Raw genomic sequence first — 914,954 nt, forward strand, 5'->3', positions numbered from 1 at the left:
TTATCCTCTTAACCGGATTCTAAAACTGAAAATATATTTTCATCTTTATTAAAATTTTAACGGACATTAGGAGGGAGATATTAAAAGGGATTGTTTCTAAGGTAGGGAATTTGAACGCTTAAAATGCTACTCTTGCGTGAGTTTCAGTTTATCGAAATATTTCGTTAGAATATCGTTAAATTTTTTTTAGTAAAATTCATAAAAGAATCTTCACCCGTAAAATTGTACTATTTAAACAAATTTTGTTTAAGCGTTGAATATTTTAAACTATTCTTTAAACGAGCTGTTACAAGAACGGAAGAAGTTTTTATATCTTATCAAAGAGTTGTTATCAAAGGTTGTAATAATCCGGCTCTTAAAAACAAAAGTTTTCTAAATCTTTTACTCGATCGACCTGTTGACTTGATACTTTGATTTTTAAATAACAAATTACGGAATGGAAATAATTTTTAAACTTTATCTCGCGGGTTAAAGTTTAATTTAAAACTAAACCGATAAAAAAGAACTGTTTTAATAGACCAAAGTAGTATTGGATATTTTAAAATTGTGAAATAGACTTTTTAAAACAGATTTCTTTTCTGTAGGATCGAAATTTTACTATCTTTTACAATCTTTTTTTACGGTTTCAATCCGTTCTAGAAAATATTTTTCTTAATTAATAAAAAGTAAGTTATTAATTCTGATAATAATGCTTTCAAATCATCGGAATATTATTAAATTTTAAGATCTTTACAAACGGTGAGTAGATCACTGCTAGTGATTTTTTGTTTAACTGACAATATTTTGCGTCGATTTCTACTTTTTGGTTAACATTATTTTTTCCCTTCGCGATGAAAGAAGCGATGTAATTTGTGAGAAAGTTTAAACTCTCTGCTTGACTCGATCATTTTATAGATTCTGATTATGCCTGCTTTGTAAAATTGCAGTTAACAGCAGACACCTAGTTAAGAACGGTTGAATGTTATCGACAAGTGCATTCCTATAAAACCGATTTATTGCGATGCAAGTCATTTGTGCAGGACAGTCGTGCCTTTGAAGTCGTCCTTTATTGTTTGCGTTTGGGCCATACCGGGTGGTTCCTTATGTCATTTGGTATGCGGTTGGATGTCTGTTAGTCACGTTCTCCTTGATCGCGTTTAAAACTAGCGCGTAAATTTGACGACGTTTTGGCCGATGCAGTTCCCGAAACCGACAAACTTTTCTAATTTCTAAAAATCTTCCGTATTTTGTCAGTAGAATTACTTAGAACTGTATTTACACAAAGTTTCGTACATAAAGGGTGATTATAAAAGAACTCCTCGGTTTCCAGTATTATTTAAACAACATTACGTTTAAAGAAAAACTTACATATGTATTCTGAAAGGGTAAATTCTGAAGGTTTTTTTGGTATTTAATGTAGGTACTTCGATATGTGTACCGTTCGTTGCCCGGCATGTCTAGACGGTAACTCAGCTCTTCTCACGTACTCGCCAGCGTGTCGGATGTGATGGATGCTACTGCCGCAACAATCCTCTTTGTAGGTGATTGATGTCACGGATTTTCTGTGAATAAATGTTTTTCTCGTGCCCCGCAAAAAGCAATCTATTGAGGTCGTGTCTGGTGGGCTCCTTGGTGTCCTTGATCCACCTGTTTTGAAACCGTAAGTTTAATGCGGCACGGACACGGTCGCTGTAATGCGGCGGAGCGCCGTCCGGCTGAAAGAAAATTAATCCTTTTTCTACTTCAATATCGTCAGTCTCTGGAAAAACGTAAAGTTCGAACATATCACAGAAAATATCCCCGTTAATTGTGCTTTCTACAAAAATGAACGGGCCCACAATACGGTCGTACATCAGTCTGCAACCAAAATTGACTTTGTCGATCGATAATTTCATGCGATCGCTCATATCCCAAAATCTTGCAATCTATCGATTTTGACCCGCTAATACGGAATGTCGCCTCGTCTGAAAACATGACATTTTTCAGACGGTCCTCGTTTTCATCAATGTTGTTAAGCGTTAAAGCTGCAAACTGCAATCGGTTCGATCTGTGTTATCTTATACGCCCTTAGTCTAAGCCTCTTACGCACTACTTTGTACTCTGTCGATTTAGGTATTCCTAACTCTAAACCGAGCCTTGGTAATTATTTTTTCGGGCCACGCGTACAGGATGCTCGGATCCGTTCCGCATTCTGTTCAGATACAAACGCCCTGCCTGGTGACTTCCCCTTTAATACACACCCTGTTTTTTTATACAGATTAAACGTACGGAGTACTGTTTTTATTTGTAGGCGCGGCTTTGCCATCATTACATCGATAATTACGCTGAATCGTAAAAACCGATCTTGTTTCGATAAACCAAATTACGCACTGACTGTGAGTGAGACTGCCAGTGATGAAAAACCTGATAAAATATCGAACATAGATATGAAAACCGATTCTATTATTTCATTATGATATTTTGGTATCAAGGAGTTCTTTTCATATTTTAAACATTTTCTTCTTTATTACGATTGTTTTCTTGTTATATTTTCCCCTAATGATATATTTTTTCATCCATCCTTGTCTAATTCATTAATTTTTTATCGGGTCCCTTTGCAATCCGTATTACTTTTTCTGTTTGCTGTACAATGTGTAATTCTGTTTTTTTTTTTGTAATCGTATCGTGGCACCTTTCTTAATTTTTGTCCATATGCGTACGTGTTGTATGTTTTCTGAATTGTGTTCGATATATGTACCGTTCGTTGCCCTGCACGTCTAGACGGTAATCCAGCTCTTTCCACGTATTCGCCAACGTGTCACGTGTAATGGATGCTATTGTCGCAACAATAGTCTTCGAGATAAGCGTAATCACGAAACTGTAATCTGTAGATAATCTGCAGTATATGGTATTCCGTAATATTGTGCTTTACCGTCCGATAAATAAATCCGTTAGGTTTTTTGATCCTTCAAAAAAAAAAAGATTTTGTTAGTTTTCAGTAATGTACTCGATTAGGTATTTGTATATTTTAAATAGCTTGTTCACCTCCAGTCTCCCGACTAATCGGTTGGCATCCGCTAACGAAAATTTAAAGCGCTAGACGTTTAGGTCTGTGCCCTATACTGCTGTTTGTTTTAGGCATTCCTGTTTGTCTACTAGCATTCCCCCATATGCACACGCGCGCGCACGATACCGTAGTTGGTAGACTGAAAATATTGATCCCCGACATGCGTTAGCATTAGCGATAGGAAAATATTTTCAGCTTACATTTTCCTGCATCTAAGTATGAAGAAAGCATTCTCTTTCAGATTTGCTGTTGTAGACTACGCGAGATAAATTTTTTTTTTTTTGACTGTTTAAACTGAATATGATTATTTGTGTACCGCAAATATAAAAAATTTAAATGGGAAAAAATAAGGGAATAAGTAATTCTAACTACCCTTTCAAATTCTATTGTAATACGATCAAAGACAGACTTTTTTCTCTTTTTTTTTCAAACCAAACAAGCTATATATATTTCCAGTATATTTTAAATAGGTTTAATTAAAGTTAAGTTTGACAAAAGCTTTATAATGAATTTTTTTAATTACTATAGAAATCGATTTAATATTTTTTGTAGCTTATTGTTCGTTATTAAGTTTGAATAAAATTAATTAAACTTTGACAATTATAAACTTAGTTAATTTGCATCTTAAACTGTATGAAGGTTTTTTAGGTCGATTATTTTGGTCGTTGTAACGGCTTATTAAAAGTAGTATATTAACGTGCTTTTTTATATATCACAAAGCATTTAATACATTTTTTCTTTTATTTTTAAAATTATGATAAAAAAGATGTGAGTTTTTGGAATGAAGAAACAAAAAAGAGTAATGGAAACTGTCGGCTTAATCCGAACGAAAGTAATCACAGAAAGTAATTGATTATCATTATTTCATATAACATTAGTTAGCGTTGCCAACTTTGAGTTCCAAAAAATCGTTTATATAAATGCTTCGTTATTTTATTAAAAAAAAAAAAAATTACGATGTAAAATATAATTACGTTGTAACAACATAATTGTTATATAATACAATATAAATTGATATTAATGAATGTATGCTACTACGTGTATGATAAGCTGTGATTTTAGGTAATAATTTCACATTGAATGTTACTGAAATAAAATAGCGTAATTCATGACATTACATAAATCATATTTTGGTGTAGTACATCAATTATCGTCTTTTGCTAAGATTTCATGAAATACATTTTAACTTAGTCGTAAAATATACCTCATTTTAATTGTGAACGGATGAAAATCTTCATGAAGCTGTAAACTTTTAAACTTTATAATTGAAAAAGGTTACAAGAATTCGGAGTAAAGTAATAGATATATCGCACAGATGTACCACGTTTAGGCGAATCTGTGTTTTTATTATTTATTCATTAAGGAGGGATTTTGAAAAAAAAATCAAGAAATAGTAATCGAATCGTGTAAAACTTTAAATTACTTCTGAGAGATTTGTTTCAAACAAAGTTATTTCAAACAGAGGGAACGTTTTTTATTTGTTATCCTGTGGCAGAATAAGTTTATTGTATACTTTTGTAAGATTTTGTACAGAATATCTCAGGATACAAGTAAGTAAATAGGAACTAAAAAAAAAACTTACGTAGAAATAGTTTTCCAATATATTGATCAAAGTAAAAAGTATATATATTAAAGTTTACCTATTTTTTTAAACTGGTTTTTGGTAATGAAGAAAATAGTCTTTATAAGAGAGATAATTAAGCGTCTCAACATTATTGAAAATAGTCTTCCTATATATATATTTTAATTTTAATTTTAAAATAATTCTATTAATTTTAATAATTCTATTAAGACTGTTCTGATGTAGATAGAATAAATTGTGAAATTTCCAGAATAAATTTCACGAATTGTTATCTTTTCGGCTAAAAATGATCAACCTTCAATTAACCGTAATTGCTGTGTGAGAATTCGGGTTAATTCATAAGAGGCGCGGAAGTTGCTTAATAAAATTTACTAATATTTCTTTTCGATGAAATGATTGTAGATATTGTAAAAATGCTGAGAATGTAAAATGTAAAACTAAAAATAAGTTTTTTTTTTAAAGTGTGAACTACCGTAATCCGATTACTACGTGGCATCTTTTATATCGGTTAGGTTTTGTAATTACATCTTTCCAAAGAGCGACCGACTTCCGAAATCCTTCTAGAATAAATTATTTTCCCTTTCTCTGAAAATTATATTAGGGTGGAACCGTACATTTTTTTATAGACCTAAATACTTTAAAGTTAAATTTTGTCCATCAGAGATAAGTAAGTTGATTTTTTTATCGTTTTCGATGAGTTTTTAACAACATATTTAAAATTTATTTTATTTTTTATTTTCATTATTTTGACTGGGAACATCCTTTTGCGTGAATTTTTTTGAAGAAGATTAGATGAACGTAACGGTTAATGAAGGTTACTAGATGCGTAATGGGATTAGAACCCTACGTGGATTCGAACACAATAATTTTAATGTAATAGAGAAGTGAGGGGTCACAGAGAAGAGAACGGTTGAACGGGTGGATGAGAGAAAAGTAGTGCGGCTAGAATATGCTTTAGATAGAGAAATCGATATATTTAGGAGAGACTTTTGCTTTGCTGCGGGACTTTAACGATTGATTAATGTTGAATGTTAAAAGGGAAATTCTTAAATCAGCAGAAGCAAACTTAGACGGAATAAAGAGAACCGGTAGAAAACTTTGGATTTCAGACGATATATTGCAGCTGATGGATGAACGTAGAAAATATAAGAATGCTAGTGATGAAGAAACTGTCGACAATTAAGAAATACTATAAACAGAAAGTGTAAACTAGCGAAAGAAGAGTGGATTACAGAAAAGTGTTCAGAAGTGGAAAGAGAAATGAACATTGGTAAAATAGACACAGCAAACAGGAAAGTTAAGAAACATTTTGGAATTCATAAAATAAAATCTAATAACGTGTTATTCGATTTATAATACGAAAGGCAAAGTCGATAGGTAGGTGGAATACATTGAAGAGTTTTACGGAGGAAATGAATTAGAAACCGGTGTTATAGAGGAAGAAGAGGAAGTTGAAAAGGATGAAAGGAAAGAAAAATATTGAGATCTGAATTTAAGAGAGGATTAAAAGATTTTAATTGCAGAAAGGCTCCTGGAATAGACGGAATACCTGTAGAATTACTGCGCAGTGCAGGTGAGGAAGCGATTCATAGATTATACAAACTGGTGTGTAATATTTATGAAAAAGGGGAAGTTCCGTCAGACTTCTAAAAGGGTGTTATAGTCATGATACCAAAGAAAGCAGGAGCAAATAAATGTGAAGAATACAGAACAGTTAGCTTACCTAGCCATACATCAAAAATCTTAACTAGAATTCTGTACAGAAGAATTGAGAGGAGAGTGGAAGAAGTGTTAGGAGAAGACCGATTTGGTTTCAGAAAAAGTATAGGGACAAGGGAAGAAATTTTAGGCGTCAGATTAATAGTAGAAGGAAGATTAAAGAAAAACAAAGGGATTAAAGAAAGGCAAAGTCGATAGGTAGGTGGAATACATTGAAGAGTTTTACGGAGGAAATGAATTAGAAACCGGTGTTATAGAGGAAGAAGAGGAAGTTGAAAAGGATGAAAGGAAAGAAAAATATTGAGATCTGAATTTAAGAGAGGATTAAAAGATTTTAATTGCAGAAAGGCTCCTGGAATAGACGGAATACCTGTAGAATTACTGCGCAGTGCAGGTGAGGAAGCGATTCATAGATTATACAAACTGGTGTGTAATATTTATGAAAAAGGGGAAGTTCCGTCAGACTTCTAAAAGGGTGTTATAGTCATGATACCAAAGAAAGCAGGAGCAAATAAATGTGAAGAATACAGAACAGTTAGCTTACCTAGCCATACATCAAAAATCTTAACTAGAATTCTGTACAGAAGAATTGAGAGGAGAGTGGAAGAAGTGTTAGGAGAAGACCGATTTGGTTTCAGAAAAAGTATAGGGACAAGGGAAGAAATTTTAGGCGTCAGATTAATAGTAGAAGGAAGATTAAAGAAAAACAAACCAACGTACTTGTCATTTATAGACCTAGAAAAGGCGTTCGATAACGTAGACTGGAATAAAATGTTCAGCATTTAAAAAAAAATAAGAGTTCAAATACAGAGATAGAAGAACGATTGCTAACATTTATAGGAACCAAACAGCAACAGTAATAATTGAAGGACATAAATAAAGAAGCCGTAATAAGAAAGGGAGTCCGACAAGGATGTTCCCTATCCCCGTTACTTTTTAATCTTTACATAGAGCTAGCAGTTAATGATATTAAAGAACAATTAAGATCCGGAGTTAACAGTACAAGGGGAAAAGATAAAAATGCTACGATTTGCTGATGATAATAGTAATTCTACCCGATAGTAAAAAGGATTTACAAGGAACAGTGAATGGCATGGATGAAGTCCTACGCAAGAACTATCGCTTGAAAGTAAACTAGAACAAAACGAAAGTAATGAAATGTAGTAGAAATAACGAAGATGGACCACTGAATGTAAAATAGGAGGAGAAAAGATCATGGAGATAGAAGAATTTTGTTATTTTGGAAGTAGAATTACTAAAGATGGACGAAGCAGGAGCGATATAAAATGCAGAATAGCACAGGTGAAACGAGCCTTCTATCAGAAATGTAATTTATTTACTTCAAAAATTACTTTAAATGTCAGGAAATATAATAATATAGTAGGAAAATATAATATAGGAAATAATATAGTATCACTTGTTAATTCGGCAAATTCTTCTTGTGCTTTTAAGTTTAAAAAATTAATTTCTTCCATTTCAATTGAAAATGGATTGCAAATCCATTGTTGTGTATCGATATCATTGGGAAAATACCTATGCATGTAAACTTCCATATCCTTCAAATAATTAACTATAATTTTTGTTATAGGAGTATCTTTTTTTGAAATATTGTTACTAATTATATACTCGTCAGTAAATGGAAACATTTCGAGCGATCCACTTTCCACTCTGTTCTTCCATATAAGAATTTTTTTAACAAAGGCCTCAAGTTTATTTTTTAACATAAACATATTAACGCAGACTCCCTGCATTGATAAATTCATATCATTGATTTTATCAAAAATATCTGCCAAATAGCATAGCTTGAGAAGCCATAAATTATCTTGAAAATAATCGGCCAAATTAGAATTTTGCTCTGTTAGAAATATAAGAACTTCATCTTTTAAAGTTAATAATCGTTTCAAACTTCGACCTTTTGATAGCCACCTAACTTCAGCATGTAACAATAAACTTGTATAATCCGAATCCATATCAATGCACAAATTTTTAAACAATCGACTATTAAGTGCTCGACTTTTAATAAAGTTAATGATTTTGACTGCATCAAAAAACACAGTGTTTAATTCTGGTGCATTTTTTTTAACAACAAGTGCCTCTCGGTGAATCATACAATGTGTAAATGTAATATGATCATTTCCAGCTTTAACAAATGCTGTAAAACCAAGATCTTGTCCGGTCATTGCTGCAGCACCGTCCGTGCACACACCAACACAATTTTTCCAATTTAATCCTTCTTTTTCAAAAAACTCATTTACTTTTTTATATATATCTTTTCCACGAGTATGACCTTCCAGAGGACGACAAAACAGTATATCTTCATGAATGCTTCCCTCATAAATATATCTTACAAAAAGTAACAACTGTGCCATTTTTGAAATGTCTGTCGACTCGTCCAGTTGTATTGCAAACTTTGAGCTGTCTTTAAGCCTCATAAGAAGCTATTGAAATTGATCTGAAATTCTTTTGGACACAGTGTCATTTGATAATGGAATTTTACTAATTTCAGCAGCATACTGTTTTCCATGAACAATTTCAGACATTCTTATAGCTGCAGGTAGTAAAAGGCTTTTTCGTTTTTGCTATCAAATACGAAACTTCATACGATGCCAATAGATATTTATCATTCAAAGTAACATACTTCTCCAAAGTGTTCTTTTCTTTATTTGATGTTTGCAAAAGACGCTCAAAATATTCTATTGGCTTTTTTGATAACGTTGCATGTTTAGTATTCAAATGTCGTTGCAGTTTTGACGGTTTCATGCTTTCTGCAGCCAAAACTTCTTTGCAAATTAAGCACACTGGTTGTTCTTCATTGTTGTGAGAAGAGCATGTGAAGCCATACTGCAAATATGATTCGTCATATTTTCTTTTTTTTGTTTTGTTAGAAGTCGGATTTGAAGCACTGCAACTTGGTTGTGACGGCGTGGCAGACTTATTAGTTGGAATTTTAATTAGCCATTTATCCATGATGGTTAAATAATAATAAATAATTAAACAAAATGTAGTTGAACTTTAACGTAATAATTAAAAACACCAACTGAAAATTACACAGTAAATACACACATGTCACTACGAAGACAAAGCTGAGTCCAAACTGAAGTACAAACAGAAAAATAACTACACTCGAATCTTTACCAGTGCAATGACAACAAATTACGATCAGATCAACCCCGATGCATGGCGTGTTCAAAGTGTGCAGCGCACAAAGGCACCGTATCACAAAGACGCCGAAAAAGAAGCTTTCATTTAATTTTTTTTATTATTCTTTTATAAAAATAATATGCCGATTCGCCTAGCCTAGCTTGATTATGCTTCCATATTGTATGTGTAAGCTGTAAGGCGACGCGGCGTCTGGGTACTTATAATCACTAAGTTATCTTGCAAACACTGACGCCGGCGGCCAGACATCAATGTCGAACGTTCAGTTGAAAATCGAGGAGTGCGTTGTATTTATTATTTTAAATGCTACTTCCATATTTTCATTTATAGGCCCTACATAACAGTTTTGCATTGCCACTTTTTTCAAAAAATAGTTATAATAAAACTACAATAGTATTTTGTATGATTTTTATTTGTATTTATATTTGTACGTAGTGTGTATACTAATTTTAAAATTTTATTTATAATGATTGAAAAGTATCAGATCTTTGCGACCCTCTTTCAGTAGTCTCGCGACCCCCTGGGGGTCGCGACCCACAGTTTAAGAAGCCCTGATATAGACAATGACCCTTCTATCTGTCCTGCCACAGAAAGAAACATCAGTCCTTGCTACACGGAATCAGATATTCCGCCACCTTAGCCTCACCTCTCAGATGGATGTGGATCACATTTTATTTGTCCTTCTCCTAAGGGAGAGAATCTCGCTCATTTCCAGAGGGAGGTGATATCAGCTCCCTCCCTAACTCAGTGAGTGTGGCTGGCCCTTTGCTCTCTGCTGAATTTACAACTACGTAAGTAGAACAATGATCTAAACTGAGGTCATCATCCATCAGGACCCATTGTTGTTCTTCCTAATGAGGTGTCCCCCTGACTTAACCTTCCCTATTTTGAGGAGCTGGGATATAATTAACCTATTTTGAGGGGTGTCAAGGTATTGGGACTTCTCCTTGACCCTCTTGGCGTACCTGGTGTCACCAATTGCTAAATGATGGATCAGAACAATGTTTCCGTCATTGACAGAGAACATAGATGCTTTTAATTTCAGTGGTCACGACAAATAGCTCCAAGGGCCATCTCCTTGACACTAGCTGAGCAACCTCATCATCAGGAACTCCCTTGAGCAGAGTACTAACATCTGAAACATCAACCTTTTTTCATTCTTGTAACGTACATGGACGTGATCTATTCACACGGCCGGTATCTCCCAGATTCCTCTTAAGTGGAGCTAGCTGATTCATGAGCCTTCCCAGTTCCACATCAGCCTGCTTCAGTTCTCACTTAGCATTCTTACCGATGTGACCATGGATCATTATATTAATGTCCATGATCCTGATGAAAAGCTTGTCAAATAAAAGGGATGCAGTACCCTGTCTCCCAGCCTCTCCTATCCCAGTGACAGTAATACAATGGTCTTGGACGGTGTGGACAAACATAAATTGAAAGGATCATCCTTTTCATATTAAAAAAAAACTGTTCAAAGTCGTCCCCCGTAACTCCAGGGTGTTGGGTCTTAGCACCAAGAAAGTCCAAAGTAGCTCTCTCTCGTTCAGTAACGCGAGAGAACTATGGTTGCATAGCAGCTGAAAACAAGTTTGTTGCGAACTTGTTTAATTATATCTGTTTATAATATTTCCCTATATCAATCATATATATTGCTGTTTATATTTTGGTACCATTTGAAAGGAAGGATCTATGTCCTCTTTTTTTTTACACAAAATTTTTTAAAAATTATGTTTTGTATATATTGTAATTTAATTTTTTTTATTATATTAGAACAATTATTATTTGACATAATGGGATGAAGGAAAAAATAATAGTCCATATTTCAATCTTTTTCATTACATTTGAAGACTTTTGTATCTAAAGTTTTTTTTGCAATGATATAACTTACCTAATCTAATGATGTGTTAGTGTAATTTGCTTTTGTGCTGATTTAAAAAATAGTAATGTGTATCATGAATGGTATGATGAAGGCAAAAAAATTTATATGTAGATAGGTAACAACAAGCTTCTATCAAGTTGTTCACCATTTATATTTACTTGGTTGTTTATACTGTATATTTTTTTATATGTATTGTTTTTCTGTAGGTAATTGTTAGACAAATTTTACACGAAAGATTATAGCAAATGTTTATGTCTTTTTATTTTTAAATTTATTGTTTTCAGTTTTAAGTATTCATATTGGAGCATGTATTATTTATTCAGCTTTCTTGGGTGTATCCAGAGGGGGGAAAAAAAAATTTATAAATAAATTTTTGAAAAATTTATAAATAAATTTTTGAAAAATTTAAAATTAAACTAAGTTGAAAAAACTAATTACACAATAGGGACACTCTCACCACCTATGAGAAGATTTAAGAACTACTGTTACACATCAGCACCATCTAACTTGTGGCAACAAAAGTTTTCTAAAATAGTCTCATCACTCTAGTTTCATTTCACAACACGACAGGAATATTACTGAAGCAATTACCAATTATATAAGAGCTCATGCATTTTTGGTTAGTCGGTGCAGTTGTTACTGCCACACAGGTGTATAAGTAGTAAAAAAGCTGCAATTTTTTACGGCTGTAAAGTCTTTTTTATTTGTGTCGGCCTCCTGCCAGCCACTTAATTATAATGAATGAATATTAGCATTTTTTAGTAAGTAGCATACTGTGACATTTATTATGTGCTTTTATTTAACTTACAATGTATGTACCATAAATTTACATAAGCGCGACTTGCTTTAAAAGCATATAACGTAGAATCTGTTATTCTTAATTTTTTGATTATCTTTCTATGCTTGCAAGTATTATGCCACTAGGGATTCTTTAGATCTTTCAACATAAAATAGAGTTTTGTATTTCAGTTTATAATATTTGTCAAGTTCTTCTAAATAATCAATACTATTGATGAACAATTAAAAGTAATTCAAAATGTGGCTTAATTACCAATATTGCTTTTTGGCAATTGCTCGATTATTATATCTGTAAAATCAGCTCGTTTCTAGTTTATCTTGAAGTTGTTAGTAAAGAAAGGAAAATATTTAATTAACTTGTGACAAATTTATAATTATGATATGAGTATATGGAAATATCTGTTTTGGGGTCCCTGAGTCCAAAAAAGTGGTTTTTAAAAAAATGTCTATGTCTGATAAATCTTCTATTGATGATTCTTCCATAAGTTATTAATTTTATAATAAGAGTAATATTTTTGAATTAAGTTCAACTAGTATAGTCATATACTTTATAAATATCAATTTTGACAAAAATGTCAGTTGGAACCTTCCTTGTCAAACCAATGCAGTGAGATGTCACATCTGCATCCTCATCAATGTCTGGTCAAAAAATTAAATTAATTTTTTTGTAGTAAATTTAAAATAAAAAAAAAAAAAGCAGCAGCAGCAATGAGAATGAGGATTAAGGAAGTACCAACCACCTTCTGAGTCAAACACTGCAACTGTGGGGCCTTCTTCTACAGTTCAAACCAATGTGCAACACAGTGAAAGTGAAATTAAAGACAATGGTTGTCACGTAGATGATATTGGAGAATTTGTCGACTGGGTGAGCACTAACCGGTTGATAAGAAAAAACATCTCTTGGAAAATGTTGGGTACCTTTAAAGAACTACATTTTTGTGGCAGATGCCAAACAGAGGAAATAAGTACTATCAAGCATTCATTTAGCACTCTTCGTCAAATTAAAACATGGCTAAGAAGCACCATTGGTGATTACTGGTTAAATGAGTTAGTTATGTTAAGCATTCATCAACAGTGGGTTTTTGCTAACAAGGAGCAATTAGTTGAAGCTGTGGTTAGGCAATCTTTATATAATTCTCACAAACTACTGTTATAAAATTAAATTTTTTTAAAATAAATATTTCGTTCTTCCTTTTTTGATTGTGTTTTTGTGTAACTCTTCCCCCATAAAAGAAATTAAATTCAGAAAGCTGAATTTTTCTGTTTTGAGCTGGATACGCCCCTGTGAGCTTTCATAGGTTCCCTGAGAGGGGTTAAGAGATGGTGTATTCCATTTCGTATACTTTATGTCACAAAAAAATAAAGAGCAGATGGGTCTTTTATATTAATACCTTTCATGGAAGATTATTTACTTTGTTCGCATGAAAATCCTCACATCATTTCTGAAGTTTCACATTAATTACTCATACATTGTAGTGTTTTTCATACTTTTTTAATAAACACAAAGTTATGTACCTTGTTATAGTTAATATATTTTGTGCAATCTAAAATGATTGTGTTTTTTAAAGCAACATATGTTCAATATTTTCATTGTAAAGAATGTAAGTATTAAATTTAACTGTAGTTTATGATTGAATCATTGTTTGTGACCATTATAATTTTTACATATGTTAAATATATCACAAGCTTGTTTTTATGAAAAATCCTTTTCTCTTTACTTGAACCAGAAAAATTAGGTGCCAACTGCTAGCAGGTTATTCTCATTAAGCCTCGAACCAAGCAATTCTGAATTTTCTTTGGTTAGATGTAAGTCTTGAACCAAATCGTTTAGTTCAGACTGTGAATAAAGATCTGATGCACAGATATCTCTGGGTTCATGCTCCTTGATGTTAAATTCATTTAAATCACTTATGGAACTGTCTATTTCAGGTAAATTTTCTGGTGGAATTGGTACTGGTACACACTTATTCCATTCACGTTTTTAGGTTAGCTCTAGGAGCTAGTTAGGACACTGGTCGCTAAACTGTTTCGAGGCTCAGTAGCCATTTGTGGCCCAGACATTCATTCGGTCTTATGCTTTAGGGCGACCAAATAGGGTGGTGGCAGGAGAAATGCCAAGCAAACCAATTGCCTTTCCACTATGTTCACCACAAATGTAACAAAAAGAATTTGCAGAATTTTTATAGCCTGTTGAAGCCATTTTGAAAATGGAAAGTTTGCTTTATGGTCTGAAAATATATTCTCCACCAACAAAAATGCATTTGATCACCAGAGGACAGAAAAAAAATTAGTTTACACATCACTGATGGTTGAAGCAGCACTGATAGTAGTTGCATGGTGCATGAGCGGTGCGGATGGCTGCCAATAAACATGTTACATCTTGTTAAGTCTTGTCACAACCTGTCGGACAAGCTCTTACACTGTCTAGTCATCTTCAACCCAAACCCTCCCGTCCTCCTCTTCAAACCACTCGGCTGTTTAGCTATAAGAATGTATAGTATAAGCTAAAAAAGTGAAGATATATTAATTTATTACAAAAAAAATAAAAATCTTTATGTCTGTTTTATTGTATCACATTTTCACAATCTTTCAACTTTTTACAAATTTTGATATTTGCAGTTTGTGAAAAGTCTTGACGTGATGGAAAAATGAAGGTTATTTCCAGATTCAGCACTAAAAAATACATAGGAATTAATTATCAAACATTAAAAAACATTCCAGAACCCAAATTTTGATATATATTATTATTGTCATTATTTGATATATATTATTATATTTTATTTGTGATATTGATGTATTGAACTCTTCTATTTCAGATTTGAACGTGATCTTGGTCCTTGCGCAGATATATTAAAACGCAATATCACTCAATATAACAGTTTTGTATCACTCTCAGTTTGGTTAACATAACAGTTGGTAAGTTATTATATAATGATATTAAACGAGATAGAATTATAAAAATTTATCTGAAACTAGAATTGAATGATAGCGAGTGAAAGTTAAACAAGAACAAACTAAAGTTAAATAACAAAGTTTACCAAGAGGTGGAAAGATTGAGAAGGATTTTTCCCATCACAAGTACATAGTACGTCCAAAAATTATCATGAAATAAATGTTGAATGATTCATTAATTCATATGATGAATTAATGAATGAATCATTCAACATTTATTTCATGATATTTAAAAATCTGCACATATGAATTCATCAGAATTCATCTGTGCAGATTACAGATGTTGAAATTTGTTGAAACTCAAAGAAGAGAACTAAATTGTAAAATATTGGTCCACAACATTTTTGTTCATTCTATGTATAAAGTCATTGTTCACCAAATATGATTGTTGATTTCAAATTTTATCGCTTTGGGCTGTTTGCTCTTCTTTCATTCATTCAAATCCATTTCCTAACTGTATTTCACAGTATATTTTCACAAATCTGTCAAATTTTATTACACTGCTTATTCCTAGCGTTTTGAAGAAGGCTTGTTTTGTTTGCAGGCTTGTTTTCATAACTGACAGACTGTTTGATTGATACTTGATAACAATTGTGTATCTTGTTGCTGAGTGGCTTCTATGGCACATGGCACTTTAAAACCCAGCCCTGAAAAGGGTTATTGTCACTGAATGGCTTCGACGGCTCATGGCAATTTAAAACCTTATGGCTGTTCTGAGAAGTGCATCGTTGTCGCCAAATGGCTTCGAAGGCATGTTGTAATATAAAACCTAGTGGTAGCCCTGAAAAGGGCTGTTTGAAATTTATGGAGTGGTGGCCCTGAAAAGGGGTGTTTTTGCGTTAGCTCTGAGAAGACCTGTTGGATCTGGAAGCTGGTCTCCAGTGAAGTTGACTCGGTGTAGTCGGGGATTTGCGGCTTGTCCATTGAAATCAGACTGAGCTTCCCCTCTTTGGTAGTTGGATCCCCCACTACAGCATGGCAGTGGTAGCCGCCAGCAATTTTGGGTCAGCATCTTCCGCCGGCACGGCCAAGGTGGTTGTCCCCAAGCAGTCCCATGCTGGCCCAAATCCTGCTGCTGAGTCCACCAGCCAGAGTGATTGAAGCTCGGCGAGCTGAAGTGGGAAGATAGCGTCTGCGTCCAGCGGCCGACCAGGCCTGCTGCTCTGGTGGGGATGTTGGCATCTGCTGGAAGGTCCCATATTGAGCCGGCCAGGGAACTTTTTCCTTCGTCTTCTTCTTGGACTTCTCCAGGCAGTGGTCGATAAAAAATTGAAAATTCACTCTCGTGTATGCTCTTTTATTGAAGCCTGTGAGTGGTGGGGCTGCAGCACTGCTGTAGTGGGATATCTGCACAGTCAGCTATATGGTGGGACGCTTGTGCAAGTGTATATGTATACTGTGCTCCTGCTGACATCTGAGTTGCTAGTGATGCATCCATCAATATTAAGCTAGCTGTATGTGGTGGTAACAATCTAAACAAATTTCTGTATAATGGCATCTGTGACTCCAATGTACATAGGAACACCTTCCAAATGCTGATTAGCAACGTTTGAAATAAATTAGATGTAAGTTTGACTAGAATTTACTTTACAAAATAACCCTCCTTTAATATTTTCTGGATAATCCTACATCGCATAAGAAGTACATTGTAGTATTGTTACATTACATGAAATATGATTTCTTCTGTTTCCTGTAATACAACCCACATTATCATAAACAACTCGCAGCACAAAATTAAATTACTAATTTTTTCTTATGTAGTATTTATTTACTTGGAATTCTAACTGTTGTAAGCCACTTTAATTATATTTGGTCATTTTTCTTGCCAAGAAAGCATCATATAAAAAAAAATTTTAAACATTTAGATTTAAATAAAAATATTCACATTTCACTAGGACTTTAATTTTAAACATTTTTTCTGGTTGTACGTATTATTAAAATGGCTGTTTAAAAATTGCATTAGCTTTAATGTTTCTCATTTATTCCTTCTTAATAATATATAACAAGAAACAAGTAAATGTTAAAAAGCAATTTTTTTCCACTTTGTGAGGACTCGTGTAAATTCCATCTGAGCCATGGACTTGTTTATTTTTTTTTTTTTTGCAAAAGTTGTAGTAAATTGTATGAGTTGTAATTTTTGCTGTTAAGAAATTTTGATAGAAATAAATAAGCAAGATAATTGTAGGAAAGAGCTTTAACCATTCTAATGGTAAGACTTCCAGTTGAAATTACAAAAAAATGTTCTAGAAAGAAGTTGTTGAAAATTACTTGTGCTTTTATTTTTGTCTACAACATTTTTTTATATTCAAAAAAAAAATGATAGAAAAACATTTGTTACCAAGAGCCAGAGTCCCTATCCTAGACTCTAAACAAAAGAAGTTACAAATTGTAGACAGTTAAATTTTTATTCCTAAAAGTTTTTTGTATAATATAAATCAATTAAAGCCTTTAATAATTGAGAAGAGATAATGAGCAAGAATGCTAATTACCCTGATCAGAAGGAGTTGCTCAACAGGTTGGTTGATCCTTCTTCTTTCATTTCATTTCCTTATTCTTTGTTCCTTCTTCCTTGATCAAGTGCAATGTGAATCGGGTAAGTTGCTGCCAGTTCCATCTTTAGAATTATCCTGACATTTTTACGTAGCTGGCATGGCAGCTGATTTTTATTGAAGTTCACACTGGTAGGTTATTCTTTGTGTGTCTCAGCATCCTCTGCATCCAAAGACTTTCATAGAAAGTCTTTGCAATGAAAGGGAAGCTAGCAGTTGAGGATCCTACTAAATAAAGCTGAGCCTCTTATTCTTCATAAAATTTACTGTAATGTTTTCATAAATTTTTCTTAAATTGTTAAAAAAAACATGTAACAAAGCTAATTATAAATTAGCAATCTTGTTTATAAATATTTTTTTTTTACATTCTAGTTCTCACTGAATGAAATACAGATTCTAGAGTGAAAAAAAAAACTGATGTAGATAAAAATTGGGAGGTTAGTTTTAATAAAAAAAAAAAAAAAATTAAATAAAAAGAAATGGTAACTTTCTTAATGGAAGTTTGATATTTTGGAATGAAATGAAAGACTAGACACTTTATCTATGTCTGAGCTCTGATTCTTGATTTCAGCTGTTTTCTAAAAAAAAAATTTGGACGTACTTTGAACAAATTGAAAATATGCAGAATTAAGAGATATGGAGGATATATAATGTGTACTTTGATTATCTTTTATTGGATAATAATAATAATAGTAATAATAAAGCATCAGATTGGCAAAATTATTAATTTTGTTTTTCATTTATTTTTGTAGATGTGCTCTTCAATGAGTTATGTCACTGTGTGAATGGACAGCTAATGTGCAGTATGCATATAAATGTAATTTACATATTTAAATATGGGTGCAACGTGTATGCAGCTGTGCCAATTGTATAGTATCTTCCATTCGGCACAATCGCAGACCTTAGCACCATCGTTCATTTATCTAATAATAAATAAAAGAAAGAATTAACAGCAGCTTTTTCGACTGATTGTAGTGCTGTTTTGGTAGTGATGCATTATAAACAAATAACATAAATAAAAAGCAAATGTAATTATTTAATTTTTATTATTGCTATTTCTAATTATATATATATATATATATATATATATATATATATATATATATATATATATAATCTTTTTGCTTTAAACAAATTAGAAAGTACTTTATATGAACTGTTATTACATTATTATCTTTAACACAGTAGTAATTTATGTTTAACTTGTAGTAGTGCAACATTTTTTAAAAGTTATTGTTTTGGTTTATGATTGAAACCAGTAAATACTTATCCTTGGTTGTTAATTTTTTTAATGTGTTTTTTTTATATAATATATATATATATATATATATATATATATATATATATATATATATACACATAAAATATATGAATTTCTATAAAATATATTTTATATATATATAGTATATAAATTGCCATTCTTTATGTATATAAATTACAAAGTAAATTATAAAGTAATTAATGGCTTAAGGTCATTAAAATAATAACAGAAATGCTGGTATTGTTACTATAGTAAATGAATGATCTATAAGAAGATTCCTGTAAAATAAAATTTATAACAATAAATGTGTTTGGTTTATTATTATTTGATTTTATTATATTACTGTAAAAAAGCCATTACCTCGTATAAACAATTTATTGATTTTTAACCTCTGAACTACTCTATAAACAGCTTTTGGCAGCTAGGACCCTTATATTATTATATAATATATTAATTCTATATATTAATATATAATTAATTTATTATATAATATATTAATTATATAATAATATAATTCAAAATGTAAATTCTGTAATCTATTTTTTAAAATATGTCTATTAACACTCATTCTCTGATAATAATCTCTAATAATAATTTTTGATTTCATAAACATAAATTAAAACATTTCTACCATACTTGGTTTTGATATATATATCCTACTACGGAGTTGGATATATTAACTTAAAAAGGGATAGTCAAGAGTTTATTGTACATGTTTGGTAAGAAATGTTTTCTGATTCTATTTGAAACATGTGAAATTATAAAAAAAGTTTGGAATGAATCGCATAATTTTCCCGAATATACGAAATTTTATGTTTTTATAAAATATAATTTTATAAAAACATAATTTTTAGTTTTTGAAATTTTTGAAAAAACTTAATGGCTTCAATCATTTTAAGCTCAATTTGTATTTTTTTGATAAAATAATCCCATTTTATTGAAAAACAATAATATCAAAATTACAGTGTACGAGCGTGTTACAAAATATCAACCAAAATCTTGAATTAGCCAACTTCAGTTATTTTCTCATGGACAGATTAAAAAAATTATGCATCATATAAATTTTGACATTATTGATTAAAAAATTTTGTTTTTTAAAATATAAATTACTTGTTAGATTATATTAAAAATTTTTTTTGAAACCTAGACCCTCAACAAAATAAAGCAGTAAACAAAATTTTTAATATTGTATCAAAAATTCTGAAAAATATATTTTTTACTTTTTGGAAATTTGTCGGCTTGTGCATCAGCGGGCTTTTTTTAATGAAATCAAAATTTTACAAAAAGAATTTCGAATTTTTAAAACATTTGACAGCTTCTCATCAGTGGAGGAGTATTACATTATTTTAATAACCTTGTTATTTATATTTAACAAAATACATTTTGTAAATATAAATTTTGTAATATGTCTATTGAAATATAATCTATTAGATATAATAATCTATTAGATATAATTTACATTGCATCATCAAAATAAAAAAAAATATATATATATAGTGATTCAGGATTAAAGGAAGATATTTTATGGGAACTGATTGTAGAGCTTGAAATAATGAAATAAAGTATGTACTAACTTATGTCTGAAAATGCTTTGTTATTGAGTTACAGCTAGCAGAAAATTTCTCCCAGATTTCATTTCCTTGGTGAAATGAGGTCATAAGAAATTTTTAAGGAGTTGCATAAGAGGATAAAATGTTTATGAGGTTTCTTATGTTTTTTTTTGACCTGAAAAATTGGATAAAATAAGGTCCAGAATTGTATCTCCTGTAGTTTTAGTGATATTCAATGTAAAACAGAAAAATTCAGTGATGAAAAACAACTTTTTTTAGATTTGAAGTACAGTAATTTTGTTAATGATTAATAAATGCATAAATTTTATTGTCAAAATATGTAGAGAATTTAATTATGAGAAAATTGATTTAATAAAGTCTATGGCAAACAAACAAAAAATCACTTTATTTATTAAAAACAGAACTTAACAGAAAAATATTATGAATTTGTAAAAATTAAAAATTGATTTTAGTTCAATAAATTTAGACCGTTGAAAAATTAAAATGTTTTTAATTTACTTTTAAAAAAATGTTACCTCTGGTTTATAATGTATTCATTTACAATAAATTTTCAAAAATTCCACTGTTGATATCGATGATGACTTTTCAACTCATTTCCTTGTTTTTTGTCACAAACCTAATGACATCTTAACGTTGCTTTATAAGGTCAGCAGCATTGTGAAAGCAAGCGATCAGATCATATGTGTCTACCTTTTGCTAGTATACCTCATATTTCTTCCAGCATTTCATAAACAGTAATCTAAGGGAGTAAGGTCTGGTGATTTAGGTGGCCAATTTACTGGCCCACCATTATTTATAAATTTTTGGAAAAAATTTGATTATTAAAAACTATATTGGTGAAGAATTTTTTCTAATTGAATTGCTATACTAGAATATAATTTACTCTTTATCTATTATTGTGATATTTTAGTCTTCAGTTACTTTTCTTTTACTGATAAAAGACTTTTAATTTAAATTCATTTTTTTAATATTTCAGCTTACGGAAGGTTAAGATGGACCAAAGAAAACTTATGGACAATGCTAATACTATTACAGGTATGGCAAAAGTAAGTAATTTTCTATTTTTCTCCAGAAACTACAGACTAAAACCAAATTACAATTACTCTCTTCCTATTTTATTTAGTTACTTTTTATTTATAAAAATAAATGAATTTTGTAGCATTTGGAGATATTAAGCTACGTGGATTTAAATCCCAAACCTTTTAGAGGAAAGGCAGAGATGTTATCACTCCACCATGAAGATCGACATGTTGTCATAAGAATAATTACCATAAGTGGCCACCATATTTCACTTAATAGAATCATTTTCATCAGTTATTATTTTAACGGTTAGCTTTAAAATCCAAACATAATCGATTAACTCAAAAGAATAGCTGGTAACTGATGTCAGTTAAGTAAAATCAAACAACGTGAATAGTACAGGTTAAACTCCTTTTGTTTTAATATATTCTTGTAAAAAGAATAATTAGAATTTAACATGAGAAAGAAGTATATTCTAAGTTTAATTTTACACTAATATCTCCTAAGTGTAAATATAATGGTTTTCTGCTTAAAAGATGGTGTTGTTTTCATTAGACAAAACCAGCTACCATTATCTACTATCAGCTATTTTAAGAAGCCTCCATAGGATTAGTGAAGCACATTCACAAAGAATAATGAGACTATCTCGTTCCCCTCAAAAGTTTACACATGATGTTGACATTTTTTATGTTAATTGAATTTTAGCAGAAGTTTTATAGAGAACAATTAGCAGGGAGCAGGGTCAATACTTTTCTAGTAAAGGCAGATACTTTTATACAGATTTGAATACTAGATCATGGATACTGGTGTTCTTTGTTGGTTGGGTTTCAATTAACCACACATCTCAGGAATGGTTGACCTGAGACTGTACAAGACTATACTTTACTTACATTCATACCATCCATCCTCATTCTTCCTCTGAAGTAATACCTTATGGTAGTTCTGGAGGCTAAGCAGAGAAAGAAAGGTAAAATATTAAAAATAAAAAAAATATGCATACACAGAAGTGCTTTTGATATAATCATAATTATTCACAGCCAAAAACGTATTATTGTGTAATTAGTGAATAGATTTTAAACCATTAAACAACAATTATTATATTACTAAATACTATATCAAATTACATATAAATAAATTAATCATAAATATTTATAATTTATTTCAAAGTGTTATATTATATAGTGTTACTTTATTATATAGTGTTACTTTAGTAGCTATGCTTATACTATTGTATAAAGAGAAAGAGGGTTTTTGTTTGTTCAGGATAAACAAAAACACTACCCCATCTTTTACGACTAAATTTTTGTCAATGTTTCTTGACATAACTGAGAAGTTTTTTGGATATATTTCATCTTGAAAAATCTCATCTCTAAAATATATATATATATATATATGTAGTAGTGGAGAATTGCTGGTTGAAGCAGAAACTTTAATGATTTGTGAACTGTGAGTGGCTGTCACTGTGTGATCTGGGTTTGAACTGATTGATTATGAATATCTAAAATTCAATTTCTAAATTTTTTGAATTTCATTCCTAGTTTCAAGGGTTAAAATTTATTTTTGATTTTTTTTTGAAATCCTGTTATATTTTTAATTTCTTGGTTACAAATGAAGAAATAAATTTGATTTTTGGTGAGTGTAATATTCATGTCAATAAACCAATTTCTAGATTTTTGAAATTCAACCTTGAAAGGGGATGAAGAAAGGTAAAAAAATGTTTGAACAATGATTGTAAATTTTCCCAATCATGACTATAGTAAACAAGATTTTCAGTAGATCTGGGTTTGCAAATACTCATCAGATATATATTTAAAAATCATTTTCGGGTTTTTTTAATTCTGATATTTTTAAGGGGTGCGAAGGGGTTGAAGGTGTGGCTCAACCACCAAAGCCACTACCACCATTACTGTATGTAGAACTGGCTGCACCTGCCTCCTGTTACTTGACTATTAAACATAAAATAAAAAGATAGACTGTTACGGGAAATGTAAGTAATAAATAGCGCATGTATATGTATATACATGCTAGTATATGTATATATCCACAATATTTACTATGTATATTCTGGCTGCCAAAATTAATTAACATGCCTTTTTCTATTAACATGTAATTTTTGTTATTTCATTTTTGTACTCTATTCTAAATGTTTGTTAAAAATGAATTGTTACTATTGTAAGAAATTAACTGAACTTGACCTTATAATAACCAATATTTATCTATATATGTTAACCCATATTTTTAAAATAGAACTTATTTTCTCACAAAAAAAAAAATTAATAATAAATAAATAAGTTATATATATATATATATATATGTATAAATAATATGTGCATACTATCACATAAGAATGTATTCTCAGACTACAACATATGGGCACTAAGTAAAAAGAAAATTTCAAGGGAAGCAATTGTTTGGTTGGTAATTAGTAGGTCTGATTAGTAGGTATGACTGGCAACTAGCTCCTTCATCTTCTGGAATCTGCTCAGGCTGAAGCATCCAGAGCCTGAGCAGATTTCATAATTATTTTCATAGAACTTTACAAAATATTAGCCAGCAGAAACTGTTCACATAATAAATAAAACTTGTGCTTAAACTGTTCATATAATAATTCTTTGATCATCACCTTGTCATAAAATAGGACACAATTTTTGCATATAGTTGTCATTATTAGTGTCTATCTTATTACACTAAACATCTTTCTATTATTTAAAAATGTTTTTGTTCATATTTTCGGTTTAAATACATAAATTTAATTGTTTAATTGTTCCTTAAAATTCCTTGGCATTTATATTTGTCTGAAGTAATATTATCATTTACATTTTCATATATAAAAAAGTATCGCTGAAAGAAAAGCTCTAAATATACTGTTCTCAAATATTTGTATGTCAAACAGCCCTATGTTCTCAATTACATGTTCAAATTATTTGTAAATAACTTTTACTTGTTATTACAAGTAGGTTTTTCCAGTGAAATTGTTTACAGATTTATTAACAGGAAACAAAAATAAAAAAATTAATTAAAAATATAAAATAAATAATTATTTTATATAATAGAATACATAATGTGCTAATGATTAGTTATTTTTATTCAAAAATCTCCCACCACAGATTAAAATCCAGTTGTAATAAACAATTACCTTTCCTTCTGGTATTTAAAGTTTATAAAGGCCTAAAAATTGACAAAATAAGATATACATTCTACATTGAACAGTAGTTTGTACTAAGTTACATCTACTACAGCTTACAATATTGCAACTTTAAGAATTTTTATCATGTTCATTTTTAAAAGATATGCTACGAGTCCTTAGCAACATCAAGCGGGGAGCTGACTGATTATGTACTTCCGTTTTTATTATTCTTTAGTTCAGTCCCATTTGGATTATGGTTGCATCCCCTACTCTTCAGCGTGTCATACTGCGCTTAAGATGTTGAATGCTGTACATCACGCTTTTCTTCACCTTGCTACAGGCACCTTTAGATCAAGCCATGTTGCAAGCATACTTGTTGATTGTGGTGAGTCATCACTTTGGGATGAGATGAGATAGATGTTACTAGCATCTTACTCTGCCCATCTTAAAGGACAATCAAATCACCTGTCTTTTAAAGTAATCCTCACAAACCCTCATTTACAACGATATGAAAACCATCCATGTTATACAGCATCAACGGGTGTTAGTTAGTACCCAGCATTTACTGTAACTTTTAAATTTTAACACCTATTTTCCCAGCCTATCCCTGTTCATATCTTTCATGGAGACTCGATCCCATAAATTTTAATTATGACCTCACCATATATAATAAAAAATCCCTTACTCCTATTGTCATTCATCAAATTATTTAACAATTTCTGGGATAAACCCAGACCCAGTAGTATACATAGATGGGTTGAAACAGAATGATACCATTGGATGTACTTTTGTTATAAATGGCAGAACCTATATGTTCGGTCTATCTGGTAGTACAAGTTTCTACAATGCTGAATTGTTGCCATCAGTAAGCCTTTGAATATCATTAACCCAAAATACTGTCACATCCTTATTTGTAGCGATTCATGTAGAGCATTCCAAGCTTTAGAAGATTTGTATTTTAGACATTTTGTCATCACAAAAATTCATAAAGCAATCACAAGTTGAACTGTCATAACACTCAAGTGAGTTTCTGCTGGATCCCTAGCCATGTAGGAATCCCGGATAATGAACGTGTGGATTCCATTGCTAAAGAGGTTACACACCTCTTGGTGTGTAACCTCACCTGAAAGATGGTTGGCTACACGCCAACCATCTTTCATTACTCATGTTACTACTACCAATTTTATTAATTCTGTTAAATACACTCTTTGAGAAAGTGGCAGGGTGACGGACTGCTGCAGTAGATAATAAACTCCAACACATCAAGGATACTATGCTTCCATGAAACTCTTCATGCAAGAATAGCCATCAAGAGGAGGTTATTATTTGCTGTTTGCAAGGAGGAGACATAAACCTTACTCATGGGCACCTAATGAATCAGACCAATGCACCCATTTATGATTGCTGCAACTGCCAATTAACGATATACCACTTCCTTGTGGACCGTGTGTGTAATGCACATACACACACACACACACACACATTGAACATTTAAATTAGGAACTAACATCCAAGTTATTCTAGGGAATAATATGATGATGTGATCTAATATTTTGTTGTTTCTTAACACTGTGCGACTGAACTTGGCTATTTAATAAATTGTAATTTTTTATTTTTGAATATTATATTACATTTGTTCCATGGCACTGATAGTGTGAAAGCATTTCTTGCCCTCCCAAAAAAAAAAAAACAATGAAAAACACTACCGCTACATATCTGCATATACTTTTTAGCAGTCACGTGAATTTTAATTTAAAAATGTTTAAATTTGAACTCGGTTAGTTCTAATTATTCATAGACATTTATTTATTTAATTTAGATTATGCAGAAATCTTTTAACGGTTTAATTTTTGTTGTAGATGGAATTATTATTACCAGAGTTATTAGCACATTGTATATCACAATCACAAAATAACCAAGGTGACTCAACATCATCCGATCGAGCAAATGAACACCGCAACTTCCTTCACCCAGAATCTGCTGCAATATTACCAGCAATACAAAACAGCAGCAGTAGTAATACTAATAACAATAGTGTGCAGTGTATGTCACCAATGTTAACACATTCACGAAGTGTACCACCAACATCAGCAAGTACACCTTATAATTGGCCTGCAAGTCCTATCCTCCATCCAATAAGCAGTCGTACCCCTCATCTTGTACCAGAACCACTTCAGCCTCAGCCGAATAGCTGAGTACCGGCCTAGTCAATGGAGGAACAGGCAGAGGTGCTTATTTAGGTAAGGTTAGGACAGAACAGAAAATGGACAAAGTTCAGGTATTTTTTTTCTTTTGTTACATGTTGCTCCCTCTTTCTGAAACTCTATCCCCTAGATCAAATGAATTATTATTATATTTTTAAACAAAGTGTCTTGTTCTTTGTTTGTTGATAATTGTTATTATTAATAGTAAGTTTAGTTAATAAAATAGTTTCTTAATAGTTAATAAATGTTTCTTAATACAATTTACAGAAGGCTATAAGAAACTATTTTAAGTTCTGATAAGTGTGATAGTTTACTATGAACTTATAGTAATTATTTTTCATACGTAATTCAGTCAGAGAACTGGGTTACTTCATCAGAGTGATTTAAGTTATTTGTAATATGATGTTACTTAGAGTAAATAGTTTTTCTTATCGTGCTTTAATAGTTTGTTGTATTATCCTTGAAAATCATTCAGCAATCAAAGTTAATATTTCTTGAAACATTATTAAATAATTTTAAGTTCGATCAATTTCTTATTACTCTTATCAGATTATTTCTTTTAGCTTTTTTTATGTTAACTAAAAATAAATATAAATTAAAATTATGTAAGAAAAAGGTACACGTACTCAAAAAACTATGAGTTTAAACATGATTTATTGTAAATTTTATGCTGCTAGTATGATGAATACTTTATCCTGAAGTATTATATGAAGTATTATCCTCAGTGACCACTTTTACATCTGCACTTAATTATTACGTACTCTTTATACATAAAAGGTGTTGTTTTTTTTTTAAATGGTAACCTACATTAGGTCAGTTGCATTCATCTAATTACATAGCTGCAAAAATTAAATTTGTTTATTTTATAAATTCATTAACTATGATGTGATTCTAATTCATATTTATCTTTATTTAATTTATTCTTATTCATACTTATCAAACTTCTGCATTATATTAATATAATAAATCCTCTATTTTGAATTATTTAATTACAAAAATATTCAGCCTATCAATTCTTTAAATTAATTTTTATAAAACTTTAAACTGTAAATTTTACCTAGTTGTCAATTAATTTTACCAAGCAATCTTTGTTTGTAAGTAATAAAAAACAATTTAATAATATAAGAAAATATTATTTAATAGAAATGGAATGATATGCCATGATTTTTTCTGTAATTAAATAAATAATTGAAATTTTATTTCTAATGATGAGATTGATATTGTATTTATATTTAGTTATATAAATTTCCTTTTATACACAGTACCAAGTTTTTATAGATTTAGGATTATTGTTCTTGTATGTATTTTAATATATATATATATATATACCAATTTTAATTTTATTAAATTTCTGCATATATCGTCTAAGAACACCAAAAATCTATGTAATCCTGACTAATTATATCTTTTATATATACATCCCTTTTATATCAATTCATATAATTTTAATAATTATACCAGCAGTATATACAATGTTAATTTATATTTTATATGTGTAATTTGAATTTATTATTATTTATAAATAATACCCAATTATTTCCAGATCTGTGTGTTTTGTGTATAAAATAGTTTATTTTCCAAAAGTAGCATAATTTTTTTTTTGTAATGATTAAGGTCTGTCCCACTCATGGCAACCCTAATGAGAGATTGATGGTACTTTTCGTACTACTTGGCAGCTTTCTAATTACAAACCTCCTGTTTATGACAACTTATGTTTTGATAGTTACAAATTGCAATTCGCAATTTTATTTCAGCACATATGATTGATTATAATTACTCTATCTATATTAACCATTATAATTAACTCTATATTATCCATTCTATTATTTCAAAAGTTTTATTGCAAGCACATTTATTCTTGAAGGAGGAATATTCTAGAAAGATATTGTGCTGAAGAAGATTTATAGGTATATCAACTTTATTAATAGAATTTAATAACTTTTTTATTAATGTCATATTCTAACATTAAAAGACAAGTAAATATCAAAATTTCACTTTTACCAAATAGAAAACAAAGCTCCTTGGTTAATGCAAAGTTTCATGATACATATGTTTATGTATATTGTGGCAAAATCTTGCAGTTAAAATCCAAAATCCTAGACTACAATTTTTATTGTCAAATTTTTAACCGGCTAATAAAATATTCTACTATTATCATTGTAAAGATCTCTGAGAAAATATGTTTTTAATGTTTAGAATTTTTTATTTGATTCCAAAGTATTGCATTATTTTTAACATTGTAATAATAACTTAAAAAATAATTTTTATATGCAATATCTATATTATTATTATGCTTTTACGGTCAACATGGGACCACTTAAGTCAATTTTAGTTGGATCTTTTCTGAAAAAAGCGTGTTATTTTACTCTTTCGAGCTGCCCAGTATTTCTTCATCCGTTCAGATCTTGCTTTCTTTTCTTCATCCGTAAACACCCTCTTCGTTGTATTTTGTCGTTTGTCTGTCTTTTGTTTAAATCTAATGCTTTTATCTTTTAGCTTTGTAATTTTTCCAGTTTTATTCTGTAGGTCGGTCAGGGAAATTCCCAATTCTTTCATATCTTCTCTAATTTCTTTGATCCATCCTACTTCTAGCTTTTGGAACCAGAGCTTTTCAATGATATTTCTAGACGGTCTTGTTTCCGGTGTCCTTATGAGATGACCGAAGAAAGAGATTCTTTTTTTCCGCATAGTATCAGTAACAGGCTCTATTTCTCGATACACCACCTCATTTGGCACAATCCACCATTGGCCTTCTTTTTGGTGTTTTTTATTGATACACGTTCTGACAATTCTCCTCTCTATTTTCAGAATTTTTTCAATTCGGTTTTTCTGAGTGATTTTGAAAAGGGTCTCGCTTCCGTAGGTGACTTCTGGCTGTACTACAGTTTTATAATGTTTAAGTTTTGTTTTAGCAGAAAGGCATTTTTTGTTATATGTTGACCAAGTTAATTTTTGGGATTTAATCATTTTATTTGTCCTGTTTTGGCATGTCACTTTTTCATTTAAATTATAAGTTATTATTTCCCCTAGATATTTAAATCGTTTTACTATTTTAATTTTCTGATTGTTTACCGTAATGTGCTCTATTACCAGAGGATCTATGGCCATTAGTTCAGTTTTTTCGAAAGAGATATGAAGCCCTATCTTTTGTGCTAGGTTTTGAAGGCTCATGATTTGTGTTTTGGCTTCTTGAATATTATTTGCTAAAAGAGCGAGGTCATCTGCAAATCCTAGGCAATTTAGTGTGATGGAGTTTTTCTTAGTACCCATTTTTATATTTTTGGGATTTATTTCATACCATTTTTTCATGACAAATTCGAGGGCGCAGTTGAAAAGGAGTGGTGAGAGGCCGTCTCCTTGCCTCAATCCAGTTTTTATGTAGAAGGGTTGAGAGAGTTCACCTCTGAATTTCACTCTGGACTGGGTATCGGTTAAAGTTAATTTTATCATGTTTACGAGTTTAGGGTGAAGGCCCAGGTTTCTCAGAATATTCAGCATGGATGGTCGGTGTATACAATCATAGGCCCTTTTAAAGTCGACGAAGGTGATTATTAGTTGTTTTTTCCGTCTTTTATATAAGTCCATCATAACTTTTAGGGATATTATTTGTTCCGGGCAACCTCTCCATGGCCTAAATCCCCCTTGGTATTCCCCAAGTTCCAGTTCAAGTTGGTCTATGCATCGGTTGTATATGATTCTCGACAGGATTTTGTATGTGCAATCCAGGAGAGATATGCCTCTGTAGTTTTCCGGATTAGTTTTATCCCCTTTTTTATGTAATGGATGGATGAGGGCTGTGGTCCAGTGTTCTGGAAGTTTTTCTTCGTTCCATATTTTCACGAGGCATAGATGTAGGGAAGTTTTGACTGAATAAACTGATGAGTGTTTCCAGAGTTCTGCGAAAAGCTGGTCTTCTCCGCTTGCTTTGTAGTTTTTTATTTCATTTAAGGCTGCGAGAACTTCTTGAATTGTTGGTGGGTTTGATATTTACTGGTGAAGTTTTAACTGGAGTTTCAGTGTCAATCTCAAAAAGCTCTGGGGGGTCGTCACAGTTGAGGAGTCTATTGAAGGTTTCTGCCAAAATTTCAGCATTTTCTTTATTGGTGTGGGCCATATTTCCTTTTTTTCCTCTCAGCATAAGGGTGGGTGGTTCATATCTTTGAAGAGCCTGACCAAAAATTTTATAATAGTCTCGGAAATTAGTTTTCTTGGAACTTTCTTCTATTTGCTGAATCAAGTTTTTTTGGGCTTGTCGTTTGGTTCCTCTTATAATTTTCTGAGTTATTTTCCTTTGTTTGGTGAATTCATGGTTAGATTCTTCAGTTTTCTGGGTTTGGTGGTTGATCCAAGCCCGGTGTCGGTCTTTGACTGCTTTGTCACATTCTTCATTCCACCATTGGTGTTTTTTTCTTGGGTTTATAGGGGCTAGTTCTTCAGCTATTTCTTTCAGTTGGGATGTCAGTTCTTTTAAATTATTAGTTAATTTGATTTTTTTTGTTGTTTCTTCAAAGATGGCATTGTTTATTAATTTATGTGGATCATAAGCTCTTTTGTTTTTAGGTTGGGATTTTTCTTTTTATGCGGGGTGAATTTTATTTTAACTTTAATTAAGTAATGGTCCGATCCAGTATCTGTTCCTCTCAAGACTTTTACATTATAAATCTCCTTGTGATAATTCCGGTCCATGCAAACATGATCCAGTTGCCATTCTCCTTTTTTCCAATCTGGGTGTTTCCAAGTCTTCAATTTGTTTGGTTTTCTCATAAAATAGGTGGATTTTGAGATCATATTATGGTTTCTGCAAAATTCGACAAGTCTTTGGCCATTCTTGTTAGTTTTCTTTTGGGCAGGCCATTTTCCGATAATATCACGATATCTTCGTTCTTTACCAAGTTGGGCATTAAAGTCCCCTATTAAAATCTTTGTGTGGGTCTTATTTATGTTGTTTGCAGTTTGGTCAAGAAGTTCCCAGAATTTGTCCATCTCTTCTCTATCTTTTTTAAGATTGTTTTTGTCATTGGTGGGAGCATGGACATTTATTATGGTGTAGAATTTATTGGCTGATTTTAGGGTTAAGGTTGAAATCCTGGGGGAGTAAGACTTAAATTCTACGACTGAGTCAATTATTTTAAGATTGATTGCAAATCCTGTTCCGAACTGTGGGCAATTCTTCATCACACGTTTCCCGGGGATTCTTTTGTAAATTCTGTAACCCTGAGATTCAAACGCCTCTCGATCGGTGTTTCTCATTTCTTGAAGTCCTGCGATTAGGATATTTTGTTTGTCCATTATGTCTGTTAGAGTTTTTAGTTTGCCGGGTTGAGTTAGAGAATTAATGTTGTGACTGGCAATGTAGTTTATTTGCTTGTTTCTTATCCTCAATTTTGAAGTTGTGTTGTTTTTGGGTGTTTCCAAACGCTCCGATTCATTGTTATCTTTTAAGCAGCTGCCCACCGGATCCGAGTGCAGCCTTCTCTGGTATTTACCAGACGGTGGATTTTTTCTTAAAAGACCTTCCATATTTGACTTTCAAAGGCAAGTCAGCCTTGGGTGAGAATAAATTCCCGAGTTACAACTCTGGATGTGATCCAGAGAGGTGATTCCGATTTAGTTCACTAGTAGAAATCTCCACGTTTCTAACTGGTTATCCAGACGAACCAACGTGGAGGCGCAAACCGATTTTTTTAATTGAGATTTTAAGTATGGAGAAAGTTTAAATCGGTTCCGGAATCATTTCGTCCGCAATATCTATACAACAGTAATTTTTGGTATAATATCTTATTTCAAATTTACGTGAGACTTAAATTGGCAAAGCACTTGCAAGACTACATATGGCTAATTCATCAACCTGCTTCTTAATAGATGATACCCCAGAAAATATATCATTTAGAAATAAACAGTTTTAACAATTAGTACCTAGAAGCATAATTTAAATTTAATTAAAAAATTGTTTCACTTTATTTTCTTTTTTATGAGATCTCTGTTGACTAGTTTTACAGAGATCTCTGTTTCTCCAAAATGAATTTGATTTATGATTTAAAAACTTAAAAGATTAAAATTGTGACTATAGATGTTTGCTAACATCTTTTTTTGAAACTGTTAACAGCTCCTTTTATTTTGAATGTGGATATTAACACTTTAAATTACTTCATATACCAGACCCTAGTGTTCTGAAAGTATGGTATCACCTCAAGTTTTCCCATTAAAGAGACTTAGGAACATCATATTTTAGGTCTCATTCATCTATTGAAAAAAAATTGTTGAAAAATGTAGAACATAAACAGAGGTTCTATTTACCAGTTCGTTTGTAGAAATTCATTTTAATAAAGCTATTATGCAAAAACAAAGCCTGGAGTTTTATAAACACTGACATTAGAAAATTATAATGTAAATTTTAGTTCAGAAAATATCTCCAAGTGACGCCAGCAATTAATTTCATGTATAAGCTTCAAGCTTTGTGGCGAAATCATCAAACAAAAAAATTAACTTGATATATGTTTCATTGATAACTTTAACCGCAAAAAGTGTGGATAAGTACATTTGCATTAGTAATAATATATTGTTCATATATCATCACTTAAGATAAAAGTTATAACTACCCAGTCAGATCGAAAATTGTTGCAAAATGATACAGCACTGGATTTATAATAGAACTGTGTACATTTAAACTGAAAGTACCAAGGACCAATCTTCCAATTGTTGTAATCCTTTATTTATTTATTCTTAGTTATTATTATTATTCTAATAGAGCATTGCAGCAGAATGGCAAGCATAGGCAGTTGCATGCATATTATTGAATGTCACTGCTGTTATTCTTGTTAATTAAAGTTAGTGCCACGCTTTAATGATTATGATGATATATGTGATATGTTGTATGAATCTGACAGAGATCATGAGTATAATTTGAATGGATTTAGTGATATATGTGACACAATTAAAAAACCCTGAGGAACAGAATGATGAGTGAGACTCGCCTAAGTTTTATTAAGATGTGGTTATATCCTCTTTATAGAGAATATACTCAATATTTAATTGGTTCATGCTTATTATGAAAGCATTCAATATTCCAAAACATGTTTTTACATTCTGTTAAGAACTTTACAAGCTGGTTTTGACAAAAAATAAAACTACATGACTAACTAAATCTAGGCATAAGAAATTGGAAAAGGGAACAGATAATGTGGTTTTCACATCTAAACAGAATGTCAAAGGAGAGACTGCCACAAAAAAATTTCTTCAAATTACAATTTACAGGAAAACATAATGTAGGAAGACCATGAAGGAAATATGTACCCAAACAGCCTTTGCAGTCTAGTCCAAAATGTTAAAAAAGAAGATATTGACCTAATTTAAAAAAAAACATAGACAAACATTCATAAATGCAACACTTTAAACAAATTATGAAAATTATAGTAGAATTGTATATACTGATTTGAGACTTCATTGGCACTGATTATTGAATGATGTGGTGAGAAGCAGTTGACTTCATTGCAATATGGAATACAACCTGATATTCTATAAAGCTTGAGTGTTACCATATGTTATTTTTTGGCACGGTACAAATTCTTGTGAAATGAACCGTATGACTTATGAATCAATCATTGTAAGTAATGTAAACAGGAATACACTATCTATTACAGGCTCAATCACCTAAAATATCACAATTAGTGGTAACTAATCATCATTGCTCAAATAAGAATTCAATGAAATTTTATTGCTAATGTATTTTTCAATAATTTATAATTTTCTCCAGTTCATCAACCTTTGAGAAGGAGATTTGATGAATCAACATGGCACCATTATGTTATGCTTATTTTGCATGTTTTTTTTTGATCTTATTAATTTTTATGCCAATTATGCCTTCTGTAACATTTGCTGAGGTTGTTACTCCTCATGGACAAATTTGCAGCCCTATATTTAGATTATTCTTATTTAACTGCAGCTGTCTAACTAATTAAGTGTAATATTGTACTGTAATTTTAAGTAATGTTTCAATTTATTTAATAATAATTTTTTCAGATTAAGACAGTAGAATAAATACCTATATTAAATAAATTCCTGTATTAAACGAGATAGATAATAATTTAACAAGTTAAAGTTACACATACATCTACTTTCATGGTAGTGTTAGAGTAATATTTTAAACCCTTATTTATTAAGAACAAATTTTATTCTGTTTTAACCTCAAATTACTGACTACTCTTTAATAGTACTAATTCTAATTTGATTATATCTCCTCTGTCTACTTTCTTGATAACTTTATCCTGCAATTAATTGTATTTAGTAAACATATTGCTAAATTTTGGGTTTGGGTAAGTAGTTTATATGGTTCTAAATGTTATAAAATTCAAGTGAAGGTAATCAATTATTCATGAACCCCAAACCAGTCTTCAGCTGATTCCTTAATATCTAAAAGAAAAGCATATATTTGAGGTGGTCAAAACATTAAATAAATAATGCATAATTAATTTAATTAATTAAACTGGTGTTTTTTTTGGAATTTGATCAGTACATCTTTGACTATGGATCTACCCATTGATTCTTTAACATACTTTGTTGTTGTACTATCTCAAACTACGACTGTAGGGTCCATATTTAAACACACATTACATATATATTGTGTGTATTCTATAAACACAACTTTGTTATATCAGTCATAACGTATTACATCAAATGCAGCTATTGTTTAAAGAATAGATTTATTTATTTTATTAATTCTCATGACCATTAATTTTTTTTTTTACGTGCCTTATTTAATATCTTAATTTATGTTTATGTAAATATCCTTTAATTATTTATTTCTAATATATAAAACTATTCAGTTACAGGTCTTTTTAAACAACAATATTTTACAATACAAAATATTAAACTTCACCGTCAGTGGTTATCAGTTAACAAAATCTACACTTTCAACTGAATGTATTGGTATTACATACTGTTTGCAGCATCAAAATATTAACAATTATGTAAGTTTTGAGATATCTGATTAGCCTTCTCTTCATGGTTAATACAATTACAACAAAATTTGTACTTTTAATGATTTACATTGTATATTTTGTGTAAAAAAATTTTAAAAAGATTTCCCATTTAGTAAATTATTTTATTTAGATAACCCTTTTATATTCCCCATAACTTTTATATTTCTCTACCCTAGTGTATATTTATTCAGTCCAAAAATTTATTTGTTTAATAAAATTAAAAAACTGCTGTAACATTTTAGCTAAAACCTGCAGCTGTTGTAATTCTTTATTTTATTTTATAAAAAGTATTTACTTTGGAAAACAAAAAATTATTAAATTTCAAGATTATTTAATTTCAAGCTATAGTCATATTTCAAACTGACCAGACTGTTTTACCGGTTGGCCACGACCAATCAACCTACCAGGAAATTTGTCCTTCAGAAATTTATGATCGGGTTATACTCGATGTGGCAGTGGTGGGCTCAAAATTGCTGGAATATAAGTTGCAAATGTTGTATATGGGGAAAGGCAACATTTTCCAATATATCAAGGTAAATGTTCATAAGGGAAAAATGAAGTGATCTCACCACTGTCACTTGTTAGACATTAATTTTCAAAGTGTCCTGATGTGCTCAGCATTGAAATGGGGAGTTTTCTGAACCCTATAATCTGATGTTTTATTTACCTTTAAAAATAAATGTAAAGTAGCCTCATAAGAATGAGCTATTTTATTAAGATAATTGTCATCATCAAACAAATCGAGCAGAATTTTTATGATTAATCCTATCTTCTAGTGTGATAGGTGGCACTACTTTACAAGAACAAATTTTGAAAGGTTTCCTTAAAACATTATGAATAATTGAATGAGGAATGTTTAATTCAGGTGCTGCTTATCGTGTTGACTTGTGTGAACTGTAGAAGTTCTTAAATAATAAAACAATAAGTACTTGTTATACTATTTCAGCATTTTCCCCTTGCAACATTTCATGTGTCCAACAGTTTCCAGTCCTATTCACAAGCTTTAATTGTGGTGATCTTTAAATCACGTTTTACAGTTACATTGAACCAGTATCCTATTCTTTCAAAAAAAAACCAATCAATATATTTTCAAATTTTGTTTAATCCAGTGTCACTTGATGGACATCGATGAAGATTTGGTAGCGTATTCATTAGAATTTGGTCGATTCAGTTTAGTACTTTTTTATTCCTCCGTTTATGTGGTATTAAAATAAAATTATTGATTTTATTTGTAACTATTATGTACTGTAATAAAATGTTTGCATTTTACTCACAATATGGTACCAATTTATCTATGCAGTATAAATTATTAATAAATGCTGGGAAAAGGGACAACTCCCACAGTTCTTCAGAACTGTTATGAGAAACAAAAATAACCAAACCAGTTGTATTAGTCAACATGTTGGGACAGGATAAAAACAGAATATCATAGTGAATTGATTCTTTGTAACTACAGAACTGCTGTACCGATTTTCATAAAGATTTTAGTTAATTTCTCTTCTGCGAAAATTGTATCTACGGGCTAAAAATATCCACACTTTTTCCAAGCCGACATTGAAAGTATTTATGAAACTCAAACGAGATGTAAAATAAAACTGCTTGAATATTTTCAAATGTATATTATATGAATAAATTAAAATAAAAAACTTAAAAATTACTGGAACAATTTTTAAAATATGTAATTTATTTTAACGTAATTATCTTGTAATGTGTTATTAAGGATAGTTGATGCTTCAACTTTATTGAATTACCGGAACTGAAATGTTTGTAACTATTGTTATACATACCAAGAATTAAGGTGATATCTATTAGTAAGAAATAAAAAAAACATATATATATATAGCTGTTGGCCTAGTTTAACTCTAAACTCTGAATTTCAACAAATCCTTTCTTAATCCACACTTGCATCATAAGAAAAATGTGTATACAAATTTTTAACAATTTATCTTTATTAGTTTTTATTGTTATTTAACAATAGTATATTGTTCCATTCTCCAGCTTCCTTCTTTTGCTAGACAAATAGCTATTTGTATATAGTAGAGACAGATCATATCCAGCTTTGTTCCATGCTTACCTGTAATATCCCACTGCAACAGCAATTGAGTATGGCTGTCTTGCAACACTCAATGTCTTTTTGGAATATTTGTCTCCTATTGTGAATTACAGTTTTATGTGATGTATTCTTAGTGCAAAAACCGTTGTCTTATGAATATAAGTTTGTAATTAAAAATACAAATGGTATTTTTAAAATTCTTGCATTTCACAACAAACATCTATCTCTACTTTTCTCATAAACATGGTCTACATTTTTCCTTCACTATGTTTAGGAGTAAGGTAAATTATGTTTACCATAAAAAATGTATATTTCCTCATACTTTTAATTGTTACAACTGGTGATTTTTTTTGACATAGTCTTTTTTTAAGAGTTTTAATTGTCAAAGGTAGCACAAGGCTATTGCTGAAATTGTAGTTATAGAGCAACCCTATTCTGTCATATCACTAATATCATTTATTAATAGCACTGCACATATAAATGATCTAATTTTAATATAACCCGTTAATGCCCAATGTATGACGTATCATGTCACATTTCACAGCTGTAAAAATAAAATTAAAAATATAAGCGTAAAACTAAAAATAAAAAAATTTAATAAAGTCCAAGAAGGGTGTAAAGGGCCTTAACTCAGATAACGAGAAGACTAAAAATTTAACAAAAATAACTAAACCTATGTTAAAAATTAAAAAGCTAAATCTTACAACTAATAGCACAGATAAAATATCACTAAAAACTTAAAACTAATAACAATAAAAAATGTATAACTAATTCAAAGTGGGAAACTTAATTTATTTAAAAGGAAGTAAGTAAAAAAAATATATAAAATTTAAATAAATATCAATAAATTTAACAAACTCCGAGAGGGGTGTAAAAGGTCCCTTCTTGGAAACAGATTCCATGCAGTAAATTTTAGAAGTATAAAGAAATAAAAAAAAAAATTCAAAATTTTTCACGTGATGCAATTAATAAGTTCAAGAAAACTGAATTACATCACTTTATATTTCTACATTAATATATTCAATATAACTTCAGTATCACTAAACAGACTTTACTACATAAGTTTTACTATTTTCAAATAGATTTTTTGGTTTAATGTAACTTTTAACTGATATCATACGAGGTGCAACAATAAAGTTACGAGACTGATGCGATAAAAAATTGTTACTTATGTTTTTAGTCAGCAGTGGTGTAATTTCCTTCTAAGTACTTGTAGTTCCCTTCTGCCTGCACACAATTACTTCAACGCTTTTCCCACTGTTGGTTAACATTTCTGGAATGTTGATTAAGACCCTTGCCACAGCATTTTGGACATCTTCTGTTGTTTTGGAATCTTATTTAAAAACTAATAATGTACTTGAAACAAAATAATTAAAAGACTCAATAAGATAAATAAATAAAGTTACAGGTGTTATTAATTTAAATTTTATTTATGTATTTTGATCGTGATGTATCAGTTCAGTTGTGTATTTATATTTTTCGAGGAATATTTGTAATTATACATAACTTTTTATTAAAATTTTATTGAATTCAAGATTAAAAAATTAACTAAGTAAAATTAAAAATTATCGGTGGACTGATTGAGTCGAGAATAAACACACAGTGCTGCCAACTTATTTTTTGGCAGCTAGAAAATTAACTGTTTTGTATAATTCATCACTTTACATAGATTATTACAAAACTTGATTTCAATCATTCTGACTGAATAAAAACGCATTAATTAGACGAAAATCATTCAAATTATTTTTAAAACATTCATACCTGTCCGACATAGCAAGCATTATTTCAAATATCTTTCTACTTCAGGGTAGAAAAATTACGCATTTAGTACTGTAGCAATCCCTATATTTTTATTTTCTATTTAAATAGCGCTTTCATAACTGATAATTTTACGATACTGTACTAATCAAGTTCATAAATACGAATCTATTACAAGAACTATTCACGTCTAGAGGTTAATACTTCAGTTAATTTAATATTTTAGGCGAACAGACCATCAGCTTCAATTAGGTATTACATGTATTGTCTATTTAACAAACTAAATTTTCAGGAATAACATCGTCCTACAATTGAATAACTTTTGTACCTTATTTCTTCAATCTTTAAAAAAAAATTATAATAAAGAACTTTCTGATATCAGTCTAATAAAAACCCTGCAGAATATTTAATTTTTATTTTTTAACAATATAATAAATGTAATAATGAAGACTCTTCGTTATTATTTTACTCTAATTTTAAACTAACACTCAACTAATTGAATTTTAAAATTATTCTGGATTGTTGAAACTTTACTTTAGCTTTGATTAACATTTCTTTAAGTCACTTCTCTAATTATCTAGAATGACAGGAACTTGAATTTAGAATAATAAATAAATATTGATTAAATTGAAAATTGTTGAATGAATAGGCTGGTTAAATTAATTACCAATTACTATCACTCTGGCGCCTTCATCTAATAAAATGTATAACATTTTTAATTAAATTATTACTCGGTTAAAACAATTTCTATGTTGGTTTCATAGTAAATGTAGAACAGATCACGATTAGATTTTAATTAGAATAAAAAATGTTATCCATTTAAGAAATCAAATAAATTATGTAGTCTTCTACCTCCTGAAAAATTTTACAGTTGTTTAGTATTTGTATTAGAATGTTGACATTATTACATCAAATAGATAATTTTGTAAGGCCGTACAGTAAATCACCATGTCATTCCAAAGTATTTCAAGCAAAGGAACCGTTTTTAGCGAGATATAAATGAAAATGGGTTGCTAGTCATTGAAGGATTCATTGTACTCCCCCTCTTCAGTGGGAGTCGCATGTCCTAAAGGTAAGCCAAAATTCTATGGCGGAGGAAAGTTGATTGGTTGTGAATTAACTAACATCATTAAGGTGTTCATTACTCTCACCATTTTCTTCGTCTTGCATCTGTCACGGCTGGACCTGGTTAGATTTCATGGAATGTGGTTACTTCTTCTTCCGTATTTCCGGTTGTAAATAATTACAGACCGTAACCTTAGAAACACCTGCGATCCTTGAAAAGGCAGCACAGGGGAAAGTACAGGCCTCTTCAGTCGGACAACTGTAACTGACATGAAACAAAAGAAAAGGAACAATTGCCTAACGCTGAGGGCGAGATGGATGAATTAATCAACTATGGATGAAAAAACACAGATTACGCAGACAGCTTACAGACCGAAAACTGATTTTTTTTTAAGATTCTTGGTAAAGTATTTGTATCTTACCTACTAAATTCACCGTCAAACTTGAAGTCCTCTGGTGTCATACTTAATGGTATCTCTGTACACCATCTACAATGTAAAGGATTTACAAATTTTACATTCTGATTGTTGGAGTCTTTTCGGTGTTTTCATTCGGTATCACATCCGTCCATTACCTAACCGCGATAGCGTGACTCCCGGCCTGATAATTTCGTTCACCAAATCAAATAGAACGTATGTAAGAATCTCACCTTCTGATTATTGGAGTCTTCCGGTGTCATGCTCGGGCCTACCCCCAAAAAGGGGCAGAACAGCCGATGGTAGGCCCTGGGCATAGTTTGGGATTATCCGATTTCTTGTCTTATCAATCACGGTGGTTCGTCAAGGACATCGTGAGGCCTTACACCCTGTAGGCAGATATCTCTGAAATCGGACACAGTGGACTCTCGCAGAGTCTACTATGCGTGAGCAACAAATGTAACATTAGGCTTGTTTTGGAATAGAATGGTCCATTTCTTCACAGATATTTTTGAATATAAAGAGATCAGCTTTGTTTGTTACTAATGTTCGTATGATTTGTTTTTTGTAATTTTTGTTTAAATTGCCATGTAGACTTTAAGACTACACGAGTACATTTTTGTTTATAGTATACTGGAAACTTGGGTATTTTGAAGCCATTCTTTTAGATTGCAGAGGTTTCTTTTTTCTTTTGCTTATAACGTCATGATTTCTTATTCTCTGGTTCTGTGTCCTCCTTGACATGGAGTCTTTTCTGCGTAACATGAGAATTTCTGCTACGTTACTATTTGCTTTCAAGTTTTGTGTCCTTTACTCTGATACTGAAAGTGTTCACGAACACTTCTTAACTTGTTTATGTTTTCCTTCTCGGTTAAGTTAGTATGTAAATGTTTTCTAACGTCTTGAAGGATATTTTTTTGATTTTCTTTTTTGAATTAGTAAGGGTTGCAATATTGAAACTTTGTTTTATACCCATTAGAGTTTCCAAAAATTATTCCGATAAATTTTACCAAAAATTTGTTGCAGTGGCTTGTATTTTTCCCTTGTCGACATAAAAAAGATTGATACGGTGGAAAAATGTTACTACTCTAACAGTCTGTGTTCGTACTTGTCTCACTTTGTCTCCGTTTTTTTCTTTTTTCATATGAATCCCCACTCTTGCCAATCATTTTGGAAAAGTCTGTACAATTTATTTTTCAGGTGATGGATTTCATTTTTTGTTTTCTTTTTACAAAAACCAATATCCGGGTCACCAATAGTTAATCAATGCGATGAGATGTAATCAGTTGAGAAAGTGTAGTGATGGTGCAAACACGACTGTCATTCGAGACAAGAAAAAACCATTGTGAACTGATATTGAACATATGAAAATATCTCTAACGTACGACGTACGATGACAATGGAGGCGGAAATACGGAAATGAACCGTCTACTCGCCTTGAATCTTCAGGACTCAATGTCTGATGTTGGCTATCATTAAGAGGACTGAACGGACCGTTTCTTTCAAGGTACAGTTATTGGTCAAGCTTAATTGGAGATGCTGGACAAATAAATTTTACAATCCTTTAGGGCTTTGTTAAATGACAATTCATCTATAATTCAATAAGATGGTGCCCCACCCGCTTTCATTCAAATGTGTGCGCCAACTTTAAGAACACTGTTCTGTGACGTTGGATTGGACAAAGAGGCCCTGTCAAGAGAATATTCCTAAATCGGAACATATTCGTAAACGGTATCTGAAAAGGGAAGACTCTTTTATAACCTCTATACAAAAAACAACAATTTGATTTTACAAAGGACCTATGGATGCCACTGAAAACCGTCAATTCTCATAAAAAATAATACTTGTACCGAAAACTAATCTTAATATTAACATAAATTTAAATGCGTTACCTTATTTACAAGGACAACAGAATCCTGATTATCTAAGTAATTGTAATTTTATTTTATTTATATTTTTATATGTACGTCAACATACTGGAATGGAATGGAATGCAAAGTTGACGGGAGTTTATTTCTCCCTACTTATCGCAGAACCTGGACAGAGTTCCTTGCTGCTGGATGATTCTAATCGGGTTTGTTTTTTAAAAGGGTCATTTTAAATAGCGGGTCTAATTTTTCAAGTTTTGTTTATTATTATTTAGTTAATTTAAGACGGATTTAGTTGCATTCCAATCCGTTGTTGAACCGGCGTTATCGAACCCATTTTATGGGCCGACCGCGGAAGGCTAGGCTTATGAAGCCTGTCCTCCCGACGTAATTCCCCTTCAGACCGTCTGCTGAAGTCCTTTCGGTGCTAACGCTTCATAGGCTAGCAGGAATACGCCACAACGGGGCACTAACTATAAGGAGGGAGCAATGCGACCCCTACTCCGGAGGAGTCGCAATTGCTGGTTTGTTTTACTCTACTTGTAAGTTTTAAAAGGAGAGGTTGTGTAGAAACTCTTCATCCGCTTCTGCTATGGCTGCCCTTCAGGTCGCATCTCTGCTGGGCTCTGGTAGGCTGGTGGCTCAAGGTAGTGTATTAAGTGCCATCTTATTTTCTGTGGCCATAAACGATATTACCAAATGTGTGCAGGCTCCTGTCTCATGCTCTCTATTTGCTGATGACTTTGCTATCTACATTGCAAGCCGTTCAGCACCTACAGCAGAGAGACTACTGCAGAACACTATATTTCACCTTGAAGCTTGGTCCAGGATTACTGGTTTCACATTTTCATCTGAAAAAAACAAAATGTGTAGTTTTTTCTCGGCTACGAAACCCTTCTATTCCGCAAATATTTCTGAACGGAGAGAATATTACTATCTCTACTTACGTCAAGTTTTTAGGTTTATTTTTTGATAATCGTCTTACTTGGGTCAAACATTTAGAAGAATTGAAAACAAAATGTTCCAAACTTCTAGTTATGATGCGAGTCCTTACTAACACCAACTGGGGAGCCGATAGATCATGTATGATACGTTTTTACTATTCCTTAGTTCGGTCCCATTTAGATTATGGTTGTGTCGCCTACTCTTCAGCTCGTCAAACCGTGATTAAAATGCTGGATAGTGTACATCATGCTTTCCTTCGGCTTGCCACAGGCGCGTTTAGATCAAGTCCTGTCGCAAGCTTACTTGTAGACTGTGGTGAACCATCACTTTGGGATAGACGAGACCAGCTCTTATTATCTTATTTTGCTCGTCTCGGAGGACAGCCAAATCACCCGGTTCTTGACTCGGTCTTTAGAAATCCTAATCTAAGAAAGTATGAGGATCATCCACGTCGTACTGCACCTGTAGGTGTCCGTACCTGGCGTCTGCTGCAGCATATAAATGTTGCCACACCGTCATTCTTTCCTATGTATCCTTGCTCATATCCTCCATGGAGAATAAACCTCATAAATTTTAATTTTGACCTGACTACATACAATAAACAATCAACACCATCTACTGTCTTTCAGCAAATGTTTCAGTGTGTTCTCTCCAAGATGAAACCAGACGCGGTTGTATACACTGATGGATCGAAACAAAACGATACAGTTGGGTGTGCATTTGTTGTCAATGAGAGAACTTATATGTTTGGTCTACCCGGTATTACGAGTGTGTTTACCGCTGAACTATACGCTATAAGTAAGGCTCTAAACATCATTAACCCTAAATATAGAGAAATTCTTATTTGCAGTGACTCGTGTAGCGCTCTCCAAACCTTAAAAAACTTTTATTCTAAACATCCTATCGTCATTGAAATTTACAACGCAATCGCCGAGTTGAATAATCGTAACACAGAATTAAGTTTTTGCTGGGTCCCTAGCCACGTAGGGATTCCAGGTAATGAATATGCAGATTCCGCTGCCAAAGAAGCATGTAACCAGCCTCCTTTCACCACCCGAGTTGCTACTTCTGATTTCATTAATTGTGTAAAACAATTATTGAGAGCAAGGTGGCAAGGTGATTGGACGGCTACCATTGATAATAAACTCCGTCAGATTAAAGATTCTGTGTTACCATGGGACTCCTCATACAGAAAACCCCGGCCTGAGGAAGTAGTTCTCTGTCGATTGTGGATTGGACACACGAGTACCTGTTTACAAGCGGACAACCACCTCTATGCGCACGATGCAACTGCCGCGTGACCGTGCGCCACATACTCGTGGACTGCATATGTTATGCGGCATTGCGTCGTAAATTTAAACTACCCAGAAATATCCGTGGTATCTTGTGTAATGATAAAGAGGTTTTAAACCGGATGTTTCTGTTTTTGCGTAGTATAGGGTTAATACAAAAAAATTAATATTGTTGCTTATATTTTTTAATACTTTAGTTTTTAAATAAGTTTATTTTTTTTATTTTATTTTTCTCTGAATGTTTGATTTTTTTATCCGATTAGGAGCCTTTTACACTCCTTATCGGAATTTGTTAAATTTTATAAGTTATTTTTTTTAATATTTTAAAGACTGACTGTGATATTAGTTGTAAGATTTTTGTGATATTAGTTTTAAGTTTTATCTCTTTTTTTAGTTTTAAGTTTTATTTAGTTTTAATATGATAGTTTTTAACGTAGTTTTAAGTTACATGTTAGTGTTTTTGTTATCCGAGAATGGGCCTTTTACACCCATTCCGGATTTTGCTTACTGTGATAGTAGTTTTAAGTTTTAATTACTTTTACTTTTACTTTCACTTTTATTTTTATTTATTTATTTATTTTCCGGGCGATGATAACGACCGCTCGTTTTTCGCCCTAAAAAAAAAAAAAAAAAAAAAAAAAAAAGAAATAGAATGTTTTCTTGGAGTTACATTTTTATATGTTCAAGACACAGAACAAAAAATATGTTTTTGTAATAAAAAATGAATTAAACTTTAACAAAATGCAATTTATAACATTAAAATTGCTAAATTAACAAAGAGAAGACAATAACCTCATGTTATACTGACAACTTTAAGAATGGATGTGGTCAAGCAGTGTACCCACAACATAGAAATAAACAAAAAAGTTCCCTGTGTTTGGATTAATTTGTACGCTATTGCATGTATATATATTTACTTTTTGAATGTTATGTATATACCACTGTATCAAATAATTATTTATGAATAAGAAAATCCATCAGATACAGTTCAATAAAAAATAATAATAACACTCACCTCTCTGTCTAGCATTTTTAGAGCTATAATTCCATCATCAGCAGACAATTCTTATAAAATACACATAATTATAAATAAAATATGTAGTTAAAAATATAATTCTTTTTTTAAAAACCCAAACAGTTAAAATTTTTAACGGATTCTTTATCTTAACCATGATGGATTAGGAAGTATGACAATAGTATGTACATTCTAACGATTTTAAAATTTTAATTATAAGTTTTTTTAAAAAAACTATATTTTTAAATGTACATTATTTATAATAATTATATGTTTTTTTTTGTAATCTGGTCTGCTATTGACAGGAGTTAAACTCTGAAAGCACTACATACAGTTGTTACCTTTGAGTGTTTTTAACCTTTTATTGAACTGTATCTGTTGTCATTAAATATCTATTTGTTAATAATATATATATATATATATACGAGGTGTGTTCAAAAAGTAACAAGAATTTTGAAATTTCAAAATTGTGGGTTGTATTAGTTCAATTCTCGGGATTCTTTTGTTGTTGTATTGGTAAACATGTCTGAAAAGTATCTGTACATTTTTAACCATATTGGATGTTTAGTCTGTTGTCAGCTATCGAAAGTACAACGTATGTTTTGGTATGATTGGCAGTTTTTTATTTGTATAAATGGGTCAGAGAATCTGTATTAAATTTTGCTGTAAGAATGGAATAAAGTGTAGCGATGCTTTAAAAATGTTAAATATTGCTTTTGGTGAGTCTGCTATGAGTAAAGCAAGGGTTTACAAGTGATATAAATGTTTCTAAGAAGGTCATGAAGACGTTGAAGATGAGCTCCCTGGACGCCCCAGCACATCAACAACTGATGAAAAGTGGAAAAAATAAAAGAAATGATTATGAATGATCACAATCAGAGAAGTCACTGATGATATTGGGATATCAATTGGCTCATGCCATGAAATTTTTTCAGATGTTTTGGGTATGAAATGTGTGGCAGCAAAATTTGTTCCAAAATATTGAATTTCAAACAAAAACAGCAGCAAATGGAAGTTGCTCAGGACTCGCTAAATGAAGTCAACAACGATGCAGAACTACTGAAAGTAGTAGGCAAGTCATAACAGGTGATGAAACATGGGTTTATGGATATGATGTTGAAACTAAGGCTCAATCGTCCCATTGGAGGCATTCTGGATCACCAAGACTGAAAGAAATCTCTGACAAGTATGGTCGAATGTGAAGGTTATGATCATCATGTTCTTCGATTTTAACGGCATAGTGCATCATGAGTTCTTGTCACAAGGTCAAACAGTCAATAAGGAATATTACCTACAAGTTCAATGCTGATTGTGTAAAGCAATTCGAAAAAACACCCACATTTGTGACAAAACAATTCATGTCTTTTGCACCACAATAATGCGCCTGCTTACACTTCATTAATTATTCATTAATTTTTAGCAAATAGCAACACTGAAATGACACCACAGTCGCCATATTTGCCAGACATGGCCCCGCATGACTTTTTTCTATTCCGAAAAATAAAGAGAACCTTAAAGAGCCGTCGTTTTACATCATAGATGAGATTAAAGGCAAATAGCTGAAAGAACTAAACACTATTCCAAAGATTGAGTTCCAGATGTGTTTCGGGGATTGGAAAAAGCACAGGCATAAGTGTATATCTAATGGGTACTATTTTGAAGAGGATAACAACATTAATGTAGACAAATAAATAAAATTCTTTCCAAAAAACAAAAGTTCTCATTACTTTTTGAACACACCTTGTGTGTGTATATATATACTAGTAGTCAGCAATTTTATTTTCTTAAATATGTTATTTCAGATAGTTACATTTATAATAATTTTATTTTAAATTTCTGCGTGAGCTCCATGTATTGTATGTAAAATATCCAGGTGGTATTAAATTTTATGCCATATATCTTAGAGCACTTTGGCAGTTATTCCTCAATTGATGTCACACTGATTTGACTTTTTAGTTCATCACAAATCGTAGTTTCATATACAATGTCTTTGACAACTCCTGAAAAGGGAAATCCAAGGAAACTAGGAAATTGGTCCTCCCTGGTGAATCCATTGTCCAGGATTTTTTCCTACAAGTAGTCTCAAACAATTAAATCCAAGTGTGGAGATGTGCTACCTTCTGGAAGAAAGCTTTTGGTTTTGCTGACTGTAGGTTGGTAATGCATAATTCTTAACATGTTGAGAATTGTAGCTCTAGTCATTGTACATACAGTAAAGAAGAATGGTCTAATTACTTCATACAGACATGAATACCACTTTCTAACTTTTGGGCTATCTTATTTTTCTCAAACTCTGGAGAGTTTTCTATACTCCATTTTGGCAATATTATGAGAAGTGTGGGAATGGTGCTTCATCAAAGAAGATTATGTTTTTATGAAAGTGTAGTCTTAGTTGATTTCATTAATGATGCGCTAGGCAAAATAATAACAGTGTACAATCATCAGTGTCTATTGCATCTAACAACAGAATTTAGTGCACATGAAGTTTTAAGACCTTATGCAAAGACTTTGTAACTATCAATCATGGTATTCCCAACTCCAAAGTCACACAATGAGTTGATTTACCCAAGCTTCTCTAACTTGAACAAAAATACCTTGATATTTTTGGACTGGCTCCTCTTTCATCACGTTTCCTATGTTTGAAACTTCCTGTATCTGTAATTTGAAACTAACTTGTTTGGAATCCTTATCCTGATTGTATTCTAATAGAAAACAAATTTGTTTTCATGAAACCTGTACAATAGCCACTTTGGTAGTCAGATTACATTATTCGGCACCGTGGTGATTATGTTTAGTCAAGGCTATCACAAACTTGTGCAACTGCTCTTATAATCTTAAGCAAAATAGAGGTGGTTGTGTTTGTTTGGTCTTTATTTTATTCATCTGTAAAATGCCCTTGATAATTTGTAACTATTCAGTATCATTATTATTATATGATCTATTTGCGAGTGCTATGTAAATAATCCTGCCAACTGTGAAGCTTAAATTGTAGTTTGGTTCTTTAGAACATGAAATAGTTCTACTACAAAAATTCAAGTGTGTAGAAAGTTTAACCGGACTTATGAGTGAATGAAGAAGTTGTTTGAGTGTTGTATCAATTATTATGAGAAGGGAAAAACAAATACCCGTGACACGTCTGAAAACTTACTTCTATTTTCTGAATGTTAAAACAGAACTTACTCATTAAATTTCTTTAATTGTGGAATTACTTTCAATGCAATATATACATAGAATTGTAAAAAAAGCCTTAAGATATGAACAGTTTTACTGGAAAATCTTCAATTAACTATTATATCCCTGAGCTCACTATAGATGAGTTTTCTTCTGCATTTTAAACAATGGCTTGCATTGCAGAATTTTAAAAATGTTCAAAAAACATAAATCACTGACAGCTGAATTTGTTGAGAGCAGAACAAAGTTGAGGATGAAGGCATATAAATAATTAGTTGAATGTCAAAATGGAAAAATAATGTACAATTTTTTCTGTAAAACATCCACATACAAATAGGCCAAACTCAATGACAAAGCTTTCAAGGTTGTGTAAACGTTTTTTATGTATGCTTAGATTAATGAATGAAAACGCTTAACACAAAGCTTTAAAAAAATAAATCATTCCTATAAAATTCACCTGCTAAAAGCATTATCACAGGACAAATTTAGTGCAGTGTATATATTTTGATTTAATGCAGACTATTTATGCGGTACATTTAACATTACTTATTTTTTATAGTATTTATTTTAATAAAAATTATAATTTTCATAAAATACTTCTTTTTTTTTGCCAAATGTGTAGTTGTGTTTGTTAGAGACAATTTGAGATCAAGTTTAATTTATTTTTTGTAAATAAACGATTTAATCTTACTTCATTTCCTACAATAACTGAGGTTTCTTTAAGCAATAAATATTAAAACTTAAAAAATAAATATTAATTAAATAATTAATCAGTATGAAAGTGCCAACTCCCACAATCAAACTCAAGATCAGGTGATCAAGAAGACAACATTCCAACCATTACACCTACTTTTGGCATTATTTTGCAGTGTGTGTTTATAGTTAATTGTTAAGTTAAAGTATAAAACTGTATTTACTTTTATTGTTTTCACAACTTAACAAAGAAATGTTAAGTAATAATTTATCATTGTTAAAATGTTAAAAAAGAGATTGTAGTATGTTTTATCAGATTATTACTTTTCTAACTTCATTTAAAATTGAAGTAGATTATATTGGTCTCAAACACTTGACTATTCACAATTCTGTGCAATGGCAAGATAATAAACTAGTTTTGACAGTTGTTAATTAATGTAATCTGTTCTTCAGAACTCAAGATAGACTATTAAACTTTATTTTAATTGATTTTCTTGGTTGAAGTATGAAATGAATGCCTTTTTTAGAGCTATTTGAAAATAAACTGTAAGTTATTGTATGATTTATTTGTTAAAATTATCAACACATTTAAGTTCAAATTATTTAATTCTTAAATAACTCTACGTTAATACAGCCACCCCTTTAAATCTTCTAGAATGATCTGTTTAGAAATAATGTTAAATTTTGAGATTTTAAATGAAAATCACTATAATTAACCCACATTAGGGCCAGTATCATTATTTAATGCACAGAAGATAACAAAACATGGTGGGTGTTAAGAGATAAATAATATCATTATAAATTTATACAGTTTCTAGATATTGAAAACTTTGTCATTCATTTATTTAACATTTTTGCATATGTTACACTATGTATAATGTACAAAGGCATTGACAGATGTATGATATTATAATCACATTCTTTGTACATCATATTCATAGAAGATTAAAAAGAGAAATATAATTGAATAAATTCAATTTTGAAGTTCACATAAAATACAGGTTTTTCAAAAAAATGCATACTTATAAATATTTAAATGTTCCATACGTCTTCAAAATTGCTTTGTGGAAGACTATTTTTATAAAAAGATTAATAGAAATTACTGCTTGCTTTGTAAGTGGTATTTTTCCTTGAAGTAACTGATTTTTTGTTTAAGGCAATGATGCAGTCTTATTCTTAGTGCTAATGCATTGGTATTGGTGTTACGTATCTTAAAGTCTGGAAATCTATGTAGCATTTGAATAAATTGTACATTTCATCCTTGTTTTAATAGATTTAATATTGTTTTTATATTTAATGTGCTAATAAATTTTTGTATTGGTATATGTTGAGTTCATAACTAGCATGCTGTGTGTAAAATTTGCAACACTAAACTTAACGAAAATAATCTGTGCCATAATCAAAACAAGTAATAAGAGTAGAAGACAAAGTAAAGCAGAAAATATAAAAAGCAGTGAGATTAGCATCTAATTTGTCCACGCAATCCATTTATATACATCGATGGTTTAGATTTATGAAAATGTCCCATTGCTTATCACTTGAATATAAAGAAGTATTAAATGTAATATATGTTTTGCTGGTGAAAGAAATTTAATTTGAAAATAAATAAGACTAAAAACAAAGAAAATGAGAAGAATTAAATTTTAAGGTAGTAGAATATGTGTCAAAAATGAGGGAATTTTGTAGTTTAGGTGGTAAAACTACAAAGGATGAATGAGGTGTTAAAACCAGCAGGGCAAAAATAAGAAGTTTCATGCAAAAAAATGCACTAGTATCTAATTGGTTTAAAAATTTTAAAGTTATTTCTGTGAAGAAATATTATAAGTCTTTGAAATGTAATATTACAGAACTATGTTTTAAACTAAATAACTTAATAAAGTATGAAATAAAAAGGTCTTAAGACGAAAAGTTGAGAGAGATTGCTTAATAATCTTGAAAAGGCAAAAATTTGTAGGCTGCATCAAGGTCCAAGTTTATTTAATTTGGTCATTAAGGATGTGTAAGAAGAAAAAACTAGAGAAAAACAAGGCTTATATAAAATAAATAAATGTAGGATGTAGTATAATAATGCTGATTACAATTAAACATTTTTTTCCTTTTATGAAAATTTAAGTCGATTTGATTCAAAACAATAAAAAAAAAAAAATATATTAAAATAAATAAAATTATATAATTTTAATACGTAACGGTAAATTTATTGAAAAAATTTAAAATTTCCAGATTGGGAATTTTGTTTGGAAGTTGTCTATTTGTGATACGAAGGATTGCATGTTACAAAGGGTAAAGACTAACGACGTAGAGTTTTGTGGCAAGGATATCTGTATTAGCACGTTGCTATGTTTACGAAAGAGTGCTGTGTTTCTGGTGTTGTAGGTATTTTCAATACTACTGAGGTCTCATTATTCTAAGGTAACAGTTCGTGTGATACAAGTTTGCATTTTTTTATTTTGGTCATTGTTTTAACTATACGTTGTAAACATTGCATTATACCTCTTCTAACCTTAAAAGTTACTATGTTTAAATTTAAGTAATGGAATTTTTGACTTTTACTTTCGCATACACACTGCAAATTTATTTCCTCTTTATGTTAATTTTAAACTAAAAGTAATGAGATACTGCATGTGTCCTAGTGTTAAAATTATAGTTTCATGTGTTTTGTACAGAGCAAACGTAGAACCTTTTTTTTTCGCCATTTAATGTAAAGTAGAATGGATTTAGTTTGGTCAGGTATGGAAGTCGAGAGTTACAGCGTTCAAGTCCTAGTAAAGCCAGTTATTTTTACATGGATTTGAATACTAGATCGTGGATACCGGTGTCCTTTGGTGGTTGGGTTTCAATTAACCACACATCTCAGGAACGGTCGAACTGAGAATGTACAAGACTACACTTCATTCACACTCATACATATCATCCTCATTCATCCTCTGAAGAATTATCTAAACGGTAGTTACCGGAGGCTAAACAGGAAAAAGAAAAAGAAAGTTTGGTCAGGTAAATTTAGCTATTCATTCATAATTGTTGAAAGGCTACAAATGCAATTCCATGCCAGAAACTAGAATGCAGTTGTACAAAAGTCTAGGCTAGAAGAAAGAATATGTGTATTAATATAGATTTCTTTAGAGTGGTTTTAAAGCTACAAAAGTGCATGCTTTCATCTGAACCCTATTTACTGTAGTATACAAAGTTAATTATTTAATATAATATATCAAATTTTATCATAGGTTGAAACTATAATTTTTTTACTGCTGGTGTTTTTCAGGAAATGATAACCTGATAAAAATTAGTTAAGTTTCTAAATATATAAAATGTGTCTCCAGAAGATGGTTTTGAAGCTGTTGTGCAGATTTTAAACAGTTGTGTAGTATCATTGTTGTTGATTTTTTCCATTGTGAAATAGGAAACTTACAATGTGTTATTATTTTTGTTTCTGTTGATTGATTTTAATATGTTGTTTGTCAAATTAGAGAAATTTTGGTATTGTTTGACCATGTTAAGTTTGTTTATAAGATATGCATATTTTGATTAATATTATTGTTTTTATATCCCTTTTCTTTAGGACAAATAGTTAATTCTGTTTTTATGTGTTTTACTTGCTTATTTTCTTTGAATCTGTGGTTGAATTTGAGTTTAGTTTGCTCATATAATGTTTGATAGTCACTGCAGTTTAATTTTTCATGCTAAAGCATTGTGTTTAAATGTGTGTAGTTTTTGATTTTGAAAGTTTCAGAAATTTTCAACAGTTCTGTATGGGTTAGATAATATACAAATATAATTTGGTATGCTTTTAATTTTGTATTAGCGTAGGTATGTAGTATTCATTAACATGTATTAGATTTTAATTTTGTTTAGATTTTTGTTGAATTATTGGTTGATTTTCAATATGATTAAGACAATGCAACAGCATGTGTTTGATATTAATAGATGTGTTTGGTGATATGTCATAAAGTCTATAAGAGTTTCAGTTGTACTGGAAGGTGTAACACTTAGGTCTTATTATTTCTACTGAGTTATTATTTTTTCATTGGCTTTCTGCAGTAAACTGTCAATTGAGGGAGTTGTGTGAGATGTCTGTGAGGATTGTTTGGTTTGCCATTGACTGTGTTGCCATGAGTATATATGATAGTATATATTGTCTGAATTTTCCCATCTTTACACGTTTGTTTTTTAGTGCGTTGAAATAAATTTGTATTGCAAGACACTAGAAATGAGTGATTCTATCAGTAGGCCGGGTTTAGTGTATTATTATGAGTATATATTATTTTTCTGTTTAGCATCTGTTAATTGGTTTCTGTTTAACACCTCAAAATACTTTTTCTGAATATTCTATTCTATGTAATGAATTTAACAATCAACGTTTTCTTTGGTATTAAGTTCTATTTTTAATGGATTTATTTGATAGTACAAATTTTTTGTGTGTGTTCATGGAAGCATATGTATATGGTTGATTTTATATGTATAGTCTGAAAAAATATTACCGATGTTGTGCCACATGAGCTTGAGTATTTTAACAATATATTTCTTAAAATATTAATGTTATTTAATTTGTTGCAGGAAAATAACCTTATGCAGAATGAAAATAAGAAATAATATTAATGATGGGAAAGGTAAAAAATGTTTAAAACATACTAAAACTGTGAAACATTTTATTACAAAATCCAAAAATTCAAAAATTAAATTACAGACTAAAAAATTGTTTAGTTTACAACATCAAATTTTAAATGTTTTAAGGAAAGCTGATAAATTTAAATTGAAAGAAAAGAAATCTTTAAAAAAAGAAAATTATTTAATGATGATACACAAGCACTCAAAAAGTTGAAACAATCCAATTTAGAAAATGTTAAGAGTAATGTATTAGAAAGTGATAATTCTAAAAATGTTAATATTATTGTAGAAACAAGTGAACATTTTCATAATAGTTATGATATGGCAAATGTGACTAATTGTCAGAATGAAGTAAACCGTAAGAAGAAGCATAAACATAAAGTATGTGGCAAAACTAAAAATGAATCGCAACAAAAATTTTCTTCAAACAAAAATATGGAAAATGGAATAAATCTTCCATGTTCATCTTCCGATTTATTGCAGCCTTCTGTGTCAAAATTAAGTATTAATAAAAATGAATTAACAGGTTTTTCATATAATTGTGATGAAGCCAGTAATGAAGATAACTGTATTAATGAACACAATGATACTTATAATAAGGAACGTGAACAATTACTTAATAATAAAAATAGTGGTATTGATTTTTATCAGTTCAATAAAAACCATGTTTTACTGTCATTAATGCATCCATTTTCATTATATCTAATCGGTGTGCTTGAAATAGAAGTGTTGGTTGGAAGTATCAATGTACTTGGTTATACTATTGATAGATTATCTGGAAAACAGATATTGTACTCGCCTAGAGGTGTTGGTCATTTGTGCATTACAACAAAAGAAAAAGAGGAATTAGATGATATTTCTTTACAACATATATTAGGATTTGGAATATCTGAAGAAAAAGTTAATAGTATAACTACAAAATTTAATAATAATTTTGTTATGCTGATTTTAAATAAGAAAAGAGGTGATATTTCCTCAATAATTTGGCCAAAGTTTGTCGAAAGATATTCAGAACAGATTTTATTACCACCATTATATTCAGGAAATGAAATTGAGAATGTGTTACAGAGTACATTCCAGGTACACTCACAAAATACTAAATTGTATCGTGAAATGCTAGAATGGAACAATATTCTAACTCATGTGAAAGGAGGTATGTAATTATTAAGTTAATTTTCTGTTTATTTTTATGAAGATTGTAATCTTGAAATTTATCATTACTGGTGACTGTAGTAAATTTTTTTAACTTGAAAAACTTCTTTTCAGTTTTTTAAAATTACCGTTTTTTTTATATAATGTAAAACCTTAAAAAAGAGGAAACCATTGAAATGCAAGAAACATTTTCTGCATTAAAAAAATTTGATGGTTATTACTTTTAATGGGGACTCTTTTGTATAGATGGGACTGTAAATATATGTCACCGAAGTTTTATCAATTTGTTTGTTGAAAGCACTTATTAAATTATCTGATTTATACTTTCAGCCAAGAATTTTGACTACAATTACCTGAAAAATGACCCAGCTTTTTCATAAGTATACTTTTCTTTATATTGTATCTTTGACCAGTGAGAATATTTTGCTTTTCTATTCTACTAATGTCATTGGCTTTGCTGCAAAATTGATGTTATATTTTGCTTTACTTTTTAAGTATTCAATTCTTAAAAATTTGAATAATTTTTTTACCATTTTTCCAGCTTTGATTTATTTTCACATTTATATTTACTACATTTTTATTTTAATTGTTACATGTTTGTGTTTTAAAACAGTGATATTTTAAAGTGATATAAAATTTGGTGTGCTGTATGTAATTCTATATTATATTTTACTCGTAATTAGTGTTTTATACTTGATATAAAATTTTACTTAAAATAAATAAAATTCAAATGAAAATACTATTTAAAAAACATTTAAACCTTTGAAACAACTAATACAGTGTGTGAGCAACTTAAAACCGATCTGAGCCAGCTTGAACTGCAGTTATTTGAGGATCACCTTTAATGCTCTTAATACCACCATTACTGATTGTATATGTTACTACTTTCGTCTATTATTGTGAGTTGGTAAATTTTTCATGTTGTAGTGGAGTATCGTTTTATTCTTTGCAATTGTGTTTTTCTAAATAGCCTTATTCGATTGAGGAAAGGGTTGCTGTTGTGGAAGCTTATGTGTGTTCTGGATCCTTTCAAGAAACATGTCAAATATTCACTGAAAAATTTTCAATTGCTAATAACGAAAGCAAGAAGTAGTACACATGATTTGGTTAAAAAATAGTACAACAATGTCGTTTTCAAAACAAAACAAAATAGGCAGCCTTTTGTTAGTAGTCCAGAAGTCGGAGCCAATATTCAAAGAAGAATTTCTGCCAGTCTGAAAAAAAATTTGTATGATTTATTAAAACAAGTGTGTAAAATACATATCTTACCATAAGTTCTTCATGATTTAAATTTTAAACCATATGTGTAACAGTTCTCCAAACAAATTAAGAGAATGGACAAACTGAAACTTGTTACAACTGGCTTTTCAAAAACATTGTTAATAGACAGATAGACCCGATGCTGTATTTCACATCAGGCAATGCTGGTTTCACGAGGCATGTTAATTTACACAACATTAGGTACTGGGTGACTGAAAATCCTCATAAGATGTTTGAGCATTCACTTAACATTGAGAAAATTGGTGTGTAATGTGCTGTTTCTGGTAATTGTATATTGGAGCCAATATCATTTGACCAGCCTTATCAGTACAGAAGTGCATTGTACAGTTGTGAAGAATTGTATGCTCAGCTAACAGATAGGAAAAAGAGTAGAGCTTCTTCCAGCAAGACAGAGCAATGTGTCACACATCAAAGAGTTCAGTAGCATGTGTTCATTTTTTCATTTACAGAAGAATGAACTATCAGCAGAACTCTCTGCTAGATAAATTTGTTGGTGGAGGTCACCAGCTGGTGACTTCTGTGTTCCCCAAATTTGTCTAGTTGCAATTTTTTTCCTTGGGGCTATTTGAAAGATAGAGTTTATGAATCAAATTGCCACAGTATTGATGAACTGAATGTGAACATTCAACAAGAAATTGTTGTCATTGACAGCAACGTATTGTATCAGATGACTTGCAATATCACTTGAGCACAAAAGTGTACATCTGTGCTTATTTTGAACATCTTTTCAAAAATATGGCAAGTATGTTAACTTTTGCCAATGTAAATTTAATTTAAAATTAAATTCAGAATCATATTTAAGAGTGGAAATAGCCTATTTTGTACAATTCATTTTAGAATTCTGTGTACTAGAAAACATATAATGTATTAAAACATCACGCCTGCAAGGCTGGGAAAGAATTATCTATTATTGATGTTACATATTTTTCCTTCATTTAACTCCTGTAATTGTAAAGTAAAATATTTTCTTTTATTTCCACTTTATAAAAGAAAATATCTAATAAAAAGTAAAATAAGCTTTCCAATTCTGCTTTATTAAGGGCCTTATGCATTATGATGTGATTGCATCTGAAATTTTTAGCATTATATTGAGAGGTTGCATAGAAAGGTTTTACTGTACGTGGTTTTATACCTTTAAACTGTATATGTAGCATTACAGGTCCTTGATTAGGTGCATTAAACTTGTGGAATGTGCACTCCACAGTGAACAGATTGATTTATATAGACCCACGGTTTGGTGTAGTGGTGAATGTGTCTTCGCAAATCAGCTGACTTTGAAGTCGAGAGTTCCAATGTTCAAATCCTAGTAAAGGCTAGTTTTAAACAAATTTGAACACTAGATCATGGATTCCGGTGTTCTTTGGTGGTTGGGTTTCAATTAACCACACATTCACACTCACACGTATCATCCTCATTCATCATCTGAAGTAATACCTGACAGTGATTCCTGGAGGCTAAACAGGAACAAAAGAAAAAAAAAGATTTATTTACATCAACATTCTATACTATTTTACATTAGGTAGTAGAGGATCTATTTCACGTTTATGTTAGAAGTAGAACTTTCACTTCTTTGAGTGAAGGTACTCTGCTGGTTGTTAAATTTCTAAATTTGTTGGTAAATTTTTGATGTGATTTATGATTCTTTCAATTGTGATTCATTATCATAATGTAAAATAGTAGAAAACTTCTTAGCTCTCTCAGCTTAATACATTTCATTTTAGTAATATGCATGCTAGGTTTTATTATTTATTGCTAAAATAAAGATTGAAATTGTTTATACTAAATTTACTTAATTCATGAAGGGTTTTGTTTTTTTATAAATCATTCTGCATTTTTATTTTTAATTGTGTGGAACATATATAATGCATTTATTTATGAAAATATTTTTATTTATGAAATTTATTGGAAATTTATTTTATTTATGAAATATAAATGGAAATAAACTGATTAACCGAATGAATAATAACTGTAATATAAATTTACATTTTTACTCTGTAACTTATCATTCTAAAGAGATATGACTGAGATTGATCTGATATTTATATGGAACATCAGTAATTGAAAAATGTTTCTTTACCCTACTGTAATTCACATTATGCTTAAGTTTAGATCTAATATATTGTTGTGTTGTTGAGTGCTGCTCTACGGGCGGTTGCTGAAATAACACGGAGAGCTGGCAGTTCAATTCAGATGCAGAGCTCATACAGTTAACATGATACATAATCAGTAGATTCAACCAGAACAATTACAGATTTTAATTTATACAATTCAGTTATATTTAATTATGTTCGTTGTTAAAAATTCAGTTTAGTTAATAAGCAGTGATTAATAGTGGTTAATATTCAGTGATAAGATATTGTTAAATAAAATTCTATACAATTGAATTTAGTGGGATTCATTTGTTCCCCAACATATATTATGTACTAGTAATTTGATCATATCACGATAATTTATTTTTGATAAATATTTTATAAGTATTTAAAAAATTAATTAAGTATTTTAATAATTTATTTTCAGAATATAGTGTGATGATGTAATGGAGATAAAAGTTTGTTATTATCAAGTAATATGTTTTTTCAATCCTCTAGATTAGCATTTCTCAATCTCTGGGAGTCACGGTGATATGAAAGGGAGATCGCAATAGCCTTCTACTTTACATGTAAACAATACCATTCTACCACTGATCAAATGATCAGCTTAGAGGACGTTATATATAACAGCTTCATTAAAAGGAAACATTGTGTCGGAGTCTTCTTTGATCTTCAGAAGGCTTTTGATATGACCTGGCGTCATGGTATAATGCTCCAGATACATGAATGGGGCATTTGTGGCAATCTGCCTATACTGCTCAGCAACTATATGAATGACTGTACCTTCCAAGTACGCGTCAACAATGAATATTCATGTGAAAGAATCTTGGAAAATGGCATACCGCAGGGTTCGCCGTTGAGCAGTACCTTGTTTACCATTGCCATTAATAAATTGATATTAGCCATTTAGCCATTCCAGTAGAAATCAGCAAAAGCGTCTATGTTGATGATCTGGCAATTATGTATGCCAGCAACAAGACTGCTATGGTGAGGTACAAATTGCAACGAGCGATCAGTGCTCTAAATGAAGTTGGAAGGAATAACGGATTCCAATTCTCACCAGAAAAAAGTGCTGTGTACACTTTTGTAGGAAGAGAATTCCTCATCAAAGTCCTGCGTTGACAATTGATGATAATCCAATACAATATAAAGAAAATGTAACATATTTAGGACTAGTATTGGATAAATCCCTTACATGGGGATTACATATACAGGACTTGAGTGATAGATGCAAAAGAGCCCTACCAAAACATTATAAAATGTCTATCGAACTTAAATTGGGGATCAGACAAAGAGACATTATTGAGATTGTATAAAGCATTGGTTCAATCTAAACTAGACTATGGATGTATCGTATATTCATCCGCTAGAAAGTCGCATTTAAAAAAGTTAGACGTAGTTCATAATAACGGAATAAGATATGCAACTGGCGTTTTCTGTACAAGTCCGGCGGCTAGTCTGATGTCTGAAGTCGGAATAATGCCACTACATTATAGAAGAGAGATCCTTTTACTAAGATACGCAGAAAATATATGGGCTTATCCTGCCCATATAAATAATAAACTTTTCAATAACCATCCTATGGCTGCATTATACGAACGTCGTGCTACCTATTCCAGACCAGCCGGAATTAGGTACCACGAATTAAGAAGTAAATACGAAATTGCCATTCCAGATACATTGGCAATTTCTACTAGAGAAATACCGCCATGGCTCTTGGCAGCGGTAAATACAAGTTTGGATCTCTCTCAAGGAGAAATAAAAAAGAAACCAGCAGTGATCATCCAACAGGAATTTTTGGCAACCGTCAGTAGTTACGAAGATCATATTAGAATTTATACTGACGGTTCTAAAACCGAACATGGTGTTGGATGCTCAATACATGTAAATAGAGAAGCCCACTTTTGGAAACTGCCAGATGTGGCCAGTGTCTACACGGCAGAACTCACTGCAATTATGCAAGCTCTTCGCTACACTGAACACTATTGCGAAGAGAGAGTGTTAATATGTTCCGATTGTTTAAGTGCATTTGTCGCAATTCGGAACAAGAACATTAAGGATGTCCTAATTGCAAACATCCTGTCCATTTTATACGTTCTAAAACAACGAGGACAGCGATGCGTATTTGTATGGACTCCGGGGCATGCTGGTATTACAGGTAATGAAATCGCAGACGAAGCTGCCAGAAAGGCAACAGTCTGCGATGATTTGGATGCATTTCCTGTAAGAGTGGCAGATGTTAAAAACCGTCTAACAAACATAGTAAAAAACAAGTGGAATGCTGAATGGAGGAGTTTAAATACAAAATTAAACTCAGTAAAAACTTCTTGTAAATGGAAAAGCGACTTTAAGTTGACTCGCCGTGAACAAGTAGCGGTGACCAGACTTAGAATCGGTCACACGCGATTAACAAATTTATATATGTTAACCGGCGAAGTGAGACCAATGTGCGGTGTTTGTAATAAAACACTGACAATCAAGCATCTAATAGAAGAGTGTACCATATATGAGGACCTCAGAAAGAGGTTCCGTCTTAGAAATAATATTAGTGCTGATCTGGATAATGGAAATGAAGAAAATATAGTTGCATTTTTACACGCCAGTGGACTTCTTAAAAGTCTATAAAATGAAAGTTTAAAGTTGTGATAAAAGAATCTCTAAGGGGTAGTTTTTTATATATATAAAGAAAGAAATGGTATTGATAAGTTGAAATTTTAATTTCATGGTCTTTTGAGAACCTTATCTCAAATTTTAATATCGGGGCCCTTTACACCCCATAAGTGTTTGTGATTGTCCTTGTCTTTTATGTCTTAATGTTTATTGTGAAGTTTGTGTTTTTAAATAAAATGTAAGGGCCCTTTACACCCTTACATATGACGATCCTGATGGAGATAATAATTTCTTTTAAAGAATGTGACGAGGGCTAATGACCTTAGCACTCGATGCCCGTAAAAATTCAGAAAAAAAAAACAATAATGAAATCATTTTATGGGAAAAAAAATCATTTATTATAAAGTTTCCCCATACATTGATCAATGTTAGAAACACACAAAAGCAAATTGTTTTCAAGTTATAAAAGTCATTCCTATAGTTAGTTTTTAGTGCAACCATAGATGAAAAATCCTTTTTGCAGAGGTAAGATGTGGTGGAAGAGATTAATATTTTCAGTGCTTCTTTGACTAAATTTCCATATTCACTTCGACAAGTAAGCTAAAATGTATCTAAATCTTCACAACATCTGAATTGTAGTTGCAATGTTTTATCAGTAGATATTTTAATGGGCTGGTTATGAATCTCAACTGGTAACTTAGCAGTAAATGAATTCAATACCCATCTCTTTGAGAAGTGATTTTTATCTTTTGGTAAATACTCTGCAGACTGAATTTTTTGCTCGCACAAGTACATATTCATGCTAACCAAACTGTGGTGAATGTGTGTCTTATTCATCCAAACTTTTGTCAGTATAATTGGAAGTGAGTGAAAAAATATCAAAATGTTTGCTTTGAAGGCAAATAAACCAGATATCAAGCTTCTTGATGAAAGCATGAACTTTGTCTGTGATTAATAAAATATTTTGATCATGCACTTGTAAATTCACATCCAAGTCGTTTTAAATTCAAAAATACATATGTTGGGTTAAGTTTGCTGTTAGTTATGTAAGTTAACAGGAGCATATACTTGTTATTCTGTAACAGAATTGAGAATGGCATTCGTTTATCCTGGAAAAATATTAACTCATCTTGCTATTTCAATAACCGGTTAACACTTTCCCCTGTGATAACCATCTGACCTATATGGAAAAAAAGAAATATTTTCTTTTCGCCCATTTCATCGCATAGTTCAGCAAGCAGCCTATTCTGTAACAGTCAGCTATTAATAAAATTAACCATTTTTACAGCTTTACTAAGTTGATTTTGAGATTTTTCAGAATTTTTTTGTGGTAAGAGCATGTCTGTGAAAGAAGCACTGTGTCCATTCCACCCTTGGTATAAGACAGAGCTTTTCATTTTTTCAGAAATTCAGTTCTTTCCTGTTATCATCTTGGCACCACCACTACATTCTGCAATACATTTTGTCCAATCTATGTTATAGTTTTTAGTACTTTCATAAAAAAAAAAAAACATCAAAAAACATTGTCCTGACCAGTTATTATTGATTTGTAAAACAACATATTTTCTTTGATTGATCTGTCCTTATCGCATTCATATCTCACAAAACATAAGAACTGAGAAATGTCTGCTATATCTGTTGATTCATCAAACTGAATACTAAAAAATTCACTTGAACTTACTTGCTGAATTATCTGATCATGAACATTGGCAGCCATGTCAACGACTCTCCTTGATACTGTTTCATTAGAAATGACACATTTTTTCAATTCTTTTGCTTCTTTGATGCCTATTAAAATACTGACCATATCAGTTGCAGCAGGCAGTATGAGGTTTTCTGCGATTTTATGGGGTTTAGACATATTAGCCATAGTTAATGCTATGAGGTAAGATAAGATGCTTCAAGTGTACTTATATCAGTATAGCTTGATTTACAAATAGAAGCTTGCTAATTTCTCAAAGTATGTAATCTTTAAAAAAATGTCAACAGGTTGCTTTTATGATCCAGTTGTTTAGTTTCCAAGTGTTGAATTAATTTTGATAGCTTCATTCTTACATTGGAAAGGACTTGAAAGCCACAGTGTGGCTTTCAAGTACAATCTTTCATTGTACAACTTTCATTGTACAATCTTGCCTTTTTACCAGGCAATTCAATGGATGTAGATGGCTTACTTCATTTTTTCAAAAATTATCTATCCATTTTGCATAAGAATTTAATTGAAAAAAAGTTACACTGTTTGACAACACTGAAACTAAAATTATTTTAAATGAAACTACACTTTTAAAAACTTTAAGGCACCAGATACTTGCTTTGCATTCGAAACTAAACGGACATTCTGCAATCCCTTATGCCTTTTCTATACTGCTGTGAGCATGATGTGTTCAAACGTGTATCACATGCATGTTTGAACATAATGTCTTAATAGTGAATATTATGCAAGCAGACTAAATTACAAGGAGCACGTACATATCAAGTTGGAACCTGTAAATTGCTTAGTTTTTGTACTTCATACATGCGTGTTCATACCTGTTGCTATTAGTGCAGCTAAAATAGTTTTAATTAAGTTTTATTGGGTTGAGGTTGGGGGTTGTGAAATATTCATTATATATTCTTTTTATTTTTTGGGGGTCATAAAATTAAAACAAACTTGAAATATTTGATCTAAATATCTCCTAACAATGATATTTTTCTCTGGCTCCTGTACTGTATGCTTTTCAGAAGTTTCCAGTAGACATTGTGGGTTTATTGTTCACTATAATAAAAATGTGCAAGTTAGTAATATCATGATAATATAATTTGTGATGTACATGTATTTTTTGTTATTCATATATTCTTTTGTTATTGTTCAATTCTTTGTTATTCTAGGATCCAGGACTATTTTTTGTGGTGGTAGTGGTGTAGGAAAATCTACATTGCTTCGATATCTTGTTAATCGTAGTTTGTCATCTTGGGATAAAGTTTTGGTGATAGATTTTGATCCAGGACAGTCAGAATTCACAGTTCCTGGATGTGTATCTGCATTTCTTATTAATACACCTCTTTTGGGACCTAATTTTACTCATATTTCAAATCCATTAAGGTTAGTTAAAATAATTTTTCTTTTGCTATTAATAAAACCCATGAAACAAAAAAAATTTTTTTCAGAACTATTGTTGAAAATTGGTTTTTAAAAATATTTCTGTTAATATTTTCACCATTGTTCCTTTCTCATATGACATCCTTCAAGAATATAAAACTGTACTTTCTGCCACAAATCAATAATTAAATTATGTATAATTTTGTATAGATTTGGGGATTGTTTTTTTAACCTAAAACAAAAGAAAGTTACATGAATTCAAATTCAATAAAGTAAGAATGAGTGAGAATATGTACAAAACATTTAAAAATGAATATGTGCAGACACAGACCCGTGTAGAAGGGGAAAATTTTCAAATGAAGTAAACTCTGTTAACTGTTTCTTACTACTGAAAGTTTTATTATATTAAAAATTAATCTTTAATATTTTTATATAATAATGTTTTTACTCGAGGAAACTTAATTTGTGACAGTTTAAAAATTCAAATATTTTACTGTTTGTATTGGTTATATTTATAAGTAGTTCAAATTATTCACTATTTACTAAACAACTTAGGCAAATGTTGGAGCACATCTGAAAAAGTGAAAGGGTGAGTTTTTTTTTTGTTTTGCATTAGGAATAATTGTTGTGGAAGTAGGGTTAGAAGGTTTTGTACTTCTAAGGACTCTCTTTTTCTGTTTAGTCTCTGGAACCACCCTAAGGTATTAATTTTTAGAGGATAAATGAAGATGATGTTTATGAATGTAAATGAAGGGCGAGTTATATATAACATAGCAACTTCATAGTAAAATCTAGAGTGTAGTGATAACTTTAAGTCAAATTGAAGTGAATAATCAACACTACATCTAGATATTTTTCAGATTTCAATGGAAATATCCATTCGGCGTGACATCTGTATGTATGTATCTTGTATAACTAAAACACGATTAGCCGTAGGATATTGAAGTTTTGGATTTAGGACTGTTATAACATCTAGTTGTACACGCCTTTTGAATCTAGTTGACTGAACCAAAAATATCCAAAAAAGCCCAAAATTCAAAAAACCTTTTTCTTAACTGCAGTAATATTAGCCCTTATTGAAAGCTTTTCAATGATGTATCATAAGTGGTACTTATTTTCATTAGTTCCAGAGTTATAGCCAAATGAAATTTTAATTAATGAAATATTTGCATCTTATAAGGGGAAGACACATCAGTTCGAATCAGACTTCATCTACTTTTTTTAACTTATTTTTTTTTTAATTTAAGTATATTGATTGTAAAACATTTTTACAATAAATTATAATTCAACAATAACAATTAAAATATATATATATATATATATATATATGAAAAAATATCAGGAGTTATTAATGGAATAAAATTTCATGTACTTTTCATTTAAAAAAAATGTGTTTATGTAATTTAATAAGTGTATAAGTAAGTCATGTGGTGTCCACATCATATTTGGTGAAACATCTGATTAATAGTTTTTTTTTTTTCATTTTGTTGATGGTTACATTGTAATAATTTAAGAAAAACATAGTGTTAGATAAAGACATACATTTATTTAAAGAGTAATAAAGGGACTTACTCTATCCTAATATTTCAAGTAAGGTTGTAGAATTAATAATTAAATAAATGTTTGATGTTAACTAATATTTTAGCAGTTGTGTAAATGTTCACTTTATTAAAGAGTTGGAGGATCATACCTCACTTTCAAATGAAATAAGTTTAAATGAAGTGAAACAAAAAATGTGTACATAAAATTTGATAGGCGTACAAGGAAGTCATGTGATGTCTACATTAGATTTTTTTAATATGTCATCAAGTGAAGGGTACGATAAGAACACTGTGGACAGTTAGTTATTTTTTCATCAAATTACTCGCAGAACACCCAATGTTGTAAAAAAATGTCAAGAGTGCCAAAAGTTATTAATGAAAAAAAGAAGGAAGATGTATGTAGTATGTATCCCCAAGGTACTGGGATTGAAATCTCTGTAGTTCAAATGAAGAAAAGAATGTAACTGCGATGTGATATTGACAGGCCAACCAGTAAAGTAGCTAGCTGGTTATTGACTATCAAAAAATAATTTTAATTTTTTATATTATTCTCATTATTTTGTATTGTAGAAATCTGTAATCATGATTTTAAAAACAGATTGTACTGTAATTGAGGCTATACAATATGTATTCCAAACAATAAATTTAGGTTCAACATTCAGCATAAAACATTACAAATTAAATAAAATGTAACATATACTACTGTTTCTGTTCCCAACATAATTTTCTTGTATTTTCTTATCTCTTCGCCAACTTTTTCTTTGGTGAACTCATATTCCTCTCTACCTTCTTCCATGTCCTCGAAATGAAATAAGTCTAAGATGTTTGGCAATATTGTGAAGCACAGTGAAGCTCATTGTTAGTTTTGGTACCTTTTCTAGTGATATTTGCATGCAGTTACCAAGGATTGGGAAACTGTTTGAGCTGACCAAACACTCTTTCTATTATGACTGTTTCTTTAGCTTGTTTGCTGTTAAATCAATATTTAATGTTGCCTTCAGGTGCCTTGAATGGCGTGATCATCCATGGAGATATATTGTTGCCAGAGTTGCCTAGCAAATAAGCAGTGGCATCACATTGAGAGATAATGTCCTGAATATCACTCGTCTGTATTCTCAAACAGAGCCCTGCCACTCGGTGCTAATGCTTGTAAACTTTTCCTCATCACACGTCACCTGAAAGTTTATGCTGGTGGAATTAATATATTTGTCCCCAAACATTGATGGTTTTTTTTTATTTTTATGTGGGTGCAATCTAATGCATCAAAAGTTTGTAAATGATAGTACATTTGCCATAGTAACTTTGCATTATTTATTTGTTGTGCTCTACTGGGAAAATAAATTGAGTTATAAGCTTTTTCAAGAATATGACCCATAACATTGTTACTACTTTTACATGTTGTTACTCCAAAATCTTCCGCCATCCATTCTGAAATCCAGCTCAGCAGTGTAACATAAAAATATTTCCAGGTGATTTCCAAGGGTTACTGTATTTCCTGAGTTTCATCATATATTCACTTTATTCACAGGCTTCACTTTATTAACAGTGAAGTTTTAACTACCTTTCTGGAAAAACAAATTTGCAACTTCACACCAAAGTTAGTTACCACTTAGAAATATTGTAGTGATAGCATCGACTCCTTTTTATTTACTTTACCCTTGTACAGTCTCAGATCAACCATTCCTGAGGTGTGCGGTTAATTGAAACCCATCCACCAAAGTACACATCGACGCTCTAGTATTCAAATCCGTTGAAAAGAAACTGCCTTTACTAGGATATGAACCTTAGAACTCTCGACTTCAAAATCAGCTGATTTGCGATGACAAATTCACCATTAGAACCACCCCAATGGGTTGTACTTAGATAGCAGTGGTACAACATACTGCTATCTATAAAAGTCCTTGATCATCCTCCTCAGGTGTGACTAGTAAAAGCATTTTTGATATAGATTTTGTATAAGAGTGTTTCACACTAACAATACTGAACTACAATTTTTATTACAGAGATGGGTAAAAATAAGCGAGCTAAATATATATGTGTGTGTGTGTGTGTGTGTGTGTGTGTGTGTGTGTGTGTGTGTATATACGTTATGTAATTGTCAGTTAAATGAAATTAGATTATTGTTTGAATGGTATGAAAATGTAAAATTTTATTAATTTATAAGTATTTACATCATGCCGTGATTAAATACTTGCATTTGAAGGCAGTACGCCTTTGCAAGTTAAAACCAAGTTGAACGCTGTTTATGGGGACTCTGTCCTATTATTTGTCACTGTGAAAAGATGAGCAGCTGAATTTAAACATGGTCGTATCAGCTTGGTTGATGAGCATTTGGGACAGCCAAAAACTGCAACCACTAACGATATCGAAAAAGTTCACCAAATCGTACTGGATGACCGACAAATTAAGGTTAGAGAGATAGCAGAGGCTTTGGGCAAATCAAATGAAGATGTTTGTCATATATTAACTGAAGAATTGGATATGTGTAAGCTATCCGCGTGTTGCATGCCACATTTGCTCATTTTGAACCAACAACGCATTTGAATGAACATTTCCAAGGCCCTGCTGGAACAGTTTAAGCAGAATGAGTCAGATTTTTTGCATCAATTCATAACCGTAGATGAAAAGTGGATCCATCACTACACTCCTGTGATGAAACAACAGTTAAAACAGACTGCAAAGGGTGAATCTGCTTTGAAAAAAGCAAAGACTGTTCCATCGGCCGGGAAGGTGATGCCGAATGTTTTTTGGGATAGTAACGGAATTTTGGTTATCGATTATCTTCAAAAAGTTAAAACACTAATGATACAGTATTACACATCATTACTTGAAAGCTGAAGGCAGAAATTACAAAAAAGTGACCACATTTGTAGAAGAAGAAAGTGCTTTTCCATCAGGACAATGTGCCTGCCCACACTTTGATGGTTGTCACGGTTAAAATTCATGAATTGCACTTTGAATTAGTTGATCAATCACTGTATTCACCAGATCTGGCCCCGAGCGACTTTTATTTGCTTCCTAACCTTAAAGTTTTGCTTGGAGGAAAAAAGATTTTCATCGGACAAGGAGGTTATCGCATATATAAATGTCTGTTTTGCAGATAGACACCAGCTACTATTTGGAGGGGTTAAAGAGGTTAGAGCATCGCTGGAAAAAGTGTATCGACTTAAAAGGAGACTTTGTTGAAAAATAAAACCATATTTGACAGAAAAAATGTCTTTCTATGTTAGGCTCAAAATGTTTCAGACAACTTTGACACAGAACTTGACGTAGAATTTTGAACAGTGTTTTAGGAGGATGTTGAAAATTAGGAGGGTGGTTAATAAAGTATAAAATGAAATGAAGAAGTCTTAAATAAATAGAAGAGAAGAGAAATTTCTGGCGAAATCCTTTAAGACGATGAAATAGCAATGTATTAAGAAGATTTTAAGGTTTAGTTAATTTTTATAATAGAGGGATGAGTAAAGAGTGAAAGCAGTAGAGGAAGACAAAGATTGGACTGAATATGTAATATATTATTTTTATTATGATTTGTATTATTACAGTATTTTTTTGTGTGATATTACATTTTTTATTGTATTGGTGACAATAAGCTGATTTACACTTTCAGTCAACTTAACGTTTTTATGTGATCAGAGATGTGTTTTGTAGTGTGTGAAAACTGCCCAACATGACTAGGATTCAAATCTAGAATCTATTATTATTATTATTAATTTATCAAAAAATGTAAATGTTGTGGACATTTATATAATAATAGTATTCTATAAAAATAAACTGAATCATCTCTACATTGGTAGAAAACATAAAATAAAATTATAAAATGAAAAAATTACATAGTTTATGTAACTGCTTTACAGTTTAATACATCCAATATACACTTCTAGATTATTTTTTGATGGTTATTTTTTTAATATTAAAAAAATAAAAATGTTTAAAATTGAGACTCACTTTCGTAGTAGCTGTAAATATTCTTTCATAATTTATTTTTGGCAATGATCTAGTCTTATCCTAATTGATGCTGCAAGTGGCATTGAAGATGGCTAGGTAACCAGTGTAACATGTGTTCAGATTAGTATATTAATTTTACAACTTATGCTTATGTAAAATTTGCATGTTGTAGTTAATTTCTTTGTATACACATCCTGTTTCTATTAGGTATGTGAAATGAAGTTGTGTTTTTTCTTTATTTCATTGTCTAATTTAGAAGTTTTTTTATAATGTTTATATTTTTGTTTCAGATCTTTCTTTTACGGCAGCGTTGATGTTATCCATAATCTGAAGTTTTATTTTATTTGTATTCAAAATGTGATTGATTATTGTAACTCCCAGGAGGAATTGAAAAATATCCCTTGGTTTATTAATACTATTGGATATAATAAAGGTAATATCAATTAACAACAGTATCTATAACCTTAATTTTATTACTGTATACAGTTTATATTATTATTATTATTTATGATTTGTACAATCACTAGGATACATGAACAAATTACTTTACCTTCAGCTTTGCTTAACTTGCAGTGATTTATGAGAAGGACTGAATCTCAAATAGTCAAGATTTGATTATGAGAAGGACTGAATCTCAAATAATCAAGATTTGATATGTACAAACTACTCATTCTGATATTTGGTTTTTGCTCTTGTGAAGTTATGATCAGTTTCCAGCCTAATTGCTTTGTACAGCATGATATCATTCTAAGATATGTACTTCTAACCGTTTAAGCCACAAGTTGCTATTATTGATAACTTGATTAAGGGATTCATGCCTCAAACCCTTTATAACGTTCACATTTATTCCTGTTTCTAAAAAAATGCTTCTTAAATCAAGAAAAATATAGGAACATTGCTGTATTAGCAATTCTTTCAAACTTTTTCAAGATAGTTGTCTGTACTGGACAACTGAGGTTAATTTTCTGGACACAGATATGAAATTGATGAGTTTGGCTTCAGACCTGTGAAGTTTTTTAAATTGGTCCACTCATTTAATAAATATTGTTATTGATGCTTTGGATTTGAGGACAAAGTGATGCTGCTATTTCCAGAAGTAAATAAATATTTTATTCCAGTTGAATGTAATGCTCTACTCCATGGATAAAAAGGATCTGGTCTGAATTTGCCTATGTGGGTCATAAGTGATTGTGGTAAAATCTTCATCAGAGCAGGGGCAAATGTACAACTAATTATAAAAAATTATAATAAATGTAATTAAAGTTCATTTCGACTTTAAAAGAACAATTTTTATAATAAAAAAATTATTTGAAAATATAAAATAACAGTATAGAAAGAACTAATGGAAATTATTTAACTACGTATTTGTACTCATTAAACAAAGATGCAGAAAAGTTTTTATATTTAATTTTATTGACTGAGTAAAGATTTCTGTGAAAGAAAATTTCTTTACCTTTGTTGTAAAAATTTGTAAGAAAATCTTTTAGATTGGTCATTAATTCAACGTTTCTTAACCTTTCAGTATTTACAACCCAATTCTTAATCATAATTTTCATTGTGCCCCCCTCTCGTACAATAATAATGTATTTTGAAGCTAAAAATACACTACAACCTTAATTACAAACTTTCAAGAATAAGTAAATTTATTGATATTTGGTAACACCGATCCACCGCATTGACAAAACCAAAATTGATGCCTCTATATTGCTCTCTGTCTTATTTCCACCATATCAAACATTCTTGCAGTTTTGCGAGAAGGAACTTCTCGCAGAAGGAACTTCGTCTGCAGGAACGTCTGCACAAATGTGTATAAATGCTGCATCTTGTTCAATTCCAGCCAGTCTCAGTTGAGTCCTTCTATTGCTATCAAATCTTATCATCAATGTGTATGTTGTAATTTGCATGTTAATTGCTATTCATGATATGAAATATTCACAACAATACATTTATACATTTTTAAGTGGGCAGAAGCGAACATTAGATGATAGTGAAGCATCAAAACGTACACAGATGAGTATGGTTCTGAAAATAAAATTAAGAAACACTCCCAAGAACACTTAAATTTTGGGTTTACCATTAATGAAGTAAATGAAGAAGAAGGCTCCTGTGTGTAATTTGCTCAAAAATTTTGGCAGCAGACAGCATGAAACTTAAAATAACTTAAACAACATTTGGAAACACTTCATAGTGAGTAAGTTAACAAACCCTGAGAATTCTTTGAATTAAAATTAAATTTGTATGAAAAGCAAACAACATTTAAAAAAAAAAAACTTTGTGAATGAAAGCTTTATTTGCCACAGTTTCATATAAAATAGCCAGATGTAAAAAGCCTCATGCTATTGATGAAGAGCTTATTTTTCCAGCTGCAGTTGAGATTGTAGAAATTATGTTTATAATTTTGCCAAACAATTGCAGTTCATACCTCTATCAAATGATACTGCTGCCTGTTGAATTGGTGATATACCTGAAGATGTACAACATCAGCTTTTTGAAAAGTTGTGTGACAAATTGTTTTCAATTCAGCTTGATAAGGCAAAGCAATAAATATGCTTGTCTCATTGCCCATGTTCAATTTTGTGATGGCATGTCAGCAGTAGAACTACTCTTCTGCAAACCAATAGAACTCAAAGCAACAGCACTCGCTTTAAATGATTTTATACACAAGGCAAACATTGAGTGAAAAAATTGCGTCAGAATATGCACCAATGGTACTTATTCAATGTCTGGAAGATTCCAAAGTATACAAGCACTTGTGAAATAAAAATCTCCACAGTGTATCTGGATACATTGCATGATCCACAGAGAAGCTTTGGCTTCCAAAGAAATGAGTCCTGGTCTGAATATTGTGTTAACATTGGTTGTAACCATAGTAAATTATATAAAAATGAAACTCCTAAAATCAAGAATCTTTTCTTCACTTTGTAAAGATATGGGTGCAGTACATTTAGCGATATTATTTTATTGTGAGGCAAGATGATTGTCACATGGAAAATTTTTGCAATGTGTTTATGAATTAAAGAGATGAAATCATCATTTTTCTAGAAGAGGAAAACTGACCAGAAGCCGAGAGATTTCAAGGTGGTTTATTTGTGATGGAATTCAGCTACTTGGGTGACATATTCAAGAAATTAAATACTTTGAATCTTCAACTCCAAGCAGCAAGTACACATATGTTGGATACGAGTGATAAAATTAATGCTTTTAGTAAAAAATTTGAATTTAAGTAAACACCTTAGAAATGTTTACAGATGTGGATGAATGTGTTAAAACTTACAAGGATGAAGAACAGCATGTGAAAGTTGTTTTTGTAACTGTTGAAAATCATGTAGCCATGCTGGCAAAGAATTTTAAAAAGGATTTTCTTGCTGACGATACCTTGATAGCAAGTTACAAGTGGGTTAGGGATCCATTTCTAAATACTCCTGAAAGGCGCTCAACTGCCGAAAAAGAAATCTTCATAGACTTCATGGTAAGTGGAAAAACAAAAGATAATTTAATAATAAATTGCTCTTTGAATATTTAGCAGGGGTGGATGATGAGTTTTCTGCACTGAAAACAAGAGCGTTTCATATACTATTACCATTTTCAAAACCTACCTTTGCAAAACTGGATTTTCTGCTATTGCTGCTTTGAAGACAAAATATAGATCTCAGCTAAATGTAGAAAAAGAACTTAGAATGTTTATTTCTAATATTAAACTATCATTTGAAAAACTTTGTTCTGCTAGGCAGGCCCAAGGGAGTCATTAATAATTATTAAACTTGTTTTTAATTTAGTATTGATAAATTAATTATTAAGTACATTTTGCAGTACTGATACAATCCTATTTATAAGTGCATTATGTCAGTGTAAATGTGTATTTTATTATGTCAGCTGTATTTTGTTTTGCTTTCCTTTCAGTAAATTAATACATTTTTTTAATAATATTTTCTTTTCAATATGCTCACGCCCCCCATTTAGTGTTAACATGTTCCTCCTAGGAGGCACACTCACAGGGTCCTACACTGCATTAATTTGTTAAAAATAGCAATGGAAGTGAAAATGAAATATCAATAATAATGATAATAAATAGAAAAAGTAAAGGATAAATGTAAAAAGTTGATAATGAGATTGGTTGAGCCATGATAAAAGTACTGTAAAATGAGAAAAGCAGCCTTATATATCAGATGATTATATATAGATACTAAATTGTCATTCCATGCACATTATATTGCATTTCATTTTGTTTTATTTTCAAAGATGTTACTGTCTGAGACATTTCAGGTGTTAATGAACCATTAACATCTGGCTGCATAATTATACATTTTTGTCTTGGGCCATTGTGAAACAGTTTATTATTTTACATTTTTATCAGTTTAGTTTAAATTTATATTTTCTTGGTTAAAAAACTTCTAGTTTATGTAAAATTAGACTTATAGTTACTTGGAAGTACATCAATTAGTAATGATATATAAAATTGTATTGCTATGATTTTGTTTTCAAATAAATTTGAATTATTTATTTTTACAGGGATGGGTGTTCTTATTGTGTCAAGTATGATTAAAAAAGTATCACCGACTGTTCTTGTACAGATTGAGTCACAACATAAAGCTCGTAACTTTCCTGCTTTATTAGATCCTGAGTTTGTTGAAGATAACATTTTAAATCTCTGCAGGAGTGAACATGACCCAAAAGTTCTCAATTATGAATTATTACCTATACCATCAGCTGTAGAAAATATAGGGTTTTATAAAAAGAATAAAAAGAAACAGCAAGCACAGACTTGGTACGTTTAAGAAATGAAGGATTTAAAAAATGTAATTATATCCTTTAATTGTTGAAGCCTTGATTAATATATTTTTAAACTCACATTTATAAGTAAGAATGGTTCTCTGACTACAATGTTATAAGAAAACTATTTTTTTACAAAATATTTTTTCAGCAACAATTGTGGAAATCACCAGTACATGCAGACAAATATTAGTGAAATGAGAAATCATTTTTTGAAGTAATTTATAATTTTTTAACTGTATTATGACTACAAACGTGTTTCTACATCTATTTTAATAGCAAGATATGTTGGATGAAATAACTGATGTAAAAATGTCTGATCTTGGCTGAGAATCAAACCCAAGACCAGCTTGCTAATCAGTACACTGGCTACAAAATATGATAAATGAAATAAAGGGGAAATACAATATTAAATATAATATTAGTCGATACAGCTGAGAGATTAAGATTGTCTTTTGCTAGTGATTTTAATTAGCTTAAAAAATGTTAAAAGAAAATTTAAGTAAATTGTTGATATGTTTTATTATATTATATTTATTTCAGTTAGCTTTAATTTCATGCAAGTTTTACTAATTTATTAATATTAAAAATATACTACATCTTAATTGGCTTTGGCACCTATTTAATTTTGTCTAGTTTGAACTTGAGACAGTGTCACTAAGTTATCCTGTGACCAAAGTACTGGACGATTCAAAAAGGATTTCTCAAATTTAAAAGCATATGAAAATTTATTTAGATAACTTACAAATTCAGTTGAGGTCTCATTTTGTAGCAAAACACAAAGTTTTGATTTATATAGTTTATTAGTTTTGAAGTATGCCACCAGTATTGTTAAAAATGGATACATTTACTGGTGTGGAATGTTCTCACTGTGTGTTTTGGTTTCATGATTTGCAGTCAGCAACTGCAGTTCAAAGTAATTTTCATAGAGAGTAGGGTAGCAAGCTTTCTAGTAAGCTTACAATATTTACTCTTGGCATCAAACCTTCATTGAGACAGGTTGTTCTGTTAAACATACAAAATCACCGGGATGCCCGTGCGTTCCTGAAGCTGCTGTGGGACAACTCGAACACTTTGCATGTAATCTGAAGAAATCAACTTGACACTTATCACGTGAGTGGCATTCTACAAACTACTGTTTGGCGCATTTTATGTAAATGATTGCACTTGAAGCCATACAAACTAACCACGGTTCAACACATTACAGATGATGATAAAGTTGGTTGGCTGCAGTTTTGGTTGAAAATGATGGATGGAATTGCAGACAACAATACATTTTTAGACAATGTAATTTTTAGTGATGAGTCAATCTTTCACATCAGTGGCTAGGTGAACATCCATAATTACGGAATATGGGGTAGCAGAAACCCTCATGAAACTTTGCAGTCCATTTGTGATGGGGCTAAGATCAGTGTTTTTTGAGGCAACTGTAAGTTGTATCGTTTATCTGGACATGCTTCAAAATTTTCTAATTCCTCAGTTAGATAATGATGACCAAGATGGACGGATGGTAATTCCATCAGCAAGATGGAATTACCACCTCACTACTGTATAGAAGTCTGAAATTTTCTTGGTACTCGATTCCTAGTTTGGTGGATTGGTCCTGAAAGTCCAATTGCATGGCCACCTCGCTCCCCAGATTTGACCTCACTAGAGTTTTTTTGTGGGGTTTCATTAAAGATTAGGTTTATGTACCACCTTTGGTTGCTGATCTTGTTGAACTAAGACTGAATTAATGCTGCAACTGCAGAGGTAACGCCCGACTTGCTGGCTACAGTCTGGAATAAAATTGACTTCAGTTGGGATGTATGTCGCATTACAAATGGAAACCATGTAGAACCAAAGTGAATGTTGGGTGACAAACTTTGTGTTTTTTTATGAATGAGACTTCAACCAAATCTGTAAGTTATCTCAATAAATTTTTATATGCCATTAAAATTTGAAGTCGTTTTTGAATCAACCGGTATGCCATTAATTTAGGTATTTATTAAAATAATAATACAAATATTTTTTTATTGTTCCTTTTTGTATTATTAAACTTTAAAAAAATTGACTACGAAATAAAGGACTTTTCTTATAAGACTGACATTTAAAAGTAAATGTGTATGGTAATGCATTTTCAAAATTTAATTAATTTATTTTCTGCATTTCTACACATTATATTAATTGCTTTTGTAAAATAGTTCCACACCATATATAGCACAACAAAAACATAATAAAAAGTATGTATAAATGAGATCCATGCAGTAAATATATAACTATTTATACGAGGGCTGTCCAGAAAGTAACTTGTGTTGGTGCCTAGCATATAGATGGGGATAGAGCCGCCATCTTGGCGTCAAAATGTTTTTACATCCAGTGTGCATCAAGCTGTCATATTGTGTGGTTTATGATTTTTCTACTTTGTTCGTTGTGAATTATTGAAATGTGCGCTATAATAGAAAATCCCGCGAGTTCTGAGTTGCAGACGCAGTTCAGTGATTAGGAGGATTTTACTGGCAAAAAACCTCAAACCAATTGAAATACATCAACTTTGCAAGGTGTATGGAGATGGAATAATGAGTGAAGGGGGAGTGAGGCAGTGATGCATTCAGTTAAAAATGGCCGCACCAATGTTCATGATGACGACCGCAGTGGTCGGCCTAACCTTGTGACTGATGAACTGATGATGAAAATCAACAATAAAATTCGTGAAAATTGCCGCATTACGATTGCAGAACTCTCTCTTCACTTCCTACAAATTTCACAAAGTTTACTGCATGAATTGTATCGGGGAAGCTTGGTTATCACAATTTTTGTGCAAGATGGGTGTCAAAAATCTAAGGTGGCAGATTTCTATTGAGAACGAATTGAAAAGCTTGTGCATTGTTCTGATAAGTGCCTCAATTTAAATGGCAACTATGTAGAAAAGTAGTTTACGATTGTCCCTTTCAAATGTATATAATAAAATTTCTTTTTTTTTATTTGGTTTTGTATATATATATATATATATATATATATAATATATATAAATATAATAAATATATATAAATATAATATAATATATATAAATATAAAATATAAATTATATAATATAATATATATAATAAATATATAATAATATATATATATATATAAGAGGGCTGTTCAGAAAGTAACTTATGTTTTGAAATAAAAAAACAACTATATATAATATATATAGCCAAATATATAATATAACCAACCAATATATATATATGTACACATCAGATATATCAAAAATATTAACATTTAGAAACAATGCTTTGCATTATTTAAAATTCATTTACACTTTAATATGCTTCGCGTAATAGTATATCTCATATATACCACATATCTTTTAAAAGTTTAAAACTCATTGACCTCAAATTTTCTGGAAGTTTCATATATAATTTAATTTTGCATGTTATATTTTTAATTTTAATACATTATAAATTTTGATTCAGGAGAAGAGGGAAATCATTTGAGAACTGATTCTAGAGTTTGAAATAAGGAAAAATATTTGTGTGCATGAACTTTTTTTTAAAAAAGAAATGTTTTTCAGTACTAAAGTTTTATGATTTACGTTGGATATCATGAAAACCATGAAAAATACAGTCCTGGAACCTGTTTTATTAAATTTTTCAGGTCAAGAAATTTAAGACCCCATCAAATTTAGTCCTTTTATAACGCCTTAAAAATTCAGTATTTCACTGGGAACTAAAATCTGGGTGAAATTTTTCACTAGCCATAAGTCAGTAACAAAGCATTTTCTGTCGTATGTTTGTATGAACTTTTTATCCTTATTTCAAGCCCTAGAAGCAGTTTCACTCTGCATTGACTTAAGTGAAGCTGATCTTACAGTTTAGTGGTTTTGTAGGTATGCATAAGAAAAAATTCATATTTCACATATTTTTTTTATATGAATTACTTCAAAACTTTCAAAGTGAATGTGCTACGTAGATAATTTTAATATTTTAGTGAAGAAAAACAATTTATGATTCTGTGTGAAACTTTTTAGCATTAAGTTAATTTATTTATTTTTAATCCTGTAAGTATATCTTGCAAAGCAATAACATTTAGAAATTTGGAAAGGATATATCTTTGCAGTAAACTGAATGACTATTTGGTATTTTGAAGATAACAAGGCTTTTTTATTCTAATAATAATTTATACAAACCCTAATAGCAAAGGTTGCTTTTATGACTAGATAAATAGTATAGGGTAATAGGTTAAAAACAAATTCAGTGTTTGCTCATGATTAGCGTATTCACAAGCTTTTGACGACTTGTGAATAATAAATCATCTATAGACATAACCGAACACTACAGCTATATTTTTTTAAACATTCATCGAGTCATCATCTGATTGATAATATCATTCATAGACATCTCAGTACAATGCTGACTTCTTAAAACATTCTGAGAGGAACTGAACCAATTAATCCTTTCTGAAAATGTACTAGACCGGCCTATAAGAATTAGAATGCTGTTCTGTGTGACGGAGTGGTAGCATCTCGGCCTTTAATCTGGAGATCCTGGGTTTGAAATCCGATTAGCCATGGAATTTTTCATACGCTACAAATTTCCAGTTGGGCTAATGACCATAGCAGTTGAGCCCATAGTCTTATAAAAAACAAAATTGACTGGTGATCTTTATTTCTATAAAGTATGATGTCTGCAAATTTCAGGAAATATCGTTCTAAGGTGTTACAGTCATAAGATGGTAAGGTGTTTAATTGAAGATTTATTGAACCATCTGATTTGCCTAAGTCCCACGAAAGAAAAAAGTATTATACGGTTAGAGTGTGAATCAATTTAAGAAGTAGCTGGAAAGATAACTAAATTGTTTTCATTTCTGAAAATGTTTTGTAGTTAAAAACTTAGGGCTAGTATGAGGCCTGGTTTTATCTGCTGGACAAACCAGGTGGAGTTTAGGCAGCATAGAATATATTTTGTGTTAAATAAATTCTTTAAATAAAAAATCCTTTTTAAATATATAAAAAAGCATGAAGATATGATTCAAGCACCTGCTCAACACAGTCATTAGTTGATGATGCCTATTTTCTTTGGAAATAGTGCTTATGATGTTGAAAAGATAGCAGTAAGATTAATTTTTATCACTGCAGAACCCTTTTTATTCCACTTAATTTTTTTCTTATCTTTATTATTCAAATCAATTTCAGTTTACAAAATGAGCAAGATTTATATGCAGAACTGCTTATTATTTTATCTGGCCTAACAGCACAATTTATTTTAAAATCCATTATGCAGTAATTTTAGGAACTTAACATTTCTGTTAATCTGAGCAAAGTGCATTTGCCTTAACTATCAAAGACAAATGTTATAATTATTTTTTTAATGAGATATATTTGTAAAATTGTTGACGGTGATTAAATAATTCTGATTTAAAAAAAAAAAAAACATTAACTGAAAACATAAAGGTAAATTTATCTTAGATTTAAGTAACCAAAGATTTCTTTGTTACTAACATGATAACAAGTAAAATATATCTAAATTACAGGAGATAGGAGATTCATAGTCTAGGTCAATTGTTTCATGCATTGAATGTTAATTTGCTTAGTTTATCTTATTTTCTATTTGTTTATTATTTTCTTAATATAGGGGTCTCTCTGCACCCAGCTTAAGGAATATAATGATACTTTCATATTTTGTACAGATGTTAAATTCTAAAGTGAAGGATATTTTTTATGTTGAACCTTACAGGTAAGTAAACTTTTTGTCATCTAATGTTTAAATTATTTAAGACATTTTTGAAGACCAATAACTAAATTGTGGAGATCCTGCATGAGATGTAAACTGCATATCCTTACAACATCATGGTTGTAAAATACCTGAATTCTCAGGTAGTACATCATGGTTTATGATGTGTGTGAAATAAGTAAAGATATTAAAAGCTATATTTAATGAACTGGCTTCTGTATAATGACCTAAAATGATTTTAGGTGCAGTTCATTGCATGCTGTTACTATTTTATGGCGGCTAATGACCTTAGCGATTTGACAATAACTTCATAAAGTAAATATCTAGAAGAATAGCAAAAAGTATTATTATTTATTTTTATTTTTTAAAGAATTATCTTAGGTATCTTTTATAAATATTAGAAAAGGAAGCAATCAATCTAAAGTATGCAGTGTGTGTATATTTTACCTACTTAAAGAGTGCTGTCAAGCATGAGCCAACACTCAGGAATGCCTGGAATGTCTATTATTTTTTATATTGAGTTTTGATATAGTAAGAAAAAGAATAGATAATGTAAAGATGAATATTACTTAGATGATGCTTTCTGAAATATGAGAATGTGTATTATTTTTTTGTTTGAAGTTTTCCAATTAATGACTTGAATTTTCGTGTGAAGTACATTGAATATCAGGCTACCTATCACTATGCTGTCATGATCCAATACTAAGCAACAACAAAAAATGAAAATATCTAAATAGCCCATGTATATAGTGAGATTCACTTAAAAATCTTCCAAGTAAGTTAAAATACCTAAATCCAGTGGAGTATTTCCTCTAAAAAATTAATTCTATTGAATCTGAAGCAGATTTACAACCATGGTATAGTCATATTGTGGTTAGCATGACAATCCAAAACCATAACCGGTATGATAGCAGCCTGAATACAAGGAGTAACACATCTTAGTATAATTTTTGAAAATGTTGGTCGGCTGTTCCATCATTTTATATCCTTTGATTATATTCAGAAATATAATATTTCTCGAGTATATTCCCTTTTCTTTTTATTAAAAAAAAAAATGAATATACAAACTTCCAAACCTCTCTAAATTATTTTTGCAATCAGTAATACTGTGTTAGCATTCTAACAAACTGTCAGCTCCATGTGTATGTAGATGAATTAAAGATATTTTCCATTTATTTGTCATCATTGCTTAATATTAGATTATTGTAGTACAATGATATAAAGCCTATCACCATTCTGATATTTGTAGTATTTTCTGATAAAAATTCAATAAAATGTTTCTATTAGAAACTAATAGAAAAAATTACTCTTCCTTTGAAATAAGCTTAGTTCACAGATTGTAGCACCCATCTGAAGTTTTTCTCTATGTTCCTTTTTTATTTTTATCAAGTTGCACATTTGTCGTGTTTAAATTTCTTGTGAGCATTTTATTTGTTTATTTTTAATGTACATTTGAGTACTACTCTGCACCACATGAGCAGAAATTTCAAAATTTCTGTTCCTTCCTTTTCTTACACTATACTCAAGGTATTTTTTTAATTTTTATCAAGATATAGGTTTTTATTTATTTTCTTTTTAATTTAGAGCGAAATTTTTTCAAATGAGCAGCTTTTCTGCAGGCCTATCCAAGATTTCACATAAAATAATTTTGGCTTTAAGAAAATTGAAACAAAACCTAATATCTTTAAAGAATTTTTCATTTCTTTTAAAAATTTTACTTTTTGAATTTAGTGCCAAGTTAAAGGTAAATTGTTGGTATTGTTTTTAGTTTGTCATTGACTTCTAAAAGTTGAGATTTAAATAAGAATTGTGTTGATTTATAATACAGTTTATATATTTAGATCTATATGGAGAAATGTTGTTGAGGGTTAGCCAAAATCAGAACAAACATAAAAATTAGGTATTTGTTTATCGCTGTTTCTCCTTGCACGTTTTAAATGGAAAATATTAAAATGCTAAAAGAAGTGATGACTCCCACTTAAAATTTATAAAAATAAGATTTAAAATTATGTAAATTTTATATACAACATAATTTTTTCCTTTAAATAAAATAAAATTTTTAATGTCTTAATTTTAAAGTAGTTGTTATTTCAGTTTAGACATTTTCTGTACTTGATCTTCTGTATTTGATCTTTTGATTATGATCATTGTGGTTAACTGTAATAAGACTTCATTTATTTATATGTAAAATTAGATTTTTTTCTGTAAACTTAAATCTGGTTATCTCATCTGAAAAGATGAGATAAGAAAAAAATTTTTACCAGTTTTAATATTTTCCAGGAAAATGTTCATTTTCTTTCTACTAACAATTTAAAACATTTTCCAACTTATGTTTGTAGACAAAACTTGATATTTTGTAAATTTGTTCAACAATATCTATTTTGTGAATGATATTTAATTTTCTTTCCAGCGGTATCTTAGTGTAAAATTTAAGAACAATTGGAATTTTTGAATAAAACAAATGAAAATCTGTTTGGATTTTATGTTGACGTGAGAAATTGTTAAGTCAAACTTCAGTTGGTGCTGTTCAGTGGGTTCTTATAAAAAAAAAACAATTTTTTAAAATGAATTTTTGTATGAACAATATGATTGTTAGCATTCGACTAAAAAATTAATTCCTGGTAATAACATTCATTTAATTTACATACAAAGATTAAATTCACTTGAATTTGAAGAAATTCTTTTTTTCTTTTAACACATTGGTTCTCTGAACACAGGTAATGTTTGTGATAAATTTATTGGCGGTTTACAAAGATTATGTACATATCCCAGGTAATTTAAAGAAGTTAAGGCAGTGTTTTTCAAAATCCAGCTTGTCTTGTAAGCATCATTCTCACCTTCTTTAAACATATCACTCAGAAGGGTTTGGTATATTTTACACTGTGACCTCCAATTTCAATCTTGAAATTAACATTTAATTTTATCATAAACCTTTTGATACTGATAAAGAAGCGCAATTACAATTCTGTGCTTGGTTTAATGAAATTCTGATATGAATGCTGACGTTTTTTAAAGACAATCATGTTCAAAGTGGTATTAATAATAAAATTTTCATTATTAAAATGATGCAAATCTAAGACAACTGCTACATAATACCAAAGTTACTATTGGTGTGATATATCTTCATTTGGGATTTTTAGTCCGTACTTTTTCAAAAAAGGTGACCACACCCCATAACTATTACTTTAAGAGTGAGCCAATAAATGCTTATCATGATAGAGATGCCAAATGAGATTCACAGTGAAATTTGGTTCCACAGCAATACTTCTTGAGAAACATAAATATTCTGATATGCTTCCTGGAAACTTCATTTCTCGTTTCGTGACAAAATGGTTACCTAGGTCTTAAAATTTAACTGCTACAGACTACTTTCTTTTTAGTAGAAACAACATTATTCAAGAAACTAGACTAACTGATATGCATTGTTAAGAAGTGCTATTTTTCTAATAACTACCTTTCTGTGGAATTATGGAATACTATAATATGAATGAGTCACCAGAAGCAGACGGTGCCATTGGTTTATCTCCCGGCCCTATGACAAGTTTAGAACTGTGAAATTAATGTACAGTTCGGTTAGTTGATTGATGTCTTTCATCACGCTGGTGCACAGCTTTGAGTTATTTCGTTTGGCTATTGTTTGTTGTGTTTTAATGTACAGTATTGTTTTGGGTATCTGCATTGTGGTTTTCGAAACTGTATAACTGCTTTTATCGAAAATTAAGTAAATTGAAAATTTACTTTAATTGTAATTTGAATTCAGTTTAAATTAAGATGGAGAAAAAATCAGATAAAAGACATCAGTTTATTGTCAAAGAAAAATTAGAAATGCTTAAGAATGTTGATTCAAGTAGGAAAAAAATTGAAGTAGCAAAAGATTTCAGAATAGCTCCATCAACTTTATCAGCAATATTAAAGGCTGCAAAAAAATACAAGATGAATCATCTAACATAGCCTTAGCTTGTGAAAGAAAAAAATGCGTACAGCTTTATATGATGATTTGGACAAAGCTGTTGATTTGGACATGTGGTTTGTTGAGCTTAGGTCCCAAAACGTGACCGTAAATGGAAATATAGTTGTGAAAAAGCTTTAGGTTTTGCAAAACTGTTAGGTTATGATGAATTTCAGGCCATTGTGAGATGGCTGAATTAATTTCGAGATAGATATGGGGGGTGGGGGGGATTGCTTGAAAAATGGTTGTGGTGAGGAAGTGGCTGTTCCTATGTCCAATGTAAACGAATGAGAAGTGGAGAAATAAAAGAAATCATAAAGTTATACAATCTGAAGAATATTTGTAATGTGAATGAAGCAGGTATATTTTTTCAATTGCTTTCATGTTGTGCACTAATGGTCGAAGGAGAAAAATGTAAGGGAGGGACGTATCACAGCATTTTTCTGCTGCAGTGCTACCGGCAATGAGAACTTGATACTGTTAGTAATCTGTAAATCTTTGAAACCCTGCTGTTTTAAAAACATCCAGTCACTACCGTGCAATTATTGCGCCAATAAATGTGCATGGATAACCCAGTCCAATTTTAACGATCGGCTAGTAGAGCTGGACATTAAGATGAAACAGGAAAAAAGAAAAATCCTCCTTTTTGTAAATATTTGCTCTGCTTATAATGTTACAACCAGATTAGAAAATGTTCATGTTGAATTTTCTCCTGCAAACTGCACCGTTGTTTTACAACCACTTGATCTGGGTATTTAAAAGTACAGTACAGATCGAAAGAAAATACTACTCTGTATAGATTCAAATTCAAATGAAAAAATAAATGTCAAACACGCTTGCAAAATGATTTCAGATTCGTGGTCGCTGGTAAAAGAATTGACCGTAAAAAATGTTGGGGAAAATCAAAAATATTTGACTGCACAAATAGCAACCTTGATGAACCTTACGTTGAAGATGATAGTCCTGAAAGGGAGGGTCTTGCAGGATTCAGCAGTGAATTCTTTAGCTCTTATTCAAAAATCAGTGACATTCCAGGACTATTTTGGCATGGATGAAATGAAATTATGTTGCAAATGAAATAAGTGACAAAGAAGTTGTAGAGAACATAAAGCCTATTTCTGCTACATCTGTTTCAGTTTTAGTAGCTTGTGATTCAGAAAGCAGTGAAAATGAAGACGATAAATAAAATTGTCTCCGATTGATGTAAACACACGTTTAATAAATAAATATTCTCACTTTGTTACCAGATGTTCTGAAAATATTTTTCAAAATGTTAATTTCATTCAAATTTTCATTTTAAATGATGAAACTTAAAAGGCATTGCAATAAAAGATTACAGATTTTTTTAACAGCGGACAATGATTCACTAATTTCTGTTTTGTCTGTAATGAGTTTTCCTTAATGTTGTACTGGTATCATTTAAATAAATCAAAAATTTCATTTTGCTTGGTTATTTTTTAAGATTTGCTACTACATAATTAAATGTATAACGAAAGGATCATAGCGGTCCTGGTGATTTTGTTATAAAGAATTCAACCTGTGTACTCATATCTTGATACCTTTCATAAAAAAATTTTTGTTACCTTGACTATAATCTGTTTAAAATATGTAAATTTTTAAATTATAAGATCTTTATACTTATAACATCTATAAGTAATACTGCTGATTTAGAATTTTAGATTGTATTTGGATAATTCATTTACAAATTTAATATTTACCTGTCTATAGTATAATTGTAGAGTATGTCTTGCAGTATATTTTATTTATTAATATTGTTTATTTTTGTGCAGGGTTAGTATTGCTAATCTTCATATTGGAGTTTTGAATGAGAATTTGACAAAAGAAGATATTTTGGATGTAATGAATGGAAATCTGGTTGCTCTTTGCCATAAAGCTAGTGAAGATGATCGAAGAAATTTGTGTCTTGGTTTTGGTATGATTCCTTTTTATTAACTTGTTAAAAATTCTGTTACATTTTTAAAAATATTTACAAATTATACATCTCCCCTGGACCTGACAACATTTGTCTCAGTATGCTGCTGTCACACCTTCCTTACTCGGCACTACAATACCTATTGGATATTTATAATGGTTTATTCTCCACGCAAGTCTTCCCTTCAGTCTGTTTAAAAGCCATTGTTATATCAGTACTTAAACCTGGTAAATACAAAGCATACCCCTCAAGCTATCTCCTTATTTCCTCGACAAGTGTTTTATGCCAAGTGATGGAGAGAATGGTGAATTGCAGGCTTACATGGTATTTAGAGAGCCATGGCTTTTTATCTTCAGAACAGTGTGGTTTCTGCCAAGGAAGATTTTCTATTGACCATTTAGAGTCACTGGAAGCAGCTATTCAAATTGGTTTTCTACTCCGCCAGCGCCTCGTCGCTATCATCTTTGATATCAGGAAGGCATACGACACGACCTGGTGATGTGGTATTCTAACACCCTTAAAGAATTTGGAGTTAAGGGCAATATGCTTGCTTTTAGGGGTTTCTTAAATGACTGAACTCTCGGTGTTTATGAATCTTGGTTGGATAGCGTCGCCTTGGAGAATGAAGTGCCTCAAGGAAGTATATTAAGTGCCGCCTTGTTTACTACAGCCATCAACAATATTACTAAATGCGTGCAGCTACCTGTTTCATGTTCTTTATTTATTGATAACAAACTTTGACATATAAAAGATATATGCTGCCATGTGACTCCTCATGCAGAAAAGTTTGCCGTGAGGAACTGCTCCTCTGCCGATTGCAGTTAGGACATATGTAAGTTACTCATGAGTTTTTGATTTCAGGAGAAAATGCCCATTATGCATATAATGTGACAGCTGCTTGACTGTGCACCACATTCTTGTGGATTGCATATGTAATGCGTCCTTGCATTGTAAATATAAACTACCCAGAAACATTTGACAAATCCTGGGCAATGATAAGGAAATTTTAGACTGGGATGTTATTTTCCAACAGATCAGTATATTACGTAGAATTTAATATTGTTTTTGCCGTGTTTTTTTTTTGTTATTTATTTTAATATTGCTGTTATCCGAGACGGATAATTGGGTGTATTTAAATTTTATATTTTTTTATGGGTAATGATTTTTTAAAATTGTTTTTCATCTCTTCAAAAAAAAAAGCTGATTTACCCAACTAAATTTGTAATACATTTTTTTAAGCGAGTATTTGCAACTGGTTTGTTTATTTACGATAAGTAACAAATATCATCTGATATTAACACTGGATGTTAATTTTTAATTAGAAAATAATGTCAGTTTATATAGCCATTTAATTTATGTTGCGTTGTTAATAATTAGTTATTGCATATTATTATCAATGTTATAGCACTGTTTAAAGTTCATTATTGATTGCATTATGAATGTAAAATGCAATAAAATTGTTCATGCTGCACGTTTTATCTTGTTTTATTATTAACAATTTTTTCATCATTGCAGCTTTGAATGCTTATTACTTTAACAAAGGTATCAGCAGAAAAACTGGCTTCACCATTGGCTTCTCTTTTCTTTTTTTTTTGTAAAATTTTAAATCAAAATCGTGTCATAGTCCACTTTCCTATTTAAAAAAAAATTAAGTTTGATTCAATGCAGTGGATCCAAGATGGTGGACAAAAATTAAAAACCCACTATAATGCAAATTTTTTTAACCTATTTAGAACTCCCCCATTTCTTTCTGTTAACAAATACCTCTCAGAAATGCAGTATATAGCTTGTACCATTCTTAAATATCACCCTACATCCATATTGGTGAAATGAGGTCTTATTGAAATTCTTAGAACATTAAGGGACAGAACTAGTGATTTCTAATGGTTTTTGACCTGAGAAATTGAATAAAATAGGTCCCAGAACTGTATCTGCAGTAGTTTTTTATGACTAACAAACACAAAATTATATTGGAAATATAATTTCCAATTATATTTGGCAAATCCAGATCCCAAAACAATTGTGTGACTTTTGCATCTTCCCAAAACAGATTCACTACTGAGTACTCCTATCAGCTACAAACGATCTGTCTTAACACAATGCTGTATTGGTGAAATTATTATTGATGCAATTCAGCGCAGTCCAGGTGTCAGTACACATTGTCTCTAAGCAAATTGGAGTTCTGCATTCAATGGTTTGGAGGACACTTGAACAAGTTTTTTCCTTAACATAAGTTCAACATCTACACCCAGAAGATGATCCGCTTCGCTTGGAGTACTTTAACTGGTGAAATACAGATCGACAACTCTACAAATATATTTTGTTTACCGAGACAAATTTCACTTAAGATGGTGTCAACAACTTATGCAATGAGCGTACATGGGCAGGAGTTAATCCTCATGAAATGGTAGAAGGTAATTTACAACACCAATTTAGTGTCAATGTGTGGTGCGGCCTTCTTCACAATCAGCTGTTTGGACCGTTTATATTACCTGGCCACATAAATGCTTAGGTTCTACTTGCCTTTCCTTCAAGAATAATTGCCACAGCTGGTTGAAAGATGTTCCTCTAGTGTTGAGATGCAAAGTATACTTCTAACATGATGACACACCTCCCCACTTTTGTGTTGTTACTCACTTAAATCATAATTTCCCTGTGCACACGATGCAACTGCCGCATGACTGTGCACCACATTCTCCGTGGATTGCCTATGTTATGCGGCGTTGCGTCGTCAGTTTAGGTGATATCTTCCGTGATATCTTGTGCAATGATAGCAGCAGGGTTTTGGAACAGGTGTTTCTCTTTTTGCATAGTACCAGGTTACTGCAAAGGATTTAATATGCTCATATATTTTTCTGTAAGGAGAGTTTTTTTTTAATTTTAACCTTTATTTTCAATTTGGTTTGTGGTTCTATGAATTTAATTTTACTATCCGGGGAGGGGATTTTTGCACAACCCGTCGGAGTTAGGTAAGTTTTATATACTTTCTTTAATCTATTATTTTAACTTTTATATTTTATCAACTTTGTGTATGGTATTGGTTTTGAGTTTTATTTTGCCTTCTTGGCTTGTTTTAGTAAATTTTTATTATATGATTAATATTATGTTTACACCTTGTATAGTTTATTATTTCGGAGTTATTTTACCCTTTTACTAATATCTACCGGGCGATGATAACGCCCAGGTGTTTTTCGCCCACTAACAAAAAGAAAAAAAAAAAAATTTCCTGAGAAATGGATCGGTTGTGGAGGTTCACATTCCTGCCCACGAAGATCATCTGATCTAACACCTTTAGATTTTTGTGTCTGGGAATGGATGAAAAATATTACATATAAGACAAAAATACATTCTTGTGAGGAATTAATTGTCTGCATTATGGATGCGGCTGAGCAACGTAAGGGCAGACCTGAAGTACAAAAAAAATCAACAAAAGCGGTACAGATGACTGCTAAGAAATGTGTTGATAGTGGCGGACTCCTTTTTGAACATTTATTATAAACTACTAGTATGTATAATGCACTTTGGTCTAGCGTACTGTTTCTATTAAAATTTTTCTAAATTCTCTTTTTTATTCAATTTATCTTAACCATTTTATTCAGAATTGAATATTTTACAATTTTTTTTTTAAAGTTATAGTACATCAAACATAAATAGTTTTTTTCTTAATCTATTGGTTTTCAGCCCAGATTTCTCATAAACTACTGTGGGTACAATTTTGGGACCTATTTTATTCGATGTTTTAGGTCAAAAACCATAAGAATCACTAATTATGTGTTTTAATGTCCTAAAAATCTTAGTACGACCTTGACCTCCATTTCACTGGGGTAGCTGAAATCTGAGTGAAATCTTTCACTAGCTGTAACTTGCAAACAAAACATTTTAGGACATATGTTTATATGAACTTTTTTCATTATTTTCATGAGAAGAAATGGTTATGAAAGTCCCAGGAGAACTTTGTGATACAGCCTGTATAATCCAACTTATAAATAATGAACATTTGATCATTTTAAATAGTCTATATAATTATAATGAAAATTTATAATTTACATGCAAAACAGAAAAATACATTTTTTAGATATCAAAATTGAAATAAATGTAAACAATTTTAAGGAAATATTAATTTATAGAAAACTCGCAATGAATGATCAGAAAAAATTAATAAATATAAAAAAAACGATGTTTTTAAGCTGTACATTATACAAAAAAAAGATGAAAATTAACTCAAAAAAGAAATAGATGAAGTAAAACAAATAGTTTAATGGTTTTGATGATAAAATTATAGAAAAGTGTATAAAATACAGTTTAAAGTACCATGATATTTTTACAAAATTACAACAAGAAAATAACGAGATAAGTAATAGTTTTTCCTAGAATACATTTATACAAATAAAAAAAAATTACTAATGTAAAAATAATGATTATAAATGTAAAAATGCATATAAACCAAATAACCATATAAAATATTTAAGGAATAACAATAATAAAAATGATGTAGAGGACTTAAAGGGAATATATATAATTAGATGTAATGAATGTAATAAAATTGTGTGATGTGGCTAGCCATTTGTTGTAATGTAAGCATAGTATTACTGATTGTATAGTAATTTTTGAAATTTGTGTCAACAAAAAAGTGGATATACTTGCAAAATATTAAATTTATAAATTTAAACAAAAGTATGAGATGATGAAAAAACAGATTGTATTAAGGCTTATTCACTGTATTATGTATAACTTGTGCTAGTTGTTTATACTTGAACAGTTGAGATACAAATTCAGTTTAGACTTGCATTTTTTATTTTATTGTATACTAATTCCTAGGATATTATTTCTACAATTATATATTATGATGTTTTATATTAAATTGAAAAAGTAACAGCTGTAAATTAAACATTTAAATTTAATTTACATTTTCTTGCCAAGTTAAAAATTTTAATTTTGATATTCATACCAAATCATGTTTTAGAATTGAAAAAGCTTTTAATAATGACTGTATTACCATTTCCTTTAAAATTTTAACTTATGTATATTAATTTTTTAAGATCAGCTGAACTGAATTTATTAAATTCAGCATCTTAAATATGCATGTCTTTATACTTATTTATGGTATTGCAACTACTTTTTATGTGAACACATAAAAATGATATTTTAATTCAAGATGATTTCTAGCATTAACATCAACTGATGTCAGGTGAGAGTAATGATAAAGGTCTTGGCCTTTATTGACTGCCATCATTATTCTCACCTGGCTGTAAAAGCATTAAAAGTATTTTTTTTTTTTTTTAGAAACTATTTAATAACTTCACTTTGATTTGTCATTAAAAAAAGAAATTTTCTAAAAATATCTTTTTAATGATGACTTGTTAGAATTGTTTAAAATTATAAGATGATTGTAGTTTTCTTGCCATCTTCTTGATGGTAAGATATAGAACTCATTACAAAGTAATTTGTGTAACAGTTCTACTGTAGATCATAAGATTGTATTTCGAGACAATTATTATTATTATATATTCTTTCAATTATCAGTGCTATTGTATTCTTTATTGTCTTCTTTTTTTTTTAATAGGTATTGTAAGAGGTGTGAAGAAAGAGACTGAAGAACTGTTTTTATTAACACCTCTTAATGAAGATATGTTAAGTCAAGTCAATAGTATAATTAAAGGATGTGTCTATTTACCAAATACAATTTTTTGTAATCCTCCAGAAAGTGTAACAGGACATGTACCTTATACATCCGTTAGTAATAATGTGCTGAGTGGTGTAGTCAAGAAAACTTATAAAAACCTAGATACCGTATAAAGACTATTTTAATAAATTTTTCTGTAATCCTCCAGACATAGGATATGTACCTTATACATCCATTAGTAATAATGTACTGAGTGGTGTAGTTAAAAAACTTATAATTAAGCCTTGATATTGAGTAAATAAAATTTTTTTAATACATTTTTTAATGTTTTTTTTTTTTTTAATTTTTATAATTATTATATAATGCTTATTTTATTAAGTTTTAAGTGTGGCTAAATTGTTATGCAATTTACTGATAGTGAGAGCTGTGTGATTATTAGTTTGTTTGTTATTATAAATGCCTTTATATAGTTACAATATCAAACAACTCTGAAATTGTATAGTAATGTCAATAACTTAGAACTACTTAGAACAGAAAAACCTAAAAAAAAACTAATACCAACAGTTGACTTTTGTGGAATCCCACATCAGTCGGTATATAATTATATCAAATAACAAAAACAAAAAAGAAATAAAATTTAGAAAACAAACCCCAGGATTAATAGCATCTATTAAAATGAAGTAGAAAATTGTTTTTACAATCTGTGTTTAAGTGTAAAGTAGGGATACGTATTTACTTAAATTAACATAACACATTATTATCTTTTTTGTTTTAGTATTCTTTTAGTTAATTTTCAGTACAATAAAAAATTGGTAGTTAAATACCTGAAAAATACCATGAAATAAATAACATAATAAATTTAAATAAATAGTTGATTTATTAGCAGTTAACATTTTTAAAACACAGTTATTCAGCACAATGTATCAGCTATTTATAAATAATTTACATTAGACAAAAACTTAACAATTACAAAATTATTAAATTGCTAAAATTTAAGTTATGCCACTTACTACATAAATACTACTTTTTAAGCATAAAAACAGGTACGAGTAACATTAAAAGTTTAAATTTATCTGATAATTGATACTGTTGGGTATTTCTGTTGAGCTCTTGCGATTAGACTTGTCAAACTTTCCAGTAGTTAATAATATTAAAAAGCGTTTCTGATAGGATTCTTTCAGTGGTATATTGAGATCCAAAGCTGATTTTACTACAGCAGAACATCTTTTTAAATTGTTTTGTGAATCTGTAAAATAAGTATAAGTATTTTAAAATTAAAAAAAATATGTGTCAGTCTTAACAGGCTGTTGTATTAAAGTATAGAGGCAGTAAAAATCGGGTCACTAATTTTTAAGTCAAATGAGTCTTTTCTAACTCAGAGCTACTTTACAATAGTGTATTCATAACTAGTGTCAACTTAAAACATTTTTTAAATATTATATGTGTTTAAATGTGTAATAAAACAGTAATAATTAATAATGTTATCGAGGAGAAATTTTATTTTATTTTTCACGCACCTGTACACTTTTTACTAGTTTTAAAAAAAAACATTGTTAGGAAGAAGGTTAATTACTAGTTAAAAAGATTGTAGGTGACCTAATGAGATTTAATTCCCTCTTGAAACTGACATAACCATGACCAAATTAACAAGAACCCCATGCCAAGCTTAATAAGGAAAGTGAAAATCGAAGTGGTTTTCTCACCATCTTCTTTACTGAGCCAGTTTGACTATAAAGTGAACATTATTATTCAGAGAAATAACTCAGAACTGTAGGTTCTTAAATGTGCTCTACATATGTAAAAACAATGTACTCCTGGTGAGAGATAATGCATTACATTATCTTGATAGAAAAAAAATTTAATAAAACTCACAAAATTTACAGTGAGAAACTGCTCTTTATTTTTATTCTATCAACATTTTTCTACAGATAAAAAATAAATGCTTAATGAAATCAAATAATTATTACTACAGCAGAAATATCTAAACTAAAAACAAAATTTCAAGGGTAATCAACAAACATCAATAAAAAAAAATACATGTTATAGACTGTATATCCCACACTATTTTTTTTATCTAGTATTATATATATATATATAATATAAATAATTTTTTTAAAAATTCAAATAATTCATCACATACTGACCAATGTGTTATTTAAAAAAATAGATGAGTAAATAAATGAGTTAAACTTAATTTTTAAAACTAAGAATATATATTTTCTTTTTGAATACTCAAATAATTAAAAATATTGAAACTTTGTTAATCAAATTTAATATTATAACATATATAATGGGACATCAAAATTTACATATATACTTATTATATTATTCAAAATATAAAACATAATTTCAAATAAAATTTCAGAAAATTAAAAGAATATTTTTATTGTAATAGATGTGTATATTATTTAATAAACTGAAGATAAGGGATACTGCGAAAATTGTTATTGGAAATTAATAATAATGCTAAGTTACTTATTTAATTACTGTTTTGGTGGTTTATATGTTGTATTTTGTAATTTGTTTTGTATTCTGTTTTGTAATTTTTATATATATATATATAATATAGAAAAGTAACCTAGGAAATCTGTAGAACATTTTTGAATATAAATTTTCTTATATTAGGCAGAAATTCATGTTGAGATTACCTATGATATTAAATGTGTTATAATATTTCAAACGCATATTAAAATTGTTTAAATTAAAAAAAAAATATATTATATACACCTTTAATATGTCAAAGTAATCCTTCCCCAGCTTAATAATAGTTTAAGTGGCTATATAATTAGGATAACTAGTGTGATATATATTTATATTATTATTATGCTTTTACGTGCAACATGGGACCACTTAAGTCAATTTTAGTTAATCTTTTCTGAGAAAAGCGTGTTATTTTACTCTTCCGAGCTGCCCAGTATTTCTTCATCCGTTCAGATCATTCTACTTTTAATACTACTACTGTAATTGTGTAATAAGTACAAGGTGAATCACTAGTTATCCCAATTCTATAGCCGCTTAAACTATTATTAAGCTGGAGAAGGATTACTTTGACACAGTAAAGATGTATATATTATATATTTTTTTAAATTAAATACAATTTTAATATGCGTTTGAAATATTATAACACATTCAATGTCATAGATAACCTCAACATGAATTTCTGCCTAATATAAGAAAATTTGTATTCAAAAATGTTCTATATATGTGAGCATATATACAGCAAATATATGAGTGACTGGGAAGTTCCTGAACAGTGAAAATTTTTTAAAAGACTAACCAGGTCACATACCAATAATAATGACACCAAAGACCATTAAAGTAATTGAACCATAGCAGAGTAAAATCTGTGCATAACAGTGAATGAAATCTGGTTATAAGTCATACATAAATATAATAATTATACCATACTGTTCATGATCAGCAGTTCAATAAAGAGCCTGTAACAAGAATGCCGTACCAAATGTGTGTAGATGGTGTATTCCTAGATACAACTTTCTGTTAGTGAGACCTGGATCCACTAACAAAAATTGGAAACCAAGAAAGTAAGTTATTTTATTTGCCTTATGTCCTCATCAAAATTGAAAATAACCAAAACCCTAACAATCAGCAGAAAATTTATCATCAATCAATCCACTAATGAAGCACTGATACACTTGCACTGCTTATCAAGGACTAGACTCTTCCTCATATTTTATACATAATTTTACATAGAAAAAACATATTTTAAAATGAAATGTTACAAGAAAGTCAGATTTCATGACAAATGAAGTAGGCTAATCAAATGAAAATATACTTTTCCTTGATTACCAGTTTGGGTAACCTACATTATTATTTAGAAATTAGAATTAAATGAAAGATTACTAAATTTCTTGGTTGAAGTGAGAGATGCCTGAGCAAAATTATCATTACAATTTATTTTAATAAAAGCTGCAGTGGCAGACAATATAAATATACTAGTGAAGTTATTCTGTATGCCTACAATAATAGTCAAAAAGACTATGAAGAACAGATGAATATTGATCGATGGCATTAAGTTAAAGCAACACTTCACACAGTCTACGGACAACATCAATTTTATGGCACTGCATGTAAGAAACACACCAAACAGGTACCAATGGCTTTATTACAATAATAAGTTCCTCATTATCATTCAATATTTTTTTTGCTAATTCCTGATCTGCAAACCATTCACTTTCTTGTAATGATCTCCATAAAATAGCCATGGGATAATAATTATCATATTTATCAGCTAATTGTTTAATAAAATTTGTCATTACAACCAATAAAGCTTCCCCATGCTTCATTATTACATCAGAGATGATATCATATATTATGTAATTTAGTTCATACTTTAAACTAACTGAGCAGTTCTGATATAACTGTTCTAAAATATCAAGAGATTCAGAAAAATTTCCTGAATACCATAACATTTGAGCTGTGTAGTGTTTAAAACCACAGTACTTCTTAAACTCATTTGCATACAAACACTTATGGTATGACTGCATTAATTCCAAACCTTCTTTTTCTCCTAATTTTGCAAATAATTTTGTTAAGTATAACATAAATCCATACGGTAAACAGTATGATCTTTCTTTACATAGTTTAATACAAGTAACAGTATTATTTACATTGTGAACCCTTAAAGAATCTATTATTTTGGAAACAAGTTCTTCTTTTGTACAATGATCAGGCAATTCCAATATTTGGTAAAAATATTGATTAAATTTGTTTTGTTTAATGATACTTTGAAAATAAATTCATTAAATTTATTGCAATTTTCTTGAACTAAATTTTCCGTATAAATATCCAAAACATCGTAGTTTAGAACGTTTCTTGAACTACTTTTACTAGTATGTCTATGAACTAAATTAAAAAGTAATCGTAAATGGTTAAATTTACATAATCTACTACATAAAGTATTATGAGTCAATGCCATAACAATAAGTCAGTCAATAACGGTACAAAATAGTTTCGGGTACCGCATTTAAGTACAGATTTATTTGACTTTTATACATTTTTAAAATACATGATCTATCAGAATAACTTAAGGTCGCTAGTTTCGTGTTTTAAACTTAAATTAATCTGCTGACTGACCCTCTGCAAGAAGAAAGTATTTTTGAAAAAATAAGCAAATCTAATTACAATAAGAATGAGCAAACACCGCACAACCTGCTAACGTTTTGAAAATTTCAACGTTACTCTGGAAAATTATTTGAGGTTAGTTCCAATTCTGTGATGTGCAATAGATATCGAATTATGAACTGCTTTTTTCATGCCAAATATTGACTAATGTTAATTTACTAGAATGTCTTAGTTTTTCTTCTATTTTTAAACTTTATTCATCTTTTCGGATGTGGAGGAATGTAGAATTTTATTTTAAAGTTTTAATTTTTTTTTAGTAAGTAATTTTTTTCATTTACAAAATAATAATTGGAAGTTCGATAGTAATGATTTAGTTCGAAGAGCTATCGATAGTGTTGAAGTTTAAAGTTGTATCGTAGTCGTGATTTGCAGTCTTACAAAACGAAAGCTAATTCTTGTAAACTGCAGATGTGATAGTAATTGTAAAAGCTGTATTATATATGTATAGGCAGCCAACGTAAATAATATCTTAATATGTTAAAATGTGTTCATAGTTGGGTTACGGTTGCGAAGTAAGATTGTGCAATTTAGCTTTCTTTTATTTAAATCGCGATGGGAGGCCCAAAGCGTACTAAAAAAGATTTCGGTTAGTATTTGTGTTTTTTGATAACCTAGAACTTTGTTAGATATATAATTTTGAATTTGCAGAAATTGAAGGTGGAGAATTTACTTTGTGAAATTTCAAGCTTTGCACATAATTTTCCTTTCAGTAGAAAATATCTTGTATGTTTAAAAACTTTTCCTATTACGAAAAATTATTTAGTTAGTGTAACAAAATTCTTGAATCAATAATTACTTGTGGAATTCTGTTGATCATATGATTGATGATAATACTTTTATAATTCTACTTTACTGTTTTTATTTTTTATCTGATTTTATTTTACAGATAAAAGATCCAAGAAAAAGAAGAAAGATGATGAAGATTAATATGCTGATGATCCAATTGAAGGAAACGATGAAGGTAATTTGTTATCTTTATATATTAATATGGAATTTAAGAAAATGAGAAAACTACAAAATTGAATACAGTTTTCCAAAAAAACTTATTGTATGTGTAAACTTTTTTAACTAAAATATTTTTTTCCTTTAAATGAAAATGTAATTTAAGTACATTATATTTATACTTAATAAATTAATAATAAACATCAAAACTAGTGGCATTAAAATGGAAATTAACAGTTCGTTACAGGAAAATGAACTGAGTCTTCTAACTAAATAATTATGAGTTATTTAACTAAATAATTCTTCACCAAAAGCTCACATCATATTTACAAGAATAATGCTCATCTAGGTGGAAACCTCATTTTGCCCTTATATGAAGGGGTCATTCTTCAAAGAAATAAGACTATTGCCTGTGTGAAATTATTTTGAACTCTTGCAGTTTTTGAAATACATAAAGTGATAATGAAAATTTATACATTATCACTCTGTTTTTCAGAATCATTTTGGCCTGGGAATAATTAATTTTGTTTTCAAAGAAAATTGTTGATATATATTTTCCATTAAAAATAATGAGGTCATCGCTGACATTTTAAGTGAAAATTCTTTTATTTCACTGTAATCGTCTTTATCCAAAACTATACACACATACCTATACTTTATTGTTTTTATGTATCATCAGAATTAAATTTAACCAAGATAAATTTACCTGGTTCAATCTTGTAATATTAATATAATTAATCCCGTCCCGGTGGTAAACATGATGTAGGAAGAATTGATGTATGTCATGATGTATGTCAGGTTGCAATTGTAATTAAATCAGACAGGTGACTCAATTAAATTTTTAATTTTACAAAAAAATGGACCAATTTCTGCTGAATACCAGATAATAGATCACTTTAAGGGTAGCCCTGGTTCCGGCTGAATATTACAGTATATATTAATTATTGCATAAGTGAAACACTTATTAGATTCAGGAAAGAAAATTTATGAAATAAATTAAAAAAGAAACAAGGATACCAAAATAACAAATTTATCATTTCCATGTTCACTTTTCCATTCCTCTACCTAATACTAACAGGGAATGAGAAATTTTAGATATCAGTTCCCTCTCAAACAAAGAAGACTAAACTGACTGGTATGATTATTCACCGATAATTAGAGCAGGAAACTAACAAGCAGGATGTAATGTTTTGTAATATTTTTGGGAATCAAACATAAGGTATTTTTGTATCTTGAAAATGCATGCTGACATTTGAGAGCACCTGGACAAATTTCCAGGTAAGTTTGATAAACTTTTGAATTTTTTACAATTGTGATCAATGGGAACTAGTTTATTATATTGGTTCTTAAATGATTTTGATTTTATCCTTACTTTATACCCTTCAATTTTCAGAGTATTACTCTGCGATTTGTATTAGTCAAGGTGTGGTACCACAATTTTGTAAGGGATGCATTTACCAAGTGAATAATGTTGCTTGTTAGTGCAGTATGGAATTTTTGTTATTTTAGAAGTGTAAATAATTGTAAACTAAATATTAATGAAAAAATGAATTAAATGATGTTCCTCCACCATTTGTTTGGATTACTTAGAATTTTGTATTAAAGCAGTGTATTTAGTAGCTGGCCGCAAACATGTATATAAAAAAAATTTTATTGTTTTTAAAATTAAAGATTTAATTAATTATTGACTACATATATTATATCATGTTTAAAATAATAAGTTAAATATTTTATTAATATTTTTTCAACTGATGATGAGGAAATTCCTCGAAAGCGCTTTTATTTATAAAAAAGAAAAACAAGATAAGGTAAGAGCTGTTATTGATTCCGTACTTTGGCGGATTGTGCTGAATTTTGTCAATGCTTTTGGTATTAATCGGTAGAGAGGAAGATATAGAAAAAAAAGAATTTGTTTTACTAAATTAATAAATATATATATGATTAAAAGGACGAAATTATTCCGGAACCGATTTAAACTTTCTCCATACTTAAAATCTCAATTAAAAAAAATCGGTTTGCGCCTCCACGTTGGTTCGTCTGGATAACCAGTTAGAAACGTGGAGATTTCTACTGGTGAACTAAATCGGAATCACCTCTCTGGATCACATCCAGAGTTGTAACTCGGGAATTTATTCCCACCCAAGGCTGACTTGCCTTTGAAAGTCAAATATGGAAGGTCTTTTAAGAAAAAATCCACCGTCTGGTAAATACCAGAGAAGGCTGCGCTCGGATCCGGTGGGCAGCTGCTTAAAAGATAACAATGAATCGGAGCGTTTGGAAACACCCAAAAACAACACAACTTCAAAATTGAGGATAAGACACAAGCAAATAAACTACATTGCCACTCACAACATTAATTCTCTAACTCAACCCGGCAAACTAAAAACTCTAACAGACATAATGGACAAACAAAATATCCTAATCGCAGGACTTCAAGAAATGAGAAACACCGATCGAGAGCCATTTGAATCTCAGGGTTACAGAATTTACAAAGGAATCCCCGGGAAACGTGTGATGAAGAATTGCCCACAGTTCGGAACAGGATTTGCAATCAATCTTAAAATAATTGACTCAGTCGTAGAATTTAAGTCTTACTCCCCCAGGATTTCAACCTTAACCCTAAAATCAGCCAATAAATTCTACACCATAATAAATGTCCATGCTCCCACCAATGACAAAAACAATCTTAAAAAAGATAGAGAAGAGATGGACAAATTCTGGGAACTTCTTGACCAAACTGCAAACAACATAAATAAGACCCACACGAAGATTTTAATAGGGGACTTTAATGCCCAACTTGGTAAAGAACGAAGATATCGTGATATTATCGGAAAATGGCCTGCCCAAAAGAAAACTAACAAGAACGGCCAAAGACTTGTCGAATTTTGCAGAAACCATAATATGATCTCAAAATTCACCTATTTTATGAGAAAACCAAACAAATTGAAGACTTGGAAACACCCAGATTGGAAAAAAGGAGAATGGCAACTGGATCATGTTTGCATGGACCGGAATTATCACAAGGAGATTTATAATGTAAAAGTCTTGAGAGGAACAGATACTGGATCGGACCATTACTTAATTAAAGTTAAAATAAAATTCACCCCGCATAAAAAGAAAAAATCCCAACCTAAAAACAAAAGAGCTTATGATCCACATAAATTAATAAACAATGCCATCTTTGAAGAAACAACAAAAAAACCAAATTAACTAATAATTTAAAAGAACTGACATCCCAACTGAAAGAAATAGCTGAAGAACTAGCCCCTATAAACCCAAGAAAAAAACACCAATGGTGGAATGAAGAATGTGACAAAGCAGTCAAAGACCGACACCGGGCTTGGATCAACCACCAAACCCAGAAAACTGAAGAATCTAACCATGAATTCACCAAACAAAGGAAAATAACTCAGATAATTATAAGAGGACCAAACGACAAGCCCAAAAAAACTTGATTCAGCAAATAGAAGAAAGTTCCAAGAAAACTAATTTCCGAGACTATTATAAAATTTTTGGTCAGGCTCTTCAAAGATATGAACCACCCACCCTTATGCTGAGAGGAAAAAAAGGAAATATGGCCCACACCAATAAAGAAAATGCTGAAATTTTGGCAGAAACCTTCAATAGACTCCTCAACTGTGACGACCCCCCAGAGCTTTTTGAGATTGACACTGAAACTCCAGTTAAAACTTCACCAGTAAATATCAAACCCGCCAACAATTCAAGAAGTTCTCGCAGCCTTAAATGAAATAAAAAACTACAAAGCAAGCGGAGAAGACCAGCTTTTCGCAGAACTCTGGAAACACTCATCAGTTTATTCAGTCAAAACTTCCCTACATTGCCTTATATTACAATGTTAAAAATAATGCAATACTTTGGAATCAAATAAAAAATTCTAAACATTAAAAACATATTTTCTCAGAGATCTTTACAATGATAATAGTAGAATATTTTATTAGCCGGTTAAAAATTTGACAATAAAAATTGTAGTCTAGGATTTTGGATTTTAACTGCAAGATTTTGCCACAATATACATAAACATATGTATCATGAAACTTTGCATTAACCAAGGAGCTTTGTTTTCTATTTGGTAAAAGTGAAATTTTGATATTTACTTGTCTTTTAATGTTAGAATATGACATTAATAAAAAAGTTATTAAATTCTATTAATAAAGTTGATATACCTATAAATCTTCTTCAGCACAATATCTTTCTAGAATATTCCTCCTTCAAGAATAAATGTGCTTGCAATAAAACTTTTGAAATAATAGAATGGATAATATAGAGTTAATTATAATGGTTAATATAGATAGAGTAATTATAATCAATCATATGTGCTGAAATAAAATTGCGAATTGCAATTTGTAACTATCAAAACATAAGTTGTCATAAACAGGAGGTTTGTAATTAGAAAGCTGCCAAGTAGTACGAAAAGTACCATCAATCTCTCATTAGGGTTGCCATGAGTGGGACAGACCTTAATCATTACAAAAAAAAAAATTATGCTACTTTTGGAAAATAAACTATTTTATACACAAAACACACAGATCTGGAAATAATTGGGTATTATTTATAAAGAATAATAAATTCAAATTACACATATAAAATATAAATTAACATTGTATATACTGCTGGTATAATTATTAAAATTATATGAATTGATATAAAAGGGATGTATATATAAAAGATATAATTAGTCAGGATTACATAGATTTTTGGTGTTCTTAGACGATATGTGCAGAAATTTAATAAAATTAAAATTGGTATATATATATATATATATATATTAAAATACATACAAGAACAATAATCCTAAATTTATAAAAACTTGGTACTGTGTATAAAAGGAAATTTATATAACTAAATATAAATACAATATCAATCTCATCATTAGAAATAAAATTTCAATTATTTATTTAATTACAGAAAAAATCATGGCATATCATTCCATTTCTATTAAATAATATTTTCTTATATTATTAAATTGTTTTTTATTACTTACAAACAAAGATTGCTTGGTAAAATTAATTGACAACTAGGTAAAATTTACAGTTTAAAGTTTTATAAAAATTAATTTAAAGAATTGATAGGCTGAATATTTTTGTAATTAAATAATTCAAAATAGAGGATTTATTATATTAATATAATGCAGAAGTTTGATAAGTATGAATAAGAATAAATTAAATAAAGATAAATATGAATTAGAATCACATCATAGTTAATGAATTTATAAAATAAACAAATTTAATTTTTGCAGCTATGTAATTAGATGAATGCAACTGACCTAATGTAGGTTACCATTTAAAAAAAAAAAAAAACACCTTTTATGTATAAAGAGTACATAATAATTAAGTGCAGATGTAAAAGTGGTCACTGAGGATAATACTTCATATAATACTTCAGGATAAAGTATTCATCATACTAGCAGCATAAAATTTACAATAAATCATGTTTAAACTCATAGTTTTTTGAGTATGTGTACCTTTTTCTTACATAATTTTAATTTATATTTATTTTTAGTTAACATAAAAAAAGCTAAAAGAAATAATCTGATAAGAGTAATAAGAAATTGATCGAACTTAAAATTATTTAATAATGTTTCAAGAAATATTAACTTTGATTGCTGAATGATTTTCAAGGATAATACAACAAACTATTAAAGCACAATAAGAAAAACTATTTACTCTAAGTAACATCATATTACAAATAACTTAAATCACTGTGATGAAGTAACCCAGTTCTCTGACTGAATTACGTATGAAAAATAATTACTATAAGTTCATAGTAAACTATCACACTTATCAGAACTTAAAATAGTTTCTTATAGCCTTCTGTAAATTGTATTAAGAAACATTTATTAACTATTAAGAAACTATTTTATTAACTAAACTTACAATTAATAATAACAATTATCAACAAACAAAGAACAAGACACTTTGTTTAAAAATATAATAATAATTCATTTGATCTAGGGGATAGAGTTTCAGAAAGAGGGAGCAACATGTAACAAAAGAAAAAAAATACCTGAACTTTGTCCATTTTCTGTTCTGTCCTAACCTTACCTAAATAAGCACCTACGGAAGCGAGACCCTTTTCAAAATCACTCAGAAAAACCGAATTGAAAAAATTCTGAAAATAGAGAGGAGAATTGTCAGAACGTGTATCAATAAAAAACACCAAAAAGAAGGCCAATGGTGGATTGTGCCAAATGAGGTGGTGTATCGAGAAATAGAGCCTGTTACTGATACTATGCGGAAAAAAAGAATCTCTTTCTTCGGTCATCTCATAAGGACACCGCAAACAAGACCGTCAAGAAATATCATTGAAAAGCTCTGGTTCCAAAAGCTAGAAGTAGGATGGATCAAAGAAATTAGAGAAGATATGAAAGAATTGGGAATTTCCCTGACCGACCTACAGAATAAAACTGGAAAAATTACAAAGCTAAAAGATAAAAGCATTAGATTTAAACAAAAGACAGACAAACGACAAAATACAACGAAGAGGGTGTTTACGGATGAAGAAAAGAAAGCAAGATCTGAACGGATGAAGAAATACTGGGCAGCTCGAAAGAGTAAAATAACACGCTTTTCTCAGAAAAGATCCAACTAAAATTGACTTAAGTGGTCCCATGTTGGCCGTAAAAGCATAATAATAATAATAATATGATTAAAAATAATAAAAAGATAATCATCAGAATTGATTTGCTGCCAAAAAATTTTAAAGAATACTCATGTTTATTAACTTGTTTTTATTTAATAAAGCTTTCAAAAATTGTAGCCAAGTGGCCCTCAGTACTATTCCACTTAGTAATGGGCTGGAAGCAGCAAGGATTTTCCATTACTTTTGTGTTTGCTCTTGCAGAATTGAAATTGTAATTTTAAGAAAACATGAGGGCTGGATTTCTGATTAAACTATCCTCATACTAGAGCTATAATATGCCATTCCAAGAACTGGTGATTTGTTTCCTACCTGCTCTACTCATTGCCATTTTTAAAAGATAGGCCTATCTTTCCTGAGCTGCACCTACTTATATAGTAGGTATAGCTTACATCCTAATGTTTTTAGAATTTATATAAACTTTATATGTACTCTATAGCTGTCTCTGATGTTTATTTTATTTTTCTTGAAAAGTAGTTCCTCATTTTTACAGCTTCATGGTTGATATATCTCTAAATGCCCTAGAGTATAAGTAATTTTAAATTACAGAGGTAATTTTCTCAAGATATTAATTTTTTAAGATGATTATTATTTTTTTTTTTATATGTTAAAATTTATTTATACATTTTTCAGATGGAATTCCAGATGCTGCCAAAAAGAATGCCGAAGCTAATGATAGCGGAGCACTTGAGGATGAATTTGGTGCAAAAGATTATCGATCACAGATGGTTCTTAAACCAGATCATGCATCTAGACCTTTATGGGTTGTTAGTATCAATTTTGTTTACATGTTGTATAAATTAAATATATTTATTGTATAATTATTTTTTCTTTATGTAACTTATGGCATGACTTGAAATTCCATTTAAAACAGTTCATGATGCACCTAAATAAAAATTAATTTTCATCCTTTTAGTATTTATGATTAAATCTGTTTGCTATGAAATTATGAATCATTATTTTATAAATGTTACTTATGGTAATAAATTCATGATTTTTTGGGATGTTGGTATTCCCCAGCACAAATATGAAGAAAAAAAATTTTCTGCATACTCGTTAAATGTGTGCTTAAATACAGTCAATTATTTATTAACACCTTCAGAATTAAACCAGCACTATAAGTTTCATCAATTTCCCAAATTTTTATCTGTCTTCTTGCAAATAAAATCATTAATGGAATTTTTCAATGCATCAGTCAGAATTTTCACTCATTATCTGCTATGATAAAAATCTATAACACTTTTTCAGCCCGATTTTAACTGTTGTCCCACATCACTAAATGTTTTCACCGTTAATATACTTTCTTCCATAGTGTTTAACATCTGTGAGTGAATTTTGGCTGGTTTTACACCTTCAGAAAATAAAAATCTTATCGCAGCACAGTGTTGGTTCTGTTTCAAGCGGAGGTAACATTGAAATAAATAAAAAAGTTATAATAATGGAACTTCTTTTCAAACAGTCAATATTTTCTATGTAAGGGATGTCAACTTGTACATCAGACTGTTTTTTTTAAGTAGTCTTTTTGCTGTTGTCATTTGTCTTTAATTATTGAATCCTTTTATTATTGATTAAATTACATTTTACATGTTATCTGATCTTAATACAGTTTTTACTTAGACATTTTAATTGTTTTTAAAGTTTCTTTCATTGCTCTTTTAATCTAACATAGAAATTAAAAAAACTTCAAGCTTAAATTTTGGTTAAATTTAGTAACTCATAAAGTAGATTTCATTGGATTATATTGGTTTTAATAATTGCTTATCCTATGCATACATAATTTTGGTCAGTTGTTTGTTTCAGTGAGATGGTATGGATAGGGATTTGAATAAATGAAATAGTTTTTGTTTTGAATGTTTACATATATTATTAGCCTTTAGGTTGATAATGCAATGCATGTGTTTGCTGCATTTTACACAAAACCACTATTTTGAATCGTTTTGTTAATGAATCTTCTTTTTTTTTCATTGATATTCAGGAAGTTAGGACTTATTTTAAATATAAAGAGTAATTATTTAGTGGGTATTGATAAACTTCTGCTAGTATTTTAAAAGTTGTGTGTGCCATTATTCTTTATCTTACCAATTTAATTGAACAGATCTTACAATAGTGGACAATTTTCCTGCTGCCTTTACATCTGCAGTTATTCTCCCGAATTAAAAAAGATTTTGAAATGTACAAAATTACAGGCCAATTTCATTGTCTGTATTTTCAAAAATATTTATAAAAATTATAAAAAATAGAATGTAAAATTTTTTGATTAGAATAATATATTGACTAACCTTTATCATTATCAACTTCTTGCATTGTCATCTACAAGGAGGGTAACTGTATCTAAATTCAGAGGTAATTAATTAAAAGCTCTTGAAAATTCTACATTAGCACTTGAAAAAGTTAACCACTGCTTGTGTTGTAAACATCTAATTTAAATATGGATAAAACTGTTGCATGTGCTCAGGTAATTGTAATATTACTAATTGTGTGAATAGAATTCCCATTAATGATAATATTTTTGTTGTATATAGTGAAACATTTCTGGGTATTTTATTAGAAGACAAATTTTCTTAGGTTGATCGAATTGATTAATTTGAAACAAAATCAAACTGGTTTCCTTTGAAGTGTTTTTAATAAAATGCTAAGTTTCTCATCGTTACTAAATATTTATTATTCTTAGGAAGTAAAATCATCTCTTGGGGATCCCTTGAAAAGTCAGAGTGTGTTTTCAAGATACAGTGAAATGTCAGATTATTGTTTGGTGCCAATAAGTATGAATTGTTTAAAGATATTTATTAAATTGAAAATGTTTACTTATCTATGCATTTCTATTTATAAGTGTGCAGTTTTTACTAAAAAGACTAGTCACGAGTCACTTTTTCTTAAAAAATAACAATATCCACATATATCAAACAAAGCAACAGGACTATTTTTGTATAACTGAACATAATTCTTCAGCTTACAAGAAAAAGCCTTATTAGAAAGAGCTAATGTTGTCATTTTTAATAAATTATTGAAAAATTTAAAAGATCTCACATTATTTAAAATAAAACTGAAAAATTCTCTTTTACAGAAACAATATTAGCTTGTCAATTACTTTTTACACAAAGCCGCGTGCGAATTTGTGTAAAGCTGCTTGTATCTTTTAACCAGCAGCAGATCTCATAGGTATTTTTGGCATCTATTTATCAAGTTGTTATAACTTTGTGTTGCTGCTTTTATTGTTATAAAACAAAACATATTTTTAGGTGCACATATTTGACACGGCTACAAAGAAGAAGCAAAGGAAAATACAAGACTAAAACCTTAAATTTATGGATCGAATCATTTGCATTTATACAAAACTCAAATGGCTTCCGACTTGCCTTATTTGTCAAGAATAATTGGCACATAACAAGAAATCAAATTTGGAGAGACACTTTACAACTGAACACTCATCATTTGGCAGTAAATATCCTGCCGGTGGTGCGAGGAAGAAAGCAGTTGAGGAACTGAATTAAATACAGAACTTGATTTTTCTTGACTCTTCTGAAAAATATAAAGTTCTGGATTTAATTATTGTGTGCAATCTTCCCACAGTGTTAATATTGCAAGCTTTATTGTTAGTCAAGAGATTGCTAAGAGAGGCGAACCATACACAGACGGTGAACACATTAAAAGTTGTTTTATAAATGTATCCAAGAGCTGTTCTGGATTTTAAGAATAAGGCAGATTTTCTTAAAGAAATTAAAGACTTACTGCTGCCTGCTAAAACAGTAAAAGACAGAACAGTCAAAATGTCTTCAGCAAATCAAAGATGTTGAATTGTTTCAGCTTTATCAATAGCTGTTGATGACAAATCTTGTGACATAAATGACAGTGCAAGTTTCAATTTTTGGACGATTTATTTCATGTGTGGGTCCTAAAGAAGAACTTTTAGAATTATTGCTGCTGAAAGGTCAAACATATGGCGACGACGAACATGATATTGCAAATGGTATCATTGAATATGTGCAGAAACATCATATTCCACTCGATAAAATTGTTTCAGTTTCAACTGATGGGGCAAAAAGTATGACCAGAGTGAGAAAAGGTTTTGTTTCTATTTTGAAGGAAAAAATTAATCATAAGATACTTGTTTACCATTGCATCATTCAGTAAGAAGCACTTTGTGCACAGAGTTTTCCAGAAGGAATTTGCAATGTTATGAAATTAGTGATCAAGGTTGTCAAACCAATTGTAGTTAAAGCTCTTTATTATCGCTAATTTAAAGAATTTTTAGTTGAAGTGGAGAGTGAATACGCAGATCTTTTGCTGCATATTAAGGTACGTTGGCTTTCAAGAGGAAACATTTTAAAACGTTTCGCTTCCTTATTAGAAATTAAAGCATTTCTCCTTGAAAAGGATGTTGACTATCCTGAACTAATGGATGTTCAGGAGATCCAAAAATTTTACGGTAGATGTTATGTCTCATCTAAATAATCTTAATTGTAAACCACTCTCTCTTTTCCCTGTTTAGCCTCCGGTAACCACCATTCAGATAATACTTCGGAGGATGAATGAGGATGATATGCATGAGTGTAAATGAAGTGTAGTCTTGTACATTCTCAGTTCGACTATTCCTGAGATGTGTGGTTAATTGAAACCCAACCACCAAAGAACACTGGTATCCACGATCCATTATTCAAATCCGTGTTAAAATAACTGGCTTTACTAGGACTTGAACGCTGGAACTCTCGGCTTCCAAATCAGCTGATTTGGGAAGATGCGTTCACCACTAGGCCAACCCGGTGGGTTTAATTGTAAACCACTGGGGAAAGGAAACACAACTTTTTCAATATAGAAAGAAGTTATTTCATTAGAAAAAAATTATCACTTTTGCTTAAGATTTTGAAAGAGAAACATTATTCATTTTCCAAGCCTGCCGAAACGTCGTCAAGAAAATAACTCTCTAACTGACATGTGCAATTTCAAAACAATTTTAAGTATGAGGAAGCTTTTCTATGGAGGTTTCAGGAATTCAGAAATAGCGTAGCGTGCGTAGACATTAGCCTTTGTTAAAAACTTCTTGATCTGACGTAACAGAATTGAATTTTTCTCCATTTAATGTTGACATTGGTGCTTTTGAAATGCAATTACTGGAATTAATAAACAAAGAATTATAGAGCACTAAATTTAATGTCTTAATGCTGATGTTGAAAAATTTGAGAAAAATAAATGTGATCTTAGTTTATAGCAAAAGTGATCTGCTTTGAAAGACCTGGAGAAGGAAGACATGATAATTTTCAACCCCTGGAATAGTATTCCTGATTCATATGATCAGTTAAAAAAAAACTAGCATTTGCTGGTCTTTACTCTTTGGCTCTACATATTCATGCGAACAATCTTTTTCAAGAGTGAATGAACCTTATCAAAAATAAATTGAGAAATCGTTTTATTGATGAGAACCTGGAATCCTGCTTGAAATTAAAAATGACATACAAACCTGGCATATCCAAATGTTCTAAAGAATGCAAGGTCATTGTTCACATTAAATGTGTGTTGTAATAGTTTTATTTTAATGTAAAGAATTTTTTTTTTGTCAATAAATAAGATTATTATTATATCTGGTTTTATTTAATGTTAGTAGCTAGTTTAAACTGACTCCTAAAAACATGCTTCAAAAGAAATTTGGCTCTCAAAAGAAATCTAAATCATTGTACACTGATCTTTGGCTCTTTTGACTAATGAGTTTGCTGACTACTGATTCAGGCATATACTTGGATAGTCCTTTTTTTGTCCACTTAATAGCAAACCTATCCTTTCCTGATGTCATATAAAATATTACATGTATCTATTTAATGTATTTAGTTAATGATCAGATAAAAGATATATTTATTTTAGAGTTAACTGGAAATCATTTATGAATTTAGAGATAGTAACACTATATGGTTTTAATAATGTATTTGTAAATTTCTTTTTCTATTAAATGTGGTTGATTTCAAAATGTTACAGGCTCCAAATGGTCATATATTTTTAGAGTCATTTTCACCAGTTTATAAACACGCTCATGACTTCCTTATTGCTATTTCAGAGCCTGTCTGCCGACCAGAATTTATACATGAGGTATTTGTATACTAATACATATTAATAATAGTTATTTATTGGAATGCTGTTGGAGAGACCTGACAATAATTATAATTATTATAGTTATTAAAATTATCAGATATTATAATTCATATTGTTTATGATTTATCCTGTTTGGGAGAAAAATTGATGTTTTAAATAATCTTTATTTATGAAAACAAAAGCTTCTTTTACCTTTTTCTTTTTATCTATATTAATACTACATTTTAATTATTTATTTGTTTTGTTTTTTTTATAATTTGTTACATTGGTTTTTATTGATTTTATAATTTTTTTCATTGGTTTTTTTATTGACATCAATTCTACTGTGTGTGGAGACAGATTCTCCTCCAGAAAGAGGCAATTTATTGTTTTACATTACCTGCCCAGTCTTTATTTTGGTTGAAATACATTTAATGTTTCTGAGAACGTATATGACAGAGTTGCTTTTTTTATAATTATATTATTCATTGTTCAACAGGAACTGGCTGAACAAAAAGTAGTTAAATCTGTAAAATAAAATATGAAAATTAAAAAAAATACCTGTTTACAGATGTAAAACTTTTTTTTTACTTCCCTTGTATGAAATAAAGGAAGTATTGTGATCGTGAAAAATTCCACATTTCAACGGAAATATCCGTTTTGACTATACTTGAATCCATTTTGATTAGTTTCATCGTGATGTCTGTATATACATACATATGTATCTTGCATAACTCGAAAACAATTAGCCGTAGGATCTAGAACTTTTGAATTTAGAACTGTTGTAACATCTACTTGTTCGCCTCCCCTTTTGATTGCAATTGAATGAACCAAGAGTGTCCAGAAAAGCTCAAAATCCAAAAAAAGTGTTGGATTATGGACTTTTTCTTAACTGCAGTAATAAGCCCTCATTGAGAGCTTTTCAATGATGTATCATAAGTGATACTTATTTTAATTGGTTCCAGAGTTATAGCCAAATTAAATTTTAATTAATGAAATTGAATCTTATAAGGGGAAGGCACATCAGTTTGAATCAGAGACCTCATATCCTTTTTTTAACTCTTTATTTTTTAATTTAAATATATTGATTTATTAATAATTATTAACCTCTGATTGTAAAAAAAATTTACGTTAAATAATAATTGAAAAATAACAATAAAAAAAAATATGAAAAAATATCAGAAGTTATTAATGAAATAAAATTAAGTTATAAGCCTATGATCACTCATACTGGCCTTGAGCCAGACAATCCAACTACTATTACTTCTCAGCAGGTCACCTGTCACCAAAGTTGTGTGGATGTAACTTTCCTCCTGCTTGCAAGAGAAAGTTCTGTATTGTTAATCAAGTACAGGTTCCTGGTGTCCACAAACTGTTTGAGACCAGCACCTCTGGAGTTAGTGAGTGGTGATCCCCAGTTGGAAGACTTGGTGTTAGTGTCCAGAGCAATCAGCACTCTGGTGCATTGGAGACCGACCAGAATCCTGCCCAACTTCACCAGCAAGTCATCGATACTCCATCCAAGCTGGAAGTATCCTGACACTAGCATGATATCAAGCGTACTCCTCGTGATTCACACGACGGTGAATTGCTCATCAAACCAATGGGGCATCCAAAAGACACCCAACGAATCTGAGCTGACTATGATTGCAGAGAGTGGCCGTCTCCCATGAGAATGAATAAAATCCACCCCGTGGAAGCTGACCACTCTATCTTCGACTGTGTATGGCTCCTGGACCCAGAGGACCTCAAGGTTTTACTCCTTAAGGATCCTCATAGCTTCACTTGTGGCTGCCAGGGAATGATGCAGATTCAACGGCCCCAGGTGCAAGTGTTCAACATGGTGAGGTCTGCCTTCAAAGGCTTCCCCTAATTCAGGCGTTGCTAAAAGCTGTATTCTTTACAGCTCTCATATGAGCAATCTTATGTGCCCTGCACTGCATACCCCAGATCCGGTGTCCAGCATCAAAGCCTTTCACTGCAATACAGGCGGGGCAGTGGCAGGTGCTGTCTTGGCAGGGCGATTGGCTGCTGTGTGCCTCGAAAGAGCACAGTGACTACACATCTTGGACTGCAGTAGAGAGAGGTGTGACCAAAGTCTTTATCTGTAGCTACTTTGAATTAATAAATATTGTTAATAATTATCCATGTTCTTTTAATTCTCCTGGACGTGAGTTTTTTGGCCCTTTAAATAATTATTGTTGTTGTTTTTTATGTAGATATGCTCTACATTTATTACATTTATCTACATTTATTCTATTTATTCATTTATCTACATTATCATTTATTCATTTATCTACATTTATTCTTTACAGCTCTCATATGAGCAATCTTATGTGCCCTGCACTGCATACCCCAGATCCGGTGTCCAGCATCAAAGCCTTTCACTGCAGTATTAACTTTGAATTATACTTTTTTTATTAAGTATATTTTTTATTAAGTATTTTTAGTAAGATACTTTTTTTATTAAGTATTAACTTTGAATTAATAAATATTGTTAATAATTATCCATGTTCTTTTAATTCTCCTGGACGTGAGTTTTTTGGCCCTTTAAATAATTATTGTTGTTGTTTTTTATGTAGATATGCTCTACATTTATTACATTTATCTACATTTATTCTATTTATTCATTTATCTACATTATCATTTATTCATTTATCTACATTTATTCTTTACAGCTCTCATATGAGCAATCTTATGTGCCCTGCACTGCATACCCCAGATCCGGTGTCCAGCATCAAAGCCTTTCACTGCAGTATTAACTTTGAATTATACTTTTTTTATTAAGTATATTTTTTATTAAGTATTTTTAGTAAGATACTTTTTTTATTAAGTATTAACTTTGAATTAATAAATATTGGTAATAATTATCTATGTTCTTTTAATTCTCCTGGACGTGAGTTTTTTGGCCCTTTAAATAATTATTGTTGTTGTTTTTTATGTAGATATGCTCTACATTTATTACATTTATTCTATTTATTCATTTATCTACATTATCATTTATTCATTTATCTACGTTTATTCTTTACAGCTCTCATATGAGCAATCTTATGTGCCTTGCACTGCATACCCCAGATCCGGTGTCCAGCATCAAAGCCTTTCACTGCAGTATTAACTTTGAATTATACTTTTTTTATTAAGTATATTTTTTATTAAGTATTTTTAGTAAGACACTTTTTTTATTAAGTATTAACTTTGAATTAATAAATATTGTTAATAATTAGCCATGTTCTTTTAATTCTCCTGGACGTGAGTTTTTTGGCCCCTTAAATAATTATTGTTGTTGTTTTTTATGTAGATATGCTCTACATTTATTCTATTTATTCATTTATCTACATTATCATTTATTAATTTATCTACATTTATTCTTTACAGCTCTCATATGAGCAATCTTATGTGCCCTGCACTGCATACCCCAGATCCGGTGTCCAGCATCAAAGCCTTTCACTGCAGTACAGGCGGGGCAGTGGCAGGTGCTGTCTTGGCAGGGCGATTGGCTGCTGTGTGCCTCGAAAGAGCACAGTGACTACACATCTTGGACTGCAGTAGAGAGAGGTGTGACCAAAGTCTTTATCTGTAGCTACTTTGAATTAATAAATATTGTTAATAATTATCCATGTTCTTTTAATTCTCCTGGACGTGGGTTTTTTGGCCCTTTAAATAATTATTGTTGTTGTTTTTTATGTAGATATGCTCTACATTTATTCTATTTATTCATTTATCTACATTATCATTTATTCATTTATCTACATTTATTCTTTACAGCACTCATATGAGCAATCTTATGTGCCCTGCACTGCATACCCCAGATCCGGTGTCCAGCATCAAAGCCTTTCACTGCAGTATTAACTTTGAATTATACTTTTTTTATTAAGTATATTTTTTATTAAGTATTTTTAGTAAGATACTTTTTTTATTAAGTATTAACTTTGAATTAATAAATATTGTTAATAATTATCCATGTTCTTTTAATTCTCCTGGACATGAGTTTTTTGGCCCTTTAAATAATTATTGTTGTTGTTTTTTATGTAGATATGCTCTACATTTATTACATTTATCTACATTTATTCTATTTATTCATTTATCTACATTATCATTTATTCATTTATCTACATTTATTCTTTACAGCTCTCATATGAGCAATCTTATGTGCCCTGCACTGCATACCCCAGATCCGGTGTCCAGCATCAAAGCCTTTCACTGCAGTATTAACTTTGAATTATACTTTTTTTATTAAGTATATTTTTTATTAAGTATTTTTAGTAAGACACTTTTTTTATTAAGTATTAACTTTGAATTAATAAATATTGTTAATAATTAGCCATGTTCTTTTAATTCTCCTGGACGTGAGTTTTTTGGCCCCTTAAATAATTATTGTTGTTGTTTTTTATGTAGATATGCTCTACATTTATTCTATTTATTCATTTATCTACATTATCATTTATTAATTTATCTACATTTATTCTTTACAGCTCTCATATGAGCAATCTTATGTGCCCTGCACTGCATACCCCAGATCCGGTGTCCAGCATCAAAGCCTTTCACTGCAGTACAGGCGGGGCAGTGGCAGGTGCTGTCTTGGCAGGGCGATTGGCTGCTGTGTGCCTCGAAAGAGCACAGTGACTACACATCTTGGACTGCAGTAGAGAGAGGTGTGACCAAAGTCTTTATCTGTAGCTACTTTGAATTAATAAATATTGTTAATAATTATCCATGTTCTTTTAATTCTCCTGGACGTGGGTTTTTTGGCCCTTTAAATAATTATTGTTGTTGTTTTTTATGTAGATATGCTCTACATTTATTCTATTTATTCATTTATCTACATTATCATTTATTCATTTATCTACATTTATTCTTTACAGCACTCATATGAGCAATCTTATGTGCCCTGCACTGCATACCCCAGATCCGGTGTCCAGCATCAAAGCCTTTCACTGCAGTATTAACTTTGAATTATACTTTTTTTATTAAGTATATTTTTTATTAAGTATTTTTAGTAAGATACTTTTTTTATTAAGTATTAACTTTGAATTAATAAATATTGTTAATAATTATCCATGTTCTTTTAATTCTCCTGGACGTGAGTTTTTTGGATCTTTAAATAATTATTGTTGTTGTTTTTTATGTAGATATGCTCTACATTTATCTACATTTATTCTATTTATTCATTTATCTACATTATCATTTATTCATTTATCTACATTTATTCTTTACAGCTCTCATATGAGCAATCTTATGTGCCCTGCACTGCATATCCCAGATCCGGTGTCCAGCATCAAAGCCTTTCACTGCAGTATTAACTTTGAATTATACTTTTTTTATTAAGTATATTTTTTTTAAGTATTTTTAGTAAGATACTTTTTTTATTAAGTATTAACTTTGAATTAATAAATATTGTTAATAATTATCCATGTTCTTTTAATTCTCCTGGACGTGAGTTTTTTGGCCCTTTAAATAATTATTGTTGTTGTTTTTTATGTAGATATGCTCTACATTTATTACATTTATCTACATTTATTCTATTTATTCATTTATCTACATTATCATTTATTCATTTATCTACATTTATTCTTTACAGCTCTCATATGAGCAATCTTATGTGCCCTGCACTGCATACCCCAGATCCGGTGTCCAGCATCAAAGCCTTTCACTGCAGTATTAACTTTGAATTATACTTTTTTTATTAAGTATATTTTTTATTAAGTATTTTTAGTAAGATACTTTTTTTATTAAGTATTAACTTTGAATTAATAAATATTGTTAATAATTATCCATGTTCTTTTAATTCTCCTGGACGTGAGTTTTTTGGCCCTTTAAATAATTATTGTTGTTGTTTTTTATGTAGATATGCTCTACATTTATTACATTTATTCTATTTATTCACATATCTACATTATCATTTATTCATTTATCTACATTTATTCTTTACAGCTCTCATATGAGCAATCTTATGTGCCCTGCACTGCATACCCCAGATCCGGTGTCCAGCATCAAAGCCTTTCACTGCAGTATTAACTTTGAATTATACTTTTTTTATTAAGTATATTTTTTATTAAGTATTTTTAGTAAGATACTTTTTTTATTAAGTATTAACTTTGAATTAATAAATATTGGTAATAATTATCTATGTTCTTTTAATTCTCCTGGACGTGAGTTTTTTGGCCCTTTAAATAATTATTGTTGTTGTTTTTTATGTAGATATGCTCTACATTTATTACATTTATTCTATTTATTCATTTATCTACATTATCATTTATTCATTTATCTACATTTATTCTTTACAGCTCTCATATGCGCAATATTATGTGCCCTGCACTGCATACCCCAGATCCGGTGTCCAGCATCAAAGCCTTTCACTGCAGTACAGGCGGGGCAGTGGCAGGTGCTGTCTTGGCAGGGCGATTGGCTGCTGTGTGCCTCGAAAGAGCACAGTGACTATACATCTTGGACTGCAGTAGAGAGAGGTGTGACCAAAGTCTTTATCTGTAGCTACTTTGAATTAATAAATATTGTTAATAATTATCCATGTTCTTTTAATTCTCCTGGACGTGAGTTTTTTGGCCCTTTAAATAATTATTGTTGTTGTTTTTTTATGTAGATAGATAAGCCGTATGTCTATATTTCAGTACAAGGTGTACTCGACAAGCTATTGATAGATTAGCAAAAAGTAAGTCATATTATTTTTTCATTATAAATTTTCCTGGCCCAAAAAACGTGAAACTGAAATATCAAATTATCAGCCATACTGTGCATTTTTATAACAACTTTTTCATATTTACAAACAAATAGTACAACTTATACATTGCAGTTGATAAAAAAATTAAATTGCATTTTAAGTTAGTAAAAATCTGTTTTGAGAAAGAGTCGGAAAATCAAATGTTTTAGGTACCGCATGTACGGAATGCTGCTATCAAAAATTGGGTCTGGAAATTTATTTTCTTCATGAGCCTATATCTCGAAAACTTAATAAGTGATTTAAAAAATAATATATTCTACTTATTTACCCATACTTCGCTGGAATGCACCTTATACTGAAACACAATGTATAAACATAGTATGCATTTCACACCCCTTCTTCCCCCTTAGACTACGCCTATGACAACAAAAGTCGATCGTGACACACTTTTAAGATAAAAAGTCGGTCTTATATACAGAAAAGTTGGCCACTGTCATACACCAGTATGTGCGGCCTATGCTCAGCCAGGAACTGAGCCTTCAGCCCGTTCTGTAGAATGTCGGCCTCCAGCAGCTGCTTCACCTGCTGCTCAAACGACTTCCAAGATTACGCTGTGTTCCCTTGTTTTCGTGACCCAGGAGACTTGGGTCCAGAACCTTTTTAAGGGTTAGCTTTGTCACTGTCAATGAAGCCCCTGGACAAGTTTAATCGGGACTACCTTGACAGTGGCTCGCTTAATTTTTGTCATTGGTGCCTGAACTGGCGGCGGTGGACCAACTCATTTAGGTGCAGGTGCTCCAGCAACTGAGGTGAAGGAGACAGGCTTTTTTACTTTCTCCTCCATCTGTTTAATAGACTTCTGCAGTTCACCCATTGCTTCACCCGTTACTAGTTTGAAACCCCGAACTCCCTTCCCAACCCGCTCAACGTTCCCTGATAACTGTGAAACGACTGAATCCAGGGCAAGGTTGGTGAGAATTTTTTCTCTTACGCTGAACAAAAATGAATATGTTTTGTTTAGTGAATTTAGTGATTAATTGCTACTTTTGAAATAATGTCATTTAATGACATTATTATTATTATTTTATTTTTGTCGGTAGTACAAATTGACTGCTTATTCCTTATATGCTGCAGTCAGTGTCGGTTTGGAGACTCATGATATAATTGAATACTTGAAGAGATTGAGTAAAACAAGCGTACCAGATGGCATTATTGAATTCATTAGGCTTTGTACTCTGTCATATGGAAAGGTACAGTTCTTTCATATTTTTATTTTATCACTTTTTGATTAATAAGTTTTTATTTTCAGACTTATTATTTTCATTAGTATTTACAGATCGATAACAAATTTTCCATAATGTCTAATTTTTAATAGTTAAACATATGAAACAATTGTATTCTGAGATTTCACAATGTTTGTTGTGTTTGTGTAATATTGAAATATTACACTAATAAAGGGGGGGGGGGTCTTGGTACATCTGTGTGGGTGCAAGTATGTAATATGAATTAGATTCTGCAGTATGTACTTATAAATTGCCCATTTAATGAATATCTATATATGTATGTACCCATTTACTGAAGAGTCTTCACCAGTTATTACAGTCTTGGAAGTTGGAATCACCATTGGTGCGACATCAAAATGAATTTTTTTCTCTTCAAGTGAAAGCAATTTTGACAAGAGATATATGGTCACTTTGTGTATGCCTGAATCATATGTTATAATTATTACATGAGACCAATGTCATTTGTAATTTCTTGGACAGTCAGCCAATGATTTTCCGCATCAAACTGCATAAATTGTCAGTGATATTTAAGTTTTGGTTTTTGGGCTGCTAGTACACTGGTCATTCTCAAATGAAGTCTGGCCACTATAAAAATGATTTTACCACTTTTTATTTAATTTGTGTAATTCCTGCAGCTTCATTCACCAAACCTAATTAATCTCTTTCAAATTTTTTTTCTTTGGGCACCCACCGATCTTCTGGCAGAATTTGATACGGTAATCTTGTTCAAGCATTTCATCATTATACACAGAATAAAAAAACCAGTTGCAGTAACATGTACACATTGGCTGCTGAACAGACTGACATGTTTCATGAAGTTACGTAAAAAACATTCATGCACAGTAGTTTATTAATGTTGCTATTTACCAAGTTTTATTGCTTACACTCAAATATTTTCAAAACAAAAAAAAAATGATGGTGGATACTTTTTGAACGAACCTTGTACTAAGCCATCAAGGTTTGGTTAATTTTTTAATAGAGAGATGTTTAAAGAGGTTTAGGAAGACAAATATTGAATTATAACGTAGCGTGTACAATGTAGTAATTATATTTATGTTAAAAGATAAAATATGTTATAATATGTCATACTACAAAAAGTAATGAAGAGTTGAATAATACTAAATAAAGAAAAGAGTTAATAATTTAATAATATTAAAAATAAGTTTCAGCTTTATGCAAATATTGGAAAAGTTAAACTATAATATTGCCAGGTGTTCAGTTATTATTATTATTTTCTTAAGAAATTTCATATTAATAAAAAAATTTACTAGATATTTATATTTGTTTGTATTAAATAATATGTTTATTATTATTATTATTATTATTATTATTATTATTATTATTATTATTATTAAATGAAATGAACTTTATTAGGTTAAAGAAGTAAAAAATAAATGATGTTAAAATATATATTATTCCAGTAGAAATGATTTTACGTAGCAAGTGATTGATGTTTTGTTTATTAATAATAAGTATTATACTACAATTTGTTGTGTCATTATCAGTATTTACCCAAAAAATTATTTTTACGGTATACTTATAAAATTTCTCCCAAATTTTTACAGGTTAAACTTGTTTTAAAACATAATAAGTATTTTGTGGAATCGCCATTCCCAGATGTTCTTCAGAAATTACTTAAAGATCCAGTTATTCAAGAATGTCGTTTACGAAGAAATGTTGATAAAGAAGTGGCTCCAATTACTACTAATATAATTGATAAAAAAGGCATCCCACAGGTTTGGTTTATTTTTTATAACGGTTTAAAGTTTACTAAAATTTTAACATTTTTTACCTCCTTTTTGTCATTTTTATCGTTATTTCAGTAAAAACTGGTTAATTATTGTATTATATAAAATATTATTTTTGGTCAGATTCAGTAATTTTTATAGGGAAAAATATTTCTGTTATTTATTGTTTAATTTACGGTTAAATTATAATGTACATGGTTAGTTGATGCTTTATAGTGCTTAATTAGCAGCTGTATTATGTTTTTGTACGATACAAAAAGTTGTTACGGTAGTGAAATAAGTTATCAATTTTTTGTCGCTTTGTTCCTTCTGCATCTCTGATTCATATCCGATGGTTTAAAAAAGTTTTACGTGTTTGTATTTTATTTATTATTAAATTTCTGTCTCTCGCAATTGAGGGACTATGGAAAAAACTGATACTTTGGTTAAGAAAATAGCTTCTGCTAAAGATGAAACGATTTATTTTAAGTCGATGGAAACATTTTTACTTGAGATAAAATATTTATAGAGTTGACAAAAGACATGGTGTTATTTGTGCACAATACATTCAAAATTTTGGATGTAGGTCTGAGTTGCTAAAAGTCAGTCTTTTCAAAAATTTTATGAAATGTTTTAATCGGCAGGTGACTCAAAAATGATCGTGAATTAGAAAGAACGCATTAATTGATAAGTAAGTGGTAGTAGCAAATGAATATGACAAGGTTATTTTGAAGCTTTTAAGTTTCTTCAACAGATATGTCAGTGTTAGTGATGGTTATATAAATAAATAGACTAAGATATTATTGTACTATACAAATATAGGTTATTTACTATACAAATTTTTTATTGTAAAGTTTTCATAAATTGCATTTAATTTTACGATTAATTTTTTGTAATATGAAGATAGTCTGTAAAAATAATTTCTGTTCTTTTAATAAAATATTTTCATAATATAATGACTAATTTTGTTACTGTTATTTTATTTTTCATTTACAATTTTAAAATTATTTTAATGTTGCAGATAATCAATTATTTTAATGCTTTTAGTTCAACAGTATGCAGCAACAACAACAGCAGCAGCAGCAACAGACTGATATTCAGTCAGGTGGCGCAACTGGTGAAGAGGAAGAACCAGTTGTTGTGCCGGAAGATATATCTGACTTTTATGATAAAATGGATAAAGCTGATGAAGATGATGAGGAGGAGGGTGTACTGAAGACAGTATCATTTGAACTAAACCAGGTAATGTGAATATTGTACAGTGAAAATTTGGGGAATCAATTTTGAAGTAATGTAATTTGATTAGTGTGCAAAATAAAAAAAATTATTTAATAAATTGCTTATGTATTTGACTGCAAACTCTGTTTTATTGTTAATGTATGTATATAATATACATACATTAGAAAACATTATACATTATACATACATCTGCATTAGATGCAGATTGCTCAGTAAAATGATAAACTTCATTCTTACAACCTGATTGTCCCTAAATTCCTATAATATTTCAGAAAATAATATTTAAAATTGAAGGCAGGAAGTAAGTATAAAAATGTCTGTGGTTGAAGACATGTGAAATAAACTGGTTTCGATTGATACGCGTAAGTTGAATAATGCTGATTGCAGTCTCCATGTGTAGATCACCATAATTTGTTGGCATATTTTTGGTCAATGACCTTACTAGTAAAACAAATGCCAAAATTCTTGTCCTGATTTCTAGAAGCTATCCTCCATAGGAAGCATTTTTCCATTTACTTTTACACAACCACATGAGGTGTATATAGTTATAAATTCTAGTAACCTTCTGTGCATTCATAAATGTCAATTATTCTACCTGAAATCTATTCTGTTGCTTGTAAAGCATACACATCTTTTTTACTCATAATAATTGCCTTTCCATTCCTAGACAACACATCAGTTCTACTTCAAAATATCTTACACCCATTCACAATTTTTTCACCCTGTTTCTGTTTCGTTCCACACAATCCAAAAACATCCAATTTGCTTCTGATAAAACATCAAATTTAATTTGTACACAAAAATAACAATTTTATAATTTATAAAGAATAAACTTGTAATAAATAAAAAATGAACTTACTATTTTTGGGATTTGCGAAACAGTGTACTAGGACTATGTTGCTTATGCTTCTCTCTCCAGTTGTACAAAAAAAATTAAAATAACTCGACAGATCAAAAAAAATATTACTAACAGCGATAAATAATACACATTAATTATAAAAATAAAGAAAAATGACAATAAACACATTTGACTCAATACTCCCATAACTAGTCTACTTGAGTTCATAGAACCACTATTATGTAATAGAAGAAACACATCAGAACTTAACAAAATATCTTATTAATACTTATAATACTAAAGCATTGGCCAATCCAAAATTAATTTTAATTATAATATTAAACATAATTTGTCATTATAACATGTTACATTTTCAAAGCAGTCTTCTGATAAATCCATGAAATGTTTTTATGGAAAGGCCTTTGACATTAAATTCTCATATCTGTATTTTGTACAAATCATAGTTTATGAATTTCGTGATCAGTTTGCTTAACGTACTCACTGCACTAAACTAACCATGTTAAAATCCAACACAAAACTGACGCTTTCTGATGTTCTCACTGGTCTAACCCCACCGTTACTTCTCAGAATTAACAAGTCTGTGTGAGTATGTGTACTCATACAAATGTAACACTCTTTTTATAGAAAAGTTTGTTCATTTTTCAAACATAATGTCATATTTCTTAAAATTATGAATCATGCTGCTACTAATTTAACTTTTATGTTTTTAAAAAATATGGTCCGTCGACGTATTAAGAAATCCAAATAACAAAATAATTTATAATAAAATAAAATACAAATAAATTCACCAATTTAAATAAGCCAATTCAATTTAATTTAAATTTAGGTCAGAATTTACAATGGTTACAAATTCATTTTTTTCTGATAATTTCCCTACCCATCTGATATTTCATTTAAAGATATTTTATTTTTATATGAATGTCCACTGTATCTTTATATTATTTCACATCCAGTGTCCCAAATTTAAATTTATGGATCTGTTTTCATTCACATTTTTTTTTTGCTCAATTCAGATTTGATTTCTGAACTCAAGTAAATTTTCAATCACCAGCTTACTGAGCTTGATGTGACCTACACCTAGTTGATTGAGCTGTAATTTGCATCTGGTTGCACTGTTTAAATGTGCTGTTATTTCCCTGATATAGTTCAGATGTTTTAAAACCATTAGGATACATCTTTGAAAAGTGGTAAAAACTTTTTTATTATTAAAATAAGCGCTGAAAGGGAAATTACCTGAAATTAGTATAACAATTTTTGTATATTTTTAGAATTTATTGTGTAGTTAACTATAGGTGTACAATAATCCATTTTTCTGCTGAGATGGAACATTGTTTACAATAGAATTTTTCCTACAGAAAAGGGCAGATTATTAATTTATTTTTGTGGTGTCTGTATATCATGTGTTACAGTCTCTACTTATTAGTTATTCTCACCAAATTATATAGATATTTATTACACTGTATATGATATCCATTATCCTATTGGTAAAGAAAATGATATTGTTGGGCTTGAAATTGCTTGTACTTAGGTTGACTTAGGATGCTGGTCTACAATAGTATATTTCACTAAGTGAAGAAGGCAAATAGTTAGACATTTTACTCTTCACTTTCTATAGTAACCTTGATAATTTTGATATAGAATGATTTTTATTCTTGAGATTAGTTGTGTCATTTTTGATAATGATTGCACTTATGTGGAAGAGCTGTGCAGCTACCTATAGTATGATTATGGAGCCTAACATTCAGTAATCATGATGGACGCTGTGCATTAATTTGTGGTGTTACACTCTTTACTCAGTCTTATTAATATGATACATTAAACAACTTGTATAAAAAATAATCAAGAATTAGTTTCTTCAAGAGCAGTAATGTTTATTATTTGGTTGTTCATGTGATCAGCAGAGGGAATATACCACTAGTGAGATATACATTTAGTAATGAATATCATCTACAGTTTGACTAAGCAAGCTTATGTGTAACACTATGTTATTCTCATTAAAGAAGGCACTTATTCCTTACATAATTTCTTGTGACTTATAGCATACTTTTGTTATTGAAAATGGTTATCCTATTTTCAGGAGTGATGTTTTTTTTTTGTTAGGATGCCTATAAACTGTCAGGGTTGACTGCTTTTCTGTGTCGATTAACATGCTTAAATAAACATAAAATAAGTTTTAATTCTATGCAAGCTTAAATTAATTTTGTTTTTGATGTGAGAAAGGCCTTTTCTTAATAATTTAATCAAACCTTTTTCAGTTTTTGTGTCAATTTTAAAAATAAATAGTTCAAATGTTAAAACATTATTAAAATCAGATTTTTTTTCAAAATCTTTATAAAGATCTAATATTGTATTATGGATATCCTAATCTTCCTTCCAGGTTCTCATTATTTTTTTAATAGTATCATTGAAGAAACAAATGACAGTTAAATATTAATTTTTTTGAAACCTGAATCCTTTGTAGCATGAGATGGACTAAAGAGAAAACTGTTACAGGTATATGAATTGTTTTGTAAATTATAAGATGAAGTAGTTCTGTAGTTCATCCTTTAAAATAATTTTTTTTTATTATGGGAAAAAATTGAATTGGTTCAAAAGAGATGTATTGAATTAGAGCATCCGTTACTTGCAGAATATGACTTTAGGAATGACACCGTTAATCCAGACATTAAGTGAGTATGAATATTTTATGATTGATCCTGTAGTTGTATCAGATCTATATTTTATTGCTGTAGTCTTTGAACAGGTGGTTTTGAAACAGTAATTTTTGTTTTTAAGTGGTTTAGTTACAAAATTTGAGAATGGTATTTGCACTACTTAAATATATGTTACTTCTTTAATTTACCTTTTATACCTTGGAATTCTCCATTAAACTCTTAATGTTATAGATATTCAGGTATGTTATGACTAGTTTTTTTGTCAGAAAGAATGTTAAATTGAATAATGTTTAAATTGTTTTTTTAACAATTTAACAGAGATTAGAAAGAATGTCATTATTGGTTAGAATAAGATTAAGGAAGTCATTTTTCCAACTTGAAATAACTAATCACTTGAAGTTAAAACTCTGAATAATTGTGTTAATGATTATGGGAAAGGACATTTGGTTTCAAAGGTTGAGAATTATGACATTCAAGAATTTATTTTGATAATTTGACTTTAAAATTAAGAGTGTATTATAAAAGTGAGAAGATTTTTACTTCTCCTTAGAATGTTTTGACAGTTAACCGGTCAATTAACCAGCTAGGTAAAATCAAACCTAGTCACTAAAATAAGCACAATCCAATAACTCAATCAAATTTTTATTAAAACAAAATTAAAATCAAACGCAAACTCTATAAAAAAAGTTTTTGGTATGATTCTTCAGTATGATGAGCGCTGTTGTTTTATTAACTTTTTGTAGTTCTGAAAGTAAAGTTATTGACAAATTAATCTGCAAGGATAATTTTTTCTGGGTGAGTTGAATTATATTGTTCTTTCACGTCCTCAATAACTTCTATGGTTAAAAGTGATGTTGACTTGAGCCCTATTGATTCTACGTACATAACTATAACTTAAAACTTATATTATTGACTTATTAGGAATTAAAAAATTAAGGAAATATCAACTTAACTTAACACACATATTTGGAAGATTTATCTATAAAATAATTTCTACAATAAATACAGGTTCATTCTTGGATAATGACATAGCTGATACAACACCATAAAATAATGGATAATGAAATGTTGAGAATAGAACATGACAAGGTTACTTCAGTTGCTGCTATATGTTAAATTTGGGTACAGTATTGCCATCTGGTAAATATTGTACTGTTAGACTTTACTCATGCATGCGTAAGTTATACGTATTCATTTTAAGGTTTGTTTCCTGTTTTAAATGCTTGACATGCATTTTTGTCAAGTAGAAAGTATTCCAATTTTTTTTTTAGTATTACACTCGGAATCATATATGTTCTGTTCTCTTATTTCTTTTATAAGATTTATGTTTTAATTGGGTTTTTATTGTGATATAAATTCATTATTTTAATGTGACTATTTTTATTACAGGGGCTGGTAAAAGTCTTGTTGGAGTCACTGCTTGTTGTACAGTTAGAAAAAGAGCATTAGTATTACGTAACAGTGGTGTTTCAGTTTAACAGTGGAAGCAGCAATTTAAAATGTGATCTACTGGTAAAGCACTTTTTTGTTTAATTAAATTGCTGTAAAAAATAAGAAAAAAGTTGTAGATCTAATATAACTGTAAACATAGTAAAATTTTATCAGACTCATATGATCTGTTTTTGAGAAATTCAGTTTTGAGTTTTCTACAGTTATAATTATATAAAATTGAACCTGATATGCATATTTATATATATATATATATATATATATAAAACCTTTGATCCAACAATGTCAGCTTTATATATATAAAACTGTTTTAAAGAAGTATAGCTTTACAATTTTACAAAATAGTAGTAATGCTTATCTTGTAAAACCTTTTGAATTTGACTTGGGATGATTTATTTATAATTTTATTATCAAATAAAATTTGATAAGTTAACATACAAGCCAAATTATGTTAATTTTTTTCTGTTGTACTCAAGTTTTGTGGTTGGACAGTACAACTTGTTTTGTTGGGAACAATGTGTTAAGTTTTTGTAGTTACCTGGTATAAATGAGAGGATTTTCAGTCCTTAGAAGATTGTTTTAAAGTTAAAATAACCAACCAGATAAAACCAGACCTACTCACAAAAATAAGCACAGTCCAATATCTCAATCAAATTTTCATTAAAACAAGATACTCTATAAAAACTTTTTATAGTGTGGTTCTTTCAGTTTATTTTGATAGCCTCTAATCTTTAAGGATAATTTTTAAGAGTTTTTCTGGGTGAGTTGAATTCATGTGGGTTCTTTCTTGTCCTCTGAATAATTCTATGATTAAAAGTGATGGTTGGCTTGAGCCCTATTGATTTTATATATATATATTTAAAAACCATGGTTTTTTATATATATATAAAAAACCGTGTCTTACAAACTTATGTATTAGACATGATAACTAAGTATTTACCAATAACTTCAATAACCCCTATTTATTTACCAATAATTTTCATTGGGCTTACCTTACCAGTCAAAACTCAAGCACATCTCATGTAACCGTATTTATTTATAATAAAATATATCCTGGTTATTTTCTATCAAAGATTCGTCCATTGATGATTGGTCTGTACACTGTAAAAGTGCCAATTTGAATGATTAATTTATCTGACGCATATATTGAAAAATTGATAAATAATGTTTTTAGTATACATTTTCTCAGTTCTGTTTTCTTGGTCAACACATATTGTTCTATTTTTGTTTATTATTTTGTTTTATTTATAATGAGTTGATAAACATTGTAACTGAAAATAGAGAAACAATGATAGCAAATGTTACATCTATGTTTGATGAGTTTCATATATATTACATTCAAGCTGGCAGTTAATAATAATTGTTTTTAATAATTTTACATTCAGTTGCTTGCATCTTTGTTGATCGTAATATGAATTTCTGAAGTATTATTTGAATACTAAGTATTAAAGTACTTAAAAAAAAAGTATTAAAAAGTAAAAGTAAATGCTTATAATATTTACTAAGTATGTATAAGTTAATGTTAAGTATTTTTATAATAAGTAAAATTTTCTCGTTTTTTGTTTGGAATTATTATAACAATACTGCTGACACTCTTCTGATAATATATCAAAACATCCTTTTTTGAAATTGCACTATTTATTTTTTTTTTTTTGTTAACAGAAAATGAATTTTTATTTGTTTTTAGATTGAAGAAAGCTTTTTTATCCATACATGAGTATAACACTATTTTTAAGTTTTATTGTATTAAACATTATAATCGTGACTAAATTAAAATATTTTTTATACTTGACAGAGAATCTTCGTAATTATTTTTTTGTTTTGTTTTTTTTCATTAAAATTTTCAAAAATGAACTTTGTTGTAAGGTAAACCAATTTTTATAAAAAATAATATAATACTACTATTGCATTTTTAGTTTTCAAGGGCACCCTGTAAGCTATAATTTAAAAGATTTCTGATTTTTATTAAAAAGTAAAATATGTCTAGGTTTCCAGGCCGTACATTTTTTCTGAATTTTCAGCTTTAAGTGTTAAAAAAAGTATGTCACTGTTTTATAATAGAATAAATGTCAGAATTTGAAATCTAAATCATTATTGAAACATAATTGCTTATTATTACAGTTAATTTTCCAAGAACTAGTATTAATTTTATTTTAATAAATTTTTACGCATCAATATGTAGTTATTTTCAATTCAGATAATAACCATTTGTCACTAACAAAAATGATTTGTATGGTCCGCTTGTGGCTGGATTATCTAAGGAATTATATTATTATTATGTTACTAAATAAGAATTATATATATAAAATAAAAATACTTACTGCTGTGAAAATTCTACTTAAATGAAGATTAAATTTTTCTTATCTGAATGCAGAAGTCAGATAAATAAATAGTCTTATGTATAATATATTTTTTAGTTTTCTTTCCTGTTTTTGGTTTTAAATAACATAATTTTTAATTTGATATAAATGTAGGAGGAAGTTTGAATACATACATCAGATATAAAACTTGCGACAATTAAAAGTGGCACTTATATGTAGTTATAGTATATGTAGGAACATTTCCTGAGGGTGTACAAATTATAGCATACGCAGATGATCTGGCAATCCTTGTGCAGGCCAGAACGATCGATGAAGTTAAAAACAAGGCAAACGCTGCATTAGAGACAGTTGGTAGATGGCTCATTGATAGGGGATTGCAGCTTTCGATTGAAAAATGTAAATACATTAAATTCACTGGAAAACGTGTATTGCAGCCAGTAGATATACGAATTGGAGACTATAATATTGAGGAAGTAACAGTATTAAAATATCTTGGAGTCATCTTACAGAAAAACTGCAGATTTACTGAGCAGGTACTAAGTGTCTGTCAGAGTGCAGAGAAACTGACTAAATGCCTAAATATAATTTTGTCAAAGCAGAGCGCTCCTCGGGCATCAAAAAGAAGAGTTTTAGCGACAACCGTAGTGTCAACAATGATGTATGCCGTGCCGGCATGGAGTTGTGCTCTCACTACTAGCAGAAATAGAGACAGGTTGAAGAGAGCACACAGGGGGATACTACTGGGAGTAGTATCTGCCTATAGAACTGTTTCTTACGAGGCCCTCTGTGTGCTCTTGGGAATGTTACCGATTGACCTTATCGCCAGATATAGAACTGACAGGTTTTTAGGGAGAGCAGAAAATGAAGTCAGGGAAAACATACATAGAATCTGGCAGGAGAGATGGGCGGAGGCTGGAGTGGCTGGATGGACAAGAACCTTAATTCCAGAATTAACAGGCGGCATGGAGAAAATGACTATTGGATCACCCAGTTCCTGACGTGACATGGGTGTTTCAATGGTTATCTCCATAAGGTGGGAAGAAGGAATGAACCCACGTGCTGCGAACTGTACTGCGAACAGGACGATGATTCTGAGCATACGTTTTTAGTATGTAATAAATGGATAAGACTAAGACACGACGCGGGTATTCATGGAAAAACACCGAAGGAGACCATGGATTTCATGCTCAGCAGTAAGGAGAACTGGAGGAAGGTCACTGATTATATAAAGACAGTACTAAAACAGAAGAATGAAGATGAAAGAAGTATGGGTTTCTAGTATATTAGGTTGGGTGGACAGCCTCAGCGGTGAGAGCCAGCATGCTTAGTTGTGCTGGTTTCAATGATCTGCTGAGGACTCCTTGGGGTGTGCTGTAGGAACAAGAGAGTATTATAAAAAATCCGGAGGTCACATCACGACTTGTAGGTATGATGTGGTTCCATAGAGGACATAATAGAGAATAAAAAATCTCAAAAGAGCCACCGGTAGGCCTGACCTGCCATGCCGGTATATAGCCGGTAGGCGGGGAGGGCCTATTAGAGTAACGGACACTCCCCTGGGTGGCGTAATACCATCAAGTCGGTCCGGCCCAGGGGAGTAGAGAAAAAAAAAGTATCCAACCTTATTTTTTATTGTGGTAACCAGTTTAGCGCAGGAGGTGGACCATTGTGGAATTTGACCTTGACTTATTTGCATATGATTGGTTGTTTTACTGCCCATTACAGTCATTCATTGCATAACAACTGTGGAAGTAAAATGTATGATAGTGCTTGTGTTTCCTTTGCAGTTCAAAATTACTGAACGGATTGAGCAGAGAATCTGCATTGAATTTTGTCAGAAACTTGATGATATGCAAGTAGAGACAATAAGGAAGATTCAAACAGCTTTGGGTGATCAGGTATGGGTTTTAAACAAATTAAAGAGTAGTATCAGCATTTCCAAGATGGGCGAACATCTGTTGAAAGTCAAATGTTCTGGCTGATCTTTCATCAGAAAACCGATAAAATCGAGAAAGTTCATTAGATGGTGATGAATGAATGTTGAAATACAATTAGATAGCTTGAAGATGAAGTAGGAATTTCATGTGGCTCAGTGCAATTGATGTTAATGGAAGATCTTAGATGTGACATGTAGCAGCAAAATTTGTCCCTAAACTTCTCGCTTATGAACAAAAGGAAAACTGCAAGTTGCACAAGACAGGATAAATGTATTACAAGCATAGGTCTATGATAATGACCCTGAAACAAAGTTTCAGGGTCGCAGTCATCTCATTGGAAAGTTTCATGTTCTCTGTGACAAAAGAAAGCCAGGCAATCACGAAGCAATATAAAGGTCATGCTTAGATTTTCTTTTGATTATCAAGGCATGCTTCATCACAAGTATGCTCTTCAAGGACAAAGTGTCAATGAAGAGTACTACATATTTGTTCTTTGTCAGTTAAGATTTGCTGTTTGATGCAAGAGATCACACAGTTTTGGGAAAATGGTGATTGGACAATTCTTCATGAAAATTCTCCAGCCCATGCATCACATTTTATTTAGAGATTCTTGGCAAAACAAGGGATTGAACAACTTCAGGCTCCTTCCTCACCAGACACAGCTCCCCTCAATTTTTGGCTGTTTCCTAAGTTTAGAATTCCACTTAAAGAAAAATATTTGAAAACAGAGAAGAGATCAAAAGAAATATGACAAATCATCTTATGGAGTTCACTAAAAATTACTTGGAAAAATGTTGACAACAATGTAAACATTACTGGGCTAAGTGTGCTATATCAGAAGGGGCCCAATTTGAAGGGTACAAGTCATCGAACTAAATATATTTAAGTATTTTTGTTTTTATGAGACAAGGTCAGATACCTTTGGTCACTTCTTGTATGACCATTTTTTGGGTCTAATGAAAATTGGTTACATTAGACATCTGGTTGCTATACAGCAGTGCTTACTACCTTCTGGGGAGATCAAAGAATTGAAGTGGGGTTATTAGGATTTACAAATTAAAATCAAAACACCTTAAAGTTGTACATTTAATTTGTATGTAAGAATGTATAAAAAAACCTGATTTATTTTTATTGTATTTATAAATTACAGATTTTTTTATTATTAATACATATTAAAGTACTATTATTATATGTTTAAGAAAATAGACAATTTCAATTAGAAAAATAAAAAATGCTTCAGTATTTCAGTTTTTGAGTTAAAAAAAAATAGTTTGATAAATGTGATCTTGACAGTTGAAAATTGTTTTGGGTTTAAAACTATGTATATTCCAAAAACTGTTCACACTTGATTGCATGCTTGTAAAAAAAATGAAGTCAGAATTTTCTGTATCATATTTTGATAAATTTTATTTAGTTCTGAAATACGCTAGAATGAATCAAACTCCCTTTTCTCAAGTGATATCATTCAGAAATAAAATTTTTTATAAATCTGTTCGTTTTATCATGGCCAGTATTAACTTAACATCTCAGTTTTACAGACCATACTGTTCAGTGTTTAAAGTGTTCAAAAATATAAAGGAAGGCCAGACCAAAAAAGAGAGAATTTGACAGTAGTGCAGAGTAACTAGATTGTTCATTTTTCAGGTACTTGAAAAGTCTTGGTCTTAACTGAAAAACTCTTTTCAAGACTTTACCCTTTGAAAGCTGCTTTACTTCTTTTGGGTAACTGGATTTTCGTAGAATCAATCCACATTTTCACAAATTTCATTGAAAATATGAGTTCGCATCATTCCTTTTTTTTTTTTTTGGTGAAATTAAAATAATCCGTTTCAGATAGCCATGATTTTGATGCAAAACCTACCTACTTTTCATGAAATTTACCTACTTTAATGGTAAATTTTAAAACAGTCTATTTTAGTTAGTAATGATTTTGATGCAAGAAACATCTTGTAATAAAATAGTACAGCCATATAGCAATTTGAACATTATCTCATATAATCTGACAGTGAACTCATCCTTATAATCCTATCATTACCTTGGTGTCTTCAGTATAGTAAAAATTTTTCTCTACTGCGTTGCATAAAACTGTTGAATTGCTTTTTATAGAGGCAATTTTAACTTTTAAAAAATTAGCCAATTTGATTTTTTGTCTGGGTGTTTTTTGTATGTTTCATATTTTCATGTGATAACACTTCTGGACAGACTACATGTGAGATTTATTGAAAATAATAGTAAAAGAAGTTACTGTTTGAAATATTCATCATTATACAATTTGTTATTTTTTTTTTAATCTTGTTACTGAGTAGAAGGTTGTAATATTTAAAAAATTTATTAATCTTTAACAAAATTCATAAAACTAGTTGTTGAATGATATATTTTACTCTTCTATCTGTATTTTTATGCTTTTATGTAGTTCAGTTAATTCCAAAACATTCCAGTATCATCTAGCAGTTAGTAGAAATAGATTTTTGAATGTCAAAAGAAGTCAAAAAAAACGTTTGTATCAGAGAATTATAGTAAATATAATAAGGGAGTTACATAAGCATACTACCTGGTTTGGAATAATGAAGTTGTAAAAAAACAGAGAGACATCATTTTAGATAGGCTAATAGGCTAATTGTCTTGCAATTAGTAATAGGCATGCATTGCAATTATTAGTGTGAATGGTACTACTTATTAAGAAGGATGAATTAGCTGAGTATTTTTTTTAAAAATTATCTTTTATGAAAATGTATGTGTAAACTGTACTAGTAGTAAAAGGTACCCCTGACTTGTAGTCTGATGGCTCTAGATTTAACTTATTGTTTAATAATTGTTCAAATGTTGATTGTTTTTTCAACACCAAATGAGTAGTACTATTCCTTTCAAAATCATTGATCTTAATCTTTGCACCTAACCTTTCCAACATCATAACTACTTTGATTTTTCAAGCTTTAATTTTTAAAATTACTTTTACTGTGTTTTCTTAACACACATCAGTATACAGAATTAATTTTTTTTTTACTAAAGAAACTTAATTCAAATTCTAATTTGAATTTGGCTTTAGTAACTTTTTTATTACTTCCTTGTATGAAGTAAAGGAATGTTGTGATTGCAAAAAAATTTGGTTTTCAGATTTCAACAGAAATATCCATATTGACCATCCCTAAATCCATTTTGACTAGTTTCAACATGACATTTGTACGTATGTATCTCGCATAACTCAAAAATGATTAATCATAGGATGTTGAAATTTTGGATTTAGGATGTTACTTATTTAGTTGTTCACTTCCCCTTTTGATTGCAATCGACTGGACCAGAAGTGTCCAAAAAAGCCCAAAATACAAAAAACTGAATTTTGGATTTTTTCTTAAGTACAGTAATACGCTTTCATTGAGAACTTTTCAATGATATGTCATAAATGGTACTTATTTTCATTGGTTCTAGAGTTGTAGCCAAATGAAATTTTAAATAATGAAATATTTGGATTTTACAAGGGACGGCACATCGGTTCAATCTGATGCCATCTTCTTTTTTTACTTTCTTTTTAATTTAAATATATTGATCTATTAACCTCTGATTGTAGAAATGTTTTTACAATAAATAATAATTCAACAGTAGCAATAAAAAAAAAAAAAAAATATTAGAAGTTATTAATGAAATAAAATTTTATGTATTTTCATTTAAAAAAAAATGTGTATATGCAATTAAACAGGTGTACAAGGAAGTCATGTGGTATTATCGTATTTTTTTATTATTAATAAATAAATCAATTCCTAATGTAGTAGAAAATATGATTTTGAATTACTAATTGTGCGATTACAAATTCTTAATACTAAATATTACAGTAAAATGAATTATAAAAAATTAAGCCAAATTAAAAAAAAATTAAAAGCCAATTAAAAGTAAAATCTGAAATCAGTAATTACAAACCTTTCTGTATTCTCTCATTACATTCTATAATTTTTGAAAATAATATATTTGTTGTCTTAATGTATCTTAAATAAGTGTAATGAGTTGAAAAATCCTGTCAAAGGAGTAGAATGGTTTCAAATTTTTGAAGAATGGAAAATCTGTAGACTGTATCGGTCTTGTTTACAGAAAAAATTTTTAATGTGTGTACACTGGAAGAAGAATATTTTCTGTATATTTTGATATTAATAAACTGTTTACTTTTGCATTCTAATGTTAAGAGAGAAATTAAGAGCGATTAAATTGCAGATAATACATGTAAGTTATTTAATTGTTATTTAAGTAACAGGAAACATTGTGTTGAAAATAAGATTAAAAATAAAATCTGGTTACCGATTTTAGCTTTGTTAAAGTGGAATTATACAATCCACTTAGTGCAATTTTCTACTTAATTTGATTTATATAGATAAAGGGGGGATTTATTTAATACCAGGCAGTACTATTATGTATACATCTGTTATATAAAAGGTTTTACCCATTCATTGTAGTGCAAGATAATTTTACTTAGCCGACATCTGTCTGATTAGAGGTGAATTAATATTTAATAAGGAAAAGACATGTTTAATTGAATTTTCAGAATAAATTCACATAACACAGATCAACAGTACTCTAAATGAAAATGTTATACATAATTTTTTTAAGAGTTGTCACTAGCAAATTAATATTTATCGTGGAAATGACTTGTAAAATATCATCTGCATATATGCTTTAAGAAAATTAAGAGATTGAACGACAAAAAAAATTAAGTATGTCTGTTTATCATGGTTTTATTGTGTTACGAAGTAAATATTAATTTATCTTAAAAGGTCTATTACTTCCTTATGCTATAATAGGAAAACATTCTTTAAATTGTAAAAGTTATTAGATCTGTGTTCTTCTTGGACTTATATAAGCAAGATTTATATCATTAGGTCTAGCAATAGTTCCAAAGTTTATATATAGCAAGGAGATTAAAAAGTAAGAATTTTGTATGTAAATTTTATACCCACTTATATCTTAATGTAATTTTCCATCATTATAATTCATTTGTTCCAGTACTCTTTAAGCTTCTTGATGTCAGAAGAAAAGTCATTTAGTAGACATATTGACCTGTTCATATATATTGTCAATATTTTTTTATTCAAATCTTATGTACCCCAAAATGTTCTTTAATGGTTAAATTGATGATAGCCCGACAACAGTAAATCTAAGTTGGAAGGGAGGTCTGAACATTCTACTTGAGCTGTTGTAGTTTCCATAGTTATCAAGTGGTAATCTGAGGATGAAGATTGTTCTGGAGGAGACAGACAGAAAACAGATGATTTTCAGGCTTCTTTTTGTTTTTCAAATTGCAGAATAGTACTGTGCAGTTGTAGTTCCTTTTTTAAGAAAGTCAAGATAAATTATTTCCTGCAATACCTAAAAGAAAATGTTATTATTTTTTCATTTGAAAATTTGTTATTTCCATGGTAGAGGTGAGCTTGCATATTAGGACTGCATACTTACTCATTTTCACTAGCTTGAGATAGTGCACCTATGTTTCATTTGACTTATTCTTTTGAAAACTTAAATCTTTCACCTTTTCATGTTGCTGCAGAGTTGTGTGATTACAACCAATCTTGTTTTCTTTGGATTCAGGCTGCAAATAGGCAGGTGCAAATTCACCTTCAATCACTTTGCTAAATTTGAGGTCTGTTACTATTCACTATCACTATCACTACCACCATGTAAGTTTTTCAGAGATTTCCCTTGCTGATTTTCTCAAATAAGGTTTTCTGTTCAGTCTGTTTTTTATTGTCTTTGATTCTTGGGCGGTGAGCTTGTAATTCATTTTCACTTCTTTCCTGATGATCACAAAATGACTAACATCATTCCTATATTCCGGACTTTCTTCTCAAACTTATGTTTTAGTGTTATATGAATCATATGTAATGATTCCTACATTACAAAATGATTCCTACAAAATTTAGTACATTTCTGTACATTACTATTATTCGTTCAGATATAATGATTAAAACTTATGAAGAGAAGAAAAAGAGTAGTCAACACTATTGATGTCAAGTTCTTATATACAAGTGTTTGTTCTATGACTCGTGTTTACCTTGCATTCATTATAAGAGCAAAGCATGAAAATCCCTGTTTTTATTTGAATCCCTCTTGTACATAAAATTGTTATCTATTTAAATTCATTCACCTTAAGAAAGAATGAAGGTATATTTATAAAATGAAGTTATATTTGATGAAAAATACAAGCAACCAAGATCAATATCCATATTAAAAGTTTAAAATTATTTCCAAACACAATATCACATGCTAAGGTGTAATTAATACAAAACTCTCTAGAATTTTGTATAGTAAAACACTATAGAAATCAAAGATCATTAAATATATTTTTGATTGATAAAAAATTCTATATAATTGATAAATTCCTACATCATAAAATCAGGTTGCTCATATTTAATTATTAAAATATTATACTTAGTATGTGGTGATGGTAGCATTAGTAAAAGTTATACTTTGATAATAGTATTGCATATTAATTCTAAGTTTTTAAGAATTTGTATTCTTGTCCTTATGATTTCTTTTATCAAAAAAAGAATCTTTTAAAAATTCCCGTCAAAAAATACTAATTATTGACTCATTTAATTAGTTTTAATGACTTAGAAATATTTATTCACTGAACTGATTGTTCTCTTAAACCGTAAATTTTTTTTTCTAGATTCTAGAAGTAGGTTATACTTACTTAAAAATATTAATTTAAGTTCAGAAGATTCTTGTACTTAATTTACTAACTACTATGATAATTTCCTTAAGGAAAGAGGTAGTTGTCCCTTCCATTTGAGAATGCTGTGTTGGGAAATTTAGATTAAAAAAAAAATTATAAATTGGACAGTTTGACAAAAATATAAAAGCAAGATTAACTAAACTGTGGATGAGATAGGAGAAATGTGAATGAAAGACACAGAGTGAAATGGTAGTGTATAATTCCTACTGATTTAGGTTACTGCATTAGGAAGGAAAATATATAATTGTATTTGAAATTAAAAGTTTTTTATTACATATTAATAAAAATTAAGTAATTTGTTAGAGGAGAAGAAATAAAAACTTGCCTGGATACAACTTGATAAGAGCTAGATTCTGGTATTTACAAGCAAGGAGGTTTTGGGCCACAACTTTGATTTTTAGACTATGATAAGAAATAATTTTGGATATGGTAGAGATTCTTAGTTTGATTTTCAGTAGGATTAATTAGTTTGTCTTTATTTAAACATTTTTGCGGTTAATAAATGAGGAAAAAGATACTGGATAAAAAAGTTTATTGTATGAGCAGGACTGCTATTGTTTTTCACCATGTTCTAACAATCTCACCCAGTTTCCTTTTTTATCAGACTTATGTATAAGATAGTACTGTATATTCAGGAGGAACTTTGATATAAAATTAGTTAGAATTTGCCTAACTATAAAAATGTTAAACTAAAAATGCTTAAACAAATATAAGTGCTGAAAATAAATGATACATAATTCTTATTACACTTTATAAATAATAAATTATCAAAAGGTAATGTCAGGGATTTTGAGTTTCTTAACCTTAAAGAATGTATTATTAGTAATCAGGTTTATCATGTATTCTTTACAGAATCCATCTAGATGTTAAGTAGTTTCAATCTGTTTAACTTATTTTAGACATTAACTGATTTTTGTTTTAATATTGAAAGAAAATGCAAATAGCAAAAATATTTTCTTTTTACAGAGGTACATACTATTCCTGCTAAAATGTTTCGACGTGTATTAACCATAGTTCAGTCGCATTGTAAATTGGGTTTAACTGCAACTTAGTTACGAGAAGATGACAAAATTGCAGATCTTAATTTCCTGATCGGTCCAAAATTATATGAAGCTAATTGGTTAGAATTACAAAAGAGAGGTTATATTGCACGTGTTCAGTGTGCTGAAGTTTGGTGTCCAATGACACCAGAATTCTATCGTGAATATCTTGTTTGCAGAACAAGTAAAAAATTGGTGAGTATTTTTCTTTCTTAATTTTAAAATACTTTATGATAATTCTTTCTGTACAGAAACTTCACTTTTATTTGATTATTTATCCATTCTGCAACTAAATATTACTTGTAAATAACTAAACAATATACAAAGTATATTTAAAAAAAGTGTTGATTGAATTGTTCCATTGCAGCACTGTGGCTAATGTTTGTACTGATTTTCCACTATTAGAAAGCTAAAGATGCCATACGTGAGAAAGTATTTGTTGGTATGTATATGTGTGTGCTTATGCATGCATTCTGTATTTAAAAGTGTTGGAACAGTGTGCCAACTGTGAAAAACAGCTTTATTTATACCGTGTTTTGAATCCAAAGATTACGATACGTATAGATCTAGATGTTCAGTGAAAATACCGTTCGTGAGGAGGATAGGAGGTGAATTGTAGTTTGATAAAGTGCATGATAACTTGCTGGTGGCTGTTTGTGGTCATTAATGATTTGATGCATGTAGTGGACTTTGCAAGTAATAATAATTGTGATTCTTACAGCTCTTTACTTCTTTTCATAAAAGTTTACATAATTTCTCTGTGAAATTGCCCCAATACATCTAGGTTATTCGAACTGTCAACCAGTGTTAATCACTGAATGCTGAAGGCATCTTTTGAGGGAAAATAAAGTGAGCTGGCAATGTTTTGATCTTTCTCATGTGGCTAGAGGACACAAGATGGTGGTTTCTTGAAGAAGTTGTCTTTGGAGACAGGATGTGATCTGACATTGTAGCACCATTATATTTTGAAATGAAGGGGTTCAAATTAAAAGAGGCACTGTCAGTTACTTTAATTTTTAAGTAATAGTTTATTTGTAAACACTTAACATAATAATTTACAGGTGTTGAAAATGATATCCATCCACTTTTAAACAGTTATCAACATGTTTGACTATGTTGGCTACTCTTGTTAGCAGTACCCTGTCTATTTACTGTTTGTCTTCAATTTTTTGCAGGGTGTGTGGATTGCTGCTGTAAACAATTTCTCTTAAGTAACCCCATAGAAAGAAGTCTGAACTAGTCAGACCAGGAAATCTCGGTGGCCACAATTATTTAGAAATGATTCTTCCACCAAAAAAAAGCTGTGCGTCTCCATAGTAGAGCGAGTTATATGGCAAATGGCACTGTCCTGTTGCAACAAGCAGTAGTCATGCTCATCCTCTTGCAGTGAGGTTATGAGCTTGGATAATTTCTTGCTAACGGCAGCATCCATAGTTTTGCAAAAAACAAGGGTACTATTATTCCTTGCCTTGAAACTGCACACCATAATGCCTATTTTTTGTGGGTGTAGGTGAGATTCAAAGAAAATGTGTGGGTTTTCAGTACTCCAATTCTGGTAGTTCTGACCCATCAAGCTGAAACCAAACTTTGTCTTTGAAAAACACTTGATCGAAAATGCCAATGCTGCCTCTAATGAAGTTCTTGAAGCATTGACATTTGTGAACCTTTTAGGATAATCAGCATTAGTTAGCCGATAGAAAACCTGCATTCAATACAGATAATACTTCAGCATTCTCCTTATGCAGTGTGGGCTGATCTTAGTAAAATGTTCTTTTTCCAGCTTAGTCTTTGCAAAGATCTATGAATACTTATAGCTGCTGCTTTAATGTCCTGTATGACCTGCATTCTCATAATAGGAAAACAAAATGTTCAGGCTATTTCAGCCTATAACTTCATTTGCACAGTTTTTGGGACAGAAAAGATTTCTAGTTGAATTTGTGCTTCAAGGTACAAATGTAAACGTAGCTTCCTATTGTGAGATTAACACTGTGACACGTGATCCATATTGAAAGGTGTTAGTGCTTTCTTGTAAAGTTGTATTGCTTCTTTAAAATCCTAAGCTTAATACTGCTTTTCAAATTCTATTCTTCAAATCTTATCTGAATGGGATGCCTTCAAATGTTCTTTTTCTTAAAAGAAATGGAACGTAATTCAACCTACATTTAGCTGTTAGAATAATTTTCATGTGTTCCTGCATCTGAAAATGTTTATTTCTGATGAACATTTCAATAATGATACTTATGTGAAAAAAGGAGTATTAACAGCCTGCTTCATTTTACAACTTAGGAATGGAATAAGAATGTGTCCTTAGATGTCCCCAAATCGTGATGGCGAATTGTATTTCTCTCTATCCAATCTCCTTTTTCAGTTGTGGAGGTTGAAGTTGTACCTCCTGACATCAATGGTACTGGCTCAGTTGGTGACGAATTTTGCATTTTGGAATGCAGTCTCTTTAACACTTCTCGGGTATGGAGCATCCTAAAACAAATAAAACTAATAATCAATGAAGTATTATTTTTCATGTTATACAGTGACATAAGTTTTTGTACTCTCGGCCAAAATAATTTTGGGTACAGTAAGTGATGAACAGACAGATTTCACCAGGCCGATGTAAACACAATGCCAGAGATGCTGGTACGACACATCTACGATGGGCGACTGCTGCTGTTTTTTAAAAAGAGAAGATTTTACTGAACATCAGGTAAAAACGTGAAATATTTTGTTACTCTATGGTACCCTTTTGTAACATTTTATATATTTAATTACATTTGGTCCTTAATAAAACATCTTTAATTAGATTTAACGTGTTTTAGGTGTAAATATATTTTTTATTCAATATTCATTACATCCCAAAAACATGTCTTTTGTTTTTAGTCAAACCCCCAATCTCTGTAACAAAAAAAGTGTATGTGTTGCAATATTTTCAAATATAGGGCCTCAAAATACAGCTATTTTCATCAGCGTTCTTAAAAAAAGTTTAAATTTGTTGACCGTTGTCGGTTCATTGAATTTTTTCATTCGGCGAATATTACTGAACCGATTTCAATGAACCATTTTTCTTTCTTTTTGTTTTTTATAGGAAAACTTATAGGCAACAAAAAACCCACAAGCTGAACTTTAAGCAGGATCTAGAGCTGCAGACACTGAAGATCAAACAAATGAGCGTTGAAGGGATCTAGTTACTTGTCAAGTACACCTGTGTAGTTGTTAGTAAGTAATAAAAATTATAATAATCTGAATTTTTTTTTTTTACTTCCAGTTGCTGTACGTTATGAACCCAAATAAATTTAGAGCTACTCAGTTCCTTATTCGTTATCATGAACGCAGAGGTGATAAAACTATTGTATTTTCTGATAATGTATTTGCATTAAAACATTATGCTCTAAAGATGGGTAAACCGTTCATTTATGGACCTACATCACAGGTAATATTTGCAGAAAAAATTTATTTTTCATTTATTCTTAATGAAAATATTTAGTTTCCAGACCTACAGATGTGTCTTAGTATTAATGAAATTTTCTGTGTTTTTTTTTTTTTATTATTTTTTAATTTAATAGAGTCCTTGTTAATTTGCCGTCAAACACAGAAGGTGTGTATTAGTGCCTTTAAATTTCACTAAAAATATGATGAATTAATAATTGAATAAATCGTAAAAAAATATTAACAGAAATAATTAAAATTAATTTAAGGTAATTTAATAAAGAAACAAATAAAAAAATTAATATTAGTGGATAATTTTCAAGCAAGATGAAATTTAATCGCTGAATGTTCTATTAGGAAGTAATTCAAAAGCGATACTGCAATAAAGAAGAAAAAACATCAATAATAGTTATAAATTTATATGAATGAATAGGACACTTGTGTCCTATTTAAAGTACTGCTTACATTGTAATTTGAAGAAAGAATTGTTGATTTAACTTTAAAAAATAATTTCTCTGATGATATATGATCTTAGAGCATTCCGCTGTTTAAAAGCATGGATTTCTTTATTTGTGCATAGTAAAAATTTATTTACTCTTAATTTAGTAAAAATTGACAGATGAAAGCAAAACAGTTTACAAGTATATTTTTTGTTAATTTTTATTTACTTAGTCGAATTCTCTTTTATCCAGTGGGTATCAAGGAAGAAAGAGCTCTTCACTTCATTTGTCAGCTATTTTATGTTATTAAAATTTCTACCTCTTGCCTGAACCCATTGTATGCATGCAGCCTATCTCTCAATGAATTTCTGTTCTTCCTATGGATCTCCATCGAGTCCTGGCCTCCCACACCTGCTTAAGCAATCTATTTTCATCCATTCTTATTAAATGTCCCAGACACCTAAGTTATGATTCCATATTCTTGACCTTCAGCACATTCCTTTTAAATATTTCTGTAGTCTGTCCCTTCTTGTGTTTTCTAGGATCCTTTGTAAGCCTCATTTCCTACACTTGCATCCGCTTTTGTGCTTCTCAGCCAAAATCTGTGACTCACAACCATATGTAAGAGTTGTTAGAAAATTTGATTTATAGATTGTCACCTTTGTATCATGTTTGATTTCCTTCTGAAAAATAAAACTTTAGTTCAAAGCATAATAAAGCCTGCCAGCAAACACAATTTTAGATTCATTAATAGGCTTTAATCTCCAATTTCTACAAAATATTGCTTTGTTCTTTGCCTAAAACTTTTCATTACATCATCTAAAAATTTGACAAACAGGAAAGGCGATAAATATCCCCCTGTCAAACTTGCGCTATAGTAATAAATTCCTCTGATAATGCATTTGCCCTTGCATAATTCCTGCAGTTTGTATAAAGACTCCGCACAGCTTGCATAACATTTTCATCAATACCTCATACTCTTAGTACTCAATAGAGTTTGCCTTGTTTCGTAGATATCTTCTGCCACCTTTGAAACTAATTATTTGTACCACAGTAATTTCTTATTTTTTATCTGTGCTTTAAGTTCACTAAACTGCTCTCTTCTCTGGTGTTTCCATTTTAGCTCTTTCATAGGCTTTTCCGTAGCTATTGATATACAAATTTAAAATTCTGCCCATGTGTCCAGTGATTTTAAGTTTTAAAACCTGACTGCATCTATTTCCTTCCCTGAAAAGGTGCTGAACCTCCAGGTTCCTCAGTTTATAGTTTTTTATTTTGTATGTAGCTTTTCTCTCAGTTTTCTTATCTTTATGAAAAGGTTTACATTATTCATACATCTTTATGAATTGCTGATCATTACCAAGAGATGGTGATCATTATCAATGTTTGGGCCTCTCTTCACTCTCATAACCTGGACCTCTGCATAAGCTCCCTTTCTGCAATTATGTAATCAATAATAAATTTTTCATTCCTAGATGACGCCACTTGAGTAAAATGATGGATGCAGAAATGTAGTGTTTGTGGTGGCAAAGTCATTAGCAATCAAAATCTCAGTAGTTTTTAACCACTTTCATTTAACTCGCTCTCAATTTGGTCAAATTACATTTTCCCATTCCATTACCCACAAGAGCTTTTAAATTACCCAATATCATTACTTCTCCCTTCACCTCATCAACAGTTTTCTGGAAAGTCATAGAAGGTATCCTTGTTATTAACCCTTTTATCTTCATATGGATCATATACAGCTATTATAGATACAAGTCTTTCTGCAGCCATTACATCCACAACCATGATATGCTCATTTAGAAACTTCCATCCTTTATATTCTCTTTTTCCTTATGAATATAATATATCCCACTCCAGCTCCAGCTCTCTGCGACAACTCCACTCCACAATAGATCAGTGTATATCTATCTCACAACCTTGACCCTTCTTTGTTGTTTTTGTCAGAGCTAAGTATTTAAACTTTGTAAGTTTCGGTTCATCTACCAGTTCCCGTTTCTTACCAAAAAATCTTTTATTTTGATTCATTTCCATATTTACACTTGAATTTCAGTCAAGTTTGCTCTTTATTTTTGCTTTTGATAATTATAGTTTCAGCTGTGTAGGCTATCAGTCTACAGCATCTGATCATGATGGAGGGACTGCCTCCTTTAGGCAGTCATGCTAACCATAATAGTAAAACATTGCTTCAGCAGTCAGATCTGTGACTTCACTTACTTCCTGAGGTGAGAATTGACCTCCGTCAGGTTGCAGTGCTACAGTGAGGAAGGACTCCTCAGTTCCCAACATATATTCACCGCTTGCTGATTCACCTTCCTGTTGGGGTTGTATACCCAAACCTTCTAGTGAGTTCTCAGCTTAACAAGGGCATCATGTATAGGTAATTTTTGGAGTTGGAGTGACGAGTATATGAGAATGCTCTCGTCTGAATTTTTATATTGCACATCACTCACGTTTGACAGAACTGAAGCTTTCTCCAGGTAACCTCCTGGAGCCCTATTAATTTTTACTTGTCTGTATTATTTAGGCAGTCATGCTAACCATAATAGTAAAACATTGCTTCAGCAGTCAGATCTGTGACTTCACTTACTTCCTGAGGTGAGAATTGACCTCCGTCAGGTTGCAGTGCTACAGTGAGGAAGGACTCCTCAGTTCCCAACATATATTCACCGCTTGCTGATTCACCTTCCTGTTGGGGTTGTATACCCAAACCTTCTAGTGAGTTCTCAGCTTAACAAGGGCATCATGTATAGGTAATTTTTGGAGTTGGAGTGACGAGTATATGAGAATGCTCTCGTCTGAATTTTTATATTGCACATCACTCACGTTTGACAGAACTGAAGCTTTCTCCAGGTAACCTCCTGGAGCCCTATTAATTTTTACTTGTCTGTATTATTTATAATGAGACATGAAATTATTTTAATTGTGTTTACCTTTTATTTTATGTAGACTGAAAGAATACAAATTTTGCAAAACTTTAAATTCAATCCAAAAGTTAACACAATATTTGTAAGTAAAGTTGCTGATACTTCATTTGATTTACCTGAAGCAAATGTTCTAATTCAAATTTCTTCTCATGGTGGATCTAGAAGACAAGAAGCACAGCGATTGGGTCGTATTCTTCGAGCTAAGAAAGGTTTGTTTTTTATATATATGTAGAGTTAAACCCGTAACTTACTGCATAGAATCCTATGTAGTAAATGTTATATTTATTACAAATAAATTTTATTTTTATTACTATCATTATTTTTGAGATTTTCAGACTTCATTATCATTCAGGTCCACAATATAGATTTTCAGATAGGTTTTTAATTTTATTAATATATGTTATAATTTATATGTTATAGGTATATTATGCATTTATTTAACAGGCTGGAAGTAAATAAAAATATTTTTTTATTTGTAATTCTTTCCATGCATCTATAAATATATTATACCTTTATTTTTGTTAAGCTTTTTTTTCATGATTTAATTCACCATGTAAGTTTGAAGTTTATGCTTGGGAATATGAATAATAAAGTTTGTAGTGTGTGAAAAATTCCAAGCCTGACCAAGATTTGAACCCAGAAACTTCTAAATAAATGCATAATGCTACCACATCACCTTAGAGGTTAGTACTTTGTATGAGGCAGTATCACTGTAATATTTTACACTTGAATTAAAATATTACTTTAATATTAAAATATTATTTTGTCTAAATTAAAAAAAATTATGTAAACCTTAAGTATAAAAAAATTCAGATAGAATAAGGTTTAACTAGCCGTCATAAAGTGCTAAGTTTTTTGTTTTAATAAAAATTATTTATAATTTATAACAGTTTTATGTTTATACAAGCATTTTAAATTACTAATTAATTTAAAAATATTTGTATTTGAATCATTGAATCCACTTAGTTGTAAAATAAAGGAAATGTCCTCTTACTTACAATACTGGAATTTTTCAATGAAATTAATTTTTGGAAGTAGATAATTTGTTTCTAAAACTGAATTAAATAATTTTTCAGCGTTTAAAGAACATTGAAAGTTTATTAGTTCATTAAAAGTCTTATATATAATTGAATTTATATGTATTAATATTTATAATACGTGTTTTTTTTCAACATCTGATGGGCTATAAAAAAAAGATGTGTTGACATAACAAAATGATTTTATTACTAAAAGTTCTGTAGTATCCAACTTATTTTTCTACGTAATCACCAAAATGAATGAGGCATTTGTCGTATCATGACACTAGCTTTCCGATGCCCTCTTCAAAAAAGTTTGCCACCAGTGAGGTAAGGTATGTTTTGACAGCCTCCTGAAGATCGTTTGAGAAGATCTTGTTGGCACAGTGCAATTGTGGATCAAAACCATGCCAAATTAGAGCATACCTCTTCATTTGTTCTGGATCGCTCTGCGGAGGTGACGTAAAGATTCACAATAAACTTCCTTGGTTATTGTTGTTTTCTGCTCCATAAAGTCCACTAACAAGACATCTTTATGATCCCAAAAAACTAAAGCCATTGTTTTCCTGCTGCTCAGTGTCTTTTCAAACTTTTTCGGCTTGTTTGGAGAAGAAGTGTGCATCCATTGCTTAGGCTGTTCTTTGGTTTCTGGATTGTCCTACTGGATCCAAGTCTTATCGCACTAATGATAGACTCTAAAAACTCTTCCCCTGATTATCATAATGCATGAGAAACATTAAGGCTGATGCTATTTGCTGCTCTTTGTGATCATCAGTCAACATTTTTGGGACCTAATATACACGTAGTTTCTGGTATCCCAGGTCTTTGGGCACAATTGTGTACAGAGAAGACCTTGAAATTTCTGCAGAAAGTTGACAATTCCGTTTGTCACAGACAAAATCATCAACATGCTCAACCAGGCATAAACTAGCGACAGACTTGAGTCCTTGTCCACCATCATGGACGTCCGTTTGCCCATCTTTAAATTTCCTATACCATTCCCGTACGCTATCATCACTTATAAAGTTTTTACCATACACTAGGCTCATACAGAATACGTATCATACTTGGTGGGAGCATTGATTTTTGCAGCCATACATATTCAATTGCACATAGCTTGGCTCGGTCTGATGCAATGGAACCAGGAATGGCAGAAGTTGTGTTGGGGAGGGGGTGGCGCAATCACATGACATGCAGACTTGCCACCCACTTACCTTTTGTTTACTTAGGTGCATGATTGGAGGTTGGAAAAAAAAAGCCCTTACATTAATAATGCAGTCAACACGATAAAGCTTGTTATCTTCACTGCTCATTGAAATAAAATCTCCTCACAATAGTTGTCCATTGTTTATTTTAAAATTTATATGTAATATATTTTTGTAACCTCTTATGTCATCAATATTTATAATACGTGTCTAAAATATTATCTATTTTTAGAATTTTTGTTCTTTTATGATTTTTGTATTTGTTTAATTTTAGGCTTAGCTATATTAAGTTTTATTTTTATTTTTTATCTTGCATATCCTCATACAGAACATTAAATTTATGGAGAGAAATAATAGAACTGTTATAAAATGTAATCTAGAGAAATGTGAAGTGATAACACAAATTAGGAAGAGGATCTATCCACAAGTGGAGTGATGGTTGCAATATATTAACCAAAACTGTTTACCTTTCATTACAAGCTAATATTTACAAAATGTTATGTAGTTGAAGATTCAGTGTATAAATAAGTATGTTTGATAAATTATTAGTTCTCTAATCTTTAAAAATATTTTTATGTAGGTGCATTAGCCGAAGAGTACAATGCATTCTTTTATACCTTAGTTTCTCAAGATACAATGGAAATGAGTTATTCTCGAAAAAGGCAACGGTTTCTTGTTAATCAAGGTTATTCATACAAAGTTATTACAAAATTGGTTGGAATGGATGAGGTATGTATTAATTCTTTGATAAAATTTCTAATTATTTTTCATGTACTTAAGTATAATTTTGTATTAGTTTTCATTATTGTTAAAAAATGACTGTTCTTGGTAAAATTATGACTATCTTATTTATAAGTAAAGAATGTTTGGTTATAAAACTATATAAGTATATACCAACTACTACAAATGTATGGTTACAATGTTTTAATATTTTAATTCATTTAACATTCTTTTTTCTATTGCATAATATCTTAATCTTCATTTCTATAATGGTGTTGACATAATATAGTAAAGATTGATAGTAATTTGGTATTTTTTTCTCTTGTTTGGTTTTTGCTATACTACTTGTGGTCACCTTTTTATGTTTATGATGTAATTTTGCTGTTAAAATTTGGAAATATTTTTCTGTGTACTTTAATAGTTTTAAATATAGATAACCAAATAAAATAAATTAAAAATATTCCAATTTATTTAAAAATAGTTTTAATATTTTGATTTTTACGTCTGTATTCAGGAACCAGATATGCTTTATAAAACAAGAGAAGAGCAGGGACAGTTATTACAGCAAGTGCTAGCTGCTAGTGAAATGGATGCAGATGAGGAAAGGGTTCCTGGTGAAGGCTTACGTGCTACCAGCAGTACATCTCGACGTAGTGGTAACATGAGTTCGTTATCTGGAGCTGATGATGCTGTGTACCTTGAATATAAACGACCGACTGTTAAACATCCCTTGTTTAAGAAATTTCGTGGATAAATTGTTTTTCATAACTATTTATTTTTATGAAGGGCCAAAAGTTATTTAATAAGAGAATTCTTTTGTTACATTAACAACTTGTGCTTAAAATCTTTTGTAAAAAAATTTGTATGCGCGTTGTAAAAATACTGTATAAAAATATTGCTATTTTTGCAGAGGAAATATTAGGCATAATTTTGTTAGTTTTATTGATGATATTTGTATTGTTTTGTAAAAGATTTTGTTGCTTTGGCATTATAATTTATAAAACAAAAACCATTAATTAGATTTCTTATTTTAGTTTTTTTTTACAAATTTTTTTGTGAAATTCCTATTTTATAATGGTTGAGATCTGATATAATAATAATGGTATTCTTTATTTAATAATAAATATTTCATTGGAATAAAAAGAACCAAAATTATGTACGATATATCAACATACCAGCATCATACATGAATGCATCTACCAATATGATGGTAGTAACATGCCCTGTTACAGCTGTAAAAAAAGCAATAAAAGAAAATCACAATACAAACATTAGGTATAAGTTGCAGAAATACATAGTAAGGTTAAAAGATCACAATATATTATAAATTTGTAAGTCTATATTACATAAAAAAAATTATTAAGATCATAGAATTAGTTGTTTTTTAGTCCATGTATTTTATCTGAAACTGCCATTAACTTTTGATCAGGTGTTTACGATATTCACTTGCTATATATAAATATGTATTTATTATATATATGTTATATTAGTATAACATTGAAATTGGGTGATGTGGATGATTCCTACTCCCTAAGCTAGAAAATTTGTTTTTAGTTTTTAATGTGATTTATTGCTGTGGAATTAATTTTCTGTTTTATTTTTTACAAAGTCAAAATTTTACAATAATGAAATAAATATAGTGACAATTTGAAGTTTTAAAATTTGAATTTCCTGTTTATTATTTCTTTACGCTGTGTAAACTTTTAATTAAATCTGTTATGAATGAAAATGAGCTGGTACTTAGTTATTTTTCCAAGCATAAACTTATATGGGTTTGTTTAAAACCAGGTTGTCCTTTTCAGCCAAGCACATTCTTGTTTTATTTTAGTTTTTAGGATTGATGATTTTTCAGTTGAAATCATTAATGATTCTTATACCCAGTAAGTATTGTTTATTATTGATGTTATTGCACTTCAGCTATTTGAATAAGAAGTATTTTTAATATTAGGATTAGGGATATGATTCTACCCAAAGAGCACTTCACTCCCAATTGTGCTTTTTTCACCCAAAATATCCTCAATAAATCAGTTGGTAAAGACAACCCCCTGTCTTACCACATAAATGATATTTATTTTGTTTTAACCGTTACAACATAATATTGTAGCATTTGAAGATTTATTCAGAATGTATGCATACAATCTTTATTTAGAATGAAGTATTTACATACAATTTTGAAAAGTTAGTAAACATTAAGCTGTGTAAGGTATTACACATTTACAAAGGTTACTCAAACAAAAACATCCTTTCAAATTTGCCTATATAAACATTGAAAAAGCCTTTGTAGTTGAATAGTGAGAAAAAATAAGATCCCTTATGCATCAAACAGTGGTGCACCGGTCTCATTATAGAGTGATAACATGTTAAAATTATGCTTTATATAATTGGTTATGTTCAAGAAGAGGTGCATTACATAATTTGTTTCTTATGGACAAAAAAATAAAATCTCATATAATATGAAAATAAGATCAAATGTCGTGAACATACAGAAACATGCATCACCGTTGTTAAATAGTAATGGCCCATCAATCGCATGATGAGTTACATGTCAGGAAGACCAGTCTTGTTGACAAGAAATAATGTTTCATACACTTTTTATGAAATTGAACTTGTTATTGTCGTATGTTAATGTTGAAATTGTACAGAAGGGAAGCCATGAATTATCTATCCCCCTTTGGTTTCAGTTAATTCAGAAAACTAATGGAACATCCAAAGGAATGTTTTGCTAATGATATATAATGAAGTAAAAAAAAGAAAACCCAAATTTCATTTAATCTATTGGTATTTGGAATCACATAAATATAAATAAAACGTACATATTATTTTTTGATCGCTTCTTTTTAGTGAAGGAAAGAAGCATAAGTTCAGTTTTAATTTGAATTTCCTACTAACCACGAACTGTATAGTTCTCATTTTTTGTAATTTCTGTGATTATAATGCTCCTAAAGGTTCTGAGTATCATAAAACTAACTATACAAAGAAGTTTATTTTCACAGCTGATACAACTTTTTTCTGATGTTTCAAGTTAGTAAATATTGAGACTTAATGCTGCTGATGATGATTGAATAATCATTTTTATCTTTGTGATTAAGACTAGGATAGTACAGTTCCATTCAAGATCACATGTTTACATATTTCTGCTTATAAGAAATTATGTAGAAACTTTAACTTAAGTTTAAACTTCACTCCCAATTGTGATTTTTAACCCAAAATATGCTGGATAAAGCAATTGGTAAGATAACCCTGTCTAACCACATAAATGAAATTCCAATCATTTTTTAACATCACTGGGGTGGGAAGGGATCAAGAATACAGGAAATTGGTGGTAATGAGAAAACAACCCCATCCAAAGGAGTTAACATCTTGTAACAAGCATCCATTCCATTCACAAATTCTCAGGAAACTGGGTTATCTTTATGCAGTGTGAAAAAAATGCACTTCTGCTATTTTCTAATGAGCAATTTTGTTTATCAATATAAGTTGCTCTTCCTTTAGTAATAAAAGACTATCCAAATACAGGCTTATCCTTTCTTAAAAGGTATCTAACTGAACTATTAATCTATTTAGTCAGACTTCCACTGAAGAGAAGGATTTTGTTAATTTTATTTTTTGTTTTTTATTAGAAAACACATGTTTATTTCTAAAGAGAACAGATATTACCATAAAATTTTGTTTTATTGTATGTTTTCTGCCACTTTATAACAAGAGATGTGCATACAGTAATATTTCATGATTTCTGAGGAATTGTTTTTATAGGTTTTGATATTGCATTATTTAATATATAAAAAAACATTATATACACTTATGTGGAATTATATGTTGAAAGTTTTCATCTGGAGGTCCTGGTTTGAAACCTGGTCAGGCATGGCATTTTCAAATGCTACAAATTTCTATTCTCATAGGGCAAATTGACCAAAAGCAGTCATCTCAACAAAAAAAATTCAAGTACTGAGTCTGCTAGAGAAATATTTTACGTCATTTTTTGTAAATATTGCTCATCATAATAAGGGTGGAGTAGAGGAAACATGTTTTTCACTACTAAATAACTTCACTTGTATTAATTGTAGAAAAAAAGTTTTCATTAAATAATATTTTTATTGCATTTTTGAAATTAACATACCTTAATTACATTTTGAAAATGTCAATAAGATGACATCCTTGTTGGTCACAAATTTGGAGCCTCTCCTTAAAGCTCTGCACAGCTTTCAATTTCTTATGAATGGAAATTTTCAGTCTTCGATTGTGTGTGGCTTGTTCACATACACTCTTGATTTCAGATAGCCTCACAAATCGATCGATTGGGTGAGTGTGGGGGCCAAGAAACATCGCCAAATCATGAACTGACATGTCCAGGAAACATTTGTCAAACCACTTCAATCGATGCTCTTGCCATGTGAGCTGTGGCACAATCATGTTGGAACTACATTCGCACTCTTGGAAAAAACAATCTTAATTTTTTCAGAAATCCACTGTTTTTTCCTGTTATTGTCTTTGCACCATCACTACGTACTGCAAAACATTTATGTTACAGTTTATAGTAGCCTATGTTATAGTTTATAGTATCTTCATAAAAATGTCAAAAATACATTGTCCTGTTGCATGACCAGGTATTGAATTACAAAACAACATATTTTCTTCTATTGTTCTGTTCCTATCGTATTCCTATCTCAGAAAACATAAGAACTGAGAAATATTTGCCACATCTATTGATTCATCAAATTGAATACTGAAAAAAATAAATAAAAATAAAAAAACACAGTTACACCATTTGACCGCACACTAAAAAACCGAAACTTGAATTATTATTAATTTCAATGAAACTACGCTTTTAAAAACTTAAAGGTTTAGTTACATGCTTCTCATCCAAAACTCAACTGATGTTCTGCAATCCCTTACGCCTCTTATACTGCTAAGAGCATGACGTGTTCAAACATATCACATGCATGTTCAAACATGATGCTCTCACAGTGAATGTTATGCTAGCAAACCAAATTAAATGGAGCACATACACATCAGTTTGGAACCTGTAAATTGATCACAATTTACAGGTTCCAAACCTGTAAACTTCATGATCATGTTTGTACACTTCATACATGCATGTTCATATCTGTCGCTGTCAACACAACTGAATAGTTTTAACAAGGTTACATTGGGTTGCAGTTGGGGGAACGTGAAGTATTCATTATATTTTTGTCTTAACTTTTTGAAGGTCATGGAGCTAAAAAGATTGAGAATCACTAGCTTAGACATATGGCTCAAATAAGCTACAGCAAGAGCACTCCAGAATATATATATTGTTTATATATTTAAATAATATTACTATAAATCCCAAAAATAAATAAACATTTTAGGAAAAATAAAAATTATGTAAATAAAATTTTAAAAAAATAATAGAAATAAAAGAAAGTTAGAAAGCAAAAATAAACACAAATTTAAGACAAAAGACAAAAAATAATTTAATATTTCAAAGTCAGTGCCAGCTATAATTCAATCAAGAGAGTGAATATTCCAATTAGTAATAAAAAAGATAGAGTTTATTGTTCTTATCTGTTATTTACTTGTTGAACACCTTCTTATTAAATATTTTAATTAACTGAAAGAGTGCTTGCAATTTATTAACTGTTCAAGGCTACCACATCCATTGGTTTATTATCCTGTTAAATTAATTTTATTTTACTATATCAATTTTGTTGCACATAAATGTGGGTACTTAACAGGTTTTTTTTATTACATAATAAAAAAATTTAAAAATACAATACTAGAATGTACACTAACACATCCTCTTTTAAATGAGCTTGAGCTTTAAACACCACTTTCTGCCATGCAGATTTCACATAAATTACAGAGAGAAATTCACAACTTCATTTAAATGAAATTGGTACTGCCAACCTTGTGTAAATTTTTTTTAACCTCTAAAGTGCGCAAGAGTAATTTCTGATGATATTGAACAATCCTTTTCTAAGAATTAATTTTTATTCTTGGATAATTGGCAAAAATTTACTATGATTGTCCAGAAAGTAAGAATCAGTGTATCACATGCACACAGCTTCATTGACAACATTGGGTCAAGGCCAGCTGATCTCAGTTGTTCTGTTAGCATTGTATGAAATTCTATAGCTGTACTGTGACTCGGAAGAGATTTTGCAAGTGTTTATAATGAATAAAAAATTGAAAATCCTGCCGACTGTGAGGTATGATCATCGCTCATATATTTATTAAATGCCTTGTTATCCATGAATGATCCACATGAACATCATCACAGAAATGTAAATAATTTTTCTGAAATACTGTCATCCATTTCATGTTTTTCAATCTTTTTTTTATCTACATGAATTTTTTGACAAATATGTGATTTATCTTTTTGATTTTTGTTGTTGAATACTTTTCCATCATTCACATATGAGGTTTGCTGAGAAAATAACAGAACATTTTTCATTAAACACCAATGACTAACAGCCTTTGTCACAATTAGACTTGCAGTGTGGCCACAAAATGGAAATCAGCTATCAAGTCAGTACAGCAGGCAGCCCCTGTAACAGATATTAAGAATTCACTGGCTGTCCATGCCCTGGCATCCTTAGAATGAAGAATCTAGTAAGATCAGATCTGCACCACAAAACTAATAAAATTTGACTGGCAAGAAAGAATGATCCTCTCTGGGACATATCCTTTGTAGCATGAGATGGATTAAAGAGAAAACTGTTACAGGTATATGAATTGTTTTGTAAATTATAAGATGAAGTAGTTCTGTAGTTCATCCTTTAAAATAATTTTTTTTTATTATAGGAAAAAATTGAATTGGTTCAAAAGAGATGTATTGAATTAGAGCATCCATTACTTGCAGAATATGACTTTAGGAATGACACCGTTAATCCAGACATTAAGTGAGTATGAATATTTTATGATTGATCCTGGAGTTGTATCAGATCTATATTTTATTGCTGTAGTCTTTGAACAGGTGGTTTTGAAACAGTAATTTTTGTTTTTAAGTGGTTTAGTTACAAAATTTGAGAATGGTATTTGCACTACTTAAATATATGTTACTTCTTTAATTTACCTTTTATACCTTGGAATTCTCCATTAAACTCTTAATGTTATAGATATTCAGGTATGTTATGACTAGTTTTTTTGTCAGGAAGAATGTTAAATTGAATAATGTTTAAATTGTTTTTTTAACAATTTAACAGAGATTAGAAAAAATGTCATTATTGGTTAGAATAAGATTAAGGAAGTCATTTTTCCAACTTGAAATAACTAATCACTTGAAGTTAAAACTCTGAATAATTGTGTTAATGATTAGTTCAAAGTAATAAAATATGGCAGTCCTGAAAAATGGTCCTTTCGTACATGAAATGTTTAAGAAAATAGCTATTGAAGTAAGATAAATGTCAATTCTAAACTTGCTTATTAAAGCAGTTCCAAACAAACAAACTTAAACTGTTGAAGTTGCAGTTCATTTTTAATTGTTTACTGGTCTTAACAGAGGTCATTGTCCATAGCAGCCAGTTGGGCTAAAAATTAGAAAAAAAAAACAAATATTAGCAGTTTTATTGATAATGTACGATTCAGTTATTAAATATTTAATTATATTGCTTTATTTGTTTCACTTATTAGTATCGATTTGAAACCATCTGCAGTTTTGCGACCATACCAAGAAAAGAGTCTTCGTAAAATGTTTGGCAATGGTAGAGCGAGGTCTGGAGTCATAGTCCTTCCATGTGGTATGTATATTATTTATGTATTTAACAATTTAATCACTGTTATTAATGAAAAATATAAATTGAGTATAAGTTTTTTTTCTTAATGTATTTGTGTATGTATTCTTTTATTTAATCAATTACATTTGATGTGTTTCCAGTATATCATTTGAATTAGAAGGATTTAAATTTAATGAACACAGTAACATATAAACAGTTTTTTTCATATTACTGTGTGATAAAAATGTATAATTGAAAAGGGAAAAATATTGTAATTGGTTATTGAAATAATAAATACTTGAAGGATTATGAGTTATAACCGAACATAACTTTATATAATTAATTCTTCTATGGATAAAAACTATATTTCAAAGCATATTTTATGGATAAAACGTTTTCATTTGTAATTTCATTTAAGGGTTCTAAAACAAATCCACTTACCCTAAATGATTCTTAGAAAAGTTGTATTAGTACTAAATATGTTGTTATTACATAAAATTCTTAGATTAAGATTGGAAACATCATGCCTAATAATCTTTACATTGAATTTTAATGATGTTAGCATAGTGTAAAACGTTTTTGGTTAAATTAAATTACTAAAGATGTAGTTGAAATGGGAAAGGACATTTGGTTTCAAAGGTTGAGAATTATGACATTCAAGAATTTATTTTGATAATTTGACTTTAAAATTAAGAGTGTATTATAAAAGTGAGAGGATTTTTACTTCTCCTTAGAATGTTTTGACAGTTAACCGGTCAATTAACCAGCTAGGTAAAATCAAACCTAGTCACTAAAATAAGCACAATCCAATAACTCAATCAAATTTTTATTAAAACAAAATTAAAATCAAACGCAAACTCTATAAAAAAAGTTTTTGGTATGATTCTTCAGTATGATGAGCGCTGTTGTTTTATTAACTTTTTGCAGTTCTGAAAGTAAAGTTATTGACAAATTAATCTGCAAGGATAATTTTTTCTGGGTGAGTTGAATTATATTGTTCTTTCACGTCCTCAATAACTTCTATGGTTAAAAGTGATGTTGACTTGAGCCCTATTGATTCTACGTACATAACTATAACTTAAAACTTATATTATTGACTTATTAGGAATTAAAAAATTAAGGAAATATCAACTTAACTTAACACACATATTTGGAAGATTTATCTATAAAATAATTTCTACAATAAATACAGGTTCATTCTTGGATAATGACATAGCTGATACAACACCATAAAATAATGGATAATGAAATGTTGAGAATAGAACATGACAAGGTTACTTCAGTTGCTGCTATATGTTAAATTTGGGTACAGTATTGCCATCTGGTAAATATTGTACTGTTAGACTTTACTCATGCATGCGTAAGTTATACGTATTCATTTTAAGGTTTGTTTCCTGTTTTAAATGCTTGACATGCATTTTTGTCAAGTAGAAAGTATTCCAATTTTTTTTTTAGTATTACACTCGGAATCATATATGTTCTGTTCTCTTATTTCTTTTATAAGATTTATGTTTTAATTGGGTTTTTATTGTGATATAAATTCATTATTTTAATGTGACTATTTTTATTACAGGGGCTGGTAAAAGTCTTGTTGGAGTCACTGCTTGTTGTACAGTTAGAAAAAGAGCATTAGTATTATGTAACAGTGGTGTTTCAGTTTAACAGTGGAAGCAGCAATTTAAAATGTGGTCTACTGGTAAAGCACTTTTTTGTTTAATTAAATTGCTGTAAAAAATAAGAAAAAAGTTGTAGATCTAATATAACTGTAAACATAGTAAAATTTTATCAGACTCATATGATCTGTTTTTGAGAAATTCAGTTTTGAGTTTTCTACAGTTATAATTATATAAAATTGAACCTGATATGCATATTTATATATATATATATAAAACCTTTGATCCAACAATGTCAGCTTTATATATATAAAACTGTTTTAAAGAAGTATAGCTTTACAATTTTACAAAATAGTAGTAATGCTTATCTTGTAAAACCTTTTGAATTTGACTTGGGATGATTTATTTATAATTTTATTATCAAATAAAATTTGATAAGTTAACATACAAGCCAAATTATGTTAATTTTTTTCTGTTGTACTCAAGTTTTGTGGTTGGACAGTACAACTTGTTTTGTTGGGAACAATGTGTTAAGTTTTTGTAGTTACCTGGTATAAATGAGAGGATTTTCAGTCCTTAGAAGATTGTTTTAAAGTTAAAATAGCCAACCAGATAAAACCAGACCTACTCACAAAAATAAGCACAGTCCAATATCTCAATCAAATTTTCATTAAAACAAGATACTCTATAAAAACTTTTTATAGTGTGGTTCTTTCAGTTTATTTTGATAGCCTCTAATCTTTGAGGATAATTTTTAAGAGTTTTTCTGGGTGAGTTGAATTCATGTGGGTTCTTTCTTGTCCTCTGAATAATTCTATGATTAAAAGTGATGGTTGGCTTGAGCCCTATTGATTTTATATATATATATATTTAAAAACCATGGTTTTTTATATATATAAAAAACCGTGTCTTACAAACTTATGTATTAGACATGATAACTAAGTATTTACCAATAACTTCAATAACCCCTATTTATTTACCAATAATTTTCATTGGGCTTACCTTACCAGTCAAAACTCAAGCACATCTCATGTAACCGTATTTATTTATAATAAAATATATCCTGGTTATTTTCTATCAAAGATTCGTCCATTGATGATTGGTCTGTACACTGTAAAAGTGCCAATTTGAATGATTAATTTATCTGACGCAGATATTGAAAAATTGATAAATAATGTTTTTAGTATACATTTTCTCAGTTCTGTTTTCTTGGTCAACACATATTGTTCTATTTTTGTTTATTATTTTGTTTTATTTATAATGAGTTGATAAACATTGTAACTGTGAATGATAGCAAATGTTACATCTATGTTTGATGAGTTTCATATATATTACATTCAAGCTGGCAGTTAATAATAATTTTACATTCAGTTGCTTGCATCTTTGTTGATCGTAATATGAATTTCTGAAGTATTATTTGAATACTAAGTATTAAAGTACTTAAAAAAAAAGTATTAAAAAGTAAAAGTAAATGCTTATAATATTTACTAAGTATGTATAAGTTAATGTTAAGTATTTTTATAATAAGTAAAATTTTCTCGTTTTTTGTTTGGAATTATTATAACAATACTGCTGACACTCTTCTGATAATATATCAAAACATCCTTTTTTGAAATTGCACTATTTATTTATTTTTTTTTTTGTTAACAGAAAATGAATTTTTATTTGTTTTTAGATTGAAGAAAGCTTTTTTATCCATACATGAGTATAACACTATTTTTAAGTTTTATTGTATTAAACATTATAATTGTGACTAAATTAAAATATTTTTTATACTTGACAGTGAATCTTCGTAATTATTTTTTTGTTTTGTTTTTTTTCATTAAAATTTTCAAAAATGAACTTTGTTGTAAGGTAAACCAATTTTTATAAAAAATAATATAATACTACTATTGCATTTTTAGTTTTCAAGGGCACCCTGTAAGCTATAATTTAAAAGATTTCTGATTTTTATTAAAAAGTAAAATATGTCTAGGTTTCCAGGCCGCACATTTTTTCTGAATTTTCAGCTTTAAGTGTTAAAAAAAGTATGTCACTGTTTTATAATAGAATAAATGTCAGAATTTGAAATCTAAATGTATATTTTCTTGAAAAAGATGAAAAAGCAAATTATTATTTATTTTAAGTTATATGATAATATTATTCAGTGAAAATGAAAATGTAAATGTGGTTGCTTATTTTTTTATATTACAACAGATGCGAGACATTGTAAGATGTGTTTAATACATCACTAAATTTTGAAACCGGTGTTTTAACTTGTACTATATAAATTAATGTATGAAATATGAATAAATATATAGAAATGAATATTTATATAAAAGCAATATTTTTTTAATTTTAATCACTTATTTCATTTTTATTTGTGTAGCGGATGACAGTATGATTTGCCGATTTACATCAGAAGCCAAAGATAAACCAATGGGTTGTGGTATATTAATAACAACATATTCAATGATAACACATACACAAAAAAGATCATGGGAAGCAGATCAGACAATGAAGTGGCTTCAAGATCAAGAGTGGGGTATAATGGTACTTGATGGTGAGTATTTATTTAGATTTTGTAATTTTATTTTCTCTTATAAAACTTATGTCTGAACTTTGTCAATTTTTGGACAGTTTAGTTAAAGAATATAAAATTATGAATATTTTCAGCATAAATGTTTACATTATTGAAACATAATTGCTTATTATTACAGTTAATTTTCCAAGAACTAGTATTAATTTTATTTTAATAAATTTTTACGTATCAATATGTAGTTATTTTCAATTCAGATAATAACCATTTGTCACTAACAAAAATGATTTGTATGGTCCGCTTGTGGCTGGATTATCTAAGGAATTATATTATTATTATGTTACTAAATAAGAATTATATATATAAAATAAAAATACTTACTGCTGTGAAAATTCTACTTAAATGAAGATTAAATTTTTCTTATCTGAATGCAGAAGTCAGATAAATAAATAGTCTTATGTATAATATATTTTTTAGTTTTCTTTCCTGTTTTTGGTTTTAAATAACATAATTTTTAATTTGATATAAATGTAGGAGGAAGTTTGAATACATATATCAGATATAAAACTTGCGACAATTAAAAGTGGCACTTATATGTAGTTATAGTATATGTAGGAACATTTCCTGAGGGTGTACAAATTATAGCATACGCAGATGATCTGGCAATCCTTGTGCAGGCCAGAACGATCGATGAAGTTAAAAACAAGGCAAACGCTGCATTAGAGACAGTTGGTAGATGGCTCATTGATAGGGGATTGCAGCTTTCGATTGAAAAATGTAAATACATTAAATTCACTGGAAAACGTGTATTGCAGCCAGTAGATATACGAATTGGAGACTATAATATTGAGGAAGTAACAGTATTAAAATATCTTGGAGTCATCTTACAGAAAAACTGCAGATTTACTGAGCAGGTACTAAGTGTCTGTCAGAGTGCAGAGAAACTGACTAAATGCCTAAATATAATTTTGTCAAAGCAGAGCGCTCCTCGGCCATCAAAAAGAAGAGTTTTAGCGACAACCGTAGTGTCAACAATGATGTATGCCGTGCCGGCATGGAGTTGTGCTCTCACTACTAGCAGAAATAGAGACAGGTTGAAGAGAGCACACAGGGGGATACTACTGGGAGTAGTATCTGCCTATAGAACTGTTTCTTACGAGGCCCTTGGGAATGCTCTTGGGAATGTTACCGATTGACCTTATCGCCAGATATAGAACTGACAGGTTTTTAGGGAGAGCAGAAAATGAAGTCAGGGAAAACATACATAGAATCTGGCAGGAGAGACTGGAAGGCCAGTCCAAAAAAGAGAGAATTTGACAGTAGTGCAGAGTAACTAGATTGTTCATTTTTCAGGTACTTGAAAAGTCTTGGTCTTAACTGAAAAACTCTTTTCAAGACTTTACCCTTTGAAAGCTGCTTTACTTCTTTTGGGTAACTGGATTTTCGTAGAATCAATCCACATTTTCACAAATTTCATTGAAAATATGAGTTCGCATCATTCCTTTTTTTTTTTTTGGTGAAATTAAAATAATCCGTTTCAGATAGCCATGATTTTGATGCAAAACCTACCTACTTTTCATGAAATTTACCTACTTTAATGGTAAATTTTAAAACAGTCTATTTTAGTTAGTAATGATTTTGATGCAAGAAACATCTTGTAATAAAATAGTACACCCATATAGCAATTTGAACATTATCTCATATAATCTGATAGTGAACTCATCCTTATAATCCTATCATTACCTTGGTGTCTTCAGTATAGTAAAAATTTTTCTCTACTGCGTTGCATAAAACTGTTGAATTGCTTTTTATAGAGGCAATTTTAACTTTTAAAAAATTACCCAATTTGATTTTTTGTCTGGGTGTTTTTTGTATGTTTCATATTTTCTTGTGATAACACTTCTGGACAGACTACATGTGAGATTTATTGAAAATAATAGTAAAAGAAGTTACTGTTTGAAATATTCATCATTATACAATTTGTTATTTTTTTTTTAATCTTGTTACTGAGTAGAAGGTTGTAATATTTAAAAAATTTATTAATCTTTAACAAAATTCATAAAACTAGTTGTTGAATGATATATTTTACTCTTCTATCTGTATTTTTATGCTTTTATGTAGTTCAGTTAATTCCAAAACATTCCAGTATCATCTAGCAGTTAGTAGAAATAGATTTTTGAATGTCAAAAGAAGTCAAAAAAACGTTTGTATCAGAGAATTATAGTAAATATAATAAGGGAGTTACATAAGCATACTACCTGGTTTGGAATAATGAAGTTGTAAAAAAACAGAGAGACATCATTTTAGATAGGCTAATAGGCTAATTGTCTTGCAATTAGTAATAGGCATGCATGCAATTATTAGTGTGAATGGTACTACTTATTAAGAAGGATGAATTAGCTGAGTATTTTTTTTTTAAATTATCTTTTATGAAAATGTATGTGTAAACTGTACTAGTAGTAAAAGGTACCCCTGACTTGTAGTCTGATGGCTCTAGATTTAACTTATTGTTTAATAATTGTTCAAATGTTGATTGTTTTTTCAACACCAAATGAGTAGTACTATTCCTTTCAAAATCATTGAGCTTAATCTTTGCACCTAACCTTTCCAACATCATAACTACTTTGATTTTTCAAACTTTAATTTTTAAAATTACTTTAACTGTGTTTTCTTAACACACATCAGTATACAGAATTAATTTTTTTTTTTACTAAAGAAACTTAATTCAAATTCTAATTTGAATTTGGCTTTAGTAACTTTTTTATTACTTCCTTGTATGAAGTAAAGGAATGTTGTGATTGCAAAAAAATTTGGTTTTCAGATTTCAACAGAAATATCCATATTGACCATCCCTAAATCCATTTTGACTAGTTTCAACATGACATTTGTACGTATGTATCTCGCATAACTCAAAAATGATTAATCATAGGATGTTGAAATTTTGGATTTAGGATGTTACTTATTTAGTTGTTCACTTCCCCTTTTGATTGCAATCGACTGGACCAGAAGTGTCCAAAAAAGCCCAAAATCCAAAAAACTGAATTTTGGATTTTTTCTTAAGTACAGTAATACGCTTTCATTGAGAACTTTTCAATGATATGTCATAAATGGTACTTATTTTCATTGGTTCTAGAGTTGTAGCCAAATGAAATTTTAAATAATGAAATATTTGGATTTTACAAGGGACGGCACATCGGTTCAATCTGATGTCATCTTCTTTTTTTACTTTCTTTTTAATTTAAATATATTGATCTATTAACCTCTGATTGTAGAAATGTTTTTACAATAAATAATAATTCAACAGTAGCAATAAAAAAAATAAAAAAATATTAGAAGTTATTAATGAAATAAAATTTTATGTATTTTCATTTAAAAAAAAATGTGTATATGCAATTAAACAGGTGTACAAGGAAGTCATGTGGTATTATCGTATTTTTTTATTATTAATAAATAAATCAATTCCTAATGTAGTAGAAAATATGATTTTGAATTACTAATTGTGCGATTACAAATTCTTAATACTAAATATTACAGTAAAATGAATTATAAAAAATTAAGCCAAATTAAAAAAAAATTAAAAGCCAATTAAAAGTAAAATCTGAAATCAGTAATTACAAACCTTTCTGTATTCTCTCATTACATTCTATAATTTTTGAAAATAATATATTTGTTGTCTTAATGTATCTTAAATAAGTGTAATGAGTTGAAAAATCCTGTCAAAGGAGTAGAATGGTTTCAAATTTTTGAAGAATGGAAAATCTGTAGACTGTATCGGTCTTGTTTACAGAAAAAATTTTTAATGTGTGTACACTGGAAAAAGAATATTTTCTGTATATTTTGATATTAATAAACTGTTTTCTTTTGCATTCTAATGTTAAGAGAGAAATTAAGAGCGATTAAATTGCAGATAATACATGTAAGTTATTTAATTGTTATTTAAGTAACAGGAAACATTGTGTTGAAAATAAGATTAAAAATAAAATCTGGTTACCGATTTTAGCTTTGTTAAAGTGGAATTATACAATCCACTTAGTGCAATTTTCTACTTAATTTGATTTATATAGATAAAGGGGGGATTTATTTAATACCAGGCAGTACTATTATGTATACATCTGTTATATAAAAGGTTTTACCCATTCATTGTAGTGCAAGATAATTTTACTTAGCCGACATCTGTCTGATTAGAGGTGAATTAATATTTAATAAGGAAAAGACATGTTTAATTGAATTTTCAGAATAAATTCACATAACACAGATCAACAGTACTCTAAATGAAAATGTTATACATAATTTTTTTAAGAGTTGTCACTAGCAAATTAATATTTATCGTGGAAATGACTTGTAAAATATCATCTGCATATATGCTTTAAGAAAATTAAGAGATTGAACGACAAAAAAAATTAAGTATGTCTGTTTATCATGGTTTTATTGTGTTACGAAGTAAATATTAATTTATCTTAAAAGGTCTATTACTTCCTTATGCTATAATAGGAAAACATTCTTTAAATTGTAAAAGTTATTAGATCTGTGTTCTTCTTGGACTTATATAAGCAAGATTTATATCATTAGGTCTAGCAATAGTTCCAAAGTTTATATATAGCAAGGAGATTAAAAAGTAAGAATTTTGTATGTAAATTTTATACCCACTTATATCTTAATGTAATTTTCCATCATTATAATTCATTTGTTCCAGTACTCTTTAAGCTTCTTGATGTCAGAAGAAAAGTCATTTAGTAGACATATTGACCTGTTCATATATATTGTCAATATTTTTTTATTCAAATCTTATGTACCCCAAAATGTTCTTTAATGGTTAAATTGATGATAGCCCGACAACAGTAAATCTAAGTTGGAAGGGAGGTCTGAACATTCTACTTGAGCTGTTGTAGTTTCCATAGTTATCAAGTGGTAATCTGAGGATGAAGATTGTTCTGGAGGAGACAGACAGAAAACAGATGATTTTCAGGCTTCTTTTTGTTTTTCAAATTGCAGAATAGTACTGTGCAGTTGTAGTTCCTTTTTTAAGAAAGTCAAGATAAATTATTTCCTGCAATACCTAAAAGAAAATGTTATTATTTTTTCATTTGAAAATTTGTTATTTCCATGGTAGAGGTGAGCTTGCATATTAGGACTGCATACTTACTCATTTTCACTAGCTTGAGATAGTGCACCTATGTTTCATTTGACTTATTCTTTTGAAAACTTAAATCTTTCACCTTTTCATGTTGCTGCAGAGTTGTGTGATTACAACCAATCTTGTTTTCTTTGGATTCAGGCTGCAAATAGGCAGGTGCAAATTCACCTTCAATCACTTTGCTAAATTTGAGGTCTGTTACTATTCACTATCACTATCACTACCACCATGTAAGTTTTTCAGAGATTTCCCTTGCTGATTTTCTCAAATAAGGTTTTCTGTTCAGTCTGTTTTTTATTGTCTTTGATTCTTGGGCGGTGAGCTTGTAATTCATTTTCACTTCTTTCCTGATGATCACAAAATGACTAACATCATTCCTATATTCCGGACTTTCTTCTCAAACTTATGTTTTAGTGTTATATGAATCATATGTAATGATTCCTACATTACAAAATGATTCCTACAAAATTTAGTACATTTCTGTACATTACTATTATTCGTTCAGATATAATGATTAAAACTTATGAAGAGAAGAAAAAGAGTAGTCAACACTATTGATGTCAAGTTCTTATATACAAGTGTTTGTTCTATGACTCGTGTTTACCTTGCATTCATTATAAGAGCAAAGCATGAAAATCCCTGTTTTTATTTGAATCCCTCTTGTACATAAAATTGTTATCTATTTAAATTCATTCACCTTAAGAAAGAATGAAGGTATATTTATAAAATGAAGTTATATTTGATGAAAAATACAAGCAACCAAGATCAATATCCATATTAAAAGTTTAAAATTATTTCCAAACACAATATCACATGCTAAGGTGTAATTAATACAAAACTCTCTAGAATTTTGTATAGTAAAACACTATAGAAATCAAAGATCATTAAATATATTTTTGATTGATAAAAAATTCTATATAATTGATAAATTCCTACATCATAAAATCAGGTTGCTCATATTTAATTATTAAAATATTATACTTAGTATGTGGTGATGGTAGCATTAGTAAAAGTTATACTTTGATAATAGTATTGCATATTAATTCTAAGTTTTTAAGAATTTGTATTCTTGTCCTTATGATTTCTTTTATCAAAAAAAGAATCTTTTAAAAATTCCCGTCAAAAAATACTAATTATTGACTCATTTAATTAGTTTTAATGACTTAGAAATATTTATTCACTGAACTGATTGTTCTCTTAAACCGTAAATTTTTTTTTCTAGATTCTAGAAGTAGGTTATACTTACTTAAAAATATTAATTTAAGTTCAGAAGATTCTTGTACTTAATTTACTAACTACTATGATAATTTCCTTAAGGAAAGAGGTAGTTGTCCCTTCCATTTGAGAATGCTGTGTTGGGAAATTTAGATTAAAAAAAAAATTATAAATTGGACAGTTTGACAAAAATATAAAAGCAAGATTAACTAAACTGTGGATGAGATAGGAGAAATGTGAATGAAAGACACAGAGTGAAATGGTAGTGTATAATTCCTACTGATTTAGGTTACTGCATTAGGAAGGAAAATATATAATTGTATTTGAAATTAAAAGTTTTTTATTACATATTAATAAAAATTAAGTAATTTGTTAGAGGAGAAGAAATAAAAACTTGCCTGGATACAACTTGATAAGAGCTAGATTCTGGTATTTACAAGCAAGGAGGTTTTGGGCCACAACTTTGATTTTTAGACTATGATAAGAAATAATTTTGGATATGGTAGAGATTCTTAGTTTGATTTTCAGTAGGATTAATTAGTTTGTCTTTATTTAAACATTTTTGCGGTTAATAAATGAGGAAAAAGATACTGGATAAAAAAGTTTATTGTATGAGCAGGACTGCTATTGTTTTTCACCATGTTCTAACAATCTCACCCAGTTTCCTTTTTTATCAGACTTATGTATAAGATAGTACTGTATATTCAGGAGGAACTTTGATATAAAATTAGTTAGAATTTGCCTAACTATAAAAATGTTAAACTAAAAATGCTTAAACAAATATAAGTGCTGAAAATAAATGATACATAATTCTTATTACACTTTATAAATAATAAATTATCAAAAGGTAATGTCAGGGATTTTGAGTTTCTTAACCTTAAAGAATGTATTATTAGTAATCAGGTTTATCATGTATTCTTTACAGAATCCATCTAGATGTTAAGTAGTTTCAATCTGTTTAACTTATTTTAGACATTAACTGATTTTTGTTTTAATATTGAAAGAAAATGCTAATAGCAAAAATATTTTCTTTTTACAGAGGTACATACTATTCCTGCTAAAATGTTTCGACGTGTATTAACCATAGTTCAGTCGCATTGTAAATTGGGTTTAACTGCAACTTTGTTACGAGAAGATGACAAAATTGCAGATCTTAATTTCCTGATCTGATATTTATTTAGTTATTAATTACTATTATCTTAAAAAATAATATTAAAATAATTAAAATTTACAATAAATTATATTCAATTAATTATACACGATTGTAGGTGATGTTTATTTTCAATGTTTGTTAAAAAGCCATTTCAGTTTCTGTATGTTGTTAAAAGCAAAAACATTGGTTACAGACAATCGTGTGACTTCCAAAAATGATAAAAGTCATCTTTAGGAATAATCCCATGTCTAGTTTACTACAATCAGCACATCAAGCTCCTTAAAATACAGGCGATACTTGAATCTTGTGAGTTATACTGTTGTTTTGTTGACCACAAGAAAATAGTGAAGTTCATTAGTTTTAGAGAAAAAAATTCTGCCTAATGCCTCTTGTACTGCAATAAGTTTACATGTATCAAAATCATAAGAAATATTAGAATAGATAATAAAAAGCAACAAATTTCTGTAATGAAATATTATACAATGGGCACTAGGAAAGTTTTGCAATATGACAGAACATATCCACCATAGGTGGTTACAAGTTTGCGTAGGGTTGATAGACAGGAGTCTACCAACCCCTACTTTAGCCACACTAGTCACTGTCTCAGTGTCACTTGCTTTTTAGCTGCATTAGTGAAAAAAATTACTGATGTGATTGAAAACTGAATACCAGGAAATTTTTCATGCGGGTTAAATATTGATCAGTGTGCTTACAGGAAATAACTCCTGTGGTTTGAGAGAATTGTCGTAATCGTACAACAATATTTAAGTGATACCAAGAGTTTGAAGAGGAAATTTTGGCCTCGAGTCTTCAAGGTCAGGTCGACCGTCTTCATCTATGACTAAGGGAAACTTTGTTACAATGTGAAAAATGCTAGAGACAAATAGACATGTTACCTATCACCAAATAGAGGTGTCCTCTGGAATTAATGCACCAGCAGTTCTTGCTACTCTGCGAGATCATCTTCAAATTAGAAAATTTTATACCCTTTTGATTCCATATAACTTGATTGATGATCAGATGGCATGTCGTGTTTCATGCTGCCTTGAAAAATGGGAAATCTCCCTACATGAACAGAATTGTGATAGATGATGAAACTTAGCTGATACTATTATGACGTCCTGACCGAGGCTCAGAACAAAGTGTGGGTGTTCGAAGAGTTATATCAATGAAAAATATCTGTTAGCTGCATTCAGGGGAATGTCAGTATGGAAGGAGTACTATATGATGTTCAGTTGTTGATTATTTTCAAGTATATAATAGAAATATCATTCTTATAATGATGCTAATATTTATATTATGGATGGTGATTGTACAGGGACATCTGCTGCTTCCCTCAACTTGTGGGAAGGAAGCTATGTGCACAACTGAATTTATTGAAATCGGTGCCATTGCCATCATTGTATGTAGCGTTCTACTACAATAACTGGGATATTCTGCTAATATTTGAGAGGGTTGTCAATTCTCTGCTTTGCTGAAATCTCACAGTGACTATGTATTTAACAGACACAGGGTCTGTTTGACTTATATGTTTGTACTTTATTTAGGATTAGAATCGTATTTTTATTGTTGTATGCAAGTTCTATTATAATAATGCAATAAAATCAAACAAAAAAATTATTAAGAAAAATTATTTTTCAGTAAGGAGAAACATATTGTGAAATTCAGTCCATTAACTGAAAAATTACAATAACAGATTACCTCTAACTAAATTGTTTACACAAAACATCAAAAAATGTTAATTTTTTCAAATTATTTACTTCATAAAGTTAACTTACTATAGAAAAGATGTCACTAAATTCTTCGCTTTTCTCACCACGATGAACCAGAGCATAAGTATATGCTGTTAATATAATTACAAAACAAACGTGTGCCATATACAAGACTGAAAATATTTGTTTTATTTTTCTCCATTTTAAAAATATGAATGCTTCTATTAAAGGATGTTGTATTATCTTAAGTTTTTCTGATAATAATGACAGACACCATTGATTTTTGCTTCATGTTATTTTTTTGTATTAAGATGTCAAAATCAAGGGTTATCTGTTGGAAAAAATAAAAAAAGTAGAAAAATTATTTGAATCTTTTCCTAAGAAAACAATTTGTTAAACATAATAAACTGCTCATGAATTTAATATGTATAATTATATCAGAATAAAACATTAATGTATCTATTAAAAAGAAAAATATCAGACCAGAGTTTTTCAAGAAAGCTGCAACAGTATCATGATTTTCAAATCATCTTTAGGGAAACAAAACCAGTAATTTTAACTCGATTCATACACAGAACGCATAAATACATTCCAAATACTGCAAAAAATTAAAAAATACTAAATTATATGTGAGAAATAGTTACAGAAAATATTTACGAAAAAATCATGATTCAAAAAATTGTATACAAAATATATCTGTAAGTAGCATTTAAAAACAATTAAAATGTAAAGAAAATGCAAAAAAATAAATGGCATCTACTCAAAATTTAATACTACTGAAAAGATTCATCTCTTTAAAACCATTACTATGCGTCTTACAGACTGAATATTGGAGTTGGGAAAAACCCTTCTTCATATTTTCCTGGTAGATGGCTTTAGGATCATATAGCTGGTAATATTAATCAAATATAATAACATGTGTGGTTTTGAAAGGTGACATAACACTAAGTATTTTTAGAAAGGTTATAATTATATTAGTTTATTTATTTCAGTTATCGCAACTTGAAAATAAAGAAAAAATTCAATAAATTTTGAAATTTTATAAACAAGCGAAGAATATGACTCAGGCTACAAGAATAACTTGTGACATTTATGTATGTGATCAGTATGTATGGCACAAAACTAGTTCAAACATTTTCAGTTTGGAAATTTTGATGATGCACCTTGTTCTGAAAAATTCAATGAAATCATTTAGAGTTGACACATTAACAGACATGATATCAATGATGAATAAACATAGACTACAAAACAGTTTTAAACCAGAAGATTGAATGGAACTAAAAAACAATGTGATGTTTGAGTGCTACATTATTTAACAATGAAAAATTTAATGGATTAAATTTCCATTACAAATCGTTGCTAAACTGGAATAAAGTCAAACCATTTTTTAAGGCGATGAAATTACAGGCGATGAAAAATGCATCACACACAACAAAAATGTTTGGAAAACATCTGGCGAAGCGATGTGAAACTCCACAAACAGTAATAAAGCCCAGAAAAGTGATTCTATGTATGTGTAGTGGGATCTGAAAGGAACTGTTCAGTATGAACTGCTCCTGCTCGGTTAAATGATTGATTTTAACCTCTGTTAATAACTGGAAAAATTACTCCAAGCAGTCAAAACTGATCTGTAGGAAATTTGGAATCTTCCATCTTTGGTGACGTATTGAAAATTGAGAGAGCTTGGCCAGGAAGTTTTAACGCACCTATTTCATAGTCATGACCTTGCCCTGTCAGACTACTATTTGTTACGTTCTGAGAACTCTCTAAACATAAAAAATTGGCTTCAAAAAAGGGCTGTGAAAATCCCTTTTCAGAGTTTTTCGTTCAGAAACAAAAAAATTCTACAACTAAGGGGTTATGATTTTACTTAAAAATTGGCAAAAGGTGGTCAATCATAACAGTACATATTTGATCAAATAAACTTCATTTGAAATACAAAACGATTATTTTATTTTGCATTAAAATATGAAAAAAGTTTTCTTTAAAACCAGTATATACTTTAGGTAATATAACCAAACAGGTTGTAAACAACACGACAAGAAATCCAAGTTGCTCTTGAAACCACATAACTATTTTCAGTGTAACAAGCATACAATGCCAAGTCTGCAAAAGAAAATCAGGTGTGAAGTGATTTCCTGTTCGCTCTTTTTTTGCACATGTACATCAGCAAGTGTGCCAAGCCCACTAAAATGCAGATGTTCTGCTCTCCAAAATTGATCTTCAATGTGTTCACTGTAGGGATTGATAATTAAAATCATTATCCACACAGATAAAGATAAGAACACATTTTTTTTTTACAGAATCAACAAGAATGTGGTCTTATTGAAACGCAACACATTTTAAAAAATAGTCATACATTAATGTTCAGTCACAGTCACAGAGTGCCTAGTCTTAAAAATTTAATGTCAGTGCCAATTATTAATCATTATGAAAAATTGTAAAGAATGTTAATTTTTTAGATAAAATAGGTGAGAACATTTGACATAAAAACTGCTTCTTTTTAATTTGTGGGAGATGTTGCAAACATATAATCTCAGAAAATTTTCTTTGGGATCACTTTAATCGGTTGACTGTCGGTCTTGAATTTTTTCCTTGCTGCCAAATTGAGATACTTGTGGTCATGCTATCTTGATTGTATTCTGGCTCATAATGATGGATCAAGGCCTCATATAAGTTATACTTTAAAAATTTCATTCTTTTCATCAGAAATTGAGTTGAAATTCCTCACTGCCAAATTCAGGAATTTGTTCATGCTACGTCGTTTGGATTCCAGCTCATAATGATGGATCAAGGCCTCATTATAAGTAATTACACTCTAAAAAGATTCATTTCTTTTATCAGAAATTAAGGTAGCCAAAAGCATGAAGTTTGATTTCTATATGATAAACTGTTTGGAATTTATCTTGCTTATTATTGTTTACAGTTTTTTTTTTTTTTATATGCGGAGCGTTATGAATAATTGAGTGAACTGTACTGATGTTTAATAATTTTTAGGATTTACTACTACTGTAATTTGGCTGCCGTCTTGTTCATTACACATTGAATAATCCATTAGTTTTTTAATTCTGTAAATCAGTTATTTATAGGTCACAATGACTCGCTCATTGATCAGAAATAATCAATTTATACTGGTTACTTGATGGTAGTTACATGCTGGTCATTGATGTAACCATTATCTTAATCAAATCTCACCCTCAGATTATCAAAAAGATAAAGTTATCAAGATTGGAAGATCATCCTTTTTCACCGTTTCTTTTCCTAACCCTTGATCCCTTCTTTATTATCAATTCTTTGAGTGCAAGTCTAATACCAGCACTTCTTGATATAAGGATTTGATCAAGATTCTATCAGGTAAAGTCGGGTTATCTAATGCTCCCCCCCAAAAAAACAACCCTTTCCCATTACTCTTGATCCATTCATCCCCATTCTGTGAATTTTAGGTTCATACACAGAACCTTTTGGCATGACGTGTCTGTTTTGTTTAAAACAAGGTTTTTTAAAAAATTCATGAACTAATTAAGAATTTTTATGTAAAATAAATAAATCATTGATAAGCTTAAAATAACTTTTTTTTAAAATAAGAATAATTTTTTTACCTTAAATCTATGATCATTGATTGGTACATCATTTGGAGTAATTTTAGAATCTAGTATTTTGATCAAGAAATCTTCAGGACGTGGCAAATATGTAAATATTTCATTAACAACAGTGAGACCAGTATGTGTTTCAGCAGTTAAATCACCACCATTATTTAATAAGATATTTAGACACTCCTTGTTGCCACTGAATGCTGCTCTATGCATTGGTGTATAACCTTCCTACAAAACATTGAAAGACATATAAGATGTATAATGAAATATATTTTACAGTCTGCCAAATGTAACTGTGGACTTAAACTGAAGTGTACCTGGATCTTAATCACTAAGATACAATTTATTTGTTATTTGATATTGTCACTAATGAAACAGTTTACTTTATACTTGGTTATTTTGCATTTTCATTGTTGACTATATTTTTTATTTCTATAATTGCTGAAGCTTTTGTTTCCATTGTGACAGTGTTTTAGCTTGCTTGAAGATTGCATCTTTTTATTGAAAATATATTTTGTTGTGGTAATGAGTATACAGAATGTATGAACGAGATGTTTTATCAGAAGTTACCAGACATTGTTGTTTCATATCATAATGCTGTGTGAAAATTAAAAATAAGTTCCAAGAAAGTGGATACGTCAATGATGCACTCGAGTACAGAAGACCATCTATCCTACAAAGAAAACGTTAGATGGTATTTGTAATCGCATAGCTGAAAGTCCCAACAACTCTACCAGAAAATTGGCTCGACAAACAGAAATCTCAAGGAGTAGTACGCACAGAGCACTAAATAAACATTTAATAAAAAAGAAGACAATCTTCATGTGACGGTTTTTTCAGATGAAACATGGTTTCATTTATCGAGCCATGTCAACAATCAGATGTGGACTGTAAATAATTCTTGCCAGATCTTTGAATGACCATTACACAATGAAAAACTGAGGTTTGGCATGTTATATCATATAAGCAGGTAATCAAACAATTTTTTTCAGAATACAGTACTCAAAATGTTATTACAATGAAATCATTAATTCTTTATCGGTCAATTAAATGAAGAAGAAATTGCTTTATTTTACTTCCAACAAGAGAATCATGGAATTTCTAAATTAGGTCAACAAATGTTTAGGAAATGAAAACATTTTAAAAATAGTATACAGTTCACTTTATTTTAAGGTAAAAGTTACAGAAACCTTAATTGTATCTGAGCTAGATTTTGACCTAAGTTAAATTCTCTTATAATATACAGGTAACATTTTTATAATTTTTCATTTTAAAATAAAATGTATGGTTGTTTTTTAAAATACAATAAAATCATGAATATCAATATCCTAACATTTAAAATGTGATCAAAAATAGTAATGGAATTGAACTGGATCTATTACACTTATATTATTGTTATGTATGTTTATTTATTTCATAATGAGTATTAAAATATAAATGCAGTTTTGCATGTTTAAAACAAGGTTGTTCTTAATGTTAGTGGATTTGTGATCAGCGGTCTACAAGACAGTCAGCAAATGTTGATTATATGTTACCATGGAGACCTTAAACGCTTATTTTATTTTTTATTAAAGCTGAATTCCATTTGAACGATGTCTTACTTAAGCAGTGTGAGCAGATCAGTTTATATTCTAGGAGCATTATGTTTGTTTGGTATTGTATTTTTTTTCTTTTGAATGGTCTGCTTTATTTTGCTTTTCCTAGGGCCATATTGAATCCAGATTTTTTTTAATTCATGAACTATTTTCTGACTACTTAATTATGCATGCTTTTGATGTATTTTTTTTTTTATAAGTAGATCAATAATGAGTACATTTATGAATGATGAATGCTTTTTCATCACATATTTATTCATAAGTAATGAATACATTAATAGTATATACATTTAATAGTATATGTTTAGTACCATTTATATGTTAAATATTTTATTCTAAATCAAGAAATTGTTTGACCACATTCTAAATCCATATCTGCCAAAGTTACATGTGATCATATCTAAAAAAAAAAAATACCAGTAAAATTATTGGAATATATGAATTAAAAACAAAAAAAAGGATTTAAATAGAGAATGTAAGATGCTGACCTTGTCAGGATAATTAATAATATTTTTACAGTCATTCATTAAGATAACACGAAGAACATCAATGTTGCCGAATTTAGCTGAAACATGCAAACATGTCTCACCGTTTTCTTCTGTAGAGCTAATACTAGCACCTTTTTAGATAAGGATGGTGGTTGCTGTAACTGAACCGATTTCTACCGAATAATGCAATGGAGTACATTTTGTAATTTCATTAGTCATGTTAACATAAGCGCCTTTTGAAACTAATTGATTCACGATATTCTCATATCTGAAACAAAATAAATAACTGTGAGGTCATGATACTGCATGGTACTGAATGTATATACAGAGTATTTCTAAATTAGTTATATAAAAGTAACCTTTAATAATAAAAAAAGTAAATAACTTACAGAAATGTTTGACAGAACACTAAATACATTATATCTTCAAGTTACATTTATAAATGTTCAATATGGCTACCTTTTGTAACACGGCAGATGTCCCATCTGTAATCAGTTTCCTGCCAAATCCTATGAAGCATGTCTTGGATCTATGGTGGCGACTGTTTGTTATTTGGTACCACAGCTCGTCAACATTTCCTGGAAGCAGGGGAACAAACATTCTGCCTTTAATGTAATTCCATACAGAAAACTCTACTGGAGTTAAATCAGGCGATCATAGTGGTCAGGAAATTGTTCCACCACATTCAATCAAAGTCGCCACTTTGCCATTGAGAAATGGGACAACTGCATAATGATAATGTGGTAGCGTAGCATCTTGCTGAAAAATGAATTCTGTGCCCATACCCTGTTGTAATTGTGGCATAAGATAATGTTCAAGCATGTCCAGGCACTGTATGCCAATTATAGTTGACGTGGCTGATGGTTCCACCAGGTGGGGAAGAACTCGATCAATGGTCTGATGAAGCACAGTTACACCTCGATAGATACATCAATACACAGAATTCACCTGTTTGGTGTACAGAAAATCCACATCAGCTGCACGAGTCTCCTTTGCACAGACAAAAAGTGGGTGTTTGGCATGCAATTGCAATGTCACATAGCGAATCTTCATGACATTCTTTCATGGCTCAATGAACACTGAGTGCTACATACAGAAAGTGCAGCAATTCGTAAAATCTATTCCTGCAGACCAGCTAGAGTACATGTAGTTTCAGCAGAACAATGCTACGCCAATAACACTATGAATTTCATCAGTGTTTTTTTGGACAAGTGATTTCAAAGGGATTTTGGCCCCCATGGTCTCCTGATTTATTCCTTCCTGACTTTTTCTTGTGGGGATACCTTAAGGATGTTACATACAAAAGTCATTCTCTCACCATCCCTGAATTGCAGAGCAAAACTGAATGACATGTCACTGCAATTCCTCAACAAACATTACAATATATGTTTAAAAGCATGCAACATTGTATTCATTTATGTGAATTACATAATGGAGGCTAATCTTAACGACTATTTTAACTTGCTCATTTTCCCAAAATTTAAATCACTTTTTGAACACTAGTATATGTATAAAGGATTGTCAATGTTGAATTTAATAATTAATTGTTTATGTTGAATTATCAGTGTTCTGTTTGTATGATGTTTTCTGTCATACTGACATCTCTGGTCAATGGTTACGGATGACTATGTAAACCACGTATAGTATCAGTTGCTCCATCAGAGTTACCTCCTGGCAATATAATGATTATCATTCCCACTACAATTATGAACAGAGTGAAGATATCATTTGTAGAGCTGAATATCATGTGAATTTTTTCCCTAGTCTTACTGATGTGTCATAGTACATTTGTTTTATGAAGAAGGCATTGGATCACTCAATCCAATTTTTCCCTAGTGGACCAAGAATGTAATGCTTATTATCATTGAGAACAATTGTATTATTTTCAGAATCAATCTATATCTCATACTAGATTACGTACATGTTTCTTTTTGTTATCTAATAGGCAATTTTGAAAGATTGATTAACCCAATTTGTTGATGATTCACCTGGATCTGTTTAAAATTTAAATAATTGTATAATTATTTTTAACAATGCTGAACTTTTTTTTACCGTTGTTATACTTTATTCTGCAACTGGGAATACAAACTGCTGAATAATAAAAAATAAATAAAATGTTTAATTTAAATTGTATAAATAATATTCCATAAAAATAATACCTTTCAATGCTTAAAATTTTGTTATTGCCAGATGTTACCTCTGCACTTGCCAATAATAAAGGGCTTAGACTATTTTCATCTGATGCATTTACATTTGCATCTTTTTCCAATAGTATTTTAACACATGTAATATGTCCACCTTTTACTGCTTCATGTAATGGTGTACAACCCCCCACTGGCACTGGCAGCTATAAAATAAAAGATACAAATATCATAGAATTACTGATAGGTAGTAACTAAATTTCACTATCATAGTTTTTCCTTTTTTAATTTTAAAATTTATAAAAGATAAATAACCTAAATATTGGCATGCAGCCACACAAATATTACATTTCATTACAAAATGTTTTAATTAATTTATCGTTATTCTTTTAATGTGTAGCACAATCTTTGAATGTGATAAAAAAACATATGAATTTTTTTTTTAATAGAAACCAATATCTTAATAGCAAAGTAAAGAAAGAGTAAATATATTGTAAATAAAAAATGTCTCTTCATAAAGAGCATGCACTGATTTCTAGTAATTGTCTGTAGTAGGTGTTTAGATATGATTTAGTTTGTAGGTAGGGTTGATTAACTTAAATATGAAATCAAACCATCCGTTGTATCAATAAGCGCATAGAACAGAATTAAAACTTGTTAGAAAATTTCAGTTGACCGTAGTTTGAAACTCTTGAATCATTGGCCTCATTGGTTGAAACCTTCCTTGAAGAGTACAAATTCACATTACTCAATTCTGTGTTTAGTTGGTGAAACAGGAGGGAAGGTAATGATATATTAATGAAATTTATTCAGTAGGTCTCCCTCCAAAACTTTTAAGAGAGAATTTTATCGATTCGGTTTTTCTGAGTGATTCTGAAAAGGGTCTCGCTTCCGTAGGTGACTTCTGGCTGAACTACAGTTTTATAATGTTTAAGTTTTGTTTTAGTCTTTAAGTTTTTTATATATATATTAGCTATGGTGTGGGAGGGGGGGGGTTTAATGCCACTATGTATCGCATAGAATTTACAATCGATCACATGTTTGGTGTAATATACTACCATACTTTTACCCCGGCAAGGTTAGAAGTCATTAAGCTGAGGGCCTATCTCCCCACATCATTATCATAACCCCCATTTTAATTATGCTTCAACCATGATCATTATTCCTTTTTTTTTTCTGAAGTTATCTACCAATTTATATAAATAAGTTTTATTATTCTATGTGCTACTTTTCTTTTTGTTTCTTTTATAATTACTGTTTTCATGAATTTTGAATTAAATTCAGATACGACTTTTTGCTGTTGAACTTCTGTTTTGCTTATCCTTTTTTCTGTGAATTTCTCTTTTATAGTTGTTATTAAAAATGAAATAAAGATTTTTATTTATTTGATGAACCAGCAAATAATAAAATATCTAGAATTAAACCTAAGGAGGTATTGAACCAAGATGGCATATTATTCAACAATTATAACAAAAAAGGTATATATAACAATGCTAACTGTTAACATTAATAATGTAAATTAAGAAATATGATTATGATATTTATAAATATAAATATAATATTTATAAACTATTTATAAACATTTATTATCAAATCTAACACTAAATTGCCATTTCGATTGTTAAACAATCATTATTTTCGTTAGACACTAAAGGAAGTGTATATATTAGAAAATAAGCCATATAAAACAAACAAAAAGGTAAAAACAAACAGTTCAGTTGTTTAACAGCTGAAAATCAGCTGTTAAATAATAAAATAACTGTTAAATAAAACAAACAACTGATCACTGTTTGTTTTTACCTTTTTGGTAAATCAGCTTTAACAGCTGATTTTCGGCTGTTAAACAACTGATTTGTGACGTGTTAACTACTAGACCAGCCTGGTGGGCCAAATAAAATTTGACTAAAGTGATTTTGATGAAATTTGGCACAGACTCGTGTTAATGAGCAATTTATTGGTAAAATTTTTGGGGTCAATATCTCCAGGAAGTGGGGTTTCTTTGGGGTCAATTTTCTTAAAATTTTGCAAACATAACACCACCTTGCTCAGTACATGCATACATGCTTAACTACCGTCTTTAAAAAAAAAATGTTGCCCCGCCAAATTCTTCCCTTCTTCAGAAATCAAAAAAGCTATTTTTATTTATTGCATATTTTTTAACCCAATTTTTTTTGTCTTCCTAGGTGTAGTAGTATTACCCGCCGGGTTGGTCTAATGGTGAACACTTCTTCCCAAATCAGCTGATTTGGAAGTCGAGAGTTCCAGCGTTCAAGTCCTAGTAAAGCCAATTATTTTTACACGGATTTGAATACTAGATCGTGGATACCGGTGTTCTTTGGTGGTTATGTTGAGACTGTACAAGACTACACTTCATTTGCACTCATACATATCATCCTCTGAAGTATTATCTGAACGGTAGTTACCGGGGGCTAAACAGGAAAAAAGAAAAGAAAAAGGTGTAGTAGTATTAGTTCAAATGACCCAAAAAAAAATATGTAGAGGACAATATTGGAGGTAGGGGAGCTGATCAAAGTTTAAGAATATTGATTTTTTAAAACCTTTTTTTGTTTATTTAAACTTTTAATTTACGATAAAATTTTATCATAATTTACCCCCACCCACCAAAAAAACAAATCTTAGATAATTTTTTATCGGTTGTACATTTTCAGTGGAATTTTTTTAATCTCCTCATTTATTGTAGTAAACGTAGACAAATTAACAAATTTTCTTTAGGAGGTGATTTTGTGGGTGAGGGAGCAGAAAAAAGTAAAAAAATATTGATTTTTCAAAACTTTTTTCATGTGTTATTTTTCACTAAGTAAAAATAAATAATCAATACCAGGAAAACAACTACTTTATTGTCAGTTTTTTCAACTTTTAAAATGTTTATTTGTGTTTTTTTTTGGTTTATTTTAAATAAATTAAAAATATTTATTTATATTCAGATATCAATCACAGTATCTCAATAAATATTCAGTACTACCTCCTATTGTTCAATATATAATCTTTTACTACCATACCAATCAAGATATGATCAAAACTACCTACGTGATAAAAAAGTAATTTATGAGTTAATTATTTTAAGAAGTTTGTAACGGTCAAAATCATATTTAAAGATTATTAGTGTTTACACTTCCATAAAACCACACCTTAAAATATTGTACTATATTCAAATTAGTAACATTATTTGATGTTTTTTGCTTATTTTGGGAAGTTTTGGCTGGCAAGTGACAATATGTTAACTTATTGGGCTAAACAATTATTTTCAATTGTAAAGTTTTACCGGCTAATACATAATCTATTGTAGAAAAAATTTCCCATTTTCACCCTCAGTTTAAGAAAGATTACAGTTGCTAATACAACATAATTTAGTAATATATATGACATTATAAAAATTTATTTCACTTACCTTAGCACCATGATCTAAAAGTAATTTAACAATATTAGCTGCATCCTGCTGATTTTTTAAAGATGATGCTAGTTGCAATGGTCGTACCTTCATTGCCCCACAATGACAATTTACAATTAATTCACTATTACCACATGTTCTAGAAAAATCGAGAACATTTTTTACTTCATTATAACTGGAGCAATGTATTGCAGTCATTAATCTTGCAACAATTTCACATTTATCAGTCTTTACCCTTCACCCATAGTTGTTTTGTAAAAATTCATTTTGCTATTTTTGATTTTTTATAACATAATAGACTTAAAATTAAATAATAAAATTAATATAAACTAAATAAAACTTTTTATTAGCACCAAATACAGATATTTGGTGCTAATAAAAAGATAAATATTTTCATCAGAATGAAAATATTATACCGCAAGAAATAAATGCTTATCATAAAAGTTTAGATAGGTTTAAAAGAAATACACCTTAACACTGAATAACTGTGATATTTTATGGCTAAATAGGTTTATTTAGATAAGAAGTGGTTGGTATTTGGTTGCACTGAGGTTTTTTATTTACATTATCAGGAAATGTTTGGTGGTTTAATACAGATTAAACTACAAGATAATATTATACATTAAGCCACAAAACTGTATGTTTGCAGTTGTTGAAATTATAAAATCAGAAATTCTAACACATTTTCCCCTTAATAAATTATGTTTTTGTCTTTAAAAAATTACTATTTAAATCAGTAAATCAAATAGTGTAATTGCCATGCTATTTGAAGTTTATTTTTTAATTAAATAATTTACAAACTAATAGAATTTATTTTTATAAAGAACAATGTAATAAATAAATATAAAAAAATAAATAAATAATTATTTATTTATTTATTTTATAAATAAATATAAAATTTAATTTACCCTCAAATATTTAAAAGCAGTAAGATTCTTCATTGACACTATGGTGGCTGCGTAATGTTGCAGCATAGAAGCATGGAATAATGGCAGAACAAGGTCGTAAAAGGACTTCTTTCAACGTTTAAAATGATTTTTAAAGTTATTTAATGTAAAATAATAAATTTTTGTTACTTTTATTTAGAGTAATTTTTACTTTTACTTTCAAATATTCACTTTAAATGTCATACTCTATTAACTATATATATATGGTTTTCTTAAAAATGCTATTTTATTGGCCTAATAGAATATTTTAAAATATAAGTATAAGTTGTGGAAATGTTAAGCATAGATTTATTTTTAAACCAAAATTAATGGGGCCAAGCTGTTACCTGAGCATTTAGTTATCCAAGGTATGGTCAGTTTATATAAACTTGACTGAGCAATATTCTACTGAAGTTTAAACAATAATGCTATAAATTAATTAAAATGGTTTTAAAAAATAATATGAAGATGCTACAAAAAAAACATCAAATAATTTTCACTTGAGCCCTCTACTCTACCTAATCCTCCCAAACAGTATTTGAATGTGAGGTAATAGAGAGAGAACTAGTACAAACATTTCTGCGAGACGTACCTTAAAAAACTCTCAAAATTGTTGGCCAGATCAATTGTAATCTAGTTAGTTTGCAGCCACCCAACTGTTTGCACAAATGGAGAACCAACTGGAAAAATTATACAGCGAGTTAAACTTTAGCAGAAACATTGCAGAATTTAATAGATTCAAGGTTATGACTGAGGGGTGGAACTCTGTTTCTTTAGAGATTGATGCTGGGATTTCTGAATGTTGTGTTGCTACCACTGGTTGCAATGTAGGTGTTCAAATCGGGTTTTGAAAGGTAATATTTATTTACAACAAGTATGAACAGCATGCATGATTTTAATTGTTTGTGTTCATTTAATTAAGCAAACCTAATTAGAACACTAGTGCCTTGTCTAGAAGCAGAGCTGGAACAATCCAGTGGCAGTCTCTGAATTAGCTTAACATAGAGCAAAAGGTGCAGTAGGAATGTTTTTTTTTCTTGTCTATAAAGATTCAGTAAGCCACTGACTGATAGGAACTTTCACATTGTGGTAGGAAATCTGATGAGAAAATAATAATACCTGATAATGACCCTTTCCAGATGAATCGCACAAATGAAATTAATGCGCATCAGTTTTTAAGCCCTGAAAATCAGGACCGCTAAAAAATCAAAAGTATACAAAAGTATTGGTATATAGTCCCGACTTAATTTTCTGTTGTAACACAATATATTTAATTGAGAAATATCTTGAAAATCTTTGTACAGCTTTCTAAGTAAAGTAAAAGTGCAGGCGACGGTCCTAGTTCTTGCATGGAACAAATGTAACTTTAAAAATATTTTTATAGGTTAGTTTCAATAATTATAATAAAGATTAAGCGAACGTAATTTACTATACAACATAAATGCAATATACATTACAAGCATTATGTAAATTTCCAGAGAAGAAAATAAATCATACATAGATAACATTTACCGCTTAATAACTTTATCATTATCATAACCTCTACAATATGTCACTGAAATAGTTTAAGATAAATATGAATTATTAACACAAGTAATCTGTCTTTATCATGATATGAAAAATAAATTTTAACTTAAGATTGTATACATATTCTTTTCTGACAGAATCACTTCTACTTAAAAATATTAAATGTTTAAAATATACAAGAAAAGTAAGTGTGTGTGTTTATATTTAAAATATATAGGCAAAATCATTTAAAAAATTATATAATTGACACCATCATGTATAATTACATTCAAAATTGTTTTACACTTCATGTCGCTAAATGCATTATTTGAATTTACAATAAAACCTTTGAACAACTAAGTTTCATTAAAAATATCTATAATTATTGGTGGTGCTAATACAGGTACTGTAGTAAAGTTGAATTCTCCAGCAGATTAGCAGTTAACAATAATGGCATGCTTGATATTCCTGTAAATAAAACCATTAAGTTAAAGCCAATTCATGAACACAACATAAGTTATAATAAAAGTAGGTACAGAACAATAGATATATAAGTAAATAAAATAAATAATTATACTGAATCGTACTAAATACTAAATTATACTAAAAAATAAATAAGTGTGTAAGAAACAACACACACACACACATAAAATTTATAACAAACCAATTATGTTTATCAAACTGATATTTGAATAACGGTACTTCTAGAACTAAAGTAAATAACTGTTTTCCAATTAGTTTCCTTCAAATTTGTTAAGATATTTTAACAGCAACATATTTTTTCCGTCAATATATTTCAGAAAACTTTTAACGACTGAAGATTTAAGTTCTCCATTTATTTATTTACAACAACCACCTAAAATTAAGAATAGATTATGACGGTCTACTTAGGTTAAGAGTTGGCTCTAAGAAGATACACACACATGTATATAGAGCTATTTTTCTGTTTTATGTTAAATATTATGAAAACTGCAGGAAATGCAGTTCTGTGATCAATTTTATTTGATTTTTGAGGTTAAAAGTCATACAAAACCATCCGGTTTAACGCCAGAAAGTTTCAGTATGAACTCATTTCACCAGGAAAACTGAAATACAGGAAAAATCTTTCACTAGCTGTAACTCGATAACAAAATGTTTTTTAGATATATGTTTGTATCAACGTTCTCAAGTAGAGCTTATTTCAGACTACAGTATATATATTTTTTTGAAAGATTTATTGCATCCTTGCACCAGTAAGACAAATACATAAAATCTGTATCCAAGAAAATATGTCATAAAGGAATATCTAATGTTACTGCTCTGGTTAAATCCATCAATGTAAATCGCTTCACCTTATAAAGAAGTATCTTTATTGCAGAAATTCTGTAATACTACACGCTTATTGTCTGTTTTTCTTATAACTAATCACCTAAGTAAATATACTAATGAACAGTAAATGTAGCATTATTTAGTTTCATACTAAGGAAAGATAAAACAAACATTCCCCGAGCTTGAATAATCATAAAACTAAATTAAATGGGAATCTGTGGATTAAGACTGGAAAATAAAAACAAAATCACACAGAAGATGCTAAGATTGTCCCTTTATGATGCATGTAAATCATTATTGGTCAGACTCGACCAGAGAGGGAAAGGCTCACCATTCTTCATTAAAGAGCTTACTATTTGACTAGACAGGAATGATCCGGTAGCAAATCAAATAAAATTTTACGAATGGTGATCCAACATCCCAAGAATTGTACACTCTGAGGAGTAAACTACTAATTGAACTTAAACATTACCAAGATTCAGTAAAATTTAAGTACACATTTCATCTGCACCCCAAAAGCTGTTACTGTAAATATTATGCTGTTACTTGTTAACCTATCAAAACGTCTTAAACACTGAATTTTGAGTTCTCTTACACGCTTAATTCAGGCAATGCATTCATACTGAGATACTGAGATTTTTTTGTTAATTTAGATAATTTCACCTTATGACTAGCTCATAAATGAAGTTTTGAAGCAAACGTTTTGCAGCTGTCGATGGATGTAGGCTGTTAAATCATTTACGTATAATGAACACATGAAGCGGTTTTTAATAAATTTTATAGTGTTGTTTACAGCCAAAGAAAATAAAATTATACAACATCAGTACTTTAAGGTACATTTTCCAGTGTAAATGGTTCTGAAGTTAAAAACATTGTTCTCAAGGAATCTTACTATGAAACCCAGAAAATTGTACTATGAAACCCAGAAAATTGCCATCTACATCCCATTCTATTCAGCAAGTCAATTTGTAAGCCTTTTCAGAATTGAACAAGACAGCAAACGTGGCACTGGGATTCAAAGTATCCGATAAAACATTCTGCTTCAAGATTAATTCAGAGATCCAAGGGAGATCTAGCACTTCAAAATCTGCGCTCCTCTGATTCACCATTAGCCGGAAAGAATTTCTGGTTTCTTGTTTAAGCAATATCAATATTGAATCTCAACATCTTTATTTTCTTTCTTGTTGGTATCTAATTTTTTCTATTTCTTTCCTGATTGTTATCAAATTTCTCCTTCAATTGTTTCTTTTAAACATAAATAGAATAGGAAAGGTGATAACACTTTCTTATCTTTCTAGATCTCTATCTTATCACAGCTACCGAATTTTACATCCCCATATTTGGGCTACCAACCCAGTATGCCAGTGGAACCAGCATGTCAAAGCAGAGACCAGAGAGCCCTATGAACCGACACAAATGGACACCTTATTACAAGCTTGCCATCGCAGGGAGCAGTGAGATCAATTCAAGCTGTAGTAGGTGTCTACTACAGCTTCAACCCTGGTCGCTATATCACCAGCACAAAAGATGGTGTAAACCAGTTTCCAAAATCCGATCTGTGTATCGATCTGAAGTTGAAAGTAAGATCAGCATTATTAAAAAGGAACGATCACATTTTCGAGGAAAAGATTTGGAGTCCCGCTAGCCAGCTATATGTTTTGTACGTATAACTTATTGCCCCAGATGGTATATTCCAGATATGGAGATGTTCTACCTCAGGGCATTCTTTTTATTATTTTATTTTAAGTGTAGAATTAACTACTGGTAATTTAAAGAGAATGAAAAGATGATTGTCATTCATCTGTCATTTTCTTTAAATTGCCCTTTAAAGAGCAATTTAAATGATTTGATTAATTGATTATCACAGATTTTACGTAATTTAATAATTCCAACAAAAAAAAAAAATAATAAAGATCGTTGCTGCTCAATTTTTATAATCTTAAGTATAAATAAAATCTTAAGCGTAATACCATGAAGTTTTATTACATAAAAAAATAATAAAATAAAACAATGCAATATAACCTACTTTTGTTTCTGGTATTAGCTAAATGAATGAATTTTTCACTACTTTTCAAAATTCTTTAATTCTCTGAAACAGTTAATTTCATTATGATATAATATCAGAGGGCAGGAGAGAGAGAGAGAGAGAAAAGTAAAATATCTTGATTTTTGTATCAATTGAATAAAACTGTCCATATATCAATATTTCAAGTACAATTGGTTAATTTTTTTTTTTTAATTTTATTTCTGACAATTATATAAACATAACAAATTTAGTTTGCCATGTGATAATTTTTATCTGAAATTTAAAGACAAGAAAAAACTATTTGGTAAAATTGACAAAAGTAGGGATAAAGAGATACAACTCCACTAGGACCAGTATTATTAATGTATCATATAAAGCGCAAAATAAACCTATAAAAACCATTTGTCCAAGTGTGCCTCCATTAACTCACAAATTCAATAGTATGTAGTTATCTAACTAAATAGAAATAGCTTACATCATTATTTTTATAGATCACCACAGGTGATCGATAAAAATATAATATCAAACTTGGTTTTAATCTTTTATGTCTGAGATGCTAATTTATAAGACATGCCACTTGCACTGGAACAATCAGGTTGTGAAGTATGAATGTATGTACTAATTCTTTAACTTTCATATTTAATTGAAAGTTATTTTTGTATTTTTATAGAGATATCGAAGCTTTATTACATGTAGTCAAATCAAGCCTTGGTTCAGGAGTACTAGCGATGCCGGTTGCATTTAAAAATGTTGGCCTTCTGCAAGGGTTTTGGTAACTATATTTGTCTGTTTACTTTGCACACGTATAAATTATCATTTTATCGTTCCCGATTCATTAAAACTCGGTTTAAACTTCATCCTTCATTTTCTATAAAAGTGTCTCTTCCATTCAAAATATGTGGAAGGGTTAATATCAAAATAATTCAGCAGTATGTTGAATATTTACAGTTTATATACAAATACAATATACAGTAATATATAGAACTGTGTAGAAAAGTAAGTAATTTACGAGCAATCTGATAATAGCTGTAATTATTAAAGAGAATGAATTAATAATTATTTAATTAATTACTTCCTGGTACCATTGTTTTTATTATATGGAACACAGTTAATACAGTGAAACTCCATACAAGAATAGCAATCACAGAGACAAAAAATATTCCATCAAGTGAATCATTTCAATCTCTGGTGTAGGGCGATGCCAAACTCAATATAAATGTGTTCACATAATTATAATAATTAATTTATTTTTAACGTTTCTTATTTGCGATTAAAAAAATATTTTAGCTCAGCAAAGATAGAAAAACAGTAAAAATAAATAAAAAATGTTAATTTATTAACCGCTTCAGAATTATCAGTTTTAATTATTTTGAGAAAAGGTGAAACCACAGACAGATTAATTTAATTAATAACTTGAAACTTGAAACAAGCAGACCCCTCTTTTTTGCTGGCCACAGGTCATAATTAGACACGAGTGTTAATAAGTTGTTTTAAGTGGAGTTAAATAAAATTTAGTTCTAATCATAAAATGTGTGTTCTGTGTTAATATATTTACTACGTTTTTCACCTGTTAAAACTTATCCGCAACTTAATTTACTGTTGTAGGAATAATAAATACTTTAGTATCTATAATTCAGCCTACTTCATTTTAATTGTATACATGATTCATTATATCCCTTACAGAATTGAGGTAATTTGTATAACATTGTTTCAATACAGAAAGACATGTTAATTTGTTGTTATACACTAACCCAGTCTTTATCATGGTTATAGCGCTTGTAACATAAGTTGCAAGAATGACCGATTACGGTTTTCTCTGAGATAATGATTTCTACATTCCTGTGGTGCAGTGTTGTCTGTAGGGCTGAATATCATCTGCATTTTGGTAATTTTAGCAGAACGATATGATACAACATATTTGACCGATGAAGAAGACAACATGAAGTCTCACTCAATTTTAAAGGTAAGCCTTAATTCAATTTATAATTTTGTTAAAACAAAGTTACATAGAACTAAATAAATAGAACTGTCACCAAAAATAAAATTTAATAACATGTTGCTTACTATATTCCAGAATATTCAAAAACTAAATTATCTATATTTAAATTTCCTCATTGCCGAATCAATAGTATATATTTATATATAAGAAAAAAAATGGCCAGTTTTTTATTTCCCAGATAAATAGAACATAAATTATACTTTCAGGTGAAATCATATCAGAAAATGTGTTACACACTTTAAAAAAAATATTTAGGATATGCAGAAACAGTTGAAGCAGTATTTATGTCATCGCCACATGAAAGTGTCAAATCTTGTGCATCATTAAGTAGGTGAGTTGAAACCTACATTTAATAAAATGTATTATATTAAATATAAAAATATATTATATTTATTAAATTATATTACGTTAAAATATGAACAAAATTAATTTAAAACTCACTAATTTTATTTGTTAAATGAGGAAGATACTTTCAAATAAATCATGTAATTCTTTCTGTCACAACGATTGTTTACTATAAATGATTAATACTAAATGATAAATTATTCCACTGATTAGATCTCAATGAAGGTAGTGCTTATCTGTAAAAACTTACCCACTTTATCAAGCAACATGAAAAGTTACATGGAGTTTAATTTGTTGGGAAAAGTTACAAAATAAAATTACACATAGCTCGTTTTTGCCAAAAGAATTGGACTTTATTTTTTGACAGAATGAAATCAGAATTGTATAACCAACCATATTTATAAAACTGCATAAATACATTATCACATTTTAATACTTTGTTAAGACTGCACAAAATCTACATGTGCGAAATTTATATACAACAATCCTTAATTTAAAGGATTATATAATAATACCTTATTATTTAACAGACAATCACTGTTAATATCACTAAGATATTAATGAAAAACATTATAATCTTTCTTAAAATAAAATATCTTACACTTGCACAAAATGTAATCTCACAATCGTGAATTTTATATATGTCTACATAAATTCCTTTGATCAATGGAACATTCCAAATTATAAAGAAGAAAAATCACAAACATAATTTTTGACATGCAACAAAGATTCATACGTATGACTTCAAAAGATATTACAAAGATTCATACGGATTATAACATGACAAAGAATATTCGTAGAGCTCACACAACAAAGATTCATAAGTATTAAACGTAACAAAAAATATTCACAGAGTTAAACATAAATCCATTCAGGTGTTCAATTCTTTAACACAAAATGAAATGTTCACATACACAATAGCTGCTTAACACAAACTCGAGAAAAATTGTATCAAAAATGTTTTTTACATAATCGTGTCATATACATAGAAAATTAAATGAAATGAGAAAAGATGAACATGTGTAATTATGAATGTGAAAAAACAATACAACAATCTCAAAATATTTTTCTTTTTTTTAATAATTAAAAGTTCTTATTATTACTATTTAAGATGTAAACACATGAAATAATACAGAGTTAAATCTTAAAAAATAATCAATACAGAAGCATAAATGAAAATCAGCTGAGCATATATTTATATGTATGTTGAATGGAATGCATAAATTTCAGTATTTGAAAAACTTCTTAATTATAATTAAAATTTTCATCTACAACGGTTCACCAATTTATTTAAAAAAAGTATAATGAGACACTCTCTTATAAGTTGAATTAAAGCTGCTTTAATATTTTCATATTTAATGGTGGGAATTAAAACAAAAACTGTAATCTGGTTTAAAATAATCCCAAACTGGTGATTTTGGAATCAGCTTATAATACGATTCAAGATATGTGCAAGTAAGAAATCTGCTGTGACTATGTCAGTACCTATCTCATAAGACAGTAATAAGACAGTGTAGAACCATAAAGACACATTATTTTTACACTCGTATTTAATAGTTTTACTGTGTTGACGAAAGTTATAAATACAAAATAAAAGATGAAAAAAAAATTACTCTTGATACAAAAGTACAAAACTCAATTATTTTTCACAAAAAAAAAATTTTTTATAAATGCGTGGTTATTTTTAAAACTAATTTAATATACGTGCATTTTTAGTTACTTTTTTTTTTGTATGGAGAACTAGAAATTGTAAAATTGTAGTGAAAACTGTTTGGTAAAGCAGTTGTGATTTACAACTGTTTATGAGAGAATCATACAACTGATTATCAGAGAATTTGTTTCCATTTCTTCATGAATCTTCTAGGTACTTTCCATTTTTCTTTAGCTCAGGAAAACCAGCGATTAAATAATTTGATAATATATCTGTTTTTTTTTTTGTTTCTTTACCATTTCCAGCTTTCAGTCGTGCTTAAAATTAACAGCTTTATTTGTCATCTAAAGTAGGATTAGGGAATATACATGCTATCCTTTTGTGCATCAAATCGATGAACTTCATTAGTCATGTTGTAAAATTTACATTATTTTTTTCTACATAAGTTTTTTACTTTGTACTATGTTTATTTAGTTTTATTTTAATGATTACAAAACTTGACTAGTGCATTCAATCTTTAATGAAATACCATTAATCTATCAATCGAACAATAATTTAAGATATAATGCTAAAATTCTATGAACGGTACTGTTGGGAAAAATTACAAAATAAAATGACACAGCTCGTTTTTGCCAAAAGAATTAAACTTTATTTTTTGACAGAATAAAATCAAAATTATATAATCATATTTATAAAAACTGCATAAATACATTATCACATTTTAATACTTTGTTAAGACTGCACAAAATCTCCATGTACGATATTTATATACAACACTTAATTTAAAATATAGGTAAATTTGTTTGTTACCTTTAATATTTCTTTTACATACACAAAGTATATCATTAAATTACCTTATTATTTAACAGACTATTACTGTACAATGAAAAACATTAATATCTTGCTATTCAGTTACGCAAAATGTAGTCTCACAATTGTGAATTTTATATATGGCTACATAAATCCCTTTTATATTAATGGAACATTCTAAATTATGAAGAAGAAAAATCACAAACATAATATTTAAAAGATTTTTTGCCATAAAACAAAGATTCATACGTATTAAACATAACAAAAAATATTCGCAGAGTTAATTCAAAACATACACATAAATCCATTCAGATGTTCAGTTTTCTAACAAGAAAATTATAAATCTATTATCTTAGATATTTTTACAGCTATGACAGAGCTGAAAATAATGCTGTAAGGTACAGAATTATAGACAATTTTTTCCAATTATGTTCAATGGTAACAACTGTAATGTACATTTCATAAAAGAAAAGGTTCATCTTTAAATAATTACATCACTTAAGTTCTTTACTTACTGTTCTCGCAGAATAATTATTTTATGTTAACACAAAGAGAAGCATATTATATTAACACTTGAAACAAAACGAAATGTTCACATCACTAACCGATGTTCACACAATGGCTGCTTAACAACAACTTGTAAAATTATGAATCAAATGTTTTTTTTAACAAAAAAAAGTTTTTATTAATTATTTAAGATGTAAACGCATGAAATAATATAAAGTTACTAAATCTTAAAAAATAATCAAAAAATAAATCACAATAAAGAAGGCATAAATGAAAATCAGCTGAGCTTATATTTATATATTATGTTGAAGGGAATGCATAAATTTCAGTGTTTGAAAAACTTCTTAATTAAAATTTTCATCTACGATTTAATACTGTTACTATAAAAGAAAATTTTATTTGAAATAAATTGGTGAGAAAACGGTTCACCAATTTATTTAAAATAGACAAAAAAAGTATAATGAGACACTCTCTTATAAGTTGAATTAAAGCTACTTTACACATTGGCGTAAACAGGTATGGTTGACACATTTATTCAATTTACAATTGAATATTGTGCAGGTGAAAAATAAGTTGCCCATTGAGTTCTTTACATGGTATAGATCGTTATTATGTTACACATTTAAACAGCAGTCAGAAAAAAATAAACCTCTATAAAAAATTATAGAAACTCGGCTTCAGTACCATATAAGAATTTCTTAGCTTATAATGTCTCCTTTGTCATAGCCACAACAGTATCCATCAAGATATCTAAACCAGAGGTATATATGCTCACGTGGAATTTGGTAAGAGGAGAATGACAATAGCCTTTGCTTCAAAGCAATTATATAATTACAAAGCCCAAAGGATCGCTGTAGTCAGATCACTAGAGGAAAATTATTTAAGTAAAAATTGATTTTAGTAATTTATTGATAACATAAGCGTTTATTGTAAAACGATCTCAAAGAAAATCCAAATACTTAGTCTTAATGTTATTTAAATGATACGCTAACTTTCTACAGGGAACATCAAATTTTCTTAAGCCGCCTGTAGAAACGTAAACTAGATCTCTATAACAAATTGAGATTTACCATCGACAGCATATCCCATTGAATAAAATGCGTCTATATATAAAAGGCGTATTTTCAAAGTAAGGTCAGTTTTGAATTTGCCTCCTGTACAGGTGATTTAAATAGATTCCGCTTGGGTACTTAGTTAATTCAATCGATATTCAGCTGATAGCAGCAATAGCTAGTCATTTTGATGTTAGTTGTTTATATTAATCCGTTTATAATGATCGTTACAATTCCTGATTCTTAATGGCAAAAGATAATTCTGCGCCAAAAGTGTACAAGGAAATCTGTAACGTTTAAGGGCCAGATATTATAAGTGATGGAAAAGTAAAACAGTGGTTCCGTTTATTTCGAGAAGGATGAACGAACATTCACGATGAAGAACTGAGCTGTCTGTGATAACAGATGATTTGATTGAAGAATTTGTCGAAAATCAAGCCCCATGAAAACCAGCGTTTTTCCGCCATCAACGTTATCTTTGATGTTTCAAGATTTTTGATTTAGATCTTTTTATCTTAAATTTTTTTCGGATGTTTGAAGTTTTGATTAAAAAAATTGTGTGCCGGATGGATGCCGAAGATGTAACATTAAAAAATGAAGGTGATTGATTATTTGATTCCTTTGTTACCGGAGAAGAAAGCTAAATTTGTTATTTGAATGTCCAGAAAAACAGCATTCGATGCGATGGTGACATTCACTATCTCCTAGACCAAAGAAGGTCAAAGAAGAACGTTCAGTAAAGAAGGTTGTACTGTTTTTGGGACAAAAAGGGTGGTCTAGCGTATTAACTTAGCGATTACGGAACCGTTGTGAACTCGCAAATACATATTAAAAATGTTAAAAAAATCTTAGAACTGTAAAGGACGAACGACTGCGGGATTTTATTTCAGGAGTAAGTTATAAAAGAATTACCGCACAGCTAGCTTTTACTGTATATTAAATTTCTTTTGAAAAATCAGTCTTTGTTGTTGATTTTTAAAATAGGATTTATACAGAGTGATTCCAAATTGCAGGACAAACTCTCAGGAGATAATTCTATAGCCAAAAATAAGAAAAACACTGTTCATATAAAACATAGTTCATATAAAACATAGTTCAGAAAACAATTCCTTAGAGAGTTTCGGCTCGTGAAACATTTAGCCCTGCTTTCTACTCCCTCTGTGAAATTAAACTGTAATAAAATTCTTGGCGTACAAATTGAGGGGTAAATTTGGTACTTCCTAAATCGAATAAAATTCCTAAAATCGAGGTCGATTTAGGAATAAAAATTCCTAAATCGACCTCTATCTCACTTAGGTTTTATGAAAAACCTAATTAAACGTTTTTTATAAATTAAAAACTTCTAATTAAATTTTAACTTCTAAAATTTGTGTTTAATTTCAATAAACATTATTTACATCAATTTTCCCACAATTAAATTCTCTACATTAAATTCTGTAAGTTAACTAGAATTTATTTGTTTATTGGTAAATTAACAAAGTTTTTTATTTCAAACCTAAAAAAAGTTTATTTTCCAATAAAACCTTTTCATGTTTATCCTATTTTTCTTTATATATATATATATATAGAAAAATAACAGTTATTGCATTTACTCCAAAAATAATTATTTCAAACATTATAGACAAAAAAATTACATCACTGATTAAGTTCTTTGCTATGATTTTGCTAAAATTCATGATTATTAAAATTGATGGATAAATTATGAAGTGTATGAAACTTATATTACTATAATTAATTTTAGATAACTGATGAGATGTAAATATTAGATGGAAAATATTAGGGTTTTTATTTTTGTTAAAATACAATAATAATAAAAAATATATGTAATTTAATAGGTGTAGAAGGAAGTCATATGGTGTCCACATCAGCTATTTCTTTTACATCCTCTGTCCACTTACTAATCTCAACATATGTATTAAACAAAAATCTTCATTTACCAGTTTGTAAATATTCCAGTTACCTTCCTTGTAAATTTTGTCCTCTAAAAGTGCTGTCTAGAGGGAAAAAATATTTCAGAAATACTCTGTAATTTGCTCATTATTCTGGCTTATCTCTTACAAAGTATTTTCCTGTACTGTTAATGCATTACTCTGAGCATTTTTCACAGTCTGTAAGCTTCCTGAAACAGATATAAAACACATTATTTGGATTAGTAAAAGTTTTTTTTTTGTTTTAAAACAGCAGTATTAAAAAAGTTAAGTATGGTTTTGCAAAATGAAAGTATATTTTTTTACAAGAGATAGGAGAATTGAGGTACAAAATTTACATCATATCTCACCAAAAATTCATATATAAGTTAATACATGAGCATGTGAAGCACTCTTGAATTACTGACCAATGCCTCCTACAGTTTCTTTTCACCCATTCTCAAATTACTTACAAAAATTCATTTTTTTCTAGATCCTACAGGACAAACTTCAGACTAAGATGATTTTTTCCACCTCCTTGATGTTTTGGTTTCCAAACCGTAGTTGTACTTTTGGACAATTACACCTTTTGAAGTTGTAATTTTGCACCAATCACTTTCAAATTGTTCCCTAAAAAAAAAGTCAAGTTCACTAACTGCCAAAATCGGACCATGAGGATAAAAATGGTGAGGGTTTTTCAAAAAAAAAAAAATATCGCTCTTAATTTAAAAATATCAAATTGGTTGAAGGTTCCTACTATTCTTTGGGTAAGGCTAAAACTTATGTAAGCCTTACTTATGTAAAAAGTCTTTGGATATCACCAACCATTGGCTCAAGGGGTGGAAAGAATGGGTTTCGAATACCCCCCTTAATAGGCACAATATTGAATGTTTAAAGTGGTCGTTCTTTAAACATTACCTAAAACCTTTGTCTGAAACAATTTTTGATATGACCAACTCCTACGGTTTGGGATGACCAAAACGTTGTAGGAATTGCAAATGGGGCTTGTCTTATGCTAAACATGTGAAACTTTTTCACTACAACCATTGTCGTGTTGATTAAATTTGAAATTTTTCTTAATTTTAAGGTGGAAATCTTTATTACAATCTACATCCAAATAAGCCAACCAAATAAGTTAGGTGACATAATAAGCTAGATGAACTATACCCAATAAATTAGGTGACTTTGTTAGGTCACCTAACAAGGGAATGTAACCTCCTTTTTGTCCGCACAGTAGCCGACATAGCAAGAAGTAGCTGCTGAAACAAAAGGACTGGAGCATGTTGTAACTGTGGTGGTGAGGGCCACAGGGCAGCAGACTCTATGGAGACTTCCAAATGTCTGTCCTGTGGCATCAAAGGACAATGTACAGGATCTACTGCATGCCCTAGAGGAACTGGAAGGGAGACTGCTAATGAGGACTGGCCAGATTAAAGTACGGAAATGAGGATAATTCAAGTTAACTTGAATCATGCTGTATTGGCTCATGATCTACTGGCCAGATATGCCTTAGAGATGGGAGCAAATATCATACTCATCTCAGGGCCATATGTCACTCACCCACCACCAAAGTGGTATTGTCAGGAGACAGGCGTGCCGCCATCTGGACATGTGGGACTTCACCCATCCAGCATGTGCGCCTGCAGGAGAGCTTCATCAGGGCAAGTCGGGGGAATTTACCTCTACTTTTGTTATATATCACCGAATATCCCAACTGAGAGGTATGAGAGAAATTTGCCGCTATTGCAAGGGATCTTCCTGTAAATTGCCCTGCACTCCTTGCAGGTGATTTCAATGTGTGGTCCACAGATTGGGGCTCCACTAGGACTCACAGTCAAGGCAAGGTTATTAATGCAGACAGCTGTGGCGCTGGATCTTGTTTGTCTGAACAGACTCCATGATGGGACCAGGTGGAAATGCAAGGTTTGTCCCCGGCTACTGTGCGGACAAAAACGAGGTTACATTCCCTTGTTAGGTGACCTAACAAAGTCACCTAATTTATTGGGTATAGTTCATCTAGCTTATTATGTCACCTAACTTATTTGGTTGGCTTATTTGGATGTAGGTCTAAATTTCTACCTTGCGTAAAACATAAATTTGATTGGTGTGAGTGTAGCAATGATTTAACTTATAACTCCTTCATTTTCTGAGGCATTCACAGTCACAAACGGTGTTGTCAAATTTGGACTAAGCGTGGGGTCTGTCTTCCGGCAAAATTTGACTTGTATTTTACTGATGCAAACGTCTGCCGAGGCATTTACATTAGTGGCATCCTGAACGAGACCTGGCTGATGACTGTGAGATGTAATCAGTTAGAGGGTCTAAAGACAACCTCCAGTAAGGCCCCTCAAGGCTCGGAACAGAGGAGGTGGTGTGGCAACTGGTAATGTTACAAGGTGGATGTCTTCCCCTATGGGGTTGGGATGCCCTTAAAGAGATATCGCGATTGCAGACAAGAGATTGGGATGGCAGACAGATATCGCGAATGTGAGGATCTAGTTACATGCATTCGCAAAGCTAAAAAGAGATCCTGGAAGAAGCTAATTACAGATGTAGAAATTGATCCTTATGACAGGCCTTACAACATACTGGAAAGGATAGCCATAAAGCCCAGAGCCCATGTCATTCAGGATAGGATGTGCAGAAGGTTCGCAATATAAACAAGCTGTTTCCTCTCAGACAGGAGCTAGGGATTGATGATAGAAGTGATGTGGATATCATATGGATAGACACTAGGCTAAGATTTGGAATACAAGCCATAGAGGGGCTAAAAAATCTGACAGGACTGCGAGACTGACTACTCGCCTCCTCCCAAACAGTGGCAGACCGACCCTGCATCATAGAAGGTTACTTATGGGAGTGACGTACACCATACTGCTTTATGGGACTGAGCTATGGGCTGGAGTAATTCTGGGCTGGAGGGCTAAATCTGGAAAATTGGTGTTCCCTGTATGAAAAATCTAACATCCTTACCTCTTCATTTTCAACTTTTACATTTTCTGATTTAACTAAGTTTGTATCTTCAATTGCTAAAGGATCTTTTGGAATATCACTATTAATATCAAGCGGTTCCTCCTTCAGTCTCATTAAATCTTTCTGCTGTAACACAAAACAAAAAATGAATGCTACAAAGTAAGTATATCTATGATATTTTGTTATGAATAATTATTATAATTAAAATAAAAAATAATTATATATTTTAATTAAAATTAAAAAAAAATTAATTATTATAATTATGATTAATAATTCATCATTTTTATTATGAAGAGAAAACTATCTCTAATTCACTTACCAGATACATTAACAGTGCAGCCATAGTTCAATTATTATTATTATTATTATTATTAAGTGACTTTAATGTGCCAGGTTTCATCCAAATTTAGCTCTTCACCTTACAGATTCTTCAACAAAATCTAATCATTTACAATCAAATAAACTCATAAACTGCTGCGGTAATTCACTTCATTTAGTTTTTCCAATTTTACAGACAGCATTCATATTTCATATAATATTTTAGAGATAATCTAACCTAAAATTTTGAATTCTACTTATAAGTGATAACAAATTGTACGTAATACTCTTAGTCGTAAAGATTTATTATTAAGTTATATTGTTAAACTTGAGGAATCTTTATATACTGATCCCAAAGATTTTTTAAAATTTGCTAATAAAAATGACAACAGTAGATCTTATCCATCTCTTATTAGTTTTGAAAATAAGTATGCTGATAAAGGTGCTGATATTGTAGAAGTTTTTGCTAAAAAATTTGGAAGTATCTACACTGATTTTTCCTAGACTGAAATTAGATTTAACAATAATGATCGATTCACTTTTAACTAAGCTCTTCAATCGTTATTTAAATACTGGTGTTTTTCCTAGTTGTGACATTCAGATATCAATAATGATTGTCCTATCAGCAAATGCAATTTTTTCGCTAAACTCTTGGATAAGTTAGTTTGTTAGAAAAAATTAGACCTTGAATACAGTAACTTATAGTTCTGAACAACATGGTTTTTTTGGAAAGTAAATTAGACAAATGAACTTAAGTGCATATTTGGAAGATATTGTTGATGTGCTAAATGACAGTTATTATCTTGATGCAATTTATAAAGATTTTCGTTGTGCGTTTAATGTAGTTAACATAAAATTACTTATTAGAAAACGTGCTGCGTGTGGATTTAATAAATTCTCTTGGATACATTAATTTCACTCAAACAGAATTCTCTGTGTTAAAAACGATAATTTTATCTCTAAGCCTATTTATGTTGAATCTGGAGTAAGACACGGCATGCATTTTGGTTCACCAATTTTCCTACTACTTATAAATGACAGTTTAATAAGTTATTTGCATTTTTTTTTATTGTCTAATGATATGAAATAGTTTATGTCCATTACAATTGTAGCTGATATTCAGCTACTTCAAAGAGTTGAGCTCTGTGCTTAGAGATAAAAGCAGGAGCTACTATTGGGAATAATAATGATGATATTAGACGTGCCTGACTAGCATGGATTTGCCGAGCTGAACTATGCATTGAACAGAATGACAGCCACACTGAGGTACTGCTTTGAAGAAATATTTGCAAATTTATCAAGTAAGAAGAGTTTTGATGTTTAATAATTTTTAGAAAAAACCAAAAGGTATGTGGTTGGTATTTTTTGAAATATATTTTTTATTCTTTTTTCTGTTTTGTTCAGTTTAAAATCACATCACTTTTCCAATTCAGATTGTGCGTTCTGTTTCTAATTAAAGTTGAACTTTTCAGATTTGTGTTTAAATTTAAGACATATTTACAAAAATTTTCTCACAAGTAAATTCTCTGCTAAGTTAACAAGAAATTTTTCTTTGTTTCTTGGTAAAGTTATTTTATTCCAAATTTAAAAAAAAAGTATATTTTCTAATAAAAATGTTTCTTTTTTAACACACTCTTATTAAAAAACTAAGTGAAAGAGAGGTCTGGGAATACTTTAATTCAATTTCTTAGATCAAACACCATAAGGAAGCACCAAAAACGATTATACACTGAAGTTTTTGTATAGTTTAATTTCACAAAGGGAGTAGAAGCAGAGCTAAATGTTTTGCGAGGCAAATCTCACAAGTAAACAGTTTTCTGACCTATGTTTTTATGAACATTTTTTCATACGTTTGGCAATAAAATCATCTCCCGAGAGACTGCCATGCAATTTGTATATTGAATGATAATTTATTTTTAAATGATTCTAGTGATATTGGCAACTATTTTGATGAAAATCCTGAATACAGATCAAAATTTGACAAACCAGCTGTAAATGACACAACAAAAAATCAAAAAGTTTATAGAGAGTGGGCCAAGCAAAGGTTATGATGGAACTATGAATTTGTCTGATTCTGTTAGTAATTTCGCTGATATAAGTAATAGCAACAATACTCCGATTTCTTGAATTCCTGATGAAACAGAGTATTTTGAAGTATGGCACTATTGGTGCCTCCAACGGTCCAATGTTTTCAACAATGCACAACACAATGGTAACAGGGAAAGAAACAATAAATCTAATCTTCACTGCAGTTAATAATTTAGATATAACGTAATATTTTATGGGGACCCTCTGGTGAAAACCAGTTATTTTTCCCAATCCCTTTCCACAGTTGATTCCAATGATTAAATAACAGCAAAGATACAGACACCAACCTCCAAGAAGCGTACAATGTTCGACAACTCATCGACTTGCTTCTCCCAAACATTCAATATGCAATGAATCCCCAGCAAAAAATATGAATCAATTAAAAATAATTGCTTTCACAGTAGGGCTTGTTTTTTGTTACTGCAAACAAATGACATCAGTACGGGGTGAAACTTTTCAAATTATGCCTTATCTATTATGGCCACACATGGAATCTCATGATAAATGCTGGAAAAGAAGCAGTTTCAGGCAAAGGGGTTGCAGAAAATTATGTGTCTGAGCTTGCTGGACCATTACTTGATGCTGGATGAACATTTTATTGTGACAATTTGTACACAATTGTTCCCAGCTACTTGATTGTTATACACATGTTAATGAAAATGGAAAACCAAAACAAATAACAGACACCAAACTGAAAAAAGTGATGTAGTTAGCCGAATGTTCAAGAATAAAAAAAATATATTCTTGAAATGGAAAGATAACAGGGATACAACATCCCTGTTTCAACAATACAGAGATGAAACAGTAACAAAACAGAAGAGAGGATTCATTTTCTACACACGTCTGACCATGATCTGAAAATTAAAGTCAGTCAAGTTGGATCTACAAGACTGGATCAGTACCAAGGCTGATCAGTGAAGAGGCAAAGATAAAGAAAGCTCAGCAAATCTGTCAAGAGGTGATTCAGTGTGTGATGCCTTCTTTTGTGTTGATTGCTTCAGCAGAGCACACTCAAGTTTTGTGAAATGAGATGACTAATTTTGTTATCTCATAAACCTTTGATAGAAACTTCATTATCATGATTTTGTGTAAAAATGTTCTTTATTGAAAGGTTTAACAAAATTAAGTGATAGAAATGAAATTAGAATTAATTTCATGTATTGTTTTCTGTAAACAGGATTTTGGAACATAGTACGATGTTAACTAATAATATAACTAATAAAAAATTTCCTTAAGAGCTATAAATAACTATTTTTTAAATAACACCCTTACCACTTCACTTTCATTTTTTAAACCTTCTGATTTAACTAAGTTGGTCTCTTCAATTGCTAGAGGGTCTTTTGGAATATCACCATTAAAAATATCAAACGATTCCTCTTTCAGTCGTAATAATTCTACTTGCTGTAACACAAAACAAAAAATGAATGCTACAAAGTAAATATGTTTATAATTTTTATTATAAAGATAAATTGTATCTTTAATTCACTTACCACATGCATTAACAGTGCGGCCATGGTTAAATTATTATTATTATTATTACTAGGTGACTGTGCCAGGTTTTGTATAGAAAAACCTAGAAAATTGTTTTTTCCTAAACGTTATCCTAATTTAATGTTAAAAATGCTGCTACTCCCCTTACAGATTTTTCCATAGATTGAAATCTTTTACAATCAAATAATTTGTTAAAGTCTAGCAATAATTCTCTTGATTTGGTTTTTTTAAATCTTACTGACATTTGTGTTAATATTGCTTATGAAGAAATTTTTTATCACGATAAATATCATTTACCTTCGGAAATAAGTTAAGCTAAGATTTTGAATTCTACCCTTTTATCTGATAAATACATACCAGATTCTAAAAATACAAATTTTGTAAGCTTCAACATTTACCAAATGAAAGTTTGATTCTAAATAATAGTTATTATTAATTTTTATTTATTTTTATAACACCACATAACAAATCTTTTTGTTTATCAGACTAACAAATCTTTGTTAGTCTATACTAACAGAGATTATTTCTAGACGAACAATAACAAATAACACACATACGGTGAGCAACTTACAAACCAAACTCTGAGCAAGTTTGAATTTGTTATTTGAGTGTTACCTTAAAAACTGCTTCGATTAGCACCATTACTGGTTGTGTATATTACTACATGAATCTACTATTGTCAGTTTTAAACTGTTCATCCTTCAATTCAGCAAGTTTTGTTCCGTGAGTTGTGTTTTTCTAAAATGCCTTAGTGGATCAAGAAATGAGTTACTATAGTGAAAAATAATCTGTGTTCTGAATCCTTTCAGTTTTCTTTTTTCATGGGTGCACAAGGAAGTGTCGTTTTCATCAGCCAGAAAGGATAATCATATAGTATGTAAATAAATATCAAAAATTAAAAACTAAGAACCCAAAAAATGAAATAAAACCAGCAGTAGATCTCGACTGTTCCTCATATTGATTCATATCCGTTAGAGAACACTACATCAAAAATTGGATGATTTTGTTGCACTTTAATATGAGCTAAGTACAGATCATTTGGTTTTGTCTATTCTAATGGCATTTTGCCACTTTCAGCAGGGCTTGAATGAAATGCACCTGTAGTAAGATGGATGAATGAATGATAAACTACATCTAGCTAGCATTCTAAGAATGGTGGACTAACTGAATGAATAAGCTACACAGTTGTACTCCATGTAAGAATGGACTAGAACTCAGTAAAAGTGCAACATGCATACTCAATCAGCTCCTCATCGATTATTAGATAAAACTCTCTCTGCATGTCTATAGTTTTTAAAATTTTACTTTCAGTTCCTTTAAAAATGTTAGACATTAGTCATTGATCAAACAACATTATTAAAAATCTAACCACTGTGTATAGTTCAACTGGTTCACCATGCAAAAACAATTGAGGGTCAGTGTCTTCCCTCAAAATTAAAAGTAGATGTTATTTCATATTCCCTGGAGAAAATGCAAATTCAGTCATTTTACACCACAATTCTAAATAGGTTATTTTATTTTGGAGCAGTCTCTCACTAGTAGTTACAAAGTTCTAGATGCTACGTAAATTGAAAAATCATCAACAAATAAAGAGTTAGTTAGTTTTAATATTTATAGCTACGGCAAATAAAGTAACACTTAGGACAATTCCCTGAAGCATTCAGTTTTCTAGTATGAAATTTTGAGATCGTCTTTCCAACTCAAACTCAAAAGGGCCGATTACTCAAAACGGCTGACAGGATGAAACCTCTGATAAATGCAAGATTTTCTAGAATACTGCATTCACACAGTGTATTTAGAATTCCTCTCCTCCAAGCCGTGACATACTTCTTTTGGACATCAAAAAATACAGCAACCAGGCATTGGCAAAGTAGAAAGGTGTTTTGAATAGCAGATTCCAAGGCAACTATATGATCAATATCATATAGCATTTCCAGTGGAAATATCATGGGAAATATTCAAGGCACACCTCCCGTAATGAGAGAAGAAAAAGCAACTTTTAATTCATTATGCAATTCTTCGCTAATAAAAGGCACACTTTTTACCTGCAACTTATAATTCATAAACTCAGGACAGTATGATGATAAGTGAAACTGACCTAAAAGAGTAACTAAGCACGTTCACCACACCAATTGGTAAGGTAACGAGGATGCCGTTGCTTTTCAGTCCAATTGACGGTGGTGACTGTCCTGACCTGCACATGGCCTGTACTTTTCTCCAAACAACATGACGCAATTGTCTGAGAAATGGTACTGACATAATTTAGCCATGATTTCTGTTTAGCACACTGAAACACTCGATTGCACACAGCTTTCACATTGCAGTAGGCGCAAAGCATTTTATCATAGGCCGATTGAAAGGACACAAAGCACTGCAACGATCCCTTAATGCACTTCTGCATTCTTCATTCTATCAATTTCTGTTTTTCAGAACAGCAGGTGCCTTGACTTTCCAGATGTTAAGAGGGATATATTCACTTGCACTATCAAGTATCAGGGGTGAAAAATTGGAAATTTGGTAGATCACATCACCACTTTTGTTGTATTGGATAATTGAAGCTTTGTAGCTGATCCAGTCTGCTTTCCCAACCATCCTTCTGCGTAGCTAACTGAGACAAACCCTTACTATCGATTGAGATAACAAGTCTATGATCGCTTACAAAATGTTTTTGGAAACACGCCAGTTAAGACAAGGAAGTAGGGATGCTGAACACGACAGATCGATGCAAGAAAATGTTCCTGATGAAGATGATACAAACATGTAAGATTCATCGTTCAATAAGCAGAAATCTAAGTTCTGCCTCAGTTGATCAACCACACTGCCTTGGGAAGAACATGATGAGCCCCATGAATGGTTAAAGATAAATTGTATCTTTAATTCACTTACCACACACATAACAGTGCAGTCATAGTTCAATTATTATTATTAAGTGACTTTAATGTGCGAGGTTTTGTATGGGAAAACCTAGAAAAAGTTTCTTTTACTAAATGTTATCCAAATTTAGCTTCTCACCTTAAAGATTCTTCTACAAATTGTAATCTTTTACAATCAAATAAATTGTTAAATTGTTGTGGTAATTCACGTGATTGGTTTTTTCTAATCTTACTGACGTAGCATTCATATTTCTTATGATGGAATTTTTTATCGTGATAAATAAAATATAATTTACCGTTAGAGATAATCTTACCTAAGATTTTGGATTCTAATCTTATATCTGATAAATACATACCAGATTACAAAAATATTAATTTTGTAAGATTAAACATTTACTAAAGTTTGATCCCTAAATAATATTTATTTATTATTATTATTTTTTTATACAACACCCCATAAGCTTGAAGCTTGTGCATAGAACATGGGAATCAAATTTTGTAGTGTATGAAAAAATGCCATGCTGACCAGGATTTAATATTGATCATGATATAGAAATTTTTGCAGAGGAAATGCAACTGAGTCAATCCTTTTGAAATGTCCTAGAAAAACATAAACTGGTTGCTTGAAAAATTCAAAAAAGAATGAAACTTTCCCACTTGTTTCACTATTTTTTTTATTTATGTTTTATTTAAGCACAGTACCTGTGGCAACCATTTTTGTTTCGGTGTGCACACACATTTCTGTAATTGTAAAGGTTTACGGAAAAAATTGTATCTAAAAAACTACTGGTCCTAGAAAGGTGAAACAAAAAGCGATTTATTCATATTTTCTCAAAGTAAAGGACTGGTTTAGTGACTTATTTACCTATCTCTTTTCTTTCTATGAGAAAATTACAAATAACATTGAACATGAAAAACTGTGTGAAATTTCACTTTAGGTAATTTTTTCAAGTGGCAGGGATGGCATATACAGTTTGAATAATTTTTTTTATGTAGGTATATGTTAGTAGTTCTGCAATAAATAATATTATGGTGATATACTTACCCCTAAAATTTTATCTATTTCTGAAAACTAATTATTTTTTTTAATTAAAATTTTGGCTTCAAATAACTCTGATGGGGCTGGTGATAAAAATCTCAATTTTGCACAATTGTTGGACTGTTTTTGTAGATGTTTATGGCAAATAGAAAGTTTCTTGTGTTGAAGTTGATGTTTTCAATATTTTAAAAATAGTTTTTTTTTAAATTATTAATGATACATCTAATTTAATAACTTAACCAATACCAGTATCCAAATACAATTTTGATACAAAAATTTTAGCAAAACTTACCAAAACTGAAATTTCAATAAGTAGCCTAAATGATTTTTCAAGAATTCATTTTTATTTTTGTATTGGTTCATTTTTGTAAACACTATGGAATAAAAAATAAATTGTAGCAAAAATTAAATTGTACTTCAATGAAATAGCGTTTTTGTAGCAATGAAAGTTTTATTTATTGTGGTACCGTATTTATTTTAAATTTGAATGCTGATGGCCTTTGATCCATACTGAATGTTTTCAGTTTTGATGGAGTTGATACACCCAAAATGCTACAAGCAGCATCAAATTGTTCAAAATTGTGATGTGGAGCAATGTATTGCTCTTGGTTTTTGAATTCATATAGTTTTTTGTTCTGCCGAGAAAAAATAATTTTGAAATAGTTTACAGAAAGATAATTTCCAGGAACTAAAATTACATTTGGAAAAATGTGTTCTTTAAGAGCTTGCTCTAATGTTATTTGTCTTAAGTTATTCTTAACTGTTTTTTTTATGAGTTCTCAAAGGGTCACAACAGAGCTGTCCATACAGGTGACTGAATTTTGAAATTTTAACTCTTTTTGAAGACATTTACAAACATTAGTGACAACATCTGAATTAACAAATAAAAAATAAGTTGTTTTCACATTAAATTTATAAATTTTAGTGAGTTCTTTTGGTTCAATACACTGTTTTACGACACTCTTCATTCACATAAATTCCTACAGAACATTGTTTTATGCGAAATTACTAGAAAGTAATGTAAAAATTTAACTGATTTAAAATTTGCAAATATAATATTATTAAGTAAAACTTATTTTAAAAAAACTCCTGAACACAAGATGAAATTTTTGACACTCTATAAAGATGTGAGCAGGTCCTTGACTAATATCAGACTGACCAGTCTGTAACTGCAAAGCTAAATGATGCAACAAGCATAAATGAGCATGTTGCAACAATATTAATTTTCCTGACAACTGGAAATAACTTCAAGCGCCTGTTATAACATGAACACTGCAGTTGAATGGCTCGAACAAGTCTAGTTCAACTATAGTAATTAGTATAAAAATATTGAAGTGCCAAGAAGACAAGAAACTCCCTTGGAGCACCTCTTTTTTGACTCAAAACAGTATTGCTTTTAACAGGTTTTTCATGATTTTTGAGAAGTTATAACTTCTTTATTAGTACAATACACAAGAAACTTTTCTAATTTGCCATAAACATCTACAAGAACACTAAGTTGTACAAATTTGAGATTTTTATCATCAGCCTCATCAGAGTTATTTGAAGCCAAAATCTGAATTTTTAAATAAAAATTAGTTTTCAAAAATTCATAAAAATTTAGGGGTAAGTATATCATCATTAATATGATTTACGGTAAAACTACTAACATATACTTATACATAAAAAAATAATTCAAAAAACTGTGTAAGCCATCCCTGCCTCTCGAAAACAATTACCAAAAGTGAAATTTCACAGTTTTTCATGTTCAGCTTTATTTGAGGGTAATTTTCTCATAGAAAGAAGAGAGATAGGTAAAAAAATCACTAGAGCAACCTTTTACCTTGAGAAAATATGAATAAATTGCTTTTTGTTTTAACCTTCCAGGATCAATAGGTTTTTAGTTACAATGTTTGCCATACACCCTTGCAATCACAAGAATAGGTGATTGCAAGGATAGGTGACATTATCCGGTTCATTCTCTAATTTAATACTTTTACTAAGAGGCAGAGCTTCATTATTAAAAGAATTATTTACAGGCTCGTTCATTATCTGTAAAAAAAAAACAAACTAAAATAAAAATAAATTATCTTCATAAAATTAAAAAACTATATAAAAAGACTTCATGACACGTCTCTTGCAATTCCTTAATGATTATTCTTGGTTTAATATTTTATGGTGGCCTGAATGAGGTTATATTTGATATAACCTTTATATATATATATATATATATATATATACCTGAAAATTAATATAAATAACATCTATTAAAATTACACACAAATTCTGGAACTTTAAAAAACATAATGCACAATCTGGATCAGAAATGTGATAAGATTTTAAATAGAACAATTCTCATCAATGCATGAACAATTTAATGTAAATGAAAACAAATAAAAACCATAACAAAACAAAGAAATGAATAAAAAAGCTGATAATGTAGTTGTAGGACTTTCACATCATATGCCTTTTTTATGATATGCAACTTACACACACTAACACACAACTGAATTTAAAATATTTATAATTTTATTTAAATATAATATTCTTTTGTTTATTTAATTTATTAACACTAATTACAATGCACACACTTACTGCTTTACATCAGTGCTACACAACCACTCCTTGTGGTGACAGGGGGGTACTACAGATCCAGTATAATCACTTAGCCACTAATTTAGGGCATTTTTTTGGGTAGGGAGCAATTTCAAAAAAAAATTTTTAGCGAATATTTTTTTTAATAGTTAACAAATGTGCCTAAGAAAAATAAGACCTTAATTAGGTGAAATCTCAAGATAATGAGGATGACCTTGCTCTACAGCCTCACCCCCTTCACCTTTTTAAGTTGAAAATTTAATGGCATCAATGCCCTCTGTACAGAAGTAATCTGACAGTTTGGTTAAATTTGGTCCAGTAGTTCTGGAGATATGAAGTGTGAGACACCGAACACACACAAGTACATATGAATGATGTAAAATTTCCATCCGGTGAAAACCGCATATGCCCAAATTGGACCATTACAATACTTTCCCTCCTACAGCTGTAGCACTAAATGGGAAAGTAATACATTTTAAAAAACAAAAATTACATACTTTTTGTTTTTTTCTAAAAATTATCAAATATCAAAACTGTTCTTGATAAATCTACAAACATTTCTTCAAAGCAGTTGCTCAATGTGGTCGCCATTCTGTTCAATGTATATTTCAGCTCAGCAAATCCATGCTGGCTGGGATGTCTAATAGCATCATTATTATTCCTAATAGTAGTAGTTGCAGCTACTACCATACGATGTTTCAATTCTTGTATGCCAACATAAGCGAATAGACTAACGACTTCATCCAACCCCAAAGAAAAAGTCCGATGACATGGGATCAGAAGATCAAGATAACCAATTTTACTGGTCCGTTTTGACCAATCCATTGCTTACTAAATGTGTTATTTAAATGATTCATCACATCACGACAGTAGTGAGCAGGTGCGCCTTTTTTTTTCCTTTTTGTGTTTAGCCACTGGAACCACAGTTACGATTACTTGAGAGGATGAATGAGGTTGATATGTGTGAATATAAATGAAGTGTAGTCTTGTACAGTCTCAGGTCGACCATTTCTGAGATGTCTGGTTAATTGAAACCCAACCACCAAATAACACCCTCACTCAATAACACCACTCAAATTTGTAGAAAAGTGCCTTTACTATGATTTGAATCTTAGAACTCTCGACTTAGAACACTAGACCAACTCGGTGCGTTAAAAGATGTGCCATCATTGAAAAACCATATCTGCACTCTTATCTGCAAGTGGAATATCTTCCAAAAGTTACATTAGTATTGTCTTAAAAAAATGCAAGTATCAAACTCCTTTGAAGCTTAGTGATAAAAAAAGGGGCCTATGAAATTATCATCAAGACCACAGCACACATTAACCAAATAAACGTGCATAGGAAATGACTTGCAGCAGACTGATAAGAATTTTTTTTTGTCAAAGTGACAGTATTATGATAATTTACAATGACATTTCTTGTAAAACAGGATTCATCAGTAATTAGAATATTATTTAGGAAATTGGGATGATGTTCACAATTTCTAATCAACCGTTGACAAAATTTCATCCATTTTATCAAAATCAAGTGGTAATAACTCTTGTATACATGTTGCATTTTAAGGGTATAATTGGTGCTATTGCTATTGCTTGACTGCTCATGTCACACGCTTGGATGTGAAACATGAAAGCGATGTTACAACCTTCTGGTGCTTGAGGTGGGAGATACTTCCACAACATTCAATACTGCTTCTTCAGCGTTAGCATCTTTTACAAAATAAAATCATTGTGGTTTAAGCAAAACTTGTTTCTCGAACCCATCTCTGCGAAAGGTTTTCTTAAAAACTAAGTGAGGTCCATTTTTATTCAATTTCTTAGATGAAACACCACAAGGAAGCACCAAATTTACCCCTCAATTTACACACAAGAATATTGAAACTGTTTAATTTCACAAAGGGAGCAGAATCCAGGGCTAAATGTTTTGCTTTTGCTAACTAACCATTTTCTGACTTATGTTTATATGAACTTTTTTTCTTATATTAGGCAATAGAATCATCTCCCCAGAGATTGCCTATGCAATCTCTTGTATATTGAATGATGTATTTTTAAATAGTTCTACTGATAATGCTGATTTTAGCACAGATTCTGATGAAAACCCTGAATACAAATCAGAATTTAACAAAGCAGTTGAGGAAAGTTAAGATGGAACTATGAATTTGTATGATTCTGCTAGTAATTCAGCTGATATAAGTAACGGCAACAATACTCCGATTTCTTGTATTTCTGATCTCAGTGTTATGAAGTGTGCATCACTGGAGCCTCCAACACTCCAGGTATTCAACAAGGCACTAGGACATGAAAACAATGGAGATACTGAATCTAACCTAACTGCATTAATAACTTAGATACAAGACGATATCTTATGGGGACCTTCCAGTGAAGGTACAGGCACCAACTCCCAAGAAAGCTATTTATGTACTGTTCATCAATGATGCCATTTTTAATTTATTAGTCGACGAGACAAATCATTATGCAGAATAAAAGATTCATCCAACCAGTACAAATAAAATGAAAATTTCTTTGGGATATTTTGTGGATTGGTCTTTATACAATGGTGAGTATAAAGCAAGTCTGTTGTATTCTAACCATGTTAGGAAACAGATTTCAGATACTTTTGAGAATGTTCCATGGTTCAAATAATGGAAATGCATCAGAAGGTGACACACTGTACAAAGTTCAACAACTCATCGACTTGCTTCCCATTAAGAAAGGTGTATCAATAAAAAATAATGCCTTTTTAGAGGTATGGCTTGTCTTTCATCATGTATGTCTGTATTTCTGTCATGTATGGTATGTCTGTTCAAACAAAAAAAAAAAAAAAAAAACAGCATGGGATGAAACATTCCAAATTAATTCCTTGTCTTTGGCTTCACAAGGAATCTCATTATATATGCTGGAAAAGAATAGAGCAGTTCCAGAAACATATTTGTTGGAGCTTTCTGGACCATTACTTGATGCTGGACGATCATTTTATTGTGACAGTTGATACAAAAGTGTATCGTTGGTTTCTCAGTTACTCGATTGTTATACACATCTTGTTAGTACCTTAAGGGTTAATGAAAATAGAAATCCAAAACAATTAACAGAAATCAAATTGAAAAAAGGTGATATAGTCTATACCCCAATGTTCAGGTACAAAAAAAGAAATATTAAAATGGAAATATAACAGGGATGTGTTAATGATTTCAACAAAACACAGAGATGAAACGGTAACAAAATAGAAGAGAGGGAAGGACAACATGAAACCCAAGGTAGTAGTAACAGACAACAACGATGCCAAAGCACCGATCTTCTATAAAAAATATGAGAAGATATAATGTTAAGAAGAATTAATTAACTTGTAGTACTTATTAAACATATTGAGATCAAAGGATAAGTAGAATTTTGGAGAATGTTCAAGTGACATAACTTGAGCTTATAATAACAAATAAAAATAAATTTTGAATTGTTTAGTAAAAGGGAAAAGTTAAAATTTGTTTTAAAATGATTTAACGAAATTACTTCCCTTGGAGAAAAATTTATTCATTAACTTCTTCCATTTTGTCTTCCTTTAAAAATCTGAATGTAGTTTTAATTCTCTAAATTCATTTGTTTTACTTTTAATTGAATCCATATTAGGTTTAAAGTTTGACTACCAGTCTCAGATTAATGAAACTGTTTCTTCCAAAATGCCATATACAACTAATTTTATTTCATTCCTATTTACTACAGGAAGGAGCCAATAATTAGCTGTACATGACGTGGAAGAAAAATTACGTTAATCTGAAACTCAATTATTACTTTAGTAGTTTTGTCATTTTTTTGTAATAATGTTCAATAAATAAATCCATTATGCATTTCACAATAACATTATTATAAATTTGGGTTTATAAACATACATTTTTGAGGTTTACATTTAAATCATTTGTGTGAGGAAGAAAATGTTCTTACATTTCTTTAAGTACTAGTATTAAACACTTTAAGCAAACCATTAAAATATATATATATATATATATATATATATATATATACATAGCTAGATTGGATAAATCTGATGCTTCTTATTCAGCAATAAGCAGTATGCCTTACTAATATTAAAAATAATTATTAACATGGAAGTTAGAACTAACAAAAAGCATGAATAATAAAACGTAATTGAGTTCATGAGCACAAATAAATAATTTTAGTTGTTAGACTTGCGGGCTTAAATATTTGGTGTTGAGGTAATGTACATCTGATTCATTAGTTGATAAATTATCAGAATTAAGTAATGACATATGACCTAATCCTAAGTATTCTTGCATAAAGGCAGAATATTCCCTTTTAAGATTTGTTTCATAATCTTCATTCCAGATTAAGAGCCTACTTTTAGCGTTAATGAACGATTCACCTAGCTGGGGTTTATCAGATTTACGTGGTAATGAGAAGATAAATCTGCCTTGATTGTTCCTAGAGGTATTAAGTTGGAAGTGTGTTTGACATGTAGAAGTTTCATTAACAAACATTAGAATCAGTTTCAAGAATTTTCCAAAAATTTTCAAACATAGTTAAATGTTCTGAGTTATTGTTGGTTGTAAAATGGGATGTAATAGTTTAAATTCTTATGTTTAAATTTAGTAGGAAGACAACCACTAAGAATACATCCTAGCTTAGTCTCTTGAATAACAGGATATCTTAAATCTCGAATAAATTAGGACAAGATAATATAATATCTAAATAAAACTGGGCTCAATTAAAATATCGATATTAGTTAATATAAGGTAGATTAATATAAGAAGTTTCAACTCTATGTAATGGAAGGTTAGTTTATGTCTGGCAAAACAGCACAATACACCTTGAATGAAACGTTTTTTTATCGTGAATGCAACGAAGTACCACACCATAATCAGATTTGACTAATGCATTATTTATGCCTGAAATAGGCAAATGTTTATTGAATTGAAATCCCAATTTGCAAACAAACGTATATGCCTAAGTCTAACAAGACTACACAAATAAGAATGACCAAAAACATTGTCTACATTACATACAGCAGTATACAAAATTACATTTTTGTTTAATTGTAAACAAGTCATTATTATTAAATTTATCATTACTTATCTTATCAGTATGAACGAGTGTGTAGTGTCGTTCACATAAATCACATAAGTTATTTGAGCAACACTGATTGTTACTATGACCTCTGTGAAAACATATGAGACAGTTATTTTTTAAAAAGTATCTTCATTCATCATTGGAAAAACTTATAGCATTTTTGTAACTGATGACTGAACTTACAAAATAAACAATGCTTTTAGTTAGATCTAGAATAATAACATTATGTTGTTTATGAATCTTGTTAATGTTTGAAGTAGGATGTTTGCGATGAGACTTAAATGCATTGTTGTAATCTTGTCCTTTAACATTTCCAATACTGAACTGAGTTGTAATACTTTTTGAAAACCCCTTATTTGATAATCTTTCGTTCCATAATCTGGCAGTATTATATTCTAACCTTGTTAACTGGGAGTTTCAATGCCTCAAATGAGTTGACAAATGAAATGTCAATAGGATCTAATGATTATCTTTTAAAAAATATTTTTAAAATGCGATCTGTATTAAAATAATATGCAATCATAAATTTGTTATCAAATTGTTTTATCAATAAATCTAATGCGATTTAATTTTCATTGTTTATTGGAAGTTTTTTAATAATGGCTAAGGCTTCGTCTCTTAGTGCCATATGTAAATACTGTAATTTTTGAATGTGTTAAATCTTTTTGAGTGTTCTAATTCTTGCAATGAAAGCCTTAATTTATTTTATTTGTCTTAATTGTACTTTATCCACAATGATTACAATTACCTAATGTGGCCAAAAACCAAAGTAAAACTAAATTGCACTAATATTATGTAAATAAAGGTGTTAACATAAGTTACGAACCCAGTTTCAATGTAGTGAAAAAAACTACAATGTAATATTTTTGTTCATTCATAATTGAATGACATTGTAAAGAAAAGTGAAATTATAGTTAATAATTGCTTAACAATACCTAAGCTCAGCTGGTTCATTAATAAAAAATAAAAAATGAAAGGCCATGTTTACATCAAGCAAAAGTATGAAGAAAACATGTGAATCCAAACAAGGTGGTCACAGAGTAAACAATATCAGCGTTAATCGAGGCAACGTTTTAGAATTGCTGCACTTAATCACAAAGTACGATGCTGTACTTCGTGAACATCTTGTAAGATCTAAAATGGGTAGCAAAATTTCTATTGCTTATATGTCACCAGAAATTCAGCAATTTTGGAAGATAAAGTTCCCCAACATATCAGACAAGACCAAATATTATTTGATTACATTCGACAGCACTCAGACTTTTCTCACAAAGAAATACATAGCGATTGAAAATCAGGAAGTACACATAGCTGTGGTTAATACATAATTTTATTTGAAATAATTAGTAATCCTTTGATTAGAAAACCAGTGTTCTACCATTCTGTTATACCAAATTTTAAATATTAAACAACCTATATGTTAAGACAAACAAATTCTCTTCCAGTAGGATTTAACTTCCTACTTCCTCCGTCATGATTTTTTCAGACTAATCTAAATTTAGAATGTAAAATTTTTTTTGTTAATTTATAAAAAATTTTAAATTATTGAAAAATAATACTGGTTAGGATACAAAGCAGTACATGAAAAAGTACTTTAGTGAGAAATGTATAACTTTATCGAGGTGATTTGTATAGATTAAATGTTACATTGTGTAACAATAAACTTTACAGACCGATTGATTTATAAATCAATCAATTTATAAATTTGTTTTATGTTTATTTTTGTCTTCCTATTAAAACAAAAAATCTTAAGTGAACATCACATGACTTCCTTGCACGCATATTAAATTACATACACATTTTTTTTTTTAATCAATATATTGAAAAAAAATTAAAAAAAAAAAAACAAAAGATGAAGTCAGATTTAAACCGATGTGCCTTCCCCTTGTAAGATTCAAATATTTCATTAATTAAAATTTTATTTGGCTATAACTCTGGAACCGATGAAAGTAAATACCACTTATGGCATATCATTGAAAAGCTCTAAATGAGAGCTTATTATTGCAGTTAAGAAAATACCCAAACTCCAGATTTTTTGTATTTTGGGCTTTTTTAGATACTTTTGGTCCAGTCAATTGCAATCAAAAGGGGTAGTGCACAACTAGATCTTATAACAATCGTAAATCCAAAATTTCAACATCCTATGGCTAATTGTTTTGAGTTATGTATTTTACATACATATGTATGTAAAAACATACAATGTCACGCCAAAACTAATCAAAATGGATCCAGGGATGGTCAAAATGGATATTTCCGTTAGTCTTAAAACTGAAATTTTTTATGATCACAATATTTCCTTTACTTTGTACAAGGAAGTAAAAATGAGATTTCCTTGCATTCCCATTTTAATAAAAGATATTGTATTTTAAATTACAATGATGAAGTTAAAAAATATACAAACATCCTACACGAATTAATTAACCAAAACTGGCTTGTATTGAAAACTGAAAAACAATAAGCTAAACAAAAAAAAGTATATTATAATACAAAAGAAGATTACGGTAAAAATTATAAAATTAAAATTCAACTAGGGTAACCTCTATATATATATATATATATATATATATATATATATATATATATATATATATATATATATATATATATATTTCTACCACTAGATTGCAGTTTACATAGATTTGCATTTTGTAATAATAAAGCAAACTTCAAAACTATATCAATAAAAATGACATTAAAGTTACATATTAATGAAATGTGGGGGGCACCCCCCATTTCTACTTCATATTATTGAAAGCATTTAATATAATGAGTCCTTCTTTCTTTACACTTGTACAATATATAATCCTTAGCTTAATGTCAATAGCTATCTCCCACCCACAGTTTATGAAAATGATCTTTTTTTCATACAAAAATCTTTGTATGGAACTGTGGCGCTTCACAGATCAAACACCATCTTCCTATGTGCGTACACACAAAGGAAGCTGCACACAAGACTGCGAGGGAGAGAGAGAGCACTGTTGCTCTCGCAGTGCTGACCCTGGCATCTGGTAGAAGGTAGTTTTTTTTTTTTTACTTCGCAAGTGTATTCCTTGTTCGTTCCCTTTTCTAGTTTAGTCGATAGAAGGAATATGAAAGCGGTTTAGTTGTTTTTTCAGTAGTTATCAGAAGATGGCGGAAAGCAAGGGCTCTTTGATTGCCAAATCTGTCCAAAAACAAGCTGGAAAGAGAAGTTATTAGTAAAAACTATACGTATTTGTTTCTGTATACATAGAAATTTAAATTAAGCACCGTTGCACTGTAGTTTTTAAGCGAATATTTTAATAAGTTATTATCAAATGATACTAAAAAATATTAGCGGTATTGACATTTTATTATTTATTCGATTAAAGTGAATATGGTTTTTAAGCACAATGTGCTCAAAAACTGTGTACCATATTCTTGAATATGATACAAGTGTAGAAATAAATTATTACCCTGCTTCCAGCTATTCCATTTGATTAATTTTTTTTCAGTTCTGTTATTTTACAGAAAAGTTTAATCCTACCTTGAAAAGACCCAGAAAAACGTTTTCTGGAGCAGTACCCCCACTAATTTTAGCTACAAGCCGCCACTGATAATCGTGTGTGAATATATATATATATATATATATATATATATATATATATATATATATAATTATTAAATTAATAATATTTATTAATGTAAATGAGTAATTAAATAATTTTTATTTTTTAACAAAAATTTTTAACATTTATTAATTTGTTGTTACATTTTTTTATTATAAAAATATTTTAGTGTTTATCATTATTATTAAAAGTATTCATAAAAAAATACTCAAAATATAAAGAACCAAATTTATCTTTTAGTTATGACATTTTTTTAAATTTATTAATATTGAACAAAAAGTGTATGAAAAGTTATCAATAAGCATAATTAAATATTAAAATATGAAAATTCTATTCTGTTCGATTCAAAACAATAAACATAAAATGACGTGATAAAGAATACTATTTTATTTATTTTTATTAAAAAATGTCCATTTTAATATTCAGTCTTCTTTCCTTTGCTCATCAGATAGTGGATTATTTATTATTTTAATTTTTGTGGCATTATTTTTTTTAAAAAATGCATGGCCAATCGGCAAATCTTCCTAATAAATCTATCAATAATTTTATTTTCTTTTTAAATTTGGAATCCAACCTGTAGATTACAACAAAGGATATACGCTAAAACATTTCTTTCTTTAAATAGTTTATTACACTCGATTCATGTATTATTTTTCTAATTTCTTTGGTCGATCCTGCTTTCTTAGTTTAATATCAATCTGAGTGAATGAAAAGTCTTCATCGGTTGTGATTTAACCAGTTTATATAATCATATTTTGTATTTTTATAGTATTTTTATTGGCATTTTCAAAAAAAAAGAAAAATCATCCTTGCGTGTCTCATAAAAATTTGTTTTCTTGTCTAGTACTTCTTACCTCTTTGTATCAGTTCTCTAAATGAACTTAGGTGATCTTCTTTCATGGCTGTATGGCAGAAATTAGAGCCATTAAGATACTGTGAACCTGACCTGAACATTAGTTGTCACTTCCATACTTGTTTCCGGTTGTGATAATGAAGCTTCTTTTTGTTTTTATTCTGTTCCGTACATGTATTGCTGTAGATAATCAAGCTCTTTATTTATGGCAAGTTTTATACAACCGGATTCCTTCTTGCTTATTTTCTTTGCTTATTATTTTCTTGCTTCCTAACTACAATCTGTTCTATCTGTTATGTCCAAATTTCTTGAACTTGATTTCTGGCATGATCTCTCTTCTTGTACTTTGGACAAATTTATATAATTTCAAGCAAAACTTAAGACCAAATGGAAAAATATAAATATGTTGGTATTATTCAAATTAGAATGCAGAATTGACAGCTAAATAAAAAAGGAATATCATTGTTGCTGCATTACCCTTTTAAACTTTACAGCAATAATTGTGGTAATCTCTAGACATCAGTGACTTAATGAAAAACTAAAAGATCTACAGCAGGAAGCAGCTCCATTATATATTGCTTCATCGATATTTTTCTTAAGAGAAAAAATGTTTAACTTACGAAATAAAAAAATTGGAATATCAGATTTAACTGAATAATAAAAATAATTTAATAATAATAGAAAAAAATAAAATAAATAAATTGTTTATCATACAGGCAATTAATTAACTTTACATATAATATGCATAATCATCTTGATAACAATGTGAGTTGCTTGCAACTTTGTTTATAGTTTTTAAGAAATACAAATAAATTCTCAACAACTGAACAACTAAAATCTCTCTGTAGGAATATATTCAATACTCTCCAAGCATCTCGTAGATATGAGTTATAAATCCACCAAAATAGAAAATAGTGTTGATATTGTATACACACTGTAAGGAATTGTGTTCAGTAGAACACAAAATGACATATTAAATGAATAAGCACAATTAAATACAATACAGTATTTGATCAAATTCTAAGTATATCTGTTCCTAACATGAAAAGGCATAAATGTTTCATGCTTTGGTTATTAATTCCTTATTTATAATGATTTGTTTTGCCCCTGCTGCCCCATTTGCACAGAAAGTAACAAAATTTAATGCAGCTGAATTGCAAACCATTAAAAATGCAATAAACTAAACATATAGTTCAATGATACTTGTAATCTGCTACCTCTGTGTAAACGGCAGTTCACTAGTACTTGTACTGAATTTTTTCTAATCGGATTTTCATATTTTTCTTTTATGTTAGTTGCATTTGCTAATGGCACAGAAGAAAATTTTTTTCCGTTGTGCAAAAGGACAATTTTTAAACTAATTTTCAAAGAATCGATGAGCAATATTCTTTCTGTAAAGTTATGTTCATTATGCAGTGAATCCATCACAGCACAAATATTGTTACAAAACACTAAATTATTTTTTTCAGAATATCAATCTTGAAACTCTTCCTGATAATAATGAAAGAAATATATTTCATATCAGTTTGGAGTAGTTTCCAGCCTTTCACAAATTCAAATCCTGAACAAGGTCATAATTCACTTTGAATACAATTGATTCTGCTTCAAAAGTAGGACCTTCTTTTCAAAAATGTTAAACTGTCCAGTTTAAATAAATGCCGTAACAATGATTCCTTTATGAAGATAAAGAGATTATTAGGTAGTTTCTAAAATGGAATTAAGTAGTTACCTCTGTACACACGTTCAAGGTACCTAAAGGAAAACCTGGACCATTCATGGAAATTTGTGGCGTTTAATTGAATTTATAGTTCAGCCTGAAGAAAAATTGCTGAACGTGCATTGTTGTTGATGAATGTTTGGTGTGACCATTAGCCAGCATTAAACCAAAAAAAGTCATTGCAGTTAGGATTTTGATTTTGGAAAATCTTAAGACATACCGTCAACAGCATACGTAACATTATGAAATTATTGTACAGCACATGTCAGTAGCTTTTGTTAAGGATTGGAATCTAAGGTTTTGCCGTGACTACTATCTGATGAACAAAAATAATATCGTAAATCACAAACTTAAATGTTTGCAGTGAACTGAAAGAATTGCAAACGAGGAGAATTATATAATCTTAACAGTCTTTTTGGTACTGTTTATAAAAGTTTTTGATGTCCTTTTTCTGTTTATTTTTGGTGTTTACAGCAAATTTAATTTAGATTGATCCGTCTTATTCTGTGTTATTCATTGTTTATTTTTATTTTTTTCTTGAATATAATATACATCTTTGATTTTAGGATCTTACTGATGAAACAATTGACGATTCAGTTTTAGAAAATATTGAGGATAATATTCAGAATACGAAACATATGATTCTCAAGAAACGTAAAGATAATGTTTTACGTAATTGCCTACGTAAAATATTCAATGAAATCGACAGTGTTAGTAATGATGGATTTAATAACAATAAAACATTAGAATTTGAACACGATATAAAAATTAATAACAATGATGTAAGCGATAGATTAGTGGATAGATTAGTGGATAGATTAGTAGATTAGTGTAATAACAAACAAAATATTAATGACGCTAAGAAATATACGTGTAATCATTGTGAAAAAACATTAAAGTCAAAATATAATCTGATGCATCACAATAATATTCATGTCGGGAAAAAAATTACCATCGTACATTATGTCAAAATTCATTTTATCGAAGCGGTGATTTAAACAGCATTTTTCTGTTCATATCAGTGAAAAAAGATTTAAATGTAACACTTGTGAAAAACTTTTAACAATAACGGTAATTTGAAGAAACACCTTATAATTCATACAGGCGAGAAGAAATTTACGTGTAATATTTGTTTAAAAACTCTTAATAACAGTAGCAATTTGACAAAACATCTTATAATTCATTCTGGGGAGAAAAATACTTTCCATTCACAGTGGTGAGAAAAAATCCTCGTGTAATTTTTGTCAATTGTCTTTTAACCAGAGTTGTCATCCGAAGTAAGTCACATCTTTCTATTCATAATGGACAGTAGAAATTTACGTACGTGTGATTTTTGTCAAAAGTATTTTAATAGAAAAGATAGATTAGAAAAACACGTTACTGTTCATAAAGAAGAAATTTCTATAAAATTATCTTCATAATAGTTTATATTTATATAACTTCTGAGATTTACTAATGGTACACAATATAAAATTTAGATGATGTGTTTGTATAATTTTTTTAAATGTTTGTATAAAGTTAGTGTATATTTGATGTACAGTATTATTAAATTTTGTCTTTAAGAATTACTTGTTTAGTTTTGTTCAACTCGTTAGTAAGTAACTTGTTCTCGTTACTTATGTACTTTTAAGTAGATAAGTAAATCATATTTTTCATCAAAATGATTAAAAAATGTTTTACTGAAATAATTCATATTCAACAACAAATGGTAGTTTGGTAGTTAATTCTGTTCAAAGGGTATCTGATTATATATAAGGTAAAAAGTAACTTACCTGTTAGCTTCTTATACTAATTTATTTCAAAGATGTAATCCACCAGTTTTATTGCATTAAGTTTATTTTTGTTGTGGTTGTAAAAAGAAAATCAAGAACTGTCTGTACAAGGTGCAGTAAAGGATTACATGGGGAGTGTTTTCCTACACATAAATTTAAAGAAAAACATTTACCCAAAATGAAATATTTTATCCAAAAACAAACATGGATTGAAAACATTCATTAGTGAATTTTTTGTATTTTATTTGTTTGGTTTCCGTAGCGGCGAGGAATGCTCTGCCAGCCGCCGTCAGGCCCTCACTGACGGCAGTGCGCGGCTGTTAGTTTAGGGGGATTAGGTTACATGCTAACCTCACTCCCTTAGGTTAGGATTTAAAGCCGCTAGTGTTTAGGTCAAGTTCGTTAAAATATAATTTTAGTTATAGGTCAAGTTCGATAAATTATAATTTAAGTTAAGTAAGGGGGAGGGGTTTTAGTCGGTGCGAGCCTGAAACTGCCGTCTTGTACGGGCAAGCGGCGGGGCTGGTAGAGCTTTCCCCTCCTCTTACGCAAAATAAACAAACAAAAAATCTAGGTGTAGGAATGGGAGAAAGGTTTAAATCAGTGAGAGCACTACCCTGCATATAAATAAATATATACCTCTTTGAAATGTATAAGATGAAATATATATATATATATATAGATGAATATATATATATATATATATATATATATATATATATATTTACTTATATATATATATATTTACTTATATATATATCCTTTGCCTGGGCTGTTCAGAAAGTTCTGAACCAAACACAGATGTGGTGCAAGTATGACCAAATTACTATTTGTCAAGTATGATTCTTTAAATGGTATGCTATGAAATATCAGATGCATACGTTTTTTTCACAGTTGTATAGCACTAGAATAAAACAAACAAGATTGATATTTTTTTGGAATATGGATAAAATTTATTAAATTTGAACGGTTAAAAAGGGTAACTCAGACAGACATAAAAAAGTATTAAATTCACTTAAAGAATTCTTACTTTTCAATTTTTTCAATTAAAAAAGTGAGCTGCTGAATTTAAATGTGGTTGTAGATCAATTTAAGATGATAAAAGCTCAGCGCATCCAAAACTTGCTAAGACTGACGAAATCTTCAAATAATCCACAATGTTGTATTAAATGATCACCGACTCACGACGGTGTCCGCTACAATTATGCACATGAGCTAGTTGACATCGCAAACATTTCAATAGATGTGTCCACTACACCTATAAACATTTTAGGTGTGAAAAACTTTCTGCTCTATGGGTGCTGCACAGCTGACCGTAAACTTCTCAAGGCTATTATAAATTTATTTAAATATAGTTCCCCTGAGTTTCTTGTTCTATTACAGTACATGAAACACAGATTCACCGTTACATGTCAGAGGCCAAAGAATGGTGGTTGTGTGAAATTGTGCCAAAGAAAGAGAAAATGTTTCGAAATACAAAAAAAAAAAAAATCAAGGCTAAGCATTTTTTCTGTTATTTAAAAAACATTAAGCAGGGAAATAGTTATTTCAGTAGTTTTCAACAGTTGAAACTCAATAGAATTTCAACCGCGCTGATTATTATCGATACATGTATTTCAAGAATTTGTGAATCTATTACCGGTCCTTTTTTCCAGAAAAATTAATCTTTAATTTTGTAAATTAAATACTGTTAGTTTCTTTTACAAAATAATAAGAGATTTTGAGGTTACTGATAAATCTTCTACTAATGAAAAATGTATCGATTAAATTTGTTGTTTATGACTAAGTATTGAGAAAGGAATTCCATCAGTAGCAACTGAATCTTTAATTTTTATGTGCAAAGTCTGTGTTTTAATTTCTTGTATATCGACCTTAAAATAATAGTAATACAATAATTTGGGTCCCAGAAAAATGTAATCGATTTTTTTTTGCCATTTTATAAAAGAATAATTTACACGTGTAGGATTCCTCTAGTCGAGTAGAGACCAAAAGACAAGCCAAGTCTTAATAGTTCTACATTCACAAAGCTAATTAGCAGATCTCACATTTTAATATTTGTACTTAGAATCCCAACTCGATACTAGAATATTGATTTTTCCAGTATTAGAATACAGATTCAGTATTCTACAAACAATGTCCTAAATATTGTTTAAGTTTTTCCTTTATTTTTAACTACGGGTCAGCCAGAATTCCTCCTCTCCCTTTTCTTGTTGTTTCCTGAAATATAAGTCTACATTTATTTTCCCTCAGTTCCTGCGGGCCTGGGAAAAAAATTTATGCAAAAAAGTGTAATAAAAGAATCGGTAAGTTACAGATTAGCGTATTAAGGATTTACTGATCCTTAAAATTCTGAAAATTTTACTTTATTTAAATTAAAATACCTGCCGTACAAAAATATTGTTAAATTAAAAGAAAATACATGTATAAATATGGATGCAAATTCATGTTTCTGGATTAGACCACCACCTAACATCATGCATTATTTTACGTTAATCATAGAATATTATTACTTCACATCAGTCAATATTATTTCCTTAAAATGTAGCATCAGTGTTATTTGAAGACAAAAGCTGGTTAAGCTTCTGTCACTTTCACTTTAGAAAAAACTGTTGAATTTTTATTTTTAACATCGTATTCCTAGCATTTAAAAAAAATACTACCTAGAAATATGAACCAAGAATTTCGCTCTTTTAAACTCACCAATTTGTGAGGTTATGTTTGTATTCATATTAAATGTGATCACCGCAAAAGTACCTCTATTTTTATGTATATATATTCTTACATAAAATTAAACTTTTTTATATACCGAGATAAACACGTTGATGCATGCAATCGGTCAATTACAACTTCATATGTAACACTACATAATTTCAAATTAAACTAACATTACAGAAAACCCACCAGGTTGGTCTAGTGGTGAACACATCTTCCCAAATAAGTTGATTTAGAAGTCCAGAAGTTGATTTAGATTTAGTTGAAGTTGATTTAGAGAGTTCCAGCGTTCAAATCCTAGTAAAGGCAGTTACTTTTGTATATATTTGAATACTAGATCATGGATACTGGTGTTCTTTGGTGGTTGGATTTCAAGCCGCACATCTAAGGAATGGTTGAACTGAGACTGTACAAGATTACACTTCGCTTAAACACACATATCACCCTCTGAAGTAATGCCTAAACAGGAATAAGAAAGAACATTACAGAAAAAAATGAATTTTTTTCCTTCATTAAATTTTATTGCTTTCCATAAATAAAATCATTTATTTTCATGGTTAGGTACATTTAATTATGAATATGAAGATGTGACTATCCACTACAAAAATAAAACAAAAAGGCATTTCTTCAATGAATTTTATTAGTTAAGTATGAAATTACTGAATTCAAAAAAAAATTTTATGTTTTTTAAAAATAAAATACAGAAATGATAATTTAGATTCACCTACTTCAATGCAACACCTTATTGATTGGAATGTCATTTCATATTCAGTCATCAACATCAAATGTTATGTTAAAATCTTATTGGTCGCCTGAGGTTTATTAATCTGTCATTTTTAATATAGATTAGTAAGAATGAAATTTTTTCAAATGGCTGAGAAAAAAATGTTAGACTAACTTAGTCTGTATTTCAAGTTAACATTAATTTTAATATAATTTTTAGAAATAAAACTGATAGCATTACTAATCAATCATGTTATCGGTTGAAGTATATTTGCTTAATCATTTATAAAAGATGTTTGAGTAATTTTAGTCGTTATGATTATTTCAATTTTTGAATACGGTAATTATTGTTAACACTCTGTATTAAGATTCTGTATGCCGTCCTCCCTAGTCTTAACTAATCATTATTCTGCTGTCACATCTCTTGAGCTTGCAATCTGTTGAACTCAATGTCAAGGTTTCACTTTAGAAAAACACCACTGAAATACATGTGGATCTCAAATTAATCGATTCTTCTTTCAACATAGAATTCTCTTATTCAGAGGACTTGTTTCATTATAACTTGTTTCTGGCATTATTCTTTTATTTATCTCTCTTTTCATTCTGTCTAATATCAGGCCCGATTAGATCTGTTTCATTCTCAATATGTAAGGTTCTACTGAAGCAAGGATAAAGTTTTTTATTTAGGTTTATTTTCACCTTTATTTTTGCAGCTAAGGTTAAATTTCAGATTTTTGACAAGTAGGCTAAGCTTTGAGTTCTTTTATTTATCTCTCTTTCCATTCCATCTAATATATCAGGACTAATTACATCTTAAATGCCTTAGGTTTAATGGAAGTAAGGATATAGTTTTTATTTAGATTTTTCACCTTTTTTTTCCCATAAGGTTGCAGTTAAGATTTTTTACAAGTAGGTTAGCTTTGGGATTTGTAAACTATACTTTCCACCGGTAAATAACTTTTTTCGATACAATTTTATCACACTGTCTATAAAACTTAAGAAAAGATATACGAATTATGTAGAGCAATATTTTTTCACTAAATAACCTATTTGGAATGGCTCTGAGATTACATTCGAAATTCTGAAATAGTTTCAACAAAAAAAATTTAATCAAAGAATTAAAGTTTTTAGCCAAACTACTAATAACTGTAAATTTAAAGGAAATGAATGAAGGTTTTGTAAATTAAATCTTCATCCCTTCTATCACCGACATTGGTATTAAGGGAATAATCGTCTTTATCATCTTTCCTGGATGCCATTACCTTTTATCAGCCGCTCAATTTTACATTTCTTTATTGAAGTTATAATTATTGTAATATACAAGTATGTATAATTTCTCCCTCTCCATATTTAATCTGGAATCAGGTATGTTTCTTAGTAAAAGTTACATTTGTCTGCTTGACCGGTTAATCAGACTTTCATACTTATTCGGTGTACAATGGATTACAAATATTATAACCGCTACAATTCATGTTTTTAATGTTCAATGGACTCTTACAGCATTTTTCTAGTCAATTGTGTTAGTTTTTTTTTTTATTAAAAATTGTATCAGCTGTGGGATAGATGAGGTGAAATAAAGTGTAAGAACATCATTACTGACTTCTTATTAAAAATTAATCTGTATTAACCGATAGAAAATAAGGCTGGAACTAGCAGTTTATAGAGGCATTGGCAAGACCCCAATTCATATTTCACAGCAAATGGAAACCGATGAATTTCGAGTGCGCATGCAACAAAAAAGAATCCCAATATTATTGTCCATTGTGTCCTTCGCAACCGGCTCTTAATTTAACTCCTTGTATTGATGAAATCTACCGTAAGTACATTTAGGCTGGTTTACATTTAGTTTCAATTTTTTATTGTAATTATTTCCATTTTAATATTTTATTATATTTACTACTGTTTATGTTATTCCTTTGAACTTTTTCAGTACTGTAATGTATTACGATTGTATTTGATAAAATATTAACATTTTGTTTGATTATTATAATAAAATTAATAATTATCAATTCTGATATTTGTGTTTTTATTTTATGTCTCGTCCAGTATAACAATTTACTTTAAGTCTACAAAGTTCATAATATAATGCTACTATTACTGTAGATTGTACAGTATGAATGAAACTAATGAAAATATAACACGATAATTATTTTGTTGTTTGGTGGAGAACGCGTCTTCCCAAATCAGTTGATTTAGAATTCGAGAGTTCCAGCGGTCAAGTCCTAGTAAAGCCAGTTATTTTTATATGTATTTGTACTAGATCGTGGATATTGATGTTCTTTAGCGGTTGGGTTTCAATTAACCAAAAATAAAATATGAGTTTTCAAAAGGAAAACAAAAATATAGATTTTTTATAAGTTTCACTTAAATTTGTCTAAATAATTCTCAATTGAATTCTATTTATTGTAATTGAAATACTACTAGTTGGAATATACTTACATGGGATTTTATTGATTTAAAAAAAAGAAAGTATTTTTGAGAATTGTTACTGTTTTCAGAAGCGATTGACACTTTATGTCTGGTTGTAAAAAATGAGAAAATCTAAAAATCTGATTTTTTCTTTTAGATTAAAGTAGTACCCGAGTTAATTTTAAAAGCCAATAAAAAACAGTTATTTGCTGAAGATAAAAATTGAAAATGTTAAATAAATTTAAAAGAGTTTTAAAAGATATATATTTCCACCATAGATAGTTTGAGAATAAATAACGTAAAAATCTAAAAAACTAGTTTCTGCAAAAAAAATAATTATAAGATGATAATAATCATACCAAAAAATTAGAGATCCGGAATTAACATTTATATTTCTAAGATTACTAAAGGAATATTCAATAGAAGCTCTGGTTAAAATATTGAAAGAATTTGTCAATAACACTAAAGCATTATAAAATAAACATACTCAAAAGTTAAAATTTAAGGTTGAATTTCGAAACCCATTCAAATAAAAATGACAGTAAGACAAGATGATGGTCTCTCACATCGTTCAATTTCGCTCTGGAAAAATCGATTGAAGAATAGAATATGAAAATACAAATACTTGTAAAAAAAAAATACAAAAGTCAACATCTAAATGTTTACATTTTACCATTAGCTGATGACATGGTAACTTTGGAAAAAACTTTAGATGGGAGAATGAAATTTCAATAATCAGAAAAAAGTGCAAACAAAATCAAGCTATAAATTTAATATAATGGATTCGAATAATAAAAGTGGATGCAAATCATGAAAATTTCAGAAGAATCAATCAAAAAGTTGAAACGCTTACGTAAAATCATTACTTTAAATGTATTAGAAAAAAAAAGAAATAATCTCCAGAACACAAAAAATGAAAAGTGGCTTTCATCTTAAAGAAACATAAAATAAAAAATTCCTATTAAAAAACAAAAACACTATAAAACCATGGTTTTCCAGACATTTTGTATAGTACAGAAGGCATACAGAACTTCTAGGAAAATCTAGTAATTGTCGAAAAAATTATTTTAAGAAAACTCTACTGCGAAAACTCAATATTTGAAACTAAATTAATAAAACAAATATGTAACTTTTTTTTGAAAAATGAAAATCAAATAAGCAAGTTCTCGATGAGGATCGATTGAAATTCTCAATTGAAGAACTCGAATTATTAAATATTTCCAAAGAAATAATTTTTGATGAATTCTTTCAGAAAACTAGCGGATTGAATCTACATTTCCAAAGAAACAGAAAATGAAACACGATGACTGGACCAAAGAAAGGAGAGAAAAGTTTAGGGAAAACTGAAACAATGTAATTTAACCAAACTTAACCTACACTCGCTAACCTAGCGAGCGTAGATTAAGTTTGTTAATTATATTTATAATTTAATTTATTTTCTTATTTCAATATACTGAAATAAATTATATCCCATAAAAAAGTATCTTTTACGTATTTATCTTGTAAGTACGCGTATTTATTCGTTAATTATTATTTTTGTTAAAATGTACTTTACACAAACGGGTGTTCCGCACAGCGCTAGTAGTTTAACCTTGATCAAGGACTGGTCTGGCGGCAAATTGTAGACAGCGCGTCGGCAAGCAGTTCCGTCGATGTACGATGATTTATAAAGTTATCCGACATGAATTAAACGAACATTTATAATAGGTTTTTTAAAATTTATTTTACTCGCAATGACAACATCCAGAATATCCGCATTATTTTTTTCTTTTCCTCCGGGACAACCGTTATGTATCGCTTCACAGAATGAGAAGAAATAGCAATTTTATAGCGTGTGAAAATATCACGCCTGACCGGGATTCGAACTCGCGACCTCTGGATGAAAGGCCGAGACGCTATCACTCGCACCACGCGAGTTAACCGCTCACTATCACGCGCATTTTTTTTAAATTGCTTTTTTCACGTTATGAATTATGATAATAATGTCAATCGTAACCCGAAATCGAACCCATAACGTTTTATCCGACAGTACTATCTTCTCGCAATTATTATTTTCATACTGTTTACTATAATAAAATTAATATTAACCCGTAATTTAACAATCTGTTTTATTTTATACGTATATTACAATAATGTATTATAAAAATGACATCAGAGGTTACATACTAATGAAACGTGTAAATAGATTAATTTTTTTTTACCTTCGGGTCCACAGTTAAGTTATCGCTTCAAAGGATGAGATGAACAATTTGTAGCGCGTGTGAAAATGCCATGCCTGACCGGGTTCGAACCTGGGACCTCCGGATGAAAGGCCGAGACGCTACCACTCGCGCCACGGAGGCCGGTTGCATAATATTAACCTAAAATACAGAAACATCTTGTATTACAGATCAAAATTACAAAATAACTTTACAAATAAATTCAAAAAATAGTAATTTAAATTTTTACTGAGGGCGGTAACATATATAATGAAGGTTAAGAGGACACGATGTAACGATATTTTTTTAATATAAAAATCTACGATAATCGATTAAAAAAAAATCGTCGATTTCGGAACAGTTTCAATGAAAGACGTTTCTAAAATTCTGGTCATATTGGAAACCACATACTGTATTCATTCCATGAAAGTGGATTAATTTTTACCCCCCTATAAATCTCTGATTCCGTAATTTTTTGGTTGTGTGTATCAACCGCACGATAAAATTAATTTTTCAGCAGTTTTTTTAACATTGTCACGAGTAGTTACACACAAGTGAAGAAAAAAGTAATATAACCTCACTACATTAAAACTAAAAAGATTATTTGTAATCTAATTAATTTTTGATATACTTAAGCTTAACTATAACTAATTAATTTAAAATAACACAATAAGAATTTAATACCTTTATGAACACAGTTTTTCATATAAGTAAATTTACCTATCTTGTGTAGGTTAGGTAGACAAAACGGTTTAAGTAAATTAGAAATCGCGAAACATATGATTTGATTATCACGAAGCATATGAGGTTATCAGACTAAACCGATTACGGGATTTCTTCTAAAGATGTATATTTTGAAAATATTTTTATTTAATGTTGTTTGTTATTTATATTTGTAACTTTATTTATTAAATTTTCTATTGTAAAAAAAAATCATGTTACAAATAATTATACACGTTAAGTAAAACCGATAAAAAAAACAACGGTCTCTCATTTTACCAACTTAAATTTAAATAAAGAGATCTGTATTTAAAATAGTACCTAATTGTATAAAGAAGTAAATAATTAAAACTATTAACTGATTGTAATTAAGACATTAATTAATATATATTATTTAGTTTTATTTACAAATATTATTTATTTAAAAGTTATAAACGTATTTTTTTTAAATAATCTAATAAACAAAAACAGATGACGGCGGATGATTATTACCAGACTCAAATCTTTTGTAGAACCCACAAACCTGTTAAAACATGTGCATTTAACGTCGTAGAAATGAACGGAAAGCACGTCGTTTGATATTAGCTTAAAATGTTATTTTCCTGGATTTAAGGTAAAATTAGGGTAAACTTATTGAAAAGCAGCATATTTATGCGAGGAATAATAGTTGTTAAGTATTTAAATTCATTATATAAATTAATATTCAATTTTGACTGGTTACTGATTTATTATAAAGCCACGTGCTTTAGACTTTGTAATGTTAAAAAATTGATTTTTATAAAATAGATAAATCATTTAAATTATATTTAATATAATATTTATTGCTATGACATTTATATGTTAATATGATTTTTTCTGTTTTTAAATTAGATATATTTTTTTTAATAAAAAATTGTTGCAAGGCTGTAGTCTTTTGTCCATGCTTTCATGGCAACATTTTGGTTTTTTATAAATTGCAAATTCTAATAATTTTTTATTTGTTCAATTACTGCTGTTTGCTCTACATACCGTGATTTATATTCTTAAAAATAAAATGAATTCCTACAATTTAAAAAAAAGATGATGCAATCAGTTGAAATTTGCTACAGCCTAAATTAGGTGAAGATTATGCAATGCAGTTTATTGAAAAATAGTTCTACAATCTATTAATTTATTGGTAAAATGTTTATCAATTTATTAATTAAATTATTTAAAATAAAAAATGTGTACGCCAAAGATTGTTACATATACTACAAAAAAGGTATATGCAGAAAGATTAATTATTGTTTAAATAATTAATAGAAAAGTGCATGCATTAGGGTTTGTGGCGTATACTGAAAGCAAAGGTATATGCAGAAAGATTAATTATTGTTTAAATAATTAATAGAAAAGTGCATGCATTAGGGATTATGACATATACCGAAAAAAAGGTGTATGCAGAAAGATTAATTATTGTTTAAATAATTAATAGAAAGTGCATGCATTAGGGATTATGACATATACTGAAAAAAAGGTGTATGCAGAAAAATTAATTATTGTTTAAATAATTAATAGAAAAGTGCATGCATTAGGGATTATGACATATACTGAAAAAAAGGTGTATGCAGAAAAATTAATTATTGTTTAAATAATTAATAGAAAAGTGCATGCATTAGGCATTATGACATATACTGAAAAAAAGGTGTATGCAGAAAAATTAATTATTGTTTAAATAATTAATAGAAAAGTGCATGCATTAGGCATTATGACATATACTGAAAAAAAGGTGTATGCAGAAAAATTAATTATTGTTTAAATAATTAATAGAAAAGTGCATGCATTAGGCATTATGACATATACTGAAAAAAAGGTGTATGCAGAAAAATTAATTATTGTTTAAATAATTAATAGAAAAGTGCATGCATTAGGCATTATGACATATACTGAAAAAAAGGTGTATGCAGAAAAATTAATTATTGTTTAAATAATTAATAGAAAAGTGCATGCATTAGGGATTATGACATATACTGAAAAAAAGGTGTATGCAGAAAAATTAATTATTGTTTAAATAATTAATAGAAAAGTGCATGCATTAGGGTTTGTGGCGTATACTGAAAACAAAGGTATATGCAGAAAGATTAATTATTGTTTAAATAATTAATAGAAAAGTGCATGCATTAGGGATTATGACATATACTGAAAAAAAGGTGTATGCAGAAAAATTAATTATTGTTTAAATAATTAATAGAAAAGTGCATGCATTAGGCATTATGACATATACTGAAAAAAAGGTGTATGCAAAAAAATTAATTATTGTTGAAATAATTAATAAAAAAAAATGCACCAAGGATTATTGCATATACTGACTTATTTCAGTTGAGGTAATGCACCAGTTTACATAGACAGCTTTCATATCAAGGCTGTTGTGAATAAACTGCTGCTTTAAATTTTAATTTGCGTCTATAGCTTAAGAAATTTTTGGGGTAATGACTAGTTCATTTCCTCAAAAAAAAAATGTAATTATTCAATGAATTTAATCAAAAATGCGGTTTAAAATTAAAACCAGTTATTACTGGAATTTTTTAAGTAACTGTTTAATTAAAATTTTTAAATTAGATAATGTTTATTAGAATGATGGAACGAGACCAGTAGAATATTATGCTATAAGTTGGCAGTAATATTATGCTTTCATTAGTTCTGAGATCACTTGTAGATCCTAGATAAAAAAATGAATTCAGTTGTTATTAGCAGTAATATTACATTTATTTACCATCGGTAGTGTTTTACACGTATTCTTTTGTACATGTTTACAGATTATTTTTCATCTAATATTATTTTAGTAATATGGAATTCAAATAGGACATAAATAAGTTGTAAGGCTTTTTACATACACAAAAGTGACCTTACTATTTAATCTATACTTCTATAATTTTTTCATGATTTTTAAAAGTAATTTTCAGTTAATTAAAATCTGATTGTGATATCTAGCAATCTTAACAAAAAAAAAAATCATACTTACACATACACATCTCCAAACATTTCAAACAATAAACTTCTGTAATTAGAATGAATTCTCGCACAGTTATGACAAACTTTTCATTTACGAGACCTTCGCTATTTTGCAGTCTGAAATGCACTGATTTTCACAGTACAATGCACTACATAAGTTCAATAACTCAACCGGTCTTCATCAAATTTTCACACGCACAACTTCAGTTACACTACTACAGCATATCTAAGTTTCAATGAAAATGATGTACGCTAATGTATATAAGGAACTTAAATTTTAAGTGAATGATATTTTAGTACTTCTCGTACCTCAAAACGTAAAGAAAATTCAATTTCAACCCCTCAAACCCTCCGTTTGACTGAAAATAATATACTTTTTTTTCAAAAAACTGTTAAAAAATTTTACACAGCTTTATTGTTACATTTGTTAATTATCAACAGATATATTCATTCATTTATCACAAGAGATCTTAATCATTATGAAATGAATTATTTCTCATTTTAAATAATTAATTAATTATTTATGTTTAATTTTCATGCGGTTCCATATTTCTAGAAACTTGAAACAGAAACCGATTGCAAGTCACATGATACAAATCAACTTTAACCATCACCTCTCATAAAATCTTTAAACAATTTTTTTCAACACCGGTCACTGTAGAATCACAAAAATTAGTTAACCGGCTAGTTTTTTAGCCCTCCAATACTCCTTCATTCTGTCACTGTCCAACTTCCTTCTTTCTTTTGACCGCTTTCGATTACCGTATTCTTTCTTCTCCTTCTGGATCCCATTCAATTCTAAGATTTTTTTTGTAAGCAACCTTCTGTATTTTAAATCCGTCACATTTATGTTTGCTATCCTTAGGTCCCCTTTAATTTGCTTGAACCACTTAATACTCATTTTTTCACCATTACACTTGTCAAAAATTCTCTTCGTAAGCCTGTTTAAATTCATTCTTGACAGATGTCTGTAAAATACCAGTCTTAACTTAATGTGGTGCTTATGCATTTATTTCCCAGTAAAGTTTCTCGTTTTTCCTTAATTTCCAACCGTCGTTAGTTTTTGTGGGCCCTAGGATTTTCCTTGTATCAGTCTTTCAGCAGGTTCCAATTTACCTATTCCCCTTTGTTCAGAGCTATGCGTTTGGCTCCATATAAAATTCCTGTTTGGATTACTGTTGTATAGTAACTGATCTTGCCCGTCCTTGTGATATGTTTCATATTGTATATGTTCTTCGGTAGGCCATAGGATGTTAGAATTTACTGGTACTGACAATGTTTGTTCCCTTGTCCATTTCTTTTGGTCTGTTAACTTCACCCGAGTACCTAAATTTCTTCGTATTTTTAATTTGTTTATTTGTATATAGTCGATTATATACTCTGAGAATGTTGATTCAAACCAAAATTACAAATAGAAGGCAATTAATATTTAATTGTGGAAAAATAAAATAAAAATATTAACCAATATGTAAAAATTACTTAAAATTTGTAAAATTTTAACTTGCAGGAAGGGTTTATAAGTACATATAAATTGTACAATAAAACGTGAAACGATTACTAAAAGAATCAGGACATTCGTGAAAAACAAAAAGAACTTTTACTTTATTTGGCCATGCAATAATAATAATAATAAACAAAGGGATAAGTTAAAATTATAGTTTATATAAAAACATACACATAACAGTAATAATAATTATAATTTTAACCCCTCAATCAGATTAAATTTTTAATTTCTTTGGAGAAAAGTTGCCGATTGATATTTTCTCGGTTGATGTTTAAAAAAGTTTTACTTTGTTTAATTTTGGTGACATTAATATATACATAAAAAAATCTGTGTCTTAACTATCTCCTGTCTTAACTAGTAATCATATACACTAACTTCTAACTATTAACCATTAACAATTAATTTGGGTAGTTTATAAAAATCTGTGTCTTAACTACTAATCATATACTAACTTACTGACTGTTAACCATTAGCAATTAATTTGGGTAGTTTATAAGCAAACTAACTGGTGGTGGATTTTTATGTATATTATATATGTTGCTATAATATATACTATACATATAGTATAAACTTATGTTGCCATAATATATTTAAATTTAGGTCGTTAAGTTTAAGTTTAACTGTTGGTTAATTTATTTGTCGATCGACAAAGTATTCAAAGAATTAACTAAAATCTGATTGTTTGAGGTTAAGATAATTAGTTATTAATTATATGAGAAACAGTTTGAGGGGCGTTTTCTTTTTTCCCTTATTTGGATCATATTTTTTCTTTTTTTAAGTTGCTCACAGTAGAATCCTTTAATAAAGATAAAATGCAAGAACATCATCTTGTTCTTAACAGACTGACATCTTTATATAAACCGTTAACTTGGATTATTTCTCAGAGATATTTAAATTTATTAACTTTGTTTATTTTTCCACATTTTGAATTGAATTTTTGTTATTGGTTATCAGTAATGCTTTATTGAAGGAAATTTTGAACCCTACTTTATCTGCGATTTCTTTTATACCGTTTACTTGTTCTCCTACTGTGTGAGATTTTTTGAGAAAATTGCAGTGTCATTAGGAAAGTTTTGGCAATTAATTCAAATAACTGTCAACTTCCAACCCGGTTTTATTTCACGGTGTGTACCAATTTTTTTCATCTTTTTCTCCCGTTCTCTTAATTTTTCTAAGACACGGTTAAAAAGAATTAGCGATAAACTACCCCTTTGCTTTATTCCTATTTTTAATTTTACATTCTTCTGAGAATTTTCCCATGAATTTCTCTTATTATGATTCTATTAGTTATAATTGTACAAATTAAACGGTTGTATTTGTTTCAGAATAATTAATGATATTTGAATCTATTTTGACCCAGATCCTATTATTGAAGTTGTTACATCGTATAGGCCAGTAATTCTTTCAAATATAACGTTCACTAGTTTAATCTACCAGTATATTTCAGTATTTATGGTATTATCAACCCCCAATGCAAGAATATTCTTTTGTTCAATTCTATTCTGATGAGGTGAATAAATTATTTCTATTGATATTATTATAAAAACGTTTTTGTTACTGTTAATAAACTTTGTTTTTCGTCTTCATAATTAAATTGTGCTTTAATTTATGTTACTTTTCACTGTGAATCACCTTCAGCCTATTGTTGTAGCTCAAAATTTTTACCTTTTATTCTTTTTTAACGGTCAATTTAATGTATTTATGTTCTGGAATCGATCGATTCCAAATCTTTAGGAACGTATTTTTCAAAAATGTTTATCCTGTTTACATCACGTCGATTTGTTTCTTATTCTGAGTGTAAATTCAGTAAAATTTTATAATTTTTTTAAATCTTTTTTTTTTCATGTCACTTTATTACTACAATATCATTTTACTGTTCCCTCTTATCACAGATTGTATGGGTTTTATGTTTTTTCTAGATATTTAAATAATAACATAGAGTTACAACCGTTCTAACCCGGTAAACTAACCGTTTGTGAAACATTACATTGCCCTGTATCTTTACTCGCCTAGTAATTTTCAGAAGAGAATATTCTTCCATTTTTAAAGTATTTGTGTTCTTATTCTAGATTATATAGATAAATTATATTCCGATAAAAATTCAGTTGTTCTTACAACATATTGTAGAGATTGTTATTTGAGGACAAGGTTGAAACGGTTTGGGTGGCAAAGCATGAAGCAGTATGTCAAAGCTTCTAGAATGACTGGAAATGTTGAAACCATAAAATCATAAATTTATTTTTGATTAGGAACTCTCTGTGTAATATACTATGAAAATATGGCACTCGTAAGAATATAACTTGTGACAATTATAATATCTACTACTCTTTATTGTAATGAATTTTATAAATACATCTGCATTAAATTTAATTAACTTCATTATAACTCGGCATTTTTCAGTGTAAAAGCCACTTAAATGATAATATTGTTCTGGTCTTATGTTCCAGTTAGGGTGAATAGTAATAAGATTACAATTCAATGTTGAATTAACAGTAACCAGCATAAATGTTTGGTACTTGAGACTTGAGTATGTAACATCTATCAGTTACCATTATCTGTGCTCTGCTTTGCGGTGTACAGAGTACAATGTCAATGGATAACTGAATGTTTCCTGCCTTTGCAGGGAATAGTACATATCAGCAAACACAAATTCGCTCTGATTACAGAATATAAATGTATATATCTGTAGGAAATATTACACAATTATGGTCTTACAGATATTGCTATACATGATCTGCATATAATTAATTTCTTCAGCTGATATGTAAGAAGCATAAATATGTTGTAATATTTCAATAAGTGAGTGCGCGACGCGTACGCGTTCAACCGCGTCGGACACCGGCCGTTTTCTTCGATACGGGGTTACGCATATACCATAAATGTGGATACACGAATGGTATAAGATGGGTGTTACTAACGTTAATACCCATATATATTTTTGTGCTGTTTCTTTACAGGTCCGACTACAGCAGTTCCATCAGCAGCAGTCCTCCCTAATATCCACCCAAAAGAAACACCCCATTTTTTTCAAAACTGTACTTTTTATATTAAAATAATTTTTCTTTAAATTTTATTTATTTTCTAGTTTTAATAGTATTTTTAATTTAGATTTTTAATGAAAATACATAACTGCTTTAATAGTTTTTTTTTTTAAGTTAAAAATATTTTTAAATGCACAATTTTAAATTTTTTTTTTTTTTTTTTTTTTTTTTTTTTTAAAGAAATAACCTAATTTTATTATGTAAGGAATTTATTTCCATTAAGGGGATGTAATTTATTATTTGTTTTAATAATGATTTTTAAACATAGATTAATAATTACATTTATTTAAATAATTAAACTTATTATTATTCAATAAAGGGGGGATACTCCACCTTGGCCCTTTACCCCATCCAGCGAGCTACAGTCTACATTTTCTTCAGTTCATCGCTTCAGCATCAGTCCTCCCGATTATCCGCCCGAGGGGAATAAATTTTTTTTCAAATCTATAATTTTTTTAATATTTAGACTGTTCATTTAATCTTTCTTTTCACTAGAAGTTAATTTACATATAACATTTTTTATTTTAATTTTAATAAAAGCTCATTTTTAGTTATATTACTCTGATTTTATTAAGCGAATTAAAATTTAACAGTAAAATTAATTATAAAGTTTGCTTTTTTAAAGCTTTTTTTTAATTTAGATTTTTCAGATTAGTTTATTTAATTGGTAGCTAGAAAATAATTTTAGAATTAGTGTAATTAATGAAAATCATTTAATTTCTTTTTAACTTTTACTATATACTTTTTCATTAAGGGGGGTATAGTCCACCCTGGCCCTTATCCTCTCAGCGATCTTCAGTCATCATCTACATACTTCTGCAATATTATTTTGTTTTTATTCTGTGTTTAGTTTGAATCAGGGCAAGCTCGAAATCGGTGAATTAAATCTGTAAATCAGATATTTATTTAAAGCGTATAATAAAATCTTTTATCATTTTTCTTATTTTTAAATACGATTATTACGAGTATGAAATAATTTCAACTTGAACTATTTTAATATTTTCGGAATAAATCTATGTTTTTATACCTCTAATTATTTTCATGTTGTTTCATGAAAATGGATTATCGCCTACGATCGTAAAAAAACAGCTAACCCTGATTTGAACTTTTAGTATTAAGAAGGCATCATTATCCAGTTCGGCGGTACAGTGGCCTTCTTTGCAGTTCTTCAGCTTCGTATCCACCGGTGCCAAGTCTATACCGGCGGATACCTACAAGTCTGTACCTTGATATCCGGATGATTCATAAAAGCGCTGGTCGATCGTGTTTGAGGAATCAGAAGAAAGAAGACGAATCAACCTGGTTGTTATCGTGGGCTGCAATTGAAGGCCTCTACCACCACAGGGCAATAAAATTAAGGTAAGTTACACTGCTATTATAATTTGGGGGGAGGGGACAGACTGAGAAATATTATAGTATGTCAGTTAAACGTAATTTTTTTTTTTGTAAGAGAAGTTTTATCATTTTTAAAATAATTATATTTTATATCTTTGTATCTTATTCATCAAATTATTATAACAAATGTATAAATAAATTAAGTAAAAGAATAAAAATATTTCAATTTCTACAGAGATTTAATTCAATAAAACTGACTTACCCTTTATGTATCTACCCTTTAAATATTTTATACGTAATATGAACTTGATTAGTACTGAAAGTCATGATTATCATCATATCGATCAATATTTGCCACATCAGATAAATTTTTATGATTTTTCTTTTTCTTATAAAATTGAACTATAATATTTAAATAAGTTTTATAAATTTTTGTTACATTATGTAAATATTTTTAATATGGAATTAAAAAAAAAACCATATGTTATCTATTTAACAATCGTTCTAAATATTTAAGCATTATAATGTACAGTTTAGATAACAGGTGTGGTGTTGTTACTGTTAGTATAATCGATAGATTTTTTTCATTCTTATGTAATCCAACGAATACTAATGAATGTGATGTTGTGTGCAAGTTTTTAAAACGTTTAATTTACGTATTGAAAATACTTTTTTAAGCAAAACAAAAAGGTTAATATTAATGTATTATAATATACATCAGTGGCGGCTTGCGTATAGGCACTGTGGAACTGCAGCATCCCCTATTTCCACTTGATATTATTAATAACATTTAATTATGAGTCCCTTTTTCTTTAATTCCTTCTTTATACTTGTACAATATATAATCCTAAGCTTAATGTTCAACCGATTATGGTTTTTAAGCGCACAAATCATATTCTTGAATGCGATAAAATGTAGAATTAAGTTATTATCCTGCTTCCAGCTATTCTATGATTCATTGTTTTTTTCTGTTTTTTTATTTTACAGAAAACTTTAACCCTACCTTGAAAAGGCCCAGAAAAAAATTTTCTGGAGCAGCACCCCCACCTAATATTAGTTACAAGCTGCCACTGATAATTGTAAATGTATTATTAAATTAATAATTTTCATCAATATAAATAAATAATTAAATATTTTTACTTTTTAATAAATTCTTTAACATTTATTAATTTGCTACATTTTTTTAATTATAAAAATACTCTAAGTTTATCGCTATTATTAAAAGTATTTATAAAAAAAAGTTCTCTGAATATAAAGAACCAAATTAATTAATTAATCTTTTAGTAATGAAAAATTTTCTTTTAATTTATTATTAATCAAAAAATGAATAAAAAGTTATTAATAAACATAATTAAATATTAAAACACAAAAATTCTATTCTGTTCGATTCAAAATAATAAAGATAAAATGACGTGATAAAGAATACTAGTTTATTTCTTTTTATTAAAATTACTTTCTTGAACCGTTAAGTTACAGTTTAACTATTAATTCTATTATAACGATTAACAATGTTTCTTTTAATTAAGTATTTTGGATAAACGGTCTTGTTTTCTTAGATCAATAAATAAATAGATACACAAGCTCTTTTCCACTCTTTTAAATAATAAAATTGAATTATAACATCGCTATAGAATAGCTATCGATTAGATAGTATGTATTTTCTTAATGCTACTGAATAAATAAATTTTTGTTACTAACGGTACATATATAATACTAACATCGTTTATTTAATCTTTTGTTGCAGGTACGACAACGATTACTTACATAGGTTAAGAGTGAACAGCGTTAATGCGGCTTAACTATATAGTTTTATAATAACGATTAAAGGGAGGACTACTTACTTCGTAACTGGTGCTCCTTTTCCAGTAGAATTAAGTTTCTTTTTCAGGTAATTATATATTCTTGTTTTGTTTTACAAACATGTGCATGTTAGACTAAATTTGCATGTTAGAATTAAGGAAAAATCGCGTTTCCCCAGTAGGCCCCTCAGTAGGTTGTAATTGTTTTTTAATTATGTTATATGTGTTGTGTTTTTTTACAGGTTCATTATATATTTTAAGTTAGAATTAATTATGTTAAGTCGCGTTCGCGTTCCATACCCCGTCAACAGTAGGCCCGATTATAAACCGGGGTATTATTTTAATATTGTTTTTTTATTTATTTAAGATTAGATTAAGTACATGTTGTTAAGCCGTGTTAACCTGATCGGAATTTTCTGAAGAACTGTTTATTTATTATGTATGTATATTTTAAGTACACCAAACTGTATTTTTATCAACCGCCTTGATATTTTTACTAATTTTGTTTCAGAATATTTGTTTCAGGTAGAGATTATGTCATATTTTAACTAATCGATGTTGAAAAAAATTGTGTGATGAAGAATAAAAAAGGAAAAATGGATTCCAAAAGAATTAAAATATAAATAACTTGTTAATCTATTTTATTATTTTTGTACTAATATTTCTCGAGATTGTTTCAAGTTTGTTTCAGCTACAGAAAATTGCGATATTTCAACTACTTAATGCTGGATCAACATACTAAAGTAACGCTTAGAAAATTGTACATGTGATGAATGTATAACAAAAAATACGATGAAAAGGCTAATTTCAAAAGTCAAAATGATGATCAGATTAAGATTAACACAATCAACATCTAGATGACATGAGTGAGTATAATTTTAAATTTAATTAGATTATAGAAAAACAATGTAAAACCTCATGATCAGATTTCTTTTACAAAACAACTGAAGGGGTTTCTTTTTGTAAGACAATTTTAATTTTTGACATCGTAAATGGTAAAAAATTTCACAGACTGCTGCATTTGATTTTAAACAGTTTTAGTAAAAATAAAACAAGTATAATTAATTAGTCTTATTTATTATAAATAACATAAACTTGTGAAGATTTTTACTATATGGAACATTTTATGTGTCTGAAGATGAATCGATGGCGCTAGTTTTAAATTGAATTTTTTCAATAATTATTTGTAAAGATTTTGCACAATACTATATTTTAGATGTTGTTGTTGTTGTTGTTACCTTACTTTTAATAGTACAAGAGTTGCTGTATTCACTATAGAACATTAATTATGTAAGCATCTTAAATCTGCATTTGCCATAGTCTAGTACAAGTTTTATTTTATGTCACACTAAAGATGAGCTCTCTCTTTTTTGTTTAGCTTTCGGAATCACCGTAAGGTATTACTTCAGGGGATGAATGAGGATGATATGTATGAGTGTGAATGAAGTGTAGTCTTGTCTTATCTCCGTTCCTGAGAGGTGTGGTTAATCGAGACCCGACCGCTAAAGAACACCGGTATCCACAATCTAGTATTCAAATCTGTATAAAAGAAACTCCCTTTACTAAGATTTGAACCTTACAACTCTTAACTTCAAATTCAGCTGATTTGTGATGATGAGTTAACCGCTAGACCACCTCGGTGGGCTATTAAAGATGGGCTGCTTTCCACCAACAGCACTGCTAACCTGTTAAGTTAACTGTTATTTAGCAAACTCGCTGGATCCCCTGTTATAAGTAATCTGTCTTGGTTTGCATTCTGTTACACGAGTTTTGTTTGCATGACATTAAAAATTGCTGATCTGAACAAAAGGCTGAGCAAATACTTTGGACGGTGTAACAAACTTATACCAGACAGTATAAGTGGTTGTTAATGAGGTGTAGCAAAATTTGATTGGCATATTTTAAAATGAACTTACGAAATAATAAAAAAAAAACCACGGGCTTTGAATGTCTTCTGTATATCTTGTGCAGAAAATTTAATACAAAGAGATTCATTCATCTATGCTGATTGTAATTCGAACGGTATAGTGTGAAAAACAAAATAATTTCAATTTTTTGTAATATCTGTAGTTAAAAAAAAGATGGTATTCAGTTCATTAATCTACCATTGACATTATTAAGACCTGTGCTTCATGGGCAGGATACTCCTATTTTAAGACTTCAATCTGTGTTACTAGACGATAACATTTCATCCACCTAGCATATAGAAAAAGTTACAATTACTTACAATACAATTTCTTCACCGGTCTTTGAAGATTAGAATCTATAGCCGCCCAAAGATGAAGGATTTTGTTCACAATTTGGATCTTACTAAATAAATTAACATATACAGTTAAATAAACAATTTGTTTGGAGTTTTAATGGTAGTACTTTCACACTGAGGCACTACACAGTACTTGTAAAACTTTGAATTCATTTTAGAGTTGGTAATTTTAGAAACATCTTAAAGACTTCACTAAACATCTGATTGTTTTATAAAGTGTGGTGTCTTAGGAGAGACAATGACAGTTTGGAGAGTTTTGGTGGAAAATTTTAGTTACTTTATAAAAATGCAAAATACGTAGTTTAAATGATCATTTATGTATTATAACATTTATATTTTAATAAAATAGACTGTGAGGCATAATATAAACCGGTTTCTCAAAAACAGTCAACTAGCCTATTAACATACCCTTATTTGTTAATAATAGACTTGTGAAGATTTTTATTATGTGGAACATTTTATGTGTCACAAGGTGAATCAAGTGTACTAGTTTTAAATTTAATTTTTTTAATAGTTTTAATGATTTTGCACAAGGGATTTTTATGCAGAGAAAAAAGCATCACAACAGTTTTTCTCTCTGGCCATTTTAGGCGCAACAGATTGTGAGAAGAAGAAAATTTTAGTTCTCCTTTTTTCAAATCTGTTTTTAATATCTCTTTTCACTAAGTTACTCGGTTTATTTTAATAAGTGCACCGATTCAATATTACTACAAATAAGTTTGGGGAAGAATACTAGTTGTACAAGTAGAAAGTTCTTCTCTTTTTTAGGAGATCTCTAGTTAAAAAAATAACCACCCGTTTACTAAGTTTGAAATTTCTCATAGGGTTTACTTGATTCTTTTTACAGACATAAATTGCGCTAAGAGACAAAACATTAAAATCAGAAACTCCAGCTATAGAACATCAGAACAGCATACAGGAAAAAGTAACAAGGTAAAGAATAAAAAATTATAAATTATGAGGAAATGTTTTGGTACACATAGAATGATGGATAGAATTTGTAATGAAAAACTAAAGCGGTTGTGACATCTTAAAAAAATGTAATGTGGGAAGTTAGCTAAATAATTCACGCAAAACAGAAAGAAGACAAGCAACAGACGTAGAGGGGTAATTGGAGAAAGGCAGCAATGCAAAAAATTATTTCAAATATGAACAGATTAAGTAAGTACTGTGTTCCAAATTTGTTACTTGAAAGAGAATTAAAGTTGAATAATCCAGTTTTGTTTGTGTTTTTTCCATCTAGTTTATTGGAAAAATAATACTGTTAAATTAAATTTTATTATACTATATCTCATGATGATCTAAATCCAGTTATATTTTAGCCATTTAATATTTGTTTTTTATTAGACTCAGGCTGTGTTTCCCTATAAATACCCACCATTAATTGAATCCTAACAAAAACAGTAAATTATAAACATTGAAAAAATTTTAATTTATTTAAAAAAAACCCTATCTATTTAAGCCTAACCGTTCACTAGATTTGTAGCTTGATATCATCCGGTGGATGAATTCTGTCTTTATAGCTGCTGAAAAATACGGTTGAAAATAGATTAGAATAAGTGTGAGATATCTGTAATAGTAAATGTTAAAATATTTAATATCGATATTTTAATATTTATTAAAACTAATCGTGCTGATCTTCAAACTTAGTTAAATAAACTGGTTTTATTTGAAACAATTTTGCAATTAAAATAACAAAACACCAGCTTTTACTATTTGCAATAATTTTTTAACTTTTTACATTTTCATTTTAATTTAAACTTCAGTTTTCATTGTAAACTTTTTTTATTTTCATTTAGATTAAAACAGAATCTGTATAAAGTGATAATTCTAGAAGAACTTTATGTATTACTGATTCTCTAAGCGATTATTTACTCTATTTTTGTTTTTTAACCTCCAGGACCACCATTAATTATTGTTTCAGAGGATGAGATGAATGACAAGTAGCGTGTGAAAATGTCATGCCTGACCGGGATTTGAACCAGAGACCTCCAAATGAAAGACCAAGACACTACCATTCGCGCCATGGAGGCCGACAAAGTGATTATTTACTTAAATGTAACTAACTTCACTAATAATAGCACGAGTATGATGGTTTGGTTAGTACAATCTTTATAAAATGTTATGATTATTAAATGATATTTCTCTACAGACAAAAAACAATTAAATTAACTAAGTACAAGATAATCAAATGATTTAAACAGATATAAATTCTTTCTCCAGGATATTAAAATTCGGTCAATTTTAAAAAAAAATCATAAGATGCAATGCAGATATTTGTTGAAAACCTTATTCAACAGTTTTTTTTCCGTAGGGGGAGAAAAAGCTCTTCCGATTGCTCCCAGTGGTGGCAGTTAAAGACAGTATGTTCAACAGAGTCAACTTATCCACAGTAGACACAAAGGCCTGATAGTTATTCAACAGCTTGTAAAGCTGCTGATAAAACAATAATTTTTCAATCTGTAAAACTGTTAAAAACAGTACGACACAGTAACAAGATACATTTTGCACGAAAACCCTCAGAGAATGATGAATTTTTATCACCAGACCGAGTAGTAAAAATACTAGAGTAAAACTCAAAATGATTAGATAATTTATATTCATAGTAAACAATCTTTTAATTAATTTTTTTTAATCATTTTATAATTTAATAGATAATCATATTAACTCTCACATCAACATATCATGAGATAACTGAATTTTAATGAGCGGAATTTACTCATTAAATTTTAATGAGTAACAAATGTTTGAAGTTTGCCAATCCGGTGGAGTTGAGTGCAGATTCTTCTTCCCTTTTCATCCAGCTATCTGTTGGAAACAACCTTCTCTTGTTTGTAAGGTTCCTTTGCTCCTAAATACTCTTGAAATATCCTTTTAAATATCCTAAACTTCCTTTTCTTTATCAGTTTACTGTGCCATCACCTCTGTGATCTTCATTCAGGCTTGTATTTCCTCTTGCACAGATTCTTTCAGTTATGCTCCTTCTCAATCTTCATTACATGCATAAACCGACTGTCAGCCTTGTTCATTTTTTCATTCAGATTTTCCATTCCGGTGCTAGTCTTCATATCCTTGTGGTTGATTGAATCCTTAATCTACTATTATTTATCTTATTTTACTTCTTATTACATTTTCAATAACTGGAGTTTTCCTTCTTATTTACCCGCAATCACCCATGTACTTTTACTGTAAGTCAGTATAAGCAGATAATATGACAAACACTACCTCCTTTCAGACATGACCACTATGTAGTAAACTCCTCCATCTTGGAAAATCTACCAGGTTGTTGGATTCCCCTGGCAACGACAAAAATTATTTTTGTATTTTGCTCTTTCCCAAAATACATGAAGTAATAATAATGAAATGCATGATTAATAATAATAATAATAATAATAATTAATAATGAACTTTGAGTTCTACATAGATTGTTTATTACTGTAATTTATTTATAAAAAATTCAGAATACACTAAGAAATTTTTCTTTTTTTTTTTCAGAATTTTAATTAACTGGATTATAATATTTTATACAATCAATTCAGTATTTCTCTATGAAGTTTATTTATACTAATCAAAGAATTCTTTTGTAATTTGATAAAATATGCTACTGTTGGTGAAGTGCACGTAGTAGAAGTGCACGTGGTGAAGTACGTAGAGACAAACATCTTTAGTTAAAAGTATATCTAAATAGATGTGTTCTTAGTTGAGGTAGGTGGAATATATTGGCCGGTTCATCAACATGACCATGATTGTTCGCATGTGATCAATGGATATTTTGCTGTAAAATGTTACAGGATAACGGCTTTAGGCCACGTATGAGCCTGTCTAGGTCTTCCATTTGTAGGCAGGCTGCAGAGGCACCTGCTAAGGAGGATGGTCCAATTGGAATTCAGGAGTCAGCGCCTGGGGAAGAAGATGGTAGATTTTATGGGGTATGGATCTGACACTGAGGTGTTGAAGGCAGTTAGGGTGGTTAAAAAAGAAGTCAGGAAAGTGACCCTGCTTGTAAAAGAGAACACCAAAACTAAGAAGAAGATTCAAGACATTGTCCTGAAGCTCCAGAAGAGTGTCAGTATCGAGAGAGTCAACGAGGAGGAAGTAGGTGTCCTGTGCAAGAGATTCTGGTAGGAGGAGTGGTTTACTCGCATGAGTGAACCCGATACCACCAGTGCTCCGGGGAGTGATGCGGTCCATGTGTTGGATGTTAATGGAAATAGTAGCGAGTACTCTAAGGTGGTGTTTGGTACCTGAAGGTACTTAGACAGTTAGAATATGAAGGTAAGCTGAGAGAAAATCTGGTTCTAGCAGAGAATACCAGTCCTGAGTTATTGCTTGGTGATGGGATGGAAATGAATGAGCGACGTAGTTTCATCATGGTAGTAGATTCCACTAAGAGTGAAGACTCCGAAAAGCTTCAGTGTTATTGAGCATTGCTTAAGATTAACGAGGTGACAAAGCTTGACTTGGCAATAGTAATGCGACGGGTAAGTGACTTCGGAAGGTTATGGAGTGTGTCGCAAGGAGGGCCAATCGGAGGTACTCTTTCCGGCTGATGGCGGATAGTGCTGCTAAGCAAACAGCCATGGGTGGAGACAAGGGTAGTGTTCAATGAGTGGATATGGTGCCAACCCAAAGTAGGACTCTAGTGGTCAGAGCAAAGCCCCGCAACGGCCACTGCATACAGTGGCCGTTGCGGGGCTTTGCTGGACAAACACAGAGTTAAAATCTGATAGATCTGCTGTAGGGTCTCCCGTAGATCATCGGAGGAGCGCTGCTTTCGTGTTGGTCGACAACCGTAAGCAGTGTTATAACTGTGCATGGGGGGGGGGGGGGCACCTGAGTAGGGATTGCAGTGAAGTTCAAGTAGCTTCACTGCAATCCCAAGTATCTCAAGTAGCTCTGGAAGGTACAGTGCCACTGTTTAACTGGGATGAAGTGGGAAGAGGGCTTTCCCCTATGCCAGTATTGTGGGGTCATTCACTACTCAGAACATGTTATGCTAGGGTGTCGCACACCCAGTAGTGGATGAGTTTGGGGAGTTAAGGGTCGGGAATGTAGTTCCTAAGATGCTTGCCTTGGAGGTATCGAGGCGGGGTAAAACTGCCATTGTTGAGGTTATTGTGTGTGGAAGAGAGGCACAGGACGGCGAGTAGGAGTACCTTGCATGGGTCGTAGTTGATGTAGTGCTCTTTTTTGGTTGGGGTTTGTGTTTTATTGTTGTGTATTTCATTATTATTCATAGTATTGTATATATGTAGTCGGCCGAGATTAGTTTCTGTATGTATTAAGTGTATTGATTTTTATGTATGTACATGATATTGCATCTTTGGTATTTATGCATGTATTTTGTGTATTTTATTAATCATGTTTGCATGTATTATGTAGGTGAGTACTCAGGTTGGGGCTTATGTGTTGTATTGTTAAGAATTTTATTGTTTTATTTTTGTATATTATGTGTTTGTCATAGTAGTTTTCAGTATATTATGTACAATTCTCTAAAAAGGTATTTTCGGTCTTTATATGTAAGAAATTACTTTCAGGAGTATGTTAAGTAGTCTACACACACACACACACATATACATAAATATATTGTGGTGCGTAAGATTGTTTCCGTGTATGAAATTGCACTGAGCAACTAATTGCAATTATGTGGCCGATAATGTCAGTATGACCGTTTTGCGTAGGTGGCGACCTCTCTCTGGGTGGGGACTGAGTAATGCTTCAAAAGTGGGTCTGGTCCTCGATCAGTACAATTTCAAAGAGAAAACAGAAAATAGATCTGTATTACTTTCAAAATCATAAAATCATTAGTTTGGAGCATCTGTGTAAACGGTTAAAACTGTGAATAATAAATACTCTTGTTTATATAAGTCTTCTTGAAAAAAGCATTTTTGAATAAAAAATTTGGTGATAAGATTAATGTTTTAAAGGGTTGAAAAAAACCTGAAATTTATTACCACCTTATTAAGTAATACAGTAATTAATCGTGCAAATTTTTACAAGGGAATTTAACAGTTCAAAAGTGGCCAAAATTTTAATAAAAATATTTACAGTTAAAATTGGCTGAAAGTTTCAAAATAAATTGATTTGATAATTAACATGAGGGAGATGGATGATCAATCAAAGTTTCAGTTATAATTGAGGAATCGTAGATCGATGAAATTATTCAAGGAGACAGAAAAATTATAGAAAAATGTTTTAATGGAATTAATAAAGATAAACCGCATAAGAATGTTCCTCTGCTCTAACCACTAGAGTCCTATTTTGGGTTGGGAACATATCCATTTGTTGAACACTACCCTTGTCTCCACCTGTAGCTGTTTGCTTAGCAGCTCTATCTGCCACCAGCCAGAAAGAGTACCTCTGATCAGCTCTCCTTGCGACATACTTGGCAACCTTCTGAGAAGGCATTTATTTACCCACTGCATTATCAACCGCATTGATTGCCAAGTCACGGTTTGTCACTATGTTAATCTGAAGCGATGCTCGATAACACTTAAGCTTTGCAGTCTTTTCCCTTAGTGGAATCTACTACCACGACAACGCTACACCACTCATTCATCTCCATCCCTTCACCAAGCAATACCTAAGACCTGGTATTCTCTGCTAGAACCAGACTTGTTCTCAGCTTAGCTTCAGACTCTATCTAACCGTCTCATTACCGTGCAGGCATCAAACACCCCCTTGGAGTTGATGTTTAGAAAAAAATGGATCGAAAGAATAATTTTCATTTGATCGTACAATAAAATGCAAAAATTCATTCAAATTTACATTGAACTACCACTGTGATTTGAGTTGATTTGATTTGAACATGAGTGAATTTGAATACAGCTTACCAATAGAATTAAATAAACCAGATTTCACCTATGGAGGGAAATAAAACATTATCCGATCGACAGAGGTTTATTTATGTATTAATTCTATAATAAAGAGAAGGAAAAATAGTCAAGATAGTATGAGCTAGATTAAAAACTAAAAAACTACACCTTCAGAATTTTTAACTAAGTATAAATTGGTGATAGCAAGACATCCTGGTGCTTCGTTGCTGTTGGTAGGCTTAACGAAGATAATCTGCTGAAGACGACATTGACCGGCGAACTATCATGGTGAGAAATGGCTGCCTTGGTAAATGGCTTGGGGCCGACAATGACCTGATCTATAGTGTTGCTGACATTGGATGTAGACAGCGACCTCTTCCTCTTATTGTGGTGTAGGAAGAACCCCGGACCCCTACTAGACCGGTTGCCCCACAAGTGAATAGATGTAGAGAGGAAGAAGTTCCACTGTGAACAGAGGCTAAATTATCGCGGATAATGTGTTCTGCCAAAGCATGCATGCTGGGCATGATAGGGATAGCCTACGCATGGAGGTAGTATGGGGCCATTGGGTCGCTGCCACTGGTGATATGTGTAAGACTCCCAACACCGCCCTGTGTGTATAAACTGGCAGTCAAGAGGTTTTCTTTTTGAAATTTATAAAAGAAGTTTTATATATATTTGTGAAATCCATCTCCTAGACTATTATAATTATTAGTAGAGATTTCCAAATTAAATTATGGAATGTAAATTACATCCAGGAATAGACACTGATTCTTACCACAATATAGTTGTGTCTAAATGTAAGGCGAGGTACAGAAACAAAGAAAAATGGGATAATAAAGACCAAAAAAACAATGATATGAAAAAATATTGGGACAAACATAAGGAAATAACCGTTACAAAAAAGGAGATTTTACAAAAAATTAAAAAATAAAATTAAGATGAAATAATTTTAATCAAGAAAGCGACGACTTCAAATAGAAGAAATATGTCTAAACAAAAATTACATATCTTACATTCATGTTTGAAATTTTTTCCGCTTAACTTTAGTAACATAACTGAGAAGCACAATGAACACTTTTCTTAGGATGTGTCAGAGATGGAAACATACTTTCAGGGAAAATGGTGTCTAAAGATGCTTGCCGATTACTGCTGGGGAATGAAAAGATTTGTTCCTGAGGATGATTCAGAAGAAAACTAAAGAAAAACAGATATTAGGTAAGGTAATATGATACTTTAGGCTGTATAATTCATTAATCAGGTTTTCTTTAAATTTGCGTTACTAAATACCCTAGCCTTCGATTTAATTTTGGTTTGCAGATATGAAATCCCACAAACAGTACTACTGACCTTATTAAATGCATATAATTGGAATAATTTTTTTTTAGAATGGTGGAAATCAGCAGGTTGTTGATTATTTGTTTTAGTTGTGCGGACTTCAAATAAATAAAATTTTTGTTAAAATTGAACATAATTTTTTTTTTTTTAAATTTTATTTGAATTTTTTGATTGTTTATTTCATATAACCACTAGAAGAGAGGGGTGTATGTATTAAAATGATTTATAGAAGTAAATTTGATGTAAAATCAAGTTTGTAACACTTTCATTGAATGCTAGGAGAGAAATTATTTGAATTGCACAAAAAACAACAGTATTAAAACCATTTTTCTATAGTGTAATTCATGGTAATATTTTTTAACAATACATAATGGTGAAGAGAGCAATTTTTTTTTTTTTTATGAGGAAGAGTAAATATAATTCTCTGTTTATTTAAACCAAATGTACAACTTTTTTTTGTAATGTTTAAATAACCATCACAAAATAAATAATGAGTTAAGGTGAACGATATCTATTATTAAATTTCACAATATTAAGATATAATTTATTCTGATAAAAAATGATTAACTTTTGTCGCTCTTATGCTAAGGGGTTTAATATACCTTTCTTTTTTTTTATTTACAGCTGTGTTTGCCATGATTTCAGCTTTTGTTGTTCATTAACTTTACAGAGGAATTTGAAACGATGAGAATGAAACTTTCACCAGATTACAGTTAAATTATTTAATATTTTATATGTTCTCGTACAAGACAAGTGCACCGTCCTACGATCATAAGTAAGTACAATATTACTTACATTTAGTAGGGGGAAAAAATGTTTTATTTTTCAGTAAAATCTGTTAATAGTATTGCAAAAGAGAAAGCTTTCTTTGAAACCCTTCTCGATCTTCGTGATCTGTTAAAAATAAGTAAGTAGTCTCTTCATGTTTTATGTAAAATAGTTGTACACTAAAAACATTATTCTTATTAGTGCAAATCTTTTTTTCTGCCCGGCATTACGAAGAGATGTCCAAGATTGCCATCAGTTTTAGTGGAAATTCTTGTTAGATTTAAAGTTCTTTTTCATCTTTATCTTAATTGAAATCGTGCAGCTATGTACGACTAAATGTTTATATAATAATTATGAATATGTAGTTTTCAAGATTCCTAAAGAATCTCTTCAAACTTCAAATAAATTGAAACGATAAATATGCACAAAAGAACAAGGATAATGTATTGTATCTCAAATTAACTAGTATTTATTTCTGGTTTGTAAAATATAACTTTTCAAATAGAAGATTTTTTGTTATGGCGTACGATAATTTATTTTCACCTGCCTGATGGCGTGGCTTAGACCCGGTCTAAATTAACCCTCCCATTGCCAAGCTTTTCGACACCTTTATTTTACCAAGCAGAGTATTTTGACTACCCCAGTACTACTTTGTGATTTAGTATAATATTTGTTTTTAGATTCTGTTATTTTCAACGAATAGCTTTATTTAGTTTTGAAATACAGTTTTTCAAATAATTAAAAGTATTAAAAACTGAACGTAGAAGCAAAGTACAATAAATTTTATATCATTCACAAGTGAAATTCAATAATGGACACCTGTAAAATTAAAAATGTATACGTTTTGGCTGTCATTGCAGTAAACTAGTGCTTTGCCTCAAAATAAGAAATATCATTTTTGAACTGTTCATTCAGGAACATTTTTGCATAACATGCCGCTTCACAATAACAGTTTCTTCTTTGTACATATTACAAACAAGTTTCTTGCACATTACACAACAGAATCGTGTTTTACTACCTTCATTTCTCTTGCAATCTTGACAGCACTGTGATGGTAACTTGGAACATGGTTGGATTACTGCCGTCGGAATTTCAGTACCGCATCCGTGTCTTTTACTTCCTTATTAAGACTGTTGATATTTCTAGCTCTTTCCTCCATGTTGCCTTTCCCAAGAACAAATGCCAGCTCAGTCATGAAAAGTTTCCATCGGCTCCGATTATTCTCCTGCCACTCAGGAAATGTTTGTGTGTAAAGAATTTATGCATTCAGTGCTGCAATCGTATAAAAGGCACAATTCTGTTCATACATTTTGTAAATTAAGCACAGTAAACGATATTTGCTCATTAAAGCACAATAATTTTTTGATTTATTAATAACTGGAAAATAACCGATGTGTTTTTTTGTTGCAAAACCTAGAAATACATATATATGACAAATATCAGTACACAGGATCAAAATACTGTTTAGATTTTTAACTGAAACCGATCAGAATAGATTACGTAATTGTAAATTTCTATCTTTGAATTCATCGTTCAAAGTACTTTTATTCTGTTAATCCATATATCGATTACATTCTTTGTAATTTTCCTTATATTATATAAGCCTTTTTTAATATTTTATCAAAAATGTATTCATAATCGATCGTTAGAATCGAAGTACGCGTAATATACTCGTGCTTGTAATGAACCACCGTGACACGTAATGTGTTTTTTCACTCCATTCTTTCTATATTCTCCTGAAGACGGGTGTAACAGGTGAAAACCTTTCGATATATTTTATTGTTACGAGATTGTAGATTGTTGTTATTATATAATTTATATTTCTTTTTGCAGGGAAAAAGGATGGATATCAGATGTGGAAGAAATTTATAAATCATAAAGATTTGTTATAATTAAAATTGTAATATTATCGTAATGTATAAAACGTTTTTACTATGTTATAAGCCTGTAATCTGATAATATATCGTAGACATAAATATTGTTAGGCTGTTCTTATCAAGGTTTTGCCACGGTTTCCCTTGATACAAGAGGGCAAATGCCGGAACAGTTCATTTAGTTTTCCGTGGTATTTAATCTTTGATACTCTTATTCAAAGCTAAAACAATAAAAATAAATATTTATTTATAATTTTATATATTGTAATTTTTTTTCATTACCTGCTTAATGCCGAATTTATGTGACCCCCCTCCCATTATCCACTAAAAGTTGAAATTTAGCTCAAATACTTTTTACTTCCTTTACTTCGAACAAGGAAGTAAAATGGATTAATTTTCTATCGGCTAGATGGCGCTCTGCGGTATTACAGCAATCGTGTCCGTGCTGCATTTTTCGAAACAAGCGGAGTGGAAGAGGAGGGCTGATGGCACGGCACCAAGGAGTCTAAACCCTATTAGATCTCTTTTCAGGAGGGCATGTAAAAATCATTCGGAGAAAATCCGCGACATCACCTATCTACAGGAGAGGGTTGTTGCAGTGCAACGGTAGCATACATTACACTCGACATCCTGACGAGTACGTGGGAAGAACCGGATTACCGTCTGGACATTTGCAGGACAACAAACGGTGCACATATCGAAGTACACCAAGAAAAACGTCAGAATCTACCCTTTCAGGATAGACACTAATGTACAGTAAGTAAGTAATATGGAAAAATTACTTATGTAAGCAAGTAATTTTTCCATATGCAACAGACATCCACACGTGGATGTAACTTACGAGGGATATCTCTAAAGTAAAGACCGCTGGGAAACTTCTCTCCTTAAGGTAGGCGAACCTGTGTCTTTTGTGGACACGCTAATAATGTACATTATCGTTAATAATGTGCATTGTCGTTAGAATACGACGAGGTATATTGAAGCCGGTGTTGTATAGCTACGATAATTGTCTTAATTCATGTTGCGATTATATAGAAAAGTAGTATAAGGTATGCGGTTCAAGGGAAATAAAAAAATATTTATAAACTTTTCAGATTAAATTTTTTTACAACGAAACTGTCTTTCAATTTAGAGATAACCTCTTGTAGTAACGATTCGTGATGATTATGAAAGTTTTAAAAATTAATTACCCTAAAAATCATTCATTCTGTTTCTGAAGCTCAACCGTTATTTTTAAAAGATCGAAAAGCGCAATTACTTGTATAATAAATAAAGGCTGTAATAATTAATGATTATTCAGAAAATTATTCTATCGTCCTGTTGGATGAAGTTGTCATTTTTATCGGATGAATCATCAGCTAATTCTCCATAGGTTTGTGGTACATTTAAAAAATCTGTAGTAAAGAAGTAATTTCCAAGAGCTTTACGTTTTAAGCGATTCAACAGAACATTTACCACATAACCGATAGGTTATACTGTACTAAATCGCCTGCGGTTGTGTTTTTTTAGTATTAATATCATTTTTAACAGATTTTAATTTTTTGTTTTTTATTTAATTAAATATTTTGTGACGCTCATTTTCATGAATTTATCACGGTTATGCATATATCATGATTTCCTATGATCTATCCAGGAAAATCTTGAGCGGTTATTTTACTTTCCCGTCTAGATAGCGCTATAGTAGAGCTGTAGCTCTAGAAGGAAAAGTATCGTAATCTGTCAAATTTGGGCATATGCGGGTTTTCGCCGGATCTTGACGTTTTCGCATCTACAGAACCCAAAAAACCGGATGGAAATTTTCCGAATGTTAATGTTCGTAGGTACGAGTGTACGAGTTCGGTGTTGGCTTCTCTTAAATCTCTAACCGGACCGATTTTGACCAAACATGGTCAGATTACTTCTACATATGGGGGCATTGATGCGTTAAATTTTCAACTTAAAAGCTCAAGTAGGCGAGGCTGTAGAGCAAGAGCACCCTCTCAGTATCTCGAGATTTCGCCTAATTAAAGTCGTATTTTTCTTAAAAATTAAAATATTTGCAAAATCGCAACTCCACCCCAAAAATTCTCTATATATCGTGACGTCACAGGTGAGCGGTAAAATTAAATAAATGAGTAATATTTTTAGTGTAAAAAAATAATTCGGACTGGCCGGGTGTCGAACTCGATCGCCCAGTTAATTTATTACCTGGTGCGTTAAGCCTCACACCTGCAACAATCTGCCGACGGTATAAGCGAAATTTGTTCTGTGTAAGTTGTGAAATTACATTAGTTAGTGCCGATTGTTGCCACTAGTACCCCCACACCTGCGCGAATTAAATACGGTATGCGCGCGCGCTTTAGTTAGAATCGGTGAATTAAGTAAACGAATAAATATTATATCTAAATAAAATAATAAATATTTTAAATTAAATTGGGTCTGTAAGCCGTGCATCAGAATTACAAATATCGGCTAATTGAAGACTACAGAATAAGAAACTCGCAATGCATTTATTCTATTCATATAAAAAATTATATTTTATTTATATATTTTTGTAATTTTTTTTCTGAGTAAAAACAAAACTAGTAAACGGTCGCATAACTTCCCCAAATTTCCTCTTGACTGATTTTTATGTCAAATACGCCATTGATATTTAGAGTACAATCGCAAAATTCTTTTAAATATAGAGTAATAAAATTAGAGTCGGATTTGAACCCCTTTGTCAAATGACGTTTTTCTATAAAAATTATGCAGTATTTATATAGAGGAAAAAATCAAATTTCTTAGTAAATCATTTTGTTTCCTAGTCGATCTTCCCATCATCAAATTATACTGTATTAGATTATATATATTACAAAAAAGCTGTAATAAGGTTACTTGAAAAAAAAAAAAAAAACACAATCATTAAGTTGAGTATCATTTGGACATTTGTCGAGCGACTAAGGGCGCACATATTGAATTTATTAATTATGTAAAAAAATGTCCGAGACGACAAATGTGAAAAATAAAAAACATAAATTGTAAGTAATTCTGTTTTAATTTAAACCATGTTCAAAACCGCACCATTCTTTTATGATAATCCTGTATATAAATAGAAAAAGAATAGTTCTTGCATTTACTCCAAAAATAGCTATTTCAAACATCGCTAAAATTCATGATTATTAAAATTGATGTATAAATTATGAAGTGTATGAAACTTATAATATTATAATTAATTTTTGGTAAATGATGAGAGTAAATATTAGATGGAAAATATTAGGGTTTTTATTTAAATGTAAATATATAAAAAATATTTGTAATTTAATAGGTGTAAAAGGTTGTCATGTGGTGTCCACATCAGCTATTTCTTTTACATCCTCTGTCCACTTACTAATCTCAACATATGTATTAAACAAAAATCTTCATTTACCAGTTTGTAAATATTCCAGTTACCTTCCTTGTAAATTTTGTCCTCTAAAAGTGCTGTCTAGAGGGAAAAAATATTTCAGAAATACTCTGTAATTTGCTCATTATTCTGGCTTATCTCTTACAAAGTATTTTCCTGTACTGTTAATGCATTACTCTGAGCATTTTTCACTGTCGGTAAGCTTCCTGAAACAGATATAAAACACATTATTTGGATTAGTAAAAGTTTTTTTTTTGTTTTAAAACAGCAGTACTAAAAGTTAAGTTTTTATTATCGTTTTGTAAATCTGACATTATTCAATCTTTTTTAATAAACACTTTTTCTTTTGTAAACCTTAACGGTTCAAAGTTTCATAACATTAAATTCTTGGAACGATCCCAAACGTTGTATTCTAATAGCATAAAGTGATCTCAAAATGAATACAGTTTTTGTAACAGATTTGATAAAAAGTATCTTATTTCACTGTTCACTCGATCGGAACATGTTTCATAAAATAATATTAATTTTTAACTCATTATTAAAAGTTTAAAGCCGTTTTTATTTCTGACTAAGCTTCCACATATATTTTGAAAGAATTTAAAAAAAATGGTGTTCACAAATGTGATTTTCTTAAGAAAATGTGTTCATGTTAAGATGGTTACATGGTAAGAGGTTTTCAGCCGGTATGTAAACTATTCTTGTTCTTGTATTATTGGATTCTGATAACTGCTCTCTGAGATTAAGAAAGGACTGAACAAAAATTAAAATACCAGTTTCGGCTGGAATGTTGAAACTTGGATCGATTAGAAATAAATTCTTGGTCAGGATAAAGCGGCTTATGTCAAACTCAGAAGATAAGTTATCGGTTATATATCATATCTCCAAAATAATTTTAAGTTTCTTAACCGTCCTAGTGAATATATGTCAGTTTCCAGACCAAAACTGTCGGCAATAGTTAGTATTGTAGTTATAGATGATTTTATACAATACGTTTCCATTTAATGTCAAACGTAAATATATATTTCCTGAATACATAATCACGTTTAAAATAGTATTAGACGATAGATAAATTACCTTATAAAATATTATTATATAAGAGATCAATTTTATAATTACGGGTACGTGTAATAAAATTATGAAGCTGTGAAATTCATTAAAAAACATACAGTTAATTCCAATTTACGGTCCATTATGTTCAGTCTGTTATTATCCGACCTGGAATACCAAAATTCAATGTGTGAATCTTGTCTCTCAATGTGCAATTACAAATGTACGAATCTTCATGGAAGAGTATGTAAGAGGATATCAAGACTAATACCACACTTAACTGTTTATAAAACATTTAATTAATAAAACTATCAATTATAAACACATAATCTTTATAATTACTTAAAATGCTAAATTTATAATCGTACAATATTTTTATGTTAATGTATATGTTATTTAAAATAAAATTATGGGAGCGAATTTGGGAACTCAAATAAAACATCAGACTGTTTAGGACACAGAAACTGACCTTTAGATTGTTGTTTAGCATTTGTAAATATGAATAATGTAGACTGACATTTAAAAAAATTATAACTTTTTTCTTTTCTATTGGTTTGAATATATGCTACTTTTGCTAAAAAAAAAAAAAACCAAGTAATCATTTACCATTAAAAATGAACAAATGTACGACTGCTAAACCATCACAGAAATATTTTCTTGTACAAAATGTAAATCTTCAGTCCGGAATGTGGTTTATTTAAAATTAAATTTTAAAATCCTCTGTTAAAAAAACTATATCGCTCACTTGAAAAGTTTTTAAATTAAAACTTCTTTAATAAACTTGAATTTTATGTATTCTTTATTTTATATATTATAAATAATTTTTAGTTAACCCTTTAAAATTAATTTATTATGTACTGGCTTTATTTATTTTATTACTTTTAAGAACGGGTATAAACTTATAGCAGCACTTCCTCCTTTGTTTAGATACTATAAAATTGCTTTGTTTTGAGGGCTTTGCATGACTTTTCCTTCTGCGAAAATGCTGGAGGAATCTTTTTTACCTGTGCAGTAATATACCAAATTTGGATGCGAGTGATATTGTATTATTTATCGGTCTGAATAAAACATTTATAAAAATTTTAACTAAACTTATCGCTGCATTTTTAAAATAACATTACAGTAAGTAGGAGATAAAATGTGAAATTTTTACCTTCATTAAAGAAACAAGCCTACAATTAATAAAAAAAAAGCCTGATGGATGCACTGCCACTAACTAAGCTATAGAGCACCATTAAAACTAGTGTATTCAAGATAACTAAAATTAACCGTTGCTCGAAACTCAAATATTAAGGTTTGCTTGTGATATTGTGTTTTGGTGCAAAAAAAAATGAGTTTAAATAAATTCTGAACGATATGGGTTTATTGTTAAGAGAAATTTGCTTTGAAAATAATTAAAATAAAACAAAGATAATGGAATTTTTCAGATAGGAGATGGTGAAAAATTGAATATTAAAACGAGCGGCTAATAATATACCAATATTTTGTTAAATGGCTCATAAAATTGCTTAGGATGGTTAAAGTAACCCCGCGTTAGAATTTTGAAAATCGGAAGATCGGTTGCTAAGATATAATATTTCCGAATAACCGTTATTTGTTAGATCGAGAGTATACCTGATAAAAGCAAAAGTTAAGCCTTTAACTACTAACAAGTACAAATTCTGAAAATCGGTCGATTGTTTGTAGAAACATTATAAATACAATCCATTTCACCTCCTATAACAGCACCGCAGGGGCACCCCGTGTATTACAAATTGATGGTGATCGGTCTAGCCTCGGCCTTACCCCGTGGAAAGACCATTATTATTTTATAAAAATTTTTATCGAACAGAATTTTTAATCTATTTAATATTAGTCGATTTTATTTAACGTAAATGTAATTTAGTTCATAAGTCGCGGCGTCATTTATCAATTAAAATTTTTCAAGGCGCCCCACCCTAAAGTACGGTTACTCGTATGTAAGAGATAAAAATAAAAAAAATCTCGTGCGCCTTAATTATTTTACTTTATTAACATTAAATTAATAATTATACATGTCTCGGTTCAATTAAATGCGAAGGTTTTAAAATATCTCGCAGCGCACATATGAAGAGGCCGCGGTTCCCGGGTCGCTGCCTTATGACACTCCCGGAACGAAAAATTCCAGGTGACGACACCTGGAGGAACCAACGACGAGTTATATATATATTTTTTTTTAAATCCATTTAATATTTCAGTAATACGGGTCGGGTAAAGAATCAGGCTATTAATAGAGGGTTGGGTTAACGAAAGAGGGCGGATATAAGTTATTTGTGTTTTTTAGTATCGCATTCCCACAATTTTATCCTACATTTGTTAAGTATTTATCTAATTTATTAGGTTCAATTTTCGGTCGTATAATTTATTTTGTGATATCTAATATTTCATTATAAACATTTCCAAGTTTTCTTAGCCTTTTCAGATCATGTAGCCTTGGAACTGGTTATATGCAGGGTCAGTTTTTAAAACTCCGTTACAAAATCATTTTATATGGCATCTAAGTCGGTTTTTTTTTTAATTCACAAAGGAATCAGTTTTATTTAACAATTTGAACCACGTTTTTACGATGTAAAAGGTTTTATTAAGACTAGAAAGAATCTGACCGTTTTTTTCTCAGAAATGTGCTTGTGTGTGACTTGTGTATTATAATTGCTACGAGGGTTACGGATTTATTTATTTACAAAAATAGCTTATCTTACTAGCAACATACAGATGTACTGAAACGCAATAAATTATGTTATACGGCACAAACAAAAAAAGAAAGAATTTGCGGTCATAAATATGTCTAATCTTTCTGACAAAAGATGTCGGTAAATATGAAAAGCATACCGATTCCAAATGAATAACAGTAAACGGTAAAAATTGTTTTTGTCAATCTAAGTAGCCCTTTAAGCGGTGGGAATTTTTATAAAAGTAATTTTTTCACAAGAGGGTAGCATAAGACTATCATTGTTTTAGCGGTTTATTTTTATGTAATATTTTAATCGTTTGTTTATGTTTATTTAAGTGTAAGTTTATTAATAAAATTCGTTACTAATGTATCTATAGTATCGGCGTTATTTTCGAATATCTCAATCAGAAGAAGGAGGTAGTAACGGTCCGGATAACTATCAGGTGACCGAGAAAGATTTAAACAGAGCAATTTGTCAGTCCGAAACGGGTCACTTAGATAATAAAATTGTGGTATGCGTTAGGGAATTAAGTGAAAAACAAAATGATATCAAAGACCGGTTAATTGTGACACAGGAAAAGGTAGCGTTAATGAAACAAAATTAAAGCGATTACAGAACAAACAAATAAAAGTAAATGGAAAAATTTTCTAATGAAATCACCGGTGTAAAAAATAAACTAGCGGGGAAAAAATCGTAGAAACTAATATTAGACGAAATAGTATATCTGAAACGTAATAATAACTATTTTGTAAAACCTATTAAGACACGGTTAGACTTGAGGAACCCGATTGAATTTTTAAATGAATTAAAGGCTAGAAATATTAAAGATTGGAGTCAGATATGTTCAATATTATGTAGCATTTTTTCAACCGATTCAGAAACAAGATTGCGGTTTTCGTTCGTAGAGTCTCAGATAGGAAGTTACAGGATTTTTGTGATAGTTTTAAAGAGAAATTTTGGTCGGTAGATAAACAGAATGAGGTCAGAAGTAAGTTACACTTTGGGAAATTTAAATCAGGAAATCATACGAGTTTAAGTCGGTACTTTCATTTAAATTATAACACGGGAAAATTTCTGCAACCGTCTGTAGGAGAGGAGGAGTTAGTTGTTCTTATTTCCAATCGTTTTGATCCGATTGTAAACAGAGTTAGAACAGCACAAGTAAAACCGCTTTAGAGTTTACCAAATTACTAGTCGGTTTACAACCGGAATTAAAGTATTTAAGCTATAATGAAAACACTAATCGACATAAATATTATAATTCACGAAAATCGGATGACGATCCAAATTTGTATCCTTATTACGACGAACGTTAGAGAATAAATGATAAAAATGAAAATAAACCTAAGCATAGCGGGGGACATACAAGAGATAGGAAGTACAAAGGTGGCTATAATTTTGAGAGGTCTAACGGTTATAAATGAAACGACGATGTAATTTTTAGAAATAGAAATAAAGGTTACGATAATAATAGAGGGGACAAGTACTAAGGTAGAAAAAATGACACTTCAAATTATAAACTAAACCGTGATAATAAAGAAGGTACTTAATAGTCGAAATAAAAATTTAAACACGCGCACGGCTAAGAAGAAACTTGTCAACAGCATAACGAAAACAAAATAATAAAAACGGGAAACGGGCCAGATTTGAACACCTTGATCAAATTGTGTTTTTAATTTACAAATGATGCGGTATTAAAAGCGTTGATGAGAATAAAAAAAAACAATAATTTGTAATAAAACATTTTGCGTCTAAGTTTATCCTCTTGACCAAATAATGTTTTTACCGTCAAATTTATATCGTATTTAGAATTTAATTACCAAAAGAAAAAACTGAAAACACATTTGTACGACTTTCCTTTCAGGCGGCTTTTTTTCTGATGCACAGCTTACACACGCATACACAAACAACTTAATTTAAAATATTTTAAATCGATTTAGTGAAATATAATATTTTTTGTTCTGGAGTTAAGCTTCCCTCGTCGCCCCTAACGCATGGACAAAAGATCAATCGGTAGGTAAGGATTTTCAAATAACAGCCTATTATGATGACAAATTGTTTGTACTAATAAAATTTATTGCTACTTCAGTAACCGTTTCGTAGCCCTAACAAAATAATAAAGCGATTGGTTATCGCGTACAAACTACTGACACATCGTTATTTCTATTGTAATCCGTTTAACCTTGACATGCCGGCACCATCATCAATAACGGGTAACAAACAAATTATTTTTAATTTGTGTTTGTTATCAAGATTTATTAAAAATTACGTAATCGTTAATAAAAATTACGAAATTCTAATAATGTGAGAACTATTGAAAGATCTGTAAATAAATCAAACTGTTAAACCGATACAGACTATACATAAGAATTTAATTTACGCGTACAACGTTTCGTGGAAAATTAAGTAGTCCTTTACAATTCATCTAACATTGACAGGCACATTTAAGACGCATATAAATATAAACTACAGATTTTAAATAAAAATAAAATTATCAAAAACCCCATTATAGAAGTGGAAAATGAAATACTTAAAACTGGTAGATTAGAAAAAATCAAAATAAACTAAAGACATCAGTTTGTTAATATAATTGATAATATTAAAAATAATAATTTCAATCATTATAAAAATATAGATAAAAATTATATATATATATATATATATATATATATATATATATATATAATAATACTGTACTGTATAATAATATGTTGAATGACGTTGAACTCGCAGCTGAATGTAGCGCATTTTATTGTAATTTTAGAAAATAAGCTTAGATTAAAATCCATGCAAAATTATAAACAAAAAATAATTAAATAAATTTATAAGCGTAAAATTATGTAAGGTCCGATTTCAGCTCAACAAACCGATTGCTGAAGTGTAATTGGATCCACATCCTTTTATAAGTCGATATCTTAAATAATGAAGTACATAATAAAATTAATTTACATATTATCAAAAAGAAATTAATTCTTTCAGTTGTTTCTACTGTAATAGTTCAACGGTTAATTTAAGTTAAGTATTAGTACAGAAAAATACTGTTACGAGAAGTTAAAAAATGAGTGAATTAGAGTGTTTAAAGGTGGAAAGAGTTTTAAGATGGAAAGTATAAGACTTTTGCGATGTAGCAGAACTACACAGATTTAAAAATAAAACAATTCATATAAATATAGTAAATATCCTTTTAATATGAAAACAATACACTTTGATTTATAATTAAAGGTGCTGTGTTAATAGCAATTTAGTGATTTAAGTGATAATTGTGATTTAATTATTAGCAGTGATGATGAGCAGTACCGGTCAATATTAATACAAAGTACTTCTCCTCCTTTGTTCTTTCTTCCTTCTCTACGTCAATCACTTCCCCTTCAAACTTATTGTAACAAGCCCTACACACACTTGAGCATACCTGCATACATGTAGTTAAATGTATTTGGACATTTTTTATACACTGAAAAAAAATTTATCATAAAGATAAAGATGCTACGATTTCCCGATGATATAGTAATTCTAGCCGAGAGTAAAAAGGATTTAGAAGAAACAATGAACGGCATAGATGAAGTCCTACGCAAGAACTATCGCGTGAAAATAAACAAGAACAAAACAAAAGTAATGAAATGTAGTAGAAATAACAAAGATGGATCGCTGAATCTGAAAATAGGAGGAGAAAAGATTATGGAGGTAGAAGAATTTTGTTATTTGGGAAGTAAAATTACTAAAGATGGACGAAGCAGGAGCGATATAAAATGCCGAATAGCACAAGCTAAACGAGCCTTCAGTAAGAAATATAATTTGTTTACATCAAAAATTAATTTAAATGTCAGGAAAAGATTTTTGAAAGTGTATGTTTGGAGTGTCGCTTTATATGGAAGTGAAACTTGGACGATCGGAGTATCTGAGAAGAAAAGATTAGAAGCTTTTGAAATGCGGTGCTATAGGAGAATGTTAAAAATCAGATGGGTGGATAAAGTGACAAATGATGAGGTATTGCGGCAAATAGATGAAGAAAGAAGCGTTTGGAAAAATATAGTTAAAAGAAGAGACAGACTTATAGGCCACATACTAAGGCATCCTGGAATAGTCGCTTTAATATTGGAAGGACAGGTAGAAGGGAAAAATTGTGTAGGCAGGCCACGTTTGGAGTATGTAAAACAAATTTTTGGGGATGTAGGATGTAGAGGGTATACTGAAATGAAACGACTAGCACTAGATAGGGAATCTTGGAGAGCTGCATCAAACCAGTCAAATGACTGAAGACAAAAAAAAAAAATTAAACATGAAAAATTATTACAAAATAATTCACATTACAGAAGGGACTATTGAAAATAATTTTAAGGACATATTTACAATATATGCTCGTTAACAGGATGCAGAGTTGTTTTTTTTTTTTTTAATTAGTATTACAGTAGCACCCCCCATATCCGACCAACTTACACCTGAGACACTACAGTACTGCATGTATGTGCATGCAGTACACACATACTTGTCTGTGTGTTGAATCACCAAAACATATCATTGCATCATATTGGAAGATGTGCATACTGTACTACTGTACAGTCTTATGTACCTAAGGGAATAAAAATTCATTTTAATTTAAGCAGCATAGTATAACAGTGCATGTTTATCCATTACTGCACAAGCATATTGATAGTGACGCTGTTATCGTGAATTTTGTGAGCAGGCTATTGAATCTATGTTAGATTTTATTGTGTGTTATGGCTGCTCAAAAACAAAAATGTGTAGTGTGTTCATTATAACAGAAGCTGCAAGTAATTGAACAACTTGATAAGAATGAGTCTGTGCAAAACTTTTCTTTAGAATTGGGAGTCGGCATAACCACAATTAATGATTGGAGGAAAAACTGAAAGGCCCTCGAAGCACATACATTGACCGTTGAAGAAGACATTGCCGAAAAGGAGCTACTTTATCTGGACCCATTATTAAAAAAAAGCAAAAATTCTATACAAGAAACTGGAGGGAAAAGATGAAAAATTCACAGCAAGTGAGGGATGGCTTCACAGGTGGAAGAAGCACCATTGAATTTGACAAGTTTTTATTGTTGGAGAAAAATTGTCAGTTGATAATACCACTGCAAATGAATCTGTGGTAAAATTGAAAAAGCTAGTTGAAGATAACTATCTAAAACCCGACCAACTGTACAATATTGATGAGACAGGGTTAAATTATAAAATGCTCCCGAAAATAACTCTTGCACAAAATTTTAAATCTTACCGATTCCAAGTAGGCAAAGGATAAATTAAAACTGCTCTATGCAGCAACACCAGTGGAAGTCATAAGTTGCTGTTATTTGTTATTGGGAAGTCCAAAAGCCTAGAACATTTAAGAATCTAAACTTATCTTCATTGTCTGTTTATTATCATAACCAGGATTCCACCTGAATTGACTGCAATCTTTTTAAGAACTAGTTTTACAGTGAATTTGTACTGTTAGTTGAAAGAAGTTTAAAATCAAAAAATTCTCCACTAAAAGCTCTTCTTTTAGATGGCGCACCAAGTCACCCAAATGAAAATGATTACAAAAAGGAGTAATTAAAGCAATAGTTCTACCAGCTCATGTCACATGGCTAAATAAAAAAGATACAATCGAAAATATATTGGATCCATTCTTGAAAAAACAGAGGAGAGTCATAACCTTTTTTTCAAGCAATGAAATAAATAAATACTAATGATGCGACTTAAATGGTTACAGAAGCCTGGAAGGAAATGTCTGAAACAACATTAAAAAGTCATGGGTGAAACTGCGGCCAAGTATGGAACCAGAAAACACTATTTTCACAAAAAATGAAGCCAATGATGATGAAATGGTAGTCCAAGATCTACAAGATGATATAAAGCCTGATATTGAATGCTGCGACATAATAGAATGGCTTGCTGAATGTGCCGTTGATGAGGCTAGCACTAATGAAGTACTGAATGACAATCAGATAATTATTACAACTGTGTAACAAGATCCAAACGATGACAATGACAAAGCAAGACAATGACGATAAAGATGCCTCTTTTACCAAGGTTTCTTACACAGACATCAAGCATGGATTCAAAATTGCTTTATGGTATTTAGAATAGCACCGAATTCAGCGCCTACAGATATTTTATGAGTGAAGAAGTGGAAATACGTAACAAATACGTCGGCTTTAAAATAAAAAATTAAACACTTTTTCTGTTTATACTAAATCTCGTTATTACAGCATCTACCAGTTCTTTACTAGCAAACATGTTTTAGTCTGGTGTTGAGCATTTTCATTGTTCATTGAAAAAGCTCAAAATTTTATATAAAAATAAGTTTTATAAAAAAAAAACTTTTCTTTATTATATGAAACTTAATAAAAATCTCACAATACTTCATATTTTATGTATTTTATCACTGCTGATAACACATTGAACGCTTCCTTTGCTATTTGCTAATGATTTCTAACCGTAATCTCGTAGGAAAATATATTAAATAAAACCTACTTCATCTTATACAAGAAAACCTCATTTTCATAAAATTCACTTCTTTTTTACGTTATTACTGAAGTCCATATGTCAAGAGTGGTGGTTACTTGTTTAAACTCTGGTTATTCACCACCTAATTCTCTTGGTACACTCAGTTCTATTGCACAGAAAATTAATGGATAGAAGTTATTACTTTTGCAAACTTTTCAAATGCTGCAATGGTTTTTTATTAACCCTTCTGCTGCTATAATGGAACTGATACATTTAAGTTTATAGTAATGTTCTCTGGAAGAGTATTATTGATGTAAACATATCTTTTGAGATTTATTCAATGTATATGCCTGTAAATTTTCAAACGGCCAATAATATTTATCATACTCTATTTACTATATGAGCTACTCAACATGTTAATTTTTAATTGTTAAAAATAACTTAGGATAATAATTCTGCAATAATCAGAGAAGTGTCGGAAAGTATCAAACAGTTAGATTGAACTGTTGTTTCACTTTGGTACAAAGTGTTTTTTTTTCTGCTCAACAGTCATACTATATAGCAAACACATTGAATCACTAAACAGAGCTGTCAGTTCACTCTAATGAATGTTAAGTTAACAACAACAGATAAAGTGAATAAACTGTTTGCTGATAACAGGTCATTTGCCCAATAAACTGTTGTTTTATCAATATTAAATACACTGTAAGCTAACTTCAAAGATCGAATAGTTTCAAAAACCACATAAATCTTATTCATGAAAATAGTGTAATATTAAAATGCAGAATAAAGGGCCATAAAACTGTCAAATCTTGCGATAAAATTGATACAAATGTTATTTGCTGGCATCAACTGAACATCCTGCTGCCTATGCCAATATGTTGAGAAAAATATTAAAATGAATCCTGTTGTTTTTAAACAAAAAAAAACAAGCAATGTAATGAAAAAATGAGTCATGAACATTAACAGATTAATAATTCAACCTGTTTTTTCTTCCCGACACTTTGTACAAAAGGTTTTTTCTTCAGTTTGTTTTCATGCGGCAGAAACAACAGAAACACCCACCTCTAGTAATAATGCATAAAAGTAAATGATGAGTCAATATGTTTGTAATGCTTTAATTTCATTTGTTTGTAAGCAATTTATTACAGTCATCATTAGTATACATTATCACCAGATAATTAAAAATAATTTTTGATACAGCCTATGTTTTACTGCAGCAGTTTATAAGCAGGATGAGTCTAACATTGAAAATTGTAAAGAATTACTTTTTGTTTCACATAATATTTTGTAAAACAATTGAAAAATAAATTTGAAAAATACAAAAAATTAATTACATATAATTTTGTTCGATAAATTTTTCAAGGATTATAGCAGGGGTAAAATATCACTACTGGTTTATTAATATATATTTGTCTACATCGGTTGCCTGGTGTTTTTTTATCTTATTTTGATGGTTATTTATCTATCGATTAGCTATTTTAACAAATTCATTGTGAATGCATTTGCTTTATTAGCTTTTGGTGTAGCCTATCGATAAACTAATTTGTTTAGGCCAGATATATAGAGATGTTTCTTTTAAAAGTATTAGAATATTTCAGAAATAATCGGCATAAATCAAACCCTTTTTTTTTATATGCAATAGCTTTAAAATTCTGAAATTTTTTTTAAATTTTTTACTAATACAGTACATCCCTGATTTATGATTGCTTGGATCTATGATCCTTGCTAAAAAAAACCCCTTTACTTTACTAAGTATCACACAAAACTAAGCAATATTGACTATTCATGTGTCCTGAAAAGTACTAGTGCAATACCTTGTTTTTATTTCCTCTAATAAAAAATTCACACCCTTCTGACTGAATGCTCTTGCATTCCAATACTTTTTAAATACTACTCTTTCAATATGTTTACATCCTTATCCACAACATAACATAATTGTATTTTTACAGTGGAGATTAAGATATTAAAATATCTATTTTCTTATGTTCCTCACCCCACTTAGTAAAAATTTCTCACACTATTTACCTCAGCATTTTATTCAAAGATTTCTGTTACCTTGTTTTTTTATATGTTATTAAAGTGCAGTTATTATTTTATACATTTAGATTATGAATTTTCATCAAATAAATGATATAATTAAAATAAGGGACATATCTTTATAGGCGAGAAAATTTTTATTAATATAAAAAAATAAATAAATCAAAAATCTGTTCAAAAAAAATCCAAGGAAGGTACTTAAAAAAAAAAACACAAATTTTATAACTTAGATAATCACATATGGAACTGAATGAAATAACCAAATGATATAAATGATCACATTTAACTGTAAGAATTCAAAAGAATTAAGTAGTGTTTCACACATGCTGTCATAGAAAATAAAAACTAAAAAAATCTCTTACTGGAAATAGAAAGAAATTTTAACCGAATAAATTAAATATTAAACACAATTATCAGTATACTTTTTGATAAGGCAAATTTTTTTCAAAGGCACTGTCAATATTTCCATCATTACGTAGAAAACAAAGTGCAACTGAAAAAGCGTTCTGCGTTATCAACGGGTGATTTGATAGATTTAGATGAGTTGAATTAAACAATATTAAAACGCTAGATGAAGCTGCAAATGCTGATGTTTGATCTAATGAAGATTATCCTAATACAATGCTTAAAGGAAGAGAGAAAAGGAAATACTCAACTCATTTGTTGTTCTGTGCCAAAGAAACAGGCTTCAAATGGAAATTTATGTCATTCAGAATGTACTAATACTTTCCCAGAAAAATATATGCCTGTTATCAATTTTATAAAAAAAACTGCATGCGACCAAGTTTTTACATAACACAAAACTTTATTAAATAATTATTTTTAAAAAGATAAATTATTATTTTATTTTTATTTTTATAGAACATGGATCTATTAAAATTCTGTAATTTGATTTCATCTAAAAAAAATTCAAGGTAGGAGGATCTTCTTTTGGTAGTTGAATCTCTGTGCGATTGCATAAGAGTTCAACCTACAACAATCCAAATTACAACCTCTTTTCAAGAATCAGCTCGGTCCTAAATCAGGGTCTACAGTGGTACTGCTTAAACTGAACAAGGAAAGATGGTCATGAACTAAGGTAATTCTATTCTTAAGGTTTTTTTCATAGCGTAAATACAGTGGTAAAATTTTTCTTGATATCAGTGGTTCCATATAAAATACCTAATGTTTCATTATGTGGAGACAATTTCCAGTTTGAGTCGTCGTTAAAACAATCTTTTTTAATTTTACAGTCAACGGTAGAAATTCAAGCTCAATGTTTGTGAAAACTGAATATTTTACATTCTTATAGTAAGAAATTAATTAAACCGATCGATGTAGTTTTGGAATTACATGTGTTGCTTAAACTGGAGTAACTTTTTCCAAAAGATAAGTCTGCACAGAAAATGTTAATAAGACCAAATATAACAAACAAGCGAAATAGAACTGAAAAGAGAATGTGACAAGAAAACAGCAGCGTGAGCCATTTAAAAATCACTGCTTGCATAAAAGCCAAAGGAAAAGTTGTTTGAACACAAACCAAAAAGAAAATTAGTTGATATATATATATATATATATATATATATATATATATATAAATATATATTATTGAAAATTGTAATTTAATTTAAAAAGATTCTTAACTCTAAAATATTAATGAATAAAAAAAAACAGTCAAAAAATAAAATTAAAAAAGTTTTTAATATTTTTACAAAAAAAATCTATTTTTTAAAGATTTAATTGTGCCTAAAAACATTATTGCTGATGAGTTAATTCATTCAGAGGTAAATGGCAAAACAATCTTTCTGAAAGAGAGGATGGAGACAAAATTTGAAATGTTTTAAATGAAAGTAGTTTAAATTTTTTGTTTTAGATTTTAGTTATTGAAATTTTTTATTGAAGTTCATTCTTAGCAAGTAAATAATATAAAAAAATTACCAGAAATCCATGACTCCCATTCTCCAGTTCAAAATTGCAAAATCTTTGCAGTGATCTGAACCTCGTCTACATCAAATGCAGCAAATTGCAAACTCGGTTTTCTTCCTACAACTCTTTTCACATTGAGGTGTATAGCCGTGACTTTAATAAAATAAACGATGCTAGTATTTGGCCAGAAGGTATTTTAATTTCCACCTTTTTTGGGCTCTTGAAAAATAAGACAAATACAAATTCACCAGGGAAGGATGGTAATACTAATACTAATGGCTAAGATGTCTATACTGTATCAAAATGTTCGCGGTCTACGTACTAAGTCTTCCGAGGTTTACGCAGCTTTTATAGATTCTGATTACGAATCCATTGCACTGACGGAAACTTGGCTATCGGACATTCATAATAATGTAAACTTCTTCCCGGAATCATATAAAGTGTTTCGTTCAGACAGAAACTATGAATCTTCCGTCGCTGACCGTGGCAGAGGCACTTTAATCGCTGTTAAAAACTATATTAAATGTGTTCGACGCAAGGATCTGGAGATGACTGCCAAATCGGTCTGGATCGAGGTACCAAGAACTGCGTCTAAAAACCTAATAGTCGGTGTTCATTATTTTCCACAATCTGTGCACCCATCTGTTTTAGAACACTATTTTAATGATTTAATTTTACAAATAGATTCCGTAAAATACGACATAATAATAACTGGTGACTTCATTACCCCCGGGGTGTGGTCTGGAATGATCGCACTTTTCTTTCCGGTTGCAATTACTATTCTAAATGTCGATCTAACCGCATCTTCAATCTAGTAGATTTTTTGAACCTAGGTTTTTATAACCATAACTTTGCACAAGGAACTAGCCTAGATCTTGTATTGACGAATGTAACTGTGTCAACTCTTTCTTCGGACGGTGTTGTGCACCCGGATAAACATCATCCTCGGTTCTCAATAATCTTACATGACTCTTCGTTCATTCACGATCATGGTACAAATCGTCCCACGTATAATTTCAGAAAGGGAGACTTTAAATCTTTCTTTAAAATGTGACGAATGCAGATCGGGGCAATGTTCTTCTGTGTCCTAACCTAGACGAAGCTGTGACGAATTTTCGTCAGGTGTTCAGTAAAGCTGTAGCCAAGAATGTTCCTATCACTCGTCGTCGATCTCCTAAGTTTCCGTTCTGGTTTTCAGCCGAACTTATAGCGCTGATTAAGAAGAAAAAAATAGCACATCGACGATTTAAATTAACGAGACTTACTTCTGACTATCGCTCGTTTTCAGAGCTACGAAAGAAAGTTAAACTTATGGTTTCTAGGGATAATTATAACCACGCAAGCTTCATCGAAAGCGATCTAACGTTTAAGCCTTCAAGGTTTTGGAAATACGTCTCACAACACAGATCTAACCAAGAAAGAGTAGTTGCACCTCTGATCAATAATGAACTAGAACCTCTCGTGTGGTATGTACTCGTTTTGGGGAGTACTTTCAATCTGTGTTTCAGACTTTTCCAGAGGATGTAAGAGCGGATACCTCTTCAACGTCCAAAGATCGGATGAACTGTGCTGAGCTTGATATACCCTATGTCAGCGTCGAATTAGTATTAACCACCATTAACGGAATTAATCAAGGCAGCCAGTGGACCTGATGGCATACCACCATTTATTATTAAAGGCGTCAGCAGCGTGATCGCTCCTATTCTGGCCTCATTGTGCAACTAGAGCTTGAAATCAGGTACCTTCCCCAGCCTATGGAAAAAGGCGATCGTTACTCCAATTCCCAAACCTGGTGTCCCCCTTATTCCTAATTTCCGCCCTATTTCCGTCCTATCCTTCTTTTCTAAAATGTTTGAATCGATCCTAACATCTCATATATCTCAAAACATCAAACATAAAATCTCCGCTTCCAAACACGGCTTCATGCAATCCCGTTCCACAACCACAAACCTCAATTGTTTCCTTGATAAAATCGGTCCTGTTGTTGAATCTCAAGGTCAGGTGGATGCTATCTATTTTGATTTTCAAAAAGCATTTGACAAAATGCCCCATTACCTGCTCCAAAAGAAGTTGGCTGAATTTGGGTTCAGTGAGCGTCTTGTCAAGTGGATCTCTTCATACTTGAATAACAGAACTTTTGCTGTTAGGTATGCTGGATGCACTTCCCAAAGAGAATTCTCTGCAATCTCTGGAGTTCCACAGAGTTCCAACCTTGGCCCGTTGCTGTTTCTACTTTTTATAAATGATATTACTGAATCCGTCTCTGTTGGTCTGAGTATGTATGCCGATGACCTTAAATTATTTCTTCAGATTAAAAGCTTACACGATCACCTAATGTTACAACACAATATTAACCGTATTTACCGGTGGGCAATGAGAAATCACATGCAGCTAAATTTCTCAAAAATTAAACATATTCCGTTCTCCCGAAAAACTAACATCACTTGGTATAATTATACAATAAACTCTCTTCTCATTAATACTGTGAACTCCGTCACCGATCTAGGCATACTCCTTGACTCCAAGCTATACCTTTCTTAACACGCAGACATGATTGTGAGCCGAGCGAAGAGAAATCTTGGTCTGTTGAAATGGATTGCGAGACCTTTTGTTGATCCTCGAACTTGTGTCTTACTCTTCAAGTCACTTGTTCAAAGCCGGCTTGAATATTCCACCTCAACCTGGAATTCTCGAAGAGACTATACATCGATTAACATTGAATCCATTCAGAACAACTTTCTATCTTGGCCGACTCACAAATTTAAACTTCACCAACTTGGAAAACAACAGCTTCAATTACTACATAATTTACCATCTCTTGTATGTCGAAGAGAATACTTTGATTTACTGTTTTTTTCATAAAGCATTACACGGGTGTAATCCTACGGAAAACAAAATACAGTTACGTACACCCGGACGCAATATTCGAAACTTTTGTCCTCTTGCATACTCTACACAACTTATCTCACCCACAGAGAGATGCGCTTTAACTGCTGTAAAAAAATATGATAAAATAGACTTTTTTCAATCGAGGAAGAATTTTGTTTTTGAACTGAGTTTTACTCCGATATATTATAGATATTAAAAGTATAAAAACCCATAATACTGGATTACTACAGAACTTCACTAACCCTCTTCTGCTTGACCTTAGTTAAGTTATATAAATTAAAACAATTTTCTATTAATAAATAAATAAATATTTTAATAATTAAAATCAATTATATTGTAAAACAATGACGTAAATTTCTTTTGTGTCTATTTTACCTGCACATATATATATATATGTGTGTGTGTGTGTGTGTGTGTGTGTGTGTGTGTGTGTGTGTGTGTGCTCATATACTTTTCCATACCATAGATAAAATTTAAAAACAGACTGGTAAATTCTTGAATATTTATAATACATATTTTAAACTTATTTCTTAAAATGTCAGTAGTTTTACATACATACAAAAAGGTTATATATATATATATATATATATATATATATATATATATGTATCAGAAGTTTTTTATCTATTGAAAAAACCTTGAATTGAGACTTTGATCTGGCTTGAAATCAAAAATTCTGAAATAAAAAAAATCCTTTTCTTGTAATAACTCAAACTAAACTAAACATAAATAATTATCTATTCCTGTTAATAAAAAAAAAACTGTAATATATGCAGTTATTAATAAGACCAAAAACTACAACATTAGTTTTATTTTGGAACATAATTTGTTTTTAGAAGTTAACTGATTAATTAAATTGTATAAAAGCAACTATTAACATTAGATTATAAATTAAAAATGTGTAAAATTTGGTATAACATGCTATGTATTAATATCATTCAATTTTATCACTCTTCAGTATAACTGAATTATATTAATCAGTATACATCATAATCTGTGTCCCCTCCTCCAAATACAAATGTATAATAAACTTTCTTATCTCTTCTCTTTTTGTTTTCAGTAAAAAAAGGAAACATTAAATTGTAATTTTCTGGTATCTGAATCTGTATTTTTTGTAACTGTGATATGTGAAACCGACTGAGGAATTATAAGCATTAATTAAAGATGCTTTCTTTGTTTTTAATGATGTTCATAATATAGTCGGTCCTTCTGATGAAAGAATGTTTCAGTTCTAGAACTTCTAGGAATATCATCTACATTTTAGCGGGTTTGGCAAATGGTGTTTTGGTGATACACACAAAATATTCAGCTCAGTAAGGAAGACAATAGAAACAGCTTTATTTCACATTCTTCTTAACAACCCTTATATATACATATATAAGGGTTAATTTTGGAGATAACTTTTATCTCACGTTATGTACCCTATAACCATTACAGTTATGGCAATATTCCGTTATAAATTACCATTAATCCTTGTTTGGAAATTATAATTTGTAATTAATTTCATTTGTGTTAGAAACAAACCATAATGTTTTGCTTTTAAATGCCTTAATAAAAAACTAAGCTTGTCATCTTTATTAAATATTTATTATGCTTATATCTGTAGTGAAAATTCCTGTCTGTAGTGTAATATTATCTCTTGGGCTACATCAAAAAGTCAGAATAAGTTTTCAAGTTAAATAAAGAGCTGCAGATTATTTTTTGGTATCTAAAGGTCTGAATCATTTAGATTAATATTTAGAAAAATAAAAATATTCATTTATTCTTCGGTTTATATTTTTGAATATGAAATCTTTGCTAAAAAAAAATACATGCGTATTTAAAAAAAAAAATATATATATATCATTCACCTCTATCAAACTAGACAACAGAACTATTTGGTATGTAAGACAGGGCCTTCTTATGCTTCTGTTGCCATTTTTAATACACTACTAAACCATTTAGAAAGGCACTATCGAAATTTATTTAAAATGCAATTAAAAAATTTTCTTTAACAGAAATCATACATTTCTACGAATTTTTAAATAAAATTAATTAACAACAAAAACAACAATTAACTAACAATTAATAATTATTATTAATTAAAACAACAATTAATTAATTTAAAAAGAACAAAAATTTAAATAAATTTAAGAACATTTCTATTTTATTTAATGTTTTAATGAGTAGCGATTAAATATTTAAATAACAAAATAATGAAATTAATATGTGCTCCGTGGTAGATCTTTTTCCTGAATATGTATAGGTACTAGGAGAAGAATTTAATTCTCTCCAGATGCCACTTCAGTCTATTATTTATCATCTTCTCAATCACCTTGCAAAAGGTGCATGTTCAAGCAATCAGATGGTAGTTCTGCTGAAGCGATGTCACAATTGGGCTTAACCACAGGAATGACTACAGCCTCAATCCAGACGTCCGGAAACACTCCTTCCTCCAAGATAATGTTGAACAGGTGTAATAGGTGAAGAGACCCTAATCAGATAGTTCCCATATGAAGATATATAGAATTCAATCAGATCCAGGGCTAGAATATTTTAGATGTGCAAGTACATCTTGTAATTCGCTGAAGGTGCGAGGGGCGTTCGGATCCTGGTTGATGCTATTATTCCATTAAAGTATATACTCTAATCTGAATTCAGGGGCATTTTTAATCCTCAGAAAATTGTCATCAAGGTTTGAGTCGCTCAATCCTGATATTACTCTGCCAGTTAAGATGTTTCTTCACCGATGATATCACTACCACCAGCAGAGGTAAGGAGAATGGAACTACTAGTCGATAGTGATCTCACCGGCGAAGATACATTTCTTAACTGATAACTGATAACTCTGAATAAAAGCATTTAAAAAATAATACACAGAAAAAAAAGGGTTATGCTAAAACGTTATTGAAATGTTTTTGTTAAATAGATTAGTAATATATCTTAGTATAAATGAAAGAAGATTCAGAAAACTACGTTTTATAAATATTCCCGCCACTCAAAAGGCTATTCATATTGGCAAAAAAAAACATGCGTTACATGTTTACCGATATCGTTTGTCGGAAAATATATTTATAGACATCAAGTAAATGACGTATTTATGATCACAAATTCCTTCTTTTTTTTGTGTGTGTGCAGGATATGTTTGTCGGTATGTTGCTAGTAAGAGCTATTTAATAAATCCCTAACCCTCATAGTAATTATAATTCAAAAGTCACACACACACATTCACACACACACAAGCAGATTTCTGAGAGGAAAATGGTCATATTCTTTCTAGTCTAAATAAAACATTTTACATCGTTCAAATTGTGTGTAATAAAACCGATTCCTTTGTGAATATAAAACAGAATAACCGACAAAGATATATAAAATGATTTTGTAACAGCGTTTTAAAACTGACACCGTACATATCCAGTTTAATGGCTGCATGATCAGAAAAGGTTAAAAACAATAATTAACTAAATAAAAATACAAGATTTTTGTATCGTGATATATAATCTAAAAAACATAAAAATTAAAATTCGGAAATTAAGTTGAGAAATATACATTAAACTAAAATGTAAAATTACTTAAGTTTACATTGAAATCGTATAAAATAAAATACATTTTGCAGAAATTAAAAGAAATACATTGTAAGATAACGTACGATAAGACAACTGAATTCACTAGATATTCAGTTTTATATATGTAGGTTTTTTAAATGTATTTTGTTGTATATTATTCGTTATAACAATATGTTAAATTAATTGTTATTAGTGTGGGTTATTTTTGCGTTTCGGTTTTGTATTTTAAAATTTAGATTGTGTTTCACCCGTTCGTCTATTTGTTTGATTATATTGCTATTAGGATTATTTATTATTAGGACGTTAAAACGGTCGGGGACTTTGTTAGAAAATACACTGGCGTAATACAAAAATTGACGTTTGAAACGGTTAATTTTGAAAAGAATGCGGTATAAGTATTTTTCCCTGCCGAACGAGTATTGTACGGTGTATTTTTAAATTCAAATTAATTTTTATATTTGTTAAGTGTAGTATTACTTTCTTGACATAAAGGAATCGGATTTTGGACTTTTTCTTACCGCAGTGATAAGCCCTCGTCGAGAACTTTTCAACGATACGTCATAAACGGTACTTATTTTCATCGTTTCCAGAGTTAAAGCCAAATAAAGTTTTAATTAATGAAATATTTGGATGTTAGGAGAAACCACATCGGTTCAAATCAGAATTAATATCTTTTTTTAATTTAAATATACTGATTTATTAACGAAAATAATAATTCAATAACAACAAAAAAATAAAAAATAAGAAAACATATCAGAAGTTATTAATGAAAAAAAATTTTATCAACTTTTCAATTTAAAATGTGTATGTAATTTAATAGGCGTACAAGGAAGTCATATGGTGCCGACATCAATTTTTTTATTTACGCGATTGTTTTTCTTCAAAAAATAATAAACTACAATTAGAAAAAAGAACCAGAATGTACCGTTCACTACCGCGAAAATCCCTATTCGTCAGTACATTATTCTACAGTTAAAATTTCTATCTAACTTTCGTTAAATCAATATTCATCATTCAAAAAAAAAAAATGACAAGAGGTATTCAATAATTTCACTTTATTTTAGCCACCTAATAACCCATTCCGAGACACCGCCCTCACGGAGGGACTGACTAGTAATGTAATAAAAATGTAAACCGTTATTACAATATTATAGTTTACTTTTTAAGATAAAGAAAACATATTAAGTAAATATTACTAATAAAATACTTGGAAACATAATGGTAAAAGTCAGTTTTATGGAGATAATCTCAGTAGAGACTGAAATATTTTTATTCTTTCATTTAATTTATGTATGTATGTATATATATATATATATATTAACTTAGCAAAATCAATTCTTTTGTTATTGCATTTGCTATATTCCTCTCTATACTAATCATGTCAAAGATAAAATTATAAAAATATTTTACTAACAAGAGTACAGAATTCAATATTGCTTCTACTTTTGCTTATTGTTATTTCATAATAGCGCTTTCAAGGTTTCCTTCATCATCAGTTAATAAAACATTTTCTTTTTAAGAAATCACACGTTAAAATTGTAAACGTAAAAATATGTAGTCGTAAAAATTAAAAATATTAAACATTTTTTGTTATGTGGCGGGCCACACATACAGTACTGTACTTAAACTTGATTTTGAGACTAAGATACCCAGAAGTAACGTATTTTATCGATTATAAAACTTCTTATACAAAAATTATAGTTTACTGACATACCATTATGTTTCTGTCCACTGCCGCCTCTCACAAAATACAATAGTAGTATAAATTACCTTAATTTTATTGCCATGCGATGGTGCAGCCCATGATAATAGCAAGGTTGATTCGTATTCTTTCTTCTAATTCGTTATTAGAATGTAATCGATCAGCGCTTTTATGAACTAACAGTACACCAAGATATAGACTTGGCACCGGTGGATAGTGATGCTGAAGAACCGCAAAGAAAACCACTGTAACAGCGAACAAACTGGATAATGATGGCTTCTTAAAACTAAAGTTCAAATCAGGTTTAGCTGTTTCTGGTATTTTCCTAAGCTTTATACTTTCATGAAATATATATGCCTATTATGTTAAGTTATGAACACTCTCGCGGTTATAAATTGATATAATATTATTTGTAAATAATGACGTTGAACTCGCAGCTGAATGTAGCGCATTTTATTGTAATTTTAGAAATAAGCTTAGATTAAAATCCATGCAAAATTATAAACAAAAAATAATTAAATAAATTTATAACCGTAAAATTATGTAAGGTCCGATTTCAGCTCAACAAACCGATTGCTGAAGTGTAATTGGATCCACATCCTTTTATAAGTCAATATCTTAAATAAAAATGAAGTACCTATTAAAATTAATTTACATATTATCAAAAAGAAATTACTTGACTTAATGGTGGTCGGTGCCTCTGTGCTGCTTGTTCCGCCATTTTACAGAGCCTAACAGTCTTCAATGGTTTGTGTGCGGGCGCGTGTAATTGAATCGACGAAGTTAAAACGGCGGTTCAATTGTAAGCGCTTCAATTTCGCTTCTTCGATTTCGTTCCTTATATACGCAATCCGCCGATTCGTATACGATACGTCCATCACATATTTTTTTTGAAAATGAACGATCGGGAATGCACTGCGATGGAATCGTTGCAATAAGGATTAAATCAAAACAAAAGCCGACGATTGTTAACGTCTACATGCCTACAAGTGCCCATGATGATGATGATGAGGTAGAATGTGTATACAAAGAAATATACAAAGCGATTAAATACATAATACAGGATGAAAATATAATAATAGTAGGGAGATTGGAATGCAAGCATTGAAAAAGGCAAGGACGGAAATATTGTTGGTGAATATAGGCAGAGCAAAAGAGACTCATTGAAACGCTCTTTTGATGAATAAAAATTCCGACATTTATGACACTACAGGTACAAGTTTTTATTCCTTTTTGACCCGCGTTATTAAACGTACAATCACATATAAATATATGTAGCATTACCAAAAGTTTTGATAAATTTCTTTACCGCTTAAGTAATAGTAAAATTAAGTTTCAAATTACTTATTATCTGAAATGCGGATTAACAGAAGATTCACAATATACTCGTAATTTTAATATCGATGGATAACAACAATTTATAGAATAAGCGAATTTATTTAATGCAAACGATATTTGTTTGTCTGTTGTAAAGAATATAAACTTTAATAAAATTAAAGATGATACTAGGCGATATAGATTTATTAGGTATTAATTTTGAAATCGTAAACAAGGAATGTACCCTTGATTATATTTATTTATTTATCGATCGTCATAATTCAGTTCAGCACTTATCGGATATCTCCCCGCCACGTACGATCGTTTAAATCGACGATTTAATCGAATCGCCCGCTAGTCTATTACTATAATCGATTGCGATTTACCTCGCATGTTTTTTGCAGGCTACCGAGTGTCCTTAATCGCCTCAATTATAGCGTCAAACGCGTCTTCTTCGCGAACTTCTTCCCGCCACATGAGTAATACTTACCGGAGTAAGTATGACTCCAGATAATGGTGGTCGGTGCCTCTGTGCTGCTTGTTCCGCCATTTTACAGAGCCTAACAGTCTTCAATGGTTAGTGTGCGGGCGCGTGTAATTGAATCGACGAAATTAAAACGGCGGTTCAATTGTAAGCGCTTCAATTTCGCTTCTTCGATTTCGTTCCTTATATACGCAATCTGCCGATTCGTGTACGATACGTCCATCACGTATTTTTTTGAAAATGAACGATCGGGAAGGCCAACGAGAAAGCGTTCCTCGGTTTCTCGAATGTACCGGCAAAAAAACACTGTTGCGGCAAAATCCGCCCGGCATTGTTTTTGCGCCTTGTAAACAAGCTTTAGTCCGATTTAACGATTATCAAAACACCACTGATCTCTCGGCGGTCCGTTTTTGATAGAACGTCCGCGCGTATTTCGAGTAAATAGTTATTCCGATCGACGGTGGTTTCATCCGACATATCCGGTTCCCGTTTACACCGTGTAATCGACGATGTTTTTGGCGCCCGCAAATAAATAAAAAGTATCGCAGTTAAGAAAGGTAATCTGAAATTGTGGAACCGGTATCCAGCACGATACCTAACCGATAAGGACGTGGACTGCAGATAACCGATAAAAACATTAAATTCATCGATTCGGATGAACGTCACTGAACTTACAAGAGCTCAGACGTCTATTTCAAAATTTTATAACGATAATATTTTCATATCGGGTAACGTGAATATAAATATTTTAGACAACAGTTAACCGACAAATGAATATGTAATCGACTTACATATAACGGTTTTAAATCTTACATAAATAAACACACTACGGTTCAAATCGAACGTATTTTCCTTAAGCGCAAAAATAAATACTATTTTGAAAACGGGAATAACAGATAGCTTTTCCACTTTAATACATTTTAATGTCGACAAACCGAACAGGCTTAAAAGTAATTAACCCGTCACTAACGTAACTAAACTTAAGTGTGAAAATTTAAAATCCAATTTAGAACAAGAAAGATAAAACATTTACTCTAATAACACTTATTCTCGGTGAAATTCTGAGCCGACTCGGTGAAAAATTTCACTAAAACGTTGACAGAATATATACGAAATAACGCTTATACGTTTATCGTATCCGATAAAAAAAAAAACCTCTTAAAAATGGACAACCCAAGGGCACAGTCAATTTCATCAGGAAAAAAGACAGAAAGATTACCAAACAAATTAAACAACCGTTTAATATAAAAATGAAAAAGAACGATAAAAAATAAAGATATTTTGAATATATAATTAAAAAATCAAAACCGTCTATTTTATAATAAATCTGAACGTAAAGGTAACAACAAAAAGAAACCTTGCAAATATATTACCCGAATGATAATAAAGGATGAACATCGATTGAAAATATACTCTGAAATCTTAATCGCTATGAGAGCGTAGTAAGAAATATACCAAAAAATTATTCAACTACCATCATGTCCTTCAGGTAGCTTCGTTACTGAATCGACCGATACTAATGAAATCTATAACATCAGTCGTAATCTAAAAAAGTAATTTATTTATCGCCAGGAATAGAGAATCGAACTGGAATCAATCTAATTATTGTAAATCTATAAGAATCCAGACAAATGCTAGACAGTTTTTTTTAATCACACAGTAGTACATCTGACTTTTCAATTTAACACATCCGTCAGAATAAATACCCTATTAGGAAATACTGTTTTATTTACAGGTCCTTATTTTTTTTTAAAGGTGTTCTTCAGACAGATCTCTTCATATCGTCGATAGAGAAGCGGTGTTTATAATTTCTTTGGTATGTTAAAATATCAATTTTCACTGTTGTTTATTAATTCGTTTTTATCCTAATTAATTTTTAATCGTTATTCTTTCTTTTTACGTGAGAATAAATAATTACATTAAATTATCGCAAATAAAAATATTAATTTTTACCTTTTTATTAAAAACAGAATAAATTTTCTTAATATTTTTTTACAAAAACGCTTAGAAAAGCATTTTTCAGGAATTTTATACGATCGCTAACTTAGTAATATCGTTGTTAAAAATAAGTATTATCGCTTGTAAACCTATTTAGATATCGATTTGAGAGTAATTGCAGTATCTGCTTTACGTTCTACTGTATAAAGCAAATTGGACACGCATTAATAAAAAAATAAAAAGGACACAAAACAAAATAAACTTTTAAAACCTCCTCGAAACAGAATTCTTACGTATAGTTACGAACCGCACCAAACAAATCCTAAATTTAAATACGGATAAAAGTTTTGCAATCCGCTTCTCAGGAAAACAAATATTGCGAGTAACATTTCCGTTGTCTACATTACGTAAAAGTTTTAGACTTATAAGTCCAATCGATTCGATTACTTTTAAGACCGTTTTGGTTCATAAATATTAGTTCGTAAGAAGTAGAAAAGCAGTCTGTCATACACAGATCGTTGAACACTTGTTGCGATTTGAATTAATAGCCTAATAAAAGTAAATAACAATAAATACTGTAGAAACGAATCGTTTTTTTATTTGATGTTTTCATTCGGCGCCGACCGAATCGACTTATTTATAAACTGATTACTTGGCAGCTATATTTTAGGTTGCATAAACTCTGACAAACCGCGACAGACGATAAAGTATTATACAAATACCGGTAAGGAGTAACAAATCGAGTAACCCGGTCGGTACACATTACTGCAATTTAGCTTCATTTTTTTTATTTTATGTCTGTACAATTTTTCTGAAAAAAATTATTCCGCTTTAATGAGAAAAGGCCACTTTTGTCTTAAATGCCGCACGCCCCCCGATCTAAGCAACGTATCGATACGAATAAATAAGGACATTAACGGGTTTTCATCTAACTTAATGACAAATCGTGAGGTCTTTTGACTTTTATGCCGAGGTTTTAACGACCGAGAATGCTGTTCAATTGCCGCTTTTAATAGCGCATCTTAAAAACCGCAATTACAATTGTTATTTTTACATTTGGGGGCCGGTAGAAAACGTTTGATCCTCGATGCGGTCGCTGGACGAAAAGCTTTGAAAATCAACGATACTATTTTTTATGAAAATTGTTCGAAAATTTGAAGAGGTCCAAACCAAACGGAGGCAGAACGACTCGGTCGGTGAACTTATACGTATTTTGTTTTAACCGATTTGGTTTAATATTACAGGGTTAGGTAGAAGGTAAAAAAGTAATACGAAGATAAATATATATATATATATAAAACAGTTCATTAAGAATGTAGAATTTAGAAAATACATACATGAAGGTCCAAAAAAAGGCGAAGAATAACATCACACCAGTCAATCGAAGTGATGACGACAAAAAATAAAATAAAAGAAGTTATCGGAGTATATAGCAATATTAAACGAGACAAGAGAGCGATAACACAGTCAATCAGTTTTTTCTTTCAAGAAAGGTTTTTTTTTTAAAAAAAAGGCCAAAATAAAAATTAATACTATTCATAAATTCTTTAAATTTCGACTTTGTGAAATTCGGTTGATTCAGAAACTTTTTCAAATTGTTTATTTGGCGGAGATTATTTATTAGTTTTTTATAACCGTTCATCAATTTAAAAAAAAATATATATTTTTATCTGTAATATAATCAGTATTAAAAATAAAAATGTCCGTATAGACCGTTCTCAAGAAATGTAAAAGTGAAGCGAGCGTTCCGATTAAAATAAAAAGAATATCGCTCAAGGTAGTCGGTTAACTTCTACTAAACTTTAAGGAAGTCAGAAAATATTTCTTATTGCTTTTAAACAATTTGCCTTTTAACTTTCCACAAAAAAATACTTCAATACCGGAGAAAACAGTCAAAATGAGACTTATAAATATTTTAAACGAATGATGTACAAAAAAGCATATATAAAAGAGAAAAACCCCACTTACGAAACCTAGAATCGTTAATCGCCCCGGTATATCACAAAGCCCGCGCTATTTAAAACACAATAGATTTATTTCGGAGCAAAAATAATTCAAACTTCAAAAAACTCCTAACTTAGACGTAAATAAAATTACTTTTAACGTAAGTAGAAAATACGTGTAGTTTGTTTATGTTGAAATAAAAATCACGGTTCAAGGAGTTTAATTTAATTAACTAGCTGTAATAACCGAAGGATATTTACGTTTTTAAAAAGTAAATATTTAAAATATAAATAAAATTAATGTAACTAATTAATTCCCCCAATAATTCCGATTAAGAAAATTATAACAAAACCATACGGACAAAAACGTTTTAAAAAGAGTAAGAATGATTTTTACGATCGGTGGGATTTTATTATGTTAATAATAGTTTTTCGTGGAGTGCATGTTCAGGTAAAAAAGATACACGAAAGTCGCAAATTTTCTCATCTATTAGACGCACAGGAATGAAAAATTGTAACCGCAAAAAGGAGGCTTCTAGAAAACTATTATTCTTTATCGACAAAATATTTTAGGTTAAAACCACAAAATCAAGCTATACGGACGATTCCCTCGATATATTATGTAATTAAGACGAATCTGAGGTCATACTCGGCTTTAATTTCTTTGTCGTATAGTATCCGCATTTGAAATTACTTTTTACGGGTGAAGACAATCCTTTATATGCCCGCTTGCAAATAAATTAAATATTAATAGAATTTTTTTGTTACTATTATTAAATAATTCGATTTAAAGTAATTTAATTTTAGACTGAATTAATTTAAAAATGTTTTAATTATTTTCACGGCCTTCGAAACAACTAAATAATTAACCCCGATTAATTTGTACTCATATTAATACAGTAAAATAAGCTTCAACACGATCGCCCCCCCCCTACCCCTTTAGCAAATCTATAAAAATGATTATTCTACTGAATAATCGTGAAAATTTTTCCGTCAAATCTGATACAGAAAGAAGTATAACAAATAATTTGATTTTATCAAATATTATTAGTTTTACGCTCTTCTACACGCTTTTGTTTCTGCGCTAATCTTTTCATTTCAGAGTCCTTACAGTTTCTAGATCTACCTTAGCATATTAACTACATCTAATGCGTTTACGGAAATACGCAATAGAAACTAATCGACAGCCTGCCTACGACGACTGTTCGAAGACTAATACGCTAAATTTTCAAACGGCATGAAATAAGCGTGTCAAGTGTAGGGTAAATTGTTCTACAACCGAAGAAAAAATTGAGATTTTTTGTTGGTTTTTTTCTCAGTCGATAATAGATACAAAACTCGAAAGCTTGTGAATGGTGGATGGTAGTGAAGAATGGAAAACATTTTAGCATATTCCGGCGGCTAATATATATATATATGTTTGTATATTATTGAAAAATGGAACAAACTAAAGCTAGAAAGAAATGGCCTATTTGAATTCGATTTAAATTGCGATAAAAAAAATTCCAAAGGTTTATGCACGTATGGACTGAAAAAATATTTTTAAGTTAAATACTTTAACAACGAACTATTATTTAATTTCTTTACATAAAACTAATTCTTTACCAATATCGCGCGCGCGCAACACACAAGTAATCTCACTCGATAGATTTAATAATTTTTTCTTAATGTTTCCTTTCCCCTTATATTTATGACCGTTATTACGAAAAATACATTGACGTTGCGTAATTTCTTTGTAATAAGAATTTAGAAAAAAATCACACGGATATGTTATAAATTAATAAATGAAATAAAAGGTTTTCTTTTATTTAATAATAAAAAAAATACATTTTGACACATTAGGTCATCGTAAATAATTTATGGCTAACAACTACGCGTTTTTGTTAGAAAACAAACTATCATTCTTTTGATTATATTTTAAACTAACTTTACCCATCGTACGTATATGTTATAAGGAGATCTATAGATTATCAACTATTAGTGAAGCGAATAAAAACCAGTATTTACTTTTACTTGCAATTATACAAGTGTTTACTTGCAGTTCTGTGAATAAACAAAGGTAAACCAAATACTTGACAAGTATTCTCTTTACTTGTAAAATAGGGAAGTGAATACCTTTAAGTGAACCTTTACTTATCAAGCGTTTACTTGTAACTATACGCAATTACTGATTCCGGTCAGACTTTACTTAAAACGAGTGAATAAAATCCTAAGTTCGGAAGAGTATTCAAGTATTTACCGGTAGAATTTCAAGGTAGCTATTTAGTAACCTTATCAAACTTTCTAGATTAACTTTTTAGATAGGGAATCTTGGAGAACTGCATCAAACCAGTCAAACGACTGAAGACAAAAAAAAATCAAACTTTCATTTAATTTTTTATACTTGGAATGGCTGCCTTTGTCAACATTCGTCAACCAAAAACTTACAAAGAAAGGCGAGTATTGAGTCCAAGAAGATATGAAGAACTAATTCGTTTTACAAAAGAATCGGTTGAATTTTTGACGAACGCTTTTTTGGAAGAAAGTAATGAAAAGCGAGGAGGTGCTCTGTCATCGCAACAGAAGATGGAAGTATTTTTGCGGTACTTATCAGACCCTGGATTTCAAAACTGTGTCGGTGAAGACTTCGGGATTCACCGTTCTACAGTATGCAAAACTTTCGATTACGTTCTGAATAAAATAAACGAAAAGGCATCTGAGCGGATTCGCTTTCCACAGAATGCTCACGAGTTAAATGAAGCCAAGAGAAAATGGAGTTCTCGCTTTAAAATGCCGAGCGTAATAGGTGCTGTGGATTGCACGCACTTAGAAAAACATCACTTTATTTGAGGTCTATAAATATCTTTTCTGACAAATGATATCGGTAAACATGTAACACAACGATTCGTAATGAATAAGAGTTTACAGTAAAAATGGGGTTTTGTCAATACGAATAGCCTTTTGAAACGGTAATACTAACAGTAGTAATATCGGTAATACCTAACCTATCCGGCCGGTAAGAGAGACAAGAGTAGGCTATAAGAGATGAGAGGGAGCGTGAAAGCAGGGTCGAGTAACGCTAAAAGAGAGGGATGAGAATATAATATCCGGCTTCACCAAGCGTTCAATTACTGCAGTAATTACAATTACTTCTGGTTAACGCATCGTTTCTTCGGACCGGATCCTGTTCTAGTTCAAGTTTCCCGTTTCACGCTACTGTTAAGACCTTCATCCATTTCTATCGCGATACGATTTGCTTTCACGAATTCGCTTCGTGACCGTGATAAAATTATTCCATCCGTAACAAGCGATCTTTTATAAAATGCGTATTTGATTATCCCTGTATTCATAAAAAAGCGTTGCAAAAAATTTAATTTAAAAAACTGATGTAGACACCACATGATTTCCTCTTAAATTACACATATACATTTTTTGCTGCGCTTCATTTAATCGTATTTCATTTGAAAGTGACATAAAATTATTCAATAAAGCGGACAGTTACACAATAGCATTATTGTGGACCCCATATTCATCACATTTTTTTATAGTGTCCGTATCAGCATTTTTTATCTAATTAAATATTAATTTTGTTTGAAGTAGTTATGCGGTGTAAGTGAGAACGTGTCTGTTCCGTAACTATCTACACATCGGTTCGAATCCGACTTCATATATATATATATATATATATATATATATATATATATAAAATACATATATACATATATATATATATATACATAAATATATATACATAAATACATATATATATATATATAAAAATACATACATATATATATATATATATATATATATATATATATATATATATATATATGTATGTATTTTTTTTTAAATTTAAATATATTGATTTATTAATAATTATTAACCACTGTAAAAAATTTTAAATTAAGAAGAAAAAGTATATAAAATTTTATTTCACTAATAAGTTCTGATTTTTTTATATATTTTTTCAATCGGATCTTAATAATTATTAATAAATCAATAAATTAAAAAAATAATAATATATACATATATGTATGGGAAATCGGATTCAAACCGATGTGCCTTCCCATAGTAAAAACAAAATATTTCATCGATTAAAATTTTATTTGGCTGTAACTCTGGAACCGATAAAAAAAAGGACCACTTACTATATATCGTTGATTACTGCGATTAAGAAAAAGTCAAAAATCCAAACCTTTTGCATTTTGGGCTTTTTTGGACGCTTTTAGTTTAGTCGATTGCGATAAAAAAGAGAGTGCACAACTAGATGTTACAGCAGTCCTAAAACCAAAAAATCTATATTTTACTGCCAACCGTTTTTTAGTTATGCGAGATGTTCTCGCATAATTACTATTATTTTTTTAACTTTTTTTGGTTTACTTTCATGTACCTTTATTTTTCCATTATATAATAATAAATAACCAACGCCGAGAAAATATTACGACTTTGTCGTCAGCTTTTAACTTCCTTGTACGAAGTAAAGGAAATATTGTGATCGCGAAATATTTCGCGATCGCAATACTTCCGTTTAGATTTCAACGGAAATATTCATTTTGACCATCTTTAACCCATCTTGACTAGTTTCGGCGTGACGTCTGTACGTACGTATGTGTCTCGCACAACTCAAAAACGATTAGCCGAAGTACGTTGAAATTTTGAATTTAGAACTGTTGTAACATCTAGTTGTGCACTGTGAAGTAACTGTTTGTTGGCCGAGCGGTGGTCGGCGGCAATTGTGCCACGGACCTGGCCGACAGGGCGGTGAACGCGGGTGGAATGAACTTTGTGGTGACAGTGGACTCCTCCGAGGCCGAGGAACGGTCGATTTCCCGTGCGGTGGAGTCGGCTCGGCCGGTTCTGGCCGAGAACACCGACGTTTATTTTTTGCGGAAGAGTGGGACTCCACCTTCATAAGGCGGCCGAGAATATTGCTCGGAGGAATTCTACTACGCTCCGGGTAGACGTAGACGTGACTTGTTTGCCGTTACGGGGAGTCGGGTCCCGACGAGTAAGCCTGTGAAGCCCCCGACCGCGACAGTCGTGGTGAAGGCGGCGGGACGACGTACACGGATCTTCTCCGGACAGGGAGAGATACCGTGTCGCCGGGAGAGGCCCGCATTCTGTCGGCACGTAGGGGTCAAGCAGACGATTTCCACATAACAGTTCATCATGCCCGTAGCCGTCAAGTCGAGACGAATACTGGATGTTGGAAGGTACCACTAACACGGCCGGTAGGGGTGTTCGGCGGGTTCATCTGCTGATAAAGGACGTCGACGCCCTAACCTCGAAGGAGGAATTGTTACGCGAAATGAGGAAGACTGCTGGGAATTCGGTCGCTACTGATGTTATCTCCCTGCGGCTGTCGTACGGGGAAACTAACGCGGCGACGTTGGGGGTTCCGCCACTGCTGGCCGAGGAACTTCTAAAGGTTGTCCGACTTCGTGTAAGACGGGTATCTTGTAGGGTTTCGAGGAAGTTCGCTTAGGAACGACGCTATCGGTGCTGGGGCGTAGGACACCGGGCAGGGTCCTGCATCGACCCCGACGAAAGGGGGCGTTGTTTTAATTGTGGAGCTGCGAGGCGCCTCCAGAAAGACTACCGAACGGAGGCTAAATGTTTGCTACGCAATACTCGCGGGCATCCGCTTGGGGTTCAGGGCCAGCAGCAAAATACGAGTCCCGTCGCCTTTGCTTGTAAAGAGCTTAAGGTTGGGATAGCGCCGTCTAGGAGGGGTGGGCCCTTTAGGTGTCCCACTGTCGTTGATCGGACGAGAACTCCCTTGTACCTTCAACGTGGGCGAGGGAAAATTAGGCTGTAGTCCCGGCTGGGGACCCTTTGGAGTTCCCCATTTGAGGCGTGGGGGGATCCCTTGGGGTCCCCTCATTAGTTATATATAATTAGTTATACATCTAATATTGATATAATTACATATTTTTATCCAATTTTCTTACGGTGATACTGAACGCTATTGACCTATAACCTCTCTGACGTATTACTACACTGCACCTGCGATTTTTTTTTTTTTTAATGAAGGCAATTTTCCAGAAAAATAACCATTTGGGTATACACAGATTTTTAATGATAGATTTGCATATCATTTTTTTCTTTTAACTCTAAATAAAATAATAAAGAGCCTGCAAAGAGTCGTATAACTTTCCCGGCGACCCGTATTATTAATTTATCGTAAAATATATCACAAAATTCGATCGATCCAGTCTGAAGATATCAAGCAAAATAATAACCAAAGACAAAAATAATAAAATTAGACTTATTATTCTTACCCCTAAATGAAATTATCCAGACGTAAACAGATATAATTAACAATGCAACAAAAGAAAACAGTGTTTTCCCCATTTCTCCCTTCCCCCTTGACCGATGATGACTAAAACTGAACGATCGTTTTCTCATACAGAGAAGTCATCGTTTCAAATTTGATTGAAAATCGGTCCGTTCCGTCTGGAGTTATTAAGTAAACAACAGGGCGACATACGAGGGGCACTCAAAAAGTAAATCTATTGAACAACAGCGATGACATCGACTAAAACATTTCCGTGTGTTGGACCTGGGATATGTAATCAGAGGAGCGACCGGGAGAAGGAACCTAAGAGTGAGAACACAGGATGAGTCTGTCGCTCTGTAGTGTACGTCAGTTTGGTAGTATATACAAGTTACAGCTATTTCTATTACCGACGAATATTTGTCGACGTGACGTCTTATAAATCGATGAATCGAAGAAACGCACGCTCAGCTGTTAGTACCGATTATAATATGCTAAATTTTAGAAATAAAACGCCTTCTGATGCAAAACCGCCATATTCTTTAAGGTTCAGATTATCGTACGTTTAAAAATTAGTATTGCGACCTGGCAACCGGTATTTGAAATTGTAGGACGAGCGCTTTCAAAATGTTGCAAATTTCATTTACTGACCGTTCGTTTTGAAACGGGGGTCATTCTTTTTGTTACGCGCTGGGTATTCGGAAACTTTTGTTAGGTATAAAATACAACTTAAAATATTCACGTTAAAAAAAAAATAGAAAATAAATTTTATTCTAGTATAGCGTATAGTATATTCTTATAGTATACTTTTACGCTACGCTATAAGTATATACCGAAGAAAAACTAATACGACCGTTAATTTTTTATTCCTGTTGTATTATTCTAGAAAACCGAGTTCTATATAGGAGGTGGATGTGTTCTGACCGTCGAATATAAAATTATTTTTTTAAAATCAAATAAACGTAAGAGTTGTTCATGTGCAGACTTTATGTTGGCGATAAGTAGACTTACTTGGTCTCTAATTTTTTTCTGATTGACGACCGTATTTATTATTTCGGTTTATAATATTCTACTTCCTTTTATGCATTAATTCCCAAATCGAAAATATACACTGCAAAAATAAACACGGACGTAATCTATTTGTAGGATTTTGATCGTACACTCGATAGAAGATTAAAAGGAAAATATAGGTTTTCATTAAAATTTATTATTTGTAATACGTTTTTTTTTTACGCAAATATTATTATAACCGAAAGGTTATACATCTATTTGGTTTTTATCGTTATTTTTTTTGTAATAAATTTATATAAAATATTTACATTTTATCCACAAATCGTCTTAGGTTATACGTGCAAAATATAAATTCAGTTTTTCTTAGAAAAAAACCATCCGTAGGAAAATTCAATATTCTGAATATTTTAATAAACGCATAAAAGAATTATAAAGATATTTTCCACGATGTAGTCCAATATTTTTATATGCAGGCATAAATATATATATATCACGCACTTAGCGAGCGGGGGGCTAAGGCGGGGGGCTATAGACCCCGCCGAAATTATCATCGCTCGACAATTATTAGACTTTATCGATCGGGAGTTAAAATCTAGTAAGTCGTGTTCAAAAAATTTATTTTTAGCGTTTTACATTTTCGTAATGTATATCATCTCAAAATTTTTTTCGTAAAATTTGAGGTAAATCGGTACGTAATTATCTGCCTACTCGTTAATCCCCTCCTATGTACTTTCTGTTTTTTATTTATTTATTTTTTTTAACCGCCGGGACCAACGTTAGGTATTGCTTCAGAGAACGAGATGAAATCTTTGTAGCGTGTGAAAATCCCATGCCTGACCGGGATTCAAACCCGGGACCTCCGGATGAAAGGCCGAGACGTTACCACTCGCGCCACGGAGGCCGGCCCCCTACGTACTTCAACCCGCTGATAGTCAACTCTAGAAGAATAACGCCGTTACTCGACTGTGAGCGCCGCGATGGCTCTGACGTAATACTAATAACAGTAATTCACCGGGGATTTCGGGCAAGATAAAAATGCAACAACACTGTGTAGGCGGCTGGACGGGGTTCCAAGAATCTCGAAAAAGTTTACGACTTATTTTGTCGGGTTCAGCTAGTCCTGGAAAAGCGGATGAATTAAAACTTTTAGCGACGTTTGTAATAATAAACGTTCTGAATTTATCCTCCAAGCGGAGTATCTTATTTGGTGCGATGAGATAGTCGTTAGATTTAAAATGCGATCTAGAAGCGATTGAAGTATAGGATCGGTGCAATAAAGAATATTTGCTGAATATCCGTTATCTCTTACAAGTTTTAGCGACTCTTCCGGTCAAAACGTGTACTAATGAACGTTCGTTCTCCACATTGAAGAAAGTCAAAACGCCTGCGAGTAACAAGTAGGGGGATGGAAGATTAATTTCGTTAGTTTTTTGTCGGTGCGTCGAGATATTACTGTTAATCCTGATGAAGTTTTAGATATTACGACGAGAAAGAAAAATCGAAGACTAGCTTTCTAATAATTCATAACTTTTGTTGGAGTGTAAATGCGGGAGTGCGAAGGATAAATGCGGATTATGAAAAAAATTAAATACAACGTTACGATTCTTATACGCGTAGAAAATGATGTATTAAATCTAAGCGTATGTTTTGTATTTTTCAAAAGGAATAAAGTATAAAAAACGGTTTTGATATAAAATGATTTTCATTATAATTAGTATTTTAAAATTATCATCAACCCCCTTTGCCCCCCCGGAAAAAGTCAATTCCTAGCTTTATATATATATATATAAACAGAGAGAGAGTGAGAGAGAAAGATTAAATTAAAATCATTAATTTAGTTCGGTGAATTATTAACTATAAAAACAAAAATAATAAATATTTTATCATTATCGTTATTATTTTAATACTAGAAGAAACCTACTTATCCAATAATTACTTTAAAAATTAATATTAATTTTTTACGTAATAAGTACTTCGGTTGCGTAAAGCATTTTAGCTCCAAATTTTTGAAAGTTTACTTAGCTTAGACAATTAAAAAGCCTTTTAGAGTACTCACCCCTTACGGTTATATTAGAAGGTCGATATTAATCGACCTAAAAATGGCAACAGCCATGATCTTCAAAGTTTAAGCGTTTAATTAATCGTATCCGGTTTTACTTGACGACTTTAATCGATCCTCTAACGGAAACCGGTAAATTACCATCGGTATTTTTGTATATTAATACAACAGATCTATTATTTATCTATAATAATATTCTGCACCAGAGAAACCCTAAGTTTAAATTATTTAGAATAACAAATCTTCTTACCTTAAATATTTACGATTTAGATTTTTAAAAAATACAGCAGGTAATCTTGAAGTCAAATCGATGAAAAAAACTTACTTAAACGAAACTTACAACATAAATATCTGTTCCTTTCTAAACTTAATTTACGCCTAAGGAAAAAAAAAATTAAAAGAGGCTTCCCTCTGAAAAGATTGCATCTAATATTCTTTTTAATTCGGTTTAAAAAATAAATGTTATACGATAAAAAAAATATCTGGAGAAAAATTAAACCGCGCAAAAAATTATTGCAAAAAGTATTTACGTTAAACCGTTATTAAATAAACTTTAAAACAAGAAAATTAATAAGAACAGTTTACAAAAAGAAAAAAGCTGACGACACAGTTGTAGGATTTTTCCGTTACGCGATTTTTTCTGACGCACAGTTTACGCACACATATACACACGCAACTTAATTGAAACTATTTATAGTTTTATTTAAATACAGTATTATTTCTTTATTTAATTCAATTACTCCAATTAAAGCGCGCGCGCATACCGTATTTCATTCGCGCAGGTGTGACCGTACTAGCGGCCACTTTAAATAAATTTTTACTCCTTAAACGTTACTCGTTTATTTAATTCCACCGCTCGCCTGTGACGTCACAACACGTTAACGACTACAGCAGTAGTCCGGCCGTAAGCGGGATGTAGAGTGTCTAAGGCTGGAAGTCGGCAGGGCAAGAACCGCACTTTGATGGGGAACAAATTTGTGGATCCGACGAGATTCAAACGGAAATAACTACGACGAAAAAGACCCGCTGCTTTGCCTTCTACAACGTTTCAAAATTATTAATATTTTTTGGAGTGAAGTGTGCAATTTAGAAAACGGTTTTACACGAAAGATGTTTCTTTTATAATCGTTCACAAATTAACTTAAAAGAATGCAACGAAAATCACCCCTTATACTACCGTCTATAACTCTTCAAAATTAAAATAATTTTTACGGGTGGGGGTAAAATTTTGAAATTTTTTTTACAAGAATCGTTTGTTTATTTATATTCACAAAATGATCGACAAAAACCTGCAACGAAAATCACCCCTTGTACTGCTTTCAATAACTCTTCAAAATTAAAAAAAAAAATCCGTTCTGGAGTTACGAGTATAAGGTGATTTATAGGCCGCACCGAAAACTATTTTTAGAGGTGGTGGTAATTTAGCAAAAACTTTTTTACAAAATTGTTTATTGATATTCACAAAATTATAAAAAAAATATATATAACTTTAATTATGCAAAATCGGGAGACGATTTCGTTTTTCCCCCTGTATCCCCCATCCGCTGACCTTCTTAATTGAAAATTTAATAGCGCCGATGTCCCTTCTATAATAATATTATAGTCAAGTTTGGTGAAAATCGGTCAAGTATTTCTGGAGATATAAGGCGATTTACACACCAACATGCATACATATATGCGCACATTTTATCGCGGAAATTTCGGTTTTGTGGAAGTTTCGATGCCATCTTTCGGTTTTCTGGTATCCTTAGGGGTCAGTTCGTCAAGACTCGGTGAGAACCGGATATGCCCGGTGTTGACCGATTATTATACTTTCGCTTCTATATAGCTATAGCTGCTATACAGACGGGAAAGAAAAAATTAATTAAAATCTAAAATTACATTTTTTGGTTGCTAAACAAAATAAAAAAATTAAAAAAGTAAAAAAAATTAAATAAGTACTATGCGGTACTTATTTACCGACTTGACCCGGGTATTTTTTACCATCTACTGCCTGTCATAAGAGAACCGCTTGGCAGACTGTTCACGGGATGCCTAAGCTGCTTGAAAGGTGGCCTTGGTAAGGGTACTCCTGAAACCTGGAAAGGATCCTGGTGAGGTCGGCAGTTATCGACCCATCAGCCTCTTGCCGGTTCTCGGCGAGTTGCTTGAAAGGCCGGTTGTGGAACGGCTCGAGGAAAGCATCGATATAAGCTGTTTTCTAAATCGAGGCCGATACGGTTTTATTAAAGGGGTTGGCACCGAGGACTGCATCTTAAATGCTCTTGCCGAGGTGGAAAGCGCCAACTGCAAATATGTTTTGGCTATTTCTATTGATATAGAGGCGGCATTTCCTTCCTTGTGTTGGCGTTCTGTCCTCTATGCTTTGGAACGCCGCAATGTATCCGAATCCCTGCAAGCCGTGGTAACAGACTATTTGTCTAACCGTACGGCTCTGTTTAAAGATGCGCACCTAGTTGTGGAAAAGTCCGTCACCGGGAAGCCATCAGGGCTCCGTTTTCGGTCCCTTGCTGTAGAACCTGGTATTCGACCGATTTTTGGGACTGACATTCCCGGAAGGAGTCACGGCCCAGGCTCTCGCCGATGACTGCCTCCTATTAGTTCGTGGTAATTCACGACCGCAGCTAGAAAACCGAGCGCAGGCGGCTTTGTCACTCGCAGAGGGCTGAATGTACATTCAAAATTTCAGGATTTCTGTGCCCGAGACGAAGTTTATGCTTACAAGGGTGCAGACAAATTATCATACAATCGTAACCCCCGTATAAGTATAAAGGCTTGTACTCAGTCGAGTTCCAGTCGATAAGTACCTACGTGTTTTGTTCGATGAGAAGTTGCTGTTTTAGCGATCACATTAGGCAAGTAGCAGCGGACGCCGTCTCTGTGATGCACAAGCTTAGGAGGATTGCTCGGAAGGATTACGGACTATCGGGCCGTTATTTGTACATAGCGTACCGATCTGTCTTCAAAGGTTTGACCTCTTACGCCGCGTCCGTTTGGGCGCGTAGGTGGAAAGAAGTCGAGCACTTATTCAAAATTTAAGGAGCGCCCAGCGCAGACCCTTAATTGTACGCACTGGTGTTTTTAAAACAACCTCCTACGAGGCTACCATTGCAACGGGAAAGGCTCTCCCAACCGATTTAGTGGTGAAAGTTCGGGCGGCCACGTGGAAATTGCGAAGAGGCAGTGAGGCTAAGGTATCTGAGATACGGTTTCGAGCCGGGCCTGTATCTGAGCGGATCGATCTCAATACACCGGTTCTAAATTTCGATTAGTTGCCCGTCTCCCGCCTGCGGAGGAGGCTTTACAGCCTCACGATAGAAACAAGAATGGCACGCCACGACTAAAGGAAGGTCCTTGTATAGATTTATACAGGATCTGGGGGGATGGTTTGCCTCTCCTTCGTTTTTAAGGGCGACGGGAGCCCGTGTGCTTTCCAACAATGTAAATTTAAACCGATATTTGTTTCGGCTCCACCTGGCAGCTGATGAACTGTGCAACTGCGGGGAGGTCCGATCGAACGAACACGTGATATTCGATCGCCCAGCTCTTGGGGAGGGCCAGAACTCAGGCCACCACGGAACTTAGAGGTCAAGGGGAAAATCGGCCACTCACAAGCGGCAAGTCAATGTGGCGAGAGCCGCATTGTCGGACCGTGTGGGAGTTCCTTGATGCGGTTGTTTTATTCAACCGACATCAGTAGTTTACCTAAGCGAAAAGACTCCTATCGCGCTGCTGTAGGAAGCTAACCGAGAGATACGGCTGGCTACCAGCCAGAATAAGGCTCCATGCGCTTTAATGGTGGACAGGTACTTGCTGACATTCAACGACCTAGGCGTGGCAGCGAATCGCTGCCTTTAACAAGATAAATCAATTACTGATAGTCATATATGTTTTAGTAGTTGACGGGGTGCGCCCTCCCACTACAGTGATGTATGACAAGTGGGCGGTGGGAAACGCAAGCGAGTGGTGTATAGTACCACGCTTATTCCGCTCACGCTTTTAGGTTAGCTCTGCGAGCTAGTTATGACACCGGTCGCTAAACTGTTTCGCGGCTCAGTAGCAGTTTGCGGCACAGACAATCGGTCTTATGCTTTAGGGTGACCGAATGAGGAGGTGGCGGGAGAAATGCTAAGCAAACCGACAAGCCGATTCGCAACGAACGAGTGTATACAACACCTGTGACACCGGGTTTATCGATGGTGGTCTGCGGATTTTTCACCGTTCTTTCTTTCTTTCTTTTCCTGTTTAGCCTCCGGTAACTACCGTTTAGATAATACTTCAGAGGATGATATGTATGAGTGTAAATGAAGTGTGTATTGTACAGTCTCAGTTCGACCACTCTGAGATGTGTGTTTAATTGAAAATCCAACCGCCAAAGAACCCCGGTATCCACGTTCTAGTATTCAAATCCGTGTAAAAATAACTGGCTTTACTAGGACTTGAACGCTGTAACTCTCGACTTCCAAATCAGCTGATTTGGGAAGACGCGTTAACCACTAGACCGACCCGGTGGGTTGCACATTAACCGTGTTCAAAATATATATCCCGTTGTATGCTACCCACCGATCACAAATTATTATTCGATCTGGTACACTACACTCTGCAATAACCTATCTCCAGAACGATTATCTAGTGCGAAATGTAATATACCCCAGCTACACGGGACAGCCCTTCAAAACCCGTTGCTTCTGAAGGACTCTGCCGAAGTTATTCTTCCTCCTTACGAATAGAGACTCGTCGATTTCTACTGTCAGACCCGGGCCACCGATTACACGAATTGATTTTTTCATTTTTCGGCGCACACTTCTTGTAATTTCTCCATTTGACAGCTGGGTTGTTATGAATACTTAATTCGTGTTCCCAGAATGCCTCGTAGAATTCAGTAGATCCACGAACAAATAGTAAAATTTTATGAAAGCTTAGTTAGAGTCCTACAACCGTGTATCGGGCCGCATTTGTATATAGGTTCGGCACCGCCTGCTCTTACACTGCTACCGTTTCTGTCATTAGAAATATTTAACGCACGTCTTGCCGCCGATTATAAAGTTTACGTTACGGTAAAATACTAAAACGGTTGAAACATACAAGCACGATTCATTTTATCTTTTCATTTTATCGAGGAAGAGATTCCGATCAATTAATTGTATTAAATTACTTTCTACATCCTCGCTTAGAGATATGCTTCAATAGTTTGTACCTGTAATTTAAAATAAGATAATTTAAGAAAGTAATAAACAATTTTTTTTAAGTTATTCTTTTTTTTAACTCACCTTTCCACGATTAACGTTTACACTACCGAATGCAAATCTTTTATAAAGTATGACACGGGATATCGCTACGTAGATGTATTTGCAAAATTTTCTAGCTCTCAAATTAAATAACAGTTATTAGAAAAGATTAATTTTGTTTTGCCTACCTTTAACCTTTATCCTCATCTTGTTCTCTAACATAGCAAACATCAGGGCAATTTGTGAAACGGTCGCACAAGTGGTACGCACGACAAAGGAGCGGACGACCGTTCACCGCCACAAATGAGGAAAACATTGTGCGTGCACGCGACACGGTTTTCTTAGACGGACGAGTAACTATCGATGAAGTGACACGTCGTCTGCAAATCAGTCACGGTTCTGCCTATGAAATCGTCCACAGCAGACTTGGGTTTCATGAAGTCTGTGCAAGACGGGCCCCAAAATAACTCGCACAGTCGCATAAACAAACGCGCTTGTACATCTGCCAAAAACATTTCGTTCGATAACGAACGATCTTCTTAGACAGAATCGTCACCGGTGACGAAACGCGGAAACATCGTTACGAGGCGGAGAGTAAACGGCAGAGTATGGAATGGAAACATCCAAATTCGCCCCGCAAAAAAAAAGTTCAAGACCCAACCCCCCGCAGTAAAACTGATGCTTACGGTTTTTTGAGTCTCACAAGACCCCAGTACTGGAACATTATGAGGAAAGGGGCACGACAATAAACAGTGCGCGTTACAGTGAGATGCTTACTGTCAAGCCGAAGCCTGCGATTCGAAGCAAACGCCGAGGACTGCTGTCGAAAGTTTTTGTGTTGTTGCACGACAATGCCCGTCCACATACTGCTGCCCGCACTGATGAAACGCTCCAGAAACTCAACTTTGAAGTACCGGCTCATCCTACGTACAGTCCTGATCTTGCCCCTTCTGATTACCACTTGTTTCGTCCTCTCAAAGAGGCATTAATTTTTTTTTGTTTTTTGAGGGCAAAAAACGTCTATGTGGTATCATTTTTTTATGAAAAAAATAAAATAAATTAAAAACTAATCTAACGGAGGTAGTAAAACTTAAAACTAATATCACGGGTAAACACAAAAGTAAATATAATTTAACAAGGTCCGAGATGGGTGCAAAACGCCCATTCTCGGATAACAAAAAGACAAAAATAAAAAAATATAAAACCGCTAACATAAAACTTAGAACTAGGTTAAAAACTAAAATAGTAAAATTAAATAAAATTTAAAATTAATATAAAATTATATAATAAAAAATTAAAACCGAGTTAAAAGCAAAAATTAAAACGGTGAAATAAAACTTAAAACTATTATATTTACAGAATTACTTACAACTAATATCACTAAAATCTTACAACATAAAAAAAAAACAAATAAAATTTGATAAATTCCGATAGGGAGTGTAAAAGACTCCCTACTCGGATAACAAAATCAGAACACAGAACCAACACATATAAGTTCTTTCATTGACAACAAATGCACAATCAACTGTATCGTTTTGTTTCCATCCATCAATGTATACCACCGCGTCTGGGTTCATCTTGGAGAGAACACACTGAAATATTTGCTGGAAGACAATAGGTAGTGTTGATTGTTTATTGTATGTCGTAAGGTCAAAAGTAAAATTTATAAGGTTTATTCCCCGCGGTGGATATGAGCAACGATACGTTGGAAAGAATGACGGTGTGTCAACATTTATATGCTGCAGTAGACGTCGGGTACGAACACCTACTGATGCAGTACAATGTGGATGGTCCTCGTACTTTCTTAAATTAGGATTTCTAAAGAACGAGTCAAAAGCCGGGTGATTTGGCTGTCCTTTGAGACGAGCAAAATAAGATAACAATAGCTGGTTTCGTCTATCCCGAAGTGATGGTTCACTACAGTCTACAAGATTTTGGGATTTCTGTGCCAAAAACTTCGTTTTGGGCACAGAAATCCCAAAATTCTACACACCCATCCAGCCCTAACCGGTCGTCAAAGCAGCCCGCTCCCGTTCCGCAAGCCGCGGCCGCAAACCACCACGAACCAACAGGAGACAGTCATCGGCGAAAGCACGAGCCGCGAACCTTTTCGAGAATGTCAGCCAAAGAAATCCGTCAAATACCAAACTACAGAGCAGAGAACCGAGAACGAAACCTTGCGGGATTCCCACGATGAGGACCTTCCACAGAGAGCAGCGCATCTCCAAACAGAGTGTGACAAATAGTTAGACAAATAGTCTCAAACTACGGCCTGCAGGACACAGTACCATTGCGGTCCTCCTACCGATAGACGATACAACTCCAATACAAAGAAGGAAATGACGCCTCAATGTCAAAAAAAATTGCAAAACACATCCACAGTCGGCGCCTTCCACTTCGGCATGTGCATTCAAGATGCAATCCTCGGTGAATCCACCTTCATGAAGCCATACTGGCTTCGACTAAAAAGACATCTCACATCGATGCATCCCCAGAGCCGCCCCACAACCAGCCCCCCGAAGCAACCCGCCGAAAACCATCAAGAAGCCGACAACCGCCGACCGAACCAGAACCCCTTCCCGGCTCCAAAAGCACCCTCACCAAAGCCACTTCCCGACAAGCGGAAAGAAGCCCAAACCAAGGTACCCAGAGAACCGCCCGCCAAGAGCTCCCCATGACAAGCAAAAGGCGACAGAAGACATCCGGGTCAAGCCAGCCAACACCCGGCCACCCCCAGCGCCATTCGCGAAAACAGACGGTCCACAATCACGGGACCCACAACCCGCACGCCAGGAACGGCGTCCCACCCTCCCCGACGCCGACCACCACACCATCTTTCCGAGCATCCGGAAACAGAGCATCCAGGAACGCCCGGTAAGTCGCCTCAGATGTCAACGTATCGTCCCGACCACCAAACTCGAGCGAAAACCGGATTGCACGTGCAATGGCTTGGGCCCATAACACGATTTCGCGAGCTGCCAGGGGTTGCGCTGCAACTCGCGCATGGGATCTCTCCGAAACACGAGTGTGATTTCCTTGATGGCTCGTAGGTCTTCACTGCGGACGCGCCGGTAGATACGTAGGACCTCAGCGCGCACGTCATCAACGATAATCCCCGTTAGGAGGCTACGCTTGGGCCTACCTACGATCTACCCTTGCACCCAGCACGCTACGTCTTCACTGCGGACGCGCCGATAGATACGTAGGACCTCAGCGCGCACGTCATCAACGATAATCCCCGTTAGGGGGCTACGCTTGGGCCTACCTACGATCTACCCTTGCGCCCAGCACGCTTAGGTCAGAGGACCACCATCTTTTTCCGGGCCGCCGTCTGCGATCAACAGACGGCCTCCCAAAAGCGAAGGTCATGACGGCTACAGGCACTCTCTAATCAGCGGACTGACTACGATGATGGGACCGTCCATTAGCCTTGGCCGCCGTAGGACCCTATCGCAGCCAGTCTTGATGGCCCAGCTGAATTTTTCAGCCATCAATTCCACCTGCTAACTGTGTTCCATGCGACATTACAACCCCTGTAAGGCAGCCGCCAAGCCCATGCAATTGCGCGCACCGTCCAGCCCTCGGCGCGGGCCAGGCGGTCGTGACCACACGCCAACATTCGTGGCGACTCACCAGGAGAACCCGGACAATCTGCCTCCAGGCGCTCCGGAAGATGAAGCAGTAGTCGGGGCCAGGGCGGGCGAGACCCCATCACGAGCGGGCAAGCCGCAGATCTTGTGACCACAGACCGAGTGCCCTCCCGAATGGCACCGAGAAAGGACCGGGCACTGACCAACGAGCCCCGGACACCCTCCACCACCCGCCGCCCGTCACAAGAGAGCCGCCCGGCAGGCAGCTCTCAAGGCGCCCCAGTCGGAGCGGCTATCCGACTTGCAGGAAGATGGCTTTGGTGACGGTGCTCCCAAAACCAGGAAACGACTCTAGTTAGGTCGACAGTCATCAGTCTCGAGATGGCCATCGGCAAGCCCCCCGAGAGGCTATCCGTGGAACGGCTCCGGGAATGCATCGATGTTAGATGTCTTTTTAGTTGAGGCCAGTATGGCTTCATGAAGGGGGATTCACTGAGGATTCCATCTTGAATGCACTTGCCGAAGTGGAAGGCGCCGACTGTGGATGTGTTTGGCAATTTTTTTTTGGCATGTTGGGGTCATTTCTTTCTTTGTATTGGAGTTCTATCCTCTGTTGGATGGAGGACCGCAACGGTCCTGTGCCCTGCAGGCCGTAGTGCGAGACTATTTGTCTAACCGTGCGGCTCTGTTTGGAGATGCGCTGCTGTCTGTGAAAGGGTCCGGGTCGTACTGGCCTATCCGTACTATACGTAAAGTAATTTAGAATAGTCAGTTGTTTGTTCGCGTACAGTAACGACCCGGACAACAGTATCACGTCTATTAGTAGACACTCGGCCTGGCGGCAACGTTCTGCCGTCTTGCCTACTACTGAATTGGCGTTCGACTGTAGCAGTCTGAGAGTTTGCCTAACCGTACCTAGATAGCATGTCACACTCTATGATGGACTGAATACCACGTCCTTCAGAGAATTTGCTTGGCACAGGCGGGGAATATTGCTAGAATTTCCAGTAGGACATCCTTAATTGTCACTTGTGACAAGAAATCCGTACCGGAACTCTCCTTCGGGAGTGCGGTTATATTTATTTTGCCGCTGGAGGGGCCGGGAGTCATTAACGCATTTTGGTGGGGCGTGGGGCTTCTCGGACCTCTTATTTGCTATAGTTTTTGTGTAACTTTACTAAATAGCTGAATAAGTGGGAAGCCACAATATACGCCTTTTGTTGTGGGTATGAAAAGATCGTTTAGGACCACTCGCACACTGTTTACTCTTGCATAATGCAAAGGCATTACAAGTAAATTTAAGAAATCTGTTTCATATTATACTCTTCCTTCAGTTATGAGAGCCTATTCCAAATGAAGAGGCGTTAACTTTTCCAATTCTACCAGAAACGTGCAGTTTAGAAGAAAATGTTGGTGATGAAGACATAGTGACTTAGAAATTAACGAAAAAGAACAGGATCCAAATTCCCAAGATGAGAGCACTGAATCTCACAAATTACTGAACCAGAACCTTAATGATCTGTTTCGTCATGTTAATTTGTTTTAAATGTAATCTCACAGTTCCTGACTTCAAAATTAGAAAGCTTTAACCTTTAATACAGTGGCACTCAAATATGTTTTCCTTTACTAAGCAGCAAGAATTTCGGCACCTGTTCTCCTTACACGATAAAAGTGTTCTCCAATGATTTAAATTCCTCACTGGATTTACTATAGCAGCGTCACAATCCTTCAGAATTCAGACTGCATATAGATCCCTCTGAAAATGTTTGAAAACCATCCTCCTTCACATTGGAAATAAGAAAACATCAATTCTCCTTTCCTCTTTAGCACAAATGAAGAAGACATATGACAGTATGAAATTTTTACTTGTGTTGATACAGATGAAAGTTATTCATGGGCGTATATGTAGAGACCTAAGGGTGATAGCAATTTTTTCTTAAGGCTGCATCTATCAGTTATACAAAGTACATTGGTTTTTTACACAAGCAGGACAATAGAAACAGAAAAACTATTACATTAAAACTAAAAAACCGGCCCAAGGGCTGAGCAGAAAAATATTATTTGTGAATTTTGTAAATCTAAAGAACGTCTACCTTCCACCATTACATATAAAACTTGCTTTGATGAAACATTTTATAAAATAATAAAAAAATAAAGGTTTTACCACAATATATGGAAGGACACTTCCATTGTAGTTCTTCTTTTTTTTAATAATTAAATGAACGTTGTGTTACCTGCAACAAAAGAAAAAAACAGTACTATATGTGACGATGATAATAAATCCTTTTTTCAACTTACTATGTTTTGGTTATGCTAGGAATTAATACATTCGTAACGTAAATATTGTACTCATATTTTTATTATGAAATACGAGGTCTGATAGTACTCATTACCATTCTTCAGCTGTAGGTTAGCTTTTTATGCAGACACTTGGGAGAAAATCACTCAAATTCAAGGACATAATATTTCTAAAGATTACCATAATCTTAAGCCGGACCTAGCAGGCATTCAGCCAAAACCTAGAGATCACTAGCAGGAAGAAAGGAATGAAGAATAAAGGAAAAGAGTAGAAGTTAGAAAAGGATGATCTAAAGAGGACTGCAAACGATTCCACTCGAAAGAATGTATCTACATCTTTTCTACACAGTGCGTATCAATTTTACTAGTAATCCATTAGATTAGGGCTTCTTCATGTAGGATATAAGTAGACAATTACTGATACGGAATACCTGTAGAATTACTGCGCAGTGCAGGTGAAGAAGCGATTGATAGATTGTACAAACTGGTGTGTAATATTTATAAAAAAGGATAGTTCCGTAAGACTTCAAAAAGACTTTGGTATCAAAGTTATGATACCAAAGAAAGCAGAGGCAGATAAATGTGAAGAATACAGAACAAATAGTTTAACTAGTCACGCATCAAAAATCTTAACTAGAATTCTATACAGAAGAATTGAGAGGAGAGTGGAGGAAGTGTTAGGAGAAGACCAATTTGGTTTCAGAAAAAGTATATGGACAAGAGAAGCAATTTTAGGCCTCAGATTAATAGTGGAAGGAAGATTAAAGTAAAACAAACCGACATACTTTGTGTTTATAGATCTAGAAAAGGCATTCGATAACGTAGACTGGAATAAAATGTTCGGCATTTTAAAAAAATTAGGGTTCAAATATAGAAATAGAAGAACAATTGCTAACATTTACAGGAACCAAACAACAACAGTAATAATTGAAGAACATAAGAAGCTGTAATAAGAAAGGGAGTCCGACAAGGATGTTTCTAATCCCCGTTACTTTTTAATCTTTACATGGAACTAGCAGTTAATGATGTAAAAGAACAATTTAGATTTGGAGTAACAGTACAAGGTGAAAAAATAAAGATGCTACGATTTGCTGATGATATAGTAATTCTAGCCGAGAGTAAAAAGGATTTCGAAGAAACAATGAACGGCATAGATGAAGTCCTACGCAAGAACTATCGCATGAAAATAAACAAGAACAAAACGAAAGTAATTAAATGTAGTATAAATAACAAAGATGGACCCCTGAATGTGAAAATAGGAGGAGAAAGGATTATGGAGGTAGAAGAATTTTGTTATTTGAGAAGTAGAATTACTAAAGATGGACGAAGCAGGAGCGATATAAAATGCCGAATAGCACAAGCTAAACGAGCCTTCAGTAAGAAATATAATTTGTTTACATCAAGAATTAATTTAAATGTGAGGAAAAGATTTTTGAAAGTCTATGTTTGGAGTGTTGCTTTATATGGAAGTGAAACTTGGACAATCGGAATATCCGAGAAGAAAAGATTAGAAGCTTTTGAAATGCGGTGCTATAGGAGAATGTTAAAAATCAGATGGTTGGATAAAGTGACAAATGAAGACCTATTGCGGCAAATAGATGAAGAAACAAGCATTTGGAAAAATATAGCTAAAAGAAGAGACAGACTTATGGGCCACATACTAAGGCATCCTGGAATAGTAGCTTTAATATTGGATGATTTGTTAGGGATGCAAGATGTAGGAGGTATACTGATATGAAAAGACTAGCACTAGATAGGGAAACTTGGAGAGCTGCATCAAACCAGTCAAATGACTGAAAACAAAGCGATTCGGGCACGATATTATACTTCCAAACAAATTACAAAAAGATAAGACTCGGAGCAAGCAAAGCAAGCAGAGGTATATGTAAGATTGTAATTTACATTAAAATAAAAAACATATTAGCATCAACATTAAATTACTAAAATTAAACATTTTGTGTTAAAAGGAAAGATCCCGACTTATTATCTATTCCATTCATATTTTGTTGAGTTCAAGTGGCAAAATTTTGCAAAGGACCTGGATATAGCTATTCTTTGTACTTCATCAATAAATTAATTACAACCAAATTTTTACCCCTGTTTCTTGGAGAACCCAAAGATCACTCTTCGGACTGTTATTTCTGCTTAATAAATATTAAAGGGATTACGTCAAAATCAAAACATACAGTGGTGTACCCTAACTTGCAATCTGCAATAAGACCAGTTCCACACTGGAAAGAATTGCCCGTACTAAAGCCTCCAAAGCATGTGACATTAGATGAAGTGAGCTCAAAGTCTGATGGAAGTAAGGAAGAAAAAAAACCGATTCTGGTGATACAATTTTTGAACAAAGCAGTTCATCCGAGCCTCATTTGATGACTCAAGAGAATCTTAACGATCTCATACGAGATTTAAAATTATCCAAAAAACAGTCTGAAATGCTTGCTTCCCAGCTAAAAGGACGGAATCTTCTTCAAAAGAATACAAAGATATGTACTTATCGTAATCGTTATTCTGAATTTAAAGACTATTTTTCTGAAGAAAATGGCTTAGTGTTTTATAATGACATTTCTTTTCTTATGGAGACACTTTGTAATGAACATAAACAAACAGAATGGCACTTGTTCACCGAATACTCTAGAGTTAGTTTAAAAGTTGTTTCTGCATAATGGCAACAAATTCCCATAGTATCTGCGGCTAACTCTGCTAGTATGAAAGAAACATATGAAAACTTTAAATTTATATTGGAAAAGCTTCAATATTCAGAGTATGAATGGAATATTTGTGGTGATTTGAAGGTAATTGCACTTATTCTTGGTTTGCAGCTCGGTTACACAAAGTACTGCTGTTTTTTTGTGTAAATGGGATAGTAGGGACAGACAAAACCATTTCCTTAGAAAAAAGTGGCCTAAACGCGAATCACTCATTCCTGAACAGAAAGATGTGAAACATGACCCATTGTGTAATCTTAAAAATTTGCATCTACCTACGTTACACATCAAACTAAGATTAATGAAGAATTTTGTCAAGGACATGGACAATACTCGTGGTTTCATGTACTTAAAACAAAGTTTCCTAAAATTAGTGATGTAAAAATTAAAGGAGGAATATTTGTGGGTCCACAAATATGACCACTAATGCATGATGAAAAGTTTGAGGAAATATTGAATCCACCAGAGAAAACAGATTGGCAAACATTCAAAAATGTTACTCAAGAGTTTTTTGGGAAATCGAAAGGAGGAAAATTACCGTGATACTGTCAATGATCTTTTAAAAATTTGGGTTATACTATGTACGTAAAGGCACACTTCCTGCACTTACACCTAGATTTCTTCCCAGAAAATCTTGGCACAGTGAGCAATGAGAATGAGGCACACTTTCATCAGATTTCAGCTATGGAAAAGATGTATCAAGGAAAATGGAATCCTAATATGCTGGCCGATTATTGTTGGACCATCAAGAGGAATGCTGCACAATCAAAATATAGCAGAAAATCATCATTTCTTACTTTCTAGATGAGTCAAATATTTGAATATTGTGTAATTAAGAATGCAAAAAGTATTAAAATGTTTGAAATTATAGATGCCTGTCTCTCAGAAACCTTGTGTAATGGGAAAAAACCGATATCAGATTTAAATTCAATAGAAAAAATAATATTAGAAATACATATTTTTCTTCCTAGGGACAAAAAAAAATTACTTTTTATTCCCCAATGTTATTACTTAAATATGAAGAGTTAGGAAATCTAAAATTTTTGACATGAGTTGAGTAAAAAGAGTAACAAAGGAGGGTAAGTGAGAGTAACTAAAAAAAAAAGAGATTCTAACATAATTTTTCATACGAATTTAGATTATAAAAGAGCTCAGTCACCACAGATTTATTTTTATTAGATAATCCGTGGAAAGAACAAATTTTTCATTGTTTTTCTTGAAGGAGATAAATTTTAAACAGTTGATAACTTTAAATATAGTAGTTCCAAACAAAACAATTTTAATGGCAAGCCAAGACAAATTTACACTGAATGGACACTTTCATCATAACACTTTCAGAAACTCTTCTGACCTTCCAAGGACATCAAGAAGTTGACAAATATAATAAATTGATTTAGCACACATAACAAAATGAATTTATGCATGTGTAAATTGTATGGCCACAGCAAATAAAAATCACCTTGCACGCCTTATCTAACATAAGTAAAATATTCAAAAATAACAAACTTAAAACAACAGAAAATTTGACTTTTCTCTCCATGTAAAGAAAAGTGTTACTAAAACACAAAATTAATGGATGTTTTTTTTTCTCTTTAAAAACACAATTATGTTCCTCTACAATGAATGACAGAATAAATATGATTTTATAAAAATTAGCAATAAAAACACTTCAGAAAGGAACTTATTCAACAATCACACAAATAAATCTTTGCAAATAAAAATTGTCATGTATACAAAGTTACATATTTTTATGGTTTCTCTTGAACCCTTAAGATGACAGTAGAAATTTCAGAAACAATTTTTTACTCATTTTATGGTGGTTTTGAAAAGTTGTAATGACAACTTTGAATCTTTTCTATTAACAGGCAGCATTTTTAAAATTATATAAATAATGTAAGCATACCTTTTTACACACCTATGCTTCAATCAGAAATGTTTTATTATGTACATCAGAATATGCAGTTAATTAAATAAATAATATTGTGAATATTACTCTAATTAAATGCATTATGTAAACAATAAAACAATAAAAATTAAAACCAAAAAGAGAAAGGCGATTGAAATAAATTTGAAATTTTGATTTAAAAAAAAAGAAGAGATAATGAAATCAAAAGTAAAGTAAAAACAGTAAACAATAATTCATGCTAACAAATGCATTCCTGAACTTGTACTAATATATTCTAAGAAATCCAACGAAAAGTTAATCTAACACTTACATTTACAGAAAATACTGCCAATTAATGGAAACGGTTCTCAAGTTTTTTTTAAATACCTAATTTCATTAATTTACTCTTTTTTATCTATTTCATTCTATTATTTAAATGTAGACAAACCTAACAATAGACTGGTTATATTATTCGGTTAACTTCACCCTTTTAGAAAACCTTGAACATTAACTAATTTTTATAACTGTTAAAAAATTCACTTAATATAGTAGAACCAATACCTTCTTCAAATGGTGTATAACAACCGATTCGGTATGTTCCATCAGCAAGTGAAGTAATATGGTTTTCTGTGAGAGACCGAGATGGATTGGTTATAGTACATGTCACTTTACGATCTTCTACTTTTCCAATTGCACCAGAATCCACCAGACACCTGTAACAGAAGAACTTAATAATGTATTATACATAAAAAATTAACTATTTTATTTCATTTGATTATATTATTTTAGACTAGAACCTAAATGTACCTCCTACAGTAAAATAGTATTTTTTCTGTAACTGCAAATTCTGATAATAAAAATTATCAGAGATCATACTACCTTCAGGTGTTTTTCACTTCTTGAAAAAAAATTTAGATTAAATTGGAATAATTATGACTTTCTCATAGTTTAACTAACTGATTATAATAATTAAATTTTATTACATTTATATATCCTCTGTTTAATTATTTCAGCAGTTTTTTGTCAATTATAGATTCCAATAACACGCAGTGAAACTGTACTCAACATTGTTTAAGTCTGTTTAACTATGGGAACTAGATTATTAAATGAGGCTTCAGCTATTGAAATTTTATTCTTATTTCACATCCTTCAATTTTCAGGATGCTACTCCTTGAGACAGTCCAGGATTTATAAAACCATTAGTTGTAAAGGGATGTAATTTATTACCTTATCTAAAATCTTTTAATGTAATTTTCTGTAAGTTATTTCTGGGTTAAGAGTTACAACTGAGTTATTGATTGCTTCCCTTTTCATGTGATATTTGAAAGATCAAGGCTAAACTGTACAAGCTATTTTAACACCATCAATTGCTTATTTCTATTACCTGCCTTGGTTAGTACTTCAATTCTAATTTACAAGACATCCTGGATCCTGGTATGAGCCATAAAATAGCTACTATACTATTACTATTCTTAATAAGTAAGGGATGCAGCTATCTACTTTCCCTGGTTAATAAAGCTGTAATATCCTCTTCAATTTTGTGTGTGTGTGTGTGTGTGTGTGTGTATATGTATATATGTATGTATATATGTATATATGTATCTATGTATATGTGTATGTATATATTGACAGTGCTGTATAAGTAACTGAAATTCTAATTAAATGTAATTGGATGAAGAAGTTAAGATGTAAATTTTTGAATTTATAACTAATGTTATTATTGTTATTAAACTATATTATTTAATTTTGTTTCCTGAATTATGTGTATTTTTAATTATGTGTACATGTTTATCTGTAATCTTGTATTTATGCAAAGACACTAATAAGACAAAGATAATAATATAATTGTGTAACATAATTAAAACACCAGTATTACTCTTATTTTTATGAACTAATAATTATATGAGCTATGATTATGAACCAATGACTAATAATTATTATGAACTAATGATTAAATTTTGTATTTTTAATTTATATTGAAATTTTTAATTTATATTTAATGTATATTGATTTTTTTTTTTTTTTATGTACTATTGTGTAACACACAAACACTATAGTTAGCTGTCCTATTACACAAAAAATAACAAATAAATAAATTATTATTATTATTATTGCAAGAACTTTGGTGGGCACCACTTACTCAAATAATGGCAATACATTTTTTAAATAATAAAAGTTAACATTTATCGGTTAAAAACTATACACACCAAATATGATTTCTGTCACGATCAATTAAAATATTTTAATTTCATTGAATTGCACTAATTCACTTTAATTTATAATATGAAAACAATTTCATATTCACCAATAAAACATAAAAAAATACTAGTATAGCAGTAGGGTAAGTGCTCAGAAATTATTTATTAAAATATACTATGAATTCTTTAATGCAAACCTGAAACCAAATCGTGGAATTGAATCCTGTTATAATCATTTTGCAACACCTATAACATCTGAAGGAGCAACATTTTCAAAATAAAAGTATGTGAACTAATTTAAACGAAAATGACTGAAGCCGTGCTTAATAAACCAGTTCCTGTTCAATCTGCTGTAACGACACACCGAATCAAATTCTATAACAATTTTTTTTTAAAAACTTATCATCACTGACTGTCCTAGGCAAGAATATAGCAAAGTTCCACTTCAATAATCTTAAAAAATGTAGTAATGTAAATTGCAGTTCTTTTTGATCGGGTAACTGTATACTATGATACTATTTTTTTTGGAATGTCTTAGTCGATATCTAAACAAAAAAAAAATCATAACTGTATTACCTGTACAGCATGTCTTCCTCCAGATTTTGGTGTGTAACTGCATGTATATGTACCATCTCTGTTGTCCCTCAATTTCATATCAACATTAGTGCTCTTAGCGTCCAAAACCTGTAATTTTAAATAAAACTAATGAATACATTAGAAGCGATACAATAAATATTTTTGTATTCAATTATTAACTTATGACCGGTTACAAAATCTAAGTAAAATTTTACATGTTGGTGAAAATGAGAATTTTAATTATACATCAGGTTTCTTTCAGTTTAAGTTACCATGAAATAGCTAAATGTGCACCATAACTAGTACCTGATATGAGGTAACTGACACAACCAGTCTCAAAGAAGTAATGAGTTTTCTGTACAAGACACAGTATAGAAATTTAGGAAGGATTTACCTTTGCTTTGTTTAACATCGAAATACTGGAATCCACTGAAATATGTGTGACATTCAATCATACAAGTGATACCTTTAATCTGTTTATCTCATTACATTACACTTTGAGAAAACTACACCGATGGTGATCTTATACAAAACATAAAATAGGAGCAATATTTTTTGCACAACAATAAAATAGGACAGATATGAATATATTTAATACATTAAAAACTGTATAACTTAATTTTAACAGCTTCACTTAAATTATTTAAAGGGAGTTATATGAAATTAATGCATCCGCTATATTCTCATGGATCTAAAATGCATTGCAGTTCCTATATAAAATCTAATTTTATAAAAATAACGCCGCCATATTGGTTAATCAAGCTAATGTAAAATGCATTATTTTTTTAATAAATAAAGAGTAATAAAGTTATTACTTACTTTAAATAACGTCCTAAATTGTGTTCAACAGTTATTTTTCTAGAATATTCCATAAAAAAAGTTCATCATTATAAACCCACGTACATACACCAAAACGTTAACGACGAAAGTGAAATTGAGACCGGTAGATGGCATCATAAATACTTTAAAAGAAATTATTAATAATTTTACATATAAGAAATTTAATAATAATAAAAAAAAATTATATAGCTTGAAACACAAACGTTTTGCCACTGTTTGTTCAAAAAATATTTATGATAGTTAATAAATAAACAGAATAAAATTGTTTCTAAATCTTATTAAGAGATTGAAAAATTTATATACATTTTTAATTATGATGTGTTTACAACAAATTATTCCTCGAATTAAGATTATTTTAAGTCAGCTAAAAATGTTTAATATCAAACAAAAACAAGATCGATAAGTAATAATGTATTAGTTGTCAGCTAATTAAAAATATCGTTGAATTTAGCTTGGGCATAATTATAACAATTATTTACTAGCACAGTAAAAGTAAGAATCTGTAAATTTTTTGATTTATTAATCATGAGGTTTAATAAATTTTTGAATTTCACTCATTAAATTGCCGTTCAATAAATCTTAATAAAAACAAACTTGGTTTTGTTTTTCTAGGTTAAAAAATTTAATCACTATCTTCCGTACAACTTAATCTTGAATTCTTAATATTTAAAAATGCATTCACAAAATATACAAATTATTATAGTTAATTTTTCCTAAAGAGAGAGTGTGTGTGTGTGTGTGTGTGTGTGTGTGTGTGTGTGTGTGTGTGTGTGTGTGTGTGTGTGTGTGTGTGTGTGTGTTATACTTTTAAAACTGAGTAATAAAAAGTCCTATTCTATATCGTAGCAGAATTGAAACTGTAAAACGGTTAAAAGTTAAACCTTCAACACGCAGCAATTCTTCCCTCTTCCCTCTTCCCTCTCCATGTCTAACCGATGTATCCTTTTTCTCCTCTGCGTTCATTGCACGTATATCTTATATATAACACTTTTTGCCCTTGAAAATTAACTAAGCATTTTTTTCAGTACCTCCACAATGTGGAAATCGGTAAAGAAAATACCTCCTGTTTAAATAATATACCTCAATGTTATATTAATGTTTTTTTCTAAGAGTAAAACGTTCTGATATTTTATCCGAGGCTACTCTTCCATTTAAAACAAAAAAAAGCTACTTTAACACATTTAAATTAATCTATAAAATTTAAAATAAACTGTAACCGATCTTATATCATGCGGTCTAATTTTACGATTCAGCGATACGGTCTTCTTATAATGAAAAAAAGGAATTCTAATAAAATTGATTCGATCGTCTAATTTATTTGTTTCAGACAAAATAAAAATAAGATAAAAATAGAAGCAGAAATGATATCGCTACAGATAGAAATAATTACGTGAGGCTAAGATATGAAATTTTTGTCCGATTTATTAAAAAATATTTTTTTTAAAACTATTTTTAAAATAATACAGAATTGACCGAACTGTTTTGAATCAAGTTCGGACAAAATACAGACGGAAATTTAAACACGGTTGAAAAAATAAAGCACGATAATATTTTGAACAAACTGTTATTTTAGTAGAAGAAGTTTCTTTTATACGCATCGAATGTAAGGGCAACTAATGCTAAAACTGCTAGAAAATCTTTCTAAATGGAAATAATTGTTTCTCGATAAGGAAAACTAATCGAAGATAATTTCCCAATTTCGTATTACTGATAATAACCGAAACCTTATCGACCAGTGATTCCCAAACGGTATGCTGCGGCCTCTTCATAGGGGCGCTTCGAAATATTGTAAAACCTCCATTACAAAGATGCTTAACAAATGTTAATGCGATTCGCCTATCCGAACCTGAGATAAATGTTTGATATAAGAATAACAAAACGGTGGACAGGAGCGAGAACGAAGGAGAAAGTGTCTCCTTCGTTCGAAGGAGCAAATTGAAATTAATTTTTATCGCAGAATTCTTCAATTCTACGATGAATCGTATTCATTTAAAAAGGATAGTTTAATTTATCATAAAGAAATGAATTTGTTATTTTGATTATATTTTTTGAGTTGACAAATGGAAATCCTACTCATACTTCAGCAATATTTCCACTGTTCTGTCTTAAACGAACGAGTTGAGTTACTTATAATCTAATTAGATTTGATAAGATAGGAAGTAGTGGGGCTACTGCTGTCCATAGATATTACCTCCTATCCATAGATAGATAGATTCATCTATTTTGTAGAGGAAATTCCTCTGGTAATCCTGAGAAAAGTTTTTTTTATAACTTATGTGAACGGAAAATTATTTAGTCTAAATAAACGATTTGAAGGGTTGTAGAGTGATTTAATGTGATTCTTTTATTTAAAGGATTTTGCGCAAAACTCGTTTATTAATTTGTTTTACATATCATTTCTATTTCTTCTAATGACTGTACGCAAAATATCTTATAAACTAATATTACTTATTAAGAGTAATATTTACGAATGTAATGATGTTTAATAATTAGACAATCCATTTGGCGATCGTAATAAACATTTTGAATCGGTATATCGATATATAAAATATATATTCGTCTTTTGTGAAGACAGGAAAATATTTCATTTCTCATTCTATAATTCCTAGTAAGCCTGAAAAAAGGATTTCTTATTGAATTTTTTTTTGTATTTGTTCGTACAAGAATTATGTATATAAGATAATACGTACTGTAAAGTAAAACTCTTTATAATTACACTGTCGCTTGCTAAACAAAAAAGAAATTTCAGTTAAAACTGGCAGTGTAGTCAAAACAAAAATACAGACGCTATTATATGTAATGTTTTCAAGGTCAATAGCATATAAAAAAAACTATATAACAAATTACTTGTACGTGACCACTGTTCATACTTATTTGATACTAGCAGAAGCGGCAATGCTTTTATAGAGAGAGAGAGAGAGAGATATTGATAGAGAGAGAGTTTAAATGAACGCAATTGAAAATTTGATAAAACAAATTAAAAAACTGAACTTGACAAATTTTACCTTTCACTTATTCTCCTTCCCCTTTTCCCTTTCCAACTTTTTCCTTTCACCGTTTTCCCTCACCCCTCTCCCAGTTTCCTTGTATAACGTTAAGTCAATGCCCCTCCCATTATTTGATGTCATACCTTATCGGACCTTCCTCTTCCTGTTTATTTGTTATTATTCACAGTATTTATCTTTTAATTTTATTATAATATAAAAATATATACCGTATTTATTCGAGTACCCCGCGCCACGATTTTCCGGACCGAAAAGCTAAAAAAAAAATCGAGTACATACCGGTATTTTAAAGTGCAATAGATGATAAAAAAATACGAAAATATTCAGAAAGTAAAGCGTTTAATTCGTTCATTTAAATTACAATATTAATATTACATTCATAATTAATTACCGTAAGTACTAGTTTAGTTCAGAATCAGTAGGCCAGTAAAACGAAAAGAAAGTACCACGATGAAAAAGATAATTCAATTCGCTTTTTAATATGGGGTTTTATTTTTAATTAATCACCGTCTGCAAAGATATAACATTGCTATTGTAATTATGTAATGTTAATGGCGTAAAATAATTAAATATAAAATGAAATCTATTAATTTTCATTACGCGTTTTCATTTGACGATGAAAAAATATAATTGACAACATTTTGTCGTCGATGTCTATCTTTTTACTAGTTGGAGGGTTTTAAATAACATGTAAATCAATACCGGATAAAAAAAGACAAATAAAAATGATTTGTTATTAAAATTTTAAACAATTTTTTTTTTCAATAGACTTTTCTGTTCCACACCTATATTAAAATTGTACAATTTGAACATTCCTCAAATAGCACATTTTAATAGGTTAATATTAAACCGGTGGGTAATATTTAGGAAAAAGGGTAAGTTACGTCAGACTTCAAAAAGAGTGTTGTAGTCACGATACCGAAGAAAGGAGGAGCAGATAAATGTGAAGAACACAGAACAATTAGCTTAACTAGCCGCGCATCAAAAATCTTAACTAGAATTCTGTACAGAAGAATTCAGAAGAGAATGGAAGAAGTGTTAGGAGAAGACCAATTTGGTTTCAGAAAAATTATAGGGACAAGGGAAGCGATTTTAGGCCTCAGATTAATAGTAGAAGGAAGATTAAAGAAAAACAAACCGACATACTTGGAAAACATAGTTAAAAGAAGAGATAGACTTATAGGCCACATTAAGGCTTGCTGGAATAGTCGTTTTAAAATTGGAGGGAAAGGTAGATGGGAAAAATTGTGCAGGCAGGCGACGTTTGGAATATGTAAAAGAAATTGAAACGACTGGCAATAAATAGAGAATCTTGGAGAGCTGCATCGAACCAGTCAAATGACTAAAGACAAAAAAAAAGATATTAAAAGTAAAAATATAAAATAATAAATAAATAAATAAATAAAGTATAAAATATTAAAAGTAAAATCGGTTTCATATATTAAATTGAGGGATATTAGAAGGAATACAGAAGTGCGGATCTATATAAAATTTAAATTATACCACTCCTTCGGTCACATGTCGGAGTAATAGTGCGTCTCAGCCATTTATTCGGAGGTCCCGGGTTTGAATCCCGGCCAGATAGTCTACAAAATTTCCGTTTTATATTCCCACGCAGAAGTTTCTATCTTATATGGTGAATTAATCATAAAAAATCTGATGCGGACACTACATGACTTCCTTGTTCGCCTATTGAATTACATATACACAGTTATTTAAATGAAAAGTACGTAAAATTTTATTTCATTAATAACTTTTGAAAGGTTTTCTTTTTTTTTTATTTTATTGTTATTACTGAATTATTATTTATCGTAATTTTATTTACAATCAGACGTTAATAATTATTAACAAATCAATTTAAAAAAAATGATAAAAAAAAGGAGACGAAGTCGGATTCGTACCGAATTTAATTATTTCATTAATTAAAATTTAATTTTTCTATAACTCTGGAACCGATGAAAATAAGTACCACTTATCATATATCATCGAAAAGCTATCGATGAGGACTTTTTACTGCAGTTAAGAAAAAGTCCAAAATCCAAATTTTATTGATCTTGCGTTTTTTGAACGCTTTTGGTCCAGTCGATTGCAATCAAAAGAGGAGGTAGACAACTAGACGTTACGACAGTCCTAAATCCAAAACTTCAACATCCTACAGCTAATCGTTTTTGAGTTATTCGAGATACATACGTACGTACAGACGTCACGCCGAAACTAGTCAAAATGAATATTTCCGTTGAAATATGAAAACCGAAATTTGTTCTGATCGTTATACTTCCTTTACTTCGTACAAGGAGTAAAAATTAGAAGGACACCTATGTATCACGATAAAAAATGATTCTGATCAAACTACTTTAATTTTGCAACCGACAGGTCTAAAAAGGCGAATAAATAAAAAATTAAAGCTTGAATAATCTTCTTGACCGTATACTTCAGATTTAAAAAAATAATCAAATTAAAAAAAAGATCGGCGAGAAAAAACATTTAAAAAAATTTTAAAGTATTTCTCCGCGTTTGATCGAGCCCATAGGGGAAATAAAGTTTATCAGCGACTGCAATAACCCACCGGGTTGGTCTAGCGGTGAACGCGTCTTCCCAAATCAGCTGATTTGGAAATCGAGAGTTCTAGCGTTCAAATCCTACTAAAGTAAGTTATTTTTACACGGATTTGGATACCGGATCGTAGATACCGGTGTTCTTTGGTGGTCGGGTTTCAATTAACACATCTCAGGAACGGTCGAACTGAGACTGTAAAAGGACTACATACACTTCATGTACACTCATACATATCATCCTCATTCATCCTCTGAAGTATTATCTGAAAAGTAGTTACCGGAGGCTAAACAGGAAAAAGAAAGAAGTGGAACTGCAATAAAATAGTTTAAATCTTAAAATTTTATATTTAATTTCTTTTTTTCGATTTTGCTAAACGGAAATGTTCCATTTTAAAGGTAAAAGGCCACTTTTGTCTTTAACGCTGTATATCTCCCTATCTAAGCAACGTAGCGATAAAATAAATAAAAAAAGGGTTTTCATCTAGACGATTTAGCTTTAATGATAAATTGTGAAGTCTTTAATGTAGCGTCACAGTTTTTGGCTATTCTTCATTTTGTGCCGAGGCATTGAAATCTATTGAAAGACTGTGACCGGACCGAGTATCATCCGCTCTCAGCTTAACCTAAGATATGCAATGTTTAAAAATAATAATTGCAATTGCCGTTTAGAAAAAAAGCATCTTAAAAACAGTAATTGTAATTATTGTTTTTAACAGATGGTAAATTTAAAAATTTTAGGAGGCTCTCTAGTAACACCGGAACGGCCAGCAAAGCGGTTCCTGACCGTCTTGTTATATTTTTTTTATGTGCGATAACACTTGCATCATAATTTTTCATCCTAGTAATATATTTATATAGCTTCGTTTCCTTCCCGTAAAGATTTTATTACAATCTATTTTTTTTTTATTTTAATGGATTTATTTTTAATAAGTTAAATAAGAATCTTTTTTTTTTTTTTAAATTACTTTACAAAACAGATAAACTTTATCGTAATATTTAAAAAAAAAAAATTATAAATATTAAGGGAGATTAATTATTATTTTAAATAAAATGTAATAAATATAAAATAATCGACAAATCTTGATTTAATTTAATTATATCGAACGTCTATATAAGAAATGTCTTTATAAGAAAACGTCTATATTAACGTGTTACTCGCACAGCAATACTCATACGTACGCACACACACATGTTTACGGTTGTATTTGAATTGTACAACGCTTGACCAGTACTGTCTGACGGTAGCCAATCAGATAGAAGGAAGCCACCTGCGTGTGTTAAAAACCCCGTCCCTCTCTCCCCCTCGTCGCATTAGTTAGACTGACAGAAGTTTTTACTTATGCCTCATCCCAAAAAAATTAAATAAAAAAAGATTTACCTCTAAAATTCCTCTTAGCAAAAGTCCTCTGTCAACGTATAAACTATACAATTTTATAAATTATGTTATGGTATTATTTTATCATTAACTCTTGAAATATTTATTTTTCATTTATTTATTTTTTTTTTAAATCTAACACAAATGAAGTATTACAATAAATAAATATACCTTCAAAACTAGATACGGTGATACAGATGGGGTTGATGAAGCTTTCTATTATTTAATCAAATCTAATGTTCAATCTTGTGTAATGTCTTTATCAGTAATGCAAGATTTCGCACGCACACACACACCGCGAGCAAATGAAATCTGTTACTCCATAATTACAATTTTTGCTTTTTAATTTTTATTAAAATACCAGTAGACACGGCAATGCTTCGCTATTGCTATATATATATATATATATATATATATATATATATATATATATATATATATATATAGAGAGAGAGAGAGAGAGAGAGAGAGAGAGAGAAAGAGAGAGAGAGAGAGAGAGAGAGAGAGAGAGAGAGAGAGAGAGAATTTGATAGATTTGATACACAATTGAAAATTTGATAAAAAAATTAAAAATCTGAACTTCACAAATTTTACCTTTCACTTATTCTCCTTCCCCTTTTCCCTTTCCAACTTCTCCCTTTCGCTCTTCTCCATCATCGCTCACCCAGTTTCCTTTTTAGCCTTTCCCCTTTTCTCTTTCCACCTTTTCCCCGTTTTCCCGCGCGTAAATCAGTCCATTAGTTTTTTTATCTTTAGCGGACACACATACGAACATGCGTTTTATATATATATATATATATATATATATATATATATATATATATATAGAATAAAAAAGTCTATTTGAATATTTGTTTGTTTCGTAAATATGTCGACACCGGCCCCACCTAGCGGGTACAGTTTTTGCAAAAATATTTATTTTCACGTAACTAATATTCATATTCTGAATACGAACCAAATCGGTCCATAAATATAATTTTTCTAAATATCTCAACCCCGGCGCCAACTAGCGGGACCATTTTTTGCGGAGATAATTCTTTCCATTTAAGTAACACGTATTCTGAATACGAGGCAAATCGGACCATAAATACAATTTTTCAAAATATCTCGACCAAAGCGCTACCTAGCGGGTCCAAACTAATTCAGAAACCTTCCCTGGCATGCGTCCAACCGTTCCCTAAATTTTCATGCTATCGGATGAACGGTTTAGAAAGGCTTAAGAGACACACAGACAGACAAACATTCAATTATATATATATATATATATATATATATATATATATATATATACATATATAATTACTTACTTAATAAACTTCTTATCAAATGTTACAACCCTCAGTATCGATGAACTGAAGGCGAACGTTCGACAGAAATCAATGCCCTTGACAACAATGTGCAAAACGTTGCTGTCAAAGTTCTTGCGACACCTGACGCAAATTCAGGTGAGACAGTCAGTATCATCGCTTGGAACATTTTTTACAAATATAAAACATATATTACAAAAATATAGTATATATCCCCAACGACAAATGTTTTCCAGCGATTCATCTCAAAGCTACCTCCAAAAATTTTAATAAATAATAATTACCTCTAAAAGTTTTTTTCTCTATTTTCTTTTTATATGAGAGATTTTAATCATTATGTAATTATTTCAACGAATATTACGCTACTGGCTTTTTTCATCTACAATACTAACCGGTCACTACACCGAATACTTAGTACAGGATTCGAAACTTTTAATAATTTGAAGTATACGGGTTTCAAAAAAGTCGGTTTCCATGTTAAAAATGGTAGTTATAGTCGGTTACCTGTCCTCCGTACGGGTAAAAAAATATTTCCTACTATTTGAGATATTTCCATGCAAGAAACTTGCAAACTTATGGACGGAAGGGCAAGAAACGAAAAGGACCTAATCCGGTTGTTACCGTAAGTTAGTTAATCCCCCACAATTTTGAAACGGTGAAACATTCGTGATGACAGTAATCATATGGTCCTTCCAGGTTACGTAACATTTCAGAAAAGTCGGTTTAGTAGTTTTTTGCGTGAAAAACAGACTCTCAGAAACTACCAGATTTTTAAATACGGTATAATAGAATTTAAGTTAAACTCTAGAAGTTTGTTTAACAGAGTTATTCTACTTCAAACCTAAAAAAACGTGTTTTTCGTCACTGAACTTTTCTGTTCTACGCTGGATATATCGTGAAAATAAGGGATGATAATACTGTTTTTTTTTAAATTCTATTTTACAGGTCAACAAACATAAGAAACCATCAATTTTACCCCTTATATAACGCCTTAAAAATTTCAGTATGACTTATTTCACAGGGGAACTGAAATCCGAGCGAAATTTACGCTAGCCGTAACTTTACAAAGAAGCGTTTTCGGACATATGTTTGTACGTGAACTTTTTCCTTTATTTCAAGATCTAGAATCGGTTCCCAAATTATTTCCCTTTCTTCCTAAATCACCCTGTATTTACGATAAATAAAATAGAACTGATAGTTACCGTTTATTTAACGTTCCATTTCGGACAAACCTCAAATCAGGTGACTTTTTATTAATACAAAAGTGCACGTTAAAACAATCGCACGCGCGCGAATAGAAATTTGATATCGCATATCACTAAATATTTAAAATTAAATAAGTAAAACGAATGAAAATTGCAACAACGGGAAAAGAACTTCTCCCCCTGTTACGCTGAAAGACGTGGGTTGAATTCCCGCCTAGTTATGGTAAACGTATAACAAAACAATCAAAACGTAATTAATAGCTGAACCGACTTAAAAGTGAAAATAAAATTAATTACTCGATTTCCGTAGCTGAGCGGTAGCGTCTCGGCCTTTCATTCAGAGTACCGGGTTCTAATCCCGGCCAGATACGGTATTTTTCACACGCTACAAATTTCCATTTTCACGTTCCCGCAATAGAAGTTTCTTTGTAAGATTTTGCGGTGAATTATTTCATCGATCGAAAAAAATAAATAAATAAATGAAATATAAACATTTTATAGATAGATGGTAACAGTGGCGGATTGAGTCATCATGCTCGGCTATCAGGAAGTTGTTTGGCATAGTCTAATGTTTGACATAGCAGAACTGCGGTTCAAATTCAGTAAGTTAAATTAGTAAACAATAGCGAACCGTCTCTTTGTAATAGCGAAACCAAACGATCTGCTACTATGTACCTCATATTAAAGCGCAAACAAATCATCCAAATTTTGAACCGGCATCCGGGTTCAAAACTTTTTTCTTTTTTGAAAAGCAACTATCAATGGAATAGTATGATTTTTTCATACGTTCATAAGTACGAAATTTACTTCCCCTTCACCCTCAAAACACTTTATCTTTTCTTTTTTGGGATTCCTCAGACGTAAAACTTCGAGAAATTAAAAAAAAGACCATACCCCTTTTTGACTGATTATCATACTTATCCTTCTTGCAGTATACCTTTAGATCTATGCCAGGAAAATAGAATGAAAAATATATTCGATCGGTTTATACATATATTCTGTGTATTTTTAAATTAAAAAAATTATAATAAAAAGTCATTTAATAAAAATTTCCGAAAAAAACTTATAAGATGATCATTAGAGAGAATTTATCTTAAAAAATAAAAAAAAACGTAAAAAGTGATCCATTTTGTTAATAAATAAATAATTCAAAATGCATAAAAAAATAGTTTCTTAATTCACGTTTTAATTTTAGTTCATTTTTACTTCCTTGTATGAAGTAAGAAAGTATTGTGATCGCGAAAAATTACGATATTCAGATTTCAACTGAAATATCCATTTTGACCATCCCTGAATCCAATTTGACTACTTTGGGCGTGACGTCTGTACGTACGTATGTACTTAAGTATTTGGCATAAGTCAAAAAGATTAGCCGTAGGACGTTAAAATTTTGTGTTTAGGACTGTTATAACATCTCGTTGTGCACCTCCCCTTTTGATTGCAATCCACTGTACCAAAAGTGTCCAAAAAAGACCAAAATCTAGTTTCTAACTGCAGTAATAAGCCCGCATTGAAAGGATTTCAACGATATATCATAAATGGTATTTATTTTCATTTGTTCCAGTTATAGCCAAAAAAAATTTTAATTAATGAAATATTTGAGAGAGGAAAGGACATCGGTTAAAATTTCCTTTTTCATCTACATTTTTTTAATTTTTTTAAAATTTATTAATAATTATTAACCTTTCATTATAAAAAAAAAATTACGATGAATAATAAATCAATAGCAAAAAAAAAAGATAAAATATCTACAATTATTAATGAGATAAAATTTTACGTATTTACATTTAAAAAAAGTGTAAGTGTAATTTAATAGGCGTACAAAAAATCATGTGTTGTCAACATCAGATTCTATGTAGTTAAAAATTAATAATATTTTTACATTAATCATAAATTTTTAATTTTTTTTTTTTTTTTAATCATTTAATGGTATTAATTTGTAAATTTATTACAATTTTTATACTCATTCATTAAAACAAGATTAATTTTATCTTGTGGTTTATGTTCAGCCCAAATAAAAAAATTGGTTATTAATGTTTAAAGAGCATTATTATTTAAAATTTCCTTTTAATTTCATGGAACAAGGATTATTTTTTTTGCACTGTGAGTATGAGTGTGTATTTGTGTGTATGTAATATATATATGAAATAAGAGAAATACATTTATCTGACAAATATTCGCTCCAGTGAATTTTATACGTGTTTATTCTCTCAAAGAATCGGACTTATAAAACATATAACAGTATGAACGCATCAGGAACAAATGGTAGCATAACACGCGCGCGCGCACACACACACACACACACACACACACACACACACACACACACACACACACACACACACACACACACACACACACATATATATATATATATATAACCAAACAACACGAACGAAGATCGCATCTTCGTTCGTGTTGTTTGGTTTACTTGTGTTTCCCATCACGATCTTCAGTAGTTTTTAATGGGCGTTCATTATGGATGACTTACATCATGTTTTTATATGTGTGTGTGTGTATATATATATATATATATATATACACACACACACATATAAATACTATATATATATATATATATATATATATAGTATTATTGAAATCTGATACCGACTGACTGAAATGTGCTATGTAGATAGTAAATACCAGAATACTTGACGGTTGAAATTCAATTAACCACAGGTCTCGGGAATTGTCAGCCTAAGTCACCTCATTTACATTTCATACATATCACTGGGTCATGGAGGGTTGCTTATTATTTACTCGTTGAACATATTGTAATGTACACTGTAAGAGAAAAGAGTAAATTATACATTAGAATATATTTAAGAATTGCATTATAATAGAAAATGTACGTTACATAGACTATATTTATACTTAAAGTGTAAGTTAAGAAAATATTAAAAGCTTAGTACAAGATTTTTTTAAAATGAACAGTTACACTAAAATATTTTACAAGATTTACAAATATAACTAAAATGAAATGTGGATGACAGTATAGAAAAAGTTATTTTATGTACTAATATTTATTTGTAAGAAACATTTCATCTAGTATTACTAATTGTAATCAACATGTGGATAAATAAAGGTTATTTATATATAAAACACACACACACACACACACACACACACACACACACACACACACACACACACACACACACACACACACACACACACACACACACACACACAATATATATATATATATATATATATAAACTAGGTAATTTGCTGCATTGAACTTTTATCAAAACCCAATTGATTTTGTACTTACCTTACATACAAGTTTGGTTTTAATTATTAGTTTTAATCACAAATTAATAGTAATACTACTCTTAAACATATTCCTGAATACCTGAATAATATTTCACATTATAATAAATATAATAATACCAATTTATAATGTTTCAAACGAAAGCAAGATTTAATAAAACGTACAGTAATGTTTTGACAGACCAACAAGCGTTTAGGAAGGTTAAATTCTTCAAACCGGCGTTCGTTAATTTCCGCGTACATTCGTTCAAGCCCGTAGCTGTCTACATACATCTGTTTTTACATCATGTGTTTAACTCTGGGTCGGTTACTCGAGATATATTTACCGACTGACTACCTTTTTATAAAATAACATTATAAAACGGATTTTTTTAAGATATATGCATTACTATTACAGATAAAATTTCTTTCTTTTTTTATTTTTATTTATTTAAATTACTTATTTTTTTATTTCATGAATTAATTTACTACGACGATTTATAGAGAAGCTTATGTATAGGAATATGGAAATGGAATTTAGTAGCGTATAAAAAATGCCATGCCTGACGGGAATTCGAACCCGGGATCTCCGGATAAAAAACCGAGATGCTACCACTCCACCACGGAAATCGACGGGTAAATATATATTTTTAAATTATATAAATAATTAAAATATTATTATTATTATTATTATTATTATTATTATTATAAGTATTATTATTACTTCGTTTAATTTTATGTATTTGTTTGAAACATTATGACGCGTAAATTTTATTTACTTTTTTAGGGTTCTATTGAACAATTTTTTTATTTATTAAAACATTTCTTACTATAAAAAAATATTTTATTACGTTTATCCATCATTAAACATATCGTTTTAAACGTAATTCTAAATGGAGTGCATTTATACACATTATTTCTTTTAAATTACTTTTTTCTTATGATAATTAAAAATCATACAATGGCTGTCATCGATACCGCCTCTAGAATAAAACCTCTCAACAAGACGAAAATTTTCTCGAATTTTTAAGTCATAAAAATTCTTCATCAAGAACATATTTATCAAAGATTTTGTCGTGTAATATGAGATGTAAAATTTTGCAATTATCATATCATAATCGTTTGCCGACCTACATTTAAAATTGTTCAATATTTAAGCGTTTTGACCGTCCATGTCTCTGTGACATAACAGCACTGAAAACCAAGAAGACGAACCGTTCGCATTCGACGGTAACGGTTCGAGATAATGACCGCATAAGTGTTTTCATCCTTAGGAAAATCGCTCGAGATTGTTCGGTTCAAATTTTAATTTCTGCCAAAGATTGCCGGTTTATTAACACATATGTTGTTGCAGTTAAGATATACAAATTTAGCAAATTTTTCCACGAGTATACATCTTTATCATTCTATCGCCCCGAATATCACTTCGCTTACTGACCGTTTAATTAAGTTTGAATAAAAGTTTTCTTTTTCCTGTTTAGCCTCCGGTAACTATCGTTTAGATAATTCTTCAGAGGATGATATGTATGAGTGTAAATGAAGTGTGTATTGTACAGTCTCAGTTCGACCACTCTGAGATGTGTTGTTTAATTGAAAATCCAACCGCCAAAGAACACCGGTATCCACGATCTAGTATTCAAATCCGTGTAAAAATAGCTGGCTTTACTAGGACTTGAACGCTGGAACTCTGGACTTCCAAATCAGCTGATTTGGGAAGACGCGTTCACCGCTAGACCAACCCGGTGGGTCAATTAAGTTTGAAATTTGTTACACGTAACGATATTATAATTAGTACCAAGGAATCTTTACCGGAGTTACCGTTAATTATATCATCAGCAAAGATTATAAAAGATTGTAAAGAAGAAAAAGAAAAGATTATATTATACGTAGTCGATTATAATCGTTAAATATTTTTCCTTCAGCGACCTCAATCAGCCCCTTAATAAATATCTCATTAGAATAGTTTTAATGTTAACTTCATTCTATTATGACAGATTTTTCGTTTGCTGCTACTTTACGTCGTATCAATTAAATAACAACCCTTGTGAAAATGAAAACGAGCTTGCTATTTATTCGATTTAAAAAGGCTATAAGTTAAATAAATAAAAGATAACGGTTAAAAGAGATATTTAAACTGAATTTTTGGATTGTTCTACGTACAGCTATGGAAAATAAAAATTATTAGTTTCGATTTACATTACAATATATTTAGTAAAAGATTAAGATTTTTTTTTTGTTTGTGTATTAAAAAGCTTTCATCCTGAGAGAAAAAATTTCAACAAATTTATTTTTCTTATTTAAGGACAGATGGAAATACGTTTAATATTACAACTTGTTTTTATGTGTTTATATATCTATTTATCGGATATATTCTCGTAACTTGATCCGAAAAATGAAGTATTATTTTTAATGAAGTACAAATATTAAGAAAAAAAGGCTTTATAGTTTAACATGGAAACAAAATGTTTCATCGACGTACTGAAACTTAACTATTTTTTTTTTTTTTCAGTTTATATATTCAGAAACCGATTTTTTCTAAATGATTTATCGGTATTCTATTTTTTAAATCGTACATAAGTAGATATTTTATAAGTATTTTTATAAAAGAATAATTTGTTTTTAAAGGTATAAACGTTATAGCTGCAGAAAAAGAAGTCGCATCTGGACTTGAATTTCTGAAGCAAGCCCTGGAAAAGCTTTGTGTAATCTTTGCCGTATATCAATACCTTATGCCGGTGCGACGACTAGTAATCTATCTCGTCATATTAAAGTTAAACGCCCGGGAATTGATATTTCAAGACAAAAAAATTCTTGTCCTTGTGATTATCGTATTTCAGAAACGCATTACGATTTAAATCTTACGTCTATTGCGATTTATTTTTTAAGAAAATATTCATAAATAATGAATATAATTTCCTTATGGCTTTTTTTTTAAATATAAAAACTTAATAATACGGCTCAAATTTTGCGTGTCTGGATTTTTGAAAATCTTTGTGTTTTATGACCAGCGGCGGCTCGCGTATAGGCACTGTGGACTGCAGCATTACCTGTTTTCGCTTAATATTATCGATAACATTTAATATAACGAGTCCTTTTTTCTTAAATTCTTTCTTTATACTTGTACAATATATAATAATCCTTAAGCTTAATGTCAGTAGCCATCCCCCAGTTTATGAAAAAGATACGAAAATCTTTGTACGGAATTGTGCGCTTCACAGTTCCAGCGGCGTTGTGTTTAGCTGTTGTGCGCATGCGCACATAGGAAACTGCCAGGAAGAGAAAACACAGTCGCTCCCGCAGAGCCCACCCTGGCGTGCCGGCGGAAAATAGTTTTCTTTTACGCCACGTGTTTACGGAAACTTCCTTTTTCGTTCGCTTCTCTAATTCGATCATCTGCGGAAGGAATGCGAAAGTGTTTATTTGTCTTTTCAGTAGCGATCAGAAGACTGCTGAAAGCAAGGGCACTTTGATCGCCAAATCAGAAGGGCTAAAGAGAAGATAATTAGTAAAAACTAATAACGAATTTGTTTCTGCGTACATAGAAATTGAAATTAACCGCCGTTGGAGTAAAGTGTTTTTAAGCGGAGATTTTATCGCCTAATATTACTAAAAAAATATTATCTGTTGACATTTTATTATTTATTCGATTAAACCGAATAGGCCTTTTAAGCGTAATATGCTTAGAAACGGTGGGTCGTATTCTTGAATGTAATAAAGTGTAGAATTAGATTATTATCCTGCTTGCTGCTATCGATTCATTCTTGTTTTCGGTTCTTTTATTTTACAGAAAACTTTAACCGCGGCCTTGAAAAGGCTAAGAAAATCAACTTCGTTAAATTTAGCTACGAACCGCTACCGTTCATGTCTGTTTCTAACCAAACGACACGATTTCAGCGATGAAGAATTCCAGAAACCGGGTATCTCTCGATCGGATGGACCGATTTGGATGAAATCGGCACGATGATGTTTTGTACGTGACGGCGATTAATTTGTCACGATAGGTGTAGGAGGCAAGGAGATGTGGACCTTAAGGTCCTATATCTCAAAATTTTATTCAAAGGGCAGAAATGTTTCCTAGCGAACATATTTTCCGGTATTATTCAATCCCCTATAAAGGGATAAAAATATCCTTTTTTCAGTTTGTCGCGCGGTTGGCGAAAGGACCTGTTGGTCTGCCTAAATTATATTTGAACTATATTTCGACGAAATAGACTTTTCCGTTATCGGTCTAGAAATGTTAATCGCTGAAATTACTTAATTTTTCATATTTACTTATAATTCTAACGTTACATATTTGTTAAACTGTTTACGCCGTATCAAAACAGTACATACTGAGAATATTATTAAGCGACGTCAGGAACTGGGCGGAGCGAAAGCACGGTAACACAGGCTACGAATTTACCCGGCTCCTGTCTGGACATAGATGTTTTCGGGAGTCGTCGCTCCTCGATCGCCCCCTGGGGACGCCTTCCGGTCATACGGATTCGGATAGTAGAGTGCCTGTGTGATCATGTACATATGTGTACATATTTGTACATGTGTGACTGTACATATCATATGGCTTAGATCCGGGCCCTGCAGGATAGGGGGGCAGGATTTTTAGCGGGGGAGAACCCCGCACTGCCATTAGTGCTGGCCTGACGGCGGCTGGCAGAGCTTTTTCCTCCCCCTGCGGAAAGAGAAAAAAAAATGAATATTATTAAAAATACTGGTATCAACATTTTATTTTTATTAAATTTCAACTCTACCCGTATTCTATTTTCCCATTTTTGACAGCTGTTTTTAAACGCTGTACAGAGAAGTGAATACAGTATAAAAAATTAATGAAACTTATAGTAAAATCCAATATAAGTTACGTAAATTAGCGAGCGATTTAATAAATAAACCTCGAAAATGAGAAAACTATTTCACAAGAACAAAATATTTTTTATACATTTGGTAAATATAAAAAGCATATAAATGCTGCATAATAAATATGTACAACTTTATCCCGGTTTCAAAATTGCCACAATAAACACTTAAATTACTTATATACGCTATTACTATCTCGTATCAGACATATATATATATATATATATATATATATATATATATATATATATAGGTTATCCACGTTAAAAATGTACATTTATTCCTACTGTGGAATTTTTAATCCCCATAATAATACTAGAAAGGCAACAATATTTTTAAGAAATTATATGCATAATAACTTTTAAAATACGAGTAATACATAATTTCTTATTTTTTACCGTATTTTACGATAATTTATTCAGTTAACGTAGTTTCTTAAAATTTTTGGAACTCTGCTTCAGATCGTGCTTAAAACATAATTAACGTTTCGTTACTTATTCCGTTATATTCAATAAACGGATGTAGAAATTTTAAACATTTTAAAAGATTTATTACGTTTTTTAACGGGATTTAAAAAACATTCGGTAGAATAAATCCATAATACATCCATAGATCGATTAACTCATTCCAATCAGGAAAAGGAAAGGTGGATATCGTTTTGATAATAACCGTAAATTAAAAGAAGATTTCCATCTTTGAGTTAGTGGCGTTTTTATTTCTGTAAACTACAGGTACGTAAAACTGATAGGCGACGGTCGTAAACGTATCAATCAAATATCACACCTTTATAAAACAATGCAAGCAAAACCGACATCAAAATCCGTTCAGCACGCAACACCCGGTCGGTTTACCGAAAACGATTTGGATGGATTTCAATTAAACAACAGATTTTTCTTTGAAATTACGAACGGTAACGTATTCCTTATAAAATTATGATCATTTCCGTCTTCATTTTCTCAATTTATCAACCATCGTGTCATATTAGTAAAGTTTTCATCGGTTTATTATCGTCTGCGAGTAAACAGTAATTTTATTTGCAATTATTTCTAAATTCGGAAAAAAAAATTAGGTTTGAATTACGGACAAAAGTAATAGGATAGCTGCCGTAATTACAATGAAGTTAAAGTTAAAATACAAAGTAATTGTAATGTTTACAAGCCGTAATTTTAACGATAAATATTGTTCGAGCTGGTTGTAAGTAATAGTTTTGATGAAAAATGAGATATTATTTGTAAATTACCCGTCAAGATTGCGATTATTATTTTAAGATAGGTAAATCGGATTCATATTTTAAGTTTTTTTGTTATTTTTGCGTAATAAAATAAATGTTATATCCGTTGAAATGTTATTTTTTGAAAAATGCTTAGTAAATTTTTGGAAGGCGTAATTTCTTTTTATCTATTTCAAGAAAAATTGCCCGTAATAACGAATAAATTTGAGCGGTGCAAAAAAGTAGATTTCTTTGCTTGCGAATTCCGAGTTTTTATAAAATGTTTATAGCGCCTTAGAAATTAAAGAAATCTGCATATCAAACGGAAATATTTATAAAACAATCGAACTTTATGTTTCAACTTGGCTCGGTTCTTTTAATCTTGGAGATGGCAGTACATCGTATCTCGTTAAATTTATTATTTTTATTTATGTTTTTTTAGTAAATTAACCGGAGGCAGGGGCAATTTTTTTTTTTTTTTTTTACCTTTCTTCACCCCTTTTGAAAAATCGAAGTCTGTTGTTATTTATTCGCGTGAAAATTACACACATCAGAGAACCAATAGATTTACCGCTGAAAGAAAAATCTGAAAAATTATAAATACGGATTCTATTATTTATTATAAAAAAATGTTACGCGCTTTTTAAGTGTGTTAACATTTTCCGTTGAAAATACATTTTTTTAAAAATAATAATAAACGTTCTTCTGGTAGCGAGTGATCTTTATTTAAATATTCTACATTACATTACACAATTAACGATTACTAAAATTACAAGCGATAACAAAATTCTAATAGATATTTTACTAGTAATAATTTTTTTTTTCTTTTTAACAGGTGACAAATTAATTTTATCTAAATCTAATGTTTTTAAACTTATATAAAATTCTGTGCGTCGAGACTAATCAAAACTTAGTTCATTATATAATTTTGGATGCCCGCGACTTTTATCGCATACTGTGGGTTATTTATTTATATAATTTTACTGTTATTAGGATCGATAAGATATATTCCTTAAAGTGTTTTAGTTATTTTTTACTTATAATTTACAACTTTTATTTTTACGTAAAAGGAAGTATTGTAATCGCGAATAATTTCGGTTTTCAGATTTCAACGGAAATATCCATTTTCACTTGTTTTTGCGTGACGTCTGTACATATGTATGTGCGTACGTAATTACCTCGCGTAGCTCAAAAACGATTAGCCGTAGAATGTTGGAATTTTGGATTTAAAACAGTTGTAACACATCTAGTTGTGCACCTCCCCTTTTGATTACAATCGGATGAACCAAAAGCGTCCAAAAAAGCCAAAATTTAAAAAAATTAGATTTTGAACTTTTTCTTAACTGAAGTAATAAGCTCTGATCGAGAGGTTTTCTGCGATATATCGTAAGCGGTACTTGTTTTCATCGGTTCCAGAGTTATAGCCCCCAATAAAATTTTAATTAATGAAAGAAAGCGACCCCACGCACTCGTGGGTAAGATTACCCTTTGCGGGCCCAGTTAAGGGTTAAATTAAAAAGTTGATTATATATTTAATAATGTGTACATCACGCGAATTTATTTTATTTGTTTTTCCGATTTACATTTAAATTACGGGTTCGTTTATTAACTTCATGTAGTTTTTAACTCTTAAGTAATTAACCGTTTAAAACAATATCTTTTTCACGTGTAAAGAAGGATATATTTTAGGTAAGAGGGCCGTATTAAAACCACGTGTTTTCGCGTCCCTCAGTTTTCTGTTTTTATTAAATATTTATTAATTAAATATTTACTCGATTAGTATTAGGACATAGAGTATATTTCTGTGAACATTTTCAAGTGATTTGATCAATTTTAGGACGATTCTGTGATTTATTGTAGAATTTTACGGTTTTTAATTTTAATATTAATTTTTAATAGCCATTTAAATGTTTATAATAAATGACGTATAGCTACTTCGATGACGCCATCTTTCTCGTTAAGTGTGTGTGTGTGTGTGTGCTGCCAGGCCAGCTCCGCTTCCCTACTCTGTTGCTATTGGTGCAGAGGGGACACGTGATGCGCCATGCTGCTCTGCGCATCTCAGTCACTGCTATGTAGTTAGTGCAAGAATTATATAAAAATAAAAAACCTAGACTTTAACGTAATATCTGTTAGAATTACTACTATTCCAGGAATACGCTTGCATATGCTAAATACTAACTCCTCCTTCACCCAAAAATACCCGGGAGCTGCTGATTACAATACAATACATAAATACGAGCCTTATAAAAATTTAATTCGCTAACGTCTAAAAATCTGGATTCCTGCAACTCTTTCTTGCGTAAAGTAGTGGGTTATTTCTATATAAAATTTTACTATTATTGGGGTCGATGAGATAGGTTCCTATTCCTTAAAGTCTTTTCGTTATCGTTTCCTGATGGTCTGATCGGGTAGCGGTTACGTAAGATAAAAGAAAAACATAATAAATCGCTTAAACGCTATTTAAAGTTTGTTAAATTTATAATTATATACCAGAATCGCAAGAAGAGTTTACGCGTCAACTATAATAAAGGAAAACAATACGGTAAATAACATTTACGCTACAAGAACAGAAGACTAAACAGAAAATATTACACTCTGCATCGAATTCAATTACATTCGCAAATACAAAAATAATAAAATCTAATTTTACCTTTTTTTATTATATTCCGGCAATCCAGAAACAGCCGCGAACCGTAAGTAAGAATTAAATAAAATATTTATATAACGTAAATCTTGTAAAGAGCTTAGCGCAATGATTTATCGATAACAAAACATTTACACTGCACAACCGACGCTTACGTACTCATGAACACAAATGCTCGATAGATTGGTAACATCGTCTTCCCCACCATTATTAACAATAACATCGTCTTCCCCACCAGTGTTAACAATAACATCGTCTTCCCCATTATTATTAACAATAATCTTGCGTGTGTAATTCGTTGGTAAGTTCACATTTGTTGACAAATTCTAGCCGGTATTGCGAAATCGACAAAACTGCTGTCTGCGAGTGTGTCCTTGACCACAAAATCTAATAATTTTTATTTTTTCCTTTTGCGGCACACTTGACAAAAAATACTGCATCTCTGTTATATCCGTTTAATTAAATTTTCATTAACATCTAAAGAAACATATTTACAATTCTTATTTGTACCGCTAGATTAAATAATAAAATCTTCACAATTTATTTCTCGATCGATATTATTTCAAATGAGCATAAATATTTCCATTACTTTTTGTTAGCACTAGACTAGATAGGGAATCTTGGAGAACTGCATCAAACCAGTCAAATGACTGAAGACAAAAAAAACTTGTTTTTCCTTATTCTAATTTTTGTTGATACTATTCCAGTCGCATAAAATATCAGTTACATATTATTCATACAGTCGATAATCCTACTCTCTTAGCCCTACTTTTTCTAAATAAGATACATCCCATATATCGTTTATTTTTTGAATTTTTAGAACTCAAAATCGTATTTTGAAATTTTAAAAATTAACTGAGATTACTAATTTTCCCTACTCCATACCCTGATGTTAGAATATTCCTGATCTGTGCTTTTCCCCTTATCGACCTAGTATCTATTAACTCTCTCTCCTGATCGAGCGATTTTTCATCCGCGTGTTTGTTACCGATGTACTGAAGCTTCATTTCTTCAAAATTTTCTGTTAGTTTTCGTTGCGGTACATCATTATGGCCGATGATATTTTCCTGTCGATTATCGTTTCACCTTGGACGATCTTAACTTTGCCGTTCTTCATTTTTCTATTAATTTTATTTCAAAATATCTATATACAATACATCGCCCGTAAATTTTTAAGTATAATATAACGAATTATATGAAATCAAAGAGCGATTAAACGATCGCCAACAAAAAAACAAATAAACGAAATGACGATCAGCTCCGACTTGGCAAGAATATTGTGCGACAATATCAGAAGAGTAATGAACTAAAAGATACAAATTTTTGCACCTTATTAAAGATCGGGCATGCATGTCTCAGTGTATATGTTGTTGTTCTTATGAGGGTCTATTTTTCAGTCAGTCTGTGATTAACTTTAATTAATGTAAATAAAATTAAACAGAAATTAAAGTAGAAAATCCAAAAATAATACGATTATAAATTATAATTTTCAATTAATATTAAATAATCAGACACTTCACCAAATCTATTAGATATACACGTTTTTAAAATTCCATAAAATTTTATTTCACTAATAACTTCTGATTTTTTTTTCCATATATATATATATATATATATATATTATTATTGAATTGTAATTTATTGTATTTATTATTGTAATTTTTTTTTTTAAATAATGGGTTAATATATTAAAGCAATATATTTAAACTAAAAAAAATGAAAGTTAAAAAAATAAATAAAAAATTAAAATAAAAAAAACGTATGAAGTTTGATTGGAATCGATGAGCCTTTCCTTTAAGATCCAAACATTTCATAAATTAAAATATTATTTTAATTTCGATCGCAATCGAAAAGTGTGGTCCACAATTAATGTTACAACAGCCCTAATCTAAAATTTCAACATCCTCCAGCTAATCGTAGGATTCGTTATAAATACCGAACATTTTCGGGTAACCCATCTTTTTCTTTCTTTTTCCTGTTTAGCCTCCGGGAATTACCGTCCAGGTATTACTTCAGAGAGATATGTATCTGTAAATGAGGTATTTGTACAGTCTCAATTCGACCGTTCCTGAGATGCGTGGTTAATTGAAATTCAACCGCAAAAGAACACCGGTATCCACGATCTAGTATTCAAATCCGTATAAAAGTAACTGATTTTACTAGGACTTGAACGCTGGAACTCTCGACTTCCAAATCGGCTGATTTAGGAAGACGCGTTCACCACTAGACCGATTCGGTGGGTTAGTAAACATCACTGCGTTGTGATGTTAGTGTCCATGTCTGGTTCTTCGAACGTAAAAATTATAATTAATCTTAACGTCAAGCCTATCTAGGAAATATATTTAATGTAAATATAGTCTTATGAAAGCAAACAATACGAGGTGTATTTTCTCCTCCTTTTAGGTAATTAGTTATAAAGGAGGTAAACTCCTAACTCAAAATTTGTGTTAAGATTAACCTTCTCGGCCGTCCCTCTACCGCAGATTTATGACTTATTGTTAAGTCGTCATAGCTATTACGATAATAAAGGAATTACTTAAAACCGATTACGGTCACACATTACTGACATCAGATATTCTTTATTTCTCTGTTATAACATCCATAGAAATGTAGTCCCTACTCCAAATTATAGAACGTAGGAAACCCCCTTAGTTCTTTTGCTTTTCTTAACCGCCTATTAATAATCTGCCTCAAAATGTTATCGTTAATTTTAACCCTCTTCGCAGAATTTTCTGTAAAAAAAATAATCTGACGAGTAAGAAAAATCACCTAAATGTATCGATTAAAATTTATTTCATTCCTTTTTCATCAAAATGAAAGGCTTTCAAGAAACAAATGTATCCCGTGTGCTCTTTATTTTGCGCTCGTAAGTAACAAACATCTTTACCGTTGTACGATCAATTCTAATTTATCCTTGTATTTTTATTTAACATCACACTATTCGGTAGTCACTTATTCTAAAGAGAAAAAAAAACAAAATTACCTGTATTTTATCGAATCGGGCTATAGAACAGTTTACTTGTTCTTTGGAGTACAAGAAAAGAGTTAATTATTTTTCTGCTGTTGTTCTTAATAAGATCTAGTTAAATCTTTTTCCCCGTTAATTTAATTAAAATATTCTCTTTTACAGAAAAAAATAATATTCCGTTTTCAATGATTTTTTAATTCGTTTTTTTCATCGCTGTGTAATATGCGCTCAATGCCTTTTAGCTGTTTATTTTTTTGAATTTTATTTAATCTACCGATCATCGATGCAGATATTTAATATTTCTAAGACCTAATATAGACTCACCGCATCCGATTTTATTTTATTTGTCGCTCTAATTAAAGTTTTACCTCTATTTTCTTTGATTTATCCGGTATAATAAGAGTTATTTTTTTATCGATGTATTTCCATCCTTAACCTTTCTTGATATTAATTGTATAATGCATTATCAGAGTAAAATATTTGTAGATTTAATACAGGTCTGTTGTCCTGTCACCGTCTGAAATAATTTTACCGTCTAGACGAAAACAACTTTATACTTAATTACATCGGGATAGAAACAGAACTTCTTAGGCGCACTCATTGATTTTACATAATCGGTGTTATGCTAAATATATGCTGTAATTTTTTTCTCAAAAACAACCGCTTTAATGTAATTTAGTTAATTAGCGAATTCTTCGTTAAATACTAGCTAAAATAAAAAATGATAACTAATTGAAAACTTCAAGTTAATTTCTAGCGATTTCAATTTATAAATTTCTTCTGTATGAAATGAAGCGCGTCAAAACAGAGGTACTGGAATTTCTGATGAAAGATGCTATATTTCATCGGAAATTAAATACTATAGATTAAATAATATAGATTATCTATGTAGATTATTTGTAAATTCATTTCTACATTAAATAAATCGTGACCGATTATTTTTTCGATTATATTTCATTAAACTAAAAGACCCGTCTCCTATATCTCCCAAATTTTGAAAAATTTGTTACCTATGTCGATAAGAAGATTATTGCGCTATTTGTTTTGTACTTATTATTCTGGTGAATTTACCACGTCGATACTACTCTCGATTCTACTTTCAAGATTTTATTATTTTTTTAGTCGATAAATTAATTAGCTATATAAGCGTGAAAATAAACGATTGAAATTTTATACGAAAAAAAAAATCGATCCTGACCGGAATTTGAATTCAGTACTTTCCAAACGAAAAGCTGAGATATTCATTATCTTTCTGTTACGGAAGTCAAGTTTGAGACGCATTTTGTTATCTTATTTCATCAGACAGCAGATCTAAAGATTTCAGATTCGTTGTTAATTTGTCTTTTTCTTCAATTTCACATTTGAAATCTCCTAAGCCTCTTTTTTTTTCTTAGTCTCGGTGTTTCATCCGTACTTACGCATACTCCAAACATAACTTTACATAAGATGCTTCTATAACTCTAATATCTTCTTACGCAAGTACTTCCCGCGCCGATACAATTTTTTCAGGTCTCCGTCTATACAAAGTTTCGTCTCCTTTGGGTGATACTCCTTTGGTCTCTTGTAATCCACCTTGCGCTTTTTTTTTACAATACGGAAGCTTATCGATGACATTGTTATGAACTTTACCGACACTTAGTCGTACTATTTCGGCTATAATCTGAACTGTAACTCTCGGAAATCTTAGATGAAAGAATTTTTACCGTTTTGAAGGCTGAAGTTGACACTTCAATAGGTCCCCCGCAACGGTGGCCGTCAATCATTCAGTTCGACTGTATTTAAATTTTTCTATCCGCTTGTAAAAATTTCAGCGGTTCGTACAACTTCGACTGTATTGTTTGATCGTACGAGATTAAATTTTAACTTATTTTTCACCTAAGGAAAGTAAAAAAAAAAACAGATCGCTGCACTCGGTTCAACTAATTCGCAAACTTCAAGAGAATTCGCCATCGTAAAATGAGATTTTTAGGTTATAAAGAAAACAATTTTATTCAAACGGTTGGCAAAAGCCATCTCAGGGTTACCGACTTTTATTCTTTTTGTGTTTAGCCTCCGGAATCACCGTCAGGATTACTTCTGAGGATGAAATGTACGAGTGTAAATGAAGTGTAGTGTTGTACAGTCTCGGGTCGACCGTTTCTGAGATGTGTGGTTAATTGAAACCCGACCGTCAAAGAACACCGATATTCACGATCTAGTATTCAAACCCGTATAAAAGGAACCGCCTTTACTAGAATTTGAACACTGGAACTCTCGATCCTTCGAAATCAGCTGATTTTCTAAGACGCGTTCACCACTAAACCGACCCGGTGAGTAGGGTTACCGATTTAACTGTTCTTAAGGTATCGTAACCCTCTGACACTGTTTTGTGTCCGCAGCTGTTTACGTTTTTGATAATTAAATGACCCTCGATTCTATCCGTTTTTTATATTTAAAATTTCATTGAAAAAGACAAAATGGTGGACAGAGAAGAAAATATAACGAGGTAAGCGATTTTTCCGCATTTTTTTTTTTTTTTTAATTTGTTTTGATATTCTAAATTAGTCTCTTAAGTTTGTCCAACACCTTTCTGGGACATTTTGTATTTATATTCCTAACTTAAAAACGATAAAAAAATTCATATAAACGTAAAACGGGGGAAAGGCTTTGCTTTTTTAAGGCTAGCAAAAAATTTCGACCGATTTCTCACTTTAAAGATCAAATAATACTCCATAGTAAAACTTAATAAATATAAATTACCGAATAAAATAATGTAATCTAATAATGTAATGTAATCGGACTTTGAATGAACGATCAAAGCAGTCCGACGGACGGACGATATTACATAAGGAGTAATTCAACTAATGTTGAAAATAAACGTCGTAACCCTTATGAGCGTGAAGTAAATTTTAAGTGTTTTATTTATAAGTAAGTTAAAAAAAACAGGCGTGATACAAACGATACTAAGAATAATTAATCGGCATAAAATATCATAAAAAGTAAAAAATTTATCTAAAACTTTTCCACTATAATACATCATTATTAAAGAAATTATTTTAAAATTAGTTTTCGAAAATTAAATAAAACGTTCTACCATTATTTTTTTAAATATTTTTTAACATCACCGCCATATTTCTTTTTTCTCTTTATTTTTAAATCCTTGTTACCTGCATATTTTAACAATAATTTTAATATTTAAATCTCACCGTTATCCTAGTTTCGATTAAAACAATTTTTATGAACGATATAATAGTTATTTAACTTTCTTTCTTTCTTTTATAAATCTTTCGAAATTTTTTAATCTTTGATTAATTTATTAATTTTAATTAGTTTTCTAATGATGACCTAATACAACAAAAAATGTTTTAAGTAAATTATTTGCAGTTTAATTTTTTTTTAGTAATTCATTGTTTATTTTGTGTATGCGTGCGCGCGTAAGCGAAAATTCATTCTAGTTTATTACTAAAAAATAATTTAAGATAAAAAAAAAACAAAACAGACCAAAGATTGTAGGTATTTCAACAACATCGACTTAAGAAATCGATAATAAAAAATAACGTATACGTTTTAAAATGTATGGATTTTTTTCACAATAATTAATCTTAACACGATAAAACAAGTGTTAATTGACGTATTTATATATATTAGCGTATTATGATTAATTTCAAACTATAATTTATATCGACAAAGTTTATTCTTTGTTCGACAAACTTTTTAATCGTTGAAAAATTAAGTTTTTACATCGCGTTCAGCATGATAGATGTCGTTTGTAGTAGCGAGATTTTACTGCAGCGTGTGCGATTGCGTTAGCGATATAATCCACCGGGTTACTCAATTTATTAGTCCCCCCACCGTTATTTATTTAATGTCCACCGGGCCGGTCTAGTGTTTTACTCGTCGTCGCAGATCAGCCGATTTTGACGTCGAGAGTTATAAGGTTCAAATTCCAGTAAAGACTAGTTACTTTAATACGGATTTGAACGCTAGGTGTAGACCAGAGGTTCCCAAACTTATTTTTCTCATAGACCGCTTTCAAAACTTTGCCGGTTCCGGCGGACCCCCTGCGGTTAATTTCTACCGTATTTCCAGCCGACGGAAAATGTGAAGATTAGATCTAAGTATGAAAATTTGCGTTACGGCTGAGTTCCACGAACTAACAGCTTCCGAAAAAAAAGTGAGAATCGATCGGTTAATTTTTGATCGACTGTGCTGTGAGTGGATGTCAAAAAAGTAAAGTTGGGCGATCAAAAAAAAATGCTTCCATCCGACTTTACATTTTTGACATCTACTCACAGCACAAGAAAGCAATAAATTCTCACTTATTTTATTTAGAAAACTTCCCGTTCAGATTGGTAAAAAGCAAAAGAAAAATAGTATATCTCTTTTTGTGTTGCATTTATTCAAATATGTAACCATTACGCTATTAATTATTATTGTTATCGTATTGCAATGTAATATTTTAAAATTGTCGTAATATAATTAAAATTAAACATTAATAACGTAATGTAACTTCTACAATGAAGATCACAAAATAGTTACAATTTTAATGGGAGGGATGTACTTGATGGATTGACAGCAAATTATCAATATTTGGCTTCAGTTTTGTTAGGAATAAGCGCAAATCTCCCCGTTCTGTGATATTGAATCTGCTTTTTTTTTGATAAAAGGTTTGTAACGACGCTAAAACTTTTTTCGACAAGATATGACGAGGAAAACGCTATCGAAAGCTTTCTCGCAATTCCCCACAGTCCAGGATATTTGTCTGGTATTTCTGCCTGCAGCCAAAATATTTGATACCCTCTTTTAAATTTCACCTTCAAGCTCGAGTAGCTCCTCTTGAAATATCTCATTCTCCACTTCCGTTTCATCAAATGGATTTTTGATCCGTGATGGTATTTCCATATTCAAATCTGATTTTGAAGTCATACTGCAGGGCGATTAAATGTTGAACGTATGTCTGAATATCCTCATCAAGGCGTTCTACCTGTGACAAGTTTGAAAACTGGGAAAATACGCGCCGACTAATATTTTGCTGCATAAATTTCAATTTTCCAAGAAAATTTTCGTGGACCCTTACGAATTGTGAACCCCCTTTTTTTTGTCACGCCAACGTAGACCCCCGTAGAGTCTACCGTGGACCCCTGGGGGGTCCACCTGGACCACTTTGGGAATCGATGGACGGTGTTCTTTGGTGGCTGGGATTCAACAGAACTCACATCTCAGGAATAGTTGATGTGAGACTGTACAAGACTACACTTCATTTAATTTCATACATATCATCCTCTGAAGTAATACCTTACGGTGGTTCCGGAGGCTAAACCGAAAAAAGTATTTATATAATACTTATAGTGTTTTTGTCAACAGCGATATGTAATTTTAAATATAGCTGCTTTGTGATAAATTTATCACGTAAATACCTCGATTCAGTCGGCGCTAAATGAAAACATCAAACATTTATCGGATAGTAAGTCGTACGTAAAACATCAAAATATATAATTTATACGCGTAACTTTTGAGACGTTCTATTACAACGCAACGCGGTTTGCTTATAACCGGATATCTCTAAAGCGAATATAGTATAAATATCCGTAATTAATTTTTAATACTAATCGTCAATATTTATATTGTTCAGCTTTTACGGATTAGAAAAAACAAACAGCGTTTAATCCCGTGAAGTTTATAATTTTTATTAAGTAAAATTAAATAAACGAAAATATTAATCGTGAATTTTATCGTTAATATAAATAGATATAATTTTTATACAAAATCGTAAAAGCTTTATATTAATCGAACGAAGATGTTTATAATTATTAATTTAATGTTAATAAAGTAATAAAATAACGTAATGAAGATCCCGAGTTTATTTCCTTTTATCTTACGTACGAGTAAATATACTTTTACGTAGGATAAGGCGCCGTGGAAACATTTTTATTGAAAAAGGCGCCGCGACTCGGAAAAGTTTGGGAACCGCTGATCTAGACCATCGATTCTCAAAATCTTTCGCCCGCTGCCAATATTAAGAATCAAACATTTTCTAGCGTCCCCCAAAACTTTTAAACGTACCGTCTTTTAAAATTAATAATAGCAGTTACTGATTATAAGATGCGCTCTTAAAAACACAGATTGTAATTATTGTTTTTAAACGTGGCATATCCTATTTCTGAGTTGAAACTTACATTTTACTTTGAAATATCAGGTAAACGTCATTTTTACCTTTTTTTTTTTTAATCGTTCATCGCCTTCTTAGACTGATATTTTTCTTTTTTCTGTTTAGCCTCCGGGAATTACCGTTCAGGTATTACTGCAGAGGATGAATGAGGATGATATGTACGAGTGTAGTCTTGTACAGTCTTAGTTCGACCGTTCCTGAGGTTGCGGTTAATCGAAACCCGACCGCCAAAGAACACCGGTATCCACGATCCTAGACCGCTTGAACGCCCCCAATTTTCTGTAGGCTTTCTACCGTCCCCTCTGAAGGCCTACAGCGCTTCCAAGGGGGCGTTATCGCCCCTTTTGAAAACGAAATAACGAACGGTCTAGATGAACTAGTTTGGCTGTAAAACGTTAAGATTACCAAAAAAACTCTTTACTCCAGTTACGACATAAAAATTATACTTCTTTAACATAGCTGTTCTAGCTATATTCGCCGAGAAAATTATTTATATATAATACACACACGCGCGCGCGCGCGCGCGCACACACACACACACACAATAAAAGATTATATTTCAATAAAGATTCTAACTTTACAAAAGATGTTTATTTTTTTTGGTTTTATTCGATGATGATTATGTGTTTGCGATTAGATTAAACGTTTTAAAAATAACTAATTTTGTGTTCAATTCAATATCTTTTGACATAAATTCTATAAACAAATACGGTTTTTATACTTTGTACTAAATAGGATACTGTATATTTTTAATTTGCGCTAGTGGACAAGAAAAAGTCATCGGTCGAATTTTATACGTTTTAATTCGTTTACGAATAGATAAATTGTATTTATAAAAAGAGCTGTCTCTCTGTATCTTGTGAAACGTTAATTTAAATAAAATTATTTTTATAAAAGTCGACTTAAACTCTCTAAGTCGAATGTAAACAGAAATCTAAACGAAATAAACACAGCTGATTTCCAGTCGATAAGCCTTGACAACCGCAGGCTAAGAAATTTTCTTATAAATATAGAAACGAAAAACCGTTTAAAACGAATAACTTAATTAACGCTACGGAATTAAGTAAAACACAAAAGTGCAAAAAATACGCAAAACGATTAACAGCAAACACAACAACGTAAACAAAACACAACAAAACGACGGAAAAAATGCAACAAAATAACACTTAACAAAAACTAATATCATAAATAGAAAAACAACGAAAACGAGGACTAATTCGCAGAGCGAAAATTCAGTCGTCTGTTCGCATGGAGAGCTTAACAACGACCACACATTTGTATAGCTTGCTCTGAGCATATATATATCAAAGTGATTAAATACGATTCTTCACGTATCGGAATGCTTAAACATGAACGGTAAAAAAAAAAATTATTTAAATATTTTATTTTATACTTTAAGATTATATTAAAATAAATAAGCTAGTTTATTTACTTCTGTGATATGATGATTAACGGGTCGGTTTTCCGTTTAATTCTTATATTTTATTTCCGGATGATTTCGCTAAATAAACTGTAAGCTTATCCGTGGCGTATGTAAATGAAATTTTGTAGCGAATGAAAAAGGTGCCGTGCGTGACCGGGATTCCACCGTGGAACCTCCGGATGAAAAGCCGAGATACTACCCACTCCGCCACACCACGGAAGTCGGTGTTGTGTATCCAAGGTAGCGGAAAAGAATTTGAAACACCATGAAGTTGTAATTTTGTAACTAAGAAGATCCGCACTTACTTTTACGTCCCAGTAACCACCAGTTTTGAATATGAAGTCGTTTAAACAGTATATATATACACACAAAATGATATTAAAAGTATTTATTTATATACCATACTATAAGTGAACGCATCTTATATCACATAATCGTAAATATATTTTATTTTTATTAGCGTTGTCAATTATTACCTGCCGCATACCCAAGTAGCCATTCGTTCAGTTCAGTCACATCTTTTAATAATAAATTCATTAATACCGGTGGCCACTTTCTGTAGCTAAAACAACAAAAATAACTGTATTTCTCTAAACACAACTCATATATGTAAAATAAACATTTTCCGTCGACTAATGTTACAGGCCAAGTCAGATTAACAAGTCATTAAGAATTACAAACGTGTAAAAGCGCATCAGATCTTTAAACTGTTAGAGAAAAAAAAAATCAACTCTGAGTACTATACATTATTACTTTTTTCAACATTTATATGGATTTAAATATCCAGTTAAAAAAATGAATATTATAATATTCATAATATATAATATATATATATATATAAATGGTTTTAAAAGAGAGGCGACGATGATATTGCCTTACGTGAAGGTTTATGTGTACATGCAAAGTCCTGTTTTCGAAGTAATTATTTTTTGTAATCGCTAATTTTTGTTAACGACTGTACTATTCATATTACAGAAAACCCTAGAGATAATGATGTGCATTATATAAGCGATTTGCGTAAAATGAAAATGTTTTATGCTTCCTGCGAAAATGAATATAAAAATCGTCATTTTTCCAGAAGCACGCATTAACTGAAGGAATTTATCTTATGATAAGTGAAAGGTTAACGCCTTTCGTTAGCGAGTGTCGGCTGGCAAAGGTTTTCGCTCTGATCTCTGCCTCTTCGGTAAAATTATACCAGACTAATTCCTCAGGCATAAATTAAGGGGTAAATTTTGCGGGTTTATATCAAATTTGACCTGAAAAAGTTTTTAAAAATAATTCTCAGAACTCTTTTTTTGTAATTTTCGATAAAAATGAGGTAAAATAGAAAAACTGTGGTCGAAAAAAACATATTTTATATTTGGCGAAAAATAACTTTGTTAAATGCCTAATAAACACGTAAAAGTTTTATATAAAACTCCTACAGAATTTTGCCTCCTCTATGAATCATGAGACCTTGCCGTTGGTGAGGGGGCTTGAGTGCTGTGATACAGAGTAGCTGGACCGAAGGTGCAACCATATCGGAGAGGTATCTGTTGAGAGCCAGACTAACGAATGATTCCTGAAAGAGAGCAGCAGGTCTTTCAGTAGTTGTTAGGGGCGTGAGTCACAATGACTTAAACGGCCGTATCAATATCACTCAGTCTTCTGAGTACTGCGCAGCTGAAAGCAATGGAAAACTACAGCTGTTTTTTTTTCCAATAAAATGTGGCTCTCTGCATTTTCAAATAGCAATGATGGAGGCGCCTTCCTTGGTAAAATATTCCGGAGGTAAAATAGTCCCCCGTTAGGATCTCCGGGTGGGGACTACTAAGGAAGGGGTCACCAGAAAATTAAAAAATAGCATTCTACGAGTCGGAGCGTGGAATTTTAGAAGTTTAAAAAAGGTTGGTAGGCTAGAAAATTTAAAAAGGGAAATGGATAGGATAAATGTGGATGTAGTAGGAATTAGTGAGGTTCGGTGGAAAGAGGAAGGCGACTTTTGGTCAGATGATTATAGAATAATTAACTCAGCTTCAAATAATGGGCAGGCAGGAGTAGGTTTCATAATGAACAAGAAGATAGGGAAGAGAGTAGAGTATTTCAAAACGCATAGCGATAGAATCATTGTAATAAGGATAAAATCAAAACCTAAACCGACAACGATTGTTAACGTCTATATGCCTACAAGCGCCCATGATGATGATGAGGTAGAGTGTGTATACGAAGAGATTGATGAAGCAATTAAACACGCAAAAGGAGATGAAAATTTAATAATAGTTGTTGATTGGAATGCAAGCGTTGGAAAAGGCAAGGAAGGAAATATAGTGGGTGAATACGGGCTGGGCAAAAGGAATGAAAGAGGGAACCGACTTATAGAGTTTTGCACGAAGTATAATTTAGTAATTGCCAACACCCAATTTAAAAATCATAATAGAAGAATATACACTTGGAAAAAGCCAGGCGATACTGCAAGGTATCAGATAGATTAAATCATGGTTAAGCAAAGATTTAGAAATCAACTCGTTGACTGCAAAACTTACCCTGGAGCAGACATTGATAGCGATCATAATTTGGTGATAATGAAATGTAGATTGGGGTTTAAAAACCTGAAGAAAAGGTGTCAGATGAATCGGTGGAATTTAGAGAAGCTTGAGGAAGAGGAGGTAAAGAAGATTTTTGAGGAGGACATCGCAAGAGGTCTGAGTAAAAAAGATAAGGTAGAAAATGTAGAAGAAGAATGGGAGAATGTTAAAAAGGAAATTCTTTAATCAGCAGAAGCAAAATTAGGCGGAATAAAGAGGACTGGTAGAAAACCTTGGGTTTCAGACGATATATTGCAGCTGATGGATGAACGTAGAAAATATAAGAATGCTAGTGATGAAGAAAGTAAAAGGAACTATCGGCAATTAAGAAATGCTATAAGCAGGAAGTGCAAATTGGCGAAAGAAGAGTGGATTAAAGAAAAGTGTTCAGAAGTGGAAAGAGAAATGAACATTGGTAAAATAGACGGAGCATACAGGAAAGTTGCAGAAAATTTTAGGGTACATAAATTAAAATCTAATAATGTGTTAAACAAAGATGGTACACCAATATATAATACGAAAGGTAAAGTCGATAGATGGGTGGAATATATTGAAGAGTTATACGGAGGAAATGAATTAGAAAATGGTGTTATAGAGGAAGAAGAGAAAGTTGAGGAGGATGAAATGAGAGAAACAATACTGAGATCTGAATTTAAGAGAGCATTAAAAGATTTAAATGGCAGAAAGGCTCCTGGAATAGACGGAATACCTGTAGAATTACTGCGCAGTGCAGGTGAGGAAGTGATTGATAGATTATTTTTTTTTTTTTTTTTTTTTTTTTTAGGGCGAAAAACGGTTGAACGTTATCATCGCCCGGAAAATAAATAAATAGATAAGTAAATAAAAATAAAAATAAAAATAAAAATAATTTAAGTTTTTTAGATAAAATTAAAACTTAAAACTACTATCACAGAAACAGAATCCGGAATGGGTGTAAAAGGCCCATTCTCGGATAACAAAAACACTAATATGTAACTTAAAACTATGTTAAAAACTATCACATTAAAAATAAATAAAACTTAAAACTATGTTAAAATCTATCACATTAAAAATAAATAAAACTTAAAACTAAAAAAGGAGATAAAACTTAAAACTAATATCACAAAAATCTTACAACTAATATCACAGACGAATTTAAAAAACGAACAAAAAAAAACAAAAAAAATCCGATAGGGAGTGTAAAAGGCTCCCTACTCGGATAACAAAAACAATACATAGGACAATACATACAATTATGAAAGAATACATACTTATTAAATTTTTTGCATTAACCCTATACTACGTAAAAATATAAACATCCGGTTTAAAACCTCCTTATCGTCACGCAAGATACCACGGATGTTACTAGGAATTTTAAATTTATGACGCAATGCCGCATAACATATGCAGTCCACGAGTATGTGGCGCACAGTCACGCGGCAGTTGCATCTTGCGCATAGAGGTGGTTGTCCTCTTGTAAAGAGGTACTCGTGTGTAACTCTAGTGTGTCCTATCCGCAATCGACAGAGAACTACTTCCTCACGCCGGGGTTTTCTGTATGAGGAGTTCCATGGTAACACAGAATCTTTAATGTGACGGAGTTTATTATCAACGGTAGCTGTCCAATCACCTTGCCACCTTGTTCTTAATAATTGTTTTACATAGTTAATGAAATCAGAAGTAGCAACTCGGGTGGTGAAAGGAGGCTGGTTACATGCTTCTTTGGCAGCGGAATCTGCATGTTCATTACCTGGAATCCCTACGTGGCTAGGGACCCAGCAAAAACTTAATTCTGTGTTGTGATTATTCAACTCAGCGATTGCGTTGTAAATTTCAATGACGATAGGATGTTTGGAATAAAAGTTTTTTAAGGCTTGGAGAGCACTACACGAGTCACTGCAAATAAGAATTCTTCTATATTTAGGGTTAATGATGTTTAGAGCCTTATTTATAGCGTATAGTTCAGCGGTAAACACACTCGTAATACCGGGTAGACCAAACATATAAGTTCTCTCATTAACAACAAATGCACACCCAACTGAATCATTTTGTTTCGATCCATCAGTGTATACAACCGCGTCTGGTTTCATCTTGGAGAGAACACACTGAAACATTTGCTGAAAGACAATAGATGGTGTTGATTGCTTATTGTATGTGGCCAGGTCAAAATTAAAATTTATAAGGCTTATTCTCCACGGAGGATATGAGCAAGGATATATAGGAAAGAATGACGGTTTGTCAACATTTATATGCTGCAGCAGACGCCAGGTACGGATACCTACCGGTGCAGTACGACGTGGATGGTCCTCATACTTTCTTAGATTAGGATTTCTAAAGACTGACTCAAGAGCCGGGTGATTTGGTTGTCCTTTGAGACGAGCAAAATACGATAATAAAAGCTGGTCTCGTCTATCCCAAAGTGATGGTTCACCACAGTCTACCAGTAAGCTTGCCACAGGACTAGATCTAAACGCGCCTGTGGCAAGCCGAAGGAAAGCATGATGTACACTATCCAGCATTTTAAGCACGGTTTGACGAGCTGATGAGTAGGCCACACAACCGTAATCTAAACGGGAGCGAACAAAGGAATAGTAAAAACGTATCATACTTGATCTATCGGCTCCCCAGTTGGTGTTAGTAAGGACTCGCATCATATCTAGAATTTTGGAACATTTTGTTTTCAATTCTTTTAAATGTTTGACCCAAGTAAGACGGCTATCAAAAATTAAACCTAAAAACTTAATGTAAGTAGAGATAGTAATAGTCTCACCGTTCAGAAAAATTTGCGGAATAGAAGGGTTTCGTAGCCGAGAAAAAACTACACATTTTGTTTTTTCGGATGAAAATGTGAAACCAGTAATCCTGGACCAAGCTTCAAGGTGATATATAGTGTTCTGCAGTAGTCTCTCTGCTGTAGGTGCCGAACGGCTTGCAATGTAGATAGCAAAGTCGTCAGCAAATAGAGAGCATGAGACAGGAGCCTGAACACATTTGGTAATATCATTTATGGCTACAGAAAATAAGGTGGCACTTAATACACTACCTTGGGGCACTCCATTCTGCAAGATGACACTATCTGAGAGCGAATCATCCACACGAACACGAGCCGTTCGGTGATTTAAGAATCCCCGGATAAAAGCAAGCATATTGCCCTTGATTCCCCATTTTTTGAGAGTGTTAAGGATACCACGTCGCCAGGCTGTGTCATACGCCTTTTTTATATCAAAGAAGATAGCGACGAGGTGTTGCCGATTGAGGAAAGCGTTTTGTATGGCTGTTTCTAGTGACACTAAATGGTCAATGGAAGATCGTCCTTGTCGAAAACCACACTGTTCTGGAGATAGAAAGCCATGTTTCTCCAAGTACCATGTAAGTCTGCGGTTTACCATTCTCTCCATTATTTTACACAAAACGCTTGTTAATGAAATAGGGCGATAGCTTGAGGGGTTCTTCTGGTCTTTACCAGGTTTTAGTACTGGTATAATAAATGCTTCTGACCAGCCGGGTGGGAAGACTTGTTCGGAGAATAAACCGTTGAAAATATTCAAAAGTTGTTGTAGTGCCGAATTAGGAAGGTGTGAAAGCATGGAAAGGCGAATGTTGTCCGGTCCAGGGGGAGTGTCCCGTGAATTTTTAAGTGCATGTAACAATTCTTTTAATACGAATGGAGTGTTTAATTCACCAACCGAATCACCAATGTTTAACGACAACACCTCCATTTGTATCTTGTACCGTTGAAAATCGTTATTATATGATGAGGTGAGAGACACCGAGCGGAAAGATTTTGCCAGACTATTTGCCACTTCCGAGGATGATGAAAGGAGTTCTCCTTCATCAATAAGACCAAGAATAGATTGTTTCGGTGATCCGAAGATTGCACGAATTTTCTTCCATACAGTAGACGTGGAGGTAGTGCGTGAGATAGTGCTCACGTATTTCGTCCATGAATTCCTCTTAGCGTCCAAGAATACTCGACGGCACACCGCTCTAGCCTTGCGGTATAAATTTAGATGTTCCGTTGTAGGCCTACGATTAAATTTACGTAATGCCTGCCGTCGATTCTTAATAGCATTTTTGCATTCATCGTTCCACCATGGGACGAAAGGACGTCTAGGATTACCCGATGTTTGTGGGATATATCTGTTGGCATTCTTAAGTATCATGGACGTAAAAGAAGAATATTGGTCGAGGATGTTCGCTTCATCGTCATACTGAGATTGGAATGCTTTACAGTATCCGTTCCAATCTGCCTTTTCAACAATCCATCTCCGTGGCCTTCTTTTAATCTCGCAGTCTACACCGAAACTAATAATAATTGGTCTATGATCACTGCCGTGAAAGTCATCACAAATCGACCAATTAAAATGAGGGAGTACATTCGGTGAGCATATGGAAAGATCCAAGTTAGATACAGTACCAGTTGATAAGGACATGAATGTATGTGATCCATTATTCAGTAGGCAAAGGTCAAAATCTTGTCTCAATCTGTTTATCGTATTTCCTCGAGTGGAGCAGAAGGTTGAGCCCCAGGAAATATGATGGGCATTAAAGTCTCATACTATTAACGATGGAGATGGTATTTGTGTGAGGAGATTTGAGACATCTAAAGCACTGAACTCAGTGTTCGGTGAGAGATACAGATTGCAGATATGCAATTTGAAGGGAATAGAGACCTTTACTGCAATAGCAGGAATGACAGTGGTTAGTTGAATTCTTGTAGCTGACACCCCATTCTTCATGAAAATCGCTACTCCACCACTCTCCCTACTGTCTACTAGGCAGTCGTATCTCTCGCAGAAGTATCCTCTAAGTGTAATTCGGTCATGTTGTAGAAGGTGAGTTTCTTGGAAACACATGATTAGTGGATCATGTGTGTGCGCTAGTACTCTGATATCTTCAATGCGGGACCGAATACCTCTAACATTCCACTGAATAATGTTCATAAGTGTAAAAAAACAAATAAAAAAAAAATAAATTTCAGAAACTATATAGATATTAGTTGTACGTGATTCGGTTTTTCTTTTTTGTATTTTTTATTTTAAAGAACTCCGATGCCCTAGGGTCGGGTGGTTCTTCAATCATATCCTCCAGTATATGAGGTGATGGTGGAGGAGATTTATTTGACTGGGATGCTGTAGTTGACATCCCAGAAGAGATAGTTATGTGGGTTCCCTTTATGGGGAGCTTATTAGGTGGCTTACTGCCAGCTGTGATAGTCGCTATTCGTGGCAGTACGGCTTTGGGAATAGGAACTTTCGTATGTATCCTACTGTTTGATTCACTAGCTGCGACGGAGGACTTTTTATTCATTTTTGTCAGCTCTGAGATAGTGGCTGTAAGTGAAGCTACTTGATCAGATAGCATCTGAACAAGTTTTTTAAGCTCATTGCAGGATCCACACTGCTGATTATTAGCATTTATAGGAATTTGTTTAGTTGTAGCGGTGGCAAAAGATACGTCTGGTTTAACCAGGTTCCGTGAGTTGTTTATCTTTTTATATTCTCTACGTGCAGCCGGAAAAGATAGTTTTTGCTCCGTACAGATTTTGAGAATTGCCTTTTCTTCTTTAAAAGTTGGGCAATCTCGGGAGCGGGCTGTGTGTGGACCACTGCAGTTTGCGCATCTTTCACTTTCTTCGCAGTTAGTGTCATTGTGACCTTCTTTAGAACATCGAGCACAGATCTCTGTTTTTGTACAAGATGTTGTGGTATGACCAAAACCTTGGCATCTAAAACATCGCCGTGGGTTGGGTATGAATGGTCGTACCCGAACCGAGAGGTAACCCACTTTAATCTTCTCTGGTGGAACAGGGAGATTGAATGTTAATATAAGAGACGGTGTCGGTTCTTCTGTTCCGTTCTGCCGTTTCATTATACGTTTTACTTCAACAACATCTTGGTGGCAAAGCTCGTCAACTATTTCAGAGATATCTATATCTATAAGGTCTCTACAAAAGATTACACCCCGGCTCGTATTTAACGTTTTGTGGCATTCTGCACTTATATTTATGCCACCCATATTACGGAGCCGTAAGATAGATCGACTCTGTTCATCGTTGAATGTTTCAACCAGAATCGATCCGTCACGTAATTTCCTGATATTCTTAGGGGAGCCACTTACACCTGTTATGGTTTTGTTAATTAAGAAAGGTGAAACCTTTTGAAGGGAGCCACCTTCCTGACTATTTCTGAGTACAATGAATCTGATATTTCTATATTTTGATTTTAAGAAATTCTGTTCAGTAGGACTTTTATCCTCGTCAGACGAAGCTGATCGAGGTCTCTTCGCAAGACTTAAAATGGTGGTTTTTTCAGATGGACCACCAACCATCATAGTGTTTATTATTGGAACTGAAATTTTGGTCCCACGAGTACCGGCGAAAAATGGACCACTCCAGCAGAGCGCACGCGTACTGGAGCTAGAGCTAAATACAACTGGGTTCGCCCTGGTGCCCAGAGGACATCGTTCGAGACTCACTACGTAGAGCCATTCACCCATCGGCACGATTTGTTCCCACCTTGGGTTACGGTTGCGTTTCGTAAGATGTCGCAACACCACCGAGTGTAAATGTAAGAAATATCAGTGTAGGTTGTTGTTGTGTAATTGTGTATGTGTGTATGTTGTAATTTATGTAGTGTTCTTGGTGTAGTATATGTGTAAAATGTAAAGTGTTCCGCAGCTCATTGTATAGTGGGAAGAAAAGCTGCGAAGGCTAGGCCCGTGGGGACGCCAACCCCCAAAGTCTTAAAGAATAAGACTCCCCGTCGGGGATTGATAGATTATACAAACTGGTGTGTAATATTTATGAAAAATGGGAATTTCCATCAGACTTCAAAAAAAGTATTATATTAATGATACCAAAGAAAGCAGGGGCAGATAAATGTGAAGAATACAGAACAATTAGTTTAACTAGTCATGCATCAAAAATCTTAACTAGAAGTCTATACAAAAGAATTGAGAGGAGAGTGGAAGAAGTGTTAGGAGAAGACCAATTTGGTTTCAGGAAAAGTATAGGGACAAGGGAAGCAATTTTAGGCGTCAGATTAATAGTAGAAGGAAGATTAAAGAAAAAAAACCAACATACTTGGCGTTTATAGACCTAGAAAAGGCATTCGATAACGTAAGACTGGAATAAAATGTCTAGCATTTTAAAAAAGTTAGGGTTCAAATACAGAGATAAAAGAACAATTGCTAACATGTACAGGAACCAAACAGCAACAGTAATAATCGAAGAACATAAGAAAGAAGCCGTAATAAGAAAGGGAGTCCGACAAGGATGTTCCCTATCTCCGTTACTTTTTAATCTTTACATGGATCTAGCAGTTAATGATGTTAAAGAACAATTTAGATTCGGAGTAACAGTACAAGGTGAAAAGATAAAGATGCTACGATTTGCTGATGATATAGTAATTCTAGCTGACAGTAAAAAGGATTTAGAAGAAACAATGAACGGCATAGATGAAGACCTACGCAAGAACTATCGCGTAAAAATAAACAAGAACAAAACAAAAGTAATGAAATGTAGTAGAAATAACAAAGATGGACCGCTGAATGTGAAAATAGGAGGAGAAAAAATTATGGAGGTAGAAGAATTTTGTTATTTGGGAAGTAAACTTACTAAAGATGGACGAAGCAGGAGCTATATAAAATGCCGAATAGCACAAGCTAAACGAGCCTTCAGTAAGAAATATAATTTGTTTACATCAAAAATTAATTTAAACGTCAGGAAAAGATTTTTGAAAGTATATGTTTGGAGTGTAGCTTTATATGGAAGTGAAACTTGGACGATCGGAGTATCTGAGAAGAAAAGGTTAGAAGCTTTTGAAATGTGGTGCTATAGGAGAATGTAAAAAATCAGACGGGTGGATAAACTGACAAATCAAGAGGTATTGCGGCAAATAGATGAAGAAAGAAGCATTTGGAAAAATATAGTTAAAAGAAGAGACAGACTTATAGGCCACATACTAAGGCATCCTGGAATAGTCGCTTTAATATTGGAAGGACAGGTAGAAGGGAAAAATTGTATAGGCAGGCCACGTTTGGAGTATGTAAAACAAATTAAGTCACATTAATAAGTCGGTCCCCTCTTTCATTCCTTTTGCCCAGCCCGTATTCACCCACTATATTTCCTTCCTTGCCTTTTCCAATGCTTGCATTCCAATCTCCAACTATTATTAAATTTTCATCTCCTTTTACGTGTTTAATTGCTTCATCAATCTCTTCGTATACGCACTCTACCTCATCATCATCATGGGCGCTTGTAGGCATATAGACGTTAACAATCGTTGTCGGTTTAGGTTTTATTTAAATCTTTTCAAGATTTACGCATTCTTGACACAATTAAATTGAATCGCGTTAAAAATGAAGGAAATCTTCCTAGTTAAGTTACATCGATGTCACAAATCATCAATTTTTCATGTATATCTTATTCGGTTAGCTTATAGAATTCAAGTAAACAAACTGCGCGTGTGAGTGTTCAGGTGGCCGATTCGCAAGCATCTCCTGTAAATCCTGATGCATATAAAAGAAATTACGCGACGATAATATTCGGTAGCAACACGCGACTATCGTACAGGCACTGGTGAACTGCAGCACCACATATTTCCACTTGATATTATCGATAACATTTAATATAACGATTCCTTTTATACGTGTACAATATATAATCCTTACGCTTAATTTCAGTAGCCGTGCCGCGGTTTATGAAAACATACAAAAATCTTTATATGTAACTGTGAGCTTCACAGTTACAGCGGCGTGCTGTTTGGCTATTCTACGCATGCGCGTAAAGAACGCTGAACGATGATTTGAGGAAGAGAAAGCACTGTCGCTCACGCAGTTCTGACCCTTGCGTGCTGCAAGAAGGTAGTTTAGTTTTGTTTTTACTCCGCGTGTGTGTGTGTGTGTTTTTACTTCCTCGTCGTTCCCTTTTCTAGTTTAGTCGGTGGAAGGAATACGAAAGCGGATTAGTTGTTTTTCAGTAGCGATCAGAAAATGGTGTAAAGCAAGAACTCTTTGATCGCCAAAACCGTCCAAAAATACGCTGGAAGGGCAAAAGAGAAGGTAATTAGTAAAAAAATAACTACGTATTTGTTTCTGTGTAATAGAAATTTAAATTAAGCACCGTTAGAGTACAGTGTTTTTAAGTAGACATTTTATTAAGTTATTATCTAATAATACTAAAAAATATTATTCGTATTGACATTTTATTATTTATTCGGTTAAACCGAATTCGATTCGTTTTTGTCGGTTCTTTTAATTTCCATAAAAATTTGACCGCGGCCTTGAAAAGGTCCAGAAAAGGTTTTTCTGGAGCAGCACCCCCCAGTAATTTTAAGTACGAGCCGCTACCGGAATCGATGCTCGACTAAACCCTATTTAATCTCTACATAAACAGATCTCAAAATAATAAACATTATAATGATCTGTGTAAAGACAGAGATAAATTAAGAAAATTGATTTGAAATCTACGTTTCCAGTGAAAAAGAAAAAAGAAAGTATAAAGCTGAATAGATGGACCGAAGAAATGTGACATTTTGGAAACGTGATCTTTAGTGAACAGAAGGTAAAGAAAAAATCCCGTATTATTTACTTCGATCGTATTATTTCGTACAAGGAAGTAAAAATTAGACAGTTTTGTAGCAGAGACATTTTGACAATCTAAATTCTCTATGCCTAATATTTAAAAAAAATTTATTTGAGGAATTTTTATAACTTTTACGTAAGACCTATATGTAAACACAACTTTCTATTAAATTGTATTATATAATTATTTATTTAAGGTGTTTCTAAGAAGATATTTGTTTTCCTAGATAATTAATTTTATATTATAATCTAATGAAAAGAAATTAAACTGTTAATCCTTCTGTTTTTAATAACTGTTAATGGTAAATTCGGTATTTTATTCATCCCTTACTTAAGAGGTAATTGGTAGGGGTAGTTACCAAATTGGCTATTTTGTAAAATTTTATTTTATATTATTCGATTAATATAGAAATTTAGTTTTACTTATTGTTGCGTAACCGTGAAAACAAGAATCACTAAATAAATATAATACAAACACAAGTTTATGCTGGATTTCTACTGCCCGATCCGGATTGACTGGACCTATCTGGTTTGGACTGTACTAGTAAATACTGGACAAGAACGGACTGGGCTCTTTTGGACAGAAATTACCCGATATGCAAGGATCAAGGATCAACGACACTGTAGTCGATAAGAAAGTTATCGTGATCTTTTGTTTTTTTCGAAAAAAAGACCCCAATGTCCACTCCCACGGTCCGATTTTTCCCATTTACGAACTCGACCGAGAGTCGGGGTCGTTCTAATTTATTTATCAATTTGAAAGTGATCGGCTCAAAATTACGGCAGTTATGTCCACAAGAAAGTGAAATATATATCAACTTTTAACCTGACGGTGGTTTTGGGGTCTGGAGGTTATGAAACGCGAAGATATATCGAAATTTTCCGGAAGTCGAATCATGATACCCATTACAATAGGTAACTTGCTTATAAAATCCATCTAATAGCAAAAATGTTATTTTTACTATAAATATTGGCTTTGCAAAAAACGACCTTGTTTACTCGTTTTTGGATTTTTAGGTGTAACTAATCGAAGAAACTCGGTATTTAACAGCTTAAATTTTAGATATTTTAGAACTTTTTTAGCCTAGGAAATTTACTTTCTTCTTTTTCCAGTTTTGCCTCTGGGAATTACCGTTCAGGTATTACTTCAGAGGATGATATGTACGAGTGTAAATGAAGTTTAGTCTTGTACAGTCTCAGTCCGACCGTTCCTGAGATGTGCGGTTAATTGATACCCGACCGTCAAAGAACACCGGTATCCACGATCTAGTATTCAAATCCGTATAAAAGTAACTGACATTAGTAGGATTTAAATGCTGCAACACTCGACTTCGAGATCAGCTGATTTGGGAAGACGCGTTCACCGCTAGACCAACCCGGTGGGTTCTAGGAAAGTTTACCTGGTCCTACAAAATTGGAAAACTGATTTTCACCACCTACGAATGGCCGCCAGTTTATCCAGTGGGAGGTGCGATGGGATGCTTTTATGATATTTCTCTAAATAATCGTCAGATTTTCTAGATGCGAACGGAGTATTTGTTAGGAGACTGAAAGATAACTTTTGCATGCATCACATAAACTCTCGATCTAACAGATAACGGTTAATCGGAAATGTTATCGATTAATTTAACTGTATAAATAATAAATAATTCGTTCGGCGCTGCATTTCTCATTATTGAAATTGAAGACAACATATCATGATTTATACAAAATCTACGCCAAATCAAAACTACTGAAAATTTCTGCTAAAAATTCTTCTTATACTGTAACTGCAAACTAAGAAAGATTTTTTTTTTAATTCCGAATTTAAGTGGTAAAATGGGTAAAGATGACATTTACTTTTTTGAAGTGAAAACTTTTTTAGGCGCGTTGTACGGAGATTTTGGGATAGACTTTTCCACGGGGAAAAAAAAGAGCCGACTCGTAATCAAAATTATCACGAGACGATAGAGCTACATATATTATAAATGTGTTAGTTCTCACAAAATGCAATAGATGGCGCTGATGTGTGATCGCGTACTTTTAAAATAGTAAGTTTTTTAAAATTGTTGGTTTTGGCTAATTTGGAGATGAAATAATTTTTAACCGTTAGAAATTAGTTTGAATTGATAAAATATTTATTTTTAGCACTGATAATATATTTTAATTAAATAAATACCTACTTAATAATTTTTAATTCTATTCAAATAATCTCACATCAATTTACGCAATCTTTTGCATTTTACAGAAACCAAACGGCAACAGTAATAATTGAAGAACATAAGAAAGAAGCCGTAATAAGAAAGGGAGTCCGACAAGGGTGTTCCATATCCCCGTTACTTTTTAATCTTCACATGGAACTAGCAGTTAATGATGTTAAAGAACAATTTAGATTCGGAGTAACAGTACAAGGTGAAAAGATAAAGATGCTACGATTTTCCGATGATATAGTAATTATTACAGATCTCTGTGAAAGATTCGGTAGCCGATGATACACAACCGATTTTTGAAAATAATTATAATACATATCGTGACGGTATCGCCCGGTTTTTGACCCGAATTAAATATTAGGAGAGCATTTCCGATAAAACCGTATTCTCCTCCCGTATTAACTACTATTTTCTCGACTTTCTTTAGAAACAGGAGTTTTCAGCCCTTCTGAATGACCGTAAGACCACGGATATTCGTGTGGGAAGAATGTATATAGATTTCATCTATCCAACCAGCCGTCGCTTGGTCAAGTGTAAACGCGTCTTCGCAAATCAACTGATTTCAAAGTCGACGGTTCCAACGTTGAAATCCTAGTAAAGGCAGTTACTTTTACACGGATTTGAATAATAGATCGTGAATACCGGTGTTCTTTGGTGGTCGAGTTTCAATTAACCACTCGTTTCAAAAACGGTCGAAGCGAGACCGTACAAGATTACTTCTCTTACACTCGTACATATCATCCTCCGAAGTAATACCTGACGGTGATTCCTGGGGGCTAAACAAGAAAAAGGATGTAGATGAAAAGGTTTCATCTACGCGTATAAATGGACGATTTTCTTCTCTGCACCGCATTATGGAGCGTAAATAATGCAACCTTTTCTCTACTATATCGTCATTCTCGATCAAAATATTTCTGTTGTTTTTAGGTTTTTCCACCGGAAGCCTAAATTCTTTATGACTACACGAAGACCCCGGATGACCCCGTCAAACATTACTCTTTAATTAACGACAAACGTTTCCTCAGAGACGGGAAGATCTCCATGCAGTAAATGAAACATATTCACCGTCCTCCGAATAACACGTTTGTTGAAATTATCCGTGTCAAGTTTTCGACTTCTTCCTTGGCCTTTATTTATCCGATGAATACCGACTTCGTTTCCACTCCGAGCTGTTCTTGTCGGTTTAAAATGCGCTGAAGGGATCTAAGGGACACATCGGTCGCTTTACAAACACGAATCTGAATTTCTTTAAGATTTTTTGCAAGTCCGTCCGCAGGCTCGAATCCCCAAATTTTGAAGAGACTCTTTCCCTCAATTTTACCTGTTTTTGTCGACATTATCGGTTTACGTTTACACTACAATAAATTACATTTATTAACGATTTAAATAAAGTTGAACGGTTTAAATAAAGCGTCGTTGAAAAAAAAAACACCCTTAGCGTAAAGGTATGATTCTCTTTATAGGACGCTCGGACTCAGATAACTCGAGTAACTCTAGAGACCGATAAGGAATCGGATCGGGGAATACCACCTCATCTGCGTACAACCCTGACGACCCGTAAGATTTAGACATATTTGGTCCGCTCTAGGAAGCGCAACACGATAAAGAGGTTAATGGCAACGACGACGTCAAAGAAAACGTCGAGCTGAATTGACGCAGACATAAAAACAAATTTTTTTACAGCGGGCACAAAGAAGGTGATTCAGACATCAGAAAAACGTGTAATAATGTTGAAGATTATGTTTAAAAGTAAACAAAATGTCGCTCTGATTAAATAAACCGTTTTAGCACCAAAGACATTTGGTTTTTTAATTATTAAATGACCCACGTATTTTAATGAAATTTCATATACATGTACCAGATAAAATCTACAAAAATTAAAATGAAAAAAAAATAGGTTTCAAATTCCAAAATGACGCAGCCATTTAAATTATTTAACGATTAATCTCAAAAAAAAAACTTTTATCGAATTACGAATTACTAATATAAAATATTTTTAATTCGGTTAGCGAACGAAGTAAAAAGAAAACCACAAAACCGTCTGAATACATGATTTTTGCAATTAACTTGCAACTTCAGCCGCATATCAGACGTCACGCCGAACCTAGTCGAAATGGATTCAGGGACGGTCAAAATAAATATTTCTGTTGAAATTTGGAAACCGACATTTTTGCGATCGCATTTTTATTTTAGCTGCCGTTAGCGCAGAGCGGACCACGTGGTGCGTACCGCACGAACGATTTTTCTAAAGATCAGGGAGCGAAACGAGCGTACGTTAAGTTCGGTTAAATTATAATTTATAAGCGTATAATTATAACACGAGTAATTACTAATACGTAACGCTATAATTAAACATGTTACACGTACACGCTAAGATATACTACACGTACACGCACATACCATATAAATCTATAAATAGCAATCGTATTAAATCAAACAATAACAGTCACATATATTTCGCAAATATGTGATATGTAATAATCCGAGTTAAATAGAAGTCGGAGATAATAACTTTGTTAGAAACGAATTAACGATTGAGAACATAATAATGTACGTTCGGGAAAGTCTTACTAGATTTTTGATCGATAAATGTATTTTTTCTTTTTTTTAGTCGGCTCGGGGATTCATTTACATAACAAATTAACAAAAAAATTAGTCCTCGAATATAAGCTAAATAACTGTAATGAATTAATTTACACAAGAGTTTTTTCAAGGTCGTTTACGGAAATGGAATTTTGTAGCGTATAAAAAATACCGTGCACGATCGGGATTCGAACCCGGGATCCCCGAAAGAAAGTCCTAGAAGTTCTCTGCCACGTAAATCGCCAAATTAATTACAATTTAAACCGTACACTTTTTTAATGTTAACATACGGTTACGAATCTAGACGCTTAAAGTGGGCGGTAACAAAACTCGATCGACTTAATCGTTCCAGTAAGGTTAAAGAACAAAGGTTTTTATTTATTTCCCCCCTCCTCCACTCTCTCTTTCTCTGTACGGTGCGTGTAACAACAGCAATTACAAACTCCTCGTGTACAGCAAAGGTTCTCATCCTTTTTGTATGTCCCGTTAAACTATTCAACCGTTTATATATAACGTGTCATTAGGACAGCCGTAAAGTTACATCTCAGAAAGAAAACGAAAAAAAAATTAAAATTTTTTTTCAAGTATAAATTTATATATTATTAAAAAAAAATCCTATTACGATTTTTTTAATCGTTTATTAAAAAAAATATTTATTTACTTCACGCAAAAAAAAATGTTACATTACCGATTAAAAATTCAATGAAAAAGATGATTCAGCAAGCTTGAAAAAAGCAGAGATATTTGGTTCAATTGAACTTAATTTTAAGCGGAAATCTGTGTCGAGGTTAATTTTATTACGAAATTTATTTTTTAGCGTCATTATAACACAAAGATATGCGGTAGAAAACAGAAGTAAAAATAACAACGCTTTTCTGGACGTCATCGGATATTCATTTGTATTAATTAATTAATCTTCCCCCAACATTTCCAAAACTATAATTTAATATATTCCGTTTTCAAAATTCCATCGTAAGGCACTTCTATTAGAGATTCCGTTTCTTTGTCGATTAGGGTTCCAGGAATTATATCAGGTACGAAAGGAATTCAAAATAATATTCTTCAAAAGTTTAAGAGAGCATTAGCCGGAGGCGCATTACCGATGAAATTATCGTTCGTTTCGATTTTGCTTACGGTCACAAAATTGTTTAAAGTCTGAAGATCTTCATTCATAGGATAGACAAGTACGCTGTCGCATGTAAGAACGTTACATGTTTGTTCTTACTAGCCGAATAAACGGTATGTTGATAGCTGTACGCACCTAATTTCCTCCAGTTACGGGAAAACGGTTGATCTACCGTAACAACTATCCGGTCCGTCTGGCCAGAACCTGGGAAAGGGCTCGCTTCGTTCGCCTTTCCCGTTTTACCAGGAAGACCGGCTTCGTGGACACCCACAGAGCTTACTTTGGTCGCCATTCTCATCTACCCGGAGGGCTCCACCCCCTTGAACCCTGCGCTGTACGTTATCCTCATGATCGCGAGAATAATATCGATAAATAATAATTATACTATTCGAGCATTATAGAAAACCAAAACAAGAAACTAAATTATAAAAGACAAAATAAAAGTAACTTTCGGTTAATTAAGACGGCCTAATGAATTTTTTAAACGTGAAATTTTAGCAAACAAATTTTTTTTTTCTTTTTAAATCGATGTCTTGTAAGCTTTTCGTACTGGCCAACACGAATTAATGCTAAATATTGTTCTATTAATTTATCGCTAAAAGTAACACACAATGGCGTTCAACTTTGATCGGTTACATTTCAGGAAATAATTAACGTAAATATTAATATTCGCCAATGTTGAATTATAACATTTTTAGTGAGGGTACTATGTAACTTACGAGGGACGTAACTCGGGTGAAAAATTTCAATCGTAACGAATAACTTGGAATATACGTTGTGTGAGGACCTAACTGTAAACAATTACCGAAATTTTGAAATAAATATAAGGTATAGTTATTTATTAGTTTTTTGTTATAGCCTATAACAATTACAACTATCATATTTTTATCACAAGATATTATTACAAAAAAAAATTTGTTTTTATTTTTTTTATTAAAAAAAACATTATGTACGCATTGATTTTAATGAATAAAAACAAATTGAAATCCCTTAAATTGTACTTCTGAATCTTGATTATACAAGTATATTCAAATTGATAATTTCTTTACCGGTTACGAAATAGTAAAAATATAGATGATATCAGACAAATGGAATGGCGATTATCTCAACTGATTTGCCCAAAACCAAATTCGAATAATCAAAATTCTGGATAATTGTAAAATTAAAAAAAAGTTTTATCGTAACTGGATAATCGTTGTAATGTTTGATAAGAATTATACTTAATAAAAAGATGGAAAGAAAAGTAAATTAAATTAGCTAATCGAAAAATAGGTACGATATAATAAAAAACACATGCAGTAATAAGTTACAAAAAAAATTCAATCGGTAATAATTTCCTAATAAAAGGATCAAGATTTACAAAAATTATCTAAAAAGGATTGAAGTTTACTGCTTTAATACTTTATTAAAAAATTATGGTTTGAAAATCTTACCTTTTCCCATCACAATGACCCGCGGTTGATTAGCGCTCCGCGAAAATATGTTGGTATCTGATTACCTCCCTTATAGTCTTATGCTACCCTCTTGTGAAAAAAATTTCAAAAAATTACAGTATATTAAAGAGATTTAACAGATTTTGACCAAAAAAAACCCGTTACGATTGGATATTTTTTATGCCTGTAACAACAAAAAATTGAAACAGTACAAAAATTACGATAATTTAATTGCAGATTTTTTGCGCATTTCTACCGCGTCTTCTATTAGCGAATTTTTTTTTTTGCTTTGTGTTTATGAAACATAGTTTGCTGGTTTTAAAAATAATACTTTCGAGCAAATCGGTTGAAAATTGGGCAAAATATGATGAAAAACCCGTGTCATAAATCACAGATTAGTAACAAATTGAAAGAGATTCAGAAAACGTTTTATAAAAATTCCTACTACTTAAAAGGCTATTCAGATCGACAAAAAACAGTTTTTACTATATAGTGTTATTCATTACGTACATGTTTACCAATGCCATCAGAAGAGATATTTATAGACATCAATTAAAAGTGACGTATTTATGATCACAAATAACTTCTTTTTTTTGTATGCCGTATATCATAATTTATTACGTCTTTCATTACATCGATATGTTGCTAGTAAGATAAGCTATTTTTGTAAATAATAAATAAATTCGTAACCCTCATACCAATTATAATACACAAGTCTCACACACACACATACACACACAAGCACATTTCTGAGAAAAAAATGGTCATAAGGCCTGCCGGTGCTAGTGCCTTTCAGTCTAGCAGGAATGCCCCTGAAGAGACCGTAGTTATTGGAGGATGAAATGTACTTCTTTCGCCGGAGGGAGTCACATATGCTAACGTATACGGGGCTCTTAAGATCGATAAATTTATAGAAATTTAACGGTTAAGGCTTAAAATATCCAGGCGAGTACAACTGTGCGATTTCACTACGACATGAAAATTACGCAGCCTACCCTGCATTAAGTTATAAAAATTGAAATAGGCAAAGAAACTAGTAAGGATTTTTAAGAGTAAAAACAAACATCATTACGTCATAATTCAAGCTTGAAATTTAATGTTTCAGCCGTTAATTATGCAATTCGTTTAAGATAGGCATAAGTTTACGAATGTTTTATGCGCTGTAAGAATTGCCAAAGTTTCTAAAAAAGCCCGATAAAAAGAAAGATCAATAAAAACACATTTCCTGATGAAACAAAGCTCTATTTAAAATGTTTTAAATCGCCTATTTAAATTAACTGGTGTGGATGTCAGCGTCTGAATACTTGAACATCCGTAAACATTCGACATCCCAATGTAGTTAACATTTAATAGATTTTTAGTACTTCTAATAACGAAAAAATACAACACACATATCCATTTGTTACAAACATGATCTAACAAACAATCACTCTGTTCAGTTGATTAAATATTTAAAATATTACCTTAATATTAGTGTAGATAAGTATAGAAAATCGGTTTCGGCGCACATTAACTACTTCGTAATTTCAATTAAAACAGAAAGCCGGTATAGCAGTCATTGTTTATAACCGATATCGTATTTTACGAACGTTATAGTTAATTATTAAAATAATAAAAACAAAATGGCACGTACAACGTAATTTTAACGCGTATTTACGTAACATTCCCTACATATCGACACAAGTAACAATTTAATATCTATAACTACCGTTTAAAATACAAAACCGCACACAAAATTTATAAATATATATCTTCCAGCAATGGAAGCAGCACGTTTTTTAACATTTCTAACCACAACAACGCACGCTGCTGTTACTAACATGTATAATGGAGGGAACGGTTTAGCATACAGGCTGCGCGTACAATGTACAAATACACTTGCGCACGCGCATAAAGTTGTCTCGTCATTGTCACTTCTTGATCGGTTGTTATATTAACCTGTAAACAAATCTATTAATGTCGATCGAGAAAAATCTTTTAGACAAAACATCGATTTACATTATTACTTTAAAACGAACGGTTTTTTATAAACATGATATCTTTTCTACAACCGATTAGCTCAGGGAATAAATAAATAATTTTACGAATTATTCTACGTATTTCTGTTTAAGTAAATACGATTAAAAGAGATATAAGGAATTAATTTCATTCTTATAAATATTATACACCGTTTCTTTTTTCTTCAGAATTATTACTTTTTTACGATGAACTAGAGCTCTAGAATAAATCTTTTTTTTAGGCAAAAGTAAAATTTTTTAAAGCGTAAAATTTATCTTAATACAACTTCATCGACTTTGATTAAAATAAATACGCACTTGATTTATTAGAGATACTCATCCTTTACTCCGTTTACGCAGTGACACTACGTATGTAAATTAATTCGTATGAAATTTAATAATATAAACAATAAAAAATTCTACTTTAATGTTTAGCTTTACCGGATAAGTAAACGTATTCTAAGCCGTTTTAGAATATAGATGTGGTCTTCCAAGTATTTTGTTTAACTAATTTTTCTGAACGATTTAGTTATTTTTTGTATAGTACTAACACTACTGGTAATGTTAAATCAGACTTATTTTTGTACCGAATCAGAAAAAAAAACATACACCAGCCTCTGCAACAAAATTAATTTAACAAACTTGAAAATTGAAGTGAAAAGGAACGTGTACATTGTAACTGATTGTGGAAGGTTTATTTATTTATAATTTTTGTTTATTTAAGGAAAAACAGTCTGCGTGGGCTATTATCGTCAGTAATTCACGACTAATCCGATAATCACACACTTGCGAATAACCACAAACATCGTAATTTTTTTGCAAAAGATTTCCAAAAAGGAAAAATTGTAATGATATTTTATAGAGAATATAAATTATTTTGGCAGTAAAACTACGTTCAGTAACGAAAACAAAAACATTAAATTTTAAAAAAGCCCTCTCTCCAAAAAAAGACTTTCATTAAACCAAGATGAGTCCGCATAATTAAACTGAAAAATACGTAACCTAAAAATAAGCCCAAAAGTCAAAAAAATGTATTGAAAAAGAATCTCGACGAACTCAAACAAGTTTTTTGCTTTATATTTGTTTTTACAAGGGAATCTTTTTATAAAGTATACCAAAGAATTGTACAAAATAACAATTTATGAATGTTTATTCGTCTTTTACTTTTCCGACTATAGCGATATATCCTGCTGTAGGAGTTTAAAATATAAAGGTAAAGTACGTAAACCGCTTACTGATTTATATCCTAGACAGATAAGCTTAAAAAAAGTTCCCGAAAAACTGGAAAAGAAGCCTATACGAAGTTTCATACAAGTTTAAAATATTACTTTTACTTTCCGGGCTAAGGCTTTTATCAGTTTTAGTGCAACATCTGTTTTTTGTGTAAGACAGACGAGTCTAGTGAAAATTTATCTTATACCGAATATCACTAGGAATTATATCGTAGACTATATTATCTATACACTATATTGTTTATTATTATCTTAGTACTGTCTCAAGAAGGAATATTTTTATTCGGTGTCGTTTTTAAATAAGCGACATAACCATCTATTGAGCGTTGCTACGGACCGTCTACAAGCTGTTATGCCTAGCAACAGCGAATCATCGCATGTAAACAATAACCTACTATCTCGAGTAAACCCTAACCTACAAGGTAATAGAATACGCGGCTTCTAAAGTGTTCCGATAGGGACCCCTCAATAGCCGCGGCGTAATTTAATTAGTAACGACATTATCGATAACACGAGTGACTCTTCAGGAACAGAGAGTAAAAGTGATATTACGGATTTTAGTGCAAACCCTTCCCGACAAGCAATACTAATATTGCGCATACAAAACGAAAATGTTAGTCGGCAGAAGGATGAAATTCCAGCGGCAAAAAAAACGCCAACGTACAAATTATACTGAACCTAATATTCGCGTACAATCGGCTAATATCGCGTATCTACTTTTGCTATTCTACATCAAATAAATTTATTCTTCTTGAAAACACTGCTGACAACATAGGTAGACGTGCAAAATTATTAAAACCTGAACCTATTTTTGTAACAGGCGTTAATGCGATAACCGAATTGAAAAATTGTCTTTCACAATTATTTCCTAATTGTAATGTTATTAAATATAAACTGACAACAATGAAATCTGGCCACACGGTAAAAGTTCTGCCGGTTGATATTGAAATATGTAATATTATAACGTGAAAACATTATGTAATTTTACATATAAACTTGAAACATGAAATAGTATATAGAGTGGTCATGCGAGGCGTGCATCACTCGGAAGATAAATCGGTAATCATTGATGAATTGACGAAGTTAGGCCACGAGGTTAGAGACGTTAAAGAACCCGACCGCCAAAGAACACCGGTATCCGCGATCTAGTATTCAAATCTGTATAAAAATAAATACCTTTAGTAGGACTTAAACGCTGGTACTCCCGACTTCTAAATTAGCTGATTTGGGAAGACGCGTTCACCACTAGACTAACCCGGTCGATTACCTGGTCAGATTACAAAATCAAAATCTGTTTTTAAAATGTAATCTGATGGTAAAAAAGCATGCATACTTTAACTCGATTGAATTTTTATTTTATTTTTTACTCTAATCTGTTGTTGTATTATAATTTACATTATTACTTCTTTTTTCGTAATTTATTGTAACTGAAATTTTTCATTAGCACGATACGGGTACAATAGTTAAAATCAGTGTTTGTTAATTAATTCTTATAGGATGTTAGTATATTTTTTCCTAATCTATAATTGAATATTTTTTATTAAAATAGGAATGCAAGATGCATTTTTATTGCTAAATCTAACCTTTATTTAAAATAAAGTTAATTAACTTTTTTATTTTATATTATTTTCTACCATAATAAAACACTTAGTTTTGAAAATAGTGCATTATACACGGGTTCGTTCTTACTGAACTGTGAATTTAAGAGAAAAAATAAATAAAAATTGCAGTTAAACGTTAAATTTACTCCATATATAAACATAAACGATTTTTTAAAATCGTTATATTCATTTTAACTGTGTAAAATCCATTTTGACCAAAATATTTAAAAAATTTAATTGTAAAAAAAAAAATATAAAAATATTCAAAGTCGATAAATTAAAAACTTTAGTTAAAAAAATTTAGTGACGTAATTCAGATTCTTTTGTTACTTTATTTTAAATATATAAACTGATTTCAACGATTAAAACAAAAACAAATATTAATTTTAAAATAAATGATTTAAACGATGACCAGTTCTTTTTATTCTCTCTCTTGGAGACACGAACAGTGGTCAGTACAAGCGTTATATAGTTTTTTATATACTTGTCCTTGAATTGGTTACATACAATAGCGTTTGTGTCTTTGTTTTAACTACTGTCAGTTTTAACTGATTTTTTTTTAGCACAAGCGGCAGTGTAATTATAAAAAGAATTTTAGACTACATATATCTTACAGTTCTATACTTGTTCATCAATAATTTTATGTATATACAAAACTCTTGACCGAACAAATACAAACAAAATTTCAATAAAAATCCTTTTTTCAGCTTAACTAGGGAATATAGAATAAGAAATGAATTAGTTTCCTGTCTTCACAAAAGACGAATATATATTTTAAATATCGATATACCGATTCAAAATGTTCATTACGATCGCTAAATGGATTGTCTAATTAATAAACATCATTACTTTTATAGAAAATATTATCTTTTTTATAATCTTTATAAAAGAAATATTTTAGAAAAATTTCATTTGTACTGTAAGTCGTTACACCTATTAAAAATTCCCGAAACTGCTTTTTTCGATATGTATCTGAAGGAGTATTTGGAAGCCTCAATCTCGTTTAACATTGTCGCAAATGGGGAAAATTTGCAAGGAATGTTCAAATAGTATACATTTCATTTACAAAATTGTGTCTGTAACATAACATATTATGTTTAAAGAAAATTATAATACTATTTAGTAAGCTAATATCCACTACATGTAAAGAAAATTTCTTAGTCCTTATAAGTTGGCCGAGTGATATGACCTTATAGCATCTCAGAGCCCAACGGTTATTTGTAAGTACCAGGCTTAAATTTCAGCTAATTTGTTAAAATTCTTAATATAAGTCATATCCCTGCTTAAATTAGGTCCATCTAAAGAGATATTCATCAGTAAAATTAAAAAAAAAAGTTATTTCATATCACGGTCAGCTAATGGTTAATTTACAATTTATATTGCTTAACAAACCAATTTGGTATTTTGTAAAAAAAATAAATAAATAAAAATAGTATTTTTATATAGTATATTATAAAATGAAACACAGTTAAATGTTTTGTACTATGTTAAAATAGCTCATTACTATGTAAGAACGAAGTATAACTTAAAATCTGAACAAACAGAATAAATTTCATACATTACTTTTTGATAGTATCAATAAAAAAAAATTTCATACTGAACAAAGGCAATTTATCTTTCTAAAATAGATAGCTAATTTATTAATCACCAAATGTAGACACAGGCAAAAGGTTTTGTTATTAACGTAAATCTAAACAAAAAAACAGAACTTCAGTAGACTATTGATACCCGAAATAATTAAGTAAAGCACATTTAAATAGAAATAATACGTAAATAAAACGTTTAGTCTACAAAAGATTCAGCAAAACCCCTCTTATAGTGTATCGGTACTTACTTGAAATCAAATTATTTTAGTTACATATTTTTATAAAGTAATTTGTACTTAATTTTAATTAAAATAACAAGAATAAAAATATATCTGGCTTGCCTAAAACTAATGATTTTTGAAAACAAATGATGAAACGTTAGTTCATTAAATTCCCATAATACCTGCCGATGTTAACTAATAATCACATTATTTAATTGTGTACTATTTTAGAAATTACAAAATATTATTATTTGAAAGAACTTACTTAGTTTACTCGTAGAATTATTTTCTAAACGGTTTTCTAGATTCACGTAAAATACATCTAATATAATGAATACGATAAATACAAATAATCAAATAAACAAAATTTGATACGATTTTTAAAACAATGCTTACAGATATAAAGAAAAAAACATTATTTACTGTATGACAACGTTATTCGTTAATAACACTTTTAATAGATTAATAAATTATCAGAAAGAAAATGTAAGCTAATACTATTGTTGTGTAAGATTTGTTTATTTTTTCTACATCGTTGAATATAATGGAAACAGCTAATAATATTATAAACAAATAAATTTTTCATCAACCTAACACACATTTTGACATACGCAGTTGTTTGATGAATTTCGACACGAACCAGATTCTCTCTGTACTCTCACCCCTCTCTCAGTCGCCAATACGTACAAACTTATACAGTTGTAATATTTTTACTACTGTTTTTAAAAAGAAGCCATCTTTTTAAAGATGGCTTCTTAGTATAAAAAAATACTGTTAGGTTTTTTTACTATTAAGTTCTTATTAATCTGCATTAATTAATTTTAATTTTCGAATTAATAGTTTTTAAAAAATATATTTTTATTATCTAGTAAAATTTGATACAGCAAAGGTTTTGATATAACAGATTTTGACTGAGAAAAAAATTATATTTATATAGAAAAGTATATTTCAGTATTTGTATATAATTAAAATTGAAAATTGTGCGCGCGTGTGTGAGTATACAAATAAATAATTTAATATATTATTTATTAAGAGATAATAATATTTACTGAAACTGAAAATTACTTAAAAATTATTTAAGACACCCGTTTGCGTCGGTTAATATACGGAGAATCTTAATATTAATCTTTGGAGCTTGTATAACAAATAGATCTAACATTAGTTATTGACACAGGTGCTATATTGTCATTTAACCTGACTTTTACTTCCCCCTTGGACCCTGCAATTAAATATAATTTGAGATTATTGTTTATTAAAACGTCGATTTTTGGGACCTCCATATCTCAAACATTATGTGATTTAAAAGCGGTGACAAATCTGAGAGAAAAATAATTATTAAAATGCTGAAAAAAATCGCGTTTAACGAAGACTCAGATTTGAACTTATTAAAAAAAATTTACATTAGAAAAATTGAACTTTGTAGCGACCAAATCGAGTCGCTACATTAGTAGTAGCGACTAATGTAGTATTATCTCTAACTACTAAATTTATTATCTCTATTGTTATTGCCCTTACATCTCTAATGTTATAAAACATCTCTATTGTATTATAGATGTGCTGGTCTAAGTGCAATTATAAAGTATGCTTGAGTAAATTATATTAGGTAAAAAAAAAAATAATTGAAAACCTTCCTACCGTTTGGATTCCTTGGTTATGTTCCTTTGTTAACGTGTATATATATACACTAAAACGTATATATACGTTTTAAAATTTGGTTTCAATTATTTGTTATAATTATAAGTTATCAAATGTTTAAAAAAATTAATATTAAATTAATATAACTGTAGGTGTCGGTCGGTCGCTTGTTATGCGAGATGAAACAGTGCTGTGTATTTTTAGTGCACAGTTTAGACGGTGTGCTATTTTCATAATTTTGCTATGACGGTGGAAGAATTTTTTTTTTATCGTGAAGTTACAGTTGTTGCAGGGATGGGGGTGACAGAGAAATTACGTATGTGACGGTATGGAATCCAGCGGTCATCTCGGGTTGATTGCCAGTTCAGTTTGGATCCTCATGTCTGTGTTCACTCATGTTTAACTACTGTTATTATTATATTTATACATTGCTTATTTTAAACAAATGACCCTCGTTGTTGATCGAGGTAAGGATTTCTTATATATATTATTTTAATGTAGTTTAAAATAAATGTCATTATTTTTGTTTGCTTGTTGTATCCAAACTTATCACGTAATGAATTTTAAAATACAATTTGCACTCTCTTATGAAACAACTTTTATCAAATTCTTTGGTTTCAACTTATGTCTTCTACTCATTAACAATAAACAGAAATTAAATTTACAAATACCTTTTTATGATGAAATATTATTTTTGAGTTCTAGTATATTTACAATATAACAAATATGTAAGGTTTTTATTTAATTTACAATTTTGTTTCATTCACCATCATTTTCAACCGGTTATGAAGAACGGTAGAAACATAAAAGAAAATAATTTTTCATCAATATTGATCTGCTTATTTAATTTAGATAACAATAAAGAAAAAAACATTCTTTGGAAATTCAATACGGGCAAAAGAACAGTTATAATGAATTAAGTTTATAAGGTCAACAATTAATGTTTTTATATTTAATTTTGTTACTATGCTAATGAAATACAATGAATTTTTTCCCCTTAAACTCCCATTATTCGTCCTAAGAAATATTTCTATATTCATCTGTGTTCATCAAATAATTCTGAGAAAAACTTAGTCGTTTTTTGTTATTTTAATTATTTTTAAACGCATTAAAATACAATCTTTTTAATTAGTCTTACATTCCTGAAACGTGTTAGATGTTTCTGTTGTATCTCACAAAAATTAGTTTGTGAATATTTTGCGAGGTTTAAGATTTTTTAAAATCTGTTAGATTTTGAAGCATCATTGTTTTTTGCCTTGAACACTCAGATGAAGATAGAATTAACAGGTATTTAAAGATTACTGTGGGTATCATAAAGGAATATAACTATACAATAATAACTATTATTAAAGTAAACGTTACTTCGAACAAATAATTTAATAGAATTTTCCAAACTGTTTTAATTACAAAACTCCACCTGTGTTTTTTTATTTATCTATACAGGTGTTGTAATTAAATATAATATTTTTCTAAAATATCAACTTATTTAATAATTTTTATATTATCCTCAATGCTAGTAATTTGTTATCCTCATGGAATGTTAATCTGTTTATCATTTTTGAAAAAAAAATTATGAACGATGTGTAACATTAGAAAATTTGATAACATTTTAATAATTATTAAATTATTCTGAAAACTGCCTTTTATCTGAAAAGAACCAGATTTCTAGTGTAATTATGTCACTGTTTCAATCATTATTCGTAATTTTTAAATTTCACATAAATTAATTTCATTATTTGTTGTCTATCGCTTTGTAAAATGGTACTATTACATTTACAAGGTACAGTATTCCCTTCAAAGTGGAATCGCTGTATTCAATATAAAACATTGTTCTCACAAAAGAGGTGTGTTAATTCATGATCTATCTGTACAACTGAAGTACAAGTAGTAGTAATCAAAGTTGCTCTCTCTGAAAGTAATAATTATAAAGCCGGTCCTTGTGGTGAACAAAATGAATGCATCATCGGTAGGGCTGAATATCAATTGCATTCCAACGGCTTTGGCGTGCTGATAAGCAGTGTTATATTTGGCTTACTAAAAAAGACATTAAGAAACTAGTTCACTCCTCATTTTCCTTAGTAAGCCTGCAAAGGGCAACTGTTATTCTGAAAATGACTGTATCATTTTAGGGTGTTTTGTTTTACATCACCTACAATCACGTGGTTATGGCACCTAAGACACAAGCACACACACACACACACACACACACACACACACACACACACACACCTCACACTTACTGACTCACTCACAAGCTATAGTTGATTTATTTTTAACCAAAACATTCTAGTATGTTTTCTACAGTGTTATTTTTATTTTGATATTTATATGCAAATATTTGTATTATAGTTTGCTCATAATTTTTCTTTTGTTTATAATTCATCTTAAAAATTGTTATTAGAATTGTCTAAATGTAAACTTTTCTAAATTAATTAGTTTAATTTTTAAGTCCAATTTTATTAACATTTGTGCAAATTAATCCTCCATGTATTCTTTCTACCCGTTGCGTCTTCTCTCTCCTTAATTATTTCCATTATTAAGGTTATATATTAATATTTTTATAGTAATTCCTTCTGTAGTAATTTCTATCGTTTCTGTGATTTATTCAGATTTTGTCTGTACATAGTTCTCATTTTATTTATCTATGTCCCATCTGTTTGGTCATAGTTTCTACTTGAATTTCTTTAATATTAATCTATTTATAATCATAATTAAATTATAATTAGGATCCATGTCTGTCACTAGATACAATTATCACTCCATTTCCTGATTCTGAGATCTATCTAAATGTTCTTTACATCCTTTTCTCGCTTATATATTATTATCATTTTTCATAATTTTTTAAAATGGTATTTTGCAGTTTTGCAGTTACCAGTTTATGTTTTATACAGAACTGAAAAAAACCTTTATAGTTTCCTTTGCAGTTTCTCGGTCGATCAACTTTCCTTACCTTCTTTCATTAATATAGTAGTTTAGTTTTTTATTATTATTATGTCAGTATTATTATTAACCTGTTATTATTAAAACAGTATAATAAGGTGACACAGTCTCAACGCTTGCCTTTCAGTAAAAAAAAGAAGTAAACAGATAAAGGTCCAGTGAGGTTTATAAATTTTAATATATCTCAGATAGTGTCTTCTGGCCACAATTCTGTCATCGGTTTTTAATCTCACTTCTTGGTCTCACAATCCAGAGATATAAATCCAAATGATTAAAAATTGACACGGCTGAAATGATGCTACCAAACTCATGAGAGACCAAATAAGGTGTATTGTGTATATATTGTAAGGTGTATATATTCAAGTACACCAAAATAAGGAAACCAATTTTCTGTATTCAGCCGCCTTTCACCACCCGAGCTACTACCTTTGATTTTATTAATCATATTAAACAATCACTGCGAGCAAAGGTGGCAAAGTGGCTGGACGGCTGTCGTCGATAGTAAACTTCGACGGATTAAAGACTCAGTGTTGTCGTGGGGCACCTCTTGCAGGAACTCTCGTCGTGAGGAAGTGGTCCTCTGCCGGTTACGGTTGGGGCATACGAGAATCACACACGAATATCTAATGTCGGGACGAGACCCACCCCTGTGCACACGATGCAACTGCCGCACGACTGTGCACCACATTCTCGTGGACTGCGTATGTTATGCGGCATTGCGTCGTCAGTTTAATATACCCAGCAGCATTCGTGATGTCTTGGGCAATGATGGCAGGGTTTTGGAGCGAATGTTTCTCTTTTTGCATAGTACTGGGTTACCGCAAAGGATTTAATATACTTATATATGTTTTTCTGTAAGGGGAGTTTTTTAATAATTTTAACCTTTATTTCGATTTGATTTTTTAGTTTAATTTTATTATCCGGAGTGGGGATTTTTGCACAACCCATCAGAGTCAGGTAAGTTTTTATACTTTCTTTATTCTATTATTTTATTTTTAATGTTTTGTCAACTTTGCCTGTGATGTTAGTTTTGGGTTTTATTTTGCCTTCTTGGCTTGTTTTAGTAAATTTTTATTATACGATTAATATTACATTTGCACCTTGTATAGCTTATTATTTCGGAGTTATATTACCCTTTTAATAATAAATACCGGGCGATGATAACGCCCCAGCGTTTTTCGCCCACAAACAAAAAAAAAAAAAAAAAAAACATTTTTCACCGAACCGGTTGTTTCAATAGTACTGTACAGTGCATAAGCAGGGTCGAGATTTTTAGTTAATAACCGAATAGAAGGGAGGTTTGAAGGAAACAAAAATCACCACAACTGCCAGTCCTACAAGAAAGAATACAGTCGCATCAGTGACAACAACGTAACAGGTGTAGAGCCATGGACGAGTTCCTTAATTCTACTCTTACGTGCAGCAGATTTATCCTTTTCTAATAGACGGATAAATCCCTCCAGTTTGAATAGAAATTTTTGTTTCCTACGCAAACCTCCCTATTATTCACTGAAATTATGAAACTAACTACGTACCGTTACTGTTTTATATATTTTTTAATGGACGCTGTTTATTTTATTATGTTATTTTATTTTATGTTATTTTTAAAGCGGCTGTAGGAATTTAAATAAAATTTAATTAACTTCTATTCTTAAACGGTATCATTTTAATATAATTTTTTAATAATTTTATGTAAAATTGAAATTGCGCTGTCGAGCTAAGTGAAATAAGAAATAAATATTAAAAAATTTTCAAGACTATAAAAAAAACGGTACCTCATCGGTCGTGTGGAAAACAGTTACAATTATTTTGTAAAATTTTACTGAATTTTGTAACTATAGTTAAAGTTATGTATTTTTACACGATTACGATAAAAAACCGATTCTTCTTTTACGCTCCAAAGAGCAGAGCGAAGCGATGCCGGCTGTGAAGCTCGGCGAAGCCAGGCTTAGCAGCTAGTAAACTATTAAAAATGTATTTCATTCTTGATTAATATAAGCGATCCGTTCAAAACAATATAATACACCACCGCGTCTCGAAATAGGATCGTTAAATAGTATTCTCGTTCGAGTAGTAATATGTGTATCAGATTCCTCTTTTTCTAAACTAGTAAGAATCGCGAAAAAAGAAAAAAACTTAATCCGAGTAGGATTACTAATTATGATGAGTAAAAAGTAATCGACGGCTAACGATTAACTAAAGCTTTGAGAAAATAAAAATTTTTAAAATCGATTAGTGTAATTAACAATAAAAATGTAATGTCGCCGTGTCCGAGTCACAGAAAGCGTGCTTGCTTGCTACATCTTAGACCAAAAGGTGCTGTGTTCGATTCCAGTTTAGCACCTGAACGGTTTTCCACAACCAGACTGTTACGTTTTCAGTAACTAATCACCTTAAAAGAAAAATAACTGAATCACAAATTATTATAGAATATAAAAAATATTAGCGACGGTAAGGGGGTAATGATATGATTACACTATTTCTAAATTTATCAAACTTAGCTGATTACTACATATACAGTAAGCACATCTCCAATGCAAATGCGCGCGCACCCCCCTCACACACTCACACACGCGCGCGGAGAGAGAGAGAGAGACGTCTATTTTTTATTAATAACAACATAAAGTAATGTGTGAAGTTTAATCTATATTTGTTTAGACATTTTATACTTCGTTTTTGTATATATTCACTAGCTGCAGGGCATGCCTCAGGCACGTCTCCGTAGCTAGGCCCTTTGGGCGGTTTGCCCTAGCGGGCGGCGTCTTAGAATGGGATTATTAGGTGTCCAAAATTGGTTAGCTCTTGTGTAAAATATTTTTTTTTTGAATGATGAAAATTGATATAACGAAAGTTAAATTAGAAATTTAACTGTAGGAATTGATACTAACGAGTCGGGATTTTCAGCTAGGGATCGGTACATTCCGGTGTCTACTTTTAGGTAGATTTCATAAGAAAGCTTCCTATTGTAATGGGTGCAATGATTCGACTTCTGGAAAATTTCGACATATCTTCGCGATTCACAACCCCCAGACCCCAAAACCATCGTCAGTTCAAAATTTTATGCATACATATATATATATATATATATATATATATATATTTCACTTCCTTGTGGACACGATAACTGCTGTAATTTTGCGCCAATCACTTTCAAATTGATACATAAAGTATAACGACCCAAAATCTTGGTCAAGTTTTTTAATGGGTAAAATCGGACCATGGGGGTGGAAATGGGGGGATTTTTCGAAAAAACAAAATATCGTTGTAACTTTCTTATTAAGTAAAATATCGAATTCTTCTGAAGTTCCTACTATTCCTTGGATAAGGGCCTAAAACTTATCTTAGTAAAGTTTCTTGATATAACCAACCGTTGGCCCAGGGGGTGAAAAAATGAGGTTTCGAAGACAAAATATCATATATCTCCCGTAATAGGCGCAGTGTGGAATCGGTTAAAGTAATCGTTAGTCCTCTAAACATTACCTAAAACTTTTGTACGAAACAATTTTTGATATGACCAACCCTTACGGCAAGAGATGAACAAAATGTTGCTAGAATTGTAAGAAGATGGGGCTTGTAGTATGCTAAACATATAAAACTTTTTTTCACATGTAACCGTCGAGTAAATTTGAAGTTTTTCTTAAATTTAAGGTGGAAATCTTTTTTTATCCCCTACCCTACTTAACACCGTCGAAATCTACTCCGCTTTCCGGCGTGCCGAAAAGGATTTTTTGGTTATAGTTCATTATTTTATGAAGAAAAACAATGACAAAAATATATAAAAAATATGAAAAAAAATTTTAAAACACCACTCTTTTTTAAAAAGTAAAAAATAATTTGATTGTAAGATTATGTGAAAGTCGTAGCTTCAAATTAAAACTTTGATGTTTTTGCCAATTTTTTCTTATGCGTGTTGCCCCACACTCTTTAGGCCATTCATCACATATAAGAAAAAAATTGGATGTGATTTTCACATAATTTGCTAAAAAAGTGACAGGTCTTGAATTCAATATTTGAATTAAATATAAATATTTAAAAAATGCTTGTAAGTCATTTATATTATTTCGATTGAAATAATATAAATAAATATAAAAAAATAAATAGAAAATAAATAAATAAAAAAATAAATACATCGGTGATGAAAACGTTTGTAGTGTTAAAGGGTTTAATTTTATATTTTTGCTAAGTTATAATTTTATAAAATACAGTAATGTATAATAAGGGATGTTAAAAACTGTGTAACCTTGAACGGTTGTATGTTGTCAAAGTGTGGAAGGGGGTTCCCCTCCTCACTTCACCATCATACTAGTTGGGTGCAGAGTTGCCAGACCTACAAACACACGTTGCTAAATAGACAGCGGTCAGAAAACATTGTTATTATGTCTTCGCGTTACTAAAACAAATATTCAATTGACGCCTCAAAATGCATCTATTAACAAATTTGAATCGACAGCATATCAACGTTAAATTATTTTTAATTTTTTCTTTAAGTATTTTACATTTTATCTGTTAAATAACTAAATACAAATATGTTTTATATCGATTGTAAGTTTATTTATAAAAAAAATCTCATTTGAAAAATTTATTTAGAAATCATAACATTTACGTACACTTTGATTGTTCTCTGAAGCTGAAAATTCTCTTTACTGTAAACCCTAAAGCGACATTTGTGTGATATGCAAATAGATGTAGTCGACATCAAGAATTAATCGGCCGTTGTACCGCCTGTTAACAAACCTATCATCATTCACTTATGATGTACATTACAGTCGTATATTACATACAAAATGTACCGTGGACCTTTATAATGTACTTTGAAGTACTACTTTAAATCCTACCTGCATAACGTATGCGGTAATTTACCTACGAGAACACCAGGTAGCGTATATTTATAATTTTTTCTTTACTGTTATTTATGAATTTTTTTTTAATAATCTGTATTCCTGAGCTGTACAATGGCTCTACATAGTAATTACTTTCAGTAAAAGTATCGATGTTCATTATAAAGCAACCGGTTCGTCTTCTAAATAGATAAGAAACTGAACATCTGTTTTCTGGTATACCACCTACTGGGATCGTTCGTTTATTTCCCTGAATATCAAACAAAACCAAAAATTTCTACGTCGAGTATTGCGTAACTTTTTTTTACTTCATTTTTTACGTTGACACATTTCCGGATAATTCTATCGTCAAAACTTATTTTACTGGTTCTTTTAATTTTCTGTTAGTCTTTATATAATTAGTCGACGCCCTCCCCTTTACTTGATAAAGATATCATAATTGATAAGACGTAATGTCAAATAAAGGAAACGGCGTTGACTAAATGTTATATACAGCCTAGCAGCAATTTATAAAAGTACCGGTACAATAAATTTTAACGATGAAGTAATTCCGAAACGCGTCAAAATATGATAAAAGAAAATATATTAATTATTATTATCTTAATAATTAATAAACACAAAATTTAGAATTTTTTTTTCAAAATACTCATCCCGAAATTTGATACGCTTAGTATAACCCCTTTTTAACTTTTAAAAAATCTGATGTGGACACCACATAACTTCCTTGTACGCCTGTTAAATTCCATACACGCATTTTTAAAAGTACATAAAAGTTTCCTAGTATTTCATTAATAACTTCTGATTTTTTTTATCGTTATTGAATTACTATTTATAGCAAAAGTTTTTTTACAATCAGAGGTTTATAATTAGTATTAAATCAATATATTTAAATTAAAAAAGTTAAAAAAAAAATGAAGTCGGATTCGAATAGATGTGCCTTCCCGTTGTAAGACCAAATATTTCATTAATTAAAATATTATTTGACTGTAACTCTACAGCCGATGAAAATAAATACCGTTTATGATATATCGTTGAAAAGCTCTCGATGAGATCTTATTACTGCATTTAAGAAAAATCCAAAATCCAATTTGTTTTTTTTTTTATTTTGGGCTTTTTTAGACGCTTCTGTTCCAGTCGATTGCAATCAAAAGAGGAGGTACAAAACTAGATGTTAAAAACAGTCCTAAATCCTCAACGTTCTAATCGTTTTTCAATTATGCGACATATAAAAGTGTGACGTACAGATGTCACGCCGAAATTATTCAAAATAGATCAGGGATTGTCAAAATGGATATTTCCATATTTTCATTGAAATCTGAAAACCGAAATTTGTTTCGATCGCAATACTTTTTAAGGAAGTAAAAATCTTTAGTACAATGAAATATTTCTAATTTGTAAAACAATTTGTTATCTTTGTTTTTCATTATTAAATTTAAAAGTTCGTCCGATAAGGCCGTTCTCAGGTTTTCTTAAAATTTGGCTAAAAAACTTCTATATACGTGGCACCGATCATAATTTTTTCAAAATTTGTTAAGAGGTGGGGTATCATGAAAAAACGATTTATTTTTTTTGAAGGCATTTTACAGAAAACAATATTATAGAAAATTTGCTACCCGTAATGCATATATAAATAATCAAGAAAAAAATTCAAAAAAACAAATCCCGCCCTAAAAATATTTATTTTATTTTATTTTACTCTATCTCCCTTCGGTTAAAATATTTTTCAAAAATTTTGTTTAAATTTTGTACTTCATGGAGCGAGACAAAGTATAGAAACCCATAAAAATCTTTAAAACCGTTCCAGAAAGAATACTGTAACTTTCAGGATAAGGTAGGTACAGCAACCGGATCCTTTCAGGACCCCACAATAGCAACCGGGAGGAATGTCGTGATATCTCAATGATCCAAGAAGGACCCCGTCGGGAGATCAGCTTCAAGCTGCACAAAGGTGGGGGGCTACTCTTCAGCCACGTTTGGGACCGACCGAAGTAACATCTTCTAGGCGGTTACGATAGCTCTCAAGTGGTTAAAGTACATTTCCAACTTCTAAATTTTTATTTTATTAATATTTAGGACATAAATAATAAAATATTTTAATAGAAAAAATATTTCTCGTGATGTAATTTCATCTTTTCAATTCAGCTTGAAATTTTATTTTACATGATGTAATACCAAAAAGTAGGCTGATTTTTCCTTTCTTGTTTTCATAATTTATAATTCCAAAATAATTTACAAGATGGCGGATTGTCAATTATGTAGATATGCAACTATAATAAAATAATTTTGTAAATAACATTTGAAAAAAAAAAACAGGATAAAAAATGATTGGGTTATATAAATTTCGAAGAAACAAAAGAAAAACCATTACATCGTAAAAATAAACGGCATATTTAGTGTTAAATTGTGCGTACCTTAAAATCGGCGGTTATATGCTCAAGTTTAGCTATCTAAATTAGTATATATATATTTTTATTTTTTTATTTTACCAATTTAGGAAAAATTTTGAAGAAATTTGTTTTTATTTATAAAGAAAAAATTTGGAATACTATAAAAATGAGTTTATGATCTCAAACTTATAAGATAGCGAACAGTTGACTATAAAAAGTACGTTATTCTGGTTCAGATACATTGTAAAAACCCAAGAAATAAAATTCCCAAGAGTAAAGAAAGAGTATGATTGGCTGTAATAAAATTCAATAGACCAACAACAATTTTAGGAACATAATCTTATATTTTGTGAACTTAAGATTAGATATGATGTACAACCAGGGGGCAGTCGTGGGCTTCAGCTTTAATATTTAGATATTTTTTTAAAATTGAGAATAAAGTACATGAAAAAATTATTATTAAAAATATATATTTACCGTAAATAAAAAATACGTAAAAAACAATTTTAAAATACCGCTCTACAATTACACCTAGTAAAAGATAAAAAATAATTTTAGGACGTTAACTCAGAATGGATTTGACAACAAGCTTTCATGCTGATATGTAATATTATATGAAAGTTATAGCTTCAAATTAAAAATTTGATGTTTTTGTCAATTTTTTCACACGCGTGGTGATAGGCCTAAAGAATGATCCGCGAGGAATGGTCTATAGCAGGGGTCGGCAACCTTTTGAGTCAGAAGAGTCAAAAATAACAATTTACAAAATTTCAAAGTTTTTAAAGAGCCACAAAAGTTTTTCGAAAATAGGTTTAATAAAAAACAATTTATAGGTACTTACACTAATAATTATTATTGTAACTCTAATTTTTAAATAATAAAAGCTATAAAATAGATAAATAATAAAATAGGTAATTTATTAAATATATATTTTAATAAAAACACTTTCGCGGTAATATCCAACAGTAGTACTTTGTTTCTTTTTTGACAATTCTTATCGACTTCAAAAAAGTAGTTAGGTATCTTATTTGGAAAAAAAATATGTATAATATGTATTTTACAAATATAATATTTATTATGTTACCTATTTGTACTTCGGTTTATTATTATTATTATATATATGTACATACATAACTTTGAGAATTCGCTTCTAACTCTTTTACTAGAAACAACAAACTATACGTCACAGCCAAAGCGCTGGTGAAGATGCCAAATTGTCTTGCGTCGAAAGCGAATTAAAACCTACATAGAAACATCCGACGACGGCGTCATTCGAGAGCTTCTGACGGACTGACGACAGTGACGACGCGTGTCACGGGGGAGGGATGCCGTGAAAAGCGAGTACAAGTGGCAAAGAGATAGAATCGGTGCCTAATCCTCGTTAATCGATTCACAACGATTTTTACATGTTTTTTTTTTTTTTTTTTATAAAACAAATAATATTTGCGTATGGAACTAAAGAGCCGCAGTTTCACATCCATAGAGCACCATGTGGCTCGCGAGCCCCAGGTTGCCGACCCCTGGTCTATATTGGCTGGTTTTCTTCGCGCCCTTGCGGTGTGTAGGTCTACAGAGGGAGTTTAATCGAGGTACCCGATCGTGGTAGGATCCCCGATGGCTAGGGTTCCGGTCAAGGCATTGGATTGGTTGAAGGTAGGCGCATTGGCATCGTGCCACGGTTATATCGGTATTGTTTGTGATTCGCTTTGGTGGTTCCACTGGTGGGGACAGCCGCGCCGCCGGGATATGTGAACCCGTGCGACAGGGGGCGTCGAGATTTGGTAATGCCACGCAAGACATCATGATGGGGTGGTGCGGGGTTTGTTCCCGGCACCTGTGCGGACCGGAATGCGGTTGCGTTGCCCTTGTTAGGTGACCTAAATTGGTCGATTTAATTGGGTGTAGGGTCTGAATTTCTATGTTGCGTAAAACATAATTTTGATCGGTATGAGTGTAGCACTGATTTAACTTTAAACTTGTTCGTTCACCGATGCATTCACAGTCACGAACGGTGTTGTCAAATCTTTACTAAGCGCGGGGTTCGCGCTTCAGCGGTTTCGGTCGATTAGTTTGAGGGAATCACGTTAGGTTGGATGTGAAAATGTCCGTTTGAGGCCTACGTGAAGGCAAAATTTGATTTGTATTTTACTGATGCAAATGTATGCCGAGGTATTTACATCGGTGGCATCCCGACCGAGGCCTGGTTGATGACTGTGAGATGTAATCAGTTAGAGAGTCTAAAGACGACCTCCGGTAAACCCCCTCACTGCTAGGAACGGTAACGTCACACAGCGGGTGTCTTACCCGTTTGGGGTTGGGATGATGGGTCTAAAGAACGGGAAGCAAAGATTTGTACTTTGACATGAGTTCCCCACTCGGGAGCAATTTATTATCGTGACTCACTTGATACCTAAATAAAATTTTCTGATTAGCAATTTTAATGAGAAACCACGATATTAAAAAAAACAAGATGGCCGCTATATCGGTTTAGGCATACTTTTTGCCATAATTCTGTTGTTTGTCGTCGGATTTTTACAAGTAAGTAAAGACGTAATTTTTTTCACAAAAAAATGCTTCATAATTTTTATAATGTAACACGATTTGATATATCTAATAATTCCCATGATATTTAAGATTGAAAAATTGAAACGAACGCCATTTTGAAATTTATCAACGAAGAGTAGCGTTATTCTTTTTCCGATGAAAAAATTGTTATTTAAAATAAAGTACAAAGTTTAAAATAATTACTTTAAAATAAAGTAATTATACTTTATTTAAAATAAAGTACCAGTTTTGGGCTTCACCCAAAACTAGTCAAAATCATCGGACTAACACTAACGGATACCAAATCCAAGGTTAAATTCAGGGGAGAAATATCTGATCCATTCGACATCAAAACAGGACTGAGGCAAGGAGATGGACGGGATTGGAACAGATTAAATAACGATAACGTTAAAATAGGAAAAAGGTATCTCAGTAAATCGCCTAGGCTTTGCGGACGATTTAGCCCTACTAGCCCAAAATATAGAAGAGGCCAGATACCAACTGTCAACACTGGAAGAGATTGCAGGAAAAATCGGTCTAAAAAATGGTCTAATAATGACATAGAACTAGTAGAAAACTTTAAATATTAGGGGAAAACATCACGCACAACCTCCAAGAAAATCCAAACTGGAATAAAAGAATAAATATACTAATCAAAGCCGCAATAAATACGCAAAACATCTATAACAAAAAATGCACGTCCATAAACACAAAAATAAGACATTATAACTCATTTATCCGACCAGATAGCCGGACAGCGGCCGGGACATGGAGATCAAGGAAGATCCCCTTAGTGATTTTCCTGGATGTCCGCAACGCGTTTGAAAATGTAGAAAAAGTGGGACTGCAGATCTTATTCGAGAAAACTAAATTCGTATGTACAAAGACAGATATCACAAGTCTGAAAACAAAATACGGTAAATTCGATAGGGTCCCGTACTTTAAATACCTCAGGGAATTCATCGAACCTACAGGCCTTGAAAAAATCTCACAACAAAATCGTCTCGAAAAAATCAAAAAAGCACTAGGGTTAGTCAAGCACAACATCTACGACAAAAAATGTATATCAAGACAGACTAAACTCCGCCATTACAACACAGTTATAAAACCAGCAGTCCTTTACGCCGGTGAAACTTTGACGCTTAACAGAAAACATGAACTTGAAGAAATTAAAAAAACTAGAAAGGAAGATCATTCGGAAAATCCTAGGAGCAAAATATACCCGAGACGGTTGCAGACTACAATCGGTCAAAACAACAGAAAAGTATTCAAACATCGAAATTGACATTAAGAAAAGACTAATGGAATTCTACGGTCATCTCAGTAGACTACCAGAAAATCGATCGATGAAAAGGGTAATAGAATATGTAACCTCGCTTAAGAACTCAACACCTTGGATGGACAAACTTCGAAAGGACCTAAAAAACGCCAACATAAGTCCAATAGACATTTTAGAAAGAGACACCTTCAGATATAAAGTAAACAAACGGGAAGTTATATCAGAGCAACCGAAACAAAAACAGTATAGACCACAGCGGTCAGAAGAGCGTAAACAAGCCTTCTCAGAAAGAATGAAGAAGAACCGATAAGAAAGTCGAGTTATTTGCTTATCGGCTTCCATTTAGCGGGAGAATTCGAAAATAATCAGACGTTATTAGTGAAATAAAATTTTCTGTACTTTTAAAAACGTGTATATGTAATTTAATAGGCGTACAAGGAAGACATGTGGTGTCGACATCAATTTTTTTTAATTTGGTTTAATATTCAGTAACAATAATAGATACCGAAGATAAAGAAACGTCAACGTTCTATAGCGAATCACGTTTCTAACTTTGCTCAAATTTTTACGATCTTTATATAAGGATTCAACCAATCTTCATTAAATTTTTACACGCGCAACTTCAGATATATTTCTAAAGCATAACTAAATTTTAATAAAAACTAATCTTGTATTTTTGAACATTTTCGAGCCACATATTTTTTTTTTCATAAGCTTATAAATATATAAGGAAACCCAAATTAAATGAACGTACAAAATGTAAAAAAATTCATTTTCACCCCTCAATCCCACCATGCGAACGAAGTAATACCGTACTTTTTTCAAAAAGTCTATTAAAACAATTATTTATCTTTTTTTATTTCCTTTTTAAAAAAAAATGTCCAATTTCTTTAGACATCTTACAGGTATAAAAAAAAAATAAATAAATTTTAATAACATAAACGACCATAGTTTTCTTATTTGATAAAGAATAATGCATATTGTATTATAACACTGGAGTCACGTAGTCGTAAAAAGCTTAGTAGAATCCAAAGGGATTTAAAAAGATTTTACTGAAAGATAACTTCCCTGTGTTTTATGACTTATACTGTCTTTTGTAAATTCCTTGCGACAGTTACGGTAGAATTAAAATTTAAAAAAATAAAACACAAATCTTATTTTTTCTTTAAACGATAATTTATATATATATATATATATATATATATAATTATGTAGAAAAAAATTAAACAAGTTATCAGCGAAAAGTCTAATAGACTTTCCCGAAGAAACATTATTATTATTGTTGTTATTATTACGGTTTAATTACATTTTATAAGCGATTAAAAATATTTTAACGTTTATGATTAACCGATATGTTTTAACATTCCTTTAAATCACGTGCAGTGACAGCTCGAGTATAGGCACTGTGGAACTGCAGCACCCGCTATTTCCACTCGATATTATCGATAACATTTAATATATATAACGAGTCCTTTTTTCTTTAGTTCTTTCTTTATACTTGGACAATATATAATCCTTAAGCTTAATGTCAGTAGCCATTCCCCGGTTTATAAAAAAGATACGAAAATCGTTGTATAGAACTGTGTGCTTCACAGTTCTAGCGGCGTGGTGTTTGGCTGGTTTTGCGCATGTTCATATAAGAAGCTGAACCCAAGGCTGTAAGGAAAAGAGAGCGCTATCACTCCTGCAGTGCCGACCCTGGGGTACTGGTGAAGGTAGTTTTTTTTTTACTCCGTGTGTGAACGGAAGGTTCCTTGTTCGTTCCCTTTTCTAGTTTAGTCGGTGGAAGAAATAAGAAAACGGTTTAGTTGTTTTTTCAGCAGTGATCAGAAAATGGCGGAAAGCTCTTTGATTTCCAAATGTGTGCAAAAACACGCTGGAAGGCCGAAAAAGAAGGTATCTAGTAAAAACGAATTGCGTATTAGTTTCTGGATACATAGTAATTAAAATTAAACACCCTTGGACTATAGACGTTTTAGCGGAAATTTTATTAAGTTATTATCTAATAATAGACTAATAACCGTAATTATAACCGTATAAATAATAAAATGTCAATACAGATAAAATATTTTAGTAATATTAGATTTTTTTTTTGTCTTCAGTCATTTGTCTGGTTTGATGCAGCTACCCAAGATTTCCTATCCAGTGCTAGTCGTTTCATTTCAGTATACCCTCTACATCCTACATCCCTAATAATATTCCAAACGCGGCCTGCCTACACAATTTTTTCCTTTTACCTGTCCTTCCAATATCAAAGTGACTATTCCAGGATGCCTTAGTATGTGGCCTATAAGTCTGTCTCTTCTTTTAACTATATTTTTCCAAATGCTTCTTTCTTCATCTATTTGTCGCAATACCTCTTCATTTGTCGCTTTATCCGCCCGTCTGATTTTTAACATTCTCCTATAGCACCGCATTTCAAAAGCTTCTAATCTTTTCTTCTCAGATACTCCGATCGTCCAAGTTTCACTTCCATATAAAGCGACACTCCAAACATACACTTTCAAAAATCTTTTCCTGACATTTAAATTAATTTTTGATGTAAACAAATTATATTTCTTACTGAAGGCTCGTTTCGCTTGTGCTATTCGGCATTTTATATCGCTCCTGCTTCGTCCATCTTTAGTAATTCTACTTCCCAAATAACAAAATTCTTCTACCTCCGTAGTCTTTTCTCCTCCTATTTTCACATTCAGTGGTCCATCTTTGTTATTTCTACTACATTTCATTACTTTTGTTTTGTTCTTGTTTATTTTGATGCGGTAGTTCTTGCGTAGGACTTCATCTATGCTGTTCATAGATGAAGATAAGGTTGAAAATTAAGGTTGAAAATGTAAGTAGGTGTGTAAGATTCTCCTGATAGGCTGATTAGAGATTTGTAACGCAGCAGCATGTTTAAGAGTTGAGCGACGTGGAAATTGTGTAACTGCTTGTCTCACTGCTTCAATATTTCCGGGTATTCGAACGCTTTAGTGGCCTACTTAGTGGTTTCTTCTTCAAAGCTGAACCAGTAGCTCATTTCATATTAGGTTAAGATTTATAATAAAATTAATTATAACCACCCAATTACTACTACTGTAGTATAACCACCATATATACTAATTACATTCATAGTATATTGTAAATTTACACCCATCTTCACTGTAAATTCACCCTACTCTACTCCATATCCCGTCGCTAAACAGTGATATAACATCTGGCGTGATAGAAAAACAGCTTTAGTGGTCCTTTTTGTTAAACGATCCATATTTAGAATTTGAGTAGAATAGAATATAGAGACTGTGGAAGTCGGGCAATCCATCCAACGCATCGCTGTTTCATTAAGATTTATTTTATTAAATAAATGTACTAAGAGAAGATAATTAAATCTGAACTTCAATTCATAAATAATTTCCATAAACCCTTAGGTAGGTGATACATGTATATAGATATAAAATACATAATTATATATGTGAATTTTTTAATTTACTTAGTACATCAGTGAATTGAATATTTAAAAGAAAAATTTTAATGAAATTTCAATCTTGGCCCTAAATTTATGTTTAATGTGTAAATTATCTCCCAAAGAATATTTGCTTGAGTACATTATGTAATGTTCTTTACCCAAAAAAGAAATGTTTCGTAGCAGAATTAAGTGCCTTTACCCAAGGTGAAGGCCAGATTTCGCAAGCTGAGCAAAAATAATTAGAATGTAACTTTTTCTGTGAAATGGAAATTACAGATTTAATTAGAATGTAGTATTTTTTTGAGAAATTGAAATCACAGTCCAGGTCCAATGTCAATATTTATTCTGTTTTGATTACATAAACATTCAAAACAAATTAATTCTGCTAAAGTTCAATTTTAAAAGATTTTAATAAACTTCTTTATTCTTCAAGTACATCAACATTGTACCGTGTACAAAATTTTGTTTGTAGCATTGCATAATGTACTCGAGCAAGTATTCATTGGAAGATAATTTACAAATTAAAAATAAATTTAGAGCCCAAGAGTGAAATTTGGAATGCCAAAATACTTCTTCAAATTAAAAAGTGAAATAAATAAATGATTAATTTTGACATTAAATATTCAGTACATATGTGTGTATTATATACATATGAATAACAACTACCTGAGGGTTTATGAAAATTCTTCATGAATTGAAGTTCAGGTTTAAATATCTTCTGTACTAAACAGATTAAACATTTTTAACTAAACATTTTATTCGAAACTTGCTAGTATACTATTTATACATATGTCAAATATGTTGGCAAACTTCTGGCAACATTGGTGCTACAAAAATGGTTTATTCTATCGCATAAAAATAGCAATTAATTGTTCTGTATCAAAATTATAGTTAGAAGTAGCTGATTTTATCACAATCAAATAACTAAGATTATTCACTGAAATAGCTGTTTGTTAAATAAATATAAGAGGTCTTGTTTGTTATCGCACTGCCAAGTTTAATTATCGTGGAAAACTAAAAACTTTAATATGTTGTTTTTTGATAATCAAGTTACATAAAAAAAAATGTTGGAACAATGACAAGTACCATTCAACATTATTAAACTTATTCTCTCATGTTACAGAAGAGGGCTGTTAGATTTCTATTTGGCTACTATGGAGGCTCTTATAATCTACACTTTCATCCACTGTAATAGTAATAGCTAAGTTTTATATGAAAGTTCAGTAAACAACTCTGCTGTTTTTTTTTTATGTACACAGGGTTGGTACACCTTTTTAAGTACTTAAGAATACTACAATTTGAAAATCTAAAATTAACACAGTGCATAGGCTGGTTATTAGAGAAAAAATGCTGATTATTGCCTCTTAGTTCCTGCTTACCAAGTAAAATTGATTGAGTGAATATGTACGAATATAACAAAAGCTAAAAAAAAAACAAAAAAAACAGCAGTTTTTTTCAAGTCTTCAGAAAGTCCAACTATAGGAGGTTTGTTTGCAAAGTGGTGTTATTCTATAAAATTTGTTGAGGCTTTAGAAGTAATTGTCTGTGATATGAATGAAGACATTTAAATAATAGTTGTTTTTATTATTAAATACTAATTTCACCTCAGTTAAACACAATATTAAATTTGATTTTTTACCCGTGAATATTCATAGCATTAATAAGAACTTTAATGAATTTATTTATTTGTTGTATAATATTTTTGGCATTATAATTTTGACAGAAAAATTTTGGTTTAACCTGCTACAAAATCATTAACAAATGCAACAAAGTTTATTAAAAGATAATCTAAATTTGATATTGTTTTGTGTAAGTTGTTTGAATGTAATGCATTAATCACTGAAATAGTTTGATAATAGTGAGTCATTACAAACCATTAGATTAACAATAGTTACCGAATAAAGTTAGTTGATTACACCACCTAGTTACCCAGAAATTAAATACTGGATGACGATATTAGCAATGACATTAGGCAAATAATTTGAAAAAGTCATTTGCACTATTTGAATTTATGAAATGTTTAAATGCTAAGAGAAACATTTGCTACATCATATAAATTGTTGTATATCACTATTTTTTACTTCCTTGTATGAAGTAAAGGAAGTATTGTGATTGCAAAAAAATTTTGTTTCCAGATTTCAACGGAAATATCCATTTTGACTAGTTTCAATGTGATATCTGTACGTACATATGTACATATGCACAACTCTATATATGTATACATAACTCAAAAACTATTAGCCATAGGATATTGAAATTTTGGATTTAGGATTGGTGTAACATCTAGTTGTGCATCTCTGCTTTTGATTGTAATCAACTGAACCAGAAGTGTCCAAAAAAGCCCAAAATCCAAAACAATTTAAATTTTGGACTTAACTGCAGTAATAAGCCTTCATTGAGAGCTTTACAATGATCTATCGTAAGAGGTACTTATTTTCATTAGTTCCAGGTAGTGGCACATCAATTGGAATCAGACTTCATCTCATTTTTTTTTTAACTTTCTTTTTTAATTTAAATATATTGATTTATTAATAAAAAACATAAATTCAAACACAATTATTATTAGTAAACTAAAAAACAAGCCTTTCAATACTAAGCTGAAAAATGATATAATTGTTTAGAAATTTAATAAAAGTATTAATTGATAACAAACAAAAAGTAAGAGTAAATTTCTTGAACACAAGAAATAATGCTAAGGTAAATACATTAAATATAAAAAGATTACTACAAAATAATTCACAATTCAGGAACCACAATTATTTTGAACACATATTTACATACATGTTGAGGATGCAGATAAAGCAAATTTTTTGTTTTGGTTTTTAATATTTAAAACTCATCTTTTTTTTTTTTTTTTTTGTCTTCAGTCACTTGACTGGTTTGATGCAGCTCTCCAAGATTCCCTATCTAGTGCTAGTCGTTTCATTTCAGTATACCCTCTACATCCTACATCCCTAACAATTTGTTTTACATATTCCAAACGTGGCCTGCCTACACAATTTTTCCCTTCTACCTGTCCTTCCAAAATTAAAGCGACTATTCCAGGATGCCTTAGTATGTGGCCTATAAGTCTGTCTCTTCTTTTAACTATATTTTTCCAGATGGTTCTTTCTTCATCTATTTGCCGCAATACCTCCTCATTTGTCACTTTATCCACCCATCTGATTTTTAACATTCTCCTATAGCACCACATTTCAAAAGCTTCTAACCTTTTCTTCTCAGATACTCCGATTGTCCAAGTTTCACTTCCATATAAAGCGACACTCCAAACATACACTTTCAAAAATCTTTTCCTGACATTTAAATTAATTTTTGATGTAAACAGCTTATATTTCTTACTGAAGGCTCGTTTAGCTGGTGCTATTCGGCATTTTATATCGCTCCTGCTTCGTCCATCTTTAGTAATTCTACTTCCCAAATAACAAAATTCTTCTACCTCCATAATCTTTTCTCCTCCTATTTTCACATTCAGTGGTCCATCTTTGTTATTTCTACTACATTTCATTACTTTTGTTTTGTTCTTGTTTATTTTCATGCAATAGTTCTTGCGTAGGACTTCATCTATGCCGTTCATTGTTTCTTCTAAATCCTTTTTATTCTCGGCTAGAATTACTATATCATCAGCAAATCGTAGCATCTTTATCTTTTCACCTTGTACTGTTACTCCGAATCTAAATTGTTCTTTAACATCATTAACTGCTAGTTCCATGTAAAGATTAAAAAGTAACGGAGATAGAGAACATCCTTGTCGGACTCCCTTTCTTATTATGGCTTCTTTCTTATGTTCTTCAATTGCTACTGTTGCTGTTTGGTTCCTGTACATGTTAGCAATTGTTCTTCTATCTCTGTATTTGAACCCTAATTTTTTTAAAATGCTGAACATTTTATTCCAGTCTACGTTATCGAATGCCTTTTCTAGGTCTATAAACGCCAAGTATGTTGGTTTGTTTTTCTTTAATCTTCCTTCTACTATTAATCTGAGGCCTAAAATTGCTTCCCGTGTCCCTATACTTTTCCTGAAACCAAATTGGTCTTCTCCTAACACTTCCTCCACTCTCCTCTCAATTCTTCTGTATAGAATTCTAGTTAAGATTTTTGATGCATGACTAGTTAAACTAATTGTTCTGTATTCTTCACATTTATCTGCCCCTGATTTCTTTGGTATCATTACTATAACACTTTTTTTGAAGTCTGACGGAAATTCCCCTTTTTCATAAATATTACACACCAGTTTGTATAATCTATCAATCGCCTCCTCCCCTGCACTGCGCAGTAATTCTACAGGTATTCCGTCTATTCCAGGAGCCTTTCTGCCATTTAAATCTTTTAATGCTCTCTTAAATTCAGATCTCAGTATTGTTTCTCCCATTTCATCCTCCTCAACTTCCTCTTCTTCCTCTATAAAACCATTTTCTAATTCATTTCCTCCGTATAACTCTTCAATATATTCCACCCATCTATCGACTTTACCTTTCGTATTATATATAGGTGTACCATCTTTGTTTAACACATTATTAGATTTTAATTTATGTACCCCAAAATTTTCCTTAACTTTCCTGTATGCTCCGTCTATTTTACCAATGTTCATTTCTCTTTCCACTTCTGAACACTTTTCTTTAATCCACTCTTCTTTCGCCAGTTTGCACTTCCTGTTTATAGCATTTCTTAATTGCCGATAGTTCCTTTTACTTTCTTCATCACTAGCATTCTTATATTTTCTACGTTCATCCATCAGCTGCAATATATCGTCTGAAACCCAAGGTTTTCTACCAGTTCTCTTTATTCCGCCTAAGTTCGCTTCTGCTGATTTAAGAATTTCCTTTTTAACATTCTCCCATTCTTCTTCTACATTTTCTATCTTATCTTTTTTACTCAGACCTCTAGCGATGTCCTCCTCAAAAATCTTCTTTACCTCCTCTTCCGCAAGCTTCTCTAAATTCCACCGATTCATCTGACACCTTTTCTTCAAGTTTTTAAGCCCCAATCTACATTTCATTATCACCAAATTATGGTCGCTATCAATGTCTGCTCCAGGGTAAGTTTTGCAGTCAACGAGTTGATTTCTAAATCTTTGCTTAACCATGATATAATCTATCTGATACCTTCCAGTATCGCCTGGCTTTTTCCAAGTGTATATTCTTCTATTATGATTTTTAAATTGGGTGTTGGCAATTACTAAATTATACTTCGTGCAAAACTCTATAAGTCGGTCCCCTCTTTCATTCCTTTTGCCCAGCCCGTATTCACCCACTATATTTCCTTCCTTGCCTTTTCCAATGCTTGCATTCCAATCTCCAACTATTATTAAATTTTCATCTCCTTTTACGTGTTTAATTGCTTCATCAATCTCTTCGTATACACATTCTACCTCATCATCATCATGGGCGCTTGTAGGCATATAGACGTTAACAATCGTTGTCGGTTTAGGTTTTGAATTTATCCTTATTACAATGACTCTATCGCTATGCGTCTTGAAATACTCCACTCTCCTCCCTATTTTCTTGTTCATCACGAAACCTACTCCTGCCTGCCCATTATTTGACGCTGAGTTAATTACTCTAATGTCACCCGACCAAAAGTCGCCTTCCTCTTCCCACCGAACCTCACTAATTCCTACTATATCCACGTTTACCCTATCCATTTCCCTTTTTAAATTCTCTAGCCTACCAACCTTTTTTAAGCTTCTAACATTCCACGCTCCGACTCGTAGAATGTTATTTTTTAATTTTCTGGTGACCCCTTCCTTAGTAGTCCCCACCCGGAGATCCGAACGGGGGACTATTTTACCTCCGGAATATTTTACCAAGGAAGGCGCCTCCATTATTGTATATGTGAAAATGCAGAGCCACATTTTCTTGGAAAAAAAGCAGCTGTAGTTTTCCATTGCTTTCAGCTGCGCAGTACTCAGAGGACTGAGTGATGTTGATACGGCCGTTTAAGTCGTCCTGACTCACGCCCCTAACAACTACTGAAAGAGCTGCTGCCCTCTTTCAGGAATCATTCCTTAGTCTGGCTCTCAACAGATACCTCTCCGATATGGTTGCACCTTCGGTCCAGCTACTCTGTATCCCTGAGCACTCAAGCCCCCTCACCAACGGCAAGGTCTCATGATTCATAGAGGAGGTAAAACTCATCAGCAGAATAATATTCTTCTCAAAAAAGAAATATTTTTATACGTATTTTAAACAAATTGGTGAGAATATTTTTCAAATTGTTTGAATATTAAAAAGCCAATGGGCAGCATAACAAAACCCTTTTTCGTGTGCCTGTAGAATTGTGTTTTGTTTTCACACAGTTGAAAACAATTCCATTATCTGATTTGGTAACGGTGGATATTGTTACTTTTTAAGAATGAGATAATTCTTTTCTAAAGCAAAGATTACACATTCATAAAATATTAACCCAAGGATAAGTTAAGATATTTAATTTTCTAAATAAAGGTCTACACGATTTCTGCTTAGGGGGTTCCTCCAGATAATGCAGCCCATTTTTGTCTTCAAAATTTGTCCTGATACTATTGACATGACTTTGCACTTTATATTCATGTAAACATACTAAATATTTAATAGTGTTGATAAGCTTAGCATTTAGAACAAAACAATACAGTTTTATTTATGTTACAAATGAAATCAATTTGATCACCTCATGAGAATTGTCACTTAATAAACTAAACACCCAGAAATTTTTCTTTGTGAGCAGCAGAAATACTACAATGGGAAATCCACGCTAACAGCAATGTTATTTCTACCTGTGAAGCCTAGTGCAACGGTTTATCTGTATTTAAAGTTAGATGTTTGCAGTCCAGTGAATAATTTTTTGTTGTTCGAATTTCAATTTCTTTTAAATAACAATTTTCAGATGTAGAAAAAGTTGTATTGTGCAAGAAGGGTTACAATGAATGCTCATAATTTTTTTTAGGTAGGTCATTTAATAAACAATAAAAAAAGCAAGGGACTGAGAACACTTCCCCTGAGGCTCTCCGCATTCTACATCTTATTTATTATGGACTTAATTTTATATGTGCATTTTTATCAGAAGATGAAATTTTAACTATTTGATTACAGTTGGTAAGGTATGAGTTAAACCAGTTCTGAACAGCTCCTCTAATAATATAGCTACTAAGTCTTTTCATCAATAGAAAGTGTGTTACTAAATAGATTGCTTTACTGAGGTTGCAAAAATTTTAAATGCAATCTTTTTGTTATCTACAGAATTTTCCAAATACTGGAAAATGATTGTTAGTAGTTGATTGTTTTATAAACTATGATTTATCAAAAATGGTTGTTTTATAAACTATGCTTTTTGAAAAAGTTGTATGTTGTTTTTCATAATTTTTTCAAATACTAAAGAAAGTATGGACAGTAATGAAATTGGCATATGATTTTGTAAATTAAGTGCCTTTCTTAAGAAGGGAATAACAAACATCTTTTTAAAATGAAAAGTACATAAAATTTTATTTCATTAATAACTTCTGATTTTTTTAAAATTGTTATTAAATTATTATTTATTGTAAAACTTTTTTTACAATTGGAGGTTAATAACTATTAATAAATCAATATATTTAAATTAAAAAAATGAAATGGGAGATGAAGTCCTTCGAACTGATGTGCCTTCCCCTTGTAAGATCCAAATACTTCATTAATTAAAATTTTATTTGGCTATAACTCTGGAACCAATGAAAATAAGACCACTTTTGCTATAATGTTAAATGAGGGCTTATTACTACAGTTAAGAAAAATTCAAATTGTTTTTTGATTTTAGGCTTTTTTGGACATTTTTGGTTCAGTCGATTGCAATCAAAATGGGAGGTGCACAACTAATGTTACAACAGTTCTAATTCCAAAATTTCAACATTCTACAGTTAATCGTTTTTGAGTTATGCGAAATACATACGTACGTACAGATGTTATGCCGAAACTAGTCAAAATTAATTCAGGGATGGTCAAAATGGATATTTCCGTTGAAATCTGAATTTTTTCACGATCACAATACTTCCTTTACTTTGTACAAGGAAGTAAAAACGACTTATTTTTTGTTCTCGATCTGAGTTTTTCAACACATTCATGAAAACTCCTCTTCTCAGAACATCCTCTATAAAGTATGCGTGAAACCTAAAATGAAATTGTAGAACATTTCGTGGCCAGTTATAATTGACCATGCTGTGGACCTACAGTTGAAGAACACTGCTACATTTTTTTCTACTGTAGTATTGTTTCACGACCAACAAACACTACTCCACATAATCATTTAAAGAATACCTTCCAGCTCTTAAATTGATATTTGATGTTAGCAACTTTGTTTTTGCATGAAGCTCTGCTTTCTTGAGTCAGGCTGCTTATTTATCACTATCTTGCTTGGACCGTCCTTTTTTGTTTTATTATCTAGGTAACAGAATTTTGAAATTTATGGTTCCCTTATCATAATATACAAAGCTTACAAAACAAATTGGGGTTTTAAAGCTATTAAATATCTCTTAACATTGACTCTTCGGTGATGAATCACAAATAAAATGAAAAAGTAACTCCTAGTTTTTGCCGCCTATTAAGTCTTCAGCATGAATACTTTCCATGTGGCACACACCTAACCGATCGGAGAATTTTGCCCACACTTTAATCAGCTCGTCTGGAGTAATGGAAACAACAGCTGCTTCAATAATGGTCTAAAATTGGGTAAATAGGTTAATAGTGGAGGCACAAACACAAGATCCTTTATAATACCCCAAAAGAAAAAAGTTACATGGGGGTCAGATTGGACAGTCTGACCCCATAAAAAAACTGGGGGTCAGCTGTTACAAATAAGTTCTGTTATCGGGTCCATGTCGACCGATCTAGCAGTTGGAGAAAATGTCATTCATCTAAACCCGCAAAGAGTTATGACATGAGAAGGTGCACCATCTTCTTGCCAAATAAAATTCTCTGGCCCCACCTTGCAGTTGAAGAAAGACCCATATATGCAGCATATCCAAATAAGCAGCAACTCCAGTTATGCTTCCTTCAGTGAAAAAGTATGGTCCATAAGCTTGCCCTCAGGATATTGCCCAGATAATTCTGGGGAGTCTTTTTTGTGTTGTAGAAGTTTGAGAGGATTTTCTGATAATAGATATAAACATATGTGTGTTAACACGCCCTCTAAGATGAATTGTTCACTTATGACTGAACACAATACGATCAAGAAAGTCCTCATCTTCATGTTGCAACATTTGATCGCGAAGACTGTATGCTCAGCTAGTCAGTAGGCTGTAAAGCCTGAAACAGATGTTAACAGTATGGATGCATATGTAAGTGATTCCTTAAAACATTCCACACTGGCGTTGGTAGTTCACAGGCGGCCTTCCTTACAGATTTTTTAGGACTAAGGAAGAAAGACTTCCTGACCTGTTCAACATTTTTTCAGACATTCATAATTACCCCTTTCTCCTCCCTTTGCACAGTCATCCAGTTACTTCAAACTTATTATGCCATCGACCGATGTTACTGTCTTTTGGAGAATCACAATTAGACTTTTTACAGAATCTCTTGAATTGTAACTAAAGATTCACATTTAGCAAACTATAAAACGCAGAAGACTTTCTGTTCAGGAAAAGCCATCGTCAAGTGGAACTAGAATTGACCACAACTAAAATTGGTGGACACAATCCTTTGGAAATGATTCTTCCATCAAAAATGTCTTGTAGCATCTCCATAGCAGAGTGAGCCATATGGGAAGTGGCGCTATTGCAACCCTGTTGCAACCAGAAGTCATGCTCATCCTCTTGCAATAAGGTTATGAACTGTTTTATAATTGTTAGATGGCAGTATTTGTAGTTTTTTTTAATAAACCAAGAGTCCTAATATTCATCGCCTTGAAACTGCACATCATATGCCTTACTTTTTTTGGGTGCAGGGGAAATTCAGAGGAAATGTTGGGATTTTCAGTACTCCAGGTTCAGTAGTTCTGATTATTAACTTCCCACGAGGTAAAACCACGCTTCATCTGTGAAAAACACTTGATCTAAAATTCCAATGTTGCCTGTAATGAAGTTCTTGAACCATTGACAGTAGTGAACTCTTTTAGCATAATCAGCATTAGCTAGCTCATGGAAAACCTGTATTCAATACTGATAATATTTCAGCAATCTCCTCATTGCAGTCTGAGCTGAACTTTGCAAATATTTATGAGGAGATCTTGTAACTACTTCTTTAATGTCCTGTATCACCTGTGTACTGCATGTTTCTGGCCTAACACCAAACCTGTTTCACGACATTTTTAAACCTACTTTTGAAAAACACTTTTCACTGATATTTTCTTTTCAAATTTCTCCTTGAACTTTCACAGACACACAACGCACAACATGAGTTTGTCCCTAAATAAGTTTCCATCACAAATACATGTTCTTCAACAGTTAACCACATTTTAACAAACAACACACGGTTATGCAACCTTGTTCAAAAGCCAATACTTGACTAGCAATAAACAGTCCTCCCCACACTGGTTCCATTCATACCATGTCTTCCACATTATTTACCCATCTCATGCCAGTATATGCATTTAGTATAAATTGATGAGTGATGGGGCCTATTTTAAGTTGAACACTGTGTAACAAATTAAAACCCTGATAAATTTTTGGAAAAATATAGTTAAAAGAAGAGACAGACTTATAGGCCACATACTAAGGCATCCTGGAATAGTCGCTTTAATATTGGAAGGACAGGTAGAAGGAAAAAATTGTGTAGGCAGGCCACGTTTGGAATATGTAAAACAAATTGTTAGGGATGTAGGATGTAGAGGGTATACTGAAATGAAACGACTAGCACTAGATAGGGAATCTTGGAGAGCTGCATCAAACCAGTCAAATGACTGAAGACAAAAAAAAAATTTTTTTTGTACACCCAGTATATTCAATTTCTTGTTATCCTCCTTTTCATTAGCTCTTTTGTTATTATTTCATTACTGTTGTTTTACTTTTAAGTTGAATTTCTTTACAAATTGAGTTGCTCTTTAAAAATTGAATTTTTCTCTTAACTATGTACACATGCCATTGAGATTTTTTCTAATTTATCTTTAGTTTCTTAAGAAAAAAAATATTTCAGGAAATTTCAACATATTTATTCTTTCTCCTCTCTCGGTTAGTTCTCTTTCAAAATTTTCTTTTAATTCCTGTATTGTTTCTAATGTATGCAAGTTGAAAAGTAATAATATCAGGTTATATCCTTATCTAATACTTTTCTCAGAGAGCTACAGGTTTTTGTAATGTACTGCTATTATTATTGTGTCCGATTCTTGCACAGATTATGTACTATTTTTAAGTGCAAACTATTATAAAATTTTATATATATATCATTCCATTCTACATTATCAAATATCTCCTCTCAAATGTAGGGGCCCTGTTTTAAAATTTGTCTTATAAGACTAGTCTTAGAGTAGGAACCTCCTTGCTTCTTTCTGAAACAAAACCACTCAACTTCCAATTCACCTTCTAATTGGCTGTAAACTATCCTACTTAGTATTTCTTTTGCATTAGATATTAGACTGATAGTACTTCTCACAGTTAACTGTTCCTGCTTTCTTTGGAATACTTACAGTTAGAAGTACTTACAGGTACTTCTCCCATCTCACAAACTTTACATAGTCATGTGTATAATCTATTTAGATTCCTGAATAATCTGATTTCTGTGATTATATCAATTAATATGTACCTTCTTCTTGTTCTCACCCAGGCACGTGTTCATTTATGCTTTTTAAAAAATGATGCTTGAAATTTCTAATTTATGTATGGTGATCTAATGCAAACTTCTGAAAATCTCGTTCCTCTTTTATTCGTTGATTGCTCATATTTCTTTCATAGCATTCTATCCTCTGCAAAATAACCTGACTAAAAATCTGTTTGTCTTTTCATTTCATCATGTTTATTAATACTCTAATAATAACCTTTGTATTTATTTTTCTAAATTAGCCACCCTACCACTCTTGTTTAAGCCATGAACATTGCATGCTTTGGCTTGAGGAGTGACATACTGCTTCATCCCACTGGTTCTATAATAACTGTAGCCTCTTGAGCAGTTACTATGCAGAGACCTGTCAGGGGGGGCGGTGGGGGGGGGGGTTATTTTACCTCCAGACTATCTTATCCAGAAGATGCCATCATACTGTTTAAAAAAGAAGAAGAAAAGAATTGAGGAAAACTTTTTCTCAGAAAATATAGCTGTAGTTTTCCATTGCCTTTAGCTGGACAGTACATGGAGCCTAAAGTACCTCACAACTATTAGGGCAGCCACCCCCTTTTAGGAAGAACCTTTTTATCTGGCATTACAGATACTTATCCACTATGGTAGCACCTGTAATACAGTATGTACTTCTCAAAGGTGTGTAAGCTTCTGTAGAGGGTTAGTAGCTTATTTGCAGGCAGCCAGTGCTAACCTTTGGCACAGAAACCTTGTCAGTTTTTTTTGGATTTTTTAATTGCATTGTCCCTACTCATAGACTGTACTTCATTATACCTCAGATACTACTGCTGCCTTCCACACTTCTTATTCAGTTCACTCCTTATTTTCATCATATAAGTGATCTTTCTCTTACCAGGAGACACCCTGTTGTCCGCAGGAAATAATTTATGATTCAGTGAGTCAGTAAAAATTTGGCCGAACAACAAATAGGATGCTGATTAGCATGCTGCCTTCTAGATCAGGTAGTCTCAGGATTGATTCCTGGCAAAGATTTGACTTTTCTTCACCTATCATTTCATTCATCTCATCCTAATCATAAAACATGTGTAAAAGTACATTGAAGGTCAAAATAGTAAAGCAAGACAAAAAAACATATAGTGTTATAGTCTTTTAATTTAAACTGGCTTGTTAATGAATGTCTTTGTTAGCTTTTGTACTTTAACTGGATAAATTAATGATCTGAACTTTTTATGTGTTCTTATATAGTAAGGAAATTTTTCAAACATTTGCATCCTGTGAAGAACTTTTAGATTAGTTTGTTGTTTAGTTTCATAAGAATGACAAAACTGATCACGTTCTATTTGACTAGATATGATGAATCTGTTGAAATACTAATAAGGAATAGTTTGACATGAGTTTAAATCCTCAGTTGGTTCTTATAATTCTTATAATTTTGTACTTTGTATCTAAAAACCCATCCTTTGGGTATTAATAGTCACAAATTGTTTAATACCCAGTTTGTGACTGATAAGTGTAGTAGACCAGTAGTCTTGTGTTTACAGAAAGTAATTTATTCCAAATAGTTTATATTGAAATACCTTTTTCAAGTTTAGTATTTGTAAATTTTATCTCTACTTCTTCATTATTATCAAATGATGGTTTAGTATTAATTAAGAGTTTTCTTAAAAGGTTAGCAAAATAATGGAAAAAAGAAGTGTTTTATTGTTAACTGTTCCATGAAGATACAACGTGAAGAAAAGAAACCTCAGTTATAAATTCTTACAAAAATTTTGAATCCAAAGAGGCTATTTTTATTAATTCATCTTTTGTTTGTAGTATAATAAATTTGCATTATTAAGTTTTCTTTATCTCTGATTTAATATCACTTAGTTTTCCATTATTACTTTTAATTATTCAGTTTACTTGAAGAAGTAAAAATTACTGCTATACTCTAATAATAATTAATACTCTAATAATAACCTTTATATTTATTTTTTTAAATTAGCCACCCTACCATTCTTGTTTAAGCCATGAACATTGCATGCTGTGGCTTGAGGAGTGACATACTGCTTTATCCCACTGGTTCTATAATAACTGTAGCCTCTTGAGCAGTCACTATGCAGAGACCTGACAATGGTGTTATTTTACCTCCAGAATATCTTATCCAGAAGATGCCATCATACTTTTTAAAAAAAGATGAAGAAGAAAAGGATTGAGGAAAACCTTTCCTCAAAAAACAGTTTCACAGTTTGTTAACTGTGAAAATGTTTTGCTAGGTAAATAATTACAAAAGCAGTAAAAGTGAGTGTAATTAACGTAAGACCGTTAAGTTTAATAAACAGTGTACATTCTGTTGTTAGGATGTGGATCAGTAAATTATTTATTAAAATTGTTGAGTAAAGATTACTACTGGCTTCTTATTCAAAATATAAATTTATTTACTACTGGCTTCTTATTCAAAATATAAATTTATTAAGTATTGTTATTGAATGCTGTTGGTGTTGTTTGATGGATGATGTTTTTTAAGTTAATGTAATTTATATATTTGCATCAAATGTATGTTATTTATATTATATATTCTGTTATAGAATAATGTAATTTTTCAGACATAATGAGAATAACTTCCCTGCAGATAACACTAAAATGACTGTAGTTTTAGCATTCCTGAGAATATTCCTACTGTGAATCAAGGTCTGTATTTTATTTTAAAATTATTTTACTTTTATAATGTGGATGATTTCAGTACTAAATTTCTTTAAATTATTTCTTCTTAAAATACTTTAATTTTTTGGTTGAACTTACAAAGTCATTTAATAACTTTTAATAAATTTTGTAAAGTTTTGCAGATTTAATTGTAGTTAGTTAATTCCTGTAAAAAATCCCGAGACATAATCACTGATCACAGGGATTTCTTTTTTTTTTAGAAACAGACAGCTATACTGTTTGGTGCTATGTTAAAGTGCTCTCCTAACAATTGGAACCAAACTCATAAGTAAGAAAAGATCAGAAATATTTCTGAAAATAGAGCAGGATAGGATAAAATGGTTGTATTATAGAAGAGTATCAAAGAAGTTAAAAAGAAATTTTAAACTGAAATGGAATAGGAAGAAGTCAAACTCTACTACTATGAAGATAGGTAGTGTGGAAGACTTGAAAAAATTGAGTTTAAGTAGAAAAAGTTTTGAAGAGAAATAGAAGGGTAGAATTAAGCAGTTTCTTGATCTGCATCCTGATCCAATGACATATGGGTACTGAGAATATTGATGGTTATGATAAGAAGATAATTTAGAACTTTTGAAAGTTTGTGATTTTTTAATTTTAAAATTAAGTAATATGGAGAATTATTTGATCTACAGATTTACAAAAAAAATGATTTAGTAAATGAAAGGACAGTATGATATGATATATAGGAAGGTGAAGGCCATACATGAGATAAGTGGAAAGGAATGGTAAAATGCTACATGAGGAGAAAAAAGTAAGAAAAAGATGAAGGAGTTCGTGAAGGACCTGTATGTGACAAGAGAGGAACATAAGGACTAAATATACAAAAGGAATGGGAGATAGCTAAAAGAATGAAGGACCAGCAATATTAAAGTATGAGACACAGAAAGCAATTAAGGAAATGAAAAATAAAATATTGACTGGAGTAAACGAATTTCCCATAACATTTTGTAAGTGCTTAAATGAGAAAGTTGTGGAAGAAGTAGTTAAACTATGTAATATGGTACACTGTATAGTAGAATTCCATGAAGACTGAGAAAGTGGTAATTATATCAATTCTGATACACAGAGCTATAAATTTAATAGCCCATGCTGCTAAAATATTGTTAGAGTCTTAAACTTTAGGTTAGTAAGAATAATGGAAGAGAATGCAGGAGAGGAACAGTTTGGCTTCAGAAAGGGAAAGCAGTTAGAAATGCCGCAGAAGAAGAGAAATGAGTTTTTGTGTCATAGATTTAGTGAAGGCAGCTAGACAGATTCAAGAAAATAATGGAGATTCTTAAAAAGACAGAATAATTAAATTAAGTCATGAGACAAGCAGCAGCAATGAAAGTAAGTAAGAATAGAATTGGTCAGGTGAATTTCAGTCAAATTGTTAGACAAGGATGTTGCCTCTCTTAGACACTGTTCAACCTTTACATTTAAGATATGATGATAAATGTATAGAAGAAAGAGAAAAAGGAATAAGTATAGGAGGGCGAAAAACAAAAATACGGTGCTTAAGATTTGTGGATAATATTGTAATTTTAGCTGATGGCACACACATGCTTCAGAGATTGTTAACAGTCCTATAGGAAAAAATGAAAGAGAATGGAATGACAATAAATATAGGAAAACTACAGATAAGTAAACATCAGAGGATTTAGTGATCAGAACAAGTGAAAGAATAAAAAATATTTGGGTACTATGGTGACAGAGGACTGGAAGAGCGCTATGGAAATAAAAGGAAGGATAGTGATGGCAAAGGTGGGCCTGAATTACCACGGTGTCATTGGATAGAAAGTGTAAATAATGATGACTTATTGCATATTTAGTGACTTACTGCACCTAATATTTAATATTTGTATGTTGTATGTGTTGTCTGCATATGTACCTGCGTGTAGTATATGTGTACATACATGTAAATGTAGTATAATAATTTGTCTATAGAGTAGAATGATAGAAGTTTAAGAGCATAAGTAAGATAGAAATATATTGATATAAATACAGAATATTACATTTCTTTTTATTTATTTTTTTTCTCCTCCTCTGGGTCGATCCGACTGGTGGGTATAACTCCACCCAGAGGAGTGTCCATTACTTTAATGAGCCTTTCCACCTACCGGCAGTACGTCCGTCATGGCAGGTCGGCTCGCTGTTTGGATCTTTATTTTGCCCTAATGGGTGTGCTGAAGTACTCCCATTGGTATCGGGTCTTTTCTCATTTTCCATCCTGATCTCCCGTGGCATCCCCAGCTGTTCATTGGTACTGAGACACCTGAGCATACCAGACCTCACGATTGGGGCTGTCCTCCTGACCCTAATTCTACATACCCTTGTTTCTTCCTTCCTGGTCTTTTATTTGCAACACCACGGATGTGAATTCCTCGACCAAACTCCATTGTTCACTTGATGATAACATATGTATCATCAAGTTATCGGGTGTCAACCCCTGTTATTCCACCTCGTAACCTCTCATTCTCCCATTTCGAACATCAAAAAATAGTGTGTTCCACCATATTTTCCTCCATGCAAAACATACAGTTGGGGGTACCCTGCCACTATATTCTGTGCAAATAAGTCTCAAAGTTGTCGTGACCTGTGAGCATCTATGATATATATAAAATTTACCTCTCCATGTCTTCTGCTGGTGCATGCCATCAGATTAGGAATTACTCTTTTGGTCCATAGCAAGATTTCTCCTGTACTCTATCTGTCACTCCTCTATACATCTAGAAGGGAAACTATTGTAATCAGCCCAACTTGGGCATATGTGGTTTTCACCAGATGTTAATGTTTTGATGTCTAAGGAACCCAAAAAACAAAAAAAAAACAATGGAAATTTGACAGATGTTAATGTTTGCATGTACGTGTGTGAGTGTTCAGTGTTGACTTCAAAATTACCTTATATTTCCAGAGCTACTGGACCAAACTCGGTCAGATTACTTCTACATATGAAGCATTGATGCTGTTAAATTTTTAATTTAAAAGATTAAAGGAGTGAGACTGTAGTGCAAGGCAACCCTCACTAGCTTGAGATTTCGCACAATTTAGGTTATATTTTTCCTGAGTACATTAGTTAATTAAAAAGATAACAATATTTGCAAATTCCATCCCCATCCAAAAAAATTCTGTTGTAGTCGGCTGCTATGTTCTAACATCACAGGTGAGCAGTAGCATTAAACAAATGAATATTTAAAGTGTAAAAAAGTAACTTGGTCTGGCCGGGTCTCAAAATCGATCATTCGGTCGCCACTAGTATCGCCACACTTGTGTGAATTAAATGCGGTATGCATGTGCACTTTAGTTAAAATAATTTAATTAAATAAACGAAAAAGTATAATTAAATAAAATGATAAATATTTTTAATTAAGTTGATTGTGTAAGCCGTACATCAAAAACAACCCACAGTTGTAGGACATTCCTGAAATGCGGTTTTAGCCATGTGACGAGAAAGTCCTACAACTGTGTTGTCAGCTTTTTTTTTAAAAAAACAGACAGAAAATTATCTTTTCTCAAACATTTTTATTATTAAAAACAAAATAAGAGTCAATTAGAATATAACAATTTGAATGAGCAATTTTAATTGTTTAGTATGTTTCTAGTCCTTTTTAAATAAATTTCTCATGGTTTCCATTTATTTAATGCCCGGTTAGGCATGGCATTTTCACACACGCTACAAATCATTCATCTCATCCTCTGAAGTAATGCATAACTGTGGACCCTGAGGTTAAAAAAAAAAAAAAAAAAAGTTATGTAAGTGACGATTTTGTAATGTTACTGGTCAACATCAAACAAATTGTAGATTTTTTTTTGGTTTAGTTCTAATGCCGTGGTAAGCTAGGATTGGCTATAGTTGTACACAAAGATACTGAAAACCTTTATGCTGTTACATTTTGTCGTGAATTCGCCGGAATATCTTGATCTGCGTGTTACTTGTATAATTATAGATGTGTATTGCACCTTTTATTATTGAATTGTAACATAAAAAATGAAATATAGGTTTTTATTTGTAGTTGGAGTAATTCTAATTACTGGTATGTTTTTGAATTTTCTTAACCTTAATAAGTGCACATTTTTTTATGTCATCTGTGAATTAAAACTCTGTGAAAATCTGTGAATTAAACTATTAGTAATACTTTACTGTTAGAATAATTCTAGTATATTCTGTTATAGTTTCATGTTAAATTTCTTGAGAATGTAGCAGAGGTATCTTAATGTAGTTATTTTTTAACGTGTATTTATTTATCTCTTAAGATATAACCTAAAATATTTATAAATTGTAAGTAACTTTGTTTTACTTAGTTTATTTGATGATATTAAACACTTTGGAAGATATTGGTATTCTTGTAACATATTTGTTTTTTACAAAGATCATATATATGGAATTTCAGACAGCACATATCAATATATTATCGATTGATTAATTATTTAAAGAAAGCTGGACCCTGTTAAAAATCAATTTTCCTAACTAATGGCAACATTAGTATTACAATATCGCTGTTAAAGGGACAGAATTTTTATGGAAAGTATTAAAATGGGAAATATTTATTTTGTGTTGCAGTAGACATACTCGTCATAATGTGCTTTTTTATTCATTGCCGTTTCATATCTCTGCTTACAAACAAATGTTCTTGAATTTTGAGTGCGCATGATGAAACCATAAATAGTGTCTTGAGTTAGTAGATTTTTTATATATCTTTCAGAGATGTTAAAGACATAAAAGTACAATTTTTTGCTAATTTATAAAGATGAGATTCTTTTAAAATTAACTCTGATTCTCAGAGCTGAAGCTTGATAAATATATGAGTTTTTGTATTTTTCACTTGTTAAAAACATGTGTCTTCTAGAAAAAAAATTAAAAAAATAACACCTTGAAAACAATTACACAAGGGACTTCTGAAAAGTGATGTATACTCACTGGTAATTCATCAGAAAGATCAGAAAAAGATATTTAAATGAATTAAAAAAGGTATAATTTATGTGAGGCTTGTTTTTAAATAAAAGTTCTATTTTGAAATAAAAACAAAACTGAAAGTTGTAAAATTTACGCACTACTACTTAGACACAAAAAACTACACTTGTAATTTTCTACATATTTGCCCCTTCAGTTTCAAAACATTTTTTGTAGCATTTCTCCAGCTTCTTCAAGAAATTCTGTTGCTAGTGATTTAATGTAGTAACACCATTCTTCAGTTTGTCATCATTGTCAAATCTTTGTGATGCAAGGTGAAGAAAAAGAAAATAATTACTAGGAGATAAGTCAGGGCTGTAGAGTTTGAAAATTTTCCAATTCCTCACTGTCTGATTTACCATGTTGGTTGGGCTTCGCTATGTAAAAACAAAATCCTGCAGATAATATCTCATGTCGTTTGTTTTCATAACTTTTTTAGAATTCTTTAATGTTTTGCAGTTGTAGAACATGGTTTACAATGTTGCAGGTTTACGATTATTAAAATCGACAAGCAAGACACCCTTTTAGTCCCAAAGACAGTAGCCATAACTTTCATTAGTGAATATTCTTGTTTGAACTTCTTTAGTCTAGGGGATGATGAATGTTCCCATCACATCGACTTCTGCTTTGCCTCCACATTTGAATAAGAAATCCAGGTTTCATCTCCAGTAATAACACAATTAAATATTTATCATCTTCATTTTCATTGCACATCTCAACCCCGTAAGGGAAGACATAACCTTGTGACGCTTCCAGTTGCCACACCACCCTCCATGTTCCTAGTAATTTTCATTTCACAGCAAAAATGTTCACGCACTGTAGTAAGATGTACTTGTGTATTGGTTAACATTTTCAGCACCCATCTGGCACACAATGTTTTTATAGCCTGATTTTTTTCTAAAGACCAGGAAATATCAATCATGATTGTGACATGGTGACGTGCCAGTTTTTTGTTTATAGGGGCAAATTTAAAACAGACCGTACTTTAAAAGCACATGTAGTGTGTTATTGGCTGCTAACCAAGTATATTATTAGAACTGACCATTACTTTTTAAAATAGTCACCATTTACAACTATATTTATTCTCCCATCAGTGAACCAGTTTTTTCATCCTGTAATAAAAATTCCGGCAGTCTTTCAATTGTCTATAACCCCATTTCATCCTTCACTTCATCATCTGGGATGTTATGAATGCCCTTTATCTCTCTCTGTAAATTAGGTAAGAAGTAAAACCCTAGGGAATTAAATCCAATATATTGGAAGTTATGATGAAGTTGAATTTTAATTTTACAGTGCTTGGGCAGTATCATGTGATTTGTTTGGTCGAGAATTTTTGGCTTGTAATTTTCGAACATGATACCTATCTTCTCAAGTCTCTCTATCTCTCAATGTCTTGCTTGCACAGGACATAGAGACGTTAAACATGTAGGCGTAGACAAAGAGAGACCTTGGAATTCATACTCATGCCTCATTCATATTAGTGGGTGAATACTACGCAAGGTAGCAGTACTCACTCCCTGCTCTGTGCAGTGTTTTGTTCTTCTATTATGTGAACTGTGGATTTCTTATTAACCACCCTTTGTATTTTGAAGGATAACGTAATATTTTTGTTCAATATTACATTTTTATGAGTTATTTTAGATAAAAATTGGCATAACTTGCAGCTCTTTATTTTCTGAAGAAGTTGCCTTCAAGCTTAAATTAGTAGGAATTGTAAAAATCACTTTTACAACAATAATTATCATGAAGATTAAAGTCAAAAAGTATTCATTTTTAACTTCCAGAATGTAATGATAAAAAAAAAAATTGATTCTTAATTAAATATCTCCACCAATATTGATCATTGAAATATAATTATGGACTACTTAAAATTGTCAATGCTTCTTTTTTATCAGGCAGCGAAATCTTTTTTTTAAATTTTTTCTTTGTACTGGTTTCTATTCTTCTCCTTTGTCTTAGTTTTTTTTTTTTTTTTCAACAAGATCTTATGTGGTTGTATCACTAGTAGAAATAACATTATTTTGCTAACAAAAAATTTTAATTTATTTAGTCATGTTTACTCCAGTTTTCAAGTTCATTTATACATGTTAAATTTAACTTATTGTGCTAAAAGTAAAATAAAAAAAAGCCTTTTCAAATATGAACAAAATCATTTATATCGTAAATGATTTATTTCACTAAACCAAATCAGAGAATAACCTTAATATCAAAACAGAATCTTTTTAATTAATAATATAATTGCTAAAATTGTAGAAAACTTAAAATAGATTCTTCGCCTACATTTCTAATAAGAAAAATTTTATAAAAGAGTACTAGTCAACAGGTATGCTATTACGTTCCCCAATATTCTGAAACTATGGCCAGAGACAGATATTTGAATATCCTTAGTATGCTTCATTTTGCCAGTAATAAAGATCATCCGCCGGCTTTCATTTTTAAAAAATTTAAGTATTGAATAAATTGAAAAAAATTCCTCAAATGTGTTTTATCCTTTTCAAAATATATTAACTGTCAAGTCCTTAGTTTTGTTCAAAGGAAGGCCTAATTTTGTTTATGTTTATTATAAGAAAATTGTTTTAAAATTTTTTTAAACAAAAAAAAGTAGTATGATACATCATACTACATAAGAATGACTACATAAAGATGAGTTATTTTAATAAAATAACCTAGTTTAAGTAAAAACTAGGATTTACAGTATGTTAGTCCCGTAAAGGTTAAGCGGTACTGTTTTATATGGCTATGTTTGGTTATTTATATAATACAGACTAGTATATAATGGTGGTGTTTAATGCGCATTCCTAAGCATATAGAATACATAGTTAACTAGGTGGTATAATTACAGTGAAGTTGATTTGGCATTGCTGGCTGGCTACTGTTCACCAGATAAGTTGGTTGTTTGAACATTACTGTAACTAGGGTACAAGTGTGATTATGATCATTATAAGTTGTTTCCTTTATTTTATTTATTTATTTATTTTTTTTTTTTTAGATGATGAGGTAGTTATTAGAGAAGAAGCGGCAATAAAATTAGATGGCTTAAATGTTGCTCAAATCAAAGAATTAAGGGCAAAATCGCAGAAATATGCATTTGAAGCAGAAGTTAGTCGAATGATGAAGCTTATTATTAATTCACGGTATAGAAACAAAGAGATATGTCTTTAAAATATATGTATTATTTTCTATCATTGTTTTAATGTTATCTTGTGTGTGTTAGGTTTTGAAATACAAGATTTTAATATATTCAGTAAGTAATAAAAATTTTTGGATTAACAGGATATATGTATGACCAGAATAACCAACACAATAATAATTTCTTCTTTATCAGATATTTTTAAGAGAGCTGATATCTAATGCATCTGATGCACTTGATAAAATTCGTTTATTATCGCCTACTGATTCATCTGTTCTAGAACATACACCTGAACTTGCAATAAGAATTAAGGTATTCAGTTAAATTTTTTTTTATCTATGTTTTGTTATGTTACATTTATCATTAAGATATTTTTTATTTACTTAATACAACTTTAAATTTTCTTACTGTAATGTAAATTTGAAACTTGAAGTTGTGTATCGGTTAACTTCTAGACTGTTTAATTGTTATTATTAACTTTTGAAGATTAGTTTGTGTAGCTGGAACATAACTTTTTGATTTTTGTCAGCTGGAATATTAATTTAATGAACAAATAATATTCCTGAAGAATGAAAGTACTTAATTCTTGTTTTCCAGTTTTACCTAACGCAATTCTAAATTAAGTTTTAGTGGCCCCTCTTACAGTATTTGTCAGTATAGTTTAATGTGAATAAAATAAAGGGTTGATTTCTGTGCGTTCTTAGATCTACATATGAAGTAAGTATACCATCAGTATTTATTATCAATTTGTATTATGGATTATTTAGTTCTTCAGAAGATGTCTTTACTTCATTTTACTAAAGTATTAGTAAAATTGTATTTGTAAAGTATTAGTTTAAAATTGTGTGTGAACAATGTGAGATGTAAAATATTGATTCTTAAAGATTTTTATTATTTTATTTTTTTAATTGTAATACTATCAAAGAGAAAGCTTGTTTTTTTTTCTTTTTAATGAACAATTCTTATTTAAAAGTTAGTAATTTTAAACCAATTAATAAAAAGCAGGCTGAATTTGAACCGTAGTTAAACTTATCTAAGTATCTATTTTGAATCGCAATGTATTTAAAGAAAATCTTAAAAAATTTCAGATAGAAATACCAAGAATACAATTCAGACTCTTACTTATTCCTTTAACAAACTTTTATTGAAGGACTGTAAAGTAACAACTCTTTTCTAACAGAAAGGTTGGAGAGCTTAGACTGCCACCTATTTTAATAGAAATTATTTTTTTCGAAACCAGTTTCCTACGCTTTGTTAAGTGGAACTACACAACCAGATAACGTTCAATAATTAATGAGACAAATTGGTGTAGTGAAAAAATGATTTATTTAATGGCAATGAAACTTTGACAGGAGGCTACCACAGGTTATTAAATGTGCCAGAGATGTCCAGGAAAATTCCCAGGACATATTCCTTCTCACTAGTTCATACCTCACTCATGACGCGGAGTATGGCGTCCTCAGTACCCTTTCCGAGATGAAACCCGTACTGATTTTACATCAATAAGCTTTGTGAGATGAGCCTCTCAACACTTGTTTAAGCATACAGCTTGATTATAATACATGACTTCACATTTTTTACTATTCTGCCAAATTTGAAACTGTTAAACCACTAATATGATATAATGTGCTCATATTATGCTTTCCTATGTGTAACTTTTAAAAGTATCATTGAAAGTTGTTCCACATTTTGGGAACATTTTCAAATTTCATTTCTTTTTGGACATGCTTCATATATTACTTGTCAGATCTTGTATATTAATGATTTTTGCAAATTATAAATTAATTTATTTTTCTATTTGTGTAGACCATAACCGAAGAACAACCTATTGATGATGAAGAAGCTGAACCTAAAACTGAGGAAGATGAAGAAGAAAAGAAAGATGAAGATATTGAAGCAGAAGATGCTAAAGAAAAAGAAGATAAACCAAAAACAAAAAAAGTTGAAACAACTGTCTGGGATTGGGAATTGGCAAACGATAGCAAACCTATTTGGACTTGCAAGTATGTTTGCTAAATGATTAAATCTTAATTTTTTTTTTAAATTTTTATAGCTATCTCAAACACATATTTCCTGTTTGTTAATTATTACAAGCTAGCTAAAGAGCTGTTAATTCCAAGCATGGGGCATATTCTTAAATGTTCTTTTAATTATAGGAGCGATATCTGTTGATGAAATAAACTAGTGATTTGCTTCTAAATTATAGGTATTGATTTCTGTTTACAAATACACATTATGCTGTAACAAGGAAAATATACAAAGATGCTGATGACATAGCTTGCAATGCAGGCAGCTGAGGAAGGTTTCTCAAAAAGGGTTCCAGTAATTTTATTGACTCAAAAAGTGTGAAACTACTTTGAAAGAAATATATGCTAAAAAGTTTTCATGTTTTTGAAAACTCATTCCACAAACTTTTTTTTGATTATGATAGTTTTTATTCATTTATTTCTTTCATCTCAAGAAATATCCGAAATTTTTAGTTTTTGAAACTATCGTATACTATTTGTGCTCAATGAAAAAATGAAACTATTACACTGTCATTTGATTGTTTGTGTGTATATATCTTTAATATTAAATGGAATTTAAACAGCCAAAACACAGTAAATAGATATGTTAAACTTACCACATTAATTCTAAGGATCAGTTTTTGCAGGACCTACATCTTCAGTTGGTATTTAATTCTATAATTACATAAAAATAAATTGTGAACTTTAAATTGTTAAAATTGTTAGTTTTATAAATTTTTAATATTACATTTTATTAGCACAGTGGTTAATATATTACTGAATTATTTGAATATTTAAAAAAAAAAATTATTATTATTTATTATTAATAATTTTTATTACATTTGGAGGAGAAAATAAAACTGGCAAAGATTGATCACCTGGCATTACGGTGCACGAGTGTGCTGCTGAGTTAATTATTGCAATAACTCGACTGTTTGTCAACAGATTTTTACAAATGAGGTCATGTTGTTGAAAATAAAATGCTTAATAAATTCTGTTATAAGTAAAAATTTTATCAAACAAATAATTACAATCATAAGAGGCTGCCATTTTGAAATTTTTGAAGTTGATGTTTTCAGAATTTTTTATTTTGTAGAATAAAACGCTAGACTTAGATTTGCCATATTAAATTAAAGTAGGTTTACCCGTTCGTGAAAAAATTTTTTTTTGTTGAAAATCATGAAATGACATCCAGAAATAAAACAAAGCAAAATAGGACTTACGTCGATATGAATTTTTCTGCTCATTTTGAATCTGTACTTGAATTTCAAAGAATACATCCCGGAACACTGTATATATACTAGAAGTATGTAATAACAAATATGTCATGTTGCAATAAATACAAACTTAAGTTTGTGTTTTTGTTCTTTAATTTACGATGTATTTTTTTTATATGTATTTTCATTAGGCCAGTAGACGTCAAAGATAAAGAATACAGTGAGTTTTATAACTCATTAACAAAAGATACTCAAGATCCATTGTCCAAAGTTCATTTTGTTGCTTTTGTTGAAGGTGAAGTGACATTTAAATCTCTTCTGTTTTTTTCCTAAAATGCAGCCAAGTGACAGTTTTAATAAATACGGCACACAAACTGATAATAATTAAAGTAAGTATTTTATATATCTATAATTAATTATAGACATAATTTTACAATAAACAAAGAGGGGTTGATTAATGCCTGAAAAATGTCAACAGATTAAGTTATTAACTGAATAGAGATTTTTGGGGCCAACGTTGTTTAACTTTTTAAATCTAATGGAGTGATTTATTATTACATGACTGATCATCTTATCTTTACGTCATACTTTATCTATTCCAAATGTTTTCATAAATCACTTGTAAGGTTTGTGTGAATTTTAACTCATCATGTGTGGTGTAGAATATGCCATTTTCTCTGTTTCTCCACATTTTTTTCTAAAGTGCATTTGTGTATAGGGCAAAAAAATTATTCATCTTTAATCATTTTTATACATCATTAACAATTGAATACAGTCTTAATCTTTTTACTTTGTGATTTTGCTTAACTACAGTATTTGATCTTAGAGATAACTGTTTAGTTTGTTGAGTTATGGGAAAAAACTGTCTATGAAATCTGGAATGTGTGTTAGTATTTGTTGGTAAAGTACATTCAAAACATCAATGGAAATATAAAAATTGTTTATTTGTTTGAACTTTTGATGAAATATGTGTGTAATTATTTTATCACACTAATACATTTTATAAATTGTAATTGTTATTTGTTTTTTATGTATATTTTTTAAATTTATTTGTTTGGTGAATATTAGAGTACAGTAATTTTAAATTTTGTGAACAGTAGTTGGAGGAAATGGTATTTTAGATGCGAGAGAACTAAGCTGTTGCTGGGTCAGAATGAGATGAAACCATGTCTCGTGTGTATGTCTTTCTGAAGACTCCAGGTGCTTGTCTCATTCCCCTTCCCTTTTAATATAGACCTGTTACACACACACCCGCTCACCAACACTTACCCAGAGCCAAACAAAAGAACTATTGTGCATCAACCAACTACACTTATAAAACTTAGTGTGAACTATGAATACTTTACAAATAAAATGTGTACTATTTATTCTAACATGTACTAGTGAAGTATTTTGAGATACATTTATAATTGGATTAAGCAAATGATTATTTATGTACAAAAGTCAGTGTAAGGAATTTTACTAAATTCATAAATAAATCGTAAAAATAAAATTAGATAAACTTGCTTTTTCTATGGCTGTATGTGCAATGTTTGAATTACGCAGCTGGAACCTGTATCATAATGAGGGTCAACTTATCAAAAGCCTATTTTTTCAAACACTTATCAATCAGAAGCGATTATGTTTAATTTTCAGCTGTTTTTTTACTTTGATTTTAATTTGATTTAGTAGTTAGCAAGCAGAGGTTAATTTGAAAGTACGTCTGTTGGTAACTAAGTTTCTATAGTATACTGTTCATACTTTTCTTAATTATATTGAATTCTGAGGAAGAAATGTCTTTAACGCAGACCAATATTTAACAAAATGTAGAACTTATTGTTTAATGTATTTTTTGGAAAAATTAAAAAAAGTTCCATAAACAATTATTTCTGTCTGATTTAATTCACTGATCCAATTATTTCTCAGCCGTACAAAAAATATGGTATGCAACTTTCTATAATAGCACTAAATGCACTCTTGCAAAGTAGCAAAGTATAGGTACTTGCTAACACTCGTGTCATAACTTACTTCAAATTAATGGCATCAATGCATACCTTAATGGCTACATTATAGGCTCATTGCATAATCTACTACTATTGTTTATGAACAGTTTAATAATAAACAGTAGTATTAAGATCTCTTTTTAAAAGAAAGATTATATCTTTTTTATTATTGATGTTTTGTTAACTATAAGATGGGAAAAATGTATTAACGCAATGAAATATGCTTATTGTTCACATTAGCTCATTAAAAAAAAAAAAGAAGTAAATAAAAGAATTTTGTGTTAAGGTGAACTATAATGCACATGATATGTGTAAGCCAATTAAATGTGCTTATTATGATCTATCTGTGCTGTAACATATGTGTGGCAAAGGTTTTTTAATTCAGAACATGATGTATTATATTAATCTATTATAAACAAAATAAAAATTGAAACAATTTCCTTATGAAATATCTTTTTTAAATTTTAACATGATTCTTTCATAGGTAATGAATAAGAACTTGTACTGAAACAGTTGTTTGGTCGGTGATAAAAAATAATTCATTGGTTAAATGTACCTGTTAATATGTGCTTGCTTTGGATTAAAAAGTGTGATGAAATTCTATATATTCTTAAATTTTTTATTTTTAATTATTATTATTTCTTTTTCAGTTTTTATTATGGATGAATTTGCTGACATGCTTCCTAAATATTTAGCCTTTATACGCGGTGTTGTTGACTCCGATGATCTCCCGTTAAATGTTTCTCGTGAAACATTACAACCCAAATTAAGTTATTAAAAAGAAAACGGTTAGAAAGGTGCTTGATATGATTAAAAAGTTAGAAGGGGAAGATGCGGATACTTTCTGGAAGGAATATTGAACTAAGTAAGTTTTTATATTTAATAGTTTTTTTTTTAGAATATACCTGGCTTATCCAAAAAAAATATGTAACTTTTTTTTATCATTTGCAGCTCTGCGGCATGTTCACCGCATTTTTACATCGGTTGGCTTTTGATAGACACCATTACAAATACAGCTTTGTTTGTTTTCAGTTGAAAGTTATTTTAAACGATGTTTAAAATGTTAAAATCGATGAAGAATCCTGCTGATAGTGAAATTAGGGTAGTTACCTGTTTTTAAATACGAGAAATGTCAAACTGCTGATCATCATCAGATTAGTGAAGTGTATGGAGAAAAAGCTATGAGTGATGGAACGGTTAGAAAGTCGGTGCAGCAGTTCAATGACAGATAATGTAGTGCGCAAAGAAGTTGTATATAGTAGCAAAGAAGTTGGTGCCCTTCCATAGTGATTAATGATTTGGTTAAAATAGATGAAAAAATTAAAGAAAATCGAAGGTTTATAATTTCTTCTATATATATTGAGTTCCTTGAATTTTAACAGACAATTTTGAAAGTTGGGTTTCATTAATAGTCTTACTCTGGAAAAAAATAAAACAGAAGTTTAAAACTACTGTCAACATAAAATATCAAGTACTTTGTCTTCTGGAGAAGAAAGAAGTTTTGTCGGTTGACTTCTTGCCAAAAGGTGAGACTATAAATGCTTCACTTTATTACGGTAGTCTTAAAAAAACATGTCGTGCAATCCAAAACAGGAGAGTTATGCTCATGCTCAATCATGGGATTGTTGCTTCATGATAATGTTTGTTTGCATGTTGGCAGTGAAACTTAAGAGTCTGATTGAATAGTTTGGCTGGGAGCAAACCACATACCCCCGACTTGACGCCAAGCGACTACCGTTTGCTTTTCAAGCTAAAGTGATGGCTTGCTGGTTAGCACTATAATGACAGTACTGATGCGAAAATGCTGTACAAAAGTGAGCAGTGGTGTTTCACTGGTGGCACTGTTCTTTGAGGAAGGATTGAAAAAACCGATAGGAAAATATGAAAAGCACTTTAGTAATGCTTGAAATTAGGTAGACGAATAGTTCAAGATATGCTTTTTCATGTAATTATAAAGTTATTCTGTTGAAACTTATGTTTGCTTTTTAATAAAAAAAACTGTACTTACTTTCTGGATACGTCTCGTAAAAATGAGAAAATAATTTCTCTTTCACTTTTTTCAATTACGCATAATGAATACAAGTATTTTTTTTAAATGGAAGATGCAGCCAAGCATACATAAAAAGAAAAATCAGTTAGTTATTTATTTTATTATAAATAATCCTTTTCGTTTATACTATTACTCGCCGAAAATCCTTAAAAATTGTAATATGACTGTGATATCTGTTTTTAAATGCATTATAATAGATTGACATTACAAGAACATTTTGATAATCTGAAAATTAAATGTTCTGAATCTTTATATATCTGTTTTTAAATTTTCTTACTAAAGAGCAGTGTTCGCTAGAGAACACATTTTTTTGCTCCTCTTGAAAACAAAACCATTCAGGTTTCATTAATATCTTTTTTCAAATAGACAAAAGCAGTCCCTCTTTACATTGTAAATTTTTAGATTAACCAGTAATGCTGTCAACATTTATGGCAGTAGAAAATTATTTATAAAAACTACATAAAAAATTGTGTTTATTATTTTTTTTTTCAGTCAAACACAAATGCTCTTTTGTTGTGTAGGATATATATTAGGAATGAAATGGAATATATGTCTTGTGAAGAAAAACAGGCTTAACAGTTTTCTTAATATGTTTATATCTTAGTGGATATAAAGTTTAATATTATACATTGCATAATATATATATATATTTATAATATTGTATACGTCTCATATTTCTGGATATCTTTTATCTTAGTGGATGTAAAAGTTAATATTATAATAGCTCATTTACTACTTTTCCTGTTCTTGTTTCAGTTTTAAATTGGGCATTGTAGAAGATCCAAGTAACAGATCAAGATTGTCTAAACTGTTAAGATTCCATTTATCAAATAAAGAGGGAATGACAACATTATCTGATTACGTATCGAGAATGAAACCAAAACAAACTCATATCTACTATATTGCTGGTGCTTCAAGACAGGAGGTGTGAATTTCTTTAATCGTAAGATTTTTTAAAATTTATCTTTGGTATCGATAATTAAAAGTAAGATTTCTCTTGTTACTGTTTTAAAGTTACTATGAAAGTCTAAAAAAGATTTTTTTAAAATTATTTCGAATTTTAGATATGTATTCCTTTCTTTTACTTTTAAGATGTGTTCAAATTGCTGCTGTTTCATGAACATGAAAGAGAAAAGAAAATGATGTTGGTCTAGAAAGATATAAATCAATTTCCTTAATTTGAACAAGATTCGATTTCAAACCTTTTGTATCTATAATAGTTATATTTTACAGAAAATTCTAATGAAATGAGAGGTACTATTATTATAAATTTTTAACATGTTAGATATATTTCTCTTCTGTTGTTACAGAAAAGCAATAAGAATAATTTTGTTTAGAGTTGAACAATTTATTAAAGAATGTGTGTGTTCAAAAACATGTAGTTCAACAATTCCATTGTTTTTAAGAAATCATGTCTTCCATAAGATATACTTTGAACTTTTCCAAATTCTTGAAATTTAGTATACTCTTATTCTCAATAAAATATTTGCATGAAGTCTTTTCTTCATAATAATCCCTAAGACAACATTTTTATTTGTTTGCCCTTACGTTAGATTAACATCATTATTTTAAACATACATATTTTTTTTTTTAGGTTGAAACCTCCCCGTTTGTTGAAGAAAAAATATGAAGTATTATATTTGGTTGAAGCTATTGATGAATATTCATTATCTGCATTACCTGAATTTGAAGGCAAGAAATTCCAAAATGTTGCCAAAGAAGGATTTACTTTACCTGAAGAAGGAAAGAAGGTTGAAGCACTTAAGAGCAAATTTGAAACTCTTACAAACTGGCTTATGGATAAAGGACTTAAGGATAAGGTAATTGTTGGTTTTGTAGTATGTTTGTTTTTTTTTTGTAACTAATTTCAGTCCTATAAATGTTACTAAAAGATATCGGCTGGGAATGAAGTCATCTTCTGTTATAGCTCATTCGCTTATTATGGAGTGTGTGAAATTCACGTATGATTTGCATTGTTAGAAGTGGGCATGAATGGGTGGGTTTGTTTTAGGTTACATGATACTTTTTCTTCAGTATTTTGTGTTACCGCAGATAAAGTGTATTTCTGATCGTAATCATGTTCTTGGCAAAGTGTAATTCATTAGGATCGTTAAGAAGAGGTATTACTGTTACTGTGAATGCCAAGTCGTTGTAAGTTATCCTCAAATTATGTGTCTCATGGTTATTGTAAGGAATAAATCGGTTTTTGTTAGGAATTCCTAGTTAGAGTTAGGCAGTACATGATATTTTGGAACCTACAATAATTTTTTTACAGTCTCGTTTTGCAGTATTAACATAATCTTGGCTTAGTGTTCGCTAATTTGTGAGAATTCAAGTAATTATTTCATAATTTTACCCCCGGTTTCTTTGTTAATTGATTTGTTGAAACTTTTGAAAAGATAATTAAAAAAATAATTTTAAAACATTGTGAACCGCTGTGAGATTTTTGTTTTATAATCTTAATGTTAAAAATAGAAAATATCTGTTTTAATTTTTAACATAGTTTTATGTTAATAAGTCCTAAGCATATACATCTTACTGTGCTTTCTTGTGTCTTATTCATGCGTATTTTGGGTATGTAAATGTATGCAAGTAGTTAGAAAACAAGAAAAGTGTAAATAATCATTTACATATGATCATAATAAATAGGCAAATATAGTTTTTATAATTTTATTGTTAAATATTTAAGCTACTTTTAAAGTACTGAAGGTTTACTTAGAGAACTTTTGGAACCGATTAGCTGCAACTTTTTCTGAGGAATTACTAATAGTATTATTGTTAATAGCATCTGTCTTAAAAAGATTAGGAAACACCCAAACAAATTAGGTATATGATTGAATAATGTGTTTTGCAAAATCTTTCTGTTGTGCGATGTATTCCCTGTATAACAAATTGCACCTTATATTTGTGGGCAAATTCAGTAAGCCCAGTTAAGTATTTAGGACACAGTCTCTACTGTTTAGAAAACAATTTTAAAATCTACTTATAATTGTCAAGTTAGCAGTTTTATTTTAATAGAATACCCACTTTCTAATCGCATGTAATTATCTTTAATTAAGATTTTCTAGTGTTAATGTTAATTTCATTATAAAACCGTCTACCCACAGACTGATTTGGGTAAATTTGATGTAAAAACTGCTTTAGTTTCTTTTCATATTAGGTTAAGATTTATAATCAAATTAATTATAACCACCCAATTACTACTACTGTAGTATAACCACCATATATACTAATTACATTCATAGTATATTGTAAATTTACACCCATCTTCACTGTAAATTCACCCTACTCTACTCCATATCCCGTCGCTAAACAGTGATATAACATCTGGCGTGATAGAAAAACAGCTTTAGTGGTCCTTTTTGTTAAACGATCCATATTTAGAATTTGAGTAGAATAGAATATAGAGACTGTGGAAGTCGGGCAATCCATCCAACGCATCGCTGTTTCATTAAGATTTATTTTATTAAATAAATGTACTAAGAGAAGATAATTAAATCTGAACTTCAATTCATAAATAATTTCCATAAACCCTTAGGTAGGTGATACATGTATATAGATATAAAATACATAATTATATATGTGAATTTTTTAATTTACTTAGTACATCAGTGAATTGAATATTTAAAAGAAAAATTTTAATGAAATTTCAATCTTGGCCCTAAATTTATGTTTAATGTGTAAATTATCTCCCAAAGAATATTTGCTTGAGTACATTATGTAATGTTCTTTACCCAAAAAAGAAATGTTTCGTAGCAGAATTAAGTGCCTTTACCCAAGGTGAAGGCCAGATTTCGCAAGCTGAGCAAAAATAATTAGAATGTAACTTTTTCTGTGAAATGGAAATTACAGATTTAATTAGAATGTAGTATTTTTTTGAGAAATTGAAATCACAGTCCAGGTCCAATGTCAATATTTATTCTGTTTTGATTACATAAACATTCAAAACAAATTAATTCTGCTAAAGTTCAATTTTAAAAGATTTTAATAAACTTCTTTATTCTTCAAGTACATCAACATTGTACCGTGTACAAAATTTTGTTTGTAGCATTGCATAATGTACTCGAGCAAGTATTCATTGGAAGATAATTTACAAATTAAAAATAAATTTAGAGCCCAAGAGTGAAATTTGGAATGCCAAAATACTTCTTCAAATTAAAAAGTGAAATAAATAAATGATTAATTTTGACATTAAATATTCAGTACATATGTGTGTATTATATACATATGAATAACAACTACCTGAGGGTTTATGAAAATTCTTCATGAATTGAAGTTCAGGTTTAAATATCTTCTGTACTAAACAGATTAAACATTTTTAACTAAACATTTTATTCGAAACTTGCTAGTATACTATTTATACATATGTCAAATATGTTGGCAAACTTCTGGCAACATTGGTGCTACAAAAATGGTTTATTCTATCGCATAAAAATAGCAATTAATTGTTCTGTATCAAAATTATAGTTAGAAGTAGCTGATTTTATCACAATCAAATAACTAAGATTATTCACTGAAATAGCTGTTTGTTAAATAAATATAAGAGGTCTTGTTTGTTATCGCACTGCCAAGTTTAATTATCGTGGAAAACTAAAAACTTTAATATGTTGTTTTTTGATAATCAAGTTACATAAAAAAAAATGTTGGAACAATGACAAGTACCATTCAACATTATTAAACTTATTCTCTCATGTTACAGAAGAGGGCTGTTAGATTTCTATTTGGCTACTATGGAGGCTCTTATAATCTACACTTTCATCCACTGTAATAGTAATAGCTAAGTTTTATATGAAAGTTCAGTAAACAACTCTGCTGTTTTTTTTTTATGTACACAGGGTTGGTACACCTTTTTAAGTACTTAAGAATACTACAATTTGAAAATCTAAAATTAACACAGTGCATAGGCTGGTTATTAGAGAAAAAATGCTGATTATTGCCTCTTAGTTCCTGCTTACCAAGTAAAATTGATTGAGTGAATATGTACGAATATAACAAAAGCTAAAAAAAAAACAAAAAAAACAGCAGTTTTTTTCAAGTCTTCAGAAAGTCCAACTATAGGAGGTTTGTTTGCAAAGTGGTGTTATTCTATAAAATTTGTTGAGGCTTTAGAAGTAATTGTCTGTGATATGAATGAAGACATTTAAATAATAGTTGTTTTTATTATTAAATACTAATTTCACCTCAGTTAAACACAATATTCAATTTGATTTTTTACCCGTGAATATTCATAGCATTAATAAGAACTTTAATGAATTTATTTATTTGTTGTATAATATTTTTGGCATTATAATTTTGACAGAAAAATTTTGGTTTAACCTGCTACAAAATCATTAACAAATGCAACAAAGTTTATTAAAAGATAATCTAAATTTGATATTGTTTTGTGTAAGTTGTTTGAATGTAATGCATTAATCACTGAAATAGTTTGATAATAGTGAGTCATTACAAACCATTAGATTAACAATAGTTACCGAATAAAGTTAGTTGATTACACCACCTAGTTACCCAGAAATTAAATACTGGATGACGATATTAGCAATGACATTAGGCAAATAATTTGAAAAAGTCATTTGCACTATTTGAATTTATGAAATGTTTAAATGCTAAGAGAAACATTTGCTACATCATATAAATTGTTGTATATCACTATTTTTTACTTCCTTGTATGAAGTAAAGGAAGTATTGTGATTGCAAAAAAATTTTGTTTCCAGATTTCAACGGAAATATCCATTTTGACTAGTTTCAATGTGATATCTGTACGTATGTGATATCTGTACGCATATGTACATATGCACAACTCTATATATGTATACATAACTCAAAAACTATTAGCCATAGGATGTTGAAATTTTGGATTTAGGATTGGTGTAACATCTAGTTGTGCATCTCTGCTTTTGATTGTAATCAACTGAACCAAAAGTGTCCAAAAAAGCCCAAAATCCAAAACAATTTAAATTTTGGACTTAACTGCAGTAATAAGCCTTCATTGAGAGCTTTTCAATGATATATCGTAAGAGGTACTTATTTTCATTGGTTCCAGGTAGTGGCACATCAATTGGAATCAGACTTCATCTCATTTTTTTTTAACTTTCTTTTTTAATTTAAATATATTGATTTATTAATAAAAAACATAAATTCAAACACAATTATTATTAGTAAACTAAAAAACAAGCCTTTCAATACTAAGCTGAAAAATGATATAATTGTTTAGAAATTTAATAAAAGTATTAATTGATAACAAACAAAAAGTAAGAGTAAATTTCTTGAACACAAGAAATAATGCTAAGGTAAATACATTAAATATAAAAAGATTACTACAAAATAATTCACAATTCAGGAACCACAATTATTTTGAACACATATTTACATACATGTTGAGGATGCAGATAAAGCAAATTTTTTGTTTTGGTTTTTAATATTTAAAACTCATCAGCAGAATAATATTCTTCTCATAAAAGAAATATTTTTATACGTATTTTAAACAAATTGGTGAGAATATTTTTCAAATTGTTTGAATATTAAAAAGCCAATGGGCAGCATAACAAAACCCTTTTTCGTGTGCCTGTAGAATGGTGTTTTGTTTTCACACAGTTGAAAACAATTCCATTATCTGATTTGGTAACGGTGGATATTGTTACTTTTTAAGAATGAGATAATTCTTTTCTAAAGCAAAGATTACACATTCATAAAATATTAACCCAAGGATAAGTTAAGATATTTAATTTTCTAAATAAAGGTCTACACGATTTCTGCTTAGGGGGTTCCTCCAGATAATGCAGCCCATTTTTGTCTTCAAAATTTGTCCTGATACTATTGACATGACTTTGCACTTTATATTCATGTAAACATACTAAATATTTAATAGTGTTGATAAGCTTAGCATTTAGAACAAAACAATACAGTTTTATTTATGTTACAAATGAAATCAATTTGATCACCTCATGAGAATTGTCACTTAATAAACTAAACACCCAGAAATTTTTCTTTGTGAGCAGCAGAAATACTACAATGGGAAATCCACGCTAACAGCAATGTTATTTCTACCTGTGAAGCCTAGTGCAACGGTTTATCTGTATTTAAAGTTAGATGTTTGCAGTCCAGTGAATAATTTTTTGTTGTTCGAATTTCAATTTCTTTTAAATAACAATTTTCAGATGTAGAAAAAGTTGTATTGTGCAAGAAGGGTTACAATGAATGCTCATAATTTTTTTTAGGTAGGTCATTTAATAAACAATAAAAAAAGCAAGGGACTGAGAACACTTCCCCTGAGGCTCTCCGCATTCTACATCTTATTTATTATGGACTTAATTTTATATGTGCATTTTTATCAGAAGATGAAATTTTAACTATTTGATTACAGTTGGTAAGGTATGAGTTAAACCAGTTCTGAAAAGCTCCTCTAATAATATAGCTACTAAGTCTTTTCATCAATAGAAAGTGTGTTACTAAATAGATTGCTTTACTGAGGTTGCAAAAATTTTAAATGCAATCTTTTTGTTATCTACAGAATTTTCCAAATACTGGAAAATGATTGTTAGTAGTTGATTGTTTTATAAACTATGAATTATCAAAAATGGTTGTTTTATAAACTATGCTTTTTGAAAAAGTTGTATGTTGTTTTTCATAATTTTTTCAAATACTAAAGAAAGTATGGACAGTAATGAAATTGGCATATGATTTTGTAAATTAAGTGCCTTTCTTAAGAAGGGAGTAACAAACATCTTTTTAAAATGAAAAGTACATAAAATTTTATTTCATTAATAACTTCTGATTTTTTTAAAAATTGTTATTAAATTATTATTTATTGTAAAACTTTTTTTACAATTGGAGGTTAATAACTATTAATAAATCAATATATTTAAATTAAAAAAATGAAATGGGAGATGAAGTCCTTCGAACTGATGTGCCTTCCCCTTGTAAGATCCAAATATTTCATTAATTAAAATTTTATTTGGCTATAACTCTGGCACCAATGAAAATAAGACCACTTTTGCTATAATGTTAAATGAGGGCTTATTACTACAGTTAAGAAAAATTCAAATTGTTTTTTGATTTTAGGCTTTTTTGGACATTTTTGGTTCAGTCGATTGCAATCAAAATGGGAGGTGCACAACTAATGTTACAACAGTTCTAATTCCAAAATTTCAACATTCTACAGTTAATCGTTTTTGAGTTATGCGAAATACATACGTACGTACAGATGTGATGCCGAAACTAGTCAAAATTAATTCAGGGATGGTCAAAATGGATATTTCCGTTGAAATCTGAATTTTTTCACGATCACAATACTTCCTTTACTTTGTACAAGGAAGTAAAAACGACTTATTTTTTGTTCTCGATCTGAGTTTTTCAACACATTCATGAAAACTCCTCTTCTCAGAACATCCTCTATAAAGTATGCGTGAAACCTAAAATGAAATTGTAGAACATTTCGTGGCCAGTTATAATTGACCATGCTGTGGACCTACAGTTGAAGAACACTGCTACATTTTTTTCTACTGTAGTATTGTTTCACGACCAACAAACACTACTCCACATAATCATTTAAAGAATACCTTCCAGCTCTTAAATTGATATTTGATGTTAGCAACTTTGTTTTTGCATGAAGTTCTGCTTTCTTGAGTCAGGCTGCTTATTTATCACTATCTTGCTTGGACCATCCTTTTTAGTTTTGTTATCTAGGTAACAGAATTTTGAAATTTATGGTTCCCTTATCATAATATACAAAGCTTACAAAACAAATTGGGGTTTTAAAGCTATTAAATATCTCTTAACATTGACTCTTCGGTGATGAATCACAAATAAAATGAAAAAGTAACTCCAAGTTTTTGCCGCCTATTAAGTCTTCAGCATGAATACTTTCCATGTGGCACACACCTAACCGATCGGAGAATTTTGCCCACACTTTAATCAGCTCGTCTGGAGTAATGGAAACAACAGCTGCTTCAATAATGGTCTAAAATTGGGTAAATAGGTTAATAGTGGAGGCACAAACACAAGATCCTTTATAATACCCCAAAAGAAAAAAGTTACATGGGGGTCAGATTGGACAGTCTGACCCCATAAAAAAACTGGGGGTCAGCTGTTACAAATAAGTTCTGTTATCGGGTCCATGTCGACCGATCTAGCAGTTGGAGAAAATGTCATTCATCTAAACCCGCAAAGAGTTATGACATGAGAAGGTGCACCATCTTCTTGCCAAATAAAATTCTCTGGCCCCACCTTGCAGTTGAAGAAAGACCCATATATGCAGCATATCCAAATAAGCAGCAACTCCAGTTATGCTTCCTTCAGTGAAAAAGTATGGTCCATAAGCTTGCCCTCAGGATATTGCCCAGATAATTCTGGGGAGTCTTTTTTGTGTTGTAGAAGTTTGAGAGGATTTTCTGATAATAGATATAAACATATGTGTGTTAACACGCCCTCTAAGATGAATTGTTCACTTATGACTGAACACAATACGATCAAGAAAGTCCTCATCTTCATGTTGCAACATTTGATCGCGAAGACTGTATGCTCAGCTAGTCAGTAGGCTGTAAAGCCTGAAACAGATGTTAACAGTATGGATGCATATGTAAGTGATTCCTTAAAACATTCCACACTGGCGTTGGTAGTTCACAGGCGGCCTTCCTTACAGATTTTTTAGGACTAAGGAAGAAAGACTTCCTGACCTGTTCAACATTTTTTCAGACATTCATAATTACCCCTTTCTCCTCCCTTTGCACAGTCATCCAGTTACTTCAAACTTATTATGCCATCGACCGATGTTACTGTCTTTTGGAGAATCACAATTAGACTTTTTACAGAATCTCTTGAATTGTAACTAAAGATTCACATTTAGCAAACTATAAAACGCAGAAGACTTTCTGTTCAGGAAAAGCCATCGTCAAGTGGAACTAGAATTGACCACAACTAAAATTGGTGGACACAATCTTTTGGAAATGATTCTTCCATCAAAAATGTCTTGTAGCATCTCCATAGCAGAGTGAGCCATATGGGAAGTGGCGCTATTGCAACCCTGTTGCAACCAGAAGTCATGCTCATCCTCTTGCAATAAGGTTATGAACTGTTTTATAATTGTTAGATGGCAGTATTCGTAGTTTTTTTAATAAACCAAGAGTCCTAATATTCATCGCCTTGAAACTGCACATCATATGCCTTACTTTTTTTGGGTGCAGGGGAAATTCAGAGGAAATGTTGGGATTTTCAGTACTCCAGGTTCAGTAGTTCTGATTATTAACTTCCCACGAGGTAAAACCACGCTTCATCTGTGAAAAACACTTGATCTAAAATTCCAATGTTGCCTGTAATGAAGTTCTTGAACCATTGACAGTAGTGAACTCTTTTAGCATAATCAGCATTAGCTAGCTCATGGAAAACCTGTATTCAATACTGATAATATTTCAGCAATCTCCTCATTGCAGTCTGAGCTGATCTTTGCAAATATTTATGAGGAGATCTTGTAACTACTTCTTTAATGTCCTGTATCACCTGTGTACTGCATGTTTCTGGCCTAACACCAAACCTGTTTCACGACATTTTTAAACCTACTTTTGAAAAACACTTTTCACTGATATTTTCTTTTCAAATTTCTCCTTGAACTTTCACAGACACACAACGCACAACATGAGTTTGTCCCTAAATAAGTTTCCATCACAAATACATGTTCTTCAACAGTTAACCACATTTTAACAAACAACACACGGTTATGCAACCTTGTTCAAAAGCCAATACTTGACTAGCAATAAACAGTCCTCCCCACACTGGTTCCATTCATACCATGTCTTCCACATTATTTACCCATCTCATGCCAGTATATGCATTTAGTATAAATTGATGAGTGATGGGGCCTATTTTAAGTTGAACACTGTGTAACAAATTAAAACCCTGATAAATTTTTGGAAAAATATAGTTAAAAGAAGAGACAGACTTATAGGCCACATACTAAGGCATCCTGGAATAGTCGCTTTAATATTGGAAGGACAGGTAGAAGGAAAAAATTGTGTAGGCAGGCCACGTTTGGAATATGTAAAACAAATTGTTAGGGATGTAGGATGTAGAGGGTATACTGAAATGAAACGACTAGCACTAGATAGGGAATCTTGGAGAGCTGCATCAAACCAGTCAAATGACTGAAGACAAAAAAAAAATTTTTTTTGTACACCCAGTATATTCAATTTCTTGTTATCCTCCTTTTCATTAGCTCTTTTGTTATTATTTCATTACTGTTGTTTTACTTTTAAGTTGAATTTCTTTACAGATTGAGTTGCTCTTTAAAAATTGAATTTTTCTCTTAACTATGTACACATGCCATTGAGATTTTTTCTAATTTATCTTTAGTTTCTTAAGAAAAAAAATATTTCAGGAAATTTCAACATATTTATTCTTTCTCCTCTCTCGGTTAGTTCTCTTTCAAAATTTTCTTTTAATTCCTGTATTGTTTCTAATGTATGCAAGTTGAAAAGTAATAATATCAGGTTATATCCTTATCTAATACCTTTCTCAGAGAGCTACAGGTTTTTGTAATGTACTGCTATTATTATTGTGTCCGATTCTTGCACAGATTATGTACTATTTTTAAGTGCAAACTATTATAAAATTTTATATATATCATTCCATTCTACATTATCAAATATCTCCTCTCAAATGCAGGGGCCCTGTTCTAAAATTTGTCTTATAAGAGTCTAATAAGTCTTAGAGTAGGAACCTCCTTGCTTCTTTCTGAAACAAAACCAGTCAACTTCCAATTCACCTTCTAATTGGCTGTAAACTATCCTACTTAGTATTTCTTTTGCATTAGATATTAGACTGATAGTACTTCTCACAGTTAACTGTTCCTGCTTTCTTTGGAATACTTACAGTTAGAAGTACTTACAGGTACTTCTCCCATCTCACAAACTTTACATAGTCATGTGTATAATCTATTTAGTTTCCTGAATAATCTGATTTCTGTGTAGTTCTGTTTGTTATAGATTAAATAGTAATTCTGATCGTATATCATCTACCCCTACTCCAGTTCTGTTTTAAGTCTTTAAGAGCTTTATCAAACTCTTATCTCAGAACAGTCTCCTCTAATGCCGCCATAGATTTCTTTCTTTTTCTTTCTCCATTTGATAACTTTTCCTCTATAGTTCAATAAATTCTTATCACCTACTAGTTGCTCTTCCTACCCTTGATTTTCCACATATACCTCTCATACTAATAGATTTTGACTTCATTCACTGTACTTGGAAGTTTTCTCTATTAGATAGATTTCAAAAGAAAGCTACCTATTGTAATGGGTACCATGGTTCTACTTCTGGAAAATTTTGACATATCTTTGCGTTTCACATCCCTCAGACCCCAAAACCACCGTCAGTTGCAAAGTCTATATATACATATAAATTTCACTTTCTTGTGGACATGATAACTGCTGTAATTTTGCACCAATCACTTTCAAATTGATACATACAATATGACAATCCAAAATCTTGTTGGAGTTTGTTAATGGGCAAAATTGGACCATCGGGATGGAAATGGGGGCTTTTTCGAAAAAAAAAATAACTAACTTTCTTATTAAGTGAAATATCAAATTCGTTTAAAGTTCCTACTATTATTTGGATAAGGACCTAAAACTTATCTTAGTAAAGATTTTTGATATCACCAACCATTGGCCCAGTGGGTGGATAAAATGGGGTTTCAATGACAAAAAAAAACATACCTCCCTTAATAGGCATAGTATCGAATCTATTTAAATTGGTCGTAAGTCCTCTAAACATTACCTAAAACTTTTCGGAAGCAATTTTTGATATGACCAACACTTAAGGCAAGGGATGACCAAAATTTTGCTGGAATTGTAAGGGCTTGTCGTATGCTAAACATATGAAACTTTTTTCACATGCCATTGTCATATGCCAGTCATTGTCGTATTGAGTAAATTTGAAGTTTTTCTTAACTTTAAGGTGGAAATCCTTTTTATCTCCTACTTAGCACTGGTGAAATCTACCACCGCCTTCCAGCCTACTGAAAGGGATTTTTTTTTTTTATGCTACTTCCACCCTTCCAGTAGTCATATATCTTATTCCAAATCATTTCTATATCTCTGCTGCAACCAGTTCTATTGTACTATTTTACTACTTCTATTAAGTTGATATCTAAAGAACCTACATAATTTCCTTAATCATTTCTATAATTTTTTAGTTTCTATGCCCATCCATCATTCCATGATTCTCTACCAAATGTTGTACCTAATGTTTCTTCTACTTTAGTCATGCTATTTTTAAAATTTACCCATTTTTTAACTGATTCTGATTTTCCTATAATTTTTAGCCACTATTACTGTTATTTGTTCAAATTTAACTTTGCATTGTTCTCTTTTAGTTTATGTTCCATTTCTTCTCATTTTTTCTGAGTTTCTTAACTTCACCTTATGTTTTGTCAAAATTAGATCAGAATCAGTATTTTCTGCTAGATACATTTTATTGCCCATAATTTGCTTTCAAAATCTCTGACCTACTAATCTCTGTGAGATTATATCAATTAATATGTACCTTCTTCTTGTTCTCACCCAGGCACGTGTTCATTTATGCTTTTTAAAAATGATGCTTGAAATTTCTAATTTATGTATGGTGATCTAATGCAAACTTCTGAAAATCTCGTTCCTCTTTTATTCGTTGATTGCTCATATTTCTTTCATAGCATTCTATCCTCTGCAAAATAACCTGACTAAAAATCTGTTTGTCTTTTCATTTCATAATGTTTATTAATACTCTAATAATAACCGTTGTATTTATTTTTCTAAATTAGCCACCCTACCACTCTTGTTTAACCCATGAACATTGCATGCTTTGGCTTGAGGAGTGACATACTGCTTCATCCCACTGGTTCTATAATAACTGTAGCCTCTTGAGCAGTTACTATGCAGAGACCTGTCAGGGGGGGCGGTGGGGGGGGGGTTATTTTACCTCCAGACTATCTTATCCAGAAGATGCCATCATACTGTTTAAAAAAGAAGAAGAAAAGAATTGAGGAAAACTTTTTCTCAGAAAATATAGCTGTAGTTTTCCATTGCCTTTAGCTGGACAGTACATGGAGCCTAAAGTACCTCACAACTATTAGGGCAGCCACCCCCTTTTAGGAAGAACCTTTTTATCTGGCATTACAGATACTTATCCACTATGGTAGCACCTGTAATACAGTATGTACTTCTCAAAGGTGTGTAAGCTTCTGTAGAGGGTTAGTAGCTTATTTGCAGGCAGCCAGTGCTAACCTTTGGCACAGAAACCTTGTCAGTTTTTTTTGGATTTTTTAATTGCATTGTCCCTACTCATAGACTGTACTTCATTATACCTCAGATACTACTGCTGCCTTCCACACTTCTTATTCAGTTCACTCCTTATTTTCATCATATAAGTGATCTTTCTCTTACCAGGAGACACCCTGTTGTCCGCAGGAAATAATTTATGATTCAGTGAGTCAGTAAAAATTTGGCCGAACAACAAATAGGATGCTGATTAGCATGCTGCCTTCTAGATCAGGTAGTCTCAGGATTGATTCCTGGCAAAGATTTGACTTTTCTTCACCTATCATTTCATTCATCTCATCCTAATCATAAAACATGTGTAAAAGTACATTGAAGGTCAAAATAGTAAAGCAAGACAAAAAAACATATAGTGTTATAGTCTTTTAATTTAAACTGGTTATAAGGCTTGTTAATGAATGTCTTTGTTAGCTTTTGTACTTTAACTGGATAAATTAATGATCTGAACTTTTTATGTGTTCTTATATAGTAAGGAAATTTTTCAAACATTTGCATCCTGTGAAGAACTTTTAGATTAGTTTGTTGTTTAGTTTCATAAATAAAAATTGGCCTCGAAATTCCCCCTTCCTCAAATATCTAAACAGCTATTTTTTTTTACTTATTGAATATTTTTTAACCAAATTTTTCTAAATGTCTTCCTAGACATAGTAATAGTGCAAGCAACCTAAAAAAAATTACTTTGGGGGTCAATATTGGTGGGCAGAAGCCAATCAAAATTTAAAAATATAGATTTTTTTGAATTTTTAAAAACATTTTTTGATTTATTTAAAATTTTCAATCATAAACTTCTAGTAATAATATAATATATGAAGTCGAAAGTTTGTTTGCCTGTGGATTTATTTGTAACAGCAGCATACAAGAACCAACTGGCCGGTTATTTTCACATTTGCAGGGCACATTTGTGTTTTCCTAGGGAAAATTTTAAACCGTAAACCAAGGCACTAGCCCCCTTCGGAATACTAGATCGTGAGCACCGGTATTGTTTGGTGGTTGGGTTTCAATTAACTACTACACATCTCAGGAAAGGTTGATCTGAGATGGAAGAAGAAGACTACACTTTATTTACATTCATACATATCATTTACATTCATACATATCATCCTCTGAAGTAATACCTTATGACAGATTCGGAGACTAAATAGAAAAAGAAAAAAGTTTGAAGTCATGAATTAACGATATTCATTAAAAAAATTTATTAATCCTTATATTACATTATTATATTTATGTCACAGTGGCAAATTTTCTGTTGTCAAAGGTTGTGTAATTCAGTTGTCATAGTTACTATCGGTCTGCAATTTAGTTTCTTTTTTAAGTTTCTATAAAGCCTGAATACTTTACTTGTTATTTATCAGTATTACTCTCACAACCATGAGGGTAACAAACACTGCAGGGGTCTAGAAGGTGAATGGGAATTGCGAGCGAAATGAGCTCTGATGCCCTGAGGAGCCCATGGAGATCATCTGGGTCGACCTGGGACCTGATGATCTAGGTCAGATGGTCAGATGAGCGAAGCAAGCTCCGACTGGCTAGTTTTACAATAAAACTTTATCATAAATTACCCCCACAAAAAAATCTCAGGTAACTTTTTTCAAGTATAAAATTATTTTTCCACAATATAAGAATAACCAATGCCAGGAAAATATTACAACTTTGTTGTCAGCTTTTTTTTTACATCAATTATTATAAGAGTTTTTAATAAAATTATTAAAGTTTTAAAAATTCTTCCTGATTAATTTTAATGAAAACAGTATGAAGAAGCAAAATGGATTGTTTACATGTGGTCTCATTGCCTTTATAGTATCAGAACTGTTACTTTGTAGTCACAGTTATTACAAGGTAACAGTGCTGGTATAAATTTTTGGCCAAAAATCAATTAAACATTTTGTGTGCGTATATAGATCTACACAGCTGACTGAAAGCTGATTTTCTGAATGCCTAACTATCCAGATCGCTTACATTTGCACCAGGCAATTTAAAAAAAAAGTTAATACTAGATTCAAAACATCTAAAATACTATTTAAATAAAGCTTTGCTACAACAGGAAATGTATTTTAACGATCTCTGTTTTTACTGGGTTTATAATTGACCTTTTTGCCATTCATACAGCAAAAACAAATGTAAATTTACATCTGCGTTAAACTAATTATATTAACTTCTAAAAAGATTGATGAAACCACATTAATTGCTTGTGCAAGAACTACAATGTAATGACTTGCATCTAAGGCTATCACACAAAAAAGCTTATGAATGTTTGCCTATCATTTTGCAATAAACAAAAAGAATGCAATTCTACATACATTCTTTAAAATGATTTCTCGATCTTGCAGTTCATAAACAATGATCGAGATTAAAGCAAGTACAGATTATAAATATTTTAACACTACAATGGTGTGTGCTCATGATTTCTACTATTCCAAATTGTATATTTGTAAAATAGATTATGTTTTTTTTTAGTTGATGTATTGTGTGTTACAGCCAACTCATCCACTACCCTAAGGTCAATGTAGTAAGAACCAGTTGTCAAACATAGTACTTGCTAATAGCAACCCCGTTTTGTACTGTTTATGATGAATACCGATAACATAACTTTTACATAACAAATAATATTTGTTCTATGTACAGGTTTTTTAGCAGTTTATTGTCTAAACCATAGCGCTGTTGAATAATTAAAAATATTATTATTTTCATTCTACAAAACTTAAAAAAACAGGTTTTTATAAAGCTTCTCCCTATCGTAATGACATTATGCTCACCTGAAATAGAGAAAATAATTTTAAATGATGAAAGCGATAGTGAAGAAGAGGATTGGACTGGACATAGAGGGCCAGTAAATTGGTCATCTAGATTACCAGATCTTATTCCCTTAGATTATTGTTAATGTGAATATGTGAAATGAGAGATATACAAGCAAAAAGTACAACTATACAGGTGATGAAGTAATTGATCGTATTCTCAATGTTGCTGCTCTAAAACGAAAAATGAAGAAATTAGGTTGGCGTCAGAAAATGTAGTGAAACAAGTTGAATACATTGATGTCAATGGGGGAATTTTCAAACATTTATTTCAAATCAATATAGTATAAACCAGTGAATATTTTTTTAATATTATTTTTCAAAGATCTATATTTATTGTACTAAAAACAACAGTTTTTAATTTTTACAAATTCATAATATTTTTCTGTTAAGTTTTGTTCTATTTTGTTTTTAATAATAAAAGTTGATTTTTTTTGTTTTTCATATACTTTATTTCATCAATTTCCTTAAAATTAAATTCTCTACAAGTTTTGATAATAAAATTTACAGATTTATTAGTCATTTAACAAAGATATTGTACTTCAAACATAAAAAACATGTTTTTTGTCAACAAATTTTTCTGTTTTCATTGGATAATCATGAAATTTACAGGAGCAACACTTATGGTACCTGCTTTATTACATTTTTCAGATAAAAAAGACATACAAAGCCATCAAGTTTACCCCTTATATAACGCCTTACAAATTTCTCCACGGTAAGTGAAATCCAGGTTAAATTTTTCACTAGCCGTAAATCATAACAAAGCATTTTCAGACATTTCTTTATTTGAACCTTTTTCCTATGACAAGCTCTAGGATCAGTCTCCAAATTATTCCCCTTTCCTCCTGAATCAGCTAGTATATATATCTTTTTTTTTTCAAAAATTCAAATTCATTAACATATTGACCATTGCGTTTAATAAATTTTAATATTATATGAAATATAAACCACCAAAACACAGTAATAAAAATTAAGTTAAACTTACCATATTAATTTCCAAGAATCAATTTTCATGGCATCCAGCATCTTCAGTTAGTATTGGATTCTATAATTACATTATAAAACAATTCTTAAAAAAAAATTGTTATTGTAATACAAATTACATAGTAATTATAGAATTCAATACCAACTGAAGATGCAGGATGCCGATAAAATTGATTCTTAGAAACTAATATGGTAAGTTTAACTTATCAAATTACTGTTTTTTGGTGGTTAAAAAAAAAAAAAATAAAAAAAAAATATTTTGTGTCATACAACACAAAATATATATATATTTTCCCAGCATAAGGATAGAACACTCAACAGTAGTACATTTAAAAAAAAAAATAATTAAAATAATGACGTATGGTGAGAAGTAATTTAATACAATAACTTGCATTCTGTATTATCAAATCTCTCCTTTAACTAAATCCAACCAAATACCCAAAATATCTTTCCTTGTATCAAATATATATTTAGTTCTATTACTAGGTGAAATAAATAAAAAAATATACGCTTTTAATCACTTATTATCTTAAGTCATTCATTATTTTTAGTTATTCATTATTATTATACTTTTAACTATTACTTCTTGTATAATAAATATAAAATTCATTGACTATTTTTATTGCAGTTATTTATAACAAATTTTTTTACAGGTAATTCGATTTAAATACAAAAACAAGTTATATTTTGTTATGATGTGCAACTTATGTACTGTTCTAATATCATTTATTTTTTACAGATTCTAATTAATCTCTTAATGTAACGTCATCTAAAGGCAGTGATATTATGTATGAGTTATTAATAACTTTTTTGGCTTCAAATTCCAGTTAGTATTGGCATTTTGTATATACTATAAAATTCATCCTTCCTCATCTTTCATAACTATAACAGTTAACAGTTGTTAAGTTTACAAGAAGGTAAAGCTAGTTAAAATTACTGGATTATCCTCAATATTACATACAAGTGAAACATTTTTTGGGTAGAGGCATAAAATGATAATTCCTGACAGGTGGAAAGCTAATAAAAATGACAAGGATTCCTCTAATCACATGAAAAAATTTAATATGCTAAATGACAAAAACGAAACTGCTGTTTGTTAAAAGCTGAGACCATAAAGATTAAAATATGAATTTACTTTATTACACAAAGTATTATACATTATACCATCTTATATTTGTAATTTAAGGTTTTCTTTAAATAATAATACAAAAAAAAAAAAGGTTAATTAATATCTTACACAACTGCTTACTCTTTTTTTATGATTAATTCATCACATACAGTCAATGCTTTTGTGTGGGAATGTGATATATTGCACTCAAAAAATAGAGAAAAATGCCAAGCCAACTAGGATTCAAATCCAGAACCTTCTGGATGAAAGTTGAAAATCCTAACACTCCTTCATGGAGGTCAGTGTGAAGAGTACCTATGTTTATGTTACCTAAATTTAAATAAACATAGATAATAAATATTTAATTTAAATAATAAATATATACAATATATAACAAGTAAGAAAGTAAAATAAGTACCTCACAAAATAAAAATGTGAGTTGTGAATAGTTCAAAAACATATTTAAAAATACTTAACATGTATTTAGCTACAGTTTTAAATGTTTAGGTAATAGGAGCACATTATATTTTTAACCACTGGCAACTGAACACACAAGCAATGTACATACACTGTACTATATTTAATACACACACACACACACACATATATATATATATATATATATATATATATATATATATATATACACACACAGAAGATAGGTTCAAAAATTGCCTCATACAATTTAAAATAATAATCACTATAATTAATTAAATTTTAGTTTTTATGTCGGTAGCATTTATAGCTTAGTTAATATGATAGAAAAGTATGATAGCTTGTTAGTATGATATAGCCGCAACATATGTTTCCTACTTCACATATAATAATAACTATAAACATTATAAACAAAACATATTTCACAATATGTCAGCAACTGAACGGCGCACAAATATCAAATTTTGCTTAAAAAAATCACCATCAGATATTAACACTGCTTGAAGAAGCGTATGGAGAATCAGGAATGAAGAAAACTGCACTTTATGGCTGGTATAAATGCTTTATTGATGATCATATTAAAGCTGAAAATTTGGAGTGGGCGCCAGTCTACCTTGATAAGTGAAACAAATAAATATAGAGTGTGTTGAAAATGTTGATCAAATAATAGAAGAAAAACTGTGAAGAAAATAGGTTCAATATTAGGCCATCAGTCAGAAGTTGCCATACAGTATCATCACAATGATCTGAACATGCATCGTTTTTGTCAACACACTGTTCTAAAAATGTTGTCTGCAGATCAAAAAGAAACTCTCATGACAATGGCAGGACACCTCATCGCTATGGCTAATCAAAATCAAAACCCTCAAGCAAAATCATAACAAGAGATGAGATACAATGTTTTTTTTTGTACAACCCACAAACAAAATGTCAGTTATCAGAGTTAAAATCAACATCATCCCCGTGATTAAAGAAATTTCATTTGGAGATGAGCAAAGGAAAAGTTATGTTAGAAGTTTTTTTTTTGATTCGTAGTTAATGACAGTCAATTAAAAATTTATTCCTGATAGGGGAACAATGAACAAGAAAATGTATGTCAACAACTTTTATCATTAAGTAAATGCAATAAGAAGAAAGCATACTGAAAATGGACAACAAAGAATTCAAATTTTTTGCAACACAAAGCAATCGCTAATCGATCCATACAAGTCAAAAAGCATCTGGCACTTCACAACGTAACAACTTTGGAGCATCCATCATATTCTTCTTATTCAATACCAGTTGCTGATCTTTACTTGTTCTATGCTTGAAAAATGCTCTGAAGGAGAAAAGATACAAGAACACTGATGATGTGATAACTGATGCAATGAAGCAACTTAGGACGATAAATCAAAATGGTTTCCACAGACTTTATAGATATTGGTAAAAAAACATGTATAACTGCTCAAAGAAAAAAATTTTAAAGACATGCACTCTAAACCTTTTTTAAGTAGGTAGTTTTTGAAAAATAAGCTATTCCTTAATTGAACCTACCTTGTGCATATACATATCACACACACACACACACACACACACACACACACACATGTAAGTGGAATAATTAAAATAATTAGAAATATTTTCTTTCACCGATCTATGCTATTGTCTAAGTAATACAACATGATCTATAATGAATAATTCCTTCAGAAGAAAACAAATCAAATTTAGAGAATTCAGTTATTTTAAACCATTCATCAGTAAGAGATTACATGTTTTAAAAATTACATTGTTATAAATATGATAGCTCTAAATATAAATATTGTCATGATTAATAAAAAAATTAAAACAACTGTCACATAAAACAAACAATTTAAAAAAAAAAAAAAAACATAATCAGAGTAATTAATTAAATAAATACAAGTATTTATAATAAAATAATATTTTTAAGTTTATACCATAGATTAAAATTATGCATATAAGTCATATATTTTAATAACAGACTCACGAAAAAAGCATTAGCATTTAATCAGCAAGAGGTTGAATTGATTTTTAATGATTGTAACTATAAAAAATTTATAATTAAATATATTTTATTATATATATATAAAAGAACAGCTATCTCTTCTAAACTAATTACACAACCAAAGCTCTACTGCTTTGGATTATTACATTATTTTCATGTGTAAGATTTGAACAAAATCTATAATTCTGTTTTATGTTATATCATTTATGCTGAATATTTTATCAGACAACAGAATTGTTTAACTCTGACTTCACAAAATATGTGTATGTTTTTTTTTCAAATCGTATAGCAGTTAAGTAATTTTACCTTTTTTTTTGTTTAATGTTTGTCGGTATGTTGTTGAGCTTTATTATTAATATTTTATATTAATTTTACCAGATTATGACTACATTTTATAAAATACTATATTTTTGCTTTAAGCAAAATTAACAACCTTGTTTAAATATGTAAACTTAAATTAAAATAATCTTAAATATCTTAAATCTAAAACATAATTAAAGTAAGTTTATGAAAAATGCAGATTATATTGTTTCACACACATACGCACACAGTATAATAACAAAATAATTAAATTTAAACTTTCAACTGCAGTTTACAATGTCCATTTCAAAATCTGATTTATCATCAAAAATAAAAAAAAAGGAACTTAGGAAATACAGTAGAACCCTGCTAGTGCACAATAATTATTAGTGATGAAGAGAAGCAAAATAAAAACTCCATTAATTTAGCGGTTTTAAAATGATAGAACATGAAAAATAAATAGGGTCAGACCAAAGGTTATATAATGTTTCTGGTAACTTTACTTTCCTGTTTGTTATATTTTATTTAACTAAAACAAAACTAAGGTCCTGGGCAAGACTGTAAACTATCCGGTTTGAAGAATGTATTTTCTCACCACAATATTTTCTCTATCATCAGTTCTATGGGTGTAGGGATGCCAACTGATCCTTCTAGATCATTTATTAAAAGAATTTTGAAACCTTGATGATAATACAGTAGGCGGTTGATACAGGTACAAACTAGCTATTCAGGAACTTTGTTTTCTAAATGATGGCTGCACAATAACCCTAACGAATGATGTGCATGAGGGATAAAGCCGAGCTTTCTATTCCCCCTACAAAAAAATTATTGCTCACTATCAAATTAAGAATTCACCTAGATTTTTTATTCTTCTCAATATTTTGACATCCTGATATAAAAACTCGGTTAAAAGATTCTGTAAATAAGCATGCTTGCTGGTATCCTCTTTACTTCATATTTAGGGAAGAAGTTAACTTAAATCTGTAGTGCAGTAAGTCGGTTATTAATTCAATTTAATGTCTAAGAAAATCATATGGTGGAGATGTCAGAGCTGGCAAGTCGCAAGGGTATAGCACTTTACAAAAATTCATTCCCTGTGGATTACTAGAACGTAAAAGAAATAATAAAATCAGCAATAATATTGAAAGTAATATAATGAATAATATTTGAAAAATAGTTTCAAAATGCAATCTTATGCCTATAAATTGAACTTTGTTTTTATAAGTTTTAATTCTTATAGGAAAATTCACTACTACAACAAAACAAAGAGAGTCGGATTATACAGTATCAGTTTTATATATACGTATCAGATTTTGCTGATAAAATTACTATTCAGTAGTTCAATTCATTTTTGTACCTATACTGAGAACAATGTAAGCGCACAAAACAACTTTTTACTGTTCAGTATTAGTAAAAAATTATAAGAATACTGCTGCCATCCATCAAGAATTGTACGATTTCCTTACTCTTCACTATCGACTTGTTAACATTCACTTAAGCTAAAATTTGATGAATAAAAATTGGATTGACCGGCAATGCTCCACAATCTGGGAGGCCTAGAACTGGCTGAACTTTATAAAACAATTTGTGGCGGAGACCCTAGAAAAAGTCATAAAAATTCAACCAAAAGATTTCATTACTCTGAAATACTCGGAATAAGTTAGGAAAAACTTTAAACAAATTAAAGTTGAAGTGTTATTAGCTTAGATTTCTTCTTCATGCCCCACCATGATGATTTTGTCAGAAGAATAGAATTTTGCAAGGAATTTCATATTTTTTGTGAAGCAGATCCTCAATCCTCCAACATCAATAAAAGTCTGATGAAAATTCGTAAGTATGTAGAAGGAACCTAACATATGTTGTGGGATTCCAAAAAGAAAGGAGTGTGAGGGTCCTATTTCTTTGACAGAAATATAAAATGCGATCATATTAAAGAATTATCTAATGAAGATCTTGTAGAGCTGCTTAATAGTGAAATACAAAGATAACACTCAGGTAGCAAAGCAAGAGAAAAACATTGACTATTAGCAGAATAGCTAAAGACTTTGAAAATTTGGAAGGTTGCTTATTGTATTTTGTTAAAAACGATCCCGGCAAAGAAAGAAGTGCAAAGATTTCAAGGTTAATGAAGGAGGCGAATACTTGTTATGAAATTTTAAATAAGAAATGGTGCTGCAAAAATCAGAAGACTTTAGATTCTTTCTTCAACCCAAAGCCTATGAATGTGACTGGTACTTAAGTGAATGATTTTAACAGAAGAAACAGTTGAATAAACAAGCGATAGTGTTTTTTAAATCTAAATAATAATGACAAAAAGTCATTCTTTTCACTAATTATATTTTTAATGTGTACAATACGTATTAAGGTTAACAAGTGTTGCAGCGTTAACAATTAAAAGTAAGTTATTTTATTACTGTTTTATATTTTTATGATTGATTACTTCACTATATTCAGGCCTTCCTTCCATGTTATAGTACTGAACAATACAGTACTCACTGTATGTATATTACATTCAATTTTTATATACTTACCGGGTGTTTTAAGGTTAAGCCAAACAACCCAAGTTACGTGAATTCACATTATGCAATGAATTTGCATGTCATATCCCTTGCACAAGTCGAAGTCTTACTGTATTGTTAACAATTTTTTAATCGCTGAATTAGTGAATATAATGAAAAACAGCAGGAGGAGCAATCTAACAAGTAAGGTACAAGTAGGCCAAATAAGGTGGATCATTACAATATCTTTTTGTTTCGGTGAAGGCTTTTATATACCTCTGCCTGGATAATTTTATTTTTTATCAATACATACTTTTTTTTTGTAAATTAAAAGCATTTTCATATTTGTATCATTCACTGATTATTAAATAATAATAATTTCATCCATATGTTTGCCAAACAAACTTTAATTTTCACGCTAAATTATTTATTACAATGAAGATAGCAATAATTGAGATTTGTTACCTTAACATATGTTTTTGTCTTGGTGGAAGTAAATAAATGAATATCATAGAAAGCTTAATGGATATGAATCTTCCTCTGAAACTTCTCCCTGTTATTAGATATATGTTATTTAAAGGCAAAGGGGTGGCAAAAATTAAACAAAACATTAAATGAATATTTTTGCAGCAATAATAAATATGTATAATTTTTATTGCACATATAATGTAACAAAATTTACTTATTTCATTCTTACCGGTAAAGTTAGCAAGGTTTCACTGTACAAAAATGCTACTATTAGCCTGGGAAAAAAATATTACTTACGAGTAAATAAATAAAAATTATCATATCGATGAATAATTACACTATTATTATAAAATACGACTTATAAATTAGCAGAATAAGAAGTTAAAATCAGTATTATTAATTACTTCAACGTTATAAATATATAATATACAGCATATGTAAAATATAAACATGTGAATACATTTACAAATATAATACCTGTTGTATCACCTTTTAGCATACTTTAACATATATTCTCTAACTTTTGCTTTAAACATATCACGATCTTTCAAATATAATTCAGCTGCTTCAATATTTAAAGGGTCATCAAAATTAAGAAGATCCTGAAAAAAAAATGGATTAGCCAAATTCCGATCGAAAATATAAAACAATATTAAAGCTTTACAATTTTACTTAATTCTAAAATGATGTATCCTTTTTCGTAAATAATCATCCATGATACCAGCAAGCACGTTTTCTTTATTAAATATTGCATAAAAATTATATCAAAATACTATATAGAAATTGTTAAAAATATAAGATAAAAATTATGAGAATAAAATCTCAATACACAACAGTAACCTTCCACGGGATGAAAGGGCGAATAATAAATAATACTAGTCTGTCCATACATATTTGTTTTTTTGGTCACTTAATTTACGACAAGAAATGAGACTTTGTGTGTGTATTGTGTACATATGTGGTAGGACTGGAAAGGAGTTGTTCACTATGAGCTACAGCCACCCGCTCAAATGATTAATTCTAATTTCTATAGTCAGACTGGATCAGAATTGATCGGTAGAAAAGGTGTCATCTTCCATCACGATAATGCCACACATCTTTGATGAACTGTCAAAATTGAGAGAGCTTGCCTGGAAAGTTTTGATACATCTACTGTATTGTCCTAAACTTGGACCATCACAGTACCATTTGTTTCATTCTCTACAAAACTCTCGTAACAGTATAAAGTTGGCTTCAACGAAGGCATGAGAAAATTAAAACGGTTTTTTGTCCAGAAAACAAAAACATTTTATAGCGACAGGATTATGATTTTTACCTCAAAAATAGCAGTAGGTGGCTGATTAAAATTGACATATTTCATTTAATAAACTTCATTTGAAATACGTTTGCATTAAAGTAAGAGAAACCCTTTATTTAGAGTAAACATTTAATGATTTTCCATTTGCCAATCTGTTTAAGTGTCCAAAACCTCTTGGTCTATCTTGTTTGATTTTCTCCTTAGTACTCTATATTTTAGGCTTCTCTTACAGTAGCACTTTTTACTCACCTTTCCTAATTATTAAAATATATTTGTTCTAGTTTCTCAGGTAATGATAATAATTTTCTTTAAATAAAACAATTCACTTTAATTATATTTTATTTTTTTAATTATACAGAATGTCCCGTGAAGAAATGCAGAAACTTTCAGTACATTTCTACTGCTGAAAATAATAAAAAAAAGTTCATACAAATACAGGTCTGGAAATGCTTTGTTTTCGAGTTACGGCTAGTAAAAGATTTTGCCCGGGTTTCAGCTCTTCTAATAAAAAGAAGCCCCCTAAAGTAATTTTTGAGGCCCAAATTAACGAGTAAAGTAGGTGGTTTCTTATGTAATTTGAGCTGGGAAATAGAATAAGACAGGTCCCAGAACTGAAATTCCAGTAGTTTTTAAGAGATCTGATGTAAAACACAAAATTCTTTGTCGAAAAAGAAGTTTTGTTAAAAACTAATAAATGAAGAAGATTTAGAAAACAAAACTTGAAGAGAATTTAATTCTGAGAAAATTAATGTACAAACAGCTAATAAAAAGTAAATAAAATTTTTAAAAATTGGTTTTATATTGAAGCAAAACAGATGAGATATAGCCAAAATTCGTATTACTTTTTATGCACCTAATAAAAATTATTCTTAATACGGCAAAACAAAAAATTAAAAACATGAAATGATAAATGGTAACAGAATAACAAACATCAGTTACTGTAACTGTTCAAAATTCCCTCCTCCACAATACACAGCACTCTGCTTGACATAAAATAGAATATTTCTGGTGGCTAACAATATCATCTCAGGATCGTTTCATATAAATTCAATAGCATTTTGTATTTCAATGATTAACTCTTCTTTAGTATTAACTTTTTCACGGTATATTATCATTTTTATAAGGTCCCAAATGAAGTAATCTGTTTTATAAATTTTGTATTTCTTTACTTTCTCATTATTTTCATCAGTAGAAATATCCTCCATTTCTTTGTGGGATATTGTGTATATAAATCAAGTATAAGTCTGCTTTATTAGTGCAATGTTGCAGCGAGTTATTTTATAGTATATCCTAGACAAAATCACTTAACAATTTATCATGTACCTACCGTGAAAAGCGAATTTAAACCCCAGACTACATCCTTCAGTCGTCTAGTAGGCGCCCATCCAAGGCCATCTATAGAGTTCTGTCTTAATAAGCTCAAACATATATCACCTTCTTCACTAATATTTGGATGCCATAATTTGGTTAAACACTTTACAATAGGAGGCTGTAAGCATATAAATTTATTATAAAGACAAAACATATTTTGTTATTTTATGAGGGCGAGTAAAAAAAACATTATGATTTGAGTAACACATAAAAATAAGAAAGTACTACTTTCCCACTGCGGTTTATCTTTTAGAATTCAAAAATACTATATATCTATAATTCAATAATATTGTAGGTTCTTTCTCTTCATTGACATAGATACAAGACTTAAATATTATACTGACAAATTTCAAGATGTCATTTTTGAAGTACTCATAAAAAAAAGGTATTTTCTAAAAGTTCCATTGTCTCCTACGGCCATCGAACATTAATAAAAGCCAATAGCAAACAATAAAACTTCACATAGTAATTTTTGACTCTTGTGATCTACAGTAACTGTTTACTGAAAAGTGGCTTTGGTGATGGCAGTTCATCAATACTATTTTTACCAAGACCTTGAATTTCTAGGATGTTACTCCAGGAGATGTAATACTACGTTACTATTTCCAGCTGCAAGGAATAAAATTTTGCATCTTATTCAAAACCAGACAATTTCAATAAAATTATTCATAAGCTTAAAATAATAATCATGTACAAATTTGTAGATATGAAGAGTGATAATACATGTGTGTAATGCGTTACATATGAAGACTGCTTAAATATGTTTAAAAAATATTATTTTAACCATTTTAAAATAAATTAATTTTATTAATTACGTGTTATATCACATTTAAGCAATGGCCTGAATCTATGGTGAACCTCAGCCTTTTGTACAATCTTCTGCTATTCCAATTTTACTTCTTTTCTTTTTACTTATTTATAAAGAGCAATTGCTCCTAACATTTGTACAACATAGAAAATCTAAAAATCTAAAGGAACTGGTATATCAATTTTAGCATAAATATTACAAAATATGACGCTACCAAAATATAAATAATTATTGTATTAAAAAAAAGATTGCTTTATAAAATAATTTTAGGTAGATTTCATAAAAAAGTTACCTATTGTAATGGGTACCATGATTCGACTTCTGGAAAATTTTGACAAATCTTCGCGTTTTACATCCTATCCCCCAACGAAAACCACAGTCAGTTCAAAATTTTATATATACAAGTTTATATATATATTTCACATTCTTGTGGACACGATAACTGCCATCATTTTGTGCCAATCACTTTCAAATTGATACATAAAATATAACAACCAAAAATCTCTGTCAAGTTTGTTAACGGGCAAAATCAGACCATGGGGGTGGAAATGGGAGGGTTTTTTTGAAAAAACAAAATATTGCTATAATGTTTTTATTAAATAAAATATTGAATTCGTTTAAAGTTCCTACTATTCTTTGGATAAGGACCTAAAACTTATCTATGTAAAGTTTTTTGATATCACCAACCACTGGCCCAGGGAATGGAAAAAATGGGGGTTTGAAAACAAAAAGAATCATACTCCCCTTAACAGTCACAGTATCGATGGTTTAAAGTGGTCGTTAGTCCTCTAAACATTAAAAATTTTGTCTGAAACAATTTTTGATATGACCAACCCTTATGGCAAATGAAAACCAAAATATTGCTGGAATTATAAGAAGATGGGGCTTGTTTTAGCTGAACATGTGAAACTTTTTTTCACGTGCAACCACTGTCATATTGAAGTTTTTCTTAACTTTACAGTGGAAATCTTTTTTATTCCCTAATTAGCACCGGTGAAATCTACTTCTGCCTTCCAGCATGCTGAAAGGGAATTTTTTAATATAGCAGTACAAGATTATCATGGTTTCTTTATAAACTGTTTTACAACACGGTTGGAATTAGTAATAAAAATATACCTTACCTAAATTTATTTTTACATAAAAGGATGTGAATTAAATCCATTGATGGTATCTCATTAAAAAAGGTTTGGTTTGGACAATTAAAGGAGTTCTGAATCATAAATAATAATTACTATATGTTACAATCAAGTAAACAATTTTTATGTTTTGATGTAGCAAGCATTTTTATATTACAAGTTAAGAGTATGTTTTTAAATACATAACAGCATAAACTGCTATACTTTAAAAATTAACATAAATAAAACTAATACATTATTATAAAAAAACTGTTTAATACAACAGGGCACTAAAATACCACAATTTTTATTATTATGAGGGCGAGTCAAATATAAATGGTAATTTATTTTTATAAATGTATTTATGTCCACCTCCTGCACGGCCTACACACTTTTGCCAACGATTTTGCCAACGGAAGCTTGAATATTCCTTATCGATAAAATTTTGAGGACATGTCATCAACCAATTGTACATGTGCTCTTCGATGTCTTCGAATCGTTCCCTTGCAAGTGATTCTTTCAACAAAGAATAGTCACAGGGGGACAAATCGGGGCTGTTGGGAGGGTTTTCCAGTGCACTTTTTCCAATTTATTCCTTGTCAAAATTGTGGTGTGCGGCCTGGTGTTGTCATGGAGAAGGATGAAATCTCTGATGGGCATACCCTGTCTTTTATTTCAATAGGTGGCTTTTGTTGACTGTTATAGCTAGCAATAGTAAGCCGCATTCATTGTTCATTGATGCAGATAAAATCAATGTATAAAATTCCCCTCGAGTCAAAAAATCATTGCAAGAACTTTTCTGGCTGACACAGGCGTTTTGGCCTTCACTGGGCAGCCCTCATCCTTCCTTGACCATTACTTACTCACAATTTTTGACTCTGGAGTGTAATGATGGACCCATGTCTCATCACATGTGACGATGTGCCTCAAAAAATCATCCCCGTCCTGCCGAAATCAATTCAGAAGTCTCTCACAGATCTCCAATCTGACCCGTTTATGATTTTCGGTCAACAACCTTGAAACCCATCGAGTACTAATTTTTGTAAACCCAAGATGATCAGTGATAATGGATTGAGCACTCCCATAGTGATACCCACTTTTAATGCGATTTCTTCAAAAGTGAACCGATCACCTTTGATAAGCTCTCAAACGGCACAGTTGTTGTCATCTGTGAGATTTGCCCTTGGGTGTTGATCATGACTTTAGTTTTCTATACTTTCTTGCCTGCCCTTAAATTGTCTGGCCCAAGTATACACTTGGTTCTGGGACAGTGTAGCGTCCCCAACTGTACCTTTAAATAAGTTAAAATTTCTGTGGGTTTAATGCCTTCATTACTTAAAAAGTTTATGATTATATGTCGTGCAACAAACCTCTTGCTGACTCATGGCTGTACTGATGACAGAACAGAGCAGAGGAGCTAACCAAGCTGGTTTCCCTTCTCTAATACACTTAACATTAACCCCCTCACTCTGCCATCCTGCTCGGAAATGCTTGCTGTGTAGAATAGCAAAATTGCCATTTAAATTTGATTCACCCTCATATATCAAAACTGTTGCAGAATTTGTACTTATTTTGAACATTAAACGTAAATTAAATTTTGAACATTTTGTGTCAAATTGTTGAAATTTCTTTCAATTTTTTACTTTGAAATGTTTTATTAACATACATCCTGAAAAAGTAAATAAAAAAAAGGGTTTTCCTGCAATCGAGCGTTACAGACTGATTTCCATAGTAACAAAGTGCATGTGCAGTAGACAATACAGTCAAGTCAAAATTTAATGATTGATCATATGTATAGTAGTTCTGAACTGCTCAAGTAGTATGTGATGAAATATGGAGGCAATTGTTGCAGCTCCAGCCAGTTGCAAGATACATTGCAATACTGAGATACAATGTCATTTATTTTTTGCAACCAAAAGGACATCTGCTGCTGAAATCCATTGTTGACCAGGCGTAGTTAACAGTAATAAAATAATGAGTGACTGTTAATGAGAGAATGGTACAGGAAATTCAGGGAAGGACAAACTAATAAGCTTGACAAGGAAGAAAGAGGGTAACATTACATTGTGAGTGATAAACTTGAAAAAATTGAATGTGCCATTCATGATAAACACTGTTTCACAATAACTGAACTTAAAGAAAATATTTCTCAAATTTCAAGGTCCAATCTTTACAGGCTATTACAAAATGACTGGCTTTTAGTATTCTTCATTATGAATTACCAAAACAACTTATAGATACTCATTAAAGAAAAGAATGGAAGCAACGTTGGCTTTTCTTCAGCAGTACTAAAGGAAGTAAATTTCTTGATAGTATTGTTACTGGTGGTGATGAATGGATTCATTCACCAATATTGAGATAAAAGAAAAGTTCAAACAGTGGATACATGCACACTTGTCAAACAAGCCAAACAAATTCAACATTTCAAAAGCAATGAAAAACTCATGGATAAGTACTCTGACAGCATTGTTCTTTGAAGATGGAATAGGCAAGTTGGTATTACAATACTTTGTCCGCAAGGCAGTGTTTTAGGTCCACTTGTCTGAGTCATTGAGTTTGACTCTCTCATGTGGTTGCAGATGCCTAGGCTGCCGTATTGTGGCTTATGCTGATGATGGGTCGCTGCTGGTCAAGGGCAACTTGCATGCCAAGATAGAGCTCAGAGCGACACAGGGATGTAAGGTTCCCAGGTTGTAGAGTCTTCAGCATAAGATGGTTTTCAGTGCAGAGAAAACCACTATGATGCTTCTCAAAGGTCGTCTAGCCAAGAGCTGTCACCAATGGGATGTGATGAACAGACTTCCGATTAGGTATGTTACCATTCAGAAGTATCTGGATGTTATCCTTGATGAAAGGCTTCAATTCAAGGAGCACCTCCAGTTTGTTGCAAAGAAGGCCGGCAATGCCTTCTTTGGTGTCCATAGAGTCATCCATCCCAATTGGGGGTTGAATTACTGTACCATGTGTATTCTTTACAAAGGTGTCTGTGAGGCCATAATATTGTACGCTGTGCCTGTCTGGGCTCATCATTTGCAATTCCAATGTTATAGGGACATTCTTTTGCGAGCCCAGCATCTTCTATTGTTAGCTATTGTTGGTGGCTATAGAACTGTCTGGAGAGAGGCAGTCTCTGTGATCGCTGGCACCAAACCCATTGACATTCTAGCTATGGAACGTAGCATTTCCAAGAAGGAAGGCCTTCTTACTTCTGGGCGTATGCAAGAAATTGAAGACCCAAGGTTTTGACTCTTGGCAAGCTAGGTGGAACGATCCTTCTACTGGTCAATACACGCATGGTATCTTTCCAAATGTTAGGGAGCTGTGAGTAATTAGTTGGGTTTCCCCCAATCGGTATACAACTCAATTCCTTTCAAGACATGGTGCCTTTAGGAATAGTTTGGTTTGGTTGACTCCAACTTGTGTCTGGACTGTACGGTCGATGACATTGTGGACATATCCTTTATGTTTGTTTCTGGTACAAGGCTGAACGTACCAGAGTTGTTGGGGAACTCGAGAGAGTGGACTCCTTCTTTGATCTGCGTGTCAACTGGAAGACTCGCAGAGAATGGACTATTGTGGCTGGATTCCTTCGATTCCTCGCCCTGAACAGGACAACTGAAGGGATATAGTAGAGTAGTACCTCAGGTGGCTAGGGACTGCCTGGGCAGTTGAATGACCGGAGGTAGGTATGTTGGTGTCGAGCCACAGTTAGATAAAATTGTAGTGATTATTTGAATGTTAGCTATCTGCGGAACGGCGACTGCACTGCCGAGAGCATGGGTTACCATGCAGCCATGAGGTGTAGCGCCGTTTTGACAAGGGCAGTTAGAACAAGCACATGACACTGTTGGCAGGATGGCAACTGTACTGCCGAGGGCATAGATCCCATGCAACCATAAGGTGTAGTGGAATCTCGATGATGGTTGAAAGAAAGTAAATGTCACGCGTGGGACCCTCCAATGGAGCTGAGTGGGAGTAGGAGGTCTGTCTTCCTCTCCCTTATAGACTAGAATGGAGTCCGTAAATTAACCTAAGTCAGGGGTATGAACTGAAGTTGAGTTCACTAAGGGAACTAGGACTAAATTTTGTTGTGAACAACATTTTTGGCGGTTTGTTATTAATTTGCCTCAAACTTTGAGACATTTACTAGAAATTAGCTCAATAAAAGTGGAGCTAGGGACAGGGTTTGTGCTTCTGCGAACTCGGTTACCTAGTTCAGAGGGCAACAATGTAGGGCATTCAAGATGTCCAGACAAGGCCTACAGTGAAGGCAAAAGCTGAGTTTAAAAAAATCACTGATGCAAATGTTTACCAAGGCATTTACATAGGTGGCATCCCAACAAGGCCTGGCTTATTATATGAGATGTAAAAAGTTAGAGGGTGAAAGGTAACTACCGTTAAAGCCAATCAGGATTATCAACAGGGGGGTGACGTCACAAGGCAGGAGTCTTTCGCTACGGGGTTGGGATGGTATCACAATACTAGTGCATGAGTTTAGATATAGGCTATATCGAGAAGTAAAATAAGTATGTATGTTATTTTTATAAACAGTAAATTTTTTAAAATATATTTTTATTTTTTTACAAGGCTGGAGGTTAATTTATAAATAGCTCACTTAACTGTTATTTACAAAACTTCTTTAACATTTTTATCCCTTGAAATTCTTTTACTAAATTCCAATTTTGCTATGTAAATCAGTGAAACTTCTACTCAGAATAGGTCATGGAGATGTAAAAAATTTCATAAATTATGCCTAGAAAAGTTATAATAAAACTATTAATTTTATGATAAACACATTAAAAGAAAGTAAATGACCAAAAATTGGCTTTTGGCAAAAGTACAGAATACACGATGTGTAAATTTAATACAGAGTGTACCATAAATAAGTTCCATACATAGAAAAAATTAAACATTTATTTAGAGTTGTTTGAAAACTATTTTTATTTATTTTTGTTATCACAAGCACAACTCCAGTTGTACTTATATGTGTTCTTCAGCAGTGGAGGGCAAGCATCGAAATGTGTTTTTAAAGGGATGGGGTTACATAGACCATATTATGTAAAATAAAATGTAAATAAAAATAATTCATAAAAATTTTTTATGAAGGGAAAACTTATGGGACACTCTGTATATTCAAACCTTTAAAATATTTTAAAATTAATTTTATTCCATTTACATGACTGTAAACATCAAAACTGCACAAATTTACTGTACATTTAAATTACTGTTCGGATCTATTAATTTATTTAATAATGTCAGTACTACATTTACTCTCCAATATTTTTGCTAAAACAAAAATTTTGTAAATGAATACACGTGGACAGATACTTTTCTATTATAACTGTTTTTAATTATAAAATCTGTAGTGCGTTTAAACCAGAAAAGTATTTATCCATGTGTGTTCATTTATAAATCTTTGTTTTAGCAAAAATATTGGAAAGTGAATGTGGTACTGATGTTATTAAATAAACTAATAAATGCACTACAGTTTTTACAATTAAAAACAGTTATAACCAAATCCAACCATATATATAAATTCGTAACCGTAATGTGATTTTACAACCATTATTTATGACCATGTTTACATGAAAATCTCATAAATCATACTAAAATCACAAAAGATGGGGTAATATAAGGTAATGCACTTTCTAAAAAAATATACTCAAAACATAAACATGTATGTGCTTTATAATTTTTCTGATATAAATAATATTTAAAGTACCATACAGTAATGCACATTTTTTATAAGTATAAACCACAGTAAAACATTTCAAAAGTAAATTTAATAAAAAAAAGCATATAACACAAAAACAAATCTATTGAAATCTTCATTATCAAAAAATTTTAAATACTTAAAAATGACAAAATAGAGGGTGATTCAAAGAAACGAGAAATTAAAAAAATTAAATAACGTTAATGAAATATTTTTTTTAGAAAATGAATTTTATTTCATGTAATTGTACAAATGTTGCCATTTTAGGATACATACATTTAAGTATATTTTCTAAAGATGACATCTTCCAAGTGACCTCCTCTTCTACGTAAACACTCACGAAGTCTCTTCGTTAAATTGTTCATGGTTTGATGTAACATCTCAACTGGAATTTCCGCAATTGCTTCTCGGATCTTTGCCTTCAGTTCTTCCATTGTAGCAGGTCTACTGTGGAACACTTTGCTTTTAAGATGACCCCACAAAAAGTAATCGCAAGCTGAGAGATCAGGCGATCTGGGAGGCCATCTAATATCACCATTTTGTGAAATGACACGTTGTCCTAACAATTGGTGTACAGCTGCCATCGATATTCGTTGAGTATGTGATGTTGCTCCATCTTGTTGAAACCAGGCTGTGTTAAGAATCGGTGGAAATCTCTTTTGTTGTTCCACAACAAAGGTTTCAAGCACGGCTACGTAACGAGCCGATGTCATTGTAATCACAAGACCATTGTCATCCTCAAAAAATTAAGGGCCTATAACACCGTAAGATGACATATCACACCACACGGTCACTTTCTGGCACTGCAATGGATGCTGGTGTAGCTGCGTAGGATTTTCTTGTGCCCAGTATCTGTAATTTTGCTTGTTAACAAATTCACTGAGGTGGAAATGCGCTTCGTCTGACATCCACAGTTCGTGAACAAACTCTTCGTTATCATTTATTTTCTGAAGCATTGCATTACAGAATTGTGCTCGTACAACTGCGTCGTTCGATTTCAGTTCCTGGACGATCTGCAACTTGTATGGATGGTATTGCAAGTCCTTCAATAACATTCTTCGAACACTTGAACTATGCAATCGTAAAGATGCTGAGAGACTACAGATTGACCCATGTGGACTTCGTGTGACAGCATTTTGTAAAGCTTGAACATTCTGTGGTGTACGGATGGTTCGCTCACGGCCTGGAGGTTTCTTTTTTATCACCGAACTGGTTTCCTCAAAATTAGATATCCATGTTTTAATTGCATGTGCTGATGAAACACGGTCGTGCAGTCCCAGATTAAAATGACGGCAAAATTCTCTATGCGCTCCCTCCACACTGTCATTGTTTTTGTAAAACGCTTTGAAAACAAATGCACATTGCGCACCACTCCAAGGATCCATGACAACTAAATGGCAGGTTAGGTTAGAGAGGCTGGCGCCACTTATCAAATGGTACCAATCTCCCACGGCTACCAACACAACTTTCAAAATTTCCTATTTCTTTGAATCACCCTGGATTTCTAAAAATAATTTCAGATTATTAACACAGCTATCAAATCAATTCTTTAAAAAAAAATATATATATAATATATATAAATAAACGTATGTATACATTTACCGCCATATTATATTCTTCACTAATGTAAAAATGAAATATAAATCTTCCACCCTGCCAAAAACCTTCATCAGGTGTTACAACAAGATTGAATTCATACAGGCAGTGAGGATCATCAAATTTAACTTTACAAGTTGTAGGTAACATCTGTTCCATTTCTTGTACCTAAAAAATATAAACAAATCTTGATGAATATCTCAGTGCAGAATAAATAACTACTGCATAAATAAATTCTTCTTAAGTGACATTTTGACCATTAAAAATGGGTTAACATTTGACAAGAGGTACGGACAGAAATTTAATGACACGCATACAATGTGCATAAACAAATTTTAGGAAATAAATAGCGGGCAAATAAAGTATAAACAAATTTGTTATGCAAAATCCATAGTTCATTAAATATAACAATATATTCATAATTTACTAAATTTGATAATTTATTACCACATTAATAAATTAAACTAAAAAAATTAATTTCATTAAGAAATTAAAATTAAAAATAAAGTACAAAACTGAATCATTCTGAGTGACTTTTCATTAACATAATATACAAAAAAACTCAGTCATAAAATCAGATCTTAATTATAACAATTATCACATCTGTAAAAAGTTAAATAATATAAAAGTAACAACATTAATAATTTGCTGTAATTATTTATTAATATAATAAACTATTATTATAAAGCAAAAAAAAAAATTGTGGTGGCAGACTGTTTTAGCTCATTTTGCACGCATAACTTAAATCTTTTTTATTATGCATAATTTTGTTTGAAGATGTACAGAAAAATTACTGTAATTAAAAATACTAAAATACTGTAATAAAAACAATAATACTGTAATTAAAATTACTATAAAATATTACTTTTCTCCTATTGATTTTTTTTTCAAGGCAATGGAGAATGTTTGTTACAATTTCGATTTTTTCTACGGCACAGTGACCCAGTCGTTTCCAAAATATTAGAAAACCAAGAAATACAAATGTAGCAGTTTTTTCCTTTATTAATTCATACAAATGATTTACAATAAACACCTGCAAATTAAATAAATGGAAATAAAGAATAACCGAGTAGAAACTATAATGCAACAGCTAACACTCAAGCCATCAACTGATTTCCAGCTGTTGTTCTGTTACAAGCTGCAACATTAATAACTTAAAAGGGGGTAACTATTTATTGCAAGGGGGTGACTGAACTGTAATACAGTCACTAACTCAAACAAATAAGGAACTCAGTTATAAATGAAACAAATATTGCAAAAAAGTACATTTTATTTGCTACAAAATCTTACACTTATTTTTCCATGCAGCCATCATTTACAGCTACGTTTCTTCCAACAGAGAACCAGTCTTCTCATTCCATCAGTGAAAAATGCTGAGATTCTTTCCTTGATCTGCAACTTTGTGTCCTTTGATTCAATTTTTTTGTTGAAGTGAATTACCCTTAATATCCCTCTTTAATCGCAGGAAGAAGTGAATAAGGAGGGCGTGGAACAGATTCAAATTTCAACTTAACAAGAGCTTTGGTGGTTCCACCTGATGCATGTGGCCGAGAATTAGTGTTACAGAATTATCGGCTCTACGGTAGTTGAACACAATGTACAACTCCTAAAGTTTCATGTTGCCATGAACTGAACAAAATTTAAAGTCGACCTGGCTTTCAGGTAGTTAATCATGTACACGTATTTGGAATCCTGAATACGATCAACAGACTTCTTTTGTGGAGGATAGCATTTTGAATTTTTTTGATTGTGATGAACCATATTGCCAGTATTCCATGCTCTGCAATTCAATGCCGGCACGGGTAGCAATACATTGTTGTTCAATGCAAAAAATCATTTCATCCACCTCCTTTTGGTGCTCCTCATCAGTTACAGAAATCGGTCAACCGCTATAAGGACAATCCTCGTATCTTCATTTTACCGGCTTGACTTCTGATCCACAAAATTTTATTGCCCACCTATTCACAGTATTTCAATCGATAGTTTAATAATCATAAACAGCTTTTAGACGAAGATGAATGACACTAGTATTCCTCTTTTATTTTATTAATTCAATCACTGCACACTGATTTAGACAAATTAACACAGCAGGCAAACTCAACCGCATAAAATTAGCGACCGACAGAAAATGAGAATGCACGGGTCAATGAGTTTTGGAATGTTACTGGTAATAGAATGTACCTACAAGATGGCAGCACCTGTCCTACTTTGCAACATTCTGCTCTCCCATTACATTCCAGTGTAAATTACATTTCATACTGTTTTAACACCCTTGTATTAATCCTTCACTTGATATTTATCTATTGAAATTTATTATTGTCCATTGATATTAAACTTTACACACACACGTACGTGAAAATATAAATCATATTGTTTTAATGTTATTTTCTGTTGTTTCTGTTGTTTTCTGTTGTTATTTTTCTGGAAGTTTCTATCAGGGGCAGATTTTTTTTTTAAGCAAAAAATTAGTTAATCACATTTGATTATACTTTGATTTGAGTATATTGTTATTTAATAGTCATTAACATTACAACAAACATTCCTGTACTACTACAATTTAATTCTTTAAATTTCAGCTTTTTGTAGGTGATATGATTAGCGACTAGGAAGTTGTTGATCTTTAGTTTGGTGCAGACTTCAGTATGTTATAATTTAAAGAAGTGTGCAGAATTAGTTTCTACTTTTTAATTTGTTTTTGAAGTCAGTTTTATTTTTTCAAGTTCATACTAATTTTAATGACTACAATATATTTTTAAACAACAATTGTAAACTATCTCAAACCTTCATAACCAAATAAATGTAAACATAAAATTAAATGTTGATAGGACCAATGTTGATTTACATACCAATTAAATCACTACAATCAACTAAGGTCTGCACATAGTTCTCATTATGATACAGATTAGAAAAATTATAATATAATTGTAACTTAACACACAAATTTCTTATTTTATTGAATAATAGATTTGTTTTAAATATAAGACACTTTTTAATATCTATTCTGTAATTCAAAATTAAAAAAAACTTTTAGCTTAATTAGTACAGCATGACGATCTGGAAAATATACAAATTTTAAGTTTTTAAGCTATGCGGTTTAAGTTAGTTGTTATTAAGCAGCCATGTAAGTAACACACATGTTGTTGAATTTTTATTTTGTGCAAAATGATCGAATGCAGTGAACATTAATGCAATAAATTCTCTCAAAAGTTTAATAATAACCAAAGCAAAAAATTTGTAATATTAAATAGGTGTTTGAGAATGAAAATATGGACATAAAGTTGAGATATAACCATTTTCAAAATGCTGTACTTTCAGTTGACGATACTGGTAGGCTGTCAACAAGCGGAAATCCAAATATCATTAGCAAATTATATTGTTTGATAATAGAAAACAATCAGCTGCTTGTCCAAAAAGTTTCACATGATGTGAAATCAGTGATGGTTCTATAAACATGATCTTAACTTCTTATTTGAGTGTGAAAAATTTGTGCCAAAGTAACTTTTGCTTTAAACGGCTTTTTTATTTATTTATTTTTTAACCTCTCAGATCACCATTAAGTATTGCTTCAGAGCATGACATGAATCACAAGTAGTATAAAATGCCATGCCTGACCGGTTTTCAAACCCGGGACCTCCGAATGAAAGGCCGAGACACTACCACTTGTGTCACAGAGGCCAGCTTGCTTTAAACGTCTAGAGATGCCAAACAACAGCCGCAACTTTTTGTTCTTTATAAGCCTTAATTTCAGAGGTGCTGTTAGTAAAATACTATTTTAATGCTTTGTAAGATTATTAACAGAGGACACAATTGTTACTATTTTGAATACGCCAGTTGGTGTGGCTATGTTTTGTTTTAGTGACTTAATATTGTACTCTGGTTAAAATGGAAAGTGCATCAAGGTAAATAATGAAATTTCTTTGTCACTTCTTGTAATTTTTTTCTGCCATATATCTTATTACCTTGGTTAGTAATACTAAAAATCATATAACATTTTAGTTTTGCAATAATCTGGATAGTTTTTTTATTAATTGTAACCAAACATACCAGGTGCCAAGCAACACTGCTAATTTAAACAATATTGATTTTGTTGGTTATTTTAGTGTTTTTGTTATTTTTAGACATTTCTTTCAAATGCTGTTTTATATCTTTAGATTGTCATAGATAAGAATGATAATTAGATATCGCTATCATAGCTATTATATATATCTAACAACACAAAGTAATCAGATTAATAGTAGAAGGAAGATTAAAGAAAAGAAACCAACATACATGGCATTTATAGACTTAGAAAAGACATTTGATAATATAGACTGGAATAAAATGTTCAGCATTTAAAAAAAATTAAGGTTCAAGTATAGAGATAGAAGAACAATTTCTAACATTTACAGGAACTAAACTACAACAGTAATAATCAAAAAACATAACAAATAAGCCGTAATAAAAAAGCGAGTCTGACAAGGATGTATGTTCCCTATTCACATTACTTTTTAATCTTTACGTAGAACTAGCAGTTAATGATGTTAAAGAACAATTTAGATCCAGAGTAGCACAGTGCAAGGTGAAAAGATAAAGATGTTACAATTTGCTGATGATATAATAATTCTAGTTGAGAATAAACAATATTTTAGAAGGAACAATGAATGGCATGGATGAAGTCCTACACAACTACCGGATGAAACTAAACAAGAACAGCACAAAAGTAAAGAAATGTAGTAGAAATAATGTAGATGGACCACTATATATTAAAATAGGAAGAGAAAAGATTATAGATATGGATGTAAAAAAATTTTGTTATTTGGGAAGTAGAATTACTAAAAATGGACAAAGCAGGAGCAATATAAAATGCCAAATAACACAGGCAAAATGAGCTTTCAGTCAGAAATATAATTTGCTTAGATAAAAAATTAATTTAAACGTCAGAAAAATATTTTTGAAAGTATATGTTTGGAGTGCAGCTTTATATGGAAGTGAAACTTGGACAATCAGAGTACCCGAGAAGAAAAGATTAGAAGCTTTTAAAATGCGATGCTATAGGAGAATGTTAAAAATCAGATGGGTGGTTAAAGTGATAATTGATGAAGTGTTGCTAAAAGTATTATATATTATATAAAAGTGTATTATATAAAAGTATTTCTTGGTATACCAATTGTGTTCGCTATATTGTCAGGAAAATTTCATTACTAGGAAACAATTCTGATATGAGAAATGAACCTGTGTATAGGTGAATGAGAAGAGTTTCTGTCAATAAATCAGTTTATTCACTCTGTAAACAATGAAGACTCTTGCAAATGAGAAAATTCTGCCCTATTATAAATCTTTTAAAAATAGATTTGGTGAAAAGTTTGTAAAAAAATATGATAATAATAAAGAAAAATTCCACAGGATGAAAGAGTTGTATACTTGATTCTAAACAAAGACAATGAGAATGGCTAGAGGTGCCATATGGCAATTGCAGCTTGTGCCCAGCAAGGCAGTATAAGCACCTAGCTATGCCAAGCGGCACCCACTGAATTTTCACATTAATTTCTTTCTACATATGACTTCAATAAAAACCATTTTTGTGGTGAAAATAACATAATGAAAGGATATTTATAATAAAAAAAAAGAAGTGTTACAAAAAATTAATTCAGGCGTTAACAGGTTAATCCAGGATTTCTTGGTCAATCATACAATTCATCAGATTTACCAGGCTCTTTACTTACCAGCCATGGCTCCTTGTGATTTCTGGTTGTTTCCGAAGTTGAAGGTCACTGAAAGGGTTCTGATCTGACAACCAGGAGAATATGATGCTGAACACTAAAACACAGCTGATAGCTATTCCCAGAGAGGACCGTGAAAAATCTGGTCAGTAATGGAAGGATAACCAGGTTAAGCGAGTGGAATCACAATGGCACTAGTTCAAAAGAGACTAGGATTGAAAAAGCCACTAAATAACTAATCTTTTCACGGTCTGTGGTTTGATGCTCTTTTAACAGACATTATATACTATATTAATTATGGATGTCGAATTATAAGCAACTTTGGAGAGTTATATTTTAGAACTGGATATCAGGTGAAAGACTGATTTATGAATTCAATAACTTTATTCATTAGAACAAGTATCGGTCTATCCACAACCGAGATCTAGTCAAAACAGCTTGGGCAATTAAAATTTAAAAACATTTCAGGTAAAAATATCTTTCGTGGATACCGGTGTTCTTTGGTGGTTGGGTTTCAATTAACCACACATCTCAGGAATGGTCGAACTGAGAATGTACAAGACTACACTTCATTTACACTCATACATATCATCCTCATTCATCCTCTGAAGTATTATCTGAACGGTAATTACCGGAGGTTAAACAGGAAAAAGAAAAGGTAAAAATATCTCAAATTTAGATTACATTTATAAAATTCCAACTAAAAATTATTTACTTCAAATTAAATGATTACTGAAAATATTTTGAAATATCCTCCAATATTGAAACAGTAGTACAACTATAATTTTTCTATTTCAATTTATATTACTCAATAATTACCTAATTTACATTTATTCTAAAAACCACGTGTCCTAGTTATTTTTATCAATTTTATGACAAAAAAAATCATTTCAGATTATTGTAAATAAAAAGCTTATAAGTAACCTAAACTAAACATAATTTCTTATAGATAATTAAATTTCACCGCCTGGATTTTTCCAGTTTATAAACATATAATCCTAATCCTAGCTTTACTGTAAATTGTTAAAAAAAATCTACAACAAAACATATACCATATTTTGAAATATAACTCATACTGTTCTTATCTTTAACAATAATGAGATCATGTGGGCTATTAAACAACTAAGCGGTTAATTTACTGGATAAATATTTATTCAAATAAATCTAGTGCAATAACTTTACAGCAATTAAAATTTCGTGTCGTACAATTCACAAGTATAATGGCAATCATTCATGCTTGCTGGAGCAGGATATTGAGCAAGGGATACATCTACTACAAGAAAAAAATAAAAGGATGCTGTCCTTTAGAGCCAATACTGAACAACGGGAAAAGAATGAAAAATATCTGGGATAAGCTTGTAAAACAAATAAAATAACTGTTGTGCCATCAATCATAAAATATTTATGATTTATGAGCAGAGATACAAAGCCAGCCAGATTTTGAAATATTTGTCATAAATGCTAAACTGATCAGTATACGGTTTATAAAATTATGAAACATAACTTTTTTTTGCTAAACAACTATTTGTCACAGGTACTGAGATACTACATGGAAAAATTAATCTTTCAATGCTGCAAAAAACCATTTTTTCAGTATGCCAAAAAATACAGCAGACAAAAAAGTAATTAAAATAAAGGACAAAAAAGTGTTGCATTATCAAACATGTTGGGTAGAATGGAGGGCATGAGTTGATTGAAAGAATAAAAACAATTCTGATGGAGAAAAAACAACTCTTCCAGCAGTGACAGCAACATTTCTGATTAGGTTACAATATTATAACTTTTATATGATTGAAATATAAGTTTAACAAATTAAATTAATTTTAAATTTCTGTTCTCTTACAGGATCAATTGCTCTGCTGCGGATTTCACTACGATTGATATCAAAAACAATAATTATTATTTGTAATGTGATAAAATTTTAATTAGTATTTTTTTTGTTACCATTATATCAAGTTTGTTACTTGGTCAAATGTTTTAAAAAATATATATTTTGTTTCACATTATAGGAATTGCATTATTAATTTCATACAAAATCTATGTAAAAACAACAGGTAAATTCTCCATACAATTTATATACCTTGATTTTTAATGAAATTTGGTTAAGAAAGTTTAAAAATTATGCAAGTAAATAATTATATCTGCAATCAAGTCAAGTTAGCTAATTTGCATGATAAATTTTATTATTAGTATTCAACAAGAAAGCCTTCTCTTTTATATTGTGCAGCACACATTAAAAAACTACATATAACATGTAGATATTAAAAATATGCAAATCCTAATTATAGAATGATGAATATAGTTTATTTTATATTACAGAGTAAATGTTATTTTTTTAAGCTGATGAAATTTTTATAGTAATTTTTTAGTGAAAGAAATTTATCATGTTTACATTCTGACTGGCTTTTTGATAATTATATAAATTAGTTGATCAAGGTGTAATTTCTCTAAACTTAAACGATTTATTCACATTATTCTTTAAACTGAAAATTGTTGATAACAAATCTAAATATAAATCATTTTGCTTATTTATATTTTTTTGACAAATTTTTCACCTGTCTATAGTTTACAAAAGACTAAAAATATTTTTATAAAAAAAGTCACAGGTAAAGGAGAAACAATAAACAATTAACATAATCTGGGTGAATGATCGATTTATATGGTATTTGAGAGGTTTCCAAATATACTACTACATATTACTGTGGGTGGAGAAAAATTAGTATTAGTTACGAGTGTGGGGGGGGGGGGAACTTCAGAGAAAATGCGAGTAATGACAGGTTAAACAAATTAACATACAGGTTTTTTATTAACCATACATGGAATTCAACAACACGTATTGAAACGATAGTTCTTTGATTGTAAAACAATAAAATTAATTTCTAATTGTAAGTATAAAATCAAATTTGTAATTTAGTAAAAGTACATAAAATTAGTAGCAAAATTACATTTAGTAAAATTCCATAGCAGGTAATAGCAGCTATCTTGGGACTGAATTTGGAAATTAGTATTCTTGCTAAATTAAATTTTACCATACTCTTAGTTCACAACTGATTTCTTCAACAGATCTGAGAATGTTCCCTTTAGTTTTATACAAATGTAGTCTTGCATAACTCCCACAAGTTTAAATAAAATAAATATCAAGAAGCATCATGCACATTAAGCTACAAGTATAAACTGAACCTTCATACACAACGTGCAAATAAAGAAATAAGTAGACATCACTGAATTGCCATTAAACTATCGATTAAAAATAATATTTTTTTTATTTTTCACTTCTATATTTACAACTCTTCGGGAATTTTGTCATTTAACATGGTATAATAATCGACCGCAATACATTAATTCAAGTTAAAAATTTATTACACAACTTACTTCCTTAATAAGCAATTTATCCCTAACTGATACTCGTTTTGCTGGATTGCCAATATTACTAGCTGATCTTGTTTCATCTGAATCTCTCTTTAATTTTCTTGTAAGCGTGATCATCCCCTGAAACAGAGTGAATGTCATTATAATTTATTATATTTCATTTAGTACAGTGAAATAATTTAATATGTTTGCATAAACAAAAATTAAAATTTCAGCAATTGTTTTACACTAATCAGCACATAATTAACATGCAGACTACAACAGTATTTGCTCAGATAAATATTGGTTAGCCTGCGAAAGACTAAAAATAAAACCACAGATAATTCTTTTCTAAAGAAACAATAATCCACGAGAAAAATCACACAATAACACAAATTATAAAAAATGTTCAGATGAACATATAACAAAATACGTTAGAAAGTATACTTATTAATATTTATATGAAGTAAACAATCCACATATAAATTTCATGAAAATATACCTGATCTGTCTTTTTACTTACTAACTTATCGGTTAACTGCAGTGGTACATTATCGGGGTAAAAACCTCAACTCCAAAGACCTATGTGTATCAGGCGAATAAGATAACCTCAAAAAGTCAAAATTTAATTCTTTGCAGGTAGTACAAACAAGTAGCACAACGGGAAAAAATTACCCATGGGAGAAAAGTTTATAGAATTTTATTATTTTTTAAATTTAATAAAGTATGTTATATTTTTATAATTTTCCCCACTAAATTACCACTAGTAGGAAAATAAAATTATTTAAACGAAATTCATTAAGTCCGTTTACATTCAATACGTGTGAATCTAGCAAAGTCTACCAGCCAAAAAGTAGTCGGTGATTTTACTACTGATTCTTTTCTTAAAAATAGAAATATCTTTTAATAATTTTTAGATAAATAGTGGAGTTTAAAAAATAAAACGTTGGGTAAATACATCAAATGTTTATTCCGCTCTATATTTCTTTGCAAATCCTATAATTTTAGTTATTAGATGTATGAAATACTTAATATTCAACAATTGTATAGTTGAATTTAATGGAAATAACTAGAACTAACTACAGCGTCTCTGAGTAAATTAGTAGTCTATGATAAATTAGTAGTTTGAACCTAAAAGTTGAACTCGTCAATAAGTTTTCCAAAAGCTGGTTGCTTATCGGTAAATACTGTACCTGTATATTACCATGTGATCGTGAAATGGTCTTGGTTTTGTTTATGTTTGTTGTTTGTAAGTTTACAGTAAATATGTACTCTTAATTTGAAGATAATAGCTGTTCTAATGATTTTACGTATACTTTTTAATTGCAAGTTTACTTCCTTTATCTATACTTAACCGGGAATGCGGTTGATAATAGAAGGTTTTATTGTTCATGTTATTTTGCTATTATCAATATTCGACATCTACTTTAAATCTCCGATTATTACTGGGATAGAAATACAGAAAAATTATATTAGACCTCCAGCGAAGCGTTTAGTATTATTCGTAGCCGATGGATTGCGGGCCGATTCGTTTTTTGTTCTTGATAGTGGTACTAAATCCCCATTTTTAAGGTAAGATTTAAGGTTTAAATTCGTAATTTTAAGTTAATTATATGTACCTTAATTAATGTTAATTATATGTTCGTTAATTTTAAGTATATGTATACTAAACCGGGAATGCGGTTGATAATAGAAGATTTTAATGCCCTTGTTATTTCGTTTTTATCAATATTTGATTTCTATGCAAGTACGGAAAAATACAGATTTCATAGGTTTAGTATTATTCATTGCTGATCGACTGCGTGCAGATTCGTATTTTGTTAGTGACAATAGCACTAAGTCCCCCTGTTTTAAGATATTAAATTTTGGTTAATTAACTTAATGAGTTGATGTAAACAACGTAAACTGGTTTACATTGATTTTTAATAGCAGTTAGTCTTTCTTGTTAGTCACAAAGTGCAAACTTCATTTACTATAGCCTACTGATTTTGTGTTACTTAAAACATTTCAAGAATTAGCATCCTGTAAGATTGAAGCTCTAAAGATGCATTTAGTATACTTGCCTTAGATCATTACATTTAAACAACACTTGTTATATCCCTGCATACTAGTAGAATCTATTATTGACTAATAGCTCCAGAAATTCACTGCCATTTATATTTATATATATTTGTCTCCGAACATAGTTATTAAAAAAGTTAGAAAGCTGTTTATGTATTAGAAAAAAATTAAAAACTGATATGTTAATTGATTCTGTGTTTGAAGTGATTAGGAAATCAGTGTGCATACTTCTTACAAATATTCCTTTTTTTATGTAGATCAAGCGTGAGAATAAACTTGAATACTTAAGATTAATTAATTTGTAGTTAAGCATTCTTGATAACTCTAAAAATAGGTAAAAATGTTTTAAGTTACAATATATTATCATAATCTTTATAATGTCTTCATTCACTCAGCTGTTTCTTTGTAGTGCTAAAGGGACAAAAACATTATTGTCTGTATATCATGGATTTTTTATTTTATTACTTCTATTGTTTGTATTAATCAAATTTTATAAATTTCAGAAAAAGTATTTCTTTTACATTTTTATTCTATTTTATTTTTCAAATATAGAGAAAATTATTTGCTAGGAACAGAACTCAGCTTCATTTGGTAATAGTCGTATGTTACTAGTATCTATTCATGCCAGCAGTAAATGTTATGGTAATTGTTAACAGTTACCATAATATTATGGTGTTACAGTTTTTATTACTTATATACAAAGTATATTTAATCTGGGTAATTTTTATTTTATTTGTGTAAGAGAAGATCTCTTATTACAAATAAAAAAATTCCTACAGAAGATATTTTATATCCTTTTTGTTAACTAAAACTTTTTCAAAGATGAACCCTAACAAACTAAATCGTGAAAGAGTTATGAGAGAAGTTTATTTATTTTTATATATAACAGTGTCTGTGGGGAAACTGTTAATTTTTTAAGAGGTTAATATTTTAATAAAATAATTTGAAATTTGATAAATTTATTCATGAAATTTAATAGTGTAAAATATGTCATTTAAGGTCATATCCAAAACTTATTTTTTGAAAATAACTTCTTGCAGGTGAGCTCCAATCCTGCAGTCGGTGAGTTGCAGTTTGCGTAGCTTGATGCACTGTTGTAACACGAATGTTGACAATTTACCTCTCATATATTGGCTTTCAATTCTTCTTTTGTAATAGGTTAACAACTCCACTATAAGAAGTCTTACATTGTCAGGTTAGGGAATTTTGAAGATGAAAGAATGTTCAAATGAATGTCAGAATTGTTCATGAAGTGATTGGCATATAGCTACCATGTGTACAAATGCCTGTGTTTTGTTAAATTCATCTTGTTGAAGCCAAATTTTTATATTTTTTTTAGAAATGTCTATAGTTTTTCTGAAAAAAAAAAGTTAAGTATTGTTTGTAAGGGTAAGCATTTTAATATACCGAACAGCAGAAACAGTAGTCGTATGCCCATTACCATTCTCATAAAAATTAGGGCCTACTAAGCTGTGTGATGAAACAGCACATACAGCAACTTTACTGTGTAACAGGTTGTGTGTAACTTGGTAGGATTTTTCTGATCCTAGTAATGAATACTTTGCTTATTGACACAGCTATTCAGATGAAAATTGGCTTCATCCGATGACAAGAGGTTGTTAATGACTTTGTCATCTTTGATTATCTTTTCAAGCATTCATTCAAATAATTGTTGTCATATTAGGTAATTATTGTTTTGAATGATCTGCAACATGTATGAATGGTAATGTAATTCTAGTAACAATATTCTATGAGTATTTGAATGATGGATCTGTGAACATGCTGCCTGATGATGAATTGAATGACATGAGCTTTTTTTAAACTGCAACTTGAACAGTTTTAATATTTAGTGGACTACAAATGCTTCGCATTCCCCCTGTAGGTTTTACATTTAATGCTGGCTTGTTTCTTTAAAACTGCATGAGGTAAAAAATTACATTCCACATGTTTATTGCATGTGCTGACAGAACAAATGTGCATGTGCTTTAGAACGTGTGACGTCCTAAATTAAAATAAGGCAAAATAAACTTCATGCCACCTATACGCTATCACTATTTTTGCAAAATGCCTTGATGGCATTTTCAGCACTACAGTTCTTCATAATAACTAAATAATAATGTGATGGCTACTCTCTTGTCACAGTGGGCTTGAACTACTTTTTAATTTGACTGACATAAGACCCCAGATTTTTTGTGGGTATGATAGTTTAACCATTTAGAAGTAATTTCCAAAAAAAATTAAAATCGTTTTAAAGTTTTATAGCATGAATTATGCTTATATTATTTTTCTTTTCAATTATACCCTACAATATAAGCTATTTTAATAATAGGTTTATTATGTAAACCTGTTAATTATTTGGAAATACAGTTAATTCAAATAGTAAGTGTTTAAAATGTAATACAGTTCAATTATTGATGTTAATTGTTTCACAAATAAGATTGCCTGTTGAAAATTTTATGAAAAATTTTTGTCTAAGTACAAAGGATGCATAATGAAGTGTTTGGTCATGTAATAATAGGTATAGACGACGGTGGAGGATTTTTTAAGATTTATGTGTCTTTACAAAATAAAAAAAATTAGGGGTCTTATTTCAGTCAAATTAAAAAGTGGTTCGAGCCCACTGTGTTGCATAAGTTACTCCCCAAGGGTTGTCAAAGTACTTTTGAAAAGTTTCCATTTCTCTGAGACTCTGTATAAAAATTGCTCTTGGGATTGTTTTGATTTTGTATGAATTTAGTAATAAGTGGTTTTTCATTTTGTTTCAGAAATGTTGTGGAGGAAAAGGGCACATGGGGTGTATGTCATGCCAGGGTTCCTACTGAATCAAGGCCAGGACATGTTGCACTTATCGCTGGGTTTTATGAAGACCCATCGGCAGTATTCAAGGTAAATTGTAGATTTTAAAATTATTAATTAAAGTATTTATTGCTAATGAAGAATATTTACTATAAATAAATATCAGTGTAAAATGATATTCTTTTATATATACGTCAACAATTCTTTTATATATACGTTAAGCGTTTTCAGAATAAAACTCAATCATCAGAAACTTAAAAAATATATGTTATAATCTTAATAAATAACCTTTTTTAAGTTCCTGATGGAATTTTATTCTGAAAGCACTTGAACGTATGTGGAAAAGAATTGTTGATAAGTGGTTTTTTTTAATTATTAATTATATAATCTTACTGACGGGCCTGTATATGTTTGATAAAATTATAATGAAGTAAGAATTTAATGCGACTCCACTTTCTGTATTCATGAAAGTGTGCCTTCAGAAAATGTTTTCAGGGCTGTTGTGTGCTTCTAAGTGGTGTTATAGACCACTACTTAAGCATTTGTTAATTTATTTACAAATGCTTCTGTTAACGATGCTCACCTCTTGAGGTAGTTACGATAACATTCACTGTATGGTAAAATATTTATCTCTGTTATGTATGTTATATTTTTTTTATTGACGTGGCAGTATAATATTTAATTTATTTATATAATAATTTCTACTTGCCAACAATCTCTAATAGTACGTTTGAGTGCTTTTGGATTAGTAATCTATCCTCAAGAACATTGATGTGTTATAATTATAATAATTTACTCCACATATAATTAATTATACTAACTGGAATTTAAAAAAAAAAATTTAATTAAAAATTTTTTTTTAATTATGTCAACGTCATGACAGTAAGTTCATACTGACATGACTGATGACATCGACATTATCTTACTTTTTGACGATCAGTTGTTATATTTGTAATTTTTGTTTTTAAACGTTTTCCTTTTAAATTTAAGATAGTATAATTAATTCTTGAGGATAGATTACTAATCCAAAAGCACTGAAACATACTATTGGAGATTGTTGCTAAGTAGAAATTATTATATAAATACCAATGGGCCATGATTAATAAAATTAATTTAATATTTGTATATGTCTAATTTATATGAAATGATTTGTAAAAGTTGACGCTTGTAGTTTTATATTGTACTACTTGTATCTGTGGGTAAAATATATATGTTTGTGTTGGGTAGGATGATATGATGTGTTTTGGAAAAATGTGTAAGCTGTTACGGTCATGTAAGCAGGTATGTGTAAGCTTATTAATTTTAAGTATACGTTTGTCGTCTTCTTTGAATGTATGAGGGCCATTCAGAAAGTTTTGGATGTTTTAAGGACACAAAAAACATACCCAGATATAACATCAGCTTCACTTTTGAAGAAGTCGGGTAAAACTATTCAAAATATATTGTATTTATTAAACAAAATAACATAAAAAGATAAAAGGTGTATTTATAAGCATTATTTAGAAAGTTCTGTACCAGACAGAGTAAATGCAGGATTTTTTTTAATACGGTTACCTATGAATTCTATACATTTAGACCAATGCCTTTTCAACTAATGTTTTATTTAAGTTTAATCTGTTGGAAAGATTTGTCTAGTTGGAAATTAAGCACATGTCTCAGCTTTGACCTCATCATTTGAAGTGAATTTTTATTCAGCGAGCCATTTTCTGTAAGTTTGAAAAGAGGAAGTAATCACTGCAAACCAAATTCAGCAAGTGCATATGGAAGCACTTTGAAGCGTATGTCTGGAGGTTTATAACAAAAATCCAAGATGTGTGTACAGATGCATTATTGTTGTGATAGAGTATGATGTAATTTATAATTTGGCTGGAAGTAGATGTTTAGCTTACAGCACCCTTCAGTCAGTCCAGTAGTGCCGCATAATACTCCCTGGTGATGGTCCATCTTTTTTACAGGTAGTCTTATCAGAACCATACCATGAGAATTCCCAAAAACCATAGCCATGACATTTCCTGCAGATGAAACTGTTTTCGCTTTCTTCGGTACACTTTCATCTTTTCCCACCCGTGTTTGGACTGCTGTTTAGGTTTGCCCTATAATGGTGAATCCATGTTTTATCTATTGTAATATAACATCAAAAAAATTCAGGGAAATCTTATTTAAATAAGTCTAAACACTCTTGAGAAGTTTATGATTAAATGCATTTTTGGTTGATTGTTAACAAACATAGCAGCCATCAAGCAAAAAGTTTTTTCATACCCAAAACATGTAAAATGTAGTGGATGTGGTCTATTGAGGTATTTGCCATGTCAGTAAGCTCGCATACTTTTAATTGGTGATCATTTAATATGGGATTGTGGATTTTTGTGATGATTTTATCTGTTGTAGCAGTTTTTGGGCATCACTATTGTTCATCATCTTGAATGGATGTGCAAACATTTAAATTCAGCAGTCTGTTTTTTTACTGTTGGAAACAAAGAGGAAGAGTCCTTTAGAGTGGAATTTAACCCTATTTGTATGTCCGCCAGGCTTAAACCGTTTAAAACAATGTACTACTTTATAAGAGCTTAAACTTAATTTTTATTTATTTTTCAGTAAAGGTCAAAACTTGTTTACTCGATTGCCATAAGCAAGCAACTAAACCCGTGCATCTAAAATTGGCAATATGCCATCTAAAGGATCATACTTGACAAATATCATAGTCATTCAGTCTTAAACCTGTGTCATGCCGAGAGCTTTCCAAATGACCCTAGTATGAGTTGCAGGAGGTTGAGAATTTATTATTTTCATATTTTGAAAACAATAAACTGTCACTCAGGGCATCGTTTATTAATCGTAAGAAAAGAATGAAAACATCATCGGTTTACACATGTCTAACCTCTTGGCTAAGCTATGTGTAAGCCAATTGTATGCTAGATCGAGCGTTGTTTGTACATGAAACAATTTTGTTTTATCCATTTGGTGTAATGGTATTTTATTTATGCTTTGTTATTTCAGTAAAGTTTTTTTTTTTAGGGTTGGAAAGAAAATCCTGTAGAGTTTGATTCTTTATTTAATCAAAGTACAACTACTTATTCTTGGGGGAGTCCTGATATTTTACCGATGTTCAGCAAAGGTGAGATTGCCATTTGAGATATATTGATCTTTTCATAATTTAGAAATTTTGTTGCTTTAAAATTGAGCCTTTTGTTGGATGTGTAAGGACTTTCTTGAAGCTGAAATTTATCATTCAAGGTATTTTTTTTTGACTGAAGGAATCTTTTTCCAGAATGTAATGGTTTATATATACAAGAAAAAAAATTGTGACATGAAGTCCGAAATAAAAATAAATAATTAGTTAAAAAATGTTTTGCTTTTTTATCTTGTGCAAAATTGTTTGTTTGTCCAAAAGTTATCCATCACAAAGCTGTAAGTCACCTATTATCAAAATTAATGATAGGTTTGGTAGCATATATTTAGAGTTAATCATTGGAAACAATAATTTTGGTTTTATTATTTAGTAATTATTTTTGCCTGGTTATTGTGACAAAAAAATATATATAAATCATATATCCAATATATGTTGATGTTGATATATATGTTGAATTATTTGGATTTTCAGGAATATATATATATATACTGTAGACTAAACAAAGTATTGATATGTTAAATTTTATGAAAAAATGAAAACAATTTAAATTAAATTTTGTATTTACCTTAGCAAGCATTTACATATTTACCATATTTTTGTCTCTGTCATCAGTGTTGTCAATTTGCTGTTGAATGTTTGTCTTCAGTTCATCTATAATGTGGGGATTTGATTTGTAAAATATGTCCTTCAGATAGCTCAAAGAAAAAAGATCACACTAGATATTTATAGGGAATATGAAGGCCACCACCCTCTGCTGACATTTTTTTTTTTTTTGTAAAAGCTATGTGATTGGGTGCTACTAAATTGTTTGATATGTGATATGTTAATGTTATTAACATATACACACAACTCAGTGTATATACACTGAGTTCAGAAAGTTGCTGTGCACTGGAATTATGGAAGTGTAATGACTAAACTTTCTTAATTGCAACTTTGTATTTTTATTTCATTATTTTATAAAAAAGGATATTACAATAACTGAAATAGTTTATAGAAGGTGTTGAAAATGATCTCCAACATCAATACAACATTGCATGTCTTTCAATTTGCTTTCAGACACTTTAACCAGCTGATGTACTGGAATGTCTTGTACATATGCTGTTATTGCGGTTTTTTGCTCATCAATTGTGCGGGGTCTGTTGTGATACACTGCTTGATTTGCTGTCCCCCCATAGAAAGTAATCTGGGGGAGTCAGATCAGGCGATCGTGCAGGCCACAAATCCCTTGAAATGATTTGTTCACCTAAGACATTTCATAGAAAAGTCATTGACCTGTTAGCTGTGTGTGTGCGCTGTGGTGCCGTCTCTTTGATACATCCATGATTGATTTCCACTTCTGTAAATTAACTATTGAAGTTTGTTAAAACAGTACACTAACGATTACTATTAACTGTATTTTCATAAAAAAGATTGGACCCACAATGTGCATTCTACTCACACCGACCCATTTTTGCTTCATGTAAAGATTGTTCGTGTAATTCATAAGGGTCAGTTGTGTATTTTGTGAATTAATTTACACCACCACCAGATGAAATCATGCTTCATCAATAAAAAATATAATGTAAAGGATAGTTAAGGAATTTTAATCGATAAAGCATTTAAACTGTCTATAATAATGTAGTCTTTTGGCATGATCTGTAGGTTTCAGTTCTTGAACACGCATTACTTTATAGGGGAAAGGTTTCAATTCTTTTCTTACAGTTGTATGTGCAGTAGCAAGTCCGATATCTTTCATTATAATGAACCTACAAGGCAGCCAACCTGATGCTAAAAGAACAGAATGCAGCAAATTATTCTAAAGCATACTGCACAGTGACTTTCTGAATGTACTGTCATTTTTAACTGTCAAAGAAATTTTTTCAAATTAAATGATAATATTAAGAAAATTATTTTAGTAAAGATGAGAGATAACAAAAAGTAATGATACTTATCAAAGAATAAAATTAATTCAGATTATTAATACTTAATATTTATGTCCAGGCGCTGCTGGTGGGAAAGTACATACAGATATGTATTCACCAGATGTGGAAGATTTTTCCGGTCGTAATGAAAGTGCTTCAAATTTGAACGATTGGGTGTTTGAAAAGACTGAAGAATTTTTAAAAAATGCCAAAGAAAATTCTACTTTATTTGAATCGCTTAATAGAAATGGAGTTATATTTTTTCTTCACCTTCTTGGAACTGATATTGCCGGCCATGTTAACAAACCGCATTCAAAGTAAATAAAAAATAGTTATTTAAAAATGTTATTAAACATTTTTCTTAATAAATACTTCATGAGTGTTATGTAAGCATTTAATAATTTAAGTAGTTTTTAAAAATTAGGATACAGATGATTATAAAAATCACCGCTAGGTTAACCATTTATCATTACATTAATCAACTGTTTTTCTGCTGAGCTATCCAAAATTTAAGTAAAGGTATGATTGGTTAGTTTTATATATATATATATGCTTGTTATGTAGTAGATGTACATAAGTTTTTGGAAATCTTAAATGAATGTTAAATGAATTAACATTTAATATCACTGCTTCTTAATGTTTTGTCAGACTTCAACTGCAGAAATATGATCGGTAATGTTGTGAAGGAGTATTACCTCAAATGTGAAAAATATGAGGGCTGTTTATAAATTAATATCTGGTCAAACTTGACTGAATTGCATCACCAGTCAAGTTTTGCACTTCATTTTTGACCAGCAATTCAATCATTTTAAGTTTTATTTGTATCTTCTAAGATAAAATAATATCTTTTTATTAAAAAATGATATGAAAATTATGATTTTCTTTTACAGTTTTATGTAAAAATATTTATTTCTAATTTTTTTGATGTACTGTTAAATAAATAAATACAAAAAAAGAACTGATTATTTATGTACTTGTGGAGGAAGAAACTTGAGTAGCGGGACTGTTGTATTGTGTTCTTGTTCTTTTCCAAACATAAACAACATATAAAGTAGAGCAAATGAATGCAAAATGACTTGTTGGTACATCAGTCAGTTGTACCGTATACTTCAAACCTACTTGTATCAACTCTTGCTGTAATTTATCTAAGGATTTTTACAGATTTGTCATATCTTCAAAATTATGTTTTTCTCTTCATCCATATGCAATTCAAGTTTTGCAATAGTATGAGCTCTTACATTTATTTCAAGTAATGTAGATACTATTCCATTTTTTAAATTCGTAATAATTTCTCTATTTTATGTTATTTGACTTCTTTCGTTCTTTTTACTGTTTAGACTCCGGTAACTACCGTTTAGATAATTCTTCAGAGGATGAATGAGGATGATATGTATGAGTGTAAATGATGTGTAGTCTTGTACATTCTCAGTTCGACCATTCCTGAGATGTTTGGTTAATTGAAACCCAACCGCTAAAGAACACCGGTATCCACGATCTAGTATTCAAATCCGTGTAAAAATAACTGGCTTTAGTAGGACTTGAACGCTGTAACTTTCGACTTCCAAATCAGCTGATTTGGGAAGACGCGTTAACTGCTAGACCGACCCGGTGGGTTATGTTATTTGACTTAGTGTGGTTGAGCTTCACATTATTCTGATAGTGAAATAATTCCAGATCCAGGTAATTTTAATATTTGTGTTTCGCTATTTCTGCATTTAGTTTCTGAAGACTTTTGAGCTACTTTGGAGAAAAGGCTTTGTTATTATTTATCTCTTCTACAACAACATTATTTGTTTTTATGTATTTTCCAAACATATTTGGTTTATTGTAATTGAAAAAAATAAGTTCACGTATATTTCTTTTTTGTACATTTCTTAGAATGAATTTTTTGTCACAAATCCTATATTTTTTCTACTTCAATACATATAATTCTTTTGCATTCGATGATATATAAAATTGTCACACGTCATCGCTTGCTAATGTCTTGATATTGTTTTTTATGAAGACCGGCTTTCAATCTTTAAATATTTTTGGTACTGGTACAATTAATCAAAGTATCTCTATTCAACTAAAGTAATCTTCATTTATGTAAATAATATAATTATTGTCTACAAATGCAGATAACTTTGCTATTGAATTGATTAAATTACCATTTTTCATGTAATAGAAATTGGAAAAGCTGAACCTTTTGGTAAAAAAACTGTTGCTTTTATGAATGGTGATGGCTTTTATTTGTGGAGAAATAACAATCGGTGATGAAAAATATTTTTCTTTAACAGATTCAATACTTATAAAATATGTTCCAAAGTAACTCTTTGTAAACCAACAAGAATTTCAAACTTTAATTTGATTTTGTTATAAAATATTTTCAAATCCATTTTTACATCTTAATTGCAACGGGCGACTTGGAAGATGAATTTAAATTAAAAATTTTTTTAAAATTAAAAACATTTTATATTATCACAGGCCATTGGAGTGGGACGGGCAAAAAATTTCATAGCGGTTTGAAGACCTGTCGATGTAAAAATATAGATGCAAAGAACTCATTTTCTAAAGCAAGATGAGCTGAAAAAATAAAAATATATGATTTATTTTGCAGAGAGGGTGGTAAATATTAAATAAAAAGTTTTGGTAATTTTGAGAACTTGATAAAAAACTAAATTTTTGACTGAACTGTCCCAGTAAATATTTGAAATTTTATCTCTTTCAAAACATCTCCATCTCATTTTTCAATTTTTGTAAAAATTTATTACATTCTTTCTCCCTAGAGGTAGTAGTACCTTTACCAAGTTTGAAGAAAATTGTTTGATGGATTTTAGAGTTTTAGAGCCAACATATTTGGACTTTTTTGGACACATTTTTTGGACTTGAGAGCATTGGATAAAAATTCTTTTCACAGCTTATTTTTTTTATTGAACAAATTTTTTAAAATTGTCTCCTTAAAGCACGAAATTTAAAAAACCTCTCTTTTTTAGATTTTTTCTACCGCTATATACTTTTCTGTTATTATTATAGCAACATATATTGCTATAGTTGGGAAAGTAAAAAATTTACTATGTACAAAAATTATATACATACTTATATTTACCTAGCTTCATAAATTCTGCCAACAAAATTCCTTTACGGTCCTAAAATATGGTAGCCATTGTTTTTTTTGTTTAAATTTGTTTGTTTGAATTGTTTTGGGCTTGTTTGGTGAGTGTGTTGCTCATACTCGTTTTTTACATTAATATTGATGAACTGAATCCACATCTCAATCATCTACCTCAGTAACAAGAAATTCACTTCCTTTATTCTAGTATTACTGAAGTAAAATTCCTTTCTTATCATTTTGTGGGCGTATTGTGGGTTATTTTGGTCGGTACCCGTTGCCCACAGTACTTAATGAAAACCCGAACTATCTAACAATTCTGTCAAGAGTGAAATGGATACCGACTGTATTTGTGACAATATTTAAACTCAGATGATGTTTATGTTGCCATTATATTTATGTTGATGCATTATGTTGCTATTTAAACCTGTTTGTAACACTCCAACTGAAGGTTAATTTATATTTTTACTTTCCCGTCTAGATAGCGCCATAGCAGAGCTATAGTTGTGGAATGGCATTGTAATCAGTCGAATTTGGGCGTATGTGGTTTTCACCAGATCTTTATGTTTAACCACCTAAGGAACCCAAAAAACCGGATGAAAATTTTCCGGTATTATTGTTCATATGTATGCGCGTATGTGTTTGGTATTGGCCTTTAAATCATCTTATGTCTTCAGAACTACCGGACCGATTTTGACCAAACTTGGTCAGATTACTTCTATAAATGCGGCATTGATGCCATTAAATTTTCAACTTAATCGGTCAAGAGGGTGTGGCTGTAGAGCAAGGTCATCCTCAATACTTCAAGATTTCACTTAATTAAGGTCATATTTTTCTTAGGCGCATTTGTTAACAGTTAAAAAATAACAATATTTGCAAAATCGCACTCCCATCCAAAAAATGCTCTAAACTAGTGGCTAAGTGGGCATACTGTGTCAGTAGTACCCCCTGTCATGACAAGTAGCACTGGTGTTACAGTCTGCCACCTAGGAATTTCCCTTTTTCCCTATGGGAAATTTCCTTTTCCCATGTTCTCTTGGACTGAGGAATTTTAAATTCCACATGGTTGCTGATCAAATTATTTTTTGTACTTTAAATATTAATTATTTATTTAAGTTAATATTTCAAAGGTTGGCAGCACTGATGTTCAGCTGTTGTAGTCGGCTGCTTTGTTGTGCGGTCATGAATGAATGGTTGAATTATTTAAAGTGTAAAAAAGTAACTCGGTCTGGGGCTGGATCTCGAACTCAATTGCTCGGTCAACTCGGTACTTGGTGTGTTAAGCCTCGCAGCTACACTAATCTGCTAAATTTGTTCTGTGTAAGTTGTGAAATTACATTAGTTTAGTTAGTGCCGACTGTGCTGCTAGTGACCGCCTCATCCACACGAATTAAATACAGTATGCACACGCGCTTTAGTTAGAATCAGTGAATTAAATAAATGCAACGATATTATATTTAAATAAAATGATAAGTGTTTTAAATTAAGTCGTGTGTATAAGCTGTGCATGAGAAACAACCTATAGATGTAGAAATTTCCCAGAACGTGGCTGTAGCTGCGTAACAAGAAAGTCCTACACCTGTCACGCAGTTAAAGTTGCGTTCCGGGAAAGTCCAACAACTGTGTTGTCAGCTTTTTTTGATGTGATATATGTATTTTTTTAAATCTTAAATTTTATAATAACTTATCTAAAATTTTAGGTTAAGATAATTTAAAAATAATACCAATTTATATATTTAGAGCAATGTTGTTGAGACACAGCTCCTGACGATTTATTCGGCTCCTCACAATTCACTCGAATCCACATGGTAGCAGCTCCATACAGTTCACACAGCTCCTTTCGAATGCACTTGGCTCCTGACGATTCAGCTGCCCAGTACACACTATATAAGCCGGCTCCTCACTACATTCAGTCAGTCTTCTTCCAGCCTTTTTCTATCAATCTTCATGGACTATGTATATAACAATGTATCATTTATAGAATCATTAAAAGCATTTATGTACACTAATACATAACCTTGTATTATTCATTCAAATATTAAAGGATCATATCTAATTACAAAGTGATAAATGTCTTTATTTATTGATTATTTGAACTAGCATTAAATACATAGAGTAATTACCTTAACCAAGGTACTACACTAAGGCGGATATTATCTCTACTGTGTAATGATTGTCAAATTATTTGTTTAGTATTGATGCAACTGTTTGTATCTTTTATTGTAAAATTAAATATCCTGTGTACAAATCCATGGTGATTTTGTCTTTGATCTCTTCATTAAAATAAAACATTTTTCAGACCAGATCTTATATTTATTATTCAACAGCTATCAGTCCCATCGGATTTCTGTTTGCAGGCATGTATACTATGCTTGGGGGAAACCTTTTTAAAATGATTTTCAAAGGGATGGAACCCACCCTCTTCACCACACCTACCCCAGCTCAAAATTCTTGGCAAAATCAATGGCGATGGTAACATTTAATTACATTAATTGGCAACCCGAAAAAATAATGAATTTTGGTGAAAAAAGGATTAAAATTTGTCCACCCGTTCACTCAGTAAGTGCGAAAAATCATTTGGGGTAGTACTTTTTTAAAGTTCAGTCCGACAAAAATAATTATAAAATTATGTGATATTACATATTAAACCGTTTGAAATAATCATAATGTGTGGATTAAAACTGTGAAAATTATTTTTTAAGTTACCAACAGAAAATCTCACCCTTAAATATTTTCTAAATTTTCAAGGGTTGAAAACTTATTTTTTTTAAATGAGATGATGTAGCTTGTGATACCTCATTGAAGGCCCTTTGAATGACAAGTAATTTGGTACAAATAAAATAAAATTTTTTTTTCTGGTATTGAAGTTATGATTAAAAATGTGTTTTTTTTTAGGTTTTGTTGGGATGTAGTGTTACTGATCCATTCTTGTTAAAAAAATATGAGTTTTAGGTTTCTCCAGCATTGAAAAAATGTGCCGGTAAACACAGCATTATAACATCAGTTAAACATGCGAAATGACTGTAATTATTTTATTTTTTGACTTACTGTATTATTTTTATTTCCTGATGATGTTTGAAATAAACCAAATGATCTTGAAAAAATACATCTTTTTTTGATTGTAAAGTGGATATAAAATTTTTTAATTTTTTAAATTTATTTTGAACATCGGGATTAAATGATAAAATCTTGTAATAAATTATAAGTAAATTAGCTTATTATTGTCTTATTGTTTAAAATCGGGATTACCTTTTCTAATAATTATTTTTTTGTTAAAAATGCAGAGCACTTAATTTTAGTTGAAAGAATTAATTGTTCTCTATTAATAAATTCTTTATTTGTATCACTATTTTTTTTTTTTTTATACATATTGAAATTCATTATTTAATGACATTTTTTGTTTTGTACAGAGAATATAAAGAAATCATCGAAAGCGTTGACATTGGTGTAGAAAAAATGGTGAAGTTGGTAACAGATTTTTATAACAATGATAACAGTACAGTTTTTATTTTTACTTCTGATCATGGAATGACTGATTGGGGTAAGATGTTACATTTTAATTATCATTTTCTTAATTTTACATGTTATTAAAGAACAATCATAATTAATTAGGTAGTTATTTCTTTTAATAATTCTTTTAATGTTGCTATGATTAGTTCAAATTAGATCTGAAAGCATCCAATTTGAAATGTATACTGAGCCGCAGATAAGCTCATCGTAGATTGTGTGTTTAGAAGATGCCTATGGTGATTTAGTGCTGTACGATGAAGAAAATACCTAAATGTTCTGTTTAATATAATATTAGTTTGACTAAATCACAGAAGAACTGAACAAGTGTTGTGTAAGATGTGAATTCATCCGGATGAAGTTGTAAGATGAACTTACAAATTATGAGTATTACTTTATCTGATTTTTCATACATCACGTTTACTATTTAGTCACAATTTTTAAATTATCATTTTATACTATTATATAATCCTTAGTAAGATTTGAATTATATCGTACTGACTTTACCATTGCTTAAAACACTGTGCATTATTTTCTATATTTCTAATTAAATAAGCAGCTGTTTATGAGTATTTGGTAGAAAATTCTTCAGTCATAATCATAATATTTATTTTATATATATAAAATGAGATTTAAATCACCAAAACACAATAAATAGGTAAGTTAAACTTATCATTTCATAACAAGAATAGATTTTTTGCAGGATCCCACATCTTCAGTTGGCATTTAGTTCTATGATTACATTAAAGTAAATTGTTTGTATAATTTGTGAATTTTGAATTTATTGGAAATGTTACTGCTTTATAAATTTTGAAGTTATTGAGTATACAAATTCTGTATATATGAATATACAAATTCTGCTGTCCAGTTCTGGAATCTAGTACTTGAATTCAGTCATTCCAACATTTAAGAAGTAATTTCTAGATTTTTGAAATTCCAAGTCAAGGGTTAAAATGGATTGTGAATTTTTTTTTGAAACCTGGCTACTTTTTGTAATTTCTCAGTAACAAATTGAGATAAAAACTTGATTTTTTTGTGTGTAATTTTCATGTAAATTTCTAAAAATCAAGTCTAGATTTTCCAAAAATCTAGATGGTGCCTATAACAGTGTACGGCACGGCAGCGCAACCAACACAGCTAGTGTTACTGTATGTGTAATGTGACTCTCTGCACTTGCCTCTGGTTACTTGACTAAAAAACAAAGTAAAAGTAATTAAAAGATAAAAAAAATGAGAAATGAAATACCACCTCCTAGTGGTGTTTGTCAGGTAATGCTGAAAACTGAGTAAAATACATTTTTACCTGTACGGATGATCGGTAAAGAGTTAAAACTAATATTTTTAAGATGGAGGCTGACTGTTTTGAAACTCACATTCTTAGATCGCTTAAAGTTCCAGGTCTTTTACTGACCAAACAGTTGCTCTGAAGAAATTACGATACACTGATAGTATTTGTAAAATGAACAGGTTTTAATTTTCATTGATCATTATTATTCTCACAATCATGAGTTTAATGATTACAGTAGGGTAGGTCTTAGGGGCAGAACCCTCTGGCTAGATAAAAAGGCCAAGCGAAGCGAGCCATCACTGGCTCGCTGAATATCCCATGACCATGATAGGGATGATGCTAGATTGCAGGTTGTAATTACATCTTTTCTTTATCTTTATTAGGCTTTTGCTTATTTTATATTGGATTATTTCAATTTATTAATAAGATGGATTGTTCTGACAAAGATTTTTCAATTTATTTTATTTTCCTTTTTTAGTTTCTCATTATTTAAGCATTGGACAACAACTCATTATTTATTCCCTGTATGTTTTTAATAAAAAAATTTATTTGCTGTTTTACAAAATTTAATGAAAATTTAAAAACAGTATTCTTGATTAAATATTTTTATTTATAATTAAAAATATAAATAGGTTTGCTATAAAAAAAAATATTGCGGGTGAAGCCACGATGGGGCAATGCTAGTATTTATATATATATATTTATATTATATTATATTTAGGGTTATTCAGTAATTAAACAGACAAATAGCTGTACAGCAAAAATGGTTTATTAAATAATTACAATTTTTTGTTTACTTTTCCACGTAATTCCCACCAACTTCTCTGCATTTGTCCAATATTTTTATGAGTTCTTACCCCTCAGCGAGGAATTTTTAACCTTGATCTCGAAATCAGTTTTGTACTTTTTTCTTTATATCTTCGTTGTCGTTGAAGTTGATGCCATGCAAAGCTTTTTTCATCAGACCAAACAGATTAAAATTCAAAGGAGCAAGGTCAGGGCTGTAAGAAGGACAAGGTAGGAGCTCCTAATCTACTTTACCAATAGTTTTTAGCTTCGGTTGGTTCCGTATGAGGTTGAGCAGAAAGCATGCCTTTCCTCTGCCATCCCGGACATTTGTTCTTCAGTGCAGGCTTAATTTTGTTCTTAATCACGTCTGAGTAGTATAGGCTATTGATAGTGTGTTGCTTCTCCAAATAATCACAGAAAGTTGAACCATGGGCACTCCAAAAGATGGTTAACATGACCTTACCAGCCGATGGTTGCATTTTGAATTTCTTATGAACAGGCAATTCAGGGTGTTTCCACTGCATACTTTGATGCTTGAACTCCGGCTCAAAATGATGTATCCAAGCTTCATCGCTGGTTAAAATCCTGTCCAAGAATGCATCGCCTTCATTATTGAAAAGATTTTTGAATTCGGTGCAAATGCCAAATCTCTCGGCTTTGTGATGGAACAGTAAGCTCTCTGGGAACCCACTTTGCACAAGTCTTGCAGTAGTTCAATTTGTTTTGAATAAAGGAATGAGTTGTGCCAACACTTACTCGCATTTTTCAGCAGTTTGTTAAACTGTAAGTCGTTTGTCTTGGATAAGCGAATCAATATGAGAATCTAACGCTGCGGTCAACATTGTTACAGGATGCCTGGAGCAGCGTTTCAGGTGCTCATCGGTCACACTTTTGTGGCCACTTTTAAACTTCTCCACCCGCACGTAAAAACTTGCACGGTTCATGCAGCTTCTGCGGTACTGTTAGTTCATCCAAGATAATATTTCTGATGGTTGTACACTTTCCGAAAGTAAAATTGGATCACAGAAACTGTTCTTCAAAAGTACTTTCTTTGAGCAGACACGCCATTGTAACTGAATGACCCTCGTAGATAAGAACATGCTGTAAGTGATTCCGTCCAGCAAAAACTACTGAAGATAAATTGATGAAAGTGTTTTTATACATGTTCTTCTTACAGTATAAATGCACACTAAAGAAGGATTTTTTGAAATTCCAAGTTTAACGTGTTAAAATGGAGCAACAATGAAATTTACTATTTTTTTTTACTATCTCAGTAACAAATGAAGATATCAACGTGATTGTTGGTATGAGTAGTCTTCATGTAAATATGTAAAAACCGATTTCTAGATTTTTGAGATTTGACCTTGAAAGGGATAAATAAAGGTAAATAATTTTTTTTTAATTTTAATTCAGAGCATGTGAATCTGTTGTTCATAAAAAGCTTGATAATGTGTCATGAGCCAATTGTGCCGAAACTACTTTGTTGTCGCTCTGGAATCAATATTCCTCTCAGTTTCTCCTTCAATGACCCAAAAAAAAAATAAATTGATGGAGGATAAATTTGATTTGTACGAGAGATATTCTAACATTTACCAGTAAGTTTCATCTAACTCATCCCATGTGCTAATGGCTGTATGAGGCCTAGTGTACTGTAATCATAAAGAAGATTATCACATCTCCGATTAACTAAAAGCACCTTTTTTTCTTGTGGTGGCTTTCGCTTTACCAAGAATTGACTGTAGTATGTAGCATTCACAAGATGACATTGAGAAAATTGATGAGAATTTTGAATTTTTCTTTTGAGAATTTGATGTCTTTCCTGTTCCAAAAGACAGTTGTAAGACTTCTCTGGCTGACAGCTGCATTTTCCCTGTATAGGACAAGCCACACCACTTCTACATCATACTCGCAAATTTCAACTCGGGAGTGTAGTGATGGATCTGTGCCTCTTCACATGTGACTATTCAATAGTTAAAATTATTTTCTTTGTCAAAATCAATTCAGGAGCCTTTGGCAAATTTCCTGTCAGGTCTGTTTCTGATTTAGGGTCAAAAGTATTGGAACTCACCTCGCAGGCAAACAGAGGTGGTGGTGCTTTGTAGTAATGGATTAGACACTTCCATGGTTGACACCCACTTCTACAGCACTCTCATGCACCATAAGGTGTCAATTGTCTTCAATGAAGTCATGGATCAATTAAATGTTATCACACTTGTCCTTCAGTGCCTATTTTTTTTGTGATTAATTCTCTACAGCTTCACTCCCTTCCTTTAAATTTGATTGCCCAGTTGTAGACTTGGGTACATGTCAACATCATATCCCCAAATTTTACATGAAGTCTAATTAAAATTTTTGAAGGTTTGACACCCTGATTTGTGGTGAAATTTACAGTAATACATTGCACAACCAGCAGGAATCTCTCGCTCTGAACTTCCTTCGTCAATGACGTGATGCTACTGATCAGAGAGATGCAAATGCTAAGATGGCTAGACGTACGGTAAATTTAAGTGTTCTTGTAATGAACTGGTTTATCTTTTATTTTCTAGGATCACATGGTGATGGCTCGGTGAGTGAAACTGAAACACCAGTAGTTGTTTGGGGAGCAGGAATAGCTGGCCCACAAAAAGCGGTATCAAATAATTTGGAGACCCCAGAAAATTGGAGTTTAAGTCATTTATCACGTAGAGATGTACAGCAAGCTGATCTTGTTCCATTGATGGCTGTGTTAATAGGTGTTGCCATTCCTGTTCATTCTGTGGTAAATAAATAGTGTAAACTTTAATTATATATATATATATATATATATATATATATGTGTGTGTGTGTGTGTATGTGTGTGTGCAGGCATGCACAGACACACACGCACACATAGAGTATATGCATGTATTTATAAAAAGCTTTTTGAATCCACACTATAAAATACTATATCATATATCAGGCATAATGATGGCATATGTAATGATGGCATTGCCATCATTACATAAAAACTGCTAGTTACTACAATTAACTGAATTAAGGATTGGTTAGTTAAGCTAGCTATTGAAGGGTGCGTGCCAGGTACTAATAAATACAAAGATGCTGCTGTACTGGGCAATATAAATAGTTAAACACTTACAGAATTTACCTGTTCTGCATTTGTTTGTATTTATACCTGTAAACATTCTATCTTGTTACGATTTTAGTTTGTGTAATGTCATCTGTAATAAAGTGGTCAGTAACATTAGGAATTACTAATTTTATTTCTGTATGCATTTAAATGTTGTAACAACGTTTGTGTAAAATTTTATAGATATATATATTTGTCTATAATTATTGAAATTCTATAAATGCAACTATTCTTAAATTTATTTTGTGATTGAGTATGTTGTTAAATTATTTAATAGTTTAAGAGATATAGTATAGTTTTCTCTATTATGCATGAATTATTTTATTTATATTTTCACCATTGTAATTATAGGTAATACATCTTCGGTTTATGCTTCTTGTTTTTTTTTTCTAAATGGAATTAGGTATTTTTTTTTATTCTTTTTAATGAATTTTTATTAATTTATGTATAAAAATATTATATCCATTTTGGTTTACTTTAAATTTAATTATTTTCCTAATTCCCTGTAACAATGGTAATACATTACCTGACATAGTATTTTATAATTGGTGATAAATCCTTGGATTCAAAATCTTTTTTATGTAAATTGGTGAATTTTGTGTTAATCTCTTATTTCATTGAGTTCAAAGTGATTATTACTAATTTATTAACTTAGTATTTTACTGTGTTCATAGGCATTTTTGTTAGTTTTTAATTGCAGCACATTGAACAATGTGTTTAATAATAATAATGTATGTGTGTATATGTTAAACATTATATTTCCATATTTGTAGCTAAAATTACTAATAATTATTATTTTTAGTAGAAGAAGTTGAACATTTAACTTCCTCTTTTCTATTGCACATTTTTTAAACTAAACTGAATAAGAAGTTATAAAAACAAGAGAATAAAAGTTAGGAAAAAATAATAAAATAATTAAAAATTGTTCACAAAAAGACAATTATTTCTAAAACTAATTGGCCGTCTGATTTTTATGTTAGCAGATACTAAGGAAATAAAGTTAAATAAGTGAAAAAAAAATTAAGAAATAACAAAAAATGTGACTAAAATAAACAATACTTACAAAACAAATGTTTACAACAGATGTAAAAGAAGAAATTAAAAAAATATAAACAACTATTGTCATTTTTAGCAATCCCAATTGAAAGCATACAGTTGACTTATAACCATTCAAACTACTGAAACTTCCAACTGAAATTGCTTATCATAACCTAATGCACCCCTCATATTGATTTTGATGAAATAAAATTAAGAAAAACAAATAGCATGAACCTTAAACCAGTCAAAAAGATAATCCTATCCCTTGAATTTTATTCTAAAGAGTTGCTGCATCATTTATAAAAATGGGGTACGTAGCTAATTATTCTTGTTAATTACTTACATTTTTAAAACTTTTTTTAATTAATAAATTTTATAATCAGTTTCCAGATAGTGTTGGCCTACGGCTGATTTCATTGGTTTATATTTATAAATAATGACCCAAAATGCTCCTTTATTTCAGTTTCAATCTTTCTTTTAGTTTGCGCTATGCATCCTAAATTACAATTATTGTCTTTAGAATTCAATTTATAAACATCCACTCTTTTGATCGGTTGTTTTCTTTAAGATTTGTGAAGGCCACTCAATGGTGTCTTTGCCGTGTAGTAGTGGTGCAGCTTATACACACATTAACCACATTATTGCATTAACCACAAGAGCTATGTTGGCTGGTAATTTAGTTATCGGTAGAATTTCTCTTGCTGGACAGGTCTTCAGATATAAGTCAGATGAAAAGGGACACTCTGGTCAATGGCCTCTGAGGTGGAGGATAAGACATTCTTAGTGACAGGTCATTCTTAGTGACAGGTCATTCTTAGTGACAGGTATTTCAAAAGAAACCCGCTATCTTGTAGATGGGGATGGATATCCAAAGGCTGAGGGGACTCTTGACAAAAATATTTGACAGATGCCTAAGCCAAAAAATGGGAGCCCCACTAGGGTTCTTGAAAGCTGTAAACTAATAAATTGCACTTCTTAAAACCTATTATTACAGTAACAGAAAAAACAGAACCGCTATGGATTTTATAGCTTACAACCTTTGGCATAAAATATACAAAAGATTGGGATTTTAGTTTATACAAACAGTGAGAGAAGAGTATGAGGAAGTTTGAGGAAAGTAATTCAATAGATGGAATATATTGGGAACTACTGAAATGTGATGGTTGGATTTGGAGAAATTAAACAAATTAAGGTATGACCTTTTTTATTGTGGTGTGCCAGATGACGATGGTGCAGAGCTTAGAGGTGGTGTTGGGATTCTGTTAAGTTAAGCAACACCGTAGAGTGGAAGTCTATGTCTGTGAATTACGACAACATGATTCAAAGATAAAATCCTAATTATTACCATATTACAGTACTATACCCCAACAAATATGTAGACAGAAAGGAAAGAAGAGTTCTATGGCTCCTTAGAGGGAGTTACTAAAAGATCCCCAAGAAGAGACCTCCTGATTGTTGTGTGAAATTTCATTGCAAAACTTATATCAGACAATGAAGCTGTTAAATGTGTCATGAGGACACATGGTTTGGGGCATGTTACTGAGATTGGACAAAGATTTATTGCTTGTTGTACTGAGTGGAACATCTTGTAGGTGGAACAATTTTTCCTCATAAAATATGTCATAAAGTGTCTTGGGTCTGGGTCTCTAAATAGTGCAGTTGAAAATCAGATCGATAATATTGGAGTTTATATCTAGAGGGGAACTGATGTTCCAAGTAACCACCATTCAACAATGGCAGAATTTTATGTGAGAGTAATGGCCTGTATTAAAAAATTTTCAAGAAAAGATTGAGGAATGAAGAGAATAAGGAAAGAGTCCAAATATAGCTTCAAAACTAGTTTAGAGACTTTAAATAGAATCTAGTATAGAAAGAACTTGGGAAGAAATTTGAAAAGCAGTCACAAATATCAGTGAGAGATTCTGGGGCTTCCAGTATCCACAGAGGAAAGATTGTGTGGACCAGGAGGTAAGACTTGAAGGCAAAGCCAAATCAGAGAAAAACAAGGCAGCAGAGGGCTTATAAACTGAAAGAATAAGCTACTTATAATGAAATGTTTAGAGAAATTTGAGAGAGATTAAAAAGTTAAGGTAAACAAGCTAGCTAGGAGGGAAGAGGCTTTTTGTGGAAGGATTCAAAGGAGATGTATTGCAAGTGTGCTGTGCATAAAAAAATCATAATTAAAGCCTATTAAGAATAAACTATATGAGCTGCTTATGTCCCAGGAGGACCAATTAAAGAGATGGGAGAAGCATTTTAGGGAACCTATAAATAAAGGTACAATTACAATGAAAAAATAAGTTTTCAGTAAGATCAGACTATTGCAAAGAAAAAAGAATTAAACTCCTTTCAAAAGGAGATGATTGGAGGCCATTTCCCTGATGCTGCGTCTTACTTTGTAAGACTGGGAGTTGGCATCCCCATGGCCCTAACCTCTGCAGCTTTTCTTCTGACTACACCCAGAGCTACAGAACACACTATACCATACACACAAACTACAATACCCTTACACAACGACACCATAACATCCTACACTGTTTCTTCTTACATTTACACCTGGTGTTGCGACATCTTACGCAACTGTAACCCAAGTTGGGAATTATTGTGCCATCGGATGAATGGCTGTATGTAGTGAGTCTCAAACGATGTCCTCTGAGCACCTGGGCAAACCCAGTTGTATTTAGCTCTAGCTCCAGTACGTGTGCACACTGCTGGAGTGGTCCGTTATGTTATATTGCTGATACTGGTAGGAGCAAAGTTTCAAGTCTACAAATAAATTCTATGATGGTTGGTGATCCATCTGAAATAACCACCATTTTTTGTCTATTGTAAAGGCGTTGGTCAACTTTGTCTGATGAAGATATTAGTCCTGCAAAAGAGAGTACATTAAAGTGTAAAGCATCAGATCTAAAATATAAAAATATTCATTTTGTTGTTCTTCAAAATAATCTGGAAGTTGACTCCCTACAGAAGGTTTCGGCTTTCCTCATTAACAAAGTTGAAACAGGTTAAAGTGGTTCTCCGAAGAAAATCAGAATATTACGAGACAGTACGATTCTGATAGAAACTTTTAATGGTGAGCAGAGTCGTTCTCTGTTATATCTCGATAATATGGGTAGCATAAACATTAGTATGGTAAGCCACAAGATACTAATACCATGCAGGGATTAATTCTTTGCTGCAACCTTCTGGAGATGGATATAACTGAAATAGTTGATGAGCTTTGTAATCAAGAAGTTGTGGAGGTGAAACGAATAACGAAACAACAGAACGGAGTGGAAGAACCTTCACCTTCCCTTATTAATCTTCCAGTTCCACCAGAGAAGATTAAAGTGTTTGTTCAGGTGCAACCTGTCATCCCCAACCCATAACGACGTTTCCAATGTCAAGGGTATGGCCATACCACAACATCTTGTTCAAAAACTGTCATTTGTGCTCCATGTGCCAAAGGTCACAATGACATTCACTGCGAGGAGGAAGAATGAAGTGCTAACTGTGGGGGAACACATTCAACTCAATCTCGAGATTGCCCAGTAAAGAAGAGAAGACAATCATAAAAATCTGTACCTAGCACAAGGTTTCTTTCCCAGTCGCCCAAAGAGAATATAAAAAGACACTTATCTCTCGAAACCTGGTTAAAGCAGATGCCTTTTTCACTGCCGCAACATCAGATAAAGCTCTTGTAAATGCAGGCAACCAATAGTGCAGTTCCTGCAATGAGCTGAAAAAACTTATTCAGATGTTATCTGATCAGGTTGCGTCACTTACTGCAACCATTTCTGAGTTAACAAACATGAATATAAAGTCAGTAATAGCTAGTGAAACTAACACTAGTGGGATCCCTCTGAAAGTTCCTGTCCCTAATGTTTTAAGTATTATTGTTAAACGTTGGTGATTTGGTCGGTGAATTAAATGCTCTATTATCATTCAACGAGTTGTCACATGCACTTAAAAACTCACATGACAATCCTCTGGAACTGACAACATGCATCGCAGTATGCTCGCACACCTTCCTAATTCAGCACTACAACACCTACTGTATATTTATAATGGTTTATTCTCCTCACAGTTCTTCCCTTAGGTCTGGTCAGAAGCCATTGTCATACCAATACTTAAACCTGGTAAAGACAAAGCATGCCCCTTAAGCTACCGCCCTATCTCTTTGAGAAGCGTAATTGACTTTTAACAACCGCATTTCCAAAGTATTTTCTCATGATGTATGTGATTTTTTTTTTTATGTGATTTGCACATTGAAGTTAGTTCACATTTGTTGACTGAAGAGCATTTACAGTTGCAGGAGTGCCAAATATTTTGCTATGAGACAAACACTAATAATGAATCCTGATTTTGTAGCAGCACAATGCATTTGAAAAGCAGCCTTTCTTGTTGCATTGTTACCATCTGTTGATAGTTTTTCAAGCGCCATAACGATTTGTACATAATGTTTCTTGAATATCTTTGAAACCAATGGATTTCACAGAGAGTTGGTATATCCAGTATCCATTTTCAATGAAGGGCTGATTCTCTGAAGAATCTTATTGTTTCTTTTGTTGTGGAGATCGTATTTCATATCACTGCTATTTCATTAACAACTAAGTTTAGTTTGTGACTGGCACAGTGAAAGTATAATGCTCTCATATACTTTTGAATAATTTTCTGGACACCGCCATCATTTCATGTCATACTGGAACATCCATCGTATCCTTCTCCGATGCACTTTTCTGGATCAAGGCCCGTCTTTTCTATAAATTTGTTAATTGCAGATGCTACAAATTTTGCATCCATGTCAGTCAACTCTACAAAGCCTAGAAATTCCTCACTAATCATCATCTTTTCTTACCCAATGGAAAGTTGCTCTTTCCCTACCATAAAACATCGCAATCAAAATTATTGATGCAACAATTTTCTTGTTGGCTTCTATTTCTGGTTGGTTGACAGAAATCAGCTGTACATCAACGGGTATATTTTCAACAAAACATTTTACTACTGTGGCAGCTGTTTTGTGCTGCTGAGATGACATGTGAAATTTCACAAATTCATGCATGTCTATATAGCAAATAAAGTGCCTTACTATGAAAGGACCCAAAACACCATGCACATTAGTTGGAGGAAACTACTTGCAGTAAATGCACAACGCATCCTTTAATTTCTTGGAATACACCAGCCAATCTGCCAACCAGCTGTATTTGAATTTTCTTTTTAATTGCATGCCATCCTTAGCAAAGTCATAACTTGGAGTTTGTGATGAACAGTTTTTTAAAACTTCAATTTTTTCACATGATTAAACAAACATCCAAGTCAGTGACCCGCATCATTATCAAAATACATTTGATCTTGTACCCCAGAACCAGATGTTAGCAAAGATTCACTGATTTTTCACTAACATTCTGCTTCGATCTATTTTCTCTGCTGCTATCACTTTTGCTACTACTTTTATCTGGTTGCTTCTCTTTTGTCTCCCTGAAAGAAAATAAATTACTGAACTACTAACTACAGTTCCCAAAAAATTAAAGCATCTAAGAATTTAATCTTCTGAACGGACTGTGTATTAAAACCTTCAAGCTTAAAAATGTTTTTTATTATCTTTATACAATAATTTTTCACAAATTCACAGCGTTTTGAAAACCTGTAAAAAATTTTTTTTTGTTCATGAAAAATGTTCTTAACCTAAATGTGATTCTATGAGTTTCAAACCCATCTAATTGTCATTTTTTCAAATTTAAAAAAGTAAATTTTTTTCATTTCTACAAAAGTGTACTAGTGGAATAAGTAGGAAAAAACATAAAGAAACTGGTGGAATTGTCAAATCTAACAGGCTGTGGCTGTATGCAGATTGAAATTAATTAACCAACATGGTTCTGCTTTAAGGTTAGACATTTTTGTGTATGAATTTTTCAGTATTTATTTGCTATCAAACTTTTAATGTTTTTTATTATTGAATGATAATATTTTTTAATAAACCATTAATATTTTGTACAAATTTGTTTTAATATTTACAACTAGCAGAAGTAGCTACTTGCAAAATCAATCATTTCAAAATTGAAAACCATCTAATTAAGTAAAAGTGCTGCAAAAGTAGCTAATTACAATTTTTAATCGTTATTTAAAATGATTGAAATGTGGTATACTTATTATTTCCTTATTCAGTGTTGTATGATTTTTCTTAAAATTTCAATAAAGCCAACATCAGAATTACATATGTAAGACAACATCAAAATCACTATTATTACAAACAAAAAAACAGCCTTTGCATTTACTGAGCTTTTTAGGTTGCTTTAATTAGACGGTTGTGCAACTCGTCGACTCAAATGAAAATAATATAGATACATACCGTTATACTAAAAAAATTTCTAATATCCACTTTAGGTTGCTATTGTTATGGGATTGCGGCCTGAAATGCGTTAACTCACTCAACTGACTCACTTGCACTGATTGCAGTGCTTAAATAGGGAACACAAGGTACTAGAACTTTCCTGCTAAATCCAACCTCGAACATTCTATAATCTTCAAGTTTTACCACAGACCATCCAAACCTTGAACTGCCAGTTCCCCACTTGCTCATCAGAGAGCGCTCCCACCAAGATTTGAACATGCTTTGTTGCTACACAATACTATTAAAACCTATTGATGTTGACATATAATTTGAAACTAAATGAGCCAGTGGGGAGCAAGCGTTTCACCCTGCCCCTCTGTGGTTATGCCTATGTTTAGAGATGCATCTGACAAAATAGCTGGATTTTGAGAACAGTGCTGTTGTATTGATCCGATTAACACTTTGAGATTTATCACCAAAAAAATTGCAAAATTAGGTCATCTCTATATGGGTTTTACTAATATTGAGAAGGAATTTGACTCCATTAATAGAGAGGTAATGCAGAAGTTCTTGGATGTGTTTGGCATCTCCTCAAAGATTCTTAATGTAATAAAATGGATATTTGGTGGTTGTAAATGTCAGACTGTTTGTGAAAGAGTTTTTTCTAGTTTATTTGAGATTATTACTGGTACCTTATCACCCACTCCTCATTGTTATTTTGGGCGCTGTCATGAGACATTCCTTGAATTGAAAAGAGGTATTCAGTGGGAAATGCATAATAGACTGAAAGATATATACTTTTTAGATGACATGTGCCTTCTAGTTCAGGGTTTTTTGACTTACGACAAGTTGGTGGCTTTCAATAAGGGACTGAATGTGCGGGATTGGAAATTGATTCACATAAGACAAAGGAAAGAATCATTATTAACAGTGGAGAGCGGAGATTGGAGGTAGATATACAATATGTGAAAAGAGATGTTGCATTCAATATCTAAAATGTTCTCGATGCTTATATTGTAATAAACAGTCAGCCTAATTAGATACGCCTCTATTCTTGTCCTGTAAGCATTGTAATGTTCTGTAAATATTTTTAAACGATTGTTATTACTAATTGTAAAAATTTTGACAATCAGTTCACAAATAGTTGGATTTCTCCTTTGAACATAATATATTTTGCAAATGGTAAAAAAAATCTTTATTTTTTTTTTAAATAGAACTTTTAAAGTCTTGGAATGTTAGTTAATTTTTTAGGAAAGTGCAAAATTGAAGTTTACATTTGTGCTTGGAAACTGATCAAACTTTCACATCCTCAGAAAGAAATTACCTTAGGTTTATTTTCTTACGTTTTGATTTTGTAAAGTTTGATATTTTCTTTTCTGCTTGCTAGAAGTTATAAAATGGTTGGTCATTTGAATTTGTAGTAAAAATATTAATTAGAAAAATTTTTAAATAAGTTTGATTACAATATTTAGGGTAGATAACATTAATTGTTACCAGTTACTTTTGCCCTGCCTGCTTCTGTTTCTGCAATGACAATTTTCAATTCTTATATATTTTATTACTCTGCACTCCTTTTGAATAATACAGTATTATAGAAGAAATGTTTTAACATGTAATACAATTACTACCTCTTAAGAGAGATACTTTCCTTGCTTGTATGGGGAAAACTAGTGTGATTACATATTATTTTGTATAGTTTAAATTGTTTGAAAAATGCATTACTTTTTTCTTCAGTAATATGTGTAATTCAAAATTATTTATTTCTAGGGAATGCTTCCACTTTCATACTTAAATGTCGACGGCAAAACTAGTGCTGAAGCTATGTACTTGAACAGTAAACAGCTCGTTTCTCATTTTAAAAGACATCAGGAAATTGTAGAAAAGGATTCTATAGCATGGTTGTATAAGCCGTTTCCAGATTTAAATCTACGCAAAGAAGAAGCTCTGTATCATAGTATAACAAAATTAATAGATGATGGAGAGTTTGAAAAAGCTGTAAGTGATAATAAATTAATTAGATATTAAAACGGATCGAATAATAAATTTAATCGATAGGTAGTAATGTAACACATTTTCTGTTAATCCATGTACGTTAGCTTTCAAAAATATTTAGGTGAAAATTATTGTTTTTTAAAATATATTATAATTTATTGAATACCATTCAATCATTAAATATCTACTATCTCTTGATTATTTTTAGATTGAAGAAAGCAAGTCCCTTATCTCTTTGGCACTGGCAGGTCTCAAATATTACCAAAATTATTATCAGAATCTACTGTTATTCTCAGTTTCATGTTCATACATAGGGTGGATTGCGTGGTTGTTGATTCAAATATTACCGTTTACAAAATTGTGTAAGTATTGCAAATGTGTTTCTTTTTTATTTTAATAGTTTGTATATCATATTAATAAAATGGAAAAATGTATAAGAATGTGTATTACATCTACAACTGAAGGAAGTAGTTACTTAATCATAGCCATTGGAAGTATTTGCTGCTGTGAGGTAATTTATTTACCACCATATTGAACCGCCTTTAAAGACATCTTTTAACAACAGTAAACATGTCCTAGGTCCTTTTTGACAGGCAAACAGTCCTGCTTTGGGTTGGTAGTTCCCTTCTTCCATCCGATTTCATTGCATTTGAGCCTTCCTCTTCTGGTTAGGTCCATGGGAAACGGATGAGCCATCTCTTTGGTCACTGATTCTTTAATAGCTTGAGGGTTCTGCATGGTAGGTTGTCCACAATGTATTTGTTGTTTGAAGGGTTATACAAAAAGGTCGCTTAATTGGTGAAATTCTATTGTATAAACCTTTACCGACTACTCCTATTGCAATTTAAATTTGGTACTCTATTGCATATTACAGATTGTAATTTGGTGAATCGGTTATAATTTGAACAGAATAGACAACTAGAACCCTGTTAGTCTGAATTGTAGCAATTTCTAAAGTATTACAGAGGAAATCTGGACTAATTCATTGTCTATTCTACTACGTCGCCAATTTCTGTGGTATGTTGTAGAGCCGTAGTGTTTCAGTCCTTAATCTGGAGGAACTAAGGCTTAGCAAAATAGGTAATTTATAGAGGAGCATGAACCTGTACTCACTAGTGTAACAAATTTTATTGATAGATCAGCACCGTGTGTTAATAAATTTGTAACTTGCAGTTTTGTGTTATGTAGTGGACAACACTACACTGTACTGCCTCATAGTCCTTGTCCAAAAATTTCTATTTTATATGTATTCATCCTTATGCTCATTTACTAACAGTTGAGACTGTAGATTGACCTGTACTTGTACAATACAATTAAATTTTGTTGTATAAGCAAAAAGGTTGTTGTCTTTAGTGTCTATCCTTTATATTTGTCAATCTAAAAACTTCTTTAGACTTCATGATCAACCCTCCTAACCCTTGCACACTTGTTTTTCAAGCAGGTTGACTTATGATAGATCAACTTGGATCTTTTTTGTATCTAGGATGTTAAAACTAGGAGCCAGATGGTATAACGGTTAACTTGCTGGTTTATACCAGATGAGCAACTTAAAACCAAAATGCTATAAATTAAACACAGTTGTGACATGTAACATCTTATGAATGAAATAAAAAAAAAAGAAAACATAATTCAAATTAAATTCTGTATTTGCCGGCCTCTGTAGCATGAATGGTAGCGTCTCGGCCTTTCATCGGGAGGTCACATGTCGTAATCCCAGTCGGGCATGGCATTTTCACATGCAACAAAAATCGGCATTCATTTCATGCACTAAAGCAAAACCTAATAGCGGCCCTGGAGGTTAAAAAAATTCTGCATTTACAGTAACAAAAGTTAACAAATTTACCACATTTTTATAAAAGATATACAAGCGAGTGACCTGCACATCGATTCATTTTTGTGCTTGAGTGAACAGATTAAGACTCATCTGATGCAAAATATTGTCAGCACTGTAGATTTCTTGTGGAATGTTTGCCTTTAGTTCATCGATAGTGTAGGGATTTGATTCATCGACTCTACTCCTTCAAACAATCTCAAAGTAATATATTGTAACTACACAGAGCTGGTGAACTTGTAGGCCACCACCCTCTGTTGGCAGTTTTTTTCATTAATAAAAGCTGCATAAATGTATGGTAGTGAATTGTATGGATATGTGACATGTTTCCCCGTTTGTTGGAAGAAGCTGTACTTTTTTCACAATCTGCTGACCGAGCATAAAATTCTTCAAAAATTGTGCAGTACACTGCAGTATTGAGTCTGGTCAAAAAATATTGGCTTCACTGTGTGATACCATACACCATACGTACTGTACTGTACTGTTCATCAATCTTCTCATTTGAAGTGGAGACTCAAACAAGCGTTGATGATTTTCAGTCATCCAACAATACCTGGTGTTGTAAGGATAATTAACTTGCCCAGATAAATGAAATTGTGCCTTATCTAATATGATATATAGTGTTGTGTCTAACCGTCCTTGAGAAGCCGCTCACAACAATTAAGGCTTTTTGGTTTGTCCGTTCTCTTAACTTGTGATAGTTGTTACACGATATGGTTTCAGATTTTAAGTCGTGTAGAATCTTAAGCAAGGTGTGTATTTTACACTACTTTGTTGTGACAGTTTGCGTAAAGATTGTTTCAGATCAGCAGAAATTCTGTGAATATCAGGTATGGACTCTGGTATTTTTCATCGGTCTCAATGAAAAATAGCCTAATTCGTTTTGTACTTGAAACCAATCCTGTTGTATGCTATTTTTTAACCAAATTGTTTATGCTACTCTCTGCAGGGATACTGACATCAGAAATTTTTCAATAAATATTTGATGCATTTCTTGAAATGATCCAAATGAGCAAAAGCTTACACTACAGCTATTCTTTGCTTGATCGAATAAGGCATTTTAGAAAAACACAACTGCAAACCAAAACTGTATTGTATTATATCGTGAACTATAATGTACTGAAAACTAACTATATTGAAGACTATAAAACTATATTGTACTGAAATGTGAATAGTTTATAACTCAATAAAGAAAGTAGTAACATATGCAACTGATAGCTGCAACAGTAGTAACAGCAATAGAGGTGATAATCAAATAAGCGCTGTTTGAACCGGCTTTGTTCAGTTTTAATTTGTTCGTCTGGTATTAGGTATGATTCCTGGGAATGGGATCCATTTTAGCTATCTCATCTTCCTCATTAAAATGTCTATAAAAATCATGTCAGAGCCTATAATAAAATGAAGATATGTATGTCACATCTGGGATCAATCATAGAGTCGAAATTTGATCCTTTCTTTAAGATTTTTTTTTTTAACATTTTCATAGTGTTACTTAATTGTATTAAATCATATTTTTTTAATTTGTTAAATGATCACTTTTTTGTATTAAAATGCAATATGTAAAACATAAATTAAAAGTAATGGTAAAACATTCGCACTTTTGATGTTACAATCGCAAGTACATAGGTGGATTGGTACTGTCATGTTGTGACTCCACCAGTGTGGTCTAGGGTATTTTTATTTCTATTGACTGTAGCAGGTACCAGAAAATTTGAAATGTTTTTGTTTCAATTTAGCTTTCAGATTCTTGTATTATGTTGGTAGTTATATTATTAATGTGCAGTATTAAATATGTAGAATATATGTAAAATATCTGAAGAACTGATTTTTTTCTGTTTCTTCACCAAATGAAAAGTATTTCATCAGATCAGTTTTCAGATACACAAAAATGTGTAACGGTGATTAATTTATTGTATTTGAAGTAAAAGATTAAAATAAATTTTGAGAATTTATCTATACCTGTAGAAGAAGCAGCTACTAGATTAATGTAGATATAACCTAGGACAATAAAGCACAGAGCTGTACAGTTTATAAATAAACAGTTATGTTTGTTAAATTCACACTATTATTCTCTCATATTGTTTTTATTTGATAATAATAATGTTATTTTATATAAAGTTTTCTGATTAATAGGTTTATTTCATAGGTAACAAAAAATCTGGAACCAGTGGTGGCAGAATACTCTTCACAATCGATTCAATATTTCTAATCGCTTTAGTTATAACTATTATTCTTATATTTGGTAAGATTTTCATCATACGTTTATTTTTGTTTTATTAAATATACTTATATTTATGACTTGAAATAATTATCGCTAAATATTTAAAGCCTTTTTAAAACATAAGGTTCTTGTTAATGGAAATTAATTGTGGTACTCTCCTAGCAGTACATTTGGTTTTCCAAAAATAAATTTAGGACTACTAAAAGTCATTTAACCTTTTACAGTTATAACAAACATTTCTTGTGATAGCAAGTTACTTCTGCCTCTTACCATTTATTACAGTAGAACTTTCTCTCCTTTTCTTGCACGGTCTCTTAAAGTATTAAATTACGGAAATAAAAGAAAGGATGGTAACAGCGCAGGATCCCTTCAGTGAGGAGAGGAAATTACTGTACAAGAGTTAAGGAAGAGGTTACAGAACGGTATGGAAATAGTATGGAGAGGTATTAATAACATATCTGTATTTTTTCAGTTAGATTGTTAAATTTTAAGACATCTGAGTCGGGTTCTTAAAAGAATTTAAAATGCAGGAAAATATTTGCAACCCTATTGAATGTCACTGGTTGAACAATCATGATATGTAGAAAAGATGAACCATAGTTTACAATAGTTTCTGATAGATATATACATATCTATCAGAAACTATTGTAAATTTGGCTTTGTAGCTTGCTCTAGAAATAACAACCGTGAAAAATTTTATTCTTAAAAAGCAATCATTTATAAAATTATCAGATCATTATTTAAAATTACATTAAGGTAATTAAGTTACTATTGTAATTATTTGTTAATTCTCCTTAATTTTCAGTGCACGTTACATTTCACCTGCTCTTCATAATAATAACTATGAAAAATAAGTAGGAGTATTTGAAATAAGGCTTAATTCCTTCTCATTATACTGGTATAAAAAATTTGATTTATCTTTTGTCCCAGAAGTGAGAATTGGGTGAATCTAATAGCATTTTTCGCGCTGAATTCAAATATGGTTTCAGAATTAGTCTATCATTTAAGGATTTTTAAACAACTATTATAATTTAACAACATTAGGTATTTAAAGTGCATTCTTAGTATATTATAATCTTACCTAAAAAGTAGTAATGTTTGATTTTCTATGATATTTTGCATCATTAACTTCTCTCTTTAGAGATAATAGTCAGCTAGCATGCTCGGAGTCTGCTTGCCCTGGTACCACTTTTCCATATCTGAAATATCCTGATGAAAACATTCACCATTTTCATCTCTGACTGTTCCTAGATTTGGCGGGAAGAAATGCAAGTGCAAGTCCAAGATGTGAATTTTCTGTGACATGTTGCATCCCATGATTTTAAAAGATCATCCACTATTTCTTTATAATTTTTGGATTTATGGTTTCCTAAGAAGTTTCCTAACGCATACCTTTGTTTTGTAGTAGAGAAGGATCCAACCTTTTATCTTAAAACCTTTTAATAGCCTAAAAGTTCTGCCTCCTTTTTCGGGTAAATTCAGATTTCGTACAAGATCATTGAGGTCCCCTTGTGTTAGTCATTGTAGTACACAAAGCTTTATAGCTTGAATCCTCTACATCATTATCCTCTATTTTACCTTATATCATTATCCTCTGCCAAATCTTTGTGTTGTTGATCATCACTAAATATGATTTTTTCTGGTGGTTTAAGTACAGGCAATTCTTCACTGTGAGCCACAGGCTCGTGGCAGATGGTAAATTAGGGTATGAAATAGAGTGCTTTGATTTTGAGCTAATGCTTACACAATATTAGTCAGAAAAGAGTAATAATCGGTGGCTTGATCTTTTGGTTCTTGCCAAATCATTGGAACAGCAAAGTTCGTGCACCAAGAATGCTTTGATTAGCTTGTAAGGAGTCTGACACGAGTAGCACAACCAAATCTGAGGGGCCCAATGTTTGTCGTGGTCACCAACTTTACAGCCTAAATAAAACAACATTTTTTGATGAGAAGAGTACCTTCCTGAAATTTAAATTTTATCTCGCCACAAATGTAGTAAAAGCTGTCTGAGGATTTATACACAATTTCTAGGCATTTTACAGAATCACACAATTTACATGCTACAAAAAATATTCACTACATGTCTTGAATTCAAAAGATGAATGTAAATTTAGAGTATTCACAACCAAGAAACGTTTACATTGAACTGTATCAGCACATACACATGAAAGATGTACAGATGTCAATTAGTGTGAGCAGTGAATACAGACTGGCTATGGTTGAACCAGTAACCCGGACATTATAATAAAAACAGATGTTGCTTGTGACATCGCTTTGACAAACAATGATGACTAAATCTTCAAGAAAGCCATTTTCTGACTCATTTTAGAATCGCATCATCCAGCATTTATGACTAATTGTATTGTTCTATGCCATCACAAACCTTCTTTTGTAACAAACTAATCGTTCTTTAAATCGTTAAGCGATACAATTTTTTTATTAATTTATTTATTATAAGTACTTATGTATTATAAGTATATGACGATATGATGCATGATTTCCATAACATAGATAACACTGAACAGGGTGTAACTCGAAAATTAGTGGTGGTAGAAAAATTCTCTTAACAATGTTGAATTTAAGGGGAAAAATACATATAAAAATCAATCACTTCTACTTGCTCTGGGATAAAATTGTGTATACCAGTGTAATAGTATGATAACATTTACATTGAAAAGATGAAATTACGAGATAGTTAAAACATAAAACTGGAAAATAGAATAATAGGAGAAACTAAACAGAATTGCCAAATTTGTAATATTATTGTTAAAGACTGTAAAAATAAGACGATAAAGACACTAAAAATCTGGAAGATTTATTTTTACCTTGTTTCAAAGGAACAGTTGATTAACTAAAATAATTCCTAGCGTGTGTCTGTGACCACCGGTTAGTAACATGTCCAAAAAAAACTTTTATTAATGACATTAATTCAACCAAAGTTATATATGTTTTTGCATATCCACATTAACACCTAATTTCTAGTAAGATGTAAATCAGAATTTACAATCTAGTTGTGTACATGTCCTTTGTAGACCGACTGCATGCAGTCGAAAGAATTAGTAACAATCGGTATTACTAATACCGAAGTAAACATTAAAAAGAAGTTCACATTAAAAAGATTTTGAAGACGTTTAATTGTTTTTTTAAAATTTATATTAAGTACTGATTTATATCAACTGCTAAATATTTGTATGATTTTCAGTGCAGATGCTTCCAATTCAGTATTACGTATATTGCTGCTTGCCTATAGTACTATGGTGGGCTGTTTTTCGTGAACATCCGGTATTCCTGTCAGTATTTACATATATGCAGAAACATGTTACTGAATCATTGTTTAGTGTTTGTATATATGGAATTGGCATTGAACTTTTGGTGAGTATAGTTTTTTTTGTTTATTCATTAATGAAACTTTTTCTTTAACACCAAGTGAATGCGGTCACTATGTACTAATTCCTATAGTAAAACCCAAGAATTTTTTTTGCACTGTATTTGCAATTTAGCAGATTTTTTGGGTGTATGTGTGATTTTTTGTTTTACAACATAATTTGTTTTAAAAAATATAAAAAAATAGTTTTACATTTTAATTTTGATCATCTTCTTCGCTCAGCCTAGTATGTAGAATTCCATATAACTTTTAATTTCTGGTTTTCTGTTGGTTTTAAAATGGTGGAACAAATTCTTTGTGGCATGACAGGATAAAACTAATATGCATTCAAAGCACATAAGCTCTGAACAGTGGTGATGAATGTGGGCAATATAGCAAAGAATAGATTTATATTGACTATATTGGTACCCTTGTATGAAAAGAGGTGAAGGAGGCACAGTTTAGTATTCATGAATAGGAAAATGTAGCCAGAATGTTGCATCAAAATTAGTGAAAGATGGTGATGATTAAAAGACAAGTTATGTTCGTAGCTTGAAGAACAGCTAGCAAATCAGAAAAATAACTCAAGAAAATTAAAACATTATTGTAATTGATTAATTAATGTACGTCATTGCCGGCTTGTTTGAAAATCTGTTAGAGTTATAATCTTGATCAAACATAATGACAGTTCAATACATATGTTAACTAGTGATCGTACATATTACGAAGGATATCTCTAAAGTAAAGACCGCTGGGAAATTTCTCTCCTTAAGGTTGGTGAACCTGTGTCGTTCATGGCCACACTCTGCATTGTTGTTTGTAAGTTGTCATGTTGTAGTATCTTTGCTTATGTGTGAGTTATTACGTTATAAAATGAATACGAAAATCAATGTTGCCGCCGACTGTGAAATACATGGAATCGTACTTTTTTTAAGCCGTCAAAACGTTAAGCCAGCTGAAATTCATAGGCAGTTGATTTCTGTGTATGGTGATAACGTAATGATTGAAAGAAACGTCTGAAAATGGTGTGAAAGGTTTAGAAACAACAGAATGCGCACGATGAAGAACGTTTGGGAAAGCCCTGGCTAATCACCGAGGACTTGTTAAAACGCGTCGATGATGAAATCAGAAAAGATCATCGCTCAACGATTTCCAATCTGGTTCTTCTTTTTCCTAATGTTTCAAGAGTTGTTATCGGTCTCATTGTTCATGATCATTTAGGCTTCAGAAAGGTTTGTACATGTTAGGTGTCACACATCTTAGCAGAACGTCACAAAAAAATCCCAATGGGATCTGCTTTGGAATTTTTTATGTGCTATATAGAAAATGTTGATGAGTTCCTTAATTTGATTGTTACTGGCGATGAAACATGGATTTCGTATTACACACCAGAGAGAAAACGGCAGTCAAGTGAATGGCATCATCGATCACCAACCAGATCGACAAAGGTCAAGCCACAGCCGTTTGGACGCAAACTGATGATCACAGTCTTTTGGGATCGGTTTGGCATACTGCTGATTGATTTTATGCTGCGTGGAAGGACTATAAATGTAGAAGCCTACTGTGAAACTCTATATAAGTTACGGCCCGCCATTCAAAATCAGCGATGTGGGCAGCTGACCGACAGCATCGTCCTGCTGCATGATAATGCATGTCCACATATTGCGGGTGCGACACGTGATTTACTGAGAACATTTGGATGGGAAATTACAATCACCCGCCGTATAATTCGGACTTAGCTTCTTCTGATTACCGTTTGTTTAGGAAATTGAAAGAATATATAATGGATTAGCAATTCGCAGGTGACAAACTTAAAAATTCTGTTAATCGGTGGCTAAATGGACTGGCAGCAGAAGAATATAAGGGTATATTGAAACTGGTGTATCGCTACAATGAATGTCTTAATTCGTGTGTGTTATACAGAGCTGTAGTATAAGGTATGTAGTTTAAGGAAATAAAAAAATATTTATAAAGTTTTCAGAATAAATATTTTTACAATGAAATGGTATTTGCTTTAGAGATAACCTCTCATATTAACATAATATACTTACAAAATTTTAACTTTTGACAGAGTGATTGATTTTTGCTGCAGACTGCTAGCAAAAATTATTGGGACTCTGTAAGTCACAAAGCTAATTGAAATGTATTTTGGTTTACATGTATGTCATATCCATAAGAAAGAGTAGAATAAAGCATTAAATTAATTTACTCCTTTAATTATGCAGGTTTTATTCAGTAAGGAAAAATGAAGTATTAATTAACTGTAATGTCAGTGTATGTTAAATTTCATTTTGATGGAGGTTTAGGATGATTAATGAGAGAGCCTCTGTGTAACTTGTGTTTAAGTTATTGAAACAATATTACTAGTAACTATACTTTTCACTACAAGGAAGGCAGTAGAAGCTCTACCCACTACTGTTAACGCTTTTATTAAACATTCCTATGCGATCACTTTAAGTATTTGTTTATTAGATTTTGTTAAACTGTTAGTGGAGTACGGTTCTTAAATTAATTTTTTTAAATTATATGTTTCTTAATTTGTTTTTATTTTTTATATACTCAGAAATAACTGTTGTATGAAATACAATTCTTTGTTTAAATTAAACATTTTTGATTTTTCAAAAAATACAAATTTTGTGAAACAAGAGCTAAGTGTGAAGTCTGTGAAAAGCATATTGTGATGGGCAGTAATATAAAGATTTTATTTCAAAAAGTGCTTCATTCTACATGAACTATGAGATCAGGCAAGGCATATTTATCTGAATTAGAGAATCATAAATATATGAAAAATTGAATGAGCGGCTAGAGTTATATTTAACGATTTTGATTCAAAGCGCTTTGGTAGAAAGATTTTTGCTTTGTTCATTGTTGCAGGTTACATCAGTTACTTCACATTTTACAAACTCAGTTTAATTATTTTTGTGTAAAAACTATGTTCTTTTTTAATTCTGTGGGTTTCATAGAGAAAATTCAGTTGCATACATAGAGTGCTGTTCATCTGAAATGGGCAGTATATAACCTTTATCCCCAAGAAAATATATGATAAAGACATATTAATGACCAAATTTAATTGTAAGAAATACTAACTACATCTACATGATGACATATGAGAAATGTTAAAACAAAGTCCAATCTTTTGTAATAGAATGCCGATCAGTATACAGAGAGTGATCTAAGAAATGATGCCAGCTAGACGTGGTAACTTTTAGAAACACAACTCCCTTTTGTGCATCATGCTACCATTTTAGTGTCTGTGCTTCAACAGTTAGAGTAAAGATGTGTATGAACCTCTTACTTCTTTTCGGATTTCTAATAGTGATAATAAAAGATCTTGAAGAACTACATGTTTGTATTAAATGTTGCTCCTAACTTGGTAAAACTCATAGAATTTTAAATTCCTTCAGCAAACATTTGGAAAAGGCTTTATGAGCAGACTGTGAATAGTTCACTCAGTTTAAAAGTTGTAGAATGTAAACCGATGAAGATTCCTGACTGGATGATCTTCTATGTTAATGAATGATGATAACATTGCTACAGTTCTTGTTGTGGTTTGTAAAGATTGCTGCTCAATTATCCAAGAGATTGCCAAGAAAATGCGCATCTGCATACGAGGGTCATTCAAATATGAACAGAATTTTGCCATGCAGTCTGAGGAAGAGCAGTGAATGCACCGTTGAGGGGGTGAGGTGGGTATTAAGTTGGATATATGTGGAGGGGAGCAACCGGCTAGCTGTGCCTGTAGGTCATCTTCTCAGTGTCAGTAGCAGAATGTCTGAGCAGGAGATACCATCGTCCATTATGCAGTGAATCATAATCCAATCCCTTGGCGATGAAGGCTAACTGTTTATATTTGAATGACCCTTGTAGAATCGAACTAAACAAGACCTTAATACCTTAAACCTTCTTCATATCTCTAGACCTTCTTAACCGTACCCGATTTTTGAAAATTATTAGAACAGGAGATGAGAGGTAATCTCCTCCCAAAAAAAGGCCTCGTGAGTCGGTCAAACATGAAAGAAAACATCATGAAAATGATATCGGTGATTTTTGTCGATCGGGAAAGCTCAATCCATTATGAATTCATTCCATATGATTAGACAGTAAACAAGTAGTATTATGTGGACTTTTATGGCATTTGAGGGATGCTGCACTTAGAAACAAACTTGAACTGCGGGAAACCTAGAGTCAGATCTTGCATCAGCTCATATGTAACTTCTTTTCTTTCATTATCTAGCAAAACACAAGTCAGCTGTTGCTTCTTATTCTTCAGGCTTGATCCCAGCAGACTATTTCTTGTTTCCAAAATTAAAGATAATCTTAAAATAACATTTTCAAACCGTAAATGAGGTCGAGGAAAATACGATGCAATTGCATGACATCACCAAAAATACACTTCCAGGGAATGTTCCAAAAACAGTAGTATCTCAGGAGTAGTGTATTGCCAGCAACAGGGACTATTGAGAAAGGGAAAACCTGTGTATAAAATTGTAAATACATTAATACAGTTTATCCTTTTTGAATGCACCTCATGTTGCTAAATTATCGCTTCATTTTTTTTTGTTTTCAGTAAAATTATTTTTACATTATAATTTTTATTTTATTATCCTAATCTAAAAAAAAAATGTTAACACACTAATTTAAACATCAGTGTGTAAATCGACTTTTGATTTTTTAAATAACATTTTAGCTTTCAGAATTTTAGTTTTAAGTTAGAATTTATTTTAGCGAGCAAATCCAGCTCCATTTAACTATTATTATTAATTCATTAACGACAATATTTAAATCTCTTTTTAAAAAAGGGTTATTTAATTTATTTTTTGTGTAATATATGATTTGCAGGTTTTGACCTTCTTCATTCGTCGGGTTCTTTGCATAGTATTATGTGGTTTAGGAGTGTGGCCGCTTGTTGAAAATCAGTTGAAACAAAAGCATCGTGGTGCTATAATTATATGGATGTTAAGTTGTTTCGGACTTGCAGTGTTCCCTACCCTGCCTACTGTTGGATCTTTACCTAATGTTAAACTTGTGTTAGTATTTTAAATATGATTTTCTTTGAGAAATTAAAAAAAAAAAAGCAGTAAAATATGTATTTACATTGAAACATGATTTTGATGACACTGTTCTATAATGTTGCTGTTTACTATTTAGTCATTAGTTGGTACGGTTAAATTATTAAACCTTGTGCATTCAGTGAGAAAGTTTTTATAATAATGTAGAGGTTAATGTTGATCCTATCATATTAAACCTTACTCAAGGATACGTTAATCATTTAGAGATTGTAATCATCCTATTCGTGTTACAAAGTGTAGTAATGTTATGTTTGGAAAGTTGTTTTAAACAGTTTTTACTCTACTTTACTACTTTTTTGTGTAAATAGAAGTTTTATTGTTTTAATAAACAAGTTTTTTTATATTTTACTCTTATAATGTTAAATATTTAATGTGTAAATAATATTTACTATTATGCAAAGTACTATCGTCTGAATGTTAGTTGATTTCATAGTTTTTAAAACTTTTAATTAGCTTATAGATACTGAAAAAATATATTTTCAGATTATTTCAAAAGCCTTACTATTTTATCATATTCGTGCACGTAATTTTAAACCGAGTAGGTATTTATTTTTCTATTACTTTTTTGTGTTAGTTTATTATATTATTTTATATTAAACTTTTTAAAAGCATTTTTAAATTTGTTGTGGTATAATCTTATTTCTTCGTTCATTTCAAGTAGCCTAAATTTGTACAAAAAAATTTAACTTAATTTATTATTAGTTAATCTAGAAACTTTAGAAGATAATTTAGTAAAGTGTAAAATTTTGTTAGTATTTTAAATTGTAGATTTTTTTGATACTATTTTTGATTAGAATCTAACAATCCCCTGAATTTTAATTCTGTTCGAGTTATGAATTCGGGATATCAAGTGCAATAGAATGCATCGCAAGTATTTCCAGTTTTTTATTTTTTTTTTTTACTTTCTTCTAAAAATGAAGTTTCAGTTTTTCTTCTTTCGTTAAACCCTTTTACTTTTGAGCAGAGGAAACTACAAGGAGTTTCTCCTTGTTGCTTGATTAGTTATACTGTTACGCTATGAAAGTGCGCCAAAGAAAGCGAAAATAGTTTCATCTGCAGGAAAAGTCACATTTACAGCTTTGTGGGATGGGATTATTTTGGTGGAGTGCTCAAAGACTACCTGGAAAAAGGCAAGATCATCACCGGGAAGTATTATGTTTCACTACTGGACCGATTAAAGGGTGCTATCAAGCTAAGCGTCCACATCTGGCCAAAAAGAGAGTGCTCTTTGACCGTGATAATATGCCTAAACACGCATCTCAACTTGTTGCTGCAAAACTCCATGACTTACGTTTTAAAGTGCTTCAGATGCAGTATATTTGCTGGATTTGGCTCCCGTCGATTACTTTCTCTTATTTATTTAATTTCTTCTGAAGAAGAAATGGATTGCTAGATGAAGATTCTCTAAATTATGAGGTCAAAGTTAAGATAACTGCTTATTTTGTTGTGTTGGGCAAATTGCATTTTACTGAGGGTATCAAAAAAAATTTAAAAGTCAGTTTAAATCTATTGAATTGCAAAGTGGCTGTGTTTAAAAATTCTGAAAAATTTTGTACTCTCTTTATCGGATCAAAAACTTTCTGAATAGCACTTGTACTTCTCCAAATCCATATTTTTAAAGCTTATAATTTTTGAGTATCTTCTGTACTACCGGCCTGCACTTGTCAAAACTTACATTTCAGTCCTATATGGAAACTTAATTTGTGTCGCGCATGCCTATTTCATTTCTGAATTATGTGTTCATTATCTCTTTCAGCTGTTTGTACTTTATCTGCTTGCACCCTTTCTATTCCAACTTTTTTTTGTTACTTTTTCAGTTTTCCTACTGTCAATAAATTTAATCGCTTAATACTTTACTGAATTATTTGTCACTACAGTTCCTTAATATTAAGTATGTTTTATACCCTCTTAATCTACTCTCATAAGCTTGGTATTCACATTAGTTCTTTATTCCTGTCTATTTTTCTCTTAACCCATCATCCAACACGTCCTAAAGTTGCTATGTTCAGTTTCTGTTTGAGATTACAATCATATCATCAATAATCTTGATCTCTTTGCTATCAGTCACATCTACATTTGAATGCTACCGATTTTATTTGAATAAATTCTAAAAAGATTAGGGGATAAAAGAAGTTTGTGATACTCTACTTTACTTTACTTTTAGTGTATTGCTTTGAGTCGAATTAAATATTTTAATCGGCTCCTCTTCAGACTACCTTACGGCCTTGTCTCCATTAGTATTACTAAATTTAAACATCATTTTGATAATACTTACTACTCTTCAATAATTTAGACACAATCGTACAGTAATTTTGATTAATACAGAATTACTGCTTTTGTTTAATAAATTTGTACACTTATACCTGTTTATTTATTTTCTACAGAATTATTTCAGGTTGGCTATGGTTTGCTGCTGGATTGATATTAATTATAAATCAAATCAGATTATTTAAAAACAAAGAAGATTGTTTATTATTAGTATTCCAGTTATCGTTATTTCCTATAACAGTTTGGTTGGTATGTTCGACTGCAGATAGTTACGAATCTAAACTCGGTCTACCGTTTCTTAACCAGATTCTATCCTGGAGTTTACTTGGTACGTTTTCTTTTTCTATTTGAATTAAGATTAATTTTATTCATTTAATTTTTTTTTAACTTAAGTAGTGAAATGTAAAGCACTTGCACGTGCTTTAAAGTGAAATGTAAAGTAATGAAATGTTATAAAAAAAAATTATAATAAATATAAGACATTTGTGAAACTGTTTACTGGTAATTTTTTTATGACTTAAATTTTTTTTTTATAGCATTTGACATATTTCATTGATATTAAAATTTTTATGTAAACAGTAGCTCACGTTTTAAGAAAAATATTGGTGATAAAAGATTGTAGAGAATTTAATTTAGTCAGGATTTTTTTCATAATAGTATAGTATTATTTTAAAAGGGACTGCTAGATTCATTGTCAGTTTTTGACCAATTTCAGATCCATCATTTTCTTTATTCTTTGTAATCCTTGACCAAGTATATATCTATATTGTATACTGGTAAATTAATAATACTAATACTTTCAAAATCTTTTCAGACAAATAAGGGCGTAGTGATTTTTATATCTACACTAATCATGATGTAATTGTTTTGATATGTTGTTATCTTATAAGAATGTATCAAAGTTAAGTTAACATGAGCATGATTATAATTATTTGATATTGATGTTAGTAAGATCATTAAACGGTTGAAAATTTTGTAAAAATCATTACCGTTTGAAATTAGAAACTCCTGGGAAAATGGATGTAAAATTATTACAAATTAAGTGAACTTGTACTTCTAATAAGTGATATACTTGATAGTGAATCTTAATAATACAAGGTCTGTTCAGAAAATAACCAAACATTTTTAATTATGCAAAAATGGAGATATTTAGTGATGTGCAGTTGGCAGCATTGTATTCCACAAAACCTCCTCTGTAACCACATTTTCTTGTATTGTTGAAATCTCATTTAGTTTTTGTGTTATTTTTATTCGAGTGCAACGTGTTTAAGTGTTATTAGCAATTTCTATAATGTTATTTTCTGAACAGACCTTGTAATTAAACTTATCTGGCTTGATTTGTTAAATTTTTTAGAAATTCAGAAAATTCATAGTTGCAAAATTTGAGTCTTGAGTTTTTTAAATAAGAGATTTTAGCCTTGTCATGAAAGATAGTTGCAGTCATTTATGCATTGATTTATGGCAACAACATAGGGCTTGTACAAGGACTGTTTAGAAAGCGGCGAGTTGATTATTAAAAGTTAATGCGTAGTTAAAATTTACCGCAATGGTTTTTTCTTTTTGTTTTGCTAATGTTATGTGTGAATATATAAAGATTTAGAAAAATGTGAATGAAAGAATATTCTTGTGAAACGTCTTTCATACATTATATTTAAATGTTTTGGGAAATGCTGCAATTTTATTTTTATATTTGTAACATGTTAGATCATTTTTACTAAACTAAATTATATTAGTATCCTTTACATTATTAATTACTTACTTTAATTTTTTTGTATTCTTTTTTAGTACTTTGTCCTGTTATTCCATTTGTCGGTTCAGTAAAAGTTCTGCCAAGATTAGGAGCTATTTCACTTAGCCTTGCTGTACCTTTTCTTCTTTTGTCAATTGGACATGAGGCTTTCTTTATTTTAGTATTAATGACAAACCTTTTTACATGGATTAGTTTAGAGAAAGATGTTTCCAGCGTAAAGGTAATTGTTTTTTTAGAAAAATTATTAATTTTCTACTTTTATTATAGTAAAACTTATTGTTGTAAGCGAAAGTTTTATTTAATAGCCGTAATTTATTCTAACATATATATTATTCTACCGGTTATAATCAAATACATTTTAAACTAAAAGATACTAGGAAACAGGTGGGCTAGGCCCGCCACAAAAATGTTACACGGTTTATATTTCATTTCACATGATTTTGTTAAATGTTTTTACCGATTGTGACCAAATAACATTCATGAATTTAACATACTAACAACAACAAAAACTTTTATATGAAAAACTTCAAAATACTGAACATTTCTAACTGTTTCTTGAGTTGTGATTTTTTAACGTAGTTCTAACTCCAATGTTTTTCTTTTTTATTCGTAGTACACAAATATAATTTTAGATAAATCGTATCAAGAAGTATAAATCGTATACCATAGTTATTCAAACTATAAAGTTCGAATGAGTGAATCATTTATGCGCTGCGTGCAACTGCCTGGCACACCAAAGTTGGTTCGCTGGTTCGCTCTGCATCAATAGTAGCTAAAATAAAAATGCGAGGTCGTATAATAAACAAATAAACCTGCGCACCATATTTTTTATGGGAAAGATTAAAAGAAAACTTTTATCTATAGATAACTATTTTAATCTTTAAGCGATTACCACTAGTAGATACTGAGGAATTACTTCCAAAAAACCAAATACTTTACAAAAATAAAATGTAATAAAATAATAATTAATAACTGAACATTTCTAACTGTTTCTTGAGTTGTGATTTTTTAACATAGTTCTAACTCCAATGTTTTTCTTTTTTATTCGTAGTACACAAATATAATTTTAGATAAATAACTAGTCATGTAATTACTTAATTACATGACATTACAAAATGAGTATTTCTTTTTGTGCTTATAAAATAAAAACTTTTTACTGCAACTATAAAGTATTACTTTAGACAAATTCAGTTGAAAAAATAATTAGCTTAAAAACATTCCAAATTACTGAAATTTTCAACCCAGAATAGCTATCACGAGCTAATAAACAGTCCTTATATAGAATTGGAAATATATACAAATATTTTATTTATTTAAGTATTTAATTCTATAGAAGTATTCCTTATACAGAATTAGAATATAAACTAAAACATTCCTCTGTGAATTGTCGATCAAGACACACACATCTCCTAAGATGTTTGTAACATCTCATTAATATTCAGCTGTTTTGAATATTTTTGATTGTGATGATCTGTAGTATTGGTATTCCATGCTCTACCGTTTTTGTTCTGGGTTGTAATGATGCACCCGAGTTTCATCTCCTGCCACAATTTGAAAAGTAAGTCGTCTCCCTCATCACAACAATGTTTTGGGTACATTGACAAAGCAGGTGGTGACTCCGTAACATGGTAACTGAAGAAAATAAGAGGGCTGAGTCAACAAATTTTGGAATGTCAGGAGTAGGGAATTGAAACTATAATATAGTACCATCTACGGCTTTCTGCAATATTTTGTTCTTCTGTTATGTTCCATTGTACATTATATTTCAGCGACCCATTGCATCAGCGTTGTGTTCACATAAGTAGAAATTTAAATCGACAAAAAATCTTTAAAATAAAAGCATTAATTTGTTCTTGATGAAGATTATCTCACTCTGGTATTGAACATCTATGTCTTATTATATTAACGGACTGATTACATCATAAAAACATGTGGCAGGTAGTTATTGTAGTGTAGGTGAAAAGGGATGGATTTAATGCGGGTGGTGTAGGATGAGAAAACTTTTGAATCTTGTGATTCTGTCGTGAAATGAAATAAAGGTGATACTTATTTTGAATTGTACAATCAAGGATATTATTAAATAGTAGATGAGTGAATTCATTTAAATATATATATATATTTCAATGAGTTCTAATGTATTGAGCTATTCTTTTTGTGAAAAACCTCATCTCTTTAAATTTTTGTTACTAGGTGTTGCATCGCTTGATTATATATTATCATGTTAAGAGTTTAATGTATTGTTTAAAATGTGTTTGGAAAAAACTTAAATGTTTCTTAAATATAAAGTTGGAACATTTAATACTGTTGTTCAATCAATTTTGATGAAATTCTGATTATTGTACTGAGTTTCTTTGAGATTTAAATTCAATTTTCTGTTAAGTTTGTGAGAAATTTGAGGTTTTGGGCCGACTTGAAAGTTTGATGTTGTATTTTTAGTTCTTGTCTTGTGTATGTTTGCTTTTTGTTTTTAAATGTGTAATAATGGGTTATATCTGTTATGTTAAATATTATATTTTGTTATGTTGAGTTTATCTTTAAAAGTCATTTATTTAGAAATTCTGTTTGACATATATCTGTACTATTATATAAAGAGGAAGAGGATTTTTTTGTTTGGTATTAATGAAAAAACTGCCCTATCTATCGCTAATAAATTATTGTTATAAGTTGGATGTGTGCCACATGATGAAAGGTGCTCACATTGAACACTTTCTTTAATTTTATTTGTGATTCATTAATGTAAGTCAAAGGTAAGATATACGAGGGTTATTTTTTTAACAAGGTCCGATCGATCACGAAATTAAAACCACTGTGAAAATAAAAAACTTTTTATTTTTAACAAGTATTTACATAGTTACGCTATTTCTCTATGTAGTCGCCACTCCAATTTAGACATTTGTCGTAGCGTACTACCAACTTTCCAATACCCTCGTCATAGAACGGAGCCATCTGTGTTTTCAACCATGTTTCTATGCTGGTCTACAGCTCGATGTCTGTGCCAAAATGTTGTCCTCCTAGCAAAGAGGTGAAAATCAGATGGAGCCAAGTCCAGGCTGTATGGTGGGTGATCAAACACTTACTGGCGAAAATGCTGCAGTGTGCGGCCGAGCATTGTCATGGAGAAAGACAACGCCTGATGACAACATTCCGCTTATTCTGAATTGCCCTTCGTAGACGTTGAAGAGTCATGCAGTATGCGGCTGCAGTGATGGTCGTGCACGTTCCATGAATACCACTGACAGAACTCCATTCCGGTCCCAGAACACAGTAGCCATACGCTTTCTGTTGGAGAAGGTTCACTTGAACTTCTTCGGTTTACTGGGAGAATGAGAATACATCTGCTGTTTGGATTGTTCTTTTGTTTCTTCAGTTTCAAAATGGACCCGTGTCTTGCTGCTCCCTGTGACAATTTTGTTCAAAAAATCTTCTCCTTCATTGTGGTAGCGCTGGAGAAATGTTAGGGAGGTGTCCGTTCTCATTGTTTTGTGATGGTCGGACAGCATCTTGGGAACCCATCTCGCACATAGTTTGCGGTACTGAAGTCTCTCGCTCAAATGGTGTAGAGAGCTGACCTTGAAATTTCAGGAAACTAATCGCTCAATACAGAAATCGTGAACCGACAATTTTCTCGAATCGCTTCATTCACTCGCTCAACGAGATCATCGGTTGACACTCGCTTCCTTACCTGACCGCCTGCATCATGAACATCTGTACGTCCTGCTTTAAAGTTCCTGCACCATTGTCGCACTTGACCGTCACTCATTGAAGTTTCACCGTACACATTAATAATTTGTCTATGAATTTCAGCCGCATTACACCACTCAGCCTGAAGAAATCGAATTACCGCACGCACTTCACACTTGGCAGGAGATGCTGTTGTAGATATGTTTACTTGCTAGCTGCGTGTTCAGAACTAAACGAAGTGACGCTGCATGATTGAAGGCCATGCTAGAGATGCTGCGCAATACATATGATCCGATTTTTGCACGGGTTTTTATTTCGCGACTGATCAGACCTTGAAAAAAATAACCCTCGTATTAAATAGGATTAAAACCTTGATAACACTCTGTGTTTTATCTTTGTCCAAAATAAGCAAATTACATCATCTGAAAAGGGAATCTTTCCATAATTTTAGTAAATCTATTTTTCCCTGTTTCTGATTTAAACAATGTAATTTTTAAACACGCTCTTTTTATTTAATTTTTTCGCTAATCCTCCAGTTTCCTGAGCTTTTGTCCAGGCAGTAAGATAGCTTATGAGCAGTTGATCCACCATGTACGAAAAGTTCACGATTAGTTTGAATCCAGATGTCAGGTGATTAGGGAGTTAGAAGCTAATCCAGATGCCAGGTGTTACCTGGCATCTGGATTAGCAAGTAACCGCATTATATTAAGTTCAAAATTTGTAGTTCAAGTTTTTTTGAAATAATGTTATATTCCAGGTTTAGTTTAGATTAAGAATGCTGTAAAAATGTATAATTGTGTTTAAAAATACAGCATACAGTATTATATTTTATTGTAAATTACATTTATCGGTAATTAACTATTCACAATTTTTATTTTTATTTATGAATTCATTTTTTTAATTATTTACGGTGAATTGTAATGATAAAAAAAAGGAAAACTTTACTTGGGAATCAAGATTAATCAAAGCTGTTCCAGCTGAATTACTGAGTTAAGTTTGCATAACTTCTTAATTTATTAAATTAATAACTGTTATTCGTGCTGTTAAAATAATTTATTATGATTTATTTCAGGACTGGGAGAAGGAAACTAAACAAGTGCAAGAATATATTACAAGAACTGATTTTCGGAGAGCATTTTTCTTTGTATCCTTTATATTTTAGTTTAAAAATAAAATTATTTATTTAGTGTGTATTTTAATTGGGATTTATATATGTAGATTGATAACTAATGAAGTACCTTGATATAGTCATTCGTGAAAATGATGTATGCAATTTCAGTTTTGTGTGATCATGTAGACAGAGTAACTTTGATCATATTTTGCATTATTTTCTTTCTGTGCTAATCTTATAATCTCACTCTATTTACTGCATTCTATATCCTCAATTATCAGTTTTATTTATTCTAGTCTTTGCCTTTCTCTACAATTTTTATAGTTTACATTTCCCTCTAAAATAATCAAGCCTGGATATGTTAAGTAGGTCTCCAGCATAGTTTATCTCTTTCCAAGATTCCCTTTCTGTTTGTCTTTAGACCTCTTCATTTTCAATATTCTTCTGTAACTATATTTCAAGGACCTGTATGCTTTTCATTTCTGTTTTTTCTTTTGTCCACTTTTCATGTTATGGATTTAATATACTGATTGTGTTTGATATACATTATGAGTTATCATTTCAAGGTAAAAGAACACAATACTCAGCATATTTGTACTCATTTTGTTTTAGTAAAGACTGTTTTTGGCAGAGTTAAACATTGCACTAGTTAAGAGAATATATTATATAAATATAACATCTACTGTAGTTTGTGAGACAGTAGTGCGCTAATTATTGTTACTTTTGTTTAGCTAGACTTATTGAGTATTGCATGAAGTTGATACTTTTACTGTTGTTATTTGTAAACTTCTCTTACTGACTGAAATTGCATTAATTTGTTTCTTTACACTAACTGTCCTGTTCTTTGTTATGGCTGTTATACATGAAAACATCTCAGGTATAAGTGCCACTTATCATAGTCACTGCCTTTAAGAGTAATTGAGTCTAGCCATTGTTAATTAACTTATTTATTTTAATTATTGACATGTGGTGATGCTTGTAAATCTTGAAGGGTTTAAGTATGCCGATTACAACAGTGTATTCAGTTTAGTAAAGAAAGTGATGGAAATTACCTTACCATTTACTGTCCTTAGTAAGAGGTTTGCAATCTTAAGTGCCTTAGGTCTCATGTCAGGCCACTAACCGATTATGTTATGACACTTATATTTGTGAACACATAGGTTATACTAACATCATGATTAGTGTACTAAAGAGACATTAAAATAATATTATGGTATCTACATATGAAATTCAGTGATTTCTGGTTTAGTGAAGTTTTAATTATAATTTAACCTTAAAAGCATTTTGAAAACATTTTTCTTTAATATAAATCCAGATTATAACTATGATTAAACAGTAGTTTTTAAATTTTATTAAACTAATTATTAGTACAGAATAATATTTATTTAAGTTATATGGAGGCATGTAGAAAAACTATACATTTTTTTCTCTAACAAAATGGTAACACTGTATGCATACAGAATATAGCATAAGTGTAACAATATATAGGGTTGGCAAGAAAGTAATTTCAGTTTCCCCAAATAGATAACTTTGTTTGTTTTGAAGGATTTCTGTCACTTTTAGAAGCAAATTACTTTACAAGCAAAATTATGTTTGCATCTATTAGTTTATGGACAATTTTAACATGAAGTGGAGTGAAAAAACAAACTTTTTTGACATATTTTATTTTTTTATTTCTATAAAGACAAGAAAGCTGCTGAAGCTCACTAAGAGATAGTGAAGTTTATGTGTTGATTTACCTATCCTAATGCATGTGTAGGAATCGATTTAAAAAATTCTATTCTGTAGAAATTTCATTCAAAGACTACCATTGTTCTGATCGAGCTACTAAAGTTGATGTAAATCAATTGAATCAGATCATCATATAACTGTGTGAGAGATTGCAGAGAGTTAAGTGTATTGCACACAGTGATTGAAAATTACATCAGATGTCTTGGACTCATTAAGAAGCTTGATATTTGGGTTCTGTATGAATTGAAAGAAATTCACGTAACAATGAATTGATCTTTGCAATATGCATCTCAATTGCAATGAATTCTACCCTTTTTTTAAACAAATCATCGGTGATGAAAATGGAATATCTACAATATCAATAAAAAACAATCATGGTCTAAGCGTGATGTTGAAAGCATAAGTCATGTTGAAAGCTGAATCGCTCCTAAAAAAGATCATGCTGTTAATTCAGTAGGATTACGTAGGTGTGTATTTTGAGCCTTCTTTCTTTGTTCTCTGGAACTACCATAAAGTATTACTTCTGAGGATGATATGCATCAATGTAAATGAAGCGTATGTAGTTTTGTACAGTCTCAGGTTGACCATTCCTGGGATGTGTGATTAATTGAAACCTAACCACCAAAGAACACCGGTATCCAAGATCTAATATTCAAATCTGTAAAAAAGTAACTGTCTTTCACTAGGATTTGAACCTTAGAACTCAACTTTGAAATCAGCTGATCTGTGATTAGGATTTAACCACTAGATCAACCCAGTGGGTTGTGTATTTTGAGTTGCTTCCAAGGAACCAAACAATCAGTTCAGTTGTTTACTGTCAACAAATAAAACTGGAAAAATCAATCAAAGGGAAATGGCCAAAATTGGCAGATCCCAAAGGAATCATATTCTACAAAGATGATGCAAGGTCTCGCATAGCTTGGATAACTCATGGAAAATTGTTGAAGCTTGGTTGGGAAGTGATATCTCATCCCCATATATTCCTGATCTTGCACTGTCAGATTATAATTTATTTTGAAGTTTGCAAAACATTTTGAATGATAAACCTTTCACTAATGATGATGATGATGACCTGAAACCACACTCATTTCAGTTTTTTAAAGACCAAAAATTATATGACTGTGGAATCATGAAGTTGGGAGAAAGTTATTGGACAAAATGAAAAATTATTTTTAATTTAAAAAACAGCTTACCAAATTCCAGTTTAATTTCCTCTTAACTCTAACTTTTGACAAATAATAAAATGATGATCAATTGTTATACGTATAATTCAATTACGATAGTTTTATAATTTTAATGGTAATTATATTCCTCTTGAAGATGGCAGAATAGCTGAAAGCGCTCAAGGAAATCAAACTGGAATTTGGTAAGCTGTTTTTTTAAATTATATATTATACCACACGATGCCATGTTCAAAAAACTACGGGTAAAAATGAAAATATATTCTTGTTTTTGATTCAACATTCATATAAAAAAAAGTTTTACTTCACACTACAAAACCGAAATTACATTCTTGCAAACCCAATAGTATGACCTTGAATGTGTAATAGTTTAAAGTAATATAAAAACAATGAGGAAAAATTAAAAATCATTTAATAATTATTTTAATATTAAATAATATAAAAAAGTAATTATAATAGACATAAATGATGAGGGCAGATCAATTTTTGTACACTTTTTAATAATGTTAATTGCAGGAATCATTGAACAAATCTTTGATATTACAGTAAAAATTAAGTCGTCAAGGGATTTGTGCAACAAAGAACTAAAAAAAAGAACAATAAATTTACACGGTGTAAAAAAAAAGAAATAATCTAAATATATTTTGCTGTCTAATAGATAAAATATAAACAGGAAAATAGTTCTGTAACTAAAATTGTTGAAAATGAAGATTGTCCTACTAGTAAATTGATTTCTAGCATACTAGCAAAATGTTCATGATTCTGTTGGACTTTTATGTAAAACACTGTCATTAGAGTAAAAACTATTTTTATGTATATAATCTGTAGTCTCATACTGGTAACAAGCAAAAAACCCATTTTAGTTTATGCATGTGTAGAGAAGAAAATTTGATTTTTAGTAAACAGCACAAATGAAAATTTTAATTTTGTTAGCCTTATTCATGTTGTTGAGTTTTCTGAGTGACGGTTTTGGTACAACTTGTATATTTTAGTAATTGTATGTTTTTTGTTATTACTTCTGTTAGTATAAATGCTTCTTCCAACAAATTTAATTTGAAGTACTTCTAATTTGAAAAGTACTATGTTGACCAAAAATCAAGCATCATATCATGTCACATTTGCTGAAATGTTAAAAATTTATACTTATTGTAAACTCCTTTTCTATTAAAAACAAGTAATATTTGAATACTGTTATCATGAATTTTTTTAATTCTGATGGTTCATTTTGTTATATTTCCTGAGTGGAATTAGTAAGATATTTTAGTATCAGTAAAAAATTGAATTTGGCTAGTTGTGAGATTATTTGGAAATTAATATTAAACTAAACATTAATGGTGTAAGAAAAAATATTAATCGAGTATACATTACATTTCCTTAGTAATAACAGTACCGGATTACTACTGAATAATCCTTGTTCATTGATGTAAAAAAAATAATTTTTTATGTGGTATGAAAAAAATATTTTTTCCTTAATGAAAAGTTAGATCGTCTATATTATCTTGTCATTCTTTGGGACAGGAAATATTGCATCAGTTAATTCATTTGATCTAGTTTGGGTGCGATGTTTTTTAACAGTATTTTCTCCATTCACAATGACAATATTAATATTGTTAAAAATATTAGTACCATTTTTATTAGTCAGCTGTTCATTTCAAGCTCTTAATATTATTACTAAAGTAAGTGAAAATTAGTTTTATTTTTAAAACGTGTTTTAAAATTAATTTTACATATTGAATCCAGTGTTGGATAAAACACATGCAAGTGATAGCTTAAATGCAATTTATAACTCACAAATAGAAAGAGGTAGCCAATGAAATGAATATGGCATAAACATATATTTTATTTGCTATAAGAACATACATCTATTTTTCCATATTGTCACTACAGCTACGGATTTCTCATAACAGTAAACAATTTTCTCATTCCATTAATGAAGAATGCTGGTGGTCTTTCCTTGATTGCATCGTTGTATCCTTCTGTGGCAAAATGAATACTTTAATATCCTTCTTTAATTGCAGAAAGAAGTGAAAATCACAGGGCACTAAATGTGTTGAGAATGAAGAGCGGGGAATAGATTTAAATTTCTCCTCGGTGGTTGTGTGCAACATGTGTAGCCGAGCATTATCATGTTGTAGAATTATTAACCCTTTGGATTGTTGAACTTGGCACATATCTCCTAAGGTGTTTTAAAGTCTGTATATTGCACAGAATTTATAGCCAGTTTGTTTTCCAGGTAGTCAGTCATGTATATACGTTTGGAATCCTAGAATACTGTAAAGATATTTTTTTTTTTCAGAATATTGTGTTTTGAATTTTTCTTATTATAGCAAACCATAATGTAAGCTACCATGCTCTGCTGTTTTTCTTCTGGATCCATAATGATGCACCCAAGTTTCATCTCACAATGTTGAAAGAAAGTCATCTCCCGTGACACAATAACTTATCAGAAGCTATTAAACATTACATTCGTTTTGTTGTTGTTTGTTCTTTTCTTTGAGTTAGTGTTTAGATTTTATATAGCCCAGGTGTGCAATAATGTGCTCTACTTGCTGTTTTTGTATGTCTATCTGTACGGCAAGGCGTGGCATGATGCGACATTTATTTTGAATCTATTTATCCAGCTCCTTTTGGTTCTTATCATCAGTCACAGAAATTGAACATTCATTGCAAGGTTCATTTTTAGCGATTAGGTTTACCGACTTCTGATTCACAAAATTTTATTGCCCGTCTATTCACAGTACTTCGATCAACAGTTTCATCGCTTTTAGATGATGAATGTCATTAGCGTTAACTCTTTCCGTTGTTTTGATCACTATAGAATTCAATCGTTGCACCTTGTTTAAGATGCGTTGACATAGTATGTGTCCTTGACTACATAAAATGTTGACCGACAGAAAATGAGAGAGTGCGGGTCAAGTTTTGGAATAACTACAAGGTAGCACGATCCTATCACTTTGTGTGACATTTTGTTTGTACATTATGTTTCAGTCTGCATTGCATTTCAGTCTTCTTCATACATTTTTTATTTATGAAATTTCTGTACAGCTATTGTGGTGGCCCTCGGGTGCAAAAAACTGGTTTTTAATCTTCTGATTTAAATTTATTTGTGGTAGCTTCTATTGTAAAATAAATCATTATTTAAAAATTGATTAATTTTTTATTTATTAGGATAAAAATCCTGATTTCTTTGAATAAATTTATCTGTACATAAAATATTTAATTTCTTGTTGCGTTATATCTTTTTCTGTGGTCATAATATTTTTCTATGCAATAGACAAGTAAGAGAAATGAATTGCATCCGATTGAACTTTATTTAACGTATACTTTCTTTTGTTGCAGGCATGGACAAACCAGTTATTTATAATGATGTTAATACTGTGTGATTTTATGGGATTGCATTTTTTATACGCGGTAACAAATGAAGGCTCCTGGCTTGAAATTGGTACATCTATATCGCATTATGTTATTATACAAGTTATGATATTATTTATCGTTATACTTAATAGTATTGCTAATTTCTATATGCAAAGTTCATTTTGGTTTACTTTTCAATCTAAAACAAAGTATTTACCAGGTCAGTCATTGGAATCTAGAGCTGTCTACTCTAAACATAAACAGTATCATTATGAGTGGTCTCTTTTTGATAAAAGACATGTGGAATGATTAAAAAATAATAAAATGTACCAAGTTATTCTCATTTCTTATTATGTACGGTAATAACTAAATAAATTCCTTAATTTAAAAAAAACAAACAACTAAAAAAAAAAACTTGCTAAATCAGATTTTTTTTTTATAAAAGTAGGTACAATTTATTCAACAGGACTGTATATTAATAAACGTTGGCATTAAATTTAATAATAGTGATGCCTATTGAACAATAATGCCTTTACTAATGCAACACTACAGTAGAAGAATTTGCGAGAAGTGGCACGTTTATTCAAATGTTCGCAAAACTTGTTACTAAATTTAAAACTAATTTTATATTATCACCTTTTTAAAATCAGTAATTGGTTAAATGTAGAAAGAGTTAATAAATTCTCAAATACGACTTTTTGATTATAATGGATGAATTGAACTATATTCTGCATGTTAATAGCTCAGCAAGGGGTATAATGATATTTTTTTTATGTTAAGACAAATGAGCCTTTTCTTGTTTTTAGCTTTAATAGCAGTTTAATGAGTAGAAATAAAGAAATTAAGATTTTTGAACAAAACTTTAGCGTAATTTAAAGTTAGGCTATTTTTCATCTTGTATGTTATATATTCATTTATGTTATTTTGATGTTCATTTACAAGTACATGTAGGCCTGTTTCTTGCTTAAGTTCTTTCTTGCAGCTGCTGTTGATGAATAGGTTTGTCCTCAGAATTGCCTATTCTGTTTTGTTTCGAAGTAATTTTACTGTGAATCCGCTAGTCTTGTTTCTCATGAAATAATCTTCAGATCATTTATTTACGTGGATAATTTCAGTTTTCCTATTCGCTTCTAACTACCAAAATTTCAGAAGATGTGTTTAACATTTTACTAATAACAAATTGCATATAATTTATTATGTAGACTGCACTTTTTTAAAAACTACTCAGTTTGGGCAACCTGAACTAACAAAATGATGCAAGTTTCCTAACAAGTCTAATTTTTAAACTTGACTGAATGTTAGATCTTTGATGAACTGCATGTCAAAGTTACTTTCTACTGCTTCTAAAATTTAACTTAATAGAAATTAATTTTTCCTGTTTGAGAATTCCTTTTCTTTTGCCAAATAGAAAATCTGTTCTGCTTGGGCAATTCAGTATTTTTATCAATTATTTTCAAATTTCATTTTTTTATTTCCTAAATTCATCATAATTAACAAGTATGTAATTAAGAAATACCAATGTTTTGTAAACTTATTTCGCGCCTTAGGTTCTCTTACATGTTTGCATTCTCTGTTAAGTATTTAACAGAAGAAATTTGATTTCTTCTCATGATTTTAACATCAGACCAAAATTGTACATTTTATTTACGAGGAAGTTTTAAAACTTATAGATTGATAATCGCCTAGAAATTTTATAACATCAGCAGAACCCACCGTGATTGTGGCTTACTATTACCTCATTTTTAATGTGGTTTTCAAACAGTGAAACTTTCGAACCTTCTTGAGCAATGCATTCTTGTCAATTAATGTAATTCATACTATCAAAAAATAACAGCAACTTAGATTTTCCACTAAGATGGGTAAATTAATAGAAAGCATTAAAATTGCTATACAATTTTGTTTGATTTTAAAGCTAGTTTTAATATTAGAGAAAATCGTAATTCTTGATAATTCAGTAAAAATTAATATTAACAAACCAATCTTGCTTATTTTCTTTTAATGTTTGATGTCTGTTTCAGCATACTAAATCCTATATAACTTTTTTAAAATACTGAATATCTCAATGTAATTGACTTAATTCAAAATCATTTGCTTTGATTGTAAGATAAGTTTTGATTCTTATTCATATGGTAATAAGCCCCCTTGTTCTTTTTCATTAAAAACGGCTAACTTAAGTTCTATACCTGTAGTTCTATACAGTAAACAAGTTGATAATAAACATTATTTTATACCGTAAACAAAATATTATGATTAAAAAGGAATAAACTAAATTTAATTTAAATAATGTTGAATGTTATCAGAAGGGATTGTATTAAATGTTTACTGCCAACAGCTTGTGGTATTACATAGTCTGGGTATTATAATCTTATGTTGTCTAGAGAGAGGATGAATGGTGTGAAGAAAGATCTACTGGATTCATAGATCTTTCTATGATTCTGGTGTATATATACTGGAATTGGAGGCATGCACTTTAGGTTATCTGGTATGTATTGCTGTTGAAATGCTTATATGCACATTAGATTATAGAACTATTGCAATATATAAATTTTCACTAATATTAAGTTGCAAATTTTTAATATTATTAAAAAAATATATAAATGTTATAAAGCTATGTTATTCTACACATGAAATACCAAAAATAATAACCCGGCGTGGTAGATTGACCAAAATGTAATAAAATTAAATAACTCTTTATTCCGATCGGTAAATATAAATACGTTATACAGATCATGTCAATGTAAAATAAATTATAAACAAATTATAAGAGAAAAAATGGATATTTTTTAATCTACAATTAAAGCTTAAATATAAACATGAAATAATGTTAAGGTAAATGCCGTACTCTGTGCCATAATCTTACCCCTTCATCTGGAGGTCCTAAATTTGAATCCTGGTTGGCATGGCAGGACTACAAAATGTTTTTTCATTTTTCACGTAAAAGCTCTAAAGCTTCTGTTTAATTTTATCAGCCGAAAAATAAATACATTAAATATAAAAAATTATTGCAAAATAATTCTTATTTCGTAATTGAAAGTTATTTTGAGCACTTATTTATGTTAACTTAATGTTTTAATACCTGAATACAGATAATCTGAGGATTTTGTTTTGTTTTTAATTAGTATTATTTTAAATTCCTTCAACAGAATAATATTGTTTTCATAAAAGAAAATCTTCTAATTGTATTTTAAATAAATTGCAGCCTATGTTGCCAAGAAGGTTGTTGCTGCCTTTTTTGGAATGTATTCCAATTCCAATTTTTGTAACTCCCGGCCCCGTAGTGGCACAGGTTAATTATACCGCTATAATAGAACTACTTATACCTTCAAAGTTAATGATCCGATGTTTATGAAACTTCACACTAATCTGTATTTAATTGTTTCCTTTACTACTACACTAAAATTAACCACCAAAACTCTATATTTAAGTTTATTACTATAACACGCCACGTGCTTTTCACATTCACGCACTTTTTTACTTATATCTACACAACTGTTTAAAATTTTTTAATCCGCACTCATACACTTGAAAAACAATAACATATGAACAATTTAACACCATTTTTACTAATATTAAACCAAAGAATAGCACCAAAATTAATGACATAGGATAAGAGCAAGAACTATCACATACTGGTTGATCACAGCTCCTGCATCAACTAACTAAATAGTTAATTAATTAACTAACTAACTATCTTTCTTACTACCTACCTACCTCCCTACGTATATACCCACCTAACTACCTACATACTAACCTAAATTACAATAATTTGATGGCTGAAATAACTTGAGAGAATCTTTATTTCATTCCGTGTATAACCATATTTCTGCATTTGAAACAAGGCAGAGGGCCACTATAAATTATTAAAAGGACCACCATAAGTCAGGGGACTGAGAATCCTGGACAACGAGCAAAAAATGTTTCACCATGATGCAGTCATATCTCTGGGGGCTTTATGTCGTGCCACACTACAGACCACCTGACGAACCTCCGCTTCGATAATCTTAAGAGACTGTACCTCAGTATGGAACTCTGTGATTTCTCGCTGGACACGTTGGGGGTACAAAGTCTCACCAGCTTCAGTGTCATCAGACAGCAAATCATTTAACAAAATGTGGAGGACATGATCTTTGTCCATCACAACACCATCCTGAGTCAAAAGGGCTTCCTATGGTTATGTCCAAGGACTCTGTACACAACACTCCAAGGGTCCTTATTTCCTTGCACTTGAACAAATGAGCACCAGGAATTACACCTAGAGGACCTAATATAATAATAGTACCTGGCCCTCTCCCAGCGATAATTTGCAAGTAGAGCCGTGCGCCGACCAAGATCGCCTTCACATTCTGCAGCTCTCCTGAGTCTACACAGACCACTTCATCACAGTCAAACCCTGAGTCCACCAGCCTGCTACACGTTCTCGGCCAGAGCTCCAGGGAATCTATCTCCGGATACATAGTTATCTATATATCAGCAGCTGCTACCACCACAGAAGTAAAATTTTCTGCCAGGTCATCCAATGGGAACTCATCCGGGCTCCAAGAAAAGACCAAGCCCGCACTCAATAAGATTAGAAAATCTAGGCCAATCCGCCCTGCTGTACAGGAAACACCTCTGCAGAACAGGAAAATGCCTTCCATAAACATTATGCAGTCCATCCATCAGTTCAGAAAGTATTATTCAATCATTGCTAGAACAATCATCAACCGCAGACCAGTCCAGGATTCTACCAGGGATATTTCTACTGATGGTAATATCAATTTTAGTGCCACAAAAGGCCCTGCATATGTTGACCGTGCTGACATAGGTGGCCAACTGGTCTGCAACATTAAAGACCTCAAAATCATGCTGCGCAATGAAACCTTCAACCAATTCATCACTAAAATCGGTGATCCCATTGTGCCAAAAAAGCTACTTGGAATTAACATCCTATAAGGATTGGACAATTGCCTATCCATCTAAGAATCATATCCCATCGCCAGATGTTCCGCAATGGGATCCCTGTACTAAAAAAAAAAAGAAAAGCTGACGACAATCAAGTTCTGACCATTAATGACAAGCCTGACTGCTACATGATGTGTATGTCAGAAGCTTTCACACAAAGAAACTATCAAGTGACCTCCTACACAAGGTAGCAGACTTGCTATTATGTCCTACGTAAAACTTTTTCCAACCATAAAAACCTGGCAGATCACCACCTCTAATCATATGGGTGCTGCAGGAAAATAACATCGAGGCTCCATCGCCCAACAATTTCACCTAACTCAACTTGGACTACATAAGCACCCTGGGCATTCAGTTGACCAAACTTAACCAAGAGATTTAAAGTGCAGCTCAACTGCTCTCAAGTAACAACCGCATTCTCTACTAGTAACTGAGTGCTTATGATTCTTGCCCAACCTTTTACAGTTCAGACAGGTCGCAGCCTCTGCAGACAATCATTACGTTTGTGACCTTCCTCGTCACAATGCGTACAGACCAGTGTAAATTTACAAAATTTGGCTCTGTGGCCATACAACACTTCAAGAATACCTTGATGTTCAAAGATATATTAACTCAATGGGATCCAAAGTGAACAAACAATTTACCCTCAGATGTAAACCTCTGAAAAAGAACAACACTTACCTAAAAAAGACTTACAACACTTACCAGTTTTAAAGACCATCTTACATTCCCGCCTAAAAGCAGCTTCATCCAAATTGGTGTTACGTTCCCTTATTAGGGATAGAACATCCCCATCAGAAAGGCTGCAGTCAATATCGTAAACAATGATGTGGGGCCTTTGCATCCTTTTAAAGTCAATTTTTACGTTAAGTAGTTTGATGGCCAGAGACTCTGTTATCACCCGGACTGTCTCCTTGTTATCTGCAACTACAACTAATCCTTTGCTGGTCTCTCTAATGTTTCTAATTTTAAGCCCCTTCTGACTATCGTGAAGGTTCTTTAAAAGGACCTTTATTAACAAAAATAACCTTATATTTTTTAGAAACTTGACTGGCTTCACGTCTTCCCCTGATTACTTCAGCATACCGTTTAGGATGTACTGAGGTTGGGGCAGACTTTTGGATCACTGTGACTTATTTAGGCTTGGAGGCAAGGTTCTCAAATCCTTCTACAAGTGCAGTGCTTCCTGAAACAACAGGTGGGGTAGAAATATATACTTCATAGTCATACTGACACTCCTAGGGTTTGCCAGAAAACCGAACAAGTTAACTGATTCAGCATGAACTTCACGGGCCAGCAGGGGAGAACTACCAGGTCTGCCCCTAACCCCTAGAATTCATCAACTAAAGGATTAACTTCCACACGGGTGGATACCCCGTACATCTGCCACTGATTCATTATCAGAGACTGAGGAGGTCGAAGGAAAAAGATCCAGTCCCCTTTCCGGCCAGACTTCCTGTCTACCTTTTGAGTATCTGTCATGGCCTGAGATATCCTGATCTGACAATCTGTGAATATAAATGCTCACCGTCTTCCTTTTACTTAAACTCTTGGGCAAGCCCAGAAATGCGACTACTACCCGCAGCAAGCCATGGGGAGCCGGAGACTTCTATATACTCCTGTCACTCGCTGCACTTCTTTGCCGCTGCCGGATCAAATACATGAAGTTCAGAAACTAACACGCAGGCCCTTGTTCTTGAAAGAACAGGAACAGGACTAAGGGGGAAACCCCTTTGCTTGTTACAGGGTCTTATGACCAGAAGTCGTTGTCACTCTTTAGCCGCGATGAGGCAGGTGCTTGAACAAATCGTATGCCTTGAAACTCTGAATCTCCGTGAAACGGAGGAGATGTGTCTAAATATATATGGTGTAAATCTGTTGCAACAGTACTCAATCGGCAAAAATTCAGAAACCGGGGAAGGTACATGCTCGACCACCAGTTCAAAATAGCATTGAAAAAGACTCGGTTACAATAAAAAAACTCTGTTTGAATCAAGAGGCGAGAGTTTGTGGGGAAGGTACAATCAAAGCTCTGTTATATTACACCTCACTTCTTTTATCCTTAATAGTCGTGAAGTTCCCTCGCTATCTCCCAATGTCAATATCTCAGCAGCATACCAACAACCTGCAGGCTTCAAGATATTATTATTTAATGTCTTTGGTATCAACGTATTCATCTTGATAGCTGTTTTCTCAACCCAACACATACCTCTTCATAGCAATTGTTAAAAAAAAAATTTCTGTGTCTTCAGCTAGATCATCATAATGCAGGTTTTTTTTATCTCTTAACTGCGTGCCAAAGCCTGTTTTATCCAAATTCTAGGGTCGATGATAAAACATATATCCAACCTATCTCGGCTTATTGTTCCATTAGTATGCTGGAATCAATCTCTTCTTTTAATACTGTCTCTTTGTCCGAGCATCTTGTAACCTCCTCCCACACTCGATTCCCAGACAGTCTACTGTTTGTTTAATCGTCAATCAAACCCATTTAAAATAATCGGGAAAAGTACATTAAATGTCGCAAAAAGTTAATATAAAATTGAAAAGTTTATGCTTATTTTCAAATTCTAGGGCATTAGCAAAAAAAAAGTCTGATGCAATATTATACTTTTGTGCATTTTGCCGTACGGAGTACATCAAGTACAAACTACATCCCAACCGCTTACCTTATGTGTACTTTGACATATACATGTCAAAGTACATATAAGGTATGATGACAATCCTCTTGCTGCAATAATCTCGACTAAAATGTATTCAGCGTTTTTCTTTGCATCTGCTATAAATAAGTTTTTTAATGCGGTAGTTACATAATATACATTATACAGATCACACAGAAATAGGTATGCTACTCCACGGATAAGAAAAGAACTATGCAAGTATTTTCCTGGATGGACCAAGGTAAAATCTTGATCAGAGCAGCTTTACTCTCAGAGCAAAGAAATTCTTACTAGAAAAGAGTGTTTTAATGTCTCCGTTTAGTCTACCAGTGATTAAATGTTTTTTTCATTTATCACACCTGTTTTTGGTTATACATGTGTCCAGTTTTTAGAGTAATGTTTGCTTGTAAAGTCTGTTTTTGTTATTTAAATACTTTCTATTATAAGTATCTTTTTTTTTTTTTTAATTATGTATTATATCTTTCATTAATTTAGACACAAAAATATTATTTACGTACGTGCTAATCAGAGATGTAATCTGATCTTTGTATATGTGCATTCTTTTTTTGTATTATATAATTTTATTTCGTGTGCAATATAAACTGAGAAAATCAAATTTGAAATTTCTTAATGTTATATATATTTTATGGTAGATTTAAAAAAAAATCATATCAGTATGGGTGGTGGACGGGGCAGCAAAAATTATGAAATTAAATAGCGTACTATTTACTGACTTATATATATGATTTAGTTAGTAATTGTAAACTTGTGAAATATAAACCGATTAAAAAGTAGAATTAATGAATCTACTAAAATTTTGGGAATATAAATTTTATTAAAAATATAAAATCAAAGTAGAAAATCTTGAATTTCATTTTTCATTTGTCTAAGAGCGTTATTTTCAATAACAGACTTTATGATGTCTTTAGGAAGTAAATTGATCGACTCCTAGAACAGAAAATACATGAACACATCAGAATGATTCAACCGTATTTATGGCTGAAAATTTAAGCCGCTGTAAGTATTTATTAACAGAGGCTAAAATTACAATAATTTTCACAATCATTAATTTTACTTGTTAACATTAATTACTTTTTTTTTAATGACTAGCCGAACTTCACTTTTTTATACTTGGCTTAACAGATTCTCTTTTTTATCGACTGAAAAAAGACTTACTTAAAAGTAATTTAAAAACCCGATATACACCATTATTGAATGGGTTACTTAATTTTAAGCCCGTACGCGGGTGAATTATACACTAATATAAATAACCTATTAAAATATTGTAATTACATACATCGCCAACTGCATATACAGTAGCATGCGGAATTAATCCACACACAGATGTTATTTAATCAAAAGTAACTTCATTTAAAAAAAAATGAAACCTATATAATTTGTGAATATCTAATAATAATTAATATGTCCTTTATTTTTAATCATTTCATATATAATATTTGGCATCGATTCAACAAGTGTACTACACGTTCTTTTTGATTTCTTCTTCATGAAACCATAGAGATATTGCTTTAATAAGGTCAATTTTTGTGGTGCAATTCATTTATTTAGTTGTTTTTTGACTATAGCTCAAAGATTTTCAATCGGGTTTAAGTCTGGAGAGTTGCCTGGCCGTGGGAGCACTTTAATGTTTTTGTCTTTCGACAAATTTTTCTACTTTTCTGGCAGTATGCCGTGGCACCAAATCTTGCTGGAACACTCCATAGCCTTGTGGGAATTTATTTTGAAGTTGTCACACAACCCTTTCCTTCAGAATCTTAATATATCCATCGTTTTTCAATATACTGTTTACTGGAAGTAATAAACGAGGGCCCTGAAAATTAAAAGATAATGCTCAGACTACACATCAAACTTTCAATTATGTAAGTTCACTGATGGAATGAGAAAACTGATTCATTGTTTGAAAAATGTGTAGCGCTGTTGTGATTATACAGAAAAATAAATGCAAGTTTTTGTAGTAAATAAAATGTACTTTTACGCCATATTTGTTTCGTTTGACTCTCTGTTTTTTGTTGCCTGATGAATTAATTCCACACGTAAGTCTGAGGCTTGTCCATGGGAATGTGGAATGGAGTTTTGTAGCATATGAAAAATGCTTTGCTTTACCAGGATTCGAACCTGCATTATATACCTCACACTATTTTCATAATGATACTTACCAGGTCTTTTGTGATTAACCGACATCCATAACACAAACTATTCATCGCTTCAGACTTTGAAATAACAATTCTGTCACTAGCTGTATCACAATTACACTTTTTTCTTTCACCATTGCAACAAACAGGATCTGCATTTGATTTTTTTTCTCCTGCAATTAACAGAAACACATATACCTTTACGACAAACAGTAATAAGACAAAACTGAAATTGTAACATTTCTGAAAAACAAAAATCATTAAAAAATTTAGTTAAGATTTCAAAAAGCGTCAACAAATAAAAGTCCAGTGATTACTAGATACAAATTTATTAGTTACAAATTCTATTCAAATAACTGTCTTCAATATTTACTTGCTTCATTCAAACTGATATTTATAAAAAAGATGGTTAACAAGCAATTATTTAAGCAAATAGCTTAAACCCAGATTAATGTATTTCCTGGGCTACCAACTGATATACAGATCACACATGGTTATTTACAAAAATTTCTAATAATATTATTCGTAATTCTACAACAGATTAATATTAGACTTCTTGGAATTTAATGGTTTGTTGTTTATCTAATTATATATGTATTGTTATTATTTTATATGTATTGTTTTCAGTAAATTTAAAAAAAATTATTTCTGTTAATACACAATTTTATTAGCATTAAATCTATATATAACAGGGTTAATAGCTTATTAGACTTCAGGTCAGACTCTAGTTACATTTGTGTTATTTCAATATAGGTTCTTAGGAAATTATAAATTTGAAATGTATTTATTAAAATTTCTGAAGGTGTATGGAAAAAATAATGCAAAGTAGGTAAATATCTTCATTTGAGGGAAACCAATACATTATCGTACTGATCCCATAGAGGAAGATACCCTCCACCACCCCCTCTGTTTTGAACCCTTATGGGCTTTATTGGAGGTCACCTTCAAAACCTTGGCTTTTGACATATTCCAGTCCGCTTCAGCAAGAATGCCATCAATGCAAATGCCAAGAGTGACATTCCCATCAGTGTACTACTAGTTAATGAGCATAAAAAAAAACACATCTCACAGAGTCTTAAGCAAGACTGAAAATACCTAACTAACAAAGGAATTGAACTACCTACCCGTAGAAGATAAAAGTGAGTTCAACACACAACACGAAACATAAAAATATTTTACAGAACAATAACAACACAGTAACACTGAAACAAAACAAAGTACATGGCGATCCAATGCCGACCCGATAAATTCAAGCTGACAGATGGTCTGCGAACACATTAACTTGTATTTCGAGCACTCATAAAGAACATGGTAGGTGTCATCCAACTGTCCACAATGAGGACACATCCCAGAATCTATCAGGCCGAATTTCTGCAGTCTGTCCCTAAAAGCACCATGGCCAAAAAAAAAATTGGATCACATATTTATTGGGTGCACCCAAGAGGCATCCTGCAAACTAACAACAATTGGAGAGAGATCATGCATATAACGCCCACCATCTGTCTCATCCCATCTGGCCTGCCACATGACACTGCCATGTTGTTCAATTTCTTGAACTTTATCCAAAGTCAACTCGGCGCAACATACCGCTGCTGCTTCTCAATGCAATCATGTCTATCGGTTTCACGCCTGCAATCACCGAGATTGCCTCCCATGAAATAGTACAGTAACTACCCGTTACGCTAACAATATTAGGTGTAGCAATAGTAAGTGTAGCAGCCATAGTGATTACAATAACGGGTAGAGTGGTCATACCACACTGATTTCATATAAAGTTTTATTAACTGATGCAAACATTTACCTACTAGTGTAAGTAGGTAACTTGTAAAAAAATAATTATAACAATTAATAAAATTACTTTCAAAAAATTTTATTCACATACCATTTGGATTATTGTCTTCTGGACCGCATTTAGATATAAGACTTGAATACATTGTAGCTTGAAGTGATGAAGATTCAACCACACTTGTATCTAAAGGCCCCTGTAATGAACATGCTAGTATTATTTTTTATTTTGAGAATAACTTGAACATTTTGAATGGATTTTAAGCATTGTTAATTATAATCTACTACACAAAAATATCAAACCTTAAAAACGACTGTTAATGAAACAATTGTCATAGTATACACAACCAAATTATAAGATAGAATAAATATCTACTGATGGTTACAGCAGGTAGGTGTCATTTTCCAGGTCATTATTAAAAACTAAGGGTTGTTAACCTTTAAACAAAGTGAAAGGACTCATTGTTGTCCCTTCCTTACATTATTAAATCTCCAGATAGCATTCTGAAAAACTACATAAGATAAAACTACCAATTTCCAATGAAAAAATATTTACTCTAAAGAGAGTATATTTTTAGTTTCAATTGTTAATTTTTTTAAATATTACTATTAAATCACAGTAATGTACATCACTTAATGAACTGAAAAACAAGAAACTATGAGCGAGTTTTTAAAAAATCTATAATAAATTTTTTTTTTAATTAAAAAAAGTTTGAATCTAAGCCGCACCAGATTTTTTTTGGATATTAAAAAGAGAAAAAAAAGGAGGATACTAAAAGTTTAGATTCGAGCAAGTGCGGTACATTTTTATTGAAAAAAACACAAAATAATATGAGATAAGGCATCTCACATGAACTTGTTTGTTTATTTTGATGTCCTAAATTAGTCTCTTAAGTTTGGCCAACAACTCCCAGAATATTCTATATAACATAAGAATAATCCTACATAACTAGAGGTTGATAAGTACAAAATCTTTAAGAACTAACCTTACACAAGGAGCAATTTTTCACTGATTCAGCGGCATCTTTTTCGATATTTAGTTTAGCTCCAGTACGATATACTGTGGATATAGTTGCAGGAAAGTTTTCTTGTAATTCATCAACAAATCTTCTAGTTAATATTTGAATACTGGTACCATCAGCTTCCTTTTAACAAACCATTAATAAAATATACATTTTTAATACTTTCAGCGTGTATTTTATTAAACGTGTTCAGAAATGAATTAAATCATAATTTTTATACGATCAAATAAAATAATTTATTTAAAGAAGCTAATCTTTTCTCTCAAGTAGTTAATAAAAATCATACAACTTCAGTCAGTTTAATCAACAACTTGAAATCACAAAATAAAAGTAAATGTTTTTCAGCAAAGATGCTATAACTGACTAAACTTTCAGAAAAATGCAATGTTAAAAATATAATAAAGCGGTTCCGAAAGACATAATAAACTATATTTAATTAATACACATGTAGATTTATTCATACCCCCTAACCAGATAATCTAAAGAAATGAAGAAACTTTTAGAACCAATTTATTTCTTACATTAATGGAAAAGTTAATACTACAATAATGTACAGAATTTAAAAAATAACACATGTAAAAACATTCAGTTAATTTATATCAAATAATAAACCCTTAGTTTTTTATTGTCTTCAGTCATTTGACTGGTTTGATGCAGCTCTCCAAGATTCCCTATCTAGTGCTAGTCGTTTCATTTCAGTATACCCTGTACATCTTACATCCCTAACAATTTGTTTTACATATTCCAAACGTGGCCTACCTACACAATTTTTTCCTTCTACTTGTCCTTCCAATATCAAAGCGACTATTCCAGGATGCCTTAGTATGTGGCCTATAAGTCTGTCTCTTCTTTTAACTATATTTTTCCAAATGCTTCTTTCTTCATCTATTTGCCGCAATACCTTTTCATTTGTCACTTTATCCACCCGTCTGATTTTTAACATTCTTCTATAGCACCTCATTTCAAAAGCTTCTAATCTTTTCTTCTCAGATACTCCGATCGTCCAATTTTCACTTCCATATAAAGCGACGCTCCAAACATATACTTTCAAAAATCTTTTCCTGACATTTAAATTAATTTTTGATGTAAACAAATTATATTTCTTACTGAAGGCTCGTTTTGCTTATGCTATTCGGCATTTTATATCGCTCCTGCTTCGTCCATCTTTAGTAATTCTTCTTCCCAAATAACAAAATTCTTCTACCTCCATTATCTTTTCTCCTCCTATTTTCACATTCAGCGGTCCATCTTTGTTATTTCTACTACATTTCATTACTTTTGTTTTGTTCTTGTTTATTTTCACGCGATAGTTCTTGCGTAGGACTTCATCTATGCCGTTCATTGTTTCCTCTAAATCCTTTTTACTCTCGGCTAGAATTACTATATCATCAGCAAATCGTAGCATCTTTATCTTTTCACCTTGTACTGTTACTCCGAATCTAAATTGTTCTTTAACATCATTAACTGCTAGTTCCATGTAAAGATTAAAAAGTAACGGAGATAGGGAATATCCTAGTCGGACTCACTTTCTTATTACGGCTTCTTTCTTATGTTCTTCAATTATTACTGTTGCTGTTTGGTTCCTGTACATGTTAGCAATTGTTCTTCTATCTCTGTATATGAACCCTAATTTTTTTAAAATGCTGAACATTTTATTCCAGTCTACGTTATCGAATGCCTTTTCTAGGTCTATAAACGCCAAGTATGTTGGTTTGTTTTTCTTTAATCTTCCTTCTACTATTAATCTGCGGCCTAAAATTGCTTCCCTTGTCCCTATACTTTTCCTGAAACCAAATTGGTCTTCTCCTAACACTTCTTCCACTCTACTCTCAATTCTTCTGTATAGAATTCTAGTTAAGATTTTTGATGCATGACTAGTTAAACTAATTGTTCTGTATTCTTCACATTTTTCTGCCCCTGCTTTCTTTAGTATCATGACTATAACACTTTTTTGAAGTCTGACGGAACTTCCCCCTTTTCATAAATATTACACACCAGTTTGTGTAATCTATCAATCGCTTCCTCACCTGCACTGTACAGTAATTCTACAGGTATTCCGTCTATTCCAGGAGCCTTTCTGCCATTTAAATCTTTTAATGCTCTCTTAAATTCAGATCTCAGTATTGTTTCTCCCATTTCATCCTCCTCTTCTTCCTCTAAACACCAATTTCTAATTCATTTCCTCCGTATAACTCTTCAATATATTCCACCCATCTATCGACTTTACCTTTCGTATATATATTGGTGTACCATCTTTGTTTAACACGTTATTAGATTTTAATTTATGTACCCCAAAATTTTCCTTAACTTTCCTGTATGCTCCGTCTATTTTACCAATGTTCATTTCTCTTTCCACTTCTGAACACTTTTCTTTAATCCACTCTTCTTTCGCCAGTTTGCACTTCCTGTTTATAGCAATTCTTAACGGCCGATAGTTCCTTTTACTTTCTTCATCACTAGCATTCTTATAATTTCTACGTTCATCCATCAGCTGCAATATATCGTCTGAAACCCAAGGTTTTCTACCAGTTCTCTTTTTTCCGCCTAAGTTTGCTTCTGCTGATTTAAGAATTTCCTTTTTAACATTCTCCCATTTTTCTTCTACATTTTCTACCTTATCTTTTTTACTCAGACCTCTTGCGATGTCCTCCTCAAAAATCTTCTTTACCACCTCTTCCTCAAGCTTCTCTAAATTCCACCGATTCATCTGACACCTTTTCTGCAGGTTTTTAAACCCCAATCTACATTTTATTTTCACCAAATTATGGTCGCTATCAATGTCTGCTCCCGAATAAGTTTTGTAGTCAACGAGTTGATTTGGTTTGAAAGACTTAGTCTTTAAAACGTTTATGAATATCTAGACCGGTAAAAAGTCTTATTTCACTTTGGGTTCTGAAAGCTGTGGAAACTTATGGTACAATACTCTCCTTCTTTAGATAGAGCCTTTACAAATTGTTTTGTCCATCCCAGTTTGATGTGAAATGAAGGTAAATGGACTTTCTGTGAATCAACCAAACTTTTCCGTTTTATATTTTTGCTTCCAGGTTCTAATAATACGTTACATGGCCATTCATTTCCGGTCCAATGTTCTTTCTTGTCCTGGCTGTCCTATTCACACAAAAAGCAAGGATATTTGGTTTATCCTTCCTGCTGCCGAAGAAGAATAGTAATTACTTTTAGGTCACCGTGTAGACAGAACTAATTCTAAATTCTAGCAGCATTCTTTCAGACACACAGAGTGTCCTGCCGGCGCTGAAGCATATTTGTTCCATTATGAAGAATAGCTCTGAGACTTCTTTTGAATAAGTCAATAAACAGCCTCCCTTCATTCACATCAAAGTTTATGTTCAATTGCACCATTACACCGTGAACATTGTTACAATAAATTAATCTTCCATCTTCAGAAAAGTACGGAGTAAAAATTTTTTCTCTGTTTCTGTACCACGATAAAGTATTGCCAGGGGCCAGTAAGTTTTTTTTAAATTTAATCTAGATTCTAAAAGTTCTGTTGAATTTTTAGGAAGACTTAAATCTGTGACCGAGTCATTCGGTTCACGCTATGAAAAAAGTTACGGTTCAGAACTACCAGAAATAAAATCATCATTGTTATCGTCATCATCTTGCGACTCTGTTTCAGAGTTGTTCAATATATCTTCTAGTTTTTCTGGAACTGAAGGTACAGGTATACCACGGCCATTAAGTATAGCGCATATTACCGAATAACAATTTGGATACGCAATTTCTTTCTTACTTTTTAGATTGAACCCTTGTACATTACAAAAACAAAAGTAGCAATCATCACTGTAATTTAGTGTTTCTCTCCAGATTATCGGTATTCTAAACCGGAAAGACGTTTTCATACCTTTTGTCCATTTACGTAACTCTTCTACACAAGTAGAACAAACTGTATAAGGGGCCCACATTTTATCCCGGTTACCAAGTTTTACCCCAAAATAGGGGTAGTACATTTTTACAAAATCTGTAATATTTCTTTACCGTTTCTTCACCACAAACTCCCCGAAAATGTAACAGAAAGTATTAGATGAATTAACTCAATCCCTTGAAGCCATTTTGGAATATAAAAACACAAGGACGGCGTAAATAAAATAACTTCAAAAAATGAAAGAAAACTAAAACACTTACAAGGTTTAGAAAACTATTTAACATTAGACAAATTTTTCAACACAATGTTCCAATTGCAACTGATTTATTTTTATTTCAGTAGAGTAAAGGGGAGAAGGAAGAGCGAGCCATCACCTTAGCTAATAGCTAGACAAAAATGACTCATGAAGTTACTTTAATTAATCATATTACATCATCTTATTAGTCGCTCATCTTACTGTATCAAACCAAAATTATGAACGGTACTTGTATTCATTCCATATAACCAAACTAATAATAAAGTATTCAAAAAATTAACATGCCTAATTTTTTATTCAATGTCTAATAAATGAAATATATTGATTAATGATTTTGAGAATATTAAACTATTGATTTAGTGAAAAAATGTGACGTGATGGAAGTTTTTGACTATTTTTCCTGAAACCAGCACACAAAAATCTATAAGAATCAGTTTTTAGTTTTCAAACAACTTTTCCATTGTTGACCTGTGTTATCATTAAAATAATATATAATTAAATTTAAATGAACAATTTGTATCTATAATTTTAAAAAGAATTGTTTTTATATATTTTATAAACATATTATATATATTGATAATTTAAATCTAATTGCTTATCTTTAGTGGTTTGAAGTGAGAGTTTAAATCCTAACTTGAATAATATTTAATCATTTAAATTATTTATTTAATAACAGCTGTCTACTTTCTTCTAATGCGATATCAAAAACAACCGTTTAAGTTTTTATACCTTTTAATTCTTTACTTAACATATTAAATATTCTGGGTCCTTTAATTTAAAAGTAAGATTAATTAAAAGTTTCTTATATACTCAAGGAATGATATGGCTGCCAAACACACTTCTTTTATTACACATATATTTCTTATTTGTATTCACTACTTCTGTTGAAAAACATTCTTACATTTTCCATAAACAAACATTTCAACAGCAATATGTTAAATCTTTTTTAAATTGTTAAAGTTAATCATGCTAAACATTGTTAATCATTGTTAAAGTTAATCATTTAAACAGCTGTCATTTTTAAACAAATTTTGTTTTCATTTTCTTTTTTCTAACAATATTTTTTTGTACAACTTCTATGCTAGATACATTCTAAGCTAGCACAATGTAGCTAGCGTAGAAGTTGGATTACATGTAATCTAATGTTGGTCAACATTGTATTACATGTTGACTGACATGTAATACAATACCGAAAATAAAATTTTATCAGAGTATTGTAAACACTATTAATACATTTTGATGTGAATATTTTCTCGATTTATAAAATTTTATAAATTTATTTATTCATTATTTCTCCTCTCCTCATTTTTATATAATTTCATAGCTACATTATATTTTATACAACAAAAAATTCTATATAGACTTAATTGTACTGACAAACGTTATTAGTTTCTAATATATCTAGTTCTAACGTAATTTATTGTTACAGTTTCTTTTAAAGGTGAAGAGAAATCGGGTATGGGAGTTACCATCAGATTATTTTAATTATATTAAATGAATAAAAATAATACATAACTTAAATATAATTTCAATACATGTTATTCCATTTTAAATCAGAATCGACCGATAAGTCGAAATACTTAACAAAACCGGTTTGAAGATATACATGAACATATATTGTGGTAAAGAAAATATATGAAATTTAACAGTCGGTCACCTCATTTCCATAAAATCATCATACAGTTTATAATATTGTATTTAAAATTAATTTCCTCTAATTAAGAGAATCTTATTTAAGGATCCTCATTTATTTTTGTAAACACATCGTTTTGTCATCAGCTGCATTTGCTGATGACAAAGCGCTTTGTAATTTTCATTGGATAAATCACTGATAAAAATTAGAAATAAGATTGCTGAAAGCATCATTCCTTATGAGAGCCAAATGTTTATTTTGAAAGAAGGAACCTTGATCTCTGATTTGATAAATAATTATAAATAAACACTAGGTAATTTTTTTTAAGTTAATATTTTGTTTTCTTAACCTGACATCTATTACATGTTAAACATGTAAAATGAATAAGGAGGAGAAATTTTTTGTGAAAATTAAATCTTTTGCTTAGTACTGTAAAATAACAATAAGATAATAATTTAATTTATAAGATGATTTTTTTGGTTTTGCAACTTTCAGTTTCAAATAGAATCTTTCAGAACAAATTCAAATCATTCATATTAAAATACTTAATTATATTCATTTTTAAAATATATTTCAACAATTGATACGTTTTAAGATTTAAATATTTAACAATTTTTAAATTAATAGTACTAAGGAATTTTAAAATGCGCATATAAGTTTTTTTAAAAACCTCCTATTCAATTTGATATCTACTTCATGAATTTGAAAAAAGTTGGAACTCTGCTTGGAAAAATATTGTCTAATATCTACTACTCTGATTCCTTCAAGTTGCTATAAAGTCCTTGGCCGCTTACATGAATGAAATGAATTAATACCTATTCTATAAGAACTAATACAGCTAGCTGTTTCAAGTGGGCACAAACAAACTTACCTAAACACAATATCATCTTCCTGGAGTAATTTAGTAAAAATAACTATATTCATTAAACAAGATTAGTTTTAAAAAATAAATATAAATACGAAGGTCTATTAGAAAGCTCTCGGCCTGAAAAAATTTTTTTTGGTACAATTTCACATGCTTTCACCCATTGTTTGGACTCATTTTTGGTCTCTGGTGTGTAATAGTCAATCTGTATTTCTGCTATTGTCAAAAAAGATGAAAGAAACTCAGTGGAATTGCATTTAAAAATAAGTCTAAACATGCTTGAAAAGCGTTGTCAAATGTTAACAAATATGGCACCTGGTTGGAAAACATTTTCATATCCAAAACATCGTGTAAAATGTAGTGGACACAGTCTAAGGAGATGTTTGTAATCTCAGCAAGCTCATGTACCTGCGATTGGCAATCATCTAATATGGCAACATGAATTTTTGTGACAATTTCATCAGTTGCAGAGGTTTTTGGGTGCCCTGAGCATTCATTATCTTTAATAGATTTATGACAATGTTAAAATTCAGTAGCCTACTTTTTTACCAAGGAAAAGAATCCTTTAAAATGGAATCTAATTCTTTTTGTGCGTTCATCATGATTATAGTTTTTAAAACTTTATCACAGTTTGAACTTCAATTTTATCTATTTTTCAGAAAATGTCAAAACTTGTTCGTTTTACTCTATCCCCATGAACAAGCAACTGGATGCACATGTCTGAAAATTTGCATCATGCCATCTAAAGGATAACACTAGCCAAATATAGTCATTTGGTCACACTTAAGCCATCTCCGTATCAGACCGAGATCTTTCTGAACCAACCTTATATAGAATTTCAATATGTAGTGCTAACTTACTTCTGACCAAGATGGAATATTCACAGGTTTTAATTCATAAACTGAATTGTAAAATTCAATTTCTTCAGAACCAAAATCTTGCATCGGACGTAAAATTTTTATAATTTTATCACGACTGTCACAGAAACCCTGAAAATAATCTTCTTAGATATAAAACACAAAAGTAAATGCATATAGAATACAGATGCGGATTTAACCAAAATTTATTCTAGAATGTTCCTTAATACTTAGATAAAAAATATTTTTTTAAAACTACACATGTTTATTGCATCCTAGTTTAGAGATGAGCTGTGTTTAAATTGGAGTAGAACAGCTAATCAGTTCTGAGCACATAAGGTACAATCTATTTTACATGCATTCTTCAAATATTTTTTCCCAAGCAGGCTAAAAACATGAATTATGCAATTGCCTGTGCAATGGTGACATGTCAAAATTGTTCCATATGTCATATCAGCATCATTGAACATACACAAACTGTAAACAAGAACGTTACAGAAAAATCTTATCATATTAACTACGCTGACAGATTGTATAATAAAATTCATGTTAGTTGATTCAAATGGAAGTTTAAAGTAATCTGTAAGCGAAGACAATGTATTATTGAGAATATATGTTGTACAGATGTTAAAATAAAAATATTAAAAGGCACAACAAAGAAAGGGGTGGATAAATCTGGCAAACAAAATAGATATGTAAAAAAAAAAAATTACCCAGAAATATACAATTGACAAAAAAATCATAGAGAATCTATTTTTATAGAATTTGTAAATAAATAAAAAATGTACAATCTACCATGTAAATGACATTGTTGGGATCCCAGAGTACATTTTATTATGTTTTTTATGTGAAGATATATAAATAATATGAATAAATGATCAAGCTAAGTGAAGAAAAAATTTCATCAAATGAACATAAAATAACAGCAAGATAAAATAAATTTTTAATGATCATTTTAATGCATTTTCATTACTTTTTATTTGTAAGTTTTTATATTAATTTGTTGGAGATATTAGTATGAATTAGTTTAACAATAACTCTTATACTTTATTTAATTTTTAAAATCTTCTACAACTGTATAGTTGTAAATGTATTTAAAATATTTTAAGGCAGATAGCTTTGTTTTCACTTCTAATCATATTTCACTTAATGTTTTTGTTAACAATTTATTACACCAACACTCATTTTTATCTAAATGATTTTAAGTATAATTAAGGTAATAAAACAAAGAACACTGTATCTATGAACACGGTGAATGTAAATAAGAACATATTTTAAAAAAAGCAGCTTTATTGACAATGAATAAAGAAAAGTGTTTACAGAGTGAATGTACCCTGTATAAGATAGTACCTCAAATGTTAATTCAGAGACGATATTTCATGGGAGTACATAAATACATAGTATACAGGGCCAGCCCAAGTTCATCATGAAAGATGTAAGCACACATTATCATTCAACCAACGCCTTGTTGGTTGACTGATTTTGCAAAATCAGAATGCTTTCATTTACTTTCCTTTTTGTTTTAATTCGAATATATATACATTTGAATATTATCATGCAGTTAATGCACATTTCACTTCAACCAATCCAAGGCAAGGACAGCTGCTTTGAGTCAATTACTAAGCTTGCAGGTAGCTACCGCCGACTAGTGAGAAAAGTACAAGCTATACATTTTGGTTGTGCTTATGCCGTGATAGCACTGAAATGAAAAAAGCACGTGGTGAAGCAGAAAGATTGAGAAACCTTGCACAGGACTGAATATGTGCTACTAATATTTGCTCAGGGCATCGATACATCAACAGTGTTATGAGTATTATGAAGAAATGTAGTTGTCCAACCTTGTGCGAGATTGCAAAATACCATCTAATGTGATGCATGAATATAGAATTGTAAGATTCCTGCTATTCCTACCGATGCTGTATATTATATAAAATGTATATTGTCTCTGAAAGGTTAAGACGAGATATCTCAATTTTTGATGATTTTATTAATAGCGCTACGTATCTTGTACAGAAATTCACTTTACCTGCCCTACAGAAGACCATATAACACCATCTAACATGATGCATACATATAAAATATCAGGATTCCCACTATCCTTACCTACTTGCTGGATGGCAGAACATTTTTTTGTCAATTTTCAGACCAACTTTTTGCCTAAAAACTTTTTCCACATCATCGTACCACTGCGAAAAGCAGCTGCGTTGATTACAAGATTTATTTGAATCGGATTAATAAGAAAAAAGTTATGTGCAAACAAACATTAAAAAAAAAATGTCAACTACATAATCTCTTTTTTGAAGGCAGTAAAAAGTAAATTGTAAGTACATACATTTTAATTAATTTATTTATGTATTATGTTATTCTACAATTCTTGTAGTGTTTCTACGTTTTTTATAATATTGATTCGCAACATGACTAGTAGAGATAGAGATGCAAGAAGAAAATATATGTGCGACTGATAAATTGAAGAAAAAAGAAAGAGAGAAGAATTTGTGGAAAAACAGAGGAACTCCCTTCTTTTAAAAACCAAAAATACAACAAACTGAAGAAATGCATAATTCACACTTAATGGAAGATCAATCTTGCAGAAATTAAATTATGCCTTGTGACATCTACGAAAACAATCCCGATTATCATAAAGCCAGCACTTGTCTTAATGAAGAGGAAAGTGTTGATGGGAAAACTGAAGAATGGGAAGATAATCATGAAGTAGAGGGAAACATACAGATAGAGTATTTTTTGTCGGCTCAAACATGGAATAAGTTGAATTATTCTGAGGATTGCAGCTTCAAGAGAATCAACAAGATTATAAAAATGAAAATGTCAGTATCAATGATTCTGGTACTTGGCCTGAGATTATAACCAACAAATTTAAATTGGCTACATCATATAAAATAGCATGGTACAAGTAAAAAACTACGACTTTCCAAAAGATAAAAGTAACAGAAGTGTCTCTGAAAATTATTATTTAAAAAAATTTACAGATGGGGAACATCAAGAACGAAGATGGTTACTCTACTCAAACTACAAAGGTGCCACATTGTGTTGTTTGTACAAGTTATTCTCTTCAAATACAACTTTATGTTCAACTGGACTTAACGATTGGGTACATTTAAGTTTGCAATTACAAAGTCATGAAAGATCAGAATATCATTTACAAGCTACATACAAATTGTTACAACTTGAAAATAATTTAAAACTGGGAAACACTATTGATAAATAACATGAAAAAATAATTAAAAATGAAACAAAGCATTTGTTAACAAATAGTGGCTGCAATTTTATATTTATCAGAACATAAGTTGGCATTCATGGGAAGTAGCGATGCATTATACAAACCACACAACAGTAATTTCCTAAGTCTCATAAAATTACTTGTAAGTTCTGACCCGATCATGAAACAACATTTGAATCGCTGCATAGAATAAGCATTGTATTCCTATTTATCTTATAGAATTCAAGATGAACTGATTTCTTTCTGCTTTGGCTAAAAAAGTTAGAAAGGAAATAATAAATTTAGTTTAGAAAACAAAATATTTCACAATTTTATTACACTGCACTCCAGATGTAAGCCATCAAGAACAATTTTCTGTTATTTTAATGTATGTTAATGTAGATGTAAAGTTATGTACGAGGATAAATCAAATGTAAATTGAAATCTTTGTTTTATAATTTATTGAAGGATAATAAAAATACATACTCACAATATTATTTTTCTGCGTAATTTCCTCTTTTGGAAACACATTTTTCCCGCTTTTTATTTCCACTATTGTAAAATGAAGGTGGGCAAGACATCAACCAATTGTGCACGAACACTTCAACAGCAGCATTGTCTTCAAATTTCTGTCCTTAAAGTGCTCTTTTAGTGGCCCAAACATTTTTTTGGGCCACTAAAAGAGAGACTTATCACCCTGTGATTATCATTTGATAATCACAAGGTGATAAGTCTGGACTGTGTGGAGGGTGCTCCCGTGTAGTCCATTCTGGGGTGTAATGGTGCAATCAAGTTTCATCACAGGTTATGATTCAATGCAAAAAAAGTTCTCCTTCAGCTTTGTAATGACTCAACAACCGCTGGCACCCCTCGGCCAAAGGTTTCTGACCTTTGGTGAGAAGACAAGGGGCCCATCATGCTGTCACTTTTTTAAATCCAAGATCGTCAGTAATGATTGCCTGAGCACTGCCGTAGCTTATTTTTATCTCAGAAGCAATTTCTGCAATTCTTAATCGATGGTCGTCCTTGATAAGGTAACGAACCAAGAGAACATTTTCAGCAGTAGCACTTGTCCTTGGGCGACATTGGTGACTTCATTTTCAATTGGTTCTCATCCTGCCAAAAACTGATTATGCCAATCATACATTTGAGTCTTTTTAAGCGTGTTGTCCCTGAACTGTGCCTGAAGTCTTCTCAAAATTTTGGATAATTTCACACCATCTGCCATAAAAAATTTAATAATAATACATTGTGCAACACACAATGATACCTCCTGCTCTGACACTGATACTGACTATAAAAAAGTAGTGAGCTGGCTTTCTAAGATTACTATCCCCTCCATGCATCCCTAAGTACAATACTGAGAACCCATGCCCCTTTCTATTTGCTGTGCGTCAACGACAATGAAAATTCCAGTTTATTTGATTCACGCTCGTAAGTATAGACCAATGATTTATTTGTTTTAAAACAGTAAAAGACTTACCAGGAAAGGGGTTATCAGCTAAAACTGAAAGCATATTAGAAAAGAAGGAATTAGATTTACAATACTGTAGAGGACAGGGGTACAATAACAGAGCCAATATGAGAGGTATAAATAAAGACATGCAATTATCCTGCAAAGAATTTCAAAGCACCGTATATGTCCTGAGGAAGTCATAATTTGAATTTAGTTCTTGGAGACATTTCGAAATCATCTTCTGCAAATTCATTTTTTGAAATTTACAAATCTATACAATATTTTTGCGGGTTCTGTAATATGCTGGGATATATTAAAAGAGCACATCAAACATGGTATTCCAAAACCAGTGTCAGAAATGAGGTGGGAATATCACATTGATAGTGTGAAATCAGTTAGATAGCAAATAACACAATTTTCTCTAGCTTTGAAATACCTTTTTGAACATACCAATGACAGTGACATGAAATGAAATCCAAAATCTAATCCAATTGAAAATAAATTTACTTCATTTGAATTTTTATTAAGTATGTTATTTGGTACGATATATCAATGAAGTAAATATTGCGAGAAAGATATTTCAAAATTCCAATATAGATATCGCTACTGTAAAATTCACATTTAAAAGGCCTTTTAAATTTTTTTAAAAAGTGTCGTCAATTGGGATTCAAATCTTTGTTAATAACTGAAGAATTGAAAGTGACACCTGAACTTAATAATCAAAGAACTGTATAAAAAACAAAACAATTTTGTTTTTTGGAGGAACAAGCAGCCGATTTCATCTGGTGAAGAATATTTCCAAATACAATATTCTTTTAGTCATAATCGATAGTGTGATTATTTCTTTTAAGAAAAAATTCTAAATTTATCATGAACATGAGACATCTTAATTATTTATCATTTTCATGTACTCCTTATAATACCAATTTGTGCAATGTAGTAAATAGAAAAATATAGTAAATTATTTGTCGTACAAAATTTGTTTCTAGGCTCTGCAAGACAACTTTGCACTGGGCTGCTTTTGTTTGGGCCAGCCCTGATAGTATACATACTCGAATCTACTTTACTCTTATAACCAAGAATGTCATTTGATAAATTCTTATACAAGGAACTAAAAAAAAAATTACAACAAAATAAAAATGGCAATTCTATTATTATAGTTTCATAACTCGGTTTAATTTTAGTAATTACAAGTTGAATACTTAATGTTCAATCATTTTAAAAATTATTGGCACACATACAATGTCAAATGGCAACTGTGCTCCTCTTCCTAAGGAAATATTTGATAATAGCTTTGAAGCTGTGTTGACAAGTGTCTCTGCAGTAAGAATTTTATTGCAACCTAAATCAGATGCAATTTTCAAAAGAAAATTATTCCTGAAAAACAAAATAAAATTATATTCATTAAAATAATTTTTTGTGAAAAATTTATATAATGATACATCATATTTATACATAATTACAGAAATTTAATAATCCTTCACCTTGCAAACCGACATATCAAATGAAGAATTATACAGAGTGATTCAAACAAACGGGAAATTTTGAAAGTTGTGTTGGTAGCCTTGGGCGATTGGTTCCACTTGATAAGTGGCACCAGCCTCTCTAACCTAACCTGCCATTTATTTGTCATGGATCCTTGAAGTGGTGCGCAGGGTGCATTTGCTATCAAAGCGTTTTACAAAAACAATGACAGTGTGGAGGGAGCGTGTAGAGTATTTCGCCGTCATTTTAATCTGGGACGGCACGACCGTGTTCCATCAGCACGTGCAATTAAAACATGGATATCTAATTTTGAGGAAACTGGTTCGGCAATGAAAAAGAAACTTCCAGACCGAACACATCCGAACACCACAGAATGTTCAAGCTTTACAAGATGCTGCTGTCACACGAAGTCCACATCGATCAATCCGTCGTCTCTCAGCATCTTTACAATTGCATAGTTCAAGTGTTCGAAGAATGTTAGTGAAGGATTTGTAATTCCATCCATACAAGTTGCAGATCGTCCAGGAACTGAAACCGAACGATGCAGTTGTGCGAGCACAATTCTGTAATGTAATGCTTCAGAAGATAAATGATAACAAAGAGTTTGTTCACTGTGGATGTCAGACGAAGCACATTTCCACCTCAGTAGATTTGTTAACAAGCAAAATTTCAGATACTGGGCACAAGAAAATCCTACGCAGCTACACCAGCGTCCGTTACACAGCAAGAAAGTGACCGAGTGGTGTGCTATGTCGTCTTACGGTGTTATAGGCCCTTATTTTTTTGAGGATGACAACGGTCTTGCGATTACAGTGACGTCGGCTTGTTGCGTAGCCGTGCTTGAAACCTTTGTTGTGGAACAACAAAAGAGATTTCCACCGATTCTTAACACAACCTGGTTTCAACAAGACGGAGCAACGTCACATACTGCACGAATCATCTTTAAAAAATAAACTAAAATGTATGTATCCTAAAATGGCAACATTTGTACAATTACATGAAATAAAATTAATTTTCTAAAAAAAGTTTTCATTAACGTTATTTAATTTTTTAATTTCTTTGAATCAGCCTGTATTTACTGTATTATGCATCAACGATATTTTATTTAGCCTATATTTACATTTTAGAAAGCAACAAAATATTAATAAGACAAATAATCTTCATACAACAGTGTTTATTTGTTGAAAACATATTTTTAAACAGCATGAGATATTCCAAATGTAGTGGAACTATCATATAGTTACAGAATGCATTCTTGTATCTTACACTGGACCAAATTTGAAATTGATGATTTGTAACTACACACATTACAGTTACATTATGTTTAAAACAACAGCTAATTTTTTTTTTTTAATTCTATATAAAATATTAAAGAGTAAATATGATTCTGAAAAATCATTTCTACAAATATCCTCAACAAGAAGATATTCTAAATCTACAATAAATTGTACAAGAATTTTAATAAATATTATAAAAATATGTACAAGGAATGGCTGATATATAATATAAGTGACAGGTGCTGCCATCTTGTATTTTCAATCCTCTAATACTAAAATTTCAAAACTCATTGACCCACACCCTCTCATTTTTTGTTAGTGTCCATGGTTACAAAGTCAAGTATGCCTGCTATTTCAATGCGTCTAAAACAACATATAATATTCAAATATTTAACACTAGAAAAAGCAAACAGTTAGTGACATCTATCATCAACAAAACTTGGATATATCATTACGAAAATAAAAATGGCAGAGCACAGAATACTAGCACTATGGTTCATACAATTAAATAAATTAAAGAAAAACCCTTTGTAAAAAACGTCTCTTGACAGCGATGTTAATAAGAGATGTTAAAACACATAAGATGTGTGTGTCATGTTCAATAATCCATAAAGTCTATAATTCTGCAACACAGTAATGCTCATCTGTTCACATCACATCTGCTGAGAAGTTCAAATTCGTACATATTCCACACCCTTCATACTTAGCAGATTTTACACATACATACTTTGTAATTTTCATATCTTCTGCAATTAAAGAGGGATACCAAGGTATTCATTTCATCAGGATGTGCTGTAGGAGGAGTGAGGTTAAGGATCAAGAAAAGACCACTAGCATTTTTCATTGATTGAATAAGAAAACGGAATGATTCACTGTTGGGAGATATGTTAGCTGTAAATGGCGAGTAAGCAGAAAAAATAAATGTAAGTTTTGTTACAAATAAGGTGTACTTTTATGCCATATTTGTTTCATTTGTGAGTTATGAGCAACTGTGCATAACATTTCAACTACTCCTTGTAGTTAAAATAATGATTATACGAAAAACATGTTTTATTATACCAGCTATGGTTATTGAATAGTAATATTAGTAATTAAAAAAAAAAAAAATGTTAATAAATTCTATAATTACCGTAATTTTATGAGTATATCTTCCTTTGATGTTGGACACTTAATCTTTGAAAACATATTATATAACTCAGAATCTGATGTTATTGGTAACTCAATATTTAAATCATAATAGGTTTTATCGTTAGTATAAAATATACATTCAATATTGGCAGTATAACTGTTAAAATTAAACCGTTTCAAAATATCAGTTATTTTTCGTAATACACTGCGTCGATTTTCAATAGATCTGTTAAATGCAGCTCCTTCTAAAAATTAAAATTTTTAAAAATTATTTCTATTATAACTAATGAAATTAACCAAATTAATAATAAATAAATGCTAGTAATGTAGATTTATTGATATCACTAAAAGTACCATTAACTAATTAAAATAATGAAATGTTATTGTTTAATATTTTTATAATGAATAAGGCTGTAAAGGTTTATTTTTTGATGATCACGATTATATAATTCTATTAAGTTTTTCATGTACAACAAATATAATACTTTTTGACAAACTGACATGTTATTATAAGAATGCAATTAAAAAATAAATTTTAGTTTTTGATTTTAATTTTATTTTGCAGGTAAATCTAATCTTTTATTTCATACATATCTTTATCGAGTATATGTTGTAGCAAATGATTTGGGAATTACTTTGTTTTTTATGATTATGGTCACCTCTTTGGTAGAGAGGTAGGGTCTTTCTCTGTCTCTCTACCTTTATCCAGGTTCAAGTCCTAGTCAGGAATGGTATTTTTTAAATGCTACTAACATTCATTATCATCCACCCCAATAACTGTCATTAGGCATCATCCTGTTGATGTATGAGTAAATAAATAAATTTAAAAAAAATATTACTGAAATTGAAATAACATCAAAATAAAATAGCGTGTATTAAAAATATTTAAGAAAATTTTCATGTAAAAAATTAACTGCTAATAAACAGGAAAGTTCCATTTTATATTCATACAAATATAAAATGAAAATAAATTACAAATATAACATAATAAAATTATTGTATTAACTATATACAAAATGAACATATGTTTGAAATTAAATATTATAGTAGTGAAAAGGATGTATGCTATAAAAATATAGCAGTGAAAAGGATTACAAGTATGCTATAGCCAAATGATGTAATCTAGCACCTCATGAACTTCACAAACTCTCTAACTACACAATTTTTGTAATTTAATAACTTAATCAAAAATTACAGTATTCATCTAGAAATATTTTAGTGTCTTCATGAAGTGTCAGCAACTGGATTGATACACTACATGAACTGTCATATTGATGTTAGATAAATTTTTATGGCATATATCCAACCTATTTCAGATATTTCCAGAAGAATAATAAGGTGTTTGAATTGTTGATGTAACATGAAGAAACACCAGAGAAAATACAATAATAGGCATATCTGTTGATATAAAAGAAAGATTTAAATAATAGAAAATTATTTGTATCGCTGTACTTAAATTGTAATAAACATAAGACTACCGGGTGATTCAAAAAGACTTCAGAACTTTAAAATTATAAAAAAATTTATTTTGATAACTTATAGATTCAGTTGAGGTCTCATTTCACAGCAAAACATCAAATTTTGATTCAAGAAGTTCATCAGTACCAAATTCAGCCACCAGTGTTGTTAAAAATGGATACATTGTGTTATTGGTGCAGAACACGTTCGCTGTGTGTTTTGATTTCACAATATGCAGTCTGGAACTGGAGTTCAACATAACTTTTGTAGAGAGTAAGGTAGAAATCCTCATAGTAGGTGTACAATTTACTCTTGGCACCAAACGTTCATCGAGATAGGTTGTTCTGTTTAACATAAAAAATAACCACGATGTACACAAGTTCCTGAAGCTGCTGTGGAACTCAGAGAAAGCTTTGCACACAGTCTAAAGAAATCAATTCGACATGTGTCACGTTAGAATGGAATACCATAAGCTATATTTTGGTGGATATTACGTAAACGATTGTACTTGAAGCTGTATTAAGTAACTGTGATTCAACACATTACAGATGATGACAAGATGCATGGAATTCACGCATTTGGTGTACAGAAATTCCACATCGGCTACAAGTCTCCTCTGCACGGACAAAAAGCGGGTGTTTGACATGTAATTTCACGTAGGCGAATTTTTATGAAATTTTTTCACGACGCAGAGAACAGTGAGCACTACCTAGAGAAGGTGCAACAATTTGTAAACATTATACCTGTAGACCGGCTAGAGTATATGCGGTTTCAGCAGGACGATGCTACGGTTCATACAGCCAACACTATGATTTTCTTGGATCAGTGTTTTCATGGACAAGTGTCGAAGGAGTTGTGGACCCCTTGGTCTCCTGATTTGTCCCCTCCTGACTTTTTCTTGTGGGGGGTTAACTTAAGGATACTGCTTACAAAACTCATTCTCACACCATTCTTTAATTGGAGACCGGAATTGAACGATGTGTCGCTCCAATTCCTCAGCAAACGTTACAAAGAGCACGCAATGTCGTATTCACTTATGTGAATCGCATAATGGAGGCCACTTTCAACAACTATTGTAACTTACTCATTTTCCCACAAGGTTGCATCATTTTTTGAACACCGGTTATTTGACTCAAGGAGTCATGAAACGTCAAGATTCAAGAAAAAGGTGCTTCCAAAAATATGTGTATATGTTTTACTTTCTATTTCACACAATATCTTGGTAAATGTAGACTTCAAAATTCAGTAAAATGTGATTTACAGCATATACATATATATATATATGCAGATTCTAATTAATTTTTTTTTAACCGCCAAACGATGGAGAGATACAGTGATAGAGGGTTCATACCTCAATAAAAATCTCTGAAGGTATTTTTTAATATTCTCTTTTCAATCAATTATTTCTCAGTTTGTAAAGTTAAGCACATGCACAGGGTGGGGCTAGATTACTAGACCGGTGATTGGCATTTTGGTTCAACGCTGCACTATTATCAGTATCGACAGACCCCTAGGTAGAATTATAGCTAATCTTCCCTCAACTATTACTAAAACTGGTACAAGAAAAATTGTTAAGAGATAATTTTTGTTTATCCTCATGTAATTTTTGAGGTTGAATTCAAATATGTGCTCAGATTTTCAGAAAAGACTTCAAATTTTTTTTTGTAATTCACTTGTAAAAAATTAGATTGTTAAAATTAATTTTTTTCTTCTAAAGACTCAGTACAATAAACCCCTGATTATCTGAACGGCTACTGTGCGTACAGAGGTGTACTCGTAATACCGTGCTACTGTGTCTATTAGATTCTGAACGATGCTTTATTGCTCTTAATTTCCTAGAAGACTATAAAACAAAATAATACATTACGTAATTCTTAGAATAATGATATGACACAGGACACCACGCAATCTGTACTGTGCATTTATAATTTGTGTACGCCTAATCTTCATGAAAAAAAATCTAGTAGGTACAGGTTTTAATAAACAAATTGTGTATAAATTATCTCTGCTAACAAACATTCTGTAGGAATGTTTTCATTTACAGGGAATGAAAACCGATAATAGGTTTTTTGTTTGACGATTCAGAAGTTCATTACAGACCGGATAACAGTCGATTTTAAGTCAGTCATATTGCCTAGTCAGTCATGGCTCTTGTCCATGATATTTATAACACTTTATGACACTTATCAATAGAAACTTTTAAAGCGAGTGACGGATGGCTATGGCGTTTCCGAAACCACCACAGAATTAGCGATGTTAAATTGCATGGTGAAGCCTTAAGTGCAGAAAAATAAAGCGTAGCTCCATTTCGGGGAAAACTTCATCAAATAATTATCAAGGAAGGGTATACGGAATCACAAATGTACAATGGCGACGAGACAGGCTTATTCTGGAAAACTCTACCCGAAAACGCTCAGGCTTTTAAAAATGAAAAACGCACACCCGGTTTAAAAAACGAAGCAAATACGACATACTTTCCGCCTAATACAAAGAAAACGAGAAAGAATAAATACATCCAACCAACCAACCACATGTGTTGCTTCAAATGGTGCACACTGCATAACAATATGGAGTAAAATGTAGTTAGGTCTACCTATAAACTAATAATGACTGTAATACTACATTTCAACTATCACTATTTAATGCTGTAATAGAAGTAATTGTAATTGAGCGGTTGTGTAGGAATAAAACATGGTTATACGATAGAAAGATTATATGGTTATATGAGCCAGACTGGCTCATAATATCCAACTGATTACTGTGTTGGCTGCTATGTACACACACTATTTCTCTTTTTAAATATTTAATTTATAAGTAGTAGTAAATACTTTTACAAACTGTATTTCTATACAGCTGTTTTATCTTATTTGCAAAAAGGCCCTTGTTCATATCAACATTTTATTGAAAGTTTTATCAATATATTACATAATACACCTTATTTTACTTTTTTCCCCAAGATTTCATATCATTTCAAAACAAAACTGAAGTAAATTATTATATATTGTAATCACATTATATCTCACAATTAGATCATACGGGGTATACAAGTACTAAGTAGGGTTAATAAGTATTTAAAAATGTAGAGGAATTTCTTCCCTTTTGATAGCTCTGTAATAAATTTCTTACGTATCATCACCACCTGATATTCTGCCTAGCAGCAGGACCCTTATGCCAATGCTGTCTGCATTTATTTCTCTACAAAGACTTTTCCTTCTTTCCCATATAGTTTCTAATCTTCATCTCATTTAAAAGCTTTATTCTTATTTTTCTTCACTTCCTTTCTCCTTCTACTAACCCGTTTGATGCAGTTGTCAAGATTCCACTTTCTCTAATTACATAACCGGTTTCCTTTTCTTTTGTGTACTGCCCGCATAAATGTTCTTTTTTCTTTAATCGTGTTTGTTACTTCTTCAATCCTCACATTAACTGTCCATCTTACTTTCTTCATATCCACATCTCATAATCCTCAATCCAGTCCTTCTTCCTTATCCTTATCTCCCACGTTTCACTTCCGTACAACCAGATGCCCATACATAGCATCTGGCTAACCTCTCTTGAATCTAAGTCCAGACTTTTACTACGTAGTAATATCCTCTTCTACTAAGCACTTCCTTTGCCATCGCTATCTTTCCTTACTTCCTTCCTTACTTCCATTGCTCTCTTTCAATCCTTTCTCATCATAGTCCTCAAATAAGTGTAATCCTTAAGTTTTTTTTATTCTTCCTTCACTTGTCCTTACCGTTAAATATTCTTTGTGAGTTTACTTCTATTACTTTAGTTTTTCCTATATTTATTTTCATTCTAAAACCTTTCATTCCTTCCTCCAGGGTTGTTAACAATCTTTTTTATTTAAGATTTTCTCCCATCTGATTCTATCAAATCATATAATATCATATCATTTCTACACATAACTTTTAACTTTTTAATTAAAAAAAATAAATGATTTTCATAAAAGACTGAAGTCTTTTATTTATTGTCCTCGTATTTCTTATTGGATTGTAATATTATAAAGATACAAAACCTTACATCATAAAAAATTCAAAGAATTATCGCATGAAAATTCTAGAAAAATGATTTTAAAACTACATCACACATACCGCATTATGCCTTCTACAGAATCTAATCTACAATCAGAATAGTTTTTAAACAAAATATTCTTTTAAACACAAGTATATAATACTTTTATGATACTCCTTTTTTATTGTGTTTCAACAAGTTTTCCATTTTCAGAAAATAACACACACGTTTGTTGTCAACCATTTTATTTTCTTTCAAAAATTATATACCAAAACAGCTGACAACACAGTTGTAGTTGTAGCTACAACTGTAGATCATTTCTGTTGCCCAGCTTACATACACAACTTAATTTAAAATATTTATAATTTTATTTGAATATAATATTTTTTCGTTGATATTTAATTCATGTGGCTGTGGCTGTACTAAAGGCGATGGTCAGCACTAACTAAACTAATGAAATTTCACAAATTACACACCAGTACCGAATCAACCAGGCAATCAAGTTCAAGACCCAGCCAGACTGAGTAACTTTTTTACAGTTTAAACATTATTCATTTATTTAATTCCACCGCTCACCTGAGATGTCACAACATAGCAGATGACTACAACAGCTGTATGTCAGTGCTACCAGTCTTTGAAATATTAACTAAATAATTAATATTTAAAATGTAAAAAATAATTTGGTTGCAACCCTGTAGAATTTCAAATTTCTTGGTCCAAGAGGACAAGGGAAAAGAAAATTCCAAGATGGTGGACTGCAACACTAGCGCTTGTTATGGTGACAGGGATACTATTTTCACAGTAGGCTCACTTAGTCACTAGTTTAGAGCATTTTTTTGGGGTGGAGGTGTGATTTTGCAAATATTGTTATTTTTAATTGTCAACAAATGTGTCTAAGAAAAATATGACCTTAATTAGGCAAAATCTCAAGATACTGAGGATGACTTTGCTCTGTAGCCTCAACTCCTTGACCTTTTTAGTTAAAAATTTAATGGCATCAATGCCCCATATATAAAAGTAATCTCACAAAGTGTGGTCAAAGTTGGTCCAGCAGTTCTAGAGGTATAAAGCGATTTAGAAGCCAACATCGAACACATGTATATAAACGAACATAACATCTGAAAATTTCCATCCAGATTTTTTGTTTTTAGGGTTCCTTAGGTGTCAAAACATCAAGATCCGGTGAAAACCACAGTGCCCAAATCAGATCGGTTATAATACTATCCCTTCAAGAGCTGCAACTCTAGAAAAAAATATATTTGGGAAGGTAAAATATGTTCTTTTTTTAAATATGTTCTAAAAATATATATACATTTAAAAAAAATATACAGTCAAATAAAAAAGGGTAATAACAGAGCTACTAAATTAGTTATGATAATTCGCAGAAAAATATTATACTAAAAAATAATTGATCTTTAAATTACTGTAGTAAAATTTGAAATTATGATACAAATATAGTTTCTGTTGAAACAGATCCCAGTAAAAACACTACATGATGAATGCACTGAATTTTGAATATTGATAATAAGGCATATCAATAACGTCATGGAGTTTTTGCCTATATGTGATGATCTCACAACTTCTAATGTGATGATCTTCCATTAATTGTTAATGTGAGAAAAAAGCAATAAGATCAGAATTTATTTTAGATTTTTAAGTTTTGGATAACAGTAATGCAAGAAACCTTACTTCTTTTCCTTGGCATTGACGACTTTCTTCTTAATTTTCTCCATTTGTTCCCAAATAGGTAGAACTTTATTGGGTTTTCCAACATAGTAAGCATCTAATTTCTTAAAGAATCTAAACCTGTCTATAATCACTGCTAGTGGAGTATTATTATTATATGTTGTTTACAACTCTGCTCAATCATACTAATATTAAGATAAATATTTACAATTAAAATATTTTAAACTATAAGAACTATACAATTTGTAAAATAAAAAAACAAACAAAAACTCAACAATTTGCACAAGGTTTGAGTAAATACTGATCAAAAATAGCATGCATGTTTTATCTTGCACCCTTCAACAAGTATCAAACCTCAGCTTAACAGTTTACAGTATTTTTAATTTCAATTAGAATGATGCTGCAATATATCATCTGTCAACCTCATTGCAAGTGTTTAATATTTCTAGATGGATACTATAAATTTCAATTTACTGAGCACGTGTCGACGTCATGAATTACAGATGTGTCCAGTTTGATATTTAGACACTTTACAAAACGTTGAATTATGGTATGACATATAAACATAATATTTTGTCAGAGGCCTCTTTTATTTCTAAATATTCTGAACTGCTAAGAATTGCAGCATTATAAATGAAGTTTAAATAGTACAGTATACAGTAATCTTTTTTCTTAAAATTTATTATTTTCTTAATAATTATAACGGATGCAGTTTCTATTCTACTAAAATTTATTCTCATTAATTTAAAAAATAATTGTATTCTCACCATCAATATACACAATAAAAGGTTCAAAAACTAATTTTTTATGAGCCTCTTCTTCAAAGCCAGCCTTTATAAGATGTAAAAGTGCTAATGAACTTGCACTTCCAGAAAATCCCACTAATACTTTATCACCTTTATGTACCATTTTAGATTTTCCTAGAGATGCTCGAAATTTATGAGTGGCATATTGAAGAAAACAAGTTCTAAAAATAACAATAAATGACATAGAGATTCATTGTAATATTTCATAATAGGATAAACATAATAAAGTAAATGCACCGAGATGAAAATGAGTAAAGAAAACTATATGGTAAGGATTCAAATAGCACTGTTTACATTAAGAAATGAAAGACAACATAAAAAACATGCATACATTTAAATATATTTATAAAAAGTGTAATAATAAAATAAGACCAAATAATTTCACGAGCTTAAACTTTTACCAAACGTAATAAACATTAAAAATGGTACTATAATTTTAAAGATATGCTTAAAATTTTCATACGGTTTTGGTATCGATTCAATGATTCATTGTGAACTTTTTTCTGTTGTTTATAAAATTAATTTGATTGTTGTCATTAACCTTGTGTGGTATCATGACAAGATTAGATAATGCCGATCTGCGTTGCATTAAATTTTATTATGGTGCTCTGGTCATACTCTACACATGTGTTTCACTGAGCTTAATGTTTATTTTACACTGTTTAAAATTTAGGATTTACCTAATAATGAAGAGGGTGTCTGACTTTTTCACAAGAATTTACAAAGTGGAAAATCCAAGAAAGGACTTGATATAAACTTATATATCAGCAATCATGTGGACCAGCAAGGCAGTAGATATTCATGTTGCTGTTCTATTAATATATTGAAAATAAATTCACAGTTGCCATACTGCACAAGAAGATTCTTTTTTGGATCCAAAAATTAAAATAGTACCAGCAGCAGCTTGATATATGTTACGACGCTGTAGCTGACTGGAAAAGTCACAAGTGAAGGGTGTGTGAGCAGGTTTAGTAATACGTGGGCCTTGAAGAATTGTGGAGACAGATGAAAGCTTGCTTGCCCGATCTAAGGTGAGTGCTGAGTGTGTTGCCGCAACAGTTGGTATTTAAGAGGATTTGTGCCAAGACTAGCAATGTTTCCTGTTAACATTGTTGACCACACTGGTGATATGTTGTTCACCTCTATTGTGGGTTACGTTACTCTAGGGTCTATTATATATTTGGACAGTTGGAAAGGATACATTACAATGGACATAAAAAGGACAGGTTTTGGAGTACTTCAAAGTAAACTAATTCTATAATAATTTTGTCAATCCCACGATGGGGGTTCATGTGCAGAATAATGAGAGGTTGTGGGGACAGCAATCAACAAGGTGGCGGAATAGTATGCAGTGCAATATGGCAAGGTAACATCTGGACAGTTATTTAATAGAATTTTTATGCAGTTGTCTGTACATAAAGAAGTGAAGGACCTGACAAATACTATTTTCCTCTGTATTCCAACTGCATTTGCTATTACAGGTAACCAAGTCTCCATTTGTAGCATGCTGGATTGCTGACCAAATAGTTGTAGATTCAAATCTACTGTTAGTGTAAAAAAAATAAAATAACAGGCGGAAATATGGATAAAGTAAATGGAAAAAACAGATGGTGTACTGTTAACAGAACAGCTCAAAAATATATTGCACATCATTTTACAAATATTAACAAGTTTTCAATGTATGAAGTAAAAATAAATACATTAATATAACAAAAATAAGAAGGGTACAATGAACCTCATATTAAAACAACACATTTCATTTATAAAATAAAGTGATAATTTTAAACAGCTCTAATGGATTAAAACAGACAAGTTTTTAAACAAAAATTTCTTGTACACTACAAAGTAAAAAAATATGAGCATAAAATATAAAAGAATAATTTATTTTTTAAAAATTAATCATAATAAACAAGTAAATTTTGGAAATAAATAAAATGTTTGATTATAAGAATATTTCATAATATACAAAGAAAATATTGACCCACAAGACAGTTTATGACGACAACCTGCTCAAGTCTATAACAACAGAAAATAAATAATAGAATAATAGCGCAATCACTTCAATATTATAGTAGTCACCATGAATGATGGCACTTGTGTTTAAACTATTGTATCTCAGTTAAAAAAATCTGCACAATAAAAATTAATTTATCCCAGAAACAATTATTACAATTATTTTTGCATTACCTGGATTTGGCCGATTTTAGTTACAGTCATTTGTTTGAAAATTAGGGGCGTGAAAAGCGAAAAACTTATAATTTTTTGCACTTTTTTTAAGAATGCCAAATTTGAATGACTATAAAATCAAAAACAATTGAGATAAAAGTTTCTACTTTTGGAGATAGATTAAACAATTGTGTCTCAAAAATTATAATTAAGATTTAACCTATATTAGTACTATTATAGTACGTCGTTACAAGTAAAACCATCACATTTTGGTTAAGATTAGGTGTAGAGAAAAGAAATCTCCGCTAATATCACACATTTATTTTGTAGAATTTTTATTAGTAAAGTTTAGATTAATAAACATTCATGTTTTGCGGTGAGGATCATTTACAGGATAAAAATCGATTTAAAAACGTGGCAATATATGATGGACTGAAGAATCAGCGAGTGGTACAGTCTCAATAACTATGTAATACCTTCTGTTGGTGTTCTATTCATGAATCCTTTATATCAGTACACGTGTTAATCAGTATTTAAATTAATTAATTATATATACATAAATATATCATTACAATTATGCGTAAATTTCAAGTCATGCATAAAATAAAAAAGGGGCCTTTTATTTTAGGTTTATAAAACAAATAATAAATTGATAATAAAAATAATGAAATTGTTAAGAAACACTGTTGTTTTCTTTGTTAGTTTTTTAATTTAATTATTATTATTTGAATACTGATGTAGGCCTACTAGAATTAAATTTTTGCTCCTGTTCATGGATAAGAGATTTTTGTGCAATAGCAGATAGTTACAGAAGGATGACTCATAACTTCCAGAACTCATGTTGTAGCTATATGTTCATGTTATTTTGTTTTATCTTGTTACGATGTCATTGTATATCAGTATAAATTAATTGCAATACCGATATTTAATCTCATGGATTCATTAAGCCCTCAGCTGATATCTAATAAATTAGCTGGATTTTTGATTTCCAAATGTTCAGTTTCTTAGTGAATTTATTTAATGGTGCCATGTTATATCAAAGACAGTTTGGAATAGTATGTTAATTTGCATTATTTTTCAGGTTATAAGTTAAAAATTATTTGTTTTTTGCAATTTTTCTGCAGCTATCTTAAAAGTAATGTGAACAAGATGGTGACATCTTTGTTTTCCAGTCAACATGGCTGTACAATTACGAGTGGTTCAAGAAATGTAATCTACAATGGAAACAAATTTTTTTAAGAGCTACTGGGCAGTGAATTCCGAAGTACGATTAGCTTTGATAAAATTCAAGAACTCACTGCTGAAGAGCATGGCATTAGTTGGAGGTCAGTACAAAGGATATGTAGGACAGCTAAGGAGTGCGATAGTAACAACAGTTACATTCAGTTTGAAACGCTAGAGAAAAATAGGCCGTGAATACAAATCTGTTACTGGATGATTTAAATTGTCATGTATTGTGCAGAATCAAATATCAGAATTACAACTGGAATAAAATCCCTACCGTTAAAAAGCTCAGAGGAAATACAGGAAAAACTGGATGTAAATCTATCATCTACTACCATTCGTCACATTTTGAAAAAAATTAGTTTTTGTTATAAAAAAATTCTTGGTCGACATTTCTTAATGGAAAAACCTGATATACATTAAAAAGAATTGAATTCTTAAAGACATTACAAAAATTAAAAGCATCAGGTAATGATCAAACCAAATTTTACATAGATGAGATGATGGTTAACAAAAATTATTCTCAAAAATAGAATGAAAAGGAAAGATTCAAAGAAAAATGGAGGGATTAAAATACCCCTCCAAGGTTGTTTAATAGTGTGTCATGCAAGTTTGGCTAAAACAGGTTCATTAATGATAGTAAATGGGTTTTCTGCAGTAAATTGAAAGTCGATTTAGATTATCATTCAGAAATAAACAGCGACAATTTTAAAAATTGGTTTACAAATGACTTTTTGAATTACTTACAAGAAGGGAGTTTAATAATAATGGACAATGTACGTAATCACTCTGTTGCGGTGAATAAAGTTCCCACCAAAAGCTGAAGGAAAACTTAAATCCAATAGTGACTTCAAGAAAACGCGGCTGCTTGCAACGATACTGAAACTAAACAAGAGCTGTTGCAAAAAATACTTCTACACAAGAATGAATGTAAACTGTATGAAACTGATGTTATGGCCAACGAGAAAGGACATTCTGTTATTCACCTACCACTGTTAATATAATGCAGTACAGCTTATATGGTTCAAATGAAAAGGAAAGTTGCTGAGTGAAATCTAACTTTCAAGTTGACAGACACTGAAAAATTAATTAATGAGGAATTAGGAAATGTTATGGCACAGGTATGGGGAAAAATGCGTTTGCATACAGAAAAAAATATCAAAGAGGATTTCCGCAATGAAGTCATGCAAGATACAATAGAAAAATTCATCATAAATCTTCAGGAATCAGACTCTGATGAAAATGATTTTGATACTTCAGACAACAATGAAAAAGAAGATGAAGCCTTCATCTTCTGTGTAGTACTGTGAGTACTGTAAGTAATCATTACAAACAGTGTCTACCAATTTTTGTATGATTTTAAACTGAGAGTCTTAACTTTATTTCTTCGGACTTCTATGAAAGAGTTTTCACTACTGGAATAAAATATCAAAAATAAATGATGTGTAAGCAGTTACACATTTTTTAATTTTCAGTGTTTAGTAAACTGATATGATTTTAATGGCTTCTTGTAATCTGCTATTATTTTTATACAGTCGAGTCTTTGATAGAAATATTGTGATTAGTTGTAAATTTGAAAATAACAAGACCAACAGTAGTAATAATAATAATAATAATAGTATTTACAAAAATTAAATGTGTAGTACTAACGAAGTATAAACTAATTTGATAACTGTGTGAAAGGCAATATTAAACCATGCTCGCGTATTTCTGGTCTGTATAGCAATGAAGAGGATGCACACTCTACTACTAGATGCAACTGTACATTTTGAATGATTATTTCATACCTTTCCCACATCAATTAAAAGCTTGATATTAGATACTTTATTTTCAAAATATTTTATTGAAATTGTTTCAAGGATTATAATGATGTGTTTTTTCAAGTAAAATAATCATTGAAACTAAAGATAAGGTTATCTTGTAAAAAACGCTCTGCACATTTAGATAATAACAGTTTTGGGCTAAATTTTAATTATAATTATTAAAAACAATCGTTTAATCTACCTTCAAAATTAGAAAATTCTAATCTCAATCTGTTTTGATTTTATAGTAATTCAAAGTTGACGTTCTCAAAAGAAGTGTAAAAAATTGTGAGTTTTCTGCTTTTAACGCACCCAATTTTCAAACGAATGATGGTAACCAAAACCGGTGAAATCCAGTTAGCGTAACAATAATTGCAGTTTTTGACGATACTTTCATTTTTAACGTGTTAACTGAGACACAATAGTTGAAACACAAGTGCCAAATTTCATGGTGATCACTATAATAATGTAATACTTTTGATATATTGATATGTTAATTTGATATATATGGGAGGGGGGGGGAAATTGTTAACATCATATTATACACATAAAACTATACAATAAATGAGAAACCTAATGATAAGAAATGGTTTCAAAACTAATTTCTTCTAAATAATCAGCTTTTAGATGTGAATGCATTGTGGATTTAAATGAGAATAAAGTGCAATGGAAACATATAAAAATTAATAAAATAATTATATTAATTGTTAATATATATATATATAATTTTTTTTTCCAAGCTATATGGCAAAGTAATAGGATCTCTGACTTTCATCTAGAAGGTTCTAGGTTCAAATCCTCATCAGGCTTGGAAATGTTTCATATACTAAAAAATTTATTTTACATCAAGATCATTCAGAAAGTTCTCGGCCGGACCCACAGATGGTGCAGGTATGACCAAATGATTATGATGTTTGTCAAATATGATGATCCTTTAGATGACATGTTGCATTTCAGTTTAAGACACGTGCATTTAGTTGCTTGATTGTGGTAACTGATTAAATTAGTATTTTTTTTACATTTTCTGAGAAAAGAATAAAATTGAAGTTTGAGCTGTTATCAGCACTGAAAGTTTTAATACAATACAATGTCCCAACGAACATACAAAAAGAGTTAGATTCCACTAAAAAGGATTCTTCCCCTTCATTTTTGATGGTAAAAAAATGGGATGCTGAATTAAACATGATTGTACATTCATTCAAAATGATGAATGCTTGAGATGCCCAAAAACTATTACGATCAACGAAATTGTCGCAAAAGTCCACAATGATATATTAAAAGATTGCAGAATGAAGGTATCAAGCTTGCTGACATTGCAAACATCTTGGTAAATAGTGCCCACCACATTTTACACAATGTTTTGGAAAATAAAAGCTTTCTGCTAGAAAGATGTTGTGATTTTTAACAACTAACCAAAAACGCACTAGTTGACTGAACATTTCTTAAGGATGTTTAAGACTTATTTAAATGCAATTCCACTGAATTTTTTTGACATTTTATAACATTAGATGAACACAGAATTACCATTACATGCCAGAAACCAAATAGCAGTCCAAACATAGGGTAGGAAAAGATGAAAGTGCACCTAAGAAAGTGAAAATGGTTCCATCAACAGGAAACATCTGGCTAATGTATTTTTTAGAATTCTTGTAGTGAGGTGCTCATAAACTACCTGGAAAGAAGCAAGACCATCATCAAAGAGTATACTTTACCATTGGACCGAATGAAGTGTGCTCTTCAGATTAAACATTCACAATTGGTCAAAAAGAAAAAGCTCTTTCACCACAATAATGCACCTATATGTATAAATCTCGGATTGTTGCCGCAAAAGTCCATGACCTACACTTTGAAGAAGTGCTTCCACAAGTGCCATATTTGTGCCAGTGATTACTTCCTATTCACAGACCTGAAGAAATGGCTTTCTGGACATGATTTACTTCAGATGATAAGCTCAAAGCTGAGACAACTGCTTATTTTACATAGCTGAGCAAATCACAATATATTGAGACTATTTAAAAGTTGGAAAAATCATTGGTCTAAATGTATTGTATTGCAAGTAAACGTAAAGTAAATTGTTTTTTTTTAAATCTTTATTTTTACCAGACAGTGAACTTTCTAAATAACTCACATCATCAATAAAAAATGAGTTGGGTATTTTCAATTTGGTGTAGACCTATTGTTACCTGATAGATAATAAATATAATATTAATTCCTAACAGTTTAAGATCTAAGCATAACTAAAAATATTTTGTATCATAAAGAAATTACCGGCAGTAGGCATCTTTTCCTCTAAGTACAACTTCAGCCACATTATCTGAACACTTCTTACAATTACTTCCAATTCTGAGAACAAAAGTGCACGATATAAAAAATTATAAGTAAATCATACTAACAGTAAAATATGCAAGTATTCATCAAAATATATATATTTGAAATATGATTATGCAATTGTGAATTATAAATCTGCTTTAATATACTTATTTTTTAAATCAAACTGATTATATAGTAACAATATAACAAAGAAGATGCTACCTAAATGAAGTTTAAATAATAATAATAATAATAAAAATATTTAATTTTAAAGTAATATTTAACTGCAAGATCTGCAGGAATGAATATGAATAAAAACACTTATCCATTAAAGGCATAATTTTGTAGTTAGTACGTTTACAAGCTACTTCTGAAAATTTCTCCAGTTCATTAATATAAGGTTGTGGCAGATTTAGAGATGCTATCATATGGTGTTCTGAAGAAAGAATAACTAAATCTTACATTGAGACGATTAAGCTTGTGGATTGCAGAGTGTCAGAAATACAAATATTGTAAGTAGGGAAGGCAAAGAGTAAATTTTTTAAGACATAATGCAATTAGAGGAAAGACTTTCTGATGTCAAAGAGCTCAGTAAATCTGAGGGGGGAAAATCAGTTTAAGAGAAACGATTTTATGATATAATAGCACTTTTATAAAATAATAAAATCATGATTCACATTCTAAATATCTTTTAAAAAATTCTTGAGGCTGAAATCCAGTTCTTTTAATGGTAATGCAGATTGCACTAACTTAAAAGTGGCTAGGAATCCTGATTTGTATACAGGCAAGAAATAAGTAATAACAATTGATATATGTTTATTCATTTAACACATTTGTCAAATCAATTATATATGGAACTACAACCTTTACAACTGAGAGGTATTTTATAAAAAATATTACTGCAACAGTGAAAGGTTGAAGGGCGTAATAAGCACTGAAAAAGGAAACTAACTGTTTACTAATGTTCAAATTGCAATACAGGGCTTTGTTTAGAAATATGATTTAAAACTCATATTCAACCTAATTTCTAAAGCTAATTAACATTAATTTAACTTATGTACAAAGAAACACAAAGCATAACTTACTGCACCATTTTAATGAGAAATTTTATTACCTTTTGTTTGGTTGATTTTTATATGTATCATATTTTAATTAAGTTTATATCCACTGCAATAGAAAAACGGAGTTACAAGATTACGTAACAGGAAGAAAATGCATAAGAACAGCCAGTGATTAGGGACACCCATTCTAAAAAGGTAATTATATCTAATCATCACAGAACATCTTTTTACACATATCTGTAACTGATCAGTCTCATCAATTTTAAAACCCATGATATACCAAGAAAAAATAATTTTATTAAAACGCAGTGTGTTTAGTACAGCAACAAAAAATACAGCTATGTGCTTCCTAATAGGAAATTACTGTGATTTTAAGTTGAAGTTTAAGTAGCTCATTTCACAAACTGAAACGACGAAATTCCAGAACAGTACATACATATATTACAATACACATAAAGAACAAGTCTTCATACTTACAGATTCAAAACCTGCTTTTCTTGCATTAAATTAATATCTCCATCTTCATAGTTCACAGTACACATCTTAAAATATAGCTGATTAAAAACGTGCAGAACTAACCTAATAATCAATTAGGTTATAGTAAAAATATATATAGAAAATATGAAAGTCAAATGAAACAATAGCTAGTATACTACTACGTCTCGGATAACGAAAACACTAGCTAAAATACAGACACAATGAAATAAAATAAAACTAATTCGTTTCATTCAAACACTTGTTACAAATCCAGCAGTAGTTCGACAGTTGAAAACATCGATTTTAACCTTCTTTATGGTTAAAGATTTCTACTTTCATCAGTTTATAAATTTTTTTACTGAATTTAAGGAAAATACCAGTCATTAACAAGTGCCCGATAAATATATTACATACGATTATAAAAAAGCCTTATGTTAAGCAAAAATAAATAAAAATTGGGATATTACATAGGTTACGATTTCAGAAAATGTGACGATTTAAGTGATGATACAAAGATAAAAATCGAACAAATAATTCAAGAATATCTATGCTGTTTTGATTTCAGTGATATAAATGATTGAACTTAACACTATTGTCTGGCAGTGTTAAGACAAGTATATGTTTTTTATAATACGATACATACATATTTTATAATACATATCAGTGTCATTCATCTTCTGAAGTAATACCTGACGGTGATAACCGGAGGCTAAATGGAAAAAAATTATAAGTTTTTCACAAAGAAGTAAGAATCATCTACTTTTTAATAATTCAACCAATTTCAGTTTAAAATGTATTATAGTTAACAAGTGTAAATAATAAAGCAGCGATATTTATATATTATTGTAATTTCTAATGAATGATTTTAAAAATACTGCTTACGTTCTCAACTAGTCATAAATTATTTTAGATAATCTGCAGGATATTCTTTCGTTAACAGAACACGCACACACACACATATATATATTTTTTATTTAATAAAAACATCCTTTTTTAACTGTTTAAATCATTTGTATCGATACAATTCGATTGGATATCGAAGAATTTTGGAATCGATATTTGTAGCCAGCTGTTTAGTGCTGGTTAGTGTCGCAATGAATAGAATGTCAGTCACCGTAAAGTGTTTATCTTTGTAGTCATGTGTGAATTAGTGTATTTAAAAAATAACTGTTTCTGTGAGATAAAAATTACTTAATATGTACGCCTTAAGCAATAGCATATAGTTAGTAGGAAGTCGTTATATTTGTTTGTATTATGTATTCTTTTGAATTTTTCTGTTAATGTGTAGTAGGAAGCGATGGCCAATTTGAAGTTAACGTCTCAGGAATTTATTCAAAATTCTTTCTGCCCTTTAATTGCTTCTATGTGTAGTCCGTTGGTTGATCAAGTATGTCAGAAAAATAATTTAACTTTTTCAGAATTAATACAACCGTTTTGCAAACTTAGCACCGAAGGTAAGATATTTCGTTTTACTACATCCTTCATAGGTTATATTGTATCACGGTCTGCTCTAACACTGACTTAGTACTTCAGAAATTTTATTAAAAAATTTATTATATTACATAACTATTTATTAATTTATATTTCATTTAAAGAATTAATACTATGTAGAAGCAAAAACAATTATGTGTAATGAGGATTGCTATAAATATGTTTTAAATTACGTCTATCGAACAATTATTTTTGTTTAATGAAGTATTGATGTAAAGATGAATTTACTTTTTCATATTTTTTAGTTTCTAGAATTTTCAGGTAATAATATGTGCAAATTTGCTATTTTTCATTTTTTAAACTAAAAGTGGCACGAACTGATATTAAGTCAAAATATATTGGTTCTTTGATTATATGTAAAGTTATGATGCCAGGAATCTTAATATGTAGTATTAGAAAATATTTACATTGAATAGTGTATTTAGTTGTTTCAGAGAAAAACTGTCTTAGTGGGAGATTATTACTCAAAATTTTCTTTACAATTTAAAAGTTGTTAACAATAAAAAATGGATGAGAAAGCTTTTAAGAAATGTGTTTTCTTCATATTGAGTTCTACCCTTAATAAGTTAACTATATCATTACCTACAAAAATTCTTGAAAGTAAAATTATGTACGAGTATCTTTAAGTACTTCTTGATAAAATACAAACATAATTTCTGTAGTGATATATTTGTAAGCATATGTAATTCTTGTGTGACATATTTCTGTTATCTTTGTGATTTTTAGAAGCAAAGTATTTTTAACGGTTGCATTTGTTTTTTTATTTACGTTTGTGGTTAAATGTGCTTAATATGTTTATAAATTTAAATTTTCTTTCAACATGTAAGTTCATCCAGTATGAGATTTAGTAACACTAGCCTGACAAACAACAAACATCAGAGTGTTTTCACACTTGTATTTATTTATATTGGTTATTCATTTCATCTTTGTGCTGCTGATACATATTTGTGTACTGTATTAGTACAAGCAGATGGAGTTAATGTCATAATTTCTACCCGTATTATTTTATATTGTCCTGTGATAAGGTAAATGTACTTTTTAAAAGTGTAAATACATCTTCAAACTGATAATAATTAGCATAGATGAAATATACCATTTGAGCACATTTTGAATGGGCTTCCACTTGAAGACACGTATTGGAAAAGTCTTCATTGCTGAAGGTGCTAAATAAATAGTTTTTGTTACTTCTTCAGCAGTTTTTTCTCACTTATGTAATTACATAAGCGTAATTCTCCCAAGTAGATATTCTATTTCTATCACTGAAACTTAATAAAAAATATAAGAAAAATCCCATTATATTTTTATTGATGAAAATTATTATTATTTTAAAATCCTATTGTCATTGAATAGTATTTTTTACTAGTTATAGTAAAAATTGGTCATTGAGGTATAGTTAATATAACTTTCAGTAATATAAAACTTTATAGTGTGTGATTGAACTAGCACAGATGTCAAACTGTAACTAGGCCTATTGTCTGTTAGTAAGTTTCTACTAAGATAATATGGTCTCCTGCAGTAAATCGTTTATTTTATAATTACTTTTTATTTAACTTATTGCTTAATCCAATATTTAGAGTTAATGAGATTTTGCTAGGAATAAACACTAGTAGTATTTGATTTTGTCTGATTTTTAATTTTTCTATATTAAATAGCAGGAACTAAACTGAAAGATTGATCTATCATAAACCCATTGTGCATTTATCTTAAATATTAAAGCATTGATTGCAAATATTACATGTTGGAATTTTATTAAATAAATTGTAATGATTTTTTTTTTATGGACAAGAAAAGGTATGATGTTTGCTTTATTTTCAGCAGACATTTTATTAGTCTTAGTGATAGGAATTGCATTTGTTTACTAAGAGTCTTAATAATGGTCAGTGATCAAATATTCTAATATTGTTGAAAACTTTGAAGGTTCTAAAGTTGCACAAAAATCTGACGATTACTTTATTTAACCATGAAACATATTTTTCAGTCATATTGAACATATTTTATATCTTTTAATTTTTTTAATGCAGTTAAATATATTAAGATTACACTTTCGTTAGTATTTATGCACTCCCACACAATTTTTTTTTTAAGTTCTTGAAATAAACTTTTATTTACATGCAATAATGTGTTATTTAAACTCATCAAACATTTTCTTCATAGTATTATAATGTTGATCAATAAATTTTTAGCTACCCTCTTTTATTGAAAATGAAAGACAAAATTATCATATATATCACCTCTAATATTATTTCTTTAAGTAGTTAGTCATAATAGTATGTTTGAGCAGTCACAACTTATTGAAATTGAGGTATTTGGAGTGAGGATATAACAGTAATGGTAGGATTAGAGGTCTTTTGGCGACATTTAGTTAATAACTAAATATGTTTATGCCTTTTATTTTCATTACAGTCCTTTGGTAGATATTTTATATTTCATTTCAAATTAACCACTTTTTATTATTATGTATAAATTAATTATCTTTTTTTAATAATAAGTGATTTGTTTTTTGCCCTATAGCTTACATTAAAGATCCATCAGGGACATCAATTCCTGTCAAAAATTTACGGATAAGAGTGAAGGATGTTCATTCACAACCTCCACAACCAACAGTGGCTAGGAAATTATTGAATGAAGCAGCCAGCTCAGGAAATAATGATAGGACAACATCACTTGAAATCTGTAAGTAGAACCTTGTCAGTAGTAATTAAACAAAAGTATTGTATCGGTAATTTATTTTAGTAATAGGGCTTAATATTGTACAAAAACACTGTAATATATTGTTCAGTTACAAGAACTGAAATTGAGCTTTTTGTGAATTTTTGAAGCAGACAATTGCAAAATAAAAATCATTTAAAGATAATGCTATAATTTCACAAATTAATGTTACAATTATTTGCATAGTTATTTATCTATGTGGGTGAAATTAATTTGTGTTTAATTTTTAAACATAGGTTTAAATGTGTTGCACTGTAATAAGTATGATTATATTTCTTGTTCATATATTTTGTTCTTATATGATGTCTATTCAACCACTTTACCATCATTAATGTTGATTTCATTTACCGTACAAATAAAACATCTTCATACTCATTTAAATTAAAAATGTTATCATAAATCAGGTTTTCTTAAGGGAAATGTGGTCTTAATGCAAACATGGTAAATTGCATAGATATTTATGAATCGGTATACTAATTAAAAGTGCTTAATTTAAGTTACAAACGAGTTTGTTAATATCATTAAAAATCTGTTTATAAAAGAAAGCAGGAATGTTGTAAATTTTACAAGCACCACTTTACATCAAACCAAAAATAGTGTTGAAGAGTTTGTAGAAGATAGGGTAATGGAGATCCACCAAAATTGTATCATATATTTGAGTGTTGTATGTGGATAATAAGTACCATTTCCTTCTACCACCACCACAATGCTACAATTGCAGCCCTGAACTGTGCACCACATTTGTTGGCTTTCAATAGACATCGTTTCAAGTATTGCGACTTTTGTTTTACAGTTGATTACATCATTTCAAATGCTCAAGTCATTCAAGAATCCCATCGATTGTGAAATTAGAGAGTTATCGGATTTTTCAATTGGAGAGATGTCATCAGCTAACGGCAGATTAGTGAAGTGTATGGTGAAAAAGCTATGAGAGATGAAATGTTCAGAAAGTAGGTGCTGAAGTTCAATGAGAACACAGTAATGTGATAATGAGCAAAGGAGTTGGATGCCCTTCTGTCAAGAATAACAGTTTGGATTAACAAGTGGATAAAAAGATAAAAGAAAAGAGACAGTTTACAAATTCATCATGATGTGTTGAGTTCCTTGAATTTTCGCTAACAGGTTTGCATAAAATTGAAACACTAAATAGGCTTATCACAAACTCTGTTGTCGTTGGGTTCAAAAAATATTGACAGAGGTGCACAAAACCTGTGATCATAATGTCGTATATAGTGATCCATTCGCTCTTTGATGCAGAGGGTTTTTATGCGATTGCCAAATCGCTTGTTTGGCAACAGTTAGATGATGACTGTGGGCATTTCTTGCAGGGTCGCCTTCACATCAGACTCGAATGGATCTTTGCCTGTAGTTGCATTAGCCTCAGTCTTCGACCGACTGATGTAGTTTAGTAGTGTGAAACCTGGTAGTGTTTTTTTTCCTTGCGGTTTCTACTGCTGTGATTTCACAACCAATTTTTGGCTAGCTTACTTCTCCTGCACTGGCGTTTGAGGGTATTATGTTAGTGTTGTTACCCCGGGTGGCTAGGTTTTTGCTTGGGCAGTTTGATCGGCCAGAGGTAGGCATGCTTGGCACTGTGCCTCGGTTAGAATAGTTCAAGTTTTCAATGAGGGTACATATGGTTTTAGGAGGTGATAGAATGTATTGAGTTAGGTGCGGGGTCTTTGAACTTCCACGTGTAGGCTGTTAGTTTAGCAGTTCCTGAGGGCTACGTGGTAGAGTTAGTCTGATGTGTTCTTTGAATGCAAACTTGACTAGGGCGGAATTTACCAATGTTGATGTCTCTCGAGCCATCTGCATGTGGATGTCTGCATCGGTGGCATCTGACGAGGCCAAACTGATGACTGTGAAATGTGATCAGTTTAAAGACAAGAAGATGTCCTCCGATTTAGCCACTCTTGACTAGGAATGGAAGGGGTGGTGTAGCAACCAGACACGCTACGAAGCAGATGTTCTTCTCCCTCGAAGTGAGGGGGGGGATTTGGGATGTAGACATTCTATAAGTCTTTAGTATGAACTAAAGTTGAGGTTAATAAGTTAGCTAGTAACTAGCTAACTTAATATTGAGATAAGACATATTGTAACTTAATTTTTCATGAAAGTAGTTCGTGAGATCCTGCATTCTCAGTCATGATTGCAATAATTCTGTTACTGTAAAATAAAAATACTAAAATAATAATAATTGCGTGTTAATTTATTTGAGTACTGCTATCTGTTGTACTTTTTATAAGAACATCTCCCTCAAACGCTATCTGATGGTTTATCAAATTGAAAGTTTGTTTGTATTTATGTACATAATATTTTTCTAATATATTTAATTTATTATATTTTATAAATATATAATATATGTTTAATATAATAAATACAACAATGGCTTAATATAATATAATAATGCAATAAATATAATATATATCTAATATATTTAATTTTATGTCATCTTTATTAGTTTCTAAATTTGTGTTAATACCAGTGTGACCTTTAATCAGTTTAATTCTGCCCACTTTTTAATAAAAATCCCCCTTTTTACCAATTTTAAATCTAAAATAATAGTTAAAAAATTCTTAGTAATAAAATGAATTTACTTAATATATTTTATATAAAAAATGGTTACGAATTAATAAATAAATTAAATAGCTTAAATGTAAATAAAGACACTAGAATGATTAATTATGACATAACTAACATGTACAGTAGCGAACAAATTAATCCAAACAAAGGGAAGTTTTATTCTGTTGTAGAGAATTATCATGCTGTGGCAGACTGCTTGCTGTTTGGTGTTTCAGGTTATGCTGTTAGTTCTTATACAAACAGAATTAGCGGTATTTGTGGCTTTGTAACTCATTGTCAATTAGTTTTTGTTATAGGTCTGTTATTCGTTTCTAGTTAATACAATGGATATCAACCCACGAAAGTGGTAAAAAATTATTGCTTTGTCCCATCACACACAAATGACTCAAAAACAGATTGTTAGTGTGTGTAGTGTGAGGTTAGTTACTGTAAATGAAATTATGAAAAGGTTCCGTCTGTCCAAAGAGAAAAGGAAAATGTGGCCATGGAAAAAGAAAACCAGTCTACACAGGATCGATTACTAATAAGAAAAACCAAAATTAATCCGTGATTTTCAGCTGTTGACCTTAATAGGGACTGAAGAGATAATGGGGCTAATGTTTCTGATGTAGCAGTTCGTTGAAGATTGTTAGCATGGGAAGGATTGCTTGGAAAGCTAATAAGAAGCAGTTTCTGACACAGGTTATGAAGATAAAAAAACTTCAATGGGCAAATGGACATAAAGAATGGACTATTGAGATGTTGAAAAAAGTTATTTTTGCAGATGAGACTATTTCTTTGTTCAAGGGGAGAGACTACCCTACATTCATAATTCAGCAGATGAGAAGACTACTACGCCAACACACCTGCAACTAGTTCCCAAACACCCAGTCAAAAAGATAATTTGGGGATGTTTTATATGTGGAGGGCCAGGAGATTATATACCTGTGGATAGGATGATGAAATTGGGCCGATACATTAATATAAGCCAAAGAAAAAATTGTCCCACTTATGCAAAAGAACCCAGAACTCATTTTCCAACAGGACGTTCCACCATGTCACATATTAAAGAAAGAACTCTTCAAAAACAAAAAAATTTGACTTCCCCTCATGACCAGGGAACTTGCCAACCTGAATACCATTGAAAATGTATGGGCCATACTAAAAAGAAGACTTGGGAAAATGAATTGTAGCACAAAAACTGAGTTATTAGTTCAGTGATGCAGGATTGGTTACAATAAAGGCAATCCAGAGATCCTATCTAAATATTTCAACAGACAGCTAAATTGCGAAGATCCGACAGAACTCCTTACACTTCAACACCAAACTCCAATAACAACACCACCAGAAAACATCAACCTTCCCACAATAAAAGAAGTCTACCAAGCACTGGATAATATGACGAATTGCAAAGGAGCAGGAGAAGATCAGATTTTTGTAGAGACCTGGAAGCATGCAGGAAAATCAGCAAAAATTGCCCTTTATCAATAGGTTATTTAAATCTGGAACTAAGAAGAACTCCAGAACACTGGATGATAGCCCTCATCCATCCGCTGTGCAAAAAAAGGAGACAAAACAGACCCTAAGAATTACAGGGGAAACTCACTCCTAGACACAGCATACAAAATTCTTTCAAGAATCATCCTCAACAGGATTGGTTCACGACTTGAGAAAGAACTAGGAGAATACCAGGGAGGTTCAGACTCTGGAGGAGGTGTCCAGATCAGATCATGAGTCTCAAACTAATAACGGATTACAACAGGGACAGAAACAAAGACATTGTGATAACATTTCTAGATTTCAAGAAAGCTTATGGTTGCATCCACAGAGAATCCCTACAAAAAATTTTAAGACACCTCGGACTACATACCAAATTAATAAACATGATAAAACTGACCCTCACAAACCCAAGTCGAAGGTAAAATTCAAAGGTTAGCTCAGAATCATTTGAGATCAAAACAGGATTGTGTCAAAGCGATCGGCTCTCACCTCTATTATTCAACTGTGCTTTAGAAATGGTAATGAGGGAATGGCTCAAAAAATGCCCCCAAAAGTAAAAATAGGCCGAAAAACCAGATCAAAATGTCATGGTTTCACCAACCGCTTGGCACTGCTAGCAAACGACAAATAATGTTAAATCACAGATATTAGAACTTCAAAACATTGCAAATAAAATTGACCTCAAATTATCATTTGAAAAGACAGAAATTATGCCTCAAAAACCAACACAATTAAAAGAAATAAACATAAATGGTAATAAAATCAAAACAGTAACCCCCGATTTAAATATTTCGGAAACATAATAACAAACAACCTAAACGAAAAAATCTTGATCCGAATAAGAAGAAACAAACTAGCTAAAGCTCAAAAATTAACCTGGTACACTTACAATAAAAAATGCCTGTCAATGCAAAAATAAGACACTAAAACACAATTATAAAACCAGAAGACACTTACACTTATGCTACAGAAACACGTCTCCACCTGAATGAACAATCAAAGACAGACAGATTTCAGAAAATTGAAAGAGGAATTGGAAGAACTTGCATCGATAAAAAGTACCAGAAAGACGGGCAGTGGTGGATTGTGCCCAGCAGAGTTTTGAACAGATTTAGAATGCATCACTGATACCATGCGTAAGAGGAAACTAGGATTCTTTGGACATATCATGAGGATGCAAGATTCAAGAATTCTAAAATAGCTAGTATAGTACAGTCTCAATTTGAAAAACACCAATACAGAATGCAGATGGATCAGAGAAATAAGAAAGGATCTAAAGGAAATCAACCTTACACCAGAAGAAACCACAGATAAGATAAAATTAAACAAGAAAATCAAGAACAAAAACACTTGCTTCACACTCACAAAGAAAAAACTCACACCACAAACATTTTCAACGCTAGAAAGGGCACAAAGATTGGAATGTATGAAAAAGCACTGGGAGGACCACAAGGCCCAAACAGTCCCATCGAAGGGACTTGGTTGATGGTCTAACTAAAGTGATCCTGTGCGGTCATAAAAGATGATAATAATAACAATGAAAAGTTAAATAATGAAATAAGCATCATAAAACATATAGTAGTTGAAAATGGATATGATACTACTTTAATTAATAATATTTATAAAAATCTGATATGGACATCACATGTCTAACTTGTACGCCTATTAAGTTATATATACACATTTTTTTTTTAAATGAAAAGGACATAGAATTCTATTTCATTAATAACTTCTGATATTTTTTCATATATATTTTTTTTTAAATCGATGGTTAATAATTATTAATAAATCAGTATGTTTAAATTTAAAAAAAAGTTAAAAAAGCGAGATCAAGTCAGATTTGAACCTATGTGCCTAACCCTTGTAAGATCTAAATATTGCATTAATTAAAATTTTATTTGGCCATAATCTGGAACCGGTGAAAATAAGTACCACTTATGAGATATTGTTGAAGGCTGTCAATGAGGGCTTATTACTGCAGTTAAGAAAAAAAAATTGATTTTGGGCCTTTTTGGATACTTTTGGTTCAGTCGATTGCAGTCAAAAGGGGTGATGCACAACTAGATGTTAAAAACAGTGCTAAATCCAAACATCCTGCGGCTAATCGTTTTTGAGTTACGCGAGATACATACGCAAGCACATATGTACATACAGTCAAAATGGATATTTCTGTTGAAATCTGAAAACCAAAATTTTTCACCATCACATTACTTCCTTTAATTCGTACAAGGTAGGTAAAAACAACTATCAAAACATAATAAGACACAAAAGAGTGAATCCCCGACAGGGAGTCTTATTTTTTAAGACTTTGGGGGTTGGCGTCCCCACGGGCCTAGCCTCTGCAGCTTTTCTTCCCACTATACAATGAGCTGCAGAACACTTTACATTATACACATATACTACACCAAGAACACTACATAAATTACAACATACACAATTACACAACAACAACCTACACTTATATTTCTTACATTTACACTCGGTGGTGTTGCGACATCTTACGAAATGCAATCGTAACCCAAGGTGGGAACAAATCGTGCCGATTGGTGAATGGCTTTACGTAGTGAGTCTCGAGTGATGTCCTCTGGGCACCAGGGCGAACCCAGTTTTTAGCTCTAGTATTTAGCTCTAGCTCCAGTACGCGTGCGCTCTGCTGGAGTGGTCCATTTTTCACCGGTACTCGTGGGACCAAAATTTCAGTTCCAATAATTAACACGATGGTTGGTGGTCCATCTGAAAAAACCACCAAATCCAGTCTTGTGAAGATACCTCGGTCAGCTTTGTCTGACGAGGATAAAAGTCCTACTGAAGAGATCCATTACTTATTAGAATCGAATTCTAAAAATATTAGATTCGTTGTTCTCAGAAACAGTCAGGAAGGTGGCTCCCTTCAAAAGGTTTCACCTTTCTTAATAAACAAAACCATAACAGGTGCAAGTGGCTCCCCGAAGAATATCAGGAAATTACGTGACGGATCGATTCTGATCGAAACATTCAACGATGAACAGAGTCGATCTATCTTACGTCTCCGTAATATGGGTGGTATAAATATCAGTGCAGAAAGCCACAAAACATTAAATACGAGTCAGGGTGTAATTTTTTGTCGAGACTTCTTAGATATAGATATCTCTGAAATAGTTGATGAGCTTTGCCACCAAGATGTTGTTGAAGTGAAACGTATAATGAAACGGCAGAACGGAACAGAAGAACCGACACCATCTCTTATACTAACATTCAATCTCCCTGTTCCACCAGAGAAGATTAAAGTGGGTTACCTCTCGGTTCGGGTACGACCATTCATACCCAACCCACGGCGATGTTTCAGATGCCAAGGTTTTGGTCACACTACAACATCTTGCACGAAAACTGAGATCTGTGCTCGATGTGGTAAAGAAGGTCACAACGACACTAACTGCGAAGAAAGTGAAAAATGTGCAAACTGCAGTGGTCCACATACAGCCCGCTCCCGAGATTGCCCAACTTTTAAAGAAAAAAAGGTAATTCTCAAAATCTGTACGGAGCAAAAACTATCTTTCCCGGCTGCACGTAGAGAATATAAAAAGATAAACAATTCACGGAACCTGGTTAAACCAGATGTATCTTTTGCCACCGCTACATCTAAACAAATTCCTACAAATGTTAATAATCAGCAGTGCGGATCCTGCAATGAGCTTAAAAAACTTGTTCAGATGCTTTCTGATCAAGTAGCTTCACTTACAGCCACTATCTCAGAGCTGACAAAAATGAATAAAAAGTCCTCCGTCGCAGTTAGTGAATCTAACAGTGTGATACATGCGAAAGTTCCTGTTCCCAAAGTCGTACCGGCACGAGTAGCGACTATCACAGCTGGCAGTAAGCCACCTAATAAGCTCCCCGTAAAGGGAACCCACATAACTATCTCCTCTGGGATGTCTACTGCAACATCCCATTCAAATAAATCTCCTCCAACCCCATCACCTCATATACTTGAGGATATGGTTGAAGAACCACCCGACCCTAAGGTATCAGAGTTCCTTAAAATAAAAATACATAAAAGAAAAACCGAATCACGTACAGCTAATTTTTATATAATTTCTGAAATTTAATTTTTCTATTTTTTTTTTTACACTTATGAAAATTATTCAGTGGAATGTTCGAGGTATTCGGTCCCGCATTAAAGATATTAGAGTACTGGCGCACGCACATGTTCCACTAATCATGTGTTTCCAAGAAACTCACCTTCTACAACACGACCCAATTACACTCAGAGGATACTTCTGTGAGAAGTATGTATCTCTCACCGAACACTGAGTTCAGTGCTCTAGATGTCTCAAATCTCTTCACGCAAATACCATCTCCATCGTTAATAGTAGGAGACTTCAATGCCCATCATATTTCCTGTGGCTCAATCTTCTGCTCCACTCGAGGAAATATGATAAACAGAGTGAGACAAGACTTGGACCTTTGTTTACTGAATAATGGATCACACATTCATGTCATCATCTGGTACTGTATCTAACATTGATCTCTCCATATGCTCGCCGAATTTACATTTTAATTTTAAATTGGTCTGTTTGTGATGACTTTCACGGCAGTGATCATAGACCAATTATTATTGGTTTCGGTGTACACTGCGAGATTAAAAGAAGGCCACGGAGATGGATTGTTGAAAAGGCAGATTGGAGTGGATACCATAAAGCATTCCAATCGCAGTATGACGATGGAGCGAACATCCTCGACCAATATTCCTCTTTTACGTCCATGATACTTGAGAATGCCAACAGATTTATCCCACAAACATCGGGTAATCCTAGACGTCCTTTCGTTCCATGGTGGAACGATGATTGCAAAAATGCTATTAGGAATCGACGGCAGGCACTACGCAAATTTAATCGTAGGCCTACAGCAGAACATCTAAATTTATACCGCAGGGCTAGAGCGGTGTGCCGTCGGGTATTCTTGAACGCTAAGAGGAATTCATGGACGAAATACGTGAGCACTATCTCACGCACTACTCCCACGTCTGCTGTATGGAAGAAAATTCGTGCAATTTTCGGATCACCGAAACAATCTATTCTCGGTCTTATTGATCAAGAACTCCTTTCATCACCTTCGGCAGTGACAAATAGTCTAGCAAAATCTTTCCGCTCGATGTCTCTCACCTCATCATATAATAACGATTTTCAAAGGTACAAGATACAAATAGAAGTATTATCGTTAAACATTGGTGATTCGGTTGGTGAATTAAACACTCCATTCGTATTTAAGGAATTGTTACATGCAAAGATGACAAAATTAAATGTATTAGAAAAATATTCCATATATAAGTACAAACAAAACTTCAATTTGATAAACCATCAGACAGTGTTTGAGGAAGATGTTCTTATAAAAAATGCAACTGATAGCAAGTAGTATTCATGTAGATTAATACACAATTGTCATTTAATCTTGTCAGTTTCGTAATTCATAACTAAAGAAATTTATTTCATTAAAGAAAATTTTAAATAGTCAATCATTATGTTTCCCAAATGTACCATGAAAGCTTTATATATGTATATATATTTTTTTGTTATTTAACTGGTTTGATGCAGCTCTCCAAGATTCCCTATCTAGTGCCAGTCGTTTCATTTTGGTATACCCCCTACATCCTGCATCCCTAACAATTTGTTTAACATATTCCAAACGTTTCCTGCCTGCACAATTTTTCCCCTCTACTGCTCATCCAATATTAAAGCGACTATTCCAGTATGCTTTACAAGTCTGTCTCTTTTCTTAACTTTATTTTTCAAAATGCCTCTTTCTTCATCAATTTGCTGAATCATCTTTGCATTTGTCACTTTATCCACCCATCTGATTTTTAACTTTCTCCTATAGCTCCACATTTCAAAAGCTTTTATATGGAAGTTTCACTTCCATATAAAACTACACTCCAAACATACTTTCAAAAACGTTTTCCTGATGTTTAAATTAATTTTTGATGTAAACAAATAATATTTCTGAATGAAGGCTTGTTTTGCCTGTGCTATTCGGCATTTTATATCGCTCCTGCTTCGTCCATCTTTAGTAATTCTAGTTCCCAAATAACAAAATTCTTCTACCTCTTTAATCCTTTTTCTTCCTATTTTTATATTTAGTGGTTCATCTACATTATTTCTACTACATTGCATTGCTTTTGTTTTGTTCTTGTTTATTTTCATGCAGTAATTCTTGCGTAGGGCTTCATCTATGCTGTTCACCTGCACTGTGCAGTAATTCTATAGGTATTCCATCTATTCCAGGAGCCTTTCTGCCATTTAAATCTTTTAATTCTCTCTTAAATTCAGATCTCAGTATTGTTTCTCTCCTTTCATCCTCTTTGACTTCCTCTTCTTCCTCTATAACACCATTTTCTAATTCATTTCCTTTCTATAACTTCAATATATTCCACCCACCTATCAACCTTTCCTTTTGTATTATAAATCAGTATACCATCTTTGTTTTAACACATTATTAGATTTTAATTTATGTACCTCAAAATTTTCCTTTATGCTTTCCTGCATGCTCCATCTATTTTACCAATGATCATTTCTCTTTCCACTTCTGAAAACTTTTCTTTAATCCACTCTTCTTTTCCTAATTGGCACTTCCTGTTTATAGTATTTCTTAACTGTCGATAGTTCCTTTTACTTTCTTCATCATCAGCATTCTTTTAATTTCTACACACATACATCAGCTGCAGTGTATCCTCTGATATCGAAGGTTTTCTACCAGTTCTCTTTGTTCCGCCTAAGTTTGCTTCTGCTGATGTAAGAATTTCCTTTTTAACATTCTCTATCATACATTTCTCTCTCTTACTCTACCTTATCTTTTTTACTCAAACCTCTTGCGATATCCTCCTCAAAAATCTCCTTTACCTCCTCTTCCTCAAGCTTCTCTAAATTCCACCGATTTATCTGACACCTTTTCTTCAGGTTTTTAAACCCCAATCTACATTTCATTATCACTAAATTATGGTCGCTATCAATGTCTGCTATCAAAGTCGACGAGCTGATTTCTTAAACTTTGCTTATTAGATATAATCTATCTGATACCTTGCAGTATCACCTGGTTTTTTTCCATGTGTATATTCTTCTATTATGATTTTTAATCTAGGTGTCGGCAATTACTAAATTATACTTTGTGCAAAACTCTATAAGTAGGCCTCTCTCTTTCATTCCTTTTGCCCAGCCCATATTCACCCACAATATTTCCTTCCTTGCCTATTCCAATCTCTAGCTATTATTAAATTTTCATCCCCTTTTATGTGTTTAATTGTTTTGTCAATTTCTTTATATCTCATCATCATCATCATGGGCACTTGTAGACATATAAACACTAACAATCGTTTTCGGCTTAGGTTTTGATTTTATCCTTATTACAATGATTCTGTTGCTATTTATTTTAAAATACCCTACTCTCTTCCCTTTCTTCTTGTTCATTACGAAACCTACTCCTGCCTGCCCTTTATTTGAAGCTCTGTTAATTATTCTAAAACCACCTGACCAAAAGTCATTTTCCTCTTCCCACCGAACCTTGCTAATTCCTACTACATCTACATTTAATCAATCCATTTCTCTCTTCATATTTTCTAACCTACCAATTTTTAGACTTCTAACATTCTACACTCCTATTCGTAAAGTGTTGTTTTTTAATTTTTTTTTGGTGATCCCTTCCTTAGTAGTCCCCACCTGGAGTTCTGAACAGGGGACTAGTTTACCTCTGGAATACTTTACCAAGGAAGGCGCCTACATCTTTGTTACTACAGAGAGTTACATTTTCTTGGAAAAACAGCGGCTGTAGTTTTCCATTGCTTTCAGTTGCGCAGTACTTAGAAGATTGAGTGATATTGATATGGCCATTTAAGTCCTCGTGACCTACGCCCTTAACAACTACTGAAAGAGCTGCTGCCCTCTTTCAGGAATCATTCCTTAGTCTGGTTCTCAACAGATACCTCTCCGATATGGTTGCACCTTCGGTCCAGCTACTCTGTATCATTGAGCACTCAAGCCCTCTCACCATCGGCAAGGTCTCATGATTCATAAAGGGAGATATATTTATTACAATGAATAAATAACAAAGTATATTTAAATCGAATATGTAATTATTTATTTTAAAATCTTTTTATTTTTCAGTTAATTTATTTTAAAGGAACTACTGTGAGTCATAAGAAGCATTTCTTAACAAAATTAGATAGAATAAAGCTTAAACATATACAAGGGATATTCAATAAATTAACGAGACAAATTGATGTAGAGAAAAAACAATTTATTCAATGACAATGAAACTTACACTAAAACATTTAGACACTTGTCCCACAGTTCTGTGAGCTTTCTGATTTCCACAGCGTAGAAGTCTTTACTTTGGTGTTTGAACTATTCATGTACTACTTTTTTGACAGCTCATTGTCATTGAACTTCTTGCTGCGTAAAACATCTTCGAGCAGGCTGAACAAATGAAAATCAAGTAGAGTAAAGTCTGGGCTATAAGGAGGCTGTGGCAACACCTCCCAACCCAACTTCTTGAGCGTTTCTCCCATTTCTGAGCGATGTGGGGATGCGTGTTGTCATGCAAGAGAATCACACTTTCTGAGAGAGTACCCTGATATTTTTGCCTTATAGCAGGTCTCACTTTCTGTTGAATCATGTTAGAATAGTACTCACTGTTCACAGCACGCCTGTCTAAAACAAATAAGATCATTTATGCAATTTTGCAGCACGGTAGTCGAAAGTTCAACCGGTCTTCCAGAGCCATGGAGATCATTCACACTTGTTCTACCCAAATTAAACTGTTCCACCAACTTATACATGTTACTGTAGTTTAAAAACACACACATACATATATATGAAAACATGAATGTTTTGAAGTAAATTAAAAACCAAACATTGTTTTCATTTTTTATTCATTCTTTTATACAATAATACAAAAATAAATAGATGACTATGAAACCTATACAAAAATTTTATATGAATAATATGTGGAAATAGACCACTCAGTTAAATCTCATAATAATAAAAATTGAAAGCATCTAGATTAAAATATATATTACTTATATTGTTAATTTTTAAGAAAAAGAAGGTTTTTCTAGTTAATATTTTGGTGAAATTTATTAATTGTTCTGGGATATTTCTGTTTCAATATCATTTCAATTTTTGTAGACAATTACTGGGTAGATGTACTAATTGCATTTTTCTGAAGAGTAATTTTTAACTGCTTCCCATTGTACTTCCATGTGGTAAAATGTTTAGTAAAAATTTGTAATGGTTTCAATTTCTTGTATTTTGAAGTCATGTTTACTAATTTAAAAAAAACAAAAAATCCAAGTTATTTTTCTATGTCTTGATTGATACCACATTATTTGGAAGTTTTAAGGATATTTTTACTGGAAAAAAAATAAAACATTTTTTTTTCATTAGATAATACGAGGGTTATTTTTTTTTCAAGGTCCGATCGGTCACAAAATTAAAACCATAGTGAAAATAAAAAATTTTTTATTTGTAACAAGTACTTACATAGTTAACGCTATTTCTCTACGTAGTCGTCCCTCTGATTTAGACATTTGTCGTAGCGTGGTACCAACTTTCCAATACCCTCATCATAGAACGGAGCCATCTGTGTTTTCAGCCATTTTTCTATGCTGGTCTGCAGCTTGATGCCAGTGCCAAAATGTTGTCCTCCTAGCAAAGAGGTGAAAATCAGATGGAGCCAAGTCCGAGCTGTATGGTGGGTGATCAAACACTTCCAAACGAAAACACTGCAGGATCTTCTTTGTTACAGCTGCAGTGTGCGGCCGAGCATTGTCATGGAGAAAGACAATGCCTGATGACAACATTCCTCTCCGCTTATTCTGAATTGCCCTTCGTAGACGTTGAAGAGTCACGCAGTATGCGGCTGCAGTGATGGTCGTGCCACGTTCCATGAATTCCACCAAGAGAACTCCATTCTGGTTCCAGAACACAGTAGCCATACGCTTTCTGTTGGAGAAGGTTCACTTGAACTTCTTTGGTTTACCGGGAGAATGAGAATGCATCCACTGTTTGGATTGTTCTTTTGTTTCTTCAGTTTCGAAATGGACCCGTGTCTTGTCCCCTGTGACAATTTTGTTCAAAAAATCTTCTCCTTCATTGCGGTAGCGTTGGAAAAACGTTAGGGAGGTATCCATTTTCATTGTTTTGTGATGGTCGGACAGCATCTTTGGAACCCATCTCGCACATAGTTTGCGGTACTGAAGTCTCTTACTCAAATGGTGTAGAGAGCTGACCTTGAAATTTCAGGAAACGAATCACTCAATACTGAAATTGTGAACTGACGATTTTCTCGAATCGCCTCATCCACTTGCTCAACGAGATCATCGGTTGACACTCGCTTCCTTCCCTGACCGCCTGCATCATGAACATCTGTACGTCCTGCTTTAAAGTTCCTGCACCATTGTTGCACTTTGCTGTCACTCATTGAAGTTTCACCGTACACATTAATAATTCGTCGATGAATTTCAGCCGCATTACACCACTCAGCCTGAAGAAATCTAATTACTGTACGCACTTCACACTTGGTGGGAGATGCTGTTGTTGTAAATATGTTTACGTGCTAGCTGCGTGTTTAGAACTAAATGAAGTGACGCAGCGTGACTGAAGGCTAAACCTAGAGATGCTGCGCAACACATATGCGCAAAGGTTCATCCGATTTTTGCGCGGGTTTTTATTTCACGACCGATCGGACCTTGAAAAAAAATAACCCTTGTAGATCAAGTAACTTTTTATATCATTGTAACTTGATTTTAATGTTTTTAGAGAAACCATATACGCATAAAATTTTAATATCGTTTTGAACAATACTAATAAAATTTTATATATAGTTTTAAAATCTTTCTTTGAAATTAATAATAGTAATATTAGCTGTTTTAATGAATGAATGTATATTTACTCTGTGGCATGTGTTTTTAAAAATGTGTTCATATGTACATGTTATGTAAACGTATGTTAATCAAATGTAAGTGACCTATTTCTTTTTTTAACACATTATTGTTTGTTTTATCTTTCATGTTGCATAGATAAATTCAATAAATTTCTTGTTTTTTATGATTAAAAATATTAATATAGCTGTTATTTTTAATATAAGTTCTCAATATTATTTGTTCAGTTCATTGATGAGAACAATAAGATGGATAACTTTTAAAATATTTATAACTTCAAAAATGTGGAAAAATTGTACTTCCAGATTATCTTTGTGGAGCTACTATAGCTTCTTCCTGACTAGAGTAGCTAATATCTTAGGTGATTAATTACACCGATGAAGTGTTTATAATTTGAAAAAATCTTCTGGAAGCACAATTTCCATATGTTTTGAAAGCAAGTGGTTGTTAAAATATTTTTAGAATTTTGTACTGCATTTTAAAAGTGCACTGTTGTATATATTAAATGGTAAAATAATTTTTTTTCTAGATTCTTGATAATTTCCTGTTCTTTAAAAATTATTAACTTATAATATTTAATCATTTATACAGTTGATTAAAATGGAAAAATTGACACTGATATCAGTTATTTAAATTGATTGAAATAGTTTATGTCAGTTTATTGAACATTTTTATTCATATTTATGAAGTTAATTAAATTCAATTTTTATCACTTACAATTTTTTTTTTTACCGCTAACTCTGATTACAAACACATATACACATTCAAACATATTGTACATTTAATCACATTAATTATAACTATGCTAGTGTATCTATAAGAATCATACTGGATGAGCAACTTAAAACTGAACTGAGCTAGCTCACACATAAGTTATTTTACTGTCACCTCTAAAGTTGCTACTACCAGCACCACTGTTGGATTTGTATGTTACTACTCTTGTCTATTGTTGTCAGTTGTAAACTGTTCATGCTTCAGTGCAGTTTAGTTTCCTTCTTTACAGTTGTGTTTTTTAAAATGCCTTAATCGATCAAGGAAAGGGTCGGTATCGTGGAAGCTTAATGTGTTTTGGATCTTTTCAAGAAACATGTCAAATATTCATAGAAAAATTAACATTTGACGGAAATGACAGTATCCCAGCAAGAATAATATACATGATTTGGTTAAAAAGTACCGTACAAAAGGATCAGTTTCAAAAGTAAAATGGAATAGAGGAAGGACCTTCTGTTAGGACTCCAGAGGCCTTAGCCGATATTCAAAGAAGAATTTCTGCCAGTCTAAAAAAATTTGTATGCGAGTCATCATAACAAAGCTGTATAAAATTCACATCTTGCTGTCTATATTGTTTAATAATGTACAATACAAGGTGAAACATCGTAATTATTGCGACTGGCTTCTAATCATTGTCAATGGGCAGATAGATGCTGTTTTTTTATGTCTGAGAGGTGTTGTTTTGTTTTTCTGAGCATTTTAATTTGTACAACACCTGGTATCGGATGACTGAAAATCCTCACAGGATTTTGAATATCCACTTCACAATGAGAAAATCATTATATAGTATACCGTTTCTGATAATCATGTAGTGGGGCCATTGTTTTTTTTGACAGGACTATCAGTACAGAAGTGTACTGTATAATCTTTGAATAATTCTACGCTTAGTTAACAGATCATGATAAAGCTTCTTCCAATAAGACAGAGTAAAATGTCACATATCAAACGATCAGTACCACGCGTTCATGCAGGTTTTACAGAAGAAAGAACTGTCAACATTGAGCAGTGGCCTCTGTTTTCTTCGTATAGTTGTGTATGTATAGTTGTGATTTTTTCCTTCGGGGTATTAGAAGAATAGAGTTTATTTATCAAATACTCCACAGTATTGATGAACTGTCGACAAAGAAGGTGAACATTGAACAAAAAATTGATGACATGACCACAATGTTTTATGTCAGGTGTAATCACTCAAGCATAAAAGTGCATCGTTGCACAGGACACTCACTTCAAATACTTTTTGTAAAAGTGTGATAGATATGTAAACTTTACATTAGATGTTTTCGTTGATTTATAAAATTTTACGTTCAGATGATATTTATAGTAATATAATTTGAAATGCTATAAAAACAACAACAATCTTAAAACCCCAATACTAAAGTAAAAAGGTATGTATAGTGGACAAGCAATTCTCACATTACACCTGAAGCAATATATATATTTTTATATACCAGCTTCTCAATTAATGAACAAATTGCAATTAATTTTTTCTGGACTACCATTCTGAAGAAATTGTAAATATGGGAACATAATACCCCTTCATTTGATAATTAAAAGATGGATTAAACTTCCTGTTTCAGAAGGAAGTTATACAAATTCTTCATAAAATTATTGTATGGAGTATGATTGTGGATGACATCTGCAGTGGATGTCAGCCTGGTAGTACCATAGCTATTGAGAGATTCCTGGATTTGTATCTGACTCGATAAATGAATTAAAATATATTATTCCAGTATTTCCACATTGGAATAATATATTTTATTAAAGACCAGCTCTAAAGAGAGACTTCCGCTGTAGGGAAATTCTTAGTAAGAGAATTATTACTATATGTACTGATTTTGTTAAAATTTATTAGAATATTTAACACTTAAAAGTTTCATTGATTATTCTCATATCAAACGTTCAAAAAATTACTGAATTAATTAATCATTTCAATAAATTTGTGCTAAAAACTATCGGATTAATTAATGTTAATTTTAGAATTAATAATATATAAATAAAATTTCATCTTTATCAGAATTAAGGATGGAAATTTCTTTTGCGTGGATTTTACATAGAGTACAAATTGTATTATTTATTCATCATTAAAGTAAACAATTATGTTAATATCATCTTAATTTATGAAAGGATTGCATAATGTTTATAAGATTTCTTGAGCTTTTAACTTGTTAATTTAATTTAGTATTCTGAAAATTAAAACATTTTGTTTTTGTTAACATGTTTTTATAAATTTTAGCGTATTATAATGTTTTAGTTTAGGTTGTTACTTTTTTTAATTAATGATATAAAACCCATTATTTATTACATATTACAATTTTTTTGTTTCAGGTGGAATTTTAATTGATATTCCTTGTTCATTTCCTTGGTTTGAATCGTGGAGGGAGACATTTTTGCAAGTCCAGTTTCCATCAGACCATGAGTTTATAAAACATTATCTGGGATGTATCCTTTAGAAAAAATTTTTCAATTTTTAATTTGAAATCTATCAGTAAAATGTAAGAAGTTACATTTTTGTTACAATGCGAATCGCAGTTTGATACTATGTTTAATCAGTAATTAATCACGAAAAACATTGATAATTTTCTTGAAAATAAAATTTCAAAAATGAAGTTTCAGTCAGACTCAATAAAGTTGTTTAAAATATTTTTTTCCTTTTTTATCTAAAATTATTCTGAATTTTTTATCACTCAACTTACCTTATTCCATAAGTATAAATCTTAAAATCATTAATGTAAAAGAGTCATTAGTATGTTTATGGTGTTTAGATTTTCTACAAATTCAGAGGCGTGAAGAATTATAGGTCATTATAAAAGAAGGATAATTAATCAGTCAACACATTTTTTATTTATGTTGCTACCATAGCCGCTTTATAATAAATGAAATTTTATTAAAATATAAATATATATATAATATAATATTTTTTCAGCCTTTGTAAAGTACAGAATTAGAGAACACTCTTACCTGTACATTTTTATGTTCAAAACATTTTCGAGCCTAAGTCCATCTTAAGTGATATTTTTTAATAATTCTTTATCTGTCTACATTTACACATTAAATTTTATCACATTTAATTTCTAAAAATTGTCATTAATAAAATTTAAAAAAATATATAAATTCAGAACAAACATTTGTTCAGTCAGGAGAATGAAAAAGTATTGCCATACCTATAAATTTATCAATATCTTGTCTTTGTATGCCAATTGAAATAATTTTAGTAAGAATGTTCCCATCAAATTATGTTTGCAGATTTATAAAGCTGAATTTAAGTTTATATTTATATATATATACAATTTTTTTTAAATTTTTAATTTTTTATTCTTTTCATGTTTAATATTTACTCTTTTGATTATTTTAAGTTATTTTCTAAACTAGTTATATTATGATTATTATTTATTAAATGATCATCTACATTTGAGAAACCTATTTTTTTTTTTTTTAAATAATCTAAAATGTTCATTAAATCTATCTGTAAAGAACCTATTGTTTTACCATATATCTTTTCACAGTTGTTGCATTTTATTTTATAAATACTGGAAGAATCATATTTATTTTTTGCTTTTTTATTATTATAATATTTTAAATGTTTTATTATAAGATTAACAGATCTATAAGCAGGCTTATTTTTTATCATTATATGCGTCAATCAAGTTTTCTATAATTTTATTTGTATAAGAGTACTTTATATAAATATTTTCACTATTTTTATTTTTATGTATAAGTATTAATGTAGTAATGATTGTGTTATTGAAAAATTCTGGATTATATTTTTTTAATATATATTATCAATCAATGATACATATGGTATCCAATTTTTATACAGAGTGATTCAAAGAAACGGGAAATTTTGAAAGTTGTGTTGGTACCCGTGGGCAATTGGTACCACTTGATAAGTGGCGCCAGCCTCTCTAACCTAACCTGCCATTTAGTTGTCATGGATCCTTGGAGTGGTGCGCAACATGCATTTGCTATCAAAGCGTTTTACAAAAACAATGACAGTGTGGAGGGAGCGTGTAGAGAATTTCGCCGTCATTTTAATCTGGGATAGCACGACCGTGTTCCATCTGCACGTGCATTTAAAACATGGATATCTAATTTTGAGGAAACTGGTTCGGCAATGAAAAAGGAACCTCCAGGCCGTGAGCGAACCAACTGTACACCACAGAATGTTCAAGCTTTACAAGATGCTGTCACACGAAGTCCACATCAGTCAATCCGTCGTCTCTCAGCATCTTTACAATCGCATAGTTCAAGTGTTCGAAGAATGTTAGTGAAGGACTTGCAATTCCATCAATTCAAGTAGCAGATCGTCCTGGAACTGAAACCGAACGATGCAGTTGTGCGAGCACAATTCTGTAATGTAATGCTTCAGAAGATAAACGATAACGAAGAGTTTGTTCACGAACTGTGGATGTCAGACGAAGCTCATTTCCACCTCAGTGGATTTGTTAACAAGCAAAATTTCAGATACCGGGCACAAGAAAATCCTACGCAGCTACACCAGCGTCCGTTGCACAGCCAGAAAGTGACCGTGTGGTATGCTATGTCATCTTACGGTGTTATAGGCCCTTATTTTTTTGAGGATGACAACGGTCTTGCGATTACAGTGATGTCGGCTCGTTACGTAGCCGTGCTTGAAACCTTTATTGTGGAACAACAAAAGAGATTTCCACCGATTCTTAACACAGCCTGGTTTCAACAAGACGGAGCAACGTCACATACTGCATGAATATCTATGGCAGCTGTACGCCGATTGTTTGGACAACGTGTCATTTCATGAAATGGTGACATAGATGGCCTCCCAGATCGCCTGATCTCTCAGCTTGCGATTAATTTTTGTGGGGTCACCTTAAAAGCAAAGTGTTCCTCAGTAGACCTGCTACAATGGAAGAACTGAAGGCAAAGATCTGAGAAGCAATTGCGGAAATTCCAATTGAGATGTTACGTCAAACCACGAACAATTTAACGAAGAGACTTTGTGAGTGTTTACGTAGAAGAGGAGGTCACCTGCAAGATGTCATCTTTAAAAAATAAAGTAAAATGTATGTATCCTAAAATGGGAACATTTGTACAATTACATGAAATAAAATTCATTTTCTAAAAAAAAATTTTCATTAACGTTATTTAATTTTTTAAATTTCCTGTTTCTTTGAATCAACCTGTAGCTATATTTTTATTATTTATTTCATTATACAATTCCTGTTTATCATTTATAAAGTTTATTGCTGCTCTATTATGTGTTTAAAAATATTAGTTTTTTAGGACCAAGAATGATTAGAATTCTTGTTAATAATGATTTCATTCGAGTTAGGTTTTTTATATATCCAGTTATTATTTGATTGTGTTTATTTATTTTAACATTTACATTTAAATAATTTATTTTTTTATTGTGTTCCATTTCATAGTAATTTGAGTTGGAGGTTTCAATAGTTATGATATTTTTATGATAATTGTTCATTTTTGTTAAAAATTGATGAAAATTACAACAGTTGTTTGTTTCTTTATATTTATTCCATATTGTTAGAAATATTCATTATTCATTGTTAGAAATATACATTTCTCTGTTAGAATATGCTGTTAATTTAATTGGCATGTATTATTATTGTTATTCTTTTATTAACATTTTTTTGTTTACTTCCAACTTATTTTAATGCTTATTTAGGATAGCTCTTTCTTTGCATTCAATATCAGAATAATGTGGATGATATTATAAACACAAAGTAGTAAAATAATAGTCGCATGAATACATTTATAGAAGTGATATTTATGAAATACAGTACAAACAAAGCATATGCATCTCAACAGGGTGACAGTATGTTTTTGAAGATTATTTTTTAGACTAATAGGTTTTCTCCATGTTTTTTATTTATTCTGAGCGTAACATCAAAATTCTGTTTATGAAAAATGTAACAGAATGCATTATACCAGCTCCAGAAATGTAAGTCAGCTTATAAGTCATTTTAAAATCATATTATGATTACAAATTATTTATAATGGAATGTTGATTGTTCAGATTGGTCTTTGCAAGGCCAAATTAAAATTCCAGATAATTTGAAAATTAAGGTTGTTTATCATTCGTTTTGGACATATTTTAAAGTTTAATGGGTATTGTGCATAGTAAAAAGAGAAAAATGTAAAAAAAATTAATTATTTGCAGTAAAATTAAAAAGGTTCTTTGGAACTGAAAAAGTTCTATAAAAATTGCAAAAAAATAATTTAAAAAACCCAGTAAAAACAAGGATTGATAAAAGTACATTTCCTGTTGAAGCAAAACTTTATTTAAAAAGAATTTTAGATTTAAAATAATGTATTCATTATTTTTTAAATCGTCTATTACTGATGATATAAGCAATCAGATAGTTGAACGTATGGAAAATCGACATTTAATTATTTAACATTAAATTTAAAAACGTGAAACCAAAAGTAATCATAAACATCTTTATTTAATTCAATAAATACTTTTTTTATAAATTCAATAAAACATCAGATTACATACACATACACACTGTGCGCGCGTACATACATATACATACACTATTGTAGGTTTGTAACAACGATAATAAGGTTATTATAATTTAATCACTTTTAGTGTACAACTATACAAAATCAATTGTAGCTTAGGTTAATAAGAATTGTTAATATTGAAAGTTTGTAAGTTTTAAAACAGTTTGGCTACACACCATAATAAAGTGATTCAAACCCCCCCCGGCTAACTAAGTGAAGCAGTAAGTAGTGAATGTTTTAAAATTATTGATAAAAAAGTAGACTTTCCTTAATGCATTCATATAGGTATATTAGTGGTGTCATCTAAAGAGTCTAATCCGACCGAATGTCTTAGCCGAATGGGTGAAGAATTGGGAAAAATGCAAATAGAAGTTCCTAATGCATTACCAAAATGGTTTAGTTCAACAAATATTCTCCGTTATTATGTTTTATTACACGATAACATCGATACAGATATTAAGATGTAAGTACATATTTTATGTTTTATTTTCATTAAAAATTTATTTATACAGTAATATGTCTTTTGCTTTCTCAGACTTTTTTTATTTAAGTTAGTCGCATATATAAATTTTTATTTTGTTGATATATCGGTTATTTTATGAATTTAAAAATGCGCATTAAAATTAAAAGGTTTATCACTTCTTGTTGAAACTTAAGTTAAATTTATGTTAGCGTTAATTCCTTTTTTATAAATTAGTTTTGTTTGTAAAATTTTGACTAAAAAAATATATAATAGTGATTCTCTAAGAATTAGCATCGTGGTACTCGATCTTCTGTTAAATGTCCTGGAATTAGAATTGCTTCCCGTTTAGATCTCCATGAGAAGCCGGCACGAAAGATTGTGGGAATCAGCTGTTAGAAAAAAAGACAGTAAGCAATATTTGGAATGAAGATATGAATAGGCACATGAAATATAAGAAAATCTCTGCAAGCATACAAATTAAAAAATTTAAAAAGAAGGATGAAAATAAGCAGAGTGGTTATAATTCAGTTAAGTAAAGTGTGAATGGAAGGAAGATATCATTAAGTATGCGGTATATTATTAACCTAATAGAAAATGAAAAAGATATGTAGGAATCATTCTAAAAAAAGAAATAGCAAAATGCGTACAAAAGCTTATTTTTACTTATGAAGATAATTTCTGAACCCAAAGGGGAAGGTAACGATTATTGTAGAATAATAATGGGGATTGGGGAATGGTATGGTAGGGGAAGGATGGAGAGAACAATGAACACACAAAATCTGAGGGAAAATACACTTAATGAGTTTTACAAAGAAATATAACATTTATATTTGATTTGAAAATCGTATAAGAAACCTTCAGACATGGAAATAATCAAAGATAAATACAGATATCAAATTGACTGTATAATTGCAGAAGAAAGATCAGAAATACAATAAAAAGATATGTATGAGGGATGTTCAATAATTAATGAGACAAATTAATGTAGAGAAAAACTATTTATTAATGAAACTTACAGTACTTTTCAACATAGTCTCCACCAGCAACATTTATACACTTGTCCCACCATTCTGTGAGCTTTCTGATTCCTGCGGAATATAAGTCTTTAGCTTGGTTTTTGTACTATTCGTGTATCGCTTTTTTGACCGCTTCAAACTTCTTGCCGTGAAAAAAGTCTTTGAGCAAATCAAACAAATGACAAATGGATGGGGTGGGGTCTGGGCTGTAAGTAGGATGTGGCAACACCTCCAATCCCAACTTCTTTAGTGTCTCCAGTTCTGTAAGTGATTTGTTCTCTGAGCGCATTGTCATACAAGAGAATCGCATCTTTTGAGAGAGCACCCTGATGTTTTCGCCTTATCACAGGTCTCACTTTCTGTTAGAGCAGGTTAGAGTAGTACTCGCTGTTCATGGGTTAGAGCATGTTAGAGTAGTACTCGCTGTTCATGGGTTAGAGCATGTTAGAGTAGTACTCGCTGTTCATGGGTTAGAGCATGTTAGAGTAGTACTCGCTGTTCATGGTACGTTGTTCTTCTAAATAATCATTAAAAATTGGGCCTCTTAAATCCCAGAAGACTTATATTTTACTGGCTGATGTGTGAGTTTTGAATTTTTTTTTGGTAGACGAGTCCGTATGTTTCCACTCAAGAGGTTGTCGTTTAGATTTGGGCCTGAAATGGTGTATACATGTTTCATCACAGGTTATTATACAATCTTGAAAGTTATCTTCCACTTGAAATCGTTCTTTGAGCTCAGTACAAATGTGAATTCGGAAGTCTTTATGGGCTTGAGTCGACTGTCTTGGAACCCATCTCGAACATGTTTTGCGATAATTCAGCACGTCATAAATGATTGAATGCACAGTTCCAACATTGATATTACACTAAGTAGGAGTTTGGAAATTTTGACTTGCTTGTCTTTGTGAATAAGATCTTTTACGAGATTTTGCAGCGCGGTAGTCAAAACTTCAAGCGGTCTTCCAGAGCGATGGAGATCGGTCCAACTTGTTCTGCCCGAATTAAAATGTTCCACCCGCTAATATACATTACTGCTGTTTAAATATTTTTCACCGTACTGTTTCAACATTCTTAAGTAAATTCTCACTGGTTTCACTTCTGATAGCAAAAGTCTTATCACTGAATGCTGCTCTTCTGGTGTACATGTTTCAAGCAGAGATGACATTCTGAAATCAACAAAAGAAGTTATGTTTAGATTAATAATGATCGAACAGCTGATTAAATGTGTTCCAAGGTTGTCACCTTTACCTTCAAAAAGTTTCATTTTCATTGAATAAACTGTTTTTTCTCTACATCAGTTAGTCTCATTAATTATTGAATGTCCTTTATAGGTTGGCAGGAAACTCACATAAATAGCAATCATATACTTGTAGGAGCAGAAATAAAAGTAATATTGAAGACAATTAAAATAACTAAATAGAATTTGGAAAAAATAACAGCAATTGGGGAAAAGGTAATAGTGTAGAAATTAGCTTGGTATTGAAAAAAAGAAATGCGTTTGATTTTTGTGTGAATTTGAATGATTTCATAAAAACAGCAGTGAAAAAATGGCTTCATTAACAGAAGAAGATAAAAAGATATTCTTCATGAACAGAATGAAGAAGGTATATGCACTGCAAAAATTGAATAATGTTTAGAAGAGTCACCCAAAAAAACAAAGGAGAAAATGTTTGAAACAAATGCTTAGATATAGAAGATTTAGAAAGAAAAGGATAGTATGAACTGAAGTACAAAAAAATAAAATCAGGTATAATATAAAAAGTATTTTTTTTGTCTTCAGTCATTTGACTGGTTTGATGCAGCTCTCCAAGCTTTCCTATCTAGTGCTAGTCGTTTCATTTTGGTATACCCCCTACATCCTACATCACTAACAATTTGTTTTACATATTCCAAACGATGCCTGCCTGCACAATTTTTTCCTTCTACCTGACCCTCTAATATTAAAGTGACTATTCCAGGATGCCTTAATGTGTGGCCTATAAGTCTGTCTCTTCTTTTAGCTATATTTTTCCAAATGCTTCTTTCTTCATCGATTTGCCGCAACACATCATCATTTGTCATTTTATCCACCTTTCTGATTTTTTACATACTATAGCACCGCATTTCAAAAGCTTCTAATCTTTTCTTCTCAGGTACTCTGATCGTCCAAGTTTCATTTCCATATAAAGCGACATTCCAAACAAATACTTCAAAAAATTTTTCCTTACATTTAAATTAATTTTTGATGTAAACAAATTATATTTCTGACTGTAAGCTTGTTTCGCCTGTGCAATTCAGCATTTTATATCGCTCCTGCTTCGTCCATCTTTAGCAATTCTACTTCCCAAATAACAAAATTCTTCTACCTCCATAATCTTTTCTCTTCCTGTTTTCACGTTCAGTGGTCCATCTTCATTATTTCTACTACATTTCGTTACTTTCATTTTGTTCTTGTTTATTTTCATGGGTAGTTCTTGTGGAGGACTTCATCCATGCCATTCATTGTTTCTTCTAAATCTTTTTTACTATCAACTAGAATTACTATATCATCAGCAAATCATAGCATCTTTATCTTTTTACCTTGTACTGTTACTCTGGATCTAAATTGTTCTTTAACATCATTAACTGCTAATTCTGTTTAAAAATTAACAGGGATAGGGGACATCCTTGTCAGACTCCCTTTCTTATTATGGGTTCATTCTTCAATTATTCCTGTTGCTGTATGGTTCCTGTAAATGTTAGCAATCATTCTTCTATCTCTGTATTTGAACCCTAATTTTTTTTAAATGCTGAACATTTTATTCCAGTCTACATTAAGACCAAATTAAGAGTACAGGCACTAAAGAAATTTCCTGTAGTATTGGCAAAGAATTATACGAATAGAAAGATTACTGAAAGGGTGGAAGGAATATGTAGAGGAACTGTGCCAATCTAACAGAAAACTATTATATCTTCCTATAAAAGCTCAGTATGAAATGATTGAGAATAAAGTAGGAGCAGCAATTCTAAAATTGGAAGTTATAAGAAAAAGAAATGATATGAAGAATAAAAAATATATAGGGAAAGATGATATGCCAATATAAATAATTAAATAGTTTGATGAAGAAGGATTGCAGTACATGTTGAAACTGTGTAATACAATCTATAATAGTGAGATGTAGACCATGATTTCAATCATCAAAACATTTGGTGGAAGTATCAAGATTATAGGACAATTATTTTAATTTGCATTTAATAAAGTTTTTTCTGTAATTTCTGAACAAAAGACTGTAAAATAAACAAAATTGTTATAGAAGAACAGTATGGATTCAGGAAAGGAGAGGAAGACTAGGGAAGCAATAGGAAATATTAGTAAAGATATATAAAAAGAGATAAAACAAATAGTAGAAACCATTTGCTTTTAAGAGGAATTTTTAAAATGGTATAAACTAGCTAAAACGTAGATGGAAATATGAGATTAAATGAAAAATTTTACACGAATCAGAAAACAGCTGTATAGATAAAAGATGCTCAAACTTAATATTTTGACCTAGGAAGAGGAGTAAGGCAAGACCTGTACGAGGCATGTTTTTAAAATATAATCTGTTTTGAATTTGCCACCTACATACACGATGTAAACAGCTGGCACTGCTTTGCATAGTTATTTCATTCAATAGTTAGTCAGGTGTTAGTATCAATAGTTTAGTCATTTTGTTGTTTGTTGTTTATATTTGTGCATTTTTAATGACTACTACAATTAATGATCCCATTGAGCATTTCAAGTACAAGGGGTAATCCTATTTTTGAAGTCAAAAAATAATTCTGTGGCTGAAATTTACATGTAAAATTTGTGACATTTTCAGGCCGAGTATTATGATTAATGCTAAAGTAAGAAGCGGTATCATTAATTTCGAGAAGGTTGAATGAACGTTCATGATAATGTAGCAACCAACCGTCTGTGATGACAGATGACTTGATTGAAAGATTTGACAAAAAAATTCAGGAAAACTGGTGGTTCACCTTGTCACAGTTTTCTTTGTCACGTTTCAAAATCTTTGTTTTATGAAGTTTTGACTGAAAAATTGTGTGGCAGATGGGTAATGAAGATGTTAACAGACACAAGTAAAAAAAAGAATTGTTGAATTTCTGTGGTGCTATGAAAATGAAAGCGATAAATGGTTGGTTGCATTGTTACTGGAGATTAAGCCTGAATTTCCTATTCAAATGTCGAGACAAACCAACAGTCAATAAGATGGTGACATTCATCATCTGTTAGGCTAAAGAAGTTCAATAAAGAACTTCTTTACATCTCGAGGGATTTTGTTTTTGCATGATGATAGTTCTTTATAATTTTCATCACAGACTCTAAGTCCTTGAGAGTCGGTGAAATATAGAAAATGAATTCATCACAAAATTCCACAATGCCATATTAAACTGTCAACTGAAGGTACGCAAGCTTGCTGACATCACAAACATCTTAATAGACCATTTCCACTGCATTTTACACAATTATTTTGGTATGAAAAAGCTTTCCATTCACTATGTGCCAGGTTTGATCACAGTCAACCAAAAAACGCATTCAAGCGCATGCGTCTGTCTGAAACTTTGCAGCACGCCATCTGAAGGATCATACTTGACAAATGTCATAGTCATTTGTCATACTTGGACTGCTTCTAGAGAACTTTCCAAACTGCCCTAGTAGCTATTGAAATTGTTTCCGATTTCAATAAAAACAAATATTTAAAAAAAAAAATGATCATGTGTTAATGTTTTGAATAAGTTTATGACATTTATTTTTTTTTAAATAAAGGTAATAATCATTGTTTTCTCTTTGTAGGGCAGAGAAGGTTTTTGAAGGAATGAAAACAGCTTACGGAAATAACAGCTGTTTTCTTTTATGTATTAATTCTCAAACGGCAGTAAATGCTGATTCACAGTTAGCTGATCCATGGAATCAATATTTAATGCACCATTATGAAAGACAGGTATATTATTACAAAGAAATTTTTTTAATTTTCTGCTTTTAAAATTATCTTTTTTAATTAAACAATTTGCATTCAAGTTACTTTTCCCATTATGTGTTTTAGTGTTGCTTATTTAATAGTAATGAAATTTATTAAAAAAATACTTGGAAAAATCATTCATGTTAGCTTGGTTAAAAGCTTTTTCAACATATTATTTAAGTATTACTAGTTGGTATTATTGTCTGTCTCACTTGTTGAATGATTTCTAATTTATAGCTATTTAAACAATGGATATGTAATTTAATTTTGAAAACTTTGTGTGTATTATTTCTATATACGTAATTGAAAACCTTCCAGCAAAATTAAAAACTATTTTTCATTTGTCACCTATTCTCTTCTCATATATTGCTTTTTCAGTTTTTCAAATTAAAATTATTTGTTTTAATGGTTCAAATTTGATGGTATGTTATATAAATTTTTGCTTTTAGTTTAATTTTTATTTTATTATCATTAATTTCCTTCATAAGCATGTTTTTTATGTTTTTAATATTTTACATAATTACTTGCTGTTATGCTTGGCATATGCAGTGTTTTTCAAGCATTGTATGATTTTTTATTTTATTTAAACATAAAATCGCAGTAAATAAATATTGGCTTTATCATGATGGCTGATTATGATTTTTATATTATCCAGATTTTTAAATAAGTTATTGCACTATTGAATTCCATTTTATCAGTCTTAAACAAATAGTAGATTTTTGTAAATTTATTTGTTGGTTATTTTGGTTGTTTGGAGTACATATTGGAGGAGTATATTTTGCTGAATATAGTCTGCATATATATCTTAAATCAACATATTTATAATTATTTATGTTTAGATGAATGTGGTATTTACTATTTATGTTTATTTTTAATTTGTTTTTTAGAATTATTGCTATAATTCAGTGTAAAAAAGTGGTTAATTGTTTTATTATATCACGATATAACGTAAAATAACAAGCGTCTTTTTCTAATTATGTTCTTCGATATATATTTATATCGACATTAATATTTTTTCCTTATTATATTTTTAGCAAATATTAATCCATTATCTTTACTACATAAAAACTTATTTATCTTAATCATTTTCATCAAAAAGAAGCTGACAACACAGTTGTAGGACTTTCCCTGTTTTTGATGCACGGCTTACATACACATAACTGAATTTAAAATATTTATCATTTTATTTAAATATAATATTTTTTCGTTTATTTAATTCAATGATTCTTACTAAAGCGCGTGCTCATACCGTATTTGAGTCACGCAGGTGTGGCGTTGCTAGCAGTGATGGTCAGCACTAACTAAACTAATGTAATTTCACAACTTACATAGAATTTTTTTGCATATACTGTTATTCTTTAATCATTAACAAATATGACCTTAATTAGGCAAAATCTCAAGATATTGAGGGTGATCTTACTCTACAGCCATACCCCTTTGACTTTTTAAGTTGAAAAGTTAATGGCATCAATGCCCCATATGTAGAAGTAATCCGACTGGGTTTGGTAAAAATCAGTCCTGTAGTTCTGGAGATATAAGGTGATTTAGAGGCTACCACCGAACACACATATACACACACACATTAACATCTAGAAAATTTCCATCTGTTATTTTGGGTTCCTTAGGTGTCAAAATGTCAAGATCCGGTTAAAACCTCATTTGCCCAAATTGAACCGAGTACAATACTTTCCCTTCTAGAGCTATCTAGACGGGAAGTAAAATAATTTTTATATTAATAAAAAACATTTGTAAAACATCTTTCTTTGGTTGAAGTAAACTTAAGTGGAGTTATTACATAACAGAATAATTTAATCATAATATTTTACTGTTCAGTATTATTATTAAATCATCAGAACAGGAAAGGATTCATAAATACATATTTTCTTTACATAAGTCAGATTAATTAAGGCCATATTATTAGTGGATACGATAGTAGTAAACTTACTATAAGAGCTACACTAGTAGCTGTGATCATGAAATCGTGGGCTGTGATTTTTGTGTAAAATGAATCATGTTGTTGACCAGGCAGATATTGGTCACAGAGTGTTTTGTTTACTGTAGTACATCATGTACTACACCAGCTTCTGTTAAATGTAAAGAAAAATATATAAGATTGTTATCAGTATGCAGAAAGATTAAAGGTTGTTATTAAAATTTATAAAAGTGATTCGTTGTTACCGATTATGAAGTTAAGAAATCCTATAGTTTCTAAACAGAAAAAATATATTAAAAAATTTCTTAGATTTTTGTGCTAAAATTTTTTTTAAAAACTAAATGAGCATACGTGTAATTATTTTGCACACAGCTTTTGCTGTAGATGGATTATATAACTTGTGACTCAGTTCTACCTATTGGGCTGTTGCAGGTATACTAAAACATTTTATGTAACAGAAGTTACAAATTATCCAAAGATTTGTTTATCCTAAACAAATCTTTGTCTGGGTCCCAATAGATGCAGATAAATGAGTTTTAATGGCTTGATCTAGAGACGCCTTGCCTTGTTTTCTTATGTTACAAATTTTTTTATAAAATCAAGTTTGTTCAGTTAATTATTTATTTTGTTTCATTTTTACTTTTTGTATTTGAAATAGCATTTATTTAGAGACATATTGTAAGTTTGTAAAAGTTAAAAAATTCACAGGTTTTTCATGTTGAAATTTTAAGGGTACCTCGGGCCCAAAAAAACTGTTTTGAAAAAAGAATCAGTCTATTTATATATCTACTTTAATTATATATTGTAGCGAGTAGCAGTTCTGATGATACAATTATTTTTCTGGTGGTGCCAATTCTTTAAATCTTTTAGATCTCTTATATATTCATATCACAGTATATTTTTCTTCCAAAAACATTTAATTAGGTCACTTTTCCCTTTATATTGTTCTTTTATACACTCATTCCACCTGCAGCTACTCACTCCCTAAAAATTATTATTATTAGCTTTCTTTTATATTCTAAAAGAATATATTTTGTTATGTCATGTAAGAGTACGTTTCTTTCAAGTAAGAGATATGAAAATGGCTGAAATTCATAGATTAGTAAAGCATATGGGGACAATGCTATGTCTACTGTAATGGTGAAAAAATGATTATGGTATTTAAAGAGGTCCATACAAATTTACACAATGTGGCATAGGTTGGGTGACCAACTGTTCTGATGCAGCGAGTAAGTGTAAAAGTCGATGAGAATAGATGGTTTACAATTTGATCAATATGTAATAAATTTTCTTTAATTTCATGTAGAGTTCTCTATGAAATTATGTCAGTATGGTTAAATTATTGGAAGTTTTACTCACACTGGGTACCAGAAATACTAGCCGAGTTGCAAAAAAAACAAATGTTTAGCCAGTGCATTGAATTTCTCTTGAGATGCAACAATGAAGGTGATCTGTTTTTAAGCAAAATTGTTACTGATGATGAGACATGAGTGTCTCGCATTACACTGGAATTAAAACAACAGGCCATGAAATGGAGACATCAAGCATCTCCTAAGAAAGTGAAGTTCAAGCAAACAATGTCAGCTCGAAAGTCATGTGGGACCGTTGCTTGTTGATTTTATTGCCTTGGATTGAAATAATAAATTGTGAAATATATTGTGAAACCTTGACTAAACTATGTCCCAAAATCCAAAATAGAAGGAGTGGCTTGCTAAGTAGGGGATTTGTGTTGCTTCACAACAATACTCGGTCACAAGCGGCTCATCATATTCACTGTGACATTGACTGTGAAATTGATCACTCACCGTATACTCCTGACCTGGCACCCAGTGACTACCACTTGTTACTGCATTTAAAGCGGCACCTCTGTGGTCAGCACCACGATGACGATGATTACATCAAAAACTATTCAATTATTATATATTCAGATGGCAAATTTCTATGAAACTGATCACACAATACGATGAGTATCTTAATGTTAGCGGAAATTATATGGAAATTGGTGATAAGTTCCAAGCTGTTAGGTGAATATAATTTTTTTATTTAAATTGTTTATTTTTTATATCAAAATGGTACTTACTTAAAAACACGTCTCATATAATTTTTAACTAATCCTATTTTGCCGCTTTGTACCTCTTATTTAAGAAGTTTCAGTTTTTTATCTTCACCATATGTCACTTTTTGTACTTTCTGTACCATCATTTCTTATGTGTCTTACGTTATCCAGGGTTTTTATGAACTGTTATCAACCGTTATGCCTAAAATTGCTATCCCTTTTAATTATTTCCTTTTTTGAACTTATCCATTCATTTTCTACTTTGTTGCCAACTTTTTGGCCTGTTTATAAGATTTTTTCAAATTTTAACTTCATGTGCTGTAGCCTTTATCACATATCTCTGTTATCAATTTTTTTATCAAAAATTTGTAACATTTCTTAGCTTTCATCTGCTTTTTTCTCCACTTTTTTCTTCATATTCTCATTTTTGCTTTAGTTTCTTAAACTTTTGTTCTCTATTTTTTTTTTTTTAGTTTATTAAACTTTTTTTGTTTTTTCTGTTATTAGTTCTGTTTATTAGGTACAAAAAGAATTTTACGATTTTCTGTCTATTTTTTATCTGATTTGCTTCAATAAAAATACCATTTTTTAAAAGTTTTTATTTACTTTTTGTTGACTGTATTTACTTACATTAATTTTCTCAGAATTAAATTCTCTACAAGTTTTATTACTAAATCTTCCGCACTTATTGCTCATTTAACAAGGCTATTGTACTTCAAAACTAAAAAAAAACTTGTTTTTTGACACCAAATTTTGTGTTTTACGTTGGATATCTTAAAAGCTGCTGGAGTTACAGTTCTGGGGCCTGTTTTATCCTATTTCCCAGCTCAAATTGCATAAGAAATCACCAACTTTACTCCTTAATTTGGATCCCAAAAATTATAATAGGACTTTTTATTAGAAGAGAATCCTGGCAAAATCTTTCACTAGCCAATACTTGAAAACAAAGTATTTCTAGACCTCTATTTATATGAATTTTTTCATTATCTTCACCAGTAGAACGTGTCCTGAAAGTTTCTCTATTTATTCATGGGACACTGTATATTAAATTGAACTTTGACGTTAAAATTGTTGAATCATATGAAGGGGTACAGATAACCATCCATTATCTCAATTGTCTACCAATTTCACAATATTTCATCACTAATTATTTTAACCCTTACAGTTTCAAGCCTATTTTGTAAGTACTAGTTAAAAGCCTCAAGCATGTTTTTCAGAAAAAGTAGATGTTTGGTAGAAATGCCACAGAAATAACAATATACACGATAAAATTATGAAAAAAATTATAATTACTCAGTAGTAAACTATGTAGATTGTGGTGCTGCGATCCAAAATGGTGTTACACCCTTGATTAATTATTTTAAAAATAAAATTCAACTTTTTTTCATTTAAAAAAAAAATACTGAATTTGTTCTTTATTTGAAAAAAATCCTTGTTATTTATATCTAATCTATCTCTGTTTCTAGAAACTAAAATTATTTGTGAACAAAATAAAAAAAATTTCACTTAAAAATTCATATTATTTACAGAGTTATTGAAATTTTTGTGTTACCGTTTTTTGTAACATTTATGCTTTGAAATTTCAAAATAATTCTAAAATGGTGTGCTGAAAACATTTTACCAAACCAAGGGGTTGCCTGTGATGATACTGTACTGCAGTAACTCTTAAGAGTAGGTTTTTTAATTATCCCCATATTCAGTATGCAAGCTATAAAACCTTTCATTTCAGAAATGGTAATATTTTTCCATTTTCGGTATGGTTCAGACAGCCTATCTCTATTTGCATTTAAATATTGATTGGCTGATCTATTGTTTCTTTCACCATCAGTTCAAATAAATTAAGTGTAAATAATAAATAAAAATAAATTATAGGTGTGGAACCTGGATTAGGCATATGTTTTGGGCCGGGGAGTTCCAAAAATTGATGTGGAGGAAGGACATTATCTTCCGGTTCAATGATGTTTCTGTATGCCTCATCTTCTTCTGAATCCCCATTACTATCGCTTGTGATTAATTCATCATCTTCTTTAGCCCCACTGTCACTAGATAATTCGAAATTGCTATCAGTATCATCAACAAAAAAGTTATTAATTTTTGCATCGGTAAGACATAAATACTAGGCCCGGACATTGTAGAAAAATAAAACACTGAACTAACGAATAAATCTGAATATTTTACGGATCACGGTAACTAAAACTACAACTAACACTATAATTGAAACTCTAATTTCATAAAATAATATTATAATACCTATATAAAATCCCTTATAAACCCACGGAGTAACCAAAACATAACCGTGAATGCACGGAACAAACTTCTGTTTACATCTGAGATTATCGGAATTTTTAAATTGATTATTCTCTAAAATACGTATCGTAAAATGAAAACAACCTACACTATCGATATCTACAAATTGTAAGCTTTAAGAAAAGATACTATATGAGCGATCTAGCAGTAACGTAAAGAAATATATGAACATAAAAACTACATACCGGTATATCATACGGGTGAGACTTTTAGCAGAAGCACTCATGTACAATATATCGTTACCTTGAGGCTCTAAGGGTTAAATGGTCTTGGTGGTAAGCAGCATTGCCTTACATTCTTTATAACCTCATTTGTAGGACAGAACTCTTTATTTTAATTGCTAATTTCTGTTTATTTTACATCGTTCTGATAGTCCTTTGTATAACCTCTAAACTACTTAGTTGCAAAAGCATGTATTTAAGCTTTCTCCAGATTAATAAAACCTATACTCATTTCAACATTCCACGGGCATCACACTTAATAAAAAGACGAAAATATAAAAAAAATAAATGTATTTCAGTAAAATTAAAAAAGATAGCATACTTACAATGTAGTAAAAAAAGAGACAGTAATACTTTACAAAAACTATCTCTGAAAGAAATTAAAATTTGCTATCCTACTATTTTATAAAAAACGTTTTTTAAAAAATTTATAAAACACATATGGAAGAGAAATTGAGTTAAGTTACATATTTTATAAAAAATATCATTTCTTAAAAATTAAAAAATAGTATGTTTAATATAATCAAACCTACAAAATATTGGACATATCCATACATACACATACATTAGTGACTATCCTGAATAATGACAGTCAGTAATCAAAACATACCTTTAAAAGCACTATTTCTTCTTAAAAATATTTGTAATTCTTACCTTTTTTAATGTTATTCTTTTTTTATAAGCTGCAAGATCATGTAATTGTTTTTTAACAATCTGGATATAATTGCATTCTTTTTGTCGCTCCAACCAGTCCTTAGTGATATACAAACATTCATGAATCTTTTTGTTTGACAGCCGTGGTTGCAAATCATTACATCATAATTCATCATATCTCGACTAATCAGTATTTTCAGAAATTAATTTTATTATTGTATTAAAAATCCAGTAGAAGCAAAGATTGATAAAAACACTTTTGTTTGTTGAAACGAAGCTTTATTTTAATGGTAAATTAGATTTTTTTAAATATTGTATTAATTTTTTAAAATTACATTATGTGGTTGTAAGTAGTTTGGATAGTTGGACTTTTAGGAAATCAGCATTTGGATAATCAGCATCCATTTACATTGTTAGGGAAAGTGTTATTAGCAGCAAAATGGTTTAAATAATTTTTGGTTGATTGTGTTTTTTTGGGGGTATTGTACATTAATTAGTTTTATTATTATTTTTTAGATTAATTTTTTGACTGATTAATTAATTTTTCATGATTATATTATGTTTAATTTTTATTTTCTTAAAATGATGAATACTCATTTTCTGGCATGTTGCAGCCTCAATAGATGTTGAATTGTTGACGTATTGCACCGTAATTCAGATATAATCTTAGACTAAAATAATTAATTGTATTATTTTCATTAGTAAATTTTCACCTTTTTGCACGTGAATTTGTATTAATAATTCATCAAATTACAGTTTTATTTTTATATACACATCTTTATTGAAATTACTGAAAATAATGAGACTAGAATAACATAGTTCTTAACATTTTTTAACTAGTGGAGTCTAACTTCATCAGATCTCTACACTCAAACAAAAGTTGACTAAATCATTTTTTACACACTTCCGTAGCATATTTATTCACTATCACTATACAATTGACACAGTAACTGTAAATAAAAAAAGTATGAAACCACAGTATGACATGTCAGAATCTATACTTAATGAATCATCATGTAAGTACAGCTATTGCTTTCATAATTTTACGTTTGTACCCCACCAATGATAGAAATCATTTAAATTATTCATTTTTGTAAATAAGTTGCCCCAAAAAAATACGTAGAATTCTACAAAAGCGATACTTACTTTTAAATGTTATCACATAAAAACTGTGAATGATGGGAAAATTCTTATTGCAAATTCAGCATAAAAAGTTACATTAGGAGCGCAATAAAAATTCACTACCCAAAAACTGTGCTGTTAGTGTAATTTATCTTATATTGACATGATCTGTTAATGTATTTTTATTTTCTGATCAGAATAAAGATTTATTTATTTACGGGATAATTACTCATGCTACATTCGTTATCCGCTCCATAAATATGTTATTGAAAATTATTTTGTTTTTCCAATCTGTAAATTATAATCATACATATTAATAACTATTTTAATCTGCCAATACAATATACCCAAGAAGTCCTCATACCCCACTTTATAAAATTAATTCGTTGCTTTTTTGAAAGTGATGCGGTATTCAATTCCTAGAACTAATAACTTTACTGTGGCTTTACTCTTTTTGTGATCATTTCATCGGTTTTCAGCTCATGTGTGTGACCAATGAAAAGTCCATATTCTCACCTAATGAGATCCTATTTAACCCTAACTCACCAAGAAATGTGCCTAACTTGCATTTTACGTATGTATCTGTTTTAACTTTCAAAAAATGAAATTTTAAAAGTATATGAACATTTAACTTTAAAATTAATGAACATAATTATACATTGTATAATTGTTCGCTTCTGAAACATTAAAAGAAACCCGTGTTACTTTTCTTTGTATTACATACTCACGTATGGAAAAACATCTAAATAGACAAAACTTTAAAAACCTAATATTTTATCAAACTTTTCTTTTTCCTTATTATTACAATGATGTGAACACTATTTGAGCCATTTGCATGTAGCACCTCGGGTAGAGAATAACAAATATTCTGGTATTTCTAAACTCCCAAGCCTCTTATACAGCAGGATTGAAACTTTGCTTAAAATTGTATTAAAAGATACTAACAAAAAAAAGTTTGAGAAGGTATTTTCAAAATTAAGTTTTCTTATTATAAATTGAATGAGATGTATTCTGTGAAAGTCATTCTCTTTGAAAAAAAGTAATAAAACTAACGTACTTTTTTCTTTGGTTACAGCAGGAAAGCGGCTTGATAAGTTTAATTATAGTTATTCACATCAATCAATTAAGAAAGAAAGCTTTAAAGTTAGCCATGAGTACAATTTTTATAACTTCTCACTGATGACACGTAAAAGTTTTTTAAAATTATTTATACACTATAGTTTAGTTTATTTCTAGTCGATAGGGACCTAAAAATTCCATTATTCTCAAATGGCTAGTGATTCATTAAGTTACTATATCATATTTTACTACATTATATTTTTTTGTAAATATAATATTTCTCTAATTTTCAAATTTTTGTATTATTATTTTTAATTTTCAATTTTTCTTTTCTTTATTATAATTTGAAATAGAATTTCTTTTTAATGTTGAAAATATTAGTGAAAAAATTTTAATTTCAAAAGCATACCGTATACATATGAAAACAAACAGGATCCAACAAGATGTAGTTGATGCAGGATTCCTCAAAAATGTTTTACCGGTTGTATAAAAGTATGAAGTTTCATTTATTTAGTATTCTCCGTTTGTAAATTATTAACGGCAAGTGAATATAAATTTCCAAAGTTTTATCAAGATATCAGATAAATATTTTTTTTTTCTTTAATGTTTTGGTTGTTGGTTCTTGAAATGTATTTCATTTAATTGACGTGTATACCCATTTTATTGTACTTATAAATTATTATAATGCATTAGATCTTTGGTGGTGGAAATTATATAATGAAGAATAAAATATAGAGCATAGTAGATAGCAGTTCAGTTTAGTGAGATAGTTGCAGGATACAATCGATGTGGATCTGACTCCGGTAGAGAATCATATGATTGAAGCGATGACAGCATCATCAGGTACTTTCAATATCGAACCTGCGCAAGAAGTGGGTGAATCTTCACCGGTTATTCTACATCCTCTGAGTCCAATCAATGAAACACAGCACATTATTGCCAATAATAATTGTGCTGAAAAGGTAACATTAATAATTATTTAACTGTAAATTTTATTTCAGAAGGGTAAAAAATTAAAAAAAATATTATATATTTAATTCAATATTATATATATATATATATATATATAAATATATATATTTAATACAATACTAATTGTATAATATTAAGCTGGCCTTTTAAAATTAAATCTACAGATTGGAAATAGACCATTTCTATGTTATTGATGTTTACTAATCGTTTGCATTAGCAGGAGATGTAAGCAAGATTCTGGACATTTTGGTTTTGATTAAAAATATATGTACCTTAGAATACTCAGTTATTTACTTATCAACAGTATTAAATATTATTGCAAGTTTTTTTTTTAATATTTTTGTTGAAATATTATTTAACATTTGAATAGGATTGTTAAATTTTGTTTTAATTTCTCAGAAGCTCTAGAAAATCTGGAAACAGCTTTGATCTGCTATTGAATTAAATATTATTTTTGGTCAGTTAAAAAGATAAATATTTCGGAAATGGACTGTTAGATTTTCGTAAAGAATATTTTTAAATTTGGCCTGTTCATTATTATGTTTTTTAATTCCATTTAAACATTTTTCAATCGCTTTGTTTGCAAGATCTTTCAGATAAATAAAAAAAACCTGTTTGCTTTTATAGCTCTGATTCTAAAGACCTCATTTTGACAGATTATTGGTTATGAAATCCAAAACTGTGGTTATTTTAAATTTGGATAAATTATATGTTTAGTATTTTGGTTTGGTGTGTGATGGAGCTGCTGTGTGGGAAGGTGTAGGCATTGATCTCGCTCCTAAAAGTGGACCACTGCAGAGACAGGTAGGGTATGTTTTGATTAGAGGCTTATTAAGTTTATGAATTTGTTTCTTGATTCTGAAGTAAATCAAGAGGAATTTGAATAAATTATATTGTAGGACAAAATTGTCGTTGCGATTAACACTTGTTTTGTTGGTATGAAGATAATATTTTTGGTGTTTAAAGACTCGATCAAGTAATGATCCGAGTCTATAGTCTAATTAAAGGTAGATGTAAGAAAATCGTGAAACCTTCAGTGTTAGAGGAAGGTGCGGGAATTACATTTCCGCAAATCAATTAATTTGATAGCTGGAGTTGTAAGTTATAGTAGGTGGTCGTGGTTGGAAGGGGCCATGCAAAGACAATATTAGGTTGTGTAAATACACTGATGGAAATGTCTGCCAAGGCATTTGCATCGGCAGTATCCTGACAGAAGCCAAACCGATGACTGTGTTGTGTCATCGAGTTTAGAGGGTCAAAAAGATGACCTCCGGTAAAGCCCATCAGGACTAAAAGAGGGTGGCATGGTGATCGGCATCGTCACAATGCGGGTGTTTTCCTGTATGGGGGTCAAGAACTGATCAGCTGGATTTCAGAACAGTAACACTTGTATTTTTGTATAGTTTTTATAAAGATGTAAAATCTTTATTTATAAATCGAGTAGTATAATTAAAAGTCGATTGTTTACTACAATTTTTTTTAAACTTTTTATATGCGATGAGAAGAGAGTACATAAAGCTATATGGTTGGGCAGCCATCTTAATATCTGCAAAGTAGTCTCATTACTTTTATATCGCCAAAAATTTAATTAAAGAATAGGAAGTATAAAAGTTAGTAATTTAGATTCTATAAGTTTATTTTAAACGTGTTAATTAATGTTTCAGAATTTGAAAAAAAATTATTTATGTATGCTCTTTTTTTCAGATCTATCAAAAAAATCTGTCTGAAAAATGTTTTGAGGCATTCAGCAGATGTAAAACTGACAAGACTAAATTTTTATATACTTTTTATAAATATCTGACTGTCGATTTCTGAGATATGTATTCTCAAGCTTGATCGCGCATAATATTTATTTGGATATTATTATAAATTTCATTAGAGCACACTTTGCATTGTTGATTACTGTTTTAACTCCTTGCTTGTCTTCAATTTTTTAGCAGATTCTTTACTTTTTGTTTTTATTCTCTCTTAACTTCTTAATCTTAACTCTTAATTCTTAATTCTCTTACTTCTTGTTTCTTGGTTTCTTTAATTTTTTACACAAATATTTTGTAAATATTTACATTCCTTACGTGATTTATTAAAAATCAATTCTTGTTACGTTTATATTTCTTCTGTTTCAACTCAGATCATAAAATTAAATCGTATGGTTATATTCCATTTAAATTTTTATATAAAATCCCTGATTCAAGTTTTTTGGAAAAAAAAATCAGTCATTTTTTTAACTCTTTTAAACCAATCAGCATGGATGTGTTAGCCTTTGGTCATGTTTCCAAATAACTAACATGTTTGTACTTTGTATTATTAATAACTTTTTATTTTAAATTGTGCAAACCTTTTTGAGAGATATTTTTTGCTTTACAAATTTTTAAAAGTATATTTTTTAAGCTTTTTTCATTTAGAAGTTTATTTTTTTTATTTTATAGATAAATAGCAAACAATTTTTATCCCTATGCAATGCATCATAACAATATCATGAGTACAATAAAAACACTGATGCGTAATTCACAATTTTACAGCTTTATGATTATAAATGTATTCTTTTTATTAAAAAAAACAACCCAAATAAAAATTGATTACACTAATAAAAACAAGAATTGTTTCCGATATGAAACTGAATATGGAAAGCTTATATTCAGTTTTAGCATGTTAAAATAATTGTGATCAAGTTAGTTTACTCATGCACTGTAGTGGTAATTTTTCTAAGCAAAGATTCTATCTTGTGCTATCCTTAAATTTCCTGTACTTGATATTTTCTAGAATTTTATTTTAGTCATTAAACTGATTTATTAAAATGTTCTATTTATAAGTTAATATTACTTAGTTGTGGGATTCGCAGTACCTATAATTTAAGCCCTTAAACATTGAATTTTGTTAATTAGTTACTGTAAAAAAACCGAAAAATATTAAAAATAGCTGTTTTTTGTAAAGCCAATATTTATTGCAGAAATAACTGTTTTACTACTTTTATTGTTTTAAAAGTTATCTCTTGGATTTCCGAATTCAATGAGTGGTTACACAAGAAAATCGGTTTATTTGTTGTTGAGATATTGCAATTTGTTTATAAAAAGATTCTTCAGATAACTGTAATTATTTTGGCTTTTAAGAACTTTTTCATGTCCATTTTAAGTGCAATCTATTCTTCAAGACCTGTACTTTCAAATGGTAAAAGTTTTAGACCAAAAATGATTATAAAACATGTTTAACTTCTTTAAAATAATGAGTGAAAAATAGAGCTTGCTCGCACAGTAGTTGTAGAGGGGGAAGCTTTTAAAACAATAAAAATAGTAAAAGAGTTATTTTTGCAATACATATTGCCTTTGTAAAAAACTGCCAATCTTAATGTTTTTTTCGGCTTCTTTACTGTTTCTAATTAACAAAATTCAACATTTAAGGGTTTAAATTTTAGGTACTGCAAATCCCACAACTTTTATTCAGAACTTTTTCAAAATTTTTGGCATACCAAACTGAAAAACTGATTTTCACCACCTTTAACAACCACCATTTTGTCCAGTTAGTGAAAATTTTATCCAGTTGCATATATACAAGTTATACTTACCCTAATCTACAACCCCATGTGCTTCCCTAAACTTTACTAATTTTTTAGTAAAAAAAACCCCATTGACTGGACCATATGGAAACTTATTTAAATCATATGTCTTTTATATTCTTTTAAAAACAGAAAATACAATTTTTATACTTTTTTTTTGTTTATGTTACTTCCAATATTGATAACTTTGATAAGATAATTTTAAAGTTTATAGAGTTAACCTTTGATAAAATCGGAACTTTGTTCTTTAATTGATCTTTAATGATCAAATTATAATGGATGTACGTATTATTTTGACAGTGATAGACATATTAAAAGAAACTGGTGTGTTCCTTCTTATTGATGTGAATAAGTCACATTGAAAATTATTTTTTTTTTTAATTTTTTTTTTTTTAGAAATTAAGCCATTTAATACTATTAGTTGGAAAAGAAAGAAGTTAATGAAAAAATTATCTGCTTAAACATATTAACTTCTTATTGTACCATGAAAATTAGTCTGTATTAAGTATTGTAATTAGCCACTGATAAATATATTTATAAGATGAATGTTTATAAAGATGCATCGACCTACAAGGTGATTTTTATAAACCATGTTTATGTTGTCATTGTACTTAATTGATTCCTTCCTATGCCTGTAAAAATTCCTTCCTATAATGAGAACCTTAAAAATTATACAATAATTTTCTCTTTTCTTGATAAATGTTGCATTATTTCAGTTGTCAAAATTTATTATTGTAAAGAAATCATTTTGATGCCTCTGGAGGGCAGATAAAAAGCTTTTCTAAATACTTACCTTATCAAAGTAACAAACAATATGATCTGAAATTTTATAAAGGGAAAATAAAAGGTCTTTATTAAAATTTATATTAAAATTAACGTTTTTAAAATTATTTAATTGGAAGTTATTGAACTTGGAAATTGTACTTACTACAAAAGGAAATACAAAAACAAAACTGTTTTTATAAAAGAATAAATAATATGTTTTTTGCTATGTACACAAATTTTGTAATAGAATAATGCAAAAAATATAATTTATATATAACTTTTTTACATCAGCTAACTCAGGGATTTTTTGCATTAACTAAACTGAAATCTTTTGTGTATAGTTTTTATAATTTTTTTTTTGTTCTCATATGGTAATAATGATATGGTACGCTTACTATTATTTTTTACATTTTCTTCATTTTATTTTTAATAAAAAAAAAATATTTTTGATACTTAGTTTAACGTCATAGTAAAATAAATAATAATAACAGTAAGTAAAATTTCTAAAATCTTATTGATTCCTCTCTACTCTTTCTGATACATAAAGGATTTTTTACCAGTGTCCAGTTTGAAATTATATTTCATATTTTATTTATATTTTAGGTAGGATTATGAAGCCTATTTTTACGAGGTGGCATTGAAGCCATTAGGCTTATCATCTGCTACCATATCTGAAACAAAGTCTGATTAATCCATAGCGATTCCCTCCATTAGATCGTACCAATTACATGCTGGTTTTACAGATTTCTGCATTCTCAGCGCAACCTACATTCACAAAACCAAAAATGGGGAGAAGAAAAGAGATCAAGGGTAAAGGGTGGACAGAGAGAAAAGACAACTCTTTCTCAAGGAACGGTAGTATATACAAGATGAATGACTCGTGAAAAGTTCATCGACCTCTCCAAGCAACAAGTATCCATCTCGCGATAATTCTTCAGAAGATCAGGATATTTTTATTCAAATAGTATAAGCATACTAATGACCGATTTAAATGAATGCTGCAACAAAAGTTTAGCTTTCACCAGAAGTTAAAGGGATCCTGTAGAAACCCAGATCGTGATGTTATAGAACAGAATTTCTTTTACGTCTCCTGAATTGTGTCATATGTTGAAGGATTCAATTGAATTATTAATTGTTCAATCTGTGAGATCCGATTGGATTTTTTCAGTTTTCCCCAAATCCGTATAAAATAAACTGTGGGCTTTCTTAGACTAATCTACTTTCAAATTCAGTATTGGCTAAAATATTCTTTAACGTTATGTCAGAATGGATTCCTGCTTATTCAAAATAGCTGAAATGTTTAAAACTTATGACAAATTTCAGAGAGAATTCTGCCGACCATGTTGTAAAAGAAGAATCAGTTTAGATCTTTGGTAGCTTTAAAATACTGGATGTGTGTATTGACATGTAAGAACTAATGAATCGTGTGCTATGAAAAGTCCTGAATGCCTATCATTTTATGGAGTAGAAGAAAATTAAATTTTTTTAAATATGTACACTAATACCCTAAAAATGCCCCGAGTAATTTCATGCGTCTAAATAAATATCATGTAACTTAAAAAGGTTTGCACATTTTTTTAGTTCATAGACTTAAATGTTACATAATAAATATAATTTTTCAGAGCAGACTAATGTGTGTGTTTGTTTTTTTCACGCTGTCATTTTCATATCACTTCAGCAGATATATTATTTATTACTAAACAATTTATAATCTGTTTGGGTTTGCTGTAACAACATGCAGCAGTTAACAACAACAACAACCTTTATAAGAAGTAATTAGTGAGTTTTGCTACTGGCAAGTGATATTCATGAAAATGTAACTATAAAAAGCAATTAAAAGTTGGGATAATTTTTTGACTAAAGTACATCTTAAGCTTGACTAATTTGATTAACATTTAGTGTCACTTTTCCCCTTCTACACAATGACTGAATATTATTATTACTTTGAATATTACTGAAAGTGATTGTAGGAATGTACTATTTGCTAGTATTATAAGATGACATTCTAATTTTGCTTAAAATTATTTTGTTTTCATTCAAGTGTAGACAAAATATGATTAATATTTTTTTTATTGATCTGCATGAATAAATATTTTGCTACTGCAAATAATTCACATTTATAATCTTATCATCTTTAAAATAAAGTTAATTAATGTTTAAGTGTAATAACACTACACATCAGATCAAATAATTAAATTGTGTGAATTGGAGCAGTATTTTTTATTCTAATTTTTGTGTTTTGTTCAGATGTTTATTACAGATAAACCAGAACAGATATAAAATTACTAAACATAATAAAAGAAAGTTGATTGATTCTTTGGTTTTATTAGAATCTACAATTAAAAAAAAAAATGAATAATTATTAGATGAGAATAATCGGTCTGAAATTACTACACAGATTTTATCGCCTGACTGGTATTTGGTTTTCACAGATATCAGTTTATTGATATAGACATGCAAAGTATTAATCTTGAAAATTCCATATTTTTGCATTGACTACGTGTAAATTCAGTTTTAGAATCCAATATATATTTATAAAACAATTAAAAAAATGTAATGTCATGAAGTTTGGATAAAATTAGTCGACTTCATTTTATTAAAAATATTTTTTAATTTCTCTTTGGTGGTGGGAATCATTTTCAGCCATTATGTATTTCAGAATATAAATTTATTAAAAAAATTAAATTACATTTTTGGTTTATTAAGCGGACGATTTTTTTCCCATGTATTTATATGTACAAGTAACTTGTATTTCATCATTATATCATACATTGTAAGAGCTTTTAGAATGTTGTGCCATTAATTCTTGTGTTGCGATTACTTTGTTGTATTATAATAAACTGTCAAATGTATTTGTTGTTTAAATATGAAATAAATTCATGCCGATTAATTTTTATCTCTATTTCTTTAATCTCACAATATGAAATAGTCTGTCATATATGTATTGTACAGCATGGAATTTCAAAAATGTTAATTTCTATCAAGTTTTTTATCTTTAATGCAAATGTGTTTTGCTTGCTTTTAATATACATATAATTTTTGTCCCGCATTGACTTTTGAGCATTTTTAAAAAGCCTTATAGAATTTTGGCTATAGTAAATATAATTTACTTTTACTTTATTGGTAGATTTAATATAAGATTTTAAGTATAATTGATTAGAAATCTGTTTTCAATTATTTAGAGAAGGATGAGTGATAAAGAAAGTGTGCTTTGTTTCTGTCTCACTTTTAAATGTATTGTACTGTGCTTAATCGTTTCTATTGTGTGATAAATTTTGTATTAAATTGTGAGGAAAGTCATCTCTATAGTAGTAAAATTATTTTTTTTAGTGGAGCTAGAGGAAAACTAAAAATAGGTGATTCTTTTTTTTTAGCAGTGTAATGATAAGTTTTCAGTTTTATTAACAGTTTTGAAATTTTTACGTACTGAATCTTGCAACTTTGGAAAATACTTGGTTTGAGTGTTTGTAAATATAATATTTATAAATCTATACTATTATATAAAGAGGAAGAGGGTTTTTATTTGTTCAATATAAACGAAAGAACTGCTCAATCAATCCAAACCAAATATTTACCCATGTTTTTTGGCATAACTGAGAAGGATTTTAGATATGTTTCATCTCAAAAAATCTAGAAAAAAAAATTTATATATGTAGTAGTGGAGGTTTTTCCCATTTAAGTACAAACTCTAATGAATTGAATTAATCAACTGTGAACTGTGAGTCTCTATCACTGTGTGAGCTGGGTTTGAACTGAATGATTCGAATCAGTTGAATGAATAATATTAAAAAAATAATAGAATTAAATTACATTAAATAAAATAATATTAAATAGATTTAAAAAATTTCTGTTTAACAATAATTAGCTTTCTGTGGGGACTGCGTGTAAGGCTAGAGTGTTGAAATATGCAAGCACCTTGTGGGAAGCTAGACCAGTAATTGCCATCAATTGGTAACAAACGGAGTGCCCCCAAGGCACTGTTTTGGGAGATGTAATGGGGTGCTCTTATAATATTTCTACAAACAATAGTCCGATTTTCAAAATTGAAACATAGTATTTGTTAGTAGGTTGAAGGCTAACTTTTGCATGCATCAGTTACACACTCGATTTAACAAATAACGGTTATTCGGAAATATATATATAAAATGTTTGTCTTGTTATCGCATCATGTAGAACCAACCCACTGATGAAATTTGCAGGATACATTTGTGTTATTCCAGGGAAGGTTTTAAGCCATCGACCAAGGCCCTAGCTCCCTTGAAGGTTAAGATATTAAAAATATTCATTATTTCTTTTATTAGGAGGGTGAAGTTGTGAATTACAGATATTCATTAAAAAAAAAGTAGATTAATTCTTCTGTTATATTTCTGCCACCATGGCAAAGAAATAAGTTATGAATTTTTTGTTATCAAAGGTGTATGTACTTTAGTTATCATAGTTTCTATTATTCTGTCTTTTATAATTTAGTTTCTTTTTTAGGTTTCTATGAAGCCTGAATACTATAATTATTATTTATCAGTATTATTCTTACAACAATGAGGATAATGTACATCGGGGTCCAGCGGGTGGAACCCTCTGGTTAGATGGGAATGGTGACTGAAGCAAGCTCTATGGCTGTCCAGTGTGCTTGTCCCCCTTGCAAATTGGGAATGGCAGGTGAAGTGAGCTCTGTAGCCATGGGTTAGGCCTTGGGAGGACCCAGGAGCTCCTGAGTTGGTTCTGGGATTCGCCTGGGCTTACCTGATCCCCGAGGGTCCAGCTTCTGGTTAGATGAGTCGACTACTTTTACAATATTTGTAAATAGTATCACAATTATTTATCTACCTCAGTCATACCTAAAATTTAGTAAGATAAAAGTACTGCAAAATTGAAATGGCTTTAGTACTGTAGAAGATAAAATTTATCAATTTTTTTATACTTGTACATTCAATAAATTTATTACTGTGTTGAAACAAAAATGCAATATTGATTGTCACAATGAAGTTATCAGGATGATAATAGGATTTTTTTTTAATTGGCTAAAGTTTAATTATTACCTCTCTTTTCCTCATTGAAATCTTTTTGTTTTATTTTTTAGGTAAATGAGAAGGTGAGATATTTATTTGTGCTTTTGAATTTTATAAATTGAAAATGACAATGTAATGGACCTACATGTTCTTCTTATTTTTTTGTTATACCTTTTGAATTCAATTCTTTGATGTGGTTGAGATTACCCAGTGGATGCCACATCATCATTTATGCAGATGATGGGCTTTTGCTGGTTAAAGGAGATTTAAGGAATGAGATCAAATTCAGGACAGCCCAGGCTTGCAAGATATTCCAGTTGTCAAGTTTGCAATGTAACATGGTGTTTAGCCCTGAGAAAATGACAATGATGTTGTTGAAGGGCGATTGGTTGTTACACAACGACCTTGTGTAATAATAGCAGGTTATCGAAATAGGTATATCTCATTGCAGAAGTATCTAGAGCAGTTCACTTCGATTGGGGGCTTAATTTTAGAACCATGTGTGTACTGTGTATGCAAAGCTATAATGCTGTATGCTGCACCTGTCTAGGCTCATCAATTGACGTATAAATGTTATAAGAATATTTTGTTGGGAGCCCAGCATCTCCTATTTTTATCTGTGATTGGTGCTTAGAGACTGTCTCTCGAGAGGCGGTCCTTGTTATTTCTGGTATTAAGCCCATTGATATCCTTGCGACTGAGTGCCAATCATGTTGCAATGCCAAGAAGGTAGGCCAACTTACCTTGGGCCCACAAAAGAAAAAAATAGATGACCAAGATTTCAATTTATGGCAGGTCACACAGACTGAATCACCCGATGGCCATTACACACATAGTATTTTTCCTGATGTGAAAGTATGCATGTAGTTAGGTGGATTTACCCCGATTAGCATATTGCACAACTTCATTTTGGACATGGTGCTTTGAGATTGGTTGACCAGATTTGGTTTGATTAATTCAGACTTGTGTCCAGAGTGCAGTGCCATTGATGATATGTGAAGCTGAAGATACCAAAGTAGTTAAGAGAGCTTGCAAGTATCAAGTTTTGATCTGCAAGTTAATTGGAAAACTGAAAGAGAATGGAACATATTTGCCAGCTTCCTAAAATTCTTAGCCCTGTGGAGGATGGCTGAGGGGGTCTGGTGCTGATATGAATGTATAGATAGAATAGCTACCCAGGTGGCTAGGGGCTCACCTGGGTGCTTACTTCACCAAGACAGGCATTTTGACATCAAGCCCTGTTTAACTGAGATATTTGCTGTTAGGATGAGAATGCATGTATTGAGACCTCTGTGATGGAGTTGTGGTGTGGGAGGATGTAGTCAGTCATGACCTTACTCCTGAAAGTAATTGCTTTCATTTTTTTAACTACGTATTGCTTAATTCATTTTATTATTGAAGCTCAAATTTAAAATATTCTTGGATTTGAGTCTATGACAAATGCTGAATTTAGTAAGTGGTCCATCAGTTATTGTGTATAATGATATTTTAATAGGTGCCTTAAAATTAATTATTATACTTATTATTTGCGTATTATCAATTTTTTAATGGCATTATATTATAAAATAAAATTTGTATGTTTAGATTAAAATTACTTTATATGAAAATACAGATAGTAAAGAACAAATAATAAGTAATTTTTTCTATCGCTTAAAGTTAGTAAAAAGGTTTTTTTTTCTGGCATTACAAAATACATTACCCTCAGTGGTGGAAGAGTACAGTAAATTTTTTTGTAAATAAAAATTACCTTAACAGTGTACTTACATTAAACATACAGATGTCTATTAGATTGAAGCTAAAGGGAAATTTACTCATTGAATTTTTCAGTTTGTAATGTTACAATATTCTGATTAAAATTATAGTCGGTGTTACTATTCTGCTATAATTGAATTAAAAATGTGTTGTATTAAGTCTAATTGCTTTGTACATACTTTTATGTACAGGGGGTGGCAGAAATGTAATGCACAGCGGTCAAAACTTGCTCAAACTCACCAGGTTGGTCTAGTGGTGAACTCATCATCGCAAATCAGCTGATTTCAAAGTCAAGAACTCTAATGTTCAAATCCTAGTAAAGGCAGTTTACTTTTATATGGATTTGATATTTTTTACTACTATTATACTTTTATGATACTATGATACTTTTTGTTTGCTTACTTTTATACTAGATCGTGGATGCCGGTGTTCTTTGGTGGGTGGGTTCAATTAATCACGCATCTCAGGAATGGTCGACCTGAGACTGTACAAGACTACTTCATTTACATTATACATAGCATCCTCATTCATTCTCTGAAGTAATACCTTACACGGTGTTCTGGAGGCTACAACAGAAAAAGAATGCTTAAAACTAGCAAATGAAAGAGATAGTCAAATGATTCAAATACGGCGTAAAAGTACATTTTATTTACTATAAAAAAATCTACATTTATTTTTCAACGTAGTCATCATTTACTGTTGTACTAAAAGGAGGTATTTCTTATCGGTCTCAAAAACTTGTCAGCTTATGCAAGGTTCATCCTCAATATTCGCTTTACTGGTTTCTGATGCACCAAATATTTTTGTCTGTCTACTAGCAGTAGATCAGTCAAAGGTTCCATCACCATATATGGTGATAAATGAAGAGGATAATGAATATATCTAGCATTCAGTTTTTTTATGTTGTTGAAAATTTAATCACTGCATATTGTTTTAAACAATTACGTTGACATAATAGGCATATTTGATTTCATAACAATAGTGACTGACAGAAAATGAGAGGACAAGGCCCAAAATTTTGAAATGTTACTAATATTGGAATGAAACTACAAGATGGCAGCACTTATTACTTTGTGCAAATTTTGTTCTGTCATTATGTTCCAATGTGCATTACTTACATTTTAGATGTCTCCTCTTATTTCAAGATTTGTCATTTTATCATCTCATTTTAAACTTTCTTTTTTTATATTAAAATTATTTGTCGATTCTATTTTTGTTAGTTTACTAACTTTTTTGCGATTACTAACTGAATCTCATTGCGTTATAGTGCAGGTGATAAAGTAGTTGTTCATCATCATAAATTTTTTGTTAATTTTTATTTATTATAAGATATCTGATTAATCAGTAAAATTTAAATTTGAACTAAATATTCCTGTAATCATACAGTCATCTCACGACTATTTAGTGATCCTGCATTTGCTTCATTCTCATACAAGTTTTTCCTTTATGAATGTTTTTTGTTGTTGATTATATCAATTTGTTAATGTCATTTTTTTCATCTTAAAGAATTGTATTTATTGTTTTGATATTTGTATATAAATAACAATGTGGATTTAAAACAATGTTGTGTTATCTATAAAATAATAGTGTGAATTTAATTTACTTCTATTTTTTTCATTTTTATTAATGTCATCGTTATTAAAACTGTTCAGCGTAATATTTATGCTGAACATTTTTAAATATTTGTTTTCTTTTTAGAATATTTTAATTGTATAAGTTGCTATTAAACCCATTTTTTTTTTTTAATTTTGTGTGAACATTAATGTACCTATTGCTTTGTACTACAGCAAATTATAATTTTATATAAACGTTTCATTTTATTCTTTTTTCTTAATCTACATTAAAATTAATATTAATTTTTTATGGAGTAAAATTTATTTGTATATTCTAAGAAATGTTATTGAGAAATATATTTTTGTATCACAGATTCAGGAAATTGTAAAGTTATTAAAAGTAATATTTTTTTAATAATAAACCTGTTTATTAGTTCAGCAACAAATAACTGATACCCAACAGCAGTTACTGATCTATGGTAATAGATTTTGTAACATTTGAAAAATCCCTTGCCTAACCGAGACTCAAATCTGAAACCTTTAAATGATAGGCAGAGATATTACCACTCTGCCATGGAGATCAGTAGATTGGTAAAAATAATGGGAAAAAGATGTATCACAATTTTTCATTTCTTATTTCTTAATGTCAGTATAATTTGTTTTTAATGGTGTCAGGTAAATTTCTGAGTACTAAATGAAATTTTATTTTCAAACTAATGCTAGTTTCTTTATACTTATACCGTACTAAATTTTCTAAGAATTGTTTACCGGCTTTTAAATGTAATATAATTTTTGTTGATGAATGTATTGAATAATGCTTGCTTTATTTGAATTCACGAAACTGTTTTTTTTCTCTTTCTCTCAGAACTGTTTAGAAAAGTTGTTTGTAATCTAAGTAAGAATTTCTTTGCTTGGAAAAAATATTCTACCAATTTTTTTCACTTTAAAGCTGGTGGCTGCTTGAAATTGCTTTTGCGTGTTGTTTGTAAAGTAACTAAAAATGAATATATCATTTACTTTTTTTACTCACTTTCTAATTAAAATTATAATTTAAAAAAAACTTATTTCAATTTACGTTTTTATTTATTACTCATATTATTCTATTATTTTTGCATATTGTGATTATTACTTGTTAGAATTATTAATTTTCCTTATTTTTTTTTTTTTTTTTTTAATTTCTGTTAGGGTTTAATTACTGGTATCTCGAATATGTGGCCAAGAAGTGTACAACATGGTGCTTGTATGACATCAGAAGATATGGACAGAATAAGGAAGTTTGTCACTGAGTTTTGTATGAATGCATTACTCCCTTATGTTGAAAATTACATTCATCAACTCAATGATATTGTAAGTTTTAATTTATCAGTGCTGATTTTTTTTAAGCATTATATTATTATTAGATTGGGGGTTTCTTTTTTTTCTATGTAATGTTTAAAATCAGTCTGACTTGAAGATGAAAATTTCATTAACTACCGACAAAGTTTAGATAATTGCTATGGCATACTTGAAAATGTAACTAAATTTATACTTATGTGTAATTATATATTAGAGAACGTAAGCATGCAAAAAGCTGGAGAAACATTTCCCATCACTAACACACTAGCAGTCAAATCTTTATCATACATAAGCACTCATAACATCAATACTACACGGCATTGTAACGCTTAACACAAGAGGTGGCTGAATTATAATGGACTTTCCCTCATAACTCGCAAATGAAAAGAGATAGTCAAATGAAATAAATATGGCATAAAAGTAAACATTATTTGCTACAAAAGCTTTCATTTAATTTTGTATGTAGTCACCATTAATAGATAGATATTTATTCCAATGTTGAATGAATTTTCTGATTAACTTAAATAAACTAAACCCTCTGTCACATACTGCTGTTATTTGAGTGTCACCTTTACACCGCTACTATTGGTCAGAATAATTTTGTTCTTTGCAGTTGTGTTTCTCTAAAATGCTTTATTTGATCAAGGAAAGGGTTGTTATAGTGGAAGTTTATGTGTGTCTGGATATTTTCAAGAAAAATTTCTAGATGGTGTATAAAGAGGTCCAAGTGCAAAACAGAATAGGCAACTTTCCGTTAGGACTGCAGGGGGAGGCTATAGTCAGTATTCAAAAAAGCATTTTCACGGTCTGAAAAATCTATACGTAGTTATAGATTTATTATAAAGTGATATAAAATACACAACTTGTAAGATTCTTCAGGATTTAAATTTGAAAACATAACGTGTAATAACTTTGCAACAACTTTAAACAATAGATAAACCAAAAGTCTTAATTTATGTAATTAAGCGACTGGCTGCTCAAAAACATTGTCGATGGACAAATAGACCTGATGCTGTATTTCTCATCTCAGGTGAGGCAAAGTTTCATTTATCTGCACATATTAATTCACACAATACAAGTATTGAATAAAAATCTTCACCAGATGTTTGAGCGTCCACTTCGAATCGGTGTTTGGTGTACTGTTTCTGTTAATTGTATAGCAGAGCCAATATTTTTTTGACCGGATTGTCAATACAGAAGTGAACTGTAAAATTTTCAAAGAATTAACGCTCGGTTAACAAATCATGAAAAAAGTACAGCTTCTTTCAATTTAAGACAGAGCACCTGGTCACGCACAACAAATGATTTATTAGCACACATTTATACTGATTTTACTGAAGAATCAATAATCAGTCGAACTGAAGGCAAATATTCAACCAGAAATAAGCTGCATTGACAACATTGTTTTGCATCCAGTGATTCTCAATATGATCATTTGACCATATTGTATTTCTTTTTATTGCTGTATTAATGTAAAGCAACTGCTTTAGATTTCTTTCTTACATTTTGAATATAAGTTCTTATAAAATACAAGAGATATAATATTTTAAATTGCTAAATTTCCAGCAAGTTATTTTTTTTAGCTAAAGTTAGAAAACATTTCTATATTATAGAAAAAGTTGTAACAATTTTTTTATGTTCCCAATAGTAGTAAATCTAAGATTTTAAAATTTGTCACTTATTGTAATTGTAACTGTTGTAATAGAAACTTAATACTTTTTTTAGAAATATTTTACTGATAATTTTTATTCTCCCAACAGATATCTAATAAAAAAGGAGTAAGTCGATCACTATTAAGTGCTACAAAACGATGGTTCGGTAGTAATAAACCTGGACTTCCTGGCAATTCATTACCTCCTACAGCTGTAACGTAAGATCATTTTTTTTTTATGGAAATATAATAAATAAATATGCACACATATTTAAATGATGCTAATATATACTGTACATATTGTGTACGTCTCTAATTACTATTGCAACTTTTATGAATCTTAGTCCCTAGCTTTTACCGTTCTTTTATCTAGAATGACTGTAGAATTATGTGTGATATTGAAATATGTTTGCTGCACAGTTCAAGTCACTGTGCTGAGTGTCCATTGTTGTCAGTGTTATCATATAAACTGTAATAGCTTTCTTGGAATACATGCATAAATTTTTCCTTTAATTGGGGATAAAGGTTTTATCAGGAAATAAATCCAGAAAAGCACATGAATATGAATTAGTTGGCAAAATCTGAACTGCTGTATGAGTATTATGCTTCTAGACTGTATAAATATCAGTTTCAATTTAATGATTATCATTCATTAACAGAGCTAAAACTTTGGAACATTCAAAATTGAAATTGTTAAAAGCCAGACAACATAGAACAAGTAAGTTTCTATTAAAAAACTAAAGCTAAGATTACAGGATTGTTCAGTCCATTTTGAGTTGATGAATATCATATAGATTGTTGGTTTCTATAAAAAACAATCCACCACTCATTTTTTACCGCCGTACTGAACAGATGTTGTTCCCAGTTATTTTTTTATTTGTTCCAAAATAAAATTTTGTGTTGGTATGGATTGATTAATCCATACTAATATTAATCCATATTATTATTAAGTTCTCTGTCAGAAGAACATCTTCAATGATATGTATAATTGTCTCTGTTAAAAAGGTTAATTGTTTAACAGGATCTTTACAATCTTTAATACCAGTTACCTTATTGATATTCAGGATAAATTTTATAAAAAAATAAAATAAAGTCGATTGATGTTTTGTTAAAATAAATAAATGTAATTGCTGAACTGATCTGTGCAAGATGTATAAATTAAAAAAAATGTTTGAATTCAAGCACAATTAGAATTTTTAAGTTTGAATTCAGAGCGCTATTGTAATTTGTTAAATAAATTAATGGATAAATATTTATTGGGTTCCAAATATTGGGATAATATTGGGATCGATGTGAATATATGAGGGACGTTCAATAATTAATGAGACAAGCTGATGTAGAGAAAAAAACAATTAATTCAATGACAGTGAAACTTAAGACTACTTTACAACACGGTCTCCAACAAAATTTAGACACTTGTCCCACCACTCTGTGAGCTTTCTGTAGCGTAGAAGTCTTTACCTTGTTATTTAAACCATTTGTGTGCAGCTTTTTTTGACAATTTCGTTGTTGTCAAACTGTTTGCCGCATAAAATGTCTTTGAGCAGGCCGAACAAATGAAAATCGAATGGAGCAAAGTCTGGGCTGCAAGAAGGATGTGGCAACACCACCCAACCCAACTTCTCAAGCATTTCTCCTAATCTCTGGGCAATGTGGGGGCTCATGTTGCCATGCAAGAAAATCGCACCTTTTAAGAAACCCTTGTCATGGGTCTCACTTTCTGTTGGTGCATGTTAGAATATTACTTACTGTTCACAGTACATTGTTCATCTAAATAGTCGCTAAAAATTGAGCCTTGCAGGTCCCAGAAGACCGTCAATATCACTTTACTGGGTGACGCATGAGTTTTGAATTTGTTTTTGTGAGTGAATTCGAATGTTACCACTCAGGATTTAGCTGTTTGGATTCGAGCTCGAAGTACTGTATCCATGTTTCATGACAGGTTATTATACGATCTAGGAAGTAGACCTTCCACTTCAAACTGTTCTTTAAGCTCATAACAAATGCAAATCTGGGTGTCTTCATGGGCTTGAGTCAACCGTCTTAGAACCCATCTCAAACATGTTTTGCGATAATTCAGCACATCATGAATGATCGACTGCATGGTTCCAACACTAATATTACATGAACTAGCAATTTGGGAAATTTTGACTTGCTTGTCTTTGTGAATAAGCTCATCTATGTGATTTTTGCCGTGAGGTAGTCGAAACTTCAACCAGTCTTCCAGAGCAATGAAGACCAGTCATGCTTGATTTGCCTGAATTAAACTGTTCCACCCACTTACACACATTACTGAACTTTAAAGTCTTTACATCATATTATTTCAATATTCTTGATTAAATTTCTGCCTGTTTCACACCTTCTGATAGAAAAATATCTTATCGCTGAACATTGCTGTTCTGGTATATATGTTTCAAGCAGAGCTGACATTTTGAAATCAACAAAAGAGATTATGTTTAGATTAATTATGATCAAACAGGTGATTAAATGTGTTCCCAAGGTTGCCTACTTGTCCCTCAAAAAGTTTCATTGTCATTGAACGAACCAGTTATGTCTCTACGTCAGTTTGTCTTGTTAATTATTGTACATCCCTCGTGAATTGTAAGGGCTTCAATTCAACAGATTAATTCACATGATATTCAATTTTTTATTTGCGTTGAAAATGTAAATACACAGTCCCTTATAACTTGGAAATAAAAAAAGATAATCAAATGAAACAAACATGGCATAAAAGTTTGTTTACTTAAAAGATTTACCATTATTTTTCCTGCGGTCACCATTTATATTACACATTACTTCCTACAGTGAACCGGTTTTCTCATTAAATCATTGAAGAAGTCAGTTTTTCCTTGATCCACACCTCATTCCATCCTTCAGTTAATCATCTGTGGTGAAATAAATATCCTGCTTTAATTGCAGAAAGAAGTGAAAATCACAGAGTGCCATATCTGGTGAGTATAGAGGGAAGGAACAAGTTCAAATCACAACTTCACAAGAACCTCAATAGTTTGATGTGTTTTTCTGTAGAGTGTCAAACACGGCAGATACATTTTCTTAGGTGTTTTAATATTTCTATATCTCACATCTCACAAATAATTTACAGTTAACTCAACTTCTTCCACCTTCTTTTTCTTCTCATCAGTCACAGAAACTGGTCCACCACTGCAAGGTTTATCCTCAATATTTACTTTACCATCTTCTGATGCACGAAATGTTATTGCCCACCTTCTCACAGTACTTCAATTAAGTTTCATCACCATTAATAGTTTTTAGATGACAAAGAATGTCATCATAAAAAACAAGAAAATTTTAAAAATCTGATTTAAATTCCTCAAGCTCAGAAAAATATATAATTAATGGAGTAAATTACGAATACAGTGATTGGCTTAGGAAAATAACAAATGTAATTTAAGTTGTTATTATTATTATTATTATTATTCAAATCTCAATTAAAAGATGCCTAAATAATATAGGCATCCAAATAATAATTGAAATTATACAAGGCATATTCATAAAGCAAGGGTCGTCGGCTTATATTTAAATATTAGCAGGTCTGAACACAGTTTCACGCATGCAGGGCCATCTATTGGCTATTTACAAAGCCACTATAGTTGTTTTGATTCAGTAGTCATTTGCCTGCCGGTGAATGCAGATTGCAATGCCCATGACAATTGTTTTTTCCACCAGTTGTGAAATGCACGCTGTGATTATATTTTTGTGTGCAAAAGGATCTTCAGCTGCTGAAATTCATCGGGAGTTATGCCTAGTGTATGGACCTACAGTAATGAGTGAAGGAAAGGTTAGACAATGGTGTTGAGACTTTAAAAATGCGCAATGAGTCTTACAAATGCGCATGATGAAGAGCATAGTGGCAGGCCCGGTATTCAGACTGATGAAATCGTTCACCAAGTGAACTGTAAACTGCAATGTGATTGGCAATTGACATTTAGCGCTCTGGCTGGTGAATTTCTGCATGTTGGACGCACCTCTATCTATATGATTGTCACAGAAAAGCTCAGATATCACAAATTGTGTGCAAGGTGGGTACTGAAAATGCTCACCGACCAACACAAAAAGCAAAGAATGTGCAGTTTTACAAAGAGCAAGCGTTTTTGGACTGCTATGAACGAGATGGAGATGATTTGTTTTCCCACATTGTTACGGGCGATTATACATGGTTATCCTACACCAACACAGAATTGAAACAACAGTCGATGCAGTGGCGCCATTCAAGTTTCCCAAAACTGAAAAAGTTTAAGCAATCTCCATACTCAAATTGAAAAATGTTGGCTCCCAATTTTTGGTACGAAAAGGGCGTCAATTTGGTTGATTTCATGGAATGCGGGTCAACAATTACAACTGACATATACTGCGAAATGCTCGCCAAACTGTGACATGCAATACAAAATCGACGACGCAGAAAACTGTCGTCCGGCGTAATCCTCCTTCATGACAGTGTGCATCCTCACACCGCTGCCTTAATCAAGAAGAAGATTTAAGATTTTCATTGGGAACTTTTTGACCACCCTCTATGTAGTCCTGACCGTACACCTAGTGACTACTTCTTCTTCTTGTATTTGAAAAAGTGGCTTGGTGGACAATGATTTGAAAACAACAAGGAACTCAAGACTGCCGTTGTCAACTGGTTCAATTCCCAGGTGGCGAACTTCTATATAGAGGGGTTAAAGAAACTGATGTAGCATTACAAAAGTGCTTAGAACTGTGTGGTAATTATGTGGAAAAATGAAGTAGATGTGTAGTAAACTAAAACTGTAAAAAAATAAAGTAAAAGTAAAAATCTTTTCGTACGAGTTAATTTTTTTTAATGACCAAACGGCCCTTACTTTATGAATATGCCTCATATTAGCAACAGAAATAAAATTCATTTTATTTTAATTAGATAGCAAGCACCTATCTCTACACAGTTTTAAAATTTGTTTTTTTTATTGATTTGTCATTAAAAAGGTGAAAATAAAAAAATTATGTTTATTTTTATTAAATATTAATATTTTTAATTTGTTATTTATAATTAATATTAATTAATCATAATAATGAAATTAGTGTTTTTATTCATTTGGCTGACTGGGTACAGGAAGTAATTTGATCCACAACTTGCAAAAAAAAAAAATCAATATGTCTAGGAAAAACATTTGGTCCTGATTTAACACCCTTAATGAATTGCTGTTTTTACTTTAAAAATTATGCAGCATTAAAAAGTAAAATTGAAAAAAAAATTCTTAGTAAAAAATCTTGGGTCCCAGTTCACTGCGTTTACCAGATATATATCGTTAAAACTACTGTATTTAGAATATAATGCTAATAAAAAAGTTGAACCCATTTTGATTTCCTGCTTTAACAACTACCTCATTTTTTAATAACAGCCACTACTTGAAAAACAAATAAAATAACAAATTTTTAATTCTTAAGCCAAATCCTATTGACCCCCCTTTTTTTAAAAATATTTCCATGTCATCTACATTAATGCTAGATACTGTTGGATTTACAATCGTAAAAATTAAGTTTAAAAAAATTGCTATTTTAATTATGGGTCCCAGCATCTTGTTTTTAGAGGTTTAAAAGTTTATTTATTGTAGTAATTATATGCTTCAATAAGTGGCCCGGTTTACTGTAGTGTTATTCATTGACTAAAAACAATTACAATTTACTAAAATAAAAAAGGTACTTCTCTGAACTCCCTTTGTTTGATGTTATCATAAATCAGGTGAAATCTGGGATATATACAACCAAATATTTGTGCCTACTTTCATCTTTTTTGGTCGACAGGTTTTCAAGATATCAGGCAAAATCTATTAAGAAATAATGTTGATTATTCCCCCACCCACTAAATCTAATTGATTTAAAACTTTGTAATTTTAAATAACTCTGTATTTACTTTCATCATATTCAAGCTCAATTTTGTACGACTACTATACAAAAAGTCAAATATTAAAATTTGTGAAAACTACTTCTCCCTCTTTATTTCAGCTTGTCCACAATCTAATGCCACATCCTGACCCCCGTAAGAGAAGGGAAGACACCCACTTTGTGATGATCCTGGTCACCACACTACCTCCTCCATTGCTAACCCTGATGGCTTTTACCAGAGGTCATCTTTTAGACTCCCTAAATCTGATAACACAACACATTCATCAGGATGCCACCAGTGCAAATGTAACTTAAACCCTCGGCTATCAAATTAACTGATTCGCGGAACACAATCCCCATGCCTTTTTCTAACACTGAAGGTTTCACACAAAAACTCCTCTTATATTTAACTTCAGTTAGACTATGCACTCAAATCATTACTTGATCGAGTCATTAAACACCAAAAATACTATCCTCATACCAACAAAACAAATGTTGATCGCAACGTCAATTTTTTAATTTACTTAGAAATCAAGAAACAGATTCACAAATTTAACCTTTAATGAAAATATACTCTATTTCTCTCTTCTCTTGTTCACTTTCGGGAACAAGATCAATGCCTACACTCTCTCATACCGCAGCTCGTGACAGAGTTCTCTACACATCCATTCTCAACCAAGGTAACTAGGGGCCTGCCTCGGATACGAGGCAGGCCCCTAGCCACCTTGGTTCTATTCGATCTGTACATTTATATCGGCATCAGACCCACTCAGCCATCCTCTGCAGGACTAAGAATTTAAGAAGCCAGCAACTATGAAATACCACAATGCCCATTTGTGATTTTTTTTTTTTAGCCATTTTTGAAGAATTTATATTGAGTCAGTCCGGAGACGTTAATCAAAGTATTGGCCAGCACACATACATTTATACATCTTCCAGACATTTCTATAACTTTTTGTGTTTTTTTTTACTAAGGGAGCCTTGAAATATTGACATTTGCAAAAAATGATATCCATAATTTTGTTTGATCATTAATTATACTTACCCTTTATAACTATGCTGCTGCAGTGGCAACAGAACAGGAAAATAAAAAACCGTTCTGAAGAAAATTGATCTTTGTAAAAATATTCAATCAACATTGTCAAAAGAGAGAAAGCAGTGACTGATAAAAATGTTTTAATTTTGATAAATTCATTATTTTCTTCTGCTAGGGTGTAATTTGTTTAACTATTTATTTAACTGTACACATGTAACAAGTTACATTAAATGGTCATTGAATTAAATTGGAAAACAAGTATTACTTTTAAGCTTGTTTTTTAAAATTTTACTAAATCGTATTTTGTTCTTGTAAGTATTTACTAACTTGCTTTTAAAATGTGTAATTTGATCTAATTTAAATCTCATTTACAGGTACTCAAATGATTCTCCTGAGATTCAACTTAGAAGACTCGGGGATTTGTATTTCATGTTTCATGCTTATAATTTGGCATATTCAGCTTACCACAGTGCCAAACGAGATTTTAATGCCGATAGTGCATGGCTGTATTATGCTGGTGCTTTAGAAATGGCAGCATTGTCTTTGTTTTTGCAAGGTGGGGATACTGCACGTAAGGCTCATGATTATGCTGATGAAAGCATACTCATATATTTGAATCCATGCAGGTAATTTAAATGTTTTTCTTCTTTTTTTCTAATTGTTGTTTGTTCATCTTACTTTTGAAAAGGTATTAAAAAATTGCCCATACTTATATTTTACAAAAAGTTCATAAAAATGTTTTAAAATTTGCCATCCTTTAAAATATCCTAGTCTTTTATTCTTCTGTGTGTTGTGTGACCTACTTTATTTACCTAATGTGATTATAAATGTAATACTGCTTGAGTCATTTACATCTGAAATAGATTGAATCCATTTTAAAAGATCAACTTCCTTGAGTGCCATACCTGGTACTCTACCTTTCATTCAGCAGACCGTCGTAATACCAGTATGGTAATCATGATTTTTAAAAACCATTGGTTCTATTTTTTTCTTTTCTAGAACTCGCAGTTTATAAAACTTTTACAGATTAATTATTGATATTTATTGAAAAATATGTCAGCATACTATTCCAGTGCTTAGTGTGTACGACACTCTTAGGGTTGGCTGTTGAAGCATTCTCCCAAAAAGCATATTCCATGTTATTTCTGTCCAGTACAGAGTTATTGGGTACCTTTAACATGCAATCTTATACTCAGTTTAAAGAGTTAAAATGGGGTAACAATGAAATTTACAATTTTTTGTAATTTCTCAGTAACAAATAAATATTTCAACTCGATTTTGGGTGTGTGTAATTTTCATGTATATCTAAAAATCACTTTCTGGATTTTTTGAAATTCCACCTTGAAAGGGGTGAAGGAAGGTAAAATAAAATTGAGTAATGACTGTAAATTTAACTCGACAATTAAGACAGGAGTTTTTTTTTTAGAAGCAGCAGAAAATGTTGGCCGAGGGATATGTGAAATATTTTTTTCCCACTCCTCTGGGCCAGACATACAATGAAGTAAAGCTCAGCCCAGGGGAGTGTCATTGAAACTCAAACAAGCCTCCAGTTCAGCTTTTCGGTTGGATCCTATGTGATCAACGCCTGCCTCAAATCATCAGGGAGGGGTTAACCAGGCCCGACTATGTCATTCCTTAGATGATCTCCGACCTGCCTGCACAGGTAATTACTAATGCCTTTCTCTCTCAGTAACTCCATAATGGATCCCCACAGTATGGAACCGAATGCATTCTTTACATCTAGCAAAATCATTGTCAGCATATTCCTCATTCTCCACGTGTCCTCTCTTTCTCTTCCAGCCCAGTTTACCACTCTTGAGGTTGCTTGGGTGGTCGACTTCCCCTTACAGAAGCCATGTTTGTGTATACTATTTTGACTTGTCTATAAGTCAGCCTTGGGAGCAGTCCCCGATTTCTTCTTCTGAACGATCCATCTCTAATCTCCAGCCAGGTTGCCAGATGATCACTGGCGATGTCATCCCAGAGTACACACCAATCACACTGGTGCAGGTCCCATCAGCCGTCCAGGATTGTCAAATCTAGTACTGAAGCGTGACCCCTAGCCTCGGACATGGGGGTGGTGTCATTTACACAATTTAAACTATTGACTACCTGCAAGTATGTCAGCAGCTCACCCCTGCGATTAGTGTATCCACTACCTGCTGCCACTGATTTACAATTGAAGTCTCCCAGCAGTATTGTCTTCTTAGTCAATCTAGTTATTACCTCATGGTGATCATCTGTGAAGGCCTGATACTTGGCCAGCACACAGTTCGGGGAGACATAGGGTCCAATTACCACCGCATCTACCAACACCATTGACACAGTGTCATCCCTCCTTTCCAGGAATTGCCAAGCGATCCGTCCATTGATGTCTCAGATAGCTACATCACCTCTTGTGTCTGCACACCAGTCACTCCCTGTACCTATTCGTTTGATGATGTTACCATTGGACTCAGTCGCCACAATGAAATCAGCTCCATACCTGCTCGCTATCTCACCAACCAATAGAAGGGAGCTTCTATTGGAATTCATTAACACGATTCTAATCATGTTTGTTGTACCTGCACTCCAAGCCTCGAGTACGATGATTCAACAGCCTGCAATCCAGGCATTTCATGTTCTTACAACTTGCTATTTTGTGGCCACTTCCCCCACAGTTAAAACAAAGGTCTGCCCTGTTTGGATACTGACACTGATTTGCAGTGTCCTGGATGCCAACAGCAGTAGCATCTATCTGCCTCCTCATGAATGTGGGCCCAGCAGTGGACCCATCCTATTTGGATCCTCTCCTTGATTAGCATGCTTTCTTTTCAAAGCCACATGATTACTGTGACATTCTTGGTTTCTCCGTTTGCCAGCCTTATTACGGAGATCATGAATTCTTCATCATTACCTAGGGCCTGTGCTATCGCATTTTTTATCTCTTGTTCTGTGGCGTCTGATTCCAGATCTTCAATATGTACCACAGTATGTCTCCCACTTCATGTTTTGAAATCAATCTGTAATTCAGCAGCCTTTATATGTAACACTGCTGTAAGATTCTCCGCATTCTGCACATCTTGAACATGAATGTGTAATTCATCATTATTACCCTTCTTGAGAGATAACTTCTCCCGCCTCCTCTTGGGAAATTGTGGATTTCATGATCTTGATTAAGTCCTCCCTGTCGTTTTCACAACTACAATCCTACTGTCAGTCACCGGGGGAATGGTCCTCTTTACACTTGCGAATCCTGACCCTTGTTTGTCAGGTTCACCATCTTGTTGTGGCTCAACCACCTTCACTGGTTCCTCTTGTTCTCTGTGTAAGTATATTAACATCTTTCTAAGTAAGAACTGACTCCACTACCAGGCAAAATATAAACACCAAAGACTTGGAACCTCATCAATTTAGACAAGTGTTTCAACAGTTATAAAGTGCATTTGGAAAATCGCTGTGCAGTATACTGTAGAATTATGTGTGCATTTTGTACTTTCAGCATTAGGTTGGTTACCTTTTTGGATGAAATCAAACTGAACAAGATGCTTGATATTTCGGATACTATGGGTGGTTGAAAATCCATCAAAGTCAATGTGTAAGTTAACAGAGTAGCAAGATACCACCACATAAAGCTGTAAGAAAAGAACTGAAACTTTTCCTCTACAAAGTATTGTACGTTCAAGAACTGAAACCTACAGATCATTCCAAAAGACTAAATTACTGTCGATGGTTTAAACGTTTTATTGAACAAAATTCCATATGTATCCTCAACATTATGTTTTTTTACAAATGAAGCTTGGTTTCATCTGGGAGGTTATATTAATTCACAAAATACATGACTGTGGTCAACAACTAACTCCCATGAATTACATGAATTAATCTGTACCCAAAGCTGTAAAATAGAGTCTGGGTTGGTGTGAGTAGAACATGTATTTTGGGTCTAATCTTTTTTTGAAAATACAGTTAATAGTAATCATTATTGTGCTGTTTTAACAAACTTCGTTATTCAATTGACAGAAGTGGAAATTAATCATGGTTGGTCCAACAAAATGGCACCTCAGTGCACACTGAGGTCAATGACTTGTTTACAAAATGCCTGATGAATGAATCATTTCAAGGGGTTTGTAGCCTGTATGATTACCTGATCTGACTCCCACAGCTTATTTTCTATGGTGGGCAGGGAAACAGGTGGTGTATTGCAACAGATCACACATGATTGACAAACTAAAAACCACAATAAAGTCACGAATGAGACATCGGAGTACTTTAGTTGGTTAAAGTGTTTGAAAACAAATTGAAATATGTACATTGTACTGATGTTGTAGGAGGTCATTTTCAATACCTTTTATAAACTATACCGGTTATTATAATATCTGTTTTTATAAAATGAAATAAAAATACAAAGTAATAATTAAGAAAGTTTTCTTATTACACTTCCATAATTTTAGTTCAGATCAACTTTCCCAACACTCTGTATAACCAATCACACAACTGCATTGAATGCAGTTTAATGACAATTTCTGGGCCATATTATCTCCAGACTGACCATCACTGGATCTCATAACATGTACTTTTTCTTGTGGGGTTACCTAAAGAGTAAGATTTTTTTAAAGAGTAAGTAAATTTTTTATGACATTACCACGATTCCTGAGTCGTGTGTTGGAAAAAATCTACCTAAGATTTTTCAGTATGTTGTGTTTACAACTTAGAATGTTTAAGATGCAGTTGTATATTATTAAATAATTTACCAATTTTTATTCTGTATAAATAAAATAATTATTAATTAAAACTGCCTGTTTTATTAACTTATTCGTTACTCTTTGTTTTGTTGTTTTATCTTTGTTCAGGATGCCCCAATTTGCAACACGAGCCACTCTGTTTTCTACAGAATGTTTAAAAGGTCGAGGAATGTACGGTGAAGCAGCAAAACAGTTAATAAGAATGACTTCTGAAGAATCTGATCTGCGAAGTGCGTTATTATTAGAACAAGCAGCATATTGTTTTTTAACTTCGTCTAAACCGCCAATGCCTCGTAAATATGCCTTCCATCTAGTCTTAGCTGGTCATCGGTTTTCAAAAGCTAATCAAAAAAAACATTCATTAAGATGTTACAGACAGGCATATCAGGTTAGAATTCCAACATTTATTTTGGTATAATTCACTTGTTATATATACTAATCAACAAATATAAGTATGCTACATTATTTGTTCTTATTCTTTGTTTGTTGCATAATTTTTCTGATGTGTCTTGATGTTGGTTGTAATCCATAATGGCAGAATTTTGGTATGTGTAGAATTGATGTAAAGAAAGTTATTATATTTTAAATATTTTTTTAAATTTCACACCACTTTTCCACTTACTTGAAAATATCTTCTTTATTAAAATTTAACCTATTTGTTAATCATTAAAAACAGTAGTTGTTTTGTTACCAACAGCAGTTAGCAGTTTATATGAAGTAAAAGACATATAACTGAAGCAATATTTGTACTGCTGATAAATTTAGTTATACTTTTATTTCAAAGCTAATTTCTTAGAATTCTTTCATTAGTGTTCCCAATTACATGTAACAGGTGAAAGTGTAAACTAAGATCATATGAAGGATGACTGAAACAAGATAATCAAATGAAACAAGTATAGTATAAAAGTACATTTAACTGCTACAAAATGTACTTTTATTTTTCCACTGTTTATATTTTCCCATCGATGAATCAGTTTTCTCATTTTGTAAATGAAGAATGGTGGCTTCTTTCCTTGATCCACGACCCCAGTGCATCCTTCTCTTTATCATCTGTGATGAAATAAATACTCTTTGTAAATTGTGGAAAAAAGTGAAAATCGCAAGATACAAAATCTGGTGATTATGGTGGGTTTGGGATAGATTCAAATTTCAATTTCACAATAGTCTCTGTGATCGCACACGATTGTGTGGGCGAGTATTATCGTGGTTCTGTAGATTATCAAAACCAATGCACACTTCTCCTGAGATATTTAATATATCTACATTTGCACACAATTTAATTTATTTTTAGTCGGCCCAGCTTCTAGAAAATTAGTCGCATACATATGTTTGGAATCCCAGAATACGGTTAAGAGAACTTTCTTGCAGAGGGTTGTGTTTTAAATCTTTTTGATTGCAGCGAATCTTAGTGCTCGTTTTCCATGATCTGCCATGTTTCTTCTAGGTGGTAATGTTGCACCCGAGTTTCGTCTCCATATATTTTATAAGCTGTTCACATCATTCCTTTTGTTTTTGTTTGTTCTTTTCTGTAAGTTTGTATGGCAAACCTTACTGCAAACAGATCTTACGCTAGCTTCAGTGTGTTGTACTTGTTCTTTCGATATGCCTATCTGGGTGGCAATGTGTTCTTGTATAATGCAACAGTCATTTTGAAGCAATTCATCCACCTCCTTTAGATGCTTCTCATCAGTCATAGAAACTGATCAACCAGTGCCAAGTTCATTCTCAATATTTGTTTTTATCATCTGATGCATAACATTTTAATATTTTTATAAAAAAAAAAAAAAAAAAAAAAAAAAACACCCTACTTATAGTTCTTCAATTAACAGTTTCATCACTGTAAAAGGCTTTTAGACAATGATGATTGTCACTAATGTTCACTTTTTCTGCTGTTAAAAAATTCAGTCGCTGCACGTTGTTTTTGACATAGATTAGACATAGGAGGTGTACTTTATTCTATAACAACAATAACTGACAGAAAGTGTGAGGGCATGGTCAACGAGTTTTGAAATACTGGTTGCTTTTTGCGACATTTTATTCTCCTGTTATGTTTTAGTTTGATTATATTTCAGCTGCCCTTCATTTATGAATGAATCTTCCATATTTTTTTAATGAAAACTAAATGCATTACGTTCTAGTTATTTTAAAGTTTTCTTAAATTTCAAGTATAAATTCATTTTGATCGTTAACTGTTTTAACATTCCTGTCCAAATTAAATCTTTTAAAGGGTCCATTTTCCTGAACGTTTAATCGTAGTTAAATTTTACGTATGGAAAAAATTAATTGCAGTTATAATTGTAATTAATGTTATATTTTTTAATAGGTTTATGAAGGTAAAAACTGGAGTTTAGCTGAAGATCATATTCATCATACTATAGGAAGAATGGCTAGCGGTCTTAAACAGGGACAAGAAGCTGCTGAAGCTTTTGCTCGTTTGTTGCCTAGAGCAAGTAGACAAGCACCTACGCAACAAGCTACATTCCTGAGAGAATATCTCACCACACAGCAGGTACTATTTTGAAAATTATTAAAGTATATTATCTGCTTTGTATTATTCTCCCTGTATAAAGGAATCGCTTGTACGAGTTAACCTTCTCCAGTCTCACAAAGTTCAACTAATCCTACTCTTTTCACACCAGGAAAGTCATTTATTCAGCCTTAACTTCACTTTACTTTTTGCGACTCCACGTACTGTAAACTAAATGACAGTGAGCATATGAAAAAGTTAGAACTCCTTTCACAGTCTTAATTTCTTCTCATTACTTACGTAAATGTGTTGTCCATTTGAGGTCTGAAACGGTTTGCTGGTATCCCAGTCGCTACTACATTTAGCTCTAGTAAAGAATTTTCTTGATTCTTCTTCTACTCATTGCGTTCCTTGCATCTTGTACTTTTGACAGAGAAAAATTAAGAATGGTAAACATAGGTGTTGGCTTCTTGTGAAGAAATCAAACCATTATCAACATTTGTGAGGACAAATCCACCTATCCGTATGCTTCAAGTTATAATTTAAATCAGTGTACTTAACTAGGTTTTCCTAGAATTCTGGTATGATAAATTGTCTCATTAAAAAAAAAAAAAAAACAGTTTAATGAAGATTCTTCAAGGTACTTTGAATTGATGGTTTCTGAAAATTCAAATTTTTTGTAGGTGAAATCATTTTTGTTATTGTAGTTATTAATTTTTTAAAAATCAATTACTGTTAAAAATGCACCGGGCATTATATCTAAATTAATTAATCATAGATTAAAAGATCTTATTACATCCTCTACATATATTCATTTATGTTCACATCTTTGTCCCAGTTCTTAATCTGTGCAAGATAAGGTTTGAAAAGTGTAAGCAACTCTTTTTAGGTTGGATTGTATATTTTCTTATAGAAAGAAAATAAATAATAAGATAATATTAAATGTAATGTTAGTTTTTTTCTTATATACTGTGTACTACTTACTACAGGATGATTTTTCAGTCAACTCAGCATTTTTACTATTTATACTCAGTTTTACTATTTTATACTTGTGTTACATGTTTCATCCTCTATTAATTATTTTATTAAAGTGAATTATTGTGTGTTATATTTTTAGTTGGACAGAATTTATTATAAATTTGAGAACTTTCATCCTAACTAATCACATAATTAAAGATCGTGATCTATGAAGACTCTGATTGCTGGTACAGTTTCAAAATCTGGGTTAAAATTACTCATCGTAGTAACGTTATATTTATGCGCATTGAAATACAGAAAACGTTTTCTTTTTTCTTAGGAATTAAGTTTAGAGACCGGAGAGGTTCCAGTTCTTCCATTACCTGTTGTCGATGGCAGCACTGTTCAAGTATTACTAGGTTCTGCTCCTCAGTTATCTTCATTTCCACCCGGGGTAATACCTGCATCTGGTATATCGTTTGATCAAAATCAGCAGGATAATGCCAGGTTTGTGTTCTTTGTGGATTGATGTTCATCGTATAATGTTTTTAGTTTAATAAATACTATTATAAGCTTAATGTACAGAAAGTTGTTTATATTAGGTAATATTTACCGATTTAAAATTATTAAAACATTAGAAAGATATAAAGATAGGAAAATATTAAAAGATGTTACAGTCCAAGCATGAAGAGTTTTAGTGCAAAAAAAAGACATTTTTAGATGTACATTAAGGAGAATATGCTTCATTTCTCTTTTAGAAATTAAAAATAAATAGACAGAAAATATTATATAAAATATAAGTAGACATTTTAAATAGAAATTAAAAATAGAAATAATTAACAGGCATGTATTTGAGATTTTTAAATATGGTGTAACAAACAACTAAGGTAAACAAGGCCAACAAGGGGTATAAAATGCGGCAGGACTTAGTTAAGTCAATAACTGAACATCTAGGATTACCAGACTGACTGCCACAAAATAAAAAGTAAAAACAAATATGTTCACACAAATAATCTTACTGATGATTAAATAAAAACAAAGTTTCTGGACTTTTTTATTTTATGCTCTAGATAAATCTTACTTTTGGCTTTAATTTTTACTTAATGGTTCCAAAGTTTTATAATGCGATGAAATCTACCATCTAAAGATAGTGTTTCCTAACAGAAGGGGTAGAGGGTACATTAGGTATTTACATCATCTATCCCAATCCTTCTTTTACCAAGTTACATTAAGCCAGTTGACTTATGGCATCCATTTTTTTTAATAGTTACAAGTCTCATCTGTATAAAAATATTCATGAAAAATTATTTTAAAATGTTTCAGATATTTCTTACGTCCATGCATCATTTTCTAAAACAGAATTTTTCATACTTTGAATAGATTAATTTGCTGACTAATACGTTTATGAATAGGAACTTGAAAGTTTAAATAATTTTTTTTTTGTTATAAAGTGCATCTTGTTCAGGTTATTATTGATTTAAAATATTAACTTTGGTTAGAATTGTCATACTGATTTAAAGAATAATTTTAAGAATAATTTAATACATCAGTCATATTTATTTTAATGTTGCCGTACTGCATTAATAGAGTAAACACCAATGTTACAAGGTTTGTTTTCTTAGATACAGAATATCAGGTCTGACTGAATGATACACAGAATGTCTGAAAAGTTCCCGAACTAAATTAAATAAAAATACAGATTTAATGATAAATGAATTTACTCACATCACTCTACATAGAACCCTTCTCTAGTTATACACTCGTCAGTAGAGCCTGTCAAACGCTCTGGAGAAATCACTTTGTGGGATCACCTTCAACTGCTTAGTGCAAGCCCTTTGGATGGCCGGAATGTCGTCGAAAAAACTGTCTTTCATCTGCAAGTCTGCTGGAGCCAAGTCGAGTGAATAGTGCGAGGGGGGTAATAAGACTTTGATTTGATTTGCGGTATAATAACGTATTAAAACTCACTATGTTCGTCAAGGCATTGTCATGCAAGAGTGTCGCAATTGCCCAGATCCCGGTACTCGGGCCCAGATTCTATGAATACGACACTTCAGGCATTTCATTACTAGAATTTAGAATTCACAGTTTGACCAGTTGCACGCGCACTTTTGCAACGTTTTTGTCATGAACAGCTGCTGACAGCCTTAGCCTTCTCCTTCGTTCGTCATTCACCAACTTTCTACCATCTTCAAACTGCTTCCACCACAAGTATGTTATAGTATGAGATGTGGCTTCATAACCAAATAATTGCTGTATTATAGAATAAGTTTCAGCGAAAGATTTTTGAAGTCGAACACAAAATTTGATTGCACTTCTCTGTTCCATGTCACGAGCTTGCACAAGATTACATAAACACAACTTACGTGGCTGAATATAACTCAGGAATGGACTGACGAAATGTGATGAAATTTTGTACACACACTCATCAGACATCGTACTACATAGCTGCTTGGTTGTCCCAGAGATGGTGCTACTTGTATCGACTACAGAATTTTAGTTTGGGAACTTTTCAAACATACTGTGTTTGAAAACAATTTGTGTTTGTCATCAATACTGTTCCTCTTAAACTGAAATGTTAATGTTATTTTAATATTAATCCAATGATTGATCATTTCCATCCAAATGTATATTATTAGTGAATTTTTATAATCGTATTTTCTCCATTGACCTTTCCTATCCTATTTCATTGTTTTTTTTTCAAAATCTCTATGAAATTTTCTTAATTCTGATTTACTTCACTTCTTTGTCATTTTGTGTTTGGAATAGAAAATTACTTTAGTATGACATCAGTGGCAGCACTGATTTTACTACTATAACTGCCAGCTTTTGTTGTACACAATGAAAGGAGTAAATATTTGCTTAGAGTTTGTACATTATTATCCAGCTAATTTTTTTTTTAAATGTCGATTCGACAAGGATATTGAGAAATACCACACATAAAAACACTTGCTGTATAATTTATCTACTCTTATATAAAATTATAACGTACTCAAATAGGTCAATTATAAATATCAAAATAGAATTCTGATTTAATACAAAGTTTTCAATAACCAATAGAAACTGATATAGAATTAAGAAGAGATTCACATAATCAACAATTCACTAAGTGCAGGAATTATTCACTAGCTTACACTTTTATAAATTAATAATGTCACTTTGTCCCCTTTAACAAAGAAATGATCAAACTTCTGTTTCACCTCTGTCCAAAATTGGAATACTTGTGATGCAATCTTTGCTTGGTTGTTATCTGATACTCGCTCCAAATGCTCCCAGCTACACTTTCCACACATTTATTGCATACTGAATGGAAACTGAGGACTCGCTGGTCCTCGGCAGTATTTATATCTCTGGACCCAGGGGCTGACCTGCAGCACCAGTACCCAACACTCTTTTGTTTGTTGAAGCATAATAATTTCTACTGTTCACATCTTCTATGCTTTTCTATAAATTCTTTCTAGAAAGAATTCCTTTGTCATTTCTTCTTTTTTCTTCTTGAAGCTTCTCTACCTGTTACAATACTTTTGAATGTTTTACATGCAAGTTGATCCCTAAAATTTATCTTTTGTTCACTTTTAATAATCTTACAGATTTTGATTTTTATAATAATAGTTTTTTGATTTTTTTATAAATTAGATGGTCAAAGTTAGAAGAAAAGGTCGTTGGATTTGCTTTGGAAGGCCATCCTATGATATTTAAACCGACTATTGAACTTCTAAATAATACAACTAATAATTCAAATTCACCGATGACATATGTAAATGGTATGTATGTTTCATTTAGAAAGTTTTTTTCTATTTTATATTCTTATTTGGTTTTTCATTTGTTTAACATCTCTTGAATACTTAGGAATATAAGGAATGTAAAAGATATATAACATTGTTAAATTCTTTCTTTTTATTTGTTTATTAGTTGATAAAAAATTTACTGGGCGTGTGTTCAAAAATCAAAAAGGTTTTTTGTAAAGAGCACCTTTACGACATTGCATTGTAAAAGTATGTATAACTGTAACATTGAGGTGGGGTAGTAATAATTATACTTTGCATTCCATTGAAATAGATTTGGTTGTCATAATGGATATTTTAATTTTAACTTATTTTCCCTTCATGTGTTCTTTATGATTGTTCAATAGCTTAAGTGATTAAAGCTTAACATTGGAGATTTGAATCCAGCTGCCCCAATTTTGATCCAGTCTCCATTTCATTCTTAGAATTTTTTTCTCGCATCAAGAGTTGCATCATTTTTATAATTAGAATGATGTAGCTGTACTTTGAGAGAAGTTATCACAATAATGGTACATATCAAAGAAATATTTATGTTTAGTAAACAATATAAAAGAACAAAAAAGATGATAATGGAAAACTAAATGTTAAGTTAGAGGAACACAATATACCAAAAGTGGGAGAAAAGTTTGTCACTTAGGTAGTAAAATTACAAAGAATGAACAAACTAATGGAAATATCAAAAGTATATTGGTACAAGCAGAGAGAATGTTCATGCAAAAAAGAAATCTTCTAATATATCAAAAATAGATTTATGAATTGGAGTAAAGTTCTTGAAAATATTTGTTTAGAGTGTAGCGCTTAATTGTGAAACATCAGTAATATGAAAAACATAAAGGAAACAATTAGAGACTTTTGAAGTGTATTGTTACAAAGGATGTTGAAAATTGTATGGATCGATAAAATTTTAGTAGAAAAAAGTATTTAAAAGCGAATGTGAGAATAGAAAAAATTGTATGAGAATCTAGTAAAGAGACAAACTACACAGTCTACCATGTAGACTGTGTAGCCTGTAGACTGTGTAGACCATATATTAAGATATGCAACTTCTGTTAATTTGGTGATGGAGGAACATGCATATGATAAAAACTGTAGGGGAATGCAATGATTAAATATATGAAATATAATGAAGGATGTAGGCTGTATTAAATATGTTGAGATAAAAAGATCAGCTCAGAATAAAAAGTACGGAGAATGGCATCAAACCTATTAACTGACTGATGATTCAGAATAAAAGAAAATACAAAAAGAAATATGTTGTAAATATTTTTTTAAAATTTTTTTTAAATTCAAGTAGAATATTTATTATACATTTTATGAAATTTTTTTCTAAATTTTTACATGAATACAAGGGTGGTTCAGAAGTCTGCAGCCTGATACAGAGATACCGCTAGTAGGTCCAAATGGTGATTTGTAGTTAATAGTAGTTAATATTCATTAGATGGCATACTAAATAGTTTACAACATGTCTTCTCAGGTATTTAATTGTTGTGGTTATGAGGTAGTAGATGAGTGTTGTTGTTTTGTGCAAAATGAATAAAATCAAAATCCGAGCAGTATAAAATATTTTATTGTTAAAGGTTTAAACCCAACAGATATAAAAAAGGAGTTGCACAACATTAAATGAATCTTCTCCGTCGTTTTTGACGGTAAAAAAAAATGGGCAGCTGAATTCAAACATGGTTGAACCTCCATCTTTGATGATGAGCATTCAGGACGCCCTGCAATCGCCAAGACCAATGAAAATATTACAGAAATCCACAATGAGGTATTAAAAGATCAACTATTAAAGATACATGAGCTTGCAAAGATTGCAAAAATATCAGTAGACCGCACTCACAACATCTTACATGAGCATTTGAGTATGAGAAAGCTATCAGTGCGATGGGTGCCACGTTTGTTAATGATTGACCAGAAACGCTCTTGAATGAACATTTCTCACCAGTGTTTGGACATGTTCAACTGTAATTCAGCTGAATTTTTATGTTTCATTACTGCTAATGAAATGTGGATTCATTATTACAGCCCTGAGATGAAGTGCAGCAGCCCAGCAAGGGGTCAAAACCGATGGAAGTGTTCCAAAGAAGAGGAAGAGTGTTCAATCAGCAGGAAAAGTATTGTCCACTGTTTTTTGGGATGTTCATGGTGTGGTGCTCATAGACTATCTGGAAAAAGGAAAAACAATCACGAAAGAATATTGTAGAGCATTGTTGGAGCAACTGAGCAAGGCCATTAAGACCAAACATCCACATCTGGGCAAGAAAAAAGTGCTTTTCACCATGACAATGCACCTGCACTCGCATCTTCTGTTGCTGCTACTAAAATTCATGAACTGCGCTTCAAATTGCTTCCAAATGCACAATATTTGCCAGATTTAACTCCAAGTGATTATTTACTGTTACTGAATTTGAAGAAATGGCTTGGTGGGGCAAAGATTTGCCTTAATTGATGAAGTCATAGCTGAGATAGATGCCTGTTTTGCAGAGCTTGAGAAATCGTATTTTACCAAAGGAATAAATACGATGTCTGTAAATAAAGTAGACTAGTTTTTTTGGCAACCAAAGTGGTAACACTGTAAAATTACTAGTAAACATTTGGTTATATGAACAGCTGATTTATATTAGGTATTAATATTTTTAGTGTATTGTTGCCATGTGAAGCATAAACAAATTTTTTGTGGAATGAGTTTTTGTTGTGCGTTATAAAAATGAGTGATGCTAATTATAAGCAACATTGTGCCCTCAAGTTTTGTGTTAAACTTGATGAGAATGCTACTAAAACCTTTTCAGAACTGAAAAGGGTGTATGAAGATGATGCTCTATCATGAGCCCAAGTTTTTAGGTGGTTTAAATCATTTTCAGATGGCCAGGGAATCAGTTGCAGATGATCCACACTCTGGAAGACCATAAGTATCAAAAAGTGACAACAGTGTTGAGCGAATCAGAGATTTGATACAGTATGACCAGCCATTAATTGTCAGAATGATTGCACAATAATTGAATTTGAACCGTACTGTATAGTCCATCAAATTTTGACTAATGAATTCGACATGAAAAAATTTGTGCAAAATTGGTCCCAAAAAGCCTCATTATTGAACAGAAAAACAACAGGGTGGAAGTGTGCCGTAATCTTCTAGAGCAAATTGAAACTGATCCTGACTTTCTAAAAAATGTTATTACTGTTGATGAATTTGGGATATTTGAGTACGACCCTGAAACAAAACGCCAGAGCAAGGAGTGGCACACTTCAAACTCATGTCCAAAAAATGAGCAAATCAAGAATCAAAACCGTGCTAATTTGTTTCTTTGATAGTAATGGCATTGTCCATAAGGAGCTTTTTCCTTCAGGACAGACTGTAAATCAATATGTTTACCAAGAATTTTTTGAAAGAATGTGGAAAAGAGTTGTCTGTGTGAGACCAACCATAAAGACAACTGGATGGATGCTCTTTTACTGGTTTTTTATATGAATGCAAATTAGCTTGACAGACGGGACTCTGCCCATTTGACACCCGGTAGTATCGAACCCCTATCTGGATGGATGCTGCATCACGATAATGCACCTTGTCACACTGGGCTCTCAGTTAATGAGTTTTCGGCAAAGAAAAACATTCCTGTAGTTCCTGAACCACCCTAATTCACCTGAGTTCAGTCCCTGTGACTTTTTCCTGTTCCCTACTTTAAAAAAACCTCAAAGGGACACCATTTTGGAACAGTAGAAATCATTAAAAAAATTACTTGAATCAGGAGTAGTGCAGGGCACCAAAATCGGTGAGTATAGAGATTGTGGAGTCGCTCCAAGCATCTTGGTATTGGCCAAGCATCATCGTGTTAAAGAATTATCATCTCCATGGATTATCAAACTTAATACATATATTTCCTAAGACATTTTAATGTCTCTATGTATCGCATGGAATTTACTGCCAACCCAGCTTCCAGGTAGTTTATCATGTACACATGTTTGGAATCCCAAAACACTGTAAACAGAAGGTTGTGTTTTGAATTTTTTTTATTGTAACGAACCGTAGTACTGATATTCCATGTTCTGCTGTTTTTCTTCTGGGTAGTAATGATATGCTGAAAAGCATCATTACATCATTTTCTTTCAAAAATTAAGTGCTGTAGATACTGGTCTATCGAAAAGGAAGTTATATCCCTAGTCACAATAACATTTCAGAAGCTGTTTGCAGCATTCCTCTCTTTGTTTACTCTTTTCTATTAGAGTAGTTTGCACACCACCCATCACAAACAGATTTTACATAGTAACATACAACAGATATTATTGCTTCAGCCATCTAATAATGTTTCTTACGTATTCTTTCAATGTGTCTATCTGTGTTGCAATGCATTGTTGTGTAGTACAAAGGTTATTTTGAAACTATTCATCCATCTTGTTTTTCTCATTAGTCACAGAAACTGATCGACCACTGTGAGGTTCATCCTCAATTTTCACTTTACCAGTTTCTGATGCACAAAGTTTTATCGCCCATCTACTTACACTTTGATCACCAATCCAATTTCAACACCAAACAGCTTTTAGACAATGATAAACTTCACTAGCGCTTTGTTAGTGTTTTTTTTTTTTGTATAAATACATGTTGGTGTTTTTCTTTGTAGTTTTGGAACAACATACTTCTTTCCTGGAAAAGTTGACAGTGTTGATTGTTGTTTGGTAATTTACGTATTTTTTCTATTAATAAATTTTATTTTTATTTTGTTATTATACTTATTTTCAGTACGTGTGAATTCTAAAATGTAATTTTCATTAAATCAGTTTATGATGAATGCCAGATACGCACGTAATTATGTTACTATGCTGCATCATCTGTATATGACTTTTGTTAGAGCAGTATAATGATACCAAAAAATCTGTTTCAAAACAAAATAAACACATTCAGTTTACCAATTATTCTATCAAATATTTGTTTAAATAGTTAATATAACTTTTTTGTATCTCTTTTTTAAAAAATATATTAAAATAAATTAATACTTAAGATATTTAATGAAATATTTATGTTAACCAAAGTTTTGGGTACTACAATGAAAGCTGATTGCTAATTTTTGTTATGATTAACAAATCATACATTTTTAAATCATTGCAAAGGATACATACTGTGGTTTTATATAAGAAAAATAATAAGTGAACAATACGTCCCCCACGACTTGCTCTGCTGCTAATCATTCTTATCAATGAAATTTGTGATGCCTTTTGTACTTTTTTAATAATAAATGTGTTATTTATTATAACACTTGAATGTGTGTTATAATAATAGTAATAAAATAGTAATCATTTATCAACCTTATATTTACATTTCTTTCCTAGATTAATTTGTTTTAAATTGTTTTTTTTTTTAAATGGCTATACAAAGGTTTTTCATAAAGTTTTTTTATGATAACTTGGTTTTTATTAGTTATTCATCTTTTCTCTTTTTTTTACAGAAGTGGTTAGTGTTAGTGTTAATATGGGTAATCCGTTACATATACCTCTCAACTTACAGAATGTTAGATTGTTGTGGAGTTTTATTCCTGCTGATGGTGGTTTATGTCAAGATAATCAACCTGAACTTACTGTTAGTCCAAATCCTGCTGCAGTATCTCAGATACTAAACAATCTTATTATTGAATCTGATTCAACTAAAAAAGTAAGAATAACCAATATTTTATATTAAATTTATGTAAACTTTAATTACCTCTAAATCATTTTTTTTTGTCTTCAGTCATTTGACTGGTTTGATGCAGCTCTCCAAGATTCCCTATCTAGTGTTAGTCATTTAATTTTGGTATACCCTCTACATCCTATATCCCTAACAATTTGTTCTACATATTCCAAACGTGGCCTGCCTACACAATTTTTTCCTTCTACCTGTCCTTCCAATATTAAAGCGACTATTCCAGGATGCCTTAGTATGTGGGCTATAAGTCTGTCTCTTCTTTTAACTATATTTTTTCAAATGCTTCTTTCTTCATCTATTTGCCGCAATACCTCTTCATTTGTCACTTTATCCACGCATCTGATTTTTAACATTCTCCTATAGCACCGCATTTCAAAAGCTTCTAATCTTTTCTTCTCAGATACTCTGATCGTCCAAGTTTCACTTCCATATAAAGCGACACTCCAAACATATACTTTCAAAAATCTTTTCTTGACATTTAAATTAATTTTTGATGTAAACAAATTATATTTCTGACTGAAGGCTCGTTTCGTCTGTGCTATTCGGCATTTTATATCGCTCCTGCTTCGTCCATCTTTATTAATTCTGCTTCCCAAATAACAAAATTCTTCTACCTCCATAATCTTTTCTCCTCCTATTTTCACATTCAGTGGTCCATCTTTGTTATTTCTACTAAATTTCATTACTTTTGTTTTGTTCTTGTTTATTTTCATGCGGTAGTTCTTGCATAGGACTACCGCAAGAACTATCCATGCCGTTCATTGTTTCTTCTAAATCCCTTTTACCCTCAGCTAGGATTACCATATCATCAGCAAATCGTAGCATCTTTATCTTTTCACCTTGTACTGTTACTTCAAATCTAAATTGTTCTTTAACATCATTAATTGCTAGTTCCATGTAAAGATTAAAAAGTAACGGGAATAGGGAACATCCTTGTCGGACTCCCTTTCTTATGTTCTTCAATTATTACTGTTGCTGTTTGGTTCCTGTAAATGTTAGCAATTGTTCTTCTATCTCTGTATTTGCACCCTAATTTTTATTAAATGCTGAACATTTTATTTCGGTGTACGTTATTGAATGCCTTTTCTAGGTCTATAAATGCCAAATATGTTGGTTTGTTTTTTTTTAATCTTCCTTCTACTATTAACCTGAGGCCTAAAATTACTTCCCTTGTCCCTATACTTTTCCTGAAACCAAATTGGTCTTCTCCTAACACTTCTTCCTCTCTCCTCTCAATTCTTCTGTATAGAATTCTAGTTAAGATTTTTGATGCATGACTAGTTAAGCTAATTGTTCTGTATTCTTCACATTTATCTGCTCCTGCTTTCTTTGGTATCATGACTATAACACTTTTTGAAGTCTGACAGAACTTCCCCTTTTTCGTAAATATTACATACCATTTTGTGTAATCTATCTATTGGTTCCTCACCTGCACTGTGCAGTAATTGTACAGGTATTCCGTCTATTCCAGGAGCCTTTCTGCCATTTAAATCTTTTAATGCTCTCTTAAATTCAGATCTCAGTACTGTTTCTCTCATTTCATCCTCCTTTACTTCCTCTTCTTCCTCTATAATACCATTTTCTAATTCATTTCCTCCGTATAACTCTACAATATATTCCACCCACCTATCGACTTTACCTTTCGTATTATAAATCGGTGTACCATCTTTGTTTAACACATTATTGGATTTTAATTTATGTACCCCAAAATTTTCCTTAACTTTCCTGTATGCTCTGTCTGTTTTACCAATGTTCATTTCTCTTTCCACTTCTGAACACTTTTCTTTAATCCACTCTTCTTTCGCTAGTTTGCACTTCCTGTTTACAGTATTTCTTAATTGTCGATACTTCCTTTTACTTTCTTCATTACTAGCATTCTTGTATTTTCTACATTCATAAATCATTTTAAATTTATTAATAACATGAATTTTAGCTGGAATGATATAAGTAAGTAAATTCCATATCTGTACTAAAGAATTAATAAGGTTTGTCCTCTAAGTAGCTAAAAGCATTTAACTTAATATTAATGGATATTAAAAATTTAAAAGAGCATGGCTTATTGTGAATCTACTTGATTTATTCATGAAAAATTGTAACCAGCTAAGAATGCTTTGAAGCAATGTATATTCTTCAAAATAGAGATTGTGTTTAAACACCTAACATTTCTGACTAAACTTTTAATCACATACTGAAGAGTGTCCCAATAAGAAAGCTGGATTTAAACATGTAAATATATTATTTTATTTTCATAAAATAACATACATTTTTAAATCATTGCAAAGGATACATATTGTGGTTTTATATATGAAAAACAATAACCGACATATGTCCCCCCACGACTTGCTCTGCTTCTAATCATTCTTATCAATGAAATTTGTGATTCCTTTTTTACTTAACTTTCTCCTCGATTTGGTCAAACAGTTATGACTTTTTCTTAGATTTGGTCTTCAATTAGGCCTTTGACATCAAATTTCCTCCAAGAGATGTGGTAACATTCGTGGTTTGTGTTCATGAATTTGTGATTTCACTAAAGGAAGAATCTGCATGGTGTCAGGTCACATGTCCTCACTGACTAGTTCTGGTCTCCTTTTCGTGAAAGGACCTGGTCCAGGAATTTCTCATGCATTAAGGCAATCATGCTATCGGGAGTTTGGCAGGTGACACCATTCAGCTGGAACAGCGATTGTTCAATAGCAGCACTGTTAAATAAGACCACAAAAAGTTTGTAAATATATTAAAAATAATTTATTGTTCTCCATTCGCTGTTATAGCATTTCCATCTTCAGCTTGAAAAACTAAGGTCTGGTCATTCCATGAAACTACAAGCAAAATCCACACCAAAGAGTGTCTCATTGTGGGTACATCATCTTGTCATGAATTTCTTCTACGTTTTCTGTTTCCCAAATGGAGCAGTTTTGTTTGTTAATGAAGCTACTTACCTCTAAAGATGATTTTCTTTGAAAGATCATTATCCACATTTTGCCTCTAAAAACCATTACGCAAAGCGATCAAATCATTATTCAGCTAACTTTTGCTAACGATCAGTTGATTTTAATTGTTAACTGATTTTTGTACCCGTATATTTGGAAACCTTTCACCAGAATTCATTTTAAGTAGCTTCTTAAAGCTTCGTAATGCTCAATTATGGTGAAGAAGAAGATAAATGGATCTTGTTGGACTTGCATTAACACTTCCATGCACAATTTTAATGTTATCAACAGACCGACTAAAATGAGAGTGCTCAGCTATTTTAATGTTTGCAATCAAACCGATAGCTCCAAATTTCTTGATTAGCTTACAAAGTATTGTCTCATTAGGCGCATTGTGGCATCTGAGGATTGCATGAAGCTTTTGAACAGTATATGTATAACACACCATTCTTCTAATAAGTTTTAACAATTAAAACTTGTTCCATTGTACAGCACTCCATCATGATTTACTACAAACGGATAACAGAACTTAGGACAGTGCCAGTCCAACAACAAAATAGTGGCATACAATTCAAATCTGGAGTACTTGTTCGGGCTTCCATTAATTTTTCCAGTATTGATTATAATAAGTTGAAATCTAAAAGTTGATGTTGACCAGCTTTCAAGACTGCTTCAAGCAACTTGAAAGTTTTATAACTTAAAAAAGAAAGTTAAATTAATCTATACAAGTGTGTTTCTTTGTTTATGAATATCTGAATAATGACTGATTCAAGTCAGCTGATTAGACTTTTAAAAAATAGGCTTTTTGCTTATTTTTATTAGTATTAATAATTCATCAAAGTTGATTTTTGCTTTGATATTGGGTGCAATTATATCTAGATTAAAGGAAGTTAAACTTTGTATTTGCCTATTTGATTACTACTAATTTGCTATTGAAAGCACTGAGCAAACTTAGATAAATTCTGTTTTAGTAGTAAATTTTTAACAGTTTAGAAATTTTTGTGAGAAGTTTTCAGGCATAGCTGTGTAACATGGCTTTGTTAGAGCAAAAAGTTATTTTTGAATAAGTTTGATTTGGCTAGTGTTATACCATAGTTAACGTGTGAAATATATTTTTTTTTTTTTAATTCTATTCTTTTTCAGTATTAGGGTTTTAGTGGAATTCCTTAAAAAAACGTAAACATCTTTTACAGTCAAAAAATTTAATTCAGTTGATTTAGTTACTTAAATGTAACATGATGCACCTCTATAAGTAGGGTGAATTAGTTCTGCTGAAGGTTAGACTCTGTGATATGATCTCAGACCTGGATATAAAATTTACAAAACACAAGAACATTAATATATATATATATATATATATATACATACATTTATAATGAAATAATGAAATAAAAATCTGTTTTCTAATTACTAAGTACTTTTCTCTTTTTTCCATTATTTACTTAAAATGCATCATTTTCGATCTAATGCATTAAAACACAATTTTTTATTTTATTCTTAGTAATGTACATTTTATTTTATTCTTCAGCAGTGTATGTTTTATTGCATTCTTTAGACTGATTTTACTTTGTATGTACTGGGCAGTTTATTGAAATGTAGAGTAGCAGTATATACATGATTTTTTCCCAGGGTTTAATCTATTATTTGGCAAGTCAGAGATTTGTTTCTACTATTATTATTTGATGTCAAAAATTTATTTTTTAGTTTTAAATCAAAGAGTATATACTTATTCTAAATAATTAATTACATTTTATTAACAACAGGAATTTATTACCATTTTTATCATTATTTTTCAAAGGTTCTGTCTTTTTCATGAAATTAATTCAGTTTATTGTATGATGAAGTAATTTAGATCAACTTGCCTTAGGTTTAATCCTATTCAATCACATCTGGCAGCTTTCCCTTCCTTGATGTTTCATCTATTTCATTTCCTCTCCATTAAAATAACTGTGTTCCTTATTCAGTCACAGAATAAAAAAATCGTTTTATTGATTGTTTTTTATTTTTGCCACTATGAGGACTACATTATTTCAAGTAATTCACTTTTCAGTTTATTTTTCTTCCGCATCTTTTCCAACATGTCCAGGTGTATTTTCTTCTGTCCGTGTATACTTCTGCCATTGTTTTTTGTTCCTTCTTGAAACCTATGATGTTTTGTAATTTCATTCTCAGTGTTTGTTCTTTGATGTTTTTCTATATTTTTTTTCAGTTCTTCCACAACTTCAATTTCTCTGATCTGGTTGTATTTTCTTTTAGATTTAAAAAATTTGTAAACAGCCTATTTGTCAATCTGTTAAGAGTTCATTCTTTACATTCGGTTTGAGTTTATTATTGTCTCTTTTGTATTCTTCTTTGTCTTTGATGGCTCCTAGGATCTTTCCGAGTATTGTTTGTATTTTATAGATTAGAAGTTTTTGGTTAAATCAGACTGAATGTCTGATTTTGTCAACGGTTGAATTCATCCACTTTTTTCCTCCATTCTTTAATATTACTTTTTCCAGTACACAGTTAGAAATGAGAGGTGAGTTGTCTTACACAGTCTTTATCTTGAATGTTTTGAGATTACTTCTCAGAAATTTGTTTTGAAGTGAGTATTTGTTAATGTTTGTCTGATGAGTTCTCTTGTTTTATTTTCCAGTCCTCTAGGATTTTAAATGGGACTTCTCTATCGATTAAATTGTACACTTTTTTAAAGTTACCATAGGTGACGTTTTCCTGTTTAGCCTCCGGTAATTACCTTTCAGATAATACTTCAGAGGATGAATGAAGATTATATATATCAATGAAGGTGTAGTCTTGTACAGTCTCAAGTTCTCAGTTCGACCATTCCTGAGATGTGTGGTTAATTGAAACCCAACCACCATAGAACACCGGTATCCACGATCTTACATTCATATCCGTGTAAAAATAACTGACTTTACTACGACTTGAACGCCAGAACTCTTGACCTCCAAATCAGCTGATTTGGGAAGACAAGTTCACTACTAGACCAAGCCGGTGGGTTACCGTAGGTGACTACATAGTTCTTGACTCTCAGTTTGAGGTATGCAGTAGATTTTAAATTAAGAATCTCTTCTGTTTAGGAGCGACCTTTTCTAAAGCCTTGTTATTCTTCTACCTGTGGGTCCAGTTGTTTTTCTGTTCTGTTTAATAGTGCTTTTGAGAGGATTTTATTTTTTACTGGTAGAAGTGACATCCCTTCATAATTAATTGTTAATTTCTGTTTTATTGACTTTTTTTGTGTAGTTAGTGGATGGATCAACACTTTTTTCCAGTTGGGTAGGATTTTTCCAGTTTTCCATGCATTTTGAAAAATGTCTTATTTTGTTGATTATTTTGTAATTTTCATGTTTTCGAAGCTCAGCAGCAGATTCTATGTAATAACTTAATTTTTTGTATTCATAACACTTTGTAGTTTGGCTAACAAAAAAAATCCTGATTTTGAAGTGTTAAACTTTTGTAAAAAATATTGTAATATATACTAAACTACGTGTTGTTTGGCACATTAGTTCAAGAACTTATTTAGATAACAAGAAGGTTGTTTTACATAGTTTTATAAAAACAAGGAAAATACAATTTTTAGTTTTTTTTTTACCACCCTTGTGTTACTTTGATAAACTTATGCAAAAGAATAAAGTCATTTTGAACACTTTTACCTCTCTTCTTATCAAAATTCACATTATCACCCATTATTTTATGGTGGTAAAAATTATGATGAGTAGTTTTTTAAAAATAAAATTTGTTTCTCCATCCCTACTGTATTGAAAAATATTTTCACTCTGATGTAATTTAGTATACTGACAAACTGGTATTTCATTTTTTTAAAAGTTGTTCTGCTAATTTTAACAGAAATTTTTATTATACTATAAATAATTAATTTTTTACTTAATTTTTTTATGCTTTTATTGAGATCAGCTAGGAGTTATTGAAATATCGTGTCTGTGATTGTGCAGTATTATTGATTAATTACTAAGTATGCATTATTTTTAATGTATTCTAATTTTATTGTATTTGTTTTAGGTTGTTTTAAAAGTTACACCGAGGCAAGTAGGAGAGCTTAGAATAACTGGATTAGGTTACAGTTTGCATGGTGATGGAGTGAACACAGTTGAAGGTCGTCAGCATCTTGTAGTGCCTCCTCGACCTTCCTCTCGTGCACCAAAAGATCATAGACCTCCTGATGCTTCAATTGATAATCGACTGAAGTTAACTGTTATCGACTCTACTCCTTGTTTAAGGGTATTGGTATTTTGTTATTTTTCATGATGTTTATTTTAAATTTTCTTAGTTTTTGTCCATGACAAGCAGTAGTGATATTAATTTAAAAATATAATCTTTTGCCATAATGGACAGAACCAGATTTTATAATAAAAAAATTTTAACAGGTTGACTGCCATGAATACCATATGTGGTACTCATTAAATTCCTCCTTTATGCTGTGTGTACCATATGATAGTCAGATTTAAAAAAAAAAATCATGCTTTTATTTTTTCTTTTAGAACATTCGTTCAATAAAATATTTAAAGATTAATTAGCGATATTTATTGAAAAATATGTCATTATATTACTCTATTGCTTAGCGTATATGACACTTCTAAGGAATTGCTGTTGACGAAGCCTCCTCCTAAAAAATATATTACATATTATTTATATGTAGTATAGAGTAACTGAGTAAATTTAACATGTAGTCCTTACTAATTGCCAAGAGTTTGTTTTTTTAGAAGCAGCAGAAAATATTGGCTGAGTGATATGTGAAAGATAAATTTTCACAAAAATTAGAAATGTTGTCTTATGTCTCCAGTGTATAGTAAGACCATATACTATTTTCATGCATTGAATATTAAACAGTTTTTTCACTAGTAATATTTCAATATTTAAATACTATTTTAAATAACACATCAGTGATAAAAGATAATAAATTCTAAAATGCATTAAGAAAAGTAAATCGTAAAGAATGAAAACTAAAAATATGATGTAGCATTATTTTTGTAATTTTAAAAATGTAAAAATTATGTAATGTAAATTAAAGAAAAAAAATGCAAAAAAAAATTAGTAATAATAAAAAGAAAGTGATGAAATTGTTTTAGACAAAAATAATAATAATCATAATAATAATTTAAAAGTAATACTAAGTATTTGGAAAATAAAGCCTGACTGAAGCCATGAGTACCACCATATACGGACTCATACTTTTCTCAGATGTAAGTGCCATATATGATACTCACTAAATTCTCCGGCATGCCATGAGTACCATATACGGTACTCATATTTTTCTTTTACTCATCTTTATTAATAGTATTACTGATGTTTCAGGATGTGTTAAAGAATTTAAATAATGCATAACAATGTGATTTCTTTGCAAAACATTTCATTGCCTCAGGAGACAGAAACCAAAAATGTTATGGCAGCCATTCTGTTGTTAAAAACTTAATTTCAAAATATTTTCAGTCATACTGACTGGGAATAATCATATAAAATTAATTAACTACAGTGACTGGTGGTGTGTTTTTTTTTTAATCTCCAGCAGCAACATTAGTTTAGATCAAAGCGAGAATTGCACTTCCCAACGCTATGGATGATTGAAAATGTTTTGAAGTAAATTTTTAAAACTCAGTTGTGAAATTTGGTTTGTTTTTTTATTGAAAACGGTATGGTTTTTTTTTTTATTTATTTCAAAAAATAATTTCCTGTCGCTGATTTATATAATTTTTCTTAGTTACTTTCATTTTATCTAACTTAAAATATGTTTTGCCAAAAAAAAGACTGAATAGATCCATTTTTTCGTAAGTGTTTCAGGAAATAGTATGAAGTAATATAATAAAAGCTGGATCTTGAAAATTTTTGTAGTTGGAAAACTAAATTTAATGATAAATATTTACCTTGAAGTTCTTTGGAGTGTTAAATAAATAAATGTCTTTATACTGCACAACAAAGAGTAATGCACAAAATTGAAATCAACAAGCAACTTAGGGTGTAATTTGGGTTTTGTTCATTTTAGAAGTTTATGTTTGGTGACATACCATTTACACAAAGTTTTACCTGCATTTAATAATGTTAAGTATTAACGAACTAAATTAAGATTAGGCTTTGTTATTGTGTATTTTAGTCAGTCTTTTTTAATTTTGGGATTTATTTATCACAGTATATGAGATTTATTGTAGAATAAGTCCTACATATGTATTTGGTTTTAAGATACAGAAAAAGCTATATGATTAATCGAGGGAAAGTAGCAAAGTTATTTGCAAGCAGATTAAACAAGTTTGGATAAGTAACAGTTGAAAAAATGGTGAAAATAACTAAGCATTAATTTAAATATAAGAGTTTTCTTATTCATCAAGTTGGGTTCAATAAGAAAATATTTTATTTCAATATACTTCACTTTGTAGTTGTAATTATAATTAAATATGTAACGTATTAAGTTTTTCTGTATTAGGAAACTGGATTTTAGACCTGAGCCTCAGCTAGATATCCAAAATAATATAGTGAGCTATAGTTCAGCAACTGCATAGGAGAATGGTTAAAGTACAGTAGTGATACTGTAAATCTAAAGAAAGTAATTGTAAGACTATGCAGTGGAAAATAATATCTGAACTGACTGACAGCTCATTAGAACTTAATAGAATATAGCTCTGAAAAGTTGCAGACTTTTTTGGGGGGATCCTTGTAATCTTCTGTAACAACCATACAGTGCAAAATGCTTTATATACCAGTCAATTCACAATCTGTATTTGTGTATTGTTTAACCCACAAAGTATGCAAATTTCAGCTGAGAATTTCGTAAATTGGATTTTCTTTTTGATGTATTCAAAAGTAGAAAATAAAAGAACGATAACAAACTGGTGTGGAAAGACCTTAGTAAAGATCCACCAGAGAAGACCGATAGAAAATTTCTTAATGGCTAAAGCAAGCTGAGTGTGAAGTATGTAACAGAAATAAACTAGCACTACAAGGAAAACATACAAATTATTAGTACCTACTGAAGCAATACTACTCAGTTCTACCCTGATTTTAGTGCAGGTTATATTTGTAAACATTGTAGCATATTACTTTCACAACACATAAGAGTTCTGTTAAATTTTCACATTCAGTAGATATTCTGGATCCAGCAGTTTGTAAATATGATAACACTTCAAGATCATTGAAACTAACTTTCACTTATACGTAAATAGTTTTTATGTAAATCATAGATCTAAACGTTAACTTTTTGTTATTAAAATATTCTTTTTTAGATCATTTTTTTATATTCTTATTGATTTTTTTTCTGTTCAGGTAACATTTAAAGGTTTAAGGAGCGAGCTAGTTTGTGGTGAATTGCAGTCAGTACAGGTTGAACTTCATAATTGTGGCTCGACCCCAGTATCTCGTATTATGGTTGTTTCTTCAACACCGCACCTCTTTTCCATCGGTGATAAAAGACCCAGTGGTATCTGTATAATACCTTTATCAACACCATTAGAACCGCAACAGACAGCAGCAGTTCAAATGTCACTTCGTGCTCCAGATCTTAAGGGCTCATCATTTCTTCATTTATTATTCTATTATCAAGGCAATTATGAATATAAACGTCAAGAGAAAAATCGTCCAAGGTTTCTTTTTTTTTGTTATATATTTTTATATATATTTTTTTATGATTTATTTGACCTGTTTGATAAACTTTCCCATTTCTTTTTAGTAGAACCTAATCTTTTATCCTGAAAATACTTTTTACAAATTTCATCTTTAGTGATGCACATTCACATTGTAATCTATCTATTGATAGCTGTAGATGCGTTATTATGTATCTGACTCCTGTGATGATATCTTTTAAGAGATTTTTACCACAAACTTCTTTCTTCTGTGTATCATTTAATTATAACCATTACATTTCCTGCTATCTACTTTACCTATTATTTACACCCAGAATGCTGATTTTACTTACATACTTATTTATACCTAACTACCAACCCGTAAAAAAAATTCTTCTTCAACATCGAAACATTTGATAAGCATTTGTTTGTTTTATAAAGAATAATAAAATTCTTTCAACTTCTTATTTACTATGTTCTCTAATCTTAATATAAGGATTATAACAAAATTGACTTAAAATAAAAGTGACGTGATAAAAATAGAGAAAAAAGTTAATATAGGAAAGAATTTTCGTTTGCGTATCTGCATTAATTTTCCATACTTGCTTAAGTAAATGCCTTTTATGACCTACAGATTGAGAATGCAAATTATCATACTGAAAGGTAACGCTCTTTTTAAGCATTCTGTAATGTTTGTACGGCTTGACCACCAAAGCTTTTTTTTAGCATTACATATAAAATGTTTAAGCAATTGTGGTTAGAGGTTTCAAATATTCTGACTGAAAAATTTTCCTGTGGTCTGAAAACACTATGACCTTCATTTTCTGGTTTTGCAGTACTGCTTGTTTTTTTGGTTTTTTTTTTGCCTGTCAAGTAAATAAGTATGCATTTGATCAACAGCAGAAAGGCATGTAACAAAATTATTGACTGTTAATGGCAATCGTACATGCTACATTGTTCTGGATACTGGTTTAATTTGCAACGCTTGTTGAAGTTTGTTTGGAATAGCCCTTAATAATATTTAATGCATCCTTTCTGTCATATCTCATTACCTTTATATTACCATAGCATATTTTCAGTTTGTTGTTTTTGGATTGTTTTCTTAAGTGAATTCTTACCTTACCGTTCAACTTACTTTTAATTCATTATTCATTTAAACCAAATATTTTCATCAAGTCTTAACATTTTCTATTCCACAATTATTTCTCTGGTTTAGAATTTTTCCATTAGTTCATTCACTAGTCTTTTCTAAACGTATTTCCTTTCACCAGTCATTTTCTTTCACTGTATTATATGTATCTGATCCTTGTGAAATGTACAAAAAGTAAAAAATTCTTACCTTCCGGTTTTTCAATCACTTTTCCTTAAAATCGTAAAAATTCTTTTCTATTACCCATTACATATCTTTTATTGATTGTGGATATAATAAAGTTATAATGAAGTATTATCATATTTCATTGTGTCATTACATCTTCCTCCGATCTTAATTGGATCTATCATCTGATACTTCTACTTCGTCTGTTTTTCTCTTCAAACCACTATTCTCTTAATTGCAGTCTTCGACAGATATGTTTTTTCTCAACCAGTGTCCTAGCCGATTCATTTTTCTTTTTATATTTGTAATAATTTGTTTTCCTTCCCAATCCTTCAAAGTCTATTGTAAATAGTATTTTAAATTTAAAGAATTATTACATTTTTAATGTTAATTATATCAAACTTTTGTGAGGTTCATAGGTTACATATTTGAATAGCCTCTGCTTGTACAGAAAAATTATTTTTGTTTAATTACGTTTAGCTCATTTAAAAACCAATGATTTCTTTTTCAACGGTTTTAATTCCAAACTAAATTCATGTTTAAATTGTTTTAAGTTCATATTTATTGCCATGACTTTCACCATTTTAAAAATTATTGAATTTATGTATACTTCTCTTATTTTCTCTTTAGATTGTTTTTATAATACTAATTCCTAGGCATCCGCATTTATTTTATTCATATTTCCTTATTTGTTTTATATTCATATTTATTAGTTTATTTTAAAAGTACGAGGTATATCTAGAAAGTAAGTTTTATTTCTAAATATTGCCGCTGCACCACTACAATTGTGATTCTATGCATGCATATTGAGTCACTTGATGTGTTAAGAATGGGTTGATGCCATTCTTATTAGTCGTCTGGTCTGTACTCTTCTTAGTGAGTTTTTATATTGTTAAAGAAAATTAAGACTGTGTTAAATTCAGTCTGTGATCCTTTACATGAATGCAAGGAACAATAAACCAGTCAAAATTTTTTATCATATTTGTAACATTTAAGGAGAAAATGCAGTGAATGTTTTCGTGATATGAAGATGGATATCGTTAAATGAAGGATGCGATAACATACATGATGAATGGAGCAGATGACCATCCTTGATTACTGTTGATTTGATGTATGCAATTCATGATAAGATTAAAGGGAACAGATAATTCATCTTCACATCTCCTTCTGTTCATTTTCCAGAAATTTCACATTCACTTTGCACATAATTGTGTCTCAGAAATTGAATTGGAAAATGCTCGCCTACACACTGCCACTACAATCCAACAACCTTTCTTCACCATTCCTCACAACCTTTGGCTGGGAACAGTTTGATCATCCTCTGTACAGCCCAGTCCTTGAATCAAGTGACTGTCACATCAGTTGTCAGTTCCACATTGACAACAAGGTCAGAAAAGTTGTCTGTAGCATAAGCCATGTAGCTTATGTGACAGATAGCATCATTCTATGATAAGGGGTACAACTTCTTTTGCCCCTCTATGATAAATGTTTCAATAAGGGTGTGAGCACTGTAGAAAAATAGAATACGATTTTTACTTCAGAGCAATAAAAATGTTACATGAGTTTATTCTTCACCGTTTTTAATAGCTCTTTAGAAATTATATTCTGAATAACCTTTCATAATAACCTTGCATAATATTTTTAACTATTCGTAAGAATATATTTTAAATATATGTTCTCACTTCTAAATTTATCTTAGTCTCTTAATAATTAAACTAAGAAACTATTTTTTCTTAATTGAATTATTTAAGTAATAGATTGTTTAATGCTCATTTCAGTTTGTATTTGTGTCAAAGGGGTCTATTTAAAAACTTGCTCACAGTATTGCTTGTAATTACAGGAAGCTAAAGGACAACATAAAATGTATACAAATTTACTGTATTTGAAATTACAATTTTTACTTTCATTAATTTTAGTTATCCTTAATTTGTTCTCTCTTTTGAATTAGTGAATAGTAAGTATACCTTAGGATTACATTTCAAGTAAGCCTGAAGCTAAATATATTCAATTACATAATTTACATTACAAACTCATTTAGATAACATTATTGAAAATTTAGGAGTGAATTAATAAATAAAAAATAAAAAAATGAAGAAATTTTTTTAAAAGTTTTGTAATTATAATCATGAATGTAAAAATTAGAAATTCATAGAAAGAAAAGATGAAATATTGTATAATAACCGAGTAAAATATTAATAAATTACATTAATTAACTTATTAATAAATTAATTGTTTTCACTTATATATTGCATATTTTTTATTATAAAATAATTAAATATATGATTTTGAATTTTGACGTATGAATTCATAAACCAATTTGTAATTAGAAATTTAGTTAACTGAAATAAAATTCTCAGAAAATTAATTACGCATAATTAAAAACAAATGCAAAAACATATTTCAAAAATTAAAAAATTAGTTTACAGTTTTAATTTTAATATGAAATCCAAGTATTGTCCCCTAGACACAGCTATAATAAAAAGGAAAGCGGTATAAAGCACTAATTTACAAAGAATTTCCCCTGCGATAAATTATGGAAACCCCAGATACAAACAACAGTAACACAAAATTAATATAACATTTCAATTAACCAATTTCAAAAAAAAAAAATTAATCAAATATGTTATAAAAACCAAAAATCTTTAAAAAAAATGAATCTCAGTTGAGAATCTGAAACAAAAGCCATAGGCAATGCATAGCTAAATACTCCAATTTATTTTCAACCAAATTTTGTTAAAAACTTATTTTCAACCAAAAAAACTAAAACTAGTAGTTCATAATTTACAGCAGAGCAGGCAAATAAAAAATATTTAAAAAAAAATAATAATGGATTTATCGGCATGAATTCTATAATTTGAGAAAACCTATTGTACAACAACTAGTAATAATAAAGGTAAAAGCTACTCAAAAAAAAAAAAAAAAAAAAAAATACAAAATTAAATATATAACATTAGAATACAAATATTACTGATAATAAACACTGTAAACACTCTTTACACTGTACAGTGTTGATAACCAGTTTTTCAAATTTCTTTTAAATAATTTAATGTTTAGAGAGTTTTTTGTAAATACAGGTAGGTAATTTATTAAAGATTCTTGGGGAAAAATACATGTAAAATTTATTAAATGTAGTAAAATTTGATTTTGGCATGTGAAAAGTCATGCCCAAATCTCAACTATTGTTGGTATATATTAATTTCTTTTGGTTTGCTACCACTTCTTTTGTAAAACAAATTCAAAACTTTATATACATACAGATATTGTAGTGGGAAGATATTTAGATTAAAAATTTGTCTCGAACGTTCAGTTTCAGCTTGTTTTGCAATTATTTAAATAATTTTTTTTTTGTATGTAGCAATGGGAATTAAGTTTATATCAAAAGCCGCTCTGTAACAAGTTAATCCATAATCTAATATACTTTGTACCAAAGAAAAATAGAGACTTCTACTGATCTCTTGAGGGCAGAGATTAGTTAGGAAGTAAAAAATTCTTATAATTTTATTTAACTTTTTCGTTAAGCTGTCTATGTGGAGTTTCCAGGAAAATTGTTCATCTATGAGAATACCCAAATATTTTGTAGAAAATTCTCTAAGTATGGGGGAACATGTTTGGCATGCACTGTGTGAAACAAGACGCTGAAGACACCTAAGTAACCGAGTTAAAAGAGTCTTGAGATTTTCTTAGAGAGAAATTAATGTAATTTGTTTTTTGAGTGTTCAGAATCATTTCATGTTTAGAGAACCATAACCTTAATTTGAGAAAATCTTCTTCCATAGCACCTTTATTTTCTAACCAAGATGTACCATGATAAAATAACGCAGTATCATCTGCAAAGAATATTATTTTACCGTTAAATCTTCCATCACATAAGCTGTTAATATATATGAGAAACAAAATTTGGCCTAACATGGTTCCTTGAGGTACTCCAGTTTTAACAAAACTCCACTCACTAATCTGTTCTCCTACTTTAACAATTGTTTCCTACCTGATAAGTAACTTTCAAACCACCTATGTGCCACTCCTCTAATGCTATAATTCCACATTATTTGTAATAATTTACTGTGATCCACCATATCAAATGCATTTATTTTTATTTAGTGCTTTTATTTATTTTTTTTTTTTTGTAGCAAAATAACTCTAAGCACTATTATATTATTAAGTATTATAACACTGGTTGTATTTTAAGCGTACAAAATATAATGGATTGCAATTAATTGTGTTCTGTATAGGAATAAGTTCATTATCTTAAACTTATTCAATTGTTAATTATATATAAAAGCATCCCCATCGTGGCTTCACTCACACTATATGGTTACTTGCGTCTCCTGTCATGGTTAGGGGGTGTTTAGTCAGTTATGGCTCACTTTGCTCACCCTTCCCATCTAGCCAGTACCCCCTGTGTTAATTTTTATTAAACTCATGCTTGTGAGAATAATAATAGTAAATAAAAATTAAAGCCTATTCAATTTAGAAAAAAATATCAGTGTAATTTCTTCAGAGAAACAGATTAGTCAGTATCTGAAACTTTGAGTGATCTGAAAAATACAGGTTTCAAAATAGTGAGCTCCCATCTTATAAATGTTACCCGGCCTTCATATGGGTGAAAATTTGTCTGGTTTTTAGCACTACCTGACTAACACCACTAAGAGGAGTAGATATTTCATTTCTCTTTTTTTTTTAATTTTTGTTATTTTATGTTTTTTAGTCAAGTAACTCTATAAGCAGATGCAGCCAGTTGCATCGCACATAAAGTAACAGTGGCTGTGTTGGTTGAACCACGCCGTACACCATTGCACCCCTTAAAAACTTGAAATAAAAAAAAACTGAAAATTGTTTTTAAATATCTATCTGAAAATTATTTACAATCCCAAATCTACTGAATGTGTCGTTTAGTATTGTCGGAAATGGGGAAAATTGCAATCATTGTTCAAAAGTTTTTTACCTCTCTTCATGCCTTTCAAAGTCAGATTTTGAGAAATCAATAAATTGGTTTTTAGATATCCACATGAAGATTACACAGATCAAAAATCAAGCTGATATCCTCATTTGTTACTGAGAAATTCAAAACATAGTAAATTTCATTGCTACTCCATTTTAACCCTCTAAACTTGGAATTTCAAAAAATCCTTTTTTAGGTGTGTTCTTCTTCTTTTTTTAAGTTATACTCCTTAGTTTTTGCTGGGTGTTGATTATGAATCTGTCATTGACATATTGTTTTATATATATAGTATTTTCATTCTAATTACTTCAGTATTGATTTATACTAATTCACTTTGTGTTTGAAAATAAAGCAATGTGAAATAGATATTCACGCAATTATGTATAAATTGTATTTATTGAATTTATATAACATCGGTACAGTATAAAAAACATTTAGCATATTACATATTGTTTAATTTTATGTTTAATAACAGCAATGTAATGTCAGAGTCAGCATCTGGAACGCGACTGCCCCCAGTCATTCTTGAACAGTGAGCAGAGAGGTAAATCCACTAGAAACGCTTAACACTTTGGTTAAATTTAAACCTTGTTTAAAGAAAAGTAATAAAATAAAACCTTTTTCAAAATGTATTTTAACATTCCAGAGAGGAAAGTATAACATAATAAACCGGATAAGGCTATTTCTAGTTCAGTGTAATTAACTATTAATGTAAAATGTGAAAATAAAAGTAACTATCTTCGATTGGATTACAGTGTTAGAAATTATAAATGAAATTTGTTTTAACTTGCCGCACCCTGAATTATTCATTTGTTATTTTATTGTATACCGTAATTTATTAATTTTTCTGCAGGTACAGATTAGTAAGACACTCTTGGCCGATATCTGTGTATGAATCACTTCAGGTATCTGCAATAGCTATTAGGAGTTGTTCATCATGTCATAAGAAGGAAACACTGAATCTTCGATTGCGTGTAAAAAATAATAATCAGGTATTTTCCACTTTTTCATTTTTTTTTTTTTTTATTATATAGAATGCAATGGAATTGACTAGATGTAAAACTGGCACACAAAACATTCGGACAACACAGTGTTTGTATGGTTGATTCATACATCAGTCCAAAGTGTTCAAGTGTCATGGAGTTGGTTAAGTGAGCATTGTGTGTTTGCTCTTGAGTGTTTTTATAAAAATTGTGATTCAGCTGCTGTAATGCAATGTAAGTTAAGATACCGTTTTAGCATAGAAATTAATGCAAAAATCCCAACAGATCAAATGATTCTAAACCGGTTAGAAGGTTTAAATTGACTGTTTCTGCAATGCCCCAAAAAACTTTTGGCTATCCACAACATATTGTAACACGTAGATTTACATTTACATTCGTTTAAAATTCAAGTGGTTAAAACATTACTCCCTCTAGATTTACATTAATGAATAGAATTTTACACAGTGCTTTTAGAAATGATTAACACACAACCACAAATTTTATACAATTTAATAGTCTCAGATGAGGCCTGCTGTTTATGCAAACGAAAACTCCTCTGTGTAGCAAGAGTTTGTTGTTGATTGAATTGTGTTTGGTGTTTGATTGAAGAGTTTGTTGTTTGGAATATGTAAAACAAATTGTTAGGGATGTAGGATGTAGAGGGTATACTGAAATGAAACGACTAAGACTAGATAGGGAATCTTGGAGAGCTCCAAACGTGGCCTGTCTACACAATTTTTCCCTTCTACCTGTCCTTCCAATATTAAAGCGACTATTCCAGGATGCCTTAGTATGTGGGCTATAAGTCTGTCTCTTCTTTTAACTATATTTTTTCAAATGCTTCTTTCTTCATCTATTTGCCGCAATACCTCTTCATTTGTCACTTTATCCACGCATCTGATTTTTAACATTCTCCTATAGCACCGCATTTCAAAAGCTTCTAATCTTTTCTTCTCAGATACTCCGATCGTCCAAGTTTCACTTCCATATAAAGCGACACTCCAAACATATACTTTCAAAAATTTTTTTCTGACATTTAAATTTATTTTTGATGTAAACAAATTATATTTCTGACTGAAGGCTTGTTTAGCTTGTGCTATTCGGCATTTTATATCGCTCCTGCTTCGTCCATCTTTAGTAATTCTACTTCCCAAATAACAAAATTCTTCTACCTCCATAATCTTTTCTCCTCCTATTTTCACATTCAGTGGTCCATCTTTGTTATTTCTACTACATTTCATTACTTTTGTTTTGTTCTTGTTTATTTTCATGCAATAGTTCTTGCGTAGGACTTCATCTATGCCGTTCATTGTTTCTTCTAAATCCTTTTTACTCTCGGCTAGAATTACTATATCATCAGCAAATGTGTAGCATCTTTATCTTTTCACCTTGTACTGTTACTTCGAATCTAAATTGTTCTTTAACATCATTAACTGCTAGTTCCATGTAAAGATTAAAAAGTAACAGAGACAGAGAACACCCTTGTCGGACTCCCTTTCTTATTACGGCTTCTTTCGTATGTTCTTCAATTGTTACTGTTGCTGTTTGGTTCCTGTAAATGTTAGCAATTGTTCTTCTATCTCAGTATTTGAATCCTAATTTTTTTTAAATGCTGAACATTTTATTCCAGTCTACGTTATCGAATGTCTTTTCTAGGTCTATAAATGCCAAGTATGTTGGTTTGTTTTTCTTTAATCTTCCTTCTACTATTAATCTGAGGCCTAAAATTGCTTCCCTTGTCCCTATAATTTTCCTGAAACCAAATTGGTCTTCTCCTAACACTTCTTCCACTCTCCTCTCAATTCTTCTGTATAGAATTCTAGTTAAGATTTTTGATGCGTGACTAGTTAAACTAATTGTTCTGTATTCTTCACATTTATCTGCCCCTGCTTTCTTTGGTATCATGACTATACTACTTTTTTTGAAGTCTGACGGAAATTCCCCTTTTTCATAAATATTACACACCAGTATGTATAATCTATCAATCGCTTCCTCACCTGCGCTGCGCAGTAATTCTACAGGTATTCCGTCTATTCCAGGAGCCTTTCTGCCATTTAAATCTTTTAATGCTCTCTTAAATTCAGATCTCAGTATTGTTTCTCCCATTTCATCCTCCTCAGCTTCCTCTTCTTCCTCTATAACACCATTTTCTAATTCATTTCCTTCGTATAACTCTTCAATATATTCCACCCATCTATCGACTTCACCTTTCGTATTATATATTGGTGTACCATCTTTGTTTAACACATTATTAGATTTTAATTTATGTATCCCAAAATTTTCCTTAACTTTCCTGTATGCTCCGTCTATTTTACCAATGTTCATTTCTCTTTCCACTTCTGAACACTTTTCTTTAATCCACTCTTCTTTCGCCAGTTTGCACTTCCTGTTTATAGTATTTCTTAATTGTCGATAGTTCCTTTTACTTTCTTCATCACTAGCATTCTTATATTTTCTATGTTCATCCATCAGCTGCAATATATCGTCTGAAACCCAAGGTTTTCTACCAGTTCTCTTTATTCCGCCTAAGTTTGCTTCTGCTGATTTGAGAATTTCCTTTTTAACATTCTCCCATTCTTCTTCTACATTTTCTACCTTATCTTTTTTACTCAGACCTCTTGCGATGTCCTTCTCAAAAATCTTCTTTACCTCCTCTTCCTCAAGCTTCTCTAAATTCCACTGATTCATCTGACACCTTTTCTTCAGGTTTTTAAACCCCAATCTACATTTCATTATCACCCAATTATGGTCGCTATCAATGTCTGCTCCAGGGTAAGTTTTGCAGTCAACGAGTTGATTCCTAAATCTTTGCTTAACCATGATTTAATCTATCTGATACCTTGCAGTATCACCTGGCTTTTTCCAAGTGTATATTCTTCTATTATGATTTTTAAGTTGGGTGTTGGCAATTACTAAATTATACTTCGTGCAAAACTCTATAAGTCGGTTCCCTCTTTGGTTCCTTTTGCCCAGCCCGTATTCACCCACTATATTTCCTTCCTTGTCTTTTCTAATGCTTGCATTCCAATCTCCAACTATTATTAAATTTTCATCTCCTTTTACGTGTTTAATTGCTTCATCAATCTCTTCGTATACACAACCTCATCATCATCATGGGAGCTTGTAGGCATATAGACGTTAACAATCGTTGTCGGTTTAGGTTTTGATTTTATCCTTATTACAATGATTCTATCGCTATGCGTTTTGAAATACTCTTCTCTCTTCCCTATCTTCTTGTTCATTATGAAACCTACTCCTGCCTGTCCATTAATTAAGCTGAGTTAATTATTCTAAAATCACCTGACCATAAGTCGCCTTCCTCTTCCCACTGAACCTCACTAATTCCTACTACATCTACATTTGTCCTATCCATTTCCCTTTTTAAATTTTCTAGCCTACCAACCTTTTTTTTACTTCTAACATTTCACGCTCCGACTCGTAGAATGTTATTTTTTACTTTTCTGGTGACCCAGAAAAGTTAGTTTCTATTAAACATTTTTAATATTTATAATTCTTGAATCCATACGCTGATTTTCAAATTTCATATTGTTTTTTCTTATAGTTCTGTACTTGTATGTTCATCAAGCCGTTAAATTTCCAAATTTATCACATTTTAAGATTTAAAATTTTTTGTATCGGATAAAGAATGAAAGTTATTATGATTCATTTGTGACCTTCCCACTCTAAATACATATATGAATATAATTTTATTTATGTTCTATTTTTTCAAATTTTTAAACTTAATTATCCCAATTAATACTGGTTTGATTTTCATCATTCAGATTTCATCGTCTTCAAATTTTTTTGTAACTTTTTTCTATTTTTAAGTAAGTTCAGTTATCACAACCATTTTTCATTATGATTAAAAGAAAAAAATTTACTAGATAAAAAGATCATTAATCTATGTATTTATTTTCATACTAATGTTTGGATTGTTGTCAATGGTGTCAGTAAATAAAAGGAAATATAGTCTGTTTTCTGAATCATTGATAAGATTTAAATTTTATATTTTACTATTATTCTTATTATTATTAAACTATCTTGGTTTATCGTCAGCAGATTGCATCTTCCAAAATGGGAATCTTTCTAGAAGTTTTATAACTTTATTTTTTCTAGTTTTCCTTGTAAACAATGCAATTTTTCATCTCAAATATAATACTTTTGTATGTAAAATTTTTCTAATTACTTCAATTTCCTGTGCCTTTTTCCAGTAAGTCGACCCCAGCCAATATATGAGAAAGTTTCTTAATCAAACTGCAGTGATCTCGTCATGAAGAAGTAGATTAGAACACTCACTATCATGATATGGAGTGAAAATGAACACCAGAAATTTGTCTGGACTTCTGTATTCCGATTAATTAAGTTTAAAATTATGGGATAAATTATTTTTTATACATAAATGTTCAAAGTATATTTTTTTATCTAGAGCAATTTGTTTATTTATTTTAAATGTAAATAAATTGGACCTGGATGCGTACATAGGAAACTTTACTTTTTATTGTATGTTTTTATTCAAATTAAAATTTATTAAAAATTGTAATTTATTTTTATATTAAGAAATTTTTTTTTGGTAAGAACAATAACAATAAATTAACAGATTATTATTTTTTAATTATATTAAATTTCTTAAATAATGTTTAATTTTTTTTCTTTTTAAATTCTTTTATACCCGAACTTCTCACAGTACCAGTTCTCCTAGAGGATGAACCCCATCTTCTGGAGAATTAAAAATTTTTAATTTTTTTATTTAATTTTATTTGTAGAATGAGGAGATGTTTCTTATCATACGTACCATTTTCACAAACTTATATTCCTTGGACTTTATTTAAACCTGTAGTAAAAGATAATATTAACTATTATGATAAACAAAGATTATTTAATTTTGGTTTCTTTTTAGGTGAATTTAAAAAAAAACAATGTTATAAATAAATTGAAAAGGGGAACTTGGTTGGTTGGATCTTTAATTAAGGAATTTAAGGTTACTGAATTTAGTTATGAACGGACATAGAGAAGTTACAATCTTTAGGGTAAATAAAGTTTAAATTATGTAGAACAAATAATTAAAAATGTACGGTGTTGTAAATATTGAAATAATAAACAACTGCAAGGTTATACTCATTTTGTTAATGATATTGTAGTTATAAAGAGATATTTAGCCTGTTTTTTAATACATATTCTAAACTATATTGCAAAATCATAATATATTTTATTAATAGCTGTAATCTGATTATTCATATAATTAAATTATGATGAACGTATTTAACAATTTTTTTTTCAGATTCATGATCCTCTATTAACAGAAATTTCTATTCAACTAATATCTTTATACAGTCAAAGTTGGCAACTTTCTCAGCAGGCTTACTCACCTAAAGGTACGTAATACTAACAACCGTGAGTTTAGAAATTAAAAAATATAATATGTAAACATTAAGAATAGCAAAATATGTAGGATTGTATGAAAAATATGTTAATGAAGTGGAACTGTATTTTAGCGATTTTTAAACTACAAACCATTCCAATAGTTACATTGAATATGTTGCATACATTTTCAGTGGTTTTGTATTTCACTAATATTATTGGCTGTTTGTTTTCACTGGTCTATGAACTACCAAATCAAATCTGTAATTCTGTATTATTTAATTTTATTGCTAAGTAATTTTTTTTCATGTCTAAATCATAATTTTTATATTTTAATTTTGGCTGGTTGTTTTTTTTTTAACTGCGTTACTGTTAATTAGTATGCATTGATTTTATTTTTATGATTAGCTTAAAAGAAATTATGAAAAATGATTTTTAACTGTTTTTACATTATTTTTTTTATTTAAGATGGTGTTCCATTAATTTTTCTTGGTCCTTCTGCAGGAATACTTAAGGGTGCAGTTCCTTTTGTTAGCCATGACATAGTTCATCTATTAATTTCTAGCACAGTCTATATAATATATAAGTATGAATGAAATATTATATCTATCTGTGAAATAAAGATTAAAAAAGGAATCATTACAACAAGCATAGGCAAATGACTGCTTGATTTATGTCGGTTAAGTGGGATGAAATTTCAATGGATGAAACTTCTGCAACATATAATTGAAAATGTTCAGTTCTGAATAATTCCACTAGCTGAATCAGCTCTCTTTGGGCCCCAACAAAATTTCTTTCATTGCCGGAATATATTTCAGTAGGTTTGCCCCTTCTCGCGATGAAGTGTTTGAGCGCTGAGATGAAATAATCTGATGATAAATCTTCAGCCAATTCTAAATGAATGGCTTTAATGCTGAACAAGCAAATAATGTAATATGTAACATTTCTGAGCTACGACTCCACTTTTTCTGGATAATTTTACCCAAAATGGTTCGCAATAATCAATCCCAGTGCTTATAAATGGTCTAAGACTTGGATTTACACATGATTTGGGTAGGTTTCCCATTATCTGGGTGATTCCCTTGGGATTTGCTTTGAAATATTTTACATATTGATGAGATGTTCTACGAACTAAGTTTTTCCTCCAATAGGCCAATATTTTTGTCTAATCACGTTCAGTGGTGATTGTGGTCCAATATGCAGGTTTTTGACATGGACGTGTCAGGTTGTGAGATTAGTCAAGATGTGATTCTTTGGTAAAATGATGGGGTTCCTTTGGTCAAAATGGAGGCTGGAATTCTGTAAACGACCTCTGACTCGTTGTATATCGTTATTATTGAGATATGGATTTAACAGTTTTAGTTGACTATTGTTTTGAATTGATGGGGTTCCTTTGGTTAGAATGGAGGCTGGAATTCTGCAAACAACCTCCGACCCTTAGTATATCGTTATCATTGAGATGTGGATTTAATGGTTTTAGTTGACTGATGTTTTGAATTGGTTTCAAGGATTTGAGATCACAGATTTCCTTGGAGAAGACATTATGTTGTAGTAATGAACTTGCAGTAATCTTCATTAATTCGGATAAAAGCAACGCACCACATAATTCTAAGATAAGTAATGATACCTTTTTTAATGGTGCTACTCTTGACTTTGATATAATTAAGTTTACCGTGATCTTGTTTGATACGTAAATGGATTTCAGATAAATACATGCGCCATACGCAGATTCAGATGCATCTGCAAAACCATGTATTTCAACTTGATGAATTGGTTCTGTCTTGTTTATGAGGCATCTGGGAAATTCAAGAGTGCCCAATGATTCTTGAAACGAATTCCATTTGTTTAGCAAGTCCTTTGGAATCTCATAATCCCAACTACTCTTGCAAGACCATAGATTTTGCATAATACAACTAGGTTTTGCAATGATTACGACAGGCTCGAGTAATCCTAAAGGATCAAATATTCATCTGATCGCAGCTAAGATTGTTTGTTTTCTTGGTTTTTGACTTTGGCCTTCCTTGTGGAATAAGAACTGAAATGCATCCTTCACAGGACTCCAAATTAGTCCCAGAGTTTTAACTCTAGGATCTTGATCGATGTTGTAATCAGTCTGACGTACATCTTCACATGGAACATTGGACACTAGTTGATTATTTGTGCACCACTTTCTAAGATAAAATCCTCAACGACTAACAAGATCAAATTAGATCTCTCTGAAATTGTTTTGCTTCTTGACGTGAAGATGCACCTGTCATAAGATCATCCACATGAAAGTTGTCTATCGTTACAAGAGACGCCCTTGGAATTTTTTTTCTTTTCTTCTACAGCTAGTTGCTTTAATGTTCTTGTTGCTAAGTATGGCACTTGAGGTCCCATACATCATGGTTAACAATTATATGTTTTTACTTCTTCATTGTAGTTTTTATGCCATACAGTTAACTGAAGATTTGTTTGAGAAGCATGGATTTCAATTTGCCTATACATCTTTTCTATGTCAGCTATCATAGCATATTCATGAGTTTGATGATAATACTGACCAAATCTGATTGTACCGTACGTCCAGCAATGGATAAATTATTTAATGAAATCCCAGATGGTGTCTTACTGGAAGTGTCAAAAACTACTCTTACTTTTGTTGTAAATGAATCTTCCCATATAACACAACGGTATGGAATGCAGTATGATTTAGACCCATGATATTTCATGTGCCCTACGTTTTTGTATTCTCTCATGAAGTTTATTTATTGTGATTTCAATTCAGCGATTGAATTCAGATGTTTCTCAAGCGAAAGAAGCCTTCGCACTGCAGTAGTTCTTGTTTCACCAAGTTGGTTTACATCACCTTTCAAAGGGATCTTCATACAGTATCTTCCATCCCTAGATCTTGTTGTATTATTTTCACACAATTCTTCATAAAGTTTGTCATTTCCTGTAAATTGTTTTTCAGCAGAACTGCAGCAGTCTTCTAATTCCCAAAGTTATTTAATGTTTTCATTGATGTGATATAAAGTGGATAGATTGCATACAGATGATAAAACTGTTGAATTCTGGTTGATCGATATTTTACTGGAAATTTCCCAGCCGAATAGGGTATTTTGAAATGTTGGATTTGATTCACTTTCTTTAATGTTTCCTTCATATAGAACATCATAAAATAATTCTGGACCAAGAAGTATGTCAATGTAACTTGGTTTGTGGAAATCTGGATCGGCCAGTAGCAGATTCTGTGGCAATTGCAAACTTGATTTTCTGGTTTGAACTGTGGGTAATTGTTGAGTGATGGTTGGCAAAACTACACACTCGACATTCACTGCAAATCCATTCACTCTTGATTTAATAACACAGTTCACAGAATGAATTGTAGTGGTTGCAGCCTTCCCTATACCATTAACTTGTAACATGTTTTTCTTTGATGGTAGTCTTAAAAATTTTGCAGTTTTCTCAGCGATAAAATTTGACTGCAAACCGCTATTAAGTAACATGGAACAACAGGGTTGGACTGCTTCAAACTAACATTTGATACGGATACTACTGTTTGTTGTGGAATTACCATTTGGGACGATTCATCACAGCCGGCAGAAATCTTATTTTGTGTAACACTAGAATTAGGTCCGATGTAATGTAGCAAACTATTATGTTTTTTGCCACAATGTTTGCATGAGCCTACTTGACAGACCACAGTTTTATGCTGACTGTTTGGACAGTTGAAGCACAGACCACGTTTTTTTATCCTCAAGTTCACGGTCAGGAATTGATAACGCTCTGAAAGCTTCACAAAAATAAATCGGGTGTTGTGATTGATTACATAATACAATTTTTTGTAGACGCATGACAATTTTCGGATGATCTATTATTTTTTGAAAATGATTTAAATTTTGGTAGTTGCACTTCATTTGGTAATTGATTGTTCATATGCGATTTATGAGACTTGCTAGTTTCAATTGATTCCATAACTTGACATGTTGCAGAAATGTTTATAATTCGTGCATTGTTGGCAACTGATTTATTTCTAAGGAATTTTCCTGTTCATGTAAGGTAGCCAAATCTAATTTGGTACTAGTAATTACATGGAAGTGTGTCCCATTGCTGAATCGGTTGTCTTAATCCTGCTAGAGCATGTATGTGTTTCAATGCATTGTCTAAAAGCTTTCATGATGACACAGAATTTTCTCTATCATTTTTAGAGAGGTTGAATAGTTCACTTAAATGTTTATTAATTAAAAATCTTTTATTGCCATATCTGGCTTTAAAAGTTTCCAAGCAACCTCATAATTTTTGGTTGACCTTTCTAAAGATGATAAAATTTCAGCTGCTTCACCCTTTAAAGAACATCGGAGATAATGAAATTTATGAATTTCTGACATTTCATTAAAATGACTGAGCAACATAAAAGTGTCATAAAATGACACTTATTCATCATAATTTCTGCTGAACATGGGAAGTTTTACGTCTGGAAGTTTATCTGACGTGGATTAAGTTTTTGTTGGTTTGATTTCACTGCTAAGTGGGCTTTCATATGATTTAAATAAGGTCTTGTGCTGCAGTCATTAATGAAAAAAATTCAGACTCGAAATTTTCCCTTTCTTGGAGTCATTTTCTGACTCTTAGAGTCATCCTGTAATTCTATTTGTAGTTGAATTTTTCAAACTCAGGCTAATATTCTGCAAGCTTAGCGTTCTAACTTTTAATTGTAATTTCATTTACATTTGATACAGCAGCGAAATATCTTTTGAATCTTGTTAACTTAGCTTTAACTAAGACACGTTCTTTAATTAATTGCTTAATTTTAGTCATTTTGTAAGTGAAACAAAAAAAATTAATGTTAGTACAGTAGCCTACTGTATTTTTGTTGTATGAAATGATTTATCAAAACATGTTATAAGGAATTGAACTGAATAATATTATGACAATGTAGGCTAATTATAAACAAGAATAAATAATACGATTAAGTACTTAAAGTATGGAATTAAATTTGTGGTAGGATAAAGTGTATAATAAAGGAAATTTGGTATAAAGATTATGATTCATTATAGGAATATTTGACAACAGATTACAAAATAACATGCTTACTTATCTTGTTTACACAGCAATAACATAACTGCTGTCAGGTTATCTCCATCTAGAATGTAACAGTGTTATGTTACATGCAGCATGCACATATATATGAGTAGCAACACAATTTGTTTCAGCAATAATAAAAACTGTAAATAAATTTATACATCTTAATTATTATAATTTAGAAAAGAAAATATCACTCAGTGCACTGAAAAGCTTTGAAGAATTAATTTTAAATCATTACATTGTCACAAATTTATGCTGTTTTGTTTGCACTTGAAAATAACAATTTGCACATCTATTTCCGTAAAAAAGATGCAGCCCAAATGACCAATGGTTAATTATAAGTCCATTAAGTGGACCGTATTATAAAATGGCACACTTTGAATCTGACTGACACTTATTGACACCTTTATTGTATAGATTGTCACTTATGGTATTGTATATCATTACACTAAAGAAACTTTCTGATTAAAACTTAACAGATCAACATTAATGTCCCAACAGTGAGTTGGGTCATGAACCGAACTCAGCTCAACTGAGAGAGCAACACACACGAACAAGGGAGTGGGAGAACTCGTCACCATACCACACACACAGAAAAATATCTAATAGGCAGACTGATTAAAAACAATATAATTTAGTATCTTAATGTAATATGAGGATTATTTATAAATTAACCCTTGGTTGAGTAATAAAAATAAACAAAATAAATTGAAATAATTTACTCCATACAAAAGTTACATTCATACTCTCATTTATTACTTCTCAACATAGTCCCCGCTGAAATTAAAGCACCTATAGTATCATGACACCGGCTTGTCTATTTCCTCTTCAAAGAACAGCACCACCAAAATACCCATCCAATCATTCACACAATCCATGAGTTCATCATTGCTTTTGAAATTGTTGAGTAGCCGGTGAATTTTTCAATTTTTCAAACATATGAAAGTTAGATTATGCTAAATCAGGGCTGTAAGGGAGTTGATTAAAAATCTACCATTAAACTTGTTTAGTACATCCTTAGTGCTAGCAACAGTGTGAGGTCATGAAAAAAATTATCCCTTTCATCGGCGTCCCTTGTCGTTTATCCTGTATCTAAGATTTGTCAACATTTCATAGTGAATGTGTGGTTATTGCCTCACCCGTTTCTTAATTCTCCTGGCAACAAAATTCCTTTATGGTCCCGATACACAGGAGCTATAATTTTTCTGTTTGAATTTTTTGGGATTGTTTGGTGAGTAGTGTGTGCATCCATTGTACGGGTTGTCCAAACAGTGTTGTACAATATTTGTCCTAATATTGATGAATCGAATTGTTGTCTCGTACCCAATAATAATACTGTCAAGAAATTCACTTCTTTTATTCTGCTAAAAAATAGTCGATGCACCTCTCATTATTTTTCATTTTGTGGGCATTTGTAAGTTGTTTCAGTATTCATTATAACCTTACTTACAAAAACCCAATCTCTGTAACAACTCCATACAGAGTAGACCTTCAAATTTGAGAAAAATTTCCATGAAGTTCAGCAGTTGTGAAGCCATGTTCATCAGAAACAGCATGTTCAATTTTTTTGTAACAAATTCATCACTGACAATGGAATGTTGCCGTCATCCTTCCTCGTCATGCATGTTATTTTTCCCTTCTCTAAATATTCCACACCATTCTCTCGCAGAATTGTAACTAATTACAGTATTACTGTAAACTATGTACAGTTGATCTTGGATACAGATGCTTCTTCTACTTTCAGAAGATGAATGGCGCTTTATACCTTGCAACTGGCAGGAGCCGCAACAATCTCTCCATATTTTTGTTACTCTTGGCTGAGGTTAATTTATAAATAGGCTACTTATTAAGAAATTCTATATTTTACATAGTTTAGTTTTATTTATAATTATTTAGTAAATGCTTGTTTTTCTTTAGAATTGCAATTAGAAGCTCAAGAAGTAGTTCATTTAGTTTTACAAGCAACAAGAAGAAATTCAACGAAAGATCAGGAGCTTTCTTCAGTTCATCTTTTAAAAGAACCATCAGATCTTAAACCGAGTAAAGATTTTCTTATTAGTTCTTCTAGTAATGTGGAGTCTCAAGATGAATTAAATAATATAGCATTAAAAGAACTTGAATCAGCGATTACTCTTAATTCAACACTAATACTCATGTGGAAGGTATACTTAATTATCCGTAGTTCTTTTTTACACTTATCTGTTAAAGTATGAAAGTTGAGTGTCCAAAAAGAATGATAGAATATATATCACTTACAAGAATATATATGATTTTCATATATATTCTTGATAATATATAGAGTCTGTGGAAAAGTAATGATTAATATTATATTTGCTTGTGTTGTTAATTATAAAATAATTGTTTGTAGATTAACTATTATGATGTAATCTATTTTTTCATTGACTTATTATAGGAATGTTGCTATTTATCAAGCATTCAATAATAATATAAATCAACCTAGACTTTGGATTAGTCATTTTATTTTTAATATACATATTGATGAAAAATGTTGTGAGGCCTGCCGGTATATTGAACAATCAAAACTTGCAATAACCTACCAAAAATATGTAATTCAATTAGGATATACAATTATTACATTCTTTCACTTCGAGTATGTCTTCATGATTCTTTTTCAAAATAGGCCATATACAAGGCATGTAATTTATAAGGCCATTTTTTTTAGATAAGGATCATTTTGATATAAAAATAGAAATAAGCAAAATAGAAAAAACTTTAACAAATACATGTACTATTTTTCTATATATATACACCATTCAGTGCAAGATATCAGCTTACCAGCTTCATTATTTCGTTACTGAAGAATTCTCCCACCTCTGATTTAAACCAATTAATTACTGTGTTTTCCAATTCCTCATCATCTTCAAACTTCTGCAATGCAAGCCATTGTTTTAAATGGAGAAAAAGTTAATAATCACTCGGTGCAAGATCCAGACTGTAAGGCAGATGTTTGAAGATTTCCCAACAAAATCGTTGCAGTTGTTCAGAGGTTTTGTTTGCCATGTGAGGTTGTACATTATCATGGAGAAACAAAATCCCATTGGTTAGCCTCCTGTACTAAACGTTTAAGTTTTATAAGTATTTCACAATACGTATTGGCGTTAATAGTTATTCCACATTCAAGAACTTCAATCAGCAATATCCCTTCCGCATCCCAAAAAACTGTAGCCATATGCTTTTTCTTTGAACTTTCTTGCATAAACAGTTTGGGCTTCAGGGATAATGAATGCCACCATTGCTCCTTTGTCTCAACATTTAAATAAGATATCCACATTTCATCACCATTTACAATGTGTTTCCATAAATGATCACCTTCATTTTCATAGTGTCTCAAAAATGTTTGAGATGCAGCAAGATGTTTTTCTTCATGTGTTTCTGTCAATATTTTTAGTAGCTATCTGGAACCCAACTCTCTGTAACCCAGTTTTTTAGTTAAAATTTAAATTACTTAACACCGAAAACAAAGGGAAATTCAATTGAATATTGAGAAACGGGTAAGCCTTTTGTTTTCACAAATTTTTGTATTCACATTTTCAATCAATTCATCTGCAATGACAGTCACGCAACCACTGCATTCTTCGTGGTGAACATTCATTCATCCTCGCAAAACAATCGACACCTTTGGCGAACTTTGCCTTTACACATAACACTGGGTCCATAAACATCGACAATTTCTCTATGAATATCAGTAACAGATTTGTTTTTCTCCAATAGATAATGAATTACTGATCGCACTTCACAATCTGTGGGATTACTTACTGTAGCACTCATTTCAGCCAGGCTGTACACAGCAACTAATGTAAGTAATGATAACCTATTGTTGCAAACAGATGATCATTGATATAAATAAATATGCTACATTAGCACCATCAACTTCCACCACAACTAATGGTGGCAAATTGAAAACAGCCCTTACGTGAAAAACACGCGTCGTATAAAATAACAAAATTTGCATAAATGAATCATATTCATTGATTTAAATTAATTTTAAGCTAATCATAGTTAGCAGTAGATCTATGTTTTTCATAATTTTAACACTTTGTTTACAATTACTTCTTCCTTGTTCTGAGATTAATTTTTACATTAAATTGAATAAGTCCACCTAAGGGTGATCGATTACAACTTATTAATTAAGGCTTGTTGAACATGAAAATTAGTTTTCTGATTAGTTATCTGCTATTTTTAATTCTCAGAATTACTTAAATTGATTAGAGATTTATCATTGTCTTGATTTAATCCATCTTGGACATTTTTTTACCGCATCTAATGAGGTGTTTCAGGAACAAGTACCCATCATAGAAAGCGAATAGACTAGTTTGTTATTCTAGATTGCGGTTACGATGTTCAAATGAATTAATAAGCTGAATGAAATTATATCACATAACACTGCAAAATGAACACTATTAGATTTTTTTATTTTGTTTATCTTGTTATTTTATTTTTAAATGGACTACTCTAATGCAGAAAGTATGGGCACTCGAGTTTGGTACTTTATAAAATCAAACTATACATTGGATTTTGAAACAAATTACATCCATTTAGATTTTTTTATAATTCATTTGATCGTGTTTGATGTTTTATTTGTTACATCCTTTTCTTTAACTCACTTTCATTCCGTGGTTTCGATATGTTTCGGTTTTTCATATATTTCGGTACATTTTATATATTAATAATATTAATATTTTTTTCAGTAGAAAACAGTTATCGGTTACAACAGTTATAATTCTTTCTCTTTTCCTGTTTAGCCTCCGGTAATTACCGTTTAGATAATATTTCAGAGGATGAATGAGGATGATATGTATGAGTGTAAATGAAGTGTAGTCTTCTACATTCTCAGTTCGACTATTCCTGAGATGTATGGTTAATTGAAACCCAACCACCAAAGAACACCGGTACAACAGTTATACTAAAAACATTGTAATTATATAATGTGTGAAATTTAAATATAATTAATATGTTTTTAAAAAAAAAACAAAAACGAGTGACAATTGTAGTTTTATGTCACCATAATACAATACAATACCTGTAAATTTTATATTTATACATTCACAAGACCAGTGTCAATTTTAGAGTGCAGTTTTTAATGCAATGTGATTAGTCAGTATTTAAGTATATATAAATTTACTGACTAAAAAAAATTTTAAAAACATGCTTTTCTATATCTAAACATCGTGCTAAAAAGTAAAAAATAATATTTTCAAAAGTAAGGACTACTGAAAAATTAAATTTAGCATACAAAGTATTTCAAGCAAAAAAGGATCCAAACAATGAATTACCCAGTAACATAAATAGAAGATAATTTTGCTTTTTAACAGAATAATATGTATAGAGTTGTCTATTTTCGTAACACCACTATGAAAAGCACGAGATGTGCTTTCATATTCAATATATACGTAAATTCTTTAAATATAACAAAGGTTTTGATGCAGAATGGAAATGATAGCTTCAATATACAATATCTAGTAAATCAATTTGGATCATTGATCAATGATCTATGTTTTATTTTTATAATGCCTCAGACTCAAGCGCATGTATTTTCTGCATCGATAACAATATTATCACTTCTGATGATGAGAATTCACTTTCAGATTATATCAGTAAACACAAAAGATCATTTAGAGATCTAAATCTTATTATTTATATGTTTTTTTATGAATTTGTAATTTAATTTGCGATTAATTTGAATTGTGATAATTTTTTTTTGGCACATATGTAAAAATATTATATCTGTTCATTCTGTAACTTAATACTTAGTACTTTTTTTATTTAACAGGGTGAAGTTACAGAAAATGGTGGTTGTAAAAGGATAGCTGAAGGTCAACATCATGTGCAGTTAGCAAGATTAGACGAACAAACAACTTGGCCCCCTGATCCCTTAGTACCATCATTTGTACCACCGACAAATACTCTTAGAATATTTGGTTCTGATTCAGTTACCTCACATCTTGCCAACAATTCAGCAGTTATTAGACAGTGGTTGCTGACATTCAGTTTAATACATCCTAGAACTGTTCACCATGACTTCAGCATTAACAGGTGCATGATTTTAAGTTATCATTTTATCTTAATACATTTTTTATTTTATTAAAAGTTTGGACGCAGCAGTTTCTGAGAGATCACAAGACTAGTCTAAATATAATACAAATTGCATTATAACTGTACTACATAATATTTTATAATCATTTCATTGATAATTTGTTATGTAATATATTGAAGGCTCACCCCTGACTTTATTATTTGTGATATAAATTGTAAAGGAAAATAAATTCAAATAATAAATTCATTCATTTAATAAATTCATTCAATATGTATTATTATAATTGAATGTAGCTTAGAGGTGTAATAAATAAACGTTCATATAAAAGTACATTCAGTACCGTGAATAGAAAACAGACTTAGAGATCATCACTATTATCAGTATAAAATGTTATTTGAAATTAGTCAAAGTGTTTATTATAAACATTTATTCTTTATTTAATATGAAAGTGAAATTATTTTTACCTTTTTAATTCATTTTTAAATACATTGGAAAATTATCCCAAACAATTTATACTTTTTTAAATCTCAAAATAGTGAAATTTTGGTACTTTTTTGTAATCTTTTCATTAGTTAAATAAAATTGTATTTAAATTTTTTTTATTTTATAAAATACCATTACAATTATACAGCGTTATAATTATACAATTTTATGTTGTAATAATTATACAGTTATTATAAAACTTCTCAACACGATCTCAGAGAATTGTGTTGAACTTCTAAATCTATTATATAAGTGATAACTCAACATGATTGTTTACAATCATGTTGAGTTTGTTTGATCATGTTGAAAACAAATATTTTTATGGAATTTTTTCTTATCACGATGCATTATCATCGATAACAAGTATGCGTACAAAATTTTAGCTTTTATCTCATCTAGAAGTAGGTTAGATATTGCCGACAAAACTCTGATTATCCTGTTGTGCGACGCAGTGCACAGAGTAAGTTAAATAGAAGCATATAAAAAGAAAAAATACTATTTTGAACAATCCATACTGGAAATTACTATTGGCTGTCAGCAGTAGCAATTTTTCTTTTAATTTTACAAAATCACTATTCAGACTGAAGTAAAATTAAAATGCCTTTAATACGGTTTTTAAAGGACTAATCATATACTGGCTTCATAAATGGGAAAGCATATCTGTCAGGAAAACTATTAGAAATGAATGTACCCATCAAAAATATAGTATAAGAAAACAATGTCAGTAAATTTGTAGTTAAGCAGTATGTAATGATTATTTATCAAATAAATAAAATAAAAATATCACTTGCTGCTTATTCCTACTAGGAAGGACTTAGAAAAAGTTTTTAAACACCTGATGAAGCAGTGCACACCATGAAAGCGCTAATGTGAGAGAATTTTTAAGGAATAAGATGTAAGTGATATTTTAATTTAAATTATTAGAATACAGTAGCATAAATAATAGTATTGTAAAAAGAATACTAAAGAAATATAATAATTATGTAGTCATTTAATGCAATTAACATTTTATAAATAAAATACAAAAACAATTATTGTTTAATTTACAGATTATATTTTTATTGCTTTATTTAGATATACTACTCAGTTTTTTTCAGTTTTTTAAAATAATTCATTTAATGCTTCTAAATGATTAATTTTAGTAATGGAATTGCCTGAAACATAAATAACTGTTTTGTCAACATGTGCCCTTAATACCGTACTGGTGACAGTAGAAAATGGGCTTTTCTTCTTTCTCATCGCTTTGTTGTGATACTCACAGTGAAATTATATATATATATATATTCCTATTTTCATCATTTTTATCTGATAAAATTTCTCAAGAGTTTCAAAAAAAAATTTGATTTTTTAGTTAGGAAAAAACTGTATCTCCATTGCCATTTTCCTATTTTCAGTTTGCCTTGTTCTTGCTCAATTGAGATGAACATTATGATGTATAAAAAAAAAATTATATAAATGTGTAAACTTTAACTTAAATAATTTTAATGTCTTTTAATAACTATGCAGTTATTTTCTTTTAATTTGTTTTTTAGATTATATATTTTACTTTTATTCATTACTGAATTTTTTTTATGAATAAATTTTTTATCATTTTTATTTTTAAACTTACTAATTTTATTACTTATATCATTTTTAATTTTATCTTTTTTTTCATTAGTACGATTAATTTTGCCCAATTATTGTATTCTGAATCTATTATTGTATTTTTTACAATTTTATCTATATTATTATTAATTGGTAAGTTAAATTTAAATGAATTTGCAACTATTTATTTTTCTTCATCTCGGAAAACAACTTTTGTTAGATTTATTAAATTACCATTTACATTAAATTTATCTGATTTTTTCTGTATATTATCAACTTCTGTACAAATTATACTATCTTTATTTATTTAATTTTTGTTATTTGATTTAAATTATAAATGTTATCTGTTCAATATGTTGTATTTTTCTTACCATTTTCATTTCTATCAAATCAGTAATAATAGAAATAAAATAAGAAATAAAATAGTTATAAAAAATTATAAATTTTAGAAAAAGTGTATATATATATATATATATATATATATATATATATACACTGTCGTCAATTCGCTTTGACAGCTTGTTGTAGTCACTAACCTTATGGTAGCCCTGAGAAGGGCTGTTGTCGTCAAATGGCTTCAATAGCTCGTACATAACCTTGTGGGAAAAGGGCCATTTTTTGCGTTAGCTCTGAGAAGAGCTGTTGGGTCTGGAGGCTGGTCTCCAGGGAAGTGGGGAAGTTGTGGCTCGTCCATTGAAGTCCGACCAGGCTTTCCCTCAGCGGTAGTTGGATCCCCGCTACAGCGTGGCAGTGGTGGCCCCCAGAGCCCCACAATGTCGGGTTGGCATCAGTCGTTCTTCACTGGCACGGCCAAGGAGGTTCTCCCTGAGCAATCCCACACTGGGCCGGTTCCTGCTGCCAAGTCCACCAGCCAAGGTGATTGAAGTCCAGTGAGCTGGAGCTGGAGCGGGAAGGTAGCGTCCGCATCTAGCAACTCCCTTGGCGGGCAAGCCAGGCCTGCTGCCCGGATGGGGATGTTGGCATCTAGCGGGAGGTCCCTCATTGGGGTGGCCAGGGAACTTCTGCCTTATACCATCTTCTTCTTCTTGGTCTTCTCCAGGTGGTGGTCGACGATGAATTGAAAATTCACTCTCGTGTATGCTCTTTTATTGGAGCCTGAGAGTGGTGGGGCTGCAGTGCCGCTATGGTGGGAGAACTGCGCAGTGGAAGTGATGCTTCTATCAGCGCATCCATATACTGTGCGCCAGCTCACATCTGAGTTGCTATACCATTTCATCCACTGATATTAAATTGGGCATATATGTGGTAACAAGACATATATAAATGGAACTTCAGCCTTATAAATCTGCAAGCAGAATTAAAGGGGGACATTCTTATTAAAATTATTTAAGTTAAAGTTTACACATTTACATAATTTTTTTTTATACATCATAATGTTCATCTCAATTGAGCAAGAACAAGGCAAACTGAAAATAGGAAAATGGCAATGGAGATACAGTTTTTTCCTAACTAAAAAATCAAATTTTTTTTGAAACTCTTGAGTAATTTTATCAAATGTAAATGATGAAAATCGGAATTAGAACAAGAATAAATGTGTTACAGAATAAAAGTACAATATTATATATCATTTCACTGTGATTATCACAACAAAGCTTTGAGAAAGAAGAAAAGCCCATTTCCCACTATCACCAGCCACGGTATTAAAGGCACTTGTTGACAAAATAGTTACTTATGTTTCAGACAATTCCATTAGTAAAATTAATCATTTAGAAGGATTAAATGATTTTTTTTTTAAATTAATCAAATAAAATTGAGAATTATTTTTTTAAAAACTGAAAAAAATTAGTGGTATATCAAAATAGAGCAATAAAAATGTAAAATGTTAATTGTATTAATTACTACATAATTATTTATCATTTTCTTTAGTATTTTTTTTACAATACTATTATTTTTGCTACTGTATTATAATAAATAAAATAAAAATATCACTTACTTGTTATTACTTTAAAAATTCTCTCACATTAGCGCTTTCATGGCGTGCACCGCTTCATCAGGTGTTTAAAAAATTTTTCTTTAAAATTTAAAAAAGGATGATGTGTACAGGGTTGATTAATTGGTAAAATCAAATAGCAAAAAAGGACAGTTTTAGTTGAGCACATGGCCATAGATTGATTCCCTATGTTTCTGCTTGACAGTGTCACTATCAAAGACAATAATTTGTGAACTTTGTGTTTTAAGCAGTTTGTTATATATGAATTTGTAGTTACAATTCACCACGCACTTTGTAGGAAGTTTAATTATGATCCTCCAAGTTACAGTAATATTTGTCAATTGTATAACCAGTTTGAAATGATCAGATATCTGTATAAAGGAAAGAGTATGGGACGACTGAGAGAACTTTTCATCGTAATAGAAAGGTTACCTCACATAATGTCTGTATCTGGGGATCAGAAGATCCTCATGAACTCTTACAATACAAAAGAGGCTCCCCAAAATTAATTTTTTCTGCGGATATCCCTATGGCAAGTTTACAGGTCGTTTTTTTTTCACTGAAGTAAATGTAACAAAAGTTGCTTATTTAGATATGATGTGTACATGGCTCTTTCCTAGACTGCAAGATGAACCAGAGAATTTTATTTCACAAGATTTTGCACTCCTGACTGGTGTAACTATACTCTCTCTATGGGAGAGTCCCCATTCACTGATATATATTTATCAACCCATAATGAAATTTTCCCCAATCACTGGATCAGTTGGCATGAACCCAATGACAGAGCATGTTTGCAGTCGCCTCCCCCAAAGTCACCCAACCCCATGTGATGTTTCCTTTGAAGTTTTATAAAGAATCTTATGTATATGCCTCAACCACCTACTAATCTACCCAATTTGAGGAACAGTGTTGAAGCAGCTGTCGCTTCCATTACTGCAGACATGCTGGTTAAAGTATGGGAAGAGCGCTCCCGTTAGTTTAAATGCTGCATTCTCACATTGATCACTTGTATGAAAAAAATTGTAAAAGTTACTGTTTGATTTTATTTTTAATTCGTTACTGTAAGTCAAGATTAAAAGATATTAAATAGCCTCAAAACCTGGATATTAATTTTTGTAAACCCGGATATTAATTTTTGTACATCTCATACTTCATAAAAATATGTGTTATCATTCTGGAGGAATAGAAACAACTATATACCACTCAAATACTAAACCCCCCACGGGCATGGTAGGATAAAAGTGTACTTCAGTATTGCAGTAATGAAAAGAAATATTATGTACAATTTATTCTAAGAGTATTAGTTATAGATACTTCAGCATAAAATCATCCAAAAAGGAAAAAAAATATTTTTTATCTGTAAAGCATATAGTAACAAAAATATTTGAATATTTGTTGATAAAATTTATATGAATATACTGATAATAGCAATTTTGGCTCAAGAACTTGTAAATTTATATTTAAAAATAAATCTTTCCTTCTATTTATGTTATACTTTTTTATTAAGTAGAATATAATTCTGTGTAATACATTAGATGGATTGAAAGATATTCTGATCAAGCTTTACCTGATTGCACCTTGGCCATGTTTTGGATACCTTTTTGCAGACAGACTGGAAATGAAATTCCTGTGCAGTTCTATGGAAAGAATTGCCATAAAAGACTGCCGCTAATGAAATCAGAGTAGCATCATCTGAGATAATTCCACAGCACCTATTCAAGCTACAACGAATGAAGGGTAAGGAAGGGAAAAGGTGGAATAAATCATCAACCACAAAGGAACTGCAAGTGATCAGGGTAGAAAGCAGTTTGTCTTTTCCTGAAAACAAAAATTTTAATATTTGATAGAAATGAAATTTCTTTATTTTTGTAAATTTATTATAATGCTGCACAGTTTAAATAGTTTCAAAAAAAAATTTATTGTGAAATAAAAATCACAAACTGACAGATTATATCGTTAGATGGTATTCAGAAAGATCAGTGTGAACCGTTATTAGATTTGTAATTTTGTAATTATTATCATTAAAATGTGATACATATAGCTATCTCTCTTTCTCACTTAGTAAATCTGGCTATTAATAATTTTTTCTCTCTTTTGATCCAGGGTTTGTATAGTTTCTATAAAAGTTGCAGTACAAAACTGTTGTGAAAGTACAGTTAATATTAAAATAGAGGCTCGAGGACCAACAACAAGGTGAAGTATTACTTTTATTTACGTTTTATCTATCTTAAGTATAAATGTGTATAAATGCATGAAACTGGAGAAAACATTAACAGAAATGTTTCAATTTTTGAAATAAGCGAACGGATATGATGCTCTGGGTCATACGCAATGTTACGAATGGTTTTCACGATTTCAAAGTAGTCGTCAGTCGATTGAAGATGACCCTCAACCAGGAAGGCCCTTGACTTCAACTGATGACACCCGCATTCAGAAAATCAACTATCTGTGCGTGCAAATCGCTGATTGACTGTCACTTGCAGAAGAGGTTAGCATCTCGATTGGATTGTGCCGTGACATTTTCACTGAAAAATTGAACATACATCGAGTTGCACCAAAGTTTGTTCTTCATTTGATGACCGAACAGCAGAAAGAACATCGAGTGCACTTCTTGAATAAGCTGATGATGATGATGAAACATTCGTGCAAAGGATCATAACGGGAGACGAAAGCTGGGTTTACAGATACAACATTGAGGCAAAAGTTCAGTCATCAAAAAATCGCACATTATAAAAATCACTACTAACACTTAAACATGTTGCATTCAAATAACAGTAATATGAAAACTAAATGAGATATCAACAATCAAGAACATGTGATTATAGAGGAGATTATGCAGAAAACAATGCTGCCAACTGCATATTACTAAATATTTTCATTGACACGTAATTAAAAATGTTCGATTATTTTCTGAACAGACCTCGTATTAAAACTTAGAATAATTAATCCTCATTGCAGTAAAACAGAGTATTCAATCTGTTACAAGCCAGCATTTCAGTTATATTTGGTGATTTATTTTACCATTGTGATTAATTTTACTGAAATGTATTTTGATAATACATGTGCTTGTTTTATTATTATTATTTATTTTTTTAGTCATTGTTTTGTAGAAATACCTCACTTAGTATAATATTATTTTTTAAAAGATGTTGATTTCTTGTTTTTCTTTTTACATGTGCCACAACTGTAATAAGTTGGAGGCTGCTTATTTATTTTATATGAATAAATACATATTTAAAATATGAAATTAAAGTACAATTTTTTTGCAAGCATTTTTGTTTTTCATAAATATTTTTGAGATGAACTTCAGATTTTTTTAGATTTGATTATAGGGTGTATTTTTAATTTTATTTTTATTCTTAGCATTAGATATTTTAAATACAAAAAACTATTTGACATACACGATCCTTATATCAAAATATGAATCATTAAGAGTTGTTAAATTTATAAAAAAATAATTAAATCGATCTTTTATGAACGGTATTAATAGATTAATGTGAAGAACACATTAATCTCAATTAATAGTGTTCTTTAAAGAACACTATAAAGTCAGAACAATGAGAGTTTATTTTTTAAACTAAGATTGTGTCCATTTAGCTTTTGGGATATAGCTTGTAAATGTTAAGCGTTATAATGTTAAATGTTATACCTATTGCATCATCTGGAATTTAATTCTACTTTTTGATGATCTTAACTGTGACAATATTTTTATTAAATAATATCGTCCATGTAAAAGACATGTAATTTTTCCATTTATAAGTGTTGATGATTCTAACTTATAAAAAGGTGTACCCATGTGTCGTGTTTTTGTTTGTGGGGGATGTGATGGAATATTGTTTGATCAGTGAGGGATCAGCATGTTTTGTTAAGTGTTACGCTTTGACTCGTGTAGCTTTATAACTTTTTGGCTGAATCGCTGATAATAATGGACTATTATAAAAAATGTTAGGTATAAAATGTAGGTAAGCTAGTAAACTGTATTTCTATAATCCAATGCTTCTGAAAAAAACTGAATCATCTCAAAAAATTACAACTGGTAACTGAAAATCGTGAAAAAAAGATCAACAGCTGAACCCATGTTAGAATAAATAAGTCTCTAAGCAAACCTGAAGTCAGATAATATCATAAAACTTGTTAATAAAATAAAATTAATCTTAGCCCTGATGGTTCGACAGCACCTTGGCATCTTAGGATGTGTGATAAAAATATAATTTTTGCATTTGATGAAATCACATTAATTAAATTATTCCATAGACATACTTGCATTATATAATGGTAGGTGCAGTTCCATTTGGTGAGAATACTGTTAATGGATTTCAGTAAACAATCTTAACAGTCGATATCTTAGAAAATAATTTTCTTCCTGATTTTTCTACATAGATCTGTTTTTACTAGAGAGAAGATAAACAAATTATTGATTTCAAAATGGCATCAATTAAAAATTTTTTCGTAATTTTTAGCATTTACAAATATTTTTCATTATAACTCAGCTTTTACAAAGTCTGTTTTCAATAAACATTAAGGTGTAATTTTTTCAGAGTAAAATGCTTAAAATTTTGCTAATAATGATTACTTGTTAATGCAAGGATCTTTCAATAATTGAAGAGGCAAATGATTGTAGAAAAGCTATCATATATTCAATAACAATGAAACTAATGTTACTTACAATATAATCCTCGGCTACATTTAAGCACTGTTCCATCTTTCTGTGAGCTTTCTTATTCTACTAGTAAAGAATTTTTCACTTTGGCATCTGATTCATTCTTATTCCACATTCATGAAATGTTCATTGTTGCCAAACTTGGTGCCACATAAAAACTCTGAGAGAACCAAACAAATAAAAAATCTAATAATGGAAGGTCAAGGCTGTAAGGTGGATGCGCTCACACCTCCTGACCTGAATAGCTTTCTGTGTCGTTTTAGTACAGGGGTGGTTGTTATAAAGAAGAATTACACTTTTTGAGAGAGTGAACCAGGATATTTCCTCCTTATTGCGGGTTTCACTTTGTCTTTTAGCATGTCATGTTAGACATGCAATCAACAATTTTGATTGTACATTGTTTTTCCAAATAATTAGAATAAATTGGCCTTTATAATCCCAAAACATTTTTAGTGTCACTCTACCGGCTAACGTGTATATTTTGATTTTTTCCTGGCAGGCATACTCGGTTGTTTCCATTCTGTACTCAGATATTTGGATTCTTACTCAAAATGACAGTTCCAAGTTTCTTTAAAAGTTATTATGCGATCTTAATAAGCATTATTTTCTGTTTAAAACCATTGTAAGTTCTTACAAATGTGAATTCAGGTATCATGAATTTGAGTCTACTGTCCCAGAACCTACCTGAAAAATGGTTTACAGTTATTCAACTTATTAAGTATGATGGAATGGACAGTGTCAATACTCACACGATACATTACAGAATTTTCTGAAATTTTTATGTGCCTGTCCTAACGAATAAGATCATTAATGCAATTTTGCAAAGTATTAAGTGGTTTTCCTCTACGATGAAAATAGTAACACTTCTACCTGATTTTAACTCTTTGATCTACTTAAATTAATGCACTTTTTACTGTATAGTTATAAAATAACAAGAGAATTTTGGCCGGTTTTACTTCTTCAGAAAATAAAAATCTTATCACAGCTTTCTGTTTTTCAAAAGTACACACATTTCAAGCAAAACCAAGATTTTGAGATGAGCAAAAGAGATTACAGTACTGGAGATTTTTTTGAACAGCTGGATATGTTTTTCATGTTAGGGATGCCAATTTGGATGTAAGATGGTTTCAGTTTATTCTCTTAAATAGTTTTGCTGTTGCCATTTGTCTCCTTAGTTATAGAACCACCCTTGTACTACTTACTGAACTATCAAGGAGTGAAACATTAAAATAGTAATCATTTTAAAATAAAATTTCACTTGATTCCATGTTTATTTATTTTATAGAGAATCCAAAAGTCCAACTTGGAGATATAATTTTTTTTTATTTAAAAATAAAAAAATGCTTGATCGACAAATAAAGAGGTGTTTTAGACTTGTTTTTAGAAAATTTTTTCTTGTGCTGATTTTAGGAACATGCTACTGGAATATTGGACTACCTTTTATATACTTTATACTGCATGTATGTGTCTTTCCATATTATGTGAAGGCAATGAGAAATTCATTCTTTCTCACAGGAAGTATTGAATTAACAATTTATTTCTTTATTATCTTTTCAAATTTTTCTTATGGCTGTGATGCATATAAAGCATCCGACATATACAGAAACACTGATCAGAGTAATGGTGCTTACTATGTAGAAAGTCACATGTTGAACTGAATATCACCTGCATTTTGGTGAGGTTATTTTATTCATCACAGAGAGTGATGGATAGTGAATATTATTATTCTTAAAGCAAGCATCTCTTGTACTTTAGACACTTAACTGCATTTCAGTCATAAGAAAGTCTCCGTCAGATAGCATAGAGTAACATTAATGTGCCCTTCAAACAAAAAACAATGCAATAGGTTGTGTTGAATATGAAACTAGTGTTTTGATCAAAGCATCCTTTTTAATCGATTAATTTTTTTGTTTATTACAGTTCACATAGGAGTCAGTTATATTCACCGCGTTCAGCAATATCGTTTCACTGGGTCGGCCGAACGGTATCTATTGAAACACTTAAACCAAATTCAAGGTCAGAAGTACTTTTATCAATTGCTATTGCAGCGCCGGGCTCTTATGATATTGGCTCACATTTGACTGTATCTGCTAGACAACCTCAAGAATCTAATTCTGATTATGTACCGCAGGTTTGGAGGCCTGAAACTACGCTTATAGTTACATAGCAGCTAAAAAAATTAGATACTTGTAATAAAAATAACAATTATTTTATTACCTCTCCTCCATATGGAAAGGAACAGCCATGTATTTGCAATCATAACTAGTTAGAATCTGTATTTATGTTATTATTTTTATTATTATATTGTATTATTAGCATATATAATTACTATTAGATATATACATTTTTTTTTTTCGTTTAGGAAAAATTACATAATTATGTACATTGATGTTTTTATCATAGAATGGCTATAGAGCGATTGAGTATATAGGCTATATAATGAAACTGTATTGTATATGAGGTGTTCTATATAGATTAAGTCTGTATATCGTTGTGTGAATTGTAGAATGTTATGATTTTGTGACGTATTAATATAATAAAATCAGTATGGATTTTCATACAGATTTTCATCATTTTATTTTACTTAATTTTTGTTACATTTATTAAAACAATTTTTTAGATAATGTTTGTTATAATCACAAATATATTGCATGTAGCCCTTAAACGCTGATATTTTGTTTTTGTTTGATTACTTTTACCTTTTTATATATTTATAAAAATAATAATAGTTTTTATGCTGCTGGATAACATAAAACATTATGCAATCCATTTTAGCTGTATGTTTTATGTACATTTATGAATAAATACTACCTGTCAGTTACATTGTATTAATTTGGAATGCAAGTGGATTTTGTACCAAGAAAAACACTAGTTAAATCTTAATATTTATTATTAGTTTCCATTAGGTTCTTGAACATTTTACTGTTAATGCCTTTTGTAATATTTTATTTATAGTTGTTTTTATGTTAAGTTTTATAATGTATTTAGGTATTACATTTAGCTGTCAGATTATGATTTCTAAGACAAACATAAATAAAACAGAAAATTTACTGGTTTTATGAATATCTATTTAAATATATCTGTATTCATATTCTACAGTAGGGTAGGGTGAACAACTTCTGTACTTTACCTGTAATTACATTTATTTTATAGCTGAACTTTATCGGGTAGATATAGATTGATTATTGTTTTTCCTTAAGTTACTTGAACTGTCTGAAGTTAACATTATGACATAAAATATGTTTTATACACTTCTTTTTTTCATTTTAACTTCTGTTTGTTTATTTTTATTAAGTATTCAAATCGGAAGCAATGTTGTCTTTTGTTACATGTTTGTTTATTAAACATTTATTGTCCTTTTTTGAGTAACGATGACTGGAGTTTTTTTTATCCGTATTGATATCTTTATAATTCTACTTTTTGTAGGTTATTGGACTTTTACATATATGTCATCATATTTTACAGTCTTTTTTTCTATGCTGTCAACTCTATAGCAAATCTTTCTCTTAACTTCTTTGTTGTATGTTCTCTTATCGTATTTTCTGTAGCGCTTTCTTAATGAAGGTGTGGAAAATCAGTTTAAAAAAAACGAAATGATGAACAAAAAGATTTTTTTATAGAATATTTTTTATAGACTTTTGAGGTAAAATTGGGTAATTATGGGACAGTGTTGAAAGCTTTGGTGGTGAGACTAGGTTACTAATGACCGTAGTGCAAATTACTGTTGGTGGGCTAAACCTGTGATGAAGTCCCAAGTCCACACAAGAGAATACATGCCTAGGTCTTGTATGCATATTTCATGTACAAGAAGAATGAAAAAAGCCTTTTTTTGGGTAAAGTTGAAGAAGAAGGGATTGGAGGACTACTAAACTTATTTTGCAAATCAAAGAAGTATTCTTTAAAACCTGTTTTAGTAGTACACTCTTTGTTGATAAATATTCCTAGGACCAGGATTATTTTTATAATTTAATTTTAGCGATGTAGAATTAAAGAAACTGTATGTGTGAAAGCAGTAATAAATAAGCAGTATAAAAAAAGTAGATGAAATCTAGTAAGCATTTCTGTTCTAATAATATTCTTGTACACACGTGTACAGTTACATTTATGACTTTGTTTAGATTTTTTTAACTTCTAAAAATCTTTGCTAATGTCATTGCTAACTGACACTCTTCCTGTTCATTCATAAGACTCATGAAATCGTAACAATTATTTTGCTAGTATCAGAAAAACCAAAAGTAAATAACTTAGTGTTTGGTGATATCATTACAAAACTAATCGATAAATAATTTGTTATATTACCTAAATGACTACTTACCATTTTTTGTTTATCGTAATTAAAAATTTTAAATATCCAACATTGTCTTTGAATGTAAATGTAAATTTTCAACTATTTGTTTCAACCCATTTAATTTTTTACAGTTTCCACTACATTGTTATGCATAATAATTTTTATCGTAAGAATGCATAATTTTACAATTTTTTCCTAATATTTCATTACATTTTATATATTAGGTGCCAGAAAAATTAAAATTTTTTAACAGAGATTATGTACAAGATTAAAGATTATTAATATATTTTTGATATCTATAAATAGGTAAATAAATGATTCTGGTAATAACTTTGATATATGATGGAGTATGTTAAATGGTGGTTGTTAATTATAATGATAAATGCGTGAGGAATCCATTTTACTTTAGTCACTTTATTGTCTTGAGATTTATTTTAAGAACCTGTTGGATTTTTTATAATTACGTAGTTTATTATAGTTTTAATCAATAGCTTGGATCGTGTTAAATGGTTTATTGCATCAACATAGATCCACTTACATAAGAAAAAAAAGAGGAATATAAACGATAAAGGTTTTTCTTACTATTTTATAAGTTTAAAAATGTTTCTGAATATTACTTTGTATTTAGTGTTATCACAAATCGGGCAAGCTATAATTTTATACAAATTTATTTAATAATATTATTCTTTGTTAAAAAATCACTTTTTTTGTCTATATTGTTTTTATACTTGTAAAAATGTACAGTTATTCATTATAGTAATAAACAATTTCATTAACCCATTTAGTCGCAACAAAATTTAAGGCTGCTTTTTTACTCACAGTAAAAAAAAGGAAAATATACTTAATAAACTTTTGTTTTTAATATTAAAAATAGCTTTTCTTAAATAATTAATAGTTTGTCATATTTTTTTCATAGAATTGATAAAAAAACATTTTGAAATATCTATATTTATAGTAATTACAAGGTTTACTTTATAATTTTGTTCATTGAAATATTTTATAATTAAATAATCGCTTTATTTCCACTTTCATTTTTCATTTAAGATTTGAAATCTTTACATTTTCCCCAACACATCCTATAACAGATCGTTCTGATCTGAAAAATACTGAGATTAAATAGTACGATAAATCAAGTTTACTGCTCATTAGTTTACAGTTTTTAATAGATTAGGAGTAGTACTGTTTGTAACACATGTTAAAACTGGATGAACAAATTTCCCGCTTTTATTTTGAATGTCATGATTTTTATCTGTGAAATTTCTTTTTACAGCTGTTTTCATGATACAAATTGCTGAAATATAATTAAATATTGCACATTGAAGACATATCAGAAATACTTTTGCGTCAATATTGTTTCCAGTAGTGAACATAACCTTGCATTCTTAAATTTTGATATAAATAGATAGCAAACAATTAAATATAGCGCAATAGGTTTCTTGGGTATAATTAATGTTTCAGTTTTGAGATAGCATGAACAAACTTGCAGTTGATGGTTTTGAGATAATAACTTTCTTTGTTTTTTTAATTTGGTAACTAGGATCATAAAAATTCGTTAAAAAATTGACCGACTATTATCTTCTGTTAAATTATATGCATTTGTAACAGAAAAATGTTCTAAAATTAATTTACTATCAGATGTGTAGAAGGAAAACTCCACTCATTCATTGTACTTAGCGATATACATATATAAAATATACTTATTTTATGTGATGTTATAATAATAATTATGAAAAATATGATCATCTTACCTGATATAACCCCCACTTAAAAGTAAAATGATTAAACATATCAAAATAAATATGATGAAATTTAAGTATTGCATTCTTAGTCTACAAACATTCACTCATCCTAAAAGCCCTGAATACAAAATGTTACTGGCTTTTTAATTTTTGTGTTAGCTGCATAACTTGAATTGAAATTTAAGAATGGTTATCGTTAATATATTTAACTACATGTCAGTCAGATATAACTGACAGTGATGTTATAACACTGAGTTGCACTGTTTACTAATGTCTTTCCTATAAAGTTGCTTATTCTTTAAAGAGTTCTATTGTTGTCTTTGTTTTAATGACTAATAATAGCCAAAGCAAAATGCACTTTGTAATCAATTTATATAAATATTTAAATACTTTCATACATATTTTTCTACTATATCGTTATATAAATTTTATATTAAAATCATGAGAATAAATACAGAAAAGGCAAGAACACTAACCAACATCTGGTGCTTTAAAGTGTTATACTTAACAATGTAAGTGTACATTGTTAACATTTGGTTATTTAAAGCACACATATAGTCAGTATGGTAAGTTTGTTTAAAAATTACTTCTCTTATAATAATAATAATAATAATAATAATAATACTAACACCTTATTATTAGGTGACTACTCAAAAAGGGTGTATGTATGTGTGTTTATGCACCATAGCAGCTCAATGGCCAAACTGTATGACCCCCTCACTGAAATCCTTACATTACCAGGAATGTTATAGATTATATAAATATTTGTATGCATTTATTTATATATATATAAATTTGAAAATTTGGAAAAAAAATATATAATATAAAAATATTAGCAAAATCAATACATAGAATTAAATAACAATGTCATTTCCAAGATAATGGGAAGTTTGTAGTACGTAGGCATTTTAACCAAATTAAATATTTTAACAAAGTAATACTGACATGAAGCCTTCATGGATCTAATGGCAGTAGTCTGAAATTTAGGGGCCCTGCACTTCTACATTGCACACCTATATAATGATCTGCACTGACTGAACATCCTATATTTATTTTTATTATTTTTTTTTGTTTGACAATTGTGTTTTTTAATTTTTAACAGATTTAAAACTTGTAAAAACTTTATAAGTAATGTGTAACATTACTTATAAAGAGTAAAAGCACACACTATAAACAATACTCATGGTCATTTGAGTTAAATAAATGTTAATAATTAATCATTCAAAATATAATTAACCAGAAAATTAATAGTTATTAATTATTAGTTTATTATAACTTATCTACTGAATAAGTACTCTTTTTTTTTATTAAAAGAAAATTAAAAAACTATTAGTTTATCAAATAAATTTCAAGTAAATTATTAGTTTAATAGTAGCTAATTAATTATAGTTTATTTTTAATTAATTTTTAGTAAATAGATTATTATTTGGATAACAAGTTTTTTTTAATAAAGTGGGGATTCTTGTTCAGTAGATAATTATAGTTAAAACATATTCAATTTTATTACGCTAATAATTATAGGATGTTTTTTTTTTTTTATTATTGTTCAATAAATAAATTCTCTTATCGCATCATATATATACTTCTACTCATGCTTCCAAAAAAGACTGAGCCTATGCCAATTTTTACCATTTAGGAGATTAATTAATAATCTTTACTCTATGTCTTTTCGTTGAATACTTCATATGAAACTTATCCCAAACAGGACATACAATTATGAAATGCATCAAATCTCCTATCTCCTCTATTACTCAAAGAACATATATGTATAGTTAAGTACATCATATTTTAGATGCATTAAGTTAACTGTTGCTTTGAATAGCCTTTTAATTAATCCATACTGAGCATCATTATAACAACTCTCTTTGTATAACAACCATTTAACATTGTTAACAACCATTTTGTATAACACATTTCATATTCAAACAAGTATTGGAATTTTATTTTAATACCGTTCAAAGTCTCGCCAAATTTGATGGTCGCAAAGTGATAATGAGATGATAATAAAATTAATTACTTGTTTCCTATCGCTAAACTGATATATATTTATTTTCTTCACTTCCTCAGCCGGTATTATTTGACATCTGTTTGTTATGTAGATTACAACATCTTGCAGTATATTTCAAAGTAAATAGAAAAATCGGCCACAGTTTAGCTTTACATGAAAAAATATTTATTTCTATGTTATGCGTAAAAAATACCAAGGATTATGAAGATTAGGAAAGTTTTGAAGTTGTTCTGACGTTAACTGACATTGAACATTTGTTCAGACATTACTGACATTGCATTCCTTCTGTCATCCTCAAAGAAGTTAGGTCCAGTCACAACTCACGTTGATATGGTGCACCAAACGGTAACCTTTTGGCTATGTAATGGTCATCCATGCAATCAACGAGGATTTTCAGCCACCCAGTATCTACTATTCTGCTTGTTTACATACCCGCTGATATGGAAATGAATCTCATCTGACATGTAAAGGTTGTCAACAAAATAGGGTTTGTCAAATATCTTTTCTATCATTTTATAACAGAATTGTTGTACCATATGTAGTCTGATGGTTTCATTTCCTGTACAACTTAAATTTTGTAAGGGTTAAACATCAAATCACTGTGGAATATTTGGCAGACAGTTGTTCGGTTTAGTTTCAATGCTGCCACGTGTTTCCTTGCTGATCGTCACGGGCTCCTTCCAATCGAGGTTCAAACTGCTTCAATGTTTTCTGGGATTCGTTGAGTTCGTTAACCACTTAGTGATTTCTTTTTTAGAGCTGAACCTGTCTCCTTGAAATTCTCAACCTGTGTCTTGATGGCATGACAAGATGAAACACAACTATGACTCCTAAATTGTAATGGCATCTGAATTCCCATTGAGCAGCACTAACACTGTCACCGATCTTATAAAATGCCTTCACGGCAAATGCACATTGTATACCAACCTTCTGGTCCATGATTATTAATGGCAAGTAGTTGTAAACAGAAGGATGCCTCTCCCACCTCTCTACCAACTCCTCAGGGCTGCCACTACTACTTTCAAAATTTCCTGTTTTCCTGTACCGCTCCTTGTAGTTTGGAAAAATGAATATATATAATAATTATAATTAATTGTTCCAGACAAAAAATGTGTATGGATTTAATAAAGCAAATAATTAATTAAGTATCCGTCAAGTAAACTTTACTAATCGCAGTGGAAGAACATTATTTATTTTTCACTTAAAATTTTTTATTATTACAAAATAATAAATTAGTTTAAAATGTTATACAAATGAAAGAAAGGGAGGAATCTTCTGTTTTAGAATTTTTATTAGTTTCATACAATTATTGTTAAAAAATAAAGAAATCCAGAATTATCATTAAAAAAAAACTCAGAACCAGTTGAAAAGGTGGACAATTCCTGCCCATCATTACAGAATGTAATTGACCTGGGAAATTAAATTGAAAGTTTCATGTCATTTTTACCATATTCATTACGTTGCATATCTATGCTTTCCCGATATTTTCTGTCATAATGTTTTCGATAACACATATAAATATATAAATTTGTAAACAAGGTTATTTTTTGTGTAGAGATTATATAGTTTAATATATATATATATATATAATATAGATTATATCTTATATAGTTTATATATATTTTGAATATTGTTACTAAAGTAACTCAATATATCAGATATATTTTCTCTTAAACTGCTGAACATCATCTATTAATCAAAAGTTACTGGATGTGCTGAGTTTGAATTTATTATAAGGCACTGAATTTTTGTACATAATTATGAACTATTTGCTTATGATTATTTTTATTGTAGTTAATTGGTGCTTACTTTATGTTGTTTGTTTAATGCTAGTCAACAAAAAAAATTTTTTTTCGTGCATCTGAAATCATTCATGGGGATTTTAACTAATTTCAGGTACTGAATTCAAAACTGTTATCAAAATTTGTATAATATATCACGTTTTTAGATACATACAATTTATTTATCAATAAATCCATAATCACTGTGAAATCAATGTTTAAAAAATAATTATTTATATGTGTATTCATTTAAAATTTGTTTAAATCAACTATGTCTTTATTTATTTATTCAAACACAGATAAATTGAAATGCATTAATAAAATTTTAAAATAACAGTTTTTAAAAGTTTTTCACTTGTACGATGTTTGATCAGTTTTTCTAAACAAAAACCAACAATACTCACCTGTTATTACAGGATCCCATCTTCCTTGATACTAATGCTCCACGGTCAGAATATCTTGATGGATACACTCTCCTTGCTCATCGCTGACAGAGACCAAATTTTTGGGAAAAAAGTCTCGATGGGAGTGTAGGGAATGAATTTTTAATGACATCCTACATCTAAACGTTTGTAGTTTGCTAACAGCCTTTTAACCAAAAAACATAGTTTTATCTTTTCTGTTGCCTAAAATACCACCGACAACATCTCTGAAGGACTTCCTTGCAGCTAGTTCACATTTGTTAAGTTTATTGTCAAAATTTAAGTCCTTAAGCAGTTTCTTGATTTGCGGACCGATAAATATACCCTTGAAACTTACCATCACTCAATTTAAGAAACTTATTTTTGAATGATTAAATTCAGGTCCGTCTTTGTCCAGTGCCTTTACAAAATATTTCCTGATTTTGAATTTTATGAGAAGTGGCGGCAGTATTATCAATTAATGATAAATGCTTTACATTTTTTTTCACCGATCACAAAATTCTGTCACAATGGCCAATTCTTTACTTGTAATGACTTTTTGTATCACAACTATCACAAAGACAAAGAAAACAATAATATCTTGTAAACCAAGAAGTAACACAAAAACTTTTAGATCACTGCAAACTTGCCACATAATCTCTTTGTATTTTATTGCTTCTAATATTGATGCCACAGTTTTTTACATTTCTTTCATGTCGACTGCATAAGCTAATGGAATGGATGGCTGTTTGTTAGCATTATGCAATAAAAATGCCTTCATCCTAACTTTAGAAGAGTCAATAAAAAGACAACATTCTTCAGGAATATGCTGAATTCCAAGCTTTCTTTCATCAGGCCATTGACTTCAATACAAAAAAACAATAAAGTTTTCATAGTAAAATAATTTGAAAAAGTTTTATTTTGTGTTCTAAATATAGTAACATTTTTTTTTTTTTTTTTTACTAAAAGATTTCTGCTGTTACAGCTTAGGCCCCAGAATTTCAGCTTGCTACTTTGAGGACATATCTGTATATTTTATCAACTTTCTTTTTTTAAATTATAATCCAAGTACATTTATCATACAAAAGTAGCAGTCAGTGAAGTGGTTCTTAGGTTTACGCCAAACCATCGGTACTGCAAATGGCATGGCTCATTGTTTCCCCTTCAACCATTCAGTTAACAGTTATTGAGCACGGTATGCAGATAACATGAGGCACCTGGATTTTATCTTGAACTCTGAATAGTACAATCAAAATAAAATTTATAAGCTGTTTTTATGAACTCAGAAATAGTCTTTCTTTGAGGATTAGGCGTAAATCTACCACAGACATAACAAAAATTGTCTGGATGAACATCCGCAAATTTTTGTAGAAGCCATGTTGTATCAAATAAGCACGAGAAAAATCACTTTGTATTATAAAGAGTTGATGAAAATGTAGCAAAATACTATTAACTCTAGGAAACACAACACAGAGTTTAGACAATTGAAGCTACACTGAATAAAATTTTAAGCTCTGTAGTAGGCAACAACAGATGTCCATATGATATCATCATACAGACTGTTTTATGTGTCTACTTCTCAAGATGCAGTGTTTACATTTATTTATTTTTCGTTTATTAAGCATGTATGCATAATGTTTAAAGTAAAAATATAGAAACTAATATTAATTGTAACCACTAGTTGATCAAAATGAGTTTATTATAAAATATTTTACAAATTTACAATTTACATAAAACCTTTACTCGGTAACACAACTTCAATAGCGTATTTTAAATCAGCACCCAAATTACAGAGAGAAAAGTTGTATTACATGTTAGATACAAATTTTGTGTTGACTAGTGTAATTAGTGACTGATATCTAAAAATGGCTGTATATTTCAAATAATAGTTAAACAGTTAACAGTGAAAAGAAAGATTAATTTTATAACAAATTTAAGGAAATGAATGTCAAGTAGATACACCATGTCTTAATTTATCTGATGTTACAACCGACTGAAAAAAATATTGTAAATTAGAATGGTTAGGAAGATAGTGTTGTAGTCTTATGTCTGGGGTCTTTTCTTGATTTGTCAATAAACTATGAAGTATTAGGCGATAAAGATTTTTGATCTAATTTTAAATTGCATCTAACATCTAGTCTTTTGGAATTTAAGCAAAAGGTTTTTACCATCCTGGATTTAAGTTAGGAATTTTGATAAGAGGCAGTCATCCTGTGTACATTGATCATCCTTTTTCCTTGTTCCTTGAATGTGTAATGGGAATTGTTGTCTTAGCTCCACATATAGAACCATGCGAGTAGGGCAGCTGCATCTTATTGGGGACCCACTGAAGCGATTGATGATTCTCTTTATTGTGCCTGCAGAACTGTTCAAGGTCTTCCTATCTAGATATTGCAAAAAAGCCAATTTAGCAGCTAAAGTGCTACTGCGTGAAGCTAGGCAGGTGTCCTATTTCTCGTAATCTAAAGAATTTTAATTTTTGAGTTTCTTTTTATCATGTTGAAGCTGAAGAAATACAAAACATTGGGTGTTACTGATATTTTATTCAATATAAATTAAGTCGGAACTGTTCAAAAAGAACTGTATCTAATCTGTTTTTAAGTTCTTGGCTTCCTAGTTATCACAAGTGTGGCATTACAGAAGAATTATTTGCTTAGATGCGATCAATATACAGAAATCTATTAAAATCGTTCAGTTAAGTTACAATAACTACTGTTTACACCCTTGTGTAAATGAATGAAATCAAACAAATTTTTTTTTCTTGATTACTTTTATCACAAAAACATTAAAATTTTACTATTTGTAATTTACACAGTAATATAACAGATTATAATTTTAAGTAACAATTTTAACACGAGTGGCATAGAATTTATAAGTTATTTTAAATATTATTTTACTTTTGTATCGTGGTACTCCCCTTTTATAAAGATAGTAATTAGTTTTTTTTTTGTTTACAATTAACCTTTTTAAGTTTTTCTTTGCAAACTGTTGATCTCTGTTGTATTTATATCAGGTAAAGTTTTCTGGTCAATCCAGGATAGTTCATTTTTTTAACAGTGAAATAAATTTTTATCTTTGAAATAACCTTGTTCCCCATTTGATCGAGGATACTTCAATTGTAGAACTGCTTAGTAATTTAATGCCTAAATAAAGTTTTTGCTGTTCATCATTCCTTCAACAGGAACAAGTGGTTCTTGTCCACTGTAAACTTAATATGCTTAAATATAATCTGTATTGGATATTAACAGTTTTACGGAATACCTTATATGAAAATTTTAACCATCAGCTTAATGTTCATGTTTAGCATAGATCCCATGGACAAAAAAATCTCTCGACTGAAAGTAGTACCTTTATTCATTCTTCTCTGGTACATTATTTATATTTCTTTATCCACGTTTTTTTCATCATAGAACTTTGTTCAGTTTGTTTTTTCATAGTTCTCATTTTCAGTTGCCTTCCATCAAGCAATGGGACACGGTTGAGTTGTATCTCAAACTAGCTGATTCTTTCTGAAGATCAGAGCTACTCATCTGAGAATCGGTTTTTTTTACTTTCTTTCAAAATTATTGTATATTATCTTATGGTTTACTTTTTGCCACATTTCTCTTTCATTCTATGAGAAAATGATACGGTTCAGTTTTAAGCCTAAAAATGTTAAATTATAATTTTATATAATGTCTTAATAATTTTAAAGAACACCACACTTACAGCAATCTTACTTTCAATAATATAGATAGTGCCTGTCATTCTTACAATGTTAAATCCACTGTGCACTTCTGAAAATACCTGCAAAATAATAATTAGAACTAGCTAATAAAAGAAAAAGCCTGATAAAGTTATTAAGGTTAACTTTAATAATCGGTTGAGAGAATGATATAACAGTTTGAAGCAGTGTTACCTACAGAGCAAAATAAATTTTACCATTGGCACTTCATTAATTTGCATAAGAAGATACATTTTGTGATACGGTTATTTATTAAAAGTAGTAAGTAACTGACTATAAATAGATTAAAATTGCTAATTAATAATGTATGCTTTCAGACAATTACTGTAAGACCAAGCACAGACAAGATCATTAGGAATAGTTAAAATTACACTTATTGTATATTTGTACAATATATCATTTGTACTCAAGCGGTATATTTTAATATTAGGTGTTTTATATGTTTTTTCTTACTTATTCTTCATTTACAAGTATTTTGTACAACTGCTTTCATTCATCTTTATTTCTTTTTTTAGATTTGCTTATTTTAATTAGTTATAATAAAAATCTCTGGGACCAAAATTATATATCAGATCATAATAAATTTATACAGTTTATTCTCAGTCATTTTAGATAATACTGAACATTTTTGCCAGTTCTGATTTTCAGTTTACAAAGATTATTGGAATTATTAAAAAAACAAAAAAACAAAACAAAATATTACGCTATGACATAAGAAATTGTATAAAACAATATTCAATGAGTTGTAATGATGCTGAACTATTTAAACAAACTTAAATTGTAATTTTGCAATTATCCATTCAACATTAGGAAATATATAATTTGAATTAGTATGTTGATAAGAAACAAAATTTAACATATTAGGAAAGTAGATCTAGTTAATATAAAGTTAAAGATCTTAGCAAGATTTTCTACTGACTTAAGTAAAACAGTGTTAGATTTCAATATTTAATTTACTACTTTTTTAACTTAATTTTTTTATATTTAAAATAATTGTTTGTTATTAATAATTTCTAATGTAATTAATGTGTATGTTTGAGCTGATATATTTTAAGTACAGTTATATAAATATTTATTTATTTATTTATTATTATATAAATTTAAATACCATACTGTTTTTTTAATATAGTTTTCTTTTTATAAGAATTTTAATTTTATATAATTCAAATTGACATTTGTGGTTGAAGACCACAAACGGTTATAATTCAAACTTTACTTGACGTTTGTAATTGAAAACAGAGATTTTGCAAAGATAAATTTCTTAATTAAGTAGTACTGTGATAATATTGTCATTATTAACCAGCAGTGCTTAAAAAACATAAATTAAGTGTACTCTTTCAATAACTATCGAGTGATCAATAACTCATTCGGTAAATTCTGTCATAAAAAAATTTACAAAAACTTTAAAAGGAGATCTTCAGGTTGTTAATTCTCACTTTAATTCTTTTTCTCTTGCCCGGTTTGTCTTGCTCCATTGCTGTGTGCGAATTAATAATTCCACACCACTACTTTCTTAGACTACATAAAATTTGAAAATTTTACAATCAAAATTAATGTAAACTTTATGAGTATACACAATTAACTTGATTCTGCACGGTCGTAGAAAACATTGAGACGGATTTAATTCCTGTCACGGGTCGGTTGTATTTTTATTATCGGTCACAATTCATTCTATTTCTATGTATCTAGAAAAAAGCTTACATAAAATTATACAATTTAAAAATAAATGATTTCTAATCTTATTTCAGATAAGATGCTTAGTTTGTAAAATACAAGTATTAGGTTAATTTTGACCAAAGGCTTTTTCATGGAATAATCCCTGAGGGATGTCGTTCTGCCGTGATGAAATCCTCATTATATTGTTAATAGTTTTATCATTAGGCTTTGGCTTTGTGGTTTCTTGTTTAGATTACTGAAAAAGAGTAAAATTAACATTTTAAAATCCTTTCAAGGGATGTGCTAAAAACTCTGCAGATATGAGAAGCGCATAAAAAATGTTGCAAAGTCATGTTTCAGCTCGATTTCCCTAAGATGTTTGTAAGTTAATGTTTGGGCTTGCAAGAAATTTTGATAAATTAAAAAATATCTTCATAAAAATAGAAACGGAGATGTCTGTACACACTGCATCGCATCTATTACGCTTAACATACACGCATGTGAAACTTAGATTTTTGAGACTAATCCCTATTTTGTTTTTAAAATAATTGTTATCTTAATCGGCAAAAAAATTAATTATTATTAAAACTATTGATAGACAGTTTTTAAAACATAGTAATTTTTTGAAAATAGAAAGAAAGAACTTATATTAACACGTAAGTGCTCAACAGTGTTTTAATTATTAAAGCTTATTTTATTATGAAATTAGTATAACTCAGCAATAGAGCACTAACATCTGACCATCTTCACTATTAAAGTAATTTGAAGCCAAACAGGTGGTGTGTGCTTGACTTATTATCCTCTTGTGTATTGTTCACTTTGAAATGCGGGAACTGTAGCATCTTCATCTTTATAATCCTGCATGAGGTAGAGCCTTCGATTCTGATAACCTTAACTTAATTATTAAATTATAGAATTATTTACTTATCTTTAGGTACGTAAACTTGTAATAATTACAATATGGATTTTATGACACTTATTTAGTTATATTTTGTAATTAGTGTTAATTTAAAATTTTATATGTGTTAAGGAATTTATATGTTTTGTAGTTTAATAACAAAAGTTAAAATATTTATAATAGTTTTATAATGGCATGATTATTATTGAATGTTTTATTATTTAAGTAACGTTATTATTGATTAACATGTTGCATTGTAGTATTACTGCATTTTCATTATTTGTATTGTTTTATTTTATAGCTTATAAAAATAACAACAATACTAGTAATAATAATGCAATAATAAAAATTTAAGCAAACTAAATTTTTATATAATTTTATTTGTGGGAATGATAAATTTTGTTTTCTTAAAAATTAAACATCGCATGAATGTTACATCTGACACAAGTATTTGATTTTTAATTATACAAATTTTATTTTTTTTTAATTAGTTATACTAGGGTATGATGTTTGAATTATTAAATTTCAATAAATTTTGCATTTTAAACGCAAACAGGCCTTTTTTTAGTATCGCTACTAATGTGTTTTTAGAATTATTTTCATTTATCATAATTTTAATTATTTCATTCAGAATTATAATAGAATTAAATTTAATTTGGGAAAAAGCTCAATAAATAATTACATAAAGTGTATAAGTTTATAAGTTATTTTTTCTTTTTATTACGAATTGCAAATCGTTTAATAAAGAAAAATCTAGTTTTACTACAGTCTTGTGCATTATTGATGCTTTTTCTTGTTAGAAAATTAGTCTGCTTTGACTTTAAAATCGTGAATGCTATATTAGAAAATAAATGAATAAATATATTTTATTCAGATCGATATATAATTATACAAATTTTATATGTAATCTCATCAGGAATAACTGGTTAAACCGCTCCATACAAAACAAAAGAACTATAATATTTACCTGTAATAATCCAGGAAAACTGTAGAGGAAATGTGATTATCTTTAATGATGCATAGAGGCTCCCACCATGGACTATTCCGGTAGTCCTCCACCCCTGCTGCTTCTAAGCCGATGGATTTTGGCAGCATTGCGTAATATGATCGGAGTAGAATCACAGAACTTGAAATTAGTGATAAAATTCCTTATTAATGTATATGAAAATAATAGTAATGCAAATATATAATATTAATAAACAGAATCTATACGCTGAATAGAATAACAATTTTGAAGCTGTTGAAAAATATTTCAATTCATTTTATTACATACCTCAAAATGTAGGTTTATTTAATTTGTATTATTTAGATAGTGTTAATCTTGATTCATGAAAAGGAATTTCTTTAAATTCTATTTCAAATAAGTGAATGATTAAGCTTGTAAGAAGATCTATAAAATATTTAAAGATGATTTCAGATAGTTTCAGTCATTTTTTAATTAGATCAGTTCTTTATTATTAGAATAAAAATTTAATCCAGTCAACTATTGTAGGGATGTTTGAAACTAACTAATGAAATGATAAGTAGAATTTATACAGCGCAAGATCAAATTAACATTGCATTTGGACTTGAACGGCAAAGCATTCTGATCGACACTAATCTACAGGATAATTAACTTAACTTCACGTGTAGGACAAATGGGATCTAACAGGTTGCAAATATATGAAGTAACATACCTATTTTTTTCTCTTCTTCAAAGCGTTTAATAATATTTCTACTATCACAATGAATTATGGTTTTCTCATATTTTCAGAGTTCTTGTTTGTGATTGTAACTGTTGCAAAATAAATACTAAAGAGACGACATGGATGATAAAAATAACAAAAAAATGAGTAGGCTAAATTTAATGATAACTGAATTTCCATAAATAAACAATGCAAAATTAAATAGTATCTATAATAAATACTAATAGTAATAATAATAATTTTGTTTTGGATGGGAAAATGCTTTATACACCATCAGGGAACTGGCTTGTACCCCAGTGTGTGGGACTCTCAGGCTTGGCTGGCATACCTACTAAAACTCCACCTCCTCATCAGGGGATTTATTCAACCCCAGTACTATTTCCACATAACTTCAGGGTGGTTCCCAGGTCTTAAGTATCCTCTAGCAATTTTATTCCATTTCTTCCATTATCCTGCTTGGTTCTATCCTGTGATCCAATGCAACCGTCTTTTTCATTATGTTTTGAATATAATTCACTACTAAATCCCATTTCTCCTCATTTTCCAGCATAATTTTTACTATTCTCCTTGGTTCTGTATTCCCTAGACCAACATACAGGTCCTTCCTCTGATCGTTTCATTCGCAGCATCTAAAGATTGTATATTCTGAGTCAGCTTTTTTCCTTATATACTATGTAATCGGGAGCCATTCTTTTACCTATTTTGTGAAGGTATTTCCCAAACACCCCGTGTCCTGTCAAGAATTTGGTCATGTAATAATTAACATTGCTGTGTGTTTAATCGGTCCATTTATCCAGCAATCCCAGGAATTTTTTCATCTATTTATCTGTTGTCTTGCCGTCATCTTTCATTTCAGGCCTTCATTCTGTCTTCCTTATACCCTGCAATCTGTCTTTCTCCCTAACATTGCCTTCCTTTTATATATTTGCTTCTTTTCCTTGGCCAAAAGGTCTGTTGGGATCACATTTCCTATTGCCAGAACAGATTCCTTCAACACAGTCCTATATGTGCAGGTAATTCTGAGTGTAGCCCTCCTCTGTATGCTAGCCGTCCAATGCCTATATGTTTTTCTGTATACTTCGCTTAAATGATGGTAGCAGCATCATCCGCATATGCAATTAAAAACATTTTGTTTAGCACATCCATTTTAAGGATCCCATTTAAACTATGTTCCAAAGATCAAGTCTCAGAATGGATCCTTGGACTGTGCCATCTATTATTTTCTATTTCTTGTATCCATCCTCCATTTGGAAAATTATTCTGCGGTTGTGAAGGTAGTTTTTAGGTTTCTAAGTAAGTAAGTATGTTGATATCCTGCAGGTATTTTTGAGAGTATTTTTTGTTCCTGCATGTCACCTGATCTCGTCATATGTCTAGAGTAGCCAAGGCACATAGATTCCTTGTGTAATGGTAATGCTTACCGCATTGCTTGTGTACCCGTCTGAATCACATCAATTGTCCTTCTGTGTCTTCTAAAGCTGAATTGTTTATCTTTTTGATGAGCTTTTCAAATATCTGCACTATCCAACTTGGAGAGCAGCCTGTATGTATTTGGGGAATCCGAGTGTCTCTTCCCTTTGCTGACTAAGACCAACCTAGCCTTTTTCCATCTCTGGCTAAAAAACACTAGCTCTAATGAGCATTTTGTAGATTTCTAATTGTGCGTTGGGGCACACATTTCCCACAGTCTTCATCACGTTTGGCAGTATTCCATCCAGTCCAGGAGCTTTTTTGTTCCTTAGTGATGATGTCGCTATCAGTTCTTTGGCATTGAAATCTGATATGTCTTGATTTCATTTCCTCCTATCATCTTTCTAGTTTTCTTTAAGCGATTTGTAAAAAAGGCATTGATCATAGTCATAATTCTTTCAGGTTCCATCAGTGCTGTATTTTTGTTGATAATCATTTTTTTTTAATTAAAATTTTATACCCAAACTACCACGGATCCTGTTCTATCTTTTCACTGTTCTTCGCCCAGCATTGTGTTTGACTGGCTGTTATTACTTTACACAATCTCTTCTTTGGCATCTTATATTGTGCTGTCATTGTAGCACGTTCTATTTCCTGTGTACAGTGCATAGTGAGGAACAGAAAACAAATTTGTTTTATACACTTCATCCAGAAAGTTCATCGCCCTAAAGAATTTTTATGTTTTTGCTATCTTAACGTGATATTGTGACAAAATCATTCTTTGGTTTATTATGTGCAGATTTATTTAACGCATACTTTTAATAACTGAATCATTAAGTTTTTCTACTCTTCCATTAACAACATTAAAAGATGTTAATCTTTCCTCATTTAAAGCGCACAAGTAAATCTTTTATTTTGATCATACGTAATAATACAGTATAAGATAAATTAAAATATAAAAAAAAGTTATAAAATAAAGATTAAAGTATAGGATTTTAGATGCGATTAAAATTCATTAAGGTATTATTTTGAGCACATATTTATATATACATTGAACAGGATACAGATATATCTTTTTTTCTTTGATTAGTATCATTTAAAAATTCATCAACAGAATAATATTATTTCCTTAAAAAAACCTTTTAATTGTATTTTACATAAATAGTTGGGAAAATCTTTTCAAATTGTTCGGTAGTTTATTAAAAATGTCAATGAAAGCATTATAAGGTCCTTTCTCAAAGCTGAGTAATGTGAAAATGGTTTCAATGTCTGTTTGGTAAAAGCGGATGTTGTAAGAGTTCATGTCATTGAATGACATTCTAATGGTCATTCATTTTAGTAAAGATTGGACATTCATTAACATAAACGTAAGGTTAAGTTAACAAGTTTAATTTTCTAAATATAGGTCTACAAGATACATACTTATGGGCGCCAAATGGTGATCTAACAGCCAATTTTTGTCTTCAAACCACATTCTGACTTTTTGAGAGAGTACCGAGAAATGATTATAATCTGTATGAGAATATACAGTGTTTTACCAAGAAACAGAAAGAATTTCAGGACGAGTTCTACCAGTGAAAATAAACCTTTTATTTTAAAATGGACCCACGTTCATATAAGCCTTTTTCATTATTTTCACTGGTAGAACTCGTCCTGAAATTCTTTCCGTTTCTTGGTAAAACAATCTGTATAATGTTAACATTAAATGTAAAATTACTTTTTAAATCTTTCACACTTTAAAAGGTAATTTAACTCCCCTTATCAATTCCCCATAGGAGAGGAAAAGTTGGAGATCATTTCCTTTTATTTATTTTGTTTTTTAAATTGTAATTTTAATTTTATTGTAACAAAAGGAAATATTTTTTGATGAATCTCATCAAGCATTCTGATTTCAACATTCTCTATCCACATCTTATATTCTTCATGATTAAATTTAGGGATTAGTTAATTTTGTTTTGTTCATTCAAATTAAAATCTTTGAAATAAAATGGAATTGATTACTTTAAATTTACTGAACCAGCATGTCCCAAATCTATGTAATTAACAGTGGAATTCTTGAAAATTTCTCCAAGACTTATTAATATTTATGGTATTACTCATGTATTACCCATACATATAATACTAGGATAAATAGCATGCAACAACAATATGTGTCATTTAGCTAAAGTCATTGAAGTAAGAAAAAACATTTTCAGTTATTCGTAAAATTAATTTAATTAAATTCAATTAAATTTTTTTGTTCAGAATCAAAATTTAGGACTAAACTCACAATTCATATATATAGAAAGAAATGGTTTATGCTATATTCAGAAATGTATGTAGATGTAATAAACATTTAATATTAATGATGACAATCTAAGCATTTTTATTAAAACACTTTAGAGCAAAATAGTATAGTTTGATTAGTAGTTATATATTACTGGATATGATGTCTGGTAAATACGGAAAAAGTAATTATTTTCATTTTGTACTGGTTTTTAATAAACACACTGCAATGAAATACAGTTTTTATTTTTTTATTTCATGGTTTCTTAAAGAGGTTTTACTATTATAAACGTTACTTTTAAAGCCTTAAATAAAATCATTACATATAAATGAATTCAATACTTGGAATAAATTTAAAACTTAATATCCCTTTTTAAATATTTATAGATTTTCTTAAGTAGCTATATCTATAGCGGCTAATAGTAACTAATATTCAACTGCACAGTCATCTTTCCAGGGAAGCTTAATGATCAAGTGTTTTTAACTTAAACAGGAACATTTTACTCGTACTTTTAAATGTTTGTACGCATTTTACATCCATTTGTTTTCTGTTATTCTTTTTATTAGAGGGATTATTATTATTCATTAAACTGTGAAACCAAAGGAATGGATTAAACCGGATTAAATATTGTTTTCAATTATTCACTCTATTTTATTTCATTTTTTAAGATTTCTTAGGCTTATTTATTTCAAAGCACGTTCTGGTTAATTTAAAGATAGTTCCGATTAATGTGAAGACTGTCTGTACATATACATTATAAAATATACTTTAATTATAGCACGTGTTGGAAATTAACTCCATCCATTTCAGTGTGCTTTAAGTGTTACACCATGATCTTACTACTTATTTTTCCCTGATCTATTACTCATTTGGCATCAGAATGTTCACCTGTGTGTTCATACATTCATATGTGGATTGCATCTGTAGACAGTATCTTTAAAGTAATCCCGTAAAAAAGAAATCTACATCGGTAAGATCAGATTTCTTATTATTGTTTACCAGAATTACACAGCTTGGTGGCCCATAGTCTACCAGCCTTGATATTTTTTCCTGAAAATTTTATATGTTTCTTTAAAAAAGCCAGCGATATGACAAGTTTCATGTCCTGGAATTGTACTCATTCTCTTCCTGGAAGGCAGTGAAATTATTAGATGATTGGCTCCAGCATTTGGGTAATTTAAAAAAAGCAACGGTCTGATTTTTTACTTTGAAATCATACACTTGATTTTGGCAGATGTAGAGGAGATTTGTTAAATTCGTATGGATTTTCATTTTAGATCCATTAGTGTAACTACTGACGTACCATCCAAGAAAAACTTTAGATTTAAAATGCCATTGTTGCCCTAAATTATGTTTTTAAAAACATGAATAGGTAGTCTACCCTTTTAACATAGAGAACAGGAATTAGTTTGCGAAAAACCTGTTTGGTAAAAAATAAATTTCATTTTTCTGCTAATAGCAGTATGGGCTGAACCTAAAGAAATATTCTATCGGTGTAATTCTTGTTAAGATTTAAAGATCATGTTACAACTGCTTGAATTTCAGCTGTTATTAAAACTTATCGGTTTATTATCTTTGTTATCCAAAACTGTACCATTTCATAAAATCTTTTAACAAAGTTCTCATTATAATTTTTTAGTAGCGCTTCCTATTTATATCTTACTGAAAATGTTTATAAATAATTAAGCAAAAGAATTTATTTTGGTGTAATTTTCTACAAATGCAGACATTTTTCAACTGTTAATTCCAATGTGAGAACACATTTATGCTAGGAGATAAAAAGTTTTGATGACCAAAAAAAGTTTTTACCGAGAAAATATATGCATTTTGGAAGGATCCAGTTCCCCTACTGAAAGCACTGTCTTACCAATCTTTTTCTCATAATAGAACACTTATACAGATAAAAAAAAAAAATACGTGGCTGAATTAGCTTTTTAGAATTAGGTTGAACACCTGGTATGCCCTATAAGTTAAATCTCTCTTTAACCAGCACACATTATATCACATTTTATAAATTTAAATTGTAAATGAATTTCCAGTTTTATTTGTAACTGATAATACTGACTGCAGATATTTATGAACGCCCTCCATATTTTATTTTAGATTTTGTTTCATGTTAATGGCAAACATTGTAACATTTTCTTTACAAAAATTCATTTATTTATCTCAAATTAACATTTATGAAACTAAAGATAACCAAAGAAAAAAAATTTTTTGAATGCAATTAAAGGATAAAAAATTTGATTATGCATCTCTGACTGAAAGAAGATTTAAAATTTATTGTAAAATAAATTAGAAAAAATAGATCACTTTTTTTATTAAACAACAATAATAATGTTTACAATAAAGAAATCAGTTTATATTTGTTTCATAAAATTCCCGAACACATTTTGAATGCAAGTGAAAATTATATTTTTTTACTTTTAGATAATTTATTGATTTTGTAAAATTTCTGCATTTTATTTTTATTAACTTCTCATGTAAGTACTATTTATCAAAATAAATTTTGTTCAGCAAACTGTTTTTAACACCATCATTTTTTACTGTGAATTCCATCTTCCTGTAAAATATATTTATTCTTTCTCTTGAGTACTTCGTGAAATTTCTGGTACTTCACATTTTATCGTTGAAAACTAGAAAAGACCAGGTATCAATTTGACTCTTCTTATTGGTACTTGCAAGTCTAAGCTACATATTTTCAATGAACTGAGTATCATACTGTCATCAGCATTTACTCATAGTCACCATCACTTTTTATTTACTATCCACTCAATTCCAATCTATTGTTGTGAAAGTCAGCTTCACCCATATTTTTAATATGCACATAAAGTTATCATTAGATGCTGAATAATGATAATGATCTTTTTTTTGATGCATCAATCTTTGCGTTGGAGTGGTAGCGAGTCTTTCATCTGAAAGGTTCTTGTCTGAATCCTGGTTAGACTTGGCATTTTCATTTAACATCTAAAAACTTGCTAAAATACATTTTTATGATTAAGTTAGCAGCTAATGATTATATCAAATAAGGTACCAACAGTACGAAATTATATGTAAAAATTAAAACTATACCTGGAGTTGTTTAGATTTGATGATCTATGGAAATTAATATATTAATAACTTTTACTGCTGGTGATCATCTGTGTAGTACACACTTATTTTATTTTCTAGATGCTAATCCTTATGACATTCCACAAGCTATGAAAATAGAAGATTGTTAGTGATACAGATAATTTATCTTGCTTAGGTCTTAAATTTCTATAACATTGTTTTTTTTAAATACATAAATTAAAGTATGATATTTAGGAATTAATAAAATTTGTAATATTTATACTTTAAATTAATTATACCTAAAATGTTGCATTTAAAAGTAGTATATAAACTAGAAATATTTTTAAATAGTTTGTAACTTTTTCAAGATTACTATTCGATTATTTTATTGTAATTTTAGCAGTTTACTAATGAATTTACTACACTTAATAAATTTTGTAAGTTTAAAAATAATAATGAAAATTTATATTTTATAGAAAGAACTATATTTATTTATTTTACACCATACACATTGTACGTTAAAACTAAGTTAAATAAGTTATAAATGTTAATAAAATGTACCGTTATAGAACAGTCCTGGTTATAGTTGCTGATAATTTACCTAAAGTGTTATCAGCAATTGCTTTTTAATAGTAATATTATTACCACTTTACTCTTACTATTTATAATGATAATTCAGATACTAAAATATTGTTGCCTGCTGTTAATATTATTATTAATTTACACAAGATCTTTATATTATTACATTTAAGGATAAGCAAAATATTTATTTTTAAAAATATAATTAAATTTTATCGGTTGTAATATAACAATAATTTATTATTTGTATGATATAAATAAAATAATTGAAGATTGTTTAGTGTTTATATATATATATATATATATATATATATTATTGATATTATATTACATTGTAACTTATTTTTAAGATCTCTAAGAACATAATATTTAAAAAATTACAATAAAATGATACCTATAAACATGTATATTTTTTATTTATAATATTTATTGTAAAACGTATTCTGTAATATTAATATATAACATAAAAGTATAATCAAATTAATAACATAATAATTACTTTACAATATTGTTTCAGTTTTTTGTTGTTGATAATGTTTAAAAAGAGGGATCCAGGTTATCAGAGGGACACAAATTATCCAGATTGATGATTACAAAGGCTGAATCTGGATAATTTGAAAATTAAAAAAGGTAAAAAGATAAATTAAATTAAAATTATCTTTTATTATTATCTTTTTAATTAAATTAAAAAGATGTATGTACCGGATATATCTTTCTAATGTTTAATGAGTATCACGCTTGATAAAAAGAAGAAAATATAAAAAAATAAATGTATTTCAGTAAAATTAAAAAAATACTCAGAATATATGTACAATGTAATAAAAAAATGCTGACAACACAGTTGTTTCTGACGCACGGCTTATACACAACTTAATATAAAATATTTATTATTTTACTTAAATATAATACTTTTTTGTTTATTTAATTCAATGATTCTAACTAAAGTGTATGCACATATCATACTTAATTCATGCGAGTGTGGGAGTACTAGAAGTGACGCTCTGCACTAATTAAACTAATGTAATTTCACAACTTATGTAGAACAAATTTTGCTTGTGTGGTCGGCACATTGGTGTAGACGCGAGACTTAACACACTAGGTGTAGAGTCAACCAGGCGATCAAGTTTGAGAACCAGCCAGACCAAGCCACTTTAAAACTTTCTAAATATTATTCATTTATTTAATTATACCACTCACCCATAACGTCACAATATAACAGTAGTTTAGAGCATTTTTTTTGGGTATGATTTTGCAAAAGGTTTTTTTGCAGATACTGTTATTTTTTAATAGTTAACAAAAGTACCTGAGAAAAATATGACCTTAATTACGCAAAATCTCGAGATATTGAGACTGATCTTGTAACACAGCCTCACCCGCTAGACCTTTTAAGTTGAAAATTTAATGGCCTTAATGCCCCCCCATACATAGAAGTACAATAGCCGTTACAATACTTTCCCTTCTAGAGGTACAGATCTGCTTTAACGCTATCTAGATGGGCAAGTAAAACAGACAGAGTAATATGTTACAAAAAATTTCAATATAGAAATTAGCTAATAAAGGAATAAGAAATTAAAATTTACTATCCTACTGGTTTTATAATGAATGTCATTTAAAAAACTAAAGAAAAGACTAACAGAAAGTCATCATCTTCAGATCCCTTTAATTCAAGTTTCCTTGGGTTGGGCCTTCTACAAGATTTTTCCACCTGCCTTGATCCATGCTCTCTTCCCCCTGTCTGCACACTTCTTCCATAACATTTAATTTTTGGTCTACCCCTTTCCTCTGCATGCAGCATCCTTTTTGGTAATCTTTCCTCATCCATCCTTTCAATATGCCTAAACCACCTGAGCTTTGATCTTCCAATTGACCTGACAAGGATTCCTACCTTCAGTTCCTCTCTAATCATACTGCTCCTTACCCTCATTTGTTATTTTTCCACATTTCCTTCTTGTCTTCCCTTCCATGCTTCTCTTGAATTTCATTTCTGCTGCCTGTACTCAACCCTCCATCTTTATGCCACCTGTCCAGGTTCCAATTTTAGGTAAGAACTGGCACACAGTAGTTTTTATAATTAACTCTCTTATACTGCAAAAGTACCTCCTTGTTCCAGACCAGACTTATTACATTCTGATAAATCCATTTGCCTTCTTTACTTTTGTACTTATTTCCTTAACCATTCACCCATCCAAAGGAAAAATTGTTCCCAGAGAAGAAAACTCTTTTATCCTTTCTACCGTTCATAATTAAGTTTATTGAATTTCTCTTTTTTCTGTTTTGAACAATCGCATTACTCTTCTCAATGCTAAACTGCATTCCACATTTCTGAATGTGAAATTAAGCTACTGTATATGTTATAAAAAATATAATTTCTTGAAAATTACAAAAAACAATATACCTACATATATATTTATTTATGAGAATAAAAATTTAGTGACGGTCAGAAATTAAACATACCTTTAAAAACATTATTTCTACTTAAAAAAAATTCTGTAATCTGTCCTAATGTTAATTTTTGTTTATGAAGAGTAAGATTACACAATCATTTTAAACAAAGAATCGGTGTAGAATCGCATTATTTTTGTCTCTCTACCAGCCTAGCAATAGGCAAACATTCTAGAGCTTTTTTTTTCTGTGTAATGGCCCTGGATGCAAATCATTATATCATCGCATCGTGCATCATTACATCATCACATAGTTCATGCTTGAACGAATTAAAAGAGTAATTCTTTTAAATTAATGATCTTAATTTATTACTCTAATTCAGGTGAAGACTGAAATATGATGAATATCCTTTTCATTTGGTATTGAAGGTATTTAAATTAACAGTAATTCAATTAATTAACTTAAAATGGTAAATTCTGAGGCAAAATCTTTGGGTCACAAAAGGACTTGCTAACACATCAGTAAGAACAATAATCTATATAATTTATAATCCTGTTATTGAAAGTAAAAATTCAATCACCATATAACACTTTGCTTGTATGCGTCTTGTGAAAAATACACTGGACTAACTCTTTTATATCTGTCTGCCTGTTGTACCAGTACTGGAATCTTTAAAAACAAAATTAAATATCTTGTTCTCACAAACAACTTCCATTAATGGTGGTAGTATATGTAGATAATATTTATAGATCTTGAGGAATACTATAAATAGGGTGATTGTGAATATCAAAGATAAAGAGGAGTTTCAAGTCAGGCTAACTTTCATAACTCTTTCAATGGGTAGGGGTTTAGACATTTGAAGGGGTACTGTTGAAACTTCATTAAATTTTGAAAAATTATTGAAAATTAATAAATTTTCAGCAATAGTTGGATGTTGAGATAAGTTACAACTTTTGAATATCGATAATGAAATTTGGATATTTTCATAACTATAAAAAAATATACATCTGAAGCCAATTTTAAAGTCATATATGTGGTATATGTATATTTTCCAAAAGTTTATTGTAAGTTGATAAATTATATTTATATTAAAATTTGATGATCCTTTTAATTCAAATTGAACACAGAAATAGCTAATGAATTAGAATCTCTGACTCTGCCTGTTTGAGTTGATGATACCCTATTGTTTAAGGGATACAATAGTTATTTACAGAATTATATACAAGTATATTGTTATTTAAAAGGGAGATAGTTTACCCTGGCTTTAATCTCTAAATCGGCAATCTACAAGCTTCAGCAGCATATATTTTTTTGTTTTTATCTGAATCAGGATAAAGTCCAAATAGGTGATGAATTTGAATTTATTTAAAACTATGAATGAACATTATATAATTCATTCTTTTTAAATTTTATAGAAATTATTTATTTGAAATAAAGTTATTATGAGTGCAAAATAGCTTAAAGTTAGCATTTGTTAGCTTAAAGCGCATACAAATGGATGCATTACATTATTGAATATCTATGATTAATTCCCCGATAACTTACACAAACGCATTATTATCTTGGGATGCAAAAAATGGAACAATTCCTAATTTCGACTTTTAGTTTTAAGAATCTCGACTGGTTCTGTTGGTTCAGCATTGCAGCTGTCTTTTTTACATTTTTTTATCTATATCCAGAACGGTGTAAACCTACTAATGAATATTTATGATTTTGTGTTAGATTACAAAGCCTGGTCGGTTATGTTCCAGTATATTTGAAAAAAGGAAGATGACTCAACCTGCTAGTTTGTACTGCAGCTGCGACTGAAGACTGTAATACAAGAGGACAATAAAATTAAGGTAGTTCATGTTCTATCCTGTAATATGTACATTACTAAAGGTAAGCTTTTCAGAAATGTGTTGTACGGCTGATATTTACATCTAATTTTTTTAGCTTCTTCCTCTAGAGCTGCCAGAGAGCTAGGTTAGACATCGGGCAAAAGATAAATATTATATTTAAGCGCTACAAAATTAAAATCTTCAATTGAAAAGGTAATTGAGATTAAAGGGACTTTTGAATGCACAGTAAAATAAATAAAAATTTGTATTTTTCAATTAAACCATTTATACTGGTTTTTAATAAAAGAAATAACGTATTGTACTAAGTGAATGTAATCATATAAAAGAATAATAATAATAATTAAAATTATCCAAGTATCTAGGATTTAAAATTTTAATAGTAATTAAAATAAGATATATAATGTGTAAATTTCTTAAAAGCAACTTTCAATAAATTATACGCATTTACATATTTGGATTGTTTGTGTAATTAATTAATTTTTTAATAAAAATAATATTAAATATGAATTGTTAACCTTCATAATTAAACTTAATTTGACAAGTTTTAAAAGAAACTTGTTTTACAGCGTTATTCATTTTATTTATAAAATTTCCTTCATTATTCACTCTTTTAAATACTTAAAATCAGTTTGGCCAGATAAATTATTCTAGAGTAATACTGTCTATGATTTTAAAAATCGATAAATACTTTTATTAAATACGCAGTTGTTTATATCTGCATGCCGTGATTCCACATAAATATAAAATAATTACATAAATCTTTAATCGATTTGATATGCATTCACCAGCTGAATAACCATAATTATTTATTTATCAAGTCTAACAGTCATACAGTCATTTAATGCTAGAGAAAATTATAAAATGTCTAAGTACATTCAAGTCGTACATTTTGTAAACTAGTATTAATTTTAGTTTATTATATACTTAATTTCTAATTGTATGTATATTGTTTATTAGACATTTTTAATTGACTTCAAAAAATGGCGGTTTCAATTCAACCTGTAAATATTTTTTAACTATTGTCAAGGCTTATTATTCACAAAGTAGGTTGTTGTGATTGCAGGTTTTTTCATCAAGCTCTTTTGATGATCCAATTAAACGTTTTTTTAGATAATTTTAGTAGAAGATTTTTTGATATTAAAAGCGATAATGTTAACTTAGATAAGTACTTTATTCTGATCGATACATAATAACAAAATGATGATAACGATAATAAAATAAGATCAGAAGAAAAGGAAGATATGCTACTCCACAGATAAAACAGTTATGAACTGCTACAGCATTTGTCTGGTTGGATCAAGGGAAATCATGAAATGGATCAAGGAAAATAAAAAGTAGAGCCGATCAACATCCATATTAATTATTTAAAATATAACAATTAATAACGTTAAGGTAAAAAGGTAAAATACATGATGTTACTAAAAATAAAAAAATAACTTTAAAATAAATCACAATTCAATAGGCATTAATGAAAATTATTTGAGCAGTTATTATTCGAACTTACATGCTGAACTTAGTTGCACAAAATTCAGAATTTAAAAATATTTTTTTAGTTTTATTTAAAAATTCATCTAACCACACTGTTTTTATTAAAAAAAATAATAATTCCATCTTAAATAAACTGATGGGAAGATCTTTTAAATGGTGATTTATTAAAAATGGCAACAGAAGTGTAATAAGGGCATTTTATGCGAGCCAAATTATTATGGTGGGTTACCCAAAAACAGTCATTTTAAATATTAACAGTATTTTAAGAATAAATGCCTATTCATTTTAGCAAATTTGTTGCAATCATAAATATAAATACAAGGGTAAGTTAATTATTTATTAATATTTAATTTTTTTAATATCGATCCTGCACGATTCAAACTTAAGAGAGCCAAACAATGACTGTTGCAAACTTGTTTGATCATCCAAGAGAATTTGTCATCTAATAAAATACTCAGAAATTTTGCTTCACGGGCAACAGAAATACTACTGTTATCATTAATCAACCGGTAAGGACTTGCTTTGCTTGCATGACTGTCTAGCCAAGCGGCTTTGCCCCAGAATCCTCTACGTGTTTGTATATTCATGTTTGTGAGAATATTAAGTATTTTATTGATATTCATTAAAGAAAAAAAAGATAGTAATTTTATTTAATTATATTTCTGTTGCCATTATGACAGAAAAGTAATGAAGTAAAAGATTAATACATTTACATTTATATATGTATGTATATATATACATCATTTGTATCAAGAAGCATGGCGCTTCTATACTTTTTTTTTGTAAAATTTCAAAAAACTTGCGTCTACAATAGTTTTTTTTAACAAAATGTAAAAAAATAATAAGTATAATAAAATGTTAATGTAAACAATGTACTTATTATACAGTACACAGTACAATTTATTATACAGTTGTTAGTTCAATTTTTTCTGCTAGATGGATGGTAGTGCTTCATTCAAAATAAAAATGTGAGAACATACAGCAAACCAATAAATCATGTTTTTTTTAATTTCACGATTAATGATAATTATATCAAAGTGATTAGCAGTGTTTTGTGTACCAAGAAGCACGATGCATTAATTATAGTTACCCATATTTAAAGTTAGTCGGTTACAAACGAGTGAATAACTTTGTGAACTGCTAATACAGAATTTACAAGACCTTTTAAATAATTATCTTCAAATATAGATACAATCAATCTCTTATATCTTGTACATATTTTTAGATATTATGTAATGTCTTTCGTTACTAACTGTAATCGTGTTATTAGCATACATTTGCTGAAATAAATTGATATAAATGAAAAATAAAACACCTATACCTACAGATACAACATAGACAATTAGAAAATATTTACTCATTCTTTTCTTGTCGTTGCTGCTTAATTGTTAGTATTTTATGACGTAATGATGCACAACCTGTTGTTTTTATATTCAAATTATTTTTGCATGAAAGTTTAAGTTAAACGATAACATACATTCCTACATTTATAAGAATTCAAAATTAAGTAACAATCTCTTTACACCGTTTCTCAACATCCCTGATTTCAGTTTTAACAAGACACAAGTTTCTCATCTTTCTTTTTAGCAAAGATCTTATTTTAATAGATTTTTGAAGGCCCATCCATAGTTTAAATGAAATTTTAAAAAACTGCCGTAAAAGTAAAAAAATAATTTTTTTCGGTTTATTAAAAACGTTTAATTTTTTTGTTAATATTCACCAAAATAGGATTTGTAAGTTTTCAGTACTTTTTTTTAATTTTATACAGGCTTCAAGAAGTCAAAATTTAAAGAATAGTTGAAGTATTACTGTTAAATTCCTTTGGCGGTTTTTTATAGTCCATTTTATTTGTTTTTTATATTTATTTATTATTTACTGATAATAATAATTTTGTTATTAAACTCATTGAATTTTCTTTTAGCAAATTCTTTTCTTCTTGTCGTATTAATCGATCGTAGAGGTGGTTTGTAGCAGTCTTCCTCTTCCAAGTTGTTCTATTGTGTGCTAATCTCCTTGTTTCCATCTACATTTTACATCTAACATCCTGTGCAGTTTGTTCCAGTATACCCTAGTCTTGATCTTCTTGCATTGTTTACTTTAACTGTTCTGTTGTGGTACATAACAAACTGTTATGCCGTAGTACATGTCCTATCCAAACACATCATTGTTTCTTTAATGAGTTTTGTAGGTATCTCATTAATCCTTTGTAACACTTCTTCGATTATTTTCTTCTTCCGTGTAATCTTCAACCTGCATCGGTAGCACCACTGCCCAAACACATCTATTCTCTTTTTTGCTTATTTTCCAAATTCTCTAATAATTATTATTTTGTATAAATTAAATTTCCACATACCAACAATTTAAAAAGTGTAAATCCTAGTACTTTTGGAGCTATTACTCCATCTTCAGGGATCTTCTAAAACATGTTAATTTAAATTTAAATCGGTAATTGATTTTTAATTAAACTCTTATATTCATAACAGATGGTCGTCAAGAATAAAATTAATTTGTATGTCAATAAGACAGTAACATCATGTTTGTGACTATTATATCTATATTGTTGGTAAGCGGAAATTTAATTTATACAATTGTATTATCGCTTAAATTAAATTATTATTTTGTATCATTGAAAATTAAATTTCTAAGAACTTTTTCATTAATTAGTTTATTACATCGCTAGTTGAGATTCTTCAGTTAATTATTACTCATTCGTTATATTGCTATCAAAGAATTTTTCTGATCGATTCAGCATCTTAGAAAATTATATTAAGCAAAAAAAATAAAAATCGCCAAAAAATCTCTCTCTCACTCTCTCTCTCTCTCTCTGTTTGAAATCACTTTTCAGTCTGATATCTTTCTTCCTCATAGTAAGTTTATCAACTAACAGTCCAAATTATTCAAAAGTATAGTGAGTGATACAGAGATTTAGTGAGAGATATTACTGAATTTTTTTAGAATTCTACAGGATTTCTTAAAAACCCAAACCGGTCAGGTTTGAACAAACATTATATTTTCGAGTCCATTTCATCTTATTTTGCCGAAGAAACTTGTTGATGTATATTTATACAAAGTATTTATTTATTGATTGATTTTTTAAAAAAATTAGATAATTTTTTATTTGTGTGTAATTCTATTCAGCTATCTATTTTTATTTGTTGTAATGAAGTTCAAAGATACAAATTATTCTATTTGCGTGTCAAGAACACTTGAAACTTGTTCATGTTGCACAATTTGAACAGCATACATTGTTTGAAGGTCATTCATTTTATATGAATCTGAACATTACTTTTTTTTATTATCCTTTAAAGGTAATCTAAACCGAAATATATATTTATAAGTAACGTAATCTGAAATTACTACTATGCTCATTATGATAATTTTTATAAAACTTGTTCCAACTCTATAGTTTTTTTTTTTACTCCATATTTATTTATTTTTATTTAAAAGAATGTTCTTGAGTATTTATTATCATAAGATATGTGATAAACTTTCTTTGACAAATATTTTTGTGGTGCTTATCTGAAACTTTCTGGCTTCATCAAATGTTATTACTATACACAATCACCTTTATCTTTCCCACATACTTCGGTCAAGTTATACAACACCTTGCACAGATTTTTTATTGCAAAATTTTTTCGGCTTCACCGAGTAGTTTTTGAAATTCTAACATTAAAAGACTGACTTGTGTAATAAAATAATTTCACCTTTTTATAAAACAATAACAAAAATGTACTAACGTGATTAGAAAACTTTTTGGTAACAAAATTCAAAATTCATTAATGTTTTTAATAAGACAATTTAATGCTATAAACTTAACAATTTATACTTGCAATAAAAATAAAATACTTTAACACTTTACATGTTTATTTCTAACTTTTAAAAATTTATAAGTCATGAAAAATTTATTTATAAACAAGTTATCCATAATAAAAAAATTATTTTAAAAGAGAATTGTTTAGAAATACTGAAAAAATATAGTATAACTTTTATGAAACCTAATGAAAAAAATGTTGGGTTCAGAATATAATATAAGTGTCAAAGCTAGTTCAATTTTAATAACTCTTTAAGCGATGAAGAAAATTATATAAAAATAAAAGAAATTTTGATTACAAAAATTAAGAGTTAGATCCAAAAAACAAAAAGGACAGAGAATGTATATTTTTTATAGGTGTGAAATAAATTAAAAAAAACATTTTTCTATATATTCATACCTTCTTCTTTCTTTTTCCTGTTTAGCCTCTGGTAATTACTGTTCAGATAATACTTCAGAGGATGAATGAGGATGATATGTATGAGTGTAAATGAAGTGTAGTCTTGTACTTTCTCAGTTCGACCATTCCTGAGATGTGTGGTTAATTGAAACCCAACCACCAAAGAACACCGGTATCCACGATCTTGTATTCAAATCCGTGTAAAAATAACTGGCTTTGCTAGGACTTGAACGCTGTAACTCTCGACTTCCAAATCAGCTGATTTGTTCACCACTAGACCAACCCGGTGGGTCTATATATTCATACCTAAGTTAAGCCAAAATCGCCTTCAATAAGAAGAAAATTTTCAAAAAAAATTTCTACATTTAAGATCAGGGATTATAATTTTTTTAAATTGTAAACATTTCTTGTTAGCTCTAAAGTATAAACTTTCTTCTTGAAAAGGAGAAAGAACAACAGTACAAACAATATACATTTCAATTCTAAGAAATAGGGGGTTAATTTTTTGAAAAATGTTTCTTTGGATTATTTGTATATGCATTATAGTTAAAAAATTTGCTTTAATAAAGTTTTCTCTAAAATGTCTCTGGAGGAAATAAAACATGTTTTTTTCACTATATCCCTCCTAACAAATACCTCAAAATATTTGAGGTAAATTTGAAGAATATCACTTCAGTCAATTCTGAGATATAAGGCCAAAACTAATGCAAAATACATATGTATATACTTATACATATAAATGTTCAGCAGATTCTGTAGCCATCTTTATCGACACTGACATTGTATTATTGTTTTCACCGTGATGTCAACTGATTACTGCTGTGATTTTTTAGTTAAGAAGAAATATATTTATGATACGATCAAAATGTACTTTCATCTTAACACTATCTGTTTAGTTAATAAATTACTGATTTGAGTTTCACGCATTTACAATTTACAAATCATTTAAATGTGTTAAGTTGTGATTTTTTTTAACGTTATATACAATATCTAAATATGTATGTTTATGATTTGTTTCTGTGTTTTGGATGAACTATATGTGTTCTTTGCATTTCTATTTGAAACTGCATCCTATTTTTTTTTTTTTTTTTACCTCTATAAATGGGTAGTGTTGTACTCGCACAGATGTTATTAAGAGCCTATGTGTTCCTGCACTAAAACTCCTATCACACTGTACCCCCACTTAGAGCCAGATCAACATTTAAGCACTTACTCAGCTCCAGGGATGCCTGCCTCTAACCACCAAGGAGGAGCCGAACCAGACCTGGCTATGCCTTTTCAGCTGTTCCAACCGGTGGCTGGATCTTGATCTTTTCCGTTCAAGGGGTCAGAAGTCTCACCGCTTCATCGCCGCCGGCCATCCAGGCAAGCCCAGATGAACGACAATTCCACGGAGGGCCCCTTGTTCCCAAACCCCCTTGTTCCTTTCTCTTATATCTGTGTTTGGCGTTAATCTTCATCCCAGTTTCTAGCTTCTTTGACCAAAAGCATCTAGCATCCTACTTGTCCAAAAGAAAATTTTGAGTAATCAGTGGTTTAGTTTACATGTGTATTTGATGATTTGTGATTTATTTGTAACGGTTTATATTTTGTTTGTAAACATAACGCTTTCAAAAAACAAACCAAATTTAAAAATAAAACAAAGTTTTATAACTTTGTTCCATTTTGGAGTATAAGTTACTATATGTAGTAGATGTTTTCTAGCAGCTGTGGTTTTTTTTATATCAAAACGTAAGTTACTTTGTGTACAGTCCCCGTATATATATTTATTTGTTTGTGTGTATTTGCCTCTATGTAAAGAGGACCGTTCAGTAAAGGCAAGAAAAGGTTATTGAAATTTTTTGTAAAATGTTAAGAAAATCATCGATTATATAAAGCAAGATAGTTTTTCTTTTTTGAGAAAATTAACTACAAATATTGTTAATTGTTCATTATTCATGTAATGTTTTTGAACTGCTAAAACCAGAATGAAGAGAAATACAAACTTTCATATATACTGTACCTTGAAACGGATGGAAAATAGTTTCAATATCAGTTGCTTTGGATATCTAAGGATGACGCTAATAACTAGCTCATCTGTGATATCTTTGCAAGCGATTTAACTGAACGCATAAAAGATATTAATTTTACCTTAAACTAAAAGATTTTTTTGGTTCATAATAATGAAGTCATGAAAAAGATAAAATAACTTTGACAAGAATGAACTTCTTATCTTCAAAACTGATAGTCAACATTTCAATTCTTAAAATTCAGTTGAGAACATTGCAGTTATGATGGTGTAACATACATAAATGATTATAAGATATTAATAGCAAAATTAATCTTCTATTTGCCGTACTTACAATTAAAACAAATAAAACATAATGAATGCAACAACTTTAAATTAATTTGACACAAGTAGTGTTGGAAGATATACAAATATGCAAACTGCAAGACAGTACACGCTCATATCAATAGCACATACATTAATTTAAGTGACTAATTCTTATCCGAAAGAATTTATAGAAACTAACAGGAATGTGATAAAGACAGGTGGGCAAGTACTATAAAACCATTCAATTTGTGGATCATACTACCTTAATTGGTAATAATGAAATAGAACGATGAGATGCCTTACACAATATGAACATAATTTTAGTGAATAATGTGGTACAAAAATAAACAGAGAAAAAAACAAAAATTATGAAGTGTACGAGAGATGGAAAGAGAAATCCAAGGTACGGTTAGAAGAGGGAAAACTACCCACAGATTACTAATGTAAATACTTTGAAAGTAAAATATTTTATCAAGTGGAAGAAACTTAATAGATGTTAAAAGTAGAATAGCATCATTAGCTAAAGAAGCATTGTATAGAAACCAGTTTACTGGCATCAAAGAGTATCGCTCTGATAACATGGAAACACCTGGTGAAAAGTTTAATCTGGTGTATTTATATATAAGCCTCGGAAACATGGACCCTAGAAACAGATAAAAGGATAAACTTGAGGCTTTCAAGATGTGATGTAGAGAAGAATTTTGGTTTCTTGGACAAATAGAATGGAAAATGAGAAGGTATTAATAAGAATGTTTGAAAATAGAACATTATTATCAACAATAGTGAAAAGAAGAAGTGTGACTGGTGATTTATAATGTTCATAGAGGGTTTAATCGTGTAGGAAGAGGAAGACCTAAACAAGGGTTCATGGATAAAGTGAAAGAAAGAAAACGTTACAAGGCAGTTAAGAGACTAGCCTTGAATAGAAAACTGTAAAGCCCACCAACCTTTGGGTTGAGAAGATAAAAAAACTTTTATAAAATTCTGTTTTTATGTAGATAAACTATTATTTATAAATTTTGTTTTTATGAACTACGACAGGTAAACAAAACTTATCAATCAATAATCCAAAGTTGAAAGTTTTTTATTTGTATTTTAAATAGCGTAGACTTCTATCCTTAGAAGTCACTAAAAAATGACATTAGCAAGCAGAAACTGCACCCAGCATTCTATAGCACTGGTGTGAATGGAATCATCAAAATTATTGAATTCTGCTTCAGTCATAGGCATTTAATTTTTCTTCATATTGTCAATTTACTTGATGCTGCTCAGCATTATATTATGTTATCACATAATATATGTTATTATGTTATTCTATTATATAAACAGGAAGTGGGTTTTTTTTGTTCGGGATAAACAAAAAAACTACCCGATCTTTTGCAACTAAATTTTTATCCATGTTTCTTGGCACAACTGAGAAGGTTTTGAAAAATCTCTAAAATATATATATATATATATATATATATAGTAGTGAAGATTTTCCAGTTGAAGCACAATGAATTGTGATCTTTGCTTTCTTTTTCCTGTTTAGCCTCCGGTAATTACCGTTTAGATAATACTTCAGAGGATGATATGTATGAGTGTAAATGAAGTGTAGCCTTGTTACAGTTTCAGTTTGACCATTCCTGAGATGTATGGTTAATTGAAACCCAACCATCAAAGAAGACCGGTATCCATGACCTAGTTTTCAAATCCGTGTAAAAGTAACTGACCTTACTAGGACTTGAACGCTGGAACTCTCAACTTCCAAATCAGTTGATTCAGGAAGACCACCACTCAACCAACCCGGTGGGTCAATGAATTGTGAACTGTGAGCGACTATCACTGTGTTAGCTGGGTTTGAACTGATTGATTAAGAACATCTAAAAATAAATTTATAGATTTTTTTGAGTTTCATTCTGAGTTTCAAGGATTAAAATTGATTTTTGAATTTTTTGAAACCCTGTTATTTTTATAATTTCTCAGTAGCAAATGAAGAAATCATTTTGATTTTTGGTGAGTGTAATCTTCATGTCAATAAACCGATTTCTAGATTTTTGAAATTCAACCTTGAAAGGCGATGAAAGAAAGGTAAAAATGTTTTCAACAATGATTGTAAATTTCCCCAATTCTGACTATAGTAATGAGATATTCAGTAGATTTGGCTTTGCAAATACTCTTCAGATAAATATTTAAAAATAATTTTTGGGTTTTTTTAATTCTGATTTTTTTTTAAAAGGTGCAAAGGTGCTGTGGCTCAACCACCACAGCCACTGCTATCATTACTATATGTGTGACTGGTTGTACCTACCTCCAGTTACTTGACTAATAAACTAAATAAAAAGATCGGCCACTATGGAAAATGCAAGTAACCATATAGCACGGGTGAAGCTGTGACAGGGAGCTAGTAAGTGTATGTTAATGGACTAAAATTAACAGACTTGGAGGAAAAAAATACAACACCACTGCTGTGCTCTTTCTTTGAAGGTACAATTATTTCTCTGTTTAAAAATTAATATGGGACATTTTATTAAATACATAGAGAGCTTGTTTAAGATCTTTTTGAAACTACTTTGTGCATTTTTTCATCTGTGGTGCTGCAGGTGAGATGGTGTAATCAATGATAACCATCTGAAAGTAGTTAGACTAATAATATAATACCTATTTATTATGCGGTCAAATAATAAATATTTTAAAAAGACTTAAATAAAATTTAGCCTATCAATGCTTAGCCATGCTTATCGACAAATAATATTTGAAGGGTACTGGGGAAAAACTGGTTTTGTCCTTTTTTAGGAATTTTATTTCATCGCATTATGAGAATCTTAAAGATAATTTGCATCGTCCAAAAAATGAAGCTCAATTCCAAATAAATAGACATATTGTAAAACCTCCTATAGGCAAAGAAAGGGATGTCTTCTAAACATCAAAGAAGGAGCTAAGTCCATCTGTCATTCTCAGTGTTCTGAATATTCATTCTATTTTCAAGATTATCGTTACTCATAATACAGTTTAACAGGTAACCGACAAATAAATTTCAAAAAAATAATTTTTTAACAGTTGGATTTTGTAGCAAAAGGTTTTCTGTAAAATTTACAAAATGTAACTAATCCATTTTCTTCCCTTACCCTTCATTTTTGTAACCGAGAATCTTTTAATTTAGCTTTTAAATGTACCAATCAGAACATCTTTTGATGTTTATATAAGTTACTAAAATTGGCATCAACAGAAGCATAATGTAAAATATTAATGCTGTGTACTTTTAAAATAAAAAATAGTCAGGTATCTCTTATTCATATAAAGGGTAAGATATCTAATATTCTCTGTGCTGATACTGCTATGCTTAAGATTATCATACATTTAATAGACTAGCTATCAATAATTTATAGAACAGTATTGAATGTCAATTATTCAGATTATTTTAATGAATAAAAATAATGAATTCAACTGTTATTATTTTGTGACAAAAATTGTTAATGGATCGTATTTGCTAATCAGGATTGTTGTGAATACCTAAAATAATTTCAAAAAACCATAAAAATAAAGTGACAAAAACATAAGAAGGTTAAGGTGTCATTTCCAGAAATGGTTACTTGGCATGTTGATGTACAACGGTATGTTTGGCTCAATAGAGAATAAGAAAAGAAACCGCTTCTCTCCTCATTTTTATTAGTAAGCCTGTAATGAATTATTCTTGGAATTGGTATACCATTTTTTACGAATGATTTTGTTTATCGTCAGGTTGCTTGTAACTGAAAGACATTTATGATATTTGATATTCACACATACCTGAAGGGGCATAATTATAATTGCCGAAAACTTTATTAACATTTTAACCGGTCTTCTTATCATTTTAACTTAGTATTTATCACCAAATAATATTTCCTCTAATCGGTAGAGGCAGTGTGTATAATACAGATTTTCGAATAGAAATGGGTAGATTAATTTGTTGCGTACGGTTGTCAAATATTTTTTACAACGGTGATGTATCTAATATATAAATGAGATAGTCAAAGAGAATATTAAAGTTCATAATTCAGTCAGATCCTTTTATAATAAACAGAAAACAGTGTCACTTTTAGAAATGGATATCACCTACATTTTGGTGGTCTTGATGTATATCATTATATCCATCTCTCTGAAGAAGGTAACAGGGTTATTCCTTAATAAATCTTACGCAGGATATTATTCATTCCTACAAATGGCTGTTGTTACATTTTGGACAGGATCTTGTCTTGTATCAGCAGTTACCTTTAACTGTTACATACAGTTGTGGCAAATAATATCAACACTGTTGTATATTACTGTAATTTGCGATAACCATTTTATACATAATCATATTTATGCAGCGTGCACTCTCTCATAATTACTTTGTGATTATTTTGTAATGAAATGAATTCACTTCACTTTTTCTGTTTATTTCTTGAAACGATTGATCTGGGATACTCTAAATCAAAATAATCTATAAATACAGTATTTTAAATTATTTAATAAGTTGTACTTTTTTACATTTACCTAAAAACTAATTAAACTATTTTACGATCGATGATGATTATAATACAAATGAAATAGATATGAATACGTTGACCGCAGTCATTTTTTGCATTATCCTTTTAGGAGGAGAAATTTTATGAGCATTTTAGCTTTCAACAATCCAAAATCTTCTGGATCATACGGCGATGCAAGATTGTCACTTTTCCTGGTGTCAGTCGGGTCATAATCCAACGGCACAGCCAGGGCAGTTGCAAACAACATTAGCAATATTACTACCAATTTCTGAAATAAAACAAAAATACAGAAATATATGAATAAAATTATTGTAACAATTATTTCAGGAATTACATAGATTTTTTGCTATTTACAAACAAATGAATTTAACTGCGCTAAGGTTTGATATGTATCAAATTTATTTATACTGCTTCAGTGGCACTCATAACCAGTAAGGGGTCAAAAAAATCATTTTTTGGAATTTCTTCTTAGTTTATTTTTCAGTATTTTCTGAGTCATTTGATATAAGATTTATAATTGCATGTTAACAAATAAATAAAAATGAAAAATTGCATTACAGTTGGTTTTGCAAAAGTCACTCAAATTGCCAGTGTAAGTGACAAATTTACCAGTAAAAACTGTTCTTACTTGCAGAAAACTTCTCTCCGAATGTCTCTTCTTTAAGCTATAAAGCCAATATTTCAAAGCGTATCTAACGCAGATTTGTTGAAAAAATGTCTACGGACAGATGCATAACTTTGAGTCTCTCAACCGCATAATTTCAAACCGGTGCCAAAAAATATTTTTGTGGGAAAGGAAACACTTTGAGTTTGAAGTACCCCATGCGGTGTCAACATTTAATAATGGAAACATTGGTGAGTGTGAAGTTCAGCAGCATCTTGGAATCAATCCAGATCTTAACACCAACAAAATTTTAAAAACGATTGACAAGGAACGGGTTACTTAGGAGGAAAAAAGAGCTCAAGAAATGAAGAAAAAGGCAAGACAGACAAGCAGAAATAAAAAGCTAAAGTTAACACTGATGACCCAGATTATGATTTTGAAACAGGTAACTTAAAAAAACTTGTTTATGTCATTTTTAAATCCTGTTTTCCAAAAAATCATATTTTTCTATATTTATGACCTAATATTAAGGATTTTGTCATTATTCTATATGAATGTATCTTTCAATACATCTAGAATTATAAAAATATGTGAACAATTATCCGTTCTACAACACAACGGTAAAAAATATCCTTCGATACCGATCGCTTACGGTATTAATTTGAAAGAGACATACGATGTGATGAAATACGTTCGTGCAAAAATAAATTATAAAAAGCATAGGTGGGACATATGTGGTGATTTGAAAGTTATAGCTATTGTTAGGCGTGCAGGTAAGTTATACAATCGCATGTGTTTTCTTCGCGATGGGACAGCCGAGCTAAGGATAGACATTATGTTACCAAAGGGTGGAAGAAACGAGTCAACATTAAATGGGAAAAATATTATTCACGAGCCCTTAGTTGAACCCAAAAAAATATTTTTACCTCCTCGCCATATCAAGCTAGGACTAATGAAAAATTTTGTAAAAGCGATGAAGGACAGTCACTGATTTTTGTAATCGAGCAAAAATTTCCGAATGTAAGCGAAGGAAAAATTAAAAAAGAATATTTGTAGGTCCTCAAATAAGAGAGTTGGTCAAAGATGATGTACTTAACTCGATGTTAAATGCAGGTTGGGCTTCATTTAAAGACGTTTGCGAAGGTTTTCTCGGCAAACAAAAATCCGACAATTACCACGATATTGTTAATCGACTCCTTACTTCATACAGAGCTACGGGATGTAATATGTCTTTGAAAATACATTTCCTCCTCTCACATCTGGATTTTATTCCCGAACAACCTCGGAGACGTAAGTGACGAACACGGTGAAAGTTTCCACCAAAACATTTCGATGATGGAAAACCACTCGAAAGGGAAATGGAATACTAACGTGCTAACCGGAATACTGTTGGACATTAATTCGGGATGTGCCTGAGGCTATTTGTAAAAGAAAAACATCAGCGAAATCATTCTAACACAGGTATGGCCGTGCAAAATTATAAATTTTGCAGATTTTAACTATATTTTTCCTTAATTTTTTTTGAAGCGTAATTTATTTAAAACTAAGGGTGACAGAAAAATTGTACTTACAGATCTGTAATGTACGCAAAAAAGCAATACAAGAAACGATATCACACAGAGAAACATTAGAAATTTCTTTTTTTGTCTATCAGTGTTATTTTTAAATTAACTTAAATCATAAATTTAATGTTAATAACCTGGATAGCTAACATAACGGTCTGCGGTTATAATATATAGTATCTCAAAATAATAATTGTAAAAACAAACACCGTACACAGTAATAGAAAAAATCGAATAAACTACCGATAGTTAACTTTCACGGAACTCGCATCATCAGTCTGTACATAATTCTATAATTATATGGAAAGATAAAAACTTAAAATTATAAATTGAGAATAACATAATATCACTATCGACTGGAATTTTGTAAGTTTAAAACGTCATGTAAACTATATTTGTAAAATATTGTTGCCGACGACTGCTACAACTCGCTGTGTCTCTTTAACCGGTATCATTTTTCAAAAACTATCTGTTTTTTATCATTTTATGTTTTTCTTTAAATCTATAAACGTAATATTTTGGGAGTATATTTTTTTTTATCGTCGTTATAATTTCTAAATTATTTTTTATAGTCAGCGATATTATATTTATATTGCAGCAGGCGGTAGGCTATATTACATTCACCTCTTTTCTTATATTTTTTCCGACGAGTATGAGGAACTCCATTTACGGGCGGAGTGTTGGACTCGCTAACAGGTTCCCCTAGATGTTATTAAGAAAGCGTATGTGTGCCTGCGCTCTACCGATTAAACCTCATATCTCACCGATCCTTCCCTCCCGGGGTCGGGTTCACAGTTAATTATTGCACGTCCCCGGGAGGTGCCTTTGGGCCAGAGGTATCCAGAGTCTCCGTGGTTCATCATCGTCGTCCATCCTCGCAAGCGCGGACGAACGAGGGCTCCGTAGAGAGCTGTCTATCACCCTCCGGTCATGTTCTTCCGCCTCAGTCGCGGTACTCTCTAGAAGATCCACCTGGAAGCATCCATTATTTCCTCTCTTTCCGGACTTCAAAGCGGTACCGGCTGTTCAACATGATGTTTATTATCGGGAGACCGGTCGTAGCTCCTGAAGTCTGATCCGCTAACCAACGCGGTCCCCTGACCGCCGCCACATCGGGTTCCGAGACGAGGATAACATCCATCGCCTCTCTTTGGCACGTCGCCCGACAGATGTCCATGTCGTCCCTGGACCTGTTAGCGTGAAACAAGAGGTCGGACCTGAAACAAAAGCATTTGCGGTCGGACAACTCCCGGCTCGGAGGCCTTCCGCACCGCATAACGCACAGCGTGCTACTTCAACACAGTGTTCTCTCCTGCGTCCAGACCTCCCGCACGAAAAACACGAGTACGACCTGTCGGGGCCGGTGCAAGTCGAAGCCCGGTGCCCCGCTCCTCAACACCAGAAAGATCTGGGGCCTTCCTCTCTCAGTAGCACCCGACAGGACTGCCATCCTACGCGGTTCTTCCTCCGATCACCAAGCGGTTAGCTGCTCTCCTATTTAGGGTGATAGTCGCAAAATGCGACTGCCCAAAGGCCGGTCTAAGGGTGGTAACTTTAATCTCTGCCTGTGTTCTTCCGGTGGGAGGGCCTCTCTGACCGCTCTCAGCACTTCATCTTTACCGGTTTCGTAGTCAAAATTTCTTATACGCAATGCAGCCTGTTTATCCGCCTTACCACCGGAGGTTATTTTTGCACCCTGGAGCGACTTCTGAATGCGATGCACCAGCCTCATCTTTTATTCTCAGTTCGAGGCTCTCTCCCTGCCGCGTCTCGCTAAGATGACGGCTCCTGAGATCGTCTCTTCGGTTCCGGTATTGACTTCTCTTAACAGTCGAACGTAAGATAATCGTTTGTCTATAATTATCTTTCTTGTACTCCCTTCAGCCTTATTTGGTATCCGTACGACCCTCTTCCCCTCGGCTATATGGATCTTCTCTTGCCATCTCTCCCGGCCGAGTACGCTAATAACCGTTTAACCTTGTGCCCTGTCCTGCCCGATATTATCCCCGCAGGGATCAGGTTTTTAATTAAACCCTCTCTATCTTCAAAATTCCATCCGGAATATGTTTAGTAACCTTGGCGTCTTCTACGACCATTCGATCACAAAATTTTCACCCGCACTTAATTTTGTATACTACACTTAAAATTTCTCCGTCATTTTTATTATTATTTCTTAAATATTTCATAATATATTCTTATTTGGATCGTATTTATTTTTTATCATAACCATCAATAACCTTTTCTATTACTTTATTTGTGCATTTTATTATAAATAAAAAAAAAAAAAAATTATTAATAAGCTCTATTATTTTCTTGTAATTTTGTAAAGTTATTACGGTATTTAATTTTTTGCTTTTTATATATCTTACCGTAATTCCATCAAAACCGTTAAATACTATTGTTTGTTTATCGTATCTATTTCCTTCTTGACGTTGTTTTCACTGGTTTTTTTTTATTTTTTATTTTATTTGTAAAGCTCTAAAAATCAGGTTTTTATATAAATTTTTTTTGTAACCATGGATGATTAGAATTTATATGTATTGCGGTGCTGTTCATTGTGAGTTTTATATAAACAGTTGTTTCTGCAACGTTATTTTTATTTATTTCAATTTCAATATCTAAAAAATGTATTTTTCTGATCACTTCCGTTTCATATGTAAATTTTAAATTATCATTGTAGTACAGTGTATACTATTGTATAATATATATATACAGTGTATGATTATAGGTATTAGTGAAAAATTTAATAACCGATTACTCCCGCAAGCGGACAAGGGTTGTTTTGTCCTTCTGCAGGTCAGTGACAATTATACGAGTAATTATGTTACTTATATTTACGTTAGTATATGTTTAACTATTTATATATATTTCCTTTGTATTATTATTTGTATATTTCGTTGCTATTGTACTCTCTGTATTTGTATTAGAAACGTTTTGGCATATAAAAAAAAAGTTTAATCTGTGGCCGTTCGATTTTAAGTCGGGTTGTAATTATGTTCTGTATACATCACCTGTACTGTATACGTTGTAGCTATGCGGCTGAGAAAGTAAAAATAACGACTCCGAAAAAAATTCAAACAGGGCCGCACAATTAGCAAAAAGAAACAACGCCAAAGGATTTCGGAAAAAAATATTGACAAAAACCGAGATGTAAAAAATCTACTACTCGGCCAACCGAGTCGCAAATCGCTTGTTTAACAACCGATTTTCCAAGTCGAACGTTCTGAGGTTGAAATCCTAATAAAGGTTAGATACTTTGTATCATCCTCGTCTCGCTACTCGTGGGGGTGTCGCTTATTTTTCACTAATTCAACAGATTGCGACGTACACGTTAAGAATAATATGAACGAGAAAAAATATTAAACTAACTACACTTTGAACGGGTCGCAAAGAATATTTTTAATTATTATCTTTTAAAAATTCGTCGACAGAGTAATATTGTTTCCGTAAAAGAAAACCGTAACTTATTAAAAATGACAACGGGCGTATAATAAAGCCGAAGTAGTTTGTTGTCGAGTTACACGAACGGTTGTGTCATCTGGTTCGATAAAGATAAAAGTCGCTGTTGCTTCTAGAATGAATTTCACGTTCGTAAAATAATATAAAAACCCGGATAAGTTAACGCTTAATTTTCTATACATCGGTCCGCACGATTCGTATCTACGGGCGCCAAAAATAATCTTACAGCACGTATTTACGTCTTGAAAATTTGTGACTTTTTGAGAGGGCCCCGATAGATGATATTATACTCGTACGTTAAAAGGGAATATACATCGCGTTAGGAAAGTCGCTGTGCACTGCGAACTGTAATAACGAAACTTTCTTAATTATTACTTTATATTTTTATTTCGTTAATTTATTGCAACCGGTGTTACAGTAACCGGAATAGTTATCGACTTGGATGGATCTTCGACCGTAGTACCCGAAATATCAAGCGACTTCTGTTCGTCGACTTTAGGTGGTCTTCCCCTTCGATCAGCGTCTTCAACAGGGCCTGTTGCCCGAAATTTTTCGACAAGAGTTCGAACCGGATTGCATTGAGGAACAGCGTATTTGGAAAATTTTTCAGAAAATTTGCGCTTCACTAAATCGGTATAAGCTTCACGAAAGACGTTTTCAAAGAGAAAAAATGTGTTAGTCTACCGAAAAAACCGTTACGTTTCTCGCAACTATCGATTGCGATAAACGAGACAACATGATGCTAAACGAAACGCTTTCAATCGCGACTCGACAACTTTCTTTTTCCTGTTTAGCCTCCGGTAATTACCTTTCAGATAATACTTAAGAGGATGAATGGGATGATACTATGAGTGTACATGAAGTGTAGTCTTGTACGGTCTCAGTTCGACCGCTCCTGAGACGTGTGTTTAATTGAAACCCGACCGCTAAAGAGCACCGGTATCTACGATCTAGTATTCAAATCCGTGTAAAAATAACAGATTTTCCAAGGATTTGAACGCTGGAACTCTCGAATTCAAAATCGGCTAATTCGGGAAGACGCGTTCACCATTATATCAAGCCGGTGGGTTACACGATTCAACAACTGCCGTCTTGATTTATTACTGAGCAACGCCCGACGAACTCACAGGGCAAACAACCTAACGCCGAAAGAACAGAATGCACCACATAATTCTAACGCGTATTGTACAGTGACTTTCCGAACGCTCCGTAGTTAAGCGTAAAATATTTACTTAATGACGATAAGCTTTGCGTTTTATTAAGGCGCTTCCAAGAAAAACAGGTTTGATTTTGATTCAAACAAAATCGATTAGATTATCTCAACAGAATTTGTCATCTGATAAACGACCCAGAAATTTCTTTCGTTTCGATCAAAAACTTTCAATCTCGCATCAATTTGCCGACTAATTTTTTTTATTATGAAAAAAGGTCGCCTCTAAAACAAACCGTTAGGGCTTACGGTACGTAAAGCTTAAAGTTCGATTTTCGAAATACGATTATTATTATTAAATTTTTTTAAATGTCGCATTAAATTTTCTACATATTATTTAAATTTTTAAGTTGATATAATTATTGCAGATATCTGGCAATCCATTTTTCCATTAAGAATAGCTACAAATTGCTGAAATTTTAGTTCTCGCGTAATTGTAATTATTAATTTCGATTAGATAGTAAAGTGCCGGTTACGGTTACGTAAATTATACAAAACGCACAATAAAGTAACACTTTTTTGTAAAATATGAATAAAGTAGAAAAGTAGAAAATCAAGGTAAAGATGGTAACACCTACGTTTTATAAACTCCTAATTTTGTAGCGATAAAATAAAACAAAAGAAACAAAATTACCGTGCTGATAACGATTTTATTTCTAAATTACGGCCCATTTAATTTTTCGCACAAGCAAATAATTTGATGATATCTGGTTTTCCCAAAGAAGAATAATCAATTACAGTAATTTTGAGACAAATCAGCAGTAAAATAAATAGACAACATAAAGTACTGATTTACATCAATTTTTTTTTAAAGCTTTTATTTAACTCGCTTCAGGAATAATCAAATCTTGCAACTGCTGTATCTTGATCTATCGTACGAAAATCAATGAAATTTGGTACACGTATGTAACTTCGATGACAATACAGCACTACGGTGTCGGAATTTGATAAGACCCACCCCCACGCCACCACGCGCTACCCCTACGATAAATTTATGCGTTTATTTGAAAATTTTCATTTCTCATGAACTATCGTATGTAAATGATTGAAATTTGATACACGTGCGTAACTTCGATGATAAAAATAAATATTTTTAATTTTTTTTAGTCTTAAAAAAAATACAAAAATATATTTGATTACATATAAAAAAATATTTTTTAAAAAAGCTTTTATTTAACTAATATTAATATTAAAATTTATAAAAAAAGGAAACAAATTAGAAAACCCTCAAATTCTCAAATTGAGAATTTTAAACAAAAAAATATAATATATTAACAAATATAAAAATGCACTGAAAAGTAAAAAATAAATTATATAAATATCTAATATTGATTTATTGATCTTATCGATTTCAAGAAAGCATATGATTGAGTACATCGAGAATCCCTGCTAAAAATCCTGAGAAATTTAGAACCAAATCCAAGGTTAAATTCAGGGGAGAAATATCTGATCCATTCGACATCAAAACAGGACTGAGATAAGGAGATGGGCTGTCACCGCTTTTATTCAACTGTGCCCTTGAATTTATAATACGGGATTGGAAAAAATTAAATAGAGATAACGTTAAAATAGGAAAAGGTATCTCGGTAAATCGCCTAGGCTTTGCGGACGATTTAGCCCTACTAGCCCAAAATATAAAAGAGGCCGGATACCAACTGTCAACACTGGAAGAGATTGCAGGAAAAATTGGTCTAAAAATTTCATAAGAAAAAACCAAAATTATGGTAAGAGACCCGCTGTGCATAAGCAAAGTAAAAATAAACAATAATGACATAGAACTAGTAGAAAACTTTAAATATTTGGGGGAAAACATCACGCACAACCTCCAAGAAAATCCAAACTGGAATGAAAGAATAAATAAACTCATCAAAGCCGCAATAAAAACACAGAACATCTATAACAAAAAATGTATGTCCATAAACACAAAAATAAGACATTATAACTCGGTTATCCGACCAGAAATACTTTACGGATGCGAAACCATATTTGGACCGTACCAGACAAGGTTTATCGACTGGAATGTTTTCCAGTTTAACATTGAAAGACAGATTCTACGACGATGCGTCGGGATAAACATTAAAAAAGACGGGATTTGGAGGACATGGAGGAATTAGACATAACCCGTGAAAACATAAAAACGAAAACCGGAAACTATGAGAAATTAAAAAATAAAGAAACAAAATTCCTATCAAAACCCAAGAAAACAATAAGCCGGGTGTATTCTTAACAAGAAAGGGCAAGAAGATCTGAAACCTTTAGAAATTACTGGCAAAAAAGAAACACTGAAAAACACCAAATTGGCAAGAAAAGAAAGAACTTGCCAAAAAAATGAACTAAAGTGATCCATTATGTTCTTAAAAGTAAAAAAAAAAGAAAATCTAATAAATAACCGATAAATAAATTTAATAATTATTAAATTTAAAAATTAAAAGTAATGAAATTATTTAGTTAAATAAAAGCGTGACGCAGTTTTTATAACAATCTTTTCGAATAAGTATTTATAGACATTTGCTGTATTTTAAAATATATTTTTTTGTTTAGTATATGTATATGCTTTATTTATCTGTAATAAAATAACTCAAGTTTTAATTCTTTGACGGTTCAAATTTGCACAGAGATGACCTTTAAGGGTTAATAAGATTAAAAATAAAAATTAAATTTAGAAATCTTGCACAAAGTTATTACATTTTGACGGTAATCTAAAAAATTATTAATTATAACCCGTTATCATAATTGTAATCGTAATTATGAATTCGTTTAATAAAAATTCATAATTAATTAAAATTAAACTTTTAGCGAAAAGAGTGCGTTCAATTTGGCTTAGATTACAAGCAGAATTCGAATATGAACTTCAACTATGTGAAAACACGTACAAAGAAAGCGAGTGGTGCATTTTCAGAGATGTTACTTGTAGTTAGTCAGTCTCAACTGGAGAGGTTCCAGCAGACCTTTCCGTCTCCTCGCGTCGTTATTGAAAATGACAATGAAGATTAATTGTTGTAAAAATAAATGTTGCGTTGTTTTAAATAAATAATAAAAACTGCGCCACGCTTTTATTTAACTAATTATTTTCATTATTTTTAATTTTAAAATTTAATAATTATTAAATTTATTTATATTTTATTTATTGGTAATTTATTAGATATTTAATAATTTATTTTTTTCTTTTCAGTGCATATTTATATTTGTTAATATATTATATATTTTTTAAAATTCTCAATTTGATTTAATTCTTATTTTTTACTTTTAGAGGGTTTTTTCCTTTTTTTTTATTAATGTTAATATTAATATAGTTAAATAAAAGCTTTTTTAAAAAAATAATTTTTTATATATAATCAAATATATTTTTGTAATTTTTTTTTAATATTGTATCGAATAATTCTTACTATTCCTAGTACAGCGATGAATGATATCGTACAATAAAAAAATACATCAATATTTATTATTAAATGTGTATGCTTTAAAATGAGGCTGATGATATAACACATATTGAGAAATGATTATCCAAAGCGACTAACAACTGTTAAACTGGCGGAGGCACGTTTACCTAGACATTGTGCGAACTCGATAGCATTGACCCTCCGCTGTGTCTCCCTCTGTAGAAACATTTTAATGTATTCGTACATTTATTTTATTCTAATCATGTAAACTTGTAATACGTTTCCATTAAAGAATAATAATAAAATGTGAAAAATTTATTTTTTACGAAAGTCTAATAAATTACGACATCTTAACAAATAGGCCTAAGTCTATTCTGCATTTAGCCTAGATATTAAAAAACTAATTACGTCATTTGTCATTATTAAATTATTTACACTGTACAAGTGTCGTTAAGCTGTAAATAAAAAGTTATTTATATACATATATTTTTTTATTTCTTCTGCAGTTACTTTTTAAACTAGCCGGCCTGTCTAACCAGAACCTGGACCCTCGGGCTCAGATCAGCCCAAGCGAATCCCGGAGCCAACTCAGGGGCTCTTCGGGGTCTCCCCTATGGCCGCAGAGCTCGCTTCGCTCGCCATTCCCAATTTGCCAGGGGGACCGGCGCCCTGGACACCCGCAGAGCTTGTTTAGGTCGCCGTTCCCATCTACTCAAAAGAGCTCCACCCCCTGGACCTCCACACTGTACATTTATATACATTTCCTTATAACCGTGATCTATTAAATCGAGAATGTACGGTGATGCGTGCAAACGATAGCCTTCAACCTACTAACAAATATTCCGTTTGATTTTGAAAACCTGACGATTATTTGCAGAAATATTATAAGAACACTCCATCGACCCGCAGTTCATTAATTCAATTCATTCAAGTTTGTACTTCAACCGAAAAATCTCCACTACTTACTATACACGCGCGCACACATACACACAAAGTTTTACTATAAAAATCTATATATATAATTTTTTTTTTAATCGTAAAAATTTGTTTATTAATACACGTGAGCGGTTCAAAAAGTATCTCGAGAAAAACTTGATTCTGAATTTACATTTACATTTTCCTTTACAAAATCCCTATTTTGTAAAGGAAGATGTAAATCCTTTTGTAAAAGGAAGATCTACTTTAAGCGCAACACTCTGTTTCCAATTTTCAACCGTAAAATGCAGACCGTCTTTTGTGCTCTTCACCTCCACGGCTTTTATGACGTCTACATTCGTCTCAAATTTTCGTACTTTCAGGTCCTTCTCCACCTCTAGGAACTGCCAGAAATCGCACGGGACTAGAACCGGGCTGTATAACGGGTAAGAAGGAAACGTTTTAATCGTTTTATCTATTCAAAAATTCGCAGACTATCTTAGCAATATAAGAGGGCATTATCGTAATACAACAGAAATTCTTCAATTTTTTCCGGGGCGTTTTTTTTCTCAAGCGAGTAAACATTATTTTCAGCCCGTCGATATATCAAAGTCATCCCCGTAGGTACCTGATATCGATAAATGAATCCTTTGCGATCACAAAAGATTATCGTCTTTACCTTACCGGCCTTGCATGCGGATTTTTCTTTTTTAGAGGCGGTGAAGAAGTCGACTTTGTTATTTCATCTCAGGATCATAATGTAACATCCAAATCTCGTCGACGGTTACCGCATTATGCACAAAAAGCTTATTCCTTCCTTCTTGTAGCGAGCCGATAATTTTTCGCAGACGAATACGCGGTACTCTATTTGGTCGGGCGTTAAGAGCTGCGGAACCCAACGCGATGCGTTTCACAATCTGCTAGCTCGCAATACTGTGCGTACTGTTTTTTGAAATGCGTAGCAGTTTCTGCGACTACCGTACACGAGTACGACGATCATCGCGAATGATGCGCTCGCTGTATTCATCAGAACTTCGTAATTCGACGTGCTCGGTCGACCCGCTCTCGCCGAATCTTTCACGCTCGTTGTCCGGTTGAATATGTGGCACGGCGCATATTCGACATGTTTCACGCGACACACCCTTCATCGAAAGCTTATTTCAACTATTCGTACGTTTCGAAAGCTGATTTTTTTTTTAACGGACACAACACTGAATCGCATAACGTCATCGATAAATTTTTCAACGATTACCCGACATACTTATCGCGAACGATCGGTAACACTCAACGACTATAACAATCGACTTGAAATTGACCCCGGCAGTAGACTACACGCCTGGATACTTTGTATGCATGCAGCGATCCACGTGCTCTTTGAGCGCTTTAAATTTCCCTGAAAAAATCAGTCTCATAACTTTTTCGACTGCCCTCGTACATACTGTTCAAGATACGTACATACGTCTTCAAAAATCACTCGAATTTTTTACCACTCTGTGATCCATCTCTGTCCCAGCCTGCAAAAATATGAAATAAATATTTCAAAACCCGTCGATCGAAGCATCGTGATTTTTATGTTTTAGTTTTTTGACTGCTTAATTTGTGCCGTTGTTTTTTGTTTTTTTTTTTCTGAGAAGGAACGAAGAAGAAGTTTGTAACCTTTTGAACCCTGATTTCTCGCTTATTCGATCATATATCAAGATGTTATCGATCTAAAAACATGGCACCCGGGTTATTTAATTTACCCTCTCGAGTCGCTCGTGAGGGCGTGTAAAATTAAAAAAGCTTTCGTCAAAATCGAACTGAAAACGATAATTACACTCGTTTTACGTAATTCAAAACGGAAAAAATTAATAAAGGCAATAGTTTTTATAAGACGTCAGTCTAGCTGTAGCGAGTACAGCAAAACTCAGGAGCATAGTTTTTTTCAGCGGTTAAGTAATTCCTAAAAATCCTTTTAAATCCTAAACAATTATTTGCAGTAAGTTAGTGCAAAGAGACGAATGGAAAATTACCCCGCGTTTATATCTATCCTCAGACAAATATGCGCATCTACGTGCCGAGTTTAAGAGCGTCGTTATAAATCGATGAGTGAATTAAATTTTTTATTTGACGAAACGTAATACCGATGCAAAAATTCTACACCGTAGTCTTTGATATTTATTACTTAAAGGTTATAGAATTTGAATCGTAAAGTCGTTCCCGCGGATACTCTATGACGCATGCGCAGTGCGTAACCGGATCTGAAACGGATTTTTCTCGTTTTAAAAAAATTCTCAAAGTTTTTGCTGATTATAACGATGATGCAAATTAGATGAGCTCGGGAGTAGTTTTATAAAACAAGCAGTACCTCGAAATACGATCGAATAAGCAAGTAATCGGGTTCAAAGATAACAAATTTCCTTTCTAAAAATAACGACGATACAAATTAAAATAATTTAAAAAAATTAACGGTGGAAATCACGAGGCACCGACTGGTGGGTATCGACGTATTCATTTCACGCAGGCAGTGAAGAGGCTGTCGCTTCCTCCGGGGTCTCTTTCCGTTTTAGTCATCGAAATAATCCTACGACTAAGGTTCCCAGCTGTAAGATTTAAAAAATTCTACAAAATTATCACGATATACCCGACCGTCTTCTTAAGAAATCCGATTCGATTTTCTTATTAAAATCTTATTTCATTTTGAATAGGTCTCCCATTTTTTGGCCTTTTCCAATTTAAAATATGATAAATTGCTTCAGATGTAACGACGGGGTCGCTTACTTCACCGTCACTATTTGCCGTTATTTATTTTCCGTACTACTCTTTTCACCTTAATAAGCTAAGAATGTCTCCGATATAGAATTTTTTACTCGATGAATTGAATTCATCACAGAATCTTTAGAAAATGGAATTTTTTAACGTATGAAAAATTCCATCCCCGACCGGGATTCTAACCCGAGACCCCCGGATAAAAGTCCGAGACGCTACCACTCTGCCACGGAGATTGGCTAAGTGTCCATGAATATAAAACATTTTAACACAGACGGTTTTTTTTTGTAGGTGTCTGTATTTTATTTTTCCGAAAAATATCCTGAAAATCCGTGTTTTTTTCTATTTTCACGTTAATAAAAAGGAAGGGGAAAACGATAAGGGAATATGGTTTTTATACGTTTTACGCAGAAAAGATTTACGATTCTATCTATATAATTACTTATTTACTGCAATTTTTTTTCCGACACAGTAATAAGATATACGGTGCTTAGCACAACGACGTAACTTAAAAGTGACGGTCTTTTAATTGTACGATCCAAAACATCAAGGCTTAATTTTAGTTCTGAAAAACTCTGATGTGGACAACACATGACTTCCTTGCACGCCTATTAAATTACATTTATACATTTTTTTTTTAATGAAAAGCATATAAAATTTGATTTCATTAAAAACTTCTAATTTTTTTGGTATTATTGAATTATTATTCATCGAAAAACTTTTTTTTACAATAAGAGGTTAATAATTATCGATAAAGCAATATATTTAAATAATAAAAAAAGGTTAAAAAACAAAAAAAAAAAAAAGAGACGAGAGAATGTCTGATTCGAACCGATGCGCCTCCCCTTGTAAAATCAAAATACTTCATTAATTAAAATGTTATTTGGCTATAACGCTGGAACCGATGAAAATAAGTATCGCTTATGATAATATCGTTGAAAAGCTCTTAATGAAGGCTTATTCTGCGGTTAAGAAAAAGTTCAAAATCCAAAACGATTGGATTTTGGGCTTTTTTGGACGCTTTTGGTTCAGTAAATTGCAATCAAAACGGGAAGTGCACAACTAGATTTACATTAGTCCTAAATGCAAAATTTCAACATCCTACGGCTAATCGTTTTTGAGTTATGCGAGATACATATGCACATACATACATACATACGTACAGACGTTACCCCGAATATATTAAAAATGGATTCAGGGATGGTCAAAATGGATATTTCCGTTGAAATCTGGAAACCGAAATTTTTCCCGATCGCAATACTCCTTTACTTCGTACAAGGAAGTAAACGCGAGTAGAACTGTCACCGTCTGCAAAATAAGTAACCTCATCTATTGTTTTGTAATAGACAGTAGGTTAATATGACGTCACCCGATCAGAAGGAAAACCTTCTTTCTCGATATCGCTATTAAAATCGATAGTTATATTTCATTCCGTACAGTACTTGGCAAAAGGTTTATTTATTTATTACGTAACTTATCGTACCTATTGCCTTTGTAAACAGTACGCTTCGACAAACATACTTACAATTTTATTTTCCACTAATGTACAGAGTGTAACAAAAAGAACAACCCGATTTCAAAATCGTGCACATATTTGCATCGGTTGCATCCTGACAGAGGCCAAACCGATAACTGTGATGTGTTATTAGGTTTAGAGGGTCTAAAAGGCTACCTCCGATAAATCCCATCCATCAGGCCTAGGAACGGACGGGATGGTGTGACGACCGAAATCGTCACCAAGAAGACCCTAGGGTGTATACGATCCTGAACCTCGAAGGAGAAGTACGAGGCTCAGGATGTGCAACCGTGCACGATCAACGAATGAAATTTACACCGTTTTTAAATAGCAGCCGCTAGACTGTAATATCGCGCTCAAACGGACGCTAACCTCAGTCGTAAACAACATGTTGTCTATGCGACAAAAGACTTTTTGCGTTTTACAATTTAATAAGACAAAGTCCGTGATAACGGTTCAGCGTGCGTTTCGACAGCGTTCCAGGATCGATCCAACATCGGTTAAGAACATTCGTCGCTGGTATAAACAATTTGACGAATCGGGGTGTTTATGTAAAGGGCAGCGTCCAGGGCTACCGCTCAGTTTAGAGGAAAATGTACAACAAATCCCAGAGGCTTTTCAGCGAAGCTCAAAAACGTCCGCTCGTAGCGCTCACTGTTGACAGTTTGTTCGTCTGTAAAAACCGCACGAATAGGTACTAATGAATCGTTTGATGTGCGACACGTCGATTTTCTCATCGTGAAGAGAACGATCAAGCAGCGTCCGGCGAGGATTTTCAGTCTTCCGATATCTGTGTTGTGCGAAATAACATGCCCGGATAAACGAAACCGTTTGATATGAAATATAGCATCCGGTGTATCTGTCCGTCGACATTGTTTTTGAGAAGCCGGTTGCAATAATTAAAACGTCTCGGTTTGTCTGCACTCTAAAGCCGAATAAACTCTAAACGATGAATAATCTGTTACCGCAAGAAGGGTATCTGTGTTTTGGCAAAGTCTCCCGGCGGCGGGTTATTGCTGCCACAGTCATTTCAGCGATGTTGTATGCAGTCCCGTTACGGTCACAGACGCTTGGGGTCGTGAGAAACCGCATGAGGATGGAGAGAACATACAGACGGCTAGCGATCCGAGTGGCCTAGACGTACCGCACCGTCTTACTTGAGGAAGTGCTGGTGATAGCCGGGATGCCTCCGGTGAATTTGCTTGCGGAAGAAAGGCGAGATCGGTATCAGGGAGTGTAGACAGCTGCGGTTAGGACTGACCTGTAAGATCGTTGGCAGACCAGAAGGAACGATGCGTCGACTGTCGCTTAACGTATAATAATCCCGTGTATTAGAACACGGTGCGATAGGAAACATGAGGAGAGGGACTTTTGGACGGTCCAATGGTTATCGGGCCTTGGACCGTTCAATAAGTTCCTGTACGCACGACCTCGGGATATCGAAATTGCGCTCTCCCGAATGACGCCGAACACACTTTCTTGGAGTGTCTGAGGTGGGCGGTGATGCGGCCAGTTAGTGGACAAATCTTCCCAGAGGCAGTGATAGAGAGACGCTTAATTCTGATGACGAATAGAACAGGTACTGTAGACGGTTCCAGGAAGTTATTTCTACCAAGATGAACGAGGAAGAGCCTTAGAGAGTAGCGTATTGCTGGTGAGCGATGATGATGCCGGCGGGCGGCAGGGGTTCGACCGGATCGTCGCTGCTGGGTGCCCTCGGGGGACGCTTGAAGCTGTGGCTCGAAGGCTACACAAGTGTGCTCGTTGACAGGCGTGATGTCGATGAAAACCTTACTAGATGGTTCCATCACCATCTCCTCGGGAGGGAATGGGTTTTTAGCGGGTCCCACTGTGCACGCGATGAATCCCACTCACCCAATATGTACGGGCTACTGGGCGTTTGGTTGAGGCAAATTTTCCCAATTCCGACGTAAAACAAAATAAGAAAAAAAATGTGGTCTTACATCGCTTTGTCGTATAACTTTGGTATAGATTCTTTCGGACCGGCAGAAATTCTTCTTTGAATATCGATTAACCGATATTCAAAGGAGTATAAAGGTGTATTCGAAGGATATTCTCTGCAGTCCTAATGGAAGGTTACCTATTTCGTTTTGCGTTTGAAACCGATCCCGTTGCACATCATTTTTTAACAGAATCGTATACGACACTCCTGCGCCGGCATATTGGCAGCGAAGCGTGAGCAGTTTACAATTGAAATGATAGACGAGACTTGAAACATACACGACCAACAGTGGCAGTAGTGATAGTAGCAGCGACGATAGCAGCTCGGTTCGGTTTTTTATTTTAGTTTAAAAATTTTTTAAATATACAGAAAATACGTATAAAAATATTAATACCTATTAGTAAATTGTACAACAAATTTTAAACAATAGCGATGTATTTTTTTCAATATCTTTACGCTCTAAGCCAAGAAATACGAATAAATATCGCCGATATATCTTCTTATTTAATAAAAGTCGGCAAATAAATGTCAAACTTCACAAAAGAAACTTATCGGAATGCGTAAATAAAAATTTAAATTCGACTTGTATAATTTGTTTATTTTATCCCGCTTATAATAAGTGGAGAAATTTAGATCGATTGAAATGTAAATTTTTTTTACTAGTTATATAAACTTCAACGAAGGTTCTACGCAGAACTATACGAACTGGTTTTTCCCGGGTAAAAAAAGAATAGAATCAAATAAATTAATTTACCTAATTAATCCGTCGCACGACTTTGTCGATGCGTCACGTAATTCTAACGCGTTTTAAAACATATGTTTCGACGACAGAATTTTTTTCACTTCATGAAGATCATCGAAATAGATTTATTAAAGTTGTAAAATAGATAAAACTTTTGAATTAAAACAGTGCTCATAACACCTTTCGCGAGCGCGCATACGTAAGTTTTAAGGTACTGTACGTCGAATATTGTTATATTAAAACGGTTTGCCCTTCAAATTCAACAGCGTTCGATCGGATATTTATCATAGCGGTACGTATATAAAAGCTTGCTTGTGTTCATAAATTTTTAATAATATATGTATAACGAATGTACTTTTTAACTATTTATATGTTAATAACACTTTACAACTGCAATGATTATATTCTATTAGTGATTATATTCAAGTAGTGATGCGCCACCTCTGATGAAACAAATTATTTCGAAACGCAAATAATAATCTACGCGTAAACGAAGTCGCCTGACCGATAAAATTAGATAAATTATTTAATTTTATCGTATATACTACAAGACACGGATGCTAAATATCAAAATGGATGAAAATAATATTTTTCAAGCATCGCATACGTCAATATATTTCCTAGTCGATTCGATTGAACGTCGACTCGATTTAACTCTTTAAAAGTTCTTCCAAATTAGCGTCGAAAAAAATTCAAAAACCGCTCCTGTTTTATTGTTTAAACGATAATTTATATTAAAATAAAATTAACATAAAAAAAGAAATGAAAAATAAAAAATATTTCGGTATACAAAAACATTTTTTTATTTTTTATGATTTATTTGACAAAAAAAGGATTAAAGCTTTTTAAAAATCTGTTAGCTTGTTAAAATGTGTCAACAAAACTCTTGCATTTATATGTAATACATATCACATTTACAGATTCTTATGATCATTCGTCGTTTAATAAATGAAATCGGGTCGGTAAGTAATAGTTTTATAAAAAAAATTTATATTTTTTGCTTATTATATGGAACGCTTAAACATTGTTTATTGTCTATTATTGTAAAATGTTAAATTGTCTTTACATGTTAAATGTATGTAACATTTATTTAACTTTTTTTTTTTTTTTTTTAACAAAATTCTAAATTGAAAACAGATTTTGATATTAGAAATGTAGTGTCTAAACTTTTTTGATATCAGTATCATTTTGTTAAAAACAGTTTTATTTATATTACATAAATATTTGTTTTTTGAGCGGAAGAAATGATATCTGCGAGACTGTTACCGTACGGTTTACGATTTCATTGTAATTTTTCTGGATACACTGCGTTTTGTTAGATTTTCTTTATGAATATCTGATCGTTATCTTATGGATTTATTAAAATTTATTGCCTTACAACAATCAAATTGAATTTCACGGCCAATTTTTTTTGTTTACAGTCTATCATTCACTCCATACTGTATTTTTCATTTTTTTAATACTATTATCTTCACAAATATCCGTGATGTAATATTGCACTTATTACTTTATAAGTATAACCGTAGATTTTTATCGTATTCGGGGACACGCTTTTTACATTATTATTATTGTTAAATGAAGTTTTCATCGGTTAGTTCAAGTAGTTCTAATTGTAGAATGAAGATTTTACCCGACGAATTTATTTCGTTATACGAAATAAATCTTTATCGCCACTTTGCAGCACTTTCCTACCGTTCGTATTTTTTGTGTTTTATTAGCAGCTATAATCTCTTGTAAACTAATGCTTTTAAATCTTTATTTTAATAAAGCGATGGTAATTAAAAAAATTGTTTCATCTTCAATACTTTCATTTACAGTTAAAACAAGCTTTAGTATATTTTCTTTTAAATTTTATTATTTCAAGTCGTTGCAACTTTGAATTCTTATAACTCGACGACGAAGACGTTGGCAGATTTGTCGTACGTCAATCTTCCTCTTTAAAAAAATTGTTTCATTCAATATGGCGGATCCAAGATAGCAGAAAAAAATTAAAAACTCATCATAATGCAAATTTTATTTAACTACGTACAACTCAATTTCTTTCTGTTTCCAAATACCTCTGAAATAGGCAGTATAAAGCTGTTTCCATAAATATCACCCGCTGCATACACACAAACACCCGCATACACACATACGCGCTCACGCGAAATAATATTAAAGTAATTACATGAAGATATTAAATATAAAATATAGCTAAAAAATAAATCACCATTCGGAAAGCGTTAATGAAAATTCTTTGATCCCATATTTATCTTTTTTAGTATCATTTCCAAATTTATCTGCAGACTAATTTGTTTCCGTTCTGAATAAATTATCGGGACGTTCTTTTAAACGAACGGTAACGTATTAAAAATCGCGATTGACTCGTAATAAGGCCCTTCCCGTACAGAAAACTTTTGTCGGTCGAGATAGATAAATTGTATTACTATGTTTTTTTAACGCGACTACACTTTTTAACAAAAATTGCAAATTCATAGATAAAAACACAAGAATAAGTTAAAATTTTTAATTTTCTAAATATCGGCCTGTATAATACATATTTATGAACGCGAAACGATCATCAATCGGCCCCGGCCCATTTTTTTATCATTTTCGGACAAAACATGTGATATTATACTTCGGACGTAAATAAATGCAACCGAAAATATAACGACGATTAGAAGCTTAGGTTTTGTTAAAGCGCTTAAAAAAACGAAATCGATTTGATTATCCAAAGAGAATTTGTAAGCTAATAAAAACACCTAGATATTTTATTCGTTTCGATAAATTTATTTACCGTCTCCTTTCGCTCGATCGATTAATTTTTTTTTAATTCAAAAAGAGATCGCCTCCATAAATTCAATCTGTAAGATTAACGTACGTAAATTATGAAGGCCGATTATCAAAATACGGTAGCTTTATACCGTATCTACGGCTGTATTATAATGAAACAGATTTTAATGAGGGGTTCAACCGATCAAAAGCCTCTCTTTTTAACCACCGCTAACCGATCGGAAGAAAAAATTATTTAATTTTTTCACTTTCAGATAGCGCTGCTTAGCAGAGCTTTTCGCTCTAAAAGGGAAAGTATCGGTAATCGGTCCGATTTGGGCGTATGCGGTTTTCACCGGATCTTGACGTTCCGTTACCTAAGGAACCCAAAAAACCGGATGGAAATTATCCGGATGTTAATGTTCGTATGTACATGTGATTTTGGCCAAACTCGGTCAGATTACTTCTACATTTGGGGAATCGATACCGTTAAATTTTCAACTTAAAAGGTCAAGGGGGTGAGGCTGTGGAGCAAGGTCACCCTCAGTATCTCAGATTTCGCCGGATTAAGGTCGTATTTTTCTTAGGCGCATTTTGAAAAAAATAACTATATTTACAAAAAAACTTTGCAAAATCGCACCCCCACCCCAAACAATGCCAAATGATGTCTCGAATAATATTTAAATTGTAAAAAGGTAGTCTGACCGGGTCTCGAACCGGATCGTCCGCTTGACTCGGGACCCGGTGCGGTAAACCTCGCGGCTACAACGTTTTCCGACCGTGCAAATTCGATTTTTTCTACGTAAGTTATGAAATTACTTTAGTTAATGTCGAACGTCGCCGCTAATACCGCAACACCCGCGCGAATTAAATACGGTATGTGCGCGCGCTTTACTAAGAATCATCCAATTAAATAAACGAAAAAGTATTATATTTAAATAAAATGATAAATATTTTAAATCGCGTTTCTAAGCCGTGGATCAGAATGCACCCGCAGTTATATTAGCGGCGTTCCGGGAAAGTCCTAAAATTGTGTCGTCGGTTTTTTTATTTCGATTTTAATCCGATTTAGTAGTCGGAAAGTAGAGTTAATTTCTAAGTACACCGATATTAACTAATTTTCTATATTACACTCGACGTTACCCTTCTGTTAATCATGTCGAATTCTAAAGAAGAATGTTTTTAACACCGATCGATATTAAAAAACGTATTTTTTGGGTTAAACGAAGAAATATCTCGTAAACAATGTATCCTATCGTCGATTTAAATCGACGATTCTAATACGCATTTTTTCAGCCGTAGAAAAAATACGGAGTATCTGAGAAGAAGTATACGGAGTATACGGAGTATCTAAGATACGGAGTATCTGAGAAGAAAAGATTAGAAGCTTTTGAAATGCGGTGCTATAGGAGAATGTTAAAAATCAGATGGGTGGATAAAGTGACAAATGAAGAGGTGTTGCGGCAAATAGATGAAGAAAGTAGCATTTGGAAAAATATAGTTAAAAGAAGAGACAGACTTATAGGCCACATACTAAGGCATCCTGGAATAGTCGCTTTAATATTGGAGGGACAGGTAGAAGGAAAAAAACTGTGTAGGTAGGCCACGTTTGTAATATGTAGAACAAATTGTTAGGGATGTAGGATGTAGAGGGTATACTGAAATGAAACGACTAGCACTAGATAGGGAATCTTGGAGACTGCATCAAACCAGTCAAATGACTGAAGACAAAAAAAAAAAAGAAAAAATACGGTATGCGACTCTCTATAACGTAATTAATGTACTCTTGTGAAGTTTACGACACGACCCTCGGCTAGTGTCGTAACTTACTTCGTAGTCGCGCATCGATGACTATCGTTATATGTTTGTCGCATAACGTATAATTAATTCGCAGATGAACTTTTCCCGTTTAAAAAAATAAAAATTTAAATATAAATTTTAAACAATAAATACGCGCTTGATAATGATAACCGAAGGGTGAAACGAATCGCGTCAACTCAAACGAGCGTAGTTATAGAACTAAATATAGTTAAATACACTGTCGGCATCTTTTTACATAAATATAGTACACCGCTTGCTGATATTTGTTTTTAAATAAAGACGTACTTTAATATTTAAGTCAAAGAAAACGGATTATTCTCGTAAGCGTTATAAGGTTTCATCCTTTTTAACCCCCTCGTTTTCAACCGTCTGTATTACTTTATTCGCTTTTTGTACAATAAATACCCGAAAAAAATTAAGTTTGGAACAAATTTAAATGGAAACAAAGCTGTTTTTATCGAACGACAATTCCGAATCCGATTACCGAGAACGAGTAATATTATCTTTTGACACCGATACGGTTATCGTTACGGTTTACCGTCTTTTTTTAACTTACTCCAACAAAGGAGAAGTTTTATTTTGAATTTGTCTTTACAATTTTTACTGAATGCACCAAATCGACTAATTTTTTTTTTAAACGGTAGTCCCGTTCTACAGCTGAATAATATTAGGCCGATAGAAAAAAAATGGCCAAAACTTTTCTGCCGTATAGCACGCTTACCTGCTTTCGTAAATTCTTTTACACGGTATCTATCGACGGTAAAAAGTTATGTAAGGAACAAGACGGTTTGCGTTATACGATTAAACTGTAAAAACCGATAAGAATAACAAATAGCAAACTATAACTGCAGGTTCTGGAAACCTACATTTTTTTTAAATCGGTAGGATTCAATTTTACCTATATCGAGGGCGCTCTTTCGCGTGATACTCGCATTTTTGAACTAAAAATAAACGTTTTATACTTAATAAAACATTTATTTTTTAAGGCGAATTAAAATATCGATTATATATAATTTTAAGAACGGCTTACCAAATTCCATTTTGATTTCCTACAACGCTTTCGGCTATTATTCTATATTCAGGAGGGATATAATTACGATTAAAATACGTAAAATTATAAAACTTACATAATTAAATTATATATATCGTCATTTCGTTAAACTTTGTCAAAAGTTAAAGTTTTAAGTCGAAGTGACAACGTCCGTATCGTAATAGTTTCACGATCGTTATCTAGCTGTTCTTAAGATTATATATAATACTTATAATACCAAACGGTGCCGTGTTCGAAAATCTAAAAGCGATGTTTTTGAAATCGGTGGAGGGTGAAATTGTGAATTAAGATATTCATTAAGGAAAAAAATAGGTTAATTCCTTTGCTTCGTTATTATATTTCTGTCATCACGGCAAAGAAATGTACTTTAGTTACCGCAGTCGCTACAATTGTCTTTTGTAATTTAGTTTCATTTTCGGCTTCTATAAAGCCTGAATACTTTAATTATTATTTATCAGTATTATTCTCACAACCGTGAGGACAACGTACAGTGCGGGAGTTCAGGGTTGGAGCCCGTCGTGGTACGATGAGAACGGCGTCCGAAGCAAGCTCTGCCCAGGGCGCCGGTCTCCCTGGAAAATCGGGAATGGGGAACGAAGAGAGCTCTGCGGTCACCGGGTAGATCCTGAGGCCCCAAGAAGCCCCTAGTTGGATTCGCCCGGGCTGAACTGAGCGGGTCTAGGTTCTGGCTATCTGTGCACGCAAAACACGTTTGATCAGAAGCTCCCGTTTTCAGGATTTTTTTAACGATAGACGAGTTAGTTAATAGCGGCGGTCCGAAATTTTATTAGACGAATGGAAAAAAGTAACGAGTAAATACAAACAAATGTTTCTTTTTTCGCTTGCTTGGTGTTATCACAGCATAAGCCTGAAGCTTGTACGCGGTTTGTTTTGCTCACCTACCGATATTTATGCTTCAACGGAGTTACAAAACTAATACGAGTACGTTTTTTGATGTCGCTGCCAAATTTTAAATTAGTTTTTACCGCACGATATACGGATTACAAAATTTTTTTTGAACCAGGCGACGACTTCAAAAAATCAATTTCAAAGCTCGTATCGAGGGTATAGAGAAAAATAAATTGTTTCTTTACAGTGCGATTCTTTTGCATGTATTTTTTTTGTTGTCCAAGTTTATTAAAAATCCATTAAAGATTTGCGTTACATAAATAACAATATCTATGTGTTTATTATATCGGGTGGCTGAGAAGTAAATTACATCCACCTTTAAAATTCTTTTATAATCGGATGCGGTTTGCGGCATTCTTCCTTGTACAGAGGGGCTCTACTTCAACGAACGTATATTTCATACGTTTATTTTTTTAAATTTTTGTTAGCGGGGGCGACACAAAAACTTCAAACGGGACTAACGGTCATTCGATATATCATTTTAAAGAGCTCGATGAGACGAGAAAAATTATGTTAATTAAAATTAAATTCCGAACCCCCAGTCCATAATGGCGGACGACAATGTGTTTCTTTCAAAACAACAATGTGTTTTTTTTCTTATTGAGGTAACCCGTTCTCTATTTGAAAATCTTCCCGATAAGAGAGGCTATCGGCTCTTATCGTCAATTCTAATGTAACTCTAAATTTAGAGTACTAGGCCTTCTGGGGGGGGGCCCTCACGATCAGGGGCGGCACTCACAATTTAATTTGGGAGATCAAATGGCCTGCTCTTTAAATTGATATATCAAATGACTATCAGTCCCGTTTGAAATTTTTGAGCTGTCTCCCCAACCCCCCCCCCCAACCAAAAAATCAAAAAGCCTGAAATATAGGTTCATTGAAGTAGTCCCTCCGTACAAGGAACAATGTCGTAAATCGCATCCAGTTATCTCAACTATAAAAAGAAGTTCCTTTCAACCGCTTCGTATAGTGCATATAGGTATACACAAAAGCAGATAATTTACCTACTTTTAATTTAATACCGTAGTTTTTTTATTTATTTTTATTTTTTTTTCATTATTTTGTCCAGTCTTAAGCTAATTAACCCATCGGGTTGGTCAGTGGTGAACTCGTAGTCACAAATCAGCTGATTTCGAAGCCAAGAGGTCTACTAAAAGCCGTCTCTTGGATTTCAATAAATAAAAATGGATTTTAATACTAGATCGTGGCTACCGGTGTTCTTTGGCGGTCAGGTTTCAATTAACCACACGTCTCAGGAACGGTCGACCTGAGACTGTAAAAGACTACACTTCAACGTATATATATATATATATATATACAATTTTTCTAGTGTTTTTGATATATTGACATTTGTAAAAACCCAGAATTTTGGCCGATCTCCATACTCTTCCTTTATAGTTATGCTGATGTAGCACAAATATAGCTGTAATCAAATCGAATTTATGCGGTTTTTTTAACTTCACCTAGTTTTTGTGGTAAACTATCTGCGGTGAGTTGTGCTAATATGACAACAACCTCTTCAAAAAGTTCGAAATTTAAAGAACAAATGAATACTTTTTCTCTGGTGAATCTTTTTCTTTTTTCTTTTTTGTTAAGAAAGAGTAGACATCAACAGCTACGGTTATTAGCCCCACGGAAATCGGTAGCGTATGAAAAGATGCCACGCCTGACCGGGATTCGAACTCTGAATCTCCGAACAGATGGCAAAAAATGCAACCTACTTAGCCACAGAGGTCGGCTGAATTATTATCGTTATTCTTTTCGCGCTTATTTTATCATAAAAGAGTAAAATTTAAAAACAGTCGATAATTGATTTTTTTTATATAATTAGCATTCGTAAAGGATTTAACAAATAAATTAAAAAAATCGTTAAAAATTAGAATCCTAAAAACGTGTCATTATTAATGCCGATTTTATAAAAACCACAAATGACAATACTTATGATCTGAACGATTTCTTAATTTAAACTCGAAAACCATAAAGAATAAGAACGGTTCACTTATTTTTACGCAAAAAAAAAAAGATAACAAAATTACGAAATGAAAGATAAAAGATTCTTACCCTGTACATCCTGTCGGTCTATTGCCAATGCGTCTTGTAACGATAATATAACAACAACACCGGCTCTTTATATACTTAAGCCTAAATAAAAAAAACGAACGGATTACTTGGTTCAATGTTACTTACCTTGTCCCCGGTTCAAAAACGAAACTTGTAGAACTTGTTTCTCGTGATAATGAATGAGAATCGTCAGTAATTATTATTATACGGCCGGGTGACGGTCATCGTAGTTAAATAAACAACCGGTAAAAGCTGTTACGAGTAACGTGTCCCAATTATTATCGTGCCCGTTGAGTTTTTTAAATTTAATTTCGCAATAACTCCAGCTACAGCTACGTAAACGGTTGAATGTTCTAAAAAAAATGTTACCTGCAATCGGTAGTAGGTTTTAAATATTAATTAAATATTTTTTAGCGTTGATATCTTCACTGAGATCGAATTTTATAACGACTACAACTAAACAATCAAGTTACAGTTTTTACTTTTACTGCTTTTCCTTGTTTAAAAAAAAAAAAAATCAAATAAACAGCTATAATAGAATTTTTTAAATATTATACGTAAAAAAAGTAAATTTCAATTGAAAATTTACGTTTAAATAAATGGCCTAACCGCATTTCTAAGAAGCATTTTATCGCATTTAAATCTGAAATATATCATAAATGTTAAAACTCACAGAATAGATAGGAAACTAAATCAAACTTCTTTTTTGCGACTAGTTCAACGGTTTGCTAAGTAAAACCTTTCTTGGAAATATTATAAATATTTTCAAGCTAGTAAAAAAATTGCTAATTTGATTGGAATCTGAACACGCAAATTACAGTCTGAAGACTGAGATGCTACCAATTTCATCACGGTTATCTACAGAGAGTTTTTATTAAAAGAAATTAAAATATCGCTGACAGAAAAATTAGCATTCACATCATAATAAGAGTTGTTTTAACATTTTTATAAGCTCTACAGCTCATCACTTAATGACATTTATTATAAATTTTATACTTTTATAAAACTATTTGTTACATATTAACCGATTATTGCTAAACAGTAAAAATATAATCATCAGTCGAATTTGAGGGACTGCAGACTAGAAATCAAACAATTCCATATATCCTTTTCTCGTTTCTTCGTCGGTATTTAATATTGTTATTACAAGTATATAAAAATGTTGAACTTCGCCGATTATTACTATTTGTATTTCGTTCTACTAATATCATTTTAAATTGTTAATATAAGAATAAATAAAACAGCACGATGTACTTAATTTAATATAACGATTACCAAACTATTTGCGTTGACTAGAATAAATCCTAAATCACCATCTGCTTATTCTTCAAACTTCTTGCATACCTGGACGATAATAATCGGTTCAAAATACTTGAGATTGGCGACTCAGAAATTCGTAATTTTTTATTTAATCGATCGTTCATTTTACAACTAATAGATATGCCGACTAAAATGAATATAAATTCACGCGTTGACATCGTGCATCATAATATCCAAATAAAATTGCACTTACGTGCAATTCAACGTGTCCGCATTTTGACCGGTCAGATCTTTCTGGTTGACAACCAAGCGTCCATCACAATTGCCCACCTCTGAAATAATTAAAAATAAAAGGTTTTATTAGATAATAACTAAAATATTTGTCAAGATTTTCAATCGCAAATATATATATATATATATATATAAGTCTGTAGTACAGCCAGAAGTCACCTACGGAAGCGAGACTCTTTTCAAAATCACTCAGAAAAACCGAATTGAAAAAATTCTGAAAATAGAGAGGAGAATTGTCAGAACGTGTATCAATAAAAAACACCAAAAAGAAGGCCGATGGTGGATTGTGCCAAATGAGGTGGTGTATCGAGAAATAGAGCCTGTTACTGATACTATGCGGAAAAAAAGAATCTCTTTCTTCGGTCATCTCATAAGGACACCGCAAACAAGACTGTCAAGAAATATCATTGAAAAGCTCTGGTTCCAAAAGCTAGAAGTAGGATGGATCAAAGAAATTAGAGAAGATATGAGAGAATTGGGAATTTCCCTGACCGACCTACAGAATAAAACTGGAAAAATTACAAAGCTAAAAGATAAAAGCATTAGATTTAAACAAAAGACAGACAAACGACAAAATACAACGAAGAGGGTGTTTACGGATGAAGAAAAGAAAGCAAGATCTGAACGGATGAAGAAATACTGGGCAGCTCGAAAGAGTAAAATAACACGCTTTTCTCAGAAAAGATCCAATTAAAATTGACTTAAGTGGTCCCATGTTGGCCGTAAAGCATAATAATAATAATATATATAAGTACGAACTCAAAAAAAGCTAGCCGATCATACTTTTTGCTCCTAATTTATTAGAAGCCAAGAGTGAATGAAGCTGATTGGCTGAAATTCCTGAATTAATATTCAAATATTTAAAAAGTTCTATTTATTACAACCGGATTATCTAGATAATCTAGAAACCGGTGGTTCCGGAGGCTAAACGGAAAAAGAGAGAGGTCAAAATAATAACAAGAAGCTTCTTCTTAGATAATAAGATATTGGTAAAACAGGGTTAGAACTGCGATGAAAATTAAGATAATAATAGGAATAAAATTGAAATAGTAAAAGAAACTTACCGATTAGGATAATACGTGAAACGTGAATAACAAAATATATATAAGTTTTGACGGGTTAGATCTTATTAAGTACTAGCTTTTACCCGCGGCTTCGCTCGCGGTGAACCTCTAAACGAAATACGCGAGCAACTATGTCATGTCGATCGGTGGCTTTTTGCCCGGGCATTAGCTCTTTAGTTACATCCTGCCGCGAAGGATTACAGGTAAAAGTTACAAACAGGTCAGGCCTGCCGTAAATTCGTACATAATGGAAAGCGTCTTGAGTGTATTCATGCAGATAACGGGGACTGTTCGCAAAAGTAGAAGGCAGAATAACCATCTTGCCTATGTCTAATTAAGTCTAATATTACGGTCTAATATTACCGACGGTAATATCGCATCTTGTAGGTGAATGTAATTTTCAGCTCGTAATTTCGTCTGGTTTATAGTAATGTAACGAAGGCGTTCGCTCTCTACTTTAATATCGTCTTGACCGCGAAAGGAGATTAAAGTCGTGCTCTCGAAGCATCATGTGATACGCATAAAAATCTATGCGGGAAACATTTTTATCGGGAACAGGCCGTCTTGTTGTTGGATTAACGACTTTCTTTTTCCTGTTTAGCCTCCGGTAACTATCGTTTAGATAATTCTTCAGAGGATGAATGAGGATGATATGTATGAGTGTAAATGAAGTGTAGTCTTGTACATTCTCAGTTCGACCGTTCCTGAGATGTGTGGTTAATTGAAACCCGACCGCCAAAGAACACCGGTATTCACGATCTAGTATTCAAATCCGTGTAAAAGTAACTGCCTTTACTATGACTTGAACGCTGGAACTCTCGACTTCCAAATCAGCTGATTTAGGAAGACGCGTTCACCACTAGACCAACCCGGTGGGTTGGATTAACGACTGGAATATTGAAACGATACCCTGGCTCGCATTTACTGAAAATTAACGGGTACTGCAAAGCATCATAAAATTTATGAGTATCGGCTACGCGTTTCAGCGTATTATCATATGCCCGTAACACTATGACTCGTGGAGAGCATGGATCACCGGTAACCATAGCAGCAACTTCATTGATCATCGGCGCATTATAACGCCTCTCATGTTCGCCACGTGGAGTCCGATCAGCATGAATGACCACTAAGTAATTATCCGGAGACCGGTTTTCTTTTGCACTTTTAAAGGTATTTACCAACTAATTGTGGCTGCGTAACATTCGTTGAATTTTCAATACTGTATCTCTTTCGACTCCTTCAATATACTGACAGCGACGGTTTACTTCATTTTCTTTATCCCCGTAAAATACACCTGCAAAAATGTATGCTGTTCATTATCTGCTGGAAAAAGTGATCCAATTTGACGATATATCTGTCCTTGTACAGTAAAAGTTGGTGAAAATCCCAGCATTCTTATCGCTTTATCTACTCCAAAGGATGTCATTTGGAATAATATTTTTTTCACTGTAATACCGTCGGTATTACAGTGTTGGATCGGCACTTTTTTCATTTACTTACTGGAACACCAGATGTCGGACGCCAGATGTCATACCTACCGATATAAATGTTTTTACCCTCCCGAAAAAATATTGTTTTTTTTTACTAAAAAGTCTCCATGTCCTTCGCAATACCTTTGAGAATATGTGTACGAAGTTTCATAGTGTTCGGTTGAGTAATTTCTGCGTGAAAACGTACAAACAAACTCACATTCACATTTATAATATTAGTAAGGATATTAATTCTTGTTAGAAGTAATAATCCCCGGTCTAGTACATTCTTGTCATTTCCTAGATGTGCCGTATGTCACAATTTAAATTTACAACTTAAGACCATATAGCATACACAGTCCACAAGGATGTGGTGCACAGTCAAGCGGCAGTTGCATAGGACGCAGAGTGGTGCACTCTCCGCTGACATTAGTTGTCCATGACTAATGTCAGCGGTTATTACAATTTTCTGGTATGTCCTAATTGCAGTTGAGACAGATCTGATATTATTAGGTTCTCCATGCTGAGGATAACAAAACAGCTGTGCATGCTCGGTATCTGGTAGAAAGCTGCCTGCAGATTGACTAAGGAATTCTGTTATCTGTCCACTGTACACACAATAAGTCTAATGGCTGAAGTAAACCTTTCCTTCAATACCTAAAACAATACAAATTACACAATAAAATTCTAGTTTATATACAATAAAATAACAATATAGAACTTATACAGAATCTAACCGAAAAACGTGAGGTTAGATTTTACTGTAATTCTCATAATGATGATGGACAAGCGCTCATAATAAAAAAAAGATAGTCGATTGAAACAAATACAACATAAATGTGATTTCATTTGCTACAAAATCTTACATTTATTTTTCCATGTACTCATAGTCACCATTTACAGCTATACATTTTTTTCAACATTGAACTAATTATGAAGAATGCTGGCAGTCTGTCCTTGATTCATTACTTCACTGCATCCTTCAAGTCATCATCCATGCTGAAATGAATACCCTTAATATTGTTCTTTAATTGTAGAAAGAAGTGCAAATCTGGTGGCAAAGCACTAAATCTAGTGAGTATGAAGGATGTAAAATAGATTCAAATTTCAACTTCACAAGAGGCTTGGTGGCTGCAAATGATGTTTGCAGTCAACCATTATCGACTCCAAGGATTCGTCAAACATAATACACACGTTTCCTTAACATCTCTACATATCATCTAGAAGTTTAAGTTGACCAGGTTTCCAGGGAGTCAGTCACGCACTGATGTTTGGTATCCCAGAACACTGTTAAGAGAATTTTTGCAGGTGGCTGTGTTTTGAATTTTTTTGTTTGTGGTGAACCGTAGTGTTGGTATTCCATGCTCTATTGTTTTTCTTCTGCATCATAATGATCATCCGAGTTTCATCTCCCATTACACGGTTGAAAAGAAAGTAATCTTCCTTGTGACAATAATGGTTCACAATATTCCTTTTGTTGTTGTTTGTTCTTTGTGTGAGTTTGAGTAGCATCCATCACAAACAGATTTTACGGTAATCCAGTTGTGCAACAATGAGTCTATACTCATTCTTTTGATATGCCTATCTGAGTGGCAGTGTGTTTTGGTGTGATGTGGCAGTTATTTTGAATAGATTCCTCTCCCTCCTTTTGGTGTTTCTCATGTCACAGAAACCGATTGACCGCTACGATGTTCATCTTCAATATTTGCTTTATCAGCTTCTGATGCGCTAAATTTTATTGCCCACCTAAACAAAGTACAAAGGTAAGTCAATTATTATCCGCAATGTAGTTATAAATTTTATTGCAATACAAATAGGAAATTCACATGTACATATTTTTCAACATAGTCCCCTTGCATTTCAACGCACTTGGTCCATCGTTGCACAAGCTTCCTGATGACCTCATAAAAGAAGGTTTTGGTTGAGCTGCGAGACAGGAATGCACCGCTTCTTTCACTGTTTCGTCTGAGGTAAATCGACGGCCCCTTAATGCTTATTTGAGTGGACCAAACAAGTGGTAGTCAAAAGGGGCAAGATCAGGACTATACGGAGGATGAGCCAGTACTTCAAAGTTGAGTTTCTGAAGCATTTCAGCAGTATGTGGATGGGCATTGTCATGCAACAACACAACACCTATCGACAGCAGTCCTTGGTGTTTGCTTCGAATTGCAGGCTTCAGCTTGATAGTAAGCATCTCAACAACTGCATCTCAACTGTAACATGCACTGTTTATTATTACTCCTTTCCTCATAATGTTCCAGTACTGGGCCTTGTGAGTCCCAAAAAACCGTAAGCATCAGTTTACCTGCGGACAGTTGGGTCTTGAACTTTTTTATGCAGGGAAAATTTGGATGTTTTCATTCCGTACTCTGCCATTTACTCTCCGGCTCGTAATGATGGATCCATGTTTTGTCACCGGTGATGATTCTATCTAGGAAGATGCCCCATTTGTTACCGTAGCGATCCAAATGTTTTTGGCAGATGTCCAAGCGCGTTTGTTTATGCGACTGTGTGAGTTGTTTTGGGACCCATCTTACACAGACTTTATGAAACCTAAGTCTGCTGTGGATGATTTCGTAGGCAGAACCATGGCTAATTTACATAAAATGTGCCACTTCATCAATAGTTACTTGTCTGTCTAAGAAAACCATGTTACATGCATGCTCAATGTTTTCCTCGTTTGTGGCAGTAAACGGTCGTTCAGCTCTTTCGTTGTGCTTAACACTTGTGTGACCATTTTTGAAATTTTCAATCCATTTGTAGACACTCTGTTGCAGCAAAACACTGTTCCTGTACTGTACCGAAAGTCTTTGATGAATTTCAGCCCCTGATGCACCTTCTGACCACAAAAAACGGATCACTGAACGTTGCTCTTCTTTGGTGCAAACAGAAAGTGGAGCAGCCATGGTTAACGGCAGGGCAGCGATAATGGAACTAACCTAGCAGCATCAAACCTGCACAGATATAACAATTAAACCATAACACAACAGTACTACCAACATAAACAAAAATATAACTAAATTGCTGATAATAATTGACTTACCCTCGTATTTTGATCATCAGTTTCATCACCATAAACAGCTTTTAAATGACAATGTTACTAGTATTCACTTTTTCCACTGTTAGAAATTTAATTATTGCATGTTATTTTAGACGCTGCAAGAATACTCAACTTCATAACATTGACGACTGACCAAAAATGAGTGAGTATGACTCAACAAGTGTTGGAATGTTAGTAGGGAAACTACAAGATGGCAGCACCACGCTTTGTGAAACATTTTGTTCTCCCATTACATTCCAGTGTGCGTAGCATTTCAGCCATCACTTGTACCAAACCCATACCATTTAAGTCTTTTAGAAAACATACAAACCCAACAACTTCTCTTTACATTCCATCATAAATTACTGAAATACATTCTCTAAAACTTAACTGATAATTGGACAAGGTTATTAGAAAATAAGCACAGTACAAGTCTCATAAATAAAATAAAATAAATCAAAATATCTCATGATTCAATATAAGTATAATTTGACAAATCTTATATAAAAATCCATAACATTAATAGCATCCATTCTTAAAAATAAACAAAATACCAGAACAAATCTCAGACATCATAAACAAATATGTTTATGATAGCCAGATATGTTCACAAAAAAGTAATGTACCGTCACAGATACATTGATGATATTTTATTGTATTAACATAACATAAGATAATGTAAACAACTATTAACACTCATGAATAAATTAAACCACAAATTGAACTTTATCCTGAATACAAAAATAATAAACAAATACATTTTCTAGATCTCACATTACAAAGAAGCAGTCAATGAAAACACTTTCATAAAATACAAAATACTACATTCATTCATTACATCTCAAACCATTCAACATTACACAGACTAATGCATTTCATCCATTCTGTGTATCAGCAACAATTTATTAAAGATACCCGCATCATACGAAGCCTACACGGAAGAAGTTAATCCTACAAAATACCTAGCATACATAAACACATCTAACTGCATACTCATTTGATACACTGTTACACAAAATAAATAAAAATATAAACAATGACAAACCAAACTAACAAAAAATTATATTATCACACGTAAACAAAGCCTTGAAGAAAACAGTGAATTTTTTTTTAAATTTCCATACAATCTGCCTACAGAATAATCACTTAAGCAAAATTAACCATTACACACTATACCAATAATGCACCATTTGTTCCTATTGGAATATATGAACTTACTTGCTTTGATTGCACAGTGTGTCCTACATTCATCAAACAGTACCCAGCTTCAAACAAACTTGTAATGAACACTTAAAAGCCCCCTTATAGCTACATTTGCCAACCACTTCATAAACATAAATCATAAATCTATTGTAACTGGCAACAACCATGATATTCTACACGTATATATAAAAAAATAACCACATTTTATGTAAAATTTATATTCTAAATATGTATGTGTATTTATTAAGTATAAATTTTTAATGTATAACTAATTAAAAACCCTGAGAATAATATAAGCGGTGCCAGGATGATAACAAAGCACCAGTCACTGAAGATGCTACTCAAATAAGGAACCAATCTGAAAAACATGTATGGGTAGCCTAAAAACATGCAATGTTTTCTAAGAGAAAAAAGTTCTTAATTCTTTATAATTAATTTCTGCTTAATTTTTTCCAACTATATTTCAGTTTGCGGTAGATACATTTTATATAAATTACTTTATTTTTTTTTATATCAGCTACTAAGGTCATCTTGCCTAAGAATACTGTTACTGTTACTGTTAAGATCAACTGCTAACAGTTATGCAGCCTAATAAAAACTCAGTGAGCAATTTTTAACCTCAGTTGTTTATGAAAATTAATCAAAGTGATTACAAACATTATTATTTTCTATAATTAAAATTAATACTCACCTAGAGCTGAGAAAAAATAACTCTCTCGATTAAAAAAGCTTTCTAAATAACTTTAAATGAAAAATGACTGATCACGATCAGTAATGGTCTATCGTAGATGCAAAGACACATGTAAGATTTTGTATCCTAATCACACCTAGATGTTTGTATATATGATAAATTAATTTATTTTTGTATTTTATTGTTCTTATTTAGTAAAGTATTATCATATAGCACTTAAGCATGGCTTATATTGCTAGGGAGTCACGTAAGTTCTCCTAAGATTAAAATTATAAACAATGAAAATTAAAAACATAAACATTTGTTAAAAATTATTTAAATAAAATAGATTTTAGTTAAATGTTTGAATAATATTTTTTACTGTTTCATTCTCATGGAATTACAATACTAAAAAAAACACAACAAGCTAAAATAGAATTTTAAATGTTTATGAAGTGAATGAACTTAAAAAATATTTTTTAGTAAATAATTAAAAAGTAAACCTTTAAAAAGTTATGATCTCTATTTTTACAAATTTAAAACTTCAATTTCAGTTAATCAAATAAAAGTAACTGTGTTTCTTTAAAAAAAAAAAAAGCTGACAACACAGTTGTAGGACTTGCCTGTCACTTGGCTTTTTTCTGATGCACAGCTTACGCATACAACTTAATTAAAAATATTTATCATTTTATTTAATATTTTTCTGCAATATCTGTATGTCAGTGCTACACTAGCACTCCTTGTGTTGACGGTGGGGGGGGGGGGGGGGTACTATTGACACAGTGAACCACTTAGCCGCTAATTTAAAACATTTTTTGGGATGGAATGCGATATTAAAAATTTTTTTTACAAATACTGTATTATTATTTTTTAATCGTTAACAAATGCGGCTAGAAAAGTCTAATTTACCAATGTTCATTTCTCTTCCCACTTCTGAACACTTTTCTTTAATCCACTCTTCTTTCGCCAGTTTGCACTTCCTGTTTATAGCATTTCTTAATTGCCGATAGTTCCTTTTACTTTCTTCATCACTATCATTCTTATATTTTCTATGTTCATCCATCAGCTGGAATATATCGTCTGAAACCCAAGGTTTTCTACTAGTTCTCTTTATTCCACCTAAGTTTACTTCTGCTGATTTAAGAATTTCCTTTTTAACATTCTCCCATTCTTCTTCTACATTTTCTACCTTATCTTTTTTACTCAGACCTCTTGCGATGTCCTCCTCAAAAATCTTCTTTACCTCCTCTTCCTCAAGCTTCTCTAAATTCCACCGATTCATCTGACACCTTTTCTTCAGGTTTTTAAACCCCAATCTACATTTCATTATCACCAAATTATGGTCGCTATCAATGTCTGCTCCAGGGTAAGTTTTGCAGTCAACGAGTTGATTTCTAAATCTTTGCTTAACCATGATATAATCTATCTGATACCTTGCAGTATCGCCTGGCTTCTTCCAAGTGTATATTCTTCTATTATGATTTTTAAATTGGGTGTTGGCAATTACTAAATTATACTTCGTGCAAAATTCTATAAGTCGGTCCCCTCTTTCATTCCTTTTGCCCAGCCCGTATTCACCCACTATATTTCCTTCCATGCCTTTTCCAATGCTTGCATTCCAATCTCCAACTATTATTAAATTTTCACCTCCTTTTACGTGTTTAATTGCTTCATCAATCTCTTCATATACACACTCTACCTCATCATCATCATGGGCGCTTGTAGGCATATAGACGTTAACAATCGTTGTCGGTTTAGGTTATGATTTTATCCTTATTACAATGATTCTATCGCTATGCGTTTGAAATACTCCACTCTCCTCCCTATCTTCTTGTTCATCACGAAACCTACTCCTGCCTGCCCATTATTTGACGCTGAGTTAATTACTCTAAAATCACCTGACCAAAAGTCGCCTTCCTCTTCCCACCGAACTTCACTAATTCCTACTTCATCCACATTCATCCTATCCATTTCCCTTTTTAAATTTTGTAGCCTACCAACCTTTTTTAAGCTTCTAACATTCCATAAGAATGTTATTTTTTAGTTTTCTGGTGACCCCTTCCTTAGTAGTTCCCACCCGGAGATCCAAACGAGGGACTATTTTACCTCCAGAATATTTTACCAAGGAAGGCGCCTCCATTATTGCTATGTGAAAATGCAGAGAGCCACATTTTCTTGGAAAAAAAACAGCTGTAGTTTTCCATTGCTTTCTGCTGCGCAGTACTCAGAGGACTGAGTGATGTTGATATGGCCGTTTAAGTCATTGTGACTCACGCCCCTAACAACTACTGAAAGAGCTGCTGCCCTCTTTCAGGAATCATTCCTTAGTCTGGCTCACAACAGATACCTCTCCGATATGGTTGCACCTTCGGTCCAGCTACTCTGTATCCCTGAGCACTCAAGCCTCCTCACCAACGGCAAGGTCTCATGATTCATAGAGGAGTGTATAATACACATTTAAAATCATTTATTTCATGTTATTTGTTGTAACTTTTCTTCAATAATCATGTTATTATACAGCATCTTAGATTATCTTTTTTTTTGTATAATACATATTTATAATTATATTGTTAAACTAGTCAAGATTACAAACAAAGATTATTAATATTATTTCATGTTATCAATTGTAATATTTCACTTCAATATTATAAAGGAAAAATCCTCGGGATTTTTAACAAGCAGTTGGTTCAGTTTCATGTCCTCCTTATTAATGTAAGCAAAGTAAGCTTAGTTCACTAGATCCATTCTTGGATGACTTACCTCTAATTCATGTAGGGCAGATTTCAACATTCTATCCTACAATATCACATTAAACATCCTATTGTTTTATACCCTAGTGCGAACATTATGAAATTGAATATCAACTCTGAACACTTAAGGCTCTTATACTCTGGTGTAAAATTAAAACATCATTCATTGCGACAGAGCTATTGGATAATAAATGCAAAATGAATCATTTTGTCAATCATTCATAAGAGTTTAACTTGCCGTAAGTTTGATACAGAAACTCAATCCCAACAACTTATTCAATTACCACCTGTTAATGAATCCTTCCAGTACATTCTTTCTTCTTGCACAGTAGATTATAGCAGTCCAATTATAATTCATCATGGCGAGCAGATCTAAAACATTGAGTAGGCTAACATAGTGCTTTTTATATGTTTCTGAGTTAGTTTCACAATCATTTATTTCTGCCTTAAAAAAAGATCCATTTCATGAAGAAGTATACCTGCTAAAATATTTTCTGATAATGGTGCTAACTTTCATTCTGCTAGAAATACTTTGTACAACTTGTACCAACTTTTAAAGTCAGACAAATTTAAAACAAATATTCAAGCCTTTTCAACATCATAAGGGATTACTTGGTCATTTATTTCTCCTTCATCTTCTCATTTTGGTGGTAATGGGAAAGTGTATTTAAAGTGTTTTTCCTATTACACAACATCCATGTCATGTAATAGGAAAAACAATTCTCAATTTTGTGGAATTTCATACATTGTTGACACAAATTGAGGCTTGTCTCAACTCTTGCTTAGTTGGTCAAATGCTCAAAAAATTTGACTAAGGAAATGTAAAATCCGCATACAACATCATAACAGGAGATAAAATTTAGATATAATTGTACGACCTGTAAACTAAGTAACAGTCAACTGTTTGAGTGTTCAAAGATGAATTAAATCCAATAAAAGTAGTTGAGTTATCGAAGCACTTCCAAGAAAATGATTGCTTGTTTCTTTGGTTATACTGAGCATGTAGCAGCCATTGCGTAGAGGTTCAAAGAACAGTTAATGCTGAGTGGTATGGAACAATTTCTTTGTCAGAAGTCATCAATGAAATCAGGAAAAACAACCAAAAACGTCGTATCATTCTTCATCTCGACAATGCAAGCTCTCATACACATGTCAAACAATTGATTATTTGGTAGAGAAAAACACTAAATTAATGTCTCATTGCCTGTATTCACCTGATTTATTACCTAACCCCTAACGACTTCTTTTTGTTCCAGAATGACATAACAAATGCATCGACAGTGATTTTCATCATCTCAAGAAGCCATTGAATCCTTCCAAAACCATGTTTTTGAAGTACCAACTTCAGAGTAAAAAAAAATGTTTTGAAAATTGGTTCAAACAGATAAATAAATAAATCTTTAAGACAAATAATTTGATAAACAATAAAACAATTTGTACCAAAAAATTTATTTTTCTTTCATTATTTTTATAAAAACTTTAAAGGGAGCCCTTGCATTGATTATACAGCCAAATAATATTTCTTCATTGTAAAAAGGATTGTGTGACAGTGTGGCAGAAGTCTCCACACAGTTCTGTAGAAGTATTGTTGACTATATATAACGCCAATTTTTTCACTTAATATACTTCTTAGTAACTATTGAATCGCTCTCTTATTTTTATATATGGATAAATACAATTTACACCTACAGAAAATGGGCATCTGGTGTAATATAGCATAAACAAATTGGTGGTCCTACTTTGAGTACAGCATTAATGCAAAATGACATTAGAATATCTTATTGAATTCATTGCATTTTTGGAAGAGGAAGATCACTGCTGTTGTTACAACATAACATCCAAATTCAATAACTTCTTTCATTACTTTCTTACTAGTAACACTAATCATACTTTTTGAAATTATGATTACATACTTTCAAAAAGATCTTTGAAATCATATTTTCCTTTCTTTAGTAAAATAGTCAAACAAGATTGATTATGTTACACAAATTTCAGCTTTTTCATTGTCCTGATTCACAAGTTGCTCAATATTAAATCTGTTTTTTTTTATTTGATGTCAAAAGGAAGTTTGAGTGAATCTTTGCTAATAAGTGAAAATGTGTTTCTTTGTAACAAATTAAGATTTTCTACTAATTTAAATCACTTTGTTTAATTGGTCATTTTACTTTAATTTTTAAGTTACTTATTTATTTAAGATCTTAAATAATGTTTCACCCATTCAACACTACACATATGAAATATGCTACGATACACACTGAATGATGGAAGAACATTTCATACTATCATTCATGTTTAACTAATCCCATTTTGTAGTTTCTGTTACTGGTAATTTTTTTTTTAATTTTCCTTCTTTTTTAGCTTAATTTAAAACCTTTTAACTTAAAATTATGTGACATTAAGGAATACTTTTATTTAACATGTTTATTTGTTCATTATTTCACAAGTTATTTATTGACAAAATGTGATTTTTTCATAAATAATTTAACTGATTTCAGTATTTACAACAAACTTAACATTTTTTCTGTAAGTGGAAATAAATGTTTTTAAATTATAAAAATATTCTGGTGCAAAATAATGAATCTACTTTGCAAAACTTAAAGTTTACAGCCATTTCATTCTTTCTAACTTCAAAAATTAGCAAACTTTTTATTATTAAACTTTATTTTAATAATAAACTAATTTAATTTTAATTATAAATTAGTAAAATTAATAATTTTAAAACTAAATTTTAATTATAAACTTTACTTTAATTATTATTAAACTTTTAATTAGCAAAACTTGACTTTTTAAAAAAATGTTTAGTCTTTTAAAAAACTTCATAAGAAATGAAACTGCCTACCAAAATTATAATAATTGTGTAATTCGTAGAGCCTCTCTTCTGAGACGAAAGAGTATTTTTTGGAATTCGACAGCCACATTTTTTCCAGTTTTTCTTCCAAATCAGTAGGGATTTGCAAGGCAATTAGAGACGTAATCTAACCAAACTTAACCTACGCTTGCTTTGCTTACAAACCTTAGCTAGTCAAGAGAAGCCAATGTAGGTTTGGTTAGATATTATTTATATTTATAAGCATAACACTTATATTGGCTCTCTCTTAGGTACATTTGAAAGACTCGTGTTTGAATAAAATTGACAAGTAGAAATAAAAAAATATAGGTTAGCTAGCAAAACCCACCAGATTGGTGAAGTGCTGAATGTATCTTCAAAAATCAGCTGATTTTGAAGTCAAGAGTTCCAACACTCAAATCCTTGTTACTTTTATACAGATTTGAATACTAGGTCGTGGATACCAGAGTTCTTTGGTGGTTGGGTTTCAATTAACCACACTTCTCAGAAATGGTCGACTTGAGACTGTGCAAGACACTATACTTCACTTACACTCATACATATCATCCTCATTCTTCCTCTGAAGTAATACCTGATGGTGATTCCCAGAGGCTAAACAGGAAAAAAGTTAGTGAGTGTAGGTTAAGTTTGGTTAGATTATATTTATAATTTCTCTGCAAATACATCCAAAAAATACCCACTGATTTGGAAAGAAACATTGAAAAAAGTGACTGTTGAACTCTTTAAAAGAACAGGATATTCAAAATTTGATTACTTAAGGATAAAATATGTCATAATAACTTGTTGCTTTAATGCATTTATTCCACTCTTCAATTTAATGTACACATAAAGCACCTTAGATACAAGAGTTGCTTTCTCTGAGGTAATGATGCCTACACACATCCACCACAGTCTACGTGTGTGCAGAGTGAAACTGTCATGTGTAGAGCTGAATATTACTTTCGTTGCAGTAGACATGGTATTCAGGTATGCAAGAATACATTTAAGTCAGTGGAGAATAGAGTGAGATAGTAATTTGCTTTTTATATCTTTAACAAGCTTGGATTGGAATTTTTTTTTTTATTATTCTGGAGAATAACTGTCATTTCAAGAGTGTTTTGTGTCTTGTGTGAAGTCACCTATAAGTATTTTGTTATGTCAACTTATTTACATTTGTTTTCAGGTTAAATAAATGAATAAACCTATATTCTGATTAGAAGATAATACATTATATAGATCACATCAATACAAGATAGATTATACATAAAAAATCAGATAAGATAAAAAATCGAAGTGTTCAAAGTCAATTTTAATTATTTAAATACAAACACATTAATATAAAAATTACGATAAGATAATTCACAATTAAGAAGCCATTACTGAGAATTATTTTTAACACATTTTATCAACAGAGTAAAATTGTTTTCATAAAAGAAAATCATTTAATTGTATTATAAACTGGTAGGAAGATGTTTCAAATGGTAGGGCAATTTAATAAAAATGACAACATAAGCATTATCATTTCTCATAAGCCAAAATATTGTGTTGAATTATATGATAACAGTTCTGTTATCCAGTTTGGTAAAAAAAAAAGTATTTTTTAAGATTATTCTTTTTAGCAAAGATTACATATTCATAAATATAAATACAAGAAGTTAAGATATTTCATTTTGCAAATACAGATCTGCACGATTTGTACTTATGAGCACAGATAATGATCTGACAGCCATTTTTGTATCTTAAAAAATTCATCTGAATTTTACTTTTAAAAAAAATTCATATGACATCATACTTTATAATATATTGGCTAATGTTAATATAAAATGTTAATGTTCAACATAAAATTTTCCTTTAAACCTTTCTCACTTTAAATGATAATTTAACTCCCTTTTAATATTTCCCAAAGGAGAGGAAGGATAAAGTTTACTCCAAAGGATAAAGGATGAAGTCCCCAAAAGGAAACATTTTTTGATGAATCTCTTAAATCTTTGTTCTGAAAATACTCTCCTCATTTCTTATATTCTTCTTGATGATCATACATTTGACTAAATTTAGGCATTAGTTAATTTTGTTTTCTTCATTCAAATCAAAATATTTGAAATAAAATAGAATTAATATCTTTTAATTTACTGTACAAGACATGACCAAAATCTTTGTATTCGTAGTGAAGAACTTAAAAAAAATATCTATTAAACTTATTAAGGATTTATGATAATTTAAATGTGTTATCTACATATACTTTACAAGGAGTATTATAGTTTAGCCAAAGACATTGAAGTACGAAAATAACTTTTTCAATTAATGTTTTTTTGTCAGTAACCAAAATTAAGCACAAATGTCAAAATTCACATACTTGCAAAGAAGGTATTCATTTGATTATGTGGCCAAATCATCTAAGTGATTAGTTTTATTGTCAGTATGGATCTAGGTTTTTTTTTACAAATATTTTCAATTGTTAGATATTGGAAATGCTCAGGAATACAAGTATTTTACATATCCACCAGTTTTTTCTACCATACCTTTTTAGAAACGTTTCTAGAAAAAAATTAATTTATCTCAGGAAGCAAACTAAAATCATGTTAAGCTATTTTTAGTTCAGTTTATTATTTATCTTTGACACTAATATAATAACAAACAATTAAAGACTTCAAACATTGATTAAATTAGTCATATTTTTCATTGATACCATAGTTATGCTCATGAAAAAACATAGGTTACATGATTTAAAACAACATAACTAGCAGTAATTATTAAAAATAATAAATATTAACAAAATATTGTATAAGTACAAAATATTAAATGTATACTAATTTAACAAATAAATTTAATTTTAATTAGACTCTGAGTAAGGCTTATATTTGTCAAACTTATTTAATGGATTCTTCAGGTACATACATATTTCTAAACTACTGTAAAATCTTTGCAAAAAAAGATAGAAATATACAGGGATGTAAGTTAAAATCATTTACCATTTTACAGTACTGCAATTCAGTTGATCTGTCTCAGCAAACTGTAAAATAATAATTACACAATAATACAACTTACTACATGACATATAAGGTTATGCAGGTTTTGGTGTTGATCCTATCTGCTGATGTTTATACAAGAAACATTCTCATTGTTGTATCAGTTTGAGGTGAAAACAAAACAAAATTCTTGTTACTGAAATCAAAAAGTTTTTGTGTTCCGTTCTCCGAGAAGACAATTCTCTCCTAAATTTTTTTTTGTTTTTGGATATCATAAAATTTTAATTTTGAATTCTTAAAATTTTCTCTACACTAAAAATGTATTACAAATCTTTAGGTATTGTATAAAAATCCAAGTCAATGAGATACTGTTCAAAGCTCAGTTTAAATATTCATTCAATGTCACAAGAAGCCTCACACAAAGAAGTATTACAGTACATAAACAAATTTTAGAGTAAGTTAATCAAAATTATAGTCATAGAGTAAAATAGTATATACTGCAAATTAATAGCAGTATGCAAACTGAATTTAATATCATATGGTCACATGTGATAATTATTAGCTTAATGCAAATAAGGCAATGATTAATTAAAAAAAAAATTTGATCTATAACTTTCTATCGAGTAAAAAAGGTGTTGTTTCTTATAAAATTGTTCACTTAGACTTAAAAGGTAAGGAAACATGGCTAAATTTTTATCATACATAACCATGTCTTTAACAAGCTGTGTCAAATGTATGAATATATAAAAAATATTCATGCAGATTGGTAACTTTAATAAGAGGTAAAATTATGCTATCTTTTATTAAAAAATATTTGAACTGTGTTTTAGCAGTATTGTCAACAATCAATGATTTGAATAATTTATAGATTCAATTTTTGCATCCATTGTTGAGAAATTATGTTTAAAAAATTTGTATTTCTGTGCACTCTTTAAATAATAATGTTCTTAAGAAATTTAACGATATAATTAAAAAAACGATTGACTTCCTTTCAAATTAATGGAGTTATTCTGACAAATGGTATTTGGGGCTAGTTATCTTTACTTAATTGGGTAAAACAACAAAGCTGGTTTTTTTTAACTTCTGTTACTAGGAACTCTCACCAACCTTGGCATTTGGAAGAATATTTCCATTGTTTAAAAAGTTAAATATAATTTTTAACCATTACACATATATACAATTCTATGAACAATATAATACCAAAAACGACGGAAATTGAAGAATGTAAGTAAGGACAAACTGCAAAATGTAAGTGTAAAAAATACAGATGTTTACTGTATTTAAGAATCAACATTAAAATTATTGGGAAAGAAACTGGAAACATGTAAGTAGGCAGGCTTTCAATCAATATTTCTAACAATATTGTTAGAATTTGTCTTTTCAGTTTTGGATGGGGTTCTGAATAAAATATTGTATTTTATAATTTTCCATTTCCTAGTAAACCTTTCGATTCGAAATGACCGCTCGTGTACTAAGTTGAAACAATCGTATTACCATGTTTATAATTCCAGCTAAAAGACGACCACACATTTTTAAGGATTAAAAATGAATCAGATTTTTCAACATTCATATACGAAATATGGTCTTTACTTTGATGAGCCGACACTTTTGAATAGTTTATTTTAAACATTATCAGTAAAATAATTTAAGTGAATCCTTATAGATGTTTACAACACTGTTTTACAATTCAATAGGAAGTAGTACTGATGCTGCCATCTGTTACAATACACAGAAATAACTACAATGAGCTGTAGAGGGGTTTATTGAAATGTGTTCCGAAAGCCTCGTTTTCTCATTTTCCGTGGCGGGATGTAAGCAGCCATCTTGGATTATACTCGCTGGGAAGCCGGTTGGTCTCGTATTTATTGTTAAATTAAGTAATCGCTAGCGGACTACAGCGGTTTACACACTCTTAAGACAAAAAATTACTCATTGAATTTTAAAAACATCAGAATTCGTGGACGGAATGTATTAGGTATGTAAGTAATTCAGTGTCGTAATTGCAGTTGTAGTGTGGTCGTCTCAAGTTGCGCAAGTAATGGCGTTAGGCTATGGGCAGAGTCGTTTCTCACTATTGATATGTTATTTATTTTAAATGCAGAATGGGCCTTATAAAAAGTATTTTTATTATCCGCTGGTAATTGCGTGTGTTTTATTTTATATAACAGAGTTATTTTGGATATTTTCTGCCAGCCTGTGACTAGTTCCTAATATAATTAAGCAGCCTGTATAACTAATTTCAAGGCCTGGCCATAGCCTTCAAAAATTATTTTGTGTTGTAGTGTGTTAATATTTTTGTATGTTGTATTTTTAGGCTATTATTTGAGTGCAGTCGTAGATCTTTATGTATCAGGTATAAAGAAATTTCAACAATTTTCAAGCCTATTGATTATTTAAAGTTTTGTGCTTTACCCCAACCTTTTTATTTTGGTATCTTGCTGGTTCATGCTGATTGATAATTTGTCGTAATTTCAGCCCAGTTTGTTTTAATAAATCACATGTACTGTGTATTATTTCTGCATTTGATTTTAATTGTTGATATCTATTAAGATCAGTTTATTTTATTTTTATTCGTGGTGGATTTGTTAGATTTCTTTTACATTGTACAATAACATTTAAGAATTTATTTGGTTTGTTTAAAGTTAAATGTCTGAGATTCATGTGGTTTTTATTTGCTATATTATTTGTTATTGATAAATTCTTGTATTCTGTGTTCAGTTAGTTCTTGGTTGATTGAATTTGTTGCCATAATTATACTGAAGTACTTTTTTTTTTATTTAATTTATCTGAAATCATAAGTTGAAATATAATCAGGTTGTTTAACAGTTTTAATTTTACTGTTGTGGATATTTGGTGTGCTATCATTCTCTCTAATAATTAAAAAATATAGTTTATAGGTAATCAATCACATTATATTAAAGTGATGTAATTTGAAGGATTTGAGCATAGGCTGCTGTATGAACAAGCAGTTTTTTTTGTGATATTCATGCAGAGTATTGTTTAGACAATAGTATACTATAGCATAATTAGAAAATGATATTTCGAAGATTATATTTGAATAAAAAGACGAAGCCTGTTCTATTATGCTTTTAGGTTCTATTATGCTTTTAGGTTCTATTATGTTCTCATTCTCTAATTGTTATTAGACAATCACGCTTACGTTATTGAAATAGCAGCAGATTCCTACTGATTGCTGCAGTTTTTTTCTTCATAGTGAGCAGTAATGTTATAGAAATGTGAAAACTAAGCTTTCTTTGTTAGCCATATTAATTTACTGAATTTTATTTATTGATAATTAATACTTCGGATTATTTTTTTGTTTTAAATTCTGTGTCCTGTTAAAAGATTTATATTTAGCCTTGATTTTAGTATTTTCAACTTTTTTAACATTTATAAATACTTAAGCTAAAACTAAATGGAGAATAATTTACCAGATTACAGTTTTTGTAATTAAATATTGTGCAGTGTACATATCTATCGTAATGTTTCTGTAATTAAAAAAAAATTCACCATCGTTTGAGATAATGGTCAAGTAATATAATTTATTTATTGCAGTACTAAAAGAAATTGCCTTTGCTTTTTTGCTTGAGAAGTAAGTACAAAATTAAGTAGAAAGGTAATCCCTGGGTTGAAAAGTAATCATATACAAAGTAATTTTGTGGGATAACTCTAGATTTAGTTATATTTTAGTAATTATATACAATTAGGGAATTATCCAATTTTAAAGAAATTTTGAGTATTTTTTATGTGAGAGCTAAGTTATTTTTTACATTTAAAATTTTTTATCAGAAATGCCTTTTCATTAAAGTTATATTCCTCATAAGTTATACTGTACCCTTACCAAAAATTTTGTAATTCTACACTGTACAAGTGTAATATATATTATTTTCAGACTAAATAATTTGATAAGATTCTTAATTTACATAAGGATGAAATTAGATTCATTTAAGATTAGTTAAGTGCAATAAACATTGTTAATAGATAAGAGTAAAAAGCTTGGTTTAAGTGAAAGTTGGTTTGAGTTTAGTTAAATTTAGGGTAAGATTAGGTTAGGTAATTAATTCCAAGTATTGAACTTCATAACTATATCAACATAACCTAGCACTTGCTTCAGTCACTAACCTCATCTAATTAACCTTAAATATTAAATCGACCAGTAGTTAGGCTGATAGTCCAAAAATAATGTTTCTTACAATTCTACAGTGCTGAATTAGAAAATCTTTGGTGACTACTGTGCAACTTGAAACGTGTTTTAAAGGAATAATTTCAATTGTTATCAATACCCTAGGACCTAAAAAGATGTATAAAAAATTTCATCAAAATCTGAGCAAAGTCCCTAATCGTACATAATTCATATATTTTTGTATCTTGGTTAAAATGGCCGGTTTGATGTGGAAGTAAAGTTAAGTTAATTTTTCCATTACTTTTGAAACCTTACATTTTTTGCTACCTCTATTACAATGATGGAATTCTTGTTTCAATGATTTGTCCTGTTGTTAAAATCCTCGGTTACAATTTTTTACATTCAAAATGATGCTTTACAAGAGTAAATGCTATTATTAAAATAATAAAACTAAGACGCTGTACCTTCAAAGCCATATCACTTAAATTAGGTTTTTTGAATTGTCCTTTTTATTATTAGCCTCATATGTACAATTCTGTCTGCACTTACTAACCAAATGTTAATCCTGTCTGCGATATCAGTTAATTCAGGGGTTCTGTCTGGCTTTTGTTTTGTTGTGTTATCACTGTTTATTTTGGCACTCAGAAACATTTTTCTATTTAACTTTTTATTACTGTAGTTAAATTAATTTTTAATGCTAGTAAATTTTCCTTGAAAAACAATTTACTATTCATTCAAGATAGAATGATTTTTCTATTTAATCCTTTTATTTAAATATGAAAAATGCTTTTAGAAATTTAATTAATCTGCTAAAGTATAATTTGGTATAATACTGAATTGAATCATTGGTGATAAATATTTACTATCAAATAATATGGTTACGCTTGTTTAATTATAGGGTATTATTTGACAAAAATTTATAAATATCAGTTGCTTTCTGATGATGAAAAAATTGTATGAAAGATAATAAAATATGAAGTAATTGATCATATTATCAGGCTAATTTATAAAAGTAATATATATATATATTTGTACAAAAAACATAGTTAAAAAGAAAAAATTCTGTAGTAATAAAAAATGTATAAGCATAAAGTTCATTAAATCATGTGGTATCTTAAATTTTACCCTTTTTCATTAAATATTCACAAAATGTAATTTTATTTTTAGAAATTTATTTAACAGAAATAAATTGTACAGAAAGTATGTGTGCATAAGATTATTCCAATTGTTTAAATTGTGAAATCTATATCTATCTGATTTTTTCTCACAAATATCTAGGTGGAAGATCACCTTGTAATGGCAGTAAAACTAACATGACTTAAGATACAACTACCACTGTTACTTTACATTTGTAGACTGGTTTTTGAAATTGACAAAATTGCAGAATCATATCGGTGTGAAGATAAAATTTTTTACAATCAGCATTAACGTCGTAAATGAATAATCTGTCGATTTCTATGTCTATGAATGATGATCTTAAGAAACCAAAGCTGTAGAAGATACTGTAGGCTTGGCATATTGATAAATCTGTCTTATTCCAATTATGTTAAACTTCAGGAAGTGAATTTCAGTATTCTTCATAGTTACTTAATTAAAATGGTCAAAATCTGTTACATGCTGAGGTTAAGTTTAGACATTAAGGTTAGTTAGTTAGTTTTTACATGGCGCCACTGAAACGCTATATTGAAATAAGAAATTAATAAAATTAACCTATGCTCGTTTTGCTTATAGGTTAAGTTTGGTTAGATTATATTTGTAATTTTATTTATTTATTTTCTTATTTCAATATAGCGTTTCAGTGGCGCCATGTAAAAACTAACAAACCTTAATGTCTAAACTAAAACTCTTAAAATAAAACTAATAAAAGGGACATATATATATATATATATATATATATATATATAAACACAACTCTACATGTATTTTTCGTAATAAATATTGCAATTACTAATATCTGAATTTAAAAAAAACCAAACCTATAGGTGTTAAAATCACTTGACCATTGTTAACATTTTGACTCATATGTTGATTGCTTTATTAATGATAGTGAGTTGTGATGGTGTGGTTTATTTTGGTTGTAATCACATTTTTATTCTTGCTCAAATAATGAAAATAACCTCAAAACTAAAAAGTATTTGTCTTGTCATTATAACACTTACTGCTATATGTATATATATAATTTTATATAATTTAATAAATAAAATTATAAAATCAAAACCACCAAATACAGTACATTAAAAAATAATCACACTTAATCAATTGTAGCACTTTCAAACTCAGTACTTCATCGTTAGCAGTTTATATTATAAATAATACATAAAAAATATCTGCATTTAGTGCTTTGTCGTGTACTATTAAAACTTCTATCCCATACCAATGGCATGACATTGAGTGATACTTATTTGAATATTATGACACCATGATATCAATTCTAACAATTTATATATTTCAATAAGAAGTATCACTCAATGTCATGCCATGGTGTGGGATAGATGTTTTAATAATAAATGACAAAGCACTATATGCATATATTTTTTACATATTGTTTATCATTTTAACTGCTGAAGTATTGACTTTGAAAGCGCTACAGTTGGTTAAGTGTGTCTTACCTTTTAATGTACTGGTGGTTTTGATTTTATAATTTTATTACTGATTAAATTATAATAATCCAATACTTGAAAGAAATGTTTGATAAAATAATATTGTTCTACGTATTTAAATATATATGAGTTTTATTTAAATATTAAAAAAAAAATTTTCATTAAGAACCTAATTGACTTGCAGATCGATGTAAATATTGTAGTTTTCAAATTTGCTGGGTAGAAGGATTGAACAAATTTTTTGAAGAGTTATAAAAATGGTTACATTATCTCAGTGTGACAAAAATTCTTCTGATTCTCATACCAGTTAAAACTTGTTGCTCTCATTTTTCAGTCAGTTCAATTAATGGTATTTTGTTATTAAAACTATTTTATTTAAATTTAAGTTATGCTGCTTATGTTAAATGCTTTTTTTTGTTGTCACATGCACGTTTATATAAATCTTCATTTATAGGAATTTTTTGTTCTAGTACTTTTGTTTTCATTCCAAAATAACATATTTTCACTTGGTTAGTCTGAAAAATATTTATTTTCTATATATATATATATATATATATATATATGTGTGTGTGTGTGTGTGTGTGTGTGTGTGATTGAACATATCTAGATTATGGATTTTTTTGTTAATACATATGTTATTTCGTTGTATCTATAGGCTGTATACAAATAAAACCATATTGAGCAATTTAGATGAAATTCTTCGATTTAGTTTCGCAGTAAGTGAATTCATAAAATGTAGCAATTTTATCAGGTTTTTGAAAAGGGAAAATAACAGTACGTTATGTAATCGAATCTTGTAAGAACTACTACATCAAAATACTTTTTATTTAGGTGGTTTCTGCTGGATAGATGGTTTTATATAATGAGGTTGTATAAAATATCACAATGTTCATTTATAGAATTCAACTTCTTAAAATTAACAGTACCAGTATTTAAAAGGATTGTAATGAACTTATAAAATAACAAATTAATAAATACACTACTAAATTAAACTATCCAATGTATTTATCATCTTATTCAGTCAGTGATTTTGGTGATAGTATTTTAAAAAATAACTCAGACTTAATGCCATTGTATGTGTTCTTATTGTGTGTCTTTGATTAGCATCAGTGCAGTTCTGCTAGTCATTACTTCATCACTCACCATTTACTAATTTGTAATGTAATTGCATATGATATGTAAATTTTTTTAAGCGTTCAAGTTACCTATTTGATGCTTTGAATTAATTTTTTCCAGGCCTACTTGAAATCTGGCCTTTTGCTCATGAGCTTGCAAATGACTCGCAGACAGCACTCTTGATTGATTTGAAATCATTTGTTACTTCATTCCATTTCTCTCTTTATCAGTTCACAGATTATGGCATCATTTATTATAGGACTTGTAGTAAGAGTTTTTGTAATTAATTACATGCTATTACTTTTTCAATTAGAATTAATGGAAGTTCTATACTGAACACATTTTATTGAAAATTAAAAATAAAAGTAATAATTGGCTGATAACATTTATGTGCAGGTTAAATTAACAAATTTAAAATATTTATCTGGTGTAAGTTTAGAATTTAGTGAATTGCAAAAAACCTTCAAAAATCAGAATCAGTAAAATATACATGGTAAAGATAAATTACAATGCAGTATGCAGTATCATTATATATTCATTCTGATTTCTTCAAATAACTTGAAACAGCAGAACTCACTAGCACAAAACTGTAGTATAGAAGAATAACTTATTGAGTGCAACATGAGTTATTTTTCTAAAGAACGTTGCATCAGTATTTCCTTTGAAGATAGCAGATAAAAGTCTAGAAATAGCCTATTATATATTGAGTTATGACTAATTTAAAAATTCTATAGAAAGTTTAATATGCAGTAGTTGATTAGTGCCCAGTGGGTCCAGTAAAAAATTATTTTTCACTGACATCAAAAGATTTATTTCCTTTAATCAAATCTTAGTTGTAGTGAGCGGTTAGTGGAATAGTCGTTTTTCAGTTATTGAGAGCCTGCTTTAGAAAGGTTTTTTTAATAATAAATTATTTATATATTTGTACTGTCAGTGAAAGGACTCTAGAATTTCCACCTACAGATTTATGTTCATTTATGTCCTTTATATAAAGAATATGCTCAACTTGCTTTATGAATTTTTTTCTATAATGTGGTCTAGTATTATCGTTAACATATAACTTAATTCTTTTGAAAAGCAACCTTATATTAAAGAAATGTAAAGTGAAGCAAAAAAATGCATTTACTCTGAAAACATATTCCTGCAGTTTAGTTGTGTTAACAGATTTATTGTTTAGTTATTATATGTATTGGCAAACCATATTATGGTTTGAGTTTTGGTATTATAACATTGCCTGAATTATTCTACCATTGATATCCAGTAGATATTTTCTGTAAATATGAATTTTTGAGATTTAACATTTTCTTACTCTTTATTTTCTATGTTGTTGATTTATCATGTCTTGAAAAGTTGTAAATGTAGATTTCTTTTAAAATTATTCTTGTAATTTAAATCTAAATATCTTTATTTTTAATACTCTCAGATATTCTTTAAATCCCTTTTTTTAAGTAATTGTATTCATTCGCATATATAATTGTTTGTGTTTTACGCTATTTGCTATTGTTTTATCATGGGTGATTATTAAATTAAATTTTTCTTTATTTGAAATTAATCCGTTTCGATTTTTTTTTCCCTGTAAGTAGGGTGCCCATTTTGGATAAATAACTCACATCAAAATAAACAAAAGATGTTTTGTTTTGCTATTCTGCTTTTTGTAGTTTTTTATTTCAATAAAATTTGGTATCATCGAGAATAAAATTTTTCAAATTTAGTATACATGTCTATACAGACATATGGAGAAAAAATAAATTTCAAAATTGCAGACACTCGTATATTCTAATCCTTATTGCTCTGTAACTATATACCTTTTTTATTTCAGTTAGCTATAAAATTGTTACCTTTTTTTGCAACAAATTTGAGACATCTCATTTATTCAAACCATCGATGTATAGTGAAAAATTGTTTCAACTATTTTGGTGCCTATTTTCTCATTTCTTTTGGTTAGCCAGTATGAAGTTAAAATTAAATTTATTTAAAGTCAATAATTCTTCATAAAATATATTAAAAATAATTTGGTAGGCTAATTTTACTTAAAATCAATCACTTTATAGATTTGGTAATAACAATAAGAAAGTGAACCAGAAAGTATTGCAAAAGTTTTATCAGTTGCACAAGTTATTTCTAAAAGTTCTATTTGAAATATTCTTCATGAGCAACAATTATACATTTTCAAAGTTCAGAATTAGTGATACATTTTCAAAGTTCAGACTTAATGGCACATGTTACTTTATGTTAATGGTTTTTAAGAAAATTGTTTTAATGCTTTACTTTTTGTCTAAAATGCTGTTTATTGATGAGGTAGTATTTACAAGATGTCTATTTAAATTGCACAATATTTATGTTATGGGATAAGAATCTCCATGATTCAATTAAAGGTAGACAGCAAAAACAATTTTCTGAAAATGTTTTAGTATGATTAGCGGGAGAAATGTCAGGACCCATACTTCTTCCAAATAGATTATCAGGAGCTGTATACTTTTAATTTTATTTGAACTAGTTTAAAAAAAGTTAGGGTTCAAATACAGAGATAGAAGAACAATTGCTAACATTTACAGGAACCAAACATCAACAGTAATAATTGAAGAACATAAGAAAGAAGCCGTAATAAGAAAGGGAGTCTGACAAGTATGTTCCCTGTCCCCGTTACTTCTTAATCTTTACATAGAACTAGCAGTTAATGATGTTAAAGAACAATTTAGATTCGGAGTAACATTACAAGGGGTAAAGCTAGAGATACTATGATTTGCTGATGATATAGTAATAGCTGCGAGTAAAAAGGATTTAGAAGAAACAGTGAACGGCATGGATGAAGTCCTACGCAAGAACTACCGCATGAAAATAAACAAGAACAAAACGAAAGTAATGAAATGTAGTAGAATTAATGAAGATGGACCACCGAATGTGAAAATAGGAGGAGAAAAGATTATGGAGGTAAAAGAATTTTGTTATTTGCAAGGTAGAATTATTAAAGATGGACAAAGCAGGAGCGACATAAAATGCCAAATAGCATAGGCGAAACGAGCCTTCAGTCAGAAATATAATTTGTTTACGTCAAAAATTAATTTAAATGTCAGGAATAGATTTTTGAAAGTATATGTTTGGAGTGTCGCTTTATATGGAAATGAAACTTTGGATGATCAGAGTATCTGAGAAGAAAAGATTAGAAGCTTTTGAAATGTGGTGCTGTAGGAGAATGTTAAAAATCAGATGCAGATGGGTGCATAAAGCGTCAAATGAAGAGGTGTTGCGGAAAATAGATGAAAAAAGAAGCGTTTAGAAAAATATAGCTAAAAGAAACGACAGACTCATAGGTCACGTATTAAGGCATCCTGGAATAGTCGCTTTAATATTGAGGGACAGGTAGAAGGAAAAAATTGTGTAGGAAGGCGAACATTTGGAATATGTAAAACAAATTGTTAGGATGTAAGGGATATACAAAAATGAAACAACTAGCACTAGATAGGGAATCTTGGAGAGCTGCATCAAACCAGTCAAACGACTGAAAACAAAAAAAAGAACTAGTTTAACAGAGTTTTTAGCTTACCACTTAATGTTAGGCAGAATACGTGTTCCTTCCAAGGTGGTGTACCTCCTATTTCACTTTAATGGTTTGAGAATATATTTATTTTATTGTAAGTATTTACAAGAAGTGGTTAGCATATGGATGACCAGTAGCGTGACCAGTGCAACCTGATTTCAACCCTTTAATTTAAGTAAGTTTATTTTTCTTTTGTAATATGTTTGTTTAAACTTTTTGAATAAATTTAAAAAAGACAAATTAAATTTTTGAATAAGACAAAATTGTGGACAGTCAGAAAACAAAGGGTGTAGGACATTAGTTCTTCATATCAACATTTATTTTAAGGTATTGAATTATTTACTAAAGTTTGGAAAATAGTTGCAGAATATGGTTTTATAATGAATAACAATATTAGAAATTGAAGAATGTAACAAATTTATTGGTCTTGTTGTAAACTGCATAAATTCTTTATCTGGAGTGTATCGTACAACTATTCCTGATGTATTAACCTTTAAGATTATTTAAATTATGAAACTTTATTTTAGTACTGTAGAAGGTATATTTCAGCAATTAAAAGATTTAATTTTAGTATTTCTCATATATTTAGAAAATCATTTGTCACAATTTTTATATTTATATTTTTTAAATATTTTAATGAAACTGTAAATTATTGTTTATAGACTTATAATGAGCAAATTTTTTTGCCAATTATTGCCAATTTTATAAGAAAAATTAAATAAAATTGAGGTCTTTTTGTTATAGAAATTTCTAACTAAAAATTTGATTAACATTTTACTGGATACAAAAGGTGTACATAAAATTGTATTATCGATGTGATTTTCTACCTATTTTTCAGTTAGTTTCTTAATTGTTTTTTTTTAAACAAAAAGTTACCGATTGATTTAAGCCTACTTATTTATTGGGAAATTTCTAATTTCCCTGAACTTATAATTTATTCCCATGATGTGTGTGTGTGTGTTGGCTGTGGAGTGTGTATGATAGAAAGTTTCCAAAACTAGTAAGAATATCTCTCCATTAACAATATACTGATTAATTAAATGAGCAGTAACTGTTTCAAACAACTGGATCTGAAACTGTTACTGCTCATGGTTAGAGAATCTGTATTGGTTTTTATATCAGGGTCATTTGCAATCAAAAGTACTGTTTAAGACGGGAAGGTTTTCTCATGTAATATGCCTCTTTCTTTCAGGTGTTTTAATCTATTGTTTTATTTTTTTAAAAGTTTTTGGTGTGATCTATTTACGTACTTAAAACTTTTCTGTAGCTATTACAGTTTTCTTTTATGATGTAATTACAATGTATCGATTATATTTCAATACACACGTTTACTGTTCAATATTTACTGAGATTCAGTAATAAATCTAAATTATTATATAAAAAAATAAACAGTTATAATTTAAATTTTTCTACATTACCAAATTAAAATTAATTGGCTTTTAACTTTCCTTTGTGTGCTTTATTATCGTTGCATATTTTATACCTATTGTTGAACATAATGGTTTATTCATGATGATAGCTAATGAGTAGATTATATTTCTTTTTGGTAAATACATTGAAATTTACATTTCATTTCTTCATTTTAGTTTCAGATTTTAGTGTGCTTACATTGTTGATGTTATGTATTCTTGGAAATTTCTGTTAATAGGTATTGCTGGAATGTTTTGACTTGTTGTTCACCTTGACTGTTTTTATGTTATGTGTGGTGTTTACTCAAACATTGTTAATATAGATTATTTTTTTTATCGACAAAGCAAAAATTGTTAATTTTTGATTAAAATAATTGTATTCTATAGTTCATAAGTTTAAGGCAGATCTTAAAAAAAAAAAATAGTCAGTCTCCATATAAAGATGATAAGGGTGGTCCAGCTTTGGATGTATGTTGTATTTATGCAGTCTGCTCTAAATGCACAGAATTTTTCTTAATTAGTGAATTCATGTTCATTTTTTATTTTACTTTGTTAATTGTGATCACAGTAGAATCATCCTCTGTTTGCAATTAACTTTTATCTTTGTTGTCAATTTTAATATCATTACCAGATTGTAATGTAACTTTAATAAATCTGTTAAACATGCACTGTTTTGAATCATAATTATTTTTTAAAAATCGTAACAGAGTATAAACTTATGTACAAATGAATCGGTTTTACAATGGTTAAAAGTAATTTTACTTTTGTGCTGTGGAATTAAGCCAAAGCATTAGTGGAACAGTATTGAGCTTTATTAACATTAAAAAATATTCTATGTAGTATATTAAATTACTTGCATCACACTAGTATTTACTTTGTTAAAAATTAAAAGGTAATTTACCGCTTTAAAATCTTTGTCAGTATCATAATCTTATTTTTAATAGATGGTATAATATAACATTTTTCTATGCGAGCTGAAATATCTTATCAAAAGCATTACCCGTGTAATGATTTTTCTTTTTATGTTGTTAATAAACAAAATTATCTGTTAATATGCGTATGCTTATTAACTTACCATTCTCACATATACATAAGTATAGTTCTGTAATAAATAAAAGTTATTTCAGTAATAGTTTATTTCATTTATATTAGAAGTTTGGAAAAAATTAAAATATAATTGTTAACCACATTTAATGTAGTATTTTATATGTCCACTGCTTACTACTGTTTAACTGTTCATAAAACTTACTTTTTTGTTAAAATTATTTCTCTGTAAAAATAATTTTTATCCAGTAAGATGCCATGGAAATTCAAAACCTTGTTAAATATAGTAATGTTTGTTTTACAGTTTTGAGAAAAAACTTTTATAATAATTTTTGATCTGATAACACTTTGAAGAAAGATTTGAGAGACTGGCTCTTAAAAAATAATTTTGATCAAAAAGAAAAATGAAATTTGTTTTTTTTTTTAGATGTCCTGACATTTACAAGAGAACATCTTAAAAATTTAGTAATTTTACTATAATCTGTAATATTCAATAAAAGTTGGGATTAAAACTGTCGCTGAGGTTGATTGGTTGTTTACTACCAGCACATTTAAAAAAAATGTTTTTGGTAAATTTCAGTTATTAGAATGGCATCTTCTAATGATTAAGCTAATACAAAGTAAAGATAAAAAGTAATTTTGAAAGTTTGTTTCTGTGGTTTACGATTATGAAATAAAACAATTTTTCATAATATCAAAAATAAAGCCATTTTTTAAAATTAAACTATGTACGCACATAACATGTGTTGTTGCTATCTACCATTGAGTTTCATCATGGACAATAATTTTAGATAAAATTACAGGGTGTTCGGGCTAAAGGTATCCTAAAGTAATATCCTGTATTTAGAAAACAAGTTGTCTTAATCTCTCTAGATGTAGATCCCATAACAAAAGGTTCAGTGTGTGCTTTGATAGAGGAGTTTCAATCTGTTAACGCGTGTTCAAACTACACGCAGGAATCCAGTGGAATATCAATCCTCCATATCCAAGCCTATTCTTCAGCGGGATAAGATTTTAGGAGAGGTGAGATGGTTTCACAAACTGGAAACATCCAAAAATTTCATTTAGTGAAAAGACTGTGAATCGTGCATGCAATATATTCACTGCCAGTCCGTTAAGTCAATTTGGAAACTAAGGCTTAGAGAACAGTAAAGTTCTCAAGCATATCGATGTATATGTGTCCTGTCACAATGGGCTCCATGAAACAAATGGGCCAATGATGCCATTTTTGTGCAGTCCTAACCAGGCACTTACTTTCAGTATTCCCTTTCATTTTAATATTGTACGGGGGTTAATTTTGCTGTACATATGAAAGGCTGCCTCATCAATAAATAACAATTTATCAATCAAGATAATCAGGATTGTTTTTGATATGATGTATTCTGCAGCAAACTGATATAGCAATCATTTAGTTCAATGTGATGAAGTTGTACTTGTATGTTCACAAACGGAACCGCTTATGAGCAACGTCATGAACAATGGAAAGAGAAATTCACAGTTTGTAACGCCAAGTCAATTAGGTGGGCTTTCTCTATTGGTATATGGAAAACTGAGGTGAGGAGGAACCCCATTTACGGGCGCCGAAGCAGTGTGCCTCACTAACAGGTTCAACAAGCTGTTACAGAAAATGCGTATGTATTCCTGTGCACCACCGACTAAATCTCCATTCCTGGCGACCCCACCTCCTGGGAAACCGCTAATAAAAGCATTACTTCATGAGAGGGGGTAAACGCCCCCCCTACACACACACACACACACACACACACACACACACACACACATTTGGCTTCTACAAGCAAACATCATCCATAACAAACCACTACACGCACGCACTCTGCGCATCACAATACGTTAAGGAGGAAAACATCCAAGAACATAGCACACCTAACAGGTATTAAGATGTACCATACACTTTTATACATTCATACAATCAGGCCAGCACAAGACACAACTTATCCACCAAAGCACACTCAACAGTTAATTAAATTTCCACAATCTCGCACCCACCATCTAGCACACAAACTCACACCCACCGTCTAGCACACAAACTCACACCCACCGTCTAGCACACAAACTCACACCCACCGTCTAGCACACAAACTCACACCCACCGTCTAGCACACAAACTCACACCCACCGTCTAGCACACACACAACTCAACTACTTATCAACTTATTTCTTACCCACACGACCGTCAACCATAATCACTAAAAAAAATGAGCAATGCCCTCAGGCACTGGGAGCCAGTGTCCATGGCCTCACCGCACCAAAGCAACCTCCCTCATGCTCTAGAAGGCCCCCAACGCACTCAGCCGCTTTTTTGTTTTTTTTAATGGCTTAAAAATTTAATGACTGATTATGTGAATTTTTTTTGTTACAGGACTAATATTACGATCTCATGCAGGGTGGAGTCGCGTGATTCACCAAGGTGTGGGCGGTGGGAGTGGGTCAGGGCATTTTAAAAATCAAGTTAACTACACTATGACCCTCCCAAGTCGTGCACGTGTTTATGCAGATGTCAACAATCACAAGCCCAGAGAATATTGGGATTACGAATCGTATGTGGTGGATTGGGGGTAAGTATTCTAAAAAAATACAGAATGAATACATGTAACGAACTGTTTGGTTGATATATTTAAAAATACAATTATTTTATACTGTTTAGGACTGATGTTTTCATCAAGGCCCTCTTGACAAATACTAACTTCAGTTAACGCCACTGAGCCAGAATTACTCCACTGTTAAAAGTGTTTTGTGAAAAGCTTCAGATCTGTATCCATATGGATTATTTGATCTGTCCTAAATAATTTTTGTGTAAGTTTTTTGTATCATATTTTTTTCAGACTTATGATAAAATATGTTATGTTCTTCAGTTACATATGTTTGTACATAGAGTAAAATCAGCAGAAATCATGCAAACATGGCTTGTAATGTAGGATAATTGTAGGTGCTAAAGAATCTGTAATTATACTTCATAAATCTTGCTTTATAAGCGTCTCTCTTTTTAAATATTTAATTTATATAAAAAATTAAGGTCTGTTAATGTTATTTAGATAAGATTTGCACCACACTGTTACTAAGTGTGGGGAAATATAAATTGCAAAAATGTGTCTACCACTGACTGGCTCTCTGACGGAAGACACAATATTATTGGATAAGAACACAGTAAGTGTTCAAGAAGGTTTGTGTTCCATTCCATGGGTTGTTCCGTAAGGGTGTTTAAACTATGTTTGTTGTGTCATGTTCCATTTTCAGACTATAGAATCTATGAAAACCAGTCTCATAGGTCTGCTCGATTATGTTTGGCTCGGTTGATCCATCTGACTGTGTAATTCTGCAACAATTCCTGTAGTTCCATTTTGTCAAAATATGGTGTATGTGGCTCTTTGATAATCCTCAACATACTTTCTTTTTTTTTTTTCAAGTAAATTATCTGTTGTGGCTGCTTAAAAGATTTCCTGTAATGTTTATTGTTGAAAGAGTGCCCAAACTTGCTGGGCACTAAAATGTCCCCAACAATAATTAATCAGTTGGCAAATGTTATTGGTGTTATTCAGTATTTCATGGTTTGGAAATACGGAATAACTTTAAATCGGTTGCTTACAGAAGGACCTTTAAGCAAAATTTACTTTCCTCTGGTAATTGATGCTAAATTCTACTAGCTTGTCGAATGCATTAGTTTGCATATTTGTTAGAGAATTATTGATGTAGTTCTCAATTAATTAAACATGATGTAAGGTAGTGGAAAAAACTAGAAAGTATTAACTTCAGAATAGTTTTATGTGAAATTTAGTTGATTAAAATTCATCATTTACCAAAAGTTTCGTGCATGCAAATAGGTAATAAGCTAATTTTTCTGCATGTCTCCAGCTTCACAAGCCTTTCAGTTCCATATCTGCTGAAAGCAATTTGTTGATCTCCAAACCATGAACTGTTTTAACACTGTTATACTTTTGCCAACCGATTAATTTTTGTAGGAGATAGTTTTGAGATCGTACCACCAAAGTTCTTGTGGTTATAATTTTACCTACTCTTCCTAAAGCATCGCAATTATCAAAAGTACTACAATGAGAGTCATTCCTTTTTGTTGCTGACGAGATAGATGGTCAAATTTGGTCTGTAAGGAAGACATTCAAACGCTTGTCAGATAATGTAGCAAAGTTTCAGTAAATCATGTATGGGCAGGCAATGTTCTGCTAGAAAATGATTCCAGTTTTCAACATGTCACAGCATTTGTTTTGAATAGCCGTTGTTAACATTTGTAATGTATTATGGTACATTGTTGATAATAGCACTGTGATGTTACATGAAACTGATCCACAAAACTTCTTTCTGGCCCAAAAAGCATTTGTCAGCGTTTTCCTAGCCGAAAAATGAACTCTTATCCAAAACAAAAAATTATCAATATTTTACACTAAAACAACAAATTCCCTTCCCATATGCTTTCTTATTGTTCTCTTGTGTCTGTACAAAAAGTTTAGGAACCCTCTGGCGAGAAAACTTTGTCTAATAATGCTGTGATCTGTTAAAGGAATGAACAAAAAATTTATAATGATTGTTTTGTTCTATAAATTATATTTTAGTTTTAATGATGAAATTATTTTAACAAAAAATAAATGTTTGCAAGAAGCTGAACACAGAACCGATCTAATGAAAAGCATCAGTGCTAATGCTTGCTAATGACATTCACAGTTTTTATTTTTAGTGAATCAATCTAATCAGAATCAAACATCCTGACCCTGTAGGGGAAAACACCCTCCACCACCCCCTCCATTCCGAGCCCATATTTTTTTCTGAATGTGTTTAGTTACAGACTGTCTCTTTTCAACTTGTCATTGAACATTCATTGAATTATGCTGCTGCAGAACACATAATTTTTTAACAATATCTGTTTTCTATGTTATCATTGAAGCTAGGAGGATGATTGCAACAATGTGATGATCGCCTATCTACATCAGAAAGTCATTCGGTTGAGGCAGAGTTTAAATATATTATTGTGTAATATTTATGTTATCTATTGAATGGACATAATTTTTCATTAGAGATGCATTCCTTCAAATCTGAATGATGTTATTTATACTGATAAATGGTAGAAAAGCATTTAAAAAATAATTACTTACATTGATGCATGATGCATTGATCTTATACTTCGATGATATTTTTACAGAGTAATTTATGTAATTTGAAATAAAATATTTCCTTACCCATTGACATTTTGATGACATTGACATTGATGAAGAATTTTATCTAAATCACAAATGAATCATTTATTATCTCACTGTTAATTAAGTATTTGTTAGATACAATGAAGTTTCCTTTAAAACTTAAAGTTTTATCGACTTTAAAAAAGTCGATAAGCAACAGGAATGGTTCAACAATTATTTTACAGGTTATAATGACAGGTTAATTATTAATAAAATCAATATATTATTTAAATTAAAAAGAAAAAAGTTAAAAAAAAAGAGAAAATGAAGTCTGATTCAAACCGATTTGCCTTCCCCTAAGATCCAAATATTTCATTAATTAAAATTTTATTTGGCTATAACTTTGGAAACAATGAAAACAAATACAACTTATGATATATCTTTGAAAATCTCTTAATGAAGTCATATTACTACAGTTAAGAAAAAGTCCAAAAGGTTTTTTTGGACACTTGGTTCAGTTGATTGCAAACAAAGGGGGGGAGGTGCACAACTAGATATTACAACAGTTATATAAATCCAAAATTTCAACATCCTATGGCTAATCATTTTTGAGTTATGTGAGATACACATGTACATAGATACATCAATATGTATGTACAGATATCATGCTGAAATTAGTCAAAATGGATATTTCTGTTGAAACCTGGAAACTGAAGTCTTCAAAAATGAAAGCAAAGATGTTAATTTAAAATCTTAGGAATCTTGGTGTTAGAAAAATTGAAGTTTACTGAACGACTCATAAGGTACTATTAGCAGCTGATTATAAAAAAAGGATTTAAATCCATTTATTTTTTTAATCTTGTTAAAAAATGTTCTAGGAATGAATTTTCACTGAGTAAAATTGTTTCAATTGTATTATTGCATTGTCAAGAACAGTTTTCCAAGGTGATCATATAGTTGTATTTATTTTTTTTTTACAGGCAGCAAGATGACTACCAGTTAGTTAGAAAATTAGGAAGAGGAAAATACAGTGAAGTATTTGAAGCTATTAATGTAACAAATAATGAAAAATGTGTAGTTAAAATATTAAAAGTAAGTTTAAATTTTACGTTTAAAACTGAAAAAATTATATATTTATTTCTTAGAAATGAATTCTAATATCTCTTTAAGATGATGAGGTAAATACTCTGCGTTTACTATCAACAGTAATATTTTTAAGAATAATACACTAAATATTATTGACTGTAGTTACTGTTTTCTTTAAGTTATAACAGCAAAGTAATATTTACATAATTTTTTCTGATTACTTGATTATTACTAAAAAAAATTTAGAATATAAATATATATTTATTACATTTTATTAGAACAGCCAAAGTACAGAATAAATAAAGTAGGATGATCTGGCCTTATTCCATTATATACGCAGGAGCGTTTTTATGATTTACTCGCATCATCAGCTACATTACATATTCATATATTCATCTCAAATTACATTACAAACTTCATAAAATATAATAACTTAACATGCATTTATTTATTTTATTTAAATTTTAAAATCTTAATCTCTTTATTTTAAGATAAAAAGATTTAAACCTTAATTCTATTAAATTAAAAATTAAAACAAAATTTTTATGTGGACATATAACTTCCTTGTATGCCTATTAAATTACATTTACTCAATTAAAAACTTTTAATTTTTTTGTTATTGAATTATTATTCATTGCAAAACTTTGTTATAATGACAGGTTAATTATTAATAAAATCAATATATTTAAATAAAAAGAAAAAAGTTAAAAAAAAAAGAAAGAAAATGAAGTCTGACTCAAACCGATGTGCCTTCCCCTAAGATCCAAATATTTCATTAATTAAAATTTTATTTGGCTATAACTCTGGAAACAACGAAAACAAATACAACTTATGATATATCTTTGAAAAGCTCTCAATGAAGTCATATTACTACAGTTAAGAAAAAGTCCAAAAGGCTTTTTTTTTTTTTTTGGACACTTGGTTCAGTTGATTGCAAACAATGGAGGGGGGAGGTGCACAACTAGATATTACAACAGTTATATAAATCCAAAATTTCAACATTCTACGGCTAATCATTTTTGAGTTATGCGAGATACACATGTACATAGATACATCAATATGTATGTACAGATATCATGCTGAAATTAGACAAAATGGATATTTCTGTTGAAATTTGGAAACTGAAATTTTTTGCAATTACAATATTCCTTTACTATGTACAAGGAAGTAAAATTAATTAAAATAACATTAAAAATTAAATTTTAAAAATATGACTCACGGCAAAAATCAGATTAAAATTAAAATATCAAATTTTAAAAAAAAGTAATTTTAAGTAAAGCAGTTATACGTGTTGTCCATTTATTATTTTTTTTCAATACCTAGGAGGGTGGACCAGCCAATACATTGTGCACCCTCAGAGGTTGCCTTTGCCTCTAACCTACTGAGACCCCCGCAGGACCCGGCTTACCCTGCAGGTGTAGTGCACCCAGTAGGCCAGGACTGGGTCTTTTATAATATGCCTGCTTCTAATCGTACCTGCTCCCTAGGGAGGGATTCGGCTGTGTCCATTTATCTGAACTTACTTTACCTATACTCAAAGTATAGTATATTACTTTGAGTATAGTAACGTTCAGATAAATGGACTACGTGCATAATTACTTTACTTAAAATTATTTTTATTTGATTTTAATTTTAATCTGATTGTATACCTTGACGTCATATTTTTACAATTAAATTTTAATTTATTTTTAATTTTGTTTTAATTTTTAATTTAAGAAAATAAAAGTTTAAATTCTTAAAATAAAAGATGAAAGTTTTAAATTTTAAATAAAATAAATGTGTTACAAGTTATATTTTATAAGTTTGTAATATAATTTGAGATGAATATATGAATATGTAATGCAGCTGATTATGTGAGTAAATCGCAAAAGCGCTCCTGCATATATAGTGGAATAGGGTAAGTAATCCTATTTTATTTATTCTGCACTTTGGTTGATTTAGTAAAATAAAATAAATATATTTGTATATAGTACAGAGGAGTATGATCCTTAAAAGAATTGATTTAATAAAAGTAGATTTATATATATTCTCATACTCGCACTCTTACATATATATATACACTTTGTGGAATTAAAAATTCATTGTCTTAAATCAGCCCTAGTTTCTCTTTTCTTCGGGAATAACCCTACTGCGTGTTTACTAATTCCTCAGCTCAAGAATAAGTTATTAATTTTTTTTCTGAAAATAAATGAACATATTTTTACAGAAATCATTTTTATTTATTAACTTGCTAAAGTAAGAGTAAAATACTGTGATTTGCTGAGACCACAAGTACAGGAAACAAGGATGAATTGTTGACATATTAACTGCAGTTTCTTGCAGTATAGTGGTGTGAATATTGCGTAATTACAATATTAATAACGATTAAGCTGATTAAAATTATACATCAAAACGATTTGTTTTTAACAAAGTATACTATTGAATCATAATGTGTAATGTAAAATACGGATACAGGTTCCTTCCCTGAAATCCCTGCATACTATGTGTAACCATAAATTTCATTTTTTTTTAATTAAAAAAAAGTGTTTTGTCATACGTGAGCAAATGTGATTCGTATGTATAACTTACCTCTTCTTCCACCTGATGTGACTTAACAAACTAAATAAATATTAAAAATATTTATTATATAAAATTGATGCATATTGTCATATAATAAAGAACAATCTTCTGTCATGTTAGTTGTCACTGACTTATATAAGATACTTTTATATTATAAGTATCTTTAATGTTAGTGTAGCTTTTTGTTTATTAGTATTAACTGACAGTTTGCAAACTTAAAGCGGTTATTTAATCTCTGCTGAAATAAGAGCTACTTCAAACTAGCAATATTTATGACCTACTTTGTCAGATAACTTTTACATTAAATTTATTGCTAGATTTCTTTTATATATTAGTCGTATTTCAATTATCAAGGAGTTTGTGTATTATTGTTTTAAATATCTGTTTGATTTGCAGCCTGTAAAGAAAAAGAAAATAAAACGAGAGATCAAAATTTTAGAAAACTTACGTGGGGGAATGAATATTATCACGTTACAAGCTGTTGTAAAAGATCCTGTCTCTAGAACACCTGCGCTTATATTTGAACACGTTAATAATACAGATTTTAAGGTGCTCTATCAGACTTTGACAGACTTCGATATTCGCTACTACCTCTATGAATTATTAAAGGTGAGCTGATGATTTATTATATCATTGTTAGTGAATAGTAAATAATTTAATTATCTTAATTTTTTATAAAGTTTTTACTATTATTATGAAGAAAGTGACAATGACATTCATTTTTTAAAATGAACAACTAATATTTTAGTTTGAATTACTATTAAAACGATTGAAATGGACATCGATCTGCAGAAGTCTATTGCAAAAACTTAAAAGTACTCCCACGTTTAATTGCACTCTTGTGTTCGTTACACACTTCAAAATATCACCTAAAGGACTGGCTCTATAATGTAGATATGCTTTAAATTAATGCTCCATTCAAGTAATAAAAAAAAATTGATGTTTTGATAAATAATTTGTCTATTACCAAGAGTTTTAACAAGTCTGAATAAGTGGCAGAAAATTGTATCATTTTATATACTTAAGCAAAAATCTTTAAAGTAATTGTGTAACAAAATTGACTAAAAATAAAGAAAGTTAAACAAAAACCAGGTTAATCTAGCAATTTTTTAAGTTAACTTATAGTCCCTTGAATAAGGATTTTTTTGCTAAAAAATTAGTAGAGTTTAGGGAAGTACACGAGCTTGTAGATTAGGGTAAGTATAACTTTATATGCGACTGGACAAAATTGAGGCCATTCAAAGGTGATGAAAATCAACTTTTCAGTTTTGTAGGTCAACGTAAATATTATAGATGATAAAGTTTTGAATAAAAGTTGTGGGGATTTGCTCTACCTATAATTTAAGCCCTTCAACATTGAATTTCATTAATTAGTTTCGACAAAAAAGCTGAAAAACTTAAAAATGGCTTTTTTTGCAAATCCAATATTTATTGCAAAAATATATTTTTTACTATTTTTATTATTGGAATTCCGAATTCAGTGAGTGGTAACACAAGAAAATTGGTTTATTCGTTGCTGAGGTATTGTAATTTGTTTAAAAAAGACTTCAGGCAAGTGTAATATTTTGGCTTTTAAGGACTTTTTTGAGTCCAATTCATGCCCAATCTATTCTTCAAGACTTGTACTTTCAAATGGTGAAAAGTTTGAGACCAAAAATTAGTGTAAAACTTGTTTAAACCTCTTTAAATAATTAGCAAAAAATAGAGCGTGCTTGCGCGGTAGTTGTGGAAGGAGAAGCGGTTTGCAGCAGTCATGTGCAAATAAAGCTGATATTGTAATTTAAAATTGTTAAGAGTGCAAAAAAATTGCTATATCCATGAATTCCATGAATTATGGACAGATGGAGACCATTTTTTTAAACTGGGGTAGCTCGATAAAGTAATTATCGTGCTATCAAGTTTTACATATTATTTCAGATATAGTTGGCTTTATGTTTTTACCGCACTCTTCATTGTTGTAGATAAAAAAATTGATAAATTCGATTAATAATCATTGTAATGTTGTAACTCATGAATGTGAGTGCAGTCCGTAATTGTAATTCTTAATCTGTGTAAACACAGACATTGTTTATAATTGGTATTCACGTTAAACTATAAAAACTTTTATAAACACTGTTTGTTGTGATATTTAGTCCAATTAATATACGTTTGTTCCAATTAATACTGTTATGTATGTTCATAAATTTTGCTTCCAAAAAAGTACTTTAAATTTAAGGTAATTTTCTAAAAAAAAAAATTTTTTTTAAGATTTTCAAAGTATGGTCTCTATCTGCCCAAAATTTGCAGAGTTAGTGACTTTCGTACTCCGCCAATTTGAAGTTATGAATTCAGCTTTATTCGTGCATGACTGCCGTGAACTGCGTCCCCCTTCACAACTACTGCACAAGAACGCTCATTTTTTTTTTTTTTTAAGAAGTTTAAACAAGCTTTATATTAATTTTTGCTCTAAAACTTTTTACCATTTGAAAGTACAATCTTGAAGAATAGATTGCACTTGAAATGGATTCAAAAAAGTTCTTAAAAGCCAAAATAATTACAGTTTCCTGAAGAGTCTTTTTATAAACAAATTACAATATCTCAGCAACAAATAAACCAATTTTCTTATGTAACTCGTTGAATTTGGAATTCTAAGAGCTAACTTTTAAAACAATAAAAATACCATATTTATTCAAGTACCCCTGCACTTTTTTTCTTGGAATTGGAGAGAAAAAATAAGGGTACGGGACTTACTTGAAACATAGCCTTTAGCCAGGATAATTTATGTAAATGTTTTCCTAGAAGTACCTAAATTTAATCACATAAATATAGTTACTTTAGGCTTTTGTTTATCAATACTGGATGCCGCTTATAACAGAATACATCCTTAATTATTAACATTCTGTTCATATCGATAGGAACGAAGTTACAGTATTTTTATAAAACAGATTCATTCTTTATAGGCTGCATCTGATTCTAATGACACTACAGTTACAGTATCAGTTACCCATCGTCGTCTTGTCTATTCACCATAGTCATTGTACTGTTTGTGTATGTGGACGGTTATGTGCATTTTATCTTGTAATGTTTAATACGGTGATTTATTTTAATTACGGCATTAAAATGAGTACAAAAGGACAGAGTCTACGATTTTTTACAGGAAATGAAAAACTGCGCGTTATACAAGTGGCTGAAAAAATTGGAAATCGGGCGGCAGGAAGAAAATTTGAGTATATGAAAGCTGCATTCGGGACTGGGGTAAGAAGAAACAACTTCTGGTGAAAGGCACTGGTAATAAAAGGGCTTTTCTTGGCTTAAAACCAAATTACACAGACAGTAAAAACTGTATGACTTTATGGAAAAAAGGAAATGCGGTTATGCTGTCACGACAGAAATGTGTCAATCATATGCACAACATGGGCTAAATATAAAAAGTGGAAGGAAGACAAGAAAATCCCCTTGGAACACTTAATTTAGTGAGTCAAAATGGTGTCGCTTTTTTTCATGATTTTAGAGAGGTATAACTTTTTAGTGCAATACATAAGAAACCTTTTTATTATTTCCCATAAACATCTACAAAAACACTGCAAGTTGTACAAATTTGAGATTTATATCACCAGCTCAGAGTTATTTGAAGCCAAAATTTGAATTTAAAAAAAAAAAATTAGTTTTCAAAAAATCCATAAATATTTAGGGGTAAGTATATCACCATTAATATTATTTATTTATGGTAAAACTACTAACACATACCTACATATAAAAAAATAATTCAAATTGTGTGTAATATCCTTGCCTCTTGAAAAAACCAAAAGTGAAATTTCACAGTTTTTCATGTTCAATTTTATTGGTAATTTTCTCATAGAAAGAGGAGAGATAGGTAAGTAAATGACTGGACCAATCTTTTACCTTGAGAAAATATGATTAAATTCCTTTTTTGTTTCATCCTTCCAGGAAAAATAGTTTTTTAGTTAGGATTTTTTCTCTAAACCCTTAAATCACAAAAATAGGTGTGTGCACCATAAAAAGGCAACCACAAGTAAACTGCTTAAAATAAAATTAAAAAAAAATACTGAAAGCAAGTGGGTAAGTATCAATTTTTTTTTAATTGGTTAGGCAGCTACCAGCTTGTTTTTTGGGACACTTCAAATGGATTGACCCCTACAGCAGTTCATCTGCAGTGTAAAACGTTTTGTTTCACTGTAATCTTTTCTTTATTATTTTGAAACTACAATTTAAAAGTAAGGATAATAAATACAAAATAATTTTTTTATATTTACACTTACACCAAAATTACATTTAACTACAGCAGTTCATCTGCTGTATATATAAAACTTTTTCCCTTTTTTTTTCACTGTAATCTTTTTTTTTTATTTTAAAATTACAATTTTAAAGTAAAATAATACAAATATATATATATTTTTTTTTTTTTTTTTTTTTTTTTTTAATGTAACAAGAATAAACAATAAAAAAAATGATGAATTGTATTAGAACAAACATTCAAAATAGTTCAAAATCATGCTTTTGAAAGCAATAATAAAAGATTGAAAATAATTCTATTGTAAATTTTAGAATTAATTCAAATTTGTAACTGTAGTATACTTTTTTAAACATTGTTATTTTGTGTACTTAATTGTTTAAACTTTGCAGCTTGAATAAAAATGTGGTTCTGAAGTATTGAAAACAATTTTCAAAAAGGTTGCTGATTATATAGTTATTACTTGATTAATGTATTTATTATTTTTTTTTAATAATTTTTGGATGAATATGTAAGCCTTAAACCACACAAATGAAATAATACTCAAAAAGTGAGCAAGCAAGCAAGCATTTGCAAATGTTAGTGGAACAGTGTATTAATTAATTTGTCTTAACTGCATTTTAGGGGTTAATAACTAGACTGAGATGTTCTAGAGACAAGGAATACAGGAGTAAATTATATTGAAATTTATATCATGAGTGAAAAATTCTCTGGCAACTGATAAATTTCTGTGAAGTACTTTTTAAAGTTGTACAAATTAAAATTTATCGAGTTACTACTCTTCATGGACTAAAAATAAAATCTTTATTCTAGTTTTAGATCGTGTAATCTTGATCGCATCTGATTAATCAATTTTATATAACATATTTCAGACTCGACTTTAATTATGCTAGTAAATATTTGCTTTTATGTTTGTAGGCTTTAGATTATTGTCACAGTATGGGAATTATGCATAGAGATGTTAAACCTCACAATGTCATGATCGATCATGAAAATAGAAAACTTCGCCTAATTGATTGGGGTCTTGCTGAATTCTATCATCCTGGTCAAGAATATAATGTTCGTGTTGCATCGCGTTACTTCAAAGGCCCTGAACTTCTAGTAGATTACCAGGTATGTTAAATAGAATTTTGAAATTTGCAATAGCAAAGTACAGTACACTTGCATATATTATAAAAATATGAAGATAAATAGCTTTATATTTTAAAGTGACTACATGTGAAAATATGAACTTTTAATGAAATAATGTGTATAAGTACAAGTATAAAGTGTATAAGTACCCTGTATAAGTAGGGTGGTTTATTATATAAAGCTTTTTGGGTAGATTTTAGGAGTGCGAAGGCTGGTTTTACCTAATAAACAACTTGGCACTAGGTTTGTTTTTTGTGTAGTTCAAATAAGAAATTAATTTTTGGACAGATAGTTATCACCCTACTGAGCGACATAAGCATTCAGTGTAAAATTTACTTTGAACCTAATCAATCTTATGGTGTTAAATTCTTTTCTATAGAATATACCATACCAATCGAATTCCAGACCCCTATCTATATATGATCTTTTAGGTGAATATTCATAAGTTCTTTTTTTTTTTACCAGAAGTTGTTTAGTTCAGTTTCCATTCTATTTATACCTCTTCCTTCTTATAACATTGGCAAAATATAAAGAAAGTTTATTATTACAGTTTGAGAATGAATTCTTTGAGTTCAACCACTGCTTCTAAAACTTAATTTTCTAGAATCTCAATACAAAAAAAGCATATCTTAAGTTTCATAGCTCTCTAAACTCACTTTGTTCAATTCTAAGCAGTGTTGTATTCGGTTCCCATAATTCACTTTACATTCATTTGAAGTTTAGGACTGATCCTCACCTTTGATTTTCATTAGCCTCTTTCTATTTAAATATGCCAACCTTTATACATAATATAATATATATATAAGTATATATATATATATATATATATATAAGTAATATTTAAAAATATCATCATTCCTATACAAGAACACGGGCATATTTATTAAAACAGGGATATTCCAATCTAATTCAACAAATTTTCAAAAATTTTATTGCATCACTATTTTTATATATATATATTTTTAAATATCTTATAGATTATTTTCTAACTTGCCAACAGATAAAAACAGCTGTTTCTGTCACTTTTTCCATGAGCTCTGTAGCATTCTTATTTTACATCATACAGAGGGTCAAAAAGGACTTTTTTGAAAAAGTAAAGATGGAACTTCATCTTAGTGTACTCAAAATTCAATTTTTTACAAAGTCAAATCTTGTAATGTTTACTGAAAATTGTGAGACAGAAATTAAAGAGACCAGAATTCTTCCATTACATACCTTTATGTTATACAAACTAGTTAAATCCACAAATCTTTTTCCAGTAGTTGAATAAGCTATTTTATTTTGAATAATATACATGGCAAGATGTACTAAGATATCCTAGGCGGCTCTGTTATCACGCGAATCAGAAGCAGTACAATTTTTGTGTTAAAAGATGCTTTTGAAGTAATCATATTAAAAATTCAGGATTCTGTTTTGTATTAGTATTTTTTTTATTTGTATATTATGTGATTGCAATGAACGATTATCTTAAGTTCGTTCAGTTATGTTGTATAATGGATCTCTTGAATCTTTGGGAGACATCCAGAACATAGAGATTTTCTTTTATTCATTACTTATAATTTATGATTAAGGAGACACACATTTACAATAGCATCTAAGCAGGAAATTATCTGAATGAAAACAATGTGATGAGAAATTTTACACTTTATATTCAGAGAATAAAGACCAGAAAATACTTTAAAAAGGAATTTAATTTTGGGGGATAAAGAAATTATTTTCATAATCTTAATTTTTCCTCGCTCATTACAGATTACAGTGCATGTAATTAGGTTAGGAAGGAGTTTCTTGAACACAGTCATTTTGACTTGACATCCAACTTCTTAGAAGATTTCTATTTGATGTTTTCAATTTAATTAGCAAGATCTTATTTGTAAAAGAAAGATTGAATTAAAATTTCCTGCCTAACATCATAGCATCTTTAACATCTGTTTGCCTGTTGCATGCAACAGGCAGATCTATCATAGCAAAATTTTCTCCTGTTTTTTCATATCACCTGTACTACAGGTGATATGAAAAATCATTAATGCTGATATGAAATATCATTAATCATCAGCATTAATGATATTTTGTGTCAAAGCTGCTCAAATTTTTTTCTTCAATTTTATTTATTTCATCAGCAACTGTGGGTGGCCGTACTCCTTTATTTATCATGAACTTCATAACACCATTTTGTTTATTTTTTTTTTATGTATTTGTAAAATCTTCACTATTAGCATAAACAAGCTGGAAATAATGTTCATTATTTTTCTCCTGCCCAAAAGAACTGAATTAGGTAAACATGTTAAACTCGCCTACATTTTGAATTGATACCATTTTAAACATGGAACCACAATGTTGCTCGGCAACTAGGGTCTAATAAATCTACTTGTTTATCAATTCCTGTCAATCATTGATGACAACCAAGAAAAAATTGTCTTGGCTAATTTTATTTGATTAAATTTTTTAATGTCCTTTGTGATATACAAAAAATTTAGACTTGATGCAGTTTAGTTTTCAATTTTCAAGTTAACATATGCAAACTAAATAGTAAATAGCATATGTATTCACACACACACACACACACACACACACACCCCATGTTTCTAGAGTATATTTATGTCAAATAAGCAAAAAATCTAATAATGTTGATCTGATCAGCCAATTCGTGTAAGAGAGAATAACGATAAGGATAAATATTGGGAACTGTAGATAATCTTTTTGGCTTTACCTGGTTACATATGAATTAATGCATGTAATGTTTTGCTGACGTAATGATGTTATGTTTACAGATGTATGATTATTCATTAGATATGTGGTCGTTGGGTTGTATGCTGGCAAGTATGATATTTAGGAAAGAGCCATTTTTCCATGGCCATGACAATTATGATCAGTTAGTCCGTATAGCTAAAGTATTGGGAACAGAAGAACTGTATGAGTATTTAGACAAGTACCATATGGAACTCGACCCCAGGTTTACGGATATCCTCGGAAGGTAAAGTGATTTAGAATTTTTTTTTAACTTTACAGTTGTTTACTATTTTTATTATATTTGTAAAGTTGAGTGACGGTTCAAGACCGGTTTGTTAAACTTAAATATAACAGTTAGTAATGTAACATTTCTGGTTGATTTTATATTTTAATTTATGAAGTCATATAACTAAATTAATTTTGCAGTAATATCATTTTATATTGATGTGACAACATCAATAAATAGTGTTTATATTAATGGAGAAGACTGGTTTTGGCATTAAATAAAACTGGTTTATGGCAGTTTCAACTTAGTTGTTTGACCTTCATAATTTTAATTAACAATTGGTTTGCATATTTATCACAGTCACAAATACAATGATCGTTTCCATTTCATTTTTTTATGTATAGTCTAAAAAGTACTAACTTGTAGAGTTGATTTTTTTAGCTCTAGCAAGTTTTGAAAAATTTGATCAAGAACCAGTAAATCTTTGAAAAAATCTTTAACAAACTAGCAATATTATGAAAACCGGTAGGCAGCAGTGGGAGCAGATGTTTAGTATGATGCCTTTCTTAATTGTGTACTGCAATTGTGGTAAGAATTTGATAGAATGAAAATTATGTGGTTGCATTCTTTGGTAGACTGTAATGGAAATCGTTAATGGTGCGTCATTGATATTAACAAATTTTGCAGCCTCCATTGACTGAAGGAGGAACTGATAGTTTGTCGGGCAACTTTCTGGTTGTTCTCTAATCCATGTAAATGGACACGATTCTTCCTCCTGTTTGTTAGAATTTTATGTAGCTGTTTTAGAATATTGCTTTCAAAATAATAGAAATGCATTATATATCACTAAAAAGAATCAACTGATGAGGAAGCTAGTATAAATAATGAATGATCTCAGAATTCTTATGAGGGTCGAAATTTTGCTACATGGACTGAGAGGAAGAGTAGTGAATGTGGTGTATGGAGCACACTGCAGGCAGTTAGTTGGTGGATATATGTAGAGGAGAGTTAGACTTGTAGGTCACACTCCCACATCTGTAGCAGAATGTCTGAGCCATTGTATGTTGCATAAAAAATTATAATATGATTTCTTGCCAACGAAGGTGTCAAATCCTCTGAAATTTTGACTTCAGGCACAGTAGTGATGCTACCCTGAAACTAAAGTGTTTGATCGGGCCAAAAAATTTCAAAATTGCCACGATGCAGTACAGAACAAACATCATTTGCAGACCTGTGTCGGTGATAACATTCAGGCTATTTGTGACCTTGTGGAAGGTGATCGGCACATAACTGTCGGTGAAATTGCTCTTCAGAGGTGGGAATAATTGTTGGGAGTGCGCATACAATGTCGTACACTTGGATACAGCAAAGTGTCAGCAAGGTTGGGTTCCACGTCTTCTCGCTGAGACACAGAGAAATGCCCAAAAGACATTTTTGAATCGCTTTGAGAAAGGAGAGGCATTTTTTGAGTGTATTGTGACCTGTGATGAAATGCAGGTCCACAATTGTACCCTGGAAAGCAAAAGAACAAATTTGGTAACAAATTCACAACATCCTCCACAACACTTCATGGCCTCATATAGCAGCTCAGACTTGTAATAAACTCACGAAAATTCATTGAAAATCCACCGTACAGTCCACACTTGTCACTGTGTGATTTCCACACATTTGGTTTACTGAAACAAGCTTTAGGAGGGGAATGATAGGAAACAATGCTGCAGTTTAGCTTTACATGTGCTTGGTTTTTGAGGCAGTTTAAAAATTTGTAGCGGTATTAATAATTAATATCTTTGTTTTGTACTTTAATCATATTAATGGTAAGTAATAAGTTAAGCTTATAATTTTTGCTCTTTCATTAATTTAGAAATACGAGTTAATTTTAACTTGATAATTTATATGAATATTTAATGGTATTTGAAAAAAATTGTTTTATTTTGATCTATTACAGACATTCTAGGAAAAGGTGGGAACGGTTTGTTCATAGTGAAAATCAGCACCTTGTTTCCCCAGAAGCTCTTGACTTTTTGGACAAGCTTCTTCGATATGATCATTATGAGCGTTTAACTGCTCGTGAAGCCATGGAACATCCATATTTTTGTAAGTAAAATTCTAGATTAAAGTGTTCTATTTTTTCTTTAACCGGTATTTGAATCTACTGCTCAAACTAAATTCTGCTTAAGGTGTTTTGCTATTGTGTTGTAAATTACATTTTTATAATTTTGAACTTATAAACTTCACGTGAAGGCAAAATTCAGAGTTTAAGGCTTCTTTTATATTTTATATATATATAATAAATAATGTAAGTACTCGCCGCCCACCATATGTGCTTAAGAACTAGTGCATTGCATCGTGCTGTAAAAATATATTATGTAATATTACTTTAATCTTTCATCACCTTTTTTCAACCAGAAATTAAACGTTACTGGTAGTAGATATGTAAAGGAGAATGATAAGGCCAAGTAATCATCTCTTTTTTTGTTGACTTTGTAAAAGATTTGCCATTCTGTGTTAAATCAACAAGGCCCACAACCTGACTAACTGGAATTTTCATGAAATTTGGTATGAATTAACTATTGAGAGAGTTATGAGAAAATACTGAATTTAAATCTCTTGTAAACCATTTAGTTTATAGGGCCCTTCAAATTTGCTGGAAAGTGGCAAATTTGGACTCTAGGCAGTAATTTGTTAGGTCAACATAAGTTTGTTATTTATTAAGGTATAATGATAAACTTCGTCTCATTTTAAAGCTTTTATTGAATGCTCTTTTATATGATATACAATAAGCATATGTTTGTTCACGTTGCCTATGTTTGTTGTATGTATGTTCGAAGGTTACAACCTTTAACCTTGAATATAATAAAATGTGTATCAATGTTTTAGCAAAATTTACTATTTTTTATAAATTTCTAATTAGTTTTATATGAGGGCGGTCCAGAAAGTAACTTAACGTTTGTACCTAGCATGGAGATGGGTGGGGATAGAGCCGCCATCTTTGCATCAAAACATTTCTGCACTTATACACATCAAGCTGTTGTAGTGTGTGATTTTTCTACTTTGTTCATTATGAATTATTGAAATGAGTGCTTCAATAGAAAATCCCACGAGTATTTTATTTTACAGATTAAGAGAAAAACTATACATTTTAATTACATATACTAACAACATAGAAAATCCATAATGGTTACATTGTAAGAGTTCTTAATTTGTGGAAGAATTCCTGGCTATTGGTTGGGTCTGAAGAGAATCATATGGTGGCTGACAAAGATCTCATGAGATCTTTCCTCTTGTGAGTTCTGGACCATCCCATCACACAGACCAGTAGTAATCCACAAGGATTGCTTCATTCCAACGGCCCTGATATCTTTGATCCGTTACAGAAATATCCTGATAGAATCTTTCTTCATGTTCATCACTGACAACTTCACAACTTGACGGGAAAAAGTCCAGGTGTGAGTGAAGAAAATGGATTTTAAGAAACGTGTTGCATCCAAGTTGGTAGTGTTTTTGCAGAAGTACTGCTATCAACTGACTGTAGTTTTCGTCTCTTTTGTTGCCTAAAAATCCATAAATGACCCCCTTTAAGAAGATCTCGAATGAGATCGCTCGATTCCACTTTACTCAGTCTTTACGGTTTATCATCTTTTTCATCAAAATCAGTGTCATGGGATGTGGTAAGCTGTTGGGTTCTTCTTCCACACTGTCTTCATTTTCTACTTCAAGTTCATAATTTTGAGCTTATCTGAATGTGGAATAGGTTGAATAGCAGATGGAAGATTAGGGTATTGAACTGTTCTTCTTTTCTTCACTGACAATCCTGCCTTTATAGGTGGAGTCAAGCATAAATAGCAGTTATCTGTATGGTTTGTGGGCTCCCACCAAACCATACGTACAATAAAAGCCATAGATCATTTATTTTTCAGCCATTTTTGTAGTATAACTGAACAAGAGTTGCAACATATATGTGGTGTCAGCCCATTACTTATCCTGGTCCCCTACCTTCATTCCAAAATAATGCTGATGGGCAGTCTTCACAAGAGGAGTCAGATTGTGTTTCTGTGACGAAAATGTTATTTCACCACAAATATAAGAAAATTATTCACTGAATTTACACATTTTCATGGCATTTTGATTTAACAAATTTTCCACTTAAAAAGCACACGAAAACCAGAAATTCCGCACTAATTACAACGCAAACAATATGATACTCACAGTTCCAGCAAAAGTAATAATGTTTATAATCTACAAACAGCTGGAGAATGTAGTTGTCATTTAGCAGGTGTAAAAACTCCAAAAACAAAATTTCCCCCAAACTGAAAATGTAGATCGGGTAAAAAATATCTCCAAAGCAAGAGCTAATCTGTCATTTTTATGGTGATTTTTGAATTCAGCAAATGTATATACATAAGAATAAGCTATTTTTGAGCCCAAAACATTTTCATTGTTTAATTAAAATATAATAATGCATGTCTTCAAATAATTACAGTTATGGTGTTTATGATTTGGTCATTTAGACTTAATTAAAATCTTACACAATATACAAAAAGTAAGGCAAATCAATAAAAATTGGAAATTAAAAGTTAATTCTTAAGTTAACTGTTTCATTCCATTAGAGCTGTTACTTTAAATAAATTTTTAATGTGTATTAATTTTAACAATAGTCTGATAAAATACCTTCACTAGCATTTATGTATTGATTAATGCTAATGTACTGATTATTTTTTCAAAGTAATGTTTCTTAATAAAAATAATTTTTTATAATAATTTAATAAATGTAATGTGATAATTTCATTGGCTTTCAATTATTGCTACTTAAAAATCATACCAATAACATTAGTAATAAGTAAAAATTTTAAGAGTTTATATGCCGATTTGAAATACCTGATTATTTCACCATCAGTTTTTCATTTACCTGAGTAGTTTCCTTTTCAAAAATATGTATATGTACGACCAGCGGCAGTTTTAGATTAACTTTTGTTAATACTTTCTGTTGAGGTAGTATTAGAATCACTGTGTGCTGGAAAAACATAAGAAGGAGGTGGACCTTGAGGGTACAGAAAACTTACTTCCACTTTTGTCAATTCTTTGTAGATAATACGCAAGCCAGCCAACAAAAACCATTACAAATGCACATGACAAAACCTTTTATATCAGAAATCTCAGAAAACCCAACTTCTGTTTCATGCAAAACCTTTTGTTGTTCTTATCAATTTCAGAAATAATTTTTAAGATATCATTTTCTGACTGGTAAAAAAACCCTGCTACTTTTGAGCGTCTGGGATCGCCACTGCTTTTGCTAACAAGATGCTAAATGCTTTGCTTTTATCTGATATTCTTTACTTGAAACAAATATGAAATTCATATTTTTAATGTTTGACCAAACCCAATAATCATAAAGCGAGTGACTGGTTGGTATGTGACTATTGACTATTTGATCTTTGTATGTATATTGTAAACTTGCTTTTGATGCGATCTTTTAAAAGTATCACCAAGACCATCACATGCATTCTTGTTATGTGATGCGGCAAAGAAGTGCCATTCCACCTTGACATTACCTTATTAACATTATCCTTATGATGCATTAAATTCACAAAATTTTGACAATTTTTATATTGAGCTGCTGTGCCACTTGGAGAAGTAAATTAGTTTATTCACAATATTATACGTTTCTTTCAAAAATTGAATTTCGTTTTTTCTGAAAAAGGTGAACTGATATTATGTCACGCTTAAGGCAGTCAAACAATAACAACTAAATATTATCATTTAAAGTATACAAATTCTTGACTATTAAAATAAGTAGTAAAAGGATGAATTGTTGTAGCCTGTCATTAGTTCCAGTGAAACCCTTGCTTGGGGGCTTCATCATGTAGCACAAATGAATCATTTTCAGCAAAGTCACATAATGTGATAAAGATTTCAGGTTCAATTACAGTTTTTAAATTTGTGAACCTGAACAGCTGGGAAGCAACAAATGAATGGTGAACTAGAATTGTTGTCTCAATAAAATCTTTTGTTTTCTTTTCTACTTCTCTAAACTTGAACTATCAGTTGACATCCATTGCTTAAAAGTTATCTTGTCCACAGAATTTTCAACAAATATTGAATCTAAAATGTTTTTAAAATTGTTAGAGTCTGGACAATTCTTACACTCATCAAGCTAACAAATTTCTTGAGATTGATTACAAATAATTTGTGCAAACACAATTTATAAGAAGTGAAATGATTATTAAATAATTTAATTTACATCCTTCAAACATTAGTTTCATTTCCTGATAGATAACGCACACATACACTATGAGTTCCACTGCCACCTGCCAAAACACAATTTTTAGGACGTAAAGTAGCAAAGGTAGAAAACCCAATTTTTATTTAATATATGTATGAGTTTCTTTAAACTATTGATGTATCTCTTCAGATTAGCCAATTTAATATTTAAAGATTACCAACTTCAATATCCACAAGGTGATTTGATTGTGACAGTCTTCTTTGCCATACATGACATAATTGTTTTATTTATAAAACACCTGAATATATCCAACTATGTTTTGAACCAGACGCTGCAGGTTTAGGGTTCGGTGATGACAGAATATCCCTTGTTCTTTAACTAGTTGTTTTGCCTGTCGTATCATGTAATTGGTAGTTCATGGGAATTCATCTTGTACTTTTTTGATGCTCCAACTTCATGGAAAAAAGTAAGAATTGTTATTTTAAGACTTCTGTCTGTTGTAAAATTAAATTTTTCTTTCAGTTGTACCAAGAATTCACTATCTTGACACAATTTTTTCAATCTTTTTTGGCAGGATATGTTTTTTCTTGCAATTTTTAAGATTTTACAGGTAATTTCTCAACATTCGCTAAACTCTCATTTAACCTATCTAATGCATGTTCCATTTCATCATAAAGGGCTTTTCTTAGTCTTAAAATTGATTACAACATTTTTTATTATAAAAATTTGGCATGCTTCAAAAGATACCAAACTTAAAAAAAATTGTAACTACTCCAACACTTTTTTTTCTTCTATAAACGAACACTGAATATCTTTACTTAGGGCAGGCATATTCATACAGTGTTCTTGCTTTCTTACATCGTGTTGTTCCACAAACAAATTATTTAAATAAATCAAATATTTTAGGTCATATTCATTATTGTTTACACTAAAACAATACACACATACTATTAACTAACCTGATGATATAGTAAGCTTCAATACATTTTGTCTTTCAATTTGTATTAATTACACTGAGTCATTGCGTTACATCATCATCTGTCATTTGATTGAGTTATTTTATTTTTTATTACTAGACAAAGCAAATGTGCAACATATTACCTCATTACTTTTAGTTTCTTTTTGGAAGATATTTTATTTGATTTGCAAGTTCAGCCAACAAAAATTAAGTATTTATCGCTTAAAAAACCACAAAGATTTTTTTATTAAAACAATACACATTTTGTTTTTTTCTCTTAATCCCAATGCAGTCTCCGTTTCAAATTTATACAGCTATTTTAATATGATGAAATATTTTTTTTTTTTTCATAAAAAATTGAAGACCTGTTTTTTCTGAAATTCAAGATTAAAAGTCAAAGACCTTTAAATAAAGATTTATGTAAACATAGGCTTGTTGTATCATATAAAGGAGCATCAAATTAGCTTTAAAATAAGTTTATCATTCTAATTTAATAAATTACAAAGTTATGTTCCCCTAATGCTCTTGTCACAAGACAAAATCTGCAATTTTCCAGCAAATTTGAACGGCTCTAAAAACAAAACTGTTAGTGATCTGAAATTCAATATTTTCTCATAACTCTGTCAACAGTCAATTCATAGCAAACCCCTGTCGGTTGGGTTGTGATTGGCTATCCACCTTGTTGATTAAGCACAGAATGACCCATATTGCATTATTATGTACAGACGATAAATTAAAGTATTCCATTTTCTGTGTTTAAAGAAATCATAGACTGACTTGAAGTGCAAAGTATAATAGAAATTTTGCTCTCTTTGACTTTCATAAAATGGATTGTAACAAGAAACCTGAATTTACGGTATATTTCTTAGCGTTAATAAAATTGATCTCTATGTTAATATTTTTATTTTCAGGATATCTGTATTTAAATTATATGGATGTACAACATGCTTCAGAGTATTCTCCCGTAATATTTAAATTTATGTGTGTAATATGTACATTTGTATTTACAAGCAGTCTGCTCTGAAAGAGTTCACAGTCGCATTGCCAAATGTTATACATGCTAAATAGGATAAAAAGGATTCAATTATTACAGGGTATGGCATTTAACATTGCTCATTTTGAAAGTAAGATTACACATTTCTTGTTTGCAGCAGTAAATATAACTGAACATTGTTAAGTAAATCAGCGACTTGAATTCACAAAACAGATCTCATGTCGTGAATACACATCTGAGGTACGTACATATGTTCCATGATTGCCGGTCATTATTGCCATCTCTTAAGTCCACTGCGATGAAGCATTATAGTGTCTTACATAACATATTCACGACCTTCTGATAAGTAACATTTTTAGTGACAGTAGGCTATGAGCAAAATCTTGAATATTCAAATACCCCGTAAACAAAGTACTGCAGTAAGCTCCAATGAATGGGAGAGTCGTTGAACCAGAGAGAAGTTTCTTGTTGCTGGCAAATGCAGCATTATAGGATGTTAGTCATGCCATGTGGATTGTACTCTTAGCGTATTCCACTTGCAACATATCAACTTTGGTAGGAAGAAGATTTCAAACATGTGGTTATTATAAAATTTGGCATTCACTGTCAAGAGACATAATCACCTTTTAAAATTACAGCCTGCAATCTCCTGTGCTTAAATTGGATTCCACACAGCGATTTAGAACTGTATAGTGCTGCTCATGGAGTCATGAAATTGCAAATCTTGGTGTAAAATTTGTCTTCCGATTTTGTTCAACAAATTCAAGCGTTGAGAGAATTTCCACCTCACTGAACGAAATTGACTCCTCTCAAAGGCTCTTCTCTTACACTCTTTATTTCTAAGCGATTGAACAATATTTTAACAACTACAGGCTTATCTTTTCAGATCCAGTACAATTATACTACTTATGCACCCTTTGACCCATTTTTTCTTGAATTTGCTCTGCTGCATGGAACAGATGTTCCATTTTGCACTAAATTCAGTGCATGAGGCTTCACAGAACCTAAAGAGTGCGGTCAGCATCTCCTCCCACAATCCATACACGCAACTCAAAACTTGGTAATGTTAAATGCTGCTGCATTCTAATCGATCAATCTGTTAAGCGATTTTTTCCTTTTGTAATTTTTTTTTTAATAATAAACCATTAAAAAATTACATTATGTCAGTATCTTAGTTTTTAATAAAATTGTTTTTGTCTTGCAGATCCAGTAGTAAAAGAGCAAAACCGGTTGAACATTGTATCATCTTCTCCTACTCCTATTGCTGGCCCAGTGCCTGCTGTAGAGTAGTTCATCAGGTATTGATAAATTTTATAATGTCAATCAATATTTTTCTTGTGTAAATGAGTGTTTATACTATTATAGATTGTTAATATGTATAAAGTTTTAATCGTATTATTGTTTTGTTTATTTTAAATGTTGTTATACAATTTGACCATTACAGACACAGTAGGACTAAAGTCAGTTATATGATGACATTTTTTGAACCGGTGAAACATTTTACACCAGTTACCTAATGATAAATAATAATAGTAACAAAATTAAATGTAGCGATTTAATAAAATATTCATTATTGAGATTGAGTATTAAAAATTCTGAAAATCCTATGTACAATTTTAATATTGATGCATGATTTTACTGACAGCTGTTCTTCAGACCTTTACATTAAAAACAAATTTGTTTTTTATGTAATGACACTTGGTAAAACATAACATGTCAGTCATGTTTTACCCCTGTAAATGTTTACTAACACAATAGCTAGCTATTCATTGATGTAAGTTTCTGTTTGTGTTCTAGAACAAAGTTTTGTTTTATAAAGAATAAAATAATTTTTTTGCTGCTGGAAAGATTTTCTGTTGAATTTAGAGTAACAGATACTTCAGCAATATTTTGTTTTTGGGTTTTTTGTGAGACCTTTTACATGTGATGATAAAAATACACACACATGTATGTGTGTATTTGTTTGCTTGGCATTTGTCCTGCTACCACCCCATTCAGTCGCCCTAAAGCATAAGACCGAATGTCTGTACAACAAACGGGTACTGAGCCTCAAAACAGTTTAGTGTCCTAAGTAGCTCCTAGAGCTAACCTAAAAGCATGAGCGGAATAAGTGGTATCATACACCACTCGCTTGCATGTCCCACCACCCCTTGTCATATATCACTAAAATGGGAAGGCACACCCCGTCAACTTCTAAAACATATATATGACTATCAATAATTAATGTATGTAGATAAAATTATCTATTTGTTTGGTTTTTATTTTAAATCTGTTTATATATAATCGTACATTATGGGAGCATTGTATTGGGCAGTGAGCAGTAATAAATTTTCTTTTAGTTCACTCTTTGTAATAAGAAACCATTTATCATATTACATACAGTTAAAGTTTTTTTTTTGTTACTGCAATTTCTTCTTGCAGCTCATCATTACACAACACCAGTTCATGTCAGTCATAAATACATTGGCTTCCCTTCTTAGTTCCTGTAAGTTGCTTAGCAGATTGCTTTCCTCCAAGTTTCTGTACTACCTGAATTTTTTCATTTTCATTTACCATTTACCATTTTTCTAGTGGTCTCTAATTGTGCCACTTATTTTATAATTCTATTCATCTTTCTTTTAAGGAGTTGTTACTTATGTGATCATCAGTATGATGAAGTGTAAATATTTTCAAATATAACATTAAATTTCAAATTATAATATTAAAATTTTCTAATATAATATAATAGAATAAGGTGTATTTCTATTAAATATGGTCATTAAGTGTTATATCTCTACTTCACTAGAAAGAAACTTCCTCTTAACTGCCATCGATTATTCAATGCTACTACTAGTGAATTATTTTATTACCTAAAATTTAACCTGCTAAAAAATATATGCATCTTAATTTAATTTTCATAACATATTTAGAAAAATGAGGGTACCGTTTAATGCAAACTAAATTTACAGAATGTAACCAAACAGATTATTATTAAAATAATTGCTTTTAAATAAAGCAATTATGAACAAAGGTATAAAACAGACAGAAAATTCAATGAAAATAATTGCTAGATAATTGTCATACAGCTGTTTAAATAGTATACATTGTGAAATGAATGAAAAAAAACTTAATTTTTCTTATTTTTTTTTTATATTTTGATAATTTTTCATTGTACGAGGTCTGTAAAGTAATGACATGGGTTCAGAAAAACTTTTTATTCACATTCCAATTATATATGAACTCTACCCCTCCAATAGTTCCCTTGGGAAGCCACACAGAAAATCAGGATCAGTTTTAATTTACCCTAGAAGATTGCGGCACAATTCCACATTTACAGTAAGATACCAAAAGATAAAAGCTACTTCTTAAAAAATATGATTTTTGGATGAATTTGATGTAGATTATCATACAAATATAATGTTTCGGGAAGACGACTTCACATTGCAGAAAATAATGGTAAAAATAAAGTAACATAAAAAGTATTTGTTTCCCATCCTGACTTAATTTTTTTGAAGCTGAAGAACAATAAAGCTATCTTTAGAAAAGCTTTCCGGTCAATCCATTTAGATCACACAAAGGTAATTACTTACAAAATTTATTCATTTTTTATTAGTCTTGTCACATTTTGAAAATAAAAAAACTGCAGTTATTCTTTTTTATGATATTTCATATTATTTTGAGTGGCCATTTTTGTGCATTTTAGGTTGTAGAATGTTCTGTAATGTCCTTGTTAAGTTGCAATTTTTCAAATCTGAATAAATCATTCTATATTTTAAATCCAGATTACACTTTAGCCTATATTGAAGAAAATATCTCAGAAAACTAATTGAACAACTAAGTTATAAATATGAAATCTCTTTGAAACAAAATATTTTTTTGAGACTTGCTTTAAGTGTTTTTTGGGGGAGGGATGTATTGAAGCTTTGTTTGGGTCTACTGTGTGTAAAATACCTATATCCTTAATTAACCCTTTAAATATTGTAATGTCATAAAATCTGCTATATTCAAACAGATTAAAAAAATTATAAAACTAACTGTTTTACTTACTAATTCTATAATGACTTATTATTACATATAAAAAATTGATATATGCTGTTGGGCTGCATGTATAGATTTGACACTGAGGCTAATAAAAGTAGATAAGTATGAAATTTTATTATTAAACCACGAGAAACAAATTACTTTAAAAACAAATTTAAGAAATAATTATAATATGAAAACAGTACAATATTTTTTAATTTTATCAACATTTTAATATAATAAAACCCTATATAGTCAGTTTTTATAATTAACATTGGATTTATAATTTAACACTTAATTTCTTAGCGTGCTTTTAAATAACAAGGGGATCAAGAAAACAGGAGGACATTTTTTTTAAATGTGTAGCAGCAGCAGCATTTCATGGCCGTACTTTCTGATACCTTAAAATGGATCGGCAGAATTGTTCACAAAACACATTTGCCATGAAGGCGTATTACAAAAGTGGTGATGATTGCTGCTTTTTGGAAATTTCAGCTATGATTTAGGATACCTTATCATGTTCCACCTTGCTATGTGACCAAAACAAGAGTTGAGAATTTTGAGGAGACCGGTTGTGCTTTGAAGAAGAATTAAAATTTCCATGAATTCAGCAAACCCCAGAGGATATTGAAGCTGCTAAGACTTCATTTACAAAATCCCTCTATGTTTAGCTTATAACAAGGATAGCTTTTTGCGCCTCCAAAATAGCCATTCTACGAATACTCCATCCATTAGGAGTTAAATTCCATTCATACAAAGTGCAAATGGTCTAGCGGTTAAAATCAGAATTCTGTAGAAAATTCACAAGACTTTCACAGAGGTGTTGCAAAGTGCCACGAAAAATCTTTACATTGATTTGAGGAATGTATACAAGGATGGCACCAACCTACATGTCATCACTTTTCAAAGACTGAAAATCTATCCAAACCCTTAATGACATCCAGTGTCAATCAAAATTTTCTGTTTTTGTGGCCTACCTTGTTATAGTTCAAATCAGAGTTCAATTATGTAATATGAAGACTGGCGTATTACTGTTGAATACTATTTATTCAACTATCTGCTTATTAATTGTGTTAATATGAAGGTTTTAATAGGGCATATTAAAACATCGGTTAAGATGAATATTTTGCTTAGATATGAAAATTCATTGTTGAAACTGGTTTTTTTTAAGCTCGACTTGTGCCCAAACCCGCATCGATTCAAGCAGCAATCATGTCATCCAAAGTTCACATCCGAATATTTAGTTCACTTTGACACTTAACCCTCCCTTGTTTCAGACCTCAGCAGGGCCGATATTCTCTGACAAAGTTAATGTCATGTGATCGTAAGAGAGTACAATCATTGTTTTTTTTGGGGGAGGGTATTGATTGGTAAACTTATTGTCATAAATATATCAGTCCTTTTTCCCCAAAGTGTTGTGAATAAATAATTTAAATGAATGCAAACAAATATTGGTTAGAATTCATAGTATTTTTAAAAAAAAATGAAATGAAACAATTTATCAGTAATCCTATCATAAGAATATAAATATATCTCTACAGACGTATTTTTCAAAGAAATTGTAGTTAATGTTACAAATTCATTAAAAAAAATCCTTATTTAAATGGTTAAGAGAAATCCTTGATTCAGGGTAAATTATTGTGCTCTAAATATAAGAAAAAATTTTTTATTGAATGAAATCAATATTGATTTCATACTAGCAATGAAGGAAAGTGGTTCAAAAAGAGGATTTAGCCGCTGTAAATGTTCGAATCTACATTTATTCCTACCTATTATAATATAAAATTTGACCTGACATGAGTCAGCCTTAAAAATATATTAATTCCTACTGCAATAAAAAGAAAATTAGAACAATTCTTTAATGGAAACATAAACTAGATAGATGATAATGAGAAAATGAAATGAATTCAAAAAATGAGTGGAATTAGAAAATTTTAAAGAAAGGTGAAGTTGTTAACAAAAAGAAAGTAAGTTATTAATCTTTTCTCTGATTTTTTGAAAATAAATTTTACCTCAATATTTTGATTTTGTTGTAGACGATTCAGTATGGCATGACAGTTATTTTTTATTATTTTACCTACTTTTCTTATAAAAGTCTTATAACTAAATATTGTATGATAACTATTGCATAATGTTCATATCATGGCTTGTTCAGTGAAAAAAAAGATATGCAACTTTCTAATTTTTTATCCCACTATTGACAGTTTTTAAACCAGTCTTCCACTTTGGTGGGAAACCGGTGAAATATCAATAATCGATAAGAAATGAGAAGAATAGTGATAAATGAAAGCAATGGATATAGAAATAATAACCGACCTCTGTAGCAGAATAAGTTTTTACATCAGTTTTTCATTCTCCTGTATTCAAATCAGGCACTTTACATAGGCTACAAAATTTTCATTCTACTTTCCCATTTGAAGTTTCAAGGTTATCTCGTGAATCAATCATTAATCCAAAAATATTAAAGATTGTTAATAGAAGTTTGGTTTTTTATGATTATGACACTTAAGAGAGATAACAAAAGTTACTTGGAGGTTTTTAAAATTTCATTACTCTCATACACAGATGGGATTCGAAACAGAATGATACCGTTCGATGTGCATTTGTTGTTAATAGCAGAACCTATATATTTGGTCTCCTTAATATTTCAAATGTAGTAACTGCTGATGAATGATGCTATCAATAAGGCTTTGAATATGGTATAACTCAAAATACCTCCATATCCTTATCTTCAGTGACTCGTGCAGTGCTCTCCAAGCTTTAGGAGATTTGTATTCTAAACATCTTGTTACAGAGATCTATAATACACTTATTGAGTTGAACTACTGCAACACACAAGTGAGTTTCATGGGAATTCTGCAAACGCATGTTAGCCAACTGTCCTTCACTGCTTTTATTACTATAGCTGACTTTATGAACTGTATAAAACACTATTTGTGCAAAGTGGCAAGGTGACTGCAATGCTACAGTTAACAACTTTGACGTATCAAAGATACTGTGTTGTCTGGGACTTCTTGTACAGAGACAAATCCCTGGGCAACGATAAAGAAACTTTGGACTGGGTCCATATTTTTTTTAAATATAGATTAATTTGTACAGAGTTCATTTTGGTATTATTTAATTATACTGTGCAAGTAGAAATTATGTGATTTGAATTAATTGGTAATTTTTTAAGTTTAATTTTAAAAAATCTACTTTCAAATTTGACTTAAATCATGGTGTCATATTTTTCTAGAAGATTCTTACGATTGCTTTTCATTTACTGTTTTATGAAAACATCTTTTCATTTAATCTTTTGTAAAACTTAAGAGAAAAAGGTACTTGTGAATAAGAGAGCTCATGTTCTCTTTAAGTTTTTTTCATGTTAGAATTAAAAGAAGCCAATTTTCATTTAATCCTATTTGTAGCATTAACAAATTTTTCATATTTAGTCAAAATCTTTTGGTATTTATCAAAAACTATCTTCCTTGAACTTTAAAAAGTTACTGGGTTATTCTTTGTGCAATGAGTATTTTGAATTTGAATAATTTACAAAATATATTGTATCTTTAAAAAGTAAAACATACTTATTTGAAAATGCTACATAGTGTGCAGGTTTAAAGTTCATCACACAAACCCAAGAAAACTAAATATAATGCTGAAAAAAACTTTCTTTCATGTTTTAAAATTTTGTGTTCAAGCGTTCTGATATATTAATCTTAATTGCAATTTTTCCTTTTTTTTTCTACAATTAGTGTAACAATACAGCTAACTGACTGTATAAACATAATGCCTTTAAATTAATCTTTCAGTCGGTGCCCTGAAATTTGGAAGCCAAGATATGTTAGTTTTTTTGTGCCCAGGATTCTGGGTCGTGTGTGGTTTAAGCATTCAGGTTATTCATAACTCCCAGTAAGATGTTTGCGAGCTTAGGTGCTTGCGGAGAAGGTGTAGTGTAAGTTCTGTTTAGTTCAGTTGTAGGTTTCTTCTAATAATAAGCAAAGATAAATGTATTTTGGTATTACAAAAATCGCTCGTCAAGATGTAAAAGAATTTAGACTAGTATTTGCATTGTCTAAAATTAAACATTTTTTCTTTCAGGTGAGCCTGCTTTGAGTGGCATCACTGGGCTCGGGGCAGATACCCCGCTTGTTGCCCCCGGAGCTCTTACAACAGGTGCTCCCTTTTGAACGTTTATTCCGATCGGAAGTGTTCTTTGTTGATTCGCTTATTCGACTTGTATGTACATCTCGCGTCCACCATTCGATTACGGTACACTTCTTGCAACAGCATATTTTTTGTACCGAATGTTTCCTGTTAATTATAATAATAAAACAGTACATCAGATATAAAACTATTATTTATAATTTTAAAAACCGTAATAAATTGTGTGTTATTAAATTTGTTTCTGTAGCAGACAGCTACCTTTTTTATTTTATTTTTTTTTTTTATCCTAAAATAAATGAAGAAATACTGTATTCAAAAGCAAAGTGAAATTAATAAAACTGGTTCCTCTATTGTTAAAACATTTCATTTTGACTTTTTCCCCTTTATATGTTAACACGTATATTGTTTGTAATTAATTTATAATGTAATTATTTTATAAAATATATTAGAATGATTAGTAATTAAAAACTGTGTCATTCATGCGATTATCCTTTTCTGTGTAAATACGTAGAACAATTGTATACATATTTATCTAATTAAAATAATTTAATGTATAATTATAGTATATTTATTATATATAAATAATAAAATTACTGGCTGATAATTAAGCGATTTAATAAAATATAAAGCGTTGATTTATGCATTAATTTGTGTAGCCAGTTAGAGCATTTGTGTTATTATTATGATTATTATTCAATCGCTGTTGATTAATAATTATGATGATAATTTTAACATCTGATTTAATTTTTTTATATATTTTTGTAAGACAATAAAATAATATAATGTAACTTTGTATATAATATATAAGTGTTGATTTCATAATTTATTTTCATTCCATTTGTAATATAATAATAATAATAATAATGATATAATAATAGTAAATATTATTGATTCATTGTATTGTAAAGTGAAAAATGTTATTTAAAGAAATTAATAAATTTTAATAAAAGAAATATTAAAATTTTATTCAAGATTCATATATTATTTTCTTATAATAAATTTAAATTCAAGGCACAAATTATAAAATGTGGATTTTATTTATTTTTTAAAATATTGGACAGCTTTTTGTAAAAAGAAAAAAATTGATTTTGTTACACTCTGAATGTAAATTTTCTTGTTCATGCTATTCCAAATTCTACTTAATCGTAATAATAATAATAATTAAAAAATAATGCATTTAATGACGCATTACAGTCCAGCGGGTTACTCTTCCTCTGTTGTAAAAATTAATCTGTCCATAGTGTTTTAAAAATAATGGTGCATCTAAATTAATTCTTTGTTGATTCATTATTTTTATTTAAAAAAAGAATTATATGCAAATTGCGCTATGAAAGTTTTGCAATATGACTGAACAGATCATCACAGAGAGCTACAAGAGCGTATCTTTAAATTTTTTTTTTTTTGTCTTCAGTCATTTGACTGGTTTCATGCAGCTCTCCAAGATTCCCTATCTAGTGCTAGTCGTTTCATTTCAGTATACCCTCTACATCCTACATCCCTAACAATTTGTTTTACATATTCCAAACGTGGCCTGCCTACACAATTTTTCCCTTCTACCTGTCCTTCCAAAATTAAAGCGACTATTCCAGGATGCCTTAGTATGTGGCCTATAAGTCTGTCTCTTCTTTTAAGTATATTTTTCCAAATGCTTCTTTCTTCATCTATTTGCCGCAATACCTCCTCATTTGTCACTTTATCCACCCATCTGATTTTTAACATTCTCCTATAGCACCACATTTCAAAAGCTTCTAACCTTTTCTTCTCAGATACTCCGATCGTCCAAGTTTCACTTCCATATAAAGCGACACTCCAAACATACACTTTCAAAAATCTTTTCCTGACATTTAAATTAATTTTTGATGTAAACAACTTATATTTCTTACTGAAGGCTCGTTTAGCTTGTGCTATTTGGCATTTTATATCGCTCCTGCTTCGTCCATCTTTAGTAATTCTACTTCCCAAATAACAAAATTCTTCTACCTCCATAATCTTTTCTCCTCCTATTTTCACATTCAGCGGTCCATCTTTGTTATTTCTACTACATTTCATTACTTTTGTTTTGTTCTTGTTTATTTTCATGCGATAGTTCTTGCGTAGGACTATTGTTTCTTCTAAATCCTTTTTATTCTCGGCTAGAATTACTATATCATCAGCAAATCGTAGCATCTTTATCTTTTCACCTTGTACTGTTACTCCGAATCTAAATTGTTCTTTAACATCATTAACTGCTAGTTCCATGTAAATATTAAAAAGTAACGGAGATAGGGAACATCCTTGTCGGACTCCCTTTCTTATTATGGCTTCTTTCTTATGTTCTTCAATTGCTACTGTTGCTGTTTGGTTCCTGTACATGTTAGCAATTGTTCTTCTATCTCTGTATTTGAACCCTAATTTTTTTAAAATGCTGAACATTTTATTCCAGTCTACGTTATCGAATGCCTTTTCTAGGTCTATAAACGCCAAGTATGTTGGTTTGTTTTTCTTTAATCTTCCTTCTACTATTAATCTGAGGCCTAAAATTGCTTCCCTTGTCCCTATACTTTTCCTGAAACCAAATTGAAAAGTCTTCTCCTAACACTTCCTCCACTCGCCTCTCAATTCTTCTGTATAGAATTCTAGTTAAGATTTTTGATGCATGACTAGTTAAACTAATTGTTCTGTATTCTTCACATTTATCTGCCCCTGATTTCTTTGGTATCATTACTATAACACTTTTTTTGAAGTCTGACGGAAATTCCCCTTTTTCATAAATATTACACACCAGTTTGTATAATCTATCAATCGCCTCCTCCCCTGCACTGCGCAGTAATTCTACAGGTATTCCGTCTATTCCAGGAGCCTTTCTGCCATTTAAATCTTTTAATGCTCTCTTAAATTCAGATCTCAGTATTGTTTCTCCCATTTCATCCTCCTCAACTTCCTCTTCTTCCTCTATAAAACCATTTTCTAATTCATTTCCTCCGTATAACTCTTCAATATATTCCACCCATGTATCGACTTTACCTTTCGTATTATATATAGGTGTACCATCTTTGTTTAACACATTATTAGATTTTAATTTATGTACCCCAAAATTTTCCTTAACTTTCCTGTATGCTCCGTCTATTTTACCAATGTTCATTTCTCTTTCCACTTCTGAACACTTTTCTTTAATCCACTCTTCTTTCGCCAGTTTACACTTTCTGTTTATGGCATTTCTTAATTGCCGATAGTTCCTTTTACTTTCTTCATCACTAGCATTCTTATATTTTCTACGTTCATCCATCAGCTGCAATATATCGTCTGAAACCCAAGGTTTTCTACCAGTTCTCTTTATTCCGCCTAAGTTTGCTTCTGCTGATTTAAGAATTTCCTTTTTAACATTCTCCCATTCTTCTTCTACATTTTCTACCTTATCTTTTTTACTCAGACCTCTTGCGATGTCCTCCTCAAAAATCTTCTTTGCCACCGATTCCACCGATTCATCTGACACCTTTTCTTCAGGTTTTTAAACCCCAATCTACATTTCATTATCACCAAATTATGGTCGCTATCAATGTCTGCTCCAGGGTAAGTTTTGCAGTCCACGAGTTGATTTCTAAATCTTTGCTTAACCATGACATAATCTATCTGATACCTTGCAGTATCGCCTGGCTTTTTCCAAGTGTATATTCTTCTATTATGATTTTTAAATTGAGTGTTGGCAATTACTAAATTATACTTCGTGCAAAACTCTATAAGTCGGTCCCCTCTTTCATTCCTTTTGCCCAGCCCGTATTCACCCACTATATTTCCTTCCTTGCCTTTTCCAATGCTTGCATTCCAATCTCCAACTATTATTAAATTTTCATCTCCTTTTACGTGTTTAATTGCTTCATCAATCTCTTCGTATACACATTCTATATCATCATCATCATGGGCGCTTGTAGGCATATAGACGTTAACAATCGTTGTCGGTTTAGGTTTTGAATTTATCCTTATTACAATGACTCTATCGCTATGCGTCTTGAAATACTCCACTCTCCTCCCTATTTTCTTGTTCATCACGAAACCTACTCCTGCCTGCCCATTATTTGACGCTGAGTTAATTACTCTAAAGTCACCCGACCAAAAGTCGCCTTCCTCTTCCCACCGAACCTCACTAATTCCTACTATATCCACGTTTACTCTATCCATTTCCCTTTTTAAATTCTCTAGCCTACCAACCTTTTTTAAGCTTCTAACATTCCACGCTCCGACTCGTAGAATGTTATTTTTTACTTTTCTGGTGACCCCTTCCTTAGTAGTCCCCACCCGGAGATCCGAACGGGGGACTATTTTACCTCCGGAATATTTTACCAAGGAAGGCGCCTCCATTATTGCTTTTGAAAATGCAGAGAGCCACATTTTTTTGGAAAAAAAAACAGCTGTAGTTTTCCATTGCTTTCAGCTGCGCAGTACTCAGAGGACTGAGTGATGTTGATATGGCCGTTTAAGTCATTGTGACTCACGCCCCTAACAACTACTGAAAGAGCTGCTGCCCTCTTTCAGGAATCATTCCTTAGTCTGGCTCTCAACAGATACCTCTCCGATATGGTTGCACCTTCGGTCCAGCTACTCTGTATCCCTGAGCACACAAGCCCCCTCACCAACGGCAAGGTCTCATGATTCATAGAGGAGGTATCTTTAAATAACAGGTCCCAACCTTCACTTTAGTCGCTGTCTGTGTCATTCCCTTTTTTAGATGTGTTAGTGACTTCATGGTCAAGATTGAATATCTGGCAATTTTGCATGCGGGTTAAGTGTTGGTCAGTATTTAGAGGAAGAGTAACTCCTGTGCTTGGAAAGGATTGATCTCATGATATTTAGATGGTAGCAAGAGTTTGAAGAATACTCTTGCTAGAGTCAGATCGACAGACTTCTGTGATCAAGGGAAAAATTGCTGCGATATGAAAAATCCTTGAGACAGTGTGACCTACTACCGAATAGAGATGTTCTTGGGCATTAATGCACCAACAGTTTGTGCTATTTTGTGAGAAAGCCTTAAAAGTTAGAAAGCTTGTTGTACCTTTTAGGTACTGCATAACTTGATCGAAGATCAGATGGCATGTCGTGCTTCATGGTGGTGCCATGAAGTGCTGAAAAAGTTTAGGAACGGGAAATCTTCCTATTTGAACAGCATTGGTGACTGTTTATGAAACTCAAAGTCGCCTGTACAATTACAAAGCTCTAAACAAAGTGAAGCTCCTGACGCTGCATCTAAACATCAAGGATGTGCACGTGGTTTATTCATCACAATAATGCTCTAGTGCACTGCTCCAAGTTTGCTTTGAAGGATGGAGAAGGGTGTAATGTGTGGTGGAAATTATTTTGAAAAGTAATAAAACCATATTGCAAAACTTTCCTAGTACCCTTTGTATGTTTAATGCGTGTATCAAACTATTTTTTCCTCTTTCTTTTTCAGTTACAAAATGAGACAATTATATAAATAAAAAAATTATAGTAATAAAAACCGCGATAATCATTCATTAATCACCTTGTGATAAAAATTAAGGTAATTTATATTTGTTTCATTTCCTTAATCTGCCTATCCCTATATTTTATGCAAGGAAGTAATACAAAAATAAGTGATGAAAATGTATAGACTATTTGTATTTTTTAATAAATTATAAGTAGATAAAGTAATATAAAAAAATTAAATTTACTAAATATCAGTTAATGACACTCACATGAATGGATGTCAACATCCATTACATTTCCTAGTTAATCAACCATTTTTAATATCTGTATATAGTTTTTAAATTTAATTATATTTTTAGTATTATACCAAATATTAATTTCTGTATTTAGTAGATAACATTCAAATCTATTAATAATTAACATTATATATACAAGCTTAAAAAAAACCTGGCTCAATGTAATCTGATACAATCGACAAACAAATGTTTCTGATATGTAGACATCATGATGTACTTGATGACTATACACAGTGCTCTAAAAAATATACAGTAAACTGTGTTAACAGCAAATAAATATTTTGGATCAGACAGTGCTCAAAGAGCGTCTACAACTGTTTACATTACTTGTCTCTTAGCACAGACTGATTATGAATTAGCTTCTGTCTTGAAGAAACAAGAAAATATTTAATATTTTTCTTAAAGTAGTAATATAACTTTTCCTGGTGGTTGTTGTGACCTGTATTTTGTCAAGTACAAAAAGCAGCTTCTGATTTAATGCACATAAACATATACAATGTTGCATCTTGAACTCTAAATGGAAAACTAAAATGGCAGTATGTTTTATTGATTTTTATATCATTGGCATATCATTTATCATTGTTTTTGTTTGTGGTAAGTCAAAAAGATATTTGTTTTATGAAATTAAGCAACATTACTGTATTGTAACGATGCAAAAATTTGTTATATTGAATCTGTGCTACCTCCCCTCCCATCATAGTATTGTAAAAGAATTTAGCTTCTTATGGGTTCCATTAATTTTTCATTAGAATAACATACTCTGATGCTGTATTTTTATACTGTTCAATGTTAAAGGGTTATTGCACATTTAAATAACTTAAGGCAAATCCAGAAGTTTAAATTAGTTAAAAAATTTACCTGTAGATTGCAGCACCAATCGATGAGGTTTACTTTCATTGGCTTTAAACAAAAATTGTTAGGGTTACCAGAAGGAAATATTTTTTAAGAAAATTTGAAAGTTTTTTTTAATTTACCTGCCTGGAAAGGATATTTCAGTTGATGATAGTTTAGTATTTTTATGTTATCAAAAGGTTACAAAGGATGTATAATAAAAATTGTGGTCGTGCATAATTCTACATGTATTTTTTCTGAGAAAACTGATGAAAAAAGCTACCCGTAGGAATCATGTTGCAAAATATTTAGAAAATTTTTACATCATTTGTAATTGGCCAATCCGTATAATTAGACTTTTACAGAAGCACATGTTATTCAATTATAAGTTGAATGACTATTAAATATAGAACTGCTGTTTGAATTTATTGCAAGATAACATGTCAATATAAGTAATACATGTAATTTATTACATCAGTGTAAGAACAAATTTTAAGATAAAAAATTGATGTGATTAATACTTTGAATCCTAAGCCATTATGTAATGCCCAGTACTAGAATTCTAGACATTTTAGGAGTATTTTGAAAATATTATTACTATCTTCATTATAAACATAAATTAACATTCTTTGAATTGTCACAATCTGTAATTTAATAATCTAAAAAACCATAATTTTATTGTGCTCAATGAAAAACAGATATTTTGTTCTCACAATAGTGTTTTAAAATAATTGTTAACAAAGGACACAAGTTTATTATTATTTTTTTTAATCATTTGCTAATTAATAAAATATTAGACAATATAATAAAAAAGTTTCTTTAGGTATAATTAGCTCTACCATGATACAGTTTGAAGCGGTGTGGTAAACATAAAGCATCCGTGCAATCAGGACACCATCAAGTAATTACTGTAAGATAGTGATTACTTTAATTGTCTTTGCCTGTCTGTATACAAGCCAAAGAACATTTGCAGTTTTAGAATTGCAAACTTTAATTTTATGCCATATTTATCTGACTTGTTTTTATTGTACACGCACAACCATATTTGACCCCTCAAACCACAAATGCCCTCGTCAACTGTCAAATTTTCATATGATTGAAAGGATTTAGGAATTTTTTTCAAGCATATTATTTAGCAGCGGCCTTATTTTATGTACTGGGTGATGAACAGGTTAGTTTTTTTTTTAACTTATGTTGAATTATCATTTACATGAAAAGTTTGATAAAATTGCAAAAAACCGGTCTCTAAATATAAGATATGGTGCATAAGGTGTATTCATATATTTATTATGGACCAGTAATGTCTAAGTTTAGATTTTTTATGACGCATATGAAAAATTATAGAAAAAAATGAGTACATTTCATGTAATTTGGCATTCTCCTGTTTACTCCTATGCGGTTTCAATTTATTATTTTATCTATTGTACATTTAGCGTATTTATTAGTTTAAGATTTGATCGGTTTTATAATCGACAAAGAAAATAAATAGAAAAGACATCAAATAGTGTTCATGTCATCTCTATATAGCAGCTGTTATGCCATGAACAAAGTGGCCATAACCTAGCTTTTCACTGGCAAATAGATGTTGAATAAAATTATATAGTTTCCAAAATGTCTTAACAGTTCATGATAAGAGCTACTCAGAACCATTTAAAACGAATTAAAGAATCATTGTATATATCATATTCCTGAGAATATCTTGCATGCCAGTTGTAATAAAGTAAATGTAGGATGGAGCTCTACTCACGGTTCAGTCATCTGCCTGCATTACTCTATGCGGGCTATACTCGTGTATAAGATTTAAAGTGTAAGTCCATATTGATTATTTAAATACAAACACATTAAATATAGAAAATCGCTATAGAATAATTCATAAGTTGCAATTGTATTTTTAAAACATTCTGTAAACATTGACAGGATGGAGATAAAATTGTGGTCTTTTTATATTTAAAAATTCATCGACAGAGTAATATCAACATAAAGGGATATTTTTTTAAATCGATCAAACGGTTGAGCAATTTATTAAAAATTACAACAGAAGCATTGTAATTTTTCATGAGCCAAAGCGGTGTCGAGTTATACAGAAAGAGTGTTCCATTGTCTGATTTGGTAAAGCAAGTTATTTTTAACCATAAATGACCAATCTTTTAGCAAGATTGCACATTCACAATAACACAAGGTAAGGTAATATATTTTCTAAATATTGATTTATCTGATACATGTCTCGAGTGTAATTATTGCTTGTAGAACTGAATTTCAGTAGATGTGGCACTGTGATGTCCAAAAAGTAGTGGGAAACAGCTTTACTCTTTATTCTAAAGAATGGCTAATCACTTTCAAGAGTGATCGGTGTCTTTTGTAAAGTCACAACTATTTACATTCATTTTCAAGTTAGATTCTGTTCAGAACATTATTTAGATCACATCAGTATAAGATAAATTATACATATAAAATAAAAAATAGAAGTGAAAGTACATATTTATTTAGATACAAATGCAAAAAAATAACGGTAAGGTAAATATAAAAAATTACTTCAAAATAATTCAGATGCTGTTATCAAAGATTTTTTTAGCATATGCTGAACAGGATGTAATAAACCAATTTTTTTCTTTTAGTTAAAAAAAGACTTCAGATTGTTAGTTAATAAATACCGGTCTGGAAATGTTAACAAAAAATTTCAGTTGATACTCAACAATGTAAACAAGATCATGGGACTCAAAATTCCAGTGGTGGTTTAAGACAGGTAAGTTTTGTGAAAAATGAATTCTGGTGCTGTAACTGCATTTGCAATAGTTTCTGAGAAACTGAGAAGCATCTAGGTTTGACACAAATTTTATTTTATTAAATTACCAATATGCTAATAAAATTTGTTACTCCAAAACTTTAATTCTGAGGGAACTAATTATCATATTAATTGTGAACAAATAAATATAAAAATTGTGATTTGTTTAAAAGAAAACAACAGAACATTTTTTTTTCTTTAAAAATAAAAACGAATACTTCAATTAACAAAACATCTGGTTTTTTCTTCTTTTTTTCTAAAAAACAGAATATTATTACATACATTCTACAGCATCCTCCCACCAAGAGCTAAAGGGTAAGAGTTAATATAATTATTAAACTCTGTTTAATCGATAAATATTAATTAATTTTGTAATTTAAATTCGCGTATTATATGTTAGAATACATTATTAATTTGTATAAGAAAATACATATGCATTAAAATAAGTGTTCATTTAAAATATTTATGTTTACAATTCGATATTTCTTTTTGATTGTTTGAAGACTTTTCTTCATGTAGCTTTGACTTTGTTAGTAAATTACAAATTAAAGTAAAATAATTTTCCTTGGATTTTATTTTAGTTTTGTAATGCTTTGTAAAATTGGACACGCTGTTTACATTACCTTTTTATTAATACTTTGGTATTAATGTATGCTTGTATTAATAGGCGATAATTGAAATAAGATAAATAAAATTATAAACAATTATAATTTTTTTTTTCTAACCAAACTTAATTTACGCTTGCTAGTCAATGTAGCACTTCAGTGACACAATCTAAGAAATAACTATAGAGTTACATTGCCTACTACATTAATACCGATATTGGGAAAATAACACGATGAGAAATCATTTGAGCTTTTGTTCAAATAATTAAAATTTTGTTGTATCCCTTACATGTAATGAATGTTACTTTCTTTTTTAATTAAAAAACCATTCGGTAATCAAGAGTTGTATGAATAATTTTTAAAAAAAAAAATAACAGTTCAGTATTATTTCAACATCGTACCGGTAATTTAAACAACTGTTTGAGGATAATTAAAAGTTCTAAATTCCTATGCTACTTAAAAGTAAATAAATTAACAATTAATTAATTAGAGAAATTAATGCTTGAAAGTAAGTTTGATGAAATCTAGTAATAAGAAAAAATTAATCGGTCATTATTTAGATTTTGACTTGCAGAATTCTGCGTTAAATAAAAATCTTAATTTAACCGTTAATTCGGTTCTGACTCGCAAAATGAATTTAAACAGTACTAGATGTATTTTTTAAGTTTAGTTTTAAGATTTTTAAATAAAGTTTTTATTTTATTTAAATATAATTTAATTCTATCTAAAACAATAAGATTCCCAAAAAAATTTCTGGCTGTCTGGACAAAAGCCATTTGTAAACATTTTAAAGTTATTAACCCATACATCTGTAAAAAAGTAATTTTTGGACTGCTACAATTAGAGTGCTTGCAGGGCTGTATGCTGTAGAATTATATGATGAATTCTGTTCTTTCAGTGTAAGGTTGAGTGCCCTGTGGGTTTGTTTGACATTGCTCAATAATAAACCAAAATAATAAAAACCAACAGATCGTGCCAAAAGACTAAATTACAAAGGTAAATGAAATATAAATGAGACCTTTGTTCCTGAATGTCTACAGTTGGTAGGACTGGGCCTGTGCTTCTATTATGCTTGGGTGGGGTCATTAGGTGAGGGAGAGCCGGCCATTCCACGCTACCAACCAGAGCAAGAAATTTTATAATATACATTGTGCAATGCATATTATAAAATTTCTTGCTCGTGAAGGAGTTCAAGCAATGGAAATTTTCTGGAGATTGACTGCACAGTTCAGAGACCAAATATTGTCAAGGACTCATGTGTTTGCCTGGCATAAAGAGTTCAAGGAAGGATGAGAATGAGTGGAAAAACAAAAACATGATCGGCATTACAGACAAAAACATTCGTGCGGTTTGAGACATTCTTGAAGACAGTCGATGGGTGAGAGTATCAGAAATTGTAGAACAGGGTGGAATAAATTATGATGGAAGCTGGCTAGCGATCATCACAAACGACACAGTTCTGTAAAGTGTGTGCCAGATGGGTCCCTCACCTTTTGACCGCAGTTCAAAAGATGAGATATTAAGAGGTCTATCAGAGGCTTACCATAAGATTTGCAAAAGAAGATGATGCATTTTTGTGTCGGATCGTCACCTGTGATGAAACATGAGCACCGCTACACTCCCCAGTCGAAACAAGCCAATATAGAGTGGTGGTGGAAAAGGGAGGCAGCCTCAGTGAAAGCCAAGACTAGACTGTCAACCAGCGAAGAATTTTGCTCATTGATTTTTTGCATGAGCAATGCACATTCATTGCTGCTTATTACTGTGAGCTGTTGAACCAAGTGAGGGTTGCCTATCACTGCAAAAGACAAGATCAATCAATTTGAGAGGCCATCCTCCTCTACGGCAATGCCAGGCGCCATACCGTAGCTCTTGTGCAATTGACTTGTGATGCAACCAGCATCATTCTAGGATGCTGCAATAAAAAAACCTTCCTTCTCGTTGGGAAAAATGTATTTCTAAAGCAGGAAACTATGTAGAAAAATAAATTGTTTATAAAAATAAAATCCCAATTTATATTTGATTTGCTCTCGTATTATCAATGTTTTATCGACTAGAATTCCTTGAAATTACATTTTTTCATCCGGGAAGGTATATTAATTCACAAAATACAATTCTGTGATCGACTGCTTACCCCCATCAAATACACGAAGAAAAAATTGGAGTATGAGTAAGATGCGCATCGTGGATCCAATCTTATTTAAAAATACACATAATAGTGATCGTTATTATGCTATTTTTAACAAACTTCATTTTTCTGTCAACAGAATTGGAAATCTTATCGTGGTTTGTTCCAACAAGATTGCGTTACAGTGCACACAGCTAACAGGTCAATGACATTTTTTACAAAATGTCTGGTGAACGAATCATTTTGAGGGGTTTTGACTTGCTTGATATGACACTCCCAGATTATTTTTCATGGGGGGTAGCAAAACAAGCAGTGTATTGTAACACACCGCATACGATTGATGAACTAAATACTGCAACAACGGCATACATACGAGACAGTCCAGTACATCAACTGGTTAAGTGTTAGAAAACAAATTGAAACATGTGGAGTACTGTATTGCGATGGAGGTCATTTTCAACATCTTTTATAAACTATTGCAGTTTCTATAAAATATTGAAATAAAAATGCATAGTAATAAGAAGGTTTCTTATTAACTTTCCAAACGTACTGTATAAGCTTTGATTGGAATCCACTAATATATATTATTTAATTACTCTTAAATTTTATGTATAGTGAATGACATAAGATGTGTCATTATACTATAACAGTATAATACTAAGCAAATAATAATTTTAAAAAAAATGAAAATTAACTTAGCATCATAAACAAAGATAACATAATTTTGTATTATCTCCATTTTAAGTTATTCGGAAAAGCTAATAATGGGATCACTAGAAGAGTTTAAAATAATCTAAATCAATTGTAACTATCTAACTTCAAATACGGTTAAAACAATCTCACAGGTAGATGTAACATTGCTAATCATGTTGATTAAATTCCCAGTAATAATAATTATATTAATACTCATGGGATGATCAAATTGATATTGTTGCATCATACTCACTCTTTTTCTTTGAAATGACGTAATCAAACGGTAAGCTTATCATCTCTTTGGATTTCTGAAAAAATCAGGAACTATTTTTCAAATTACAAAAATGGGCTTCAGATCACTATTAATGAATATGAATCTAATAGACCGATATTTATAAAATTAAATATGTTAATTTATCCTTAAATAGTATTAATGAATATGCAATCTTTGCTGAGGTGAATAGTCACTTATTTCTTTAAAGTATAAAAACATCCACCTTTAGCAAACAAAACAACAGAATGTTTTCAACTTAACACAGTACTTCGGCTTATGAGAAAGTCTTGTAATAATACTATCAATGTCATTGTAAATAAATTGCTAAATCATTCTACCAACTACTTGTAAGTGATTTAATTTTAAAAAATCTTCCTACTATTCAAGTATTTCTTTAATGAGAACGCTATTATTCTCTTGTATTTCTAAATAATATGAATTAAAATAAAATACTCGAGCTTTATCTAAATACTGTTTAATGGAAATAATTTTCAGTAGCAGCTTCTGAATTGTGAATTACTTTGTAATAATGTTCTGTAATTAATGTACTTAATGTGATTTCATGCGTTTGTATTTAAATAATTAATATAGACTTTAATTGAATCTTATTTTATCTTATATTGGCATGATCTGTATTATGTATTTTTATGCCAAAGAAAATAAAATTTTATTCATTTAGTTTTAAAAGGAACGCTTCAGTAATTGTATACATTATATTTTTATAAAATTGTCTTGAATCGCTATAAAAAGTGAAATTATATTACAGAATTGAATTACTTTTTCTTTTATTAATTCACTGTATTTAATTTTGTTGTCAGACTGCACATTTAATAAAATATGGCTGATGAATCTATAATACAACTGCCAGAACCCACAACTTCAGACAGATTCCAAATACCAGCAGATGATTCTGAGCCTAATCCTTCCTCTTTGAAGGCAGATAGTTCTGCACCACCAAGAATTAGTCCGCATGCAAGTGTTATTGAAAAAAAATCCTTTTCAACTGTCGGTGGAAAAAAGTCAATTGCAGCTACTGGTGGAAAGAAATCATTTTCAACTATCGGTGAAAAAAAATCAATTTCAGCTATTGGTGAAAAAAAATCGCTTTCAACTATCGGTGAAAGAAAATCAGTTTTAGGTATCGATGAAAAAAAAGGTTCTATAACTGATAGAAATCTATCTGGAAGTGAACAACTTGATACTCAGTCAAGAGCATCATTTAGAAAAAAGAATGTGTCTAGATCTTCCTCTCGTAGATCAAGTGATTTTAGATCTGGATCAAAAATTGTAGAAGCTTCTGCACTACTAAGATATAGTTATCCTGTGCAAACAGCCACTGCTGGTGAAGAAGCAGCTGTAGATAGATCTGTTAAAACGGTAATTTTATGAATTCTATTAATAGTTTTAAAAAAATATCGCTAAATTTTACCGTCATCAGTGATTATCTGTTATTACAGGTACTCAGTGATGCTGCTAATCTCCTAAATATAATTATAAAGTTATGACTAAATGACTGCTGAGATTTACCTAGGCAAACAAGTTCTAAAAATGCAGGTTGTACGTAAAAATAAATGACAACTGATTGGTTTCTAGGAATTACGAGGTCTATTCAGAAAGTAAGGAACGTTTTGGAATTTTAAAAAACCAAGTAGAAGAAAAACTACATGTGAAAGAGGGACTAAAATACTACTTTTCAACATAATCACCATACAAATTCAGGCACTTATCATAGCGGTGGACAAGCTTTGAAATTCCTGTGTCATAGAATTCTGCCGCCTGTGATATCAACCACTCAGTGACGCACCCATCTTGTACAAAATTTGTGGTAGCCTAGCTTCTATGAAACAATTTCAAACAATAAAGTCCGTGAAACTTGTGGGAAACATAGAGAAAGCTCAGTTATTGTGAAACGGCGGTTTTCACGAATCTTTTCGTCAACTTTGGAGACCAGATCGTCAGTCACAATGTTCGGACGTCCACTCTTCTCTTTATCGTGAACATTTGTTCGGCCATTTTTAAACCGAATGCACCACTTCCTGACAGAACTTTCACTCATTACGTTGTTCCCGTACACTTCACGCAGTTCCCGATGAATTTCTATTGGTTTTAAGTTATTTGCCGACAAAAAACGAATCGCAGACCGCACTTCACAACAGGCGGGATTTTCGATTGCAGCACACATTTCAAATTTGTATATAAAAAAACGGGCAGTGCGGAGATGTTCCCGTTGTGTCGGCTGGACGCTGACTGAGGTGCCGGAACGGAAACCAATAGTGGTAGGAGTTTCATTTCTCCCTTCGAAAACGCAGAGCCTGGACAGTGTCCCTTGCTGCTGTATCAGTCTATTAATTGGGCGGGTTTAGTGGTTTATTTTAATGTCTGTATGATTTTAATGTTTTCTTTTTGTTTTATGGACGGATTTTGTATAGAAACTGAGGTGCCGAGCACGAGCACACCAATATATACGCGATTGGCGTGCGCCTGGCGGCGTCAGGTGGAAACGTTCCTTACTTTCTGAACAGCCCTCGTATTATTAAAAAAAGTATTTTAAGAATGCATCATTTTAAAAATTATTTTTCTCTAGTTACCTTTTAAAAGTGATTAAAACAACTTTAAAAGTTTTGATTAAGATTGCCATATAAATTTAAATTAAAAGCTTTTCTGCCTACTTTATTCCTTCAAAACAGATTTCACTGTAGCCTACAACTGATTATTAAGCACAAATTATTAAAATGTAGCAGTAAAGATATTCTTTCTTGTCATCCCTCTCTCTTTTTCATGTAATTGTAACTCTATGTTGTACTTTAAAGTTCATATAATTTTCAGTTCAAAGCAAGTAATCCATTCGTAATTGTTTCTTATTAATCCCTTGTTGTGATTACTTAACAATGCATCTCTGTCGACCAAGAAGGAGCAGATTTGACTTCTCACGTTCCTTATTTGACGATTTCAAAACTGAGATTAATGGCTTTTTGAAAATATTATGTGTGCTAATCAATGCAGTAATGTATAGGGGTCTGTCATGTAGAAACAACTTATCAAAGTTTTTATTTCAATCTTTTTAATTACAATTTAACTGGCAGTTAGTGTGCTGTGCTACCAGAGCCTTACAAAAATGAATAGGACCAAGTTTAAATTATGTTTTTATCATTATTTTAAATATTTAATTACATTTGAAGTTTGTAATTAAATTTACTTGCTTTATTTGCAATTTGTTATTTGGCAAGTACTAGCTTCCTGTAAATAAAAAAATAATATAATTATTACAGTCTGATGTAAATGACTTATTCAATGTGACTTGGCTGCTTAATATTAAAAAAAATTTCTCTCTTATGTACTAGTTTCAAATTTTATGTGCTTTAGTATTTTACTTCAATTATTCTATTTAAGTCACCTGAAATGATAAAATTAAAAAAAAAAAAGATAAAAGTATATTTGTTTTAAAAATGAGAATGTGCACTCTCCTCATTGTAAATATTTTAATTGATGATGAGTAATTCTTCATGCAAATTTTATTAAAATAAGTTATTTATTCATAATGAACAAAAAAATTAACAAATAAAATAAAAACAATGCTTTTTATTCGTTTGACTTTTTATGATGAGCATTATAAATAAGACAAAGTCAGGTTGTTTTTGTTAAATCCTCCTCCACTCTGTTTTTTCTCTAATTTCATAATTAATCTAACCTAGTCTAAACAAAAGTTCATTAAGCAGGTAGAAAAATTTCCTACATAATTTGAGTTTGTTCTCATGGTATCAATTCAGTCACAAAAAACTCACTTAAGTCTGCTTGAACTATATTCAAAAAATAATGAAAATGACCTTCTTAACAATAAATAATTACAGGTAAGAAAAGAATTAGCAGAAAACAAGACCCTCATCCTCATCTTTGTAAATTAATGAATGTTGTTACAATCGGTCAGAAAAGTTAAAGTAATCATGAAATTAGGGGAAAACAGGTACAGATTTATTAAAACAGGTATGAATTTAACTGAAAAGACCTCAAATTTCAGTTAATTATGTATAACTTCATGGATTTTAATAAGTGCTCATATTTACAGACTTAAATTTTGCATGAACTGAAAAGAACCTTAGACTACAATCAAAGGGGCTTAAAGGAAAGAAGTCTGCTCAACTACACTATTTTATTGACCTTTAAAAATAGAATTATTCTTTGAAAAGTATAAATATCACAGATCTGATTTTTCTTTTTGACTATGAGGAGACCTGAAAGGAGTAAAAGACTCCTGATCTTTGTATTATCAATGAATTTTTTATTAGTCCACAGAAGTAATATACGTTTTTCAAAAGAACAATTAGAATATCTCAATGGTTGACTTCTATAAATTGAAGGAATCCTGAACCTCTTCAACATCTTTGAGTCTCTCTAGCTTTCCCCCGATGTTAGAACTTATTTAAAAAAAAAAAAAATTAGTTTACTTACTACATGTTTAAATGTTCCCCACAAGCAGATTATTGAAGGATACAAGAATATATAACCATACCAAACATAATGTTGATTCCTTTCCTGTACAAAGGATTAGACCCCAGAGTTAGGTGATCAATGACGTTCAGTTTTTTTTTTGTGGATTGTGTGGATGATACACCGATTTGTGTCAGCAGATCAAAAGCAATTAGAATTTGATGCAAGTACATAGCCTTTATTATACTGATTAATCAAATTATACAAATAACACTGGCCTACTAGAGTTTTATTACACCGATAATTTTGGCTTATTCTTTTGTATTTTTTGTCACTGAATCCAAATATGACCTCAAATTTTGCCCTAAGAGCTTCATTTGTTTTAATTGTTGCTTGTAAAAATAAAAATTTTTATAAATGATTTTCTCTAAGACTAAACACTTGTTAAGATTTGTTGTAATCAATATTTATAAATGGCTCAGAGTGGGAGGAGTAAAAAAAAGAAATTTAGCACAATAATAAGATTTAATTAATACGCTTTATTAATAACATCATAATTTATATAGTAAGTAACCCACTGGGTTGGTCTAGTGGTGAACTCATCACAAATCAAGAGTTCTTTGGTGGTTGGATTTCAATTAACCACACATCTCAGGAATGGCCGACCTGAGACTGTACAAGACTTCACTTCATTTACAATCATACATTTTATCCTCTGAAGTAATACCTTTTATAGTGGTTCCAAAGGCTAAACAGAAAAAGAAAGAATTGATATAGTTTTTTTCTTGCTTGATCTCACCACATAAGCTTGAAGCTTATGTGTGTGATACGAAAATGTAGCATAAAAAAAATGCCATGCCTGATCAGATTTTGAACCCAGGACCCCCAGATGAAAGGCAGCAATGCTATCACTTGCACCATGGATGCCGGCAAAAATTCTTTCATTATTTTTACTGTAGAATATCCCAGACCAGAGAAACATTTTCGTTCTGGCTTTTACGAAAATACTATCATGAGTTTGGCCTTTTGCTTTATTCTTACTTTTTGTGATAGAGATGTGTATTATTTTTTTGTGCTTTATCCATGTTGTTTTTTTATGTATTGTTACTAATTATATAAAAATGCCTAGTGTTTGAATCATCTTAAAACTTTTTGTTACATGTGGTGAAATAACATTTAATTATCAAGAAGAAATATTATTACTCCTTCGTTAAAAAATCATATGAACCTTTAGTTTGGATGCAGTATAGGAGATCAGAAAAAGTCCCTGAACCCTTCATATCTGCATTTTTGTGGTATAGTATATCACAAAAATCAAAGGAATTAGGAGTAAATTAAAAAAATCTATCTTATGGCTGAACAGCCATAAGAATCTATCTACTTCACATAATGAACAGTTATCTTTTCCAGTTCTGCTAGAAATATGGAGTTTAGAAGAAATTATTGATAATGAAGAAGGTTATGGTGATTTAGATAGTAATGAAGACCACCGGGTTGGTCTAGTGGTTAACGCGTCTTCCCAAATCAGCTGATTTGGAAGTCGAGTTCCAGCGTTCAAGTTCTAGTAAAGCCAGTTATTTTTACACGGATTTGAATACTAGATCGTGGATACCGGTGTTCTTTGGTGGTCGGGTTTCAATTAACCACACATTTCAGGAATGGTCGAACTAAGAATGTACAAGAATACACTTCATTTACACTCATACATATCATCCTCATTCATCCTCTGAAGAATTATAATGGTAGTTACTGGAGGCTAAACAGGAAAAAGAAGATAGTAATGAAGAGCAGGAGGAGATCCAGATATTCAAAGTGAAAGCACTGAGCATCACAAAATTACTTGAACAGATTTTAGTGATGCGGTTCACGATCTTAAATTGTCTAAAAGGCGGCTTCTAAATTGGCTTGGAAGGTTTTAAGGAGGCTGGAAAGTGGCACTAAAATATTTTTTTTTCATTGTTAGGCAGCTAGAATTTAAGGATCTGTTTACCAATATGATAATACAGTCTACTGCAATGATGTAAATTTTTTATTGGATTTATTAGGACAACATCCTAATAAATAGATTGTTTACAGATTCCAAATAAGTTTGAAAACTAAACTTCCTTCACTATGAAAATAAGAAACCACTGATTCCTTTTGTTTATGTTATACAAATGAAAGAGACATATGACAAGATGAAAAGTATTCTTGGAATATATGGGGAGATCTATAGGTGATTAGGACTGCAGCTCAGATATAAAGTACAGTTGTTTCTTTAACAACTGGAACAGTAGAGACATTAAAAAATACTGCCCGAAAAGAGAAGCACTTGTAACTGTAACCAGGCAGAGAAATAGTATCTTGTGAATAAAAAAAATACAATCACAAATCAAATCTGGTTTGATGAAAATTTTGTCAAAGCAATGGATCATAATGCTCAAGATTTCTTATACCGTAAGACCTGATCCTAGAAAATAGGATCAGTGAGGCAGATGTCAAAGAAAGAATATTTATTTGACCGCTGTAGCTAAGTAAGCTAATGAAGAATTCAAACTTGAGTTCAAATGAATCAAAGAAAGCAGCACAGGTATCCTTTCAAAATTTTGTTAAATCATTCCTGGCAAAAGAAGTTGAAAACTGTTTAGAATTGGTGGTGAGTGAACTTTAAAACTATAAAAAGGTTAGGATGCAATATGTCTAAAAAATAAGTTGCATTAGTATTTAGACTATTCCACTCAACGATGTGATGAGTACTGTAAACACTTTTACCAGGATGTATATCAATGATGGAAACATGCTACCAGGCAAAATGGAGCTTGAATATGCTTATAGATTACTGTTGGTGACTGAAAAGGAAGATTCCAGATGCTGAATGGAGAAGAAACTAAAGAAAAGAAGATATTAGGTAAGATAATAGCATACTATAGGCTATATAATTCCTTAAAAAACAGATTTTCTTAAAATTCATGTAACTAAAATTGATAATATACTAAATCATCAATTTTAGTTGGCAGATGTGAAATCGGCATAACAATAAGTAAGGCATATTCACCTTATTGTAATAGAAAACCTTTGTTTTTTGAAGACTAATGTAACTACATATTTTTTAAATTTACAAATAACATATAAAATGCTATATAACCCACGATTGTTTGATTACAATAAAATAATTATGTACTTTATCAAGGGAGCAGAAATATATACAGACAAGTAACAACATATCTTTTATAAAGTCAAATTTTGTAAGTTGGAGTTTTTGCAAATTGTAGTGTTTCATGACCCCTCTGACCAAAAACACAAGTTTAGCATTGAAATATATTAAAAGGATGTATATACACATCTGTGTGTGTATTTATGTTTGCCTATATTTTGTTTGATGTATTCAGACTTTAAGATTTGGAAGAAATTTGGTCGATGATTTCTGTATATGAGGCTTTGGTGCCACTTAATTTTGGTCACAAGCGATTCAGGGGACAGGGAGATATGGTCATTATGGTTCCTGTATCTTAAAATTTTACTCAAAGGATAGGTAATTTTTTTTTACCTAATCTAATGCCCTTTAAATAGCTAAGATGCTTTTTGGTTGTTTGGTCTTATTCAAATCCTTATAAAGGTATATAGGAATGGAGACAAAAAACCCTTCTTTTGTTTTGGTTGTTTCTGAACTCAGTCTCATTCTGATACTAATTAAATGATTTGTATTACATTATAATATTAGTAGTATATCACTTTGGTTCTGTACTTGGAAAATTACATTTATAGTGAGAGATAATAAGCTAAATTGTATTTGTCTTTTTTTAACAGTTATTGTTTTACTTGATATTTTTAATCTGAAATAACCGTATTTTATCTATGGTGACTTCTGAATGTTGGCCATTGATGTCAGATTTTCTGGAAAAGTTAACTTACTCTTTACCAACCTTTTATTACATGTGCAGGCAGAATCATTTCATCAGAATTTTGTATATATTTCCTTCAAATATATTAGTATAATATTGTTTCAGATTTTATGCTTTTTATATCTTTATTTCTCCTCATTTAACATCTATATAGCAGTCATTCTACTTAAGTCTTTGAGAAAGAGTCCATAATTCAGGTCCATGTGCGGAACAACTTTCAACAAAAGAGTGAAGGTCCTCTTCTCTATATTATTTGATGTGTGAACATTCCATAAACTTTAAGATTAATAGCTCTGTGTCACCAACTTTTTCCAAAGTAGCAGTAAGCATCTGCCCTTCCCTGACTGCTGATAGAATAAAACCCAGATATTTAAATTCGTCAACTAATTTTTTTTTTTTTTAATATTCACATCTGGTCCCCATATGCTTTCATATATTTTACATCTTTCTTAGTCGGCACCACTTGGTCATATGCAAATAAAAGAGTATGAATATTCTCATTACCTCCAATCTGGACTCCCACTTAAGATATTTTTTGACTGGTTTCTAAGAATAGAATTAATATAAGAGAGCTGAAGATTATAGACATCCTATAGTTTTGTTTTGTATTAAATCGGTTATGAGGAACTGTTATCCTCCAAAAAATATTTTATTCTAAAAGATATATACATTTCATTCACCGTATTATTAACATTTCATGCCAGTTTCAGTGTAGCATGATGTGCAAAATACTTTAACACTAACAATAAAAAGGCTGTAGAGAGAGAATTATCTACACAAAAGTTAAATTTTTTCCTAGAGATTTTTATTTTTCAAATATAATTTTATGTTACTTATGAGAGACGTTAAACTTTTGTTATCAAACGAACCCAAAACTGTCAAGCATTGATTTCTAAAAATGGACTTTTTGAAAAGAATGGTTATAATTCCATATTTAGTAGAAGTACAAACTTTTCTTCATATTTTTATTTTCATTTATCAAAGAGAGTTACAGGTAAGGGTTCTTGACGATAGGCTTTTTTACACATCCTTAAAAAACTTATTTATTTTGAAAAACTTAATATATTCTGAAAATAAAGTATCATGCTCTTTTTTTACTGTACGTTAATATTAATTCATTACCATACATTTTTTTATTAGAAACAACAAAAAAACAAATAAATTAATTTTCAATTAAAGAAGGCTGAAGGCAAAGGGCCCTGAACGACTTAACACCGTGTAATTAAGATGAATATTAAATACGATAAATAACAAAATAGATGTAATGCAGTTGTGTGATTTATTTATAGACTTTCAGAATAATAGCCTATGTTGAATTATGATTCAACATAATTCTTTTTTTCAATATCTTAACCGAAACTGGAATAAGAAGGTACGGGTATACTAAACATTGTGTTCACCGGCGCGAAACGTTGTTTATTATGACAATGTAATGACGTAGGTAGAAAGTTCTAAAAAATTACGGAAGAGCGGTCGGAGTGAAGAATTACCTGGTACGGCGACCCATATTTCGTTCAAGTCTTATTTAAAACCGACTGCGACAGGATCAATGTATTTTTAAATTAGTATCGATTTAATAATCTACTTTCAACTCTTATTATTCAAAATATGTTTTCATCTTTTTTTTCTAGTTAATTAAGCACATGAATAGTTACCGGCTCGATTCAAAAAATCCTTTTCGGAAAGAATCTGTGTATATGATCATTAGAGATGTATTTAAACTATCGGAAATGGATGAGATGGTTTACGAACCCGGAGCTATAAGTAAACTTTGTGTTCAGTTGGCTAGTGAAATACGTACTAAAGTTAAAGCTCTTGGATTTGAAAGGTAAAATAAATTTTTATTTAAAAGTAAGTGTTAAGATTAAGTAAACGTTAATTATTTTATAAATTAAGTAGTACTGTACTAATAAAAAATATGCTTCTATCGTATCTGGCTTTCATTCGAAGGTTACGATCAGGCAAAATTAATAACTGTTTAATGGCGTCAATCTGTTTTTGTTGTATAAAGTAAATAAATGATACCTTACTTAAATATTTTATTAATTTCTTAAAATCACAATCTTGAAATGGAAAATTAACACCAAATTAATTTAGAAATGTAATTTAATCGAATAAAATCAAAAGTGTTAGCAATAATTATTAAACTACATTAATTAGGAAAATGATAGGTGCATTTTTATTATTTTATAATTCATTGTCAAACAAATGAAAAATCAATTACCTCAAAAAATCTTTGGCTATCATAAATAGCTACATTCTTTGTTAGTGAATTAATAATATACGCTGTAGTACATAAAAAGTTGTGTTTACACTTGTAACTGCCAGAAAATTGTATTAATTAGAACGAGTCAGAATATGTGGGTCAACAGAGATTCAGTAAAGATTAAAAATTAACTTACGACTCCTTTTCGCTGTTATGTAATTTTTTGAAATACCAATCTATTGTAGTTACGCTATTAATCGTTATTTCATTTGCTATAAACGTTACATTAGGGTTTAAGATTAATTTTATCTAAAATATTAAAATACGGAATAGTGTAAACGGTGCAGATTTTGCATTTTATGGAAATGTTCAATGCTTTATTCGATTAAGGTTAGATTTAGTTCTTTTTCGGAATTTCACAGCCACTGTAATGTAGTAATGGGAAGAATTGTGAACGGGTCGTTCCTTCGATTCTATTCTCTGTACTCAAGGAAAGAATCGAGAATCGGTTTGCGGGAAGAAACCGATTCTATTAACGATTCTCAACAATGAATTGAATAGGCGGTAGGACATCAAATCTTTTTTCTATTAGAATTCTATTCGATTCATAGCAATCTTTCTTAAAGAGATGAAAAGAGAAGAATCGAAGACATTAGTAGGTATTTATCAGTTGAGTCGAACAGGAGTATGAAGAGTGTTGAACCGCTAAACATTGGTGAAGAAGAGAAAGAGAGCTTGCTTATTAGAGTTTACAGTATTGGTATTGGTGACAAGGGAAAAAATAGTTGAATCGGACAACGATTCTTTTTTACGAATCCTTTCTGAGAATCGAATCGACTCCTGAAAAAGAATCGTTTTTCCCACCACTTTCTCTTATTTCTTTTTCCTGTTTAGCCTCCGGTAACTACCGTTCAGATAATACTTCAGAGGATTATCCCACCACTACTGTACCGGATTTCGTACGATATCAACGTAACCTGTCATTTAGAGGAGGTTAGCGAGAGTATGTTTGGTTGATTCCGTGTTCTGGCGAGTCGTACGTATATCAACGTATTCTACGCTCGCTAACCTCGAATAATTAAAGTTAAATATATAGCTTATATTAATAATAAAACATACGCTCGCTAAGCGTGTTTAATTAACATAATAATGGCATCAACATAATTAGAGGTTATGTTATATCATACGAAGTTCATGAATATAGTGGGGCAAGAGGTCGTACGTAAGGTGTGAATTTAATTTATGTAAATTAAAAAGGAATAGTTTGAAAATATTCAAACTTTCTTAGGTACACTATTACATCTTCGTGTTTCATTAAATAACAAAGTAATAATTATTTATTTAAGTTAAAACTATGAAAAAAAATTTTTTCAAAAACGTATCAAAATGCAAACTTTTGCCCCATAGGTGGGGCAAAAGTTTGAAATGCAACCTGCATTTCAAATATAGGTTTAAATAATTCTAATTCAAATATATGTATATATAAAACTCAAAATTGGAGCAGGCATTGTGCCACCATTCCTCGCATGAAGAACATTTGATCCAGTCTTCATTTGGAGGTTCTTTATATTCTTCGTAGCATCAGAAGAAGCATTGTTGGAGGTTTTCTCTTATATCAAACAATTTTTTACAGATTTGTTTTTTTTCTTGTTACTGTCTGGAACTCATTTAAATTTCTCAAATTTTGCAATTGTTTTTTAACTGCTCATTTTCAGCTCATAATTTTTTCCGTTTATTTTCAAACAATCGGTTTTTTGAAAATTAGAAATTTTAATATTTTTCGACCTTGGATTTTTAATTTTTCTTTGTTGTGAGTCTTCTTTTAGGGAATGGAATAATTTACGAAGGACTCCACTTTTTGACTGAAGCAGCCATTTTTTTGCTACGTGTTATTCGTTCACTTTAGTTAATTGTATTACAGGGTGCCGGTTGCAACTCACCATATGTATCAACAGCTTCATATTGATCAGTTTCATCGTTAGTTCTTCTAAAATTGTTTGGTCTGTCACAGAGCTAGGAAGAAAATCATCTTCGATAAAAATATGAGGATTTAAGGAATAAATTCCATAAGACTTGAAGCCAGCAGTACCCTTTCCAATTTTTGCTGCTCTTTCGTATGCCTCACCAGACAGCTCGGTTTCTTGATGCCGGGTAATTACTCGCCAAGAGTGACTGAGTAACCGTTTGTTACACGTTTGAGAAAAGTACTTTTTAAGGGTTTGAACAAGCATTTATCTAGAGACTGCATTTTGTGGCTGCTGTGATCCTCTCTCAGCAAAGAACAATTTGTTAACACATTTTTTCCCTCAGGTGGACAGTACTTTAGGAGCTTTGTCAGTACAGTATTGATACCCGACTTATCAATGTTATAGATTCGGCGATGAGCTCTTTCAGATTCTTAGGAAATACATCTACGTGGATCTTATTGAAGCCCATAATTCGAGCAAAATTTGTTCTTGAGTGAGTTCGTGGGGAAAATTTGGTGTCTTTTTAGAAGATTTAAGGTACGCTCTTTACCTGCAAGTTTAGTTTCTTAATTAAAAGGATGCTGGAGTTATTGCGTTTGGTAAAGTTAAACAAGGAGCTAGATAAAGTATAGGGAATTAGCAGGGTAATATTGTAGGTTTCTACAAGCCCATTCACGGTTTATATCCTGCACTATTAGGCGAGCTATCTGTGTCTGTATGAAATATTTTTTTGGAAACTGCTCCAACGATGTTTTGATATAGAGGTTTCTGGATGCCAGCAATCGATTATACTAGGTAACTGCTCATTTTCATTCATTAATAGATATAACATTATTTACTGTCATAATCGGTTTTTATTGATCTATTAAATAATACTTGCGAATCACATTTATTCCTCTGCACAATAGTAATACGTCTTCTGAATATTTAATTTATTTCAGTTGTCAAAAAACGCATAATAAATAAAATCACAAAAAACTAGAGCGAAGCTCGGTCACCCGGTACTAATGATTACTTAAATGAATGAATTGAATAATTTTTGCCAAGAAATATCATACGACAATAAAACCCATTTAAAGTCTAAAACTCAGATTTCAATTGTTTCCTTAGAGCTGTATCATTTATTCTTAGGTCTTTGGCAATTCATCTTCTTGAATTTCCCAGCTTTTGTGTGGCATCTTAAAGCATCTTTTTTAGCAGGGCCTTCAGTCGGTTTTTCTTTTGCAATTGCTAAAATAAAACGAAAATAATACGGTTAGTTACACATTAATATTTAGCAATTCATCTTAAACAATGAAATCATAATTAAAACGTCTTTGTGTATTTTATAATTAAAAAAAAAAAAAAACAACGGGGCAACGCGAATTCTTGTCCCATTGCCCTGTGCGAACTTTTGCCCCAGACTAGACTATTTCGTCGTTTGATCGGTGCTGCGATCTGTGAGCGAAAAGGGCAACATTGACTGTACGGTAGAATAGCCTTTTTGTTATTTACAGCGATATGTAATCGGCAAGATTACATATCGCTGTAATGTCGTTAACTTAGACGCTTAAAATTAGTTCCTGTAAGCAAAAGTTTTATTTCTAACTGAAAAACAAAACTTACCGCAAATTATTAAGGAGAATTGACGAAACTTCGTACGGCGTGTCTTCTCTCTGCCACAAACAGACTAACAAACAGACTAACACTCGGTGGTACCAACTTATTCCCACGGAAAAATGAAATTCTCATAATTTTGTTAAGCGTGTCCCGTCGGTATAAGTATATAATTATAGTTAATATACAAAAAAAAAAAAAAAAAAAAAAAAAAAAACGCTTACCAATAAATGAATTTGACGCGTTCAAGCGCTTTCAGAAGTAATTTCCATCTTCAGGAACTCACATTATTCGTCATATTTGTAACAATAATTAAAACTTCATATGTTAATTAAAAATGTTTAATTATTTTTACAAATACGACGAATAATGTGAGTTCCTGAGGATGGAAATTAATTCTGAAAGCGCTTGAACGCGTCAAATTCATTTTTTGATAAACGATTTTTTTGTATATTAACTATAATGAAATTCTGTCCAACTTTTACTCCACTCTACAGTGGCTGTAAAATCCCATAAAAGTACCTTAAATTTTTACGGCCATACCAATCTATATACCTTAGCTTACTAAGGCAAACGACGAAGGCAGTGTTTGCCGGACTAACTAAGGTAAAGGTAAGCCCTTTATCGAATAAAATGCGTCAAAGCATGGAAACACCCTGAATCACCTGTCGGTAAGTAGTTCAAAAAACAACCGTAGGCCTGTAAGGTCATATTAACCGTCTGTTTGGAGTGCCCGTGAACCGATTTACTGTGATTATTTGGAGAAGCGATGCACTATCAACAGCCTATAAGTATTCAGCCGTGATTGACAACAAAGTCAAGCCCGCGTTGAAGAGGAAATGTCCGGGATGTCAGAGGAAAAGCGTACTTCTTCATGACAACGCCCGACCTCATATGTCACAACTGACGCTGGAAACTATCGTCAAAGTGGGTTGTGAGCTCCCACCTCATCCTCCTTGCAGCCCTGACCTTGCTCCTTTGGATTTTTATCGGTTTGGCATCAAGTTCAACGACAACGAAGAGTTAAAGAAATAAGTACAAAACCGGCTTCGAAATCAAGCTAAGGAATTTTTCGCTGAGGAGATACGAGGACTCGTAAAAAGTTGGGACAAGTGCCGAGAAATTGGTGGGGATTATGTGAAAAAGTAGACAAAAAATTGTATTTATTTAATAAACCGTTTTTGCTGTGCAGTTATTTGTCTGTTTAATACACACACCCTAAATACAATGCACTCCGTTTTAGGAAGTCGTGTAAAAACACTAGCTGCACAACTTCACTCGTATGAAAATAGAGGTTTCCGAATCGTTTAGATGAAGCGTTCAGATGCGAGTTATTAAAAGACTTGTTTATCTGATAGATTTTTTAAAATTTACTTAACCATATATATATATAAAACGGTCAGCCGTTGAGCTGTTACGGTGGAACAAGCATCGCTAAATAAAAATTGTTTAAAAGATTAAGGTTTGTTCAAAGGTAAAAAGTATTTGAAAATTTTACCTTTGGAGATTAAAAGATGGCGGCCGTTAAATTTTTGAACGGTTAATAAATCCATAAATATTATTCTTTTCGAATTGTATATTTTATTAGGTAAAATTTTAAGCCTTTCATTGTGAAAAAACCACACCTCATTTGTTCAAAAAGATTGGCAAACATCCGCCGAGATATGGCTGACATTCCTAAAGTGGATTAAAAATAATTATTATTTCTATCGTCATTAATAAAATAACAGGCACAAAATTGTCAGATTGCGTAATTTTTGCAATCCATATTAGCCATATCTCAGTTGTTTATCGAAACATTTGAAGAAATGAGGTGTCATTGTTTTATTCGTAATTTTAAATAATTGTTTAAAAATCCTGTATTTTTTCCATATCTGTTGGGCGAGTAAATAAATATACGCTCAAATAAATTTTATTAATGTCTTCTAAATTTTGTTTTTTATATTTAGTAACTTCATATATTATATTACATTCATTTGATATTGTAACGAGTACAGAAGCTTCCGGAAAGATGAAAGTGATAGAAAATAAATAATAAAGAAGATTCTAGAAGGAACGACGAAGAGATTTTTTTCTAGAACATGACTTATAGAAAAACTTACAAATTGCGCACATAGAAGGTCCCTGAACAATCAAAAGGACGGGCCGGGTACTAGTACTGCAGGTCAGGAGTGTAAAATTACTGCCGGGGACCAGCGGAAGACAGTTACTAGTTTTTCAAGTTAAATGCGTTAAAAGTAATTGTTCGGTAACAACGAATGAAAAGAACGTCACGAGTATTGCGTTTTGGACAGCGGTTGAAAACAAAAAGCTGTTCGGCGAATTATTTGTGAACAGGAATGAAAGTGATTTTATTTTATTCATTCATATTAGAATGAACAACAGATTTGATCGCCGCCTGCCAGGGCTGCGGCTGATTCCCTGTTGACGGTCTCTCTTCTTTGCTGTCACGTGGGTGTCGGCTGTTGACCTCGGGGAATTTTTTACGCTCTTTTTGGACGGCATAACTATCAGTCTGTTGACGGTCGTGAATTGAAGGAAACAGTTCAGATGTCTTCTTCCACCGCCTGGCTGCGGGCTTTGTCTTGGGCGACCTCGGGTCGAGATTTTATTCAGTTCATCCGCTCTTGGATCCATGCCTTTCCTAACCTTGTCAGAACATCCTAGGGAGTTGGACGTTCTTCATTAAACATCCGATGCAGGGCTGTTTGCCCTGCAACCGAGACTGCGGTTCATGACATTCAGCAGTGTTTTCGAAATCATGGAGGTCGCATTAACCCGTCATGATGCCATTGCTGGAGTCGTGTCCAGTGTATTGAGTATTAAAGAATTCAAGGTCGAAAGGAAGCACGTTTACAATACTTCAGTGGGCGATCTCAAGCAAGACGGCTTGGATAATCGATGCCGAAATAGTTTCTGAAGCAGGTCGACTTGACAATAGTAAACAAACCACGATCAACAATACATTAAGTAAGAGCTTTTAAACAGATTGCGTAGCCGGTTTGGTGTGGCAGATGTGCAAACTACATGTTGCACTTGGTCTTGGCGTGGGGTTTGGAGTAGTAGAAATGTCATGGATGTTCGGAACCTCAGTCTCTCCCTACAGGTCCTTTGTCGATGACAACTCGTTTGCTGCAGGGAAGCCACACAAACTTCACTCGGTATATGCAATTAACATCTCGTTGAGTCAGAGGGAATGGAGTGGATCAGAATGGAACGGATGGGACTTTGCTGGGCAATTTCCCGGTGAACCCGACACCGTCTTTTCTAGTCCTGTCATTTCGCTTTTCCTTCTTCCGTTTCGTTTTGTGTGGTTGTATCCTTTGTTTTCTTATTACGGTTCCTTCGTGTTGGGGGTTTCTTCCATCAGCTCTAGCGTAGTTCTTTTATACACAGCAAAAGTAAATAATACTTCCAGAAAGTGAATTATATGATTTTTCTATTGTTAATTCAATATTAGTTTCCGTTAGTCATTATAAAGCTTTTACTAAATCGGACTGTATTTTGGTATTTATAATTTAATTTTCATTAAATCAATTTTGTTTTTAATTTGAATACTATTTTATTTTATATATTTATTATATTATCTATTTTATTTTATATATTTGAGGCTAATAAATTGTATTTATAGGACATTTTTATGCGTGTTAATCTTTCAATATCCTTGTCGAAGCGCGACAATATCTTTATGTATTAAATAGTTATTATGGAATTTAATTATTTCTATTTTTGTTTTCTCGGGTAGAGCTCTATTGCCGCTATATAGCAGCTACAGCTAAAAAGCTACAATATACAGAATGGTCCAAAATTTCTATATCGGTTTTTTACGAATGTCGACGTTTTACTACCGCCTGAGTCAAAAATAAACCATAGAAATTTCCGAAAGATGTACGAAGTAGATATGTGTGTCATATATTAATAATATATTTTTATTATTAATATCTTCGGCCTGGCTCAACCTTAATTCTTCGAAAACGACTCAAAATATTTCTTTGTTACGAATATTGGCATTAAATTTTGGATAAAATTAAAAAAGGGGAGTCAACTGGGATAGTTATATCGGTGTTGTTTGCGATTCGATTTGGGGATCCTCTGGTGGGGGTGTCCGCGCTGCCGGGGTATGGTAGCCCGTGCGACCGGGGGCGTGGCTTTCTTCCGCCACCGACGGAACGAAGCCACGACGCCCCGTTTTGACTTTATAATAGCGCGCGAGACTCCCTGATGGGTCTGGGTGGGGGTGCAGGGTTTGTCCCCGGGTCCTGCGCGGACCGGAATGAGATTACGTTCCCCTTGTTAGGTGACCTAAATTGGTAGACCGATTTGGATGTAGGTCTGAATTTCTATATTGCGTAAAACATAATTTTGATCGATACGGGTGTAGCACGATTTAACTTTCAACTTGTTTGTTTTCTGAGACATTCAGTCACGAACGGTGCTATCAAATCTGCACTAAGCGTGGAGTTCGCGCTTCCGCAGTTTCGGTCAGTTAGTTTGAGAGAATCGTGTTAGGTTGGATGTGAAGATGTCCGTTTGAGGCGTACACGAAGGCAAAATTTGATTTGTATTTTACCGATACCAATGTGTGCCGAGGCATTTACATCGGTGGCATCCCAAGCGAAGCCTGGCTGATGACTGTGAGATGTAATCAGTTAAAGGCTCTAAAGACGACCTCCGGGTAAAGCCCCTCAGGGCTCGGAACAGAGGGGTGATGGGGCGACCGGTAACGTCGCAAGGTGGGTGTCTTCCCCCTACGGGATTGGAATGTCAACTGGGACAAATTTTTTTACTAAGAATTTAAATTTTTTTCTTAATTATTCTTTTATCAATATCGCATAATTTTAATGTAAAAATGACATTTGATTAACAGGTTGTAATCTGAGTGAAAAATTTTAATATTTTTCTCAATCCTACAGTAGTTAGATCTTACATCATTCTAAATATCGTTTAATTAATTATTATTATTATAAACCGTACGGCAAATTTGAAATAAAAAACCTGTCAAGAGCAAAGCGCGGAAAATTACTCAAATTTTTGCCAGCTTTTTTTATTTTATTATTAATTGTGTATTTTGTGTTGCTGCTCTGATCAAGATTTTAATTCTGATTTCCCTTTATCCGTCCAGGCAGATGGCGAGTCAGTTGCTATTTTTATCTACAGAGTAGCATGCCTATCCGTTACTGTTGAGATCTATAAAACGTATTAATACGTATTCATCAGAATAAAAGATTTATTTATGTCAAATTGGAAGATTTTCAATAAGAAAACATAGCTTAAAATAAAAATAGTAAGAAAATACCTCAGGATGTAGAGCGTTTTTTAAACAATGTATGCTCGTAAATGTCGAGAAGGGTGTTAAAATCTTGTGGATAGAAAAGATGATCCGTTATCAAATGTTTGTTGAATTATTATCTCTTATTACAAAATACAGACGCTGAGTAACACAGCCTGATTTTTCTTTATGTTGAAACAAAACAAAATGTTTTACGTACTTTTAGCGAGAGTTATTTCTACATGGGATTTTATTCATTTTTTATCACAGTAGAGTATTAAATTTGTCTGTATCCTATTTAATTTATTTCATAATTACCTTTAATTATTAACAAAATAAATTTTTAAGAAATGCATACAAGTGAGCTAAATGCAAGGAAATCGTCGTACAAATTATTAATTTTTAGTTATACAAAAAAAAGACCACTAATCTATAACGTAGATTGCCAACCTATTGCCTAATCTATTAGTAATTGCCAACACCCAATTTAAAAATCATAATAGAAGAATATACACTTGGAAAAAGCCAGGCGATACTGGAAGGTATCAGATAGATTATATCATGGTTAAGCAAAGATTTAGAAATCAACTCGTTGACTGCAAAACTTACCCTGGAGCAGACATTGATAGCGACCATAATTTGGTCATAATGAAATGTAGATTGGGGTTTAAAAACCTGAAGAAAAGTTATCAGATGAATCGGTGGAATTTAGAGAAGCTTGAGGAAGAGGAGGTAAAGATGATTTTTGAGGAGGACATCGCAAGAGGTCTGAGTAAAAAAGATATGGTAGAAAATGTAGAAGAAGAATGGGAGAATGTTAAAAAGGAAATTCTTAAATCAGCAGAAGCAAACTTAGGCGGAATAAAGAGAACTGGTAGAAAACCTTGGGTTTCAGACGATATATTGCAGCTGATGGATGAACGTAGAAAATATAAGAATGCTAATGATGAAGAAAGTAAAAAGAGCCCTAATAAGAAAGGGAGTCCGACAAGGATGTTCCCTATCTCCGTTACTTTTTAATCTTTACATGGAACTAGCAGTTAATGATGTTAAAGAACAATTTAGATTCGGAGTAACAGTACAAGGTGAAAAGATAAAGATGCTACGATTTGCTGATGATATAGTAATTCTAGCCGAGAGTAAAAAGGATTTAGAAGAAACAATGAACGGCATAGATGAAGTCCTACGCAAGAACTATCGCATGAAAATAAACAAGAACAAAACAAAAGTAATGAAATGTAGTAGAAATAACAAAGATGGACCGCTGAATGTGAAAATAGGAGGAGAAAAGATTATGGAGGTAGAAGAATTTTGTTATTTGGGAAGTAAAATTACTAAAGATGGACGAAGCAGGAGCGATATAAAATGCCGAATAGCACAAGCTAAACGAGCCTTCAGTAAGAAATATAATTTGTTTACATCAAAAATGAATTTAAATGTCAGGAAAAGATTTTTGAAAGTGTATGTTTGGAGTGTCGCTTTATATGGAAGTGAAACTTGGACGATCGGAGTATCTGAGAAGAAAAGATTAGAAGCTTTTGAAATGTGGTGCTATAGGAGAATGTTAAAAATCAGATGGGTGGATAAAGTGACAAATGAAGAGGTATTGCGGCAAATAGATGAAGAAAGAAGCATTTGGAAGAATATAGTTAAAAGAAGAGACAGACTTATAGGCCACATACTAAGGCATCCTGGAATAGTCGCTTTAATATTGGAAGGACAGGTAGAAGGGAAAAATTGTGTAGGCAGGCCACGTTTGGAGTATGTAAAACAAATTGTTGGGGATGTAGGATGTAGAGGGTATACTGAAATGAAACGACTAGCACTAGATAGGGAATCTTGGAGAGCTGCATCAAACCAGTCAAATGACTGAAGACAAAAAAAAAAAAAAAAAAATTATAACGGCTACTAATAGATAGTACATTTTTATAAGGTATGAAAAAATGCCATATCTGACATGGGTTCAAATCCGTAATCTCTAGATGAATGATAGAGATGTCACCAAGATACCCCATAAACCGTGCCAGTACCAGAAATACCACAAAAAAATCATACAAATTGAATATATATATATATATATATATATATATTGTACAATAGTGTCAGTTAAACGATCGGTATTAATATATAAAAATACTGGATATGCAGCAGTCAAAATGGATGCACAATAATTATAATTTATGCCCAGTATCTAATCCATGACATTACAAAATCAGCTATATATTTATTTATAATACTGTATATGTATTTACATAAAAATTTAGAACAGTTTATCAGAAGTAACTGTTACATTAGGGGGAATTTAATAAAGAAATGGAATTTTGCAAATTACTTTCATTTCAGTTCTTACAATATTTTTTCATAAAATTATATTATTTCACAAGCTGACAACACAGTTGTAGGACTTTCCGCTAAGCGGTTTCTTTTTTGATGCACGGCTTAAACACACAATTTAAAACATTTATCGTTATACTTAAATATAATATTTTTTCGTTTATTTAATTCAGTGAGGTTTAGGGCAACAGTTACCCGATTGAACGGGAGATCGAGTTCAAAATCCAGCGAGACGAGTTAGTTTTTTACACCGCATTTCATTCGCGTGAGTGTGGCTGTACTAGTGGACACTTTATACTTTATTATTCATTTGTTCCATTCCACCTCTCATTGTGACGTCGCAATATAGCAGAAGTCTACAGCAGCTGCACGTCAGTGCTACACTAGCGCTCCTTGCGGAGACAGGGGTACAATGACCCGCTTAGCTGCTAGTTTATTTAGAGCGCTTTTTAGCGTGGTGGGTGCGATTTTGCAAAAACCTTTTTTGGAAATATTATTAGATTTTAATTGTTAACAAATGCGCTATGAAAAAATACCCTAATTAAGCGATACCGAGGGTGACCTTGCTCTACAGCCACACCCCCATGATCTTTTACGTTCAAAATTTAATGGCATCAATGCCCCGTATGTAAAAGTAAAGTATTCTGACCAAATTTGGTCAAAATCGGTCCAGTAGTTATAGAGATATAAGTAGTGCAAGGCTGAACACGCACACATTCATATGAACACCCAGAAAATTTCCATCCAGTTCCTTAGGTGTCAAAACGTAAAGATCTGTTGAAAACCGCATTTGCCCAAATTGGACCGATTACCATACTTTCCTTTTCTGCAGCTATAACACTGCTATAGCGCTAGGCAGGAAAGTAAAAATTATAATACTTAAAATGATTTAATTTTTATTTTCATAAAATCGACTTCGAGAATTATTAAAGATCATTATAACAAAAAAACTATAAAATTATTTTATTTTACATCTGGTGGAGGCAGAATAATTTTCTCTCTTATTTTCTCTCACACCTTTGCAAATTGTATTTTTATAAAGTAGGGTCAGAAGTACCAATAATTCACTGTGATTTAACCTCCATAACTGCAAGGTGAATCATTTACAAAAGATATAACAAAATAAATTTAAGTATGGAAATCATACATTTATTTCTTATATTGTGTACCTACCAAGCCACTATGTTTAACTGTGTGTGTGCATTACTGCAAACAACGCCACGAATACATAACATTACCTTCAGTTTGCAAAATTAGAAAGCCTACTATAATATACTTTATACCTATTATTTATGCTGAATATAATTAATTTTTATTGAATGAACAAATAACAAAATATTATCTATAATAATAATAATAATTTAAAAACAATAATAATAATAATTTCACCTCTTTAAAGGTGTGCCCAAATTTTTTTTGAAAATCCATGCAAATGTTGACATCCATAAAACTGTACAGTCATTATTAAGCTTACCATATTTTTTTTGGTCCAACCCAGGACATATTTTTGAAATGTCTTAACAGTTTACTGAAACATTAAACTTTATTAATTCAGTTGTAATTTTCACTAGACATGACTTTTTTCAGAAATGGTTTGTTTGTTTTAATTACATCATAAAATTCACAAAAGAAAGTTCTGAATTAATTTTAATATTTAGCAGATGTTTAATGAAAGTCTGCCCTAGGGTCAGAAAGACTGAAAGTCTGCCCTTTTCTGCAAACCAAATGTTTCCCGTAATTGAAATACTCTTTCAACTGGAGTAGATGTTCCGGGCAAAGACATCGCAAACTCAACCATTTTAGAAATATTGCAACATGAAAAATCAGTCTTTTGAAACATCTTAAAAATTGCTTTCCACTTTTCTTCAGTAGTGACTGGTACTTTTTCAGAACTTGAACCACAACCTACCCTTTGGTTTTGAATTATCTGGTTCAGATAAATAGATCATAAATATTTAATGGAATCTTTAATAATTTCATTAACAAGTTGTGCACTCTCTTCTAAATCAGAACAAGAATTTTCAGTTTGTAAATTTTTCCATTGAAATTTACTAACATTATCAGTTTCTTTCTTTCCTGAAGTTGACAAATTAATTCAGAATATGTTTGAAATGCTTATGTTGCTATGGTAGAATTAACTTCCAATTTCAGAACTACATTATTAAATAATTGTAGAGTACCATATAAAAATGTCAAAAATAGTTCACTTTCTAGATTTTCAAAAAACCAAATAATAATTGTGGGCATTTGTCACAAGATTAGGCCATCAAAAACAGAAAGATTCTTTCTATTGCAGGTAACAAACTAAGGAACCTTGTGCTGCTATGTAATCTGTTAACACAAATTCACAGAATTCTTTAAGTTTTGTTACTCTTGTATATAAGTGAAAATATTAATAAATTTTTATAACAAAGTACTTTACTTCTAAAAGTAAAGTAAAGCTTTCAAAAGCTCTTTTGAAAAAAAAAATTGTGAGAAAAAAAGTTCCTACTATTCTTTGGATAAGGGCCTAAAACTTCTAAGTATAGTCTTTTGATATCACTGACCACTGGCCCAAGGGGTGGAAAAAATGGGGTTTTGAAGACAAAAAATCATATCTTCCTTTATAGGCACAGCATTAAATCTATTTAAAGTCCTAGGTCATTAGTCCTCTAAACATTACCTAAAACTTTTGTCTGAAGCAATTTTTGATTTGACCAACTGTTACGGCAAGGAAGACAAAAAAAAAAAAAAAAAAAAATATTGCTAGAATTGTAAGATGGGCTTGTCATATGCCAAACATATGAAACTTTTTCACATGCAACCGTTGTCGTATTGAGTAAATTTGAAGTTTTTCATAACATTAAGGTAGAAATCTTTTTCATCCCCTACTTAGCACCAGTGAAATCCACCTCATTCTGGGATTTTTTTTTAAATGACAAGGGACATTCAATAATTAAAGAGACAAATTGTATAGAAAAAAACTGTGTATTTTTACAAAATGAGACTTTTACTACTTCTCAACATAATCCCCACCAATATTAATACATTTTTCCCAATGATGAACTAGTTTTTTTATACCTGATGCAAAGAAATCTTTGTCTTGTTTGAGCTACTTTCCCACAAATTCTTTGACCTCCTCATTGTTGCTGAACTTTTTTTCATGTAATGCCTCCTTGAGTGGACCAAACAAATGAAAATCCAAGGGACCCAAATCTGGAATGCAGGGAGGATGTGGTAGTATCTTGCCCACTTTTCTAATGTAGTATCAACCCACTTTTCCAATGGTTTTTTGGGTCAGCTGGGTGATGAGAGGACAAGCATTGTCATGTACCAATATTTTCTTTGAGATCTGCAACGTTTTTCTCTCATTACTGGCTTTACTTTTTTCATCAGCATGACTGAGTAGACATCGTTTATTGAACACTGATTTTCCAAATAATCACAAAAGACGACACCTTGGGCATCCCAAAAGACATGATTTTTCCCGCTGATGCTTGCATTCTGAATTTCTTTCGGACAAGTGAGTTGGTGTACTTCCATTTCATGCTTTCTTCTTTTGGACTCTGGTTCAAAATGGTGAACCCAAATTTCATCACTCGTTAAAATCTTGTTTAGAAAAGGGTCACCTTCGCTTTCATGTCTGTACATACTTTGAGTCTTGTTTCCTTGTGATGTTGCGTTAACTCTTTTGGGATCACCTTTCACTTGTTTTGCTGTACTTGAGCTTGTTACTGATAACATTATGAACTGCTGTCACAGTTCATAACATTATCAGTAACGTTTTTTCTATATGCAACTGTTTTTTCTATATGTTCAACTGTAATACATCGGTCTTCTTAAATAATGTCATCAATGTGGGTTTCAAGTGAAGAAGTTGACACTTCAACTGGACAGCCAGGATGTTGCTCACCAGTCACTGAGGTTCAACCATTTTTAAACTGTTCTACCCACTTATAAAATTTCACCATACTGTAAAATCATTTGAGAAAAGATTTTAGACGATTTTTCACCTTCAGAAAGCAAAAAAACAGATCACTGAACGTTGTTCAATTAATGTGGAAACTTCGAGTGGACACACCATTGTTAAATGCAGTATTGAGGTTATAAACAAAACAACTTTTGTTTATAGCCTTTTGTGAGCTGTTCTCAGCTTTTCCCAGTGATGCCAACTTAGTCATGAACGTACAAAACTCCTCCTACAAACTATTTACATTTCTACATCAGTTTGTCCCTTTAATTATTGAATATAACATTAACAAAAATTTTGTTAATGTATAGAATTTGTAGAAAGTCATAGATTACATAGTAATAAGAGATAATCATCAAAATTATATAACAAACCAGATAAAGTGAAAATTTATCGTATGAATATGTATAATGAATTGTCTTCCAATGAACGACTCCAGAGAACAGAATTTTAGAAGAACAAGAAAAGGGAATTTGTATTCGTGAAATTCAATCTACCTATTTCAGTGAATTTTGAAATAACAGGAACCATGTCAAATAAATAAAAGAACAGTTACAGTAAAAAGGAAGGTTTGTCAGCACGTTTTTACAATGCATGATTAAGTGGGCAATTGCAAACAAATACTATTAATTAGAATAAAAAATTTGGAATTTTATGATTTTAATTTTTTTCATTTGTTTACAGATATAAACTAGTCTGTGTGGTTCAGATATGTGAAAAAAATAGGCAAAGTGTGAAAACGCTAGCAAAATTTCTATGGGATCCTGAAAGAGATAACTGTGCTACTTATAGAATGGAAAATAAATACTTTTTAATATCTGGAGCTGTTTTTGGCCTTTATTATGAATAATTTAAATTTATTTTATAAATATATTTTAAATAATTATTAAATAAGTGATATTTATTTTTTAATTCCAGTCACAGAAAGAGTTTTAAAATAGTCTGGTAATTATTGTAAAAATGTATAATTTGATAAAAAATAAAAAAGTTTATTATTAAATATTTTTATTTTTTTACAAAGAAAATCTGTAACATTTTAATAAGTTTATTTTGTAATAACAAAAAAAAAGCGACAATAGTGGCCCAACAGTATTGATTTAAAAATGTAATAAAAACTGGTTTCTTAAAATTGTGGAGTACATGTTAATAGTCTAAAATCACAAAACCTGTAATTATAGAGTATAATACAGTTACAATTATTTTTTGAAACTTAGTTCAAGTAATTCCTGAGGGTTAAATTAAAATCATTGTTCTCAAATTGATTATTGTGTACTGTGGGTCTTAACAACATAATAATGAATAAGTTTTAATTTTGAAATTCTAAGTATTACTTGTTTATAAATTAACGTTTCAGTTAAATGCAACCCTTTCCAAAAATGTTCTACCGAACACTTCCCAAAGTAACTGGATAGTGTGGCACCAACATAAAATACAAGCCATTATTTGCCTTTATTATTTATTCTTCTATAATGAATTACTCTCTGCATATAATATAAAGCATGAAGTTTCAAACAAATACTGTTGCACTCTTTTAAAAAATTATAAGCCCAAAAATTCATATACGTGATAAAAATTAAAATGTAAGTTGTATTTATAAAATTTGCTAAGTTTTTGTTCATGATACTTGATTGTAAAAATTATTCAGAACTATAACATTTTTAAATATCAAACCAAATAAAATTTTATAAGACAAAATATTCAAACATGTCTTAATATTCAAACATATTTTCTATTACTTCCATAATTATATTCAATGACTGGTGCTGTAAGCTTTTATCATCCTGGCATCATCAGTTGATGTTGTTGCTGGTGTATTTTGTTTAGTTATGGATGTATATATAAATGAGTTGTGTGTATATATATATAAATATAAATGTTTGTGTTTTATTAAACACTTTAACTATATATATGTACAAGGGGTGGCTCAGATGTAATGGACAAATGCTTATAATTCACAAATGAAACAAATATGCTATAAAAGTAGATTTTATTTGATACAAAAACTCACTTAATTTATCCACGGTTATCATTTACAGCTACACATTTCTCCCAACAGTGAACCAGTCTTCTGTTGATGAAGAATGCTGGTCATATTTCCTTGATTTACAACCTCACTGCATCCTTCAGTTCATCATCCATGTTGAAATGAATACTCTTAATATTGTTCTTTAATTGTGAAAAGAATTGAAATTTCACGGCACCAAATGCGGTGAATATGGAGGGTGTGAAATATATTCAAATTTTAACATTCCTTTTATTGTTATTTTTTCTCTTCTGTGTTTTGCATGCTTCCCACCGTGAACAGATTTTACATTAGCCCAGTTGTGCAATAATGTGTTCGACTCATTCTTTAAAGGATATGCCAGTCTGGGGTGGTGATGCATTGTTGTGCGATGCGCCAGGCACTTTGAATAGATTCACTCACTTCCTTTTGATGCTTCTCATCAATCAAGGAAACTGGACAACCGGTGTGAGGTTCATTTTCAATATTCGTCTTACCAGCCCAGCTTCTGTTGCACAACATTTTATTGCCTGCTTACTCAAAATATTTTGATCAATAGTTTCATTGCCATAAGCAGGTTTTAGATGATGAATATCACTTTTTCAGCTGTTAAAAATTTAATCACTGTACTGTGTTTAAGACATTTTGGTACAGCCGACATACTTAACCCCATAATAATGGTGACTCACAAAGAATGAGAGGGATGTAGAGTCAATAAGTTTTGGGATGTTTGTAGTAGGGGAATAAAATTACAAGATTGTAGCACCTGTCACTTATGTTATTCCATTATGTTCCCATGCAAATGACATTTCAATCACTCCTCATACATATGTGCTCTAAAAGTATAATGTACATAAATTGTTCTGTTCATTTAATTTATTGTATATTTTGTATGTATATATATATTCTGTAAATGTAGGAACACATTGGAATGTGGTGTTTTGCTATGTATCTGTAGACTATTATGACTGTTACCTGATGTTAATGTTTGCCGAAATATGTTTCACAAACATAAATCATGAGCATTTCCCAACCATTTCATATCCATAAGACGGTTGGGAAATGTCGATGCTTATATATTACAGAAAACCTTAAGCAAGCTACCCGTTGGTGTAACTGTTACTAAAAATAACAAAACACATTTCTAAACATCTCTAGTCTCAAGCAAAATTGTAAACTATAGTCGTCTAAGGAACTGAATCACCTACCTACCTGAAAGGTAAAGTGAGTTCATATGTGACATAAACATGGAAAAACACTAAAACAAAAACAAAAAAAACATGAAAATAAAACTATTAATAAAACTACCAAAATGATATAACGCTAACAAAACAAAAACAATACTAAAAAAATAAATCGTAACAAAATAAAGTACGCAGGAACAAGACCAAGCAGAACCCAAGATTCCCTCCGCAATCTGTTTCCTAGCCAAATAGTGTAGAAATTCTGCAGCCACTGACCATTCAGCCCAGTCCTTCCAATTTTGACTGATATCAAGAATCCTCTCAAAAATTAGAAGACAGAATCCGGTCAACAAATTACTGCGGTGCACTCCAGATCGTATTTTGTGCACTTGTACAACACATGGAAGGCATAGTCTTACAGGCTACACTGTGGGCATAGACCTGAATCTACCAGGTTGAACCCAGCAAGTCTATCCCTGAAGGCTTCGTGACCAGTAAGAAACTGAGTTACACAGTAGTTAGGGGAAACCAATGAGGTGGCCCGCAAGCTTCTAATGTATGGGAAGAGATCGTGTGTATATTGTCCATCAATAGCCTCATCCCACCTGGCCTGCCATGTATCATAACCATGTTCCTCAATATCTCAAATCTTTTTGAAAGTTAACTCACCCAACTTCTTAGCAGCATACTGCTCCTGTCTCTCAAGAGCTAAAATATAAACCGGTTTCACTCTCATAATATTGATCAACGGCTATCTGAGGATAAGCTGCTGACTCTTTAAGGCAGTAAAAGTACATAACTCAGTTTCTTACTGGTCACGAAGCCTTCAGAGTTAGACTGGCTGGGTTCAAGCTGGTGGATTCGGATCTGTGCCCACAGTGTAGGGTGCAGGACAATGTTTTCCATGTGTTGTATGAGTGCGGAAAATACGATTTGGAGCACACCACAGTAATTTGTTTGCTAGATACTCTTGATGATTGCAAATCACGCAAACCACCAATGATCTTATAAACAATGATCGCTTGAGCAGTCGTCCACTATCTAGTGGTTGACGATTGCACAAGTTGACGATTGTCGGTTGTTTGGTGGAATGAACAACCAACACCCGTCCACCAAACCCATGTAGGTGAGCAACTCGTTAGATTTATTATAAACCTGCAGACATGATGGGCTATAAAACCCTCAACCAACTCACTATGCCACCTTCGGTGAGATTACTATGCCACAAATGTGACTTAGCTTTGACATCCACACCAATGAGGATTGGACTCGGACCAGAGAATCTGATGATTCTACCCCAGACCTCGAGATAACAATCAGCTGGGTCATTGTACTGAAAATATGAACTTTCAATATAAAGATGCAAGTTCGGAATATCCATACAAACGACAACATGTTGCTCATTAGACAATCATCGAAGAAAAACACAATCTAACTCTCTTCTGCACAGAACAGCAGACATATTATTAGAACCATGATAAAACTTTTTCCAATGAGAGAAACCTGGCAGATATCAGGAAAATCTAGGGATGTTGCATTAAAACAACATCCAAATTCCTACGAAGAGCAACCTCACCAAGCTCTACTTGAGCAATGTATGCATTCTGTGCATTCAACTGACCGAAACTAACCATGTAAACCTATCAAATTACAGTACATGTTGACAGCTTCTCTGATAACACAGACACTCCTTGCTGTTCACAGAGTGCTTATGGTCCTTGCAAAAACATTTGCAATTAATGCAAATAGGACCCTCAGACCTCTTAGGCCACTCCTCGTGCTGACGCCCTTCATCACCATAATGTGCAGAAACCACTACCAATTGTTTACAATTCTTGGCCATATGACCACATCGGTAGCACTTGAAGCACTGCCAGACATCTAAATATTCTCTAACCCTGCATGAAGTAAAGTCAAAAAACAACCTGCCTTGTTTCACAGAGCTATCAAAAATCTCAGGAGTAACCTTGAATATGCCATAATAAACCTCCGCCTCATGCCTACCCAGTTTGTATAACAATAGACATCAGGCCTTGAAAGTAGCCTCATCCATCTGAGTATTATGCTGCCTCAGCATAAGAGTCAGCAGCTCATACTCAGATAGCTGTCGGTCGATGTCATGCATGATAACTCTTGGGCACCTCATTCATTTTGGGGCAACTCTCATATCAGATGTTCCAACCTCTAGAGAGTCCAAAACAACCTACACAGCCTCCTTGTCATCTGTGACAATGACCAACTTCTTTTGAGGCTCTCTGATATTCCAAATCCTCAGGTTCGGCCTCTTATCACACAGGTGACTTGAAAGACATCCTTCATCTGTGTTGCTAGTCTTTGCCACAGCCCCTTCCTTTAAATTTACGAATAGGACCTTGGGTTACCTATGAGATAAACTAGCCTCACGCTTTTCTTAAGTACTTCACTCCATCGCTGTGGTTGCACTGAGTGTGGCACCCAGGTAGGAACATTAACAACCTTCTTAAACACAGGAGGCTTAGGCACAACTGTTCATCAAAGCAGTAATGATCATTTTAAGTTGCTTTAACTCTTTCTCAATCACCATGTAAAGTCTTTTTACCGATCCTACTGGACTCTAACACATGCAGTGCTGTCGCATAATGTTCATCAAAACCTCTTGGTAGATGTCTAGACCTCCCAACACTCCCAGTACCCCTCTGTAAATCTTGGACCACATATATATCTTCATCCCATGAGCAGGAATCCTTTACGGTCCAGCCTTCAGCCCCTCATCACCGACACCAACGAAGAATCATCGTATTTAACCTCAGATACCACGTCACCAAGAGGTTTTACCTGCCTAATCTTACCCCTATCAGACATCTTGTTTGTGTTCAAAACAAAACAAAATAAATAAACAACAGATGCAAGTTGTTGTTTATAATATATAGTTGTTGTCAACTAAATATAATAAATGTAAACAAACCAGTGCCAGCAAAGAGCCAGTGACTGCTAGCAACAAATCAACAAAAAGATGTCTGCTTAGCAACAAATATCTGAAACAAAGGTACAAAACAATCAAAACAACACAAATAAGTAATAAAACAATACAAACAAAGTATAAAACAGCACAAGCCCAGTCCCAGTAAGGTTGGTTAAACAACACTTAATGAATAGGATAGCTTAGAGGCTACCCACTAGTCAAAAAAACTTAAATATTTAAAAACTTCTAGAGTCACGCCCAAAATTATTAGCACAAAACACAAATCCAACCTGTGCAAAGAACATCCGATCCAATAAGGCGTAAATTGTAAAAGTCATAAATGAAATACAAATTTCATGGAGCCTACAAAAAACGCACCTAACTTGTTGGTATCACATGTAGAACTCAAAACATTGTGCAGTTTACTTTATATATTCCAGACGCATTGTAATATTTGATAACGGCACTTTACATGCAATATTTTTTTTTTTTTTATTGTTCTAAAGCCATAATAAAGCTTGATATATATTTTTTAATTTGTGATTTATTTTCTGTGATACTTTTGTGAATGTTAATTTTGATGAATTTCTAGTTTAATTTATTTTGTGTAGGAGGAATTGTGATTTATTTGTATAACTGTTTGAACGTACTGTGGACTTTACAGTAGTGATGTCTTTTAATTGATCTTCAGGTGACATGAGTGTGTTGAGTAGTTACAGATCATATTCCTGAAAGGAGTTAATATTATGCAGAATGCCGATGGTTTGAGGTATTTTGATTTAGAGTAACTATCACTATTGGTTTTCTAAATAGGCTATTTTGAAAGTTTTTTTTTTTGTAATGGGGAGATCAAAAATATTTTATTGTATTTGCACTCAAGTTTAAATTTGTATTTTTGGCATGCACTGTTTTTATATATTAATAATTATTGTTTACATTGCCTTGTGTTACAAATCTGTGGCAATTTATTATTTTATGACCATGTTTGTTTGTTCTTTGGGTTACTTGAGAGATTTCTGCTTGGATTCTGGAAACAGAGGAGCCATCAGGGTGTCATAGTTGAGATCATAGGTGTCAACGGTATCAGATTGAGTATATTTGTTTTAGAATGTAAGATAATGTTGTGTAATAATGATAATTATTTCTTATGTTTCCTTCTTCTTTCATCAATATTGACAACTAAATGAACAGACACAACTGAGTTATAACATACTTTTTGACTGTATTCTAAATTTATGTCTGCCAAACTCAAAAAAAGCTGCCAATAATAACATCAAGGTAATAATATCAGCATCTTTTAATGAAAATAACCACAAGAGTAATCAAAAACACTCACAACTAAAAACATGTATTTTTTAAATCAGTTTTTTTTTTAATTAGTTTTAAATATTGTAATATATAAAGTACATGTATAAACTGATATTTTAGGATAGAGATATTTTACTACTTTTAAGAATTATTTATAAAGCTTATTTTCTATCTAACAAAAAAGTACAAATTTAATAAAGAATATTTATTTATATTTAAATTTCTGTTTTTAAAACAGAAGTTTAAGTAAAACAACCATTTGATGGCAAAAAATATTAATTCAATCACCAGTTATTCAGATGAAGTGTTTACAATGTTTTGTAAACTGTAATTTATTTACTTATTTATTCTCAAAATAACAAAATACTTACGCTCAATGTCACTGAGTCACTTATTTAATAGGGTGTAAAAAGTTCTGGGTCTGACTACGATTTGATTCCAGAACCCTGCTGATGAAAGGCAGAAATGCTACCACTCAAGTCATGGATGTCATCAGACTGCCATAATATATTTCAAATTAAAAAGCCTCAGTCATCAGATGGGAATTAATTTGATGTTTTACAATATTAATTAAGCTTTTAAATCTGTTTTATTTATGTATCATAATAGAAGAAAGGAATAACTGTATAAATCCACAAAGCATTTTTAATAATTATACTTGTTAACTGTAAACGTACTTGTTCTCATTGCCTTTTATTGTTAACAGATTTTTCATATTAAATCTTATAAAAGAAATAAACTTGAATATTGTAGTCATAATAATCTATTTTAGTAGATAAGTTATCTCTAAACTTTTTTTTTAACTTTTTCTATATTTCTGGGATTATTTTCATGTAACAGAAAACAAATTGTATTTGTCTATTATATATATATATATATATATATATTTTTAAATGTGCTTGAGTATTGAGATGTACCCACAAAAATACACTGCTTATTTTTTTCAAGTTTTTTTGCACAAAATTGTACAAATTAAAAACTGAATATTTAACTATTATAGTTACTAACTGAATAATTAGTTAATTATTATTTTGTATCACCTGTGATACAAAAAATATTTGAATATTAGTATACCTGTGATATTAAAAAATATTTAAGTTATTAAAATAAAAACTTAAAGGCTATATAATAATTTTTTTGAATTCAGGGATTAACCATCGGTTATAAAATATTTCATCAGCTAATGCAATATGATCATTACCTGTAAAAACTGATAGTTGTCTTTATCATAAGAAATAAATATTGATAGCAGTTAAACTAGCTATTAGAACAGGAATGCCAATTTAAATAATTTATAATTTTCATTATTTTCTAAATACTGAAATCTCCCTTGGACCTCATGTGAAGCAACATTTTTCATTCATTTCTCTTTCTTTTGGGCGTTTTCTTTCCTGGTCTTCCGATAGTTCGTTTTCCACTTTGTTTTTGCCTTCTGTCTTCTAGCCACTTGTTGGTTTTTTCTCTTTCTCTTGGAAACCCTTGAAATCTTGAAACGCCTCCATCAAATTAATTCAATGGATCATGAAAGGATACAAACCATGTGTTTAATAATACATTTCACCATTCTGATCTGAACACACCCAATTAATTTGATATTATTTATACTTATAAGATTTCAAATGAAGGAATTATATTCTAACAGAGATCTGACTTTGATCTCTAATAAATTCAGAATTGTCGAGTTCCACCAAACATTACCAGTGCTTTGAACAATAAATCCCAAGTTTCTAAATGCTTTATTAATAATTGATTTTATATATAACTTTTTTAAATTTTAAGTAAATATTATTCCTAAATCCCTTACTTCCTGCACCCTTGTAAGTTCTGTATTTCTGATGCTATAAGTAAATTTCAGATCATCTGCTATAAGTAAATTTCAGATCATCTGCAAAAAGCAGATGATCTGCCTGTCATTAAATTAGAGCCAGTTGATCTCTCTCGCATAAATCCTTGTTACTGTATACAAATGAGGATTTTACATGATGGTATATCATCTTGTAATTATGATATGTTAATTATTATCTTTGATAAATTATATACTCAAAAACCTTACTTGGAGTAGATAATATGGCTACAGGCCTGTAATTTTGTATGCCATTTCTAGATTCAAGCCTTATATAAATTGGACAGATTTTAGCTACTTTCCATAAATTTGGAAATTTTTTATTCTTAAGAGAGAGATTAAATAATATAGTTAGGGATAAACCAATATATTACCACAACCTTTAATTATATAAGATGGTATACCATCTGGCCCTATTGAACTTTTCTTTTTCATTCTTCTTATAGCTTTCATAACCTCAGACGTAGTAATTAGATGGTATAATTGCCTAGTATTTCTATTATATTCTTCTGCATAGTTAAATATATCACAATCTACTGGAAAATCTTTATACATAGTTTGAAAATAATCTGCAAAGCCCTACATTATATCTGGGCCATAAGTATACAAACAATTTCCATTAACATACTCTCTACATGTGTCTGAATCAAATTGTTTAAATGATCAGAAATCACCACTATCATGCACTTTCCATGCTATTAGTATAATTGACATAACACATTTAATTTTTTTGTTTAATGCTTTTTCTTGATAATATAAATTCATTCATGTAACAGTCATTTATAAATTTATGTTTCATGTAATATTCATTACCCTGATATCATACCATACAGGATAGGACCCTGTATTATGCTTAGTGTGAAGATGGTATACCATCAGATGGTAACATTACAATTACCATAACGATAAATATTTCTTCAATCCTAGAATAAAACCTGTCAAGAGCTAAAGTTACATCAGTGAAGGAGTTCAAATCAGTTTACTTCAATAAACTCACTGGGTTGGTCTAGTGGTGAACTTGTCATTGCAAATCAGCTGATTTCGAAGTAGAGAGTTGTAAGGTCCAAATCCTTTTATACAGATTTGAATACTAGATCCGAAATACCAGTGTATTTTCATTTATATATAGCCCTACTAAATTGTTCAACCTCATCCAGCTTTAAATGTATTTAAAATTTAGCTTTAAATACTCATCTATTTTTTCAATCAGTAGTTGTTGATATTAAGCAATTTTATGTTCAGCTCATCGATTTTATCATGACTGTATTTAAAGATTTTACCATGTTTTTTTTTTGTTTTTCAATACTAATTAAATTTAGTATTATAACCAATCGAGTAATTTCACCTTTATTAATCTTATTGTCCAAGATACATGCACTATACAAATTCATCATTATAAAACTTAATGAAAAAATAATGCTTATAAATGAATTCAGCACTATATAAAGTAATATTTGCAGATTTTAATGTGTTGTACTTATTAACGAATGGAACCAACATCCTTCTCACGTGACATAGTACCAAACTGATCATTGTTCTATATTTTACAAAACCTTCAAATATGTTCATTTCTTTTAGGTCTTTTAGAACCACTAAAGTCCATTGATTTTAAATGTGATTGAAAATTTATTTTGCGAGCCTGTTTTCATTCTAATAAGGTGATCAGAAAATTTGTCTCTTCTTTTTCTGATAGAATTTAACATTTTCTCAGTTTCACTGTACTTGTAAAGATTTTTATTACTTTTGAATTTGTATTTGTTTCTGTTTTCATTTATTTTTATTATTGGCCCTAGGATTTTTCTTCTTTTTTTTACTGGATTAACTTCAACTATATTCAGTTTATTACTATTTATTTTAAAGTTATTTACTATATTTATTCGTCTTTGTTTATGGGTAATGGGTAGGCTTACCATACGTCCGGGATTTGGCCAGAGAGTCCTGGATTTTTAGTGCTGTCCAGGGTAATGTCCGGGGTTTAGAATTTTATGACTGGTGAGGATTTCTTTTAATTTTATGTTCGACATCACGTTTTTAAACATTTTCTTACGGTTGTGCATCTCTCAGCCGACTTTGGAGTAAGCGCTGACATCAATTTTGATGGAGACGTGGCTATCGGTCTTGCTACAACTTTTTACTTTGTCACTTGGCAACACAACAGGGGCAATGTGTTTATGTTGTTTTCGTGTATGAAGTAACCCGTCTACATGTTTTTGATTATTTTATCTCTATTAATTTTTTGTCTCATCGTTTAGCAACAGGCAAAGAAAATGTGTGTTTAATGTTAACCTGCAATAGAAACACAAATTTTTGAAATTGTGTAATGACAATAACAATGAAAGTGTTTATTGCACTCTAAATACTGGACAATTTTCTGTTGCACATAAAGGAAAGGATGATATTGAAGAACACGTGAAAATAGCTAAACATAGGAGTGCTATTAATGCAACTGCTTCAGCAAACATGAAAATTTTTTTAAAGCCAAAGATGGGAATAACAATAACATAGATCTGCAATGTGCTGCTAAAGAAGCTACATTTTCATACCACATGCTACACATGAACTCAGTTTTAAAACATCAGACTGCATATATAAACTGGTTAAAAAGTTATATTACCCAAACTTTTCATCTGCTAGAACCAAAATCAAAGCAATTATTGTTAACATTATTTCGCTATTTATATTTGATAATGTGTTGCGTTCTTTGGAAAACATTAATTATGTAATAGTAATGATGGCTAGCTCAAACAGAAGTGAAGTAAAACTTGTTCTGATTGTTGTAAGATATTTCAGCCTGGAGGAGGAAATTCAAATTAAACTTTTAAATTTCGATTAAGTATCAAGATGTAACTGCTCAAATTTTGACTCGGTTTGCAGTGTGTGAAAAAATACAATCTTAAAGAAAAGTTGGTTTGTTATAGTGCTGATAACACTTAACAGTAATTTTGGTGGTGTGAAGAGAAAGGGGAATGAAAATGTGTTCAGAAAAGTTCTAAGTAATTTAGACGGACCTATTTTAGGAACTGGTTGTTCGGCCCACACTATACACAATTCAGTTATAAACAGCATGTGATTCTCTACTTCTGGACATAGAAGTAAAGTATTTTGTTATAAAAATTAATTAATATTTTCACATATATACAAGAGTAACAAAACTTAAAGAATTCTGTGAATTTGTGTTAACAGATTTCATAGCAGCACAAGGTTCCTTAGTTTGTTACCTGCAATAGAAAGAATCTTACTGTTTTTGATGGCCTAATCTTGTGACAAATGCCCACAATTATTATTTGGTTTTTTGAAAATCTAGAAAGTGAACTATTTTTGACATTTTTATATGGTACTCTACAATTATTTAATAATGTAGTTCTGAAATTGGAAGTTAATTCTACCATAGCAACACAAGCATTTCAAACATATTGTGAATTAATTTGTCAACTTCAGGAAAGAAAAAAATGATAATATTAGTAAATTTCAATGGAAAAATTTACAAACTGAAATTTCTTGTTCTGATTTAGAAAAGAGTGCACAACTTGTTAATGAAATTATTAGATTCCATTAAATATTTATGATCTATTTATCTGAACCAGATAATTCAAAACCAAAGGGTAGGTTGTGGTTCAAGTTCTGAAAAAGTACCAGTCACTACTGAAGAAAAGTGGAAAGCAATTTTTAAGATGTTTCAAAAGACTGATTTTTCATGTTGCAATATTTCTAAAATGGTTGAGTTTGCGATGTCTTTGCCCGGAACATCTACTCCAGTTGAAAGAGTGTTTCAATTATGGGAAACATTTGGTCTGCAGAAAAGGGCAGACTTTCAGTATCATCCGTTAAACATCTGCTAAATATTAAAATTAATTCAGAACTTTCTTTTGTGAATTTTATGATGTAATTAAAACAAACAAACCATTTCTGAAAAAAGTTATGTCTAGTGAAAAATACAACTGAATAAATAAAGTTTAATGTTTCATTAAACTGTTAAGACTTTTAAGTAATTTCAAAAATATACATGGGTTGGACCCAAAAAAAATATGGTAAGCCTAATAATGGGATGATCAACAACATTTGACAAATTTTTTTTTTGATTTTTGTACCCTTTTAAACATCAAAAAATTTTTGATGTTTTAAAGTGTACAAAAATGATTTAACCTATAAACATTTGTTTTAAACCATTATAATCAATACTATGATAATAATACCACAAATACTGCTGCTGTTATTAAATTTTATGCATTTTGATACAATTTTTCTTATGTAAATATTTTACTTTTTTTTACTAATTTAGGTATTAATTTTTTTATAATTTTATTAATATAATTTTAAATAATAATAATTTCTAATTTTTATAATAATAAATTCATTTTTTAAAATGGTGTAATGAAGTTTTTAAATGTTTTTTTTTTTAAAGTTATATTTATTATATTGTCTGTTAAAATATTATCAGTATTTCCAATTTTATTTGTTATAATTTTTGTTTGTCTTAATATTCTACTTTGTTATCGTATGAGTATTTGTATATTTTGTGTATCATACCATAATATGTAGTTATTTTATGTGACCAAGGACGATGTGATTTTCTGTGGTTGGTGGTATTATGAAATGTTTTTCAAAAATCTCCAGCAACAATTTATTGTTTTCATTAATATTTATTTGTTTTACATTTAAAAAATTTATTGATCTGTTATTATCATCAGTTTCCACAGTGAATTTCAGTTTATCATTATATGAATTGTTGATTATTATATCATTAATAATTGAGACATCTCTTGCTTGAGTTCTAAATTTTGGATTGGACCCTATAATGTTTGTTACTGTGTAAATGACATTTAAACTTGATTTAGGTGCCAAAATGAAGTTAAGATCATTTGCATGACACTATTTTCTGTGGGAGGAGATCATCTTGGATGCCATCCATCACCTGGCTGAGGTAGGCCTTCTGAAGTGAAGCACTGCCTTTATATTCATATATCATCAATTTATAATCATTTTAATTTATAATCATAAATTAACTGTGAATATAAAAAAAACTCTCATTATATGACCTTCTTGCTTAATGTGGTCAACCGACTGGTAAAATGAAATATAAATCACTTTTTAAATCTTCATCCGATAACTGTAATTATTGTATGAGAATCACTATTAGAAAAGTGCCATAAAAAATTCAAAAATCTGAATAATTAAAGATTAAATTACAAATATTTGACACTAGTACTAAACAAGAAGAGCTGCCTCAGTTCTGCTGATGGAGGTGAGGAGGATGCAATAATTGAACATTATGACTTACTGGCATCACAGATTTTACTATTTATTACAAGAAAGTTTACATTCTAGACTTACTAATTCTAATTTTAGATTTCATGTAATAAAGTTTTTAGTGTTAATATTAATCAGATCTGAAGATACTTTTTATTTGAAAATAGATTTGTATATATATTCACTAAATTTATTACACAATATATTACTGTTAATTCTATGCTGTAAGAATTGTTTTTATTTCTGTGGTTAATATTACACGATTGCCCAGAAAGGAGTGCAATGTATTTAGAATGTATGTATGGATGTATGCATGTTTATTCCACCATAGCAGCTCAATTACTGAACCGATTTAGATATATTTTTTGACCGGCAGTATCTTCAATCATGTAAGCAGGTTCTTTCTTTCTGCTTTTATTTGTCGGTGTTGCTTCTTCTTTCTTATAATTTATAAACATTTAAGAAAAAATCATTAGATTTTTTGGCACGCAGTATGTTTGATCATGAAAGCATGTTCTTGCTTCTTGCTCTTATTTGTTGGTGTTACTTCTTCGTACTTATTTATTACTATTGTCATTTATTGTTTATAAACATTTAAGAAAAAATCATAGATTTTTTGACGGGCAGTTTGCTTGAACATGTAAGCATGATCAGACAAATACTACGTATGTACAAAATTTATTGCACGACTACCCAAAAAGGGATATAATGTATTTAGGGTGTATGTATGTATAAATTTAAAAAATTTAAAAAAATATACTATATACAAATACTACATACAAAATTGTTACCCACGTGCTCTTTAATTATCCAATATTAGTAATTATCCTATATTAAAGAATGTTTTCTTTTGACAGTCGTGTTTTTAAATTTTTAATATTTATTTCTTGTTTAGTTTAGTTAGTTTTATTATTATAGTAGTTACTATTATTATTATTTTTGTATATTTCATTTTTTTGTCTTTTCTTTTTTTATTTTCAGTTTAGTTATAATTGTTTTTAAATATTTTAATAATTACAAATATGTATTATACTTTTCCTGTAAGAATTGATAGGTGCATGTTTGAGGAATAATTTCCAAACAAACTTTGTAATTATTTAATTTAATTTTTTTCTTACGCTTGTATTATTTATTTGTTAATGAAAATAAATGGATAAATCTAAAAAATTAGAATTGAATAAAAAACTTGTTTAAAATTATTGAATTTTCATTAACCTTCTATAAAAGAAGGTTAAATGTTAGCCATCTACGTATATTTTCCATAAAATGATTTCAGGTATATGAGTTATTATATATTTATCTGTGTCTTGTCAGTTAATTTTGGTTAATTATTTTTATTTACCGCACAGTTGACAATCACCTTTAAAAAGATTAACTATAATTATTTTTAATTGTATATTTTGTTTTAAAAGTTTCATTCAGTATATCATGTGTAATTTTCCATTCATAAACATTATTAATATTTTTTCAATTTATTTACGGTTAAATCATTAAAAATCCTTATTAAAATACAGAATTGTCTTATTCTTTGTTCATCACTTTTTCTTTTATACTAAATATTTAAGTTATTCCTTTGAGGACAGTGTTCCTTCTAAAGTGAAGAAGAGGTTACACCCTAGGGAAGAACTTTCCCTTGAGAAGGAAATTTCTGTTAGAGTAAAACATTTGACAACTTATCTCTTGATTTCCTTCTCAATTAATCTTTAGTTACTGTTTTTACTGCTCGATCTTTGATGAATTACACGTTTTAAAAATAAGTAATAGTGTATTTTTTGTTACATTTACTTTCTTATTCGTTTATTATGGCTTACATTTTTCAAACATCACTCCTCAATTAATATTTAAATATTAACTATCAGTCGGTTGAGTAAATATGAGTGAACCTGTTTTGCATTTGCATTCTTTTCAGTTAGCTATTATGACAGCTGTATCATTATGGTTTTAATACAGTTTAGTTAAGGGAATTTTTAAAATTTTTTCAACTGGTGGAACCTATACTTAACAGTATTATAAATAAGTAACATTCACGGTCTGTTGAGAAAACATTCTTTTGGTTTTAAACCTTCACTGTATATAAGCATCAGTATCATTATTTAAACTCGTTTAAAATGTGCTTTTCTGTCCATATATAGATAGAAAGGCAAATCACACAGCTGTGTGGGTGAATACCAATAACCGATTTTATAGTTATTTATTGAATAATAAATAGTATAAATATTTTATAGTTATTTATTAAAGAATAAATAACTATAAAATCCCTCCACTGTGCCCTGGAGGCATACCCATTGAACCGGTTAAGAATGCAAGTGGTGCTGGAAGCAATTGCAGATTTTATTATTATTTGTCTTAAGGGTGGCGACATTCCGCATGGAAGTTAGGAAAATACAACATCTATATTTAAAGAAGGTGATTAATCGGATCATAGAAATTAGAAAAGTATCAGTGTGACAAGTTTGGCGGCTAGTCTGTACAGGCAGATATTAAAACACATATTAAAGGACAGATGCAGGAATCTGAGGAGCAGATTGTTTTTAGACCGGGCCATTCTCATATAGATAATGTTTTCTGCATAAAACAGCTCGTTGAAAAGTCATTAGCCTATAATAGAGAGCTTTATATACTCATAGTATTTATTAACGTGAAAAAAGCTTAATATAGTGTTAATATTAAGTATCTTTTGACAGCTATGAAAGACAGAAGTTAAAGAAATTTATATAAATACGGTTACAAATTTTTATCAGGGTTCTGTATAAGCAGGCTAAAGCTCGGTGCACGTTTGCACAATGACTTCATTGTCATTAAGGTTTTACGGCAGGAGTGTTGTATTTCCCCGATGTTATTTCAAATTTATTTGCAGAACGGTCTGAAATATTGGATTTATAAGTGCGGCCAAACAGGAGTTCCGATAAAGGAAAACTATATTTACAATTTATTGTTTGCAGATAATCAGGTTATTTTGGCAGAGGAAAGGGATGATATTTTATATATGATTCAGAGGTTAATTACTGAATACAAGAAACGGGGACTAGAAAAGATATGGTACACGGCGGTCAGAGTAAAAGGAGAGAATTTGGAAATGTCGTTAGGAACTGTGAAGCATTCTGATAAGTTTAAATACGGGATCTGATTTTAAGATATACTATGAATATTACGAATAAGATTATAAAGGAGAAGGGAATTTGGTTGTTTTGTAAGAAGGTTGCATTCAGTTTTGTGGAATAACCCTATCTTAATGAAGAATAGACCTAACATTTTTAAAACTTCAATTGAAAGGAGTATGACGTACGGTCCGAGCTGTAGACTCTATATGAAATAATGAAACAGAGACTGACAGCTGATGCAGTGAAGAAACCGATGTGGTGAAGAGTATGGAGAGGTGTGGTTTGTTGAACAAAGCGACTCAGGATAGGAAGGCTGCAAGAAATTGCCATAATGACTACAAAAAAACAGCTAAATAATAATAATTGAATAATACTTTACATTTTTTAACGGGTTTTGTTAGGAAAATTATAAGAAACCGCTTGAACTAAAATAATGACTAGTACAATTTTACAAATTTTAATCAGGTAGGATGTAATTTATACACTAAAACATTATTTACCAGACGATTGTGAATAAGCATAATAAGATAGGCTTCTTGCTTACTTAATTTAAAATAACACACAACTTATTCCAGAAGCTAAACTTACAATTTTTAGTAATTTAATAAGATTACTCTCAATAAAAGTTTCTCAGTCTCTATATTTTACAATGCCACAAAAATATGTATTAAATATTGTCTTTATAAACCACAAAATATAACTATTTCATATATTGATGTTATATTCTGCACTCGGCTTAACTTGGACTTGTTATTTATAGTCGATATACTGTATTTATAATATAACATAATAGCTGTCCAATCTCTATGGCAGAGTGGTAGCAACTCTGCCTTTCACGCAAAGGTTCTAAGTTTAAGTCGTAGTCGGGATATGAAACTTTTCAAATGCTTAACAATAAATTCCAGCTTTCGAACGATATCCTTTGGAGCGTTATCTACAGCGCAAGAATACGGTTTTATACGCCTACTTTTAAGGGTCAAATTTACCGCAAAGTTGGATCACTTCTTCCCCTTCCAGATGAAAACCTAAAATTTTTACAAATTTACTTTACAAGAAAAATTACAATGCGCTAATAAAAATTATGCTCGACAAGACATTGTTGTAAATTTCCAGAGGTTACTTCACTCGCACGGTCATTTAAAACGGCGTTAAAAAACCTACGGACGAATACAAAATACACATACGGGCAGACAAGAGGCCGTCCTGTGAACATGATGGGCGTTTTAATGACGTAAACGAAGTCATTGTTAATCGAGAGCAGTACGATCGTCGTAACGTAAATATTCAGAGCCGATGCGAAAATTTAATGCGGATTACAGAAACACCGTTCATAGACGGCCTACAATATTCTCTTATCTTCTGGAGGGCGAAAACAGATCGTGCAAACGGATCCCTGCACGAGAAACAGTACTAAAAAAACGCTGACAACAGAGTTGTAGGACTTTCCCGTCATGCGACTAAAGCCGAGTTCTGGGAAAATCCTACAACTGTGGTTGTTTCTGATGCACGGTTTACAAACGCGCGCGCACGTAATATTTTCCCCTTTATTCAATGATTCTATCTAAAGCGCGCGCGCATACCGTATTTAATTTGCGCGGTTGTGGCGATACTACCGGCGACAGTCGGCGCTGCAGCCGGCGCGGTTGTAATTTCACAACTTGTATAGAACAAATTTGGGATGTAAGGCCGACAAACCGTGTAGCCGCGAGGCTTAACGCATCATGTACCGAGTCAACAATCGAGTTCCGACACCCAGCCAGACCGAGTTACTTTATTTTTTGTCTTCAGTCATTTGACTGGTTTGATGCAGCTCTCCAAGATTCCCTATCTAGTGCTAGTCGGTTCATTTCAGTATACCCTCTACATCCTACAGCCCTAACAATTTGTTTGACGTATTCCAAACGTGGCCTGCCTACACAATTTTTTCCTTCTACCTGTCCTTCCAATATTAAAGCGACTATTCCAGGATGCCTTAGTATGTGGCCTATAAGTCTGTCTCTTCTTTTAACTATATTTTTCCAAACGCTTCTTCCTTCATCTATTTGCCGCAATACCTCTTCATTTGTCACTTTATCCACCCATCTGATTTTTAACATTCGCCTATAGCACCGCATTTCAAAAGCTTCTAATCTTTTCTTCTCAGATACTCCGATCGTCCAAGTTTCACTTTCATATAAAGCGACACTCCAAACACTTTATTACTTGTTACTTGTGTTACTTTATTACACTTTAAATATTATTCGCTTATTTAATTCTACCGCTCACCTGTGACGTCACAATATAGTAGTAGTTTAGAGAAGTTTTTGGCTCGGGGATGCGATTTTGCACAAATTTTTTTTCCAAATATTGTTTTTTTTAATCGTTATCGGTACGCCTAAGAAAAATATGACCTTAATTAGGCGAAATCTCGAGATACTGAGGGTGATCTTACTCTACAGCCTAACCCTCTTGACCTTTTAAGTTGAGAATTTAATAGCATCAGTACCCCGTACGTAGAAGTAATCTGAACAAGTTTGGTCAAATCGGTTTAATAGTTCTGGAAGATAAAAGATAATTTAGAGGACAACACGGAACACGCGTGCGTACGAACATTAACATCCGAAAAATTTCCATTCGGTTTTTTCGGGTTCTTAGGAATCAAAACGTTAAGATCCGGTGAAAACCGCATATTCCCAAATCGGACCGATTACAGTACTTTCCCTTCTAGAGCTATAGATCTGCTATAACGCCGGACGTTAAAGTAAAAGTCTCTTCTATGTATATAAACTTAGCGCATAAAATTCAAAAACCGGTCGGTTAATTCGGATTTACCCGTAGTACTTGATGTTGAGCATACGGGATAGAAATGAGACACAACTCGGGGAAAGCGTTTACGCGGCTAGTTTATTTATATTAACAAAATTTTTCAGCGCTATTAAAAATGCGATATTTAAATTATTTTTTTAATTTCATAACTAACGTATCGCTTCATTTATTATAATCTGTCAACGGAAAAAAGTCCGCAATTTAATGATTTTTTTTACGTTAAATTTTGTATCAAAGAAAATAGTTTTATATTTTTCAGCGTTTAATTTACATTTCTAATTAGGATTTTTTTTTAGAAACATCATAAACAAGTTATCATTAAATCGATTTCAAAATCTTTATTTTTCAACCGATCTAGTGTAAAATTTGCAAAATGCGAGTTAACTTATTTTTCCTCTGCACCCTTCATATTAATCTGTTATGATTTGAATAATAGGATTCATGAAGATTAGTTAGGTTATTTTCAAGAAACAATTGATGATACAGTTTAGTATAGATTATTTTCGTTGACGTTATACGAATCCGTGTAAAATTTTATTTGAAAACTAATTAATTTTTAAAACCGCAATAAGACTGACTCGTATTGTACCCAAAATTGTTTGAAAAAGTGTGTTAACGTTAATTTTTAGTTTGAATTTTTTTTAAATTATTAAATACATTTAGATAGTTACTGTTCGTTTGTGATACGAAATATTTCTATCAATGAATATCAGGAACAGATTTACGGATAATTGAAATGTTTTCTTTTAGTAATTTTTGCGATATCATTAAAAATAATATCTGTTGCGAGATATCGTATACAAAAGTCGTCTTTGAAAAGAAGAAGTTCCTTCTTTTGTATTTTAAATGAAACAAATAAAATATGAAAAAAAGAAAAAAATATTTCACTTTTACATTTTTCTTTGTAAAACGGGATATCAGATGCACCTTGAGGGCGATCTTAAAGACTTAAAGAGATCCGGCGAGGTCCCTAATTTATTCCCGCCTTGTCAACATCCTGTCACGGGAAACACTAACTTTGTTTCCTTCCCTTCAATTATTAAAATTATTTCCTGCCGGTACCTCCATCTTTTTTATATTCTTCCTAAGAGATTTCACTCTATCTGCTTCTTTATTTTTCGTAATCGGTTCAGCATTCTTTAAAAAAAATCCTTTCCTTAATTTTAGTCGCACGAACACACCTACGCCGGTTATATCGAATTATAATAAAAAGTTGGGGATTGAAATTATTGTAATTTTATATTCTGTAAAGCAGATTAACTTTTAAATTAGGTGAATCAACTTAATACTTCTCTTTAACATTTTTATTAACGGTTTAAAAGAAAATCTATAATTCAAATAACCGATGAAAAAAGGTTTCCCATTTTTAAACTAAATTTTTCATTAGCAAACATATTAAAAGAAAAAACTGTATAATTACATTTACCAAGAATTAGTATAAATTTGAAATAATAACAAATACTGTTGTTATTCGCTGTATGGATCGCGTCAGAACGAATAGATATGTTATTCCACGAATAAAAAAGGAACTCTTACAGAATTTACCCGGTTGGATCAAGGGAAACCGTAGTAAAACCTCGGTCACGAATACGTAATTATAAAAATTAAAGTTAATTAATTAAAAAAATACAAGTTACGGAAATAAACAACTAAACATCGTTACGCAGATTTATTTAAAGGTGACCGGTCAACTTTCAGACGGTTTTAATTTGCGGAAATAACAGGCATTTAAGGTCGTCTAATGATTAAGTTCTGACCAGGTCTTACAACGATAAAAGATTTTGTCCTGCAACGAAAATATTTAAATGCGGTCGGGGGGCTCTGAATAAATAATTATTCTATATTAAAGAGCTGTTTTTTATTTGAACGGAACAGCCGTGTTAGGAAGTCTCGCTGCAAAGTAAAAATACGGCAAAACAGGGGACTATGCCCTGCAGAAAAAACGTTTTTCTCGTTGACAGAAGTAAAATCATATTGCCTTCTTTACATATCAAATTAGGTTTAATGATGAATTTAATAAAGGCGATGGATAAAAATAGCGAGGGGTTTAAATATCTTAGAGGAAAATCTCCTCGACTAAGCGACGCCAAAGTCAAAGAAAGCCGTCGATTCAGAAACCCGATGAAAGATGAAAACTTTAAAAATTCAATTAACAACAACGAGAAAGCGACTCGGGAGGCTTTTGAAAAAGCAGTTAGGGGTTTTTAGGTAAGAAAATAGCTGAAAACTATGTTGAAAATTTAAAGGAGCCTTTGGAAAAATACCGTAAGTTAGGATGCAAAATATCTTTAAAAATTCATTTCCTGCAGTCGCGTTTGGATTTCTTCCCTGACATCTGTGGAAAAGCGAGTGATGAATACGGTGAAAGATTTCATCAAGATATCGCCGCCACGGAGAAGTATCAGGGCAAACGGGGGGAACGTTTTACGCTTGCAGATTACTCCCGGGTATTAGCAAGGGATGTTCCAGATAAAGAGAACAAGCGGTAAACTAAGAAAGAGTTCAGAAACATAAAAACAATCAAGAAAAATCTGATGCGGATACCACATGGCTTCCTTGTACGCTATTAAATTACATATACGCATTTTTTTAAAATGAAAAGTTCATACAATTTTATTTCAGTAATAACTTGTGATATTTTTTCATTTGTTTTCTTTTTTTTATTGTTATTATTGAATTATTATTTATTGTAATTTTTTTTTTACGATCGCAAGTTAATAATCATTAATGAAGCAAAACATCTAAATAAATAAAAAAAGGAGATGAAGTCTGATTCGAACCGATCTGCCTTCTCCTTGTAAGATCCGAATATTTCATTCGGCTATAACAACGGAACCGATGAAAATAAGTATCGCTTACGGTATATCTTTGAAAAGCTCTCGAAGAGGGCTTATTATAGAAGTTAAGAAAAATTCCAATTCAAATGTTTTGGATTTTGGGCTTTCTTGACACTTTTGATCCAGTCGATCGCAATCAAAATGGGAGGTGCACATCTAGATGTTTACAACCGTCCAAAATCGAAAATTTCAACATCCTACGGCTAATCGTTTTTGAGTTATGCGCGATACATACATACGTACAGACGTCACGCCGAAACTAGTCAAAATGAATTCAGGGATGGCGAAAATGGATATTTCCGTTGAAATCTTAATACCTAAATTTTTCGCGATCGCAAAATTTCCTTTACTTCGTAAAAGGAAGTAAAAATCGATTAAAAATGTTTCTTTTATAGAGTAATAAATTTTTGTCGTTGAATTTCTCATAATAGTAATTAAAAAATTTAGAAAAAAACCTGAATTTTCAATACGACATAATAATGTCGTAATAATAATGACATAATAATGTGTGTATATATATATATATATATATATATATATCTTTAAATAATTTTTATTAAAGATTTCTAGCTAAAATGCCCTATATATAGAAGCGATCTGACCGAGTTTGGTCAAAATCGGTTCAGTAGTTCCGGAGATATAAGGCGATTTTGAGGCCAACACCGAACACACACGCACACGCACGCACATTTGAACATCCGAAAAATTTCCATCCGGTTTTTTGGGTTCCTTAGGTGTAAGAACGTGAAGATCCGGTGAAAACCGCAATGCCCAAATCGGACCGATGCAATACTTTCCCTAATACAGCTGCAGCTACAGCTATAGCTATAGCTTTCCGAGCTCTATAGACTGAGATATCCATCTTTAGCAAAACAAAAAACGGAACTGTTGTCGTATAACCCAATACAATTCTTAGGTTTAGAGAATGGGATTTATTTTGCTTCCCTTGTTTTTAATAGATTTTCTGAACCGTTTGAAAATTCTTTCCTAAACCGATTTAGAATGCAATTTAAAGATTTTTCATTACTTTGTGAATTTTTAAATATTAGGTAATTAAAAAAACAATAAAAACTGATTTTCACCATCATCTGAATTGTGAATTGCATTATTATATTTAACGTATTTACATTATTTACGTGTTTATTTTTTAAATTACTAATACGAACTTTAGTTATATATATTTTTTATCTTATAATTTATGTTTTTGTATTTACGATTTATTATCTTGTAATTACGGGATGGGTATAATGTATTTTTATTTACATCCGAATAAAAGATTTATTTGTTAATAGCCAACGTTTTATTTGTTTATTTTCTTAAAATATACATTTTTAAGACGAAAAAATTAAAATAGTATTTTACATTCCGTCACTGATTTTTTAATACTAACTAATTTGAAACGATAATAGTATTTAGAAAAAAATATACCTTATTAATTATTCATCTACGATAAAAAAAACTGAAATCGTTATTTAAAAATCATAAACTTAACAGGTTGAGGGTAAAAAGTCGACCTGGTACTGAATTAGAATGCACGATGTTAAGTACAATATTAAAAAAAATGCTTCCTTGTAAATATGTATTATCATAATCTGATAATAGAAAGGAGTGGAGCGCAAAATTCTTAGATTAAAATTTCATAAAATAATGACGGTGGGTAAAACGAAGACAAGGAAAGAGAATTCATCGAGTTAAGTAAAAGAAATCAAGTAGAGGGTGAGATTGTAAATAAAAAAAATAGAAAATCTTCTTTCGTTGACTTAAATAGTGTGCGAGAATTGTGAATTTGATTTGTTCACCGTTCGTGATAATTTTATAACGCGCGTAAACTTTTAATCTATTAGAGAAAATGTTTAACGTATTAATTTAAGAACGTCCTTTAATCAAACGACGTGAAAATTATTCCTAGTTTCTTTTTTTTCTAATGCGACTGGAAGTAGTTATTTACGGATTAATTCGCGTAGGTAGTTTTATTTACAAGCTCGTTACGGGATGAAACCGGCTACAGAATTCTTCAGTAAAATTAAATAGACAGATTTTTAATTAGCATCTAAATAATAATATTTTTTTTAGGCGAGACGAAACTAAAGCGTTGCGATTAGAAATCTATTCGATGCAAAATATTTGAATTACATTTTTTTTTTACTTTTCCGTCTAGGTAGCGCTATAGCAGGGCTATAGCTCTAGAATGGAAATTATTGTAATCGATCCGACCGGGGCAAATGCGGTTTTCACGGATCTTGATGTTTTGACATTAAGGAACCCAAAAAACAGGATGGAAATTTTCCGAATGTTAATGATCGTACCGATTACTTCTATTACTTCTAATGCCACTGCTGAAGAAATGTTGTTATCGCAACTTAACAGATTTCTAATATCAAAAAATTTTCAGGAGTTATATAACTTCCTAACATAAGTATTTGCCTTAAAGTGTATTTATGTAAATCAGCAACAAACTGTGCAGCTGAAAGATCATTTTCCACACAATGAAGAATCAAGAAATTACTTAAGATCTGCTCTTTCTCAGAAGATATTGATTCATCAAGTTGTTTTGGCAATCAAAAAGACTTAACTATATAACCTGATTTTCATGACATTATTAATGATTTTGCTCATATCAAAGCAAGGTATAAGCATTTTTGACGTACTACAATTTCATTCGTTTTAGAAATTTCAAATATATAAATTAGCTTTTTAGGTAATATAACCTCTGCATTATAGTTGAAAATTGTTATCTGTTAATACCTTTTACACCATGTTATGAAAGGTCGATTTTTACCCTTGTAATTACAAAAGTAAAATACAAAAAGTTAATATAATAAGTATGAGTATACAAAAGGATGTATTGGTGTATAACTTGTCTATGTTGTTTTAAAATTTTGAAAGAAAATGATTACAAACTGTTATGATTTAACATATGATTTTAACTGTTATGATTACGAACTGTTTTCATTTTAAGAAAAATGAAAAATGATAGATAGATAGAATAGAGTTGGTTAAAAATTGGATCTAGGAGGAGGATCGGAAGGGGATGTAGGAGTGACAATTTTTTCCATGCTCATGGGTCCCGTGGACCCACATTTTTTGCCGTGGACAAAAAATGTAAATTTTGCGCTATGTACAAGCATACTGCTATATCGTGTTTTGTATATGGTTTTAAAAGAACCACAGTAATCTTATTTTCAATAAATGTTGATTTACATATATTAGCATTATATATTTTTTGTTAATATCACTACATTTGCTTAGTGTTTCATGAAAAGGAAAGAGAGGAAGACGAATGAGTCTGTGTTTCATAAATTTAGAGAAAACATTTTATGATACAGCAAGTGGAAGAAAATGATGGAGGTTCTGATAGAGAAAAAAGTAGAATGGAAAGAAAGAGGTTAATTAAAGAATTATACATGTGACAAACAGCAGTAATGAAAGTAAGTAAGAATGTGACAGACTGGATCAGTAAAGATCGATGTGTTAGACAAGGATGCTGTGTCTCTCAAACACTATTGAACATTAATATTGAAGATATGATAAATATTAGAAGAAAGGGAAAGAAGGAGGGTGAAAAGTAAGACGTAAAAGGTTTGCTGATAGCATAATTTTAGCTCATCAGCTAGAATTATCATATCAGCAAACCTTATGCATTTTATTTTTCAACCTCCTTCTGCCACGACATTCAAAATTTTTACCGCCCATGGAGGAAGGAATGAAAATAGATATAGTAACTAAATTAAGGAAGTAAAACAACAAAGAGAATTTAGTGATGAGGACAACTGAAGGAAGAATAGAAAAAGTAAAAAATTAGTACAGCATAACGGTAATAAAAGGAAGCATAGCAATGGCAAAGGAAAGCGAATCACTGTGTAGTGAAAGTCCCAATTTAGAGGTAAGGAAGAGGTTAGCCAAATATTAAGTATGGATTGTCTCATATAAAAGTGAATTGCAGACACTGAGGAAAAGGGAGAAGATTTTAAAATGTGGATATGGATAAGATGGACAAATAAAGTGAGAAATGAGGATCTAATGAACAAAATTAAAGAAGAAAAAACACTTATTCAGGAAGTACAGAAAAGAAACCGGTTAGGACATGTGGTTATAGGAAGTAGAATCTTGAAAATTCTATAGAAAGGATCATAAGAAAGAGAAAGGATGTGAGAAGAAGAAGGATGTGAAGTTAATAGGTTAGATGAAGATTGGAAGCTACAAGAAGGACAAAGGAGAAGGCTTGGGACAGGTACGGATGAAGACAGCAGTGATGTAAGGGACCTGCTGGCCACTAGCAGAACACCAGATGATGTGATGATGGAAAAATTATACTGTGCTGAGTTCTTTGTTGCAGTTGACAGTTGAAAAAGGTAATCTAACGTGAAAATAAATATATTTTAAACGTATTTATACTGCATGTACAAAAACACAGTAATTGATGAACAAAGCAGTTCAGCAATATTTCTAATATCCTGGATTAAACATTTTTACAACCGTCAAAAGTTTAAAAAATGAAACATAATGATTAAAGTATGCAAATAATTAATAAACCATTCACCAGATTTATAAATAATAATAATAATAATTAAACAATACTGGCAGCATTACTCAAAATCAAAAGTTTTTTTTTAACCCATCAGATAGACCACAGAACCAATACAGAGCATAGAGGCATGTTAAATTTTCCTTAGAGATATCTGCATAGATTTTTTATTCCACAGATACTATATATTATCATTTACACATAAAAATCAAGAAAAACTATGATCAGAACAGCATAAAAAAATTAAAAATCAATTAATAAAAAAATTTTAGTCCATATTAATAAATAAAAAAATAATTATAATCCCATTTACACTATATTATATGAAAATACAGAATGTTCAAAAAATAATACAATCTTATGAACAATGTTTCCTGATTTTGTTGCAGTTTAATTGAGGAAAAACGGGTTACAGAATGCAGCAGAGAATACTCATTGTCTCCCAATGCATTAGATGAGTCAGTTATACCCACACCCAGAATACCTTCACAGAAAAGTATGGTGTCGATGCACCAAACAAGTCCTCCATCAAGTGGCTGTAAGACCAAGTTCCAAGATATAGGGAATGTGGCAGATGCAGCCAAAAGTGGTTGATTGAAAGTGCTAACACAAGAAAGGTTGATCAACATGCAAGCTGCACATTCTGTTAGTCTCAGAAAATCTGTGCAATACCTATCTAGCCAGACTGGTCCCTCCACTGGTGGTGTACAGATGGTATTGCACAAGTGTTTATAGATGCATCCATACAGAATTTGTGTTGTTACCTGCAGACGCTGGAAAACTTGTAGCTTTCTGTTGATGGTTCATGTCATCTGTAACGCTAGATGGGGAAGAACTCGATGATTGGTTTTGGTCTGATGAGGCACGGTTCCACTTTGATGGGTGTGTGAATGCACAGAATTCAGGCGTTTGGTGTATGGAAAATCAACATCAGCTGCACGAGTCTCCTATGCACAGAGAAAAAGTGGGTGTTTAGTGTGCAGTGTCTCGTAGGCGAATCTTCATGACATTCTTTTATGGAACAGTAGCGCTACATACAGATGGTGTAAAAATATTAAACACTATACCTGCAGACCGGCTAGAGTACAAGTGGTTTCAGCAGGATAGTGCTATATCTCATATACCCAACAACACTATGACTTTCTTGAATCAGTGTGTTCATGGACAAGTAATTTCGAAGGGGTTGTCACCTTTGGTTTTCTAATTTATCCCCTCCTGACTTTTACTTGTGAGAATACCTTAAGGATGTTGCTTACAAAACTTTTCTTCACATTATTCCTGAATTGAATAGCGAAATTGAACAATGTATTGCTGCGATTCCTTAACAAACATTGCAACATGCAACATCATATTCATTTATGAGAATTGCATAATGGAGGTCACGTTCAACAACTATTGTAACTTGCTCATTTTTCCGTAAGTTTGCATCTCTTTCTGAACACTAATAAAACAACTTCATGAGAGTAATAAATAAATAAAATCAGAATTAAATACAGTTGTTTAAATTTACTTAAATATTTATATTTAAATACTTATTAAACAAGATTAATAAAATTAATTAAATATTCAGAAATATAATACATAATTCAGATTAATATAATTATATAAAATATATTATATTAGTTATATATTTAATTAAAAACATCTCTTTGAAAAAAGTAGTAATTTTTTTTTAAGGGAAATTTATAATTTACTTTTAAATAAATTGATCAATCTCTTACCATACTTTTATAATTTATTAAGAAAGGCAGTTTTTACTTATTAATAACAACAGCCAATTTTTTGTAAATTAAAGTATTGTATAACACCAAACTAGTTCTGTTGTCTGGTCTTATTTCTAAGGAATTAATGTTTTTTGTTTGCAAAGGTAAGACTATTATAACTAAAAATAAAGAAAAGATTAAAATTTTTAATTTACTAAATATCAGCCAGCATGATTTATACTTACTGGCACCAAACAAAATCTAATAGCTCATTTTTTTAATGTGAAAACTCATCCTTGCTTTTTGAAGGAGCCCCAAAATCTTATTAGATTTTGGGGCTTAAGACAAGAGAACACACATGAATATTTATTATAATAATGATGTCAACTTTAGCATTTGATTAACATAGTGAAAGTAAAAATAATATACCAAGTTGATCACTTCATGAAGATTTATTGTTTAAAAAGGCACCCAAAAATTCCACACTAGGTAGTCAAAAAAAATTCTATTATAATCAATACTATCCAGACAGTTATCTGTTTAAATACATCTCCCTCATTACATTTCAACAGGTTTATCAGGTTTTAAACTGAATAGTAACAATCCATCCAATTAATGTTTTTTTGAACATAGAATTTTCTAATCCTTTTAAGTAAATGTTATCAGATAACGGTACACTGGTAACATTTGCAAAGAGGGTAAAAAGAAGTGTTCTGAGGGTCTGAAAATTGTTTGTAAATATTACAATCAGCAAATAACCAGACACTTCCCAGGACACCCCAGAACAAAGGCAAAAAATACATCACTATAAAAAATCATCTTTATACTTGGTGAGCAACTAAAACCTGGTTTTATATTTAAATAAAACAGAGTTGGCTCAAAATGTAGTTATTTGAATGTCATCTTTATTGCTGCTACTACTAGCATCACTACTGGCTGTCCATGTTCTAAAATACCTTATTTGATCGAGGAAAGTGTTCTATACAGGAAGCTTAAGTGTGTTCTGAACACTTTGAAGAAACTCATCAATATGCGTGGAAAAATTTCCGAGTGCTGGTATCCCAGTAAAAAGTAGCACATCTTGACCCCGTAGGGAAAGATACCTTCCGCTACCCCCTCCTTTTCGACTTCTTATGGGCTTTACCAGAGGTCATCTTCAAAACCTCAGCTTTTGACATATTCCAGTCCGCCTCGGCCAGGACACCATTAATGCAAATGTCACAAGTGACATTCCCATTGATGAACTACTATTTAATAAACTCAAAACAAAACACATCTCATTGAGTTTTAAGCAAGACTGAAAAGACCTAACTAAACAAAGGAATTGAACTACTTACCCGTAGAAGGTAAAAGTGAGTTCAACACATAACACAAAACATAAAAATATTACATGGAACAATAACAACACAGTAACATTGAAATAAAACAAACAAAGGACAAGAACAACAAAAACATAATTTATAAAATAAAACATCAACAAAAACAGAATACAAGAGAAATCCAAGCAGAGCTCTAGATCGTCTCAGCAATCCTTTCCTTTTCTAAGTACACTATAAAACTCTCCACTATTGCCCATTCGTTCTGGCTCCGTTTACACAGAGATCTAACCCCGATCCGATAAGTTTAAGCAGACAGATGGTCTCCGTACACATAACTTGTATTTCAAGCACTGATAAAGGGCATGGTATTGGGTTGCTTGGCATTTCTCCCGCCACCACCCCATTCGGTCACCCTAAAGCATACGACCAAATGTCTGTGCCATAAACGGCTACTGAGCCTTGAACAGTTTAGCACAAGTGTCCTAAATAGCTCCTAAGGCTTACCTAACAGCGTGAGCGGAATAAGCGTGGTACCATACACCACTCGCTTGCGTGTCCCACCGCTCACTTCTCATATATCACTAAAATGGGTAGGCGAACTACTGGGTTGGCGTAGTTTAAGAGAAGTTGCTGGTATTGATGGGCTACAGCCAGAGGACTTTTTTTCTTCTACTCCTCCAGGTCGGACCAAACTGTATATCCGGCATAGTAGGTCGGCTCACCGGTCAGCTCTTTGGAGGAATCTTTTGTGTGCTTTTTTGACGTCGTGTCCGGACAATTCTGCCAAACACAGCACCAGGTCTTTTCTCTTAGTGTTCAGCCTACTAAAGTCTACTGTCACACCTAGACATGTCAGCCCTCGCCTCTGGGGCTGTCCTCTCCACCCTACGCTAATAGCCCAGGCGCCGTTCCTCTTGATCCTTACTTTTTAGCACTTCCTTAGCGTATGCATCTACTCTCCTCCATTGATCTTCACTGTTTAACATGAAGTCAACCAGGTCGTCTGGTGTACACTGAGCAATTCCAGCCCTATTCTGCAGTGTGTCCCATCGTTGACATCTGAAGATTGTGTGTTCCACAGAGTCTTTCTCCTTACAAAACATACATGTCGATGACTCTTGTTTACCAGTTTTATGTAGATAATCCTGAAAATTACCATGTCCCGTTAAAATCTGTACTGTGCAATAGTTCACATCACCAGATTAGCTTCCGTTCCACGCTACTAAATCATGTATGTTACTGTTGGCCCACTGTGCCACTCCTCTTGCTGTCCTCCAGTATGAGAACTCAGCTGAGTTTATACTTAATACACGGGGGTTACGACTAGAGGATAATTTGTCTGCACCCTTCAGAAACATAAACTTCGTCTTGGGCACAGAAATCCTTAAATTTTGAATGTCCATCCAGTCCTCTGCGGTTGTCAAAGCCGCCTGCGCTCGGTCTTCTAGCTGGGGTCGTGAGTTATCACGAACTAACAGAAAACAGTGATCGGCGAAAGCCTGGGCTGTCACCCCTTCCGGGAATCTCAGTCCCAAAAATCCGTCGAATACTAGGTTCCACAGCAGGTAACCGAGAACAGAGCCCTGTGGAGTTCCCCTGGTGACAGACTTTTCCATAACTAGGTGCACCCTTAAACAGAGCCGTGCGATCAGTAGTCTCTTACCACAGCCTGCAGGGCTACGGGAACATTGTGGCGTTCCAACTCATAGAGGACAGAACTCCAACACAATGAAGGAAATGCCGCCTCTATGTGAATAAAAATTGCCAAAACATATTTACAGCCGGCGCTTTCCACCTCGGTAAGAGCATTTAAGATGGTAAACCTCGGTGCCAACCCCTTTCATGAAGCCATACTGGCCTCGATTTAGAAATGAGTTCATATCGATGCTTTCCCAAAGCCGTTCCACAATCAGCCTTTCAAGCAACTTGCCGATTACCGGCAATAGGCTGATGGGCCGATAACTGCTGACCTCACTCGGATCCTTTCCTGATTTTAAAGCACCCTCACCAAAGCCACTTTCCAAGTCGGCAAGCAACCCCAGTTTAGGCACCCCGAGAACAGTCTGCCAAGCGGCTTTTTTATGGCAGGCAGCAGATGATAGAAAATATCCGGATTAAGTTGGTCAATCCCCGGTAACTTTCTCAGTGCCATTCGAGAAACCACTCGGTCTATATTTAGGGGTTCCACAACCCATACGCCCTAACGTAGGGAAGGACGTAGCCCCCGCCCTAACTATGACTTCTGCTTCACCTTCCGAAGCATCTGGAAACAGAGTATCCAGGGATGCCTGGTAAGCCGCCACAGATGTTAAAGTGTGATCACGACCACCAAACCCGCATCGAACACTGGACAGCACGTGCAACGGCTTTGGTCGGTAACATGACTTCGCGTGCTGCCAGGTATTGCGCTGCAACCCATGTATGGAGTCTTGCCAAAATTTGAGTTTGGCTTCTTTGATGGCATGAACGTACTCATTACGGGCGCGTCGGTAGATCCACAGACCCTCAGCGCACTCATCATCAACGATAATCCCTGTTAGGAGCGACGCTGATATCTTCTCCTAACGGACCTAACTCTTGCGCGCAGCACGCTAAGGTCAAAGGACCACTACTTTTTCCCGGGTTTCCGCCTGCGTTTAACAGACGGCTCCCCGGAAGCAGCGACCATGACGGCTCCAGGCACTCTCCGATCAGCGGACTGGCCACTACCTAGGGTCCGTCCACTGCTCGAGGCCGCCGTAGAACCCTATCGCAGCCAGTCTTGATGGCTCTTATGCTTTAGGGCGACCGAATGGGGTGGTGGCTGCAGAAATGCCAAGCAAACCAAAATGTTACGAAGCTGTGAACAATTAGTTGGGTCTCCCCCTATCGAAACACAACTCAATCCCTTTCAGGACATGGTTCGTTTAGGAATTGTTTGGTTTGGTTGACTCCGGCTTGTATCCGGAGTGTAGGGTTGATGATACTGTGGACCATGTATTCAATGTTTGTCCCCATTTCGAAGCTGAACGTTTTGGTTTTTGAGGAGCATCAACGTGGTCTTTCTCAGGCTAAACGTCATCTTGTGTTGGTGACACCCCACAGCTCAAGCATCCTGCAAGCCCGAGTGGCTCGGAGTCCAACCTCCCTTCGCGAGCTTCCTTTGACCAGCAGGAGCCCATCGTCAGTATAAGCTATGATGCAACACCCGCTGGGCAACCTCAGCCGCAGGAGAGAATCAAAGTCTACCACCCACATGGCTACGCTGAGAACATCCCTTAGACAGCGTCTTGCCCTCACAATCCCGATGCCCGATGACTGAAGTAACTTTGCATACTTGCAATTCACTTACATACAACACATTCTCTTTGGTAAATAGCAGAAGGCCACCATAGATTATTAAATGCTCCGGAAATGTCCAGGAAAATCCCCAGGATATATTCCGTCTCAGTGGTTGTTACCACACTCATCACAAGGATTTAGGCGTCCTCCATACCCTTTCCGGGATGAAATCAGTACTGATTCTCCATCACCAATAACCAGAAGTAAAGTTAGAATCCTATGCGATGAACTAACAGCAAGATCCTTGTCGCCACCTTCAAAAACTATCTCCCTCACAGCCTCTCTCACCACAGGCTTAATAGCCAATTTTTCATAGCCTTGAGCCAAGGCCTCAACAATGGGTTTGAGTTCCCTGATCTTAGGGAGGATCTTACCTAGCACATTAGCCTTAGCACCTCTTGGGTTCTCCAAACATTGAATCAAGAAGTTGTACTTCTCTTCAAACGCCCGCACTTACAAGACCGAACCTCCAGCCCTGAGCATGTTAATTCCTATAACATCAGATACTGTATCACTGAAAATCCTCAGCAGATGTTTAAGTATCCGATTAATGATGAGAAAAGTGATGTTGGTATGCTACGTCAAGTGAATCCCAGTTTAATCACTCGAGCACAAAAATGCATCACTACACAGAATGATCAGTAGAAAAATCTTTTGTAAAGATAAGGAAAATACGTAACTTTTTCCTAATGTAAATATAAAATTTAATTTAATTTGTAAAATGTTACATGTTGCAATTGTGTTTAGTCTGTAGTAGTTCGGTTGTAACTTACTCTGTACATCATGTAAAGATGTTAAATATTAAATAATTTTCATTATTGTTTTCATTTTTTTTTAAAATCTTCCTGCTCATTAGTATTTCAATGAAACTTATATAAAAAGGAGTTCACAGAGATATTTAATTAAAACAAATCTGTTAATAATGTACACAATTTATTCGTACATTTTATATATTACATCGTACATTCATCTATTTATATATTACACAAATACCTTATACACAATTTCTCTATGCACAAACAAGGCTGTACATTGATATCTACACAAATAACAGCACTCAGGTTTAAAATCTGTCAAATAATAAAAATAAAGGTATATGTATTGTACACTCGCTGAAAACAATATTTCTTTTCTTTTTTTACATTCTAATTAATTAAATTAAATTATTGACAAAGTACAATCTTCATAAACTAATATAATAATTATTTCTGTAATAAGAATCTATAAAACTGTTCAAATAAAGTATTTAATTAAAATGTTAATAGAGTCCATATGAAGTTGAAGTAGATATATATCACATGATCTATCACCTCGTAGGAAAGTCTTATTTTTGTAAAAGTAGGAAAATCTTATTTTTAAGTAAATTCTAACCATTATAGAAAAATTGGCTGATCAGATAGTAGTCAGTATGGCAGCTCAATTCCAAGTCAGGGTTTGACATTTTTATTCTGTCAGACAATTCATATCATATTCTCATTAAAATAGCTATATAAAAGCACTTCTAATATTGTAAAAAAAATAAAAACAGAAGAAATTCTCTGCACCGTATAACATTAGTTTTAAATTAACTATGTAATTAAATATATTTTTTAAATAGAAAACTATCAGTTAATTATAACTAAATTCTAGAAGATGAGATTTTCTTACATTTAATTATTGCCCGGTAAAAATGGCATTACTGATGTAATTAACAAATTAGTACAACCCTCGGATATGGAATGGCGACAGTACCTCTTGATTAGACAGATTTATTGACTCCTTCAATATGCTTAACATTTTATTTACATATATTTTAACCTTCATGAGTACTACTGCACATTTATAATTTTAATAAGAAAAATTTGAAAGTCATCAGATTAAAGAGAAATAAAATAACAAATATTTTTCCCCCGAGTGTTGCAAAACTACACAAGTAATTTTTATTATCATTACATATTTACACTATTACACACACAATACTACTTGTAGTCGGTACACAAAGTATAGTGGATTTTTATATATATTTGACTAATTTAAAAATCACTGCTAAATATAAATAAAATAAAGAATTATAATAAAGATAAAGAAAAATCTAAAATCAAACTTAAGTAGTACCATTTAAGTAAATATATTTATACATTATAAGAAATACGGTTTTTATTCATGAAAAGGTTAACTTCATTAATAAAATAACAATTGCTTTATTTTTAAAATTAAATTAAAAAACTAACGCAAATGAATTAATTATTTATCGATTTCAAGGGTAAATAAATTCATACTGACTAATGAAGATTGTACCGATCAATGCAGACAAATGAAATCACAATGTCAAGCTTTTTTAATAATCAATTATATAATAATACATATTAATTATGCAACTGACTAATAAACAAATTGCACCCACTTATTATTTGTTAAAAATTCACTTATTACAAGTTGGCAGATTTGTAGCTTAATATACACACTCCTATTTTACATATATAAATACTATCAATTTATAATTATGCTATTTTCATTCGGCGAATTTCAGCTCAATTAAAAATAAATTAAATTGAAACATAAAAGGCACATTAATCTCTACATGTGAACACAAACATACATGAGTATATACATGATGTGTGAACACATTAAGTTAAACATCAATTCTTTTAACATTTTAAATATTATTTTACTTTTTAAAAACAATTTTACTTTCCATAACATTTTTTTTTACAAGCAGAAATAAACAATTAATTTTTTTAACAAAATTTATTATTTTATTGAAATTTAGCTATAATGATTAACAATTAAAGATGTTTTTGTTTAAAAAAATATATAAGTCACCTGATATTTTTCATATGTACAAATCTGTTTTGTTTAATACATTTTACTACCTAATTAAGCCTATACCAAGTATCCCTCAAAGAATAAAATACAAGATTAACACAGAGTATTAATTAGAAAAACCTATAGAAATGTCAGTACTGAACTCATGATGAGAAATGTCTTTTGATGATATTATTTTACACCATCTCTTAATAATACCTTTATGGTATATAAATTTCAGCAAAAAACTCATAAATTAAAAATGTTCTGCTTAAAAAATAATTGTACGGTATTTAATATATTAACTTGAAAGTACTATAAATTTTAACGACAACTTTATTTTATTAATAATAAAATAATAAAAAAACAGTTTTTAAACATAATTACAAATGAAACCAGAGGTTGCCAAGATTAATGAATGAGGCTGCAGAAGAAGAAAAGATTGGCTTCAGGAAATGGAAAGGAACCAGAGATGCCAATGGGCTTCTAAGCAGGTTGGAGAGAGATGCTTAGAAAGAAAAAAAGAAATGGGTCTGTGATTCACAGGTTAAGAGAAGGCATTTGATAGAGTTAAATGGGAGAAAATGATGCAGATTCTTAAAGAGAAAAAGATAGGATGGAAAGAAAAAAGGTTTAATTGAAGATTTATACATGAGACAAACAGTAGCGATAAAAAATAAGTAAGAATACGATTGATCGGGTGGGTCCATGTCAAAGTGGTAGGCAAGGAAGTTTTCTCTTACAGACACTGTTTCTTAAGAACTGTAAGCCTAGACTTAAAGTTAAGGAAGAGGTTAGATATGTCTGAAGTGTCTTATATGGAAGTAAAGCATGGACGATGAGGTACAGGGACTCTCTCTTTTTCTGTTTAGCCTCCAGAAACACCGTAAGGTATTACTTCAGAGGATGAATGAGGATATGTATGAATGTAAATGAAGTGTAGTCTTGTATATTCTCAGGTCAATCGTTCCTGAGATGTGTGTTTAATTGAAACCCAACCGCCTAAGAACACTGTATCCACATTACCTAGTATCTGTATAAAAGAAACTGTCTTTACTAAGATTTACCTTAGAACTCTTGCAATGAACAAGATTAAAGAAGAAAGAACATTTATGCAGGAAGTACACAAAAGAAAAGGAACTGGTTAGGATGTATTAAAAGGATGTATATAATAAAAGAGGTGGTATTTTGACAACTCCCATTGGAAGGGTCAGTAGAAGGAGAAAGGAAGCAAGGAAGAAGAGGGATGAAGTTAATAAATGGACTGAAGAGTGGAAACTACAAGGAGATGAAGGAAATGTTTTGGGAAGAAATGCATAGAGGCAGTGATAGTGTAAGGGATCTGCCACCAGGCAGAACACCATATGAACAAATGAGATTTCTATCAAAATAGAAAATATGTAACCTAATAAAAAAAATGTAATTTCATTTTAAAATGCATAAGAATTATTGTTATTTTGGGAAATGTTGCCAACTTTTTAAATTAATTTTTAAAAAAAATACCAATTTATTTTTAGCAAAACACTTTAGTTTCCTGGAAGACAAATTTAAGAAATAAACTAAAGGAATGATTAATACTGAATAAAAAAACTGATATGAAAACAAATAAGTTATTTTGTATGCGATAACATTTTTTTTTTTTAAACAAGAGATAAATATCTGTTTAATTGATTAAAAACTCATAGAAAAACAAGTTATCATAGTTTCTTGAATAAAATTATTTTAAGACAATTTATAAATACAACAAAAAATTAATTATTTCCAAAAAAAATGTTCAGAATAAAAAGTGTTAAATATCACAAGGAAGATCATTACTTAAGATAATAATTTTTTTTTAGAAATAGATGAAGTACAAAACTCTAGAATAACAAATTAATAATACGTCAAGTTTTCTGAATTTTATTAATCTTCATTCTATGACTTTCTATAGTTTTTTGCCTTGCTCACATATCTAATCTTGTAAAGAGTTTATTTTTAAATTAGCACATCTGCTTTTGCAATGTATTGGAAAGTAAACAGACTTCTGGAAGTTAATAAGAATAATTATACATTTGCAATCAAATTAGCATACAAGTTACCTATTAAAAAAATCCCATGCAACAAAAAACACAACTAGAAAAAAAAATTAATTAAATCATGAATAGCAGGTTGAAGAAGAATATTATGCTTTAAATACTTGCCGATATAAAATCTACAATGTTTTGAGACATTATAAAGTATATGAAAAATTGATTATCCTAGGAAGAAATTCTCAAGGCACATTAAGAGTGAAGGGCAAAGAGAAGCTATACAACATAAACTGTATACTAAAGGTGAAATACATCACGATTTTGGAGTAAAAAGTATGATTTGTATCACCCATTAAACAACGGTGAAAAAATTTAAGTACGATTGGAAACTTCCTTTCAACATTTCAGCCAGTTTTCAACATTGTTAAATAGTTTAACTGAAGGAAAAAAGGCGAGAGGAATGTTGAGACAAGGCTACATTGGTAAAATGAAAGAAAGGAAAACATTACAAGGAATTTAAGAAAATGGTTTTGAATAGAAAATTTAAACTCTACCAACTTCTTTGGATGGAGGAGGAAAAAACTGAAAATAATCATTAAATGGAGAACATTTGTCATGATAACAACTACATTAATTTATTTTTTTTAAATAATAATAAATAATTTCATGAGTATTAAAAGGTCCATTTAAATTCAATAAATATAAATAGTTTATCTAAATTAGATAGATTTTATACAGCAAATAGCACATATATTTCTTCTACACAATAATCAGAAACACTGCTTCTTATAACTTATCTTAATACCAGTACATGCAATTTGAATGTATTTTTTAAATAGTTCTTTATTAATGATCTTTTTAAGTCCAGTTTTTTATTAATGTTGCAGCAATTAAAAGTACAAGAAAGTATTAAAAAAAAACTTAAAGAAATATATTCTTCAAATCTATCTTTTAAATAAAAATTAAATGCATATTTTATGAAATAATAATAATTACTATTATTATTACTACTACTGGTATTATATGAATAAAATATATATCTGATGAATATATTTAAAAAAATTTGTTTAAATACTTTTTTGTACTCTTAATATTATTAAAAATGTATTAACATTATTAATAGCCTATTAATATTTTAAATAATTGTACAAATAAATTCCATACATATGTTTTGCAAAGTAAAGAATAGTCACACCATAAACATGATATTTTATCACGATCAACTGACCATTTGATTATTATCCCTATCAAATTGAAAAAATGTTCAAAACTTCATCTAATTCTAATGGATAGTCTTTAAAACTTACAATTGTGGAAGAAGGATTGAAACAGAGGAGCGATACTTATATCGATCTGTACAATAAATGAAGTCACGTAAAATAAAATATTAATATAATACATAATACATTATGAAAAAGAAATGCACAAAACATTAGTTTTCAATTAACATACTTTTTATTTCATCGTGAAAATATCACAAAATCAAAAGACGTTATACTTAATGTTTATTCTATTTATTGTATTTATTTTATTTTTCTTCATTTATGGATGATAGTATACAACAAGAAAAGAAGAAATTGTCCAATGCCACATATTATTGACAAATTAATTATAGAACGTAAGAAAGAAATTGCGTGCATCAAACCTAACGATAACAAAACAAAATAAGATTTAACGAAATGGTAAACCTTCTGACCAGTTTACAACTTAAACATTCATATTTTTCTTAAATATATTTCTAGTAGAAAAAGAAAAATAAAATTATAAGGTCGGTATCTTTTTCAAATTCCACTTTTATTGTTTTCTGATGAAAAAAATTTCATTGTATATCACAATAATAAATATTTACGGTTTACTGTGATTATTTACTACATTAAGGAGTAGCTAGTTCAGGTTTGCTGAACAAGTTCATATAAAACCATTATGTTCTTTATTAGCGCAACAATAATACAAAGAAAGAGATGGTGTTAAATTCCAAACAAGTTTTGAGGTCAGCACAGACATTCAAGCTAGTCTGGCGCAGATAACATTTATAAAAGAAAAAACAAGGTAATGAAAACATATTTAGATTATTTAAATTATATATATTTATTTTATATTAATTTTACAAAACAGTTTAAAATGTACAATTACTTAAAAATAAATATTTTTCTTTGTTTCTACAAAATGAGATGCTGTACAATTTAATGTCAATAATTTTTTTGTTTAATACTAGCCAACCAACATCATTTTGTTTGTAATTTTTAAAAAAAATTCTTTGAAAAATATAATAATTTAAAAATTTAATGGTTAATTTTTACGTTCATATATGCATATTTAATTACAAAAAAAAAAAAAAAAACAATTAAAGGAATAATAATAATAATTCAAGATTATGACTAAGCAAAATACAACCAAATCTCTCTCTCAAAGCTATTATTACTTCCAAACTATTTACAATTAACATTTATAATAACAAGAATAAAAAAGGAAAATTAAATGTAATACTTCAGCTTAAAAATTTCATTAAAAAATGAAACAAAAGTTATATAAAAATTATTGAACAATTAATAATAATAATAATAATATAAAATGATATAATTTAAAGTAATTGTTTTAATATTTTTTTTTATTTTTTTATTTTACAGGTGACTTACATCATCAGTTCATTCATGCAATTACTCTTATTTATACAAAAATAATAAATCTGAAATCTAATTGCATAACTGAATATCTGTTATCAATATTGGACTACATAAAAAAATCTAAATGTAAGCTATTTTTAAGTACTAAATAATAATAATAATAACAATGAAAAAACTAATGTTTGTTTATAAGAAATGATGATAAATGAAAATGAAATGAAACACTAATAAAACTTCACTTATATCTTATTTATTATAATTAATTATGTAATAATTAAATTCAATAATATTATAAATAAATCAATAAAAAATTAAAAAAAAAAAAACATTTTTGTATTTATAATACAATACAGTATAACTTTTAGATATACTACTCTTTTCATAGTATGATTTTATTTTACTTTTACTTAATAAATATTCATTCTACCAACATTCAGGCGTATTCTACACATTTTTTCTAACAATGCAATTCATTTTGTTTACGTATGCAGTAATTTACGTTTTAACATCAAGAACAATGCCTTTTTTTTTCTAAATAACATTGATTTTTCTAAACATTTAAAAGTAAGTTAATTTACACTTAACATACATAATAATAATAACAATAATTAAAAAACATATTAGTAAAGAAGTTCCAAAATATCTTTTATTATATTTTTTCTTTATTAAGTGCAAAGCGGCATGAATTATGGTTGTCGGGTATTTATAACAATTGGATTGTACAATTAAATCACTATAATTAATAATAAAAAAAACTGTAAAAAACACATTTAAACAAATAAATGAATTTTTAATAGATTTAAAAAAAACTGCTAATCATAGTTTAAAAAAAATCCTTAAAAATACATGTCTACAAAAAATGTATAATTAAAGAAAATTTTTAATTATTTGTTACAAATATTATACATTTTTAAATAGATTAAATTTGCAATTCTTTACATACATAATTGAATTTACATAAATCATACACAGGCTGATAAGAAACAGCTTCAGCTGATAAGATATCAGCTGCAGCTGTTTCGATGAATAATGAATGACTGAATGATTAAATAAAATACTAACTCGTAAGTAGTAAAATCAGAAAAAATTATACTTCTTTTATTTATGTAGCTAAAAATGTTTAACGTTTTAATGAAAAATCTTGAATGACAGACTGATTATTATTAAAATGAAATTTAATTAAAAAAATTTTAATTTATAAAAATAGGAAAATCTATTGATTGATTTATATATTCCAGAAGTTTATAGATTTTTTTTTTGATTTGAGGTTTGGAGGAAGTAGCATTTTTGTTTGAAATAAAAATACCAGTACACTGTTATATCTTTAAATTACCGAACCAAGATGTGTTAATGTGTTAATAATTAGAATCCTATGACAGGATTGTATATGAAAGGAAGTGAGAATTGAAGAGGCGATGATATATAACATCTATCAGGCCTCGATCCGTTTACCATCAATAAGCACTGGGTTACAAATATAGTCTATACTAAAGTTAACAAAAGTTAAATGTAGTTCTTGTACTTAATTTATCAAGGAAAATACTAACGCATTAAAAATATATTCTTAATAAATGAACACAGGATAAAACAACATAAAAAACTTCTAAATAAAGTAATTGCATTTCCCTTACACAAATAAAGTAATTTAAATACTGTTGATTAAAACAAGGCGGTCAGTTTACAAATGAGATTATAGATATTCTAGTGCAGCATTTCTCAACCTGTGGTCTGCGATGATGGGACAGGCAGACTTAAATCGAATTGAAAATTATCTAAACAAAACCCACATTAATCTGAAACATATTTTTTGAATAATTTTTATGACAAATTTATGTGGGTTCATGATACATTTCTGGTTTATAATAACATCAAAAAAGAACAGTTAATTGAGCTTTCAAGTAAAATTTTATGACCTGCACCCCCGTAAAGTAAAGTAAAAAACAAGTTTTTATTTCATTACTTTAGAAATAAAAAGTATATTGTAATACCCCAGTTAACGATAATATAATCAGTTGCTCTGTTTCAAAGTGGTGTGTACAGATTCCATTCCTTTTATAATGGACAATAAATTAATGTTAAAACATTATTAATTTTATTAAATATAACTAAAAATAGACACGCTTAAAATCAACATTAACAATATTAATTTATTTAACAAGTAATTTGGAAAAATAAATAGATTAAAACTTTACAATAGGGAGATATGTATGGTTTATAAGATGCCTTGAATTTAACAGACAATAACATGAATTCCTTCCTGAAAACAGGAATTCCCTCTTTCTTCTGAAAGTAATTGATAAAAAAATTAAAAATTACAAAAAAATGCCCAGCTACATTACTAGACTAATCTAGAAACATAGATTCTATTCTTACAACCAAAGTGAAATACACAAATAAAGATTTGTTAAATAATAACAACAATTGATTTCAGTTTTTAATGCGACAGGTTTAAAAAATCAATGATATTTTCTAGGAATTAAATTTATATTGAGACGTATAAAAAAAATATGTATTAATCATTGAATTAATATCAACTTTTGTATCTGGGGCAAGACAGGTAAGATTTTTAAATCTTCCCTGTCATTAGGAGTAGCCCCTCTGTCAGCCGACCATTTCTCTATCCTCATCCTTTTCATATATTTCATAAATATTTTCATAAATATTTCATAAATTTTCATAAATATTATGAAAATCGTTCCATTCATTTCCTTCTCTTCTGAAGATCTAAAATCAAAGATCAGTTGCCAAAAAAAGTTGAAGTACAATTAAATATCATATTTCTTAAATCAGTGAGCCAATCTGCATTAAAATGTAAATGCCACTCATTAAAAACAAGTTTTAACATCCCATCAAATGAGGAATGAAAAATATTAAACAATAAGTTTCCACAACTTAACTTAACTCTAGGACCAACAATCTGAACAATGAAGCAAGGTATAATGTAATAATGAAAAAATTCTTAACGATAATTTGATTTTCACAGTGAGAAACTTTTAAAACTAGAAAAATTATGTGTCTAAACTTATATAAGAAAAATATTCAACAATGAATCTATGAAAAATTAAGTAAAAACAGCAGTATTATGATAAACAAATCAGAACCACCCAGTACTGGCCAGATCATGTAAATATTAGTAAATCTCATTTGCTAGGAATAATTTCCCCAATGAACTGAGAACACCAACACTCATCAAATCAAAAATTGTAATAAATAGATACATTTAAACAGTCAGATTACGAAGATGTTTTCAGGCATAAATGAATACCTCAATTAAGGTACAGACTGAAGTACAAAATGATCCAAATTTGTTTCGGCAATAATTGTCGCACTGTTTGTATATCATTTCAAAATGGCTGACAAAGGAAAACTAACTGTTGAACAGTGCATAAAGATTATGTTGTTTTTTAATGAAACAAAAAGTCTGGTGCTTACACAAAGATGGTTTCGTCCACATTTTCAAACTCGGTGGTCACACTCTTTTAAAACAATACATAGACTTCAGAAAAAATTTAATTGTGATGGTTCAGTATTTGAGTGTAAGAGCGAGTGGCCTGCCAATGTTCATTCTCCACAGAATGTCGAAGCTACCAGAGCAGTGTTGCTGAGGATTCCAAACAAATCAACAAGAAAAGCAGCAGCACAACTTGGGATCTGTGCAGCGAATTTTAAAAGCCAGTTTATATTTGTATCCATACAAAATAACAGTGTTTCCTAAATTAACGGTCACAACAAACATCAAAGAATAGCAGTCGCTGAACAAGCTGTGAACAAAGACGTATTGTTGAACAATGTTTGTTTTCAGATGAGGCACATTTTCACCTAGACGGGGTTGTTAATAAACAAAATGGTGGGCTTCCGAAAATCAACATGTGCTTCATGAAACGGTACATCATGCTCCAAGAATTACAGTACGGGTTGCTATCTCAAGTCATGGGGTAATAGGGCCATTATTTTTTAAACATATAGCGTACAGTAAATGTTATATAAACATGCTGCATAACAATTTTGTTCCTCAGCTTCTTGCAAAAGGGTTTCAATTAGAAAAAAAGTGGTTTATGCAGGATGAGCTACACCGCACACAGCTAATGTTGTTTTAGACTTTCTGCATGAAACTTTTAATACAAATA

The 914,954-nt window shown here is 31.0% G+C and overlaps 12 protein-coding genes, 2 long non-coding RNA genes and 2 pseudogenes across 38 annotated transcripts; 11 read left to right on the top strand and 5 right to left on the bottom strand.

Annotated features, from left to right (window-relative positions):
- The first annotated feature begins 16,408 nt into the window (after positions 1 to 16,408).
- On the top strand, positions 16,409 to 54,913 carry LOC142321336 (uncharacterized). Of its 2 annotated transcripts, XM_075359331.1 has the most exons (6): positions 16,409 to 16,682; positions 18,419 to 18,694; positions 21,475 to 21,544; positions 26,505 to 26,885; positions 35,672 to 35,815; positions 54,655 to 54,913. In XM_075359331.1, the coding sequence occupies exons 3-4, from the start codon at positions 21,491 to 21,493 to the stop codon at positions 26,838 to 26,840; spliced, it is 390 nt and encodes a 129-aa protein (XP_075215446.1). In that variant the 5' UTR covers positions 16,409 to 16,682; positions 18,419 to 18,694; positions 21,475 to 21,490; the 3' UTR covers positions 26,841 to 26,885; positions 35,672 to 35,815; positions 54,655 to 54,913. The 2 variants fall into 2 exon arrangements, 1 of the variants encoding a protein (XP_075215446.1); XR_012755599.1 differs by lacking the exons at positions 16,409 to 16,682; positions 18,419 to 18,694; positions 21,475 to 21,544; positions 26,505 to 26,885; positions 35,672 to 35,815 and adding an exon at positions 52,398 to 52,512.
- A 98-nt stretch (positions 54,914 to 55,011) lies between these two features.
- LOC142321337 (uncharacterized) lies at positions 55,012 to 92,694 on the top strand. 2 transcript variants are annotated; one of them, XM_075359332.1, is made up of 7 exons: positions 55,012 to 55,858; positions 64,704 to 64,917; positions 70,694 to 70,836; positions 74,913 to 75,168; positions 80,774 to 80,875; positions 86,612 to 86,754; positions 92,318 to 92,694. In XM_075359332.1, exons 1-7 carry the CDS (start codon positions 55,027 to 55,029, stop codon positions 92,548 to 92,550), a joined length of 1,923 nt encoding a protein of 640 aa, XP_075215447.1. In that variant the 5' UTR covers positions 55,012 to 55,026; the 3' UTR covers positions 92,551 to 92,694. The 2 variants fall into 2 exon arrangements, with proteins under 2 accessions (XP_075215447.1, XP_075215449.1); XM_075359334.1 differs by lacking the exon at positions 80,774 to 80,875.
- Positions 92,695 to 93,235: 541 nt separating this feature from the next.
- LOC142321338 (uncharacterized) lies at positions 93,236 to 96,428 on the bottom strand. The gene is made up of 2 exons (XR_012755600.1): positions 96,357 to 96,428; positions 93,236 to 93,623 (listed from the first exon to the last, which is right to left on the bottom strand). It is a non-coding gene; the product is annotated as an uncharacterized LOC142321338 (long non-coding RNA).
- Positions 96,429 to 98,056: 1,628 nt separating this feature from the next.
- On the top strand, positions 98,057 to 150,532 carry LOC142320789 (general transcription and DNA repair factor IIH helicase/translocase subunit XPB-like; annotated as a pseudogene).
- Positions 113,179 to 117,633, top strand: LOC142320836 (uncharacterized). The gene is made up of 4 exons (XR_012755480.1): positions 113,179 to 113,261; positions 114,551 to 114,730; positions 115,648 to 115,827; positions 117,460 to 117,633. It is a non-coding gene; the product is annotated as an uncharacterized LOC142320836 (long non-coding RNA).
- Positions 150,533 to 156,440: 5,908 nt separating the features above from the next.
- LOC142320790 (general transcription and DNA repair factor IIH helicase/translocase subunit XPB-like) lies at positions 156,441 to 168,150 on the top strand. The gene is made up of 4 exons (XM_075358770.1): positions 156,441 to 156,524; positions 158,074 to 158,196; positions 160,482 to 160,655; positions 168,020 to 168,150. The coding sequence occupies exons 2-4, from the start codon at positions 158,184 to 158,186 to the stop codon at positions 168,148 to 168,150; spliced, it is 318 nt and encodes a 105-aa protein (XP_075214885.1). The 5' UTR covers positions 156,441 to 156,524; positions 158,074 to 158,183.
- A 1,767-nt stretch (positions 168,151 to 169,917) lies between these two features.
- Positions 169,918 to 181,351, bottom strand: LOC142320837 (ankyrin repeat domain-containing protein 61-like). Of its 4 annotated transcripts, XR_012755481.1 has the most exons (5): positions 181,072 to 181,351; positions 177,681 to 177,868; positions 175,522 to 175,789; positions 173,445 to 173,666; positions 169,918 to 170,176 (listed from the first exon to the last, which is right to left on the bottom strand). XR_012755481.1 is itself a non-coding variant. In XM_075358812.1 (4 exons), exons 1-3 carry the CDS (start codon positions 181,267 to 181,269, stop codon positions 175,657 to 175,659), a joined length of 519 nt encoding a protein of 172 aa, XP_075214927.1. In that variant the 5' UTR covers positions 181,270 to 181,351; the 3' UTR covers positions 173,622 to 173,666; positions 175,623 to 175,656. The 4 variants fall into 4 exon arrangements, 1 of the variants encoding a protein (XP_075214927.1); XR_012755483.1 differs by lacking the exon at positions 175,522 to 175,789; XM_075358812.1 differs by lacking the exon at positions 169,918 to 170,176 and having other exon boundaries at positions 173,622 to 173,666; positions 175,623 to 175,789.
- A 20,408-nt stretch (positions 181,352 to 201,759) lies between these two features.
- Positions 201,760 to 367,118, bottom strand: LOC142321339 (uncharacterized). 8 transcript variants are annotated; one of them, XR_012755602.1, is made up of 7 exons: positions 335,316 to 335,465; positions 313,060 to 313,167; positions 310,847 to 310,998; positions 257,346 to 257,504; positions 229,514 to 229,672; positions 224,370 to 224,639; positions 201,760 to 201,888 (listed from the first exon to the last, which is right to left on the bottom strand). XR_012755602.1 is itself a non-coding variant. In XM_075359336.1 (5 exons), the coding sequence occupies exons 2-4, from the start codon at positions 313,113 to 313,115 to the stop codon at positions 279,638 to 279,640; spliced, it is 378 nt and encodes a 125-aa protein (XP_075215451.1). In that variant the 5' UTR covers positions 313,116 to 313,167; positions 366,774 to 367,118; the 3' UTR covers positions 257,217 to 257,504; positions 279,631 to 279,637. The 8 variants fall into 8 exon arrangements, 4 of the variants coding, with proteins under 4 accessions (XP_075215452.1, XP_075215451.1, XP_075215450.1 ...); XR_012755601.1 differs by lacking the exon at positions 201,760 to 201,888 and having other exon boundaries at positions 223,848 to 224,639; XR_012755604.1 differs by lacking the exons at positions 201,760 to 201,888; positions 257,346 to 257,504 and having other exon boundaries at positions 223,854 to 224,639.
- A 6,755-nt stretch (positions 367,119 to 373,873) lies between these two features.
- LOC142321341 (endoplasmin-like) lies at positions 373,874 to 415,322 on the top strand. 2 transcript variants are annotated; one of them, XM_075359344.1, is made up of 3 exons: positions 373,874 to 374,049; positions 413,301 to 413,753; positions 415,248 to 415,322. In XM_075359344.1, exons 1-2 carry the CDS (start codon positions 374,028 to 374,030, stop codon positions 413,471 to 413,473), a joined length of 195 nt encoding a protein of 64 aa, XP_075215459.1. In that variant the 5' UTR covers positions 373,874 to 374,027; the 3' UTR covers positions 413,474 to 413,753; positions 415,248 to 415,322. The 2 variants fall into 2 exon arrangements, with proteins under 2 accessions (XP_075215459.1, XP_075215458.1); XM_075359343.1 differs by lacking the exon at positions 373,874 to 374,049 and adding an exon at positions 409,061 to 409,394.
- Positions 414,196 to 438,710, top strand: LOC142320791 (endoplasmin homolog; annotated as a pseudogene).
- An 87-nt stretch (positions 438,711 to 438,797) lies between these two features.
- On the bottom strand, positions 438,798 to 467,201 carry LOC142321340 (NEDD8-conjugating enzyme UBE2F-like). 3 transcript variants are annotated; one of them, XM_075359342.1, is made up of 6 exons: positions 467,053 to 467,201; positions 466,554 to 466,670; positions 457,489 to 457,650; positions 448,207 to 448,368; positions 446,060 to 446,184; positions 438,798 to 440,209 (listed from the first exon to the last, which is right to left on the bottom strand). In XM_075359342.1, exons 2-5 carry the CDS (start codon positions 466,665 to 466,667, stop codon positions 446,068 to 446,070), a joined length of 555 nt encoding a protein of 184 aa, XP_075215457.1. In that variant the 5' UTR covers positions 466,668 to 466,670; positions 467,053 to 467,201; the 3' UTR covers positions 438,798 to 440,209; positions 446,060 to 446,067. The 3 variants fall into 3 exon arrangements, with proteins under 3 accessions (XP_075215457.1, XP_075215456.1, XP_075215454.1); XM_075359341.1 differs by lacking the exon at positions 438,798 to 440,209 and adding an exon at positions 440,523 to 443,720; XM_075359339.1 differs by lacking the exon at positions 438,798 to 440,209 and having other exon boundaries at positions 445,734 to 446,184.
- Positions 467,202 to 467,644: 443 nt separating this feature from the next.
- On the top strand, positions 467,645 to 525,438 carry PIG-N (Phosphatidylinositol glycan anchor biosynthesis class N). The gene is made up of 16 exons (XM_075359345.1): positions 467,645 to 468,101; positions 471,356 to 471,476; positions 474,402 to 474,501; positions 476,497 to 476,734; positions 482,919 to 483,049; positions 487,638 to 487,849; positions 497,316 to 497,543; positions 497,749 to 497,902; positions 501,518 to 501,613; positions 504,795 to 504,964; positions 509,796 to 509,983; positions 512,410 to 512,621; positions 514,079 to 514,263; positions 518,797 to 518,868; positions 523,232 to 523,423; positions 525,087 to 525,438. Exons 1-16 carry the CDS (start codon positions 467,890 to 467,892, stop codon positions 525,408 to 525,410), a joined length of 2,835 nt encoding a protein of 944 aa, XP_075215460.1. The 5' UTR covers positions 467,645 to 467,889; the 3' UTR covers positions 525,411 to 525,438.
- Positions 514,736 to 571,416, bottom strand: Ctu2 (Cytosolic thiouridylase subunit 2). Of its 4 annotated transcripts, none has more exons than XM_075359347.1 (10): positions 570,727 to 571,187; positions 569,147 to 569,221; positions 561,648 to 561,847; positions 553,721 to 553,964; positions 551,071 to 551,206; positions 545,160 to 545,288; positions 537,627 to 537,785; positions 536,738 to 536,837; positions 534,880 to 535,028; positions 514,736 to 514,815 (listed from the first exon to the last, which is right to left on the bottom strand). In XM_075359347.1, the coding sequence occupies exons 1-10, from the start codon at positions 570,789 to 570,791 to the stop codon at positions 514,744 to 514,746; spliced, it is 1,329 nt and encodes a 442-aa protein (XP_075215462.1). In that variant the 5' UTR covers positions 570,792 to 571,187; the 3' UTR covers positions 514,736 to 514,743. The 4 variants fall into 4 exon arrangements, with proteins under 4 accessions (XP_075215462.1, XP_075215465.1, XP_075215463.1 ...); XM_075359350.1 differs by lacking the exons at positions 514,736 to 514,815; positions 570,727 to 571,187 and adding exons at positions 533,499 to 533,650; positions 571,370 to 571,416; XM_075359348.1 differs by lacking the exons at positions 514,736 to 514,815; positions 570,727 to 571,187 and adding exons at positions 533,499 to 533,650; positions 571,194 to 571,360.
- Positions 571,417 to 571,811: 395 nt separating this feature from the next.
- On the top strand, positions 571,812 to 702,241 carry l(3)76BDm (trafficking protein particle complex subunit 8 homolog l(3)76BDm). 5 transcript variants are annotated; one of them, XM_075359351.1, is made up of 23 exons: positions 571,812 to 572,180; positions 574,729 to 574,890; positions 592,994 to 593,107; positions 597,452 to 597,629; positions 603,441 to 603,588; positions 613,729 to 613,920; positions 614,648 to 614,734; positions 627,742 to 627,903; positions 629,652 to 629,761; positions 636,818 to 637,069; positions 641,273 to 641,552; positions 643,488 to 643,673; positions 644,929 to 645,095; positions 648,225 to 648,352; positions 653,809 to 654,011; positions 660,992 to 661,210; positions 664,241 to 664,557; positions 671,644 to 671,782; positions 677,052 to 677,145; positions 684,113 to 684,357; positions 687,987 to 688,249; positions 694,372 to 694,461; positions 698,849 to 702,241. In XM_075359351.1, exons 1-23 carry the CDS (start codon positions 572,024 to 572,026, stop codon positions 699,093 to 699,095), a joined length of 4,140 nt encoding a protein of 1,379 aa, XP_075215466.1. In that variant the 5' UTR covers positions 571,812 to 572,023; the 3' UTR covers positions 699,096 to 702,241. The 5 variants fall into 5 exon arrangements, with proteins under 5 accessions (XP_075215466.1, XP_075215467.1, XP_075215468.1 ...); XM_075359352.1 differs by having other exon boundaries at positions 613,735 to 613,920; XM_075359353.1 differs by lacking the exon at positions 614,648 to 614,734.
- An 82,876-nt stretch (positions 702,242 to 785,117) lies between these two features.
- Positions 785,118 to 830,886, top strand: CkIIalpha (casein kinase II subunit alpha). 3 transcript variants are annotated; one of them, XM_075359356.1, is made up of 9 exons: positions 785,118 to 785,341; positions 799,577 to 799,772; positions 803,321 to 803,432; positions 806,382 to 806,594; positions 811,135 to 811,329; positions 814,116 to 814,318; positions 816,249 to 816,397; positions 823,680 to 823,773; positions 830,555 to 830,886. In XM_075359356.1, exons 2-8 carry the CDS (start codon positions 799,678 to 799,680, stop codon positions 823,763 to 823,765), a joined length of 1,053 nt encoding a protein of 350 aa, XP_075215471.1. In that variant the 5' UTR covers positions 785,118 to 785,341; positions 799,577 to 799,677; the 3' UTR covers positions 823,766 to 823,773; positions 830,555 to 830,886. The 3 variants fall into 3 exon arrangements, with proteins under 3 accessions (XP_075215471.1, XP_075215473.1, XP_075215472.1); XM_075359358.1 differs by lacking the exon at positions 785,118 to 785,341 and adding an exon at positions 785,486 to 785,503; XM_075359357.1 differs by lacking the exon at positions 785,118 to 785,341 and adding an exon at positions 785,562 to 785,719.
- Positions 830,887 to 853,334: 22,448 nt separating this feature from the next.
- Positions 853,335 to 870,258, top strand: LOC142320838 (dynein light chain Tctex-type 5-like). Its single transcript, XM_075358813.1, has 2 exons — positions 853,335 to 853,781; positions 869,959 to 870,258. Exons 1-2 carry the CDS (start codon positions 853,597 to 853,599, stop codon positions 870,122 to 870,124), a joined length of 351 nt encoding a protein of 116 aa, XP_075214928.1. The 5' UTR covers positions 853,335 to 853,596; the 3' UTR covers positions 870,125 to 870,258.
- Positions 870,259 to 914,954: the final 44,696 nt, after the last annotated feature.

This window comes from Lycorma delicatula, chromosome 3 (genome assembly GCF_047948215.1).
Source record: "Lycorma delicatula isolate Av1 chromosome 3, ASM4794821v1, whole genome shotgun sequence".
Lineage (NCBI taxonomy): Eukaryota > Metazoa > Arthropoda > Insecta > Hemiptera > Fulgoridae > Lycorma > Lycorma delicatula.

What these genes read in the sequence shown, in the direction of transcription:
- LOC142321336 (XM_075359331.1), top strand. Translation starts at nt 21,491, where the DNA reads ATGGACCAAAGAAAACTTATGGACAATGCTAATACTATTACAGGTATG. An exon ending in CTATTACAGGTATGGCAAAA is followed by an intron (nt 21,545 to 26,504) that starts GTAAGTAATTTT and finishes TTTTTGTTGTAG; the next exon opens with ATGGAATTATTATTACCAGA.
- LOC142321337 (XM_075359332.1), top strand. Translation starts at nt 55,027, where the DNA reads ATGGCAAATGTGACTAATTGTCAGAATGAAGTAAACCGTAAGAAGAAG. An exon ending in AAACAGCAAGCACAGACTTG is followed by an intron (nt 75,169 to 80,773) that starts GTACGTTTAAGA and finishes TTCTTAATATAG; the next exon opens with GGGTCTCTCTGCACCCAGCT. An exon ending in AAATTTGTGTCTTGGTTTTG is followed by an intron (nt 86,755 to 92,317) that starts GTATGATTCCTT and finishes TTTTTTTAATAG; the next exon opens with GTATTGTAAGAGGTGTGAAG.
- LOC142320790 (XM_075358770.1), top strand. An exon ending in GGGTATAATGGTACTTGATG is followed by an intron (nt 160,656 to 168,019) that starts GTGAGTATTTAT and finishes TTCTTTTTACAG; the next exon opens with AGGTACATACTATTCCTGCT.
- LOC142320837 (XM_075358812.1), bottom strand. Translation starts at nt 181,269, where the DNA reads ATGACTGCAATACATTGCTCCAGTTATAATGAAGTAAAAAATGTTCTC. An exon ending in TTTTAGATCATGGTGCTAAG is followed by an intron (nt 177,869 to 181,071) that starts GTAAGTGAAATA and finishes TTTATTTTATAG; the next exon opens with CTGCCAGTGCCAGTGGGGGG. An exon ending in AAAATTTTAAGCATTGAAAG is followed by an intron (nt 175,790 to 177,680) that starts GTATTATTTTTA and finishes ATTTTGTTTCAG; the next exon opens with ATATGAGAATATCGTGAATC.
- LOC142321339 (XM_075359336.1), bottom strand. Translation starts at nt 313,115, where the DNA reads ATGGTACATATACATGCAGTTACACACCAAAATCTGGAGGAAGACATG. An exon ending in GAGGAAGACATGCTGTACAG is followed by an intron (nt 310,999 to 313,059) that starts GTAATACAGTTA and finishes CTTCTGTTACAG; the next exon opens with GTGTCTGGTGGATTCTGGTG. An exon ending in TTATACACCATTTGAAGAAG is followed by an intron (nt 279,808 to 310,846) that starts GTATTGGTTCTA and finishes TCGCTGTTACAG; the next exon opens with TGGTTTTCTTTGCGGTTCTT.
- LOC142321341 (XM_075359343.1), top strand. Translation starts at nt 409,349, where the DNA reads ATGAAATATAGGTTTTTATTTGTAGTTGGAGTAATTCTAATTACTG. An exon ending in TGGAGTAATTCTAATTACTG is followed by an intron (nt 409,395 to 413,300) that starts GTATGTTTTTGA and finishes TTTTTTTTTTAG; the next exon opens with ATGATGAGGTAGTTATTAGA.
- LOC142321340 (XM_075359342.1), bottom strand. Translation starts at nt 466,667, where the DNA reads ATGATCACGCTTACAAGAAAATTAAAGAGAGATTCAGATGAAACAAGA. An exon ending in GTGAAGAATATAATATGGCG is followed by an intron (nt 448,369 to 457,488) that starts GTAAATGTATAC and finishes ATATGCTTACAG; the next exon opens with CCTCCTATTGTAAAGTGTTT. An exon ending in GTTTAAATTCGCTTTTCACG is followed by an intron (nt 446,185 to 448,206) that starts GTAGGTACATGA and finishes TTTTTTTTTCAG; the next exon opens with GATCTTCTTAATTTTGATGA.
- PIG-N (XM_075359345.1), top strand. Translation starts at nt 467,890, where the DNA reads ATGCGGTTGATAATAGAAGGTTTTATTGTTCATGTTATTTTGCTATTA. An exon ending in ATGGAGAGTTTGAAAAAGCT is followed by an intron (nt 497,544 to 497,748) that starts GTAAGTGATAAT and finishes GATTATTTTTAG; the next exon opens with ATTGAAGAAAGCAAGTCCCT. An exon ending in AAGATGTTTCCAGCGTAAAG is followed by an intron (nt 514,264 to 518,796) that starts GTAATTGTTTTT and finishes GATTTATTTCAG; the next exon opens with GACTGGGAGAAGGAAACTAA.
- Ctu2 (XM_075359346.1), bottom strand. Translation starts at nt 570,791, where the DNA reads ATGTGTACTGTGAACTATGAAGATGGAGATATTAATTTAATGCAAGAA. An exon ending in GATATACTCATAAAATTACG is followed by an intron (nt 551,207 to 553,720) that starts GTAATTATAGAA and finishes TTTGTTTTTCAG; the next exon opens with GAATAATTTTCTTTTGAAAA. An exon ending in ATATTCCATCTTGGTCAGAA is followed by an intron (nt 537,786 to 545,159) that starts GTAAGTTAGCAC and finishes GTTTGTTAAAAG; the next exon opens with GAAGCTGATGGTACCAGTAT.
- CkIIalpha (XM_075359356.1), top strand. Translation starts at nt 799,678, where the DNA reads ATGACCCTCCCAAGTCGTGCACGTGTTTATGCAGATGTCAACAATCAC. An exon ending in TCGTATGTGGTGGATTGGGG is followed by an intron (nt 799,773 to 803,320) that starts GTAAGTATTCTA and finishes TTTTTTTTACAG; the next exon opens with GCAGCAAGATGACTACCAGT. An exon ending in ACCTCTATGAATTATTAAAG is followed by an intron (nt 806,595 to 811,134) that starts GTGAGCTGATGA and finishes TTATGTTTGTAG; the next exon opens with GCTTTAGATTATTGTCACAG.
- LOC142320838 (XM_075358813.1), top strand. Translation starts at nt 853,597, where the DNA reads ATGAATAGTTACCGGCTCGATTCAAAAAATCCTTTTCGGAAAGAATCT. An exon ending in AAAGCTCTTGGATTTGAAAG is followed by an intron (nt 853,782 to 869,958) that starts GTAAAATAAATT and finishes ATTTGTTTACAG; the next exon opens with ATATAAACTAGTCTGTGTGG.